Source organism: Hesperophylax consimilis, chromosome 27 (genome assembly GCF_061612785.1).
Source record: "Hesperophylax consimilis isolate HC1 chromosome 27, BYU_Hcon_1.0, whole genome shotgun sequence".
In the NCBI taxonomy this organism is placed as follows: Eukaryota; Metazoa; Arthropoda; class Insecta; order Trichoptera; family Limnephilidae; genus Hesperophylax; species Hesperophylax consimilis.
Genome location: NC_142862.1, coordinates 10,570,929 through 11,621,701, shown reverse-complemented (window position 1 = coordinate 11,621,701; position 1,050,773 = coordinate 10,570,929). Strand labels below are relative to the sequence as shown.

Sequence of the window (1,050,773 nt, the reverse complement as noted above, 5' to 3'; positions counted from 1 at the left end):
TTACATCATCATCACCTTTTATGTTTTTTTTTTTACTTTCGTTGGTTTATTTTAACCAGTGAACTGCCGATGGGTCCCCCCCAGAGAACATGCAAGCATTCCAATATTAGCTTTTTGGAATAATTTGTGTTGCGATTTTGCTTCGAAAAATGTATGAAAAACAAAATCAGCCTTGTTATGGCTAATAAAACTTTAGGTTCCAATTTTGATTTTTATGACTGGCTCCTCTCTGTAAGCTTAAAAATATTTTTCTGCTTTATAATATAATTTATAAATAATTTAGTAATAATTAATTTAATTATTTTACAAGCAATAATTATTCGCCTGAAACACTCATCCACATTGAAAAGTCTCCTGATAAAAGATACATGACGCCAACGGGACCCATAAAATATACATAAAAAATCTTGTCTTAAACATTAGTTTACCAAAAAATAATAATTAATTAATTTAATAATAAAGAAATCACTAGATCAATATCTTCGGGCTTTTTGTATGAAACAAATTGGTAAAAACCATAGATATGCCAATATAATAGAGAGTACAAATTCTCATTCAGAACCTACTTATTATACTATACACCAGTGAAAAACTATGAAAGTTTATTCCATAGACTTTTTCATTGGTGGATATAGTTAGGCAACAATATGACGTCATAATATTCACGGTTCCAATTTTCGATTGGAGTTATACCACCCTGGTATACAACACGGCGACCATCTTGAACCGGAACACATAAACAAATTTACAGCCAGATGAAATACCAAATGGTCGAGTAAAAACAAGACTTCACTAATAGTGTCAATAATATATCATACATATAAAAAGAATACAAATGTAAACCCACAAAAACTGATTTTGGGATTTAAGAAACCTATAAAAAGTCCTGATAAATCTGAGCTGCCACATATTTAAGCTAGTTGTATGGAGATTTAAATAAAATTTAATAATTAGCAGTTCCCGCGATAGCAGGAAACCCTAGAATTAGTCCACTCGGCTACTGATCTATGAAAAACCCTTTATTATTTTGATTAGTTACTGTAACTGCTTTACGAGTAGCAGCTTGCCACATAAAATTACATTTTGATAGGTGGCTCAAATCCCAGCACTGCAGAGAATGGTAGAGGGCACCTGGAATGAGACAATCCAAAGTATTCATAAAAGGACCAGACCCTAGACGAAATAAGAAACTACTCGATATGGACAGAAACTCGCAGGACTACTAACGGGACACTGCCATCTCAGGAGACACATGCAGATATTGGGAGTGGAAAACACCAATAGATGCAGGAAATGTGAAGAGGATGAAGAGACTCCAATTCACCTATGGTGCCAATGTCCTGCCCTGGTGGGAACTAGGCTCAGATACCTGGGATACCCAATAACAACCCTGGTGAACTTTATTAAAGGGACTGGGTTGTTGTTAAAGGATTGAGGTAAAATGGGAGATAGCACAATGGGCCTATGGCCTAAGTCAGTGGTCGGGGAACCAGGGTAAATTACCCCAAATGGGGTAAAAATTTTCTTTTTGGGGTAATAAGGAAATTTTTCAGGTTTGCTATTTCATATACGTGTTAGTATTTTTACAAACTAAATCAATTCAGGTGTGTGCGTGAGAAATAAGAGACGCGCGTTGTGTGTTTGCGTATAGTTGTTTCTTGCATCGGCCACTAGAGGTGTAATGTTAAAACGTAACACTCAACGGTCATTCACGCACGGATTGGTTTATTTATGCGCACGGGATTAAGACGCGTCATTTGACTGTGCGCAAATTACTGACGAGAACATCATTTCATCACCGATTTCATTTGATTTGATTTGAAGACAGAAAGCAGAACAGAACAAGATAGCTTCTTTTTCAAAGTTAGCTTTGTTTTTGGAAGACTGGGAATATTACTTTTGATGAAATCAAGGATACAGTTATAAAACATCTTATCAAACTCAGAGAGCGGTTCTCTGACTACTTTCCAGATCTTGATATACATACTTTTTATTTTTATTTATTTTTTATTTTTATTTATTTATTTAGTACAGGTGATGATACAATGGCACATGTATATATACATAAATAAAAAGACTGCCAAACTAGGAGGAATTCCCGTTTTAGGACAGTCAAAATTGAGTTAGTATTCATGCACGCATACATATTTTGTAAGAACAAAAACAAAAAAGGAAAGGAAAAAAAAGAAAAGTAATATAATATATACATAACTAAAAGAAAAAAAATATAAAATATATATACAGGGTGTCCGGAAACTCGTAGTACAAGCGGGAAACTGGTGAATCTACATCACATTTGGAGTCGATTTTGTAGTATATTTTTTTTTTATTTGAGCTTTCGTTATCGAGTAAATCGAGTTTGAAGTTGATTTTTTTTTTTGTTTTTTTTTTTTTTTTTTAATCAAATTCTTATAAATTATTACTGAAGATCAAAGTACCCAACTAATTAAAACTATTTGAAAGTAAAACAAATGAAGAAACTCGGATTTGAAGCATTATTTTGAAATCACCCTTCATTTAACCCGGTGTAATCATAAAATATTTCTGCTCTGCAGGGTTAAAACATCTGTTATTCAACCCTAAACACCAGAAAAAACTTTAACCCTAAAATAGCCGAAAAATATTTTTTTTTGGTTTTTTTTTTTTTTTTGAAAATGCTCAAATCAAAAAACTTTATGTTTTTTTGGGTTCCCCATGTGGTGTAGATTCTCCAGTTTCCCGCTTGTACTACGAGTTTCCGGACACCGTGTATAACTAAAAAATAATGATACATAAAAAAAAATATTATTATAAAAGATTAAAAGCAAAAAGTTATAAAGTTAACTGATGTTAACTTGTTGTTTGGTTTTTTTTAGTTTTGTTTATTTTCTTGTTTTCTTAATGTGTTTGATATTTTGTTTGTTTTATTTTTGGAAAAGTGTGAGTTCACACTCTTTTTTTCCTAATTGGTGAAGCCAGACAGTGATCGATTTACGAAGAGCACCTATGCTTTCCTTTTTCCAAGCATCAGGTATAAAGTTGTAAAGTTTTGGGCCTAGGAATGAAAAATGTCTTTGAGCGAGTGAAGTTTTGGTTGTGGGTGGTACGATTGGATTCCTCCGTGAGTGTCGGGTGTCGTGAGAGTGGTCGATAGATGGGTAGAGATGACGTTTTTTATGAGTGTTCAAAATTATTTTCCTCATGTATAATTGTCTGACATCTAGAACTCGTAACTCTTCAAATAGTGAATCGCTGTGGTACCTAAAAGGTTTTTTCATGATTACCCTTAGTAAGGATTTTCGGGCCTTTGCTAATTGGTCTAAAACCATTTTTGCGCATCCACCCCAGCCTAATGATGCATAGTCTAATAGTGACCCACACATAGCGTTGTAAATGAGTCTTAAATCATTTAGACATAGGATATTTCTAATTGGCATAAAGATATGCATCAGCTTTCTAACCTTAGTAGTCACAAGGTCTTTATGTCCATCCCATCTAAGATGTTTGTCGATAACAATACCGAGATATTTTATACTGTTCACGCATTCTAATTTATAGCAATTACAGATAGTTGATTCGTTGTATTTATGTATGAAAATATTGTATAATTCTTTGGGTTGGCCCACTTCTGTCGCACTAAATCATATAAATTTTGTTTTTTCTGAATTGAGAGTCAAAAAATTATAATCTAACCAATATTTAAGCTGGTTAATACCGTCTTCCGCTTTGTTGTGTACAGCATTCCAGTTTCTTCCTTCAAATATTAAGACAGTATCGTCCGCAAATGTTATGATGTGATTGGAGAGATTACTGTTACACAAATCATTTATATAAATACTGAACAGAAGTGGTCCTAGGGTACTCCCTTTGCCGTACACCAAATTCTATAAGGGCGGGATCGCTAACCGTATCATTAATTTTTGGTATCTGTTCGCTAAGTAACTATCCATCCATTTGAATAGCTGTCCCTGAATGCCGATGGCCTGTAGTTTTTTCAGAAGTATTTTATGCGAGATGGTATCAAAAGCTTTTGCCAGATCAAGGAAGAGAGCGATGGACTTAACTCCCTGATCAATATTATTGGAAATAATATCAGTCAGCTTAGCAATAGCATCTTCTGTTCCTAAACCGGGTCGAAAGCCGAATTGGTTCTTAGATAGGATCTTATGATTTTCTAGGTAGAGGCTAAGACGATTTTTGACAATTTTCTCAATAATTTTTGAGATTGAATTTAGTAGAGATATAGGCCGATAATTTTGTATATCCGATTTGTCTCCATTTTTGTGATTCAGTATGACAATTGATTCTTTTAAGTTTGTTCGGAAATATGCCTGATTTGAAACTAAGATTACAGATAAATGCAATAGTACTAGCTATAAGTGGTTTCAACACTTTTAGCAAATTTGTTGACACTTTATCTGACCCACAAGCATTCGATGTCTTGCAATTGGGTTGTAGATCCTTTTAAATGTGAAATTGCTAACATACCAGAAGAACCTCCGGGTTTGGCAGAAACAATACTTGAACTTCGATCTAATACTGAAACACATATTCAATTTGAGAGCAAAGCCAATCTGTCGTCTTTTTGGATGTCAAAAGCAACGAAGGCTTTCAAAATTGCACATGAGGATAAGAAAAAAGCTGCCATTTGCAACAACCTATCTTTGTGAACAAGGCTTTTCCACTCTAATGAACATAAAAACGAAGAACAGAAATCGATTAAACGCCGAAGACTGTACTCAAATTGCTCTTACATCAAAAAGTCCCAATTTAAATAATTGTATCAAACATGAAGCAAATTTAAATTAATTCAATAAATAATGTTTATTTAAATATACATTGATTGTCTTCTTTTCAAAATGGGGGGAAGGGGTAATATCGACTTATGCAAAAATATTTTGGGGTAATGGTAAAAAAAGTTCCCCGACCGCTGGCCAAAGTGCTCACGGGAACTATGTGTTAAACCGTCTCCGCCCTTAAAAAAAAAAAAAAAAAGGTAGCTGCTTTACAGGTCAGATAATGATGACACAATTTTGAATGCATAAAAATTTATTATCACCAAAAAAAGAGAACTAACATACAACATTAAGATATTTACAAATATTATGAATTATTATTGTCACTACATATGGAACGTATTGCTTCGCATTATCCCTGCATACCTTCTGGAATAAACGATTATTATTATTCTAGTCTATAATCAATTAATTGATCAAAATTTTTATCATATAATCTATTATTTTCATCATACATTCAATTATTTTTACCATTCAATCTATTATTTTTATCAAATAATCTATTATTTTTATCATATAATCAATTAATTGATCAAAACATGATTGACATAGGTCAGAAAGTTGAAAATGGTAGCAATAGACTAAATCATTATTTTAAACCTCACCGATCACTTGTATGTTAAATAAAAAAGACAATTTCATAACACCATAGAACCAAAAAGGGTAAATAAATTATAAAATTAAAGGTATAAAGTAGCTGGACAAGCTTAATCCATTTTTTTAATAACACTTTGATTCCACTCAATTACTATAAAAAGACAACTAATTACGTTGGAGAGATGGTCAAAGATGTATTAAAGTTTTAAAATTTAACGGGTTTTGACAGTTTCGGCTGTGTTTTTTTTCTTATTTGACAAATTTGTACTAAGCGTGCCCAGCGATTCAAATTTAAACCAAAAAAGTTAATGAATGCAACATTTTGTCACCAAAAGCGAAGGCACCGTAACGCAATAGGTGCGCTAGACTTGTTGAAATTCACTGTTAGGCATAAGTGTATTTCTTTGCTCTGCCGATATTGTGAGAATATGATGATTCTAAAGTATACTGTCATTTCACACACTAGAAAATATTTTCAGAAAGCCCGCGGTATACAATAATTCAAATGAACAACATCCAAAAGCGAAAAATAATCTAAACAAAACAACTAATAGCTATTTTCTAAGTAAGAAGTGTTTTGCACCAGCGCCTGACCAAAATTATTATTACTGGTTTCCGATTTAAAGGTTTCATTCTTCACAAAACCGAAGTCTGTTAAGTGATCCTCCATTTTGCTGAGCTGATCGCTGATTATATGCACGTCGTCTTCCGCATGATCGTATTCGCTTTGGCTGCTGGAGGTCATCAATGTGGCTTCTGCAACAAGAGTCGACATGGTATGGTTCATTTCCTCCAGCTCTGCAATTAGGTTTTTCATATACTCCACCGATGATCCAGAAACTTCCGCATTCAGTATGGAGAACAGCGATTTAGTCTTCATGTCCAGGCTTCTTTCCAACACCTGAAGTTCTGCTTCGATGGAATCAGCGTGACTTCTTAGACGAGCGAACATTTTAATCTTAGATTGAAGTAAGTTGCGGATGAATTTTATAAAGTTCACAATCCACTGTTACATATCAGATAACACGATTCAAATTAGTGTTTTCTCCACTTAAATTAATCAATCAAAATGTGTCGGTTTCGAATGATCTCGTTTATTTTTGACATTCAAATTTCAAAACGTCAGCTGTGAAATTCAAATATTCATAGATAAATAATGTCACCTTTATAGTGACTGCCAACATAAGGAATAATAAGGATTTCTCATTTGGACGTAGTTCTGCAAACTGGATCCAACCAACAATAAGTCCGAAAATAAGTTACCTATAACTGCGAAGAGTTTTTTCTCCATTATCTTCAAATTAGATCCAGGATATATAGCATCTCAGTACAAACTAATGCTTGTGTAAAATATTACCAAGGTCTGTTAGCGGGTTTTTATAATTTACAAAAAATATTCAAGATGTATGAATCTAGTTTGCAAAAATAATTAAAAAATTCAAATGGGATCCAAGGCACATGGATTCCTGTTGCGTTATTTCAAATTGAGGCACAAATAACTTATTTGATTTTTAAAAATAGATCCAGGTCACGTGGATCTTTTTAACACTGGGATGCATTGAATGATTATTATTGTATTCATTTTTCAATGAAATTCAATCTAATAATGGATTTTTATTGTAAATATCAAATCGTCTTATTTTTTCTCTACTTATTTTAACCTAAAAGATCCACGACCTTACGGTAAAATGCAATGGATCTTTTAAAGCTTTCAATAAAAAATAAAATTAACAGCTGTAGGTGCTTTTGTTGTTATATTTTTTATGAAATGGACCTTCATAATTTTCAATGACAATTATGTAAGGTAGGCCGTCAAATGTCAGAAAGAGGATATTTCAGTTTACCAGAAAAAAAATACAAAAATATGTGCTACACTAATTCGAATAATACTAAAGACATAAAAATTGTAATGCGAAATTTCTAACGCCCTAGGTGAAAAAAAAATAGATGAAGAGGAGGGATGTAAGACTGCATTTAAAAAATAAATCCGTATCAAAATATAAAAAAGTCTTAAATTCAATTTGCAAACCAAGCCTAACAAAATATACGTGCAACAAGTGTGATGCTTTTGCTGTTCAAGAAAAAATCCAATGCACCATCTGGTTGCAAAGCGAATTAAACATCACAACATTTTGTGGAAGTGTTTACAAAATAAAATGAAAAGTGACTTGATTATGGCCAGAAGTGAAGTATTCTTTTTTATAAGAGACAGCTGTAGGTGTATAACCTGATCATTCGTGTTGGTTCAGACGACAAAAGTTTAAACAAAGAATGGGTAGAAGGTCAAGCTAGGAGGGGGCTCAGGAGGTGGCGTTGTGCCTTATTAGATACGTGAACAAAACATAAGTGCTGAGAAACTTATTTTCTGGAGCGAGAGTTGCGGCTGTCAAAACCGACACATAAAGATAGTTTACTGCTGACAGTTTACAGACTTTGACCAAATAGATACGGCACTGAAGATACAAAATAGAATGTACACTCCAGAAGACCACATGCACGTAATGCAGACATGCAAACGTAAAAACACCTAAACGGTCAATAAAATGGACCTTTTTTGATCTGTCGCGTTGGGAAAGAATGTTGTGTATAAAAAAATTACAATGTGTGGAAATATTTCATGGTTGAAAACTAAAAAAATTCTCTTGCAGAATGATAAACCTTTCTCCATTTTGATGAGATCTTCGTTTGACGAAGCCTTTGTTGAAGAAAAATAAAAGGGGTCGCCGTCCTGCCACGCCACCGTTGGAAATGCTAATACCTCTTTGACCGAATGTCAAAAAAATACCGGAGCCAAAGTTGAAAGACTTGAAATCATTACTACCTCTCATTCCAAAAGACGCAGAAGATTTACATATACAATTTATTTAAAAAAAATCTATTAAAGATGATGCTGATGGATTTTCGGACAGTTCAGATTCTGATATCGAGGGTGAAGAGTAATGTTGATGGATAAAGATGTGCATTTGATACTTATTTGCCAACGTTTATTGTTTTTATAACATTTCAATCTTCCTTTCTGATATTTCTAATTAAAAATACATAAAATGTAATTGCCTTTAGTCATATATCTTTTATCATGTATATCTGTACCTATTTGTTGAAAGGATCCAACCCACAAAATAGGATTTTGTTGAAAAGATCCACGCCATTTTGAATGATTATCTCTCTATTCCTCCATCTTCTAAAATCCTACATTTCGAAATGACACATAAGTAACAGAAATAAGGACAATTATAATTACGCATGATTTTTAAATCCGACTTTTCCTTAAAACTGAATTATCTCAAAACTATGCTCGTGTGGGTTGGATCCAGTTTGCAGAACATTTGTCATGCCTCGTATTACAAAATGAATGTTATGAATTATAAAAGATCCTTCGCACGAATGATGCTTTTGGTATAACGAATAGAAATCGGAAAAATCGAGTAGCGTCAGAAAAATTAAATGGCATTTATAATTTTTTTAATCTTTCTTTTCGCAAACAAAAATTGCTCCAAGCCTTTTCCAAATTTGAAAAAAACGCCCCATCTCTCCGGAGCTAGTGGAACTATGGCTAACCACGATGAAATTCCCTCTAGTCGAGCACACAAAGTTTCTAAAATACCAGTCTGAGAGTACATAATCTACCTCTCTGAAAGTGTTGAAAAACACATTTTTTTTATTTAAATGTTGATATATTACGTTAAATAACACGCAGAATAACCGGTTTAGTTGGTTTACGTCGTCAAAAATTTGTGGCAACGGACATGATAAGTAAAAAAAACAATAACGTATGCCGGGCCTCGAACCCGCGACCTCTGGATTTACAGCCAAAAATCATAACCGCTAATGTATAGGGAAATTTCCTTAGATCTAAGGAGAAAAATATTTTTTAGGGAAAAGGGAAAAAGCACAAAATAAATTCTGATGTATATTGTAGGGAATTATTCTTCTCGAGATTCGAAAAAATGTTGTGAGGAATTATTCTTCTCGAGATTCGAAAAAATATTGTGGGGAATTCATTACTAAGCAATAGAGAATACCAGACCTATTCTCATTGTGTCTGAAATCTAGGGAACTAAAAATTTCGGGCGTACCATCACTGGGTAGCTACTAGAATAAACAACTACCGACAGGAATGACAGCTGCCATATTGTCACATTTTAAATTTAACGGCGGGCAACACGTGTTGGTGAAACGGAACCGTTGTGATTTGAATTGTAGCATCGAAGGTCGTCAAATTTAGTTCTTTGATCGTTCTTTATATCAATTTTTTACATAGTGTTCTCGTCGATTCCGTGTGTCTTTCGTTAATATAATTTACTATTGTTTCATACGGGTATCTTAAGTTTTCAAAATGTCTGAAAGTCAGCACAAGTCTAGGTTGGTCGCATTCAAATCCAAAGGACCACAGGTGATAATTTTTTTATTCAAATTTTTACTTACAATTTTCTTTTCAACATTAGGATGTAACCTAATTTTTGTGCATTATAATTGTTTCATTACTCGCTTTTCTAGTATATAGAAGTTGTATCTTTATTACGATTTGTTTTGGGGTACAATTTAAACACGCGGCTGGATAATATTCTTTGTTAAAACGAACCAAACAAAGATGAAATAAAATAGCTTGAAAAGTTATATTATTATAAAATGTTTAGTTAAATTTTAATATCTCAATGATTTTTTTATTTGGTTGGATCCTTTCTATCCATGGTGGTGGGTTCGAATCTAGTAAAGAGCAAGAGTAACATTATTTTCATTGGGTGGTCGGAAATTGGTCTTTAAATTCGGTCATCCATGTTTTCCCGACATTTAAACTTGGAGATTTCACCATTCTAACTTAGTTCTACGAAGATTGTTTACAAATAATAAGATATTTGCAGTGAACCTGCAATTCACATAATAATAGTCAATTGTGCAAGCAACAAGACATACAATACAGCTGACTTTTTTATATGAACAGTTGGGACACAAGACGGAGACAGCGGGTTTTTGGCATCCCCAATTGAATATGTTGCAAGGCTGAAGGAAGTGGGGAGGGGAAGAAAATGAGGAATAGGAAAATTTTTGCATTACCTGGCTATTCAGATTTGGTGTTAAAAATAACATTTCGATTTTATTTTCAACTCCACACTGAAGCGCCTGAGTGAGATGATTTCCCTGTCATCTTTGGGAATGCTGTGTGGAGGGTTTTCTGTAGGGTTGTAGTGTTGGCTATTTCTTATTGACCCCGAACCTTGGAACACCAGACCCTTTTCGAGGGACTAGATGGGTGAAATCAAAAATGAACTCTGGTGTTTCAAGCGCAAGCGATTCTGTTAAAAAATTTTGTGCACTTTCTCATGGCATATAGGTTTAAATCGCAAATCAAAAAATTCCAGCTAGGGCTAAATTTAATGGCACCAGCCCACAATCGGTTTGTCGGCAGGAAAAAATTCTTATCGCTGGGTACACTATGGTTTCTGGTTCTGTTACAGTAAATTAACTTACAAATCTAAATAGTGGTTATTTACCAATATGAGGGAAATACTAACAACATTATATGAGTATTTCTCAAAATAAATGTACGTAACGAAAATGTAGTTACGAAATAGTGTTACGAAATAGTCATAAGACGTAACTAAATAGTAAACATAAGGCTTGTTTACACAATGGCAAATTTTATTTTACTTTTTTTATTATTTATTCAATTTAATTAGTTGTCGTCTTTTTTAAATGTAAGTAATTATCCTTTACTTTTTTATTTATTGTACATACTACAAACGTACATAAACTCACGACCCAAATATTTGTATTTTGTTATACCAAAGGGGTTTAAAAAAAAACAAGGGAGTATAAATAAATGTTTTTAATCAAATTATCAGCTCCCAAATTGAAGTACCTAACACAATATTCAACAAATCTTAAGAAATTAAAGAACAGGAACTGTTTAAACTATTAAAAATTTAATAACATACAAGTATTTAGTTTGAATCACTATCCATTAGCGTTTTATAAATTTCTTCCTCATCTTTATAATAATTGAAATCTTTCCGAGACACATTTGGTCAGTTTTTCAGTCTTTGGTTTATCACTCCGCTTTGGCGCATGAATATAGTCATTTAGTGATAGAGATTTAGAGATAAGGCCCTTACAAACCACTTTCTTTTTTGTATATATATTTTCCAATTTTTCGTTTTTAAGATAGTCACTCCACATGGTTTATCTTTGATTTTGTTAGAATCTTCATTTTCACTATTCATATTTTCAATATCAGTGTTATTTTTTATGGCATTATTATTTCCTATTATAACATCTCCGATTTATTATATAATCCAGTTTCGATGGGAATAGCATCATTATTAGTCTTAGTTTGTTTATGCAATAATATTTTCAGAATATTCACTTGCCTTTTCATCCGATTACAGCACTGTCTTAAATTCTTATTTCGACTTTTTAATCGAGTATTTTCTTCAGTCAGCTTTTGTAGTCTTTCCTTTAGGATTTTTTTATTATTTTTTCTACGTTCAAATGTATTATTGTCTTGTGTCGTAGGATTAGCCTTTTTCTTTCTTTCAGCTCTTTTATCATTGGCTTGTCTCCACTTTGCCCGTAGCTCTTCGTTTTCTTCTTCTGTAAGAATTTCTTTTTTTTATTTTTGATATTATCTATAACTTTTGTAAAATGCTTAATTCGTATTTCCTCATATTCATTTGTATTTTCCTTTTTCAGTCTTTCTCTGTAAGCGTTTTGATTTTTGGCATTGGTTTTTGGGGGCATTCCTAAAAAAAAATTATGCTGTAGTTATGGTTTTATCAGAGTAAATAAAAATAAATTTATATTTAAATAAGCTTTTATAAAAACTTAAGGCACTTATAAATATTGTATAGAGCGCCTGTAGAACGGATAGTGTGTATGAGTGCCTCAAGCTTATTTAAAATAAAACCAGTATTGGACGGCTCAGCTTGATCTTCAAGTACTTGTCATTATGTATAATGCCATATAATCGCGATGATAAAACATACAAGTCCGACGACACCTGCTCTGCCATTGACCATCAGGAATTTCCAGCGCATCCTATGTATTACAACCTACCTACTTTTCAGCGCCATCAACAGATCTGCTCTATGGTATAATAATATTTATTTTTTTCCTATTATATCTAAATACATATGTATATTTGTGCATTGTGCATAATATATTACATTATTACTAAACTTACATAAGACTTTCATAAAAATGCTAGACACACTTACAATATACTTACTTTTCTTAATCACGTTGTAACTGTGTACACTCAGCTTTACATTGAACTTTTTCGTTACGTTACGAAATTCATAACAAACGTTACGAAATTGTAATAAGAATTTATGTTATAAAAAGTCAATGGTTTGATAAAATTTAAAAGTGTTAATATGTAAGATTAGCAATGTTCGTACCGCACATGTTACAAAAAGATGAGTAGAAAAAGACTTACCGTTTTGTGAAAAAAGGCTAAAATATTTTCTGTTACGAAATAGTGGTCCCACTAAAGAAACACGTTATTACTGATTTTAACAATTAATGTTATGGCGGAGAAGTCAGACCAACAATTAATCAGAAAGAGGCTAGTGTTGCCCATGTTAAATTTTACAAATGGGTTAAAAAATTACGGTGGAAGTACTAATAAAACGTAACTAAAGAGTAGTTACTAAAAAGTAAATGGTGATGTCTCATTTTGTTTTTTGTGCATAAATTATTAATTTATTATGAAACCCCATAGAAAATTACCTTTTCACAGAAACTACATTTAATTAAGACCCTAAAACTTACAAAAAATCACATATTATAACGTTATTATCGCATTTTATGAAGTATAAACAAATGAGGTGGGTAGGGTGGCAATTTCATTTTGTATGGAAGGTAAAAATCGATATTTTTAAAAAAATTAAAATATTTGCGAATTGATACGATTGTAATGTTTATTTTTCGATATTTTAAAGCCTAATATTTATTCTACAAAATGGTGCATATTTTTTTTGTATGATTAATTAAAAACATGTGAAATTTTTGAACTGTTTGTAGGCACACTTTATTTTTCCAAAATGTACACTTTTTTTGAGAAATACTCATATATACAGAAATAAATTCTTAAACAAGTATTTAAGTTGAAGAGTCATCATTGCAACTATTCGCACAAGTCAAACAAAGTGTCAATGACCTCTGAGACAATGTGTGAATGTGAGGAAATGAAAAATGCTAATATTCCATAGACATATGAATATTAGTAGACCTGCCCTAAGTGATTAAAAGCGTATTATTCCCCACTCCCCATACCGGTTCCATTGGAGCCGGCTGGGCTCGCGTATGGCTTCCCGTGAATCTTGAGAATGTGACGTCATCATTCTTGTTTGAACTAGCGTCGAGCTATGGTCGAGGCATTTTATGAAATAACACGGCAAAATAGTGGCTTATGCCATGAAAACTTGTAAAAATAGATGTGAAACAGAGAATAAACCCAATTGTCGTATTACATTCTATATGTAAGCATCATTTTAAGCTTATTCACATCGTATAATATGAATCAGTTGTAGAAACATTACTATCACATCGAGATACATCTGGTCGAATGTAGCGATTCTCAAGTGTGCGCATCGTTGTTACTGGGAAGTAAATTATGAACATTTATAAAAGTGTCTTAACTAAATACGTAATTTGGACTTCGCAAATTGTTCATAACGTGGCGAGTAATTTGCGCTCCCATGTAAAAATATCTATTCATTCAAAAGCAGATTTTACTTTAAGAACTAAATGGTGATATTATAATGCGAGATGCCTATATACTGTCAGATTGATTTATTGACGAATCACAGTCAGCTTTACCCCCTTCGTTCTTCAACAGTTGATTTTACCCCTCACCTTTAATTTCTAGTCTATATATTCATATGTCTGTGTAATATTCCAAAAAATAGCAATGTGCATAATACTAATACGTACTTACACAATTTCTCCTTTCTAATTATTTATGGTAATAATGAGATAATATATATTTTTTTGTTCTTATTAATTAGTTTAGGGATATGGCATCACATTTATGTGTACGTCATGCGTGAACCAATATATTTTTCTTAGTCAACTATAAATTCAGATCAGTCAGAACTTAAACATATATACATAAAAGATAAATTAACCTTCCAGCGGGCGCGTTGAGAAATTTCCCTTGAGCGGGCGCTTGTCGTAAATTTTACGTCATCAAGTTTTCTCCATGTAAGTGGTGTTTTCTCTATACAAATGTTAGGGAATTTTTTAAGGATATGAAAAATGATAATAGGCAATACGTAAAAAAAAAAATTGACTTTCTTAAAAAAAAAACGAAGCAACACTCTAAACATTTTAATATTTCAAAACAAAATTTGTTATCGACCTATTTAGTCATAATCAATATACCCATCCTTACAATTGTTACAAACCACCTCAACTGAAGAATGGTTCTTGCATGTAAAGGACTGGCAATTGCAACACTTCATTGATGCTGAGGATCTTTTCTTATCCAGTGCACATAACCGACAAACACCGCGTTTTGGAAAGCTTATGTTTTCTTCATCTGTCATCGGTTCAACTGCCCTATCGTAACTCACTTGAGAAAAACATTTATATCTTGCGGTAAATGTTTGACATTTGATTTGACTCCAGCATAGCTCGAAGCTCGATGCTTACAACTAAGTGGAAAGAGTGGGGGAAGCGATAAGGCGCGTCTGTCGTAAATTTTACGACAGCGCGCCCGCTGGAAGGTTAAATACATTATGTAGAAACCAGTGGCGGCTCGTGAATTTTGAGTGTACTAGAGTGCTAATATTACAAAAATGGCATCATTGCTATCACAGTAATTTTTTCCATACAAGTTAGATTTACGTCTAATTTTTAAACGAAATGTTATGTTTACAGACCGATAAATGTATATTTCTACCAGCGACTTTTAGGTGAACTACAGTGCTAATGTTACAAAAAATGGCAGTATTGATGTTGTTGTAGCTGAAAACGATTTTTTTTCTAAAATTCGATTTTTTGTATGAAGATTTTCAGGAAATTCGTGCGGCGCACGGCCATACTGAGTTTGCCAGAAAATCTTTCTACTACAAAAAAATAAAAAATAGTTTTCAGCTACAACAACATCAATACTGCCATTTTTTGTAACATTAGCACTGTAGTTCACCTAAAAGTCGCTGGTAGAAATATACATTTATCGGTCTGTAAACATAACATTTCGTTTAAAAATTAGACGTAAATCTAACTTGTATGGAAAAAATTACTGTGATAGAAAATATCTTTAACAAATTAGAAATGACAAAATATGTTCGCCACAATCATAAATGTGTTTGTAATATTATAATTCAATATACAAATAATTTTTTTTTTTTAAATAATGTGTTAAATTTCGATGTTTGTTATATGTTTATATTTGTACATTATTTATTAGAACACACAATGGTGTGACCTAACTCGAGATTAATAAATAAAAATCAACCCGGAAAAAGCATAGTTTTTTTTACTGTAATATGGGGGTATTTCACTATGTCGGGCTAAATATCTGACTAGCTAGCCGTTGGCTGGCCTTAAAGATCAGAATAACTTCGTTATTCAACGGCGACCGTTTCACCATTGTTGCCGAGCTTCCGGATAGGTAACACTCGAAATAGTCTGGCAACATCGCAAAATGTTTGCAGTTACCCCATCTACTGCCACGCCTGTCATGTTTTGCCGCAATGTCTATGGAATGCTAGCGTCTACGCCAATTGATCTGTGGTCAACGCCGTCATCCAGTTTCCCGCCATAGTCCGCACACCGCAAAGTGTGCATTTTTTTGGTTATGTTATGTTGACTATCAGGTCATTTTAGATAGATTCGTGTCGAATTAATACATTGTTTCTTATTTTGAACACAATCAAATAATTCAGGGTGGATCATACAGGGTGCGCCAGAGAAACTTACTTATTTGAAAAAATTCCCGACCGTTGAGTTGGGCAAGTAGAGGGGCGGGAGGGGGCGCATCTGGAGGAGGACGTCCCCAAGTTTGTTTCCCACTCTCGTCAGTTGCCATTATGCTGTGGTCTAGAGAGCAGCGGGCATGAATTTGCTGCGACAACATTTCCCCAACCGCCTCATCTCTCTCCGAGACGATCTCCCATGGCCGGCGCGCTCTCCGGATTTGACTCCATGTGATTTTTTTTATGGGGTTATTTGAAATCCCTTGTTTATGTCGATTGACCACGGACCATAGATCACCTGGAGAACAACATTCCTGATGCTATTGTCAATATTCCGATTGATATGCTGAGAAGAGTGGACGAAAACTTCAAAAAACGACTTAACCAGTGTATGCGCGATGAGGGTCGCCATTTAAAAGATGTAATTTTTAAGACAGTATGAAAAAAAACTTGGTACATTGCATTTTCAAATAAAAAAAGAATTACAACAATAACTACAGTGCTTTTGTTTTTATTAAACTTTCAAATAAGTAAGTTTCTCTGGTGCACCCTGTACAAGCATTCAAATTCATTCGAGCTCTTAAAACTCGCGGCCTTCGCATCGCCGCCCTTTCACCTGCTTCTGTAAATCAAAAACCTCGGTATCCATAATAATTCGCAACAAAATTTGACTCACTTCTCCGCTGTCAAACTCGGAATGTTTTGACGCCATCTTTGATTTGAGGAATAGCGCCTAACGTGAGGTTCGAGCACTGATTAGTCAAATCGAACTTTAACCCTAGCGTTAGCGTCATTCAGATATAGTGAAAATTCAGATATTCGAAAAAATGACTAATCCGCGGATTAGTGCTTAGTCAGAACATAATCAGAGATAGTGAAATACCCCCTATGTCTATTTTCAAAGATTTTTTTTTTGTTCGACTTGGTGGAACCTTCCTCCCCAGGGACTGTCTCTTAAACTGCTGTGAATTTTTAAAATGTCTTTTAAACCAGGGACTGGAGTGAACCGCGTTAAAACCTTGAATGCCGATTGGGCAAGACCGGCATTTATTTAGTATATTTAATTGTTATTCAATTTCAGAGATTGCATTGTCAATGATGGGATGCGGGAAGTGGGTTCATTTCTGCTTCCGTGTCCATACATTAGTCGCCCTTATGTGGAAATGACGTGATTAGTTCATTACATTCATTTTACTAACGGTGTTTTGTGGTAATATTTAGGATCTGCGCAGAAAGCGTGCCGAGCAGAGTGTGGCTCTGCGCAAGGCGGTGCGCGATGAGCAGCTGCAGAAGCGGCGCGCATACGGCTCCGGGGACGGCCCCCTAAGCCCTGAGGCGCCCCAGGACCCCACCAGCCCCAGCCCCGAGCGCTTGCCCCCCCTGGATGATATCGTCAAAGGTAATAACGTTATTACTGTAATGGTAGTAGGAGATTTTTAAGTAGGGGTAGTAGGGGCTCCAAATTGCAAATGGAATTTCAGGAAAGAATAATTCCCCACAAAATTTACAAAATAATATCGAATCGAATATGTCAAAATTTCCCTACATTTTTGTGCTTATTCCCCTTTCCCTGAAACGTATTTTTCACCCCTATATTGTATTGAAAAGCTCGATTTTCTGAAAAAACAAGCCAGATTTTTTAGAGCTCACTGCCTCAATTTAGAGCTAGATCTAGCTCTAAAGGAGCTGAGTTGGAAACACTGCTCGCCACCGCTATCACGGGTACTGACTGAGCTGACAGCTCATCGATCAAATGGTTGAATCATTTTTGAGAAAGTGACCCGATAGACCAAGGCTGCCCAACCCCAGGCCCGCGGGCTACATTGTGGCCCGTGAACGAATTATAAGTGGCCCGCGTGAACCATTTTCAAAAAACCCGCCAATTTGAAGTCGCGGGCCCGCGGTAAAACAAACAATGCAGCTTGCACGCGGTAACCAGTGTTGCCAACGAAGGCGATTTATCGCTATTTAGGCTACTCAAAACGAGAATCAGCGACGAAAAAATCTAACCTCTTGAACTTACTTTTTAAACAAAAAATACACCGGTTTTTTTGCGTCCGAAATGGAATCTTGTAGCCACCCCCCCCTTCCCATGGAATTCGAAAAATTGTTGTGGGGAATCACATATGATGATATGATATTATGATGTTTTTGGGTGTGCGGAATTTTTCTCAGCGAAGTTCTGTAACAACCCCCCCCCCCCATGGATTTCAAAATAAATATTTTGTGGGGAGCACTCATTTTGAATTTTTTTTGTGGGGAATTATGTTTTATAGTTCTCTAATAACACCCCCCCCCATGGAAATAGGAACCGTCAGCATTCAGTGGCCCGCCAGTGATTTTTAATCGTCAATTTCGCCCAACTGTTAAAAAGGTTGGGCAGCCTTGCGATAGACCATTGATGGTTTGTGATCGGGTTCGACCCAGGACTGGTCTATATATTAGCTGCTAACATTAAGATATGTGTTAACCCTTCCAGCGCTCAACAGCGAGCACCGCATCAAGCAGCTGGCCGGGGCGCGCGCCGCCAGGAAAACACTCTCCCGCGAGCAGAACCCCCCTATCGACCTACTGGTCAACGCCGGCTGTGTGCCACGCCTGGTGCAGCTTCTGCAGTTTGAGGACTGGTGAGCAAATTATTAACATTATTTGCTGTTGATATTTCATTTGATGTTTGGTGGCATTATAGACAATAGAAACTAGTAGTTCTGTGAACAGTAGACCTTTTGTCCAAAGAAGTGTCTAATTTTCTATTATTTAATAAATCAAAACCAACATTTCTTCTGAAATGGTAAGATTTGTAAGTAGATAATTACAAACCTACCTACTTAACCCTTCAGTATTTTCATCACTTTTGTACAGTTTTATATATACATTTTTTTTTAAATTTTCCGTAAAAACAAATGCTCTTTTTAGAAACTAGATTAAATTATCTTTTCGGTGTGTGCATTTAAAATAAACATTACTATTTCTAAAAAGTAAAATTTTAAATATCAAACGTGAATAATGTCAAAAACGCTAACCACATTTTTACTTCAATTTTTACTCCAATCATAGAAAAATTGAGAGAACTCGATGTTTGGAAAACACATTAATTTTGTTTAGGGAATTTGTGAGACAACTGTACCTTCACTTTTATCTCGTTCATATAATATAAGGAATAATTTTTAAGGTTAAACTGAATGTTACGATAGTGGCTCAAAATATGAAGTATTCATTTTGGCTATTTGTAGGATTTTATAATGGATTTCAGTATAAATATTTGAGGTAAACTGGAAAGAATTATTATTTCATTTTCTAACTTCACAAAAAATTAAGTATTTTCGCATGATAGAAAAAAAGATAAAATGCTTTTATAAAATTTGGACGCCCGGTCATATACGACCCTCAAACACTGGAGGGGTTAATTACGTAGTTACATTTTTATTTCAAAAAAGGAATTATACAATTTATCCAAAGAAACAACCATACCATAATATTAAAAATGTACGAAAAAGAAAGATTTGATAATAGAATTTTTACTGAAACATTAAAATGGCCACTATCGTGAAACGGAACTTACAAACAAATTTATAGACAGAAGAAATGCAAAATCGAGTTAAAACAGAAAAAAATCGAGTTAAACCAGGACTTCATTACGCAATGGAGTTATGGTCACCAAGCTACTTGAAAGTTGAGCGTTTGGTGTGTAGATTAAAAAGGTTATGAAAGATTATGTAGACTCGATTTCCAGAAGTATGGCTGACAATTTTATACCTGATTTATACTGGTTCATGGCCCATAACCCTTGTTTCTATTTTCTACGTGCAAATAGTAGACTATAAGATAGCTAGGATATTTAAAAAAAAAAAATTAGTCAAAATATTGTCACTTCTGATGTCACGTCTTATGAGCATGAACCCTTGTCAATCACCAGGGCTATGATGGGGGCTAAGGCAAGGAGGCGGAATATGTAAAAGCATTGAATAACCTTGATCATGTTGTCATGTCTGAAGGTGTTTGGAGAGTCCGCCAGCGGTTAGCAGGACGACAGGTCTCCGCGAAATTCGTATGAGTTAGCTCCGGGTAGAGATTCGTGGGAAGGAGTGCGCGAGGTGCCATCCTCAATTAATCAGCATCCATTGAACGTTTAACGGGACAATGATGCTCCATCTTTGCGTCACCCCGACAGCATGCTTGGTAATCCAGTGTAGTCTGCAAGGAATTACTCTTCAAAACACTCACAAATAAAAACCATTTTTAATCCAAATAACTGATAGTATATTTTAATCTCACCAAACAACAACACTCGAACAAAGAACAGGCCGATCTCACACAGGAGTCAAAACTTTTGTTTTATGTTTGGTTAGTCTACACGTAAAGGCTGTATCCTTCAACATTTCAATCTCACGGAACAACCACACTCGAACTAAGAACCGGCTGATCTCGCGCAGGAGTCAAAACGTCTCTTTTATGTTTTGTCAATTTACACGGAAAGACTCCGAAGGATCGGTTCATGGTATCCGCGTGATCTTTTTCATTATTTTCAATATCCATTTTTTCTCGCAAAATGCCACGCACACCGCGGAATCGTCCTCTCTTGTATTGTTCCCGATCTACCTACCCGCGTTATTTTTTTGCCCGCTCGTCCAACCGATCGCAGGGCAGACACCCGAAAAACTCTCAACAAAACAATAATCGGGCACTGCCCTGGCAATCCAAACTTGCATAATTCTTTAACGTTACAATATTTATGAAATAAAATGTCAATCAAAATATTGATGAAATGAAATGTAAATCAAAATATTGATGAAATGAAATGTCAATCAAAATATTGATGAAATGTTTCTTTTCCAGCACGGATCTGCAGTTTGAGTCAGCCTGGGCTCTCACCAACATTGCTTCAGGAACCTCCGAACAGACCACGGCTGTTGTAGAGGTAATACTAACTTTTATTAACTGTTTCCAAACTTTTTGTGTAAGAAAAACGAAAAACGTAAGATAAACCTTTAAAAAAAATTTTAACTTTTTCAAAAAAGTTGTTTATTTCTAATAATAAAAATGTTAGCGTTATTTCATCACCTTTCGAAAACAGTTTTTAGCTTTCGGATACATTCAGAAATATTCCATCTATTGCAAAGCGGAAATACTCCGACCTTCTGACAGAATATGCCTGAGGGGTTAATTGTCAGTTGTGTAAGACTTGGAATGCGTTTATTATAAAGGCCCTTGTTGTTTACCTTATGTATCTTTTAAAAACGAATTGGAATTTTATTTGCAATGTTCTTAAAATGAATAAGTGAGTGAATTAAATCGAATGTTAAACCTTTCAGGCTGAAGCGATTCCCCCGCTGGTCGCACTCATCTCCTCCACCAACCCGTCGGTGTGCGAGCAGTCCCTATGGGCGCTGGGCAACATAGCGGGCGAGGGCGCCTGGGCTCGCGACCGCGTGCTGGCGGCTGGGGCACTGCAGCCCCTCATGGTGGCGCTCCGGGCCCCCGGCGCTTCGCTGCAGCGCACGGCTGTCTGGGCCCTGTCCAACTTGTGCCGGAACAAGACCCCGCAGGTGGAGTTCAGCAAGGTTTCCCCCGCGCTGCCGGTGCTCACCTCGCTGCTGAGCAGCCAGGATAAGGATGTTCTAGGTTGGTATATCCTATAGTGCACTTCTGCAGACAGAGGCCGATCGGGTATTAATAATGTGGTTTCATGACAAAACCGAACAGTGAAAAAACAGCATTCAAAAATGTGAAGAAAATAACAAACAACTAACCCGACATCTTTCATAATTTTTATTTATTTTGTCACTGTTCTGTTTGATCGTTTTATCGAAAGGTGCGTATCAACACGCGAGCCAAACTGCTGAGTTTGACTTATGTAATGTAGATTGTGTCTTTTTCTATATTGAAATTATTGTTTATAACCTCTATTTTAAAAATTTTACGTCTTACTAATAAGATTCTTACATGCCCGTTCTACGTTGGTGTGGTAAAGCCTGCCTCGAGCCTGGTTTAAGACTGTTTTAACCAAATGACATGGTAATAAGTCAAGTTTTCACCGTTCTGACCTTATGCACCGTGTAATATTTACACAACATTTTTTTTAGTAAGGCTGCTATTGTTTAAAAAAGAAATCAAATAATTAAATCCTTAAAGAGATTTCTCAAACACTAGCTAGTTAGATATATTTTTATGTTGAATATATTGTTTGATGTTCCAAAGCCGTTTTTATCTGTTTTGTCTTTACCGTTCATTCTTGGAAGTACAGAATTTTGAGGACTTAAAGATAGTCAAGCTCCTAATACAGTTCTTTAGTTATACAACCTCGTTAGGGACTAATTACTAACCTCAGTACTCCCTCGTTATTTCTATAAATTGTTCTGGAATATAACATAATCTGTCTGTTTGGTCGTATAGCGGACACGTGCTGGGCGCTCTCGTATCTGACGGACGGGCCCAACGAGCGCATCGAGGCGGTGCAGCAGGCGGGGGTCCTGACAGCGCTAGTGCCTCTGCTGGGGCATCCCGCCCCTGCTGTGCAGACTCCTGCGCTGAGGGCACTGGGCAACATGGTCACTGGCAGCGATGTGCAGGTAGAGTCCCCATATCACTGCCAGTAATGTCATCTGTTTGTTTGTCTGGTGGTATAGCCGATACTGTGCCCATATTGTATATGTATCTGTTTGTTTGGTGGTATAACCGGCACTGCCAGCGATGTGCAAGTTCTATGTCTCCACCAGAGGAGAGACGTATTTATTGTACCCAGTAAAAGTACCAGTTAAATTCATGCCGTACTTTGTACTTGCGACAAATTTTTAAAACACCTCCTAGTACATAATTGTAAATATCACAGGCCTTGAAGTACTTACTTTAAAATACTACTGGCTTCTCACTCTGGTCTGTTAGAAAGTTGTGTGGGGAAAAGGAACAAAGAAGTATTTCTTTAGTGGAGTGTAATGGAAGTACTCTTGACACTCCGGATTAACTCCATGGAAGAGGGAAAGAGATATATTTTGTCGGTTGCCTTGATGCGATGCACTGTAAAATACTACCCTTTCACTCGGTCCTATTAGAAAGGTGTACGAGGAAAAAGGATAGTAACGCGTATTCAGCCTACGGTAGTACACGTAATTTACGTAGAAGTTTCAGTTCAATCGCATTATCTGTTGAATACGTTTTAGTTTAGCTCGCTACAGACTGTTTAAAATATTTACTCAAGTATTTTTACCAGGTATTTTTTTGTACCTGTACTCACTGTACTCAGTAACGAAAAGTACTCACAGGACCCACTTCTAGTCTCCACATTAATGATTGTGTATTTATATGTTATATTTTGTGTTTCCCAGACTGACCGAGTCCTGGAGAGTGGAGCCCTGCCGATGCTGCGCAAGCTCTTGCAGTCACCGCGCGGCGCTATTGTGAAGGAATCTGCGTGGGCGGCCTGCAACATTCTGGCGGGCACGGCACCGCAGATCCAGGCTTTTGTGGACGCAGACATGCTGCCCACCCTGGTCAAGGTCTTGTCACACTCCGAACCCAGGTGATTATACGATTAAGGGTTCTTTTTTATGAATTATTTATACATTTATTTTATTATTGTTGGTAAAAAAAATCTCACGCATTAGTAGTTTAATTTACATTCTGCTCTCCTGTAGCACACTTCTAGTTAAAAAGAGAATTCGAAAATTTTTGATTTTTTAGTAAAAATGCTTTACGAACTTTTGAAGCAATTATATCCACCGACCCAATGATGTTGGATGTAAAAATTGATAACTTTGCATTAGATCCCAAATTAATAAATTAGGTTTTAATTTTAAGAAATGCGCCATAATGTGCCATACTATTGTGATTTATTTCAACTATAGGATGTCCCAATGTTCTCTTAAACACATTTCTGAATGGAAAGATCTGGGAATAACCTTTGACCCACACTTAACATCTCACGTTCATATTGAAACGATATGCAGCAGGGCTTTGAGAATGCTTGGATTTATGCTATGTAACTCCAGGCATCTCTGCAGCTCTGCCGTGGTTCGCTTGCTATATTTTAGCTTAGTACGTAGTATTTTGGAAAGTGGCTCAATAATATGGGGACCAGGGGATGCTACGTACACTTCAATGGTGGAGGAAGTACAAAAGAAGTTTCTACGTTATCTTTATCTTAGAGACTTCAGGTACTATCCCTATTTATACCCATCAGCCTTCATTTCCGGAATGCTGGGTATTGATAGTCTTGTCAACAGGCGGAAAGCTGCGTTGCTGATGATGGCCTATAACTTGTTGAACGGTCACATCAACAATCCAGAAATTAAGAATAAAATTTTATAACTAACTTATTAGCAATGCCTCTCGGAAGAATGATAGTCCTTCTAAACTCACTAGCCTCTGACATCGACCACCTGACATTCCACCTGAGCATTAATAAATTTAAATCGCTAATTAGGCAATTACGATTTTGTATTTGTATAATGTATCTTTGTTATTGGAATTTTTTATTCTGTAAATATGCATTTAAAATATAAATACAAATAAATAAATAAATAATAAAGAACATGAGTGAAAAATATTATAGCTTAAAAACATGTATTCATATAGATCAACAAACGCTGATTCTGAATATATAAAAAAAATATGTCTGTTAAAAATATGTATCTTTCCAATAATCTAATTATGATCTAATCTAATAATGCCTAATTATGGAAAACCAATCAAAATTGTGGATCATGACAAAAACTCAATGTACAAACTTTGGCAAAAATGCCCCTTTCAGCCGTTTAAGAATACTCTCTCCACAACAATAATCTTCCATTTGTTGTCTTATACAGATGTCAGCGAGAGGCCGCGTGGGCCATCACCAACATGACCCTGGAGGCGAGTACCCCGCAGCTGGGCAGCCTGCTGAACGCGGGGGCCCTGAAGCCCTACCTGGCCCTGCTCGATGGCCCCGATACCAGGACCACGCTGGTGGTGCTTGATGGGCTTGCCAACTTGCTCAAGGTATGGTGTGCCACCTGCTTGGCAACTACATCATTATTTTTTTTAAATATTTGGAGAGACTTTGGGGCTTTTTGTGTCCTTTTGTACACAGAACACTGACAGCAGTAGAGTATTCTTGTGTACTTTACGGCACAAACTGATAGGGACTCATAAAAGTCATTCTACTTTCTTTTGTATCACTGTAGATTTATGATTTAAGTAACGTTAGAAAGTGGCAACACCTTGCTTATCTTGTATATAAATGTTCACCATAGACACTTTCTGTGTTCATTGTTTCATTTGCGAAAGATTTGTCAAATTTTGTTTTATGAAACGAAAACAAAGTGACGTGACAATAACCTTTACAATAATATGTGATTAAAATTTTTTTATTTTCGTATAAAGTTTTATATTTACAGTTTACGAGAACAAAAAAACTGTAAAAATATTCCTCCGAAGTAATTTTTTAATTGCATATGTCTGTTTGTAGTATTATAATCTAAAAGAGTCTCTCATCCTCTTTCAAAAACAGTATTTCATTTTGGTATATGTTCAAAAACAGCGAATCTACTGGCCAATTAATGTCGAACAGGAATATATTTCTAAATTATAAATCTGACAAATCTTTTGAGGTAACCCGTTGAAAAAATCTCAAAAGACCACAATCTCAACAGACACATATTACTGTTGAAGGTTAAAAAAAAACCAAAGCACATAATCGGTACCGAGTAGAATGCAGTAATAGAAAACTAAAGTTTATATTTGTATTGCAGAGGGCTGAGATGCTAGGAGAGTTAGAGACGCTGTGCATGACCATCGAGGAGGACGGAAACCTGGACAAGCTGGAGAGTCTACAGCATCATCAGAATGAAGAGGTAATAATAACCTAACCGTCTAATGCCAGTAAAAGTGCAACATGTTCTTTGTACTTAGTTCTTAATTTTACCACCATCGCTTGTCTCGAATTTCAACACTATTTTTTTCTTATTGAACAATTGAAAACATGCAATAATAAAAGTATAATATAAATAAGTACAGTGAAATTCTCTTAAGAAGTTTTCCAAGAGTCCGGATGAAAAAAACTTCTGCCGAACTTGTAAAACCTCTTAAATGGGATGCAGACAATAATAACAATGTCATAAATTTTAAGACTTGGGCAAAAAGGGACATTTTCAGGTATATTCTGCTTTTTCATGTGAGTACCGTACAAGAGTTCCAACTGCTCCCAATTTCACCAGAAGTAAGGAAAAGTCGGCTTCCTACACACTATTGATTTATCTCTTCAATGGTTCTGAAGATACAGAGAAACTGCTATAAGGTTTGCCAAGGAATCCGAATTTTCTATTAGAAAACCATATAAGCCACTTTTTAATTGCAGCCTTTAAGGAACTGAAAAATGAAAAATTTTAGCTTGAAATTTCTTATGAAGGTTTCACTGTATATGTCTCCCTCGTCTCCCACCCGGCATGCCGCTTGAACTCCCGAAAGCCCTTCTGGGCGGAAGGAGAGAGGCTCCTCCGATTACTTCTCACCCCAGAAGATAGGTGGAAACTTGAGTGGCAAACGGCCAATCTCATACAGGACCCCACTGAGAGACAGCCTGGGTTCTCATTGCCTTACAAAACCTGGTCCGCCATCAATAGGTTAAGGTGCTCCCATAGCCGCTGTGCCCACATGATGCACAGATGGGCCTTAAAGAGTCGGTGATGTGTGAATGTGGTGCAGTGCAGACCACCGAACATGTGGTCAACGAATGCCCGCTCCATTCATTCCCCGGCGGGATTGATGAGGTCCACATGGCGACGCCTGAGGCCCTAGACTGGCTCGCAGACCTAGATGTCCCCCTCTGACCCCTCCCCCACCATACGAAAGAAGAAGAAGACTGTATATGTGATTCCATTTCTTTTCATTTTATCCTAATACCTTATTTTGTTTCCAGATCTACGCCAAGACCCTTCGCATTTTGGACGTGTTCTTCTCAGAGGACGAGGGACGAGATGGGGCAGTGGCTCCCCAGGAGTCCAACGGGGAGTTCCAGTTCGGGACCGGCTCTGGCCACATCGGGGGCTTCTGAACTCTGGCCATTAATGGGCCCTAGACTGTTATACAATAGTAAATAAGATAGATAATGCCAAGTAATTCTTTCAAATAAGCCCAAGGTGTCGCAATGACAGTGAAACCCTATTATAAGGTTTTTTCGTGGGATCAGAAAACCTTATGATATGTGGTTAAATATGGATTTTTTTTGTGTTTATTTTAGTTTCAAGGGTGTTATACAAGACTGGAAACCTGAATGTGGGTTTCACTGTGATTCTTTCAGTCAAATTTGTAAGCCCAAGGTGTCACAATTACCGTGTACCTCTCTTATAAAGTTTTTCAAAAAATACATCTTATGTTGGTTAAATTAGGACATTTAAATCAATGTAAGTTTTCAAGGGAGCGAAAAAAAAAAACTTAGGTGGGAAATGTTAAAAGAGAGTTTTGGTGTAGTGGCCTTTATCTGTATTACTTTTAAAATTGGGTGTCACAATTGTGTCGTAAAGTTTGTAAGGCAGTGTCACATTGGGCTCATATTGAAAATGTCATATTTATAGGCTTCTAGGCGTTAATAAATCCAATAAATTAAATGGTGCTAGTGTAAAAAGTCGTTAAACTACAATGAGCCAGTTTTGAGATAATCCTAATTAGATTTGTCCGGACAGTACGTTGCTAGCGAATGAGCCAGTTTTGTGATAATCCTAATTAGATTTGTCCGGACAGTACGTTGCTAGCGAATGAGCCAGTTTTGTGATAATCCTAATTAGATTTGTCCGGACAGTACGTTGCTAGCGAATGAGCCAGTTTTGTGATAATCCTAATTAGATTTGTCCGGACAGTACGTTGCTAGCGAATGAGCCAGTTTTGTGATAATCCTAATTAGATTTGTCCGGACAGTACGTTGCTAGCGAATGAGCCAGTTTTGTGATAATCCTAATTAGATTTGTCCGGACAGTACGTTGCTAGCGAATGAGCCAGTTTTGTGATAATCCTAATTAGATTTGTCCGGACAGTACGTTGCTAGCGAATGAGCCAGTTTTGTGATAATCCTAATTAGATTTGTCCGGACAGTACGTTGCTAGCGAATGAGCCAGTTTTGTGATAATCCTAATTAGATTTGTCCGGACAGTACGTTGCTAGCGAATGAGCCAGTTTTGTGATAATCCTAATTAGATTTGTCCGGACAGTACGTTGCTAGCGAATGAGCCAGTTTTGTGATAATCCTAATTAGATTTGTCCGGACAGTACGTTGCTAGCGAATGAGCCAGTTTTGTGATAATCCTAATTAGATTTGTCCGGACAGTACGTTGCTAGCGAATGAGCCAGTTTTGTGATAATCCTAATTAGATTTGTCCGGACAGTACGTTGCTAGCGAATGAGCCATTTCTAAACTACCAAATAAATAATTTTGCAGTCAAAAGGGCTAAATAAAGTGTATGAAATCAATTGTGATAACATTTTGGGTATTTCTATTAATGTTCAACTTATTGCTTGTCCCCTTTTCGGGCACATCAACACGCCCACAACACGCTTCTATCAGTTTATCTGGGTGAAAATTAATAAAGCGGAATTCAGGTTTTTCCATAAAAAACCTTATAAGAGGGTTACACTGTTATACATAATTGTGTTTTACCAACTTTTTACAATACACCCCTCAATTATTAGTTCTATATCTACTATAAATAATCACTACTGTTAAATTACTTTTATTTTAGTTCGTAAGCTGGATAGGGCTTTCTCATTCCTCAAAAGGCCTCTTCTGAACTATCTCACACTGTTCAATACATTTGGTAGTTTATATCCTATCTATCCATTCCTAAAATGTTTCATTCCCAAAGTTTTGTAACACAAAAGTTGCAAAAAATAATAATGTTTAGTATACAATTTTATATTGTTCAACGTGGAACGCAAATGTTTAAATTTTTCCAATTCAGTGATTTAACGCCATGAGTATATTTATCCACAGATTGCTGAATTTTTATTAAAAAGTTTGTATTTTTTAATATAATGTAACTGCTTCAAATGACAATACCCTATGAGTTGTGATCTTTTCAATCCTGAACAATTTGTTTAGTTATATTTGCGGTATTGCATATTATGTTCTTCATTTCCCAACATTCACCCCTTTTAATACTCACCCCTTTTAATACTCACCCCTTTATACTCATGGAATATAAGTTTGTTCAATCAATGAATTAAATGGATGAAAATCTCAACATGTAAAACTTTATTATTTTTTATTGTTAGATATTTTTAAGTGCCTCAAAAAGCATAAGTAAACTTTATAAATCATATTTTGTCCTTGATGTTTTATAAAAAAATGTGATACAAGTCAAGTTGGAGTAATAAATAAGTTTTTCATAATTTATTGTTTTTTGTTGTAAATCTAACCGTTCTGATGCTGTCCAGAAAGTCTATTACTGAAAGAATCGAGGATACCTTGTAACGAAAGGGGTAATGTAACAGATGGAAAATAAGTACCCCATTATAGTTAATATTTTAATAGAGCAAGACCTGCCTTATGACTGGCAACACTTATTAGCAGCTGTTCCGATTGTTGGTCGGATAATGAGACTGCGGGAGCAAGCAGCATTCGAGGGACAGTCATTGCAATAACTCGGATGGGATTAGCTCGACGGGTTGGCGATCGGCACAAGTACGGGAGGTTTTCATCATGCACTGATCTTATATTAATTCTCTTAAATTGGTTTATGATAAATATAAATTTGTTTCCTACTATGTATGAGTATGAAACTGCGTCCATTTTTAGTTCATAGCATTATGTAATTTGCAGTATTAGTTATCATAATGTTCTACCTATGTTTTACATTAAATCACTATGACTTGCTTTTTACAATCAACCCGCTAATTCTTCTTCGAGAATAATGACGCTCTGAGATTCCTTTTTTGTTTTAATTTAGTCTCGTGCCGGAGTATTTATAATTTCTGAATCAAAACATTAGACTAGTTGAATAACCCCATTCATTACACTTTAATTCTTAACACAATATTATTTACATACAGCAACCTAAATGGTTACACTTGTCTCTCAACGTGGTTTTAAAAGATGCATAATATTTAATTCTTACATTAGCGTCCAACGTGTTATGCCATATTATTTTAAATCATTACATTTGGCGCACTACGTGGTTTTTGCCATAATCAATTGTTATCATTACAACCTCTGGTGGTCAAGTATTTACTATAATCGATTGTTCTTATTACAAACTCTGGTGGTCAAGTATTTACTATAATCAATTGTTATCATAACAACCTCTAGTGGTTAAGTATTTACTATAATCAATTATTATTATTACACTCTATGCCTTCCTAAAAACGATACCGCAATCTTCACTACTCTTAAGCAATGCAGCTGGTCTGAACTCGACTAGGCGCAATCGATTTGCCTTTAAACTCGAGTTCAGACCAGCTGCATATCTTAAAAGTAATGTAGATTGCGGTAACATATTTAGTAGGCGCAAGGGAATTGCGCCTTTAAACTCGAGTTCAGACCAGCTGCATTGCTTCAGAGTAGTGTAGATTGCTTGATAGTGTTTTACTAGGTGCAAGTCGATAGCGCCTTTAAACTCGAGTTCAGACCAGCTGCATTGCTTCAGAGTAGTGTAGATTGCTTGATAGTGTTTTACTAGGTGCAAGTCGATAGCGCCTTTAAACTCGAGTTCAGACCAGCTGCATTGCTTCAGAGTAGTGTAGATTGATAGTGTTTTACTAGGCGCAAGTCGATAGCGCCTTTAAACTCGAGTTCAGACCAGCTGCATTGCTTCAGAGTAGTGTAGATTGCTTGATAGTGTTTTACTAGGTGCAAGTCGATAGCGCCTTTAAACTCGAGTTCAGACCAGCTGCATTGCTTCAGAGTAGTGTAGATTGCGGGATAGTGTTTTACTAGGCGCAAGTTGATAGCGCCTTTACACTCGAGTTCAGACCAGCTGCATTGCTTCAGAGTAGTGTAGATTGCGGGATAGTGTTTTACTAGGCGCAAGTCGATAGCGCCTTTAAACTCGAGTTCAGACCAGCTGCATTGCTTCAGAGTAGTGTAGATTGATAGTGTTTTAGTAGGCGCAAGTCGATAGCGCCTTTAAACTCTAGTTCAGACCAGCTGCATTGCTTCAGAGTAGTGTAGATTGCGGGATAGTGTTTTACTAGGCGCAAGTTGATAGCGCCTTTAAACTCTAGTTCAGACCAGCTGCATTGCTTCAGAGTAGTGTAGATTGCGGGATAGTGTTTTACTAGGCGCAAGTCGATAGCGCCTTTAAACTCGAGTTCAGACCAGCTGCATTGCTTCACAGTAGTGTAGATTGATAGTGTTTTACTAGGCGCAAGTCGATAGCGCCTTTAAACTAGAGTTCAGACCAGCTGCATTGCTTCAGAGTAGTGTAGATTGATAGTGTTTTACTAGGCGCAAGTCGATAGCGCCTTTAAACTCGAGTTCAGACCAGCTGCATTGCTTCAGAGTAGTGTAGATTGCTTGATAGTGTTTTACTAGGCGCAAGTCGATAGCGCCTTTAAACTCTAGTTCAGACCAGCTGCATTGCTTCAGAGTAGTGTAGATTGCGGGATAGTGTTTTACTAGGCGCAAGTTGATAGCGCCTTTAAACTCGAGTTCAGACCAGCTGCATTGCTTCAGAGTAGTGTAGATTGCGGGATAGTGTTTTACTAGGCGCAAGTTGATAGCGCCTTTAAACTAGAGTTCAGACCAGCTGCATTGCTTCAGAGTAGTGTAGATTGATAGTGTTTTACTAGGCGCAAGTCGATAGCGCCTTTAAACTCGAGTTCAGACCAGCTGCATTGCTTCAGAGTAGTGTAGATTGCTTGATAGTGTTTTACTAGGCGCAAGTTGATAGCGCCTTTAAACTAGAGTTCAGACCAGCTGCATTGCTTCAGAGTAGTGTAGATTGATAGTGTTTTAGTAGGCGCAAGTCGATAGCGCCTTTAAACTCTAGTTCAGACCAGCTGCATTGCTTCAGAGTAGTGTAGATTGATAGTGTTTTACTAGGCGCAAGTCGATAGCGCCTTTAAACTCGAGTTCAGACCAGCTGCATTGCTTCAGAGTAGTGTAGATTGCGGGATAGTGTTTTACTAGGCGCAAGTTGATAGCGCCTTTAAACTAGAGTTCAGACCAGCTGCATTGCTTCAGAGTAGTGTAGATTGATAGTGTTTTAGTAGGCGCAAGTCGATAGCGCCTTTAAACTCTAGTTCAGACCAGCTGCATTGCTTCAGAGTAGTGTAGATTGCGGGATAGTGTTTTACTAGGCGCAAGTTGATAGCGCCTTTAAACTCTAGTTCAGACCAGCTGCATTGCTTCAGAGTAGTGTAGATTGCGGGATAGTGTTTTACTAGGCGCAAGTTGATAGTGCCTTTAAACTCTAGTTCAGACCAGCTGCATTGCTTCAGAGTAGTGTAGATTGCGGGATAGTGTTTTACTAGGCGCAAGTTGATAGCGCCTTTAAACTAGAGTTCAGACCAGCTGCATTGCTTCAGAGTAGTGTAGATTGATAGTGTTTTAGTAGGCGCAAGTCGATAGCGCATTTAAACTCTAGTTCAGACCAGCTGCATTGCTTCAGAGTAGTGTAGATTGCGGGATAGTGTTTTACTAGGCGCAAGTTGATAGCGCCTTTAAACTCTAGTTCAGACCAGCTTCATTGCTTCAGAGTAGTGTAGATTGCGGGATAGTGTTTTACTAGGCGCAAGTTGATAGCGCCTTTAAACTAGAGTTCAGACCAGCTGCATTGCTTCAGAGTAGTGTAGATTGCGGGATAGTGTTTTACTAGGCGCAAGTTGATAGCGCCTTTAAACTAGAGTTCAGACCAGCTGCATTGCTTCAGAGTAGTGTAGATTGCGGGATAGTGTTTTACTAGGCGCAAGTCGATAGCGCCTTTAAACTCGAGTTCAGACCAGCTGCATTGCTTCAGAGTAGTGTAGATTGCGGGATAGTGTTTTACTAGGCGCAAGTTGATAGCGCCTTTAAACTAGAGTTCAGACCAGCTGCATTGCTTCAGAGTAGTGTAGATTGCGGGATAGTGTTTTACTAGGCGCAAGTCGATAGCGCCTTTAAACTCGAGTTCAGACCAGCTGCATTGCTTCAGAGTAGTGTAGATTGCTTGATAGTGTTTTACTAGGCGCAAGTTGATAGCGCCTTTAAACTAGAGTTCAGACCAGCTGCATTGCTTCAGAGTAGTGTAGATTGCGGGATAGTGTTTTACTAGGCGCAAGTCGATAGCGCCTTTAAACTCGAGTTCAGACCAGCTGCATTGCTTCAGAGTAGTGTAGATTGCTTGATAGTGTTTTACTAGGCGCAAGTTGATAGCGCCTTTAAACTAGAGTTCAGACCAGCTGCATTGCTTCAGAGTAGTGTAGATTGCGGGATAGTGTTTTACTAGGCGCAAGTCGATTGCGAGTTTTCTCATGTCTAAATCTTGATTCAATATGTGACGGACGCATTCTTTGGACATTTTCATAACCTCTGCTATCTCTCTCACTGATTACCAGTTGGATACGCCGGCGCTCAACAGCTACACATTTTTTCATATCTGCTATACTTTTGGCATTTGAGAAGTTAATTCGGGAATGTTCGCCCATGCAAAACGCATTGTAGATACATTCTACCTACACACCTGAAGATTCTCGACACACCGGGTGCCTATAAAAGTGGGCCGCATCGAGAAGTACTTAGTCAGTCAGTCAGTAAATAATCGGCAGTTTTACAAGTGACCAATCTGCGACCACTCGTTGCCTAATGAGCATCCGGCCACCTGGCCACGCCCGGCCACTACTTGCCACGCCCGGCTTTGCATGGACGTCATAGGAGAGGCTACAGATTATCATGGACTTCGTGGGATTACATCAGCGCCCTGGCCTGTGCTCCTCACGCCCCTGGACCCCGCGACACCTTTGCTGGTCTGCGCCTCGGCCCCGTGACATCGTCGCCGGCCTGTATCTCCCAACCAGTTCAATTATACCTTCGGCTATATTCACACTGGAAGACTCCACGTCTTCGCCAGTTCTGAACACATCCTCAAGTCCGGTCTCCACCAACGCGGTGTCGAGCCACTGACTTTATCGCCTCGACCACTCCACCGCCGTCATCTATTGTCATGCCGCTTACAGCTGCTGCTCGTCATCGGTCCGGAGTCGTCTCACAACTGCGCGACTCACTTAAAATAAACACTGTGACATCACAACCTACCTATTTTTATTGTCTCCTTACCAAATCCCCAAATATATATTTTTTTATACTTGTGTATATGTAATAATAACTTGACCCCCCCCCCCCGGGAAGCAACCTATGGAATTTTTTTTTTCATATAGTGTTTGTGTGCTTTAAGTTTTTTGTTTCGTTTGTTTGTTTATTTGTTTTTTTAATACCTCAAACTAGGCAAATGCACACATCGAGGTGGTAACATAATACAAAAAAGGCACTATCCGCATCTGTCTGTTTGTGTGCTTAGTTCTCCTAAACTATGCAACGGAGTTAGAGAGAGTTTTCACTATCATTTAGAAAATTTCTTCCGGAAGGTTTATATACATAATACATGGATATTATATTTATTGAAAGTAGAGAAAATTCGAGCAATGCCAGGTTCACGTCAGATAGTAATAATATAAAAACAAAAATAACAGATTTGAGTGCCTCGGTGTTGGTAGGCGAATCGGGAGAAGTCATGTGTTGTCCAGCTTTCAAAGAAATAATCCACAGAAGAGAAAAGAAAACAATAATAAAAATTGTACAATAATAATATTGTTTATTCTCACTTTTATTACATAATATTATTTATATTCATCTAAATAAAATTAAAAAAATAAATTGAAGCTCTCAATATTATACAGAATAAAGTTTATATACAAAGACTAACCTTAGAATAATAATGGACAAAATTTTATTAATTAAATATAATAAACATAGAGAACTGTCAGTTATTATAATGCGACAGTAACTGACAAGGTGCATTGATATGGAGAGAAGTGAAGAAAATACATGTGAATACAATGACGTTACAATACAAATAGACATGTTACTTTGTCTGACAAAATTAACCTGAAAAGTAGCAAGTAACAAAACACTCCATTAAATTATGTTTCCAGTAAATTCGTAATCCAAACGTTGTTCATGTGTGACAAAGATAGACATTTAAAGAATATGTGTGCATGAATGAAATAGGTACAAGACTGGGCGGCGTTTGCGTACTTCAAAGTTGCGATGAATAATACATTCTGTAATAATGTAATGCAAACACTTTCTCATCACATACATTGGGGCATTTTTACACTTTCTATGCAATTTAGTAAGATATAACACACAACCTTACACTATGTGTCAGTTTAGTAATAAAAGCACTAAATCCAAAGTACGAAAATTAGCGTATCTTTCGCTTGCCATTTTTGAGATTTTTACATGTCATTTCGCTTGTTTTGAGTTTTAAATGTCATTGGTGAAGACAAAATAGTTAAGTTTTTTCTGTTATAACCTTACAATGAGAATTGAGAAAAGCCTTAAGAGGCTGACAGTGGATTTAATATGAATGGAAAACACTTGATATTTGAATGCAAAATACTAATATGTACATAGGTATTTAGAAATGTAATCATGTATATAGAAAATAGAACTTCCAGAATTAAAATGATCTATGAAACTAGTTATTTTATTGAATATGAAACTATTGTTAATTCTGTAGGTCTCAAAGACTTCAATGGCTGGCCACATGGAAAGAATGACACTGAAAATCATAACCAAATGGCTGTCCCAGTGGAATCGACCCAAAGGTAGACTGAGAAAGAGTTAGACTGACTTTGTGGAAGAATATTGGAGCAAGATGGGAAGGTTTGAGGATTGGAGAAGACAAAATTTGTATAGGTTAAACCCGACTCTGGGATTTAGAATTGTGATAATGATGTTAACCTATGAACTTAAAGTCGAAAATTTTAATTCATGATTTGTGAGAGGCATAGATAATAGAAACAAGGTATAATATATGGCATGGAAGTAGTATGTTGACTGTCGTCGAGCTGCATGTACTATCAAAGCGGCTATGCATTTACACCTATGGGTGCCACGAGCACTAGTGAAGCATGTTGGCGTTTAATACTAATAATGGTTCATGACATATCTTCCTTGTTTCTATTATCTATTGTAGAGAGGTAAATAATTTCAAGGTAAGGACGAATACGTACATGTATGAATCAGTTAATCAGGTGAGTGTAGATTAATATTTTATCAAACAATCACAACCTTTTTGTAAAAATGTTCCAAGGACCGTCATATGAATCCTATAATTTCTATACCCGCTATATCCGATTTTTTGACAAAATGATCTGAGTATGACATCTTGTTCACATTTTTGCGAGCAACAAGAGGAGCCTAAAATTGAGTTTCAAAACCCTCCTTATCACGACCAAAAACCGTGTTAAAACTGCGAGTGAGAAACCAAATCCGCTATATCATACAGAAAGTTACTATCAAAACGCGCTATATCGGATTCATAAGTAAAATAAATCACAAGCAGTTATTTTGCCAAAATACAATATGGCCGTAGCTCTGACGCCACGCTCGTTTGTCAAAATGATCTACGCGTGTGTTTCTAAACCCGCCATGTCGGCTCAGTTGACTTTCAAAAGCCTCTATATCACGAAGTGAGTATCAAAATCCGCTTTATCCATTTTATTTATCAAAATTACTTAATTATATTTTTTATTGCTAGACATATATAGAAAAATATATGCTTTTTGAAATTTTATTACTCCAATTCATTATATTAAAAAAAATTAATGCAATTACTTATGTACGCTAGAGATATGACAGTTTTTTGCAGTTTTCTCAAAATCAATGAAAGTTGATATAGCGGGTATAGAAATTACACGACTCATATGGTCCTTGGTGACACTGGAAAGTAATAGAAGAGAGTGTACTATATAATCTACATTCAACTAACAGATAATTTCCTGTTTAAAAACGTATCCGAAAACTAATAATTTGAACAAATCTTAACTAAAATCAACATTCATCATAGAATTAATAATTGCATAAAACTAAAGTTGGAATTTAATTCATTTCAGTACAACAAATATATACAATGTGCGTGGAAATGTCTTACAAATTTACAAAAAAATTATAATTTTTATAGTTTGTGCAATTAATTAGAGTTGACCCAAACAATGAACACTTAGGATTGTGTGCATTGGTTCATATGCGTACGCAATTCTGACAGTGTTTGTCCTTGCGAAACTTCACTGCGATATAGCCTTCTGTCTTAGGACAGGTTGTTTCACAGAATTTAATCAGTTCATCAAATTTTAAGTTAAGGTTAAACGCGACACACGTTATATTCTACGTGTTCATAGATGGCGTTAATATATTTTATTTTATTAAAATAAATTAATTAAGCCATCTACGAACACGCAGAATATAATGAGCGTCGCATTTAACCTTAATTTTCAATTTCTATTCGATTTCGGTTACTATTTCAGTTTTGGAAAGAAAAATGGCCTGTTATAATATAATAATAAATCTTTAAAAAAACCTTAAGGCGATGCACTACGTCGTGTAATATTTTGAATCGAGCCGCAATCAATAACACACCTTACGTAGATGGCGATAAGGTTTAAATTCCCGCTTAACACTATTCGCCTGTTTTGATTTATGCAAGAAAAAAACATGGCCAAAAAGTGCCTTTTATTTTATTTTGTGGATGTTCAGGCACAAATATTTAAATGTTTTTCGATCATTTTATAAATAACTTAATTCGCCACATTATACAATAAAATCATAACCGAAAATGGGTTCGTAAGTAGGAGATTTTGAACTTTAAAGTAGTTTTCATAGGCCTTATACATTATTTTTTTCTGGGCTTATAAAAAGACTTATCTAAAAAATACTCTATAAATTATTTCAAAGGCCAAGATGTATTCTACTCGCAGTATTTCATTAAAGCATCTGAAACATTTCTAGGCGACCAAATTTTCAAACCAAAAACACATGATTTTGCATTACTACGTATGGCATCGCCTTTACAGAACTTAAAAATTAATTTTGAAATTTTATGAAATGTTCAAATTCAATGAAACAACCAGTCCTTATTGTATTTTGTGAGAAAGGAACAACGAGCGATTAAACTTGCATATTTTAAAAGTTTTCCAGAGCATTCTTTTATAGTAAATCAAAATTAACTTTATTTCTTTATGAATAACGAATTAGAAGCATGCTGCATGCAAGCAATGCATCCGTGTGAGTACTGTGTTTGGGTCAACTCTGGTTGCGATACCTACACTACAAAATTGTGGCAGTTGTGAAAACCATAAAAACAATGTAAATAAACAATATTTCAATGCTAATGTTGTTTAAAGTTTTTTTGTTTTATTATACTTAAACACTTACTCATAAAGATTCCCTAATACATTGCTGCAGCGTTGGTATAGCTATACGGTGAAGAGGGTCGTATACTGCTCGGCATAAATAAACCACTCACTAGATCGATATATCTTCGGGCTTTTTGTATGAAACAAATTGGTCCTAAAAACTTCATGTTTCTTCAGATGACATTTGCGATGTCATTGACCCGGTATGCTTTGAAACTTGGCCAATTTGAATACGCATCGCGTATTTGCTTTGGTAAGTCGATATTTCAATTTAAAATATTTCCGTGATAGTGCTGCCAATGGGTATTACCGCTTTTTTACAATTTCATTGCGCGACCGATCGATATTTGTCAAATCAACCTGATTGTTAATAGATCATCTCCATCTCAATTCGATAGTTGGGTTCAGGCAATTTTAAAATCTGTCGCCCTCTAACCCTGCAGTATACGCAGTACGAAATGTTTATGTGTAATTTTTTCTAATAACCTGTTCTTATCCCTCTGTATTATCAATTATGAGTAAGACGATAATAGTCCATGTGTATTTTTAAACCTTCAAAGCGTTTATCAATCAGTTTAAGATTTTCATGCATACATCACTTCTTCGCAAACTGCCACAATTCATGAAATTAGAAAGTCGCATGCAAAAATTACGACAATCTAAGTGTAAGGACTATTTAAAAAAAATTACATACAAATAGTTTTTCATCGTTAGTTTTTACCCTGCTCCACTAGATGGCAGTGTTGTCACGACCTTAAAGTCTGTATATCTAAACACCTTGTGGGAGACCCGCTGGTCTTAATCAGAGATCTATTGTCTAAAGTTTGCTAATATTACACAGTAGAAAAACATAGATTTAAAATTATAATCTAATTAAGGCCACACAATTTTACAATAATACTAATTTAGTATACACTTAAAAGTAACTAAAAAATATAATTCAAGGTTTTTATTATTTCATATTGGGTTATTTACAGATTCCTTGTAAGTAGGAAAATTCATAAATATTAACAATATTTAATTAACTATTTATCTTTCTGACCCTTTCAACAGCTGTGTGAATCCAACATTTACACATTCAAATTTTAAAAAATTACATTTTAAACACGCAAATCAAAATGAAGGTATAGGAATTTAACCTGTAATGTTAGATGAATTGTTAATTATTTCATAAAGGAATAAATGCAAGTATTGTTATCAAAATAACTAGTAAATAAGCCAGAGGAGTGAATCCACGTCGCCTGGGTGGGAGACCAACGCATTTGTCCTGTCGGCTACTAACCGGTGTGAGTTGAACCAATGCCACCTATATAAAAGGCCATTTTTTATACAAACATTGTATGTTTCGTTCGAGCTCCTGTTTCCTGTTAACCCTTAGAAAACGGCTAATATTTCGTAAATATCTCAAAGCCAAATATAAATATTGAAAATTATATTTGAAATAATTGACAGGCATCTACAATGTCAACATTTTACTTTTCATAGACCATATTTAAATGCGTTCAAAACTTCTAAAACCTAGCTTTATATTTTCATAATAAAATACCACCCAGACCAAGAGATTTTAGAAAAAAAAAATTACATTACATTTTCTGATATTTGTTATCTATTTAAAAAAAATTCTATTGTATTTTCACCAATTTTGTACTTGCCATAAGATTAAATAAACATCCACCCACAAAATAAATTGTGTTTGAACATAATCGACGGCCATCTTGGATGATGGTGTCTGGGTCTTTTGTACAGGCTGGTTGAACAAAAATTTTAAAAATGTGAAACTTGTAATGTATGCATGCACCTTTATAAATTTTGATGTAGAAAATGTAAAAAAAATAAATATTACACTTTCCACAGTTGTCAACAGATGGCAGTTGGTTACACTCACATTATAAATTGTTAAATTCTTAAATTATATCTCACCGCAGGTACCACAAAATATACACATTTATAATTCTCCGACACTCTACAACTGACGTATTTGAAGTCCACAGCTAGTACCAACTGACTTTCTCTTCAAAATAATTATAAAAATAAATTTACTAATATTATCAAAATAATTCAATCTATGAGGCAGATTTTATTCTCTATATCTAAACCGAACGAAAAAAAATCCCGACAGCCGCGTTTAGTTTGTCTTTCTATCCAAAGTGGAAATGCATAATAGGGTAATACTTAAGACACAAGTGTTCAAACAGATTTCAAAAACAACAATAATTGTATGGAAATTAACACAGATCCAACGTCTTAAGAATAAATTAATAATTTAATTGATTGAGCATTTGAATCTAATATACCTTAAAATAAAGAAATTTAATTATAATTTAAAAATAATTTATTTTTACCAAATATATTCAAATTGATTTTAACAAAAAAAAGTCATAACAATCAAATTTTATAATAAATTCATAATATAAAGACTTGTAATAATAATAAAAAATTGTACATAAAAAACACTTCCATTTTGGAGGGAATGAATGACCTCTATTGGGACAGGTTTCAAGACAGCCACATGAGAAAGTATGTACCTATGTAGCATATCATATATGGACGTACAGAATTTAACCAAATAAAAAAATAGGGTAATTCCCATACTATTGGACTACAGTAATGTGGATAGTAATGTATATTTGAATCTACAACTAAAAATAAATAATTACATATTGATATGCTTATAAGTAAAATACATTTTTTTAAATTACGTATTAATCTTTTTACCTCGTTTCCAAATGTTCGTATAACAGACGTATTGGCCTTATGTAACATACAGGCCATATGTGGCACTCTTTTTAATGGTCATGATTATATTTTTAAATCTTTCAAAATGAAATACAAATATTCCCGGGTTACAAATAATCTGTCAATATTTTAATTCTTTTTACTTATTGTAGTGGGAGAATGTTGCTTGTGCAATGATTGAAGACTTAGCTGGCAGACCATTGTTCCCACCGACGCATCTGTCCAATAGCTACTAGCTGGCTTAAAACTAATGCACAAATATATGTCCGTAGCGATGAATTTGAGGGTTATTTACGCGTATTGTGCCACTATTGGCATAAAAAATGTCACATTACTTTTAGGTAAAGTAGTACATAATTCTCATAGACAGTTTAGTTGGTGATGATTTGGAAGGCGTAACAGCTATCACCTGTAGATTATTTGAATCGGTATTGATTGTTTGTTTAAACTAACAGCGAAAACAGTATATGATGATGGGTAGTGATGGATTTTTTTTCCAGTAGTTCCAAAATTTTGGAAGAATGCTGTGATTACGGCACGCTGAGTAGGCTGCGTTATTTTTCATAGGGCCTCGGGTTACGCAGAGCCGAGCAATTCACTGAAACGTAGATAAAATATCAATGTTATTGTTTGTGCAGTTTCTTCGTAGGGGTAGGCAGAGAGGACGGACCTCCAAACAACTCGAACTTGGCACACACTTCTTGCCTCATTCACATCATACATCGTCTCGTACATACTCTTCTATTATTCTGACTCTTGACATGGCCCGACTCAAGTATCTGAGTCCCCGACTTCTGCTACCATTCGCATTTACGTCGTATATTCTCCTTACACTCCTTTCTTCACTCATTCGCTCTACATGCCCAAACCATCTAAGCTTCCTCTTGCAGATCTCCACATTTTTCACACAATCATACATGGTTTTATCAGTTTCTGACATTTCCATGCCTCACTTCCATACATCAGGGTAGATAACAGTATTCCATTGTGGACTGCTAACTTCGCTTCTTTGGACAATTTTTTGTTAGCGCCAACTGCGTTCAGTCCTCTATTAATAGAGCTACCTGCATTTACCCTTCTTTCAATATCTCTGTCAGCCTTCCCAACTCTCGTAAACATACTTCCTAAATAATAGAATAATAGAAAGAAAAAGAGATATGCCTTAAAAGTGTGCTGACAAACTACAAACTACACGGACTATAAAAGTGGCAGAGCTCATACAAGTTATGCGTTTAGTGTTTAGGTAGAACCATCTACAAATGTTTAGTATGCATTTGGCATGTCTCCTACGGCACCCTTCATTGAAATTTCAGTAGAACAAAGAAAGGATTCCAACCTGAGGTGTATGTTCTAAAGATTTAAGTCGAGAGTTTATAAAATCATTTATCCAGAGGCTCCAGATTAGAGGTGGCTATTGAGATATAATAAAAATACTTACTTGGATAGCTCTCTCGTGGACAGCCCGCCCACCATTCCAGAGCGGGATCTGCTGCGACTCAACTGTGCTCTTCTCTCCGCTGCAAAACACAAACATACATTATTAATTTTGTTACAATTCAACAAAATCGCAGAGATTGGACAAAGCACCAGGGTTTATGTACAATAATTGGACGAGCGTAATGAATGTGTGTACAGTACTCTCTCAGTAAGCCGCCGCTCCATTATTCGACAACTACTTTAAACTGCCGTCATTTTTACTATTTGAAACCACAAAATCAAGCTCTTTAATTAGTCGGTATTCTTACGTCAAATTCAGTAGTGTGCTGCGTGCCTGCCTCGACGCAGGCGCCAAGCTTTTTATACTGACGGGTCGGGTCGCTGAAAAATTCCACACTGAACTGCACTGCAGACCTTACTATAGCAAACTCAATTTTCTGCACAGGGTGTTAAAGCACTCGGTTTATGTGGATTGCTTACCGACATGTGGGACCAGTCATTATTCGTTATTAATAAATTGTTGTTTTAGGACCTTCCAGTTAGTCTTGTATATTCTGGCAAATGTAGCATTTGTTTCTGTTAGTTTTGTTCTGCCAAGTTTATTATTTGAATTAATTTACAAAATGGAGTCTTCTCGCAAGCGTAACATGGCACCAAAAGAATGAAAGCGATTTTTGTGTGTTTTTACGAAACACCTGCTTTAATTTTGAGCACATTTAGTATGTATGCACTATAAACCGCCGCTTTCACTAATTGGACACTTGCCCTAAGAGGCGATGAAGCGAAAAGGCGGATTAACGAGAGAGTACTGTGTTGATATTTAGAACAGTGATGAAATGAAATGGCTCATACCGTGTGAAGGAAGCTCCAATATAATGTGTAAAACAGATCCCTCCATTTCCTCTAGTGAAAGCAAGGGACAAAAACAAAACACTACTTCATATGGATGCTATTTTTGATTAAATTAACATCTATTTTTGAAAATGATAATTTTTTGCCCAATAAAAAATTTTAAGCTTTCTGAACATTTGACATTATCATAAATCGGCATTCAGTGCTTTCTTTTCTATTTGACATTTGAACAGTCCCCGTTAACTGCAGATTCTTGGCCGGTCAGTATTTTGTCAAATTTTATGATGAGTTGCAAATTAATATAAATGCTAGTCTTATGAAAATAAGACGGCATGCATAATGGTCGTCAACATTAAACTAAACACTGATGGACATTGTTTAAATGTAAAAAAAATCAAAATGGTGTTAAATGCCCATGTTATTATGACTTCAAACAACTAGGTTTAAACAACTAGGTCATAATAACTTTTTCCACTTGTTGATTATAAGATGGTCATTTTTTTATCATTTGTTTGTAACAAGATGACTTCTAAATCATATCCGGAAATAGCGAACTTTTGATCAGAAACTACAACATGAAAAAAATCTAGCTGCTAAATGTTTTAGGATAAAGAATTAAATACAAAGAGATGAAAGGGGAAAAATCTAACACCATTTACATATGTAAATACATCATACATACAACACAATAAATACAGATATTGATGGAACCAAGAAACAATATTGCATGTGCAAATTGGTAACTTTGAATAAGAGCAGTTTATTTTATTTTTAAGCGAACGAAATATAATGTTATAAGGCTTTGCTCAAACCCATATTTATTTCATTGGAAAAATATATTACGGCAATTCTAACTTTTTACCCACGGCTGACGCACACATTTGTGATTCGGAAAGTCAAGTCCACAGCGCGGCTGACGCATGCATTTGTGATCAAGCGGCACCCCAGATTCAAATAAAAATTTCGCAGAATGTATAGGTCATTCCGGAATTAAAATATGGCTTATTCTTTATCCCATTGGCATCTGCATCTCGAATATTCAAGAAGAAATGTCTGTACTTCATTCAGATACATGGAAAACAAAGTCTGCAAATCTCGGCAGCTGGGAGGCAATCTCTCGCCATTTAGTCCATAAGAATATCTGTTTCGCTTCAGTTTTGATGATTTAATTGTATATTTTGTCTGTATCATAAATTATGACCATCATTTTAGTCACAACACTAGTACACAGTACAACACTTTCTTTAATTAGTAACATACTAATTTAAAAAAGTGACAGTTTTGGCAAATTCGGCATAACTTTGTATGATCAGGAAAGAATGCAGAATATGTTTTCAAAGCGTGCAGATATTTTAAAGCTTTTATAACTTCTTAGAAAAAAAATATAATGCTCTCGGAAAAAAAATGAAATGTTAACAATGAAAACTCAATTGGGATAGTTCCGTAGCTTACACATGAATGTTATTGTAATAAAAATATCAAGGTTTCAGAACAAGATAAGTGTTTCAAATGATAAATAAAAAAATGTCGAAATCTGGTGATAAGTGAGCTAATTTGTTGAGCGGTATATGGGTTAAACAATGCAATGCAATGTGACCAATTTTCACATTCAACATTGTTTGTTTGGACAGCTGATATGTATTATATTCTTACCATTTGCAACACCCAAATGGATCAAAATAATTCTCATAATATATTAAATACATACAAAATAATGACAGATACCAATAGAAAAGTCAATATCAGGTTGTATAAACAACAACATTAAAACAGTACAGTGATTTAAATCATTCCCTCATTCTTACATTTTTATTAAACACTTTTCACAAACATGCCCCATGCACGCACAAGTCAGTAATTTGATGAAAACGGCATGCCATGTGAAATAGCTCACCATTGGACGGTTTCACTAAATATCATTAGACAATCGAAGCAAGAAGCCCAAACCGTTTATCAAAACTGATTCATTAATCTGAATCCAAGTCTTCTGAAATCGAAAAAATTTAAAAGAGAGGGGATATTTTTCGACTCATTTAAGCCCTTCTTTCACAGGGATATGCAAGAATCCGATACTCAATGATTCAAGTATCCTGACGACTACCGCCATACATTAGTGGGGAGGTTTGTATACAGGCACATGTTGCCGACATTTTGGGAACTCTTCGGCAACACCAGTCTCCAACGGCCAGCCAGGCGAGGTCATCCCAACTCATGTCATCGAGACTTTAAACATGGTGTCCATTTAGTTTAGAACAATGCTAAAAATAAAAGTCAATAAAGAGTGAGTTTATGAAAGCATTCTAGTTTTGATGTTTCGAGAATTTCGTTTTGAAGTGGCGACGCGGGTCTCATGATTTGAGTAGCAACTTGTACGGACTGTGCGCGACAAGTTGTTTGTGAAGTGAGTATACAATAGGAGTATCGGATACTTGGGTATCCCTGTAGAAAAAGGGCCATACAGAGCACAATTTTTTTTGCCATTTCTGACTCAATCGGTAAAATTTAAGTAACCATCATGCCACTTCTCGATTGTAGACCCAAAGAATGGAAAGTCACACAACTCAATCTTAGTGCACTCCTTTGCTTCATCCACATTAACACTTCATCTCATTGAACTCTAAAATTTGACGGACTTTATTAGTGCCATATCTTACTAGAGCATCCCCAACTTCTTCTTCCATCCATACAAGCGATGCATATTTTTCAGACAAACCATCTAAACATTCCTTTATAGATCTTTTTCATTACGCTTACATCTGCCCTGTACTTTTTTTTGGTAACCGGATAAAACAGAATATTTTAATAAGTTTGGTTAGGTTTGTTTTTTATGTTGCATCCGAAACTACATAAGAATTACGCAGCTTCATATGAACATAAAAAACGGACTGTAAAACAAATAAAATAAAAAATTAGTGTTTGATGGAATTGGATGAAAGTAGACCTAAGGATATACATAAACAAGGAATGGGAGGAAAAAGGATAATCAACACTTACCGAGGCAGCATCTGCCAAAGGGTTCGGACACACAAACCCTTTCTTTATAAGTTTATTTTCAACAACAGCCTGACAATAATTCCGAGCCTGATATCTCGAGGTAATTAACAATAAATGACAAATACGAGAGGAAAACAATATTTTACTTAACAAAAATAACACAAAAAAAATGCTTCCATGATAATACTATTTCTTTTTTCTTGGTCCAAAAAACAAAAGCACTAGAATTTGTAGAAATTTTTAGCAATATGTTCCATATTTCAAACAGTTTGCAACTAGTAATGATGGTTAGAGAAAGGTTAGAACTGGATAAGTAACAGTTTGTCTTTTTTCCACTTTTCTTCAATGTTTTGTTTTATCATGGACCATCCTCAAAAATGTATAGATCTTATTAAAAGTAATATGAATTAAGTATATATAATAATATGTAAGATGAGACGTACCTCCTGCTACACGGGGACCCTTCTTTCTCTGCCTCTCTCTACTGAAGGCGGATCCGCTTGTCAAGGCCTCCATCAAACTGTAAGGAAAATCATCATGTTTATTAGAATGCTTACATAAACAGTTGTCACATCAAAAAATTCAACTCTGCCAAGTCTTTGACAATTGATGGATGTGGAGAGATTTACTAACCACACTTCTGATGTACCTACAGTGAAACTCTCTTATAAGGTTTTCTAAGGGAACGGAAAAAACTTTTTAACCTGTGGAGAGCCGGAGCAGAAAATCCAAAGAATAGACTCGATTGCGGTACATTAATGCAAGCGATTCTGATTTTGTCCTCTATACAGATTTCCAGAGCACGAAGAGCAAGTTCAGTTTTAAAAAAAAGGTCTACGGAGCACGAACGGCATGAAACTTCTTTTGTGGGAACCTTACAAGCGGGTTTCGCTGTAAATAGAGTAGTGCTAGAAATATTAGTATGAGCATAACATCTTATGTGGGAACCTTATAGGCGGGTTTCACTGTAAATAAAGTAGCGCTGGACATATTAGTATGCGCATAACTTCTTATGTGGGAACCTTATAGGCGGGTTTCACTGTAAATAAAGTAGCGCTGGACATATTAGTATGCGCATAACTTCTTATGTGGGAACCTTATAGGCGGGTTTCACTGTAAATAAAGTAGCGCTGGACATATTAGTATGCGCATAACTTCTTATGTGGGAACCTTATATGCGGGTTTCACTGTAAATAGAGTAGCGCTGGACATATTAGTATGCGCATAACTTCTTATGTGGGAACCTTATAGGCGGGTTTCACTGTAAATAGAGTAGCGCTGGACATATTAGTATGCGCATAACTTCTTATGTGGGAACCTTATAGGCGGGTTTCACTGTAAATAAAGTAGCGCTGGACATATTAGTATGCGCATAACTTCTTATGTGGGAACCTTATAGGCGGGTTTCACTGTAAATAAAGTAACGCTGGACATATTAGTATGCACATAACTTCTTATGTGGGAACCTTATAGGCGGGTTTCACTGTAAATAAAGTAGCGCTGGACATATTAGTATGCGCATAACTTCTTATGTGGGAACCTTATAGGCGGGTTTCACTGTAAATAGAGTAGCGCTGGACATATTAGTATGCGCATAACTTCTTATGTGGGAACCTTATAGGCGGGTTTCACTGTAAATAAAGTAGCGCTGGACATATTAGTATGCGCATAACTTCTTATGTGGGAACCTTATAGGCGGGTTTCACTGTAAATAAAGTAGCGTTGGACATATTAGTATGCGCATAACTTCTTATGTGGGAACCTTATAGGCGGGTTTCACTGTAAATAAAGTAGCGCTGGACATATTAGTATGCGCATAACTTCTTATGTGGGAACCTTATAGGCGGGTTTCACTGTAAATAAAGTAGCGCTGGACATATTAGTATGCGCATAACTTCTTATGTGGGAACCTTATAGGCGGGTTTCACTGTAAATAAAGTAGCGCTGGACATATTAGTATGCGCATAACTTCTTATGTGGGAACCTTATAGGCGGGTTTCACTGTAAATAAAGTAGCGCTGGACATATTAGTATGCGCATAACTTCTTATGTGGGAACCTTATAGGCGGGTTTCACTGTAAATAGAGTAGCGCTGGACATATTAGTATGCGCATAACTTCTTATGTGGGAACCTTATAGGCGGGTTTCACTGTAAATAAAGTAGCGCTGGACATATTAGTATGCGCATAACGGCATGTCAATAAAGGTAAACATATTTGTAGATATTTATCTGATACTGCATAAGAATCCCAACTGTCAGTTACTATTGCATATTGGGGATTATAGTAAGACTAAAGGAAGGTAGGAAAGCACTTGGCTTTTCAGATTTAGTCACTAAATGCAGCAAAAGCGATTTTAAGCAACGTTTTTGAGGAGGTTCAAAGGCATATTTAGTACAGGTACAAATTGAATTTCCAACCACATTATCATCTTTTCTTCGCATACTACTGGCGCAACAAACCTGGGAGGTTTTGGGGAAAAAAATAAGTGGAAAGAAGGTCTTTCTAATACATTTGTAAAAAGTTGAATTGAAAAACAAGTACCTGTCCATGACACCCTCCTGCTGCGTGTCCATGTTGACGAGCGCCTTGTGGCGGTGCGCCCGCTCGCCGCGTTCTCGCTCCGCAGTCTGGCGCGCCATCTTGGCACGTTGCGCCCGCTCTTCCGTCTCCCTCAAGACCATGTTCTCCGTGAGAGCGTTCTACATGTACAAAACACATATAAACATGTTAGAAAGAGTAGATTATTTAACCTTATCTATAAGACTATTGCATATGTGATACATTGGCGGCTGTTCCAGTATGCAGTTATCGCATATGTGATCCATCAATCCACTCATGGGTGGTTTAATAAACCTATTTGAAAAAGGACACTGGGAGTAGCTAGCAATAAGAAACTAGACACATGGAACGGCCTAATGAACCAATTAGATACAAACATGGAGTAACTAAATGAACCAATTAGAAGGACATTTGGAGTGACCTGATAAACCAATTAGATACAAACATGGAGTAACTAAATGAACCAATTAGAAGGACACTTGGAGTGACCTAATGAACCAATTAGATACAAACATGGAGTAACTAAATGAACCAATTAGAAGGACACTTGGAGTGACCTAATGAACCAATTAGATACAAACATGGAGTAACTAAATGAACCAATTAGAAGGACACTTGGAGTGACCTAATGAACCAATTAGATACAAACATGGAGTAACTAAATGAACCAATTAGAAGGACACTTGGAGTGACCTAATGAACCAATTAGATACAAACATGGAGTAACTAAATGAACCAATTAGAAGGACATTTGGAGTGACCTGATAAACCAATTAGATACAAACATGGAGTAACTAAATGAACCAATTAGAAGGACATTTGGAGTGACCTGATAAACCAATTAGATACAAACATGGAGTAACTAAATGAACCAATTAGAAGGACACTTGGAGTGACCTAATGAACCAATTAGATACAAACATGGAGTAACTAAATGAACCAATTAGAAGGACACTTGGAGTGACCTAATGAACCAATTAGATACAAACATGGAGTAACTAAATGAACCAATTAGAAGGACACTTGGAGTGACCTAATGAACCAATTAGATACAAACATGGAGTAACTAAATGAACCAATTAGAAGGACACTTGGAGTGACCTAATGAACCAATTAGATACAAACATGGAGTAACTAAATGAACCAATTAGAAGGACACTTGGAGTGACCTAATGAACCAATTAGAAACAAGGACACTGAGTGGCCAAAAGAAACAATTAGAAACGGAAAACTTGGAGTAGTCAAATGTACCAATTAGTAACAGGACGCTGAGTGACCTAATAAACCTATTTGAAAAAGTATACTTGGTATACTCCAATGGACCAATTGAACACGGGACACTTGGACCCAATAAACCTATTAAAAAACACACTTTTAGTAGTCAAATGAACCAATTAGATACAGGACACTTACTTGGAGTAGTGAAATGAAAAAATTAGAAATAAGACGATAAAAATACTTACGTGGAAAGAGTCCTTGAAGATCTTGATGTCTCCAAAGAAATCCTCCAGGGTGTACTTGGCCTGGTCAAACGCGTAGAACTCTGCCAGATCTGCGTACAGTTCCTCCATCTTCTTGAGCATGGAACGCAGCACGTCGCATTGTGCTCGGGATTCCTCCGCAAACGGCTGAATTATGTGCGGTTAAGGTTAAATATTTTGATAACTAACTATCACGCTGTTTTCCAGCAGAGGTAGGCAGAGACAATAGACTTGTCTCGGCACACACTCCTTACTCCATTCACATTCGTACATACTCTTCTGTTATTTTTACTACTTGATATAACCCAACTCGACAAGTATTTGATTCACTTGATCGTGCCATTTCTTCCTCGGGCATCCCTGATTTCTTCTACCATTGATTTCCACGTCATGTATTATCCTTACACTCCTTTCTTCGTTCTTCCACACAATCGCAAACCATCTAAGCGTTCATTTCTTAATCTTAACCACTATGCTTTCATCCTTCCTCTGCCAGATCCATGCCTCACTGCCATACATCAGGGTTGGAATTATTATATTATAATTTATATTATGTTCAGAATTAACGGATCATGCTAAAAAAAGAGACATGTTAAAATGGAACACACTGTAGAAAAATATCCCCTTCACCAGTCTCCCGGGAGGCACTCTGTACTGAACCAAGTGACTCCCAATGCCATCGACTGGCTGTACAACCTAAGAATCTCACTATGACCTCCACCATACAAAGAAGAAGAAAAATAAAACATTTTGTTTCTAAATTTGATTTTGTGTTATTTTTGTTTGTTATGGGGCTTATCTCTCTCATAACTTATACTCAAAATAAGAACCATTTAAAGCTCGTCAGAATCAGAAATGGCCCCTGGACATATTTTGGCACGTTCCTCGTCACTTTTTGACACTTCAGGAGGTAAAAAGCTGTGAAGTGTCCAGAGCAACAACACTCGACCCTATTGTTTAATGAAGTCACTGCTGACCACTGAAAAAAACACCTAACAACTTACAATAATACACTACCGTCCCGGAAACATCCATTCAAAACAATAGCACTCGCAATTCTTGACTTGGACGGGTCACATCTTTTCACCTCGTTTGCTAACTTAAATTAAGATTATTTTTGTTAACATAATTAGGGTATTTGCTCATTGAAAAGGATACAGCCATGACGGTGTGGAAGCAGTCCTCAGAATCCTGTGGCTGCTTGGAGTTCTGCAGGTCCGCCTCCAGACCCTTGATGTCGGAGTCCATCTTCTTCAGGGACTTCTGTAGGTTGTCCAGTGACACTCGTGATGCTCTGCAATGTAATACAATCAGAGATTTACATTTATTAAAAATTCTTTTATTTGACAATTTTAATAATGTTACTTAGGGGTAATTTCTCAAAAGAATTCTAGAAGATCGAATTCCATTGAAAATATTTGTGGGATAATAAAGTTGTCAGTTTGACTTCTGCAGTGTTAGAGTGAGACGGCAACAGACAAAGGTTTATATACAGTAGTGCATGCTCACTCATACTCTTTTGAACCCAGAACTCCACTAGCTCAGATGTTAGCTCTCGTATATCCATTGTTACTTGTATTAAATATAATACATCTTGTTGTGGACTATTTCTATAATCATACACTCTATCTTCTAAATAACAATACTGAATGCATTTCCAGAGGGAAGACATCCAGTGGTCGCTCTAGTCAAAGTTGGGATGAGCAACTCGAGAGGCTGTGCCCGCTATGGACGGAGGCCGCCGAAGTAGTGCAGGACAGGGATGCCTGGAAGCACCTTCTCGAGATGGGTCCGTGAACCAAATAGCAATTTCTAAGAAAACATCAGAAGTAAGGTTAGGTTAGGTGGGTACGCACTTGTCAACGTGGGTGATCTCATCCTGGAAATTGAGCACCTCGGGGAACTTCTGCTCGATAGTGTCCACCAGATAGTGTAGCAGCGTATGCTTGTTCTCCATGTCCTTTGTGGATGTGAGCTGGAATATACAAAATAAGTACAATTATAAACTAGCGCAGAACTGTGAAAAATCACAATGGTAGGATTTTTGAAGTATTTATAAAAAAATATATTTTCCTGGGATTTAAGGATTTTTTTTCAAATTTTCAATTTTTTTTACAAAGATTTTTCAGTTTGGGGAGGCACAACCTCCTCAAAATAATTTAAAAAAAAATCATTTTCATCTAGAACATCAACAATATCGTATTTTTCAATCTTAGCACTCTAGCTCTCTGAAAAGTCACGGACCGCCACTGGACTTGACCGACACTTGTGACAGTCAACTGTGAATGCAGGTCAAAGGACTTGTGATGTTTATAGAGAATGTTTCAAATCAATTCAATCGTTTTAAATACATTTAAAATTTCAATTTGTTTGTAAAATATACACAAGGAAAACAAATAAATATATAAAAGCAGTTTTTATACTCCTATATTATTAAAAGCTTGCGTTTAAACTCAGCTTCATTGATGTTAAATATATCAATTTCCGAAGTGATTCTATTTAACAAGTATTCCTGCAGGACGGGAGATAAAACAGTCTATGCTGTCGGTGACGGTGATGACCACCGAGAATACAGAAATGAATCCGTGATAGTTGAGTTTTCGAACCATCCACGAATCAGTCTGAAGAAATGTGAAGCAATGTGTACATCCCTTAAGAGAAAGTCAGAAGGGTAGAGCCACGAGTAGTAGCCATACTCCCATGTAGAGAAATCTCGGAAATTTATACTTCACCTGATTAATATGATTAAAAGAATTACCTTGGTGAGGAAGCTGATCTCGAAGCCAAAGGCTCCGGCATTGTTGGAGCCTGTGTTCATGTAGTTGCCCAGCAACAGTACCAGCTCCAGGATCTTGGCAAACTTCCCGCTGGCCTTCATCTCCTCGCACGCCGCCGTTCCTGACACTATGTCCTGGAATAGGAAAAATCTCCCGTCATTTATACAATACTTTATATTTTAATCTTTTTAGCATTACAGAACCCTTCTATCGGCACTCTGTACTTTCCTATTTTTTCACAATTATATCAAGATAGTGATAGTGAGCCTAGAAAGTGTGTAAATTCAATAAAATGGAACTAGAATTGTTAATTTCTGCGGCAAAACCAATTTTTGAAAATATTTTACTACATTCAATTGTGAGGTTATGGTTCGACTCCCGATTTGACAGTTCAACATAATTTATTATTTTTATTTTGATTAATAAATAGCTCTTTTGATACGTATATAAAAAAATCTCCTTTTAGGTAAGTATCACTAATTTGTGAACATCGTTTGATATTGTTATGAAAATTATTCACTTGGACCATAGTGCTAAAGTCACAATTTTTTCTTCGAAGCATCTTGGTGTTACCATTTAAACGATCACTGCTCCCTCAATTTTTTTACACCTTCCTGACAAGCATATTGTAACATGTCATAAATGTAAAAATCTTTAATCTGACAAAAGTGAACATATTTTACATAAGTTATAATTGATATATGTAAATACTAAACTTACAGGTTTGATCTCATTGATCAGCTCCCGATAGTGCTGCTTAAAGGACAAACTTTTCAGACGAGGAAGTAGCCGCTTCACGTCGGAGATGGTCACCCCAAACTGCTCGGCTTCCGTTAATTCATCGTAGGACTCTTTCAGCTCGGATAGTTTTTTGAGTTGATCTGGCGGGGGGAGGTACTGCAAAAAATAACAATAAAATGTAAACAAAAACAAAAAATCGTATTTTAAGCAGTAGGTACTTACAGAGTGAGAATTTACAGAAAATAATATGTAGCCGAGTGAGTGGTCCTGCAAGATTTCAAATTGAGAATATTTTTGGTTCCTACCGGCATGACATTTATCCACAGTACTTACCTTTCCTAACCATTATTACTTATTTTAAATTATTTGAAAAAACAGAACAGAATAAAGTGATAAAATTGAGTTCTTTTGTTTTGAACAAAAAAAGAAAACAATAATTGCTTTGAAGGCTGGTTGGTGTTGTTTGTTGTGAAGAAAATATCGTTTTTTATATATCTGTATTTGTCGTTCCGTGGTAATTACCTCGAGGCAGTTGTAGTAGTTAGTCGAGTAGCAGTTAATGATAAAAGTGTATTGTGATTGTTCTGTGTGTCCAAACTCCTCCAGCAGATGTTCTCGTGATAAGTTTTTGGTTCCACAGAGTTCTTTCAGTAGTAGACAAACATTGATAGGGGAGGACAATTGGGAGAAAAAGAAAAGGTTGAATAGTGTATTACATAAATAGATATTGTCATGAAATTTTTTTTAAATTAAAGCTACCAACAAATCGTTATGTACACTAACAAATTAAGAAAATTGGTAGAACCTGACAAAAGCAAAGCTGCCATGTGGCAGATTTGCATGACTACTTTCCCTACATTCACTTTCACCAAATTCCATCAAACGTCATTGTCAATACATATAATTTTCCAGTCCATTTACAAGTTCATCTGCAGCTGTATTATTCGTATGCAGTTTCAGATGTAACCTTTTGGTCTGCTCAAACCAAAAAATTTGTTGCTGTTTCCTTAGTTTCGATGGAGTTGGTTGATTGAACATAATTGTTTTCCAATTACATTGTTCCTCAAATACATGGCATTTTCAACCATGCATCAAATATAAAGTCATTTCTAAACTGATATTTAGCGCAAGCGATTCTGACCTTGTCTTACGGTTTCTTTATGAGGATTAAAATCGCTTTGAAAAAATCACGGAATTTTAGTAGGACACCAGTATCTCAAACACAGTGGACAGGTTAAATCCCTGGCATATAAGTCCGATCGAAAATTGGAACTGTGAATATTGTGACATCATATTGTTGCCTAGCTATATCCACCAATGAAAAACTCTGAAAGTCCTAGTGAGGTTAAAAATTCTAACGTAAAAAATGATACAATGTAAAGAAACAATAAACAATATCAGACAAGCGATAAATTTGTTTCACTGAACATGTCCTGTTCATGTTCTTTGAATTGTTATCCTTTTCATAAGCGGTGCTACTTACTTATTATGTTCGATTAGTATGAATCGATGTAAGATGTGTTGTATTTTTACGATGTCATTGGATAGATGTGGTAATTTTTGAATTTTAATTGTCATTGTTCTTGGGGTTTATTTTGTTAAAATATCGTAATATTCGTTTTCCGTTAGCTGAGTTCTATTTTCGTATATCAGTGTCTCATTTTGTATTGGGTTAGCATTGAAACTTGGTTTAGAATTTGAACAATGATCATATTAGGTACATACTGTATTTTGCATTGGGTACCTAGTAGACGAATCGCTTTTATGAAATGTGTTTATGGTTAAATAGAGGATCAATTTGTTTCATACAAAAAGTAGTAGATGCAGTTTTATGTAGGTTACCTGTATGAGCAGGTCTAGAACAGTGGCGGTGAGGACCTGCGTGTCGCAGCGCATGATGCAGCGCCGCACCGAGGAGTAGCTCATGTGTTTGAGGGCGCCACCGAGCAGGATGGAGATGTTCTGCGCCGCCTTGCCGTCCAGCACCCTCAGGTTCTTTACCTTCTTCATGGTGCCCCGGCTGAAATTTTAAATAAATATTTAGTTTTACATTTCAAATAACACTTTTCTCATTAAGAAACAAAAAGTCCATAATAAAATATATCAGACCATTACTAAGCAAGAGGGCACCCGGAGTGAAACAATAAACGGACTAGCATGATCAAATTGATAACTTAACAATATTGGATTGATAGACTAAACTTTCAACAATTTTATATCGATATCCCAAGCATGGTTGGGTTGTCGATAGCCAAACCAATATTGACCCAAAATAAATAAGAAATCATATTACGATGGATTGACATTCCTAAATGTCAAACGGCAATGTAAAAATACGAATAAATTGACAATGTCGAATTGAAACTTTAATATGCATTGGCAGCCCACATATGCCATATATACAATATATACAAGCCCAGAAGAATTCAATTGATCGCATATATGACTTCTTTCAATTCTAAGAACTTCGTTAGTTCAACTCCGTTCATTAATAAGTCTGTAATTAAGCGTGACATCATTATTTAAAAATGTGTATATTGACAGTTGATCAAAGCTTTTCTCTCTGGAGGCCGCGCTAAAATTTGTCTATCGGCCTTTGGAACATTTCTTACCAATTGTTGACAGTGCTTGCAAATATCGCTAACTGACCATAGATGACGGATTTAGTCGATATCGTGTTGATAGAAGGTTTTATCGACCGTGCTAGACACTCGACGCTAGATCCTAGATGAATCAGGCAAACAACACTACTAACAAGACACTGCCATGTAAGGAGACACATGTAGTTGTTGGGAGTGGAAAACACCAATAGATGCAGGAAATAGAATAGATAGATAGAATTAAGATAAAATTGAGATAGAATTTGATAAAAGTGATTTCGTACTAAACATGCGAAAACGGATATATGTAGATTTAATAGAAAGTACAGAGACGATTTAAAAAAATACCTAATTGAGCTTTGAAAGACCGGCAATACGAAGATAGACTCAAGGAACTAAGATTACCAACGTTAAAAGAAAGAGAAAGGGGTGACTTGATTGAGACATTCAAAATTTTATCTGGACATTATAGTTGCCCTGGCATACAACAAATTTTCATCACCAACAAAAATATAAATCTCCGTGGACACTCAAAAAAATTAACAAAACACCTTTTGCATTCAATCCTAGGAAACAACTTTCTTGCAAATAGAGTAGTGGATGCATGGAACAAACTTCCAGAACTGTTAAATTATTGTGAAATCAGATATGAGGGCATCAGCGGAATGCTGCCTGCTCATTAAATAATAATAATAATAAATGTGAAGAGGATGAATCTCCAAGGGTTGTAGAGCCAAGGATAAGTCATTAGTTTAATCCTACCTGACAGGCGCATCCTGGTCATCGGTGGGCTTGGCCTTGCCGGCCGGGCGTGAGCAGAAGCGCTGGGCCAGGCCGCTGAGGATGTCGGGCGCGGCGAGACCGATACGGTCCTCGCGCACCCCCACCCAGAAGGAGCGCTCCGACATTTTCTGTGGCACGATGCTCTTCCAGTTGGCGCGCTTCAGGGGCCCCCGCGAGTCCACCTCCCATTTCTTCTTGGGCTGCAGGCCGTGAGGGAGGATGTCGGGCTGGGGCATCTGGAAAGGTGAAAATATTGTTGATTACAAAAGCAAAATAAACTGACTAACCAACATGCTATTTCTCTTAAGCGCTGGACAAAGGAACTAGCATTCATTTGTAGCAGTTTACTTTTGCCCTGCTATCGTTTTAACAAACTATACAAAGGCCGCCTTCATGGCACTCATACCCTATGGGCTTTTCTAGAAGGAAGCGTAAGAGATAATTCCTGAAAGCCAGTACCAATCGGACAGCCTTGCAGTGAGGATGCGCCAACAGATGTGATACGGGCAACTGCTCCAGTCGACATATTTCACGGGAGACGCTGATAGCTAGTTATATGTAATCGCTGGTCATCATGTCAATCTCTCACTTTTTTACAATTCTTTCCTAAGAGTTGTATGGCGCCCATTTCGGTGAATCAGGTTAGATATTTATGTTATACACAATGTCACACTTTTAACTATTATTGCTACTTTGAAATACCTTCCGTGCGATCAATTCTTCGAATTGTCGCACACCCCTTGAGAGTATGCTAATCATGTTATTTGAGAGTCTCTAGCTCTATTTGTTATGAATAAATATAAAATTAATCATAGTACCTCTTTTAAGCAATAACAAAGCAATCCTCATTGTCTTTTACTAATCATGTTACAATGGCCCGAGAGTGGTTGAATTTGTATGTGAGTTTATTGCATTACACTGGCGACCGAACGAGTCTAAATTGTTATTAGCCAAATTGTACAGTTACACATTTATCAAGCGAAACATGGATAAAGCCATTTTTTATTTCTTTTTATTTTATGCAAGATTTCGATTCTGAATGGTGGTCTTTCACCAGAGCAATACTGAGAATATCTACCACTATAATACATATATATAATATACATCATTTATCTTTCTAATGTGAATATCGCACTAGAGTCCCAATTGCTCCCAACCCTCCGGAGCCAGTGATTCTGGAGGCTGAAGGTAGTGGGGAGGGAAAGGATATAGGGAAGAGGAAGGTGGGAAGTATCTGGCTATTCAGATCTGATCATCAAAACACGGCCAAAGCCTTTTTAAGCAACATTTCAATTCTGAATGGTGGTCTGTATCTTCCACTCTGGAACATGCTGCAAGTGAATTATATGTTACAAGCCGATGATAGTAAAAACCCTATCAAAATCCGTTGCGTAGTTTAGAAGAACTAAGCGCAGAAACAGACAGACGCGGATAGCAACTATGTTTTACGGAATATTTAACATGCAATATGAACAATATTTTTTTATGTTTACGGAATATTTAACATGCAATATGGACAATAGAAACCAAGTAGATGTAATCTACACTGATTATTCTAAGGCCTTCGTTAAGGTAAACCATTTCATTCTAATTCAAAAATTAAAACAATTAGGCATCCATGGTGACTTACTCCGGTGGCTCACTTCATACCTTTGGAGTAGACTTCAAAGTGTCTTAGTTGAGGGAACAAAGTCCAGCTTCTTCTCTGTGCCCTCCGGTGTACCTCAAGGTTCTCATTTAGGCCCATTATTATTTAATGTGTATTTATACGATATTCACAAATGTTTTTTACATGCTAATTACCTAGCATATGCGGAAGATAAAAAAATATACTTAGTTATTAAATCAATCAACGACTGCATTAAACTTCAAGAGGACCTCAATCGTCTCTTTGTCTATTGCGAATTAAACATGTTATTAACATAGCAAAATGAAATAAATTAACATTTACACGTAATAAAAATAAAATATCCATTGTATACACACTAAACGGCACACACATCAATGAAGTAAAATATATCAGGGACCTTGGGGTAACACTGCATGTTAAATTAAACTTTATCCAACACACTGATGACATCATTAACAAAGCCAATAAAATGCTGGGATTTATGATTCGCATAGCAAAACCCTTCCGCAACATAAAAACTCTATATTCCCTTTACACCTCATATATTCGCCCGCACCTGGAACACTGTACACCGATCTGGACTCCTTTATACCAAGCCCATATCGAAAGAATTCAAAAAAAATTTTTTAAACACATAAATTATAAACTAAACTTACACTTCTCAAATTATACCGAATCCATTAAATTTCATAATTTTAACTCCCTCTGAACACGACGTCTAATTTTTGATCAAATCCTATTATTTAAAATCCTAAATAATGGTCTGGACTCACCAGAACTTACAAATTTAATAAATTTTCATATTCCGTCTAGATCAACCCGACAACCTGATTTATTTTATCTACCCTCGTGTAGAACAAACCTTCGAAAAAATTCCCCAATTCCTCGTATATGTGCACAATATAATAAAAAATTTTACGGCATTGACATTTTTGGTAATAACCTAAAGAAATATCGATATGAAGTAATGCGTACGATCGATTATTAATATGATTTCTTCCTATTTTCCTCTTCCTATCCTCTTCCTATTTTCCTCTTCCTCTCCCCTTCCTTTAACACCAAATTAATTTTAAGAAACTAAAACTTCATTTCTAATGCACTTTAACATAAGAAACTTCTGTGGCTTGACTTCAATTAACTTGTATATTTATATCTATCACTGCATATTATATAAAAGCTGTTTGTTTCTTACAAAATAAATAAATGTTTTATGCTATTTAGTGATTTTGAATTAATAAATTGTGAAATAACCCAAATTTATAAAATAAAATATAGTTGCGCATGCTGGGATTCGAACCCGCGACCTCCAGATTACTAGTCTTGCTAACCCTCAACGAATGAGGCGGTCAATGAGTAAAATTTAAAAAAAGATTCAAAGAAATGGTGTTCACTGATGGGCAGTAAAATGACGTTTTTGGTACCTGATTAAGCCTCCATTAAGTGTTGCCAATAGTCCAAGACAAAGCAATAATACTATGTATTATTTAACATATTTACCATAGGCGCCATGGGCATGAATCCCCCTGGTGGCGGTGGCGGCGGAGGTCCCCCCATTCCCGGTGGAGGGGGTGGTGGGGGAGGTCCTCCTCCCATCCCCATCATCGGTGGCGGGGGAGGTGGTGGGGGTCCCCCCATTCCGGGCATCGGGGGCGGAGGGGGTCCCCCCATTCCGGGCATCGGGGGGGGAGGTGGGCCACCCATGCCGGGCATTCCTGGAAACAGGGTAAAATAAACTTATTATTTTACTCTACAAGCAGCGTGGCAAAGTGTGGCGAACCCAGCTCAGGGAAAACAACCTGCAATGGCCATTCCAAGCCAAGACGTGAGTTAAGATGTATTTACATTTACCAGTACCGTGCATGGCAGACACAGCACAGACGCATCTAAAATGGCGCTACATCAATAGCTGATTATGACACGGCGTGGGCAAAGTCAGGCGAACGCAATTTCAGTTCTTTTGAAATTCAATTTGAAAATCACGTTCAAAAAGAAATTGAAATCGCATTCACATGGACTTCGCACACTCAGTGTCATAATCAACTGTTGACATGGCGCCATTTTACTGGCATCACGCACTATGCCAGTAGATGTGAACAGGCCTTTACTGTTCTTAGTCTGAATGACACTGGGGAACAGCGTCACAAACGGTGCCTCCGAGATACAAGGTGGCATCTCGCAATATTTAAACCTTACCCCAGCACTCGGGGCTTTGTTGGGGTGACCTTCTATTTCCTTAGATATTTGTGGGCTCAAAAATGGTTCATTCAAACAAAAACAAAAAATAATATCGAGGGACCCTTTCTTCTAAATAATTACCTGGCATTGGGGGTGGGGGTGGTGGTGGGGGGCCTCCTCCTGGTTGTGTTGAGAGGCTCTGAAACAAATAATTTAGAATTAATATAATGTACCTATTACATACCAATAATAAATGGCAAATCAAAATGCATGAAATTAGATACCAAGTTAATAAAAGTAACACTCCATAAGCCTCCGAAATGAACTGCGTTTAACAAGTTTACTGCTCATAACACTTTGGGGAGTTATTTCGACAATTGTTCAGTTTGACTTTAATACAGTGTCAGCATAATTTATTTATTTAAAATTATAGTCTTTTATAGCTGCTTAGTCAATTTTTTTTTTAAGTGACACATCACAAGAGCTTCTCTGACTGTACAGTGGCAGAGGAGCTATGTCACTACCTGGTTGGGTAGCGTTGTGAGGCGGGTTAAAATAGGGGCTGTAGGGAGGGATTTATTAATGCGAGTCTTGAAGAGGACTGGATTATACAAAGGAGGAAAAACAGATGCCGGTAACACGTTCCGCATATGAGCTGTCTTACACAAAAACGAGTCAAAGAAGCGGCCCATTCTCATGAAGCATCAACTGTGAACGGGTGTCCCGTTCGTGTATGTCGAGTTTCACTTACGTGCATCAGGGATCAATGCTATTAGCTCCTTAGAGCAGGCTCCATTAAAATACCTGTAGAACAGTGTGGTGTATGTGTGTAAGGGGGACAGCATGAGAGCGAGACAGCGAGTACGAGACGTATATAAGAGATCGTATGAGCGGGAATGAGCCTCTCAGTCCAGAACCGTGATAGTCTTCTTTCAAATAAATATTATAATACAAGCATTGTTATTATTGAGTATGTAGAGTTAACATACGTTACAGTGGCGCAGCACGGTAGTTCGTAAATTATTAAAAGTTTACGGAGAATCAGATGATTCAAGAAGATTATTCGAATTTTTGGTGATCACAGTATAGTCTGGCGCTTTTGGGCGTTGGATCGCTAAATTTTGAAGGAAGAAGAAGAATAATAAAAGGCTATCAAATTGGAGAATTCACACGCAGCCGAGGCGAGCACGCAGATCGGGCCGGGCAAATTGCGCGGTAAAAACGCAATTTTATACGTGTGTGGGAGCCGACATTGCAACATTTTGTCGAGAGTACACCGTTACACGGGGTACGCAGAAGATCCAGGATCAAGATCGGCATCAAGGGTGAATTGGCCGGAATCCGGGACCGGGGTTCTGTCGCTACAGCGGGAAGGAAGACCTTGGAAGGTGATCGTGTCCGCAGCTGAAGGGAGACGGAGCCAGAAAAGGGTGCTGAGACGTTGGTGATTCACAGGCTCAGGGCAGGGGCTCGGAGCATAACCTCTGGAAGGGCTGAGATACGTATATTTTATTCAACTTGTTTCAGTTCTTCTCCCAATGGAGGCGATTTGTAAGAATTTGGGGACGTTCTGTTACAGAACGGGAGACTGGTCATTGTTCAGGGAACGATTGGATCAGGCCCTCATTTTAAATGATGATAAGTTGTTGTCACCAGAACGCAAAAGAGCATTTTTGCTGAGTTGCCTCACGGAAGAAACTTTCTCTCTATTATGTGATTTATGTTTTCCAAAAAAGGTTTCTGTTTGTTCTTTTGAAGATTTATGTAAATTATTTGATTCACATTGCAAACCAGTTAAAAATATTTTTGAGTCTCGTGAATTATTTTATAAATGTAAACAGTTTCCTAGCGAATCCGTTAAAGATTACGCGGCTAGATTGAGAGGGTTAAGTTTATCTTGTAATTTTGAGCTGAGATTGGAACCATGTTTAAAGGACATATTCGTTATTGGGATTTTTAATGAAAAATTGAAACACAAGCTATTCGTAGAGGCAATCAATACTTCTTTTACGGATTGCATTAATCTAGCGGCGACGTGGGAACATGTTGTGGCTTTTAAAAAAGTAAATCCGAATTTAAATGTTGTTCATAAGGAAAGCGAGTATTTCCATAAATCCAGGAAAGATAGTCCTTCCAGGAATAAAAATTCAATGCGGAGTAAATCACCGGTTAATGGTACGTTAAAAACTTGTTTTTTGTGTGGAAAAAAAAATCATTTGCAAAGAGATTGCTGGAAAAAAATTTTGTGTAATCATTGTAACAAATCGGGTCATCCTAGTAATTTGTGTAAATACAATAAAAATTATGTAGGTACTAAAAATAAACGGTTGAATTCGGTGTTCGTGGTTAATAATAATGTGGGGCCGGAACCCACATATATAGATTTGTTAATTGGTAACATAATATTGCCGGCGTTGATAGATACGGGAGCTGCGATAAACGCGATACCATATGAAGTGTATTTAAGATATTTTGTTTCTTACGATTTAGAAAAGTATAATGTTCATTTGTCAGGGTATGACGGAACGCAGTTAAATGTTTTAGGTAAAGTGAATTTAGAGGTGTCATTTTTAGGTAAAAGTGCGAAAATACAGTTCGTAATAATTAAAAATGGTAATTCTACAATAGTTGGTAGAGATTTTTTACAAGTTTTCGGTATCGGATTAAGTGGAATAAATTCTGTAAAATTCAGTGAGATTAATTGTGATAATCATCTTGTTTTTCGTGAAAGTTTAAAGAAGAAATATGCTCATGTTTTTTCAGAAAAATCGGGTAGGCTTAAAAATTATGAGGCAAACATTGAAGTTAATTCGGACTTTAGGCCAAAGTTTGTAAATCCGAGGCCATTACCTTTTAGTTTACGTGAGAAAGTAGAGATAGAGTTACAGAGAATGTTGCATGAAGACATTATTGAAAAGGTAGAAATAAGCGATATTGCAAGCCCGATTGTTGTTGTAAAAAAGAAAGACGCTTCAATTAGGATTTGTACTGATTTCAAAACAACATTGAATCCTATGTTAGCGAAGTTGAAATACCCACTACCTCGTATTGACGATTTAATTTCATCTCTGAATGGTGCAAAATATTTTGCTAAGATAGACTTACGAAATGCATTTGGACAAATTTCATTGAACGAAAAGTCTAGAAAATTATGTGTGATTAGTACGCATATAGGTTTATTTGCATATAAAGTATTGCCTTTTGGCTTAAGCACGAGTCCGGCCATCTTTATGCAAGTCATTACGGCGATAGTTGGTGGACTTAGGAACGTTCGTGTATTTTTAGATGATCTTCTTTTATTTGGGAATTCTAAAGAGGAATTATTTTCTATTTGTGAAGCAGTACTTAGCAAGTTAAGTGATTGCGGATTAACTATTAATGAAAATAAGTGTTCTTTTCTAGAAACAGAGATAGAATATTTAGGTTATAGAATTTCGCAGAAAGGAGTTATGCCTTTAGAAAATAAAATATATGCTATTACCCAAATGAGTGTACCGAAAAATGTTTCGGAACTTAGAAGTTTGCTGGGAGTTATTTCCTACTATAGGTCTTTTATACAGAATGTGTCAGGTATTTTGTCTCCTTTATACCAATTGTTGAAAAAAGGGATAAAATTTGTATGGTCTCAGGAATGCAATATTGCGTTTGAGCAAGTTAAGAAACTGCTGACGTCAGACAATATTTTGGTGCATTTTGACCCACAATTACCTATCAAGCTAATTACAGACGCGAGTGATATAGGTATATCTGCTATTATATGTCACGTATATGAGAATGGCATGGAAAGACCGATTGCATTCGCTAGCCGTTTATTGTCAAAAACGGAATTGAGGTATTCCATTCTAGATAAGGAAGCGTGTGCAATAATATTTGGTTTAAAAAAATTCTTTCAATATTTATATGGTAATAAATTCGTTCTAACTTGTGATAATAAAGCTTTGGTACATATTTTGAACACTGAAAAACAAGTGCCAATACTAGCGGCAAATAGGCTACAGCGCTATGCGTTGATTTTACAAACATTTGACTATAATATAGAATATGTCAAGTCGGGTGAGAACAAAGCGGATTTCTTATCTAGATTGCCGGTTAATAGTAATAATAATTTAAGTGATGGTATCGACGAGGTCGACGGTAGCGAATATTTCTTAAATTATATTGGTAGTCTGAACGTTGATAAGATTGAATCGGATTTTTTAAATATAATTGAGGCGGAAACGACAATTTCAAAAGAAACGATGAAGCAGTTTTCGATTAAAGATGTAAACATAGCAAGCATTACTGGGTTCGTAATCAATGGTTGGCCGGATAAAAAGTTTTTAAAGGATGACTTGTTAAAATTCTGGTATTTTAGAAATAAATTATCGACTTATGACTAGGATCCGGAATCGCGGTGGCTTTTTGAAGAATTCCAGGGCCGCTCATTATTAAAGGCAAAACAATTAAATTATCGTTATTCAACGGGTTAAATTCGTTTTAAACATACTGTCCTTTTGCAGCTGCATGTAGTATACATACTGGAGGCTTGGTCTGAACAAATTCTCAATTTTACATTATTTTTTAAAGAAATTAATTTTCATACGGGGAATATTATTATTTATTGGATAATTTGTATAGCGCCGCTTTTGTGAGAGGGGCGCTTTACAGTTGATGCAGGTATTACAGAAAATATAAATATTACAAAAATAGAGTGAAGTTAAGTTAAGTAAAATGAAGTATAGGAACAGGTGACACGAAAATAGACGATGCAGACTCTGCAGCAAGAATCCTAGGTGGTGAAGAAACTAAAACATTCCACTTGAAGTGAAATAACACAGAAGTGCGCTATATAAATGTCATGTTATTATTCTTATTCCCTTTCCCTTCCCTTCTCGCCCTGCTTGTTTCGACACTAATCGCGCGCAACACTAAAATTTAACAAAGTTTCATCACAATAGGATGAATGATATAGAAAAAAGAGAATTTTGATCAAAATTTCATAACGCAGAGCTCACCATTATTTACAGAAACCTTTCCTAGCATCCACACAACTGGCCAAAGTTTCATTGATATAGGAAGAATGGTATAGGAAAAAAAAATTATACACACTTAATAACGCCAGAGCTCACTTTTATGTATAGAAACCTTCCCAGGCGTGTGCACAACAACTTGCACAACAACTCGCCAAAGTTTTATCGCAATCAGATGAATAATATACGAAATAAGGGAATTTTATACAAATTTCAAAACACCAGAGCTCACCATTATATATAGAAACCTTCTCTTGCATCCACACAATAACTCACCAAAGTTTCTTTGCAATCGGATAGGAAACAATGGATTTTATGCACAAATTTTATGTTGCCAGAACTCACTTTTAGGTACATAGAAACCTTTCCAGGTGTGTGAACAACAAATTGCCAAAGATCAGACATCCAAACATACATTGATTTTTATATATATTGAAAATATGAAATCAAGGTTAAAATTAAATTTAAACAATATTAATAAAAGACAATACAGTTTCCTTGTTGGTATCACTATGTAAGCCAGTACTGTGATTCAACTAAGGTATACAAAATTTGAGTTTATGTGGAAAGGTTTATATCAATCACACTAAAATAATATTATGTGACGTACTGCTCTTTGTCCTTTTTGTGGTAAAAATGACTTTACTTGACTTGTTAACTGAAGCTCGGCCCAGGAAATATGAAATCCGATACTTTTGTTTATCGTACCACGTTGGCAATCGATAATAATAATTTCGTCTTTTTCTATTCAATGAACAAAATATGAGAAAGAAAAGAGACAATAGGTAATGGTAAATCGGTATGTCTTACTTTAAAACAAATATTTTTAAACGACAAGCCGATAGGAAATCTTTCATTTTTTAGAAGTTAGTTACGAATTAGTATTCATCAATCAGCACCATGGCCGCGTTTATAGTACCTTCAATTAATCTAATAAATAAGTGGATAAAACCCCATCCTGAGCTAAAATTTGATCGTGGGGTGATTTATTGTGACGTGTGTGATATTTCTTTAAAACAATTAAAAAAATATACAGTAACTAAGCACGTTTCAAGCAGAAATCATTTGATAATGAAGACAAATGATAAGTGTAAAACAGATTTCTATTTTGATTTAGCTATGTTTTTAATATGTTCTAATATTCCATGGACAAAACTAGACAATTTTAATTTCCGTCTTTTTTTTCGAAATATTTGTGTTGTAAATGTTCGACTATGGATCTTCCGAGTGAATCTACTCTCCGAAAAGTGTATTTAAATAAAGTGTTTTGTAGTGAAATTAACGATATCAGAAAAAAAATAGGACATTCATATATATGGGCGACAGTTGATGAAACGACCGATAAGTTTGGACGCAATATAGCTAATCTGGTCGTAAAACCACTAGGAGACATTGTAACTAAACCAATGCCGAAACCAAAAAGGATTTTGTAAAAAACAGTTTAATTTTTTTGTGGCAGGAATCTGCAGTTAATAATTTCGAAAAACTTTTAATTTTAACAACAGACTCTGCTCCTTATATGCTAAAAGCCGGACGCGAACTTAAAGATGTGTTTCCCAATATGATACACTTTACCTGTTTGGCTCATTCACTAAATCTAGTCGCTTCAACTGTGCGGGATAAATATAAGAAAGTGGATGATCTTATTTCCTGTGTTAAAAAAATATTTTTGAAAGCACCGACAAGAGTAGACATATTTAAAACCATGATTCCAGATATTGCACTACCACCAGAGCCGGTATTAACGCGTTGGGGAACTTGGCTCAAAGCTGCTGTTTACTATGGTCAACATTTTGAAAAAATAAAAAGTGTCGTTTCAATTTTAAATGAAAAGGACGCTGTGGCAATAGCGAAAGCTAAATTATTGTTTGAAGATGCGAGTATTAAGGGTGACCTAATTTTTATAATGGAATATTTCGGAACAATTCCAAATGCTATTAAAAAACTCGAGGATCCTAAGCTTACTATCATCAAATCGTTCGAAATTATAGATGAGATAAGGACTCTTTTATCGTGGAGCAATGAAGAGTGGGCAGAAAAAAGATTCGATGCCATATTAAATAGAAACCCTGGCTACGATAAATTACGGAGCATTAGTGAAAATTTAAATGTTACCATCGATTCAAGACAACTCTATAAATTTGCTCCGCTGACATCTGTCGATGTTGAACGATCATTTTCCATATATAAGTGGATTTTTGAAAATAGGTTTAATTTATCACCAGAAAATATGGAACGGATTCTTATACTGTATTATAAAAATAATGTTGACATCAAAATGAATTGATCCTGCATCATGTACAATGTACATTCTGTTTGAATTCACAACAGGTAAGCATTAAATAAAGATATTATTAATAAGAGGTGTGAAAGTTATTTCTAATAGGCTTCTCCGAGAAAACTTTTCAATGTTGACAACATACTTGACTCCTGGCATACTAAAACTGGAAAGCGGTCTATAAATAAGTGTTTCATAAGTAGGTAATTATTTTTCCCTTGAGTACAGCACTGGTAAAGCCACCGCGATTCCGGATCCTACTTATGACTCGTGTTTATTTTATAATAATAAATTTGTGGTTCCGAGGGAATTAAGGGAAATCATATTGAATTTCATACATCAATCGCATTTAGGTATTGTTAAATCTAAAAATCTTGCTCGAAATTATTTTTTTTGGTTAGGTATGAACTCAGAGGTAGAAGCAACTGTGAAGCAGTGCGTTCGATGCTTGGAGTGTTTACCCACTCCATGTAAAGTTGAGTTACAGCCGTGGCCAATCAGTGGATTAATATGGAATAGATTGCATATTGATTTCATGGGACCTTTTGGTGGTTACAATTTTTTGATAATCGTTGATGCAACTACAAAATGGATAGACTGTCACATCGTAAATAAAGTAGATTCGTTTTGTACAATAAAAGTTTTGAAAAGATTATTTTCTAATTTCGGAATTCCGGAGCAGATAGTAAGTGACAATGGTACAGCGTTCACTTCAACAGTTTTTAAGGAATTTTGTCATAATTTTAATATTAAATCGTTGACATCTCCTGTCAACCATCCAGCTTCTAACGGACTTGCCGAAAATGGGGTTAGAACGGTAAAGAATTTTTAAAAAAAAATTATGATAAATAATAAATTGCCTGCTGATTTTGAGGATAAACTTTTAACATTTTTGGTTGATATTAGGAATACGCCTTCTATGTCTACGGGGATTGAACCTAGTAAATTAATTTTGGGAAGGAAAATTAGATCAATTTTTAATACAATCATTCCAATATTAGATAATGTTGAAGGTCAAGGTTTTAAAGGGATTGATAACACGATTAAAGATAAGATGTTATTGAGTCACCAAAAACAAAAAAAGTATTATAGAGGAAAAAAAATTAAAAAGTACTTTGATGTTGCATCTAAAGTTTTAACCAGGGATTTGAGAAGTGATAAAAACAAATGGATTTTAGGAGAAATTTATAAAAGATTGGGGAATAGGGTTTATTTAGTAAAAATTATGTCTACAGGACAAGTGTGGAAACGCCACCATGATCAAATTTCAGAGAGGAAGGTTAGGTGGGGGGAGAGTGACAGGTCTGATGATTTGCTGGACCTGGGTCCACTCTCGGACGTGGACATGACCAAGTTTCCTAATTCCTCTGATTTTTGCAGGTCACCTACACCATGGGAGGGGAGGTTACGCCCTCGAGGACAACGCCCATGCTACACCGAATGAAGAGTCAAGAACATACATAATTACATATAAATTGGAAATTAAATACATAATGGAAATAATTAAATATATTTGGCTTATATAAATTTGTAAAAATAAAAAGATGTAATTATGATTTAAGTGTGGGGGTGTGGTGTATGTGTGTAAGGGGGACAGCATGAGAGCGAGACAGCGAGTACGAGACGTATATAAGAGATCGTATGAGCGGGAATGAGCCTCTCAGTCCAGAACCGTGATAGTCTTCTTTCAAATAAATATTATAATACAAGCATTGTTATTATTGAGTATGTAGAGTTAACATACGTTATAAACAGACTCAGCATGCCTACATTGCGTCCGTGCATTAGAGATGGCAATCGGTCTGTTAACAATGGATTGTCAATCAGACGGACTGCCCTCCTTTGCACAGAATCAAGTAGCTTTATCAAGTTGTGGGGCTCCAGCCCAGAGCTGGCTCCCAAATTCAATTGTTGGGTGTACTTGAGATTTGAATACGTGACGTGTGTATTTGTGTACCTATATTATATAGATGTCACCTGTTCACCTTTTTTTAAATAGCGCCATCTGACGTAAAAGCAAAACGCGCAATTGTTTCTCTATCAGCACAGATAGAATGAGCTACAGTAATGTGTGGCAGGGTATAGCTAGTTATTAATAAATAACGCTGTTAACGCAACAGCGCTCTTGAGGTGGTTTTTCACGAAAACGGCGCTATATAAATATAGCCAAATATTATTATTAATTAGTTAATGCAAAGTACCTTGGTGATGGCAGCGATGGATGAGCCAGTGGCGCCGCCTTCCTTGAGGCGTTCCTCGATATGAGCGAGACGAGCTTCAGCCTCCTGCCGCGCTGCTAGCGCCACCTCCAGCTTCTGGTTCAGCTCCTCGGACCGCTTCTCGTCTTCCAGCTTTGTTTTCTCTGAATGCCCATCAATATAAATTATTATTAACAGGGTATTTTATTTTTTATTTTTTATAGTGAATACCTCACAAGAGTCCCAACTGCTCCCGTCTGGAGCCAGTGAGACTATGGCATCCCCAATTGGGGGATGTTGTGAGGCTGAAGGTAAGTGGGGAAGGGAAAGAGGAAGGTGGGGAAGTACCTGGCTATTCAGGTCTAGTCACTAAACACGGCTAAAGCCATTTGGAGCAACGTTCCAATTCTGAATGGTGGTCTTACACCAGGGCGATACTGGTAGTATCTTCCACTCTGGAACGTGCCGCAAATATACTATATATTATTTTAATTAATTAATTGTGAAATAACACAAATTAATCAAATAAAATTTATTTGCGCATGCCGGGTTCGAACCCGCGACCTTCGGAATGGCAGTCCAATGCGTTACCACTGGACTATGCCGGCCGTCAAATATAAACAAACACTGCAGAATAGCTATAATACCTCCAACTTCTGACATTTAAAAAATAAATATTAGGTAACGTATGTATTACTTTACTGCTTTTTAGCACATATATAAAAAATATTAAAGCCGCTATTAAGTTTGTGTTAACAGTTATAACCGCCACTAAGTACTACAGTAATTGAATTATTTTCCGCTATTGTCTTGAAGGAATGCAACACTAGCGCCTGCATGCTAAAATAGTGGCCAGAGTTTCCTGCCAATACAATACTGCCAATATTTTATTGGAGTTGGGCGTATTATTAATATTCTAGGGGATTGGGCATGAATGTGTTCCCGACTACTTGTTACAGAAATTTGTATTTCTGTTCTGGAAACCAGAACAGAAAGTCAAATGTAAATATGTAGCTACAGACAGACTAAGGACAGAGATAAGAAATTGAATGATTGTGGCTATTATTTCTGTTATTACTGGTGTATTTTTCTGTATTAACACAGAAGTGCGGTGTATTGCCTGCTTTGACACACGATAATACGGAATGATAAGAACAGGTTAGTAGAAAACTTTACACATAATCGTACTGCATATACCGGATGTAATATCACAGTATTAGTACTAGTGGCTGACAGATTTTTAAACTGCCCGACCCCCAGTATTAGGGACGTATTACTTTGGTATTAAGACGGAGATCGTGAACTTTGTTAAAAATCTTGTTGATTTGACAAATATCGATCGGTCGCACAATGAAAATGTATAGAAATGTGAAAATCAGAGAAATATTTTAAATTGAAATTCGATTTACCAAATCAAATACGGAAAGCATAATCAAATTGGCCAAATTTCGAAGCAATTCAAAGTAGACCTGGTCAACGACATCACAAATGTCATCTGAAGAAAAGTGAAGTTAGCAAAATGACCGTGTTTTTGAAGATTGGAACAAAGCGGTGCCAGTTTAAAAAAATCTTGCATGAATATTATTGAGTAAATATTTTAACCCGAGCAGTATAAGGCCCTTCTAACCGTATAGCTATACCAGCGCTGCAGCGGCGTATTAGGGAATCTTTATAAGTAACACTGCAAGGAATTAAGGTAAAATAATGTTATGTACAAATAAATAATTCTAGGACTTAAGAGCGTTGTTTTCGCGGACGAAATTTCGACTCCCGCAAAAATAATTATTGTCCTGTGTCCCTCTCTAACGGAGCGTGCAGCGGGGAACGGAGAGGGAGTACCTGGCTTTTAGTACGGCTGACGTTGCAAGCGATCAAAAAAAGTTAGATAATATGAGATTAAATAAAAAAGAAATTAAGTTCAATGATTGAATATTTGCACGAAGTCGGTGAAATGTCCCTTTCGTTTAGTTCATTCCATTATCAGACACAGACATACAAGGGCTTCCGACCTATTCTTTAATAGTATTGGTATATGCGCATGTACACGTTAGGCACTGACAATATCACCACTGCCGTCTCTATTACATGGCAGTGATATCACGCATTGAAGGCCAGTAAAAGAGAAATGCTTTTTTTCTTTTGTGCGTGAATATATTTGCATCAAAACGGGGAATCACCCTTTTGTTTAGTTCATTTAAATTAGCAGATACGTGTATTATTGTATGAGATACGGAAATTGTACACGTGCATTGTACATGTGGCGACAGACGAAATTATAATAATAGTAATAATAGGTGTATAAGTTTATAAATTAGATAAGTACATTAACAAATTAACAGCCGTAAATAATATATGAACAGTAAGTAATATAATTGTAGAGAATAGAAATATACACTTACTTAAAATTTGTGTAAGTGCACCGGTAAAGGCCTTACCGTTACTGTTGACATAATATTTTATTTTTTAATTTTTACATTACCTTTGAAATTTTATTGTGAATCACATTTTTTTTATTTTATCTGGAAGAAAGTTATAAAGTCGTGTCGCTGTGTATATAATTCCGAACACGCACTGACTTTATCACTGGGATTTTGGTCGAGATTATTTTTAAGTGTTGTCTAAGAAGAATATTATGTGAACAACAAAATTAAGTAATACAACTATAAATAAAAATAACCATAAAAATAGCAGCACAATAACAGCAAGAATAATAGCAACAAGCATATTTTATTAAAAATGTTCAATGAATCGGTATAATTATTTCCGTCCATTCTAGGCAGTGAGGAATACATTTATGGTAGTTAGTCCCAGATTTTTTATACTGAAAAAAATCCTATTTTATAATCTACACAATACATGTGCACAAGGTGAAAAATAAAAAAAAAGTCGGACAGGTAGTAGTTGTATAGTAAGAACAGACTCCAATATAAACAAGCAAATAAATAATTACATAAATAAAATTTAATTAAAAATTTAATTTCATAAAATTTGTCAGTCAACCACAAAATTTTCCAAATTTTCTAACTAAAGGCATTACTTATATGGTTATATGTTATATAATGTCGGGTGATACGTCTGACATTTTCTGCGACGATATTTCGGGTTCAATCACATCGGTACTAAAAGAAAAAAAATCAGGCATCAAACCGTGAAAACAAAAGACCGCATATTATACTGTCAAGGTATGATCAATATGTGTAGTGATTTTACTTACAAATTCGACAAAATAGTACAAGCAATTATAGGCAAAAATGGAGGACGGTTTTTATTCTTAAATTTAATCACTTTTAATTAAAGATCGTCGGTGTAATATTGAATTGTACCAATGTGTAAAAACACTGTCATCAAAACTAAAAGCTGAACGGCAATAAAATGAAACTCTCACTACAACCAAAAGATGGTATCTTGATGTTATTGTGTATATTCTCGAGAGTTTGTTCTTGTGAAAATAAAATTATTTGCTTACCGTTTGCTCAAAATCCCACAATTCACATCGATGTTAGCATCGAAAAAATCCTTGTTGGCAAATTTAGCCTGACAATCTTTAACATCATTTACGGAACTGAAAACAACAAAAAAACATTACATTTTTACCGTAAAAAATAAATACTTATAATAAATATTGATTTAAATATTGCATTTAATTTTCACCTGTTCCGAGTTCTTTCTGTCTTTTTGACATTGCACTTCCTCTTTTTCCGGTGCATACTGGGTGGCTTACCACGTATCCACTTTCGACCTAAAACACAAATAACATTTTATAAAAATCAATAACGTAAGTACCCTAATTCATAACCTAATTATCATTGTTAAAAATGCTCAAATAATGATTACTTACCCATGTTGAATGAAATAAATTATTTGGGGATGCTTCGGTTAAAAACTGTGGAGTTTAAAAATAATATTATTCGTAAACAAAGTAACAAATTCGTCAATTATATGTCCGCGCGGGCCGACTGCGAATGTCACATATACATACACTAGCAATAATAATAAAAAATGACTCTAAGGACGATTGACGTAGGTATGTATGCATGTATTTGTTAGGCGGGCGATCTCACCCGAGCCCCTGCCCCCCGGCCCGTGCTTCACCTACTCTAGCCAGCCCGACTCAAGAAAGTGCGAATGAGACAATAACAAAAAAGCTAGTTAAATATACGTTGAATTTGTGGCCACCAAATTCGGCTTTTGAAGCAAATAAAACTTTTTTCAGTGAAGATTCAAATTTTATTGTATAGTTCATTATATGCCTGAGACGGGATATGTGAGATTTTTTCAAAAAATATCTTCCATTTGGTCACAAAAAATTGCCAAAGATGCCTCGTAAAATCATGTAAAATCGTCATCTTCTGGGGCCTATATTCTATAATTTAAGGCAAAAATCGAAAATCTGATCCATATGCGTACTTTATATATACCATGTCTTTTAACTAAAAAAAAAAAAAAACAGTTTACTCTAGTATTTTAGCCGTAAATCCAAATTAAAATTTTGTATGAAACAGGCACCGCAGCCGTTCCTCTTAAAGTCAATCAACGTTATCTACAAAAAAGACATATCAATAATTTTTTAATTTTTTTTATTTTTACACACTTTACAAATATAAGGCAAAAAAGTCCCGATAAACTACTTTTTGGGAGTTTGTCTAATGACTATCAGTATGTTTTTTTAATAATTAATATCAGTATGTTTTTTGTAGATAATGTTGATTTAAGACCAAGAATTATTTGTATGTTTTTGTAGATAATGTTTGTCTTTAAGCCCTCGACGTGTGCCATTCAATATCAATATTTTTAACACAAGAGGTTAATTTTACTATATTTAATTCATTAAGAATGTGAAGACATACAATAATCTGAAGACATTAGTGGATAGTGGGAGAAATATTTCCAAAGATATTGTCAAGTAAAGAAGGATACTAACCGACGAGCCCATCAATGAGTGGCTGCACATCAATATTGAAACGGGAAGTGGCGCGGAAGTCCGGATCGCAACCGTTTTTGTGTAGGACTATCTGCGTGACGCACTCCTCAATCAGCTTGTAGTAGGCGGGCCTGTACATCATTTACACAAATAAATTAAATAGCCTCGCCTAGACACTCCACATAACGCATAACACACATTCCCAAATAGCAAATGAATAACCTAGTAGTTCTGTGAACAGTAGACCTCAAAAAAGTATGTTTCTAATTTTTTCTACATCAAAAAAGTATGTTTCTAAATCTCTTACGGAAATCAAAAACAAAAATAAGATTTGTAAAAAGATACTTAAATATCTACCAATTTAATTATAAATCAAACACGCTTTAAATTACTGGAAAAAAAACATCCTGGTGATATGGAATTATTGACAGATTCAATAAATTAACCTGAGCTACTCGGTTCATTGGTAATAATCTCCGTATGGTTAATTTGTGATAATCTACAGACCTGATTTCGTGGTCATCCCTGATGAAGAGAAGGTGCTGCAGGATGGAGAGGAGGTACGGCTCCGAAGAGGTGTCCAGGGTCACGTTCTTCACCAGCTCAAAACACTCGTTGATGTCGTCAAACTCCAATCTGGATAATACAAGCATGATTTAAAAAAAAACGCTGATAATTGAGCTATTCTTTTTATAATCAGCAATACGTAATACAGTAGAACCTCGTTAATTCGAAATCCAGCAGAAATCAAAAAATAATTTCGAATTAACGAATCCCCACGTAATTTGAAATTTTATGAAAAAAAAAAAAAAAATTACGGCGAAAATCGAGTTCCTCGGCCACCCCTTCAAATTCGGGTGGTATCTTTGGAGTAAACTTGTATTAATACCAAGTATTCCCGTTTAAATCGAATTTTTGCTGCCGATTTCCGCCGCGATCGGCACTTCAAGTTCAGTTATTCTAAGCAAATTCATAAAAATACCACACATACCTCGTAAATCAAATTTTCGCGGCCGATTAACGTTGCGTCCGGTCCTTTAAACTCGGATATTCGAAAAATACGATATATTTATGCGTAAACCGAAATTTGGCGGCCGCTCCTTTAAACTTAGATATTTAAAGTAATTTTCGTAAAAATATGTCAAATTTCCGCGTGAATAGAAATTTTGCGGTCAATTTCGGTAGCGCCGGATCTTTTAACTCAGATATTCGAAGTAAATTTAGTAAAAAATACGATATTTTCCGCGTAAATTGAAATTTCGGAGCCGATTTCCTTCGCGCCGAATTTTTGAAATTCAGATATTCGAAATAAATTCGTAAAAACGCGATATAATTACACGTAAATCGAAATTTCGCGGCCGATTTCGGTCGCAGACGACCCTTTAAATTTAGATATTTTAAGTAAATATCGTAAAAATGTGATACATTTACGCGTAAATCGAAATTTCGCAGCCGATTTCCGTCGCGGGCGACCCTTTATATTCAGATATTTATAATAAATTCATAAAAATATGATATATTTCGCGTAAATCGAATTTTCTCGGCAGATTTTCGTCGCAGCCAGTCTTTTAAATTCAGATATTTGAAGTAAAAAAAGTATATTTGAAGTAAGTAAATCGATTTCGATTTACAAAATAATAATACTAATTAGGGCGATGTATAAACACGTAAAAATACACTTTTCGGCATTTTACCGTCATGGCTGTCTTTTAGATTCAGATTTACGAAATTTTAAGATTTATTTTCGCAAAAATCGAAGTTTTTCGAATTACACAAACAAATTTTCGTGTGCGGACAAAAATAAATTTCAAATTACGAATTAATGAATTTCGAATTAAAAAAAAAAAATTTCTGTGGATATATTTTTGGCGAAAATTTCGAATTACGCATTTTTTCGAATTATCGGGGTTCGAATTAACGGGGTTCTACTGTATTAATAAAAAAATAATTTCGGTTGTGCGTTTGTAACTCCGTTCAAAGAATTCTAGAACTGGGAATTGCTTTGAATTTATTTTCTCAAGGGCCAAAGGTACCCATTGGATATGAAAAATTTGTTTCCGTTGAGCACTGGCATAACTGTATTAATACATTTTGTTTGTGAGATTTTTACCCTCGGCAAAACACGGAGATATTAGGTCACAGGAGCTTGGTCAAAGGTTAAATGTCATTTTCAAAATTGGAAACAACCGTAATAAAGTGATAAATCAACCTACCCATAATACAATATTTTTTTACCAGATAAATATTTTCATATAAATTTATTTAACACTTAAACAATACTTTTTTACAAGTAAATTATTTAAATAATTTTTATTTGAGTTTCTTAGGGTTACGACGGGTTGTTTCAACATTAATTTTCAGGTTTTGTGAAAGTCCTATTCAACTTCTGTTATTGTATCATTACAGGTCAGTTGCTTCACAATTATAACAGAAGTTAAATAAAACTTTCATAAAACTTGAAAATTAACTTAGAAATCTGAAGAATTCTTCTAATTTCATGAAACTACCCTGTAAAAGTAAAGTCTTGTGCTTTTTAGCTAACATGCAATTATCGATCCTACAATTATACTATTATACAATTATACTATCCTATATTGCGATTTTTCACAAAAATATTTAAAAAATATGTAACTGTATAAAAAAAGTAACTCACTTGACATTATCAAACTTGGTCATGAATTCATAATGGTCTTCATCGGCGTGGTGGTCAAACACGTTCATCTGGATTAGCATGGAACCCTCAGCATCCTTCTTCAAGTGTTCTGAAAACACATATATTCACTATAATTACATACATAAATTAAGTTAACCTTTTCGGACAGTGCATGTACTGTACTGTACTCTCTCAGCAAACCACTGCTCGATTATCCGACAGCTATAATGTGTCCTAGTTTTTACTACTTGAAAGCACAAAATCAAGCTATTTAATTTGCTGGTATTCGTATGTTAACTCGTGAGCGCTGAGCTTTGTACATCGACATACTTAGTTACGATACCACCTAGTTTGGTATAACTGACCATTTCAGCAGTCACCAGGGTTTGTTATTGATGTTTTAGGATATTTCCGTTAGTCCTCCATGCATTCCAGCAACTGCCGCATGTGTTTCTGTTTGTTTCGTTCTGCCCTTAGAGTAATTGTTACTCTTAAGGTTCTGCAACGTTTTTTGTATGAATAGGTTTACAAAATGGAGTTTTCTTGAAAGCATATAACACCTTGATTTTAAACTAAAAAATGAATATTTTATGAAAGATCGATAGCGGTGTTTGTTTGTTTTTACAAAATACATGTTTGAATTTTGAGCAAATTTAATATGTATGCACTACAATCCGCCGATTTCACTTGGAGTGGCGAATATGTGAGCGAGTACTGTATTTGAAAATATATAGATTTTGATAATTTTTTTCTCCCTACCTAGAGTGAATAAAATTTGACAGTTTTCCAATTGCTGGCAATACTGGCTTAGTTTGCTATTTTTTCATTTGATTCTGGCTACTCATTCAGGCGGTAGCCATGTTTATATTTTGACAACGGATGATTAATGATATTAAGTAAAAAACACCCTTTGAGACCCAATTTTCAAATGAAGTAGCAATAATATGAAAAGTAAAGAAGAAAAAACTATACCAAAAATATTAAAATTCCACAAGCAGCACCGGTTTTTACCAGTGCCAGTGTCAATTCAGATGTGAAAGGGTTAAGGCTAGTGACAGTCCAAAATGAAAGGAATGAGAGGAGAAGGTATTGTTACCTATGATGTCGTAGAAGCCAGATCTCATGAACTCGTTCCTCAAGTGCATACGGAAATCTAAGTCATCGGGCTCCGTGATGATGGCGTTGAGGAGTTGCATGCACACCACCTGTCATGGAACAATAAACACTCCATTAAATATGACGAATGTTTTTATTCTTCTTCAAGAGCCCTCTGGAATCCAGCTTTTAAATTGCTTGAGAAATGACCATTAGTAATGGGCGTTGATGATATTAGAAAAAACACCAACATCACTGTTGTTGTTCAACACATGTTCTGTTAACTCAATTATTTTAGAACCTAGTGTCAAATTAGATATGAGCTCATCAGCAGAATGCTGCCTGCTCATTAAATAATAATAATAATGCCTAAATAGCACCAAAGTTTGTTACACATAGAATTTGTAACTAGGGTGTACCGGCGTGTGTATAATCTTTTGCAAAGGACTATTTAATTATCAATATGTTGGCACTTTTAACCATAAATTTAGGTTGGCTAAGTTGTCAGGAATAGTTGGCTCAACTGCCAGTTGTTTAGAGTGACAGCGGGGCGGCTGTACCGCCGGGGCCGGTCAGCACCCACCATCAAGACACCAATACAAGCCATGTGGTCCCCAAAGACGGTGAAGTTGGAGCCGCGGGGTCTACCAGGTCGTGCGACATGATTGCACACCTCCTGATTTTTTTAATTATTTTACAATTATTCTTAAAACTTCTCTGTTCTTCAGTATTGTTCTATTTTCTTAAATATATCTACAAATTATTATTGTGCACCTTGTTTCGTTATTTAAACAACTTTCTTCCATAGAGTATTGTTTGCCGCCTCTCACTAAGTGTATAATCTCCTCACTAATAGAAAATATAATCCTCTCACTAATAGAAAATTGCATGGCGCCTTTCATTCCCAACTTACCTACCTTAATATTCTTGCGCTCCTTACCATAATATTCTGACGCCCAATGTAGATTACTCACCTACCTTACTGTAATATTCTGACCCCCAATGTAGATTACTCACCCACCTGACCGTAATATTCTGACGCCCAATGTAGATTACTCATCCACCTTACGGTAATATTCTGACGCCCAATGTAGATTACTCATCCACCTTACCAATATTCTGATGCCCAATGTAGATTACTCGCCCACCTTACCGTAATATTCTGACACCCAATGTAGATTACTCGCCCACTTAACCGAAATATTCTGACACCCAATGTAGATTACTCACCCACCTTACCGTAATATTCTGACGCCCAATCCACCTTACCTTAATATTATGGAGCTACCAAAGTGGTCTGACTCTGATTAATTTATTTTTATTATTTATTATAGTTAAAAAATATTAATATTTCATTTTCTAACTAAATACAAAAAAAGTTTTGGCAAAACTCAACAAATGCTTTACCCAGTTGGACTTGTTTTGTGACTAAACCGACCATCTAGTGTTCTAGTATTTACTATACATATTCAACTTTTAACAATTTTTAACAATAATATTTTATTACCTTTACTCACTTAGCCACTCGAGCGATGAAGATTTCCGTGTGTTCGATTTTTGATTCCGCCATTCAAATTAATTTCATACCTCCAAATGTTAATGTGGAAACATATGAACTGCTTGCTGCGGTTTAATGCCAATGAGTCGACCTAGATTTCATCGTTTATCTTATATTTTTAGGTTTTACAAAAAAATCTTTAAATTTATTAAAATCACCTGCCTAAATTTGGGTAGCTATCGCTCGAGTGGTTAGATACAAAGCAATTGAAAAAAAAATGGTCTGGGAAAAATTTGAACTTTAACATATTATGTCGAATTTTGAAAAAAAAACCCTCCTCAATTTGGCAGTGTATTTTGTTTGAATAGGTTGTTAAATCGATTTTGACTATTATTATTTAAAATTTTAATTCAGCAGATTTTTGCAAAAATATTTTAAGAATATTATCTACCTCACGGTCGATTATTATTATTAAATCTACGGTAAAGGTTACGAATTCCGCCTCACGGTAAATACGCAATATTTTACTTTCAAATAAATGGATTTAGCTTTATTAATTCAAAACATGATTTATTATGTCGGGGGAGACGGAAAAATACGCACTTTTAATTTTAATTTCGTTTATTAAGTCACTTACGCGATATGTCACACAAGATTTCAAAGAAACAAAATAATGTGACATTTGCCGGAAATACCACAACTCGTTATTTACCTAGCCAGTGCGCGGGTTAGGTTCAGTACCTACCTACGAACTAATTCAGTTAAAGAAAATAAAATCTTGAAAATATTAAATTAATGTATAAAACCTAACCTAATCTAACTGTGATTTTCTATAGCAAAAAAATGCCCCTTTAATAACGCCTGCTCGCGTCCCCTTTAGAGTTACATCCCAGTTTTCAAACAGTATGTGGGCTACGCTAGGTTTGTATAGACTTGTTTGTGATTTAATTCTAATACCTATTTTCCATGTTCTAACCTAACCTAACCTAAACTACCTAAACGGAATACGTTTAATCACATTTTATTCTATTTGTTTGTTATTCGGGTTATTTTATTTAATTATATGTTGATTATTTGTTATAAATAATACATTGACTTACATATTAATATTGATTAATTATACACGATAATATTATTTATTTTATATGGCAATACTAATTTTTTTTTGGTTGGCAGCAGTGTCTATGAAATATTTTGTAGGTATGAATTACGATATTATGAATATAATCCAACTCTTGATATGAATATAGTCGCTTTCGGCGGCGCCGCACACTAATTGACATATCGCGTAAGTGACTTAATAAACGAAATTAAAATTAAAAGTGTGTATATTTCCGTCTCCCCCGACATAATAAATCATGTTTTGAATTAATAAAGCTAAATTCATTTATTTGAAAGTGAAATATTGCGTATTAAGAGTGAGGCGGAATAGGAGAAAATTAATAAATCTACCTACACCTTCTTCAGTATTCAAAACTTTAAAGTTTACCAATGCATAAATTCGTTAGTATTTTAAATGTTGGAAAATAATTTATTTTTTGAAATATTGTTGTAAATAATTTATTCGTGGGTAGTCAGTAAATTTATTGATCTTGAAACTTGTATCAAAACCTTTCAAATTATAACCTTTTCGGCTTTATTTAATTAACAGTTTTTCTTATTTATAATGGAAATTTTATTCACTTTGCTTTCTATCATAATATCATTGTTTTTACATAACTGATAAATCAGCTGTTAATTTAATAAACATTTATTTATAAAAAGATATTTCATTTGTTTACCATAGATAATAATTATGGGTTTCTATTCCATAGGTTCATTCTCTTTTCTTTTTGGTTTGTTCTTTTTTCTTTTTGGTTTGTTCTTTTTTCAATCCCAGTTTTTGGAATAATTTTTTTTACATGGAAATATTGTCTATGACCATATAAATGGTTAGTTTCTTTGGTTTCTGGCTGTCAGTTTTAGACAAACACACTCTCTCTGTGTCAGTTCAGTTAGTACATTCAGTGAAGAATGATCGCATAGTTATTGTCTTGACTCATGTGAATTCTTTTTTCTTGTTTCCGGCTGTGTATAAAAGGCGTAACCATACAGCTCAAAATGGAACTTAAAAAGTTAGAAACAAGAACTTCAAGGTTAAAAATATCATTATCGTAATTTTTTTCAATAATTAAAATTCCCTATATTTTAATAATTTAAGCAGATTTCCTAACAATCAAACTTAAATACTATTTAAATTTTTGAGCTTATTAAGCGTGAGGCGGAATTCGAAAACATTATTAATTTTTTTGGTTTAAATTAATTTTAATTATTTATCCGATAAGCTTTGTTTGCATCAATTACATGTATCTAATTGTTGATTTCATTAATAGCATTGGGTGTTAATGGCACCAGCTATTTTTGTATATTTAAAATCTGAATATTTTCTTCTCTGACAATATAAATAAACAGAATCTTACCTTTAAACTTTCAGAGGACTTGCGAAGCGCCATGGCGCGCACAATGGAGACAAAGCGATCTTGGTTCTTGAACTCCCCGGCCAATGTCACGGCTTCCAGGACACGGTCGTGGCCGCCGGGGATCAGACAGGTGGCCGCCAAAACCTGAAACAAAGCAAATACATGAGTTGGAAACAAGAGGATTGGAGGTGTTTCCTAGATGCAGCCAAAACTCTCCAATCATTGTTTGTGGCACCAAAAATATAACCAAGTGGAGAAATTTTGGCTTCTCTAAGTGCTTCCAATGACGAAGCTTCAGATGTTGCTTAGCGTGATTCCATTGAAAACACTTTTTAAACAATTGTGGTCATTTATTCACTTTACACTTTCACACTTCTTGAATCAAAAACTAAGGGCCAATTGTTTCACAGAAATTCAAGTGCACCATTGTCATTAAATGGCCACTCAGCACCATTTTGTTTTTTAACATTTGAAAGGTCTCCGTTAAATGCCGATTCTAGGTGCATTTCGACTATCAAATTATAATAAGCTGACAAGCTTAACAACATGATAGTTATCCTCTTCTGCTAATCACAATTTGTTCAAAAACTGAAATGGACGTAGAATCGGCATTTAACGGGAACCTTTCAACTGTCAAAAAAACAAAAAAAGGGTGAATGGCCATTTGATGACAATCTTACATTTGAATTTACGTGCAACAACCCGTTCTAAATTCAAAATAATTCCAGAGATGGGTGCAGACCAAAGGTATTCCTAATGGAACCAGTGGCACCTAGTGACTTTTGAGCGTGATAGAGTGGTGAGTTTGAAAAAATTTACATTATTCATGTCGTTTAGTCTGAAATGATATTTTTTTCTAAAAATTCTGTTTTATTGTACGATGATTTTTAGCAAATTTCAGTTTGGCAGCATGGATTTCTTGAAAATCTTCATACATAAAACAGAACAAAAAAAAAAAAAAAAGTTTTCGGCTACAACATCAATAATGCCATTTTTGTAATATTAGTACACCCAAAAGTCACGAGCCGCCACTGATTGGAACCTAAAGCTTCCTGCTTATTCAAATAATAATATATAAAAAACCTTCTTACAAAGGTGTTAATTCCTTGAAGATTGAATCAAGTGAGCATATAGCAGAATGATCTAGGTTAAATTTGAACCAAGTGAGCAATGACTATTGAATTTTGACAATGCGTTGTCTCACAGAACAATTCATCAAATTTCCAAAATCCAAGTTCTGTGGAAGTTTCATTCAAGTTCTGTAAATATATCATAGTGGGCAGGTTGTTCCACAGTAATAACAGAACTTGAATAAGACTTTCACAGAACTTTGAAATTCGATGAATCGTTCAAATTAAGTTTTTTTTTTCAAATTACAACTGTCTGTAAGGAAAAAAATTGAAGTTTTTTTTTACAAAAGCATTACAAAATAAATATGAAACATGGCGCACGTACTACAAGATACTTAAGTAAATAATTTTATTGATCAATAGCAACCAAATTTATTTTGGAATGTAGAAATAGACCCTTTGACCAAGAGATTACAGACAAAAAGCTGTGGTAATTTTATGGTGCCAAAGCTCACTAAGCTCATTTTTGCCCTTTATAAACTGTATTATATTTTTGGTTTTTCATTTTAGTAACCATACCGTAATTTGTGGCATCATTTAATAGAAAAATTAGTCAAGATCTGTCTCATTAGCGCTGATGAGGTTCACAAATGTTAGTTTTTCGGAGCACCATCAAATGAAATAGTGGTAAAAGAGACACAGTACCTTGGCCGCCTCCAGCATGCACTGCGGTTTCTCGTGGTCGAGACTACGCGCAAGCACGATGAGCGCGTCCTTGCGCGCAAAGACAGCGCGAATGCCGACCGTGTTGTTCATGATGGCGGCCAGGCAGCGGATGCACTCGTAATGCGGGCGGTCATACTTGGTGCGTTCTTGAGTCGCCTTTTCCTCGCTGCAAATGTTAAGCAATATTAGCACAGATTGGTATTTTGCTGTGCTGAAAAGTAAGAATAATAAATTTTCCAGATGTGTGATCAATTTCACATTAAGTAAGATAAAATTAACCTAAAATTAACACTTTTCTATCTGTTTATTTCTTCAGTATGTGACTTATGAGTCAATGTTTTGGACAGCCTGCCAAGGTCCTTCATGGGGTCCTACCCAGGCGTAGTGTGTTCAATTCCTCGGCTGGCTAAGTCCTCCATCACAACACAAGCAACATTTTTCAGCTTACTGTGGTGGTAGTAGGAGATTTTCAAATATTGTCAAGTTATTTGTAACCCGGGAATATTTGTCTTTCTTTATAAAAAAAAAAAAAAGGTTGGAAACTTCAAGGCTGTCTGAAAGGTTGGTTCAAGAAGTAGGAACGACATGGATATATTTCAGAGGGCGTTGCAAATTAATTTACAACAGACTGCTCTGCAGACTAGTGGTCGTGATAGATGTAAAGCCCACAAAAAGAAATATTTATTAGTAACTTACCTGTAGAATCTAAATCCTAAGCTTGACGCAGCATGGAAAAAAACAAGACATTTAATACAATTAAGGATGCATAGCAGTTTATAAATCAGAGTCAATTAGAAAATTTAATATTTGAATACTTTCCGTCAAATGCCAAGTCTCGTTTCAGCTTTTCGTCAACTTGTGATCAGCAGAACTCATAAGGGCGTCCACAAGCATAAGGGCGTGACCGTTATGCCTGATCAAACACTGAAACGGGCCGCAAATAATGCCAAATATTCTATGACACTGACTGTCGATTTCATGATAAAAATGATGGAGAGTGAAAAAATACTGTTTTTAATATTTTTCTTTTTCTTTCTTCGGAAATGCATAGCCCTGACTGTCATCTACTCATAAAAACATTCAGACCTTAACCTCTTGTTTGCCAGCGTATCTTAAAGGATACTATTTAAAAATCATTTCTTTGAACATAAATACCTATTCTGGGAAAACTACTTATGGTAGATTACACACAATCAGACAGTACAATTTACTTAAAGTTATCACGAAAATAGAATCAATTGGCGCATGATGAAAATTTTGTGCCGGTGATCAAGAAGTTAAATTTCGTAATTTTGAGTAACAGTGGAGTTTAGGTCACTTTTTGGGTTCAAACTTACTCACCTGTAGCACACTGCTAACTACAAATATTCAAATTTAAATTAGGTTAGTTAGTGTTTGCAATGCAGATGGCACTCACGTCCTGTGACACAGGTTGAGTGTGGCGAGCAGCTGCGCCAGTCCGTTGGCCTCGCTGCCCACGAACTCCTCGAGCCATGACAGCGGGTTGTTGGTGAGCGCCACGCGCAGACTCTCCAGGCACGACAGCAGCTTGCCAATGCTCAGTTCCGCCTGGGATAGGTAGTTTGTGTAATCTGACGGCTTGTCGAACTTGGAGCGCCCATCCTGACAACAGAATTACAATGTTACGTAAAAAAATTCTATACCAATCCTATATTTTCCTTCCTCTCCTCTTTACCTACTAATTTAAGACATAATAAAACTCCCATATCTAAGCAAGTTAAGCATAAGAAACTTTTTCGGCTTGACATTACATTAGATTACATTTGATATTTCAACTCGTTTTGATACATTCTCAAAAAGTGTTTGAAATACATTGAAAGTAAATATAATAGTTATATTTTAATTTTAAGTTAATAGTAAGTATCAAAAGAATATTTTGTTCAGATAATTAGCAAAAAATGTTAAGGCGATGCACTACGTCGTGTAATATTTTAAATTGAGTCGCTATCAATAACGACCCTTACGTAGATGGCGATAAGGTTTAAATTCCCGCTTGACACCATCCGCCTGTTTTGATTTATGCAAGAAAAAAACATGGCCAAAGAGTGCCTTTTATCTTATTTTGTGGATGTTCAGGCGTAAATATTTAATTTTTTTTCGATCATTTTATAAATAACTTAATTTGCCACATTATACAATAAAATTGTAACCGAAAATGGGTTCGTAAGTAGGACATTTTGAACTTTAAAGCAGTTTTCATAGGCCCTTACATTATTTTTTTCTGGGCTTATAAAAAGACTTATCTAAAAAATACTCGATTATTTAAAAGGTCAAGATGTATTCTACTCGCAGTATTTAATTAAAGCATCTGAAACATTTCTAGGCAACCAAATTTTCAAACCAAAAACACATGATTTTAAATTACTACGTATGGCATCGCCTTAAAAGTAAAACTTAAAATTTTTTACTAAACACTCTTTTTTTTAAATTTTCCCTCGATTATTCACAGGCCTGCGCTAGTATTACATAAAAGATTACGATGTTACAACCAAAGGTAGAACTACGAACAGGGTGGGGCCTATAAAATTTATTTTTTTAATAAAGGTGACAGATTTGTTATGCTAAGAAGAAGAAATGACAAGTCCTGTCAGTTTGACTATTTTGCATCTAAAGATCAATCAGTTGCAACAAAAGCCAATTGTCAAAAATATTTAGTTTTATCCGTACCTGTAGGCTGGCTCCCTTATAGGCGATCAGCATTTTTTCCTTTTGGTCCCTCGAGTATGCTTTCAGCGGAATCTTCTTTTCTTCAGAGAGGTTCATGTCCGTCTGAAAAGTAAATAAGTCGAGCATTATAAACATGCACTCTATTTCAACTACACGTCATAAGGTTTCTTAAAGGTTGGCAATCAAATTTTTAACCTTTCAGGGCCAAAATGTACAATCCGATACGATTTTATATGATTAAATTGTTGGTGCGGTGTCTTGGCTGTGACTGAGCTATCGTTAAATGTCAATATAAACAACTTTTTGAATACTGTCATTCATTATGTAAAATCAGCTTATTAATGAACGGAGGCAGACTAACAAAAGACATTGTACATTTTGTATATTTTGACATAGCCATTTGATGTTTAGGAATGTTGATACATAGACAATATCAGTATTGATAAACAGATTCAGAAATCGCCTTACTATGTCAACACTATCAGTAGTGTTGACATAGTAAGGCGATTTCTTATTTATTTCGTTGTCAACATCGGCTTGCCTATCGACACATATATACACCTAACAGTTGCAACCTTGCCCTGGAATTTGATATAAAATCGTAGTCAGTTAACTATCAATCCGAAATTGTTAAGTTACTGATTTGACCATGCTAGACCCCCCCTATGATCTCTGAGAGGCATAAACCTCGGTGGTTTGGAAACAATCACTGCATCCTAAGGTATAAGGAACTACAGAGAGACAGCAAGAGACTTGCAGAACAAATGCATTTCCTAGAGGTAGCCAGGACTATCTAAGGTCTAAATTCTAAAAAAATGTGGTAAATAAAAAGGACATATGAAAAAAATCTATTACGCTTTGTCATTCTCGTATTGAATATGGAATTATAGGAAGGGGATCTCCTGTATCTACATAAGTATATATATAACCTGAACACAATACAAAAAAGGAATCATAAAGACCATACTGAAAGTACCCATAAGAACTCCTTCGATTGAAATTTCCAATAGTTTTTATGTACCAAATGTACAACAAATATATGCTAAAAATATACTATTGAAACTATTCAAAAATACTGAATCCTTTACAATACCGCATATTCATCATACTAGGTCAAATCACAATGACATAAAAATATAAACGAATTCAAGTGCAAAAGAGTGCAATGAAATCATCACTGATAGTTAATACGCTATAGAAATACTTCATCTAAATATACGGAGCCTTCTCAAAAATATAGAAGAATTTATTCTCAATTTAAATAATCTACAAGTAAAGCCGGGCATAATAGTGTTAACGGAAACGTATACATATAGTGACTCTCCGTATTATAATTTATATGATTACACTTACATACAAACAAACATTAATACAAACAGTGGTATCGCAATATTCATTAATAACAAATATAAAAACATTGTATCAATATTAGAACGCATTGTAGATTCAACTAACTGCATAGAAATTCAACTCAACTACAATAAAATGAATTATTATTTAATAGCAATCTATAGAACTCATGAATAAAAACGCCAAATTATTTATCGAACAAATACGACAAATAATATCAAAATTCAAAAACAAAACTTGCAATCACTGGGGATTTAAATATCAACATTAACAAAAATATAGATAATACTCTTAAACATGATTATTTAAACTGTATGACAGAAAACAATTTTAAATCATGTATAAATGAAAATACGCAAGAAATTCAAGGTCAGAAACCATCTTGTTAGATCATTTTCGGACAAATATTAACATAAAAGATCTCCATAAAATAAAAACCGTTGTCTGGAAATATAACATAACCGACCATCACACGTGTATATTTTTGTATGAGAATGAAAAAAAAACACAGGCAAAAAACTTGTTAGTGAACAAATCGTAAACCAAACTAAATCTGCAGAAATTAATTGATAACTTGAAAACTGAAAATTGGCAGCCTGTAATCAATTGTGAAGAGGTTGAAATATGTTCAAAGAACTTTGAAAACATTTCATCCACGCATATAGAAAAATCTAAAACTGAAATTCCGAATCGAAATCGGCAAAAAATAAATTCTTGAAACCGTGGATCACATAGGGTCTATTAAATTCAATAAGAGAAAAAAGTAAGCTTTACAAACAAACAATTAATTTCCCAAACAATGTAGAATTAGATTGTAATTACAAAAAATATAAAAATAAATTGATGCGACTAATCAAAATCAGTAAAGATGACTACTACAGACAAAAAATATTAAGCTCAGAAAACAACCCTAAAATAATCAGGCAAACAATCAACTGTGCAATAGAAAACAATAGACAAAAACAGTCAATAAATGAAATTAAAGATGAAAATAACGTAATAATAAATGCCAAAGAAAACCCAAAAAAATGTGCTAATGTTTTCAACTCATTTTTCGCAAAAGTGGGATAAGAAATTAATGTTACAAAAGGATCGAATAAACAACGAATTATAGAAAATATACAAAATCTAAACTCACTATTCCAAGTTAAAATGATCAGCGAAGTAGATATTTTAAACATAATTGAAAATATTAAAGGAGAGTTGTCTCCAGGTTGACAATATAACAGTAGAAATTTTAAAATCTATTAATGTGATAAAACCATTAACTTACCTAATTAAGTCTTAAAAATGGAATATTTCCGTCTAATTATAAGAAAACAATTATTTCACCTATATTTAAAAGAAATACCCAAAATGTAACAAATTATCGACCAATTTCCCTCATTTCAAATATAGGCAAAAAATTTTAAAATCTCAATTAATGGAATTTGTTGAAAAAAAACAAAATACTTCACAACAACCAATACGGATTCTGAAAAGCGCTAGGCACACAAGATGCAATTGCAAATCTTACATCACGCATATTCGAAAGCCTAGACATGAGCAAAAAATGTGCTGGTATTTTCATAGACCTGAGAAAAGTTTTCAACAGTATATGCCAAACAAAACTTATGGAAAAATTAGATAATCTGAACATTAAAAAGAATGTAGCAAATTGGATAAAAAGCTAGATAAATAATCGCCCTCAATATGTCAAAATAAATAATGTATGTAGCGATGAAGAAACATCTAATTATGGAATCCCACAAGGTACGGTACTGGGTCCAATATTGTTTATATTATATGTAAACGGGATATTTTCTCAAACACTTCATGGTAATATAACCTCTTATGCTGACGATACAGTCATCATTGAAGACATAAACACTCTTAAATACTGGTTTGACATAATCTTACTATCTCTAAATAGTGAAAAAACTCACATTATACCATTTGCAATAAGATCAAATGACGTTCCACAAAATTTTGACATTATTATACATGAAAAAAAAAAAAAAATCTATATATTCCAGGTCATAAAACCACATTCTGACAGAGAAATTACATTTATTTTGCGACAAAACTCCATAACATCCTTCCCCCAGATAAAAAGCGAATTGAATGTTTACAAATCAAGAATAAAATTCTGGCTGAAAGATATTAATGAAAAACTATGAAAAAAACATTAAAAATGACATAAAATTAATATAACAGAAATGAATAACTTTATTCCGTCTCAGCACAGAACACCCTAGTGAGGACTAAAAAAATACAATTTACTATACATACATTCACTATCATATTTTGTATGTACAATTTTTAAATAAACGCTAACATTAAAAAAAAAAGGATGTTATAGAAAATATGGGGTCCGTTTGATGGATTCCCCATATTTGAATGGGCAAATTGCGTTCTTAGGATATACAAGTAATGGGGTTTTGTTGTGATTGCTCCACCGGTATTTTGAAGAAATACTTTCATTGATAACTTTACAGGTGTCAGGAAACAAATACAATGCTTGCCCAACATTTGTAACAGGATGACATCATCGACAAGAGAATGGGTTGTTTTTACGATGTACTCAACAGTTCGGCGGTTGCATACAACATGGTTTATGTCTTCCTCTCCTTGAAGAGACCATATAGCAATCCGAAAGATGAAATAAGCTCCAAGGAACTTCACGATGAAGCAAAAAAAAAAAAAAAAATAACCTTCTCTTTGTACAGTGACAAAAAAAAAACTTTGTATCCCCATGATGTAACAATGTTACCGTAGGAGTTTTGGATCTTATTACCCATCGCTATGTAACAATAGACCTTGCGTCCAAAAAAGTATGTTTCTAATTTTGTACCATCGTAATATAAACTTAACGATTTCACATTTGAAAAAAGAATATATACTGAATCATTAAAACGTCCGCCATCTTGAACTGGAAATGCAAAATGGTCAAGTTATAACAGGACTTCGCTACGGTCAAAAATATTGTTGTATTATAAGTTTTGGAAACAAAAACACGTGTTTAAAACATAGGATTAGCTAAAATATTACTTCGATATTAAATCTATTTAAAGTGATTTGGAAGATTTAAAGTGGTTGACTATTGTTACATCATGGATACGGGAAGGTATTAACACAGCATGAAAAAAACCTCACCAGCATCTCATCGAACTTGTCATTGACCTTCTTGTCGTCCATGCGTTTGAGCTGCGCCAGTATGTCGGGGGCGGCGGGGGCAAACTGCTGCACGAGCATCCCCCCCTCGGCGCTGCCGCCCCCCATGGGGAGGAACGGCGAGGGGGGGGGCGCCGGGGCGGGCGGGGAGTCTCGCTCATCGCCTCCGCCCTTTTTAGGGCGCCCAAAAAGGGTGTCCAGCTGGAACAAAGAAACGGCGGGTGAGCATATAAGAACATCGCAATATACAATGAAAATAGTAGGTTATTTTTTGTAATATCCTTGATATTAGTATATGAGCTGACCTATAGTGTCGCCCAAACCTCCAACGGTGTTGGACGCGAGTGAGCGCCGTAAGCGGTGAATAAATAAAATAACACCTTCAATCCAAGACAAATTATAAAAATACATAAATTTACGGAAAATATATATTTTTTAACCTGGAAAAATGGAGGAAGCGGTTGATCCGCATGCCTTCATAACAAAGGCGAAACAAAACATAAGTGACTTACATACAATCATAGAAGAAAATAAACTTACCAAAGAAACCAAATCAAAAATGATGAAAGAAATAAATAACATCATGGAAATGATATCACACATGGCAATAGAATTAGCTAAATTACAAGAAAAGTGTGATATTCAAGAAAAAAACCAAGCACAAAAATACCCATTATCATACTCTTCTGCAGTAAAAAACTTAATATCACAAACGCAAGAAAAACGATTTCCCATAATAATTAAAAGCTTAAAAGAAGAAGACACTGAAAAAATAAAAGAGAAAATACAAAAGATTAAAATATCGCAGTTGGGAATTCGAGTATGCGAAATTAAAAAAACAAAAAAAAACCTTATAATAACATGCCCAGAAAAAGAAGACGCAAAAAAATTAAAAGATAAGATAAATGAAGTCGACAAAACCATAATAGCGGAGGTACTTCTGAAAACGGATCCATGCGTAATATTCAAAGGTCTTGACAAAGACTATACCGAAAAAGAATTCTTAGAAGACATCATTGAACAAAACAACGACATCAAAATGATATGTGAAAAATACCAAGACAAAGAAATATTACAAGTTAAGGCCATCATTACAAACAAAAAAACTAACAGCAAAAACTTAATACTACAAACAAATCCTGAAATGAGACTACATCTTATTAATAAAAAAAAAATTCATCTAGGATTCATGAGAATCTATGTAGAAGACTGCAGTCCTCTTACCCAATGTTTCCACTGTCAAAGATTTGGACACACAGCACAAAAATGCTACAATAGAATGAATAAACCAACATGCAAGCACTGTTCAGAAGATCATCCCATCTCCGAGTGTAAATCCCTGGAACTGCCACCCAAATGCGCTAACTGCAACTCAGCTAACAAGAAGAAAGAAATAAACTCCTTGAACAGTAAAATGAATGAAGTAGACCACCGAACAAACAGCGAAACATGTAAGTTCCGATCTTACATGCTTAAATTAGCCAAAGAAAGAATTAACTACGACATTGAATAAAAATCTTATAAATAATTTTGTAAAATACAACCGAAAATGCATTAAATGGATGATTTCTTAAGTAACGAATTAGAGTTAAATATTAAAATTCAAGAATACGAATGTATATGTACCGATTCGTGTAACAAAATTATTTCTAAAAACATCAATGATATAATTATAATGCACATAAACATCCGTAGCGCTCAAAAAAATTTAGATGAATTAATTCTAAAAATAAATAATTTAATTAAAAAACCGGACTTTATAGTGTTATCCGAAACATTTACGAACGCTGAATCACCGTCTTATCACCTACCTGAGTACAACTATATTTCTACCAAAGTAGACATCAATAAAAATTCGGGAATAATAATATTTGCAAGCAATAAATTTAGTATTGTTAACATAATAGAACATCCAATACACTTAGTAAACTGCATCGAAGTACATTTCAAACTCGGCAAATCAATATACTATCTAATAGCTATCTATAGAACGCATGGCTCGAGTATTATTACGTTTATAAATGACCTCAAATACATATTATTAAAATTAAAAAATAAACTTTGCTTCGTCGTAGGAGATTTTAACGTTAATATTAATGAAAAAATAGAAAATAATAACAAAAATGAATACATCAATTGCATGACTGAACAAAATTTTATATCTTGCATAAATAAAAATACTAGGGAAATAAAAGAACATACTCCATCTTGTTTAGACCACATTTGGACAAATGTAAACATTAAAGATCTTCACAAAATAAAATCAATTGTTTGGAAAACTAACATAACTGATCATCACTCATGCTTACTTCTGTATAATAATAATATTAAACATAAAAAACATAATTTAATAACCAAAAAATCAACAATAGATATGACTATTCTCTCTGAAAAATTAAAAAAGGAGGATTGGAATAATGTTTTAAACAGTGACAATACTGAAATTTGTTCAACTAACTTCGAAAATATTATGTCACAACACATTAAAAATTCGACAACTGAGATAACAACACACATAAAATCAAAATTAAGATGTTTAAAGCCTTGGATTACCAAAGGACTTATTATATCTATCAGAAATAAAGAAAAACTTTACAAAATAACTTTAAAAAATCCCCAAGATGAAAAAGCATATATTTTCTATAAAAAATATAAAAATAAATTAATATCTTATATTAAAAAAAGTAAAGAAGAGTATTTTAAAAATAAAATATTATCTTCAGAAAATAACCATAAACAAATGTGGAAAACTGTTAATTTCGCCATTGAAAATACAAAAAAAACACAAAACATTAAGTACATTGAACATGATAAAAAAATTATAGATGCCAATATACAGCCTAAACAATGTGCAAACATATTTAATTCGTTCTTTGCAAATGTTGGGAAAAATCTTGCGAAAAATATTCAAAAGCCTTCAAACCAAGAAAACCATAAAAATAAAAATATACAGAAACGTAATATACTTTCAATGTTTGAAACAACAACAGAATGTGAAATTTCGAAAATAATAGAAAATATGAAAGGAGGTTCGTCTCCCGGTTTTGATTCTATTACAACACACATGTTAAAAACTATGAAACCTCACTTAATAAAACCTATCACTCATTTAATAAACTTAAGTTTAACTACTGGAATTTTTCCAATGAACTACAAAACCACAATAATCTCACCTATTTACAAATCTGGAGATCCACATCAAGCAACGAATTATCGCCCAATATGTCTAATTTCTAATATAGGAAAGATCTTTGAAAAAATAGTAAAAAAACAATTGGTAAATTTTCTAGATAATAATAAAATATTACACAAAAACCAGTTTGGCTTTATAAAATCTCTCAGCACACAAGATGCTATTGCTAACGTAACTTCATACATTTCTGAATCATTAGATAAAAGTAAAAAATGTGCGGGTATATTTATTGACCTTAGAAAGGCATTCGATAGCATATCCCATGAGATGCTATTAAAAAAATTGAATAATATCGGCATAAAAGGCAACGCGATTAAATGGATCACCGACTACTTAAAAAACCGTCCTCAAGTAGTAAAAATCAATGGTGTTAATAGTGATCAAGAGATTACAAGCTTTGGAATCCCCCAAGGTACAGTGCTTGGACCAATTCTATTTACTATATATGTAAACGATATTTTTTTTCAACCTTTACATGGTCAAATTACGTCATACGCTGATGATACAGTATTAATAATAAGTGATAAGACTTGGGAAAAAGTAGAGTTAAAGGCCACAGAAGACATCAACACGCTCAAGAATTTTTTCGACACTAATTTACTGTCACTTAATAATGAAAAGACATTTGTAATTCCATTTGCAATCCATACAAATGATACTCCTAAAAATTTTAACATTGTCATACATAATAATACTAAAATTCACAGCCAAAACTATTGCAAATCAAACTGTACAGTACTAAAAACAACAAATAAAATTAAATATCTAGGAGTAATTATTGATAAAAATCTGAAATGGAAGGAACAAATATGTCAAGTAGTAAACAAAATTAGAAAATTAATATATATATTTTTAAGAATTAGAAACTTTCTGTCGATAAAAAATCTATATATAATTTACTATGCCTTAGTTCAATCCACTTTACAATACGCTATTATTAGTTGGGGATCCGCGTATAAATGTAACCTTCTTCCAATTGAAATTATACAAAGAACAATTATTAAAATTATATTAAAAAAATCCTTTGACTACCCTACAGAACGCCTGTTTGAAGAATTTCAAGTACCTACATTTAAAGACCTATACATTAAAAACTCACTAATCCAAATTATAAAAGAAAAAGATAAATATCAATTTTTAAATGAAAACAGAACGCGACTTAGACATGTTTTTCTATGCCCAAAACTAAATACGTCTTTTGCACAACATCATTATACTTACCAGGGAAGAACCTTTTTCAATCGTCTACCAGAAGAAATCAGAAGCATTAATGATAAAACCCAAATACTGCTCTCTGTCAAGAGACACTTTAAAAATATTCTGAAAAAAAAACTACTGTCACTTAATTAATCTCACAAATATCCTTAGTTTTCCATAACTTTCTTTCTTTTTTAAAATTTATTATATTAATATATTATCCTTCACTACTATAAAAAAAAATATACTACAGCAAACATACATTTATGTACAATGAATTATTTAAGTACTAATTAACAACAACATTTATGTACACTCCCCTTCCATACACAAGCAAATGCTTTCAATGGAAGAGTAGTAAAAAGAACCAAGATGTAAAATGAATTATGTACCATGTAAACATATTATTAAAAATAAAAAATAATTACAAATTAAAAAAAAAAAAAAATTATTAGGTAACCCATAGACGGCGTTAGCTGTCCAGAATAATAGTACAATAAATAAGGAACCTCAAGGTCAGGGTCCAGATTATTCCAACCCCCTGCTAGTAAAGATATCAGAGCCAAGCGTTTTGTTGAAGCCGGTGTTTTATTGAATAAGATAGTTTATGAGAAAACCCCGGAGACAACAATTTTAAACTATTTAGCTGTTTTTAAACATCAGTATTTTTATCTGTATTAATAAAATGAAATAGGATTGAGCGATGAAACTGATTCGTTTTTTTCCATTTCATTTTGTTAAAAATAGACTGAAAAAAAATAATTCTTGGAAAATGCACAATGAGTAAATGATAGTAAAATTATTAGTAAATGACTTTGAGTTTGAATTTGTGTGATTCTGTCAATTAGCAAGATTTACAATTATCTGCATTAGTGTACAAATAGATAAATCAAATTAGAATACATTTATCGTCAGTGTAAGTTCAATATCGCTGAAGAACCATTTGTAAAAATGTTTATAAATGTAAATAACTTTCTTGGGATGTACGCGCTTTTGCTTGCTTTTGTACTGGGGGAAGGTACATTTGCGGTATTGATTATAACCGAGTCCAAGAAGTCTATTGGTCAATTTCAAAGTTAGAAAGCACCAATCAATGAGGCTTGTACTGTATGACTGAAAGCGCCAAAAAAACGTATTACATTGAAATTATTGGATTATACACTATATTAAACTTACATAGAAGTTATCCTATTGTGCGACATTTTCCTGAAGATATTTTCAAAAAAACTATTTCTCTGGATATATGTAACTAACTTCGGGGAGTTGATTCTACATGATTTTAGAAGCAGAAAATATGAATAACTTTTTTCGAAATTCCAACATTTTAATGTAGTTTTTAGATAAAAAAGTAGAATTGTTTGTATGGCAAAAATATTTCAAAATGGGAAAAAAAAGTTGAAATTTCGAAAAAATTATTTATGATTTTTACTTCTACCATCATATACAATCACCTAACGAAGTTAGTGCACTTTACCCCCGTACACCTGTATACTATTTTTATAAGTATATAAACATATTATCTGGTAAGATCACTTACAAAACATAATTTTGCAAAAAACAAGTAAGTTAATAGATGGGGCTCGGTGAAAATTTTGTGCCGCAATCAAGAAGTCAAATCAATATTTTCTAACAAAGTAATAGTAAAATATGAAATATTATTGTCAACTTTACAACAAATAACAGTGACTCTGCATATTTTTGAGCCATTTATACCTAATTTAAAGATTGAATTACGTTAATTTGTATGTTGAATTTTGTAGTTTTTTTAATACACCTTTGAATACCGTTCACACATCACCTTTTAAGCATTAATCATAGACATATGAATATTAGTAGACCTGCCCTAAGTGATTAAAAGCGTATTATCCCCACTCCCCATACCGGTTCCATTGAGCCGGCTGGGCTCGCATATGGCCTCAAGTGAAATTTGAAAACGTGACGTCATCATTCTTGTGCGAACTATGGTCGAGGCATCATCGGTTCATTTTACGAAATAACACGGCAAAATGTTGACTTGTACTATGAAAACTTGTAAAAATAGATGTGAAAAAGAGAATAAACCCAATTGTCGTATTAAATTCCATAAGTAAGCATTATTTTACTTTATTTTAAGCTTATTCACACCGTATTATATGGATCAGTTTTAGAAACATATACTATCACATCACAATGTAGCGATTCTCAAGTGTGCTCATCGTTGTTTACTGGGGTAAGTAAATTATGAGACATTTGTAAAAGTGTCTTAACTAAATACTCTGAAACTAACTACGACTCTGAAAATAGAAGCTGCCTTACTTTGCCGAATTTGGACTTCGCAAATTAGTTCATAACGTGGCGAGTAATTTGCGCTCCCATGTAGAAATGTCTATTCATTCAAAAGCAGATTTTACTTTTAAGAACTAAATGGTGATATTATAATGCGAGATGCCTATTTACTGTCAGATTGATTTATTGACGAATCACAGTCAGCCTTACTCCCTTCGTTCTTCAACAGTTGATTTTACCCCTCGCCATTATCTTCTCGTCTATTAATTCCTATGTCTGTGGCATTAATTTATTTTGTATAAACTTACTTCTCCCATAAACACGAGCTCCTGGAGCTCACCTTATGGAGTAGAAGAATAATTAGGAAAAAAAATATTATTTTGCATACTGCATAATTTGAAATCTTGTATTATTTTGTAACTAGCTGACTTGTACCCGGCGTTTCTGGGGGGTTATCCTTAGGAGATAGACATATACCATGGCAGACTTTTCTGTAGGCCTTTCCAATATATACAATTCCATAGAACATTATTTTGATGTATCTCATAAGGTTTAGCCAGCGTTAGCAATCTAAGCACCCGAAAATATTTTTTTACGACTCGACTTTTCTCTACTTTCTATGGGTATAATATGCATGTATCATATGTGTAAACCTTCGGAAAGGAATTCTCTAAATGATAGTAAAAATTCTATCAAAATCCGTTGCGTATTTTAGAAGAACTAAGCGTACAAACAAACAGAGGCAGAGATAGAGACTTTATTTTTGATGAAATTTCTAGGGATTTTTTTCTCATATTATTTACTCTTTTATACGCCCACTCTTTTACATTGTGCACATGAAAGTTAACAATTTTTACAAAAGGGTTAGTAATAGTTAAAATTCTGTTATGTATTATATTATTTACATCACTTGTCAGAGTGGTAGATACTTTGAGTATCGCTTTGGTGAAAGACCGCCATTCGCATCGAAACGTTGTTTGAAATGGCATATTATTTAGTGACCAGATCTGGCCAAACCTTTTCCTTCTACTTACACTACCTATTTCCTTCAGTCTTAGAACATGCCCAAAGTGGGGGAAGCCGTTGGGACTCTTGTTCGGTATTGAAATAAAGCAATTAAATCTACCTGAAATGGTGACTTTTCCCTGATGAAATTTTCCACTGCACGCAAACCAGACATTATTAAAAAAGAATCAAAAATAAATTAAACGATAAACAAATCACATTTTTCCCATAAAAAAGCACAATATTATTTCAACTTAAATTAATTTAAAACCACTTGTAAGATGAAAGATAAAATTTTATTGAAATATGAACAGTGCTGATAAAAAGCACTTGTTATAAGCAAAAACTTTTAGAAATTAGCAAGACGCATAGCAAAACACTCAATTTAAGTAAATCTCACCATGTGACAGTCCTAAAGCGTATGATCTCTTTTTAAAAATAGAGGGGAACGGCAAGGTAAAAAAGGGGTGATTGTTTTATATGCACCAATTCATTTGGCATATTATTTTAAAAAATACATATTTTGTGATTAACACCTTGAAAAATTAAAAAAAAATTATGTTATTCCGCTTGGTACTCGTAGGTAGGTAGGTATTTTTGTCAACTGTTGCGCCTTTTTAAGGCCATTCTAACTAAAGTATGAAAGTAAATGAGTCAGAAGAAACAGTCAAAATAAACATATTTCTAACATCCGTTTAAATCCAAGAGTGGAGAAAATATAAAAATTATTGGATATGCCATGTCTTTTCTACCAGTATTCCGAATAAAAGTGCTCTGAAGAACATTTTAATATCAGAAAATATTTAAGCATTTGCTTTACTAATTCATACTGATCAATATATAAGCTTGTGTGTTTCTTTCCTCTTACAACTCGGGCCTTTCTAAGACCCATGTTAACTCTTCCCTCAAAGGCCATCCTCTCAGCATATAATATATATACCACAAAAGAGTCCCAACCAAGCCAGAGAGACTATGACATCCACAATTGGGGTATGTTTTGAGGCTGAAGGTAAAGGGGCCCTCCCCTGAAGGAGAGGGAAAATACCTGGCTATTCAGATCTGGCCACCAAACAAGGCTAAAGCCATTTCAAGTTATGTGAATGGTATTAATGTAATTCTGAATGGTAGTTTTTCATCAGGACGATGGTGATAGTATCTACCACTATGGTACGTCACTTAAGTATACGAGTATTGCATGTTACAATAATAAATTCTTTATTCCAGGATGTGGGGAGGTTAGTGCATATTAAATGAATAAATTAATAAAAAAAAATTTTCTTGCGCACGCCGGGAGTCGAACCCGCAACCTCCGGATTTGGAATCAAGGATAGTAACCACTTAACCACGGAGGCCGTTTTATAGAGGTGAAGTAAATATTTTGTTATTTAATTAGGTTAGTTTTATATAAATAATGAATTATTTTAAACAACTTACAACATTATAAACTGCATACATGACTCTGCTGCAGGACCTGTGCACTAAATGGCATTAAACCATGGAAATAGCTGAATAAAACAAACTATATTATTATGTTCTGAGAAATGATGACCTCACTTGCTACAGTGGGCTGCAAAATATATGAACACAGCTAATGATTTCAGTATTTTTGTCAAAAAAATGTAAATTCGAATTAAAACATTTACAAAGCATCTAAAGGAGGCTACAATGCTGTAATAATTTTTTTCGAGAGGGATATACCTTTAGCAATAATAATATATGAAACTTTTATACAGGGTGCGGCAAAACAGACGGTGCAGTTTTGAAGAGCTATGAAAACGGCGCAACTTACAGAAATATGGTTTATTTTACTTTATTCGGTACATCGTGCCGTTTTCATGATGATGGCTCCCAGCAGCGATACATTGATGAAGGCGATTTCTTTTTTTTTTTTTTTTTTTTTTATATTATTTTATTTTATTTTATTTCTTTTTTATTTTATTTTATTTTATTTTATTTCTGAAGCTTTCGGCCGCATTTTGGCACACCTCGACGGGTATAGCGGCGATTTCCTCCCTAATTCGACCGTTGAGTTCTTCAAAGTGTGAGGCCGATTTTTAAAAACATTTTCCTTCAGGTAACCCCACAGGAAGAAGTCGAAAATTGCGGCCGAGAGGACCGCTGGGTGGTGGCGAACGGCTATTTTCAAGAAACGTGCGGTAGGCGAATCTCCGGTGTTGTCCGGACCAAACCATGGTAAGGATTGAAAACGGCACGACCCTCCCGACACAATGAGACCCCTCCCAGGTTTCAAACCCCACCACACGGGATGTACCGGCCCATCAAAACTGCACTGTCTATCTTGCTGCACCCTGTATAGTACTGTTTTTATGAAATATCACCTCAGGTATGCTTAACAACATAAGCGGAAAAACTGTGTAAAAACTGCGTGCGTCATTTCCACCATGAGCTGTATAGATTTTTAAATATACATTTAACCAACAAAAAATAAAACAAGATACCATTTATTGTCTGTTCCATATTTTTTTTATCAATAATTGTTCACCAAGAAAAAAAGAGTGTTGACTCCCAGGCGAAGCTGGGTTGCAACTTCTAGTTAAATATTTTATTTAGTGTTCGCAATATTTTGCAGGAGGCTGTAAGTAATAAAAGTTCAGTCATCACTTTATTTATTGTTATTATTTTTCTGCCGATAAATATTATTTTTGTTTGCATTTGCAATAATTTCAAGTATTATGTTAAAGTACCTACAAACACACACCTGAACAATTACAATAAACAAAAGGATTTATGTACGAATGAAAGAAACAGTGAAAACATTTGCGAATGCAATCATTAAAATTTTTATAGATCGACTAATGCAAATGTTTATTGACAGAATATGATTTGGTACATGATTGTTATACAGACGTAGAAAATAAAATTGAAAAATGCACATGCTGTATGACTGTGTCTGTAATGTGCATGCCATAACCCTCTTAACCTAACCCAACCCAACCCAACAGATAGAGCGATTGACAGTCAAATGGAGCGACAAAAATAGGATTTTTTACAAAATTTATACTATCACGAAAAACAAATTGTGTATTTGTAATAACTTTCAATATTTAATCACGAAACAGGGCATAGGGGCGTGGTTTCCTGGCACGCTATCAACTAGGTATCACGAAAAGGGGCATAGGCGCGTGGTTTCCTGGCACGCTATCAACTAGGTATCACGAAAAGGGGCATAGGGGCGTAGTTTCCTGGCACGCTATCAACTAGGTATCACGAAAAAAAAAATCCTAGTAATTCACAAATTACATCATATTTTAACTGCATTTAATTCATCACGAAAGTAGTGGCGTTATTCGGAAAACTTATAGGACTTATTATTATTCACGAATAAATCACAATTCTACCAAATTATCATATTAATAGGTAAATATATATACATAAAATAGGATAATACTCACTTGGGCCGACAGATTACGCTGTACGCATCATGGCTTGGTCTATTTCAGCATATCATATTTCAGATATGCTGAAATGGACCAAGCCACGAGAAAATAGCGCGCTTATAGCGTGGTCTGTCACAGGCTACTAAATAAAATAACTACGGTGTATCAATTAGATAACAATGATAAGTAATTATTTCAGTTTCCTAAAATGAAAATAATGCATTTTAGTAGCTATTTCGTAAAAAACGGACAGTTCGTGTTCTTTTCTACACGACATGATTTAACACAAAAATTATAAAAAAAATTTAGGCGTTTAAAAAAAAATGTTTTAATTAAACCCAAACTAACAACATAAGAACCTATTTTAGATATTTTCGTTAAAATAAGATAAGAAAAAGAAAAATCTTAAAACTTTGACATTGACGAAACAATAATCGGTTTTAATTTTAACGAAATAATTATTAAAATGTATTATTTTCCATTTCCGGAAACTGAAATAGGTATTTACTTCTCATTATTATCGAACTAATAAAAAAGTATTTGAAAAATGATATATGCGTGTCCCTATTTTCTGTATACATATTTACATTTTACATTCTTACTAAAAAAAATAGGAGAAAAAAATCGTTAGAAAGTGAAACGATAACTATATTCCGAAAAAATAGGATAAAGGTATTTGTAAACACCCTGTATCCGAGCGTAGTGTGTTTCCTAAATATTTTCAATAAACGCGTTATTTTAGACAAGTGCGAAAAAACAAAAATCGAAAAAAAAATCTGTATTACGAACAAATAAGACATAACTACATTTGAAACAGTCCGTGTACCTACGTATTCATGTACCTATGACTAAAAAAATATTTTTTGATAAGTTTTTTATGACGCGTTTTTAATGATACGTTTTTTTATGATGCGTTTTTTATGATACGTTTTTTTATTATACGCTTTTTCGGCAAATTTGCGAAGCAAAATGAAAAATATATTTAGAAAAAATAAGATGTTATTTTTTTGGAACAGTCTGTATCCGAGGGTAGTTGCGTTCATTGAAAAGTTTTTTTTTTTTTTTGTATTAGGCAATTCACCCTAAAGAGAGTGCTATGTGCCGTTATATATAGAAAAGTTTTCATAAACGCCTTATTTTCGGCAAGTTTGAAAGTGCTAGAGAGCGAAACGAAAACTGAATTCCGAAAAAAATAATAAATACTTTTTAAACACTCCGTATCGGAGTGTAGTGTGTTCCCAAAATAACTATGTTCTAGTGTAGGAAGTGGGTCGGTGCCAATACTGGCCAGAGGTGGCCGCGCATTGTGTCACCACTGCAAGTGGCCCCTCTCCTTCCCCTCCCCACACCACCCGGTGAGCCCTGAGGTCACCACCTGACATTCAATAACAACAACACTGCAATAATAATAATAACGATATTGCTCTTTAGAAGGATATTTCTAGAATAACTTATAATTGAGTCCACCCTATTGGACCTCGCATAGAATATACAGTCGAATCCGCTTAGTTGGTACACCGGTTTATTAGGATAGTCGGTTATTTGGGCCAAGACTCAAGGAACAGAAACCAAAAAGAGAAACTAATAATCATTTACTTCGGTTATATGGGATTCCTTTCTGTTTAATTGGGACAAATCCGACCAGAAGTCAATGCATAATTTATTTGAAGTAAACGATTTTTAGTTAAGAATGGCTGATGTGCGGTACGCGGCGCGGGTGAGGTGTAGGGAAGTACCTACCGAGTAATTCATTCGTACACAATTTTTTATAGACACATTCGAGGGAACTTGAATTGGCGATGCACTACGTCGTGTAATATTTTTAATTGAGCCGCTATCAATAACAACCCTTACGTAGATGGCGATAAGGTTTAAATTCCCGCTTAACACCATCCGCCTGTTTTAATTTATGAAAGAAAAAAACATGGCCAAAAAGTGCCTTTTATTTTATTTTGTGGATGTTCAGGCATAAATATTAATTTTTTTTTCCGATCATTTTATAAATAACTTAATTTGCCACATTATACAATAAAATCATAACCGAAAATGGGTTCGTAAGTAGGAGATTTTGAACTTTAAAGCAGTTTTCATAGGCCTATACATTATTTTTTCTGGGCTTATAAAAGGACTTATATAAAAAATACTCGATTATTTCAAAGGTCAAGATGTATTCTACTCGCAGTATTTAATTAAAGCATTTGAAACATTTCTAGGCGACCAAATTTTCAAACCAAAAACACATGATTTTGCCCTACTACGTATGGCATCACCTTAATGTATACAAATAAAAAAGCCCAATGGATGATTTATTTTTTACCTACCTTAATCTTAGCTTTGCGACAGCCGCTTATCTGGGTCAAATGTTTGGGCCCGATGTGTCCCAATTAAACGGAATCGACTGTATTATCATTGATTTTTACTGCTTTTACTGTGCTGTATCTGCCTTTTTCTCATAAACGACAAATAGAGAGAGACGTTACAACAAAATACTATACCTACTTACTATTCAAAAAGCACATTTTAGAGTGCTAAATAAACTAGAGTCCACCCTAAAAACTTAGCGTCGAAAATTGATTAAATTTGTTTATAATGTTTTCGATCTGAAAAGAATGCAAAAGTAAGCAAGCATTATGAATAAGATTAAGAAACGGATGCTCAGATGGTTCGGACACGTAGATCAGATGAAAGAAGAAAGCACAACACTTCGGGGACGCCCACGGAAGACATGGCACGAACAAGCGAATCAAATACTTGAGTCGGGTCATGTCAAGAAACATAAAAACAGAAGAGTTCGCATGACGATGGGGGCAAGACAGAGTTGTGTGGTGGTCCATCCTCTCTGCTTACCCCTGCAGAAAACGGAGTGACGTTTTCACACAAAAGAAACCCGAACATATCAACACGTTAAAACGATAATGGCAATGTTTTCTTCGTAACAAACACGACAACAACGTATCAAAAAAACATATCACCTTTCTTTCAAACATTGCACTGAGATTCTCGACGATTGTCCAGATCGGGGATTCCGTAGCCCCACTGGCTCCGGGCAATTCATAACTGCCACTGTTACAAAAAACACCCATTTAGTATCTAAATTACGTCCGACTACAAAAACGACCACTTTGAACATTTTTAATAAATATATCATGTTGGTAAGATTGTTTATATTATCATTTTGTTGTAATCAGATTTGAATGTGGATTATTTAAGTGCCGACTGATAAATAACATTCCCATTGAATGATTGGTTCTGATATAATGTATGGTTCCATGATAACTCCTCAAAATGACAATTCAACACACCTTTATAAGTTTACATATATTTCTTTTTTTTTTTTATCAATTTTTATATCATAATTTATATGATATAAAAATTTATATCATAATTTAAAACTTCTGGATGATAATTTAAACATACAACATTATTTAGATTTTAGAAAGTTTTGTTTCATCACTTTTTTCATGTTTTCTCACAATAAGGAAAGGAGTGAGAGGATTTTTTTTTTCTTATCACTTTTCAACAATTTCAGCAACAAAAAAACCTTAGAGATGTTTTTAACTATAAGGTGATATAGTCATTAAAAGAGATGAAACAAAAACTAGGTTAAATTGTTACATATGTAACCTATTTAATCTAGTTTTTGTTTCATTACTTTTCATAACTTTATAACACTATTTATAGGTGTGTTGAATTGTCATTTTGATGAGTTATCCGGTCACCGTTTAGAAGTGTACCGTGTTGCAAGCGTTAATCCGCATAGGGGCAGTATTTCAGTAGAATAATTATTAAATTTGATGTGATTTTCGGCGTTTAGTTTTGATGTAACCGTCAAGTACCGAATACTAAGACTTATTAAGTTCAGCAGCGTTGGGTCGTTCCTATTAATATCAATTGTGTTTTGGTGGATTTCAATTTGAATCCGTAATAAGGTTGGCTATAGGAGTTACAGCTTAATATGGCACAAAAACACAAAAATCGATTAAAAAAAACTGTAATCATAAGTAATTTATTACAGCATAAATAAGAGGTAGTGATAAGGCTGACATTCCCACTGACTGATTTTGACGATATGTAATGAACCCAAGGTGAGATAATTATTTCTCTTGAGCACGACGCACCGATGAAGTAATCATCTAAATATTGGTAATCACATCGGTGACGCATTGATGAAACTCTAGCCAAATTCTCTATTTTACAGGGAACCGATTGAAAAAACTGACCTCAATTATGGAATACAATCCTCATCCAAGTCACATTTGATGTCGTCATGAAATCAACAATTATTAGCAGACAATTTTAATTTTTGATATCTGAACTGTCCTCGATAACTGACGATTCTCGGCCCGTCAGCGTTTGCTTAGTGGCCCTCCAAGCTAGCGGCCAAATTAACATAAAAGTATTGCGTACTACACGGTGTCCAGAACTCGTAGTACAAGCGTGTGAATCTACATCTGAACCTTACCTAACCTAACCTAATCAACTATTTTTCCATCTTGCATTGTAGAGTATTTTGTTTTTCGATGTTATGCTCATTCACATAAAAAAGACAAGCCGGGCGTGAATATCTAAATAAATACACCATAAATAATTTCCGTCCTGAAACCAATTCGTGTTTATAAAACAAACATGGCGGAAACGAAGATGGTGACACCGCTTCAGCCATGGACCTAAAAATAACGGAGCAATTCTAGAACAATGTCAAGCCGAGGTCTGAAAGGAAAGATGTATGAAAAATGCCAAATCTACCTAATTTTTTTAATGACATATCCCATCCCTCTTCTCACCAAATACCCCAAAAAATCATAAGCAGTTATTACTGTTGTTAAAACACACAAATAAAATAATAATAGTTCATTATGCACCACTTTGAATACAAATCAGATCAAAAGTAGTCATACAAGATGGTTGCCAGTCAATCACGGCCATCTTGATACCTCATTATGTCTTAGCAATATTGAAATAAATGTATATTAAAAAATAATACCGCATATTTTAGCCCTCTTACCCAAATGTGTCGACTGTATAATAAGAAATAATAAGTGTGCTGAAGTAGATATTTTCGTCGATAATCTATCGAAATTTAAAAAAAAATGTTCTGCTGCTGCTAAATAATATGTTTAGATAATTATATTATGTGTTACTGTAACTCTCCTAATATTATTTGTCATTTTACTGAGCTTATGTATAATTTTATATTATTATTTGTTTGGTTTATTAATTGTACGTAACCTGTATTTAATTTCATTTCGACCTGTAACTTAACTGAGTTTTTGTAACTGGATAGTTCTCACGTAAGTGAGAACGTCTGTAAAAACCAGAGATGTGCTTTATTTCAAATAAATCCATTTCAAATGGAAATGCAAAATGCAAAATGGGTATTTTCCATTTTGCATTTTAAATGCTTTTTTAAAAACCATTTTGCATTTTAAATGCTTTTCTCAATGTATTTTCCATTTTAAATGCTTTTTTGCAACATTCTTCCTACTTTCTCCACTCATATTGTTTTCATAAGCCCCAAAATATCAGTCAGTCCTCAACCTCGCTATGAGAGATAATTTACATTTATCAAGTTGCTCCCTGGTAGGAGCCCTGGCAATTGAGTGATACCATTACAAAAAATACTGATTCAAATACTGAACATGGGGCCATGACGTTGTAATATTAAATGTTAGATAGCAGTTTCTATGTTTTTACGTTGGCAACATTAGTCCTGCGCAAATTTTTTGTGGTTTCATAATCTGTAGTCATGGTGTTTTTGGATTTACCATCAATATGTTTGTTCTACATTGATGTCCATTATTAAATGACAAAATTGTTTAAAAATTCTATAATTATTTTAATTGTTTGACCTGAGAAACCATTTTGCATTTTCAATGCATTTTGAAAATAGGTATTTTGCATTTTGCATTTGAAATGCTTTTCTAAAAACCATTTTGCATTTTGCATTTTCAAATGGAAAAGTTTTGACCCATTTCCATTTTGCATTTCAAATGGTTTTGGGTACCCATTTTGCACATCTCTGGTAAAAACCCAGTATAAATAAATAAATAAATTTCTCTTCGCCCTATATTTGCTTCAGTGCCATTCATACAAAATCGCACTATTGCTCTGTCCATGGCTTCAGCCGACAAAATAAATTCATCATTTTCACAGAGTCCATACACAATCGAAATATATTTATCAGGCGTAAACGTAATTTATTAGCTATTTCCGTAAAGATCGTCACAGTCCAGAGAATAGAAATGACCTCAATAGATTTTATTGTCTCTGGCTAAAACAAAATGCTGATCTATCATTATTTATTATCAATGACGTAATGCCCATTGATTTAATCATTACACGGAGAAAACTTCCTGATATAAAATATTGCTAATTTATTAAGAGGAAGCTACAAGCCAAAAATGAGTATATTCTTGGTATACCTTATATTTTAGGTAATAGGCAATTATATCGCTTGACAAACGGAGTCTAGAAACGTTCCATTTCAAGCGCAAAACTGGTTTTTATTTATTTTGTACATAATTTTATAAGAAAGCAAAAAGTTATCAAGTGAAACTGTCACAGATAATCTTAGCTATAATACTGTATTTTTTAAAAGTCGTTTCCTTTACGCTTTCATACATTTCTATTGAAAAAATATATTTTTTAGTAGTTTATATTTATATTTTTTATTGAGTAATTTATTTTTTATTTGTATTCTACTCAAGCGAAACGATAGGAAATCCTTCAATTTATCTAAAGCATATTTTTTTGTATTCATAATGTACACCAATTCGTTATAAAGATTAATCAAAATAGTGATTTGGCATTAAGCTTCGCCTTAAGAATCTCTTCAAATTATTCGTATTCCTGTTAAAAACGGGATTGTAGGCCATTAACGAATTGATAGGCATTCTGTTAAACTGTATAATACCAATGTTTTGTCACCAAGACATTTTTGCATTTCGTCATGATACATTATTTATTGAGACAAACGCAGGTGGATGATCACGTGTTCCGATATTATTATGAATTTACTAACACTTTATCAGGAAGCGGCTTGCACTCCCGTTTTTAACAGGATTACCAATAATTTGAAGAGATTTTTAATAAATCGACATTACTCATTTTTCTCCGTGTAATAACTATCATTGCACATTCTCCATTTTTTAGTATTGTTGATTTCTGATCCCTGTTCTATTTTAACCACAGCTTGACAATTCAGTCAACCTAATTTTTTCGATTTCGGGAACGAATAGCTGTTTATTATCTGCAGAGTCAATTTTTATTTATTTCTTTGAAATTTGTTAACTTTTAGGAACAGCTCATATGGTCTTATAGAAATCGTTGGTCTTATAGAAATCGTCTCCCTTACTGCCATAGTAAATACGAACTAAACGGTGCGATAGAAAGAGAAAACAACAGGCTTTATATTTATTACCTGTAGAGTCAATTTTTATTTATTTCTTTGAAATTTGTTAACTTTTGAGAACAGCTCATATGGTCTCATAGAAATCGTTGTCTCCCTTACTGCCGTAGTTAAATATGAACTAAACGGTGCGTTAGAAAGAGAAAACAACAGGCTTTATATTTATTACCTTTAGAGTCAATTTTTATTTATTTCTTTGAAATTTGTTCATTTTTTGGAACAGCTCATATGGTCTCATAGAAATCGTTGTCTCCCTTACTGCCGTAGTTAAATATGAACTAAACGGTGCGTTAGAAAGAGAAAACAACAGGCTTTATATTTATTACCTTTAGAGTCAATTTTTATTTATTTCTTTGAAATTTGTTCATTTTTTGGAACAGCTCATATGGGTCTCATCTAAATCGTTGTCTCCATTACTGTCTTAGTAATATGTGAACTAAACGGTGCGTTAGAAAGAGAAAACACCAGGCTTTATACTCAAATATAGAAGTTAACCACAGAAGAATTAAAATGTTCACCTCTATGAAACCAAAGGTGCACAACGATAAGAAAAAAAAACTTTATAAAAAAGATTTGTCTAAAAATAGGAATTTTATTATTTATTATTAATTTACTTTTGGTAAGTCATTTTTAAAACTTTTCGTGTTTGCCTTAAAAATTTTGTATTTCAAGAAAATTATATAATTATCTATCTATATAAATAAAAATTTAAATGTTCGTTTGTTCAAAATCTTATATCTCCGAAAGTTCTTCGCCGATTGATTTGAAATTTTGACACAACGTTGCATACGAATAAGCTTGTGTTTTTATATTATATGGATGTCACCTGTGACAGGTAAAAACATGCTTTAAAAAAAACAGTGTCATTTGTTGGAGGTAAAAGCAAAACGCGCTATTGTTTATCTATCTGCATAGACAGACAGCGCCACAGCGACGCGTGGCGGGGTACAGCTAGTCTCAAATAATAAAATCTGAAAGCGTATTTCATCGCCTTTCAAAAAACAGTTTTTATTCCATTTATTTGGATTTTATTGCAAAGTAAAAATAACACAAACTCTCCGACCTTTAGACAGCGTCTTTAAGAAATATAACGGTCAATATGCCAGAGGCCTGAGGGTTAAAGTAATTGCAGTAATTTTTTTTCAAGATTTAGGTATAGATAATAGAAACGAAGAAATATAAGGTATTGAAGTTTGCTGACTGTCGCCCCGCTACGACCTAACTATTCTTAATATCAAAGCGGCTTTGCAATGAAAGTTATGCGTTTGGTGTGTAGGTAGAAACAAAGGCGGGGCGCAAGAAAGCAATGGTATAACCTCTCATCGGAAAGTAGGGTTTTACCATAATCAGTAATCGTGTAAATTGACTTGATTGAGCATTCGAAAACTCGTTGAGCATTCGGCAAGGATTCGGGCGTCTTCGACAGCCGCCACACCACCTTTCCTACTTCCCGCACGGGAACAATATTTCACACTGATATTGCAAGAAATGTAGACTCTATTCATATATAACTCAACAAATATAACTGATGTTATAAACAGTATTAGTTAGTATATACATAGTAGAATGAACCGGAAAGTTTTGTGTACCGACATTTTGTGGTACGCAATACTGATAAATGTTTATTTGAATGCAATAGCGATAGCACAGATTTTGCAGAACCACTTATAACAAACCACTTAATTGAAATGGTGAATATCTGTACATTTAGCTAACGTATCGGTGTAGGTAAACATGTTATACATATTTAAATACCTAGGTGTAGGGGGAAACTTATTTTTATTTACTGATAGTTGCATTTTTGCATAAATATATATACTACACGGAGGAAAATGAATTGCTAATTTAGGCCATATTTACGAAAATTGGAATAATTTATGGATTGGATTAATTAAATTGGAAAAATGAATATTTCGGGGGTGAGAGGAATGAGGTAACTAACCACGGGAAGTGTAAAACATCAGGTGAGCCGAAAGAAATAATAAAAGTATAAATGAAAAGGCCCAAATAATTGTGTTTTCTATTTGTCCGGTATTTTTGCCGTAATGAGTATCGCTACAAAATCAACATTCTCATACAAATATATGACGGCCTCCTTGGTCGAGGGGTAAGGCTCTCGGCTAGCAAGCTGGAGGTCGCGGGTTCAAAACCCGGCATGCACAATAAATTTTTATTTTATAGTGGGGAGGGAAAGGAGATGGGGAAAAGGAAGGTGGGTAAGTACATGACAACTCAGATCTGGTTACCAAACACGGCCAAAGCAATATCGAGCAACGTTTCAATTCTGAATTATGGTCTTAGGGCGATACTGAGAGTATCTTCCACTCTGGAACGTACCGTAAATATACTAAATATAATTTTTAATGAGTACATTGTGAAATAACACAAATTAATCAAATAAAATTTACTTGCGCACGCCGGAATTTGAACCCGCGACCTGCGGCTTGCTATTTGAGAGCACGGCCCCTCGACCACGGAGGCCGTCATAAAAGACTTACTTTTATTTTTAGACGCTTTAAAAATCAGAAATCCATCAACATCCAACATTAAATGTATTTTATTTCCGTTTAATGATCAAATAATGTTTAACACACATTACGTAAATCGGATGAAAATAGATAAATCAACACCAGTTAAAAAATAATACTAAAACATTTGCGAAAAGCGAACGAATCCGGTGCCGCCATCGACCAATCTATGGGTGTGACGTATTATCAAATGCCTATTTCTGTCGGATATGCGAATGAAAACGGATGTAGCCGATAACCATTTTATAGTAGGTAATGAAATATATTATGATAATGACTCGTTATGAGTAACCATTATATTTTATTAAATTTATTAACTAAAAATTTAAACACTATCACGATTTTTCATCAATTCAAAGCAATTATTTGAAAACTTCCCTATTTTTCCAACAATGAATGAAAAAAATGAATATTTTTGAGTTGTTAAAAATCTCTTCAAATTATTCGTAATCCGGTTAAAAACGGGATTGCAGGCCTTTAAAGATTAAATTGACAGGTTTTCTAAAATGGTAATGTTATGGCGATGTCGTAACACGTGTTCATAAAAATTCGAATATTTTCACATTTTGTCATTGCGTATTATCAGGACAAATGCAGGTGCATGAACACGTGTTCTGATATACTATGAATGTACTAAAAGTTATTTAGGAAACGGCATTTAATCCCGTTTTAACAGGATTTGAATCAATCAGCACTAATCGTCTTTCTCAAATATAAATACAATGTATTTATGAAATATTTTTCAATCAACTGTTTTAACTAACTCTCTTTTAAATTTAAAATCTATGTATACCCTTCACTCAACTCCCTTTTAAATTCGTATTATTATGGAAAATAATTTATTTTTAATTGTACAATTGTATCCCGAAATAAGCTTTATTAAACTGGAACAATGAATTATAAATATTATTGTTAATATTTTGTAATATATTATCACTTAAATAAATTGAAAAAACACAAGCGCCAGCTTCTATAGAAGAGGAACATTATTAAATTAAATTATTTTTGGATTCATCCAGTATACCACTACACAAGTGAGGGTCGCTTTAAAACAAGGATATACCTGTATGTAGGTAATTTAAAGCGGCCGCTACACTACTCGCTTCGACGCTTCGACGAAGTCCTCGACGAAGTTAGCCGAAGTTCGAATGCGTGCGAGTGCGTGCCCACACACTCGTGCAACTTCGCGAGTAACTCAGTCCAACCAGTCAGTGATTGGTTTATTTATGCCGTGACGCTTCGAGTCCTTTGACTCGGGCGCATTTACCGACAACAATCGGAAGTCGGGCGAAGCGAAGCGAAGTTCGTGCCCACACTATCGTATTCGGTCAACTTCGATCAACTTCGCGAGTAGTGTAGCTGGGCTATAAAACATATTAAAATAAAGTTAAAAAAATAAAAATTTCTAAAAAATAACACGTACATATTTCTCAAACTGGTAAAATAATACCACCTTGAAAAAAAATGGGTCAACAATAAATTTACACATCTCATGCCGTATGCATACGCGATTACATTATTCACGGTCGTAACTATTATTTGTTTACGTGAAGACTGATTTTCATAAAATTATGTTCGCTATGGTAAGGTAACAGGTTCTGTGCGCAACTTTTCTGCGCAGGGTCTTACAGCATTCGGTTTATGTCGATTGCTTACCGACCCGTGGGGTTAAGTCGAACTACAATATTTTAATTGAATTTAATTAAAAAATCTACGTCTAAAATATACCTATTTACTTATATGTAATACGCCTATACGGATTTTTACAAACATTTGATATACATAATAGTATAGTGTAACAGTAATCATATTACATATTAAAGTAATACCTATGACAAATTAGACGTAAAAAACTGTCGCAAAGACCACAGCTCAATACTTTGTTTCATTTAAGATCGCTTAGCAATGCTTGGAAAGTACACCGAGAGCAGTTGTTTTGTGTCATGCTTTAAAAGAAAAAAAACTCTAAATAAATCTACATGTATGATATATTTAAAAATGGCTCGCATATAACCAAGCTTACGAAAATAAATATTTAAAAAAAAAACTATCAACCAAATTATATGATTTAAGATTTTCACGGCCAAAAGTATTTTTGTTATTTGTTTTTGGGGTGTTATGCCGTGTTTCGCTAACTCCTTCTTTAGCCACCGTTTCGGACAGCATTGCAGTGTCCATCATCAAAAAAAAATAACACATCTGCCCTGATGATGGACACTGCAATGCTGTCCGAAACGTTGGCTAAAGAAGGAGTTAGCGAAACACGGCATAACACCCCAAAAACAAATAACAAAAATCAACCAAATTAACTTATCCAGTATTCATATAATATGAAAATTTAACTCTTTAAACGCCTATGACATGCAGACACGCCAACGCTGCATAACCGTAAGAGGCCAAGGCGTGCAGGCACGCAAAATGCAACTGAACCGTTCACTTTTATTTACAATCAAGCAAACAAATTTCTTCAGAACTAGCACAATATTTTCTCAAATATACCTCATGAGAATAGGTATCCCAACCAAAGTTGAGACGAACACAGTAGGTACTCACACAGATGCTTTGATTACATACAGCACGCTTCAAACAAACTTGTTAATTAACTTCAGAAAAAGATATTTTAAAAAAATCTTGTAGTTATAAAAAACATACTATAAAAAAACTTTCCGAATATTCAAATTCGATGATTGTACGCACTTCTTTTCCCTATCTCGCTCATAAAAACAAGTAGGCGTAAGCAAGACAAAAGGCTGTTGCAAGTATTTAAGCAAATACACAAATAACCATAATAAAACAGAATAGTGACTAAATAGAACATGATAAAATAATAGGTTAGTTTAGTATTTTTTTCAATCTTCTTCAATGTTCTGTTTTGCTATGGAACCGCACAAATATAAACATCACACAATTTGTTAATTAATTGCCAGTAATAGTGGCACACAGAAAATTGCTTGGCGTTCAACATGTTAAAAGGCATTTTTCATTACATTATTATTATTTGTTAATTAACATTTATTATTATTTGAGCAAGTTGTAGTCTTGCAACATAACAGCCGGACCGACGGAATCCAACTGACATATAAGTCAACAGTCTAGCCTCCGCCAAGCTTTCAATGCCGCGGGATAAGTACCTACCAAACAGATGTTTCATAGTTTAATATGTAATAAATGTGGCATTTCGATAAATACGCAATATCGAAGCTAATCGACATCCCGTCACGGGACTATTTATAATTTGTATCGGAACAATCAAGGCGTGAGCAGATTTAATAAATTAGAGAAGGAATTATTGATAGGACATGCATAAAACATCATAGGCACCTTAAGACGGGACAATACTTTTAAATAAGTCGGAATCTTAACGACGTAAGTGAAGAAGCCGTGCGCAAAAATATGCGACGCGCGGCCCTGGTGTATTGGACAGACCTAAGGTTGAATTTGCCATGGCAAATCGCTAAAATAAATCGGAATCGGACGTTCTACGGTCGAAATTGCCGTAGCATGCTTAGAAAATTGTTCTTTCCGTGGGGTTTATTTTAATTATTTCTGATGAACGCATTACTAACATCTCACATGGTTCTAGAGGAATACCTCGGGAAGTTACTAATTCATCGTCTAGAAAAATAAAATCTGGTGCTTACCGATAATTTTACAGCTTTAAAAGCGTTTTATAAAGTTTCATGAATTATAATGGTAGGGTACTGTTTTTATTAATCTTAAATATTACTATACTATAACTATTTACATACGTAGGTCAGTCTAAAAAAAGATATCGTCGTTACGAATTCGTCGGAATAAATTAAAATGTGAGCCTCGCGCAAACCGCCGTTAATAGAGCCTTGTGTCGCCTTAAGGCTTCTGTAGTAAGCGTTTAAAAAAAGGAAGAAGATGGTTTGAAAGGGAGATATGTAAATAAGAATGCTAGAGAGAGCGCGCTAATATAAAAACAAACGATAATAATTAAGCGAAAATTGTGAAAATATTTAATAAAATACGACTCGTTTAAAATAGAGCAAAAATGTCAGGCAAAACACAAAAGTTACATTTAAAGATACACTGTGAATTTTTTCATACCTGTAATATCTATCTTCTATATATCATATAAATCTTAAAACACCGAAAGTTCTTCATCGATATCGCCGAAAATTTGTTCTTATTAGTGCTAGGAGTGTTTAGAGAGTGGTTGAATGGTATAAGAAGTCGGGGATACCCGAGGAATACTTAACGCAATATGTCCGCACCGGAATGAGACACGGAGTCGAATTAAAGAGTCAATGTAATGTAGTTTTTTAACAGCAACATTGTGGTATACAGTAGTGAATGGTGGAAGAAGAGAGCAGAGACGCCTGAGAAAGACATTAGCAATAGCGAAACCCCGCTAGTATTACATAGTAGAAAAAAATGTGTTTTTAATAATTTTCGGAGCATACTTTGCAAATTGTTTTAATCGATAATTAATTTTTTTTGATAATTTTTTTTTATCTGTATATTATCTTAAAAAACAACGTTTGTTTTTAGGGACTTAAAAACTTAGTGTTCAAGAGAAATCTCTAAATACAGGGTTTTCCAATAAGAGGTGTTATTTTGATATTCAATCGTAAAAGATCAATGGTTTCGTTGCTTGTGTGGCACGTAGCGCCGTCTTGTTAAAATTAAACGTTGTCCAGATCAATACCATCTAATTCCGGCAATAAAAAATCATTATTCATCTCTCGATAGCGCAATCCATTCACCGTAACTGTTGCTCCAGCCTCATTTTCGAAAAAGTAAGGTCCAATGACTCCGCCGGAACATAAACCGCACCAAACAGTCACACGTTGAGGATAGAGAAGCTTTTCAACAATAACTCTTGGGTTTTCCGAGCCCTAGATGCGACATTTTGCTTGTTGATGAAGCCACCGAGGTGGAAATGGGCCTCATCACTCAAGATGATTTGCATTTGATTCACTCAAGTGAATTTTAATAATTTCAATGCGTTGTTGAAGCGTGTATCGTTCCATTTTTATTAATGGCGTAGTTTCTACTTGTCAAATGTCAAAAAATGACAGCTTCAAAGTAACATCTACCGAAATAGCGGGCTATTCAAAATAACACCTCTTATTGGAAAACCCTGTAGTATAAAATAAAGTCGCTATACGCGTCTGTCTATTTGTGCGCTTAGTTCTTCTAAACTACGCAACGGATTTTGACAGGGTTTTCACTATCATTTAGAGATTTTTTTCCGGAAGGTTAATGTATACACGGTGTCCGGAAACTCGTAGTACAAGCGGGAAACTGGAGAATCTACACCACATGGGGAACACAAATAAACATAAAGTTTTTTGATTTGAGCATTTTCATAAAAAAAAAAAAAAAACAAAAAAAATATTTTTCGGCTATTTTAGGGTTAAAGTTTTTTCTGGTGTTTAGGGTTGAACAACAGATGTTTTAACCCTGCAGAGCAGAAATATTTTATGATTAGGGTTGGGCGGGGCTAGTTGAACCAAGTGGCTAGTTGGGCCACGCCAATATCTTCGGAGCCGAAAGACTTACGAAGAATGCTGAACATGTTCTAGCAAGCAGAAGTGTGGGGACCGCGCCACCAAGCGTTCAGTAGGCACATGGCATCCGTAGCGTGTGTACGGGGATTTTGTATGATTTTTGCTCCAAAAGTAAAAAAAGACGATCGACTGTTTTTTTGAAAATAGGTACCAAGTCAAGTTAAGTCAATTTAAAATTGGTGTTTACTTAACTTTATCTTGTAAATTGTAAAATTGTAATACATTTAGTGGTATATGAGTTATCTGATGAAATGTGTAATAAAACATGGGTGGGGCTAATTGAACCGCTTGGTTCAACTTGCCCCATTCAGATTCCTTACTGTAATTTTATACGTAGTGCATTTATTTCACTCGTCAAAACATCAATAATACCGATTTTTTTAAACTTCCTAGATGCGTACACGGTATACCGACAACAAGAAAAAATAATGTTTCTCCCGATATCAACAACAAAACTGTAGCATCTACATCTAGTTATGGCGTTTACTTTTCACCCGAGACCGTTAGACTATTTCCAAAGGCAGGGCATAGAAAACAGCGAGGACGAAAAGAAGAGCAGCTATTTTAACAGACACTCCTGAAAGGATTCTCTTGCACAAGGGCAATCTAAGAAGCAAAAGACAGGAACACATAAGGCAATAAATAAAGCAATTAAGAAAAAGTCTTCACATTGTCAGACTCATCATCCGACAATTGTGAAGAATATGCTTGCCTAATTTGTGATGAGATTTATTCAGAGAGCTTTCCTAACTATTCCAATGTTTATTTTCCGATTTTATCGATTAAATAATTCTAAGAAAACTAACCTGTTTTATTAAACTCGTTTTTTGTAGATAAAATAATCATTCCATTACCGTTCTAATTCTGTAATTTTTCATTATTTCAATAAATTTACTTAAATAACTTAATTTGTTTTATTAAACCATGAGTGTGAATGATAATACATATATGACACTATATTGTTCAACAAGCCCCGTGGGGTGGTTCAACTAACCCCACCTATGAGGCAAGTTGAACCATTTCTCCTTCTGCGTGAAAATTAAAATATCTTACATAAGGTCAACGTATTATATCATTTCATGAATAACATTATAAAGCCAGATAATGAAGCTATCTTAATAAATTGAAAAAACAAAAATATCTATAAGAGTTTCGAGTCTGGGGTCAAATTAGCAAAATCATGTTTAACTAGCCCCGCCCTACCCTACACCGGATTAAATGAAGGGTGATTTCAAAATAATGCTTCAAATCCGAGTTTCTTCATTTGTTTTACTTTCAAATAGTTTTAATTAGTTGGGTACTTTGATCTTCAGTAATAATTTATAAAAATTTGATTAAAAAAAAAAAATCAACTTCTAACTCGATTTACTCGATAACGAAAGCTCAAATCAAAAAAAAAAATACTACAAAATCGACTCCAAATGTGATGTAGATTCACCAGTTTCCCGCTTGTACTACGAGTTTCCGGACACCCTGTATAATACATTCATATTATATTTATAGAATATAGAAAAAATTCGATGTTTTGTAATCAAGTCGTAAATAAAATATTGTTGGGTGCTTACATTGCTAACGCTGGCTAAACCTTATGAGATACATCAAAATAATGAACTACGGAATATAATTAAAAAAGGGCTACAAAAAATCCGCGATGGTATATGTCTATTTCCTAAGAATAACAGCTAGTATGTTATAAATCGATTGAAATTCGGAATGCGGGGGGTTTTAAAATAGTTTTTTTCAATAGTATTATCGCACAATTGCTCCCAACCGTCTGGAGCCAGTGATACTATGGCATCCCTGATTGGGGTATGTTATGAGGCTGAAAATAGTGGGGAGCGAAAGGAGATGGAGAAATATCTGGCTATTCAGATCTGGTCAGCAAAATAGCTAAAGCCGTTTCAAGCCACGTTTCAATTCTGAATGTTGGTCTTTCACTAAGGTGATATTGAAAGTATCTTCCACTCTGGAACGTGCCGCAAATATATCATATACATTATTTTAATTGACTATATTGTGAAATAACACAAATTAATCAAATAAATTTACTTGCGCACGCCGGATTTGAACTCGCGACCTTCCGATTGCTAGTTGAGAGCCTTACCTCTCGACCATGGAGGCCGTCAGAATGCATTGCTTGCTTGCATACAGCATGTTTCAAACTAGGTTATTCGACTTTGGAAAAGTAAATTCTTTGAAAATTGAAAAAAAGATCTATTTCTATATAAGTAATTGACGCAGACACGTGAAATATCACGAGATATTATAATTCTAATTTCGAAAAAGATAATAAAAAAAATATTACGAAAACGTAAAAATATTATAATATAGGTAGGTACCTACTTTAACGCTGATCTGAATTATTCTTCACAATAAGCAGTTGCGATTTTGAAAATGATACTTACATTCAAAGCAAATTTGAGTTCATTGAACCAGATTTCATGCAGGAATAACTAACGCAATTAATTAATTAGTATGGTTGATAAAAACACACTGCGAAATTTGTCAAAACTTTCGAACTTGTCGACCCTTTGTCGCTAAAACAATAAATAGGCGTAATAAGCAAGACAAAAGGCTGTTCTTTAGTAATGATTCGCAAGGACATCACTATCGGAAGTGTATAAGTAATAGACACCAACACACACACATTCCCAAGAGTTGTTTGGGTCAACGCTAATTGCAAGACCTATATAACAACACGGATGTTTAAAGAAGTAACTTAGAACCTAACTCTTTTTTGATTTGAATTATTTTTCGTAAAAAATTTCGAACAAATTATTTTGTAATCTTTAATCGGGACGAAATTAGATGAAAATAATAATTCCCCTACATAAGGCACTCTGGAAAGTTCTTGTTTAATAAAATTCCACTCAAATTTACGGTTATCCGATACGTTACCATTCTGTTATAGCAACTTGACTTGACTTGACTTAACCTAACCTAAACTAACCTAACAAGCAGAAAATCAAAAAAAATATATATCTGGCATCATTAAATTTACATCCTTTCTAGAAATAGGACGATGCAACTATCCTTGGCTGGCAGCGTAATTTTCATCACGGAACTTTGAAATATCTATTAAACTATCAAAATATAAGATAAGACATCATTCATGTTTCATTAATTACATAAAACACAAGAATTATAACAATTCAATTTTTTCCTCACCGTTTTGTGTCTCCATGTCTCCTTCCTGTTTAACCTCGGCATTATGGATTACGGATATATCTTAATTATTAGCCGATTTTTAAATTTCGCTTCATAGGTGCGGATGCACCTTTAAGCGGTATCGCATATCACTAAAAATCATTTTTCTATCAATGCATGTCACAAAAAATCTCATTTCTATCAATGCATATAACTAATAAGTTTTTTTTTTACTAATGCATTTCACCAATAGGGTTTTGTCCATCAATGAATATCACCAAAAATCATGTTTCCATCAACGCATATCGCCAGTAAGGTTTTGCCTTTTACTTTTTAAGTACTTTTCTAGCATTTAATATCGCCAATAAGTACTTTTCTAACATCGGATATCACCTACAAGTACTTTCCTAGAATCGAATATCACCAATAAGTACTTGGCTAGCATCGTGTATAACATTGCACATCACTAAATCCGATACAAAATTAGGAAATCACCACTATAGCTCACACTGAAAGCGAATATTACCAATTCGGCTATTTTTTACAACGGTAACACTATGGGTGTGTTGTTTGACAGAGTTTGAACCATTCATCAAATTTCAAAGTTAAAATTCAAGTTATTATTGTATCATGGGCCGGTTGTTTCACAGTACCTGGATAGTAACAGAACTTGAATAGGACACAGAACTTGAAAATTAACTTTGAAATTGGATGAATTGTTCAAATTCTATGAAACAATCCGTTCTAATATCACTTATCACCTATTAGTAGTAACTAAGTAATTGTTAGTAGTTAGGATATCACCAAATCAGTTAATTACAACGTCAATTTAACTATTACTTTTTATCACTGATTTATCGCTAATTTAGTTTCAAAACCCATCATGAATACGACTTTATAATGTCACCAATCACCTACATCATCGTATTTGAATACCAAATGAAAATAATAATTATATAATCAAAACACTTTCCGTGAAAATTGCACTTGTAACACTAATTTGACGTTACTATATTTTGAATCACAAGTTTGACAAAATAAATCACTTCATTTTTCCCAGATAACATAATCACTTATCAATTATCACGAATTCAACCCGATCTATTATTATTGTCATTACTAGGATGTACACCGACTCAATTGGATAACTCTTAAATGAATACGCCTTGAAACTTACGAGGATATTACAAAGAGAGGTAGGAATTTATTCAGATACTATTATATGAATCAACTGTAAAAACTAGCAGGTATATTAATTATTCACCTTATCAGTAGGATAAGGAACACATCTGATAAGATGGAAGAGTGATCTAGAAATGTGATTTCATTGTTTGTTATTTGATTTAGATAACAAAAATATAGAATACGAAAAACAGTTCTGAAGACGATCTAGTCAGTAACATCTATAGTGTAAGCGGTATAGGCACGTAGCGAACATTCAAGGTGTGCGGTTGGAATATTTCACAAAAGGTGTTAATTGCACGATGTACAGCAAATGCCGCGTATTGTGTTCATAAGTGGTTAATAGAATCATCGGAATCTTACAACCATCTTAAAACGACTAGTGCTAAAAAAATGAATAATGTGTGGTGTTCGACGTTTATTAGAATCATTGTTCGGTTATAAGAGTGAAACATAAAGAATTGAGAACCTTTCGCTAGGGTTGTGTTTTCAGTGTTTGTCAGTACTATACGCGGTATAAATACCTGCATATTGCAAATTCAAATTTTTAGACCAGTGTGTTTTACAGAACCGAGGTAAGAAATGTGCAATTTTCATTTAAAAATTATGTTATGTTGAATCGTATATTGGAATCATTGTTCGGTTACTAGTGGTATGTACTGGAGTATTATAGAGAATTTTTCGTACTTGTTATTATTTGTTTCGAATCGATAATTGTAAGGCTACGAAGCAACCGTAAACGGCGCGAAACGCCGCTTTCGATTTTGTTCCTTTCCCATAATTCGCGGGTCGGCTTGCGGAAATTTTGTCCTGTTTATACGGACCATTATATCCATGATTTCGTGTTATTAGTTATATTTTAATGAAGCATGAGTCAACGTTTAAAAATGTGTCAACTTAACTAAAATTCGTGTAACCGAATTCTATCAATATAGAGGGAATTTATGGAATTCCACATTTTTTAATTGAACATGAATTACAAATTTAAAACTAATGCGAAATTATAAACTGGCATTACGGCGGCACTTCTTCAGCGTATGTGTTTGTGTAAATTTTGTGAAAATTTTTAAAACTTTTTAACATCCGCTCCACACAGGGGACCTGAGGAAAATAATCCCCCTCAGGGCCTATGTCATGTTTGGGGATGCTGTGTGGCGGCTTTTTTTATGAGAAAAGGAAGGAGAGGAAGTTCTGGAAAGGAAAAAGTATGTAGGGAGGATATGAATCTGGTGTATCCAGGAGTGAAAGAAGTTTAAATCCATTCCCCCCCACCGGGATGCAAGGCGATGGGTCAAGAGAGGCCAGCTGAAGATTGAGAGGTCAAAGGGTCTCCCTCAAGCGGTTGAGATCGGAAATGGAGCCTTTTGTTTATTGGAATCAAGACAGGTGTGATTCTTTTAACCGACGACTGCAGTCACGTGAGTAGAGGGTCGAAACACAATAATAATTATCTCGCCAAGTTGCAGTGATAAGAGTACGCATTAGTAAGAAACTTGGTACAGGTAATTATTGAATTTGGATGGACTAAGTAATGAGGCGCCTAGAAGGTGTGATAATTAGTTGGTATTTTGGATTCTCAGCATGGATATAATACTACTGGATTCCTTGAGCCTTGGACAAATGATAATTTTCAACCGAGGACTCGGCCGAATGCACCGTCTCGGCAGGTGTAATAATAATAATAATAATAATAATAATATTTTTTAAATATTTATGTTGAGGGATCAGTAGGATTTATAGGCCCTGTTAGAAGTTCTACCGAGCCGAACCCTCTGATATGAAAATATCTGGAGACGGTGAATTTTTTTTCCCATTTGATATCTGGTGATTTGACGTGTTGTTGTTCTTGTATTGTTTTGTATTTATTTTACTTATATAATGCACTTACATAGTGTTGATTGACTAGCTGATCATTTGTGGAAAAGTGAGTGGAAGGGTTAAGTTTTTCCTTTGGGGAAGACTTAACCCGGACAACTAAATCGGAAGTTTAAAAAAACAAAAACAAAAAATACTTGGGCAATACCTCTATTAACGTACTCATTTGGCATAATTAAATGGTCTAATACAGATTTAGATAACTTAGAAAGATTAATTAGAACTACGCTAACAAAGTTTAATTGCCATCATCCAAATTCAGCTATAGAACGAGTTAATTTACCTAGAAATTTAGGAGGTAGAGGTATAGTCAAAATAACTTCTTTGAAACATAATCAGGTAGAAATGCTAAGAACTTTTTTCCATAGGAAAGCTCATAGCTCAGAAATGCACAAAATAATTTGCAAGGCAGATAGAAATATTACACCTTTAAATTTATACGATGAGAATGCCAACATTTTTATAAATCCCAACCAGGAATTATTAGATTCCTGGTCAAATAAAATTTTACACGCAAAACACTTCAATTATCTCAACCAAACGTATGTTGACAAAATTAAGTCAAACAAATGGTTGAGTATTGGAGAGTTGAGCGCAGAAATAGAAGGATTTATGCTTGCAATTCAGGATAGAGTCATTAATACTAAAAATTATAGAAAGCATATAATCAAAGATACAAATCAAATTGATGATTTGTGTAGAAAATGTTTGGCTTTTCCGGAAACTATAGAACATATTATATCGGGATGTTCTATATTAGCACCGTCCGAGTATACATTTAGGCACAATCAAGTTTTAAAAATAATTCACCAAAATTTGGTAATTAAACATAACTTGATTGACTGCCGTAATGTAGTACCATATTATGAATACGAACCAAATTCATTTTTAGAAAACGAATTTTATAAAATATATTATGATAAAACTATACTAACAGACCGAGCGATTAGTCATAATAGACCCGATATAGTTTTACATGACAAAATTGAAAAAATAACTTATATCATTGATGTTGCTATTCCAAATTCCTGTAATATTCAAAAATCTGTTAGTGAAAAAATAAGAAAATACACAGATTTAGGAAATGAAATAAAAAGAATTTGGCATTCTCAGACTATAAAAATATTACCATTCGTTATTTCGGCTACTGGCATTATACCTAGCTCTCTAATTAAAAATTTAGGCGTATTAGATCTATCAAAAAATTTATATATAAAGATGCAAAAGTCGGTCATTTTGAATACATGTAGGATAACAAAAGATTTTTTAAATATTTATGTTGAGGGATCAGTAGGATTTATAGGCCCTGTTAGAAGTTCTACCGAGCCGAACCCTCTGATATGAAAATATCTGGAGACGGTGAATTTTTTTTCCCATTTGATATCTGGTGATTTGACGTGTTATTGTTCTTGTATTGTTTTGTATTTATTTTACTTATATAATGCACTTACATAGTGTTGATTGAATAGCTGATCATTTGTGGAAGAGTGAGTGGAAGGGTTAAGTTTTTCTTTTGGGGAAGACTTAACCCGGACAACTAAATCGGAAGTTTAAAAAATATAATTAAAAAAAAAATAATTGGATAATTTGTAGAGCGCCGTTTTTGTGAAAAATCACCTCAAGGGCGCTGTACAATTTATTTCCTAGGATCTACATTTGTTATTTAGAAAAGATACCAAAACATACTTACCTGGCAAGTCACTTCCGACAAACACACTTATATTAAAAAGTTTATGCTTATAAAAGATAGAACTGCCCGCAGAGGACACTATATCAAAAAACACTGGTCGTCGCATGATCTTAAGTCTGCTATAGTTTTTATTTTAATTTAAATGTATTTTAACTGTCTGAAAGCCTACAAATTGTTAGTTGTTATCATTTTTATTTATTTATTTTTAATTATTATTTTTATTTATTTTATTTTATTTTTAGTAACTTTTATATTTTGTTAATTTTGTTAAATGCCAGAATTACACTCACCGAGTGCTCGGCTGAGATGCAGGTGCATTCAGGCATAAAATAAAACACGGCTTATTTTTTTATTTAGATTTTTGTGTAATTCGAAACAGGCGGTTGACGCGATGAAGCAGATTCCACCTTACCTCCATTTTAAAATAACTCCGTTCTCGTGAGACAGGAGTGGGGAACCTTTTCACAATCGGGGGGCATTTGGAGGTTTGTAGAGGGAAGATGTCGGATATATTATTATAACCTCATTTCGCATACCTGACAAGATTTCTTCGAATATAAAATGGAAAATGCGTGACCTAATGTCATGTTCGCAGATGAGTCTACTACTAGAAATTTATAAATGCACTCAGAACGGAAAAACGGTTTCCCCTGAGATGCGTCATGAAGTTGCACCTATGGTGTGACTCGAATTTTAACATATCATTCGGAAGACAGCAATATTTTTAACATAATATTGAATCATTGTGGGAGTCCACAGCTTTGATTAAAACTACACTCATCACATGAAAATGGTTTCCTCAGATTTGAGCAGCACATAGTACCTACTAATCTTAATCCGCCGAGAGATACCACCCTTAAACACAATTATTTGCAACAAGTGTACGCCAATTGTGTGTGCACTAATTGATGTTTGTAAAGTGATTTGTGATTATTCATTATCGAACATCAATAGCGCGGGCCCCACTTGACTTTCAACATACCAGCATACAGAAGAATCATCAAACCTAGTAAGTGCAGAAATCTTAATATCTATGTGTTGATCGGGGCATCGCGATCCTAACGAAGAGATAGACCCTAGAGCGTCATCGTACATAGTCTGCAACTAGAACTTTGTTATAACTGCGCTTCAAACATGAGATTGGTTAAATGCGTCTGCAGATAGATCCACAACTGTAATTTTATTTTGAACACAAAAATGGCTTTAATTTAACGGTGAATCCTTGCGCAAGTCCCCAACTTTAATTAAAAATACAACCAGAACACGAAATCCTCCGATTTTTGAAGTACATAGTCTGCAACAAATTTTTTTAAACCGCACTTCAAAAACACGGGAATGGCTTCCTACTTGAGGCGATGCCATACGTAGTAATGCAAAATCATGTGTTTTTGGTTTGAAATTTTGGTCGCCTAGAAATGTTTCAGATGCCCTAATTAAATACTGCGAGTAGAATGAAATTAGAATAATAAATTACACTAAACATATCGAAAACAAAATTCACAACGTACAGCATAACCAACACAGGACAGCCAAAAAACAATACAAACACCATAAAAATACACGAATGCATAAACACCGACATCTCCGATTGCCCCCCTCTAGAAAAAACAGAACAAATAAAGTATCTAGGAATCGTAATTGACCATAATCTTAGATGGACACATCACATCAAACAAATCACAAATAGACTCCTCAGAACAATACACATTTTCCTAAATATAAGAAACATATATAAAATAAAACAATTGAAAACAATATATTATGCACTATGCCAATCAATAATAGAATATGGAATAATTGCTTGGGGAGGAGCAACAAACGCAGCTACCGCTCAAATAGAAATCGCACAGAAAACGATATTAAAGGTAATACTCAAAAAACATAAACTAACCGACACAGACCAAATATTTAAAAGCTGTGACATACTTGATATACGCCAATTATATGTAAAAACACTACTAAACTACATTTTCGACCAAACAAACAAACCCCAACAAACACAAAATATCACTAATAGACCGGTCAGAAAAGCGTATAAAAAAAACATAAAAACTCCGACGGTAAACACTACCTTTGGACAAAGACACCATAAATACCACGCTATTAAAGCATTCAGTCTTCCACTTGAAACAAAAATTGAGGAAAATAAAAATAAATTCAAACACAAAATAAAAAAATGGATTAAAGAACAAAAAAGACAATATTTCCAAAATTCTATAACATAAAAGAATAAAACATATACACGCAACACAAAAAAAAAAAAAAAAACACGCAACACACACAAACACATAAATCATTATAAATGCCGATTTCCATTCTCTTTTAATATTTTTCTTTTAGTGTGGTAATTAGATTTTAATTTCTAATCTTTATTTTTAGTTAAATTTATCTTTATTTTAATGTTGTTTTTTGTTTAAATGTATAAATTCTTATATTATAAAATGGGGGCATCAGCACGGGTAAACAACCCAGTGAGGCCAACATTACTGAATTAAAATATGAAATACTGTAAAATAATGTATCAATAATAATAAAATAAAAGAATACATCTTGGCCTTTGAAATAATCGAGTATTTTTTAGATGAGTCTTTTTATAAGCCCAGAAAAAAATAATGTAAAGGCCTATGACAACTGCTTTAAAGTTCAAAATCTCCTACTTACGAACCCATTTTCGGTTATGATTTTATTGTATAATGTGGCAAATTAAGTTATTTATAAAATGATCGAAAAAAAATTTAATATTTATGCCTGAACATCCACAAAATAAAATAAAAGGCACTTTTTGGCCATGTTTTTTTCTTGCATAAATCAAAACAGGCAGATGGTGTTAAGCGGGAATTTAAACCTTGTCGCCATCTACGTAAGGGTTGTTATTGATAGCGGCTCAATTTAAAATATTACACGACGTAGTGCATCGCCTTCAATGTGTCTGCAGATGAATCCACAACTGTAATTTTATCTTTAAGCGAGTCCCCAGTTTAACTAGCATTACATTCGTAATTTCTTATTACACATTTAATTTATAATTAGTAAAATAAATTTTAAAGAGATTTTGAATCGCCTATTTATATGTGTCTGGACAATGTTCTAGTAACGTGGATGCGTACGTAAGTACCTATCAGCTATGTTATCCCTTTCGCTGGGTTATTAATAATGTATCTGAAACACCGTGAAAGAAAACCGTTCACGCGTTCTGAAAGTATTTTTCAATCCTTTTTTGTGGTCTCCAAAGGCTTGCGGGCCGCAGGTTCCCTATCCCTGTCCAAAGACCTAAGGCAAGTGAGGTCTGCGGTTTGTATAACATGATCAATTTTTATTCAAATTGGCACATTTTCCGTTACCGGGCTAACCGAGTCGTATTCTAACAAAGACAAGATTTTTCTACAAGAAGTATTTATCAAGTGAACGGGCTTCCACACTAACTAGCAAATTCTTAAAATATGAAATCAAATATGCTACCAACACAAACAAAAGGCGAGAATACTGCTTCCCGAAAATAAATAATAATTATTATTATGTTCCTATATACTATCGTGATTATTAATTATTATATTTATACGAGCTGAAGTCCCCGGCGTTGCCCGAGGTTTTCGCAGAGTTGTCGAAATTTAATTTCCGTCTCGTTTTGAAAATAAAGTGTGGAAAATTTCACCAATCTCAAAATATACTGTAGATTTGTAAAAAAATCAAATCCACGCCGCCAGCCACTCTTCTTTATATGCATAGATTATTTTTATTATTTTATTATTTATTACTACACTTCATGTAGAGTAATATAAACATACATTTTAATCAAAAGTTGTTGCTTGTTTCTAATATTTATTACATAACCACTCGAGCCATTGGTTGTACCATTTAATTAAGGCGATGCCCCATACGTAGTAATGCAAAATCATGTATTTTTGGTTTGAAAATTTGGTCGCCTAGAAATGTTTCAGATGCTTTAATTAAATACTGCGAATAGAATACATCTTGACCTTTGAAATAATCGAGTATTTTTTAGATAAGTCTTTTTATAAGCCCAGAAAAAATAATGTAAAGGCCTATGAAAACTGCTTTAAAGTTCAAAATCTCCTACTTACGAACCCATTTTCGGTTATGATTTTATTGTATAATGTGACAAATGAAGTAATTTATAAAATAATCGAAATTTTTTTAATATTTATGCCTGAACATCCACAAAATAAAATAAAAGGCACTTTTTGGCCATGTTTTTTTCTTGCATAAATCAAAACAGGCGGATGGTGTTAAGCGGGAATTTAAACCTTATCGCCATCTACGTAAGGGTTGTTATTGATAGCGGCTCAATTTAAAATATTACACGACGTAGTGCATCGCCTTAATCCGTCAAAATATTAATATGGGAACCAAGCGCCCCTGAGGTGATAACTCACAAAACCGGCGCTATAAAAATTGTCCAATATTATTATTATTATTATATGAACTGCTTACTGCAGCCTAGAATTCGCCGTTTTTCTCATATTTTTAGGTTCTATAAATGTGACATGACAAGTGATCGCTCAAAACGTTTTTGCATACTTGCCATAATATTCCGTAATTCGCTTGAGTGGATATATATTTTTACATTTTTCTTGATATGCTTAATCTAGGTAGGTACATTTTTTTTATTTCACTAGAAAAAAGTTATACATTTGGATGCCTTTGTACAGAGAACAATTGTGTTTTCGAGTCTTTATTCTAATGTAGTTTGTCTCTAAAGTAAGTTGGTAGCAAATTGTTGAAAGCTTTGTAGATAAAAACTAAAATGTTATAGAAAAGTCTTTGTTTTACATTTATTATATTTATCGCTTTTACAAACATGATATACATAATAATTTAGTGGAACACTGTTCATGAAGAAACAATTGTTTTTTAAATTATATTGAACCCATGCAGAGGATTAGAATTAAGCCTGTGACAGACCATGCTATAAGCGCGCTATATTCTCGTAACTTGGCTTATTTCAGCATATCGATCGCCATACATTCCAATTGGTAGTGTATGGTGAGCGATATGCTGTAATAAGCCAAGCCATGATGAATATAGCGTAATGTGTCTCCACGCGTAACATTTTTTTTTTATCATTATTGAAGTATGTTATTATAACCTTCTTGTAACTATATTCCACGCAGTTGAACACATCTTATATTTGTGCAAAAGTATTGCCAACAGCATGCAATCTAGGCACAACCGAATATCTAAATGACTCAGTCCTGATATTGTTGTTGCAATTAAAAAGAATTTCCGATCGAATAATTCTTGTTTGGTATATACAAGGTTTTCAAATAAGAGGTGTTATTATGATATTCAATCGTAAAAGATCAATGGTTTCGTTGCTTGTGTGGCACGTAGCGCCGTCTCGTTGAAAGTAAACGTTGTCCAGATCAATACCATCCAATTCCGGCCATAAAAAATCATTAATCATCTCTCGATAGCGCAATCCATTCACCGTAACTGTTGCTCCAGCCTCATTTTCGTAAGGTCCAATGACTCCGCCGGACTATAAACCGCACCAAACAGTCAGACGTTGAGGATAGAGAGGCTTTTCAACAATAACTCTTGGGTTTTCCGAGCCCCAGATACGACAATTTCGCTTGTTGACGAAGCCACCGAGGTGGAAATGGGCCTCATCACTCAAGATGATTTGCATTTGATTCACTCAAGTGAATTTTAATAATTTCAATGCGTTGTTGAAGCGTTTATCGTTCCATTTGTATTAATGGCGTAGTTTCTACTTGTCAAATGTCAAAAAATGACAGCTTCAAAAGTAACATCTACCGAAATAGCGGGCTATTCAAAATAACACCTCTTATTGGAAAACCCTGTAGAAGGCAAACTGCACGCAATCTAGGTATTAGCGAATATCTACCATGCCCTGGTGAAAAACAACCATTAAGAATCTAAAGTTGCTCGAAATGGCATTAGTTGTGTTTAGTGACCAGATATGAATGGCCAGGTACTTCTCAATGCCTTTCAGCCTCACAACATACTCCAATTGAAGATACATGCTATAGACCCACTGGCCACAGTTGGGACCAGTTAACTCAGTAATGCAGTATTCTCATCATATATATTGTTTCTACTATCTTGGTACGAAAACACCCTATGCAAGACAGAAAAACACTTTCTTCGGATTTTTCTTCACATCACATTTATTTTTCTAAAATATACAAATATACAAATATTACTAACTTTCAGCCTCAGCTGAAGTTTACTGGTACCAGATTAAGGGTCTAATTTCTCTTAATCAGTAGTGGAATTCCACTAACTACCACTTCTGACAGACTACTGTCACAGCCTACTCTCAGATTAAGGGTCTAAGTTCCCTTAATCAGTAGGTATTCCACTACCTCCCACTTCTCACCGTCTACTCTCACAGACTGAGCCTAAATCTCGATGACTGACTTTCCATACCCGGGGTATCTGCCATTTTAATTAAAAATAAAAAAAACACACTAAAAAAGTTGACCTTACTAAGGCTATTTTCTTCCACGCTTCAGTTGGCGTGTGGAATACATTTTTTCTTAGTACCCCAGTACCTCATACCCCAGTGGGCCTTTAAACTAGGCCTTCTCTTTGGAGCTGAGAATCAAATTTGGGAGATTTTAAACTAAACAAACAATATTCAAGGGCTTCGGAAAACAGGTATGTACTTAAAAATATTAATCAATGCCCACAAACCGACCCTTAAACATACATTTCACAGAGAACTAATTTTTAATCCTAGAAAGACATTGTGATTATGAAATACCAGGTTATTAGATGTTTATTTGGGATTTTACATTGCAGATGTGGGAAAGAAATATTGTGTCATGATTATGTTAATATTAAAAATGGTGGCAAAATTAATCTTATGTCTAAATTAATTGCAGTAGGTATTGTCGCATTCATTCTGGATTGAACATATATTTTTTGTAACCAGTTAAAATAATATGTAAATGTTCTAGTACTTACAAGTGCCGATTTAACCTTCTCATGCCGGGACATTCTTGCAGAGGACATTGTTGATCATTTGTGACACCGGCTCTGTTAGAATTAATAATATTTAAACATTAAAACCTTTCCACTCAACAAAGGAACAATGACAGTGTTTAATAGGAAATAAAAATTATGCACCAACGTGTCATAAAAACATACAAAGAAAAACTAATAATTATTTACCAAAAAATAATACTTTAAAAGCATATATAAGTCTCACAATTATTAAAGTTGACCCAAACAACACACATTTATTATGTGTATTGGTGCATATTTATACAATTGGTTCTTGAGAAACGTCACTGAAAAACAGTCTTATGCCCACTTATTACTTTTTAAAAAAACAACACTTGGTTTTAATTTCTCTATCTAATATTTACAAGTATTTAAGTCGCACATGCACTAAATAGGTTTTTAGGGTTTGGTTTGGCTTATTTTAATAATTTATGTGTATTTCCTAACCTGAGAACTTTACTTTGATTGAGAAAACAATGGAACTTTAATGCATCTTTTACCATCTCCCACCACAAAAATAGTTATTTCTTGTAGTAATTATGTTGAAACCGAGTGGTATTTATGGATTTTTTTGCATAGTGTGCAGTAGAATTCGACAAGTTTATCATTACTTTTAGCAAAAAAGAGAATAAGAGTGAACTTTTTTCAATTTCACTGGAATTTTCTTTTATGAAATCGAATAACAAGTTTGTGTGCAAGCAATTCATTTGTGTGAGTAGGTACTACTTTCTGGTCAACTCTGTTGCGATACCTATAGATGCTATTTTATCTTTGTTTTTGTATACATTACAAAAATTTTACTTTTCCTTGGATGTAGTTTTTGTACCATCATTTTTGTTTTAGTCTGTAATTACTACATGTTCTTAGTAATTCACACATACATCCTAAAATGTAATTGCTAATTCATACATACATAGTAAATAAAAAAAATGATAATTAGGAGGACAATGTTTTTTTTTTTTGAATAAAATATTATTATTAATATTTACGGTAGGTATATCTTAAATTTATATATAAACATTGTTCATACATCAACAAAAAATTATTTGACGGTGGAATGTGGATTCACTTAGAACTGCCTGAATTGTTCTATCGTAATTCTGGAGAGTAAATAATTACAATACATATCTACCTACCAAACTGTCCAGGAATATTATATTCAAAGCTTCCTACATATCAACATGAATTGAAATCATGAATTACAATGTTTTATTTTGGATTCATTATTTCATTTCCAAACTAAAACGGCTACAATACAACAGAAACACTGAATGCAAAGTTCTCTGTGAAATAAAATAAATTATTCGGCTTCAATATGGGCATATGACACCAATCCTAATCATTTCGAAGATAAACAATATAACCGTAAGCCCGCATTTCATAAACGGCTTACAATAGATTAGCGGGTTTGCCTCATAATTAGCGCAAAACGATCGCTAACCAAAAAGGAATCAACATGTACAAATTCTTTCAGAAATAACTCATAAACATTCCTCCGTCAAAATGTCAAATGTTCAAACTGTCAAAAAGAATTTATAACCTAAAACATTCCATGTTTGCGCATATTTGTAGTATTGAGACACTTAAAAAGGCGAGTGGAATTATTAATAATGTAATTACAAATGTACTTGCCATTAATAAACATGAGATAATACACTGCACACACTTAATTAGCGAGAAATTTAAAAAACAAGGCACTCATTGAAAGTTAGAACGTCGTTATGTTTTTTGACTGTGATGATGTCATTGGGTTGCTGAAGTTGGTCACGGTAGGTCAGTGATATTACTAAAATGCTCCACAGATGCGAACATTCCTCGAGTTATAAAAAAAATTCCCTACGCCGGCCAATCGCGTCGATAAGGAACAATAGGTCACCCTTGTCCTAGTCCGGTTAGCACCCGAAGAACAAAATTACATTTTTAACACTTAAACTAAACCCTTACTAAAATAATACTGAAAAAATACGGCAAACTAGATAAAAAGATAGCATGTAAAGTACTAAAGAACTAAAGTCAGGAAAAAGCAATATAATGTCCTCGAGGTTTTGAGAACTTAAATAATACTAATTAAATCCCTAAACTAAATAGGAACATTAGGTATGCTTCCTGTTTCTACAGCTAAAGGCCCTGCAGGTGAGTGGTTTATTTATGCCCTGCAGTGTCCATCACATTGATATGTCCCTAGGTATATACATGACTTGAATTCACAGAAAGGCCAAAGCAAACACGTGCGCCTGCATCTGTGACTGTGATTTTACACGCAGACGGAGGCGGCAGTTCGAATTATTAGACCTTAAGTATTTACTGAATAGTTTCACCGGTCCCGCAATAAAAAAAAAATAGAAAGCCAACTTGGAAATACACCCATTAGTCGGCAGATTTAGCTCTAGACCCTCATCAAGTCGTAATCCGAAATGGGTGTATTGTTAAACCAGCGACCCGGCAAAAAAAACCTTCGCCCAAGGCTAGGCTAAATTGTAATTGTTTGAAGGTCTTTTGTACAAATGTCATTTTAGCATCTTTTAAAATAATAATAACGACTACGGTGAGAATGTCGATGCCAGCGCCACGGACTCAAACAACGTACCGAAGTGGTGTAAAGCGGAACCACTTTAGTTACAGCACCCCACGACAGGCGCGCTACGGTCGCTGGATTGCGCAGCTGAAGACAGTCCCGACCAAAAACAGTACACAGTACCCAGTCAGAGAGTGATCATCTCGCCTCCCCTTGGGGCGGCCGCCGAGGCGCCTCCGCCCAGGAGGCTGCCCTCTCGGCGGTCACGATCTCGCCTCAACAGCTGAAGACAGATTCCGCAAACCAACAGTCCCGAGTCAAGAGTACCCAGTCAGACAGTCATCATCTCGCCCCCCCCTTGGGGCGGTCGCCGAGGGGCCTCCGCCCAGGAGGCTGCCCTCTCGACAGTCACAATCTCGCCTTTCGAGAGTCATCATCTCGCCCCCCCCTTGGGGCGGTCGCCGAGGCGCCTCCGCCCAGGAGGCTGCCCTCTTGGCGGTCACGATCTCGCCTAGTTCTCGACACTTCACATTTCCGCACTCGACAGTCATCATCTTGGGAGTCATCAACCTGCTCTCCCTCTTGGAGCGGCGCCGAGGCACTTCCGACCAGGGAGCTGCCCTAGCAGAAGTTACCGTCTCGCCTCCGCCGAGAAACTTCCTGCTCTCCCCCTTGGAGCGGTGCCGAGGATTTTCCTACCCAGAAGCTGCCCACTCAGAATTCGCTGCCTGCCGACTCCGCCCTTCGGAGCCTTGGCCCAGGTGGAACAGCTTCCGCCCTTCGGATCCAACCCAAGTTGCCGCTTGTGTGCGTCGGTGATAAGTGCGAACGTGGAGATCCGTGATTCCAGAATCATCGTAAAGGGAAGTGTCTGCACAATTTTTGCATAATTATCTCGTAACGTGACCCAACTTTTAAGACAGTGAATGAAGATAATTTAGGATTAAGAAAAAGGACAATTAGTTTTAAGAATTAATTTTAAGAACTATCATTAAGCCTAGATTAAGACTAACCCTTCTTTATACATTTTATTAAATAAATTTTAAGAGTGTTTTGTAACTAAGTAATTTCTTTTTTTACTCGTTCCTCCTTTTCTTTTACATGAATAATATTAATTATTAACTTCCCATTTAGTATAGTTGTAACAATTGGCGGCCCTGAACGTGGGGCTTACCGGCTTTAGGCTGGTAGAAGTATAAGTGCATACTTCCGATTCCCGACCCTGAGATTAGAGTAATTAATTCAAAAGGAGGAACAATTTTCATAATTTGTAAAATCATTTATTCGCCCACAGCCTCGTTAGAATCTAGGATAGATTTTCAGGTTATTTAGAATTTTGTTTAATTTTAAGTGGCAAATTTTGATTTATGTTTTACAGTATTGTTTCGTCTCTATAATATGTACATCCGGGTTTAATACTTCCCATATCAAAAGAGTATTTGGCGCCCAAAAAATCTTAGTAATAGTTTATGTACAGATTTGTTGTTAATTTAGGTATTTTTTATTAATTGTGGTGTAGATTTAATTAATTTAGGTATTGATTTTTTTATTAAGTTAGGTTTAGATTATTTTTTATATTAAATTAGGTATAGTTTTTTTTTGTTAATTTCGGTATAGATTTTAATTTTAAACAATTTAGAATGTTGTGAACAATGGCGTCAGCTACGCGAGCGGCCACAGCAGAAGTCCGTCAGGCGACACCTAGTTCCATTCCCACACACAAACTATGCCAATATCAATATCATAATAATGTTAAATTTAGGTTGTTAGGTTAATATCGTAGCAATAGTAAATTTAATAATAGCTTATAAGTTAATTATAATTTCCCTGTGAATTCAAGTCAAACAAACCGGGGGCGATTGATATGTCCCTAGGTATATACATGACTTGAATTCACAGAAAGGCCAAAGCAAACACGTGCGCCTGCATCTGTGACTGTGATTTTACACGCAGACGGAGGCGGCAGTTCGAATTATTAGACCTTAAGTATTTACTGAATAGTTTCACCGGTCCCGCAATAAAAAAAAAAATAGAAAGCCAACTTGGAAATACACCCATTAGTCGGCAGATTTAGCTCTAGACCCTCATCAAGTCGTAATCCGAAATGGGTGTATTGTTAAACCAGCGACCCGGCAAAAAAAACCTTCGCCCAAGGCTAGGCTAAATTGTAATTGTTTGAAGGTCTTTTGTACAAATGTCATTTTAGCATCTTTTAAAATAATAATAACGACTACGGTGAGAATGTCGATGCCAGCGCCACGGACTCAAACAACGTACCGAAGTGGTGTAAAGCGGAACCACTTTAGTTACAGCACCCCACGACAGGCGCGCTACGGTCGCTGGATTGCGCAGCTGAAGACAGTCCCGACCAAAAACAGTACACAGTACCCAGTCAGAGAGTGATCATCTCGCCTCCCCTTGGGGCGGCCGCCGAGGCGCCTCCGCCCAGGAGGCTGCCCTCTCGGCGGTCACGATCTCGCCTCAACAGCTGAAGACAGATTCCGCAAACCAACAGTCCCGAGTCAAGAGTACCCAGTCAGACAGTCATCATCTCGCCCCCCCCTTGGGGCGGTCGCCGAGGGGCCTCCGCCCAGGAGGCTGCCCTCTCGACAGTCACAATCTCGCCTTTCGAGAGTCATCATCTCGCCCCCCCCTTGGGGCGGTCGCCGAGGCGCCTCCGCCCAGGAGGCTGCCCTCTTGGCGGTCACGATCTCGCCTAGTTCTCGACACTTCACATTTCCGCACTCGACAGTCATCATCTTGGGAGTCATCAACCTGCTCTCCCTCTTGGAGCGGCGCCGAGGCACTTCCGACCAGGGAGCTGCCCTAGCAGAAGTTACCGTCTCGCCTCCGCCGAGAAACTTCCTGCTCTCCCCCTTGGAGCGGTGCCGAGGATTTTCCTACCCAGAAGCTGCCCACTCAGAATTCGCTGCCTGCCGACTCCGCCCTTCGGAGCCTTGGCCCAGGTGGAACAGCTTCCGCCCTTCGGATCCAACCCAAGTTGCCGCTTGTGTGCGTCGGTGATAAGTGCGAACGTGGAGATCCGTGATTCCAGAATCATCGTAAAGGGAAGTGTCTGCACAATTTTTGCATAATTATCTCGTAACGTGACCCAACTTTTAAGACAGTGAATGAAGATAATTTAGGATTAAGAAAAAGGACAATTAGTTTTAAGAATTAATTTTAAGAACTATCATTAAGCCTAGATTAAGACTAACCCTTCTTTATACATTTTATTAAATAAATTTTAAGAGTGTTTTGTAACTAAGTAATTTCTTTTTTTACTCGTTCCTCCTTTTCTTTTACATGAATAATATTAATTATTAACTTCCCTTAAGTAGAGTTATAACAACATAAATAAACCACTCACGTCCATCATTTGTATTACATTAATAATATGCCCTGATAACTATACCGACTATACCTTTAGATGGTTCAAGAAGGAGGAAGCGCAACACCGCATGGTATCCTCAAACACACGAAAATATAAAACTTTGTAATAATAAGTAACAAAAATTAAAAAAAGGCGCTAGTCAGAAAGAAGTCATTTGGCTTGATTTGAAATTTTTAGTTTTTTTTGTGGCTAGCCTGTTTGGACATGTTTTTGTTTTCGAATCTACTTCCGCCATTTTGCGCAATTAAAATAAGTGACAGATGTTCTGATCTGTCAGAACTTTACCATATTTTAAGTTTTGTGGCTATTCGTTACCGTAATAGCTAAATTCAGTCAATAAATATATTTATTGAGAGCTTTTCTTGATTTGGTTTATACTTAAATAATTAGATCCCCAAGAATCGTGGTTATCTTTTATTCTATTACATTTTAGTTCGTGTTGTAATATAGAAGTTTTTATTCGTGTAATTTGCACGGTCAGGTTTGGGCTACACGCTTAGCGGATAATAAATGGACGGGTAAGAAAAATCACAAACATGATAATTAAATATAAATATTTTGATAATTGAATTATCCAATTACGAAACATTGTTAATCTAAAAAGAGTGGTAGGGTCGCCCCGGTAAAAGACAACCATTCAGAATCAAAACTTTGTTTGAAGTGGCGTTAGTCGTATTAGGTGACCTTCTTATTCCCATCTCTTTACCTTCCTCAATTGGGAATACCCTAGTCCCACTGGCTCTGAACAGTTGGGATCTCGTGCGGCATTCTCTGACAGTTAACCTGGGTTGTCATTGGGTATTCAGTTGTCTCCTCGATCCACGACGTATCTCCTCATATCAGGGTATCGATTCTCCAATCCAGGCTGCTCGCAATCGCCGTTGAAAGTACATACATTGGTCGACGTTCTTATTCTTGAGTCTCGTCAAAGGTACATACACCAAATGCCAAAAGTCATTCCACTCGAACAATGAGTGAGTCGAACCACTCGTTTGAGTGGAATGACTTCGTCGAGAATCGAGGCCCGGGGGAGACACGACTTCTTTTTATCAAGATAGGAAATTTGCACCATATAGATGGCCGATTTCTATTAGGAGACAATCACAGTTTCCTAAAAATGGCATTTGATTTTTTTTTAAACTAATTTCATCACGATGCAAATGGATCTAGTGAATAAACAAATTTACTTTTAACCCAGATTTTTCGAAATTTCATAATTAAAGCAATCGATATTTGTGATTTTAATTAAAATACAACATTAACGCTGTTTTAACCATAGACATCCAAATTGATATACTTGCTCTTACATGAAATCTGGGTATCATTTCGACAAACTGGAGGCAATCAAAGTGACCATATTTTTGGCACCGGGAGGGTTCGAGAATGCTTTAAGTAATACATTTCTCGCTGAAATAACCAGACCCTGCGCTAAAGTAAGGCAAAGGTTTGCAGCGCAGTATATTGTGAGACTTTTCTACGCACAATCTGAATGTTCATTTTTAAACGAACTACCTAGCGACGCAAAAAATGAGTGAGTCAGGTATATATTAACACATTTGTAAAAGTGACTAACTAATTAGTGTAACGAAATATTCAATTTTGGAAGCAAGCCTGAACCTTTGTTTACCTTATATGAGATTTGTAGTTAAGTTTTTTACGCAACCACCAATTTGCTTGCCGTTGTAAAAAGGACTTGTAATTCATGAGCAGATTTTATTTTTGACGACTAAATAGTGATAATACAATGCGAGTTGCCTGTATACACACTGTCAGAGCCTCCCGCGCAACTTAGTTTGTTCCCCTTTCCCTGATTGGCTGATCTATCAATTTGAATGTCTATGGCCTTAAATTAATATATATCCCTGCCAAACTAGACTTCTCCATTGAAACAGTGCACGTGTGTACGGCGATGTGTCTTAAAATCAAACGACTGAGGGTCTGATGTCTGTCGGCTTAAAAACGAAAAAGGGATACATTATTGACATCTGTGTTTAAAATTTTAAATGCCAATCGCTCTGTAGATAATTAAGCATTTATTTCGTAGTAATTGGCAGGACTCCGTTGATACAATTTTTTCCTGGTATTTACGATTGAAATTTTGTTATATTTCAGCTTCATTGATTTTTTTCAAAATGACGTGTGGTTTGGGAATTGACAAGCTTGTTCGTAAAACGCATGGTGGGCGGCTAACAAGAGCCCAAATGGCAAAAAATATATATTATGGTAATAAGTATGATTAATGTACAACTTTTCTTAATCCAATTATAAAAAATGAAGAAAAAAAATTGGTTTTTGAAAAAAAAAAATTTTCATATCCTCTTTTAATCATATTATTTTTTTTTTTCTAAACAATGCATACATTTTTTACATACCTTGATTCAATGCACAAGTAAATTAAAAAAGATTGTTTCGTTTGCATGTTTAGTTTAAAAGTTATGTAAGATTTAGTACACCACTGCACTTAAAACTTTTGGTACAAAATCAATTCGGATGTGAAGGCCAATTTTTTAGCCAAACAATTCGGATGCCAATGGGTTAATGGTCCTACTAGCTATCATCGCCTTCTTCCCACCAAGACAGAACATTAGGACCATAGAATCGGCGTTTCTTCATCCTCTTCAAGTTTCCAACAGCCATTGGCGCTTTCCACTCCCAACAGCTGCATATTGTATCTCCTGGGGTGGGATTGTCCTGTTACAACTACTACTAGCTCCCTCAGTCAGTTTCTATCCATGTTTTGAGCGCATTAACAATGTGGCTTATGATTTCTTTGCAGAAGCGCTGGTGCTCAGATAGCCAAGAAGAGGATCCCCCAGACTGGAGGGGATTGCAAGGACATGGTGGAGTGGACACCTTTCATTCCCAAACATATCAAAATAGAGGTGAATTTTTTAACTGTTAATGATTTCATAATGTCTATACTCATTTTGTAAAAATATTGTCACGGCCCATTCATTAGTGTTTAGGTATTACCACCAGAGTTGATGCTAACACTATACTCACACAGATGCATTGCTTGCATATAACATGTTTAAAACTTGTTATTCGACATCGGAAAAAAAATTTCCAAAATTTGTTATATTAAAAATGAACTAAAGTTAATTACATATAATAAAAATAACTTACTGCAATACTTTTTGAATAACTTCAATATGTATTCAAATTCGTTAATGTGAACACTTGTTCTTTCTAATAACAAGAAGTAGGCATAAAGCAAAACAAAAAGCTGTTTCTCATTGACGTTTGGCAAGGAGATCACTTGGGATAGGCCCTTCTTCCACAGGAATGTATCCAATGCTCGATGATTCAAGTACCATTCATTTGTATGGAGGTGCATTCACAGGCACACGTTTCCGACATTTTGTTAACTAGTCTGCGATTTTCGCGACGTCGCCACTCACGTCGTCTAAACTTTATAAATGTCATCACTTGTTTCAGACATTTTGTAACAATATGTATTAGATCAATGCTAGGAACAAAACAGTCGACAAAAAATGACAGGATATAAAAATGACAGCTACATGAACTGTTTGGTTGTAAGAAATGAAAGCATTTTAGTTTTAACGTTTAGAGAAAGCAAACGTGATTGGTGACGATGCGGGTCAGTAGCGACGTGGGCAGACTGTGCACAACAAGTTGTTTGTGATGTGAGTACACAACAAGAGTATCGGATACTTGCCTATCGCTGTGGAAGAAGAGCCTAAGTATGTGTTTTTTGGGTCAGCTATAATTGCCTGACCAACACTCATGATACTGATGATATTTTTCTACTGAAGTTTTAAGATATCAATGAAATTTCTAAAAATTGCCATAACTCGACTTGATTTGCCAGAAATTTTCAAAGATTATAATTTATAGGTTTTCCTAGTATGATTTACGTAGTTTATGATGTTTAAACTGTATGCATTGAGTGCTTATTGATCGATTGGATACTCACGAGAATTTACTTTAAGCTTATCAACTTCCCTTTACTGCTTCCATAATCTTTATGTAGTGTTATTGTTATCTTTTATTATTCCTTACTGTTATTTTTCCTTCTTGTTTGGTTTCATTCAATTTTATTTTACTTCACACCTTGTATTATATTTTCAAAGATAAAATTGTGACGGCTTGTATACAAGGTTGAGGGGGGGTAAAGTGCTCTAACTTCTGGTACATGATGTTAGAAGTAAAAAAGATAAATAACTTACGAAATTCCAATTTTTTTTTCCCATACAAACAAAATATTTTTTCATAGAAGAATATTTATTTAGCCATACAAACAATTCAACTTTTTTTTTACCTAAAAACTACCTTAAACTAACTAAATGTTGGAATTTTGAAAAAAGGTGTTTATATTTTCTTCTTCTAAAATCATGTAGAATCACCCCCCGAAGTTAGTGCACTTTACCCGTGGACACCCTGTATAGTTTTATTTTTTTTAAATTGTTGAATTGTTTTTAATCTTACCCCATTTCTGTTGCAGCTCGACAATGACACCTACACCCAGCAAAGTGACTTGCAGCTCGATAGCAGTACTTATGGTCAGCATAACAACATGCTCCTGGGCAGCGGTACTTATGCCCAACAAAAAAACTTGTTGGCCTTCTCCCAATCGGGCGACCTGCCTATCCTGAGATGCGACAAGTGCGCTTACACCTCCCCGGTAGCCAGGAACCTTAAGCAGCACCAGCGTATGCTCCACCCGGCTGTCAAACCACGCACATTATCTTGCGATGTATGTTCTTACACGTGCACGAGGAGTTCCGTGCTCCGTGAGCATAAACTTACGCATGCGGGGGTGATGGCGTACCGATGCGAGCAGTGTGTGTACACCTGCACACGGCCCAGCAACCTCCGCAAACACATGCTGACTCACACGGGAGTGCGCCCGTTTTCGTGCAATATTTGTCCATTCACATGCATCCAACAAGGAAGTTTAAAAGAACACCTTTTAGTACACAGCGGCGAACGCCCGTACAAATGCGATTTATGTGGCTACGCATGCGCACGTCCAGGCAACCTTAAACTACACAAATTAACGCACGAAGGAGCGAAGCCTTTTGGCTGCGATCGTTGCCCTTACCGCTCCAGACAGATGAGCCATCTTAAAAAACATAAGTTGACGCACCGAAATGTAGAACTTTACACTTGTAACAACTGTGCGTATAAATGCGAGCGGATAGACGAACTGAACCGGCATAAGATGGAACACGTGGGGCCGGACCCACCCACTTGCGAGGCGTGCGGGTATGCGTGCCGCGACGAGGAACACCTGTCAACGCATGTGCGTATCCACACGGGAGAGAAACCGTTTGTGTGTGACGACTGCGGTTATAGCTTCATGGTGTTGAGTTTGCTGAAGAAGCATCAGACCGTACATTCGCATGTCAGAGTTAGTTTGTTGTGAAGTGTTAAAGATGTTAGATTTTAATATGAATTGTTAACCTGTTCAATGCTGCTGTTGCATACGTGATCCATCGGCGACTAATCCCATATGCAGATGTTGCATATGAAATCCTTGGAACTTTCAGTCAAAACACAATATACATTATTATTAAATGAGCAGGCAGCATTTTGCTGTGCACTCATATTAGATTTCACAATAAGTTTAACAGTATTTGAGCTGTTTTTTTGTTTACATTGTGTCAAAATGTGCCGAGTGATCGACAAGATTGGGTAGAAAAGGCCAGCATTGTTAAGGTTAAGTCAAGAGATTTAATATGTATTTTGAGAGTACCGGATTCTCACTTACGGTTTGACAATGATATCTTTGTAGTCGGTCAACAGATTTCTCTTCTAAAGATACCATGTTTTTTTTTTGGTTGCATGTCTAAATATTTACTATATTTTAATTAGTTTTTATATTTATACTGAGTGTGAGCAAAATTTATGTATTGTAATGTTTTCATTATAATAATCATTTTTAAAATCCTAAATTAAATTAGAATATTCAGATAATAATAAATTGTTTCAAAGAAAGCCTAATAGATAATAGATGCAAGGGAGATAGGTCATGAACCATTATTAGCCATCATTTTTCATCCATAATACTGCAAATCGCACCTATGCCCAACGGCGCCTCACCTTTATTTCAACCTACACACCAAAGATACAACTTTCATCGCATAGCCGCTTTGATAGACCATGTAGTTTGAACGTAGCTCTGCGACAGTTGGCACATTACCATGCTTTATCTCTTTTTGTTTCTATTATCAATTGGTATCATCAATATCTATGTTGGTATTGCCACTGACTGCAAATTTATGATTGTTAGTCTCCTGGAAGTTCTGATTCAAAATGGCCAGCATTTGGCTGTTTTATTTAAACATTTAAAAAAAATGTTTTCCGCTGTCAGAGTAGTGGAAAGAGCACTGACAATGTATATGGAGGTTGAGGGTTTGATTCTGAAAATATTGTATTTATACGGGATTTTTTCTGTACATAAAATTATGTATGTTTTGTTATTTTTAACCTTTTTTGAAAATGGTTTCCATTATATTATTGTAAAGAATATTATTATGTGTATATTAAAATTATTTTTAAATGTTATAAGCTTAAAAAGGGTGAAGTACTTTACATCTTTAAGGCGAAGCACCAGCAAGTAATGCAAAATTATGTGTTTTTTATGCTTTCATTAAAAACTGCCTTTGAAATGATCGAGCATTTTTCAAAGGCAGTTTTAAGTCTATTTATTAGCCCAGAAAAAAATAAAGTATCAGGCCTAAAAAAAAGTGCAAAACTCCTACTTACGAACCTCTTTTCAGTTATAGTTTTATTATATAACTAGCTGTACCCCACCATACGTTGCTGTGGATCAGTCTGTCTGTGCAGATAGAAAAACAAAAATTTGTTCTTTTTCCAACAGATTACACTGTTTTTTTCAAAAATGCATGTTTTTTTTTACCTGTGACATCTATATAATATAGGTATACAAAAACACATGCGTATTCGAATGCAACGTTGTGTCAAAATTTCAAAGCAATCTGTGAAGAACTTTTGGAGATTTAAGATTTTGAAAAAACTAACATATACATACATTTTTATTTATACAGACGTTTTATTTATACAGGGTGTATCGGCACGTACCCGACAAACTTTAACCAGCTATTCCTTAGCATATTTGGAGTAAAAAATCTTATGTGCACTTTGCTGTCCGGTAACGTTTTTTTTTAATAAAAAATTTATTATTCATATTTTCACCACATGTCACCACTGTTTTATCCTTTGATAAAGTTTGAAAACCCATCTGGCAAATATTTTATTCGAATTCCGTTGAATAATGCACGTGTGTACCTATATTGGCGCACGTTTACAGTCACAACGAAATAGCACGGCACCATTCGTCTCATTTTTAACTATTATTATTTAGTGTGTGCGAAAGAGCGAAGACGCTTTTTGACACACTTGCTTATAACAGCTGTTTAACACGAAACGCAATGCCAATGACAGTGATGTAGTGTGGAAATTTTAAATTTTTTTGTTTTTAATTGAAAAAAAAATGCTACCGGACAGCAAAGTGCCCATAAAATTTTTTACTCCAAATGTGCTAAGGAATAGCTGGTTAAAGTTTGTCGGGTTAGTGCCGATACACCCTGTATAGAAAACATTTTAATATTTATGCCTGAACTTCACAAAATAAAATAAAACATGATTTTCGGTGATGTTTTTTTTTTGCATAAATCATCAATCAACGGGCTGTTGATTTTAAGCAGGAATGTCAACCTTATCGCCATCTACATAAGGACTGCCTAATTTCTCCCGATTCCAAATATACTACGCCGTGGTGCATCGCCTTAATAGAGTTCGATCTGTTTTATGATTTAAGTTTATGTAAATATTTTTACGTTAATTTTACCAAGAATCACTGAATTTGTTTTCGATTTTATTTTTTATATATAATAAAGTGAGTTAAAGAAACATTTTCTTTTTACATTGGCTATTATATTAATTTATTTTATTTGATCCTGACATCTGAATCTACAAAGCAGATGTGAATGAATAACCTGACAATATTTGAAAACTCCTACTTCCATCATATTAAGCAGAAATGTTGCTTGCGCAATGATGGAAGACTCGGCTTGCAGAGGAATTGAACCAACGACGCCTGGGTGGTAATCCGACGCATTTGTCAACACGGCCACTAACCAGTTAATTTGCCTAAAACCTTTCAACTCTTAGGCTCTTTTCATTCAAAAATCACAAACCAATAATATGGGGATCAGACAAAATCATGTTCTTATATCTTTTAACTTTTGGTGTGCCAATGCAATTTTCACCATTCACCTGCTGATTCTATTTTCGTAATAACTTGTTTTTGTAAATTGTACTGTCTTACCAGTTAATGTGTTTATATATTTATAAAAATAGTTAATAAACTATTGTAAGTAGTTCAGAATAGCTAAGAGGAATGTTTTTTAAATTTTTTAGATCGGCAACAATGGCATACAAAAGGTTAAAATGATGAACTCAACTGTAAAAGGTAGGTAGGCACTGAACATACTATTGTTATTGGCCAATATAATTATAACTGTTGCTTTAACTCCATATTGATTTGTCATTAAACCTTGATTTTGGAAAAAAAGTTATTATTATGCTACAAAATAAGACTTATTTTGTGCATTTTGTATGTAATTTGATTGAATACAGATCTCGGAATTATTATGAATGATAAATAAAATCAAGAGTAATAGCTATGATTTGAGTCTTGTTTTATTCTATTTGTAGGTATAAGGTGAAGGTAACAATAATAGTGAGTAGGAGGGTATGGTTGGTATGGTTTCATACCCGCAATATTCGTTTGTGGTACCAAAATGGTGAATTTATAAGTGTGATTTTAATTTTGTACGTTTTAAAGTTTTATTTTAAGCAATTTGACCAAAAGATAATTAAATAGAAAGTCCTTATTACAAGGTTTGTTGATTGGGGGTAGGTTACAAGGGATTTTATATATTGACAGTGAAAATGGGCTTATTTGAAAATGTAACCGAGCTTGTCGACAAATCAGAAGATGAAATTATCGAAGCAATTTCCCGATTAGAAATAAACGAAGCTGAGAATGTTTTTTCTGAAATTACTGCTGTGATTGAACGTGCAGTGTGCACCGGAGATTTAGATGGTGTTGAAAAATTTATCGCTTTACGCGATCAAGCCGCAAAATGCGACGTTTCGAAGCCATGTGATTTCTTAAATAATACGAGACTGATTGTTTTGGCTGGAACGCACAATCAAAGCGGAATTCTGAAGTTCTTAATTAATTGTAGTGGCATGTCAGAAAAAGGAAAGTGCGAGGCGTTCTATTATGCCGTTCGCTCCAATAATCCGCAACTACTTGAAGAATTGCTGAATAAAACTGCTCCTGATGACTTGCATTACTTGGCAGACGCTTTGGAGCAATTGAGAGTTAAGAATGTATTACTCTCTGAAGAGATGGAGATTGTGGCTACAAATAAACTGGGAGGACGCTTGTTTTGGGGCGTGGAAACTGCGGATAATTACTTTGAACGAATCGAGGTGATGATGGAACTGATGGGCACCCTGATCCAGGAGTACAGAGGTGCGGAGGAGGTGGATTGGCGCTTCATATACCTGTGCAGAGTCTTAGCCCAGCAGATCTATATCTTGAGGAAGAGCTTGAAATGGGGTCCTTCATGGCTTCATTTAGAACTGTTGTTGACCACTACAGTGTTGAGCTATACCAAAGTCTGCGATATGAATTTGTATTTCCGGTACATTGTGGATAAAGAGAAGATCCTGCAGTATTTGGCTGTGTTTTCTGCAATTCCAGCCGGACACAGGAGCGAGGGTTTGGGAGAGCCGGCGGCCATGAAGCAGCTGGAGGTGGACTACTGGAGAATCAGTGATGCCGTGTATTTGGAGAGACTGAAAACGTATTCGGAGATAGTTTCTTTAGCCGAGTACGAGGAAGATGAAGGCAAGGGAGCTATACAGAGGGCTGTTCAGCAAATTGCCAGGTGAGTAATAATAATTTTATGCTCAAAGAAATAACAAATAAGTGTGCTATAATGTATGTAAACTTTGTTTACAAAAAGTTAAAAATAAGTGTTCACTCTACTTACTTTCTTACTTACAAGGAAACAGATAAATTAAAACATTTACAACAAAACAAATATTTGAAAAGTCGCGTTGTTAACTGCTTTTAACTACATAAAACGGTGAGAAGGTAAAAATAAGGGGTTCACTGGGGTCCCCCGTATATCGTGACTCTTAATATTCTTTTTGCCCTCTCCGGTCAGAATTCCATCTCTGGGACAATATCTTCACATGGCATCATAATAAAAAAAATCTCAAAAAAATATTTCAATTAAAAATAGGTATTTTTTACTTAATCACCCAATATAAGTACTCTCAGTTTATAAATTTGAAGTCGCTCTTTATGCTTAGCATGATAGATTTAATATCTTTAAAAACAGTAACGGTAAATTTTTTTAGATGCAGATCAATTGAAAATAGTTTTTGTAGGATACCCTAAATTATTAAAAAAACAACTAAGATATAGCACAAAACTCTCACTGGTGGATGTGCATTATCACCCTCCAGTACGGGATGGTTAATCAAACTGCTTTTAAACCATTCATATCTGTAGCTTGCAATATATCACAAATGGATTGTTTGATTTCTAAAAAGAGTGGGTTGACCTGATGTGTCCCTGTGTACCCTTCACATATATAATGCTTGATCATAGTTTTGCTACTTTAACTAGAATCTGTTTATATAATCATTGACTGAATAATAATTTATTGTAAAATTAATTTTCTTCCAAATATCGATTCTGCACACCATTGGCACTGTATAACACTAACCTGGATTTATGCCATTGTTTCCAGAACCCTGAAAAGTAACAGACTATCTCCGAAGATCCACCGCCTGGTGTCCATGGTTGCCCCCTGCTGGGGCCCCTACAGAGCCCCCGGTTCCATCCGCTACTTCTTCCAGCAATTCACCTATGCCCTCAACCATATCATCTTCTGTAAAAAGATGCACGTCATCAAAGAATTCCTTACTAAAATGTCCTCCGGAGAATGCTGCTGGCAAAATGTACAAAGGATCTTCAACGGAGTGGATCACAACGAACTCCTGCGAGAAGCTCGCGAGCACAAGGGGGTACACTTGATTTACAAAGATTTCAAGTACAAGATCGTCGAAGGGGGTTTCGATACTGAAGAGGTGTTTAAAATTTGTGACCAGAATATTAATATTCCATATTACGATGTGGATGACTTGCCTACCAATTACCGCAGAGCTGTCGCTATGGTTCTCAATTATCGCCCCCCGGATAGACGGTCCGTCCACGCCGGTATCATCAGTGTCCAGGCTGCCAATGTCCTGGAGAACATCTGCCGGGGGCCGCCGCCCGTATACCAGATTGTCATCGCTCTCACTAAACGAGTGATGGAAGCCGCCATTCTAGCGGTGGGAGCTAAGAACAATCTTTTAGAGCCCGAGCCTGATCTGATGAAAAGTTTGATGGTAGTAAGAGATGTGTTTTTTCAGCTTTGCTTTGTCTCCGCTTTCGAATCGGGAAATGATAACTTTTTCCAAATCTATTTGAATCTATTCAATCGGGAACCGTTCGACCCAGACTCGGAAGCTACAATTTTAAAAGTGAAAAGCCTACACCTAGAATGCAAAGAACGCAATATGGAGGACAAAGTGTCGCAACTGAGAAACATTGTAGACCATAACAAAGACAGCTGTTCTTCTAAGGAAGTTCCAGCCGTAGAGTATTTAGTTGAAGATATCTTATCGACACTTCCACTGGCCGATGCGGACTTCCTGCTAGACCTGCCCTGTCCTCTGTTGAGGGGAGATATTCTAAGGAAATATTTGGATCAAGGGATGCCGCTGCTGGAACTTGTGACACCCTCGGTGCCCACAGCCCTCACGGCCATCACCCACTGCATCTGTTCTACTCCAACCATAGATGTCCAACCTCTCAACCTCCCACAGCACAACTACAGCATTCAGAAATTGAGCAACCTGAGCAATATAACTGTCATCAATCAGAAAAACATGTTTGCCGCTGCGGAGAAGGGAAATCTGGAAGAATTGAAGCGAATTATTAATGCAGGAGCAGATATGGAAGGGGTCGATATCAACTCTCGCACAGTTCTGCATTACGCTGCTAAGGGAGGAAGCCTTGCAGTAGTGCAATATCTACTCAGTCACCAAGTTCATCTTCTCACACCTGATGTCATTGGTCAGACCCCTCTACATGTAGCTGCTTCTAAGGGCCAGTTTTCTGTTTTAGAACATTTCCTATCAGAAAAGCCTCCTATTCACATAGTAGATAATGACAAGAGAACATTACTGCACTTGGCAGCCCAATGTGGTCACCTGGAGACTGTGAGACTACTGCAGACACACCACGCTGACAAAAGAGCCAGAGACAAAACAACTCTAACTCCTCTTCATTACGCTGTAAAGAGCAACAACCGCGCTGTAGTTGAAGCCTTGCTTGACCCACAGGAGCATGTGGACAGCGACAAGACCGTTGAAGGAAAGACTGTACTCATGACAGCTGCGGAGTGTGGTTATGTTAAGTTGACCAGATATCTACTCAGTAAGAAGGCAGATGTTAATCACATAAATGATATAGGAGCAACGGCACTTCTTATGGCTGCGGAGAATGGACACTGTGATGTAGTAAAAGCTCTCCTTTCAAATGGTGCTGATGTGAATGCAGCCGGCTTAGATGACTTTTCTCCTTTGCATGTAGCAGCTCGGGTGGGGCGGGAAGATGTAGTTGCCGTTTTGCTTGAACACAAGGCACGTGTTCATAAAACTCAATGCAGTACACGAATGACTGCCCTGCATTGTGCCGCGCAGGGGGGGTTCACACGAGTGGCCGCCTTGTTGATACAACACGGGGCTGCCGTGGGGTCGGAGACTCTGGATGGATTAGGTCCTATACACCTGGCGGCCTATAATGGGCACTTTGACATGGTTTCCCTCTTGTTTGATTCGAAGGCGAATATTCTCCGTGCAGACAGCTCAGGCAATACCGCCCTCCATTTTGCGGCATGCGGAGATCATATAGACATCATTCGTTACTTGCTAGAGAAAGGGAGTAGTCTCGAGGCAACAGACTGCAAGAAACGAACGCCTCTCCTATTAGCCGCAATGTGTGGCAAAAAGCGGGCTGTGGAATTTCTGATCAAAATGGGGGCAAACATCGGGGCTCAAGATATACATTCCCGTACCGCACTGCATCTCAGCATCAATTATCCCAATCCGGAAGTAGTCAGGGTTTTGCTGAAACACGGAGCCAGTGTTCACTTGAAAGCCAAAGGTGAGCAGTTACCGATACATTTAGCTTTAGTTGTCGCTAATCACGAAATTGTGGAGATGCTCCTGCAGGCTAATACCGATGTAAACTCCAAAGACGGTGATGGTAACACTCCTCTTCACCTAGCCGCCTCGGAAGCGAGTGCCAAGATAGTCCATGATCTAATACGTGCTGGGGCAGACTTGACCACTATAACCAAGGATGGCTTTACCGCCTTGCACATGGCGGCTGCCACTGGTAATGAAGAAACCTTTAAAGCCCTCATGAAAGAAGGAGCCGACGTACATGTTAAAACCAGGGATGAAAATACAGCTTTGAGCATCGCAGTTCTCAATAACAGCGTGGGTGTTGTAGATGCTTTATTAGACCAGACTTGGTTGTTCGAGGGCAACAGTCGAAGGATGTTGAAGAACAAAGTCAGAATTAACAACACCGTTGCTGAAGGAGCCACCCCTCTCCATCTGGCAGCCAAGAGTGGTAATCTTAGGTTTGTGCGGAGACTCTTAGATGGGGGCGCTGACATTAATGCTTTCACCCTGGGCAAATTGCAACCTCTGCACTTGGCTGTTCTAGGGGGCCACACGGAGGTGGTCGCCTATCTTTTAGATAAAGGGGCGGAGGTGGATAGGGTGGGCTGTGAGGATCTGACTCCTCTGCAGATGGTCGCCAGAAAAGGGACGCCCATCATGGCACGCGTACTAGTGGCCCGCGGGGCACGCAACCGCAAGACCACCCAGAGCACCCCGCTCGGTTTGGCGTGCGGTCATGGCCACTTGGAAGTAGTTAAAGCAATTATCGAGAATGACCCCGAACGAATTAACTGTGCCGAGAGCTGTAACGGGACGGCGCTCCACATCGCTACTAAGCATGGACACTTGCAATTGTGCAAGTACCTGGTGGGAGCCGGCTACAGTGTGCACTGTGCTAATAGTCTGGGCTCTCAGCCCATACACATAGCCGCCAGCGAAGGATACTCGGCTATTCTGGAATACTATTTGAATAACGGAGCTGCGGTTGAGGACCGAGGAACAGCGGAACAGACTTGCCTGCATTACGCAGCAATATATGATCGAGTACCCTTAGCTACTTATCTCATAAAGCACGGAGCCGACATCAACGCTAAAGATAGAAATGGACTAACCCCCCTTCATATGGCCGCTACCTTGAGGCACACAGACTTCATCACAGTTATGTTGTCCCTGGGAGCGCACTTTGATAGCACGGACATAGAAAACAAGAGACCATCAGAACTGACGGGAGAGGTAGAGACGATACTTTCCTTAACGGAGAAGATGTATGCGGCAGTGGAGAAGGGAGAAGCAGAAGAGGTGGAGTGTTGTCTACTGGCGGGGGCTTCTGTGGACGCGTGCAGCGTGACTCAACTGACTGCGCTGCACTTGGCCTGTCGGGCCTCTGACTTGCTCACACTCAGGATCCTTGTGAAGCATAAGGCAATGCTCTCTCCTAAGGGACCCGACAACAACACACCACTCCACTATGCCTGCATGGTGGCTAACTTTGAAATGGTTCAGTGCTTGTTGTTACACGGGGCGCAATACAACCCTCAAAATGTACTAAATAAAACCCCTCTAGATTGCACAGAGGATCCAGAAATCATTGAATTGCTCGAAACGGTGGACAGAATTTTTAATTATATTAAGCAAGATAATGAGAAAGCTATCGAAGACCTTAAAGATACAACGAAAAAGTATAACACCAGTGAAAAAGTTTTCCGAAAACTGATTATGAATGTACGCAATAGTGGAAGCAAAACTATATTGGCATTTGCTGTTCTGAATGAGTATACCTTAGAGACGAAGTTGAGAGAGGCTCTTCAAGGTGACTTGACGACAGATATGCTTTTGGTTGACAGTTTGTTGGCAGCCGACAAGTACCAAGAGGCCTATGAAATGACATATGAGATATTGCTACATTCTCGAGAAGCATTGGGCGCCGAGTGTCCGGCTACTTGGGTCTTGGAAAAAAAGGTGGCTTCGGTGTTGTACAAGGCCTGTGATTTCACTCAGGCCCTCAACATGTACAAAGCCGTTCTGGAGAAGCAGATAAAATCCATAGCAGATGACGACCAGGAGATCCTGGACACCTGGAGCATGGCAGCCCTCACTCTCCACAGACTGGGAAACCACCAAGACGCCCTTCCTATATTTCAGGAGAACTATACGAAGCAATGCTCAGTACTGGGCTCTGACCACACATCCACCATTGCCACTCTCATGCATGCCGGCCTCGTACTTGAAAAGCTCCAACTGTATAACGAAGCTCTGGAAGCTTTCAACGAAGTCTTAATAAAGAGAACTGCATTGTTTGGGTACAATCACAATGTCACTCTCAGCGTCCGTTGCAACATTGCCATAATTTACATGAACCAAGGGAAGTACGACGAGTCTCAGCGAATACTGGAATCAGTTTACAAAGCGCGTAAAGCCCAGCTCGGCCCCGAAAACAGTGAAACGCTCAAAACCCTATACAAGTTGGGCATCTTACTGGTTAAGCAAGGCCGTCTGGAGGAAGCCACGCTCACTCTACGGGACCTCCTCAACAGGCAGAAACTAGCTCTGGAGGAAGACCACATGGATACTCTCAAGACGCAGAACACCCTGGGACAGGTTTTCTTCGACAAAGGTAATTGGATCGCAGCCCTCAAACACTTCAAGGACAGCTACGAAAAAAGGAAGGCCATTCTAGGAGCAAAGAGTTCAGAAATAATAACAACTAAAAAGAACATGGATCTCATCACTGTAAGATTGCGGGCAGATGGTGTTATTAATCTAAACGATTGCGATCCGATTGAAGCTAATATTCATGCTGCAGCGAGCACTGGAAACATTTCGGTCGTTAAGGATTTATTGGAGTGCGGGGCCGGCGTCAACTTCAGGGATTACGTAGGAAGGACAGCCTTGCACTACGCCGTCAACAAGAGCCACTATGAGCTCGTTGACTTTCTTTTGGACCAGGGAGCCGATCCTACGGCACGCACACACATGGGCAACACTCCTTTGCACACTGCAACTTCCAAAGGCGACGAAAAACTCACTGAAACACTTTTAAAGTGCGTCAAAGAGGATTGGAATACGCACTTGTCTTCTTTCCTGGAGGCTAAAACTACCTCAAAGAAAATGACCGCGCTGCATACTGCTGCCAAATATGGATCTCTTGCCGTCGTCAAATGCCTCCTGAAGTACGGAGCGGTTTACAATGTTAAAAACCTTAGAAACGAAACTCCTCTCAAATTAGCGACAGACAGAGACGTGATTAGATTGCTCGGAGTTATCCAGCAGCTATTTGAAGACATAAAGGCCGGGAGCTCAGAAACGATGGAGAATTTGAAGAATTTAGATCCTGAAGAGATGGCCGCTGTTATCAATGCCAGGAACACCAAGGAGCAGACTCCCGTGCAAATAGCTTTCTCCGGCGGACACAAGGACCTTGCCAGGCAATTAATACAGAAATTGAAGGAAATCAAATAAATATTATAAATGTCCAATTTCTTTACAGTTTGCTGGATACTTTCAATTTATTCTTTACTCTATTTTCATGTGCGTTTTTTCAATAATAATTTATTAAGAATTTATAATATTTTTACCTATTTTCATAATTTTTGTCACTGATTTCTTCTTGTGTTACCTGTTTATGTATTACCATTTTTGTTTTTTAATCATCCATAATATTGTGTTGATCTTTGTGTTATCATTTTATTATATTTGATATTTTTAACATTAATTTCTCAATATATTATGTCCATTGTCTCATTTAAAAATTATATTTTACCTGGATTTGTTATGTATCATTTATTCGTTTTTAGAGCACTGGACGAGGTATTCACAAACTACCGTTATAATCTGCCGTAGAGGCCTTACTTATAAAGGTGTTTTGAATTTTACGCAACTGGTAAACAACCATTAATGTAGGATAAGTGGTTGTTCATCAGTTGTGTTAAATGGAAAAAAAATGAATTTAAAACAAATGTCTAAAGCTTTTATAAGAATTATTAACCATTTTTTTACTAGCAGTTTTGTATTTGAACTAGGTAAACCATTTTAAATTAAATAATAATATTTGGATCATTTGTATAGTGCCTTTTTTGTGGGCGCTGAACAAATACATAATATATTTCTACAATATTTTGATGTTATTTTAAATGATTTTTTGCAAATTTTGTTCTTATTCTTAAAATAAGTGTCCACTGTAAGAAATATTATTAAAAAACTTTTAAAATATTATTGACTCGCTATTTACCTATTGGGGATGGTCCGATGCTCTGTAGGGAACCCGCTTGCATATCGCGGGTGTAAAATGTGCACCCTAAAGTTTAAGTTTAAACTTACGGAATTCAATACTTAGTTTTTGTGAAAGCACTATGAAACAATACATGATGAAAACCAGAGATTTTTCATTTTGGTTATTTTTTACAAGATTTTTTTCATAATTTTAATGTAATGTTTTGACTTTGCAATGATTGGTTTATATTAGGTACACGCGATACTTTTTGGTAGTTATCATTCATATCTGGATCATTATCGTCAGATATATTTTCTGGTTTTGCGCACTGCAAATATTCAACTTCACAAAAGTCTAACATAAGAAAACACATTGTGCCTCACAATGGAAGAAAACCATTCTCATGTTCGGACTGCAGTTATTCATCTTTAGTCAAGTCACATGCTGACTCACATTGGAGAAAAACCTTTTGCTCATGCTCATGTAACAAAAGAAAATTTCTTACAGATGCATTGCTGCAGTGAAGATAGACTATTTGTGTGTCCCGATTAAGGGTTCTGACCGACCTAGGCTAGCATGCTGATAGCGCCCCGCCTTCATTGTCATCAGCTTTGCTGTGTAATTGGTGAAACAACGTATCTTGCTTCCACCACTTTTCACCTTGAAGTTCTTTGGACTTGAAGGAAAAGTTATTCTTTGGTGGTTTGGTTTTCACAGTTACACGTGTTGAACTTTGTTCGTTGAATGTTGGATAATTTGTCGTTGATTTCCATTCTAAAAGACATTAAAATTTCCAATGTTCTTGGAGTCTGAAGTCTTGTTTGTCTAAGTTTATTTTTTTTTAAGAATCTTAAAATCCATCCCCAAAACTTTAAGTTACATGTTTAAAATTCGTGAGTAAACAGGTTAGATTTTATATATGTATTTACATTCATGTCGTAAAAACAAAATGTTTGTCCACTATTAAGGTAGTCAGTTATTTCAGGAGAACTTTGTGTTTTTTCCCTACTACAACATGAGTCTCTTCAAGACCCAGGTTCACTCCTTCTTGTCCACAAAAATACCCCCACACAGCATCCCGAAAGATGACTTATACCCTGAGGAAAACTATTTTCCTCGGGGCGTTAATTTTAATGTAATGTTGGAGTTAACGTAATAAAAAAATTTCAATGTCTTTGATTTTAAGCTAACACTAGATTGGTCTTCGATGGAAATGTTCAATGCAGTTATTTTCATATCATTTTAAAATTCGCCGATTTTCTTTTTGAGATTTTGCTTTTATCTTTTGTTCATTGAACGTTATCGACTTAATCTCATTTTTGCAATTTGGACAGATACCGATATCAATTATTCATTTTTGGGGTTATGCTTCTATTTGGTTGGTGTATATATAATTTATTCGAAATTAACGAAATATATTCATTATACCTCTTAGTTTGTGATGTCATTGAGTACCTCATAATATTTTATGTGGTATAAGACTTCAATGGTTTATTCTAAGAGTTATATGAACATTATAATGAAACAATTTCTTCACTATGATAATATCTTCAATTATGTTTATGTTTCTAATAGGTACCCACAACCTAAATTTTATTTTGAGGTTTAGGCAGTAAGATGTTTTTTTGTACATTGGGAGTTTGTATCTACCGGCTAAGCTACTGCAAAAAAGAACAATAGCAGCACAACAGAGATGTGCAAAATGGGTACCCAAAACCATTTGAAATGGAAATGGGTCAAAACTTTTCCATTTGAAAATGCAAAATGCAAAATGGTTTTTAGAAAAGCATTTCAAATGCAAAATGCAAAATACCTATTTTCAAAATGCATTGAAAATGCAAAATGGTTTCTCAGTTCAAACAATTAAAATAATTATAGAATTTAAAAAAAAATTGTCATTTAATAATGGACATCAATGTAGAACATATTACATGATGGTAAACCAAAAAACACCGCGACTCCAGATTATGAAACCACAAAAAAATTGTGCGGGACTAATGCAGCCAACGTAAAAACATAGAAACTGCTATCTAACATAATATTACAGCGTCATGGCCCCATGTTCAGTATTTGAATCAGTATTTTTTGTAATGGTATCACTCAATTGCCAGGGCTCCTACCAGGGAGCAACTTGACAAATGTTAATTATCTCTCATAGCGAGGTTGAGGACCGACTGATATTTGGGGCTTATGAAAAAAAGATGAGTGGAGATAGTAGGAAGAATGTTGCGAAAAAGCATTTAAAATGGAAAATGCATTGAGAAAAGCATTTAAAATGCAAAATGGTTTTTAGAAAAGCATTTAAAATGCAAAATGGAAAATACCCATTTTGCATTTTGCATTTCCATTTGAAATGGATTTATTTGAAATAAAGCACATCTCTGCAGCACAATAATAATAAACCTGCTGGTTGTGATATATATATAGGTACATAGGTTGAAAAACATAAAACAATGTGGGACAGTTTTGTCATTTAAATAAAGAAAAAACACTACAATAAAACAAAAGCAATTTAATAATTATAAAAATATCAGCACTTATTACCAGGGCTGGCCTTATGCCTTGCCAAGGTGTGCTGATAATACCTAACACGACGCCCTTGAGGTTTTTACTAGTGCAGGCACCGCTTGGCTCAGGGTCGGCCATGCTTGGCCCTGCTTATCACACACCGAAAGTTACCAGATGAGAAATGGCAAGTACAATATTATGTAAGTACATAATGGCGACTCTCAAACGAAAAATTTAAACAGAAATAGATTCAGTCGCATCAGAGGCGGATCTCCAATTGTGGTAGGCAAGTAGGTGCACAGAGAAAAATTACTATTCAGTTTTTTAACTGGATTACCAATAATTTGAAGATGTTTTTTTTATTAATTAGCAATATTCATTATTTTCCATCTGTGTGGGATGGGTGAAGGGAGTGGAACATAATAAACCATTAGTGGAATATGAATTATTATACTCAAAAAAGCACAAAAAAAGTGCTGTAGATGAAAAATTTTCTTTCTCGAACCGCAAACCAATAAATTTTTCGAAGAAACAATATTCCAACAATTAATCTAATTCCAATATAAATAAAAATGTTAAGGCGATGAACTACGTCGTGTAATATTTTTAATTGAGCCGCTATCAATAACAACCCTTACGTAGATGGCGATAAGGTTTAAATTCCCGCTTAACACCATCCGCCTGTTTTGATTTATGCAAGAAAAAAACATGGCCAAAAAGTGCCTTTTATTTTATTTTGTGGATGTTCAGGTATAAATATTTATTTTTTTCCGATTATTTTATAAATAACTTAATTTCCCACATTATACAATAAAATCATAACCGAAAATGGGTTTGTAAGTAGGAGATTTTTAACTTTAAAGCAGTTTTCATAGGCCTATACATTATTTTTTTCTGGGCTTATAAAAAGACTTATCTAAAAAATACTCGATTATTTCAAAGGTAAATATGTATTCTACTCGCAGTATTTAATTAAAGCATCTGAAACATTTCTAGGCGACCAAATTTTCAAACCAAAAACATATGATTTTGCATTACTACGTATTGCATCGCCTTAATGTTTGTTTGTTCAAAATCTTTCTTCGAACGTTGTTCACCGATTTCTTTGAAATTTTGACACAACTTTGCATTTAAATATGCATGTGTTTTTATATAAAATTATTATATAGATGTCACCTGTGTAAAAACATGATTTTTTGAAAAACAGCGCCATCTAAGCAACACGCACTGTTGTTTTTCTCTCTGCACCGACAGACTAATACACAGCAACACGTGGCGGGGTACAGCTAGTATTTTATATTTTCTTAAACGCAAATATTTAAGTCTTGTTTAAAAAGGAAACCGTTAAAACGTATCAGTTTATCCGGCTAGTAGCCGAGTCGACAAATGCTTCGGATTCCCACCATTTCGGATAAGTTTAAGTGTGTGGGTTACAGCAAGGCAAAACACAATGAGGAGTAATAGTTTAGGAACTCGTTCTCGTTAATTTATTGACTGAGGTCGCTAGCGGTTATTGGTTAGTTGCTGTACAAACAATGTTTATTGCCCACATCAATGATCAAAATAAATATGTAATACAAATTGAGCATTTTAGGTTTTACTCATTAGGTTTAAAAAAAAATAAACAGTTATTGGAAATTAATAGTTCGAAACGTACATTGGTTTGAAATATAAAATTTAACTTAATATTATTTAAATATAAATGTACGTAACTTGTCAAACAGATAAAATTTTTAAATTCTTAGGCATTCGTGGGTAACAGGCATGTAACAGGATTATTCATAATAGAGGTGAGGCGTATTTATCGTACCCAGTAAAAGTACCAGGTATTTCCATGCGATACTTTGTACTTGTGACAGATCTCTAAAATACCTGGTTACAAAATACTCATAATAATAAGTATTTTATACCGGGACTAAATATTTTTAATAGGTACTTTTACCAGGTATTTTTGACAAGTATTTTTAATAGGTATTTTTGATGGGTATTTTCAGTGGGTATTTTTGATAGGTATTTTCAGTAGGTATTTTTGAAAGGTATTTTCGATGGGTATTTTTGATGAGTATTTTCAGTAAGTATTTTTGATAGGTATTTTGGATGGGAATTTTGGATGGGAATTTTTGGTGGGTATTTTTAGTAGGTATTTCTGATCGGTATTTTCGATGGGTAAAAATGTGGGGAATTTTTTCGAAATGGAATTCCGTAGCTAAATTATTGTGGGGAATCACATATGATGATTTTGCCTATGCGGAATTTTTTTCAGCGAAGTTCTGTAACAACCCCCCCTCCCATGGATTTCAAAATTTTGTGGGGAGTACTTATTTTGAAAAAAAAATGTGGGGAATTATGGTTTACAGAAATTCTCTAACAACCCCCCCCCCATGGATTTCAAATATTTTGTGGGGAGTTTTCACTTTGAAATTTTGTTGTGGGGAATAATGTTTTTCAGAAATTCTGTAACAACCCCCCCCCACGGATTTCTAATAATAAAACGGGGAATCAAGCTCCCGTAGAATATTTGTGGGGAATATGTGGGCAGAATTTATGCGAGTTCATTAGAATTACTTATTCTGAATCAATACTTTTGAGTATTTTGTCACCGGTATTTTTTTGTACCTGTACTCATTGTGCCCACTAACGAAAAGTACTCATAGGACCCACCTCTAATTCATAATAATATAATGTTGCTAGTAAAGAAATCAATGCCAGTATTGAAAAAGATTGGTTGATAATTTTTCGCAGTTACGTAACAAGATGTTGCCTAGCCATTGCGATGTGATTGGTTTATTTATGATTACGATTTACCGTATTTTGCCTCCCAAGACAAATGCAGCCTCTGAGCGAACCTATTGCTCTCGCTGAACTCCGAACGATACTTTTTATCATATTTGTTACGATTAAAATATTTCGATTATTATTTTGCCCATCACTTCAATCTAGTGAGTTGTGTATCTATTGTCTGCGCTCTGCACACCTGTCAACGCCATCGCGCCATCTTAAACTAAATGTCAACTTTGTTAATGTTTCAGTCGAGGGTCTGTTGTACAAAGTATAAAACATAATACAATGTGATATAATCGCAGTGATAACTTACTTATTAAGAGATGGAATTAATATTTAACAATATCGATGAATGAATAAATACATGTCAAGGTTCGATAAGTTTGTTGATCAACATGCAAAAACATACACAATACGATTTGTTGTAGTTTTAACTAGAATCGATCTTATTTAATCGTAAATTATACAGATCTTCTAATACCATGGATCTCTCTATAAAATCGCGCGTAAACTTCATCAAACAGGAATGTGCGAGTGAAATAAATGCAGAAAATGTTATGACAGAAGCAGAGATTTTCCCAAATGCTTCTTTATTAAAAAATATTCTAACAGTCAAAAATTCAAACAATGGCAGCCCCGATGAGAATCTTTTGAGCAATATTTTATATATCTCAGAAATTCACGACAAATTAAGTTCAGAAAACAATGAAACGCCCAGCGAAAGAAAAATACGTAAATCCAGAGAAAGAAGTCGAAGATATAGGGTAAGGCTAAAAGAGAGAGCTTTGCTAGGAGATTTTCCGACTGTCGGTAAGTCAGTATTACAGGAATCTGTCATGGTAAGCGAGCAAGGTATCGCAGAGACCCAGGAGGAAAGGAAGAGAAGGTTTGCCAGAGAAAGATCCAAAAGATACAGGCAAAGACTCAAAAATAAGGAATTGGATGTAGTACCTACCCAACACAATGTGGTGCTTGGTAATATAGGTAAGCACTATTATAAGTAAGCATAATTTATATTGGTAAATATTTACCTAACCGCCACACTTTTCATTGGCATAGATTATGGAAATTACACTTAGTTTGAACTTATTTATTACAAGAATAAAACTTTAAGCCGAGAGAGATGGTAAAAGATGCATTAAAGTTCCATTTTTATTCAATCATTGTTCAAAATTTCCCTTATAAAACTATCTTGTGCCTTCTTTGCGAAAGTTTAATTTCAATGACCCTGAGACTCTGTGAGCTTTCCCGGCAGGACTCTATTGACCCATCGCCTTGCAGTGGGAGAAATGTTACTCCTAGACACACTGACCCCCAGATTCCTACCCACCCCTTATACATGTTTCCTTCCCAGAACTTGCTCATCATTATTTCCTTCAAAACACCCTCCACACAGCATCCCCTAAGATCAAATGGGCCATGAAGGAAATTATTTTCCTTAGGGCCTCCTGTTTGGAGCTAATGAAAAATAAATAAAAAAATCTTTTTTGAACAGATCATCGATTTCATTGGCCTAGAAGTCGAAAGGCCAACATAAGTTGGCAACTCAGCTTTCGTGATTTTATTCCAAGTGGCTAAAGATGAAGATCACCGAGATCGGTAATTGGTTATTATTTCAGTGATAGGTCGCATAGAAGTACTGGAAACGATAGCGGAGAAGCGCAGGCGTCTCGCGCGAGAACGATACCGCCGTATCCAAGAGAGGCTCCTCGAGCGAGCCAGGGTCCCTGATGCAGCAGTCCCAGGCCTGTCTCCGAACAGTCGGGACACCAATGCATTGGAGCGGATAACCAAGGGCGTGGGCAGGAAGAAGAAGAGAAGACGAAGATGCAACGAAAAGGATGTCGGAAAAAGACGAAAAATTAAAAGTTTGTAATGTTTTATTTTATTCTTAGACTGGCTTATTTCAAACTCAATCACTTCAAATCAACAATAAACGTGCAGATTCTCGGTCTATTCTCATCCATATCAAATTGAGATGGATGAAGGATGTAGCGCAACACGGAGTAATTCCCCTAAAAATAAATCACTACATATAATACTTTTGGCCGTGAAAATTTGAAATCATACCAAATTGTGATTATTATTATTCTTCATAGGGTTTCGGTTTACGCAGAGCTGAGCAATTCACTGAAACGGAGATAAAATATCAATATTATTATTTGTTCAGACCATAGTTAGATAAAAGAACTAACTAACCATCACGCCGTTTCCCGCAGGGGTAGGCAGAGAGGACGGACCGCCAAACAACTCACGCTCCTTGCCTTATTCACATTCATACATACTCTTCTATTATTCTGACTCTTGACGTGGCCTGACTCAAGTATCTGATTCACTTGATCGTGCCATGTCTTCCTCGGGCGTCCCCGAGGAAGACTTTCTACCATTCACATTTGCGTCATATATTCTCCTTTCTTCGCTCATTCGCTCTACATGCCCAAAACATCTTGGCGTCCCTTTCTTAATCTTATTTATTACCCTTACATCAGCCTTGCACTCTTTGCGAATCTCCACATTTCTCACACAAACGTACATGGTTTTACCACACGGTTCCATGATAACTCTTCTAAATGACAATTCAACACACCTATAAAGAGTGCTATAAAGTTATGAAAAGTAATGAAATAAAAACCATGTTAAATAGGTTACATATGTAACTATTGGTTCCATGATATTTCATCAAAATGAAAATTCAACACCTTTAAAAAGTGATGTAGAGTCATTAAAAGTGATGAAACAAAAACTAGGTTTAATAGTTACCTATGTAACATATTTAACCTAATTTTTGTTTCATCACTTTATATCACTTTTTGTAGGTGTGTTGAATTGTCATTTTGACGAGATACCCGGTCACCGTAACTATTTAACCTAGTTTTTGCTTCATCACTTTTCATAACTTTATAGCACTCTTTATAGGTGTGTTGAATTGTCATTTTGATGAGTTATCCGGTCACCTTACCACACACACGGAGTTTTGAAATACCCCAACCTTAGTCTTTTTTAGCATTTTACTTTTTTCATTCATTTGAATTTACTAATTAGCAGGATTTTAGTTTCCAGTGTGCAGTATGATTTTCTGTTGATCAATATTTCCTCCTTATCCCCCTACTACCATAATTAAAAGCTTGTAAATTACTTGTGCAATGATGGGGGACTTAGGCTAGCAGAGGATTGTACTGATTGGACCCCATGATTTGACCACTTGGCTATCAACTTGTTTTTTGTTCACAACGTGAATACCGCACAAGTATCCTAACTGTCTGGAGCCAGTGGGACTATGGCATCTCCAATTGGGGTGTGTTGTTTGGCCAAAGGAAGGTACTTGGGGAAGTACCTGGCTATTCAGTTCTGATTAACTCTGTGCAGAGTGTAAATGTTAATAATCCACTTAAAAGAAAAGAAATTCACAGTTTACGATTCGTTTTTCACTATGAAGAGATGCTAACAATAATTAGAAATAACACAATATAAAAATATATATATAAAGATAGATAAGAAAAATAAAACATTTAAAGATTAACATATGATGTAAAAAGAGAATAATAAATAGGGTAAATAACAACCACTCACATTAAAATATAACTATTCTCTATGACATGACAAGACATGTCATGTCATAACATGTTAACATGACATATCATGTCATGTTAACCCTTCAGGTTTTTAAATATGTTTATCTACAAGTCCCAACGACAACGGTGAATTTTCTTTGAATTTCGAAATGCTCCCGAGGTATCTAAAATTCACTACATATTACTTAGTTTTGAAGTTGTCGTTAAAAGAAATACTATTTTAGAAACTAGATTAAATTATCTTTCAAATATTTGCATTTGAAAAAAACATTGATCTTCTAGAAAATATTTTTTTAGTACCTACCACTATTTAAAGATTGTTTCAATCAATCACAATCACAAAATGTAGTAATGTAATATCAATGTTTATTTTTCAGCTGAAGACTTCTACATGGACCAAGAAATAATGTACCCCGGTGAAGATCTATACATGGAGGACTCTTCAGATGCTAAAGTTCCCCTGCAAACTCTCGGAGACGCCCCCCAGATATCCATGCAAGACTATCTTCATCTCTACAGCGTGTCATATCCAACAATTGGAAGCATCTGATGCAATTAATATAATATTATAATGTGATTGATGTAAATTTAAGGTTTCCACAACGAAACAGAATGAAGAAGAAAAGTGAAGGAAAAGAAAAAAAAACCTAACCTATTATTTTATCATGTTCTGTTTTGTCACTGTTCGGTTTTATCCCGTTACCAAATTAAAGTTATGCCCGCAAACTTAGCGCCCGAATTCTCTTGAAATCAAAGATTCAATCAAAGATCGCTGCTATAAATTGCAAAAAAATACAGGATAAAATAAAAATACCTTATAAATCAACATTTACATTGGAGTTTGCATTTTTATTAAGCGTTCGTTATAAAGTATTTATCTAATATAAATTAGAAATTAAAACATGGAATAAAATGCAATCTTTATTCTAGCAGAGCTGCTAATTATTTGCGTATATCTTTGATTGAATCTTACATTTCATCGCTAATTTGGAGGGCGATTTATCAAAAAGTACTTCTACTCTAACTCTAGTTAAGTACTTTTTGATAAATCGAAGTCAAAATATGATTACATACAGTATTCTGTCACTAATCCGCCAAACCAAAAACCGGGCAAATATCCGATTATTAGTGAAAACGGCGGAATATAATAGTTTTACGTGAATACGGCACAAGACTCCCAACCATCTGGAGCCAGTGAGACTATGGCATCCCCAATTGGAGTATGTTGTGAGGCTGAAGGTTGTGTGAGGGGAAGTAGATGGGGGAGATGAAGGTGGGGAATTACCTGGCTATTCAGATCTGGTCATTAAACACAGCTAAAGCCATTGCAAGCAAAGTTTCGATTCTGAATGGTGGTCCTACACCATGGCGATACTGAGAGTATCTTCCACTCTGAATCGTGCCGTAAATATAATATATATTATTTTTAAATGCATAAATTGTGAAATAAGACAAGTTCATCAAATAAAATTTACTTGCGCATGCTGGGATTTGAAACCGCAACCTTCGGATTACTAGTTGAGAGCGTTACCCCTCGACCGCAGAGTCCGTTGAATATAGTGCATAAATCTCTAACTAGTATAAAACAAAGTCACTATCCGCGTCTGTCTGTTTGTGCTCTTAGTTCTTCTAAACTATGCAATGGAGTTTGATAGGATTCTCACTATCATTTAGAGAATTTCTTCCGGAAAGTTTATATATACAGGGTGTATCGGCACTAACCCGACAAACTTTAACCAGCTATTCCTTAGCACATTTGGAGTAAAAAATGTTATGGGCACTTTGCTGTCCGGTAGCATTTTTTTTTCAATTAAAAACAAAAAAATTTAAAATTTCCACACTACATCACTGTCATTGGCATTGCGTTTCGTGTTCAACAGCTGTTATAAGCAAGTATGTCAAAAAGCGTCTTCGCTCTTTCGCACACACTAAATAATAATAGTTAAAAATGAGACGAATGGTGCCGTGCCATTTCGTTGTGATTGTAAACGTGCGCCAATATAGGTACACACGTGCATTATTCAACGGAATTCGAATAAGATATTTGCCAGATGGGTTTTCAAACTTTGACAAAGGATAAAACAGTGGTGACATGTGATGAAAATATGAATAAATTTTTTATTAAAAAAAACGTTACCAGACAGCAAAGTGACCATAACATTTTTTACTCCAAATGTGCTAAGGAATAGCTGGTTAAAGTTTGTCGGGTACGTGCCGATACACCCTGTATAATACATGGATATTATATTTATTGAAAGTAGAGAAAAGTCGAGCAACGCCGGGTACTCGTCAGCTAGTACAAAATAAGCTGATAATAAGAACGGGTTTTTCGTAAAAACAAATAAACACCGCTATTGATCTTTCCTAAAATTTCCATTTCATTTTTTAACTTATTCAAACCAAAAACGTGACTAACTGAAATGTTTTTAAACAACAGTAATTAACCCTGGTGATTGGTAAAATGGTCATCTCTAGCAAGTGTGTAAGATAACCTAATCCTTTGGTGTCCAAAGCTCGGTGCTTGAGTCTAGGCATGCGGCGAACTACTGAATTTGAAATATTAATACTTGTTAATTAAAGAGCTTGATTTTGTGCTTTTTGTGATTCTAGAAGTTGTCGGATAATCGAACGGTGGATTATTGAGAGAAACCGTAATTTTTTGGCTGACTCGAGTTAGCGTAGTATAATTTTGAGAAGTCAAATGACTAAACTTTGATTAGAAGCTCTGAGGTATTTTATAACTGAAACACATGTTGTATACGGTTTTGGAATTGCTGCAATTTTGATTTGCACAAGTTTGCAACCAGAGTTGAGATTAATTTGGCAATAATTATGAAATAGCTTTATGTGATACAATGTAAAGAAACAATAAACAATGTATGTATGTGGACAGAGTGAAGTGATTATTATACATATGTATGTATATGGACAGAGTGAAGAGATTAATATGCATATGTATGTGTGTGCACAGAGTGAAGTGATTATTATACAAATGTATGAATGTATGTGGACAGAGTGAAGAGATTATTACATATACGTAATGTGGACAAAGTGAATAGATTAAAATACATATGTATGTATGAGGAGAGAAAAGTGAAGAGATTATTATACATATGTATGTATGTGGACAGAGTGAATAGATTATTAAACATATGTATGTATGAGGAGAGAAAAGTGAAGAGATTATTATACATGTGTATGTGTTGTATATTTGTGATAAAATTTAATTAGGATAAAGTGTAAAACTTGAGCAATATTTTTTCATTGAGCTCGAAATGTACAAAAGCTACAATCGTTGAAGTGATGTAGCCATAGATAATAGAAATAAAGGGAACAGAATAGGTGAACAATGTTGGCGACACTTTTGTGCATATGGTTTCATACTAATATGTAATGGTTCTTTGCCCATCTCCCTTGTTTCTATTATTTATGGTTATAGAGTAAGAATATAAAATGTACTCCTTTCAGTTTTAATAAATAATGACTATGGCTGTTACAGTGAGATTTAATATATTTTTAGAATAACCGCCAGCTGATAAAGCCCTATGTTTAAAAGAAATGCAATATTATGTACTTAAGAATTTGTAAAATATATATATATTTTTAAATGTTATGATTATTATTTACTGATTATATTATATGCTCTGCCTCCCATTACTAATATCACTGAAGAAAAAAAAAAATGATAGAAGTGTTGTTTCATTTGAGAGTTTCTAATATTGTCTTCAATGATTAAATATTACAATTTAAGGTTTAAATTTAAGTTAACTTAATATATGTATTAGCCCTTTGGGGACGATAAATATTCTACGTGTTTTGTGAGTTTGGTTGTTATATTTTTCCACAGCCTAAAACCTTAAATTAATAAATGTTTATTTTTTGGAATAACTTAGTGAGTAAAACCTCAAATTTTGATCATCAACTTAGTGCGTAAAACCTCAAATTGTGATCATCAACTTTGTGAGTAAAACCTCAATTGAATCTTGCGATCATACATAAAAAGATAGTTGCCAAAAAAAATGTGAGGTGAGAAAAAATGAAGGCAATGTCGGTAGTTCTTATTCGAAGTATGATACAGTTAAATATGACTGAAGGAGATAGGGTCCCATTAGCTCAGTGGTAGAGCGTGCCCCGGCAACGCAAGGGTCCTGGGTTCGTGTCCTAGATGTGACCGTATCTTTTTCTGTTTCAGATATTCGTTTCAGAATCGCTAATATTGTCTTCAATAATTAATAAATGTTTACTAACGCATTTGTTGTAATATCTTTTTGTTCAGCGTGTAGGCCACTAAGCTTTTGGGGTGGACGGCGCACGTACGACGGGCGCAGTACCTACGTACAAGGTGTCCGGGGGGTAAAGTGCCACTTTCTTCAGAAGGTGATTTTACATGATAGTACATTTTTCGAAAAAGTTATTTATCTTTTTTACTTCTACCGCCATGTAGAATCATCTCCTGAAAGTAATGCACTATACCCTCGGACACCTGTATATTAAAATAGAATGGTTTTTTCTGCTATCAGTATAGATGTGGTATCCTTCTGGTATTGTTTCCACCAACTTGTCATATAGTTGCAATGTAATCTGGGAGATAAATGGCAAATTCGGTAGTGACAAACCGTCCAAAGTTTATTTTCAGTAATTAGGAATTAATTAATATTTATATATCCACAATCAGAAGCAGCCAAAACTTGTACAATAATAATCAATACAGTAGAACCTCGTTAATTCAAAATCCACGGGACATCAAATGTCGAATTTGGCATGACGACAATGCCGCCGAATTCACAAATAAAAACCAACATCGTCATTTTGGCGGCAAATCGAAAATGACGCATTGTAAATCATTACAGAAAATTTATTTGTGAGTATAAAAATACCATCATTATCGGAATTTTTTCTGAGAATTAAAAAAAACCTTGAAAATACCTTGTCGGGGTATGTTGTGAAACTGAATGTAGAGGAGATAGGAAAGAGGATGGTGGGGATATACGTGGCTATTCATATCTGGTCACCAAACAGGGCTAAAGCCATTTCAAGCAACGTATCAATTCTGAATGGCGGTCTTACACCATGGCGATTCTGAGAGTATCTTCCACTCTGGAACATAACGCAAATATACCTTATATTATTTTAAATGAATAGATTGTGAAATAACACAAATCAATAAAATAAATTTTTTTTGCGCACATCAGGATTTGAACCTGAAACCTCTGGGTTGCTAATTGTGAACCTAACCTCTCGACAACGGAGGCCGTCAATTATCTTTTCGTATTTGTCTTTTATTTTTTGACGATCAACGCGTCCCAAAGTAATGTGACTCCTCAAGTTGTATTCTTTGTTTACAGATACGGATTGTTTGCACGAATTATTTGCATAGCAAACTTATAGAGTACACTCAAACCTTTGTTCATAATAAAAAATAATCATCCGTCCACTGTTTTGTCAAATTTTCAAAAGTAGAAACATTTATTTCCATCTTTTTTAGATTTATGCAAAGTGTTGCCAGTTTCATTAGGAAGAATTTGTATGTACTAATATTTAAAAAAAAAACTATTAAAAAAATTACAACCTTTATTATCATAAGTTATATATATCACAGCACCATAAATAAATTACACGCACCATATATAAGTGTTTCGCAGGGATCAAGGAATTTCTACACAATTATTAATGTACAGACAAACTTTAAGACATACCAAACCATCCCAACTAAAAAAAGTTTAGAATTTTACTATTCTAATAAATATCATTTAGTTTAAGGTTGGGGTGTTTCACAAAAATTTAAATGTAACATTGTCGTCAAATGAGATTCAGTGCCATTTTGTTTTTTTTTTACATTTGAAAGTGTCGATTCTAGGTCCTATTCAGATTTATTTCAAATTGTGATCAGCTGACAAGCATAACAACATGGCAGCAAAAGCTTAAACCGACCTAGTATCGACACTTTATGGTGACCTTTCAAATGTCAAAAAACAAAATGGCGCTGATTGGCCATCAATGTTAATGTTACATTTGAATTTATGCTAAAACCCAACACAAGGCCCAGTTGTTTCACAGAAATTCACGCGTGACATAATCATCAAATGGCCATTCAGCGCCATTTTGTTTTTTTGACATTTGAAAAGTCCATGTTAAGCGCTGATTCTAGATGTGTTTCAGCTTTCTATCAAATTGTAATAAGCTGACAAGCTTAACAACATGACAGTTGTTCTTTTTTGCTGATCACAATTTGTTCAAAAGCTGAAACGGAACTAGAATCAACTCTTAACGGAGACCTTTCAACTGTCAAAAAACAAAATGGCGCTGATTGGCCATTTACGCCAATGTTACATTTGAATTTCTGCAAAACACCCAACCAAAGATTTTAAAACAATAATTCAGAGTACCTACCTATCTTAGATCATTTGAAAACCAACTTTAACAGAACTTCCTGGAGTACAATCTTCAATAGCAGCAAAAAACATTTTACTTGTGCGTTTTATGTAATTGACTAATATTTTATCATGTAGCAATTATTACAATTATATCATCAGTCACTCATTTCCGATTATTATGTTATTCAATTTAATTAATATTTTAAATTAATCTAGTTAAATTTGTTGATCCATGCGAAACAAGCTTTACAAACCGAGATACGTAACCATAGAAAAAGGGTGGGAAAAATATCTATGGCATAATTCAAAATGGCAGCCGTGAAAGCTTCACCTAAATTATCTATGATTAACATAATTCATTTCATTATTGTTGTCTTTCTTGTTGGTTAACATAAATTAAATGGCTAGACAATAATCAATTTATTTAAATTTAGTTAAGAAGTAAGATTTGTAAATATAATTTTGATTAAGTAGTAAATACATGTAATTTAAATTTGTATCTATAGGTAAGTGTTTTAAGATTTCAGACATCATTTTTTTCAGTAATATTCTAAGTCATAGACAAAATACAATCAAACATTCAAAAATAGACTTTTCACAAATAATATAAAAAATAAAAACAAAATATTAAGTAAGTAAATAATAAAAGATAAATTGACGAGTTCTAAATAAGTCAACCAAAAATTCGGTCATAGAAAAATAAGTAATTTTTTTCGCTAACGGCGAAAATAAAATAAATAATATTCAATTAAAGAATACTTCTTTGCGACATTTTGATACTGGCAACATTATTATTATAAAAAGGTACTAAATATTGAATAACAAAATATGTTTTTTTAAAAAAGCGGCAAAAAATAATGCGGAATAAATGCAACAAAAAAAAATTAAACATTTTATAAAAAAGCATAAAAAATATTGAATATGATCTAAAATGTTTGAAAATCTATTTTAATAATATTATACCATGAGATATTTAAAAATTAATAATTATCTTTACAATTTTTGAACAATGCGTTGCACCATTTTCGGTGCATTGTTGCATATATATATTTTATTATTTAGGCAATTGTTATTCATATATTTTCTAAGAAAGCAAAATCACTGTGTGTGATTTGGTATTACATTATGTATAAATAAAATATAACACACTTTGTATGAACCACAAATACCTACATAAAAAAAAATTAATTAACAATAATAAAAATTCAAAAATATAGAAAAAGCAATAGGGAGTATTGTCTAATTTTACAGTTTAATGGATATTTAAAAACACCATAAGATAATAAAAAAATTAAAAATAATTATGTTAACCTAAAAATAACATACAGAAAATGCTGTGCAATTTTCATAATGCCAGAGCTCACAAAGCAGTAAAAATCTTTACTGTTATTAAGATTAGTTAAATGCAGATAAAACAGTTGGTAAATAATACTGGCTTAAAGAAATTTTGGAAGAAAAAAAGTCATTAGGTGTCAAACATATTATGGATAAATTTGTGGTTCATACAAAGAAAGTGTAATTGTAATTTTTTTTTTCGATTTCAGGAATGTACACGAATGACAATTATGTGGCAATTATCTATGCTATTCTGTCTCCTAAGTCTATATTCTATTGACAGAACAGCCTTTAAAAAAAGCAATGTATAAGCAGTATGTACATAAGACTATATGGGGTATAACACCGATCGAAAATTGGAACAGAAATATTGTGACATCATATTATGATTGCATGGAATAAACTTTCAGAATTTTTCCTTAGTGTATAGTACAATAAGTAGGCTCCGAATGAGAATTTTACTGTCTATATATTGGCATATCTATGGTTTTTTAGGACCAATTTGTTTCATACAAAAAGCCCGAAGATATCAATTTAGTGAGTGGTTTATTTATGCATGGAGCTATAAAAGAAAAGACAAAAATCATTGATAAATTTTTGGTAGCATTTTCAATCCTTTTGGTGGCATTGTTAAAATGATTTGTTTTAACAAGCTGAGAAACATTGTTGTCAAAAAAAATTAAAACCGATTTCAAACTAACAATATGCACTTACCCCTCTTGCTTATTTGTTCGCTTTTGGTAACAGCTCATATGGTCTGATACAAATCGTTGTGTCTCCCTTTTACTGTCATAGTGAGAAATATGATCTAAACGGTGTTAGAAAGAGAAAACACCACGCTTTATATTCAAATCTAAAAGATAACCGCAGAAGAATTAAAAAGTTATTTTAATTTTTTTCTGAATGGATCTTTAGACACATCTTTAATATTTTTCATACGTATTGCTGCCTTAGCTTTTATATCCCTCATATTAAAAAAGTAAAGATAAATAAAAAAAATAATAAAAGCACATATCGAGGAAGCTTTAATAAAAAAAATAAAAATAAAAAAAACAGTCGAGCATTTGAAAAATGTTTGAAGCAATCAAAAATACAACTGAAGTATTATTATATGTATATACAGTAATCTCTCACTACTCCGCTGACCGCAAAACCGGGTAAGCGTTGTCCTGTTAGCGAAAGCGGCGGATTACAGTGCATACTTGCTAAATATGCTCAAAATTAATACAGGTACTTCACACAAAACACCTCTTTTATCTCTAGTAAAATTTAATTTTTTTGCTTTTAAGTTATGGTGTCATATTTACGCATGCGAGAAGACTCCATTTTGTAAACTTATTTAAAGAAGAAAAAAAACCTGGCAGAATGAAACAAACTGAAACACATGCTACAGTTGCAACAATAAACAGAGGACTAACCGAAATGTTCTAAAACAACAATAATGATGCATAAACCCTGGGGACTGGTTAAATGGCCAGCAAGAGCAGGCTATAGTAACATAGGTGTAGTATCTGAAAGTAAGATCTTTGTACAATGCGTCGCTGTACAAAGCTTGGCGCTCGGGTATATAACATAGGTATCGGCGGGCTACTGAATTTGACATACAAATACTGTTGAATTATAGGGCTTGATTTCGTGCTTTCAACTTGTAAAAATCAACCTATAAAAACATTTTTTTTTTACTATAATACATCTATTTGTATGAATAGACGTTTGACTGAGGATTGAATCTTCTAATCTGACTAAAATGAGTGAACCACGCTATCACTTAAGCCAAATCCTAATTGGATGCTACCGAGATTTATTAATATACTAAACTGCTGTAAATTTTCATGTCATCCAATTTCAGAGAAATGCGCGGTGCATGAGTGCCACCAAAAGTTGATCGAATGCATTGTCATCGACAACAAGACTATCTGCCGGGTTTCATCTCAATCGGATGCCGGGAAGTGGGTTAATTTTCACTTCATTCATTCAATCGAGAAGACAAAATCGAAATTTAATAGATGTATTTAAAAAGAACGACGGACTATGGTCAGGTTAGGTTAGGTAGTAGAAAATCGAGAAGCAGATTACTGAGAAAGTACTGTATAATAAAAAAGTTATTTTCCTTTTCTTGTGTAGGAGCTATTTTCGTGGAATAATATGTTTATTTAAAGCTTTTAAATGATAGTTATGATAGTTATCAGTTGTAACTTTAAAAATGATGATAATTTGACTAAGCTTATTATAAAAATACTGTTCTTAAATATAATAAAATGCGACTTGAACTATTTACTACAATATAATATGTCACTAGCAATTTATTATTTATATTTATTTCTGTTATTGCCACCTCACATATTTTGTTATAAATATTTGCGTTGCCAATTGGTGTTTCCGTAATGCGGCCATATTTTGGTGTTGCGTTGTATATGCATTTTTAGCGAAGAGTTTCGCCACATCTGACGAATTTATAAAATATTTCAGTGTTGCAAGGAGTCAACTTTTTTGCAGTGTGGCAATATTTTGGTGTTGCGTTGTTAGCGAAGAGTATTGTCACATCCAAAATTATTTAGTAAAATATTTCAGTGTTGCAAGTAGTAAATATTAATATTAATTAAACTAGGAGTTAATTGCAATGCGGCAATACTTTGGTGTTGCGATCTGTATACGTTGTTAGCGAAGAGTATTGCCACATCTGACATAATTTGTAAATTATTTCAGTGCTGCAAGTAGGTTTTTTCTGCAATGCGGCAATACATTGGTGTTGCTTTGTATTGCCACAAATGACATATTTCAGTATTGCAACGAGTTGATGGTTTTGCAATGTGGAAATATTTTGGTGTTGCGTTGTATATGCGTTGTTAGCGATGAGTATTGCCACATTTAACAAAATTTATAAAATATTTAGGTTTTGCTAAGTGGCAATACTTTGATGTTGCATTCCATATGCGTTGTTAGCGAATAGAACTGCCACAATGGACTTCAGTGTTGCAAGAAATCAATGTTTTCGCATGGCGGCAATAGTTGTGGTGGTGTGGTTGGCAGACTTGAGACTTGCTTGGCGATGTTGGCGACACTGATGTTCAGTTGGCAACAATGTTAGGCGGTTGCCTTGCTGCGGCGTTTGTTCAGTAGGGCATTGTTGCTTTGCTCCAACGTTTTGATTTGTACCTGTGGAATTAATTATGACTTAATTTTAGAAGAAAGAATTTTATTTCTATTAAATTAAGAGAAAATGTGACAAGTAAGAAACACTCTCAAGTTTCCAGTAAATTCTTAATTCAAACTTTGTTCACGCATGAAAAAGATAGACATTTAAAGAATATGTGTGTATGAACAAAATAAACGATACACCCGGGCGATATTTTCATATTGAAAAGTTGGAGTCAGGGAACCAAGGGGGAGTGGACTCTTTTGTTGTGGGGCTCCGCTGTATAATATACTGTAAGTGTCTCCGCTCTATAAATGAATAAAAACATCATTGCTTATAATATAATAAAACAGACACAGCAGTCCAACCTGATGTCTGTGTTTTAAAGATCATTGTTGGGTAGGTACCTGATCGTAATCAACGCGCATAGTGGCCAGCGAGCGGGTCATCTCATCCTGCACCTCTCCCCACGCCTCGCCCCCCTCGCGCAGCAGCCGACCTGTGTGTAGCGGTGTCTGCGGCACGTTGCGGTGCATCTTCACCCAGCGCCCGTTCATCACCTGGTCATTATGGAAAGTCATCAAATCATATGTACATATAAGCATACTAGTTTCTATACAGTATATTAACATGCTTAAATGAAGTAATAATTACGAAATATCTGGTCAACTACAGATCTAAAGAGAGTATATTATGCTCTATGCCACTCTCTACTGGAATATGGAATAATAGGATGGGGCTTAGCATCATCAAACCATCTTAAACAACTAAAGAAAACTCAAAATTGGATCATAAAGACCATATAAAAGCTATGTAAGGACGCCAAGTACTGATATTTTTAATCTGTTTGATGTTCCAAGTTTACAAAAAATCTATGCTAAAAATATTCTAATTCATCACTTAAAAAATAAACCAGAGGCAAACCCCTCACACGATCATAAAACCAGAGCCAAGCAAACAGACATGCTAAATATTCCTAAATGTAATTCTACCTTTGGACAAAGAAACTCTGAATTTTTAGCAATAAAATTTTATAATAAACTCCCTCTCAACATCAAACAAAGGAAAACGAAAAATAACTACATTAAAGACATCAAATCTTGGCTTAAGGAAATATCGGAAGAAGAACTAGCTAATATATTAAAAACATCATCTTAGTCGCTGAAAACGTATACTAACATATATAGTCCCCCTCAGCACAGGATCTCCTAGTGAGGAGGACTTCAATGATCTGTTTTAATTTTATATTTTTTTTTTTTCATGTGCCATACAAAAATGTACCTAATAGGGAATTCTCATGCATTTTGTAAATAATTTATTTCAATAAAGATAATTATTTTATTATGTGCCTCTTTTTTTTCTTTTTTTTTAAATGCATTTTCAATTTTTTGTAGTTGTTTTAAAAATTGCGTGCTATTTCCTCTCTGAAAATGGTCATGCGCCATCTTGACCGCTACGTCACACCTTTGCCGCCGCTGCCGCCATCGGTTTGCAGGATCTACTCGGGCCGGTCAACAGTGACGTCATCGTTCGCCCTTGAACACTTGATCAATCACCGGGCGTTTTTAGCTGCATTGAAATATTTCGTTCGCGCCTGTTTTTAAAGTCATTATAATTTTAATAAATGATTTTTGAAAATTATAAAAACTATGTATTCTTGTGTCTGAAGTGTTTCTACATATGAATAATTTATAATAAGTGATTTTGTGGTGTGAAGAGAATTCCCTATTATTTAAAAAAGTAACTAAATAAAAAAATAAAAAAATTTAAAGTTTTGTTACCTGTTCGATGGTTAGCCGTGTGGAGGGGTCTACCGATAGCATTCCTTTGATCAGATTCTTTGCATCTTTCGAGACATTGGACCACTCCGGATCCGGGAAGTCATACTGACCCAGTCTTATTCTCTGGAAAAAAGAATAGGAACAATAATAAAATTATTGACTAACAATAATTACAACAACAGAGTTGCAAAACATACTGGAATGGTTTTAAAGCTATGTATTTATAAGTAGTGGTACATTTTCTCTTCTCTAAATAGTATAAAATAAAGTCGCTATCCGCGTCAGTCTTATTGTACGCTTAGTTCTTCTAAACTACGCAACAAATTTTGATAGGGGTTTACACTATCATTTAGAGAATTTCTTCCGGAAGGTTTATGTATATAATAAATGGTTATTATATTAAAATTTAGAGATTTTCTTCCTGAAGGTTTATATATGTAATACATGGATATTATTTTTATAGAAAGTAGAGAAAATTCAATTTTTTGTAATAAAGTCGTAAAAAAAATATTTTCGCGTGCTTAAATTGCTAACGCTGTTAAATTGTTAAACCTTATGAGATACATTAGAATAATGTACTACGGAATTGTATATCTTAAACAGGCATACAGAAAAGTCTAGGACGGTATATGTATATCTGTTAAGGATAGCCCAGCTAGTATTTAATAAATCAAAACCAAAATTTCCTCTGAAATCCTAAGCCTTGTAAGTAGGTACTTAAATACCCACCTACTTAATTATCAACCACATATTTGTTGTAACATGTTTTTTTTAATGTCAAATGATAAAATTTTACAGTTTGTCCAAAGAAATGGCACATTTCAATGACAATTCTTTTTTCAAACTGCTTTAGTCATTTAGTCAGATAGGTACCATAGTTATGAAAGAAACAAATATGTCCAAATAAACACGATTACTGAACCATTAAAATGGCCACCATCTAGAAACTTAACAGAATATACAAACAAATTTACAGAATGTACAAACAAAATGCAAAAATCCAGTTAGAACAGGACTTCGCTACTCTCAATCGAAAATAAATGAGTTTGTGAAACATTCAGAGAAAATAATTTTAGTAATGCACAATAAAAACTTATTTAAAAAACCCATTTCCACTAGCTTTGTCTGTGATGTCATTGAATTGTCGTTAGAATTCTGTACGGTAAGCATTAATCCGATTTCCAGACAAAGTGTAGCTAGCGACTGTGTGACTTAGAACCACCCACGCATCACTTGTAAACTTAGTCAAATACAAACGAATAACACAATTAATCATCAACCCCTAGAGTAATTTTTGGAGATATTTCTCCCAGACGTCAAACAATTTTTTTTAATAAATACTAGTATAAAATTTTTAATTGCTTTCAGAAACAGTATTTTATTTTGAAATACATTCAAAAACAGCGAATTTATTTGGAATCGAATGTAATGCAAAAATATTTCCTACGCAATTAGCAATTTGCTTCAGAGAAATACATTACAAAATATAGAGGCTTAGAATTAGATGCCTCTATTACTTATACAAACCTTCAGTATTATATTCTATAGAACTTCTTCTTTAGTGGTGGTCTCATTGTTGAGGATCGTCCAACTCCAATTTCTGTAGTGAACATGCACCATGGAGAGCCGATGACACCGACGTTCTGAACATTGTGATATTGGATCACTCTAACATATCAGTGATCTTCCCCCACTTCCTGCCAGTGACCATGGGTTTACCCAGGTTCGATTTCTGAGTTTGGCGAGCGACGTTTCCAAAATATGTAAAGACTAAAATACATAACTATATTTACAAAAAATCTAAATAGGTACCCTTTTCATTCCTGGTGATATAGCAAGACCGTTGTTGGAGTAGAAAGGAGGGAAGCCGCATAGGAGGATGTACATGACAACACCGAGGGACCAAATGTCACAAGATTTGTCGTACTTGTCCGGACCCAGTACCTGAAATTGAGATTAAGTGATTAACAAATGAATTCTTTGTAAATGAGCCAGTAAAGTAATCTACTCAATTTGGTTAGAAACTTACTGAGGGAGATAGTACGAACTGTAGGAAGTGTAAAGCGCTGATAGCTGTAGGAAAAGTTAATAGGATGAAGAAACATCTATTCATCCACAGTGCCAATGTCTTGCTTCGATGGAAAGAAGGCTTGGACAGCTGGGGGTCATGTCGTGGAACCGGGAGACTTGGCCAAGCACCCAATGACAACCAAGACTAGAATCTGTACATAGACTAGAGCTTCTGTCTAGACTTCAGTACTTTTAAAATTTAAAATACTAATTTTTCTCACGCCGCTGACTACCCTAATCCCTAAGAGACTAGAATCTCTGTACAGACTTCAGAGACTAGAGCCTCTGTTTAGACTTCACTAGTCTCTGTCTAGACTTCAGAGATTAAAATCTGTATAGGCTTCAAAGCCTAGAATTTCTGTCTAAACATCAGAGATTAGATCTACAGACCCTGCCTAGACTTTACAATAAGTTGTTCATTGGTAACTCAAAAACTTAAAACACCTTTATAGGGGGTTAGACAATTTTTTTTGTTTACATCTCCACACAAGAAGCCCTGAGGAAAATAATTTACCTCAGGGCCTATGTCATCCCTGGGGATGCTTTGTGGAGGGTATTTATGAGGAGAGGAAGGAGTGAACATGGGTCCTGAAGAGACCCAGAGACCCAGAGATCACAAGGAGGAAACACAGAGGCCGGCAAATCTTTCTACAGCAAGCTGTTGTACTCAAGAACGAGTCATAGAAGCGACCCAATCTCATGTGACAAATGTCAACTGTGTACATATGATGGGCGCATGTTTGGCGTGTTAGTTAATTAGGCACTATATACTATAAATCTCTTAAGTAGATACCTCCGGTGCGACATAGTATGGCGTGTAGCACGGCGTCTGCAGCGTGTCGGCCGCGCTGTGCGTCTCCTTGGCGAAGCCAAAGTCTGTCAGCTTCAGGAGTGCTCCGGGCTTGGAGTCTGAGTACAGCAGGTTCTCCGGCTTGATGTCTCGGTGGGCAATGTCTGAGTCGTGCAAGTGGCGAACTGCCACGCAGATAGAGTGCATTATCTACCAATCAAACAAATAAACATCATCAACAAATTAACTCTCATATTTCATCTTCAAGGTGACTCCAGATGTTCCTGCTCTACTTCCGCGGCTTCCGTCCATAGTACACCCAGCCTCTCTTTACAGTCTCTGGAGTTGCTCCACCCAACAATGTCTGGGGCTTTATCTTGGAATTCGGTCTCCAAGCATTCTTAGACCCTTCTTCCACAGCATGCGGACGTTCTCACATAGGCTCACGAAGCAGAAATTTGGAAATGCCTCAGTAAAGCCGGTCTCCCGCGACCAGCCAGTCAAAGTCATTACCACTCAGGTCGTAGAGACATGTAGGAGCGTTCAATAAAAATGAACTCATCGACCTTGTGTCAGACATTTTGTAAAAATCCATGTGCTTTAGAGCAATGCTAGGAACAAAACATTTGACGTTTCGAGAGGCAGTGGCGACGTGGGTCTCGTGATTTCAGTACCGTACTGAATGGAGAGTATGTATGGGCTGAGAGCGACAAGTTGTTTGCGACGTGATTACACAACATCAGTATCGGTTACTTACGTATATCGCTGTGGACGAGGGGAAGGAGATCAGTTACTAAATATGTGACCAAGCCATTTCAATAAGGAATTCCAGTCAATTTAAAAATATATATTATGATCACTTCTAACACTTTTTTCTGTTCAGTTTCTAACAAAAATATTGGTATTTTTATTTTTTTACAATCTCGATTTCGTAGTTAAAATAATTTTTACAAAAACAAAATTGTCCAAATTCCTATTGCACATGGCCGGCCGACCCGTGAGGAAGCGGTTTTAGTTCTGTCAGAACCTACTGAACAATAACGGGTGTTGAAGTCTCTTACGATTTTAATCATTTTTAAATGACGATTTATTAATTCAATGTATAATTATATTTAATAAAACTTTGTATTTGAGTCAGCATTTGTAGATCTGTACGAATATGTTTTTTAAGCCGTAACATTGTTCACTCAAGTTCCTAATTGCAACATTTCTATGAAGAGTAGCATCGTTACATTACAGTAAGATCCTTTATAAAATATGTAGATATTAACCTCAGCCGCCTGCCTCTCAGTGAAGGCTCCATCGGTGTGGTCTTGAATCCTCTGGAACAGTTCTCCACCCTCCATGCATTCCATCACCACCAGCAGGCAGCGGGCGCCTCCATAAGTATTGTCGTATACATCCACTATCTGCAACAACACAAACATGCACATTAAAACCAGTCAGTCCAAAGACATATTATTTTATTGTCTTACAACCTTTGCTGCGTCCAAACATTAACTATTATAAAAAATATATCAAATCTTGGCTAAAATATACCGAGATAGATAGATTTTTCTTATAAGTCAACAGTCATCTGTAGGAGTACAGGTGCGGCCAAATAGTTAGTGTAGTTTTTATAGTTAGTTTGGAGATTTCAGTTGAACAGTACAAGCCGCATTGATTAATTCTTTCAAACTTTGAAATTGACCAGTAGAGTGCTTGTACTGGGTTAAAGTCAATACTGCGAATGAACCACCCAGTACATAAGCATGCAGGAGCGCGTATATCCCTGGATAGTTTTTTGTCCTTCCTGAAAATTTTTACAAATGGTTCTTCGGCGGTATTAATTTACACCGGTGATATTTTTTGTTTTCATTTCATTTATCATTTTTTATCAACTTCATTTTATACCTTTTATTTTCAAAGAAAATGTGCATCTTAATATTATTTTTTATTCTAATTATGTAGATATAACTACCATAATACCCACACACAGGCTTTGCCTTTGTGGAATTTTTTACTACATTGCACAAGCCGCACAACTGAGCTAGCTCTTTTTGATGAGCCGTATTCGCACGACTCCTGGTAAACCGTACCACGGCTCAATTGAACAGTAACTCTTTTTTATCAAGCGATTTTAGAAAATGAATGCGATTAAAATTATCAAAGTAAATTGTTATTACATACTCAGAGACGTGAACAGTGTCTTACAGTTCGGCATCTGGACTTAGACATATGTACCTACACCTACTAATTATATAGCAACCTTTTTTTCGTGTGTTACGAGGCAACGTACCGGTACCAAGAGTCATACGATCATTCATACGCTTACGCTGGGAAGCTGGGAGCCGTATTGGTGGAGCCGTATCGGGGGGAGCCGTATCAGGGGAGCCATACCGGGGGAGGCGTATCGGGCGAGCACATTATTCTCATTGCTCATAGGCTCTGAGCTCACGGCTCCCGTTCAATTGAGTTGTATGAAAATATTGAGCTGGTACCGCGGCTCCCGTTCTTAATAAAATGTGTTATGACCCATCTCTAATACTAATGCTGTATTTTTATTTGTATAACTGTTTCAATTTATCAAAACTTTCAATCAAAAAAAATACAATGACACATCTCTTCTTTTTCCTCTTAAGAACCCATAGCGGCCAGGCCTCCCTGTCCAGCGATACTTCGGTGGCCTCCGTCCGTAGTAAGTCCAGCCTCTGGAATTGTTTCTCCCAGCTTTGTGTGGAGCGGCCAGCCCACTCGACGTGTTCCCTCTGGAATCGTCTCATTCTCATAATATAACATCAAGCAACCAGAGTAAGAGCAGAGAAACGACGAGCTTTGTTGCAGCTCGTATAAAACCTGCTTTATATGTAGATTTGTTTTATTTGCTTACACTGACCAATATTTTCTTGGTTTGCCGACTTAAAATTTCGCTGTGTGCCATCTGACTCTGTTTTCGTCATAACTTGTTTTTCGCAAAATTATGTTTTTGTAAATTGAACCTTCTTAACAGATAACGTGTTTATATATTTATCAAAATAATACATAATCTACCATATGTAGTTTCCCAGAATAGATAGTTACTTTTAGAGAAATGATATTTTAAATGTATCCTTAAGGAAACGCTGGCGTTCAAGAAGATTAAAAATAATTAAATTTGTTTTTGTAATGTTTTCAGTAATATTGATTGATGAATGTTTTTCTTCTTCTTTCGTATGGTGGGGGTCAATGGTTAACATCTAAATCTCTTAGCCAATCTAGGGCGTCAGATACAAATTTTTCGATTGCAGAATTTATGATGTAGTAAAATTTTATAAGATGTGCATTTATCAGCATCGCTATATGTAATAATAACCCAAAAATTACAACCATTATTCACCACTTAGAATAAATAAAAAAAGATTTAATTAACCATTTTAATGAATTCTTTTTTGGACAAAAATCCGTTTTTCTAATTGAATACATGTTATACCCTTACTCATAAACGCAGCGCGTAAGTTAGGAACGGTGCAAAAACTTGAATATACAACCACGGCATTTATGTGGTTAAAATGGCCTAAACCAGACTTTAGACCGACTTCAACATACCAACGTTGAACCAGCGCATAATAATCTAATTAGTAAGATGGTTTATGTTTAAGTCGACGGTTCGAACAATTTGACATTTGCAGCTGTTTCGTGTCTACATTTTTACTGTTTTTGTTAAAGATTCGTTTCTACATTTTTAATGTTTTTGAGATCAAGAAATATAGTGTTGTTTTATATTTTGGATTAACCCCTATTTATTTAATTGGAGAATATATTATCAAAAACAGTAAAAATGGAGAAACGAAACTTTAAACAGCTCTGCTAGTAAAACTACTAATTCGCACATCTGACATTGTTTTTCGGGACCGTCGGAGATTATGTACACAATAGATGTTATTCATTTTCAGACTTTGTGTTCATAAAGGTATTTAATCATCTTCATTTGAAAATTTTCCTCCAGAATTTATAGTTTCATGTAAAAAACTTGTTGCTTTGCGATCGCTCGGCTGATGTTATTGCACGATACCATGCATGTCACTGAGCTCACAAATGAGTTACGACGTCTAAATGAAAAAATATCCGTAATGCATTTGGTGGATAATTACTGATAAGATATCCATGATAATTGTCCAATTTCATTATGGGAGCACCCAAAAGGGCCGGCGGAAATATTAAAACATAGGAATCTATACCGTCACGGTCTCGAGTGCAATAATACCTTTAATAATCTACTATCAATTATTATCACTATCTAATCAGCATAATTAGGGTTGCCACAAAAACAAAAAAATTTCTAATGTATTTATTTTATTGTGTTTTATTTATTCGTAGAACTACATTAAATTTTGTGTTAAACACAAGATTTCTTCTGTGTAATCCAGAGTTACATAGAAAGTTTTTGTAACTATTGGAATGATGAATTTGAAATGAGGTGTTGTGGTGGGTCCAACTTCAAATGAGGTGAGGTGTCAAGGGTTGCGGTGTGAAGTGTGAGGTAATGCGAATGAATGACTGCGACAAATTAATACTGAACATTGAATGTTATCGTCTCTTGTTTTTTTTTTTTATTTCACGATAATATAATAGTTTATCCATTGAGTTATATATAAATAGAGTCTACATTCCCTGCAATATCAGTGTGAAATAATGTTCCCGTGCGGGAAGTAGAAAGGGGGTGAACTCAACGATCGAGCGGAAGGTTACCGGCGTCCGCGTGCCGCCTCACAAATGCTTCACGAGTTTTTAACATTAATAAGTCAATTTACACAACTACTGATTACGGTAAAACCCTATTTACCGATGAAAGGTTATACCAGTGCTTTCCCTATATTTTCCAGTACAACTTGTGCAATACCTCAGCGTGCATGTCTGCATTTTGAAGTTTTCGCCGGAGACCTGTACCCGGCGAGCGCTTGTAACCACCTGATGCCCGAGATATCTGACTTCGGACAATGATCCGATATGCGTGGCCCATACTTCGAACGCCAAAGCTGACTCTATGTATATATGTCATTGAGTTCCACACTTTTTGGATTTTTTTACCACCATAGGAGTAGTTGATTTGAGACAGGAATTGAATATATCTACTATTTATTCTGTATGTTTATGTTGGTTTAACCTTTCCTTATCTGTGGTGTGTATTTACTACACATTGCTTCTAATAACTTTGATAACTTTATAAATATAATAAATTCTGGGTTCAGATTTTAGGTATTCCTCCGTTATACATTTTTGCACTGAATCAAAAAATAAAATTTTACATAGTTTTCAAATTCAATTAAAAATCGGAAACAAATATACCAATACAATCAACCGTGTGACACTGCTACGCGAAGAGTGTGTGAAGAAATGACACGCTATTGATGTCCCGCTTTAGTTCGCTATGCGGGAACATGAGAAATCCACACGTCCGCAGTTGTGTTTTGATTTAGACCATCGATACCTACGACCGCAAAGCTGTGGACCCCTCGCACGTTTCTTTAGCATCTGCCGATGGTTTTTTCATGTTTTCAGCAATTAAATTACAATTATTATCACTTTTGATATAAAATATAATAAACATAAGCGATTAGCTATGAATATTCATATTTTTCCGATATTAAATTGCTTATTTTGGGATGTGTATTGACTACAAAGCACCGGAATGCGTGGATTTTTTTAGCACAGTAAGGGAAAGGTTAACAAAATCCAAATAAATGGAATGTTTCAGAACATATCCGAAAACTGTTTATGAAAGTTGATTAAAATACGCTTTAAAATTTTATTATTAGAAATAAATATATGTTAATTGAAATGTTAAAATTTTTAACGTAAACATCAAAAAAATATTTATTGGATTGCATTTAGTTCGGGTTGAATCTTGCGATCATACATAAAGATAGTTGCCAATAAAAATGTGCAGTGAAAAAATGAAGACAATGTTAGTAGTTCTTATTCGAAGTATGATACAGTTAAAAATGACCGAGGGGAATAGGGTCCCATTAGCTCAGTTGGTAGGAGCACTGTCACGGAAAGACAAGGGTCCTGGGTTCGAGTCCCAGATGTGACCGTTTCCTTTTCTGATTTTTCTGTTTCAGATTTTCGTTTAGAAATCACTAATATTGTCTTCAATATTTAAATATTACAATTTGAGGTTTTACTCAATAAAGTCATTCCGAAAAATAAAGATTCACTTTAAATTTGTTACTCATAATATATAAAAACGCACTTATGTTATTAGACAAATGTATTATGAACGTTAATATTACTTCACTCTTTTGTTGTTTAATAAAGAATTCGCAAGAGTTTTTTCCAAATTGCGGTCGTAACATTTGGTTTCATAAAGGTGCACTTTTAATTCTACTACAGTTAACTTTTCTAGATTTGAATATGAAGCGTGGTGTTTCCTCTTTCTAACACTGTTTAGATAATATTTCTCACCACAGCAGTAAGGGAGATACAATGATTTCTGTGAGATCACAAGAGTTGTTCCCAAAAGTTTACAAATAAGCCTGAAAGGTTAATGAAAATTTTTGTCTCTTATAATATTCTATATCTTATAAGTAGGCACATTCTTATTCTTTGTATAACTTTATTTATTTACTTGCTTGTGTATATCATAAGTTATTACTTATAATCTTTACTATTTTTTTTTATAAAGTGGAAGCCCAATAAGCGTCTAAATAAATAAATAAAATTGAGTTAGTTTTGATTTTTTTTTTTTAATAGAAAATCATGAAATTACTTTGACAATTCCTGATTTGTGGACATCTTGTTAGTAGTACAACATATTTTATTGCAATTTAACCCGCGATGAGAGCAAATAACTCCAACAATCTACTATCAATTTACTGCTATCTAATCATTTTAATCTAACAACGTGTTTTATTGTAAAGTAATAGCTGAGGGACTAGCAATTATTATTTCTATGTTAACTTTATCACACCAATTTGACCGCAAGATTACAAAAAGTGGAAAATTGGAGTTTGTGTACCTCTGAATACTTTTTCTGATTTTTCTGTTTCAAATTTTCATTTGCGAGTCGCTAATACTGTCTTCAATGATTAAATATTACAATTTGAGGTTTTGAATAGATATTATCTTAAAAAATTATATATATTTATGGTTATCATGCGCTCAACTGTCCATGGGACTATGGCTCATATGCATCCTCAACAATTGGGGTATGTTGGGAAGATGAAAGCAGTGCGGAGTAAAGGGAGACAGAGGAGAAAGGTCCAGATCAGAGTCACAAATAAGGCAAAAGCCATTACAAGCAACGTTCATATTCTGAATGGTGGTCTTTAATCAGGGCGATACCGAGAGTATATACAACTACTTTAATAATTGGGCAGTTTCTGACTTGTGTGACTAACATTGAATTAGATTTTTTTTATGCAACATCTCACAAGAGCGCCCCTGTCTGTGCAGTGTAAAGACAGGGGAACTATATTGCCACCGTGTTGGGTAACGTTGAGAGGCGTGTTGTGGAAGGGGCTGTAGCAAGGGATTTATTAATGCGGGTCTTGAAGAGGCCCGGATTATATGAAGAAGGAAAAACAGCTGCCGTTAGCTCGTTTAACATACGAGTCGACCCGTTCTCATGAAGCCAAGATCAACTGTGACCGGGTGTTCTACTCCCTAATGGTCCTTAAGGCTGATGTAAGCGTAATGTGCAAGATTAAGAAAAGGACGCTTTGAAGGTTGGATACGTCGAGCTGATGAAAGTACTCTCTATAGTCTATTTTGAAAAGTAATAACAATTAACATCAAATGGCTGAAAACTCTGTTTATATGTTTACAGGAAACTAACGCCTCCTGTTTCTAACTAATGTGTAATTTTATCTTTTGGAGTTCATGTAAAAATAAACATGACTAATAAAACTCTTTATTTCGGGATATCAGTATCTGCATGTTTACAGAATGCACAGTTTGTTGAATACAGTGAACACAATATTCGGTTGCAACGGGATTATTAAGCCCCCGCATTCCAATTTCTATGGATAAGTTTCTCTTTAACTCTTTAAGTTCTAAAAAAAATATATGTTATTTTTGAAGATAATATCTATACATTTGTTATACCGAAACGTTCATTATTTGAAATTACCTCGATAGAAAAAAAATGGCAAAGTAAGCTTAAAGTAAACGTAAATTATTAACCGTTTGAGTGCCAAAAAAATTCATACAGTTGCTTGTAAAATGCCACCAAAAAACATTATTTTTTATAAAACTATATATTTTTTTAAAACCCCATAAATTCTTTGAATTTTCAAGGATTTTGATGATTTTTTCGGTGTTTTATTAAAGAATATTGGTTTAGAATCACGCAGAGGAGGATCCCGAAGTCCAGGCGTTTCGAAAAAATGAGAATTTTACGTACAGATGTACGCGCGAATCAGAACACGACTGACGCAATCGACGGAAATCGACGATCAGCAATCTTCGTTAAAACACGAATCGACGAAAATCGACGATTGGCACCCAAACGGTTAAAAACACGTTTTGCTCCAATATGTTAGGCATGAAAAATTCAGTGTATCTTTAAATGCAACTAAAGCATTTGTCGAGAGATTTTTGCTCTATTACAAACGAGTTGTGTTTTATTAAATATTTTCACCATTTTCGCTTAATTGTTATCGTTTTTAAATATATGCGCGCTCCCTCTATGATTCGTATTTGTATATCTCCCTTTCAAACCATCTTTTGAACGCCTTAAATAAATGCACAATTTTAACGGTGAACATAATTACTTTGCAAGTATGACACGTATTTATAGCAGTACAAGAATAGTAAGACAGTGTAATAAACTTTAACGAGTAAGTTATGGATTCTCCCTAAGGAAACATAATATGTTCCCCTAACCCCTAGTTTTACCAAAAGGGTGTCAACGAGTATGTTCTCCCTTTGGGTCAGCTGAATTCCTAAGCAGACGGTTTACAAAGCATCTCTTGGGTCAGACCTACCAGAGGTGACGTTAGGTAACTTAATTTTCTAGGGCTGAAACATGAACTATTATAATAGGTCATCACAGCTGAGACATCCCTTCCAGAGATCACATCTGCAAGCTGTGAAAGTATTTGAGATCGAAGAACAGATGAATACACACTTGTAAATCTGAATATTATTAAGATGGTTTGTTATACACTAAATAAACTCACCGAAAGCACAATATAGTGAAGACAGTGGACATGTTCATAGAATAAACTCACCGAACACATAATATAATGAAAACAGTGGACATGTTCATAGAATAAACTCACCGAATGCACAATATAATGAAGACAGTGGACATGTTCATAGAATAAACTCACCGAACACATAATATAATGAAAACAGTGGACATGTTCATAGAATAAACTCACCGAATGCACAATATAATGAAGACAGTGGACATTTTCATAGAATAAACTCACCGAATGCACAATATAATAAAGACAGTGGACATGTTCATAGAATAAACTCACTGAATGCACAGTTTAACAGACTTAATTACACACCATTAATTCTTATTACAAGAACCACAGTTATCATAATAACCGAATAGGATTTTATGTGTATCAGATCACGGGATCTATAATTACTTAATAACAACATAATAGATGCTGAAATAATGTTGAAAATTGTATGTTTTCCTTTGAGTTGTGTATGTTTCATTTTTTCAATCTTCATTCCATTTGTAATCATTTTTAATTCTGTTTTTACAGTTATGCCCGAGCCACACAAAGCTAGTATTCCAAACCAGGTGAGCAAGTTATTGCTAGTAACCTTGTAACTCTAGCTACATTAGCTACACTAACAGAACTAGCTTTAGCTAGTAAGGAAACTAGTAAGCTAGCGTCTCAAGCCCGGATGGTTTAATAGGATGGGGCTATATTATTTGAGCTAAGGGACCCCCATCACCGAAGTTACTATCTTGGCTTTGGGTTTAGCTAGCTTAGCGTGGCCGTCGAAACTAAGTGCATGATAGACTTGTGTAGTGTGTTTTTCCCATAGATTTGCTGTTACTTTAATTACTGCAAGCCAGGAGAGTAAGTCAGGATCTTGCCAGGATAATATACTGGCGTAGTAGCTCGCTATCCTGGCTTGAAATACTAGCCTTGTGTGGCTCTATGTCCACTAATATGCTGACTTTAAATCACCAAGTTACCGAACAGCGGCTGTATGTTACCTGGACGTAGGTATTTCCCAGAGTGCTGACACTGCAGCAAGTTTAACAGGAGATGTTGGAGTTTTGACTAAATTTATGGAGTTCAATTGAGGCCAAACTCTTCAGCTGTCATGGTTGGATGACAGTTTTGTAGTATATAAATATACGTTTAGCATTTAGTTCAGTACAATATTCGTATTTGTGTGAAATAAAAACTGTGCCGAACACACGTCTTATTCATCCCTATTCAGCTTGGTAGTGAAGTCACAATCACAGGCTGACATAGTTTTTTTACACGGTTTTGAAATAACACGGTCGACAATGCGTAATGGTAATATGTATGCGTACTTAGAATTGAATCAAGATAGAATTGAGATAGAATTTGGTGAAAGTGATTTCGTACTAAACATGCGAAAATAGATAGATCTAACAGAAAGTATTTGCAAAAGTAAAATCCTAATACATTGTGGGACTACTTTATTTCCCCCCACATGTGGCAATACTAACGCTAATTAATCCGCTGCTATACGCAAGCGAGCATGAGAAGAGGAATCTTCATTCCTGTTTTAGCGTTCGATTCAACCGCCAGTACTACCACTCTTTCTGCCACCGTCACCGCGTTCTGTATAAATTATAATATTCGTCCTCACGAATAAACTAAATCAATTGTGCAGACACTCGTTTCAATCTCCCATCTTCTGAACACAATTTACGGTTTGGGAAGGCGCCGTAAATTACAGCTAATTACAGCCCCATACAAGCCACTGTCACACTGGTGACCCCCGACATTTCTATTTGGGTGATTTTTGTATTCAGTGGACACGGTAGGTCGAACGCTGAACCTGGAATTCTGGACAATTTTGTAAGTAAATTTCAATTTAATATACCTAATAGAGCTTTGAAAGACCGGCAACATGAAGATAGACTCAAGGAACTAAGATTAAAGAAAGAAGAGAAATGGGTGACGTGATTGAGACTTTCAAAGTTTTATTTGGACATTATAGTTTTCCGGCATCCAAGAAATCTTCACCACCAACAAAAATAAAAATTTCTGTGGTCACTAAAAAAAATTTACATAACACCTTTTGCATCCAATCCTAGGAACAACTTATTTGCAAAATAGATTAGTGGATGCTTGGAACACTCTTCCACAACATTCCATTCCACTAATATAAACCAATATAAAGTTTGATAGGATTCTTATTTGGAGAGAAAAAAGGATTAACTTATTTTTTTAATTTAAAACTTATTAATTACTATTCAACTTATTGTGAAATCAGATGTGAATTGATTGCGCACCAGCGACATGTACATTACAAAATGGAATCCGATTTCTAAGGACAACATCGCATGTGTCGAGATTTTTTCTCTCTACTGAACAATTTATTACATGTCGCTAATGCAATATTGCATACCGAATGACGATGTACACCATTAAAATACTGCTCTGATGAAGCTTAGGCTTGAGCAAATCCCGTAGGCGAAAAATATAGCAATTTAATTAGTGGCGTCATAAAAAGTGATTATTTCACAATATATATGTCAAACCACAATCTGATTGCGAGCTTTCTACGAAAATATTTATATTTCGTTTTATTTATGTGAAGCACTTTGAGGAAACACAGCGCTATACAAATTATCAAATTAATTAAAGACCTTTTCTCTTTCCTCGTTCTTTTCCTTACCAAATGAGTTTTCCATTATCAACAATTGCGTTAAACCTCGATAACAAAGCAGTTTAAATCAAATTTTCTTCCTTTATCATAAGAAAGAGCAATAAGTACCTTTAGGACTGGTTGTTTCGAAAAATTTGAACAATTCTTTAAATTTAATTTTCAATTTCTGTGAAAGTTCTTGTCAACTGGCCTATAATGATATAATAACAGAACTTAAATAGAACATTCACAGAACTCACAAATGAACGTTGAAATTTGATGAATTGTTCAAATTCTATGAAATAACACATCATTATTTTCAACATTTAAGTTGAACGGCTCTTCTTATACAAAACTTAAATTTGAATTTGAGGTCTAAATTCCTAACCTAACCAAAAACTTTTTTTTAATCCGATGGCACAGCAAATATCTAGTATGAATATGTGCTTATTTATTTATTTGTGTTTTAAATTATAAAAAATAGGCCATAAAGTATTCATTTTTCATGATTTTAGGAGGCAACTTTGGCAATTTGAGTTAATGATAACTAGCAGATAAAAACCCACTGCCGCAGGTTTTGTGCTGCTAGGCCCTGCAGGCGGGTTTGTGGTGGGATTCGCCCAATTTCAAGTTGAACTTCCCTGATAGCAGAATTTTGCCCCTTTTTTTATTTTAGTACAATATTTTTTTAAATTTCAGAGTTATCCAGTAATGTTGGCCTCACTGGGTGGCTTACCCATGCTGAGGCCTTCATTTTATAATGTAAAAATATAGATACATAATACATTTAAAGAGAAAATAATACATTTAAAATATAATCTTGTTTGTTTGTGAGTGATGTGTGTTTTATATGGGATTTGTGTGTTACCTGTAGGTTTTTTTTATTTTATGTTATGAAATTTTGGTAATATTGTCTTTTTTGTTCTTTAATCCATTTTGTAATTTTGTGTATGAATTTATTTGTTTTCTTCAATTTTATTTTCAAGTGTTAGGGGGTATTTCACTATGTCGGGCTAAATATCTGACTAGCTATCCGTTGGCTGGCTTTAAAGATCAGAATAACTTCGTTATTCAACGGCGACCGTTTCACCATTGTTTCGAGCTTCCGGATAGATAACACTCGAAATAGTCTGGCAACATCGCAAAATGTTTGCAGTTACTCCATCTACTGCCACGGCTGTCATGCGTCACAGTCCACACACCGCGAAGTGTGCATTTTTTTGGTTATGTTATGTTGATTATCAGGTCATTTTAGATAGATTTGTGTCGAATTAATACATTGTTTCTTATTTTGAACACAATCAAATAATTCAGGATGGATCATACAAGCATTCAAATTCATTCAACAAAATTCGACTCACTTCTCAGCTGTCAAACTCGGAATGTTTTGATGCCATCTTTGATTCGAGGAATAGCGCCTAACGTGAAGTTCGAGCACTGATTAGTCAAATCGAACTTTAACCCGAGCGTTAGCGTTATTCAGATATAGTGAAAAGGAAAAAATGACTAATCCGCGGATTAGTGCTTAGTCAGAACATAATCAGAGATAGTGAAATACCCCCTTAGACTGTTGAATGCTTTTATAGTACGGTATTGGTAGTGTCTTTGTCCAAAGCTTGTATTTACTGTCAGAGTTTTTATGTTTTCTTTGTATGTACAGCAGCAATTATTAGAATGTATGCAAAAATTTACTTGTCACATAGTTCGATGTGGAACTTTTCTGCACAGTGTCATACAGCATTAAGTTTATGTCGATTGCTTACCGACATTGTGCATTTTGACAGCAATTTTTAATCAGATCTTCAAGATCTTCTACCACTTACATATAAAACTTCATTTTAGATACATTTGTTTGAAGTTGGGTTCATAAGTTAAATCGCATGTTGACTCAAACAGTAACTGGGAACTGATGTTGACTTGAAATGACACCTAGCCTTTTCGGGTGTATAGCCGCTCGTTTGCTTGACAAACGAACAGCACCATCAGCGGAGATCGAGGGGGTCAGTGCTCAACGGAAAGCCCACTGAAGCGGTCTTATTCAAGGATTTAATGGGTGGATCTCGAGACCACATGGCGACAAGTTAGCTAGCTTGCAAGTTACTGGACATTGTGTTTCCAGTTTTTTATTATATTTTGTGAGGTTAATCTTTGACTCACATGGCGCCCAACATTTTGTAACAAGGTTAGTTCTTATGGTTTAATAATGTCACATGTACTAAATAATGCTTTGCAATTACTCCAACCTGCAAGCGTTTCCAAAAGGAACTTTGCATACGCTTTGAGATGTAATCAGTCCTAATTATCTCTTCTCTCGGAGTCTCGGATTTTATTATGTATTACATATTAGGCTAGGAATACAAGACAAAATATAACATTCTTCTGCAATACATACACGACCAACTATCAGACACACACACACTGACCAATAGGATGCATGATCTGGGCAACAAGTATGGGGGTGCTATTGATTTATTTATTGACTCCATTTATAGAATTAAGCATAATCTATACCAACACATTGTCAAATCCTACAAATTGGAGTAGAGTTGGTAAATTAGTTTTAATGATTTGTCTTATGTGTAGTGTTGTTGTAATTTCTTTTTTACTTTATGTTACTCTTATGTTTTACTAATATTGCTTCATATTTAGTTTTTTTATTATTTAGTTTTCTTTTTTTTTAAATCATTTCTTAATATTTTCTCATTATACTTGTAATCACAATTTTACAATTGGTATTTTATACCAACTTTACAATGGATTACATCTACTTACTGTCAGTATCTCCTTAGCCTTTTTAGACATATGTATAAATAAATAAATATTTAATTTATTATAACACGTAAATTGTAAACTTGCAAATAAAGTATGCTGATGACACTGTCATAATAATCGAAGGTACGGATTGGAATACTGTTAATAACTTGGCAAATGCTGATATTAATATACTGAAAATTTGGTTCGATAAAAATCTTCTCTCCCTAAACACAGAAAAAACAAAATTTATCCCATTTTCAATCAATAAATTTAAATCAGAACCAGATTTAAACATTATAATACACCAACACAAATGTGGCAGAACTAACTGCAATCAAACTTGTCCTATCCTTAGTCCAACATCCAGAATCAAATATCTTGGTGTATATATAGATCAATATTTTAAATGGAAAACACATATTTGTGAACTCGTCAAACGGATTAGAAAATGTATTTATATATTTATAAGACTTAGAAATATTCATAGACTGGAAAACGTAAAAAGAGTGTACTATGCGATTGTTTAATCTATATTACAATATGGTATTATTGGTTGGGGAGGAACATATAATAAAATTTTGAACCCACTTAAAGTAGTTCAAAGATTAGTAATCAAAGTAATTTTGAAAAAACCATCAAAATTTTCTACCGAAATTCTTTTTACAATTTTCAAAGTACCTACAGTAGACAAAATGTATCAAAAATATTCAATACTTCAAATTTACAAAGAAATGCAGTCAAATACTCATAACTTGCAATTCAATACATCAGCAAGATACCAGAAAACTATTAAAATCCCAAAATTTAACACTAAGCTCATTCAAAATACCTATCTTTATCTAGGCATAATTTATTTTAATAACCTTCCATTAAATTTAAAAAATATCGAAAATATTCAGGAATTTCACCTTAAATTAAAAAATTACCTTAAACTATTATAAGTCCAAAATACGTTTACTACTTCTAGAAGTAATATTGTTTAAATCTTGTGTTGTTTCTTTATAATTATTTAGCATAATACTAACATGTAGGTACATAATTGAACTAGAATTCCCTCACCAAACACAAGAGCATTGTCTCTTTATGGTGAGGAAAGGCTACTTTAATTTCTATTGTTTTATATCTTTTTTATCCTGTATACTTATCTATGTAAAAATATATTTTTTCAAATATTAAATAAAAAAAATGTTTTAATTTGACATCATCTATTTTATTTTGAATTCTACCCCACATATGAGTAATAAAATATAGATGTATTGGTGAAAATGTTACTAGGTGTCTCCCAACAGATTCTGCTAAGAGTCTGGTTAAAGCTCTTAACTAAGAGTTTGCAGATTGGACTAGTTAATACCTAGTTTGTATGCTGGTCTGCCTGATGCACATTTGAACAGACAGCAAGGGGTGTTCAACAAATACTGTCATTTCACTTCTCTTCTACGCGGCTTTGAATCAGTGTGTTATAGGCACTGACAGATGTCCACGAGAGGGACAATCTTACTTAGAGACAACACACGCTCAGCTCAAATAAAGTTGACTATTTATTATTGTGTATTATTGAAAAGGTTTAATCCCTCTGGCATATTAACCATTATATTTCTTAAGGACGCCGTCAGAAGGTTGAAGAATTTTTTAATGTATTCGAAAACTAAAAACTGTTTTTGAAAGGTGATGAAATACGCTTTCAAATTTTAATATTAAAAATAAACATGTAATTTTTGATACATTAAAATTTTGAATGTAAACATAGAAAGTATTAAAAATGGCTCACCTTACATATTTTCGTCTAAACATTGAACTAAAAACACGGATAATGAAAAAAACACATATTTTATTAGACAAATGTATTAAAAACATTACTGTCACCTCATTTTTTTGTCGTTTCGTGTAAAAAATAATTTATGAAAAAATTCACAAAGTTTGATAAATTTTTCTCAAACTGTCGGAACCTTTGGTTTCATAGAAGTGTACATTTCAATTATTTTGTGGTTAACTTTTAGATTTGAATATAAAGCGTGGTGTTTTCTCTTTCTAATTAATACGGTTCAGATCATATTTCTCACTATGACAAGAGAGACAACGATTTCTATGAGACCATATGAACTGTTCCGAAAAGCGAACAAATTAACTCTACAGGTAATAGCGGTTTGTTTGCAAAACCGAGCAAATTAGGGTTTAAAATGAAGGTTTGAATGTAAATAATATACTTACAGCTACAACGTGAACACAGCCACTGGCCCTCCAATGTAAATCCACTTCTCTCCTGGCTTTGACACTATCACGCAAAACCTTGAGCGCGCGTTTCGTTCCTGTGCTACGCTCGACGCACTGCACAACCTACGCATGTACAAAATTTATTAGAATGAAAGGGACATAAAGAAATTATGGTAGGTACTTTATTATCCAACCAAATCTCAAAATGGAACCTCAGCTTTAATTCAGCTACTAATTGTTTGTTTGTTGATAAGTTTTTCTTCTGACTGCGCAAATAATTTTGTGGAGTTTTGTGCATTTGTGATTTGCTGCAGCAAACGGTAAATTTTATTTAATACACAGATTATGGAAATTAGACTTTGTTTCAACTTAATTACTACAATAATCAAATATTTGTGTTGGGAGAGATTATAAAAGATGCATTAAAGTTTCATTTTTATTCAAAGAGTAAAATTTCCTTATAAAACGATCTTGTGGATTTTGGATTTTTTAATATGGAGTGACGTTTGAAAACATTTAATTTCAAAATATTTAAGTAACCTAAACTAAGAACCTATTTTGTGCATATAAAAAGTTGTTTCTGGTAGTAATTAAGTTTAAACAAAAGAGTATTTTCCATAATTAGAGCCTAAAGGTGTCACTCCATACAAAAAAGTGCAAAATGGCAGCAAAGGATTTGTTTTATAAGGTAAATTCTGAACTTTAATCGAATATAATTGAATTATAATGCATCATAGATGTAATTAAGATGAAACGAACTATAATTTCCATAAATTGTGCCTATAAGTACAGCGGTTAGGGAAATATAGTCATATAATGTAATTATTTTAAAAATAAAAACTGTAAGTTTGTGTGCACCACTTCATTGGTATAAAAATACCAACCGGTTTCGGCAAAATCGCGCCTTACCCACGGTTATCAACTAACTCAGTTGGCTAGTATATTTAATGTAAGTTACAAAGATGTCCAACTATCATATAAAATCTTGTTAGAATCTATCAAGAGTATTCATTTATTAAGTTTGTTATCAAATTAAGGTTGCACAAATGTTTAATTCTTTTCACGTGACGTTAAATTATAACTCATAATATTGTTTGAGTCAGTTTACGGATGTAATCAATCTTTTACGAGAATTTTACGATAGAAACAATTCGATGACTAAACTTCAAATGTAATAGAAAGTTATGTGTGATTGTTGAAACTCAATTGGTAAACATTCAGATTCAGGAGATTTATGACTAATATTAAAATGATGACTGATAGAGACCATGTCGGCGAGTGAAACAACGGAAAAACATTTTTTAAATACCAAAACATACCTTCCCGTTGATTCCGAGGCCCAAAACTGTGTCTGATATATCATAGTCGTTTGTAATAGGCGATTTTTTAGGCTGTTTCGGTGGTTGGTTCATGGTCAAACTTTTCACAAATAACTGCTAAAATTTCAACAACACGAAATGTCAACAAATTCGGTAATTTTAAATAATTACATAAGATTTGTTTTAATGCAGATGCGCATGCAGGAGATTTTACACTGATTGTATGAGTCACTAATTGAAGACAGGTATCCGTAGTCTTCAGCTGTTATTATTTGTTAAAGATTTCGTGAGGAATTACTTTTTTTCTAAAAATACTTCGCTCCTGACATGTAGTAGTGATGTGTTGCGATCACAGACATGAAGTTCGCCAACGGAAGACAGAAGAGCATCAGAGGAGTGCAGAAGAGGGTCCGAAGGAGGGCACTAGTGATGTGATACCTGTTAATATGATTGGCCTTTATCTCAAAGTTTTCTACAATAATAGATTTTAATATTTATAAGCGAGCGTTCACAAATACTGTATGGCAATCAATTCCTTAAATAAGTTTAAAAGAAAATACAATTTTTCTCTTAGGATTTAAAAAGTCAAGGTAAAAAATTTAATTTTTACTTCCTTGAACTTGATACTTTGCAATCATCAAAAATGCTAATACCAGTCTCCTTTGTGAGCTTCTTAGGTAGAAAATTTAACAGCGTTATATCGTTCCACCGAAGAATTCATTTTTAATGGTTGATATACTATTTTAATAGTTCTGCTACAGATATTGCCCGCGTTACCATTTTTGTCTGATACTTCGTCATTTATAAGAAAGAGAGATAGAGGTTTTAACGGTGACATCAGCGTCATTCCTTTAACGAACACCTCAAAATCTTAGTTTTTTACAAATATCACACATTAGATTTCTTCAAATATATTTACAATGAATATCTGAATGAACTTTGCAAATAACAGGGGTAAACCAAAACTTGAAAATAATGTAAATCAAAACCTTAGTTAAATAAACAACCTTTAGATATTTCAATTGTGTTGTCAATATAAAAACATTCTCTTAGAAATTCTTGGACGATTTCGATTTATTTAGAATTTAGCTACTCGATTACTCTGCCCATCACTAGCGACCACTTACCGAAGAAAAAGACTTGAAAAATTTTGACTACTCTTCAGTTCTTACCTGGCAAAATAAAATAATAGTCTCAGTAACAAAAAGTAAGATTTTGGTGAACGAAATGTAAAATGTTTTATTTTTGTAATTCTTTTAAATATTTTGTTTTCATTTAAATTGCAGAATTTGAAGAGTTTCTACTGCTTGGGTGTTTCTACTGTTTTGACTGTGGCACAAAGACAGCCACCAATTTATTGAGATATGTTGTGAAAGTTGGAAGGAGGTAGCGCAACACGGCATAATACCCCAAAAAAAATCACACTAAAAGTTTAATTGGTTTCAAAATTATATTTCTACACTATATTTCTATTAGGCGTTTTTATATGGCAGTGATATAGAGAGGAAGTTTTAGTAAGGTAAAATGTACGAGAGGAATAATACGGTAGGAATCCTGGGATCAGTGCGTCCAGGAGTAAATGACGAATGATGTATCTAGGATTGTTGAAATAGTCATAATATTATTACTATCAAAGTTAAGGTTCGTCAAAAATGACGACATATTATATTTTTTCCGAACATGGTCGAAGTTACATGACACCGGAATGTGCGAATGATAGTTTTTATAGCCTTAAAAAATTAAAAACAAATTTGACGTTGGGAGTGCACGAACTTCACGCTTGATATTATTATGAAAATTGTCAAACTTCTTCCCTGAAATTGGCTGAAATTTGTCCAACATGGCGGGTCTGCTCGGTACTATTCTAAGAAAATCTGCCAATGTTCCCCAGGGAACAGTTCTTTTGAAGAACCTCCCGGCGGTTAACAATGTCAAGTAAGCTTTTCATGTTTCTAAAAAGTTGTTTTGTAAGTAATATGTAAAATTTTCAAGACTTCTATAATCGGATTATGTAATTTATTTAAGGTTAGATTTTGACGTCTCTGGAATTCAGTTTTCAGACAATTTTGACATGCAATGTAATTTATTATGATCATGGCGAAGAAGTTTCGGCAGTATATTTCCCAAAAAACGTATGGCGAAATGATTCAAACACTGGTTTATATCCTTTTGAACTAAAATTTTGTAGTATTAATTTTGACAGCAAATTGAAGATGTCTGTGTTATAACTGTTATGTACTGATCTATCCACTTTTATGTATGCAATATGATGTCTTCAGGCCGTAATCATGATCTACTCACTCCACAGACTAGATGTCATTAATTTTAAACATGTAACATTGCACTATATTGTTGACAAAAGGAAATTGTGCTCACGATTTGGGTACTATGAATGTTATTTGTTTTATGTACCTTGCAAAATAGGTTGTTAAATATTCAGAGGCGCACCTTATCCAATTCGCACAAATTATTAAAAAAAACCTTTAATATAGATTCCAAAGCTGTTTTGCTTTTTTTTTCAAACTTAGCAGCTATTTTACAAAATAGGGTTTTATTAAAAATAAGAAAGAAACCCACTGTCATAATATTATGTCAAATCGTAAGGAAAATGGCCTCAAAGTGAACACGAAAAATTTGTCAAATATGGATGTGCATTTTTTTTCTTCTCCGTGGACTGAAAGCGTTGTTCCTCATTGCACTGATATGAAGTGTTTTTTTTTTTTTAAATATTTTGTTTTTATTAAGGATGAGGCATGTCTCTGGATATTTACCAATTGTATTTAGCTGCAGTATATGGCTATCAACTTTAGTTGACTTCTTTACAGTACTCTCACACAGATGTATAACATACACACACTGTGTTTCATAGTTGGAAGCCAAAGAATGTTGAAGCAGTTAATGATATAAAATGAATTTTGATGCCGAATATTGTTCTATTTCATTGTTATTAAAATAAATAGTTTATCTTCAGGACTGAATTCAAATGCGTAATAAACAATGACGTGCTCTTAGAATATTAACTCAGTGTTCATAAACCCTTGCTGTCCCTTTTCCGCTAGTGACAATAAGTAGGTGTAAACAAGGCAAAGGGCTGTTTCTCCCCGGTGGAAGCGTATACCGATGCACAAATATATCTCGATGCAAAGCTTTTTTATTGCAGCCAACTCTCGTTGCGTTACCCATAATATATATTTTTTTTCTCGCAGATTTTTTTTGGTTACATGAATGTTTAAATTTAATTGATTTCGGGGAAGATTTCTAAGTCGTTCGTCACGTTGTGGTGCCTCAGTATGTGTTTGGAGTTTGCGACTTGCAGGTTATCTGCTACCAGTCTACGATTTGTTATTAGCATTTTTCGGCCGCTATAAAAGTAAATGAAAATCAAATATTATTTGAAATGCAACTCAATTAACCTCGTATTATGTTTATTACGGTCCGCCTATCGGTATTTGCTCATACCTGTTTCTTTAAATACGCCCGACATCTCTCGCTCTCTTGCACGTAGAAGTTAAATGGGTGCGGAACGGAGAAAGAGATTCGAATCGGGTTTCACGGTCATAAAAACCCTTATTCCAGGAATTGAATTATTTCACTAACAAATAGTATACTATCTGTTTCTGCTATCGTGGTACGAGAACACGCCGTCAGATGGAATGCAGGAAAACACTTCTTCTTCTTGACATATAAATTTATTAATTCACAATATAATTGCAGAGGATCTTATTTTCCTCTGCTAAAACTTAAACTGAAAGAAATAAAGGTCTAGTTTCCTCTATTCTTCAGTTTTACCTAGGTTTACATAAACCTAGTGATTATCTCACGACTGACAGCGTAGGTACGTCTGTACCTACCAGTTATATGAATACTGCCCTTTTTCTGGGAGGTATCTGTATTTAAACTAAATTCTTGAAGGACATATTACAAAAATAAGATGTTCCTCCCGCTCGTTGGCAAACAACATTCTTAACATAAAATAAAATGCACTTAGCTATTCTTAATGATACAAACGTGACTTAAACAATAGAAATATTTTAAAGGAATTATTTTGAGGAAGATGAAACTTTATTTGGGGTTTTTATTACTATGGGACAGGGGTGGGAAAGGTATTGGCAAATATTTTTAGGCATAATGGTTTAACTAGGGTCATCATAAAATCGAAGGCGAACAGCTCTATTTGAAAACTGCCGCCGCTTGCAGTAAAATGTCACCAATTCTTAAATCATAAATGATACAAACAAGGCAATATGTTTATAAAAATACCAGGCCAATGAATTGTTTTATTGTAGGGTCGAATCTGCAAATGTGGGAAGCTACACTATCTTTAAAAATACGAATTGTGAGAACTGGCCAGAAGGTTAAATTTTACTGAGCAATATGTAATAGTCGCATTCTGGAAGATACATACCTCCTCCCGTGAAGATACTTCACAAAATAGGCAAAGAATGCGACTGTTATCTTTATTAGGTACCTACTGCTTGTCTACAAAAATTACCAGTTAAATTTATTAAAATTACTAAAATAAAAATATTTATGCTACTCTTAAAACTAAAAATTCCGTGGAATATGTAAATCTTATGACTAAAAATCGTGTAGTAGGTAATGTCTTAAAACTAGAAATCCCGTAAAATGTATATCTTATGACTAAATATCGTGTAGTAGGTAATGTCTTAAAACTAGAAATCCCGTAAAAATGTATATCTTATGACTAAATGGTTGTAGTAGGTAATTTCGCATTCACCTCCCCCCGTGAATTCATTTCACCTAGCGGATAAAAAGAATGCGATGGTTGTATCTTCAATACTGCTACTTTAGTAGCCGGTCTGCGAAACGTACCGTGATTTGTTTGAATATCTACAACGCGAACTTGTCCATCGGCTCCGGGGTATACTTTTACTACCATACCCTTTGGCCAGGTATTCCGGGGCAACGTGTTGTCACATAGGATAACTACGTCGCCTACCTTTATAGGTGGTATCACGTCATGCCATTTAGAACGTTTTACCAGTGTAGGTAAATATTCTTTTACCCATCGTGACCAAAATTGGTCGGCAAAAAATTGTGCAATACGCCATTGCTTTTTTAGGCATAAATCGCCGTGATCAAAGACCCCTACGATTGGGGTGTCATATTTATAACCTAACAGGAAATGATTTGGTGTTAGACTTTCGAAATCCTTGCTATCGAGAGAAACGTGTGTGAGTGGTCTACTATTAACTATATTTTCTGCTTCTAACAGCAATGTGTGCAAAGTGTCCGGGCGTGGTGCTTGCTCGCGTAATATGGCGTAAAACGTAGTTTTAATTGATTTTATTAGACTTTCCCAGGAGCCTCCGTGGTGAGGAGATCCTGGCGGATTAAATTTCCAATTTATTTTCCTTGCCGACATTTCGTTATTTAATTTGTCCTGGTTTAGAGATGATAATGATTCTGATAATACCTTATCAGCACCTCTAAGGTTTGTTCCATTATCACTCCAAATAGTTAGCGGGTAACCGCGCCTAGCAATAAAACGTCTGATTGCTAGTATGGCGGAATCCGTAGTCAGGGAATCCGCGATTTCAATATGCACGGCTCTTGTTGATAAACATGTAAACAAAACACCGTACCGTTTTTCATTTCTGCGCCCTATTGTTACTTTCATGGGACCAAAGTAATCCATGCCTGTGTGTGTAAAAGGACGTATATGATGTTGTAACCTTTCCATAGGTAAACATCCCATTAGAGGTGCCTGTGGTTGGGCTCTCTTATTTTTGCAAGTTTGACATATATATTTAATTTTTCTAATAGACTGACGCGCATTAAGTATCCAATACTTTTGTCTTATTGAATTTAAGACGTGTTCAACTCCACCGTGGCTAGACATCTCGTGAAACTGTGTAATTAATAATTGAGCTAACTTATCTTTATTGTCGAGAATTATCGGGAAGACTGTACTTAATTGTACGTCTTCAATCGCCGCAATCCTACCCTGTATGCGTATTATTCCATTTACATCTAAATACGCACTTAATTGTCTTAATCTACTATCTTTTGGCAATCTTTCGTTTTTGGATAAAATTATAATTTCTCTATGAAACGTTCTTTTCTGAGACTCTTTTATAAGAAAATGTTCTGCTGAAGTTAAGTCATCAGCAGTAAGAGAATTATTTTCTGCTTGTTTGCCTCTACATTTGTTGATGAATTTAAAAACGTACGCTGTAGCTCTTAATAATCTTGAATATTTGGAGAATTTATTTAAGTCTATGAAACATGCCGCCGATGTGGCGAGTAAGATAGCCGATGGTTTTAACTCTAATAGTTCTTTGTTTATGCTATCACACTGTTTAGCCAAATTCTCTTGCGGCCATACTTCTGGAGGTGATTTTAGGAATTCGGGACCAGAAAACCATCGCCCCTCTAATCCTAAATCTGTCATCCTAGTATCTCTGGTAGCCTCATCTGCTATATTATCTTTGCATATTTTCGGGCTCACTACTCCCATCTCGTCTATTTTAAAACTCTCTTTGATAATTTCATGCAATTCGCTATTTTCGTTTTCCTGAACATGAAAATTGAATTCTATACTATTTCCCGTTTTCTTTGAAATACGGCCGAGCGCGACCCAACCAAGCTTTGTATAAGATAATGATACCTTATGTTTATCTCCCTGAACTATTTTTCTGGAAATAATTAATTCCCAGTTGTTTTGCCCAATTAACATTTGGGGTTTTACATTCCTTTCAAAGCGAGGAGCATTCTTTAAGAGTTTATTACTCGAAATGTAAGAATTAGATAGCGCCATTTGAGCTGGTATCTTTAAATCCCGAACGGTTCGAGCACTAGCTATGTACGATTCTACTTCGTTTTTACCTTTTATTTTTACATTTATTGACATAGAATCCGCGTTGTTGGAGCTCATTTCATTGACTCCATGCAATGAGAGGTCACTAACTGGTCCAGACAAACCGATTTGTTTGGCTACTTCTTGGTCTAACAATGTGACGGTTGACCCATCGTCTAATAGCGCATGAATATCTCGGCTTCCGAGTGGCCCGTATACCGTAATCGGAATAATTTTTAAAAGTACTTGATTACTTTCCCACGTGTTTGTGACAACTTCATCGGTTTCCACCCGATTGTGATTAACCAATAAATCATGAAATTTTTTGTTTGGTGATTTTAAATTTACTTTACAATTAAAACGGGAATGTCCGTACCCTAAGCACTTATAACAAACATTATTATATTTAGCAATTTCCCATCTTTGCGTTATTGGGACATTTTTAAATTTCTCACATTGCCAAATCTGGTGTTCTCCTTTGCAAACACAGCACGGTGGTTTTCCATTATTAGTGGTGTGATAAAGGAATTTTTTTGACGTATCGTACGAACGTTCGAAATGATTATTTTTGGATGCATAAGGCCTATTAAAATTTTGTTTATTTTGATGTTGATTAGCTTGCCGTGGATGATAATTATTACTATACTGCTTGAAATGGTTATTGGAAGCGAATTTAGTTTCATTACTGATTTTAGAATTAAAACTTATTCCTGAGTCACGTGAATTAATTACGATTTCTTCCAGCCAAAGTGATAAATAGCAGAGTATTGGCTGTGTTGTGTTCCGCCTATCTTTGTCTGTAAGCCACAACGTTCGTAGTGTACTAGGTAGTTTACCGATTAATGTCGATAACAAATCTGGATTGTGCAAATGTCCGATATTTTTAAATGATTTTAACATAGAAATTAAATTTTTTACTTTACAAGAAAATCGAATTATGGCGTCTGAACTGGTATTCTCATCTAATTTACTTAAATTTCGGATCTCACCAATAGTTTTTTGTATGATGTGATCCGTGTTGCCAAAAATATTTTCTAACGTATTTATTATTTCCTTGACATTGCAAGGAGACAATAGAAGGGAAGAAACCGCGTCATGCGCCTCTCCTTTTAACGCTTTTTGTAATCTATATAAATTTTCGCTGTCAGATACTTTTAAGAAGTCTGTGGTATGATGGTATATTGATTTGAACGCAATCCATTCAATTGGATTGCCGTTAAACGTGGGAAGATCATTGACTTTGGGCCTGGTATTATATAAAGACATTGCCTTACCAATTGATTCCGCGAGACGGTCTTCAGTTATAGCAGGTGTTGGTCCCTGGAATCGGCCCTGCGACTCTGGCCACTGTTGCCCGTCGCGTTGCTCTGCTAAGTTGAATGGCTGCTCTGATGTAGGCAGCTCCCAGTAGCTACTGCTTGGCTGCTGATGCTGCGTCGACTGCAGCTGAAGAGATTGCCCTACTAAGGGCTGCTGATGCGATGTTCCTCTGGGTGGGAGTAGCTCGTACCGCCCGCCCTGCTGCTGCTGCTCCAACCGCTGTCCCAAGTGCAGCGGAAGAGCCTGCTCTACCCGAGGCTCCATTTGCGACGGGAGAGTCTGCCCTGCCAAGGGCTGTTGCTGTGCAGTTCTTGTGGGCGGTTGTAGTGATAACCGCCCATCATGGAGCAGTTCCTGTTGCTGCTCCATTTGATCTCGAAGAGGCTGTTCATCGTGATTTCCAAGTTCTGATGATGAACTGTGATGTGACTGGTCCACCCAGTCATTGACTCTATCTTCGAGAGTCCGTTGCGAAGTCCTTGATGCGGCTTCTAAAACGAGCGCCGCATGTTGCTCCTCTGCATCCAATATTGACATTGCTGCAGCCATCTTTGCTTCAGCCATCTCCGTAAGTAGGCGGGCCTTTTGTCTCGTGATGTGCACCTTAGTTTCTGAAGCTTTTATTTGAGCCTCCGTCCAGCTGCTGCTGGTTCCCGCCTTGCTGCCGCAGACAGATGACGTCTTTGAGTGTTGTCCCGCTTCCATGATGCTGCTGTTCCCGATCCGGCTCGAAGGACCATATGTTTCTGCTATCGTGGTACGAGAACACGCCGTCAGATGGAATGCAGGAAAACACTTCTTCTTCTTGACATATAAATTTATTAATTCACAATATAATTGCAGAGGATCTTATTTTCCTCTGCTAAAACTTAAACTGAAAGAAATAAAGGTCTAGTTTCCTCTATTCTTCAGTTTTACCTAGGTTTACATAAACCTAGTGATTATCTCACGACTGACAGCGTAGGTACGTCTGTACCTACCAGTTATATGAATACTGCCCTTTTTCTGGGAGGTATCTGTATTTAAACTAAATTCTTGAAGGACATATTACAAAAATAAGATGTTCCTCCCGCTCGTTGGCAAACAACATTCTTAACATAAAATAAAATGCACTTAGCTATTCTTAATGATACAAACGTGACTTAAACAATAGAAATATTTTAAAGGAATTATTTTGAGGAAGATGAAACTTTATTTGGGGTTTTTATTACTATGGGACAGGGGTGGGAAAGGTATTGGCAAATATTTTTAGGCATAATGGTTTAACTAGGGTCATCATAAAATCGAAGGCGAACAGCTCTATTTGAAAACTGCCGCCGCTTGCAGTAAAATGTCACCAATTCTTAAATCATAAATGATACAAACAAGGCAATATGTTTATAAAAATACCAGGCCAATGAATTGTTTTATTGTAGGGTCGAATCTGCAAATGTGGGAAGCTACACTATCTTTAAAAATACGAATTGTGAGAACTGGCCAGAAGGTTAAATTTTACTGAGCAATATGTAATAGTCGCATTCTGGAAGATACACTATCCTTTTTTTGAAATACCGATGTAAACGAAAGGCACGAAAATAAATTTTAAAAAAGACTCCACACAGCATCCCCAAAGATGACATAGGCCCCGAGGGAAATTATTTTCTTCAGGGCCTCCTGTGTGGAGTAAATATAAAAAAAAAAAAAAAAAAAAAAACTTGCATTACGATTCGATAATTATGTACATATAGTTGGGACCTTTACAAAGAGATTGGTATATAATATTCATGTAAAAACATTGAATAATTTCGTCTTTTCTGCCATTGAAATGAGGGCGGCGCAAAAGGTAGAACTACCCTTCCCGGCCTTAAGCATCAATCGACCGAACGGGTAGAACTACCTTTCCCGGCCGAAGTGTGTTAATAAAAGTTTATCATTTGAAATCAAAGAAGGCGCGATCGGATTAAGGTTAAATCTTAGATGAATTAAAAGAGAAGATAGGTTACTGAGACAACGCGCTTGGTTGCTTATTATTGGTTGCTTAAAATCTTATAGGATTCTTCTTTGGTTCGAAGTCAAGTAGAATGTAATTCTTTGATCTGGGCCTCGATTCTCAACAAAGTCATTCCCTCGAACAATGAGTTGTTGGACCCACTCGTTGTTCGAGTGAAATGACTATTGTCGTTTGACGTATGTAAGTATGTACCTTCGACGAGACTCAAGAATAAGAATAGTTGACCAATGTATGTACTTTCGACGGTGATTGCGAGCGGCCTTGATTGGAGAATTGATACCCCTTTTTCATTTTAAAATCCACTCTGATTCCATTGAAAATATTCAGCATACATTTCTAAGATATATTAACTACTAGCTGTACCCCGCCACGCGTTGCTGTGGCTCAGCCTGTCTGTGCAGATAGAGTAACAATAGCGCATGTTGCTTTTATGTCCAATAGATGGCGCTGTTTTTCAAAATTTCAATTGTTTATACACATGCATATTCGAATGCAACGTTGTGTCAAAGTTTCAAAGCAATCGGTGAATAACTTTCCTAGATTTATGATTTTGAATAAACGAACATTAACATTTTTATTTATATGGATAAACTCTGTCTACCTATAGGAACCGTAAATTATAACTAGTGATGCAACGGAAGTGTCTTAACGGAAGCAGAAACGGAAACAGATGTCAAAAGTAAATCTTAGCGGAAGCGGAAGCAGAAGCGGAAGTGTTAATACTATGAAGAAAAAGCACAATTTTATTTTTTAAGATTTGTTTAATTAAATTTGTATTTTGTACTTTTAGTACTCGAAATTAAACAGTGGTAAATTATATTTTATAAAAAGTAATTTGTCTTCTTTTTCAACTTTGAGTCTGTTTCATGATTGCACTAAACACAACATTAATAAGTAGAGTAGAATAACAGAAGATTTACGCGCTTACGCTAAACGTCATGACTGTCACGAGGTGCGGTGATGCGCAGAATGCAGAATCATAAATAAACCCAGTGTTTCCAAAATACATAAACTATAAACAAACGAACTCGTTGCGACACGTTTGTATCGTTTGTGTCCCGCCCCCTGTCCAGTCGTCCCCGCGCCCCCCGCCTCCGCGCTCCTCGCTGTATTCTCCGTTTAGAGTTCTGTTATAAAGTTTGCGGAACCAGAAACGGAAACGGAAGTGAAAAACTTGCGGAACTTCTGCAGAAGCGGAAGCGGAAGCAGAGCTCTGTTGCATCACTATATAACCACTTGAAAGAATCAAAACAGATATAAGACTTGTTTCCGACTTGACTTTTATTTTTAAAATTGTTGATGGAATTATAGACAGTCCTGATTTACTGAGTCTAATCACCTTCAACATACCAACTAGAACTACTCGATCGAAAATAATTTTTAATTGCAACAACAATATTAGGATGGAGTGATATGTGTTCAACTGCAAGGCTATAATAACATACCTCATAAGTAAATATTAATGTTAGCTTTTACTATACTTTTGCATGTGCTCTATTTTATAATTTCTTTAACAAATTGTAATTCTTTAATAATTTTCCACTAAATTATAATAAATATATAATATGTGTAATATAAATAAAAATAAGTATGGGAGTGTAACCTCACATTTAAATTTAGTAAAATCGGTGACCGGATAAGTCGTCAAAATGACAATTCAACACACCTATAAAACGTGTTATAAAGTTATGAAAAGTGATGAAACAAAAACTAGGTTCAATAGGTTACATATGTAACTGTTTAACCTACTTTTTGTTTCATCACTTTTAATGACTTTATATCACCTTTTAAAGGTGTGTTGAATTGTCATTTTGAGGAGTTATCATGGAACCAGTAAAATCCCATAGTAATGGAAAGTTTATTGTCAAGCTGCACTTAACAATAGTTCCACAGTGCCCTACATCATGTTTATTTGTGGTTCTAGCTCCAAGAGGAGCGCTTCCTGGTTTCCAGACCCTGAGTTCTTTGCAGCGTCCAAAGGCCCGCTGATGGTGAATACGGAGGCCACGAAAGCCATGATGGCTATGCCCTTCAATGGTAAGTTCTGCCTCAGCAAATCCCCTTTTGCAGCCCCTTCCTTGACCACCCTCACAGTGCTGCCCAGCTGGGTGGTGATATGGTTCCCCTGTGTTCACACCGAACAGGCAAGCACACTGTTCTGAGGTGTAACATTAAAAAAAATATGTATTATATTCTCTTGACTTTTTATGGACAGCATTTAAAAAATAATTTTAACTGTAGGTTTCAGATATTGTCTAGATTTGTTGATCGAACTTAAAAAAGAAAATAAAAACATTCCGAGGTTACGAATAGTCTGACTATATTTGAATTCCTCCTACCATAGTAAAAGGCGGAAAATGTTGCTTGTGCAATGATGAAAGACTTACCACATACCAAATGCCATTTGCATACAATTCCGGGAAACACTTTCTTGCAAATAGAGTAGTGGAAGCCTGGAACAAACTTCCATAACATGTCATCCATGCTACAAATAAACATCAATGCTCTTTTAAATATCCTAGATCTGGGATCGGCAGATTTGCAAGTGAGAAAAGCCAAGTTTGTCAAGAAAATGGGATAAAAATGTATCAGAGAACCATTTAATGGGGGGAGGTGGAAGGGAATTTCAGCGAAAAAAGAAACTGGTTTAATATTTTTGCATCCTGGGGATGGTGTGCGGGTGGGAGAATTTCTATGGTAAGAACAAAGATTTCAACAAATAACTTTTATATTAGCGTTTTACGTGAATAAGTTAGAAAAATAAAGAGCTAGAATGTCTGAAGAAATCTAGCTTTAAAAGAGTCGACTTGTCAACACTGATGCTGTTCGAGTCAAAGTTCGTTTGGCGGTTCCATTTCATAAAGCTGGTTGAGTGGAGGGGATGTTGGAGTTGATGTCCGGAGAGACGCAAACTTATGCAAAGGCCGCATTCTGCTGACTCCTGTCCTAGATAGTAGTTTTAGAGTAACGGTAGAGCTGTCGATAATGCAGGGATAGACATAGATTGATGCGAGTACTGGCCTGGCCTGCTTACTGCTGAGACACTGGGCTAATGGCTGTCCAAGCTCCTTTATAATCTAGGTTGACCCTGGAGTTTTTATTTAAAGAGTTGTGAGACAACTTCTTGTTACAACAGATTCTTATTTAGGGAGGATAGAATAATTTAAAATATTTAAATTAAATTATCGAAGGAAGCAAACACTTTGTGGCTTGACATTATTACACAAATTAAAGAATAACTTTGTTTTAAACCACTTTATTACATTTATAGACGTCGACCGGTTTCGGTTGAACTCAACCTTCATCAGGACAGTACAAATATAAACTAAAATATAATACAGAGGAAGATTATTAGGTAAACAATAAAGAAAGAGAAAGTATATAAATGTGAGGGAGAGAGCATCAGGGCAGCGGAGTAGGTAGTGGGGTCGGGGAGGGGTGGGGATTACCCAGGGAGAAAGGAAACATCTTTAAAATAGGGCTTTTAGTGAGTTCTATCTGTTTGTTTAAAATTGGGTAATTATTTTTATTTTTACTTGCTTTTGAGATTTCCAATGATTCTAGATTATTGAGACGTATTCCTATTTTATTTTTATGTAGTATTTGAACTCCTGTCGTTCTATTAAATGTATGATTAGTGTTAATTAGGTGTTCGGCGAATTCTGAAAAACCGGTATTTTTTAAACACCTGACATGTTCTTTTACTCGAATATTTACATTACGCGCGGTTTTACCAATATATATTGCCGGGCAATCGTTGCAATTAAGTTTGTAGATCCCAGAGTGGCTAAACGTATCTTCTTTATCTTTACAATTATTTAAAAATTTGGCTAAGTTATTATTAGTATAGAAGGCCGGCCTAATTTCTGATGGAAGTTTAGATGTGCAAAGGGAAGAGAATTTACTTATGAACAAAATTCTACGCCATTGGGTAGTTAAATTATTATTATTAATAGTTGGTAGAGCATTATATAGAAATTTATTTGTTGCGATTCGGCGAAGTTTTTTTGAAAGGATTTTATCAATAAGATCAGAGTGATAACCGTTGTTATTAGCTATTTGTTTTATTGTAAGGAGTTCGTTAGAAAAATTATTATTAGATAATGGGATGGTGACTAGCCGGTGGATCATGCTGTGAAAGGAGGAATGTTTATGTGAGATAGGGTGGTTGGAGGTGTTATGGATTACGGTGTCCGTAAATGTAGATTTTGACTTTAATTGCAACGTCACTTAATTGCAACGATTGCCCGGCAATATATATTGGTAAAACCGCGCGTAATGTAAATATTCGAGTAAAAGAACATGTCAGGTGTTTAAAAAATACCGGTTTTTCAGAATTCGCCGAACACCTAATTAACACTAATCATACATTTAATAGAACGACAGGAGTTCAAATACTACATAAAAATAAAATAGGAATACGTCTCAATAATCTAGAATCATTGGAAATCTCAAAAGCAAGTAAAAATAAAAATAATTACCCAATTTTAAACAAACAGATAGAACTCACTAAAAGCCCTATTTTAAAGATGTTTCCTTTCTCCCTGGGTAATCCCCACCCCTCCCCGACCCCACTACCTACTCCGCTGCCCTGATGCTCTCTCCCTCACATTTATATACTTTCTCTTTCTTTATTGTTTACCTAATAATCTTCCTCTGTATTATATTTTAGTTTATATTTGTACTGTCCTGATGAAGGTTGAGTTCAACCGAAACCGGTCGACGTCTATAAATGTAATAAAGTGGTTTAAAACAAAGTTATATTTAAATTAACTCGATTACTAACATATAGTGAAATTAGATATAAGTGCATCAGCAGAATGCTGCCTACCTAATAATAATAATTGTTGTTTCCAGGCAAGTTGGCCCCTGTGGAAAGGGAGATCAAGAACATGTTCCTGAACTTTGGACCGCAGCACCCCGCTGCTCACGGAGTGCTTCGGCTGGTCTTGGAGCTTGATGGGGAGGTTAGTCTCACTTTCTATTCAATCACCAGCAAGTCTCATCTGTGGGTGACCTCTGCTTCCGAGATGATGCAATTACAACGGTCATCAGAACACAAGATCGAGCCTTAGAAACTTGACGATTGTTGAAGGAGTAAGATAAAATATGGGAGAAAGCGCAAAGAGCCTACGGCCTGAGTTATGTTGTCCGTTATCTTTAGTCCTTTTCATGTCTCTAAGTGTCCCTGTCTTGGGCGACTTCAGCAGCCTCCGACCATATGGGGCCCAGCCTTTAGAGTTGCTATAGTAGCCGGCGTTCTACCGGTTGCAATGAATGTATCAAGGTTTTATGTGTGGTCAATGTTTTCCTTGTTTTCAGCACTAATACATACATAATATTTTACCTATGAATATGTCGATATATGTACTATGAATAAAATGATCTATTTAACCCTTCGGGCTTCTAAATATTTTTACCTACAAGTCCCAACGACGTTGAAATGGAATGAATTTCTCATGGAATTTCAGAATGCTTCCAAAGTATTTTAAATGTCCTATTTATTTCTTTGTATGTCATAAAAACAAATACTATTTTAGAAACTAAATAATATAAACTCTCTCTCTAAACTGTTTGCATTTGAAATAAACATCGATATTTCTAAATAATAAAATTTTAATACCAAACAAGAAAATGTTAACAAAAATACTTACCGAAACATTTTGACTCGAAAAGTCCATAATTTTGAAATTTAGAAAACCCATTCGTTTTATGCAGGGAATTAGTAAGAAAACTGTCACTTCATTTTTTCAATTAAAAAACATAAATAATATTTTACCTTTCAACTGTCAAAAAATCCCGCCAATTTGTAATACTGGAATACTTTGACAATTTTTAGGATTTTATCAATGGAATCGAGTATAAATATTTGAGACAAACTGAGAAGAATAATTATTTCCCTTTCCAATGACGAATGAACGAATATAGAAAAAAAAGGTTATGGATCATAAACATATCGATCAGATCTGTTTTTTAAGGCTTTAATAAAATAAGATGTTTGTGGCTTGTAATGTCTTTCCGAGGCTTGAAAGGTTAAGTAATAAATGTGATCTATACATTTTATGGCGTCTACATAAAATAAATAGCTTTGTATACACCACTATTTAATCAAAAGAATCGACATGCTTCAAAACCAATGGTTGAATAATAATTTCATATTTATTATTATATTTTTTTTTGGTAAACTAATGTTTTAAGACAAGGTTTTTTATGCATAGCACAAAGGGTAACAATTATTTTACAAGCAATAATTATTCGCCTGAAACACTCATCCACATTGAAAAATCTCCTGATAAAAGAAACATGACGCCAACGGGACTCGACCCCGAAAAAAAAAAAAAAATTAATATTTGACAAGTTCAAGTATTTCACCTAAAAATGTAGACAATTTGTCTCGACGCCATCTAGTGAGAGAGTTAGCACTTACAATGCCTTTCTCATATAAAATAAAGTTGGTTGTTTTCAGGTGAAAAAATGTAACAAGCAGTAATTGTTGAATGAAACACTAGTATATATTGAATAATTTCGCGGGTAAGAGATAAGCCGCCATAGCTCAGTGGTCAGAGCTGTCGACCGGAAATCGAAGGGACACGGGTTCGAGTCCCGTTGGCGTCATGTATCTTTTATCAGGAGATTTTTCAATGTGGATGAGTGTTTCAGGCGAATAATTATTGCTTGTAAAATAATTTTTAATAATTTCATATAAGTTTAGCCTGACGAAGAAACCATTGGTTTTGTGGTGTGTAGAAAGTTATTTATTTTATTTAAAGTAAACTGTTCATTTTTATCCAATTTAAAAATGACAATTCTAAATGTACAGCACCAGAGCTCGAGGAATTTTCTTGCACAGTTTTCTAAAATTTGTCTTTAATGCCAAGTTATTGTTATTATGTTCCAGACCGTTCGCAGTGCAGACCCGCATATTGGCCTACTGCACCGCGGCACGGAGAAACTTATCGAGTACAAGACGTACACACAGGCACTGCCGTACTTCGACCGCCTCGACTACGTGTCCATGATGTGCAACGAGCAGTGCTACAGCCTGGCTGTCGAGAAGCTGCTTAACATCGATGTGCCCATCAGGGCCAAGTATATCAGGAGTGAGTCCACATTATGAAACTGATAAGTTTTTGCTTCTGTAGCAACACCTAGTAGCATCGATTTTGGAATAAAAGTTATTATGTTCATATTGTGTGAGGTTATTCTCAAATGGCATATGTAATTCTTTTCTTTAAACATTTTTTTTTCTAAAATAAAAAAATATTTTATAGTTAACAAATGGCTTCTTTGTCATTTTAAAAGAAGTGTTAAAAAATAACACGTCCCATTTTAGAAAGTAACACTAATTTCTAAATACCCTTTGATGTTTATGTGAAAATATTCAATTGTACCATAGTGATTTTTTAAAGTAACTCTAGTTTTCCATTGAATTATCTGGGGCTGCCATTTAAATCGCATCTCTTGACGCCCAATGGTGATAAAGGAATGTATCGGTGTTTCGCCACATATAAAATTTCTGCTGATCGTGTCACTTTTTCAAGTGTTGAGAATGTCTTTTTACATTATGCAACTTTTTTTTTTCCACAACTCCACACAGGAGGCCTTTGAGAAAAATAATTTCACTAAGGGTTATGTCATCTTTGGGGTCGCTGTGTGGGAGTGTTTTTGAGGAGAGGAAGGAGTGAATATGGGTCTTAAATAAACTCATGCTGTAGGAGGGAGGGAACACGGCAAATAGCTCCACAGCCGAGATGTTGAACTCACGAATGTAGAAACAACCCGTTTTCATGTGACAAATGTCAATCGTGTACAAATGGTGGGCTCACGTTTGGTGTGTTTCCCAACTATGCACCAGTGCCGAAGGGATCAATGATGTTGGTTCCTCCGAGCATCTGTCATTGAAGTATCGGTAGAACAAGGACATTCCCACCTAACACCTATGCTCTCTGTTTCTGCACAGAGTCAAGGGTGTTTTTTCTGGTATTTTGGGGCTCCAGACCAGAGGTGGCCGCCAAATTCAACAGTGGGGCGCACTTGCGATTTGTACAGGGTTAACAGTTGTGTACTTTTAAAGTATCTGCGGGCCCTGCACAGTACGCCCAGCTTCTGAGAGGCGAACTTGACTCTGGCTTCTATGAAGCCTCCGTGCCTGAGCTGGTCACTTAGGGTTACACCAAACGGTTATATCAAAGGAAGTCTCGTTGGGAAGATTGTTTCCGTTGAAGGAGATTAGATTGTCATTTCGATCCCTTTTAGATGTAATATTAACGAAATACGCTTAATATTCATTAATCGACGACAATTGACAGTTACGATACGAATCTGTAATACGAGATTTGATTAGCGATAGCATGCATAATCTCGAGCATGACAATGTTTCTAGGGACTCATTTTAAATGATTGCAATGTAACCACAATAACAAATTAATATAGTTGTCTTCTTTCTTCTTGTTTGATGTCAGTAGACTCTACAAGGGAACAGAGTGAAAGAGGGAAGTAGATGGCAATCTTGCAGATTCAACATTAAACAGCAACAGAACGCATGCGATTCTTGTGTGTAGATAATCTACTCTGGACTTGTTCTAATGTTTGTTCCGTTACTTTTCAGCTCTGTTTGCGGAAATCACCCGTTTGCTGAACCACCTGATGGCCGTGGGTACGCACGCCCTCGACATCGGAGCCATGACCCCCTTCTTCTGGCTGTTTGAGGAGCGCGAGAAGATGATGGAGTTCTACGAGCGTGTGTCCGGCGCGCGCATGCACGCCGCGTACATTCGGCCGGGGGGAGTTTCACTCGTAAGTTGTCACGCATCTTAAAAATGTCTACGGCTTCCCCAATTGAATATTGTGAGGCTGAGGATAGTTGGGAAGGGAAGGAGATGAGGAAGAGGAAGACATAGACGGGGAAGCTGGCTATTCAGATCTCGTCATCAAACATGGCTAAAGGCATACCGGGAAGACAATACCGAGAGTATCTTTTTTTTTTTTTTTTTTTATAGTGAATACCTCACAAGAGTCCCAACTGCTCCCGTCTGGAGCCAGTGAGACTATGGCATCCCCAATTGGGGGATGTTGTGAGGCTGAAGGTAAGTGGGGAAGGGAAAGAGGAAGGCGGGGAAGTACCTGGCTATTCAGATCTAGTCACTAAACACGGCTAAAGCCATTTGGAGCAACGTTTCAATTCTGAATGGTGGTCTTACACCAGGGCGATACTGGTAGTATCTTCCACTCTGGAACGTGCCGCAAATATACTATATATTATTTTAATTAATTAATTGTGAAATAACACAAATTAATCAAATAAAATTTATTTGCGCACGCCGGGTTCGAACCCGCGACCTTCGGAATGGTAGTCCAATGCGTTACCACTGGACTATGCCGGCCGTCATCTTCTACTCTGATGGCATTTCCAGTTTGTTTGAGACGATGTATGAATGCGAATAAAGCATGGAGTGAGTGTCAAGACATCTACAATCTTCCCAACAAGTCTTCAATTGATATGCCTGGTGTAACTCTAAGTGGCCAGCTATACCACTGAGGCTCCATCGAAGCCAGTGATAAGTTAACCTCTCAGAAGCTAGGCATACTGTATAGGGCTCGCAGATACTTCAATAGTACACAACTGCTAACCCTGTGAAAATTGCAAGTGCACCCCACTGTTGAATTTGGCAGCCACCTCTGGTCTGGAGACCCAAAATACCTGAAAAAAAACTCTCGACTATGTGCAGAAACGGGCGGTCTGTTTGATAGATTTTCCTCTTAACAAACAGATTGCATTCATTAGAGCAAAGAAGTCAGGAGGGAATGTTGTCCTTGTTCTACCGGTATTTAAATGGAAGATGCTCCGAGGAACTAATCTTTTCTACAACTAATTCTTGAGTTCAATAGTTCTGCTGTGTAATGATTTGCCGGCTTCTGTGTTTCCTCCCTCCTACAACATCGATCTCTTCAAGACCCTAGTTCACTCCTTTCTTTCCTCAAAAATACCCTCCATGCAGCATCCCCAAAAGACGAAATTATTATGAAATTATTTCCTTCAGGGTCTCCTGTGTGGAGTTAATGTATAAAATAAGTCAGGGTTATGTGACGATCTACTCTCGCTGCCTAACCCCCGAAGAAACAGCGCGATGGTTAGTTAGTGCTTGATTAAAATATTTCCTACTCAACATGATGTTATCTCAATCTGGTTGTTGCAGGACATGCCGCTGGGTCTCATGGACGATATTTACGACTTTTCGTCCAGGTTCGCTGAGCGCCTCGACGAGGTCGAGGACGTGCTGACGGTGAACCGGCTGTGGGTGCAGAGGACCAAGGACGTAGGCGTCGTCTCGGCCGAGGACGCCCTCAACTACGGCTTCAGGTGAGTCTACCTACAAGTTCGCCGAGCGCATGGGTGAGATGGAGGAAGTGCTGATGATGAACCAGCTGTCAACCGTGTACAAATGTTGGGCGCACGTTTGGTGTGTTTCCCGACTATGTGCCAGTGCCGAAGGGATTATGGTTCTAGCATCGATATGCTGCTATAGGCCAAGCCATGATGTGCATAGTGTAATCTGTCAGCACCATTATGTAAATGTTAAAGAGTCCCAACAGCCCGAAGCCAGTGCGACTATTATTATCTTAAATTGAATTATAATTATATTATGAGGCTGAAGGTGGAGGGTAAGGAGATGGGAATGAGGAAGGTTGGGAAGTATCTGGATTTTCAGATCTGGTCACTAAACACGGCTAAAGCCATTTCAAGCAACATTTCATTCTGAATGGTGGTATTTCACCAGGGGCGATACTGAAAGTATCTACCAATCTGATCTCTTGGCTTAGTGTCCAGGTTTCCAAGCCAAGTGTTTTATGTTATGTAATATACTGTACAAATATATTTTTAAAAAAATACCATAATACATATTACAATATACATATATATATAGTAATATACATACACGAAAAGTACAGAAGAATGAAGAACATGTATGTATGTACTGTATATTTGAAGAATAATAATAACACTGATATATAATAATTGTTTTGCAGTGGTGTGATGTTGCGCGGATCCGGCATCAAGTGGGATCTGCGTAAGACCCAACCTTACGATGCGTACCATCTCATGGAGTTTGACGTCCCCATCGGCACGTATGGAGATTGCTACGACAGGTGAGCCGAAAATAAGATGGGTGTATGGTATTTTTTAATAACCGACAAGTCAGCCCTTACGGCAACTGTTTTGCTATTTCATATTATCATATTTATTTCTATCGGGTGTAGAAATATTAACACTTACAGCCAGCAAAGCGAAGCTAATGGACGCACTCGAAATGTGGTGCTGGATGCACTAATATATCCGTTCTGGAAGAGCTAGACATCCGCAATCTATTAAATGTCTGCTTTCGGCGTTTTCTACTTTGGACACGTTGCTTGCCAAACTGAGAACTGGAACCTGAAGAAACTCATTGTCACTGGGACAGTAGAAGGCAGGAAAAGCAGAAGAAGTTCACCGACGGGTTGGAGTGGAGGAGCCGTGTTTACCAGGGAAAATGGAGTGGGGGTTAAAAACTACACGCCAACAACCAAAGAAGTATCATAAAAATCACTTGACACTAATTGTTTTTGTTTGTTCACAGATATCTGTGCCGCGTGGAAGAGATGCGTCAGTCGCTGAGGATCATCGACCAGTGCCTCAATCAGATGCCCCCCGGTGAGATCAAGACAGACGATGCCAAGCTGTGCCCCCCTACCAGGGTTGAGATGAAGGTAGGGCTTACAAACCTGATGATTTGCTGATCATACTGCAATACTAGGAATCTTACCGCTTACAATTACCTCTTATACCAAAACACTTACCACTTACATTTATCACTTGCACTTACCGCTTGCAACTAAACTTACCCCTATTACTTACAATATTTCATCACCCTTGAGGTGATTTTAATCAAAAACGATGTTATGTAAGGTTGATCATATATATTATAGCATACACTTAATGCTTACAGTGAATGTTATCACATATATTTTATTGGATGTAGAAATATTGACACTTACAGCCAGCACATCTCAAAACCTGTTTATCAATGATACGAGGGTTGTTCAAAAAGGTTTAAATTAGAAATTTGTGTTCCTGTAAATTAAAAAACCGCATAGTAAAAATAACACATTTTATTACATGTTTCTTAAATCTATAGCTTTCAAAATAGTTGCCATTTAAATTCAAGCACTTGTCATAGCGTTTCACCAATTGTCAAATTATTTCTGCATAAAACTCGGCCGCCTGGGAATGTAGCCAGTCTGTCTCAGCATTTTGAAGATCTTCATCGTCATCAAGTGCTGGGCCCCAAGCCATTTCTTCGAGAGTAAAATATGGAAATCATCCGTACAGTCTGGACTTGGCTCCATCTGATTTCCTTCTGTAAGATGATGTAAAAACAGAATTAAGTGTTTTTTACTGTTAATGTTACTGGCCGGTGGGTTTTTATCCATATTATTTTCATGCTTTGACTTATTATTATCTCCCATTCTTACTTTTATATTATTATTGTCATTGTTATTGTCTTCGCTCCTCATTTATATATGCTCTCCTTTCACTGTCATCTCTGTTTATAAAACTTATTCGTGTAATTAATATGTTGTTAATGGACAATTTGTCCGTAAATAAATAAATAAATAAATAAATAAATAAATTAGTAATTTGCTTGATTCGTTTGGGGTTTGGACTGTCTACGGCTGTTGGATATTTTCTCACCATGTCAATACTATCACTTTTGTCTTGGAATCTTCCCAAAGCGTGTGCTAACGATTGTGTATGTTGGTTGATTCTTGCAGCAATCCATGGAGGCGCTGATCCACCACTTCAAGCTGTTCACTCAGGGCTATCAGGTGCCCCCGGGAGCCACTTACACTGCCATCGAGGCCCCCAAGGGAGAGTTCGGCGTTTACCTGGTGGCTGATGGATCCAGCAAGCCTTACCGGTTAGTTCAGTTCGCACATACATACCATCGTCAGTGGTATTTCAATTTCAGAATCGAAACTTTGCTTTTATTATGTGAGTTCCAACTGCTCCCAATCGTTTGAAGCTGGTGAAACCATGGCATTCCCAATCGGGGTATGTTGTGAGGCTGAAGGTAGTGAGGAGGAGAAGGAGATGCGAAAGAGGAAGTACCTGGCTGCGTACATATTAGTGCCATTTCACACAATGTTTCGATTCTGAATGATGGTCTTTCACCAAGGAGAAATTGATCTATCTCATTGGACTTATCTCGCTTATTATGTTATCTTGTTTCCTATGTTACTTTTTTTACCAGTGGATTGTTTTTCAAGCACATCTGTGTGTTAATTTATAAGACCGTGCTCGGCGCTTGCGCACATGGACGATAAAATCAGAATCGCTTGCGCTAATGTCACTGTAGATTCTACTGTTTATTTCATGAATGTTTGCGCAGTTCTGCAAATTTTCGCTCGACAGTATTTTAATGATTTTCCTACTCCGACGATTGAGAGGTTACGTATCCTTGTTTCGTAATTTATCTTGTTTCCTGTGTTACCTTGTTTCTTACATTAACTTGTTTCCTGTGTTATCTTGTTTCCGATGTTACCTTGTTTCTTATGTTATCTTGTTCCTTTGCAGCTGCAAGATCAAGGCGCCCGGCTTCGCCCACCTCGCAGCCCTGGAGAAGATTGGCAAGAATTCGATGTTGGCCGACATAGTAGCAATCATCGGTACCCTGGACGTCGTATTTGGAGAGATCGACCGATAAAGTAGCAATCTGCAATCTCCGCTTACCGGCCGGACCCTGCCCCGCACTGATCCACACACTTATCTATGCAGATATTTTGGATACAAAAAAATCTTTGTGTTTTTAACCTTTACAACTCAATCTATCCATCACACGGCATGTTTTGACACAATGTATGTTACGATGCTTTAGTGAAAGATCACAGATCAAATATGCAATATCCGCGCAAAGCGATAGTCGCCGATAGATCACATGTACGGCAGCCGTGCAGGTAAGGTTAAAAAATAGTTTAGTTTGTTTGTTAGTCCGTCTGCTGCAGAGATAAGCGTGTCAAGCTGTAACAGTTCTTTAACGATGTATATAAATATATTAGTGAGATTTAATATCACACTAACCCAACCTAATCATCAGACTTATGGAGATGTTTCAATATTATCAATGCTTTCATAAAATATGTGTTTTTTTTTATGTATACTGAAGAAAATCTCTATTATTTATTACATTATAAGTAGAATCTGTTATTTTCTTTATTGATGCAATTTTTGAAAATGAAAATCATTATTTATCATTGATAGGCAACAAACTTACCTTTGTACTGTCTGGCTGGACTTATAGATATTTTCTTTTGTAAATATTTTATAGCATAAGTAAAAAATAAATGATAATTTATGTAATTTGATTTATTTTAATTTCACTTATTAACTAACTAGTGTAGTAGTGGTAGCCAGAGTGGATGGCACGCAACTTGGTCTTAGCGTACACTCCTCGTTTCGTTCACACTGAATCGTCTCATACATACTCTTCTGTTATTTAAACTCTGGCGTGGTTCTTTTAATAAATTAAAATTGCAAGGGATTTAAACAGTACCTATCTATCCATCATGTTATTTATTCAAAAGGATAGCGGAGAGGACGAAGTGCCACAAAATTCAGTCTTGCTTTATTCACACTCCTAGTAGTCATTCACATTCCCAGTGATGTAGGAGGTATTGTCACAACAGAGTCCTAACTGCCGGGAGCCAGTAAGACTATGGCATCCCCACATTTTGGTTATTTTTTGAGGCTGAAGGAAGTGCGGAGGGAAATGGGATGATACAGGTATAGGCACCTGGCGCTAGTAGAATTTTGACATCCCTTGTCAAAACCAATTCACACCAAAATTGCTTACGACCATCCTGTGAATTATGAGAGAGGAAGTACTACAGAAATTTCCTACTGAGTACTCTAAACATGCTGGAGGAATACGTATGCGGGTTGTAAACAGAACTAATGCCATCTGTATTTAATATTTTCAGTTGACTGTTGTTTATACATGTTGTTCCTTGGCAAGTTAAAAACATTGGAAGAATGAGATAGCTGTATTAATTCATGTATCACGGTTTCTCTCTTTCATTAAAACATTCACTCACTTTGACGCCTGTAGATGTCTCGTTCCACCACATTATTTTCTGCTAGTAATACGTTTCATAGCCGAAACAAGTAAACAAAAAAATCGTGGCTGGAAGGTCGTGATCACCGTAATTAATAATATTTGGATGATTTGTATGGCGGTCACGGGCGCTGTCTTAGGTATTATCAGATATCGCCTTGGCTCCTTGGCAAGTCGGCACCTGGAGTGGACTGCTCCAATTGCATCTGCATAATGCCAGCCCTGACTGGCCATAGATAAAGAAGAACAGTTGAGGGGACTGACCGCTTTCTCGATAGTGGTCTTTCATCAAGGCGATACTGAGAGTATCTTCCACTCTGCTAACATCATTTGGGATTTTTGCGGATTATACCTACTACTTCTACGCTGACTGCCTCAAAATGTAAGTGACAACAATTTCCTACATAAATATCTATCACAAACGAATAAATAAAACACTATCTTATCACAAGACTTATCATTTTATGATTCGTTGTTGAGTGCACATTATTGTAATGTTTACTTACGATAAAACCCACTATTATGATTCACTGATAAATCCTTACAGACAAAAAAAAGTACACAGGAAATACGTAATTTTACCGCAAATTTCAACATAAAATCATTTATTGGTCTGTTTTTTCAATACGCGTTAAAAATTGAGCAAAATTTTTTTATGAAATGTGTATGCATCGGTCTTGTAACATCACAGACGTAGGAATTAATAGACGAGAAGATAATGGCGAGGGGTAAAATCAACTGTTGAAGAACGAAGGGGGTGAAGCTGACTGTGATTCGTCAATAAATCAATCTGACAGTAAATAGGCATCTCGCATTATAATATCACCATTTACTACTTCTTAAAAGTAAAATCTGCTTTTGAATGAATAGACATTTTTACATGGGAGCGCAAATAACTCGCCACGTTATGAACAAATTTGCGAAGTCCAAATTCGGCAAAAAAATTCGGTTCTATTTTCAGAGTCGAATATTTCGTTTAAGTATTTAGTTAAGACACTTTTATAAATGTTCATAATTTACTTCCCAGCAACCAACCAGCTTTGTGTTTCGCGTCCAGACGTTTCTCGATGTGATAGTATATTATGTTTCTACAACTGATCCATATTATACGATGTGAATATGCTTAAAATAAAGTAAAATAATGCTTATATATGGAATGTAATACGACAATTGGGTTTATTCTCTTTTTCACATCTATTTTTACAAGTTTTCATAGCACAAGTCAACATTTTGCCGTGTTATTTCGTAAAATGAACCGATGATGCCTCGACCATAGTTCGCACAAGAATGATGACGTCACGTTTTCAAATTTCACTTGAGGCCATACGCGAGCACAGCCGGCTCCAATGGAACCGGTATGGGGAGTGGGGATAATACGCTTTTAACCACTTAGGGCAGGTCTACTAATATTCATATGTCTATGTGTAACATAGATTTTTAAATTTGAAAAACTAAATAATTTTTAACATTCATTTTGTTGTTTCAAATTTAGCGAAAATGAGTTAAAGAAAAAAAAAAGTACCCAAAAGCATTTTAACCGTTTGTGTGCTGGGCTTTTTTTCATAATATGTACTAAAATCGCATGTTAAAAAACAGGGAAAAAATTATTACAATCCTACGTATTCACGTTGAATGTATTTTTACTGTGAAATTACGGCTCGCAATTCACTGTTTTTGTAATTGAAATAAGCGATTTTTAAAAAAATAACGCACACTTCCCCACTACCTCGCACGCCGAACTCTCAACGCGCCCTAAAGAAGCGAAAATCGTCGAAATATCTACGATATGCATTCAATCAGTTAAAACCATCAATGGATTTGAACCTCAAAACACCCAATTTATCAGTATTTTGTAAATTTCCACGAGACCTAGTACTTAGATTGAAACAGTCAATGACAACAAGCCGTATCAGTCGTTTGCTTCCAAATAATTTAATATGATGTGGCTTAACGCTATTGACAACTTCTTGCTTCGGTTCATATTTGTGGCCAGGCAAGTGCCCTTCAGTTCACATTTGTGGCCAGGCAAGTGCGCTTCCGTTCACATTTGTGGCCAGGCAATTGCGCTTTGGTTCACATTTGCGGCCAGGCAAGTGCGCTTCCATTCACATTTATGGCCAGGCAATTGTGCTTTGGTTCACATTTGTGGCCAGGCTATTGCGCTTCCGTTCACATTTGTGGCCAGGCAATTGCGCTTCCGTTCACATTTGTGGCCAGGCAATTGCGCTTCGGTTCACATTTGTGGCCAGGCAAGTGCGCTTCGGTCCACATTTGATGATGATTCAAAGTCTCGTCTTCCTCCAACTCAGCAAAAGAAACAGAGAAAAAACTAGCTTAACGTGTCGGGTTATTGTTGACACCAAGTAAGATTAAGAAAAGGACACTTAGATACATAGGGCACGTTGAGCGAATAAAGGAAGAAAGGAGTGTAAGGAGAATATTATATGAAGCGAATATAAATGGTGGAAGAAGTCGGGGACACTCGTGAAAGATATGGCACGATTCAAGTGAACCAAATACTGGTGTCGTGACATGTCAGAATAACAGAAGGGTTATATATGAATGTGAATATAATATTCAGCATGGTGCCAAGACCGAGTTGTTTGGCGGTCCATCCTCTTTTAGAGAATGTCCACAAATTCTCAGTTCTAGTGGTCAACAGGCATAAGAATCCTAACTCTCTTCCTTGCTATTTGTTTTTTTCAATATTCAGTGCCAAAGAGATATAGCACATAACTAAAATACTACTTTTTTATCAAGAAAAATCTTTGTGTATTCTTTTCTCAGCTTTATGATTTTGTGGCTCGGCTCCCTTGATATCTACGGCGATTTTTACATGGCTATTCCGATATGGTCACTAAACGGTAATCGGATAAAATAGAACAGTGATAAAAAATAACATAATAAAAGAACAGGTTAGGTTAGGTTCGTACGTTTTTATTACTATTTTGTTATTTTAACACATAATTATTTTTTCTTATAAAAACTAATTTCTTCTAAACTATTTTTTCTTATAATAGCATTAATTTGAAAATCTGTCCCTAGAGATAATGATGAATTTTCTCGGAATCGTTGTGCAGCAACCAACAAGCAAATTGATGAATAATTTGAAAGAGACTTACTTGGTTGGCACAATTTAAACTAATTATTTATAAATTTTCCTAAATATTAAACTTTTTTTTTAGTTAGTGATAATATTAATTTTGTTTGCGAATTTGAAAGCTATGTGGCGTGTAAAAGTACAATTTCGGCCCCAGCGTAAATAGTGATGATTGTCCTGATGGTAACCAACCTCAGATAAGAGAGGCTAACAGAAGAAGAACAGCAATATTGTGTGTTTAACTATAAAGTACTGAAAATGGATGAAGAAGACAAAGTTAGTGCGGAAATTAGGTGTGGCAATGTGGACGGCTTTGAAAAGCTTGTAACTGAATTGCAGCAGAAGTATTCTACAGAAGAAACATATTCTCTCATAGCTGCAGCTTATCATCAGCTCCAATTGAACAATGTCCTACTGGCGGATGGAATGGATTTCATTGTTCAATACAAATTAATAAATCTAAGCTTTTTCTCCAAAGATGATACATTTGTTCCACTATCCGCAAGCGATATTGAAGAACGTTTATGTTTAGTTCTGGAAAAAATTAACATTCTCAGAAGCCTGGATAACTTACTTCCAGGAGTTGATGCAAAATTCCTGTACATTGTGAAGTTTATAGCAAACAATCTGTATATTTTAAAGCAGAGTTTGAAATCTACTTACGTGACTATGCCATGGGAAGAAATAGTGTTTTGTTTAGTGATATTTGTATCGGCGCACACTATTCGAAGCGATATGAATGTAGTCTACCGCACCGTATTGAGTAAACAAAGCGTTTTGAAAAAGATTGGAGATTTTTGTAAATCTTTGGAACATTTAAAGTTGAATTTCAACACTCTAGATGCGAGCAAACTAAATGTTTCAACGAAAAGTGGTCGGCAGAAGGTGATTGCTGGTATTTTGGATGTTGATCCCGAATTCCAAGACTTATACGATGATTATAAAGATGTTAGAGACATACACTCTCTGGATAAGATGAAGGTGTGTGTGGATGTGGCCCTGGTGGCAGATTGTGGAACTAGGGAGGGGCAACTGACAGTCAAGAGGAGTTTGCAACTTCTAGGGGAGCATTTAAAAGATACTCTCGAGTCTCCAAACTTATCGGAATCTGTGAGCGACTTACTCCTAATGTCGGCCCCTCAAGAAACTAAGCAAGTCCTCACAGCTTTGAGGAACTCCTTGGCCCATGCACATATTCTTCAAGAAATGGCTGGAGATCAACTCATCAAGTTTTACACTAACATTCAGAACGACATCAAAAAGATCGGCATTGTGATCGCACAAATCCTTTACTCCAACAAAATAGAGAAAATCAAAATCACTTTGTCCAAAATCACAAAAACCGAAGTCTTGGATGAGATTGACGAGTGTCTTAATGTATTTGAAGATTTACATATCTTAGAAAAGCCTGATTTGCTTCTCATCGATCAACGAACTATAGAGCAACAAAAGGTCAAAGAACTGTTTGCAAAATTCTGTCATAATATTGCGGATAAAACAAAGTATGAAGAAAATATTATTAAAAAGATCAGTGACATAATCCACAGCACAGAAGATACTAAAGAGATGCTCAAAGAATACTCGGTGGGATTGGTAATGATGAAAACATTTTGTGACCTTTATTTACAAAACAGAGTTCACCGGGTGCAGAAGAACAATGTTATTCAGTTGAGATGTGCCGCCTTAGTGATCCTAAAGAAACTGTCACCCCAGAAGTCGGGTAACACATTCAGCTACCAAACGGTACACGAGTTGGGCAATCTCTTGGTTAAATTCTATGAGAGTGTTGAGTCACGACTATCTCACAACGACCGTCAGTCAATTTTAAATTTTACTGTTGAAATTTATTGTGTTTTGGCCTACGAAACGAACAGCATTCGATGGATAGACGAGTTCAAAGAAAAAGTGGGAAAGTGCACACCAAAAAAGAAAGGAAATGAACCAATTAAGACGAAGAATCTAAAAAAGAAACCTGTTATAGAGACAGTTGCGGCAGATGTAGATCTTACTCGAAAACAATCGGAATTGAAAAAGATTGTTCACGACATTAATGACAGCAAAATATTGCTAAATTGTGTAAGTGAATATAAAAGGTTTGTGATTGAATCGCTTGTTCTCGACATCTTGTCTGACTTGGACAGTTCCAAGTGCCTGGTTGGAAGTGTGCTCTTTATAGAGACCGATGCTCCCATTTTAACAGGCAAAATTCTAAGAAACTACTTGGCGCATGGTAATCCATTGGTCGATACTTTCTTCTCCGACTCCTTTCTGGCTGTATTCTCTACTGCTAAAATTCTAGTGGAAAACACAATTACTTACAAAAATAAAATTGGTAAAATTGACATGTACGATATCCACCGTTTAAAATCTAAGTATGATAAAGATTTGAATGTAATTGACAAACAAGGAGAGTTATGCAAAGCTTTGACTGAATTAACTCTACCTGATCTGAAGAGGTGTTTGGAAAAGGGGGCCGAGGCTAATTATAGAAGTCTTCACTTGTTGTCTACGCTGCATCTGGCTGCTCGTGGTTCAAGTCTGGAAGTTATACAGTTTCTACTAAAGGAGAAGTTCGTGGAAGTAAATGCTACAGATATTTATGGTCAAAGTGCACTACACTCTGCCGCTGCCTACGGGAGGACATCTATTATAACACTCCTTGTGGAAGAAGCCGGGCTATTTGTCAATCATGTTGATAAGATCGGTCGAACACCTTTACACATTGCAGCTCGAGAAGGACAAACGGAAAGTGTGAGAGAGTTGCTAAGACTCGGGGCTGACGGCACAATACGAGATATGAATTGTGGAGGAGCTTTGCACATTGCCGTAAGGAATAATCACATTGACTCTGTAAAGGCTTTATTGGAAGATGGAAATGTCAGCATTCAAGATTATGAATCTGATACCGGCTTGAATTCTCTTCATCTGGCTGCGGAGTATGGCCATGAAGAGCTGATTGAATATTTATTGGAAAATGGAGCCGACGTTGATGCAAAATGCTTCCACGGTGAGGCAGCTTTGCATTTGGCAGTGAACCACGGACATCTGGGAATCGTTAAAATGCTGATAAACAAAGGCGCGAACATTAACCTCAGGGTTTCTACCAATGGAAACACTCCTTTAAACAACCTCGTGGGCAGAGCTGACTGCTTCTTTGATATTGTAAAGCTTCTCTTGGAGAATGGAGCCTCTGTCAACGAAACAGATGACCAATGGAAGCAGACTCCACTGCACTCTGCCTCCATCAATGGGAAAAAAGAAGTGGTTGAATTGTTACTGAAACATAACGCTGAAATCGATGCTTTGAGATATGATCTCATGAGTCCACTAATGTGTGCTGCATCCAATGGGCATCATCACATTGTTAAACTTCTTTTAGAAAAAGGCGCCAAAACAAAATTTGTAGATGTGGGCAATTCAACTGCACTCCACCATGCTGCAATATCTGGTCAGAATGATGTGGTAAAATCACTAATTGCAGATGGAATGGAAATTGACTGCAGAAATAAAGATTCTCATACACCACTACACATTGCCGCATATTACGGCAACTTGGATGCGGTCTTAACTCTTTTGGAAGCGGGAGCCGATGTTAACTCAGCTACCGATACTGGAACCACGCCGCTTCATCTTAGCACTATTGGATGCCACCAGAAAGTTACAGAAGCTTTGATAAATTGGGGGGCAAATGTTAACGCCGAGGACATTGATAAATATACACCTCTCAACGGGGCAATCAATGGCACATGTTCAGGAGACCTCATTCAACTTTTAATAAGTAAAGGAGCCGATATTAATACAAAAACTGCAGAAAATCACACTCCTCTGCTTAGAGCTTGCTTTCAAGGGCTCATCAATATCGCTAAATGTTTAATTGAAAATCACGCTGATATCAATCTTCGAACAAGTCAAGGTTTTACCCCGTTACTCGTAGCCGCTGAAAGTAACAACCTGCTTATTGCGGAAATCTTGCTCGATCATGGGGCAGACATTGAAGCAGCCCAAGTAGACAATTTAACGTCTCTATGCTTAGCGGTCAAGTATGGCTACAAAGCCTTGGCTGAGTTTTTGCTTACAAGAGGCGCTGATATTAACGCCCAAGGTGGCGAACCTCTGAAACAAGCAGTCATAGCGGGGAACAGAACCATCACTGAACTTTTGCTTAAAAAGAAAGATATTATATATAAAGTGGCTGATGACGGGTCCACTCTCTTGCACCACTCCGCTCGCAACGGGAACTGGAATATAGGCAAAGAATTGGTAAAGAGAGGACTTGAAATTGATGCTTGCGATGAAAATAGCTGCACTCCATTAGGAATCGCTGTAAACTATCGTCATCAAGAATTCGTTGACATGTTATTGGCGAGCGGAGCTGACGTCGTTACTAAAAATCAAGACCAATTATATCTGGCAATAAAAGCGGGCTTATTGGAAATAGTTGAAAGTTTACTAAAAGCAGGAGCTAAAAATGTTAGACACGACGATGACAAAACAGCATTGGAGTTGGCTGTTATTAATGGGAACTTGCAAATGGTTCAAATGTTCTTTAAACATCAAAATATTGATCCAAATTTAGAAGATGAATCTGAAAGCACTTTGCTACACATTGCTGCATATGTTGGCTGCGTTAACGTTGCTGAATATTTGATGGAACAGGGAGCAGATATTGATCACAGAAATGTGGGAGCATTAAAGCCGATGCATGTAGCAATAAATCAAGGTCAAATCGAAGTTGTAAAACTCTTCCTAGAGCGTGGAATGAGTGTAAATGATGTAGATGTTAATGGTGTTACCTTGTTGCACTATGCGTCCCACATCGGTCATCCCGCCATTGTGGAGCTTTTGATAGAGAAAGGAGCCAACGTTGATTCTGTTAATTTAACCCTCTTGACATCTCTTCACTTGGCCACAATGAGAGGTAACGAAGATGTTGTTGTTGCTTTATTAGCCGGGGGAGCTATTTACAATAATGAGGATGCTTCTGGGAAGAAACCTGAGAGTTACACAGAAAACAAAGACATTTTAAAGTTGCTTCAGTCAATTGATAATATTTTCATAGCTGTGGAACTTAATGATGCCCCAGCAGTTGAGCAACTGATTAATGAAGGAACTCCTTTAGATGCGAAGAGTGCGACATGTTACTCACTTCTTCATATAGCTGCAAGGAAGGGGTACAACCTGATCTGCGATCTTTTGCTCAAGAACAAGGCTAATCCTAACACTGTTGGAAAATCAAATAAAACGCCATTACATTACGCAGCAAAATACTCTCACTATGAAATAACTAAATCACTTTTAGCAAATGGCGCAATCTACAATGCCACAAATACTAATGAAGAAACACCAATGCAGCTTGCCGAGTTGAGGAGTATTTTAGATTTACTTGGATTTGTAAATAGATCATTTGAGAAGGTACAGAACTGTGATATAACAGTTATTGACGATTTAAAACAAACACAAGATATCGGAACTGTTCAAGCGGTGATGAGGGCCATGACTAAAGATAAGCATACATTGGTAGTTGTAGCTATTCACAGTCACTTTCCTCACACAGATATTTTACAAGAGGTGTTGCAAAGTGATGTCTCCTGTAATCTGTATGCAGTGAATTTGTTGGTCGGCCTTGAGAAATACAAGCCAGCTCTGAGGTTGTTGGAAAGGATATTAAAAGAAAGAAGAGATGTGTTAGGAGAATTCAATCCAGGAACACTGAATATCCAAGAACAAATAGCCACCATCTTGTACAGCCACACTAAATATTCAGAAGCATTGAAGTTATATCAGGAGATACTTTGTAAGCGAACTCGAATATTGGGTGCAAAAGAGGAACCCACTCTCAGGATCAGAAGTAACATAGCTTTAATACTAGCAAAGCAAGCGAGGTACCAGGAAGCTTTGGAAATGTTCCAAGAAGTCTACGACTCTCAAAGAGAAACATTGGGTGAAGACCACATTGATGTTTTGTACACGCGGTCTTACCTAGCCACAACGCTCGATCAATTGGGAAAGTATGACGAAGCCATCACATTAAACCAAGAGACCTATAAGAAGTGCTTGACAGTTTTACAGCCTGATGATGCACTAACTTCCAGTGTGTTGGGTAATTCTGCCGCTATGTTGATCAGCCAAGGAGACTATGAAAAGGCTTACAAAGTGTTTGAAGAAGTTTACAAGGCCAAAAGTAAACTCTTGGGTCCGATGCACTCTGATTCGTTGAAGGCCATGCTAAATATGGGGAATGCTTTGGCCGGGCAAGAACAGTTTGATAAAACATTTAAAATATATCTAGATGTTTATAGGTGTCAGCACTTATCTCTAGGACCAGAGCATGCAGGCACTAGGGAAACTCAAAGCAAAATTGTCTCCATACTTAAATTGAGAAAAAAGTGTGTATTTCTCAGGAAAACATATTTAGAAATTCGAGATCAGTTGATGACTACCTTAGGCAAAGATCACCCTGATATTGCGATGTTTGATCAGATGCTTTTAAAAGATGATTAGATTTTGAAACCCCGGCGGACAGACACTCAAAACTTCTGCAATATAACAACAACAACCGCATACGTTTTCTCTCATTTCTTTCTTTTTATTTCATGAATTTCTTCTCATCTCCTATGATATTTATATTTAATTTAATTTCAGCCACCTCGAATAAGGCTCAGCCTAATGAGGTGCTTTATGCAAAGAATAATTGTATCTGCATTTTTTAAATTTTATTATTATTAAGACTGAAGTCCCCGGCGTTGCCCGGGCTTTACACAGAGTTTTTTCAAATCAGACGTAGACAGTAATTTTTCTCTTATTTTTAATTTCAAGTGTGCAAAATTTCATCATGAAGTATCAAAATTGTGCTTTAAGGGGAGGAAAAGGGGTTATGGTGGTTTTTTGAAATCTTATGTTAACAGTAACCTTCCTCTTGTTGTGAAGGTTAAGTGTGCAAAATTATTGTATATCCACGCCTTCTGCCACAGACACTCTTCTTTATATAAATAGATTACATTGTGAAATACCACAAGATCCCATTAATTACTAAGCAGTTTATGCATAGTTCATTACATACAAACAAAAGCAAAAGAAAAAACATAATCTCATTTTAAGAACAATAAAACAGAACGACATTATCTCCAATAATAATGAAAATGAAAACAGTTCTAGACGCACCACAACTAATTTAATACTTAATTAATTATTTAATAAATGCTATAAAATAAGTAATCACCATAGACATATGAATATTAGTAGACCTGCCCTAAGTGATTAAAAGCGTATTATCCCCACTCCCCATACCGGTTCCATTGCGCCGGCTGGGCTCGCATATGGCCTCAAGTGAAATTTGAAAACGTGACGTCATCATTCTTGTGCGAACTATGGTCGAGGCATCATCGGTTCATTTTACGAAATAACACGGCAAAATGTTGACTTGTACTATGAAAACTTGTAAAAATAGATTTGAAAAAGAGAATAAACCCAATTGTCGTATTACATTCCATATATAAGCATTATTTTACTTTATTTTAAGCATATTCACATTGTATAATATAGATCAGTTTTAGAAACATATTATACTATCACATCGAGAAACGTCTGGACGCGAAACACAAAGCTGGTTGGTTGCTGGGAAGTAAATTATGAACATTTATAAAAGTGTCTTAACTAAATACTTAAACGAAATATTCGACTCTGAAAATGCAACCGAATTTTTTTGTCGAATTTGGACTTCGCAAATTTGTTCATAACGTAGCGAGTAATTTGCGCTCCCATGTAAAAATGTCTATTCATTCTAAAGCAGATTTTACTTTTAAGAAGTAAATGGTGATATTATAATGCGAGATGCCTATTTACTGTCAGATTGATTTATTGACGAATCACAGTCAGCCTTACTCCCTTCGTTCTTCAACAGTTGATTTTACCCCTCGCCATTATCTTCTCGTCTATTAATTCCTATGTCTGTGGTAATCACATAAAACTGTAAGTATTTTTGGTTAGTAAATAATTTAAAAAATATATTGTGTCTCTTAAAACTCTTTTTGCCCTTTCCTTCTTCGTCCAGCATCCAATCATTGATTTAACCAGACATCGCCCGTCTTTGCCCAGCAGTCAATCATTGATTTAACCGGACATAGCCCATTTTCGCCCAGCAGTCAATCATTGATTTAACCGGACATCGCCCATCTTCTCCCAGCAGTCAATCATTGATTTAACCGGACATCGCCTATCTTCACCCAGCAGTCAATCATTGATTTATCTAGACATCGCCTGACTGTCAATCATTGATTTAACCCAAAGATATTAGAAGAACGAGATATGCTATGTTGGCCGCCGGACCGTAGGCGGAGTACTACCTAATTAGGGTACTTTGAACGGTATTGGGACGTGTACGCACAGAAATCTGTTCTATGTATTTTTTTTATTTTATTTTTTTATATTTACTCCACACAGGAGGCCCTGAAGAAAATAATTTCCTTCAGGGCCTATGTCATCTTTGGGGATGCTGTGTGGAGGGTCTTTTTGTGGAGAGGAAGGAGTGAACATGGGTCTTGAAGAGTCCCATGTTGTAGGAGGGAGGAAACACAGAGGCCGGCAGTTCGTTCCACAGCCGAGCTGTTGAACTTAAGAACGAATCGTAGAAGCGACCCGTTCTCATGTGACAAGTGTCAACTGTGTACAAATGTTGGGCGCGCGTTTGGCGTGTATCCCGACTACGCACCGGTGCCGAAGGGATCAATGACGCTAGTTCCTCAGAGCATCTTCCATTGTAATACCGATAGAACAAGGACAGCATACCTACCTGACGCCTGTGCTCTAAAGATTGCAGTCCGTTTGTTAAGATTGGGGAATCTATCAAACGGACCGCCCGTTTCTGCACAGAGTCAAGGGTTTTTTTCAGGTATTTTGGGGCTCCAGACCAGAGATGGCTGCCAAATTCGACAGTAGGGCGCACTTGCGATTTGTACAGGGTGAGCAGTTGTGTACTATTAAAGTATCTGCGGGCCCTGTACAGTACGCCCAGCTTCTGAGAGGCCAACTTTACTCTGGCTTCGATGGAGCCCCCGTACCTGAGCTGGTCACTTATAGTTACACCAAGCATATCAATGGAAGGCCTGTTCGGAAGATTGCTTCCGTTGAAGGAGACTAGATTATCATTTGGATCCCTTTTAGACGTAATCAGACAGGATTGGGTCTTTGAAACATTAAATTCGACGAGATTATTTTTACCCCAGGAGGAAATACTCTCGAGATAACCGTCCATTCTCTGCTTCAAAGCCCTCCGAGCCGTTGGAGTTTGTGTGCCCTTTGGGGGCTTGTCAAACAAAAAGCTATCATGAACTGTACTGTCATCCGCGTAACAATGAATCGGTGCACATGTCAAAAGGTCATTGATGTGCAACAAAAACAAAGTCGGAGACAGAACCGATCCCTGTGGGACGCCAGCATTTATGGAGTGCGAGGAAGAGGTGAAACCGTCAGCTACCGCCTGAATCGACCTATCCCTTAAAAAGTCAGCAATCCACGTACACATGGATGCGGGAAGTCCGTAAGAATGCAATTTGTTGACAAGTCCTCGGTGCCAGACCCGGTCAAAGGCCTTGGATATGTCTAGTGCGACCGTTTGGGTCTCACCGTGACGTTCCAAGCACCGCCCCCAAACATGCGTCACATACGCGAGAAGATCACCGCACGAGCGGTTCCGCCGGAATCCGTATTGACGGTCGTTGATAATTTTGTTCTTCTCGAGGTACGTGAGCAGTTTGTCGTTGATCACACGTTCCATCACTTTGGACAGAACTGATGTGATCGCTATGGGGCGGTAGTTGGCCGGGTTGGAGCGGTCACCTTTCTTGGGAATAGGGTGAATGACCGCTTTTTTCCAACCAGAGGGCACAGTGCCACACTTCAGGGACATTTTGAAGAGCTTTGTCAAAACTGGAACTATTTCCGCAGCACACCTCTGCAATACCAGGGCAGGTATTCCATCAGGTCCACTAGCTTTGTTAACATCGAGCCCCCGTATGACGTGGAGTACATCCCGATGCCGGATCCTCAGCTTTTTCATATAGAAGTCGCAGTGAGGAACCGACGGCGGAACAGCACCCCCGTCGTCGAGGGTCGAGTTTTCCGCAAACATTTTCCCTAAAAGGTTTGCCTTTTCGGTGGCGGTGTTTGCTAGTGAGCCGTCAGGTCTGGTAAGAGGTGGCAAACTGGGTTTGCAAAAATTTCGACCTATTGAGCCCGCAAGCCACCAGAATGCTCTGCTGCCATGCGGGCAGGCAGCCAGCTTTTTGCTGATCTGCAGGTCGTGTTCGAATTTTGACCTATTGATGATTCTCTTGCATTCCTTTGCCGATTTGTTGTATGCTGATCTGCTTTCGGGCGTTCGAGATGTGTTGTAGGCTCGGTAAGCCGTGTTTTTTCGTCGAACTGCTTCGGAGCATTGTCGACTGAACCACGGTTTTGAGCCCACACCAGTTTCTTTAGTAGTCGATTGTATGAAGCCATCCATCGCCGATTTGATGACTTCACCAATCTCCTGGGCACATCTTGAAGGGTCCGAAGTCCGAAAACAAACAGCTGACCACGGAAAAGCATTGAAATGGGCCCGCATACCGAACCAATCTGCTGACCTATAGTGCCACACTTTTCTCCTCAGCCTCTCATTGGTTGGTCTGAGGCTAACGGGGATTGATGTCGTCACTAGGCAGTGGTCAGATGATCCCAGAGGCGCTGTGACGTCAATCTTATAACCGTGTGGCACAGTAGTTAAGAATAGGTCTAACAGATTGGAGCGGTGAGTCTGGACATCAGGAACCCTTGTGGGCTCCTGAACCAATTGCTCTAATCCGTAGCAAATGGCAAAGGATTCCGCCTGTCGGCCAGCCGAGTCCGTTGGGCCTGAGAACTTCAACCATGGTTCGTTATGAACGTTGAAGTCCCCCAGAACAACAAACTCGGCCGAAGGGTAGCGGGGCAAGAGATCATCAATAGTATCGCTCAAATGTTTGAAGAGCTCGGAAGTGTCTGATTCGCTATGGTTCGGTGAGCGGTATAGACATGCGTAGAATCTTGCCGTACTGGCAAGATTGACGCGCACCCACATTACGTCGAATCTGGAGTTTTCCAGACTCAATAGTCGCACACAGTTGACGTCAGCTCGACTATAGAGGCAGACTCCTCCTTTCAGTCGGAATTTGCTTGCGAGGGTAAAGCCCGGGCAGTCCAGATAGGAGGAGTCTGGCGGCTCGGCTATCTGAGTTTCGGATAGGAAAAGAAGGTTGGGACGTTGGGACAAAAGATGGTGATGGACGGAATTTAAATTTGTGTGCAGGCCGCGAATGTTGGCAAAATTTACCAACAGTTTTGGCCCGCACCGGGGACGCCTGCTACTCGCCGCTGTAATGATGTTAAAATTGTTGTGTTGTATGTTCATTTGAATTTAATTTTTTTTTTTTTTTTTTGTAAGGGTAGGAGGTGAAAGGAAAGGTCTGGAAAGGAAAGGTATGAGGGGTGGGTAGGAATCTGGGGTTCAGGCTGTCCAGGAGTGATGAGCGTTTGGTTCCAGCCCACCCACTGCGGTGCTAGGCGATAGGCTGGGAGAGTCCGGCTGGAGAGGGCATCCAATGCGCCCCAAACGCTGCTGCTGGGTCCCCTCCGGTCACGAACCGGCACAACAGCAGTGGCGGGGTTTTTTCACTCGCTGATGGGGCAGCCCACCCTTAGTCGTGAGCCTGAGGGTCGGGCCCCTGTACTATCGAGCGGCCCGGACAGCGGTAACCGGTTGTAAAGGGTCTCCCTCAACCAGTATCTCCCAACCGGCCCGCCACGCAGAAGGTGGGCCGACGCACCCGCCACCAAGACCCGGGCAAACCTTAACCCATGAACCCGGGCACCCCTGCTAAGTCACCAAACGTAGCGAACCACTTGGGGTGACCTGTGGCAGAGGTGTTGGTCATCCAATAAATGGTTCCCAGGGCGGCGGTACCCATTCCCGCCTACCAAATTAAAAGTTAGTTGAAATTAGTGCAGATACCTTAGCGTAAGCGAAGGTGTGTAGTAGTATTGGTGAACAAAACCGGCGACACTGGGCAAAACAATTCCACACAGTATGAACTGCTCATAGCACATCTCGTTCTTCTAATATCTTTGATTTAACCGGACATCGCCCATCTTCGCGCAGCAGTCAATCATTGATTTAACCCAACATCGCCCATCAGTCAATCATTGATTTAACCCGACATCGCTCATCTTCGTCCAGCAGTCAATCATTGATTTAACCCGACATCGCCTATCTTCGCCATGCAGTCAATGATTGATTAATGCAAAGCGGTAAAAGATAGTATAAAATGAAGCTTAACTCAAATACATATTAGGGAAAAATATACATAATTTTTTTAATGGAAAATAAAATCATCGGACAACAAAATAACATCTATATTTTTAACTCCAAATGTGTTCAGTAATCGCTGGTTAAAATCCTTCGGGTAAATGCTTTAACACCCTGTATAAGTACGCTGTTTTTTGCTATACGACCGCATATCTTCTCTGCATACCCCTTTGGGGACAATTAGGTATATTAGATGTAAGCAGGTATTTTCCCTAAGCCGACTGCATACTATATATTATATACCGCTTATTTATGAGGATATCCTCATTGCATACTCCTTCAGAGACATGGAAAAATATTTGTTTAGCAGATTTCCACTCAAGATACCTACAGATTATCCATTTAAACATGGGATTTTATCAACAAATTTAAAACTGTAAATATGTATTATATTTTTAACCACAAATCAAAGATCTATTGAATTGAAAACTGACATATATCTTTATTTTATCATACTAGCAACTCATTCAGCTGCTTCAAGGTATAAATAACATAATGAATCTTTATTTATTTATTCATTTTTGGGAAATCGACAGTTTAAATTTAATCAGTTTGTACATGAGTAAAATAAATAAAAATATAGTAATATAAAACCAATTATGGATTTCCTCCTTGTGATTTTACCTCTACTGAGACAGCATAATATGGAATAAGTAAATTAAATTTAAATTCGTGAGAAAGGAATATGAATTAAAATATTTATATAAAACAAAAGATTATATAAAATGAAAAATTTACAAAACAACACATTTATAGCCATGGAGGTTGTAAATATAAATCAAATCATAATAGAGATATAAACAATAGAGACATAAACATTATTCACAAACCATCAGAGAAATATTCTTTTATGGACCTCTTGTATTTGGTAAGTTCGCAACTGAAAATATCAACCTTGGATAATACGCTATTGTAATTATTGCATAGTCTGTTCAGGTCTAATCTTATTTGTTTTAAGTTCAAGATCGTTGAAAAAATATAATTTTTATTTTATTTTTTTGTTTATTGCAGAAACAAACAGTACATAATTACATAGATGACAATAGTTACGAAGTTATAAAAGTTAGTACAATAATTGGTATCAATGACATGTCGCTGACATATATGCATATGAGGTATATTATACATTTTATGGTTAAGTTACATTTTGAAGTTAAGTTAAATTAGTGTTCTGGGGAAGGAGAGAGGTGTGTGTGAGTGTTTGTGTGTGTATACGTGTGCATGTGTGTCTGTGTGTGGTTGTATGTGTTATGTGGGCGAATTCAGTGTGCTAAAAAAGTTTTTCTTAAATAGGGGGAGAGAATCAAAAAATATATCGGTAATTGTGCTTGTTTGAATTGAGTTGAATGTTTGAAGGATGCGAGAAATAGGGGAATTGGCTGCAGCGTTTGTATTATTAATAGTTGTGTAAAAAAGGTTGGTGTGTCGAGTTCTTTTAGATGGGGTGTTAAAATTTATTTGGGATAGAAGTTCTGAGCAGTCTATTTCGTTGTGTATTATTTAATGGAGAAATGTCATGTCAGCTACCGTTCGCCTGGATTTCAGGGATTGGAAAGTGCAGATATAATTATTGTTGTATTTATAACCTAGGTACTTAATAAATTTATTTTGTATGCGCTCTATATTATTGACATAGTAAGTGTATTTGGGATTCCAGACAGGCGATGCATATTCCAGTGTACTTCTGACTAGTGAGGAATAAAGCATTACTAGCGTGCGTGGATTTTTAAATAATTTACTCAGACGCAGTATGAAACCTAACATTTTGTAAGATCTAGCAATGATTGAAGAAATGTGCGTATTAAATATAAGTTTACTGTCTACGTAGACTCCAAGGTCCTTACATTCGCTTTTTGAGATCACGGGTTCATCGCGGAGTGAATAGGGAAAGTTAATTATTTGCTTGTTTCTGGTGAAGGACATGGTGTGGCATTTTGAAACATTGAGGTCCAAATAATTAGCTATGCAATAGTTGCAGAGCCTGTCTAAGTCACTTTGTAGCTCTCTACAGTCCGATAGAGAGATGACCGTTTTATAAATTTTTATATCATCTGCAAACATTAAAAATTTTGAGTGTTGGAAACATGAGCCTATGTCGTTTAAGTATATGTTAAAGAAAAGCGGACCAAGGTGAGAACCCTGAGGAACGCCCGAGGTTGCGTTGATTATTTTGGATAAGACACCATTTATTGAGATAACTTGACTACGATTACTAATGTATGACTTAATCCATCTAAATAAGTCACCGTGTATTCCAAGACGAGTAAGTTTATTTAAAAGAATTGAGTGAATAACGCGGTCGAAGGCCTTTGAAAAATCGGTGTACATAGCATCGACCTGTACCCTTTCGTCCATATTGCTATGCAAATAGTTGACAAATAGGACCAGGTTAGATGTAGTAGACCGGTTTTTCATGAATCCGTGTTGGTTATGTGTAATTGATGTAGCGATAGTCGGGTAAAGTTGGTCGTAAACGATTTTTTCAAGAATTTTACTTAAGATAGGAAGTTGAGAGATAGGTCTATAATTTGTAACGTCATGTTTATCGCCTTTTTTATAAATGGGAGTTATTACGGCAGATTTCCACTTGTGAGGAAACGTTCCATCACTTAATGATTTTTTGAAAATTGCGCTGACCGGAATAGTGATATATTTACTACAGTTACGTATGAAGATACCAGGCAAACTATCTAAACCAGGTCCTTTGTTAATGTCAATGGATGAAAGATATTTGTAGGTGATGTCTTCATTGATTTTAATTGAGTTTATGGCTATATTATTTAGCGGATCAGGTTCATTAACATCAGGTGCTAAATTTGGGGTATGATCAGTAAAGACGGTAGATGATATACTTAATATTTATTTATTTAATTCCTTGAAGCACTTCGATACTCTAACTTTAATGATATGCAATGCATCTATTGATTTCTTACTTGGAGATGTAAATCTAAATGTGCTTAATGAACAAAATAATATCATAATATTATGCATATGAAAAGATACTTATCAACCATTATTTTATTAAGTACTTAGATGTAGTAACCATAAAGGTAGCAATAAACGAACAAATGAATCACACATATTGTATAGAATGCGAATTATGTGTAAAATATGGCACAACTAATTATGTAGAAGAAGACTCAGAAGTAGAATTTATAAGGACAAACAATCTTCAGCGGTGGATTCAAATAAAAAAAAGAGATTCAGGGGATTTAATTTGTATTCATGTAAATATTAGAACAATATGAAATGAAATGAGTAACGCGCAGAGTTGAGGAGTCTAAATCTTAAGTACTATATGGAAAAAAAAGTTTGTTGGTCATCCTCTAAATTTTTTACTTAAAGTATTGAAATTTTTGGCTACTCGGATTTGCAGTATCACCGACGATATGACACAATGTTTATTGATGTTGTTCTAGAGGATATTTTATAGGATTTGATATGACAAAACGTTTATTGACTTCGTTTTAGAGGAGATGGGATATGATATGCGCCCATGTCATGGGAATATTCTGTATTGTTTCTCTAAATGCAATCTTTTCTAGCAGATATGATGAATCAACAAGATTGTTCACGATTTTGTGTAAGAATAGGGCATTAGAAATTTTTATGCGTTTATATAAAGCGGTAGGGTCAAACCGATAATCACTAAAGCGATACGATAAGTGGTGTTTAGTAAATTTGTGTTGGATATTTTCAATACGATCAATGTATGTTTGATATTGAGGATTCCAAATGACTGAGGCAAACTCGCAAGCGTAGGGAGTGTGGCGAACCCATCGCTCAGGGAGTGGAAACACGACCTGCAATAGCCATCTCAAGCTAAGGTGTGGGATACCATGCCCAGGGCTGAATGACACTGGGGAACAGTGTCACGAACGGTTCCTCCGAGACACAAGGTCGCATCTCGGAGTATACAGACCTTACCCCGGCATTCGGGGCTCTGCTGGGGTGGACCTTTTATTTCCCTAGATACTCGTGGGACCAAATATGGACTGCAAAAACAAAGACAACACTGACGAGGGACCTTTAAGGAACCTAGGGGGAGTGGAAGGAGGAGTTGAGGCCGCCTCGGTGGACTCATCCCTTGAGGGGCCCTCTGGGAACCGTAAAGAAGGACCTCCGACGGACGCAACGCGGCGGGATCCCCCAGGGGATCCAGACGTAGAAATGCAGGGACCATCAGGGGACCTGGAAAATAGCGCATGTCGGGATAAGGAAGGCCACTTTCACGGTGCGCCCTCCTAACACCGAGGAGCGTAAACAGGAGGAATGACCTAAGGATTAGGCAGTAATGGCTAAAAACTTACAGTTCATTCAAATAAACTTGCACCGCAGTCCGGCAGCAACTGCAGTGCTTAGCAGTAGAGTCACCCGGGACAGTGTGGACGTCGCGCTGATCCAAGAACCCTGGACTTATAGGGGGAAGGTCAGAGGACTAAACATGAACCAAGGTCTACTCTATTATAACGAGTCGGGGGACAGACCCAGGGCCTGTATTCTCATCAGAGGGATACCTGGCACACTGCTACCCGAACACTGCAGTAGGGACTTAGTGGCTGTGAAGCTACAGGTCACGCTGGACCAAAGAAGCAGGGAAGTAGTTGTGGCATCAGCATACATGCCCTATGACTCTGTGGAACCACCACCCTCAAGGGAAATAACGAGACTCGTCCAGGACTGCAGGGAGAAGGGTAGGGAACTGATACTCGGAGCAGATGCTAACTCGCACCACACTGTGTGGGGGAGTACGGACATCAACAAACGAGGACAGGACCTCCTGGAATACCTGATGACAGTGAACCTTGAGATTCTTAATAGAGGTAGGGAACCCACCTTCGTTATAGGTAACAGACAGGAGGTGATAGACCTGACCCTAGGAACATTGAGAGTCTCAGGATGGAGAGTATCGGACGAACCATCCCTGTCGGACCACCGACACATAGAATTTAAACTAGAGGGAGAAACAAGCAAAACGGGGACCGATACATATAGGAACCCAAAAGCAACTGACTGGACTAGATACTCGGAGGAACTAAATATAGGAATGACAAGATTCCCAGCTAAATACGGCTGCCCCGAAGAAATTGAGGACGCAGTAGAAGTACTGAGGGACTCAATGATAAGGGCATACGAAAATAGCTGCCCTCTGAAGACAAGTACCAGGGACAAAACACCGTGGTGGAGCAGAAGACTGCAGGAGCTACGGAAAATAGTAAGGCAAGCTTTCAACAAGGCCAAAAAGTCAGGAAACTGGGATGCCCACAAGCAATACCAGAAAGAGTACAAGGTGGCAATCCAGAAAGCCAAAACATGCTCCTGGGAGAAATACTGTGGGGAGGTGGAAACCATCCCACAGACTGCAAGAATCCAAAAAATTCTTGCAAAAGACCCAGGGGCAGCAAAAGGCCCATTCAAAAAATCTGATGGAGGATTTACCAACAGTTGGGAGGAGGAGTTGGAGGTACTGCTGGGGAAACATTTTCCCGGCTACAAAAAGTTAGAAGCAGATGACACCGGTCCACCACCAGCCCGAGTTACACGGGAAGGTAAGGACTGGGACACTGCGGCTAAAATAGTTACTCCCTCCAGAGTTAAATGGGCAATCAGAGGGTTTGACCCTTTTAAAAGCGCAGGAGAGGATGGAATCTTTCCGGCACTTCTACAGAGGGGCCTAGATACAATCCTACTTCCGGTGACGAAGATCCTGAGGGCATGCTGTGCCCTCGGATACATCCCCATACCATGGCGGAAGACAAGGGTAGTGTTCATACCCAAACCGGGGAGAGCTGACTACGACCAACCAGGTGCATTCCGCCCAATTAGCCTCACCTCATTTCTTTTGAAGACAATGGAGAGGCTAATGGACAGGCACATAAGGGACGGGGCACTGAAAGAGAAGCCCCTCCACGAGTTACAATTTGCTTACCAAGCAGGTAAGTCAGTCGACGCGGCACTGCACAGGTTGGTGTACAAACTGGAGCAGGCACAAGCGACTGGGGAACTGGCGGTAGGGCTATTCCTGGATATAGAGGGAGCATTTAACTGCACCACTATTAAATCCATTGATGAAGCGGCAGAAAGACATGGACTCGACAAAACCACCAGAAGGTGGCTGAGGAACATGCTCTCAGGCCGGATACTTACGGTGACAAGGGGTGAGGTAAGCATCAAAGTGCTGGTGACACGAGGGTGTCCACAGGGAGGGGTCTTATCACCCTTGCTGTGGAGCCTGGTGGTGGACAACCTCATCCGGAAACTCAACAACAGGGGCCTATATACGCAAGGGTATGCGGATGACATTGCAACCATAATAAGGTGTTGGGATGCAGACACAACCCGAGGCCTTATACAGTCAACACTGGCAACAGTGGAAGAATGGTGTGAAGAAACAGGACTGTCAGTCAACCCAGACAAGACAGAACTAGTAATCTTTACGCGTAAAAGGAAACTAGAAGGATGGAGCAATCCAACCTTCTATGGAAAGGAATTAGAACCCTCTGACACGGTTAAGTACCTCGGAGTCATCATAGATGCCAAACTGAGCTGGAAAAACCAGGTGGAAACTGTAGGCAGAAAGGCCTGTGCTCTGATGTGGGCAACTAGGCGAATCTGCGGCAGAACGTGGGGTCTCAAACCTAAAATGATGCAATGGCTTTACACAGCCGTTGTAAAACCAAGGATCATGCACGCAGCCCTGGTCTGGTGGAGGAGAACAACACTGAAAACAGTGATGGTCACACTCAATCACATACAGGGACTTGCATGCAGAAGCATCACAGGAGCCATGAGAACCACTCCAATACTAGCCATGGGAGTGCTGCTGAACCTACCCCCACTAAACATAGAAATAGAGGGGGCGGCGATGGCGGCAGCCTACAGGTTACATTGCAATGGCCAATGGAGAGGAGAGTTGCCCAGAAACAGTCACACGGAAATAGGAATAAGACTGAGGGCAATTAGTCCGACGGCTGGGATGAAGCAGGACGGCAAGCAAGCCGAATACTTCTTCGGACAGCTGTTTAAAGTGACGTACCCCACAAGGGAGGAATGGGACTCGGTCCCAGGTCCAAACTCCAAACAGGAACTAATCTGGTTCACAGACGGGTCCAAGATGGAGGAAGGAACAGGGGCCGGGGTCTGTCTACAGGGATCTAAGAGGGAACTCAGTATACCTCTAGGAATGCACTGCACTGTGTTTCAAGCTGAGATGACAGCCATCTTAGCCTGCGCACAGGAGAATATGAGTATCGGGTATAGAAATAAGAACATAAACATATGTTCGGATAGCCAGGCGGCCTTAATGGCACTGGAAAGTAACCGATGCGACTCCAGACTGGTGATGGAATGCAGGACTATCCTAATAGAACTGGCGACCATCAATAAAGTAACCCTGCTCTGGGTACCAGGACATAAAGGTATTGAGGGCAACGAGCGGGCTGACGAACTAGCAAGGAAAGGGGCGAAAGCACCACTTGCGGGATCCGAGCCGGCCGTAGGAGTAGCAGCATGCCACACCAAACTACATATCAAGAGGTGGGTCAAATCCCAACACTGGAAGGAATGGAAGAAGGCACCCGGAATGAGGCAATCTAAAGTACTCATAAACGGACCGGACCCTAACCGAACCAGGCAACTACTCGATATGGACAGAAACTCACTGAGGGAACTGGTAGGACTATTAACGGGACACTGCCATCTCAGGAGACACATGCAACTCTTGGGAGTGGAAAACACCAACATCTGTAGGAAATGTGAAGAGGAGGAAGAGACACCAATTCACCTATGGTGCCAATGTCCCGCTCTGCTGGGAATAAGGCTCAGATACCTGGGAAGACACAGTGTGGAACCAGAAGACATCGCCACATATCCAATGACAGCCCTGGTGAACTTCATAAAAGGGACCGGGTTACTGGCAAGGGAATGAGGTAAAATGGGAGATAGTACAATGGGCCTATGGCCTAAGTGCTCGCGGGGAACGTAAGTAAACCGCCTCCGACTTTAAAAAAAAAAAAAAAAAAAAGAGGCAAACTCGAGTTGTGCCCTTACATATGACATATATAGCAGAATTAAGGAGGAAACACATTATTAAAACGCGACGCGACACCACGTCTCGACACCCGATATGCACCGTGCACATTACCAACACGCGACGCCACGACATACTAGCAATTTCTGAATACAGTAAGCTAACAGCAGTGGAAGTGAATGGTTTTGTACTATGGATTTAATAAATAACGAGTCAGATGAAGACTTTGAAGAAGATTTGATGCAAATTATGGGTACATATATGATACTTAAACGACTCAAGAAAAAGAGAATAACTAGGCATTACTGGGTTCATGAAATAAATCAAAAGAGAAGTATGTGTGGTGAATATCATACTCTGTATCCAGACTTACTTCAAGATAATAAAAGATTTCATATGTATTTTCGGGTTACTAAAACACAATTTGAAGAAATACACGAATTTATTTAAAGTGACATACACTACACAAGAAAGATAAGATAAGATAACATAAGATCCCTGTATATAGCTTAACTCATGTCATATAGAACAGGATATCGTTTTAAGAACTCAATTAATTGTTCGTCGGTCATTTCGCTAAATAAATGCAAAAATAGTATTAAATTGGCATAAATTCTGTATATGCTCTGTGACAGTTCTCGAACGCCTGACCCGTGGCGTCGGGTGTTGTCTAGAAACATACTGCGCAGGCCGCGTCGGGTGGCGTGTTTACCCCACCATGGGCAACACACCGACCTGGCACGTCTGGATCGGGTGGCGTGTGCGCGCATGGCGTCGCGTCAGATGTTCATAGTGTGATTCTGGTCATAAGAAAACAATACATTTGATTCGACTCAACACGCATCGCGTTTCATCGGGTCGCGTCGGGTTTTAATAATGTGTTTCCACCTTTAGTGTGTGTGCTACAGTGAAAGGCTTTGAAATGCTTATAAAATATTTTCAATATGTTCCTTAAATAACATTTTAGAATCTAGCAGCACTCCAAGATCTCTGACTGATTCAACTCGTTGTATGGTTTATATGGTTTAATTTGTTAGTATAATTAATCAGCTGTTTTTTACGTGTAAAGGATAAGATGTTTATTCCGGAATGTGGGGAGGTTTGTGCAATCCCACACATCCCATAAAATATATACAATAATATTACAATAATATACAATAAAAAGAACAACATAAAGAGAAGACGTTAAGCATTAGATTGCCAGGGCCAACAATATTCTCCAGTGTGCTGCGATGCTTGAGTCTGGACTCTGTCGGGACTCCAGGGAATATTTATAATTTGTGACATGTAACCTTTTAAGGCAACAGCTTGACTTCTATTTTTAACATAAGAAGAGAACCATCTCAGAAGATTTCCACATACACCGATTTTCAAGAGCTTGTTTAATAATATGTCGTGATTTACTTTGTCAAATGCTTTTGAAAAATCTGTGTAAATGGAATCAACCTGTTTCCCACTATCCATAGAGTTGAGAATAAAATCAGTAAACTGTCCTACGTTCGATTCAACAGATCTGCCTTGAAAAAAACCATGTATTATAGTATTTTTGCATAAGTTAAAAAGTTGGTCATACACGATTTTTTCCATGATTTTACTTAAGATACATAGTTGAGAGATAGGTCTAAAATTTTCAATATTGTGTTTATCCCCTTTTTCAAAAACAGGTGTTACAAACGATTTTTCCAAATTGTAGGAATTACACCTTCTTTAAAAGATTTTATAAAAAGCAGTGTTACAGGAGTAACTAGATTTTCAGCACAATAAACAATGAAGATTGGGTGTAATTTATCACAACCTGCACTCTTTTTCGTATCAACGTGTTTGAGGTATTTTAGCAGTAAAGGTGTGGTTATATCAATTGCATTGAAATTAATTGTATTCATGGTATCATCATTAATTTTTCGACATTATTAAAGAAAGTATTACCAGTAATTACTATCTGTCTTTATCAGGGATAAATACAGATTGGAAATAATCATTAAAAAGATTGCAAATTCGTTGACCATCACTTGAGGAAACATTTTTATGATACATATTATTAGGTACCTACTTCAGAAGATGATTGTTTTGATTTCACGAAAGTCCAAAAATATTTTACATCTTTCCCTATATTTGACTAAGAATTCTTTATATAGTTAAATAACATTCTATTTCAGTTCTCTTTTGTTGAGTTCTAAGTGAAGAGAAGGTATGGTAATCTGAGAGGTGTGAATACTTTTTGAACTTTCGGTGAAACTTTAGCTTTTCTTTGATGATTTTGATTAGGCTGGGAGTATACCACGGGGGATATTTGGGAAACAGATTTATGGTTCTTGATGGACCATAGTGATCAATTGCTTCATAAATAATTTTGTAGAATTTATTAGTAGTTTCTTCCATACCCACTGTATTAAAAATATTTGACCAGTCAAATTGCTCTAAAAACTCGTTAATCTTGATATAGTTAACTGAATTAAATAACAAACTTGTTGTGGTTGATGTTTTAAGTAAGGTTCTTTTTAAAGTCTTATTTTAATTTTTGAAGGATTTGTAGTGCAAGTCTTCAGTTAAAAGAGGAGAAAAGCGAGGTTGTAACGAGCAGTTCATGTTCCTTATTGTTCTTACGTGATTTACGTTTAAGATGTTATTATACTGAGAAAAGTTATAAAGAGATATAAGTCAATCACAGTAGAGCTAGCTTCGTCAGTAGGAGTTTGTGGAATCATCTGTTTTTCTGAATTTAAATTCCGAAGAAAGAGAATTCAAGAAGAAAGAAAAGAAGAAAGTCATTTATTTATTAACACCCTTTTTCGGGACTTTTACAGATATATACTTTTACATATCTTTTTCAACATCAGGATAGTTCAATCGGAGCTGACTAGCGGACTTAAAGTGATATTTAAGGTTTTTAATATGATTTGTGCCATGGAGATATTATTTTTTTACTATGGGTAGTTGAAGTAATAGTTACCCATATATCTTCAGCCTTGTGGACCAGCTAGGTTGATGAGTAACATTATGTTTGGATTGGACGACAATAAGAACACCCCCTCTCAATGTTTGTGAGATAATAGTTTCCATTACATCTAAAAACATTATATCTGTCGTCAAATATCTCCCAATCAAAAATATTGTTGAGAAGCCAAGTTGCTGAAATACAGATAACATCGAAGTCATTATTTACAGCCCTAAGAAAGTCAAGTATGAATGTGAATAAAGCAAGGAGTGTGTGCCAAGACAGTGTTGTTTGGCAGTACGTCCTATGCTTACCCCTGTGGAGAAACAGCGTGATGGTTAGTTTAAGAATATTTTATTTAAGAAGTTATTATTTTTAGTTAATTTATTTAGAAGTTAGTAAGTTATGTATTAATAAAAATAAAGACACATTTTGCAATTGAACCTACTTCGAATGAGTGCGATGGCCACCCAAAACTCACCTAACTTTCTTGAACTAAAACAAACCTGCCATTACTCATCAAAAGGGGCTTTAAGGGTTTGTCCAAGAGCTCTATAAAATTCACAAACAAATGCGGATTCGCGGAATGCCTAGGAAAAGCACCAAATGTACCCAAATGCTTAAAGGGATTCATGCCATTTATCACTCCAGTGCGCAGTTGCGAAACGACACTCAAGTGGGCTAGTAGTTCATCAACGGACGGTCGCTTGACGTCGCATAGCTTAGTATGCAGCGAGACACTGCTGCTTGCGGAGCCGTGCTTTAAACCTGCAATCTCTAGGTTGTTTCATAGTCAAGGATTTTAAAGTTCTACCACGAGAATGTTTCAGGTTTTTTTTGAGAGTGTTGATTGAATGTTTAGTGAAATTCTTTTATAAGATTTTTAAGGAAGTCCCATCACGAATATAAATTAACCACTTAATGCTAGGGTTTCTCAATAAAAAAGTATTTTTAAAAAATCAGGTTTTTTTAAATGTTTTATTCAAAGTTTATACATTTTTCAATTTAAATATAAATAAGTAGCTCAAAAACATGACCGATCTCAACTGCAACCAAATTCAAACTGAGTAAAATACATCGCTAACTTTCACAAGCGTTACTCGTGTTAGCTAAAAATAGAAGTCGAAACCGGCGAGCGTCAATCGGGATAGCAGAAATTGGAACGCACTTAGCGCGCAAGCGTGACTCGATTAAAAGCATTAAGCGGTTAATATCCATATCATAGACATCCTCAATCAAGATTTCAAAATTTAATCATCTTTTAAAAGCATCTGATCCAACATCGCAATATCAGGGTGATGTTTGCCCAAGGTACTGATTAACTGATCTCGAATGTCTAAATATGTTTTCCCGAGAAATGCACATTCACTTCTCAATTTAAGTATGGAGACAATTTTTTTTCGAGTTTCCCAAGTATCTGCATGCTCTGGTCCTAGACATGTGTGCTGACACCTATAAACATCTAGATATATTTTAAATGTTTTATCAAACTGATCTTGCCCGGCCAAAGCATTCCCCATATTTAGCATGGCCTTCAACGAATCAGAGTGCATCGGACCCAAGAGTTTACTTTTGGCCTTGTAAACTTCTTCAAACACTTTGTAAGCCTTTTCATAGTCTCCTTGGCTGATCAACATAGCGGCAGAATTACCCAACACACTGGAAGTTAGTGCATCATCAGGCTGTAAAACTGTCAAGCACTTCTTATAGGTCTCTTGGTTTAATGTGATGGCTTCTTCATACTTTCCCAATTGATCGAGCGTTGTGGCTAGGTAAGACCGCGTGTACAAAACATCAATGTGGTCTTCACCCAATGTTTCTCTTTGAGAGTCGTAGACTTCTTGGAACATTTCCAAAGCTTCCTGGTACCTCGCTTGCTTTGCTAGTATTAAAGCTATGTTACTTCTGATCCTGAGAGTGGGTTCCTCTTTTGCACCCAATATTCGAGTTCGCTTACAAAGTATCTCCTGATATAACTTCAATGCTTCTGAATATTTAGTTTGGCTGTAAAAGATGGTGGCTATTTGTTCTTGGATATTCAGTGTTCCTGGATTGTATTCTCCTAACACATCTCTTCTTTCTTTTAATATCCTTTCCAACAACCTCAGAGCCGGCTTGTATTTCTCAAGGCCGACCAACAAATTCACTGCATACAGATTATAGGAGACATCACTCTGCAACATCTCTTGTAAAATATCTGTGTGAGGAAAGTGACTGTGAATAGCTACAACTACCAATGTATGCTTATCTTTAGTCATGGCCCTCATCACCGCTTGAACAGTTCCAATATCTTGTGTTTGTTTTAAATCGTCAATAACTGTTATATCACAGTTCTGTACCTTCTCAAATGATCTATTTACAAATCCAAGTAAATCTAAAATACTCCTCAACTCGGCAAGCTGCGTTGGTGTTTCTTCATTAGTATTTGTGGCATTGTAGATTGCGCCATTTGCTAAAAGTGATTTAGTTATTTCATAGTGAGAGTATTTTGCTGCGTAATGTAATGGCGTTTTATTTGATTTTCCAACAGTGTTAGGATTAGCCTTGTTCTTGAGCAAAAGTTTGCAGATCTGGTTGTACCCCTTCCTTGCAGCTATATGAAGAAGTGAGTAACAAGTCGCACTCTTCGCATCTAAAGGAATCCCTTCATTAATCAGTCGCTCAACTGCTGGAGCATCATTAAGTTCCACAGCTATGAAAATATTATCAATTGACTGAAGCAACTTTAAAATGTCTTTGTTTTCTGTGTAACTCTCAGGTTTCTTCCCAGAAGCATCCTCATTATTGAAAATAGCTCCCCCGGCTAACAAAGCAACAACAACATCTTCGTTACCTCTCATTGTGGCCAAGTGAAGAGATGTCAAGAGGGTTAAATTAACAGAATCAACGTTGGCTCCTTTCTCTATCAAAAGCTCCACAATGGCGGGATGACCGATGTGGGACGCATAGTGCAACAAGGTAACACCATTAACATCTACATCATTCACACTCATTCCACGCTCTAGGAAGAGTTTTACAACTTCGATTTGACCTTGATTTATTGCTTCATGCATCGGTTTGAATGCTCCTACATTTCTGTAATCAACATCTGCTCCCTGTTCTATCAAATATTCAGTAATGTTAGAGCAGCCATAACCTGCCGCAATGTGTAGCAAAGTGCATTTATATCTGTATTCTAAATTTGGATCGATTGTTTGATGCTTAAAGAACATTTGAACCATTTGCAAGTTACCATTAATAACAGCCAACTCCAATGCCGATATGTCACCTTTATATCTAACATTCTGAGCTCCCGCTTTTAATAAACTTTCAACTATTTCTAATAAGCCTGCTTTTACTGCCAGATACAATAGATCTTGATTTTTAGTAACGACGTCAGCTCCGTTCGCTAATAACATGTCAACGAATTCGTTATGACGATAGTTTACAGCGATTCCTAATGGAGTCCAGTTATTCTCAGCACAAGCATTAACTTCAAGTCCTCTCTCTAACAATTCTTTGCCTATATTCCAGTTCCCGTTGCGAGCGGAGTGGTGCAATAGAGTGTACCCGTCATCAGCCACGTCCAAATTAATATCTTTCTTCCTAAGCAACAGTTCAGTGATAGTTCTGTTCCCTGCTATGATTGCTTGTTTCAGAGGTTCGCCACCTTGGGCATTGATATCAGCACCTCTTGCAACCAAAAGCTCAGCCAGCGCTTTGTAGCCGTACTTAGCTGCTAGGCATAGAGACGTTAAACCACATACTTGAGCCGCTTCAATGTCTGCCCCATGATCGAGCAAGATTTCCGCAATAAGCAGGTTGTTACTTTCAGCGGCTGCGAGCAACGGGGTAAAACCTTGACATGTTCGAAGATTGATATTGGCGTTATTTTCAATTAAATGTTTAGCGACATCGATGTGTCCTTCAAAGCTAGCGCTATGCAGAGGAGTGTGATTTTCTGCAGTTTTTGTATTAATATCAGCTCCTTTACTTATTAAAAGTTGGATGAGGTCTCTTGAACATGTGCCATTGATTGCCCCGTTCAGAGGTGTAGATTTATCAATGTCCTCAGCGTTAACATTTGCCCCCCAATTGATCAAAGCTTCTGTAACTTCCTGGTGGCATCCAACAGTGCTAAAATGAAGTGGCGTGGTTCCAGTATCGGTAGCTGAGTTAACGTCGGCTCCCGATTCCAAGAGTGTTAAGACTGCGTCCAAGTTGCCGTAATATGCGGCAATGTGTAGTGGTGTATGAGAATCTTTATTTCTGCAGTCAATTTCGACTCCCTCTGCAATTAGTGATTTTACCACATCATTCTGACCAGATATTGCAGCACGGTGGAGTGCAGTTGAATTGCCCACATCTACAAATTTCGTTTTGGCGCCTTTTTGTAAAAGAAGTTTAACAATTTGATGATGCCCATTGGATGCAGCACACATTAGTGGACTCATGAGATCATATCTCAAAGCATCAACATCAGCATTATGTTCCAGTAACAATTCAATGACTTCTTGTTTCCCATTGATCGAGGCAGAATGCAGTGGAGTCTGCTTCCATTGGTCATCTCTTTCATTGACAGAGGCTCCATTCTCCAAGAGAAGCTTTACAATATCAATGATGCAGTCAGCTCTGCCCACGAGGTTGTTTAAAGGAGTGTTACCATTGGTAGAAGCCCTGAGGTTAATGTTGGCGCCTTTATTTATCAGCGTCTTAACGATTCCCAGATGTCCGTGGTTCACTGCCATATGCAAAGCTGCCTCACCGTGGAAGCATTTTGCATCAACGTCGGCTCCATTTTCCAATAAATATTCAATCAGCTCTTCATGGCCATACTCCGCAGCCAGATGAAGAGAATTCGAGCCGGTATCAGATTCATAATCTTGAATGCTGATATTTCCATCTTCCAATAAAGCCTTTACAGAGTCAATGTGATTATTTCTTACGGCAATGTGCAAAGCTCCTACACAATTCATATCTCGTATTGTGCCGTCAGCCCCGAGTCTTAGCAACTCTCTCACACTTTCCGTTTGTCCTTCTCGAGCTGCAATGTGTAAAGGTGTTCGACCGATCTTATCAACATGATTGACAAATAGCCCGGCTTCTTCCACAAGGAGTGTTATAATAGATGTCCTCCCGTAGGCAGCGGCAGAGTGAAGTGCACTTTGACCATAAATATCTGCAGCATTTGCTTCTACGAACTTTTCCTTCAGTAGAAACTGTATAACTTCCAGACTTGAACCACGAGCAGCCAGATGCAGCGTAGTCAACAAGTGAAGACTTCTATAATTAGCATCGGCCCCCTTTTCCAAACACCTCTTCAGATCAGGTAGAGTTAATTCAGTCAAAGCTTTGCATAACTCTCCTTGTTTGTCAATTACATTCAAATCTTTATCATACTTATATTTTAAACGATGAATATTGTGCATGTCAATTTTACCAATTTTATTTTCGTGAGTAATTGTGTTTTCTACTAGAATTCTAGCAGTAGAGAATACAGCCAGAAAGGAGTCGGAGAAGAAAGTATCAACCAATGGACTTCCATGTGCCAAGTAGTTTCTTAGAATTTTGCCCGTTAGAATGGGAGCATCGGTCTCTATAAAGAGCACACTTCCAACCAGGCACTTGGAACTGTCCAAGTCAGACAAGATGTCGAGTACAAGCGATTCAATCATAAACCTTTTATATTTACTTACACAATTTAGCAATATTTTGCTTTCAGTAATGTCGCAAACAATCTTTTTCAATTCGGATATTTTTCGAGTAAGATCTACATCTACTGCAACTGTCTCTATAACGGGTTTCTTTTTTAGATTCTTCGTCTTGATTGGTTCATTTCCTTTCTTTTTTGGTGTGCAATTTCCCACTTGTTCTTTGAACTCGTCAATCCATCTAATGCTGTTAGTTTTGTAGGCCATAACACAATAAATTTCAATAATAAAATTTATAACTGACTGACTGTCATCGTGAGATAGTCGTGGTTCGACACTCTCATAGAATTCAATCAAGAGATTGCCCAACTCGTGTACCGTTTGGTAGCTGAATGTGTTACCCGACTTCTGAGGTGACAGTTTTTTTAGGATCACTAAGGCGGCACATCTCAACTGAATAACATTGTTCTTCTGCACCCGGTGAACTCTGTTTTGTAAATAAAAGTCACTAAATGTTTTCATCATTACCAATCCCACCGAGTATTCTTTGAGCATCTCTTTAGTATCTTCTGTGCTGTGGATTATGTCACTGATCTTTTTAATAATATTTTCTTCATACTTTGTTTTATCCACAATATTATGACCGAATTTTGCAAATAGTTCTGTCACCTTTTGTTGCTCTATGGTTTGTTGATTGATGCAAAGCAAATTAGGCTTTTCTAAGATATGTAAATCTTCAAATACATTAAGACACTCGTCAATCTCATCTAAGACTTCAGTTTTAGTGATTTTGGACAAAGTGATTTTGATTTTCTCTATTTTGTTGGAGTAAAGGATTTGTGCGATCACAATCCCGATCTTTTTGATGTCGTTCTGAATGTTGGTGTAAAACTTGATGAGTTGATCTCCAGCCATTTCTTGAAGAATATGTGCATGGGCCAAGGAGTTCCTCAAAGCTGTGAGGACTTGCTTAGTTTCTTGAGGGGCCGACATTAGGAGTAAGTCGCTCACAGATTCCGATAAGTTTGGAGACTCGAGAGTATCTTTTAAATGCTCCCCTAGAAGTTGCAAACTCCTCTTGACTGTCAGTTGCCCCTCCCTAGTTCCACAATCTGCCACCAGGGCCACATCCACACACACCTTCATCTTATCCAGAGAGTGTATGTCTCTAACATCTTTATAATCATCGTATAAGTCTTGGAATTCGGGATGAACATCCAAAATACCAGCAATCACCTTCTGCCGACCACTTCTCGTTGAAACATTTAGTTTGCTCGCATCTAGAGTGTTGAAATTCAACTTTAAATCTTCCAAAGATTTACAAAAATCTTCAATCTTTTTCAAAACGCTTTGTTTACTCAATACGGTGCGGTAGATTACATTCATATTGCTTCGAATAGTGTGCGCCGATACAAATATCACTAAACAAAACACTATTTCTTCCCATGGCATAGTCACGTAAGTAGATTTCAAACTCTGCTTTAAGATATACAGATTGTTTGCTATAAACTTCACAATGTACAGGAATTTTGCATCAACTCCTGGAAGTAAGTTATCCAGGCTTCTGAGAATGTTAATCTTTTCTAGAACTAAACATAAACGTTCTTCAATATCGCTTGCGGATAGTGGAACAAATGTATCATTTTTGGAGAAAAAGCTTAGATTTATTAATTTGTATTGAACAATGAAATCCATTCCATCCGCCAGTATGACATTGTTCAATTGGAGCTGATGATAAGCTGCAGCTATGAGAGAATATGTTTCTTCTGTAGAATACTTCTGCTGTAATTCAGTTACCAACTTATCAAAGCTATCCACATTGCCACACCTAATCACAGCATTAAATTCATTTCCTTCATCCATTTTCTGTACTCTCTAGTTCATGAATGCACTTAAGATCCCACTTCTTCTAATCGCCTTTTTATCGGAGGTCGGCCAACATCAGAGAAAATGTCATGCTGCAGGCTGCGGCTCGGAACTCACTTATTCTAATTGAACAAACGAAATCCTGATTAAAATTTCAGTACTGCACTTATTTCAATGCCACTTGTTATTTGAATGACACTTTAATTTATTCAATTGCTATAAGAAACAACTATTTACGTTGGGGGAGATGGAAAAACGCACCTGAAGATAATCCAGGACTTTTTAAAATTCATAATAATGCTTTACCAACTATTCGGAGTTAAGTTTAAAAAAAAAACTTTGTGATAGATTTTTTAGCCACATTAGCACAGAATTTCACTTGCTCACTGTGAGAGATATTTACGTTCATTGTTCTCAGATAATTCGACAGATTACCGAAATATCGTCTCCAGAATACACTGATTCGTTGTGCAAGATTTAAAAAAATTTCATTTTTCCTCATTCATGATGGAATCCATAAATAAACCATTCTCCAGTCTAGATCGATATATTCGGGGATTTTGTCGTCATCTTAACCACAGATAAAACCATAAATAAACCAATCAGTAAACCAGCCGTATGGTCCAGACAGGTAAATACATAAATCAACTATCAAGGTAAATATATCGTAGACTATAAATAAACCACTCTAATACCCCAAAAAATACATATTAAAGGTGTTGAAAGATATTCATTATGTCAATTAGTAAAAAGAATTGAACGCAGGGCCAACCCTATGCACGCGCAATTGGAGCGCTCCGGACGCAGAAATTCCAAGGCAGATAATACCTAAACTAACACACCACCCTTAAAATTATCTTTCACAAAAACCGCGCTACGCATGCATACAAATCATCCAAATATAATTGATTACAGTGATCGCCTATCTACTACCTAGGGCCTAGGCATCTACTGGTTTTGACAAAGAACGCTAAAAATTTACTTGCGCCATGCGCCATTTTGCTCAGGGCCGGCCCTGACTAGACGAACAACAATAGTAACGCCTTTTGATTTTATATGGTATAATTTAAATCATAATACATAAACCATAATATAAGAAATAAAAATCATGTAAAAGATATTATAAAATAGAAGTTGAGAACATGTAATCAATATTTCTATTTTGGATACCGACAATTCGTGGTGGAATTCCATTATCTCTAAATAGTATAAAATAAAGTGACATCCGCGTCTGCTGTTTGTGCGCTTAGTTCTTTTAAACTATGCAACTAATTTTAATAGGGTTTTCACAATCATTTAGAGAATTTCTTACGGAAGGTTTAGATTTTTTTCGAAAGTTTAGAACACATGCATATTATATTGATGAAAACCAGGGAAAAGTCGATAAAAAGATTATTTTTGGCCGCTTACATTGCTAACGCTGGCTAAACCATATGAGATACATCAAAGTAATGTGCTACGGAATTGTATATCTTAAAAAGGCCTGCGGAAAAGTCTGTTATGGTATATATATCTACATTTGTTTAAAGAATTATAATTGATTCCTTTGACATATCGCAGCTGCCGCTTCGTTCCCAAAATCTTCAAGTGCGTCCAGAGGCGGATTTGCCCTTAGGCCTATGTAGGCCCGGGCCTAGGGCGGCCAGATATTAGGGGCGGCCAATCGTGACAAAAAAAGTCACAGATGATAACAAGAAATTACTTCCTAAGTACCTAAATATTCTACGTACGAAATAGCGATATGCAAGAGCGTGTTCACACACAGCACACAGCGCGCCCCCACGCCCCGCAGCCGCCCTCGCCACACCTATCATGCTCCGTCGCTCGCCCGCTCGCGTATTTCCAATCCATTCAGTTGCGCTAGTGTGCTAGTGAACCGCGTTAGGTATTGTTATGCATAATAGCGTATTCACACACAGAACTATAATATGCGTGGGGTGGCGTATTTCAGCATATCGCTCGCCATACTTTCCAATTTGGAATGTACGGCGAGCGATATGCCGAAATACGCCATCCCACGCATATTATAGCTCTGTGTGAACACGCTCTTAATCACCTTACAAAAGCTATAATAAATAAATAAATCAGAGATTATAAAATAATGCAATAATAAGATGTTATTTATGCCAATTAAAAACGTATTTTTTTTACATTAATTCCACACAGGAGGCTTTGAGGAAAATATTTTCCCTCACGACCTATTTCATCTTAAGTGATGCTGTGTGGAGGGTCTTTTTAAGGAAGGGAAGGATAGGAAGTTCTGAAAAGGAAAATGTATGAGGGGTGGGTAGGAATCTGGGAATTAGTGTGTCCAGGAGTGACATACGTATGAATACATCCCTCCAACTGCGGTGCAAGGCGATGGGTCAAGATAGTCCGGCTGGAAAGGTCAAAAGGCCTCCCTCACCCAGTCTCTCTCGATCCGGCCCGCCACGCAGCAGTTGGGCAGACGTATCCGCCGCCAAGACCTGGACAAATCTCACCCCATGAACCATGAATGATAATGGCAGGAAAATTAAAACGGTTTTGACCCTAGGAACTTACTGCAAAGTTTGGATACTCCTGGTCAATATGATGGGTAATGAGAAAGGGGCGGCTACATGGTCTGGGGCCTAGGGCGGCCAAGACTGCAAATCCTCCTCTGAGTGCGTCTTCTGTTTCCTGGGAGAAAAGGCTACCGTCGGACCAATGTAGCTCAAAATGATTTTATTCAAAAACTATAAGTATGATTGATATGTTTTGGCTGTTTCTATAATTTTGTATATTACTAAAAAAAAAAAACACAATTTTATATTATATTTATATATTTTTTTTAATAAAATCTTTAATCTAAAAATGAAACTTAGGCAATTAAACAGTCTTCTCTTAAAAAAAAACTACTACTACTACTACTACACTACAAAAAATAGTCAATTACAAAGTAATTAACTAAAAAAAAGTAACAAAAAAATATTTTAGATGCATTCGGTACACCAATGAACTTGATGTTCGCCGCAGATAGATTTTTGACACTTGGCGCACGTCATTTTGGACATCCTCTTCTTTTTAGATGTACAATAAGAGCAATATCTTCTTTTTTTTTAGCGGTGGTGGACCCTCATTTACTACAGAAGAGTACGGAAGGTTTCAGGATGACTTCGATAATATCCCGGACATTGCGTTTCAACGTAGGTGCTTCTAGTCTTTTTTGCATCCAGTCAGTAGTCAACTGCGTGCTAAGTTCTTTCATATATTGTCTTCGACTCAGGGGTTTCTCATTTTTTGTTGATTTATTATGATAATATATAACATATGAATTCACTACAGATATTTTTCTAGAGCATGACATAGAGGAAGTCATTTGGTCCAATGTATCTACAGCACCTTTGGTCTGGTTGTAGAACATGATAATTTCCGGCATTCCAGTTTCATTATTTATGATCCCTTTGTCGTCGCACAAAGATAACAGGAACACAATTTTAGCTGGTTTTGGTTTGTAGGAAACGAAAGTCAAAGGGCCATCATAGGCGAACATGGATGTACCAACGGGTCGTTGCCGGGTGTTTTGCATTTCTCGAGGAATTTCCCGTTTGTTAGACCTTATCGTACCAACAAGCGTGAGTTTGTATGGTTCTGCAACTAGTGATTTGGCCAGCGATACAGACGTGAACCAATTATCACATGCCACGTTACGATTAGTACCATGTCGAGGACGGGTCAACTATTTTACGTAGTACTCTACCTGAAGTAATCCTCGGGTGTCGGTGGCTCTTCCAATGTATGGCAAAGCGTTAACCATATAATTCGTACAATTGTCACACATCATAGGTATTTTGATGCCGTACTTGTTAGGTTTATCCGGAATGTACATCCGGAAGGGGCACCTACCTCGAAATCCAACCAAATGTTCATCTACTGTAAGGTAGTTTCCCGGTGTGTAGTTAGACTTGCACTGTTGCATAAACATCTCCCATATCTTTCTGACTGGAATAAAGGGATCTTCTTGACGTAGGGCTGCTCATCAATGCTAAATACCTAGACCTTGAAAAGGTGCTATCAAATAGCTCAGTTGCAGAAAGATGGTTATCTTTCATTGCAGCAGTTAGTGTCAAAATACCAAAATAAACTCTTATTTCTATGAAGCATGTATCTCTGCAGGTAGCGTGGGTATTTCCAGTGGGTCTTTTTCTAGATATTTCCACATTTGTCCACTTCACTATCTCACAAAAAATGTCTTCCGTGATGAATAAATCAAAACACCAACTGGCTCAAAGATATTTCTACACATTCTAGTAGGGGCTCTAGCAGAGGCGGATTTGCAGTCTTGGCCGCCCTAGGCCCTAAGGCCCCAGACCATGTAGCCGCCCCTTTCTCAGTACCCATCATATTGACCAGGAGTATCCAAACTTTTCAGTAAGTTCCTAGGGTCAAAACCGTTTTAATTTTCCTGCCATTATCATTCATGGTTCATGGGGTGAGATTTGTCCAGGTCTTGGCGGCGGATACGTCTGCCCACCTGCTGCGTGGCGGGCCGGATCGAGAGAGACTGGGTGAGGGAGGCCTTTTGACCTTTCCAGCCGGACTATCTTGACCCATCGCCTTGCACCGCAGTTGGAGGGATGTATTCATATCTATGTCACTCCTGGACACACTAATCCCCAGATTCCTACCCACCCCTCATACATTTTCCTTTTCAGAACTTCCTATCCTTCCCTTCCTTAAAAAGACCCTCCACACAGCATCACCTAAGATGACATAGGTCGTGAGGGAAAATATTTTCCTCAAAGCCTCCTCTGTGGAATTAATGTAAAAAAATACGCTTGCTAAATTCGCTAGTTCAATTACTGTATAATTGTCGATTGTCGTGCGCTGTGTGCTGTGTGTAAACACGCTCTTGCATATCGCTATTTCGTACGTAGAATATTTAGGTACTTAGGAAGTAATTTCTTGTTATCATCTGTGATTTTTTTGTCACGATTGGCCGCCCCTAATATCTGGCCGCCCTAGGCCCGGGCCTACATAGGCCTAAGGGCAAATCCGCCTCTGGGCTCTAGAAGTGTGCACAATGTTGCTAGCAGCAGTTCTACCTCGACTTTCGCCTTTAGAAGTAGACCAACAGTGCTGGTTTTTGCCCTTCAATGTTCGATGTGCCGTAACAAGGATACGGCGATCAGAACTGGATGGCTCCAAAGTCTCACTATTTCCTGAGACAAAAGATGGCACAGATTCTTTAGTCCTTCTTTCACTGGAGTCCTCTATAGTTTCATCTTCTATGTATCCTTCTTCTTCATCGTCCTGAGCATCATCATCGCTTACGTTATCTTCGATTTTAGAGTCATCTCTCGAAAAGTTATTATCACTGTTATGGTCGCTTTCTTCTAGCCAATTAGCTATTATATCACCCGTAACTCTTCTATTACTAGTCATGATGTTGAAGTTTCAAATCGTACCCAAAAAAAAGATAAAACACACTTTTAGTAACTAATAATGCAAAAAAACACCCTCAAAAAATTTTGACTAATAGCGCAAAACTTACATACAAGCTACTCATTCTTCTTTGGAGCGCCAAGGGTAGTAATATCAAAAAACTAACCAACTTACCGTAACGCAACAAACGTTGCCAAGTAATATAAAAAATTGTAAATCCCCAAATAGATTCAGATATATGCTGAAGGCTCATAAGTAGAAATCTTTATAGTAATCATTACTATCAATCAATACATGTTATTTATTAGCATGTAGATTTAGTGTTATTTTAGACTGTGTGCCAATAATAATAATCTGAATATCTAATAAGTAGCAACAACATTATGTATACAATATGTATATCGTCCGGTCAGTGGCTGAGTCGACATCGCGTTTGGGTCCCACTCAGGCGTAGTATGTTCAATTCCTCGGCTGGGTAAGTCCTCCATCACAACACAAGTAATATTTTTCGTTTACTGTGGTGGTAGTAGGAGATTTTCAAATATTGACAAGTTATTCGTAACCCAGGAATATTTGTCTTTCTTTAAAAAAAAAAAATATATATATATATAAACAGTTTTCAACTAGCAATAATCGCACCTCGGATAATCCTCATTGGTTACGATATCGCCACTGCTCAAAGTTAATATATTATTATATTTATAATTAGTAATAATATTATGTATATATATTTACAGTGTAATTGAATGTACATTCTGTTGATAAAATGCTTGATTGTGGTTTAACGGGAAGAAACTTTAAGATCAATAACAAAAAAAAAAAATTATTATTGAAGACAAAATTAGCGATTCTTTAAACGAAAATCTGAAACAGAAAAATCAGAAAAAGATACGGTCACATCGAACTCGGGGTTCGAGTTCTAGATGTGACCGTATCTTTTTCTGTTTCAGATTTTCGTTTAAAGAATCGCTAATATTGTTCTCAATAATTAATAAATTACAAATTGATGTTTTACTCACTTAGTTATTCCTTATTTCAAAACCGCATAAGTACAGGGTGCGCCAGAGAAACTTACTTATTTGAAAAAATTCTCGACCGTTGAGTTGGGCAGGTAGAGGGGCGGGAGGGAGCGCATCTGGAGGAAGACGTCCTCAAGTTTGTTTCCCACTCTCGTCAGTTGCCATTATGCTGTGGTCTAGAGAGCAGCGGGCCTTCGCCGTCGAGAGCTTCTTTTGTAACGGTCGCTCAGTTGTTGCTGAGCAACGTGCCCATGGCCGGCGCGCTCTCCAGATTTGACTCCATGTGATTTTTTTTATGGGGTTATTTGAAATCCCTTGTTTATGTCGATCGACCACGGACCATAGATCACCTGAAGAACAACATTCGCGATGCTATTGCCAATATTCCGATTGATATGCTGAGAAGAGTGGACGAGAACTTCAAAAAACGACTTAACCAGTGTATGCGCGATGAGGGTCGCCATTTAAAAGATGTAATTTTTAAGAAAATATGAAAAAAAACTTGGTACATTGCATTTTCAAATAAAAAAAGAATTACAACAATAACTACAGTGCTTTTGTTTTTATTGAACTTTCAAATAAGTAAGTTTCTCTGGCGCACCCTGTATTATATCTTGCATAATAATGTAGTTAGAAGTTAAATAACTATATAGAGTAATACGCGGGACTGAAACTAGTAGAGACCGAAGCGTAGAATTAAGGAGTCAAGATCTTAAGTACTTTAATGAAAAAAGTTTTTTGTTCGTCCTTTAAAATATTTATCAAACACTTAAACAGTATTGAAATTTTTGGTTACGCGGATTTGCAGTATCACCAACGATATGACAAAACGTCTATTGACTTTATTTTACATGAGATGTGATATGATATGCGCCCATCTCATGGCAATATTCTGTATTGTATCTCCAACAAACTAGTAATGAGATAAATGAAATAAAATTTTTTATTGAAAATTTTTTTATTTTCCTCGCAAAATATTATAGAACAATTTAAAATTTGGTGAAAGGTTAGATTGACCCTTAATTTAAAATACTGCAAAAAGTACAAAAATACTGGTCAGTGGCATAGCGTCTGAATCCCAACCAGGTCGGCGATTCAATTCCTCAGCTGGCTAAGTCCTCTTTTTCTGCTAACTGTGGTGGTAGTAAGAGATTTTAAAATGTTGTCAAGTTATTTTTAACCCGGTCTTTCTTTAAAAACAAAAAAACCTACAACATGTATTTTGTTGAGTCACATGTTTGAAAGATAGAATACGGGAACAGTGTGCAATATAGTTGTGAATGATGAATACTTGGAGAAGGTGGATGAGCTGATGTATAGCACTGAGGCATGGAACTGGAGGGTGAAGGATGAAAGTAGACTGAATGTTGTAGAAATGACATCTCTGAACCATATGTATGAATGTGTGAGAAATGTGGAGATTTGCAAATGCAAAACTGATGTAAGCGTAATGAGTAAGATTAAGAAAAGGACGCCTAGATGGGCTTGTAGAGCGAACTAATGAAGAAAGGAGTGTAGTGAGAATATATGACATAAATGTGAATGGTAGAATAAGTCGGGGATGCCTGAGGGAGACATGGCATGATCAAATCAATGAAATAATTGAATACAAATATTATGAATGAGACAAGACCAGCTAGGTTGATGAGTAACATTATGTTTGGATTGGACGGCAATAAGAACACCCCCTCCCAATATTTGATCTGTGAGATAATAGTTTCCATCACATCTAAAAACATTATATCTGTCGTCAAATATCGCCTGATCAAAAATATTGTCGAGAAGCCAAGTTTCTGAAATACATACATATAACATCGAAGTCATTATTTACAGCCCTAAGAAAGTCAAGTATGAATGTGAATGAAGCAAGGAGTGTGTGCCAAGACAGTGTTGTTTGGCGGTACATCCTATGCATACCCCTGTGGAGAAACAGCATGATGGTTAGTTTAAGAATATTTTATTTAAGAAGTTATTATTTTTAGTTAATTTATTTAGAAGTTAGTAAGTTAGGTATTAATAAAAATAAAGACACATTTTGCAATTGAACCTACTTCGAATGAGTGCGATGGCCACCCAAAACTCACCTAACTTTCTTGAACTAAAACAAACCTGCCATTACTCATCAAAAGGGGCTTTAAGGGTTTGTCCAAGAGCTCTATAAAATTCACAAACAAATGCGGATTCGCGGAATGCCTAGGAAAAGCACCAAATGCTTAAAGGGATTCATGCCATTTATCACTCTAGTGCGCAGTTGCGAAACGGCACTCAAGTGGGCTAGTAGTTCATCAACGGACGGTCGCTTGACGTCGCATAGCTTAGTATGCAGCGAGACCATGCCGCGTGCAGAACCGTGCTTTGAACCTGCAATCTCTAGGTTGTTCCATAGTCAAGGAATTAAAGTTCTACCACGAGAAGGTTTCAGTTTTTTTTTTACCGTGAGATCTCAGATAAACTCATGAAAAAATATGCAACATTTTTTTATATTGATTTGAGAGTGTTGATTGAATGTTTAGTGAAATTCTATTGTAAGGTTTTCAAGGAAGTCCCATTACGAAAATAAATTAATGTCTGTATCATGGACATCTTCAATCAGGGTTTCAACATCTAATCATCTTTTAAAAGCATCTGATCAAACATCGCAATATCAGGGTGATCTTTGCCTAAGGTACTTATCAACTGATCTCGAACGCCTAAATATGTTTTCCTGAGAAATGCACACTTTTTTCTCAATTTAAGTATGTTGACTATTTTGCTTTGAGTTTCCCTAGTGTCTGCATGCTCTGGTCCTAGACATGTGTGCTGACACCTATAAACATCTAGATATATTTTAAATGTTTTATCAAACTGTTCTTGCCCGGCCAAAGCATTCCCCATATTTAGCATGGCCTTCAATGAATCAGAGTGCATCGGACCCAAGAGTTTACTTTTGGCCTTGTAAACTTCTTCAAACACTTTGTAAGCCTTTTCATAGTCTCCTTGGCTGATCAACATAGCGGCAGAATTACCCAACACACTGGAAGTTAGTGCATCATCAGGCTGTAAAACTGTCAAGCACTTCTTATAGGTCTCTTGGTTTAATGTGATGGCTTCTTCATACTTTCCCAATTGATCGAGCGTTGTGGCTAGGTAAGACCGCGTGTATAAGACATCTATGTGGTCTTCACCCAATGTTTCTCTTTGAGCGTCGAAGACTTCTCGGAACATTTCCAGAGCATCCTGGTATCTCGCTTGCTTTGCTAGTATTAAAGCTATGTTACTTCTGATCCTGAGAGTGGATTCTTCTTTTGCACCCAATATTCGAGTTCGCTTACAACTTATTTCCTGATATAACTTTAATGCTTCTGAATATTTGGTTTGGCTGTACAAGACGGTGGCTATTTGTTCTTGGATATTCAGTGTTCCTGGATTATATTCTCCTAACACATCTATTCTTTCTTTTAATATCCTTTTCAACAACCTCAGAGCCGGCTTGTATTTCTCAAGGCCGATCAACGAATTCACTGCATACAGATTACAGGAGACATCACTCTGCAACATCTCTTGTAAAATATCTGTGTGAGGAAAGTGACTGTGAATAGCTACAACTACCAATGTATGTTTATCTTTAGTCATGGCCCTCATCACCGCTTGAACAGTTCCAATATCTTGTGTTTGTTTTAAATCGTCAATAACTGTTATATCACAGTTCTGTACCTTCTCAAATGATCTATTTACAAATCCAAGTAAATCTAAAATACTCCTCAACTCGGCAAGCTGCATTGGTGTTTCTTCATTAGTATTTGTGGCATTGTAGATTGCGCCATTTGCTAAAAGTGATTTAGTTATTTCATAGTGAGAGAATTTTGCTGCGTAATGTAATGGCGTTTTATTTGATTTTCCAACAGTGTTAGGATTAGCCTTGTTCTTGAGCAAAAGATCGCAGATCTGGTTGTACCCCTTCTTTGCAGCTATATGAAGAAGTGAGTAACAAGTCGCACTCTTCGTATCTAAAGGAATCCCTTCATTAATCAGTTGCTCAACTGCTGGAGCATCATTAAGTTCCACAGCTATGAAAATATTATCAATTGACTGAAGCAACTTTAAAATGTCTTTGTTTTCTGTGTAACTCTCAGGTTTCTTCCCAGAAGCATCCTCATTATCGTAAATAGCTCCTCCGGCTAATAAAGCAACAACAACATCTTCGTTACCTCTCATTGTGGCCAAGTGAAGAGATGTAAAGAGGGTTAAATTAACAGAATCAACATTGGCTCCTTTCTCTATCAAAAGCTCCACAATGGCGGGATGACCGATATGGGACGCATAGTGCAACAAGGTAACACCATTAACATCTACATCATTCACACTCATTCCACGCTCTAGGAAGAGTTTTACAACTTCGATTTGACCTTGATTTATTGCTTCATGGATCGGTTTGAATGCTCCTACATTTCTGTAATCAACATCTGCTCCCTGTTCTATCAAATATTTAGTAATGTTAGAGCAGCCATAACCTGCCGCAATGTGTAGCAAAGTGCATTTATATTTGTATTCTAAATTTGGATCAATTGTTTGATGCTTAAAGAACATTTGAACCATTTGCAAGTTCCCATTAATAACAGCCAACTCCAATGCTGTTTTATCATCGTTGTGTCTAACATTTTTAGCTCCCGCTTTTAATAAACTTTCAACTATTTCCAATAAGCCTGCTTTTACTGCCAGATACAATAGGTCTTGATTTTTAGTAACGACGTCAGCTCCGTTCGCTAATAACATGTCAACGAATTCGTTATGACGATAGTTTACAGCGATTCCTAATGGAGTGCAGTTATTCTCAGCACAAGCATTAACTTCAAGTCCTCTCTCTAACAATTCTTTGCCTATATTCCAGTTCCCGTTACGAGCGGAGTGGTGCAATAGAGTGAACCCGTCATCAGCCACGTCCAATTTAATATCTTTCTTTCGAAGCAAAAGTTCAGTGATAGTTCTGTTCCCTGCTATGATTGCTTGTTTCAGAGGTTCGCCACCTTGGGCATTGATATCAGCACCTCTTGCAACCAAAAGCTCAGCCAGTGCTTTGTAGCCGTACGTAGCTGCTAAGCATAGAGACGTAAAACCACCTACTTGAGCCGCTTCAATATCTGCCCCGTGATCGAGCAAGATTTCGGCAATAAGCAGGTTGTTTCTTTTAGCGACTGCGAGCAACGGGGTCACACCTTGACTTGTTCGAAGATTGATATTGGCGTTATTTTCAATTAAACGTTTAGCGATATTGATGAGCCCTTGAAAGCAAGCTCTAAGTAGAGGAGTGTGATTTTCTGCAGTTTTTGTATTAATATCGGCTCCTTTACTTATTAAAAGTTGAATGAGGTCTCCTGAACACGTGATATTGATTGCCTCGTTGAGAGGTGTAGATTTATCAATGTCCTCAGCGTTAACATTTGCCCCCCAATTTATCAAAACTTCTGTAACTTTCTGGTGGCATCCAAAAGTGCTAAGATGAAGAGGCGTGGTTCCAGTATTGGTAGCTGAGTTAACGTCGGCTCCTGCTTCCAAGAGTGTTAAGACCGCGTCCAAGTTGCCGTAATATGCGGCAATGTGTAGTGGTGTAATAGAATCTTTATTTCTGCAGTCAATTTCCATTCCATCTGCAATTAGTGACTTTACCACATTATTCTGACCAGATATTGCAGCATGGTGGAGTGCAGTTAAATTGTCCACATCTACAAATTTTGTTTTGGCGCCTTTTTCTAAAAGAAGTTTGACAATGTGATGACGCCCTTTGGATGCAGCACACATTAGTGGACTCATCAGATCATATCTCAAAGCATCAACATCAGCATTATGTTCCAGTAACAATTCAATGACTTCTTGGTTCCCATGGATTGAGGCAGAATGCAGTGGTGTCTGGTTCCATTGGTCATCTCTTTCGTTGACAGAGGCTCCATTCTCCAAGAGAAGCTTTACAATATCAATGACGCAGTCAGCTCTGCCCACGAGGTTGTTTAAAGGAGTGTTACCATTGGTAGAAGCCCTGAGGTTAATGTTGGCGCCTTTGTTTATCAGCGTCTTAACTATTGCCAGATGTCCGTTGTTCACTGCTATATGCAAAGCCGTCTCAAAGTTGAAGCATTTTGCATCAACGTCGGCACCATTTTCCAATAAATATTCAATCAGCTCTTCGTGGCCACACTCCGCAGCATGATGAAGTGGATTCATGCGGGTACGATATTCGGAATCTTCAATGCTGATATTTCCATCTTCCAATAAAGCCTTCACAGAGTCAATGTGATTATTCCTTACGGCAATGTGCAAAGCTCCTCCACAATTCTCATCTCGTATTGTGCCGTCAGCCCCGAGTCTTAGCAACTCTCTCACACTTTCCGTTTGTCCTTCTCGAGCTGCAATGTGTAAAGGTGTTCTACCGATCTTATCAACATGATTGACAAATAGCCCGGCTTCTTCCACAAGGAGTGTTATAATAGATGTCCTCCCGGAGGCAGCAGCAGAGTGGAGTGCACTTTGACCATAAATATCTGTAGCATTTGCTTCCACGAACTTCTCCTTTAGTAGAAACTGGATAACTTCCAGACTTGAACCACGAGCAGCCAGATGCAGCGTAGTCAACAAGTGAAGACTTCTATAATAAGCATCGGCCCCCTGTTCCAAACACCTCTTCAGATCAGGTAGAGTTAATTCAGTCAAAGCTTTGCATAATTCTCCTTGTTTGTCAATTACATTCAAATCTTTATCATACATAGATTTTAAACGGTGAATATTGTGCATGTCAATTTTACCAATTTTATTTTCGTGAGTAATTGTGTTTTCCACTAGAATTCTAGCAGTAGAGAATACAGCCAGAAAGGAGTCGGAGAAGAAAGTATCGACCAATGGATTTCCATGCGCCAAGTAGTTTCTTAGAATTTTGCCCCTTAAAATGGGAGCATCGGTCTCTATAAAAAGCACACTTCCAACCAGGCACTTGGAACTGTCCAAGTCAGACAAGATATCGAGAACAAGTGATTCAATCATAAACCTTTTATATTTACTTACACAATTTAGCAATATTTTGCTTTCAGTAATGTCGTGAACAATCTTTTTCAATTCGGATTGTTTTCGAGTAAGATCTACATCTGCTGCAACAGTGTCTATACCAGGTTTCTTTTTTAGATTCTTCGTCTTGATTGGTTCATTTCCTTTCTTTTTTGGTGTGCACTTTCCAACTTGTTCTTTGAACTCGTCTATCCATCGAATGCTGTTAGTTTCGTAGGCCATAACACAATAAATTTTAATAACTAATTTTAGAAATGACTGACTGTCATCGTGAGATAGTCGTGGTTCGACACTCTCACATAATTTAACCAAGAGATTGCCCAACTCGGGTACCGTTTGGTAGCTGAATGTGTTACCCGACTTCTGAGGTGACAGTTTTTGTAGGATCAGTAAGGCGGCACATTTCAACTGTATAATATTGTTCTTCTGCACCCAGTGAACTCTGTTCACAAAATAAAAATCAAATTTTTTCATCATTACCAATCCGACCGCGTATTCTTTGAGCATCTCTTTAGTATCTTCTGTGCTGTGAATTATGTCACTGATCTTTTTAATAATATTTTCTTCATACTTTGTTTTATCCGCAATATTATGACAGAATTTTGCAAATAGTTTTTCGACCTTTTTTTGCTCTATAGTTCGTTGATCGATGAGAAGGAAATCAGGCTTTTCTAAGCTATGCAAATCTTCAAATACATTAAGACACTCGTCAATCTCATCTAAGACTTCGGTTTTTGTGATTTTGGACAAAGAGATTGAGATTTTCTCTATTTTGTTTGAGTAAAGGATTTTTGCGATCACAATGCCGATCTTTTTGATGTCGTTCTGAATGTTGGTGTAAAACTTGGCGACCTTATCTCCAGCCATTTCTTGAAGAATATGTGCATGCGCCAAGGAGTTCCTCAAAGCTGTGAGGACTTGCTTAGTTTCTTGAGGGGCCGACATTAGGAGTAAGTCGCTCACAGATTCCGATAAGTTTGGAGATTCGAGAGTATCTTTTAAATGCTCCCCTAGAAGTTGCAAACTCCTCTTGACTGTCAGTTGCCCCTCCCTAGTTCCACAATCTGCCACCAGGGCCACATCCACACACACCTTCATCTTATCCAGAGAGTGTATGTCTCTAACATCTTTATAATCATCGTATAAGTCTTGGAATTCGGGATGAACATCCAAAATACCAGAAATCACCTTCTGCCGACCACTTCTCGTTGAAAAATTAAGTTTGCTCGCATCTAGAGTGTTAAAATTCAACTTTAAATCTTCCAAACATTTACAAAAATCACCAATCTTTTTTAAAATGCTTTTTTTACTCAATACGGTGCGGTAGACTACATTCATATCGCTTCGGATAGTGTGCGCCGATACAAATATCACTAAACAAAACACTATTTCTTCCCATGGCATAGTCACATAAGTAGATTTCAAACTCTGCTTTAAAATATACAGATTGTTTGCTATAAACTTCACAATGTACAGGAATTTTGCATCAACTCCTGGAAGTAAGTTATCCAGGCTTCTGAGAATGTTAATTTTTTCCAGAACTAAACATAAACGTTCTTCAATATCGCTTGCGGATAGTGGAACAAATGTATCATTTTTGGAGAAAAAGCTTAGATTTATTAATTTGTATTGAACAATGAAATCCATTCCATCCGCCAGTAGGACATTGTTCAATTGGAGCTGATGATAAGCTGCAGCTATGAGAGAATATGTTTCTTCTGTAGAATACTTCTGCTGTAATTCAGTTACCAACTTATCAAAGCTATCCACATTGCCACACCTAATCACCGCATGAACTTTGTCTTCTTCATCCATTTTCTGTACTCTCTAGTTCATGTTCATGAACGCATTTAAGATCCCACTTCTTCTAATCGCCTTTTTATCGGAGGTCGGCCAACATCAGAGAAAACGTCATGCTGCAGGCTGCGGCTCGGAACTCACTTATTTGAATGCCACTTTAATTTATTCAATTGCTATAAGAAACAACTATTTACGTTGGGGGAGATGGAAAAACGCACCTGACGATAATCCAGGACTTTTTAAAATTCATAATAATGCTTTACCAACTATTCGGAGTTAAGTTTAAAAAAAAAACTTTGTGATAGATTTTTTAGCCACATTAGCACAGAATTTCACTTGCTCACTGTGAGAGATATTTACGTTCATTGTTCTCAGATAGAAACCGGACAAGATAATTCGACAGATTACCAAAATATCGTCTCCAGAATACACTGATTCGTTGTGCAAGATTTAAAAAAATTTCATTTTTCATCATTCATGATGGAATCCATAAATAAACCATTCTCCAGTCTAGATCGATATCTTCGGGGATTTTGTCGTTATCTTAACCACAGATAAAACCATAAATAAACCAATCAGTAAACCAGCCGTATGGTCCAGACAGGTAAATACATAAATCAACTATCAAGGTAAATATATCGTAGACTATAAATAAATAATATTAATAATATTTGGATGATTTGTATAGCGCCGTTTTTGTGCAAAATCACCTCAAGGGCGCTGTACAAATATATAATACTTTTTTATAATGATCTATGTTATTACTAACTATAATATGGAGATAATATACAATACAATACTTACCTGGTAGGTCACTTTAAATTAATATTAACTAATTGTTTATTAGCGAAATTTAGATACAGGATTTAGGACATGATTGGAAAATTAGATATAATTGCACTTTCTCTCAGGAATGGTGCATTTAATTTAACGGTATGACAGCTTAAAAAGGTAAGTTTTTAGTTAAGACCTGAATTCTGTTGGACTTGTTATGGATCTTAGTTCCGGAGAGAGTTTATTCCAAGCCTTCGGCCCAGATAGTCCGAAAGCGCGATCACCAAACTTAGTATTTGGCTTGCGCTTAGGTTCTATCAGTCTGCCTACAGCTGATGATGTTGTTGATCTAAGAGTTGACTGCCTCATTTCCAAGTATATTCCAAGCCTTCGGTCCAGATACTCCGAAAGCGATAGTATTTGGCTTGCGGTTAGGTTCCATTAGTCTGCCTACTCCATTGAAATGCTTGAGTGAGAAGCTCATGTACGGGGGATCCATCGAAGCCAGAGCCCTGTAGGTATAGATCGCAAGTGCGCCCCGCTCTTGGGTTTTGGCAGCCACCTCGTGGAGTCCTAAAATATAAAAAAAACCCTTGATACAGAAACGAGCGGTCCGTTTGATAAATTCCTCTATACTAATAAACGGACTGCAATCTTTACAGCACAGGTGGGAATGTTGACCTTGTCCTACCAGTATTTCAATGGAAGATACTCCGAGAAACTAACGTCATTCATCTTTTCGGCACCGGTGTATTGTTATAAAACTCGCCAAACCGGTTCGTTTCTACGACTCGACAGATTTGCTTGCCTTTGTGTTTCCTCCCTCCTACAACAAGGGTCTCTTTAAGACCTTGAGGAACCTATCTACCACCCGGTAACAGTCAATAACAGGCAATTTAATATGCCTTATTTTGTGTTCATTTTATGCCGGAAACAGTGTGTGCCAAGACCGAGTTGTTTGGCGGTCCGTCCTCTCTGCCTACCCCTGCGGCGAAACGGCGTGATGGTTAGTTACTTAGTTTTTACCAAATTATTATAATAATATAATAACTAGTCGTTTGAAATATCCATACAAATTGAAAATATCTCCTGAGTAGTAGATAATTGTAAGCAGTAATTGTTGATTGAAGTACTAGTACATATTGAATTATCTGGCGTGTTGGAAATAAGTCGACGTAGCTCAGTGGTCTCAGATCACCTGACCGGACATCAGAAGGTGCGGGTTCAATTCCCGTCGGCGCCATTTATTTCTACTCGGGAGATATTTTCAATTTGTGTGGATATTTCAAACGACTAATTATTCCTTATAATAATTTGTTATCCTTTGTGCTATGCATAAAAAACCTTGTCTTATAAACATTAGTTTATCATTAAAAAAAAAAAAGTAAGTTTTTAGTTAACTGAAAATGTATTTGCGCTCGCTGGGGTTTCAATCTGTCTATTTCGCTCAACCAATATTCGGTAATGAAATGGAGGTTACAGCAGAGCTCTCAACGGCAGGACCACACGAATGCACATCATGCTCATCGTGTAGCAGCATCACCTACCATAATAACATACATTCGTACATACAGACGCACCGAACCTGTTCGGGACAATGGTCAAACAGTCACAATCCGGAGTTTGCCTTCATGGCCTCGCAGCATGGGCGACCGCTTCCCACATATGGATGGGTGCCCAGTACTCACTGCTCGTTGCCCGGTTCGCGATCCTGCGAGGTGATTTTTGTATCACACGCATTGTACCAGAGTATCGTGAAGAATCCGCGAGAAGGTGGTATCGATAAAGTGACAAGGCGAATTAATGTCGTCCACCGCATCGAATTTATTTATACTGGGTTTTTACAGATGTTCTCACTTACGTTAGAACTATCCTATATAACAAAAACTCAGTTAATTTACAAACAAAAATCTACAATTGCATAAAAATCACATACTGTAAAACAGGTAAAAATGCAATTAATTACAGGTTACGTACAGTTAAAAAACCAAACAAATAATAATATAAAATTATATAAAAGATCAGTAAAATGACAAATAATACCTACTAGGAGAGACACGAGAGTTACTGTGATACACAATATAATTATCTAAACATATTATTTAGCAGCAGCAGAACCTTTTTTTGAATCTGTAGGTTCCATAAAAAAAATCTTGTCTTTTCAATTTATCCGAATTCCAAAATTACGTGCATGTAGGTTTATCACTTATTCCAAGGGTATTTGTTACCATCGATCAAATTGTACGTAATTATTTGACTATTTGTCGTTTTCAATTTCAGAATAAGATCTGTTCAAAAGTTGTCACCAATGGCAGGCATCTCATAGTTCAAGTTTCAAGTGTTTCAAGAAAAATAGAATGCACTATAGTCAGTATAGTGTCAACAGAATCGAATTCGAAAACTAGCATTTCAAATTTTTCATCCCACCGGGGAACCATTCTGTCATTTTGTTGTCCTTATTTCCTTACGTATTTGTTGTGGGCTCGTTAGTAATCCTTGGGGCATACGTTTGTTTGGACTATGCATTGAAAGGCCCCACCAGAATATCTCATTGTGTCTTTCAGACGTCGCCTCAACATAATACACCCCAATCAACTTTTTTTTTCAAAATTTAAGGTTAAACGCAACGCTCGTTGTATTCCACGTGTTCACAGATGGCGTCAATTAATCAATTTTGCTCAAATACGCCTTTGCAAGGTATTGCTTCACAGTATTAAGACAAATTATTTGTTTGCGCCCTCATATACGCAATATGAATATGAATAAATAGTTTTGTCCATATAAAAACTCAATTCTATCGAGAAAGGCACACAAATACAATATTGGATTGAATCATCGGTAAAATATTGTATTTGTGTGCCTTTCTCGAAAGAATTAAGTCTTTAAACGAACAAAACTATTGATTCATAATCATATTGCGCATATACGGGCGCAAACAAATGATTTGTCTTAATATTGCAAAGCAATACCTTGCAAAAGCGTATTTAAACAAAATCAATTAATTAACGCCATCTGTGAACACGTAGAATACAACGAGCGTTGCGTTTAACCTTAAAATAAAACACATCGCGTTCCTAAATTGACCCATTGTAAATGAAGCTTTACCGGCTTTCGGGTTGCCTCTCCCGCTCGCACCCGCTGCGCTATAGGGCATCCCCATCTTTGTCTTCCGCTCATTTCTTTGTGCGAACGTCGTACAAAGACGCGTCTACACGTGGTTATTTTTATTCCGACGGGATATTTTTCTTTTGTCGATCGGTTTGTTTATATAAAGTGCGCTGGAGATGTGATTGTCAGTAGATACGCTGCGCGGGTTGTTGCCCCTCATTGTTGAATGGAAATGCATATGTACATAATGTTGTTTCGTTTGAATGTGCATGTACGTGACGGTGTCTTCATATGCTGTCTGAAATATCTTGCATTTACTTTTATAAGGTTTCATTTGAAAACAATATGTTCTTTTTCCATGTTTGAAAACATATTGCCCAATAAAACACCATCGTGAAATCGGATATTTTTTAAAATTATCATTTTTTACGTGATACCGCGATTGCGCACAAATAAAACCCACTACATTTTAAATGTGATGAGTCTGAAGGAAGTGGGGAGGGGAAGAAGAATCGATGACTTAAAGTTCCTGATTTCAGATCTTACTAATAAATCTTAAAATATTTTAAGAAACGCCTTTGTTCCGAATATTGGTATATTTTATTTCCGTGAATGAAAAATCCTTTTTTCTGCCTTTAAATATTTAAATGTTTCCAAAGCATCTGGAAAATTCTTTTGATAGCGAGCTACGATTTTTTTTATTAACAACTTTGATATGTCAATTCTAATATTGAACCGAATTCGTTACTTTGAAAGATCTCTCTTACATGTTAACGCTTCAGTGGAGACAAATGTCAATCAAAATTACGAAAAAAATAACCTCTTTTCAGGACCAAGTTGGTACGTACTAGGTACTGTAACCTCCTATTTGTTTTTTAGAACTGTCTTTCACCCACGTTGTTTTGAATACTTTTAGTAAACATGTATTTTTTCAAGAAGATTTTAAAATGCCTTTTTAGTTGTTTTGTAATTAAAAATACTAATTTCTGTTGTGATTCTGTCTGTGGCTCCGGTTCAATGAACACTAGAACTTGAAATGATTTTGCTTTTAAGTGTCATTTCGGAAATTCGAACTGATTGTGGGAACAATTCAGGCAAGCAGGAACCAAAATTATTTAAGTATTCTAAAATGCGTATTTCTTTTGTTTAAATTTTTGACAAATATAGTAATTATTACTAACGGTTTTCATTCGAGAGGTAAATTTCTGATCGTCAAAATTGACAATGTGTATTTTTAAAACGTACCTAATAATCCTAAGGCAAATATTTTTTTTATAAATACTTTCAGTTTCACTCATTCTACAATTATAATATCTCGTGACTTTTCACATGTTAGCGCTAGTATTCATATAATATTTATTTACAAAAATATTTTATCTGAGCACATTTTATAATATTATTATCATTTGAAATTTCTGCATAGTGCTTGGTCAGCCTACGAGGAAATGGGCAGAACTATGCAGTAGTGAGGGACTTAATCGAAATATTTCGATTCCTAAAATAATCGATTGAGATTCTTTCAAAACATTGTTATTCTAAATTCTTCATATTGTATGTTTGGTATCCTTTGGTCAGTCTCCGGTCCTCTATCACTTGCTGCACTCATTCTGTTGTGATATTCGATGTCATGTCATCTTGTATTATTTCCACATGGTCAAACCATCGTAGACTTTTCATTTTGGATGGCGGGTGTTGGTACCGCCGCCCGGAATCTTTCATTAGATACAACACCTCTGCCATAGGTCACCACAAGTGCTTCATTACGTTTGGTAACTTAGCAGACTTGCGCGTAGTTATGTGGTGAGGGTTGTCTAGGTCTTGGCGGCAAATGCGTCCGCCCACCAGCTCCGTGGTAGGCCGAATCGGGAGATTTTGGCTGAGAGAGACGAGACCCTTTGACCTCTTCGTCTTGAACCGCGGTGGAATCGAAAGATTCATACGTCGCTATTGGACACACTAAACCCCAGATTCTTATCCACAAATCATACATTTTCTTTCCCAAAACTTCCTCTTCTTCCTTTCCTTAAATTCGCAGTCACAAAGATGACATTAGGCCCCAAGAGAAAGTACTTTTTTCGGGCCAACTTTGTGGAGCAATTTAAAAAAAAAACCAAAAAAAACGCCATGGAGATCTTCAGAATCTCAATACTATTCATGCCCAACACTCGAATCAGATTTTTTTGGAATAACTTACGAGTACAACCTCAAATTGTAATATTTAATAATTGAAGACAGTATTAGCGATTCCTAAACAAATTTTGAAACAGATACATCAGGAAAAGATACAGTCACATCTACAACTCGAACCCGGGACCCTCGCCTTGCGGAGCACCGCTCTACCAACTAAGATAATGGGACCCTATCTCCTTCGGTCATATTTAACTGTATCATTCTTCAAATAACAACTACCAATATTATTATTTTTTAATGATAAACTAATGTTTATAAGACAAGTCTTTATGCATAGCATAAAGGATAACAAATAATTTTAAGCATTTATTTTTACTCGGGAGATATTTTCAATTTGTATTGATATTTCAGGCGACCATAATTATTGCTTATTCTAATACCCCAAAAAATACATATTAAAGGTGTTGAAAGATATTCATTATGTCAATTAGTAAAAAGAATTAGAAAGAAGAAGAAAAACGCAGGGCCGACCCTATGCACGCGCAATTGGAGCAGTCCGCTCCGGACGCAGAAATTCCAAGGCAGATAATACCTAAACTAACACCTTAAAATTATCTTTCACAAAAACCGCGCTACGCTTGCATACAAATCATCCAAATATAATTGATAACAGTGATCGCCTATCTACTACCTAGGGCCTAGGCATCTACTGGTTTTGACAAAGAACGCTAAAAATTTACTTGCGCCATGCGCCATTTTGCTCAGGGCCGGCCCTGACTAGACGATCAACAATAGTAACGCCTTTTGATTTTATATGGTATAATTTAAATCATAATACATAAACCATAATATAAGAAATACAAATCATGTAAAAGATATTATAAAATAGAAGTTGAGAACATGTAATCAATATTTCTATTTTGGATACCGACAATTCGTGGTGGAATTCCATTATCTCTAAATAGTATAAAATAAAGTGACATCCGCGTCTGCTGTTTGTGCGCTTAGTTCTTTTAAACTATGCAACTAATTTTAATAGGGTTTTCACAATCATTTAGAGACTTTCTTACAGGAGGTTTAGATTTTTTTCGAAAGTTTAGAACACATGAATATTATATTGATAAAAACCAGAGAAAAGTCGATAAAAAGATTATTTTTGGCCGCTTACATTGCTAACGCTGGCTAAACCATATGAGATACATCAAAGTGTGCTACGGAATTGTATATCTTAAAAAGGCCTGCAGAAAAGTCTGTTATGGTATATATATCTACATTTGTTTAAAGAATTATAATTGATTCCTTTGACATATCGCAGCTACCGCTTCGTTCCCAAAATCTTCAAGTGCGTCTTCTGTTTCCTGGGAGAAAAGGCTACCGTCGGACCAATGTAGCTCAAAATGATTTTATTCAAAAACTATAAGTATGATTGATATGTTTTGGCTGTTTCTATAATTTTGTATATTACTAAAAAAAAAAAACACAATTTTATATTATATTTATATATTTTTTTTATAAAATCTTTAATCTAAAAATGAAACTTAGGCAATTAAACAGTCTTCTCTTAAAAAAAACTACTACAACTACACTACAAAAAATAGTCAATTACAAAGTAATTAACTAAAAAAAAGTAACAAAAAAATATTTTAGATGCATTCGGTACACCAATGAACTTGATGTTCGCCGCAGATAGATTTTTGACACTTGGCGCACGTCATTTTGGACATCCTCTTCTTTTTAGATGTACAATAAGAGCAATATCTTCTTTTTTTTTAGCGGTGGTGGACCCTCATTTACTACAGAAGAGTACGGAAGGTTTCAGGATGACTTCGATAATATCCCGGACATTGCGTTTCAACGTAGGTGCTTCTAGTCTTTTTTGCATCCAGTCAGTAGTCAACTGCGTGCTAAGTTCTTTCATATATTGTCTTCGACTCAGGGGTTTCTCATTTTTTGTTGATTTATTATGATAATATATAACATATGAATTCACGACAGATATTTTTCTAGAGCATGACATAGAGGAAGTCATTTGGTCCAATGTATCTACAGCACCTTTGGTCTGGTTGTAGAACATGATCATTTCCGGCATTCCAGTTTCATTATTCATGATCCCTTTTTCGTCGCACAAAGATAACAGGAACACAATTTTAGCTGGTTTTGGTTTGTAGGAAACGAAAGTCAAAGGGCCATCATAGGCGAACATGGATGTACCAACGGGTCGTTGCCGGGTGTTTTGCATTTCTCGAGGAATTTCCCGTTTGTTAGACCTTATCGTACCAACAAGCGTGAGTTTGTATGGTTCTGCAACTAGTGATTTGGCCAGCGATACAGACGTGAACCAATTATCACATGCCACGTTACGATTAGTACCATGTCGAGGACGGGTCAACTATTTTACGTAGTACTCTACCTGAAGTAATCCTCGGGTGTCGGTGGCTCTTCCAATGTATGGCAAAGCGTTAACCATATAATTCGTACAATTGTCACACATCATAGGTATTTTGATGCCGTACTTGTTAGGTTTATCCGGAATGTACATCCGGAAGGGGCACCTACCTCGAAATCCAACCAAATGTTCATCTACTGTAAGGTAGTTTCCCGGTGTGTAGTTAGACTTGCACTGTTGCATAAACATCTCCCATATCTTTCTGACTGGAATAAAGGGATCTTCTTGACGTAGGGCTGCTCATCAATGCTAAATACCTAGACCTTGAAAAGGTGCTATCAAATAGCTCAGTTGCAGAAAGATGGTTATCTTTCATTGCAGCAGTTAGTGTCAAAATACCAAAATAAACTCTTATTTCTATGAAGCATGTATCTCTGCAGGTAGCGTGGGTATTTCCAGTGGGTCTTTTTCTAGATATTTCCACATTTGTCCACTTCACTATCTCACAAAAAATGTCTTCCGTGATGAATAAATCAAAACACCAACTGGCTCAAAGATATTTCTACACATTCTAGTAGGGGCTCTAGCAGAGGCGGATTTGCAGTCTTGGCCGCCCTAGGCCCTAAGGCCCCAGACCATGTAGCCGCCCCTTTCTCAGTACCCATCATATTGACCAGGAGTATCCAAACTTTTCAGTAAGTTCCTAGGGTCAAAACCGTTTTAATTTTCCTGCCATTATCATTCATGGTTCATGGGGTGAGATTTGTCCAGGTCTTGGCGGCGGATACGTCTGCCCACCTGCTGCGTGGCGGGCCGGATCGAGAGAGACTGGGTGAGGGAGGCCTTTTGACCTTTCCAGCCGGACTATCTTGACCCATCGCCTTGCACCGCAGTTGGAGGGATGTATTCATATCTATGTCACTCCTGGACACACTAATCCCCAGATTCCTACCCACCCCTCATACATTTTCCTTTTCAGAACTTCCTATCCTTCCCTTCCTTAAAAAGACCCTCCACACAGCATCACCTAAGATGACATAGGTCGTGAGGGAAAATATTTTCCTCAAAGCCTCCTCTGTGGAATTAATGTAAAAAAATACGCTTGCTAAATTCGCTAGTTCAATTACTGTATAATTGTCGATTGTCGTGCGCTGTGTGCTGTGTGTAAACACGCTCTTGCATATCGCTATTTCGTACGTAGAATATTTAGGTACTTAGGAAGTAATTTCTTGTTATCATCTGTGATTTTTTTGTCACGATTGGCCGCCCCTAATATCTGGCCGCCCTAGGCCCGGGCCTACATAGGCCTAAGGGCAAATCCGCCTCTGGGCTCTAGAAGTGTGCACAATGTTGCTAGCAGCAGTTCTACCTCGACTTTCGCCTTTAGAAGTAGACCAACAGTGCTGGTTTTTGCCCTTCAATGTTCGATGTGCCGTAACAAGGATACGGCGATCAGAACTGGATGGCTCCAAAGTCTCACTATTTCCTGAGACAAAAGATGGCACAGATTCTTTAGTCCTTCTTTCACTGGAGTCCTCTATAGTTTCATCTTCTATGTATCCTTCTTCTTCATCGTCCTGAGCATCATCATCGCTTACGTTATCTTCGATTTTAGAGTCATCTCTCGAAAAGTTATTATCACTGTTATGGTCGCTTTCTTCTAGCCAATTAGCTATTATATCACCCGTAACTCTTCTATTACTAGTCATGATGTTGAAGTTTCAAATCGTACCCAAAAAAAAGATAAAACACACTTTTAGTAACTAATAATGCAAAAAAACACCCTCAAAAAATTTTGACTAATAGCGCAAAACTTACATACAAGCTACTCATTCTTCTTTGGAGCGCCAAGGGTAGTAATATCAAAAAACTAACCAACTTACCGTAACGCAACAAACGTTGCCAAGTAATATAAAAAATTGTAAATCCCCAAATAGATTCAGATATATGCTGAAGGCTCATAAGTAGAAATCTTTATAGTAATCATTACTATCAATCAATACATGTTATTTATTAGCATGTAGATTTAGTGTTATTTTAGACTGTGTGCCAATAATAATAATCTGAATATCTAATAAGTAGCAACAACATTATGTATACAATATGTATATCGTCCGGTCAGTGGCTGAGTCGACATCGCGTTTGGGTCCCACTCAGGCGTAGTATGTTCAATTCCTCGGCTGGGTAAGTCCTCCATCACAACACAAGTAATATTTTTCGTTTACTGTGGTGGTAGTAGGAGATTTTCAAATATTGACAAGTTATTCGTAACCCAGGAATATTTGTCTTTCTTTAAAAAAAATAAATATATATATATATAAACAGTTTTCAACTAGCAATAATCGCACGTCGGATAATCCTCATTGGTTACGATATCGCCACTGCTCAATGTTAATATATTATTATATTTATAATTAGTAATAATATTATGTATATATATTTACAGTGTAATTGAATGTACATTCTGTTGATAAAATGCTTGATTGTGGTTTAACGGGAAGAAACTAGAAAAGATCAATAACAAAAAAAATAAATTATTATTGAAGACAAAATTAGCGATTCTTTAAACGAAAATCTGAAACAGAAAAATCAGAAAAAGATATGGTCACATCGAACTCGAAAGAACTCGGGGTTCGAGTTCTAGATGTGACTCTTCTTCTGATTTTTCTGTTTCAGATTTTCGTTTAAAGAATCGCTAATATTGTTCTCAATAATTAATAAATTACAAATTGATGTTTTACTCACTAAGTTATTCCAAAAATATATTAAGTTAGTTCAAAACCGCATAAGTATTACATATATCTTGCATAATAATGTAGTTAGAAGTTAAATAACTAAATAGAGTAATACGCGGGACTGAAACTAGTAGAGACCGAAGCGTAGAATTGGAGTCAAGATCTTAAGTACTTTAAGGAAAAAAGTTTTTTGTTCGTCCTTTAAAATATTTATCAAACACTTAAACAGTATTGAAAGTTTTGGTTACGCGGATTTGCAGTATCACCAACGATATGACAAAACGTCTATTGACTTTATTTTACATGAGATGTGATATGATATGCGCCCATCTCATGGCAATATTCTGTATTGTATCTCCAACAAACTAGTAATGAGATAAATGAAATAAAATTTTTTATTGAAAATTTTTTTATTTATCGCAAAATATTATAGAACAATTTAAAATTTGGTGAAAGGTTAGATTGACCCTTAATTTAAAATACTGCAAAAAGTACAAAAATACTGGTCAGTGGCATAGCGTCTGAATCCCAACCAGGTCGGCGATTCAATTCCTCAGCTGGCTAAGTCCTCTTTTTCTGCTAACTGTGGTGGTAGTAAGAGATTTTAAAATGTTGTCAAGTTATTTTTAACCCGGTCTTTCTTTAAAAACAAAAAAACCTACAACATGTATTTTGTTGAGTCACATGTTTGAAAGATAGAATACGGGAACAGTGTGCAATATAGTTGTGAATGATGAATACTTGGAGAAGGTGGATGAGCTGATGTATAGCACTGAGGCATGGAACTGGAGGGTGAAGGATGAAAGTAGACTGAATGTTGTAGAAATGACATCTCTGAACCATATGTATGAATGTGTGAGAAATGTGGAGATTTGCAAATGCAAAACTGATGTAAGCGTAATGAGTAAGATTAAGAAAAGGACGCCTAGATGGGCTTGTAGAGCGAACTAATGAAGAAAGGAGTGTAGTGAGAATATATGACACAAATGTGAATGGTAGAATAAGTCGGGGATGCCTGAGGGAGACATGGCATGATCAAATGAATGAAATAATTGAATACAAATATTTTGAATGAGACAAGACCAGCTAGGTTGATGAGTAACATTATGTTTGGATTGGACGACAATAAGAACACCCCCTCCCAATGTTTGAACTGTGAGATAATAGTTTCCATCACATCTAAAAACATTATATCTGTCGTCAAATATCTCCTGATCAAAAATATTGTCGAGAAGCCAAGTTTCTGAAATACATATAACATCGAAGTCATTATTTACAGCCCTAAGAAAGTCAAGTATGAATGAGACAAGGTATGAATGTGAATGAAGCAAGGAGTGTGTGCCATGACAGTGTTGTTTGGTGGTACGTCCTATGCCTACCCCTGTGGAGAAACAGCGTGATGGTTAGTTTAAGAATATTTTATTTAAGAAGTCATTATTTTTAGTTAATTTATTTAGAAGTTAGTAAGTTAGGTATTTATAAAAATAAAGACACATTTTGCAATTGAACCTACTTCGAATGAGTGCGATGGCCACCCAAAACTAAGGGGCCGTTCAAGTATTACGTAAGCAGATTTATTAAAATTATTTACCCCCTCTTCCCCCTTGTCACTAAAAGTAAGCAAAGCTCTTACCCCCCTTCCCATGCTTACGTAAAAATTGGTACCTATATGCATTTTTCTGTTAATGTATTCTGTTTTTTAAGCGAGTACCTAAACATATTAATTATTTGTGGGAATTCCCGAATATGTATTCGGTTTTCAAACATAGGCAATGTGTGGGTTGCCAATGTGTAAAAAAAAAATAACTACCGCTGAGCAGTGCTGACGTAATCACTATCTCGACCCCCCCATGTCATCAAAAATAAGCAAAGCAAAGACCCCCCTGCCCCCCTATAGTGCTTACATAATACTTGAACGGCCCCTAACCTAACTTTCTTGAACTAAAACAAACCTGCCATTACTCATCAAAAGGGGTTTTAAGGGTTTGTCCAAGAGCTCTAAAAAATTCACAAACAAGTGCGGATTCACGGAATGCCTAGGAAAAGCACCAAATGTACCCAAATGCTTAAAGGGATTCATGCCATTTATCACTCCAGTGCGCAGTTGCGAAACGGCACTCAAGTGGGCTAGTAGTTCATTAACGGACGGTCGCTTGACGTCGCATGGCTTAGTATGCAGCGAGACCATGTCGCGTGCGGAACCGTGCATTGAACCTGCAATCTCTAGGTTGTTCTAGCTTAGTATGCAGCGAGACCATGTCGCGTGCGGAACCGTGCATTGAACCTGCAATCTCTAGGTTGTTCTAGCTTAGTATGCAGCGAGACCATGTCGCGTGCGGAACCGTGCATTGAACCTGCAATCTCTAGGTTGTTCTAGCTTAGTATGCAGCGAGACCATGTCGCGTGCGGAACCGTGCATTGAACCTGCAATCTCTAGGTTGTTCTAGCTTAGTATGCAGCGAGACCATGTCGCGTGCGGAACCGTGCATTGAACCTGCAATCTCTAGGTTGTTCTAGCTTAGTATGCAGCGAGACCATGTCGCGTGCGGAACCGTGCATTGAACCTGCAATCTCTAGGTTGTTCTAGCTTAGTATGCAGCGAGACCATGTCGCGTGCAGAACCGTGCATTGAACCTGCAATCTCTAGGTTGTTCCATAGTCAAGGAACTCAAGTCAGCTAGTAGTTCATCAACGGATGGTCGCTTGACGTCGCATAGCTTAGTATGCAGCGAGACCATGTCGCGTGCGGAACCGTGCATTGAACCTGCAATCTCTAGGTTGTTCCATAGTCAAGGAACTCAAGTCAGCTAGTAGTTCATCAACGGATGGTCGCTTGACGTCGCATAGCTTAGTATGCAGCGAGACCATGCCGCGTGCAGAACCGTGCTTTGAACCTGCAATCTCTAGGTTGTTCCATAGTCAAGGAACTCAAGTTAGCTAGTAGTTCATCAACGGATGGTCGCTTGACGTCGCATAGCTTAGTATGCAGCGAGACACTGCCGCGTGCAGAGCTGTGCTTTGAACCTGCAATCTCTAGGTTGTTCCATAGTCAAGGAATTAAAGTTCTACCACGAGAAGGTTTCAGTTTTTTTTACCGTGAGATCTCAGATAAACTCATGAAAAAATATGCAACATTTTTTATATTGATTTGAGAGTGTTGATTGAATGTTTAGTGAAATTCTATTGTAAGGTTTTCAAGGAAGTCCCATTACGAAAATAAATTAATGTCTGTATCATGGACATCTTCAATCAGGGTTTCAACATCTAATCATCTTTTAAAAGCATCTGATCAAACATCGCAATATCAGGGTGATCTTTGCCTAAGGTACTTATCAACTGATCTCGAACGCCTAAATATGTTTTCCTGAGAAATGCACACTTTTTTCTCAATTTAAGTATGTTGACTATTTTGCTTTGAGTTTCCCTAGTGTCTGCATGCTCTGGTCCTAGACATGTGTGCTGACACCTATAAACATCTAGATATATTTTAAATGTTTTATCAAACTGTTCTTGCCCGGCCAAAGCATTCCCCATATTTAGCATGGCCTTCAATGAATCAGAGTGCATCGGACCCAAGAGTTTACTTTTGGCCTTGTAAACTTCTTCAAACACTTTGTAAGCCTTTTCATAGTCTCCTTGGCTGATCAACATAGCGGCAGAATTACCCAACACACTGGAAGTTAGTGCATCATCAGGCTGTAAAACTGTCAAGCACTTCTTATAGGTCTCTTGGTTTAATGTGATGGCTTCTTCATACTTTCCCAATTGATCGAGCGTTGTGGCTAGGTAAGACCGCGTGTATAAGACATCTATGTGGTCTTCACCCAATGTTTCTCTTTGAGCGTCGAAGACTTCTCGGAACATTTCCAGAGCATCCTGGTATCTCGCTTGCTTTGCTAGTATTAAAGCTATGTTACTTCTGATCCTGAGAGTGGATTCTTCTTTTGCACCCAATATTCGAGTTCGCTTACAAATTATTTCCTGATATAACTTTAATGCTTCTGAATATTTGGTTTGGCTGTACAAGACGGTGGCTATTTGTTCTTGGATATTCAGTGTTCCTGGATTATATTCTCCTAACACATCTATTCTTTCTTTTAATATCCTTTTCAACAACCTCAGAGCCGGCTTGTATTTCTCAAGGCCGATCAACGAATTCACTGCATACAGATTACAGGAGACATCACTCTGCAACATCTCTTGTAAAATATCTGTGTGAGGAAAGTGACTGTGAATAGCTACAACTACCAATGTATGTTTATCTTTAGTCATGGCCCTCATCACCGCTTGAACAGTTCCAATATCTTGTGTTTGTTTTAAATCGTCAATAACTGTTATATCACAGTTCTGTACCTTCTCAAATGATCTATTTACAAATCCAAGTAAATCTAAAATACTCCTCAACTCGGCAAGCTGCATTGGTGTTTCTTCATTAGTATTTGTGGCATTGTAGATTGCGCCATTTGCTAAAAGTGATTTAGTTATTTCATAGTGAGAGAATTTCGCTGCGTAATGTAATGGCGTTTTATTTGATTTTCCAACAGTGTTAGGATTAGCCTTGTTCTTGAGCAAAAGATCGCAGATCTGGTTGTACCCCTTCTTTGCAGCTATATGAAGAAGTGAGTAACAAGTCGCACTCTTCGCATCTAAAGGAATCCCTTCATTAATCAGTTGCTCAACTGCTGGAGCATCATTAAGTTCCACAGCTATGAAAATATTATCAATTGACTGAAGCAACTTTAAAATGTCTTTGTTTTCTGTGTAACTCTCAGGTTTCTTCCCAGAAGCATCCTCATTATCGTAAATAGCTCCTCCGGCTAATAAAGCAACAACAACATCTTCGTTACCTCTCATTGTGGCCAAGTGAAGAGATGTAAAGATGGTTAAATTAACAGAATCAACATTGGCTCCTTTCTCTATCAAAAGCTCCACAATGGCGGGATGACCGATGTGGGACGCATAGTGCAACAAGGTAACACCATTAACATCTACATCATTCACACTCATTCCACGCTCGAGGAAGAGTTTTACAACTTCGATTTGACCTTGATTTATTGCTTCATGGATCGGTTTGAATGCTCCTACATTTCTGTAATCAACATCTGCTCCCTGTTCTATCAAATATTCAGCAATGTTAGAGCAGCCATAACCCGCCGCAATATGTAGCAAAGTGCATTTATATTTGTATTCTAAATTTGGATCAATTGTTTGATGCTTAAAGAACATTTGAACCATTTGCAAGTTCCCATTAATAACAGCCAACTCCAATGCTGTTTTATCATCGTTGTGTCTAACATTTTTAGCTCCTGCTTTTAATAAACTTTCAACTATTTCCAATAAGCCTGCTTTTACTGCCAGATACAATAGGTCTTGATTTTTAGTAACGACGTCAGCTCCGTTCGCTAATAACATGTCAACGAATTCGTTATGACGATAGTTTACAGCGATTCCTAATGGAGTCCAGTTATTCTCAGCACAAGCATTAACTTCAAGTCCTCTCTTTAACAATTCTTTGCCTATATTCCAATTCCCGTTGCGAGCGGAGTGGTGCAATAGAGTGTACCCGTCATTAGCCACGTCCAATTTAATATCTTTCTTCCTAAGCAACAGTTCAGTGATAGTTCTGTTCCCTGCTATGATTGCTTGTTTCAGAGGTTCGCCATCTTGGGCATTGATATCAGCACCTCTTGCAACCAAAAGCTCAGCCAGTGCTTTGTAGCCGTACTTAGCTGCTAGGCATAGAGACGTTAAACCACATACTTGAGCCGCTTCAATGTCTGCCCCGTGATCGAGCAAGATTTCGGCAATAAGCAGGTTGTTACTTTCAGCGGCTGCGAGCAACGGGGTAAAACCTTGACATGTTCGAAGATTGATATTGGCGTTATTTTCAATTAAATGTTTAGCGACATCGATGTGTCCTTCAAAGCTAGCGCTATGCAGAGGAGTGTGATTTTCTGCAGTTTTTGTATTAATATCAGCTCCTTTACTTATTAAAAGTTGGATGAGATCTCTTGAAAATGTTCCATTGATTGCCCCGCTCAGAGGTGTAGATTTATCAATGTCCTCAGCGTTAACATTTGCCCCCCAATTGATCAAAGCTTCTGTAACTTCCTGGTGGCATCCAACAGTGCTAAAATGAAGCGGCGTGGTTCCAGTATCGGTAGCTGAGTTAACGTCGGCTCCCGATTCCAAGAGTCTTAAGACCGCGTCCAAGTTGCCGTAATATGCGGCAATGTGTAGTGGTGTATGAGAATCTTTATTTCTGCAGTCAATTTCGACTCCCTCTGCAATTAGTGATTTTACCACATCATTCTGACCAGATATTGCAGCATGGTGGAGTGCAGTTGAATTGCCCACATCTACAAATTTTGTTTTGGCGCCTTTTTGTAAAAGAAGTTTAACAATGTGATGATGCCCATTGGATGCAGCACACATTAGTGGACTCATGAGATCATATCTCAAAGCATCAACATCAGCATTATGTTCCAGTAACAATTCAATGACTTCTTGGTTCCCATTGATGGAGGCAGAATGCAGTGGTGTCTGGTTCCATTGGTCATCTCTTTCGTTGACAGAGGCTCCATTCTCCAAGAGAAGCTTTACAATATCAATGACGCAGTCAGCTCTGCCCACGAGGTTGTTTAAAGGAGTGTTACCATTGGTAGGAGCCCTGAGGTTAATGTTGGCGCCTTTATTTATCAGCGTCTTAACGATTGCCAGATGTCCGTTGTTCACTGCCATATGCAAAGCCGCCCCAAAGTGGTAGCATTTTGCATCAACATCGGCACCATTTTCCAATAAATACTCAATCAGCTCTTCATGGCCACACTCCGCCGCATGATGAAGAGAATTCAAGCCGGTATCAGATTCATAATCTTCAATGCTGATATTTCCGTCTTCCAATAAAGCCTTCACAGAGTCAATGTGATTATTCCTTACGGCTATGTGCAAAGCTTCTCCACAATTTATATCTCGTATTGTGCCGTCAGCTCCGAGTCTTAGCAACTCTCTCACACTTTCCGTTTGTCCTTCTCGAGCTGCAATGTGTAAAGGTGTTCGACCGATCTTATCAACATGATTGACAAATAGCCCGGCTTCTTCCACAAGGAGTGTTATAATAGATGTCCTCCCGTAGGCAGCGGCAGAGTGGAGTGCACTTTGACCATAAATATCTGTAGCATTTGCTTCCACGAACTTCTCCTTTAGTAGAAACTGTATAACTTCCAGACTTGAACCACGAGCAGCCAGATGCAGCGTAGTCAACAAGTGAAGACTTCTATAATTAGCATCGGCCCCCTTTTCCAAACACCTCTTCAGATCAGGTAGAGTTAATTCAATCAAAGCTTTACATAATTCTCCTTGTTTATCAATTACATTCAAATCTTTATCATACTTAGATTTTAAACGGTAGATATCGTGCATGTCAATTTTACCAATTTTATTTTTGTAAGTAATTGTGTTTTCCACTAGAATTTTAGCAGTAGAGAATACAGCCAGAAAGGAGTCAGAGAAGAAAGTATCGACCAATGGATTTCCATGCGCCAAGTAGTTTCTTAGAATTTTGCCCGTTAGAATGGGAGCATCGGTCTCTATAAAGAGCACACTTCCAACCAGGCACTTGGAACTGTCCAAGTCAGACAAGATGTCGAGAACAAGCGATTCAATCACAAACCTTTTATATTCACTTACACAATTTAGCAATATTTTGCTGTCATTAATGTCGTGAACAATCTTTTTCAATTCCGATTGTTTTCGAGTAAGATCTACATCTGCCGCAACTGTCTCTACAACAGGTTTCTTTTTTAGATTCTTCGTCTTAATTGGTTCATTTCCTTTCTTTTTTGGTGTGAACTTTCCCACTTTTTCTTTGAATTCGTCTATCCATCGAATGCTGTTCGTTTCGTAGGCCAAAACACAATAAATTTCAACAGTAAAATTTAAAATTGACTGACGGTCATTGTGAGATAGTCGTGACTCAACACTCTCATAGAATTTAACCAAGAGATTGCCCAACTCGTGTACCGTTTGGTAGCTGAATGTGTTACCCGACTTCTGGGGTGACAGTTTTTTTAGGATCACTAAGGCGGCACATCTCAACTGAATAACATTGTTCTTCTGCACCCGGTTAACTCTGTTTTGTAAATAAAGGTCACTAAATGTTTTCATCATTACCAATCCCACCGAGTATTCTTTGAGCATCTCTTTAGTATCTTCTGTGCTGTGGATTATGTCACTGATCTTTTTAATAATATTTTCTTCATTCTTTGTTTTATCCGCAATATTATGACAGAATTTTGCAAACAGTTCTTTGACCTTTTGTTGCTCTATAGTTCGTTGATCGATGAGAAGCAAATCAGGCTTTTCTAAGATATGTAAATCTTCAAATACATTAAGACACTCGTCAATCTCATCCAAGACTTCGGTTTTTGTGATTTTGGACAAAGTGATTTTGATTTTCTCTATTTTGTTGGAGTAAAGGATTTGTGCGATCACAATGCCGATCTTTTTGATGTCGTTCTGAATGTTAGTGTAAAACTTGATGAGTTGATCTCCAGCCATTTCTTGAAGAATATGTGCATGGGCCAAGGAGTTCCTCAAAGCTGTGAGGACTTGCTTAGTTTCTTGAGGGGCCGACATTAGGAGTAAGTCGCTCACAGATTCCGATAAGTTTGGAGACTCGAGAGTATCTTTTAAATGCTCCCCTAGAAGTTGCAAACTCCTCTTGACTGTCAGTTGCCCCTCCCTAGTTCCACAATCTGCCACCAGGGCCACATCCACACACACCTTCATCTTATCCAGAGAGTGTATGTCTCTAGCATCTTTATAATCATCGTATAAGTCTTGGAATTCGGGATGAACATCCAAAATACCAGCAATCACCTTCTGCCGACCACTTCTCGTTGAAACATTTAGTTTGCTCGCATCTAGAGTGTTGAAATTCAACTTTAAATCTTCCAAAGATTTACAAAAATCACCAATCTTTTTCAAAATGCTTTGTTTACTCAATACGGTGCGGTAGACTACATTCATATCGCTTCGAATAGTGTGCGCTGATACAAATATCACTAAACAAAACACTACTTCTTCCCATGGCATAGTCACGTAAGTAGATTTCAAACTCTGCTTTAAAATATACAGATTGTTTGCTATAAATTTCACAATGTACAGAAATTTTGCATCAACTCCTGGAAGAAAGTTATCCACGCTTCTGAGAAAATTAATCTTTTCTAGAACTAAACATAAACGTTCTTCAATATCGTTTGCGGATAGTGGAACAAATGTATCATTTTTGGAGAAAAAGCTTAGATTTATTAATTTGTATTGAACAATGAAATCCATTCCATCCGCCAGTAGGACATTGTTCAATTGGAGCTGATGATAAGCTGCAGCTATGAGAGAATATGTTTCTTCTGTAGAATACTTCTGCTGTAATTGAGTTACCAACTTATCAAAGCTGTCCACATTGCCACACCTAATCACCGCATGAACTTTGTCTTCTTCATCCATTTTCTGTACTCTCTAGTTCATGTTCATGAACGCACTTAAGATCCCAGTTCTTCTAATCGCCTTTTTATCGGAGGTCGACAAACATCAGAGAAAACGTCATGCTGCAGGCTGCGGCTTGGAACTCACTTATTTTAATTGAAAAAACGAAATCCTGGTTAAAATTTCAGTACTGCACTTACTTCAATGCCACTTGTTATTTGAATGACACTTTAATTGATTCAATTGCTACAAGAACCAACTATTTACGTTGGGGAGATGGAAAAAACAAGCACTTCAATTCGTATATGAAAATCCTTGTCACTCTGGAAAATAATCCACGACTTTTTTAAAAATTTATAATAATGCTTTACAACTATTCGGAGAAAAGTTTTAAAAAAAACTTCAAGATAGATTTTTTAGTCACATTAGCACGGAATTTCATTTGCTCACTGCGAGAGATATTTACGTTCGTTTACCGAAATATTGTCTCCAGAATACAGCCATAAATAAACCACTCTCCATACAGCTGAGCGAGATTTTAAAAAATCACATTTTTGCCTTTTTTAGTATAGAATCTGGCAGTTCGACCCCATTGGAGTAAACGGTTCTATATGACAGAAGACTATTATGAGATAATAAGCTGTAAAATAACTAGCTTTAGATCATATATTCGCGTGACGCGTTGGCCGGCTGTTGTCTCAGCTGTAAGTTTAAGCCCGGCGGTTTTTTACCTGAGTAATTTATTCTAATTATTCGTTTCTGAAGTATGTAATAAGTTATTACAGACTGATCAGGCAACGTATTCAAATCTAATCTTGTAATGACTTGCATTATCCAATTAATTTTTGGTTATTATTGTTAATTATTTTATGGTTGATATTTTAACTCACATCGCATCGTGTCGAAAACCATTGGGAAAACAAAAGGTCTCGTGTCTCGTCATCGACCGGTCTCGTTCGTCGAACATCGATGATCGATGGCATAAATAAACACAAATAAACCACTCACATTGATGGTCCAGTGTCCCGTTAGAGAAAGTGATTTTGTACCGCTTGTCTTAAAAATAATGCATAGCTAGTAGGTAAAATATAATATTATTAAAATTAAATTTTTACTTAGTGACCCCAGCTATAAAAATACCTACTACCTAATGTCTGAAATTCAAATGGACCTACCTACGTACGACTCTATAAACTTATAAAGTTAGTCAGTGTTGACTTATTATGGTGATGTTAAAACTGTACATTCTATAGATATTGTAATATTGTAAAACTATTGTATTATTAAAAAATATTATATTATTATATATCCCACTAGAAGACTTACAATATCATTTCTTATTAAATACTCTAAAAATACAAACATTGGAAGACAGGCGTAAAATAAACGACTTAACTTTTTTATTCAAGATTCTAAACTCTAAATTCGACTGTTGCGAACTTCTGCAACTCATAAACTTACGAATACCTACAATAACAACACGACAAAATACACTATTCCACTGCAACACACATAAGCGCAATTACATTGCGAACTCCCCAATACAACGGTTTCACACTATGGGAAACCAATACTTAGGTGATGTCGATATATAATATTAACTTTGCGAATTTTGTGGATTACGTAAAAGACTTATTTCAACACTATTCCTAAATGGAAGTTATATTTTTAAACCAGTCAAATCGCTGTATTTTTTAATTTATGTTCTTGTTATTTTTAATTTTGTTCTTGCATATATTATTTTTTAATGTAAATTTATTTTTATTATTTCTTTATCATGTTTCAAAACTGTCTGTCATTAAAATTGTACTACCTACATGTAAAAGCCCTCTGGGCGTTAAATAATAAAGAAATTATTAATGATCAGGTATTGTTTCAACATCTCCAGTATCACTAGAGCTTCACCACTTCATCAGCTGAAGGGTGCAAATCTTCCAAGTAATGTTATTTGGAACCAGCGCAGATCCTTGAAAAATCATGGGATATTGTAATTTTAGGATTTTTGAAGTAATTAAATAATAGCCTCAGGAGCATTGCATTTCAAAAAAAGAAATTAATCTTTCGAATGTCAGTAAACTTGAAAAATTACGACATATATCCAATGATACGATAAAAATACATTACTTTTAATCAATAATATTCTTGAAATTAATGATTTTTAGGCGTTGTCTTTTTTAACTAAACACTAACCCCCTTACTTATAAACGCGAAATAAATATTACGTGGCGCGTAAGGCCAGAACAATGAACAAACTTGACTTATTATCATGGCGTTTGTTTGGTTAAATCGGTTTTAAACCAGGCTCAAGGCCGGCTTTACCACATCAACGTTGAACCGGCGTGTAAGAATCTAATTAGTAAGACGGTAAAAACCAAAGAATCTATTTTGTTAAACAGGTTTTTAGATTCATTTCTTAAAAAGAAACATTGTTTTTGGTATTATGCGTGGTAGTCGTTAGTAAAATTTTGCGTTTTTTAATGCGAATACCACACAAGTCACAACTGTTTGGAGCCAATGTTGTTGGTAAGGCCCCTTAAAAAGATTTCTTTGGCATCCTTATTGGGATATTATCTTGTGAAGTTGAAGGGATTGGAGGAAGTGTAGGGAAGGAGATAGGCATGAACATGGCTTGGAAGTAAGTGACAGCCTTCGTGGTCTAGGGGTAAGGCCCCCGATTAGCAAGCCGGAGGTCGCTGGTTCATCCCGGCGTGCGCAAGTTAATTTTATTTGATTAATTTGTGTTTTTTCACAAATTACTCATTTCAAATAATATATAGTATATTTGCGGCACGTTCCGGGGTGGAAGATACTCTCAGTATCGCCCTGGTATAAGACCACCGTTCAGAATTGAAGCGTTGCTTGAAATTGCTTTGGCCGTGTTTGGTGACCAGATCTGAATAGCAAAGTACTCCCCCACCTTCCTCTTACTTATCTCCTTCCCCTTCCTACTACCTTTAGCCTAACAACATACTCCAATTGGGTATGCCATTGTCTCACTGGCTTCAGACGGTTCGGAGTAATTGGGACTTTTGTGCGGTTTCACATAAAAAGTGACCTGGTCAACAAACACGGATAAAGCCATTTCAAGCAAGTTTGTTTTTATTTCACAACATTTTTAGTAGGTACATGGCTAATATGATGTGCAATATAAATTTTTTAGTGTTATTTTTTTACCCAAATATTAATAATTAATTACACATTATTTCATTTTCACTGCGTTTTTATTGTTATTTGATTTTATGGAATATACTAGCTGTACCCCGCCACGCGTTACTGTGGCTCAATCTGTCTGTGTAGATATAGAAACAATGGATGGCACTGTTTTAAAAAAAAGCACGCTTGTCCAACAGATGGCGCTGTTTTTAAATAAAGGCTGTTTTTACCGGTGAAATCTCAATAGGTATATAAAATACACAGGTGTATTCGAATGCGACGTTGTGTCAACATTTTAAAGCAATCGATGAAGAATTTTCGGAGATTTAAGATATTGAACAAACGAACATTTACATTTTTTTAAATACTCGTAGATAGATTGGAGCTGGCAGTTGAAATTATTACGTATAATTACTGTAATGTAGTGAAAACCTCACACCTCACATTTCTGGTATAAAAATGTCCCATGCACGAAATGTAATGATGTAGTGCCAACACCTCACAACTCACGGCTCAGGTATAAAAATGTCCCATGCACGAAATGTAGTGATGTAGTGCCAACACGTCACAACTCACGGCTCAGGTATAAAAATGTCCTATATACGAAATGTAGTGATGTAGTGCCAACACCTCACAACTCACGGCTCAGGTATAAAAATGTCCCATGCACGAAATGTAGTGATGTAGTGCCAACACGTCACAACTCACGGCTCAGGTATAAAAATGTCCTATATACGAAATGTAGTGATGTAGTGCCAACACCTCACAACTCACGGCTCAGGTATAAAAATGTCCTATATACGAAATGTAGTGATGTAGTGCCAACACCTCACAACTCACGGCTCAGGTATAAAAATGTCCCATGCACGAAATGTAGTGATGTAGTGCCAACACGTCACAACTCACGGCTCAGGTATAAAAATGTCCTATATACGAAATGTAGTGATGTAGTGCCAACACCTCACAACTCACGGCTCAGGTATAAAAATGTCCTATATACGAAATGTAGTGATGTAGTGCCAACACCTCACAACTCACGGCTCAGGTATAAAAATGTCCTATATACGAAATGTAGTGATGTAGTGCCAACACCTCACAACTCACGGCTCAGGTATAAAAATGTCCCATGCACGAAATGTAGTGATGTAGTGCCAACACCTCACAACTCACGGCTCAGGTATAAAAATGTCCCATGCACGAAATGTAGTGATGTAGTGCCAACACCTCACAACTCACGGCTCAGGTATAAAAATGTCCCATGCACGAAATGTAGTGATGTAGTGCCAACACGTCACAACTCACGGCTCAGGTATAAAAATGTCCTATATACGAAATGTAGTGATGTAGTGCCAACACCTCACAACTCACGGCTCAGGTATAAAAATGTACACGAAATGATTACATTTAGTGAGGTGGCGGGATATTTTGGGTGTTTGTATGGGACATTTGTAGTGCCTCTTGTATGATGTAGGTACTCAAAACTACGTGGAAGATATGTTTTTTTATGGAATGTTCTTCACTAATAGGCGATGTTTCAGTCTTTTTTAGTAATGGCATCAATCGACTTATCCTGTCAGGGCTCCTACCAGAAAGCAACTTGATGGACGTAAATATCTTTCTTAACGAGCTTAAAAGGCAACTGAAATTCCGGCCCCAAATCCTTATATTCTAAACATTGTTATTACGTAAATGTTTGCTATGCCACTGTTAATTCTGAGAGTGGCGAAGAGTAACATGATTTTTGGACTGGTGTGAATGATGTAATGAGACTAAAAAATATGAATGAAAGGATTACAATGGCAGGCGATTGAATGGGTGGGTAGGACGTGACGGTTTTTAATCGCCCTTAGGTATGTTTGGGGATAAAAGAACGAATGACAACTGGAACTACTTGAAGTAGGTATGTTTGGAGTGGAACCTGTTTGTGTCGAATACTTTCTTCGATCATAAAGGTATCCACCAATATACGTGGGAAAAAAGGAAATGAGAGGTCAATTATTGCTTTTGTAGTAATAAGGAAGTTGAGTCCATTTTTTTTATTTTTTTTATCAATGTTCGCATTCAAACTTAAATACTGGTATTTTTTTTTTTTAAAGTTTGTTTTCATAATTAAATTAATTCTCAAAGTTTAAATTTTATTAAGTCCGCCAAAACGAGCGGAATCCGAGCGGTAAGAGGCGGGGTGTGGGTGTGACGTCATTCGAACTGTGAAAACCACGTCGCTTAAGCATTTTGTATGGAAAAAACTTTAATTCTTCAACAAGGAATTCCAGTATTTTTTTTACCAATGTTAACCGTCTATTAGAATTGATGTTATTAAAAAAAAAAGAAAATTGATTAAGATTTCATAGTAAAATTAATATTTTAAGTTAGAATATATGCTTTTCCCGCCCGGTACGGTACTTGTACGGTATTGCCTCGCTATTTGTTGACTTGCCCAGCGCGAATTCAGGACCACCGCGCAGAAAAGTAAAGACCAAAAGTAAAATAACGGTTTACAGCCCAGTTCACTGTGAGACTTTTCTGGGCGGCCGGCGGCCCGAAGTGTATCACATGTTATGTGACATGTATAATAATAAAAACTTCTAAGTTATGCAATAAACAACATATTATTATAAAGCACTATACGAATATGTATCTTTAGAAATCCATTTCATATAATAATAACAACAAATACGTACATATATTTGACAAATCCAAATAAACGTTTGGCCTATACACCTCTCTCATCTAAACCGACCATCTCTCATGTAATAGAAAGAGATGCACCATAGGTGATCCGTTGTACGTACAAGTCACGACACATGTGACGTCAGAATTCTTTCGACCAATCGTGGAGCGTATACAGTCTATTGCTATTGAATGCTTTTTCAAGAACGTTTAACTAATTCTAAGAATAATAATATAGAAATATATTTATATATTTAGAATCGATATTTTTTGATCTAATTGAACATATTTTTTATAAGTCAAAATATTTTTCACTCAACTTCCTTGACTCTAGGTTGAGAGTTGAGAGCCGTTACTGAGGACACAAGAGTTTTCAGAGGGGCTGAGGTTGAAACTGACCACTTTATGGTAGTGTCGAGAGTAAACCTCTTTCGCGGTTGGCGCTCTAAAGTGAAAACGATATCAACTCCAACAAGAGTCAAAATAGAAAAACTGCAAAACGATAATGTGAGAAGTAAGTAAGTGAATTGTGCAGAGATGAGATTGAATGCGAAGGAAATGGACGGTGTCATAGACGAAACATGGAACCACATAAAAGTGAGTATTTGTGAATCTGCTAGAGAGATTTGTGGAATAAGTTCGTAAGGTAGGGAGAAAAGTGATGCATTGTGGGATGATGAGATTAAAGCACTGGTCTCAGAGAAGAAGAAAGCATGGTTATGTCTCCTAGCGGCTGGCATTGCTTTCAGTGGATCGAGCGAAAGATGTGGATAAGGGATGCAAGAAAATAATAAGAGTTTGACTGAAAGAACGAAAGAAACGCCTGAAGAGGGAATCAAAATGATAGACCACTTCCAATAAAACTGTTTTGAAAGGAAGTCAAAAGGTCCCGGAGTGGTCCAGAAAACGGAAGCACGAAAGTGATGAAATCGAAAGATGGAAAAATGTTGACGAATGAGGAAGAAATAAAAGATAGATGGATGAAGTCTTCGAAAGCGACATGAGTGACAGTGATTCCAGCGGCGAATCAGATATGAATGATGATGGGGTGAATGTTACCAAAATTAGCATGGATGAGATAAAAATATCGATTAAATGTATCGGCTGATGTATGGAAGTGAGGTATGGAACTGACAGAGGAAGGATGAAAGTAGACTGAATGCTGTAGAAATGAGATCCCAAACCATGTATGATCGTGGGAGAATGTGGAGATCCGCAAAGAGTGCAAGGCTGATGTAAGCGTAATGAGTAAGATCGAGAAAGGGACGCTTAGATGGTTTGGACATGTAGAGCGAATGAGCGAAGAAAGGAGTGTAAGGAGAATGTTTGATTCAAATGTGAATGGTAGCAGAAGTCGGGGACGCCCGAGGAAGACATGGCACGACCAAGTGAATAAGGTACTAGCTTTAGTCGTGCTATGTCAAAGAGTCAGAATACTAGAAGAGTATGTATGAATGTGAATGAGGCAAGGAGTGCTTGCCAAGACCGAGTTGTTTGGCGGTCCGTCCTCTCTAACTACCCCTGCGGAAACGGCGTGATGGTTAGTTAGTTACGTAAATCTCACCAATAAAATAATGTTGATAAGCGAATTCAATTATTTGGATTTTCAGAAACACTATTGAATTCTAAATTAATTTATTCTGTTGATTAAAATACGAACCTACGTTAGCCCATTCAAATGCGACACTAGAGAATGAAGTTTAAAATAGTTCAATTAAATTAACAATTCGGAGTTTCAGGATCACAGGGGCCTATCTCCAAAAGCATTGTTTTAAGATAAACGCAAATAAAGATTGGAATGCTCATATGCCCAACTGATATGTACAACCGCATATTTTATTAGGTGACGGATAAATCATGAAAATGATAATTCATCACATCTTTAAAAAGTTATATAAAGTCATGGAAAGTGATAAAACAAAAACTTTATTAGCTGGGTTAAGTAGGTTAGGTTAGGTTTAAATTATATTTTTTTCATCGTTTCTAATAACTTTATATCATATTTTAAAGGTGTGTTGAATTGTCGATGTGTGTTGATTTATCGTGGAACCATTTTATTAAACCTTACCCCAAGTTGAATACCAAAACATCGGAAAAATGATTTAAGTAATAATAATAAAAAATATTGTTAAAAAATGACAAAAAATTTTTTGAAACATAAATTGATATTCTTTGAATAAATTAAAATTTTATTACATTTTCGTTAAAATAATTAACCTTATATGAAATCGCCAATTTCATCTTCAGTTTAAAAATACAAATCGTAAAAAAGTAAAGTGTCTGAAAAATCGGCTGTAATATTTACTTTGTCATTTAGTTTGTCAAATTTATTTATTTTATTTATTTGAATCGCTCTTTAAATATGCTACATAAAAATGTCATTGAACACAGGCAAACTTATATTAAATATGTCGATATTTGAGGTGAATTTGTTTCCAAGTGTGTGAAAGCAAGAAATAGGCAGAGATGTGCAAAATGGGTACCCAAAACCATTTGAAATGCAAAATGGAAATGGGTCAAAACTTTTCCATTTGAAAATGCAAAATGCAAAATGGTTTTTAGAAAAGCATTTCAAATGCAAAATACCTATTTTCAAAATGCATTGAAAATGCAAAATGGTTTCTTTCTCAGGTTTAAAATAATTATTGAATTTTTAAACAACTTTGTCATTTAATAATGGACATAAATGTAGAACAACTTGTGGAATAACAAATCATACATACTGATATGTACTGTGTAAAAAACAATTGAATTTGAGTGGAATATAATAGAATCTATTATTAACTAAATATTGTAATTTTTAATGATTTTTTCTTAAGGCCATCATCATTTGTGTAGTAACCCTCTAGTACGGGGACATCCACCAGTGAACAGTGAAGAAATACAGGACAGTGAGACAATCAAACAATATAAAATGTTGTTTTCTAGTGCGCACCCATTATTTGATCATAGATTGTCACAGAAAACTCCAAGCAGGCGCACTAGAAAACCCACAGATAATATGATACAACTTTGAGAAAACCAATATATATTCTATATTATGTAGCCTTAGCCATTATTAGATTTTAGAAGAACGAGCTTCTCAAAAACATCATCACTCATTTTTCTTCTATGAGGTCTCATGATTATACCTCCATTTGAAAAGAGACATTCAACTGGTGCTGAACTCGGAAGACAAGTATTGCATTTGATGAACATGTGCCTAATGCCGGCGCCAGACATGTGTTCAAATAAGTGAACACTTATTTGAAGACTTTGCTCACACATTTGGTCACTTATGTGTGTCTCTGCCAGATATGTGTTCAAAGATTTGATCACTTCTTTGAGCTCACAGTTTTCAAATAGACCTCACATAACATGGACGACGATTTGGTCGACACAGTTTGCTTATATTATTTATGTGCTAGTAATTATTTATTACACTGCGTACATTACATTACATTACTACACTACATTACTCCAGGCGTCATTAATGTTATTAAATTTATGTTTTTATGCCCTTTTCGTTTTGGGTCCCATATGTCAGGCTCTCCTTGTAATAATTCAATGAATTCAAACACGCCCTCATTGTTCCACTCCATCGCTAGTTCGCTTGGTTATGGCTTGTTTGTGTACGCACGCAGCACGACAACTCTCCACGGCGACGCTAGCGCTACTGGGCTTCGCGCAGTGTGGCAGGCATGCAAACATTTTGACTTTGTTCCCTTTGATGTGCGCCAAAGAAACAAATGCTCGCAGTGACCCTGTTTCACTGCGAGCACCATAGCGAGCACTAAAGGCGGATCCGGGAGGTCGTAGCTGGATACGCGGTTACCGTGGACGAGCCGTACCCACTTGCAGATTGATACAGTATCAGATACGTTACATGTTACACGGTTAGGTGAGTACCCTGCTGTAGATATAATAATATTAATTACAGTACTTACATGATTGTAAATCCAAAAACACCATGACCACAGATAATGAAACCATTGAAAACATAAAAAATTTGCGCGGGACTAATGTTGGCAACGTAAAAAATAGAAACTGCTTATTACAGCGTCATGGCCCCATGTTTACTATTTGAATCTGTATTTTTTTTTAATGGTATCACTTAATTGCCAGGGCTCCTACCAGGTAGCAAATTGACAGACGTAAATTATCTCTCATAGTGAGGTTGAGGACCGACTGATATACGCCTAAGATAAAAAGATGAGTGGAGATAACAGGAAGAATGTTGCAAAAAAGCATTTAAAATGGAAAATGCATTGGGAAAAGCATTTAAAATGCAAAATGGTTTTTAGAAAAGCATTTAAAATGCAAAATGGAAAATACCCATTTTGCATTTTGCATTTCCATTTGAAATGGATTTATTTGAAATAAAGCACATCTCTGGAAATAGGTGCATGTATGTGGTAGTTGGTACTGAAGTTATTGTTGCAGAATAATATATTTTGCCTTTTTGCTCGAGTAGGTACTCTGAAATCTATTAGTTGCAGGAGTTCACAATAGTAAATAATTTTAGGATTTAATAAAAAAGTTAGGTAATTTATTTTTCTTCTATTTTCTAGGGAATGTATTTAGTAAGAATGTATAGTTTATGTGTTGAATAGGTATGCTGAAAAACCGTAGTGTTTAATTTATTAAAACTAAAATAAGGTCAAAGTTTTTCACTAGCATTTTTGTATTCTTTATGAAAATTCTATCACCATTGTCAAAAAACAAAACTTTACTGAAGGGGTCATTCACATAAATTTTTTATTTTTTTTTATTTCATAGATTCACTAGATGGGCCCTAAAAGGAAATTAGGTATTTTTTTCCATTTTTATACCAAAAAGCTTGTTTATGATAATATATTGTCTGGAAAACCTCCGTAGCAGAGCTGTTAGTTACTCCTAACAAAAGGATTTTGGTTCGAAGGCTGGCAGATAAAAAACTAAATAATTTCGGTTGGTTATTTTAATAAAAAAATTATTTTTTCTTTGTCTTGTTCTGTTTCACGGTTCGTTAGATTTATTAGTATTTTTTATATATTAACTCCACACAGGAGGCCCTGAAGAAAATAATTTCCCTCAGGGCCTATGTCATCTTTGGGGATGCTGCGTGGAGGGTCTTTTTGTGGAGAGGAAGGAGTGAACATGGGTCTTGAAGAGTCCCATGTTGTAGGAGGGAGGAAACACAGAGGCCGGCAGTTCATTCCACAGCCGAGCTGTTGAACTTAAGAACGAATCGTAGAAGCGACCCGTTCTCATGTGACAAATGTCAACCGTGTACAAATGTTGGGCTCGCGTTTGGCGTGTATCCCGACTACGCACCGGTGCCGAAGGGATCAATAACGCTAGTTCCTCAGAGCATCTTCCATTGTAATACCGATAGAACAAGGACAGCATACCTACCTGACGCCTGTGCTCTAAAGATTGCAGTCCGTTTGTTAAGATTGGGGAATCTATCAAACGGACCGCCCGTTTCTGCACAGAGTCAAGGGTTTTTTCAGGTATTTTGGGGCTCCGGACCAGAGATGGCTGACAAATTCGACAGTAGGGCGCACTTGCGATTTGTACAGGGTCAGCAGTTGTGTACTATTAAAGTATCTGCGGGCCCTGTACAGTACGCCCAGCTTCTGAGAGGCCAACTTTACTCTGGCTTCGATGGAGCCCCCGTACCTGAGCTGGTCGCTTATAGTTACACCAAGCATATCAATGGAAGGCCTGTTCGGAAGATTGCTTCCGTTGAAGGAGACTAGATTATCATTTGGATCCCTTTTAGACGTAATCAGACAGGATTGGGTCTTTGAAACATTAAATTCGACGAGATTATTTTTACCCCAGGAGGAAATACTCTCGAGATAACCGTCCATTCTCTGCTTCAAAGCCCTCCGAGCCGTTGGAGTTGTCAAACAAAAAGCTATCATGAACTGTACTGTCATCCGCGTAACAATGAATCGGTGCACATGTCAAAAGGTCATTGATGTGCAACAAAAACAAAGTCGGAGACATAACCGATCCCTGTGGGACGCCAGCATTTATAGAGTGCGAGGAAGAGGTGAAGCCGTCAGCAACCGCCTGAATCGACCTATCCCTTAAAAAGTCAGCAATCCACGTACACAGGGATGCGGGAAGTCCGTAAGAAGGCAATTTGTTGACAAGTCCTCGGTGCCAGACCCGGTCAAAGGCCATGGATATGTCTAGTGCGACCGTTTGGGTCTCACCGTGACGTTCCAGGCACCGCCCCCAAACATGCGTCACATACGCGAGAAGATCACCGCACGAGCGGTTCCGCCGGAATCCGTATTGACGGTCGTTGATAATTTTGTTCTTCTCGAGGTTAGTATAATCCTCTTTTTCAATGAAAAAATAAGTTTATAGCTTGGTGTCAAATCTACAAATCTGGTATATACTCGAATATATATTTTGAAAATCTGAAAAAAAAAACATTCCATCAGGGCCTACGAAATCTTAGGGGATGCTCTGTGGAGGGTCTTTTAGGGAAGGAGATAAAGTGTGTGCCGGTTAAACTGATATGTTTTAAAGGTTTCCATTTTAGACAATACAAACATATTTTTGTTTAAATATTTTTAGGATACTGACTTTCCGAAAAATGAAAATCGAAAGTATTTATTGGTTTGCGCTTCGACCTAGAAAATATTCAATTCACAAAAATTAATTGAATTCGATTGGGCGGTTTCTGAGATTAGCATACACGAACATAGTGGCACATGATTTTTGTATATTAAGTTAGGTGGGATCCTAGGTGGGATCCTTGGGGGACACCAGATATCACCTGGATTATGATTTAGAATTCTCCATGATGGAAGGGTAAAATTAATATATAGTATATTTTCAGAGTGGAAGATACTCTCATTACGTCCTGGTGTAAGACCATTCAAAATTGAAAAGTTGCTTGGAATGGCTTTAGCCGTGTTTGGTGACTAGATCTGCAACATTTCCGAATCCATTGCATTATAAACCACAATAATCTGTTACAGTAAACTCGCATGCTTTTGGCTATCTATATTCCCTTATGTCTATGGATGTGAGGATACATCATTAAATCATTACATCACAAAATAACAGACAATAGATAATAAAAATGAAAAACATTAACATTTCCATCCACTACATTATTACATTCCATTGTGAACAGTTACTTCCTGGTAAATTTCGGCTGCCTGTTATAGTTTCATCAATTAAGTCTATTGGTATGTATGTAATACTTTTATTTTATTTTTATTTTTCTTTATTCAGTGTGTTTGGTTATTACATTTTACGGGTATAAAACCACCAATCTAGGCACATGCCCGTGTTGTGGTGGTTGATTATATATACAGTACATTAAAATAATAAAGAAAAAAATAATTGTTGATATTTTATATGTGCGAGTTAGTGTATAATTATGTGAAATACATTAAAACAATTTGAAAGAATATATAATTTTTTTTTTGTATTAGGCAATTCACCCCAAAAAGAGTGCTATGTGATATAAAAATATTGAAATATAATAGAATTTAAAGAAAAAAAAGTAAGACAGCAAAAAGTAAAGAATTTATAGAAAAAAGTATAAGAAGTTATTAAAATTAAATACATATAGCATCAAAGTGAGTGTTTAATACTTGGTAAGCAAATGTAAAAATATGGTAAACTGTTGATAAGTATGTGCGAGTTACAGTGACATATGTGTATACATTATTCTTCAGCATTTTAAGTATAGATTCTTGACTGAACTCTGGTTAATAATACTAGAGCGAAAAATTATTGTCACAATATTGTTATTAACAAATACTGAAGGTACATATATCTTAGGTACATGAAAGTATCAGAGGTGTCTAGCCATTTTTAATAATTCAATTCAGAAAATAGTAAATCTTTCTGCTAATATTATTGTAATTTATACGAAAACTTTTTGTGGTTGGATAGATTCATATGTTCCAAAGTAATTTCGCCCCTTTTCAGATATCCATTTTTAGACATCGGTTTTAAATTGAGTAATTGATCTTGATCTTTTGATGTCATTATTTAGTGCATTGATTATTTTAGGTGCGAAATATGAGTATTGTCTCTGTGAAAAGGTGGTTTTGTTATAGGAATTTTGGATTTTATATGCGTTGAGTAGCGTGTATGTATATTTTTTGTGTAGAGTTTATCAAACCATTTTTCCAGATATGGATGAGAATTGTCTTGATGTATAGTTGGCGAATATTTAAGAAACAAAGGAGAGGCGCCGCTGTGCGTAGATGCTATTTGCAGATTATAGGCGAATGATATTGGTGAGTTTTGTTTCATCCGTTGCTCGATGAACTCTTCTTTTGTGGGGCCTTCAAGGAACTCAAAACAAAGAGGAACTTCTGATGAGAAAACCTTTATCGCCACAGGGGATCCATAAGTTGGTAAATAGGAACCTGGAAACAAACGCACAGAAATGATGTGAAATGGGAGATAGAGAGCACAATGGACCTCAACAAATGAACGTCATCAAAGTCAGAGTTAAGTTCGCCTCTCAGATGCTGGGCGTACTATACAGAGCTTGCAGATACTTTAATAGTACAATACTTCTAACCCTGTACAAATCGCAAGTGCGCCCCACGGTTGAATTTGGCAGCCACCTCTGACCAGGAGCTGGGGCTATGACATACCATAACAAAAAAACAGTACAGGTGCACAGTCGGGAAACACACCAAATACGTGCCCAACACGGTTAACATTTGTTACATGGAACGGGTGGTTTCATCGATTAATTTTTAAGTTCGATAGTTCTGCTGTGGAATGATTTTCCGGCCTCTGTGTTTCCTCCCTCCTATAACAAGAGTATTTTCAAGACCCACGTGCACTCCTTCCTTTCCACAAAAAGACCCTCCACATGGCAACCTCATATTCCTTCATGAATTATTTCCCTCAGGGCCTCCTGTGTGGAGATAAAGTAATAAAAAAAAGATTCATGGACCATCTCCTTTGATCCTTTATCTACATCACATATAAAATAAAACATCATTCCTTTTTTTCTAGAAAAAAATACGTAGACCGGGAACCTTTGACCGTGATTAACTGACTCTACCGGAAAGCAGAAACCACTCAACATGTCGCAGCGTCCTCTCCAAGAAGTGCCAATCAAAAAGCAGATTTTTCACTGGGCTGAAAATGTGTTCAACACACCCGGTATCACCAACCCCTTCAAGTCTTCCAAGATAGACATCGCAAGCATTCAGGCCATTCGCCAGCTGAGTTTAGAGTTCCAGGAACAAATCAGGGCTAACGAAGAAGTATCAACGGTAACAATTGAACCCGAAGACCTTAAATCTGGTTAAATTAGAATTGTTTTAGATTACAGTTTTTCATTACAAAAAACATCATTTTTAATTACTATCTTGTATTTATGTTATAAGGTAGAAAAAACATATTATATTATTTCGATAAAGTAAAAACTTGTTTTATTTATCATCTGAAAAAGCGTAGCGTATGGCGAATCCTTCGCTCATGGAGTGGAAAAAACTGTGACAAAAAACTGGGAGTGGAATGAACTGCAATAGCTATCTCATGCCAAGGTGTTTGCTACCATGCTCAGGCTGAATGACACTGGGGAACAGTGTCACAAACGGTTCTTCCGAGATACAGGATTGCATCTCGAAGTATTTAGACCTTATCGGTGCTGCAGGGTACCTTCTTTTTCACTAGATCCTCGTCAGACCATTCAATCAAAAAACTAGGGATCTTCGGGGAGTAAAAGGGGAGTGTAGAGGAGAGCTGAGACCATCTCGGTGAACTCTTCCTTTGTGGGGCCTTCAGGGAAGCCAAAACAAAGAGGAACTTCTGATTAGAAAACCCTTATCGCTACAGGGGATCCATAAGTGGGAAAACAGGAACCTGGAAACAAACGCAAAGGAATGATGTAAAATGGGAGATAGCACGATGGATGAACTAAGTGTCCACGGGAACTTTAAAAAAAAAAAAAAAAATTATGTGAAACCACACAAGAGTCCCAACTGCTCCCAACCGTCAACTGGAAACAGTGAGACTATGGGTTTTGTTGTGAGGCTGAAGGTAGTGGGAAGGGGAAGGACATGGGGAAGAGGAAGGTGGGGAGTACCGGGCTATTCAGATCTGGTCACCACATGGCCGAAGCCATTTCAAGCAACGTTTAACGTTCAAATCAAATAAAATTTACTTGCGCAAGCCGGGATTTGAACCCACGACCTTCGGTTTCCTAGCTGAGAGCCTTACCCCTCGACCACGAACGTATTATAGGAGACAACTATACGTATTCCGTCTCCACTTTAATAAATATCATCTGAAAGGTTCCAACTGACTTGTAACACGTAATGTAACGTTGGAGACAAGCGACATTACAACACTCTATTAGGTCACAGCGAGTGATTATTTCAAATGCTTGCGGTGGTCCAATTATCTTTGTTCTCTGTTTTTGCCGTACTTGCTGGCATCATGTGTACTGAATTCAAAGGGATTCACCAAACAATTTCACGAGTCGGTGGAGAAAGTGGCATTCGTCGTGTTTCAATTGAAGTTACAGTTGTTACTTTACAATACAATACTGTCTAGGTTATTTGTCAATATCATGTTAATAGGCAGTCGCCACATTTTGGCGGCCTCCATTGTTGAAGAATAATAGACTATGAATCAAATAAGATTCTGAGAGTAGAAGTGAAAGTAGAGTGAAAAGCTTACCAGCTTAACAATTTATCTCAATTAGGGATGCCATGGTCCTAGGTTCTGAGCTGCAAGCAACCAAGAATACATCCGGAGGGGAGGTAAAAGGTTTACACTCTTTAATTTATTGCTATGTGAAAATTATATTATTCATAACCTATTCATGAATTATGCGCTCCTGGCAGATATAATATTATAACAAATAACTCAAGATGTAGAAATATTCATAGATTCGTTCTTTCGGTCTCTTCGGTCCCTTTCACCAACGTTTAGGTCACCTAAAACTCGTTTCTCCAGGCTTTCTGTTTTATAGTTATGAGGAAATATTAATCAGAAAAAAAAGTAATTTAAATTTGTATTTAACAATAGTTTTATTTCGATATGTGTATTTTTTACAAACTATACAAACAATTTGAAAGAAAAATGCATCATTTGGAACAATAAGTTAAAAATGCTAGACTAGATTTCTTTCTTGATTTTGCAATTTACTTTAACTTCATAACAAACAATTTTTGACAAATCTGCATCCGCTCCCCTCATTGTTATTCGTACATATATATATTTGGGGTTATGTTTTTTTAATTGAACATGGCTTTCATGTTTCCTTCTTCATTCAACATGGGTCACCTCAGGATTAGTCCTCCATTCCTTCCCTTTAAAATACAATACACAAACCATCTCTAAAGTTGAGGAACATCTCAGAATCCCTTGCGATGATTTAACCTTTACAATGAGGGCCGTTTCTGGACAATGTTTAAACATTGTATTTTAGTGAGACTTGATGGATCACACATGAGACATCTGCCTAAGGGGATAGTTATTGATGGACCACATATTATGCGACAGCAGCGTGGATTAGGTTAACACACTTCCGGCGGGAAGTATAGTTCTACCTTTTACGCCGGACTTAAGTGAATGGCTGTAAAGGCATTGCTATCTGATAATTCTATATGAATATTGTACACCAAACTTTTTTTAAGGATTCCAACTACAAATAAATATGTAAACAATGTGATGATACAAGTCTCCTATTTTCTTATATTCTTGTCTCTCGTGTGGAAGAATATTTAATCATACTAAACAAACTATACTAAATCTGTTGAATGGGTAATAAATCCTTGTACTTATGGCACTGGAGATGGAAATCATATTTTTGATAATGATTTGTGCAAAAGTGTACATTTTTTACACTTAAAACATCACTAAATGGCCCAAAACTGACTTAAACTAATGATTTTTAGGAATTGTGTTACAAATTAGGCTTTAATTTCAGACATCACTTTTATAGTTGGGGTGTGGTGACTACTGTGTTGGGGTGTGGTGACTACTGTGTAAAAAAATAATCATCCATATTTTTGTATTATTTTCAAAGAGAAATCTATTTTTTTTGGACCTTATTTTCGCCCGCTCAAAATGTGTTAATATGAAAAAAAATTGTTGAAGCGCATCAACATAAAAATTGAATTTCTCCAAATTCCTAGTAATTTGAATTTGAAATGATTTTCTGATAATTTTGTCTTCCAGATTGTTCGTATGATTCTTAATATTGGGACCTCAACATTTCACTAGATTTCTACGACAATATTTTACAACATATTTGCATAGTATTATAAACGTATAAAAAAACTTAACACTACATTCTATACAGGATAATATAAATAATTTACGCAATAATATCATGGGATAGTACAGTGTTTAAAATCAAATTTAAAATACTTTTACAGTAGGTATTAAATTCATATTATCAATGACACTTAACCTTTTCAGACCCAATTAACCTTTACAAAGCTGGCCTTTTCAACACGATCCCATGGCACGTTTTGACACAATGTATGTGTTTTAGAGAAACTTCATGAATTACATAATATATGTGATAATATACATGATTACATTATAAATACATATCCGTTCACATCTGTTTATAATTTTGTCATGTAGGTAAGTATTCCAGGTATTTTTTTAAAGCAGAAACCCATTTGTATGCAGCAACAAAAAACTCTTGAACAATGGAACATTACTAATTCAAACTGTCAACATCACTTCCATCATTAGCGAAGGAGCTTTAAATGCTCATATATAGGTGTGCAAAAGAGAGTTGAAACTCTTTTGAATAATAACCTGACTGTAACTGAAACCTGGAACAAAAATTATTTTATTTATTATCAATCAAAAAGCATATAAGTATCAAACTCCATAGTTTTCATAGTGTAAATAACATTGCGAGTGGAAGATTTTTGAATTGACATAGAAATTGCCGATGCAAAAATGTGTGTTAAATTCCTGCAAACCACAACTGTTCAAGAGTTTTTGGTGCTTCAAACAAACACGTGAACCTAAAAAGCCTGCCAGGTTCATAAACAAATATGTATAATGTTCCACTTTATAGTTAAGAAAAATTATTGAAAAAATAACAAAATTGTTAATGTACTCCAGCTTTAAGTTATGGGAAACTAGGTATTCTGAACAGAAATGTTTTATTGGCAGGCAAAACTAATTTAAAAAGAAAATCTGTACCGTGGCATTGCCAGAAATAGGTTGAAATGAAGTCTGGGGGTTAAAAGATCATTGACAATAAAAGCCGAAACAAATTTAGTATTTTCATAAATTTTACAAAAGTGTATCAATTTCTTATATCGACTGTATAATTTTATGATTTGTCATTGTTTGAGGAGTGGCTACACAGCTAACATCAGTTGTACATATTATATTATTTAAATAGTTGAGATTACATTGTCTATATTATAAAAAATATAAACGAAACCTCTATTGAATTATTAAAATAAACAACAATACGGCATGTTACTTTTACACACACAAAAATACAAACAAAAATAAGCTGCGTTTTTTGCATGGCTATATTGACATTTATTTTATGTGAATAACGCACAAGAAACCTAACTGTCCAGAGCCAGTGGGCTATGACATCCCCAAATGGGTAAGTTACAAGGCTGAGGGGAGTGGGAAGAGGGAGGAGATGAAGAGGAAGACGAAGATTGGGCAGGACCTGGCTATTCAGATCTGGTCACTAAACATTGCAATGACCATTTCAATTAACATTTTTAATCTGAATGGTGATCTTTCAGCACAGCAAAACTGAGAGTATCTACCACATTGGCTTACGATCAATTATTATCTATTACCACACTCAACAGCGTTCCTTTTCTTTTTTCATAGCCCTGATTTAGCTAATTCCCACATAAGCTCTTTTTATTTGTTAGGTTAGGTTAGGGTAAGAGGGGAACGCACAATGCGATTGTTTTATTTCTGTCAGGATTTTGGGTCTGCAGCCATGTACCAACCAAATTTCAATACTAACAACAACGTCCAAGTTAACGAGACCACTTAGGTTAAATATTTGAAAACGTACAAAAAACAGACAGCTAGAGAATATTTTGGGTATTTTGGGTATTTCACCTTAACTAGCTTAAGTTTTTCAACACACCCACACCATTTCAACGATTGTTACGGCTGATGTTTTCTTGTTGTATCAATTTTTGGTACGATTGCGGACCAAGGGTTAAATGTGGTTAAAGATTTAGAAAAAAAAATACCAATGAGAAAACATAAAATAAGAATGAGAGTTGAAAATTCTACGAAATTGCTACTACATAAAATAAAATAAAATTATTATCACTGATATGGGGCAAGTATAGATAACTATGTACATAATAATACGCTTTACTATGAAGTCACTAGGAATAATAAATAATGAGTCATCATGAACGTATTTAGGTTCACTAACATAGTAATGAATATTCACTTTTGTAATTACCACAGTTTTTAGAGTCACTACTGTAATTTATTACAAATGTAGGTACTGTTATAATAATTTATTGGAGTCACTTACTATATATTCATATTTGCATTGAGTGTCAATTACAAAATAACTGTATTTACATTGATTCATTTATATTTTATGTCAGGGTCACTTTTGTGATTGAAATTAATTGAATTGTAGTCACTTTTGTAATTACCCCTGTTTTTAGAGTCACTACATCAATTATAATTTAGTATATATAAGGGTATATGCATTGACTCTTCACAACAAATAATATGATTATATTTACATGGTCAGTTATATTTCCGTCTTTAGGGTCACTTTTATAATTGGAATAGAAATTAGTGTCAATATTGTAATTAGTAAACAGTATAAATATAAAGTCACGAGAGCTATTATTATAATAGTCACTAGAAGAAACACTCTTGTAAATATTTATGTAATTCTTACAATGATAAATCTTATTTATTTATTGATTAATTTATACACATTTTATTAATGGCTACATAAGAAAATGGCACCACAAACACGTAATAACCCCTCAGGCCTCTGGCATATTGACTGAAATATATTTTTTTAAGATGCTGTCAGAAGGACTGAGAATTTTTGTAATTTTACGCTTCGCAATAAAATCCAAATAAATGGAATATATCTTGTACGTAGAAGAAAAATAAAAACTATATTTAAAAATTGATGAAATAAATTGTCAAATTTTATTATTAGATAAAAAAAAAAATTATATTCAAATTTTGAATGCAAAAGATTTTAAAATGGTTAAATTTACGTTTTTTCATCTAAACACTGAACTAAAATTACTGATAATTAAAAAAAAACATATTTTATTAGACAAATGTATTATAAACATTACAATTAACAATAATTAGTAAAAGGTTCACAAAGATTCATAATTTCTTCTCAAATTGCGGTCGGAACCTTTGGTTTCATAGATGTGTACAATTTAATTCTTCTAAGGTTATCTTCTACATTTGAATACAAAGCGTGGTTTTTTTCTCTTTCTAACACCATCTAGATAATATGTCTGCAAGGGAGACACAAAGATTTCTTTGAGACCATATTATGAGCTATTCCCTAAAGAGAACCAATTGTCTCTAATGAGAGAATAGCTTTTTGTTCGCAAAACCGAAAAATTAGCCTGAGAGGTTGAAGTTTTTACAAAGAAAAGATACATTGTCTAATAATTATTGAGAATTAGTGATACATTATGTATTACTGTAGAATTTTATATATACAAGGTTATTTAAAATAATTAATATAACAGATGACAGACGAATGGTTGATGTTTAAGTTGATTTTATCCAGTCAGCCAGGGTTCAATCTCCGAATATAATGAAAATACATGGCTTTTTCTAAAATGTAAACCAATGAGTCGTAAGTCTGTATGTGAATGGAAAAAGGGAGAGATGACATTTATGAATAGTCTCCTTTAATTACTTAACTTGCAATGTGAAATGTAAAGATGAGTTAACATTATGTTAAATTTCATTGAAGTAAACAAAAATGATTGATTAAAAAATGGATGTTGACTCATTTCCTTTTTCATTTGCACACAAAATTTGATTTGAAGATTGTAAATATATGTGTCTGTGAAAAAAGATACTAGGTTACTTATTGCTTGATAAAGTTTCCTCATAAATGTTGCTTTTGAGAAAAACATTGGGTGATTTTTGAGTACCAATGTATAGTTAAATGTAGAATTTATATCTGAATTTCTACACAAAAATCTCAAAAGTAATTGTTCTGATGTATAATTAGACTAAATTTGCTTTAATCTATCCTGCTACATACAATACTTAAACATAACTTAAAAATGCCTTTTATAATCACATTTATGACTTAACTTAACCTACAATACACAAGTATGATACAAATTCAAATAGTATATTAACCACACTTAATTTTCAACTCGTCATTTTATTGATGATTTCAAGTTGTTATTATAACACTTGAATATATAATAATATATACACTTCACTTTCAGTAGCGATTTTGAGTAGTTTTAAACTTATGTAATAATTATCGTAGTAAAGTTTTGTTTGTTTTTATTGTAAGAACAACACATTGAGTTTGTCATTTTGACTATTATTATTATCCTATAGTCAAATCTTCGTTAGCGGCGTTCCTGCTATGAATGCTGATCCAGAATTCAGTTGGCCATTGTTTGATTGAGAATTGGACATCTGTCTTGTCTTGTCTGAAAAATAATTATTGTTCAATCAGTCAGGACATCAAAAATTATGACTGTGTGAGTGCCCCAGTGAAAGCCACCCTATAATAAGGAAGATGTGGACATACTGCGTGGAAGAGGATTAGAGTGAGCGGAAAAAACTGAGGTCAGTTATGGACCTGTCTCTGGTAGGTAAGTACCTGGAACATTCTTATGCCCCTAGTACACGTTGGCCCAACATGTACAGAACCACTTGGTCATTGTACGCGTTGGCCACCAACGTTGGCCGGCCAACCCGATTAATGTCGGTTTTCGTGCATACATCGTGCAGGATTTTGGCGCCAACGTGAACTAGGGGCATTATGTACAGAATGATTCATGTAGTTAGAAAGAAGAATTTGACATTTTTTCCTCTCTGCCTACGCCTGTAAAGAAGCATTTTGATGATTAGTAAGTAAGTAATATTTAATAAAAATGAATTACAAACCTCCACATTTCTTCTTCTCACTGGAAGTCGTGTGGAAGTCTCTTTTCTCCGAACTCCTCGACCGGGAGCGGTGACTTTTACCACTGCCGTGACTCCCTCTCCCACTAGACCCTATCAGACTCTTTCCCCTTCCACTCCCGCTATTGCTATTGGCATTACTGACGGCACGAGAGTTGGCGTAATCGTTGTCGAAATAGCTTGAATCGGTCGAGTAATCGGGACTATACGGCCGTCTCTGCGCAGTGATCGCTTTGGCTTTATCCATCTTTCCGCTGTCACTATTATTGGAATGATGTGTGGTGGATCTGTCACTGTTATTGGTCCTGTCATTGTTGTAACGAGTTGTGGGGTCACCATTGTTTGAGTGATGAGAGTTATTGGTCCTGTCACTGTTGTTGGAGTGGTGGGTATTGGTTCTATCACCGTGGCTAGAGTATTGTTGAGGGTTGTTGGCTTTGTTGTTAAGATATTGGAGGTTATGTTGGGTGGGCGGAGATATGGCGCTGTGCGGGGGGAAGCCGTTCTGGGGAGTCAGGTCATTTGCAGGAAACTCTGGTTGGAATTGAGCGGTGGGCGTTTGCTGTGAACAGCTCATTGGTGAAGGGCAAGGGAACTGAAAACAAAGAAACAAAGTAATGTTACAATACATACAACTGTTGTGAGTGGAAAAAGCTAATAGCTGTAGGAGATGCAAATAAGATGAAGGTACTACAATTCACCTATCAGTGAGATATAATCTCCTGATATCAGCCTGGTAAGATACGCTATGGAACCAGGAATCATAACCGAACATCCCATGACAACCCTGGTGAACTTTATAAAATGGACTGGGTTACTTTCCAGGGAATAAACTGAAGCATGTGAGATAGCAAAATCAGGGCCGGCCCTGTGTAGGGGCAATTGGAGCTTTCCACTCTGGGCGCCGACTTGCCAAGGCGCCAAGGAGCCAAGGAACCAAGACACTGATGGTACCTAACTCCAAATACAGCGATCTTGAGGTTTTTAATAGCACCTCAGGGTCGGCCCTAAACACAATGGACATATAGTACGAGTGCTGACAGGAGCTATGCAGACCTAATAATAATAATGTTTGTTAAACTTGGAATACAAAAACAATGTCACTTATTCACATTGCATGAAAAAGATTACCGACAAAATAAATTGGACATAATTTGAAGTATCTTGCATGAAGAAGAGGTTTGCTGATGTAATAATTTGGATATTTGCAGTGTATTGCGTGAATAAATGAATTACTGATGCAATAACTTAGATATTTGAAGTGCTTGGCATGAAGGAGAAGTTAAATGTCGTTATAAGTTGGATATTTAAAGTAAATGGTATGAAGAAGAGGTGTACCTGGTCTCCGGCACAGCTGCTGCTGATGTCACTACCAGAACAGCTGCAGTCGCACTCGTTGATGCTGAAGCAGTTGTTCTCACTCTCCCCGCCCAGGTTTGAAGAGGTGCAGTCCTGGATCATACATATTATCACAATTAATACATTCAGAAAAACTAAACAGAGTTGTATAAACTTACAAGGGTAAGCAATGGCCACATTTTTTCCTAATACATATATTACTTTCGCCGTTTTCATGGGAAAATCACATCAAGGGCGTTTTGCAACATAATTTATCTAACCTATAACTTAGACTTATAACTAATAATCTTCAGCTAAGATTGATTCCTATTGAGATATAACTAAGATTTATACTAGTTATAACTACCAAAACTTGTAACTAGTGACTTACATCTAGATATAAAATATAGATATAAAACAATTAATCTGAAGGATATAATACCTAACCTAACAATTAGATAGAAAAAAATAAACCTGAATACCACTTATTTAGTTCTGCTGCTGTTTTAAGATATAATTTTTCAATGTGAATACTGCATTAGTGTTTCAACTTCCCGGGGCCAGTTTGACTACGGCATCCCCAATGGAATGGAAGAGGAAAGTAGGGAAAGTCGGGAAGTAGCAGGGAAGTAATTCAGATTTGGTCACTACATACGGCTAAGTCATTTCATTAAGAACATTTTGCTTTTGAATGATGGCATATCCCCAGTTCGATATTGAGAGTTTCTATCACTCACTTTTAGCAGCTCTTTCTGATCCCAAGCTACGGACATGTAAAACTCTTGCACAGTGAAATTTTGAAAAATAACTGACCTGTGACAAACAATCTGGAGGTTCCAAAATATCCTGATATTCTATTTCTTCTAGAGCAGCAGGTTCATTCTTATCCACATAGTTCACATTCCCATGTTGCGCATAGGGCCCGCTCTGATAGTGCTGCTGTTTGGAGTGGGACATCTGACCCTGAGATTGTGAGCCTCCAGTCTGGAAATTGTGAGGGAAGGAAGGAATCTGAAAGAGTGACAAAATTTATTAAAAAAAAATTGCAAATACTTGGCCATGGAGGTCGCCCTAAAAAATACACAAATGCTATATTACTGTTGTTTTATATTAGATTAGCACAGAACTGTGAAAAATCACGGGATTATCATAGAGGTGCTATTTCGTACTAATATCTCGTTTATAGTGTGCGGGTACCGGATTCGGTAGTTTCCAGCCTTCCGGCGTTAGAGCGTTTGTAGCGTTGGAGGTCAAATTGGAATAATGGAGGTAAAAAAATGGAACCATTTTTTACGCTTCGTTTCTCATGTAAATATCAACTGTGATTGCCTGAATTCACGACAGTTACCATTTAAAAAATGGCGAATAAAATAATTTTCTGTTAAATACATTTAATTATAGGCAGGTACTTATCGCTTGTCTGAATTCTCCAAATAAACACTAGCAATTTTAATGAAACTTAACCACTCAGAACATTAGAACGTCAAAAGACGTAAATATGATAATAGCGGTCAAGAAATTAGAACGTCTTTTCACGTAAACGCGCGAGATTTTACAAAAATCGATTTATTTCCATCACTAGTATACGGATTGCCATGATTTAAAAAACAGAGTATCGATAATGAATAACGCTACGCGTCTGTATTCAAGAATATCTATGGAAAGTAGAGGTGCATTATCTAAGCCGATTGGATCTGTCATCTTGTTCGTTCATAATTTATTGCGTTTCTAAATAATTTATTCAAAATATTTTAGTTTGGACGGTTAATATTTTGAGGTGACTAATAGTTTTTAATTATATTTCTTCAATATAATATAAAGTGCTATTTCTTTATGATACTCAGAAAAAAGTACATTTTTCACGGCTTTGAAATAATGCTAAGCGATTCTTACATATTTTTGACGTTTTCATAAAATGTATATTTAGAAACGCAAATATTTACGTATTACAACATAATGCGATAGTGGATTTCATAATCTTTCCAAAACAGTTTTTAGAATGAGGCTACGTTTCCCAAAACGTGAGTTATGAAGCTTTTAGCAAAACTCGAAAATAACACAAAAATTATTACGTTTTGACAGTTCTCAAAGGAACACATAGTAAAAAAATGTCTTTGTCTGAGAGGTTAAATTCAAAGAAAAAATTCCATAGTTCATTGAACTGGAGTTACATATAGAGGCACAACTGAAATTAGTATATTTAATGGCAGTTATGCTTGTCATCTGATCACAACTTGTTAAAAGCAGAAACGGGCCTAGAATTATTCAAATGTCAAAAAATGGAAATGACATTGATTGGCACTTTGATAATAATGTTACATTTGAATATCAATGAAACAACTTGCCTTTAGTATCCATACGAACGGCTTAGCAATTTAGTGGTAAAATTTCTGTAAGGATTTGCGTAAATTTAAGGTTAACACAAAATTACACATTGATAGGTGGGTCAAATCCCAGCACTGCAAAGAATGGGAGAGGGCATCTGGAATGAGACAATCCAAAGTACTCATAAAAGGGCCAGACCCTAGACGAACCAAGAAACTACTCGATATGGACAGAAACTCACTGAGGGAACTGTTAGGACTACTAACGGGACACTGCCATCTCAGGAGACACATGCAGATATTGGGAGTGGAAAACACCAATAGATACAGGAAATGTGAAGAGGATGAAGAGACTCCAATTCACCTATGGTGGCAATGTCCTGCCCTGGTGGGAACTAGGCGCAGATACCTGGGGAGACATACAGTAGAACCAGAAGACATAGCCACATACCCAATAACAACCCTGGTGAACTTTATTAAAGGGACTGGGTTGTTGTTAAAGGATTGAGGGATAATGGGAGATAGCACAATGGGCCTATGACCTAAGTGTTCACGGGAACCACGTGTAAACCGTCTCCGTTTTTAAAAAAAAAAGAAAAAAAGGTTAACATCTGAAATGTAATAATATGTATGTAGTATACTAACTGGAGGCGGTTGTCCGATGGGCGGGTTAAACCGGCAGTTGAACTGCTGGTTGTCTTGTAAGCTCTCGGCGATGTTCTCAGCCATCTGTTTCTTGGCCGCCGTTGGTGACAGCGGCAGCGGGTTAGACCGAATGTTGATGCTGTTAGGCTGCTGCCCCGGCATGTTGTTTCCCTTCCTATGTTAGAAATAATGATTTCATTAAACCTTGGAATGCCAGTTAAAAAGACGAGCGGCCCGCCCGTCAAATGACCTACGTAGTTTCTTCTGGATAGCTTATATTAAAAATATTATGTAATGAAGAAATATGACAACATTCTGTTTTATGATATTTTCCAGTTTAATAAGCGTTCTTTACAATGAAAATAAGTTAAATGAGGATTTCCTATAAATAAATATATTGCTATGACTTTTAAAAATCAGAATTATAACATTTGACAAGGAATTTGCAAAACGCATTTTCACAGATAAAATAAATATGTTTGCAAGTGACGAAGGCTTGAATTAAAATACATAATTTCCTTGCTAAAAGAATAACATAAGTATGCTAGGAACATTTTAATGTTTCAAAATGCCATAAAATCGATCGGCAAGTGCAAGGTACTAGCATATCCGCTATGGATACGCTGGAATTCAAGAGGGATTATACCGGAGATACTAATTATTTTTTTATTAAAATACCTGCTCGGTCGTAAATAGTAGGTACTACTCGGTCGTACGTCTAGAAAAAATCTATTTGTGTCATTAGCTGTTATGTCATTTGTAAGTCACTATTTGGTAAAGCTGTTAGTGCTTAGCTAGTTATAAATCTTAGTTGTCCCTAGTGTTAGAGTTGTATGTTAGATAAATTAAGTTGTAAATGCTCTTCATTCTTATATTTAAACTAACTCATAAGTTGTATGTGATTCTTATACGTAAAAAAGATAATTCTTGGACAATGTGTCAATTTACCTGTAATCCCCACAACTTCCGTACGGCTGTTCGGGAGGAGAGGGCAGAATATCCCTTAAATTGATTCCACAATTCCTCCCGTCCTTTCTATATCCATCCTCTCTACAATCCAACACCGAACTATCTGAATAATGATTCCCGTAGTTCCCCGAATTTCCCGCAAAGTTTCTGCCGTTGAAGTTCCTCATCTCCAGGCTCGGGTTGCTGAAGTTCCCCCGGCCGTGCGAGGGGTCGTGCGTGAAGTTCGTTCGGTTCACTTCCAAGTTGGGGTGGGACACAAAATTCCCGAGGTTTGGATTGAAGTTTCCAGCAGTTCGTTCGTAGCAATTGTTGTCTCTGAAGTCTTGGGAGTTTGTGTAGTCTGCTGGTGGTATGTCTGCATAGTTTCCAGAATTCGAGGAGTTGTATGTCCCAGTGTTTTGCTGGGAGAAGTTTCCTTCTTGGCAGCCGTATTGTGGCTGGCGACAGTTGACCTTGCCAGTTTCGTAAGGCAGAGAAGTCTGTTGGATAATATGTTCAGAGTAGGGGTTCAATGGAAGTCGCTCGTGGTATTGTTGAATTGTGTTGTGATTCTGATTGCGGTTTTGCTGTTAATAAAAAAAAAATATCATTAGTAAATAAATACAAGATTGCGTCGAGCAACCAATCAATCACTATTAGAATGAAGCCAAATGCACAAAAGTTTCACCAACATCGTTCACCTTACGTATTTCTGCTTTCACGTCAAATGCATAACTTTCATTGGCTCCGCCGCTTTGTACAGTTTAGTTGTCGCTTGGAGACAGTCTGCACGCTTCCATGTCACACCTCATTTGGTTTCTATTATCTATGTGAGAGACACTTTCCTCACTAAAGGAGTGGGAAAACTAAGAAACTAAGAGAGCTGCAAGAAGAATAAGTCACCGCACCAAAGAAGTTGCAGCCCGTTTATCAATCTGTCATCTCCATTCTTGGCCTGTCTCTTGCCCCATCAACGTAAAGTTATTTTGAATAGTTTTGTTGTCCTAAATAGTAGAATTTGAGTCTTGTAGTAAATGCATATAATAATTATGTACATATGTAATTACCATAGGAATCAGATGGTGGGTGGAATGCTGATGAGAGGAGATCAGTAGCTCATTGTCGGTGTATTCTGAAGAAGAAGGGCTGACGGTGGACTTCATACAAGAATCATCGGAGTTCATCTGGTCCTGCAATGAAAATTATGATAGTCGTTTTATTTCACTTTCCATAAATAAAGAATATAATTAGGGGTAATCCATTCATAATTTAAAAAAATCAATTTTTATGTGTTTTGTAAAAAGTTTTATCTCTTTAGAAAGGATGTATGATCGTTTTTTTTATTATTATTAAAAAAATAATTATTTATTACAAAATAATACAAGATTTCAAATTATAACAGTATGCAAGATATATATAATTTTTTTCCTAATCAACCTACTACACCATTAGGTGAGCTCCAGGAGCTCGTGTTTATGGGAGGAGTAAATATATACAAAAAGAAAATAATGCTTAAAATGTGATGTGTAAATAATGTTCAAAGTCTTATTAAATAACTACAAACGTAACTCAACATATAAATTAACATAATTCAAAATTTAGTTTGGTGTCCCAACTGGTTATGCCACCATGGTGTCCCGGTGAAAAAGGGCCAAAAATATCTTACTGCCAGAAAAGTGAAAACCCACATGGACATTTAAAAACATTTTTAATTTACGTGAGTTATTTCACCAATGGCGCCGAGTTTTAAAACTCTTGTGTGGACTCACCAGAGACTTGGGTCCCTGCGTCTGCATGCAGAGCGCTGTGGTGGCGTAGGGCTCCGGCGGCCCGCGGGCCCCCGTCTGCTGTTGGTAGAAGGTGCTCAGATTCACCTCAGCATACTCCGAGTTGTTGCCGTCGCCCAGCGGGTGTTGTAGCCCTGCAAAATAAACAGTACAATTACAGTTTTACCGAAAACAAAAGATCGTTTCGTAGCATTGCCCTGAATGAAACGCTATGCTGGAACGATTACTACATATAATCGAACTACTAATAAATCACATACTTCTTTGCTTGCAATCTAGCTATAGTAATATATATACATTTTTTTTTTATTTTTTTTTTTTATTTTAGCGACTATATAAAATAATTGTTACATACAAAATATAATGGTGAAATTAAGTATAAAATATTGTATTTCTTAGTCCTCCTCACTAGGGGGTCCTGTGCCGAGGCGGACTAAAGTTATTTAAATATGGTTTATTTGTCTTCTATGTCGTTTTTAGTGTCTTCTATGTCGTTTTTAGTGTCTTCTATATCGTTTTTAGTGTTTTCATTAGGGTTTTTTCATTGACCTCTTTCAGCCATATTTTTATTAATGATTTGTATTCATTAGGATTTTTTATTAGTTTTATGTCTTGGGGAAGGATGTTATGGAGTTTTGTTGCAAAGTATGTATAGTTTCTTTGTCCGAATGTGGTTTTATAACTTGGAATATTTTTTATATCATTTTTGTTCGATCTACTGTTATGCATACACAGTCTAGTAGAGGATTTGTTATTTTTGAAGAGCTTCAATAATATATTTTTGGCATATATTTGCTGTACATTTGGTACGTCAAAGGAATTGAATATTTCAATTGAAGGCGTTCTAATTGGTACTTTCAATATGGTCTTTATGATTCCTTTTTGAATCGTATTCAGGTTGTGTAGGTACGTATGTGTAGCAGATCCCCATCCTATGATTCCATATTCAATTCGAGAATGACATAATGCGTAGTAGACCTTTTTCATATCCTTTTTATTTAATACGTTTCTTAGATTTTTAAAGAAATATATAAGGCTTGTGAGTTTTTCCGTAATACCTTTGATGTGTAGGTCCCATCTAAGATTTTCGTCGATTATTACTCCGAGATATTTTATGTTTTGTGTTTTTTCGATGACGGGGCAGTAACATTGTATATTATTTCCATGGCATTCGTGTAGTTTTAGTTCTAGTGATTTTATTGGTTGGCTCCTTGTGTTTATTGAAAATGTTATATATTTTGTTTTGCTTATATTAAGGGTAAGCGAGTTGATTTTAAGCCAATTTTGAAGTGCACTAAGCCCCTTTTCAGCCTCATTAAATGTATCCGTCCAATTTTCTTCTTGAAATAATAAAACAGTATCATCAGCAAAACTGATTATGTTTCCTTTAATGGTAAGGTTAGTTAAATCGTTGATATAGATAATGAATAGGATCGGTCCCAGTACACTTCCTTGAGGGACGCCATAGTTTAAAGATAGTAGTTTGCTCTTTTGTTTGCCAATTTGTACTTGTTGTTCTCGCCCTGTTATATATGACTCTAATAAGTTCATTGTTGTTTCGGCCATTCCTATTTTTTTTAGCTTAGTTAGTAATATTTTATGGTCGATTGTGTCAAAAGCTTTTTGAAGATCTATGAATAAAGCCAAACCCTTTTTCCCTTCATCTATGTTTTTTATGGCTATGCTTGTTAGATTTTCTATGGCATCATTGGTGCTTAGATTTTCCCTAAAGCCATATTGGGATGGTGATAATTATTTGTTTTGTTCAAGAAAATGAACAATTTGCTTCTTCATTACAGTTTCCAAGATTTTTGAAAAGGAGCTTAAGAGACTTATGGGTCGGTAGTTATATATATCCTTTTTGTTACCACTTTTATGTATAGGTATAACTGTTGCTTTTTTAAGGCATGAGGGGAATACATTTGTAGATATAGACAGATTGACCAAGTATGTCAAAGGGAAGGTCAGTTCATTTTGGAGTTGTTTTATTGTTTTATTTGAGATTATATCATTTCCCGATGATTTATTAACATTGAGGGATACAATTGCGTTTCTGATTTCAGTATTGGTTACATTAGTTAACTTTAATTTATCTATCTGGTTCATACTTTCCTTTTCTTCTGGTAAAATGCTAGTTTTTGGATGTCTGATTTGCTTTGCCAATTTTGACCCTATATTTGTAAAAAATTCGTTTACGTATTCGAGAATTTTGTCCGGATGCTTTTCGAAAGGGATTTGGGTATTTTCAATTGTTAGTTCATCTATGCTTTTGTTATGGGATGATTTTGCACTTGTAATTTCATTAATGATCTTCCATAATTTGCGTGGGTCATTGTTACATTTGTCTATTTTTTTCTTATAATAACTTTCTTTGACATTGCGTACAACATTTTTGCAAATATTTCTGTATCTTTTATAATATCGTTGTATAAAAATATCACAAGGATTTAAACTAACTTTCCTGTGTAGTTCATCTCTTTTTCTAATGCAATTTATAACGCTTTGGGTTATCCATGGTTTAAGATGTTGATTTTTATGTGAAATCTTTTTTTCTATTGATTTGGTATTTGACATGATGGTATGAGTTATATATTCAATGAATTTACTCCAGGCACTATTTGTATCAAGGTTCTCCAGTAGGTTTATCCAGTTTGTATTTAGTAATTGTTGTTTTACTTCATTCCATATGGTTTCTGTCTTCTGCACGATAATTGGGTAGGGCTGCGATCTTTGTATTTTCTTTTTTGTAATAGATAAAATTGTTGTATAGTGGTCGGTTATAGTAGAGGTGAATATGATAGAGTTGGTTGGTTTAACAGTCTTACTGAATATGTGGTCGATGCAAGATTTGCTGTCATTTGTAACACGCGTAGGTTTATTTATCAAACTTTCAAGTCCGTGGGCGGCCAGTGTTTGCAGATAATCAGTTCTATTTGGATGACCGTTTTCTAGTATGTCAATATTTATATCTCCGATGAGGAAGACATTTTTTTTGTTTTTTAGAAGATTGAGTTCATTAGAAAGCGTTTCAAGAAACTGATTAATATTAGTTGTAGCTGGTGATCGATACAGAGCTAATATAGTGGTTTCATCACCCACTTTGATTTTCAAACAGTTTGCATTTTATTTCAATGACTTCAGTTTTAGTGTCATCTTTAATGTACACTATCACACCATCATTTTTTGTGTAATTCAAATTGGTTGCATATGAGGTGTACATACCTACAATATAAGAGCTAAAAGCCTGTGAGAGTCTTGGCCACTTATTATCACTTATAGAAACTCTCCATTTATGCCAGTATCCTGTTTCGTTACAGTTACTTTATAGTATGCTGTGATCGACGCTTACCTTATCAATCCAGCATACTATTGGGGATGTCATGTTGAATAAAATAAAGATGGTTGTATTTCACGCAATTTATGTTTATTGAATTAACGTAACATATTCACACAACAAATCAGAAGATACATAGGCGAATTACGCACGCGAGCAGGTAGCCCGAACCTGTACTCAGCAGAGAATGGCGGTCACAGGAACCTCCACTCAGTAGGTAAGTAGTGCGCTGTTATCCCTTCGCTGGGATACCATAGGAGAAAATATATTCTGTGGCTACTGAATGAGCACATGGTGATTGCCAATACTTATACCTGCAGTATTCACCTCCAAATCATGCAGCCATCTAAGCTAAGTTCTTCCAACAAACTGTTCAATGCTGGCTATTTCAACACAATCTTTCACACCACGTGGCACGTTTTGACACAATGTATGTGTTTAGTGAAACTTCACGGGTTATGTAATACGCAATATTCGTAGACAGGTATAGCCATCGAGGGATCAAATGCGACAGTCAAACAGATCAGATTAAATTGGAGGTTAATCAGGGTAACTCTTCCATGGTTGACTTTCTTGCATTTTTGCCACCAAATTTATTATTGATCTGATTTTCAAATAGTCAGCCCATATAATTAATTCTAAACTAGCTGACTAGTTATCCTTACGAGATAGATATATATCACCGGGAACTTTTGTGTAGGCCTTTTTATGATATACAATTCGGTAGTAAATTATTTTGGTGTATCTCATAAGGTTTAGCCAGCATTAGCAATGTAAGCGACGGAAAATATTTTTTACGACTCGATTATAAAAAATTGACTTTTCTCTACTATCTACAAATATAATATGAATGTATTTTACATATAAACCTGTCGCAAGAAATTTTCTAAATGATAGTGAAAACCATATCAAAATTCGTTGCGTAGTTTAGAAGAACTAAGAGCACAAACAGACAGACGCGGATAGTGAATTTGTTTTATACTATTTAAAGATTTATAAATTTGGGTTAAAGTTTTAGAGTTCTTACCCAGAGATCCTTGTAGCAGTTTGGTCTGACAGTCCTTGTCATCCAGTCTGCTGGGGGTATTGTCTCTGGTCCTCCATCCTCGCTCCAACCATAGAGAAGACTCCTTGTTCAGGGCACAGATCTCGGAGGCTGTCACCACAGGCACTAAAATTTAGTACAAAAACGAATTAGAGAAACAATACAACAATATAAAAAGGTTAGATTGATCCATAACCTTACTTTGATACATTCTTAACTTAAGATTCTGTTATTCTGACTATTGGCATGACCCTACTCAAATATTTGATTCGCTTGGTTGCACCATGTCTTCTTCGTTTGATAAAGATTTATATCTTGAAATATGCAAATATCTCACCGCTAAAGTGCCCCAGCTGTTTGTCGGAAGTCCGGCGTTTCCTGAAGTAGATGAAGGCCAGCACGGCAAGAATGGCGGCAAGCAACGCGCACAGGCACAACACCACGAACCAGGGCTCGCGTACCACCTGGCTCACTGACCCTGTTGGAGATGGTCCAGTCCTAAGGATCAAATTTGCAGGTTAGAATTATTTATTTTAGGTTTCTGGCTTTCACCGTTCAAACATTGAGCTATACAATTAGAGGCGCTAGTGCGTACTAATATCTCAACGAAACATATTCCACTATTAGAATGCGATAAACGGTGCACGTAGACGGGTTAGGGTAATTTTAGTTAGAGCGTTGGAGGTTAATTGGAGGTAAAAAAGTGAATTCATTTTTTTCGCTTCATGTCACATCAAAATATAATACATCAATGCCTTCAAGGGGATTCTTGGCCATTGTTTCAATGTATGGAGAGAGGGAAAGAGAATTTATACATTTATCTTATTGACTGAGCGCGGAAGTCCTGCTTCCACTCGACAAATTTGCATTTCGCCTGTCTGTAAATTTGTTTGTAGGTTCAGTGTCCGGTCAATCTAAGATGATAGTGGTGTTTGATAGTATCTTTTATTCCACCAGAGTGTATGAGTGTTGCGACTGTTGCGAGCTGTCAAGTTGGAGTAACAAACGTTATGCAAAATCTACCGTCCATGTAACTACTAGTTTAAAAGGGCAAATTTCATAATTAAGTGGTTAGAATGTTGTTTCTGAAGAAATTGAGTAAACTATTTATAACTATCGAAGTTGTAAAATACCATAGAGCTGCAATTAGAGGCGCTACTGTGTACTAAGATCTCATAGAAATTTGTTCCACTATCAGAAAGCGATAAGTGGTGCGCGTAGACTGGATTCGGTAGTTTTAGTTAGAGTAGTAGGAGAGTTGGAGGTCAGATGAAGGTAAAAGAACGGAACCTATTTTTTCACTTCATGTCTCATCTAAAATGTTTATAAACTTTTTATTTATATGGTGTCAAGACTGCTATTTGACATGCAGGTTAGGTTGGATTAGATAAAATCACAACTCACTTGACTTGCAGGTTGGGTGCAGTACTGTCCATGAGCAGCGGGGCGGGGGCACTGAAGGGGCCGGCCCCTCGAGCCGTGGCGGCCGCGACGCGCGCTCCGTAGCGCCCCCCGGCTGAGAGGCTGTTGATCACCACGGAGGTAGTACTTGCATTCAAAGACATCTGACCCAGGATCTTGCCAGTGGAGTTGGACTTGATTTGTATCTGGAATTCAGACAAAGGATTGTTTTTATTTATTAAAGATGAGACAGTATATGGATAGTTCACGTGAGCACTTAGGCAATGGGCCCATTGTACCATCGCCCATTTCACCTCATTCCTTTGAGTTTGTTTCCAAATCCTGCATAAGTCCTTGTTTTCCCTGTAATTCAAATTATTGCTACATAACAAGTGAAAGTTTCCTACCTTATATCCGAGGATGACTCCGTTCTGATGTTCCACTGGGGGTGGCTGCCAGCGAACAAAGGCTGAAGTGCTGTTGATCATTCCCACGTGCACCTTGTCTGGAGGGGCAGAGGGGACTGCGGAGGAAAATATCTTATCAGTATATATTCAGTCTGACAAATAATAGTGAAGGCGCTGCAATAGTGCCATCGTTTAAATATGTTATAATATTTTAGCTGGTTACACCAAGATGGTTGGAACATTACATGGTGTAAGTAATTTCTTATTCAATTTTGTTATTTTTTAAATGCTTTGTAGTAAGATTGCAGAGCATTGTAATGGAACAACAGAGATCAATATGTACCTAAATATAACAAAATTCTTACCGTCTTCCAAAGTCTTTCCCGTTCTAGCGTTAGAAGGCTTTCCCTGTAGCATCTTATAGTACGGTACAAGAAACAGTTCATATTTCACGTGCGGCTTTAATTGCTGCAGCAGATAGCTTCCGCTGCCCCCATTCCTGGCTGCCACAACGGCAAACTTATCCGTTGAGTTTTGGCTAGGATCGTTGGTGTTGTTGTTATTGTTGTTGCTGACGGTTGTCGGTGTTGTTGTGTCGTTGGTGTCAGAGTTGTACGGGAGTTGGCGGTAGCGGATGTAGACGCCTTCTAGATATTCGTCGTAGTCGGTTAGGAGCTGAAAGAATTATTAATTAATTAATTAAATTAATATTTTTAGGTTTGCATTTATATAAAATATACATGAAGGGTTCCAAAGATGAATTTATTGTTTTTTTTATTTTAATTTTTTTATTGTAGCTACTATCTATATATAGGTTGCTCATTTAGAGTTGACCAAAACAACGTAAACTTACAGTGTTGTTTGTATTGGTGCGTAAACACATCCAAAAGTGATTTCTCAGTGACAAACGTTACTTAGAAACGGCCATTACTTGTCTTACTTATATGCCTATTTATTGTTTTAGTGAAAAAAGAACAACAAATATACACATTTATCAAATTCGAAGAATGTAAAAAAAATTACTATAAGGCCAGGCGTGCACGGATGACTTTTGTCACGCAACAGTTTTGTCATTGTTTCCAAATCTGTTGTAGTAAAAAGCAGAGATGTGCAAAATGGGTACCCAAAACCATTTGAAATGCAAAATGGAAATGGGTCAAAACTTTTCCATTTGAAAATTCAAAATGCAAAATGGTTTTTAGAAAAGCATTTCAAATGCATAATGCAAAATGCATTGAAAATGCAAAATGGTTTCTCATTCAAACAATTAAAATAATTATAGAATTTTTAAACAATTTTGTCATTTAATAATGGACATCAATGTAGAACAAACATATTATGATGGTAAATCATTTACATGATGGTAAATCCAAAAACACCACGACTACAGATTATGAAACCACAAAAAAATTGCGCGGGACTAATGTTGCCAACGTAAAAACATAGAAACTGCTATCAAACATTTAATATTAGAGCGTCATGGCCCCATCTTCAGTATTTTTTGTAATGTTATCACTCAATTGCCAGGGCTCCTACCAGGGAGCAACTTGATAAATGTAAATTATCTCTCATAGCGAGGTTGACGACCGACTGATATTTGGGGCTTATGAAAAAAAGATGAGTGGAGATAGTAGGAAGAATGTTGCAAAAAAGCATTTAAAATGGAAAATGCATTGAGAAAAGCATTTAAAATGCAAAATGCAAAATGGTTTTTGGAAAAGCATTTAAAATGCAAAATGGAAAATACCCATTTTGCATTTTGCATTTCCATTTGAAATGGATTTATTTGAAATAAAGCACATCTCTGGTAAAAAGTTACCTTAAATTGTTAACCTCGATAATGGTTTAGTCGAGAGATTAACCTTTTAAATGCTGAGATTCTAAGCAATCCTGAGCAACCTAAAATGTCTGTAGTATGCTGAGGGTAAAAATCCCACAAACGAAGCATTGTTTTCAGATTACCAATCAGATACGACGGCGCTCAAAGTATCCAATTTTGTTGTTCCGATGGGTACATTTGGCTCTTGAGAAGTTAATAATTGGATTGTAAAAAAGTAAAATTTAAATGTGGAAGCAAAATAAATTTTAAAAATGTCATGTGACCATGTTCGCGCACCTGCATAGAACTGCAATAGATTTTGAAAAAGCGACGAAACTGTTGCCATGACTAGTAAAAAATCATTTTTGAAGTCGAATAAGAAATGCTTTAGCTTGTATCTGTGTGAGTACCTACTGTGTTCGACTCAACTCTGATTGTGGTTCCTACACTGAAAGAACATTCCTCTCTGACCTATTTGTACAAATGTCGTAACTCACATCCCAAATAACTTTCAACCCCGTCGAACTCAATGGGACGACTTGTTTGAGAGACAGCACGTCCGAGTCCAAGAACTTCCGTGCCTCCACCAGTTCGTACTGTGTGATGGGCTGGATGTCACGGGAGCGCGTCAGGATGGGGTCGGTCATTTCGCTGGGTGCCGAGGCTCCGTGTTGGTTCCAAGCGCGCAGGGCGAAACGGTACAGCTTTTCCGGCTGGAGGTTCGTTACCTGTGGAAAGAGTTCAATATTAGAAAATAATAAGAAAATGGATAATTATTTTTTAACACCTTTTATTTTCAGATTTGTTCGATTAGAATCTCTTCCTACATCAAATGCTTGGCTCAAATGTCCTGAAAGAATCCTACTTCAATTTAATTCAATTTGGTAAGACTTTAACTTACTTATCAGAACAATGCTTTGTATTCCTGAAAATACCATTTAACTATACAAAATGTAAGGAAACCAGAGAAAGCATATGATTTTTTAATATATTTTATTGAGTAGGCAGAATCCTACTTCAATTTAATTCAATTAACGGTATGACTTCAACTTAATTATCAGAATATGTGCTTTTTTTAATTCCTGAAAATACCATTTCATTATACAATAAATATGGACACCAGAGAAAGCACATGATTTTTTTTTTTTTGTTGAGTATGCAGTAACAACATTACAGTAAAAAATAACTTCAATAATGTTTTAAAACTCCGTGGTTCAAGATGGAAATATTTTTGAGAGCTAGAAATTTTAGCATTGACTTAAAAAAATCAGAAAGAAAAAGGTTTTAAAATATGTCACAAGAGTTTAAACTATTCAGGATTTTTTTGTGAAACATTTAGTACTAATAAGTAAGTAACTTTATAGTTAAGACATAATAGAATTTCATAAATAATTTGATTGGCACTGGCCTGTCTTTTTAAATTCTGTATTCTGTTAATTAATTTATTCTTATTCTCAACAAAGGCTTCACCGCTAATTATTGCAAGCATGTAAATTTGTTCATACAAAACATTCAATAGGCTCAAATGTGTTACTTCATTCTGTCGCCTCATTAATATAAAGTTACTAATACTTCAATTTTTGAGATAAAAGGTTAACCAATCAATATTACATTTTGAAACACCTACGAGGTCATAAATAATTGTATAAAATAATATTGTCTATGTAAGTTCAATACTGACTGGTGCGTTAAAGTCAATTCACCGTATGAACTATCCCCACTACAAGAAAGCAAGAGCGCATATTATACCCCTAGATAATTTTTTGTCCCGCCTTATTCATGGTATTTATTATTTATTTATATTATATGTCCATATGGGCTTTTCAAACTATGTAATATGTACATAATAATTTAGTGGAACAGTAATCATGAAGTAATATTTGCATTAACAATTACATAGAACCCATACAGAAGAATGGTGTTATGCTAACCTTAATTATTGAGGTATGTTATTATAGCCTTCTTGTAACTGTATTCTGTGCAGTTGAACACATCTACAATTTCTGCGAAAGTATTGCCGACTGCATGCAATCTAGGTACAAGGTATCGGACTTACACTGACAATATTATTGTACCTACTAATACTAGGTAGTATTGTAATTGCAGTAATCTATTGATCACTAGTAAATAATACAACTTACAATATAATTTTCATCTGTGATTCCAGAAGCAGCGACAACCCAACCAGTTTGTAAACTGGAGCTGAAGTACTCCACGGAATAACTGGAAAAATAAATAGTTATTATATTTAATATTTATTATGATTGCCTTTATTCCCGAATGTGGGGAGGTTAATGCAATCCCACACTTCCGTGTGCGTGAAATCAAATCGTAGGTAATTTCATGGATTGGTTGGAACAGGAATTTCATGCTAAATTATGATTAGTTTAGATATATGGCCTCTTAACCCACAGGCGCTCACAGGAAACTTCAATAAACACATTTTTTCTTAGAACAAACACATAGACCATAGACAATACAAAGCTAGATTAAGGGACATTTTTATTTTTGTCTTTATCTAACCCAGCAGAGGTAATATCCAAAGGCAAAATGAATGTTTAAAGTCGACACTGCAGTTGCAGTGTTTTGTATAGTATAGTAGGTTTTGTGTTGTATAGTAGGCACGGTTCTTCAACACTGCAAATGCAGAAGTCCGCCCCCTAGGGGTTAAATGAAGCATTCTAATTGACCAACGTATTTCACATTCTTGCCATTAGGGTTATAGAAAAATATTGCCCACATTGAGAATCACTGTGCTGAGATATAGGTTAAGTTCATTGATTGGATAAGGTTCATTATTGTTAGAATGGGTTTGTTGATTTTTAGGTTAGGTTTGGTTGATTCTTTTATTATTTATTAGATACATCTATATAAGTTTGAAGCAAAAATGTTAGACAGAATTAAAACAGGTTGGTATTAGTATTGGTAAGGTTGATTGTTAAGTTAGGTTCTTTGATCGTAAGGTTTCATTTAATGATTGTTGGTAAGGTTCGTTGTTCATTGGTTGTTAGGTTAGGTTCTTTAATTGTTAGGCCAGGTTCATTAATTCATCAGTTTCATTACCTGGAAACGCTGGGATGCCTCTGCCAAGAGAGTGTCACTGCACTGGCCGTGGTGTTGTGCACTATGGGGCGCGCGGGGCGCGGCGGAAGCAGGCCGGGGGGCGCTGCCCGGCGCGGGGCACCGCCACCCCCGCCCCCCGCCCCTGCTACCGAGAGGTAGGACGCCCAGCGGGAACTGCCAGACGAGGGGGAGCGCGCGCTACACGTGTACGCCCCCGAGTCTGATGGCCGGAGGTCTGTAAAGAAAGAGTTTAAAAAAATATATTTTTATTGTTCATTTCTTAACACAACCGAATCAAATAGTTGAGTTGGGCCTTGTCAAGAGTTACAAAACACATAAGGGTATGTGTCAGTATGAAGCAGAAGGTGAGTCCCATCTGTTCACAACCGCCTGCAGCCAGTGAGACTATTGGGGTATGTGGTGAGGCTAAAAGATGGTGGAGAGGTGAAGGAGATGGCAAATATGAAGGTGGGGGAGTACCTGGCTATTCAGATCTGCTCACCAAACACGGCTAAAGCCATTTAAAGCGACGTTTCAATTCTGAATGGTGGTCTTACACCAGGGCGATACTGAGAGTATCTTCCACTCTGGACAACGTGGGGTTAGTTACATAGTTAGAAGACATCAAAAATACTAATTTCATTTGTGTGTCTGTCTGTAACCATGGTTCAATGAACTCGATTTTTTTTTTAAATTTGATGTCATTTTGAACTATTTGTAATAAAACCATAAATTGAAAAAAAGTAAATACTTATAATATAATTTTTTTATCTGAAAACTATTTTTAAAATATATTCTATAGTTGAAATGTGTATTTCCTTTGTAATTTCTAAGGGTTAAAAATTTTGACAACTAATGTTGGATTTTGTAATTTTTGAAGAGTGCGGTTTTTAGCTACAGTTATAATATCCCGTGATTTTTCACGGGTCTGTGCTAGTGAATCTATAAAAGTGTCTGTAAGTAAGTAAGCTCAATTTGATCTTTCTTTGGGTGAACATTAAATTTCTTTCTTGAACGTAAAATTCATTTTAATGGTCTGCCTTTGACCTAGGCTTTCAAAGATCTGCAAAGGAATGGACTAAGGAAAGCATATAAGCTTGCATATTAGAGTTTTTTTCAATTCGGTATAATTCACACTTATGTATGTTAATTGATCAGATGTAACTCAGAAATAACTATCACTTTGTCTTACCATCAATGAAAAGCGTTCCATTCCCTACAATAGTGATCCGTTTGTCCACGGCTCCATCTCCAAGTTTGGCGCCCCCTTCTTGAGCCGGTACGATGTCCACCCCGTCCTTGTCCCAGTGGACAGAAGTGGCGCCAATGGTTGCGCACACCATCTGCGCATTGCTCTTCAGGGGTAGTGTTTGGTTCGAAGGCCCAAATTGAATTATTGGCGGAGGAGCGTCGTCTTTCGTCAAAACCTGGAAAATAATTAATTATAATAAAGTAAAGAAAATGAAAGTGAAACAATAAATTGAAAATTGCATGCACGAGGTTTGCATTGAGTTCTTCTGGAGGATACCACGACTGAAGCAGACGCTGGTTTGCAAGGGAATCATGAAGTGTAAAAGTTTCCAGGAGTGAACGCAAAAGTAATAGTACTATAGCTACCGTACCTGTAACATGATCCTATGTGTGGCACTGCCGGCTGCGCTGACCGCAGAGCAGGTGAAGTACCCTTCGTGGGATCTCCTGGCTGCAGAGAGACGTAGAGTGCCGTCACCCGCCACTGAAATGCCTCCCTCCGTGTCCTGCCGCCCGGGGAACAACAGATCCTGGGAAAAGACATAGATACAATTATTCATTTATAAAAACCTCATTCTTCGATTCATCACGTAGTCATTATAGCAAATTCATAATACACTATTGCATAATCTTATGAGACAATAAAGCGATCGATCGTCTATTTCGGATGTGCAGCGTCGTCGCCCTGATCCACGACTCCGGATGAAAACACCAGTTTCTCGAAACTGTTGGAAAACCCATTTAGTTGACGAGCAAGATCACACTGTCGCATCTCTGATTGCAGTAGTGCCACCACATGAGCGGCTTCGTCAGCAGTGGTGTCAATTTTAAGGGGTTGTCTTCTAACGCTAATAATTAAAATGTATCTTCTTCATCATTCGGATAGTGAATGCCCTACATTTGGCTTAAAGTGCTCATTTTATGGCCCAGAAAGATGACATGACACAAGTTATGGCACCTGTAAAGAGTATACAGGCAACATTTTTTTAACGTCCCGTACTCGGAAAATTTGTATGGTTTATGAAATGAAACTATTGTCTGATAAGAGGTCGTTAAATGAACTTTCAATTGATATCAATTTTGTTTGGGCTAGATGTATTGGCTCGGGGAAACTCACGCTTGAAACTATTTTTCGAAGATGTGCAATTTTTAGCCGAGTGTATTTTGGTCAATATAATAAGTATTTCGTCATTAATGCATCTTCCACCCACTTTATCAGAGTTTCTGCGGTACAATTTCAGATTTTCATTACAACGCCCGATATAATTGTTTTGTACGCGCATTGCAACCCCTTCCCCGAGTAAAAAAAATCACCGACATAATAATTGACAAAGTTGCCTTTGAAAAAATTAAAAATCGAATTCATTAATGGCCTATATTTTATTTTAAAACACAAATAAATAAAACAGCAAATATCCGTGCCAGATATTTGCTATTTATGTATTAGGATTAAAATAATACTTATTCAGTTTGTTAGGTATTTTCAATATATGTACATACTTAGGAATGAAGCATCGGATTGGATTTCTACACAATAGTAACTTAACGAACCTAAATATCTCCATAGGGTCCGGATTAGGTTGATTGACTGACAGTTAGCTGTATAATGAATTGTTCCAGAAAATGTGATATTTTCTTGTATTTCTCGTCGGTGATTACATACAATGGCAAGATTGTCAACTGGTGATTAATTTACTGGCAATTATAAAACACTTTTCATATTTTTAATACAAAGAATCGCTTACTTTCTCTAGACAATCTAGACACAAAATCCATTATGAAAGACGAGCTCTTAGCAGATGACATTAATTTAGTTTTAATGGCTTCGCGGATGAAATTTTCCATCAGTTTTCAATCAATTTTACTTGAGTTCGTTATCAAATTACTTCAAGATTCCAACGGCAAAGTGTTAATAAGTGGAGGAAGACTTTTGGCTTTTAATAGACACAAAAATTTTGTTCTTTCTTACGTATTTATTTTCGGTAAATATACGGAAATAGGGACACGCTTAATTCGTACTTAAAATAAACACTTTGTTATAGAAAATATAATGTGAAGTAAGTATTTCAGTTTCAGAAAATGGAAAATAATGTATTTTAATATTTAAATTAAAATCGATTATTCACTTGGCGGTCATTCTCATTGGTGTGAAATTTTTAAGATTAGTTTTTTCGTCTTCTCTCATTTAACCCAAAATATTAACATATGATCCTAAAATAGGTTCTAAGGTTAGGTTTTATTAAAAAAATTAAAACTTGTTTAAAATACATTAACAATATTACGTCAAAACTTGGCGCGAAGAAAATGCGTAAAATTATCCGATTTTTTACGAAAACGCTAGTAAAATGCGTCATTTTCCATTTCTGGAAATTGATATACCTACTTACTTCTCATTATTATCTAACTAATACAAAACGTTTTTTTACAAAAGGTGCGTATTCTGTATACCTTATTTTCTTGCAAGAGTTGGTCAGCGGACAACTCAACGCATATGCAATTCAACATACCTTTAAAAAGTGGTATAAAGTCATCAAAAGTCATGAAACAAAAACTAGGTTAAACAGGTTCCATAGGTTAGGTTTATAGGTTAGTTGTTTTTTTTTTTAATTTAATGAATTTATATAACTTTTGAAAGGTGTGTTGAATTTTCATTGTGTTGAGTTATCTTGGAACCGCAAGAAACATAGTAGGAAGACGAAATAAATGGAAAGTTGTGAAAGAGAAGGGTATGTAGTTGCCATTTCGATTTTTTCCGAGCTCATATTGCACCTCAGATTTGTAAAAAACTTTTAAGAGAATTTGTCACTATTGTGGAGGACTATTATCTCTGCTCTTTGATGACGATGTGTGTCCGCTAATTAGAGAGTTTGGACAATGTCTGTGGACAAAGGAGCATAAATACGCGAGTCACGTATTATTATTAAATCACGTAATCTTATCCAAGGTCTGTCTCGCGAAAAGGAGACGAATTTTCAGAGCCGTAAATTTTCAATTTCGCCAGATGATATTTAGTGCGGGCCGAATTTAATGGGGTGAATTTCACGAGAATTTTCTACATTTATAAACCTACTTTATTAGTTGGAATGTACCTATCGGGAGTTGTACAGTAACTGACTAACCATTTTAATTAATACTATCTTTTGGCGGGCTCATCTTGCGTCGCAAGCGTGGCAAGACGAAAAGACGCTATTGCGCGGAACGACGATTTATTCGGCCAGCCAGGGGTATATTTGCTTCTATTCTCACTAAAATTGGCAATGGATCTATTGAAAATGATTGAAGAAAAGGATAATACTAATACATCTAAACGAACAATGAAATAGAACAAGACACAGAAAAATAGAAAGATAACGGTCACAACTAGGAATCGAACCCAGGATCTGTTGTCTTACCGGGACAGGCGTCTTAACCAACCATTGGGACATATTTATTTATTTCGCGTAAGAGTCCTTACTATTCCCAACTGTCCGTAGCCAGTGGAATTATAGCATCCTCAATTGGGATACATTATGAGGCTCAAGGGAGTGGGGAAGGGAAGGTAATAGATAAGTGGAAGGATGGGAAGTACCTGGCTATTAAGATCTGTTGATCCTACACGCCTAAAGCCATTTCAAGCAACGTTACGATTCTGAATGGTAGTGTTTAAGCTGGGATACTGAAATATCGTAGGGCGATACTGAGAGATTCTCGAGTTCCACAACAATTCTGTATTGAAACACACTCCTATCTTCAGTGTTTGAAAATCAGGTAGCAATATATTGTGTGGGTGACGGTAGGCAGAGACGAATGAAAGATGTGGTCGGTATCACAGTGTCTTTATTGAGTAGTAAGAGTAGTTGTTGTTTGTCGCTGACAACGCTCGATGCTGTGGAGGAGATGATCGATGGCGAATACTCTAGGCCGATGCTTGACACCGTAGAAGCGAAGACAACCGGTGGCAGAATATGGTCACGGCGATTTAGTCAGTGGATCGACGCGCTTAGTCTGAACGCAGAGACTGTAGACGCTTTCATAGGAACACACGCGTCTAATAGATCTGGAAATGCTCCAGAAGTCGTAGGTAGACTGGTGCGCCTTCGTTATTATTTTTATTTTACTAGGTTCCATGTGTGATGAGCGCTACAGATACTGATGGTCTCGAACTTTCGATACATATAATTATATGATTCTCCTTTGTTATGTCGACTCTTGTCATGATCACTAATGACCAGATTAGGTACGTGTAGAGTTGTAATTGTTGATGATTTATGGCATAAATATTCTGTTAAATAAATTTCTGAATAATGGTCTGGATTAGCTAAAGCTTACAAATTTAATGAAAAATCATATACCGCCAAGATCAAAACGACAAACCAATATATTTAATTTTTCCACTAACAGAACAAAAATTACAAAAAAATCCTCAATGTACGCGCGCAACTACGCAAATTTTCAAAATGTAGACAATGTCCTTCAGAAATATCGAACAGAAGTAACGCTTACGATCGTAAATTAATACGTGAGTATAGAATCCGTCGGGAGCATCTCCTATCCTTATCCTATATTCCTCTTCTTTATTAGGTATTTTGTTTATTGCACATTAATTTTATACAAATTATTAACGATAAAAGCAAGGTTTCAAAGAAAAGGCATTTTGGAGTAAATTTGCTTTTAAAACGTAAAAATTACGCGAATGCGGAAATGCCGATTTTTCATGTGAAATCCGACTCTTAAAAAAGCGAACGACCTAATTAATGGGCGCTTCAGGGGAAGCTGTCACTCTGCATCACAAAGGGAGGTAGAATTTAAACAAACTACCTATAGCCCTTCATAAAGAGTTTGTCGAGATATTTGGCTGATTTTCTACAAAATAAAAAATAAAAGTGGCAAAATATTACATACTTAAAAATAACAAATTATTATAAGCAATAATTAGTCGCATGAAATATCCATACAAATTGAAAATATCTCCCGAGTAAAAATAAATGCCGCCGACGAGAATATTGTAGAAGTAGTCAATATTGTAGAAGGACTGCTTATTTGCCAATATTTTATACGACTGGTATCACTGCTAAACCAGTAGCGGATAACCGTGACTAGCAAATTCGTTCTGAATCTAGCGTCCTAACCCGGCGGTTGACTACTACCTCCGTCGTTACACCGCGAGTTCCGTACGAATACTCTGTAATAATTTTTTTTCGCAATAAATTCACCGTCAGTGAGAGAGTTTTAAACAGCATCTCCACAGAACCAACTGGACACCGATTTACGCATTAGGAAGTTCTGTAAATAGCGAGGTTATATTCCAACCTAAATTACCTATAATAAACCTCTCTAAAATTTTTACACAATGCTCAGACCATTCCTGAAAGAGAGAGGAATCGTTTCATTTTAAATAAAACATCAACTATTATTAAGTCGTCTAACGGTAAGCTCTGGCGTTATGAATTTTTGAGGTTTTCCTGGCGTTTTTGAGTTTTCTTTCAAATGCAATACATCCGAATTTTGGCTTACAGCAGTAGACTTTATTTATTTATTTATTAAACGCCATTAAAGGCTTTTATAATAATGTGATACATGAGATTATAAGTAATCAGTGGTACATAGGCGAATATTAGTATTACATTTAAGAACACAACAATATGTATACAAAACGACATTGAATATGATACAGTTGAAATTTTCTTAAGGCATAGAATGCTACAATAATAGAAAACACTTCATTTAAACAGGATAAAATATACAGAAAAGGTGACTTGCCAACAGATATGTATAATCTAGCAAAATATTTAAATAGCGCAAATAGTAGTGAGTTTATTGTTACAATCAAATTTATCTCTACTTGGCCACTACGGCCGGAGGGTGACTTGTGAGAGTGTTATGTATACAGAAACCAAAATCACGAGCGAAGCCGGGTAGTAAAACTAAAATAGGTATGAAGCAACTAGAAAACACTTCCGTAAGAAATAAACTTTCTCCCACAAATTTTCAGGCAGTATACGGGCCAATATACACTAGGCATGTAAAACTTTCTTCATCATAAACTCAATTCCAGATCCAACAGGCTTAAGAATTGTAATTATCTTCTTCTTTTCTTATCATTCTTACTTTCCTTCATCAAGAATCGCCTGGAAGAGTGTTTTTTGATCCTCGTCCCCTCAATAACCTTTATTAAAGCCTGGAACCGAACTCTAGAAGTGAAGAGCACTCTAACTTGAAACAGTACTCCACTGAGCAACAATACTTTTGAAGGGTTCAATACGTAAAGAACCAATGTTAGCTTTGTTGTAACCTCTCCCTCTTTCTCATTGATAACGCATGTAACAGAAAGAGAGATAATAACGGAGCTCTGAGGAACTTATACATAGGGCTGGATAATGAATACGTGCTTAGAGTAGTTAACAATTTTATTGAAAGGAGAGAAAAATAAGATTGATTAAGACATGGCACGATCAAGTAAATAAAATAGTTTTTCTTTTTGGGATTAATTTAATTTATTTTCACGTTTTTGTCTTTATGGTATAAAGAGCTACAAATATAATACCTGCCTATGAATAGCTATGAAGGTACGGTACATGGAGAAAAATTAGTATTGAAAATTTACTGAGAATCTTTTCAAATTATTGGTAATAGTTAAAAACGGGATTGCAGGTCATAACGAATGAATTAACTGGTTTCATGATAAACCTTCAGTGAGTTACGAATATTTTATCAAGATGTCGGAATACGTGCCCAAGAAAATCCGAATATTTTCGCATATCGTCATGATTGATATTATGAGGGCTAATTTATTTTATTATTTACTAGCTGACGTCTACCCGGCGTTGATGGGGGTTATCCTTAGAAGAACTAAGCGCACAAACAGATTATATTTTATGCTATTTAGAGATTTATTTGATATTAAATGTAGATGAGTTACAGTAATGAAACAATATACAGGAATTAGATATTTCATGTTGGGTAACAATTATATGTTTCCTTGTATTGTCTGGTAAGTGGTATGTATATTCCTTAACTACCAGGTGACGCATGTAGTATATGGGTGTGTGTGTATATGTGAGTGTGTGTGTATATGTATGCACACTGAACAGTTTATATTATTGACATGATGCCACGTTTGAATTTGGGCAATGAATCCGAAAAAATGTCAATGTTTGAGCATAAACAAATATTATTTAGAGTATGAAGAGTTCGGTTAATTGGTGTAGTATATAGTTTTGTGTGTGTATGTATGTGTGAGTGTGTGTATATGTGAGTGTGTGTATATGTATGTGTATTGGAACAGTTTATATTATTGACTTAATGCAACGTTTGAATTTGGTCAGTGAATCGAAAAAGTGTCAATGTTTGAGTTTAGACAAATATTATTTAGAGTGTGAAGAATGCATGTATTATCAACCCGTCATCGAAATCATATTATCTTGCAGCTAATTTTTCCCATATTTTTGACAGTTATCTTTTTGAATGATCACAAAGTTCTAATGAATTGGTTTATAACCCAGATAGAGTCTCGAATAAACATATCCGATTTTTATAATTTTTTTATCTTCATCGTATAACCTTCAAAAGTAAAAACAAAAATTTTGAAATAAAAATTGATTAATATAATTAATTGTTCCAATACAAAATTACCTCCGCAGGGATTTATTTTGCACTGGTATCCCTAATATCTATAACGATGATACCACCGACTGCAGAGTTATACTTGTAAAGCTGTAAGTAGGTACATGAAGAGTTCATCTATCAATTTATATAAAGGAGAGTGTCTGTGGCAGGCGGAAAACTACATTCCCAGATTGATGTAATTTTGCACACTTGACCTTCATAACAATAGGAAAGTCACTGTCTACATAAAAAAAACTCTCCGAAAAGCCCGGGCGACGCCGGGATTTTTTTATTGTTTTCAGAAAGTAAAGTTTACAGTAGGTACCTACATACGGAACATTCGAGAGTGGCAGATACTCTCAGTATCGCTCTGGTGAAAGACCACCATTCAGAATCTAAACGTTCCTTGAAATCGCTTTAGCTGTGTTTGGTGACCAGATCTGAATAGCTAGATACTTCCTAACCTGCCTCTTCAACATCTCCTTCCCCTCCTCACTCCTTTCAGTCTTACAGCATACCGAAATTGGGTAATCCATAGTCACACTGGCTCCGGATAGTCTGGAGCAATTGGTACGCTTGTGAGCTATTCACGAAAATAAGTTAAGAGTTAGGTAGGTAGAGATAAATTTCTAAAAGTCGATTTGAGCTAAGTCTGTATAAAGGTCTGTGTACTCAAAAGTTATCAGCTCGGAACTTCCCACGGGTCGCTTCTTGACTCGATCAGACCCGTGCAAAATGTGTTAGCATACTAATGCCTTCTTTATCCAAATTGAATCTGTCAAAATGACAGTTGAAGTGTCAGATTGACAGCTGATCGATTGGCCGTCTTCACGCCCCGCGAACACCGAAAGAGTTACTCAAACTTTTCAGAGAAACTTTGCGACAAGCGCCGTCGCTCCTGCTTGCCAAAGTTTGAGCACTTTCGGATCGCTTTGACAATCTATGTTTTAATGCAAATAAACGTGATATAATAAATTCTCAGGGTGTTCCTGAAATTTATTTTGTGCTCCGATATGATTTTTTACATGTCTCTCTTCCATATAATAAGTGCCAGGCATATAAAAACTGCTTTCAAGTTCAAAATCTCCTACTTATGAACCCGTTTTCGGTAATGGTTTTATTGTATAAAGTAGCAAATTAAGTTCTTAAGAAAATTATGGTAAAAAATTGGCACATTTGTGCCTGAACTGCGCAAAATAAACAACATCTTTTTTGGCGATGTTTTTTTCTTCTTGCATAAATCAAAACAGGCGGCTTGTGTTAAACGGAAATTTAAACCTTACCGCCATCTACATAAGGTGTGCTATTGTTAGCCGCTCGATTCCAAATCTAAAATCGCCTTAAAGAGCATATTATTAAAACAACCACCAGAATTAAATAATCTTCAATATCATGTGTTTTCTCTCAAATCCTCTGCGTGTACACAGTTACACGTGTTGCAGTTGTTTGTAATTATGTAAAATCACCATCTAGGTTCATGTATAAATATAATATGTATGATGTAAAATCACCATCTAGGCTCATATTAGTTTATATATGTATGATGTAAAATCACCATCTAGGTTCATATTAGTTTATATATGTATGATGTAAAATCATCATCTAGGTTCATATTAGTTTATGTATGTGTGATGTAAAATCACCATCTAGGTTCATATTAGTTTATGTATGTGTGATGTAAAATCACCATCTAGGCTCATATTAGTTTATGTATGTATGATATAAAATCACCATCTAGGTTCATATTAGTTTATACATGTATGATGTAAAAGGAATAAATAATTATAAAATATATATTTATTGAAATAACACGTTGAACACCGTGTGAGTTTTATGTTCATGGCATTTGACTTATAAGGTAGGTACGGTTTAAGCAGGGAAGAGTTTTGACATCAGTTTTGAACAACGCCAACGTCAAAAAGTTTTCACCCAAAACTTCAACGGGTTAAAACTTTCTGATCAAATCGTTAGGTAACGGAAAATTGTAGTCTAAGTATAATCGACAATATTTATTTAATTATTATGTCAGAGAGGTTGACTATTGTCGGGGATGTCTTAACCCTGACGACAGCAGCCCGAAAGAACTACACTAGTAACAGCCGAGCGGTTAAGGTCCTCGACTACAAGTGGGGTATTTTCATAAATAATGAATACCGTTAAAAACGTGTGGAAGATATAGAGTTATTTTTTGTGATTATAAATGAGGTACTAAAAATATGTTTTTCTTGTTTAATATTTTCATTCATAACTAGCTGTACCCCGCCACGCGTTGCTGTGGCGCTTCCAGAACTTTCAAGAGCATTCTCGAACTTTCCTAAACGTTCTAGACTCACAGACACACTCCGCCACTCAGTTTGGAACCTTATAGAACCTTCTTGAAATTTATCCTTCTATAACACTGGTCGACATTTATTTTTTTAAGTGCTGTCCCTTAAGCATAGCTAATTTTTTTTATATGTATTTAGTATCCATAAACACGAAATGAAACAAAAAAATTTTTTAATAGGTCAGTTTTTTTTATTATTTAACAAAGTTTTTTTACATAATTCTTCCATAGTATGACGGGTACTTACTTAATAAAATTTCAAAACTAATTCAATTTAATTTTTTTTGCTCCTGATTTGCGCTTGTGAGTATTTTGAGAGTCTCTCTGCAGGGTCCAGCAATAGTCTGCTATCATAGATGGACTCCACTTTCCTTGGTATCACTTTTCCATATCCGCAATGTCCTGGTAAAATCGTTCGCCGTGCTCGTCACTGACATCTCCCATATTTTCGGGGAAAAAATTCAAATGAGAGTGAAGGAAGTGTATTTTTAGTGACATGTTACATCCCATATTTTTATAGACTATGAGCATTTCAGACACAATGCTGATATAGTCTTCACTTCAATGATTTCCAATAAAGTTCTCGACAACATTCTTGAAGGCTGACCAAGCGGCTAGCTCGACTGGTCTCAACACTGTTATAAAATTCGGATCATTCAAGACCTCCCTTATTTGTGGTCCCTGAAATATTCCTTCTTTAATTTTTGCGTCGCTGACCTTAGGAAACTTTTGCTTTAAGTAAATCATGCAATTTCCATCCTTAGAGAAGCCTTTTGAAAAAAATTCATCAAACCCAATTTAACGTGTAAGGGTGTAAGTAAGATATCTTTAGATTTTACTAAGGGAGCATGTTGAAAATTCTTCGTGCCAGGTTTAAGGTGCTTTCTAGTAGGCCAGTCCTTGGTCTTTCCTGTCTCTGCTGTCCCACTCGCACAGAAAACAACAATACTTTGTGTATCCCGCTTATAGTCCTAGTAGGAGCTTCATTATTTTTAAATCACCACATATTTTCCATTCGTATTTTACAAATTTATTTTTTGTTAACAGCAGCTTCATGTTGTCATAGTTTTCTTTCATGTTTGCAGCATGACCAAATGGAATGGATGGTCAAAAATAAAAAAAATCAATGATAACTCACGAATAAAAATGAATTAATACACATTTTAGTAAAACTTAAAACCCATAAAAACCTGACGTAATATAAAAAAACTAATCACATATCTGAAATCAGCGTGAAATTTCCTGTCAGATTTGGCTACTTTCGTTAAAGGGACAAAAAATATGTTGACCAATGTAACCTTCCAGAGCATTCGAGAACCTTCAGGAACTTTCTGAAACCTTCTGAAATAATCTGAAGCATTGACGGCCTTCCCATAACAAAGCACAATTTCATCACTCACCCACGCTCAGCCACCTTCACCAAACTCTCTTACTTTCGATGTGACACCAAGGTCTATCTACCACCATAACCACCGATGGGTGGCAGTAGCTGGTTGTGAAGAAAATCAGGCGGGTAGGGAAACAAGGGTTTCTTTTATAATATATATTAGATTAGATTATCGATTACAAAAATGATCTAAAACAACAACGCACAATTTTAAACGGTTCCAACTGGCTACATCATTATTATCACATAGAAAGCACCAATGTCCGGTAAGACGGCTGTCACCAACGTAGCCGGGTGGCGTCAACGCCACCGAATTCCCGAATAAAAACGAACATGTCGTCTTGGCGGCAAATCGAAAATGGAACATTTTAATTCGTTGTAGAAAATTTATTCGTATATAAATACGTACATAAAAAAATTAAAATACCTTATTCAGAGGCCGCGTATTCAATTATCGGCTTTCGCAAATAAATTTTATTTATTTAATGTGATATCACACGTTTGTTATTTATTATTACGAGTCGTAGATACTCTCTCAGTATCGCCCTGGTGAGAGAGATGTCATAAATATGCATAATTTATGAGAAAGATGAAGAAATTACAACGGAGATCAACGGTACGCCTTTAATTACTGAAATTATACGAGTAGGTATGATTATAATTACCCGTGTCTAATTATAATATAACTTGACTGAAATTAATGGAGTTTGTAGATGTTAGATGGAGATACTTGAGCATAAATAATAATAGCTAGACTTTGGTACGTTTCGTAAAATAGGGTAATTTTATTAGGAGGGGAAACTTTTCCGATCAAAATTTAAATGAGCGCCGTAATTTAAGGGTTTGTTTTGAATGTAACGCGTGGGGATTGCAACACCTAACATCAAATTGCGGTTTTAAAATAACCGTTAAAAAAACGGTTCCATATCAAATTTTGGTTTAAATTTAATTATTTACGGTAAATGCGTTTTTGCTATTTTTGTCTGTAATTAAAACATCAATAAACGCCCCCATGTACATACATGAAAATTAACGGCACTTTCAATTGATTGCTTACAATTAGCAATAAAAAAAACTATTTTGAAAATCTGTACGCATCAAAAATCAAATATTTGGATGGCAAAATGAATATATGCAATACAAAAAAAACATACAGAGTACAGAAATATGGAAAAATGATATTGGGAATTAAATGTTACCAAAATTATTTTAAGAACTAAAAAAAATTACATGCAATGTCTGTTTTTATTTTAATTTTACTATCTTCTAGTTTTTCACTCTAGTTTCATTTTATAAAACTGTTTTTATGCTTCAAGAAAACGGTTTTTTAAATTAATAATAGAAAAGGAAGACTTTAAAATAGCCGACAAAAATTACCACGAAATAACTCATTAATTTAGGAATTTTTAAATGTTTTTATAGATGGTTGATACCAAATAATTAGTAAAAAACTGCTTTAATATTTTTACAATGTTTTTGCGAGCAGAGATTGCAAACATAACATAATTGTGATTTGAAATTAAGAGTTAACAAAAAAACCCAGTTCCAAATCCGACGTTTTATAACTGAACGATATGTCAAATAAAAACTGTTACAAAACGATGGTTCCTTTTAAGACGTCATTCTTATGAATTTATAAATATTTTTGTATTTATTTGTGTCAAGGAATGAGAAACTTATAGCTGTAATATATTATTTTGTATTTTATGAACCGATAAGTTTGCGAAACACATTTGAGACAGCGCCTTCATCTTTTTCTTCGCTTTCTTGCGTTAAAAGATGATGTGTAAGAATTTGGAAACAAGCCAAAACATTTAAACGGAACATTCCAGCAATTCAAATGAAGAAATTTATGTTTTATTCCATTACCTAGTTAACATAAATATGTTATTTCACATGAAGACAGTTTGAATATGGTAGTTTTGGAAGTGTCCAGTATTCAGTATTTCACAGCGATCTGAAAATAGCTAACGAAATCTATCTAAGCATCGTCTATCTCCCATCTATATATCCATCTATATATATATCTTCTTCATATATATATATATATAAAGAAGAGTGTCTGTGGCGGGTGGGTTAGCAGTTTTATTACGAGATTGAAAACTTGACTTTCGAAACAAGAGGGAGGTAACTTGTCTACATCTGATTTCGTAAAAACTCTGCGTAAAGAATGGACGATGTCGGATTAAGCTAGAAAAACCTGGGCGATGTCGGATTAAACTAGAAAAACCTGCGTAAAGCCTGGGCGATGTCGGATTAAACTAAAAAAACCCGCGTAAAGCCTGGGCGATGTCGGATTAAACTGGAAAAACATCCCCGCACATGTGCGCAATATAACACAAAATTTCACAATATGGAAATTCTTTGCAATAATCTTTGGAAATATCCAACAGAACTCGTACGATCGTACATTAACACGCGAGTATGGACTGTGGCGCGAATATTTCCTATCCTTATCCCATATTCCTCTTACCTAATTCTAAAATTAATAAGGTACAATAAAACTCCATCTGTAAGCATAACAAACTTTTTTGCTCATTTGTACGTTTATCATTGTATTCTATGTATAAACTGTTGTTTCTTTTAAAAAAAACGAAATCTGTTCACCTGAAACGGCGAAAATTCTCGAACCAGAATTTCACTATCGGCGTATTTTTAGGATATTGTTTTTTCATTTTTTCAGGATTTTAATTGGGTAACGAAATATAGTCAAAAAATAGGTTCGAATCCGGGATAAGCCAGGTGCTAGTAACTATTAGTTTAACCCAAGGCTGCCCAACCTTTTTAATAGTTGGGCGAAATTGACGATTTTGAATCACTGGCGGGCCACTGGGGGGGGGGGGGGGGGGGGGGGGGTTGTTAGATTGTAAGATTCCATTTCGGACGCAAAAAATGTTATATCAAAACCGGTGTATTTTTGTTTAAAAAGTAAGTTCAACAGGTTAGATTTTTTCGTCGCTGATTCTCGTTCTGAGTAGCCTAAATAGCGATAAATCGCCTTCGTTGAACACTGGTGACCGCGCGCAAGCTGCATTGTTTGTTTTACCGCGGGCCCGCGACACTTTTTCAAATTGGCGGGTTTTTTGAAAATGGTTCACGCGGGCCACTTATAATTCGTTCGCGGGCCACAATGTGGCCCGCGGGCCTGGGGTTGGGCAGCCTTGGTTTAACCAATGGAATGCCAGTGAATCCGCAGAAGATTTACTAGGTACTCACCACCTCGATTTTATGGTATTTTGAACCTTACAATGCTCCTAGCGTACTAAAATTAATTTTATTCGCCTGGCAATGAAATAACGTACATTAATATTACTCTAGCTTGCCGTTTCGTCACTTGCAAACATTGACTTTTTATTGACAATAGCCGTTGTTTTATCGTTTATATTACAAAACGATTCACTACGCTCGCGCTGTTTTGTTATTAATGTACCTGATTGCAGCAATGTTTCATTTCTCAAATTTCTTGGTGATTTGTGTTCTGAATACACAGAATTGATTCAGTTGAGATATTCGGCGTTATATCCTCATTACTCACCCGTAAATGGCACCCAAAAGTGAAAGCGGGAGTTTCAGAAAGGAATGGGTAATTTAAAATAATGTTGCTAGGGAAAGAAATAATTTCTGGCAGTAAGTGATCGCATCAGTCAGAAACAGTTCCATGGAACTGAAAATAATGGGACTGGAAAACAAATAAAAACGTATTTGCAACCTATTTAATTTATTATTTGACAACATATTTTCGTGTTGATTTTAGATGTGTTGAGAAACATTCTGAAGAAAAAGAAGTAACTACGTGCCCATCATATATTTTAGAAGATGTTTATTTTAATTCTGTATTTGAAATCTGTGTACATATTATGGCTTACTTTTGCAAGCCATTTTTAAAATTGAACAATTTTACTCAAACACTCTATACTCTAATAATACGAGTAGGTATATCTACGTTTCGTAGAGTTTTACATTAAGCCCGTATTGTAAAATTCAACAAATTTTTATTTTTTTATTTCTGGTTATGAATAACCTGACAATATTTGAAAATCACATATTACCGCCACATAAAGTGTAAAATGTTTGTTGTGTCGTGATGGTGGACTTAGCCAGCTGAAGAACTGAACTCACGTCACCAGGGTGGGAATCAGACGCAATGCCAACTCAGTCTCTTGAACACCAAGTTTTTCAGTTCCTAAAATAAAATATGTTTATTTTGAAGACAATATATATTTGTAGAGGCGAAACGGTAAATATATGAAATATTCTCGATAGAAAATAATCGCAAAGTATGCGACGAAAATTACTAAAAACAGATTTTGTTCTGTTATTTAACATGTTATAAGGTATGAAATTCACTGTATATCTTTAAATGCAACTTATTCATTCGTCAAGAGATTTTTGCTACATTTCAATCGGGCCATGTTTTTTTTTATATTAGCGCGTTTCCTCTAACATTCATAATTACATATCTCAGTTTCAAACCATCTTCTTCTTCTTTTTGAACGCTTGGTACACAGCTATATGTTGCAGTTTCCCCTGAAGTGTTTTTCATCCATTTTCGGAGAAAAAAAGAGTTCCAACATTTCTACCACTGAAGAGATTAATTGGTAGAAGTATATCGTGGGCGTATCTGTGTGGTCAAAGTAGGTTAAATTTTATCTTACTTCCAGTGAAAGTGATAAAACATTTCAAATATGGAAATCTTCCTTGAACAGATATTAATTTTGAAATCTTGAAAAAAATGTCTAATTTTTTTTCAATGCTTTCTGCTATCACCGTTCATTAATAATAAATAAGTTACCTGTGCTCCTTCCCTGGCCCAGTACAGCTGTGGGGTGGGTGTTCCAGTGGCGGCACACGGCAGGGCCGCGGGCTCTCCCTCCCAAACGGTCAAGTCGCTTGCTACGCGGGACCACACTGGCTTGGCTGAAATAAACATAAAAAATTATATTGATGTTATTTTAAAAAAATGATATCAGTAATTACGACATATACTCTCAATAATATGACTTTTTTAAACTTGAAAAAAAAAACGTAACAAAAAAATTAAAGATTATTTTTACTCTAATATATCTATTTTATGGTTCCATGCTAACTCAACACAGTGACTATTCAAAACACCTTTAAAAAGTGATATAAAGTCATTAAAAACGATGAAAAAAAATAATTAATCTAACCTAACCTAACCTAACTTACATTAACCCAGTTAATAAAAATTTTGTTTCATCACTTTCTATGACTTTATTTAACTTTTTAAAGATGTGATGAATTATCATTTTGATGATTTATCCGGTCACCCTATTTTATATTTAGGATAGGTTGGGTTATTATAGATTAGGTTAGGTTGGGATATTATAGGTTAGGTTTGGTTGGGTTATTATAGGTTAGGTTTGGTTGGGTGTCTTTTGGTTTGACTGAGGATTGAACCTTCCTACCCAGGAACTGGAGTTGACAATTCTATCAACCTCTCCATATGCCGATCTGGTAAGACCGGCATATGGAGAGGTTTATTTCGTATATTAAGGACTGTAATGTCATCGGATTTCAGAATAATGCGTATATTTATGTCCGCGTGTGCGTAAGTGATTGCCACCAAAGAATGTGTATTCATCTGAGTTTCAGCTCTATCGGTAAAAGTCAGAAGACAACCAAACAACATATAATATATAATACGTTAACAATGATGTATAAGCTTCAAAATAATATGCTCCCAAATTATCTGCAAAGAAATATTATGTACAATGAAAATGTTCACAATTATCCTACGAGAAGACGCAGAGATTTTAGGCTTCCCAAAACTAAACTTTCATGCACACAAAACAGCGCGTTTTATAAAGGGCAAAAACTTTATAATAACCTACCAAATGTCATAAAGGAAGCCCCAAGCCTTAGAAATTTTCGTAGGACATGTGCTTTATATGTAAAAAATAATTTTTGATTGTTGAACTCACCATTACCCACCAATATTATTTTAGTCGCATAGATATCTTGTATAATATAATATTGTGTATTTATCTTTTTCTTTTAAAATGTAATTGTTATTTTTTTTTATATTTTCCTACTAGATGTATGAAAAAAATTGCGTACATCTAAATAAAGATTCAAAAACAAACAAACAAAATAGATAAAGGTCCCAGTTAAACGCCAGTGAACAATTACGGTTGTTACGTGTGTCAGCTTTAAGGTTTTGTTGGAGTCCGTGTTGTCATTATATTTACAAAATATAAATAAAAGGATGTCAAACAACATTTAGATTTGCATAAAAATGGCGCCAGACCTTACCGATTGAGAGTTTTGATGCTTGAATCGGATTTCTACTTTATGAGTTAAAAATGACTAAAAAGGAAGTACATTGCGTAAATATCGCAACATGATAAAGACGCCAACATATATAGGGACGATGCAACGTTTTTATTACATTTTAATATCCATTTTGGCTGTAAATTCATAAATAATTCTGATATTAAATGTGAAATTTACGAGCCTTGTACTAGAAAGGGCATCAAAATTGCCATATTAAATGCAATCACGGATGTTAGAAAGATCGTGGATGCTTAGAGACAAAATATTATTTTATTATAAAATAATCTTTTAAATGCTTTAAACTCTTGCGACATCCGCGGGATCTTAACTCACGGTTGGCTGAACAAAAATGACGTTCAAATGGACGTATAAAAAATTATAATTTATTTAAATTGCTTAAAAAATTTTCACGTTTTATTAATTTTGAAATTTTTACGGTTATGAAGAAATATATACTGCTAAATATAATCTGGAGGTTGAAACGATGAATTTTACTAATATTTGTTAAGTTCGAATTACACAGGGGGTACTGGTCTGATGCTTGATTATGCTTTCATATGTATCATAAAATTATTATATTATTTGCTTATCTGAATATATGCAAATTGCCACACTTTTTCTAAATATTTTGCTAATATTTCACAAACTTCTCTAAAGGCAACACTTTTTGCGTTATTCAAGAATATCAAATAGATGTTTAGCAACAAATTTTTACAACATCGCAATAAGTTGGTAACACGTTGTATTTAAGTTATTTCGGTTAACAAATATGGTACTTTACAACATCGCAATAAGTTGGTAACACGTTGTATTTAAGTTATTTCGGTTAACAAATATGGTACTTTACAACATCGCAATAAGTTGGTAACACGTTATATTTAAACTATTTCAGTTAACAAATACAGGATGCGACAAAGGTTTTCTGGTGTTGGGCATTTTTTGTAAATAAGTATAGCATCACGAAATCGATGGAGTGGAGTGATTTTAGTTTCACGCCGTTCAGGTCTAAGAAAATTTGTTACATTGTTCGCAGGTCAATAAAAGTTATGTTTTTTCTCATATGGTATAGGATCCCTGATTAAAAATATAGTGATTTTGAAATTCTAAATATGAAAAATATTCACTCCGGTCTAATGTACAAGTCTTTTGTGCTAAAGTTGGTTATAGATAGGTGTTTAATTTTGCTTTAAAACTGGTAAGAAGGTAAAGGAGAGAGGAAGAGTAAATCACTTAAGCCAAATCCGGATGGTAGCGAGATTCACTTCGTATATTAACTGCTGTAAATTTTTAATGTCATCCAATTTTAGAGAAATGCGTATGTGTGTGAAAGCCATCAAAAGTAGTTAAATTCATTATCATCGACAACGAATCTATCTGCCGAGTTTAAGATCGAACGGATGTCTGGAAGTGGGTTAATTTCCACTTCATTCATTAATTAATTCATTGATTCAGTCAAGTAAACAAAATCTAGTAGATAAGATTAGCATTTGGCACTAAGAAATTTCGTATACCGAAGAATTTATTTGTAAATGCATAGTACGCTTGTCCAGCCTAATCTAGTTTTTTTTTAATATAAATTACACGCCATAATTCATTAGATCCTCGGCTTGTTGTTTAGAGATAAGATATGAAGAACTAAGTATTCCACATCCTTCCTGTTTATCATCTCCCTCTCTATCCCGATTTTATAAACCTCACAACATACCCGTTACTCCTTCGAGAAAACGGGGTAGTAGTTTATCACTAAACAATGCTGTGGTATGTAGCTCAGTCCAAATCTATCTTTTTAAGCGCAACTTCAGCATTGGCATTGACCGTTTAGCATTTAGTGTGTCTGTAAATTTGTTTGTGAGTTCCGTTCCGTGTCAAGATGGTGGACGTGTCGGATACGGCATTTTTATCTCATCAGAGTTCACATGAGCGTTGATCCTACTTCGTAAAAAGAATTGTCAATAATATAGCGTCATTTCTTTGGATAAATTGGATAATTAATTATTTGTAATTTTTTAAAAATATGCTTCAGGTATAATTAAGTAGGTAGGTATTTAGTCTTATGATTTCAAAAGAAATTTTGATTTTGATAAACTAAGAGAAAATTAAAAATATACTGTTTTGGACTTGAGGTCTACGAATTTTATCCCGTGAAGCAAAAACTACAGACCACTGTTGAACATGGCAACACACGGAATACCACTGGTTAAGAGGTACCAGGATGAGTATTGTGCGAGCTTCCGCCCTTATTATGCGAGGGATGATAGAGTAGCGAAAGAGGCACCAATTTGCGTTGGGAGGGCGGAAAATATAAAGTGAAATTATATGTAGCTGGATCCTACTCCTATTTATATATATATATATTTCCTCGAGGAAAAGAATTGATATATTTCGTGAGAATTGTGGAGGGCTTTTGAGTATATTGTTTACGAAAATAAACACAAAGAAGAATGTGGTTTTCCGTGTGGTTTCTTTTATTAAAAAAGTTCTGTTAGAAAAGGCTTGCTTTGTGTATAAAAACAAATATACACCTATTTTTTTGGCTATTGAAATTTTACTTTAAAACTATTTAAGGTTATTTTAATTTAACACTATTTAAGGTTATTTAAACTAAACACTATTTAAGGTTATTTTAAATGCAGATCGGATTTTGCCTATATCTAAGATTCAGCAAAGCAGGAAAATAATGTTTTTAATTTAAACATTAATAAAAAATCAGCTTTTCATTTCAATTAAATATTACTTTTCATAAGGGTAAGAAATATATCTTTAAAAATACATATATCTATTATGTCTGCCAGGCAAAACATGACAACTATATCGACTCAAATGACAAATACGAGTACGTCATAATTATGTTAAACGTTTATTTTATCTTCGTAAAATAACGTTGTCTTTCAGAAGTTTAAAAATCGATATATCTACAAATCTAGGTATACATTATTATGTTGTTCATATCTACCTTTTTTATAAGTCTATGTTTAGTTACAAGATCTGAACAGCTAGGTACTTAAAAACCTTTCTTCGGAATCAAAATTCATTCAAATCGTGTTGTTTTTTTTTCTTCTGAATAATGGTCTGGACTAAAAATTTAATAAGTATTGAAATAACGTCAATACGACAAACCAATTTATTAAATCAGATGTAGAAAAATCCTCAATTAATGAAATAAAATTTCACAATAGCAATAACTTTCAGAAATATCGAACAGAAGTAACGCGTACGATCGTAAATTAATAAGTGACTATGGATGGAATCGGTAGCATCTCCTATCCTTATCCTATATTCCTCTTCCTCTCTCCCTTACCTTAAATAATTTTTAAGACACAATAAAACTCCAGCGTAAGAAACTTTTTGGCTTATATTTATTTTAGTATTCTATGTATAAGCTGTTTGTTTCTTGTAAATATATAAAATATTCCTAAAATGTGGATGCCAAAATGGCTCTAGGCTGTTGGAAATCTAAGAAGTTATGGAATCACATATAAGAAATGGCAAAAACTTAATGCATTTCGTTCTATCCAGTATATAAGGTTGACGGTATAACTCATCAAATGAAAAATAACTAGAGTAAATAGGTTAGGTTTATATGTTAATATTAATGAATGGGTTATTTCACTTGAAGTGCGCTTTACTATAACAAACTTAAAAATAGTATATAATATTCTATTTGGCCTTAACAAAAAAAATACATAATTATTTTGGCGCCAGTTGCTGTTTGTCATGGTGGGAACAGCGCCACTACGTCACGGGATTCTTGGCGGGAAATGTGACATTAGAATAATAAAATAGGAACGCGGAAGCGGGGAATGTTAGCGCCGGAAATGGCCGCCCTTCCCCTCTCCATCTCCCTTTCCCTCACCGCAACTTTCTCCCGCGACAGAGTGTAGAAACACAATATAGAAAAAGATTTGTGACGAATTTTCTACGGTCACGTATTTTTTTGGTGAAGTTTTTCTCCAAGGGCGGGGATTACAATGATTTAGGTTAGCTGGTTAGGAAAAGGGAAAAAATAATATAATTAAGTGGGTAATTAATTATGGTTGCACAGTTTTCTTTGGCCTGTTGAGATGTCGGCGTGATAAACTCTTGTATAATTATATTTTTTCTAAAATATATTTCAGTAACATTTTTAAGTATTAAATATGTCTGCTTAGTTAGGAGCTTCATGTAACTTAAGAACCTTGCTAACAAATTTATGACAGTATCAAATAATGACTTTGCTGTAGAGAGTATATTTCATGTTATAAAATGATTTAATGATCTTTATGACTTTTCATGGGTGAGAGGAAGGTTGGAAAGTATCTGGCTTGTCAGATCTAGTCACTAAACAAGGGTAAAACCATTTAAAGTAACGTTTCTATTTTGAATAGTGGTCTTGCACCAGAAGGATAACATTGAGATTATCTGTGAATATAGAATGGTAAAACTTATTTGCCGATACAGAGTTCCAAAAAGCGACCTTTAGATTGGGAGTCAAGGATCTTAACTGTTGGGCCATAGGTTTCAAAGATCGTCCTTTGTTATACGATGGTATTCAAATATATTATTAAAATATATATATTAACATATCCACGGTGTCCGGAAACTCGTAGTGCAAGCGGGTTACTTTGTATTATAATGACATTATTAAGTTACAGGTCACACTGAGAGCAGAAAAACCAAATTTCCTCTTTTTTCGGCAACTAAACGGTTAAGAAACTTTTGGGTCTACGCTTCGAAGCATTTTAAAATACCGATATTATATTATAAAAAAAGGTACATAAATAAATTTACTCGAAAACGCTAGCTCAAAAAAAAAAAGAATGTATAAAATCGATGTTTTTTATATGAATACCGCACAAGAGTCCCAACTGCTCCCAACCGCCTGGAGCCAATGAGACTATGACATCCCCAATTGAGGTACGTCGTGAGGCGGAATGTAGTGGGGTGGGGATGGTGATGAGGAACAGGAAGATGGCGACGTAACTGGTTATTCATATCTGGTCACCAAACACGGCTAAAGCCATTTCAAGCAACGTTTCAATTCTGAATGGCAGTCTTACACCAGGGCGATACTGAGAGTATCTTCCACTCTGGACAACGTGGGGTTAGTTACATAGTTAGAAGACATCAAAAATACTAACTTTATTTGTGTGTCTGTCTGTAACCATGGTTTAATGAACTCGATATTTTTTTTAAATTTGAGTGTCATTCTGAACTATTTGTAATAAAACCATAAATCGATACAAAGTAAGTACTTAAAATATAATTTTTTAACAGAAATTTATTTAGTACTTTGTACTTATCTATAATAATATAATGTTTTTTATCTGAAAACTATTTTAAAAATAAATCTTCCACTCTGCAATGTATACTCGTGACGCAAGTATACGTAATAAAATCATTTTTTCCGCAGAAATTAAGCCCGCTACCTCCGGATTGCTAGTCGAGAGCCTTGACCCTCGACCACGGAGCCGTCAAATTTGTACGACGACTTTCCAGATACTTTCTCTATTTTATCTTTTTGTGAATCGCCCTTATTTCAAATAAGTTACAATAAGAAGAAGAGAAAATAATAATAAAACAGCAAGAATAGCTTTATCATGTCGCAGTTACTTTTAACGATCTTCTCTTGGTAGTATTTTTTTCGGGAACTACGTTACGCTATTTCTTGTGATTTCTTCCACTAGCCTATCCGATAAATTTGGCTCGTGATGGTAATTATTATTGTTGTCCTGTTTAGGGTTAAAGTTGGTCAATAAATTGTGGGTTTGTCGCTAAGTTGGGCAGGAAAATGAATGCAATTTTTATATAATCTTATGTCCTACTCTTTGACCCTTTCTTATTCAACTTTTGCAAGGTTTAAGGCAAAGCTTTCAGAATTTCTACCGACATAATAAAATGCTCCCCTTGGACACTTTAAGTTTTAAACTATTATAAAAAGTATTTAAGTTATTTTTGGAGATGATCTCTATTGAGATACCCAGTTCAACGAGTATTTACATGAATTTTGGTAGATGCAAAAAATCGCAAAGTATGCTCCAAAAATTATAATTTTTTTTTTTTGGTAAACTAATGTTTAAGACAAGATTTTTTATGCATAGCACAAAGGGTAACAATTATTTTATAAGCAATAATTATTAGCCTGAAACGCTCATCCACATCATCGTCCTTTCAATTTTCGGAAATCGAAAGGACACGGGTTCATGTCCCGTTGGCGTCATGTATCTTTTATCAGGAGATTTTTCAATGTGGATGAGTGTTTCAGGCTAATAATTATTGCTTATAAAATAATTGTTATAAAAAAATTGTTTGATTTCGATATTAGAACATGCTTATAGGTATGAAAAAATTCGCAGTATTTCTTTAAGGCCCCGTAGTAAGCGTTCAAATATGTTTGAAAGGTAGATGTGTAAATACTAATGCTGGAGGGAGCGCGCTAATAATAATTAAGGGAAAATAGTGATAATATTTAATAAAACACGACTCGTTTGAAATAGAGCAAAAATCTCTCCACGAATGCTTTAGTTGCAATTAAAGATATACTGTGTTTTTTTCATGTCTATAACATATTAAATAACAGAACAAAACGTGTTTTTAATAATTTTCAGATCTTACATTGCAATTTTTTTCTATTGAGGAAATTTTAAATAGTAAACGATTCGGCGTAATAAATGTACATCTTAAAAAATTACATATTTTTTTATGGAATTTATAAACTTCATTTATCGAGAAACTTTTTATAAATCGGTATAAATTGGGTATGCGGGGACTTCAAAATGATACTTAAGTCAAATGTCGAAAGTCTTGTTTTATTAAATATTTTATATTGAAGTGTTTAACCCTTGCAGAACGTGTGTGTGTGTGTATATTTGAAAATATATGGATTGAAGATCTAGAGCAAGGCTGCCCAACCCCAGGCCCGCGGGCCACAATGTGGCCCGCGAACGAATTATAAGTGGCCCGCGTGAACCATTTTCAAAAAACCCGCCAATCCGCCAATTTGAAAAAGTGTCGCGGGACCGCGGTAAAACAAACAATGCAGCTTGCGCGCGGTCACCAGTGTTGCCAACGAAGGCGATTTATCGCTATTTAGGCTACTCAGAACGAGAATCAGCGACGAAAAAATCTAACCTGTTGAACTTACTTTGTAAACAAAAATACACCGGTTTTTGATATAATATTTTTTGCGTCCGAAATGGAATCTTGTAGCCACCCCCCCCCCCCATGGAAAATTGTTGTGGGGAATCACATATGATGTTTTTGGGTGCGCGGAATTTTTTCTCAGCGAAGTTCCGTAACAACCCCCCCCCCATGGATTTCAAATATTTTGTGGGGAGCACTCATTTTGAATTTTTTTGTGGGGAATTATGTTTTGTTCCCCCTCCCATGGAAATAGGAACCGTCAGGTATTCAGTTGCCCGCCAGTGATTCAAAATCGTAAATTTCGCCCAACTGTTAAAAAGGTTGGGCAGCCTATGATCTAGAGCGAATGAAAATTGGCGGTTTTCGTGTAGCTGGCTTTGCACGGTATTTTTATATTATTTTAATAAGTAGTTTATTTAATTAGTTTTTTTTTAGTTATTCGAGTTATCAATTGAAAGTTCGGCATTATAAATATAATATGATATTTATCAAACAAATTGATGAAAGTACAAAATTCGACATAAAAAAATTAGGTTATTTCAGTATTAAACGATAGTCTAAACGTTTGTTGTCGTAACTTATTGTAACGTTGTTATTTGGGGCAATTACGATAGTTTTGAGAGTTAATCATAGATGGCAGTGCTTGCACTGTTGGGGACGAATGGTTCCGACTGCACCCGAGGATAGCCGAGTCATAGGTCAGGAGCTCTTTTGTATTTCTAGTCTCCGGTAGAGTAACTCATACACTCAATCAGAACCGACTTGTGTCCAGTAAGACTTTTATTGTAATTCTACGATAATAAACTTATTGTAATCTTATGATTTAAGATGTTCACGGCCAAAAGTATTTTTGTTATTTGTTTTTGGGGTGTTATGCCGTGTTGCGCTAACTCCTTCTTTAGCCTACGTTTCGGACAGCATTGCAGTGTCCATCATCAGAATGTCATCATTGCAATGTCCATCATCACAACACATCTGCCCTGATGATAGACACTGCAATGCTGTCTGAAACGTTGGCTAAAGAAGGAGTTAGCGCAACACGGCATAACACCCAAAAACAAACAACAAAAATTATTGTAATCTTGAATACATCAAGCACTTATCGAAGAGTCTTGTACTCATATTTAATACCAATTGATAAAACTCACACGGTTATCCCGGACATTACACTTATTAACCTACTGGCAAAAATCAACTTGGTACTATTAATATCATAATGAAACTACCACATTAATATCATAGTGAAATTTTGCTGAAGAAGTAGTGCGTTTGATTTCCATTGAATGTGAACTTATGATTTACATCGACCCCACCTTGTCCGCCGACTTGAAGAACAGTATCGTCCTGTAATTCTCGACGAGGGCCTTTGGGCCTATAAATCTGCGGCGGACAAAACCTCATTACTCGAACCCATTTAAATAACAAAACCTTCTCCGCTTTGGTCAGGACGACTTCTTGCGCGGCGAGGGGCTTTTTAATCCGACATTATCTGGACTTTCTTGGAAATGATCATTTGAAAGTATTTTTAAAAAATCTGTCAGTTAGAAACTGTTGTGTCTAAAATTGAAGATTTGTAAATCTGTGCAGGTGGCAAAAAAAACTTCCAATTGGACAACGTAAAAAGAGCTTGGATCAATCAATGAGGAACTATCGAAGAACAAAACAATTAAGTACTTTTACACTTGAAGTGCGAGTAGTTACCAAGTAGGTACCAATATGTAAAGTAGCTGCGCTTCCGCTGCACAAATATTTTTTGCATATGTATGAGGTAGATGGGTACAATAGAATATTACATATATTTTTAAACAGTTTGGTTGCACGCCCATTTACTTTTAGAGAGATTATTGCTTGTGTAGTGGTGTTCTGCATTGTAGGACTACTACGGAGTAAGAGGGGACTGCGGGCGAGTGTTTCAAACTATTTTGAACCACTATCGGTGTGCACAAATACATAGTAATAATGAGAGAAATAATTTACCCAGGAACCTCCATTGTGGACTGTGGAGTAATAAATATGAATAAAGAATAGTAAATATTTATTTACGTTTAATAAATATATATTTATTAAAAATTAACACTGATGAAAAATTAACATTAATGTTTTTTTTTTCAAAAATTTTGGCCTTTTTTTTGGAAAACAAATTAAATAAAAATTATTATACATTTCGATACTGATTACTCAGCTAAGTAACCACTAAACCCCTCACATCGACCCTAGCTGTCAAATTCCTACTGATTTTCTATCTTTTTCTTCACTTTCACTTTATCATAAATGTCAATTTTAATGATTTTATTCGTGATTCAAGCATTGAACCTCAAAATATCTGTTTGATTGCAATGACAGAACCTTGTCCAACTTCCGAGAACACGACAGGGGATCTATCAAAACGAGCCGATAGTTTTGATTTGAACCCCGTGCGGGAAAGCCAAGTTTCCACGGTCCAGTACTTTCTTCCCGCTAAAAGTGTTCGGTACCTACGCATCATTTTGCATACCTCGCGCACAGGCGACAGGCCCCGGTAATGGTAGCCTCTCAAGATGGCTGCCGAGGACGCCATATTTGGGCGGGAAATGCTTCATAAATCCTAACCGAACGACAAGCAGCGCATTCCGTGCAGCGCATTCAATGGATGAAAGGTGTCGCTGAGAATTCTTTGGAAATCTTTTGAGGATTGGGAAAATTAAGTTATGTTGACGGCCCTCCACACTAACGACCAAATTCGTGCGAAAAATCGAAATCACACCACGGGTGCCTAGTCTGTTGTTTGGAAAATTCAAAACACCAGATGTAATAAATAAACTATGGCGATGGCCTACGTGGTTGAGTGGTTATGATCCTAGGTACAAATCCGGAAGTCACCGCGCCGGTGAAAATCCCGGCGTGCGCAAGTATATTTTATTTTATTAATTTGTGTTATTTCTATATTCATTAAAAATATTAAATATATTTGTGGCATGTTTCAGGGTGATAGATGCTATCAGTATCGCCCTGGTAAAAGACCACCATTCAAGTATTCCCCCACCGTACTCTTCTCCATTTTCTTCCCGTCCCCACTAGACCCTTCATCCTCACAACATACCCCAATTGAGGACGCTTGACTCCAGACTTTAAGGGGACAGTTGGGAATCTGGTGCGCTACTGACATAAAATATGAGACCCTGAGGAAAAATTATTTCTCAAGGCCTATATTATAGTTGGGGATGCTGTGAGGAGGGTCCTTTAAAAGAAAGTATGAGGGGTGGGTAGGAATTTGGGGGTCAGTGTGTCCAGAAGTGACGGATGTACGAATGAATCCCTCCCAGTGTGGTGCAAGGCAACTTTGTAAATGGAATGGAATTCATGTATGTATGGAAAAGGTAGACGGAAACATTGGTGTATTATATTTTATATCGAAAGGATCGTGAAAGGGAGAATAAAAATTGAAAACACCAGCCTAAATATTCTACTAAACATTCCACCAATCTTTTTAGAAGGAAATGAACTGCTTGTGGCCTGTGGCAATTAAATACCTACTAGGACATATCATTACTGTAGATACGAAAGACACGAGATATGGAAACACAAATAAGATCAATGCTCTCAAGATGGTTCTACCACTGTAGCGACACTTTTAGAGAACTACTCTTTGAGACATATAGCACAGCCCTGTATACAGGTGAGGGCGTGCCGCAATAATTCACACAGGCATCATACAACTTCCGAGGTTGTAGGTTATGCCTCCACTCTGCACTCATTCACCGCCTTACTTCGTCACCGACTAGCCAGATCTCCTGGGCAGGACATGGAAGTCAACAAACATCATGAGGGAGATCCCATGCACTCTTACATGCTCCGAAAGCGAGGACTTCTGCCTATCAGAACGCGCCAATAAACAGAGCGACTCAACTGCTTAACGATTCTGCATTAGCCATCGACATTTTCAATGTCACCTACAGACAATTCAGTAACTATCTTTTAACACATGTCACAAAATAGTAAAACTGCCTCTGTAAACTTTTTAATTTGTAATCTTCTCCATGATATATTGGTGTATAACCGTTTTATGAAGAAAAAAAATAATAATAAATAAATTGTTATGGCTGCATCCGAGTGGGTTCGATGGATGCAGATGATGCGGTGATCTCCTGAAGGACGATTAGTTAATTTAATTTAATTTATTAATATTAAGTTTTTATATTAGATATCATGTTATTCATTATTTCCTTTTTTTATAATTTTTTTTCTCTTAAAATTGTTTAAATCTCATGAAATACTAAAATAATACCCTCCACACAGCATCCGTAAAGATGACATAGGCCCCGAGGGAAATTATTTTTCTCAGGGCCTCTTGTGTTAGGGTTAATGTTTAAAAAAATGGCATACTGGGATTGCACTATCCTCCCAATCATGCTGGATTAAAAAATTTCAACAAATAAAATTTACTGTTATTGAGTTTTAATTTTGATTGGCGGTCTCTTAATGTGGCGATACTGAGAGTATTCATTCTGATTCGATAGACTCATAATTTTAATCAAGTTTGCGGTTTTAACCAATCTGGCAACTTTGGAAACTTACAAACCACGATGGAATAATAACACAACAATAGGCAGCGGGGCTACAAATTACAAACGCCTCCGTTTCCAGTCGCTAGTTTATTAGGTTTTTGAACAACGCTCCATATTATTTCCTTTCGCCACCGCCGGCAGATGACGTAGTTCAAAATACGAGGGGAGTTCAAAAAGTTCATGGAAATGAAAATATAGACAATGGTTAGAGGATTAAATTCAATACATTTTTCAAACAATCTTTTATGAATCAATACATATCAGTTAATAATGTTCGAGTGTTATGTCGGTTTTTTTTATTATTTATTTATCTGTAATTTTTAACCAGCTGGAGAAATAAATAGGAATCCGACAAAAATTTAAGTAAATGATTTGTGATAAATTCAAGGCATTAAATGATTTATTAAAACTATCAATCAAAGTATAAATATTAATGAGGCATTAAAACTAATTGGATGTAAAAAATATGATTTTTTTTAGCGGCTTGTATCGTTAAATAAGTTAGGGGACAGATTTTTTTATCGTCAATAGTGGCTGTAACTTGCCCAAAAGGTTACAGCATTAAATTTTGTTGATTTTTCATTCTTAAAAAAACACACACACACACATAAAAATCAAAATTTATGAACATACCAACATACTAAAGACATTACTAACTTCTTCTGATGTGCCTGCCTTGATTTCTTTGGCGACAAAACCTCCTCAAACTTTCGTTAAAATTAATCATAAAAACGTTTACTGCGTGACACAGTAAAAACAAGAGTTTTTTAATGTTTACATCACAAAAAAATAAAAACTAAAAATTAACGTAATACACAGTAGGTATAAAGATGCAATTTATTACGGGTATGCAAATTTTTTATTTACTGAGAAGTTAAAAAAACTTTTAACCCTTTAGGCACAATATCATAATATGCGTCACTTCTGTGAACTTTTTGAACACCCTACAATAATTCGCCTTTTCGAACCACATCCCGACAGTCGACAGTTATCGTTCTCTTAAGATTTACTCGGAGCTTATTAAAATGTTAAAACGTTTCTGCTTCTCTGACCGGAGAAAACAATACGAAAGCATAAAAACAGGGTTGACTACTGAAGAGGAAACATTTCTGGAACTATACACAGTATTTTTTCAAAAGGATTCTGTATATAGAATTGAAAATACAAGCATACCGTAAGATTTTTCCTGCAGCGCAATTTTTTCAAGAATATGGAACTCTAGCCGTCTCTAACCAACTTTTAAAAATTATTTTCTATATTAATCGTCTAAGTTAAGAGCTTGATTTTAAAGTGTGTATTTATTTTATTTTTTAAAGCTCCTTTCCAAAATAGAACATATTTTTATAATTATTTATTTGTATAGCGACATTTATCTAAGTTGGCAAGTTTTAAGCATAACGCGTGGTTTACGTACTGAAATAAATAAAAATAAAACTTAAAATATAAAATACAATTTGTGTACATAGAAAATATATATTTTTGCCTTATGAAAATGGGCCCGATTTGAAGTATCAAGTGTAGATACGATTTTAAGCAGTGGAGGTCACATTATTCGTTAATCTAGCCAAAACGCTACTTGAAATTACTTTAGTCGTGTTTCATAATCAAATTTTATGAACTAGATACTTCGAAACTACACGGAGAAAAATAATCCAGTCAAAAAATTGATAGCATGCCAATTTCGTGATAAAATATTAGGCATTCAGAATATATGGAAAACAATTATTCTTGTCTTAATCCTATCATGACAGAATGTGATAATATCAGCATGTCAACATCAATATTTGTATGAACACGTGCTCCGCCGTCCTATATATAAAATGGTAACCGGATAAATCGTCACAATGATAATTCATCACATCTTTAAAAATTTATATAAAGTCATGAAAAGTGATGAAACAAAAACTTTATTAACTGGGTTATGTAGGTTAGGTTAGGTTAAAAAAAATTCATCGTTTCTAATGACTTTATATCACTTTTTAAAAGTGTGTTGAATTGTCACTGTGTTGAGTTATCATGGAACCATATAAAATATCCGCTTTTGACTGAACTCTATAAATTCATTCAGGCCTGCAGTACCGTTTCTCTGTGTATCTCTCTCATTTCCGTATCATATCCTTCCACTCTCCACTTTAATCAGCCTAACAAACTTAAAAAAGATACATATAGGTATTTAAAGATATGATTTTTGTGTACAGTAAAAAGTTTCGAGAATCAATTATTGGCAACCCTCGCTGTTGAATTATGCGAAACGAGCCGCCATCTTGAAAGCCATTGTTTATATGAGTGAGTTTTAACTCAAAACAGGGTTAGTCATGCAAATTTTACGGTTTTCAGGGGCGTTCATCTGTTTTCTGGGTTATTGGGTGGTTTTATCATATAAATTGACGATGGTATTTTAATAAGAACCCGCTTAAAATAACCTTATTATCGTGTTCTTCGTGTTCCGGGACATAATGGCCTAATGTATGAATGCCCGAAAAGGCTTGAAATAGGAAAATGTTATGTTTTCCGGAAAGGTTTGCAATTTAAAATATACCAACAATTATATTTTATCTTGTAATAAGTATTATATGTTGTGGTGGATTGAGTTTAGTTTAAGAAATACAATAATTATTTTGGGAATTCCGCAAAAGAGTCTCAAGTGCTCGGGGCATCCCTAATTTATTCGTATTATACGCCCATACGGGATTTCACAAATATGAGATTTTTTTTAACATTAACTACACACGGGATGAAAAAATTCCCTCAGGGCCTATGTCATCTTTGGGAATGCTGTGTGGAGGGTCTTTTTAGGGAGATAAATAGAGAAAGAAAATTATAATGTAATAACTAGGAAAATAATAATTTGTAGAAACAAAGATTCAAACATAAGAAAAAAACAAAATACATATATATGAACCATAATATAAATAAAAATATAGATTGAACTGAACGGTTACATTTTTCAAAGAAAATAGAAATGTAAATCAAAATTTAAAAAAAAAGTATGATTAAAATCTCATGGCCAGTTGTTTCACAGAATTAAAACAATTCAACACATTAAAATCTCAGGGCCAATTGTTTCACAGAATTAGAACAATTCAACACATTAAAATCTTAGGGTCAGTTGTTTCACAGAATTAGAACAATTCAACACATTAAAATCTCAGGGCCAATTGTTTCACAGAATTAGAACAATTCAACACATTAAAATCTTAGGGTCAGTTGTTTCACAGAATTAGAACAATTCAACACATTAAAATCTCAGGGCCAGTTATTTCACAGAATTAGAACAATTTAACACATTAATATCTCAGGGCCAGTTGTTTCACTGAATTAGAACAATTCAACACATTAAAATCTCAGGGCCAGTTGTTTCACAGAATTAGAACAATTCAACACATTAAAATCTCAGGGCCAGTTGTTTCAAAGAATTAGAACAATTCAACACATTAAAATCTCAGGGCCAGTTGTTTCACAGAATTAGAACAATTCAACACATTAAAATCTCAGGGTCAGTTGTTTCACAGAATTAGAACAAATCAACACATTAAAATCTCAGGGCCAGTTATTTCACAGATTTAGAACAATTCAACACATTAAAATCTCAGGGCCAGTTGTTTCACTGAATTAGAACAATTCAACACATTAAAATCTCAGGGCCAGTTGTTTCACAGAATTAGAACAATTCAACACATTAAAATCTCAGGACCAGTTGTTTCAAAGAATTACAACAATTCAACACATTTCAAGTTTTGTGAGAGTTTTATTCAAGTTCTCTTATTATTTAATTACGGGCCAGTTCCTTCGCATTACTGATATTTTAAGAGAATTTGAAAATTAACGACTCGACCAGTGTCTGAGTTGGAATCGCGTTTGAGTCCCACCCGTTACGTTCAATTTCTCAGCTGGCTAAGTCCTCCATCATAGCACAAGCACCATTTTATGCTTTCTGCGGTGGTAGCGGGAGATTTTCAAATATTATCAGGTTATTCTTAACCCGGCAATGTTCCGAGACCTTTGGATTTATAGTTGAGGATCTTAACCACTTGACGACAGAGGTCGTCGATGTCCTCCTAATTCCTCACAACATACCCAATTAGAGATGCCATAGTCTCACCGACTCAAGACAGTTGGGATTCACATTTAAAAAAATAAAAAAAGCTGAACCTAGGTCAGCCATTTAACCAATGCGCCACCGAGTCCGCGCACGCTTTTCCCACTAACTCCAAACTAAATGCCTTTTCGTTGATTTATGTGAACCTTTTTTTCAAATTTACCATAAATCACCGTTTTGTAAAGAGTCCGTAAACTAATTTGAATAAAGATCCCTGTTTCGGCTCCAGCTGTGGGCTGCTTTTGGAACTAGTGACTTTTGACAAACCCGGCTTGACTCATTTTATATGCGTAGGTACTGTACCAATTTCGGTATTGACTAATCACTACTTCATTTGTTTTTGTTGACTTGCTCACACTTTAGACGGAACGCTATTTTTGGGAACTATCAGTTCGACTACAGGAATTTTGTTCCTGTTCCTGTAGTCCAGAGAAAATTTAAATCCATATTAAGTACCTATTTGTTGTTTTGTCTGTCTCTAGTGAATTTCCAATTTGGGAGGCGGGTATGGGTTCCGCTGCCCCTGGAACCATTTATTGGATAACCAACACCACTGCCATAGGTCTCCCCAAGTGGTTCGTTACGTTTGGTGACTTAACAGGAGTGCCCGGGTTCATGGGGGAGAGGTTCATCCGGGTCTTGGCGGCGGATGCGTCTGCCCACCAACTGCGTGGCAGGCCGGATCTAGAGACACTGGTTGGGGGAGATCCTTTGATCTCTTCAACAGGACTCTCGGAACATCGTCTTGCACCGCAGTGGGAGGGATGGATTCATGCGTTCATCACTCCTGATACACTGACCCCCAGATTTCTACCCACCCAACATTTTTCTTTCCCAAACTTCCTATCCTTCTATTCCTAAAAATAACCTCCTCACAGCATCCCCAAAGATGACATAGGCCCTGAGGGGGATTATTTTCTTCATGGTCTCTTGTGTGGACCTAACGTAACAAAAGCAATTTAGATTCTCTGTTTCCAGGTGCTTTTTATTAAACCAATTTTGGGACGACAAATTTAGCTTTAAGAGGTCCTTCCACAATCAGGATCTCTTCAAGACTCAGTTTAGGTCCACATATTCTTAAAAAGGCCTTTCGCACAGCATCTCTAAGATAAATAAATCCAGGAGTTTCCCGTGTGGAGATAAGACGAGAAAACAAAAGACCCTGAAAAGGATATTCGTTTTTAACACACACAACACCTTTTATCAAATTGATACCCACATAAAGGGTTATTACGGTAATATAGATATTATTTGTAAGATTATATTATCCTTAATAAACGTAATACATATTCTGTTTTCATTACTAGCTTGCAGGTTGCCCGGTATTTGGTGCGAAATATTAAAAGACATAATAGAAAAGTTGTACATGCAAAAGTTAATACAGTGTTATTTCTTAACAACGTTAGTATAAAAAAGCAGTACCTACTGTGCAAACGTGATAGACTAGTAGTTCTGTGAAAAATAAACCTCGTGTACAAAAAAATATTTTTGTAATTTTCTATCTTTCAATAAATCAAAACAAAACTTTGAAATGGTAAGATTTGGAAGTATTTATTTAAATACCCACCTACTTATTATTATAAACCACATATTCTTTTCTGTAAAACATTTTTTTAAATTTCAAATAAGGAATTTTTCAATTTGTTTATCAGTCAATGACAATTCTTTTTTCAAATATTTTTCAGGCAGGCAGGTGAAAACAAATTGAAAAAAAATCGAATAATTCCACATAAACACGACTATTCCACATTTGAAAAAATAATCTTTACTGAAGCATTAAGATGGCCACCATTTTGAAACGGACACGTAACGTACAAACATTTTATTTAAATAGACGAAATGCAAAACGGTCGAGTTAAAACAGGACTTTGCTTCGCTCATTCCAGTCAATAAAGAAATAATTGTAAAATATATAATTATTAGTATATTATATAGTTTAACTTGACGAAGCAACCATTGGTTTTGAAACACGTCGATTCTTTTTATTAAATAGTGGTGTATACAAAGTTATTTATTTAAAAAAAAAAAGTTTTTGTTATCAATTAGAAAATGACAAAAATGTTCATTTTTTAAGAAAAATAATGAATAAATTAGAAGGAGATAGTATGGTAGCATTTCATTTAAATTACTGCTCTAGTGTCCTTTTTTCAGTGCAATCAGACACAGATAAAAAAGTTGCAAATAATTTAAAATACAGTCATGCGAGCAGTATTGAATTGTAGAAGTTTTCTAAGATAATTATTATGCAGAAAAAACTAGGAATATTAAGTGTGAGACAGCGAATAATTTACAATACCCTGATATTTATATTTAAGCTAAAAAATAAAATGCCCGATACTATACGGGTGGATTACACAGTAAAGTTAAGTAGCCGATTTCGGAAAATTATCACTAATATCAACACGAACCTCTCAAAATACATTTCCACGTAGAGTAAAAAGATTAACATAATAACATTTCGTTCGAAGTATCAGTCACGGTGTATACAAAATACCTTCAAGTTATTTTATCAATATAACCCGAAAATGACCTTCATATTGGCAATACGATGATAAAAGCCTCGAAATGTACAGTCAATTTAACGTAAATAACGATATGTATTACATTTAACCGTCGCGCCGTCGAAATGACTACGTTTAAGATTCCGACATTACGACGTGGTGTTAAAAGAGTTGACCCGTTATAAATACGATGGTATTAAAGCAATAATGTTGTAGTTATTTATGTAAATCTTTATTAAAAATGGTAATACATTGTAGCGAACACGCCGTGTAATCATTTTGCGGATAAGATTTTTTTTCACTTTTTTTTAGATGTTGGCATGCAGAGATAAGTTGCGCAAGATGATGCGAATAAGTGTGTATTGGTGAATATACACATTTCCTGCAAAAGTCATGAGAAAAATGTCCAAATGTCCTTGAGAAAAGTCAATGAGAACCAACCTTTTGTATTGCTGAAATTTAGTGTTATTAGCAAACAAGACATGTAGGTATGCATTATTTGTATTTTGAACATATTTATACATTTTTTACAATAACTCCACACGGTAGGTTATGTAATTCTATAATTTTCTAAATAAAAAAACTATCTTTGTTTAAAAATTTAATTAGAATTTTCCTTTCGCGGCCCCTATCACGAAACATCGAAAAATGTTTTAACGACAATACCGGTAATTTGTCAATCAATCTATGTCGGTAAGTTGTTCCCAAGCACGACTGCATATCGCAAACGAACAAACAGTTAACGTAGACAAAATATGATTTATTTAGTATGTTTTGAAAAGTTGCTTGAAATGGCTTTAGACGACTTTAGTGACCATATCTGAATAGCCAGGAATTTTACAAACTTACTCTTCCCCAACTCTCAATAATAGATACTTAGTAAAAAAATTATAATAATTACTGAACAAAAGTTTTGTTCAGTAATTTTTCAAGGCTACAAACCAGTTAACAGTCCTATCATAATACGCGAATATTAATTTTAGTAATTTGAGTTTGAAGCTATCAAAATCATAATCCGCCGGGCAAAAAATTAAAACATGTAAAAGGTTGATTCCCAATCTGAATGCCTCAATTTGTAACAACACTAATATACAATAATAAGGAAAGGGGGGGGGGGGGATAATAGCACGGAGAGCTTTATTATCATAATAAGTATTAATGTATGTTAAATTATGTTGGTCGATATGCTAATCCCTTGTTTGACTTGCTTCAACAGAATGGCGAAAGATTTATGGAGTAGATATTTTTACGTAATCAGACAAAGTCATAGATATTTTATTTTATATATTCAACGATAGTATTATTCAATTTATAAAATATGAAATAATATTTTAACAAATTATATTCAATTTAAAAATATAAAATAATATTTTTAACAAATTGTACGCAATAACTATTAGCCTGAAACACAAATATAAATTGAATAAATCTTCCGAGAAAAAATAAATGCCTCCGACGGGAATTGAACCCGCACCTTATGATTGCCGGGCAAGTGCTCAGAACCACTGTGCTACGTCGATTTTTTCAATCATTTTTTTTTAGGCTATTAATTATTGCTTATAATAAATTGTTATCCTTTGTGCTTTGCGTAAAAACCTTGTCTTGTAAACATTAGTTTAACTTTAATAAATAAAAATATATATTTTTTTAGAACAGCGCCATCGAGGTGATTTTGCACAAAAACGGTGCTATACAAATTATCCAATTATTGTTATTAAATATAGGTTCCTACAGAGCTAAAGTCATGTCGCGCAATGTAACGATTGAATTGAATGTGTGTGAATAGAGCGGATGGATAGAGAAACGGTCATCAGAAAGTCGGGGATATCCAAAGAAGACACGGAACGATCAAGTTAATTAATTAACAGTAAGAATGAGGCCGTGTTTTAAAATGAAAGATGCAAGGAATTTGCCAAGACCGAGTAATCTATTTGTTTCTTATACAATGTAATACATTTAAAGAGGTAAAATTACTTTTTCGATATCTTCAAAAACGACGAAGTTATGAGCTTTCAAAGTGAACATTGATAAAATGTGTGCAATGAAGTCCCACGCGGTAGTTGTCGAGTCCCGTTAAGTCCCACGCGGTAGTTGTCGAGTCCCGTGAAGTCCCACGCGGTAGTTGTCGAGTCCCGTGAAGTCCCACGCGGTAGTTGTCGAGTCCCGTGAAGTCCCACGCGGTAGTTGTCGAGTCCCGTGAAGTCCCACGCTGTAGTTGTCGAGAGTTTTGGTTTATTATGCCTTAATATCTAATGTGGTTACGCTACTGAGTTTTCCACAGTTACACCATCTCAGGTTTACAAGTTTCATTATTATTTTGTGGTATCGTTGACAATAAAAGTTGGTTCGAAGCTTATCAGTGAAATTTATGTAAATACAAAATACTCGGACACGCCATTTGAAACATGGCCCCGTGGGCTGACGTTAAAAATGTTAATACTTGATCCTTGTCATTAGAAACAGGTTGCCGGGGTTCCCCGTGAAAATCATTGATATATTTTTTAAATAATTTTAAATCAACAGTGAAAATGATGTCACATTCAATTCCCTAATCAAAAGTGACACTGTCGTTACTTTATAGTCGTATTAAGCCGCTTTCATCGTGTTGAAAGACAAATATTCAAGATAAAAATGGCGTTGCTTGAAATGGCTATGTTGGGATTCAATTACCAGATCTGAAGAGTCAGGTACCTCAGAACCTTGCTCTTTCTCACCTCCTTCCTCTCTCTATTCTAAACCGAAAATCACTACATTTCCCTGAAAGTCTTCAGGAGTTTCTCACCTCTTGGTCAATTCAAATTTCTTGATAAGAACTCTCAGTGAACTGGTTTTAGGGCGTAAACGTTTGATCTGTTCGCTACCAGGCAAATTATAACGAATATTCATAATGGGACAGCCCTGTGATAGTTAAATAAACTGCCATCTATCTTCTTATTATTTTTAAAATGTGCATATAAATTTAATTTTAAACTTTAAACTTTTTTTCTTAGATCCGGCAATAACGACGAGAACGTATTTAAAACACTAGTTAATACTATACTTTGGAGTTCAAATATAACAATATCTTGGTGCAAACTTACTCGTATCTAAAAAAAAACACAAGTGAAAACGATTTTTCATCGTTAAACCACGAACTTTCAAACATTACACAAATATTTCAACGCTTAACACCTATCAACGTTTGTAAACATATAATAACCAAATGAGTATAACAAATGAGCGTTTTAGATAAAACAATTTCACCGTTTAGAGCTTAGAGCTTTAATGGTTAATGTTTTTATCACAATGCTAAGTAACCGCCCTGTTCTAGTGTGATATGTTGTTGTAATAGTCCCCAATCTACCCTAAGCAAATTATTTGATAATTTTTCACGAAAAGCTTGAATAGTGTTTACAAACCAACACGCAAACGTGTTTGTTTTATAATTTATTTTGATATATTTTAATGGTTTTATTTCACGAATATAAGAAGTTTGACAGTGGAAGTTTTTCGACATGAATAGGTTAATGAGTAGGTTATTATGGAAAAAAATGTAAGCCTGAAAATATAAAAGTTTTCAAAACTAAATGTATTTCTGAATTAGTTTCTTATGAACTTACTTTGTGTTCATATGATAGTTCTGCAATAACTAGTAACTTTATTCCAAATTTAATCTTTGGTATAGGTATAATAAATAAGTAGCTCTGTGAACAGTAGACCTCGCGATCAAAAGAGAACATTTCTAATTTTCTTTTATTTGATGAATCAAAACCATTTTTTATGAAAGCATTAGATTTGTAAGTAGGTATATGCTTAAATACTAATACTTCCTTAATTGAAAGCCGTAAATAGTTTATGTAACATTTCTTTTTATTTAAAAAAAGAAATTTTTAATACAATTTGTCAAAATGAATGTCACATCACATCTCAATGAAAATTCTATTTTTAACATTCTTAAGAGCACACAGTTCGTAACAGGAACCACAATCATGCAAACTCTAAAGGGTAAATCTAAAAAGGTAGTAAAGAACACGGCCGCCATATTGAATTGGAACCGGAACATAACAAACAAATTTGTAGATCTTCATCTTCGGATCTACCGGATCTGCCCTGATGATGGACACTGCAACGCTGTCCGAAACGTCGGCTAAAGAAGGAGTTAGCGCAACACGGCATAACACCCCAAAAACAAACAACAAAAATGCTTTTGGCCGTTAGAATCTAAAAAACTTACCAAATTTGTAGATAGATGAAATGCCAACAGTTACCAAATGATTGTGGGTTAAGTTAAGCTGATTTTCCGCATATTTTTTTATACGGTGTGGAAACATGGATACTTCTTGGCACAATGGATAAATCAGCGAAAGACGCACTCGAAAACTGGCGCAGGATTCCCTGAACAGCCTGATGCACAAAGTGTTCACTCTGGAAGAGCTAGAAAATAGGCTTTCAAATGTCTGACAACAATGTATTTTATGATACTCGACAAACTGAGGACTCCAACTTGGAGAAACTCATAGTCACTGGCAAAGTGTTTACCAGGAGAAGCCGAGGAAGTCACCAATGCGTGGAGTGACCAAGTATCACTGACGTCCGGTGTCTTTGGCTCGGAGCGTAGAGGAGCCTCGTCTACCATGGAAATTGGAGTTGGGGTCAAGATTCTCAGTATAAAATATTAAAGATGTTCTTGTGGCCGATCGTTCCGAAATTTTTCCTTGAGTTGAAGTCTAGTTTTTAAGTTTTAAAAAATAAATATTTAAGAATCACTCACAATAGACCGACAGGGTAGCGTTCGCCGTCGCCGTTCCCGCAGCGTTCTTTGCCGTGCAAACATAAACCCCCGCATCAGCCGGTTCGGCCCTCTGTAGGACCAGTTGCGCCGAGGCCGCCACTGCAGCGCCCGACGCCAGACCGTTATTGTTGTTACCGTTGCCGTTGTTATTGTTGTTATTGAGGGTGGAGGTCTGGCCGGTGGAGGAGGCGGGGGCGACTCCTGCGTCAGCGCGCCCCGCCGGGAGACGTCCGCCGATTTTTGACCAGACTACTTCAGGTAGGGGGTCGCCGCCGACCTGTGGGAATTAAAACATTTCTTTATTAACTATTGTCTATTAACAACTGTTTAATTTTATTTTGAAAAATCAAAAGTTTTAGTAGTTACAATGTATAATTATTAAACCAATAAGAGGTTAAACATAACTTTTGTTTAACATAAAATTTATTGCAATTATATTTAAATTTTAATATTTATTTTCTCGCTGTATATCAATTGTATCACTTCAGCCACATGATTTTTTGTTTATCTATATCCTTATTTTATTCGTATTTTCTAAATTATTTTTATTTCCCATATCATACAGGGTGACCGGATAAATCATTAAAATGATAATTCATCACATCTTTAAAAAGTTATATAAAGTCATGGAAAGTGATGAAACAAAAACTTTATTAACTCTGTTAATTAGGTTAGGTTAGGTTAGGTTTAATTTTTTTTTCATCGTTTCTAATGACTTTATATCACTTTTTAAAAGTGTGTTGAATTGTCACTGTGTTGAGTTATCATGGAACCATTATACAGATATCCTTCTAAGTTCACTCTATACTTATGATTTCATGTGTCACTTTTATGTACAAGCCTTTTTTGGTATATAAAATATGACGAAATAATAAAAAAAAGTAAAAAAGTACGAGTGTTAGAAGGATGAAAATACATTCCTAAACAAAATGGTCCCATGACAAAACAGAACAGCGAAGAAAAATTTAAAAAAAGAACAAAACAAAACAAAAACCAACCTAATTCATTATTTTATCATTTTTTCTTTTTTGTCTTTGTTCTCTTTTATCCCGCTGCCAAAAATATATTTTTTTATAATGCTCTTTGTCATTATTCTGTTTTATCTGGTCACGTAGCCTAATGCAGGTTTTATTTTATCATGTCCTGTTTTATCCGGGAACCTAACCTAGGTATTATTTTAGCAGGTTCTAATTTGTCATTGTTCTGTGTTGTTATTTTACTGTTTTATCCGGTCACCTCGCCTAATGCAGGTTGTATTTTATCATGTTCTGTTTTATCCGGGAACCTAACCTTACGTAGATATTATTTACTGTTCTCCTTATAAATGGGAATAATTGGACAGAAACATTTAAGAAAGCAGAAGACACACTAAACAGGATTAAAAAATGGCTAGACTACTATTCACTTACACTAAATGCTAATAAAACCAAATTCATCACTTTCAAAATAAAAAATACAAAAAACTCTGAAGAAAACCATAACTTGAAAATTCATAGCCCGCATCACTTAAATGAGCATTGTAATTGTCCCTCATTAGAAAATGTTGACCATATAACGTATCTAGGTCTAAAAATAGATGGAAATTTAAAATGGACCAATCACATTAGCTATTTAGATAATAAAATTAAAAAACTTAGTTATTTTTTCAAAACTATCAGGAATGTGCTCATTAAAAAAGACTTAATCAAAATCTACATGGCTCTCTGCCAATCACTGTTAGAATACGGTATTATCGGATGGGGCAGTGCAAATAAAAACATACTAAATCCACTTATTAAATCTCAAAAAGCCATAATGAAAATTATACTGAAAGTTCCTGTAAGAACTAGCACTAACGAAATCTTCACCAATCTTAACATCATGTCTATTAAACAACTATATTCTAAAACTATACTCATTTACATTCATAAACACAAAACACGAGAAATAACAACAAACACGTACAATAGAAACACTAGATCTCATGATCAAAAACTTATCCAACAAATAATTACAAATACAACTTTTGGGCAAAAAAGCTTCTTATATCACAGTATTAAACTCTACAACAAAATACCACTCACACTCAAAAACCTCAACACTTTAACATTTAAATCTGAAATAAAAAGCTGGATACTTAACATAGGAAGATCTGAAATAGAAAATTTACTGAAATCAAACACAGACTAAAACAGAATCAACTGAACTATACCAAAAAACAGTACCTTACTTATTTTAAAATTACTTAAAAAATATATATATACTACATTATACTTTGTTGTAATATTAATTTCTTATAATTAAATTATAATATGTAAATGAAATCCTCAGCACGGGAGATCCCAGTGAGGATATCATTATATCTATGTGTTAATAAGAAAAGAAGACAATAAATCATTAAATCATCAAATCATCATTAATCATCATTTTATCATTTTTAATTTGTCAATGTTCTCTTTTATCAGGTTATCGAATAAAGCAAAAAGGACAAAAATAGACATTACAAATGTGGTATCAAGCCAAAGTTTTTATGGAATCTATGATTTCAGTCACTTAGGTAAAAAATATTACCAACAAGTTCATTTTCGTAAAGACTGACAAAAATAATATTGACCAAAAAAATTGTGTAGTTTGAGGAAAATTATCTATAAAATTTGATGTTTTTATAAACTTAACTTCTATTTATGCACTGATTCGCAAACATAATTAATACGAATATATTTATATTACAGTGAGCTGCCTAGAATCTCGAAATGTATTTCTGTAAACCATCCTCGTCTGAAAAAATCAAAGAAAATGATAAATCAAATCAAAAATAAAATAAAGATCTTGAACATTTCTCATTTGACAGATTTGTGAAGAATTTAAGAAATCATGTAACCGTCAAACCTTCTTGAATAACTAACACAAACCGATTTTCAGGAAAAAATGTCTTCAGAAAAAATATCTTTCGGTTTCCTGCCCAAAATAATCCGTACAAGGCGTCACAACTTACATATAAAGGAGCAGGATTTTCAATGTACAAGGGTTTCCCTAAGTTTTCCTAAGCTTCTGGGCTTACTTGGAAAATCTACCCTTTTCACGGAAGCTGCTTAAGTCCGTTGGTTGATTTTGGCTAAATTTAGTTTGTCTTTATGTTAACCCTTGACCAGATTTTGTTGATTTCCAAGGGCTATCTTGTTAAAATAAATATCATCATACAATAATGGGTTCTATTTCATTTCGTGGAATAGCTTAAAGCACCGACAATGCGACACCGAATAGCTTAGAGAAGACGGTAAAAAATGTTAATAAAGCTTCCATCAAAATTGTCATCATTCACAAGTCAATGAGAAGTCTCAAACGACACACGCTTCAATTGCCTCTGTAAGCGATCAATTGGTCGCAACAATGATCACCATTGAAGGTTTTACAGGTTATTCCAAGAAGAAGATATCCGCAATTATAATTAGGTGTTATATTTATTTTTTATTTATTATTATTACATTTATTACATACAAGATATACAAATATAAAAGGAAGCTTTGACTGTCCAACTAGGAAGTTTCCCGTTTTAGGACAGTCAATATGAAATAATAATTTTGCAAAATGGAATGCCGATTAACGATTAGCGTCATTTTAAATGTTTTAATATTTGAAAGGTCCCCGTTAATCGCCTGTCAGCGTTTGGTTTAATTTTGTTTCTGAGGGTCCTAGAATCAGCGGTTAACGTGCAACGTTGAAATGTAAAAAAATGGCATTAGTCGTTAATTTGTGACGTCAAATTAAACAATTCAAAAACTTCTAACAAAGCTTAGTGCTTTGAAGTCAATTTTAACTAAAATATAATGTTATTTACTTGAGCTTTGTACTTACGCCTTACGCATTTGACAGAAATTGGAAGAAAAAATGATTTACCCAAAAATATAATGTTTCGGAAACCCTAGATAGCTAACGTTCGTCAAAATGACGAGCTACGAATGCATATCTACCTGTCTCTTTTGAATATTTCTGCTTAGAGTATAATATCTGCTGACTACAAATCACTTTGTCAAATGTCTGTTTAAACGTTTTGGTAATTTTAATGGTTTTGTCCAACCTGTGCAAAGAAAAGTAATTCGATTATCATCATTGATTTGTATACCTATGTTAAAGAAAAACGGTAATTTTTCCCAACTGTTCTGTATTTAGTGTTGAAAGGTGAAATGTTGAAAATGTGTAATTCATCTCAAAAAAGTAGTGCCATTTAAGATACGTGATTTAGTACTTAATTAAAACTTGAATAAATAAAGGTTTAAGTTTGTTTAAATTATAACCTCATCATTACATATTTTACTAAATAAAACAAAAATAATAGAAACAAAAAAATGTTCGTCGAAAAGTCGAATGGTTAGCTTATTGGGTAACAATAACAACGTTAGCTATCTAGGGTTAAAACAAGATGGTATGATGTATGGAAGAGTCTGCAGACAAACTGTCACGTTGCAGATTTGCATAACTTATTTTTGAGTTTTTTTTCTTATAAAGTAATAAAAAATAAAGAACAACTAACACAGCGATTCGTCACGCGCAATGATTATTGCCGACCTGTATATAAACGTCCATTTGCTCTATCTATACAAAATACGTCACCTGGCATCTGAACTCTGCGTTGTGCCCAACCAGCGCCGCCTGCGCTTGCGGCCTCACGATGAAGTGCGGGCGCAACAGCACGCTCAGCTGAGCGGGGCGGCTTTCTCTAACGCCGACAACTGAGTGCGCGGCGCAGCGGTAGGCACCTGCGTCGCCCGCGCGCACTGAAGATATCATCAGGCTGCCTCCGTCGACCAGGGACATTCTGGAACAAAATTGAAAAGTTTTAATTTAATGTATTATACTCATATACCGCACAGGCCCTTCTTTCACAGGGATTTTCACCAAATGCATCTGTCATCTTTAGGGATGCAATGTGGATGCTACAGGAGATGAAGGAATCTTTTTCTTTAGCATGGTAGGGAAACATTCAGGTCTGTGAGCCAGTCAAACGGCGCCTGGCGCTAGTAAAAACTTCAAGAACATTGGGCTAGGTGTAGTTAGCCTAAGACCGGTCATGGAGTAAGTCTTGTGATCTTTATTAATTCCGCCGGGTAAGTAATGGAGTATGCATTCCTTGACCGATAAGGATGGTCTGAATCTGGAAGAGAACCCATATGTTAGGAAATAGGAGGAAACAAAAAAGCTAGCAGAGCTGTTATGTATCTTACTGCAAATTTCAACGGAAGGATCTTTGGGCATGTGTCTTTCATTGAGGGAAAAAAGATTTTCATTTGGATCCCCCTTGGATTGTAACTTCTCCAATCCGTTGGTGTTTCTGCACCCTTTGAAAGCTATTTAAGCAAAATAAACTATCGTTGATTGTATTATTATCATCTTTAAAACGTGGTGAATCACAAAAAATGTGCTGACGATTAAAGAGAACGGCAGTTTCAGATGGATGAGAGCAGCCAAGGAAAGGCAAAAAATTGATAAAATAATGAAGGAGGTTATGTCCAAAGCTGGACGCCAGTAGACTGGGGAAGAAGAAGTTGTCTGTGGTAGTAATCCCCTTAACATACCTGGTGTTGGCTTCCATGTCGATGTTCTGCCCGTTCTTGGTCCAGTACACCGCGGGTTCAGGGTTTCCTTTCGGTGGGCCGCATTCCAGCAGGGCCGTTTCGCCGGCTGCGACCCGCGTATCGTGGGGCTGGGAGCGGAAATCGTCCCGAAGAACTGTAGACAAGAAAACATTAATTAGTATGCGGAAAATGGACCACTCAGTAAATAGTATTTTAAAAAAATCAACGCATAGCAAAACAATTTAAAGTAAGGGTAAAATTATGTTCAGAATCTCAGAAACCAGCGATCGTGTTTAGTTGGTTTATAAAAAGTCCAACCTCACAACAAATCACGTGTGTTTTATTAATAATTAAGCTCATGCAGATGACGAATACATAGGATAAACAAGAGTCTAATATGCGTTCTCTCACGCTCTTAGAATTTTTCTGCTTCTCGAACCTCACGGTTCTCTGTATCTTATACCAAATTTCAACCGATGTATAACAATCTTTGGCTCTGGCGTTGGTCCTGGATTTAAAATTCGTAGATGTAATTTTTTTTTGCCCTTAAATTAAAAATACAACACGGTAAAATACAAAATTTTTATAAATTATATTAATATGGTAAACTAGAAAAATGACTGAAAGTTCTTGCAAACAATAAAGTAACAGATTTTTGAGAACAATAGCAAGCCGCGGGGTTATTATTTTGTTCAAGAGTGAAAGATACTTTCAGCACTGCCACTTTTTTCTTCCTCCAACTCATTTCCTATCACATTCCTCAGTAATATAAGTGCGATCTCTTGCGTTATCATCATAAGAAAATGTGAATTGGAATTTCAACGATTCTATTGCCAATTGATCGAAGAAAAAGCTAGTACACACAAAAAATTAAAACGAATGTACTAAAATAATAGTTACTTTAGGATAGTTTTTTTGCTGTTGTGTTAATTTTATTTAATATTCTGTTTGGTCGTGGAATCACTTTATTCATACGAACTGGCTGGGAGGGCATTAAATAATTTCAGAAAATATCCAGTACATAATGAGCGTTCTGTTGTTTGCCAATCATTTTCACTGGCCAGTTTGTTTGGGCCAAACTACACAACGAGTTGGCAGTGAACCCCTGTACCTATACTAGCGAGCCAGTGCTATATGAGCCGGCATTACAATACTAGCTATTTACCACGTCCGGACACCAAAATAGCCCGCGTCAGTCGGACTTTGGGATTTACGAGGCAATGGACAGGAACTGAACGGGGTCGGTTTTTTAATGAAAGTTCTATTCAACTTAATAATTTAATAGATATTTGGATGATTTTAAAATCATCTCAAGGGCGCTGTACAAATATATAATCCATTGATTTTTTTAATTAACCCCACACATCTTTTGGGATGCTGTTTGTTGGGCCTTTTTTAGGAGAGGAGGTTTTGGGAAGCTAAAAGATACGAGTGTTAGGTAGTGTGATGAATGTGTGTAAGTGCAAGCGAGATAGCATGCTTGCGAGATGCTTCCGGCTGCGCCAAATGTAATGTATGGAGTAGCGGGTGAAGGTCGTACATTAATACATATATATTTTTTATATTAACTCCACACAGGAGGCCCTGAAGAAAAAAATTTCCCTCAGGGCCTATGTCATCTTTGGGGATGCTGTGTGGAGGGTCTTTTTGTGGAGAGGAAGGAGTGAACATGGGTCTTGAAGAGTCCCATGTTGTAGGAGGGAGGAAACACAGAGGCCGGCAGTTCGTTCCACAGCCGAGCTGTTGAACTTAAGAACGAATCGTAGAAGCGACCCGTTCTCATGTGACAAATGTCAACCGTGTACAAATGTTGGGCGCGCGTTTGGCGTGTATTCCGACTACGCACCGGTGCCGAAGGGATCAATGACGCTAGTTCCTCAGAGCATCTTCCATTGTAATACCGATAGAACAAGGACAGCATACCTACCTGACGCCTTTGATCTTGTACTGATATTTATTGGGGAGCTGCTTGCAACAAAAGAGGGACAATCGTAGTATGCATCGCCTTTTATAACATCTCGCAAGCATGCTATCTCGCTTGCACTTACACACATTCATACACACATCACAGGTAGGAATCTAGGTATCAGTGTGTCCAGGAGTGACGAACATATGCATATGTCCCTCCCACTGCAGCGCAAGGCAACGGGTCGAGAGACTAATTGGAGAGGTCAAAGGGTCTCCCCAAAACAGCCTCTCCCGATTTGGCACGCCACGTAACTGGTGGGAAGACACATCCTGAACGCACCCCGGCTAACTCACAAAACGTAGCGGACCCCTTGGGCTGACCTATGGCAGAGGTGTTGGTTATCCAATAAATGTTTACCGGGGCGGTGGTACCCTAATCCAATGTACCAAATTGAAAAATTAATTTCTACAATCATCTATCTTATTACTAATTATATACTAGAAAAACTATTATCAATTTATGGCTATCCTATTAACAGATTGCATTCACCGATTCTTCGATCACTAATACAAAACTATATGTACAATACAATTGGAAAATGAACGTTAGAATTTACCTATTTTCATGGTTTTCTCAAAAAATTATCTCAATCATAACTGTATCTTTATGTTTGTGTTATGTTTATCTTTATGTTTTATAATCACATTTATTTACTCCTATTTGCTGTATTTGTTTAAAAGATTGCCAATTTCATAGATCTGTTTAAAAAAAACCGCTACTAAGTTTAGAAAAAATACTGGTTTAATAACGAAAAACGCCCACTAATATCGTACACAGGTGATGTACCTTCTGTTACCAGCTCTGTACCGTTTATGTTATGTTATATTAATGTTAGATTTATTTATGTTACGTTATGTTATGTTTATGGTGTATAATCAATTATATTCTGTAATTTGTTGTATGTATTTGTACTTGTTAATGAGAAAAAATGTTAATTGTGTATGGCCACGATCACCCCTAATGGGTAAAGGGCCAAAGGCCAAAGTAAAGCTGAAAAAAAAAAAAACACACAACTATGTAACACCTCAGCGTAGGTTCTTCTGGGGAGGTGCTCGCAGTGATGAATGAATGTAAATCTAGAAGTGTAAATTAACTCACTTCCCGACATCCCATCGAGCTAAAACTCGGCAAATAGACTCGTTATCGATGAAAATGCATTCTATCAACTTTTGGTGGCAATCACATACATAACGCGGGCGTTGGTGAGGTTAGGTTAGAGTTGTCGATTCCAATTCCTGGGTAGGAAGGTCGAAGTTATCTCATATCACCGAATTACATCAGTTTTGACCTACATTTTAATCTGCAAAAACAACCTGTATCCTAACACATATTTTAGGATAAATTTATAAATTTGAGAAAGTAAGTTATTTGGCTATTACATATATTTTACAGAAAGAAAATTGGTTGGACATTTGTACCATATTACCTCTAACCAAGTTACGTTAAAGCATTTTGTGAGTGAAAGACAAAACACGCTTTAAAAAACTCAACCGCACAAATACATCCGATCCCACAGACCTGTAGTCCGTATAGTAAATCTCCAGCGGTTTGGACGAGCTGCTCCCGCGCACCGGAGGGCTGTTGTGCTTTGCGCGGGTCCGCGGTAGATGTCGAACCCGGGACCGTAAATTACTCAACATAAACACCACCAGCGGGCCATTAGCCACTATCGGAAAACTTCTTGTTTTAGAATTTTTCTTGTATGTCTTTTAGGTTGCTGCACTATATGAAGAATTTATGTTAATTTTTTCGACAACCTCCGAGGAGGAGTAAGGCTCTCGACCTCGACACAAATCAATCGCGGGTTCAAATCCCAGCGTGCGAAAGTAAATTTTATTTGATTGTGTTATATATTACGTTCCAGAATGGAAGGTACTCTCAGTATCGCCCTGGTGAAAGACCACCATTCTGAATTGAAACGTTGCTTGAAATGCCTTTGGCCGTGTTTGGTGACCAGATCTTAATAGCCAGTTGCTTCCCCACCTTCCACTCTCCAATCTCCTTCCCCTCCCCACTACCTTCAGCCTCAAATCATGCCCCAATTGGGGATGCCATAGTCTCGCTGGCTCTAGATGGTAAGGAGCAGTTGGGAATCTTGCGCGGTTTCACTTAAAAAACCGTACAGGAGTCCCTACTTCTCGAGTTCTGTGGGACTCCTTCCATCATTACAAAAAATGACCGCTTGTATAGCTTATATTGTAGCATATATAGTAATAACATAGAACATTGTAGAAATGTATTATATATTTGTACAGCGCCCTTGAGGTGATTTTGCACAAAAAACGGCGCTATATAAATGATTCGAATATTATTATTTTCAGTTTAAATTAGGTCTTGCTAAAAGCTCTATGTTTAGGTACAGCTTAAAGCTCCAAAATGCAAAGCTGCAAGATAAATTCTACAAGCCAAAGGTTTCAAACTTAAAGCTCCGTGCAATCTCAAAGCTTAGAGCTTCAAGCTTAACAATTCAAGTTTAACGATAGAAACAAAGCTCCTAGTACAATGCTCCGAGCTTATGCAAAAGCTGTAAGCTCAAACCTTAAGACCAAGCTTGAAGCTCCGAGATTGAAACTCCAAGCTGCGAACTTAAAGCTTCAAGCATAAAGCTTAGGACTAAATGCTCAAAAACAATAATATCATGTTATTTTTACGCTGTGCCCACCATGAAAGATAAATGTAATTATTGACCGTGGTTGTCTTTCATCGGGGACATTAACTGATAGTTACTGTCATATAGATTTTTAGGATTTTATTAATGGCATCCAGTAAGAGGGAGTACTCCCCCGATCTTCGCGAAGTACTGAAGGGTTAATTCACATAAAAATTCCAAAGTTGCCTCTAAAATCATTAAAAATTGAATCCTTTAATGGCATACATATCATAATATATGTCCTACTAAATTATGATATGTATGCCATTAAAGAATTCATTTTTCAATGGCATACATATAATATAGTATAAATAAGTATGCCATTATAGTGAGGCATGAAACTGACAAAGAAAGGATGAAAGTAGATTAAATACTGTTGAAATGAGATCCCTGAGGCGTATGTGTGGTAAAACCATTTTTGATCGTGTGAGGAATGTGGAGATCCGCAAAGAGAGCAAGGCTGATGTAAGCGTAATGAGTAAGATTAAGAAAGGGACGCTTAGATGGTTTGGGCATGTAGAGCGAATGAGCGAAGATAGGAGTGTAAGGAGGATATATGATGCAAATGAGAATGGTAGCAGAAGTCGGGGACGCCCGAGGAAGACATGGCACGATCAAGTGAATTAGATACTCGAGTCGGGCCATGTCGAGAGTCAGAATAATAGAAGAGTATGTATGAGACGATGTATGAATGTGAATGAGGCAAGAAGTGTGTGCCAAGACCGAGTTGTTTGGCGGTCCTCCCTCTCTGCCTATCCCTTCGGGGAAACGGCGTGATGGTTAGTTAGTTAGTTAGTTAGTTATGCTAGTAAAGAATACATTTTTTAATGGCATACCTACATATCAATATATAATGGCATATATATTTATATTATGATATGTATGCCATTCAAAATTGAAATCTTTAATGGCATACATATCATAATTTAGTGGCACACATATTTATAACATTTTTGCTATAACTTAAAAAAAATATTATTCAGTTTTGTTGGGTATTTTCACCTCGAATCCCAATTTAAGTTTTGTATGAAAAAGGACGCGTAGCCGTTCATCTTGATATACCTAACCTAGATCAAAAGGTTTACTATGCTCGTTTCAACGTTTAACGTTATAACAAAAGATTAAATTTGAATTACCATAAAATTACAGAAATGAACGTATTATAAAAGATTAATTACATTGTTTTATGTAGATTGGTTCGTGTTTTAATGCGGGGCCTTGTAAACAAACGCTGATTCTAAGAATCCATTAAAATCATGTGTCGTCCCGTTTCGTTTGATCCGTAGTCCATTTCTGCCTACAAACCAAATATTTACTCTCCTTTGACGAGACGAGGTTCAATGGATGGCGCGTTCACGAATATTTACTACAAATACATAATATTACATTTGTTGCTCGTTCCTTTGAAGGAAGAGATTAATGTGCGGATAGGTTATTACGGGTTATTTATGGCTTTTATAACTGGAGCGATCGTGGACTCGGTTAGAATGTGGTCGAATACTAATAATAATAATAATTGGATGACTTGTATAGCGCTGTTTTTGTGCAAAATCACATCAAGGGCGCTGTACAAATTTGTAATACATTTCTACAGTGATCTATGTTATTACTAACTATTTATGGTATAAGAAATATAAATTCTTGAAATACCGCGCTGGTCTGTTAATAAAACAAAGATTCTTTGCTTTATATCACCATTATTAATTACTAAAATCACGTGACATTTTAATAATTACAAGATTTGTGTAATTGAAAGTTTTTATATATAAAACAAATATTTGCCTTGAAAAATTAAAAACATCTGTCAAATAATTTAACGAAAGAAATACACGTTTCAAAAAAAGATTTTTTTAAATAATTAAATATTTTTTACGTACTTTATCGCTTGTCTGATATGATTAATACTTGTCAATGACAATTTTGAAAAATAAAAATTCATTGAACTTGAATAATTTTACGCATTTGCAGCAATACAATGTTTCACGCCACTATATACCGACAACCGATATTAGTATAAAATTAAATAATTTACCTTGAGTTGGGATGTGATGTTAGTACATAACATTCTAAAATTCAAAAATAAATAATTCTTATAATGGTTTTTGGTTTCTCTACATGATATAGAATCACCAGTTTCCCGAATTTACTGCGAGTTTCCGGACACCGTGTATAGTTATTATAATTAGATTTCTTCTGTTTGTAATTGTTGAATTGCTGCAGTTCTTCATAACGGATAAGTTTTAAAACTGAAAACTTTTTCGAAGGAAAAAATATTAAATATCCCCATCAAAATTGGAACAAAAGCGTCAACTCTTTCGATTCAAAAAAGGACAATTAAAATTCTAAAATTAAAAACACAAAAGCATTAAGGGAGGAACTCAAAATAATTTAATCCGAAATTCTGGTAGAAGGAAAACCGTGCCTTGGGTCGTTTGTATCAAGACCGGACGTCCGGTTTGGGCGGGAAGAGAGACAAAGCCTTCAGTAGGGTCCCACTTCCGGTTGGCGCCGAAACCGGAACCGGAAGAGCCTCTTCCGAAGATGGAGCGGAAACGGCGGTGGCTGCAGCCAATGAAACACCTTGGCTTAAGATAATGAAGTTAGTTTTGGGGGCGATTGGTATTTCGAAAAGTCAAACCAATATATATCCTAGGTAACTTTGGGAACCAAGCCACAATGGTAAAGGGCAATTGATAAGACAAAGGGACCCTTTCATTAAGTGGTAAGCACACAATGTTGGCAACAAATGCCTCGGGTTCAATATCTAGCTAAATTTGGTGGAATAACAATTTTGTCCTGATTCCTTGAATGTGAATATAGTACAAGAGTCTAACTGTTCCCGACTAGAGCTGGGTCAATCAAGTGAACGGGTCGCAAGTAGCCGCTCTTTGATCGGATACTTCTACAGACGGAAAATGCCATTGAGTATATAAGTCGAAAGTGCCCGTTGTACCCGAGACTCGAGTACACTCGTTCGAAAATGGTAGCCTATTTTAGATTTAGGTATCTACCATTTCTATTGTCTATGTCACGAGAACAAGATTCCAGACGCCCGGTCTACAAAATTCGTACAACTATGGTGGACAAAGGTGTTGACGTTCGAATCTTTTTAAAAGTAACCTGATCGCTATTGGTGTTTTGTCACCGGGTTACAATAATCGGGTAGTTTGAGTTCGACCCAAGACTATTCCTAACTGTCCGGAGTCAGTGGAACTACGGTATCCCCAAACAGGGAATGTTGTGAAGTTGAAAGGAGGAGGAAGAGAATGAGATGGGGAAGTGGAAGATTGGGAAGTACCTGGTTTTTCGGATCTGTGAGTTATACAGGTAGAAGAATTGGCATATCTCTAAATAGTACAGGGTTTTCCAATAAGAGGTGTTATTTTGATATTAAATCGTAAAAGATCAATGGTTTCGTTGCTTGTGTGGCACGTAGCGCCGTCTTGTTGAAAGTAAACGTTGTCCAGATCCATATCATCCAATTCCGGCCATAAAAAATCATTAATCATCTATCGATAGCGATCCATTCACCGTAACTGTTGCTCCAGCCTCATTTTCGAAAAAAGTAAGGTCCAATGACGCCGCTGGACCATAAACCGCACCAAACAGTCACACGTTGAGAATAGAGAGACTTTTTTAACAATAACTCTTGGGTTTTCCGAGCCCCCGATGCGATAATTTTGCTTGTTGACGAAGCCACCGAGGTGGAAATGAGCCTCATCACTCAAGATGATTTGCATTCAATTCACTCAAGTGAATTTTAATAATTTCAATGCGTTGTTGAAGCGTGTATTGTTCCATTTTTATTAACGACGTAGGTTCTACTTGTCAAATGTCAAAAAATGATAGCTTCAAAAGTAACATCTACTGAATTAGCGGGCTATTCAAAATAACACCTCTTATTCGAAAACCCTGTGTAAAACAAAGTAGCTATCCGCGTCTGTATGTTTGCGCTTAATTCTTCTAAACGGCGCAACAGATTTTGAAATGGTTTTCACTATAATTTAGGAAATTTCTTCCGGAAGGTTTATATACATAAAAAATGCATATTACATTTACAGAAAGTAGAGAAAAGTCGAGAAACGCCGGTTACACGTCAGCTAGTTAAAAATATATATGACGTGAATTAATGAAGCCTTTAATCATCGTACGGAACGAAAAATAACAGTGATGATGATAATTGACAAAAAAAATATAGCAAGTTAATTTTTTAAAAGATGTACGTAGGTACTTCAGAATTCAGTTCACCGTTATTATTCATTAACTATCTACGAAACCATAAATTATTCTCACCAAATTATATCGTAGGAAAAAAAAATTCTAAATTCCAAACAGCATTGTATAATCAAATTGTATTCTTCCGTGACCGGGGCGATTCTGGCAGTACCTATCGAATGCAATATAAAGGGGCCGCATTGATGACCGAATACTCGGCTAATTAAGAAATTACCCCGAAGTAGAAATGCGGAGTAACTGAATTATGTTGGGGGTTGTTTCATGTATGTACACATGTGCACGTATCCAATATGTACACATTTACCTAAAGTGACTGAGTGCTGGGTATAAAATGTACACACGGGGTAGGTTGGAGTTTATTATCATAAGGGTGGGTTATTCAAGGTGTGGGAAGTTAATTTAACCAAGATAAAATTGTGGTACTTACCTATGATATAAAAATAGTCTTGTCTTCATTCCACTCGGTGTTAGAAAATACATCGCTGATAATCTGATTATATGTCTCTAACAACTAACAACTCTTAATCATTTGTAGTTCAAAGTGAAACATACATCGCTTTGGTGAAAAACCACCATTTAGGCTTTTGCCGTGTTTGGTGGCCAGATGTGAATAGCTAAGTACTTCCCCACCTTTTCCTTCCCCATCTCCCTCCCCTCCGCACTACCTTCATTCTCACAACATACACCAATTGGAGACGTTATATACTCACTGGCTCCAGACGGTTGGAAGCAGTTGGGACTCTGGAAGTTTTTACATAAAAAAAGTTCTGACGTTCAATATTGGTAGCGAAATTTTAAATCGAGTTTCTAAGCAAGGTAAATAAATTAAATTAAAAATATGTATTACACACACAGATAACGTTCAAAATTAAAGTATTTAAAAGTAATACATCCTTATACAGAGTGTTAAGGGTAGTACTTGATTTATTTTAACCATTGATTCCTGACATTATTTGGAGTAAAAAGGTAAGAGAAATTTTAGAATCCGGTGACTTTTTTGATGCCTTTTTTTTGTACATGTTTCTAATTTTATCTTATTTTAAATCAAAACCAAAATTCCTCCTGAAATCGTAACATTTGTAAGTAGGTACTTAAATATCTACCTACTTAATTATAAACATATGGATTTAATTTTTTAAATTTCAAGTAAGGCATCATACAATTTGTCCAAAGAAAGTCATATCTCAATTGACAACTCTTTCTTCAAACTTTGTTAGGACGGGTTGTTTCGGAGAATTTAAACAATTTATCGAATTTCAACGTTTATTTTCGGGTTCTGTGAAAGTCCTATTCAAGTTTTGTTATTATATCATTACATTTGAACTTGAAAAAATCTTTCACAGAACTTGAAAATTAACATCGAAATTTGAAGAATTGTTCAAATTCTCCGAAACAACCCGTCCTAAAAAAGAAAGTACTATAATAATGAAAAATGCGAATAAGAAATGAACATTCTAACAAATTTACAGACAGTCGAAATACAAAACGGTCAAGTTAAAATAGGTCTTCGTCAAAAATAATAATAATTGTATAATTTACATAGCGCCGTTTTTGTTAAAAATCACCTTAAGGGTGCTGTTTGTAAGCACCACTGTCCACAATATTATGTTATGTGCATCTTGCCACCCCTGATTAACATTAATAGCTGTTAATGACTAAATCGTCAATTTTCGCACGGCCTCCCATCAGGGTGGCTGGCTGGTGTATTAGGGTGGATTAGGGTGGGTCGGGAGAGTCGAGTGGGGTTGGCTGGCACCATCAATAACTATTCTATCGATCACTACAACAGTGCGTTAGTCTGCTGGACTCGGCTGTGCGAGGCGCTTGAGTCTAGCAGATCAGGGAAGGGATGTATTTTAGCTATGCATGTATTCAAATGTTTAGTATAGTGTAGATAATATAATATCGTAAATATTTAAAAGTAAACTGAATTTTAGACTCCAATTCACCTATGGTGCCAATGTCCTGCCCTGGTGGGAACTAGGCTCGGATACCTGCGGAGACATACAGTAGAACCAGAAGACATAGCCACATACCCAATGACAACCCTGGTGAACTTTATTAAAGGGACTGGGTTGTTGTTAAAGGATTGAGGTAAAATAGGAAATAGCACAATGGGCCTATGGCCTAAGTGCTCACGGGAACTACGTGTAAACCGTCTCAGCCCTTTAAAAAAAACCGCTGTAATGTCATCCGATTTCAGAGAAATGTGTAAATACTGCGTGATTTGATATTATTGTCACCAAAAAGTTGATAGAATGAACTGTTATTGACAACGAGTCTATCTACCAAGTTTTCCGCTCGATCGGATAAATTAAATTCAAATAGACGTATTTTAAAAAAACTGTTCGACCTTTGATGCATAAAGTTTTAATTTTTTTAATTTTATGCCCCCCAGTGTCGTTTTGTAGACAATATCAACGTCAATAGCTCCTCAAATAATTTTATCTGAATAGTGTTATTAATTTGCAATCTGACATCTGAATTATAACAAATAAGGCAACACTGTTGTATTATAATAGATTATAATTAAGTAAATACTAATAATCCACAAAACTTTCAACATTGCACAACCCTCACAATTCCTTACATATTTCACGTTTGCCAAAAAAATGATAATTTTTTTTTTCTTACACAAAAACCGAAATACGAAAACACGTATTGCAGGTACGAAGTACCCAGATATTTGGGCTGTAAAGTGAGTGACATAAAATTATTTCTAGTTAATACCGGCTCTCTTGACGTGATTTTCCACAAAAAAGGCGCTATACAAGTAATCCAATTATTAAGAATTATTGATGTGGGTTTTAACAAAAATTTTGCTACATAAATATCCAAGAATTTAAAAACATCTATTTTATATTCTGGGCATAATATTTTTCGCTGGAGTTTTAATTGAACTGAGATAATATTTCGAATTCAAATTTATTATTCATAAATCGATTATACTACAGACATAAATAATATCACACAGCATCCCTATCTCTTGGTTGTTCACAGATTAGTGACTAGGCCTGGTAGGGTGGATCGTTCCACCGGAAGGAGATATTGTGGCGGGGGGAGGGGGATATTCCGGGCAATTAACGGATGCGGCGTGCGAAATGGATTCGCAACCCCTCCTTGCCCTACCCCATCTCCTTTCCACCCCTCGGATATGAGGGGTGCATAGCCTGTGGACACGCGTGGTATAACAATACATAGGGGTAGGTTCCTACCCCTAATGAAGCAATCACCACAAAGGGATGAATTTCTAGGAATTTTCGCTGCCTTAATGAGTGTTTTTTAAAGGGACATATTATTACAACATTAACAATATTTTAAACATATTTTATTGAAGCAAAATGAACAAAGTTACTGATGTGTTGTGCTTACTGAACAGACAAAATCCTAGAAGTGTGATCTTTTTTTACATTAGATCCACACAGGAGGAAAAAAACCCTCAGAGCCTATGTCATCTTTGAAGATGCTGTGTGAAGGTTATTTTTAAGGAAAGGAAGGCGAGGAATTTCTGGGAAGGAATAGGGTATGAGAGGTAGGTAGGAATCTGGGGATCGATATGTCCAGGAGTGACGGACGTATGAATCCATCCCTCGCACCGCGGTGCAAGGCGATGGGTCAAGATAGTCTGGCTGGAGAAATCAAAAGGTCTCAACACACCGACACGGTCGACGGGCCTATTCTGAAATAATCTGAAGCATTCGCGGATAACAAAACACATTTTCGCCACCCACTCCTACCCACGCTTAGCCACCCCCACTAAACTCTCTTACTTTCGATGTGACACCAAGAGCTATACAGGGTGTATCGGCACGTACCCGACAAACTTTAACCAGCTATTCCTTAGCACATTTGGAGTAAAAAATGTTATGGGCACTTTGCTGTCCGGTAACATTTTTTTTTTATAAAAAAATTATCATTCATATTTTCACCACATTCACCACTGTTTTATCGTTTGTCACAGTTTGAAAACCCATCTGGCAATATTTTATTCGAGTTTCGTTGAATAATATACGTACGTACCTACATTGGCGCGCTTTTACAATCACAACGAAATGGCATAGCACCATTCGTCTCATTTTTAACTATTATTATTTAGTGTGTATTAAAGAGCGAAGACGCTTTTTGACACACTTGCTAATAACAGCGGTTAAACACGAGAAACAGTGCCAATGACAGTGACGGAGTGTGGATTTTTGAATAATTTTTTGTTTTTAATTGAAAAAAAATCTTACCGGACAGCAAAGTGCCCATAACATTTTTTACTCCAAATGTGCTAAGGAAAAGCTGGTTAAAGTTTGTCGGGTACGTGCCGATACACCCTGTGTACCAAAATAACCACCGGTGGTCGGCAGTTGCTGGTTGAGAAAAAATTATCCGGGTAGGGAAACATGGGTTTCATTTTATAATATATATTAGATTCGATTATTTACAAATTATTTCCAACGAAAACCAAGAAAAATTAAGTGATATTTAATTAAAATTTAAGACAATTAAAACATTTTTTGTTAAAATGCATTATTATTATAAGTACAGACTTGTATGGATTTTTCAGTGTTCCAATTTTGAAAATCACCCTTAAATTCAAATCAAATCCAAGTTATAGAGTTCATTGAACCCGAGGGACAAACAACTGAAATTTAGTATTTTTGATTGATTACATAAAATCACAACAGAGGTGTTCTTTATATAAAAAATACAGCATAAAAGCACAAATCAATTTGACTAAAAAGCTCCATTTCATTAGGCAGAATTCTTCCCTTTTGTCACATTACTTCTTATAGGTCAATAAAGCTCGCATGGCACAACCTAATAAATATTGTATGTAACTTCTTCCCTCTTGTCCTATAGTTCTAAAACTTGTAAATATAACATAAAAAAGATTCCAGTTCATACAAGGTAGTTGAAGCTACGTAGTTCTCATGTTTTTTCGGAGAACCTAATTATTCTAAGTGGATTTGAGCATTTTCAACACTGATTATGCAATCTCTAGAAGTGTTATCTATACAGATTTATAATTTAAAAATAATATCGTCAATCTATATAAACGCCTACGCCCCAGATAAGCCAGTGAAATTGATCAACTGATCAAGCAAAAAATGATATATACTCGTATGTATTTTTATTTCATTATTTATTAAAGTGATAATATATATAACAAAATAATAACAATGATTTTGATTATATATTATTCCCAATGAGTTCAATAAAACTCATTTCGAGAAAGACAACAAATTTAAATAAAAGGAAGTTCTACGAAGCGTGTACATAGATTTAAAAACAGACTTAACATAGTTAATAGATAAATACAACATTGAGAAAGACATAAGTTAGAGACATCGAAACAAATATTGTGACACTGTTTAATAAAGCTGCCGAGAAAATATTCTTTAAGAGCTTTTGTCAACGTTTTTGGAGGATTGTGATTATAGCCAATTTAAATGGAATGTTGGCTGAATGATTCTGTGGTTCTCCAATCTGCAGAATCCAAGGTTGCGTGATTACTCTCGGTGTGTAAAAATGAGAATTCGGATATTTTCAATTTAGTTTATTTTAACAAAACTCACGTTACACTAATTTTATGAACAAAACAGATCGCGTGCGTTAGAGGAGATTTAGGGCTAAACCAACGGCTAGACCACTGGAGAGAGAATGAATTATTTGCCGCACGAGGTATCGCGCGCAGGCTTACAGTGATACCAGTCTCACATGAATGTAGGTAAAAATAATGTTGTTAGTATTTTCGGGAGATGTAAACTCCCTATAATTTACCCTACACTGGAAGTTTTAGGTTACCAGGTAATGCGTTGTATTGCGTATATGCGATATTAGTAAGGACTTAATTCCAAGTTTAGTCGTGAGTCGTTCGTGAACGAGCCGCACAATTGAGCTAGGTCTTTTTGATGGGTCCTATTAGTACGACTCCAGGTAAACCGTACCACGGCTCAATTGAACGGTTACTCTTATTTATTATGAGATGTTTTAGAAAAATAGCGTCATTTAAAAAATCCTAGTAATAATTGTTATAACGTACCTACTCCTACGTAACTACCTATAGGGTAGTTCATCGGATACATCAGATTTAATTTTGAAATTAAATTTGTTTTTTGTTTAAATGTGTTTTAACAATAACAAGACGTTGTTTTTTTGTATAGCAACTCATTTTTAATAACCTCAATAACAGCAGATAACAACTGTCAAACAATAGAGTTGCTAACTTAAATACAAAAAATAGAGGGAAATTTAAGTCCGGCGTACCCGATGAACCACCATTTAGCATCTTATTTTGCTACTGGTACGAGCATCATATCGGTACAAAGAGTCGTACGATCATTCATACGCTTACGCTAGGAGCTGTATTGGGGAAGCCATATCGGAAGAGCCATGAAGCGGGGGAGCCGTACCGGGGGAGTCGAACCGGGAAAGCTATATTGGGCAAGTCGTATCGGGCGAGCGCAGTATTCTCATTGCTCATAAGCTCTAAGCTCACGGCTCCCGTTCAATTGAGCCGTCATAAGAAAATATTGAGAATATTGAAAATATATTTGATTTTGGGATCGTGTTTGTAGTGGTGTATGTAATTAAATGCTGGTTTGGTGTTGGTGTGTGAGGAGTGATCAATTATTTGTAGAAGTCAGTTGTGATGTTATATTTTGGCAGAAGCGGAACAGGGAGTATATTTGTCTGGGAGTACATATCTTTGACATGCGTATCCCAAGGTAGATGATATATATTCCGTATAAATATTTTCAATTTAATCAACCAATTAATTTTATTTCCTTGCGAAATATATATCATCTACCTTATTATCTCTATTTCGGATAACTCGTATATCGGATAATTGTTTCTTGGTAATGGTGAATTAAATTGAAAATATTTATCCAATTATTTCAGAAGTAAGGAAAACTTGAGATTACTTCTGTGATACAGTCACGTCAACAAAGCACTTCTAACGGTTTATATCTTCAGTGGTATCCATCCAGTAAAAGCGTCTACCAATATAAATCAGAGAAGAGAGGAATATCCGTAGAGAACAAATGATATCTGATCAGATGTAAGAATGAAAATACATTTTACGAATGGCAAGTGAAATACATTTACAGTTTGACATACTTATCTATGCAGGCGACTAAAAAATAGACTACACGGTCTAATTATTGAATTTTTCGTCCCTTTTTCTGTCTGGAGTTTTTAGGTTAGTTAACATCGTAGAGCTGTGTAACTTTGAAATATCCATTTACATCTCATCCACGTTTTATTTCGCCTTACAAAATTGGTATCTTGAGTATACCATAGTCCCCTTTTTTCATGTGAATACCAACCAAGAGACCCAACTTCTCCCAATGAATGTAGTGGGGAGGGGAAGGGGATGGGGTAGAGAAAGGTAAGGAAGTACATGGCCATTCAGATATGGTCACCAAACACGGCTAAAGCCATTTCAAGCAACGCTTCAATTCTGTATGTTGGTTTTACATTAGGTCGATAATGAACGTATCTTCCACTATGGAATGTGCATCAAATATACCTTATATTATTTAAAATCATTATATTGAGGAATAAATAATAAAAAAAAAAAATTGCGCCCACCGGGATTCCCGCTACCTCCGGATTGCTATTCGAGAACCTTACATAAAAAAAAAACCCCGATAAAAGATCAAGTAAAATTAAAACACATTTAATGAATTATTAACTGATACAATTTATTTTATCATTTCCAAGGGCGACTCTTTAAGGGATGAAAAAAACAATTCAATTTAGGAAGCTTCCTTCAATAGATAAAGCTTAATTCAGAAAAAGATGAGAACTGGACCATATAAATCATTATCTTCTAAAAATGAGATAGAAAAAAATCCACGTCTCAATTCGCAATTCGATGGCCTACCCCCCGAAAGACTCTCCCTAAATTCATTATTCTAAAAGTCACCCTGTCAATTTATTTTTCCAGCCGATTTGTCAGGATTCGATACGAAGGTACTGCATTGTGTTTAAAGGTTTAAGATCTGTCGAGAATTGACAATAACGATGACATTTTTTTTAAAACTGACTTCTAATTTTCTCTAAACCAACAGTAGGAAATGGCTCTCAATATTAACACAATTATTAATTCACTATATTTAAACGTTAAAATAACCAAAAAAATACCATTTTAAATTATTGTACAGTCAAGCCAAGTTCAAAACCTTCCAACCTAACAACTTAAGAATTATACAAAAATGTAGTTGCTCGATGTGACTAGATCACGGGACACGTCATCTGATACAAAAATGTAGTTGCTGGATGTGACTAGATCACGGGACACGTCATCTGATACAAAAATGTAGTTGCTCGATGTGACTTGATCACGGGACACGTCATCTGATACAAAAATGTAGTTGCTGGATGTGACTAGATCACGGGACACGTCATCTGATACAAAAATGTAGTTGCTGGATGTGACTAGATCACGAGCCACATCATCTGATACAAAAATGTAGTTGCTGGATGTGATCTGATCACGGGACACGTCATCTGATACAAAAATGTAGTTGCTGGATGTGACTAGATCACGAGCCACGTCATCTGATACAAAAATGTAGTTGCTGGATGTGATCTGATCACGGGACACGTCATCTGATTCAAAGATGTAGTTGCTCGAAGTGACTTGATCACGGGACACGACTTCTGATTCAAAGTTGTATGAAACTTTAATCACTCGAGTCGGTCTTTAACAGAGAAATATAATCATTTATTTGTTATTGTCATTGACATTAATAATCAACATCGTGCATGAACCAATAGACTTATACGCGACATATTTTCTATCTTTCTTTCATTATCGTTATGTTAGACGAATTTAGTGGCGTTTTCGCATGGTGCAAGTCAATATGGCTGAGTTTAGTGGATAAGACATGAATTTCTAGGGGAAAGTAATACGTTACATTGTTGCAATGCTTTCCAATTCATTGCGCATTTTTACGGATATTTGATTTCAATTTCAATTTAGATAAAGACGTGGATGTATTTTAAGCCGGCGATAGTTTCATACAGACATTGTTGGATTAAAATTTTACTCCAAAAATTTAAGCACATTTGTTTATACTTTTTCACGTACATAGTATGTATCTACTTCAAGGAAACAAAAAAAGATCATTTTATAATTATAGTAATTTATTTTTGGGGTATTATGCCGTGTTGCGAAACATCCTTATTTAGCCAACATTTCGGACAGCATTACAGTATCCTTCATTAGGGCAGATGTGCAAACTGTCCAAAACGTTAGCTAAAGAAGGAGGTAGCGCAACACGACATAATACCTCAAAAATAAATTACTACAATACTTTTGGTGGTGAAAATCTAAAATTTATATAATTTTAAAATGTTGGAATTTACTTAATATTGAAGGGGTACGACTTTTATTTGAATTTATTTAAAAAATTAATAATGTGTCCTGACAAATATTTGAATATTGAAGGAAGCAAATTACTCTATGGACTTCACTGCATAAAGTTATACTTCTTCAAAAAAAGTGCATTTTAAAAACTGGCTCTCCACGGAGAAAAATGATTCTGTTAAAAAGTGACGGCATGCCAACTTCCTGATAAAATATTAGCCTTTCAGAATATATTCAGACACGTGTTCTTTTCCTAATAAATATCATGAAGGAAAGCGACTATCAGTATGTCATTATCAATATCAGTATAATATATGTATGAACATGTGTTCCGCCGTCCTCATAAAACAATCGCTTTTGACTGATAATAAGTTAGGAACTATTTCAATTCATTCGATAAGGTCCCGTAGTAAGCGTTTAAAGATGGTTTGAAAGGAAGATATGTAAATACAAATGTTAGAAGGAGCGCGCAATATTAAAAAAACGATAATAATCAAGCGAAAATATTTAATAAAACATGACTCGTTTGAAATAGAGCAAAAAACTTTTGACAAATTTCTTAGTTGCATTTAAAGATATACTGCGAAATTTTTCACGCCTACGACATATTAAATAACAGTACGAAACGTGTTTTTAATAATTTTCGGAGCTTACTTTGCGATATTTTTTCTGTCGAGGGAATTTCAAATAATTAACGTTTCATCATAACAAATGTATGTATATTATCTTAAAAATAACATTTTTTTAACTTAAAAACTTAAGGAATTAAAGAGAAACTTGTTATAAATCGTTAGAAATTGAGAATGCGGGGGCTTAAAGGCCTTAAGTCCCATTTTTAAAAGAAAAACGAATAATTTGACCAGCTTTTAAATAAATTAACAGTACTTCATATCAGTAAGTTTTATCCGTGTACAAAATAGCTGCCAAATATTAGTAACTAACTATAAATAATTTAACTCAGCTTCTGACAGCTTCACCTTCAAACTCCTCGTTATAATATAACTCATAACCTCACAATAACTCATAAGTAATAGTTGCAACTCATGCGCGACTTCCGCATAGCAAATTCCCTAACGGTTTAGGCCGCAAAGATCGGATCGTGTAAACACTCACTTCAAACGCTCAGTCATAAAAATGTCAAAATTTGAAGAATGGCGACTGAAGTAACTAACAGAGACACACAGAGAATGCTGTCACAGGCCTTTGATTCTAGTCAGGCGTTGGGTACCTCAAACACTCAAACGCCGTTTAATAATATTATTTTGTTATTCTTGACGTACGTGTGATAAAATCTTCTATGACCGTGTTACAAATACATTTAAGATTCGGAAAGGTAGCAAGGTATAAATAAAATTAACGATTCATCAACATCATTAATTTGTGAAAGTCCTATTCAAGTTCTGTGATTATATCATATGGGCCAGTTGCTTCAGAAAATTTGAACAATTCATCAACATCATACACCTGTGAAAGTCTTATTCTGTGATTATGGGCCAGTTGCTTCACAGAACTGATATAATAACAAAACTTGAATAAAATTGTCATAGAATTTGATAATTAATAAATTGTGCAATTTTTGTGAAACAACCCGTCGTAAGAAAGGGACGCTTAGATGGTTTGGATGAATATGGAAAAGAGGGTAAGGAGAATACGTGACGCGAAAGTGAACGGTAGGTAAAGTTAGGGACACCCGAGGAAGACGTGGCACGATCAAGTGAATCAAATAGGTACAGAATTGAGCCATGTCAACAGTGAGAATATCAGAAGGGTGTGTATGAGAAAATGTATGAATGTGAATGAAACAAAGATAGGAATCAAATTGCAAGTTATTAGTAAGATACACAAACTGATAATATTCTGGATAATATTTACACCGTCCTTCTTACAAATAACTAACAAAACTTGTTAGTAATGTTAAAGCGAAAAAACTTTAATTGTGAATTTGTGTCTAGCTTCACACCGGTATCAATACAATACGTCAGTCCCTTTCCCGTCCGTTCGTCGGGCATAAAGCTGTCTCTTAAAAAAAACAAAAAAGGAAAGAAGAAGAAAAAAACATGGCGTCCGGGTGGGACATTTTTCTGTTGAAAAAGCCAGGCTCTCAGCTTAATTACATTTCGCTGTTTTTCTGCAATTTCAGACATTGTCTTCCGTATTTTAGTTTCGGGCAGTTTGGTCGGCACCACTGAAATGATAAAGTGCTAGAAGTGTATTTGTTTTCATTTAAAAGCAAATTAAATTTAATATTATAATTGTAAGTTTCATAATGGTAGAAATGTATCGCGGGGGTGTCTGAATTCCCAAAGTAAGATCAATTTGTCTTTCTTATTAACTTTTTCGTAACATTGACTCCATGTGCCTATGTCATATTTGAGAATGCTGTGTGGAGGATATTTTTGTGGAGAGGAAGGGGTGAACATGTTTTCTCACGTGACAGATTAATGTCAACCGTGTCATGCGTTGGGCGTCCGTTTGGCGTTTAAAGGTTTAATAACGCTAGTTCCTCGGAACATCTTCCATTGAAATACCGGTAGGACACAACAGCATTCCCACCTAATGCATGTTCTTTGAAGAATGCAATCCGTTGGTTAAGATAGCGGTTTCTGCACAGAGTTAAAGGGCTTTCTTCGTCTTCCTTTGGCGTCCAGCATTGACTTAGGCCTCCGTAAATTTTCTCCAGGTTGACCACTAATGGTCACCTGTTAGTCGTACCACGTGCTTATCATAGTTCCACTTGAGATTGGAGGAGATTGCTATGATAATGTCGACCAACTTGGGTTTAGCTTATTATCCACTAAATTTGTTCGTATTTTGGAGGGAGAATCCTAGTATGGCTATTTACAGATATTTCCCTATTTGTATGGTGGCCATTTTCCTTACAACGTTTTCGGTTAATTTAATTTTTTTTAGAGTACCGCACAAGAGTCTCAAGTGCTTCGTCTGGAGCCAGTTAGACTATGGCATCCCAAATTGTGGTGTGTTGTGAGGCAGAAGGTAGTGGTGAGGGACCTGGCTATTCATATTTGGTTACCAAAGACAGCAAAAGCGATTTCAAGCAACTTTTCTATATTAGTTATGAGTTCCTAATACTCTGAGACGTGCCACAAATAAATCTCTAAATATTAAAAAATAAAGTCTCTTTCCGCATCTGTCTGTTTGTGCGCCTAGTTCTTCTGAACTGCGCAGCGGATTTCGATAGGATTTACACTATCACTTAGAGAATTTCTTCCGGAACGTTTGTGTATTTAATATTTCTATTTTTGAGACCGATAATTCGTGGTGGAATTCCATTATAATATATTATAATAAAACAAATAAAAAACTTTATTCCACTTAATTTTATTTTGACCGTAACCGGTTTCAGCTCGTCAAAGCCATCTTCCATGTACCAGTCTGAAGATGGCTTTGACGAGCTGAAACCGGTTACGGTCAAAATAAAATTAAGTGGAATAAAGTTTTTTATTTGTTTTATTATAATATATTGTTTGTGTATTTAATACTTGCATATTTTATTTATGGAAAGCAGATAAAAGTCGATATTTTGTAATAAAGTCGTAAAAACAATATTTTCGGGCGCTTACATTGCTAATGCTGGCTAAACCTTATGAAATACATCAAAATAATGTACTACGGAATTGTATAGCCTAAAAAGACCTCACAACTTCCAAATTTCACCCCAAAGTCTCGAGCTACGCCGGGTAAACGTAAATGATTAAATTGTGAAAAAACACAAATAAATCACATTAAATTCACTTGCTCACGCCGGGATTTGAACCCGCACCATCCGGATTCGTAGCCAAGGATAGTAACCACTCATGTCCACGTTTACGCTTCAAACAAATTTCTCCTTATTTCAGCTGAAATCGATCAAAATTTTTCAAATATCGAAATTATCTCTTGAGCAGAGAGCTAAATTTATTGGCCTGTCTAGGAGTTTAAAAGTCCCATGCAAATTGGCAAAAACAGTTTTCTTTCCAATCGGTATAAATCACACTTCTAGGGATAATCAGGTCGGTGTTTGTCGCACTGGTTGAGATTATATTTATGTGTCGCTAGAGGGCGCACTTTCCCGCCAAATGGGAAAACATTCACTTCGTCTTTTCGGGGACATCTTTTGTACTTAGTTGTTGTTCTACAAAATTCTTGTTACTTACTGTCTTTTTACGTAATCTTAACCACAAAAGAAGAAAAACGTTTGTTTGTATCAAATATTATAAAAAAATGAAATTTGTTAAGTTTCTTGCTCGGCTTAATGGGACTGGATTTTCTAGGTCAATCTAGGAGATTTGAAAGGTTACATTACCTTGTTATTGTATTAGAATAATTATAGGCAATCTAACGAAAATCTAGAATACTTGTGTATTGAAGCAGTCAAAAATCACTACTGGTGAGCTCTGGGATCGTGAAATTTGGACAACTTTTTCTGACGGCAATTTCTAGGTCAACGCAATTACTTTCAGCTTTTCGTGTGGTATTTTTGGAGAATTTTGTTTTATTTCATTAGTTAATACACGGTGTCCGGAAACTCGTAATGTAAGAAGAAAACTAGTGTTTCATTTAAGCTTTCGTTTTGGAGAAAATCGAATCCGAAGTTGGAGTTTTTTTGTTTAAATTTTTGAAAAATTCGGCGACTAGTTAATGTTTATCATCAGTTTAATGTTTTTTAAAATGCTACAAAAATATTTATAAAGAAAAAATTAACAAAATTTCTATGTAATCGATTCACCTATTTCCCATTTGTACTAATATGTACAAATACAGGGACCTCAGGGTGTTAAGAGATGTACCTGATTTTCTTTGACCAGCAATTCCTGAACTTATTTGGCATTGAAATGGGGAAAACATTTGGGTCTCCAGTGACCTTTTTCTCTTAAAACAGTTAGGGTTAAGACTATGAGTGGCCAGTGACAAGGATTTAAAAAGAACTCCATTTAATTTTTCTCATACAAGTTAAAATTTTGAACAAACTACCCTTTAACTAAGATAAATCACAAAAACAGTTAAACTTAAATTTCAAGTATTTCAATGAATGATGAATGAACGGAGGAAGCCCGGCTAGTAAATGTAAATTGCTAGTAGCTAGCTATACGGTCGCCACATGAAAGGCGGAAGTAGGCTTTGATTGACGTGGTCGTGTTTGCGCCTGGTTACCATGACGACCGCCATTTAACTCCACCTACACCCTGGTGACATCTAGCGACGTGTAAACACAACTACACCGCAACAGAGGGACGGATCTTCCGTAGATGGGACAAGTAGTTAGCCTTGCATTGGTGGGAATGTTCCGGTAGACTCAAAGGTGGCTAAGGCTGTGCTGCTCAAAGGTAGGTACTAGAGCAATAATTTGTGCCTCCCGCCATGAATTCAATACGGAGATAAAATACTATATAAATTTGAATATAGTAGATCCAGTGAGAGGTTGTAAGTGAGAGCATTGTTCTAGTATTAATTTTTATTTGTTTTATTTCTTGCTATTGTTATAAAACTCCTTACACGGCGGAGGAACGTACAAAACACAAGTGAGAGGTAATAGGTACAATTTTATTTTGATATATTCATATCAAAATTATAAGTTTCACACATAGTACAGTTCAAAAAAAAAGAGATGTTAAGGTTAAACCCGATGTACGTTAAAATATACGCGTGTATAGGTGGCGTTAATTTTATAATTTTATTACGAGTTATGTTTTGAAATATTAATACGAATTATTGGTTGGCGCCCGTACGTCATACGCAATATGAATAAATAGTTTTGTTCGCATTTTTTTCAAGAGAGGCAAACAAATACAATTGTGTATCGGTGATTCATTCCAATTTCAAGTAGAGAAAACAAGAGAAAACTAAAAAATAAACAAACAAGGATATAAATATATGGATGATTACAAATACAGAGAATTATAAAGTAAAAAGTAAAAAGTAAAAAGTAAAAAGTAAAAAGTAAAAAGTAAAAAGTAAAAAGTAAAAAGTAAAGAGTAAAAAGTAAAAAGTAAAAAGTAAAAAGTAAAAAGTAAAAAGTAAAAAGTAAAAAGTAAAAAGTAAAAAGTAAAAAGTAAAAAGTAAAAAGTAAAAAGTAAAAAGTAAAAAGTAAAAAGTAAAAAGTAAAAAGTAAAAAGTAAAAAGTAAAAAGTATAATGTATAAAGTATAAAGTATAAAGTATAAAGTATAAAGTATAAAGTATAAAGTATAAAGTATAAAGTATAAAGTAAAAAGTAAAAAGTATAATGTATAAAGTATAAAGTATAAAGTATAAAGTATAAAGTATAAAGTATAAAGTATAAATTATAAAGTATAAATTATAAAGTATAAATAATAAAGTATAACGTGTAAAGTGTAACGTGTAAAGTGAAAAGTATAAAGTATATATTATAAAGCATAAATATAAAGTATACTATACTATAGTGTGTAGGCAATATAGTTCAGAGTTTTTATCCCATATTATTTAATGTGTGTTAGAGAACTCTGGATTTTATTGTTATTTAGAGTATAGTGAAGATACTCTTAGTATCGCCCTGGTATAAGACCACCATTCAGAATTGAAACGTTGCTTGAAATGGATTTAGCCATGTTTGATGAACAGATCTGGATAGCCAGTTTCCAATCTTTGTTTGCCCCATCACATTCCACTCCCCACTAACTTCAGCATCACAACATTCCCAAATTGGGGGTGTCAAAGTCTCACTGGCTTCAGACGATTGCACAGAGAAAAATGAATATTGCTGATTTATTAAAATCTTTTTAAAAACGGGACAGCAGGCGGTTTCCTAATAAACTTTTAGTACTTTCCGAAAATATTGGAACACGTATTCATGCACCTACGTTTGCCCTCATAATGAATAATGACGAAATGCGAAAATATAATGATCTTTATGAACACATGTTCCGACGTCGCGTTACTACATTCCTTTTTTACAAAAAGTTAAACATATAACCTAGCAATTCCTTCGTTGAGGTCTTCAGTCCCGTTTTTAACGGGATTTCAAATAATTTTAAGAGATTCTTAATAAATTTGCAATATTTTATATCAGTAAGTTTTCTCCGTGTGGGAGCAGTTGGAACTCTTGTGTGGTATTGACATAAACTCGCACATATCTCTTGTACGTAGGATATATTTTGATTTAAATTTTTTTGTACGAAACTAATTTTTAGTAGTAAAAACTGTGAACATTGTATTAAAAATCACGTCACTACGTCACAATGATTTACAAATATCAAAGAGTTTTTTTTTAATAAATCAAATAATAAAAAATGAAAATATGTTTAATTTGCGTCCATTATGAGGCCCTTCCATCATCGTTATTGTGAGTCCTCACTGCTGACTTAGATCCCAACGCGCTGCGTCATGACACAGGCGTATCGCATCAATCACTGCCGTGGTATTGACGGCTGAAAGCTTGTCAGTAGACAATGGCTGTGGATGTCAGCGCTTATTCGGGGGTTGAACCTGTGTTATATTGTGTGAATACTGTAATATCCACTTTAGGGGTGGCTTTCATACGTTTTAACGTATTAGGGGTAAAATCAATCACTTTATTCAACCTAATATTTAACAACAATGCGAATAAAACTGATATTTTAAACACAATTTTGATTTACAGTCGTGCTATTTTATTATTGGAGAAATATGTAGGTAATAAATGATGGCCTCCGTGGTTGAGTGGTAACGATCCTCGGCTACGAATTTGGATGTCGCGGGGTAAAATCATTAGCTTGCACAAAAAAAAAGATTATTTTGTATTTTTTCACAATTTAAGCATTGAAAATAATATATAGTATATCTACGGCTCATTCCAGAGTGAAATATACTCTCAGTATCGCCCTGGTTTAAGACGAAATTCAAGTTAATTCTGGCAGAATTAATATTACTATAAATATATGATTATTTTGCGAAATATGATTTGAGATTAACGACCAAAAGTATAAAAGTGATTTATTTTTGGGGTATTATGCCGTTTGCGCTACCTGCTTCTTTATCCAACGTTTCGGACAGCATTACAGTGTCCATCATCAGGGCAGATGTGTATGGACGTTATCTAAAGAAGAAGGTAACGCAACGCGGCATAATACTCCAAAAATAAATCACTTTAAAATTATTATTTTTTTCATTATCACACGAGTTTAGGAACACTTTTTGTCGAAATTTAAAAAGTATGATATTTTGCATTTTTTATGTCTATTCTGCACAAAGTGGGAGGATGGAAAACGCTTGGATATATCAAACATTTGATTTCTGAATGGTGGTTTTTCTCCTACCTGCTTCGTTCAGTTAAGAAAAATCAGTCCCATTGTCCTATGGTCCTACTGTCCCACTGTCCCATTGTTCTACTGTCCCATTGTTCCACTGTCCCATGGACTGTTTGCTAATATCTATAACTCTATTGATAGCCCATTCCTTTGGAAATGCAATGACTTATACATGGTTAAAATCATCAGCCGTACACGGAGAACGAGTATGGATACTGTTAATTTATTAAGAAACTGGTCAAATTATAGGTTTTACTGTTAAAAACGGGACTGGAGGCGTATAACGAATGATTTGACAAATTTCATAACAAAATATCAGGAATTTGAGGAATTCGGAAGACGAGTTCTTAAAAATACTAATACTCATCTCATCCAATATATTTATTCGGACAAAGCCACCTGCGTGAACACGTGTTCAGATATATTCTGAATGACTAATATTTTACTAAGAAATGGTAATGCAGTCAAATTTCTAACAGTATCTTGATAAAAAAAACCGTAATCATATTTCTCAAAGCAAGTTAATCAAAACATAAAAAATAAAGTTTTTCTTAGAAAAAAAGACGAGGGAAATTCCTTGTAAAATACTAAATCAAAAGTCAGCTTTTTCATCTGCTGCCAAAAAGACTGTCTTAATCTATCAACAACAACAAAAAAAGTTCCTAACTGAAATATTTATTTTATTATATTACGAGTTTTCCAGCGGTGTATTTCTCACTCCTATCGACTGTAAAAAAACCGGTAAAAAATTGTCTTTAAATCTCGATAATCCCACAATAACTTCAAATACCGAGTTGTAATGAAAAAGTAAATCTCCCCGGAGCAGGATGAGAGATGGGCAACGGGAAGAGGAGGTAGGAGGATGGGGTGTAAAGCAGGACGGTGTGTTTTTTAATAACAACTTGTAGTACGAAAGGCAGCTGAATGAGAATCTTTTGTATGGAGATCCCTTTTTAATATGGCACACTTCCCGGTCAGAGTACCGCCACACAGGAGCCAAAGGTTCTCAAATATTTTAAAAATAATTTTGAACTAACTAACTAGGTAGGCGGAGTGGATCGGAGCATAACCTTCTTGCTTCGTTCACATTCATACCAGTGATGCGCACCCGGGAATATTCCCCGACCTCTTATAAATTTAATTATTGAAGATATTAGCGATTCTTAAACGAAAATTTGAAACAGAAAAATCAAAAAAAAAGATACGGTAACACCAAGAAAATATTAAGTCATATATGACCGAAGGTGATGGGGTCCCATTAGCTCAGTTCATAGATCGGTGCTCCGGCAAGGCAAAGGTCCTGGGTTCGAGTCCTAGATGTGACCGTACCTTTTTAAAGATTTTTCTGTTTCAAATTTTCGTTAAGGAATCGCTAATATTGTGTTCAATAATTAAATATTAACTTCTCATTAAGTTGTTCCAAAAAATAAAATATTCATTCTAGACTTGGAGAAAAAGTCAATAGATGTCGCATATTACAATTAAAATATGATATATTTATTTTAATACACTGACTAGATTGCATTTGGTTCGGGTTGAATCTTGCGATCATACATAGAGATAGTTGACAATAAAAATGTGCGGTGAGAAAAATGAAGACAATGTTGGTAGTTCTAATTCGAAATATGATACAGTTAAATCTGACCGAAGGAGATAGTGTCCCATTAGCTCAGTTGGTAGAGCGGTGCCCCGGCAAGGCAAGGGCCTTGGGTTCGAGTCCTAGATGTGAAATTATCTTTTTCTGTTTCAATTTTTTTTAAATATTACAATTTAAGGATTAACTCTTTAAATTATTAAAAAAACTTATATAAATTCCCTAAATGTCTGCAATTTACTTTTGTCATGGTGAAAGTTAATCAAATTAGTTTATCGGTATCTCAAAAAATGACAAAGTGACGAATTTTCAGTGTGAATTATGGTAACACGTATACATTCGTGCCTCGTGACGTCACACGAGACAAAATTAAGTACAATAAATTCATAATTCAAATGTCTGGGCTGCAGTTTTACCACGCCAGTAAATAAATTAATATTTCATTCTAGAAGTTAACCTCAGGAGATTTCTCCATTTATCAATCCGGGAATATTCCTAAAAAAAATTCCCTAGAATTTACCGATCAATATTCTTCACTCGACTCAAGTATTTGAATCATATGGTCCTTGCATCGCGAGTCTCCGACTTAATCAACGATTTCCGCGTTTCCTTATTTATAAAATATCTCTCATTGTTCGGTGAATTAAGTTAAGGTTGTTTCAGTGTTCACTCCGTCCTTTCCTAAAAGAGACCTTCCAGCATCCCCAAAGATGACATAGGCCCCAAGGAGAATTATTTCCCTATGTGGAGTTAATGTAAAGAAAATAATCTCATTTTTATGCATGCTTGCACTAGCCTCGCATTCTTTTCGAATATATTGATTTTTAACACGGAAACGTGTATGACCAACAATTTTATATAATATATTTATTGGGTATGGTCATAATATGTATAAACTTTGTGGTTTCAAACACATACGCCTCAGGGATCTTATTTTTTATAGTGAACCATAAAAAACGTAATGCAATAAATTGCTGTAAATTTTCAACTCCTTAAAGAAAAGCGGCTGTATATTTTTTCATAAGGTTTGCAAAATAATGAATAACCTATAAAATTCCCAAACTTTGAGAATTAGCGTAAAATTCCAATCGCCAAAATCCTAGCCAGCCACGCTCGGAATGGGCCCGCGGTTCAGGGGAAGAATGCTCGGAGACTATATTAAAAACAGGCATTCCCAACCAACGTGCCTAAATACAAGGCCAAATTGGATATAAAGTACACTAGCAAGCCATTTACGTATTTCCGTTCTTCATTGTTATCAAGAGGTGCCCCTGGCGAAAAAGATGTTTTAAAATAAATACCAATCTACAAATAAGTGACTTTTAAAATATATGTAGATATCATAGAATAAACTATATCTTCAGTGGTAGGTACCTACAAATAAGTGATTTTTTTTAAATATAGGTAGTTACTATAGAATAAACTACATCTTCTATGGTAGGTACCGAACCCAAAATTGAGTGATTATTTAAATATGGGTAGATACCATGGAATAAACTATATCTTCAGTCATCAGTACCAACCTACAAATAAGTGTTTTTAAAAATATAAATAGGTACTGTAGAATAAACTACTTCTTCAGTGGTAGATACCAACCCAAATATAAGTGATTATTACTGATTGTTTAAATATGGGTAGATACCATGGAATAAACTATATCATCAGTCATCGGTACCAACCAAAGATATTAGAAGAACGAGATATGCTATGTTGGTATGCTAGGTTGCTATATCATTACTTCTAAGTGTCTGGCAACGTTTAGTCTATAATACCCTAGTATTTATGTATAAGTTAAAAAATAAAATTAAAAAAGTAGATAAGTATTAATAGTACAGTTTATAGCTATCCTACGAGAAGTATTAGTAGCACAGATCATGGCTATCCCAGGAGAAGTATTAATAGCACAGATCATGGCTATCCTACGAGAAGTCTTAATAGCACAGTTCATGGCTATCCCAGGAGAAGTATTAATAGCACAGATCATCGCTATCCTACGAGAAGTCTTAATAGCACGGTTCATGGTTATCCTACGAGAAGTATTAATAGCACAGTTCATGGCTATCCTACGAGAAGTATTAATAGCACAGTTCATGGCTATTCTACGAGAAGTATTAATAGCACAGTTCATGGCTATCCTACGAGAAGTATTAATAGCACAGTTCATGGCTATCCTACGAGAAGTATTAATAGCACAGTTCATGGCTATTCTACGAGAAGTATTAATAGTACAATTCGTGGCTACCCTACAAGGAGCTGCAACGATTTTTGGCTTCCTAAGACTAATTTATCGGTAAAACAAAAAATATTTATTATAAAGGTTTTAAAATATTCAACTCCTTTTATGTTAAGGAAACTAATAGTCCTGTAGTTTTTCGTGGGTTATTATGCCTCAATGTTGTGAAGTCCAAATTAGAACGTAAGTAATAGTACATTATTATAGTGGTTTTAGATTAGGTATACCCAAATATAAAATGTAAAAAATATACATCTAAATGAAATATACTTCTACAACTCCCTTTCTCTTACCTTCTCGTTTTAGAATCGTTAAAGAAAGAAAGAAAAAAATTGGTACTGAAGTGCTTTTATGCAGGCGATTAAAAATATTGTCTTAGATAAAGAAACATTAGACAGTTTTACTTCGTTTCCCTCCCAGCGGAGGAAAAGGCGATAAGTGAGTTAGAAGAAAGAACAAAAAAAATATATAAAAAGATGGACTACTTCCTTTGGCATTCCCTTCCACCCCATGGAAGTGTGCGAGCTCTTTGTGGCTCTCCTTTACTGTGACTGTATTAAATATAAAGTAAGCCATGTTTTAGTGATAAAGGAGCTAGGGAATGTTGTCTCGACGCACTCCTTTATCTAAATTCAAATTTAAAAATATTGAGATGTCTAAAAATGTGTTTTTCTATGTAAGACTAGCGTGAAAAATCACAACTTCTTATAATTTATATTTAAAGTATTTATAAAATATTTTTTATCAGATTCGATTTCACTTTTAAAACTTGAAAATTCCTTCAAACATTTACAAAAAAACGTTTCAAATATAGAATAATTATTTAATAAAAATAAATAATTTTCTCACTATAGGTAGGTACTTTCTTTTTCACTTTTTTGAACTCACATAATCAATTTGAGTTCATTGAACGTAAATAATTTCGCACACTAAAATTATACTTAGGACCTTAGTTTCGCAGAATTATAACAATCGTCAAATTTAAAAGTTAATATGCAAGCTCTGTTAAAGTCCTATTCAAGATCTGTTACTATCCAAGTACTATGAAACAACCGGCCCATGATGAAATTATAAAGGAGTAGAACATTCACAAAACTTGAATTTTAACTTTGAAATTTGATGAATTGTTTAATTTTGTGAAACAAACAACCCGTCCAGTATTTTTGATGTTTCGCAGTTTCTGAAAAATAATATAATTTGTAATTTCGTCAGAGATTAGATGTCCGGAAATTCGCTACCCTTTCTTGTTTCTTCGTTTGCCACCCATTCAAAAAAATGTATAATGACAACCAACAAAGATATTATTATTGTCAAGCTCTAAAAATATTTTATTTTCATCGTAGTCAAGTTATGTTCCATCCACGGCAGATTTTTTTAATCATAGATATCGCACATACGTAGACATTCAACTGTATTGTTTGCGCACAAAGAGGGTGGGCGGGACAGGTACCTACCTATTTCGACAGCCGAATAACCATAAAAACATACGTTTTCAGTTTCTGTAATACTGGTTGAATTCAAAGAAAACCCAGATTTTGCGATATGTTTAATTTTTTTTATCGTATTCCATTATTTTATCCGTCCGTTGCAGTTTTTTTAATAAACATAGATATCGCATATACGTAGACACTCAACTCTACTCGCATTGTTCGCGCACAATGAGGTGGGCTGGCAGGTTGGTAGGTAGGTAGGTAGGTACCCACCCGGTCGCAAATGAAAAGGGGCAGTTTTGAATGGGGGCATTATTCACTTTGATCTTGGCTTTCTCTAATTAAAAATCTCAATTGTATAGATAAAAGGGATGTTTTCATATCAAATTTGTAATATTACTTCGCTTTTTCGCGATTTTATGTTATTAATGTAAATTTTGTGTTCCAAAATCAAAATTAAGGGTGTTATAATGCCTAAGGGGTTTCATTGCGAGTAGATTGACATGTTTTGGAAAACATGGTTCCGCTAAAATTACGTTTTTTATGTAAGTTTATTATAGAGCTCTGAATAGATAACGCGATAGAAGTTTGTGTTGTGACTCAGTGCCCGAAGTGAGTTCAATTTTACCTTACATTAAAAAAATTATTTCTTGAATAGAAAATAAATTTCACTAGCCGTGTCTCCCATTGCACACTTGTGCCGAAAGGACAAATGTTAATCATTATTTAGAGGTGGCTGCCAGACTTAAGATTTTTATTTTATTTTAAATTAATATCGCACAAGAGTCCTAACTGCCCGGAGTCATTGAGACTAGGCGAATTGGGGTATGTTGTCAGGCAAAAAGAAGCGGGGAGGAAAAATAGATGATAGGGAAGTAACAGGAAGTTATGATCTGGGCACTAAACACGGTTAAAACCATTTCAAGCAAGGTATGGTTCGATTCTGAATGGTTGCCTTTCACCAGGGCAATACTGAGGATATTTATTTATTTTATCTAAATTATTGCTAAACAGATTCATTTTCCATTTACAGCACGAGATTTTTTAATTTTAACATTTGGCAAGACAGGTACACAAAATAGTTGTTAAGTAATTTACAGAATACCTAATTACATATAATATATACCGTATTACTTACTAGATTCTTATGCGCCGGTTCAAAGTTGGTATGATAAAGCCGACCTTATGCCTGATTTAAGGCCGTTTTACCAAATACACACGCTGTCATAATAAGAGAAGTTTTCACTGTTCTGACCTCACGCGCAGCGTTATATTTACACCTAATAAGTAAGGGGGCTATGGTTTTAGAAATTTAATTCAATGGCATTATTCTCCTCGGCTTGCTATGTTGTGCTAGAACATCCGTTCTGCCGTGTGGTACATTGAACAAGACGATTACGGCTATATCAAGCACGCCACGTTTAATAAATGTAATTTAATAAAACTGCCCAGAGACAGTGGGAATATTGCATACAAAATTAGAGTATTTTGACGAATAGAAAGTAAAGGGGAAGGAGATGAGAAAGTGGAAGGTGGGGAAGCGTAACTTAGTTGAAAGGGTCCTTTCGAAAATTCTCCGCCCATCTCGAACACCTTTATATATTGTATATTATTTCAGGAGGGCTGCGATGGTATTTATAAACTTACACAAACGTCAGAAGTGACGTTTATTCATCGGTAATTTCCGGCCTGGCCTCACACACATGTTGGCAACCAAAAAAACTCATATTATATTCAGAGGCGGCTCGTGACAGAATTTGCCAGCAGTGCATTTCACAAATAATGGTAACATGTAAAATAGGAAAATAAAGTTATTTAAAGGGAACTACATACCCAGTACAAATAATTCATTTGTAGAGAAAATCCATTCGTCGCTCTTTCATTTGAGAAAATTCTTCAATTACAAGATTATCAAAGTCTGGTATAGACGAGATCAAACTTTTTTCGATGCTAATCATTGATAAAGCATTGAGACGATCTTGGGACATAGTATTCCTCAGAAATGTTTTTACACGTTTCAACGTAGAAAAACACCTTTCGCACTCGGCAGTTGTCATCGGAATAGTACAAATTATTTTTAACAGTTTCACTATTTCACTAAAATACTCCACCAAGTTACACTTGCAAAATAATTGTAAAATTGATATTGCTCCGTCAGCATTCGCAAAATCATCTCTAGTTTGTTGGGATTAAATGAACTTCGGTTACTTTTGATAAAATCAATGTTAACCGCAATGTTTTCACTAGCACTCATTTTTAAAAAGCTTTTTGCAGAGCAAAACTCGTAAAAACCGTTAAAACGTCGCGTCAATCGCCAATAATGAATACTGTCTTACTGTCAAGTTTGCAGATATGTAGATCGCGCCGGTAACGCTAGAATATTATAACATTGTTAATTAGTTCGAAATCTGTCAATCCTAAGTAATGCATTCCAAACGTTTTACGCATGTTTAAGGTTTTTGATATATATCAGGATGTTTCGGCGCATGCGCCGATAATGCACCGACCAGCTTCTATCTCCACTGCTCTAACACATCAACAGCCGTTATGGGTCTCTACCTGTCTCGCTCATTTCACGGTTCCGACCTCTAGAGACAGTGCCTATAGAAGGTACATGGCATGTCTCGGGCAAAGCCGAAAATGCACGGGTTGATATATTACACTATTTTTCGCATGCGCGGGAGTCTAGTACAAACTTTGATTGGTAAGAATATTATAATGATCTGGCGTGAATTCTTCGTGAGTGGATATACGAATTTACATTTCTAACGTATATCGATGTTTGGCAGTGCAGTGCACAAATGCACGAAGGCAGGGACCGCCTCTGATTATATTCATAAAAAAATGCAGGATTCCTTCATACATGTACGTATAAGATGAAAAAATGTTAGAGAATAAGTTGGTTTAAAATTGATTGAATTTGCAATGTATGTGATTAGAAATTTTGGGATATGCTTACCCAGTTATTACACTATTCACATCAAGGTACCTACGCAATGTATTATTTCTGATACTTAACCATTAAAAATGAAATGCAAAAATCTATGAACTAAAAAAATTGTCTAAAAACAAATAATAGTTATTATATTAAGTGATCAGTTAGTAGCCGAGTTGACAATCATCTCATCCCCTCAAGAACCCCATCATTGCAGGAGCAAAGTTTTCTACAAAAATTGATGCTAGTAGGAGGAAGTTTTGTTAGGTTATTCCTAACCTGGAAATACCTGCATTAAGAAAGTGCATTTTTTGACAGCTGGACAATAAATATAGCTGAATCTGACTGTCGTAACATTTGCATATGTTTTTCTGCATAGGCTTTAAAATATCTATTTAACTGTAAACTAGTAACCTCTCGTCTAAACAAATATGTTTCTAATTTTCTCTATTTAATAGGTAAATCAAAAACAAAATTACCTTTGAAATCATAAGATTTAATAGTAGGTAGATATTTAAGTACCTACCTCTTAAATTTATAAAACATAATTATTTTACGTAAGTTTTATTTTATTTCAAATAAAGAATTGTACATTTTTTTCAAGAAAATTTCACACGAGTTTCTTACAAGTCGAGGAACCTTGAACGTCCTCATCTCAATAGCAATTCTTTTTTCAAACTTTCTTCAGGCAGGTAGGTACCATATCATTGATATTTTGTATTTAAATACCTACCTACTTAATTAAAAACCATACATATTTTACGTAGCATTTTTTCAATTTCAAAATGGAAATGTGTCATTTGTTTAAAGAAATACAACCATCTTAATGACCATAATATTTATTATTAAGATTTTACAGGTCTTAGTAGGAACCACGATCGTGCGAACGCTGGCGGGATAAAATGGTAGCATCCAAGCAATGCAGCTGAAATGCCAAATGGTTCAGTTAAAACAGAACTTCGATATGCTCAGTCAAAAATTAAGCAAGACTTTTTAATTTGAACTACAAAATATTATTTCATGTTTTAATAGATATAGAAAAAAAACTTGGTATGCCATCACCAAATAAAATCTTAATTAAATAAAATTACATACATTCATGCTTGTGCTTTCATCACCTTTCTGTACTCACACATTTATTATTAAAACTAAGTTCCTACGCAGTCAGCAGTTCATATTTCTCGGTAGCGCATTAGCCGTAAAACGCAACTATATCATTTCCACCATTTCAATGTCATCGCCCCATCTTTTTTCGTGATTTTTTTGTCTATGACAAACGCCGACCCACCGCCGAAAGCTGTTTTTAAATATGGAACGAGCTTCAGATGTTTTCGGTTTTGTTTTGTCGCCTCATCTTGACGTTTGAACATTCTTTTAAAAGCGTGTTAATTAGGAAATTGATAGCGACGAGGGGTTTTATTACCGTCTGAATTTATTGTATTATCTGTTGGAAATGTTTTTCACTCCATTTTTATTTTACGTGTTATTTTGACAGTTTTCCTCGAATAATTTCTAAGTCGAGTGAAGATTTAATTTAATAATAGAGAAACGTTTAAGGCAATGCTACTGAAAGCACATTGGTTAAGAGAGCTGATTCTAGATTTGATGGTTTCGGGGTTAAGTCATTAATTATCCAATAAATAATAGTTATCCAATAGATAATAGATATCCAATAAATAATAGATATCCAATAAATAATAGTTATCCAATAAAAAATATGAAAAGGGATGAGGTTTATAAGTATTTAGGATACCCACAATCAAATAGATTAGACCATACTAGTATTAAAAATGATATTAGGATTAAATTTCAAACTAGGATCAGGAAAATTTTAAAATGCAATCTATCTGCTAAAAATTTAGTAAAAGCAATAAATACTTGGGCAATACCTCTATTAACGTACTCATTTGGCATAATTAAATGTTCTAATACAGATTTAGATAACTTAGAAAGATTAATTAGAACTACGCTAACAAAGTTTAATTGCCATCATCCAAATTCAGTTATAGAACGAGTTAATTTACCTAGAAATTTGGGAGGTAGAGGTATAGTCAAAATAATTTCTTTGAAACATAATCAGGTAGAAATGCTTTTTGGTAGAAATGAAGAACTTTTTTCCATAGGAAAGCTCATAGCTCAGAAATGCACAAAATAATTTGCAAGGCAGATAGAAATGTTACACTTTTAAATTTATACGATGAGAATGCCAACATTTTTATAAATCCCAACCAGGAATTATTAGATTCCTGGTCAAATAAAATTTTCACGTAAAACACTACAATTATCTCAACCAAACGTATGTTGACAAATTTTCGTCAAAAAAATGGTTGAGTATTGGAGAGTTGGGCGCAGAAATAGAAGGATTTATGCTTGCCATTCAGGATAGAGTCATTAATACTAAAAATTATAGAAAGCATATAATCAAAGATACAAATCAAATTGATGATTTGTGTAGAAAATGTTTGGCTTTTCCGGAAACTATAGAACATATTATATTGGGATGTTCTATATTAGCACCGTCCGAGTATACATTTAGGCACAATCAAGTTTTAAAAATAATTCACCAAAATTTGGTAATTAAACATAACTTGATTGACTGCCGTAAAATAGTACCATATTATGAATACGAACCAAATTCATTTTTAGAAAACGAATTTTATAAAATATATTATGATAAAACTATACTAACAGACCGAGCGATTAGTCATAATAGACCCGATATAGTTTTACATGATAAAATTAAAAAAATAACTTATATCATTGATGTCGCTATACCAAATTCCTGTAATATTAAAAAATCTGTTAATGAAAAAATAAGAAAATACACAGATCTAGGAAATGAAATAAAAAGTATTTGGCATTCCCAGACTATAAAAATATTACCATTCGTTATTTCGGCTACTGGCATTATACCTAGCTCTCTCATTAAAAATTTAGGCGTATTAGATCTATCAAAAAATTTATATATAAAGATGCAAAAGTCGGTCATTTTGAATACATGTAGGATAACAAAAGATTTTTTGAATATTTATGTTGAGGGATCAGTAGGATTTATAGGCCCTGTTAGGAGTTCTACCGAGCCGAACCCTCTGATATGAAAATATCTGGAGTCGGTGAATTATTTTCCCATTTGATCTCTGGTGAGTTGACGTGTTGTTCTTGTATTGTTTTGTATTTATTTTGCTTATATAATGCACGTGCATAATGTTGATTGACTAGATGATCATTTGTGGAAAAGTGTGTGGAAGGGTTTAGTTTTTCCTATGGGGAAGATTTAACCCGGACATAAAATCGGAAAAAATAGTTCATCAAATAAATAATAGTTATCCAATAAATAACATGGATTATTTCAAATAAAATTTCTAACAGACTATTTCAGAGTTGTAGATACTCTCAGTATCGCCTTAGTGAAAACCCACTATTAAGAAAAAAAATTGCTTGAAATGACTTAAGCCGTGTGTAGTGACTAGATCTGAGTAACCAGGTACTAACCTAACCTTCTCTTAATCTTCTTCTTCCCTTGTCACTCCCTTCAGCCTCACAATATACCATAGTCCCACTGGTTTCGGGCAGTTTGGGACTCCTGTGCATTATTCACATTAAAAAAATATTTATGATAAAATGGAATTTATACGAAAAATGCGTTAGCGAAAGAACAATTATTCGGTATTAGTAAAAACGTAGAAAAAAACTTAATTGCATTAATATCATAATCATCAGACCCAATGATCAGCACAATTTTGAATTTTTAAAAATTAAATGGTCCCATTAAACGCCGATATTCGACCCGTTTTAAATTTTTATCAAATCTTGATCTGCTAATAATCATAACAGAACGACCGGACAGTTCAAATAAAGAAAAGTAAGTTGTTTTTATAAGTACAAAATAATATAGTTTAATAATATCACATTCCAGTCTTACTAAGTAAGTACCCACCGTGACGGGTGTGAATGGACAGAAGAAGGAACTAAGTGCGTCCTTTGGAAGGAGAAGCAACGGGAATAGAAATCTTCAAAGGAATAACATTTCTCAACTGAAGAACTGCGAGTCTCACGAGGGGAGGGTGGAGTATGAGTACTATGAAAAGAAAAACGTGAAACTGAAGATAGTATAAAAACATGTATAAAACAAACTTTTATATTATGTAGGTTACTTCTTGCTAAAGCGGGAATTGAAGGGGTTTTTCACGACAAAAAAGCTTTTCTGAATGAGTCCAAAGAAATCACGACCAACTACTATTACGTGCACGGTGTTAGGAAACTCGTAGTACAAGCAGGAAACTGGTGAATATCAACAAATTTTTAGTAACCTGTTAAAAATGTACGAACCATTAGCAAAGTTCACCACCAGTTACTTTACAGGCTCCTGCCTAGCACCTAGCGGTCAGAGGTAAAACTAGGGCTAACAGATGTTTTGCCTTATCAATTGGCTTTCTTTGACAGTGTTTGTTTACAATTAGCTTGTCAATGTGTTTTACTTGGTTAGATTATAAAAAGCTCGCCGACTGGATTCCTTCTTCTTCTCTCCTATAAAATAGTAACAAGCAGTCATTATGGCCTACAGACCATTAGTAAAAGTGTTTTGTCCGGGTCGGGAATAATTTAACTCTTTGTAACATTAAATAAAGTGAAATGCAGTTTTGTGCAGTAAAAACAAAAAAAAACATGCGTCTGTTATTGAAGACTTCATCAAGCCCAAACAAATCTTAACACAACCAAATGGTTAAAAAAAAACTTTAAAGCCGGGTTAACAGATAAATTAACCCCCAGCGACAGATTTTTAAAAAAATTAAAAAAGTTATACTAAAAGAGAAGATTCCAGAGTTTTCCGCTTAGATTACGAGTTTCCAGACACCGTGTATGTTAGGATTCTTATTTGTTATCTTTGGGGATGCTGAATAAATATATATTTAAGGATATTAAGTTGTGAACCTTGGTATTTATGAGAATCATGCCGTGAGAGGGAGAAAACGCGGTTTCCGTAGGTTCCCAAAAGAAAATTGAACAGGTAATTTTTTTGATATTATGCTTACTGATTTCCAGGTTTGTGTTCACTTACCAATTTGTTTCTTTAAAGAGATGCGATTATGGAAGGAGACAACTGTGATGATTCTTACCTGAAAACAAAAAGAAAATTCATAGTAAGAAAAACATCCAATTCAATTTTGGAATTTATTGAGAATAAGGAAATTATTTATTTATTTATTTCTTAATCTCTGGCTTTTACATTTTTTTAAATGTGAATCCGCACAGAATCCCAAACCAACTGCTCCCATGCGTCTTGAGCAAGTGCAACATCATATGGCATCCCCAATTGGGGAATGTTTGAGGCTGAAGGTAGTGGGTAGGGAAAGGAGATGAGAAAGAGGAAGGTGGGAAAGTACTTGGCTATTGAGATCTGGTCACCAAACACGTCCAAAGCCATTTCAAGCAACGATTCAATTTTGAATTATGGTCTTACACCGGGGCGATACTGAGAGTACATTCCAATCTGGAACTATTTTAAAATAGTAAATTGTGAAATAACACAAATAAATCAAGTAAAATGTATTTGCGCACGCCTGGATTTGAACTCGTGACCTCCAGCTCGCTATTCGAGAGCTTTGCCCCTCGAAAACGGAGGCCGTCAAATACATATTTAAGCACAAGGTTTAAAAACTATCAGACTGAATGTGCCCGAAGCAGGTTCAAAACCCCCAAATAAAGTTGGTAAATAAAATATTTTTGACAAGTTAATTTTTCAACGCCAAGCAACATGGGAAACTGATGAATCTACACTATGTGGTATAACTTTTTTTATCGTATCCGAGTAAATCACGTCCGATTTTTTAGTGAAATGAAAAAACGGTGCCTAGGGGGTTAATATCAGCGGTTTAATGTCGTTTAAAATGCGTTGAAGCTGAGACCTAGCTCCAAAAGTTTTATTTTAACCCGTTGGTTGCCAAAAGAAATGAGCAAAGTTAGAAAAAATAATAATCGAAAAAGTTCAGAAGAAAAAAAATCTTTTGGGTTTCCTGTATGATGTAGATTCACCTGTTTCCCCGCTCGTACTGCGACTTTCCGAACACTGTGTAAAGCTAACTAGTAGTTGGTACTCGACTTCGCCAGAGATATATAATAACACTGTTTTATCAAACAATTTATTGTAAAACATGTTCCATTGACCTACAAATTCCAAACTGAAAAATCTAAGCAGCTTTCATGTCGCCAGCGCTCATCATAAAAGAGTTATTCAGCTTTATAATAATATTAATTTGTCCGGTCATTAGCGTACCTTCGAAATTCGTCCTTAGATGTCGTTAGTGCCGCGCCTTCACCACTTAAACCTTAACACTTAGACTGAAGGAGGTAACCTACTGAAGTACAGGGGACAGCGACTGTGACGTCATCTTGTCCTGCCGAGTCGCCCATTAAGACCAAGACAACAAGTGTTTGTCTTGCGCTTGAGACGGGATCCGTATTTACACTTCTGGGAGCTACTTCCCAGTGGGTGTACCTGGTAGCTGGTAACTAGACACTCAATAGATAATCTCTATAAGTTTGAAAGAAAACTTAAAGTCGGGGTTAGAAGCGATAATCACGTTCGATCGATAAAACCCTACTTCAATACGTTATTGACTAAATCCGTCATCTGCTGGCGATATTTGCAAGCACGGTAGCATATATGATTTGGACAACCGGTAAGACAAAAGCCGCTGCTTTTGGCGCGTCCTCCAATGTGTCAGATAAGCTGTCAACACACACAACTTTTTGAATAGTGTCAGTCGTTGCAATGCAACATTGCTGACTTATTAGTGAACGGAGTCGAACTAACGAAACTCTTAGAATTGAAAGAAGTCGTTTTCGTAGTCAAATGAATCCGTTCGAGATTGGAGAAATGAAAGTTGTTCAAATATCGCTGTCAACAGTGAAACCGATTTTACAACGAAATACTTAAGAAATCGTTTTACGATGGCAACTCTGACATTTCTAAATGTTTTGACATTTAGAAATGTCAGTTTGCTAAACTGTCAATTGAAATTTTAACTTAGAGTTAATGAAGTCTTTGTGATACTTGTGATATTTGAACAACTTTCGTTTCCCCAATTTCGTACGGATTGAATTGACAGCGTACATGACTTTTTCTCAACGATTCTTTAAAATAAGAATCTACCTTGGATCTGAGACATAAGCAAGAAAAGGAAGAAGAAGAAAACACTGAGAGTTTTAAATACATCAATGTTCTATTTGATATATAAAATGATAATAAGATAACATACCTACGTTGTAAAATGTTAAAGATACTTTACTTTTTCCTCGTTCCCGCCAATAAAAACTTGACACTTTAGCGAAAAGTCAATTCTAATTCTTTTGCTAAACGTTCTTGATAGTTAAAAAACACATAACAGTAGGTGACTCTTTTTAACGTGAATATTGCACAAGAGTCCCAACAGTGGATCAAGACTATGGCATCTGTGGTCAATTGGTAAGGCTCTCGACTAGCAATCCGGAGACCGCATGTTCAAATCCTGGCGTGCGCAAGTAAATCTTATTTGTGTTAATTCACAAATTATTCATTAAAAATAATATACAGTGTATTTTGCGGCACGTTAATCTGAGTATCGCCCTGGTACGGCCACCATTCAGAATTCAGAAGTTGCTTGAAATGGCTTTAGCCGTGTTTGAATACCAGATCTGAATAGTCAGGTACTTCAGAGGCTTAAGAAAAAAGGTGGGGAAGTACCTGGATATCCGTATCTGGTCACCAAACGAAACTTAATTCTTAGCTTCCTATTAAAGATTCCGAATGGTTGTCTCGGCGATACTGAGAGTACTTATCTACCGCACTAAAAAGTTGCAGGTACTATTAAATTTATGTTTTCACTTTTATTAAGCTTTTAAAATAACGTTTGAACAAATTTAAAACGAACTATGAAGAAGCACAAAACGAACAACAACAAAAATATACACTGTAATTTTAATAATTGGATAATTCATTATTTATATAGCACCATTTTGTGTGAAATCACCACCATGCTTATTAAAAACGCAAACAAAATAAAAATGAATTTAAAATTTTGAATTTGGTTCTAATTACGAAAATGGTCACGTGTCGGGTAACGATTAGCACCGGCCATTGGTCCATTGTCAACCAATAACGGTCCGGCCGCCATATTCGGTTCCAAATTTGAATTTCCCGCGCTGTAATAATTTTGGTAGTAGCGTTTAGCACCAGTGTAGCCGCTTAATACGCTCATTTGGTGGGTGTTTTGCGCGTGTCTTCGCCGCCGGAATGGCGCATGGAGGCAGTTAATTCAGTCATAAATTCACTTTTAACTAGGTTTACTCACGCCTAGGAGGTGTCAATACTCAAATGGTAGAAGAGGATGTGTCAAATGTAATTTTTTTAATATTCATAGTTTTTTTTAGGCTTAATGCTTATATTGATTATATTAACTATCAAATTATTAGGATTTTTGGGACTACAAAATTTCCAGATTTTAATGGCAATCCTCTTCTCAGAAATTTAGAACTAAACAATGTCCGGATTGTCATGACAATACAACTAAACAATGTCCGGATTGTCATGACAATACTAACTAATCCCAGATTCTATTAGCAGATTTATAGAACCAAGCAATTTCCTGATTTTGATCAAACTGTTCTCAGATATAGAGGGCCGTGCAATTAACAGGTTTTCATGATCAAACTGTTCTCAGATTTTGAGAGCCATGCAATTAACAGGTTTTCATGATCAAACTGTTCTGAGATTTTGAGAGCCATGCAATTAACAGGTTTTCAAGATCAAACTGTTCTCAGATTTTGAGAGCCATGCAATTAACAGGTTTTCAAGATCAAACTGTTCTCAGATTTTGATAGCCATGCAATTAACAGGTTTTCATGATCAAACTGCTCTGAGATTTTGAGAGCCATGCAATTAACAGGTTTTCAAGATCAAACTGTTCTCAGATTTTGATAGCCATGCAATTAACAGGTTTTCATGATCAAACTGTTCTCAGATTTTGAGACAGAGGCGGTTCCTTGGTACGTGCATTTGTGCATTGCACTGCTTGTCTTCAATCTCCACATAACAAATTACAACGACATCTGTGCCCCAGTGATCGATGTAAGAAATTCGTAATTCCCGTCAGGTCATTATTTGAGCTATCTTCTAGTAAAAAAAATCCCGCGCAAGAGCAAGCGGTCGTGCATACCCAGATATGCACAAAACCAATTTTTACCATACTACTAAAACAGCGTCGGGAGTATCGAGTCAGCCCGAAGTAGCCGAAACGGTGACATGAGCGAGACAGATTACACTCTTAACGTCAAATTACGTGTTAGAGCAGTGCAGATACATAACCCATCCGTGCATTATCGAAGTGCTTTGACGGCGAGTGAATTTTGCATCACTTTGATCATGCGTAATCCAATGCGTTTGGAATGGATTCGCTTAGAAATACTAATGTTCAATGTTAACGCAACAACATTAACACATTGGAACTCGTTCGCGGTGAAATCAAACAGTTTCGCTATATTTTCAACGATGAATTGAGTGTCCTTTATTTTCAAGATAATTTTGTATTATTTAATCAGTTATTTTACAAATATAACTTAGAAGATAGAATGAATTGCAGTAGGTGTTCCCATTCTTAATTTGCTCCACCTAAATTACAGACTAGGTACATTTTAAAAGTGAAATGCACTGCTGGTAATTACAGTCACGGGCCGCGTCTGTTTTGAGAGCCATGTAATTTACAGGTTTTCATGATCAAACTGTTCTCAGATTTTGAGAGCCATGCAATTAACAGGTTTTCATGATCAAACTGCTCTGAGATTTTGAGAGCCATGCAATTAACAGGTTTTCAAGATCAAACTGTTCTCAGATTTTGATAGCCATGCAATTAACAGGTTTTCATGATCAAACTGTTCTCAGATTTTGAGAGCCATGTAATTTACAGGTTTTCATGATCAAACTGTTCTCAGATTTTGAGAGCCATGTAATTTACAGGTTTTCATGATCAAACTGTTCTCAGATTTTGAGAGCCATGTAATTTACAGGTTTTCATGATCAAACTGTTCTCAAATTTTGAGAGCCGTGCAATTAACAAGTTTTCATGATCAAAATGTTCTCAAATTTTGAGTGCGGTGCAATTAAAGGATTTTCTGATCAAAATCAAACAATTCTCCGATTTTGAGAATCATGAAATTTACAGATTTTCATGATAAAACTAGTCCCAGATTTTTAGGATAACGCAATTTCTAGATTTTTACTTCTCCCAGATTGCAAGGATCATACTACTCCCAAATCTTAAAAATGATTTTTTTATACAGAAATCCAATGTCTGCAAACATCCATAAAATAAACGCATGGATTAGCAATCTTAATGATAACGTAAGAGATTTTCTCCCTAAATAAATAAAACATTAAAGACACCGGTGAAAATCCTACGAAAATATTTTTTCGAATAAAAGAAAAAAAAATGTTTTGATTTGATCATAATATTTATTAATTGGATTGAACAAACGCTTATCCAAAAAACTAACTTAGCGTTCGGTAAGTTTTGCACTGTTGAGAGTGGCAGTGTTTTTGCGTGTGTTTAGATGCTAGAAAGATGTTGAAAAGTAAGATGCCGCCATTTTTTTCCATCCTGAAAGATAGATTCCGCAATGTTTGGTCAGAGTATTGGCACATTGATAGTCAATCCAAGGGATCATGCTATGCCTCAATACAAAGAACTATACCAACAAAACCGTGATTTCAACAATTCCTCCATTTCTCCTAAACAGAAATTTCCTCACCTTTTCGAATGAGGATTGGACATTGTTCCGTTCCTTCTCACCTTTTTACAATTCACGTGTTTAATTTCTCAGATTCCATATTATGTGGAAAGAAGTAGGAACTTTAGATGACATATTTTTTTGATGTCCGTCTCTAAACAAATATCGTCTCTTCTATCAAGCCTTATCAAAAATTACCTCCACTCATAGTAAGTAGCCAGAAAAATTTAAAAAACAAAAAGATGTCGCCATCTTGGAATGTTCATTTTAAGACGCTTTCATCATAACTATTGATCCCGTACAGTTACGTAATAAAGTACAGGGTATAAACACCCAAAATATATTTATTACAAGTAAATATTAGGCTAGTGGCATAAAGTTGCTACTGATTAGGGCTTTAGAAATTAGAACACGGTTTGTTCTCATGGGAAACATAAGTCGTACGTCGTACGGTTTATTTAAATTTGTTGGTATTAGGCCTACACTATACCAGGTTATCTAGCTTTACAAGGGTTTTATTACCAGTCATTTTTTCAATGTGTTGTGCAAAATAGTTCCAGTTGTCCAGAGCTAGATGGATTACTGTATTCTTGTTTTTTTGGGAATGTTGTGAGGATGAAGGTAAATAAGATGTGAAGGGGCGGAATCACACGGATCAAAAAACATATGTAAAGCCATTTCAAGCAAAATTCGATTCTTTCAAGAATCATTCTCATCTATCAATCAATCATCTTTCATTCTTTCGAAGCATTCCGATTCTGTTTTTTTTCGTGTTTCTATTATCCGAGCAGGGCGATACTGAGAGTATTTTACACTCTGGAACGAGTTACAAAAATATTTTTTGTTTCATATTTAGTTTAGTATCTACATACGTTACCTATGAAGTGAAATAAACAATATTTTACAGGATGACCGGGGGTAAAGTGCGCTAACTTCCGTAGGTGATTTTACATGACTTTAGAAGTAAAGAAGATCAATAACTTTTTTTGAAATTCCAAGGTTTTAAGGTAGTTTTTAGGTTAAGAACTTGAATTATTTGTAAGGAAAAATAAATATTCTTCTATGGAACAATAAACTTTGGAATTTGGAAAAAAAGTTTTTTTTACCATCGTATCAATCAACCCCCGAAGTTAGCGCACTTTACCCCCGGACACCCTGTATAAAGTGGGCATAGAGCTATATAATTAGAGGCGCTATTGCGCACTAATATCTGGTCGAAACGGATTCGGTAGTTTTAGTTAGAGCATTGGGAGCGTTAGAGCTCAATAGGAGGTAAATAAGTGGAACGTATTTTTTCTAGAGATGTTCCGACTAGTCGGCGACTAGTCGGTAAAGCCGACTATCCGGCCACTATTGTAGTCGTCGATTAGTCGGCGACTAATCGGCAAAGAGCGCCGACTATCCGGCTTCTTACGTTGTATGTATTTCTCAATAATATGAATGCGGGGGAACTACATGAAATAAAAACCTTGATTATATATATATATATATTTTTTATAATCAGTCTTATACATTAAAAAATGTAAAGCAATCTTTCCTTTGGTAATCAGTTTTTAAAATTACTTGCTTGTAAAGAAAACATAATTATGACATTTATTGAACAAAATTAGTATCTATCCTAATTAACATAAAAAACAACATAATATCTTCTATCTTCAATGAACATTCATAAGTATTTCTTATTATTAAAATAAAAAGTAGATTTTTTAAATTAACAAACTCAGTTATATGTATAGCAAGATTGTATGTACAAGATGCACAGTAATATATGTATATATTATATATATATATATATATATAAAAATTCTAAACATGAACTGTTTGATAAAAACAAAAAAAAATGAAAAAAACATATTTCTTATAACCATACCTACATAATCTAATCAAATTAAAGTCACAATTGTTACAACCAAAAATATCATAATCTCCTTATATTTTTTATAACTTACTTATATTTTTTTAATTAAGGGTAAATTATGATGTAAGAAGACTAAAGCTTCTGCCCTTTCTGGTGGCAATCGATTTCTTTTTGTTTCATATATGTTTCCGGCCTCTGAGAACAGCTTCTCACTGTAAACAGCAGGGACTGCGGGACAGCAGAGGTACACTTTGGCCATGCGCGACATTTCAGGGTACCTAGAACTATCCCCGAAACCGTAATCGGCTTAGCCGACTAGTCGGTCTTATTACAACCGACTAATCGGCTAGTCGGCTAGTCGGCGAAAGTCATAATCGGCACATCTCTAATTTTTTCGCTTCATTTATCATCTAAATAAGGTAGTTAATTTAACAACAAAAAAATTTAAAACAGGACGTTTATAATCCTAGGCCATACAGAGACAGGCCAATGTAATTAATTATCTGTTCATGCAAGAATTTTGATATTACGGTCTATTTCGTCGGTAATTCAACCCCTCGTAAGACAGCCTTCGAAAAAATCATACAACAAAAAAATGTCTCAAAGAATTCATATTCTTATTAATGACGAAGCCTTATCGAGTGTCTATGAAATATTGGCTTCGCCCATTGTTCGGAGTAGTCCCTCTCTTCTTATTGTTATTCGTTATCATTCAATGCCCGCCCATTCAATCAATGTCCACGAAGGTTAGTTATTTATTTATTTATCTCAATCTCAGAACGACGTGCGTGCAATTAATCATTTTAATTTGTTGTATTTTTTTAAATTACTTTTGTAAACTTGTGAATATGCTGTATTAATGGGTTGTTTTATTTATTAAATTCTTGACTTACAAACAAAGAATATGTTTATTGTTTTATTCCTTTAAACTTGAAGCACATAATCTGTTTGCAGATTAGTAAAAGTTGTCAGAAGGTGAATTTGGCCTTATGAAAATTGTACAGTGTTTTGTCTGGTGTGTGTAGATATACACAAACATTTTCAGCTAACAATATCATTTTCATCATGTGAAATGGAGCTTCGAAATATCAATTTTACTGTAAAAGAATTGGAACAAGACACCTGTTCTACGAGTATATTATTTTTTTATCAATAAAAATGTTCAGTGAAAAAAATTATATGGAAAAACGTGTGCAAGCATTTGGAAAATGTTTCGAGGCTGAAGGGAAGAGATAATTTGGGGAGAGGATGGTCGGGAAGTACCTGGCAATTTAGATCTGCTCAACATTGTTAAAGCCATTTCAAGCAACTTATGGATTAATAATATTATAAGGCGATACTGAAAATATCTACAATTCAAATGAGATGAGGTGCATTTATTGCGGTACTAAATATTTATGTATTATACACGGTGTCCGGAAACTCGTAGTACAAGCGGGAAACTAGTTAATCTACATCACACGGGGAACTCAATAGTTCTTAACTTAAATATATATATTTTTAAAAGGTTAAAAAAACTTTTGATGACATTAAACAGCTGACATTCTCCACGACGACCGACTTTTTTCTAATTGAATTCAAAAATTTCAACTTTGGACTCGCTTTAAGCCTGTGACAGACGCTTTAATTTATTTATTTTTTTATTGGACAATTTGTATAGCACCACTTTTGTGAAATATCACCTCAGGGGCGCAGGTATTACAAAAAAAATAACAAAAATAAAGTAAAATGAAGCTCAGGAAGAGGTGACACGTAGATAGAAGATGGAGACTCTGCAGCAAGAATCCTTGGTGGTGAAGAAACTGGACCAGCTGCTGCAGCGAAAGAGTCCACTGCGTCCACCAACAGTGCCAGCACGAGGTTCATCATCCGTCCAGGTATGCGTCTGCTGCTAATAAAGCGCTGACACAATATCTTCATATAGATAACAGACCTTGGTAGCACTGCTGTAACGTTCGACGAAGATAGAAGATGGTAACTCTGCTGCAAGAATCCAAGGCGTGAAGAAAATGGACTAGCTGCCCCAGCGAGAGAGTCCACCGCGTCCACCAACAGTGCCAGCACGAGGTTCGTCATCCATCCAGGTATGTGTCTACTGCTAATAAAGCGCTGACACAATATCCTCACATAGATAGGAGACCTTGGCAGCACCGCTGTGACGTTCGTTTTAAGTGCGCTATATTCTCGTGGCTTGGCCTATTTCAGAATATCGCTTGCCATACATTCCTAATGGGATTATAGCTGTCAGTCCCATTATTCGAAAACGAAAGATCAAATCAAAAAAAGTAATACCACAAAATCCAAATGTGATTCACTAATTTCCCGATTGTACAAGTAGTACGTAGTTTCTGGACACCATGTATATTATTCAGAGTTCAGAGTCATGGACCTGACCTTGGTTTAAAAAATGCTAAAATGGTTTTCTTCTCCTGCGTAGTTTTATCACTCATACGCCTCGGGCGTTCGACGGTGATAAATTTGTTTAACAAAACAAATCGATAATTAAATCCAATCAAATCAGCTATAATTAATCAAAAAATGTTAACATTTTTTTACTCGTAAGACAACAGTAAATGTTAATTTAGTTAAACACCTATAAAATGTTTTCTAGAATCTAAGGGATGGTTTGCAGGTTACATCATAGGTAATGGGAGTCTACAGGCTAGGCAAGGGTAGTCAGGCAAGTGGTAATTTAGTTGGATGAAGCCTTCAGACAATTAAAAGCCGTTAGGGAACGACCGTTGGATGGATTGTAATGTATTGTGGAGTGTTCGACGGAAAAAAACATTTATTTAATTTAACTCCTAGACAATGTATTCTATAATCTAAGGGATTTGTATATAGTTTACTATAGTTTGCAAGATATATTGTAGGTAATGGAAGTAATGCAGGTACAGGCTAGGCAAGGGTTATCAGGCAAGTGGTAATTTAGTTTGATGAAACCTTCAGACAATTAAGGCTTTTGGGGGCGACATTTAGATGGATTGTAATGTATTGTGGGGAGTTTGACGGAAAAACGTTTATTTAGTTTAACACCCAGACAATGTGTTCTAGAATCTAAGGGATGGTTTGCAGGATATATCGTAGGTAATGGGAGTCTACAGGCTAGGCAAGGGTAGTCAGGCAAGTAGTAATTTAGTTCGATGAAGTCTTCAGACAATTAAGACCTTTGGGGATGAAAAACGAACATTTATTTTATTTTAGTTTATTAGGGAAACAAACTGTTATACACATTTTCATGAAATAATTATATGTTACCACGTCATCTTTATATAAATAATGTAAAATTTAAAATATACGTACTGGCTTTCTCCAATCAAATGATGCGAGAATATAATAAGGAGATTACACAAACTAGACTACACCCATGGCGTTAATTCCCTGAGCGGAATAATCCACCCCCGGACTAATATGACGTGAGATATGAATCTGACTGCACCTCTGTTTTCCGATTCGCTCACACACCGTATACTACTAAATACCTGGTTATAATATCACGTAGAAATTGGTTATGCGTGTGGATGATGCAAATAAACTTTATGCGGCCATTACAAATTAAAAACGGTCATGTCGTTTAGGTGGCATATCGAAAATGGCACATTATAAATCGATATGGAAAATTTATTCGTTTTTATTTTTTGGGACAAAAGTATTATGGTGATTTATTTTTGGGGCATTATGCCGTGTTGCGCCACCTCCTTCTTTAGCCAACGTTTTGGACAGCATTACAGTGTCCATCATCAGGCGTCACTATAAGTATACCTTCATTTTCGTTTTTTTAGAAAATAAAAAAAAAAACAAAAAAATGATAATACCCTATTCTGCGTTAGCCATTTGGTCTTCTGTTTTAATATGTATACCACACAAGAGTAGCAACTGCTGCCAAGCACATTTTAACCGTAAGTGATTAAGTTGCTGGCATTGTTTTTTTGACCCTTTAGGTCTTGGAAGGACATTACTAGCCACAAACATCAGATTCCATTATAGCCTCCGAAGGACAGGTCTGACCGGGGTGTCAATACATTACAAAAGTATTTTTATCTTTTTTATATAATGCGTAGATATGTGATATGTTCTTCATTGGAAAGATAAATAATTATTCTTCACAGTGTGTATCAAATATTTACACATGGAAAATTTTTTTTTAAATTTTCAAAGTGCATGATTTCGAATTTCGGCATTTTCTCATTGAAAGTTGAAAGTTAAAAAGTGATTTATATTATTTTATTGTATGAACGGTATATAAAGTGAAGTAACAGTTTTATTACTTATTACTTACACAAAAGGAATATGTTTTATAAATTTCGAATTATTTAAAAATTATGGACGTTCCGAGTCAAAATGTCCTGGTAAGTTTTTTTTGTTACATTTTCATGTTTGATATTAAAAAAATATTTTTTAGAAAGATCAATGTTTTTTAAAAATGTTAATATTTCAAAGATAATTTAATATAGTTTACATATACATGGCACATTTTAGATACCTCGAGAGCATTCCGACATTCAAAGAAAATTCAGTATGTTGTTAGGACTTGTTGGTAAAAAATATTTAAGAACCTGAAGGGTTAAATGATTCGATAACCATTTCTTCTTGTTCTCGATTTTAAAATCTATCATTCGTTTGTTAGTTCCTCTTTTGGCCGCCTGCCAAGATTAGTATGTAAAATATGTATGCAGCTGGTAAAAAAGAACACGATTTTCATATATTTATTTTTATGTTTATACCTTTATTTTCTGTTCAGCTAACAAGACAGCTGGCTGTATTTAAATTATAGAAAACACCTATCTAGCCACCTAACCCAACCTTACACATTAAAACCATACAAATAAGTACGTGCTTTAATTATATTTTTGTCTAAGTGCATTCATACGCAATAGAGAAAGGCCATTGTGCAGGCGACGCCAATAGAGGATCGCAACGCAAACAGTTTATGTAAATGGCATTTCAAATCGAGTGCGGAATTAACTTCATTATCCACCCCTGCAGCCGGTACCTACTCCCATGCAACGGACGGAGTAATGCACACAGTTATGTTCACAATGACAGGGGTTGCCAACAGTGCTGGCTCGTGACTTTCAGGTGTACTAAAGTACTAATATTTAAAAAAAATGTCATTATTGATGTTGTAGCTGAAAATGATTTTTTCAGAAAATTCTGTTTTTTTCTATGAAGAATTTAAAGAAATCGGTAGAGCACTCTGAAATTTCAGTTTTTCCTTAAAAAATCTTCATACAGAAACCAAATTTTCGAAAAAAATATAAAATGTCGAATTTAAATACAAAAAACTTTGAATATCAAAGAGTGTTAAAATACGATGGACAGAAGGACAGACTAACGGTGAAATCGACGATCAACTCCAAATTAATTTTTTGACAACTGAACGGTCCCCGTTAAACGACGATTCTCATCCTGTTTCAGCTCTTGATCAAATTGTGATTACTTGAAAAGCTCCGTGGCCTAACTGACTGTCTCTGGAAAAATTTAATAGTGACCATTCAAATGCAAAAAATCTAAATTTATTTATTTAATTATTTATGAAAAAAGCAGTTTTTAACATAAAAAACATACTCTGCACATCTCACTAGGGCATCCTTGTATCAAGATGTGCAGCTTTACAATTACATCATTTAAAAAATACATATATGCAAACTTAATATTGTCTTAGTATGGTCTGATCATTGTTTTAATCGTCAGTAAATGTAACGTACTTTGAAACTCAAAGACACTAACCTAAGTTTTAATTTATATACATTTTAAAATCTGCCTTTTAAGGGGTTTACCATCTCTCTACTTTTATTACATTATAGAGTATAGGAAGTTCCATGCAGATTTTGTTGGTTATCCATTGGTCAAACACATCACGTATTACTTCCATTAGAATTTTCCATGGATTTGCACTTTACCTTCATTTAATGTAGTAGGACTAACTATATTTTAGCGATTCTATGATTATTTCTTTCCCGATTAAAATTAATCTATAATAATCGCATTTTGACAACAAAGATTAATGAATAATATCAATCGTATTGTGTGTATTCTGTTAGAGGTACCCATTTTAAAAGAAAATACGCTGACCTTAACTAAATTTCAAACAAAGAAAGTGTCGGAAACCAGAAACTACTCATTTAAACATGATAAATTTTGACTTTTACGTAGAAATCAACTTAAAACTGTATACCTGTATTACACGCAAAGTAGAGCTGGGTCAATCGATCGTTTTATACGACCCTGGTCGCTCACAACCCACTAGTGTAGTGAGCGGGACGCGAAAATCCGCTCTTAGAGTCATACACGACCCGAAACACGATTACCCGTTTTTTTTTTTTTTTTTTTTTTTTTTTTTTTTTATATAAATTTAATTTAGATTAAATTTGATAATATTATTATTAAGTTCTGCAAGTGTTTTAGTTTTTTATTATTGTGACAGCTGTTTCGGCTTACAGGGCCATTTTCAAACTGTGCTTGTAAAAATAAAATCAATTTAATATATCCGGTAAATAAAAAAAATATAGAAAAATTTGCATGTCTCGAATTCCTCGGCCCAATATCTGAAAAAATTGCAAAAGAAATTTAAAAATGTGGTTTAAATATAGCTTTTCGAACAAACAATAATTTAGGAACAAGCCTTAAAAACTCTAAAAGTAAAATCCCTATACTCAATAACAGTGGCATATATGAATTAGAATGTGACCACGCCGATTGTAACGCCACTTACATCGGACAAACGGGGAGGGCATTCTCAACTAGATTCAAAGAACATATACGATGTTATAATAATAAAAACACATCCTCAAAATTCGCAGAACATCTCTTGGTGAATAATCATACCCCACTTAACAACAAGGGTCCTAAACCATTGCATATAGAAAAAAGGGCATTAGATTAAATTTACTTGAACAGTTAGAAATCAATAAACGAACGAATGACCCAAATTTAACACTAATTAATAAAGTACGGAAAATAATTTACTCACCACTTCTCAGTATTTTCACAAAACCCAAGCAGTATAATGCACCCAAATAATTCATAGCAATAAAGTCATTAGTAAATAATTAAGAACTCATTACCATTTACTGAGGGGAAAACATAGATTGTTTTAACCAACAATAGATCATGTCATCGGTTTAACCAGTAATAAATCAATCTATGCACCTTCAAAATTTACATTTGAAATAGTATAAATACGTCGTCTCAATGTGGACTAACCACAGTTTGAAAATGGCCTTGTAAGCCGAAACAGCTGTCACAATAATAAAAAACTAAAACACTTGCAGAACTTAATAATAATATTGTTCGGGCATAACGCAAAGAAATTATAATTATTTTATTACCTACATCCTATTGTTCCCACCTTGCCATCGGGATATAGGGATTTGGTCTGACCGGCGCTCGCTAGTACAATTTCTACCACCTACCCATACGCGTCTCGGGTCATACATTTCAATGGACATTTCTTTCGTGGTCGATATCTAGTGACGGAAATAGATTAATACTGTGTGAGTTTGGTGCTATCACGGAAGCTGTAAGGAGATACCAGTACAAGGTAGGACTTTCCTTTAATTCTGGTGGCATCCTCAAATTTCCTATTCCCGTTCCCGTATATCGATCAATTTGCACCCGACAAGACGCTAAAGTTTTTCAAGAGCTATCGAAACAAATATTATCAAATTTAATCTAAATTAAATTTATAAAAAAAAATTAAATGGAGTTCTACGAATTAAACACAAAAACAATAAACAAAAAAAAACGATTACCCGTCACCCGAATTCTTTCACTTTCGTTTGAGGAAGGTAGGTAACATTTTCAAAGTATAAATTTTTATTTTTTTTTCAATATCTTACCGATCAATCCTCCCGTCATCAGGAAGAAGCGGTTATGTGTTCTATTTAGGCCTCCAGTAACTGGAAACTGGACCCACAATGAGAGCGTTTTTTAGATTTCAGGAATCTACCGTCTGTATTGAATAGACAAATTCATCTGTCGCGAGAGTAATATTGTAGATGCCCAGTCTGCAAAATTCATGTTCGCTCAGTCGGCACCTGGATCGCGAGAGTAGGTCGCGACACATGGGTGCTGACAATCTATGTGCGTTCGCCGCACCACCCGACGCCTGGATCGCGAGACCTGGGAGCTGATGAAAAATAACCCGCTCGCTCTTTGGAAGCTCGTGAGAGGGTTTTAATGAGCGGGTCATTCACAATCGACCCAGCACAACCGCAAATACAAAAAGGCATAAAAGACGGCAATTTGAACATAAGTGTTTAATTTTAAGTTTTACTTTTATATATTCAATAATATAATTATTATTGAATATACAAAAAAACGTTTATTCATGAAAATTTCTGCTATATAATTATTATATCCGTTTAATATTGTAGTACAGGGTTTTCCAATAAGAGGTGTTATTTTGAATAGCCCGCTATTTCAGTAGATGTTACTTTTGAAGCTGTCTTTGTTGACATTTGACAAGTAAAAACTACGTTATTAATAAAAATGGAACGATACACGCTTCAACAACGCATTGAAATTATTAAAATTTACTTGAGTGAATCAAACGCAAATCATCTTGAGTGATGAGGCCCATTTCCACCTCGGCGGCTTCGTCAACAAGCAAAATTGTCGCATCTGGGGCTCGAAAAACCCAAGAGTTATTGTTGAAAAGCTTTTTTATCTTCAAAATGTGACTGTTTGGTGCGGTTTATAGTCCGGCGGAGTCATTGGACATTACGTTTTCGAAAATGAGGCTGGAGCAACAGTTACGGTGAATGGATTGCGCTATCAAGAGATGATTAATGATTTTTTATGGCCGGAATTGGATGGTATTGATCTGGACAACGTTTACTTTCAACAAGACGGCGCTACGTGCCACACAAGCAACGAAACCATTGATCTTTTACGATTGAATATCAAAATAACACCTCTTATTGGAAAACCCTGTATTTGTAATTATTATGATAGTTTGATAATGCCTTCAGAAGTTAAAACGGCTGGTACCCGTAATACTAATTACACAGTAAAACTTGTTTTAAAATAAAAAAAATTATGAACAGTAATATTATTGAAAATATAAAAGAAAAATTATAAATATATGAACACATTATCTGATAAGACATTAAAATTTACAAAAATATAATTTTGCAAAAAACAAGTACATTTTTATAAAATATCGTCAGCCAGTTTACGGCGGGCGATTTGCATTTGACCCCTGGCATTGCAAGGGTTAATAGATTCTGCGATTATAATATGCGCAAAGATTAGCATCGCAGTCGTAATCGTAATCGTTGCGTCACTACTAACACATCCAGTAGGCAGTACAAGAGTACAATAGTACAGGAGTACAGAACAGTATAGTCCTGTGGTGGTATTAATAGATTCAGTGAATTATAATAATTAATACGTGTGTTCCCTATGGGATGTGGCGTGCAGCGGTGCAATAACTGACGACATGCACGATACAGGTACATATTGGATGGATTATCGGCTGAGTGTTGCAAGTACGTGCTGTGGCGTATATCCTCTACACATACCCTTACACTGGATGATACTATGAATGCTTTAAAAGAATCATTATGAAGGTTTTTCAAACCTTTAAACCTTTTCATCTTTAGAAAAACGTGGGAAAAGCTTTGATATTATTTAGGTAAGGTACATTGAAAAAAAATACTAACTAAGTAACCAACCATCACGCCGTTTCCCCGCAGGGGTAGGCAGAGAGGATGGACCGCCAAACAACTCGGTTTTGTAACACACTCCTAGCTTCATTCACATTCATACATACTCTTCTATTATTCTGACTTTTGACATGGCACGACTCAAGTATCTGATTAACTTGGTCGTGCCATGTCTCCTTTCTTCGCTCATTCGCTCTAAATGCCCAACAATAATTTTATCTACCTACAGACTTGACGTTTCATCCTTGCTCATACTAATTTAAAGAAATAAACGCAAATAAAGCTATATTTAAGCAGTAAAAAAGTGCAGAATACATTGATTTCACGATCGTGTGTTGTTTGTGTGTTTTCAAACTTAAAAAAAGTGAATCTGTGCTCTATTTCATTGTTTGTGAAAAAAGGACAATAAGACACAACAATTTAGTGAATTAAACAATTAACAAACAGTGAAACATAACGAAATTTAAAGTTTATCCTAAATATCTAGAACCTATTAAGGTTTTTATTAAAAAACGGTGTTTTTTACTTTAAAAAAATATGAATCCACATCAATTCATGGATTCTGCGAAGGAGGCAATTGATGATTTATTGAATTGTGTTCAAGATAAAGTGAATAAATTTAATAAAGAACAAATTAACTTAATTACAACAAAAACAAGTGCTATATTTAACTGGATGGGACATCTAACTCTTCAGTTATCTGAAGCAAAGGGAAAAATAGTCGAACCAACATTTGGATACGGCAAAGTAGCTGAAAACCAAAATAAAACATTGGAAAGTGATTACAAATTAATAGTTTCATCGAACAATGCTGACGAATCTTCAGAAAATATACAAAATAAAATCAGGAAGAAAATTAACTTAAGTAAGATTGGTGCAAAAGTGATTGGTGTTAATGCGATATCTAAAAATAGAATACTTATAAAATGTTCGACAAAGTACGATGCGGAAAAAATGAGTAAAGCTATTGGAGACGAGTTCAAAGACATCAGCGCTACAGAAATTAAAAAGAAAAGACCAACTATAATACTTAAGGGCATTGCTAATGACTATAATAAGGATGATATTATACAAGATATAATCGAACAGAATGAAGATATCAAGGATGTGATGATAGATAAACCAGAAATTGAGATGACGTTAAAAAAGATCTTGAAAAACAAATATAATAACACATCTAATTACATAATAGAAGTTAGTACTGAAATAAGAAGAAGGCTAGTATATACCGGTAAAATCTATGTGGGATACCAGAGAATACAAGTAGAGGATGCCCATCCTCTAGTGCAATGCTATCACTGCCTGGGCTTTGGACATACTTCTGTCAGGTGTCTTCATAAAGAAAAGGACAAACCATTGTGTACACACTGTGCTGGTGATCATTCATACAAAGATTGTGCTAACAAAGATAAAGAACCTAAATGTAAAAATTGTGATAAAAAAAATAAAAAAATGAACTGGAATATTGACATCAGGCATTCTGCAAACGATAAAACGAAATGTATTGTGTATAAAAAAATGAGCTTTTTAGCAACAGAAAAAATAGAATATTGACTAGAAATAAGATTAAACCTGTCTCAAAATAGATTTAGTGTTATTACATTTTATAACATAAATATCGTTATAAAAATTATAAAAAATCACAAATTAACTAACAAAAATAACATTATTATATTACATAATTTTTTTAATAGTAACATCATAACGTCACCTTCAAAAACATTTTTTTGTTTACTTAAACATGCATTTTTTCACTGTGTACTATATTTCACATTCATAATTATAAAAACAGCTTTTAAATTTTTTTTTAAATATGAAAAATATTCTGAAATAACACTAGATGTGAACATACAGTTTATTTTATATTTATTAAGCCTTTATCAAAAATTACTTGTACCAATTAGCTTCAAATACAATCACTTTTATTTTGTTAAATATTTAACATTAAATTGTTCAATTTATACTCAAAATATCTCTGTTAAACAAAACAAGAAAACAATTAATTACCATCACGAATTAAATGGCGCAGAATAATTTTTCTTATATAGATAATGATAATGAAATAGAAAGTAGTACAGTAAATAATTTAGAAGATTGGATAAAAAAACAAAACATAAATTCGTCTGATAATCTTGTTTGTATTCAATTAAATATTAGATCTATACAAAAATATTGGGATGTATTGCATATATATTTAATTAATTGTTTGAAGCATATTGACATTCTGATGCTATGTGAAACATCTATTCAAACTGAAAGTATGTGTATTTACAATATTCCTGGATATAATGCATATAACTACTGCAGGACTGATAAGTCAGGAGGAGGAATTATATTGTATATAAGAAACAAATTTGAATTTAGACTAAAAACATTAAAATCAATACATTTTGAAAATATATCAGGAAAGCTCATACTCCAGGACAAAACTCAAGTCAATATAATAGCTATCTATAGACCTCCTAATTTCAGTAAATCTTCATTTCTGACGGAATTATCATCATATCTTGAGACAATTAATAGTAAGGAAAATATTATCTTACTTGGAGATATAAATCTTAATTTGCTTGATGAACAAGATAATATTGTAACTTCGTATGAAAACTTACTTACTAACCATTATTTAACTAAATGCATCAATGTAGTAACCAGAGAAGCTGTATCAAATGGACAAATTACTCGCACGTGTATTGACCATATATTTGCCAAATTTAGAGGCAAGAAAATAACAGCTTGCGTCTGTGAAAATAATATTGCCGATCATTTTATCACTGCTATTAATATAAAATGTCATAAACGTCAGGTAGACTTTGCAAATAAGTATATTCAAATCATCTCACAAAAGGATATTGATAGACATATCAGAGATTATAACTGGAGTAAACTTATAGAGGATAAGGATTGTATTTCATTATATGAAAAAATAAAATCTTTATTTAATAAATTTTACAAGAGTAGTTCTAAAACGATAGTGCAAAACCCGAAAACACGACCTTATGCAATAAATGAATGGGTAAGCAGTGAATTATTATGTCAAATAAATAAAAGGGATAAACAATATAAAAAATGGAAAAGTACACCAACAAACAAAACATATGAAACAGAATACAAAAAATCACGAAACCTTGTCAGTAAAATTATAAATAAAGATAAAACTAACTACTATAATAATAAATTTAAAAACTGTTTTAATGATACAAAAAAAACCTGGGATGTGATAAATAATATTTTAGGACGTAAACCCAAAAACGATTGTGATGAAACAATAACACGATATATGTTAAAAGATAGAACTGAGGATTCTGTGTCAAATGATTTTGTGAATTACTTCTCGGATAGCATCAGCAACATGTTACATAAATGCAATCACAAAGCTACTAATGTTGTACTGGAAGAACTGCCTCACAGTTTATTTATACCAAGAGCTACTATAACTGATATTGAAAACATTGTTAAAAAAATGAAAAACTCTAAAAGCACAGGTATTGACAATATAAGAATGTTTGATTTAAAAAGAAATATAAAAACTCTTGGGCCAATAATTACTCATTTAATCAATACGATAATAAAGCAAGCAAAAATTCCACAAGAATTTAAATGTAGCATTACTAGACCAATATTTAAAGGTGGAAAACACATTGAACTGGGAAATTATAGGCCTATTAGTATACTACCTGCGTTAGAAAAAATTCTCGAAAATTTTTTATCAAATAAATTAAATAATTACATTGAAAAATTCGCTATCATAGATCCAAATCAATATGGCTTTCAAAGAAAAAAAAATACTGAAAAATTACTGCAAGATTTTTCCAATTACATAAATAATCAATTAAATAATAAATTACATGTTATTGTGTTATTTATCGATAACTCTAAAGCTTTTGACACAATTAACTCTAAAAAACTGCTAGAAACCTTAGAAAAAATTGGAATAAGAGGAAATGTGTTAAATTTATTTAAAGATTATCTTAGAAATAGAAAAATATGTACCAAAATAAATAATACTTTTAGTAAAACAAAGAATGTATCTGCAGGAGTTCCACAAGGTTCCATATTGGGACCTACACTATATATAATTTATGTAACTATAATGAAAAAACTTTTCTCTTTTGTTAAACATTTTGTATTTGCAGATGATACGGCATTGGTCATATCACATAAAGATCTAAAAATTGCAATTGAACTCATGCAAATTGACTTTAATCAACTTTGTAAATGGTCACATGATGCAGGACTATTAATAAATGCTAAAAAAACCAAAGTTATGCATATAAGATCACCTAATGCCAGATTTCAATTTAATCCTAATATTATTTCTCATAGTTTTAATTGCATCCATAAAAATATCCCGACTAATTGTAAATGTGAAAGCTTAGAATTAGTTACAGAATATGTCTATCTTGGTGTTACAGTAGATTGCTTTTTCAAATGGGACAAACATATTAAAAAAACCTGTAAAAGACTCAGATCAATTGCTGGTAGAATGTACACATTAAATTTTTTCCTATCAATTGAAACACTTAAAATAATTTATATGTCAATGGCAGAATCTATTATAAGATATGGATTAACCATATGGGGAAATACTAGTATAACCAATCTGAAACAAGTCCAAGTTGTACAAAACGCAATTGTAAAATTACTAGTCGTCCCTAATATTTTTAAACAGAGACATAATACACCGTTGCTGTTTCAGAGTGCCAAAATTTTACCTGTTAAGGCTATACTATGGCAAAAAATCATAATTCAGTATATATTTACCCCGCAGCATAAAGAAAAATTAGAACATAAATACAGTACTAGATTCACGCGCAATGACGGGTTAATAGTTCCGAAATTTAATAATAAATACGGACAGAGAACGTTTGAATACAACATACCGAAGATATTTAATTTATTACCTGACACTATAAAGCAATGTAAATCTATGAATAAGGTTAAATATATGGTGAAAAATTGGCTATCGGAAAAAAAATATTTATTTTAATATGTATGAAATATTGTATGAAAAAATTGTTAATTCTGTAGATATAAGATGTAAATTATAACTTTAAAAAATGTATTTGAAACTAACTTTAAGCACCTGTTGACAAGCCAATTCAATCGGCTTAGCAGGACTTGTTTTTTGATATTATGTATTAACTATTTATTCAATAAAAATTTAAAAAAAAAAAAAAAAAAAAAAAAAAAAACCATCTAAGCGTCCCTTTCTTGGTCTTACTCGTTACGCTTACCTCAGCCTTGCGGATCTCCACATTTCTCACACGATCATACATGGTTTTATCACACATACGCCTCGGGGATCTCATTTTTACAGCATTCAGTCTACTTTCATCCTTTCTCTGCCAGTTCCATGCCTCACTTGCGTACATCAGGGTAGGTACCAGCACTCCATTGTGGACTGCTAGCTTCACTTCTCTGGATCATTTTTTTGTTAGCGCCGACTGCGGTCAGTCCTCCATTAATGGAGTATACTATGATGGTATGGAAATAGTATCTACTATTTATTCACCTTCTCTGTTCAATATCCTTTCCGCCTTTGAATATTGATAATAATATACTGATATACAGGGCGTCCGAGGGCAAAGTGCACAAACTTTGGAAGGTAATTCTACATAGTGGTTGAAGCAAAAAAAGCAGAACAACTTTTTTCGAAATTCCGTTGTTTTTTTCCAATAAAAAAAATTCCATTGAAGAACATTATTTTCTCCATCCAAATAATTCAACTTTTGTATCTGAAAGCTTTGAAATTTCTAAAATATTTTTTGTGTTTTTTACTTGTAGTATCATGTAGAATCACCCCCTGAAGTTTGTGCACTTTACCCCTTGACACCCCATAGACAGCATACATAGCAGTTGTCAATTCATGTGGAGGCTTTTTTTTGAGAATTTTTCGTTAAATTTAATGATTTTTGTCATAACCACAATCAACCTACCAAACATAATCAACCTTTATCTACAGAAGCTTTTTTTCCATACTAAAATATTTTTTCATAAAAGAATATTTATTTTTCCATGCAAACAATTGAACTTTTTTACCTAAAACTACCTTAAAACGTTGGAATTTCATTTTCGTGGTGAAAAACGTTTTTTTTTGCAAAATCTCATTCAAGTTAGGAGGCTGCTTCGAATGAGTGGCCTTGTGATCTAAGAGGTATTGGTTGAGCACGTGTTCAAATATATTCTGAATGACTAATATTTTATTAGGATAGTGTTTTGCAGTCACATTTTTAAAAGTATCTTTGTGAAAAATCGTACTCATTTTTTTCCATGGGTGTACAAATGTTGGGTGCGCAGTGAAAATGAACAGCAATCCCACCTGACACCTAATAAATAGTCTAATCGGACCGATGTCAATAAGGGATGATACCTAATAATATATAATATCATTTATAATTCAACAGAATATCAATTGATCCAATAACGATAATAATAACGGATAATATGTGTAACATAATACAGTCGAATAAATGCAGATTGACCATAAATCAGTGCCAATAACAATTAATTAACTCCCACCAGTGGAAAGGTATTTGATTATACGTTAGTAATTGACAGAATACTGTTGTGTCTAAGCAGTTTAACACACACACTCACAGTGTTTATGGTTTACAACATACACCAGTCATTCCCAAAGTGGTTTATACCGACCCCCAGGGGTTTATACCGACCCCCAGGGGTCGACTTCAGCCTGGGGGTCCATGTCATTGAACAAAAAAAATGGAAGTGCGAGAGATGCAAATGGGAGTCCACGAGAGTGGATCCTATTAAGGCAGGCTGTTGATTGATACATGATTTTAGAAATAAATAAACAAATTGATTACTTAATAATAATTTAAAATCCAATCTTATAAGGTAGTTTTTAGGACAAAAAAATTTAATTGTTTGTATCGGAAAATAAATATTCTTCTATGCAAAAATATTATTGTTTTGGAAAATATCAATATCGATAAAGTTATTGCATTTCACCCCTGGACCCCCAATATGTATATTTCATAAAATTGGGAGAGCAGGCTATTTTTTTAATTTTAAAATATTACATTTTTGGTGATTTTCTCAACTTGGTAGTTGAGAAAATGGTTATTAGGGTAATGCCCGTATTAACGTAGTTGTACATGATTTATGTAAGAATAAAAAAATAATATTTTGTAGAATAAATAATAAAACATAAAGGAAAGGGACATATCCACGGTAAAACAAAAATTGAAAAAATATGTAGATATATATTTATAGAAACCACATAAGAAATAAAAAATATTTTAAACTGATTGATAAAGAAGTATTTGATAGAAAGATGAAATAAAAAAATATTAAGTAAGATTAAATACATGCAAAATTACACAATTATTTTATCATCATTATTTTTTTTTCATTAACACATGTTAATATGGTAAATACTTATCTAGAAATGTCACACATTGTCACATTTGAATGTAGCGATATAAATAAATAAATGATAGAGTGAAACTTTTTTGAACAGTGTTAGAAACTTATGTATTCTTTAAAGAAAGCTCGTATCCTTTTAAATACCCAATGTTGAACATGGATAGTTAAAAGGGACCTATAATAAAAATTTGCTTTTATATTGGTTTTCAATGCCAATAAGACGGAGACCACCAGACCACACAGTGAAGCAGGCAATGTCTATAGAGCTTCAAAGACAGTCATCCAGAGGTAGACCAAAGAACTCCTGGATGACCCAATGCTCCAAAATCCTACAAAGAAACGGCCTAGATGAAAGCGACACTCAGAACCGAAGAAGCTATAACCTGAGAACGAGAAGAGCCGACCCCAACAGCCTACCTAGGCAATGAGTTGGGATAGTGCTAGGAAGAAGATTGGTTTTCAATGCATTGTATATTTTAGGAGCGATGAACCAGAATTCTCGCTAAACGAATGTGGTTCTAGTTTTAGGAATCGCGCATCCCAGGTTTGATGCAAAGCGGGTGTGAGCTTGATTTTGTGGAGAAACCAGCGTTCATTTTCACTTTCATATTCACTTTCTGGCCTGGTAGGAGACAAATGTCTTGGCTGCGAAACATACGAGAGTGGACCGGCATTAGAAGTGTGGAGGAGCTATTCCGGGGAGCGCAAGACAAAGAGACATTTTCAAGAGTGATCGCCAACGTCGGGGGGACCTGATACGGCACATAAAGAAGAAAGAAGATTCACTTTCTAGTCGCAGTACATGAAACTTGTAAAAATATGCACATTTGATATTTGATACCAGTAATAACGTGTTCCACCAAAACCTCCTAGATCAAGGCCGGAACACTGAATCAAATCAGCCTCCTAACTTCTCTGGGAACCTCCAAAATATGTATTTTTATTCATTTATTTTTAATTAACTAAAACATTTTAAGATGTTTTAATAAATAAGAATACTAGAAATAAAACAATAACTTTGTTTGTAACCACTATTTTAATACCGTCGGGTTTCGCTTAACACAAGCATGTTCATGGTATAAAATTAAAAAGATTAATTTTATAACCTGAAGATGCTTGTGTTAAGCGAAACCGGTCGATATTAAAAAAATTAAAATAAATAAATCGTGGTAACGAACAAAGTTATTGTTTTATTTCAATTAATATTTTTGTCTACCGGTCTCGAAACGACCGTGTCATTAACTTTTCTTTTTTGGGTTAAAATTTAATGTTATTATTATATTAAGTTTACATATTTGTATTTTTTTAAATGATATAATTGTAAAGCTGCACATCTTGATACAGGAATGCCCTAGTGAAATGTGCACAGTATGTTTTTTATGTTAAAAACTGTTTTTTTAATATAAATAAATATGTCAAACCACAAAGTGACTGCGTTTTACCAAAAAAAAAGAATAAATTGAAAAGATTTAAATGGTGACTGCAGCCTATCAGCACCAAAAGCCACTCCTGAGTGAGCGCTGGGCCCAAACTCACTCAAGACCACGCCCTGTATAGTTGTTAATTACTTTGTTTTTTTTTTTAAATTTATTCTTCGTCATATATGTATTTCTTCATTTTTCACATACCTACTGTACAAAAAATATGTATATATATATATTTGACGTGTGGGATTGCACTAACCTCCCCACATCCTGAAATAAAAATAACTATTATTATTATGAGTGTTCCGGCCTTGTGATCTAGGAGGTTTTGGTTCCGCCCATACGCTCAATAGCAAAAGATGTCCAAACTTTTACTGCAGAGCTTGAACCAATTGTGCTTGCACCATGAATTGTCAGCTTCAAAAACACATTAAAGTTGATGAATTTGTAAAACAATAACATTAGGAAAGTAGGGGGTCGACCCGAAACAGAAAAAATCGGCTCATGGTCTACGGGACAAAAAAGTTTGAGGACCTCTGGTGTACACTGAGTACAGTGTATTGAGTATTCAAGCGTCGACGTTGTGGGTATTGTTGTCAATCACGATAAATTAAGTGTGATATTGATTGAATATGGCATTGTGAAGGTACATCCTGTATTATTAGACACGACAATTAATTAGAACATATCGTTGGATACTTGTGTGCACATTATATTCCCCTGAGCAATAATAATAATAGGCTTTCAAATATTTAAAGTATAAATAATAAATAATAAGTAAAATATTATAAAATATTATTTTTATAAATAATACTGCATAAGAATCCCAACTGCCCGTAACCAGTGGGACAAGTTTGTGAGACCGAATCCATTCAGTGGAAGTGACCTGGCGATTCAGATCTGATCACTAAAGATGGCTAACGTTATTAAAAGCAACTTTTCGAATCTCAGTTAATAAATGTAATGGATGACATGCGAAAATATTATTATTTTTTAGAACACGTGTTACGACTTCCTCTTAACTAATTCGTGCATTACTGATAGTTTGTAATGAAATTTGTCAAATTGTTCGTGCATTAGTGATAGTTTGTAATGAAATTTGTCAAATTGTTCGTGCATTAGTGATAGTTTGTAATGAAATTTGTCAAATTGTTCGTGCATTAGTGATAGTTTGTAATGAAATTTGTCAAATTGTTCGTGCATTAGTGATAGTTTGTAATGAAATTTGTCAAATTGTTCGTGCATTAGTGATAGTTTGTAATGAAATTTGTCAAATTGTTCGTGCATTAGTGATAGTTTGTAATGAAATTTGTAAAATTGTTCGTGCATTAGTGATAGTTTGTAATGAAATTTGTCAAATTGTTCGTGCATTAGTGATAGTTTGTAATGAAATTTGTCAAATTGTTCGTGCATTAGTGATAGTTTGTAATGAAATTTGTCAAATTGTTCGTGCATTAGTGATAGTTTGTAATGAAATTTGTCAAATTGTTCGTGCATTAGTGATAGTTTGTAATGAAATTTGTCAAATTGTTCGTGCATTAGTGATAGTTTGTAATGAAATTTGTCAAATTGTTCGTGCATTACTGATAGTTTGTAATGAAATTTGTCAAATTGTTCGTACATTACTGATAGTTTGTAATGAAATTTGTCAAATTGTTCGTGCATTACTGATAGTTTGTAATGAAATTTGTCAAATTGTTCGTGCATTACTGATAGTTTGAAATGAAATTTGTCAAATTGTTCGCCAAAGGTCTCCAATCCCGTTTTTAACAGGAAAACGAATAATTTGACAAGATTTAAATAAAATTACAAATCTCATATAAGTAAGTTTTCTCCGTGTACCTACTATAATTACACTGTTGATTGAGCGTAGCGAATTATTTTTTTAACTCGACCATTTGGCATATCATCTGTCTGTAAATTTATTTGTTACGTTCCGGTGCTTTTATCAAACTTATTATCCCACCAGAGTTCGCATGATCGTTGTTTCTTCTACGAGCTGTAAAATCAAAATAATCTATTATTACCGACCTGAAGAAAGGTTGAAAAAAGAATTTTATATCATAGGGTAGCACGGAAAAATGCGAGTATTGCTGATTTATTAAAATCCTGTTAAAAATGTAACAGCAGGCCATTTCCTAATAAACTATTAACACTTTCATAGTATATCGGAACACGTATTTATGCAGCTGCGTTTATCCTGTTATTATATAATGACGAAATGTGAAAATATTAGATATTTTGACTTCGCCATTACATATTCGTGTTTTACTGATAGTTTATGAGGAAATCTGTCAATTCATTCGTTAAAAACCCGCAATTATAATAATGATTGGATTATTTGTATATCGCCGTGTTTTTGAGAAAATCACCTCAAGGGCGATTAACAATTTAATTTTTACATTTACTCTATTCATATCACTTAGACTTATAACTTATTACTTTTGGTTTATAACTAAGTTTATTTATTAATTTTCGGGAAATCGTCAATTTACATTTAATCGGTTTGTACATAAGTATTATATGTCCAAAATAAAACCAATTATGGATTTCCTCCTTGTGACTTTACCTCTAATGAGACAGCATAATATGGAATAAGTAAATTAAATTTGTAAGAAAGGAATATGAATTAAAAAATTTATACAAAACAAAAGATTATATAAAACGATTAATTTCCAAAACAATACATTTATAGCCATGGAGAGAGGTTGTAGATATAAATCAAATCATAATAGAGATATAAACAATAGAGACATAAACATTATTCACAAAATCAGAGAAATATTATTTAATGGACCTCTTGTATTTGGTGGTTCGCAACTGAAAATATCAACCTTGGATAATACGCTATTGTAAGTATTGCATAGTCTGTTCAAGCAAGAATTCTGCTTAGAGTTCGTTTTGCATTGATCAACCCTGTGTTTAATAGCTAGTGACTTATAACTAAGATTAATGTCTAGTGATTTACAACTAAGACTTTTAACTAGTGACTTAAAACTATACATATTTAACGACCGAGTGTGTATTTACACAATACTGCTATAATATTACTTACAACTACGGATTAAACTAGAGATTTACGAGATTTTTATAGGTTACATATGTAACTATTTTTATTTCATCACTTTTCATAACTTTTAGCACTTTTTGCACTTTTTGCACTTACTGTACTTGCAAGTGTGTTGAATTGTTATTTTGATGAGTTATCCGGTCACCCAAATTGTTCACCACTGTTGCAAAGGACATTGATAGACAAATTCACCCTAATTAATTTCTCAGTCACACCGTCATAATGGCCACTCAAAGCAACCATCAAATGAAGTGTTTATAATTACAATGCAAGTGTGACCATCTGAAGTGCCTAGTGGACGATGTTGATTGAGTAATTCGGGGTAATTGAGGTCTCTTAGGCACCCGGCTCGCCATTAAAGTGTCATAAGCGACGGCACACTGAATTTATGATACCAGCATGTCCGTCAGATCACCGGACAAGATTCGCTACGCAGATTCAAGGGGATGTTGTAATTATAGTTCATTTAGATGCCCTGCTTTCTGGCAATTTACGACGTATAATTATGAATTAAAAGAATAATTGTATACTTTGAAGTTATTCGTCCACACTTTGTAATAATTATTACGAGTTGATTCATTGTCACGATTATTACACTATTTGGAATGTTGATTATTTGTGGGAAAAATAAGAAATTTGTTCATGCAGTAAGTCGGGCAACCACAAAATTAAGAGTATTTAATTTTTTTTAAATAAAGTTTAAATTTAATAATTATTTTCATACAACAACAAAAATTGGATCAATGCAATTTGTTATTTTGAAAAAACATTACAAAATTGTTCATTTTAATGCGTTTTTAAATAAATTTGTAAATAAAAATTACATACATGCGATAGTTTCCGAACCAATAAGTATTACCTTGGGAGTACCACAAAGATCAGTTCTCGGTCCTGTTCTTTTTATAATGTAAATTAATGATATGGATAATGTATTGAAATATTCTAAAATAAGATTATTTGCAGATGACTCGTTGATAAGGTGTGTGGTTCCTTCTAATTGATTTATATCTATGGTTTCGGTGTGTGGCACCTCTAGTACTTACTCACTTAAATATTGCACGTTGTTTATATTGCCAACCCTGCAATATTTTTGACACCCTTCGGTGGCCACACCTGCGTTGTGAAGACAACAACTGAGCAGTTCAAAGATAAAGGACTGGCAATTTTGATCGACAACCCCAGACAGACCAGGTGGTTCACTTATAGCCCAGAGCATTGGACACCTCTGGACTGACGACGGATCCCACAAATCGCTAAATAACGTCACCATTATCTGATATTGGAGACTTTATTCTTGGAGAATTTGCTAATCGGAAAACATCTTCCTATCCTGGCCTATGTTAGCGTCCAGTTTCCAAATGTTACACGACGTAGTGCAAAGTTTTAAGAGCGCTTTATTATTATTTATTAAACGATAATAATAATATTTGGACGATTTGTATAGCAGCGCCGGTTTTGTGCAAAATCACCTCAAGGGCGCTGTACACATATATGATACATTTCTACAATTATCTATCGTATTACTAACTATTTACTAGTCAAACTATTATCAATTTATGGAGATAATAGTTTGACTATTAACAGATTGCATCCACCGGTTCGTCGATACCCAATACAAAGCTATATGTACAATGTATTTGATTGATGAACGTGATGCTGGAATGTAGATATGTTATTATTATTATTTATTTAAAAGTTATTACCAAAGTTATCTGGTATATCACTAGAGAATAACACTGTTTATTATTTATTAGAGAAATCTAGATATGGTTCACACGCACAGGAAATAATTAGAAAATTGGACATAATTGGACTTTCCGGTATTTATTTTTATATTATGTATTTATGTTCGTTAATGAGCGTGTTTAGGGAAGGAAAAACTATGTCCCAATGGTCGAGTGGTTAAGATGCTGTCTCGGTAAGACAAGAGTTCCTGGGTTCGATTCTTAGCTGTGACCGTTATATTTTTATTTTCTATATCTTGTTCTGTTTCATGTTTCGCATTATCTTCTTAAATAAAATAAAAAGTGTCTGGCAGGAAACAGGTGCGTTTTGTTTCCCGATTCCTGAAAAATAAAATATAAAATTCATACACTCCAGACACGCGCATCCCTGATGTCGAGCCTGGAAGACTTTTAATAGCAATAAGTACCTGCTTATAACGATCGTTGTGTGATTGAACGATTATAAATGACATGAACATTAATTTGATATGCAGACGATAAAGTCGATAAATCAATAAGTCCCGGTACCAATCAGATGTATAATAATAGAATTGTCCGTACCGTGAACAATGCGATATTAATATGCAAATTGAATCGATTTATCGCCTGCTGAAATGGATGCAAATTAAGGGTCCATTTCAATTGTTATTCATCATGCCATTAGTTATCAAGTGAGATGAATACAACACCTAGAAGCTGTAGTAATTAAGAGGAAGCTACAAGCCAAAAATGTGTATATTCTTGTTATACCTCATATTGTAGGTAATAGGCATTAAAATCGCTTGACAAACGGAGTCTAGAAACGTCAGATTTCAAGCACAAAACTGGTTTTTAATTATTTTATAAATAATTTTATAAGAAAGCAAAAAATTTGATCAAGTGAAACTGTCACAGATAAGCCATAATAATATATATTTTTTAAGTTGTTTCCTTTATACGTTCTTACATGTCATTTAAAAAAAAGGAAGCGTACAATAGTCCCAACTGATCTGAGCCAGTGAACGATGCGTGAAGCGTGAAAAACAAGTGTGTTGTGAGACGAAAGAAATTTGGAAAATGATGGATAAGAGGTGGTTTTGGAACGCACACGGCTAAAGTCAGTTCAAGCACCAAAGTTCCGACCCTGAATCGAAGTATTTCATCAGGCCTATACTGAGAGTACCTACAACTCGGCATTTAAAAAAAACTGCTTAAACATTTTATTTCAATGTACCCTACGACAGCTGTGTAATTTCTACAGATTTCTGATTAACACCACGGGGTAAATGTCTCACAAACCGGCGCCCGAAGACACCGTTTCTTATTATTATTCATTATAATTTTTTGTAATTATTAAAATGCCACGCTTTCTCAGACAGCGTCGCACGCAATCTTGTTTCTTGTGCACGCATGCATATTTTAATATGGCTCCCGGCCTAACCCGGGTTCATTATGATCAGACGTGTTAATGTAGGCACCTGCCAGGAGTGAGGTTGTGTATTTGGAAAGAATGCGAAGTTATGGGAAGTTTCATGGCATTGGGAGAATTCGGAAAAATAGAAGTAAGGCTGGTAAAAACCTACTCTCGTTGACCTAAATATTGAAATTGACTAATACACGCACTCCTGGAAAAGTTCAATAAAGCAACCGGTTCCGACTTTTTAAAATCAATCTAAATAGTTTACATCGAGTGATAGAAGAGAATTTTCAGCAAAGTTTGTAAATATTTAATCCTATTTTTTATTTTCCGTTCCGTTACTTTAACGTTATATTTTTATGTTTCCGCCAATAAAAGATTACTAGAAGTCGGGATTTTATTATCAATGTAGAAATTCTGGGACTAACTACCATACTGTATACTTCTCATTGCCCAGAATTTTTGAGTGGACACTTTCAATTTATCACTTAATAAACATATAAGATTGTTGCTGGGACAGTTCTGTTATGAACAAAAAAATTATATAAAAAACTATATAATATTCCTATGTAAAACTCCTCAAAAAGGGCGTTAAAAATGATAAACGTGTTTTTTTTTAATGTTGGACGAAATGTACGTAAAAACTGTATTTTCCAAAAATATATTAGTAAATCTATTTATTTTACACACCTAAAATTAATTACGATATCAGGCTTTGTTTAATTGGATGTAGAAATGGGACTTGTTAAAAACACACTACCTTTTGATGTAAATAATTAAATTTAAATATTTACAGTTTGAGAGTTGTATTTAAGGAACTAAATAAAGTAAATTAATAAATTTACGTGTTAAAAATACACAATTGTCTTATTTGCCATAATACGAAACCTTGACTTTTGTAGGAAACTATGGAAAAGTGGGACTAAATAGTTGGACATGACAAAAAAGAAATGTTCACGGAGAAAAATTAGAAATCTTAATTTAAATAAATGAAACGAAAGTACGAAAACTTTATTGTCACTTAAAACTAAGTATTTTCGTTTTATTTATTTACATTGTCACAGTGTGTTTACTTCTTTTTAATAAATAATCTTAATTTATTAAGAATCTCTTTAAATTATTCTTCATCCGGTTAAAAAACGGGATTGCAGGCCCTTAACGAATGAATTGATAGGTTTCCTGAAAAACTTTTAGTAAAATACGAATGTATTATCACTAACTAACTAACTAACTAACCATCACGTCGTTTCCCCGCAGGAATAGGCAGAGAGGACGGACCGCCAAAAAATTCGGTCTTGGCACACACTTCTTGCCTCATTCACATTCATACATCGTATCATACATACTCTTCTATTATTCTGACTCTGGATATGGCCCGACTCAAGTATCTGATTCACTTGATGGTGCCATGTCTTCTTCGGGCGTCCCCAACTTCTGCGACCATTCGCATTTGCATCATATATCCTCCTTACACTCCTATCTTCGCTCATTCGCTCTACATGCCCAAACCATCTAAGCGTCCCTTTCTTAATCTTACTCATTACGCTTACATCAGCCTTGCACTCTTTGCGGATCTCCACATGTATTATCACGATATCGGAAAACGTGTTTAGTAATAAAAATCCAAATCTTTTCGAATTCGCTATTATATATTATCAAGTCAAGTGTATGAACACGTGTTACGATATATTAGGAATTTAATAAAAGTTTATCAGGAAACGGCCTGCAATACCGTTTGTAACCGGATTACTAATAATTTGAAAATATTCTTAATAAATTAGCACTTCTAGTTTTTCTCCGTGTAGCGGTGCACCAGCATTCAGAATTTCATTAAAACATTTCTTGAAATGGATTAAGTCGAATTCGGTGACCAGATCTGAATAGCCGGGTACTTCTCAACCTTCCTCTTTCCAACATTCTTCCTCTTCACAACATACCTTATCTGAGGATACTAGAGTTAAAAGTACCTTTAGCTTCAAGCTGTTGTATGCAGTTCAGACTCTTTTGCGGTATTTACAAAAAAGGGGACATTGATATGATGAACATTTTTACTAACATTGTCGGTGATTAGTGTATCTTCGTCAGCATACGTGCAATCGCAAATGGGTTTGACAGTTCTTATCGACTAAAATATAGTTGGTTTACCGAACCCTTTCGCTCCCTAAATAAAGATGCAACCATTTCGACAAACATCGCTAAATTGTTGTTTTTTTTAACGAATTAGATTTGAGCTTGGAAAAGAGTACCTACCTATAGTGATTCACTAAAGACTATTTATCGAAAAACAATCAGGCAATCAAAAATACTAGTTTCGGTTGTCCGTGTATTAGTTAGTACTGCGTGAAATCTTGTTGCTTTAAATCGAAGAAGTACGTACCTATAGTAAAATAAATAATTATTTAAAAACATTGGAACTGATTATAAAATAATTATTAAAATCTTTGGCATACTCCTCTATCACGTCTTTTATTATCAATGTGCCACTATCTTCTTCCTTTTCCCCTTCCATTGATTTTCTTTTATATATTTTTCCCATGTATTCTTTATATTTTCGGCCTTTTCTTTTACTCTCCCTTTCCTCTGTTCATTTTTCAACGAATCTCTGATTTTCTAGCCTGTTTTTTTTACTGTAGGCTCCTATTATTAAAAAAACGAATACCGAAATACTCTAGACCAAAGAAATAATAAATGGTAGAATGGATTTTTTAATCAGATCATATTTTACTATTATGGATTATTTAAAATGTTTTCCCTGTCTACTGTTATACTGCCTTCAAAGTGATCTTAATCTTACACAATAATATAGTATTACCCTAATGGAAACCCGTGAAAACTCACGGGATAATCTGAATTCTTCACAAATCAGTTCCAATGCCACAAATAATTATTTGTTAAAAACATTATAATATATAATACGTAGATAGTTTGCACATTATCGCTTGTCTGAATTATTCACACAATCAATTCCAAATTTCAAATGACACTTAGGACCGGTTGTTTCGGAGAATTTCAACAATTATTCAAATTTCAACGTTAATTTGCGAGTTCTGTGAAAGTCCTATTCAAGTTCTGATATTATATCTTTATAGGCTAGTTGCTTGACAGAACTGAAATAATAACAAAACTAGAAAATATCTTTCACAGAACTCGCAAATTAACGTTGAAATTTGAATAATTGTTCAAATTCTCCGAAACAACCCGTCCTTAGGACGGGTTGTTTAAAATAATTTGAACAATTCATCAAATTTCAAAGTTGATTTTAAAGTTTTGTGAAGGTTCTATTCATGTTCTGTTATAATATCATAATTGGCCAGTTGTTAAAAAAAATGAAATAGTAACTGAAATCGAATAGAACCTCCGTAGAACTTGAAAATCAACTTTGAAATTTGATGAATTGTTAAAATTTTTTGAAACACCCCGTCCTTAAATTGAAACCAAATTTGAGTTTATCGAACCAGTTTTCACAGGACTAACCCAAAGCAAAGAAAATAAAAATAAGTAGGTTTGAATATGAGGATTTATTTTTATTTAAAGTGAGTACGTAAATCAAATTTAGTAATGTTTAATTTATCATGTTTTAATTATCAAGTTCTTTGTTTTGATTATTGTAACAGCTGTAATTGTAATATTGTAACATAGGTGGGGGGCGTGTTTTGGTTATTGGATAACCAACACCTCTGATATAGGTCACCCCAAGTGGTTCGTTACATTTGGTGATTTAGCAGAGGTACCCGGGTTCATCGGGTGAGGTACGTTCAGGATGCGTCTGCCCACCACCTGCGTGGCGTGCCAGATCAGAAGAAGCTGGTTTGGGGAAACACTTTGACGTCTCCAACTGGTCTCTCCACTCATCCCCTTGCGCCGCAGAGGGAGGGACATATTTATACGTCACTCCTAGACACTCTGATCCTTAGATTCTTACCCACCCCTCATACCTTTTACCTTCCCAGAACTTCTTTTCCAGACTTTTCCTGATGACCCTCCATACAGAATCCACATAGGGAAATTATTTTGATAGGGGCCACCTGTGTGGGGTTAGTGTAAAAAAAGCTGTATCGGTGTTCAGGGCCACATTGAGACGACTTTTTTTTATAATTTTTTATTAGTGTCTATTTAATAAGGTTTGATGAGAGTTACATTATATAAAAATCTATAATATTTCATTCATATAGTTTCTTCTTAGTCCTCCTCACTAGGTAGTCCTGTGCTGAGGCGGACTGCTAGATTTCTTTGATTTTCTGTTATTTTGTTTCTATGATGTTTTTAATACATTTTCTAGTATGTCTGCATTAATTTCTTTCTCCCATGTTTTGAATTTTTCCTTAAGCTTATTTATCTTTTCTATCTTATTCAAACTTGGAGGAAGGATGTTGTAAAGTTTGGTTGCCAGATATATGTGGTTTCTTTGGCCAAAACTTGTCTTGAATTTTGGAACATCTCGTATATCCCTTTTTGAGGCTCTTGTATCATGTATCAGAGTTTCATTAGGAGATTTTCTGTTTTTAAAATGATGTATTAAAATATTCTTGGCATATATTTGTTTTAAATTTAGAATGTCAAAACACTTAAAAATATCTTTTGAGGGGGTTCTGATGGGTAATTTTAGTATGGTTTTTATAATGCTCTTCTGGGCAATATCTATGTGGTTAATATTATTTGCTGTAGCAGATCCCCATACTAGAATTCCGTACTCAAAACGGGAATGAACTAAAGCATAAAATACTTTTTTGATGTCTTTCCTAGGTAGTATGTTTCTTAGGTTTTTGAAGAAATATACAAGTCTCGTAAGCTTTTTAGTGATTCCATTTATGTGTATGTCCCATCTAAGGTTTTCGTCTATTTCCACTCCTAGATACTTAATAATAAATTACGTTATTATAAAGCAATTAAGACAACCCTGACATCTTTAAAAAAGAAGGGGAATCCAAAAATTTAACACAGAGTGTCTCACACAATAATTGATCTCAAAATATTAATAAATCACTACACGGTACAAATGTAAACGGGTAGGGTTAGCCGTAATGGTAACTAATATTCTACTTAAGAGAAAGCTACAAGTAAAAAATATGTATATTCTTGGTACCTATACCTTATATTGTAGGTAATAGGCATTAAAATCGATTGACAAACGGAGTCACGAAACATTCAATTTGAAGAACAAAACTGGTTTTTATTTATTTTGTAAATAATTTTATAAGAAAGCAAAAAAGTTAATCAAATGAAACTGTTACAGATAATCTTAGCTATAATACGGTATTTTTTAAAGTTGTTTCCTTTACGCGTTCATACATTTCTACTAAAAATATATTTTTTTAGTAGTTTACATTTATATTTTTTATTTAGTAATTAATTTTTTTATTTGTTTTCTACTCAAGCGAAACGATAGGAAAACTTCAATTTATCTAAAGCATAATTTTTAATATTCACAATGTAAACCAATTCGTTATAAAGATAAATCAAAATAGTGATTTAGCATTAAGCTTCGCATTAAACACTTGAACCATGTATTTTCATTACCTCAACGGTATTGAGTGAATTGAGAGATGGAACCGGATCTTATACATTCTCACCATCAACAACAGAAAAAAAACTATTTTTTCTACTAATTTTGTCAGGTGATTGATTCTCAGTCTCAATGTTGGAGCAATCTACGTGAGATCACAAGTCTCCGACACCTCGGCCATAAATCACATGTATTATTCCTTATTTCCATATCCCCCGTACTAGACTACACGCGATATCCGCCGATAGCGTCGCTCCGAGCACGTGAGTTGCATGCCGACCGAAACGTCGAAGGCCGGAAGCGACGGACAACAAACTTACCAACAGTCGTCTGGCGGCTGTGGTAGTTAAAAATAACCACGTAAAAAAGTACTATCTTTGACCACAGTTGACCAGACGTCTTGGTATTGTTCTATCGACTCAACAATGGACAATAATATTGCTCATACATCGATTGTCCGAATTCAAAAAAATGAACTTGGCCTTTAAATATTAAACTATGAAGTATTATTTATTTATTTATTTATTAACGGACATCGTCCAGATTACAAAATAATAACACGAATACAGTAAAATGAAAAATACAGGATTAGCAAGATTAGATTTAATGAAAGCAAAGACATAAGGCAGATATAATAAAAGAAAATAAAGTGACAAGTCGAATCAAGTCAAGACTACGCCGTGGGTCAGGACCACGGGACACTTATAATATTCCTTCACTTGTTTAGCGATTGGCAAAAATCATTGAGACTTATCCCAAAAAGTTAAGGTTTTGACTTGAGTTGACCAGTCTACACATTCTGGACAATGGTGAATAATATCCATAATTTGTCGAATGATGGTTGAGGAAGATGAGTTCATTATTTCTGAGTCTGTGCGAGGGGATATTGAAGGGAATTAGTTGCAGTAGAGTAGGTGAATCAATAATACCATTTATAATTTTGAAGAAGCAAATGAGGTCATTTCTTTCCCGAGGGACTTCCAAACGAGAGAGGTTTAGTTTTTTATTATCACAAGTTGAAGACTTAGAACGAGTTGTTTCATAGAATTTGAACAATTCATCAAATTTCAAAGTTAATTTCCTTGAATAAGACGTTTACAGAACTTGAAAATCAACTTTGAGATTTGACGAATTGTACAAATTATGTGAAATATCCCGTCCTTAGCCATCAATTCTCAATCAAATATTTCAATTAAACGACATAACGGAAACCTGTAACAAGGAATTACAAAGGTTGGGTTTATCGACCGGTCAGTGGTTGAGTGGGCATAGCGCTTGGGTCTCACCCGAGCGTCGCGTGTTCGATTCCTCGGCTGGCTAAGTCCTCCATCACAACACAAGCAACATTTTCGGCTTTCTGTGGTGGTAGTAGGAGATTTTCAAACATTGTTGGGTTATTCGTAACCCGGGAATGTTTGTCTTTCTTTTTAAAAATTAAAAAAAAAAAATAAAAAAAAATAACTAAGTTAACTAGAAATTTCAACAGTATAAGGTGTATTAAACTGATATATTTTGTCTTTGTTTGAAGTCAGCTTGAGTACAATTCTCCTGTCTAGAACCCACATTACAATATTCATGTACAAGCTACTGAAAGAACACAAAATAAATTATTACGTTAAGGCGATCCACTACGTCGCACACTGGGGCAAGATTGATGAAAAACGCCCTTTATTCACAGGGACGTTTTTAAGAGAAATTTTGAATGTGGAAAGGAACGTTATAAAAAAACAAAAATTTTAAATACATAATATATGTAAACATTATTATGTACATATTATATATACACGATTTAAATAAATAAATAACAAAAAAAAACAATTCTCTTTATCCGACTTGTTTGAGTCAAAATCACTATCATCATCACCATCACGATCATCATAATAATCGTAATCGTCACTATCATCATCATCATCCTGAGTACTTAAATAATTTTCACATGTCGGCTGTAATGATGGAGCCAATAGCAGTTTTACCGCTTCTATGGGGAGTGTGGTCAACTTTTTTTTGGCTGCTTCATTTTGCTCGTTATCAGAGGATCGGATGACAAAAACAACAAACTGAAAACATATTTTATAATTCCTTAGAGTTGAGTGTACGTATTACATCGCCCTGAGCGAAGACCAAACGCTTAATGGTAAGATTGAGCATTGTCTGCAAATCAACATGAACTGAAGTATCTAACATTGATTTTTGCAGTCACTGGGTAACATTCCTTTTTTGCGGCCTGTACAATTTTAAAAGACGGGTAAAGTTTTGGAGCATTTGATCTTATTACATTGTATTGGTGTCGAGATAATCCCGCTTCCACTACGAGTGCTACAGCATCCTCTCCTGACATAGTAACAGTTACAAGAGAATTTCTGTACGATTTTAAATATTTACTGCGACTTGATGAATCAGATAAAATATCAGTGATTGCTATAGACGCCTCTATTTGTCCTGTAGTTCTAAGATCCATTTGTGTGGCATAAAGTAATTCAGTTAGAGGAGTAGACTTTCTCAAATCCAGAGTCTTTTGTCGTTTATTTCGTTTTGTATTCTGATCAAAGGTAATTTTCGGGCGACCGAAACCACCGTGTTTTAGTGTAAGATTAGGAAAATAAATTGATGAATCCAGCAATGTTTTATTTTTCTCCAGAAATCTTACTTCAATCCGGTGCGCTGCTACCCATCGTGAATAGTGTTCCGATTTGAAGCGATTTATCTTTCTCGAAAAGTGTTTTCTGGGATCACCGATGAATCCTGTCCTCAACTCCATTTCCTTTTGCAGCGAATTTAGCTGATCTCAAATGTGTACGTGTCCAGAGTTCTTTATTATTGTGAATAATTGTCGTCTTGTCATGAATAAGGTATCAGAATTCACACCTGTGTGAAAAAAAGAAAATTAATAAATTTCTCCGCTCGGTTCACGTAGTGCTGTATTTGTCACAAGGCATAAAAAAAACCGCTGAATTGCGTTGTGCTATATCTGTCACCAACTGACACGACTTAATGTCTCAGAAAACGCGTTCTATCTTTGTTCTATTATGACCAGATATGTGGTATAAACAGTTTTAGGAAGGGAGACCATGAAGTTTTATCTTTGAGTTACACTTTACCACCTTACGTCCAAAAAATGGAAATTGAATGTCAGTAATGATTATTTTGAAATAAATCTCTATTCTGACAGGTTTTGTAACTAACATGATATTAAATTGTCTGATCCCGAGTTTTAAAAAAAACTGTTCATTTTAATTATAGCTACCGATCACATTAAAATAATTAATTACTTAAAAAAGTGTACATATGTGCAAGATTTTAAAAATGATTCGTAAATAACAATAGTTACTGGTCATAAAAGTGTTTGAATGATAGCCCGGAGGTGCCCGGAGCTCAACTAATCTCTAAAAGAATATCATTTTTCTAAAAATCACTACTATATTTTTGTATATATTTGATATACAATTTTATCTTTCAAAATAATTAATAATGTTCAAAATATAATGTAAAAAATAAGATAAATACCTGAACATGATGGTTCCATACTCACTTTTGGGATTCGTAATAGGTGTCTTCCGAAATAAATACTTGAACTTGAGGTTTATGTTGGCACTTGTAAACGGCGTATTATCTGCACGAGTGTTCGCTCTGTACTGAGTGGTGTCACAGGTTGAAGGGTATGGTCAAGAGTTTCTACTTGCTATATAATAATGCTACAACTATCGAGGTACCTCGAAACAAATGAAGCGACATCGTATTACTGAATTTTTTTTTTTTGTTTATTGTATCAACTTCTGGTATTTGGCCCCAGTGTGCGTCGTTTAATATTTTAAATTGAGCCTCTATCAATAACAACCCTTACATAGATGGTGATAAGATAAGGTTTAAATTCCCGCTTAACACCATCCGCCTGTTTTGATTTATGTAAGAAAAAAACATGGCCAAAAAGTGCCTTTTATTTAATTTTGTGGATGTTCAGGCATAAATACTTAATTTTTTTTCGATCATTTTATAAATAACTTAATTTGCCACATTATACAATAAAATCATCACCGAAAATGTGTTCGTAAGTAGGAGATTTTGAGCTTTAAAGCGGTTTTCATAGGCCTTTACATTATTTTTTTCTGGGCTTATAAAATGACTTATCTAAAAAATACTCGATTATTTCAAAGGCCAAGATGTATTCTACTCGCAGTATTTAATTAAAGCATCTGAAACATTTCTAGGCGACAAAATTTTTAAACCAAAAACACATGATTTTGCATTACTACGTATGGAATCGCCTTAAAGGTACTTAAAATTTAAAATAAGAATTCCAGCAATTTTGTACCTACAATATTTTTTTTAATGATTTTAATATGCATTAATTGTTGGACAGGAAGACTATCACTGATTTGGTATTTCTTAAAATTCTAAATGATTTATTTGATAGCTCAGCATTGCTTGTATTGATGAGCTTTCGGATTAAACTACGTAAAACCAGAAATAGGGATTTATTTCAGTGCAGAAATTCTGGATTTCCGGATAGAATTGGCAGAAGAAGGGTAAGTGTATTTTAACGACTATTAAGTATTGTAATAAACAACATAACAGATCTCAATAATTATTATTTAAAATTTAATCAATTACTTAAAACTAGCGCAGACCTGTAAAAAATCACGGAATATTGTAAATAAATGATTTGTGAAGCTGAAAGAATTTATGAAAAAAATATTTACCTCGGATCATTGCCTTTTAAAAAACGATCAGAAATTTACCTTTCGAATGTACACCTTAAGTAACTTGACTCTCTCAAAAATATAAACAAAAGAAATACGCATTTCAAATGTATTCTTAACACAGCTATACATCACTCAAATACTTTAAGTATGTTTGAATGTGGTATCACTTTATGTTTGTGATTACTCTATGTTTGCTTCACTTAAATGTAAATTGTTTACCTCGATACAGGCTTAGTCCCAGTGAAGTTTGTTTATGAGATTTTTATGAGAAAAAACACAATTTATATATAGTGAGATGCAATAAATAAATAATAATTAGTATTTAATAAATCATTTTAATACCTACTTTATCGCTTGTCTGAATAGTTCCAACATTCTGTTCCAATTTTGAAAATTACGTAAATCAGAGTTCTAGAGGTAATTGAGCCAGAGGTACACAGAGACACATCACCGAAATTATTTTTGAAAATAATAAAATTAATAGACTTACATGACGTTAGTCCGATTTAAGAATTGTGTACAAGATTAAGCAAACTGTGCTGAGTTGGTTTAGACATGTATGTAGAGTGGATAAAGAAGTTAGGGTTGGGAAAGATACCTCGAAGACATCCCAGGAAGATATGGTAATCGCACTAGTACTGCATTTATTAGTAAGTATTAAGGATGGAGGCTGCTATATATACATATACAGTCTCTATCCTCTGTAAATAATACAGCAAATGTAATCTGTAATCGAAACAACAACGGTCGAAGTTATCAATGATAACCTTCAAATAAAGAAGGCCAAAGGCTTTAACTTAATTAAGAGCCATCAAAAGCTTTCATCGATCAATTTGACTGCTATGCTAAACTCTGGGGTACCTCAGGGTCGCGCCATGGGACCGCATATATTATATTAACCACTGCGTTCGCTTTGCCACTGCACTTTATGTACATTCATCACAAATGGCAGACAGATAATTAGAAAATTATGCAGAAGATTATACATTATGTGCATATTTAGACGTAATTCCTAAACAACTAGTTTTATTAAGATGTCCTCAGCGGTGTAAAGGTACTCAAAGCGGCAATCGAGCAGTTTATATGTCATAACATTAACATACAAGTTCTTGTCCGACATTAATTGAACTGATTTTCATGAGAGTTTATCGAACTATGTGCGGAACTTTGCTGTACCAAGAGAAGTATAGGTAGACATGTAGACATTTAACATAGCCATTGCGATGATACTGAAGGCTGAGTGCATTAACTGCTACAACTCAACATTTTGTTTTCATTTTCTGATGGCAATTTGTTTAGCAACATGAATACATCAAAATTATTAAAAACGAAACAATACCTGAAAAAAATAGGGGGCGGCATTCTTTTTTTTGCTTTCGGACTTCGAAAGAAAAGTTAGTAATACTGCTAAACGTCCCAATACGTACATCGAAAATAAATACATACCGATGAGCAAGTACTCCATACCAAAAATGGTAGTGAAAAGTGAAAAGTGGATGACAGAAAGAGTGTGGGACGAATTCATGGCAGATGAACATTCGTCATTGGATAAGTGTTCAAGGCTCCATAGTAAGCGTTAAAAAGGAAGAAGAAGACGGTTTGAAAGGAAGATATATAAATATGAATGTCAGAGGGAAAGCACCAATAAAAAACTATAATAATCGATAGACGTACGCAAAAATATTTAATTAAGCATTACCTATTATTTATAACAAATATTTCTAGACAAAGTGTTAAAATAGTATTTAAATAAACAGTGTGATTTTTATATGAATGTTAAATAACAGAAAAAAAAATTATAATTTTCGGAGCAAACTTGTGATTTTTTCTAACAAGGGATTTTCATATAACTACTTCATTTCAATTCGGCAAATGAAGAGAGATTATCTTAAAAAATAACAAAGTAAATATGTTATAAGTTGTAGATATTCGTGGTCTTAAGGAATTGAGGATATTTTCCAGTTTACTAAGAAATGGGAGAAAATATTGCTTGCTTCATTCGTATTTAAAAATGATTTAACACCAAACCAATAAATACTGTCGATTTTTCATTAATTCAGTCGAGCCAAGAATACGAAAGAAAAAGTTTTTTGTACAACTTTGGACAAAACTTTGGAGAAAGACTCGACTACCATAATACGGGTATGTGCCTAGTTTGGCAGTCGAAAAACATTTAAAAACTATATCCAAAAACTTATATTATGAATAAATAAAATAAAACTTTTCCGTTAAACCCTTCCGGCAAAACAGAACAGAAACCGTTGAAATTATTTTACCGTGATTTTTAATATTTTATTTAGCCAAGTGGACGAAGTTTAGCCGTGGTTTGCTCATCACTAATCTATAGCATCCCCGATTGACAGCACTTATTATGTGTTTTCTTAAATCATCAGTTACAAAACAATCTAAACATCGATATAATGGCCGAGGCATCTAGATGCCCCTTTCTGGAACTTGTTCATTGATCTTGAAAATGGTCTTTAAAATGGTCGTACCAACAGAGCACATTTACCCATAGATATGTATCTGAATTATGTGCTTGTTTCTTCTTGTAAGTTGCTATATTGGCTAGCCAATGATTGAACAGTAGCAATAAACCATTTATTTATCTGTTTATGTTCACAATTTAACTATACAAGCAGAATTTATACGAATCCCTTACGGATCACTATCCGTAAATCCCGACACTAAATTAAATTTCAACGCATTCAGTCAATTGATTATGTCCATTGAATTGGCATACCAAACCACTGTGGGCTCTATCAGATTTGTACAGACGTTAATTTTAATTCTGAATATCTGGTTCTGCGAAACCGCACAGTGGTTTGAATTATGTACACTGTAGACAATAGGCACAAGACAAATGCGGAACATCTATTTGTAAATCAACTATGCAGATGCGTTGGAGTACAGGTTATTCGAACAGATTCAGATAAGCTATTTTTAGCACCCGTGACAGTATATTATTATAAACGCGATATTATTTTCAAACCGGAAAGTTGACTGCTAATAATCAGAGTACTAACAAACTACACGTTGAACACACTAAAACTGGTCTCGAGGTGTATATGTAAACGATTAATATAAGTCAGCGATGATTTTACTAACTAGCGCTGACCTGTGAAAAAGTAGGATAAGTAATAAGCTGAAAGTGTTTGATTCATGATCACATTGCCTTTTAAAACACGGAATATTGAAATTATAAAATTTTAAAGCTGAAAGTATGTATAAAATATTTGACTGAGGACCGTTGCTTTTCAAAAACAAATATATATTATTTTTAATTATTGATGACAATATTAACGATTATTAACGATAAAAAGGCAACGAGTCCTAGATGTGACCTATCTTTTTCTGATTTTTCTGTTTCAGATTTTCGTTTAGGAATCGTTAATATTGTTTTCAATAATTAAATATTACGATTTGAAGTTTTACTCATTAAGTTATTCCAAAAAAAATGACAAATCAAGAAGAGAGACTTAAGAAATTTACCTTTTGAATTAACACCGTTAGTAAACTTGTGAAAAATAACGAAATATGTCAAAAATTTAAACAAAAGAAATAAACATAAAAAAGTAGAATTATTATTGAAATAACATCATAGTTTTATCTACAGCATCGTTTGTCTGATATGATTTATACTTTAAAATAATGATTTTGGAAAATTAAAAGTTACTAAAATGTGAATTTTTTTATGCATTACGCGGGAATATTTCACATCACTTTACGCATGCACCGATGCACTGACAAATATTATGTTTGATTATACTTGATCAGACATTATAACATTCACGCATCCATAAGCTGGTATTTCGTTCCTAAAGCAAGCGTAATTTTTTTTTGATGGGCTACATGACCAGCACGTTAGTAGATTACTACTTTCAATATCGCCCTGGTGCAAAATTAACATTCAGAATCGAAACGTTGCTTGAAATGGGTTAAGCCATGTTTAGTGAAAATATCTGAAAAGAAAGGAACTTTTACAAATATCCTACTCAAATCTTACACCTTTCGGCTTCCCAAAATACCCCAATAATTCAACAGTTTGACAGCTTACAAAAGTTGTATGCTATACTGTAAAAGATTCCCTTCCACCCGGAACCAGCTGGATTACGATAAGCTAAAAGCTAATATGTTGTAAGGGGGTGACAGATTCCACTGTGGCGAGAATCAAACGTACTTACGTAGATGGCGATAAGGTTTAAATTCCCGCTTAACACCATCCACCTGTTTTGATTTATGCAAGAAAAAAACATGGCCAAAAAGTGCCTTTTATTTTATTTTGTGGATGTTCCGGCATAAATATTTAAATTTTTTTCGATTATTTTATAAATAACTTAATTTTCTACACTATGCAATAAAATCATAACCGAAAATGGGTTCGTAAGTAGAAGATTTTGAACTGTAAAGTAGTTTTCATAGGCCTTATACATTATTTTCTGGGCTTATAAAAAGACTTATCTAAAAAATACTCGATTATTTCAAAGGTCAAGATATATTCTATTCGCAGTATTTAATTAAAGCATCTGAAACATTTCTAGGCGACCAAATTTTCAAACCAAAAACACATGATTTTGCATTACTACGTATGGCATCGCCTTAAACGACAAAATAAACGCTGCAGCAAACTCACCGATTTCCCATGTTCCTCAAACATTTGACAATATTTACCCCAACTCCAACTGCCTGCCATCATTTAAGAAAAAAAAAACTACTGTTAACTTAACTAACGCGCACTCATAGGGCTCAACAAACACAATTCAGATAGGGTGGAAGATACTTTCAGTATCGCCCGGTGTAAGACCACCATTCAGAATTAAAACGTTGCTTGAAATGGCTTCGGCTGTATTCGATGACCAGATCTGAATATCCAGGTATTTCCTACCTTCCTCTTCCTTGTCTCCATCCCTTTCCCGCCACCTTCATTCTCACAACTTAGTCCAAATTGGAGATGCCACAGTCTCACTGTGCCTCACCCTGCCCAGTAAAATGTACATAATTAATACAGATATTTTACAGAACTTTATTGTTGTGTTATTCGTACCAATTCTTGTAATTATTTCTAAAACCTTGTAAACTATTTACAGCTCATTTTATGTATTATGTAATTTTTGGTTCTAAAATAAATAAAATATTACATTACATTACATGTTGACTTAATCTCTGTAGTCGAAATACTTGACCAAAGCATTATTTTTTACCATAAACTTTATTTTGTATCTCATGTTGAAAATGTTGGGTTTTATTGTAAGGATTTTCAACGATTTAAAAAATATTCAGACATTCAAAATTCTGCATCCATCTCTAGTTAGAAGCATTCTAGAATATAACAATTTAATTACCTGTCTTTAAGGCCCCGTCGATAATTTGAAAGGGAGATATGTAAACACGAATGTAAGAGGAAGCGCACTAATATAAAAAACAGATAATAATTAAGCGAAAATGGGAAAATTATTTACTAAAACACGACTCGTTTGAAATAGAGAAAAAATCTCTCAAAAAATGCTAAAGTTGCATTTAAAGATGCACTGTGAATTTTTTCATGCCTGTAATATATTAAATAACAGAAAAAACTTGTTTTTAATAATTTTTAGAGCTTGCTTTACGATTTTTTTTTATATCGCGGGAATTTCAAATAATTAACGTTTCGGCATAGCAAGTGTAGGGATATTATTTAAAAAAATAACATTTAAATATTTTTTTTAACTTAAAAAAACTTAACGAGTAAACGAGAAATAAATCGGTAGAAATTGGGAATGCGGGGGCTTAATAATCATATAAAAATAGTTGAAAAAGTCCAACGCAAATTTTTAAGATGTATTAATTTTAGACTTAGAATAACTTTAGAATCAATAGATTATGAGTTTTTTAAGTTAAGTAAAAAAAAAATTCTTGCCAACATATTTTTATACATACATAATTGTAAATTATCAGTTGGAGCCCAGATATATTATTGTTGGTTCACTTTCATGTTCCTACCATTCAATCATGGTTCCATAGTATGTATTATCGTAATAATCTATGTTTAAATATAAAGCTATGTTTTTAATTTGCCTCTACTAAACATATTAGCAGTGCATATTTTAATGATATCACTGCATAACAGGTTTTATATTTTTATTTCTTCGTTATTTATTTTAATAATTTTGTTTAATGTGTATGCTTTTTTCTTGTTAACTTATATAAGCTTATAATTTTTCACTTCTTCGATATAATTATTGTTATTCATATACTTATCTATCTTCTATATAAATATAAATGTAAAGGTTCGTTAATTCAAGATCTTAAACCTTTGAATGTTCTTCACCGATTTCGTTGACATTTTAACTAAAGTTGCATTCGAATACGCGTGTATATAGATGTGACAGGAAAAAATATGTTTAAAAAAATAGCACCATCTCTTGGACAAACATATAGCAAGACAAACGTAAATAGCATTTGTGCCGTCAATTCTAAAAAAATAAAAAAAGTGGGTGTGTCAAGCCTACGCAAGATAGAAGTGAAACTTCTAGTATTCCTCTCTCTCTATTTTCATTTCATCAAAAATTAAATGAATTAATTAAATGAACTACAACTATAAATGTAAATGTAAACGCAACACAAAACGCGAACACAACTTATCACAGCGGGAGCACGCTGCTAACTGATTCACTGGCCGTGGTGGGCGTGGCCGCGCAAGTGCGCTACCGGCCGACCTGCTAAACCGAACTCGTATCTCGCTCGTAACTCAAAGCAAAACGTTCGTGAGCGGCTCCCCCACCTCAACAAGCGCATATGGTGAGAGAGGGACAGTGAACGGTGAGCGGTGGTGGGGGTACCCGCATTTTCGTGTCGATCCTGACTCGGTTTTACTCCGTCCCCGAAAATCCATTACGCGCCTAAAGAAGTTTCACTTCAATATATTTTTTAAATATCTAAGTAGGTAAAAACCTATTTTATATCCGCAAGGTATGCCCACACAATTTACTTGCAACACCAATCAGTCATATTTGTAATAAGTATTGTGCAAGATACTCTAACACGAATTAAAGGCCTTTGATCTCAATTCTAGGCTTTAATCTTGATCTCAAAACGTAACGGTCTAAGTCTAAATAATATATAATTACGCGTTTACCTGGCGCCACCTATTCCATGACATCTAGCGTCGGTCGAAGCGAGCTTTCGCGACATTATCGCGGTGACAAGTTGACAAGAACTCAACCATTATTATACAAATCACCGACAGAATAAATTATGATGAAGTATTTGATATTAAATTTATCATTATTGCAACTAGAAAGTCCGTGACAAGCCAAGCTCTCCCTCTCTCCCACAAATTATGCATGTAACGTAAGGTGAGATTACAACGAAGCCCTCAACAGTTGGAACATAGGGTCAAATTAAATTAAACTACACTTCGATGATACCTTTTTTAAGGGGAAGCTCCAAGCCAAAAATGTGTATATTCTTGGTATACCTTATAGTGTAGGTAAGAGGAATTAAAATTGCTTGACAAACGGAGTCTATTATCGTTCTATTTCAAGCACAAAACTGGTTTTTATTTATTTTGTAAATAATTTTATAAGAAAGCAAAAAAGTTAATTAAGTGAAACTGTCACAGATAATCTTAGCTATGATACTGTATTTTGTAAAAGTTGTTTCCTTTATGCGTTCATACATATCTATTGAAAAAAAATATTTTTTAGTAGTTTACATTTATATTTTTTATTGAGTAATTTTTTTTTTGTATTCTACTCAAGCGAAACGATAGGAAAACCTTTAATTTATCTAAATCATATTTTTTGGTATTCACAATGTATACCAATTCGTTATAAAGATTAATCAAAATAGTGATTTGGCATTAAGCTTCGCCTTAATTTATTTGCATAAAGGAGAGTGTCTATGTATTAGTGGTGGGCGACTATGAACAGAACTTAAGATTTTCTGATAAAAGATCTGCTTTCATGATGAAAACAGCGGGACTGTCCGAAACGTTGATTCAAGAAGGACAAGGATGCGCGACACGTCTCAATACACCAAAAGTCATACAACATATTATATCTAATTGTCATAAGAATCTTAAAGCATACAAATGAGCAAGTGTCAATAACCTGCTCCCACTCTAACAAAACAAAATAATCGTTGTATACAAATATTTGTCATAAGCAAATTCGTACTAACCGAACTCCACTGTAAACTCTGTTTACTAATATCATTCCTCGAACTGCAATGCTCCATACCTGTCTTAGCATCGTGGGAGGGTAACGTGTTAATTATAGCCCTATAACCCAGCGGTTAGCGCAACCTGTTTGTTCAATATTATCTCCAACAACACTCACACACCGGCAGTAAAACCCCGATACAGCGAATTAATAATACATACACAATGTTATGACTTGGTGTTGGTGTGATTATTTTAATTTGTAGGCTGGGTGCCATAGGACTGAGTCATCTTGCATAGAGTTATAATCCTGATTCTGAGAGCTCCGTTGTAACATCTCTTTCTAATGCATATGCGATTTATGGGAAAAGAGGGAGAAAGTACATCTTACAACGTAGTTATGAGGAAGTTATTGCTGCGTTAGTAACAATAACTCGAAAACATGTTACAGAAAACCTTCCTTGAAATAACTCAAACTATAGCTCAATTTAGTGATAATATTACCATATTAAATCTTACAATACAATTTAATTTAATAACCTAACCTATAAACATTAAGCTCTGATAGTATTTAGAACCGCTATTCGTAGTAATTAGTTAAAATTACTCTAACAGCGGTGTTACCACCTAATATAAGCACTCTAGCTTATAGCTGCGTTATTAAAATGAATATTATCAATAAAACCGTTCAATTGCTTCAACACAGATATCGTAAATATTATGAGGCCAGATTTAAATTATACATATAGATGATTCTATAATATTCTATTATCTTCCATAATTTTTATGACGCCAGATTTAAATTATACATATAGATGATTCTATAATATTCTATTATCTTCGTTAATATTATGAGGCCAGATTTAAATTATACATATAGATGATTCTATAATATTCTATTATCTTCCATAATTTTTATGACGCCAGATTTAAATTATACATATAGATGATTCTATAATATTCTATTATCTTCGTTAATATTATGAGGCCAGATTTAAATTATACATATAGATGATTCTATAATATTCTATTATCTTCCATAATTTTTATGAGGCCAGATTTAAATTATACATATAGATGATTCTATAATATTCTATTATCTTCGTATATATTATGAGGCCAGATTTAAATTAAACATATTGATGATTCTATAATATTCCATTATCTTCCATAATTTTTAAATAAAACTATTTGGATTTCACTTTTCTTTCGTGAATAAATGAAAGAATGCAAATCTTGCGAGTGGAAATTAACCCACTTCTCGACAACAGATCTAGCTAATCTGTTGTTAATCTGTTGCTTAATGGAAGCGGAAAATTAAAAATAATTCCTAATTTGGATTTACGTAAAAAGTTTTGCTATTTTTTTTTATTGATTGTAAGCAAACCTCAAATCTCAAAACCTATTTATACCGTTGATATTAACAAAATAAAATACAGGGAAAAACAAATATATATATATATATATATATATATATATATATATATATATGAAAAATGGTAAAAACATTAATCCACTTCAATAATTATAACATCCTTTGAGAAGGCAGTAAGGACAATAGAGAAAAAAATGACAAAGGAGAAAATCTAACTAAACTAATGATGTCACAAATTATAAGGAAATAGAACTAGTTGATGAATTCTTAAAATAATAATGAAGTGAATCACGTTTGTGTTAGCAATTGAATTAATAATAATATAAGCGATGGCGCCTTGCTATCCTTCTCTGTACAAATCACCCACGTACGTTTTATTAGATCTATAATCAGCATTATAAGCACGCGATGCTCTTCGACCATGGCAACAGCAAGGGTGAGCATTGCAGGATGATTTGGTGGCACTACATCGAAAACTGAGACTTAGATTCAAGACCCTAACTTAGTGCGCTAGACAATTTAGTTCGGTGAATTTTTCATTTTTAGAATTTGAAAATCCATCAGTCTTACTTATAAAGATTCCCTAATACGCCACTGCAGCGTTGGTATAGCTATACGGTGAAGAGGCCCGTATACTACTCAGAGTAAAATATTTACTTATAATAGTAATATTCAAGCAAAAAAAATTTACACTGGCACCACTTTGTTCCAATCCTCAAAAACACTGTCATTTTCGCATGTCGCGTTTAGTTGTTAACTTCGCGTTTCTGCAGATGACATTTGCGATGTAATTGACCCGGTCTCCTTTGAATCTCTTCGAAATTCGGCTAATTTGATTATGCGTTCCATATTTGATATTTCGGTTTAAAATATTATTCTGATAGTGCTGCCAACGGGTATAACTGCTTTTTTACATTTTCATTACGAGACCGATCGATATTTTTTGTCAAACCAACTAGATTGTTAACAAAGTCCGCGATTTCTGTCTTAATACGATAGTAATACGTTAGTAATTCTGGGGGTCAGTTTGTTTGAATAAGTCATGTTTTTTTAAACACTAGTGGACCCCGCAATCTTTCTCGGGCAATTCCGACTTCTTCCACCATTAACTAATGTATACCGCAATGTTATTGTTAAAAAAGATACATTAAATCTATTTTAATTCTACTCCGAAACTAATTCAGTCGACTGCTTTTCAAGTTTTGCGAGCGCAAACATACGCAGTTAAATTTTTAAAGATTAAGAAATTTTGCCCAACAGTCTCGTACGCTTATTAATTACAATAGTTTATTGTATATTTTTTTAATGTAGCGCACTCTATCTATTATTCGTATTTACATAATATCTCCACTTTAAACCATCTTCAGTAACCTTCTTCTTGTTTTGAAAGCCTTAAAGAAGACAGGGTTGTCTTCTAAAATAAACTTAAATTAAAATATAAGAATTCATGCAGAAAAGCAATTTAAAAAAAAAGTTTTATCCCACTTTGCACTTTCGCGATGGACGCACTACGCACGTACAACTCTAGCCTCCACGATCCGTCATTTGTGCAGTTCTCCATGCTATTTTATAGTCAGTTCTACTCGCGTGGGCGAAACCGAGACGCCACCTCCGTCTGCGCTGAAACACTTGTCGAAAAGACTGAATATAATACGGCAAAAACGACCATACTCCATACTGGTTATTCTTATCAACTTGTTATTTTTCATATTCACAGTGTTGGATTTTTTCGCAGAGTGTGGGCAGCGAAATGTAACACTTGTAAATTCTTGTAGCGTGTATTTCTTGTAGGTGATAAGAAGGTGTCGGGAAAGGAGAAAATAACACAAGAAATTCATTATACATACACATAGTAGATTAGCATCAGAGGACAGACCGCTTATTAAGAAGATTCCTACATACTCAAAATAAGGCATCTACATAATATATTGCAAAAAAGATTTTTAAAAAAGAATGTACGAGACATACATAAACTGCTTTTACGTTTAAAATCATCTACTAACGAACCCATTTTCGGTTGTATAAAGTGGAAAATTGAGTTCTTCAAAAATTAATGGTAAAACATTTAAACGTCTGTGCCTGAAATTCGCTAAATAAAATACACTCTTTGGTGACGTATTTTTGCTCAAATCAAAAAAACAGGTGGCTGGTATTAAGTGGTAATTTAAACCTTATCGCCGTCTACATAAGTAGTGTTATTGTTAGCGGCCAGATTCCAAACTTTACAAGACGTGATGCATCGCCCCGGATCTTTTTACCACGCTAAGAATCTCATTTCCATTGCGTTGAGCACGGAGAAAAATTCCTGATAAAATCTTAAATAGTAAATATTCAGTAATACATCGAGAACAGGTGTTCTTTTCCTAATAAATATCAAGACGGAATGCGACAATATCAGTGTTTGTATGAACACTTGTTCCACCGTCCTCATAAAACATTCATTTCTAACTGATTTATTTTTTAAATTTATTATTATTCATTAACGCGCTAACGGACTTTTACGGAGGAAATTGACAACGTATGTATGTAAGTGTAACATAACACATGAATAATAGCACAACTAGATACAAAAATAAATAAAAATCAAATGCTAATACTAAGATTAACATCAAATCCAAATAATAACACCTGATATTGTAAATAAAGCAAAGTTTCAAATATAAAGTGACAATGTACTTTGTACATTCGTATATGAATACAATTATTCATGTGTGTTACAAACCAGTAAGAATGAAAACAAGAAAATAATTTACTCGTAAGGTATATAAACAATAAATATGTAATATATTGACATGTATTATAAAACAGAAGTTTAAAAAAAAGAAGAAATATAATGTCTGTTGTATCTGTACAAAAAAACTAGTAAGTAATGGCAAAATACCAACGCTGTAATTAATATCGAATTTAAATAATAGTACTCGAAATGGTCAATAAATCAAAATATAAATAATAATAATAATAAATAATAATAAATAATAATCAAGTATTTCCGTTCATGCATACTGTCAAGTGTAAGAGTGTAAAAAAAATCTAAAAAAAACAAAAAAAAACACAAAAAACAACAAAAATCAACACAAACAAAAAAAAATAAGGAACTCTGTCAATTCATCCGCTAAACGACAGGAAAACGAATAATTTGAAGAGATTTTAAATAAATTAACAGTATTTTATATTAGTATGTTTTCTTTGTGTGGCTAAATAAGATTCCATCTTATCTAAGCGTCCCTTTTTTATTCTAGGAGTACTTAAATGTTTCTTGCCTTTTAGTACTCATAAAGCAGTCATTACCGCACAATTTATTGACTTGATCGTGCCAAATTACATTTACACCGAGTGCAGTTTAATAAAGTTAGGTGAAATATAAATTCTAGCGTTTAGTATTCCGTACGGACGCATTTGTGACAGTATAGCTGTTAAAACATCGATTATTACCTTATTTAGTGGACAGTTAAATACGAGTTAACATTTCCACGGCAATTTCACTCTACAAATAATTATGATGTAAAATTATTACTAAAACTAATAACGTATTTATTGCAAAGATATATCGCTGACAGACGACCTCGGAGTGAAGGTTAAGTTTTTATGAATTTGGGTCCGAATATTGCGGGTTCGGTTCCCATTATTTATTTCCACTATTTGTGCTTTGTTGAGCTCTGGCATCAGCATAATAAAGCTGTCGATTTGGATCTTCTTTTTTTCTAAAATTAACTACATAGATCATTGAAATATCCATACACTACACAGCTTTCAAACGGTGAACTCATGTAACGCAGTTTTTTTTCCCATAATGAACTATGGAGCTTTGAAATATCAGTTTCATTGAAACCAAACCAACAAAAAATAACTCAGTTTTTTTAAATTTTAGATTTAATTATTTCACATTTATTCGTTAAAGCGAAAGTCCAAACAAATTCAGTTACGTAATAATATAACTAAATGCAACGTCAATATAACAAAAAGCATATTATACTGTTTGTTATTTCGCTGCCCTACACCAGCGAGAAACTGCAATATAGGTATAAGTCAGATATTTACGACTATTATGTCATATAATATCAACTAACTCAGGGCCGGCTCTGAGCCAAACGGCGCCCGGTTCAAGCAATGTTTTGGCGCCCATTGTCGAAACAAGTTAAAACTAAAAAAAACACATTTTACTAGAAAGGCAATTAGAGAATTTCTATTCAGTTTTATTTCTTGTGTGATCATTATAAATCATAAGCTATTTTCCACGTGGACCTACAAGGTACAGCTATTCCCAGTTGTGACATTTTGCAAACAGTATGACAATACTGTTTCTAATGTTTTAAATGCAATTGTTAAGGTATTTTTCTTATCTATTTTTATTTTGAATCCCACATGTTTTTATGGGGTACTCCATCTCAATAAAAACTCTCACACTAAAGATTGTTAAATTATTTTTATATATGTATTTAATATTTTATATCTAGATTATTTTATGTATTCTTTTGTATTTTTTATTAAGCCCTGATTTGTTTACAAAATATATGTAACGATACTGCTACCCGGCTCAGAACTGATATTTATTTATTAATTTATTTATTCATTTTTTGGGAAATCAACAGTTTACATTTTTACAGATTGTACATAAGTAAAATAGCCAAAATAAAACCAATTACGGATTTCCTCCATGTGACTTTACTTAAGACAGCATTAGAAGAAATAATTAAATTTATGAGAAATGTGAAGTTATAATTATATAAAATAAAAGAATTGTATAAAATAATAGAACAAAATAATACAACAAAAATAAAGGGGAAAAAAAAACTAAAATTTATATAAAATAAAAGATTATCGATACATTGGTAACCATAAGAATACAAACAATATTGTGCGTATAAATCATATCATAACCATAACCATAAGAAGACAATGTTGTGCATATAAATCATACCATAACAGGATTATAAATATATAAATACTAGAAACATAAACATCAGAAACATCAATTCAAGAAACATCAGTGAAATACTCTTTTAAGGTCATTTTATTTTAGTAAATTCGCAATTGAAGATGTCGATATTGAATAATATGTTATTGTAATTATTACATATTCTGTTCAGGCAAGAATTTTGTCTACAGTTCGTTTTGCTTTGATCGATTTTAAACAGGATAGAAGACCGTGTTAAACGTGCAGGCACATTAAATTTAATATTATTTAGCAACTCTGGGCATTGAATATTATTATTAATTAATTTATATAGGAATAGAGCATCTGCATGATGCCTTCGTACACTTAATGAATCGATTTTAAAGTACGAAGCTGCCTCTGCATAATTATTAAATCTTACAAATGACCTGTAACAGAGATATTTTAGGAATTTGTTTTGAATTGCTTCGATTTTGTTTATGTGGATTTTATAGAATGGAGACCAAACAATTGATGCAAACTCCAGATGACTTCGTACGTAGGCAAAGTAGAGTTGCTTAATGATATTGATGTTATTAAAAATTTTTGTGTTTCTAATGATGAAACCTAACATTTTAGCAGCCTTATTTGTGATTTGTTGTATATGAAGGTTATATTGAAGTTTATTATCAAGAGTTATTCCAAGATCACGAATATTTGAGACTGTTGCAATGTTGATGTTATTTAAAGAATAATTAAATAATGTTTTATTTTTATTTCTGGAAAAGACAATGTGATGACATTTTGAAACATTTAGAAATAATTGATTTTGTTGGCAATAGGTAGCTACATTGTTTAAATCATGTTGTAAATTAATACAATCGTTTAGACTTTTTATTGGCTTGTATAGCTTAGCATCATCAGCAAATAATTCTATTTCAGAGTTTTTTACAACATTGACCAAATCATTAATATATAAAATGAAAAATAATGGTCCGAGATGTGAACCCTGTTGGATCCCTGAGGAAATTTGATTGAAGTCTGATACAAAGCCCTTTATTGCTACTGCCTGTGATCTGTTAAGTATATAAGATGTAACCCAACGAAATAAATTACCACGTATACCTAATGCCCAAAGTTTTCTTAGTAGTAATTTTTGATTAATTTTATCAAATGCTTTGGCAAAGTCTGTATAAATGATATCTACTTGAGTGCGATTGTCCATGTGACCAACAATGAATTCGGTAAGAAGAACGAGATTACTTTCCACATTTCTGCCTTTTGTAAAACCATGTTGTTTTGTTGTTATGATGTGATTGAGTTGTGGACTTAGGTATTGGTAAACAATTTTTTCCATTAACTTACTGAATATTGTTAGTTTTAATATTAAAATATAAAGATATAAAAATAAATAAAAATACTTTTATTTGTGTTCCCTTCATGAGGTGTACGCCACAAACTATAAATATAAACTATAAAAATAAACTATAAACATAACTATAAATATAAACTATAAACAAAAACTATAAACATAAACTATAAACGTAATTTTTTTTATTTTTTATATATTCAATAATATTGTTATTGGGTTTATAAAAACAGTTTATTTTTAAACAAGTTCTGCTGTTTAATTATTATTACGCGTGACAGCTGTTTCGCCCTCTGAAGGCATTATCAAACTGTGGGTAGCCCACTTACAGACGATACAGTTTACGGGCTACCCACAGTTTGATAATGCCTTCAGAGGGCGAAACAGCTGTCACGCGTAATAATAATTACACAGCAGAACTTGTTTAAAAATAAACTCATTTTATAAACCCAATAACAATATTATTGAATATATAAAAAATTTAAAAAATAAAATGATGTTCTACAAATTAAACTTAATAACAATAAATATATAAACATAAACTTTAAACATAAACTATAAACATAAAGTAATATTATACTTATATAGTTATTATACTTATATAATTTGAACAAATATAGTTAACATATACATATCTTGAGGCGTCTCTCAATGCGCTACGAAATTACCATTATTATTAAACTCCCATATAAAATAAAGCGTGCGCCGGTTGAAAAAAGTTTGGTTTTTTGAGACTGGTGACTGGTTAATAAATTTAGTGCAATTTTAGGAGACCCGAAAAATTAAAACTTTGAAAGTTATTTTAAATATTAAAAACTGTCAATAAAACTATGATGTAAAAAATTTAAAAAAGTGCCGGCCCTGCATTAACTCGGTGTTCACAGTTCCCAGGAATACGTTTCTAGAATATTTAAAGCATGTAATAATTATTAATAATATTTGTCAGATCGAGACCTAGAGGAGATAGTGAGCAATAACTTCGCAGCAAGTAATGGACCATTACCTGGCATGAAGATATCACAGGTATTAAATAGTCTAGATACATGATTTCCACCTGTAACGAAGCAATTTGCTGTGGAATTAATAAAATATTATAAATGGTTGCAATCTTGAATACGAATGAATAAGTGGGATGAAGATAATACTAATAAATCCAAACAAGACATGAACAAAACAAGACACAAAAAAATAAAATAATATTACGGCCACAACTAGGAATTGAACCAAGGATCTCTTGTCTTACTAGGACAGGCGTTTTAAACCAATCGAACAATGGGAACTATTTATTAAGCATCATATTTGTCAATCTTATATTTCAAGTTCAGAATTAACAATATCATCTTGTAAATTATGTTTTCTCCAATTCAGTATCACCGAAAATATCGTTGTTGTAATGGGTTATAAAAAATTTAAAGAAGTGTTATAAATAATTCTATTGATAATAACTGTTATACAGGGTTTTCCAATAAGAGGTGTTATTTTGGTATTCAATCGTAAAAGATCAATGGTTTCGTTGCTTGTGTGGCACGTAGCGCCGTCTTGTTGAAAGTAAACGTTGTCCAGATTAATACCATGCAATTCCGGCCATAAAAAATCATTAATCATCTCTCGATAGCGCAATCCATTCACCGTAACTGTTGCTCCAGCCTCATTTTTGAAAAAGTAAGGTCCGATGACTCCGCCGGACCATAAACCGCACCAAACAGTCACACTTTGAGGATAAAGAGGCTTTTCAACAATAACTCTTGGGTTTTCCGAGCCCCAGATGCGACAATTTTGCTTTTTGACGAAGTCACCGAGGTGGAAATGGGCCTCATCACTCAAGATGATTTGCATTTGATTCACTCAAGTGAATTTTAATAATTTCAATGCTGAAAGATTTCAAGATTTTTGACAGCTATCTAGCAGCCCAGTCAATGAAGGGAAAAAAAGACCCAATGTCGGAACTAATTCCCCGGAAGCTGAATTTTTCACAGATGTTAGAAGACTTTTAGACATGTATTTTTACAAAAGTCCCCGACTTTCCCCCTTGTGCTTCCTTCCCCACCCCTCTTGAATATATTTTTCAAAGCCTTTCGGAATACGCTAATATCTCCTTAATGGTTTTATAAAATCAGATTATTTTTTTTTTTTTACTTTTTAATTAGTTATTCTAAAAAATTGTACTCTTTCATTTTTGCGAGAAAAGCTATACAATCTCTACAATTTATTAGTAAAGGAAAAATATCAGTTTTTAAAATAGTATTTCAGAATATATTTGCACATAAGTTTTTTCTGAGCCAGTTAACGAACAAAAATAAATCAACAAAACTTGTAGACAATATGTTTAGCTATAAAATAATGTATATAATGATGGGTTTCAATTTATAATAAGGCACGTAGGCTGTTAATAAGGAGCACGGCGCGCGGCGGCTCGAACGCGCAGCGGTTCGCGGCGCAGCGAGAAATTACAAAAACCTATGGAAAGTAATGATTAATTCATGTGATTGCTTTTTTTATAACAAATTCATTTAACTTTGAAGAGTTTTATTGTTATTTACCAGTTTTAGTTCGGAGGGGAGGGGGGTAATATAAATATTTTCCCCTGCCCAATGAAGCGCTTTCATTATCCACAAACCGCCGTGCCCCGGTCTGGCTAAACAGTCATATTATGTTGTATGATTGTTTGTAACTTATTATTTAAATAAAGGTATGTGAAATAAGCCAAAAATACCTACAACAGCGTGGGACTACCCTTTCACAACATTAAAATATTGCAAACCTTATGTTATGGCGAAGTTTTAAAAAATCTTTTGTTGAAATTCTCACTTGTTTTATTAAGTGCACCTATCAACTAAAAATACCGAAACAACGAATCACTTAAAATAGTGCATAGATCTAAAATGGTTTACTTTCAAACAAGCTTCTTAAAATATACCTCAAATAATATTATAATGACAAAATGGTTTGTAAATTATATTATATACTTATCAATATTATCTATGACAAAATTAGGCAAATATTCAAATAATTTTCTAGTCAAGGGTCTTCCATTTATTCGTCATACTGGGGTGTGTTCAGACATGATAATCCGTTACGGTTGTAGCACATGGCAGAGCAGGTGAATCCAGATTTTCTGCAGCCACAGTTATTTCCACCTCTAGACTTGCAGGAACAGGACACCAGAGAAAGAAGGTCATCATGAGCAAATGGTTTCAGAAATTTCTTCTTTCCACCATTTTCATTAACATTTTCATACCTCCATCCCCAGTTAATAGGGTTTAGTTTGTTTCCTAACCAAAACTGTACTTGCAAATAAACTCTCAACAAATGTTGATGACACGATTCTGAAGTCGGTGGTAGTTTTGCCAAGTCAAATTTAGATTTAAAAGCTGATTTTGTCGTTAGTCTGGTAAACTTATAGTATCGAGCTTCGTTTCAATTAGAGTAGCTACCAAGACCATACATGGCGAGAGCGAATTTTTCTCCATTTTGCAACAAGTTCTCTTCAGTTGCATCTTTTTCCAGAAATGCCTCAGCTGCGCGTTTTGCTTCGGGATTGTTTTTCATCATCTGAACAGCTTTTATCTTTCCTAACCCATATAAAGATGGGGTCGTATCACAGCCTGTAAATAGCATGTGTTTTCGAATATCTTTTAACATTGTAGGTTTCTCTATGATGTAGAAAGTTCTTGAAGGGACCTTTCCACCAACATCTTAACAGAAAAAAATAGATTTTCCTTCAGGAGCAAGACTTACAAGTAATACCAAAAGATCACGATCAATGTCAATATCGGCATCACCTGCGGCCGTGACTGTTTTCAAACCAGATTCACTAAATTCATGACACAGTTCTTCAATCATTATTTTTGTTGTTTTTCTAATTAGATAAGAAAGCTATTAAGCCGACTTCAGCTATTATTAGTCAAACAACGTGTAGTGAAAATTCAATATCGGACGATGAGCCGATTAGCCGATGTTAGCCGACTTTCGTCTTTGCTCTTCATATTTTACAGTTGGTTCTTCAAGGTATCCATCGAAACGACAATAGAATGTTTGCCGAATTTAGTATGGACGAAACGTGAGTATGATTTAATGATGCCTTCGTAAGTAGTTTAAGTTTGCCAAACAACAGAGTGTAGGAGGTATCTCCCATCGATGACTATTGCAGCATTTTCCAAATCAACTTCGTCATGAATACTTTCGCTAAATACTTTCGCCATACATGATTTTGTTCCTTTACGAAGGGAGACTTGATCAAAAATAGAAGGAGTCTTGAAGCCAATTCATATCCTGTAGGTCTAAAGCTTGCTAAGACTATCACTAATGCACAGTATTCTGTTAAATAGCTGCTGGGGGTTTACTGCAACTTGTCTCGTCCTAACAGTTGCGGATTTGAATCTTGCTGGGTAGTCACCATGTCTTTCCTTTTCAGTCGTATATCTCCAAAATTACATCCTTTCATTATTTGCATTGCTGCCAGGCCCATCTAATAAGCGTTATCACAATTGACACTATTATCTGAAATAAACCCTGAAGATAAAGACACCAGCTCCCCCGAGAGCTTGGTGAACGGGCTGTGCTGTCTTAGCCATGATGTATATTTTCCTGTATCTAGTTCAACCCTTTTCTTCCGTGATTCGCGCAGCTCAACATGCTGTTCAGTAAAATTAAATTCGATACCGATGAATTCTTCAATGCTCTTTTGCATTTTCACGCAGTAAGTGGTTCCAAGTTTCCACTTTGACAAAGCGCTGTCAGTGATTCCGCGCCCAAGTGTCAAACCTCATACTGACTTCATTGGTCTCATGAGACACTGCTAGATGATCATGTCCGTCTACGTACCGGACCAATATCTGTCGCTTCTTCTTATTGTAAAGTACCCATTTTCAGTGAATAGTTTATATTCTTCTTTAGTTATTCTTGATTCGAATTGCAACATACTTTGAACTTACATATGTGCTGATTTTGCGTATGGTAAATGTCCTGCCGGGTGGAAAAATGGAAGCATATCAACAATAGTATTTAGGTGCATTTTCCGATTCCCGGACTTTTCTGCAAATATAAATCTAAGCATGAGGTCAATGCAATGTAGAAGGTAAAGCCACAACTTGGCAGTCCTTCTCGATGATTCCTTAATCCTGTCTTCACTTGCTTCTGTATATGGAATCGTCTCTTTTAGATTGTCATCATTATTAACCTCCTTCATATTTTTTTCCACGTAACTAAATCTTGATACATATTTTCTATTTGTCTTAATTTCCCATCAATATCTCGGTATTCTTCTCTCATTACGTGGACAAGAGACGCTGCTGTTAAAGTGAAGGCTCTGTTTGCCCGAGATTATTCATGTCCCTGGAGCATGTGGGTTACTGTTGAGGACGCGTAAACTGATTCCCATAAATTTTCCACATACCTTTATTTAAATAATAAGTTACAAACAATCATACAACATAATATGACTGTTTAGCCAGACCGGGGCACGGCGGTTGGTGGATAATGAAAGCGCTTCATTGGGCAGGGGAAAATATTTATATTACCCCCCTCCCCTCCGAACTAAAACTGGTAAATAACAATAAAACTCTTCAAAGTTAAATGAATTTGTTATAAAAAAAGCAATCACATGAATTAATCATTACTTTCCTTAGGTTTTTGTAATTTCTCGCTGCGCCGCGAACCGCTGTGCGTTCGAGCCGCCGCGCGCCGTGCTCCTTATTAACAGCCTACGTGCCTTATTATAAATTGAAACCCATCATTATATACATTATTTTATAGCTAAACATATTGTCTACAAGTTTTGTTGATTTATTTTTGTTCGTTAACTGGCTCAGAAAAAACTTATGTGCAAATATATTCTGAAATACAATTTTAAAAACTGATATTTTTCCTTTACTAATAAATTGTAGAGATTGTATAGCTTTCCTCGCAAAAATGAAAGAGTACAATTTTTTAGAATAACTAATTAAAAAGTAAAAAAAAAATAAATAATCTGATTTTATAAAACCATTAAGGAGATATTAGCGTATTCCGAAAGGCTTTGAAAAATATATTCAAGAGGGGGTGGGGAAGGAAGCACAAGAGGGAAAGTCGGGGACTTTTGTAAAAATACATGTCTAAAAGTCTTCTAACATCTGTGAAAAAATCAGCTTCCGGGGAATTAGTTCCGACACAAAACCTTCATTGACTGGGCTATAGACAGTATAAGTAACTTCCCAACTAAAATGCAAGGTACTTAGAATCCCAGACTATTGCAGACAGAAGGCATTATTGTTTTATTTGTTTGAATGTCGAATTATGACATCGACTGACTGCGCTCGACACCATTTTACATGCAGACACTTCAGATACAATGTTTGGTATGTTGCTGTTTCAACTTAATGTCCTAATGTATATTTGTTTTGTAAATTCCTTTACCGTGTCTGAATAAATTTTTCTTTATACCCTTTCAGCGACAAAAGTCAAAATAATTTAATTCTGAACATGCAAATGATCTTTGGTTCAATGGCTGAAGGTGTCAAATTGTATTAATACTTTTATATTACTTATAGAGTACAGAACGATTTGAGTGCGTCAATGTCCAAAGTTGGAATAGCAAATATTATATGATGTGAAGAGTACAGAACGATTTTAGTGCGTCAATGTCCAAAGATGGAATAGCAAATATTATATGATGTGAAGAGTACAGAACGATTTGAGTGCGTCAATGTCCAAAGTTGGAATAGCAAATATTATATGATGTGAAGAGTACAGAACGATTTGAGCGCGTCAATTTCCAGTGTTGGAATAGTATATATTATATGATGTGAAGAGTACAGAACGATTTGAGTGCGTCAATGTCCAGAGTTGTAATAGTATATATATTATATGATGTGAAGAGTACAGAACGATTTGAGTGCGTCAATGTCCAGAGTTTGAATAGCCAATATTATATGATGTGAAGAGTACAGAACGATTTGAGTCCAGAGTTGGAATAGTAAATATTATATGATGTGAAGAATACATAATGATTGGGGATAAAGCAAGGATTGCTTGCATAACAATCATAGTAATAATAAATAGATCATTTGTACAGTTTTTTGTGAAAAATCACATCAAGGCCGCTATACAAATGTAGGTTCATATTTGTAATGCTCTATCCTATCTTAATGCGCTTTCGATGGCCTGAGGGTTAAGGCTCTCAACTATCAAGTCGAAGGTCGCGGGTTCAAATCCCAGCGTGCGCAAGTAAATGTTATTTCACAATTTACGAATTAAAAAATAATATGTAGTATACTTGCGGCACGTCCGAGTGGAAGATACTCTCACTATCGCCCTGGTGTAAGATCACCATTCTGAATATGCCAATTGGGGAAGCTATAGTCTTACTGCCTTCAGAAGGTTGGGAGCAGTTGTTCCACATTTAAGTCGATGCCATACGTAGTAATGCAAAATCATGTGTTTTTGATTTGAAAATTTGGTCGCCTGGAAATGTTTCAGATGCTTTAATTAAATACTGCGAGTAGAATACATCTTGGCCTTTGAAATAATCGAGTATTTTTTAGATAAGTCTTTTTATAAGCCCAGAAAAAAAATGTAAAGACCTATGAAAACTGCTTTAAAGTTCAAAATCTCCTACTTACGAACCCATTTTCGGTTATGATTTTATTGTGTGTAATGTAGAAAATTAAGTTATTTATAAAATGATCGAAAATTTTTTAAAAATATTTATACACAAAAAAAAATAAAAAGCACTTTTTGGCCATGTTTTTTTCTTGCATAAATCAAAACAGGTGGATGGTTTTAAGCGGGAATTAAAACCTTATCGCCATCTACGTAAGGGTTGTTATTGATAGCGGTTCAATTCAAAATATTACACGACGTAGTGCATCGCCTTAAAAAATATATGTGATTTGTAATATGTAAGTAGGTATTACAGATCATCTTTTGATTTTCTTTTGATATTTGATGGGAAGATAATTACATTTTTTTAGTTGTGATTATTGTAATATTTATTTTTATATTATGATGATTGTTATTTTGTGTCTAAGTACCTACTAGAACCACGTGAAAATACATTGTTTTATCTTCAAAGACCATTTCACCAAGAGAGGGTCAAAACACTGAACACATTTTAATATTATTCATTTATGTTTTTTAGTCCGGTATTTGCGTCTGTCCATTAGCACCCGAGAGCTGGCATCGTTTGCATGCCACAGCTCGAACGGCAAAAAAAATCATTAAAACTGAGATGTGACAGTCTTATAAATGAGCTGCTAAATATGTCAGTTATTCTACATATTGTATTTACACCAGACGTGACGGCGCGATGGTGATAAATTGACTTTTGTGTATGATTTGTTGCTTATTTTGTCATTTTAAGTGTTTTTATTAAATATGTGTTGCCTATGAAACGTTGCAGTAAATCACAAAGACATGTTTGTAAGTTATTTGCGAATGTTCACCTAAAAATGTAAATATCTAAGTTTTTTGTGTATAAATTTTAAACCGTTTACTTCGAATACTGAAATATGCATAACTTAGTTTTTTGTGTATTTAAAAAAAAGTTAGGTACAAATCTACAAAATATGGTTAGGGTCAGTTGTTTCACGGAATTTGAAAAATTCATCAAATTTAATTTTTCAAATTTTCTGAAAGTTCTATTCAAGTTTTGTTATTATTTCAGTTGTTAAGATTTTTTAAAGAAAGACAATCATTCCCTGGTTACGTATAACTTGAGTAGAATATTTAAAAATCTCATACTACCACCACAGTAAGCAGAAAATGTAGATTGTGTTTTGATGGGGAAGACGAGGAATTGAACACACTACGCCTGGGTGGGACCCAAACGGGATGCCAACTCTGCCACCGACCGGCAAACAGTATTTGAATTGATCTCTCAGAGACCTTTAAAATTTGATGAATTGTTCAAATTCTGTGAATCAATTGGCTCAAAGTAAAACAAAAGTTAGGTAGGTACCGACCTAATTAACAACATTTCAAACAATATAATATGCTTCCAGTTACAAAAACATTAGGTAGGTACCTAGACATTTATCTACTTTTCAAATAATATACGCTTACAGTTGTAAAACAAGGTAAATAGTTACCTACCTACCTATCAACCATTCAAATAATATTATGCTTACAGGTAAAAAAGTTAGGTAGGTACCTACCTACTTACCAACATTTCAAACAGTAAAATATGCTTCCAGTCACAAAAAAGTTAGGTAAGTACTACCAACTTTGCAAATAATATTATATGTTTCCAGAAAATAGTTAGGTAGGTACCTAGTAGGTAGGTAGATAAGTACCCACTTAAAAATCTTACGATTTCAGAGGAAACTTTGGTTTAAAATTTGAAACAATTTTCGAACGCGAGGTACATTGTTCACAGAACTACTAGTTATGTCGATAGACAACACCAAATAATTATTATTTTCCACTTAGCACCGCGTCTCAGCAACGCGTGATGTGAATGCGGACTTACCTACCATGTTCCGCTGCAATGTTGTAAATGTGAATTACTGCTTACCTGAAACAAAGAATTTTTTTTTTTTTTTTTAATTTATTCATTACGACTGTGGTTTGGTAAAGCCACAAAAACGAACATTTTGCAGGAAACGATAAAAAATGAATATTTATAAATTCGTAACGATAATTAAAAATCTAGAAATTTTTATGAAAGCGGTAATATATTTTTCAAAATATTGATGGAAAATGGTTCCAAGTTCGTAAAAAAATGAGTAATGCTGATTTACAAACAATCTCTTCAAATTGTTAGTCATCCTGTTAAAAACGGGACTGTTTAGCCACTTCCTGATAAAGTGTTGGAAATTCACAATAATATCAGAACACGTGTTCACCCACCTGCGTTGGTGTTAATAATATACAGGACGAAGTACGATTGAACTTGGATGAACAGGTGTTCGGACATCGTGACAAAATATTGGATTTGGAAGTCTTTTAGGATACCTATCAATTCATTCGTCAATATCATATAGTCCCATTTTTAACGAAAATGCGAATAATTTGAAGAGATTTAAAAAAAATCTCAATATTTTTTTTATCAGGAAGATTTAAAAAAGATAACTCAACATAGTGACAATCCGACACACATTTAAAAAGTTATTTAAAGTCATTAAAAGCGATGAAAAACTAACCTATAAACCTAACCTACATAACTAGGTTTTTTTTTCATCACTTTTCGTGATTTTATATAACATTTTAAAGGTGTGTTGAATTGTCTTTGCGTTGATATGTCCGGTCACCCTACAAATTAGTTATACTGGAATAAATCAACGACAAATTTCTCCAAAACAACAATTATTCAACATCAATAATGAATTATTAAAAATAAATGTTTTATTGACAGTTAAAAAAAGCTCATTTGATACTATGGAGGCTAAAATTTATTTATCGTGGGTCGGAATATTCCTTATCAATCTTTGACCGTGCTCGCAAATATCACTAACCAATAAAGCCCTGTGACAATATCTATTGACATAAGGATTTATCAACGTCCGTGCCAGACTTCTTTCTTCTTTCAAATAAAAAGTTTATCTGTTTTTTCTCATTGTTTTAAACCAAAAATAGCTTTATTCAAAACCTGAGTGAGAACTTTCACAGCTCTTGAGATTTGTTGTTCGGTTCGCGCTCAGCTAAGTGGCAAACGCGCCGTGTAATAATTAATAACGTCAACCTTCCCAGGGTTCAATTCCCAGCACCGGCTTTTATCTGCCGAGCAGGAAACTGCCTCGGTGTCGAGATAGCGGAGATTGAGATTAATGCGAGGAAAGAAAAGACGAAAACAAACGGGTGAAAATAGGACTTTTGTTTTATGTTTCATCTCAGGTTTGAAATCTCAAACAAAAGCTGGATTCCCAAGTTGAAATTTTTTTATTCTTTTAGGAGACAAATAAAATGAACGGATGTCTTAGAATGCCAAAACATTTTTTTCGTTTTACAATGCTTTCGTAGTAGTTCACGTAGATATTTTACATCTGCTTATTATTCAATGTCTATTGAATAGCTCTAAAGCATAGTTATCAAACGTAGCAATCGACATCACAACGCCAACATCAAAAATGCCGATGAAATCGCCAAATCACCTCTTGGTTCCAAAATAATACTGATCCCTATTATCCCTGAAAATTCTTCGCTTTACATTAATTAATAATAATAATAATTGGATAATTTGTAGAGCGCCGTTTTTGTGAAAAATCACCTCAAGGGCGCTGTACAATTTATTTCCTAGGATCTACATTTGTTATTTAGAAAAGATACCAAAACATACTTACCTGGCAAGTCACTTCCAACAAACACACTTATATTAAAAAGTTTATGCTTATAAAAGATAGAACTGCACGCAGAGGACACTATATCAAAAAACACTGGTCGTCACATGATCTTAAGTCTGCTATAGTTTTTATTTTTATTTAAATGTATTTTAACTGTCTTAAAAGCCTACAAATTGTTAGTTGTTATCATTTTTATTTATTTATTTCTTTTAAACTTCCGATTTAGTTGTCCGGGTTAAGTCTTCCCCAAAGGAAAAACTTAACCCTTCCACTCACTTTTCCACAAATGATCAGCTAGTCAATCAACACTATGTAAGTGCATTATATAAGTAAAATAAATACAAAACAATACAAGAACAACAACACGTCAAATCACCAGATATCAAATGGGAAAAAAAAAATTCACCGTCTCCAGATATTTTCATATCAGAGGGTTCGGCTCGGTAGAACTTCTAACAGGGCCTATAAATCCTACTGATCCCTCAACATAAATATTTAAAAAATCTTTTGTTATCCTACATGTATTCAAAATGACCGACTTTTGCATCTTTATATATAAATTTTTTGATAGATCTAATACGCCTAAATTTTTAATTAGAGAGCTAGGTATAATGCCAGTAGCCGAAATAACGAATGGTAATATTTTTATAGTCTGAGAATGCCAAATTCTTTTTATTTCATGTCCTAAATCTGTGTATTTTCTTATTTTTTCACTAACAGATTTTTGAATATTACAGGAATTTGGAATAGCAACATCAATGATATAAGTTATTTTTTTAATTTTGTCATGTAAAACTATATCGGGTCTATTATGACTAATCGCTCGGTCTGTTAGTATAGTTTTATCATAATATATTTTATAAAATTCGTTTTCTAAAAATGAATTTGGTTCGTATTCATAATATGGTACTACATTACGGCAGTCAATCAAGTTATGTTTAATTACCAAATTTATATTGAAATTTATATTAAATATTGATTGCTTAGCAACGCTAGTTTAGGCATATACTTTGCATTTGCTCTCTGATTATTTTTTGTAATATCAGATAGAAAAGAATTAGCTTTGATCCCAAAAAATATAAATATTTAAAGAAGAGTATATCAGATAACGCATTAAATAAACTGCCAGTAAGCCATAGGATATTTAGGTAAATAAATAGGATTTAAAAAAAAAAAAAATATTTGAGGACCCCAGTAACCAAGGTAAACAACAATATTTGACATTCATTTGAAAAAAATAAAAATATATTTTTATGTTGATAACGTTTTTCTGGAATATAATATATCATAGATTCGTAATGTTGAAAGGTAGTTGAATTAGAAATTATAGATTTGTTATGTCGAAAGGTAGTTTGATTAAAATATTTAATTTGGTCACATTGAAAATTATTTATTGATTTGGTTACTGGAATGTAGAAGTAAAGATACAATCATCTCCAAGTTGTTTTGCAAAATGACAACAATGTCATTTGCAACCAACGTAGATGAACAGGGGATTATTATGTCATCTGTACAGATGAACATGGATAGTCTAAGACCCCAAAAAACAAAAGCAGGTATTCCTAGACAGCGTATGAAATGGACGAACGATGTCAATATGTTCATTGTTCGTTCATATTTTTATGTAACCAAAGTAGAAACAGATATGTTGTTATATAGGAAAAAATTACATTTACTTTTCTCACAAAATTATCCGATTGCCCAAGTAAGCGAACAAAGATTAGCAGACCAAAAGCGAGCTATTTTCAAAAATAATTTAATTTCTGTAGTCACATTAGAACAGATTAAAAGAGAAGTAGCAGATAGATTGCAAAGGGGAAATAATTTAGAACAAATTAACACAAGTAACAATGTCATATCAGATGCATTGAATGTAGATAGTTTGGATAATATTCTAGTCGAAATGTCCAATGATATTACAGTAGATTCAAATAACTTAGCCGTTATTTATAATCTTAGGGAAATCAACATTGCAAATTTAAACTTTGTTGATGAAAATGTAGTAGAATTAGCTAACTTATTTCATAATAATATAAACAGATATATAGATGTAGAGCCAACAATTAGACCAAAATTACCGAAATTGCATACGTCAAAGAAATTATCTAAATTAATTTTTGAATTAAATAACATAATTTTACCAAAAATCATATTTGACGAAATTAGTTTTTTAGATCTTCATACAATAGTATACGCTAGTGCGATTACTGTTTGTAATAAGTTAGGAATTAAATTATCATCCTCTGACGATAGATCATATAGTTATAGTAAACCAGAATGGCAGATCAGATTAGAAAATGATGTAGTATTTTTAAGAAGTAACATAGCTAGAGTAATAGAATATAAAAATGGAAATAGAAGTAGGAAAATTTTGAGACATGTAGATGAAATTGGTAGAAAATTTGGTTATAACATTGATAGTCATAATAATGAAAATATAATCAATGATTTATTGGATTTATTAAAACAAAAATTAGGCGTAAAAGCTAGTAGATTAAAAAGATATAATTATACGTATAATAAAAAAAATAATAATAGATTATTTCAGAAAAATGAAAAAATATTTTATTCCAAACTTGACGATAAACAAAATATTATTTCGAATAATAATATTCCGTTACCATCTGAATCAGATATGCGCGATTTTTGGACTAAAATTTGGAGTAAAGATATAAAACATAACGAGTCAACTCCATGGATAGAAAATGAAGAACTCAATTTTTCAGGTATTGAACAAATGAGTTTTTCTAATATATCGGTTGAATTGTTAACCAAAATTATTAAAAATACTCATAATTGGAAAGCCACGGGTTGCGATTGGATACATAATTTTTGGTACAAACGTCTGACTACTTTACATCCTCTTTTGGCAAAAAATCTTTCAAAATTTGTCAGTCAACCTCAAAATTTTCCAAATTTTCTAACTAAGGGTATTACTTATATGTTACCCAAAGGCGAAAATATTAATAATCCTTCTCAGTACAGACCCATTACATGTTTACCGACAATATACAAAATTTTAACCTCTTGTTTAACAGATTTAATATATACTCATTTAGATGAAAAAAATATTTTATCTGAACAACAAAAAGGTTGTCGCAGAAAACATATGGGATGTAAAGAACAATTAGTTATCGATTCTGTAATTCTAAAACAGATTCAAACTCGAAAACGTAATTTACATACTTGCTATATAGACTACCAAAAGGCTTTCGATAGTGTCCCGCACTCGTGGCTGATCAAAGTATTAAAAATATATAAAATTAACCCCATTATTATTAGCTTTTTGGAAAATATTATGTCCTTTTGGAATACCAATTTACTTATCAATTTAAAAGGTAAGAAAATAGTAATACCGGGCATTTCAATTAAAAGAGGGATTTTTCAAGGAGACTCATTGAGTCCTCTTTGGTTTTGCTTAGCATTGAATCCTCTATCTAAAATGTTAATTAAAAGCAAGTTTGGAATAAAAGTTAAGGGTAATACAAGGGAGAGTAGTACAATTTCGCATTTATTATTTATGGATGATATAAAATTATTTTCGAATTCTGAACAAAATTTAGAGAAAATGATCGAGGTAGTTAAAAACTTTTCAGATGATATCAAAATGACATTTGGTTTAGATAAATGTAGAACGATCCATATAGAAAAAGGCAAAATTGTAGATGGGGACGAGAGTATATTTAGAAATTTCCAAATTACTAGTATGAAAAGGGATGAGGTTTATAAGTATTTAGGATACCCACAATCAAATAGATTAGACCATAGTAGTATTAAAAATGATATTAGGATTAAATTTCAAACTAGGATAAGGAAAATTTTAAAATGCAATCTATCTGCTAAAAATTTAGTAAAAGCAATAAATACTTGGGCAATACCTCTATTAACGTACTCATTTGGCATAATTAAATGGTCTAATACAGATTTAGATAACTTAGAAAGATTAATTAGAACTACGCTAACAAAGTTTAATTGCCATCATCCAAATTCAGCTATAGAACGAGTTAATTTACCTAGAAATTTAGGAGGTAGAGGTATAGTCAAAATAACTTCTTTGTTATTATTATTAATTATTATTCATTAATTATTATTTTTATTTATTTTATTTTTAGTATTTTTTACATTTTGTTAATTTAAATTGCCGTCGACTGTGAAAGTGGAGGTTTCTGAAATTGTGGATACGACTGTCTGAAAAGGTGCGTTTTAAGTTTAGACCTAAATTCTGTCGAGTCTACGATCATTCTCAAATCATGCGGCAGTCCATTCCAGGCTTTAGGTCCTGACACGGCGAAAGCACGCTCACCGAACTTAGTATCTGGTGTGCGCTTTGGTTCCTTCAACCTTCCGATAGCTGATGACGTTGCTGACCTAAGGGTTGACTGTCGGGAATTGGAATCTTCTGGAATACACAATTATGTTCATTCAGATAGTTGCCATTAGAGAAGAAATGATATTTTGCGACGGTATTAAATGTTCAAAAAATGGTAACACCTTGAACATAACCATAGATCACAATCATTAAAGCATCTGTCACTGTCATTTACGAATTGTGTCACGTGCTCGGTCGTTATTCAATCGATGTTTTCTTTTAACCGTTCGTCGTTTGAACCTGATTTGATACGATATTCGTATAATATATGAGGTGAAACTATAGAAAAATTGCAGCGTAGATTCTAAAGCAATAGTCATAACCTTGTCTTGCATTAATTAATAAAAGAATACAATATAAAGTTAACACAGATAGATATTCTTTATTCTATGAGTACACAGTACGTATGTAAACTTCTTGTTAATTATTTCCTCCAAACAAAATCAAATCATCACATTTTACGCGAAATTCACAATACCGAACAGTACTACACGTTAACAATCGGTAATAAATTCATGTTGTAGTCTTTTCACTAATATTTTAAATATAAACCCGAATAAAAATGCAACATTTTCACCGAATATAATTACGTAAAACAATGCGAGATTACAGATATCAAATAACGTCAGTCATCTTAGCTGTACTAAAATCGGTACCAAAATAGAACACGTATTTTTCATTTGGAATCCTTGGAAATAGACAAATTGGATGAAAAAAAGATATAATATAAAATAGGTATTACTAACCATCACGTATTTGAATATATAATATCCATAAAAGCTGGACATCCTTTGAATACGCAAAAAATATTTTGAAAGCATGTATCAATTCATTAATAATGAAGAGTATATATTTCGGTAGCCAGATAAGCAAAATAAAGCATTTTATTATTTAGCTATTTCGTAAAAATTAAATTGACGAATTGTCATGTTCACTTAGCGGCCATTACTATTAATTTATTGTGACATAACATGAAAATACATTTTTAGATTAGTTTTTTTCTTTCAGTCTTTTAAGATAAATTTGATAATTAATCTCTGGACTACTTATCTATATTTTTATTATCTAGTCTTCGTAATTTCCAATTGCCAATATAAATTAAAATATGCGCTATAAATCCAGGCCGACATCCTGTCAAGTGTTAGCGCACTGCCTCTTCACTGCCTGCCCGGGGCGGCTTCCCACGCCCGGTGTAGACCCTGGCTTTGCGGAATCGCACCTCTTCACTGACTACCCTGGCCGAGAGTGTGCGGCGGGTATGTAGGTGGTGGGTGGTAAGTGGTACAGGCCCTACGGAGGTGGTAGTAGAGAGTTTTGCAGCGGATAGTAGTTAGAGTTTGTCGGTCATCAACACTTTGGAACCGGGTTAAAACGAGCTAATCAGGAAGTTATTCGAAAAAAAAACAATTTTTTCTATAATATATTGCTAAATAAATTTCATACATTTCTTACAGTGGGGAAAGAATTTGAACTCAGAAGGAATTGAATTGAGAAGGGTGAAAGTGGGGTATCAAGCTTGTGGGAACGAAAATAACGCTTTGATTTTGGCTTGAAGATATAAAGGGTGTCCGGGGTTAAAATGCACAAACTTCGGGAGTTTGATCTACACGATAGTACAAGTAAAAAAGACAGTTAAATTTTTCAGACAGTCGAAATTTCAATGTTTTAAGGTAGTTACAACTACAATTCCAGTATGTGTGAGAAAATAATATTCTTCTATGGAAAAATAGTTTTGTATGGGAAAAAAAATTTATATTTTTACTTCTACAATCATGTAGAATTACCTTCTGAAGTTTTGTACTTTACTTCTGGACATCCTGTATATACAAAAAAATTATATTTGTTTTTTCTCTATAAAAGACTGTGTCCATTTAATAAGTTTAATACACCTGAACAGTAACAAAAGTTCAATAAAGGTTAATGGAAGTGGTAACTTCTTAAACCTAAAGGCGTGTCTCCTCTCACAAAAACACGTACACTTTTCTTTTGTTGCTTAGGTCGGGGCCACAACATTTTTTGTTTTTCTACGGTTACGGATATTTTCTAAAACATTTTGTCGCTGGAGACTAGAATTACAAAGTATGAAATGAATTATTAAGAGATATTGTTTACAGGTCTCTTTAAACCTTTAATGTTTATGTTGAAGACATCAAGATACATGGTGTTTAGCAGCACGATACCCCGTGCTATTCTGTGCTAAGCCAGTACGTCTGTTCTGCCATGTGGTATACACAGCAGATCGTGGTGTCGGAACTAGCAGTAGTGGTTTGGAACAAACTACTTACAGCATTCCAGGAGGTATATTCCATAATAATAATAATATTGTTACAGAAAAAACCATGTATGGGAGCAGTACGTTCTAAAGAAGTAATGGTTTATAGTGGTGGGTCTGGATTTCAAGTGTGCCCTCTTCGACTTCTAGCCATTCTACAGTCTGTATTTGGCTAGAGAAAGACTTTTAAGTTTATTTTTCATCGTTCAAATAAAATCATGCGTTTTTACATATCGAAATTATATGTCATGCTTGATAAAATTTAAATCATCTTTGATTAATTGCCGCAAATAAATTCTCCATTATTGTCACGTAAGCATTGCTAAAAGTAAAAAAAAACAAGAAACTCTGGTGAAAAAAATTTGCGAAGTTACAGTGAAATTTTCACAGTCACTTCAAAATCGCATTAAAAAAATAGTTCTCAAGGTGTTAATAACTTGAAACCCGAATGAAAGCCTTCGGCTCCCGTTCGCTGCAGAAGACCCGACTGACGGCCAAATTACCTCAAACTATAACTCATAACTCATCGGAATAACATTATAACTTATAACACTCAAGGGTTTTACTTTCAGTTATAAGAGTAGTCGTGTTATATCGCTACTAGATAACTGCCAACTGCTAACTGTTACCCGCTGCCGAGATGCGAATAAGATATGGTAAAGGTAGGCCGACTATAATCAAAAACAAATTATGTTGTATGCGGTTTATCATAAAGGATTATAGTCCTTTTATGAAAATTTGTGATTTACTAAAGGAAATTTGAATTAAAAATAAAAAGGTTTTGGAAAAGCTCCGCTTTGTCGATAAAGTGGTGTCTTAATACACTACTGGCTAACATGTACCCGGCGCGGCGTTCCTCGGAGACTGTTTTCAACTTTCTATAAATATTATATGCATGTATTATATATGTAACCTTCCGGAAGAAATTCTGTAAATGATAGTGAAAACCCTATCAAAATCAGTTGCGTAGTTTTGAAGAACTAAACGCAAAACAGACAGACGCGGATAGCGCCTTTTTTAATACTTTTACTAGCTGACGTTTACCGGGCGTTGCTGTGGGTTATCCTTAGGAGATAAACGCATACCATCACGGACTTTTCTACAGGCCTTTTTAAGATATACAATTCCGTAGTACACTATTTTGATGTATTTCGTAAGGTTTAGCCAGCGTTAGTAATGTAAGCGCCCGAAAATATTTTTTTACGACTTGATGTAGTATCGACTTTTCTATCCTTTCTATAAATATAATAAACATGTATTATACTCGTATATAAAATCTTTTCGGAAGAAATTTTCTAAATGAAGTGAAAATCCTATCAAAATCCGTTACATAGTTTAGAAGAACTAAGCGCACAAACAGACAAACGGTGATAGAGAATTTTACACTGTTAATAGATTAGAGATAAGAAATTGCCTTAATTTGGCTTTTCCTAAGATTTTATTGAGATTAATGCTATGTTGTGGTTGTTTTTTTTTATATTTCAATCATCCGGAAAATATTAAATGCAAATTTTACATATGTTTACAAAAACATTACAAGCAACTTACAAGCTATTCCCTAGCTTTGAAGGATTTTAGTAAAGATTAATTCTGGGACTGAATGCTAAAAAGGCCTATGTCAAATTTGTGAATCACACAGAAATGAAGATTGTTTTTCGATTTCTTGGCGTAAAATATACTGACACAACACTATAATTTCATTATTTTGAACATCTGAAAAAAGAATTAAATCTATTCAAATAAAGAACGTTTTAGAGTACTTTCTGATACTTTTTTTTATTTTATTGAATACACAAACACATTACAATAATTTACAAATGTAGATATTTCGAGACTGATTGCGAAAAAATTAAAAAAATTTTAACGAAAACTGCCCGACTCAATTGAGAAATTATTTCTCGTGTTTGAGTTGGGGAGTGTAGGGAGTCATTATGGTTTATAGGTTGTAATATTTCACTAATTGATGTAGCTAAAAATTAACAAATAGTTATAAAACTAGATGATAAATTTGATAACACAATATAATTAAGAAAATAAGAAATTCAATTACAAACTAAAAAATATAACTTAAATAATATAATAGTTATTAAACTTAGAAAAAATAAGATATAAAAATGTACTTATTAGGTACGAACTAATAGAAGGTAGGTACAGTACTAGTTGTAAATTGTTCAAAGACCGAGCTGGCAATCTTGTATGAAATGGGTACTTAATAAAATGCAACAACAATAAAAAATAATAAAAAAAACAACAATAAAATACCTAAATCAAATCTCCAGAATTAATGTTTCAAAGCTTCTTAGCTCCTGGAATGGAGTGATATTGTTTAAAACTGAGACGAGTTGCGCTGACCTCAAAATTCCGAACAAAAATCCTGTTCAATTTAAAATTTGTGAGGTGGGTATAGGTACCGCCGCCCCTTGAAACATTTATTGCATAATCCCTTACACAGTTTGTTCGCTACGTTAGATGGCTTAGTAGGGGTGCCCCTCATACCATCTTCCTCTCCTTCCTTTTCTTAAAAATACCTTCCACACAGCATCACCTGAGATGACATAGGCCCCCTGAGGTGGCGTCATTTTCCTCAGGGCCTTCTGTGTAAAGGAGTTTAGTGTTAGAGCAAAGCCCCGGCAAGGCTAAGATCCTGTGTTCAATTTCTAGATGTGACCGAAACTTTTTGTAATTTTTCCGTTTCAAATTTTTGATATTTTTGAGCAATTTGAGTTATCTTTATTTTTTATTTAATAAATGTTTAGATGATGCAGTACATTTTATTTTGACTATCACACTAGGCTAATGCCCGTGTTGTGGAAGTCATAGTAGTTATAATTATATTGAACATAAATACAGTATTTTATTGCTATCCGTAATATTTTTCCAATAGCAATTTGTTCTTCGTGTGTGTGGATCGTCCTTTAATAGTTGACAAGTAGTCTTTATAAAAGTAGTGTGTAGTCCCCTTTAGGCTACGGTCGGCGCGGCGCCCCAGTGTCGCCAGGCGCGAGGCATTGATCGGCTGCTGCAGAATATTATCTTCATGTTTATTTTAGACCTGGCAGCACTGAGCTATTTCTCTGCTCTATACTTGATATACTATCTCGTTTTTATCGTAAGTCTGAATCAAAATTTATCTTTTGACAAATAGAGCGGAAAGAAGTATGAAAAGTTGTTTTTATGATAGAGGATTGGAGAAAATAGATATAAAATTATGCTGCGTGACTATGATCACACAGAGTGTCCGGAAACTAACATTACAAGAGTGAAACTAGTGAATCTACATCACATTTGAGTTCGATTTCTCTAACTTTTAAGATTAAAGCTTTCGTTTTTGAGGAAATCGAGTTTTTTCCTTCAAATTTGAAAAACATCAACAGTTTAATGTCCTTTAAGGCAAAGCTTAATGGTAAATCACTATTTTGATTAATATAACGAATTGGTGTACATTATTAATAACAAAAAATATGTTTTAGATAAATTTAAGGTTTTCCTTTCGTCTTGCTTCAGTAGAATACATATTGCACAAAAATAAATTGCTCAGTAAAAAATATAAATGTAAACTAATAAAAATATTTTTTTTTCAATAGAAATGTATGAAAGCGTAAAGGAAAAAACTTTAAAAAAACACAGTATTATAGCTAAGATTATCTGTGACAGTTTCACTTGATTAACTTTTTTGCTTTCTTATAAAATTATTTACAAAATATATAAAATCCAGTTTTGTGCTTGAAATCGAACGTTTCCAGACTCCGTTTGTCAAGCGATTTGAATGCCTATTACTTACAATATAAGGTTTACTAAGAACGTACACATTTTTAGCTTGTAGCGTCCTCTTAAATTAATGAAGCCTAAAGCCTGCACTAGTAATTTTTGAACAAAAAATAAAAAATGTTTTTGTTTTTGGAAATTTTAATAACAATTTCACAGGGGATTAACGCACAGACAACGGAAATAAGTATTTTTCATGACAGATAGTTACTTAATTGCATGTCTGAATTCTTTACACAACCAGCTATAGTTTTGAAAATAAACTTAAATTTCAAGCAAATTTAAACAGAGTTAGGTAAGCAGGGTTGTACACGATATATTTTTATGCATAGCACAAAGGATAACGAATTATTATAAGAATGAATTACTCGCCTGAAATATCCATACAAATTGTAAATATCTCCCGAGTAAAAATAAATGCCGCCGACGGGAATTGAACCAAGTCAAAATATTTCACAAACAAATGTACATATAATATATCTCGACGCCACCTAGTGGGAAATTTAGCACTAACAAAGCATTTCCTACAAAAATATATTTGGTTGTTTACCGATGAAAAAACTATAATAAGCAGTAATTGTCGATTGAAGTACTTGAACATATTGCATTATTATAAGCCGACGTAACTCAGTAATCCAGAGCACCTGACCGGACATCAGAAGATGCGGGTTTAATTCCGTCGGCAGCATTTATTTTTACTTAGGAGATATTTTCAATTTGTATGGAAATTTCAGGCGAGTAATTAATGCTTATAATAATATTTATTAGGCCACCACTTCCTCTGTTAATTCATTCTTAACCTTTTATCCGTAAATTTAGAATAATTTTAAGAGAATAACGAATAAATTAACAATATATATTTCTCCGTGTTGCCTAAATAAATACCAAAAAAATTGCGTAGGTATTTCTCACGGCATTTAAAAAACAATCGCTCATCTTCCAAAACAATTATCATCATCCTCCTTCAAGCAATTGAATCATTGTTTGCTCAGCAATACAGCGTTACTCACTCCGGTAATCTCGGTGTGATCTGCCCCGCGGCCCAGTGGTGCACGTCATCGCCTTATCAGCAGAGCTGTCCTCCCACGGCGAGGGTTCGGGTTCGGTACCCGGGACGTGCAAGGCAAGCGCGTGATGCATGTGGCATGCGATATGGAGAAGCCAACTACCCGTTATACCTTTATGATGGGTTCACTTGCTTTTAGGAGTTAATTGGGGTAGATTAGAATTAGTTTGTAGCAGAAACTATTTATTGGTTGAAACTATTGAATTTGTTGAAACTATTTATTTGTTGAAACTATTTAATCTGTTGAAACTATTGATTTTGTTGAAACTATTGAATTTGTTGAAACTATTGAATTTGTTGAATCTATTGAATCTGTTGAAACTATTGATTTTGTTGAAACTATTGATTTTGTTGTAACTATTTAATTTGTTGAAATTATTGTATTTTTTGAAACTATTGAATTTGTTGAGAGTGGTCGGGCGGTGTGGATTTGATATTTATTCATTTAATAACGGACATCGTCCAAATTACAAAATAATAACACGAATACAGTAAAATGAAAAATACAGGAGTACACAAAGGTATATGAAAGCAAAGACATAAGGCAGATATAATATAAGAAAATAAAGTGACAATTCGAATCAAGTCAAGACTACGCCGTGGGTCAGGACCACAGGACACTTATAATATTCCGTCACTTGTTTAGCGACCGGCAAAAATCATTCAGACTTATCCTAAAAAAGTTAAGGTTTTGACATGAATTGACCAGTCAACACATTCTGGACAATGGTGAATAATATCCAAAATTTGTCGAATGATGGTTGAGGAAGAGCAGTTCATTATTTCTGAGTCTGTGCGAGGGGATATTGAAGGGAATGAGTTGCAGTAGAGTAGGTGAATCAATAATACCATTTATAATTTTGAAGAAGCAAATGAGGTCATTTCTTTCCCGACGGACTTCTAAAGGAGAGAGGTTTAGAGTAAGTTCAATTTCAAATTTATAGATGTATACAAATCTACAGTTCTTTACACGCATAATATTATACAAATCTAAAATCTAATATTCAGAGATTAATGAAATTTTGCACACATTCAAAATAAGAGTAAAATTACTGTTACATCTAATTTCGAAAAACTCTGCGAAAAGCCCGGTCCCGGGCTTCAGCTAATAAATAAATAATACACTCATTCGAAGTTCTTCATCGGATGATACTAAATTGCTATATTGTACGAGCTAGAAATAAACTATCAATATTATTACAACGTGGTAGAAGAAGATAATTCATCTTAAAATCTTCACATCTGTTGTTCGCACTAAGCCACAAACAATTTCAGACACATTTTGAAAGAAAATAGGGTTATACCATCGACCAAGTATTATCTAGAAATCTAAACTGAGCGCAAACCTTATAATTAACACCGAAACTGGAGGTATTGGTTCAAGAAAATATTGGTCAAACAGAAAGTGCATTATCTCGCAGTCAAAAGATTGGAAGAAGCATTGATTTTTACCTTTTGTTGGTCTGCACGGAGCAAATTTGTCTTTCAGCAAGTTCGTCCCCGTGATTGTTGTGAAGATCATTTTCCAAACACGAATTTGAGGCAGTAAGTAATATTTTCGGTAGGGGCTCTCGCGGACTTTAATATTAACGATTCAATCTGCTATAAGAAGATTACAAAAATATTTATACCTTGTAGATAACTCTGAGGCGCCGTATCGATTAAAGTAACGATTGATACAAAATCTTACATTTCTTTCTGGCATCTACGTCAAGCAAAAAATTACGACAACACTTTTTCCACAAAATGAACAATCTTCGCTACTTTCGCGTATATTTTTAGAAGCTTGAACAACAAGTTTACGACAAGTTGGGTTGTTAAGTTCATCTCTATATTTTGGGATCCTTTTATGGGAATGAGCGATAAGATTACATCTAATGCTACGTATACATACGCGAGCCGAACTGCCGAACTGCCGAACTGAACCTCAACTTTTGGAAAAGGAATGAAGCAACCGCAAATGGCGCGAAACGCCGTTTGTAGTTGCTTCGTTTCTTTCCCGTAATTCGTGGCTCGGTTGGCGTTTCGGTTCGCAAATGTATACCTACCATAAGAATTTTAAGCGAGCCACCGGAACTTGATGGGGGAGTTGTATTATAAAATTACTCTTAGGTGGTGTTAATCTTTTTTAAATATTTTTTTCATTTTTTATTAGTGTCTATTTAATGAGGTTTTATGAGAATTACATTATATAAAAATCTATAATATTTCATTCATATAGTTTCTTCTTAGTCCTCCTCACTAGGTAGTCCTGTGCTGAGGCGGACTGGTAGATTTCTTTGATTTTCTGTTATTTAGTTTCTATGATGTTTTTAATACATTTTCTAGTATGTCCGCATTAATTTCTTTCACCCATGTTTTTATTTTTTCCTTAAGCTTATTTATCTTTTCTATCTTTTTCAAACTTGGAGGAAGGATGTTGTAAAGTTTAGTTGCCAGATATATGTGGTTTCTTTGGCCAAAACTTGTCTCGAATTTTGGAACATCTAGTATATCCCTTTTTGAGGCTCTTGTATCATGTATCCGTTATATTGTTATTATATTCCGATCGGTTATACAAATTAGGTATAAGAGGGCTAATCTATTGTTATCATATACTGATGGTTTTACAAATGATCTAAGTTGTATTACTATTATTATGACTCGAGAAATTTCGAGCAAGTTTTGTTTTTGAAAGAATATAAATATCTTCCACTCTGTTCCGAAAAGTGCACTCGAAAAACCAGTGTTTATTGAGCTTTCGTCATTAATCTGGGTGATTCATCGTATATTGCTACTGCATCTCGTCACAGAGGTAGACATGGACCCGCATGCAGATGCATAAAATTATTACAAAAATATGGATGCAAAATTCACTAGGGGTGCCCTGCGCCAGCAAGAAATCAAATTGAACTGGGATCCAAATTAATTTGAAACAATTTACTATCATTCGCATTACACGGCATAATTATCATAATGTTATCTATATATTGACTTGAAATGAGAGAATGCATTAATTAATTTGAATACTAGCCTTCGAAAGTGCATAATGTAGGTTATGCACGCACATTTCGAATAAAATGCATTATTATTGTTTTTATTACCTAGGTATAATCAAAAACAATTCAAGTTTTGTGATGTTTATTGTTTTTGACGTGTTTTAGCTGTTCCTCTTCCCACAATTGCGAACTTTTCATATTAATACAGAAAATATCAAAATATTAATAATCACAAATATTGAACTGTTTTCTGTGATTTCAAATCCGCTATAGACATCTTAGTTTTTGATTTTCCGTAAAAATAAATACTGTTTCAGAAAATAGATAAAATTATTTTAGCAGTGTATATATTTAAAATAAACCTTCACTATTTCTAAATATTACAATTTTAATATCAAACGTGAAAAATGTTGTTAAAAAACGCTAACCAGATTTTTAATTAATTTTATTAATCCAATCATAGAAAAATTGAAAGAACTCGATATTTAGAAAACATGTTCGTTTTGTTTGGGAAATTTGTAAGTAAACTGTATATCCACATTTATCTTGTTGATATAATAAAAAATAATTTTTAAAATTAAACCGATTGTTACGATAGCGGTGTGAAATATGAATTATTAATTTTGGCTATTTTTAGAATTTTATTAATGAATTCTAGTATAAATATTTGAAGCCATTTGGAAAGAATTATTATTTCTTTTTCTAACGTCTAAAAAATCAAGTTTTTCCAATAATAGAAAAACAGATATAAATACTTTTATAAAATATGGACGCCCGGTCATATATGACCCTCAAACGCTGGAGGGGTTAAAATAAATTATTAAAAAAATAAAAAAAACAAAAACTAACAACACAACTGTCAGCAGCTATTTCTAATACTGACAATTTACAGGTTTTATAAATTTAGTAGTAGCCAAAACCTTGAGAAAAATGTTTCGTGCAAATCTTTTCACATATCAAAACGAGAAGTAAAAAGTTATGAGAAACCCATTTTCAATTTCTGATATATATATATATATATATATATATATATATATATATATATATATATATATATATATATATATTAGTTTTATGCTTTTTATACGTCGGGGATTGCAGAGAAACGGGTTCAATCTTCTGCAAGTCTAACATCTTTTTACAGTTGGCTCTCCGATGTACATAGCCTAATGTATTAAATACCTAAAATTTAACAAAAAATCGTAGAATTATATTCGCAAAATTTTGGAGAGCATAATTAGAAATCAAATTATATGGAAATCGATATAAAAAATTATTTTTATTAATATAACACACGGAAAAAATTTATCAAGGCCCCGTAGTAAGCGTTCAAAGATGGTTTGAAAGGGAGATCTGTAAATATGAATGTTAGAGGGAGCGCGCTAATATTAAAAAAAACAATTAAACGAAAATGGTGAAAATATTTCATAAAACACGACTCTTTTGAAATAGAGCAAAACTCTTCACAAGTGCTTTAGTTGCATTTAAAGATACACTGCTTAGATACACTACATACGATTGCATATCATCAGATTTCGTAAAACGTTCACAATAATTTGGTGTGCCCATCTAGATTATTTTATCTTAATGTTCTTAATACATGAGATGTCCACCTTCATAAAGTCATATATCAAACCTTGAAAAATTCGGCCTGAATGTCGGCAAAAAAATTGCGACGCAATGACGTCACACCTGTTGTTATAGTCACGTGGGCGTTCGAATGTAAACGTATATGCCTAATTTATTTCAGAGGGGAACTTCGAAAAACCAAAAAGCACAATGGAAGGTATTAAATTTGATGTCGGTATGACAAAGAACCGTACCAAAATAACTTTGCGTCATGTTGATTATATTATAAGGCGTACTTCAGTGTTTTACTCAAACTCTTTATGATAAGTAAAAACCTCCGGTTAATAAGTAAAGAGGTTAACATCCTTGGCTCCATATATATATAATTTTGGGGTATAAAACCCAGTAGAATAGAATATAATATCTGCACAAAAAATAAAATGTATGCTATTCCAAAAATATTTTTATGGCTTTGGACGGGTTGTTTCAGAAATTTAAATAATTCTTCAAATTCAAAGTCAATTTTCAAGTTCTGTGAAAGTTCTTTTCAAGTTCTGTTATTATTTCAGTTTTGCCAAGTAACTGGCCTATGATGATATAATAACAGAACTTCAATAAGACTTTCACAGAACCCTAAAAAGACCGTTGAAATTTGATGAATTGTTCAAATTTTAACGTTAATTTGTGAGTTCTGTGAATGACCTATTCAAGTTCTGTTATTAATACATTATTGAAGGCCAGTTACTTGACAGAACTGAAATAATAACAGAACCCGAAAAGAACTTTTAAAGAACTTGAAAATTAACTTTGAAATTTGAAGAGTTGTTCTAATTCTCTGAAACAGCCCGTCCTCGATGAAAGACCATCACTCAGAATCTAAACTCGATTGAAATGAATATTTGAATACTTCACTGCGAAACATAAACACTCAACCAGGACAGTTATCAAAAATATACTGGCTATTCCGAATTTCAATATATATTTTCAACAGAGAAATATTGAATTTCGTGGTGCGAAATTATATAAGGGTTGCGGTTGCGGCTGCGCGGCCCTTTTCACATAAAACTTAAATATGGATTTATGTCCAAAATACCCAAAAAAACTGAAAAATTACAATGAAAGCACGATCGATCTAGTTTGCTTATAAGGTCACAGGTAATACTAGATTTACTCTTTGTTGGTGAAAACAGAGTGAGAATCAACCTGCAAATATTATGAAGATAATCAATCCAAAAAGATTTTTAAAAAACTATTATAGGTTGCCTCAAAACAGGAAACCTTAACGATGTTAAAACTGTGGACATTATTCTTGAACGCGTTTTTTAATAGTATGTCAATAATAGCCAAGTTTAGTGACCAGCTACTCCCCAACCACCCCTCTCTCCATCTCTACACCCCCAGCAATCTCTTCAGCCTGACGATATAAGTTAATTGGGGATGCCATAATCCCACTGGCTCCTAAATCTAGGAGAGAGTATCAAGACGGAGTCATGTAATGATGTCCCATGGGTTAGGTACCTAGCGTAATCTATAGAAATTTAACTATTTAGCTTAAGTAGGTACCTAGATAATTTCGCACAATCTTGGTTAATAATAGGTTCTAATTAAATAAATTAGTGATTTTGAAAAATTTTATTTTCATTCGTTTTCTTTGTAATATTTGTATTGGTTCGAAGAAGTTTTTCATTGCAATCAATTGAAAAATTGTAATTTCTTTTGCTAAATGTCGAATTACGTGGGAGCAATAAACATGAAAACCTTCATTATTATTCAACCTTCTTATTCTTAATTCTTAAGATCTACAACGTAAAAAAAAAACACGATCGTGTTAACTGCAGAAAACAATAAAAAAAGGAAATAAAAATGTTAATTTCTATTATAATTTTGTCCTGATCTCTCGCGCAAGTCCCGTCAAATCTTGTGCGCAGTCATAAATATGTTTATCGTCGGCCCACAGCCGTTTTCGCATAAATTATTGCTGCGTGTAGGTTTGAAAAGCCGACCGGCCCGTTTTTCTCGGCGCACCCGTCACATTTTGTATGGGGCCCGCGCGCCCGCAGTACCGGGGACGGTGTGGGTGAAAAAAAAACTACCCACTCCACCGGTTATTATTGACAATGAATTTATTTTGTCGAAACGCCGCAGATAAGAGATATTTATTCGTGTAACGGAGAGGATAGTCGAATTGCATGTTGTTGTCTGGCATTTTTCTCGTCTTGATCTCAATAAAGTGCGCGGTGAGTTATTTTGATACACACAGGGTGGTTTATAATGTTATTATATATGAAAAATGGTCTTAACCTCATTTTTGATTTTTTAAACCTTTTTTTTGATAGCTTTAGTTCCAGTTCAGCAATAGCACAAAATTTTGCAATTGCAATCTACACACAATGCTCTATTCACATTCGTACATACAATTCTGTTATTCTAACTATTTTCAAGACCTAGCTCAACTACTTGATTTTCTTTCCATATTTCTACATATTTAATTCATTTATTTATTTAAAAAAAAAACAAAATATTTAAAATAAAGGAGAATTAAATCAATATTAAAAACGGGTATCAATTATATGTTTCTTCTTCGCCCTGTGGAACTCATTTAATCCAGCCGGGGAACGAATGACGCGTTGGAAAATTACAAATTATGATGCTACATAAGGGACTGAAGACCGACAGGTTTCCCGGCCAAAGAGAATCACTAAATATCGGGGAATATATGTAAAGAAATACACAAATATGTAAAGAAATCTCAGAAATTTCTTCTGAAATCTCTCCAACATGAAGGAATACTTTACCAAATATTTAAAATCTAAATCATGAATACCATTCTCAATCTTGTTTATTACTCTTAGCTCAGCCTTACCGATACGTTTGGATCTGAGATATAAGCATTTGTAATACGGTCATTTAAGGTTTTTCAACTTACAACACATATTACCTATTTTTCCGCTTTAAGTTCACTTTCGTTCTTCTTCAAGTTCCATGCTTCACGTCCAAATATCAGGGGTGGTATTAGAAGTTTATTGTGGACTGCTAACATCGCTGATAATCTTTTTAGCGACTAAGATCAGTGGAAAGGTTCCACTAAATCTGAGAGAGATCATCACGGCGATGGTGGAATTTGTCTCTCTCACAAATTGCTGCAGTTCCTTGTCTTTCGTCCATCCCGTCCTACTCCAATCCTTACAGATGGCTTTGTCTTCAAGAGCACTTTAGTCTATTTATATTCTTATTTGACTACACCTTTTAATGTAAACATCTTAATACTATTAATCATGTGTCTTTTGTATAATGTGGGCATCCTGCAGAATAACAACAATGCAGGGACATTGGGGGTCTAGATTTGTTAAATAATAAATGTACAGTCGTTTAACAACAAAAAAATTAGAGTCCTTGCGAGAGCCCTGAAGGAGTTACCATATGTTACTTATACCAGGGCGGGTATAAGTAACACACTGTCTATCTATGTACCTCTTCCCCAGTCTGCCTCTAGGTCGCTTCCAATGGGACACCCACACAATAATAATTTTAAGTATCCTTTCATCAGGAATTCTTTCAATATGTCCAGTGTTCATCACGGTCTTTGTGACCTACAGAATCTTACGATTGTCTTATGCCTGATTAGATCTACGTGGTAGTTCTGTGTGAACTATTACTTACACGTAATCTTGCGATATATATTTTGTAAAATTCTTATTTTGACGAAATTGAATGATATAGATATTTCTCCCATCGCTCTCCTGAACCGGTGGTCGAGTGGAGTGTAGTTAAAATGCAAGTCTTACGGCGTGGGTTCGGATCCAGTTTGGCTTTTTGCCAAGATAAGGCTCGAGAGCGGGGCTCTAGATGTAAAAGTGAGATTTGATATAATGGTACCTTCGCCAATAAAGATAAATACAATCTTAATAAATATGTCAAGTTGCAATTCCGAAATAATTGTTTCTTTATTTTTTGTGCCATTTTTAACAATAATTTTCAAAAGCAATGGACATGATCATAATGATGCTGACTTACTTCTTGAGTATCGAAATCACCTAAAATTATACATAACCCATTAATGACACCTTTCGTAAAAACTTAGTCAAATAAAATAAAAATTTGTACAACTTTTTTCATTAGCATTTTCACAAGCTTTTGGTTCTCTGCCTAGCTAGGAACTAATAACTGACAAGACATAATGTACAAATTTTAATAAAATAAAATGTATTCTCCACAATAATTTGAAATTGTTTCTTTGGATTACTACTACTTCTGTAAATAGGATCACATTCATAAGGCCTGGACTACACTGTTAACTATATAAAATTTATGATATTGCATGAATCAGGGAGGCGTTTTGGGTACAGTGGCGCGGGACCATTTATTGGATAACCACCACCTCTGCCATCGGTCACCCGAAGTGGTTCGCGACGTTTGGTGATTTAGCAGGAGTGCGCGGGTTCATCAGGTGAGGTGTATTCAGAATGCATCTGCCCGCCAGCTGCGTGGCATGACAGATTGGGGGAGGCTGGTTTGGGGAGACTTTTGACTCCTCCAACTGGTCTCTCTAGACCCATTGCCTTCCACCATAGCGGGAGGGATATGTGGTTATCGTGGTGTATAAATGAAAGAACTCTCCAACTCAGGTATAGCGTTTATTGATTAGTTGAAAGCTGATTTACAATCACAATATTTCACGTTCATTTATGCACAAATACTATGGAATGCTCGCGAAACTGGGTCGTAGTACAATAGGTAGGTGCAGCCGACGATAGTAAATACTGAACACTAATAATATGCTCGCTGCGTCGGGCTTATTTATATTGTTCGGTCGGTGGCAACAGCAGGTAGTTAAATGGCAACTAAATCGAGGCCACTCGCTCGGTCTGGCCCTTTCCCGAAGTTTCGACAGCGTGGCAATTATGCCTAGGCCGTAGACTCGAACCTTCTGGCGAGTTCTCGTAATGTGTAAGACCGACTTGCGATATTATTGTCGTCGTTAGACAAGTAGGTGCTTGTAGTAAGTAGATTACTTTGTTTACGATGCGATTTGGACTGCAGGTACATAATTCGGGAGTAGGTACTAAGTAGGTCGAGCGGTTTATTATTAATTAGTTAATCTAGATTTTTCTCGACGCTACAGATATGTTAGATCCCTATATTCCTACCCATCCTTATAACACATTCCTTTCCAAAACTTCATCTCCTTCCTTTCCTTAAAAATACCATCCACACAGCATCTCTAAAGATGACATAGGCCATGAGGAATACTAATTTCCCTAAAGCCTCATGTGTGGGGTTAGTGTAAAAAACAATCATGTATTTTATCAACATAATTTTTAGAAATCATAATATTACTGATGTAAATTTTAGTGCAATTTGTCAGTGCTTTATTTCAAAATTTTTCAGATCGTATTATATGCCTTGTACTGTGTTATTATTGGATAATAGTCAGTAAAATAATATTATAAAAAATAGAATGTAATGTAATAAATAATAAAAAAATACCATCAAGTGAAATGCTTGGAAAAAAATGACAGAGACCTATTATATGTTCGCTAACCAAACTGAAAAATTGGTTAGCCAAAAAGGCGTGGATAAAATATAGTATTTTTTGCTATGAACATAAAATCAAGAAATGCTATGTTTCGTGATCCGAATACTTGCCCAATCGGGCCTTAAATTTGCAATACAAAACTGTGTTTAAGAAATTCAAATGGGATGTACTAGATCTACGATGTCAGGCGTAAGTGAGACTGGGCGCTGGAACATTTGTTTCCATTTAAAGTTGTATGGAAGGCCTAGTTTTCTTCTTTATTCTATGTTTATGATGATGAACTGATAAATGATTCAGGCTTTACTTTGAATACGTTATTGTTGTATTATTCTGGAACTGTTGTTGTACTATTTTGAACGCCGAGCCAAGAAATATGGCGAAATACAGGATTTTCCAATAAGAGGTGTTATTTTGAATAGCCCGTTATTTCGATAGACGTTACTTTTGAAGCTGTCATTTTTTGACATTTGACAAATAGAAACTACGCCATTAATAAAAATGGAACGATACACGCTTCAACAATGCATTAAAATTCACTTGAGTGAATCAAATGCAAATCATTTTGAGTGATGAGGCCCATTTCCACCTCGGTGGCTTCGTCAACAAGCAAAATTGTCACATCTGGGGCTCGGAAAACCCAATAATTATTGTTGAAAAGCCTCTCTATCCTCAACGTGTGACTGTTTGGTGTGGTTTATGGTCCGGCGGAGTCATTGGACCTTACTTTTTCAAAAATGAGGCTGGAGCAACAGTTACAGTGAATGGATTATGATCGAGAGATGATTAATGTTTTTTTTATGGCCGGAATTAGATGGTATTGATCTGAACCACGTTGAATTTCAACAAGACGGCGCTACGTGCCACACAAGCAATGAAACCATTGATCTTTTACGATTGAATATCAAAATAACACCTCTTATTGGAAAACCCTGTAGTATTAACGGTATACTAAATGGGGTGATTTGACGGAAAACAGCTGTCAAAGACGTCTTAAACTACCTTTCGTATGCCATTCCCAGAATTGTAATTTTTATTACCAAAAAATGGACTATTGTTTTTTATTCTGCTGAGTTTTTTTCCGTAATTAATGTAGACATATGATAATAAATATAACACTGACACAAAACCCACATGTACAATTAAATCTATAGTTTAAAGCGTTAAATAATGATTTTCGACTATAATTAGCTTTTAATTACCTAAACAAGCTCATTAAAGAACATAAATATGTATTATTAAAAAAATACGGTAAAGTCCAATTATGTCCTGTGCGTGCGAACTGTATCTAAATTCCTCTAATAAACAATAAACAGTTTTAATCTCCTATGCACTTATTTTTAATATTATTTTATCCACAGTTCAAAAATTACTTGTTCCTAATAATAATATGACAAAAGGTTTTAAAACTTGTTCGTCAATTAATTTTCTATATCATGTACTTTGTTATGTATTATGCACTTGTAAATTATGTATTTAAAGCTCGAAAAGTAGTCGACCGATATCGCTGAAAATTTCAAAGATTGTTCTTATCAGTACCAGGAGTGTTTAGAGAGTGGTTTGAATGGTGGAAGAAGTCGAGGACGCCCAAGGAATACTTAACGCAATATCTCAGCACCGTCATGAGATACGGAGACCATTTAAAATTGATGTAATATGAGATGTATAGTTTTTCAACAGTAAAATTTTGATATACAGTTGTACTATAAATACTATAATCTACACTTGAATGCATCTTTTTATCTACTTCGTGTTATTTTAATTTTTTTAATCTAAACTTTAAAAATTTGTAATTCATTAATTTATTAATTAATTAATTCGTTTATTAATTCATTCGCTCTTTTATATATTAATTAATTCATTCATCCATTCATTCATTCACTCCTTTGTAGATTAATTCACTCCTTTATTCATTAATTCACTTATTTATTCATTCATTCATTCAATCAAGAGAACAACATCGAAATTCAAATAGATGTATTTAAAACATTTAAATACTTAAAATAAAACAGAGAAAGAAACATATTTTTTACGCCATTCGAGATGTATTAGTAATATCCCTAACATTTGGTTCCTTCAAAAGTTACGAGCATTTAAAGCATTTCTCTCCAGAAAGGTGTTTTATGTTTGTCATATTATTACCCTTCTCAAATAAATTTTAAGTTGTCAAGAGAAGATGTGCTCCTACTCGAACGATACACTAAAATGTACTAGATATTAAAACTTACAATAGATTTGTTATGGGTAACTTACGAAAGTAACGGACTCATTACAAAACCCATGCAAATTCGTTGATGGAGGTGTATTGGAGTCGTTCTTGTGATCAGTTTCTCAAGAAGTTCTTATTAAAATTGGCGACGAAGTTCTCTTCAAATGAATATTTATCAAACTTTTATGATTTTTCTCTAAAGTGGTTGAAATATTAAAGATTCTATGTATCCAACTGCTGCTATTCTCAGGATTTTCAATAGAGAAAATTGTAACGAAAACACAAAATTGCCTATAAAATCTTCAGAAACGATTAGGCGTGATTGTGACTCAGTGGTAACTGCTTTCCTTTGACGCCAGTACAATTGATTTGACTCCCACGCAAGATCAAAGTACCGATAAAATCTGCGTACTCGAATTCACAATAATATATTTTATTCCTATTATTAATAAAATTTTACGATCGAACACCATGTGTTCGAGTTTTTAACCCCCCCAGGCTAATTTGGTCGTTTTTGCGAACAGCTATTACTCTTAGATACAATTTGTTCGCTTTTGGAAAGAGCTTATATGATCTCAAAGAAATCGTTGTTTCTCCTTTACGGTCATTGTTAGAAATGTGATCTAAACGGTATTAAAACGAGAAAATACCACGCTTTATATTCAAATCTAGAAATTAACAACAGAATAATTAAAATTCACACCCCTAAAAAACCAAAGCTTCCGACCGCAATTCGAGAAAAAAATATGAATCTTTGAATTTATTTTATAAATTTTTTTTATATGAAACGACAAAAAGGTGAGGTGACTGTTATGTTAACGATGCATTTGTCTAATAAAATATGTTTATTTTCGTTATCAGTAATAAAATTTAATCAATATAAAATAAGCCATATTTGAATATAATCATAAAATTTGATTATTATTTCATCACATTTTAAAAACAGTTTTTAGTTTTCGAATACGTTCATAAAAAATAAATTTATTTGCATTTTATTGCTAAGCGTAAATACACACAAATTCTTCGTCTTTCTTACAGCATCTTTAAGAAATAATATAACGGTCAGAGACCTGAGGGGTTAACAGTTTATTATTATTATTTATATAGTTTTGTCGGTGTTTTATTAATTTTCTTAAATTATTACGCTTTGAATATTTGTGAATTGTTAAGCGAGGGAGAATGTAAACAGAAAACCTGTTTGGATTTTTTACGGTTTTATTAAAATGTTGCGTTTTATTTATGGTACAAATTGATTGTCTCGTTTTATTATATTTTATTTCATACAATCGACGATGAGAGTAAAATCATAACTTTACTTTGGTACAAAATATTAAAATACATTTGTAGCATATTTTATTCTGTGTTATTTGGCGACCACCGTGAAAGAGAGCCGAGATCCTTAATTATGTGATTACCACGCAAGAGTCCCAACAGCCCGTGAAACTTTGGCGTCCCCAATTTGGATATGTTGTGAGGGAAAGATATGAGGAAGGGGAAGAGGAAAGCGAAGTATCTAGCAATATGTTATTAAAATCTGATTAATAAACATTTCAAATTTCAAACAATCTTTTAATTCTGGGTCGTTCTCCAGGACCCTTTGTAACTTGATCAACAAAGAAATCGGTATTTCATATTTATGTTATTAACGTGAAATATATATCACAAAATTATTTGCAAAATAAAAAAACATGTTTATACACGGTGTCCTTAAACTAGTGAATCTATAAAATTGTCACATTTGAAGTCGATTTTGGGGTGTCGACTTTTTTATATACATAGGAATTGAATAACCTACCATCATAGTTTAAAAAAAAAAAATCATATTGCTTCATGAAAATTATATTTGCAGCTTTCGATAGTGCATTGTCGGTGCATGGATGCATGCGTAAAGTAATGTGAAATATTCCTGAGTATTATTGTGCAATGCTTAAAATTATTCAACGAACACGAACTATTAATTCAAAATTGGAACTGAAATGTATAAATCATACCAGACAAGCTAGGGACTAAGTGTCCACTAAAATAATTTTAATAAATAATAATTCTTTACTTGAAATGTGTATTTCTTTTGTTTAAATATTCGACAGATTTCGTAGTTTTTCAAGTTTACTAATACTCGAAAGGTGAATGTCTTCTTTTTAGGCAAATTTTTTATTATAAATTCTTTCAGATTCAAAAATAATTAAACAATATTATAATATCCCGTGATCTTTCACGGGTCTGCACAAATAATTTAAGAATTAACGAGTTTACGGCCCAAGATTATCCGTAGTAGGTACTTAACGCTAAAATTAATTTCAACCCTTCACAAATATCGCGATTCAATAAACACGTATTTATATTTCATACGGAACGTGGTTCATTATTTGTAATACGTTGTATTGGCTGGATTAGTACACTAAACCCACTCTAATGGGCAAACAAATTAATGGCTTCATTAAGGGAATCGTAATAGTGCTATTAATCGAGATACGACGAAGTACGTTTGTAGAAATTATTGAATACACGTGACCGAAAATTGATTTTTAATGCGAGGTTTTAATTAATTCCAGTGGCGGTCTCATTTGAGATTGAGATTAAAAGAAGAAGAAAAATTCCCTTAGATTTAAGAAAAAAATCTATTTTAGTCTTTTTGATATTGTACAGGGTGTTAAGAGACGTACTTGATTTACTTTAACCAGTGATTCCTGACATTATTTGGAGTTAAAATGTAAGTGAAATTTTGATCTCCGGTGACTTTCATCACGTGTTTTATCCCCATCTAAAAAATAAATAAATATCTTGTTGTCACAGTAGAATTACGAGTCCGACCCTAACTGTGCAATAAATACTGATTTTTAAATAAATCTTTTTGATAAATTATTGTAAGCAATAATTAGTCGCCTCAAATAACAATACAAATTGAAAATATCCCCCGAGTAAAAATAAATACCGCCGACGGGATTAGAACCCGCATCTTCTGATGTCCGGTCAGGTGCTCTGGACCACTGAGCTACGTCGGCTTATTTCCAACACGCCAAATAATTCAATATGTACTGGTACTTCAATAAACAATTACTGCTTATTGTATTTTTTTCACCTGTAAAAAACCAATTTTATTTTTGTATGAAAGGCTTCGTTAGTGCTAAATTTTCCACTAGATGGCGTCGAGACATATTATATCTACATTTGTTGGTGAAAACATGTGTTTGAATTTAGATTTTGTTTTCTTGATTGAATTAATGAATGAAATGGCAACCCACTTCCCGACATCCCATCTAGCTCAAATTTGGCAATCTCTTCGTCGATGACATTGCACTCTATTAACTTTTGTAAATATTTTAACGTCACGTGTAAACATTGAAATGGAATAAAATCAAACGTTTTTAAAATACATAACTTACCATCAAATCATTTCCCAGATGATGTATCAATATATCAATATTAATAAAGCTGTCTTCTACTAAACGAGATGCAAAAAGCATCATACTAAAATGCAGATGTCTCATTACAGTAAAACAAAACAATATAAACAGAATATGGCATTTTTATTACCCGAAGCTGCCTCATTATTAAAGCACGAAGTTAAAATACACAATATACGAGCATTTGTAATTCCATGTTTTAGTGTTTTAATAGTCGGGTGTTAAAGAAGCAATAGTTATTCATCATTCATTATTGTCTTTGAAAGACAATACGCCGTTAAATTTATAACAAAGACACTCACTGCCCGCTGTGGTTAAAGACAAGTGTTTATTGAATTTTCTACACCGGCAGTTTAAAGTTTTATGAAGCTATTCATTGTGAAGTTGTACACTGTACACTAGTTACTAGAGTACATGCAGTGGCGTCCAGTCCAAGAAAGGCTGTAAGGCTGTGCCTATCCCAATAAAAACTAACCAGAGAACACAGAGAGAATAATTTTTAGTCAAAATGCTTTTTGCATTTTTTTATTTTTTTTATTTTTTATTTTATTTTATTTTTTTATTTAACGGCAATATAAATCAAAGTAAAAAGATACAATATATAGTAAAATAAAGATATAAAGTGATGTAGTTTGTTCTCAGCCCTCCTCACTAGGTATTCCTATTCCGAGGCGGACTGTAGGTTGTTGTATGTGAGTTGATCATGATTTCCTTGTTGGATCCCACAAAATATACAATAAATTAAGCAAAAAGTATTTATGGTTGTTGTCTGTAGGTTGCGTTGAGGTTACTTCATAAATGATTTCCTCATCTTCATGTTTAGTTAGCCATAATTTGATGTCTTTTTTAAAGTTTTCTATATCCATGGTGTTTTTAATTTCAATAGGAAGGGCATTATATAATTTTATAGCATAGAAATAGTGGTTTTTCTGGCCGAAATATTTAAAATTTTAAATTAATTTACGATTTTTTTATGTCACAATCGTTTTACATTAAGAATTTTTTTAATGTGACAAATTTACACGTTTTAGTAAGATAGTAAAATGGCGATTATCAAATATGCAATGCACAATAATTTATACCTGAACTTGAAAAACTACACATAGACTATATTTGGTCGTAGAATATTATGCGCAGTATACAGGTTGTCCCGGTTTAACAGTAAAACAATAAAACGTCAAAACGTAAAGAGTTCAAATAAAAGAAATATTTTTTACACTAGCCCAACACGTGAAGCCATGAAAAAAATAATTCCACTCATTGTAAATGTCATCTTTTGAGATGTTGTGTGGAAAAGACCCATTTTAGGAAAAGGTATGAGGGTGGGTTGGAATCTGAGGGTCAGGGTACCCAGGAGTGACGGACTTATGAATCCATCCTTTCCATTGTGGTGCAAGGCGATGAGAGTTCTGTTGGAGACTTCAAAAGGTCTTCCTCAACCAGTCTCTCCTGACACCCCTGCTAAATGGCACTAATGGCAGAGTTGTTGGTTATACAATAAATGGTTCGCGGGGCGGCGTTACCCACAACACCTTGCCAAATTGAAACAATGAATATAAACGCTGTTGTTAAAATTTATCGCCCTGATTTATTACAAATTCTTAAAGCAGGTTCCTACTTCTTTGTACCGCCATTCAATTCTATTTGACACACACACCTTGCTTGATTCACACTTGTTTATAATATTACAGACACTTGACACGAACCGACTAAGTAGGTATTAGATTCTCTTGATAGTACCTTGTCTACCTAGGTCGCCTACAACGTCTTCCATTCTCCTGCGCATAATAGACCCTCCTTTCTTCCAAAAAGTCTAAAAAGGACTTGTTTTATTTGTACGATACATTACAACCACAACTTTGTTAGTTAGCACATAAATACTTGTCACATTGTAATAGAAAGTAATCTGAAAAACTCGAATCAGCCGTTGGCGCTGGCATAGTTGGCGATCATGCCAGCAGTAGTCAAGTCATAGATGTATAATACATCAATGAGTCAAGTCAATCCTTGTTTATTCAAGCTGTAACGAGAGCTTTCTACACGTCGAATTAAAATGCCTCAGTGTTGTATTGTGTCTATGGTTTGGACATTTGTTTACAAGTAGTCAACAGTTAAGAAACAAGTGGACCGCGCCTTAAAAATATACACATATAAACCGATATTTTTATAGAAATACTAATGGACAAAGCAAAATGTCTTTATTGGGCATCATCGACTTCTTTCACGTAAGTTTTTAGATTCTCACGGCCAAAAGCATTTTTGTTGTTTGTTTTTGGGGTGTTATGCCGTGTTGCGCTAACTCCTTCTTTAGCCGACGTTTCGGACAGCGTTGCAGTGTCCATCATCAGGGCAGATCCGGTAGATCCGAAGATGTGTCCTACCGGATCTGCCCTGATGATGGACACTGCAACGCTGTCCGAAACGTCGGCTAAAGAAGGAGTTAGCGCAACACGGCATAACACCCCAAAAACAAACAACAAAAAAGACTTCTTTCACCATTTACTACTGTGTACTACAATGTTACTGTTAAAAAATTACATTACATCGACTTTACTCCTCGGGCATCCCCGATTTCTTTTACCACTCTCTAAACACTTCTAGCACTAATACGAACAAACTCTGAAATTTTCAGCGATATGGGTCGACTACTTTTCAAGTTTTGCGGGCACAAACATAATCGGACTGATTTTTTTAAGATAAATGAACCTAGTACACATTTTCAAAACTTGAGTAAACATTGTTATTTCTGTGGTCCGTCGCCAATTTGAAACTAAAAATCAGAATTTATATCTCATCTAATTATGTTAAAAGTATTTGTAGATTCATACGTTTATAGGAAAACAATCTGAAATAAGTTGAGTTTAAAAAGTCTTCTTTTTTTTTCAATTACTTTTGAAATTACTCCCTGACAATCCAGCCATTGTTTTAAATGCTTTTAAACCCTTAAAACAATATATTTTAAGTCGTATCATATAGCTGTCACATCCTGCAAATGACCGCCGACTACACCAGCGCCATCTGTTTCGAGTTTTACAAATTACCTGCCATTGCTGTAAAACTGACATTTATTTTGAAGTCGTTTCGCCCTACGAACAACGTCTTCCGTTTTTTTCGAATGACATAAAACACACGGTTATACAATCAGCTGTGCTTTACAGCAACCACCGTACAAAGATCGCCGTCAAAGAGGAACCGACACTTAATTTAATATAAGAAAAATAATAACTTAACAATAATAATAATGATCGTAAAAGCGTGAAGCTTTGTCGTAACTCACCGGCCATGTAATGAACTCGGAAGGGCGTAAAGGCGAACCGTCGATAGCTCCACTGTGATCTCTTCCTCTCTCCCATGAGCGAAGGAACGAAAGAAAAGAGAGAGTAGGATGGAGCTCTCAGCGGCAAGGAATAATTCCGAATAATGGTATTCACAATGCTTCAGAGGGGGTCCGTCAATAAACACGTCGCGCTTGTGGCGGGCCGCCGCCGGAGCAGAGGTCACCGGTATAACATATATGACATACACCATTCACTACACCACCATAGTATGACAATAAAATGTAGAAAATACTAAGGTGTAAGTATTTTTCTTCATATTATAGCAACAGTGAAGTATATAATTTTAAAAATACGTAAACTTTTTTTTTGCTTAATGTGCACACCGTTTTTACATTATATTTTGATTTAACATCTAGGCGAGCGTTTGGCGAGTTTCATGTCTATGCACTAGAGGAGAGCCGTACTTATCGTACCCAGTAAAAGTACCGGGTATTTTCATGCGATACTTTGTACTTGTGACAAATCTCCAAAATACCTGGTTCAAAAATACTCGCAAGAATTGTATACTGGGACTAAATACTTTTAGCAGGTATTTTTAATAGGTACTTTTGATCGGTATTTTCAATAGGTACTTTGAATAGGTACTTTTGATGGGTATTTTTAATAGGTAATTTTACCAGGTATTTTGATTTTTTTATTTTTTTATTTTATTATAGTGAATACCTCACAAGAGTCCCAACTGCTCCCGTCTGGAGCCAGTGAGACTATGGCATCCCCAATTGGGGGATGTTGTGAGGCTGAAGGTAAGTGGGGAAGGGAAAGAGGAAGGTAGGGAAGTACCTGGCTATTCAGATCTAGTCACTAAACACGGCTAAAGCCATTTGGAGCAACGTTTCAATTCTGAATGGTGGTCTTACACCAGGGCGATACTGGTAGTATCTTCCACTCTGGAACGTGCCGCAAATATACTATATATTATTTTAATTAATTAATTGTGAAATAACACAAATCAATCAAATAAAATTTATTTGCGCACGCCGGGTTCGAACCCGCGACCTTCGGAATGGCAGTCCAATGCGTTACCACTGGACTATTCCGGCCGTCGAAGGTATTATAAGTATTTTCGTAGCCAATGGATTTCCAATAATTATTGGGGGGATAATTTTTTGTTAGAAAATTTGTGGGTAATCTGTGGGTAGAAATTATGTTAGTACAGTTATACCTCAGGTCGGTATAAAATACTTTTGAGTATTTTGTAACCGGTATTTTTTTATACCTGTACTCATTGTACCCAGTAAAGAAAAGTACTCACAGGACCCACCAATGACGATGCGTTCCTTGGAGCATCTTCCATTGAAATACTGGTAGAAAATGTGCAGCATTTCCACTTGACGCCTGTGCTCTAAAGATTAAAATCCTTTTGGTAAGATGGGACAGATATCAAACTTTTGCAATAGGCCTCGATTCCCTCGATTTGTCGTTCGTGTGGAATGAATTTTGGCGTATGTACCTTCGACAAAACTCAAGAATAAGAATGTCTACCAATGTATGTACTTTCGACGGCGATTGCGAGCGGCCTGGATTGGAGAATCGATACCCAGCAAAGAGTTTTTAAAGTATTTTGGGACTCCAAAGGTAGCTACGGGTAGGAGTACTCAATACTCGGTTCAAAGGGTTAATTAACTTATGTGTTAAGGGTCCTTAAAGTGCGTGACATTTGCAAATTACGTAAGACCATCGATATATTACTAATAGAATTTAAATTATTAATAGATATTGAATGTTAGAAAGGTGTATGCTATCGAATAAATTGCTCGCCAAGTCGAAAGCTCGAACAAAGAGAATTTTCTTGTCAAACAAAGTGGAACGTAGGAGAAATGGATGAAGATTTCTATAGTGCTAAGCTGATCCTCATGCAATCTCTTCAATGAGAGACATGTTGCACAATCATACTTTTGTAGCTGTTAAGATTTCAGGTACTGAAATATTAATATTGGTGCTTGTCACCCTAATGGGTGTGGCAACATTTATTTTGTGTTAGCGATTGCCGGGGCAATTTCGTATTGCCACGGATTTTTAATCCTTCTTCTCTTGTTACCATCCGTCTTGGGCGGGTCGTTTTTGACAAAACGGCAGAGCTGCCAGGTTTTCACTTACATGTGGTTTATAAAACCGCGGAGAGAGATAGCAATATTGGGCTCACCGTACATGAGCTGCCCTACGGGTCCTATTTATTGTTTAAATAAAGACCAATATTCAAGAGCTGGAGTTATTATTGAAGAGTTACTCCAGTCACACTTCCCTTTGGAATCTGGTAGTACCACGCCGGATTGCTCTGTCAGGAGAGTGAAGTTGAGATCCTGAACAGTAGCTTATTTTTACCAAAAAAGCTCTCCGGACTAAAATACGATGAAATAAATAATCTAAAGGAACGTTTCTTTTTAATTTTTTAATTTAGTGATTACTGTACGACGGATAAATTATCTATTTTTAATGATGCTTAGTTTACGAGACAAGGTTTTTATGCATGGCACACAGGATAACATATTATTTTTAAGGCAATAATTACTAGCCTGAAACACCTTTATAAATTGAAAAAATCTTCCGAGAAAAAATACATGCCGCCGACGGGAATTGAACCCGCAGCCTGATTGCCGGTCAGGTGCTCTACCAATTGCGCTACGTCAGCTTATTCAAAATCCGCCAAATTATTCAATTGGTATTTTTCATTCAATTGCTTATTTTTTCACTAGACTAGAAAATAACCAACTTTATTTTTGTAGGAAAGGCATTGATAATGCAAAATCTCCTATTAAATGGCGTCGACACATATGATATCTTCATTTATTGGTGAAATATTTTTACTTGTCAAATATTATTATTTTTAATGAAAAACTAATGTTTACGAGACAAGGTTTTTATGCATAAAACAAATGATAATGCTAAAAATAATATATGTTAAAAATATAATAAGCAGTAATTTTTGATTGAAGTACTAGTACATATTGAATTATTTGGCGGGTTGGAAATAAACCGACGTGGCTCATTGGTTCAGAGCGTCTGACTGGACATCAGAAGGCACGGGTTCAATTCCCGTCGGCGGCATTTATTTTTACTCGGGAGATATTTTCAATATGTAATGTTATTACAGGCGACTAATTCTTGCTTATAATAATTTATTATCCTTTGTGCTGAGCATAAAAAACCTTGTCTTATAAACATTAGTTTAAAATAAAAAAATAAAAATTATGTTCCCGATGGTTTTCTCCATCACCGACAGCATAGAATGTTCTATCTGCCAGCCTGCAGGACTAACTTGATAATGGTCATGCCGTTGAGTAAATCAGTCGTGCTGTTGAATAGAATCAATTTTAACTAACCAACTAACTAACCATCACAACAACTCGGTTTTGGCACACACTCCTTGCCTCATTCACATTCATACATACTCTTCTATTATTCTGACTCTTGACATGGCCCGACTCGAGTATCTGATTCACTTGATCGTGCCATGTCTTCCTCGGGCGTCCCCGACTTCTGCTACCATTCACATTTTATATCGAAATATTTAGCATCAAGATGCCTTTAAAAGACAAGCAAAATTTTTACTTATAAAGTTAAAATCCACTGTTTATATGTATTTAAATATTTAAAAATGTATTAACATGAACTATTTTGTATTGTTTTTGAAATAATAAACTGAACTGAATAATACCAAGCTTATTTCTAACGCAACGGAGATCTGCAATTAAGATGAACGAAGCAAGTGCATTGCAATTGCAAATGTACCTACGCAAAATGAATAATTTGTGTAAGTAGGTTCAAAGACATGAAGTTTCTGAGAGGTAACAAAATTCCTGTATCACATAATTGTGAATGTCGTATTTGAGAGCAAGAAGATGAGATTTTTCTGAAGAAGTATGATATTGAGAGATGGGAAGAACTTGAAAGTAATATAATATAATATAATAATATTTGGCTAATTATAGTATCCAATAAATAAATAAATATAAAATGGTCAAATGGATCCAGGTTAGCAGTCGACATTGTACCTACTACCAGTGACGTGCGATATGTTTTAAATCAGGGTGGGCTGAATGAAGAACAGCAATTAATTGATTTTTTTAAACTACCCCTGACAAGACCTTTGTTAAAGTTACCGCTAAGAATGTTGGTCAAATATGAAAATAACCGCTTGATTTATGCACATTTATAAGCGAAAACTGGATACATATAATTTTCCATGTTTTCCCCTTAATAGACAGATGAAAAAAAGCCAAAACATTATTATCATTATTTCATTAGAATCATACTAATTAATAGAGACAACAATAGATGCCCTTGAGGTGATTTTTCACAAAAACGGCGCTATAAAAATCATCCCAATATTATTATATGCTTTTTTTTTTTTTTTTTTTTTTTTTTTTTTTTTTTTTTTATTTTTTATATATACAATAATATTATTATTGGGTTTATAAAAACAGTTTATTTTTAAACAAGTTCTGCTGTGTAATTATTATTACGCGTGACAGCTGTTTCGCCCTCTGAAGGCATTATCAAACTGTCTTCAGAGGGCGAAACAGCTGTCACGCGTAATAATAATTACACAGCAGAACTTGTTTAAAAATAAACTGTTTTTATAAACCCAATAATAATATTATTGTATATATAAAAAATAAAAAAATAAAATGGAGTTCTACAAATTAAACTTAATAACAATAAATTATTATATGCTATTTTTTTTTTAAAGAAAGACAAATATTCCCAGGTTACGAATATTATAAAATATTTCAAAATCTCCTACTTCCACCACAGTAAGGGGAAAATGCTGCTTGTTTTGTGAAGGAGCCAATGAATTGAACACACCACGCCTGGGTGTGGCCCAAACGCGATGTCGCCTCAGCCACCGACCGGTCAAAATTATTGCTACATCATTTGGCAGGGTGTTATATTTGTACCCAAAGGTAGGGCTTTTTCAGCACTAACACAAACGAATCGTCTCGTGAATGCGCATACGCAAACGTGTACATTTTTTGTATAGAATAAAGTCAGCACTTAAAAATGACGTATACGTCATTATACATACATAGTTTCTGCCTTTGACGTTGTACTCCGCGCATACTTTTGAAAGTGTAGTTAATTGTTGGATCTAGGCAGGACTGATTCCGAAATGATACTAAAAAATGTAATTTGAAATCACGAACGCCTCTATGTATCTTTATGTATCTTTTTTATGTATCTTTTTTATGTATCTTTTTATGTATCTTCGTTTTAAAATACTTATTTTAGCCGGTCTTAAATCCTGTATTCGTCTAGGATAACTTGAAACTTGTAAATTTGACTGTCCTGAAACGGGAATCCTTCCTAGTTGGACAGTCAAAATCATAAAATGTAATCAATATTATATTATAAAAAATAAAAATTACTTGCATTAATTTTATAAATTATAATATTATTTATATTTTTGTGTGAATAAGGTAGGGTAGGCATGTGCCGAAATGGAATGCATAGCTCTACCTATTAGAGCTAGAATGGTATGCATCATACATTTTTCCAATATGTAAAAGACTTTTGTTTGATTGACATTTCGATTATTTTTGATACTTCGTAAGGTACTCGTATCACACACATTCAACTCTGGGATTTCTAATTAAGAAATTACCTGTTCTTGTCAGATATTTAAAAGAAAACAGCAATTAAATATTTTTTTAATGCACAAATCATTGATTGATGTAACGCTGTTAGTTTGACGTCTCTATTTAAGTTGTTTGTAGCTCACGTCAAATGATGTGGGAACACACTAATTCCGTTATAAATCACGACTTTAAAATTTTTCCCATGGTTTTGTTGGGAAGACAATGGGAAGAAAATAACAGAGTCGGAAAAACTGAAGAATATGTAGGTATACGGAGAAAAATGAGTACGGTTTTTTTTATAGATACTGTTAAAATGTGACTACATGACCTTTTCCAAAAAAACATTAGTCATTCAGAATATATCTGAACACGTGTTCACGCAGGTGCCCTTATCCGAATGAATATAATGGACGATATGCGAAAGTATAATTATTTTGAAGAACACGTGTTCCGACATCCCCATAACATATTCGTGCTTTACTGGCTAGTTGTAAGATTTAAAATGACAACAATAATATTTAGATGATTGGTATAGCGCCGTTTTTGTGCAAAATCCCTCTATCACCTAGTCTCGTTTTTAACAGGAAAACGAAAATTTTGACCAGATTTTTAATAAATTACCAATATTTCATATCAGTAAGTTTTCTCCAAACATATACAAATCGCCAAAAAAAAATTTAAATAATTTTAATCCTTGTGTACAAAGAAACTGTACGATGAATAAGTTCAGAACCGCTTAATAATGCTTCATAAAATACTTTTTGGTTTGATGTACGCAGCTTCTCTGGAGGCTTTAGAATAAATTATCTACGAATTTTCAGCGTGTCATTTTTTATCAAAGTTACGCTGTCACCACAGTCAACTGGTTAATGATATTATTAATTAGATATATACGTTTTAAACGAGAGAATTTATTTTATTTCTACCTACAAATTATAATATAATATCTAGACCGTGGGAGCAACACATCCCGTTGTGCGCACTATCCTCTTCAACAACCTGCATGCATTCCCACGGCTCCACGTCTAACATAAAAACTCTAACTCACAGAGTGTATAAAAGCACAGAGGTTAAAATATCTGCACAAAGGTATCTAATGGCCTCCCAGAGAAAGGGTCGCATGGTAGATAATATGATTATTGTTGGTATAATGCAAAGGTATACAGAATCTCGGCTTTCTGCGACCAAGAATACGATTCTCCTGCAGATATTGTCAAAACTTGTAATTTTAGACTTTAGATCTGTAGGCGGAGTTATCTCTACTCCTTTTACTTAATATATTTTACTAAGTAAAAGGAGTAGTAGAGATAGTTTGAAAAGGAAATATGTAAATATGAATGTTAGAGAGAACGCGATAATATTAAAAAAATCCATAATAATTAAACAAAAATGGTGAAAATATTTCATATAAAATGACTCGTTTGCATTAAGGCAAAAATCTTTCGACAAATCGCATTTAAAGATACACTGAATTTTTTCATGCCCATAACTTATTAAATAACAGAACCAACCGTGTTTTTAATAATTTTCAGAGCTTACTTTGCGAATTTTTTCTATATAGGAGTTTCATATAATTAACTTTTCGGCATTACAAATGTATAGAAATTATCTTCAAAAATTTATATATTTTTTTTTAAACTTAAAAACTTAAAGATTTAACGCGAAACTTGTTACAAATCGGTAGAAATTGGGTACGCGGGGATTTAAGTGAGAAACTCTTTTTCACCAGGCAGGAAACGTGTTTTTTTTAATATGATGAACGAAGAAAGGGGTGTAAGGAGAATGTATGAAGTGGAAATCATAGGTAGAATAAGTCGGGGACGCCCGAGGAAGATATGGTACGATCAAGTGAATCAAATACTTATGTATAGTAAAAAAGAGGCATGTGTGATGAACGAAGAAAATAGTGTAATTAGAATAATTTATGAAGTGGAAGTGAATGAAAGAAGAAGTAGAGGGCGCACGAGGAAGATATAGTAGCTACAAGTGACTCGAAAGCTTACAAATATAACTTCTCCAGTTCTTAATACTATTATTTCGACGTTAAAACTGCACCCAGCTTACTAGAATTCACGACCTTTATTTACTCTTTAAACCATTTATAACCCCAAACAACGCCGTATCTTTTTCTGTTTCAAATATTCGTTGAGGGATTGCTAATATTGTCCTCAATAATTAAATATTAAAATTTGAGGTTTTACTCATTAAGTTATTAAAAAAAAAATATATTCATCATATACTTGCATAAAAAGTCAATAGATGTCGCACATTAAAAGAAAAATAAGATATTTATCTAAGACACTGTCTAGATTGCATTTAGTTCTAGTTGAATCTTGAGATCATACATAAAGATAGCAGCCAATAAAAAATGTGCTGTGAGAAAAATGAAGGCAATGTCGGTAGTTCTTATTCGAAGTATGATACAGTTAAATATGACCGAAGGAGATAGGGTCCCATTAGCTCAGTTGTTAGAGCGGTGCCCCGGCAAGGCAAGGATTCTGGGTTCGTGTCCTAGATGTGACCGTATCTTTTTCTGATTTTTCTATTTAAAAGTTCGTTTAGGAATTGCTAATACTGTCTTTAATAATTAAATTTTTTGATCATTACCGAGTCATGATCCCGTGCAACTATAACGCATTGTGAGAGGATCATAGTCCTCCCAGCTCACCTAAACAGCATAATACCACCCAGCATAGATAGCTAGTATAAAATAAATTATTGTAAGCCATGTGTTGTTGCACTGTACCATCGTCTGCGAAAGCCATTCTCGTCAAGCTCAGTTTAGTTTAGTGGTAGCGGCGCGGGAAAAGCTCGCGGACTTATTTATACTTATTTCTAGGACAAATGCACCGCAAGAAGGAATTCATATCTCGGAATTGTACTTTACGCGTGACAGGCGAGACGCGAGACTGGCTCACTGGCTGGCTTTCACATACCATCTCGTACTGCTAAATAACTTAGACATACAATTATTTGTTTTTTTATTTGTAATTAATTTACAATCGTAGTCTGGTAACAAGAGAATGCGCTGGATGGCCAATGCATTCAAGAATTGGATTGTTAAAATAGGTCGTACCATTATTGAAAATTGTTGTACAACATATAGTGTGAATAGTTTACATAACCTAAGTCTGTAATAGCTATACACCTACAAATATGGTATCTTAAAACTTAACTTCAATAATTTATATCATCTTATCTGTTTTTTCAGACTTTATGTCCGGGTTAAATCTTCCCCACAGGAAAAACTAAACCTTTCCACACACTTTTCCACAAATGATCATCTAGTCAATCCACATTATGCAAGTGCATTATATAAGCATAATAAATACAAAACAATAATAGAACAACACGTCAACTCACCAGAGATCAAATGGGATAATAATTCACCGATTCCATTTATTTTCATATCAGAGGGTTCGGCTCGGTAGAACTCCTAACTGGACCGATAAATTCAATTGATCTCTCAATATAAATATTTTAAAAAATCTTTCATAATCCTACATGAATTTAAAATGATTGATTTTTGCATTTTTACATATTACACCTTCTTTGACAGATCTAATACGCCTAAATTTTGAATGAGAGAGCCAGGTATAATGCCAGTAATCTCATTTCCTAAATCTGTGTACTTTCATATTTTTTCAGAAACAGATTTTTGAATATTACAGGAAATTGGAAAAGCGACATCAATGAAATAAGTTACAAAAATGTTTTTTTTTTTTTTTTAAATTTAAAAGTAAAATTTAATTTTACAAAGTTATTGTTTAATTTAAAATTATAATGTCACATCACAAAGTAACCGCTTCATATGAAGAAATATAAAATTGTTATTATGTAAAACTATTTTGGGTCTATTATGACTAATCGTTCGGTCTGTTAGTATAGTTTTGCCATAATATATTTTATATAATTCATTTTCTAAAAAAAGAATTTGGTTCGTATTCATAATATGGTACTATATTACAGCTGTCAATCAAGTTATGTTTAATTACCAAACTTTGGTGAATTATTATTAAAACTTGATTGTGCCTAAATGTATACTCGGACGGTGCTAATTTAGAAAATCCCGTATGTTCTTTAGTTTCCGGAAAAGCCAAAAATTTTCTACATAAATCTATTTGTATTATTGTATGTACAGCAAAAATGAGGATAAACTGAGCTTACTTTTGGCAAACGAAAACGCCTACAACAAATTTCTATCGTTTTTTTTTCAGCGATCATTTATAACATCGTTGCGATATATCCTTTGCCCAAAACGCTAATGTGCGTATTATATTTCACTAATTGACCTGTCAGCTATTTAGTGATGTGTTAATTAAAGTATTAATTTTATATTTACATGTAACTCTACACACATCCGCTAGATGTCGCCAGGTATCACTCAAACAAACGTTTTAAAGATCCATTTGTGACGATATCTCGTTTCTGTTTATCATCCGTTTTAAAAAGCAAATGTTTCATAAAATATTGTTATAAATTATCTTCTGTCTATCATTTTTCACGCAATAAAAAAATTAAGCAAAATATTATCACGAACTTTGTGACACAGAGGAAAGTCCAATGGCAGAGAACACCATAAGAAAGAAAACAGTATTTGAAATGGTTTTAGCTGTGTCAGATTTGGATAACCAGGTACTTCCTAACTGTTCTCCACCCTCTATTTTCATCATACACCATTCTCCAATATTATGACTGTAATCCAAAATATGTGTTTGGGTCTGCCCATATTATTATCATGAACTAGATAAAAATGAATTGAAAATAATTATTAAAAATATATAAATATGAACCAGGTAGGTATAGTACCTGAAAGCTACTCACACTTCTCCAACTTCTGCCCCTGCGTGGCCACGGCGACAGAGCGGAAGCATACTCCTTATCGCACTTGACCTTGTTCGCCAGACACCGTTTTATGTTCTCGAGGAGGCGAATCTCATCGTCCTGTCGCGCTATCAACGCTTGGTGGGCCGCCCTGCCCTGCAGGGTGGGAGAGTACCCCATTATCCTGGATTCAGACTAGCCTGCTCATCAAAACACTTCCACTGGACAATAACTTATCAGATACACACTGGCTACACACGAAGCAATTACATTTACCGCCTCACAAGTTACATGATAACACTTTTGACAGCAACACAACCCAAAAAAAAACTATTCGCTCACTAAACTTGTACGTTTTTTTATAGTACTGGTAAGTACTGGTACTGGTGAAAAACTACTTTCAAACACGTCTCAGACTGTTTATGAAAAACTTCTAATCAATCTCTAAATGATTTGATTATTAAAAAAGTCTTCGTGCGACGTTAAAAACTGAACGTTGTTATATTTTTGAACAATACCTTTACAATAGTTAATTTGGCATTTTACCTGAGTTGTAGTTTTATCGGGTTCGACGTTTTGTTATTTTAAGAAATGATCTCACAACTTTTTTTTTATTTTTTATGTTTAGGCATGACCGAAGTTCGCGAGAGAAGGACCAAGCGCACACAACACGGCGATGTTTTAAGAAAACTGTGTTAGTTTACATTTAAAAAAATCTCAAAACAAGTGTAGGTACACATAGTTTCCTATAAATATTATTAAAAAATAAAAATTGAAATTAGATTCATCTCGGAAGATTCATTTCAAAAGGTTAATCTCAGAAGATTTATCTCAGGAGATTCATCTCAGAAGATTCTTCTCAGAAGATTCATCTTGGAAGATTCATCTCGGAAGATTCATCTCAGAAGATTTATCTAAGAAGATTCATCTTAGAAGATCATCCCGGAAGATTCATCTCAGATGATTTACATAACTTCTTCATTTCATTCATCTCGGAAGATTCATCTCAGATGATTTATCTAAGAAGATTCATCTCGGAAGATTCATCTCAGAAGATTCAACTCAGAAGATTCATCTTAGAAGATTAATCTCAGAAGATTCATCTTAGAAGATTCATCTCGGAAGATTCATCCCAAAAGATTAATCTCGGAAGATTCATCACAGAAGATTCATCTCAGAAGATTCATTTCAGAAGATACATCCTGGAAGATTCATCTCTGATGATTTACATAACTTCTTCATTTCATTCATCTCGGAAGATTCATCTCAGATGATTTATCTAAGAAGATTCAACTCGGAAGATTCTTCTCAGAAGATTCAACTCAGAAGATTTATCTAAGAAGATTCATCTCGGAAGATTCTTCTCAGAAGATTCAACTCAGAAGATTCATCTTAGAAGATTAATCTCAGAAGATTCATCTTAGAAGATTCATCTCGGAAGATTCATCTTAGAAGATTCATCTAGGAAGATTCATCTTAGAAGATTCATCTAGGAAGATTCATCTCAGATGAGTCATCTGTAGCAGATTTATCTCAGAAGATGTTAATAAAGTTTTTGTTTCATCACTTTCCATGAATTTATACAACTTTTTAAAAATGTGATGATTTATCCGGTCACGTAAGCAGCCATATATACTGGTCGATTGAACTCCAACCTCCTTCCCATCACCAAAGCACGGGTTCCAAGTCCTAACAAATCAGTCTTCCCTGGTCTACCGGTCTCACCGGGATAGAAGTGCTATTGGCTGAGGTCGTACAGTATCGAATCGTATCATATCATACAGATATCGATTTAAAAAATCGATCTAAAAACCACACGAAATAGTTCCAATTAGTTACAGCGTCATTATGACATAGAAACGCTAGTATCTGATAAGAAGGCTCTCACAAAAACGAACATGCCGTTTTGGCGGCAAATCGAAAATGGAACATTTCAAATTGTTGTGGCAAATTTATTGTTGAATTTCCGTCAAGCCTTTTTCGTGGTTATTTGGATCCAACAAATGGATGAACCTCGTGATAAATCTTAAAGTAAAGTTGATCCATATATTGGAGCAGGCGTCATTACGTACGTAGGAAGGTACCCAACTACTTACTGAGAGTCGTTCCTCCATCAGTGCTGGCTGGTTACCCCTCAGGGTAAATATAATTTACTTAAATGCTACAATTACCGGAGCGCGTATAAATTGCGCGGTAAAAAGAGTGGGCAGTCGCTACTTACGATTCGAAGGTGTAAAAGGTAGGTAGTTGACTGATGGACTCACCTGGAAAAACAGAGAAAAAAATATTCAGTACAAATACGTTAAAAACAAGCAAATATTTTGTGGAACCAACACTTAAACTGCCAGGGTTCTCTCTCCCTCGGAAGACGTGAAGACATTAAAATGATTTTTATTACATACCCTAGAAGGCATTGTATTTTTCATGTTGTTTATACTTTATACCACTGAACTATTGTAAATTCTTAAAAAATTAAAACATTTTAAGAAAATATTAAAATATATGAAAAAAAAGTAAACATAAAATAAAATTGGTAAAAATGTGAAGAGAAAAAAAGAATGAAAATAAAAGCTAAGAGATGATGTCGATGTATATTACCCTTCACATAAGCAACACCAAATTGATTAACTCTATAACTGACCGGTTCTGTAGTTCAATAAAACTAAAATGATAGAAGTATATACAAGGGTTAATTTGTGTTTTAAGCTGAAATGTATCTCCCAGATCAATTTAGTTGTTATATTAAAATGGTATTAAATGTCAGCAAAATCTTTAAGCAACATGAATATTCATCAATCGAAGCAAAACGGAAGAAATATATTTTTTTTAAATTTACAGTTGAAAATGTAATTTTTTTAATACATATTTGAAAATGTAATTTTTTTAATACATATTTGAAAATGTAATTTTTTTGTAATATATAATTGAAAATGTGTTTTTAATGTACAGTTGAAAATACCCCTTCTTCAATGTACAGTTAAAAATGCCCTTTTTTAATGTACAGTTGAAAATTCCCTTTTTTAATGTACAGTTGAAAATGTCCCTTTTACATTACCTCTACACAGGAGTCTCTGAGGAAAATCATTTCCCTCTCTTCAATCTTAGGGGATGCTGTCGAGAGAGTCTTCCTGGTGAGATCAAAAAGCCTCTCACAACCAGTCTCTCTCGATCCGGCCCGCAACGCAGCAGGTGGGCAGACACAACCACCGTCAAAACCTAGACAAACCTCATCCATTATGAACCCGGACACCACTGCTAAGTAACCAAACGTAGCAAACCACTTGAGGTGACCTATGACAGAGGTGTTGGTTATTCAATAAATAGTTTCCGGGGCGGCGGTACCCATACCCGCCTTACAAATTGAAAAAATGTCTACATATCGTAAGGTGTTGAACGTTTTGCAGACATATTTAAGGCATATCTGTGCTGAACCAAGTGTCCTGGGTGGGAACCCGACGCTTTGAACCACTCGACCAACTAACCAAGGTGTTTGTATTTAAAAAAAGTTGGTTTAAATAAACTTTTGAAGAATTTCTTTAGTATGTATTCACTGCCTATCCGATCCTTTCAAATAACGAGTTGATAATCTAAATTATTCCAAGAGCCGCCAACTTTTAGTGCGCTCATCAATTCGTTTATCTTAATCACCTTTGGCTTGGTCATGTCTCCCCTATCGGCCCCATTCTTCATCTTATCCGAACTACTGTCACGGGCGCTAGCAACGACTTCATTGGCCCGTTAGAACGCTGAATATTTGAATTTGAAAATAGAACGGCTGTCAGCTGTGCCGGGGCGGTAATTAAAGACGTCCATTCGTTAGAATCGTTAGTACAACGAATGAGCTATTAACGAAGTTGTTAACACTTTCGCGAACATGCCAGGCTTAAACATATTTTGTAACTGACTAAGCATCGCGCCGTTTACGCGCAGGACTAAGCAGAGATGATGAGATGATCTTGGGCACACACTCCTTACTTCATTCGCACTCATACATCGTCTCATAAATACTCTTCTATCTGTTTATGTATGATTGTTAATGAGGCAAGAAGTGTTTGCCAAGTCTGAGTTTTTGGGCGGTTCGTTCTCTCTGATTACCCCTTCGATGAAAAGACGCGATGGTTTGTTAGTTAGTTAGTTATGTCTCAAGTATTTGGTTCACTTTACCGTGCCATAATACATTGTATAAAATTATGTCATAAAATATATTAGGCAGGAATTTATTAGTATAAAAAAATGAGAACAGTAATTTCTCCAATGATATGAATTTATTGTTATGTATTTGTGTTACATTACCTACTTCATATGAACTAAACATAACAATTTGATTATCCTGAAACGAGAAACCTTCCGCGTTGGAGAGTCAAAGATTCATTGATTGTATTTTCAGTACCTGATAATAAATAAATAAATAATCTTTATTTTTCGGAATAACTTTATTAAGTAAACCCTCAAATTGTAATATTTAATTATTGAATACAATTTTAGCGATGTGCCTTGGACCGATAGGACCCTTGTCTTGCCGTGCCCGGCAAGACAAGGGTCCTGGGCTCGGGTCCTAGATGTGACCGTATCCTTTTCTGATTTTTCTGTTTCAGATTTTCGTTTGGAAATCGCTAATATTGTCTTCAATTGTTAAATAAAAAATCATTGTTTTAGTGTTTTTGTATATCGTTGCACAGTGAGATGGGCTTTGAACTATTATATGTATGAAACTGGGTAATTGAAAAGCTCCGAGTTGCTATAGAATCGTCGGCACGCTTCCATGACGCATCTCCCTTTGTTTGTGTTATATAGGTTATTTTTATTTATTAGTTTCTACCCCGTCTCGAAAGTGTAAAGCGGTTTAACGCCTCGTTAACGAATCGCTGTGTCAATCAACAGCGTCTTCTTCTTAGTACTGCATTATGATGTAGTTTGCCGCGAGCGGTAGCGGAGCGGGTAGCGGTGCGGGAGCGGAACGGGAGCGGGGTCGAACGGATGAGGATCATGGAACGAGGAAAACGGAAATGGAACGTTTCAATTCAGACTTCAAAGCGTGTGAATTGTAGATCTGTAAAATATCACCAAGGAATGCGACTGCCAAACCGTGGAAAATGGATTTATGAGTTTTTGAAAGTAGATGTTAAAATAAAGTCTCTGATTTTAAAAAGAAGAAAATTTAATATATATTTAAGTTACCGGCCTAAAAAAATCTTATCCCGAATTTGCAAATAATTTTATGCATGTCCATAGTTTCAAACAAATATAAAGGGTAGATTATCTTCATCGTAATACCTAATTTAACAGTAGTATCGCCCTGTTAAGAGGAAGCTACAAGCCAAAAATGTGTATATTCTCTGTATACCTTATATTGTAGGTAATAGGCATTAAAATCGCTCGACAAACGGAGTCTAGAAACGTTCCATTTTAAGCACAAAACTGGTTTTTATTTATTTTGTAAATAATTTTATACGAAAGCAAAAAAGTTAATCAAGTAAAACTGTCACAGATAATCTTAGCTATAATACTGTATTTTTTAAAGTTTCCTTTACGCGTTCATACATTTCTATGGAAAAAATGTTTTTTTTAGTAGTTTACATTTATATTTTTTATTGAGTAATTTATTTTTTTATTTATATTCTACTCAAGCGAAACGATAGTAAAACCTTCAATTAATCTGAAGCATATTTTTTGGTATTCACAATGTATCGTTATAAAGATTAATCAAAATAGTGATTTAGCATAAAGCTTCGCCAAGACCACCACTTGCATTTAATGTTTTTATCGGACACATTATTATTATTTAAGAGTAGAAGATTTCTTATTTTCGAAGATAGTAACACAAAAAAGATTTGAGGTTATTTAAAGAGAAATTGAGTATACCAATTGTTTTAGAAATTTTATTCAATAGTACCATTCCTCTTGTCCTGATATGCTGTAATAGAACATCTGTTTTGCCGTGTGGTATCTTGAACAATTCGTGATGACGACTAAGGCTTTTACATTTAGTCTATTTTCTAGGCTAAATATAGTTGTTATCACAAATAAGTCTATATGCTGCATGAACTTCGGATATGTTCCATGCGTCTGCATATAGAAATACCTCAGTATTTTTTTATACTTTAGCAATTAGATTTCAATAGCCCCATATGCCTTCCCTCTATTCTCTTCTCCGTCTGCTTTCTCTCCCCAATCTTTGCAGCTTCATAATATACAACGTTTATATTATAATAACGACAAAGAAAATAATAAATACTGAGAGTTGAAAACAAATTTAAGGCAGTGTAATGAACAGATTAAGAAAGGAGCATTAAGATGGTTTTTGATACGTAGAGCCAAAGGCAGAGAAAGGAATATTAGGACAACATAGACATATGAATATTAGTAGACCTGCCCTAAGTGATTAAAAGCGTATTATCCCCACTCCCCATACCGGTTCCATTGGAGCCGGCTGTGCTCGCGTATGGCCTCAAGTGAAATTTGAAAACGTGACGTCATCATTCTTGTGCGAACTATGGTCGAGGCATCATCGGTTCATTTTACGAAATAACACGGCAAAATGTTGACTTGTACTATGAAAACTTGTAAAAATAGATGTGAAAAAGAGAATAAACCCAATTGTCGTATTACATTCCATATATAAGCATTATTTTACTTTATTTTAAGCATATTCACATCGTATAATATGAATCAGTTGTTACTATCACATCGAGAAACGTCTGGACGCGAAACACAAAGCTGGTTGGTTGCTGGGAAGTAAATTATGAACATTTATAAAAGTGTCTTAACTAAATACTTAAACGAAATATTCGACTCTGAAAATAGAACCGAATTTTTTTGCCGAATTTTGACTTCGCAAATTTGTTCATAACGTGGCGAATAATTTGCGCTCCCATGTAAAAATGTCTATTCATTCAAAAGCAGATTTTACTTTTAAGAAGTAAATGGTGATATTATAATGCGAGATGCCTATTTACTGTCAGATTGATTTATTGACGAATCACAGTCAGCTTCACTCCCTTCGTTCTTCAACAGTTGATTTTACCCCTCGCCATTATCTTCTCGTCTATTAATTCCTATGTCTGTGTAGGACAATAACTAATATGATGCGAAGAAGTCGTGAATGCTTCAGTAAGACAAGGCTAAGTCGAGATTAGGTCAGAAGTGCTAATACATTTGCTAATAATATGCTAATAACATCTAAATAAATGTCAATGGTTAGTTCTTTAGTTATCTCCGTCTACATTACACTTTTCTTGCGACAAAAACAAAAACAAAAACTACATCAACTCCCAACAAAACATCTCTATTTATCTCTGTTCCAATTCGTCTGCCTAACTTTTCGCCTAATTGAAGGGGGGAAAGGAAGGGGCAAAAACCGCGCAACAAAAAGCAGAGAGATTAAGCCGAACATCTGCGACCTAAAGGCAAAAAGCACAGATCAGAGATGCTGGGAGAGAAACGAAGGAAGACATTTGAAATAGAAATAATTTCCTAGTAGGGAGGAAGTTAGTTCACGATGGGATTAGATGTAGTGTAGTGTTATTTTGTATTCATTATAATCTCTTTAATATGAGGTTTTGGTACTGTTGATTTTAGGTTAGCTTGTTACTTGAAAATCACGAGACGAAAATGCCTCAAATATGCTATGTTAGTGAGAAACAATGTGTGTTTTGCAGGATGTTCGGAGACTAATCGCTTCAATAACGCATCTCACACAATTATTTAAACAAATACTCGCAGTCGCTTTCAAAAACAACTGAAACTAAACCAACTATCAGAAACTGAAAAATTATCAATGGATAAACCGATAGAACTATGTTGTCGGCGTGTATGTGTCAAAAGTAAGGTCGGGGAAGCCCGAGAAGACATGGCACGATCAAGTGAATCAGAAACTCGAGCCGGTCCATGTCAAGAGTCAGAATAATAGAAGAGTATGTATGAGACGATGTATGAAAGTGAATGAGCCAAGACCGAGTTGTTTGGCGGTCCGTCCTCTCTGCCTACCCCTACGGGGAAATGGTGTGATGGTTAGTTAGTTAGTTTAGTAAGGTCAATTTTATCTTACTTCGTTTGAAATAAATCGAATAGGTATTTTGGCCTCCGTGGTCGAGGGGTAAGGCTCTCGACTAGCAAGCCGAAGGTCGCGGTTTCAAATCCTGGCGTGCGCAAGTAAATTTTATTTGATTAATCTGTGTTATTTTACAGTTTAATTTATTAAAAAATATGTAAAATATACTTGTGGCACGTTCTAGAGTGGAAGATACTCTCATTACGCCCTGGTGCAAGACCACAATTCTGAATTGAAACGTTTCTTGAAATGGCTTCAGCCGTGTTTGGTGACCAGATCTGAATAGCCAGGTACTCCAGCACCTTCCTCTTCCCCATTTCCTTCCCTTCCCCACCACCCTTTGGCCACACTCCAGTCTCACTGGCACCAGACGGTTGGGATCAGTTAGCAGGGAATCTAGTGCGATATGTATCTGTCACTATATGCAATCAGTTCGACGTAAAAGCAACATGCGCTATTGTTTCTTTATCTGCATAGAGAGACTGAGCTACAACAACGCGTAGCGGGATACCGCTAGTTCCCGGTTTATGAACTCCCTTACCACGCATGCATAGTTTAGGTAACAAATATTTTTAAATAGCACTGAAAGAGCTTGCAGAAAAGCATTTCACAAATTTTTTGAAAATTTTAGTTGTAAATTTAGTAATCACATTTGGATATTTTCGCTGTTTATTTGTTTGTAATCTTTTTTTGTAAAAAAATATTTACTACTGCAATATTGTACTAAATATAATATACACTAAATAATAATCATGTAATTTTAATCTTCTGTACAATAAAATTTAAAAAACAAACATATTGTCAGTTATATTGGGCTGTCTATGGCATAGGCGTCAAAAGACGTATATATGTATATAAAATGGAGACTTTTTTAATCGGTATGGATCGCACTCCTACGTATTTGTTTTTCAGTGTCCTAATCAGATAATCAAACCAACACACCATCAGAGTCAAGATTGTACTAATATTGGGACATGCGTATATAAAAAGCACAATCCGAGAAAGGATAAGGATGCCACCACTCTCCCATCTGCTGACGACTGATGCGTCGTTATAGCCCACCGCCGGCTGATGGGCTGATGGGCTGGGGGAGTGAAAGGAGATGGATAAAAACCTCCCCACTCGCTAATGACACAAACCAGCATGAAAGGCAGGGATGGAACTTGCGAGAATAAAATAAAATACTGAGAGGAAAGTGTGAGAATTTCTATAGAATAGTCGTTACCCTGTAATCAAAGTCTATGGAATAGATTCACGATAATAATTACTTTACTGCGTCTATTTGAATTTCACATTTGTTTTCGTGAATGAAAATCTTTGAATTGGAAATTGAGCAACTTCCCGACACCCGCTCAAGCTGAAACTCGAGAGAAATACTCTTTGTCGATGATAATAGATTCTATCAATTTTTGGTGGCAATCACGCATACATGCGCAGACATATACGTATTTCTCTGAAATCGGATGTCATTGCATCTGTTAGTAATGTTTGCTTTTCTTCAATCAACACTCCACAAATTATGAATACCATTCACCTATGTCCAGAATGGCCAGACTTCTCAACTCGTTGACATCTTGATCATCTTGAATTTTTTGGTGTAAGCCTAAATGATTTTTGTCAGTATTTTTATATTGATATGGCTGAAGTCGTGAACTCCATCAAAACCTTGTTTTTGTCTTGACTTGACATTATCTCTATTATTTTAGTGACCTATTTTTGTTATGGGATCTTTTATTGTAACATTTCTCATTGTATTAACTTCGTGTAGTATGTAATGTGTTAATTGTACTTGGTCCGTTAGTAAATAAATAATTATACGATATAAATGTTGGTCTATGTTTTCTTTGGAAATGTTTGCGGAGAGTCTTTATTAGGAAAGGAAGGAGTGAACATAGGTCTTAAAGAAACCAACGTTGAGGAGGGAGGAAACACACAGACAGCGAAATCATCCCAAATCCGAGTTGTTCAACACACTGAGTTATAGAAGCGAATGTCACCCAAGTTTTTTTTACAAATCTATTTGTATTAGATATTTTAAAAGACGTGATAAATAACTCTCCGCAGGGACTGGAGTCAACTGCGCTAACAACTGAGCCAAATCCCGATTGGGTAGAACCGACATTTATTTCATATCCAATTTCAGAGAAATGCGTACATGTCTGCATGTGTATGCCAGATTGCCACCAAAAGTTGATAGAATGCATTGTGATCGACAACGAGTCTATCTCTCGAGTTTCAGCTCGACCGGATGTCGGGAAATAGGTTAATTTCCACTTCCAAGATGCATTCATTCATTCACAAAAACAAAATAGAAATTCTTAGGAGTTTAAATCTCTCTATCTAAATAAACAAGCCACGACTTCATTTACTTCTCTGTAATTAACACTTGAAATGTACGTTTTACAAATAAACACAATATATATTCTTCTTCACCCTTTAAAAATTCATTCAGTATAATCTTTAACATTCCTCCGTCATTTCTTGATTGCTCCCACCCCCCCAAAGCAACCCCCTCCAATTCAACTCCCTAACGTAATAATAATCATTTCTGGACATTTCGTCATGGAGCCTACCGTGTCAGCATTTTACCGAGCCTCCCCCGGCAAGGAAATAAGTTTAATGAAGCAAGCACCCCTTTCTTTATGTTATTCGTCATTAATCGGTGGTTGAGCTTTAAACCTTTGAAACTCGGGGTTGAGATTAAAATGTTAAGTCAATTGCAAAAATGTTTGATTTTAATGGCACTCCAGATCGGCAAACTAATTCTTGTAAATGTATCAGGTACAACATCTAAGATTCAATCGAAGATATATTTAAGTTTATTTATTTGAATATAAACGGCACGACATGTGCCATTAACATAAATATAAAAATAGTAAAAAATTACAAGATATACAGCATAAAGTTTAAAGTATAATATACGGTATAAAGTGTGAAGTATAAAGTATAAATTACGGTGTAAAGTATGAGGTTAAATATAGAGTTAATTTAACTAAAAAGAATAAATTATAAACAACAAGTACAAAAGGTAAAAAAAATAATAGATATTGTTAATAATGACGAATTATTTGTCAACTATGCCAAACATAAATGATTACCAATTAACAAAGTAACGATAGTGTAAACAATAATGTATGCTTAATTATTTTTTATATTTCTTTTATATGATAACAGACTTCTTTCATCACTGATATCAAAGTATTCATTTCCTAATCTATGCAGGCAATATATTAAAGAATTTTGCTCTGCATTAGTGGTAATATTGTAACAATAATATGTCGATATGAGTCGAGTTGGTCTACTAAACTAACTAACCATCACGCCGTTTCCCCGCAGAGGTAGGCAGAGAGGACGGACTGCCAAACAACTCGGTCTTGGCACACTTCTTCCCTCGTTCACATTCATACATCGTCTCATACATACTTTTATACTATTCTGACTCTTGACATGGCCTGACTCGAGTATCTGATTCACTTGATCGTGCCATGTCTTCCATTTGGAACCTTATAATGAACAACATAGCATTGCTGGATAACCTCAGAGAGCCAGCGAAATTAGGTTATCTTCTATAAGCGAAAAAAAAAAGATATTATATTTTCATTTTATTTATGACTTATATCTAAGACTGCTAACTGAAAACACAATTTTCGCAATTAGCTGTGGAGATTGGAAATCTTATTTACAGTAAAAAAATAAAACGAAACTCCATATGGTTTTGTTCCATATTTAGAAAAGAGATTTAAAACACGAGCAACTACAATTATATGTAATAGAGTAAAATAAAATACTACCAAACGATTTTTTTTCTTCTTATTTGTGACAGATTGACTAAGACTATTAAATAAGTGGGTGTACGATTGCCCCACACCATTGCTCTACACTCACTCCGTCTGTGTTCAATCCCAGAGTTTGACTAAAAGCAGTCATAAGTCAACCTTTCACTTGAATTGAAATACTTGATTTATGAAAGCGAGTTTCTACATAAAATATTTCTTTTCAAAAATCTTCAGTTTTGTACTTAGAAGATAAGTACCACACTGTTTATCAAAGCCAGACTTCACAATAATGTATATATTTGATATAATAATAATAACTAGCAGTTAAAAACCCGCTCCGCGGGTTTTTGCTGCTAGGCCCTGCGGGCGGCACTTGATTGGGCTGCGCCCAGTTTAAGTGATATTAACAACAGTTACATTTAATAGATAGATATTAGGTCATTCACAGAGAGAGGGTGAGTATATATTGTTAAAACACGGAACAGGAAGGAGTTAATGAATAATAACATGCTCAATTTAGGCATAATAAGAATGACAGTTGTTTGAATAAATGAAATTTTACGTATTTGTGATGGATTATTTCAAATGAAACACTATTATTGACTACATGTCTACAACTGATATTAACTGTTATGGTACCTAATATAATTTGCTCATAGGAGACTTGCAGTGCTTAAATATGTGTTACAACCGTCAATGTCTATAAGTTGAATCAATATCGTATAGTTTGTCACAACAATTAAAGATAGTTACAACAAAGTTGACTGAAATAATACATTATTACATATTGATTAATTGTACCCGTGTTTATGGATAAAAGGAGGGTAATTGTGCAATGTGATTAGCAGTCGGTTTAATTAAAAGGTGTGAATTTTACTCCAACTGGTGGTAATTCTTTTCCTAAAACTGTTACTGTATCTAATAAAGTTTAAAGTTAGATTATATATACACCTTCATCAGGAGAGTAAAAATCTATATATAAAGGTAGATTATTACAATATAGCGCCCCTGAGGTGATATCTCACAAAAGCGGCGCCATGCAAATTGTCCAATTAATAAATAAATATAATGTTTACATTTTATTATGTACGTATGCATTGATATACAATGGAAATAGATAAAATAATGTTATCCGATTAAACTTTATTTTATTAAAAAACAAATAACTTTTTAAACTTCACTTTATTATATACAACCAATACATGTTTCATGAACGAAGTATACACCGAAGTCAAAAATTAAATATAGATTACAATTGGAAAAAAGAAGTGGAAGGAGGGGGGAGGGGTAAGAGTAGGCTGGGTTTATAAGAATTAGGAATTACAATATGAAAGACCAGTTAAGTGGGAAAATATTTAAAAGAGAGTTTATAAAAAAAAATTCTTGTTAATTACATCTACTTTTATAAACATGTTCTCTTATTTCTAAAATTTCGAAATTATTTATTTGTGATGCTTTATATCCTGTGTGAAGTATTTTAAGACCTGAAATTTTTTTTGCATATAACCATAAAACAATATATTCATAAGACAAATAACATTTAATAACGGTTATTCTAATAAATTGATAGTTGAAATACTAAATAAAATAATTAAACATATTATCTTCAAACGGTATTTTTACCCTAGTTCTTAAGATATAAATAAACAATGGCGTAGAATTCTGTTTGTGGATAACGACACTTCTAAAATTATATATATAAACATTCCTGGTACTATTCAACCGGCGTTTTACACTAATAACAGAATGAATAAATATATTCTTAATAATATAGATTGCGAAAATCAAACAAAAAAATCAGGAGTTTATAAACTCAATTGGGCTGGATTGTAATTTATTTTACAAAGGTAGAACCAATAGAAACTTTGAAGTCAGAACTAAAAAACATCTCAGGGTTCTAAATGGAAATAGTGAATATGAGTTTGCAAATCATCTTTTGAATCACACTTTCGATAAAAATTCAGGTCTTAAAATACTTCACTCAGGATTAAAGCATCGCAAATAAATAATTTAGAAATTTTAGAAATTAGAAAACATGTCAATATAAAATCAGATGTAATTAATAAGCAAAAAAAAAATTATAAATAATAATGAAAAATGCCATTGCAAAGTAGAACTAAACTTCCAGAAGAAATCTTATTATTAAACGCTTGATGTTCAAGTAATTTTGCATATTTAAATATACGCGCCAGTCATTTGATTCGTTTCTTCACCGCCAGAGGGGCGCTCTGTCGGCCACCTAGCCGCGATGTGTATCGGGTATCGGCCATATTGAATTAACGCGTGCTTTTTTCGTCAAACGTCAAACGTAATCACGTAATTGTGGATAATTTTCACTGTAATGTAATTAATCCAATGGATTATGAACTTTCTAAGACATATTTTCTTCGATATTATCCAAAAATTGTATGAGCAGAAACGATATTTTTTAAGAAATATCGTATTACATGTGGCGATTCTATTTCAGTATGAAATCGTGTCTTAATCTTTAAAATCTTATTTAAACACAATTTGAATTTGACCAATCACAGGGCCTACACCGTCCAGACGCTGGAGTAATAATATTATCAGATATTACGTCAAATGTATAAACTGTATTTATATTTTCTCTTTTCTTCTCGATAGAAACGTGGAAACTTAACCACGCATTGGCATGGCAGACAGAAGCTTTTGAAATGTGCTCAAATTTGATAGTTAGTTATTCTGTAGCTATTTCATATTAGGATCCTATTTCATACACTGAGAAAAATGAGTACGGCATTATTTTAACTAACTAACAATCACGCCGTTTCTCCGCAGGGGTAGGCAGAGAGGACGGACCGCCAAACAACTCGGTCTTGGAACACACTCCTTGCCTCATTCACGTTCATACATACTCTTCTATTATTCTGACTCTTGACATGGCCCGACTCAAGTATCTGAATCACTTGATCGTGTCGTGTCTTCCTCGGGCATCTCCGACTTCTGCTAGCATTCACATTTGCATCATGATAATGTTAAAAATGTGACTGCATGACCATTTCCTAGTGAAATATTAGTCATTCAGATATATCTGAGAACATGTTCATTAGGGTGGATCGATTTTTTGTTTTTATGTTTTTCTTAGTAGCGGGGTGTGGAATGGATGCTCTATGGGGATACTTTTAAAAATCATTATGACAGCATTAAGATATTTCGAGTGCAAGTACTGCCCCAAGTCAATTCAAATTTAAAAAAAAAACAGCGAGAAACTAGAAAAAGAAGGGTTTAATCTTTGCTCAATAAAAGTAGTTAAAATATAAAAAAATAACATTTCATTTACTAATAATATTATCTACTAATCAAGAAACAATTAAAATACCATTGCTACACAAAAAATCAAAAAAAAGTGTTAAAAATAAATTCAAAAATCATAAAAGTTATTGTGTTTTATAGTCCTTCTTCGAATTGAATTCTGGCATTATACGACAAGATTCTAGCTTGTTTTGTATCCACCCTTCACGTCTTTCAGGGCTGCAAACAGCAAAGCATGATGCCGTTACCACTTTGATGCATCTTTCCTTGGCTTGCGTGTGACTGGGCATAAACCGGAACTTACACAAAATGTTGGATTCGATAATTTTGTGGTCTGCAATGGCATCAATTATTTTCTCGCTAGATATCAGTTTTTTAAGAGGTGGTTCTGTTGGTTTTTCCCAGTAGATCAAGTCAATAAAGTCTGCTGCGTTGAAATTAAAAGTGGGTAGCTTAAATACTCCTATTGGAGAGAACCGTGACGTACGTTCTCAAATACTTAGAATACGTCTCAGAGCCCACTCTCTAATTAGTCTTCCTTCTTCGTTTAACATACTAATAAGTGTATTTGAATTACGGGATCTACCACCTTTTTCAAATGTTCTGGAAGGTAACAAGACACTGGTTTTGTGGAGGTTTCTCGCACCGTAAACACACGAAGTTTGTGTTTTTATTTTAAAAGCCATCGGAGCATACACTCTTATCACAAATTCAGTCAATATCACCCGATTTCTGTCGGATTCTTGGTTTAAATGTAAAGTCAAATATTAGAATTGGCTGTCGTTAATCAACGCGAATGACAGATTTTACTCGGGTTTCTTTTTGCTAAGTTTTCGTTACATTGAACTTCGGCGATTGCTCGGCACATTTCCAATAAATAAAGCTGGTCTGTACTAAGGTCGTCACGGAATTTTGTAATGTCCGGTAAGTTGCATTCTATTGCTTGAAATTCTATCACAGGAAGATGTTCACAGTTCTTGAGTAACTTCCCTAGTTGGCTGCTGAAGCTTCTAGGACCTGTTGATGTTCCATCAAGATATTCTAAAAGGTGTCTTAAACTTAACTCGTTAGCATGTAACTGACAGACCAACCACTGAAGTGGACGATGGAGCTTTCCTTCGAGAAAGTCGAATAATTCCAGACTTAGTTCCAGTATTAACTGCTGTTCCGTCATATCCGATAGCCACGATGCACGCTAAATCAATTGATTTTGCCACAAAATATACAAACAATTTGTGAGCTATTGTTTTAGCATCGTCGTGGCCAATGTATTGTGAGCCAGGTTCTTTCAAAAGACTGATATGTTCTTCTATCACAAATTTTCTGCGTCCATCCTCCATGATTAATGTTTTATCCTTTCGACTGTCGAACGATATGCAAATGGGGCTGATTGATTGCAGTCAGTGTGGTCCTAGTTTTAGCACGAGCACGTCGAATCTTATTATGATCGATCACGTTTGTTAGATTATCTGTTGTCACTAATCCGATATCTTGTAATGTGGCGCAGACGATGGCAGCACCTGCCCGATCAGAAGTACTGTATCGATCCAATGTTCTGGATACAACAGATAGTCCACTGTCTGTTGGATTTATTACATAAGAAGAAGAAGTAGATGAAGCAAAGTATGGAAGATCAACGTTAGTAAAACTTGAAACTGTAGGCAAGATGTGGAGGGTTGGTCTAAATATGTTTGTTGTGTTTCTTGGTAAAGTTTGCGCTTTAATTTTCTTAACATATTGCTCTCATTTTGCCCAGTAGTTTTTCTATATACAGAACCAATCAACATTTTTCTGTCACCTCTTTGATCTATCAAAAAATGTCTTTCTTTAATAGGTACTTTTTGATCCTGCGCACAAAAACAATTTTCGAACGAAGAACATTTGCAAGCAGCTATATCAAATAACGTCTGGGTGCGTCTTTTGAAATCATCCAGTTTTTTAAGGTAACTCTCACTATGCTTTCTACCTTTGCATGGTTTAAGAATCGCCCGATATTTTTCATGGTAGTCCTTTATTCGCGCCAAACTTGTGCGATGTTCCACGATCGGTAGAGACGGTCGTTTCCAAATATTTTCTATTTTAGAAGCAACAATTTCACTAGTATCTCTTACCAAATCCTGGAATTGTTTTTCTGTGCTTTGCGAGATGTGAATAAAATATATCATCATGTCTTCATAACTTGGTAACACACTAGCTGCTAATTACAATTGTTTACTGATGATTGCAATAACGCATGCAACACCCCCGCGGCCCCGCGTCACTGCGCGCGGGAATGCGCGGTGCGCGAGCGAGGCGCGAAATTGGACTCAGCAATTTGTCAAATTTTCGCGGGAAAATAAATATTATCACATTTTTTTTAATATTATTATTTAAGGCGCGGCAATTTTTATTCATTATGATATGTAAAAGTAAAAATTGAAGTATTAATATTGACACAAAACTGTTTTACAAGGGGACATTTTTTTATCAGATTTTAAATAATTCAACTGCTTTGGGGCAGTACTTCCTATCAAAATTTTAAATTGATATTTTGTATGATTAATTGTATGTACCTAGAGCATCTATTCCGCACCCCGCGAAAACTGATTTATAAAAAATAAAAAATTCCATACTATGGCGATCCACCCTAATGTTCATGCATGTGGCCTTGTCCGAATAATGGACGAGATGCGAAAATATTATTATTTTGAAGAATACGTGTTCGACTTCCTCATAACATATTCGTGCTTTACTGATAGTTTTTTATGAAATTTGTCAAATCATTCGTTGTAGGCCTCCAGTCCCGTTTTAACAGGAAAATGAAGAATTTGACCAGATCAGTAAGTTTTCTCTGTGTATTTGGTTACTTTCCTGCACATATTTTAGTTGAAACTTCCCGATTATGGCATCACCGATTGGGTTATATTGTAAATTTTGAGGCTGGAGGAATGGAAAGGAGATGGATAAGAGAAAAGAGATGGAGAAGAAGAAGGTTGGGGAGTATCTGGCTACTAAGATCTGGTCATCAAACATGAGTTTCGACTCTGAATGGTGGTATCTCACCATGGCGATGTAGAGAGTATTTACTGATCGAGGTCCAAAAATATTAAATATTGGAATCATTAACTAAACAATTTATTAAATCAAGGATCTTAAAGCATTAAAAAAATACCTCTAGGTATCAAATCCCACGTAATTAGATAAATAGCCGCCATTCCAACAATAATGATCAAAACAATGAACATTATTTTGTTGAATCTTCAGAAGCAATTAAATCGTGCCGTTGGGGGCTTTATTCGGCGGTTACAAATTTAATAATTATTTCCAACAATTTGTGAAATGTTTAAGACAAAGGGATGAAAATAGACATCGTCTGGGAAATTTTCACATTTCTGTCTGTATCACTGAATAAATAAATTGATAGAAGAGTGTAGTGGGCGTGTCGGTCTGTCAGAAGTACGATCAATTTTTCCTTACTTCTGTTAACACCAAAATTCTCTACTGAACATATTGTCACGTCTTGTGTAAATTAGTGATATAATTTTTCTTTCAAATCGGATTGACAACACTTCTTGGAATTATCTTGTCAGTGGTCTGCACATATTGTACACAATAATAGGATTGTCTCGTGAAGGAATGGTAAAGTGGCTTTAGTTTGAGACATCGTGAAGAATAATCAGTTCCCTGAGGCACTAATAGCAGTAAGATATCAAAGACAATAACGATTTTGCAAGAGAAACAGCAGAGTATGATTTGTTTGGGAAGATTTTGACACTGTAATCAGAGTGTGAAGTTTAATAATGGCTTGGATGCCACACGCAATGACATAAGCACACTAACAGAACATAATTTATACTATTTATATTTTAATAACACTTAGGTCCAATCCTGTTTTTAATATTTGTTAATGATGTGTTATATATTTTCAATGATGTTCAAGTATTAATGTTTGCAGACGACCTGAAATTATTCAAAGCAATCAGAAACATTGACGATTACCATATATTGTCAAATAACTCGTCAAGATTTATTATACGGTGTCGTGATAACCGCTTGCAACTTAACATAAGCAATTTTTTATTATTTTTTATTTTTATTTTAGCGACTATATTATAAAATAATTGTTACATACAAAATATAATGGTGAAATTAAGTATAAAATATTGTATTTCTTAGTCCTCCTCACTAGGGGGTCCTGTGCCGAGGCGGACTAAAGTTATTTAAATATGGTTTATTTGTCTTCTATGTCGTTTTTAGTGTCTTCTATGTCGTTTTTAGTGTCTTCTATATCGTTTTTAGTGTTTTCATTAGGGTTTTTTCATTGACCTCTTTCAGCCATATTTTTATTAATGATTTGTATTCATTAGGATTTTTTATTAGTTTTATGTCTTGGGGAAGGATGTTATGGAGAAATGTCAAATTATGAGGTTTTATCGAATAAAGAATAAAAAATTTTATCCAATATTTTTTGATTATTCAATTAACAACATGTCGTTAGTATCTGTCTCGGAAATTAATGACTTAGGTATTTGGTTTGACACAAAACTTAACTTTATCAATCGTATAGAAATAATAACCAATAAAGCTTTGAAAATGTTGGGATTTATTTTAAGGGTATCTAGTGATTTCAATAATGTCAATACTGTAAAAACATTATATATGTCACTAGTAAGGAGTCATGTAGAATACAATTCCACGGTTTGGTCCCCAAATTATGAGGTTCATTCACATGCGATTGAAAGAATCCAAAATAAATTCTTAAGAAATGTAAATTTTAAAATGGGCATTCCTAGAGAAAACCTAAATTACGATAACGTACTTTGTTCATTAAATTTAATAAAATTATCTGATCTTAGAATCATTTCCGATTTAACCTGTTTGTATAAAATCATTAATTCAATGTTTGATACCCCTGATTTATTATATGTAATCTCTTTTCGTACTCCAAGCAGGTCGGTTACAAGACAGTACCTACCAAAGGTTCTTCTAATATCTTTGTAGGAAACAAATGCTCCGATGTTCTTGATATATTTAGTACATCAATTTCATTATATACCTAAGCATACCTTATTGAAGTTTTTTGCATCAAGTAGAGGAATATTTTGATAAAGCTATTTAAATTAAAAGTAGTACAGTATTTTGCACGTTAACAGTATTTTGTCGGCTGAAAGAAAAAAAATATTTTGGATTTTTTATATTTATTTTTTGTACCTACATACTTTGTGGATCAAATTCAACAATATTTTTATATATGTGTTTTAAACAGTCATTTCTTGCACTATTTATGGGTATAATTTCTTAAATATTGTTATATAGGTATGTAAAAGCCTTAATAGGCGTAAATAAATAAATACATAATTATATAAAACAATTGAATTGAAACTTTGTACAGAGGCACTTTGTACATTTTTCAAAAACTCGACGATCAATACGGTTTTGGGAAAGTTATTCTAAGACGAGGACAGTAAACAGAAAACTCGAATGTAGTAGAACTGAAAATGCAGTACAAGTTGGAACGACAAGCAATAAGCTGCATTTTTTGTGCAAAATCACCTCAAGGGCGCAGTACAAATATATTATACTTTTTTACAATGATCTATGTTATTACTAACTATAGACAAGTCAAATTATTATCAATTGATGTCTAACAGATGCATCTACCGGTTCGTCGATCACTAATACAAAGCTATTTGTACAATGCATTTGATTGATGAACGTGATGTTAGAATGTTCATAATATTCTTATTCATTTACATTTTGTACAGGCAGATAATACACAGTATTATAGTACTGGTAGATCACTTGAGATTAACTTTGTTTATTTTGTTTTTAGAGAAATTTAGATACGGTTCACACGCATAGGACATAATTGGAAAATTGGACATAATTGGACTTTCGGTGTTTATTTTAATAATATATATTCATGTTCTTTAATAAGCGTGTTTAGGAAATAGCCAAGAACGATACTAACGATAACAGTACTTAGAATAACTTTCCGAGGGATCCCTCAAGAAACAGCTGAGATTTTAGTAATAATTTATAAATTTTAATAATCAGAAATAATTATAATAAACCCCAAGGAAATTCGACCGTATTTCACTTTGTCCAATACACCAGTGCCGCTCGTCGCATATTTTCGTGCATGGTTTCTTCACTTACATCGTTAAGATTCCGACTTTATTTCAGGCTATTGTGTGTCTCGTCTAGGTAAAAAGTCGAAATAATAGAAGGGTATGAATGACCACACATCTTCTTGTGAAAGATGCGTGATGCTTTTTACTTAAATACAACTTACTAAACTTGCAATAGCTAAAATACATCGTCAAGATGATCTTAGATCCAACCAGCAGTCTAAGTTGGTTGTTTCCTATTCATTCATTGTCTTCCGTCTCAACAGGAAACATAGGCAACTTCCGATAAGTTGGCAGACAAGACAAGAAGACCAGACACAAAGACACTAGACTCCAGACTCAGTCGTCTGAACGTCACCCCCGGGACTCTGAATTACTCTGATAAGAAATTGCTTCGATGCAAACTACCAATGTTACGAATTTGTCTGCGTACGAGTTTGGAAGTACACTGAGCAGAAATGATCCTTGAACGCCATTGAAAAGACTTGCAAAAACGAAAATCAATATACCTACCTAATAAAAAGATGGATTCTCTAAATATTCAGAAGGCCGATTCCGTTTCTACTTCAAGATAAGGAATTGTCCTTACCTTAAAATAAAGACATTTTCGCTGTTTTCCGAGAAAACTGGAATTTTAAGGTTAACGACTATTCCTTATCCTTAAATAGAATCGGAAGTAGCCCCTAGTTTACGAAAAGTAGTTAATTTTAGTCGACAATTATTAGAGTCGTTAATTTTAAGATTAATTTCCTCAGTAATTTTTTTCGCAACTTTTTTAGTGAGAAATTTTCAGGTCTTCGCAACTTTTTTTTAAAATCCATTACTTTATATCATAAGCAAACAGTAATATTTTTCTTTATCTCATGCCGTTTCCCCACATAATTAGGCATATAGGACGGATCGCCACACGACTTGCTTCATTCGCATAAATAGTCTCAGAATAAAAGTATGGTTTTCTTAACTATGTTTCTTGATATGACCCAACTAGAGTAACTAATTCACTTGATGTGCCATGTGTTCCTTGGTTATATCCGACTTCATCTACTATTCAATTTCGAGTTATTTTTTTCAATTATTGCAAATTGAAGATCATTAAAAAGGGTGTTAAAAATCGGCCATATTGCGATGCTTGTCAGCCGATGTTGAAAAATCAGAATGGTGCTGATAGTCGATCGTTGATGGTCATCAAATGTGAAGGACGCTTAAGCCAAACCTAAGTATTCAGTCATTAATGAAGCTGGCTGTAGTTTCTAGTTTCTACGTCGAATTTACGTATCACGACCGTCACAGATATTTAGAATATTTAATACAATAAACGGACACAACGATTTTGTAACGACAACACTGTTGAGATTTGAGAAAAGTACTCTTTTTATTTTGCTTGAAAATAGGCAACAGACGAAAAGACACAATTTTTTACTGGTTGTATATATTCAAATACGTTTTTACGATAATAACTAGTAATTCTAGTTGTCATAAGGTACTTAAATACCTACATACTTATTATAAACCATACATTTCATGTAACATTTATTTTTTTATTTCGAATAAGGAGTTATACAATTTGTCCAAAGAAACGTCATTATCTCAATAATGGCCACCTAGTCAATGTTAGTTATCCACTCAAAGTTAGTCACCTAGAGAAAGTTAGTCATCTACTCAAAGTTAGCCACGTAGTCAAAGTTAAACATCTAGTCAAAGTTAGCTATCTAGTCATAGTAAGGCTTGCTTGAATAATCTACTCAAAGTTAGCCACATGGTCACAGTAGTCATCTAGTCAAAGTTAGCCACCTAGTCAAAGTTAGCCACCTAGTCAAAGTTAGCTATGTATAATTGGCTTGCTTGAATAATGAAGTGAACTCAGCGGACTTTTGAAAAGAAGACATGACGTTAATCAAATACCTATTCATGTCAAGAATCAAAATAACAGTAGGATACAATGAATTAATTTAAAACAAAGAGTGTGTGCTGAGACAGAATTGTGTTGCTGCCTATCTTGCATGTATATCCCTGCAGAGAATCGGCGTGAAGGTTAGTTAGTAGGTGAGTGGTTTAATAGTTGTTGGTGTGATCAAAGTACTGTCTGTTATTTCCGAAATTTTTAATAGCAAAGATCAAACAGAAATAAGTTCAAAACACAATAACTAAACACTGAACATAACCCAATTCATATTACTAATACCGCTAGAGAAATGAGTTTGTCCCTCGTCAAAACTCAATGTCAAACAACTTCAAGCCCAGAAAACCGACACATTTCCTTAAACCAACAACCCACTGAAGAGATTAATCGATAGAAATGTGCTGTGGGAGTGTCATCAAAATTGACTCTTTTCTGATAGTATTGATAAAAAAAATTCTAATATCGAAAATCTTTTTATGGAGAAAATCAGTATAATAATAATAATATTTGGATGATTTTTATAGTGCCGTTTTTGTGCAAAATCACCTCAAGGGCGCTGTACAAGTATATAATACATTTCTACTATGTTATTACTAACTATATATTGAGATAATATACAGTGCAATACTTACCTGGTAGGTCACTTGGGATTAAGACTTAATTAACATTTACTAATTGTTTATTAGCGAAATTTAGATTAGGATACAGATTTAGGACATTATTGGATACTGGACTTTCTCTCAGGAATGGTATATTTAATTTAAGAGTATGACAGCTTAAAAAGGTAAGTTATTAGTTTAGACCTGAATTCTGTTGATCACCAAACTTAGTATTTGGCTTGCGCTTAGGTTTCATCAGTCTGCCTACAGCTGATGATGTTGCTGATCTGTTGACTGCCTCAGACCAGTAGTCAAAAGGTTCTATTATTTTATTGTTAATACTACACAAAAGACCCATCAGTAGCAAGTGGGACTAGTTGTTGTATGTGGAGAGGAGTGGGGAGGCGAAGAAGATGGAGATGAGGAAGGTTGGACGGTATCTGGCTTATTCAGATCTGATAACCAAATACAGCTAGAGCCATTTCGTTTCGAGTCTGAATGCTAGTCTTTCACTAGGGCAATACTCAAATGTTCTGTATATTATTTTATATTTATAAACTGCGAATTAACACAAATTAATTAAACAAATTTTGTATTTAATAGATAGTTCATACTTTATTTATTTGTAAACAACAATATAGTATAGTGTATACTACGAACTAAGAATGAAAACATACATTTTAAAAATAGTTGAATTAGTAGGAAAAGAGAAAGGATTAAAGCAGATGATGTAGAAATGAGATCACTGAGGCGAATGGGTGGTAAAACCATTTATGACAGTGTTAAAAATTTGGAGATCCGCAAAGAATGCAAAGCCTATGTAAGCGTAGTGAGTAAGATTTAAAAAGATTAGCATAGATGGTTTGGGTATGTAGAACGGTTGAACGAAGAAAGGTGTGTAAGAAAAATATGTGATGCTAATGTGTACGGCAGAAGAAGTCGGGGACGCCTGATGAAGACATGGCACGATAAAGTGAACCGAACACATGATTCAGAGTTAAAATAATAGAAGAGCATGTATTGCATGAGACGATGCGATGTATTGATGTGATTGAAAAAGTGTGTGCTAAGTTTGTGTTCTTTGGAAGCTCATCCTCTTTGCCTACCCCTGCCGGAAAACGGCGTGACGGTTAGTTAGTTAGATAATAAATAAAAATAACAGTCAAAAAGAGAAGAAATGTATGTAGAAAATTGGAAATCTAGTGGCTTACCACTTCTTCTATCTAAACTATTCCCCGAAATTGACAATTTTTAAATGTCGAAATTCTTTCTTGAGCAGAAGATAAATTTAATTTACCTGTCTGGCACCTGGGAGTCGTATGTAAATTAGTTAAATTTTATATCAGATTGGAATAGATAGCAATTCTAGTTATTTTTGATCAGTGCATTGTCCCATTTAGCCCACTCCCCGATACGTCTTGCGAGACTAATTTGCGGGCTGGTTTCTCGAAATGTCATGCGTCGCCTAACGACGTCGACGTCTCGGCCGCCGGAAAGGTCGACTTACTCCTTCCCTCCACCACCGGGGCCACCATAGGGTACCTACCCATATAACTACCCCCGAGAGGGTTGGTGTTACACGCCTCATTAACTCGCGGTGGAATGTATCCATTATAAGTACCCACTGAGAGTGGTAGAGATTTACTTGCTTGAAATGACTGATATAATAATGTACAAAGTTCATTTTTTTAAGCATTTGATCATTAAACTGTTTTATCATTATGTCAGAGGGCTACGTCAAGCTGTTCGTGAGTAATTTTTAGACAAATGTTGATTTTTTTTAATGTGAATATTTCATCATCTGGAGCTAGTGGGACTGTGGCATAGTGCTGAAGGTGGTGGAAAAGGGAAGGAGTAGTGAAGATGAAAATGGGGAAGTATCTAGCTATTCATAAATTGTCACAAAACACGGCGAAAGCCATTACAAGCAACGTTTCTATCCAGAATGGTGCACTTTCACCATGGTACTAAATAATTTTAAATTAATTCATTGCCAAGTAAAACAAATTAATTAAATAAAAATTGTTTGCGTACGCCAGGATTTTAACCCGAGACCTCCGGATTGATTGTCAAATTGTTATACGTATCCCGTCCTAGAAATTATCAGAAATTGTCTAGTAAGGCGGGTAAAATGTAATTTATAGTATAAGACATTTAATAATACATGTTTATTTCAAGTTGAAAAGATGTGTAAATAAGAATTGTTTAAGTAATAAATAACCCGTATGAGCAAGTAAATTAGCAAATACAGAAAATAGAAATTAAGAACATGTGTAAATAACAAAGCAAACAATGAGATCTTGTAATTAATACAATATTATACGAAAAAATATATTTATGTAATTTACTTGACATAATGTTCAGGTACATAATTGAAGATGTGTATATTCGTAAATTAAACCACCCATCCCACCAAAAGCTTTGACCGGGCGTATGATGCGGAAATACTTATTTTTTTGACGTTAGAAAGAAAAATAATAATTCCTTCCAGTTTGCCTCAAATATTTATACTGGAATCCATTAATAAAATCCTAAAAACAACCAACATTAATAATTCACATACCGCGCCGCTATTGTAACAATCGGCTTAACTTTAAAAATTATTTCTTATTTTTTATTATATATACCTACGAGATAAAAGTGAAGGTACAGTTTTCTTACAAATTTCCAAACAAAAATTTTAATTATAATTTAAAATTAATATTTATTTAATATTATAATTTTTAATTTTAATTTCGTATTAAGAAAAACTAAAAACTTTAATTCTTTACAAGCCATTAAACTATTATACGTATCTCTAGTAAGAAGTCTAATTGAATATAACTCATTAGTTTGGTCTCCATCTTACAAAATTCACATTAACAACATTGAGTGAATACAAAAAAAAAATCTACGTTTTATAAATTTTAAATTAAATATCCCTGTCGAAGACTTAAAATACAATTTCTTATTAAATACTCTAAAAATACATACATTAGAAGATAGACGTAAAATAAACGATTTAACGTTCTTATTCAAAATACTTAACTCTAAATTCGACTGTTGTGAACTCCTGCAACTTATAAACATACATACACCCACAGTAACAACACGACAAAATACAATATTCTACAGCAGCACACATAAGCGTAACTACATTGCCCGCTCTCCGATACAACGACTTCATACCATGGGAAATCATTACTTGGGTGATGTTGACATATTCAATACCAACTTAGCAAGTTTTGTGGATCATTTAAAACATTTATTTCAACAATACTCCTAAACACATCATGTAAACCTACAAATAGCTGTAATTTTCTGTTTTTGTTTCTTGTGTTTGTATGACTTGTTGCATAGCTTTTATCAAATGTAATTTTATTCTTATTTTTTATGTTTCAAAGTATTTGTCAAATTAAAATTATACTACCAATCATGTAAAAGCCCTCTGGGCGTTAAATAAATAAATAAATAAAAACAAACGTGTTTTTCTAAAAATAGAGTTCTCTCCATTTTTCTATGATTGGAGTAAAACTTTAAGTAAAAATGTGGTTAGCACTTTTGACAACTTTTTTTACTTTGATACTAAAATTTTATTATTTAGAAATAGTAATGTTTATTCTATGTGCTAAATATAAGATGTATATAGCGCATTTGAAATACACAGAACACATTGTAAACTGTACAAAAGTTATGAAAGTACTGAAGGGTTAAACAACATTCATAAAACGCCTTCCGATGTAAAAGCAGTAAGTATTCATTTCATCGTAAACAGGAACGTAGCACAGAACAGTGGCATCCAGAACTAAATGATCTCGTACGTCGCCTCAGTCACTACTAGCCACTGAACACATAGCCTCCAGAAGTGTATCGAACTCCACAATGCTCTCCACCGATTCGAGTCCCTTGCTACTCGCCTCCACACGGAGAAAAATGATTATTGTGCAATTATTAACTCCTCTGCCTGATTTGTTCGGTTTTGGGAACAAACCTTTCACGTAATCAATTTGTTCGCTTTTCGGAACAGCTAATATGGTCTCATAGATATCGTTGTCTCCCTTACCGCCATAGTTAGAAAAATGAACTAAAATTTGTTGTTAGTGTTAAATAGAGAAAACAATTTGTATTAAAATAGGATAGTTAAAATGTACACCTCTATGAAATCAAAAAATATGAAACTTTGTGATTTTTTTATTAATTATTTTTATATGAAACAACAATATAATTCAAATAAAACATGAATTTTTAATTTGTTATCAGTAATTTTAGTCCAGAGTTTAGACGAAAAAACGTAAGATATACACTTTTTAATATTTTTAAATGTTTTATTAAAAAAAAAAATATGTTCAAAAAATTATATGATTATTTTGAATAATAAAATTTGAAAGCGTATTTTATTAACTTTCTAAAACAGATTTTTGTTTTCGGATACGTTGAGAAATATTCCATTTATTCGGATTTTATTGTGAAGCGGAAATATACACAAATTCTCCGATTTTCATTAGCCTCAGAAATATAATGGGCAATATGTCAAATGCGTGATGGGCTAAGAATCTATTAAAAATTATTGGTATTCCGGGTAAAACGGGATTGCAGGCCCTTAACCTAATGTTTTAGTAAAATAGGAATATGTTATCACGGTGCCTATAAAAGTTTATCAGGAAACGGCCTGTAATCTTGTTTTTAACCGGTTTACCAATAATTTGAAGATATTCAATTCGAAATCAAATTAAGATTATTATTTTTTCTCCGTGCTGTCCTCATTGATTCCCGCCTTGCTCCAATCCTTTTCCATGCAGTACACCGCCTCCTTGGGGGTCGTTTGCACTGGGGCAAACAACTGGTAATGATTTTTTATATTTAAATGATTACTGGCATACGGACACGCCCACAGCACACTTCTATCTGTTGATCTCTTCGGTAGTTGCAAGCAGACTACAACAGAGGTATTTAGGTGGTACTAGTGGCACTGTTGGTAATGCTGGTATCTCGGTTCTAACCCTGCTTGGTACCCGGCACTCGTATTAAACTCACTAAATTCTACCTTTGCACAAATTTCGCTGTCAGACAGACTGGGAGAGATCGTCAACTATTGGTTGTGAGAAAATTATATTAATTAAAAATACAAATTTCGGCAGTGTGTAACTCCGGTTCAATGAACTTTAGACATAAATAAACCACTCACACTAAAGAACAACATCAATTTAAGTGTCATTTTCAAAACTGGAAGTGCTTGTTTAGACAAATTCAAAGAAGAAATACCTACCTATATATGTAGGTAGTTGTCGTTAATCTCGTAAAGTTCATTGTATTTACGTAATTTGTTGTTTTTTTAGATCTCTTACATGTCTTGAAAAAATGGAATAAAAATTATTATTATTATATTATTAATGATTTGATCACTTTTTAAAGGGGTGTTAAATGGTCGTTGTGTTGAATTGTCACTGTGTTGAATTGTCATTGTGTTGAATTGACATTTATTTATTGGATGATTTGTATAGCGCCGCTTTTGTTAGATATCACCTCAGGGACGCTTTACAGTTAATGCAGATATTACAAAAAAAAATATAAATATTACAAATTGAAATTGATTATCATGAAACCATTGTATTTGTATTCCTTTCTTGATATAATTGTGTTTTTATACGGACCAAATTATTTATTCACACTCATATCCAGTACGCACGAGCGCAAGTCATCTTAATATTTGCAAGAATACCCACTAAGCAAAAAAAATTTTTTTCTAAAAAATAATTAAGTGAGCGCATTTTTTAAAGAGCATTTTCTGAATAGTTTTAAGTTTTTCCTTAAAAAGTTTTTTTTTGAATAAACCGTTTGCCGTCCTTCGACAAGCAAAAGGCGGCGAAATTATTACACTTAAAATTACAGAAATGCTATGGCAACGTGCAGACATACCGTACTAACGTACCGATGTACTAACGTACAGCCCGCACACGGAATAAGGCAAATTTACGGGCGGGCTAACTTTACAGGGTCGTAAAACCGTCCTTAGGAGATGTTTCCGTAAGGTTAGGCAGAGGAAAAAATATGAGAATGCTACGGAAGAGAGAGGTGGCTGAAACCCCTTTAAAAAGGGTTGGAATTTATTAAAAAAATAATTTCATAATTATTTGACAGAGATAAGTTACATTGAGGTTTGCTAAATTAGATGAAATTATTGAAATAAATGCTTTGTTTTACTTTAATATATTTAAACAATTAAATTAATTCTTTAAAAGTTACGGGCATCAGAATTTAGTATTCGGCATACATTTGGTGGCTAAAATAAAGTATCAGTAATAGGTTTTAATATAGTAATTAGTATAGCATGTTTTAATAAAGTATCAGTATAAAACGTTTTAATGAAGTATCAGTATAATACTTTTAAATAAAGTATCAGTAAAATACGCTTAAATAAAGTATCATTATAATAAGTTTAAATAAATTATCAGTATAATACAGTTTAATAAAGTGTCGTTATAATATGTTTTAATGGTGACCGGATAAATGATCAAAATGATAATACATCAAATCTTTAAAAAGTTAAGAAGTCATGGAAAGTGATGAAACAAAAAAAATATTAACTGGGTTAAGTAGGTTAAGTTGGGTTAGGTTAAAATTTATTTTTTTCCATCGTTTTTAATGACACTGTGTTGAGTTATCATGGAACCGTTTTAATACAGTATCAGTATAATACGTTTTAATGCAGTATCAGTATAATTCGTTTTACTAAAGTATCAGTAAAATACGTTTAAATCACAGACATAGGAATTAATAGACGAGAAGATAATGGCGAGGGGTAAAATCAACTGTTGAAGAACGAAGGGCGTAAGGCTGACTGTGATTCGTCAATAAATCAATCTGACAGTAAATAGGCATCTCGCATTATAATATCACCATTTACTTCTTCAAAGTAAAATCTGCTTTTGAATGAATAGACATTTTTACATGGGAGCGCAAATTACTCGCCACGTTATGAACAAATTTGCGAAGTCCAAATTCGGCAAAAAAATTCGGTTCTATTTTCAGAGTCGAATATTTCGTTTAAGTATTTAGTTAAGACACTTTTATAAATGTTCATAATTTACTTCCCAGCAACCAACCAGCTTTGTGTTTCGCGTCCAGACGTTTCTCGATGTGATAGTATATGTTTCTAAAACTGATCTATATTATACGATGTAAATATGCTTAAAATAAAGTAAAATAATGCTTATATATGGAATGTAATACGACAATTGGGTTTATTCTCTTTTTCACATCTATTTTTACAAGTTTTCACAGTACAAGTCAACATTTTGCCGTGTTATTTCGTAAAATGAACCGATGATGCCTCGACCATAGTTCGCACAAGAATGATGACGTCACGTTTTCAAATTTCACTTGAGGCCATACGCGAGCACAGCCGGCTCCAATGGAACCGGTATGGGGAGTGGGGATAATACGCTTTTAATCACTTAGGGCAGGTCTACTAATATTCATATGTCTATGGTAAGTTTTTAGATTCTCACGGCCAAAAGCATTTTTGTTGTTTGTTTTTGGGGTGTTATGCCGTGTTGCGCTAACTCCTTCTTTAGCCGACGTTTCGGACAGCGTTGCAGTATCCATCATCAGGGCAGATCCGGTAGATCCGAAGATGTGTCTATGGTTTAAATAAAGTATTATTATAATACAATTAAATAAAGTGTCAGTATAATACTTTTTTTACCACTTTTAATGCCTATTACATTCAATAGTTTTAGGTTTTCTGTTTATTATATGCATAAAAACCCTTTAACTTAAATATATACTTGACACATTGTCACACCGATTGGATATTTTTAGGGCAATATCACTGTTTACAAAAAACAGAGTCGCATAGAGATATTATTAGATATGGACGTCAATAAACTAATTAATTATTTTGAAATCACGTACTTTTCGATCCATTTCACATTTTACACAACACATCCATCTAAATCCTTTTCTGTACACTCTGAATATGAATTAAAGCAAGGGCGCATCTGTGTTAAGCCCCCTTTCTTTATCTTATTCATGATGCACCGCCAGAACACAAAGAACAGCATATTGATTCTCTAAACCGCGAGTTTGTTTATTTTTTCAAAGATTGACAGATTTCAAGCTTAGGATGCAAAATGCAAATTGTACGATTGACAGGGGACTAGGGGATGTGATGCGACCATCACGAGGGGAGGAATGGGGATGATATTGTTGAGTGTAGTAGAATAGGGAGGGAGAAGGGGAAGCACGGTGAGACTTGGGGTGCGAAATTGAGGCAATTTCACTCCCGCAATTTGGCAAAGACGACAAATGAAATTTTGGCGAAATTTGAAATTTGAGGATTTTGGGAATTTGAAAATATGAGACACAGTTTGTCTCATTACGGAGAGGCTGAGGAAAACAAACATTTATTGAATGCTTTATAAAGTTAAAATATTATCTTACAATATTAATTTATGCATAATTTACGTAGTTTCGTGTTCAACATGATAAATTCGTGTACCGCCATTACCCTGAAAAATTGCCTAGATTGTCTCGAAATTATTTATAATAATAATTCTGTATGAAAAATTTCTATGTTTGTAGTGAAATTACTGGATATGAAGAGCAAGTCACGATCGCTGTTTTAGGTAGGAGACGTGATTTAGAACCGATTTAGTGAACTTAAAAACCTTTGATTGTGATATATTTTCTGAAATAACAATTGAATTTCCGCAGTGATCACAAATACCATTTCAATACAGTTCATATGCTTAAAATTCATCATTTGAAACCATTTTTAAATGCATGATATTTTGTCAAGGCTTATGATATATTTATTGTGTATGTCTTCCGTCAAAACATTTACAGCGACACAATCGCTTCTGAAAGTCGATATTTCACCTGGGAGACACTGAGAGCATTATTGTGATTGTAAAGTTCTCAAAAAGTCAATCGCCTTGAGAATTCGAATCGCGAACAACAACCTTCGAACTCGATTTCAGCACCTAACCGCTAAGACAGGCGTATTTCGAGTAACATCTTTAAGAGTTCGAAATTCAAAATGTTTTGCTCAAACGTAAACTGGCACGTTGAGGATTGCGGCGGTAACTCTAACTCCGCGGTACAATGTACGTGGCTCAGAAATTATTCAACTTTGTTCGTTCGGTGTACTGTTGCATCGGGCTTCGAGTCGATTCCCCGCGGACTTAAAGAGAACCGCAAATTTCGTTGTTCTCTTCATCATCTCTCCCCCAACCTCCCCTTTATTCCACTCCCTGCTGGTTCCACCCACCGGCCGGGGTCGGCAGGCTGTACGGGGCCCGAGGGATGAGACTTGGATACGGTTTTACAGGTGTTCCGATACAACTTTTAGTTCCGAAGTATTTTGAATTTTAGCTATGGGGTTTGTTGAAATATGTTAATATAACTAGCGAGTGTAACAGAATAATTCATGAAATGTAGATCCACAGTGATTAATGCTTCATTTGTACACGGAGAAAAATAACTATTGCTAATTTATTATGAATCTCTTCAAATACAGGAAATATTGTTTATTGCATATTTGTGTTTTTTACAATAAATATACATGTTTACAAGTCATACTGTTGTAATGTTTACAATTTATGCTACCCTATCATTAAAAGCATTTTCTTGTGGATGGAAGAGGAGTGTACATTTGCAAAAAAATAATATAACTTGGTTACAAAGAAAAAAATAATTACCAAATTAAAATCCTTACAAATAGTTGTATTTGGAAAAAAGAAAAAATATATTATGGAGGATAAATCGAGTAATATATAATGTAATGTATAACATTTGTGAGATTTTCAAGTGAAACTATGGGAATCAGTTTTTTTTTGTTAATGTTTTCCCTAAAATATTTTTTTTATATGGTTGAATATTTGTTTTTTATCATTAATGCTTCTGATTTCTTCTGGTAATTTATTAAATAAATGTTTTCCTTGGTGGGTATAATAATGCTGGGCAAAAGAAGTGTGTAGTTGTAGTTAGTAAAAAAACACAACAAAGTATTCATACGCGTTACTCGTCACACCTAAAATCTGTAATTCCAGCGACAATTTTCCTATATTGCTCCGAAGATATTCAATTCAATTAATATAGATACCAGAAAATCTGAAACCGAACATCTTTATATAAAAAAAATATTCTGAATTGGCTATTGGTAAAGGGAAATAACCATTGCAAAGAATGTCTCGTGTCATTAAATTAAATTAACTGCTCTTTTATTCCATTACATTCTTATGTTTTCTTCTCATTTTTATTTTTGTACTTTTTTCTCTCTCTTATTTCTGTATTTCCTAACATCTTAACATTGTAATCTAAAGAAATATGGCTACCATAATACGGGCATATGGTTGCTCTAGAAACAAAAACTGTAATCATTAAAAATTTTATAAATAAAGAAGCACAAAAAAAAAGTTTAGGGCGTGCAAATATATATTTAAGTCTAGTTCGATTTTCAGTTATGAATGAGTATAATAATAATAATATGTTTTTTTTATAATTTGAATCTTAATTGATTTTTTTCATAAATAAGTTTTTAAATGTAGGAACTTTGCATTATATTTTGAATTTGAATTATATATTTGTAATTCCGGTTAAAAACGTTATTGCAAGGCCTTGCGAATAATTTAACGGGTTTCCCGATTAACTAGTAAATTATGAATATATTATCATGATGTGTTCACGAAAATCCGTATATTTTTGCATTCTTTGTATCGTCATAACATATTTTCAATATAAAAGATTCTAAAGTTGATGTTTTATTGATAAGGCCTATTAATTTATCGTGAGGGCAAAAAACCAAGTTATGCAAAATATATGCAAATATTCTGGTGATTTTTTTGAATCCCAACTGTCTGAAGCCAGTGGGACGATTTCATCCCCAATTATGATATGTTGTGAAGGTGAGGATAGTGGAGATGTGAAGGAGGTGTTGAAGTACCTAACTATTCAGATGTGGTCACCAAGTATTGTAAAAGCTATTTCAAGCAACGTTTGACATAACGTGATTTGAAAATAATCCACTCGTGGAAATCATCTGCATATTAGATTTTTTTGCAATATATTTGGGATTTCGAAATGATTGTTCTAGATGTTATGTCATTAGTGTGGAGGGCTGTTAGAAGATGGTTACTTCTTCAAAGTACTTACTTTATAAATTAATATTTATTTTAATTTTCTTTGTGGTGAAGCTTTATAAATCACAGATTAAAATATTATTTGACCTTTGTTAATATTCAGTTGAACACCACTATCTGAAAACTTTCTCGAATTCCCGCAAACGCAACGAGACAGATATACTCGTATATAATGTTTACCCGGCGTGTCCAGGGCTAGTTACCCGTGTTTTGCGGTCGGGGGCCGTAGTTTCCTACCACTGGACTCCGGGGTGGGATTACAATTTGGTGCAGACATCATTTCATGTCCCCGAAGAAATAAGCAGAGAGAATTCTTGCGTTTTAAAAATTCACCTCATTTTTGCTGCAAAAAATTGTATTTATTTATTTAATTATTAACGCCGATTATAGCGGCTTTTACAAAAGAATAACAATTGTTTTACATATGAATACAGAATATAGATAGATAAAAAAAATATAAATATTAAATACATAAAAGAGAACAATAGAAATAGTAGTATCAACATAAAAAAGTACAATGAGTAGGTTATTATAAATACAACACAACATATTATAAATCCCGGATATTATGTAATGAGTGTTAACAAATTAATACTTTAAAACTGTATTTGATTATAGTCAATCTGAGAAGCGCTGACAGACAGTTTTAATTAAGAAGTGTTTGTATGAGATTAAACTAGCAATCTTTATAGGTTCATCCAAAACATATTTATTACCAAGTACATGTAGGCGATTCATTATGGAATTGAGTTCAACGTTAGATCCTATATTGTTGCAATGATAGGGTAATTTGAAACGAACTGATCGACTAGGTACATGGAAACATATTAACGAAAGAAGTTCAGGGGAGTTCAACAGGTTGGTAACGATTTTAAATAAATAAAATAGGTCAAAACAAATTCTTCTTTCTTTTAATGTATCGAGTCCCAATAATTGTAAAAGAGAGGGGTAATTAGTGTTTTCGATGAATATTCCCAATTTAAAATTAATATAACGTAAAAATTTATGTTGGACTCGCTCAAGGGAATTCTCATGTACACTGTAGTAAGGACTTTGAGATTGCATGTTTCTGGGTGCCATTGTTTCTTGTTTTGTTGGTTTTTCAATTTCAAATGTAAATATAACTTCCATGGTAAAGTTATTACTAACTAATTAACCAATACGTTGATTTGGCACACACAGACACACGCACGCACAGGCAGATAGAATGGAGTGCCATGTTAGTCTGTGGCATACACTAGCGATGGGACTTACACGTTTTAATAAGCGCGGAGCCACGGTACCAAAGTGTCGACTCAATTGAACGGGAGCTGTGAGTTCAGAGCGTATGAGCAATGAGAATACTGAGCTAGCCCGGTACTTATACTTATAACATCGATGCATTAATAGTAGATTTTAAGGAAATTAAGGATAAGAAGTTCTGGGAAGGAACAGGGTATGAGCGGCAGGTAGGAATCTGGGGTCAGTATGTCCAGGAGTGACACAAGAATCTATCCCTCCCAATGCGATGCAAGGCGATGGGTCGAGAGAGTCCAGCAGAAGACGTCAAAAAGTCTCCCTCAACCGACCCGGTGCGCAGATGCATCCACCGTCAAGACCGGGATAAACCTCGTCCCATGAACTTGGGCACCCCTGCTAAGTCACCAAAAGTAGCGAAACAATTCTGAACTTTAACAAGGTCTGAACTTTATGGCAATTCACCCTAAATCCTCACTTGGGTAAAGAAACTTCTATTTAATAGCCTTCCAGATCACATTAAATCGTCAAATTCCTTGTGTACATTTAAAAAGAATATTAAATTATTTCTGCCATCCGAGGATTTCCAACATATTCTTTCATCTTTGTCCTTTTAAATTGTGGCATAATATTTTTCATTTTATAATGTAAATTATTCGTTTCTCTCTTTCTTTCTTCTCTGTTTTTAAAAATAATAGTTTATTATCATTTTTCTTGCAATTAAATATCAATGTATTTCATGGTCACCCTACATGTTTACAACATTATACTGTAATGAATAGGCTGATAGGTACCATGTAGGTATCTGATTCGTAGAAACGTCAATGCAACAATATTTTTATCTTAATATATAATCTTTGTGCTATTTTTTAAAATTATTTTCTGAAATTATTAACCTCAACACAAGCTTGTCCTAGTGGGGTTAAAAATTCTAACCTAAAAAAAAGATACAATGTAAAGAAACGATAAATAAATTGGGGCAACCAATGGCAGAGGTGTTGGTTATCCACAAAATGGTTCCCGGGGCGGCGGTAAAAATGCTAGGATGCCATAGCTCCACTGCATTCGGACAGTTGGGACTCTTGTGCAGTATTCACATTTAATAAAAGGCCAGCGTTGAACAGTTATTATGTTCCTACCCGGCAGCGGAGAAACGTGTAAAGGGAGATAATCCAAGTTATTTGGCATATCACGTCCGTGTATCATCATCAGCGCGTAAGAATTGCCTGGAAAATGAGTTCCTGTCACTGTCAATCTCCACTAAAAACCTCGTTTCGGAATCATATCACATCAAAAATCACCCAAGAATGTATTTCCGCCGCCATTTTGGGCATTTTCCCTACTTTATTGCCATCTATGAATATTTTATGACAACTTTTACGAGTCTAGGTAGCCATAGATCAATAAAATCTTCATGAAATAAATTTCTCATAGTCATAGGCTTCTTATCTATGGAAATTCAGACAGGGTGGAAGCCAAACGACTTTCTTATATTCATATCAAAAATAGTTTCATAAAAACGACCCTAGTACGAAACGATTACATAGATCCGGATATTTTGTTTTTTAAAACAAATAAAACATTATTAAAGAAGAAGATAATAATAATAAATTTAAATTATATATGAAACAAAATACCCAGGATCTTTGTCTAATGTAAAACAATTAGGTACGAATGGCCGAGTCGTTAGAGGTGTTGTCCCAATAAGTCCCAGTAAGAGTTTTGTTCTGTTTCGTGTTTCGTTTAGATCTATTGTAGCTTCTTCTTCTTCAATGTCAATGATATATTACATTCATGGGTATGATATTCAAAAGTTATTTCAATACAATTAAATAAAACATTACGTAATTGTAAAAAGCATTCACTTTGTGGCTCATCATAATTTATAATAAAAACACATAAATTTGTTTTTGACCACGATAGTTTTATTTTCACTCTACCGGTTTCGGAAGATCCCTTCCTTCGTCAGGAGAATATTTAAAACTTAAATATTCTCCTGACGAAGGAAGGGATCTTCCGAAACCGGTAGAGTGAAAATAAAACTATCGTGGTCAAAAACAAATTTATGTGTTTTTATTATAAATAAAACATTGTTTGTTCACAGATCGCAAGCTTTTACGAAATCATTTTTAATAATATTTAATGCTGTGGTATAAATGATATGGCGTGTTACTTAATTTTCTGGGTTGTATTTGTAGGCCTTCAATAATAATCATATGCCGTATGTACAGGCGCAAACAAACAATTCATGGTACAATGACGCTAGTTCCTCGGAGCATTTTCCATTGTTATACCGTTAGATATCTGACGCTTTAAGAATTGCAATCCGTTTGTTAAGGCCCCGAAGTAAGCGTAGTGATGGTTTGAAAGAGAGATATGCAAATACAAATGTTAGAGGGAGCGCGCTAATTAAGCTAAAATGGTGAAAATATTGAATAAAATATGACTCGTTTGTATTAGAGCAAAAATATCTCTACAAATGCTTTAGTTGCATTTAAAGATACACTGTGATTTTTTTCATGCCTATAACATATTTCTTAACAGAACAAAACGTGTTTTTAATAATTTTGGGAGTTTATTTTGTGATTTTTTTTATGAGGGAATTTCATATAATTAACGTTTCGACATAACAAATGTATAGATATTATCTTAAAAAATAACGTACTTATATATTTTTTGGAACTTAAAAACTTAAATAGTTAACGAAAAAGATGATATAAATCGGTATAAATTGGGTATGCGGGGGGGTTAAGAGATAGGAAACTATCCGCACAGAGTCAAGGATTCTTTTCAGGTATTTTGGGGCTCCAGACTAGAGGTGGCTGCCGAATTCAATAGTGGGGCACACTTGCAATTTGTAAGTTACGGTTTGATTACTGAAAGTATCTGCAGGCCCTGTACAGTACGCCCAGCATCTGAAGGGCTAACTTGATTCTGGCATACATCTTACAAGTTATTTCTTTTATCATACAAATAATAATAATAGTAATAATTGGATGACTTGTATAGCGCCGTTTTTGTGCAAAATCACCTCAAGGGTGCTGTACAAACTTATAATACATCTCTACAGTGATCTATGTTATTACTTAACTATTTATGAAGATATTATACAGTACAATACTTACCTGGTAGGTCACTTGAGATTAACACTTAATTAACATTATATAATTGTTTATTAGCGAAATTTATATTCTTTTCCCAGTGTTACACCGCGTACAGCTAGTCAAAAACGAAGGATACACTGGCAGTTTTTGTGTTCACAATAAAAACAATATTTTTTATTACGCGTGTTTATATGGTTTAGTGCTTTCTCTAACACCCCTGTGCCAGTCGGCAGTAGTAATAATAATATTATTATTTCATATTCATCCCTTGCAAGGCGACGTCTCTACAAATAAGGTTCGACAAATAGGCGCGTTATCTCCTCATAGCATTCGAAGTCAGTAAGCCAGAATAAACTTACGTACTGCTGGAATCCACATTGAAGGCTTCAGGGACGTGCAGACAAGTTATTGTTGGTGGTTAAGCGAGTATTATACTAGACAAAATAATATACTATAACTTAATAGAATCCAAGGAATCAAATAGACAGATGAATGACAGACAAATGCAAATTAAATGTATTGTAAAAAGAACAAATCTTTAAAAAAAATGTTGTAAATTTACGATAATTTTTTGTTTGTTTAAGTGTTTTTAACATTCTCTATAAACTAAAAATAATACAAGAAAGTTTAAAAATATCTTAGGCAGCATAATAAAAAAAAATCAGAATACACAAATTACTCTGTTTTTAATAATCTTTAGATACATATTTTTCAATAATTTTTTTTAAAGGAAGAAAAACATTTCCAGATTATAAATAACCTGACAACATTAGCACGTTCTGGGTCTCAAATAACCTGACAATATTTGAAAATCTCCTGCTACCATATCATATAAGCGGAAATATTACTTGTGCAGTGATGGGGAACTTAGCCGTCTGAGGAATGAGCAGGAACGACGAACGATGCCTGAGTAGGAACCGAACCGAACGCCAAAACAGCCACCGGTCAACATATAAAACCGCACAAGAGTCAAAACTGTTTGGAGCCAGTGAGACTATGGCATCCCCAATTGGGGTATATTATAAGGCTGAGGGAGTGGGGAAGGGTAGGTGATGGGAAAGGAAAAGTGGGGAAGTACCTAGCTATTCAGATCTGGTCACCGAATACGCCCAAAGCCATTTCAAGCAACGTTTCACTTCTGAATGGTGGTCTTACACCAGGGCGATTCTGAGAGTATCTTCCGCTATGGAACGTGCCGCAAATATACTATATATATTTTTAAAATAGTAATTTTTTAAATAACACAAATTTATCAAATAAAATTTACTTGCTCACGCCGGGGTTTGAACCCACGACCTCCAGCTTGATAATCAAGAGCCTTATCCCTCGTCGACGGTGGTCATCAATATATTTATAATATTTTATTATATCATTCGGTTATTTTGTTAAAACGTCAAAAAACCAAGTGAAAAAATTCACAAATGAAATTTGAGCTCGATTTTCTTATGTTGCTCTCTCTGTAATTACACATACACGATCGATTCATTGCACAAAAACTTTTTTTGATTTTCATTAAATGGTAAGTTTTCTTTATTCAAAATCCAGTACCACTTGAATATACAGATAATATATATTTTTAAATGGTTTGCATAATACATTATTTTTCAGTAAATACTAGACTGCAACTATCCACCGCACGCCACTGAGAGACTTACAATATTGGAGATAGATATTTGATATACGCCGGAATTTGATACTGTGGATATGTGAATTTGTTGATTCGTACGGATCCTGAATTTAAATCACTGAGTTTCGAATAGAGCGTGGGCTAAGCTCGCAGCTTTACGAATAGCGTTGGGCATTATCGAGATCGCTGTTTCGAAGTTATGGATTATTTGAGAATTGAACGAGGTTTGGAATGTATATCGGATATCTAGCCACATCTTACTTGGCTGTTCTCTACGGGAGGGACAATCTTACCCAAAGTGTCACCTCAGTTAGACAAGGTTTTACTCGTAACTTTCCTTTACCTCGCCAGCCTGTATATCGGAACTATGTGTCCGACAAAACCTAAGCGATAGACAGCATACTCTAAGGTCAGCAAATCTAGATGTTAGTAATCGTCCAATCGAATTTTCTAGGTCAAATTGAGCCGTTTACTATGATCGCTCTTTTCATGTAACATGCCCGCTTATTTGGATTAAACTTTCCGCATCTCTTACTATCTCCAACATTTGGCTGAATTTAAATCCTACCATTCATAAATCTCAATTTCTTTGCAATGTTTTATAATAAGTCATATTCTCAAGCTTCCGGTAATTGTTTGGTTTTGGTTGTCTCATTTTATTTTATTTATTTGGGAAAATCAACAGATTATTTACATATATAAGAATAAACTAAATTATAAAGATAAAATCCAATAAAAGAATTTTACTTAAAATTATAATAATAATAAAGAATGTAAAAAAAAACTAAGGGTTCTGTACCCGTGGCCTGAGAGATTAACAAAAAATACAATATTGTAAATAATAAAATATGTAAGAACATAAATAAATAAAAATTTAAAGTACTGCTAAACTGATATACTAATAACCAGCTAAATTTTAAAAATATAAAGTTAACTGATATACTAATAACTAATAATTTCAAAAATTTAAAGTTAACTGATATACTAATAACTAATAATTTCAAAAATTTAAAGTTAACTGATATACTAATAACCAGCTAAAATTCAAAACATAATATATTGTAAAATTTCAACACAGCAGCAATCAATAAACGCACTACACAATAGCAATAATACCAATTTAATAAATGTATACCTACAACTAAATTGAACACATGAGTATAAATTGGAAGGTAAGTAACTGGAAAGGATTCAAAGCAACAACATGATAACTTCCAGTAGAATATTTAAAATTATTTAATGTTAGTTATTAAATATCTTTTAAAGGTTCTTAAATTACATGTGAATATGTCCATATCATTAGAATTCTCATTAAATATACTACAGGCTCTGAATATAAACGTATTTTGTCTGATATTAGTAGAACATTTATGGAGATGAAAAAGTGATTTTTCTCTAGTTCTAACGCTCGGGACTCTAAAATTAATTTCAGACAGAAGGGGGGGGAACAATCAATAAAGCCATTGATAATTTTATGGAGATATATTATATCTGCGGAGTCTCTTCTAGTTTTTAATGGCTTAAGTCCATAAAGGGCCATCGAGTTTTTTACGTCAAGGTTTGAATTTAATTTGAAATTTAAATGGTGGACAAATTTTCTTTGGATGGCTTCAATGCGATTTATGTAAATATTATATTGAGGATTCCATATGGGAGAAGCGAATTCAAGATGACTGCGAACATAAGAAAAATACAATATTTTAAATGTTATGATATTATTAAATTCTTTTCCAATACGGAATAAGAATCCTAGCATTCTAAGGGCTTTCTTAACAATCATATCAATATGAGCCTCAAATGTAAGTTTACTGTCAAGTATAACACCTAGATCACGAATTTGTGTAACTTTTTTGAGTAGTTGGCCAGCTATATGATAATTATGGTAAAATTTAATTTAATTTCTAGTGAAGGTAATTACATAACATTTAGAAGTGTTCACGTTGAGACGATTAAGGATACAATAATCATTGAGCCTATACAGATCTTCTTGTAGTTTAAAGCAGTCAATTATAGAATATCCTTATTGTACCCTTTTTAAATGTCTACTAAGAATATTCCCAATTCTGAGCACCAACTGTCTTCTGTTTTAGTTTTAATGTTCTTTTTTTTCCTGTGCTATAATATCACTGCTATTGTTATTCTTTGTTTTGTCATCGCTCTGTATAAACTGTAAATTTAGTGTTGCATTATTTGATCTGTATTGGTAAGGCGAACTGTACGAATAATTTTAAGAACATGACCACTAACATTAAATTTCTATTTTTACGTTCATTTTAGTAAAGCGCACTTGAAGTGAAATGACACTTAACTGCGCTATATAAATGCCATGTTATTATTACGAGGTGTCAAAGTGTGCAAATATGATTTCTCATAATCTATATACCGATTTCTGATTTTGGGGTTATTTTTGTGAATAGTATTTGAGCTTAACATATTTTAAAGGACCATATTTAAATAGGATGTATAATTACCATTTTAGAAAATACATGAACCATGTGCAACTATCTAGGAAATAATAATTAACTGCATAAGATTCTAAGTACTTTTCTCTAATGCCATTCCAAGTTCTAATTAAATATTTTCCTTCAAAATATGTTAAACTAAAATACTCTACATAAGATTGAACTTCGAAATCTCAATGATAATTCGTTTTTCAAAATTAATTCGGGTAGGTAGGTACCATAATATTGAAAAAATAGGAAAAAGAAAGTTCAAATAGACACGATGATTTCACAATTGAAATAATAATATCCGGTCATATATGACCCTCGAACGCTGGAGGGTTAACAAAATGTTGAAAATGGATGCGCTACGTTTGGCCGATGTCCAGTTATTCTGTACGGATGACCGTAGACAGTAAAATGGGATATCAAACTTTTCCGTGTCAAATCGGTGAATGGTGGATCGCTTACTGTAGGGCGAAAGTGTGACCAACGTCGTGGTTGTTTCTGAATGTTTCAAGGAATCGTAAAACAACGAAACGTACATACGTAATTTTATACTAAAGCTAGCGGTATAGTCACAAGCTACAGTATTTGGTTATAGAATGACTTTCAATAAAAAATAAGCAAACAAAAGAAAAAGATTAAAATGATTTTTTTTTTAAAGACACCAATTTTTATTGATAGTTGCATTTAAAAATATTTGTTTATTGGTTAGGGTGAGAATTGGACCATCCTCCAACTGAACCAAATCACAATTGATAGAACCGACTTTATTTTGTATATTAACTGCTGTAAGATACACTTTTAGAGAAATGCGTATATTTCTGCGTTTGTATGCGTGGTTGTCAGTTGATAGAACGCATTTTCATCGGCAACGAGTCTATCTGTCGAATTTCAGCACGATCACTTCATTCAAGAAAATAAAAGTAAAAATTAAAGAGATATAAAAATTAATAAAAAATATATGCCACAAGAGTTTAAACTGCTCCCTACCGTCCAGAAAAAAAACCCAGAGAGACTATGGCATCCGCAATTGGGGTATGTTGTCAGGCTGGAAGTAATGGGGATGGGAAGGAGATGGAGAAGAGGATGGTAGAGAAGTACCTGGCTATTCAGATCTTGTTATCAAACACGGCTTAAGCTATTTGAAAAGATTTTTCATTTCTGAATAGTGGCCTTAAACTGATTCTAAGGGTATCTTTCACTCTAGAATGTGCCGTAAATACATATACTTCACATTATTTTAAATTAATAATTTGTGAAATAACACAAATCAATCATAAAAAATATACTCGAGACCTCCAGTTTGCTAGTCGAGAGCCTTATCCCTCGACCTTATACGAATATATTACGATTTCAATATAAAATTACTGGAATCTACTTTACTAGAACTGATTCTCAATAAGGCAGTATTTGCTATCAGACTTGTCTAGTGCCGACCCTAGAAGGCTGCACTTTGACTCTATTGGCTGGAGTTCAAGAGAATCATCCCCCCTCGATAGACTCACTGAGAGGACACCTGTTCAATTCACCCTTCACGTGTGGGGGTTGTCATTAGATAACTTAAAAGTAGAACTTATTACCTGTTTTATAGTGAGCAGTCAGCGGCTTACGATTTTAAAGTGTAAAGGGTCATTCATGGACTCACCTGAAAAAAAATAAAAATGTAAGTTTAGCATAAAATGTTAGGTAGGTATGAAGTATGTAAAAAAAATTAAATAAAGGTGTGGCAATTTTATAATCGCGTCGTTTTGAAACAGAATTGGGAGAGCTTCAAGAGGCTAGAACAGTACTTAAGTCCCCTTACTAAGCGTTCAAAGATGTTTTGAAAGGGAGATATGAAAATACAAATTTTAGTTTAAGGACGCTAATATTGAAAAACGATAATAATTGAGCGAAACTGGTGAAAATATTTAATAAAACACTACTCGTTTGAAATAGAACAAAAATCTCTCGACAAATGCTTAAGTTGCATTTAAAGATACGATGTGTTAAAACTAGTGCAAAAGAGAAATATGAAATATTTATGTCGATAGAAATTTGGAATGCGGGAGTTTAAATTTATCGACTAAAACTATTGCCTTGAGTTTGCAGCTATTTTTAGTACATTTTACGGGTAATGGTTACCTTACATATACGAGCATCTGTACCTCAGAAGTCAAAGGTCGGTTGTCACATTTTTTAAATTGTTCAAGAGAGAGGAAATAGTAAAAATTTTCTTTTGAAAATTGTGGGGATACCACACTTTTAATGTTTACCTAACTTAGTCTCACATTGTCGTAGGATAACCGTCTTTATACCTCTGTGTAGATACTGAAAAAACTAAAAAAGGTCTCATACATAACTCATTTTCACAAAGAAACTGGACAACCGACCTTTGACTTCTGAGGTACAGATATGTTCTAATACAATCATATCAACAAATAACCATAAGCAATTGTTTGTAAAGATAAAAAATACAGTTCACAATATTATATATCCTAAAGTTGGTATTGGAAATTTAAAAATGTACGTTTGTATTTTTTTAATAGTACTTCTGGCAATTTATAGAAATGAAATGAGTTTAAATTTGTCAAATAAATAATACTGCGTAAAAACCGCAGTATTATTATTATGACGAACAACAATACTACAAATGATTTACGTGTACATTCTGTAAGAGTACACGGTGAAAACTATATGAAATAATGTTAATTTATTAAAAATCTGGTCAAATTATTCATTTTCCTGTTAAAAATGGGACTGCGGGCCATGGCACACATGAATTGAAAGAGTTCCTAACAAAGTATCAGGCCAGTTTTGTGCTTGAAATCGAACGTTTCTAGACTCCGTTTGTGAAGCGATTTTAATGCCTATTACCTAAAATATAAGGTTTTCCAAGAATATACCCATTTTTGTCTTGTTTTCCTCTTAAGTGACTTAGGTTAGTGTTGAGATGTTCATTATTACGTATTTAGTTAGTTAGTTTTCATATATCACCAGTGTTGAGGGCCGTTAATCAATCAGTGTATCACATATCGCTGGAAAACCAAACAATCTCTTTGATATCTTTTTCCCGTGAAAGCGAGATTGACCTACTTAACTCACATTCCATTTCATTCCGGAAAAGCCGGGATGAACAAACGGGTAGATTCTCAAAGATACCGAATCAATTGAAAAACCTGAGTCAGCGTAACATTTATAAGATTCCGAAGGACCAATTGCGAGATAAGGAGCCGAGCTGATATTATGTTTTTATCTTTCTAATCCGATGGATCCAATCTCGTGCGTCCCAAATATTTATCTCAAATACGGGTTGAAGGTAAACGAAAAAAGCAGGGGGAAAAACAGTGGTGTGCGTTACACACATTTTCATACATTTAGTGTGATGGTAAAAGGAGGTAGTCAAATATTTTTTTACTATTTTTAAAGATATTAAATAATATCTATCTAAGTCCGATGAAATAAATCCCTCTTGTTTCCACCCCGGATCACCAATATTTGTTTTTAAATACCTTGTCGCTAACGAGCTGCGAGTGCGTTCTTAAAAAGTAAATTTCACTGGAAAGGGCAACAATAATTATGTACTTGAGTTACGCTTGATAGAAATTCGATAAATTTTTGTATAACTATCCCGCATGTGGAATGGGCTACCGGCATCCGTTTTTCCTCCTTCGTATAATCCGAGCCTCTTCAAAACCCACATTAATAAATCCCATCCTACATATATCGCCACCCAGTAGGTTTTTTTTTATTATAACGACTATTTAAACATTGTACATACAAAATATGATGGTATATATATGTATAGTAAATTGTATTTCTTAGTCCTCCTCACTAGGGTGATCTGTGCTGAGACGGACTAAAGTTATTAATTCATGTTTTATTAGTTTTCTATGTCGTTTATAATCAGATCGAAAGGTAGTCATACAAGATGGTGGCCAGGCAATTTCCCCACACCCTAGATTTGGCTTCAATGCCCTTAATTCAAAATCGCACTAATGCTCTGTCCTCTGGTTTTTAATTTCCATGATCTTTACACTGGACATGGGCGCTCGTGTGAGGAGTAATTTTTTTTTAAATTTACACATTTTTTTTTAAATACGAAAATATTGAATAATAATTCTCGTAATATTGTAATGTTTAAAAAAACATGATCACTTTAACTAAATTACTATTTTCTTAGTTTGTTACAGTAAAATGACACTAAACTACGCAATATGTTATTATTTTTATTCTTATAAAAGGTTTAACACCCATGGTACAAGCTTTTCACTGTACAGGGCTGTAAAATCTACCAAGCGTTTTTATGCCCTTAGCTGAGGTAGGATATTTTTCTTAGTGCCCGCGATAATGTATAACGTGTAGGTACAAGCAAGGGATGAGAGAATGCAGCCCTTTGTCGTAGGCTGGCTTTATGTATGTTCCTGTCTTTAGGGTAGAACCTGTCACCTTATGTTTATAGACAGTAAATCAACACGCTTTTTATGCAGGGATAAAGGATTGTGGATGAAATTGGATGACATCTACAACTAACACGAGAAAATTAAATTTTCTCACTGAACCCCAGCAAAACTAATTATTCTAGAACGATAGACTTATCGTTAAATTGATAATAATATTGGACAATTTGAATAGCGCCACTTTTGTGAGATATCACCTCAGGGGCGCTTTACATTTGATGCAGGTATTACAAAAAATATAAATATTTCAAAAATAAAGTGAAGTTAAGTAAAGTAAAACGAATAACAGGAACAGGTGACACGAAGATAGAAGATGAAGACTTTACAGCAAGAATCCTAGGTGGTGAAGAAACTGGACCAGCTGCTGCAGAGAGAGAGAGTCCACCAACAGTGCCAGCACGAGGTTCGTCATCCGTCCAGGTATGTGTCTGCTGCTAATAGAGCGCTGACACAATATCCTCACATAGATATGCCAGCACCGCTGTGACGTTCGACAAAAATAGAAGATGGAGATTCTGCAGCAAGAATCCTAGGTGGTAAAGAAACTGGACTAGCTATTATAAAATACACAGTGTGACTGAGATTATACTTCTACGGTTAACAAATGAAACTTCACGCTGTGAACTGCGTTGGTCTTGATAATATATAATAACGAAATGCGAAAATGTTAGGATCTTTATGAACACGTTTTTCGATATCGTGACCAATACATTAGTAGTTTACTAAAACTTTATCAGAACACCTATCAATTCATTCGTTAAGGGCCTGCAATCCCGTTTTTAACCGAATCACGAATAATTTTAAAAGATTCTTAATAAATTTGCAATATTTTAAATCAGTAAGTTTTCTTGGTGTACTTTAAGAAATACAGACCTACGGCTATCCCACGAGAACTTGCAACGATTTTAGGTTTCCTAAGACAAATTTATCGGTAACACAAAACAATATTTACTATAAAGGTTTTAAAATTTTCAATGAACGTAAGTGTCAAGGAAGCTAAAAGTCTTGAAGCTTTTCGTCGGTTACGTCTCAATGTTGTGAAGTCAAATATTAGTACGTAGGTAATAGAAAATTATTCAATAATTAAAATATAATATTAAATAATTTAAAATGAAAAATATTTTAAAATTAAAAAGTACCTTAAAATACCTTTAAAAAGTACCTTAATATACCTAAAAATTATACCTTATACCTTATAATAACATTAAAAAATTTGCGTCAAAATAGCGATTTCCACAGTTTCGCAGCTCCAAGGGGTAAAAAGATTTATTGTTTGAGGTCTTTGTGTTACAAAAGATGCGTCGCTGATGGCTCTATGTTTGCTTTTGTCAGAAGTATAAAAGTATTGCTACGCTGTGATAAATGACATAAAAACAAATTGGGTCAACAATAAAGCTTTCTTACGTTGTTTATACCCAAGAAATGATATTCTCAGAGCAAAACCTCTACTCGAAATCTTTAAATTACATCTGAACCCAGTTACATCTACAAATATGGTAAACTGTTGATAAGTATTCGTATGTGCGAGTTACATTGACATATGTGGATATATTCTTCAGCATTTTAAGTATAGATTCTTGTTTGTACTTCGGCTAATAATACTAGAGTGAAAAAATTATTGTCGCAATATTGTTCTTAACAAATACTGAGAAACGTATCAGTGGTGAACTTATCTTATTTGTCTTTGTTCTAAATTTTATCTAACTTGTAATACAGTCATGTATACACACGCTCGGACGAAAAATTGAATAATCTGTAAAAGATATTTATTTATTTAATAACGGCCTTGGGCTTTTACATAACTATTATAAATTAAATAAAAAACAAAAGTATAAAATAAAATAAAATAAATATTTAAATAATACAATATTTGTTAAGTTATTATTATTACACCAACTATAAAAAACCCTTGAAATGTATATACGAGTAATAACAAATAAAAAAATTTAAAAAAGGTATTTTGAATGGTTCCATGATAACTCAACACAGTGACAATTCAACACACTTGAAGTGATATAAAGTCATTGAAACCATGAAATTTTTAACCTAACCTAATCTACATAACCCAGTTAATAAAGTTTTTGTTTCATCACTTTCCATGACTTTATATAACTTTTTAAAGATGTGATGAATTATCATTGTGATGATTTATCGGGTTGCCATTTTGAATACTTAATGTCTTGTGAATAATAACTTAACACACATATGCACAAATTATGATTACTTCTACTTTCATACTATTTTTATATTCTACTGTATTCTTCCATACTTCCTTATAGGTATTACTATATAGTCATTTACATTATTTTAGTTCTTAAATATTCTTTGATAATATGCTATTTTATATTCTCTCACATTCTTTATGTTAATGTATAGAAAATCGACCACCATAACACGGGCATGTGCCTAGCATGGTGGTCGAAAAATCCTCAATGCATGTAACAAACAATTCAATGAATAAAGAAACATAAAAAAAAATTAGTTATTTACATTAACTAAAAAGTGCTGAACTAATTAGGCTTTGAAGGAAGCGACTCCTATTAGTTCATTGCCTAGTCTATGTATTCTCTCCATGTGCCAAATTTTCTGTTAATTACGTTCTAAATTCAAATTCTTTCAAACATTTTACATAACACCACACCAAGAAATTTGTTCTCTAATTAAATAGTTAGTTAGGCGCCCAACACTCCTCTCAGTTCAAATTGAAATTATACCCCGAACTAAGCACGAAACTGAAACTTGCAATCACTTGAGCACACATTAGCCTAGCGAGATTACGGCAACTTCTTCCGGCAACTCGATACAGGTGTTCTTGCAAGTTTCTAGCGCATGGCAAGCGAAAACAGACCGTAAGAACAGCGGTAGTTTGAAACGCGGAAAACTTTGCCTGTGCGCATATTGATTCTGGTTATATTATGTTTGGTATTGTGAAATATTAGTTGGCAATATGAAGAAGATAATCTAGTTAATTAATTTAATGAAGACACAGGAATTTAATAATGAGAGTGGAATTGAAAATAGATTATAATTTGATTTCATTTGGATAAATATCATATTTATATGAGTCCATTTGGTAGTGTAACTATTTTAGATTTGAGGTTTGTTTTCGAGTAAATCGAGTCCAATTGTAAAGTTGTCATTTTTTGGAAAATATTGAGAAAAAAAACGGTCGATAGGTGGTTAATTGCAGCTGTAGTAGACTCGGCTAAAAAAGTTTTTTTTAACCCTTTAGTTGCCGAAAAAAAAGTGAAAACAAAAAAAAAATCGAAATGTTCAGATTAAAAAAAAAAGTTTTATTGAGTTTTTTATGTGATGTAGATTCACCATCGATTGTGCTACGAATTTTCGGACACGAAAAAAAGCGATGTGAGATATAAGAATGTATTTCTAACTTCTATGTACACGCATGCTTGCACCCTCAAACACATGAAGTTTTATCTACAATAAAATACGGTATCCAACAGCCCTAGTTGAAAGACATTGGTGACAGCGCACAGAGTACAAAGCGCGGCGCGTGCAAAGCGACAGAGATGCGGAGGGTGCGAATAGTCGGCGGCGCCCGGCGCACACATTACGAGCCTTTATCTCCCGAACAAGCATGCAATTCGTTTTACGACGGAGCTCTCGCCTCCCCAGCTTGTAATTTTAATGGCGGGTCGTAGAACTGTAGAGCGCGCTTGCTATTTGTACGCTATATATTAGGGGCCCTACTAATAAACGTGTTTTAAATTTTACACGGTTCTATTTGCAACTCGGGACAGTGACAAATCAACACACTTTTTAAACCTAACTCACTTATTTATTTATTTTATTAATACAAGACTTAGAGGGTACATATGGTTTTGTGATATTTCACCCTCCATTCTAGGGATGACCCTGTGTTATGGCGGGTGAATTTTAACCTATTCTATGTAAACAATGACCGGATAACTTATCAAAATTGAAATGCAACACACCTATAAAAAAGTGTTATAAAGTTATTAAACAAAAACTAGGTTGAATAGGTTACATATGTAACTATTTAACCCAGTTTTTGTTTCATCACTTTTAATGATTTTATATCACCTCTTAAAGGTGTCTTGACTGTCATTTTGAGGAGTTATCATGGAACCGTAATTCTTGTTGAAGTCCTGTTTTAACTCGAACGTTTGGCATTTAACCTGTCTGTAAATTGGTTTTTACGTGACGTTTCCAGTTTTTAAAATCTGCTGCATCCACTTAATTATTGAAGTAGGCCTTATTAGATGGCTAACATTGAAAAGGTGGCTAATTTTGACTGACGTATTATGGTACCTGCATAAAGAAAATTTGAAAAGGGAATTGTCATCGAGTTAGCGACGTGGTATTGGATAAATTGTACTCGTATAATTCCATATTTGAAATTTAAAAAAAGGTTATACAATATAGGTATATTTTACAATTAAGCAGGTAGGTATTTAAGTACCGACTGTAAATAGACGAGATTCGATTTTAATTACTAGTTCATTTAAAAAACGAATTAATTTAGTATGTTCAAACAGTGTTATTCTCTAACATTTCCTACGTCTGTGCATGTGACACATTCTTTATTGTTCCTTCTTCATTATTTGCGTGGAAAAATCGCCCAAAATACCTCATTTTTCACAACTTGTACGTTGTGTGTATTCTACCAACATTGATAAAGGTCCATAAGACATATTTTCTTAATTCATTTTTGAACTTATTAATATTTTCTATCACAGCAATTTCCTTCGGGATTTTGTTATAGAGTTGAACGGCCTGGTACATCAGAGATTTTTGGGTGCTTGTTTTTTATCTTGTACAATATATCATACCACATTGCAGAACAGATTTTCTAGCACAGTAAGATAGCAAGCAGCAAGACAGAGGGAATGTTGCTGTTGAATAAAATTTCTATATATATAACATTCCCTCTGTCTTGCTGCTTGCTGTCTTACTGTGCTAGAAAATTTGTTCTGCAATGTGGTATGATATATTATAGAAATTATATAAATCTACAGGGTTTTCCAATAAGATGTGTTATTTTGATATTCAATCGTAAAAGATCAACGGTTTCGTTGCTTGTGTGGCACTTAGCGCCGTCTTATTGAAAGTAAACGTTGTCCAGATCAATACCAGCGATAGAGAGGCTTTTAAACAATAACTCTTGGGTTTTCCGAGCCCCAGATGCGACAATTTTGCTTGTTGGCGAAGCCACCGAGGTGACAGGTGACAGCTTCAAAAGTAACATCAACCGAAATAGCGGGCTATTCAAAATAACACCTATTATTGGATAACCCTGTATATCTGATTATTAAAAGTCATTTAATTAAAATTCGCCCAACACTACCCATCGAGACGAATTCTGTGTTCAAAATGAACAATACTGATTATTACAGAAGGTATAATGATCGTCAACATAACCTGTGCCATTTCGGGCTAGCCGGGGGATGCAAGGGGGTTATGCCAGTGGAGTAATTGCACCCCTAATGCCGGCCCTAATGCCTGGACTAATGTCAGGGATGGGGGGGTGTTTTGGGCAGTTCCATGTGCCGAATATGTCCGGTTATCGGACAGTTTGGGGTGACTGCATCCGTACAGCGGAGACACTCATAAACAGCAATATAGGCGAATTAAATATAATTATATTACTAACTTCAATAACTTATTATTATTGATAAGATATTGTAAATATATTCGCTAAATTCTTCTTCCTAAGTCTTTGCCAAATTGATGAGGATCGTGACTCCCACTACAAATGCCCTGATGAGCTAGAGGGGCGACCTTAACCTTAGAGAAAACAACTTTTTCGTTAACTAGGAGCGATTCCGGTTCTAATGAAAAATAAGGAATTATCCTTCAATTTACAGATAAAAAATTGTCCTTAAGCTCATTAACTAGGTGCGATTCCAGTTCTACTTACGGATAAGAAATTGTCGGTTCCATGATAACTCAACACAGTGACAGTTCAACACACCTTTAAAAAGTAATATAAAGTCATTAGAAACGATGAAAAAAAATTTTAAAACTCACTTAACCTAACCTAACCTAAGTTAAAAAAAAATTGTTTCATCACTTTCCATGACTTTTTAAATATGTGATGAATTATCATTTTGATGATTTATCCGGTCACCGAAATTGTCCTTAACCTTATAGAAGGACTTTTTCGTTAACTAGGGACGATTTCGGTTCTACTTAAGGATGAGGAATTATCTTTAAGCATAAACCTTTTACGTTTACTGTGATTCCAGTTCTCTTGGATGATAGTGAAAAGGTCGTTAATTTTAATGTTAAAGACAATAACTCCTGATCCTTAAGTTCTTAGATAGAACTGGAATCATCTCTCTGAAGAACCGGCCTTATTCTATATTAACACTTAATTGGGAAACCTACTTATTTAAAATTGAGAAACTTCCTAAATTAAATTTTAAAAACAATCAAATATCGCCCCGGTTAACGTGCCTTTCCCGAGTTAATATTTCGCCAAAATGATGATATATTAATTAGCAAAGCGTTATTTTAATTACACAGATGATAAATTTACAATCTGCTCGCAAGGGTCATTTAAAAAATTCATGAAGCAATGTTTTTATAAGAGCATCCAATAAGCTTTTCGCGGTATCTTGTCTTATCTGGAAAAGTATTTTATAATAATAAATAATTCTGTGCAATCTGCTTTAACAACCACACCGTTAGGGTCGGTTGTTTGGTTCTATGGCAAGCGTTCGATTATCACATCACAATATTAAATGGCGTCGCAGAGCGCGATGATGAAGCCATCACACGAATACACAACCTGTCTCTAGTAGATAACTAGATGAGTGCATGCGATACACCATACCAAGCAGGGGTAGTCAAGCGGTGACGTAGTTATAATGATTTTTTAATGTGAACTACGCGCAATAGTCCCCAATGCCCGAAGCCAGCGGGACTATTCACGGAGAATATTCGATATTTAAAAATTATTAAGAATCTTTTAAAACTATTTATAATCCGGTCAAAAACTGGATTGCAGACCCTTAACGAATGAATTGATGGGTTTCCTAATAAAGTTTTAGTAAAATACGAATTTATTATTACGATGAAATAAAAATTCAAATATTTTCGCATTTCATCACTGTAAAAATATTATAAAGGCAAACGCAGGAAAGTGAACGCATTAGAAATTTACAAAAAGTTTATAAGGAAACGGCCTGCAATCCCATTTTAACCAGATTACCAATAATTTGAAGATTTTTTTAATAAATTAGTAATACTCATTTTTCCTCATGGGGTTCGCAAATCGAGTCCTTAAGCGGAAAAATAGCGTCATGTTACAAAGTGAGTTCTATAATATTGGCTGTTGTACATTGATTACTAGACAACACTTTTTATTTATTTTAATCAATTTATTCATAAGTTTTGAGTACATGCAATACACAAAAAAAAAATTATACCATTTTTCCGTAAATCAATATTTTTCGTTTTACTTTCAATACATTTAAACATTAAAAATTCCAGAAATGTTACAGTATATTAACGAATAACGTAATGCAGAAATAAAATTTTACCACTAATAATGGCAAATATGCCAAGCACCGATTGCACAAGCCATCAGTTCCAATAAAGCCATGCGCAAATATTGACAGCGCGCTACCGACTGTCACACCTAGGCCTTGTAGGAACTGTCCATTGTGGATATAACGCGTCATATATCCATATCCATGTTGGATATATGGCGCATAATTTGAATGCATCTGCACAAAAACAGCATAAATTCAATAACGCTGTTTTTCCGCATAAGGACTGAATTAGGGGTATGTTGTGAGAAAGATGGGAGAGAGAGGGAGAATGAGGAGGGTTTGAGGTGGAAAAGAGGAATGTAAAGTGGTTACTCAGATTTGATAACTTAACACACGTCTAAATCCATTTCAAGCAAAGCTTAAACTCTTTCGACACCACCGACTGCAAAGTTAAAGGTGTTACTCAGTCAATTACTTAGATAATAAATCTTGATAATATTGTTTTTTCTTGTTCTTAATTGCGAAGATAATCCTGAAATGAGAAGTCATGGTGTCTTTGTCTCTTGATTTTCAATGGACTGAGCACCCCTGTATTTAAGTACACACATCACAGACACATGGTGTAAAGTACAGAGCGCCTGCAAAGTTAGTTACCTATCAGCCAGGCTAGACTACTGCAAGCCAGTACTGGGGGTTCAGGGTGAGAGTACAATGCCGGGTACAGGGTTGCTATCAAACGCTTCGCATTTCTCTTTCGGCAAAGGGTGGATTAAATAGTGATGGTTTCGAAAGGCGGGGTATTTAGCGCTAATCAGGGGGTGTAGGCGACGGTTTTGAGCCGTTATTAGAAGAAACGTTATATGTTTTAATGGGTTGGTTAAGGTGACGAATATTTTTGAAGAAAATGGGGAAAAGGGTGGTTCAAATTGGACAGTTTTAGCGTTGATTTAAATGTAAACGAAATATCCGTTATAGTCTACACGTTCAAACATGGCGTTAATTTAATTATTTTAGGAAAATACAGTTTTTGCCAGTTATGCTTTAAAATATTAAGACGAATTATTTGTTTGCGCCCGTACATACGCAAAAAGGTTTCTCCGCATATAAACTATATACATTTATATATATAATCATATTCATATTGCGTGTTGTATATTCATATTGCTTTCGATATTGCGTGTTATGTATTCATATTGCCATATATATTGCGTGTTATATATTCACTGAATAACACTAAATAATACTGATTGGGACGTGAAATATCTCTCTGGGACTCTGGGAAAAATATACTATAAATTATTTTAATTTAGTAAATTGTTAAATAACACAAATTAATCTAATAAAATTTACTTGCGCACGCCGGGATTTGAACCTGCAACCACCGGCTTGCTAGTCGAGAACCTTGCCCCTTGAACACAGAGGAGAGTAAATAATGTAAAAAATTGAACTAATATGGGTTGTTAAACTAGTTACAGATAAAATTACTTAACTATTAGATAATTTGTAAAACTTTTATTTTCGCCATTGTCATTATGACGTTTTATCATAAAAGCAAGAACTGGGACCCCATTTTAAACCATCATGCGATTTACCACCCTCCAAAGTCTTCGTGTGGGTATGCAACGCATGCGGGGGTGCGTGTTGATTTTGTTATCTCACGTGAAGGGAGGTAGGAATCGAGGGTAGTAGAATCGAACCCAGATAGCGAGGGGTGCCTCTCAGGGGATTCAGTTATCAGATATCCACTGTGTATTCTGTACTCCGGGTATATTTTGATAGTAATATTATATTCCTATATTACGTTAACGTTATTTGTTATAATAATTATCACTGTGTTTGCGAACATAATTATGTAAATTTATTGAATTTCCGAATTTGATATGTTTAGGGGTTACTTGTTTTGTTTGTAGACAATTTTGTAATATTAATTTTAGCAAAACAATAGCATTATTGTTGAGAACGACTTTATAATAGTATTTTTGCTAAATATCTAGCCTAAAAGCAATGGGTTCACAACATCCACGATCAAATAACCCTTTGATGTGAAAGGATATTAGAAGAGAATACAAATGTTGGTATTATAAATATTATCAACAGGTTTTTTAATCATTACAATTATATTGCGTAACTATTCATGACCTAGATGTACCTGCATATTACGTCTTTAAAAGCCTGAAATCAAAGAATTTTGATTTTTAATGGTGGACTATTACCATGGCGATGCTGATATTTTAAATAACTCTGGAAAAAAGCACATATGTACACAAGGTGTCCGGAAACTCGTAGTAAAAGCGGGAAACTAGTGAATCTACATTGGCAGTCGATTTTGTAGTGTAACTTATTGATTTGAGCTGAAAATTCCAACTACGCTTTTGATTTGACCTAATCAAGTGCGAAGTTGGAATTTTTAATATAAAAATTTAAAAAAATTGATTTCTAGGCTTATCTGCTATTTAATGTTTTTTTTTTAAATACGTCGAAGCGTAGATCTTGCTGCATAAGGTTTTTGGCCCTTAAGTTTCCGAAAAAATGGTAAATCAAAATGCTCTAACTAAAATCAATTTTTTTGGAATCTCAGTGTTACGCTGAGATTCACCAGTTTTCGGCTTGTACTACGAGTTTCCGGACACCGTGTATATCTCGACTATTTTTTGTTTTTGTGTGTGTTTTTTTACTCTTCAAGAGTGTTCTTGACCATCGTTCCAACAGATGGAAAAGGGGGGAGAAATAATACTATTATTTAAATGGGCAAATTTTTTATATTGTATTGTAAAATTTGAATTTAGTTTAGACTTACAAGAGTAGTACTTACTTGAGATTTACAATGCTGAATGGAGGGGAGGCAATACTAGATAAGGCTCGATAGACAAGACAACATTTGTTTAGAGATGGGCATCCAAAAAACAGATGATTGATGAACCAATTTGTTTTCGAAAATACCCACATTCATTTAATAAAAAAAATATTAAACAACCTTGCCAGTATCTCAACAAGAGGTTACCAAAGCCTTTATGATAATGTAAAGAGTTGCTACGGGGGTAGGCAGAGAGGATGCCACAGTCTATCTACCATCTTAGAAAGAACTCGACTTGCATTTTTCCGATCAAATTATTATTTAATTAGAGTTCATGAATTAATTGGATTATATCTTGTCAATTAGTGACAGATTCTAATAGTTGATTAAATGTCGCAGACTCGAACGCGACTTTGATTCCTAAAATCTTAAAAAGAATGGTAATTGGAACATCATTTGACCAGTGAAATGATCTTCAAAGGCACATGTTTTGATGTCTTTTTATTTCTTCCTTTGTCACGACAATATAACTTATCTGTGTCCAATGCCTGGCCATTTAAACGACGCACCCTCAGCTCCGTAAACTTCCCCATTTGTGATAAATAAAATAACAAAATCATGAAGATTAATGTCTAAAACAGATCTTCTACACAAAACCAGACATTTTTCCACCCCTGCTACAATAGGGGTGTACAAATAATAAGTTTTGTGCAGAGGAAAGCAAACTTTTTCTATTGTACTAGACCAAAACTGCACAATGCAATCTCTTCGTTATTTTAAATTTATTATAAAAATAACCTAGACTATAATCCTACCGAACAAAGACTGTTATGATTTGAGATTTTCACGACCAAAAGTATTATAGTGATTTGTTTTTGGGGTATAATGCCGTGTTGCGCTACCTCTTTATTTTGCCAACGTTTCGGACAGGATTTCAGTGTCCATCATCAGGGCAGATGTGTAATCGATAAATGCAACAAGGCATAATACCCCAAAAACAAATCACTATGGGGTACAGTTGGATTAAATCATCATAAAAGTAGTGAAATATTTTTTTTTGGCGTATAAAAAACAAGAGTTCCACGGCTTGGTGCCAGTGATATCATGGCATTTCCAATGGGGAAATGGTACAAGGAGCAAGAGATGAGAGAGGGAAAAAGAAAAGTAGAAATATCCGAAGGCAAATGGCGCAAATATACAAAATATAAACATGTCTATCTATGTCACGTCATCTAGGTAAAAAAGTACATAATTTTTTTACATGGTCATCTTCCTTGTCAATGCACTTGGTCCAGCGGTCCATTAGCTTGCAAAGTCTGTGGGAAATCGACGACCTTGAAAACATCCTCGAGAATCCCAGTGTGTTCCAGTACCTCAAAATTAAACTTGTCGATGCCGTTTTATGGGCAGAACCATGAATGATTTTCAAAGAAGACGCTACCTCAAAGATGGTGACTTGCCTATTCGCTAGAACCATCTTGCTGAATCTTGTCGTCCGTCATCCTTCTTCGTGCGTCACACTCGACGGGCTACTTTTAAACTTAAGCCCCTATCACACCCCCCAACCAGAGAAAAGGGATCAATGCTTAGTGCAAACTGCTAGCTGGGCGGACAAGTTCACACTGTATTAGCAAGAAGGCAAAAGACGCCATCAGGATCAAATTTCGCATTTGTGACCACCGTCTAACCAACTCTAAGCACGCATGCATAGAAGAAATGATCACAAGCTCGAAGGTATGTTATGACGAAAGTGTAGATAATTTTTGACATATTTTAATTCTGCATGTAAAAAAGCTCACGCCGAATTTTGAACCCGCCATATACTCGTATATATGACCAGAGTCAAGGAGCTCCAACCTTCTTCTTGCTTATTTTGTTTCCTTTTCTCTCTTTTCAGTCTCATAATACACTCCAAATGGGGATGTTATAGTCTCACTAGCCACGAGAAAACGGGACTCTGCCGTAGAAGTCGTTTTGGAGTCTAACTCCAGTTTCCAACTTTTGAAGGCGTCTGAACTAACGAACACAACAAACGTAAAGCTGCACATCTTGACACAGAAATGCCCTAGTGAGACGTGCAGATTATGTTTTTTTATGTTAAAAACTATTTTTTCAATAAATAAATACAATAAACTAATAAAAACAATATTCAAGTAAAATCTGAGCATCACGTTTTGATCTCCACCAACTCCTCTCCTCCACTATATATACCAAAAAAACGAAGTTAGAAAGATAACACTATACCGTGGATATTGCGATATTTAGATGCTGGGATGCTAAGATACATGTTTTAAAAAAATATATAAATATTGGATGCAGGGATGTGGGTTTATTGTGAATCCTAGGATGCTGGTATACTAGGATATGTGTTCATTGTGGATGTTCGGATACTTCGATGCTGGGATAAGTGTTTATCGTGGATACTGGGATCCTGGAATGCTAGGATGTGCGTTTAATGCGTATACTGGGATGTTTGATATGTGTTTACTGTGGATACTGGAATACTGGGACGCTGAGATATGTGTTAACTGTTCATGATAGGATATAAGAACTTGTAATTATATTACCACCACACTAGCATTGCCTTTATGGGTCCCATTACTTACTTTTTGTTTTATATTTTATATATTTTATACACATTTAGACTGCTTAAAGTAATTCAAAACTATCAAATCAAATTCGCCACCCCTGTCTAATAGGGGTGTAAATAATAATAAGTTTAGCGAATCATTCCCCTCGATGCTATGCAGTATACAGCACTGGCACAGTGCTACAGCACTGTACTGTGTTTGCAAACACGGAGATAAAAGTATCAGAGAGGGTTGGGGGCTTTATCTATTAAGTTCTGGCACACTCCTCAGGTCTGGCACTAGTTCGAGGTGGGAGCTAATAGTGCCAGAGTGTGCTGACAATTTGCACTGGCGTGATTCATCCAAGCGAGAGATTTGCGTTTTGCAAATTTGCAAAAATCGAAGACGAGTTTTTTTAAATATACTTTGGATTTATCGAATATGCAATTCATAGCAATAAAGTTGATTTTATTAAGGGTAAACGAAACGAACAATATAATCTACGCGTTCATAGATGGCGATAATTTATTTATTTTATGGAACCACTTTTTGCAAAATGTGCTTCAAAATATTAAGACGAATATATGAATGTGAACAAATAGTTTGATCAGTATAAAAACTTACGTCTTCCTGAAGCGTCTATGTGCATCTTTAACCTTTTTACACGACATATTTTCTTGAGACACTTCTTTCCACATCTACCAGCTCAACATGCTATTAAAATGCCGACATCATCATTATCTGGACTACTATTCATGTTTATTTATGCGATATATCAGTATTATTTATTTATTATTTATTAACGCCCTATCGGGCTTTTACATAGTAAGTTGACAGTATATGTATATAAGTGTAACATGTACATGGATAAAATAGCTAAATATAATTTACTCATAAGGTAATTAGAAAATAATATGGTAAAGTAAATCAAAGTATGAAGGCTAGACCTTTTTTTTAAAGCTAATAAATATTACAAGTTAATACTTAGCAAAAAGGTCTAAAATTAGTTGCCTTTTGAAACTCTCAAAGTTATTAACACCAAATATGTCGATAAGTTTACAATATTTGTTTGCAAGGTGATGAATTCTTGGAATTGGTGAGTACAAAGAGTAGTTAGTATTGAGGTTATTGTTACATTTAAAAGTGTCTATGCTTCGAGTTTGTCTGGCAGGTACATTCATATAAATTAATTCCAATAATTCAGGGCTGTCAAAGAGAGATTTGATAATTTTGAATAAAAATAATATATCAGTTAGAACTCTTCTATCCGATAGTTTGAGAAGTCTGGTTTCGGTACGTAAGTTATTATAATTTATAAATTCGATGGGAATATTCATTTTAAAATTGATGTACCGAAGAAATTTATTTTGTACCTTTTCTAAGGCTTGAGAATGGACTTTGTAGAACGGTGACCATACTGTTGAATTATATTCTATTTTACTTCGTACTAATGAGCAATATAAATGTTTTAAAGTTAACACATTTTTAAACTTTGCCCCCATTCTCAAAATTATTATTATTATTATATTATATGAGGATATGGTGTCAGCGCTTTATTAGCAGCAGCAACCTCGTGCTGGCACTGTTGGTGGACTCTCTCTAGGATTCTTGCTGCAGAGTCTCCATCTTCTATCTTCATTTCCCCTGTTCCTGTTCTTCATTTTATTTAACTTAACTTCACTTTATTTTTTAATATTTATATATTTTGTAATACCTGCATCAACTGTAAAGCGCCCCTGAGGTGATATATCACAAAAGCGGCGCTATATAAATTGTCCAATATTATTAAGTTAGCACTCCCTACATGCTTCATTACTTCGCTCTGCATTGCATCCAATGAGGAGACAATCCCTAGAAATGAGAAATATATCAAAGTAAAGAAAACTCTTGACGCCAGTTTACATAAAACGGTAGGATTCAAAAAGTCAATAAAATTGAAATTCTGTTCTTAGATTGTTTGATAAATTTCAACAGAAGTAAGGAAAAATTGAGCTTACTTTAGGCACACCACATGATCACACACCTCTATCGGTTTATCTATTCAGTGATTGAAGCACATAGTTTACTGCGGCGTTATGAACCAAGTGAATGATGAGGTAATAATAGTGCACAGTGCGCGGGCATTATTCAAAATGTCTAGAGAAGCAAACAGATAAACGTGATGCCTCTATAGAATTAATCTAGCCTAGGCCCTGAAAGAGAAAGTATAAAACTACCACCAACATGTAAATTGATGAAAACATTTCATTAGAGCTAAATTCTATTCCTAAAATTTGAAATAATTTAAAAACAATTTGTTCTCTGGTGTAAATAAAGAGCATAACATAGACTGCCCTAACATAAAATCTGGGTAAAATTTCGACGAGTTGGAGGCAAACCACGTGACCATATTTTTGGCACCGGGAGGGTTCCAGAATGCTTTGCATAAACTATGATATTAGTCGTACATTGACCACCGAAGAGGGCACATTGAAATAACCAGACCACTTGCAGAAAAGTAAAGTGAGACAAAGGTTTGCAGCGCTGTCCATTGTGGAACTTTTCTGCGCAGGATCAAAATGTTCGTTCTAAACAAATCGCCGGGCATAGCGATGCAAAATTAAGTGAGGATGCTAAATTATAGACATTTGTTAAAGTGTCTATGTAAAAAGTGTAACAAAATATTACATTTTGGAAAGAAGCCCGAACTTTTGTTTACCCGATTTGGGATATGTAGTTAAGTTTTTTTACTAGTAATTCGTAAGAAGATTTTATTTTACAATACAAAGAGAGTTGCCTGTATTCTATTAGATTCATTTATTAACAAATTGCCGAAAGTGGGACGGTCACGCCGCCTCTCGCGCTCTTCGCAATTTGCTTTGTTTCCCTTTCCCTGATTGGCTCGTCTTTAAATTTGAATATCTATGGGGCACAATATTTTATTACATCATGTGTCGGTATTTCACTTGCCTTTAAAGCTCGCCATGGGCGACATTACGTCCGTTAAGTTGCTTTCTAGTAGGAGCCCTGACAAGATAAGCCGGTAAGTTCTACATTTCCCTTCACATTGTAAATAACTAAATGTGTAAAAAATGTAAACAACAAAGAAATTATAGGCTTTTTAAGGTCGGTTCGAAACAATTCTCTAGTCCTAAATTCTCCAGTCTTTGAAAATAAATATCAACTCTACTTGTCACTAATCTTATAATAAATAAAATATCATTCATTAATAATGGAGGATAAAATGGCAAATGTAGAATCAATGTTCAGTGTTTGTAGGCTGAAGGCCTCCGTGGTCGAGGGTTGAGGCTCTCGACTAGAAAGCCAGAGGTCGCGGGTTCAAATTCGGGCGTGCGTGATGAAAATTATATTCAATTAATTTGTGTTTTTTCACAATTTACTATTTACAAAATAATATAAAGTATATTTGCGGCACGCTCCAATGTGGAAGATACTCTCAGTATCGCCATGGTCTAACCACCATTCAGAATTGAAACGTCGCTTTAATTGGCTTTGACCGTGTTTGGTGACCAGATCTGAATAGACGGGTACTTCCTTACCTTGGTCTTCCCCATTACCTTCAGCCCCAAAAACCACCCCAGTTGGGGATGAAATAGTCTCACTGGCTCCAGACGGTTGGCAGCAGTTGGCAATCTTGTGTTATTTCTCTGCGTGCAAAGTCGTAACCTTTTTAATAAAAGTGTGTCTGAAGTGACCTGTTAAGTAAGTATGTTTTTCTATAAATGTTTTTAATAAAAGTGTGTTTATCTGAAGTGACCTGCTAAGTAAGTATGTTTTCTATAAATGTTTGTAAATAATAAAATTAGATGGAGCCTAGAAATTCTTAATAAATTATAGAGCGTTCTTGGGGTGATTTTTCTCAAAAAACGGCGCTAAACAAATTATTCAAATTTTATTATTATCACCATTGTTTGATAATATAATCTTATACCATTTTCAAAACAAACACCACTCGATATAAGTAACAATAATAAATAATTCAACCCACAATACTGGTCCTTTGACCAAACAATAATAAAATTATCGCATTTCATCCGAGTGGCCAAAATCATTAACTCCCTACAAAAATCACTTCGATCTTTCGTTTGATATAGCCATGAAATATTTATAAGTTTATGTGTGTTCACCACCAACCATTAGAATAATTCTTAGGGGTGGATCCAGCTTTCCATCCCTGAGACTGGCTTACAGGATTAGGGCGGAACTAATAATATAATACGGAACCATATTTGGGGTGTCGCGTTCATTCGTTTATCTCGGAAGGTTCTATTAGCGAGGCAGCCCCTATATCGCATCGAAAACTATTGGGAATTAACAAAGTAATAGTGGAAAGTTTAGCGTGCGAGGAAAAGGTTTTGTGTGATTCATAAGGCAATAGTGTTTTGTATTTTATTGAACACGTAGGTTTCTACGACTTGCTTTGTTTATATTGATAACAGGTTAGTGTGTACCTATTACTTGTTGTAAAAGAAAAAAAGAGTGTCAAACGCAGAGTAATAACGTCTATATTAATTTCAAAGCAGCTAATCTATATTCACAATAATATGGCATTTTTTTCTGGGCCGCGGATGGCATCGATAAATTAAGCAACGTCAAACGTCATTCCCGATGGCGGGCATAATTAAGAAAGTCGACATATGACGGATCGATAACGGATTTATTGGTAATGTCGATAACTTTTCAACGTTCCCGAGCACTACTGCAGATCGCTAACGTACAAACGACAGTTCACGTCGAATAAATGAAGATTTATTTTTATTTTTGGCGATATGCAGTTGTGAACGGGAACGCTGACAAGTTATCGGTATTATTAATACATTATTTATCGATCGACCGCGCTAGATGCCTTGGGCTTCTACCATAAAAACATCGATAAGGATTTTATCGACAATGTCGGTTCTTTGCCAACGTTCCCGAGCACGACTCCAGATGCTAACGTACAAAAAATAGTTCACTTTAACTAACTAACATGACTAATTTATGAGATATAGATGGCTAACTACCAACATTGTTGATAAAACTTTTATCGAAGTACTTGTCCAAGGACCCTAGCGGACGCATTTGGTCTCACTTAGAGTAAATATATTAGCAAATACAAACAAACAGTTGGTTGAAAAAAAAAATAAAAAAAAAACTACAATTAATATGTTTTGTTCATTGAAAATTAATCGGAAAAATGTACAACAAAATATGGACTACCATTAATTAGTATATAATATTTAAAATACAACTGATATGACGGACAAAAATGGAAGAGACGCAATAACACACAAACAGACCTTTTATACCTTTCGTTGACGGCGTAAAACATTCACTCTTATTCCATAATGTCCGACTTACGTTCATAATAATAACAATATACAATCGGTTTATACTTATACAATATTTTGGCAAATTATAGGTTCATATGACGTAGGTTGATATACTGTTTTAAATATTTTGGCAAATTACAGGTTCATGTGACGTAGGTTGATATACTGTATTAAAAGCTAATCTCAAAAACCGTAATATGTATTTATAATTATATCCATTATCTAGACACTCCATAACAAATGAAATTAAACTCCGCGACATAAATTTACCTCCTTGTAATCTCATCCCTCGTAGAGCCATATGACATGAAAGGTTTGTTAATGTTTAGTAAATCTTCAATTAAACGTTGGTTTAGCGAAAACGCAAAGCGTCACTTGCGAACTTCAAAAGACTTATTTATGACCAAAATTGGTGACATTATTTAATTGAAGATAATGTTAACAACTCTCAAACAAACAATTTGAAACAAAAAAATAGAAAAGGATTATTTCGGTATAATGATCTTTCCGATTTTATGTCCCGGTTAAATCTTCCCCATAGGAAAAACTAAACCCTTCCACACACTTTTCCACAAATGATCATCTAGTTCAATCAATATTATGCAAGTGCATTATAAGCAAAATAAATACAAAATAATACAAGAACAACACGTCAAATCACCAGAGATCAAATGGGAAAATAATTCACTGACTCCAGATATTTTCATATCAGAGGGTTCGGCTGGGTAGAACTCCTAACAGGGCCTATAAATCCTACTGATCCCTCAGTATAAATATTTGAAAAATCTTTCGTTATCCTACATGTATTTAAAATGATTGATTTTTGCATTTTTATATATAAATTTTTTGATAGATCTAATACGCCTAAATTTTTTATGAGAGAGCTAGGTATAATATATTATTATCATTATTTAATATTAAAATTTAAGGTTTTACTCAATACATAAAGTTGCACTATAAAAATATTGTTTATGCTTATTGTTCGTTTATATTACATTTTACGTACATGTAATATGTCCATGGATAAATTTCATTGTTTATAAAATTATACCTTTACAATACGCATGACGATTTTTTTTAAATACATTCATTTTCGTAAAAACGGCAGTATATAAATTGTCCAATTTCTATTATTTCTTCATTCTTCAGACTTTCAGGCATTTCATCATACATTTTTAATATTATATACATTAAGTAGTTCTGTGACTCTGTTTTTTCTCATATGCGGCAACCTAATTCTATTAAAATTTCTGATTTACTCTTAAATTAAATATGCCTGCCTACCTTAAATAAACCTGCCTGAGAGTAGCATTCTTGTATTGCCTATACGACATCCTAATCACACTTTTCTTATTGGATTTACATTCTTCGAAATCTGTCTTATACCGAGGGACGGATCACATTTAGGAAGGCAAATTCTGATCAAAAACTTGTACTGTAGTATATATTTCTCTAATAAACAATAAATAAGTTAATCTAAATTGCACAGGAAGATAATATACACCTATACTGCGAGTTTCCGGTAACCGTGTTTAACTTGTCTAAAAGGTGTAACAGAAAGAGTGTGAATTATTTAAATCCGGCAATAATATAAAGTGAAACCAGGGTATCGATTCTCTAATCCAAGCCGTTCGCAATCGCCGTCGAAAGTACATACATTGGTCGACATTCTTATTCTTGAGTCTCGTCGAAGGTACATACTTACATACGCCAAACGTCAAAAGTCATTTCATAGTTCGTGTGGAATAACTTCGTCGAGAATCGAGGACCTGGTAGAGTTCTAGTAGAAATAAAGAGAAGTGCCATCTGGTGATATTTTTAAGAAGTGTGACAATTTCCTAATTAATGCTTACAACATCATGTTGGTTTGGTAGTCCTTACTTGGTAGGATTATACCGCGGGCGCGGGCTGCAGGTCCTACGGTATAAATTCCGGTACGGTTTAACAAGTTAGAATTTACGGCGCAGAATTTCCGCAAAGTTTAGAAACTTGATTAGAAATTCATAAACGCGTTGGATTCGCCTGGCAGAACGGGGTGGTTCATTTAAGGGACAATGAAAGGGGAATTTCAGGGAATTTGCTCTAGATTCTCTATCTGTAGACGGTGCAGCTCGAATATAAAACATGACTGAAGACTTACTTCTCAAGGCAATGTAATTCGTAAAAGTCTTCACGACAACGAACTTATGCATGCCTTACGCTGGTGGCGATAAGGTTGAGATTGTCACATGACGCCGTTTATTTCGGTTATGAGAAAAAAACATTGCAAAATGCATGCATTATTTTATTTTGTGACATATTTTCGGGTCGTCTAAAAATTTAATTTTCCACATTAATATAATTAAATAAATCTGAACAAAGCTTCTGAAGATTTTACCTTTTAAGGCCCCGTAGTATGTGTTCAAAGATGGTTTGAAATGGAGATATGTAAATACAAATGTTAAAAAAAAACTATAATAATTAAGGGAAAACGATAAAACAATATTTAATAAAACACTACTCGTTTGAAATAGAGGAAAAATCTCTCGACAAATGCTTTAGTTGCATTTAAAGATACACTGTGATTTTTTTCATACCCATAATATATTAAATAAAAGAACAAAACATATTTTATAATAATTTTCGGAGCTCAGTTTGCAATTTTTTTCTATCGAGTGAATTACATACAATTAAAGTTTCGACATAAAAAATGTATAGATATTATCTTCAAAAATAACAAATATTTATTTTTAGTACTTAAATACTTAACGAGAAACTTGTTATAATTCGGCAGAAATTGGGTATGCGGGGCAAAGGTATTATAAAGTACGGAAAAAAAATCTGGTCTTAAAAAAAACGCTGAATAAAAAAAAACATATTTAAGGCAAACTGCAGTTTTTTTTATTAAAGCATTTATGCATACATGATTTATCATTATTTTATGTTGCATCGGCTTGAGAAGAAAAACTGTTAGTATTATTGCAGTATTACTTATTTGTAAACAGTGAAATTAGGCGTCGTGGAAAATGTACAGTTTTTTTCTGGTTGGAATTAAATAATTCAATGCTATTTCCATCGTGTGCTAACGATCTTTGGAATTTTTATCAAACTCAGAAAATTAGACTTCGAGAATCGTTATTTCTTTCAACAGACATTTCTCCCTTTGCAGTATCAAAACTAGCACTTCTAACTAACACTGGCAAGATACGAGCTATTATCTCATCAATACATTGTCATTATGACCTAACGTGAAACAGATCCCAAGTGCTAACAAAATCTCTTTAGTTCTTTATCCATGGAAAATTACAAAGAATTTTGGTTGAATTACGACCATAATGAGTTCAGTACATCTTTAATTCCTACTATTAACGACTAAGAAGTTTGAAAATAAATTAATATGGAATAGAATATAAGTTTTATAAAGAAAGTATAATAAATTAACTAAGACTTACTTATTAAGAATATAACTTTTAAAATAAAGTATAATAATACTAATATAGCATTTATAAGGCGCACTTTAGTGTCATTTCACTTCAAGTGCGCTCGGAATATGGAATAAAATATAAGATTTAGAAATAAATTAATATAGAATAGAATACAACCCATATATACATACATATAACTGAATATAACTTTTAGAAAGAAAGTTTAATAAATTAATTTGGAATAGAATAAAAGTTTAAGAAAGAAAGTATCATAAATTAATATGAAATAGAATATAAGTTTTAGAAAGAATGTATAATAAATTAAAATGGAATAGAATATAGATTTTAGAAAGAAAGCGTAATAAACTTTTTCTCGAATTCCTTTTCTAGAAGCAACTAAGAGCGAGGTAAAGCGTATATTATTTCACGTATTATTACATAACTTATTTTATAAAGTTCATCCCGCAGTGAAAATTTTCTTATAATGATATTAAGCTCTGACAGTTCCCAATCAGTAAAATAAATCTAATTATATATGATAATTATAATTAACAATCAAGGCATTCCTCAGCAGGGGTAGGCAGTACTAAACTTTTAAACGGAAGAGCTCTGGCGTCGTGAAATCATCACAGATGTTTCTCTCAGAAATGCAGTTTTTAGGACCATCCCTAAAAACTTCAATCTTAGAAATACGTGATTTATTTTTGGGGTTTTATGTCGTGTTCTTCCATATTTTGCCAATGTTTCGAAAAGCGTTACAGTGTCAACCAGGACAGATATAATCGTACTAATTGCATACGCTTCTTGATTATGGGCACTTTAACGCTGTTCAATACTGGCTAAAGAAGAAGAAAGGACAACGCGGCATAATACCCCAAAAATAAATTAAGTTTAATGTTGAAAAAAATATTTTTGAAATTTCGGGTGAAGCTTTTCTTAACAAACTTATAGAAATATAGTAGAAAACGTTAATTTTTTTTTTTTTTTTCAATTACTCAAAAAGAAATACTTAAGTTAATGTAACTATATATTTAACCGTTTTGCGTAAGTCTACCAACAAGTACATTATATTATTCAACCATTTCGTACGTGTTTCTGGTGATTGCCTGGAGCACATTCGAGCATCGCGACGCCGAGGACGCCGTGACGCAAATTCCGCCCCGTGAGCTGAATTACGCCGGCGCCGATCTGCAGCCCGGTCACGTCGACGGCTGGGCCGTGCTAGCCGGGTTTCCCCCGGGGCTGACGGGGTAGAAACTGGGCTCACACAGGGGGTAGTAAATGGTATCTCCATTGGTTGAGGCGTGTTTTTGCTGGAAACGCGTAACAGGACGATACTAAATATTTATGTTATCTTTTATCATATTAAGATTATCAAATGTAACAATCTTTACATTTGATACACAACATTACGTCACAACACCTTTATCTAATCAGCGATTAGTTGAGAGTCATCTTTTTGTTTTGACACGTGGAAATATAAATTACATAGAGACATCCTGTAAAATATTTTAAAAAATCTGCCGTAAATCATGTCATAGTCTTATCAAATAAAAAAATCAACACGGTCAATGTTGTCAGTTCTGACTTAATTGAATTTGGGAATGCTGGGTGGGTTTTTTTTAACGAAAGGAAGGAGAGAAAGTTCCGGAAAGGTAAAAGGTATAAAGCTTGTGTAGGAATCTAGGGATCAGTTTGTCCGGAAGTGACGGACGTATGCGACTCACTGCGGGGCAAGGCGTCGGCTCAAGAGACCTGTTGGAGAGGTCAAAGGGTCTTCCCAAACAAGCCTCTCCCGATCTGGCACGCCACGCAGGTGGTGGGCAGGCGCATCATGAACACACCTCACCTGATGAACCCGGGAACCTCTGCTCACCTCTAAAACCTCTGAATCACCAAACATAGCGAACCACTCCGGATGACTTATGGCAGAGTCAATCAATGCAATTTTCTGTGTCGCTCACAATCGAGTACAACTCAAGTAAACGAGTAAACATCTTGAACAATCATCTTCCCTGTAATTTTATCTCTCAACTTCACCGCTGGTTAAAAATAGGATCCTCTCTGAGTAGGTTATTAGTTAATCCTTCCCTGGTTTACGAATTAATAATCTACAATCTAGCAGAGTACGTACTAGATTAAAAAGGAAACTTTGGGAAAATGAAAAATATTGTCCATTTCAGGATTTCCCAAAGGACGATGTGAGGGTCTAGAAAATGGAGCAGAAATGTTCCTTCCATAAAAATGGTTTCTCCAGAGTTATTTACTGGTCCGTAGTCGAAAGGGTGTTCACAATTGTATAAAATATTAAAAAATTTAGAGAATATTATTAGATCGTTGTAAAGGAAAAAAAATATAGATAATGGGATTAAATATTACACGAACTTGGACTCAGAATTTCCTTTGTTCAACCTTCTTTAACTGATTGTATGATTCTATGGCACGGCACTGTACTGAAATCTTAGCAATATATTCTGCTAGAAATATTAATCAGGTCTAATTGTTAATTCTTCGTATAAATTATTCATTTTAATACCCGGTTCATCTCTGAAGTAAATTTTAGGGTAAGTTTGTTTAAATTTAAAAAAATTCAAATATTTATTGTTCGAATACATGGTAATGTTTTGTTTATAGACGGTTAAAAAGGCATTTCGAAGCTTCAAAGCTCAAGATGGAAATGAAGTTTTTTTATCGATTTTTTTAAGACAACTTAAGTTTAAATATCTTTCTTTGCAATTTTATTTTTTGTTTACATTTCATTCTGTGTACATTTATAATGAGAATTTTTTTTTACACACCTGATAAAAGAAGCCGTTTCTGTAAACAAATTATAAATACCAATACTCGTTTATTTTTAAGATTGTCAAGCTAGCTAAGAGCCAGTTGTTTAAAAGTTCTGTGAAAGTTCTATTCAAGTTCTTTTATTATTTCAGTTATTAGAAACAACTGGCCATTCAATAAATATAACGTAAATATAACTTGAACAATAACTTTGAGAACTTGAAAATTAACTTTGAAATTTTATGAATCGTTCAAATCCTGCAAAACAACTGGCCCGAAATGTTCTTGTGGTTGAATTTTTAAGAGCATCACAAAATCATTAGTGAGGGAAAACCAGGCAAGACGAAGCAAATAATGAAATAAAAGTGGTACAGTTATAAAACAACGACTGGCGAAAATAGATCTGTTGGGAACAATTGGACGAGGTCACGTAGTAAAGTGGATTCCAATTCTCTCCACTTTTGAATGAGGAGATAGTTGGCAATTGGAATGACATGCTTTTATGGTCATTTTCTATATCGCTCTTTTAGTGTAATTATTATTTTCATAGAAAGTTAACAATTTTGTGGTTGGACATTATAACACAAATCTAGCAATAAAATTCTTGTGAGTTTTATTACTGAAGTTTTCTATGATTCAATCTAAGATCCTATATATACCGCAAAATATTAAAAATGCATATATGTTAAGCTACCATAACTATATGTCTCTACGGATTTCCTCAATTAATTTGTATTTGTAATGAGTGGTCATTACAGAAAGTTATATGGTTTTGTGTACAATATATTATTAAAGTACATATAATAAAATATACGATTCTAATTTTAAAATTTCATAGTACGGTTGTGTTGATGTAAGCTCGTGTTATAGTACGGTTGTGTTGATGTAAGCTCCTGTTATAGGAGGGTTGTGTTGATGTTAGCTCCTGTTATAGTACGGTTGTGTTGATGTAAGCTACTGTTATAGTTCGGTTGTGTTGATGTAAGCTCCTGTTAACAACATTTATAAATATGTAAAACATTTATATATTATATATTTTACAGTAAAAATAAGTATTTTATGGGCAAACTCCCTACAGCTTTTTCCCTAGAATTAAAGATTGGATGCCATTGTCATTGACTCGGACCACGGTCCGTATAAAATATATTGTTAATTGTAAAAATGTAATGTTGATTCTTTTCAAATTATGTTCACATTTGGTCTACAAGTATAAAAGAACTTTTCCAACAAAATAATTCCAATCCCAACAAATGTATGTTAAAGAATGTAATGTTGATTCATCTGATATTATGTTCCATCAAATTTTGTCTACAAGTGTAAAAAAAACTTATCCTAACAAAAGAATTCCAATCCCAACAAACTTATCTCAAAGACGCCGAAAAAATCTAGTTAATGTGAAATGTTTAAATTTTATTCTTACTTTTATTTAGAATTTTCTGTATATTTGAACAAAGGGTTCAGTCATGTGATATATTCCATCACATAGTTTGCAAACAGCTATACAATAACTACGAGTACCAAAAAGAAAACTCCAATCACAACTATCTTATCTATAAGACGCTACAAAGATCTTAACAACGCAAAATGCTTTAATTTTATTCCTGCTCTATTTAACAGTTCCCCTACAATGAATATTTCAGGTAGACATTAGTCCAAACTAAAGATTCCATTATGCACCTTGAAGCCATTACCAAGTTCCAAAGACCAAATGCGACTTTCACTAAAGGATGCCACCCACTCCTTCCACCTTCCAACTCCCACCTTTCCTAAACGCCGAGTTCCCCATTACCTTTAGAAAACATCGTACCGTTACCCGAAGGGAGTTCGTAAAATACTGCCATCGAAATTTGGAAACAGGAGCTTTCAAATAGAAGCCATTGTCATGTAAATTATATTTTCCAATCGTAAAAAGAAAATAAAATGTAATCAAATGTTTTATTATAAAAAACATCTATTATTAAATAAAATAAATATGAAATTGATCGAGACGAAATAAGCAGGCGTATAAAATTAGTTTGCAATCAATGCGTATTAGTATTAGTTTGCAATCAGCGCCCTTGAGGTGAATTCTCACGAAAACGGTGCTATATAAATTAGCTAAATATTATTGTATTTATTGTACTTACCCTTGGAACCCAAACTCCACAATATGATTCCTGCACTGACATGCAGTTAGCAAATAATATAATGTTCTATTAAAAAAACATCAGGCCCTTAAACTAAATTTTGCCTCATACACAATTTTCAAGGCCATCATGAATCGATTCCTTTGTCAAAATTGAACACTCATTATTACTAGACAAACGTTTAGTTTTTTTAGTACGTGATTATGACATGTATAGATATTTAAAAAAACAAAATGTATGAATAATTATCCCGATTTAAAATGATTGATATCATAGTGACCTAGAGTTAATTATTTTTTAATTTAATTAAAATAAAGCTGGACCAAAACTGAAACCTTGCGTAACACCTGAGATCCAAAGCCACCACGAATTGATTCCTTTGTTGCATCTATTGAACAGAGTAGTGCGGCTTTGTGTTTGCTCCCAGGGGCTTTGCAGACGGGGGTTCGAACCGCGAACCCCTGGGGACGTATTAGTCGCAAATGGACTTGTGTCGCGCCACTAAGCCACGGTTTTTCCATGGCCATTAGACCTGACATATACGAGGTAATTGGGGGAATGATGCATGGCAGTTTCTGCCAACTTCTGATATTGATAGAGTGGAGATGTAAAAGTGTGACACACCCCTGAGATAAGAGATATACATATTGATGGCGTCATTGAATCGAAGTTACAGCACGTGGTGTTACTGTCGAATTCTTGGGTAATATAATTTTATTCCTGCTGTAGATCTGGGATAGATGGAAGAAGATATCACTTGGCAATAAACTACTTACAGTACTCCGTTAATAGTATATCTCTAGTCAGAGGCGGATTTGCAGTCTTGGCCGCCCTAGGCCCCAGACCATGTAGCCGCCCCTTTCTCAGTACCCATCATATTGACCAGGAGTATCCAAACTTTTCAGTAAGTTCCTAGGGTCAAAACCGTTTTAATTTTCCTGCCATTATCATTCATGGTTCATGGGGTGAGATTTGTCCAGGTCTTGGCGGCGGATACGTCTGCCCACCTGCTGCGTGGCGGGCCCGATCGAGAGAGACTGGGTGAGGGAGGCCTTTTGACCTTTTCAGCCGGACTATCTTGACCCATCGCCTTGCACCGCAGTTGAAGGGATGTATTCATACGTATGTCACTCCTGGACACACTAATCCCCAGATTCCTACCCACCCCTCATACATTTTCCTTTTCAGAACTTCCTATCCTTCCCTTCCTTAAAAAGACCCTCCACACAGCATCACCTAAGATGACATAGGTCGTGAGGGAAAATATTTTCCTCAAAGCCTCCTGTGTGAAATTAATGTAAAAAAATACGCTTGCTAAATTCGCTAGTTAATTACTGTATAATTTTCGATTGTCGCAGGCCGGATTGATGACATTGGCGGGCCGTTGTTTGGAGACCCCTGATATAGACTATAGACTACATAATAAATTTACTTGATTGTCAACTTTTATCGAAATATTTAGGTACTTAGGAAGTAATTTCTTGTTATCATCTGTGACTTTTTTGTCACGATTGGCCGCCCCTAATATCTGGCCGCCCTAGGCCCGGGCCTACATAGGCCTAAGGGCAAATCCGCCTCTGTCTCTAGTGCCGGAAGGTTAGTAACGACGCATGTTAAGTCAACTCTACGACTACAGAATATTACTTTTACAAACTGAACAGAAATATGATAAAAGTGTGATCAATTACAATGTAAGGAAAAATGGGTGTCGCTGATTGACATACAACATATCAACTTCTAGACCTCAGAGAGGCAAATCAAATTGAATTGCGGTATAAAAATGTTTAGTAAAATTAATTAATTTGTTTTATAAAATTATCTTTGTACGATTTACTTTTTCCTTGAGTTTCACTAGGTTTAGAATCTGCGACCTCCGAGTCCTCAGCAAGGGAGCTTAAAGCTCTGCTGCGTAAGTCGATAATGTTCGATTATACCAGCTACCTGAACAGAAATTTAAACAATTTCAATATCAATAATGGCACCGTGGCACTAACAAATTTACAAAATTTGCAAGCAAAGCTTTAAATGTCCTTTCCAAACCCACCCTCTAGGGTTTGAAACCCCAAAACTCAAGAATCACGAAGCCAGCATTGCTAAATTATGTAATCGATACATTAGTTTTATTTATGAACGCGTGCAGAATTTAATTAAACCTCTTCCGTCGGAGCCACCACGCGGCGGATGTTAGAACTAATGAAACGTCTGCTAAATTGCCCCCCTCTCCAGTACCACCCCCTCCTCCCCACCAGCTCTATTGACAAACAAAGGGATGCTTGTGTCGGGGACTTTACAATTTTAGAGTCACAGCCCATTTAGGAATAGAACCAACCCTCGGATTTAAAAATTCGAGCTAAAAGCTCATTAATCTAAAAGACGATCACTTGAAGTGCTGGGGTTTTTCGGAAAAGCCAAAACATTGAAAAATTAAGCCTTATGAATGAAAAGTTTTTTCATGGTTCAGGAAGGATTTCTGATAAAATATTTATGGCATTTTCCAAGGACGGGTTGTTTTGGAAAATTTGAACAATTCTTCAAATTTCAAAGTTAATTTTCAAGTTCTGTGAAAGATTTTTCTAGTTCTGTTATTATTGATATAATATATAATGATATAATAACAAACTTGAATAGGACTTTCACAGAACCCGAAAACGAACGCAGAAGTATGGTGAATTGTTCAAATTCTCCGAAACAACCCGTCCTAAACCTTTTATGAAATTTCATTTAAAGTTTTAATTTTTCAAATTTGTCGCCTCTAATTATTTTTTAATTTTGACCTAACGAAACGCCTTTTTACCGCTGTTTATTTTATACGACTATTTCAAAACAACATCCACTTAACCGCATCTTTCGTGGCTTACATTTTAAAGTTAATATGGTGTTGCCTTTGGCGGCTTTGATTACTGCGAGATTTTTTTTCTTTTGCGGTTTTTCTGATGCGATTTCTTTTTCCCAGGGTTTCTTTTAACTTAACAATATCTAATTATTTCGTATAATTTAAGTTAAAAACGCTGGTTAGTGACACGGGCGTATCAAATAAAACACTTCAAACGCAAAATGTCTAAAATTGTTACAACAATTACAAAAATTAGCAAAATAACCTGTCTGTAGGTTTGATATATTTCGTATTTTTGCCAAATTCTAAATTTGTATGAAATAGGCACTGATTGCTTTCTTCGTTGATTTTAAATACCTATATGATATTTCTGTGATGTACAATAGGTACATGTTTTGAATAATGCATTTTTTATTTATATTTATTGAAGACATTGATTGCATAACTCGATTATGATTATTGTATAATACGAATGATTAAATTTCTTTCTTCAATCCTTCTTCTCTCTTCCTAAATTGAGATGCCAATTTAAACCCATTTACGAAGAACGCCTGGATTTTCCGTTTCAGGTGTATCAGGTATTTACAGTGTTCTACAATTTTTGGCCTAAGAATGCAAACTGTCTTTGGAAAGTTCGGTTGTACATGATAGCATTATATTACTCAGTGAATTTCGGGTACCATAAGAGTAGTCGAATGATGAGTATAAATATAGTTCATTGTGAGTATTTATGCTAAACACAATCGAATGAAGCTGTTTAAACATCGCCGATTGTTGAACCATCCACATGCCTCATGACTAATGTGTGAAAGGAGAAATAACTTGTAATTTGGTTGGTCTGTTAACTGGTAACTGTGTTTATCCCTTATTTGGAACTTGTCCCAAGGGGTCTTAGGACCGCACTTTGTTTTCACTGGGGTACATAATTTACAAGGGAATAATATTAGAATGGAGAGACAAAATGCAATGGAGTTTTAAATACTTTCCAGTGAATTTGTGGAAATTTAGAAACAAGTTTATTATCGAAATAACTAATTAACCATCACATAATTTCTCCTCTGGTCAGAGAGAATGAGCGCCCAGACAACTTCATTCACATGCATACATCGTCTCAAAAGTGCTAGTGCGGTATTCTGGCTTTTGATCGGGTGTCTCCAACTTCTTCTCACCATTCACTTTTCTGGCACTCCTTTATTCGTCCAAACCATCTAAGCGTAAATTTATGATCTTCTTCATTAAGTTTATGTCATTGCGCAGCAATTAAATTAAATAGTTCAATATTCTGCAGGCAAGAGCCACAACAACGTATCCCTAAATCTCTGAATAGTTTAAATTAAATTTGCTATCCGCGTCTGTCTGTTTGTGCGCTTAGTTTATTAACTACGCAACAGATTTTGATAGGGTTTTCACTATTATTTAGAAAATTTCTTTAGAAAGGTTTATATGTATTATTTTGTATATATGATTTTTATAGGAAATAGAGAAAATTCTCCGAGCAACGACAGGTACACCAGGTACAAATCAGTTAGTGTATATACGAGTATATTAAAATTCAGCCTTGTACTAGCTAAACTCAAAAAGTAGTAGACCGATTTCGACGAAAATTTCAATATCTAATTAGTGCCAAGAGTGTTTAGATAATTTGGTTGAATGGTAGATGAATTCGGGGACGCTCGGGGAATACCTAACGAAATATTTTTGCACAGGAATGAGATACGGAGTCAATGTAATGTAGTTTTTTGATAATACTATTGTGGTATACAGTAGTGAATGGTGAAAGAAGTTGGAGATACCCAAGAAAGACATTACCGACGGCGAAGAATGCAGATAATAAATAGCTATGATGCAACGCAGATAAAATAAACGAAGATCAAAAAGTACACCAAATTACGCAGAACAAGTTACACAAAAATGTATGCCATCGGGGATATTTAGCTCCGGGCAGGTGCTATTTTTATACCAGATTTAATTTCACAGTAAATTTGGATTGTTTGAAAGGAAGTACCGCAAGGCAATTAAGTGCACCTTTATGCAAACACTAAAATACTACTTATTAAAGTGGTATTAAGGGTTATTTCTCCAGGACTCATTAGCAAGTTTGAAACTGCCCCCCAGTTAATCACGACTTAATTTAAATAGCTTTTCTTCACCTTTCATTTGCACTATTCGCACGTAGGTTAATGACCATTATTTGGAGACGATTAAACTAATCGACAGATAAAACTGTCACTACCCGGTGATTAGGGAATCATAGTCATTATTAGTTTTTTTAACTCATTGGTACAACTGTAAGGAAGGTTTTATTTGCAAAGCTCACCGACGAGAGCGAAAAAGAATTGAATACAATATATGTTAGGACATATTATTTCTTTGGTAATTGGAAAAAAAACAGAACGGTGACAAAACAGAATATGATAAAAAAGGTTTGGTTAAGTGAGTTTAAGATAAATTATACGGGAGACCCTGATGAAAAAAAAATATTCTCAGAGCCTCTGGCATCTTTAGGGATGTTGTGTTGTGGGTTTTTTAAGGCGAAGCTTTATGCCAAATCACTATTTTGATTAATCTTTATAATGAATTGGTGTACATTATGAATACCAAAAAATATGCTTTAAATAAATTGAAGGTTTTCTTATCGTTTCGCTTGAGCAGAATACAAATAAAAATAAACTACTCAATAAAAAATATAAATGTAAACTAATAAAAAAAAGTTTTCAATAGAAATGTATGAACGCATAAAGGAAACAACTTTAAAAATACAGTATTGTAGCTAAGATTATCTGTGACAGTTTCACTTGACTAACTTTTTTGCTTTCTTATTAAATTATTTACAAAATAAATAAAAACCAGTTTTGTGCTTGAAATCGACCGTTTCTAGACTCCGTTTGTCAAGCGATTTTAATGCATATTACCTACATTATAAGGTATACCAATAATATACACATTTTTGGCTTGTAGCTTCCTCTTAAGGAAAGAATAGACAAGAAGTTATGGGAAGGAGAAGGGAATGAGCGTTTAGGATTCTGACGTCAGTATGTCCAGGAGCGACGGGCGTATGGATCCAACCCTCCCACTGCGATGCAAGGCGATGTGTCGAGGAATTCTGGCGGAAGAGGTTAAAGGATCTCCCTCAACCAACCTCACCCGATCCGTGCCTGGAGGATCTGGACAAACGTCACTCCATGAATCAGAGCTCCCGTGCTAACTAAACCAAACGTATCGAACCCCTTTTTCAATATTATGTTTTGTACTGTTCTTTTTTTGTCATGATGTCTAGTACGGTCCATCAATTTGAAAAAAAAAGCGCCATGGGGCGAGTGGCAGATGTGAAAGATTTAATTGATTTTTATCCAAGAAAATGAAAATGAAAGTCTTTTCATTTTTGATAATAAAATGATTATTTTATTTATTTTTCGGAATGACTTTATTGAGTAAAACCTCAAATTGTAATATTTAAATATTGAAGACAATATTAGTGATTTCTAAACGAAAATCTGAAACAGACAAATCAGAAAAGGAAACGGTCACATCTGGGACTCGAACCCAGGACCCTTGTCTTTCTGTGACAGTGCTCTACCATAAAGATAGTTGCCAATAAAAATGTGCGGTGAAAAAATGAAGACAATGTTAGTAGTTCTTATTCGAAGTATGATACAGTTAAAAATGACCGAGGGGTATAGGGTCCCATTAGCTCAGTTGGTAGAGCACTGTCACGGAAAGACAAGGGTCCTGGGTTCGAGTCCCAGATGTGACCGTTTCCTTTTCTGATTTTTCTGTTTCAGATTTTCGTTTAGAAATCACTAATATTGTCTTCAATATTTAAAGATTATTTTATTAATATTAAAATATACACAAAGGGATATATTAAAAATTAATATTGCATCGTAATTTTAAAAAGACCCATTGTCAATTTTAGAGAAAATAGAAGCAAATATACGTATAGTCAAGTTTTAGCGGCCGGGCAGAAAGAGCTGACGAGTCATGAGGTTCACCGAATTAAGGCGATGCACTACGTCGTTTAATATTTTAAATTGAGCCGCTATCAATAACAACTCTTACGTAGATGGCGATAAGGTTTAAATTCCCGCTTAACACCATCCACCTGTTTTGATTTATGCAAGAAAAAAACATGGCCAAAAAGTGCCTTTTATTTTATTTTGTGGATGTCCAGGCATAAATATTAAATTTTTTGTCGATAATTTTATAAATAACTTAATTTGCCACATTATACAATAAAAACGTAACCGAAAATGGGTTCGTAAGTAGGAGATTTTGAACTTTAAAGCAGTTTTCATAGGCTAATACATTATTTTTTTCTGAGCTTATAAAAAGACTTATCTAAAAAATACTCGATTATTTCAAAGGCCAAGATGTATTCTACTCGCAGTATTTAATTAAAGCATCTGAAACATTTCTAGGCGACCAAATTTTAAAACCAAAAACACATGATTTTCCATTACTACGTATGGCATCACCTTAAGTGTTGCTCCATGCAAGAGCGTCGTCCCGTCTTGCCACGCTTGCTATGCAATAGTCGATTTTATAGGCCAATATTGATTATCCATCCGCCAAGAGTATCCTAGCTCGGTCGATCGATTAAGGTTTTATCGATTATGTCGGTAATTTGTCATCGACCAGATCGTTAATGGACAAAAAACAGTTACAAGTTACCGACACTATTGATATAACCGTTATCGATTGACCATGCTAGATGCTCTGAAAGGACTTTGGAAAGTTGGATATGTTATACAGTAGCGGTCTTCAATCGCAAGATAATAATGTAGGTTTGGAGATGTTTTGTACATCTGCAACATACATATTTGTATGTTACATATTGCTTGTTTGGTAACATCGTTATTTGCTTTTCTCACACTGATGCAAACGCCCCTAGAACCCTGTTCTTAGAATCCCAATCTGAGATATAATATAATAATAATAATAGCAGATCTGTGCATTGGGCCCAAACCACAGAACCGTGGAGAGTTTAGAGAGGAGATATTGTTTGTTTTGGGTACAACAATTTGTCGGGCCGCTAATGCTAACACGCACCAAATGCTGTCGCTAGCAGGATAAATATTTACTCTAAGCACAGAGATGAACTATGAAATATTAGCTAAAAATATATCTAATGAATAGTTTTTTGTGGTTTCTTTCGTTCAAGAGTTCCAACCAGTGGAAATACGGCATCCCCAATCGGGGTATATTGTAAGGCTGAAAAAAATAGATTGGTTGGGAAGTGCTAAGTTATGGGTCTGTCTGTCTGTGGAACTATGGTTCAATGAACTATGATTAACTGTGAAGTAGAACTGATTATACGAATAATTCGGAAAATTTAAAATAAAAATTAAGATCCCCTTTTTAACTACTGTTCAACAATTCTGTTCTCATGTAACGACAGAGAACAAATTAAGTTGCGAAATCTCCAAAATCAAGCAATGAGAATAATACTTGGGGGAAATAGATTTTCAAAAGTAACCAAATTGTTAAAGGAACTAAATTAACTAATAGTGAAACTGACGAACTGAATGCGCTGTGATCTGCTAGCTAGACTATATTAGACAATATAAATATAAAATTATGCGACCCCCTCTCCTACCTACGGCAGGAGAAGGGATCAAAACAATTTACGGAGCACCGTAATTACACGGCTTTCATCTGTCAAAGTGACAGTTCCCATACAAAAAAATGATACTCCGCGGCAGTCCCCCAATAGATCTGACCTCCTCTCCTGAGGAAGATTATAGCGTAGTGTGCCAGCCCAACAAATAATACGTACATGCCACGCTCAATTTATGCATGCATAATATAGAGTAATCTTGGGCCAAAATAATAATAATGCAGGTATGTAAGTTATATTAAATTAGACATTTGTAAACTTGGATGTACATATAAAATACGATTAATTAATAAATAAGAATTGTATTTTTTCATAACTTTTTTTAAAGAGTTTTTTTTAGCTAGTTCAGTCCTGGTGCCTATAACTGCATAGCATCTTGAACAATTTTCAGACCTTTGTGGAGTTTATTTGTTTAGACTTTCCATATAGGCATTAAAACAAACAAAGGTTTGTGTAAATACGCAACAAGATGTGGCATCTTTGTTTATAATATCGGTTTTTTATCTTCTTCTTCCCTCGACGCTGGGGACTTACAAACACGTGTTTAATAGCTTTTCATTAGTGGGGATATGCGATAAAACATAAACGCGATAAACTACCAGTCAGATCAAGGAGGGGTAGGCAAATAGAGGAATTCACAATTCATAAAATATAAAACTATTATGCTAGGTTTTAGGGAAAAAATGTTCCAATATATTTTCTATGGGAATTAAAGATTTTTCAATCAGTCCTCCAACTATCCCTATGCAAAAAAATCGTCGATCAGTCACCCCCGGTCACCACTGACGTGAAAGAAGGACAAACAAAGAAACAAACTTTCGCATTAATAATATTATTTATGAAATACCTATAAGTATTGCATCTAATAACACTGTCTGACAGGAGAATTACGTCAGACCTGGTTGTGTTATACAGAGTCATTAACAACTTAATTGACAGTCCTGCCATCGTTGCCACTATTAAATGCAATCTGACGTCTAGGAATATAAGACAAAATATAACATTATTCTGCAATACATACACACTGACAAACCAATAGGATACATAATCTGGGCAACAAGTTTGGGGTACAATTGATATATTTATTGACTCCATTCGTAAAACTAAGCGTAATCTATACCAGCACTTTGATGAATCCTACAAATTAGAGTAGCGTTGGTAATGTAGTTTCAGTGATTTGTCTAATATGTAGTGATACTGTTCTAGTTTCTATATTATTTTATGTTACTGTTACATGTTTTACTAATATTGTTTCATATTCAGTTTATCTGTTTACTTTTATCAAGCTTAAATTTTTTTTTGTATTATTTTCGATAGTTAACTACATGTATTCTGTTTTTTGCTGGGCGTGAAATCATATAAAAATAAAATAAAACCAATTGCGTAGGATGATGTCCAAGTCTACATGAATAAATAATAAAAATAAAGCAATGGCCAGTTATGTGTGAAGTATAAAGCAAGTGTTTTTGTTCAAAGAATAAAGAATGTGTTTGATTTAGGTAATTGTAATTGATGTGCATGCCTTGTTGAATTTAACACCTTGTTAAGGTGTTAATTCTCTAAAGAGTATAAAATAAATACGCTATCCGCGTCTGTCTGTTTGTGCGCTTAGTTCTTCTAAGCTACGCGACGGATATGTATAGGATGTGCACTGTCGTTTAGAGAATTTATTCCGGAAGGTTTGCATATATAATACGGGCATATTACATTTATAGAAAGTAGAGAAAAGTCTATGTTTTATAATCAAGTCGTAAAAATATTTTATCGAACACTGCATTGCTAATGCTGGCTAAACCTTATGAGATACATCAAAACAATGTACTACGGAATTGTATATCTTAAAAAGGCCTACAAAAAAGTACTCTGTGGTTTATGTCTATCTCCTAAGGATAATCCCCAGCAACCCCGGGTACACGTCAGCTAGTTTATTCATATTATTGTAGTAATAATAATAATTGGATGACTTGTATAGCGCCGTTTCAAAATCACCTCAAGGGCGCTGTACAAATTTATAATACATTTCTACAGTGATCTGTGTTATTAATAACTATTTATGGAGATAATATACTGTACAATACTTACCTGGTAGGTCACTTCAAAGTAAGTTTTGAATATAATTATTGTATTGTCAGCACTGGAATTATTTTTAAATTTATGAAGTAGGCGTTTGTGTTAGTATTAATTTTATTAACTTTCTCTGAGCTAAAACATTGTGTCAATATAACTAATTAAACATCACGCCCTTTCCCCGCAGGGTAGACCGCCAAAAAATCGGTCTTGGCGAACAATCCTTGCCTTATTCACATTCATGCATCGTCTCATGCATACTCTTCTATTATTTCGACTCTTGACAAGGCCCGACTCAAGTATCTGATTCACATGATCGTGCCATGTCTTCCTCGGGCGTCCCCGACTTCTGCTACCGTGTCAATATATGCAATAGTATAATGAATGCTTTACTGGCATATTTGGAGGCAACACAAGTGAAGTAGCATTCCAGTTTTGGAAAATGCTGTGAGGCTGAAAGAAGAGAAATAATGAGAAGAAGATGGTCATGAAGTACCTGGCGGTGTTGACCTAGTTATCAAGTACAGCAGAAGAACTTTTTTCTAATTTTTTAGTGGTCTTGAATGATTCTTCATAATAAATTCTTCTCATAACCGTGTTATTTTATATTTTCCACACATTATCGAAAAGCGTTAAAAAAACAAACACGATTAACCCATCCAGCGTTTGAGGGTCATATATGACAGGCCGTCCATATTAAAAAAATATATATTTATATTTTTTTCTATAACGCGGAAAAACTTAATTTTTGACGTTAGAACGAAAAATAATAATTCTTTACAGTTTGCCTCAAAGTTTTATACTGGAATCCATCAATAAAATCCTAAAAATAGTAAAAATGAATCGAAATTATTCATCTATCCGCTATCGTAACATTCGGTTTAACTTTAAAAAATATTTTTTATTATATGAACGAGATAAAAGTGAAGGTACAGTTTTCTTACGAATTCCCCAAACAAGACGAACGTATTTTCGAAATATCGAGTTCTCTCAATTTTTCCAAAATTTAAGTAAAAATGTGGTTAGCGTTTTTGACAACATTTTTCACGTTTGATATTAAAATTTAGAACAATTTTTTTTTTTTAAATGCATACACTAGAAAGATAATTTTATATAGTTTCTAAAACAGTATTTGTTTTTACGGAAAATTTAAAAATAAGATTATATAGCGCATTTGAAATACACAGAAAACAGTGCAAACTGAACTGTAACGTATGTTAACTCTACATACTCAATAATAACAATGCTTGTATTATAATATTTATTCGTAAGAAGACTATCACGGTTCTGGACTGAGAGGCTCATTCCCGCTCATACGATCTCTTATATACGTCTCGTACTCGCTGTCTCGCTCTCATGCTGTCCCCCTTACACACATACACCACACCCCCACACTTAAATCATAATTACATCTTTTTATTTTTACAAATTTATATAAGCCAAATATATTTAATTATTTCCATTATGTATTTAATTTCCAATTTATATGTAATTATGTATGTTCTTGACTCTTCATTCGGTGTAGCATGGGCGTTGTCCTCGAGGGCGTAACCTCCCCTCCCATGGTGTAGGTGACCTGCAAAAATCAGAGGAATTAGGAAACTTGGTCATGTCCACGTCCGAGAGTGGACCCAGGTCCAGCAAATCATCAGACCCGTCACTCTCCCCCCACCTAACCTTCCTCTCTGAAATTTGATCATGGTGGCGTTTCCACACTTGTCCTGTAGACATAATTTTTACTAAATAAACCCTATTCCCCAATCTTTTATAAATTTCTCCTAATATCCATTTGTTTTTATCACTTCTCAAATCCCTGGTTAAAACTTTAGATCCAACATCAAAGTGCTTTTTAATTTTTTTTCCTCTATAATACTTTTTTTGTTTTTGCTGACTCAATAACATCTTATCTTTAATCGTGTTATCAATCCCTTTAAAACCTTGACCTTCAACATTATCTAATATTGGAATGATTGTATTAAAAATTGATCTAATTTTCCTTCCCAAAATTAATTTACTAGGTTCAATCCCCGTAGACATAGAAGGCGTATTCCTAATATCAACCAAAAATGTTAAAAGTTTATCCTCAAAATCAGCAGGCAATTTATTATTTATCATAATTTTTTTTTAAAAATTCTTTACCGTTTTAACCCCATTTTCGGCAAGTCCGTTAGAAGCTGGATGGTTGACAGGAGATGTCAACGATTTAATATTAAAATTATGACAAAATTCCTTAAAAACTGTTGAAGTGAACGCTGTACCATTGTCACTTACTATCTGCTCCGGAATTCCGAAATTAGAAAATAATCTTTTCAAAACTTTTATTGTACAAAACGAATCTACTTTATTTACGATGTGACAGTCTATCCATTTTGTAGTTGCATCAACGATTATCAAAAAATTGTAACCACCAAAAGGTCCCATGAAATCAATATGCAATCTATTCCATATTAATCCACTGATTGGCCACGGCTGTAACTCAACTTTACATGGAGTGGGTAAACACTCCAAGCATCGAACGCACTGCTTCACAGTTGCTTCTACCTCTGAGTTCATCCCTAACCAAAAAAAATAATTTCGAGCAAGATTTTTAGATTTAACAATACCTAAATGCGATTGATGTATGAAATTCAATATGATTTCCCTTAATTCCCTCGGAACCACAAATTTATTATTATAAAATAAACACGAGTCATAAGTCGATAATTTATTTCTAAAATACCAGAATTTTAACAAGTCATCCTTTAAAAACTTTTTATCCGGCCAACCATTGATTACGAACCCAATAATGGTTGCTATGTTTACATCTTTAATCGAAAACTGCTTCATCGTTTCTTTTGAAATTGTCGTTTCCGCCTCAATTATATTTAAAAAATCCGATTCAATCTTATCAACGTTCAGACTACCAATATAATTTAAGAAATATTCGCTACCGTCGACCTCGTCGATACAATCACTTAAATTATTATTACTATTGACCGGCAACCTAGATAAGAAATCCGCTTTGTTCTCACCCGACTTGACATATTCTATATTATAGTCAAATGTTTGTAAAATCAGCGCATAGCGCTGTAGCCTATTTGCCGCTAGTATTGGCACTTGTTTTTCAGTGTTCAAAATATGTACCAAAGCTTTATTATCACAAGTTAGAACGAATTTATTACCATATAAATATTGAAAGAATTTTTTTAATCCAAATATTATTGCACACGCTTCCTTATCTAGAATGGAATACCTCAATTCCGTTTTTGACAATAAACGGCTAGCGAATGCAATCGGTCTTTCCATGCCATTCTCATATACGTGACATATAATAGCAGATATACCTATATCACTCGCGTCTGTAATTAGCTTGATAGGTAATTGTGGGTCAAAATGCACCAAAATATTGTCTGACGTCAGCAGTTTCTTAACTTGCTCAAACGCAATATTGCATTCCTGAGACCATACAAATTGTATCCCTTTTTTCAACAATTGGTATAAAGGAGACAAAATACCTGACACATTCTGTATAAAAGACCTATAGTAGGAAATAACTCCCAGCAAACTTCTAAGTTCCGAAACATTTTTCGGTACACTCATTTGGGTAATAGCATATATTTTATTTTCTAAAGGCATAACTCCTTTCTGCGAAATTCTATAACCTAAATATTCTATCTCTGTTTCTAGAAAAGAACACTTATTTTCATTAATAGTTAATCCGCAATCACTTAGCTTGCTAAGTACTGCTTCACAAATAGAAAATAATTCCTCTTTAGAATTCCCAAATAAAAGTAGATCATCTAAAAATACACGAACGTTCCTAAGTCCACCAACTATCGCCGTAATGACTTGCATGAAGATGGCCGGACTCGTGCTTAAGCCAAAAGGCAATACTTTATAAGCAAATAAACCTATATGCGTACTAATCACACATAATTTTCTAGACTTTTCGTTCAATGAAATTTGTCCAAATGCATTTCGTAAGTCTATCTTAGCAAAATATTTTGCACCATTCAGAGATGAAATTAAATCGTCAATACGAGGTAGTGGGTATTTCAACTTCGCTAACATAGGATTCAATGTTGTTTTGAAATCAGTACAAATCCTAATTGAAGCGTCTTTCTTTTTTACAACAACAATCGGGCTTGCAATATCGCTTATTTCTACCTTTTCAATAATGTCTTCATGCAACATTCTCTGTAACTCTATCTCTACTTTCTCACGTAAACTAAAAGGTAATGGCCTCGGATTTACAAACTTTGGCCTAAAGTCCGAATTAACTTCAATGTTTGCCTCATAATTTTTAAGCCTACCCGATTTTTCTGAAAAAACATGAGCATATTTCTTCTTTAAACTTTCACGAAAAACAAGATGATTATCACAATTAATCTCACTGAATTTTACAGAATTTATTCCACTTAATCCGATACCGAAAACTTGTAAAAAATCTCTACCAACTATTGTAGAATTACCATTTTTAATTATTACGAACTGTATTTTCGCACTTTTACCTAAAAATGACACCTCTAAATTCACTTTACCTAAAACATTTAACTGCGTTCCGTCATACCCTGACAAATGAACATTATACTTTTCTAAATCGTAAGAAACAAAATATCTTAAATACACTTCATATGGTATCGCGTTAATCGCAGCCCCCGTATCTACCAACGCCGGCAATATTATGTTACCAATTAACAAATCTATATATGTGGGTTCCGGCCCCACATTATTATTAACCACGAACACCGAATTCAACCGTTTATTTTTAGTACCTACATAATTTTTATTGTATTTACACAAATTACTAGGATGACCCGATTTGTTACAATGATTACACAAAATTTTTTTCCAGCAATCTCTTTGCAAATGATTTTTTTTTCCACACAAAAAACAAGTTTTTAACGTACCATTAACCGGTGATTTACTCCGCATTGAATTTTTATTCCTGGAAGGACTATCTTTCCTGGATTTATGGAAATACTCGCTTTCCTTATGAACAACATTTAAATTCGGATTTACTTTTTTAAAAGCCACAACATGTTCCCACGTCGCCGCTAGATTAATGCAATCCGTAAAAGAAGTATCGATTGCCTCTACGAATAGCTTGTGTTTCAATTTTTCATTAAAAATCCCAATAACGAATATGTCCTTTAAACATGGTTCCAATCTCAGCTCAAAATTACAAGATAAACTTAACCCTCTCAATCTAGCCGCGTAATCTTTAACGGATTCGTTAGGAAACTGTTTACATTTATAAAATAATTCACGAGACTCAAAAATATTTTTAACTGGTTTGCAATGTGAATCAAATAATTTACATAAATCTTCAAAAGAACAAACAGAAACCTTTTTTGGAAAACATAAATCACATAATAGAGAGAAAGTTTCTTCCGTGAGGCAACTCAGCAAAAATGCTCTTTTGCGTTCTGGTGACAACAACTTATCATCATTTAAAATGAGGGCCTGATCCAATCGTTCCCTGAACAATGACCAGTCTCCCGTTCTGTAACAGAACGTCCCCAAATTCTTACAAATCGCCTCCATTGGGAGAAGAACTGAAACAAGTTGAATAAAATATACGTATCTCAGCCCTTCCAGAGGTTATGCTCCGAGCCCCTGCCCTGAGCCTGTGAATCACCAACGTCTCAGCACCCTTTTCTGGCTCCGTCTCCCTTCAGCTGCGGACACGATCACCTTCCAAGGTCTTCCTTCCCGCTGTAGCGACAGAACCCCGGTCCCGGATTCCGGCCAATTCACCCTTGATGCCGATCTTGATCCTGGATCTTCTGCGTACCCCGTGTAACGGTGTACTCTCGACAAAATGTTGCAATGTCGGCTCCCACACACGTGTAAAATTGCGTTTTTACCGCGCAATTTGCCCGGCCCGATCTGCGTGCTCGCCTCGGCTGCGTGTGAATTCTCCAATTTGATAGCCTTTTATTATTCTTCTTCTTCCTTCAAAATTTAGCGATCCAACGCCCAAAAGCGCCAGACTATACTGTGATCACAAAAAATTCGAATAATCTTCTTGAATCATCTGATTCTCCGTAAACTTTTAATAATTTACGAACTACCGTGCTGCGCCACTGTAACGTATGTTAACTCTACATACTCAATAATAACAATGCTTGTATTATAATATTTATTCGTAAGAAGACTATCACGGTTCTGGACTGAGAGGCTCATTCCCGCTCATACGATCTCTTATATACGTCTCGTACTCGCTGTCTCGCTCTCATGCTGTCCCCCTTACACACATACACCACATGAACAAATGTGATGAAAGTACTGAAGGATTTTAATTGTTTTTTTTTATTTTTTTATAGTGAATACCTCACAAGAGTCCCAACTGCTCCCGTCTGGAGCCAGTGAGACTAAATAATTTAATATAACCTAATATTAAATAAAACCTAATTCTCCAATAAAATATGTGTTTTAAAGTAATTTCTTGGTGGTTGATAATGAGGCGATTTCTCACGAAAACGGAGCTATATAAATTAGCCAAATATTATAGGTAAGAAAGTAAGGTACTTTCCCGAGAAATAAACAATTATTTTTAAAAATACTGATTTCGGTTATGACTCTGTTTGTCTGTAACTCCGGCTCAATGAACTATAGAACTTTGCTGTGTCAAGTGTCATTTTCAAAATTGGAAGTATACGTTTGGAGAATTCAGAAGAGCGGATTATTTGTATATATAATAAAGTAAGACGTAATAGTTTGTGTTGCAAATTTTTTTACCAAAGTTCAATTGATGTACGTTCATTAATTATTTTTTAATTAAATATATAGTATTAATATACTTTAATAATTTGTTAAAATGACATAATATTTAACTCCATCAACATTTTCTTTATTTTTGTACATTTATTTTAAAACTATTTTAATGTAAGACGTAATAGTTTGTGTTGCAAATTTTTTTACCAAAGTTCAATTGATGTACGTTCATTAATTATTTTTTAATTAAATATATTGTATTAATATACTTTAATAATTTGTTAAAATGACATAATATTTAACTCCATCAACATTTTCTTTATTTTTGTACATTTATTTTAAAACTATTTTAATGTAAGACGTAATAGTTTGTGTTGCAAATTTTTTTACCAAAGTTCAATTGATGTACGTTCATTAATTATTTTTTAATTAAATATATAGTATTAATATACTTTAATAATTTGTTAAAATGACATAATATTTAACTCCATCAACATTTTCTTTATTTTTGTACATTTATTTTAAAACTATTTTAATGTAAGACGTAATAGTTTGTGTTGCAAATTTTTTTACCAAAGTTCAATTGATGTACGTTCATTAATTATTTTTTAATTAAATATATAGTATTAATATACTTTAATAATTTGTTAAAATGACATAATATTTAACTCCATCAACATTTTCTTTATTTTTGTACATTTATTTTGCTTCAGTATAATTCTTAAGGCGAAGCTTAATGCTAAATAGTTATTTTCGATTAATCTTTATAACGAATTGGTTTACATTATGAATACCAAAAATATGATTTAAAAAACAACTTTAAAAAAATTATAGCTAAAATTATCTGTGACAGTTTCCCTTGATTAACTATTTGCGTTCTTATAAAATTGTTTATAAAATAAATGAAAACCACTCTTGCGCTTGAAATCGAGCGTTACTTGACTCCGTTTGCCAAGCGATTTGAATGCCTATTACCTATATTCGTGACGATATAAGGCAAACCAAGAATATACACATCTTTGGCTTGTAGCTTCATCTTAACAAATTCACCAAATATCTGAAAATAATTAGTAGAAGAAAATAATTGGACTCACCTGCTACGGTTAATGTTGCATTTCTGCTGACAGCCTTGCCGGCAAGATTCTGGGCCACGCACCAATACACTCCGCCATCTTGCTCTTTTTTGCCGTGAACCACTCTGCAATCAAACAAACAATTAGAAGATAAAATCCACGGTTAAAAATCAAGTCCCGAAACGAAGCTATTTTAAGTAACCACTTTGAATGATTATTTATCATCAGGACGATACTGAGAAGATTTCGATGGACCAAGATGCAAAAAATTCAAAAACCACAATGAATTTTCATCCCACAATCCCTGGATTTAGAGCCGATCAGCTTACTTACTACTGCTTTACCACGGCTATCTTCCTGGTAAATATCCAGATACATTGAAACATTGGATCAGTTAGATAACAGTGAGAAACGACTAGAAGTCAGTAACCTTAAATGGAAAATAATGCATTTATATAGCTATTTCGTTCAAAATACTGATAATTTGACGTCATGTTTTGACAAAATAATATTAATATTGGTCTTTTTGGGTAAGTTTATCTATTATTTTTTAGGTATCTAAGTATTTTAGATTCTTCGGTTAAAATTTTTCTTTCACATCAATAACAATGGCCACCATGGGAACAACGTAAAAATATATAATTCTTGTCGTGTTCTGCTTTGTTTTGTATCTTTCTCTCTTCTTTTCTATTCCCTGTATTTGTAATCGATCATAATCTATTTGTACCAATGTATTAGTGGGTAAGTACCTACTTTTTAATTCCTACCTTTGCTCTGTGTATATATCCCTGTCCGTTTCCTTTTATGTGTCTTCTTGTTTATTCTACTTAACCACCATTTTTCTATTTGTGTAATATTTTGAATGTGAAACTTTTAATTTTGATAATAAAATACCAATGTAAAATTGTACCTATTAACTCCCATCTATATGTATTGTAAGTTCCTCTAGTCCTACAAAGAGTTTTGTAACTCATCGGGATTGCTCTGGCAAAAAAAAAAAACATTTTCAATTTCAACGAAATAACTGTTGAAATGCATTATTTTCCGTTTCTGGAGATTGAAATAATTATTTTTCGTTGTTATCAAACTATTCAAAGTTTTTTTTCTTTAATAAGATGCGTATTAACAGTGTCCAGTGTATCTGGATATTTCACGCAATTATCGAACTGTTCTATCACATGATTCATCTGGGAAAGAGAATCAGATTTCCATCAATCTTTTCAAGTGGACTCTTGCATATTGCATCATAAAACGCATTGAAGAAGGCTTGCGGTTAGTAAATCGTTGATAAAAACGGTTCTGATTGTTTCAGTCTACGATACCAATTTCCATACGTCTTTTCCAAGAAGCACCATAACATTAAGCTCTGTTTTATGGTTGATTCCACGAAAAACAAAATGAAATTTTTACTTCGAAACCTCAATACACGGTATGGACACATTTACGACTCTTTTACCGTATTTTTGTCGCCGTTCCTTGGCGAGATTTCGTATGGCACTCGCGGCGTTCGAACGTGACATTCTGGCGGCGCGATTCGGTGCGCAATGCCGTTAACCACTCGGCCGGGAGACGCTGCTCGTAAAGTCCAGCCAAAGTGAGCCGGTTCCGGGAACCGAACCCGGGACCGAGAAACAGAAGCTACGCGTCGGACCACCCAGCTAAACGATACAGTATTTCTAATGTTCTTGGATTTGTTTTCAAGGACCTCTTACCAGGCAGTCTTTCCATACAAATAGGGTATATTTTCGAATATCTGCATTACTGATGACAATCGAAGACAGCAAGATCAAAAATTATCTTAACCTGAATCTTATTAAAACCGGCTGATTGTAGGTACAACATGTTATCGGGATCGATCCTGTCTGTGGTGAGGGGTATTTTATGTTTGCTGAACAGAATCTCCTTCGATATGGACATTATTTTGAGGCAGTGAGAATCAAAAGATAAATCCAATTTATTCTTGAAAGAATCTCTCATCATTAACGCAATCTTGCTTAAATAAGGCTAGATGGGTAATAATGGGGATTTATGGGGAAGGGAGAGAATTATTTCTTCGGAACTTGACAGATATTTAATACCTTAAAAGTTAAGTGAGATTTTTTTTAAATGCTGATAACCAAATAGGATTTTCAAGGATCCACAAAATTGTATACGCGTGAGGTAAAAAACAACATAGACATTGTACAAAATTATCGTTTGGGAGAAATGTGTAGGCCCCAGAGCGGGAGTGTTGATAAAAGAGGTGTGATTCTTTACACCCTGTCTGCCAATTTGTACTTTATGAGTTTTATAATAAGTACCCTAGTTTTTTTAACAAGTAAAGGGTGTTTGTAGGATAACACGTCCCTTGTGAGAGTAATTTTAGATTCGCCCGCCGCAGCTCTGACTAACACTCTCCGTGTAAAGTTTAAATACAAGCATTTGGTCGAAAAAGCCAAATACAGGCTTATTTAGGACGGGATTAACCCACTTGGCGGATCTGAAACTCTTCAGACAAGGGGTTCTCAACAGAGGCGTGTAGTAACATAGCCACCGGGCAATAAAATATAGAATAAAACCCCGATCCGTAAGCAAAGAAACTTTTAAAACCAAAATTGATAAAGAGTAACAAAAAACGACTATTAATAATATAAATAACGAATAAGATTTTTTTTTCAAATGCTTATCGTTTACATTTCGTTTCAAAGTGAAAGAAAGGTACTCTTAGTATCGTCCTTATAAAAAAACTTTAATTGAAAGATTAAACATTTAGTAACAAAGAACTGCATGTTTGCACCTCGTTCCGTAGTGGAAAATACAGTCAACTTCAAATACCTGGCTTAGCGACAAGATCTGAATAAATTGGATCAATCATCCATATTTTCACCCATTTCTTCACAATATCCCTCAATATTATCATTCTCTAAAAAATATCTTATCTATTTGTGTGTAAGTACACTGACGACTGTTGGTATTTTTATGAAAAGCTATTTTTGTGTAAAATATCCTCCGGACAATATTTTATAAGGGAGTGGAAAACATTCTCGGTATTCAGAAGCTACTTCCAGTATCACCCTAATAAGAGAGAACTATTAAATATACTTTTGCTTTAAATGACTGACATTTATATTTTGAAATAATTTGAATAGCAAGGAACTTCCTAACTTTCCCCTATTACTTTCACTTAAATTGACTAAAGAAGGAAATAGATTGACCTAAAATATGTTTATGGCTCTGGGCAGTTGAAATACTAGGGCCAAAAATTATACATTTTTTAAGACATATATTCCACTTATTTTTCTTCCCCCGCATTGAGAGTTTCTACCGATTCATAATATATTTCTCTTTAACTCTTTAAGTAAAAAAAATGTTATTTTTTAAGAGAATATTTATACATATCTATATATATACTATTTGTTATGCCAAAATGGTAATTATACGATATTCCCTCGATAGAAAAAAATCGCAAATAAGCTCCGAAAATTATTAAAAAAATATGTTTTTTTCTGTTATTTAATATATTATAGGTATGAACAAAATTCACAGTGTATCTTTAAATTGAACTAAAGTACTGTCGAGAGATTTTTGCTCTATTTCAAAAGAGGCCTGTTATATTAAATATTTTCACCATTTTCATTATTGTTTTTTTTTTTTTAATATCAGCGCCCTCCCTCTAACATTTGTTATTACATATTATCTCCCTTTCAAACCATCTTTGAACGCTTGCTACAGAGCCTTAAACAGAACCTGCCGAATATGTCGACAAAATAGAACCAATAAACAGAACCATGCAGAATATGTCGACATTACCCCTTAAGATAACATACCCTGAAAAAAAACCCAAAGACCTCCTAAATGTTTTTTTTTATGTGCAACCTCTTTGAAGTCTAGGCCTTGCAGCGCCCCATCCGCTGCGCCCCTGACACACATCGCTTGTACCCAGTTCACTTGTGTTTACAGGAGTTTGAGTTGACAAACAGGCAATAGAGAAAACACTGCGCCTACCCTACACACTACACACGACCCGTGGCTTTATTCGGTTCACTTGGCACGGGAGCTTTTCGGTGTCGACTGTTTGCTCTATGTCGGAGGGATGACCTCAATGTGTAATCAAAGGATTGTAGTTGGACTGACTGTGTTTTCATGTTTATAAGTTTATCTTAGCTATAAGGTAGATTTAGGATTATTATATGAAGTAATAAAAGCTCTCGATTTGTAAGCTTTGAAGTAATGAATTTTGCAGAGAATATTCAATCTGATATTTCTAAGTCAACGAAACTCCATGTGTTAACAACGGATTAAGGTTGAATCGACTGTTTGTGTTTTGATGTGTATCTGATTGTATGACACGGGAAAAGCTCACGATTTCAAAACTTAGGGGAATTCAATTTTGCAGAGAATTTTCTCTCTGAAATTTCTAGGTCAACGAAATTCTATGTGATATGAAAGGATTATGCCTGTGACAGACCACGATATATACTCCTATTTCAGCATATCGCTCGCCATGCATTCCCATTGGTAGTCATGATGCGTATAGTGTAATGTATCGCCTACCTTAAGGCGATGCACTACGCCGTGTAATAACAACCCTTACGTAGATGGCGATAAGGTTTAAATTCCCGCTTAACACATCCGCCTGTTTTGATTTATGCAAGAAAAAAAATGGCCAAAAAGTGCCTTTTATTTTATTTTGTGCACGTTCAGGCATAAATATTTAATTTTTTTCGATCATTTTATAAATAACTTAATTTTCCACATTATACAATAAAATCATAACCGAAAATGGGTTCGTAAATAGGAGATTTTTAACTTTAAAGCAGTTTTCATAGGCCTTATACATTATTTTTTCTGGGCTTGTAAAAAGACTTATCTAAAAAATACTCGATTGTTTCAAAGGCCAAGATGTATTCTACTCGCAGTATTTAATTAAAGCATCTGAAACATTTCTAGGCGACCAAATTTTCAAACCAAAAACACATGATTTTGCATTACTACGTATGGCATTGCCTTAATTATACAATCTACATTGTATACACCACTATTTAACGAATGATCGACATGATTCGAAACTTATGATTTCTTCGTCAGGACAAATACAATATAATGAAAATTATATTGTGTTTATGTTCTATAGACAAGTGTAGACACAAGCACCTATAGACAAAAAATATTATAATGAGAGGTGATAACTTAGTTATTATTAAGTTAAGTTGTATAAAAAATATGCATCAAAAACATTTACATATTAGTAAACATAACAAAATCAAGACGTAATTAAGATGTCTAAATAACAATACAATCAAATTAAAATTATTTTCAACGCGAAAATAAAATTAGGAGAAAGGTTATTTTAAAAAAAAAGGTTTGGTTATTAATAAAAGTTAATGAACTATTAACGAAGAAACAACAGGTTTCGAAACATGTCGAACATAGTATTTTATTTAAAAAAAATTATTTGCATTATTTACAGATGGGGTGCCGGTAACGTTACGTTATTACCAGGCGTGCGCAAATTAATTTTATTTGATTAATTTGTGTTATTTCACAAATTCCTCATTTGAAAATAATATATAGTATATTTGCGGTTCCTTCTGAGTGGAAGATACTCTCAGTATTGCCCTAGTGTAAGACTACCATTCAGAATTGAAACGTTGCTTGAAATGACTTTTGCCGTGTTTGGTGTCCAGATCTGAAAGCCAAGTACTCCCCACATATCTCTTCCCCATCTCCTTTCTTCATTTTCACAACATACAATAATTGAGGATGCCATAGTCTCACTGGCTCAGTTGGGGAAAGTTGAGACTCTTGTGCGGTTTAGACGCTTAAGGTAACAATATAATATAGAAAGACATTGGTTTAGTTTAACTAGTACATAATAAATACAAAAAATTACGTAATCAATCGTCTAATATTTTATTTAGTTCTGTTTTGTTCTAGGAATTTGCAAGTCCATAGCTTTACTTGACAGACGCATTTCCAAGTAAGAACATAACAAGTTAAAACTTTGAACCGTTTGAAGATTCGAGTGAAAAAGGTAAAAAGTCTATAAAACATCGATTTTACGATTTTCTGAACACGTCAAAAGTTGGCACAAAGTTTTCCGTTTTATTCTTCGACAATGAAGTTGAAAATTCGATTACCGGGGGGTGGGGGGGGGGCACGTAAAAAAAGATTACAAGGAAGGAATTGATAGAGGAAAATTGAGAAATTTCTCGTTTTTCCGGGGAAACTTAGCACCCTCAGTTTGAAACTTTTCCTGGGGTGAGGCGGAAGATGGAAAACTCGTGTAAATATGATTATTTATTATTTCCTTTATCGGAACACAGTATAATATTATCTGTTTGTTTTTTTGCAGCAATTTATTTAATTTTTTTTTCTTCCTGAACTACTTAAAACGCTTATGTAACTTATTTTTATTTTATAATCGATTTATTTTATTTCATTTTTTTAAATTTTATTTTATATTATAGAAACAAACAGAACATGATTTACAAAGATGAAATAATATACAGGAATAAGATACTTCATGTTGTGTACCTATGATATGTTTCCTTGTAATGTCTGCTAGGTGGTATGTTTATTCCTTAATTACCAGGTGACGTGTGCAGTATATAGGTTTGTGGGTGTGTATTGTGTAAGTGAGTGTTTGTGTGTGTGTGTGTGTCTGTATGTATGCGCATTGAACAGTTTAAATTATTAACATGATGCTACGTTTGAATTTGGGCAGTGAATCTGAAAAAATGGCAATGTTAGAGTTTAGACAAATATTATTTAGAGTATTTAAAATTTAATTAACATTTTTTACTCCGAATAATGTCAGAAATTGTTGGTTAAAGTAAGTCAAGTACGTCCCATAACACCCTGTATATACGTCTTATATAAACAGCTTTTCCTGTTTGGATTTTCTAGATCTAAGCAACTTTTTTCCATCATATCCATTTAACTTTTAAAAAATCAATATCATGTCATTTTGTTTTGTACATATTTTAACAATTCAATAACATAGAGAATTTTTTTTATTTTAAAGTGTGTTAAAACGCGGAAACTGGGTTGTTACAACTACCTAGTTTTTGTATTTGTGTAAACATCAGTTTATTGTTACGTTTTACGATTACTATTCTTTTCCCACATCCCCACAAAACAAAACTTGCAACTTTTAACTCACAAATAATGTTCCCCAACCGCACCACTCAATATTACACGAGCGTTCACCAAATTTTACGCTCTATGATTTTCGATGGACGTAAAAATATATGGGAAAAGTTTGTCAATAAAAACACAAAACTGCAATGTGTTCGGCGTGCGGTCATTTTGTATTAGACGTGTGGATGAAGCAACAAGATGTGAAAATTTTACGAAAAGTTAATGACACCCTTTCAAATACCGAAATTCTTTCTTGATAAAATGAACAATTTTATTTGCCTGCCTGGGGCCGAAGGTTTTCCCTTCTCCTGCGCTAATCCTCACTAGTTATATACTAATTCTTTCTGTATTATTTGTAGTTAGCACAACTTTGTCCTGAAGGAAGAGTTCTTGCGAAACCTGTTGACAGCGGAAACAAATAAAGCGCCTGAAAACATTTTGTTAAAATACTAATTGAATTTCGATGTTGTTTTCTTCAATGAGTTAATTAGTGAATGAAAGAAATTAATGAATAAATGAAAAATGAATGGATAAAATGAAATCTTGGAAGTGGAAATTAAGCCACTTCCCGACATCCAATCGAGCTGAAACTCGCCAGATAGACCCGTTATCGATGACAACGTATTCTCGATAGCAGATACTCCATTTGTTGGCACTCGATTGAAATTCTATGACATTATATTTAATGTTAATTAAGTGTTAATCTCAAGTGACCTAACAGGTAAGTATGGTGCTGTAGGTATATTATCTCCATATATAGTTAGTAGATCATTGTAGAAGTATATTATATATTTATACAGCGCCCTTAAAGTGATTTTGCGAAAAAACATCGCTATAAAAATCATCGAAATATTATTATTATCAAAGCTTTATAGTAGTTAATGCACGAAAAGTCGGTACTATCCAATTTGGATTTGTCTTAGCTAAAACTTGTTTTATTGTTAGCGACTTTGACTCCAGTTCCTGGGGAAGAAGGTTCAATCCTCAGTCAGTTTATACATTTTTAAATACATCTATTAATAAACAGGATTTTTACAGGATTTATAGTGTTTGAACTTCTTGAATTTTTAACACTATTCAGTAGTTTTTTCCTCCACGGAAACAATTTCCTCTATTGCCTCTGACCAAGGAAACACATCATATTTAGTTCTTTCCTCTCTGAAAATTGCACAGGTCTAATGTAGAATATCAACTGGCAATTCGCAGTAGTAAAATACTCGAGGCACGGTTGAATTCAGCATATTTTCAGCTCCATTAACAAGCAAATATAGCGCACTATGAAACAGTGAATTTTTCATCGAGACTACAGATTAAGAAGTGCTCGTTCCTTCTTGGGAATGTGGGAGGTGAACCCACCGAGTTTTGATGGAATTATATTTTATATTAAGACCAATAAAATATGGAAATGGGAATGCTAAGCATATACTGGTATTTAGATATCTTAAATATTTTGCAAGATAACTGCCACTTCACATTTTTATGTCATTCGTACAAATAAATTCGGTTTTTTGTGTGCTACATACCTGAGAAAGAAAAGCGACCCTTCCAGCAGTACGCGGTGGCTCTTGGGATCCGAGTCAGATGTCAGCACGGGCTCACCATCCTTGAACCACTCGATGGCCGGTTTGGGCTTGCCCTCCGCCTTGCAGTTCAGCGTAACAGGCTCATTCTTGGCCACCACTATGTCCGAGGGATGCTCTGTGATGCGCGGTGAACGGTATTGAGCTGCAAAGACAAGAAACACACACGTTTAGACATTATGAACAAGATAGACTGTGCAATAAATAGAATACAAATAATAGTGACAGATTTAATGTACAGCAAAATATTTTTGAAGGTGTTCCACAGGGTTCCATGTTGGTACCCACGCTGTTTTTTTAATGATGCATCATTCACGAATTTTACGCTCCGAATTTGAGACCTTCTGAAAATGGTGGATCATTTAATTAATAGAAAAAGAAATTTCGCTGACAGAATTGATATAAAGTAAACACATATTGGAGGCGTACCACAGGGATCTGTGCTAGTATCCATGCTGTTTTCTTTGCCTATCAACGAGTTCCTACGTGAATGCCGCATAAGAGTTTTTCAAGGAACTGAAGAGGGAAACGAGATGAGGAAGTGAAAATCTGGTCAGTAATCATGAATTTGAGGCAATTTTGAGTAATCAAACTTTATAATTCTGAATGATACCTGCTAGTATGTCAGCAAGGTGATACTGAGAGAATCTACGACTATACCAAATATGAATTATAATACATGAAATAACATGCATTACCTATAGTCCGCCGTGTGGGTACGACTTATTACACCTCAGAAGTATTGTACAGGGTGTTAAGCGACGTAATTCAGATTCCTGATATTATTAGGAGTAAACATTGTAAGTGAAATTTTGATCTCCGGTGACATTTGTGATGTTTTTTTTTTCAACAATAAACATGAGTAGGAATTGGACAGCTAGAGCGGATGTGAGGGATTGGGCGGTTACTCGGCTGAGTGACCAGTGACACTGTAAAACTATTGTTGATAAACAAAAAAAAATTACTTTAGATAATGTCAGGAATCACTGGTTAAAGTAAGTCACGTACGTCCCTTAACACCCTGTGTAAAAAAAATATTTTTTCTTATTAATTATTCAATCGTATTCCTTTAAAGATATTTAGGGGGTGCTATGGTCCCCGGATTCAGATAGATAGACGCTCAAGTAATATTTACATTAAAAAATACGTTAAAATAGATTTCAATTACTTGATAAAATAACACTGGCGGAATTGAGAAAACAGAATAATGAATGTATCTAAAATCATCTTTGTATCTGGGTGTCAAAATTTGATATCTCAAGTTTGGATCTAGGAGCTCCTTATCTTTTAATACGAAAACAGAATTCATGAAGGTTCCTCTGACGTAAACGTTGTACGTTTTAGATCATAACTTAAGCTGCCTTTAAATCTACCTGATAACTGTGCGGTTTTCAAAGTTTATTTTCCCAACGAAAGAATAAAGATAATAACAATGAAAGTATGTGAGATTTTCAAGTTTTTATTATTTTTTTTAAATTTAAAACTGCAACTACTCCCAACCGTCTGGAGCCAGTGAGACTATGGCATTCCAAATCGGGGTATTTTGTGGGGTTGAAGGTAGTGGGTAGGAGAAGGAGGTCGGAAAGAGGAAAGTAGGGAAGTACCTGGCTATTCAAATCTGATCACTAAACATCCCAAAAGCTATTTCAAGCAACGTTTCAATTGTGAATGGTAGTCTCACACCAGGGCGATACTGAGAGTATCTTCCACTCTGGAACGTGCCGCAAATATACTGTATATTATATTAAAATTTACTTGCGCACGCCGGGATTTGAACCCGCCACCTCCAGCTGGATAGTCGTGAGCCTTACTCTGTCTTAGTTGACTGAATTGGGTAAATGTTCTATTTCTTCTGCGACAAAGGGGTCACAAATCTTTTTGCTAAGTGCACTGAGGTGAAATAACATAATACTTAGATACTATATAAAGCCACGTTTTTATTATTATTAAGTAAAGATAAGAAGAAGATTCTTACAACAGTTGTTTTTCAAATATTTGTCGATTTTTTTCATAGATTGTTTTTTGTTTTTGTTTAGCAACACTTTACCGTGAATTTTCTCGGCAGTGCGAAGGACGATTAATGAAGTTAGCCAAAAGTGGTCCATATAGAGTCATATTTTTATTTCAATAACGAAAGAAATGAGAGAAAAATTTAAAACTACTTTGCAAACAAAGTTGTACTCAGCTGTTTAAATTCAATTTGTAAGATTTGGAGAATCTCTGATGTGGAAGTTCGTTAAGTCCTCCGATATTCCGTGCCGCTTTAGATTAATTTCATGAGAGGCATAACGACCCAGCCAGGGGAACAAACAAGTCCGAGTTTGCGAACAAATTTACTTAAATTACCTTCTTTTTGTATGAAAAAACTCACCCGGTCAAATTTCTCTTTGCATCATTTGTTTGAATCATATTCATTTTTTCCAAAGAAAGTGTTTTTTAAAAAGTGTTCTAATTTTTAAATTAGTTAACATTGCAAAAGAAATTAAAAATAATTTCGGTGTCTCTGGGCCAAACATAGACACAACTATTTGAATATTTTTTTACACACTTAAAATAATATCCAACCTTCTACAAATAATCCCAAAAAACTCTACTTCAGTCAAAAATGTTGGTTCAAAAACAAAAACTTTGCAAACAAAAATTTGTGGAGTAATATTTATCTTGAAACAACAAACGGCAATTTTTCAGAAAATTTTTACCATATTTACGTAAGCTTATTTTGCTGTCCATTTTTTTTTACTTCCAATAGAAAATTTATATTTCTTGCACGTTTTCCTGCATTTCCCAAGGCAGTCGGATACTCCGCCATGAAAATTCCCAAGAGTTGGTAAAAATATGACAAGTTTTCCCCATATCTCGGGAAAAATACGATAAACGTAAACACTATCCGAAACGTACGAGAACATGCTTTCTTGCGAGAATATTAATGTAAGAGTTTCAAACTTATAAAATTCACGATAGAGGTCGTATAAATAAATCTTTATAGCCATACTTAAAAGAATTTATAATCTACTCCTTCATAAATGGCGCTATTTTAAGAATGAACACTTTTTGCAAGTTATGCTTCAAAATATAATAATAATTATTTGTTTGCGCTCGTACATGCGCTATATGAATACTTATAAACAGTTTTGTCCGTAAAAAACTCAATTCTTTCAAGAAAGGCACACAAATAATACAATACTTTATCGGTGATTCAATCCAATATTGTATCGGTGATTCAATCCAATGTCGCATCGGTGATTCAATCTAATACTGTATCGGTGATTCAATCCAATATTGTATTTGTATGCCTTTCGTGAAACAATTTATTTTATACACAGACAAAACTATTTATTCCTATTCACATTGCGTATGTACTGGCGCAAACAAATAATTCACATTAATATTTTAAAACGAAGCTTGCAAAAAGTGCTTTTACCTAAAATAATTAATCCATCTATGAAAGAGCAGATAAAGAATTATTTTAAATATACCCTTAATACAGAAAGATGTAGTAATAAAATATTAACTTCTATGAATATAATTTAAAACTACATTCTTATTAAAAATGAAAAAGTGAATCTAGTTTAAATTATGCAGACCGATAAATAATAGCCAACAACATGCGGTCAAGAGATATCTGATGAAATCATTTCCTGTGACAATGACAAACCAATCACATGACAAATCCATTATCCAAACCTTGTTGCTCATAAAATAATTCATGTTTAATGTCAGCACGAATTTAAATTAAATCAAATAATAGTATATATGTATGTGTGCGTTTCTATAGAAAGGCATCCCTACCACATTACCACGGGATTGTTGTTATGAAATAACTAGTCCCCGGCGTTGCCAGGGTTTTACGCAGGTTTGTCAAAATCATATGTGAACAGTAATTTTTCTTTTTTGGAATAAATTTATTGAGTAAAACGTCAAATTATTGAAGATTAATTAAGGCTATATGGTCGAGCATTCTACCGCCAAATTGGGGGCGAAGCGCGGGTGTTTTTTTAAATTTTAGCGCCAAAATTAGACTTTCCGCAAAATATTCATATCTTATGATCTATTTGATTTTTTTCGATGAAACTTTCAGTGTTTTCCTTTAAAAGATGTCTCTATTTATTTACGGTTCCATGATAACTCAACACAGTGACAATTCAACACACTTTTAAAAAGTGATATAAAGTCTTTAGAAACGATGAAGAAAAATAATTTAAACTTAACTTAACCTAACCTAACCTAACCTACTTAACCTAGTTAAGAAAGTTTTTGTTTCATCACTTTCCATGACTTTATATAAATTTTTAAAGATGTGAGGAATTATAATTGTGATGATTTATCCGGTCACCGAATCTATTATCTATTGGTGTCGGAAAATTCCGAATATTTACACATTTCGTCATTACATATTATTAAGGTAAATGCAGCTGCATGAACACGTGATTCGATATATTGGGAATTTACTAAAAGTTTATCAGGAAACGGACTACAATCCCTTTTTTGACGGGATTTCCAATAATTTGAAGAGATTCTTAATATTTATTTTTCGGAATAACTTTATTGAGTAAAACCTCAAATTGTAATATTTAATTATTGAAGACAATATTAGCGATTTCTAAACAAAAATCTGAAACAGAAAAATCAGAAAAGGATACGGTCACATCTAGGACTCGAACCCAGGATCCTTGTCTTTCCGGAACACCGCTCTACCAACTGAGAATCATACATAAAGATAGTTGCCAATAAAAATGTGCGGTGAAAAAATGAAGACAATGTTGGTAGTTCTTATTCGAAGTATGATACAGTTAAAAGTGACCGAGGGGGATAGGGTCCCATTAGCTCAGTTGGTAGAGCAGTGTCCCGGAAAGACAAGGGTCCTGGGTTCGAGACCTAGATGTGATCGTATCCTTTTCTGATTTTTCTGTTTCAGATTTTCGTTTAGATTCTTAATAAATAAGCGATACTAATTTTTTTCTGTGAAAAACATGCGAATTTGTATTTAGGTCTAATAATGTGCCCACATTCGTAAACACATAATTTTCTTTTATATAAATCTCCAACATTAGAAACGAGCCACCATTGAATACAATGTAAAAATACGAATGAACGAAATAAATTTTCACTTAAATAATAATGATAAATGTCTCTACCGCGAAAAGGAGAAAAAAACCCTAAGTAGGACAGGGGGGTGGGTGTTGGGATAGGGGGGGTGGATGGGTGGATAAAAACCCCAACTTACTTAAATTTACCTTCGCTTTTTATAATGCATTCGCTATATTCACCAGGTCCGCCGTATAAATCCAGGATTAAGCGTGTTTGGGATTTTACGGGAGAGAATAAGTGAGAAGAACTGGAAGGCAGACACGAGCAGAGAATTGAGGAAAAGCTGGAATGATTAAGTGTTATTTCCGGAACACACAGGTATGAAAAGGGGAGGCGATTCTGGAAGTAACGGAGGTTCTTTTTATCACAAAAAAATCTCGCTCATTAAAATAATGGCCTAAATCAACTTATTTATTAAATTGAACACAGCGATTTTTTTTTTTTTAAATATTGATTGTTTATCATTGCTAACAATGATACCTGTAATTGAGGTGATATCTTCTAAAAAAGGCGCTATAAAAATCATCCAAATATTATTATTAATATGTATAGTTTTTAAAACATAGTATATGCAAAAACTTAAATTTTCATATGCCAAATAAAATCAAATACAGGTAGTCTATTTGCGGCACGTTATTGTACTTTCAGTATAATCCTGGTGAAATGACACCATTCTGAATCAAAAGTTGATTGAAATGGCTCAATCTATGTTTAGTGACTAGATCTGAATAGCTGGGTACTTAATGACCATCTTCCAAACTCTTTTCAGTCTCACAACATGCTCCTGGCAATGCGAATTTTTGCGGTATTTACATTTATTTTATTTATTTATTAATTTTCGTAAAATCGACAGTTTAAATTTAATCATTTATTTTTCGGGATAACTTTATTGAGTAAAACCTCAAATTGTAATATTTAAATATTGAAGACAATATTAGTGATTTCTAAACGAAAATCTGAAACAGAAAAATCAGAAAAGGAAACGGTCACATCTGGGACTCGAACCCAGGACCCTTGTCTTTCCGGGACAGTGCTCTACCAACTGAGCTAATGGGACCCTATTCCCCTCGGTCACTTTTAACTGTATCATACTTCGAATAAGAACCACTAACATTGTCTTCATTTTTTCACCGCACATTTTTATTGGCAACTATCTTTATGTATGATCGCAAGATTCAACCCGATCCTTTCTGTTTCCTTTTCTGATTTTTCTGTTTCAGATTTTCGTTTAGAAATCACTAATATTGTCTTCAATATTTAAATATTACAATTTGAGGTTTTACTCAATAAAGTTATCCCGAAAAATAAATATTTATTCTAGACTTGCAGAAAAAGTCAACAGATGTCGCACATTAAAAATAAAAAAAATAAGATAGGTTTATCTAAAAAGACGCTGTCTGGATTGCATTTAGTTCGGGTTGAATCTTGCGATCATACATAAAGATAGTTGCCAATAAAAATGTGCGGTGAAAAAATGAAGACAATGTTAGTGGTTCTTATTCGAAGTATGATACAGTTAAAAGTGACCGAGGGGAATAGGGTCCCATTAGCTCAGTCGGTAGAGCACTGTCCCGGAAAGACAAGGGTCCTGGGTTCGAGTCCCATATGTGACCGTTTCCTTTTCTGATTTTTCTGTTTCAGATTTTCGTTTAGAAATCACTAATATTGTCTTCAATATTTAAATTTAATCAGTTTGAAAATAAGTATTGTATACCTAAAATAAAACCAATTATGGATTTCTTCCTTGTGACTTTACCTCTACTGAGACAGCAAAATATGGAACAAGTAAATTAAATTTATGAGAAAGGAATATGAATTAAAAAATTATACAAAACAAAAGATTATATAAAACGAAAAATTTAGAAAACAATACATTTATGGCCATGGAAAGAGGTTGTAGATATAAATCAAATTTATGATTTATTATTGTTTTTTTCATCTTATTTAGAAAATATTAAGAGTTTATTTTTTCTGCTTACCCATACAGAGACACGACAAACAAATACCAAAGTATACATTTCAATTAAAACCTTTAATCCTCGGAGAAAAAAACTTACGCCATTAAAACTTCTCACTTCTTTCTAATACATAATGCATTTATATTAAAATATTTAAGTTAGCGAGAGTTCGTTTGGCAGACGGTAGAATGGGTGAACTCCCCCGCTTGGGGTGACTTTACACTTTACATCAGCTTTAATATACAGGTGTATAATTTAGGGTTTCGGTCTGTTTTTACGTAAATCCGCGCGAGCACGTAGGGAGAGATACTTTATGGAAAGCGTAATTTACAAAGGTAAGAATTGTCTGCGCAAAACGGAGCTGGTAAAATATCTAATATCATAAGGGCGGTAAAATATAATATGACGTAATTCTTTTTTTGAACAAGGTTAACGAGGGTTTAGATGTGATATATATAATGAAGAAGTTGAAATAGTTCTTGTTAGATTAGAATTGAATCTTCGCTACAAGAGAAAACGTTGTTATGTTGGAAGCCAGAGTCAGCTATCTTATTCGTTATAGAACTATAAAAAGCGAAGCAGCCTACAACGGAGTGCTGGTACCAAAGATATTAGAAGAACGAGATATGCTATGTTGGCCGCCGGACCGTAGCCGGAGTACTACCTAATTAGGGTACTTTGAACGGTATCGGGACGTGTACGCACAGAAATCTGTTCTATGTATTAGTGCGGATACCTTAGCGCAAGCGAAGGTGTGCAGTAGTATTGGTGAACAAAACCGGCGACACTCGGCAAAACAATTCCACTCAGTACGAACTGCGCATAGCACATCTCGTTTTTCTAATATCTTTGGCTGGTACCTACCCTGATGTATTACAGTAAAGCTTGGAACTGGAAGAGGAAGGATGAAAGTAGACTAAATGCTGTATAAATAAGATCCCTGAGGCGTATGAATGTAAAACCATGTATGATCGTGTGAGAAATGTAGAGATCTGCAATGAATGTCAGCGTAGTGGGTAAGAATAAGAAATGGACGCTCAGATTGTTTGGGAATGAACGAAGAAAGGAGTGTCAGGAGAATATATGACGCAATGTGATCAGTAGAAGAAGTCGGGGACGCCCGAGGAAGAGATAGCACGATCAAGTGAATCAGATTACCGATTACAGATTAACTAGATTCAGGTCATGTCAAGAGTCAGAATAATAGAAGAGTATGTATGAGACAGTGTATGAATGTGAATGAGGTAAGGAGTGTGTGCCAAGACCGAGTTGTTTGGCGGTCTTTCCTCTTTGCCTACCCTTACGGGAAAACGGCGTGATGGTTATTAAGTTATAGAAGAATTAAACAGTGACCTTTCAAAAAAAAGCATCAAACTCGGAATCAAATGTCGATTTGTATATACACGTCGCATGACCAACACAAACAGCCTCTCTCTTTTATATTAGAAGAAGAAGATTGTGGCCTCTCACCATGTTTTTCACTGTCTAGTTTACTTTCACGTTATATGTGAACTAACAAACAAACCTAAATCTATGAAACCAATATTATTTCCTAACACCAAATGTTATACCCGCCACTCTCCTGCCACGAGGTTGTAAATAGATCGAACATAATTACTTCTCAGCTGTATCTTAAAGAACAATACAAAAAAAATATAAAAAAGGTTGGCGGTAATTTTTTTACATATTGATTTGTTTAAAAGAAAATAACATTTAAGACACAGATTACACTGTCAATCTGCTGATATATGTTTAAAAATTGGAACAAATTTTGAGAATTTTATATTTTTTCGTGGTAACATTACCAGTCTTAGAACGGGTTGTTTCAGAGAATTTGAACAATTCTTCAAATTTAAAAGTTAATTTCAAGTATTGTGAAAGTTTTTTCAAGTTCTGTTATTATTTCAGTTCTTTCAAGCAAGTTTCTGGCCTATAATGATATAATAACAGAACTTGAATAGGAAATTCACAGAACTCGCAAATGAACGTTGAAATTTGATGAATTGATCAAAATCTATGAAACAATCCATCCTTAAACTTTTACCCGGAAAACACGAACACAGAGAAAAACCGCGATGCGCCCTTGATTCCTCATACATATAGCATTCTCCCGATTTACCTGGAGAATATTAAAAATACGATGACTTCGCGTATTTTTCGCGAGTCGCAGTCAAATCCCCGAAGCATTCCCCGAGTTGTGCGGCGATTCCCGAGCAATTTCCCTCTTTTTCTGGGAGGTATTAAAGTAAGACGCGAACAGATGCGCCCGGACTTTATCGAAAGACCGAGTTTATGATTTTCATTTGGGGTGTTAGCGCCCACGTTGGCACAATGGGAAATTTATTGCCGCGGGGGTTTTTCATTATTATATCGTTGCCGGCCGTTTTGAAAAATGACCGGTTGAGTCGGAGATAAGTTGAGTGCGGGATATTAAAGGTTATGAGAAATATTACGTATGTGAAGGAATTTGATTTAGTGCGGTTTAAATCTATCAAACTTTTAGAAAAGATATGATATATGGAAGATTAAGGGAAGAAGTTTTATCAGGAATTGAAGTGGTTTGAGATAGGAATCCCATTTCCTGGGTAGAAACTACGAACTAAGTGGATATAACATATAAATTGCTACCCTGAAATACGAAGTTACATAGTTTGATATATGATCGAGATATTTTCAACTGATTTATTTTCTGAAATATACCTTTCTCAATATCACATCAATACATTATGACAAATACATCAAGTAACTGAGTTACAATTTAAAATAAAGCCCCAACTATCTCTGTGAAATTCAATGTTAATTTTAAATGTTATGCCTAAGAAATTATAAATCAAATCATAGTACTTTATGTCGTCGTAAAATTCTAAAAACGGGGTTTTGCTCGACGCTCACATAATAATTATTTGTGATGAACGTGTTACTAACATCTCAAAAGTTTTAGAGGGATCTCTATGGATGAACGTTATTTATATTAAAGATTAATAAAAAACAAAACCTTACTATAAAAACATTTAATGTAAAACAGTTTGAAAAATTCATAAAACGTTTATAAACTATATAATTAGCTGTAAGCACCAGAGTTTATTTTTCTAGACGTTGAATTGGTAACTTCCCGAGGGATCCTTCTAGAAATATTTGAGGTTTTAGTAATACGTTCATAAGAAATAATTAAAATAAACCCCACGAAAAGATCGATTTTTCTAAGCATGCTAGGGCAAAGTCGGCCGTAGGCCCGTCCATTACGCCGGGTCGAGCGCCGAATATTGTTTTACACAACTTCATCACATATGTCGTTAAGATTGCCACTTTATTTTTGAGATTCGATAGAGCAAATTCAACCGCATGTCTGTCCGATACACCGGGGCCGTGCGTCGCATATTTTTGTGCACGGCTGCTTCACTTACGTCGTTAAGATTCTGACTTTATTTTAGGGTCTCGTCTTTCTTTATTGGTCATGAAATTTATTTTAAAGTCAATTATTTCGAGTCTAGTCTCAAAAAGTACTTTACGGCCACATGGAGATAATTGCCTCTGCTAGAAAGGCGAATAACTTTTTGAAAATGATTTTCGAAACATTCGACTACATCGACTACGCCGAATTATTTTATTTTTCTGTAAAATAAATAACAAATATTAACAGCTACGAATAACCCAACAATTTTTATATATATATATATATATATATATATATATATATATATATATATATATATATATATATATATATATCCATATATCCTACTAGCATCATTTCCCGTGTGTTGCGATGGAGGAATTAGCCAGCCGAGAAATTGAACTCACAGCGCGCCTGGTTATTTTTATTTTTAATCTTTATTTAGATGTAAGCAAGATTTTTAGTACATCTAATAGAAAAAATATATTTGTATACAAATCAATTTTTTTCACGTTTATTGCACATATCCTACTAAAAGTGGCAAAACTCCTGGCTTCCTTTAAGGCTTTTGGTAGGTAATTATAAAGTTTTGTCCTTTATAAAACACGCTGTTATGTGTGCACTTAAATTTTGTTTTGGGAAGCCTAAAATGTCGGCAACTTCTTGTAGGATAATTATAAACATTTTCACGGTACATAATATTAGTTTGCAGATTGAACCAGATGCAATGCCGACTCAGCCACTGACCGGACTATATTTATTACTACGGCTCAGTCTGTCTGTGCAGGTAGAGAAACAAAAGCACGTGTTGATTTTACGTCCAACAGATGGCGCTGTTCTTCAAAAAAAGGATGTTTGTCCAACATGTGGTGCTGTTTATCAGAAAGGCATTTCTTTACCTATCACAGGTAACATCTATATAATGAAGGTATATAAAAACACAAGCATATTCGAATGCAAAGTTGTGTCAAAATTTCAAAGCAACTGGTGAAGAACTTTCGGAGAGTTAAGATTTAAAACAATAGAACATTTACATTTTTATTTATGTAGATGTACGGTTATACGTAATAAATTGGTTTATTTATTTCTTCACATTCTGCGTAAAACGATTATAAACCAATAAATATTCTAGTTTTCTAATACCGAAGCAATGATGGCTATGTACAATTGGATTATAATATATAAAATTAAATATGCATAAGTTTTATGGACCACATACCAGCAAAATACATTGAGAAATTAGAATAGATTAAAAAAAGTTTCTTTTATATCTGTACCTATATGTATTGTGAGAGAATCTGTGATCATCTGAATCATGAAGATTTGATCGTTACCAAAGTCTACAGTTGAAGAGGAGTGAGGCCCTTGCAGTGACGACTTATAAAATTATTAATAATTTAATAGATACTCCAAATCTCTTCGAAAAAAATCACCTCAAGGGCGTTTTTTGATTGATTGATTTAATGATTTATTGTCTTCTTTTCTTATTAACACATAGATATAATGATATCCTCACTGGGATCTCCCGTGCTGAGGATGTCATTTACATATTATAATTTAATTATAAGAAATTAATATTACAACAAAGTATAATGTAGTATATATATATTTTTTAAGTAATTTTAAAATAAGTAAGGTACTGTTTTTTGGTATAGTTCAGTTGATTCTGTTTTAGTCTGTGTTTGATTTCAGTAAATTTTCTATTTCAGATCTTCCTATGTTAAGTATCCAGCTTTTTATTTCAGATTTAAATGTTAAAGTGTTGAGGTTTTTGAGTGTGAGTGGTATTTTGTTGTAGAGTTTAATACTGTGATATAAGAAGCTTTTTTGCCCAAAAGTTGTATTTGTAATTATTTGTTGGATAAGTTTTTGATCATGAGATCTAGTGTTTCTATTGTACGTGTTTGTTGTTATTTCTCGTGTTTTGTGTTTATGAATGTAAATGAGTATAGTTTTAGAATATAGTTGTTTAATAGACATGATGTTAAGATTGGTGAAGATTTCGTTAGTGCTAGTTCTTACAGGAACTTTCAGTATAATTTTCATTATGGCTTTTTGAGATTTAATAAGTGGATTTAGTATGTTTTTATTTGCACTGCCCCATCCGATAATACCGTATTCTAACAGTGATTGGCAGAGAGCCATGTAGATTTTGATTAAGTCTTTTTTAATGAGCACATTCCTGATAGTTTTGAAAAAATAACTAAGTTTTTTAATTTTATTATCTAAATAGCTAATGTGATTGGTCCATTTTAAATTTCCATCTATTTTTAGACCTAGATACGTTATATGGTCAACATTTTCTAATGAGGGACAATTACAATGCTCATTTAAGTGATGCGGGCTATGAATTTTCAAGTTATGGTTTTCTTCAGAGTTTTTTGTATTTTTTATTTTGAAAGTGATGAATTTGGTTTTATTAGCATTTAGTGTAAGTGAATAGTAGTCTAGCCATTTTTTAATCCTGTTTAGTGTGTCTTCTGCTTTCTTAAATGTTTCTGTCCAATTATTCCCATTTATAAGGAGAACAGTATCATCCGCAAAACTTATGATTTCTCCGTCACATTCTATGTGGCATAGATCATTAATGTAAATTAGGAACAGAATCGGACCCAGAATACTTCCTTGAGGCACCCCGCATTTGACATCAATACACTCACTGGTTATGTTGTTAAGTTTCACAGTTTGCTTTCTATTTCCCATGTAGCTTTTAAAGAATATCAGTTCATTATCAGTGATCCCTATGTTAACTAGTTTTTCAAAAAGATGTTGGTGATTTATTGTGTCGAAGGCTTTAGAAAGGTCGAGAAATACTCCAATGCATTTTTTATGTGAATCTAGAGAATTTTTAATATATTCAATTACTAAAGCTATGGCGTTGGATGTTCCTAGATTTTTTCTGAAACCAAATTGTTTTGGTGATAATAGTTTATTTGATTCTAGGTAATCGATGAGTTGAGTTTTAACTGTTATTTCTAAGATTTTAGATAATGTGTTCAGAATTGTGATTGGTCTGTAGTTATTGATATCTGTACGATTTCCTGATTTAAAGATTGGTGTAATAGTCCCTATTTTGAGTTGTGATGGAAATCTGCTTTCCGTAATAGATTTGTTTATTAGAAAGAGTATCGGTTCGGTAATTTCATCTTGTATAAATTTTAATGTTTTCATTGTGATTTCATCACTACCAGATGAAGATGTTGGTTTGAATTTAGAAAATATTAGTATTAGTTCTTGTTTAGTGATTTGTTTTAGAGCAAATTTAAACCTTTGTGGATTTGGGTGTTTGTTTATTTTTGGGTTATAGTGTTGGGGTTTGGTTATTTTATTCGCTAAGTTCGAGCCTATGTTTGCAAAAAAGTTGTTTGTGTAGTTAATTAGTTGATGTACGTTTTTGTTGAGCGAGAGTGTGCCGTTCTCTGTGTTGATTTCTTCCAATGGGTTTGCTTTGTTTTGATTTGTGTAGGTGATTTCTTTAATTATTTGCCAGAGAAGTTTTGGATTATTATTGGATTGATGAATTTTAGATCTGTAGTAATTTTGTTTGGCCGATTTAGTAAGATTGGAGCAGATGTTTCTATAATTTTTGTAAAATAGTTTTAAGGAAAGGTCGTATGGATAGTTTTTTACTTGCTGATGGAGCTTGTCTCTTTTTCTTATACATTTTAGTAGGCCAGGTGTGATCCATGCTTTTTTGATAATTTTATTGTGTGAATATGTGTAAGTTTTTATTGAGGTGTGGTTATGTATTTTTAATTGCAATAGTTTAATAAATAATTTCCAAGCATCTTCAAGGTCTTCAGCTTTATATATTAATTCCCAGGTTTCAGTTTTTAGTGAATTTTTTAGTTCGTTGTAGTCTATAACATGTCTATTCCCCGTTAAATTTTGAGTCGATGGTCGATTTTCCTTTGCATGGATGTTAAAAATTAAAGTGTAGTGATCAGTGATAGTGGATTGATGTATGATTGTGGAATATTTTTTATTTGTTTTTGTCATTATGTGGTCAATGCAGGTTTGCGAGGGGATTGATTTATTAATTTTGTGATCCACTCTTGTTGGTTCCCTTACAGCGGCAGTCATCCCGTGGGAGAGGAGTAGTAATTGGTATTCCTGTGTTTGTGGATGTTGCCTTCCGGTATCCAATATGTTAATGTTGATGTCCCCTATGATGAACAAGTTCCTGATGTTTCGTTCTTGAAGTAGAATGGAGTCTAGTGATTCAAGAAATGGTGACAAATTTGTAGATGAAGGGGATCTGTAGATAGCGAAGATGCATGTGTCTTGATCAAGTTTTACTTTCAAACAGTTTGCGTCTTGTAGTTCGATTTCTTCTATTTTGCATTCCATCTTATTTTTACAATATACAATTACTCCATCGTTTTGATGTTTGTGAAGTTTAGTATTGAAGACTTTGTAGTTGTTGATGTTTTTATGCACATATGTTGAGGAATTTATCCAACATTCTGTAAGGATTAATAGGTCAGGTTCTAAATATAATTCATTTATCAGCACAGTGAAATCTTCGAAGTTTTTGTTAATACTTCGAATGTTTTGATGAATTATGTTCAGGATCGGTAACTCGTCCTGGATTATACGGTTTAACATGCAGGTATTTGTGGTGATTATTGGGTTAGGTATCAGTTTTTCAAGTGTTTCCGTTGTGAAAGAGGCCATTATAAAGATATAGAGTAGATGAAGTGTCTATAGGTTTTTTTTTTGATTTGTTTAAATCATCTTAGTAGGTATATCGTTAAGATGTTTTATTTCGACAACCTTTGAATCTTTAGTTTTTCTTATAAGTATTTTTCCCGATTTCACCCAAACATATTTATATTCTTTTATTAGGGCTCTTTGTTTGGTGTTCCAAAGTAAATTTTTGTAATACTGGGTTAATGCCGGATTTAGATAGACGTATTGGTCTTCTTTCCCGTTGAATTTTTTTATCGGGTCAGTATGTTTCGCTGCTAACATGATGTGAACTTTTTTGCTGTCTGCAAAATTAATTGTAATTTTTTTTTGGTTATTTGGTTTGGTAGTTGTAATTTTAAATGAATCCTCAGGTGATATGGTGACTCCTGCGAGCTCAGCAATCTGGGTTACAGTATGGGCTGGGGGTATGTTTTCTTGTAATTTAAGGCCGCTTATTTCGATACTGTTTAATAGGCCTGATTGTTCAATATCTGCCAGGTGAATCTCCATCGCAGCCAATCTTTTCTCCTTTTCTGCCATTTCTTCCTTAAGTTTGTTTATTTGTTTTGGTGAGTCCATGATTTGTGACAGTTTGAGAATGATGTCATCATATTTATCGTTAATAAAGTTGTTAAACGTTTTTATTTCTTGAAGCTCAGTTTCTATTTTTTTAAACATAATTGTTTTCATTTCTTCGAATTTTGAGTTGATGAATTCGAATATTGGGTCATCTTTGGTATTTTTGTTAGACCTTGTTTCCATGTTTTTAGTTGGTTTGGACATAAGGTTAGTAAATGATCCAATGTGCAATAAAAACTTTGATTTCTATTTTTTATAAAAATAAAATAAAATTTTATTTTGATGTTTATAAACACTATCACCATCTATTGGGCAATAGTTGAATTAAAAATATTTTCCTTCACAAGTGTGCAAACATTGCCATCTATTGATTCGTAGGCGTAACTCAGTTTATTTTATAATTTTAATGCATGTAGGCGTTGTGACTGTTTTGTAAAATTATCTTCCCAGATGGTAAGAATGTCAGAATGAGAAGCTTGTATTGTAATTGGATGAATAATCTGAAATAAAATAAATAATCATCAAATAAAAAAGTAAAGTGAAACATTGTCAAAAACGGTTAGTTATTAACCAAAAATAATTAAAAATATTTTTGCAATATTGAAATCTGTTATTCTGTACACATGTTCATAATTTCGAAATTGTAAAACACTGAAGACGTTACCCCCTCCCTAGACACGAGTAATTCTTAATTAGGGAGGTATTAATTAAGAGCTTGGAACATATATTATATACTTACCAGTATGCAAATAACATACTATTGTGCACCGTCACGTATGGTTGGTATATATACTTTGTTATTACTTTGTAATTTCCTTTGTCTGCTCCACACTTGTGACGGGTTGTTTCGGAGAATTTGAACAATTCATCAAATTTAAACGTTAATTTTCGGGTTCTGCGAAAGTACTATTAAAGTTCTGTTATTATATGATGATAGGCTAGTTGCTTGGCAGAACTAAAATAATAACAGAACGAATCTTTCACAGAACTTGAAAATTAATTTTAAGAATTGTTCAAATTCTCCGAAACAACCCATCCTTATTGATGTTCTTACTTACTTCAACAAAATAAAATAAAATAAATAACCCATGGTGTTTAATATAATATAACTTTCAACAAAGAACCTTCCCAAACTGTAATTTTTCAGAGAATAGTAGACCATCGACAGCAAACTAACGCACTCAAGGCTCACCCATACATTATTCCGAACTACATCCAAGACATACGAAATTGGGTATTCAGCCAGAGGCATTTGTCTCAACGCATAAATAAATCAAATGGCCCGAACAATTGAGTCGTACAACGGCTCGGTTTACTTAAACAAATTAATTTTGTGGCCCGGGGCCGAGTCTCTCTATGGGGCCGGGTTCACCCCGCTCTACTGCACATATTAATCATTCAATAATATAGTTAGAGCAAGATCAGGAGAGCGGTTAAAGGGATAATTTAATATGAACTATGGAGCGAAGTGGAGTATTGCCACGGGAAGACTACAAATTCAAAATTCGTTAAATTTTCAATGTTTACCTACGTATTTATTTGGAGACTACGTTTTTTTGTGTAATACCGCAAGAGTCACAACTGTCCAAAGGCAGTAAGTAATATAGGACTTTCTTTCGGTTTATTTATCGGGTTACTTTCGGGGGTAGGGAGGCCATAAGCCATTTCGAGCAACGCAATATATCAATTCTGCATGGTGATCCTTCACCAGAGCGATACTGAATGTGTATATTTAGAAGCATTACTTTAAGAAAACTAAACAATACATACTCCATCGTCAGCAGGGGTAGACAGAGAGACAAATAGGATAAGCCGCCTCACACTGTATTGTCACAAACAAACACGTACACACACTCACACCCACACCCACACCCACACCCACACCCACACCCACACCCACACCCACACCCACACCCACACCCACACCCACACCCACACCCACACCCACACCCACACCCACACCCACACCCACACCCACACCCACACCCACACCCACACCCACACCCACACCCACACCCACACCCACACCCACACCCACACCCACACCCACACCCACACCCACACCCACACCCAAACCCACACCCACACCGACACCGACACCGACACCGACACCGACACCGACACCGACACCGACACCGACACCGACACCGACACCCACACCCACACCCACACCCACACCCACACCCACACCCACACCCACACCCACACCCACACCCACACCCACACCCACACCCACACCCACACCCACACCCACACCCACACCCACACCCACACCCACACCCACACCCACACCCACACCCACACCCACACCCACACCCACACCCACACCCACACCCACACCCGCACCCGCACCCGCACCCGCACCCACGCCTGCACACACATACTAACATCTATACACATACTAACATCTATACACATACTAACATCTATACATACAAACACACACTAACATACATACATACTACATCTACACACATAAAAACAGTCACACACACACATACAGATACACACACTAACATCTACACACAGATCCCCCCATTCACAAACACACACACAAAAATACATACAGATACACACTTACATCTACTCACAGATACCCACACACAATCAGAAACCACACACTCACATACACACACTAACATCTACACACAAACACATACATACACACAAACAGACACATAAACACACACACACACATACACCCACACAAACAGTCACAACAAACAGACAAACACTAACATACATACACACACACACTAACATATATACACACACACTTCATCTACACACAATCACACGTACACAGAGATACACACTAACATCTACACACATAGAAATACACACACATACAAACAAACTAACAGACACACACACACAGAGACACACACTCACTGCTTTACCCCCGATCATACATTATATTATCACACGAACTCAGCAGTTATACTTTTTTAAATTTATTTATCTCTTTACTGCGAGAATTCACCTTCTTCTTATGGTAAGTATACATTTGTGAACCGAGACTCGAGCCGAGTCACGAATTACGGGAAAGGAACGAAGCAACTACAAGCCGCGCGGCGTTTCACGCCGTTTGAGGTTGCTCCGTTAATTTCACATAAGTGGAGTTTCAGGTCGGCAGTTCGGCTCGCGTTTGTATACGTAGCATTAGAGGAACTAGGTTTTTGATAGACGGTTTTTCGCGACTTTCATGGATCATGGTTTGGGTAACTTCTGTACGATGTTTTTAAAGTACTAGTCAGATATTTGCCCGATAATTCTTTAAGGTAAGATTTGATGACTTAATCAATAGTGGAAGTTTATTAAATAACTTTACAGATAAAAATTCAGAGCTTCTTTGTCCAAATTTTACTAAAACATTAGGCATGTTTAGCTTGTCTGTTTGCTTTGCTCTGGTTTTTATGATTGTGTGAGATGTTTGCCCTTATGTCTGTTTTGAGAAGATGAACAAGAATATTTTTGGCATAGATTTTTTGCTCGTTACATAACCTTAGTCAAGTATGTGTTTTACTCAATCGTGCCATGTATCAACGACATCTTCCATTTAACGGTCAACCTGTTAAATTTAACAAGAGCCGTTGTAATAGTCGTAACTAATTAAAGTCTGTAAATAAATAAATAATTTTTAAGAAAAAATATTACATTGCTTAAATCACTATTTTTTTAATTAACAAACGTTCATTCCTAAAATTTAAATGTTCGTTTGATCAAAATCTTAAATCTATGAAATTACTTCACCGATTGCTTTGAAATTTTGACATAACGTAGCATTCGAATACGCGTGTGTTCTTTTATACCCATATTATATAGATACAGGAAAAACATTTTTTTTAAACAGCGCCATCTGTTGGACGTAAAAGCAAGACGCGCTATTGATTATCTATCTGCACAGACAGACTAAACTACAGCAACGCGGGCGGGGTACAGCTAGTACTAAAATAAAGTCGCTATCCGTTTGTGCGATTAGTTCTTCTAAACTACGCAACGGATTTTCATAGAATTTCACTATCATTTAGATAAAACATATATTTATAGAATGTAGAGAAAAGTCAAGGTACACGTCAGCTAGTATACACTAACTTAATATTTTTAAAAAAACATTATTGGTGAAAATATATATGGTGTTGAAGTGGGGGTGGAGGCGTGGCTAGGGATTAGTGAAGAGTGGGGGGAGGAGATGGAACGTACAGCGAATGGAAACATATCTAATATGGGGCTGTGAGACAGTTTTTATTGTTAATAATAATAATAAACTCATTGAGAAAAACATTATTTAGAAACTGGTATTGGTAAATTAGTACATATTTTCACTTAAGAAAGGAACAGTTGTTCCGAAACCGGTTGGCGTTAATGTAGAAAAAACAACAAATTAATTTCGATGCTTTTAACATTTATAGTGGATAACTACCCAATTATAGCTACATTAATTAAATAAGATGACATCCGTGACATTGAGAAAAAATGACACACCGAAATATTCTAGACCTCTAAATCCATCAATGAAATGGCCCCACCCTACATCTCTGAACTATGCTTCCCGGATAACACTGGTCTGAGGCAGTCAACGCTTAGATCAGCAACATCAGCAGCTGTAGGCAGACTGATAGAACCTATGCGCAAGCCAAATACTAAGTTTGGTGATCGCGCTTTCGGAGTATCTGGGCCGAAGGCTTGGAATACACTCCATCCGGAACTAAGATCCATAACAAGTCCAACAGAATTCAGGTCTAAACTAAAAATTTACCTTTTTAAGCTGTCATACCCTTAAATTAAATATACCATTCCTGAGAGAAAGTCCAGTTATATACAATTATGTCCTAAATCCTGTATCTAAATTTCGCTAATAAACAGTTAGATCATTTTAATTAAGTGTTAATCTCAAGTGATCTACCAGGTAAGTATTGTACTGTATATTATCTCCATAAATAGTTAGTAATAACATAGATCACTGTAGAAATGCATTATAAATTTGTACAGCGCCCTTGAGGTGATTTTGCACAAAAACCGCGCTATACAAGTCATCCAATTATTATTATTATTATTTATTCCAAAGACGTGACAGACGGTGCATCCATCAAATACAAATAAAATTATTTTCAAAAGCAATATTTAACCTGAGCGATTTTGAACATATTATTCAGTATACAGTTCCTTTGTACATAATGCTTAAAAAATCGCTTTAAAAAAATCTTCGTTTTTAGTACGAAGGACACCGGTGTCCCATCCAAAGTCGACAGGTTTTATTCTGGCTAAAGCGGGGCAGCGAACGTTGGCATAAAAATAAAATTGAAATACCCACAGAATAAATATTCTCACATTGTTAAAATAATATTTGTTCAAATAAGCGATAAAAATAGTTCAGTCTCGAAGTCAGTTCGCGTATTCAGATCTTGTGTTCGGATTTGAATATAAAGTTATTTTCCGGCATCCAGTTATAAAGAACGGTAAAAATAGTGGAAGCGAATATTATTATAAAATGGTATGCAAATTCGCCCGAACGCGAACGCCTAGGGGTTTTTTTAAACTTCTTTAACTTGCCGAGACAACATTCTTTATTTTTTCTTTTATCTTTTTGCAGGTTCAATTATTTTTTAACATTTTTTTCGTTTTGCGTCACGGCCTCACGAGAAAATCTCAACTTTATGAAACAATTATGTCTGATATAGAATTCTATTTTCAAAATAAATTTATACATTTTACGGAAACTTTGTTGTCCTTTTGAATTGCCTGAATTCTTGGTGATGATGAAATGATCGTATCCAGAAATAGGATTTGAACTCAAACAAAGTGATGTAGGTATAGTAGTTATAGACATAGGTCGTACGTACATCATCGACGATCTTCCTATTCTTTCTCACATTTCTTCTATGAAAACGAAAAAGACAGAAGATACTAGAACGATAGCGTCACTTACGAACCCTCTCTGGGAGTACTAGAAATAAATAAATTCGTTTTTTACTGTCTTGTTTAATCACAAAGCCTAAAGGAAACAAATCTGCCTTCTGAATTAGGTAACCGAAACTGTGATCTCCGGAGTAATGAAATTTGCACTGATCTGTCTATAATTTGTAGACTAACGCAAAACGCAACTATTTTCACTCTAACACTCTTTTATGGAACTTTGAACACGGAAAAAAATGAGTATGGCCGATTTATTTAAATCATGTTAAAAACGTGATGGCAATCCATTTCGTCATAAATTATGAGTCTATTCAGAATATAACGGAACACGTTTCCTAATAAATATAATGACAAAATGTGACAATATTAGTATTTTTATGAACACGTGTTCCGCTGTCCTAATGACACATTTGCGTTTTAATTTACTTAGTGAGGAAATCTATCAATTCATTCGGGCCTGCAGTCCATTTTTAACAGAAAAATTTCACTAGATTTGTTATAAATTAGCAATATTTTATATCAGTAAGTTTTCTCGTGAAATTATACTATGAAAATAAGAGGTAACGGTTGCAACTGGGAATTGAACCCAGGATCTTTATCTTACTGTGATGGTGCGCGAACCACGTATCTTGACAATATAGAGCTGAGTATTATGCCATTACTATGGGTGTTGGTGCAAGCATAACGCCTCTAAACAATTATGATATTAATATGGGTGATGGTGCAAGCATCACCTCTCTTAACAATATAGAGCTGAGTATTATGCCATTGATGGTGCGGGCACCACGTCTCTTGACAATATAGAGCTAAATATTATGCCATTAATATGGGTGATGGTGCAAGCATCACGTCTCTAAATAGTATAGAGCTGAGTATTATGACATTAGTATGGGTGATGGTGTGCGCATTTCGTCTCTAAACAATATAGAGTTTAATATTATGCCATTAATATGGGTGATGGTGCAAGCATCACGTCTCTAAATAGTATAGAGCTGAGTATTATGACATTAGTATGGGTGATGGTGTGCGCATTTCGTCTCTAAACAATATAGAGTTTAATATTATGCCATTAATATGGGTGATGGTGCAAGCATCACGTCTCTAAATAGTGCAGAGCTGAGTATTATGACATTAGTATGGGTGATGGTGTGCGCATTTCGTCTCTAAACAATATAGAGTTTAATATTATGCCATTAATATGGGTGATGGTGCAAGCATCACGTCTCTAAATAGTGCAGAGCTGAGTATTATGACATTAGTATGGGTGATGGTGCGCGCATTTCGTCTCTAAACAATATAGAGTTTAATATTATGCCATTAATATGGGTGATGGTGCAAGCATCACGTCTCTAAACAATATAGAGCCGAGTCCAGGTACAGAGTACCAGGAGCACAGAAGAGCTAAACGGTATTAAAATCGATTTGAATGTGTCGGCTTTGAAGTAGAAGCGGGGGGTTGGTTCAATGGAGGGAGGGGGGAGGGGATTACGTAAAAGGCTTTTGGTGGGATTAAAATGGGCCAGAACACAAGGATAGCTTTGTTATATGAAGAATTTACGCTTCGAGGGATTTTTTTATGATTAATACATACCCTACATTTTACACGCTATTATGTTATTATAATGCCAGTTGTGATAAATATTTTACAGATTCAACAGGATTTTAGATAATAATAAAAAATACTGTCATATTGGGGAAATTAAAAGGTATCTCGATTTTTCACAAATACAGTTTATCTTACTCATCTAACTAAACCTTTTCAAAGCAAAAGAGTCGAAAACATTTTTTAATCAGAGTTAGTTTAATATTTTACCATTATTTTAATGTGTATTACAGATTTACATAATCCTCTTACAATACACGTGACTTCCTATTACAATTTACATAACTTCAAATATTTTATCTGTATTACGTGAAAAGTAAAGTTTGTTAATAATTACAATGACCTAAAAGAAATTAAAGAATACAATCATATAAAATCAAAACGTATTTTTTCGTACCTACCAAATATAAAGAATCTATCTGAACTCCCGGCATTGCCCGGGCTTTGCACAGAGTTATTCAAAATCAGATGGAGACAGTAATTTTCTTCTTATTTTGCTTTAAGGAGTGGGAAAGGGAGATAGGGATAGTTTTTCAAAATCTTTTTCTTTGAAGGTCATGCGTGAAAAATTTTATCTCCGAATAAAACTGTACATTTTTATAACAATAGATAGATAGAAAGTTGTAACTAATGACCTTAAATATTTACGGTTTATTACAATATTGATTAAATTGGACAACTCACAGTTTCAATAACATGAATAAAAGAAGATTAAAAAATAAAAATAAAATAAAGAAAAAAGAATAGACCATTGTAGAAATGTATATATATATATTTGCACGGCGCCCTTGATGTGATTTTGCACAAAAAAGTCGCTATACAAATCATCAAAAATATTATTATTATTTATTATTAGTGACAATGATAATTGTTGTTTAATAGTACAGCAATGCGTTCTTCGTCAGAATTCAGAATCAATTACTCAAATTCTAATATTAATTTTTATTGACGGCCGGCATAGTCCAGTGGTAACGCATTGGACTGCCATTCCGAAGGTCGCGGGTTCGAACCCGGCGTGCGCAAATAAATTTTATTTGATTAATTTGTGTTATTTCACAATTAATTAATTAAAATTAATTAATTAAAATAATATATAGTATATTTGCGGCACGTTCCAGAGTGGAAGATACTACCAGTATCGCCCTGGTGTAAGACCACCATTCAGAATTGAAACGTTGCTCCAAATGGCTTTAGCCGTGTTTAGTGACTAGATCTGAATAGCCAGGTACTTCCCCACCTTCCTCTTTCCCTTCCCCACTTGCCTTCAGCCTCACAACATCCCCCAATTGGGGATGCCATAGTCTCGCTGGCTCCAGACGGGAGCAGTTGGGACTCTTGTGAGGTATTCACTATAAAAAAAAAATAAAAAAAATAAAAAAAAAAAGTTTGTTTATCTCTTGTAGAAAAAAATCTACTTACTTGTACGCGTAAGAAATTCATTCCACAATATTTGTGAGCTTTTTAGCAATTAGCGAAATTCTTGACCATATTAATCAACTCATTTCCATTAATCAATAGGTGACACTGATTGATCTCCCGTACCTGTCCATATTACCTTATCATTGTCACTTATCTCACTGTTCGTCTTGCACAAGAACACAAGAAAGCTGCCGTCCAGAAAAAAAAACAAAGTAATAAAACGGAATGACCAAGTGACGTAAAATTCAAATCCACTAATAACTAAAATCAATTTAACGAAATACTTCACTTTTTAATAAACAATTTCAAAAATCAACAGGTGATATTGATTGATCTCCAGAAGCTCTCGATAAAACCGTCTCCTGTATACGGTCAGCGGTATAGCGGTCTAGATAAAGTGATAAAGTAACAAAACGGAACGGCAGAGAGACGTAAAAAAACAATTTAATTACTAAATTTTCCCTAAAAACAATTTGACAACATCCTTTTACACACTTTTTTAATCAAATTAATACAATTAATCAACAGGTGGTGGTATTGATTGATCTCCCAAACCTCTCCATGTAAGCGTTTCCTGTACGTTCGTCTTACATTACACAAGAAAGCAGCGGTCCAGATATAGAGATAAAGTAACAAAACGGAATGGCCGAGTGACACATCTCAGGTTTATCTCTCATCTCTCTTCGATGCAGATTATCTCCAGAGATCTGTTACAAACAGGTTTTATTTTATTAAATGTTACAGATATCACATACATATTAAATTATTGAGGCATTGATATGCAATCAAAAAGATTGGTATTTCTAGATCATATGAACGACATCTCAGCAACATTTCAGCATTGCCCTTTTATGTGAAACCGGACAAAAGTCATCACCAAATTGAGTTATGAGGCTGAACCTACCTTATGGAAGGGGAAGGAGATGGGGAGGAGGGAGGTGAGGAAGAGGAAGGTGGGGAAGAGGAAGGTTGAGAAGTATCTGGCTATTCAGATCTCGTCACCAAACACGGCCAAAGCCATTTCAAGCAACGTTTCACTTCTGAATGGTGGACTCACACACGCCACAAACATAATATAAATTTTTCAAATTCTCTAATTTAGTTGGTACACAATTAGTGAAATAACACAAATTAATCAAATAAAATTTACTTGCGCATGCCGGGATTTGAACCCGTAACTTACAGCTATTCGCGAGCCTTACCTATCGAACACGGAGGCCTGGTAAAATACCACCATTTAGAATCGAAACTTTGACTGAAATGACTTTAGCCGTGCTTAAAGTAGTTATAATTATTTGACAAAACAGTCATTTTATTTTCTACCAGTATGTCAATGGACGGTACTACGAAGTACTATTTTTCATCATTTGGAATTGGTGCAAGCTGCCCATAGCTGGAAGACACGACAACAACGTGCGAGTTATTTGCAAACGATTTATTTTTACGTGTGTTTCCACCCTAGCCCTAATGATAGCCAACCTCCGATAAGAAATGGTGCTAGAAGAAGAAGTGTCTCTTTCCCCCAAAAAAGGTCTTTTCATTACACGTACACAATCACATCTTCAGATAAGAGGGTCCAATTTAAATCCGATTACACCAAGTTCAATTTGAGGACCCATCTTGATATTTTTCTATCATTGCAAGCTGATATTTTATTATGCAATGAAGTCTAGACATAACTCATTGGACCGGATTTTAAAATAATTCCAATCTTATCGAAATTATTACAGAGTATTAATTCATTTTGATAAAATAATTCAACAGATTAGTTAAACCTTTCATTATTTACATTAATGAGAGACTAGCATACGATTTTATTTTGGGTGACCGTAGAAAACAAGAAAATAAAGCAAATGCAATTTAATTTAGAAAACTATAAACTGCCCAAAGCAATATGCTTTAACCATTTTGTTACGCAGGTCATCCAGTCATAACATCAAAACGGTTTAAGTTTGGCAGCAATTATTGTCTGTAAACAATTGGAACAGTCACGTAAGACTTACAGTAGTAGACATGAAGGTAATAAGATCCGTTGTTCTCTTCTAATCGAAGCATATTATTTGTTTTGGTATCCACTGAGAGTGGTAATCCTTGGTGAACGACGCCATTAAGAATCGAACTGTTGCTTGAAATGGCTTTAGTCATTTTTACTGACCAGATCAAAATACCAGACAGTCCGGGCACAATCTTAACTTCCTCTTTTCCATCTTCTACCCTCTTGCTTCCATCAACCTCAAATAATTAGATATGCCGTAGTCTCACTGGCTTCGGACCGTTTGAACTCTTCTACGAGAATCGTTTAAAAAACTCAATTTACGGGAAAAAGGGGTTATAAAAAATATTAAAGGTAGGTACAAAATTTGAAAAGCCCTTTTCATAATTGGAGTAAAAAAGCTTACAGCGTCTTTTAATAGCAAATTGCAGTCCCAAAAAATTGTCGATAATGACCCCGCCATTCTTACTTTCTTGTTAGAAAAATATATTTTCATGCCCAATAACTTACAAAGCATTACAAAATAAGTTACGAAATAACTTATATATCTTAAATAACAATTCATCTTCTCGGCATCATGTTCCTATTTCTAAATACCCGTTTATTTATAATAATACGTCCGTTTTGTAAGTGCTTTAAATATGTGCAAACCCATGAATCACATCGTAATGTGGGCATCTAGTACCTAACCTTCCAGGGATTCCCAAAGAACACTACATAAATACATAATATATATATATATATACATATATATATCAAGGTCTGAAACTAGGCAAAGAAAAACAGATCAGCGAAATTGAGAGAAAAAGATCTGGATGTAGCAACATTCGAAGTTCAAACAGGGACTCTGAGCAACAATATTGTGACGAAAATGGCTACTGTACTGTAATAAGAACCAAGTAAGAACATATCTTCTTGCGAGGTACGAAGTCAGACAAGTGAATAAGGAGCACTTCTTACAAATGACTGTTGGAACAACAGTAGCAGTAACAGTATGACGTCCATGGTTGGGAGAGAGAAACCGAGGTGACCCACGAAATTATCCGGCGATCTGAAGAGAACTGCAGGCTTCAGATGAATAGGAGCCTCAGAGGATCGGAAAATTGATCGAGGTACGATGTTATCACCGCAACCATGAACTACTAACCAGGAACTGATTGGTTGGGACTTGTTACACATGCTCTGAAGATGGAGAGGAGGTTGGAATTTAATTAGCCTGTATACAGGCTGATTGGAAACAGAAAGCGATAAAGGAGCGGATTAAGCATTATTTTTTCGTGAGGTCTTTCCTCATTTTGCATTATTTTGATATAGGTTCTTTTTGATGTTTTGTGTTCTTCTTTTGTTCTTTGTTTTTTTAGCGTTGTTTAGTTCTTCTTGGTACTATTTATTTGGCTTTTCCTTGGCTTTTATTAGTTTTTCTTGGCACTTTTTGGTTGTTCTTGGCTTTTTAAAGTTTTTCTTTGTACTTTTTGGCTTATCTTGGCACCGTGGCTGTTTTTGACTGTTTTAGCCGTCAAGGATCGACAAATCTGAAAAAAACTGAAGGAAACGCCAAAAAGACTGATGAAGTAGACGAAAAAAACAGTAAGTTTGGGAAAGCCCGCTCTATGGATATGGGTACACGCAGCAGAATTATTACACTTTGTCGTTGTAACAAAACAGAAGACGCCCACGCGGGAGTTAGTCGCCCAGTCTGTTCCCGGCCCCGTCTCGTCAGCTTTTAAAGCCGGAATTATGCATTTTGAACGCTCGTCAAGCGTCTCCCACGCGGCTAAAGGTGCATGCGGGTCGAAGAAGTCAAATAAAAACACAACAAAATAAGGCTAAAAGTCATAATAAAGTTAATGAGGTGTAATAAAGTGTTATTTTAAGAGTTTTGGCCATGTTGTGTTTATTATCGGCATACTTTTTATGCAAATTGTTACACGATGAAACTGAAAAGAAAATCGATAATAATAATATTTGGCTAATTTATATAGCGCCGTTTTCGTAAAAATTCACCTCAAGGGCGCTGTAAAAATATATTTATTAAATAATAAATACTAAAACTACTGACTTAAAGCTAGTGATTTACATATAAGACTTATATCTATTGACTTACGACTAATGCCTATAACTACTGTCTTATTGACATATATATTTACATATGTAGAAACTTACAAATAAAACGACAAATATTCTTTTAATTTTACTAGCGCCAGAAGAAGAATGAAGTTCTATAATATTAGGGTGTTTCGTAATTAATTTTAGAACACGGGTGTAAAATGCGCAATTATTAATTTCATATTTTAAAATATAAAATTAATCGTCGATCTTAACCAGATTTAGATGATTCATCTGCCAACAATTAGAATAAAGAATAACACACGATGTGCCTAGTGAGTGCGTTTCGTGATCTTAATATAAGTTATAAGCTTAATATAAGCGAGGGACACTTGTAGCCTATATTCCATAAAAAATGTGTTTCACCGAAGTTACGAAATTCACGAGTTCGCAATATACAATTTCAGGCAAGTGTAAGAGACACAGACCGCGTGATAAATGGTCTAAAATAAAAAGAAACGTTCTAAGTCAGAGGCGCATTTGTATCCGTTCAAATTTATATGGAAGGTACATCTAGTTTTCTTCTTTATTCTATGGGAAAATCCATAAATGTCTGATTTATACCGAATTGAAAGACAACTGATTCTGCTAATTCAATATAGGTAAGGGAAAATTGACCTTACTTCAAAAACACCACGCAAGAGCCAAACAGCTCGGAACCCACCAGGTAAGTATGGTACTGTATATTATCTCCGTATATAGTTAGTAATTACATAGATCATTGTAGAAATCTATTATATATTTGTACAGCGCCCTTGAGGTGATTTTGCACAAAAACGGCGCCATACAAATCATCCAAATATTATTATTAACCAGAGGGACTTCGGAAAGCCCAATTCGGTTTTTTTATTACTGAACCAAGTATGGATGGTAAAGTGGAAGGTTGGGAAAAACCTGGCTATCCAAATCTGGTCGCTGAACATTGCAGATGCTATTACAGACAAAGCACAACGCTTTAATTCTGAACGGTGGTCTTTCAGCACCTACCTACCTACCTACCACGCTGATCTGAAAGAATGTGAAACAAATTAACGTCAATCTACTCCGCAAACAACCGATTCGCCAGGACATGGTCTCAAAAACAGCGAAATAAAATATTTTAACAACAGACAGCGAGCACAATTCAAGGTCTTTATCATTTGAGGATCCAAGATCCGAAGTACTTCAAGTGGATGTCAAGTGTCAGAGGTTTCGCGAGGAACACTTGTAGCGCACTCAACAAGAATGCTAAATCAATGGAGGCTTTGATGGCAACATCTTGTTGAATAAAATTAATAGCATAATACCCTGTCAGGACTCTTAATAAACGTGTTATTCGGGTCAGGAATGGAATTCTAGTACGAACGGCTTCATTCGTGGCTGAGCGAAAGATAAATTGAATATTAATTATCTCAAAGATTGATAATAACATTGAACAAGAAGATAATACTAACAAATATAAACGAAACATGAAACAGAACAGGACATTAAAATTTTAAAAAGATAGCCGTTACAACTGGACAATGTCTTTATCCACTCGACCATAGTCAAGTTAGTCTCACAGAAACTGAGTGTAATGTAATCATAGTAAGATGTTTAGTCAATACTGCAGCTGGCTGTGTTAACACAATGATGGGAAGGACCTTGATGGAGATGACCACATTATTATGCACAATACTTAAGCGTTTATTTTTAAGCGAGATGATGGTAAAAAAATATACGCAAATCAAAATCCATTGTACAAATCGATAATTTGTAAGGCGTTACGGCGCCGGTATGTGATTAGAAGGTTACGGGCTCGATTCTTGACGAAGCGCAAACATGTTTTAATGATTCTGTCTACGAAAGGTAACAAAACTTTCGGTCCAAAAAAGATATATTTATTCCAGAGTGGTAGAGTGGTAGGTAGTGGTGCTTTCAGTATCACTCTGGATCTAGACGGTTGTGAGTAGTTGAGACTCTTGTACAACATTCCCCATATAAAAGGGAAGAAATAAAGAACGAAAGAACCATTTCTCAAAACCATTGATTTTTTTTAAATTTACAAAATCAACTCTAGCGACGACACCGATCGCAAAGTTAATCATTTCAACCTGTACTTATAACCATTCCGCACCGGAAGGGGGTAATATACATCCCCAAACGTAAATTTTGTACGATACCCAAGCTCTATTTTAAATCACATGCACTTTGATTTAGGTGATCCTAGAAAAATTTTGGTAAACGATCCGCATTTAATAATCTTTGCTGCAAACAAGCCGCGAGATCTGAAGAAAAAGTTAATTTTATTGGAAAGGACTACAATCATAATGTGTATTTGAGTTACGCTCGATTTTGTACTCTCTTTTACCGTTTTGAATAACTTCATGATTGGTGGACAAAAAAGTAGGTATAAAAAATATCTAACTAATATCTGAGTGTTATTGGAAAGAGCGAAACAGTATTAAAAGACACAATCTCTCCGCGGTATATGAGGGACCCCAGTAACCCCCCTTCGTGTGATATGTAACGTACGTAAAGGTTAAATATATCGCACGTATCGTTTTGATACACGAGTTAATATTCCAACAGGCTCCAAGGTTTATATTGGCGTATGGCCTAATCAGTAATCACCATCATCCGAGGCTTTCACAGAAAAACAAAACTACCTTTACAAACTTAATTATCCCTCCGAACATTTAATTAGGTTCAATCCATCCCGGCTTAGATAATTATTCATCCAATCAACGTTTCTGAATTAATTTAATATTAAACCTTAGAGCTTATACATATAGCGTCCCATGCGAATTGAGTCCCTCGACCCACGAATACTTTTGATGAATCACAAGTTTTGTGAAAAGGTCAATATATTGCTGAAGCTACAGAGGTTGTAAATCACATTTAAGCAATAATTAATAGAGAAGGAAAAAAAAAGTTACGGGATAAACCTTGCCATTTGATATTGTTCTTTATACAATTTTTTCAATGTTAAAATGTTAAAATTCAAGTTCTGTGAAAGTTTTATCCAAGTTTTGTTATTATTTCATCATGGGCCGGTTGCTTCACAGCACTTGGATAGTAACAGAACTTTCACAGAACTTAAATATTAACTTTGAAATTTGATGAATTGTTCAAATTCTGTTGAACAACGCTTAGTAGTTAAAACTTCAGCTATAGTATTTAACTTACCTACCTATTTTGTACCTAATTTTATCATTTACGTCTAGCGTTATTATTATTATTTTTTTTTACAAAAAGGATACTATTTTCCTATGCGTTACGAGTATGTTTACCTACTTATGGACTCGACCACTTTGCGATTCGTCTGTCTGTAACTTTGTTTGTATGTACCGTTTTCAGACAGTCCTGTCGAGATGGTAGCCATGTGCGATAGTACCTTTTTATTCCGCCAGAGAGCAACAACTTTTCGCGAAGTCCGCTGTTCGCGGAACTACTAGTTTTATGTACCTACCTTGTATATGTACAAGCCTTTGTAGGCGTGTAAATAAATAATGAATGCATGAATTAATAACATTAAGATGTCCCGGTTTTGTGGAGGTTTGGTATATCGAATCGGTGTCTTGCTTTTCAAGCCGTGCTAAAAGGTTAAACTTCAACTAGCAACTGTGCCTAAATGTTTTTAGATTTTTGGAAATTTTATGCCAATTATTTTACCATTGAGTAATTTCAGTGATAAAGGTGATGGTGATCTTGTAAAATATATTGTATATTTAAATACTTTCAGATTCACAAATCCTACAATTATTATAAAATTCCGTGATTTTTTTACGGGTCTGCGCTAGTAATTCATAAAACCTCTACAAAAACTTCCGAATACTTTATGAATATAAAAAAAAATAATGGAAATTAGAACAGAAATATACGGAACCATATGCCTTGTTATGTGAAGTTTATGTGGGTCAGATACCCTTCTGAATCACTGTGCTATCATCTATCAAAAGGGTAGGCATCACACTTTATGATCTCATTTATTTTCCCTTATCCGAACAGTTTTTTTTTAATAAATTTGTTCGTTGCCGGGTGGTTCAAGCGTCGCGTCGGGGTAGGTTCACCCTCAAAGCAAAACTTATTATTGTTGTTCTGGTGCCCTATCCTATCTTCAAAGCAATCTTTACCTTGTAGAATACAGCTCAGAACACTTTAGTTGAGCTGTACTAGTTGGTATCTGTCACGAAGTCAGAAATGTCTTCCATTAAGATTGACGTGGAAGACGTGTGTTGACAGAAATGTTTTCATTTCAAGATTATTGAAGCTACATAATAATTATGATCATTTTGTTCATATTTTACAGACATTCAATAGAGCTAAAGGGAATATGAAAACCGGAGTTCTTAGCAGTCAAATTATAGTAATCTATGTATACTTCTATTTATGTACATAAGAATGTCTGTGGCGGACGGACACCGGGCGAACGGCGTTGATTTGATTTGTGCACAAATCTACAGTTTTATTCCAAGACTGATGACATTTGGCGCACTTGACCTTCAAAATAAGAATAAGGTCACTGTCTATATTTTATTCCGAAAAATTCTGTGTTAAGCTCGGGCAACGGCGAAGGATTTCAGCAAGTACTTTATAAAGAAGAGTGGCTGCGGCGGGTCGGCAGTCTGGGTTTTGTTTTTTATACAAATCTACAGTTTTATTCCGAGTTTGATGAAATTTTGCACACTCGACCTTCAAAACAAAAGAAAATTCACAATTTAGATGAGATTTATTAAAACCACCCTCCATCCTATTTTACCACCCCTTAAACAGCTTTAACAGTGCTTGGTGACCAGATTTGAACAGCCAAGTACTTCCCCACCGTCCACTTTTCCATATCCTGCCCCTCCTTCAACTTCACAACGTACCCCATCTGTGGATGCAATACACCGGCTACAGACGGTCGGGACTCATATGCGTTATTCACATAAAAAAGCATCGGTATGTAAAAACTTTCCAAGTTTCTCTGCCAGCCCGAACGGAGACATCTCGACACACGTTTACAACCTCTGGAATCCGTGTTAATGAAGACGGATGAGTGTGTCTGAATGAGGATTGAAATTCGATACCCCGCTTTTGAGTGAGTGTACGGCCGCGGGGGTGGACTGTAAACTGCACAGTGTACCCTGGACCGTCGGGCCTGTCCCCGCCAGGGCAAGCGGTGATGATGGAGTGGCCCGTCAGCGGAACCTGTGGAGTACGCCTCATGTTTGTTGCAACTTTAATGTAGATTTCTACGACAATTTGTCGTGCACAATGCTATGTTTATCTGATAGAAAGGTAGAGAAATTCATGGAATTGTGTATGTGATAGTAGATTAGATCTGGTTAACCAAGTTAAAAGGGATGACCAAGTCAACGAAGAAATTTCAACACGGGATCTTTTTTACATACTATTAAAATATTTCACCCACAACTGTTGTAGACTATTGCATCAAAATAGAAAAATTAAGTATTGAAGTGTTAAATATATTATGCATATTGATACATGACGTAGTGTTTGAAAGTATGAATAATAATTTCGTTATCTAGTTTTCAAAACTCTAAATTACTGCGCACAAGACGGCTTAGTAGAATGACAACAACAGCAAAAAGTTCGTTTAAAATACTTCGAAGCTCGTTTTGATTTGGGTATACGAAAAAAAAGCACAGCCTAAAAGCAAGTTTTATTTTATTTTGTGAAGTTCAGGCACAAATATTTATAAGAGTTCTCCGGACTTATCTAATATAAAATGAATATAAGTCACTAGTTATAAGTCTTTGAAATGAATTGTCACTAGCTGTCGGTATGTCTTCGATGTAAGCAACTTGTTTTAGCTGAGTTGACATCGCGTTTGGGTCCCACACAAGCGTAGTGTGTTCAATTCCTCGGCTGGCTAAGTCCTCCATGTCTGGCTAAGTCCTCCATCACAACACAAGCAACAATTACCGCTTATTGTGGTGGTAGTACGAGATTTTCAAATATTGTCAGGTTATTCGTAACCAGAGAATATTTGTCTTTCTATTGAAATGAGTAATGAATATAATTATTAAATTGGTAATTTAGTAGTTATAATTTTTTGCTGTTATTAGTTACAATTCTAAGTGATAAGTTAAAGGTTAAATAAATTACGTTTTAAAGTGTAATTTGGGTGAATTTATCACAAAATTGGTGTTATCGAAATAATCCAATAATTTCAATAATATATTTTAACGTAGGTACAGCACTTCGGTTCCTTAAACTTTCCGAATCCATTCACAACTTCTGAACCTTATCAAGGATCTGTTTAAAAGCTTTTTTCCTTTATGTCGTCAATAATAATTTAAAGGAGCCAAATGCATTCCCAATCTCCATCACAATACTTACATCTATCCTTTAATCCTTTATAATGTCATTATGAAGGATCATCCTCGAGAGAGTAAAAATATTAAAATGATAATGAGCCATTATTATTATTTTCCGCCCGATGGTAATCTAATGGCTGAAGGTCCTGGATTATTCTGGTGGTGAATTAACCCATTCAGAGCCAAACAAAAGCTTTATTTTTTTATCTGGGCAAACACAAAAAAAACTGTTCACTATAATACATGTATATCATTTCTTAATCAGGACATAAATGTGTTAAAAACACAATGATTAGTAACAATCTTAATTGTAAGCCAAAACAAGTATTATGAAATATATATTTGTTTAAATATATGTTTGTACAGCGCCCTTGAGATGATATTACGAAAACGATGCTAAATAAATAAGCAACATATTATTATTAACAAGTGTTTTTTTTAATAGCACGCCATGGTCGAAATTAAGTTTAAAAAGATGTGTAGTAAAAACGAGAACAGTGATTTCAATGTCTAATTAAAAAAATAGAGTGATTTTGGATAACTATTGAATATAACAAAAGTGATTTTGAATGTTGTATAAACACGACGATAGTGCTTTGGGATGCCTAATAAAATCGATAAAAGTGATTTTGGATTACTACCAAATTGCGATAGTGATTTCGGGGTGACCGGGTATCTCATCAAAATGACAATTCAACACACCTAAAAAAAGTGATATAAAGTCATGAAAAGTGATTAAACAAAAACTAGGTTAAATAGGTTACAAAGGGTTAATAGGTAATAGGTTAATAGGTAACTATAGTTGTAAGTTGCTAAATATGTAAATACTCGCATATATGTCATTAAGATAGTAGTTATAGGCCTTAGTCATAAGTCACTAGATATAAGTCTTAGAGATAAGTCAGTAGTTCTAGTATTAACTATTTAAGAAATATATTTGTACAGCGCCTTTGAGGTGATTTCTCACAAAACGGCGCTATACAAATTAGCCAACTATTATTATTATTAAACCTGGTTTTTGTTTCATCACTTTTAATGACTCTATATCAATTTTTAAAGGTGTGTTGAATTTTCATTTTGATGAAACGATAAAAGTGTGTGTTATGGGCGTGTCAGTGTGCTTGAATAACCTCAATTTTTCCTTACTTCTGGTGAAATTCATCAAACATTATCAAATACCGAAATTCTGGCCCAGCGTCTACAAAAGAGTCTAAAGATGTAATCCAAACTAGCGACATCAGTATTCTTTCTAATATGTATAAGCAGTTCACAGTCAGTTGGCCAAAAAAGCGTAAGAAAAAGAGTAAGAACGAAGAACTAATGCAAATAATTGGCATAACGACCTTCCAACTTAACTTAGAAAAATTTAATTCGTAAAACAAAAAAAAAAACCAGTTGGTGATTTTTGGGTTAAGGGTTGACCCCATTGGAGGCTTTTGTTATAATCTTATTCCATTGTACCAGGAGGTCGTTAGAGCCCTAAAAGCAGAGAGCCGTATAAATTGGATAACTCCCTTTGTGTGTGGTCCCTCTTTTGTGATTTTCCGAGTCCTCGTTCTTTTTTTTCAGGACCTCTTTTTTATGTTTTTCCCTTTTTTTTAATTTAAGTTTTTGCCCTTTGCCAGCAGAGTTCAATTGTATTAAATTGACGAGCCGTGAGGATTGATTGCTGCGAAGGCAGTATCGGCTTTATAATTGCCTTTTGATTACAGTTTTCATTCATTACAACTTTTCATTAAGCCTTAATTAGCGCGGAGACTCGAACTAAGCCTGGGAAATAATGTTAGTTCAGGAAGTACCAGGATTTATAAAAATAACTACGAAGTAGAAATCTAACTGAAGAAGCAAAAACTCTAGAATGGTGAGCAATGGGGTCGTGAAGTGTGCACAGTTTTTAGGTTAGTGACCAACGGCCCTCACGACATTTACATCAGGAGATATTTTTTTTTTATCTTTTTTTTTTTTTTATTAATAAAAAAAAGATACACGAATTACACTACACAATAAAATAAAGTTTTTAATTATATAATATAATATATTATAATATAAGTATTTGATGTACCTCCATAATTAAGCAGGGCTTGTGTGTATGGGGGTTGGGGGGTGTTGTTATTTAGTTTAAATGTGATATGATTCAGTTCAAGTGTTCGGAATACTTTTTAAGGTGGTTTTTGAATTCGTTTATATTTGCATTCATGTTTCTATTTTTTTATAATAATGAATAAATATGATATAAGCTTTAAAATATTTATTTAACTCATAAAATAAGAAAAAAAATAGGACACTTTTTTCAGCATTGTTAATTTCTTAGGTTTTTTTTAAATATTTCAAATAATTTCATTCAGGACCTGTGTCATCTTTTGGGGTTCTTGTTGGAGGGTCTTTTTTATGGAAATGAAGTTCAGGGAAGGTCAAAGGTATGAGGGTTGGGTAGAAATTTGGGGATAGGCGGTGGGTTGAGAGACCAGTTGGAGAGGTAAAAGGGTCATCCCAAACAAACCTCTCTCGATCTGGCACACCACGCAGCTGGTGGGCAGGCGCACGCTGAACACACCTCAACCGATGAACCTGGCCACCCCTGCTAAATCACTAAGCGAACCACTTGGGGTGACCTATGGCAGAGGTGTTGGTTATCCAATAAAATGGTTTCCGGGGGCAGCCGTACCCAAACCCGCCTCCCAAATTGAAATGTTGTTACATATGAAATAAATTTGACAACTCGATCTCATGCAAAACCAAAACTCAAAACCTGAAAACAAAACATTATTTTGAACTTTCTACTAACTACTTAAATTATTTGGCACTTAATCAAAATTTGACCAAAGACCTCAGATGTACTAAATAAGTATATATATATATATATATATATATATATATATATATATATATATATATATATATATATATGTATAACAAATGTCGCCATCACAAAACCTAGCCTGTAAGACTTGCAACATTCAAGTATATTAATACTTCCTTTTGTGTATTCCCGTGCAATGCCGGACCCCCGTGACAAAATAACCACATCGATGCAATCAATTCCGCGTGACATTATCACAGTTACAAACCCCAACATCTTCTTGATTTAATAAATAAACTCAAACAACTCGTTGAATTAATATATTAACTCCACTGAACAGAAAATCACTAGAAGTGGGCTATAAACATTCGAGAGAAAACTGATGCCACCTATGAAGGTATTTCTCCTGCAGCAGCGCAGGACGCGAGGAGTGCAGGAGCCTTGTTTATTAGGACAATTGATAAGAGTGGGGTCACGATTCTCATTATTGAGGATATCACAATAATAATTTGAACATTTGTGTAAGCCCCGTTTTTTGTGAAAAATAACCTCAAAGCCCCTGTACAATTTATTACGAGTCCCTAGGCTATATCTAATTTTAATATATTATAAAACAAATGCAGCATCTAATTCGCCAATTAACCGAGCTTTTCGGATTCACTGCCTAAATTCAAACGTGGCATCATGTCAATAATGTAAACTATTCAATACGCATACATACAGACACACACAAACACTCACACATACATTACACAAGTCACACACATAAAGTACACACGTCACCTGGTAATTAAGGAATAAACATACCACTTAGCAGACATTACAAGGAAACGGTTCCATGATAATTCAACACAGTGACAATTCAACACACTTTTAAAAAGTGATATAAAGTCATTAGAAACAATGAAATTTTTTTTTTTTTAATCTAACCTAACCTACATAACCCAGTTTATAAAGTTTTTGTTTCATCACTTTCCATGACTTTATATAACTTTTTAAAGATGTGATGATTTATCCGGTTACCCAAGGAAACATATCATAGGTACCCAACATGAAGTATCTTATTCCTCTGTATTGTTTCATCTCTGTAAATCATATACTGTTTGTTTCTATAATATAAAATAAAAAATAAAAATAACAAACAGGTTTTTTTAAATGTGAATACTGAACAAGAGGCCCAACTACTTCCAACCGTCCGGAGCCAGTGAGAATATGGCATCAACAATTGGGGTATGTTGTGAGGCTGAAGGTATCGGGGAGGGAGTTGGGGAAGAGGAAGGTGGAGAAGTACCTGGCTATTCAGATCTCGTCACCAAACACGCCTAAAGCCATTTTAAGCAACTTTTAAATTCTGAATGGTGGTCTTACACTAGGGCGATAATGAGAGTATATTCCACTTTATAATGTGCCGCAAATATATTATTTTTAATTAATAAATTGTGAAATAACACAAATTAATCAATTAAAATTTACTTAGGCACGCCACGGATTTGAACGCGTGATCTTCGGCTTACTAGTCGAGAGCTGGAGAGATTTGAAAATGTTCGATCAAGTCACAAAAAATACGGTGAAATTGAACTTACTTCGGGCACACGGACACGCCCGCAACACACTTCCGTTTATAAAATCTTGTTGGATTAATAAATAAACGCCACGGGATAATGCCATCACAAGGAGAGGGCATCTAGCGGGTAAAAATAAAGGCACATTTTAAATTAATGACTTTTTCGAGCGTTCCGAGAAATGGCTGCTGCGTCCGACGGCTTTTAACAATGAAAAGTGACTGATTTAATAAATTACGCGTGATATTTCTTCGAAGCCGTGAAATCCTGTCTGGCCCGCCCGCCACTTTGATGGGCATTTTTATAATTTATTTCAGTAATGAAAACTGACAGCTTTATTTGTGTAAAGTTTAAAATTCGCGCGATGATGAGTTTAAACTCGGTAAATTGCAAATTGGGCATCTCATTACGATGATTTTAAACGATTTGTTGTAAAAAATTTAAAGAGGAACGGAGTAGCGTAAAATAAGATCGCCAAGAACGGAGAGTGGTGTAATTAATATACAAAAGTATTCTTATTATTTATGAAATACCACACAAGATGCTCCCAATTGTCTGGAGCCATTGGGACTATTTCGACAATAACTCAACACAGTGACAATGCGTTCAAAAAGTTATATCTAAGCCCTTAAATCATAAAAAAAAAAATTACGCTTCCCTAACATAAATACACTCTTCCCTAGATTTCCAAAATTACGTACTTGCTACCTTAACATAAATACACTTCTCCATAGATTTACAAAATTACATACTTGCTACCCTAACATTAAAAAAAAATTCCATAGATTTACAAAATTAAATATTTGCTACCATATACGTAAATACACTTTTCCATAGATTTCCAAAATTACATACTTGCTACTCTAAAGTGAATACACTATTCGATAGATTTCCAAAATTACACACTTGGTACCCAAACGCAAACACACTATTTGATAGATTTACAAAATTATTTGCTTGCCACCCTAACGTAAATACACTTTTCCATAGATTTCCAAAATTACATACTTGCTACCCAAACCTGAAAACACTATTCAACTTGCCACCCTAATGTAAATACACTTTTACATAGATTTCCAAAATTACATAATTGCTACCCTAACGTAAATACACTTTTCCATAGCTTTCCACATAGATTTCCAAAAACTAATTTGTAATTTATATTTGCTAAATACCTTAATAATGAACATCTGAATATTTGCCTGATGAAGGTTAAAAAACATTCAAACGTATTTAGCGAAAATGTATTAAAAATCAGAAGATTGATGAAAATCAAAGTCTTTGATCAAATCATGTGACTACAAATATTGCATTACGCTTGGACATTTATTGATTTTAATTATTCTAGCAGCGAAGACATTATTTGAAGTTTTGTGAAACTGTAAGTATTTAGCACTTGCCCCAGGATCATTGGCTTTCAAAAACAAATATTTTCAATATTCTTTATAATATAATATATTTTTTACTTACAGATCAGAGAAACGTCAAAAATATATCTTCCAAAAGAAAACCGTTTTTTTTTTTTTTTTTTTATAGTGAATACCTCACAAGAGTCCCAACTGCTCCCGTCTGGAGCCAGTGAGACTATGGCATCCCCAATTGGGGGATGTTGTGAGGCTGAAGGTAAGTGGGGAAGGGAAAGAGGAAGGTGGGGAAGTACCTGGCTATTCAGATCTAGTCACTAAACACGGCTAAAGCCATTTGGAGCAACGTTTCAATTCTGAATGGTGGTCTTACACCAGGGCGATACTGGTAGTATCTTCCACTCTGTGTTACACCACCGTTAGTAAACTTGAATAAAAACTGAAAGAAATACACATTCAAATATAAAATTATTAATTAATTTTCTGTCTGGGTAGGTACCTACATTATAAGTCTGAATTCACACAAACAGTTCCAATTTTGGAAAATGTGAAAAATTTAAAGCGAATTTGACTTCATTGAACGTGAATTCACATAGGAATATTTCTACCGTTATATACTCATTTTTGATATATATTTCGTGTTTACTATGATGCATAAAACAGAGTTTCCGTATAAAACATATTACAAAAATAAGGCCAGTCTTACCCATGAAAAGCTTTCTGAAAATATAATTCAAATTTGTCAAAATGCCGGATCTGATAATTTAAATAAATAAAGTGTATAAAGTTACAACGCATAAAAAGTAATTACACGTGCAACAATGGCCGATAAATAAATGGTGTTGATTTGAAATCAATATGGGAAAGAAGATACATTGATACGGTTTATTGTATAGAGGGTGTTCAAAATATATTAAATTTAATTCTTGTATGACTTCTGGGTAAAATATCAAGTTTTTAAATAGTATTATCTATAATGCTTAACCATATGCATGTTTTTTTAAAAAATGATTGTTTTAATTTTATTTGACGAGCTGTACAAATGGTCCTTGTATGCAGCGCTTAGCGAATAACGTGGCACTACAACTCTTCATTCATTCGCCTACACATTACCGTGAGCGACCAAAGTTCAACGTACGTGATCGACATACGCGTGTCACTATTTCCAGCTATAAAATGTGTGATTCATTTGTATTGTTTCCTTTACAAAATTGAAACTTTCAAGAGCAAAGTTTTCAAAATTGTGTGATGTCTGTCATCCGGCAAATTACGGAAAAGGTTATTAAATCATTAAAAAATATATGGTGTCTGGAGACTCTTACAAGCGGAAAAGTAATGAATCTATATCACACAGAGTAAGATTCTATATATGTAATTAGATAGTAGTTATAGGCTTTAGTAGTAAGTCACTGGATATAAGTCTTAGAGGTAAGTCACTAGTTTTAAGTCAGTAGTTCTAGTATTAACTGTTTAAGAATTATGTTTGCACAGCGCCCTTGAGGTGATTTTTCACGAAAACGGCGCTATATAAATTAGGCAAATATTATTATTATTATAGAAAAAATTAAAAAATATATATATTTTTTCATTTTTTCGGCAAACTAAAGGGTCAAAAACTTTTATAATTCTATGATTCGACTCATATTAAAAGACATTAAACAGCTACATACCCCCTATTGATCGATTTTCTCGAAATCGAAAGCTCAAATCAAATGACGTCATACCACAAAATCGACTTCAAGTGCGTGTAGATTAACCAGTTTCCCACTTTTTTGCTGTTTCCTTGATGTCAAATTATCAGAAGATGAAAAAAATTATATTTATCTTTTTAATAACGGCATAAGAAGTGAAATGACAATTTTCTTACCAATTTCGTAAACAAAGTGAAACTGTTTTCTAAATATGGAATTATTTCCATGTTACTGGCGTTTCGAGTAAAAATGTTACGGTAAGTTTTTTTACCATTTTTCAGGTTCGATATTAACATTTTTTTGTTTAGAAATATCATTATTTCTTTCAAATACAAATATCTGAAAGATAATTTTATCCAGTTTCTAAATGGTGTTGTTCTTTACGACAACTTCAAAAATAAGAAACATATAGTGAATTTAAAATACCTCGAAAACATTCCGAAAATTCATGGAAAATTCAATGGCAGTTAAGACTTAAAGGTTTAAAGGAACAGTTTTATGAAAATTAACCATATTAAATACATAGATTATTTGACGGTTCCCGACGCCTCGGACAACTTGATCACTAACCGGTCTAATCACGTTTTAGTTTTTTTTAATATTAATTAGATTTTGGTAATGTTTTCTTTACACACATCTAAAATGTATGACACAAAAACAATTCAAAAAAGAATTCTAAAACTCTCCGCCTTCAAGAAGTTAATTTATAGAAAGAAACAAAATATTTCTTAATCTGAACACCCCCGTATAAATTACATTCTGTCATTGATCCACCAAATTTGAACATCTCAATTGGGCACATCCCGATCGACCTGCCGAGGCTTTCTGTACCCGGAGCGACGTTGGAATGTGCCGCGTGGGCGTATTCAGAGACGTTTTAATTACGAGATATAATTCAAGTGTTTTTATTTGTTGATTTTCTTTACGGCTGTGGGCGATTCAATTAAAAGGTGTCATTTTATAGGTCGTTATTCGCGGAGTGCTTTTAAATTTAAAGGATATAAAAATAGAGGGTATTTTGTTTTTTAGGTGGTTAATTTTACTGACTCAATTAATTTTGAGAATATATTTATTTCGGTCATTATAAGAGAGCAAGAATTCACAATAATACGATTCCTTATAATTCTGAAAAAGACGGAAAAAGTATTAAAAATAATGATGAAGAAGCAATGTTCAGATCAAAACAGAAAGTTTTTTGGGTTGTCTATGAGATATAGGTTCACGAGATTTTCGCTTATAGGGTGCTTAATCGCTTGTATGGATTTGAAAATATTTTTTTTTTTATAAAACCTCTAATATTCAAGATATAAAAAAAATAAACACGCATATATAATTTACATTTTACTTTTTTATTTGATTGGTATACATATACCAAGAACCATTTAAAACCACTGGCGTTTATGGAAAAAATGATGAACATAATAATATACGTTACATGGTGGAATAACTATGTATACGTTACATTTACATGCATATGATTTAAGAGCAAACCTTTCACTCACTTATTATACATCGCAGATAAGATGCTGAAAATAAACCCGGCGTTGCTCGGGGTTGTGAATGTTTTGAGGTTGTGAATTATTTAGAAAACCTTCCGGAATAAATTTTCTAAAGTATAGTGAAAACTCTATCAAAATTCGTTGCGTAGTTTAGAAGATCTAAGCGCACAAACAGACAGACGCGGACATCGAATTTATTTTTACTATTTAGAGATAATTACTGATATTAAAACAAGTCATATAAAATGTACATACATAGTATGTATAACATTATATCATTATTCCACTAACCAATTTATGAACGATTCTTCCCAATGGTTCGTCTTAACCTTAAGTACATTATCTTTCTAATTGTTTTTAATATTGGATATCCGTTTTCACTTTATTTAGGGCTTTAATAGACAGAGATTAACAGTTCAACCTTGTGATGGTCCGCCATCTTGCGTAGCAAAAAGATTCGATCACAAATAAAAAGTACAGTACCACAACGTTATATTGATCAATATTCCAACAAAAAACCGCGTTTCGACCTAAACGAGTAGATCTTTTTTTCGGATAGATATTTAACTATAAATTTTACAACATACAATATACCTGTATCAATTCCAATTTAGAAAATGTGGGCGACGGCGTAAGGAAATTAAATTATTTAATACTATTTTAATTAAATTAGTAGGAATGTTTTTGTTAAGTTACATATATAACACCCCCCTGTTTTAATAATACTCGTATTACTCCAAGTACAACTGCTTCAGATGTCCAGATAACTCGGATATGTATATTAATGTAGGATGGCATTAACTCTACGTAATCGACCATTAAAAGTGGATTTTTTAGACGTTAATTTAATGGGTTCGAGACGTTAATTTAATGGCTTATTTATAAGGTGTTGGGTAATTAATGAACAATTAATGGGCAATGAATGAAATAATTGGAACCAATGAGATGTAATTAAAGGTTTACGACACATTCATTTTATTGATTCATTGGAAAGTTTGGAATAACAGATGCTAGACACAATTCAGTAGCCAGTCATGAAAGTAATAAACTTAATTCTCTGACCATCACCACGGTTCTGCAGAGGTAGGCAGAGAGGATGGACCTCCACAACTCTGTATTTGCACACATTCTTTGCTACATTCACAATCATACATCGTCTCATACTTCATTTTGAACGACTCTTGGTGTGACCCAAGTTATATATTTGATTTACTTTTGCAATCAGACAAGAAGCTGATAATTATAATTAAACTAGCTGGCATGTATCCAGCGTTGCTGGGGGTTATCCTTAGGATATAGACATATACCATGGTTGACTTTTCTGTAGATCTTTTTAAGATATACATTTCCGTAGTACATTATTTTGATGTATCTCATAAGGTTTAGCCAGCGTTAGCAGTGTAAGCGTCATCACAAAATGTAGACTTTTCTCCACTTTCTATAAATATAATATGCATGTATTGTATACATAAACCTTCCGGAAGAAATTCTCTAATGATAATGAAAACCCCATCAAAATCCGTTACGAGTTTATAAGAACTAAGCGCACAAACAGACAGACGCTGGTAGCGATTTTGTTTTATACTATTTAGAGATTATTAATTTTTAAACCAAAATTATTTTATTCTCAGATTGCAGTATAGTCCCTATACATATATCTTTTCAAAATCAGATGATTACAGTTACTCTTGTTTTCCACCTTGAGTGTGCCAAAATTCATCAAGAAAAATATTAAAATGCTGTTTTAATGGGTGGGAAAATGTGATGAGGGAGGTTTTTCGTAATTTCACGTAAACAGTGACCTTCCTCTTGGTTTGAAGATCAAGTGCTCAAAATATCAAAAATTTCGGAATAAAACTGTGGATTTTTATTTAAAACAAAACAAAGCCATGCTGGCCGCCACAGACACTCTTCTTCATACAAAATATATTATTTTATTTTATTTCATTTTAGTTGTACAAAATATGCATGATGCCAAAACTTACATAATAATAAAATAAAAATTGGTGTATTAAACTACAATAAATAGCAAAGTAATGGTTATATATTGTTTACTTTCGAGGGGATTAGTCAAAAGTCCATTGAATATCAAGCGAAGCTTCCCAACACAGTTTTGGCTCGGCGCGGGGCCATCGTTCCTCGGCTCTGCCGTGCGTGTCCAGCTTAACAGAAAGAGAGGCTAAAACGGAACTCTCAGCGGCAGGGTCACACCTTTGAGTAAGCCATACAAATAATATTATCGATTTATTGAACTGTTCCAATATTCAAAGAATGCAACAACAAAATATTTAAAAAAAAATGAATGCTGGTACTTTGAGTAGTCCCCTGCTGCGAAGGTCCGCCTAATAGAGACCTCTGGCGGAGTGAGCGTGGATTTACCGGCGTCTTCGAAGTCCAATAAAAGCGTGTGTTTGGCTTTTTCATTCCACTTTTATTCATTGTAAAACTGTTATTTATGGGGACGATCAAGTTCGGAGCCGATGTTGCATTTTATGGGCAGGAGTTAAAAACTTTTTTTATTAATCGTTTTAAATTTTTTATGGCCTTTACTGTCCGGCCTTGCGATTGTGGAGGTTGGATGCCCCAGGAAAAATACATAATTAATTATAGGATATTACCGTTTTAGACAGTTGATAGATACATTTTATTTTGCTGTGGCTTAGTCTGTCTGTGCAGATAGAAAAAAATAGCGCGTGTTGCTTTTACGTCCAACAGATTATTTTTTCAAAAACAGCATGTTTTTACAATATAGGTATATAAAAACGTACGCGTATTCCAATGCAACTTTGTGTCAAAATTTCAAAGCAATCTGTGAAGAACTTTCGGAGATTTAAGATTTTGAACAAACGAACATTTAAATGTTTTATTTAAATAGATTGAACAAACGAACATTTAAATGTTTTATTTAAATAGATTGAACAAACGAACATTTAAATGTTTTATTTAAATAGATTGAACAAACGAACATTTAAATGTTTTATTTAAATAGATTGAACAAACGAACATTTAAATGTTTTATTTAAATAGATTGAACAAACGAACATTTAAATGTTTTATTTAAATAGATTGAACAAACGAAAATTTAAATGTTTTATTTAAATAGATAGATAGATGTCGTGTTTGCAAAATTTCTTTAATAAGTATCAAATTCTGCTTTAAAGGGGTGGGAAAGTGGGATGGGGGTGTTTTTTTCGAAATACAGTAGACAATGACCTTCCTCTTGTTTTGAACGTCAAGTGTGCAAAATTTCACGAATCTCGGAATAAAACTGTAGATTTGTATAGAAGTTAAATCCACGCCGTCCGCCAGCAAACGACACTTTATAGAAAAGTAAAAGATTGATTTAATTCAATTTGTTTTCAAATGATATCTGATCTGAAACATAAAATTAAATTTCCACTCTTGCGATCAAATTCCTGTGAATATGAATTACAAATTAGCATTTTATGGACATTGATGGAAAAATGGACTTATGCTAACTTGAACTGAGTTTTACAGGAATTTTGGCTAGTGTGTTGAGCCGTTAGGTACCTTATCTTTGGAAATGAGTATTATAATCTAAGTTGAATTTTTTCGGTTTTTTAAATGCCAGTTTACCGCTATTCAACTGGCTGCCAAATTTCCTCAGTTTTACCACGAAATTCCAGGTTTTAATCTCGTTGCCACTGCGAAACTAATGGCCATTGTTCCCAACATTTCGAACTATCAATCTCAGGCTCTGATCAGCCAAGTAATTTATTCAGTAACGTTCAATTCGCCTGTTTCCAAACAAATTTAGTGTTGATTAACTTAAACGGGCCCTCCCACTTTCACAGACAGTAAAATGACATCAAAGTAAAAACTTTCAATGTAAAATTAATATTGACGAATTAATTATTGTATTTATTATTAATGCAAATAATTTTCTTTAAATAATGTAATACATAAACTGATAATTTATACATTTGTAATATGTTAAAAATAAAGCGATTGCTTGATTTTAATGCCACCGTGTCTTGGCGTCGCGAATATTTTTCACTCTGTCGACACTTTTTATAACTAGCCATTTACTCAGGCAGGCTTAATCTAGTAGTTTGGCTTCCTTAAATTGGTTGATCGCTCAGTCGTCACCTTTGGAAATAGCGTAGTTGTGCGTTTGAGCAGTGGTGAGCCAAAATTTCGGCTCAACTGTTGATCAGTAGGATTGTAGGATGTAAGAACCTTGTTCTGCTTACACTGCGAATCCTATGTGTTCGTCAAATATCCGACAATCAACGGATCACAGCGCGCCACCTACGAATGCTCGTTCCGTGCGCAGTTCATGCTGCGCGCGTACACACCATGGTAATTTGTTGCAACCTTTGTTGCATTGCATGTTCTATTGTTAATATCTGTACGCAGCTTCAGGTGTAGCAGTATTAGTTCAAAGAGATTTGCCTACGAAATATTAAAACGGTATGAGAGAACATTCGTACATAATTATTATCAACTTTCCCCAAGTCAAGTATTCCGTATTATTATTTTGTCATGTTAGAAGTCATCTAACCGTCACACTCCCGCGCAAAGAGGCCCCCGGCTGTCCAGACCTCTTCATTAACAATAATTTTCCCATCGAGTATAAATAATTTAACAACCTGCAGTAAACTATTCGTCCATAAACACGTCAGCCTGAATCAGATCCCATTAAACTGGTGTAGCATAACATAAATTGGTCATAGCTTCTATATAATGCGCGATGTGGCAATGGATAGTTTGGAAAGCAGTTTTTAATGTAATAAAAGTTAGGCTGTCAAATCACAGCTATGGGAAATGAATATTTATGGCCGTTAGACGTAATTTAAATAACAAATATAATACAGTCAGGTAGGTGTTGAAGTAAAATATTAAAAATCTGTGGGTGGTCTCAAATCAAAATTATATGGATGATGATATTAGCGAATTTCGTCAGGACATTTTATGTTAGCGAAAAAATATTAAATAACACTTGACGGTGATAATTTAACGAACAAAAGGGTAATTTGAATCATAAAAACGCCCACAAACTAATTTAAAAAGCTATTATATATTTTATAACTTCAACGGCGCTTTATAAATATATTATATTAAATTTTGTAATTATATATGTCTTTAATATTTAAACTTAAAAATGCGTTGTAAATATGACGCGGCGCTTAAGGTCAGAACAGCGAAAAACTTGACTTATTACAATGGCGTTTATTTGGTTAAAACGGTCTCAAACCAGGCTCAAGGCCAGCTTTACCGCACCAACGTTAAAAGGGCATCTAAGAATCTAATTAGTAAAAGGTTAATGTATAGTGAGAAAATCTATAATTAGTTTCTCAGTTGAGTAAATTGAATAAATATAAACTGTTGATTTCCATGAAATAAAATGAAAAATATAGGTTACTTATGACTTTTCATTCAAAATATTGAAAAAGTGGATACATGCATATTTAAGAGGAAGCTACAGGCCAACTACAGTCTAGAAACGTTAGATTTCAAGCACAAAACTGGTTTTTATATATTTTGTAAATAATTTTATAACCAAGCAAAAATGTTGATCAAGTGAAACTGTCACAGATAATCTTAGCTATAATACTGTATTTTTTTAAAGTTGTTTCCTTTACGCGTTCATCCATTTTTTTTAGTAGTTATTTATTAATATATTTTTGATTGAGTAATTTATTATTTTATTTGTATTCTACTCAAGCGAAACGATAGGAAAACCTTTTTTTGGTATTCATAATGTACACTGATTCGTTATAAAGATTAATCGAAATAGTGATTTAGCATTAAGCTTCGCCTTAAGTAAAATAAGGATTTTCTATAGACTTAGTTCTTAGTGTTTCCAGTAATGTTTCTGAATCCATCTACTTTCGTTTCTACTATATCTCCACCCTGCATTGTACAATATTTTGTTTTTATGTTGTTATTCATTGGATGTTGTTGTCTTTTAAAAAACATGTAAACTTCCAGCTGGGCGTGAAAACATCAAATAAATATTTTTCCTAAAAATCAACAATTTGAGACGATATTATAATATAATTTATAATATTTTGTATGAACTTGTATATCTTTCTAGAGCTTGTATTAATTTTATACTTTCTGTCGTCATTTTATGATCAAATGCCACAATTAATTGTTATTTTTGTTTAAATTATTACTAGTGTTTGATTATGCTTTTATATTGTGACTAGTAATTATTGTGTATGTTATATTTATACCGTGGATATTAAATAAATAAATAATTAATGTAGGTGTGTACCTGCCACAATACTTACAGCATAATATAATCTTCTAATTCTCATCTTTCAGAAACAAAGAAAAACAAAATAATTAATATTAGAAATCTTCTTTGAAACTGAAACTTATCAACAATAATAGGGACCCTTAACGGAAGTCAAACAATCCCGTGCTTGTTTTACAGGCATTTCAAAGGAAGATGCTCCAAATAACTAGCGTCATGATCATTTGGTACCGGTGGTTAGCCTTTGGATACGCCAAATGCATGCCCAACATTTGTGGACGGTTTGCATTGGTCACTTGAGAGCGGGTTATTTTAACGACTAGTTTTGTGCTCAACAGAGTATTCTAAGCTCATTGTAAGCTCGTTCTCGTTAAAAGCTCAGTTGTGAATTTGATGGTATGTCTTCTGTGTTTTCCCTCATACAACCTACATGTAATACGTTTCATTTTATTCATTTTCTCGAACATACATTTTACAGGTGATTATAGTTTACATAGATAATAAGTTCCTGTAATACAAAACGTGTTAATGTTCAGTAACTGAATCTATGCATGTAAATAGGGTTAGTAGTAGTGTTTTGTGAACACCTCACTAGGAGAACTTGCGTTGAGATGTTCGCATTTTTTGATAATGTCTTATTTTGCCATCATAAGTAAAAACACAGCATCCTCCTTGAGACTCTCAAAGAGGACGCTGTGGTTTCACCTATGACGGCAGTATTTTATATTATGTCAGTAGCAGATAAGTTGAGCTAAACATCGTATAGTTATAACCCCATCCTTTTATAAAAAAAAGATTTTTCTACAGAACACTCTTAACTCTTGACACGCCAAGAAGCCAAACAATACGTCTGTAACCAAATGGGGTCTTCTGACGACCCCATGCATTTTTCTGTCTTATGGGCATTTAAACTATAGAAATCCCAATAATTCACTCAATTTATTAATGGTAACTTATGTATTTGCGCAGAAATACGTAGAATACTAAAATGGTATATCAAGTATTTGAGCTAATATAAGGAGGATAGTAATTGTGGGTACTACCTATTCCCCCACAAGGCTGCGGTATAGTTAAATATGAAATAGACCCTCTGGAAACTGAGTAAGATTAAAATGAAAGACAGTTAACAAATTATTGGTATAACTGGTTTTAAGGTTCTCATCGAGTAACTGTAGCACTTTACTAGAAGTAAACAAAGACATATCACAAAACCAAGATACCTTCATTCATTATACTCAATCACCACAAAATAAAGAAGTTCCAATCGCAGCATCAATTTATTACTTTTTCCTTCGTCTCGTTACCGGACCAAATAAGATGTCTTCTCGCCGCATTATCTCGTCTAGTTGTTCGTTAAAAATAGTTGTCTTAATTGTTCCGAGCATTCTGGCGCTGATGTTAATTTATCTGGAAGACGGATGGTCCCGTGGCACCGAAACGTCGGCTTTATTTACATATATAAATCTACAAGGTTTGTACTGGAAACACTTGGAACTTGGAACACTTGCAACACCGGGTAGAATTAATTAATTTCGTTAAATTAAATTAATTGTTAATAATAAGCCGACGTAGCTCAGTGGTCCAGAGCAGCAGACCGGACATCAGAAGGTGTGGGTTCAATTGCCTTCGGCGGCATTTATTTTTACTCGGGAGACTAATTATTGCTTATAATAATTTGCGAAAATAGAGTTGATTTTTATTTTAAAAGACTGGAGAATTTAAGAATCCAGGACTAGAGAATTTTTATGAAATTCTTAGTTTATTGTTTATTGTTTATTGTTGTTTATTGTTGTTGTTATACGCCCATAGGGGCTTTTACATAGATTATAAATAAGTTTTACATAAGTTATCGAGTTAGAATTTATACTAAGAGTTATAAAAGTGAAGAATTTTAAAAAAATATACAAGTAGTTTTTGAAGAATATGGCGTAAAGAAACATTTTAAACAACATAATATTTAACAATAACAAAGAACAAAATATAATATAAAACATTACAATAACATATCTAATCGTTAAATCTATTACAATAATTTGTATGATTCCACAAAGTGTTGGTTTAATTTGAATTTAAGATTATAAAGGGAATCATGGAATATATCTATAATACCACCAAACTTGTTGCCCAAATCATGCATCCTATTGGTAAGTGAGTTTGACTGATAGTTGGTTTTATATGTGTCGCAAAAGAATGTTGTATTTTGTCTAGTATTTCTTGTCGGTACATAGAGTTTAATAGCAGCAACGATGGCAGGGCTGTCAATAAGGTTGTTCATGACTCTGTATAATAAAATTAGGTCTGAAATGGTTCTTCTGTCAGACAGCGTAATTAAATTAAGTCCATTCATCAAATTTACATAATTAATGTTTTCTATTGGAATTTTAAGCTTGAAATTTAAGTACCTAAGAAATTTGTGTTGAACCCGTTCTAATTTGTTAGAGTGTACTTTATAGAAAGGAGACCAAATAGGTGAATTATATTCCACTTGGCTTCTAACTAGTGAAATGTAGAGTGTTTTCATGCAATCCAATGACTTAAAATCAGTTAGGGTTCTACAAAGGAAGCCAAGAATCTTTAAAGCCTTATTAGTTATATCATCTATATGCGCTGTGAATGTTAAGTTTGATTCGAATATAACTCCCAAGTCACGAATTTGTGATACTGGTGTTAATTTAACATTATTTAAATTATATTCATGTAAGATATGAGAATGAGTTCTGGAAAATCGTATTACTTGACATTTCTCAATGTTCAAAAATAACATATTTTGTTCGCACCATTTAAAAAATTTATCTAAATTAGCTTGTAAAATTAGGCAATCATATATATTTCGTATTCTTTTAAACAATTTTAGATCATCTGCAAAAAGTAGGACTTGTACATCTTTAAATATGTTTACAATGTCATTAATGAATATTAAGAATAATATTGGGCCAAGGTGGGACCCTTGCGGGACACCACTTGTGGCCTCGAATACATAGGATTCTATAAAATTAATCCTGACACAAAGAACTCTATTACTGAGGTAACTAATAATCCATGTCAATAAACTACCTTTGATGCCTAACAGTCGGAGTTTGGATATAAGAATATGATGTCGAACCTTATCAAATGCTTTACTGAAATCGGTGTATATAGAATCCACTTGTTGTTTCAGACTGAGCGATTCAGATATGTAATTATTGTAGATAGTTAAATTACTTAAGGTAGATCGACCTCTGATAAAGCCATGTTGGTTAGGAACAATAATATTGTTGATAGGTTTTACAATGGTATCTAATACTAATGACTCGAAAAGTTTGGGTAAAGCAGACATAATACAAATAGGTCTGTAGTTAGATATATCGCTTTTGTCGCCTTTTTTATGAATGGGCGTTAAATAACTCTTTTTCCACAGAGCCGGAAAACAGCCAGACGCTAAGGATTTGTTAAAAAGTTTATGTAAGGGATATATCAAACTATCAATGCAAGTTATTAAAAATATGGGAGGAATACCATCCGGTCCAGCAGATTTATTACTATCTAGTGCTTTTATGCTTCTTTCTATGGAATCTAATTTTATGAAACATTGACTTAGGTTTAATGACTCTTCCACTGACGTACTGGAGACTGCTTTGATGGGAATATCTTTGTCGTAGACACTTTTAAATGAGTCAGCAAAAAGATTAACTATACCCTCAATACTGTCGGCACATTTTTCTTTAAAGAACATGCTATTAGGATATCCACAGTTGTCTTTTCGTTGAGATTTAGTAAAATTCCAGAATTTTTTCACATTGTGATGATGTACCTCATTTTCAATTACGTTAACATAGTCACTATAGCACTTTATTGATAATTCTTTACATTGTTTTCGTAGTTTAGTAAATGCTATATAATCGTTAGAATTTCTGGTATGTTTATATTTTCTGTGGATACATTTTTTTTTATTAATTAAATTAGTTAGTTCCCTTGTAAACCATTTCGGATAATTAGATGATGTAAAGCTAACCTTGGGAACAAATTGTTCTATAGAGGTATTTAAAATCGAGTAAAAGTATTCTAATTGATCATTTATATTATTTTCCTCATCTAAAAAGGACCAATCTGTTTGGGCAAGGTACTCCGTAATATGATGGTATTCAGCTTTGGAAAAGTTATACGATGGGACACTTGTTTTTTTTGAAGATGTTAAAGGCCTATTTGTTATGATAATGTCCAACGGTGGGTGGTGTTGATCTAATGGTAATAATAATTCGTCGGATAGCTCAACCACTATTTTCGAATCACTTGAAAACACTAAATCCAACATTCGATTGTTAAAGTTGAAAATCTTGTTTGATTGAGTTAGTCCCAAAAATAAAGACATATCACGAATTTCACTACATTTAGCACACTGTAAATCGGCTTGGTTTGTAGCAGGTCCGTTGTCATCTTGGCTGGTCCAGTTAGGAAGGTTATAATCACCAGCAATAATGAATTTTGCTTTAGGATATTTGAATTTGAGTACTTCTATGTCCTCATTGTGATTTTTATACGTTTGCAAATCCGATGCAGGTGGGATATAGACACAGCCAATAATAATTTTTCCATTAGGTATATTGAGCAATACAAAAATTTGTTCAACACTTTTGTGTTTTACCGGTAATTTAGTAGATGATATATTCTTGGATACGCACAGCATCACACCTCCTCCGTTAGACTTTTTGCTCGTAATAGAATTTCGATCAGAACGATATGTGGTATATTGATGTAGGCCTAATTCTGACGAGCTGATATCAGCATTTAACCATGTTTCAGTTAAAAACAGAATATCGTGTGAGAAGATTGGGGAGTTAGTTTTAAGTTGGTGCAATTTTGTACGCATTCCCCGTACATTTTGATAATATCCTGTAAGTCTAGAAAATCTGTTCTGTTTGTTTTTTAGTTTTTTGCTTGGGTTTTGATGATTTTGGGAATTCCGTTGAAATGTTTGATTCGTAAATCGACTTCGCCCTTTTCTTTCCTCTCTTCTAATTCCTTCCAGAGGTCAGTTAAGTGATTTCTTTGTTGTAGTGTCCTGTCAGGTTTGATTATAATTCCATTGGACAGAGTAGTTTTGTTAAAGAGTATTAGTTTCGCCTGTTTGACTTCATCAAATTCTAATTTAATTGGCCTGGTTTTGTTTGGAATTTTACTTCCGAGCCTGTAAATTTTCACATCTTCTAGATTGAACTCGCTATTAATTTCACTAATAGCTGCTAATACCTTTTTTCCATCCTCCAAGACGCTCACTGTAGTTGAGTTCGAATTACACTCGGGGACGTTGAGTAAAATTATGTTCTTCGAGCGGGTCTTGCGTTCCTCTATCTCAGCGAGCACCTCACAAATTGGCGTTGTTTCCTGTGGTAATACTTTCTTTTCAATGATTTTTTCGAATGTCATAACTTTTCCTTCAAGAACTCCAACAGTTACTCCTAGGTCTTGCATAGTTCCAGATAGATTAGAAAGTTTGTTTAGTATAAAGATAATGTTTTTTTTTTTTCATGTGCATTGTTCTTAAAGGTTTCATTGATGTGAAAGGCGTATTGATTAAACGTTATTAATAATGTTTAAATATAAAAGCAGTAAGATTACAACCCCTTACAGGGCGGAAAATCATAGCTCTCAGTATCGCCTTGGTGAGAGACAACCATTAAATGTTGCCATACAAAGCTTTGGCTGTGTTTAGTTATCAAGTCTGAATAGCCAGATACTTCCCAACCTTCCTCTACTTCTCTCCTTTACCACTCATTTTCACAACAGTCCTCTAACGTTGCGAACGCCATAGATTATATTTACATATTACAATATTATCAGAGTTATAGATACACGGAGAAAACTTACGGATCTAAAATATTGTTAATTTATTAAAAATCTTGTCAAATTATTCGTTTACCTGTTAAGAACAGGACTGCAGGCCTATTGCGAATGAAATAACAAATTTTATTAAAAAAAACAATCAGTAAAGCACGTATGAGGAAGTCGGAACACGTGTTCTTAAAAATTATAATATTATCGGATCTCGTCCAATATATTTATGTGGACAAGGCCACCTGCGTGAACACATGATCAGATATATTCTGTATGAATAATATTTTATTAGGAAATGACCATGCAGTCACATTTTTTACATTTTTTTTCTCAGTATCGCTCTAGTAAAAGACCACAATTCTCGAATCAAAACGTTCCTTGAAATGGCTTTGGTGTCCATATTTGAATAGTCAAGTACTTCCAAACTGTCTTCTTTCTCGTCTCCTTCCCTTCCCTTCAGCCTCAAAACATATTTTGATTTGGGGTTGCCGTAGTCCCACTGGCTTTGGGCAGTTAGGGCCCTTTTACGGTGATCACATAAATATAGCACGATATTTTACACATGTTTACATAATTAGTTATGTTGGTAAAACTAAAGTTGAACTCATTCCTCACTCGCCCGGCAAATGTGACCAACAAACCACCTATTAATTTAATGGCCCGTTCCCAAAGTGTTAGCTGCAACTTTACTCAACATTAACAACACCCATCTATGCATTGTTTGGTCTGTGGTTGTTCTTCATTACTCTCTGTTCTCGTTTATACTTCCACTCTATGATTTATTCATCTCTGTGCCCACCGTTCATTAACATACAGCGCTCCAACTAACTTTTATAACAAATAATACTCGTGCATATAACTGTTGTAACTGCGTTGTAATTTACTGTTGTAAGTTATAACAGACATCGGTCCACGTTACTTCTGTCAAAAATATGAATATTTAAACAGAATTTGAGAAGATGTGACTTATTCTGATTGCGTTTCGAGGGATACATTATGAATGGATCACGTCAAAGAAAAGTAAATGAGATGCACTGAGAATATACTACGGGCAAACGCTGTAAATAATTAAAATGATAAGTATAATGAAACCCCTTATAGACTTTATTTATTTTTCTCATCAAACGAGTTTCAGACAATCAAAAACACCTTCAGATATATCAGCATTCATAAACCTTTAACATTATACATAATGAAGAGGAAGCTAAAAGCCAAAAATGTGTATATTCTTGATATACTTTATATCGTAGGTAATAGGCATAAAAATCACTTGAAAAACGGAGTCTAGTAACGTTCGATTTCAAGCAAAAAATTGTTATTTATTTATTTTGTAAATAATTTTATAAGAAAACAAAAAATGTAATCAAGTGAAACTGTCACAGATAATCTTAGCTATAATAATGTTTTTTTTAAGTTGTTCCCTTTATGCGTTCATACATTTCTATTGAAAAGATATTTTTTTAGTAGTTTACATTTATATTTTTTATTGAGTAATTTATTTTTTTATTTGTATTCTACTCAAGCGAAGCGATAGGATAACCTTCAATTTATCTAAAGCATATTTTGTGGTATTCATAATGTACACCAATTCGTTATAAAGATTAATCAAAATATGCACTAAGCTTCGCCTTAAGAGACGCATTTGACATATTTTATCTAGAGATTCCCATGGTTATTTGTAGTAAAAAATGTAGACGACATTTTGTTCTTTTTTGTCAACTAAAAACATTTAAAAAGTCATTCGGTCAATATTAAAATAATAAGTGACCCTACCTACGTACAATAATCACACTAATACTGTCGTTAGAATGAACCGGAAAACCCTAGCTGGTAAATACAAATTGAAAACTTGAGGACATTACAATGAGGATACACGGCGTCACGTTTTCTTCTTGATCTACGTTTCTTTCTTTTACTGAGGACATGCGAAGAAAGTTCAATGATGGCAATAATTATATTTAAAGATCATTAAATTACACTCAAACGTTTATTTTGTAGTGGTTGTAACTATATCATACTTCGACTGAGAGCTAGCAACATTATCTTCATTTTCTTAACGCATAATTTTTGGCTGCTATCTTTATGTACAGGGTTTTCCAATAAGAGGTGTTATTTCGAATTGCCCGCTATTTCAGTAGATGTTACTTTTGAAGCTGTCATTTTTTGACATTTGACAAGTAGAAACTACGTCATTAATTAAAATGGAACGATACACGCTTCAACAACGCGTTGAAATTATTCAAATTCACTTGAGTGAATCAAATGCAAATCATCTTGAGTGATGAGGCCCATTTCAACCTCGGTGGCTTCGTCAACAAGCAAAATTGTCGCATCTGGGGGTCGGAAAACCCAAGAGTTATTGTTGAAAAGCCTTTCTATCCTCAAGGTGTGACTGTTTGGTGCGGTTTATGGTCCGGCGGAGTCATTGGACCTTACTTTTTCGAAAATGAGGCTGGAGCAACAGTTGCGGTGAATGGATTGCGCTATCGAGAGATGATTTATTATTTTTTATGGCCGGAATTGGATGGTATTGATCTGGACAACGTTTACTATAAATAACACCTCTTATTGGAAAACCCTGTATGATTTTAAGATTCTACCCAAACTAAATGCAAACTAGATAGTGTCTTTTTTGAAATATTTATCCATTTTTATTTTAATGTAAATATATTAATAGTGGAATAACTTAATGAGTAAAATATCAAATTTATTCATGAAGAAAATGAAGATAATGTTGGCAGTTCTCAGTCGAAGTATGATACAGTTAAAAATAACGTCATTTAAGTTGATATAGTCGAATTAGTGGTCTGAGCACTTCTCCGGCAAGAAAGAGGTCCAGGGTTCAATTCCTAGATGCGACTGAATATTTTTTCTATCTCATGTTTTTCCGTTGAGAATCTTAATACTAAATATTTCAATTTGAAGATATACTCATTAAGTTATTCCACAATTAAAATACTATCATTTTGATTACGCAGTCTATTACGGTACCAGAAGACGACATAATACATTGAAATAAATTGGAATCTTAACGACGTAAGTGAAGTAGGCGTGTACATAAATATTCATGTACAAAACTATTAGACAAAAATAAAATAAAGTGGGAATCTTAACAACACAAGTGATGAAGTCGTGTAAAGGAATATTCGGCACTCGACCCAGCGTAATGGACGGACTTACGGTCGATTTTGCCCCAGCACGCATAGAAAATTGATCTTTCCGCGGTGTTTATTTTAATTAAAACTAATAAATGTATTACGGCCAACGTGCGAAATGCCCACTTTATACAGGACCCCTCCGAGAGACAGGCTGGGTTCTCATTGCCACGCAAAACCTGGTCCGCCATCAATAGGTTAAGGTGCTCCCATAGCCGCTGTGCCCACATGATGCACAGATGAGACCTCAAAGAGTCGGCGATGTGTGAATGTGGTGCGGTGAAGACCACCGAACATGTAGTCAACGAATGCCCGCTCCATTCATTCCCCGGCGGGATTAATGAGGTCCACATGACGACGCCTGAGGCCCTAGACTGGCTCGCAGACCTAGATGTCCCCCTCTGACCCCCCCCCACCATACGAAAGTAGAAGAAGAAGTATGTATTACTTAAATCTCAGATGTATTTAAATTAATAATTCCTCGAGAAACTACAAATTCATCGTCTATAAAAATACAATCTGGTATTTACCGATAATTTTATAATTGAAAAACTTTTTATACATTTTTCAAACCGTGTTACGTTAAATATTTTAACTGCAACGTACTGTTTTTATTCCTCATATAAATAACTTACATCCGTGGGTACCGGTTTGAAAAAAAAATAATACAGTTACGAATTCGTTGGAATTAAAATGTGAACTTTGAGCAAACCCCTGTTATTAGAGTCTTGTGTCGCCTATAGCGTCCTATTCTAAAACTAATACATTATTATTATTATCTGACTCTAGCATTGATTGTAAATCTGTCGCCTCCTTAGATTCGAGTATATTATGTCGAAAGTACAGATTTAGGCCAGAAAACCAATTCCACACACAATCTTTAATGTTTTCACATAGTTATAAATAAAATCGTCCATGTCCCTCAATGATGGTATTGTCTCTAGTGACTATGGGTGTAAAAACATGTTTGAATGAAATACTTTCTTTGAATTACAGCAGAATCATGATTTTCCGAGTTTGAATTAACCGGGAAGCGGCTTATCGGTGACGATTTAGAGACCAAAAGATTTTTTTTTTAGTAAACCAATAATAATGATAAGTTACGAAACAGAATAGTTAATAAGTAACGAAACCGTAGAGTGTATATATTTTTTGATTTCAGTAAGACGATTAAGAGAGAATGGTTGATAGGGATATTGAAAAAAAGGGTAAATGGAATCTCCATTAATGGATGACTGAACGCGGTTGGTGCCAGCAAAAAAATGTCCACAGAAACTAAGTTAGCAGTACGTAATGGAGTGTTGGTATCTACTCTGATGTATGGCAATGAGGCATGGAAACGACAGAAGAAGGATGAAAGTATACAGAATGCTGTAATTGAATGTGTGGCGAAACCATTTATGTCTTGTAGGAAATAAAATAAGTGTAAAGAGTAAGATTAAGAAAGAAACGGTTAGATAGTTTGGGCATGTAGATCGAATGATTGAGGAAAGGAGTGTAAGGTGTATGTGAATGGCAGAAGATGTCGGGGACACCCGAAGAAGACATGGCACCATCAATTGAACCAAATACTTGACTCAGGCCATGTTGAGAGTCAGAATAACAGAAGGATCTGTATAGACAATGTATGTATTTGAATGATGCAAAGAACCCTCTCTGCCTACCCCTGCGAGGAAACGGCGAGTTAGTTAGTTAAAATCCGGCCCACTTGGGTTCATAGAAAAATATTTTTAAAAAGTGGTACCTAGATAATTATAGTGAACAACACGGGACGGAATAAAATTTTTACACTGAATATTTAAAAAAAAAAATTATTTTTTATTTTTTTATTTTTATTTGTTAAATATCAAAATAATATACAAAAATCAAAAAGGCCCAATAAACTACTTTAAAGTAGTTTGTCATTGGGTGCTTTTAACTTAAACAGATTATATCAAATGTATACATTCATATCATGAGAGGTGTAATACAATAAAAATAAAAACAAAAAACAATTAAAGCGTATGCAGTTAGAAATAGTTTGTATTAGAGTCTAGTACAAACTATTTCTTTCAGCTAGCCAATTTTTCAACAAAAATTTTCTTTTTATATTTGTACATTTTTTGATTTCTGCAGGTAACATATTTAAACAATTTGGTATCATGTAGTCTAGCGTTTGAAATTGAAATTAAAACATGGAATTCGTATCGTAGTACCTATTAATATAATAATCTGAATTGTCAACATCAAACAAAACACGGAGAATTACTCAAAAAGTATAAGAGGAAATCTTTGCTAGAAAAAATATTTATATTAATTCGTTCGTTCTCAACTCAGCAAAATAGCCTTAAAGGTAAAGATTGCGCTGATGATACCCAATATTTGATAAGAAAGAGCAACAGAATACAAAGAAGAAGTGAGAGGATATTTTTAACAAGTCTCCCGGTAAATCGAACTCTACTGTAAATCTAAATATCTCTCTCAGTAAAAGCGTAGAGTAATGACTGACTTATTTAAGATATTTCAGATAGCGGATAGTTAATACGATTCCGTGTGGGTTTCTTGAATGAGAGCTCTTACTTAAGGTTTCGCCTGTCAGAAGAGAATAGACCCGAATCTATTTTATAAGACCCACCGAGACGAGATTGACCCCGGAGACTGGGAACTAGATTAGGTGGTCCATAAGAGAACACCAAAGAAGCTGCTGTGAGACTTATTGTAATGCATCTACGTATTCTACTTAGATATATTCAAATGGGATAGTATAATTCGTGTTGAATTGAAGTTTTTTTGAAGGCTTCGAATATTTTATCAGTGTGTTTCTGTCTGCGATCAAGAGATGTGTTTAATTGCATGATATATTTGGGGAAAGTAATGAAAGTCGTGAAAATATTCAATTGAGTAGGTATTATGTTGGATTTTTTTTTTCGAAAAACCCCAATTTACGCGCCTGACTGCACAAACCTTCATTAGAACACAAATTCAAAAAAAAACTGACAAGAGAAAACAATCTACCGAATTTACTTTTTAATGTTTCCATTTACCAAATATTGGCAAAGTTAAATGGTAAAATTATTCATTCATTTATATCTGAAGAAAAAAAACGATATATATATAGGTATATAATTATTTGCGTTTCATAAATTTGATCTTTTACTGAATTTTAAAATAATTCTTAATACATTAAGGACGGGCACTTTCAGAGAATTTGAACAATTCATCAAATTTCACAGTTAATTTTCAAGGATTGTGAAAGTTCTATTATTATTTCAGCTCTGTGAAGCAACTGGTTCGTGTTGATATAATAACAGAACTCCAATAGGACTTTCACAGAACTTTAAAATTAACTTCGAAATTTGATGAACTGTTCAAATAAATTGAAATAAATAATTGTTTAAACAAATAAAAAAATGTTGTTAATGAAGCAATTCAATTATGTATATTTCTTAATATTCATATGTAAAAGCCCCTAAAAGAGCGTTAATTAATAAATTTTCTGAAACAACCCATCCTTAATAAAAGCAGTTAAGTATTATTGTAATTCATATTTTTTTATCATATTTTATATTTGTTGCATACATTTATTATTTACGAAAAGTAATTCCAAAGATATAAGTATAATAAAATTCTAAAATTCAAACCACGTAGTGTATGGTCCGCTTTGTTGAAAATATTACTTAAAACTAGTCCATAATGCTCGCGTCCGATATTTCGACGGCCGGCATAGTCCAGTGGTAACGAATTGGACTGCCATTCCGAAGGTCGCGGGTTCGAACCCGGCGTGCGCAAATAAATTTTATTTGATTAATTTGTGTTATTTCACAATTAATTAATTAAAATAATTAAAATAATATATAGTATATTTGCGGCACGTCCCAGAGTGGAAGATACTACCAGTATCGCCCTGGTGTAAGACCACCATTCAGAATTGAAACGTTGCTCCAAATGGCTTTAGCCGTGTTTAGTGACTAGATCTGAATAGCCAGGTAGTTCCCCACCTTCCTCTTTCCCTTCCCCACTTACCTTCAGCCTCACAACATCCCCCAATTGGGGATGCCATAGTCTCACTGGCTCCAGACGGGAGCAGTTGGGACTCTTGTGAGGTATTCACTATAAAAAAATAAATAAAAATAAAAATAAAAATTGCTATAATATTCCGAAATATATTGTACCTATATATCTCGCTTAATCTTTGTCGGAATTGGATATTAAAAGGTCAAAGAGAAGCATTTGGCATATATCGAATATTCCAAATTTAAAGTTTGATGAATTCGAAGGTTCCTGACTATCTGTATGACAGACGATGGTCCGGTGACTCATACCCACAGTACACGTCAAAGAGATAATTTCTCCCCAGACGTTAATAACTGCTGTATTTGAGGGTAGATAAAGTTATAATTATTTCTCAACAAAACATTGGAATGAAATACCACAGTATATATTTTAATATCGACATCGTTCAAGAAGATCTGCAGTAAATGGTAACTAACTGCAGTCAACCGAACAGCATTATAATTGATAAAATTTATTTATAAATGAGTATTTTATTTATTTATTTATTGACGCTCTATTGGGCTTTTAAGTACATAACAATTACAAATTTCATTTTTAACAACATTATAAAACAAACAATAGGAAATCGAAATAAAATATAATGATTTCTCATACGTTATTTACATTTAAAAAGTGGTGGACTAATTTGGCTTTAAATGTATTGAAGTTTAAATTAAATATGTCAGCGACATCACTTAGTTCATTGCCCAACCTATGTATTCTTTCTAACACAGAATTCGTAGCGAAGTTATTGTTGTAGAATAAAATATTCCGTCTAGTATATTTTGGAGGTATATATAAAGATAGCAAGTTTATAGTGTCAGGGCAATCTAACCTTGAATGAAAATTTTTATATAATAAAAGGAGATAAGTTAAGTTTACTGCGTAAATTGACATAATTGATTTCAATAATAGGAATACCAATTTTGAAATTAATAAAACGTAAAAAGTTATTTTGAATTTTTTCAATTTGTAAACAATGAGAGTTGAAATGAGGACACCAAATGGTTGAATTGTATTCAACCTGATTTCTAACCAGAGACGTGTATAGTAATTTTATAGTTTTTATGTTATTAAAGTCTTTATTGAAAGGGATACAGACCTAGTTGTGTTAGTGATTGTGTAATTATAACTCTCAGTTTCGCCCTGGTGTAAGACCACGATTCAGAATTTAAACCTTGCTTGAAATGTCTTTCGCCGTGTTTGGTTACCAGATCCGAATAGCCAAATACTTCCCCACCTTTCTCCTCTCCATCTCCTTTCCCTCCCCACAACTTGCAGCCTCAAAACATACCCCAATTGAGGATGCCATTGTCTCTCTGGCTCCATATGGATGAGAGCAGTTGGAACTCTTGTGCGGTATTCAGATTTAAAAAAATATTTTTAATTAGAATTTTATTAGATTTTAATTATTCGGCTGGCAGTGCTTCCAGCGAAGAGAAGGATCGAGCGAAAGAAGTATATAAGGAATTTAAGAAAAAAGTAAGAGTTGGAGTGAAAGAACGAAAGAAACGCCTGGAAGAGGAAGAAGGAATGAAAATGACAAATCATTTCCAAGAAAACATTAAGTTGTTTTGGAAGGAAGTCAAAAGGTCCCGGTGTGGCCCTGAAACCGGAAGCATGAAAGTAATAAAATCGAAAGATGGAAAAATGTTGACGAATGAGGAAAAAATAAAAGAGAGATGGATGAAGTATTTCGAGGAAGTCTTTGAAAGCGAAGTGAGTGACAGTGATTCTAGCGGCGAATCAGATATGAACGATGATGGACTGAATGTTACCGAAATTAGCATGGATGAGATAGAAAGATCAATTAAGTGTATGAAGAATGGTAAGGCTGTCGGTTTCGACAATATTGCTGCTGAATATTTTAAAGGAGGTAGCCGTATAATTCTCACATGGTTGTGCAATCTTTTTAACCAATGTTTAAATGAAGGTTACACGCCTTTAGATTGGAGAAGGGCAGTGATCATGCCATTATACAAAGGTAAAGGGTCACGTATGGAATGTGGGAATCATAGGGCTATTAGCCTGCTAAGTTCAGTTGGCAAGCTGTATGGTAGAATTTTGATTGAAAGGGTAAGAAAGGAAACAAAGGATAAAATATGGGATGTGCAAGGTGCTTTTATGAGTGGAAGGGGGTGCATGGACCAGATCTTCTCATTGCGTATGCTCACCGAGAAGTTTCTGGCAAAAAACCAGAAACTTTTCTGTGCCTTTGTAGATCTACAAAAAGCATACGACCGAGTCGACAGGAAAAAGCTATGGAAGGTGTTGTCCAAGTATGGAGTGAATGCGAATCTGACTCAGGCAATTGCGTCTCTATATGAGGGAAGCGTTGCATGTGTTAGGGTGAACGGTGGTTTTACGGGGTGGTTTGATATCACAAAAGGTGTTAAACAAGGCTGCGTAATGTCATCGTGGTTATTCAATCTATACATGGATAATTGTATGCAAGAATTGAAAGATGTGGGATTGGGCGCGAATTTGAGTAATCTGAAAGTATGTTGCCTGTTGTATGCTGATGATGCGGTGCTGATTGCTAATAGTATGGATGATCTGCAGTCTCTCGTGTCTAGGATGAACGAAGTATGCGTGAAGAATGAGTTAATGATGAATGTAAGTAAGTCTAAAGTAATGGTGTTTGAAAGAGAAAGTACGAAAACAGTGTGCAATATAGTTGTGAATGAGGAATACTTGGAGCAGGTGGATGAATTTGTGTATTTAGGAAGCATGTTTACGAGAGATGGGAAGGCTGACAGAGATATTGAAAGAAGAGTAAATGCAGGTAACTCCATTAATGGAGGACTGAACGCAGTTGGCGCTAACAAAAAATTGTCCAAAGAAGCGAAGTTAGCAGTCCACAATGGAGTGCTGGTACCTACCTTGATGTATGGAAGTGAGGCATGGAACTGGCAAAGAAAGGATGAAAGTAGATTGAATGCTGTTGAAATGAGATCCCTGAGGCGTATGTGTGGTAAAACCATGTATGATCGTATGAGGAATGTGGATATCCGCAAAGAGTGCAAGGCTGATGTAAGCGTAATGAGTAAGATCAAGAAAGGGACGCTTAGATGGTTTGGGCATGTAGAGCGAATGAGCGAAGAAAGGAGTGTAAGGAGAATATACGATGCAAATGTGAATGGTAGCAGAAGTCGGGGACGCCCGAGGAAGACATGGCACGACCAAGTGAATCAGATACTTGAGTCGGGCCATGTCAAGAGTCAGAACAATAGAGGAGTATGTATGAGACGATGTATGAATGTGAATGAGGCAAGGAGTGTGTGCCAAGACCGAGTTGTTTGGCGGTCCGTCCTCTCTGCCTACCCCTGCGGAGAAACGGCGTGATGGTTAGTTAGTTAGTTAGTTGATTTTATCTAATTTTTATTAATATTAATTATTAGATAGATACATACGATAGTCATCAATAGACCCGTTTAAAAATACATATAAGGTTATATTTGTTACATTTTCTAAATGAACAACAGATATACGAGTATGCAAAATAAAATTTTGTTCAATATATATGAAAGGTACTGCTGCAATCGAGCAGTGACCTTTGTGTTAATAATGTCAAGTAAAATACGATGATATGTCACAAGCTAATGATCTGTCTACAAAATAATGTTTTAATTATTAGTAGTAAAAAAATAAACAGTTTTTTATCCCTCGTAATTAATTATTTTAAAATGCAAATATAAAACAATGATTTGTCCACAGTATTAGCCAAGTCATTCTCCGCAAGTTGAAGGTCTAAAAATCAACCGCTTACTTTACGAGCTAGGTATATAACAGTAAAAAAATTCATCTAATTAAGTTGATTAATAATAGGTATTTGTTATATTATTTCAGTCTTACTTATAAAAATTAACCTAATACGCCGCTGCAGCATTGGTAAAAATTAAGCTAAACGGTGAGGAGGGTCTTATACTGTTCGGGTGAAAATATTTACTCATAATAATTTTCATGGAAGATTATTTTAGACTGGCACCACTTTGTTCTTATCCTCAAAAAACGGTCATTTTCACATTTTGCGTTTAGTTGCTAACTTCACTTTTCTTCGGATGACTTTTGCAATGTAATTGACCCGGTATGCTTTAAATAGCTTCAAAATTTGGCCAATTTGATATTGCGTTCCGTATTTGCTTTGGTAATTCGATTTAAAATATTCCTCTAATAGTGCTGCCGATGGGTATTACTGCTTTTTTACACGTTCATTTCACGACCTATCGATATTTGTCAAATCAACCAGATTTATAATAAATTCGGCGATCTCCGTCTTAATACGATATACGTCCCTAATCCTGGGGGTCGAGCGGTTTAAAAATATGTCCGCGACTAACACTGCGGTATTACGGACAGTTTATGTAGTACGCATGAGGGTGATTATTAGTAACATTTTCTAGTAACCTGTTCTTATCACTCCGTATTATCTAAACTTAAGTTTTGTTCACATTTTAACATTTCAACTCAAAAATTTAACCCGCAACCGCAAGTCACAATGATCAACAATGTGAAGTTCATCGATCCATCTTAATACATGTATCAATTCTCTTATCTGTGGTCGTTTCAATTGCTAGAAGGCTCGGTAGGTTGAAACGTTCTTAATGACATTGCAATAAAGATCGAATAAAATTTTATGACTCTATTAAAAGCAAATGTATCAATTCTGACCGTGCTAGTCGAGCTGATGTATAAAAATACCGTTGATCATACTTAGGCAGTGACTGGCCATCTTGTTCTGATAAAGCATTAATAAAATTAATTATGTGTCTATGGCAGAGGTTCCTAAACTTTAACAATTTTACGTTTGGAATCACAAATGGAGCCTAAAGACCCCGTGTTTCGAATTTCTACAGAAATATAACACAATTCCTATTATAAATAAAAGTTTTTTTTTCTTAAAAAATATGTTTTAATTTTTAAGATAATTTCTAAAAAAAATCCTCTGTAGAAAACATCGCAAAGCATGCTTCGATTTATTTTTAAATTAACCCGCCTAGTAATTGTTACAATTATCTACTACTTCCCTTTGTAGGTGTAAGTCTTGAGGTTTTAAACTTGACTAAATCAGGTCATTTTTCAGTTGGTGATAAGGTAGAGTTCTACTCAAACCTCACATGTTAAAATCAGTTTTTATTAATTTTAAATATATAAGTCATCATAAATATTGTAATTCCTCCAACCAATATGTTTCTGAGCACAGATATTGTATATCCTTAACAAATTTTTTATCCTAAACGAAAGTCCATTCCAAAACATATTTTGTATTGTATTTATATAAGATACAGATGCAGACGCAACGAAACTAAGCTAATACTAACTTAGTCGAATCGTTTTCATACTTACTTTTCCACGTACGTTTCCTTACGATGAAAGTGTGAAACAGCCCCGGTATATCAGTCAGTCTGTATCCTCGGTATGTGCGACATATAAAAATTTAAGCGGGTTAAATCAGCCGCTTAACCCTTGGTAAGCCACACAATAGTTCCTTATTTAAACACCGAGGCGCTAGCAGTAACAAATGTCAAATATGACGTAATTACGAACTCCAATCTCACCGAAATATACGTAAATTGCATAATGTTATCAGTATGGACTGAAACGTTCATCGAGCAATGGGGGATGTTATTACTTGATAATCAATCTAAAATAGAAAATCAAGCACTTTCGTCTAATAAAACCATATACAATTCGTGTAATATTGCTAATATCCTATATATGGATTATGTTCAAGCCGCGCTAAGCTTCACATTCCAACCAAGCCGAGCTTTAAATCAACCGATATACCGTGCCAAATACTCGTTACGATGCGAGCTAAGCTAAACAAAGTTAGTACTAGCTTAGGATACTGCACTTAACAAATATTGACTCCATGTTATGTTATACTGCTTTGTAATTTTCTTCTCGTAATATTCTAGCACACTCACAAAAACTTGCTTACAAAAAAACAGAATTCTCTGTGTGCCGATACAAAGAATTTGAAGACACCTTTAAAAAATATTTGCTTATTTTAAACGAAATGTAAAAGATTAAACTTGGTGAAAAGGAGATAGCTTACGTAGATAAAACCATCTTTTCTACTTTTAAGAAAAAAAGTTCAAAATTGGGTAGCAAAATATGGTTAGCTATTTGACGACTGAAAAAAATTTCAGTGATCGTTTAAATAAATCAATGTCTTCAATGTGGAGAAACTGTTACATACTAGTTTCTAGTTCTAGTATGTGTCAGAACTCTCCATTGGTCAGATTAAATGTATAATATGTTCTTCAATGAACTAATATATTATTTATTATTACAGAGTTAATTAATATATTATTATTGTCAGACCAAAAACCACGTCAGATACGGTAGGTCTTCTACATAAGATAAAGAGGTCAGCAAGATAAATCATTGTGGGATGAATCATGAACTAATTAATTAGTTTTTTCGTCTCGGGACAATAACAGACAATAATATAATGGGTGCGAATGTTGTTATTATTTATTAATTATCCTATCGTACTAGTGAACTCTGATTCTATCTAATTAATTATAATAGTGCTTAGGCTTAACGAAATATATGAACACATAAGCGTCAAGGGATTTATTAGAACCTGCGAGATGATGAATTGTATAATAAATTAATGTATGAACTTTGAATATGAGTTTTGTGTTGTTTATTTGTTTGTCAGGGTTTTGTCAAGACTTAAAACGTAGAAGTAACATAAAATACCTGACCCAAAGCTTGAAGTTGAACTACAGAAGTAAATGAAAACCATTTATCCACTTGGGCGATTGGTGTCATTATTTTTTTTTTTTAAGAAAGACAAACATTCCCGGGTTACCAATAACCTGACAATATTTGAAAATCTCCTACTACTACCACAGTAAGCTGAAAATTTTGCTTGTGTTGTGATGGAGGACTTAGCCAGCCGAGGAATTCAACACACTACGCCTGAGTGGGAACCAAACGCGATGTCAACTCGGCCACCGACCGGTCAAAATGGTAAATGTATACATATACATTTACCATATTATTTAATTCATACCATTCCTAAAAATGGTGAACTGGTATATCATCAAAATGAAAATTCAACACACCTACAAAAAGTGATGTAAGGTCATGAAGAGTGATAAAACAAAAACTAAGTTAAATAGGTTACATATGTAACTATTAAACCTAGTTTTTGTTTCATCACTTTTAATGACTATATTACTTTTTAAAGGTGTGTTGAATTTTCATTTTGATGAAATATCATGGAACCCCTCAAATTATTAATATGTAAACATATTTATTACAAAATAATGAAAGATTTCAAATTATAACAGCATGCAAAATAAATACAGATAATTTTACTACTCCATAAAGTGAGCTCCAGGAGCTTGTATTTATAGGAGGAGTAAGTATATATAAAAAAAAGAAAACAATGCTTAAAAGGCGACGTGTAAACAATATTCAAAGTTTTTTTAAATAACACAAACGTAATTCAACATAAAAATTAACATAATTCAAAATTAAAATTAACTACAAACATAATTCAATATAGGTAGAGATGGCAAAATTTTGCATTAATTTTCAGATTTTTTAGCATTAAAAATTGGAAATTTAGCGTTTTATAGCATTTTGAGGCATAATTTAGCGTTTTGTAGCAAAATAGAAAAAATGTATTTCCTGAATGTTTTTAGCGCGTATTTTAAGTATTTTTGGTAAAATATATGTTTAACCTTCATTTGCAAGTATTTCCATGTGAAAGATTATAAATAATTAATTCTAATATTAAATTAATAAGGAAGGAAACTCTAAGCACGGGTCGAACACAAACACAACAAATGCAGATTGCGATTAACATCAATAGGCGTAATTTATTTCGCACAAATTGTGTAATGTCAAAAAGCAACAATACAGTACAAAAATATGAAATATTTACACATAAAATAGTAACAAAATTATAAAAAATCGTAATGTAAATATCGATTTTTTTAAATTCTCACATCACCCGGTATTTTCGGGAAATTCTCGCCTATTTCGCTAAATAGAATAATTTAGCTGAAATACGGCCAAAATCACGTTTTTCGCGTTAATTCGCGAAATAGAAATCACTGGAAACACTTTCAAATGCCTTGAAACGCAAAGAAAACTTATAAATGCCCTATTTTCGAAACATAAATATTTTTTCGCGTTTTTAGTTAAAACGAAATTTTGCCATCTCTAAATATAGGTAATACAATAAGTTATTTTGTTGTTGAGTATGATAGATTGCTATCGAATCATTTTTAGATAACCTTCACGTCTCGATTGGCTGCATTGGTAATCTTGTTCCGTGTAATTTTTCGATAATTGTTGCAGAAGAAGATATGAGTTTACCATGAAGTGATAGTTTAAAAGTCTGATTAACATAAATTATAAATAAAATTGGTCCAATGACAGTCCCCTGCGGAATTCCAAATTCCTAAATTTCATCTTCGCTTAGTGTGTTGTATAATTTAACCTTTTGACCTCTTTGAGATAGACAGATTTGTAACCAATACCTTACCTTCCCAATAATTGCGATATCATTTAATTTATTAATTAGTTTTGTATGTGAGATACAATATGCCTTACGTAAATTTATGAAAATGTTAAGGCTTTATCCGATGCATGGCATACAGTTGATGTTAGTTCTGCGATGGCTTAATGAGTACCTAGTTTTTCTCTAAATGCAAATCGGCTAGGACTAAGTATTATATTATTTTCTATATTATACATGAGTTTTTTTATAATAACCTTTAAAAAAAATGCAATGTTTGAGACAAAAGATATAGGTCGATAATTTAATATTCTTTCGGGGCTGTCTAGTTTAAAAACAGGTGTCACGATAGATTTTTTACCAACTGATACTATACTATTCAAACTTATATTTATAATGTGTGTAATTGGAGTACTTAATACATTTTTGTACCGTTTCAACATTTCTTTACCTTTTGAATTTTTCCGCGCAGGGCCAGGATTTAACCCAAGAGAGCTTAACGCTTTTTTAGACCTAACGACAATGATTTAAATGAAAATACATAACAACTAAACATAACATCGTATATTATTTGTATCTCTGTAAGTAGGTCCATCGTTTTACCGTGAATAACTCGGTGGAACGTGTGTTGGGCCCTTTATAACCTTAGGGCGCGTTCACATCGGATGAGGAGACGCGATAAATAACGTTAAATTAACTTATCTCCGTTGCATATGGATCGGGCCCTGAGGCAAAGGGGCGTTCACACGACGCGACTGCACAATGCACATGGTCCTTCCGCTGAGAGCTACGTTGAAACCTCTCTCTCTGGCACACAGGTCGTTCATGAGAGAGAGGGAGAGGTTACTAATGGTACACGACGTAACTATGACAAAAGCTGCATGTAAGCTAACAACATCAAAATAAGGACATGTTTTAGATTAATTAAAAGTACAGTAAAGCTCGGTTATGTTTTCCCTGTCATGAATCACGAATCATGACAGACAGCTGGCTTTCAGACCAAGATAAAGTTCACAAACATTAATAATAATCATTCGTGGTTAAGTTTTATAGCACTATTTTTATTAAAAGGAATCCCAAAGGCGCTTAACAAAGCCATAAAATACAAAAAACTATAGCTAAAATTTAAAAAGACAAACAATAATATCGACAACTCTACTAAGAATAAAATTAGCTTTGCGAATGTGTCTTAAAAATGCGAAGTAGGTAAGGCAAAATCATGTGTTTTTGGTTAGAAAAGTCGATGGCTTAGAGATAAATTAGAGATGTATTTTTATTAAATACTGCAAGTAGAACACATCTTGTCCTTTGTTATAATTGATTAGTTTTTTGTAAGCATGTTCAACAATCAAGCATTAGGCCCCTAAAAATACGTACGAAATCTTATACTTACAAACCCCTTTTGGGTATGGTTTTATTGTACAATGTGGCAAATTAAGTTCTTTAGATCGCGGTCAGAAAACATTTTAATATTTGTGCCAAAACATCACAAAATAAAATAAAACTCGCATTTTGGTGGTGTTTTTTGCATAAATCAAAACAGAATAAAACAGGCCTGTAAGGTGGGAATGTAAGCCTTATCGCCATCTTCGTAAGGAATGCGTGATTTCGCCAATGTGGTTCATAGTGATTTTTGCACAAAAGCTCCAACTGCCTGGAACCTTGCTGATTTTGATCGACGCTTGATTTTGATGCTTAGGGAAATGGGTAATTGAGAAATACCCTGCTATTCCGATCTGGTCTAAGCTTGATTTATACGTCCAAAAAATTCAAAATTTTGAAAATACAAATAAATCATTCTTACAATTAGACCGGTTTAATAGTGGAGCCACTATAGCGGTCTAATCATCTGAAAATGCTGTTATTTAAAAAAAATATATCTCTTCCGCGTCACAATATTCACCAAATGCAGATGCCATACTCCCACTGGCTCCGGGCTTTTAAAACTCTTGTGTGGTATTCACATTTAAAAAAAAACACAATCAAGCCTGAACTCTGCTAATTTTTGCGATAAATATAAAACTATTTAGTATGCGCGCGCATCCTACTTCTGAATTATTACTTTAAATTGCAAAACGCCAAAGGGCGCACTGGCGCAGCGGCTGCCATTGGCCAGCCGAATTATCGTCAGCCAATCAGCGATCAGAACGGCAGCTGGGTACGGCAGATAGACCACCAGATAAAACCGTTTGAACCACTGAACAGAGAACAGTTTATTCCCAAGAAGTGTGATCTCTTCCGACTTATGACTTCTTGGCAACAGACAAGTTAATGAAATTGATCATCAATTCAAAAAAGGTAATGACTGAAAAATTATTGTTTAAATACCAATAAAAACATAGGAAAATTACTGAAACACACTAAACATACAGATCATAAATTTAGTCACTCAGGCATTTACTAACTATGTAACGATCGTTCACCGGTCTACATGTGTAAGACAACTATAAATATAAATATTAGAATCACGGAACATTGAAGATGTTTCAATCATCTCATTTCCATCGATTATTCTTTTAGTAAGGACAGAAAAAGCTATAAATTCTTTACCGTGACAATAAAGGCAATAAAATAGATAACCACACACTGGCCCTGGCGACTACTGGCCATTGGCTCCATCTTGCGTACTTCCACGCAAGCTCTATGCACTGCCATCTGTGCGTGCATCTATGAAGCTCTTACTTCCCAACAATAATGTATATATGAAATAATTTTCAATTAACTAAAGTCTGTAATTGTCCACGTACACACCTCATTAAACTCCCTTTTAAGTTCGTATTATTATTTAAAAATAGTTTACTTTTAACTATATAATGTTGTCTTTCTCGAAAGGAGTTTTATTAAACTCATTGAGAATAATGCTTGTTAAAATTATTGTTATTATTTTTTTCAAATATTATCACTTAAATAAATAAAATAAAAATGTTTTAGTTTCTATGTTGTTACCGTTACTTTTTGAATTATATATTTTCATATTTAGTTTATGAGTTTTATATTAATGCGTGGTTTAAAAACTTTTTGTATAATTTTAGTTAGCTAATTAGGAACAAGGAAATTAAACATATCAATATAAAATACTGCTTATTTATTAAGAATCTCATGAAATTAATCGTAATCCTGTTTAAAATGGGATTGCAGGCCTTAAACGAATGAATTGATAGGTTTTCCCAATAAACTTTCAGTAAAACATTAATGTTTTATCGCGATGTCAGAACACTTGTTCATAAAAATTCAAATATTTTCGCATTTCGTCATTATATATTATCAGGACAAACGGCAAGTGCATAAAGACGCGATTCTGAATATAATAAAAGTTTAACATGAAACGGTCTGGAATCCCGTGTTTAACCTTCTTTTAATAAATTAGCAACACTCGTTTTTCTCAGCCCAAGCTTTGACTCGTAGCAAAAAAAAAATAATTCATATCTCATAAATCTTTAAGAAGTTTTATCAATTTCAGCAGAACTAGGGTAAAACTGAGCCCACGGACACGTCCATGTAACACCTCTATCGGTTTATTTGTTCAGTGCGTTGAGCGGATTGGGATTCGATCTCGGAGTCGGGATCAGGCCGCGGGCGAGCGTGCGCGTTACCACTCTGCCGCCAGACCAACCGATGGTTCGACCACCGTATGGGGAAGTAGCAGATTAGAGTCGGTGATAAATGCTTCGAGGGGTTCGATGCCCGACAATATTACGTTAAAAAATACTTAAACTTATCTTAACAAAGAAGTGGAGAATCTGTTTGTTAGTTGTCACGCTAAAAACTCTAGAGCACGGAGATCTGGTGCCAAAAGCATTACACAGATTTGGACGCATCGATCAGTATACATACAGTATATATTGTGACCGTACCGGAACCGCCAGATTTTTCTGGACCTCGTCTCGTTATCCGAAAGAAAGCGTCGCACCGTGGAATTTTCCCGTTTTCAGAAAACTGGACACAGACTGTGGAAAGGGATTTATTAATGAGAGTCTTGAAGATGGATTATATGAAGGAGGAAAGACAGATGCCGGTAGCTCGTTCCACATATGAGTCGAAGAAGCGGCCTGTTCTCATGAAGCCACCGGGGATCAATGCTACCGCAGTAGGCAAAAACACAGTAATTTCTACAAGAGTCATTTTCCAGTATTTTTCCAGATTTTTTAAAACCTTTTTAGCATATTTAAAATTGACCTCAGCACTTATTTTATGTCAAAATACTTGTAAACATGATAATTGTAATAAAGTTTGCAAAAAAATAATAAAATCTGATGAAAATATTCGTTTTTGGTTTTTACTTACCAATTGGGAATGTTTTTTTATTTGGTAAATAAAATAAAAACAATAAAATATTTTACTGTTTTTCTACTTACCAACGTTGATTATTTATCAAGTGATTGCGGTAAGTATAAAAACAGTTTGTAATAATATTCATACGAAAGCATTGTAGATAACTTGTAAAACCGGGTTTATATTAATTAATTGCTTCTGCCGATAAAAAAACATAAGAAATTCGATGCTTGATTACTTCCCATAGTCAATTCATTTTTGCATATTTTGGTCATTACAGTATTTTTACTTGCAGTGGCAGTATTGTTTTGATACCATTGTAAGGATGTGTGTCCAGAATGCCAGATGACAGGACGCCGAAAATTATGTCTGTAGAAGCGACCCAGTAGATATATATATGGAAGAGGATTAAAGCAGGACGGAAGGAGTGAGGACTGCCTGGAGGCGAATGACGAAGGAGCCTAGCCAGTGGAGACATTTGTGGAGAAGACCAAACCATAATGATTAACAATGACGACTGAAAAAAAATAAGTTTTTCTACTTCATACTGTTTCGGAGACACTTCGTACAGGAGAGTACAGTTAGTAATAACATAGATCATTGTAGAAATGTATTACATATTTGTACAGCGCGCTTGAGGTGATTTTGCACAAAAAAGGCGCTATACAAATCATCAAAATATAATAATAATTATTATTATATTATTGTTCCAATACAGAATCCAGCCGTATCGTTCCTTATAATATTGTTATTATTTATTCCGATAGAGCCCGCCCAGCGCCGCGGGCCGTGAGATATAAAGCAAGCAGCATCCGAATATGGTCCAGATGACGAGTAAGGAAGCGGAGATCACAACCATTAATATTCAGAAACGAACCAGTAATTATTATGCTTTCTGATACGATCGCTAGATGCCGGCAGAGTACGAGAACGTGGAACAAGAGTTATTGAGAAAAGAATTGAAATATTTGGATGCAGAGGAAGAAGTAGGAGGTTTTAGAAAACTATGTGGTTGAAGAAGAATATAAATTGAGTAAAAAAAAACTTTCTACAACCTTGTAATGATCTGCCCTTTCTACTTCAAACTTTTCCTTCTCTTCTTTCTACGATAAATTTTCTGTAAGTCCCATAGGAAACTTTTCCATAAGGCTTTGGTTATGTATATCCGGGGTAGGAATATCCTCCCTGTGGTCTTTATAAGCCTTTCCTCCTCTCTTTATTACACACCCCTTCAAGTGTGTACATCCTAGTTTGTCCACGTGACGTACGACCTTGAACGTACTCATTTCACGTGACGGTTCAGTATAAAAAGGCTTCACCGAACGTTGTGTTGGTTTTTTGTTTCTCGGTTTAGAATCCTAGTTATGTATGTATGTGTGGTATCCCTCGGTTCTTTTGAGATAGAGTGAGTTGAATCCATTACCGCTGTGTTTTAAAACCATTTCATAAACCTTATCTTCTAAGTCGCCTGCTCCCCCAACTAGCTACGCGATTCTATCTATCGTAGGGTTATGTGAGTATAATAAAGTGTTAGATTTTATATATGTGATATACATACGATAAATTTATGGTGTTAGTTGTCGGCGCCATCCATGTATATATTTTGGGAGGGGAAGGAGAGGAAAGGAAATGAATTTTTTTCAAGTTAAGACTGGCTCCTCCGCTTACCAAACAAAACTGATGGATGATAATTCGAACAAGGCAATCGATATCTGCGTGTCTGGATATCACAACCGGCCGGGTCTCCCCTTGTTCCAAATCGGCAACCTTCACGCCAGAATAAAGAAAACCAGGTCTCTTCACCAATTTCAGAATTGCCCCAATCTCAAACACCTCCAGGATAAACTACTTTACTGAGTGTAGAAGGGGAAAACCATAACATCCCTTTATCACGAATCTAGTCGCGAAAATGTGACACGTAAGGTCCTAAGTTACGTGCCACCTCTAGAAAACGTTGTAACTCCCACGTCGTCGGGGATTTACATCCCTTTCTAGGTCAATACATAGATAACACACGACGATCTTGTCGACATTTTGCCCGCTTATTAACGATAGGTTGTGTGCCTACCCATTCAGCCAATTATCATGTGAGATATATGTAAGGTCTACTCGATATGCCAAATTTGGGATGAGGACTGTCTGTATTTTAATATTTGGTTCCAGTATTTATTTTATGAGGTTACTAGCATCCTCGTGTATTAGGTATGGGTAACTCCTACTGAATACCTATCCTCTCAGGTAGGTATAAACGGATAATTGGTTTGATTTTTGCATTTAATTTAAAGAGGCTGCCTACCTCTCGAAAGGTACCTGTTGAGAAAAGTTGTTCGGTTGGTAGTTTTATTTCGGAGATTACCATCTCCCTCTTTCGACTTTAGATTTGTTTTTGTGCATCCCAATTCGTAACTTAGAAAGTCAAACAATAGATGAAAAGTATTCATTTTGTTCCGTCTGGTTGCATCCGATCGCTTTCAATTCGGGACGGCATACGCTAGCAAAACTTCCCCCTTTGACTGACTGTACCTGCGTCTTGTCCTATATATGAAAAGGTCGTTGACTCGTCTCTCGCTCACAGCTGATTGACGGTTCGCCTAGCACATCCCTGTTAATGATAACATTATTTGGGCGGCAGGTGTCGTAAACTTAGTTCCTGTACCTCGGTTGTATCCGTCTTTTAAAAAGGTCCTCTGAAATTTAATAAATAATATAAAATCTCACCCAGTTAATCACCTCTCATTCTCAGCGTGAAGCTTACCTGGTTACACTATATAGCTAAATCACTTTAATTTTCGACCTCCTCCCTACGCTTATAAAAGGGTAATTAAATATTCCTGTAAATAAAATTGTACCTCCCTAATCTGTTAGGATTCGAACCCACAGTTAATAATCTATTTGATTCTCTGGGTTTCGGTCTCCGTGGATAGAATGCCATCTCGCCAAATCAATAACTTAGCCCGATTAAACACTTCCTGCCTTTATATGTTCACTTTGTTTTAAAAACGCGATCATTATTTTTATTATTTTCATGTTTTTAAGACAAGCAATCTAGTTCGAACTGTATACGAAATCACGTTTAAATCAACACAACTTTATAACACAATCGCGATTGCACAACACCTGGCGCCCCTGAGGTGGGTTTTTACAAAACGGCGCTCTACAAATTATCCAATTATTATTATTGTCATTATTATTAATTGTTTTCTCACTGAGTCGAACCACTTTCACTTCACACAAACACCGGATCAATAATATTTCACTTTAGTTCAAAATTCCACAATACTATTAACACCATCTGAATCCACTAATTCACTGCAATTTCACACAACACTTCTCATTTGTATCGATTTCATGGAGCTGTCAACGCACTCAAGTTCCAAACCTGACTGCCCGTCCCTGCGCCCTGTCCCGTGTGAATCTGTTTACTCAAGGCCTGTCTGTCAATAAATCTTCCGTCGTTGTCTAAACAAAAAAAATTTTTTGAGCACGTTCGTTTATTATTTATCGTTTATTTTTGTGGATATTCAAAACATCACAACCTTTTCAAATGAAAATTTAATAAAAAAAAAAAACAAAAATACCAAAATGTCGGATGTTTTCAATCAAATATCCACAGCAATTGAATCATATTCTCGTGTGTTTAATAAAATAGTATGATCTAAGAATATTCACTTGTTAACACTTGTTGTAAGTTCTACAATAACTATTAAACTATTTATAAAATAATTATCAAGAATCCTATTTGATCTTACCTGATTGCGAAATGTCTTCCTAAGGCATACTCGACTACTTAGTCTATTCAATTGTGCGTCAGCAGATAATAGTCGTATAATTTCAAAGTCGGCAATGTGATGTTACGTCATTTTCAGCAAACCAAAAAAACTCATAATACTTTGATAAAATTACAAAAATGTATTGAATCTTGTGTAGCATATTATTTATTTCTGGTTCAAATAAAGAATTTTGAATTTGAGTAAAAAAAATTTAAATAATTTTTGTCATTTACTCATTACAGCCTTTGATTCCGAAACAATTACAGATTGCTGGCTATAATTTTAACATTTTTACAGATTGCCACTTTTGTTTTATTTCACAATTTGTTATTTAATTTATTTGTTTCTATAATAATAATAATAATAATAATTGGATAATTTGTAGAGCGCCGTTTTTGTGAAAAATCACCTCAAGGGCGCTGTACAATTTATTTCCTAGGATAAACATTTGTTATTTAGACCAACTGTGCCAGCACGAGGTTATAATGAGATTCTTTCCGTTATTGTGTTACGTTGTGGTTAGTAAATTGCCACATTTGTTTCTCACTCTCCAGCAAGATTTCCGTGTTCGAAACTAAATTTTAAATTGAAATTGTGGGCCAAATTACAGTTTTTGGTTCGGAATTCTGGTACAGATATTTAGAGTTTGAAATCCTCAATGTTGTTACATTCATAACTTTTTTATCTCATAAATGTATTTATGAATTTAATATCCACTGTATAAACATACCATACACAGTAAATACATGTCACAGTATACATGTATAATCACAAACTAGAAGTAAATAGTTATAAATAACAATCAACAGTGGCATTTGATCGTAAAAGGACGACAGAAAGTAGGAAATGCAAGTACATACACGATATAATATATTTGTATAAGTGGTCTAAGTTTAAATTAATACTGTTTAAAAATATATGACAGTATAGCCTTCTTGTCCCTACCTTAGTTAAATAGATCCGCCACATCTGCGTATCCATTACTAACTTCATGTAATCTAAGTGCAAGCTAGTGTTTGAAAAGCTCAGTCCTGGTGTTGTTACATTTAAAACAGGATTTCGGAAATAGTAGCTCTCGTAGGTATGTAAAATTCAATGTCAGATTGACGCCTACGCAATTAAACGACTGTGAAGAAATGCTTGCAAATTCAAACTAAGGTATTTCAAGCAACATAATCAATTAGTTTCAATCGGTTTCATGCACAGCCTTGAAGTACGAAGACAAATCACTAACGCCGAAGAGAATTTCGCGATCTGAAATATAGTTTGATAATAATTGACAATAATATTAAAACTGAGTCACTGAAATACTTGATTGTAGCTATATTCCATGTCATTGGTAATGGATACGCGAAGGTGGCGGATGTATTTAATTGTTCAGAAAGCGGGTCAAAGAAGGCTTTAATAGCTTATCAAAGTAATCATCACTAACTAAACGTAAAATAATTTAACTGCTGCTGAAAGTTAATTATGAACGTTTCACTGCTATTAATTTCATTACTGTTTACATATTGCGTTTATGTTATTTACTGTTAGATAGATTTTCCTATCTTAATTTCCGTTCAAACTACCGATTAAATTTCCAACAGACAACTTTGTTACATCTGTTCTACGGTGCGTCGGTTACCGGTTCTCCGTATTAGCGACCAAATTCTCGTAGAAGTATTAAGGATTAAATCGATAATATAAGCAATTAAGAGCTAATCCCACTTCAAATGGCTGAAAAATTATGTGTTTGTGGGAAATTTTGTGTATGGTTTCTATAAAAGATATTGATTTTTAGGTTTCATAAAATATCTCTTGAAACGTATGATTTTTTTATTTGACTTCATTTGCGGCGACTTTCCGTACTAGAATTATGAATTTTGATGTAAAAATAACAAAATGGCGACTGTTTATTATGTAATGTTTATTTTACACAAATTCTTTATTGTATATTAATGCTTTTTTTGGTCTTCGTAAGTACATTCTAATTTTTATTTAATTAAATTAGTAATGCGTAATATTATCATAAATACACCGTTACCTTGTTTTTCGTTCTATTGAACTTTAAATACATGTTCGCAAAATTTCCTGTAATAAATACCACTCTAAACCATTTTTGTTAACAATCGGACAAATTTCACGCACTTGTGAATTTAATATTTTTTTTATTAAACATACAAACTTAAGATAAATAAAAAAATGTAGATAAATTCATTGGCTTTAAACGACAGTTGACAGTTTATATATTTTCATATTAATATTCGGAGGTATGATTTTTTTAACGAGCGCGGGCGAATTCCAAACCTAATGTACGAAAATCTCAAGCAATCAACACGTTTTATCGTAAAGATCTCTTGGCGCTCCAGTGGGTAGCACTAATTCTTTATCCTTCTCACATTTCCTACAGCTATTGGTATAACTCTCCCATTTTTCATATTAGTCCCTTGTGAGTATTACTTACATTCAAATTGAAGCTTTAGAAACGCTATGAATATTAGCTATAGTACAATTAAGTACAAATATAACATAGTATAGATCAGCAACATCATTTGCTGTAGGCAGACTGATAGAACCTAAGCGCAAGCCAAATACTAAGTTTGGTGATCGCGCTTTCGGAGTATCAGGGCCGAAGGCTTGGAATAAACTCCCTCCGGGACTAAGATCCATAACAAGTCCAATAGAATTCAGGTCTAAACTAAAAACTTACCTTTTTAAGTGTCATACCCTTAAATTAAATATACCATTCCTGAGAGAAAATCCAATTATATCCAATTTTGCCAATGATGCCAAATAAACAATTAGTTAATGTTAATTAAGTGTTAATCTCAAGTGACCTACCAGGTAAGTATTGTACTGTATATTAACTAACTAACTAACTAACCATCACGCCGTTTCCCCGCAGGGGTAGGCAGAGAGGAGGGACCGCCAAACAACTCGGTCTTGGCACACACTCCTTGCCTCATTCACATTCATACATCGTCCCATACATACTCTTCTATTGTTCTGACTCTTGACATGGCCCGACTCAAGTATTTGATTCACTTGGTCGTGCCATGTCTTCCTCGGGCGTCCCCGACTTCTGCTACCATTCACATTTGCATCGTATATTCTTCATATTATCGTATATCATCTGTATATTATCTCCATAAATAGTTAGTAATAACATAGATCACTGTAGAAATGTATTATAAATTTGTACAGCGCCCTTGAGGTGATTTTGCACTATATAAATCATCCAAATATTATTATTATTAGTAAAATAAATAACAGTACGTACAGATTTAGAATGTGCGTACTTTGTAATATTTCAAGCGAACCAACAATCAAAATAATTATTATTGCAATCTTAATAATGTACAACGTGCAATTTAATGACAGTGTGCGTGTGCAGTGTTGTGCAACAATACGCTGCAATATGTAATATGCACTTAGAAGAGTAGTGGAAACACTGGGTAATGATAGGAATGAGTTCGACTACAGGCATAGTCGATTATTCCTAGAAGATGGCGTTGGGATTATTTTATTTAGTACCTATTCGTATTTACACATGCGGACATTTATAATAATTGAAGAGTTCAGATTGCACTGTACGAAAAATTGAGGATTATAGTGTTGGTACTAGTTATAACTTTTCAAGGTGTACAGTGGGGTAAAGTGCGCTAACTTCGGAAGGTGATTCTACATGATGGTAGAAGTAAATATGATAAACAACTTTTTTCGAAATTCAGTTGTTTTTTCTCATACAAAAATGTTATTTTCTCCATACAAACAATTCAACTTTTGTAGCTGAAAACTACCTTAAAACGTTGAAATTTCTAAAAAATGTATTGATTTTTTTTAATTGTTTCGAATCACCTCCCGAACTATAATAATAATAATTGGATAATTTGTAGAGCGCCGTTTTTGTGAAAAATCACCTCAAGGGCGCTGTACAATTTATTTCCTAGGATCTACATTTGTTATTTAGAAAAGATACCAAAACATACTTACCTGGCAAGTCACTTCCGACAAACACACTTATATTAAAAAGTTTATGCTTATAAAAGATAAAACTGCACGCAGAGGACACTATATCAAAAAACACTGGTCATCGCATGACCTTAAGTCTGCTATAGTTTTTATTTTAATTTAACTGTCTTAAAAAGCCTACAAATTGTTAGTTGTTATCATTTTTATTTATTTATTTTTAATTATTATTTTTATTTATTTATTTTATTTTTAGTATTTTTTTACATTTTGTTAATTTAAATTGCCGTCGACTGTGAAAGTGGAGGTTTCTGGAATTGTGGATTCGACTGTCTGAAAAGGTGCGTTTTAAGTTTAGACCTAAATTCTGTCGAGTCTGCGATCATTCTCAAATCATGCGGCAGTCCATTCCAGGCTTTAGGTCCTGACACGGCGAAAGCACGCTCACCAAACTTAGTATCTGGTATGCGCTTTGGTTCCTTCAACCTTCCTATAGCTGATGACGTTGCTGACCTAAGGGTTGACTGTCGGGAATTGGAATCTTCTGGAATACACAATTCTGATAAGTAAGCCGGAGCCATTACGTTAAGTGACTTAAATACCATCCAGCATACCTTGAACTGGATTCTTTCAGGACATTTGAGCCAGTGCAGATTTTTGAGATGCTCTGAAATGTGGGAGTATTTAGATACTCCGGTGATAAGCCTTGCCGCGGCGTTGAAAACGGATTGTAATTTGTTGATTTGACATTTGGGGAGACTTGCATATATTCCGTTGCAATAATCGTGTACTTTGTATTTTCCCATACAAACAATTCAGTTATTTTACCGTAAAATTACTCTAAAACTTTAGAATTGTAGAATCAGCCCCCAAATTTAGGGCACTTAACGCCCGAAAACCCTGTATTATTTTAATCCTGAAACACAGCAAGCTAAACCTGAAAATTAATAGTCCGTGTTTCTACGCGGAGATAAACTTTCACAGTTTTAAGATATTTTTCTCGCAAAGTATTTTTGTAATAATATTTTTTTCTCCAGGAGAGAATTCTTCTTACAATTCTTCATTAGATAAAAATTATTGACTTAAGCTCTTATACTGGCGAGCTTTAGATCTCTTATTGAAGAAGTATGTTTTACATAAAGTGAGTCACAACTTCGTGAATAATAATTATTAGTTCGTTAGAAATCTGCACGAGAAGGAAAATGTCAAAACTTTTACTGTTGTAGTGAATCATGAGAACGATAGAATACTCATGCCAATTGGTGCATATGTAATATACAGGGTGTATCGGCACTAACCCGACAAACTTTAACCAGCTATTCCTTAGCACATTTGGAGTAAAAAATGTTATGGGCACTTTGCTGTCCGGTAGCATTTTTTTTTCAATTAAAAACAAAAAAAATTAAAATTTCCACACTACATCACTGTCATTGGCATTGCGTTTCGTGTTCAACAGCTGTTATAAGCAAGTATGTCAAAAAGCGTCTTCGCTCTTTCGCACACACTAAATAATAATAGTTAAAAATGAGACGAATGGTGCCGTGCCATTTCGTTGTGATTGTAGAAGTGCGCCAATATAGGTACACACGTGCATTATTCAACGGAATTCGAATAAAATATTTGCCAGATGGGTTTTCAAACTTTGACAAAGGATAAAACAGTGGTGACATGTGGTGAAAATATGAATAATAAATTTTTTATTAAAAAAAAACGTTACCGGACAGCAAAGTGCACATAAGATTTTTTACTCCAAATATGCTAAGGAATAGCTGGTTAAAGTTTGTCGGGTACGTGCCGATACACCCTGTATATAATATTGTGAGTAATATATAAATAATATAATATTGCGAGTAAAATATAAATAAAATAATATTGTGAGTAATATATAAATAATAATAAATATTATTTGTAATATTTAAATTATATAATATTGTGAGTAATATATAAATAATATAATATTGTGAGTAATATATAAATAAAATAATATTGTGAGTAGTATATAAATAATAATAAATATTCTGAGTAATATATAAATAATATAATATTGTGAGTAATATATAAATAAATAATATTGTGAGTAATATATAAATAATATAATATTGTGAGAAATACCTTGTAAAAAAATAGTTCACGCAACAACTCCAAGAATTGGTTTAGGTTAGTTTTTCTCCTTGGCAGTATTTTTGTCTGTACTTTCATTATTGCCGACTCTAATACATATATTATTATATCTTTTCAAGAAGAGCAACCTTTTTTTTTGGGGCACCATTTTAATTCGCTCATCCTTCCCCCACGAAATTAACATGTTTAATTCAGTTTTAAGTAAAACCCGAAAACGTGAGCATTGCTTACGAAGCATGTCGGTTATTTTTAAACAATAAAAGTGTGTAAAAACTAAGTGTTGATTATTTTTAAGGCATGTAATTACAGTCAAAGGCCGAATTTTGTTTACTGTTGTTTGCATTGTTTGTTCTTCTGTTCTAATAAAAAATACATATAGTTAAGGTATTATACTAGCGAAGACCCGTGAAAAAACATTGGATATTAAGTTTGTAAATCTGGTTAGTTAGTACATAATACTTTCTTGAAAATGGAAAAAAGTGGTGTTTACTAAAATAAGTAAATTAGTGCCATCTATGAAATAGCAGATTTTGATTTTTTTTTACTTAATAGACCGGTATGCAAATAACCTTACTTACAAATTACAAAAAATACAATAACTGTAGCTTTAAATTGGGTACGTATTTCTAACCTACCTACTTATAATCTAAAACCAAGAAACCAAACACTGGGGTTCTTATAAAATATTTAAAAGCATCTTCACCAAACATCATCTTGTCAACTGTTCGCCAAATATTGACTCTCAGTGGCGGCTCACAGGCCCCGACTCGGGACCCTCGAGTCGCAGAGACCTGCCACTTCAGATGCGGAGGCCTGTCTGACCTCAAGTGGTCGCTGGAGCCGTAGTACCCACCAAAGTGCATGCTGCTTACTCGGGTTCCGAGAATCCAGACGGAATTGCTTACACTTAACTTGAATCTGGAGACTTGTACGTGTATCTTGTTTCTTGGATTGGATATTTCAGCTAAAAGGATACGTGCATATAATATATTATGAACATGATGTGGTGTGTTATTTATAATGGTTAGGTAACGGCTGTGATTTCTTTAGATCGTAAAATGAGGTTGATATTATTTTTTAAGATATTCGCAATTCGCAGATTGTCAGATAATAAGTTGTGAAATGAGTTTTTGTGACAAGTTATATAAAATAAACCATTTCTGAGAGAAATTCCAATTATATCCAAGTTTCCAATTATGTCCTAAATCCTGTATCTAAATTTCGCTAATAAACAATTAGTTAATGTTAAATAAGTGTTAATTTTATGTGACCTATGGTATTGTGTATTATCTCCATATATAGTTAGTAATAACATAGATCATTGTAGATATGTATAATATATATGTACAGCGCCCTTGAGGTGATTTTGCACAAAAACTGCGCTATACAAATCATCCAAATATTATTATCATTATATTGTCCTCTGCAGCAAAGTCGTAAATTTTTTAATAATAGTGTGTTTACCTAAAATGCCAGGTAAGTATGTTTTCTGTATGTGTTTGTAGGTAAATAATAAAAAAATAGCTCTTAGCAACTCATAATAAATTGTATAGCGTCGTTGAAATGATTTTTCACAAAAACAGCGCTATTCAAATTATCCAATTATTATTTTTATCTATCTGATAATTCATTTGTTTGGAATGAATTTATGAGGGTAAAAGTTTATTCAGGTAATTTTTTGTTGAACAAAATCATTACATACATTATTATTTGTCAATTTTTAGCTATTAGTTTTTGATTCTATTCAAATAAATAAAAATAGATTCAAAATTTATAAAGCTTAACTCATTAGGTAATTATTCAATTATATAAAAAAAGAGGGTGCTGAAGTAGACATTTTTATCGATAATTTAAACCGACTAAAAATATACAATTAATTAAGCTTATTATTTTATGTACTTGTCAATTGTGTCTCTTGTGCATATTTGATCGTCTTTCCATTATTTGTCGATTAAATTAGTTTAAAATAATAATAATAAATTAATCAAGTAACAAAAACAATATAAATAAAACAACTAAAGGTATCCGTAGTAAGCGTTCAAATATGGTTTGAAAGGGAGATATGTAATAACAATTGTTAGAGAGAGAACGCTAATATTAAAAAAACGATAATAATTAAGGCGATGCACTACGTCGTGTAGTATTTCAAATTGAACCGCTATCAGTAACAACCCTTACGTAGATGGCGATAAGGTTTAAATTCCCGCTTAACACCATCGGCCTGTTTTGATTTATGCAAGAAAAAAACATGGCCAAAAAGTGCCTTTTATTTTATTTTGTGGATGTTCAGGCATAAATATTTAATTTTTTTTCGATCATTTTATAAATAACTTAATTTGCCACATTAAACAATAAAATAATAACCGAAAATGGGTTTGCAAGTAGGAGATTTTGAACTTTAAAGCAGTTTTCATAGGCCTTTACATTATTTTATTCTGGGCTTATAAAGACTTATTTAAAAAAATCTCGATTATTTAAAAGGCCAAGATGTATTCTACTCGCAATATTTAATTAAAGCATTTGTGAAAAATTTCTAGACGACCAAATTTTCAAACCAAAAACACATGATTTTGCATTACTACGTATGGCATCGCCTTAAGCGAAAATGGTGAAAATATTTAATAAAACACGACTCATTTCAAATAGAGCAAAAATCTCTAGAAAAATGCTTTAATTGCATTTAAAGATACACTGTGATTTTTTTCATCCCTAACATATTGAATAATTTAACGAGTGTTTTTTAATAATTTTGGAGCTTACTTTGCGATTTTTTTTTCTATCGAGGGAATTTCATACAATTAACGTTTCAGCATTACAAATGTATAGATATTTTCTTCAGAAATAAGATATTTTTCGAACATAAAAACTTAAAGAAACTTGTTATAAATCGGTTATGTAGGGGCTTGAACTTGGATTAAATGAACGACTAAAACTCAAATAGCAAAACGCAACGTGGTTTCAAAACTGATAGAAACGTGTGTTTGTGTGACCCATGTTATACAGTTTATAAAAAAAGCATATAACTTCTAAAAAAAACTACCCAATTATGACTTACCTTTAAAATATTTGCCATTGTTCGGAATTTAAACGATTGTCTGCTCATACAAAGCGACAGTAAGGTTCGAAACGTTTTGCAATGAAAACAAAATTTACCTAAGTTACAATAAATGTAAACAAATAAGTTTTACTAAAAACGCTATCAAACACAATTATTGTATTGGTAATTATTTACTCGAGCGCGTTTACTGTATAAGAGATCTAGGCGTACTTTTTGATTCCAAACTCCACTTCGATGCGCACATTGATAATATTGTGAATAAAGCTTACACCATGCTAGGATTTGTCATCAGAAACAGCCGTGAATTTCGAAAACCTGAAACATATGTTCTTCTTTACCACACTCTGGTCCGTTCTCAACTTGAATACTGCACCTCCATATGGAATCCACTTTACGATATCTATAAAGAAAATATTGAAAGTATTCAAAAGAAATTTCTGCGATGCCTCAATTACAGAATGAGCGCACCTAAACGCGGGTACATAAATATGCTCTCGAGTTATAACGTCTCCACTCTATCTAAACGGCGAACATACCTTGATCTCATGACTCTGTATAAAATCTGTAACAACGTTATTGACTGTCCCGACTTACTGAAATTAATAAACTTCAAAGTACCACCCAGAGTAACAAGGCTTAAAGACTTATTCCACATTAGCAGGACGCGTACAAATGCTGGTGTCAGGGATCCAATCAGAAGAATGTGCGAATCACTTAATCAGAATCAAAACCTCAAGGACTCTTACTTATTTTTTGATACACGCACTACTTTTAGTAGAAAAATGAAGACTGTTTTCCTACAAAGTTCAAAGTAAACAACTTAGACATACTTCGTTTGAATATATATATTTTTTTAATTTATGTTTATCTATTTATATATATATTTTTTTTGTTTTAACCTCTAAATTTTTTCAAAAATAATTTGTAAATTCTTATAAGAATATTGCGCATTTCTTTCATATCTCTATTTGTAAAATAATATTCTAATGTATATATTTTTCCACTATTTAAAAGTCAAAATATTTGTTAACCCTAGAAGCCTAATCTATTTTATAGGTACATAAAGCCTTAACATACGTCTTAGAGGCGTACACATGTAAATGACAGAAAGTAGGCCAAAATAAACCTATTTTTGGCCTATTTTTCGATGGAAAGTTAAGGTTGGTATGTAAACTAATAATAATTAAACACAGTTTTATTAATGAAAACTACTATAACAGGTATTTATTACAACGAATCAACACATTATGCTTATATTCAAACAAAAAAATCATCTTCTTAAAAATCAATTTGAATATATGTTTTTTTTAAATAATCAAATATTTTTTCAATATTAATTTCTTATTCTTAGGGCAAACATTAAAAGTAATCATGTTTTTAATTCCTAGCTATAATTTTAGAGCAATCTACAGACATCAACTTTGTGCTCAGAAAATACTGACTTTATGCACTTACAGCACACTAATTTTGACATTCTCTTTTTTTTAGCAGCAAAAAGTATTTACGTTTTTTGGGCTCTGGTTCTCTTGTCGAAAGTTTATTACCTGAATCAGTAGGTTTTGCGAAAATTTGGCTGATATTTTTAAGTCGGAGCTTCAAGTCTGAATCGAAGGCTTGACCGTATCTGTGCTGAGTTGGTAAGTGAATTCTTTTTTGTTTGAGAGTTTATTTGATCATGTTGTGGCCATATATTACAGCAGAATTAACAAAATCCATGTTTAAGATGCCATAGAAAACAGCCATTGACCATTTATTAGTTTTGCGGCTGCACGACATTGAGGCGCACATTTGATCAAATGAATCTACTCCTCCTTTTGTTTGGTTGTAGAAATGAATTATGTCTGGTTTGACACTTGAATTATTAATTATTGCATTTTCATCACAGCAAGATAAAATATAAACCATATTTGCATGTTTTGGCTTGTACGAAAGAAGTGTCAGAGGGCCATCTAAACAAAACGTAGAACTGCCAACAGGTCGAGATCTCGAGTTTTACAATTTTTCGTGCATTTCCCGCTTATTTGATCGAATAATGCCCACTAGATTTAATTTGTAATTTAAGCTGGTCCTCGAGAGGTGCGGACTTTATTCATAGCTGAAGTTCTGTGAGATGATTGACCCTTATTTGTTGACCAAACATCCCGCGTCTATTCTTACCTCGAAGAGTATTTCCAAGAACACGATAAATTTGCCATGAGTTGGCAGATTGCGAAGCATGAGCAGAATCAGATGCTAGGTCAGCTTTCGAAATTTTGAGTCGGCTTCTTCAGTGGGAGCAGATTCTTGTAAAGGGGAAAGCCTCTTCAGTTACATAGTCATTCTCATCGTTGCTTTGAATGTCGTCCAAACTGTTTTTTCTCGTCTTCAGGAGCTGATTCTCCCAGAGAAAGACTATCTTCTTGGTCTAAGATTTTCAAAATATCGTTACTGTTTAATATTTTAGACCATGACATGTTGGTATCTGAAACAATGCCAAAATAAACATAAAATGGACGAAAAATTAACAAAAATAAAAACGCATAATCTTAGTTAAAAGTTACACAAAGCCTAAACATACGTCTCGCAGGCGTACTATACCTTAAAAACTCAAAAATGGCTGGATTTACCTTAGTGATACAGGTACTATCGGCGAGCTCCCGTCGGCCACTACGTTGGTTAAAGAGCACGAGGCGCTAACTTCAACCGTTAGAAAGAGAACTAGAATTTACGATTGTGTGTACGCCTCGCAGGCGTAGATAAGGCTTCTAGGGTTAATGTTATTAACTGCTGTTTAAGTCAATTCGTGAGAAATAGTTTGGATGCAGGTGAATTCTCTAGTTGATGTTTTGTATATTCTTGTCAATTGATATCTGTATCTGTTTTTTCTCCTAAAAAAAAAAACACCATAAAACATAATACTATAACTATCAACTTCCATTACATTTGACAATGAAAGGAAAATTGTGTCTAGTCAACTAGATTTTAAACGTGTGATGAATATCGTCTTGAAACAACATCCGGGCGTACATTACGGTCAAGGACCTTACTGATTTTCCACGGAGGGAAGTGTAAATAATCAACTTTTCAAAAGATTCCTAAGATATGACCAAACAAAAAACTTATTTACAAATCAAACGAAAATCTCAGCAAAAATCCCACTGGAATTCTTTGAAAATTTCAAATTACAAGAATAATAATTTGATCAGAAATTCAAATATCAGATCTCTTGGGTTTGATAAAAACATTCAACTCCGATAATGATTCTCGACCCTGAGCCAATTATTTCATATAGATTTTATATCTATCCAGCTATTTTCACTTCAAAGTTGAAAGCCTTATTTGGAGAAGAGATGCCTTCACTTCGCTTCGGGGTGAATTTTATTTCAAATTCAATATCATTTCGTTTCCAATTTACTGGTTTTCTGAATGTCAAGGTGTTAAATCGATATTCTTGATTAAATGAAGATTCGAATGAATTATGCATATTTTTAAATCGGTCCATTCTTTTAGGAAGAGAATATTTCACAGAAAAAGATTTTTAATTTCAGTATCCGTTGGGAATAAATTCTTTCTGAGTTCACGATAAAATTGGTTCAGACAAAAGGGTAGGTAAGAAAAATGTTTGAGTGTAAGACCAATAAATCATCATGCATCAATAGCTTCCCACTCACCGTTTCCCCATAGGAATGCCACAAAATTCTGTATTGGTTCATATTTATTGCTTCGTTCGCATTCATACATCATTTCAAATGTCCTGAAAGAATCCAATTCAAGCTCTGCTGTATTTAAGTAACCCGACGAAATGGTTCCGGCTTACTTATCGGAACTATCTATTCCTGAAAACGTCTCTCCAAGTCAGCAGCTATCAGAAGGTTGAAGCAATAAGGAACCAAAGCGCACACCAGACACTATGTTCAGTGTGTGTGCTTTTAGAGGGTGTCAGGACCTAAATAAAGGATGATTTTCATAGCGATGTTTTGGTAAAAACTCACCTCACTCTGTTCAAATATATAACATATTTCTAAAACGTTCTACCTTATTACTAACTATAGACTAGAAAAAACTATTATCAACTTATGGCTGACAGATTGCATCCACCGGTTCGTCGATCACTAATACAAAACTATATGTACAATGCATTTCTAATTTGCCAATTAACCGAGCTCTTCATACTCTAAATAATATTTGTCTTAACTCTAACATTGACATTTTTTCGGATTCACTGCCTAAATTCAAACGTGGCATCATGTCAATAATTTAAACTATTTAATGCGCATACATACAGACACAGACACACACACACAAACACTCACACATACATTACACACGTCACACACACCCACAAACTACACACATCACCTGGTAGTTAAGGAATAAACATACCACTTAGCAGACATTACAAGGAAACATATCATTGGTACCCAACATGAAATATCTTATTCTTGTATATTGTTTCATCTCTGTAAATCATGTACTGTTTGTTTCTATAATATAAAATAAAATAATGAAAAAAATTGACACTATCAGTACTTCCTTCAATCTACAATTAGGGTTGGTATTATAACTCCACCGTGGGTTCCTCGTTTCGCTTACTTTGACAACTTGAAGCTGCAGACTTCTTTGTAGCAAATACTCATATTCACCGTCTATGTGAAGATTGATGAATTTGGCTTACCTGAAACAAAGGAAATAAAACGGTAAAACTGACTGATTAAGAGACAGAAATCTATCTTTACACATAGAGAAAGATCAAATGAATGCATTTATAGTGTAACATTGTTCCTACGCCAGCTGTGACATTCGATTACGGTCCAAGTTTAACAAAGAACAGTTAACACTGAATCAAAACATAATTGGTTGGTCACACAGTACGCTTTCATTGTGGTTACAAAATTATCCTTGGTTTGGACAATATGTAACGAATCAGTTACCTAGTTGTTAATGGATGGAAGAAATAGAATAGGCTGTGATGCAGATGCGGAAGAGGATAGATTTTGGGGACGTTTGACAAAGGCTTTATAAGATACTAGCTGAATTGTAGCGGCTAGCGGCTTTGCTCGGGTACTTATGAATGGTTTTTTGTAATGTTTTGAGGTTGTGATAATCTCATAAGGGGTAGCCAACGTTAACAATGCAAGCGGCCGAAAATATTTGAAATGATTTCTAAACATTGATTTTTATCTACTTTCTAAAAAAAAACATAACCTTTTGGAAGAAATTATCTAAATGATGGTGAAAACACTATCAAAATCAGTTATGTAGTTTATAAGAACTAAGCACACAAACAGACAACAGAAAACAGCGAATAGCGACTTTGTTTAATACTATTTAGAGAAGAGAGATCGTTGTCTCGAAATATTCAACAATGTAAATGTATTTTCTTTTGTGAATACCACGCAAGAGTCCCAATAGCACGGAGCCATTACACTGCCGTGGAAACTAATAACTTGAGAGTCTCGAGGAAGATACTGTATTTTTAGTTACCACAGCAGTATAGCATCGGTAATTGAGGTGGTTGTCAGACTCAACGGAGTGTGGAGGGGATTATTATAGAAAAGAGAAGGCTGACGGAGATATTGAAACAATGGAAAATGCAGGTAACTCCATTAATTGAGGAGTGAACGCAGTTGACGCTAACAAAAAATTGTTCAAAGAAGCGAAGTTAGTAGTCCACAATGGAGTGCTGGTACCTACCCTGATGTATGGAAGTGAGGCATGCAACTAGCAGAGAAAGGATGAAAGTAGACTGAATGCTGTAGAATTTTTTATTTTTTATATTAACTCCACACAGGAGGCCCTGAAGAAAATAATTTCCCTCAGGGCCTATGTCATCTTTGGGGATGCTGTGTGGAGGGTCTTTTTGTGGAGAGGAAGGAGTGAACATGGGTCTTGAAGAGTCCCATGTTGTAGTAGGGAGGAAACACAGAGGCCGGCAGTTCATTCCACAGCCGAGCCGTTGAACTTAAGAACGAATCGTAGAAGCGACCCGTTCTCATGTGACAAATGTCAACCGTGTACAAATGTTGGGCGCGCGTTTGGCGTGTATCCCGACTACGCACCGGTGCCGAAGGGATCAATGACGCTAGTTCCTCAGAGCATCTTCCATTGTAATACCGATAGAACAAGGACAGCATACCTACCTGACGCTTGTGCTCTAAAGATTGCAGTCCGTTTGTTAAGATTGGGGAATCTATCAAACGGACCGCCCGATATAAGATAAGATCCCTAAGGCGTATGTCTATTAAAACCATGTATGATTGTGTGTGAAATGTGGAGATCCGCAAATAATGCACGGCTGATTTAAGCGTAATAAGTTAGATGTAAAAAGCACGACTAAAGCCATTTCAAGCAAAAAAATGTGTAGAAACTTGGCTGGGTAATAAATTTGTTGGTGTGACTTATAACCAGCTCCATTGAAGCGCTGTACCTAACGACGTATTAATAACTTCATAGCTTGCCATGCGGACAGGCCTGCCCCTACATATCACGCCTTATACCAGGAGGCTAGCAGGCGGCAGGAGGTGCTACATATTACCACCCCCTGTTATTAATTATCTGCATGCCGGGGTCGGGAGAGCAGGAGGTGGTAGGAAGCTGTAAGAGGGGTGGGTTTCAAGCTGCCTCTTGCATCTGTCACGCGGCCTCCTGACGGGAAAAAGCAAGATTTTTTTTTACCCTTATTGGGAGCAAAGAGTGTGAGTAATTGACACTTGGAAGTTTCGAGCAATTAGGGAGACGTTTTAAGGTGGCAAGGGAGGATAGAGAGCGCAAGTCACAGATGTCACGGAGGAAATTTAGCTTGTGGCACCAGATGACAGCTGGCAAGGTTAAAATCTCTGTAAAACGTTTTGATTCAACTCTCATTATACTTCAACACTTTCCACACTTTAATACATAATTGTGATTCTCGAATGAAATACGGAATTATGGGATAGGAATCTGCTAATAGATTTTTATCGAGGCCGATTGTCACAATTTTCACGCCATTATCACAGTGTATGTATGGTTGCACAAATTGGGTTTTAAAGATTCTGAATTGTGAACAAATCGTAGAATGATGTCCACTCCAATAGTATCCCGGAAAAACCGCAGAATTCCACTTCGAACTCCACAAACTCTCCTCCAACGTATGAAAAAGAAAGATATATAATAAGTCTCAGTAGTTAAATGCTATAAGATTTAGTTGTAAATAACACAGTTCACAGTCGACGGCAATTTAAATTAACAAAATGTAAAAAAATACTTAAAATAATAATTAAAAATAAATAAATAAAAATGAAAACAACTAACAATTTGTAGGCTTTTTAAGACAGTTAAAATACAGTTAAATTAAAATAAAAAACTATAGCAGACTTAAGGTCATGCGATGACCAGTGTTTTTTGATATAGTGTCCTCTGCGTGCAGTTTTATCTTTTATAAGCATAAACTTTTTAATATAAGTGTGTTTGTCGGAAGTGACTTGCCAGGTAAGTATGTTTTGGTATCTTTTCTAAATAAAAAATGTAGATCCTAGGAAATAAATTGTACAGCGCCCTTGAGGTGATTTTTCACAAAAACGGCGCTCTACAAATTATCCAATTATTATTATTATTATTATAAATTTAAGTTGTAAGTCATTAGTTATAACTTTTATTTTTTTCTTAATAAGTCTAATGCCGTTGAAAGTCACTAGTAATAAATCTTAGCTGTACCTTCTAGTTATAAGTCTCAGTGATAATTAATAGTGTACCTACATAAATTAAGATGCAAAGCGCCTTTGAGGTAATTTTCCCACGAAAACGGCGATAGAGAAATAACAATTTTGGAAGCGAGTATGGCTCAACAAGTAGTTCGCTACGTTTGGTGACTTAGCAGAGGTGCCCTGGTTGTTTGGGTGGGGTTTTTCTATGTCTTTGGAATTGTGGTGGATACGTCTACCCACCAGCTGAGTTGAGGATCATGAGAGGCCGGATGAGGGAGACCCTCTGACCTCTTCAGCTGGACTCACTCAACCCCAACGCCTTGCATCGCAATGGAAGGGATAGATTTTGTATGTCTCTCCTGGACACACTGATTCCCAGATTCCTTCCCAACCCTCATACCCTTTCCCTTACCAGAACTTCCTTTCTTTCCTTGCCTTAAAAAGGCTCCCCTCCGCATCCTCAAAGATGACATAAGCGCAGAGGGAAATTATTTTCTCCGTGGCCTCCTGTGTGTAAAAACACTAAGTAATATTATTATTATAATACATGTACTTAAAAGAAAATACTTTAAAAAACCAAGTGCACTATTCCATGTTTATGATTTCAATACCTTTAAAACCCCATGCACTTGGAATTTTAGATTAATTCATACGGTGTCTATTGTGATTTCCCCCATGGCTTAATATTGGATAATGGGCTGGCTTGGTGGGGGGCGGGGGTGTGAATTATTGTGAACTGTGAACTTGAGGGAGTGCCATTCACTATTATTTTCGATTTATAATATCGTTATGGGGTTGAAAGCTTTAAAAAGCGTCAAAGAAGTTGAGTTATGAAACCTAAAAGAAATATAGTATTTTGTTTGACGTATTGTGTATATATATTTTTATGGGCGAATAAAATGGATTGATGGACTTAAATAGTGTTTGATGTTATAAGTCATTTTTATGCATTGTCACGCCATGAATAAAAATAAAAAATCAAAAGCAAGATTTTTTAAATTAGAATTGCACTCAATCAAATCAAACACATTTATTTAATTTAATTTATTTTTTTTATTTATTATAGTTAAAGAAATATACATATTTCGTTTTCTAACCTAACCTAACCTAAACACATAATTCAATGATATTACCATAAATATATATGGTATTGTTTTTATCCACTTGGTCGATTTTTGGCCTATTATGGCAAGTTTGCAAAAAAGTTAGTGCGATCCCTTCAAATTTGGTAATAATTCCCTACAAATAATATGGTAAATGTATATTTATATCTACGTAGTCTCACGTCTTGATTACTGCAACGGAATTTATGCCAGCCTTCCAAAATATCGAATTGACAAACTTCATTCGGTGTTTAATGCAGCAGCACGGCTCATAACCGGGGTTTCAAAATATTCGCATATTTCAGAACACCTTCGTAACCTTCACTGGCTCAAGTGCCCTGAAAAAGTCCAGTACCAATTGTGCTGGATGGTGTTTAAACCAATCAATGAAATGGCCCCACCCTACATATCTGAACTATGCGTCCCGGAAAACACTGGTCTGAGGCCGTCAACTCTTAGATCAGCAACATCAGCAGTAGGGTGGAGTGACATTGCAAAAAATCAAATCTCGGTATTGTAATAGCTGCCAAAAGATGCTTCATGTCATTCATATTCTCGTAAAAATAATTTAAAAAATCTAAACTTATGTCTTCATTCAACAACCTAGCGATTTCGTAACCTAAAAAACTTAAATTTAGCCATTTTTTCCCAAAATCTGAGTACAGTCTCAAAAATATAAAATAATATCCATTACTTTCAATTGCATTTACCTTATTGAACATTACATGTTTTATAAAAAAAAAAAAACACTGCATAAATTGCTCTTAAACTAGTGAGTTTGTGAGCGCTGTGGAGGTGGGGGGGATAATTTCGCTCCTATTGTTTCGTCGCAGAAACTAGATGCGACTTGCATCTAGTTTCGTTTCGGCTACCGCTGACCGTAGACGTGTTAGAATCCTTGTCCGATTAAATTTTAACACATATAATTGTTGTGAAAATGAATGCAAATTACACGAGAAGCAAAATTTTATGTCCAATATTCGGGGCACCAACTGAAATGAACTCTCAAGTGTTACCTACTGTCTCAGAAGTGATTAAACATTATTTGTTCTTACGATATGAGCGTAATCTTAACTCTACAAAAAAACCGTCAGTATTCGAAATAAAAAGTGTTATATCTGCAATTGTTGAAGGAATTTGGAAGCGCGCTTCTATTCCCATTGTTTCACACAATCGAGTGATGAAACTGATCCAAGATCATTATAACGAATACTTAAAACTTAAAAATTGGCCAAAAAAAGTGTGCATTATTATGTTAAGTTAAATTCTTATAAAATCAAAATGAATAAACTTTTCGATATTGCTTCATGCAAATGTAACAATCTGAATATGTGTTCCTGCGAAAAGACGCGCAAGGTACCCACCAAAGAACAAACATTCCTTGAAGACCAAAGATCCTCGAGAAAAATGATGCTGGGAGCAATAGACACTGACACAACAAAAAAATTACATCGGAAAATGAGGATGCAAGCTCGTTTATCTGAACTTGCTTCGAAGGTCAGCTCATCTACAGCATCAGCGACAAAACCACGTCAACCCTTTTTTGATGAAAACCAATAATTTTCTTCACATTCTTCGCAACCTCCAGAAAATTCCCGTATGATGTTAAAACTCCCCACTTTGGCCAGAATCTGCGATCAGTATGGTTTGTCAGACAGGTCGGCATCAGCTGTTGCAAGTGCTACATTACAAGATTTTGGCATAGTAACCGAAGACGACTCTAAAATGGTGATTGATAGGAGCAAACTCAGACGAGCTAGACAAACGTGTCGCACTTCTTTAATAAAAACATGGCAGATGTCGTCGGAGTCAACAAAAATTTGAGGTCTATATTTCGATGGAAGGAAGGATAAAACACTGTCTCAGGAAAAAATAGGGGATAGATATCATCGGAGAACGATTTCAGAAGAACATTATTCCATTTTATCTGAGCCGGGGTCTCAATATGTTGGACATGTTACACCATCATCAGGAACTGGCAAAAACATCGCAAAGAGCATGTTACACCATTTAAAAGTGAACGGTTTTAATTTGAATGATTTATCAGCGATTGGATGTGATGGGACTGCTGTCAATACAGGCAAAAGAAATGGAACTATTAGATTCATGGAATTGGAATTAGGTCATCCGTTACAATGGTTTATCTGTCAGCTGCATGCAAACGAACTTCCCCTTCGCCACTTGTTTCAACACTTAGATGGTGCTACAACAGGACCTAAAGGGTTTTCAGGACCTATTGGAAAACTTCTTTCAAGCAGCTCTGAAAACACCGTTATAAATTATTCACCAATACACTTTGAGATGCACAAACTCAACGCAGAGGAATTGAAAAATTTGAGCACGGACCAAAAATACTTGTACGAAATATGTTTTGCAGTTACAACAGGTCACTGCCCACCAAATTTAGCAAACCGTCATCCAGGTAGTATTTGTCACTCATGCTGGTTGACGACAGCAAACTCAATACTTCGATTATATATAGGAACAACTAACCCTTCAGTGAACCTAAAAATTCTTGCTGAATATGTTGTTAAAGCATATGCTCCAACATGGTTTGAGATAAAGAGGCACCCGTCGTGTAAAGATGGGGCATTACATGACTATAATAAAACTCACCCGATATTTGAGCACCGATCTACGAGATATAATTAATCCAGTAATTCAAAGAAACGCCTATTTTTGCCACCCGGAAAATCTGCTACTATCCATGATAATGGATGACAACCTTATTGTAAGAGAATTGGGTTTGAGACGAATATTAAAGGCGCGAGATAGATGTCCGAGTCCATCTGTTGTTAGAGACTTTATTATTCCAACAATAAACTTTTCAGCAAGTAAATATTACGATATTATCAACTGGCAGGAATGCGAAGTTACACCGCCACCGATACTATCCGAAATCAGTAATGATGGCCTAGTCAAAATGATAAATAATTTCGGTGAAGAAAAGGACAGTATTGAATTTGCCAGATTTCCCTGCCACACTCAAGCAGTCGAGAGGTGCATCAAATTAGTTACCCAGGCATCGTTGTCTACAGTTGTTCATTCATGTTCATTCATTCGGGCGACAGTAAAATCTAGGCATATAATGCCCGAATTTCACACCAAATCTCATTTCAAAACACGATAAATATTATAAAACTTCGTTAATGTTTAAAAAAAATCTCTTTGTTAAAGTATTTTATTTAATAAAAAAACATGTTTCTCAAAAACACGAAAAAAACAATAAAAATCAATAATCCTCTTCAAAAAACCAAAAATAGACCCCGCCTTGAAACTATGGTAATTTTATTTTTATTTTCAGATGTGTTATGCACCTTATTAGCTATAAAACCCCTAATAAAATTGTATTTTTGCTATGAATATCGCTTGTTTATAATGCTTGGCAGAGTTTTCAGCGACTTTTTTCATACAATTTTTTTCTAAATATAAATGTGCTGGTTGTTGAATAAAGGAATGTTTCGATCGAGTTGATTTTTTTAGACGAAAGAGGTGTTATATAAAGGCAACTTTTTTTTGCTATTACAGTACTGTAACAAGTAACAAGTCCAACAAAATTCAAGTCTAAACTAAAAACTTACCTTTTTAAGCTGTAAAACCCTTACAAACACCTATATAGGTTTTTATTTGTTGCATCTAATTTAGGAATGACGTTTTGGACAGCAACTTATAACCTTGAGGCAATTAATTATATAAAAATGTTTAGTTAATCCTATAATATAATATAATATAATCCTTGTGTTTTCCTGATATAGACTTGAATAAAATGATATAGTCGCGTTTTTTGCACATATAACACGTAAGGACCCTTTACCTCCTAGTACCCAGACACACCAATGAAATACAAGAAAAAAGTAAGACAAAATTGACCTTACTTATAGCGCATAAACATGGAAACACAGTTTCATCGATTTTTTTTTTCGGTGCTAATCACAAACCTACGAAGGCTGTGCAATTTTAGTTAAATTAAACGGTATGCAGTTTCCATTAAAGCCTATCCACAGACTAACTGCTCAGTCACAGAGGCTTTTAAAATCAATAATAACATAAATAATTCACCCCGAAAGTAGATTTTCGAAAGCCACCATAAGCTTTCAGAAAAATAATTGACATTTCAAATCCCAGGGGTGGAGCCGAAGCGAATGATTTCAATCCACCGCACTTTATATGGAATTAATTGAAACACTATATTGATAAAACTATCCCCGTGCATGGGACACCACTTTGCAATTCGCAGGGGACGGGGGGCATAGACACCCTCAAATTGAATGCTGAATTATTCATAGAAAAAGTGCACAGTGGTTTAGGTGAAAGGAAGTTTAGATAAAATACAGTTTAAGCGAAGTTGCAAAGGAATCTAGCGGTAGGTTGTGAGGTGGAAAATAGTTTTGGCTTACCAAAGGTAAAATGTTCCGGTCAGACTTATTAATAATAAAGACTTTTTGAATATATTCTGTTTATCTCACCGTTAAAAAAAAATAACAAAGCACGTTAATATTGGCCACAAAATTCTACAAGCTCAAATTATTTAATTATTAGCCAAAAATTTAGTGGTGAGGAATTTACAGATGGAATAAATTGCACTCATTGCGATCAATGAAATCACAAACATGTTTTAAAATTAATTTTTTTAAATAGTTTTTTTTTTTAAATATATTATTATCTTAGTCACTTCGGTGCATTGTCGGGAAACACGCGAAACGCGCCCCAACATTTGTGCGCGGTTGACATTTGTCGAATGAGAACGGGTCGTTTCTTAGATTTGTTCTTGAATTCAACAGCTAGGCTGTGTAACGATTTTCCGGCTTCCGTGTTTTCTCCCTCCTGTAACATGGGTCTCTGCAAGACTTATGATCACTCTTTCCTCTCTCTGTAAAAACCCTCCATACAGCATTCATAAAAATGACAAAGTCACTGATAAAAATTATTTTCCTTCGGGCCTCTTGTCTTGAGGTAACGTAAAAAAATTTAAGGACTTAATTTTTTGTGTTCTTTTTCTAACGATTTATGAGTAGGTTTTTTCAATTCAAATTTGTAATTTGTTACAAAATTGAAGATACTATTTGCATTGCCATGTTGAGAGACAGATCACAGCTGAATCAATACTTGCTTGACGTGTTTTAGCTATTCCTCAATAAAAGGAGCGACCCCGACTCTATCAACCCTCAAATCGAAAAGGTAAACTGATAACCATTAACACCACACACAAATAAGGGTTTTATAATGCAATTGGATTTCACTGTACCTCCTATAACAAGGAACTGGAATCAAAAGGCAGGGGCTGCAGATAGTTATCGAGTTATCGCCAGGTTTAGTGTACAAAGCTTTAGGTACTATGCAGACCCTACGTTCAAAGAACCCCTTTAATTTACATTCTTAATTTTTCTTCCACCCTTTCTCAACAAAATCTATATTGATATTTTTTTATGTCAATACGAAAATATTTTTTGAAAATTTATTTGAAAATTTGTATAGCGCCGCTTTTGTGAGATATCACCTCAGAGGCGCTTTACAGTTGATGCAGGTATTACAAAAAATATAAATATTACAAAAATAAAGTGGAAGTTAAGTTAAGTAATATGAAGTACAGGAACAGGTGAACTCTGCAGCAAGAATCCTAGGTGGTGAAGAGAGAGAGAGTCCACCGCGTCCACCAACAGTGCCAGCGCGAGGTTCGTCGTCCGTCCAGGTATGTGTCTGCTGCTAATAAAGCGCAGACACAATATCCTCTCACAGATACCAGACCTTGGAAGCACCGCTGTGACGTTCAACGACGGTAGAAGATGGAGACTCTCTAGCAATAATCCTAGATGGTGAAGAAACTGGACCAGCTGCTGCAGCGAGATAGTCCACCGCGTCCACCAACAGTGCCAGCACGAGGTTCGTCATCCGTCCAGGTATGTGTCTGCTGCTAATAGAACAGCCATTTTTCACTATTTCAATTAGGACGGGTTGTTTCAGAGAATTTGAACAATTCATCAAATTGCAAAGTTGATTTTCAAGTTCTTTGAAGGTTCCATTCAAGTTAATGATATAATAACAGAACTTGAATAGAACCTTCATAGAACTTCAATATTTAAATCTGATGAATTGTTCAAATTCTCTGAAACGACCCGTCCTTAGTATTTTCCCTCATCAAATTCAGTCAAACTTCATAAGTTGCATTCAAGGTGCAAAGTCCTACCTGTTAAACCCACTCCGCGCCCAGTTACCAATGCGAGGTAATAAAAATAAATTCCAAACGCTATAAATGTGTCCGCCAGATGAGTTTATAACCAAAATATATTGCCCGGCGCTTGGAATGGTCGCTCGCTAGAGTAATTACCGGCTTTAGAGGCGTTTCACATCATATAAGTGTTAATGAATATTGATTTGCACGTTATTTGAAATTTGGTAATAATTATGCAGCTGTGGAACCACAAGTATATTAATTTGGAACACAGAAGAGATAACCCGTAGAAATGTGTGTTGGCGGTGTATCTAAGGCCCGGTATATCAGTTGATTTTAAGCTTGGCTTATTTGGAATGTCGAGCTTAGCGCGGCTTGGAACATAATCCGTGTATAGGTAGTAAGCCTACCTAGCCTAGGTATCAGCAATATTAAACGTATTTTCTATAATTTTGATTGACAAATGTGCTTATTTTTTGTATGTAAAACCAAATTACTGTCTACGTGAGTGGTATATCGAGGTTTTCTACCGTCATCGGGATCGAGAACTTTCAAAATATCTAATGTTTTGTGGTGTTATATGCGAGGATACGTATTTTAAATATTTTTATATAATATTAATTGTTTGGCAAGAGTAGTGCACTCTTCATGACATTATGACGAATAAACCGCTGAAGACTCAGTTATGACGTTGAAAAATTCCTCTTATAATAACTTACTAGACTATTTGTGTATTTTAGATCGATTATCAATTAATAACATGAACATTCCTCATTAGCTAGATGAATATAATAGTCCATGCTGATAAAATTAGGCAATTTACGAAAATGACGGTGAGATAGAAGTACATAATTATTCACGTAAACGTCATATTTGACCTTTGTTACTGTTAGCGCCTCTATTGTGTCTAATGTCTTATCTCTAATGTGAACTATTTTGCGGCTTACCACGGCTCGAACGGCCGTTTAGCCCGCTTAAATTTGAGTGAGGAATATTGCACATTGCGAGGATACGGACCGACTGATATACCGGGCATATTGTTTCTTACAATTGAGCTTACTATATACTTGTAATTGATACAAAAAAATTATTTTAAAAAGTCATGTTTGGTGATCAGATCTGAACAGCCAGCTACTGTCCTACTTTCTTCTTATCCAACTTTACCTCACCACCCAATTCTACCTCACAACGTTCATTTCAACAAATTTATCTCGCTGTGCCACTGGCGCCAGGTTATATAATAATAAAAAAAATATTGTGAGCGCCGTTTTCGTTAAAAATAACTAAACACTGTATTATGTCAGCAAATATTAATAATATCGGAGAGTTGTCTAATTCTATTCAGAACCAATGAAAACGTAAAAAATGATACCTCACTCAACCCAGTTTGTAAGTTTTTTTTAAATCCCACCTCCTCCCACCCCTAGACTGGTCATCCCCCTCTTTATTTTGGGCGGACTTAATTTATAGTGCCAAAATGAATATTTATTTATGACTATTCTTGAATACACATTTTACAAATGATTACAGTGGTTTATATTGTAGTACAGAGAAAAAAGTACAGAAAAAAAGGTATAAAAAATAAAGGTTGATATAGGTAAAACTGTGTGTGGGTGATTTTGTATGTTACGTGAACACCTCACTAGGAGAACCTGTGTTGAGGTGTTTGTGATTAAGTGTGACAGGTATTTATGTGTTGTAGTAGAAAGTTTTTTTTTTTTTCACAGACATATATTAAAACATGAAAACACACATTTATATGTGCGTGTATGTATTTTTGGATAATTCTTAAAGAACGTATATAATATTTAATTTTACTTATCATATTTTGGTTATGTTTGGTTTGGAATTATAATCTTTTGAATAAAGTGAATATCTTGATTTTTTATCCAGGCTACGATATGTTTTTTGAGAAAGTTTGTAGATGTATTTGTAGTCATTAGTTGTTTCAAAGTAATGGGCATACTGTTAAAAAGTTTGGTTGCGTAGTATTGAAAGTGTCTTTGTCCGTGTGTGGTGTGTGTTATCGGAATGTTCAGTGTTTTATTTGTTGATGACCTGGTTATATGATACATATGACCTATATATATGACCAATATATGACCCAAGTTTAATGAATACACGAATTTTGTAATTTTTTTCATACCGTTTTTTACCTGTAGAATGGCGATACACAAGCAATCATAATAGAAACTAAATGCAGTCAAATTATATCATCTGAACCCCACACTAACGAACGTACATTTTGTGCCTTGAAGGAGTCCACAAGAAATTTATAATTTGTATTTTTGCGTCTCTACGAACATTACCTCTTGGCTATGCACATATATCTTGGGCGTGACCAATTACCACTCCTTAGAGACACGTAGAGGTCTGTACTTAAATATTTTTTTAAACTTTTAATAAACGAACTAGAAATTCAGGCTCAAATAAATTTCTTTACACCATAGTGTCACTCTCGGGGACGTTACCATAACCTCCTTCGCTACAGATCGAGCCACACCAATATATTTATAAACTCAACTGGGATGAGAGCCAGGTACTTCCTAAATGCAGAGGATCAAAAGATTGGTATGTTTTTGATGTCCTATAACGCATTTACAGGGTACACTGCAAATACATTGTTTAAACAATTATAACGACTTCGATCAGGATGTGCAGCGGATGTCAACCATAGGATAGGAGTGGGATGGATGAAATTTAGATCCGTAACAGGAATTTTTGTGCGACACGAAAATGCCAATAAAACTTAAAGGAAATACATACCAGACTATTGTTAGACCCGCGATAATGTATGGCTCCGAATGCTGGACTATGTACAACTCCTACTCTAGGCAACTCGAATCAGCAGAAATGCGAATGCTTAGATGGACGGCAGGAGTATCATTAAAAGATAAAATTAAAAGCTCACGCATTCGTGGTAGCCTGGGTGTCACTGACATAAACAGTAAGCTAGAGGAACGACAGTTAAGATGGTATGGGCACATAAGACGGAGACCACCAGACCACACAGTGAAGCAGGCAATGTCTATAGAGCTTCAAATACAGTCATCCAGAGGTAGACCAAAGAACTCCTGGATGACCCAATGCTCCAAAATCCTACAAAGAAACGGCCTAGATGAAAGCGACACTCAGAACCGAAGAAGCTATAACCTGAGAACGAGAAGAGCCGACCCCAACAGCCTACCTAGGCAATGAGTTGGGATAGTGCTAGGAAGAAGAAGAAAGATAACGACTTCGATCCTAAATCTGTAATTTTATGACAAAATTGTACAAATTTAATAAATCAATTTATTAACTTTGCTTGAAATGCCGTTAGCCATGTTTAGTGACTTGAAAAGTCAGGTGTTTTTACATCCAAGCCATAATTTATCTAATCTTATTCCCCTTCAGCCTCAGAACATTCGTTCCCCAAATTGATACCTCTCTGTCTCTCACGGGCAGCTGTGCGGTAATCACGTAGCAAAGAAAATCCATTAACCTTTAAACTACATAATAATAAAAAGAACACCGCAATCCAACAGCATAATAAATGTTTGAATCCGCTGATTACGCCATTAGAGCGATACAACCTCAGGCTAAATTTCCTCTAAGTGTTGCCGGTTTTTCAACAAAGGCTTCATTCTGTACCTTCGCAACCTTCGCCCCAACTAAAGCCACCCTCTCCATCCCCTACTCATATTCACCCTTAATTGGACTGCAGTCAAGGTTCGTTTAGGAGTATCCCTCATTCGGCGGTGGGCTGAGGGTGGTTGGTTGTTTTCGAGGTTTTTTCGGGATGTGCGAAGCAAAAATAAAAAAAAACTTTTGTTTTAGAACTTTAGTGTAATATCGCACAACAGTCCAAATTATTGGCTGAACTCAAATGTGGGATTAAAAACTTCTGAACAACAAGAAAGTATGCAGGGAAGCATTTTTTTCACAACAATAAACATTTTTCAATGAAGAAGAAAAACTGCTCACAAAAATTCAATCTACTTTCCTTTTTTAAATTGCTTTAATGTTTAACTCTTAATAATTTAGACAACGAACCGCTACTGATTATAGGTTAAATAGATTGCTCGAGTGGCCAGTAAACTGTGTGTGTGTTGCACAGAGCACACACACAGCAAATACGCATAAAATGAAACAAGCACCTACTCAGTTGTGTCGCCCCGTGTAACTCTCCGCGCAAACATTTCAGTCTACGTTTATATTTGCACAAGAAGTATTCTCATACAAAACCTTGATTAAAAGAGAGTTTTCTTCTCGGCGTTTTTCCATTTCCGTAGACACTAGACAGTACAGAGATGGCCTCCGGTCGGGGGGCGCTGCAACAACTAGCCCCCTGACAGACGGGTGGGAGGGGGTGGAAGATTGGACCCGTTGCCATGGAAACACCCTCCTGAGCCCGGCGGGGGGTAGTTAAGGTGGGCACTTCAAAACGGACAAGTGCATTTGTCTACGGCGAGTGTTTTGGCAAATTCCTCCGGCAGGATAACACCGTGTTTTAAAGTTATCACAGAATTAAAGATCTCTAGATCAAGGATCAGGACAAACAATAATTTAATATACTAAATAATAATATTGTTCAAGAGAACACTTTCATTTTTTTTTGTTAACTATCTAATTTTGAAAATCAACAAATAAAAAATAATTTAACTATTTAGAAAAATTAATTTCAATTTGGACACCACTTTCTTGAGTATATAAAAAAATATAAAAACCTACCGGTTTCGTTTCAGCCTGAACCTTTCTGAGGGTTTCATAAAAACATACAAAAATTATTAATGAATTTTAAAATTAAAATACATGTAAAAATTTTGATTGTACTCGGAGAAATCTTACTGATTTGAAATACTGCTTTTAAATTTATTAAAAATCTAATAAAATTATTCGTTTTCCTGTTAAAAATGGGACTACGGGCCTATAGCGAATGAATTGAAAGAGTTCCCAACAAAGTATCAGTCAGAAACACTAATATTGATACTTACATTGTAAAATTGTGATATTGTAGCATTCCGTCAGGATATCTATTAGGGAAAGAACACGTGTTCTCGATATATTCAGAACGACTAAGGAGGTTCCACGCTGTCACATTTTAACATGATCAATTTTCTCCGTGTACGAATAATATGTGGTAATTATAAGTACATAACGATTTATTTTTTCAATAATAATCAAAAATAAAAAAATAAGAAAATACACAGATTTGGGAAATGAGATAAAAAGAATTTGGCATTCTCAGACTATAAAAATATTGCCATTCGTTATTTCGGCTACTGGCATTATACCTAGCTCTCTCATTAAAAATTTAGGCGTATTAGATCTATCAAAAAATTTATATATAAAGATGCAAAAGTCGGTCATTTTGAATACATGTAGGATAACGAAAGATTTTTTAAATATTTATGTTGAGGGATCAGTAGGATTTATAGGCCCTGTTAGGAGTTCTACCGAGCCGAACCCTCTGATATGAAAATATCTGGAGTCGGTGAATTATTTTCCCATTTGATCTCTGGTAAGTTGACGTGTTGTTCTTGTATTGTTTTGTATTTAATTTGCTTATATAATGCACTTGCATAATGTTGATTGACTAGATGATCATTTGTGGAAAAGTGTGTGGAGGGTTTAGTTTTTCCTATGGGTAAGATTTAACCCGTACATAAAATCGGAAGTTTATAAATGTAAGTAGTGTTTTGTAGTGCATTTTTGGTGTTTACGTTGTTGGAAAGAATAGAAAGAAAGAAAGAATGGTAAGCAATTAAAAGAACTAACAAGATTTATTGAGAAATTGTCAGGTACACATATAACAAATAATCTAAAAAAATAAAATAAAAACGTAGGTGTTCTGGAACCAATGTCTTGAGTATATTTACTTCACCACGGAGGTACCAAGCGGAATACTGTTACTCATGTAGCCCTAGGGCATGTCTATCAGTGTATTTTAAAAATTAATAAAGTACCCACATATCTTCCTACGCATAGAATTCAATTAAAAAATCTATTACGGTGCCCCATAATTTTTAAATAATAAAAATAGAGGACCTCCACGCACCACAAAGAAATCGAAAAATGTGACAGCTGTCAAATTCAAAAAGCGAACGCGGGCACGTGATCAAAGATGGCGGCGCCCGGGGCGCTCTCTATTGGTCGGCAACACAAGGGGCCTTTCTATTGGATTGTTTTTGAATTAGGAACGTAAATATAAATATTGTACTCCCAATTTAATCTCGTTTCGGCTTCGAAGACAGCAGTGGATGTTTTTGAGAATTTCTGTTGGTTTTTCTAGGGGAGAACAAGTCTGTATGGAATGGATATATTATAAAAATGAAGATAAAAAGTCTTCTATGGAAAAGTAGACTGATGTAAATAAAATTATTTTGCTAGGCCCATTTCTATCTTTTGGGATGCTATGTGGAGGGTCTATTTGAGGGGAGGAAGGAGTGCACATGGGTCTTAAAGAGACTGTAATGTATTTAAATGAAGAGCGTGTAGGTAGATTTGTAAATGTGTTTATTCGGAAACAGATTAAGGACCAGAGATGAGAGAGACACGCATTCACACCTTTATATAACATATGCAAGCATTCTATCTCGCTCGAACACATTTCCTTTCATGCACACATTACATGTTGTAGGAGGGGGGAAACACAGAGGCCGGCAAATCGTTCCACAGCCGAGCTCTTGATCTCAAGAACGAGTCGTATAAACTACCCGTTCCCATGTAACATACGACAACCGTGTGCAAATGTTAGGCGCACGTTTAGCGTGTTTCCCTATGGTGCCGAAGGAATCAATGACGCTAATATTTCGGAGCATCTTCCATAGAAATAAAAGTAGAATAAGGACAACATTAATTAAATATTAGAATTTTTATGAACATGTGTTCCGACATCGCCACAAATTCGTGATTTAATAATATTTCACTAGGAAATATGTAAATTCATTCGTTAAAGGCCCGCAGTCCCGTTTTTAACAGGAATACTAATAATTTTTACTAAAGATTTTTTAATAAATTAACAATATTTCACAGTAAGTTTTCTCGGTGCGAAATTTCAGGCCTTTAACGGATGAATTAACAGGTTTCCTGATAAAATTTTAGTAAATTACGAAGTTATTATCACGATGTCCGGTTTTTGGCCAGATTACCAGTAATTTGAAGAGATTTTTAATAAATTAGCAATGCTCATTTTTCTCCGTGTACATTCACACAAATCTTTAAGGCCCTGTTTGTGCATCCCAATGACTAAATAAAATCAACGGTGCAATCTATACACTGTGCTAACAGAGAGTGAACATTGTAGCAATCGGTCTGACTGAAATTCGAAGCAATTCGGCAGTAAGTTTGCTGAAGCAGTTTATTGAGTGTTTAGTACGAATACTAACTAACTAACCATCACGCCGTTTCCTCGCAGGGGTAGGCAGAGAGGACGGACCGCCAAACAACTCGGTCTTGACACACACTCCTTGCCTCATTCACATTCATACATCGTCTCATAAATACTCTTCTATTGTTCTGACTCTTGACATGGCCCGACTCAAGTATGTGATTCACTTGGTCGTGCCATGTCGTCCTCGGGCGTCCCCGACTTCTGCTACCATTCACATTTGCATCGTATATTCTCCTTACACTCCTTTCTTCGCTCATTCGCTCTACATGCCTCAACCATCTAAACGTCCCTTTCTTGATCTTACTCATTACGCTTAACATCAGCCTTGCACTCTTTGCGGATCTACACATTACTCACACGATCATACGTGGTTTTACCACTCATACGCCTCAGGGATCTCATTTCAACAGCATTCAATCTACTTTAATCCTATCTTTGTCAGTTCCATGCATCACTTCCAAACATCAGGGTAGGTACCAGCACTCCATTGTGGACTGCTAACTTCGCTTCTTTGGACAATTTTTTGCCAAGCGTCAACTGCGATCAGTACGAATACGACGGGAATAAGAATAACTGGAAGAGGTTTTGAATAAATTGGCAATATTTTATTTCGGCAAGTTTTCTCCGTCTATTAATAATGCTTCGTGGCTAATCTCAATGAAATTAAAAAGCAATTCATTCATCAAGATCCTTCAATCGGTAGCCCAATTCCATCTGGACCAAAAGAGGGCAAATAAAATCCTCGCAGCTAGACTAATTGGTAAGGTAAAACTGATTGATGACCCCTCCCCGCAGCTGGATTAGCTTCTCCCGCAGCCATCAGTCTCCGGATAAGATGGATCGAAGTCATCTTGGAGCTATGCCGGCAGCCGGTAGCGGGATATTAATTAATATCGTAGTTCGGATTGGGCCATCTTTTAAATGGCAGTGGCCTAGGTAAGGCCTGGATATTTTCTGTACCTAATCTAAAGCAGAATGTATTCGTTTATCTCCCTTAAACGTCTAAAGCGAAAAAGTATATTCAGTGAGATAAACCAAAAGCTGCAGGAACCATTTATTGGATAATTAACACCTTTGCTATAGATCATAATTGGTTCAAATTCAAATTCAAAAAAATATGTATTTCACAAAAATACAGAGTACAAACGGGTATAGCTTATAGGTTACATCCTATTTCTTCCAGCTAACCCAACAAATACACATTATATTACATAACCCAACAATTACATGTTAACAAATGTATGTACAGAAAAAAAACAGAGGTATTTAATTTATGTAAGGAATTCATTTAAGATGTAGTGACATTTGTTTAAAAGAAATGTTTTTAGTGATGATTTAAATTTAAGTATGTCGGTTATTTGTTTGATGCTACGTGCTATGTTCGCTACGTTTGGTGATTTAACAAGGGTGGCCGGGTTCATCGGGTTCATTGTTCATACCTTTTCCTTCTCAGAACATCCTCTCCTTCCTTTCCTTAAAAATACCCTTCACACAGCATCCCCAAAGATAAGAATTAAAATTATTTTGTTAGGCCCAATTCTATCTTTGGTGTTGCTGTGTGGAGGGTTTCTTTGAGGAGAAGAAGGAGTGAACATGGGTCTTGAAAAGACTATTAAAGAAATTATTTTCCCCAGGGCCTACTGTGTAGGGTTAAAGTAAACAAAAAAAACACAAAAAAGAAGTATAGATCGATTTCATGAAGAAAAGTGTCCTTGGAGGGCATTTTTGCCATAATTTATCCATGTTTTATATTTTTTTATTCTCCATTCCGCTACTTTAACGTATTATTTAGTTTCCACCAATACCTGATTACTAGAAGTCTCGATTTGTTATCAGCGCAGATATTCTGGGACTATCTACCAAAGTATTATGTACTCCTCATTGTCCAGAATACTAATGAAGGGTCAAAATGTGGATTCTTCACTGGACATCTTCAATTTATCACTCAATAAATACAAAAGATTGTTGTTGAGGCACTTCACAGTTACATAAAAAAATATTTAAAAAAAGGTTTGATAGTAAAATAATATTACCTATAAAATTTTATAAACTAAAAGCCCCTAAGAAGGACGGTAAAAATAAATAAATGTGGTCATGTAATGAAACTAACTAGTCTTTACAAGAAATGTTAAACTTGATTATGTTCACCGTCGGTCCAAATTAATGTCAAATATGTAAATTTTCAAAAAAATATAATACGTAAGCTATTTAAGACACCACAAAATTAATCTTACATACTAGGCCAGATCTGTCCTTCAGAGGCTATAATTGGACATGATGTTTGTGGCTAGTAATGTCTTTCCGAGTCTTGAAGGGTTAAGAACCAATCTAAAAAATCACTTACGTAATGTGGTAGGTATGTGATCTAAGTATGAGGTCACTTCCTCGTGTCCTAGTTCACAATTCTCATACTTCTTCCACCCACGCCTCCTTAAGTGATCGTATTTCCAATGGCTGGTCTATTCCAGCGTTTCCCAAAAGGTGTTCCGCGGAACCCTGGGGTTCCGTAGGAGCATCACAAGGGTTCCGCGTTCCGTCCGGATTTAACGTATGTATTTAACAAAAAAAAATAATACGCACCTGTGAAATGTTTGCAATGCAACTCGACGAAAGTACAGATGTCGCTGGACTATCAATACTGCTTGTTTTCGTAAGATACCCCTTCAGGGGATCTATTGAAGAGGATCTGTTTATTTGTGCTCCTTTGGAGACCAACACCACTCGAGAAGAAATTTTCAAAGTCATTGATAATTACATGAATGTACATAACATTCATTGGAACAAATGTGTCGATGATGTAGCGATGGAGCTGCCGCTTTGACTGGCAAAATAAAAAGTACTGTAACAAGAATTAAGAATGTTGCACCTAAATGCAGCAGCAGTCACTGCGTTTTACATCGATATGCCCTTGTCGTAAAACAAAATACCACACGAGGTAAAGAAAGTTCTCGATCAAGCCGTACAAATTGTGAATTACGTTAAATCACGTCCGCTCCAATTGAGACTTTTTAAAAAAGTGTGTGAAGATATAGGAAGTCAGCATCAATCACTTCTTCTTCACACGGAAGTAAGATGGCTTTCCAAAGGAAAAGTATTATCAAGATTGTTTGAATTGCGCAACAAACTAGAGGTATTTTTTTCCAAAGAATCGCTTTCTTCATCTTTGAGTGGTCTTGTTCAACTATTGCACGACGAGCGATGGCTAATGAAACTGGCGTATTTGGCAGACATATTTGATAAACTGAATGTAATTTGCAAATCATTGCAAGGAAGAAACACAAATACTTTTACAGTAAACGACAAAATCTCTTCTCTTAGAAAGAAACTTGTCTTCTGGATAGAATGTGTTGAACAGAAACAGTACCAATGTTTTACTCTTTTAAACGAGTTTCTGGAAAAAAATGAGTTGCAAGTAACCTCAGATGTTGAAAAATGCATTAACGAACATTTGATGGCCCTCAACAAATCTCTGGAAGAGTATTTTCCTGAAAAAACCTGCAGGACATTGACTGGGTACAGAATCCATTCCAAGTTCACAGGACACCGTCGACCTTACAGCAACAGAGAACGAGGCTTTGATTGATATCATGTGTTCTTCTTCCTTACAACAAAAGTTTATTCAGAAAAAACTAATCAGGATGAGTTTTGGATTGGACTTAAAAACGAATATCCAGAAGTCGTCGAGAAGGCTATCACAGTTTTGTTACCGTTTGTGACCACTTACCGATGTGAAACTGGTTTTTCGGCTTACGTTTACACAAAAAAACAAATACAGAAATAGACTGGATGCAGCTCCAGATCTTCGTATTCAGCTGTCTGACATAAAGCCTCATGTCAGAGCTATTTTAACAAAAAATGTAAAAAGATATCACTCTTCATATTAAATTAAGTTGTACACAAAACTTTTGATCTTTCTTTTCATGGTAAACATGAAAGTATTCAAACTACAAGTTCATCTTTTTCTTATAAAAATAGGGTTCCGCCTAGAAAAGTATGATCGATAAGGGTTCCGGGGCGAAAAAAAATTGGGAAACGCTGGTCTATTCAACACTCGCCATTTTAAATTATAATATATTATGCAATCTAATTCCAATGTTTCGTATTGACCTTTTAAAGTTAATGTTGACCATGCGACAAATCGGACAATGATCTCATTCTGACACAAATGTAAAAAAATATCAAATAACTAATGACTACCTACCAATGTTATAGGACTATTACGAGTATTTACGAGGCAACTACTCAATATAGACAGAAACTCACTGAGGGAACTGGCAGGACTACTAACGGGACACTGCCATCTCAGGAGGCACATGCAGTTGTTGGGAATGCAAAACACCAATAAATGCAGAAAATGTGAAGAGAATGAAGATAATCCAATTCACCTCTGTTGCCAATGTCCAGTTCTATTGGGAACAAGGATCAGATACCTGGGAAGACACATTGTAGAAACAGAAGACATAGCCACAAATCCAATGACAAACGTGATGAACTTTATAAAAGGGACCTGGTTACTGTTACTTAAAGGAATTAGGTAAAATGGGAAATAGCATAATGTATGTGCCTGTGGTCTAATTGCTCACGGGAACACTGCGGTAACCGTCTTCTCTTCAGTAAAAACATTATTATTTACCAGTATGTTCAGTTGACTGGGCTATCCTACGAGTATATGGCGCTTTTTTGTCGATATATCGATCTGTCATCATTTAAAACTCGCATTTGTGAACATATATTATGAACTCGCGTGTGCACTTAAATACAAATATAGTGATTTGTGAAAAACTACACATGTTAACGCATAGGTCCAGTTGATGTCGACGCGTAGGGCCAGTTGTTTCACAAAATTTAAACAAGTCGTAAAATTTCTCGGTTTATAAATTATTTCAAAAGAATTCGTGTTTTTTAGAAATCTTGCTGAATATGTCAATTGTTTTTTATTCATACCAACCCAAGTGAAATTGACCTTACTGTTAACCGACAAAACGGAGGTACGTATGACGTCACGCGTACTCCGTCAGATTTCGAACGTTTTAGCGGACTTAATGAAATCGAAATTTTTGAAAAAAAATAATGGTATATTTAAGTTAGAAGGTGAAAATGCATAAAAAAAATTACTGAAATTTCTCACTGGGGTATGTTGTTGGGGTAGATTGAAGTGGGAAAAAGGAAGAGGAAGGTTGGGAATATCTGGCTATTCAAGTCTGGTCAGCAAACACGGTTTAAGCCATCCTAAGCAACGTTTCGATTTTGAATGGTTGTCTTTCACCAGGGAGATATGACAATACCTGTATGCAACTCGGCAGTAAGTTGTGGGGAATGTTATTTATATCATTACATTTATTATGATACATATTATATGTGTTTTTACTGTTTATCGGAATTCAGAAGACAATAAAAAAACGCACAAGTAAAAGTAATTTTACGGTACAAGAAACCCAAGATAAAATGCAATCGAATATATTATTAAATCTCGACAATAAAATGTCCAACACCGCATCATCATATCGAATTAGCTGCGTTAAAATTGGCGTTATCATGTATCGAATGGGTGTTCCTCGGCTCGTAAGATCGCTCAGCCACCCACACATCCGATGGACCACACGGATGTGTGAGGGTTCTAAGATGAAACACGTATCATCAAGGAATCATTATACCCTCCCCGGAGCTTCTTGCAGAAATGAATTGATCGGTAATTTGAGATTGTGGAATGATATCTACTGTGAAAAACAATACATGTTTGTTTTGCAGTATATATTATTGTTTATGAACGTACATTTCAATAAATTGAATGATATTACATAAAACGTCTTAAGGCTCCATAGTAAGCGTTCAAAAAGAAGAAGAAGGTGGTTTGAAAGGGAGATATATAAATACGAATGTTAGAGAGAGCTCGCTAATATAAAAAAAAAAAATTATTAAAAAAAAACAGATCATAATAATGTGAAAATGGTGAAAAAATTTGATAAAACACCACTTGTACACTTAAAATAAAGCAAAAATCTCTATACAAATGTCTAAAGTAGCACCTTATTGAATAACAAAATAAAATGTCCTTTCTTCGTTCATTTGCTATAGTTGCCCAAACCATCCGAGCGTCCCTATTTTAATCTTGTTCATTACACTTTTAGATCAGCCTTGCATTCTGTGCGAATCTCCACATTTCTCACACGATTATAAACACAGACACGCCTCAGGGATCTCATTTTCATAGCATTCAGCCTACTTTCACTTTATCACTGATAGTTCTGCCATACATCAGAGTAGGTACCAACACTCTATTGTGGACTGCTAACTTCGCTTCTTTGAACAATAAATTGTGAAAGCCTCTAGAACTCCTGCCCTGTATGGTCTCCCAAAAATACATAAAAAGGAAATCCCAATGAGACCGATTGTCAGCGCTATTGGCGCTCCTACATACAAACTTTCCCAATACCTCTCAAGATTACTGCAGATGCAAACTGGTAAAACTGAATCGTGGATTAAGGATTCAACAGATCTGATAAGTAAGCTCAAGAAAGTTAAGACTGAGGAAGGAGATATTCTGGTCAGCTTTGACGTCGTGTCACTTTGTCGTGTCAGACTCCATGACAATGCTCAGGGAGATATATGAGGAAGACATTTGCAAACTTTTTGAACACTGCCTCAAAACGGGATACTTTGCATTTCAGGGTGAACTATTTGAGCAATTGGAGGGAGTTGCGATGGGCAGTCCGTTATCGCCAGTACTAGCCAACTTTTTTATGGAGAAGTTTGAAGAAGTGGCACTCGACACAGCTTCGGCTGTCCCTAAAGTATGGTGGCGCTACGTCGACGATGTCTTCGCCATTTGGCCTCATGGAACGGAGAAACTAAACGAATTCCTGGACCATCTTAATTCTCTCCACAGCAAAATAAAATTCACAATGGAACTGGAAAACGAAGATAAAATCCTGCCCTTTCTAGATGTGGAGGTGATGCGGAAACACGATGGTAGCCTAGGGCATACTGTATATAGGAAACCAACCCATACGAATCGGTACTTACACGCTGATTCGCACCACCACCCAGCGCAGAAGAGAGGACTTATCCATACATTGGTGACCCGAGCGACCAGAATATGCGAAGAACGTAAAATCGGAGCGGAACTTACGAAGCTGACCGATGCACTGGAGCGTAACGGCTACCCAGCAAGTCAGACAAGGCAAATCATAAGAGCCAAATCTGCACCAAACGAAGACAGAGTTGAACAAGAGTCGAAAGGCTGTGCCTTCCTGCCTTATGTGCACAATGTGACAGACAAAATTGCCAAGCTTTTGAGAAAGGAAAATATCAAGACTGTCTTCGGAACAACAACAAAGATACAGGACTTACTGAGGTCTGCAAAGACTAAGTTTCCTCTGGAAACAGATGGAGTGTATAAACTCAGCTGTTCCGGATGTGACAAGGTCTATGTAGGCCAGACAGAGCGGACTATCTCCAAAAGAATTTCGGAACACTTCAGAGCTTGTAAACTCGGCCACCCTGACAAATCGGCAATTGCCGAGCATTTGATTGACACCGGGCATTACTTTGGATTTGTTCCTGAAATCCTGGGGAGACCGAAAACTTATAGAGCACGGCTGATTACGGAGGCCATTGAAATTCATAAAAATCCCGTAAACATCAATAGAGACGATGGAGCTAAGCTTAATAGTTCTTGGTATCCGGTAATTGACGGATACACCAGAGCTAAACGAAGAAAAACACTTTAAATAAAAAAAATGATACGTTAATGTTAGCTCAGAGGGTTGGAGCTGGCAACACGGTATCACAACCTCATACTTAAGCTCACATTTTAACACAACCTCAAATAAGACATCTGCCCTGATGATGGACACTGCAATGCTGTCCGAAACGTTGGCTAAAGAAGGAGTTAGCGCAACACGGCATAATACCCCAAAAACAAATAACAAAAATACTTTTGGCCGTGAAAATCTTAAATCATATTTAATAAATTGTGTATTGACTAAATGTATTAATCTCAAGTGACCTACCAGGTAAGTATGGTATTGTATATTATCTGCCTGTACAAAATATAAATAAATAATACTAATAACATATGTACATTCTAGCATCACGTTCATAAAACAAATGCATTGTACATATAGCTTTGTATTAGTGATGGACGAACCGGTGGATGCAATCTGTGTTAGTAATAACATAGATCAATGTATTATATATTGTTTCAGCGCCCTTGAGGGGATTTTGCACAAAAACGGCGCTATAAAAATCATCAAAATATTATTGTTTTGCTATATACATATACTAAGTATCGCTAAGAAATAAACATTTATGTTCGCATTTATACTCGCTCCGCATCGAAGGAGTACAGTCGCGAAATTTTGTAACAAGTAAATCAATAAATATAGTTTACATTAATAACTCGCCCACCTGGGCGATCCATTCCATCCAATATGGAAACTCAAGAAATTATTAAAAACATTAAAGAATTAATAAACAAGATCACTTCAGTGAAAGACTCAAAAATAAAATTAACACTGGAACAGAACATTATATCACTGGAAGAAAAAATTCAACATGAACTAATAAACCTACAAAAAAAGATTATAGAATTACAAGAAACTAATATTAAAAACAATCATCACTACGCACAGAAACTAGAAGAAATTCATAATAATAACAAAAGGTCATATGCAAATGTATTAGGTGACAATAAAAACTTCGTGAATACAAGTGCACACATCCCAGAACAGAAGCACGCCATCATAATTACATCTAAAAACACCTTGAAGGCCGAAGATATAAAAATAAAAATTCAAAAAAACATTAATTTAACTAAAATAAAAGTTGGAGTAAATGGAGTAAAAAAAATCGGAGAGCAAAAATTACTGATTTCATGTCAAAAAAAAGAAGATGCAGAAAAGTTAACCGAAGAAATTAATAAGGTAATTGGAAAAGAAATATTGGCCGAAGAAATTTAAAAAAAGAAACCGTGTTTAATGTTGAAAAGACTGCAATGCCAATTGACTGAAGAGGAAATAATAGATGGGATTGTACAACAAAATGAAGGATTAACCCTGGAAGACAAAAACAACATCAAGCTTATCAAAGAATTAAAAAACAAATACAATGAAGGAAAAGAAAACGACACCACTAACTACATTATTGAAACAACCGGTAAATTAAGAAAAACGCTACTAGAAAAAAACAAAATAAACATCAAATTCCAAAGAGTATACATAGAAGACTGTAACCCGCTTACTCAATGCTACCACTGCCTTAAGTTCGGCCACACAGCGCAAAGATGTCTCGCCAGGACGCAGCCCCCCATTTGCCCTCACTGCACAAAGGAGCACATTCTGTCTAAATGTGAAAATAAAGAACAACCTCCAACATGCAACAATTGCTGTGTTCAAAACAAAAGATTTAATATGAATTATTCTACAGAACACAGAGTTGATAGCATGAAATGTCTCTATCGGCAAAAAATGCTTCAACTAGCTAGAGAGCGCATCGACTATGAATAATACGGTAAATTTCATTTCTTTAAACTCTAATCTAAAACTTTAAAAATGAATGATTTTTTATGTAACGCATTAGATAAAAAAATGTATATTGAAGAAAATTTATGTCAATCTATGAAAGATTTTAACTTAATTTGCACTGAAAAAGGATTTACCCTATTTCATATAAATATTAGAAGTTTAGAACGAAACATGGATGAATTAGTTATAACATTAAAAGAATTAAATTTTTTCCCGGGCCTGATTGTCTTAACAGAGACACACTCTGCAGGCGAAATCAATTACACTATTCCAGGCTACACATACCATGCGACAATAAACAAAATAAACAAAAACTCAGGTATCGGATTATTTATTTCTAACCAGTATAATGTTCTCAATATTAAAGAAATAATTAATGTTAGTAATGTTAACATATTAAATATAGAATTTAAAGACGAAAATAAATATTACAACATTATTGCTATTTATCGCACGCATAAATCGATAGTACCTCAATTTATAGATGAATTAAAAAATATTTTGTTAAATTTTAGAAATAAAAATACCATTATTGTTGGAGATATGAATTTAAATATCGCAAACGACTATTCTAGTAAAGATAAAGACACATATTTAAATATGTTAGCAGAACTCAATTATTTATCGTGCATAAATTCTTATACTAGAAATGTTGAAGGTCAACGCCCCTCATGCTTAGATCACATTTTTACAAATATTCCTGATATCAAAAATATAAAATCAGCTGTCATTCATACATCTATCACTGATCATTATTCATGTATTTTTAACTATAAATCAAGCAATCCAACTTTGCCATTATTTAAACAAAATAATTACTCAAAAAAAGTACTTAATATGGATACATTAAAACACCAATTAGAATCAGAAAATTGGAATAAATTATTACAATGTAATGATGTCAATATATGTTGTAAAATGTTTGAAGAAAAAATATCTAAATGCATAAATGACTCGACAAATAATAATATAATAACCAAATCCAAAGTGTCGAACTTGAAACCTATAAAACCATGGATTACTCATGGTTTAGTAGTATCTGTACGACATAAGCAAGCTCTTTACAAATTAACTACTCAACAACCAAATAATAAAAATTTACTAAATCATTTTAAGGCATATAAAAACAAACTTTCATATATTATAAAAAACACAAAACAAAAGTATTATAAACAAAAGTTGAATCAGGCTGAAAATGATAGTAAAAGAGTGTGGACAGTTATAAATGAAATAATTGACAAGAAAAAAAACAAGAATAACGACATCGCTACTATATTTCATGACAACATGAAAACATGTTGTAAAGAAAATCCCTCAAAAGCTGCAAACATATTTAACACCTTCTTTGCGAACGTAGGGGAAAATCTTGCCAATCTCATTCATACTGACCCAAATATAACATTTCCAGACTGTAGTATTGATACTGACAATAATATAGCAACATTCCAAGTCACCACAGAGAACGAAATAATATCAATTATAAACGGTATGCAAGGAGGTTCTGCCCCGGGTTTTGATGGAATAACAGTTAATATTTTAAAAAATATTAAAAATCAAATTTCTAAACCGTTAAAACACATAATAAATGTAAGTTTCCAAAGCGGAGTGTTTCCATCAATCTACAAACAAACTACCATTACTCCAATATTTAAATCTGGTAACCCAGAAGAAGTTAGCAATTACCGACCCATATCAGTAATCTCGAACATAGCGAAAATTTTTGAAAAGATAGTTAAAAAAAGGATAAACCAATTTGTAAAATGTAATAAATTAATTAATGAAAATCAGTTCGGTTTTATGGAAGGTAGAAGCACTCAGGATGCAATTGCAAAATTAACTAGTCTTGTTCATAATTCATTAGATAAATCATTAAAATGCATTGGAATCTTCATAGATCTTAAAAAAGCTTTTGATAGCATATCACACGACAAACTTATAAGTAAATTAAGAAACATTGGATTAAGTGGTACAGCTATAGAATGGATAAAAAGCTACCTTTTCAAACGCCCTCAAGTCGTAAAAATCAACGATGTACTTAGTCAACAAAAAACAAGTCACTTCGGCATACCTCAAGGTACAGTCCTGGGACCGTTACTGTTTATTATTTATGTAAATGACATATTCAATCAAAGATTAAATGGAAAAATAATATCTTATGCTGATGACACTGTCATAATAATTGAAGGTACTGATTGGAATAATGTTAATAACTTAGCAAATACTGATATTAATATACTGAAAAATTGGTTCGATAAAAACCTCCTCTCATTAAATACTGAAAAAACAAAATGTATCCCATTCTCTATCAACAAATTTAAATCAATACCAGAATTAAAAATTATAATACATCAACTTAAATGTAACAGAACTAATTGCAATCAAGAATGTTCTATACTTAGTCTAACTTCTGAAATTAAATATCTTGGTATATATATAGATCAACATTTTAAATGTAAAAAACAAATTTGTGAACTTGTAAAAAGAATTAGAAAATGTATTTATATATTTATAAGACTTAGAAATATTCTTAGACTAGAAAACCTAAAAAGAGTGTACTATGCAATTGTACAATCTATATTACAATATGGTATTATTGGCTGGGGAGGAACTTATAACAATATATTAAATCCACTTAAAATAGTTCAAAGATTGATAATTAAAGTAATATTGAAAAAACCATCCAAATTTTCTACTGAGATTCTCTTTTCAATATTCAATGTTCCCACAATAGACAATATATATAAAAAATATTCAATTCTACAAATTTATAAAGAAATACAGTTAAATAACTTACAATTCAATTCATCAGCAAGATATCAAAAAACTATCAAAATCCCAAAACTTAATACAAAGCACACACAAAATACCTATCTCTATCTAGGTATAACATATTTTAACATCCTTCCATTATATCTAAAAAATATTGAAGATATTCAGGAATTTAAAATAAAATTAAAAAATTACCTAAAACTACTATAAAAGTCCATATCTTACTCTTATTATTATTTCCTTCAAATCTTGAAACTGTATTATTGATAAATCTTGCCTATTTCTTACTTATCCCTTTGGTTTTGCAAATATATTATTTACTTACTTACATGATTCCATATAATTGAGCTAGGATTCACTCACCAAACACAAGAGCCTCGTCTCTTTATGGTGAGGAAAAGCTATTATTATTTACCTTGATAACACTGTATAATATGTATAATTGTATATTTATTGTAAAAAACATACAAATATTAAATAAAAAATAAAAAATAAAATAAAAAAAAAATGTTTTTAAGGAAATGTTTCAGTTTTATTTTTAAACATGAATAACTCACGAGAATCTTAAATGCCCACAGACAGAAGAACTATAGTATCCCCAATTGGGGGTATGATACTAGGTTTTCTGGAGGGGAAGGAGATGGGGAATATGAATGTTGCGTGGCTATTAATGTCATTTCAAGGCATTATAATTATGATGCCGAAAGCTGAAGATACCACAGGTCAGAACAGATGTTCTAGCACAGCAAAACATGACAAGATGAATATTGATGATGAATAAAAATTCTGAGATAGTGGATATATTTAATTACTCTAAGGATTTGTTTCAGAGAATTTGAACAATTCATCAAATTTCAACGTTCATTTTCGGGTTCTGCGAAAGTCCTATTCAAGTTCTGTTATTATAGCATTATAGGCTAGTTGCTCGACAGAACTGAAATAAAAACAGAACTTGAAAAAACTTTTCGCAGAACTTGAAAATGAATGTTGAAATTTGATGAATTGTTCAAATTCTCCGAAACAACCCGTCTTAACGCTGGGATTCGAACCCACGACCTCTAAATTCGGATTCGAGGATCTTAACGGTTCACCCACATTGATTCAGTTATCAGAATGTTTCAATTTGCAATAAGTTTCTTTCGTCATGATGTTTCTACTATAACAAATACATACTTAATCTTTTCTCCTCTTATGGTTTGTTCCTTTCCACAAAACCACAATCCTTCATAACAAATAATATCAGCAAACAAAACAAAATAAACAGAAGAAAATGCAACTATTAATCCGCACGTTCCAAGCTCAATTCCTCAATTTTATTCCAATACGTAATCCCCAGTTGCTCCAACAACAATAATAATGCTTTATCCCTCTGCGCCCCTTGCTCCAGGGTTGCGCCAAGCCACTCTCGTTGCGCCAAGCCCGCGCCAAGTCGTTCCAAGCTCAAAGCGGTTTACCTCAGAGCAGATAAAACAACATCGGGAAGAAGTGCTTATATTCGGCCTGTTCTGCCTTCCCTATCCATCTATTTGTTCGCTGCTTTAATCCATAACAAATCCTACTTTCCGATTTTATTTTATAGAGAAAGTAATGGGTATTAAATGCATTTAGTGATGTGTGCTGAAGAGATGCAATAAAATTGAAGAAGACTAAACCACCATTTTGACATTTTCAACAATATTCGATACAATCTAATATTTTAAATATTAAAAGCCACAATAAAATCTATGTTTCTCCCTTTCAGAGCAGCAATAGCTTTTTAAAACTTGTTTTTGATAAATTAGCATACTAAGCACATGGCCAATTAAGCTCCCAGCTCTTCCAAAATGGTGCATTTTTAATAATAATAATGGGATCATTTGAAAGGCGCTGTACAAACAAATACAGAAAAAAATATTTATTTGGCAGGTCACGTCAAATAAACACACTTTTAATAGAATATTTAAGCATGGAGAAGATACGACTTAGCACGCAGAGGACACTATATTAAAAACGCATAAAAAACTGTACAGGACAGCAAACACATTTTTCATGTTAGAAAGTCGGGTAAGACAACCCCAAATAAATTTTTATTTCGCAACCTTACCACGAGCATCCCGTTTCAATTCGATTTAAATTTTCCGCCAGGACGAACAGACTTCAATCTGCTTCGCCGAAAAACTAAAACTCTGTGCGTTTTGCAATCCGATTGGCAGAAAATAAATTCGATTATCTGTGGGGTGGCCACTGGCCTGAGATAATACACCTTCCGGACAAGGTACTTCGGTTCAATTTCCGATGCAGAAGAATTAGGGAGATGTGTTTTTTGTTGTTGTTTGTACAATACTAAACCGCTAGCAGACTGTTCACTTATTTTATATTATTTATTTTGTATGGAAATGCTTTGTTGTGCGGAAGGAAGTAACCAACGCATGTTTCTGATTCTTGCCAGGTGCAGAACTATCTTACCAATTGGTGCCTCTGGGAAGACTCACTAGATTAATTAACATACGATTAATTAATTAGATATGTTCTTAATGTCGAAAAAACTTTAAGCACAAAGTAACCTTTTCAACAATTCCCTCATTTCGTGAGGTCTTTCTCCCAACGTCTTCACTTATTCGAATGATGATTGAACATTGTTCGGTTGCTTCCCATCTTTTCAAAAGTCACCTGCTTGAATCCTCACATTGTACATTCTGTGGTCTAGAAGTGAGAACTTTAGATTATATATTTATTGGTTGTCCCTCTCTAAACAAATATCCTCTCTTCTATCAAGCCTTATCTTATATTGCCTCCCTTCCATTTAACATCTCATCTCTTTTAATTCTGACTCCAATTTTTCATATAATTTTGAAATTTGCTCATTTAAACAAAACTGACATATAAACTGACTTTCCTCTCTCCATAATTTGAAATGATGGTCTAGAACACCCTTGAAGGGTGAAAGCCAGAAACATTTGGAAAAAAACTTTTAACTTTACCATGGACCTAAATACCCTGGACAGAGCATAGTGTGATTCTGTGTAAATGGCATTGAAGCTAATTCTAGGGTGAGGAAAATAGCATGGCAGCCATCTTGTATGACATGATTTGTATGCATAGTGGTATATAATGAACTATTATTTTTTTTTTCTTGTTCACTCAGTCATAGCGGCGTATGATTTTTTGGGTATTTGATGATTTTGTTTTTATTGTGTTAAGTATATTTTTTGTAATTTTTAACGCTTTTGTAATAAATTAATAAGTTCCTGGTTATTCGGAACTATTTGCATTAGTAAGCATAGATCGATATAATTAAAGGCTCTATTGCCCATTCATATTTCGTCCAAACGTGTTCTACTATTAGGTGCGGGTAAACCGTATTTTGTAGCATCCGGTCGTTCGGCGTTAGAGTGTTGGGAGGCCAAATCAGATTAATTGGACGTACAAAGGTGGAACCTATTTTTTCGCTTCAATCTCATTACAATGGAAGATGCTCTGAGGAACTAGCGTCATTGATCCCTTCGGCACCGGTGCGTAGTCGGGATACACGCCAAACGCGCGCCCAACATTTGTACACGGTTGACATTTGTCACATGAGAACGGGTCGCTTCTACGATTCGTTCTTAAGTTCAACAGCTCGGTTGTGGAACGAACTGCCGGCCTCTGTGTTTCCTCCCTCCTACAACATGGGACTCTTCAAGACCCATGTTCACTCCTTCCTCTCCACAAAAAGACCCTCCACACAGCATCCCCAAAGATGACATAGGCCCTGAAGGAAATTATTTTCTTCAGGGCCTTCTGTGTGAAGTTAATATAAAAAAAATCTAACATTAATATATTTTTATACTAAACAGATTCATATTTTACTTTGAAGAAGTGCAAATATGGTTAAAATATTTTTTTAAATCCAAATCTATTTTCCTTATACACTACAATCTTAGTAGTGTATGTAAGGAAAATCCAATTACCATAATTAGGTCATGCTTTAAACAAGAAACCCAGTATTGCGTAGGAAAAAAATAAAATAGTATTTTTTTACATTAGCTCCACACGGGAGGCCCCGAGGAAAAAAAATCTCTTGGAGCCTTTGTCATCATTGGGAAAGCCGTGTGGAGGATCTCTTTAGAGAAAGGAAGAAGAGAAAGTTCTGGGAAGGAAAAATTTATGAGGGGTGGGTAAGAAGCTGGGGTCAATGTGTCCAGGAGTGACGGACGTATGAATCCATCCCTCCTACTGTCCTGCTGAAGAGCTCAAAGGGTCTCCTTCAACCAGTCTCTCCCGATCCGACCCGCCTTGTAGTAGGTGGGCAAACGCGTCCTCCACTAAGACCTAGAAAAACCTCACTCCATTAACACGGGCATTCCTGGTAAGTCACCAAACTTGCGAACCACTTGGGGTGATCTATGGCGAGGGGGGGTGTTGGTTATCCAATAAATGGTTCCCGGGTGGAGAATTCATAGATTACATTCCTGGAAAGTATAATAATACTATTTCCACCATCTCTTTTATCAATGTGATGTAAATAACAAATTGTAGTAAGTAAATGCTATAGTTACGCCACTAGGCCACGGGATATTATTTGTGTTTTAATTCTAACCACGGCGAAATCTGCTAGACGTCGCCTCCTTTCCTCATCATTACTTTTCCTTGTTCAATAAGTAGCCCAACTTCCAGCTTTATTTTCCCCTACTTTCAGGTTCCAGGGAGCCGATGCTCTTAACTCTGGAATACATTAGTCGGGCCATTTCCCGCGCTACAAAACCAAAGAGGAAAACAAACCAACAAATGGAAATAAATGCCAAACGTGCCTCGTCGATTGTAGGTAAATGATTGCGGGCATAGGAAAAAAAATACAGAAAAGAGGAATAAACCACGCAAACGTGCAGGTACCTACCTAACAATATGATGATCGACGTACCTAACCGTTCGCCAGGTTAAATATACATCATTTCAACGCTTTTTTAAGTCACTCCAAACAAAGCCTCCGTGACATCTCTGTTGTTGATATTTAATAAGTACTTTTGACTAAATCGTACGTCGTATAAAATGCTTGGGTTTTTCCTACGTGGAAGTAAAGTAATGTTATACAGGGTTTTCCAATAAGAGGTGTTATTTTGATATTCAATCGTAAAAGATCAATGGTTTCGTTGCTTGTGTGGCACGTAGCGCCGTCTTGTTGAAATTAAACGTTGTCCAGATCAATACCATCCAATTCCGGCCATAAAAAATCATTAATCATCTCTCGATAGCGCAATCCATTCGCCGTAACTGTTGCTCCAGCCTCAAAAGTAAGGTCCAATGACTCTGCCGGACCATAAACCGTACCAAACAGTCACACGTTGAGGATAGAGAGGCTTTTCAACAAAAACTCTTGGGTTTTCCGAGCCCCAGATGCGAAAATTTGGCTTTCTGACGAAGCCACCGAGGTGGAAATAGGCCTCATCACTCAAGATGATTTGCATTTGATTCACCCAAGTGAATTTTAATAATTTCAATGCATTGTTGAAGCGTTTATCGTTTCATTTTTATTAATGGCATAGTTTCCACTTGTCAAATGTTAAAAAATGACAGCTTCAAAAGTAACATCTACCGAAATAGCGGGCTATTCAAAATAACACCTCTTATTGGAAAACCCTGTATTTCGCATTAGTCACTGGACTAAGTACACTGGATGGACACTATGCCTCGTCTATGACCTTTGGAATCCACAATATATACTGTGCATCAATAGCATAGAACTTATTCAAAACAAATTTATAAAATATCTTAATCCAAATTCAACAATAACTACGAATGTACATTTCAATATTTGCAGCAATGGCAAATAGTAGCTGATTTAACATTTATGCATAGAATTTTAAACAATAACATCGACTGTACCGAACGCCTGTCCCTAAATAATTTTACTATACCTTTGAGACATACTGCGCTATTCCACACGTTTAATTACAAAACAAATGCAGCATCTAATTCCCTAATTAACGATGTTCTTCACACATTCAATTATATTAGCCTAAACTCTAACGTCGACATTTTTTCGGACTCACTGCCCAAATTGAAAAGTGGCATCATGTCAATAATATAATCTGTTCACTGCGCATACATATTGCACACACGCTCACACATACACGCATACCTATAAAATACACACGTCGCCTGGTAATTACTGAATAAACATACCATAGGTACCACATAAAAACATAATATCATAGATAACAACATGAAATATTTAATATCTGTAAATTGTTCACACATAGACAACTTTCTGCTATGAAATATTGGTAATCTTTTAAAAATCTGGCCATATTTTTCGTTTTCCTGTTAAAAACTGGACTAGAGGCCTGTAACGAATGATGTGACTAATTTCATAACATACACGATCAGTAAAGCATGAATGTGTTATGAGGAAGTCGGAACACGTGTTCTTCGAAGTAATAATACTTATCTGTGGGCTTGTCCGAATAAATATCTCGTCCATTATGTTTATTCGGACAAGGCAACCTGCGTTGAACACGTGTTCGGATATATTCTAAACTAATATTTTATTAGGAAATTTATACACATTAACAACAAAAACCGTACTCATTTTTCTCCGTGCATCACTGTAACTAATGTATTGTTTGTATAATAACGAATAAATAAATTAAATAAATGATATTCGGATGGTATTTTTGAAGACGAGGAAGTGAACCTGGATCCTGAAGACTTCATGATTTAATAGGATCCCGTTCTCATTGAACTACTATACAAAATGTTTGACATACGTTTGGCGGTCTTCCACTGAGCACTGTTGTTAAAAATGGATTAGAATATATTGTATTTTCTTTTAAATATTAGGAAAACTTTCAATAACAAACAAGTTTCCTAATTATTTAATGTATGCAGCTACTAACTAAGGCAGATGGGTAGGTTACCTCGCGTTTAGACATTTTACCACAGACAAAAATTGAAGAATTTTCTCAATCGTGAGTAGTCATCTAAATGCGCGCGGCATCTATGGAATTCAGTTCTTAATTTAAATTCGCGGGAAGAAATAATGTTCCTAACAAATACACTCTCGATTCGAATGCGGTTTACGGCGTACATTTTATATTAGCGTATCAAAAGCGGATTGGACACTAACTATAGAGAGTGTGTTAGGGTCGTTGGATCGAAAACGCTGAATTATTTCATTGTGCTGTTTTGCCGGTGAGAGCTGTGTTGTAATCTCTATTCCTCGTGTGTATTCCCTAGACCATTTAGCACGCGGTCTGTCTCTCTTACACTTGCCTGAAATTATATATCGCCATCCCATTTGAATTTCGTAATCATGGGCAAACACAGTTTTTAATGGAAATCGGGGATATATTTTCATCACGAAACACGCCCGCAAGGCACTTCTTGTGTTTTTCTTAAATAAAACGACGAACTAATTAATGAAAAAGTGGCCGCCATCTTTAAAAAATAATTCTTAAAATGATACCTCCATCGAAATGCTGCATCCAACATTTCAACAATCAGACAATGTAAGCGTCGCGATGTTTTTTATAGGTAATCTCGAATTGAACAGCGAACAGGGTTTTGGGGAATTCAGAGTCAGATAAGAAGTTAAAAGGTTTTGCCAGGACCTTGTGGGAATATTCTGGATTCGTTCGGCGGATTCAATTATGGTGAAAATTGCCTATTGAATACATGCTCCATTTGGCAAAATGTAATATATATGTTGTTTATTTAATATTAGGCTATTTGTATTCTGAACGAATGCTATGTGGAGTGGTTTCTTTAGTCATTTTTGTGATATTATTTAGATTATCTTAAATGTAGTGATTGTAAAGAATAATATATGATTTAATCAATGGAAATGATAATATTGAACTAGATGAAATGTGAACTAGAAAAAGATAATTTAATCTATAAGCTTAAAGTTTTTCTTAATAAATGGCTAAATAGTATAAAATATAATCGCTATCCACGTGTGTCTGTTTGTGCGCATAGTTCTTTTAAACTACGTAAAGTATTTTGATATGGTTTTCACTATCACTTAGAGAAATTTTTCCGAAAGGTTAATATATATAATGCATATTATATTTATAGAAAATAGAGAAAATTCGATGTTTTGTAATCGAGTCGTAAAAAAATATTTTCGGTGGCTTACATTGCTAACGCTGGCTAAACCTTATGAGATACATCAAAATAATGTACTACGGAAATGTATATATTAAAAAGGCCTATAGAAAAGTCAGCCATGGTATATGTCTATCTCCTAAAGAAACCCCCAGTAACGCCGGGTACACGACAGCTACTTGTATAATATTTGGTATTTCTAATAATCGCCTTCACTGGCTTCGATGCCCTGAAAGAATAGAGTTTTAAGATATGCTTAATAACCTTCATTGCAAGGAATGGCACCACCCTATATATCGGAACTATGAGTCCGACAAAACTTAAGCAATAGACAGCTTACTCTAAGGTCAGCGTATCTAGATGTTCGTAATCGTCTAATCGAATTATCTATGTCAAATAGAGCCTTTTACTATGATCGTTCTTTTCGTGTAACTGGCCCGCTCATTTAATAATAATAATAATAATTGGATAATTTGTAGAGCGCCGTTTTTGTGAAAAATCACCTCAAGGGCGCTGTACAATTTATTTCCTAGGATCTACATTTGTTATTTAGACCAACTGTGCCAGCACGAGGTTCGTCATCCGTTCAGGCATGTGTCTGCCGCCAATATAGCGCTGACATGTGTCTGCTGCCAATAAAGAGCGCCGACACAACATCCTCACATAGACAACAAACCTTGGCAGCACCGCTGTGACGCTCGACAAAGACAGAAGATGGAGACTCTGCTGCAAGAGTCCTAGGTAGCGAAGGAACTGTACCAGCTGCTGCAGGGAGAGAGACTACCCTGTCCACCAACTGTGCCAGCACGAGGCTCGTCATCCGCTCAGGCATGTGTCCGCCGCTAATATAGCGCTGACATGTGTCTGCTGCCAATAAAGAGCGCCGACACAACATCCTCACATAGATAAAAGACCTTGGCAGCACCGCTGTGCAAAATCACCTCATCCTAGTCTACCCTAGTCTCTCCAGTCACCTCCCAGCCTTTCATGCCACCTAGTGCATCCTCTCGACCCTTTCAGACTCCTTCCTGGCTCCAATACCTAAATAAAATCCAGCAAAAAAAATAAAATTCTTTCTATTGTCGTGATCCTACGATTTCACACCTCTGTCTCAGACCCTTAGGGCTCGCTTATCGCAGGCTATCATAAGCAAAATCTTGAACCAAAGTCAAAGTGAAGTTTATGTGTGTCATCTGTAACAAAATACATAAACAAAAACAGAAAATAAAAACAAAAACATTAAACAAAATATGGCTTATCTGTCCTCCAGGCAGACATCCTCGGTTGAAAAGGTCCCGTAAATCCCGACACCACTTGACACTTGAGTCAGGTATAAAATCTTCGACTGCACTGAGAATCTTTGTTCTAGGTTCACTTTCAAAATTTAATCGGTTTAAAATGCTATAATAATTGCAAATTCTGGCTAAACGGTAGAAGTTACGCGCATTTCGTGAAATAAGAAGGTAAGCACTATATAAAACACGAATGCTGAACATTTTTCAGCGATCTCTTAACAAGGGAAACCTTCTGAAAGGATTAAACAAACTGGAGCGGTTAAAACACGTCCGCTCTCCTAGACAGTTAATTTGGAATAAACTTCCCCCATCTCTTACAAATCTCCAAAATTTGGCTGAATTTAAACGGGCTTTAAAAAGATAATTATAAAAAAAAACTTACCATTCATAAACCTTACTTCTTTTCAATGTTTTATAATAAGTCATATTCTTAAACTTGAAGTAATTGTTTGGTTTCGGTTGCCTCCTTATTGTACCTTTTTTAAATGTCTTCTCACAATATTCTCACTTCTGAGCACAAACTGCCTTCTGTTTTAGTTTTAATGTTCTTGTTTTGTCTTGTGCTATAATAGCACTGTTATTGTTATTCTTTGTTTGGTCATCGCTTTGTATACACTGTAAATTTGGTGTTATATTATTAGATCTGTATTGGGTAAGGCGCACTGTTGGAATAATTTTAAGAACATGACTACTCATACTAAATTACCGTTTTTGAAGTTTGTTATAGTAAAGCGCACTTAATGTGAAATGACACTAAACTGCGCTATGTTATTATTATTATTAAAAATATGGATATCGTGTGAGGAATGTAAATATCCGCAAAGAGTGCAAGGCTGATGTAAGCGTAATGAGTAAGATCACGGAAGGGACGCTTAGATGGTTTGGGCATGTAGAGCGAATGAGCGAAGAAAGGAGTGTAAGGAGAATATACGATGCAAATGTGAATGGTAGCAGAAGTCGGGGACGCCCGAGGAAGACATGGCACGACCAAGTGAATCAGATACTTGAGTCGGGCCATGTCAAGAGTCAGAACAATAGAAGAGTATGTATGAGACGATGTATGAATGTGAATGAGGCAAGGAGTGTGTGCCAAGACCGAGCTGTTTGGCGGTCCGTTCTCCCTACCTACCCCTGCGGGGAAACGGCGTGATGGTTAGTTAGTTAGTTAGTTAAAAATATGGATCATTTTTGTGAAATATCTACCTACTTTAACTAATAACATTCTAAAAATTCTTTAAGAGTTGAGATAAAATAATCGGTATATAATATTGGACTTTACGTTTGTCTCGGGTTGTGAAAAGTTTTTCTGTATCAGTAGATCAAGAATATGAGAATTAGTTAAAAAATAATAATCTATCATAAGGTCAAATTAGAAACAAACTTAATAAATCATTACGAAGGCACATTCTTAAGAACCATATTATTTAAAAATCGTAGCCTACTCGATTGTACCTACGCGGCTAGCGCAATTAAAAAAAAAAAAACAAAATCTCCAATATCAATCAACATTATCCACAAAGTACTAAACTATCACAATAAATCTTCGAGAAACATATTATATTCGTGCACCACTTTATTAACACCTCAAGACATATTATTTAACACCTTGCAACACATTATCTTCGCACTTATCCATAAATCCTACTAGACTATCAGTGAGATATCGCGACAGCCGGGATTTAAACCACTTTAAAAATACTTTGATCCCAATAAATCTGTCGCTAGATGTCGTTTACTTCTCAAATGAGTGAGAAAATGGTGAATTCCACACTTTGTTTTGTTTGGCCGAGAGTTTGGAGTTGTATTTTTAGGAGGACTATTTCTGATTTGATATTAAATGCAGCGGGAAGATAGTTTTTGTACGATTAATTTGAGACGTAACGGTGTGTTCTTTAGGACGTCAGCACTTCTCAGCAGCGGGAGAACTCTGTTTATTTTTCCCTAAGAGTATTAAAATGGTTTTTCCACAGCAGTCGCCAAGAACTAGCACAACTATGGATATTCGACGGACGTATATCCAAACTAAACTCTAGAAGACTCGAGGACGGTGATATTATAAAGGTTTAAATTTAGACACGAAATAAATGCTGGTGGCTGGAGCCAGTGGATCTATTTCGCCTCTAAATTTAATGTATCAAGAGCATATCCTATACCCATCCCATCTTCCACTGTACCTATTTATTTATTTATTACACGCCCTACTGGGATTTTCTTTAAAAAAAAATACAAGCATTTTATATCAGAGTAAACACTTAAAAATTAATACAATAAAGAAGAATGTAAACATAATGGCAAAAATGAATCCTCACGCATATAATTGAATTTAAAAGATTCAACAAAACAAAATAGTAGAAGGGGAGAAGTTATATGGGTACATAGGTCTATTTGTGTTTAGAAGAATAAAAGTGATAGAATATACAACATTCATACTGATTAGTTTTCAAATGAAATATATCACCCATATCAGAATATTTGTTCGGAGAATTTTGGTAAGCTATTGAAGTAAAAAGCTAAGAAATGTCGGCATGATTTTTTTGGAACAAGGATATTGATACATTGAAGTAATTCGGGACAGACAATTTTAAAATGTAGTATTCTTTGTAACAGTATTAAATCTGTGCTTATTCTTCTTTCTGAAAGTTTCAATAGAGACATTTTATCCAAGAGGTAATTGTAATTTATGTTTTGTATAGGAATATGCAATTTATAATTTATAAACCTTAGAAACTTCCGTTGAATCTTTTCAATGTTATCTGAATGAATATTGAAAAATGGAGACCATAACGTAGAATTATACTCATGTTGGCATCTGACAAGGGTTTTATATAACATAATAAATTCTCCATGTTATTCTATATTCTACTAAGAGCCGCTTTTAGAATAATGAAAATCTGGCATATTTCACGGCCTGTACTTCAAAATTAAATAAATTATCAAAACTCTTTCAAAAGGACATACATGATATTAGATATTATATCCACTATTCAAAATGATTTCAGATTTTTTAAACATGTTATGTATTTCAGTCATATCCAAAAAAAACTCCGATTCCTCTTTAAAAAAATGGAATGACATGCCCAAACAGAAACAATAATACAAACCAGTTTAGTAATAAAAACGGAACCACCCCAATATCTTACAGTATATACTTTTTAAAACCCAAACTTTACTGTACAATAGTTACAAGTACCATCCCTGTCATCTGATTGGCTGCTCTATTTAAAGCAGACAATGCTTCTGTTATTTCGTAAAATCAACAACTTGTGGAACTCTTCGGCCACCGTCTGAACCCACTGCTGTAGTAGTGTGTAGAGATTGCAATCCGGATAATTCGGATGTCGAAAAATACGGATTTTTGGATTATTCGGACACTGCAATAAGATTCTGGATTGTAAAATATCAAAATTTAAATTTAAAAAAAAAGCATTTTGCAAAATTGAATAAAAACAAACACGTTCAACAGACGTGAAATCCTTGATGTGTAGACATTAAGGGACTTACTAATAAATTACGTGTTTTAATTTTTATAAAACTGATAAAAAACCACGTGTATGGTAAACGGTTGTCTATTAGTTGAGTACAATTTAATACACGATTGTTAGTAAGGGGGATGCTATGACATAACCAAATGTTCACATCACTTAGAAATACAAGACTAGGTATAAAGAAGTGTGATTATTATTTAGACAGAAAATAACATAAGAGAGAAACAAAATTATATCACATTCCTCATTATCAAAAGGAAGAACTTCAGTGGGGCACCCTCTATATTATGTTTTAACAAATTCGAAAAAACGTTCCGTTTAAATTTATTTTTTCATTAAATTTTAATAAGTTTTGTGTGAAAAATCCGGTTTTTTAGTTTCAAGAAATCTGTAAATCCGGATTTTCCAAAACGTTCCAAATTTGCAATCCCTAGTGTGTAGTGGTAGTATTAGTTCTTTGGATGCGTGGTACTCGTAACCATTGGCATTTACCAGAAATAGACGAAGAGTACAGTCGGGGACAGAATCCTCGCGACACTTATCACGTTGCCGGTCCAGATACACCAGGGGCAAGAAACAGTTGACTTATCTGACTTTGTTATTCAAAAACACTTAATTATTCTCGCTTTGACAAAAAACAAACCAAAGAAACACTAATATGATTTAAGATTTTCACGGCCAAAAGTATTTTTGTTATTTGTTTTTGGGGTGTTATGCCGTGTTGCGTGTTATCCCGTAAATATTAATAGAGACGATGGAGCTAAGCTCAATAGTTCTCGGTATCCGGTAATTGACGGATACACCAGAGCTAAACGAAGAAAACCACTTTAAATATAAAAAAAATATACGTTAATGTTAGCTCAGAGGGTTGGAGCCCATATTTCACATTTCACCACAACCTCAAATAACACATCTGCCCTGATGATGGACACTGCAATGCTGTCCGAAACGTTGGCTAAAGAAGGAGTTAGCGCAACACGGCATAATACCCCAAAAACAAAAAAGAAACACTAGTTCATTTGGTGTCTTTCGCATGTAAAAACGATAGTTGCTAATAATGTACTTACTTAAACTTACATAAACTTTAGAAAAAATGACGTTGACTTGAACAAATTAAAAAACTAATATAAAGAAAGGGAAACATAGGTGGTGTGGGCATGTAGAGCGAATGAGCGAAGAAAGGAGTGTTATGAGAATATAGGATGCGAATGTGAATGTTAGCAGAAGTCGGGGACGCCCTAGGAAGACATGTCAGGACCAAGTTGACCAAACAGTTGGACCAAAAAAACAATTGCTACTTATATTTTTATTATATATAAAAAAATAATTCTTCATGCATCCAAATTGTAACAACTGATAAGTATGTATAGTACTGTCAATTTGATAGTGCTCCCTCCCTAAACACGAGAATTTCTCAATTAGGGAGGTATTGTTACCACTAATATTATATATTATATATATTGTTTAATTATGTATTATATGTATATTGGTTAATAAATAAAAAAAATAAAAAATAAAAAAAAGTGAATCAGATAATTAAGTCGGGCCATTTCAAGAGTCAGAATAATAGAAGAGTTTGCATGAGACGATGTCTAAATGTGAATGAGGCAAGGAGTATGTGCTAAGACCGAGTTGTTTTGCGGTCCGTCTTCTCTGCCTTCCCCTGGTTTTGATGGTTAGTTAGTAAGCTAATGAATAATTCAAACATCCGTGGCTATCTATTGGAAGACGTATCAAACAGAAAATACTTGTGTTGAAGAGGGAATTTCTGTTTTTTTTTTTAAAAGAAAGACAAACATTCCCGGGTTACGAATAACCTGACAATATTTGATTATCTCCTACTACCATCACAGTAAGACGAAAATTTTGCTTGTCTTGTGATGGAGGACTTAGCCAGCCGAGGAATTGAACACACTACGCCTGGGTCACCCAAACGCGATGTCAACTCGGCCACCGACCGGTCGAATTGCAGATAGCTTTACAAATTTCACGGTATTATCATTGCCATTCGAGATTTTTTTGTTGAGACAAACAGATGGATTTATAGATATTTTTTCGTTTTTGGTTAAAGTGATGGGGATATTATTTTTGAACTAGAAAAGTGATTGGTTCTAAAAACGTATTCAAAAATAATTTTCGAGAAAAAAATTATGTGGATTTATGGTTGTTGGGTAGAAGTAAAGTTCTCGTGAAAACAATTTCAGATATTCCTAGCATAAGCTCGAGAGCAATTGTTGCCGATCTCTGGCAGACTGAAGAGATCCCGTCGGTCTGAGTGCCCGCATTTTATGGGCGCGTCTGTCTAGCGACAGGGGTAGCCAAAATAGGTATTTACATAAATAGGTGCATGTAAATCAGGTACGAATATATTGAAAAGTTCTGGAGACCGTGAAGATTTGAAGTTTTTGGCTTTGAGATTTTATATGATTTAGAATCTCTTGTAAAATAAAAATGAAATACACAATTTCAATAAATGAGATCGAACATCTTTTGTGTACACTATTATATATTTTTATTTTTAAATAGTAACTAATTTGTGTTGTAGTGCAGGATGGTAAAAGGGCAAATAATATGCTAAAATAATTCGAATTACCGAGAGAAGTAATTTTTTCGTTTATTTCTTAAGGCTTCGTAATAAACGTTAAAAAATAAGAAGAATATTGTTTGAAAGAGAGATATGTCGATACAAATGTTAAAGGGAGCGCGCTAATATTAAAAACAAGAAAATAATTGAGGTAAATTAAATGATAAAAACAGAAAAAAAAAGTGAAAATATTTAATAAAACACGAATCGTTTAAAATGGAGCTAAAATCTGTCGACAGATGCCTAAATTGCATTTAAAGATAAACTGTGAATATTTTCATACCTATGACGTGTTAAATAACATAACAAAATGTGTTTTTAATAATTTTCGGAGCATACTTAGCAATTTTTTTCTAACGAAGGAATTTCATATAATTACCGTTTCGGCTCTACAAATGTACAGATATTATCTTTAACAACATATATACTTTTGTAGGTACTTAGGTGTTCAAGGGAATGATCATATGTTATAAATAGGTAGAAATTCGAAATGCGGGGGCTGGAAATAACCTGTTATAAGATCAACACATTTCAACCAATTGTGACGGGTTAAGTGCGTTTTCCCAAACTCTTAGACGTGCCCATCATCAACAATATTAAGATCGGTTGTCTGGGCCTCGATTCTTGACAGAGTCATTCCACTCGAACAACGAGTGGTAAGACCCACTCGTTGTTCGAATGGAATGACTTTGGACGTTTGTCGTATGGAAGTATGTACCTTCCACGAGACTCAAGAATAAGAACATCGACCAATTCAAATTTGTTTGGTATTTAAGGGTAATTTTCAAAATTCGATCTGCTTTTGTAAAGAATTCAGACAAGCGATAAAGTAAGTACTTATCTATAATATTTTAACACATTTTCAAAAATTGAAACTGTTTTGCCAAGATTACAGAGTACCTATCCCCCGATTTCTCACGCTAGATAGCTTCGCTAGTTACAGAATATTAAGATGAATAGCTAGGCGGCCTTTTTCATATGAAACTTCAATTTGGATTTTAGGCCAAAATACCCAACCAAACTGAATGTATGTAGGTACGGATGTGTGCTACTATATTAAGTAGAGGACATTAAAGGATACGATTTTAATGTTTTTAGAGGCAAATTTAGCAATCATTTGTGAATAAATGGTAATTATTTAAAAAAAATCTTTTTGTTCTATTTACTACAAAAATAAATATTTAAAAAATGATTTTGATGGGCGTAAACTTAAATTATTTAAGCTCTAATGAAACTTTTGGCCCAAATAATACACGGTCGGCATCGTTAAACTAATAAATAATCTTGTGAAGGAAGAGTTATTAGTATGTTGGTTAAATTAAGATATATTTGTGGCAACCCTGGTTAGACTGAGCAGTCTCCATGGCATTATCTGTCACCATGTCTGCGGCAGATTAATGTCGTCGCCGACAATTTTTATCTCCTGCAACCCCACCCTTGCCCCTCTCCTATCCGGGGCGATACAACAATACTAGGAACAGATGCCCTGACACTAGCGGAGACAGGGCTAGATGGATGGCGCCGTAAGATCCAAATCGGAGATTTGTGTATTTTTATACCTACTTAAGTTTGAGACAAATTAAAACGACTGAGGAATTTGACGATCACTGGTGAAAGAGCGGAAAGTTTCTTGACTCAGGAACCAGAGGTCTTGGGTTCAATCCCTGCGATTGTCAATGCAATTTGTTTTATTCTAAAATAAAACAAACTGCCAAAGCAGTTTATCAGCAGGTCATGTTCACAATATTAATTATATAACGAGAAGACACAATCAAATAGATACAGAAGAATGATATTTTAAGGGACTAAAATACAAAGATATACAATACATAGACAGATAGATATAATACAGTCAACATACTCATAAACATACACACACTCAAAGGCACACGGTATACTTAAATCACTCTCATAGGCATATTTATACAACTACATGCATATAATCAATGGATGCTAGTGTATTTGTAAAAAATATCAATATAGAAAATCTTAATCCATTAAAAAGTAAAATTTCAATTTGATAAACTCACATGTCAATAATTTTTTACTATATTGCTATTTTTGAATTATCATATTTGAATATTCTTTTAGTCTATTCTCTACGTTTATATTATTTAAAATATATAGTTAGCAACTTCTTATATCAAACAAAAAAACAAAGAAAACTTTTCAAATTATTTATAAAGTGCAATAATTAAATAAAAGTCAATACACTAGACGAAACAAGAATCGCATTTAATAAATCTGCCTATTTCTGACTGTCCTAAAACAGGTAATCTCCTAGTTGGACAGCCAATACACTGTAATATGTAATGTGACATGTTTTTAAAAAAAATTAATAAATAAATAAATAAAAATTAACCATAAAAAAAGATTAAAGAGGATAGTTATTTTACAGTTAAATGGCAATTTAACAAACGTTTGAAAAGTGATGGAAATTGATTATATGATTCGTCCGAGGCGTCGAGCGTTCTATTCCTCGGCTGAAATTCCTCCACCACGATACAAGAAACATTTTCCGCTTACTGTGGTGGTAGTAGCAGATTTAAAAATATTTTTCAGGTTTTTCGTAACCATGGAATGTTTGTCTTTCTTTAAAAAAAAGTCTTTAAAGTGATGAAAAAACTGTCATATAAACCTAACCTAACCTAATGTAACGTAACGTAACCTAACCTAACCTAACCTAATCTAACCTAATGAAACCTGACCTAACATAATGTAACGTAGACTAACCTAACCTAACCTAACCTTACATAACCTAACCTAACCCAACCTAACCTTACCTAACCCAACCTAAAGCTACCTTTTTTTCATTACTTTTTCACGATTTTATATAACTTTTCAAAAGTTTGTTGAATTGCCACTGTTGCACATTCTCCGATGGAGTATGTTCACAACCAATTGATACCATTAAAAGTGATTGGAAGATTTAAAGTTTATTTTTCTGGTTCTGATCATCGAACTACAAATGTGTAATTTTAATATAATAATTCATAATTATTGATTTAAACGATTTAAAACCGAACATTCTAATTATCCTAACCTAACCACGATGACGGATGCCATATTCCCACTGTCTAGAGACACTCATAGTAGTTGAGACTTTTGTGTTGTGTTTACATTAAAAAAAGGAAAGGTTAAATACTTCCTAAACATTTTTTATTCATAAGCCTTTACCAATTGAGGATTCAAAGTTCAGCTTGATCAGGGCAGTTGGGACTCTTGTGCAGAACCTACTCACATAAAAAAAATTACGGTCTCCATGGTCAAGGGGAAAGGCTCTCAACTAGCAAGCCGAAGTCGCGGGTTCAAATCCAGGCTTGAGCAAGTAAATTTTATGTGATTAATTTGTGTTATTTCACAATGTATTAATTTAAAACTGTCTGAGGCAGTCAACTCTTAGATCAGCAACATCATCAGCTGTAGGCAGACTGATAGAACCTAAGCGCAAGCCAAATACTAAGTTTGGTGATCGCGCCTTCGATGTATCTGGGCCGAAGGCTTGGAATAAACTCCCTCCGGAACTAAGATCCATAACAAGTCAAACAGAATTCAGGTCTAAACTAAAAACTTACCTTTTTAAGCTGTCGTACGCTTAGATTAAATATACCATTCCTTAGAGAAAGTCTAGTTATATTCAATTTTTCAATTAAGTCCTAAATCCTGTATCTAAATTTCGCCAATAAACAATTAGATAATGTTAATTAAGTGTTAATCTCAAGTGACCTAACAGGTAAGTATTGGACTGTATATTTTCTCCATAAATAGTTAAGTAATAACATAGATCACTGTAGAAATGTATTATAAGTTTGTACAGCGCCCTTGAGGTGATTTTGCACAAAAACGGCGCTATACAAGTCATCCAATTATTTTTATTATTATTAAAACAATATATAGTGTGTTTGCGGCACGTTCCAGAGTGGAAAATACGATCAGTAACGCCCTGGTGTAAGAGCACCATTCAGAATTGAAACATTGGTTTAATTGGCTTTATCCGTATTTCGTGACCAGATCTGATACTCCCCCACCTTCCTCTCCTCATTTCCTTCCCCTTCCTAATATCTTGAGCCTCGCAACATACCCCAATTGGGGATGCCATAGTCTCATTGGCTCCATACATAAAACAAAAAACAACAAATAAACACAACCTCAAATAACACATCTGCCCTGATGATGGACACTGCAATGCTGTCCGAAACGTTGGCTAAAGAAGGAGTTAGCGCAACACGGCATAATACCCCAAAAACAAATAACAAAAATACTTTTGGCCGTGAAAATCTTTAATCATATTTAACAAATAAACAGTTAAAACGAGGACAAAGAAACACAAAGAAGTAGTGATAAAATATTGCGTGTTTCGGTAGAGTTTTATATATATAAATTTCATGTAAGTTTTCATTGCCTATTCCAACGGTGACACAGCATACTAAACGTACGAATGTGACAGTTAACGCTATTGGCAAAATAAACCGAAGCCTTCCTTACAAATGCCTTTAAAAAAACAACCCGCCGATACATAAATCTATCACTTAATCTCTCGAACAATCCCATCCAACCTTATCTTGTTCAAATAATGGACCATTGAATTTCAGACGCTGCGGGCCAAGCAATCTCTCTAAAAGTGCCGGGCATGCACTATGCAGTACTAGAGTAATACTAGAAACCGTGAAAGTACACGGTGCGGATAGGATGTATTACTGGAGAAAAACAACTAAGCTGTATTGAGAAAACAATAGAATGGCGTAGGCGATTGGTGCGGTGACCAGGGAATAGTGTTTAGCGGGACCCCAAAATAAAAATGATTAACCCCTCGGTTATTGCGTTCCTTTGAGTACACAGTACATCGATAGCACCCATCGCTATTGATAATTTCGCATTTAAACTTAAGTAGAATTTCTGAGCTTTTTGGTTGACCTAAAAATGACCAACAAAAATATATTCAAAATAAATATGAACTCTCCTTTTGCTACAAATCTTCTAATAAATTTAATATAAACAGTATTAGCTGGTAAAATAGTATCTTCTAAAAGCTTAAACCTTCTAATTAAAGTGTGTTTATCGGAAGTGACCTTCCAGGTAATTTTATAAACCATGATTGTACAGCGCTCTTTGGGTGTTTCTTCACAAAAAATCGCGCTATACAAACTATCCAATTGTTAGTATGTGCCCTTTAGGGAACAAACTCGGAAACATAAAAGTAGTAAATAAGTCACACCGAGCTTTGCATTTTCATTTAAAAGTTTACAATAGACCCTTCAAAACCATTTTTATATATTCCAAAAAGCCATCCACAGGAAAACACTGAAAACTTAAACAGATAGATCGGTTGTGTTCGCGAAGATCATAAAAATAGTGATTATTATCTCATTTTGTATAACATTGCGATATATGATTAAAGCAGTTTTCGAAAAAGGTCATACCACGCTTTGCATTTGCATTTAAAAGTTTACAATAGACCCTTCAAAATACTTTAAATATGTTCGAAAAGGCCATCGCCAGTAAAACACTGAAAACTTAAACGCATAGACCGTCTGTGTACGCAAAGATACGTCAATTCTTTCTTACTTCGGGTAAAAATTTCCAAAATTTTAAATTCTTTCTTGATAATCAATATCGTTCGTTTGACTGGCGCCTGGGATAAGAGTGTGGCTATCTTGTTGCTAAGATGAAAAATGATCCATATATCGAGAAAAGGTACATTTCCACCGTAGCTCAAAAAGAAAACAGTTGCTAAGGCGATGCACTACGTCGTGTAATATTTTGAATCGAGCCGTCATCAATAACACTCCTTTCTAGATAGCGATAAAGCTTAAATTCCCGCTCAACACCATCCAGCTGTTTTGATTTAGGCAAGAAAAAAACATGGCCAAAAAGTGCCTTTTATTTTATTTTGTGGATGTTCAGGCATAAATATTTAAATGTTTATAAATAAATAACTTAATTTGCCACATTATACAATAAAACTATAACCGAAAATGGGTTTATAAGTAGGAAATTTTGAACATTAAAGCAGTTTTCATAGGCCTTATAAATTATTTTTTTCTGGGCTTATAAAAAAATACTCCATTATTTCAAAGGCCAAGATATATTATACTCGCGGTATTTATTCAAAGCATCTGAAACATTTACAGGCCACCAAATTTTCAAACCAAAAACACATGATTTTGCATTACTATTTTTGACACATGATTTTTGCCAAAATTATTACACGTTTCATGGTCACCGCAAGCTATCCGGTGTGCTCTAAAAGCGGCCAGTGGATAGTTCCACCTCCATTGAAATGGGACCTTACTACATAATGCTACTAGCTACTTGCTACATACCCATTACCACATTCTACACCGGGGACCGCCGGCTGTTTACTTAGCAACCGGTAGCGAATGGCATAAGAACTACACTGAGACGTTTGATTGGTTTCGAAAAGCAAAAAAAAAAAGTAAGCGTAGTGAATAAGATCAAGAATGGGACGCTTAGATGGTTTGGGCATGTAGAGCGAATGAGCGAAGAAAGCAGTGTAAGGAGAGTATACGATGCAAATGTGAATGGTAGCAGAGATCGAGGACGCCCGAGGAAGACATGGCACGAAAAAGTGAATCGGATACTTGATTCGGGCCGTGTCATGAGTCAGAAAAAAGTGGGTGTGTCAAGCCTACGCAAGACAGAAGTGAAACTTCTAGTTTCAGCTGATGCTTGGCGTGGCGCAGTTCGCTGGTGTCTGAGAGAGAGGAAAGAAGAGAAGAGAGAGAACGTTCGTGAGCGGCTCCCCCACCTCAACAAGGTTTCACTTCAAAAATGCCACAGCCGAGAATCGAACCTCGCTTAACTGATTGAAAGCCAACCACGCTGAGCACCAACTGTAAGCAAAGCCGCATAAATTGATTATATTATGTAGGTTCTGAAAATATGAGAGCTTGTTATGTTTTATAATGTTACCTACATCACACACAAAATATAATATATTTTTAAAAATAATGTACAATGTACAGAAATAGAATCCCACACAAGATCGCGTAGTGCGCTCTAGCGAACGGATATTTTATCAGAGGGAGATAGTTTTAATTTTTTTTTCTGTAAATTATTACATATTATCAAAATAAATAAATTAATTAAATAAATGTAATACAATTATCATAATATACGGATTAGATAATAATTTTAATCCAACACAATAACGCAAAGCGCGCTCTAGCGGAGTAATGTTTTATCACAGTGAGATAAGTGTTTTTATTATTTTGCAATATTATTTTCTTTTAAAAAATGTTCTGACCTACTAAAAAATAAGATATTGAATGAAAAAGGCGTTAAAAACAAAAAAATAATGTGCGATGGCCGAGAATCGAACTCGGATCAACTGCTTGGAAGGCAACTATGCTGACCATTACACCACCAACGCCAGTTGTCGGGATGAGCTAAGAAGCATTTATATGTTACTTCAAAACTTTGACTAGATCAAATGAACTTTAATCGGTGGTGGGGGTACCCGCATTTTCGTTTCGGTCATGAGTCGGTTTTACTCCGGTCCTCGAAATTGCATGACGCGCGTAAAGAAGTTTCACTTCAATAAAAGAAAATTATTTATGAGACGATGTATGAATGTGAATGAGGCAAGGAGTGTGTGTGAATACCGAGTTGTTTGGCGATGCGTCCTCTCTGCCTACTCCTGCGGGGAAACGGCGTGATGGTTAGTTATTTAGTTAGTAAGAAAAAATATTGCTGCATTTTTGTTAAAATAACTAATAATCGATGATGGGTTGTATCACCCTGGTGTAAGAACACCATTCAGAATTGAAACGTTGCTTGAAATGGCACTGACTGTTTGGTGACCACATCTGAATATCCAGGTACTTCCCCACCTTTCCTTCCCCACTACCTTCAGCCTAACAACATACCGCAATTGGGGATGCCATAGTCTCACTGGCTCCAGACGGTTGGGAGCAGTTGGGACTCTTGTGCGGTTTCACATAAAAAAATGAACTAAATCCACAAAGGAGGCTTTGAGGAAAATAATTTCCTGCAGGGTTGGTTTACGTCATCTTTGGGGATGCTGTGTGAAAAGGCTTTTTGAGAAGAGGAAGGAATGAACAGGAGGGAGGGAGGAAACACAGAGGCCGGCAAATCGTTCCACAGCCAAGCTGTTAAACTCACGAAAGAGTCATAGAAACGACTCGTAAATAAAGAATGCAATGGATTATATTATAATTTAAGTACCTATTTTGGTTTTGATTTATAAAATAAGATAAAATTGAAAAATATTTTTTAAGATTCGAGGTCTACTAAAAGTTCATAGAACTACTAGTATGTTCATATTGTACACTGTTTAGTATACACCTCAATACAATACATAATAATCTTCACATGTTTAATTCGTCAGACCACTCAGTACCCGGTGCACATTACAAACAGTAAGGCGGGTTGCGGGCTGCGGGCTGATAGCAGCCGGCAACCCAAAGACCAGAGACCAGAGACAATGGACCGTAGGAGTAGGCAGTTAGGCAGGTAGTAGGTAGGTTGCTGATCGGCACTGGTATCGCTGGTAGGGTGTACCCAGCGTGTCCTGCCCACGCGACTCCCGAATAAGTAGCGCCCTTTTCTTCATGTTACGCGCAGGGCAGATCAAACGTTTCATTTTATGATTAATTTATCTATATTTCTTACAAAATCTATGCGAAGGGGATTTAAGCCTTTTACACCGTGTTTATACATTAAAAATACAATTTTTTGAAGTGAAACTTCTTTACGCGCGTCATGCAATTTCGAGGACCGGAGTAAAACCGACTCATGACCGAAACGAAAATGCGGGTACCCCCACCACCGATTAAAGTTCATTTGATCTAGTCAAAGTTTTGAAGTAACATATAAATGCTTCTTAGCTCATCCCGACAACTGGCGTTGGTGGTGTAATGGTCAGCATAGTTGCCTTCCAAGCAGTTGATCCGAGTTCGATTCTCGGCCATCGCACATTATTTTTTTGTTTTTAACGCCTTTTTCATTCAATATCTTATTTTTTAGTAGGTCAGAACATTTTTTAAAAGAAAATAATATTGCAAAATAATAAAAACACTTATCTCACTGTGATAAAACATTACTCCGCTAGAGCGCGCTTTGCGTTATTGTGTTGGATTAAAATTATTATCTAATCCGTATATTATGATAATTGTATTACATTTATTTAATTAATTTATTTATTTTGATAATATGTAATAATTTACAGAAAAAAAAATTAAAACTATCTCCCTCTGATAAAATATCCGTTCGCTAGAGCGCACTACGCGATCTTGTGTGGGATTCTATTTCTGTACATTGTACATTATTTTTAAAAATATATTATATTTTGGGTGTGATGTAGGTAACATTATAAAACATAACAAGCTCTCATATTTTCAGAACCTACATAATATAATCAATTTATGCGGCTTTGCTTACAGTTGGTGCTCAGCGTGGTTGGCTTTCAATCAGTTAAGCGAGGTTCGATTCTCGGCTGTGGCATTTTTGAAGTGAAACCTTGTTGAGGTGGGGGAGCCGCTCACGAACGTTCTCTCTCTTCTCTTCTTTCCTCTCTCTCAGACACCAGCGAACTGCGCCACGCCAAGCATCAGCTGAAACTAGAAGTTTCACTTCTGTCTTGCGTAGGCTTGACACACCCACTTTTTTTCTTCATCATTTAGTGCTAATAAAAAATGATGGTTTCCGTTTTCTAACTAACTAACCATCACGCCATTTACACGCAGAGGTACGCAGAGAGGACAGACCGCCAACAACTCGGTCTTAGCACACACTTCTTGCCTCATTCACATTCCTACATCGTCTCATAGTTGATAGTATAATAGTTACTGGCTTTGCGCGCAATTTTTTCAATGGATTTAAGCTACTAGTTAAGACGGTAACCATTTTTAGATTTTGAAAGGTGATTTTTTGTGTTTAATCTCGAGCGATTTTTTTTCCATTTATTTTTTCCAGTCAGTGGATTTAAAGAATCTGGCAACCCCAATAAAATAGGGAAATGGTGTGAGGCTGTGAAGATGGCGAACTGGTCACTAAAAATGGCTAGTCGTTTCAATCAAAAGTCCCACTGACCATTGCCAGTGGGTATACGGTATTCCCAATTGGAGTATAATGTAATGCTGACGTATCGGTGGGAAGTACCTAACAATTAAGATTTGGTCGTAGAGCATTTTTCAGAAGCGTTTCGATTCATAATGGTGGTCTTTCACCAGAGCGAAACTGGGAGAATCTTCCACGCAACACTCTTATAATAAACTGGAATTGCAATGAACACATAGGCGAGAATACAATGTAAAAATGTGTCGAAAAGTAGAAAATAATGTACTCGTAATTTGAGAGTTTAACACTATGCTACTAAACTACATATTGCATCAGCACAAAGACAATTTACCTAAACTACCTATTCCATCAGCACAAAGACAATGTACCTAAACTACACATTGCATTAGCACAAAGATAATGTATGTAAACTACATAGTGCATCAGCACAAAAACAATGTATATGAACTACATATTTCATCAGCACAAAGACATTATACCTAAATTACATATTTCATCAGCACAAAGACATTATACCTAAATTGCATATTGAATCAGCACAAAGACAACGTATCTAAACTGAATATAGCATCAGCCCAAAGACAATGTACCTAAACTACATATTACATCAGCACAAAGACAATTCATCTACTTAGCTTCTAAAATCTTCAACCTTCTCCCCGACAACTTAAAACAGAAACCCAATTCCATACTTTCAAAACACAAATCCTTCCACTTGCATTAAATTTCAATCATAACGCACATACATTCTACAATCTAACCACCTCGTCTCCCTTTATACATCTCTCACATTCCTTATCCAATTTTGTTAATTAAATTATCACATAAAATATTCATAACTTAAACTGAATTGTATAATTTAATAAAAATTATTAAATGCATATTATGAAAAACTTTTATTTGGGTATTATACAGGGACAAAAAAATGATCTAGTTCACAATATTTTTTGCATGAAATAAATAAAAGTTTTCGAAGCGTTCGACTTGCCCAACTGAGAAAGCACTACAAAACGTCGCAATTTTACATACTATAATTGTTTGTTGATATTAAATGACTGCAAGACTTGATATCCCCTGCGTTCAGTGTTCCGCCACAGCGCAGCGGCCGGACCCGTTTTCAAGCCTTGTAGAGATCAAAGCGCTATTGTTTAGCTATCAGCTGTTTACCCATTAGTGAATGCGTATTTGTTAGTCTCTCGGCGCTAACAAAAGGTAGTTAAGATCGTTTCTTTCGGATGCTGTGGGCTTCTTACCGTACTTTTAACTACTTGGGTACTTCGTATCCTGTTTTTATTTGTAATGCATTCATTTTTATGTAAATATTATTGAATCATAACTTGTGTTTGTTTCCTGGTTGGGGTGTGTATATAGTGTGTGGTGTTTTTGAATTTTCGTAATTAAAAAAATTCTTTTAAACAACAAACAGCACATAATTGATATGTTTAGTATGGTTCCATGATAACTCAACACAGTGACAATTCAACACACATTTAAAAAGTGATATAAAGTCATTAGAAACGATGAAAAAAAAATTTAAACCTAACCTAACTTAACCTACATAAACCAGTTAATAAATTTTTTGTTTCATCACTTTCCACGACTTTATATAACTTTTTAAAGATGTGATGAATTATCATTTTGATGATTTATCCGATCACCGTTTAGTATACAGTTTGTTATACCTAATGTCCGCTATCCCTTCTAAAAACTTCATCCACATCATCAACTTCATTAACTTACGTCTGAGGAATACAATTTGGAAGGCGGGAACCATTTATTGGATAACCAACACCTCTGCCATAGGTCACCCGCAGTGGTTAGCTACGTTGGTGACTTAGCAGGGGTGCCCGGATTCATGAGGGTGAGGTTTACCTACTGGGTGGCTGGCCGGATCAAGAGAGACCTTTTCACGGTGAGGATGGCCTATTCACCTCTCCAGCAGGATCTTGCGACCCTCCTGGTACCCGCGTTCGTCACTCCTGGACACACAGACCCCCAGATTCCTACACATCCTTGATACTTTTTTTCCGTCGCAGAACCACTTTCCTTCATTTCCTTAAAACATACTCTCCACACAGCATCCCCTTAGACGACATAGGAGACATTCCCAAGGCTTCCTGTGTGAAGCAAATGTACAAAAAAAACAGAAGCAAAAAATGTGTATATCCTGAATCTTATATCGACACATGAATATTTGTAATGGGCATAAAAATCGCTTGGCAAACGGTGTCTAGAAACGTTCGATTTTAGCACAAAATTTGTTCTTATTTATTTTGTAATAATTTTATAATAAAGAAAAGTAAACTTTCATTAAAAATTTTAAACATAAAATTGTATTTTTAAAAGTTGTGTATTATATCACGCGTTCATACATTTCCAATGATTTTTTTGTAGTTTACGCTTATATTTTTCTGTGCAGTAATTAATAATTTTATTTTAATTCTACTCAAGCGAATCGATAGGTAAAGCTTCAATTTATCCAAAGCATTTTTCATGTATTCATGATATAAACCGTAATGTAATAAAAATTAATCGAAATATAGTCATTACACATTAAGTTTCGTCTCAATGTTACCTTTTCTTATATTGAGCCCAAGAACGTAATAATGACAATATTAAATCTTACAATACGAGCTTAAGTTGAATGTCCGTTGGTGACATTTTTTCATAGAAACTAGTACACCTAAAGGGGAACAAGTACTATCTACATAGCTACTAGTCCTTCCCGTATAGGCTGCTAGTAAACGCAGTCCGACCAAACGAGTCCCTACCGATATAGGACGAAATACCCTACAAGGATAGAACGCTGTGCCTATGTTTAGACTGGGAAACTGAAGCCAACGTACTTTGCGCCTTATCGGGGTAAAAACGACGTTGCTGTAGATCAAATAGTACTTTTTTTACAATGTTGCTATTGTGAAAACGTTGGTAGACTAGATAGAAAACATTGAGATAAGTTGAAATGATGCATTGGTGAAAACAAACAAATTATTTACTTGTCATTTATATATCATTGAAGAAGAAGATAATACTGAAAATCTAAACTAAATATGAAACAGAACGAGACACAGAAAATAAATAGGTAACGGTCTCAACTGGGAATCGAACCCAGGATCTCTGTATTAATGAGGCAACGCATCAACCAACTCCAGGCCATTGGGACCTAATTATTTTATATATTTTTTGTCGATCTCGTATTTCAAATTCAGAATGAACAATATTAGCTTCAACTAATTTTTCTCATATTTTTGGCTACTGTTTTTTTTAATTATTACAAAGTTCCAACGAATTTTATTATAACCTAGATACTGTCTGGGATTATTTTCTGTGCCTTCTTTCGTTTAGATATAGCAGTATTATGTACATTGATTATATGCATTGATAGGTTTACACAACAAAGGATATAAAAAAGTTATTCCGATAAAATTAAATTATAATTTTAGTTTATTTGACAGAGTTCAAACATTGTAATGAAACGATATTTTTAATAAAATGTGCACGGATTTACCTGCTTCCTTATAGCAGCTTTTAATTTTAGTTGTCATATTAAGCTTTGACGTTAAACATACCTGAAACAAAGAAAAATATAGAAATTAGCTAAAAAACTTAACTAATTAATTAACAAATAAAAAAATGTAATAAGGAGCAAATAAAAATTTGTCACATAAAAATTAAAAATAGTATACATGGTGTCCAGAAACTCGCAGTACAAGAGGGAAACTGGTGAATCTACATCACATAGAATTCAAAAAACATATTTTTTCGATCTGAGAATTCTCTTCTTTTTCGACAACTAAAGGGACAAAAAAAACTTTCGTAGTCGGTTCTACGCTGCGACGCAATAGATAGTATATTAAATAGCTGGTATTCGATCGAAATAATTTCAACTTCGGACTCGATTTACTCGAAAACGAAACTCGAAACAAAAAAGTTGTACGACAAAATTTACTCCAAATGTGATGTAGAATCTTCAGTTTCCAGCTTGTGTTGCGAGTGCCAGGACATTCACAATTATTATTCTATCACTAATGGTGGTGACATAAATAGGTCAAACTGGCAGTAATAAGTGTTAAAATATGCGATGTTAACCTAACGCAACCTGACCTTACCTAACCTAACCCAACTCAACCTTAACGTGACTGAACCTGAGAATCGAGACATTGATTGCATTGGCTTTAGCCGTGTTTGCTGACGTGAATACTAACAGCTCATATACCCTTGTCTCTTTAACATCTCCTTCCCCTCCCAACTACCTTTTCTTCTCCTGCGGTATTTTATTCACTTAAATAACTACAAACATAATTTGGAATCAAAATAAAATAATCAAGCTAAAATCCAAGATCTAGGTATAGTAATAATAATAAATGTTTTACTATCTTCATTTTTTGTAACAAATAGAGATAATGATACCCTGGGATCTTCCGTGCTGAGGTTTTTATTTACACATTATTAAAATTTAGTAGTGTCGATAATATGAAGGAATTATAATATTTAAGGCGATGCACTACGTCGTGGAATATTTTAAATTGAGCCGCTATCAATAAAAACCCTTACGTAGATGGCGATAAGGTTTAAATTCCTGCTTAACACCATCCGCCTGTTTTGATTTATGCAAGAAAAAAACAGGGCCAAAAAGTGCCTTTTATTTTATTTTGTGGATGTTCAGGCATAAATATTAATTTTTTTTTGATCATTTTATAAATAACTTAATTTGCCACATTATGCAATAAAATCATAACCGAAAATGGGTTCGTAAGTAGGAGATTTTGAACTTTAAAGTAGTTTTCATAGGCCTTATACATTATTTTTTTCTGGGCTTATAAAAAGACTTATCTAAAAAATACTCGTATTTAATTTAAGCATCTGAAACATTTCTAGGTGACCAAATTTTGAAACCAAAAACACATGATTTTGCATTACTACGAATGGCATCAGCTTAAATAGTGTTTTTTCTTAAATAATCATAAATATATTGCATGGTGTTTTTAGTGCTGAGTTGTTTCAGTCTGTATTTGTTGTCAGTATTTTATCTTTATATTTCTAATCTCCCTGTGTTTTGTATCTAGCTTTTTATTTGAGATTACACATTCTGATATACGAAACCTTTCATTTTTATCAACTTATTATTATTACAACTGGTACATCAAGATGTGACTTTTGCAAATACCTAGCTGCCTTTTTCTCTGAAAATCGGAGAGGCCAATCTTTTACCACTCTCCCACATAGCTCGTTTGATCTGGGTATGTGTGGATGTAATTTTGATAAATATCGCAAAGTTTCGATTCTTTTACACTAACGCATCGTCCAACACAAACCTGATTTCATCGAAGTTTTTATTAAATAATGGCGTCTCAAACATTCTCCGAATTGCTTCCCATTACCTAAATCGAACGATTCAGAAACGACCGCGATTTTTAACATCATCCACACCCGTGCATTTTTTACTATTACGCCGCTGCATTGTTAGTCCAACCCGTTCCATACTGTTTTACCAAAGCCGAGTGGTAGCGATCTGGCTGGGCAAAAACTAGGCCTTGGTTCGAACCATGTTAAGGTATGCGCTCGTGGTGCGAATCTATAACTATACATTTTTCTCTGGGCGGTATTTAGTTCGAACATAATGCGCTGTGACTGAAAACGAGCATTGAGCATTATAATGTTGTAAAAATTATTTTATCTAGGGATAAGCAGAAAGGAAGTGGCGTCACACATATAACCTTGTAGGTTCTGCTTACACCATGCTCAATCAAACATCTTCTGTTTCGAATGTTTTACACGATGTGTTGTTGTTTTTTTTTTCATTTTCCAGTGCTGGGGCCCCCATTTTATATAAATATATATTTTTTTTTTCATTGTACAACAGAACATTCATTCCAGTTACAGTACAATTTTACATATAGTACAATTTTACATCATATCAGCATTTGGGTAAGTGACTCTTCAATAATTGTTTTAGGTCATTTAGACTTTTAGAGAACAGTGACTTACATCCAAATTCTAAGCTAGTTCGTTCAACAGCACCACTCCCCTCGTCATGCTATGCTTTGCCAGGACGTCGGTTTTGCCTTTTGGTACTCTGAATAAGTCATGGTATCGACTTCGGCTGTAGTGGTCTGGTACGTATAAATCATAGCATCCCAAGAGGTATGGGATGTTTAATAAAAAAATAATATGAAATAAAATAAAATAAAATAAGAGAATTAAAATAAAATACAATAATAAAGGCGGTAATGAAAAAAAAACACAACAAAAAATAGGCAATTATAGTATCTTCTATGAGGTACGGATGAATATAATCATGTGTGTATTGTAATGGTGTTGTGTATTATTAGAAATATTATTATATATTTGTACAGCGCCCTTGAGGTGATTTTGCACAAAAACGGCGCCACAAAAATCATCCAAATATTATTATTAATGTTAAAGTTTTATTCTTTTACGCTATAATTGTTTTGTAATTTTGCCTTTTTTGTTCTTTAATCCATATTTTAATTTTGTCTCTGAAATGTTTTTTGTGTCACTCGCTTTTGATATCGAGTCATATTGTTTAATGCTTTTATTGCCCGGTATTAATTTGTCCAAAGCTTGTGTTTACCGTCGGAGTTCTTATGTTTTTTTTAATCAACGATTCAGTTCTTATTGGACCGATGTAGGTCAACTAGCGTGTTTTAATATGCAATTCTGTAGGGATTTTGATACTTTGCCGTGTTGCTCATCAAGACCAAGAGGTCCTTTCTGGTGTAACTTCTTGTAATATATTTTTAACGTCAACTTTATTAAGACATCTAGGTTTTTATGTACGTGGATGATAACCATTTTATGTAATTTTGATGAACATAAAGGACATTATTTTTTTTAAGAGTTCACCGCTAGAGATTCTATAAGTTAACGCACAATAACTCTAATTATGGATTTCTGTGCCTTCACAAACGAATCGAAAATTGTTCTACCTAATGCTCCCCAGCCAATACAACCTTATTATGTTAACAGTAGTCACCTTATTATTGCAACAATACTGGAACTAACGCAGAACAAAATTCAATAATACATCGCTTGCACAGATTAGGCAATGAATATTCCAACATCGATCACGCTGATTGTCTATTATCATATAAAAGATGCATAAAACAAAAATTGTCGAATAATACCATACCATCATAATGTTTATGTACCTACTTCAGATTAAAAACTACTAGTACTCGATAGGTAGAAGCTGATATCAGTGCATTATACAGGGTGTCCGGAAACTCGTAGTACAAGCGGGAAACTGGTGAATCTACATCACATTTGGAGTCGATTTTGTAGTATATTTTTTTTTATTTGAGCTTTCGTTATCGAGTAAATCGACTTTGAAGTTGATTTTTTTTTTTTTTTTTTTTAATCAAATTCTTATAAATTATTACTGAAGATCAAAGTACCCAACTAATTAAAACTATTTGAAAGTAAAACAAATGAAGAAACTCGGATTTGAAGCATTATTTTGAAATCACCCTTCATTTAACCCGGTGTAATCATAAAATATTTCTGCTCTGCAGGGTTAAAACATCTGTTATTCAACCCTAAACACCAGAAAAAACTTTAACCCTAAAATAGCCGAAAAATATTTTTTTTTGGTTTTTTTTTTTTTTTTTTGAAAATGTTCAAAAAAAAAAAACTTTATGTTTTTTTGGGTTCCCCATGTGGTGTAGATTCTCCAGTTTCCCGCTTGTACTACGAGTTTCCGGACACCGTGTATATTATCATAGTCATCATAGGTACTATGTAAAACTTTATCGGACTGTCAAGCAGTGTCGCACATTATTATTATACACGCGATTCTCCCATTTATTACTTTTGTTTCCTTTTCATATTATAATAGTATATATTTTATTCTTTTCATTTTCTAATAGTTTATACCTCTCTAAAATTTTTTATTTTTATTTTTTACAAACTCTTATTGCCTTTCAGACATTTTATAAGCACTTCATTCTTGCTTATACTACTTTATTGTAGATTATTACATATAATGTCTTACTTTGACTTAATACTATACTACAGATTGCTACTTATATTTTATTTATGTCTCTTTTTTTCATACTTTTAACCTTACTACTATTTACTGATTATACCGTTATACTTACATTTATATTGTTGCATTCCTTATGTTGCTGTACTATTCTCTGTAATTTAGTATGTGAATGGCACATGTTGTGCCGTATATGTGAAAATAAATAAATAAACAGGGAGTTGCCCAATCTGAAATATACTTTTAAGATCTTATTGTCTAGTTGTGTAATTACACGAAGAAAAATAAGTATCGCTAATTAAATGAAAACCTCTTGAATGAAAATAATGATCATGTAAATCAATTTTTTGTTCATAATTCAACACACTTTTAAAAATTGATATAAAGTCATTAGAAACGATGAATTTTTTTTTTAACCTAACCTAACATAACCCAGTTAATAAAGTTTTTGTTTCATCACTTTCCATGACTTTATATAACTTTTTAAATATGTGATGACGTATCATTGCTATTATTTATCCGGTCAACAAATTTGATGAATTCCACAACCTCCAAATGAGCTTATCGAGTTTAAAACCAATTTTACATAGCAGACCAAAGTTTAAAAAAAAACGAACGAATACATTCTTATCATTAGCAAAACGTATTTTTATCCTTTAAAATCAATACGGGCCTTATTCTAAACTAGCCAATACACACTGACCGACTGGAGTTAATAATTATTCAAAAATTTCTCCCTTTTTCCTACATTTACTAATATATTCCTAAACTAAATTCAATCACGTCCCAAGCGACACAGAATGGTGCAGACATCAGACTAAGCCTCCAGACGGCTTCTTACATATTCAGATCACCGCCGGACCATAAAGACAGAGGACCAAGTGACCGCTGACCGACTAAAAAACCCGGTTCGATCTCCCAAGCGATAAAAGCTAACCAATTTATATGACGGCAATCGGATGTCTCAGGTAAGTGTCAGTAGGGTGGCAAAACAGTATGGAATACAAAGGAGAGTTCGGAAAAATCGTTGGGGTGTAATTAAAGCATAAAATAATAATTGCATGACTTGTATAGCGCCGTTTTTGTGAAAAATCACCTCTAGGGCGCTGTACAAACTTATAATACATTTCTACAGTGATCTATGTTATTACTAACTATATATGGAGATAATATACAGTACAATACTGACCTGGTAGGTAACTTGAGATTAACACTTAATTAACATTATCTAATTGTTTATTAGCGAAATTTAGATACAGGATTTAGGACATAATTGGAAAATTGGATATAACTGGACTTTCTCTCGGGAATGGTATATTTAATTTAAGGGTATGACAGCTTAAAAAGGTAAGTTTTTAGTTGAGACCTGAATAGATATATTTGAATTTTACTTTGGTTTTCTTGAACGAATGAATAAATAAATAAATTAATGAAGTGGAATCTTGGAAGTGGAAATTAATTTACTTTCCGATATCCGATCGAGCTCAAACTCGACACATAGACTCGTTGTCGGTGACAATGCAGTCTATCAACATTATAATATTCTATTTTGAAGACATCCACACAAACATAAACATGCATTTCTATGATATTGGATGATATTATTAAAATTTACAGCAGTTAATATACGAAATAAATCTCGTTACCATCCAATTAGGATTTGGCTTATGTGATAGCGCGGTTGACTCCAGCCTCTGGGGATAGATGTTATAATAATTATAAAATAATTTAACAAAATAGATGCATTAAAGAAAAAAATGGAAATACAATTAATAAAAATTATGTATTATTGTGCATTGTGATTCAAGTGCATAAACTACGGGAGGTGATTTTAAATGACAGTAGATGTACAAAATGAAAAAAAAAATTTCGTTGTTTTTTTCCCGTACAAAAATATTTTTGCACAAAAGAATATTATTTTCTCTAAACAAACAATTAAACATTTATTACTAAAAATTACCTTAAAACGTTGAAATTTGTAAAAAAAATTTACAAAACCTACCGAAATTTGTGCACTGTACCCTTGGACACCTGTATAAATAAGTAAAATAAAATAAAAACGCGCAACAATATTACTTAAAAACGGTCTTGCCACCATAATTTATTTAGGAAATGTGTGTCAAACGTGAGTATTTTCCATACCAACGCTCTCAACTTTTCCATCAGAGTAGAGGATAGAGTTTCCTCCGAGATCCAACTATCTTCTAGAAGAGTAAAGTAGTTCTGAGAGCCAGCATTAACCCCCCTCTGCGAATCACTTTAGCCCCGTATCCGGTTTCGCAGCCCAGGCATCTTCAGACATATACGAGTATTATCGATATAAAGTATTAGATAGGTTCCTCCAGTTCGAATTTCTGGACGTGACGCCAGTGGGTTATGTTTTAAGTGCGTATATTTGATAAAAATTGGAAAAATACTTAGACATTATTAAGAAGATAAAACTTGGCGATCATGGATACGTGCGTATTTTAGATATTTATCACATTTGCTCTGATGGATACTGAAAGGCTCTCTGAAACCTTTGTTCGAACACATACAGATAATTTTATCACGACAATTCATAGTATAATATATTATGTTATTTTTGGAATTAACTCCTTACAGTACATCGCATTTACGCATTACCTAGTAAACTAAAACTTCCAGTAACAAACAAAAAAAGCTTTGGCAAAAGCTCTTAAAGGCTATTGTCTCATCAGCTTTAAACAGCAACACAATCTTTCTTTGGAACTCTCTAACTTATGTATATCTTTCTTAAGGCGACATAAGACTCCAACGGGTGTTTGTTCGACGCTCACATTTTAATTATTTCTGATAAACGTATTACTAAAATTTCAAATGTTTCTAGAGGGATCCCTACGTATGTAAGTTATTTATATTTAATATAAATAAAAATAAAACCTTACCATTAAAATATTTGATGTAATATGGTTTGAAAATTTTATAAAACGTTTTTCAACTATAAAATTGGCTATAGGCACCAAATTTTTTAATTCTAGACGATGAATTTGTAACTTCTTGAGGGATCCCTCTAGAAACATTTTAGATTTTATTAACACGTTCATAAGAAATAATTAAAATAAACCCGACGGAAAAATCGATTTTCTAGGCCTGCTCGAGGAAAGTCGACCGTAGGTTAATCTTTTACGCCGGGTCGCGCGCCGAATATTGTTTTTACACGAGTTCATCACTTATGTCGTTAAGATTTTCACGTTATTTTAGAGATTTGATGAGGCAAATTCAACCGCAGGTCTGTCCAATAAACAGGGCCACGCATCGCATATTTTTGTGCGTGGCTGCTTCACTTACATCGTTAAGATTCTGGGTTTATTTTAGGGTATTGCAAAATCAGGTGTTTTTAATTTGATTGCTTAAAAATATTTTAGATCCTTTAACTAAATACTGCGAGTAGATTACATCTTGGCCTTTGAAATAATCTACTGTTTTTATAAGCCCAGAAAATAAATAAAGTATCATAAAAACTCCTTTAAAGTTAATAATCTCATACTTACGAATCCCTTTTCGTTTATGCTTTTATTAAATAATGTGGCAAATTAAGTTCCTTAGAAAATGATCGCGAAACATTTAAATATTTGTTCCTGAAAACCAAACTTCAAAGAGTCAATGTTACTAAACGTTTCCTCTATTTAAAGTAGTGGGGAAGATGGGGATTATGACGGTTGGGAAGTTTGGTGTCATCTGTTAACTGAAAGCTTTCTTTATACCTGGCTTATTAGGTCTGACCACCAAACACGGCTAAAGCTTTTTCAAAAAACGTTTCAATTCTGAACGCTGGTCTTAAACCATGATGATACTATGGACGGGTTGTTTCCGAGAATCTGAACAATTCTTCAAATTTCAAAGATAATTTACAAGTTCAAAAACAGAACTTGAAAAAATCTTTCACAGAACTTGAAAATAAACATTAAAATTTGAAGAATTGTTCAAATTCCCAGAAACAACCCGTCCTAAGAGTATCTACCCAAAGAATAATTTTTAAGTAGATACATAATTAACTGTGTCCTCACATAATTCGTATCCATATCATATTTAAAAAAAAAAAAAAAAAAATTAATTACATATTTTCTCAATTTAAATTTTAATTTATTCATATTTTCTTCCAATTTTATTTTCTCTGGTAATTCGCCAAATATCTTCAACACACATTGCTCCGTACATTAACGACTTTTGATTCAGGTTTTTTTAAAGTGTAATCTTTTTTATTTCTTTTCTGTCTCATGTGTGTGTTTGTGCTGCAGGTTTTCATTTTTTTAGAAATTCAATTAATTTATGGCCAATCATATATTATAAGTAGATTAACTCCTCCAAAATTTACTTGTCTTTTGTTTTTGTTTTCTTCAGTATAATTCAAATATCTACCTTTGGAACACCAGGCCTTTTCCGAGGGGCTAGATGCGTGATATCAAAAATTTACTTTAAAGTATTTCAAAGGCAAAAATTCTGTAAAAAAATTTTTCGCTTTCTCAAAGCATACAGGTTTAAATTATATATCAAAAATTCCAGCTAGGTCGAAATTACAATACCAGCAACGAATGATAGATTTTATAGTCACTGGTGAACGAAAGGTTTTCCAGAGGTTGAAAAACAATAATATCAATTCGAAATAAACAACAAAAGAGACAGTGAGAATTGCTTTTAATGTTATTTCTTTTCTATCTTCATCCTATTGTTTCAACAATAATTGCTCCATTCTCGTATACGTACAATGCCACATAAGCTATCATCCCCAATTCTCCAAATATGTTATAAGCCATTATTCCACGTTATTATTCCACATTGGTTAGGAAGATCATCTCTATGTGGAAATGATGATTTTATCCCGAGAAAATGGTCCATTCATTACGGAAGCTGGGCGGGGGGCAATAAAAAGTATTAGGGAGATAATACGTTTATCGAATAGGACATCGGAGTTTCGTGAGAGAAAGAATTGGAATTAATAGATAGTTTGATACAAACTGACGAGAAGATGGGATCATCAATGTTTCTTATTATATTTTTCTGTGAAGATGGTGTTATTATGGTGGTACAGTACGTTTTTTGTTATGTTACTGATTTATAATTTTTTGTAGTCAATCATTGTGTACTTCATTGATGGAGGGTTAAGGCTCTCCACTAACAAGCCGAAGGTCGCGGATTCAAATCCAGGCGTGCGCAAGTAAATTTCATTTGATTAATTTGTGTTATTTCACAACTTATTAATTAAAAATAATATAAAGTATACTTGCAGCACGCTCAATTGTGGAAGGTTCTGTCCGTATCGCCCTGGTGTAAAACCACCATTCAGAATTGAAACATTACTTTAGTCGTGTTTGGTGACTAGATGTGAATAGCCAGGTACGTCTCCACCTTCCTCCTCTCCATCTCTTTCCGCTCCCTACTGCATTCAGCCTCACAACATACCCCAATTGGGGATGCCACGGTCTCACTGGTTCACGGTTGGGAGCAGTTGGAACTCTAGTGCGGTATTCACAAATAAAAAATTAAATGAAAATTGTATGATGCTGACAAGTTGTGAGAAATGGTGTGGATGCAGACAAAATAGTTCTGTTGATATTATATTTTAATGTTTTTCACTGATTGTATCTACGATTTCTCCTCAATCGATCTATATTCCGTGTTCCACGCTCATACGGGTTGGGGTTACCCCCCCCGATAACTTCATGAGAGCTAGGCTGCACAGACAACCAACCTACCAATTATCATGATAAATATTTTTTAGTCAAACCTCAGTAAATTCAAAATTACAATAAGTATTTTCTTAAAATGAGGCTGCATTACAACTGATATAATAAATTTATGTAATTGACTAACGTACTATTGTTTATATATTATTAACTGTACACGTTAATAATAATAAACAAAAGATAAATAAATAAAAAATAAATTGTAATAAAAATTGTCCAGTGTAATCGTAGCTTTACTTTTGCGAGTAATTCACTTGTTCGGATAACAAAATGGCCAACCACACATTTCAAATCTTAAATAGAACAGCTTACCGAGTGCGAAGAAATAATAATTATAAAGGTGGGTTCATACGAACGCTTTGTAAACCAGACAATAATCAGAAATTTACTATAACTTTTTTATTTGGGTACTACCAAAGATTTGCAGTTTGAGAATGGAATACGGCGTATAATATATTTACATAACGAAGAGTGTCTGTACCGTGGATTTGATGTTTATACAAATCGACAGTTTTATTCCGAGATTGAAGAAATTGCGCACTTGACCTTCAAAACAAGAGAAAGGTATCTGTGTACTTTTGATTTATAATAACTACCCACATCCCCTTTCCCCACCTCTTAAAGCAGAATTTCAATACTTCTTAAAGGAATTTTGCACATATGAAGTTCAAAATAAGAGGAAAATGACTGTCTGTATGTAATGACTGTCTTCGAAAAACCGTGCGTAAAGCCCGGGCAACGAAGGGGAATTTAGCTAGATTAAAAAAGGAAGAACTAATCGAAAAGAACTGCTCTTACGTGGAATAATAATAAGTCAACAATGTACAGATGTCGGGCACGCGTTCGGCTTTGCACCGATGGGGAATCAATCAAGCTAGATTTATTGCTTTCCTGATTACGATAATTATGAATAAGCGATGTAAAAAAAATGTGTTAAATTTTAATCGTTCTAAAAAGAGTGGTGAACTGATCAAGTTCAACTAAAAACATGTCGTCTTTACATAAAACAGAACAATCCCATTAAAAAGATCGATCATTAAATGGTAACGTCGAGTTAATGGCTTTTTGCTCATTAAATGCTCCCGGCATCAAATAGCGCGACGCGCGACGGTGGTGTCATTAAAACATAAAACACGGAAAGAAAAATAAAACAAACATTAAAACAACATTAAAGAAACAAAAGTTTGTTTTTGGGATTGTTTTTTTTATTGAGTTTGGCCGACTTCACATTCCACTGCGGTTGTAATTATTATTATTTATTAGTTTTCTGTAAAGGAATTAAGTTTGTTATTTTTTGTTTTGTAGCGTACTTTATCAGTTGGTACTTTGAAGATTGTATTATTCATCTTTGTTGTAATGCTAAATTAATAAAAAAATAGGTTTCTTAAATAATACAGAGTTTTCCAATAAGAGGTGTTATTTTGATATTCAATCGTAAAATATCAATGGTTTCGTTGCTTGTGTGGCACGTAGCGCCGTCTTGTTGAAAATAAACGTTGTCCAGATCAATACCCTCCAATTCCGGCCATAAAAAATCATTAATCATCTCTCGATAGCGATCCATTCACCTTAACTGTTGCTCCAACCTCATTTTCGAAAAAGTAAGGTCCAATGACTCCGCCAGACCATAAACCGCTCCAAACAGTCACACGTTGAAGATAGAGAGGCTTTTCAACAATAATTCTTGGGTTTTCCGAGCCCCAGATGCGACAATTTTGCTTGTTGATGAAGCCACCGAGGTGGAAATGGGCCTCATCACTCAAAATTATTTGCATTTGATTCACTCAAGTGAATTTTAATAATTTCAATACGTTGTTGAAGCGTGTATCGTTCCATTTGTATTAATTGCGTAGTTTCTACTTGTCAAATGTCAAAAAATGACAGCTTTAAAAGTAGCATCTACCGAAATAGAGGGCTATTCAAAATAACACCTCTTATTGGAAAACCCTGTATATTTGCGGCACGTTTCAGAGCCGTAAAGCTCTGGGCTAGCAAGCCAGAGGTCGTGTGTTATAATTAATTTATGTTATTTCACAATTTATTCATTAAGAATAATGTATATCATATTTGCAACACGTTCCAGAGTGGAAGATATTCTCAGTATCGCCCTGGTGTAAGACTACCATTCAGAATTGAAACGTTGCTTGAAATGACTTTTGCCGTGTTTGGTGGATCTGAATATCCAGATACTTCCCCACCTTCCTCTTTCACATCTCCTTCCACACCCCATTACCTTTAGCCTCACAACATACCCCAATTGGGGTTGCAATAGTTTCCCTGGCTCCAGACAGGTTGGGAGCAGTTGGGACTTGTGCGGTTTCGCATTAAAAAAAGAGTGGTAAGCACTGTCAGTACGCCCAGGTGAAAGACCATCTTTCAGAATCGTCGCTTGAAATGGCATTAGCCGTGTTTGGTGATCAGATCTGAATATCCAAGTGTTTCCTTACCTTGCTGCTGACCTAATTACTTCACCTTTAAACACCATACAGCCTCATAAACTCCCAATATCAATAAACACACCGGAATCATTGGGGAATGCCATAGTCCCACTGGCTATGGACGGGTGAGAGCATTTGGGTTTCTTTTACGCTATAAACACAAAAAACAGCAAAAATATATTATACATTTTATATGAAATTGTACAAGTCTCTCAACTGCTCCCAACCGTACTGAGCCAGTGAGACTAAAGCATCCCCAATTGGTGTATGTTGTGAAGCTGAAGGAAGAGATGTGGTAGAGAAAGGTGGGGAGGTATGGAATGGTACAGAACCCACAATTAATAAGTAATAGTTGTTTTGAAAGCAATTTAGAAATGTTTGATAAATCTAAAAAGAATCTTCAGTACCAAAAATAAAAATTAAACTTCATAATAAACCTTGTCAGCAAGTCCACGAACCTCTATAATTAAAGGGTCAATTTACTTACATTAAACTAGAAAGAAAATGACCCATAAATTAATTTGTAAAAAAGACATTAATTCTGACCCGAATCGCCTGGGGCTATTAACTTTTCAAGCAATTATTTTTTTGGTTATTTAACGAGGCGTTCCAATTACAAAACCTAACTACCCTTAACCTAGCCCGTAATATTTCTCAACCGTTAAAACTACCCGTGAATCATTTGTTTTTTCCGCGCCGTCGTTGCGGTACCTACCTGCTTCTTACACGCTGGTACAGTTTGACAATAAAGTGTACAAATTAAAGACACTTTATTTTTTTATAACTATGACAACACCTTGGAGTAATAATACATATTTGTATATATAATCTTCCAAGGGCAACATCGTGTACCGTCGATAAGGGAAAATTTAGCTCATCGTCTCATGGGTCGGTAAGACATTGCGCAGAAGTTGGCGTAAGGTTCAGTGTGGAACGCGTGCGTAGCCGTTTGGCGCTTAGGAATGTCAATCAATACACAGATCCGCCAGTGTTAACATTGTATCACGATTTTTTATTTATTTCGTGACAATATCGGTTCGGCTATCGACAGCGCAACGGTGCTAGGGATATCCATATAAAGATGAGCCTATCGATTCAATATTATTAAGTTATCAATTTGATGGTGCTAGACCCCCAGATTGGGGACATTAGTTTGCTTTCAAATCAGGTTAGATCACAATTCTAGGAATTTCTTGATCAGTGTAAATACGTGTATTCATAACACATCTCTCAAGGTAACTAAAAAAAACAATTCTTTGATTAATTTTTCTACGTAAGGTCTTTAGGGGACACATTATAGGAAAAAATCCTGCTGTATCATAATGCTATTTTAAAGATACAATCTTTTACATCCTATTATTGCCATGTAGAGAACTTTCCTTTTTTTCCTCATTCATTTTCCAGACTGTACTTGCTTCCACCGGTACTTGTTTACGTATAACGAATAACGGATAACGGGCGTATGTAAGAAAGTACGTATTGTTTGAGAGGGTTGAGGTTCGGCACGCCATGGTAACGGATTCCCCGTTATGGGTAACGGATCATAAGGATCGCGTGCAATTGGAACCCCAACGAATACAGAGGGATGGCGTGGAAAAAAAAGCTATCGAGACGTTTGTATTTATAGAATAAGAGCTCAACAAAATATTAATGCACGATATTAACAAAAGTATAATCCTGTACCACTGCAAGATTCGATCTCGACGCAGAACAAAACTTTAAGGTAGTGAGAATATTACAAAATTAATGAAAAAATAATGAAAAAAATTAATGAAACTATAAAACAGACAATCTGTGTTTTTTGTCGCATGAAAAACGATCGAGTGGTGAGTTATGGGGTCACGAAATTTATGTAGCTCTATCTGTCTGGAATGTCTGGGTTCGGGATCAACGCAACTATGAGTTCTTAAAATACACATTTTTAACTATGAAAAAGTAAGACCAAATTTGATCTGTAACACTGTTGTTTCATATTTTTTAATTAAAAATCGTGAGCGAAGCCGGGAAGCAAACTAATAAATTTAATTTTCAGTCAACATAAAACCTCATCGAGGTAAAGTTACAAAATTACAATATCAATTAATCTTTTTTACCACAAACAGATTACCTAGAGAAAACTGATGTAGCCGGTTTACATAACACCTTACGATTGCCCATTGATATACATTAAACAACAAACAACAACAAAATATTTTAGCGACTCTCAAACGAAAATTTGAAACAGAAAAATCAGAAAAAGATTTGGTCGCATCTAGGATATGAACCCAGCACCTCAGCCTTGCCGGGGCTTTGTTCTACCGCTGAGCTAATCTGACCCTATCTCCTTCGGACGTATTTAACAGAATCATACATCGACTACAAACTACCAACATCTTGACTTGACTGCTATCTTTATGTATGATTGCAAGACTCCCGAATTAAATTCTTCCCGAATTAAATTCAATCTAGATAGTGTCTTAGATAAATAAATACGTTTTTGTTTTGATGTGCGACATCTATTGAAAATAGATGTCAAGAAATTATTTCCATTTTTTAAATTTTTATCAGAAGTACGAAAATTTTAGGTTATTTTAGGCACACTGACACCGCGGTAACGGTATTATCTGATAATACGAAAAATTCGTGCGCTGAGTAAAAAAAATAAAAAAATAAACATGTCGAAAGTCTGCTACATCCCTATTCGTTAGTGTTGCCGAAGGGTAGAGAAAGGAATAAGGAATAATAATTCCTAGGAAAATCCTCCGCTTCGTTTAATGACTGGATTTTATTTATTTATAAGTCCGTGGCTTTGTGTTTCTCCTTTTAGCTGGGCCACTGGGAATTTAAATGATTGGATACTTTTAAAATAAGGTTTTTTCAAACTCAAACGTGCTTTAAAACAGGTCGATGGCAGTAGGGTTATTTTTAAACAAGTGTTTATTCTATACAAAGTAAGTAATGATCGGAAAACAACCCGTAATTTTTTTTTTAATTACTTTAATACATCGATTTTCCAATTTTCGACCTACTTGGGCAATCTCTTGAGCCGGATTGATCGGTTTGACCGAGGATTGAACCTTTATCCTCTGGGAATAAAGAGAACATCGCTAACTCCGAAGCCAAATACTAATTGGGTAGTACCGACATTTATATCTTATTTTTTATATATATTTCAGAAAAACACGCGTGTGCGGACGTTTGTTTACATGAGTTCCACCAAAAGTATAACAGTAATATTAAATACTGTAATGTCATCCGATTTCAGAGAAATGCGTATGTGTCCTCGTGTGTTTGTAATTGACACCAACAACGTCATCGTCATCGATAACGAGTCTATTCCCGAGTTTTCGCTCGATCGGATGTCAGGAAGTGGGTTAATTTCGATTTTCAAGATTCCATTGCATTCATTCATTCATTTAATCAATAAAAAGGGGCCTCAGCACGGGTAAAGCAGCCAGTGAGGCCCAAATTATCAAATGATGTTTAACATATGTAAAGTTACTGAATCAAACAAAAAATAATATAAGAAAATAAATCGAAAGTTTTTCAGATTTAGGTTAAAAATTGTACTGAGATTCTGAAAAAAATCATCATTTCAATTAGTTTTGTTAAAATTGCTAAGGTATGTAGTATTACAAGTTCTTGTGGTCCAGAATTCTATCTAAGTTGTGTAGTATTGCAAGTTCTTTTAGTCCAGATTCTATCTAAGGTATGCAGTATTGCAAGTTCTCGTAGTTACGAATTATATCTAACTAAGGTATGCAATATTGCAAGTTTTTGTAGTACAGATTCTATCTAAGGTATGTAATATTGCAAGTTCATGTAATCCAGATTCTATCCAAGGTATGTATTTATTTATTGGACAATTTGTATAGCGCCGCTTTTGTGAGATATCACCTCAGGGGCGCTTTACAATTGATGCAGGTATTACCAAAAATATAAATATTACAAAAATAAAGTGAAGTTAAGTTAAGTAAAATGATGTACAGGAACAGGTGACACGAAGATAGAAGATGGAGACTCTGCAGCAAGAATCCTAGGTGGTGAAGAACTGGACTAGCAGATGCAGCGAGAGAGTCCACCGCGTTCACCAACAGTTCCAGTACGAGGTTCGTCATCCATCCAGGTATGTGTCTGCTGCTAATAAAGCGCTGACACCTTACATAGACGTCTCACGTGTAGTATTGCAAGTTCTTGTAGTCCAAATTATATCTAAGGTGTGTAGTATTGTAAGTTCTTGTAATCCAGATTCTATCTAGGGTATGTAGGATTGCAAGTTGTTGTAGTCCAGAATTCTATCTAGAATATGTTATATATTAGAAGTACCAAATGCTAAAGTCACTAACATGATATTGACAAAGGAAGTGAGGCCCACAATAGTCTTGATACGAACCCTGATGTATGGCAGTGAGAAAAATGATAAACGAAGGTGTCAAGTAGACTTATTGGCTGTTAAAAGGTAGGAAGAGAAAATCTTGGTGTAGACAGAAAGAAATGCGAAATATGATTTTATTGTAAGACCACCAATCAGAATTGAAAATTTCCTTGTAAAGGGATTCCAATTGGGGAAGCCACAGTTTCACTAGCTCAATGCGGTTGCGACTCTTCTGCAGTATTCACATAAAATAAGGTAATTTACCTTCCAATCTATCCAATCTTCTACTTGTCTATGCCTCTGTCTTTTAACGTCCTCTCTGGTCGAGGGGTAAGGCTAGCGATCCGGAGGTCGCGGGTTCAAATCCAATAATTCATTAAAAAAATACATAGCATATTTGCGGCACGTCCCAGAGTGGAAAATACTCTCAGTATCGCTCTGGTAAAAGACCAGCATCAGAATTGTAACGTTGCTTTAAATGGTTTTAGCCGTGTCCATATGTCCAGATCTGAATAGCCATATACTTACCGACCTTCCACTTATCGTCTTTTTCTTTTCCTCTTTAAGAATAGCAAATACTTCGACTAGCTCACTCTAACTCGCCAACTAGGAATGGATTCTGTTTTAGGCCAGTCAAATTGACAAATTTAGTTCATATCATAATTTCATATTACATTGGTTAATTAAAGAACATATTATTTTATAGGAGGAAAAAAGTGTTAAGATTGAATTTCTGTTAGAAGTTTTAGTTAAATATACAATTTTGTTCTTAAAAGAAAAAGCGAAAGGACAAAATAATTTCTTAAAATACAAAATTAGTATCGAATGTTTATGTTTAACAATAGATATATGTTTAGCTATTTAAATCGCTTGCAAAAATCGAGAATCAAAACATTCTTTAAGCGTGATTACAAAATATAATAATTAAAGTGAATGACTAATATATTTGGATAAATTTTCCGAGACGTGTTATTAATAACAAGGGTCACAGTTGTCCGGAGTTACTGAGACTTTGGCATCTCAAATTGAAGTATGTTTTGACGCTAAAGGGAGTGGGGATGGGAATAAGGTGGGGAAAACGAAGATGAGAAAATATCTAGCTTATCAGATCTTGTCACAAAACACGGCTAAAAGCATTTCAAGCAACGCTCAAAGTATGGATTCTGAATATTGATCTTACACAAGGACGATACTGAGAGTGTCTACAGCTCTGATAAAATATCACTTTCCATAAGCGATTTATCACGTTACTTGTTTAAAAACGCATAGAGCCCCTAAAAACTTTCACCCCGTGTCAAAGATAAAATATTAGCAGAAGATTTTAAAAATGACTCGGCTGAACAAGTTTTTCATTAGTTTTACCCCCTCCCGTAATTATTTCCAGCCCTCCTTCCGCTTCCGAAAAAAGAATAGCTATTACGTTTAAGGTATTTTACTAAATCATCCCTTAGATATATTACCTACAGTGTGCTCACCATGAAACGGAAAGAAAAGAAAAAGTATAGTCATTGAAATTGGGAAGAAATTAAGCGAAAAATCTTACCAATGAACCTGTGCTAGTTTTTCATTTTAAGGGTATATTTAAATGAATTCATAATCTGCTATTTCATAGATGACACTAATTGAATTATTTTAAGAAGAAAACAATACTTCCTACAAGCTATGTTTCAAAGATTAAGATGAATTGTTTGTTTTCGCCCGTACATACAACATAATATTAATAATAAATAGTTTTGTCCGCATACGAACTCAATTCTTTCAAGAAAGGCATACAATCACCGATGCGATCAATACTCCACATATTATGGATACCATTCACAATTGTACAGAATTCTCAGACCTGCCAACTCAAGTAAAGACATTCAATTTGTTGGTGTAAGTCTTAATGATTTTTGTCAATCATTACGCAAGTAATATTTTGTCGTGAATTCCATTAAAACTTTGTTGCTGTCTTCACTCGACATTATCAATACTGTATTTGTGCCTTTTTTGAAAGAATCAAGTTATTACACGGATTAAAGTATTTATTCATTATCATGTACTGTGTGTAAACGCGCAAAAAAATAATTCGTCTTAATATTTTATTTATCTATTAAAGAGCTATATCTATTTATCTATTATAGATTTAGGAAATAAAGAATTTGGCATTTTCAGACAAACCATTTGTTATTTTGACTACTGGCATTATACTTTATTAACTGGACAATTTGTATAGCGCCGCTTTTGTGAGATATCACCTCAGGGGCGCTTAACTAGCTCTCTCATTCAAAATTTAGGCGTATTAGATCTGTCAAAGAATGTATATATAAAAATGCAAATATCAATCATTTTAAATACATGTAGGATTTCGAAAGATTTTTTAAATATTTATACTGAGGGATCAGTAGGATTTATAGTTCCAATTAGAAGTTCTACCGAGCTGAACCCTCTGATATAAAAATATCTGGAGTCGGTGAATTATTTTCCCATTTGATCTCTGGTGATTTGACGTGTTGTTCTTGTATTATTTTGTATTTATTATGCTTATATAATGCACTTGCATAATGTGGATTGACTAGATGATCATTTGTGGAATAGTGTGTGGAAGGGTTTAGTTTTTCCCGTGGGGAAGATTTAACCCGGACATAAAGTCGAAAAGTGTAAAAATAATTCACACCTTATATACTCAAAGTGAAGGCCGTTACCAAAAAGGTTACCACTGCGATTGATTAACCGTAAAATTAGAATTGTCGCATTTAACAGCGATGCGTATGTAAAATCCACCCTATTTTTTTTCTTTTTTTTCCATCGCCGCAAGCGCCAATTAGGAAAATAATTTATGCGTGGAAATTTGGAAAACTTATAATTGTATGCAGGTTTCGGGAAATGCTTTAAGGCCGACCCCTCACTCGGTTGAGGTCCACCACGGTATATTTAAAATTCACGTTCCCTGCAATCTGCAATCACGCCGGGGTTCACCGCAGGGGTAGGCAGTTAATCGAGTTAGCAATTATACGTCCCTTTCCCTTTTTTGTGGCGCGAGTACAGTGGAAATCCGGGCTTAATTGGACGGAATAATTGGTTTATTTTAGTGGAATGAATGTAGTTTTATAATGCGTTTAAGTACGAACTTGATTTATGGATTTTCAATTTAACAAATTAAAAATTGGACATGTACATTGTACAGGTTGTCATGTTTCCAATGCCCATTGGTTTAATGGTTATTAATTGTACCTTTGTTTATAATTTAGACCGTCATTTTTTCAAATAAAAAAGGACATAAATAGGTAGTATCCGAAAATTATTGGGTGAACTAGCTAACAATGAAAAACAAAATAATGAAATCCGCGCTCACTCGATCATAACATTGACTGCAGGGATATTCAGGATTCTTTCTAAAATACCAGGATGGAACGCCATATATCAAACATACTAATTTCGATTGTCTGTGCCACGTGAAGTGATGTGAAATATTAATGTGTAATAATAATAATAATAATTGGATGACTTTATAGCGCCGTTTTTGTGCAAAATCACCTCAAGGGCGCTGTCCAAATTTATAATACATTTCTACAGTGATCTATGTTATTACTAACTATTTATTGAAATAATATACAGTACAATAACTTGATATTAACACTTAATTAAAATTATCTAATTGTTTATTAGCGGAATTTAGATACAGGATTTAGGACATAATTAGAAAATTGGATATAACTGGATTTTCTCTCAGGAATGGTATATTTATTTTATGACAGCTTAAAAAGGTAAGTTTTTAGTTTAGACCTGAATTCTGTCGGACTTGTTATGGATCTTACTTCCGGAGGGAGTTTATTCCGAGCCTTCGGCATAGATACTCCGAAAGCGCGATCAGCAAACGTAGTATTTGGTTTGTGCTTAGGTTCTATCAGTCTGCCTACAGCTGTGTAATGCGTAAAATTATTCACTTTCAACGATAATATATGTGATGTAAATCACATCAGACAAGCGATATAGTATGTACCAATATTATAATATTTTAATAAAAAATCAACATTTAAAAAAGTATTTCTTTTATAAAAATTTTTGACAGATATCGTAATTTTTAACAAGTTTACGACTGTCTTATTTGTCAACAAGGACAAAAAATTGTTTTTGAGACAAGTATATTATAAATACCTACCTTACTGCATCACAAATCCTACAGTTATAATATCCCGTGATTCTCTCTAATTCTTAAGAAACCCATTGATTTTCATCAGTATAAAAGGTCACAAATAAAAATTTAAATTAAACCTACAGCCTGCACCAAGACATAGCGTGTCACCATCTACGAATCTAATAAATATGCGTCAACCGTGAAAAACGCGATCAAGACGAATGCGGCTCACTTCACCGGGACTTGCTCCCCCGATACACCTATCGGTCTATACTACTTCAGAGCGTAATTATTGCGATACAGTATCAAAGAACTAGGCAGTATTATTAGATTTGGTTGTGGCGTGTTACTACGTTCGTTAGTTCGTTCCGCCGACTTTGTCAGAAACCAGAGATCAAATCTTTAATTTTATTTTTCATTTTGTACTAGTAATATTGTAATAAGCTGGGAAATTAATGACTTGGTAATTGAACGTAAATTAGATTGTATATATTTTACGAAAGGTGGAAATGAGTCCACCACGCAAAGAATCACTGAAAGAGCAAAGTTTAACATTTGGTTGCTTCCAGTTATATAGATATAAGTTTCTTATAAGCAGTGGCCATTGGTGGCCTTTATCATTGAGAGTTCAATCGGAGAGCAAAAAGTTTGCTCAGATGTATGAAAAAATCTGTAGCTAGAATAATACGAGTCAAGACTTTTAGTATGGGCAGCGCGCATTACACATGGAATCTCGCAGCGCGCATTACATTTGGAAGTGACCCATGCTACGTGTAACTTCTAGAACTTTCCCGGCTCTACAAGGCACCGCGCGCCTATATAAAGCGCGTCGCGTCACGTCACAGTTTTAGTTTACAGTCACCCTCAAATTCATATGTTGATCTTTTCAATGTTATATTTATTTTCACCCTAGATCCAAAGGAATCTCATCACATTAATGAACTAGAGATTAACGACCCAGCAGCAAGAATCATTAAATTACCCATATGTTGTCTAAATAATATAATTTTCAATGTAACAAAAACTTTAATTATTATTGAAGACAATATTAGCGATTTCTAAACGAAAATCTGAAACAGAAAAATCAGAAAAGGATACGGTCACATCTAGGACTCGAACCCAGGACCCTTGTCTTGCCGGGACACCGCTCTACCAACTGAGCTAATGGGACCCTATCCCCCTCGGTCACTTTTAACTATATCTATCATACTTCGAATAAGAACTAACGATATTGCCTTAATTTTTCTCGAAGTATGATACAGTTAAATATGAGCGAGGTAGATATTTTATTGGCAAATATCTTTTTTATGTATGATCGCAAGATTCAACCCGAACTAAATGCAATCTAGACAGCGTCTTTTTTAGATAAACCTATCTTATTTTTTTTATTTTTAATGTGCGACATCTATTGACATTTCTGCAAGTCTAGAATGAATATTAATTTTTCGGAATAACTTTATTGAGTAAAACCTCAAATTGTAATATTTAATTATTGTTTTAATATGTAATATGGGTTCGAGTCCTAGATGTGACCGTATCCTTTTCTGATTTTTTTCAGATTTTCGTTTAGAAATCGCTAATATTGTCTTCAATAATTAAATATTACAATTTGAGGTTTTACTCAATAAAGTTATTCCGAAAAATAAATAAAAAAAGTAACAAAAACTAGTTTTAAATAAGAGAATCAAAATTTACACAAGAAGCTGTTAATTTTTATATGAAAAGGCTACAAATAATTATTGTATTTTAATAACTATATAAAGCAGTTGATTCTTGAAATCTGTTGATTCTTGCAAAACCTAGAATCGCTGCGCATATAGTGTACCTAGTCAAAACCCAAGGTTTGCACGTCTACCGCTCTGGCGCCACTAGTATGATTTGTACGAACTATTTCGCTGACATTCATCGCACAAATGAGATTTATTCCGAACTCACTCGTAGGCAGTATAATTCGGACGGGTGGACTTTTCATTCAGTTTAGAGTGTGGTAAAATCATAATACAGGTTTATTTTCTTATCTATTTTACGGGAGATCATCCTAGACAATACCGCCACTGCTAGCAAGTATACTCGTGGGAGATCTTTTGCATGTTCTATGCTCCGAAAGCAAGAACTTTTGTATATCAGAACAAGCCAATCAACAGAACAATGCTGTATTCGCATTGACCGATCACATTTTGAACGTCAGTTTACAGACAGTTTTGCAAAACCTATCAACATAACGTAACACAATAATGTGACCTATTGCATCATTGCATGTATATTTGATATTGTTGTCTTAGCATCAATGTCAATGTTGTCTATAGTATTATTTTAAATCTTTAATATGCATACCATTTTTTATACTGTACCTACTTTTATGTGTTCTACAAATGTAATTATGTAAAATATGATGTACAACTGTTATGGAGACAATGAAAAATAAACAAATAATAAGTGGCCCATATTATCACAAGTGGAACTACGCGCACTCTCATATGGCACGGCTTACAAACGACCGTTGGAATCACAGTATCATCGGATGACGTCCTGGGATTGGAAAGAGAAGCAGAAGTCAGAATAAACAAAAGACGAGATGCACTGCCGACACAGAATGGGCGAGAACCGCCAATAATTGTCAAATCTGGCGAAATTTAAGGGACACCTACTTAAAACTGGACGCCTGAAATTTCGTGAAGAAGAAGAAATATAGGCGGGTGTCCTATATTTCTTCATTGGATAACCAACAGTTCCGCCATAGGTTACCCCAAGTGGCCCGGGTTCATCGGGTGAGGTGTGTTCAGGATACTCCTACCCACAAGCTGCGTGGCGTGTCAGATAGGGGGAGGCTGATTTCATAAGACCCTTGGAAGGGATATATTCATATGTCCGTCACTCCTGGACAAACTGATCCCTAGATTCCTGGTCAATTCTCATAATTTTTACATTCCTAGAAATTCCTCTCATCCCTTTCCTTAAAAAAGACCCTCCACACAGCATCCCAAAAGATGAAATAAGCCCTAGGGGAAATTATTTGCCTCAGGGCCTCCTGTGAAGGGTAAAAAAACTACCATGAAACACATTTTTTAATACCCACAGATATAGAGGTATAACGAAATAAATTAAAACTATTTATATTTTTTAAATATGACACTGACGTAGGTACATAAGTTCGAATTTGTGACAAGTATCTAAGAAGAGAAAGAACATGCTAAATCGCATATCTCTGTAATTTTTTTATTAACAGATTGTACCGCTAAGGCAAAGAATTTAAAATAAGGATTTTAACTTTCCTGATATTATTTTGTTATCCGTGTTATATCTCTAAGGCTCTGTAAATTTCTATATTCAATTTTCTCCTTTACTGATTTTTTGTTATAAAATTCTTAGGTAGGTAGTAGGCCGACTTGGAATGGTATAATTATTATAAGCCGTGCCTTGTTTCCTTGTTTTCAGTTGCTTTAATAATTTTATAATAAAATCTTGGTGTGTAAAGCAATCCCGATGAGTTGTTAGAACTCATTTTGCGAAACGATTCTTGTTATTTTTTACTTTGTTCGACTTTCAATGCTTTGTACGTTTAATGAAGGAAGAATTTCTTCAAATACTTTACAATGTTTGCAATACTGTTTAAAGTACCAATATTTAAATTTCATGCATACTTCTGTATTACATTTCTTAGGTTTGTAATTTTTGGATCGTTAAGTTAGATGAATATTACAAAGTATAAACATATAAATTTGTTAATAATTATTTATATAAATATGTTAATCTGGTTAATATTTGTATAAATTTGTTAGTAAGGTTAATATTTATATAAATATGTTAGTAAGGTTCATTGTTTTGTTTCGTTACATTGTATTTTTTACGTTAGAATTTTTATCCTCACTAGGACAAGCCTGTGTTGGGGTTAATAATTATACAAAATAATAAAAATAAAAATAAATTGCACAAAGATTATATTTTAAGAGAACAAAATATAAATTAATATTTGTATAAATATGTTAAAAGATGTTAATATTTGTATAAATATGATAGTAAAGTTAATTTTTTTTAGGTTAATATTTATATAAATATGTTAATAAGGTTCATTGTTTTGTTTCGTTACATTGTATTTTTTACGTTAGAATTTTTATCCTCACTAGGACAAGCCTGTGTTGGGGTTAATAATTATTGAAAATAATAAAAATAAAAAAAATTGCACAAAGATTATATTTTAATAGAACAAAATATAAATTAATATTTGTATAAATATGATAGTAAAGTTAATATATTTTTAGGTTAATATTTATATAAATATGTTAATAATAGATTTGTATAAATACGTTAATAAGGTTAATATTCATATAAATATGTTGATAATAGATTGATATAAATATGTTAATAATAGATTTATATAAATATGTAAATAAGGTTTATATTTATTTCAATATATTTAAATGAAAATTTTAGCAGGACTTTATTGTACCTATGCATTAATCCTACACGGAAAGCTCTGAAGAAAATAATTTCCCTCAGGTTCCATGTCATCTTTGGGGATGCTGTGTGGAGGGTCTTTTTAAGAAAATGAAGGAGAGGAAATTCTAAGAAGGAAAAGGGTATTTAAGGCTGCAAATAGGCGGTCGACCGACGACGTAGCGCTGACGAGCTTGACATCTGGCGCTGGAATCGTGCGGCACTACAGATTTTCATTGATTGATCTCATAATATTTATAGTTCAGTAAAGATGCGTTTTTTTCATTTTAAGTATGAAATCTTCGCATTTATTTGTACATTTTTAAATATTACGGTAGATGCCTGCTGAAAGTTTGAAATAATAATTTACATTGAAATTTGAAAAAAATGTTACATAAAATATATTATGTTTTTTAATGTTTATAGGTACCTACTTACAATTTTTAAGATTTCAGAGGAAATGTTGGTTTTTGATTTATAAAATAGGAGAAAATTATGAACTTACTTATTAGGAAGCTGGGTCTACAGTTCACAAAACTATTAGTCAACAGGTACTTAATATTCGTAATAACACCTTAAATAGTATTACACATACACGCCTCAGGAATTCTAAATTTTTACTATTCATAATTTTGCAGAAAAATAGTTTTCAAAAATAGCTCTAATCACGGAGAAAACTTACTGATATAAAATATTGTTAATTTATTAAAAATCTTTTCAAATTATTCGTAATCTGGTTAAAAACCGGACTGCAGGCCCTTAACAAATGAATTGATAGGTTTCCTAAGGATGCGAATGTATAATCACGATATCGGAACACGTGTTCATAAAAATCGTAATATGGTCCATTTTGTCGTAGTTTATTTAGGCAAATGCAGATGCATAAACAAGTGTTACGATAGCCTGCAATCCCGTTTTTAACAGGATTTTAATAAATCAGCAATACTCCTTTTTCTACGTTCTGGTAGGGAGAGCCTTACCGGATAGTAGAGGAATCCGGTTTACATTTCTGGATCTGCAATGTTTTTCCGTGTAAACGAATAATTAATATCATTCAACAATGATTTTCAAAAAAATATTCCATAATGACCGTTTGTAACATCGTGTCGTTTTGAAAGGTTGTTTCCCTATAATGAATGTATATTTATGTATAATGCTGTGAGTAGCCCCCTGGTGGCCGTGGCGTGTTTACGAGAAAGCGCGATCCACAATCACACAATATACGTAAAGAGTAATGTTCAAACATTTACAGACAGCTTCATTAGTTCCAAACCGCAACAAAACAGCTGCCAAATACTCGAAGCAACTATCCATCAGGTCATTTGTCCTCGAGGAAGAGACAGACACACAGTCATTGTGTAGATACTCGTATAACAGACTACGTCCATTTACTATACCTACACACGAACAGTTTCAAAAATACATTACATACAAAAATACGGTGTAATAAGATATGTATAGTATTTGCATGATATCTCTTGAAACATTCAAGGTTTCTGTTGAACTTATCAAGAGCGATGTTATTGAGCAGAACCATACCATATTATGCTGCGCTGAGCCATGTGGTACGCGTAGAAGATCGTGGTGCCGCACCCGGCATTAGTTGTTTGGTGCAAACTACTTACAACATCAAACTTATAGCACAAGGTCCTCCGTGGTCGTGGTCAAAGGGTGGGGCTCTCGAATAGCAATCGAGAGGTCGCGGGTTTAAATCTCTGCGTGCGCAAGATGATTTATTTTGATTCGTGTTATTTCACAATTTATCGTTTTAAAATAATGTTAAATTTATTTGCGACACGGTCCAGAGATGTAGATACTTTCAGTGTCGCCCTGGTTTAAGACCACCATTCAGAATTGAAGCGTTGCTTAAATTGGCTCGAGTTGTGTTTGGTGACTAGATATGAAGAGCCAGATACTACTTCCCCACCTTCCTCTTCCTCGTTAAGTTCCCCTATCCACTACCTTCAGCTTCACAACATACCCCAAATGGGGATGCCATAGACTCACTGGCTCCAGATGGTTGGGAGCAGTTGTGCAATTCACATAAAAATAGAAGAGTATTCATGAGTAGTTGGTGAACTAAGCAAAGAGTGAACAAAGAAACATAACGCACTAGTGTCCCAACTGCCCGGAGCCAGTGAGGAAGAGATTGGAAAGTATCTGGCTATTCTGATCTGGTCACTATCTACGGTTGAAACTATAGAAAGCAACGTTTTGTTTCTGAATGGTGGTTTTCACCACGGCGGGTCGGTGCAATAGTAAGTTACTTAGTTTAATTCTTGTGTAGTTTATGGCGTTCATAAATTTATGCAGCAACCTGTTCAGGTACATTGTACTGGATCACGTGTTCGTTGATATGCAATTAGTCACCATTAGAATCTCAGAATCTACAGAATAATGTTTGTTGGAAAATCATTTACTTCACGCAGTCCTTGTCCCGTATGGCTATGCAGATAACTTTGTACACTATAACATGCGAGGGTTATCTTAAAGACGTGGTTCTTTTGTGCTTTGATAAACACTAATATTTGCATGTAATCAGTGATTTTTGTTTATAAAAAAAAATTAAACGTGCGGTTCGCACTCAGGCATTGCAAGTTCGATCATTCTATCAATGCACAAGCAAAAATATCAGTTTTTTCTTCGCCTTCACTCTTGTTTATCCTTCTTTATTCTTCTTGTTTCTGCTTGTTTCTTCTTTTTTCCTTCTTTCGCCTTCATCATTCTTCTTTATCCTTCTTTCTTCTTCTCGCTTATTTTTGGTTCTACTTGCTTCTTCTTTATCTTTCTTTCTCTTTTGCTTATTTTTATTTCTCTTTGCTTCTGCTTGCTCTACTCGCTTCTTCTTCATGCTTCTTTTTCCTTCTTGAATCTTTTTGCTTCTGATTGCTTTTTATTTATTTCACTTGCCTAATTTTACTTCTACTTACTTCTTCTTTGTCCTTATTTATTCTTCATGCTTATTTTTCCTTCGTGAATCTTTTTGCTTCTGCTTGCTTTTTATTTATTTCTCTTGCTTAATTTTACTTTTGCTTACTTCTTCTTTGTCCTTATTTATTCTTCATGCTTATTTTTAATTTTATTTATTCGTATTGCATCTACTTTACAGTATTTCTTCTTCTTTATGCTTCTTGCTAATTTTTGGTTCTGCTTGATTCTTATTTTTCATTTTTTCTTATGCATCTTCTGATTTACTTAAACCTTTTGAGCTTATTCTACTTGTTTAACATATTTAATAAAGAATAAATAGATTGATCAGTCCGCCAAAACGCCAAGTCTTGGCGAAGCATGAATCGGGTAAAGGCATTCGCCGCCATGATTTTTCGTTCCATTATTCCCATGTTAAAACTAAAATTACCTTTTAAATACTGCGTGTAAAAAACAAGGGAAAACTAGAAAAAACCAACACGCGAGATTTTTATAGCGAGCCTTACTGCTATTATTATTTCCAGGATGTTAGAAGGAGGTGTACTGCACCAGTGAAAAAGCAAATCACCGATAAAGTAGCTTGAAATTGTAGCAATTACTTTGAAATAGTAATTCTACTTCAATTCAGTTGTTATCTAAAGCTCGATTTTTTGTATATGTCACATTGACTCCGTTATTTATTTTTAATACATATCACTTCAGAGTCTCTTTTCTGATATTACAATGGAGCTTTCTCAAACGAACTATTAATATCACCAAGGTTGTGTTGGATAAGAGGAAAATAACTTTACGCAATTGATATTGTCATCATCGTAACGAGTTATCTGTTATCCTTTATAAACCTCTTCCTTAACCCACGTCGAAACATGACCCAATCTGGAAATTGGATTGATTCATTCAGAGATTACATATAAAACAAAATAAATATTTTGGAAATAATTCACCGGAATAATTTAAGATTAAGTTTATTACCTTATTGATTAAATGCAGAGATGTGCTTTGTTTCAAATAAATCCATTTAAAATGGAAATGCAAAATGCAAAATGGGTATTTTCCATTTTGCATTTTAAATGCTTTTCTCAATGCATTTTTCATTTTAAATGCTTTTTTGCAACATTCTTCCTACTATCTCCACTCATCTTTTTTTCATAATCCCCAAATATCAGTCGGTCCTCAACCTCGCTATGAGAGATAATTTACATTTGTCAAGTTGCTCCCTGGTAGGAGCCCTGACAATTGAGTGATACCATTACAAAAAATACTGATTCATATAATGAACATGGGGCCATGAAGCTGTAATATTAAATGTTAGATAGCAGTTTCTATGTTTTTACGTCGGCAACATTTGTCCCGCGCAAATTTTTTGTGGTTTCATAATCTATAGTCGTGGTGTTTTTGGATTTACCATCATGTAATATGTTTGTTCTACATTGATATCCATTATTAAATGACAAAATTGTTTAAAATTTCAATAATTATTTTAATTGTTTGACCTGAGAAACCATTTTGCATTTTCAATGCATTTTGAAAATAGGTATTTTGCATTTCGCATTTGAAATGCTTTTCTAAAACCCATTTTGCATTTTGCATTTTCAAATGGAAAAGTTTTGACCCATTTCCATTTTCCATTTCAAATGGTTTTAGGTACCCATTTTGCACATCTCTGATTAAATGTGGAGATCCGTAAAGAGTGCCAGGCTTATGTAAGCGTAATGAGTAATATTAAGAAAGGGACACATAGATGATTTGGGCATGTAGAGCGAATGGGCGAAGAAAGGAGTGTAAGAAGAATATATGATGCGAATGCGAATGGTAGCAGAAGTCGAGGACGCCCGAGGAAGACATGGTACGACCAAGTGAATCAGATACTCGAGTCAGAATAATAGAATAGTATGTATGAGGCGATGTACGAATGTGAATGAGGCAAGAAGTGTGTGTCAAGACCGAGTTGTTTGGCGGTCCGTCCTCTCTGCCTACCCGTGTGGAGAAACGGCGTGGTGGTTACTAGTAGTAGTAGTAAGTTTATTAACGTAAAAGTTTAGATCTGCTCCGTCGAAGACACGAGTTTAACGAAACTGGTTGGCAAGTGCCTAATTTAATACAGTTATTTTAAAGAAGGCAATGAGTGTTTCATAAACTTGAGTGGCAAACGGCCAACGTAAAAAATGCCCATCTCATACAGGACCCCACCGAGAGACAGCCTGGGTTCTCATTGCCTCGCAAAACCTGGTCCGCCATCAACAGGTTAAGGTGCTCCCATAGCCGCTGTGTCCACATGATGCACAGATGGGGCCTTAAAGAGTCAGCGATGTGTGAATGTGGTGCGGTGCAGACCACTGAACATGTGGTCAACGAATGCCCGCTACATTCATTCCCTGGCGGGATTGATGAGGTCCACGTGGCAACGCCTGAGGCCCTAGACTGGCTCGCAGACCTAGAAGTGCCCCCTCTGACCCCCCCACGAGACATACGAAAGAAGAAGAAGTGTTTCGTAGAAAAAAAAATAGTAAAAAAAGTTTCATGGCACTTAATCCTGACGTCCTCCATAAAATCAATAGTATTTATAAGCACCAAGAACGGAGCAAGTAAATGCCGTACCTACGTAGAAAGCGGTATATTATACCCATAGTTAATTTAAAGCAAGGAATAATGTTGACGGAGGCTAATCACAGCATGAGATCAACTCTATGACTCCAAGTCATATTTTATAAGTGGATTAAGGGATTTAAATTGTTAAAATTTCAACACTCGAAGTTATGAGTATGAAAAATTCAAAGTTTTCGTAATATTTTCACTTTTGGTAAGTAAGAAGGAAAACGAGGGTATCTTAACGTAAAATTATTCATAAACTGCTCATTCATAGATGGCGTTAATTTAATTATTTTAAGAAAGAAACTATTTTGCAAGTAATGCTTTAAAACATTAAAGGAGTATTTCACCAACCTCTAGGTATCTGATCCATAGGATAACGAATATTTTCTATTAATTTACGATTTATTTATTTATGAAATCCGAGTTTACTATTAGGGTTTTGAAATTATAAGAGGAAAAATGACCCTGTTAAAACAGTGACATTCAGAATATATCGAGAGCACGTGTCCATTTCCGATTAGATATCATGACAGGATGCTACAATATGAGTATGTCAGTACCATCAATACTAGCATTCGTCCGCATAAAACATTTGCTTTTGACTGATAATTTGTCACGAACTCTTTCAATTCATTCTTTATATACCCACAGTCCTATTTTTGAAAGGAAAACGAATAATTTGACCAGATTTTTAATAAATGAACAATATTTATTATCAGTAAGTTTTCTCCATGTATGAATAGCGGCTATATAACGGATAGATAAGTTAGCCGGGTTTACCTCATATTGCGAATGTTTATTCGTTTATTTATTAATTTACCTTGTCCTATGGATAAGCTATCAAGAGGACAGTGAAATACCCTTTAAGATGAATTATTTGATTGCGCCCGTTGTACGATATTCGCATAGACTTTCGACAGTATCGACATATGAGTTAGATTATAATGGTTATAATCTAGGCAAGTATGTGCCAATGTAAAGTAACTCTCTGTTCACTGATCTAAAAATATAGGTTTTCGCTAATGTGACTTACGGAAGAGTTGGTTGTGATGTTCGATGATATGGTTCTTTTGGTAGCGCTCGTATGGTGGAGGAATTCACAGGCACACGTCTAAGATTGAGCTAATTATAACTCCGGATAAAATTCTAATTGACACATCGGTTGTTTTATCGTTACGGTGTTTTTGTTAACTGTCATGTTTTCGCTACGGCGCCGGCGCGGGCGGTTAGATTCAACTCAAAGCAACGCTGCGTAGATTCAAACCAGTAAAATTTGAATCCTAGCCTCCTTATTGGTTCGAGCGGAAAAAGCGTTAAAACAATTCAGCGTCACGAAACACCCGTACTATTTTTCAAGTAATATATTGTATTGATGTGGCAGAAGTCTCGAACTCCCATCAAAACCTTGTTCGTGTCTTGACTCGATATTATCATTATTGTTTGTGTCCTCCATTTTTGTAATAGCTGAGTTTTTTTTTGATTACCATGTTTGTAAAGTTTTTCCTCTTATTAACTTTGTGAAGTATGTAATGTGTTATAATTGGACATGATTTTTTTAATGTTTATAAGGCAAAGTTTTTTATGCATGGCAAAACGGATAACAAATTGTTATAAGCATTAATTGTTCGCCTGAAATATCCATAAAATTGAAAATATGATAAAAAAAATTGTCTTATAAAACTAAAAAAACATTTTAAAAAAAATACATGTCAAAACATTTCACCAACAAATGTGGATATAATATGTCTCGACACCATCTAGTGGGAAATTCAGCACTAACAAAACTTTTCCTAAAATAATAAAGTTAGTTGTTTACAGATGAAACAATATAATAAAAGCAATAATTTTTGAACGTAGCTTAGTGGTTCAGAGCACTTGACCGGACATCAGAAGGTGCGGGTTCAATTCCCGTCGGCGGCATTTATTTTTACTTGTGAGATATTTTCAATTTGTATGGATATTTCAGGCGAATAATTATTGCTTATAATAATTTGTTAAATAATAATCGGTAAAAAGCAAATAAGTGTCATTCACTTACCACGTTTTTTTTTTGTAAAGATGAGAGTTGTGGAAAAACAGGATAAAAACTGAAGAATTATTCTTACCTGGAAAGAAAAAGAAAATTAACTATAAGATAAAGATGTTATTTGTATTTTTTTAAGTAGTGGCGGATGTTGTCAATGCCTTCTGTAAACCGTTTGTACTTCAAATGATTTTTTATATGTTATTCCAGCTACTCCATAGAGTGTAATGTAAAAATATGAGGAAAAAATGCGATATTCTAGAAAAATAAAAAATAATATTTTTTTGTAAAGCAGTAAATATAGGTTATATTGTGCGGTAGTCACATAAAAAAGTAGGTTACCTTTACTATACTGATTTCTTTTTGGATTACGTAGGTACCTAAATACGAGATAGATACAAGTTTAGTATGTAATACAGCAGTCAAATAGATCCATAGAACAAGTCTCATTTTTCCATGATGCATTTCTAGTATAATAATTAATCTAAATATAAGTAGGTATAATAACTTTATGACATGCGCACTGCATATGGATAATGTATGTAGCCCATGCACTCAACCACTTGTGCGCAGTCGGCAGTTTATGATGTAGGATTAATGTTTATTGGTGGTCATTGTTTCACAGAGGGCAGGACGCAGAGGTCGCAAACTGACGGTTATATTTTCAAGAATAAAATTATATTTAAGTTTAAATAAGACAGTTCAACATTAACATTGTGTAGCTTTATCTTTTATTTGAAAACGAAACAAAAATCATTAATATCACCGGTTAAAATTCATGATTATATTCAGTTAATATTCTTCGTTCTAGGTATCTACATCGTCTTAGATAATAATATTTTTTTTAAATGAAAAGATGTCAAACCAATAATAGATTCATAAAAGTACAAATTTTTACTATAGGTGCGCTAAAATAACTTCATCACTAGTTTAAATATTTATCAATATCGTTTTCAGAAATAAATAAAATTTTCAGAAGAAATCAACCTTTCGGTTATCAAAATAAAATGAACAACGTTTCCCTCACCTCAGTCAAATAAATTAACGAATAATAATAAGAAATATTTGGATGATTTGTATACCGCCGTTTTGGTATCACATCAAGGGCACTGTAAAAATTTATAATACATTTCTACAATGATCTATGTTATTACTAACAATAGATGAAGATAATAAATAAACAGTACAATACTTACCTGGTAGGTCACTTGAGATTAACACTTAATTAACATTAACTAATTGTTTATTAGCGAAATTTAGATACAGGATTTAGGACATAATTGGAAAATTGGATAAAACTGGACTTCCTCTCAGTATATTTAATTTAAGGGTATGACAGCTTAAAAGAGTAAGTTTTTAGTTTAGACCTGTATTCTGTGAATCAAAGATATCATTATCTTTTGTTCAAAATTTAATTTTGTTTCTCACATTAACACAACACAGTAACAAATAAAGGAGAAACTAAAAAAAACATATCAACTTTAAAAAATTTGTATTCTTATTTAGTTCGAAGTCAAGTCGAATATAGTCTTCTGTCTGGTCTTCCTACTATAAAATCCACTACCATTTCATTGAAAAAAATTCAGCATAAATTTCTAAGATATATTAACTATAAACTCGGTCTACCAATAGAAACTATAAATTACAACCAGTTGATAAATATCTCATTCATTTGGATTTTATTGAGAAACGAAAATACGCACAAATTTTCTATTTGCTGGCAGCATCTTAAGAGGTGTAACGGTCAGTATGCCTGAAGGGACACATTTTTTTAAACTTTTAATTTCACAAAAAATATTCAGTCTAAATTCTCCAGTCGTTTAAAATAAATAAAAGCTCTAGTCACTAATCTTCTAATGATTGTTTTCTCAATAGTACCTCAAATAGCAAACGTAAAAACATGTAAGTAACGTTAAGTCATGTATGTAACTGCTCCCTACCTCAAACACGAGAGTGGCATTCTCAAGTTAGATGGGTATCACTATCAAAAACTATGTATATATACATGATTTACATTTGCTATTTTACCCGTCATTACATAATATGTTTTCTGCATCAGTTTGTAAATAATAAAATTAGATAGAGCCAGAGAACGCATAATAAATCGTACAGGGCCCTTGAGGTGATTTTTCACAAAAATATTGCTTTACAAATTATCCTAGTATTATTATTATTATTACGCTCGTTAAGTTGCTATCGGGTAGGAATCCAGAAAACCCAATCCGATTCATAAAAATTCAGGAGTATTCTGAATTTAGTTGTAAAATAGATTGTCTGATTTACACAACAAATAAAAGGTTGACCACGCCACCAAACGGTCGGTCAGCAGAGAGTAGGTGATGTCTTGCCATGTGGGTGATTTATTCGTTGGTAGCTATTAAATTACAAGCGATCACTGTCAATTGACGCTTCCTGACTGATGCTTATCTCATAGTCATCCCACAGCTTGATGCTTCATGCCATGCTTGATTATTGGTGTTCAGTGTACACTGTACACTTCTAGTGGACGGTACCAACTAATCGGTGCCCAGTGCCAAGAGAACCACTCACCTAGGAAACTAAACTAAGAATACAGTTTTATTCATGAATATGCAAATAAAGTAATGTTTGTTGCACAAGTTGGTAAACTGAGAATAAGGCTGATTTATTGAAATCCTGTTAAAAACGTGATAGCAATCTATTTCCTGATAAAATCCATTTAGAATATATCGGAACACGTGTTCATGCAAGAGTGCTTTTCCTGGTAAATATAATGACGAAATGCGACAATATTAGTATTCTTATGAACACGAGTTCCGCCGTCCTCACATTCGCGTTTTACTCATACTTTGTTAGGAAAACTTTCAATTCATTCGTTAAAGGCCTGCAATCCTCTTTTTAACAGGAGTACGAATAATTTGATTTAACTACTCAATAAATTTGCAACATTTTTTATCAGCAAGTTTTCTCGGTGTAAAGTTTTGATTTTCAAATTTGCAAGGTTAGAATTTCGGAAAAATTGATCTTTAACCGCCTTTAAAGATGATGGCATATGGTGTTCTTGTTTAAAGTGATATTTTATTGCTGTAGTCCTGTTTTAATTGAAACATCAAAAGCTATTTTTAAGTATTAACTGTTTCTAAAATCACAAAAATTCGCGAGTTGCTCTTTTTATAGCCTGCACAGATAAATGTGTTGATTTTTAAATTATTTAGTTCAACATTTCACACAACAGCTGTAAAAACAACCATCACAACTCCCAGGCTGATATTGAAAAAGTAAACAATCGTGACATAGCCAACAAACTCCCAAATCAAAGTTAAATAAGTCCACCAATACGTTATTAAAAATACTAAATTGTGTCTCCGTCTGTCTGTAACTCCGGTACAATGCACATATAAGTGTCATTTTAAAAATTGTAAGAGTTTGTTTGGAGAATTCTGAAAACCGATATGTTTATCTACAATATATGTATGTACCTCTAATAGATATTACTTTGTTATTGCCATTTTAAAAATTGATTTTGTGAAAATTCAGAATACCCACGATTTATCACAGTGCTATAGTCTGTCTCTAGGTATAAATAAAAAAACGTCAAAAAGGGAACCTGTCGACTAGAAAAAAAACCAAGAGCACAGAAATATCACAGGGTAATTTGGGCTAATTTCCGCAGTGTTGCCAGGGTCACATAAAATAATAATAAACTTCAAAACATACCTGCCGACAAGAATAAAATATCAGGAGTGCAGAAGCAACAGTTTAACAACTGTTGTTATAAATCACATAAAGAGGAAACAATTTACCTAAATAACTACTGTCTCTACAACTGTTGTTAAAAATCTCATAAAGAAGAAACAATTTATATATAACTACAGAAACTGTAATTAAAAATCACATAAAGAAGAAACAATTTATATATCTCTACAGAAACTGTTGTTAAAATCACATAAGGAGGAAACGATTTATATATAACTACTCTCTCTACAACAACTGTTGTTTAAAATCATATAAAGAAGAAACAATTTATATATAACTACTGTCTCTACAGAAACTGTTGTTAAAATCATATAAGGAGGAAACGATTTATGTATAGCTACTCTCTCTACTACAACTGTTGTTTAAAATCATATAAAGAAGAAACAATTTATATATAACTACTGTCTCTACAGAAACTGTTGTTAAAATCATATAAGGAGGAAACGATTTATGTATAGCTACTCTCTCTACAACAACTGTTGTTTAAAATCATATAAAGAAGAAACAATTTATATATAACTACTGTCTCTACAGAAACTGTTGTTAAAATCATATAAGGAGGAAACGATTTATGTATAGCTACTCTCTCTACAACAACTGTTGTTTAAAATCATATAAAGAAGAAACAATTTATATATAACTACTGTCTCTACAGAAACTGTTGTTAAAATCATATAAGGAGGAAACGATTTATGTATAGCTACTCTCTCTACAACAACTGTTGTTTAAAATCATATAAAGAAGAAACAATTTATATATAACTACTGTCTCTACAGAAACTGTTGTTAAAATCACATAAGAAGGAAACTATTTATATATAACTACAGTCTCTACAGAAACTGTTGTTAAAACATATATAGAGCAACTAACTGTCTCTGCAACATCTGTTGTTAAAAATCACATAAAGGGGAAACCATTCATACATTTTTGTCATGATTTTTCACGGTTTGTCTGCTCTAATAAAATTATAAAATAGGTACCTACTCGTACATGTGTGGGTGTATGTAAATCTTAAAAAAAATATTCCAATTGCTTTAACCTTTGCAACAAAAAATCCAAAACTAAATAAAACTGTGATTCATTCAAACAAATATACATTGTTACGTACAGTCTGTGTGTTATTCAGATATATCTACTGCAGTCAATATCGTCTGATATATTACTTTATTCAGTTGATTAATTGACACATTTCACTAGTGTAATGGACACGCCAGACTTCCAATGATGCTACCCATCTGTGTGATATATTGGAGGGCAATACAAATTAATAGGAGATCGACAATTTCATTTTTTATTATATATTGGTCGGGTGTCATTGATATAGACCGAGTCAATATTGATATAAATTTTTTTTTTGAAAGGGAGAAAAATAATTAATAACCAACATTAAAAAATACATCTATACATTTTACATTCAAAAGATTTAATAGAAGTAACACAAATAAAAGTGTGCTACAGTGTGCAGTAAGAATAATCGGTTACCTTATTGCTAATTTATTAAGAATATCTTCAAATTATTTGTAATCAGGTTAAAAACAGGATTTCACGCCATTTCCTGATACATTCGTAATAATATCGAAACTGACGTTATGATAATATATATCGGCAAAATGCGAAAATTTTAGGATTTATTTGTTAGGAATACGTGTCCAACGTCGTAACAATACATTGGTATTTTACTAAAAGTTTATCAGAATTCTATCAATTCATTCATTGGGTGTACAATACAGTTTGTAACCGGATTACGTAGAGATTATTAATAAATTTGCAATACTTTTTATCAGTCATTTTGCACGCTCAACACCGATTTTATGCTTGTAAGATGGGTGATGTTAGGTAGGTGATATTAAAAAAAAAATAACAATAAGTGCAAAAATAAGAAGTTACAAGAAAAACAAAATTATTGTGTAAATGAATATAAAACAGAGAAAACAGTTAGGGTAACAAGGGTAACAGAAAGTAGTGTACATGGTGTCTAAAATGCGTCGAAATAGTTTTTGAAGATCGAGTTTTTTAGGGTTCTCTGTGTGACGTAGATTCTACAGATTCCCGCTTATACCACTAGTTGCCGGACACCGTATATAAAGAAGATAAAATAAGTGTTTGTTTTAGTAACAGTAACAACCTGATGCAAGATATGTATGTCAATATTCGAAGCGATTCAATTCAACAACGGGATTGTTCTGTGGGAAATCTGCCTTGCAGACCGGTAGATAAAAAAGTGTATATATTGTAGATAAAAATGTATCTTTATCGCTTACGCACACATTTTTTGTCATTAATTCCACATAGAAAACCCTCAGTGCCTATGTCATCTTTGGATATGCTATGTGGCGGGTCTTTTGGGAAGAGGAAGGAGCGAACATGTGTCTTGTTGTAGGAGGAAGGAAACGCGGAGGCCGGCAAATCGTTCCACAGCCGAGCTGTTGAACTCAAGAAAAAATCGTAGAAGCGTCCCGTTCTCATGTGACAAATGTCAACCGCGTACATAACTTGGGTGCACGTTTGGAGTTTTTCGTGACTATGCACTGATGCCGAAGAGATCAATGACGCTATTTCCTTCGAGCATCTTCCAGTGTAATATCGATAGAACAGGGACGGCATACCTAATAATAAATAATAATAATTGGATGACTTGTATAGCGCCGTTTTTGTGCAAAATCACCTCAAGAGCGCTGTACAAACTTAAAATAAATTTCTACAGTGATCTCTGTTATTTATTTATTTATTTATTTTATTTATTGAAACATATAAACAAGGTTACAATTTTTTTAACAATATAAACACCAATATATCAATCACTCTCCTAATAAAGCAGCTGCTTTATTACTAACTATTTATGGAGATAATATACAGTACAATACTTACCTGGTAGGTTACTTGAGATTAACACTTAATTAACATTATTTAATTGTTTATTAGTGAAATTTAGATACAGGATTGAGGACATACTTGGAAAATTGCATATAACTGGACTTTCTCTTAGAAATGGTATATTTAATTTAAGAGTATGACAGCTTAAAAAGGTAAGTTTCCTGATGCATGTGCTCTAAAGATTGCGATCCGTCTGTTAAAATATGGGAAACTATCAAACGGACCGCCCGTTTCTGCACAGGGAGTTTATACAAAAAAAATTGGGGCTCCAGACCAGAGGTGGCTTCCAAATTCAACGATGGGACGCACTTGCTATTTGTACAGGGTCAGAAGTTGTGTATTATTAATATTTCATTCACATTTTTATTTCGTTCACGTTAACATATTTCGTCAAGAGCGAAGAAAAAATCCGAAAAAATGGTTTCGAGTCTGTCTAGGAAAAAATAGGTAATCAAATACCATCTAACTTCACTCCATGCCTCTTTGGGGATATAGATTTGAGTACCCAATATATTTACATAACCCCACTTTAAATAATACAAATCCTTGACAAATATCTCAATAAAAAAAATATGCATTAACCTTAACTGTCGCATCAAACTGAAAACCTTAAAAATAAATTTGGATTTCATCTTATATACCAATTTCGATTTAGATTTTCTCCAATAAAGGTATATCGCTGATAGCTCCGTTGAAACATCTCCATCTTTCTCATAAAGGACGCGTGTAACAGAAAGAGAAGTAAAGACGGAGCTCTCGGCGGCAAGGCTACACCGTTGAGAACCATCCGCCGTGATGGGAGGAGGATGTGATTTATAATGGGGGTACCCACCCTTCCGGGACTTATTGGGACTCTATAGAAATTCAATAGGGTGCCCGCACAGAGCAGGCCGAGACGGGACTATTAAAGTAGAAGGAAATGCAATTTAAACTGATTCACGATGTAAAAAGAGGTTCTCAAAAGTGGAATTGAGATCCCTAAAAGGTTTAATTAAACTCATCTACCATGAGTATATATAGGGATGTAGTAGAAGTGCAGATATAATTATCTAGTTATATCACTTAGATATTTGGAAGCTCTGTACCAAAATATCGGATCGATAGGCTCGACTTACGACGATTTTATATCAATATTCCGAGCACAGTTGCGCTGTCAATAGCCAAACCAATATCGCCTTTATTAAATAAATAATAAATCGTTTCATGATGGCAACACCAGTGATTCTGTGGATTGACATTCCTAAACGTCAAAAAACTACGTAAAAATAATAAATCACAATGTCGAATTGAAATACTAACTATAATATGCATTGACACTCTGCATTTACTTTTTGATATTAAAAGAACAGTTAATTAGTTAATGAGGTATTTAGCCACAACTTGTTGTACTTGAACAACTTTCTCTTGTCCAAGCCCGAAAAAATTCAATTGATCGCGTATATGCCTTTTTTTAATTCTAAGAGCTTCGTTACTTCACCTCCGTTCATAAATAGGTCAGTAATGTTGCATAAAAAACGACAATATTCAAAAAGATGATACTTGTTGCGGGCTCCAAAATTTATCTATCTGCCGTCAGAACATTTCTTATCAACTGTTGGCTACTTTAGTCAATATCGTATTGATATAAGGTTTTATCGATCGACCGTGCTAGAAGTGGCAACCAAACTCTAAATTTAGGCCAGCAGTTGCGTATTGTTATGAGAATCTGCTGGCTTTGCACAATACGCCCAGCTTCTGAAGCTTGCTTAACTCTGGCTTCGATGGAGTCCTCGTGCCTGAGCTGGTCACTTAAGTTACACCGAGAATTTGGGAAGTTTGCCTCCATTGAAGGAGATAAGATTACAATTTCAAGCCTTTATATTACGGGGGATAAAGAAGTGATCCCAGCTTAGATTCTAGATCAACCAAGAGGTCTAACACGAACGCCTTAAGACGAGACAATTCCGTAAAATAAATCCAGAATCTTAACGACGTAAGTGAAGCAGCCGTGCTCAAAAATAAACGACGCGCGGCCCTTGTGTTTGGACAGACCTATGGTCGACTTTGCCCTAGCAGGTCTAGAAAATTGATCTTTCCGTGGGATTTGTTTTATTATTTCTGATAAAAATCTGAAATGTTTCTAGAGGAATCTACTAATACACAGTCTAAAAATTATGAAATCTGGTGCTTACTGCTAATGTTATAGTTTTACATAAAATATTTGAATGTTAAGATCCTGTTTTTATCAATCTTAAATATAAATAACTTACATCCGTAAGAATCCCTCTAGAAAAAAATGAGATTTTAGTATTACGTTAATAAGAAATAATTAAAAAGTGAGCGTTGGGCAAGCCCCCGTTATTAGAGTCTAATGTCGCCTTAAAATTGTCGATGATTAGTCGATCTTCGCTAGCATGCCCGTAAATCGCCAATGGCGTTTAGTCGTCGACTGAAAGCTAGTTTATCGATCCCGTCCGCTCCCAACTTAAAATGGTTTATAATATGTCAATAAAAATAGTTTTTAAAAAAAGAGCATAAACCAAAAATATTGACACGTTTTAAATTGACGGAGACAGATTAGAACATGAAAATCCTGTAGCTTAGTCTAGAAGCAACACCATTAATTCTAGAAAAACGAGGAAATGTGTTTCACTCCAGTTCATTTTCACAATAAAACATTCTACGGTAAGTCCAAAAATAAATAAACAGGAAAAGGGAAATCTCTTCCGCCAGCCATAGAGTAGTGTAGAGGAAAGTGCACATTTTAAAACTCGCCATATATTATTAAGTCGCCGCGGAACAGTTCCGCATTCTACTTCCCCTTTCGGCTCTCAGGGTTAACTCAGAATCCTGCATTCAGTACCTCCCTCTAACTTCCTGAGATTGTATAACTGTTGAGGGTGGAATTGGATGCAATTTAACCGACAGCGGCTATCTAATCCGCGGTAAAACAGTCAAAAATGGTCTTTCAGTTGTTCGTCATCGAGAATTATGACCGCCAGCAACTTAAATATTGTAAATTTGTTTATAATATTAAAGCGGTAAAAATAGGAGGTTTTAAATGTTTTTAGCATGGATTAATTAACCGATATTACTAAAGATACACAGCAAAATAGTGTTTCAATACGGCTTCTAATTAATTTCAGTGTAGCTACGGTGAAGGAGCTATCCTATTTGATTTATTCTAGTGTAGCTACGGTGAAGTGGCTATTCTATTTGATTTATTTTAGTTTAGCTACGGTGAAGGGGCTATCCTGTTTGATTTCTTCTAGTGTAGCTACGGTGAAGTGGCTATTCTATTTGATTTATTTTAGTTCAGCTACTGTGAAGGGGCTATTCCATTTGATTTATTTTAGTTTAGCTACGGTGAAGGGGCTATTCTATTTGACTTATTTTAGGGTAGCTACGGTGAAGGGGCTATTCTATTTGAATTATTTTAGTGTAGCTACGGTGAAGGAGCTATTCTATTTGAATTATTTTAGTATAGCTACGGTGAAGGGGCTATTCTATTTGATTTATTTTAGTTTAGCTACGGTGAAGAGGCTATTCTATTTGATTTATTTTAGTTTAGCTACGGTGAAGGGGCTATTCTAATTTTATTTATTTAAGTGTAGCTACGGTGAAGGGGCTATTCTATTTGAATTATTTTAGTGTAGCTACGGTGAAGGGGCTATTCTATTTATTTTTTTTTTATTTAAAGAAAAAACGTAAGTACTCAAAAAATTAACTACATTAGGTTTCTAAATATTATGAGATTTGAATACTACTCTTCCATGGAAGCGTTAGCTTGTTCTTGTAGTTGGAAGAGGAGTGTAAAGTACATTATTATAGAAATTTATCAGTTATTAATAAAAATATCTATCAGGCTAGGTATAAAGAGTACAACTACAAGAAAAAAAAAACTGGGACAATGTCTTCACGTGGTATCAAAATAAAGTAATTTCAATTAATATGGGTTAAAATAAGCATTTGTTACTCAATCTCCAATAGCTCAGCTTGGGAAAAGAACACGTATTCTCCACATATTCTGAATGACTAATATTTTAACAAGATATTGCCACACTCTCACTTTTTTAACATTATCATTTTTCTCCGTGAGCAATGTCAAGAGACAATCCAAACTCGTGCCTAAAATAAGGTACACAGTTGAAATTTGGCAGCCACGAAAATGGGTCGTTTTTAAAACTCTTTTCAAAGCTCAAACAGAATTGCCGACTTCCGTGTCTCCTCCATACAACATCTGTACTTTCCAAGCATTCACCTTAAGCGCAATTCATAACCAGAAATCATCACTTTAGTAAAATACCTACCTATAATGAAAAATAGCTACGCTATTAAAAAAACAAATAAATATTGAACACAACACGTTCTTGATGCATCTCTTGCATCCTTGTATTCTGTGTGCTAGAAGCTTGGTACAGCGGGCCCTACAGCGGGTCTGGCAGTAAATCCTAGTAAGCCACCTATCGGAAAACGGTTCGGGATAAAAATCCCGAATGGAATCCGCTTTTTATCGGCAATTCTATCAGCATTTCCCAAAGTTTTCATTATTTACTCGCGTAGAGGGGATTTGCTTTATTTGTTCGTGTCTATTATTTCAGATACGATCAAACAGTGTCACTGAAGTTTTGACCAGGAGATAAAATTATCTGGAATGCTTTATAATGAATTGACACTGCTTATTTTGGGTGGTACCTAACTCCTGATACTGTTACAATTTTCGGAATTCAGAAGTTTGGCTTATCATTTTAGGACACGTGTTGTAAAGCTGAAGAAAGCGGACTGAGAAAATATACGGAGAAGAGGAAGTTTGATTAGTATTTACCTAATTATTGCGATCTTGTAACTGAACTTACCTGTAATGCCAATTCAAGTAACTTCGAGTCTCAATTATGGTAAATTTGCGTAAATAATTTCTGTAAATATTTCTATCGTGATAAAGTCAAAACTTTTTGATGTTGAACAAGACGGCTTGTTTCGGAGAATTTAAACAATTCTTAAAATTTCAAAGTTAATTTTCAAGTTTTTTGAAAGATTTTTTCAACTTATGTTATTATTTCAGTTCTGTCAAGTAGCTGGCATATAATATAATATAATAACAGAACTTGAAAATGAACGTTGAAATTTAAGGAATTGTTCAAATTCTCCGAAACAACCCGTCCTAAGACTTCTTCAATAATACCAAAATCACTGTGTGGCGTCATTGTAATTGAAATAAAATAAATAATTTTGTTTGCACCACTATTTCATAAAAATATATCAATAAGATTCGAAACCAATGATGCCTTCAACAGGATACAAAGAATACTAAGAACGGATATATATAACATTTACAATATAAATATGGTAACATATGAAACTGCTAAATGTGGTTTAAAGCCAATGAATTCACATAGATTTCACCGTTTATTCCACATTTTTAGGTTCTATATATTTGGCACATTACGGTCAAAACGTTTTTGCAAACTTGGCATAATATGCCATAAATCGCTCGAGTGGATAAACAGTACATCTTCATTTGCACACATGTAAAACCAACATTAGACATTCTGAACAATAACCTTCAGAAATATCGAACAGAAGTAACGCGTACGATTGTAAATTAATACGTGAGAAATTTACTGAATCGATAGCATCTCCTATCCTTTTCCTATACTCCTTTTCCTCTCTCCCTTATCTAAAATAAGTTTAAAAAAAACACAATAAAATTGCATATTTAAGCAACTTTAACATTAAAAACTTTTTGGCTTAACGTCAACTAACATGTACATTTGTATCATTTAAGAAAGGGATAATACTAACAAATCTAAACGAAACATGAAACAGAACAAGACACACAAAATAAAATAAAAGATAACGCTCACAACTAAATATATATATACTCATACATGTATTAAAAATTAAAAATGTTTATATATATTATTTGTAGAACCTACAGACAAGCCGTCATGTGTGACAGCTTTGTGGGACTGCATAAAACTTGTATCTTTAAAAATTTATAATAAATAAATAAAAATAAAATAAAAAACTAGGAATCGAACCCAAGATCTCTTGTCTTACCGGGAGAGTGTATTAACCACTCGCCCATTGGGACGCAGTTATTAAACGACATATTTGTCGATCTCATATTTCAAATTTAGAATCAACAATAACATCTTGCAACTAATTTTTCCCATATTTTTGCAGCTACGTTTTTAATGTATATTAATCTTTCTAAAATATGTAAACTGATTGTTTCTTACAAATAAATAACGTTTAAAATAATGCTACCACCTAATAGTAGTCGACTATCATCTCTCTTGATATCTTCACCGCTGCCTAAATTTTTTGAAATTTTATATTCGAAAATATATATTTTTTTTAAATATTTTACTATTTTTCTATGTATAGAATTAAAATTCGGAATGACTTAGAAATTTTATCAAAAATATATTATTATTAACTATTTCTGTTCGCAAAATCTCAGCCTGGTTCTTGAACAAAAAAATTTGGTGTCTACGAGTATATCGATCTCGTTCGGTATAATATAGTTATAGAAATTAAGCTCTTAAATCAAGAAACGTTACAACGCAATGTTCTAGGAAGTTCCTGCCGAAGTCCTGTGAACCTAAAAATAAATACACCATAATACTACGCTTTGGCTACCCACTGTTAGTGTACAGTCTACACAGTCTACAGTGTCCCAGAACTTAGAACCCGCAGGTGGTAAGCCAGCAGGATTATGTAACTAAATGTAAACAACCCAGTATCTTCTATAAACACAAACTGTTAACGTCTTCAGCAAACGGATTGAAATTTGGAATTTCTTGAACGAGGTTACGAAAATGGATCGATTTGACAGTATGCCAAGACAAATAATTGAAATATTCTATATCACGATGCCAAATCCAACAAATGGGTGATTTAAAAACATTACAATATGTTTCAATCTTAGTTTAACTGGATCGTATTGAAACTACAAATTTAGATTAAAAACTGGATTGAATCTTGTATCAAATTACTTTATTTACGACTGCCCGTTAAAAGACAATTTGGGAAGAAAAAAGAAAAAAAAAACGATGCCCAATTTAGCATTTAACCTAGTTAAAAAACTTTATTTGGATTGCAAGGTGACACGCCAGCATATCGTCTTAGTACTATTTAAATATTTCTCTGTGTAAAAGTTTTGATGAGTTTAATTATTTTAATATACATTCAATGTAAAACATAAATAAAACCAGAACGATATGCATTTACATCTGAAAAGGGATTAAAAATGTTTTAACACCCTAAAATGAATTCAATGTAAAACATAAATACAACCAAAATGATGTGCATTTATCCGAAAAGGGGTTAAAAATGTTTTAACACCTTAAAATGAATTCAATGTAAAACATAAATACAACCAGAATGAAATGCATTAAAATCCGAAAAGGGATTAAAAATTTTTTAACCCCTTAAAATGAATTCAATGTAAAACATAAATATAACCAGAATGATATGCATTTAAATTCGAAAAGGGATTAAAAAATTTTTTACACCTTAAAATGAATTAAATGTAAAACATAAATACAACCAGAATGATATGCATTTAAATCCGAAAAGGGATTAAAAATGTTAAAATGAATTCAATGTAAAACATAAATACAACCAGAATGATATGCATTTAAATCCGAAAAGAGATTAAAAATGTTTTAACACCTTAAAATAAATTCAATATAAAACATAAATACAAGCAGAATTATGTGCATTTAAACTGGAAAGGTGATAAAAAATTTAAAATTTTAAAATACATTCATTGTAAAACATAAATACAACCAGAATCATATAAATTAAACATGTAAAGGGATGAAAAATTGTTAAACCGATGTAACCTGTTTTTGTCAAGAGAGAAAATAACAATTTCAAATATTTCTTGGTATTTTATCAAAAAATGAGATGTTGCAAAACTATTTTATTCGGTAATACGTAAAAATTGAAGTTGTTAATTTAAAAGTGTTACGGATATTACAGGTGTAAGAAGGTAACCCAAATGTGGTTTGGTTAATATTCGTCAAGAGCAATGAAGAACAAAATAATACGGGAAGAGTACCTATTAAAAAATCCCAAGTAAAGTGAAATGACAGAAATCACACTCAAATCACAATCAAGGGCTGGATTTGGCAGAATTTAATAAGCCCCCAGCACTGGCTTTAAAACTAGTCTTGGATTCATTAAAAAAAAACTGTAATGTGAAAAGTTGTCCACTTTATCGCGGCCTCTCAGGCGGATAAAATATCTCCAGTTAGTTCCGGAGAAGTAAATTAAAAGTTATCCGCCCACAAATTATTTTTAATGTTCTGCTCTGTGTGAACAAAGGATATTAGACATTATACTTCTTAACACAAAGGGACTAGAGGGTATTCATAAAGTGAATAATAGTTTAATAATGATCAAAATGTTAATGTTTGGCCATTCTGTCCTAATAAGATCTTTAATAGAATTTAGCTCAATAACAGACAATTTCTCTTCATTTATAACAAGTTTCTCGTTAACTCTTTAAGTTAAAAAATTAAGTTATTTTTTTAAAGATAATATCTGTACATTTGTTATGCTGCAACGTTAACTATATGAAATTCCCTCGAAAGTAAGCTCCGAAAATTATTAAAAACATGTTTTTTTTCTGCTATTTAATATGTTATAGGCATGAAAAGATTCACAGTGAATTTTTAAATGCAACTAATGCATTTGTCGAGAGATTTTTGCTCTATTTGAAACGAGTCGTGTTTTATTAAATATTTTCAACATTTTCGCTTAATTATTATCGTTTTTTTTAATATTAGCGCGCTCCCTCTCACATCTCACTTTCAAAACATCTTTAAACGCTTACTACATGGCCTTTACACGATAAAATTTATTGAAGTTACGAAACAACGTCTGCACATTTATATGATATGGATATTATAGTTCTATGCTAAACACAATTCAAAATTTGCACAATAAGACATATTACAAGATTTTAGGAGACCCAATTACTCCCAATCTTCTGGAGCCAGTGAGACTATGACATCCCCGATTGGGGTATATTGAAAAAATATAGGTAGGGAAGTACCATATTCAGATATAGTATTTAGATCTGTTCAGAAATACGGCTAAAGGAATTCAAGAATCGTTTTCACCAGGGCGGTAATAAGATACATTGTATAGTATTTTAAATGAATTTACTTGTGCACGTCGGTATTAAAGATACAAATCTTAAATCGGGCGTTAGGTTTTTTTTTTTAAAACATACAACAAACGATGTTGCACTCCCATGAGTTATCAAACTCATTAAGGGATCGCCAATTGGTAGTTTTGAAATAGAAGAGTAAAAAAATAAAAAAAGAGTTTTGTACAGAAAAATTAGACCCAACCCAACCCAATGTGCAGACACAATGTATGAAGAAAACATTTACAAAACATTTCACAGAAGCAACATACAGACACAACATATGAAGAATCATTTTACAGATATGTCACAAAAAAAATTGTCTTATAAGACTTTATGAATTATTATAATCACTCATTTGATTTATGTACTGTTGGTGTCAAAAAGTTAAAAAAAGTATCCTCAATGATGGACTATAGAAGTGCATAAAAACAAAATCAGGAAAATACATTAAAAAGTACGGGCTCAAAAATAAACAGACCTAATACAAGATGTTTTCCATTCAAAATACATAAAAAGATTTAAAAAGGCCATCATCTCTGGATGTACAAAGTTTGGTATTTGGAGATAATTAGGACGGCTATCAGAACAGAGTTTGTACGTACTTATGACTCGTTTTCCAAATAACATTTGAAAAAATAGGATTTCAATATATCGTTTCGAGATTTGTTAGAGGCATATATACCTGTCTTAATTCTTCAGGTTAGTCGACTGTAATAGATTTAGCTATGTTTACTGAAACATATTCAATCGCCATGAACTTCCTGTCCTTTATTATTCATTATTCAGAGGGAAAAAATTAATTCAGAAAAATATATCATTCATAAATCAAGAAATATTCCTCTTCTTTTCTTGGACGTTACACAGATTTAGGTAAAGCCTTACTTGTCTGAACTTGTCTGAATTTTAATCCTACATTTATCACTACAACTTCATTGATGAGGAATATCCAGATCGCAGCACCACCATAAATAACTACAAATAGAAAACGAGAGGATAAAATGGTTGAGATTACAAACAATTTCAAGTTTTAAAAAAAATCCGTCACAGACTTCTGAAACATTCTACATTTTCTCATTTCCATGCACAATGAAGCGGCTCGCTCCGCAGATAGTTAATCCGAGTTTATGTGGGAACTAGCTGCCGGCAGTTACACTTAAGGCACTGAGGTAACTGCCCACTAAATCTAAGGTTAATCCGCAACGGAGGATTAACCGTCGGATTTATAGTTGTTTAACTCGGAATTTCTGCAATATTATTTGGAGAAATTAGCTTTTGAAGAAGGTTTATGGAAGAACAACAGATTTTTTTGGGAAGAAAGGAAGAAAACTTTATTGAAGGTGTTAAATAGCAACAACTAACTAACCACCACGCTATTTCACTCATTGCTTCATCCAGGGGCGTAGCTATAACACTCACATGGAGGGGTAGAAACCTTTTTTAGACAGGTTTTTCGGACCTCTACTCACCATAAGTTATTTTTTTTCAATTTTGGAGGCGGGTATGGGTACCGCCGCCCCGGTGACCATTTATTGGATAACCAACGCCTCCGCCATAAGTCGCCCCAAGTGGTTCGCTAGTTTGGTAACTTAGCAGGGGTGCCCGGGTATATGGGGTGAGATTTGTTCAAGACTTGACGATTTATGCATTTGGTTGAGGGAGACCCTTTGAACTTTGTCCTCGCCAGCTGGACCCACTCGACCCATCCACCGCCATGTGTCTCCCACTCCGATAGATTCATACTTACTCCTAGACACCCTGATCCCTAGATTCCTACCCACCCTTTATACCATTTTTTCATTCCCAGAACGTACTCTCCTTCATTTCATTATAAAGACCCTCCATAAAACATGCCCAATGACGACATAGGCCCTGAGGAAAACGATTTTTCTCAAGATGTCCTGTGTTGATTTGATGTAAATAATAATCACATGACTAAAAGAGACAGGTGTTAGATTAGATATATTATATTAGATATGTCAAAGAATTTATAGTCATTTTAAATACATGTACGATAACGAAAGATTTTTTAAATATTTATATACAGGGATTAGTAGGATTTATAGGTCCAATTAGAAGTTCTACCGAGCTGAACCCTCTGATATGAAAATATCTGGAGTCGGTGAATTATTTTCCCATTTGATCTTTGGTGATTTGACGTGTTGTTTTTGTATTATTTTGTATTTATTGTGCTTATATAATGAACTTGCATAATGTGGATTGACTAAATGATAATTTGTGGAAAAGTGTGTGGAAGGGTTTAGTTTTTCCTGTGGTGAAGATTTAACCCGGACATAAGTCGGAAGTAATTTAAAAAAAAATAATAAAAAGAGACAGGTGTAAATAATATTTTTGTATTTTCCAGGAATGTAATCTATGAATTGTATTTTTTCAAACAAAATACTGAGGCTTATGGCGGGGGGGATGGTTTCGTTCAACTACTCTACGTTTACCCCAAAAATACGCAAATTTGCGTTGATTGTAAGTTTGAATCATTTTTAACTCGAGTTAGATTGGCGAAAGCGGCCGCAAGTCTTCCAAAATGAGGTTTTTTCAAAAATGTATTCAACCCCAACAGACAGAATGCGAGGCAATGACAAAATCCATCCAACAACCGAAATGAGGCCATTAAATTTAAATAACATTTCACCTGTAGACCGAACCAAAACAAAAGGGGACAATATTCCAAATAGGAGGTAAATTTCAAATTTCTACCCTCTACTGTTGAAATTCGCGCAATCACTCCGCGCCCCGGGGGTGGGTTGCATTTCACCCCCAGTGCTTTATTATTATTATTTGTGCCTAGAATAAAGGAAATAAATAAAATCAGGGAGCTTAAAATATCAAACGCTCTTAAACAATATTTATGGGGTTTTATTGGGCTTTCGCCTATTAATTTTTAACCCTGCCCGGCTTCTGCGTGAATTATTGGATACTTTGTCGTTCTTTACAACGCGCCCCCAGGAGAAGGGTTGCTTTTACCCCAGACTTATATTTTAGCGTTTTTTATTGCGACGATTGTACCGGTGTTTATGAAGGAATTGGCTGTAAAAGTGTATTAACATTTTGGTGCAGATTTTACCTGAGTGAACTGTGGTGATACCCGATTGTTCCTATGGTAAGTATACGATTGTACCGGTGTTTATGAAGGAATTGGCTGTAAAAGTGTATTAACATTTTGGTGCAGATTTTACCTGAGTGAACTGTGGTGATACCCGATTGTTCCTGATTATTGTAGTGGAAAAAATCCATAGTCACGTGGAAAAAAATCATTTTTTTTCCGTCCGAACATTATTCATAACCTTTAATCATTAATTATTTTATATATTTATTTTAAATGTGAAACCGCACAAGAGTCCCAACTGCTCCCAACTGACGGTGGCCAGTGATACTATTGCATTCCTAATTGGGGTATGTTATGAGGGTGAAGATAGTGGGGTGGAGATGAGGAAGGTTGAGAAGTACCTGGCTATTTAGATCTGGTCACCAAACACAAGCCATTTCAAACAACGTTTTTATTTTGAAAAGTCTTACAACAGGGCGATACTGAGAGAATCTTCCACTCTGGAACCTGTCGCAAATTTACTATATATTATTTTTAATGAGTAAATTGTGAAAATAACACAAATTAATCAAATAAAAATTACTCTCGCACGCCGGGATTTGAACCCGCATCCTCCATCTTGCTAGTCGAGAGCGTTACCCTCTATCACGGAGGCCTTTAAATTTAAATTGTGAATTTCTCCAATTAAGAAATCCCATAAAAAATAAAATGCTAATTTCATGACGCCAGACCTCACCCTTCTAGAGCTTTTAATACGTTGGCGTTCGATCCTCCCTACCTACCCCTGCTGAGAAATTGAATGGCACTGTTGTTAGTTGTTAAGTGAAGAATTAAGAAAAAAATAATGAATTTTTAATTTCATAAATTTCTTTATAATTACAAAAAACCAATTTGAACGAACTAAAAATAAATAAAAAAAAATAATGTTCAAGTTTACGGGAAAAATCTAACTTCTAATTTAATGAAAGAAAAACTTTAAGTAAGGATACCAATTTATATCACCGCAAAAGTTTTTAGAGTAATTTCGGTTCCACAAACCCCATATAATTTTATTACAGGTGTAATAAAGAAGAAGAGAAAGAACTAACCCATTTGAACACAGGTAAAATCAAATGAGTCCGCTTAATGCGTTTCTAACTCAAAATCAATAATTATTGTAGTAAGTTTATCGGGGCTAAATGTGTATTTTGACAATGCTTCGTTATTTTTACGTTAATTATTCAAAAATCAACAGTTTAAATAGGAAACTTATTGACTAGAAAGTATTTTTTTGTTTATTACATAACTGATAAAATTAATTTCATATTTACCTCTTTAATTGATGTACTATTGTAGAGTAGAACAAACATTTTAATATACATCTAACCTAACCTTTGACTAAATAATAAAATATAATAACATCTTAAATCTAAATGGAAAGGACACATAAAATAGTACCAGCATCTATTAGGGTTGCAAGATATTATATATTAAGATCAAGAAATATACGGTTAAAGGAAAGGAATTGTTACGTATGGACGATTGGTACTGGACGAACGGACTGTATTTTTAAAGCGAAAGAAATAATCAAACGATAATGTTCATTTATCACAAGGAAAATTAAGAGTGAGGAAAAGGAGGCTTCTACCTTGTAAATGATATATGTTTACTTTGGAAGTTCTGGTGCATAAATAAACCACTCACTAGATCGACTTCTTCGGGGTTTTTGAATGCAACAAATTGCACCTAGAAAACTATAGATATGATAATATATAGACAGTAAAATTCTCATTCGGAGCCTACTTATTATACTATACACCAATGAAAAACTGTGGAGTTTATTACACACACTTTCAGAGTTTTTCATTGGTGGATTTAGTTAGGCAATCATATGGCGAATATATTTCGGTTCTAATTTTCTATCGGAGTTATTCCCCCTGTTCTGGTGGTTTCGGAAAGATTTCATGGGCACTATTAATAGTTCGTAGACGTACATCTAATGTTACGTATACATTTGCGAACCGAGCCACGAACTACGGGAAATGAACAAAGCAACTGCAAGCGGCGTTTCGCGCCATTTGCTGTTGCTTCATTTCTTGCTCATAAGTTGAGGTTCAGTTCGGCAGTTCGGCTCCCGTATTTATACGTAGCATTATAAGCTCCGTTGTTTCCACAACACGAACTGTTTTGCAATCACCAAACCACACTGTTTAATTTAATTCTGGCATTCAATATTTTCACATACAAATATTGTACGTGATATTCACGCCTGCGTAATTTTGTCAAGTAATCATTTGGACCATATTTTGTCTATTTTGATCATGGACCTAAAAAGCCCTTTAGAGGATTTTAAGTCCATGATATTTAGATATATTATATCAGTAAGAGATTCAATGTATTATGTAACGCGTGGCAATTTTCCACCTTTTACACAACATATAAAAATACAATTAGAACCCTTCATGTAAAACAATACTGCAGACAATTAGGGGCAGTACGATCGCTTTACTTGAAGCGTGTGTGTGCTAAGGACTCGATTCGGGAACTCTATACTATACCTTCATTATTGACGCGCGTGGGGGAGTCATAACTGTGCACATTCCCAGTAGAGTCGTTGGCAGGGCCGCCTGAAGGGATAACTTCCAAATGCCCAATTATTTCAATCACTTTCCCCTAGTGGCAGCTAAGTAATGCATAATATGTCATCCGATGTCAAAGATCTTAATCTGAAAAAGACTCAGCCCGATATGTTTTCGCTGTGGATATAATAAAATGGCGTCAAAGCTTAACTTTTCAATGTATAATCAGATAAACGAACTATTGGAATTATTATAATTATGTCACTATTTTAAAACAAAATTTATTGGAATGTAATTATCGTATTTAATGTATGGATTATTATATCGTGTTGCGTTTCGTTTTGTTTTAGCCAATCTTTCGGACAGCGTTACAATGTTCATCATCAGGCTAGACGTGAAAATCTGGGCAGTGAACATCCCAAAACATACCCATCGGAATGCTCTGTTTCGAAGTCATGTTATTTTTTTTAAAGAAAAGTTTCTGGGTTAAGTTAGGTTAGGTAAACGGAAAATATTGCGTGTGTCTAAATGGCGGACAAAATTGGCCAGACAAAGAATTGAACTCGCGACACGAGACGCGATGTTAATTCAGCCACTGATCTTTATTGTTAGAACAATTCTGAGGCAGGCTCTTTCTAAATGTTTACCGATATTATTGATTATTTGAAAGGCCCATTTTTATATCAAGTATTTTTTTATAATTCCTACATCCATATTTAATTATCCGTGATAATTTTAACTACTTCTTACAAAATACGAATAAAACGTCACGTGAGTTTGGCAGTTAAAACTTCCATAGATGAGTTGAGTTTAATAAATAAATGATTTGTCTACCTTAAGTGTACCGATCATCGTAAATTTGGACACTTCGTAATGTCAGGGCACCAGGAGAAGAAGAATGATGGGAAAGATTAAGCTAATTTAAAAAGCCGCCCTTGTGCACAGCATATAATATAAATAACGAAATGCCGCCCCTGGTCTAAGTATTACAGTATCGCAAGCGTTGGTATCGGCAACCCGATACCTGCTATCCGATACCTAAAGCCCGCTATCTACACCGGTAGGCAGAGCACCCCGCGCTCGTGGAGATCGCACTGGATATACACAAGATAAGAGAGGGGTGATTTACACCGGGTGGAGTTATGCGGGACTCGTGTCTCCGATAGTGCGGTATCTAGGAGTATTGTATTGTTGAGAATTTGTAGTTATATAATTAAAGTCACAAATGAATGTGGAAGCTTTTCTGTACAGGTGCTAACTTTGTGTTGTATTTGCATCACATGTTTTTATTACGTTCATTTGAATTTTCAGAAATTGTTTCTCTTTGTTCCTGAATTCCTAAAAAACGAAATATTTTCCGGATTATGAAGAATATGCTGCGTATAAATTTGCGAGTGGAAACGCGAGCCGAGCCTCGAATTATGGGGAAGGAACTAAGAAATTTCCATAATTCGAAATTTGTACATGATTAAATAAGTGATGTACATAACTGTGCCTGTCTCGCTGGGAAATCCTGTGTTGATACAGCTAAATTTCTTATTACTTTCATCACTTTTGTTCAGTCTGCAATGTTTTCTATGTATTTCAAATAAAAAAGAATGTACATATTTTTAAATAATATTTAAATTTGAGGTAAAAACAAATACTGCAAGCATTTAAAATAAACATCACTATTTCTAAATGATACAATTTTAATATCAAACGTGGAAAATGTTGTGAAAAACGCTTACAACATTTTTACTTCATTTTACCCCAAACTTAGAAAAATTGAGACTACTCGACATTTCGAAAAGACATTTGTTTTGTTTAGGGAATTTGTAAAAAAACTGTCATTTCACTTTTATCTCATTCATATAGTAAAAAAAATTGAAAATTTAAACCGATTGTTACGATAGCGAAATATGAACTATTCATTTTGTATATTTTCAGGAATATATTAAAGGCGTCCAATATAAATATTAGAGGCAAACTGGAAATAATAATTATTTCTCTTTCTAACGTCAAAAAAATTAAGCATTTACGCATGATACAAAAAAATATAAAAATACTTTTGTAAAATATGGACGCATGGTCATATATGACCCTCTAACGCTGGAGGGGTTAATAAATATGGTCCAATGAAAGACCACTCCTTTTGCTGCAGGCATCGTTTATTTCAAAGAGGTAGATGAATCTCTCAGTGGAAGGACCATACCAAGCTTTTTAGTACGTATAAATGAATACCTGAGAAAAATTCTATACACATAAAGTCCATCAACGCGTCCCTGGTATCTTGGGCCTTCCAACAGGGGGAGTAGGGGGTAGTTTCCCGTGAGAGGGGGTGGAAATACTTCCGAATTATCATCCACAGTTGCCTTATCGATTCTAAGGGTGGAATTTCAGGCAGTTTGTGCGTGTACTCAGTTTTTACGGTTCCTTTGCGATGATACGCTCCCGGAAAAAAATACCAGTTAAAGATACATAACTTTCCAAAATCTACTTTAATATGCACCCAACGGTAGGGCAATGAAACCAACAAATTCAGTTAAGATCAGAATAGAGTTTCAGAGATATGCGGTAGGTCGGTCACATATTGATAAACAGACGAAAATATATATTTATTTTAAAAAAATATTTTATTGAATTGGTTACGTTTTATATGACAATCTCTGCGTCAGAGAAGTAAGACCATTTCCTCAAAAGATCGTGAGTTCATTACCAGATATGATTGCAATTCATACCACACTATCCATACAACAACCATAAAAGAGATCACCACATGGAAACATCATCTGACTGGAAATCTTTAATTGTGAATAGGGTGGTGTCTCATTGAATATATATTTTAATAAAAAAAATTTGTGTATTGGGGAAACAAACAGTTTGACAATTTTATGTAAATAATTACATTTAACATGTTGCATTAACCAGTGAAGTTTCCACATAAAATCCAATTAATCATTGCTTTTCCATTTATTCCTATTACAACTATGTTTAAAGACCAGATTTGAATAACATTTCACAACGAGTCCTACATCAATGCTTCCTCTCATCCCCTATTTTCTCAATTATCTCAAAATTTCCAAATCGGGGGTGCCACTAGCTTTGAACAACGGGACTTGATCCTATTGTCAAAATTAAAAGAAATAATCAATAAAACTATTTATTAAAATCAACTTTTGAAGACATCAACCACAGAGATGATGAAAAATTGAAAAACACGGTTACAGACGGTATTTCCCTCCCTTGCCTCAATCAGAAAATTTGATATAATGTGATATCCTGGATAGTAGTTTAAAAGGTTATCCATAGATGGCACATATTCGTCGATAATGCAAGGATTGAGACTTGGATAAATACGATTGCAAACCCAACGCCGAGGCTCAGAATCTTTCCTACCGCCTGCTAATAAATCCACCCGAGCTCATAGTAATTTATTATTAAATAAATGTGTTTTGTTGACCTCGGAGTTTTTATTAAAAGAGTTGCGAGATAAACTTGGAGGTACAACATATAATATATAAAGACAATATGGTACAGATTATACAGCGTGTTGGTCCCAAAATGGTGACATAAACATGATTTAGACAAAACTCCGCCTACAAAGTTACCTTTCGGTAATTAATCTATTTTATTTCGTACGTTGGCAATGTACGAAAATCTCAAAATAATTACATTCTACCTCGCACTGTGCCCGCACAAGCGTGGCGTACGTATCAAATTATAATAAATATGATAATTTCCAGGTTACAACAACACACCCCCAGCTAACGAATTCTGGCATACCTGGAAACTGTCTCCCTGGCATCCAGATAAGGGTTGGAATATTATTTATACTGCTAAGGGTGGGACCTGAAATAATACCGTAGAAATACAAATTACCAGAGGCGTGCGATCAAATCGATTATTTACAATTTTATTAGATATGTTATATTTTATTTATTTTCAAGTAATACACTAAAATAATATCAAAAACAAAAAAAAAGATCCTTGAAATGATTTTTCACAAAAACTACGCTCTAAAAACCAACCGAATATGATTATTATTGTCAGACTTTATCCAGCACTATTTCACCGCGTCATTTTATTAACTTGTGACTGAATGCTTCCTCATAATAGATAACCAAATGTTTATTGATATAATCTAAATATTCGTAAATAAAGTCGTATTCTTTACACTTAATAAACTTTAAAAAATATTATTATTTTTTTAATGATCGGGCGACTAATTATTTGTTATCCTTTATGCTATGCATAAAAGCTTGTCTTATAAACATTAGTTTATCATTAAAAAATAATAATATTTGAAAGTCAAAAATTTTTCTCCAATAAATGAAGATATTTGTCTCGACGCCATCTAGTGAGAAATTTAGCACTAACAAAGCCTTTTCTACAAAAATAAACTTGGTTGTTTGCAGGTGGAAAAAATATAATAAGCAGTAATTGTTGATTGAGGTACTAGTACATATTGAATCATTTGGCGGGTTGGAAATAAACCGACATAGCTCAGTAGTTTCAGAGCACCTGACCGGACATCAGAAGGTTTGGGTTCAATTCCCGTTGGCGGCATTTATTTTTACTCGGGAGATATTTTCAATTTGGATTGATTCAGGCGACTTATTGATTTGAATTATAAAATTGTTAAACAAATTTAACATAATTTCGCCAATTTCTCAAACTCAATTAAAATATTCAAATTTCTCCATGGAGGCTCGTTAGTCTTACAGTTAGATTACATTTAAACGGTAGTTATATGTGTAATTTGAAACAATTGTCCAACTGATACTAATTTCTGTAGAAAAGGCTTTGTTAGTGCTAAATTTCTCACTAGATGGCGTCGAGACAAATATCTTCATTTATTGGAGAAATATTTTTGATACTAATTACTATCGATGAAAACACAGACGATAAGATAAATTCTGATATATAAAGGAGACAATAATAGATGTAACACGTGGTTAGGTTAGTAATAAAATCTACCAGCATATTAGGATCTGAAAAAAAAAAATTTTTTTTCCACCCGTTACTATGGGCGGCACGTCACTGACTATAAGGTAGATTCCAAGCCCGTATACAAGTTGGGTGGTGTATTTTGTCACCAGTCTTATCGAAGAATTAATTGCACGATATTTACTTTTAATGTGTTATTTAAATGGATAGATAGAGGGAATTTAAGGTGTTCGGTTTTGAGAATAATCTCTCCCGATTCACGAGGAAATGGAAGGTATTGTTATGAGATTACAGAACAAACTTATCGTTCAGTAGTTGGATTGTGTTTTATTGAGCAAGGGTGTAAAATTAATGTATTTTTAGATAATAATTATGTAGTTTTGTATGTTGAAAATACAATATAATGATTGTACCACCCTAGTCAGGAGCACTCCTGTTCCGGTGCGACTGTAAAACTGGCGAGAACTGTATTTTAAGAACTTAAAACACTCTCTTAGGGTGGATAGAAGGTTGCAGTTTAATCATTATACAATATGCGTATGAATGTATTATGGACAGAAGTCAAGGAATCGATTAGGTATTGAGTGAAACTTATTAATCTTTTTCGTGAAGTTTTGTATGTAGACAATGCATATTTCTGTACAAACCAGATTAATAGTTACAATGTGTTGTCAATGAAAAACATGGAAAAAAAAGGTTAAGTAATTTAATGGATCTTCCAGCTGCAAGGAAAACCGCGATGATAGCAAAACTTCGATAGAAGAGGGCATTAGAAGCAGAAGAAGAATATTCTTACAATACAACTAAGTACCTACATATATGAGTATTACCCAATGACATTATAAAAATACTAGATACGTTATTTTCAAATAATGTAGCACAGATCATGAAAAGGATAGCCATTCAAATAATATGTAACTGTTTAGAGCCAGTGAGACTATGGCATCCACAATGGGGGTATGTTGTGCGGCTGGAAGAAATATGATGTAACCTATAAGCTAAACCCTTTGTACTCTGTATTTTTGTGCAATAAATGTTTTTTCTGAATTTGAAGAAAGTTGGGAGGAGGAAGGTGGGGTTATTCCAAAGCCTTTTCAAGCAACGTTTCAATTTTGAAATGGTGGCCTTACTGAGCGATACTGAGAGTATCTTCCATTCTGGAACGTGCCTCATGTATATTATATATTATTTTAATTGATTAAATTGTGAAACAAACAAAGTTTACTTGCGCACCACGGAATTTGAACCCGCGACCTCCAGCTTGCTAGTCGAGAGCCTTACCCCTCGAACACGGAGGCCGTCAAAACTCATCTTAAATTAATACTATACGTATTTTCACACTTTTAATTTTTCATTTAATTGAAGTGGAAGTCACGAATGAGCAATGAGGAACTAGTTAACAAGAATTAGTACTTTAATAGTTGTTTTTTTTTTCAAAATTAGAAAAAATCGTGATTCTCCTAAATTTAATTTTTTCTAGTCGTTTTGTTTAAAAAAATTAAATAAAAATAAAACAGGCATTTATAAGTGACACAGTAATTACTCTTAAAATAAATTACTTGCACAGCCGAAAGCAACCAATTATGTACATTGTTTCACACCTGAATAGATTTAATTGCCTTTTTTTATTTTTTCCAGCAACTTTTGTTATCTGTTTCCCCGGCCTCTGGGGTCGAATAAATTTTAATTATTTCACAGGCACCCATAAATAATTGCAGATAAAAAAATAAATAAAAAACTGGGGGTGTTTTCGCGCCCTTTTTCGCGCTCGGACCGGATGCGGTGGAATTTCCCGTAAATTCAAATCTTCGCCGGAAGGGTTGCCCACGGGAGGAAGTGGCGATTTACCGGAAGGGGGCCGGTTGGCGCCAAAAAGTATTTCCGGACGATTTTGACAGGAAACTACGCAGGTAGATTCATAGGTTTTTTAATGACTAACACTCGTGTTGTTTTTTTAGTAAATAAGGGTGGGTACCAACTTCAAGTATGAATGAATAATTCGTAGACGAGCTTGAAACTTTAATATTACTAACCCCGACCCACGAAAAATCACGGGAAATTATAATTATCTGATTCGTGAAGCTGGAAGTATTTATAAAATACTAGCTGACGTGTACCCGGTGTTGCTCGACTTTCCTCTACTTTCTGTAAATATAATATACATGTATTATATATAAATCTTCCGGAAAAAAATTTCCAAACTATTGTGAAAACCCAATCAAAATCCGTTGGGTAGGTTAAAAGAACTAAGCGCACAAACAGACAGATGAGAAAAGCGACTATTTGGAGATTTATCTTAAAAATTATTATGCAGATATCTGCCAAAAATTTCAACAAAAGAAACACAAATAATTAATATTAAAAATTAAAATAAAATCATTTTGGTACCTACTTTTTCGCTTGTCTGATATGATTTAAAACTTAAAAGATCCAATTTTGAAAATAAAAAGCTCATTGAACTTGAATAATTTTCCGCACTACGCAGGAATATTTCAAATCAACACGCATGCATGAACCGACAAACCAAAATTTTGATAAATAATACAATAATAACAAAAAAAAATAGTTTAATTAAGTATGCAATAAAAGCAGATCTTGATATCGATAGATGATAGTGGGTTTCTTTGACATATCCAATATCCGATGAATTATTTTGTTGGTTAAATAAAATGTTGTTTTAAACGTTGAGTTTTAACGCAATTTACAGCATATTTAAGATTTAAAATCCTAAATAAGCTGTAAATTTAAAGCTTATTTAGGATTTACATAGGATTTTAAATCCTAAATAAGCTGTAAATTACGTCCTAAATAAGCTGTAAATTTTAATAAAATTAATAAAATAAAGTATTTTATTACCTTTATAATCAATCAAAGGCAGAGTTAATAACCGGTTTAATATTTATTTAATGTATGATCAAAAAGCCGTAAGGTCGTATGTGGGATATCTATTTATTTTTGTAATTTTCGACTTCTATAACTTATTAACATAAAATAAATAAAAAAGTTTCACTTAAAGTCCATTCAAATGTATAAAAGAAAACAATTAACATTAAAATATATGCGCACAACTCATGCCGCTAGGAGGCGCTAGTGTAGCAGGTTTCCGAGAAAACGTATGGGAAACGTCATAAGCTGGAAGTAAGATATTGGGTACACGGTATAACAAAGGTATCTCAAATTCCAGATAGAAAAAACTGTGCGAGTTTCTTCAGAACGTCAGTTTTTCCTTAGGTGGGACATACCCACATTGTTTTATAGTTAAGATTATAACCGTAGTTAACTTACCTAGATGAAAGCTTATTTTATATAACTTATAATGAGACAATCAACCCTAAAACACCTTTATTAGGCGAAATCCAGTGAAGAAAATCGCGCGCGGGTTGTCATACGTTTTCATTGCCTTTGTTTGGTCCTATAAATTACCCTCGCCACGGGGGTAGTTTTAACCCAGCCGATGTAATAATTCCATGGGACGCGATGGGGTAGGAACTCACCCCCACCTCAAATAGAGTTTGGTCTAGGGCAAGCACTACCGGAAGATATGGTTAAATTCCATTACCGACAAACGGTAAAAATATATAAAATATTTCTAATAACTGGCATTTGATATGGCATAACATATGTAATCTAAATAGTATAAAATAAAGTCGCTATCCGCGTCTGTCTGTTTGTGCGCTTAGTTTTTCTAAACTACGTAACGGATTTTGATAGGATTTTCATTGTAATTAAGAGAATTTCTTCCGGAAGGCATACATATATAATACAAGAATATCATATTTATAGAAAGTTGAGAAAAGTCGATGTTTTATAATCAAAGTCGTAAAAATATGTTTGCGGGCACTACGGCATTGTCTATCTTAAAAAGGAAATCCTAGGTATAACCCCAACACCGCCGGGAACAATTAAGCTAGTTTAGAATAATTTGTGTTCTATCTAATAGCAAATGTAAGTGTATTGTATAGCTTTGAGGCAATTTATCTAAAATTTCTTTTGCTAATATTTGTTTTAGTGAAAGCGATTAGTAAGAGAATATGGTTCCATGATAACTCAACACAGTGACAATTCAACACACTTTTAAAAAGTGATATAAAGTCATTGGAAACAATGAAAAAATTATTTTTTTAACCTAACCTAACCTAACCTTACCTACTTAACCCAGTTTTTGTTTCATCACTTTCCATGATTTTATATACTTTTTAAAGATGTGATGAATTATAATTGTGATGATTTATCCGGTTACCCCATAACATGCCGTTTTAGTTCTCAAAATCTCCTAGTTCAAATCCATAAAAGACCGATCACACAGCATCTCCAAATATGATATAGGCCCTAAGGGAAATTATTTTTTCCTACGGCCTCCCTATATGGAGCTAATAAGTGATTCATGAAAAAAATGTTTTGGTTTTAAGACTAAAAAATCGAAAAAGTCTTTTAATAGCTTGGAGGCAGTTTTGACATTAGACAATTGGGTATTTCCACAGCTTTTTTGTTATTCTCGAAAAAAATTACGGTATTTTTATGCTGACAAATATATCTTCTAAAACGATTTAAAATGTGTAATTTACGATTTGCCGCAAAAACAACATGTTCGTTTTTATTCGTAAATTCGGCGGCGTTGACGTCACGCCGGGAAACGTTGGCGACAGCTGTTTTACCACCCATCGACGGTTTCTATGTCATAATGAAGTTGTAGCCAGTTGGAACCGTTTTGGAATGTGCGATTTTTCAAATCAATAATTAAGAACGAAAATAGTCAAATCATACTTTTTTTGTACAATGCTCAGAATCAGAAAAATAAACTTTAAATCACACACATTTTTAACGGTATTCCTAGTTTGTGAAAACACCCCATTATCGCATTAAGAATTAGGTAATGTTATATACATGTTATTTTGCACGCCCTGTATAGTTCCTGCAGAGAGTTATCAGCTCCGGGGTACAGTCTGGAGATTATGTAGAAAATTTATTGTAACCCTTGGGTAACTGTTTTTTTGGGATCTACCTCCTTAGGCTGGAGAGAAATGACGAAAACAAATTTAAAAGAGAATTCTAAACAAAACACATTTTGTTTCTTTCGGGCTGATCGTCCATGGGGAACTTGTCGATACGTAAAGGATAAAAGAAAGATATTATTACAAAGGGTATTCGGAGAGAAACCTTTTACGTGTGTTGAATATAATCTACGTAGGTATAACGTGATTACAATATTGTATCAGACTCTATGACAAACTGTTGTAATGTAACTGTAACTGATGTAATATTATAAAACATAACTTTTATTTGTGAATACACCCCGGAGTCAATGGTACTATGGCTCTATGGCATCACTTCTTGTACAATACATACACAACCAACTATCAGACACACTCACTAACCAATAGGATGCATGATCTAGGCAACAAGTTTGGGGGTACTATTGATATATTTACTGACACCATTTACAGAATTAAGCGTAATCTACACCAGAACTTTGTTGAATCCTACGAAAGGGTTGGTATGGTAGTTTTAGTGATTTGTCTTTATTTATTTATTTATTAGATACTAAAAAATACAATTACAGAAAAATTAATCTTTGACTATCAAACTGGGAAGGTTTCCTGTTTCAGGAAAATCAAATTAATATGTTTAGTTCATATGAAGTAGGTAATGTAAAACAAATACATAACAATAAATTCTTATCATTGTGGAAATTACTTTCATGTTAACAATATAAGAGATAAGTTCGGTAAGCGTCTTAATTTTTTTCATTGTTTCTATGATGTGTAATAGTATAACTGTAAGAAGTATATTAGTTTAACTGATTTAAGACGTTTTTATAGTATATATTGTTTGAGTCTGTGAAATGTGGTGAGAATTTTAAGTCTAGAGGCCAAAAATATTAAGCTAGGGAGTCCCCACCGTTTATTTTTAAATATGCCTTCAATGCGCCAGTTTTACGTGAATACCGCACAAGAGTCCCAACTGACCAAACTTCACCTAACCTTACCTAACTTGACATAACCTAACCTCACCTAACCTAACTTAACCTAACCTAACCTAACTTAACCTAACTTAACCTAACCTAACTTGAACTGACCTGACCTAACCTAACCTAACCTAACCTAACCTAACCTAATTTGACCTAACCTAACCTAACCTAACCTAACCTAACCTAACCTAACCTAACCTAACCTAACCTAACCTAACCTAACCTAACCTAACCTAACCTCACCTAACCTAATCTAACCTATTCCGACCGTCTGGAGAGACTATGATATTCCCACCTGGGGTATGTTGTGAGATTGAAGGTAAAGGAAAGAAGATGGGTAGAGGAAGGTGGGAATGCACCTGGACATTAACATTTGGTCACCAAACACGACTAAAGCCATTTCAAGCAATGTTTCAATTATGAATGGTTGTTCACACCAGGGCGATATTGAGAGTATCTTCAACTTTATTTTAATGCGAAATATATAACACCAATAACCAGCAACCTTGTATACCTAAAATCACTGTTGTATCATGAATATAATAATAACATTGAATTTGAGCAAAATAATTAATACAGCTTCCCATAAATTTGAAATTTCAAAATGTATTTGTTATTCGAGTTGGCTGTCTTATTGCTAAGGCTGATTATGACCGCGAGGGGAGGGGGGTACTAATGAAAACCTTATCTCCTTCGAAGCCTCCTACAGTATCTACCTACTCGCGGAAGGGGTGGGAAGAAGCCCTCAGATTTATCGTCTGAAAATTAAGTCACCCCTTGCTGGAATCAATAGTGGAAACTCGAGTAACGCGAAGGAAATTACTACATTTCTTGGAAAATAAACAGACCTATAAAGGTATCTGATTTTTCTTTGAATTCTCTAACGCTGCGATAATAATGCTTTTGATGTAACTGTGAAAAATAACTCTTGTGTTTAAAAACAATTTAACTGCGAACAAAGTAAATCTTTTAAAAATATTGTTTTTAAACATACATATGAGGCCTCTAGATTCAAAACCAGTCAAACATAAGTTGAATATGCAGTTCTTTAAAGAAAATTTCATTCTTTTTCGATAACATTATCGAGATTATTATAACTTAGTAACAAAAACGGAAGTGTCAACCTCCTTCCGAAACAAAAGCGGTAGTTTTTCAAGTAACCAATACATCTATTCATCATGGACGCCATACTTTAATTCATACAATCTAGTGCGAAAGTTTCAAGTGAATCATGCCCTAAGGCTGGCCGCATACATACGTTTTCCGTATTCGATTTCCGAATTCGTTTTCCGTATTCGGACATCCGAATGCACGGAATCAGTAGAAAATACATTAACTGCCGCACACGTTCGTTTTAGTTCCGAACGGAACAAATTCCTTACGCACGTTCCGAATGCGAGCCGGCGCGTTCGGAGAAACCGAATGGAAAAAACCTAATGACGTCATGTGGAACGCAGCTATTGCATACAGTTTGTTTGTGCCGACGCAAACGAACGGAAATTTCCGTTCAGGGGCTCTATTCCTGAATCGAGGGCGCTCGTAATCGCCGTCGAAAGTACGTACGTTGGTCGTCGTTGCTATTCCCGAAATTGGTCGAAGGTACATACTTTGACGCCAAACGTCAAAAGTCATTCCACACAACATCTACTGGGTGCAACCAGTAGAAACAGGGCAGCGAGTGGTAGGTTGTTGGCGTTTCTATGGAATTGGCTGTCAAAATCTAGTCTAGCTGTCAATTTTTGTTTTACCGCGCGGATTCCGCAAATGTAAAAGTGGGTGAAAATTTCCCACTTACTAAGTCTTTATCGGAGCTTACAAGCTTAATTAAGAGTTGCTTTTGGAAATTTGTAATATGTCCCGCAGCCATTTCTGTTTTGAATAACGAATAACTGTTGTCTGTTTGACAGTCACACCATAGAAATCCCAAAAACATCAGGAACATAGACAATATTCACAGGGGTGCCAATATAATCATCTCTTCTACCAACTTCGACCGTTCGACGCTCAAGAATACGTAAAATTGAAACATTCGAAAAAGTTAGTCGCGGCGACTAGTAGTTTTTCACTCGAAAACGGCGCATACGAAAACGATTGATCGTTTAACTCCAGAATCGCAGGCCTGTAATTCAGTGTTGCCAACGGATCTTGACCTAATATCGCCGTTTCTCATACATAAGGTAGCATAAAGTAGCCGAATTTGCTGTTAGGTGGGACATTGGGACATGTTTAAAATTGATGTTTTTACGTGAAAATACAAATTTCGTGGGGGGGTGGCTAGAGAATTTCAAAAAAATAAAATTTGTCCCCAGAAAATAAAAAAAATTCATGGGGCTAGAGAATTTCAAGAAAATATAAAATTTGTCCCCAGAAAAATAAATCTCATGGGGGGGGAGGTGGCTAGAGAATTTCGGGACATGTTTAAAATTGATGTTTTCTTTTAGATTTTTTCGGCGCCGATTCTCGCTCTGAGTAGCCTAAATGGCGATATATCGCCCTTGTTGGCAACACTGGTACTGACGTTTATACATTCCGAATGAAGAAAAACGAACGTTTGCGCTAGTCTCACGGAATTCCGAATACGGAAAACGAATTCGGAAATCGAATACGGAAAACGTATGTATGCGGCCAGCCTAAAGAGTGGAAACTTTTCCCGACATATATATTATATAACGTTTTTTGTAGTCTTTACAATTGTGGGTCTCTATGTAGCAGTGAAAAGTCAGAGTAAGACGTTTCTAATCACTAAATAGTAAAAATAAAGTCGCTATTAGCGTTTGTCTGTTTGTGCGTTTAGTTCTTCTTAACTATGGAACAGATTTTGATAAGGTTTTCACTATCATTTAGAATATTTTTTCCGGAAGGTTTGCATATATAATGCATACATATTATATTTATAAAAAGTTGAAGAAATTCGATGCTTTGTAATCAAGTCGCAAAAAATATTTTCTGGTACTTACATTGCTAACGCTGGCTAAACCTTGTGAGGGTGAACGTATAAATCATCACAATGATAATTCATTACATCTTTAAAAAGTTATATAAAGTCGTGGAAAGTGATGAAACAAAAACTTTATTAACTGGGTTAAGTAGGTTAGGTAAGGTCTAAATTATTTTTTTTCATCGTTTGTAATAACTTTATATCACTTTTTAAAAGTGTGTTGAATCGTCACTGTGTTGAGTTATCATGGAACCCCTTGTGAGATACATCAAAATTATGTACCACGGATTTATATATCTTAAAAAGGCCTACAAAAAAGTCCACGACAGTATAAGTCTATCTCCTAAGCGGGTCCATGATAACTCAACACAGTGACAATTCCACACACTTTTAAAAAGTGATATAAAGTCATTAGAAACATGAAATTTTTTTTTAAATCCTAACCTAACCTAATTAACCCAGTTAATAAAGTTTTTGTTTCATCGCTTTCCATGACTGTATATAACTTTTTAAAGATGTGATGAATTATCATTTTGATGATTTATCCGGTCACCCTCATAAGCATAACCCCCAGCAACGACAGGTACACGTCAGAAAGTTCTCCATAAATGATTATTTATGTTGAGGTCAAAGTGGTCTATAAACAACAACATGTTTGCAAGTTTGAGCGTTCCTTTATCGATCAGTTGTGACCACTAATCAGGTTTGTTCGGATTAATGTTGTTAAGCCGATTAAGCGGCTACGCTGATATCCGTAAACTCAAAACTGGCGTAGAAAACAGTAAGCCATGTTTTCTATAATGCCATTACCTTTTATCACTCGGCCAGACCAAGTTTATAAAATATTTACATAAGTTCTGATTCATTCGGTTCATTATGATTCGTTAAAAGATAAAACTTTGGAGTAAATCTTGATGCTGAAATTTTCTTTGAAATATTGTTTTAATTACGTTAACACACAATTGAATTTAGAAGGAACAGAAACGGCGCTTAGTGGGTTCAACAATAAATGCGACCACATTAACCGTTGAACACTGTACAAACGATTAAATTTGTATTCTTGTCCAAAATTCACAAACGGAGAAAAAACTTTAAAAAATGCAGTTGTAGCTAAGATTATCTGTGACAGTTTCACTTGATTAATTTTTTTGCTTTCTTATAAAATTATTTACAAAATAAATAAAAACAAGTTTTGTGCTTGAAATCGAACGTTTCTAGACTCCGTTAGTCAAGGGATTTTAATGCGTATTACCTACAATATAAGGTATACAAAGAATATACACATTTTTGGCTTGTAGCTTCCTCTTAATCGGTTCAACAATAAACACGATCACATTAACCGACGCACATCGTACGAAGCGCTCCAAGTTATGATAGTGATATAATCAAAAAGTTTGCAGTAGGTAAAACTGGATACTTGTGCGTTCCCTCCGCCCCTGCATCTCCCTACGGAGACACAACTTTCCGACAACTGGGTTGCCGGGGCCTGCGAACATCCCGCTGCACCACAATTATGAATGCATCAACAGTATACGACCTTTTACCGAGGATTATAACAACTATTTCAAAGTTGAAATTAGTTCCAACCCTTTGTGGGGGTGGATATATTAGTTCAGTTTAATTTAGGTTATAAGTTTTAGGTAGGTGATTACATAAGTAAATTTAGATAATATGATATGAAATATGTAGGTAGGTACTGCGTTAAAGTTGAATGTTTAAACATTAAGTTGGGGATTCAATCATTCTTAGATAAGTACTTTTAAAATAAGAAGGAGAAAAATTAGTATGGCTGTTTTTTTAACATCCTGTTAATCCAATCCATTTCGTAATAAAATATAACTTCATTAAGAATATATCGGAACACGTGTTCACGAAGCTACACTATAATTATTATTTCCTGGTAAATATAATGACGAAATGCGACAGTATTAGATTTTTTTATGAACACGTGTTCCGATAAGCTAGTAACATATTCGTGTTTTACCGACAGTTTGTTAGGAGAACTGTCAATGCATTCTTTAAAGGCCTTGTTTTTAACAGGAATACGAAAAATATGAACAGATTTTTAATAAATTGACAAAATTTTATATCATATATTATACGAATCAGAATATATGAATCAGAGGCATTGTTAAACAAACAAAAAAATCTTTGAAATTGACTAATGGCCGGCCGAAGAAATATCGCAACTAGTTCTAAAATTGAAAATATAAATATTATATTTGTAGTGGTAGTTAAGTTAGTTATTGCATTTTACGACAGATAGCGCTGGGGTGCGCGAGCGATAAGCGCGCACATCAGAATCCGAATGGTTCCGATCTATTTCCGAAACTAGCCGACCGTAGCCAGGAGGCTTCACTCGCCAGCCGCAGCTTTCAGAATAACTTGGACTCTCACTAGAACAGGATTTCAGTCCTACAACAGTACCTACTTTTGTATTTGCTATCGTAAACAAAATAACTTGTAATCTTAACTGTTATGTCATTAAGGACTCCCACGATTCACTACACAGTACACAAAGGAATCTGATTATTTAGTAGTAATTAAAGGACATTATAATAGTAAAAAATGGTTTTTACGGGTTGATTTTTATTTTATCCAATTTTACTGCTCATACTATCACCGAAAAATTCCCGCCTGTCTACTAACTAGTAACTCGCTAGTGCGGGTAATTTCCCGGATTAGTCTCGGCAATGACAATCCGGGACTCTATGCCGCTATCCCGCCATCCCCGCATCTGTTGTTGCTAATCCCTGATTTTGCTGAAGAGGGCATTAGCCGGGATCCGGGACGCGATACGGGAGAGCCCCAACCGCGATAATCCGGGACGATGCGGGATCCTAAAGCTAAAACGGTTCGGTTAGGGATTAAATCAACGTACTTGATAGGAAATGGTAGATGAAAATACATCGTAAACGACGTTAAACTTTTCTATTATCTTATTATTTAGTATTGGTACTATTGAGAGGTTCCACGATAACTCAACACAATGACAATTCAACACACCTTTAAAAATTATATAAAACATTAAAAGCGATGAAAAACACTAACCCATAAACCTTACCTACGTAGTATATCTATCACTTTTTAAATATCATAATTGACATTTTTTATTGCTAGCGCCTCGGCGTCTAAAAAGAAAATTATTCTGCGGCTTACCAAGGCTTGAGCGGCCGATTTAGCCCGCTTAAATTTGGAATGTCGCACATAGCCATTCATGTATTATATTTAGATAAGACATAAAGTCAAAAAATAGGTTCCACTTTTTTACCTATAAATGACCTCCAACGTTCCCAACGTTCTAACTAAAACTACCGAATACGGTCTACGCGCACCGCTTATCGCGTTCTAATAGTGGATTAAGTTTCGACGAGATATTAGTACGCAGTGGCGCCTCTAATAGTATAGCTATAGCGAGAATACGAACGAAGTGATATACCGGGCCACATTAGTTAGTTACTTTAAGGTATTTTCTAATTATGTACAGTGCATTCGAACCGTATCTAGATATCTGTACTCAGATAGAGGTGTATATATTGTTTATATGCGTGAGGATGCGTCATATGGGTGTATGTATACATGTGTTGTTATATGTATATAGGTATGTCTGCTGCTATATACACATGTGTGCTTGCATGCACACATATTAAAAATTATATATAGAATTATGTACATTTTTACAATCTAATGCTAATTTACTTCTTTCTCCTTTCTAATTTCTATCTTCTACTTTTTATTACAATTTTTCCAAAATTTTAGCTTCATCTATAGTTACTAATTTCATATGTTTACACTAGATTTCATATTTCATACAAAGTAATTACACTTAATCGGTCACCATGAAACAGGCAGCCGCCTAGTATGGTGATTCATTATATCTACTTTAAGTAAATTTCAAAATGATGTAACATGTATTAAATAAATAAATAAAAAATAAAAATCTCTAATAAACAATAAACAGTGTTAATCTCAACTGACCTACCAGGTAAGTATGGAACTGTATATTATTTGCCTGTACTAAATATAAATAAATAAAAATAATAACGTATGTACATTCTAGCATCACTTTCATCAATCAAATGCATTTTACATATAGCTTTGTACTAGTGATTGACGAACCGGTGGATGCAATCTGTTAAATTAGCCATAAATTGATGATAGTTTGACCAGTACGAGTATATAATATATAAACACGAGCTCCTGGAGCTCAACTTATGGAGTAGTAGAATAAAAAAAAACGAAAAAATTATAAATGCATATTGTTATCATTTATAATGTTAAATAATTTACAAGTTATTACTTGTAAATAAATAAAAAAAAAAAAAATATATATATAGTTGGTAATAAGATAGATAATTGTAGAAATGTATCATATATTTTTACAACGCCCTTGAGGAGATTTTGCACAAAAACGACGCTATACAAATCATGCAAATATTATTATTAAGGTTTTTGTATTTTTTAGACTTTAACCATGTTTCAATTTCCAGACATTTTGTTTGTTAAGCGTTTTATTTTACAATGCATAAAACTCTTCGAAAATAAAAAGGATTCAATAATTTTAAAAGCTATTTTCGGGTAATTACTTCATTTATCCGATCACTTAATAGCTTGCCATGGCTCATAACAATTTTTCTATGAAATGGTTCAATCTACAACATTATTATTTTTACGACATAAGGTTTCGAATCGAAACGATTTAATCAGGCTTTTCGTGCAACATTCTGCAGTTTATTGGACGCAATTGCCAGATATTTACGTCATTCAATAACCGATTTAATTGCCGGCTACTTGGCACAATAGCCCATAAAAATACAATCAGCTTCTGAACGGCAATCAAAACAAAAAAAAACCTTTAGTAGCGGATATGCAGGTTGCAAAAATAAACCCTGGTTTCTACACATACGAAAATAAAATTGAGTTATTGACAATGACATTACAATAAATATAGACTCGTTGTAGAGCTCTCAAAGTGGCAAGTAAAACAAACGCTAATTGTCGGACGTTTGATTTCGTAGTTTTAGCACTAATCGGCCAATGATTCTAAAAATTAGTTTTAATCCTTGATGTACCATACACAGTCAATTTCATAGAAGCTCACTGGATTTGCGTCAATTTTATGGTATTTATAGAACATACAAAAATGCTTCTAGAATAGTATTTTTTTATTCGCCTGGCAAGGAAAAAATGTATCTTAACATTATATTAGATTGTCGTTTGGTCACTTGCAAACATGTTTATTTTATCTGGCAAATAGTGAGTCGCAAAATTTCACGTTACATATCATAATTATTCATTTTTAATGTCATAGTACTTATTTACAGAAAAGCCTCATATGATTTAGCTTATCGTAAATAACGCATATTTAGATGGAAAATATACTAATTCGTACGCAATTTTAGTAAGTATTTTTCTGAAATAAGTAAAAGCTATCCTGGAGAGACTACAAAGCATAGATATATAATTTGTTTATAAATATATAAAAATATTATCTGGTCAGACGTTACAATTTACAAAAACTTCATTTTGCTAAAACCAAGTAAGTTATCGCGAAAATTGTGTCAGTGTGGCATTTTACCTTCAGCATACTAAGGGAGTCAAAGTTACAGAAGGATCAGTTGGTGACAAGGGCGTTACGAAAGGTACGAAGTCTGCAACCACGCCTCGAGTTCATCCCTCTACCTTTTTTGTGAAGTGTAAATGAAATAACAATATGTATATAATCAATTTTGCCTATTGTATAATTGTTTACTGTCATCCAATTGCTAACGTTGCCCAAAAAACCAATAGAATAATTAAAATTTGAACATTCCTTCGCAGAATCCGCAAAATGGCCAACGCCAGATTAAATTTTAAAAACCTCCCCTCACGCCCTTAATTAAAGTCCTCATCTGAGAGCAGAAGACGAAGGGAGGCGAAAGCAACGACGCTGGAGAGAAGTGAACTAGAAGAAGCAGGAAGGGAATAAGAAGGGACGGAAGTACAGGGAAGTATACAAGTATCTAGGGAGAGGAAACTCTCAGAAGAAAGTCGCACTTCATTAATTCAGTGGGGGTGGAGGGGGAATATGCAGATCTGAATTGCAAGTGTTTTTAGGGGTGAGGAAAGATATCACTGATTAGTCAAAGTAATTTAATATTTAGTTAGTTTGTTTCCTAACAATTCAGATTTCTATGGTAACTGAGAAATTAATCGGATAAGTTCCCAGTGCAATTTTCTAACTTTTTTTAACAAGCAATGGTGTTTTTTTTAGTTGAATTTATTGTTCCATAAGGTTTTGAAGAGACATTCATTTATCAGACATTTGAATATATATTCGAATATGGATATGGAATTGGTTTGTGTATGGATTTATTGTGTAAATACAACAATTACTAATTGGATCTAATCTATCTGGTGGCCCACATTTAACATAATGATTTAGTTTGAACTTTGAACATATACACGCTCACGGTTCTGAAAAACTCTCTGTGATTGGTCAAGCAACATAGTTCTCTCTGGCTGACCTAGATTATAATCCTATCCTGTCCTCATTTCAAGAACTAACTCAGAAACTGCAAAAAGTGAGTTAGTACACTTTGAATTAAGATGATCAAATTTTTGGCCAGAGTTGGATATATGAAGATTATGAAGTTTTGTTTGTATTTTTACAGCTAATAGATTTTTTAAAACGGTTCTAAATTTTTGTTTGAAAAAATCTCAGTTGAAAAGTACCTAATGAATAAAAATAATATTCGCACCAACTGAATGTTAAAATTTAACAAACTTATGAAGAATGATTAAATAGGTGTCTGTGTAATAAAATGAGAGATTTCTGACAATCAAACTAAAAACTCAGATGTTGTAAGTTTTCTGTGAAAACTAAGGATGTATCTGGCTATTCAGATCTGGCCATCAAACACAGCTGAAGCCATTTCAAGCAACAAATGATGGTCATTCTGTGGAAAGTGCCACAAATACACAATATATTATTTTTAATTAAAAAATTGTGAAACAACACAAATTCATCAAATAAAATTTACTTGGGCACCCCGGGATTTGAACCCTCCGGATTGCTATTCGAGAGCCTTACCCTCGACCACAGAGGTCATACAAAGGAACAAAATATTATTTTGATGCAACAATATCATTCGTTCTGGGCAAATGGGATTCTTGTGCGGAAAAAAAACAAAATAGAAAGAAAGTCTGAATTAAAAAAAAAAAACTGGTATATTAGCGGCAACCCTGGGATAGGCTAGCCGTTACTGCGACACGCTCTGCTGGGAGGAAAGTCAAAAAGGCAACTTAAAAATAAAATTAGATTGGCAAGTTAAGAGGGAAACATGAAAGGCTTCCAGTCCATTCTCACGCTGACACACATCGCCACCGCCATCGCCAACGCCTGCTTCTATAATACCAATTTATCTGTAGGAGGGTGAATTGCTTCACTTTAATGCAGTTATTCTATGAAATTAGACGCATATTGACTGCTAAGAAAGCACCAAATACTCGCAAGTAATTTTATTGAATGAAATCAAAATAATATATATTTTATATACGTAGTGGAATAAGTTATTGAGTTAAACTCTAATTGTAATATGTAATCTTCGAAGACAATATGAACATCACTAAAAATGTGAAACAGAAAAATCTGAAAAAGATTCGGTCGCATCTAATTATTGAAATCAGGAACTCAGCCTTGCCGGGGCTTTACTCTATCACTAAGCTAATCTGACCACTTCGGTCAAGTCTAACTAACGAATTTAATTGCGATCTGGATAGTGTCTTGGATAAATACACAGAGTCAGTTTGCAAAAAGTGAGTTAGTACACTATGGTTTGGGACAATCCAATTTTTGTCATGAGTTGGACAGATGAAGAAGTTTTTTACATAGATATGTCACAAAATATAACATAGCGTGGTGTGTCACATGCTTCAATCATTCGTTCTGGTGTGGACAACGAAGGGTAACTAAATGCAATCCTTTCTAGTAGTTAAAGTGAATCTATGACAGTTTACAATTGTGTATAAGAATAACGCAATCAACGTATCTGTGTTTTTTCCACGTTTATGTGCATAGAGCTATGTGATTAAATTTATGATTACTAAAGCGATATAACAGATGTTTGTTTAATTTTTATATTTCAATACGATCAATAAAAGTTTGATATTGGGGATAATATAAGACTAAAATATATATAAAAAAAACAAATATACATATATATTAACATTAACTCCACACAGAAGGCCCCGAGGAAAATAATTTCCCTCATGACCTATGTCATCTTTGGGGATGATATGTGTAGGGTCTTTTTAAGGAGAGGAAGGAGTGAACTTAGGTTTGGAAGAGACCCATGTTGTAGGAGGGAGGAAACACAGAGGCCCGCAAAGCATTCCACAGCCGAGCTGTTGAACTCGTAGAAGCGATCCGTTCTCATGTGACAAATGTCAACCGTGTACAAATTGGTTGCACGTTTGGCGTGTTTCACGACTATGCACCGGTGCCGAAGGGATCAATGACGATAATTCCTCAAAGCATCTTCCATTTTAATACTGGTAGAACAGGTATATCATACTTACCTGACGCGTGTGCTCCAAGGATTTCAATCCGTTTGTTAAAAGATGGCAAACCGTTTCTGCAAAGAGTCAAGGTTTTTTATGTATTTTGGGGCTCCAGGACAGAGGTGGCTGCCGAATTCAACAGTGGGACGCACTTGCGATTTGTACAGGGTCAGCAGTTGTGTACTATTAAAGTATCTACGGGCCCTGAACAACTGTACAGTATGCCCAGATTTTCAGAGGCTAAATTGATTCTGGCTTCGATGCCGTAAAATAAAACATATATAAATAAACATACACAAGGAATACTGCATCAAAATATACGATCGTTTGAGATTCCTTTGTCATCAATGTTTAAATATTACAATTTGAGTTTTTACTCAATAAGTTATTCCACTATAAAAATGATGACTATTATTGTAGCTCCATATACTCGTAGCATAGGATACTCCTTTCAATGAGATGATTGGTCAGTTACAAATATTCTCCACAATTTTTTTTGGTGTTTCTTTCTTATTCAAATACATATTCATAACATAATAAAAGATGAATGGCTTAAAAATCTGTTGCAAGCGATTCAGTTCATAACAAATATTCTTAAACACAACGAAGTATTAAAACTTAACAGAAATATGATAAATTTGAGTCAGAAATCTGATAGACACGAGGCAAAGTCGTGTACCGAAATTGTGATTACCCCCCGAGGGGATGTTCTCGGTTCGGATCTACCCTCCCCCCCTGGTTCCTAGTTACCCACCTCTATCCCTTCACAACCTTCTTATTAACCGTAAAATTTAACAGCCTTAATTTTCTCGGATGAGCTTGTAAACAGACACCAGGCACCACCTTGCGGCGCTCCGGAGAAGCTTGCGAACTTTCAACCAATGTCTATATCCTTCGGTTTTAGTTTTGATTGCACACAGATCATAGAAATATCAAGACACAAAATAACATTATTAAGTATACTATTGAAGACTCAAAAACAATGTACTACTTTAACGGGCTGGTTTGGGTACCGTTGCACCGGGAACCATTTAGTGGATAACCAACACATCTATCAGGGGATTTAACAGGGGTGTCAGGGTTCATCGATTGAAGTGTGTTCAGAATGCACCTGCTCACCAGCTGCACGGCGTACCAGATCGGGAGAGGCTAGTTTTGGGAGACCCTTTGACCTCTCCAACTGGTCTTTCGAACTATCGCCTTGCGCCGCAGTGGGAGGGATATATTCAGATGTCCGTCACTCCTGAACACACTGTTTCCTAGATTCCTATCCAACCGTCATACATTTTACCTTCCTAGAACTTCCTCTCATTCATTTCCTTCAAAAGACCCCCACACAGCATCCCCAAAGATTGCCCTGAGAGAAATTATTTTCCTCAAGACCTCAAGACCAGTGTTGTAAAAAAAATAATAATAATTTTGAAGAAATAAATGAGGTGAAATTTGTTCATACGAAAGGTTGTAAATGAGAAAGGTTTTCACAGAAAAGCTTACGGATCGGTACTTCTAAGTATTTCTGTGATCTACGCTAAGGCTAATGATGAATTCTAAGCTTTAGTTTTCAAAATGGTATGGTAACAAAAGTAATAACTGATTCTTAGCCATGTAAAGCAAACATTTGCGCGTCTCGAGGGGACTAATGGGTAATTCAAATAAGTAGCTACTTGAGCGCATGTACACATGGGTCTTCGTAAGATTATGGTTGATGGGAGAATGTTATGAAAGGAGAGATGGATTTGCCTGATCTTGATGGACCTTCTTAGGTATTCTAGAGATCCCAACATAATAGCATAAAAACTAATGTAGATCCTTTGAGGGATACACTATACATTACTTCGATAAGAAACGAACTGTAATTTATAATAATAATCGCAATAGAGAATATAATACTGTCACTTTCAGGAATTAAACAATATGTATATAATTGATTGTTATATTGTGGTGAAATAAGAACATGATTATAATTGTGTTGAGTTTAATAAATAAACCATTCTTATTGACAATCGTTTAACAAGTGCTTGACAGTAAGAGGTTCCGAAGCAAAGACAATCTTAGGCATAGGTAATAGACAAAGATAATATGTGGGCATAGTGTTACTATATCCAAGAGTGCAATAAACTTGAACGTTGGAAGATACAATGAAATACATATGAAAATACAATGATTAAGATGGTATTTAGACGCGTTTTAGTAAAACTGCTTACTGCTGTAGTAAGATTGCTTTAACACCAAAAATATAATCGTTTTTAAAAACCACCCTTAAAATAGATACAAAATTGTTGATTTACTTATTTTTATGTTAATACCGCGCAAGAGTCCCAACTGCTCCCAACCGTCTGGAGCATCCCCACTTAGGGTATGTTATGAAGCTGAGATAAGTAGGAAAGGGAAAACGGGGAAATCCCTGGCTATTCATATCTAATCCTTTCCTGAATTTGAAAGATTGTTTTAGAATTCTGATGATAAAATATATATATAAAAATTCATACTATCCCATTTAGAAGAAGCCACAGAATTAAAGGTTTCAATATTTGAATTTTATTTATTTGTTCATATGAAGCAGATACTTTGATATTGGATACGAAACCAGCTTGCAAGCTGTCGTAATGATTTTTTTTAACTAACCAAACTATCTACAAGTGTGAAAATTTTTGTAAAATATTCGTAATCAGATGGCTAAAACATGACAAAATGTAAAGGACATTTAAAATACTATGATGATTTTGTTTTGAATTCTTGTTGAATGCTACTTACTAAAACGACTTTTCAGATGTCGAAATGATTTTTTTCCTAATTTTGAGGAAAGGTAAACGAAACTTTCTACAAGTGTGACAAATTCCCAGAAAGCAGATGGCTAAAACACTAAGAAAATGTAATAATTTTCAAAAAGCACCCTAAGCGACAAAGTTGCACCGTTACATAAACCCACCCCTTCTATCTGCCGGGGTAGTTAAGCCTTCCAGGCGCCTGGTACAACCCCGGGATAGGGGTGTCTGTTTCATCCCTTACCACGATCATCCTTTTACACGTTTCCGGGATGGCTAACTGAGTTTCAATTTAGTTTAAATTCAGCTAAAACTAACTAACTACCATCACAGGAAGGAACATCATTAACCTTTGTTCTGGCATTAACAAAATGTATTATATAATGTATGTAACATAGGGAGATCAGAAATAGATAATATACTCACACAAAATACAGAATGAAACCGAAATCACTCAACTGAACAAAAAAAAACACTTTGTAATTTATTTATAGTTACAATATTTAATCCATACCACGGAATTTTAATCATATGTAAATTAAATCCTCAGCACGGGAGATTCCAGTGAAAATATTTTTATATATATTTGTTAGGAAAAAAAAGAGGTAATAAAACACTTGTTATTATTTGTTTCATTCAATTATAAATACACATTTATCGCGATTTAATTCATCAAACTTTAAATTTCTATACGTCATAACCAATGACGTTAAAATATATGTAGACGCGCTGTATAAATCGCAAAGTAGCAAGCGAAAAGTACGTCAATCAGAGTACTTTCGATTTTCATAGTTTTAGTAATAAACTGTCGCGCCTCGCGTAAGGTCATGGGAATTGCAAGTAAATTGCCTTAAAATGTGACAAAATGCCCTCGTGTGTAATTAGAAAATGTTTTCATTACCCTGCAAACACTAGTAAAAGTAAAAAATAAGATTTCTTTCATAAATACTCGACACACAAATTATTTTATTGTTATAAAAAATACAATTATTTCTACTGTTTTCCGAAGATTTTCAGCGCTATTAGAGAAAGTGAGATAGCGAACGTAGCAATAAATAAGTATAAGGACATCCTACTAGCAGTGGGTCGTCTCATACAGTATTCCGTCTTCGTCTTAAACTGGCTCTACACTCGCGCGCGAAGTCGCGCCGTGAATTCACGCCGTGAATATACGCCGCGATCCGCGCATGAACTGTGTCCATCCACACTCGCAAAGCTTCAGTCTTGTTCGCCGCAAACCCTTTGTCGCGGGCCAAAAAACCGACAAAAAGCGGGGAATGGCGCGAAGCGCAAATGCAAAGATTGCGAAGGCGTGAACAAGATCCACACTCGTGTTTCGCGGCCTTCGCGGCCGTTCGCGCCGCGAGTGTAGAGCGCGCTTTATGTTGCGTTTAAGCAGGAGATATTTACCGCGAGCCGAGCAGATAGTGCAAGCGAGTAAGTGTATCTTGTTATCTCAGACACACCCGTGATTTAAAATGTAGTATTCGACGCAAATACGAAAACGCCACCTCTTATAGCTTATTTTTTCATACGCACGTATTTTGAACACGTATACTTTGTCATATATGGACAACGTTTGAAGTAAGAATTTACTGGAAACATACAAGTGTTTCTTACTTGCCACATTTTATCTTGAGTTTGTGAGACAATAACAAGGCTAGATATTATATTGTAACGTCATTTTTCTTTGCCGATTTGAAATAAAACTGATATATGATAATCTGCTAGACAAAAAAAAATATGACCTGAAAATAATGACGTCACAATGCTGAAAATGTTTTGATAAATTTCACCAGAAGCAATGAAAGTTCGAACCTACTTTGGGCATATCAGACCCATTTATATCCGTATAAATCTTCGGAGGTCTACACGAAAATAACTCACAATTCATTTTGTTTTTATCCAAATCATTAATCAAATGTATTAACATTATCATAAGTTAACCGAAACAATGAATAAAATTTCTTTTGTTCTTGTTTTGAAAATAATGACAAGCCAAAGTATTCGGAATTAGCGCTGCTTTTACGAGGGAGTACAAAATATGCCATAAAAAAACATCGCGTAAACAGGGGCAGTAAAAAAAACAATCAAATACAGATGATAATAATATTTATAATATAGAAATGATATTGAAAATATTTATTACGGATGACGTAATAAAAACTAGACCCTGGTTTTATTTCGATGGTCGGTTGCAAACGTTAAACATTTTAAACGTTAAACACGTTAGTTTTCGGTTTATAGGCCAGTTACTTGACAGAGCTGAAATAATAACAGAACCTGAAAAGGACTTTCATAGAAATTGTAAATTAACTTTGTAATTTGAAGATGAAGATTTGAAGAACTGTCATTTGTTGTATTTTTTAATAAGTATGGCCAAGATCACCCGTGTATCACCCATGGATCAGCCATTTAATGGGTGAAAGCAAAAATAAAGAATAATAATTTATTTATGTTTTAACTTTTAAATTTGAAGAATTGTTCAAATTCTCTGAAACAACCCGTCCTAAAGGTTCTGTTTTAATTTTATCATTGCGATACAATCCATCCATTTTATAAATTGCACATTAACAAAATCGAATCATTTAAAAACATTTTTTTAATGTTAAACCCGACGCTTTTATATTCTACGTGTTCATAGATGGCGTTATTTAATTTATTTTATTAAAATACGCTTTTGCAAGGTATTTCTTTACAATATTAGGAAGAATTATTTGTTTGCGCCCGTACATACGAAGTATGAATACGAATAAATGGTTTTGTCCGTAAAAAAACTGAATTCTTTCAAGAAAGATAAAATAAATTATTAGATTGAATCATCGGTACAGCAATAACTAGCAAAAAACGAATTTTATTAAAATAAATTAATTAACGCCATCTTTGAAAACGTAGAATATAACGAACGTCGCGTTTAACATTTAAAAAAATTGTTCCCATTTAACACCAGCCGCCAGATTTGATTTATGCAAGAAAAAAAATCGCCAAAAATTTATTTTTTCAAAAAGACTTAAAAAATGTTCGACTTTTTCAGAGGCCAGATGTGTTTTGGTATTTCAAATTAAAAATAGATCAATTTTTCAAACCAATAACACATGATTTTGCATTACTTCGTAATTGTGGAACTGAAACTTCCAATTTTAAAAATTAATAGTTTATCGAAATGAAACGATGAATAATTTTACGCACTATCCAGGAATACAATCATGCGCCCATGCACCGATAACTGAATCAATATGAACGCATGAGAAATAGTCACGTTAACCGTAGAACGTAAAAAATGAAGTAAAAAGATTAGGCTTTGAAATAAAGGTAAGATGAAGCTTAATAAAAGTTATGCGCGCCAAGTTTAATAAAAGCCATGTTGAAAAATGTTTAATAAAATCTGCCAGTAAAAAGTTTCATCAAGTTTCCCGGATGCAAAACTTTATTTCCGCGTATTAAAGCCCAAATTACCTTTGGAATATGCTAAGTTCCATCTCTCCCCATATCTCGTTCCATAATTGACAGCACCAAACCGTCTAGATATTACTACTTCTGTGGAATTTCACGCACCTCGGCTACTTGGATATTTTATTGTTGGAATTAAGCGGCAGAGAACCAGGCAGCAAAATCACAGATAAATTTCTGACACGGGACTTATTGAAATTATTCAAAATGAGAATTGATTAGACGCTTTCAGGTCTTCAGGATTCCGAATTTCGTGAATGAGGATTCATACAAACTACAGAACATATCCTAATAGAACGTGACGACTTGTTATTGTCTTCCTCGGGCATCTTCGACTTCTTCTACGATTCAAATCACTCTTCTCACACTTATGGCACTAATAAGAACAAAGTTTGAAATTTTCAGCAAAATCGGTCCAATAGTTTTTGAGTCTAACAGAAATGAACAATGCTTTTTATTTATTTTCACTCGAGCGATTTTTGGCATATTATGGCAAATTTGCAAAAACATTTTGTGATTGTGATTTTCAAACATTGTTAGGGTATTCGTAACCCGAGAATGTTTGACTGAATTAGGAAAAAAGTGTGCACTATACTTAGCGAATATAGTATTATCTATATGTATACAGAAATTAGAACGTTGGAAATATTTGGCAGAAAAATGCAACTAAATCATATATATATATATATATATATATATATATATATATATATATATTGCAGTCATTTTACGTGAATTTGAAGATCCTAAAAAACATTCAAAAATGTTCAAGTACCCACAGTGTTTGATCAAATCTCAAAATTCCAATAAAAAACGATATACATACTGCATACAGGTTCCCCACGCGCATCCCTTGCGGGGCCTACCCCTAAACAAAGCCCCTTCATATCTTCCCTTCGTGTCTCACATCTTATATAACTAGCAAAGCAATCCGTCCAGTCTCCCACGACCAGGAGTCTTTCACCAGTGGTCCATGGAGGGTCCAAAAATTGTAATAAAATTTTAATTGAATTTGTATCTAAGCTGCTGACCTAACCGAGACGTTTTTTTACTTTCGATACCGCACCCGCAAACATACTGCACAAACTAGATCAGGAATGTGATTATAATGCGTATAATGTTGATCTATTGTTGCTAAATTTGATTTTTGAAAATATACTGTGACGAGTGACAAAGAAGAGGCTCCGAGGAACACCACGTTATGAGTACCTAGAGGAACAACATTCTGACATGTATGGGTTCCCTGAGGAACAACATTCTGACCCATATGGGTTCCTCGAGGAACAGCATTCATTGACATGTGTGGGTATCTCGGGAAGCAACATTCTAACATGTTATGAGTACCATGAGGAACATATTCTGACATGGTCTTGGTATCTAACGTTTTCTTCGAAATAAGTTTTTCGAAGCTATAGAATCTTCCATTAAGTTTTACAAAGATCTCAATTCTTCGAATTTTGTTCATTGGTGCAAAAATGGCGATTAGTCGTAGTAGCATGTGAATTCGAAGAATTGCTATTCTGTGAATTGAGACTTCTAAAAATGTGTATTTCAAAGAACTGCCATTCGAAATATATATCCTTCAAACAATTGATTTCGAAGATTTGTTTTTTTGAATAATGTACCTATATTCGTCATGAGTACCAACAACAACATTCTGACATGTCATGAGCACATTTCTGTTGTTGTTTATATAATTCTGTAATGAATTTAATTTATTTTATGTACATCCTGGATTCTTATTATATTATAATATCATGGTTTTGTTTTCGTTGTATTTGTTTTTTTTGTTTTGTTACAAAGCTTTTATTATTTTACTGCACTACAACGAACGAAAGCTAAAAGAGTGCAACCAGTAATTAAGTAATTAATTAATTTGAGTTTAAAAAAACATACAAACATTAAAAAATTATTTTTTCCAACAAGTTCTACCACGCAGGTATTCGTAGAACATATAAAATAAAGGTTAAACTTCCCTTCCCTAGAGTTATCGAAATTTCCTCGAATTTCCCAACCCCCTCAAGTATACCTTATCTGCCGGATAAGATATTACTGGATTTATCGCTAGCAACACTTCTTGTCTCGTGCGATATTATATTGTATGAGGGATTTCCTACCGATATTATACAATATATTTTTGTTTTGAGAGTTCAGATTGCTTTTCGTGCAGACGCGTGGTAAAATATTGCTCAGGAAAAACTTATAAGCATTTAAAAAGTTTAAAACAAAGTGTTAGATAGATAGAACTGCAAATAGCATTGAAGAAGTTATATTGCTACTGTAGCTTATGTTATTGATAGCCAAATTTTGAAAGTTATTGGATTTTATCAAATACTAGTTGACGTGTACCCGGCGTTGTTCGGGGTTATTAATGGTTTGGAGTAAAGTTTTAAAGTTGTGAATTCTAGTGTTCCTGAAAACTGGGTGTAGTTTTAAGGACATTTTTTTATTAAATATACAAACACATTACAATAATTTACAAATGTAAATATTTCGAGGCTGATTGCGAAAAAATGATATTTTTTTATCGAAACTGCCCAATTCAATTGAGAAATTATTTCTCTTGTTTGAGTTGGGGAGTGGCGTCATTATGGTTTATAAAGTGTAAAATTTCATTTGTTTAGTATTGAAACAGTTTTTGGATAATATCTACCATTTTTCCCATCATATACTTACTGTCATACCTACTATCCATTTCCTTCCTTAAAAACAGCCTTACCCACACTTGAAAAAAAGAAGATTTTATGTTGCATTGTAAATCGTCGCAAGTCAACAGTCGAATTCGTGTCGTATAGCAAGAAGGTGCAATCGTAGTATCCTCGTTGCATTTTTGATATTTAGCACATGCTTTGTGCTAAATATCAAAATGACATCTCGTTTATCTCGTTGTGGAGGAAATTTCACCCGAACAGTGCAAGTGCATCGAGAGCCCTATTGCTCGGATTCATGGGAATTCAAGGTAGGCTGTTTCCTTCATTCCACTTTTATCGTGATTTATTCAAAACCAATTGAATTAGCTCATTACTGTCGTATTTTATTGTGGATGTGATTTACGGTTCATTTTACGTGTAATAGAACACGTTACATCATTAATTGTCATAAAAACATTATTCTAAAGAATTGAAAAGTATACTTTTTATAAGTTTTTGTTTTATTTGATCGTGACATGTCTTCCTCGGGCATCCCGACTTCCACCATTCACTACTGTATACCACATTCTTACTTTATCGACTTGCATTGGACTTCGTATTTCATTCCAGTGCAGAAAGAATGCGTTAAATCTTCCTCGGGCGTTCCCGACCTCTTTTACCATCCAAACCAATCTCTAAACAACCCTGACACTAATAAGAACAAACTATTAAATTTTCAGCGTAATCGGTCCAGTAGTTTTTTAGTCTATAAAGGACAAACAAATAAACATAATTTTTTACTAATATCAGGAGCCAGTGTGAATATTGCATCCCAAATTGTGTTACTATATTGTGCTTAAGTTGAAGGTCGTAAAGTAACTGGCTCAGAGCACTTAACACGGTTAAATCAGATAAATGACTCTAACTTATAAATGCGGTATAAGTTTGGAACATGACTTTATTTAAACCAGGCTTAAGGCTTAAAGCCAGCTTTATCATACCAAAGTCGAACAGGCGCATAAGAATCTAATTTATAAGACGTTCAATAAATACAGAGAAAGTCAGTTTATTTGTTCGCTTGACAGCATGTATCTCCCATCCCGCCTTGCATCAGATACATAATTCTAACATTTGAACCTCGACTCTCATAAATACGTAAATACGCCCAAACAAACATACAATATTTTCCACTTCGTGTAGTGCACGAGTATTTCTCTAGGCTTTCGTGGAAATCCCCGCCCGCGCTGGCAACCCTTATAAATATATTTCGGTGGAGCTGCCTCGTGAGGGGGGGAGCAGGGGGGGCTGCAATCTGCCCTGATGGATGGAGAGTCCCAGAGGCGTGTCGCGTGACGGGGATGCACTCTACGGCGCAGTATTACTGGAGTTGGGAGAGTGTTTATGTGTGTTACTCATCGTCCAATATATGAATGGTGTTACTCGACGCAACAGAATAAAGTTGGTCTGCAAAAGTAAACCATGGTGCCTAGGTTGAGAAAGTTCGAATGCTTTGCTGTTTTTTTTTACGAATAGTTTGAAAACCATTTTATAGTTTGTCAGTGGAGGGTTTTACGTAGATGCAACCTTTTATGCTGCTTACGCTTACTTACGTTTTACCTATACGTTGTTCGAATTTCAATATTGAAACATTCTTGCGTGCTTTCTTTGTACTAGGTATACAAACATTCTATTTCTCTCGAAATTTTCTTGCGTGCTTTCTTTGTACTAGGTATACAAACATTCTATTTCTCTCGAAATTCTTGCATGCTTTCTTTGTACTAGGTATACAAACATTCTATTTCTCTCAAAATTTTCTTGCATGCTTTCTTTGTACTAGGTGTACAAACATTCTATTTCTCTCGAAATTCTTGCATGCTTTCTTTGTACTAGGTATATGAACATTCTATTTCTCTCGAAATGTTCTGTTCTAAAGGCGAATATCAAATTAATTGATTTATTTTTCACAGTATCACCTCACCTGAATACATTAAAAAATAATATCGCCTATTTTAGCCCTATGACCTAAATGTGGACTAAATAATAAGATACTGTGCTAAAGTAGACATTTTTGTTGATAATTATGTGGAGCTAATTTAAATTATGCATTTTCTCTCTCTCGCTCTTTGTGTTTCATGTTTGTCTTGTGTCTCTTGCTTCGTTTTGTATCAATTGTCATTTGAGTGAACTCTTACATAATGTTGTACTTTTATGTAGATATTATGAGTCTTTTGACTGAGTGGGTTTTTGTAATTTTATGTAAGTCATAAAATTACGAACATTATCAAAACCTAGAATAAATAAATAAAATAAATAATCAACATAAAAAGTATTATATTATATTACACAGATACGGATTTATAACTAAGAGAGGTAGGTACTTACAAGAAATGATAGCATAAACTTTTTAATATAAGTGCGTTTGTCGGAAGTGACTTGCCAGGTAAGTATGTTTTGGTATCTTTTCTAAATAACAAATGTAGATCCTAGGAAATAAATTGTATAGCGCCCTTGAGGTGATTTTTCACAAAAACGGCGCTCTACAAATTATCCAATTATTTTTATTATTATTATTATTGATATTGGTGAAAACAAACAGTAGCAATAACAAATGACAGAAGTAATAACATATTATTCACGAATTTAAAAATAAAACTAAATATACTTATATGTATCAAACATGCAAGAAAAATGACATAATTGTGTTACATAACTAGAGAAGGTTAAGTTTGATGATTGCGCTTTTGGAGTATCTGGGCCGAAGGCTTGGAATAAACTCCCTCTGGAACTAAGATCCATAACAAGTTCAATAGAATTCAGGTGTAAACTAAAAACTTACCTTTTTAAGCTGTCATACCCTTAAATTAAATATACCATTCCTGAGAGAAAGTCCAGCTATATCCAATTTTCCAATTAAGTCCTAAATCCTGTATCTAAATTTCGCTAATCAACAATTAGATAATGTTAATTAAGTGTTAATCTAAAGTGACCTACCAGGTAAGTATTGTACTGTATATTATCTCCATAAATAGTTAAGTAATAACATAGATCACTGTAGAAATGTATTGTAAGTTTGTAAGGTGATTTTGCACAAAAACGGCGATATACAAGTCATAGAATTATTATTATTATTAACTGTTGTAGGTCTTCCTAGCTGTACACTGTACAGGGACTTCTGGGGATGCGCCTATCGCTTCACATTTTCCTTTAGTTCGTATTTTATAAAATATCAATATCTAATCTTAAAACGCAAATTTATATCAAATCGATATGCACCCTCTTTCATCTCTTATGTTTTATTCGTTATACCGGGGCACGTATTTCGCTCCCCTGTTTAAAACACTACAGACGTGGGATGGTACCTTTACATTCTATACAGGATGTTACAAGACGTATCTGTCTTACTTGCAGTGATTCTTCACATTATTTGAAGTAAAAAATATTAATTAAATTTTAGTCTCCTGTGAAATTTCTGATTTTTTTTCCAAAAAATTATTTTACAAAGGCAAGGAAAAAAAAATTTTACATTGCGCCATTGGTCACACTTACCTAATGTCCAATGATATTTTTAAAAAACATTTTGAAAAAAATCACCGGAGACTAAAATGCCATCTACATTGTTACTCCAAATAACTTAACTTAACTAATTAAATACGATTGATAGAGGTAGCGCGCTAATATAAAAAAATTTATAATCAACAGGCGTAAGCGAAAATTATTTAATAAAACATGAGTTATTGAAAAGCACTTGAAGTGAAATGACACTAAACTGCGCTATATAAATGCCATGTTATTATTATTATTATTAGAGAAAAAATCTTTGGACATCCGAGTTAAGTAGCATTTAAAGAAACACTGTGAATTTTTTCATACCTATAACATGTTAAATAATAGAATCAGATGCGTTTTTTTATAATTCGAGGGAATTTTAAATAATAACAGATATATTATAAAGAGATTATTTTGAAAAAAAAAGATTTGTGTTTAAGTATGTTAGTAGAAAAATTTGAATTAATAGTGTAAGTAATTCAGGTACGTCTCTTCACACCCTGTATATAGCCAGGTATATAGAGGAGGATAGAACGGTACCTCAGTCTGTTATAAGGCTTACAGGAATATCCATATTCAATATTGACTGCACAAGTCGCTGCGCCCTGCGAATATGTTTACATGAATAATAAACTGAAAGAAAGTTTAGACTTCTTGGGTGAACCTGAAAAGAGATTTAAATCTCTCTGTGTACATTTTTGACACACCACCCTGCTTGTGGGTTTCATACAAAGATAATAGTGGTTTCGTGTGCAGCATTCACAAAGACTTGACAAAAATACTGACAATTTTATGGAAATCCCGCTTAAGACAACCTCCGTGGTCGAGGGGTAAGGCTCTCGACTAATCAGGAGGTCACTGATTCGAATCCCGGCGTGTGTAAGTAAATTTTATCTGATTAATTTGTGTTATTTCACAATTGAATAAGACATTGTATATTTCTGGCCATTCAGAATTTAAACGTTGCTTGAAATCGATTTAGTCGTGTTCGGTGACCAGATATGAACCGCCAGATACTTCCCGACCTTCCTCTCCCCATCTCCCTCCCCTCCCCACTATCTTAAACCTCATAATGAACCCCAATTGGGAATTTCATAGTCTCACTGGCTCCAGACGATTGGGAGCAATTGGGACTATTGTGCGGTATTTATTCAAATAAAAAAGGGGGGAATGTAAAGTTTAAAAATGTTAGCGTACTTATCATTGAGTTATTTGTTGCTGTCGATTAATATTTATTTTATAAAAAATCCTTACTTAAGGTCACTTAAAAGAATTCATAATCTGCTCTTTCATACATGGTGTCATTTTAATTATGTTTAAAACAAAACATCTTTGCTAGTTATGCTTCAAAATATTAAGATTAAATATTTGTTTGCGCCCGTACACACGCAATATGAATATGAATAATAATTTTATCCGTATAAAAACTCTATTCTTTCAAGAGAGGCATACAAATACAATATGAAATAAATCACAGATATAATGTTGTATTTGCATGGCTGTCTTGAAAGAATTCAGTTTGTATATGGACAAAACTATTTATTCATATTCATATTAATAAATAAATAAATATGTTATAAATTTTCTACTCTAATCCTGCCTATTTTCAAAACGTTTATATATCTAGTTAATATGTTCACACTAGACCTCACATAACTATATTCCATTGGTCACCATGAAACAGGCAGTCGCCTAGTATGGTGATTTAATGTGTCATGTATAAATAAATGTTTTAATGTATTAACATGTATTTTATAAATAAATATTACGGAGGGCACGAAAATATAATTGAAGGATGTTGGGAAGTAAGAGCTTCACAGATGCACTCATAGAGGGCAGTGCATAGAGCTTGTTTGGAATTCCGCAAGATGGCAGCTAGTAGCCAGTAGTCGCCAGGACCAGTTAGAATGCTCCCAGACAAACTTGGTGTTTTCAGATCTCATTTAGCCAGCTTCTAGTTAGGAAGGCTATCGAGACACCATTGTAATAGCGAAGTATTAATAAATCCCTGATTTAACACAAATAACCTATTATTTAAAATCTCCTTCCACGAAGAGTTGGAGAACTATTTGTGGGAATACAACAAAGCATGACAAGTAATATGCAAAAAGTGTTTGTTTCCAAAAATAATCACATTGACGCTATCTATGAAGCAGCAGAATAAAATGCTTTTAAGAATACCCTTAAAGCAAAAGTTTATTTATCAGCACTGTTTACATTTCTTTATTTCATTCAAACATGCATCGCCAGAAGGGGTGTGCATATTCGCATAACATTACGAGTCATACTTTGCGAAATATGTGTTTGAAAACTTTTCTAGATATAGCATATTTACGCGGTCATAAAAAAGCGTACTGCGAAGAAACCGTTGAAATGGATTGGCATAAGTTTATTTTCGACGGTTTTTATTTTAACGATTTGGAGGAAGAGGGAATGTTTATATTTTATTGGCAAGAAGATTGAAAATGTTTCTCGAGTTTATTTTATTATCGAACGGATTGCAATATGTATGCAATGCATGCGTAATGAGATGGAATCTTTTTTATGATTTTTTTTATGTAACACAGCACAATATTCAGAATTCCACGAAGCCACTAGGACTAAGGCATTTCTAGTTGTGGTATGTTGTTTGCTGAACAGAATTAGGAGATGGGGAGGATGTTGGGAGGGGTTCTTAAAACGATCCTAATGTCGTGTTGAATGGAAGACAAATATCCATCCGTCAAGTAAGTGTAAATTTTTAATTAAGAATACTTACATTTAGACCAAGATTGTTCAGTTGTTGTGCGATTGAATCGAATGTTAGAAGGTCTTACCTGAAACAAAAAAAAACAACATTAGGGAAAATTAATGGTATAAACATGTGGATACAAATATACAGGGTTTTCCAATAAGAGGTGTTATTTTGAATAGCCCGCTATTTCGGTAGATGTTACTTTTGAAGCTGTCATTTTTTGACATTTGACAAGTAGAAACTACGCCATTGATAAAAATGGAACGATACATGCTTCAAAAACGCATTGAAATTATTAAAATGCACTTGAGTGAATCAAATGCAAATCATCTTGAGTGATGAGGCCCATTTCCACCTCGGTGGCTTCGTTAACAAGCAAAATTGTCGCATCTGGGGCTCGGAAAACCCAAGAGTTATTGTTGAAAAGCCTCTCTATCTTCAACGTGTGACTGTTTGGTGCGGTTTATGGTCCGGCGGAGTCATTGGACCTTACTTTTTCGAAAATGAGGCTGGAGCAACAGTTACGGTGAATGGATTGCGCTATCGAGAGATGATCAATGATTTTTTATGGCCGGAATTGGATGATATTGATCTGGACAACGTTTACTTTCAACAAAACGGCGCTACGTGCCACACAAGCAACGAAACCATTGATCTTTTACGATTGAATATCAAAATAACACCTCTTATTGGAAAATCCTGTAAATATTTTTTAAGATAAACTTATGTTTACAAGACAAGATTTTTATGCAAAGCACAAAGGACAACAATAATAAACAATTGAATTGAACCCGCAGTCTTCCAATAGCCGGTTACTAGCCACCATATAGCCGACGTAGCATAGTGGCTAGTGCACACAACCAGCAATCGGAAGGCTGGGGGTTCGATTCCCGTCGGCGGCATCTAATTTGTTTCTAGGAAGATTTTTTCAATTTATATGAGTGTTTCAGGCTGATAATTAATGATTATAATAATTTGTTAAATATTTATTTGTTTCAGCCAGCGCAAGAAAAGAGAGTTAAAGAGAAAAGATGATATAAAGATACATCCCGTTGGTAAAGATATTTGTAAATGTGAAAGGAGAAATATTTTTTGTTAAATAAAATTAGTATGTTTTTACTAAATAGCGTAAAATATGTAATTGGGTACTCGAAAGTAAGCTGCTTATTATTTTAAATCGCAGTATCCACCGCGAACGAAGCTAAGCTAATACTTAGTTATTTTAGCTTAGCTCGCATCGAAACGATTCTTTTTCATACTTTCATACACGCTCGTGGCGGAAACAAAAGTATGAAAAAGACTCGATAAAGTTAGTACTAGCTAAGCTTCGTTCGCGGTGGAAATAACGCTTTACGCTTAAGCCCCGCATACACAATTCCTACAGATTTATAACAAGTTTCTTGTTAACTCTATAAGTTTTTAATTTTTAAAAAATATGTAATTTTTGAAGATAGTATCATTTGTTATGCCGAAACGTTAAATATATGATAGAAAAAAAAATCGAAAATTAAACTCGGAAAATTATTAAAAACACGTTTTGTTCTGTTATTCAATAAGTTATAGGCATGAAAACATTCACTTTGTATCTTTAAATGCTACTAAAGAATTTGTCGAGAAATTTTTACGCTATCTGTCGTGTTTTATTAAATATTTTCAAACATTCGTATTTACATATCTTGTGGTGCTTTACGAAATCATTATTTTCTTAATAAATATGTCAGTATTTAGAAAAAATCTGATTTAATATCTTTTATAGATCCTGAGAGACTGACTTGATTATCTCTATAATATCCACACACAGTAATCAAACGTTTCTCAATCTTCACGATCGTTTCGCAAGTATTGTTGCAATGTCGCTATTACTGCGATACATAACCCGAGTAACCTGTAAGAGCAGAACATCCCTCAGCGACGGAATGGGGATGGATGTGCCGGGAAACAAAACCGCTGAAACACATTACATCCTCCGTCCTATATTTTATCATAATGTCTATCTAACATCCACGCTACAGCGGGACAGAATGAATAGCGCACACAGTGTTTTAGGCCACTACGAGGTGGTATCAAATACATTTATATTTTACGGTACCTACTCTAAATCAAAAAACTTTTTTTATCCCATTAATTATTCCCAACCGTCTGGAACCATAAAGACTATGTCCCCGATTGGGGTGTTTTGCGAGGCTGAAGGTAGTGGGGACGGTAAAGACATGAGAAAGAGGAAGGTAGAGAAGTACCTGGCTATTCCGATATGGTCACCAAACACGGCCAAAGCCATTTCAAGCAACGTTGCAATTCTAAAATATTGGTGTTACACCAGGGCGATACTGAGAGTATCTTCCACTCTGGAACGTGCCGCAAATATGCAATATATTATTTTATATGAGTACATTGTTAAATAACACAAATTATTCAAATAAAATTGACTTGCGCATGCCGGGATTTGAACCAGCGACATCCGATTTGCGAGTCTAGAGCATTACCACTCGACCACGGAGTGCGTCAAATTTTTGAGATGAATAGTATTATTATCTACTGACAGGACTTCATGAGCTTTTTCTGCCTTAATGCAGATTCGCCTGGTGAGGCAGGTTATGTCCAACTTAAACAAACTTGCTATTATTGTCTTTTATTACTGTGCCATTGTATATGTTTCTATTACCGTTCCTATATATATATGATATTACCTTGAGAAGCATGTATGTATAGTATTATGTTTTTGATGATAAATAAACAAATAAATACTTCACGACTCATTTTAGTTTTTTTTGTATGTAAAGTCCTAACAGTTGCCTGGAACCAGTGAGTTGTAGGGTAACACAATAACAATTCAACACACATTTTAAAATTATTATAAAGTCATTAAAAGCGATGAAAAAACAACATATAAACCTAACCTACGTAACATAAATAATACAGTTTTTGTTTCAGCACTTTTGATGACTTTATATAACTTATTAAAGGTATTAAAGTGTCATTTTGATGAGTTATCCGGTCACCGAATTGAAGATACTTGACTCTTCTGGTCGCTAAAAATAATTAATTCTGCGTAAATCGGTTAACAATTGGCTTCTGGACTTGAGGGAGACTTGAGAGCGAACATATGCTAACTTACAGATAAACAACAAATGTTTAGTACGTTCATATGACCATTTAATATTTTTTACCTTTAGATCTAAAATTCCAACCACTTTCACAAACTCAAATAATATGTAATATAAACACGTCTTAAATCAGTTAAATTAAAACTTACTGTACAAACATTATTACACATCATAGAAACAATGAAACAAATAAGATGCTTACCTAACTTATCTTTTATATTGGAAACATGAAAGTAATTTCAACAATGTTGTTAATTTAACGTTATGTAAAAAGTAATTTCTCCAATGATATGAATTTATTGTTACTTCATATGAACTAAACCTATCAATTTGATTGTACTGAAACGGGAAACCTTCCCAGTTGGACAGTCAAAGTCATGCTGTAATTATTGTATTTTTTAGTATCTAATAAATAAAACCATCAATTTCCAGTACTGTTTCTATTCTGAATGGTAGTTTTCCACCAAGGCGATTCGAAGAATATATACAACTCAGCATATGTAATTTTTGGAGATGCTGTGCAGAAGATCTATTGAATGAGAGGAAGCGGCGAACTTTTGATTTTAATAGATTTACTTGTGGTGGGTGACGAGGTGGGAAATGCAAGAATCGTTAAGCACGAAAATAAATCGTGAAAGCGACCCATTAACAAACGGAAAATGTCAACCGCGCACGAATGTTGGCAACGTGTTTATTGAGTGCACCAAATGAATTAATGGTGACGGTTATTTAGAGCACCTTCCATTGAATAACAGTAAAACAAACAGCATTTCCAGCTGTCATTTACATCACAAAACTTGCAAGCCGTTACACAAGAATTAGAAATTTATTGGACAAAATTACAGTTTTTGGCTGTTTTAGTCTGTTTACTCCAACAACTGCTAACTTGTCATACTTCAGACCTTTACTTCACGTTATTTCTAGTATTGTTCATATTATATATTCTAGTATGTTTATATTCAATTTGGGTTTCGGGTTTGGGTACCGCCGCTCCGGGAACCATTTATTGGATAACCAAAACCTCTGCCATAGTGGTGCCCCAAGTGGTTCGCTACGTTTTATGATTTAGCAGGGATGCCCGGGTTCACCGGATGAGGTGTGTTCAGGATGCGCCTGCCCAATATATGTATGTGCCAGATAAGGAGAGGCTGGTTTGGGAAAACCCTTTGACCTCTCCCACTGGTGCCTCGACCCATCGCCTTGCGCCGCAGTAGGAGGGATATATTTATATGTCCGTCACCCCTGGACATACTGATCCCTAGATTATCTCGTGCTTTTTACCTTTCCAAAACTTCCTCTTCTTCTTTTCTTTAAAAAAGACCTTCCACACAGCATTTTTCTTTACATATCCTGTGTGGGGTAAATATAAAGAAAAAAAATGATCTAGGTTTAAAGTAATAGCTCAGTGTTGTGAGCTGTGAGCAGAAGCCCTTGCAGATACCTTCAAGGATTCACCACCTAGGATTCTTGCTGCAGAGTCTCCATATACTATCTTCGTGTCACCTGTTCCTGTACTTCATTTTACTTAAATTAACTTCATCTATGCAATTTTTGGAGTAGAATACAGTCAATATTTGAATACGACGTGTGCAACATTTCGCACACTTAGTTCGTGCTTTTGACACTTTATAGTAGAGCGTTCGGTAGGGCGCGCCCGGTGCTGCAATTCGAATTAATGCATAGTTTCGAAAGTGTAGGTTAATTTCTTGCAATCATTTTATAAATTTTTATATCGTTTATGTTTTTTAATTTATTTTTTAGTACAGTAGGTTAGTCAGTGCTTATATGTGAAAAGCACCCCTCAGAGGTACGAAGGAATCAAGGAATTCACTAGGGGATTGGTGGTGGAATTAAAACAAAGCTCCTTTGCATGTTTTAAAAGCTTTAATGTCTGAAAATGCACAGCGAATAAAATGCTAAAAGCGGGATTTCCATAAACCTCTGTACAAAATATACGCCATCCACTCCGCACAGAGTTTTCCATGTTCATGCAGAGGGCCTTTCAGGGAGTGCGAAACTAAAACAGTCCGAAATAACCTGAAATGAACTGAAACATCCTGAAACTAGCTACACTAGTTCCCATATAATTTCCTTGCAGGAGGGACTTGCTAGTGGTCGAGGCCCTTACACGCTATACACATTCCGGCCCTCTGTCCGCATAAATCCTAACGCGCCGGAAGTGTGAGAAGGAAGCGGCGGTCGGGGAGGTTGTGTGTTTGCAGGGACACCGGAAGTGGACGGAAAAGAACCTGCTACTTTGCCTTGAGCCGGGTAATGACGTTGCAAGAGTGACCGAAACTGAATGTTAACCATAAATAACCTTAACCTCTCTAGCAAGATTTGCTTTTCAACCTCGTATGGTTAAATAAAAAAATTTAACTTATAAAAAAAAATAACCAGATATCTGTACGTTCAGAAATTGTTTTCACCGGTAAAATAATTCAATCACCACAAATAATTTTTTCTTTGTTGATTTTATGACATCGGCGGCTATTTGTGTGTATCATAAGTTAGGTCAAACGAAATGACAAATTATATAATAACGCATAGGAAAAATAAATATTCTTGCAAGTATAGGCAACAAAAATTATGAATATTTGGATGCAGTTATAACTAGTTACAAAAAAGGAAGATAAAGCAACATTTATTATTATTATATTAAATGGATATCCATTTTATCAAAACATCGAATCCTTAATAACAATGATCAGTTTGCTATAGTAAAATCAGGCTAAATAATTTGTTTGTTATATAGATAGAGTCAGCTTTGGCGTTCGAAGTATGGGCCACGCATATCGGATCATTGTCCGATGTGAGATATCTTGGGCATCAGGCGGTTACAAGCGCTCGCTAGGCACAGGTCTCCGGCGCGGCGATAACTTCAAAATGCAGACATGCAAACTGAGATATTATACAAGTCGTACTGAAAAATATAGGGAAAGCAATGCCTTTCATCTGTAAGTAGGGTTTTACTATAATCAGAAGTCGTGTAAATTGACTTTTTAATGTTAAAAACTCTGAGGAAAATTTGTGTGGCGTTGCGCGGCCGCCGGTCACCTTCCACAAGTACGTTGAGTTCATTCGTGATTGGAAGGATTCGGTCGACATCGACAGCCGCCACACCCCTCTTCTTACTTCCAGCACGCGAACAATATTTTACATTTCATAGTTATCCAGTATTGTTGGCCTCACTGGGTGGCTTACCCGTGCTGAGGCCTCCATTTTATAATATAAAACAATATAAATATAATATATTTAGATAAAATATAGATTTAAAATTAAAGTAAAATAAAATGGTATAAAGTAAAAATCATTTTATGTTATGAAATTTTGTTATTATTGTCTTTTTTGTTCTTTAATCCATTTTGTGTCAATTTTTTTTTTTTTTCCTCAATTTTATTTTCAAGTGTTACGACTGTTGAATGCTTTTATAGCATGGTATTGATAGTGTATTTGTCCAAAGCTCGTATTTACCGTCGGATTTTTTATGTTTTCTTTGTACGGTTGTCTAATTGGTCTGTTATTGATATTTTGTGTATGTTGAAATGGTTTTTTGGTGAAAAATGTAGTTTAGTGGTGTTTTGTTTTTAACGTATAATTGGAGTATATCTAGTACGTCACAACTGTTGAATATTTGGTCCGTATCAGTCAGTCTATGTTTTTTTAATATTACCTGTAAGATCGTTTTCTATGCGATTTGCGATACTGCAACGAATGTAGACTCTATTTATATATAATTCAATGGTAAGTACACTCTTTCAAACTCAAAGTGATTCCACGGGGAAAACTAAAACAAATAATAATAATTCTTATTAAATTATTTCAAAATTCATAAATAAATTGAAATTAATTCGGATGGTATAAATATTCAAAAGCACCGCTTTAAATGGACCCACTGTAAAATTTTCAGGCCGCAAAAAAAGCCGTAAACAGCTCCAAATTAGATTTATGATTAGCTTCATACAACCTTCGTGCATTGCGTGAATTATGACAACATAATTTACATTATTTTGGCGGGAAAATGTAAAGCGACAAAGGAGAGGCATTTATATTTCGTTCGCACGTGTTGAAGGGAGAGGGACTGAATAGGGGCTGAAATATCCTGAAATACCCAGAAATACCCTAGAATATCCTGATACGTTGCTGAAAGTTGAAAGCACCGAATTTCAGGAGGTTTGTAGAGTTTGCTTTTATTGGGTGAAGATCAATGATATAGAAAACATATTTGGCATTATTTTGTATGCTGTAAATGGGGAAAAATATTGAATGTTTTCAGAAAAAGCAAACACTTTTATCGTGTGATTTTAAAAATGAAAAACAGTTACTTCGTCTTTATAAAAAGGCTTCTTATAACAAGAGAAAATCAAACAATTTTTTCAGTATAAGCAAAGTGGTGGAAAATTCATTAAAAATATTAATATCGGTAGCGCCTGTAACTCCGGTTCAATGAACTCTCAGGACGGGTTGTTAAAAAAAATGTGAACAATTCATCAAATTTCAAAGTTGATTTTCAAGTTCTGTGAAGTTTCTATTCAAGTTCTGTCATTATAGCAGCTTTGTGAAATAACTGGCCTATAATGACATAAAATAGAACTTGAAGGACTTGAACTCAGAATTTTTGTTATGAATTTATATTTAATTTTCAAAATTTAGTGGTTCTTTGGAGAATTCAGACGAACGATAAAGTATCTACCTATTTGTAATATAATTTTTTTAACAGAAAATAATTTTTATTGCCTTTTTAAAATTGGAACTGATTTGTCGAGAACTCCGACTATCCTCATTGATGTATGGAGCACTAAATATAGTTGGCAAATTATCAGAGGAAATTAAATAAGAAGAAAATATAAACAAATTTAAATTAAAATAACGAAAAGATGTAATCGATTTTTGCGAAAAAAATAAATACGTATTTTAAAATATATAATGTACAATGACTGTATACGACATAGGTAACTGTGTATCTATTGTAAACTATACATAAATATCTTTATGAGACACGAAGCAAAAAAATTGGCCAAACTTTTTTTACCTCCGATTAGTCCAATGTAACGCTCTATCCTAATACTCCCAATGCACTAACGACGGACGACTGGAAACTACGGAATACGGTTCCCGCCCACTGCTACTCGCGTGATAATAGTGGAACACATTTCGATGGGATATAAGTACGCAATAGCGCCTTTTTGAACGACTCGCGATTTTTCGCGGGTCTGACGCTAACAAAATAGATATTTCTAAAAATGAATTGAATTCCTGTTAAATTTAGAAAGAGAGCGCTACATTTATAATATATCGGAACACGTGTTCATAAAGCTGCGTTTATCCTAATAAATATAATGACGAAATGCGAAAATATTAGAATTTTTATGAAACGTGTTCCGACTTCTCCATAGCAAATTAGTGTTTTACCGACAGTTTGTTAGGTCAATTCATTAATCAAATGCCTGCAATTCCGTTTTTAACAGGACTACTAATAATTTTACCAATTTTTTTAATAAATTTGTATTATTTATATCAGTACTTTTTATGAATTTTAATAACCTTAAATATTGTAGTAGGAAGGTAACATTTATAAAACTCAAATATTTTGGAAAAAAAACGAATAGGAGTAACCTTTAGTAAAATGGCTCCTCTTCCTGCGGAGACATCAGGAGGATTTGTCAAGTTTCAAAACCATCGCAATTATTTCCACCTCACATTAACTGATACAATTGCAGTTTTCTCGTTGCTTTATTCTATTTACGGAGCCAACAAATAGCTGACGACAGACAGAATATTTCTTTACCACGAGCTTCTGTTGATCCGAAGTTTGGATAAGGGACAATGAAAGATACTAAGAAGCTTTTGTATATACAGGGTGATTCATAGATGATGTATGTATCAATTCTTAACCATTGCAGATACGGTAAATCGATAGGATGATCGAATTGGTGACCGATAACTCATCAAAATGACAATTCAACACTCCTATAAAAAGTGCTATGAGAAGTGATGAAATTAAAACTAGGTTAAATAGGTTACATATATGTAACTATTCAAACTAGTTTTTGTTTCATCACTTTTCATAACTTTATAGCAATAAAGACAATTCAACACACCTATAAAAAGTGCTATGAAAAGTGATGTAACAAAAACTATGTTAAATAGGTTACATATGTAAATATTTAAAGCAGTTTTTGTTTCATCTCTTTTCAAAACTTTAAAGCACTTTTTCACTTATGTTAAATATGATACATATATAACTATTTAAAGTAGTTTTTATTTCATCTCTTTTCATAACTTTATAGCACTTTTTTATAGGTGTGTTGAATTGTCATTTTGAGGAATTATCATGGAACCATTAATTCAGTGGAACGGTGCAGTTATTGTTGAGGTTATTTATTACCGATGAGGTATGTTATAATAGCTTTCTGGTAACTAAATTCCATGCAGTTAAACACATCTACAATGTCTGCGAAAGTATTGCCAAATGCATGCAATCAAGTACAAGCGAATATCTAAATGACTCAGTCCTGATATTGTTGTTGCAATTAAAAATAGTTATCGATCGAGTAGTTCTATTAGCATGTTGGGGGTGATTCAGTAAATCAGGGCTGTCTATAATAATAATATTATTATATTCATAATAAGTAGGTTTTCAAATAATTTGAAAAATAAAATAAAATTAAGTGTTCCCGATTATTATTACGCCACCGAATCTAGGTGTTGGTCTCTAATTCATTTTGTTTGAATATTGTTTAAATAAAAATAAACATAAAATCTAATTTAAAAGTGACAAGAAAGCACCCAACTAGCTCTACAAGTAGGTGACGTCGCGAGTCACGAGGCGCCACAGAGGGCCGTAGCGAAGTGGCGTAGCATATTTCTGTTTCAGATATCTCGATAAAAACAAACGTACCGCGTAGCGACAACAAAGCGCCGTAAAAACGCCGTAAACGTAACGTAAACTGGCCGTAACCGTGACGTAATGTGCCGTTACCGTAGCGGAGGACCAGCTTCATACCCGGGAAGTTTAAGACATTTACATTGTTCATTTGAGGCCCAAAACAAGGCTTTAAGTCAGACTTTAGAGGTAAATATGGCCGACATTAGAGTCAATTATGAGCAGATGTTCTTCGGTGAGGATATGCCTTGTAAAAATATCAATTTTGATGTTGGCGTCTGGATTTTTAAACGAAACCCCAGAGAAGGGATTCGGTTTGAAATCTGTTATTGTGTTCCTCTATAAAACTGTCAAACAATTAGTTTTACCGTCATGAAATTTGCAAAAAAAAATTTTTTCTAAAAAGAATGTCAAATATTCCCGGGTTACGAATAACCTGACAATATTTAAAAAATCTCTTACTACCACCACAGTAAGCGGAAAATCTTGCTTGTGTTATGATGGAGGACTAAACTAAAGGTCAACTACCCCACCGACCGGTCAGTTTCAATCATTAATTTTTAGATCTGCCAACAATTTTCTGCTCGTAACCTAACTTCTGTTATGCACGATGAAGCTTTCAAATATCCATTTAATACGATAAAATAAATAAAGGACAAAACGACATATTGTAATTCTGTTTCTTGTTCAAAGTCAGGTGGTGAAGCTAGGATTTAACCAATTTCTTTACATTTTTAACCTATGTAACGACGTATTTTTAAAATTTGATTCATAAAAGGGGTCAAATCTTCTATTTAATAAACAACAATCATAAATAAGTAGGTATGCAAATGCTATGAATTTATATATTAAACAACATCAATAAGCAATGTAACCTACCGTACAACGCACCTAAATGTACCATAAACTCGGCTTCGCATTTAGTGATCTTTATATATAACACGCACAATTATTTAAATAATAATAAAGTAGTTAAAACAAGTATGAATACCCTATACCCACATGGGTAAAACGCATTCCAAGTTGTATGAATAATAGACATTCACCGGGTGTTCCCGACACATCTATCCCTCCTTGTTCGCGAACAACTTATGACATTAGACGTCGCGCGCCGTGAGTTATTGCTCAACTTTTAGTTGATTCTTCCGATGCCATTTGCAAGCAACTACTCCTGCTATGTAGATATATGTTAGTCGCTGGAATTGTCGCTATTCTGCCTTCTGCCTGTGGAGAAGATGTAACGCTGATGAAGGGAAGCATTAATGAACCATTAATTAAATTTATAATTTAGGTGTCAGAGATACACTTACTTATAACACATTATATTACCGAAAGAAAATTATTATAGGGTGGAAGCATTAGGTCTTGCAGGGAATATCATAAGACGATTGCGGTATAGAGACCTACAATAAAATATTATGGTGTTTGGCGAATTTGAAATAATTATTAGAAAACGGTAAAACGTAAGATTTAATTTTTTCTTCAATAATTTAAAATAGTTGAGTGTATGTTTTTCATTTTATTTAAGGCCCCGTAGTAAGTGTTCAAAGGTGGTTTGAAAGGGAAATACGTAAATATTAATGTTAGAGGGAGCGCTATAATATAAAAAAAAACGATAACAATTAAGAGAAAATGGTAAAAATATTTTATAAAACACGACTCGTCTGAAATACAGCATAAATCTCACAACAAATAATTTAGTTTCATTTAAAGAGACACTGTGCATTTTTTCATGCCTATAACATATTAAATAACTGAACAAAACGTGTTTTTGCTTTGCTTCTTGCTTTGCAATTTGTTTCTATCGAGAAAATTACAAATAATTAACGTTTCGGCATAATAAATGTAAGGATATAACTAACTAACTAACGGACCGTTAAACAGCTCGGTCTTGACACACACTCCTTGCCTCCTTCACACTCATACATCGTATCATGGCCCGACCCCAGTATCTGACTCATTTGATCGTGCCATGTCTTACTAGGACGTCCCCGACTCCTGCTACCATTCGCAATCTCGTAATATATTTTCCTTTCTTCGCTCATTCGCTCTACATGCCCAAACCATTTAAGCGTCCCTTTCTTACTCATTACGCTTACATCAGCCTTGCACTCTTCACTCTTTATAAAAAAAGCCTGAAGAGCCGATGAGAGATCTAAAGGACGCTTAATCAGGCTAAAAGATAACTAAAAACCATTGTTACCAAAAAAATACTTAAAAATCCAATGGTCCATGTACGTAGCGCGTAGCACTACAGCTCTTCATTCAATCACTTACATATTAGCGCAAGCGACTGACGCTTGGTACTATTCCCAGCCTAAGACTTAAACAAGAAATTATTAAAATAACTATAAACTTGAGCTATAAAACGCTAGGCTAAAGCTATTTAAAAAAAATTATATCAAAGAGAGAGAGGTTAAAATAAAGATACGATTGAAAAATGTATTTATTTTCTAAACCATACCAAATACCTAAGTAATTTGGAACAAATGTTCTTACAGTAAAGTTATTACGATCAACCTACGCATTTGAAAAAGTTCCCCTGTTATTTACGACGCCTCTGTCCATATAAAAAGCTCAGAGCGCCGGCTATAAAAGACGCTCACGGAGATAATAGAACGGGCCGTGTTTACCTGTTAATGACGTCCCATTAAAGTTTAATTGTGCCGGTAAATCAGCTTTATTAATGCACTTGTTGAGACAATGCCGTACGATGCTGCTATCGTAAGTTTACGTATTACTTACTTACACTTGAAACTGTTAAATAAAATGAATGATTTAATTTATGTTGGGTCAAACTTACATTACTTGACTATTTGGATCAATTTTCATAAGCTTGCTGACTTTCAACTTTGGACAGGTAATGGGCATCCGCATCCCTTAAATATCTCCAGATCTTAGACCATGTTGTAAAGATTGTAACGGTAACTTGTTCATAAATAATTTTGACAGGTTTTTTATTTGGGTGGCAAAGCATAATGGCATTTGACGCTATTTGCAATAATTATCACTATCTTTGCTAGTGTGAGGTGTGTGTTATCGGTATATGCACGGTTTTATTTGATTAAGGCGATGCACTACGTCGTGTAATATTTTGAATCGAGCCGCTATAGATAACACACCTTACGTAGATGGCGATAAGGCTTAAATTCCCGCTTCACACCATCCGCCTGTTTTGATTTATGCAAGAAAAAAGCATGGCCAAAAGTGCCTTTTATTTTATTTTGTGGATATTCAGGCATAAATATTTAAATCTTTTTCGATCATTTTATAAATAACTTAATTTGCCACATTATACAATAAAACCATAACCGAAAATGGGTTCGTAAGTAGGAGATTTTGAACTTTAAAGCAGTTTTCATAAGCCTATACATTATTTTTTTCTGGGCTTATAAAAAGATTTATCTAAAAAATACTCGATTATTTCAAAGGCCAGGATGAATTCTACTCGCAATATTTAATTAAAGCATTTGAAACATTTCTAGGCGACCAAATTTTCAAACCAAAAACAAATGATTTTAAATTACTACGTAGTGCATCGTCTTAAGTTTCGGTTTTTATTACGGCTTGAGGTTGTGTCGGAATGTGGAGTTTGTCTTGGAAGAGTTGTAGCAGTACAAATTTGGCATATAGTTGTCTTATTATAACGACATAATCACCTAATATATTATAATACATTGTGATGATACCAAGCCATGTTTTGCATATGCTATAAAATTGTCAATTTTCTAGCCCAACGCCACAGCAGAAAGTTGAAGCATTTGAATTTTAGACTGCTCGTTACTCAACAATGTGGCGCCTACAAAAATATAATTGAGAGTCTTAAAATACCGCCGGTGCTTTCATCAATTACCGTAATAATAGCATTATGATCATGAATTATTAACTATTTACGTGTCATAACGTAAAAAATTCTAGAAAGGAGCGACAAATCGTTATTTTAGTACGTGTAAAGAGAGAAATACATGCTCGTTTATAGAAAGAATAATTGGCCTCCAGTGTGGAGGTAATTTCAATAAGATTTACGAGCTTTGTGGACGTTTAAATGTGTTTTGCATAAATTATTCAAATTGGTTAATTGGGTTAACTTAAATAACTGTAAGAACTATGCTTCTAGATTTTTGTAATTTTTTATGACAACTCACAAGAGCGCGCCCTGCCTATACAGTGTAAAGTGAGAGGAGCTATGTCGCCACCCGATTATGCAGCATTGTGAGGCGGGTTAAGGTAGGGGCTTGTAAGGGGCTGCTAGAGGCTGTAAGAAGGAGAAACTTGAAAGGGACGGATTATATAAAGGAAGAAAAACAAATGTCGGTAGTTCGTTCCAAACACATTCTCATGAAGCCAACATCAACTGTATACGGGATCAATGCTGCTAGCTCCTTGGAGCAGGCTCCATTAAAATACCTGTAGAACAGACTCAGCATGCTTACACCACGTCTGTGCATTAGAGATGGATGGAACAATGGATTATCAAAACATACGGACCGACCTCCTTTGCACAGAATCAAGTAAGCTTATCAAGGTTTGTGGGGCTCCAGCCCAGAGGTGGAAACTGGATTCTTTCAGGGCACTTGAGTGTTTAGTCTACATCCTTTACCGGCCCGTTCATATACATATTCTTTGAATTGCTATCCTTTTTATGAGCTGTGCTACACTTTTTGTTCGATTATTATGAATATAACGTGTCTTGTATTGTAGATGTAGAATTTTCCAAGTTTCCTGAGGATGGGTTGTTTTATAGAATTTGAACAATTCATCAAATTTCAACGTTCATTTGCGAGTTCTGTGAGTGTCCTATTCAAGTTCCGATATTGTAACATTATAGGCCAGTTACTTGACAAATCTGAAATAATAACAGAACCTTAAAATAACTTTGAAATTTGAAGAATTGTTCAAATTCTCGGAAACCCGTCCTAACATTAATAAAATTTCCTCTTTTGAAAAGCAATGATCCTGAGGTAATTTTTTTTATAATTACATACTTTCAGCTTCACAAATAATTAATATTGTCATGATTCATGATACGTTTTTGTAGCGTTCTTTTCCATTCTCTCTGCCTACCCAGGCTGTGAAAAGGTGTGTTATTTAATTAGTTTTACAGAGATACGAATATTCGAATACACAGGTCCAAAGTTTTTTTTTCCTCTTTAATTAAATATTTAAAACTATAAAATGTTAACATCCGTACCTACCGTTAATATTATTTAATGAATTTAAGCTGTATCAGATTAAAAACCCATTTCAACGAAATTGTGCTTAAAATTCAGTCGTTTCAGAATGTTGCCAGGATGCGAAAAGAAAATGGCTTATTTAAAGCGTTAATTAAGAAAACAGGGCATTAAATAGGGCAAGTTCATTACCAGTCAAATTTTTTATGTGATAATTAAGATGTAATTAATTTTGAACTGAATACAAACAGATCTTAAAGCGGGGTGTTTCTCAAACTTTTATCTCACCCTCCTCTTCAAAAACTGTGCGCTTTTCTAAATAGTAAAAAAGAAATAATAATAATAAATAAATAAATCATGGTTTTTATTCCATTAAGGCGATGCACTACGTAGTAATTCAAAATCATGTGTTTTTGGTTTGAAAATTTGGTCGCCTGGAAATTTTTCAGATGCTTTAATTAAATACTGCGAGTAGAATACATCTTGAACTTTGAAATAATCGAGTATTTTTTAGATAGTCTTTTAATAAGCCAAGAAAAAAATGTATAAGGCCTATGAAAACCGCTTTAAAGATCAAAATCTCTTACTTACGAACTCATTTTCGGTTATAATTTTATTGTCTAATGTGGCAAATTAAGTTATTTATAAAATGATCAGAAAAAAATTAAATATTTATGCCTGAACATCCACAAAATAAAATAAAAGGCACTTTTTGGCCATGTTTTTTTCTTGCTTAAATCAAAACAGGCGGATTTAAGCGGGAATTTAATCCTTATCGCCATCTACGTAAGGTTTGTTATTGATAGCGGCTCGATTTAAAATATTACACTACGTAGTGCATCGCCTTAAGTAACTCAATGTGAATAGTTGAGTTCTTTTCAAACATGCTCTTGCCCATCTCCTTCCCTTTCTCGTTTCAACCAGCCACACAGAATTCCCCTAATTGGTGATGCTATAGTCCCACTAGCAGTGGCAGTTAGAAATCTTAAAACCACTCGGGGCTAAGTGATTCTACGTTTGATTGATTATGACAACTATTTATTAACTTTTTTATGTATGATGGTACAAAATAAGGTAATACATGGATGCATATTTAATTCCTATGTCTGTGATGCATATGCACAGGCGCCAGGAAGGTATGCTGTCTTTGTTCTACCGGCGTTAAAATGAAAGATGCTCAGAGAACCTAGCGTCAATGATCCCTTCGACATCTGCACCATAATCGGGAAACACTCCAAACGCACGCCCATGGACACAGTTGACATTTGTCATATGAGAACGGATCGTTTCTACGACTCGTTATTGAGTTCAACAGCTTGGCTGTTGAGCGATTCACGATATTCAAGACCCATTTTCTCTCCTTAATAATAATAATAATTGGAAGTCATTTTAAATACATGTAGGATTACGAAAGATTTTTTAAAATATTTCTGCTGAGGGATCAGTAGGATTTATAGGTCCAATTAGAAGTTCTACCAAGCCGAACCCTCTGATATGAAAATATCTGGAGTCAATAAATTATTTTCCCATTTGATCTCTGGTGATTTGACGTGTTGTTTTTGTATTATTTTGTATTTACTATGCTTATATAATGCATTTGCATAATGTGGATTGACTAGATGATCATTTGTGGAAAAGTGTGTGGAAGGGTTTAGTTTATCCTGTGGGGAAGATATAACCCGGACATAAAGTCGGAAACATGTTAAAATAAAAGTGTTGCACCATTTTTGTGAAAAATTACCATAATGTGATGTCTTTCCTATCCTTAAAAATACCCTCCAAACGGCATACCCAAAGATGACATATCCTGTGTGGAAGTAATGTGAAAATATATATAATGGATGAAATAAATGGGTAAATTTGAAACAGAAACCAAAATTTAAAATAAATAATAATGACATAAAAAACTGTTTACTAAACATCGAATTTGTTCTGTTAAAAATATCGATATCATTTGTATTTTCATTTGCTATGTAGGCGAGGTATTGGCGAGTTTACTTCATAATTTGTCGACAATAAAATAAATCCTTATGCCTAGTGTGTTGAGTACGTACTCTTATATTGACTAGACTCAGGTTAAAGACAATCTGTGCAAATTTACGCCAAAGCGCACTGCTCGCTAGTTATTGCTTTGTCAGACTTCAAACAGATTTTCAAATATACAGCTTGGCCATACAAAAACACCAAACTATTAGTTCAATCATGTAAGGTTATGTCAGTGCGTTATCTGCCTACTCCTGTCTTTGTAAGTAGAACACGTTTTATGAGTATGAATCATTTTAATCATCTTCGAGTATAAAAAGCCTAAAAACCTGTCAAAAATCAAGCGATTATGCGTGGAATGTAGCCTAGCTTTAAGCCTACACAATAACAACTCAAATCATATCTAATAACTCATCTCCGAAATTCGCCTACGGCGCAATAATTCTGGTCTTTAATCCTTTCAATGATAGATGTGACACTAAATACCAAGAAAAATTGAGACCCGTCCGAAATTTGAAATTATATCTCGAACGCCGTAAAAGGAAGTAAGAAGTATGGTAATAATTTTGCCCGGGGAAAAATTGAATAATTTTGTTGAATTATCTGTTTACGAAGTAATTCTCGGCAGGTTATTTGAAAAATCTTAATTAGGCATCACGCCTTATTCCCGCAGGGTTAGATATATAGGATAGACCGCCACACGACTGTGTAGAATGGTAACTTTGTGGCTCGCCACATATTTAACAGATTTAATATTCCCCTGACGAAAGGAAGGGTGCTTCCGAAACCGATAGTGCAATTAAAATTAAAGTGGTCTAAAACAAATTTATATATTTTAATTGTCTTCCGATATAGTTGGTCATTCTTCTATTGATCGAAATTCGACTACACTTTTTAAAAATGTTTTTAAGTGAATACCGCACTAGATTCCCAACTGTCCAGAGTAAGTCAGACTATGTTGTGAGGTTTAAACTAGTTGGAAAGGTAAGGAGATGGGAAGAGGAAGAACATTAGCCGAAAAATTAGGTGAGGAGAAGCAGAAAAGTCAACGTCACCAAAACGATTGTAATTTCTACGTGCAACCCGTGTGCCGCACTCTCAACTAACATCACCATTGTTCAAGACAATGTAGAAACAATTAACAATACGAGACTCATTCGCTTAACCCGACCGGCGGTCGGTGACTGGAGACGGATAGCCCGGTCCGCCGCTCTAATGGCTGCCCATTTGTATCAGGAGAACAGAAAACTGCTAGGAGAGATCGGCAACCTGTTGGCATCACACGTTACAAGACGATGGGGCTCTTAGGAAATTATACAAATTGCGCTACCCTTTTTTAAAGTGTCACGTACTTAGGGTTCAGTGTTTAGTACGAGTGAGCCAATGTTTAACAACAACCTGTAGATCAGATAATGTTTCAACGTGAAATCTGTTTTTAAAAGGCTCCCATACTAACGTCCCGCCAGAGTCAACGATAAAACGCTTTTGTTGTCGCCAAATATTTAAATATATCTGGTGGCCCAAGGGTTGTGACGCCAAAAGGCGTGTATATTCTGAAAATTGACTACTGTCCGTAGTGCGCTTTCGTCCTCTTTTCGTGCGTTTATTTAATTTATCGTACGTCGTTGCGTAGTTCTCGAGGTGTTCCAAAAAGAAAGCTGAGCAGAAAAGGTTTTCAGTGTATAGATACAAACCACTTCATTTTTTTATGAATATTGGGAATAGACAACATGTGATGGATTAAGGTCGGGATTTTTAAAGTTTAGATTAGGTTAGGTAGGCTAATTTTTTTTTAAATATCACATCGAGGGCGCTACACTAATATGTATACATATTTTTTATTTGTTTTGGTTTTAAGCACAGCCGGGCTTTTCCATGGATTTTATGAACTATATACACCTTGTGAGCTATGGAAAATTAAAACAACATTGTAAAAGTTATAAAATGAGTTTAAATGTGGTTCAATAGTTGCTTACTACTCGGCACTTTTTGAAAATTTTTGTCATTATAGAACAATTTATTTAAAATAAGTAAAATTAAGCGCCGCGTCTAATTTTTGATGGATTATAGGAAAATTTGGATATTGTAAATCTTCTCATTACCTCTTTATGGACGTAAAATAGTTGTATTGACCTTCAAATTCCAAATGGAAAATGTTAATTTCATGACGCCAGGTCTCGTGTTTCAAGAGTTTTTGCTTCATACACCCCAGATCTAATAGTTTCGTAATAGTTGTTCGGATATATTTTTAAACAAAATCTAACTTTTTCCCATAGCTTTTAAAAAAGAAAAGTTATTTTTACATATACATAATTATATAAACTGGGACACGTTTTTCAACTTATCGGCCTGAAGAAAAGGTGAGCCCCATTGAAATGGCTTAAGCTATGTTCAAAGAACCGAACTAATCCCGAATTACAGGGTTATTACAGAATATGCATAGCGTCAAGTGCAAAATTTGCTCGATGAGAAAAAGATTTTTTTATTTCGATGCAACTATATTTTTAAAGGCATTTCCCTTCTGGTCTGATAATGTAATGAGCGAATTTCTCTGCATTTAAAAAGGTTGTGTATCCACCGTGTAAAGAGGCTCGCGATTAATAGACTGGCTTTGTTAACGAGACGCGAGTATTAATCGAAACGCCGGCATAAACAATGGAAGCTGTGCTTTGCCGGATCGTTCAGTTCGATGCTTTGTGGAACATGTCGTGAATCATCATTAATAAAGGAAATTAATTATTAATATTACAGGTTTTGCTGCGGACTAATTAGTACAATGCTGAGAGGAAGCCTACAATGGGCGAAATCTATATAATTAAAAATTTAAATGTTCGTTTGTTCAAAATCGTAAATCTATTAATAAAAGTTCTTCACCGATTGTTTAAAATCTCAAATCTATTAATAAAAGTTCTTCACCGATTGTTTAAAATCTCAAATCTATTAATAAAAGTTCTTCACCGATTGTTTAAAATCTTAAATCATCGAAAGTTCTTCACCGATTGTTCAAAATCTTAAATCTTCGAAAGTTCCCCGCCGATTGTTCAAAATCTTAAATCTTAGAAAGTTCTCCGCCGATTGTTCAAAATCTTAAATCTTCGAAAGTTCTCCGCCGATTGTTAAAAATCTTAAATCTTAGAAAGTTCTCCGCCGATTGTTCAAAATCTTAAATCTTCGAAAGTTCCCCGCCGATTGTTCAAAATCTTAAATCTTAGAAAGTTCTCCGCCGATTGTTCAAAATCTTAAATCTTAGAAAGTTCTCCGTCGATTGTTCAAAATCTTAAATCTTCGAAAGTTCTCCGCCGATTGTTAAAAATCTTAAATCTTAGAAAGTTCTCCGCCGATTGTTCAAAATCTTAAATCTTCGAAAGTTCTCCGCCGATTGTTAAAAATCTTAAATCTTAGAAAGTTCTCCGCCGATTGTTAAAAATCTTAAATCTTAGAAAGTTCTCCGCCGATTGTTCAAAATCTTAAATCTTCGAAAGATCTTCAGATTGTTCAAAATCTTAAATCTTCGAAAGTACTTCACCGATTACACAACGTTGCATTCGAATACGCGAGTGTTTACATGTAACTATATTATATAGATTTCACCTGCGACAGGTAAAATCATGTTTTTTTAACAGTGCCATCTGTTGGATGTAAAAGCAAAACGCGCTATTGTTTCTCTATCTGCACAGACAGACTGAGCCACAGCAATATAGCTAGTGGGAAATAAACGAAGAAGCCAATGATGAACGAATACCTGAAATAAAACAAATTTTAGTAATATAACACCTATTTTTGTTGTATTAATTTTTCATGTGAATATAATTAAATTTTCGAACCCTCTGAAGCCAGTGGGTAAATGGCATGCCTACTTGGTGTATGTTATAAGACCAAAGGGTCTATCACCGGAGTGATGCTGAGAGTACCTACCACTATTTATTGTAATTCTGTGATATACATATATATATATATACTCCCGGATGAATATTTCCGGATGAAAAGTAGATCACGTCTAACTAGTCCTAAAACTAATACTAAAAACTAAATCCAACTAGTACTAAAACTAACCCTATCCAAAAAATCAAGTCGTTGCTATGTGAAAGAAGGACGAACAAACAAACACGCTTTTGCATTTATGATATTAGTTAGGGTTAGCACTACCAGCTTTTACGCGCGGCTTCGCACCCGTACTACTAGAGAGAAATTAGTGTACAAAGAATTCTTATTATTCTAATTGAATGAAATGTTTTTCCGGGATGAAAAGTAGCCTATGTAAATTTCCAGTCCTTCAACTATCACTATGCAAAATCACGTAGATCGGTGGCTCCGTTGCGACGTGAAAGAAGGACATTCACATAAATGCAATCATTCTTCCTTCATTAGTCAAAAGATCTGAGCACACTTTTATAATTATCTTTGAACAAGAAAATTCAGCCACGTAACACAACTCAAATACAAATATTAGGTACTGTGTACCTCGTACCTGTGCAGCAAACAAGCGTGCGTTTAACGAAGCGAAACCCTTGCGATGAAACAAATTAATATTACTTCGCGTGTTTATTTACATGAATAATACAAGTTTTAGTAAACACTAAATACATAAATGGATTAGCATTACTCGAATATGCAGGAGGGTCGCAGGAAAAATACCCTTAAATATTTTCCCACCCCCGTACCTTGCAAGATGCAATTAACGGAAGAATCGATACAGAACGGATATACGAAGGGACAAGAGGGTGTAAGAAGTTAGAATGAAGGAAGAAGGAAGTATCAAGGGGTGACGAAAGAGCGTGTGAGGAGTTGGGAGAAGAAGTGAGTGTTTGGGAGGTAGGAGGAAAAGTTTCCCCTAAAAGAAAGTGAGGGAAACGTGATGTGAGGCGTGTAATCTTTTCTCCGATAGTTTTCTGAGGGATTAGGGCCCCTACCACAATATCTTTGAATCGTGGATTTCACATTTTTACAAAATTAAATCATGTTCAATTGCAATGTTGTTTTTTGAGGCGTATTTTGCTTTGTTTTTTTGAGATACCCCACTACAGTTCCTAGAGCCCTGATCCAGTAGACTATGGCGCCCCAAATTAAGGGAATGTTGTTAGGATGAAAGATGTATGAGAGAGGAAGATACATAAAACTCCTTGGTATTCAAACTTGATACATCTGGACCTGTTCTTGGCACACGAAATTGAAAATAAAATATGGAAAGTAACAACATAAGTTTTATTTGTTTTTTTGCTGCTCCCAATCGTCTGGAGCCAGTGAGACTACGGCATCCCCAATTGGGGTATGTTGTTAGGCTTAAGGAAGTGGATAGGGGAAGGAGATGGGGAAAAATAAGGCAGGGAAGTACCTGGCTATTCAGATCTGGTCACCAAACACGGCCAAAGCCATATCAAACAACGTTTCAATTCTGAATGGTGGTCTTACACCAGGGCGATGCTGAGAGTACCTTCCACTCTGAAACGTAACGCAAGTGGACTGCAAGTCACTGCTTATTGGTCGGACATTAACAGAAACGCAACACATTCAGACCAAATGTGACACTTTCCGTTAAAAGCTACGTTTGTTACCGTGCACAGTGCTGCACAGACTCCTGGCTAAGTGAGACGTTCCATACGTATGTTTCAATTTAAATAAATTTTCAGTTTGTGACTTCAGCGCAGAGCAATTCCATTCGGGAGGTGAATTTTATGTGAGATTTTCAGCCAAGAGTAGAGGACTATTGCATCTGCAGTAAAATACTTAACTTAGAATGCAAGGGGTGTTTTGGAATATTACAATAAAATCTAAAAAAGAAAGGGGTTAAATCATCAGACACATACTCGTTGTTTCATTCACATGCATACATCGTCTCACATTTACCATTCTGTCTACCATGTTCTGTTTACCATTATTTGAATCTCACATTTATTTTCGATATTGGAAGAATGTAAATTTTTGAAACAGAAATTAACCCACTTCTCGGCATCCTATTTAGCTGAAACTCGTTGTCGATGACAATGCATTCTATCAATTTTGGTGGCAATTGTGTACACACACGCGGACATTTACGTATTTCTCTAAAATCATTACAGCAGTTAATATTCGGAGAATAATAGAAAAGTGAGTATGAAACGATGTATGAATGTAAATGAGGCAGGGAGTGTGTGCCAAGACCGAGTTGTTCGGCGGTCCGTCCTATCTGCCTACCCCTGCGGTGAAACGGCGTAATGGATGCTGTGAATCTGAAGTTAGTGGGGAGGGGAAGGAAATGGGGAAGAAGAAGATGAGGGAGTACCTGGCTTCAGATCTGGTCACCAAACACGGCTAAACCCATTTCAAGCAACGTTTCGATTCTGAATAGTAGTCTTACATCTGATATGCCGCAAGTATACTATATATTATTTTTAATGAATTAATACAAATTAAACAAATAAAATTTACTTGTGTTCGCCAAGATTTGAACCCACGACCTTCGGCTTGCTAGACCCTTAGACCCTATAGAGACCCTAGAGCCTTACCCCTCGACTACACACAACATTCATTTTTCAGAAGGACTTGCACAAAATACAATAATATATTTTCAGACACCGATATTTTCCATTTGTCCTTAGTTCAGTTTACTAAATTCATTGTGGAGAAAATTAAGTTATTTTCACAAAGTTATTTTTAGTTATCTGTATGTAACATGAATTTTGTGCGGAATCTTCACTAGTTAATGCAACATGTAATTATATATTTAAATTGTAAAACTGTTTGTTTCCCCAATAAAGTAAAATAATAATAACTAGCTATTCGATGTACCAGTTGCATCTTCTGGAAAAATCTAACGTAAGTTATCTAGAAGCTTATATAACAATATTCTTTAAAATAACGCTTTTTCACACCCCAAAACGTGAAACTCCAGATTTGTCATGTTCTTCAAGTAATTCTTCTTAGAACACTCCGTATACTAAAGACAAGCTTACGTTTGACTACATGCATATCCCTGAGAAAGGTGGGAGGCAAAAGTTAACAATAGTATAGGTAGCCACTACGAGATAGCGGGTTCTGCTTTGGACTCGGTGTGCGAGGCCTATTTGGTAGTAGAAATGGGAGAAGTAGTATGAGTGTAGTTCAGTCTGGGGGTGTAGGGTCGGTAGACTGCCCAATACTGCAGACAGTTTTAGGGTAGGTTGTACCTACTTGATATTTCTTACGAGTGCAGGGGTGCATTCCATAGATAGCAAAGCAGGTAAATAATATTCTGTGGGATTATTTCATGTTCGCATAAGGAAAAACGGAATAACATTTAAACTCGAGAGCTTTATTTTAAGTACTTAAAAGGTAGTCCCGTGGGTAGGACACTTGATTAGCAGTAACAGCGGGTGCCGATGTATTCCCTTTTCAGAAAAACGGAAGTAGATTGCCTCAATGTCGCAGGAATGAGATCACAGAAGAATACTATTAAATTAATCAAATACTAATCGAAAGTCAGTAAAACAGGAAATAGTTTCCCATAAACTAGTAGTTTTGAAAAGAGTAGAACTCACGTCCAAAAAAGTGTGATTCAAAACCGAAATTTCCTCTGAAATCATAAGATTTGTAAGTAGGTACTTAAATACCTATCTTCTTAACAATAATTGTAAGCCATCATTTTAAGTAACATTTTTTCTCATACAATTTGTGAACAGAAATTTAACAGACAATTCTATAACATAAGTCCTAATAAACACAACGATTTTGCATTTGAAAACAGAATCTATACTGAACCATTAGCCGTCGACTGTGGATGGAAAACATAAAAATTTTGAATTATTTTTAAGCGATTTTAACACGTATGTATAAAGGAGCTGTACGAAGAATAGGTTCAAAATATTTAGTACTGAAAACGTGAATAAAGATTTTGTTATATTTTTGTTTAATTTATTACGTCATCTTTCTATATTTTACTGGATAAAATAAAAAAATAATCAAAACCTAATTTTTGAATAAAGCTTTAAAATTGTTCGTCACAAAGTCGAATGGTTAGCGTATCGGGGTACAAAAACAATGTTACCTGTCCATGGTGAAAATAAAAATAAGAGTTATATGGTAAAGTCACGATTTCAAAGACAAAAATTCAACCCTGTTAAACGTCCCTAAATATCCGACGCCTTAGGATAGCGAGGGGGGTAGGTTATACGCAATTTTCTTCGTCCGCAGCGCCCCCAGTACCGAGCAAGTGTGCGTCATCATACGTTCATTACCAGTGTTCACACACACTGCTCCGCCTGTCCCTGCGGGTAGCGTGGGTGGAGGTGTAATATGTGTGTGTATCGCAGCGGGTAGCCCCAACATATGCCAAGAAATACGTCTTCTCCTGAATATAGTGCACCATTTATTACGGAGAAAAAATGAAATGAAATTGTGAATTATGTTACGCCCGACTATCTGGAAAGGGTGGGTAAATGCAATTTTAGTTCAGGTTTGTTGCACGTTTTATAGTTCATTGCAGCTTTAAAAGTTAAGATAATATGTCAGAATGGTATAAGTGATTTTAAAAGGTTTATTTTGAAAGTAAATCGTAAAAAAATGGGTAAAAACAGTATGGATTTTTAAGACTGAAAGTGAATCATAAAAAAATGGGTAAAAACAGTATGGATTTTTAAGACTGAAAGTGAATAAAAAAAATGGGTAAAAACAGTATGATTTTTTTAAGACTGAAAGTTAATAAAAAAATGGGTAAAAACAGTATGGATTTTTTAAGACTGAATGTGAATCATAAAAAATGGGTAAAAACAGTATGGATTTTTTGGATAATTTATTGAAAATAATTTGCTTTTTTAATCAAATACGGAGAAATATATGTTTATACATATTTATTGATACGTTAAAAGTGGTTTTTTTTTAAATATTCGTCGGTAATGTCAGTCTCACTGCGTGCTTTACTCGTGCTGAGGACCCCATTTTAAAATTATATGTAATCAATTATGTATTTAAATAAAATGGACTCTGTTGAAATAATGTTATTAAACGAATTTAACAAAATTTTTAAGAAATAAAGTAAAGTAATAAAAACAAAAAATATTTAAGGCAGTTTTAAAAAGAAGCAATAGTTTTTTCTAGAGTAGGGCAATCGCAGATGTTACCTTCTCTCCCACTTTGACTCTAATTGGGCGAATAATAATAATAATAATACTTGGATGACTTGTATAGCGCCGTTTTTGTGGGTTAGGTTAGGTTGAGAACCTAAATAGAAGTTACAGGAAGTTATGAGGCTAGCAAATTTGTGTTACAAAACGTTTTATTTAAACAAATTATTATTAATTATATTTAGAGTTTTGCGTTTCTAGCTTCCGATTGTGTTTCATGTTTCATTGTTCGGTTGGCAATGTCTACACTGCCAACAAACAAACGCGAATCATGCGCGAACTTCATATCGGTGTTCTCTCAAAATATTGCGTCGGTTGGCGAATTCTCGCGTAAATTATTATTTACGCAAACAATATAAAATTTCAATATTTTTCAAAATCATAAATGCAAGAAGTTGATGTTTATTGTAATTTAGTCGAATCATATGATTTTTTTAAATGCGTTTAAAAAACGGTAGTTGTAGGTAAGGTGTTACCGATTATTTTTTTCAAATGTGAAATCGTCGTGTTAATTTTGACTTTTATATTCGCCTTTTTTCAATATTATGATATATAATATAACTACCTAAAGAAACCTTGAAAAAATATTTGTCATAATTGCGATAAATTTGGACAAATTGCATAATTCTCTATTTGAAATTTAAAAATGTTACATAAAATGTACGATTATGATTAAGTACCTATTTTAAAAAATCTCAGGATTTGATAGGAAATTTTGGTTTTGATTTATTGAATAAGTGAAAATTATAAACAATCTTTGTTGGACGCAATTTTTACTGTTCACAGGCGTTCAAACATGGTTTGAAAGGGAGATATGTATAAACGAATATGTTAGAGGGAGCGCGCTAATATTAAATGATAATAATTAAACGAAAATGGTGAAAATATTTAATAAAACATGAATCGTTTGAAATAGAGAAAAAACCTCTCGACAAATGCTTTAGTTGCATTTAAAGATACACTGTGAATTTTCCATGCCTATAACATATTACATAACTGAACAAAACGTGTTTTAAATAATTTTCGAATTTTTTTTCTATCGAGAGAATTTCATATACTTAAAGTTGTTCTTCATGCCATTTGCAGGGGTAGGCAGGGAGAACGGATCGCAAAACTACTCAGTCTTGGTACACACTCCTTGCCTCATTCACATTCATCCACCGTCTCATACATACTATACTGTTATTCCGACTCAAGTATCTGGTATACTTTATCGTGCCATGTTTTGCTCGGGCGTCCCTGATTTATTCTACCATTCTCTTTCGCGTCTTATATTCTCTCTCTCTAAAAAACTCTCTTCCTAAATATGAAATATGTAGGTATAGAAATAATTATAAGCAATAATTAGTCGCCTGAAATATCAATACAAAATGAAAATATCTCCCGAGTAAAAATAAATGCCGCCAACGGGAATTGAACCCGTACCTTCTGATGTCTGGTCAGGTGCTCTGAAACCACTGAGGTATGTCGGTTTATTTCCAACCCGCCAAATGATTCAATATGTACTAGTACCTCAATCAAGAATTACTGCTTATTATATTTTTTCCACCTGTAAACAACCAACTTTATTTTTGTAGGAAAGGCTTTGTTAGTGCTAAATTTCTCACTAGATGGCGTCGAGACATATTATATCTTCATTTATTGGTGAAATATTTTTGACTTGTCAAATATTATTATTTGTTAATCCTTCATGCCATGCATAAAACTTTGTCTTATAAACATTATTTTATCATTAAAAAATAATGTAGGTATACGATTAACTTGATTGGAGTTTTTTTTTATATTCATGGTTTTGTGCTGGCGTGTTCATCGGTCATATAAGCTTATCCAGCGACCCTACCATATATATTAGACGATAAGACATAGCTTTTAAAGCCCTCCGCGTCACACAGAACTTAGACCACATTGCGGGATGCAATTTCTTAATATTCCCAGCGCACGTTTATCGGTGCTTTCCCCGTGGATTTATGCGGGGGCCGGGAAAGTGCAATATATATTACTTGCATTTTATTGCAATCGGGTACTGCAGCGTCCAGAGGTTAGCCTCTTTCACGTATAACTGCTCCCAGTCTTTACGACTCGTAAATATCGCCGTCACAAACATTAACGGTCATACCTTTCCTTAAAAAAAGGGGAGGGGATTGGGTTATAGTCATGGAAATGGGAATTCAAAGTAATGGAAATAATTTAGCTCGCAGTTTAAGTGTAGAATATTTATGTCTCTGAAATGATTGGAAAGCGGGATGTAATTTTGTGACATTGCGTGTGCACAGACCATGATTAAAGGTGTGTTTTCGGCGTCGATGGTCGAGGTATAAGGCTCTTGACTAGCAATCTGGATGTCGCTGGTTCAAATCCTGGCGTGCGCAAGTAAATTTTATTTTCTTTGAGGTACGTTCCAGAGTGGAAGATACTCTCAGTATCGTCCTGGTGTAAGACTAACATTCAGAATCGAAAGGGTTAAGTGCACTGATTCTATACGATGATAGTAGAAGTAAAAAAAAAATTTTTTTCTGAAAATCTATAAAGAATATTTTTTTTTTTAGTTTTTTTTTTTCATAAAAACAATTTTTTAACATTTCCACGGAGGAATCTTTCTACCATGGTGCGTACGAATGAAATAGCTACAAGAGCGGCCTATTAATACATGTCCACTAGGCCTAGTTTATAGAAACCACGTGCGTTGTCTCAGTAACGTATCTCCGCTACAATAATTCATATAAGCGAATGTCAAACATTTAAACAAAACAAATAAATTTTTCGAATAAAGAATATTCAATAATATAAAACACTTTATATTATAACTCATCATGACACCACGGGAACCTACAATACAGCGCGCACGCAAAACAATCGCTCCTGGCTAAAATTGTTTTGCGTGCGTCATGATGAGTTATAAACATTTTATATTATAACTCATCATGACATCACGGGAACCTACAATACAGTGCGCACGCAAAACAATCGCTCCTGGCTAAAATTGTTTTGCGTGCGTCATGATGAGTTATAAACATTTTATATTATAACTCATCATGACATCACGGGAACCTACAATACAGTGCGCACGCAAAACAATCGCTCCTGGCTAAAATTGTTTTGCGTGCGTCATGATGAGTTATAAACATTTTATATTATAACTCATCATGACATCACGGGAACCTACAATACAGTGCGCACGCAAAACAATCGCTCCTGGCTAAAATTGTTTTGCGTGCGTCATGATGAGTTATAAACATTTTATATTATAACTCATCATGACATCACGGGAACCTACAATACAGTGCGCACGCAAAACAATCGCTCCTGGCTAAAATTGTTTTGCGTGCGTCATGATGAGTTATAAACATTTTATATTATAACTCATCATGACATCACGGGAACCTACAATACAGTGCGCACGCAAAACAATCGCTCCTGGCTAAAATTGTTTTACGTGCGTTATGATGAGTTATAAACATTTTATATCATAACTCATCATGACATCACGGGAACCTACAATACAGTGCGCACGCAAAACAATCGCTTCTGACTAAAATCAACTGATTTCCTACTAAAATTCGGGTGGAGTGCACTCCATTTTGATAGATCAACAATTAAATGTGCTGTCATTTGATTTTTAACGAATTTTTATTTTTTTTTACTAGATGTACCCCTCGACGCATTGCTATGGCTCATAATGTCTGTGCAGATATAGAAACAATCGTGCGTGTTGCTTTTACGTCCAACAGATGGCGCTGTTTATAAAAACATGTTTGTCCAGCAGATAGCGCTTTTTTAAAAAAATAAAGCATATTTTTACCTGTCACAGGTGCAATACCAGATTGAATACCTTATCTTACATAAAACAATTCAAATCAAAATACGCCCAAAACTCTTTTCTCAGACGTACTGCAAAGGTTACAAGTCCCTAAGAGATATCGATATTTTCTACTAAACCCTTAAAAATTTTAAAATCAAATTAACCTTATAATTTACTTAAACCAAAACAATTATTTTTTTTACTGTTCGTCTAACCTTTTCATATTTTTTTCTTTCACTTACAACTTTAAATATCTACTTTCTTCCTAAACTGTAACCATAAAAATATTTTAAATGGAACTTAACTGGTTTATTTTATACTCAACATCTTAAATATAAAATAAATTCACATGTTTAACTTGTATGTTTTTCTAAATATATTTAAAAAAAAATAATAAAAAATACACCCACACGGGCTTTTACAAACATGTACATACATAATAAGTCAGTGGAACAGTAATCAAAAGATTTTTTTTCTTTCAAACTTATATACATATATAAGCCCCACAGAATAAAAGTATTATGCTAACCTTAATTATAATTATTACTGAGATATGTTATTTTAGCCTTCTTGTAACTATATTCCGTGCAGTTGAACACATCTACAATTTCTGCGAAAGGGTTGCCAACTGCAATCTTTGTAAAATCGAGTATTTAAATGACTGTGATTTTATTGTTGTAATTAAAAAGATTTTTCGATCGAGTAGTTTTAGTTCGTATGTTGAAGGTGATTAGACACAATAAATTAGGGCTGTCTATAATTCCATTAATAATTAAAAAAATAAAAGTCATGTCGAGAGTTTTAATAATTTAAGTGTTTTAGAGTTTTATAAAGTGACTATGATTGTGACCGACGCTGCAATGCATGCCAATATAGCAACTCATACCTCTACCTACCACGGCCAAATTATAAGCGATTAGGTAAACAGGGGTGTCGTTGTATGCGCATACTAAAAAAATTATAATTACTTGTTTTCAAAACATCAATAATTCAAATGGATTCACTGGCTTACGCAGAAAAGGCGAAGGTTGCGGTAGATTTACTCACAAAAATGGTATCCGATCAGTGAGCGCTCGTCACTTTTGGGTGTTCTAGAGTTCTAATATTTCAAAAATGGCATTATTGATGTTGTTGCAGCTGAAAACGTTTTTTTTTTTTTTTTTTTCGAAAATTCGTTTTTTTGTATTAAGACTTTCAGGAAATCCATGCGGCGCACGGCTAAACATAAATTTTCTGAAAATCTTCATACAAAAAATTATTTAAAAAAAAATCGTTTTCAGCTACAGCAACAATAGGAGTTCCAATTTTGAAAATTATAAGTTCATTAAACTTGAATAATGTTACGCGTTACGCAGGAATATTACACTTTACCCATGCACCAACAACCGAAATAAGAAAGACTTTAAAAATATCGAACCTGAAAGTCAAAGCTACAATAAATACATGACCGGTTTTAGAGTATCAAGATAAGTTTATTATACTCCCTACCACGAGAGGGCAGCACCATCACTCTACGGGTTCGGGCCTCGGGTTCTGATCCCAGGACAGGTTGTAATTCAACCCCTGGGAGCACTGCGCCGGAAGCTGGGAACTGGCACCTCAGCGCGGGGGTAGTTGGGACAGACGCTAAACAAGATTTGCCTACCCTCACATAGGGTTGCAAAAAATGATATATTTATGTTTTTTAAAAATTCAACTTGAGTCGGAAATATTTTCTATTTTATATATGGGATTTAAATTAAACTAAATTAAAAACTTTAGTTTTTACGTGAATACACATCTCCTGTTGGGTGTGTTGTGGAAGCAAATAGAGATGAGAAAGAGGAACGCAAAGCAAAGGTGGCCTTTAACTAGGGCGAAACTGATATCTACCACTCTGGGATCCTGTTGAAGACATTACAAATATATGAAGATAAAACGACTCGTATCGATATAAGATAAACTAACTAACTAACCATCACGCCGTTTCCCCGCAGGGGTAGGCAGAGAGGACGGACCGCCAAACAACTCGGTCTTGACACACTCTCCTTGCCTCATTCACATTCATACATCGTCTCATACATACTCTTCTATTATTTTGACGCTTGACATGGCCCGACTCATGTATCTGATTCACTTGGTCGTGCCATGTCTTCTTCGGGCGTCCCCGACTTCTGCTACCATTCACATTTGCATCGTATATTCTCCATACACTCCTTTATTCGCTCTACATACCCAAACCATCTAAGCGTCCCTTTCTTGATCTTACTCACTAAACTTACATCAGCCTTGCACTCTTTGCGGATCTCCACATTTCTCAAACGATCATACATTGGTTTTACCACATATACGCCTCAGAGATCTCATTTGCACAGCATTCAGTCTACTTTCATCCTTTATCTGCCAGTTCCACGCCTCACTTTGGTACATCAGGGTAGGTACCAGCACTCCATTGTGGACTGCTAGCTTTATATAAGCTTATCTCTCTCATTCCCTTCCTCACAACTCCAAAATCACGATGCCATAGCACCACTGGCTTCGAGCAGTAGATTATAGAAGCTTGTGCGATATTTTTAGTCATTTCTACGTCTCGTTCTTGAGTTCACCAGCTCGTCTGTGGAATTATTTCCCAGCCGGAGTTTCCTTCAAGACCGATTTTCACTCCCTTTTCTCCACAAAAATACCATCCACACCGCATCCCGAAAGATGAGAGGGAACTTTTTTTCTTCAGGGCCTCTTGTGTAGAATTAATATAAAAAAAATTTATAAAAAACGTAACTTTTACAATGGAAACCTTCACACATGGAAATTGCTGCACCCCTAAAAAGAAAATCCCCCAGGGGCAATCTTGGCCACCCCTGCAGCAGCCTAAGACACCCTGCTAGTTACGGCGAACGACTACATATATTTTTACGACCCCTGGCAAGACAGAACGACAATGGACAAATCTCACGCGGAATACAAAGGGATAATCATCTCCTGCTGACAGAACCGGGAATCTCCTAATATTATACTTGTTTTGTATACGGAAGATTCTGGGAATGAATAGGTACATTGATAATGGAAATTATTCTATCTCTTCTTTAGTAAATGACTTTTTCGTCGCATTTATAAGCAAAGCGGGATGAACATAACAATCTATGACACTTGATACTTGATTAAATAAATGGGTTTTTTCTTATTTTTTAAAAGATTTCAAAATAATTTGTTTTGCTTTTCAGGTCTACGGAAATGTAAAGCCTTATAATACAGATTTTTATGTTGTATTTTCGAGAAGAATCAGTTTGTGAAAGACTTGAATATACTCGTATATAAAAAGGTTGTCTTTAAAATACTCAGGTTTTCACTGAGATAAAACCAAAGCTAACTGGTATTTAGAGATGATGCTGGCCGTAAAAGGATTCAGAAACGAAGGATAGTGTGCCAAAAATGAAGAAACGAAATAATTATCAAAACCAGATAACTCATCAAAATGACAATTCTACCACAACCTTTAAAATGAGATATAAAGTCATGAAAAGTGATGAAACAAAAACTAGGTTAAATAGGTTACGTATGTTTGGTTAGTTTTTTTCATTACTCTCTATGACTTTATATCACTCTTTAAAGGTGTGCTGAATTGGTGTTGTGTTGAGTTATGATGGAACCATTCTCAGTTATTTCCTTTAAATCAATATATGGCGTCCTTTTAAGAAATTTCCAATTCCTTTCTATGGATACTTAACAGTCTTCTTGAGCTCGGAAAGCCTTAGAAAGACATGCAAGAGGGTCGGCACTTCCTCCCTTGCAGAAGAGGGGTGTTGCCACTTTTTTATTGTTTTTTCCCCACCATTCAATGGGGAAAACCTCAAGGGCTGGATTTCCCGCGGACAAAACGATCTTTTTTCTAATTTGGTTTTCGGAACGGCAAACGGCTACTAGAAACCGAAATATCATCGGTTTGCCATTAATTATTGTCGGGAAATGGAACTATAATGATTGTTTTTGGTTTTCGGTGTTCCGAAAGGTTCTGTTATCCCTGAGAATACAGTGAAAATTGTAAGGTAACTCAGACATATATTATGGTAAATAAATTTGTTTTAATTTCAAGAAATCGAGTGAATTTATCAGTTGATTGATTTTTATGCGCGAATTTCATTCCGTTTAGTTTAAATTATAGCTATAAAGTTTAAGTTTAAAAAATACTCCAAGAGTTTAGTCTGAAAAATCAAATGTTAAACTATAAAGAATTTTAATCATTCTGACGCATTAGCTACAGTTTGTAACACTTCACCAAACTGATAAAGTTATATTATTCAAAGGTAAAACGATTTAAAGAACTACAAATTTACTTTATGTCAACTACAGAATAACTTGCAAAAACTCCCAACACTGATTTAAAAACAAAACACATTACATTTAACTAGATATTTGAAAAGTTTCCAAATAAAATACACCGTTTTCTCAATCGACCTAGCATTCCAACCCCGAGGGTGAAAAATATAAAATATACCTTTCTCCCTCTCCTCAGCTGACCTCCCAAAGTTCTACATCCTTCGGTATACCTAGGAAACTAGTACGTCTACCCCAGAAGGCCTACCTACGTAAGTACCGCAGGCTCCATCGCCTATTCAGGTACCTGGAGTGGATAGAAGGTACACAGAACAGGAGGGCAGCACCCGTCAGGGGGTGAGTATAGGGTGACGTAATGTCATTCCGGGAGATGAAATAGGGAGGAATTTCTAGGGGTGTAATCAAGATTTTTATAATGTAATAAAAAACAGGAAGAAGTAACGTGAATCAATGGTATTGCATGAATTTTTATTTGGGTTAGAGAAGATGTTATATCATGGTGGGGTGGCCCTCTTTTATCGGGGGTTGGCTATCATCGGTGTAACTGCCAACATGCAGGCTGCCCTGAATTGAAGTTATAAATTATTTATTTATTGTTTTTGTGTTTAATTCGGCCTACAGTTTGAAAATGGCCTTGTAAGCCGAAACAGCTGTCACAATAATAAAAAACTAAAACACTTGCAGAACTTAATAATAATATTATCAAATTTAATCTAAATTAAATTTATAAAAAAAAAAAAAAAAAAAAAAAAAAAAAAAAAAAAAAAAAAAAAAAAAAAAAAAAAAATGAAGTTATAAAGTTCGGCGTCTTCATGTTCTGCGGATCCGTCAATTTTCCCCTGGATTATTAGTTTAGATGGATAAACTTTCAATATCGAAGGCACTATAAGATATTATAATTATTATAGCCTTGGGTATATATACATCAGTTGTTGTCACATAAAATTTTTGCATAAAACAGTATAAAAATTAACCAGTAAAAAAGTTTTTTAATACAACTCATTTATTTCAAAATCAATAAATTAATAAAAAGGGAATGGAGTCAACCGCGCTATTGGGTGGGACCGACATTTATTTCGAATATTTACAAACTAACTAACCAAACGCCGTTTCATAGAAGGGGTAGGCATAGAAGACGGACCGCCAAACACCTCGGTTTGGGCACACACTCCTTGCCTCATTCACATTCATACATCGTCTCATACCCGTATATTGACTGCTGTAATTTCATCCGATTTCAGATAAATGCGTATATCTCCGAGAGTGTGTACGTGATTGCCACCGAGTTGATAGAATGCATTGTCATCGACAACAAGCCTATCTGCCGAATTTCATCACGATCGAATGTCGGGAAGAGAATTAATTTCCGCTTCCGAGATTTGCATTCATTCATTAATCGTTCCCGCAAACAAATAAGTGAAATTAGAAGAGATATTTTAAATAACAGTGTAATAAACCAGCCCCTGGCGAAGTTAGGTTTTTTCCTACAGATAGACAGGAGGCTTGTTGAACTATAATTGAAGAAAATAACGTCTTCACAGAAAGCGCAAGTCATGAAAGAACTATTAATCGGGCCTTCTACTCGTAGCTCGTACTTACAGCTCACTTTACAAATTGGCAAAAGTGGCGGTCAAGCGCAATTTCTACAGAGCGCTCGGAAAATTGATCCACTTGGCAAAGAGTATCTGAATTGAAGTCTGAACTTCCCTAGTTATGGCATAAAATGATATATTTTAAAAAGACAAACACAATCGAAATGTTTATAATCAGTTGTAACGCGTGAAACTCGACGGACACGAGCGGAACACCCGTTCACAGTTGATATTGGCTTTGTGAGAACGGGTTGTTTCTTCGACTTGTTTTTGTGTAAGTCGGCTCGTATGTGGAACAAGCTACCAGCATCTGTTTTTCCTCCTTCGTATAATTCGAGCCTCTTCAAGACCTGCATTAATAAATCCTTCCTACAGCCGCTACCTAAAACTACAATAAAAGTAAAATTTGTCAAAAAAATTATAAAATAGAAAACTTGCAAAAGAATAATAATAGCTAACATTAATATTTATCTATAAGGTACGTTATTATAGCCTTCTTGTTACTAGATTCATATATTTTATAATAATAAGAAGGTTTGGTTTTTTGATCATATATGGTATGTTATTATTGCCTTCTTGTTACTAGATTCATATATTTTATAATAATAAGAAGGTTTTGCGTTTGAATCATGCAAGGTACGTTATTATAGAATTTTTGTAACTAGATTCATGTATTTTATAATGATAATAAGGTGTGGTGTTTTGATCATACAAGGTACGTTATTATAGCCTTCTTGTTACTACATTCATGTATTTTATAATAATAAGAAGGTTTAGTGTTTAAATCATATAAGGTACGTTATTATAGCGTTATTATTATTAGATTCATGTATTTTATAATAGTAAGAAGGTTTGGCGTTTGAATCATATAAGGTACGTTATTATAGCTTTCTTGTAACTAGATTAATGTATTTTATAATAATAAGAAGGTTTTGTGTTATCATATAAGTATACATTTGTTTTTCATCTATTTTACAGATTTCGTGTTTTCGTAGTGAGGCATGATTTTGATTTGTATAAAAATCTACAGTTCTATTCAAAGATAGATGAAAATTTTCACATTTGATCTTCAAAACAAGAAAAAGGTTACTGTACATATGAGATTTCTAAAAAAAACCACCCCATCTCGTTTTCCCACTACTTTAGGCAGAACTTTTACACTTTTTGATGAAATTTTGGACACTTGACGTTCAAAATAAGAGGACAATTATTACTGTCTTGGTCTGATTTCGAAAAACTTTGCATGAAGAATCAAGCACTTCAGCTGGTAAATAAATAAATATTGGATCCTGTCAAGAATGCTGAAATGCCGTATAAATGTGAATGAAGCAGAGTGCGTGCTAAAACGCTATCCTTAACATTTTTTTTTAGGTTAAAGCTATTAGCCATTAATTATATAAAATTAATAATTTTCAGGACACCCTGTGCCTGTGTAGTCCGAACAACATTACCTATATTATAATATTGGTTCGAATAATGTCTTAACCTCGACAGGTCTTTGAAAATAAATCAAACGCCACGATTTATCAACGTCCAATTTATGTGTTTATGGGAATGGACTTTTCAAACAGGGGGACCCTTTGCTGCCCCGGGCCAGGCCCCTGCGTCCATTTTCCGGGGTGTCCATCGCGGAGTAAATATTGATCTACAGTATACCAGATAAAGCAGGAGTCACGTTACTGGAAGCGATTTTTTTTTAAATTGAAGGCCCCGTAGTAAGCGTTCATAGATGCTTTGAAAGGGAGATATGTAAATACGAACGTTAGAGGCAGCGCGCTAACATTTAAAAATAGATAAAAGACCAGGTGATTTTGCACAAAAACGACGCTATACAAATCATCAAAATATTATTATTATCACCAAACACGGCAGAAGCTAATAAACGATGTTGAGACCAGCACTCCAAGGTGCAAACGTATACAAATATACATATTATTTAATTGTTACTAGCTGCCGTGTATTTTTAGGAGGGTTTCATGATAACTCAACACAGTGACAATTCAACACACTTTTAAAAAGTGATATAAAGTCATTAGAAACGATGAAAAAAAAATAATTTTAACCTAACCTAACCTTATCCCAGTTAATAAAGTTTTTGATTCATCACTTTCCATGACTTTATATAACTTTTTAGAGATGTGATAAATTATCATTGTGATGATTTATCCGGTCACTCTTTAGGAGATAGACATATACCGTCGCGGACTTTTCTGTGGGTCCCAGTTAATAAAGTTTTTGATTCATCACTTTCCATGACTTTATATAACTTTTTAAAGATGTGATAAATTATCATTGTGATGATTTATCCGGTCACTCTTTAGGAGATAGACATATACCGTCGCGGACTTTTCTGTAGGCCTTTTTAAGGGTTCCATGATAACTCTTCAAAATGACAAATCAACACACCTTAAATATAACCTCTACATGTTTCATGAACAAAGTTCACCTCATCAGGAGCAAGTATGTACTAAAGTCAAAAATTAAATATAGATTATATAGATTACAATTGAACAGTGGAAGGAGTGGGGAGGGGTAAGAGTGGGTGGACTTTTTCAGAATTAGGAATTAAACATGTAGAGGTGATTTAAACAAAGTTATTTGTGTTTTAATATAATAAATAATGACATCACAACGTGATAAGCTTTCAGAAGAAATTTTCTTCGAAAAATTAACACTTTTGTTTCATTACTTTTGATAACTTCATAACACTTTTTATAGGTTTGTTGAATTGTCATTTTGATGAGTTATCCGGTCACCCTTTTTAAGATATACAATTCCGTAGTACATTATGTTGATGTATCTCATAAGGTTTAGCCAGCGTTAGTAATGTAAGCGCCCGAAATATTTTTTTACGACTTGATTAAAAAACATCGACTACTCTCTACTTTCTAAAATATCATATGCATGTATATATATATAAACGTTTTGGAAGAAATTCTCTAAATGATAGGTGAACTAAGCGCACAAACAGGCAGATACGGATAGCAACTTCATTATATATTATTTAAATTCATTGTTATAAGACGTAAAAAACATTTCAAAATTCTTAAATTTTATTTATATTGCTTCGTCGGGTTTCTGTGTGAAATAAAAGAGACCGGAAAAGGATTTCTAGGAAAAGAGAGTCGCGAAACACTGAAAGCTTCTCGGAAAAAATGCAAAAACAAGAACATAAAATATCTATTGTAATCTTTAGAATTTTAAAAGTGGCTATCTCAAGCCTATTTCAAATACACAAGTTGGCTGAGCACGTACAGATCTTATAATTTAATAACGTCAAAACAAGAATGATGATCAAATATGGAAAATAACTCCGTTCGTGCGAAATAATAAAACGTCCGAATGTTCCGTTCTTTGCACAGGGGATCGCGCTAGGAATAATATTAGGTGGGGTGAAAGCGGGGGTTAAGGGGGGAGGGTTAAAGTGGGTGGTGTCATCACTCCCACCCCCCAATCCTGGTGATTGACCAGTCGAGACGGCGTCACGTGGCATACGAACTACGAGTATGTGCCGGATATAAATAATAACAATAATTTACCTTTTATAGGTTTTTTTTTTCGGTTTTTTTGTTTGTTTGTGAAATATCAGAAATTTTAAAGATGAGTTCGAAAACAGAGTGCAATATAGTTTGAATGATGAAAACTTGGAGCAGATGGATGAGTTTATGTATTTAGGAAGTATGTTTACAAGAGATGGGAAGGTTGCTAGAGATATGGAAAGATGAATAAATGCCAGTAACTCCATTAATTAAGGACTGAACGCGGTTGACGCTAGCAAAAAAACTGTCCAAAGAAGCGAAGCTAGCAGTCCATAATGGAGTGCTGGTACCTATCCTGATGCATGGCAGTGAGGCATGGAACTGGCAAAATAAGGATGAAAGTAGACTGATTGACATGTAGAAATGAGATCCCTGAGGCGTATGTGTGGTAAAACCTTCTATGATCTTGTGAGAAATGTGGAGATTCGCATAGAATGCAAAGCTGATGTAAGCGTAATGAGTAAGATTAAGAAAGGAACGCTCGGATGATTTGCGCATGTAGATCGAATGAATTAAGAAATGAGTGTAATGATAATATATAACGCGAATGAGAATGACAGAAGAAGTGGGGACGCCCGAGGAAGTCATGGCACGATCAACTGAACCAAATACTTAAGTGCGGCCATCTCAAGAGTCAGATTAACAGAAGGATATGTACGAGACGATGTATGGATGTGATGAAGCAGGGAGTATGTGTTTCAAAACCGAGTTGTTTTGCGGACCATCATTTCTGCCTACCCCTGCGGGGCTATGGGGTAACGGCTAGTTAGTTAAGAACTTGTTAGGACAGTTCCTTGAGAAAGTGTTTTCCCAACAATAAAACACTTGATCATAAAGCTCATAGAAGCCACACATTAATAATGAAATCAATTTGAAACCGACATAACCTGCAATTATTAAAAATTAAACCATCATTCCCGCCGGTCAGGCGCCATAACTGTTCCGTGATTATTATGATGTTCGAGTCGACGACGGCCGGATGTACGTGATAACAGGAAGTGCAACTAGGCACAATTAATAATAATTAGTGTATCATAGAGGGTAATGTTGGTAAACAGTTAATTCGTAATGGCTTCCGCGTGCTTATGGGTTTTAGTGCATATCGCATTCATAACCATTTGAATTAATGTGCCCAACTACGTGAATGATCGGAACGAAAATGGCTTAGCAAGAAAGGCTCTACATGATAAAAAAAATCACAAATTGAATGTAATAACATTATTGTAAAACAACCCTCTACACTGACGACCAAATTAAGGCGACACAAGACTAATAACAAGGGTTTGCTCGAGGCTCACATTTTAACTAATTTCGTCGAATTCGTAACTATAATACCATGTTTCCAGACCAGGATGTTAAGATTATTTATATTAAGGCGAAGCTTAGTGCCAAATCACTATTTTGATTAATCTTTATAACGAATTAACGAATTGGTGTACATTATGAAAACCAAAAAATATGCTTTAGTTAAATTCAAGGTTTTCCTATAGCTTCGCTTGAGTTGAATACAAATAAAAAAATAAATTACTCAATAAAAAATATAAATGGACACCACTACAAAAAATATTTTTTCAATAGAAATGTATGAACGCGTGAAAAAAACAACTTTTAAAAAATACAGTTTTATGGCTAAGATTATCTGTGACAGTTTCACTTGATTAACTTTTTTTGCTTTCTTATAAAATTATTTACAAATTAAGTAAAAACCAGTTTTTTGCTTGAAATCGAACGTTTCTAGACTCTCTTTTTCAAGCGATTTTAATGCCTATTACATACGATATAAGGAATACCAAGAATATACACATTTTTGGCTTGTAGCTTCCTCTTAAAGATTAATTAAAGCAGTACCTTACCTTTAAAATAAATTAAAGTGTGTGAAACGTTTTTGAACTATAAAATGAGCGGTAAGATTTTTTTTCTAGCCGATGAATTATTAACTTCTCAAGGTATCATTTAGAAATATCTGAGATTTTAGTAATTGATAAGTTTGTCAGAATTGATTAAAATAAACCCCGCGAATTGATAAAATTTAAAGGCCTGCTAGGGCGAATTCGACCGTAGGTCCTTCCATTTCGCCGGGCCGCGCGCCGAATTTCTTTTGACACGACTTCGTCACTTATTTCGTTAACATTCCCACTTTGTTTTAGAGATTTGCTAGAGCAAATTCAACCGCAGGTCTGTCCTATACACTAGGGTCGCGCGTCGTATATTTTTGTTCATGGCTTCTTCACTTTCGTCGTTAAGCCCCCGCATACCCAATTCCTACCGATTTATAACAAGTTTCTCGTCAAATCTTTCAACGGGGCCTTAAGATTCCGTCTTATTTTAGGGTATTGTCTCATCTTAATATCTCCGTATGCTTTTACAATGACAACTTCAAATTTTAGATATTCCTAACAACATATTTTGGCAACCGTTCATAATATTTTTTTATAACATATCAAGATATAATTGAAATAATTATATTCACACGCAACTCAAAAATTTCAAAAAAATATATTTAAACAGGTGTTGAATGTGTAAAATGTTAAATTAAATTCCTTTCAAAATATTTTTAAAACATAACTTTCTAAATAATAAAAATATGCAACATTTTTATTTATTTTTTCTTAAACTTAGCAAACAATTAGCCTGCGGAGCATTAAAAAATTATTTGGGGATATCGTAGGTTATGCTAACAGAAAAAATAAATTAACGAATCTCTTGCGTTATTACAACTGTCTTTCTTCCACATTGACATGTGTTCAAATTAGCTAATAAAGTGTTTGTGATGGAACTGGAGTTCCACTGATATCCAAGCAGTTTTTAAGGTCCGACAAAGTTTGAGAAACCGTGGATTTAGAATATGAGCATTTTATATTGGAAGCAGTTAAATAATTAATTAAATTATAAATGGTCGTGGCACAAATAAGGTTAAGAGACACTGATCTAAGATATGAATTTATTTTTATTTATTCATAAAATTAAATGCAAATAATATTATTATTAGTTTTGGAATACCTTGATGAGTGAAACCTCAAATTGTAATATATAATCATTGAAGACAATTTTAGCAAATCTCAAACGAAAATTAGAAACTGAAAAAATCAAGAAAAGGTTGCATCTAGGAGATGAACACAGGACCTCAGCATTACCAGGGCTTTACTCAAGATGCGACCTAGATTCGAAACCTATTCTGTTTAAAAAAAATCGTTTGAGAATCGCTAATATTGTCTTCAATGAAAAAAAATAATTTCATCGATTTTGGCAACCCTGGGAACTGACACAAGCCACGCCCAGTCCCAAGGAAGATTTAAGAAAGCCTTCAAGTTTTGCAATACGACTCGTAATAACTCGAAATTCAATAATAAAAAAGTCAATACAGAATAAAAGACGCCATTATTATTATTTATTTCCAATCATATCCATTGACAGACAAACCCTTGTTCTTCGTGCGTATTTCAATGATTTATTAAGAAAAGCGAGGGTTGAAAATCGGTCAAAATACGACATTATTATCTATGTAGTCAGGGGCGTTGTCAGTTGCCAGTTGTATATAAATAAAAATAATAACTAATATTTGTATGATTTGTTTAGCGCATCACCTCAAGGACGATGTACAAATATATAATATAATTCTACAATACTCTATCTTGACTAGACAAAATATTATCAGCAGATTGCTTCCACCGCGCACCGGTTCGTCGATCAATAATGCAAAACTATATGTATAATGCATTTGATTAATAAACGAGATGCTACATTCGAGAATCTACATATATTATTATTTATTTATATTCTGTATAGGCAGATAATATAAAGGACCATACTTACCCGAGAGGACACTTGAGATTAACACTGTTTATTTTTAATTAGAGAATAATAATAATTGTATGAATTGTATAGATCATTTCTACAATGATCTATGTTATTACTAACTATATATGGAGATAATATTCAGTACAATACTTACCTGGTAGGTCACTTGAGATTAACACTTAATTAACATTATCTAATTGTTTATTAGCGAAATTTAGATACAGGATTGAGGACATAATTGGATATAGCTGGACTTTCTCTCAGAAAGTGATGATTTTTATAGCGCCGTTTTTGTGCAAAATCACCTTAAGGGCGCTGTACAAAGATATAATACATTTCTACTATGATCTATGTTATTACGAGTATTTATCCATTTAATTAATTATTAAGCCCATTATTTATCTTAAAAGTAAAATCTTATTTATTTTATTTTATTTTTGTTTATTGCAGAAACAAACAGTACATAATTACATAGATGACAATAGTTACAAAGTTATAAAAGTTAGTATAATAATTGGTACCAATGACATGTCGCTGACATATATACATAGGAGGTATATTATACATTTACGGTTAAGTTACATTTTTAAGTTAAGTTAATTAGTGTGCTGGGGAAGGAGAGAGGTGTGTGTGAGTGTTTGTGTGTTTACGTGTGCGTGTGTGTCTGTGTGTGGTTGTATGTGTTATGTTGGCGAATTTAGTGTGCTAAAAAAGTTTTTCTTAAATAGAGGGAGAGAATCAAAAAAGTGGGTGTGTCAAGCCTACGCAAGACAGAAGTGAAACTTCTAGTTTCAGCTGATGCTTGGCGTGGCGCAGTTCGCTGGTGTCTGAGAGAGAGGAAAGAAGAGAAGAGAGAGAACGTTCGTGAGCGGCTCCCCCACCTCAACAAGGTTTCACTTCAAAAATGCCACAGCCGAGAATCGAACCTCGCTTAACTGATTGAAAGCCAACCACGCTGAGCACCAACTGTAAGCAAAGCCGCATAAATTGATTATATTATGTAGGTTCTGAAAATATGAGAGCTTGTTATGTTTTATAATGTTACCTACATCACACCCAAAATATAATATATTTTTAAAAATAATGTACAATGTACAGAAATAGAATCCCACACAAGATCGCGTAGTGCGCTCTAGCGAACGGATATTTTATCAGAGGGAGATAGTTTTAATTTTTTTTTCTGTAAATTATTACATATTATCAAAATAAATAAATTAATTAAATAAATGTAATACAATTATCATAATATACGGATTAGATAATAATTTTAATCCAACACAATAACGCAAAGCGCGCTCTAGCGGAGTAATGTTTTATCACAGTGAGATAAGTGTTTTTATTATTTTGCAATATTATTTTCTTTTAAAAAATGTTCTGACCTACTAAAAAATAAGATATTGAATGAAAAAGGCGTTAAAAACAAAAAAATAATGTGCGATGGCCGAGAATCGAACTCGGATCAACTGCTTGGAAGGCAACTATGCTGACCATTACACCACCAACGCCAGTTGTCGGGATGAGCTAAGAAGCATTTATATGTTACTTCAAAACTTTGACTAGATCAAATGAACTTTAATCGGTGGTGGGGGTACCCGCATTTTCGTTTCGGTCATGAGTCGGTTTTACTCCGGTCCTCGAAATTGCATGACGCGCGTAAAGAAGTTTCACTTCAAAAATATATCGGTACTTGTGCTTGTTTGAATTGAGTTGAATGTTTGAAGGATACGAGAAATAGGGGAATTGGCTGCAGCGTTTGTATTATTACTAGTTGTGTAAAAAAGGTTGGTGTGTCGAGTTCTTTTAGATGGGGTGTTAAAATTTATTTGAGATAGAAGTTCTGAGCAGTCTATTTCGTTGTGTATTATTTTATGGAGAAATGTCATGTCAGCTACCGTTCGCCTGGATTTCAGGGATTGGAGAGTGCAGATATAATTATTGTTGTATTTATAACCTAGGTACTTAATAAATTTATTTTGTATGCGCTCTATATTATTGACATAGTAAGTGTATTTGGGTTATCTTATCTTAGTTTAAATGTGATTTGTTCTCGGTACGATACAGATTGAGGTTTAAGGCTTCGGATAAGGCTGCTAACATTAAAAAATAAACTGAATTAAGGAAACAATCGGTTGTTCGTTAGCTGGTCTTTTGGTCGCCTATAGAGATTTTTATTTTGTATTTATTTAACGCCCAGGGGGCTTTTACATGTAGGTGGTACAATTTTATTGACAGACAGTTTTGGAACATGAAAAAGAAATAATAAAAATAAAATTATATTAAAAAATAATATATGCAAGAAACAAAATTAAAAACCACAAGAACATAAATTAAAAAATACAGCGATTTGACTGGTTTACAAAAATATAACTTTCATTTAGGAATAGTGTTGAAATAAGTCTTTTGCGTGATCCACAAAATTCGCAAAGTTAATATTAAATATATCGACATCACCTAAGTATTGGTTTCCCATAGTGTGAAACCGTTGCATTGGGGAGTTTGTGCTTATGTGTGCTGCAGTGGAATAGTGTATTTTGTCGTGTTGTTATTGTACGTATTCGTAAGTTTATGAGTTGCAGAAGTTCGCAACAGTATAAGTACATAATAATATTTCTCTTGTATTGTTTATTGCGAGTAGAATTTTACGATGAGGTCATTTATACAAAGCGCTCTACGTAGGTTGGTACCCATTCGAAAGGGGTGGACAACGATGATTGACGGAGGACAATGTTTCATCTCAGGTCATCCCGTGTTATCGTGTGACCTAGATCGTCATTTTATGTGATGGCCTCGCAATTGTGCCAACCGCCAGGAGCTCGTGAGATTAATGCAACGTCAATAATGTTATTTTGTCAAAATAATTGGAAGACAGAAATAAAAGATGGTTGAACACATGTCTGGAGTTTAAGATTTAATCACTAAATATAGGTAAATACCAACTACTGATAATTGGAAAATATTGTAAAAATAGGGTATTATATTAAGGCGATGCACTACGTCGTGTAATATTTTAAATTGACCCTCTATCAATAACAACCCTTACGTAGATGGCGATAAGGTTAAAATTCCCGCATAACACCATCCGACTGTTTTGATTTATGCAAGAAAAAAACATGGCCAAAAAGTGCCTCTTATTTTATTTTGTGGATGTTCAGGCATAAATATTTAAAAAATTTCCGCTCATTTTATAAATAACTTAATTTGCCACATTATACAATAAAATCATAACCGGAAATGGGTTCGTAAGTAGGAGATTTTTAACTATAAAGCAGTTTTCATATGTCTTATACATTATTTTTTTCTGGGCTTATAAAAAGACTTATCTAAAAAATACTCGATTATTTCAAAGGCCAAGATGTATTCTACTCGCATTATTTAATTAAAGCATCTAAAACATTTCTAGGCGACCAAATTTTCAAACCACAAACACATGATTTTGCATTACTACGTATGGCATCGCCTTAAATTTCGATAATCATTAAATAATCATGTATTTTCTCAATCGAGATGGCGCTGTGAACTGAATACAGTTACATGAAATAAAATATTATTTAAAATCTGTGCAAATTCATGACGCCAGAGCTCAGTTTAGATTGTTTTTCAGACCAACTTTTGACATGAACGGATTATCTTGTTTTATAGTACACATTTGATTTGCTCAAGATGAAAAGTACGTTTAAACGTTGAAGAACTGAAAATAGGTAACCGGATAACTCATCAAAATGACAATTCAACACACCTATAAAAAGTACTATAAAGTTATGAAAAGTGATGAAACGAAAACTAGGTTAAATCGGTTACATGTGTAATTATTTAACCTAATTTTTGTTTCATCACTTTTCATAACTTTACCGCACTTTTTATAGGTGTGTTGAATTGTCATTTTGAGGAGTTATCATGGAACCTAAAAATTTATATAAAGTCATTAATAGTGATGAAAAAAAACTAGGTTAAAAAGGGTAACGTAGGTTAGGTTCATAAGATAGTTTTTTTTCGTAGCTTTTTATGATTTTATATCACTTTTTAAAGGTGTGTTGAGTTATCATGGAACCTTGAAAATAGTTACGCCTATCTAGAAATTCAAAACAAATAAATCTTTACCAAATTTCGCGATACGAGAACTCAATATCCGAAAGACTTTCCGCTTAATGGTGATCAACAAAATTAGATCGATTAAAAATAATTACACCATTAGAAGAGAATTTTCATTAATCATATTTTTACTGTCCGGGGGCAGGTAATATTATATCTTGAAATTATCAAGTGGAAAGGGTACAATCATCCCTTAACGATATTAATAATTAGGGTCGTGGCATAATAACGGACATAAGGGTTGGTACCGTAATGCTGACCTATAGCGATAACCTTTATTCATGAAAATGGGGCAAAAATAATAAAGATTTTCTGGTGAAGTATTTTCCAAGAAAATACTTCATGCTCAAAAGTTCAAGTAATTGCTTTTTACATGAATGTTCATAATGATAGCTGGAGAGAAAAAAGAACATCAGTTATACAAAGACATACGATTACCATAGCTCAAAACCATGGTTTAATTTCAGGTATAAAGCTTTTTCGTAAATTGGAGATGAAGTTGACGAGTACTTCGCTATTCAGACCCGGTTACGAAAAACGGCAAAGCCATTTCAAGCAACTTTTGGATTTTGAATGGAGGTCTTACACAAGATCGATACTGAGAATATATATCACTCTGGAAAGTGCTGCAAACATACTAGGTACATATTATTTTATGTTTAATTAAGTGAGCGAGAAAAACCACATTTATTTATTTATTGCATCTCACTATACATAAAACACTTTTTTTTCACATAAAAACAACCTCACTAGGACTGAGCCTGTATCGAGGTTAACAATATACATTTGAGTGAAGCAAACATAAGAGTAATCACAAACATAAAGTAATTCTACATACAAACACAAAATATTTCAAAATTAAAGAAAAAATAAGTATTAGATGTGTTACCAGATGGGTAATTTGACAGTATATTGTAACAATATTTGAACCATAACTAATCATTAATCATTATTCAAAAGAAGAAGCAAAGTAGATAACAAAGACAGATAGGGTGACATTCAGTTTTTAGCAAATGGGACTTATAAAACCTTATTATTTAAGAAAGGACAAGGATGAAAAAATATTAAGACAATCGTCTGTCAATACAAAAACCTTAATTAACTTTTTAAATTTGGTAACATTTCGATCGCGCTGGCCTCGCTTATTATGAATATTTTTTAGATAAAACCTTTAGATTCACCTTAATTACTGTACGACACAACTTTTAACCTTCGGGGCGGTGGAAAATATTGCAATAAAAATTTCAATTACGTAAAATTAAAATTAGCTTTCGTTTTGTGAAACGAGACCGTCCATTTTCAAACTTTATTTGTTTATTGTCAAATGTCATTTTGTTTTGTTGGTGTTTCTGTTACTATAGGACGAAACGAACGGCTAGAAGTAGCTAGAGACAATCGCGCGGGCGTTTTTTTTTTAATGTTAAAAAATTCCGTCAAATTAGTATTTACCTAATATGCATGCATTGTGATTGAAATTTATTAGCTGGATTTTATTTTTTTACGTTCAAATTTTATTTAAGTAAACTATTTCTGCGATGTTGAGCGGCTACGCTAAATTTGTAATACAAAAGAAAGTGCCCCCTTTATAGCGCCTGCTCGCGTCAAGGCAAGAAAAACATCTCAGTTTTCAAGTAGTTTAGCGGCTACGCTAGGTTTGTGTAACATGGTTTGTGATTCAAAAGAAAGTGTCCCCTTAATACCGCCTGCTCGCGTCAGGGCAAGAAAAATATCCCAGTTTTCAATTAGTTTAGCGGCCTACTAGGTTTGTGTAACATGGTATATATATATATATCTCAAAAACCATGTTACACAAACCTAGCGTAGCCGCTAAACTATTTGAAAACTGGGATGTTTTTCTTGCCTTGACGCGAGCAGGCGCTATAAAGGGGGCACTTTCTTTTTTATTACAAATTTAGCGTAGCCGCTCAACATCGCAGAAATAGTTTACTTAAATAAAATTTGAACGTAAAAAAATAAAATCTAGCTAATAAAATTCAATCACAACGCACACAATGCATGCATATTAGGTAAATACTAATTTCACGGAATTTTTTAACATTAAAAAAAACGCCCGTGCAATTATGTTTCTAGCCACTTCTAGCCGTTCGTTTCGTCCTATAGTAACAGAAATACCAACAAAACAAAATTACATTTGACAATAAAGTTTGAAAATGGACGGCCTCGTTTCACAAAATGAAAGCTAATTTTAATTTTACGGAATTGAAATTTTTATTGCAATATTTTCCACCGCCCCGAAGGTTAAAAGTTGTGTCGTACAGTAATTAAGGTGAATCTAAAGGTTTTATCTAAAAAATATTCATAATAAGTGAGGCCAGCGCGATCGAAATTTTACCTAAATAATATATTTGACCAAAAGAAGTTTTAGTATGTACCGCCACAAAGTTCAATGTAGAGCTAATTCTAGTTGTCCGCATTTGTTGTGTTCTTTCAGCAAATTTAATATTGATAAAAAAATCGACAAAGTATTTTAGTGATATATAGCTGTTTTATGCACATAACAGTAAATTCCTTATAAAGTAGGTTGGGTGGATAACAGAACTGATATTTTAATTAAATATAATTTTATCCTCTATTCAAGAGATCGTAATATTACTGCTTACTAATTAACAGAAAAACAAACCAAAAATACACATCTTGTTTGTGTCCGTCATACGTAACACTGGGGCAACGAACTCAATTTCGTTTTTTAATACAAGTTTCATTTTCAAAATCGGAATTTCATTGTGTGAAGGATTCAGATAGGCGATAAAATTGGTACCTACCTAAATTATAATATTATGGTAAAACCATAAATGATCGTGTGAGAAATGTGGAAATCCGCAAAGAATGCAAGGCTGATGTAAACGTAATGAGTAAGATTAAGAAAGGGACGCTCAGATGCTTTGGGCATGTAGAACGAATGAATGAAGACAGTAGTGTAGGGAGAATATATGAGCCAAATGTGAATGGTAGAAGAAATCAGGGACGCCCGAGGAAGACATGGCACGATCAAGTGAATCAGATACTGAAGTCCGACCACGCCAAGAATCAGAATAATATAAGAGTGTGTTTGAGACGATGTATGAATGTAAATGAGCCAAGGAGTGTGTGCCAATACAAGGGTTGCTTGGCGGTCCGTCCTCTCTGCCTACCCCTGCGGGAAACGGCGTGATGGTTAGTTACTTAGTCAATTGTTATTTGTCAAGAAAGACCCTAATACTTATACAGAGGTATTCACGGAGAAAACCTACTGATGTGAAATATTGTTAATTAATTAAAAATCTGGTCAAATTATACGTTTTCCTGTTAAAAACGGGACTAGAGGCCTTTAACGAATGATTTGAGAAATTTCATAACAAACCATCAGTATTTTATTAATTTTTCTCCGTTTACATTTTGTGTATGATATTATGGTGGCGATTTAATAGATTTCGTGTATGATCTTTTGGTGGGTATTTAATACATTTTGTGTATGATCTTATGGTGTCTATTTAATACATTTTGTGTATGATCTTATGGTGGCTATTTAATACATTTTGTGTATGATCTTATGGTGTCTATTTAATACATTTTGTGTATGATCTTATGGTGTCTATTTAATACTTTTTGTGTATGATCTTATGGTGGCTATTTAATACATTTTGTGTATGATCTTACGGTGGCTATTTAATACTCGATGACTAAGATAATTCAAAAAGCAAAACAACAAAAGTCAGGGAATTGTTAACACATTGTATGCTGTCCTTTGGAGATATATATCATTTTTGCGAAAGGCAAATACTTGCACATCATGTGACTGATAACATGCTTCTCGGTTAAATGCAAACCATAATATTATTTAAAATAATCGAATTCTTATCAATATAGACGCTAATAATAAATAGATGATTCATATAATTATTCGCTCCCTGAATAAGAGAATAAACACATTGACATAATTGATAAGAATACGATACACATTTACATTATGATTGTGATGTCTACTTGTTAACTTAAAATGAAGAATATTTAACAAATTGTCTACTGATTGTGCACAAAACGCAAATGTGCACTAATATTGAGTTTAGCAGCCACCTCTAGTGTGTATCCATAATTTTTTTTATTAACTCCGCACAGGAGGTACTGAAGAAAATAATTTCAATGTCGTTGGGGATGCTGTGAGGGGGGTCGTTTTAATGGAAGGCAGGAGAGGAAGTTCTGGGAAAGAAAAGGCATGAGGGGATGGTAGGAATCTGGATGGGTACAAATCTGGAATGAGGGTCAATGTGTCCAGAAGTGATACTTGAAAGGTAAAATTTACCGAGCTCAGGCATACCAAACTAAATATATATATGCTGAAACAAATCGAGAAAAAAATCCACAGGTTTGCCTGTATGCGGACGCATGGAACTTATCCGAGATTCACGCAGCATATGGACATACTAGAGGCACAGAAAAGAAATAACCTAGAAATCAGATGTCCTGCAAATCTTTCATTACTTCTTTTTTGTGACATCCTAATGTTAGTTATAACGGTTAACCATAGATGGCGCATAGCTGTCGGTAATGCAGAATTTAATAAATACGATTGCAACCTCAAGGTCCAGAACCAATCGAATCCGAGCTAATTTTTATTTTATCACAAACAAATTCCAAATTGTAGTGGTGACCCTGGAGTTTTTGTGTTACAACAGTTATAATATAACTCATAACTCTATTGATAATATACATATTTTTTAAATTGCCAGCAACCCGGTCGTTTTTGAAATAACATTATCAAATACAAACAAGTAAGTAACCCGCTTCACTAGAAGATTTCTATTCTGAGGCGGGTACATATATATGCTTATACATACACATGCATACATACGTACGGATATATTTATACATCCGTATATATACCTATTAATCAATATATACACATACGTACACACATACCATCACATACGTATACTCATGCATGCATATAATCATAAAAACATAAGTACACAATACGACTTGTCCTTGCCTGTAAACTTCAGCGTTGTCGTCACCACGACTTGTTCAAGATACCACACGGCAGAACAGATTTTCTAGCACATCATAGCATAGAAAGAGGAATAGTAGGTACTGTTTAGTGAAATTTCTAAAACAGTGACGTTTTTAGGTTATTTAATTACTATTTAAATAACCTAAAAAGATTTTTTATATAACTATCTTCCCAAATGTCAAGAAAAATGTCAATATAAGAAATCTTGTCATGAAACTGGTTCGATCTGTCGTACAATAAAAAAAAATAGTGCACTTCTATCGGTGTATCTTTAATGATAATTTTTACTTTCTCATTGTAATGCACTTGAACGTAATACCTATCATATTATTAATTACTTATAAATAACTATAATAATGTACTGTGCACTCCTCTTAACAAACACAAGCTAACGCTTATATGGAAGAGTAGTATTCAAATCTCTTGATATGTAAAAACCAATGTTAATACGATTTTGTATGTAATTACTTTAAGTCTTCAATAAAAAATATTTAATAAAAAAAAAATTATAATTTACCGTTCATATTTTTTCCCCGTGCAAAGCCGGGTCGCCCCAGATAGCCCTGATTGCACGAATAAACAACTTATTATTCTGCTTTCTTCCATATTACAAATAATTAATTATATCTCGTCCGAATTACACAATGTTTATTATTTGTATCATAACGCTATGGGCAGAATATAAATTCTCTCTCGGCTTTATGAAGAAGGGAATTAAGAAGGAACGCTGCTAGAACGCAAGGTATGATTAGTGGAACACATGGAAGAATTCAAGGAAGAAACATCGAAGATGCGTTACAATGACCGTGGAAGAATTTTCTAACATTTTAATACGTCACAAGTGTCCCAACTGCAAGGAACCAGTGGGACAATGGTATCACTAATAATTGGTAACAACAGTTCCATGGCAACTCAAAACAGCAGCAACTAAGCATACTTTTGAAAAGTGATGTAAAAATGAACATAATGTGACCAATTTAACATTTTTTTTATTACTTTTCAAGAGTTTGTTAAATTGACACTATTCTGAATTGCAGTGTTACCGGTAACAACATACCTCAAAATTGAGATATATTGTTCAGACACACCTATAAAAAGTGCGATAAAGTTATGAAAAGTGATGAAACAAAGACTAGGTTAAATAGTAACCTATTTTTTTATCTAGTTTTTGTTTTATCACTTTTCATAATTTTATAGCACCTCTTATAGGTGTGTTGAACTGGCATTTTGATGAGTTATCCGGTCACCAACTTTTTATAGGTGTGTTGAATTGTCATTTTGTTGAGTTATCCGGTCACCAACTTTTTATAGGTGTGTTGAATTGTCGTTTTGTTGAGTTATCCGGTCACCAACTTTTTATAGGTGTGTTGACTTGTCATTTTGTTGAGTTATCCGGTCACCAACTTTTTAAAGATGTGTTGAATTGTCATTTTGATGAGTTATCCGTGAAATAACACAAACCTTTCTACAAACCCAGCTAAATAATTTTGTGGCAACATTTTCATATGAAAAAAAAATTACCCACTTTTATTGTATAGGTACAACCTATATGTTTCCTAAACAATGCTAACATCTTCGGAATTAACAAAAAAAAAAAATTTAAACTGTAACTAACTAACCATCACGCCGTTTCTCCGCAGGGGTAGGAAGTGAGAATGGACCGCCAAACAACTCGATCTTGGCACACACTCTTGCCTCATTCACACTCAAACTGTTATTCCGAATTTTGACATGACCCGACTCGAGTATCTGGTACACTTGATGAGTGTACGCTGACTTTTCCCCATCTCCTTCCTTTCCCTACTACCTTCAACCTCTCAACAAACCTCTAATTGGGGATGCTACAATCTAACTGGACCCGGGCAGTTAAAAAACTTTTAAAAATCGTTATAATGGCAAATATATTAATAAATTTGTGGTTTATACATGGAAGTTATTTCGTACATAATACTATAAAGGGATCGCTTTTTTATCAAAATATAATTTTATCATTAGACTGTTAAATAAAAAAATAATATGTTTATCTCGTCAGTTTTGTTATCTTGTTGCTGTATCGGGTGTGGTAGGAAGAGGGATAAATCCAGAAAAATATTATTTCCGGACGTGCCTTGACTTTTGATGCCCCCTGTAGAGGGTGGCCACTGGTTGGATGCGAACAGAAAGCAAAGACACGTTTTCTTTCAATTTATGAACGTAGCAACAATTTGTATCGCTGTCGAAGTATTTCACTTATTTTTAAGATTTATTTGTGAACACACAAATTTAAGCGCTACTTTCTTTTTGGTATTCGTTACTGTGAGGGAGAAATGTGAATTAGGTGCAATATAACACATACCTAGAAAGGTTTAAAAAACCTAATTTTAGAAGATATAAAGGTTTGCAAGGAAACCCTTTGTTGAGAGAATATCATAATTAAAATTAACATTGCCCCATTGGTAATAGAACTAATAACACATTATACTTAGTATTACTACTTATTAAGACGAGAAAATACCCTAAAAAATATATATGCGAGGCTCGGCCCTGGTGTATTGGACAGACTTGCAGTTGAATTGAGTGCTGAAGTCGTGTAAAAACAATATTCGGTGGACTGCCCTGCGTAATGGAACGACCCACAGTCGACTTTGCCCTAGCAGGTCTAGAAAATCGATCTTTCCACGGAGTTTATTTTAATTATTTCTGATAAATGTATTACTAAAATCTTAAATGTTTCCAGGAGTATCCCTCGGGAAGTTACTAATTCGTCACCTAGAAAAATAAAATCTGGTGCTTACCTCTAATTTTATAGTTAAAAAACGTTTTACATAAAATGTTCTAATAATTTGTTCCTGTTTTTATAAATCTTAAATATACACAATTTAAATCCGTGGGGATCCGTCTCTAAACATTTGAGATTTTAATAAAAAGTTCATCAGTAAGTAATTAGTTCATCATAATTAAAATGTGAGCGTCGAGCAAACCCTCGTTATTAAAGTCTTATGTCGCCTTATGAGTTTTATTATTCATCTTTCGTAGGGTGGAGGGGGTCATAGGGGACATCTAGGTCTGTTAGCCAGTCTAGAACGCCGCCCTGTGGACCTCATCAATCCCGCCGGGGAATTAATGAAGCGGGCATTCGTTGACCACATATTTTAAACTATTATATAATGGAAGGTTTATAACTGCAACATATAAATAATTTCAATTTAATGGTCACAACCAAAAGGTCGCATATCAATTTAAAGTGAATTTCATAAAAAAAACTGATGACGATTCAACCAAGACATCGTCAAGTAAATTTTGAAGAGAAGCTTTCGGTATAAAATTAGGTATCTCGGATATTGTTGAATAGAGACTGGAGAAGAAAAACCTTGAATAACCCCTTTTGTAGTGTTCTCCCCATAAGCTATACAAATGATTCTAGCGACCTTCGACTTTTTAAGTTCTCGGTTTGATTCTTTACAAAATGATTTGTCGAAAGTGTGTTTTTTTAGCAACACAACATACTTGAGTCAACGACCAAAACTAATATTCTAAAAATAGAAAAAATGTTTCATTCAAATGGCGTGACAAAATATTATAATAGGTGTGAATGCATTGCAAATAAAAAAGTTAAGATATTTTAAGATTTTCAATTAATTCATAACCTTACATATGGTTGCCAAATTTCGATGAGAATCGAACGAATATTGATAAGAGTTTAGAATACTGGTCCGGCTATTATTCCGCCCATATCTCTCTGTGGAGCAAATCTCAAAATCTACAGCGAAATTAAATATTTACGGCATGTCATCACTGATGACCTGAATGATAAAAATTACATAGTACTTCAAAGAAGAGTACTGAGCGTGCGAGCCAACAGGCTCGCCAGGAGATTCAACAGTATCAACAGGTACTCCGGCGAAGAAGTAACTATTCCAGACATACTGAACGAACTTTTACAATAGAGGACAAGGTACATACAAGGCGTCGGGAACACACTCAGAGTACAGTATAACCACGCATACAGGGCGCTGTTCGGCCTCCCTTGGCGATGCAGCGCCTCACAGATGCTCGCAGAGGGAAGAGTGCATGGGTTTGCTGCCTTGATGCATCACATAATAGCCGGGACGAGTCAGCGCTACCGGACATCGGAAACCACTCTTGTCCAGGCCATCGCCCATTTCCCAGGGGCACTAGACTATAGATGGAGAATTTCCCTCTAGCCAAGTGAAAAAAGTAAAATAAAATCGATACGCTCAGTTCGAAAACAAAAAAGGTTTTTTTTTAAATCCCCATACGATGCAGGTTGGCCGGTTTCCCACTTGTACAATTTGTTTCCGGACACCGTGTAAATCTGTCTTGTTTTTTTTTTTTTTCACAAAAAAATAAATAAAAGTCGCAGATGGGATGGTTTGCACACGTAGGTACTAAGTTGTAGATTGACTCCCTTATAAAATTCTGGCGGCTATTCAAGAGGGAATATGTCCAAACTAAAATGGGGAAAGCAACTGTGAAAGAACCTCGAACCCATTGGTGTCGAAGCAATGGGTTCGCGACCACCGTAGAACAGGGTGAGAAGCTAATGTTGGTGAAATTCATAACGTAATCAATCCATCAATACGGACAGACATGTAAGTTTTACTTATAAGATACAGGTATGCACGTGACCAAACAATTTTATAAGTATATATAAGCGTGCCAATAAAACAGACACGTTCCATCCCACTAAAATACTGTGCTAACCCTTTTATCGGCTACCTTTTGTCATGCCTACTAGCTGACCCTTTTCCCTTATAAATATTTCATGTTCCCCTTTATTCTACCAGGGCGGCATAGAACCGAGGAGGTGAGGTCCGCCCGAAAATGCAAAGAAAATTGGAAAATTACCCAAAGCGGTCTTTTTATGCGTGCGTTTGTATAAAATGAGCGTTTGGTGTTTTAATATAAATACGGTTTAACTTGAAGCAGGCATTTCGGTCTGGGCGTTAAATGATTATTTATGGCAAGTGTTAATCATATAAGAATGTATTGTTTTTGTAAAAGACCCATTTTGTATCGTGTTGCCTTTATACAGAAACATACATGCCATCTATATGAAATAATTTAAAAAATCACAATTTGGCGGCGGGCTTCGAAAGCACGATATCTAGGTTCAGAGACAGATCAGAATTAATCGAAATATACCCCGCGGGAAGAGCCTTTCTAGGCCTGTTAAGGCAAATTCGACTGTAGTTCCGTGGTACACACGCCAATATTTGTGTACACGTCTTCTTCACTTACGTCGTTGACTCCGACTTTATTTTAGAGTATTGTGTCCTCACCGTATTGTTAAAAGTGGTTAAATGCAAATAAGTTTTTTGAAAAGCTTACCAAAACACGTTTCTAGATGATGTTCAGTTATGTGTCGAAAAATGTTGCATTTTACCTAGAACAAGAGAAAATAAATATTTATGGATTTATTTATTCAATTCTATTAATTTACATATAGTATACACAATTAGTGAGAGTTAAAAGGGGATATTTGAAGTCAGTTTCTGTACGGGTTAGTAGGAGTACTTTGTGAACACCTCACTAGGAGAACCTGTGCTGAGGTGTTCGCATGTTTTACGAAAATATTATGATGCCGTCATAAGTAAAAACATATCATCCTCCTTGAGGTACTCGAGGAGGATATTGTGGTTCCACCCGCGGTGTCAGTATTTTATACATAATAGGTTAATAGTTAATAAATTATTATAAGCAATAATTAGTCGCCTGTAAAATCAATAAATAAATGCCGCCGCCGGGAATTGAACCCGCGCCTTCTGATATCCGGTCAGGTGCTCTGGACCACTGAGCCACGTCGGCTTATTTCCAACCCGTCAAATAATTCAATGTGTACTAGTACTTCAATCAACAATTACTGCTTATTATATTTGTTCCACCTGTAAACAACCAACTTTATTTTAAATAGGTTAATAGTTGTAACATCATAATATTACATATTATAGACATAATTTAATGAAAAGAAAAGGATACTACATGGAGTGTACTTAAAAATATAGGTAAGCTAAGTTACAGGATTGTAACGATTTATTTTATTTGTTACGTTACCTTTAATAAAATTCAAAGAGATACGTTATTTAGCAGCACCATACTCAATATCATGCTGTGCTGAGCAAACACGTCTGTTCTGCATAACAGATAGTAGTGCGGACCCTGGCATTAATTGTTATAAATTATTTCCATCAGGGCCTATGTAATCTTTGGGAATGAGGAAGTTCTGGGAAGGAATAAGGTATGAGGGGTGGGTAGGAATCTGTTGGTCAATGCGTCCAGGTACGACGGACGTTTGGATCCATCCCTCCCACTGTGGTGCAAAAAGATCAAAAGGAGAGGTCAAAAGGTCTCCGTCAAGCAGTCTCTACCGATCCGGCCCGCCACACAGTTGATGTGCAAATGCATCCGCCACTAAGACCTAGACAAACCTCAACCGTATCGTAAACGTATCGAAACATTTGGGGTGATGTATGGCAGGGGTGGTGGTTATCCAATAAATTGTTCCCGGGGCAGTGCTACCCATACCCGCCTTCAAAATTGCACTCCGAAAGTGTAACCACGATACCCTCGTTGCTTTGAACGTCTAAACTCTCCTGTGAAAGTAAAATAAGGCAGGTGTAAACATGTATTTACATCTTTCCCTGGCTACAAAGTCCCAGTGGAAACAGTGGCCTGCAGTCTACTATCTGTTCCGTGTGTTCTCTATCCTCGCATGGGACCTCAGGGAAATCTTCGGCCCCGTATTATCTGGCATATTGCCGCTAGCCCGGAGCCTAAATCAACCCCGTTTTTACAGATTGCAATAATAATTGCAGAACAGAACGGAACAAAAACAAATAAAAATCAGTGAGATTTTGTTTACTTGACGTTTTAAAGTGGATAATATAGAAATTTTATAGAGACACATCTTCTTTTAAATGTGACTACCGCATAAGAGTTTGAACAGCCCAGAGGTAATGGATCTATGACATCCTTATTCCTTCATTTGTGGTATTTTATGAGGCTGAAAGAAGTGGAATGGAAAGGAGATTGGGAAGATCAAGGTATAAATCAGTACGAAGCCACCTTGAAATAATTTCACATAAAAATATAATAAAGTGTGCTAAATATTATTCTAGTTATATGTATTTACGGAAACATAATTTGTTTGTAATGTATACTGTATATATTAAAATATACCGTGGAAATAATTTCAGACCAAATGGTCTAAATAAACCTTTTTCGGATTTCGTGGAATTTAAGAAAAAATCTTAGCTTTGAAAATATGCCACAATTATATAAAAGGAAGCAATTAGTTTTTCCCTTCTTTTAAGGCTAAGATGTAATGTCGCTTTTGAAGAGGTAGATTTCGTGGTACACGGAGAAAAAATACTATTATTGAATGTTGCTAATTAATCTCTTAAAATTATTCGTAATCCGGTGAAAAATAGGATTGCAAGCCCTTAACGAATGAATTTATAGGTTTCCTATTAAACTTTTAGTAAAATACGAATGCATTATCACGACGGCGATATATACGTGTTTATAAAAATTATCATATATTCTCATTTCGTCTGTGAAGACAAATGAATTTCATGAACACGTTTTCCGATATATTATAAATTAACTAAAAAATTATCAGGAAACGGTCTACAATACCTTTTATAACCAGATACCAATAATTTGAAGAGATTTTATAATAAATTAGGAACACTCATTTTTCTCCATATCATATATAAATATATAGTATCATAAAATTTCCCGACCTAAACCCGACAATTTCCAAACCGATCATATATGCATATACTCGTATATATGTATAATATGATAAAATTTCCCGACCTAAACCTGACAATTTCCCAACCGATCATATCATAAAATTCCCCACGGCCAAAGACTTTACAAGAAACGTGTCTATTCTGAATGTTGATCTGAGAATATGTACAACTCCACACAAAAGATACACCTGTATCCACGATTACAACACGTGGATTCTCCGTACCTACTTGTAAACAATTCCCAAAATTTATAATATATCCGTTTAAAATTAAACTGTGTAGGTACTGCCATTGTGGAGGGCCATTGTTCCGTAACAATCGGCCATTGACGTTTTGACTGACTATTTCCGGTAAATTTGAATGGTTCCGTCATCCCATTAAATTTTCAAATCTATAATAGTGGTTGGGTAAATCGTCCTGGTCCCATCGCAACGGAGATAATCGAATAATACCTGATTAAATCAGTTTAATTGTTACACTCCATTTTAAGTGTTTTTAAATGTACCTTTGTCATTAGTTACGGCTTTTAAAAATACGAGTAAAAATAGTTTTGTCTCATATTCACCGGCACTGAAACTTACAAAAATTACTCTACTGCTGTCGTGGGAACATTTACAAAGAAATAAATAAAATAAATAATTGTTAATTTAACTTACAAGTACAAGTAATTATTACTTATTGTACTCACAGTCGTTAAATCTCTTTGCACTTGTACTTAAGAACATGATGACTGATGACTTTTAAGAACAAGTAATTATTATTTATTGTACTCACAGCTATTAATCTCTATGCACTTGTACTCATAACCCTTAAGTCCATTAATCTTTTAAATTCGTAATCTGAAGATCAGAATTTCTCATTTTAAATGTCATAATCTGAACTCCACCCATTACAGAAATACTATTTGCGATTGACAAAACTTTACAATAATTTGACAAGATTGCAAGTCTTTTACAATTTTTGAGGCGGGTATGGTTACCGCCGCCCCGAGAACCATTTATCGGATAACCATCACCAATGCCATAGGTTACTCCAAGTGGTTCGCTACGTTTGGTGACTTAGAAGTGGTTCCCAAGATCATGGGGTGAGGTTTGTCTCGGTCTTGTCAGCGGATGTGTCTACGCACCTACTGCATCTGACCACCTATTGAGTGGCGGGTCGGATCGGAAGAGACTGATTGAGGAGCCTTTTTGACCTCTCGAGCCGGACTCTCGACCCATCGGCTCGCACCGCTGTGCGTGAAATGGACACTCCTGGACACATTGAGCCCAGATTCCTACCCACCCCTGATACAGAACTTACTCTTCTTCCTTTTCTTAAAAACACCATCCACACACCATCACAAAAGATGATAGAGGCCCTCAGGGATATTATTTTCCTCAAGGTCTCCTGTCTGGAGCTAGTGTAAAAAAATATCATTAATCTACAAATCACTCACATTGGACTACTAATAAATCCACCAACAATAGAATTTCCCAATGAAGTTTCCATAAATTCACCAATCAAAAAAATTCTCTTTGAACTTGAATTTATCAGTTCGTCAATTATAAAATAACTGTTTTAACAGTTGACCTCAAAGTTCACCAATCTTAAAATAAATGTTTAACGGTTGACCTCAAAGATCTCCAATCATAAAATAAATGTTTAAAGGTTGACCTCAAAGTTCACCTATCATAAAATAACTGTTTTAGCAGTTGACCTCAAAGTTCACCAATCTTAAAATAAATGTTTAACGGTTGACCTCAAACATCACCAATCATAAGATAAATAAATAAAGGTTTGCCTCAAAGTTCACCAATCATAAAATAACTGTTTTAACATTTGACCTCAATGTTGACCAATAATAAAATAACTGTTTTGACACTTGACCTCAAAGTTCACCAATCTTAAAATAAATGTTTAACGGTTGACCTCAAAGATCACCAATCATAAGATAAATGTTTAAAGGTTTACCTCAAAGTTCACCAATCATAAAATAACTGTTTTAACACTTGACCTCAAAGTTCACCAATCATACAATAACTGTTTTAACACTTGACCTCAAAGTTCGTCAATCATACAATAACTGTTTTAACACTTGACCTCAAAGTTCACCAATCATACAATAACTGTTTTAACACTTGACCTCAAAGTTCACCAATCATACAATAACTGTTATAACACTTGACCTCAAAGTTCGTCCATCATAAAATAACTGTTTTAACACTTGACCTCAAAGTTCACCAATCATAAACTTTATCTGTTTAATTATATCTCAACATTTAATTATTTTTTAATCCACACATCTTTGTACACGTATTGGTACATAAAGTCCTCCATGTAATTATTACAGTAAAGGCAAAAAATATACTGACAAGATTTTTTTCTATTTATACCTCTTAGTGTTGTGATATCGATTGCAAAGTTTGGTAACCCTGCTAAAAAAAACCTCATAGCTAAAACAAAACATTTCTAATTACCTCTCATAACAGTTACTACGGAGTTCAAAAGGCGAACAGGTTTTAATTCACCTGTTTAACACAGCTACGCCACTCACTAACATCAAATTGGGTAACAAAAAATGGCCATTAACTCGACAGTATCTAGTTTAATTGTCCGCAAAATAATGGCTGCTCAATCAACGTGAAAATACGATTAATTTGACGACCTTTACAGTGGAAAATTGTATAATAGGTAGCAAGTAGGTAGGGTCGCTTTGTTCGTGGAATACTATTAGACACGAGGGACGCTTGTAAAGTTTTGGAGATTTTTAAAATGACAATCGAATAACTAGGTTTTGGAAGCATTGGAGTAATATTCATAATAATGATTGGACTATTTGTACAACGCCGTTTTCGTGAGAAAATTACCTCAAGGGCGCTTATAATTAATTTATGCATTTAATCTATTCCTATCACTTAGACTTAAAACTTATTACTTATGGCTTATTAAATAAGTAACTAACTAACCATCATGCCGTTTCCCCGAAGGGATAGGCAGAGAGAACGGACCGCCAAACAACTCGGTCTTGACACACACTCCTTGCTTCATTCACATTCATACATCGTCTCATACATACTCTTCTATTATTCTGACTCTTGACGTGGCCCGACTCAAGTATCTTATCCACTTGATTGTGTCATGTCTTCCTCGGGCGTCCCCGACTTCTGTTACCATTCAAATTATGGGTTTACCACATATACGCCTCAGGGATCTCATTTCTACAGCATTCAGTCTACTTTCATCCGGTTTGTCATTGTGCCTTATAACATAACTAAGTTTTATAGCTAGTGACGACGTGTAAATTCCTGCCTTGGCTTTGTGCGTATGTGTATATCCTGTCTGTTTCCTTTTTTGTTTGTTCAACTTAACCTTCCATTGTTTTTTTTTGTTCTGTTTTGTATGTGAAACTTATAATTTTGATATGAAAATACCAATGTAAAATTGTACCGATTAACTCCCATCCTATGTACATTAAGTTCCTCCCGTCCTACAATGAGTTTTCTAGCTCATCGGGATTGCTCTAGCAAGAAATAAAAATAAAATAAGTGTTCTACACCGACGTAAGATTGTCGAACGTCACATAATTGTCACTCGGTTGATCACGCAATGAGTTTGACATATAAGCTTACAGCTTTCTCTCAATGAAAGAATAGATTAAAAATATATATTTTTTACTTATAAAATCTATCGCCTACACTACACAGCTGTCAAACGTAAAATTAAATGTAACTTGCAGAACAAGTACACAAGTCTTTTTCCTTGAATAGTATGATATAAATCCTTACAATATGTAAATATTTTTGAAAAATTGTGTGTTCACATGAATTTTTTTTATTCACAAAGCCACAGATTTGCCAACAATGGCCTATCAACTTTAAACGCATCAATAATAATGTTGCCCGCACTCCATTAAAACACACAATGTGTCGTTCGGCACGAGGGACGTTATTATTATTGTGTTTTGTTTTCCTGGCAACACTGTGTGAATTTAAAAAAAGCATGATGGAATCGACACTTCGATTATTCGATTTTACTGCGAGAAAATCGTAAAATATCGATAAAATAGCGATAAATCTGGGAATTGGAATGTCCAAAAGCCATTGGTACACGCGCTTCTAGATTGGTATTTTGGACAAAAAAATAACAATATGCCCAAAAATTGTAGCTTAAATACTCATTACAAATAAACTCTATTCGTTTTTATTTACACAGGTAGATATATATTTCAATGATTCTTTCACACATATGTATATATTTCAATCACACCTTTTCAGACAGTCATATACAGTCAGAAACCATTCATCTTCACAGTCAGCGACATTCTAAAAAATAAATACGATTACACCACCCCAGCCAGGAGCACTCCTGTCTCGGTAAGACCGGTACATTAGGGGGCAATGATTTGTTAGGACTTGGAACACGTGCTCTGACGATGGGAAGAAGGTTGGAGTTCGATCAACCGGTATACATGGCAACCTAATAAGCCAATATTGGAATTTAGGATGGGCAGGAAAAAAGGATCCGACTGAGCTTCGTTTTTTGAATCATATCTTTCTTCTTGTCTCTTCCTGGTTCTTCCCGGTCCTTGTCTGCTCTTGGTTCGTCTTTACTCTTCTTGGCTCTTCTGGTATCTTCGTAGCTCTCCTTCTAGGCTGTACGTGTCTCTTCTTAGCCCTTCTTGTCTGCTCTTGGTTCTTATCTACTCTTCTGGTCTCTTCTAGGCTCTTCACTAGGCTCTTCTGGTCTCTTCTTGACTCTGCTTGGCTCGTCTCATTATTAAATCTTCTCTACTTTTGTCACTAGCAAAAATAATAAATTTAATATCAATAGTGGGTAAAATAGCAACCCTAAAACCATGTCGTGTTTTTAATATATTGTCCTCTGCAAACAAAGTCGTACCTTATCCAAGCGTAAACTTTTCAATAAAAGTTAGGTTATCTGAAGTGACAGGAGAGGTAAGTATGTTTTCTGTAAAAATATGATAGGTCCTAGAAACTCGTAATAAATTGTACACCGTCCTTGAGGCGATTTTTAAAGAAAACGGGGCTAGATAAATTATCCAATTATTATTATTATTTTGGTAAGTTTATAAAGGAATCCGGTTAGGAATAACGTGGGTTTTATCTGATTTTCTGACAAATGACATATAAAATCATGAAAGAATATGACATGATTAGAAACCAAAATAATTTCACTAACCTAGAAAATTTCTGACACTACAACTACATAACTAACTAACTGACCTCCAAACAACTCGGTCTTGGTATACACTTCTTTCCTCATTCACATTCATACATACTCTTCTATTATTCAGACTTAAGTTTTGATTCACTTGATCGTGCCATGCCATCCTGGGGTGACCCGAATTCTGCTACCATTCCTATTTAATATTTGGCTAATTTATATAGCGCAGTTTTCGTGAGAAATCACCTCAAGGGCGCTGTATATATTTGCGTCATATATTCTCCTTACACTCCTTTCTTCGCTGATTCGCTCTACATGCCCAAACCATATAAGCGTCCCTTTCTTAATCTTACTCATTAAGCTTACATCATCATTCGCACTCACTGATGGATTTATATCTTTTAGTCGGGCAAGATAACGTTACTGAGCGTAGGGCCTATCTATTGAAATCTGTGTCGTTGCCACACTGGCGACACTTTTAAGAAATTATATGAGTACTCAAATCTAACACATACAACATTGTGAATCTGTTTTTTCCACTTACAAAAACATCGACGAAGAGACCGGTGCCACCCGGGAAGAAAATTTTGGACCCAAAGAATAAAGTAGAATACAAAAATGCGATGTGGGCGTTTTTGGTGATCGTCTGGCCATTTGGGCCTTAAGTACATAATTCAGAATTCGCTCTCAGTACAAATTCAAAATCAAATGGGATGGAATATAAGATGTCAGGCAGTGCAAGAGAGACATAGGGCTATATATTCATAGTCTCTCTCGGGGCCAGAACCAAAAGGTACCAATTAATGTGCTATATCGGTTTCCATTCAAATCTGTATTGAAGGCACTTCTATTTGAAGATGAATTTATTATCTGTTACTGTGGCTCAATCTGTCTGTGCATATAGACAAACAATAGAGCGTTTTTGCTTTTACATCCAAAAGAAGGCGCTGTTTTTTTTTAATTGTGTTTTATCTGTGGCAGGTAACATCTATATAATACAGGTATATATAAAAACACACTCGTATTTGAATGCGTTGTGTCAAAATTTCAAAGCAATCGGTGAAGAACTATCGTAAATTTAAGATTATGAACAAACGAACATTTACATTTTTATTTATACAGAGGGATAGATTTAGTGGATTGACCGTTTGAACCAAAATCGTCTGTTTAACACCCAGAATTTGATAGCTAAAATGGCCGCTAAATCAATAAGAAGACTTTGGCAAATAAATCTACAACGAAATTTCATAAAGTAAAGATGTTTAACTTTGTCTCTTACAGTGTAACTTTGTCCCATCTGAAAAAAGTATTTGTTTAAATATAATTATGTCAAAGATAGATTCTGCGAGTACGTGGGTATTGATCGAAAAAAAAAGATTCAATAGATTGGAATTGTCACGTAAAATTTTTATATCCTCTTTACAAATAAAATACAGGTGTCCGGGGGGTAAAGTTCCAGACTAAATGCCGGTAGATGATTCTGCATAATGGTAGACGTAGAAAAGATAAAAAAGAAATAAGGAGTATTCAAAACAGCTGACGACGCGCGACGTTGGTTCGAATAATAATAATAATATTTTGATGATTTGTATATCGCCGTTTTTTTTTAAATCACTTCAAGGGCACTGTACAAATATATGATACATTTCTACAAAGATCTATGTTTTAATAACTATAGACTAGTCAAACTATTATCAATTTATGGCTAACAGATTGCATCCACCGGTTCGTCGATCACCAATGCAAAGCCATATGTACAATGCATTTAATTGATGAACGTGATGCTAGAATGTACATATGTTATTAGTATTATTTATTTTCATTTTATACAGTACCATACATACTTACCTGGTAGGTCGCTTGAGATAAACACTTTTTTATTGTTTATTGGAGAAATCTATAGAATTACAATATTACGTTGAATGTTCTTAAATCCACACTATTGACAAATTTCGTAACTAAAAACATATATACTGCACTCTCGTGAAAGCCAAGTTTAATTACAATGAGAAAAATCAACAGCACAACGTTTATGTATAATACAAGGAGAAAAATGAGTATTTGCTAATTTATTATGAATCTCATCAAATTATTGGTAATCCGGTTAAAAACATCGGAACATTGTTCATGCGAAAATAGTAGGATGATTGTGAACACGTGTTCCGACATAATGCTAATATATTCGTAATTGACTAAAAGTTTATAAGAAACCTATCAATTCATTCGTTACTGAATTACAAATAATTTGAAGAGATTATTAATAAATTAGCAATCCGCATTATTCTCCCTGCATCTATTATTTTCTAATTTGACAACTTTTTTTTTCAATTATAGTAATATTACCCCAGGGAAAGTAAGAAACTTGTATGGTTTTGCACTCGGATGTATCATCAGAAGCCATCTTGAAATGAGATAAAAAATTAAGTCAACAATACAATGGAGATATACATTTTTTCTATAAAAGTTCAATGTAACCCCCTAAACAAAAGTAACACTCTTTTACATCAACACTTAATAACTTAAGGCCGTTTTGATCTCTATTTCGACCTTTCCTTTCGTCCTACGCAAACATTAACTAATAATTTAAAACGCGGACTGAAAATGATTATTATTCTATTTCTTAAACCAACAGAAGATTTTGAATAAAGAAATTTCAATTGTAATTTTATAAAATCCCAAGTTATCGTCTATAACTGTCACAATATTCGAATGGGTGATTTGAATACAGACGTTCACTTGATATCATAATGGATAAAAGCGGGAAAGTGTCGGATTATTGATAAATCTTTATAAATACTCGATTGTATGCTAATCATAAGGCATTATAATAAAACGTTGATTCAATTATTTTATCCGGTGGGCAGTAGAATATAGGATTTTGGGAGATCTTGGCTATTTATATTTATATTTCAATGATGCTCATACGATCTTCACCAAAAAGGAATCACATAAAAAGTAAAATGTTAAATTTAATAAAAAGAATCTAACAACGTATGTAGCTGGGCATTTTTGCCAAAGTTGGTTTCGCATCGCGTTTTTTTCATGTCGCAAGATTTTGATTGGTTCAGTTACGTATTACAGAATATAGGAAATTTGTATATTCTGTAATACGTAAAGGGAATTTGTATATTCTGTAATACGAATATAGGAAATTTGTATATTCTGTAATACGTACAATTTATTAAGAATTCCTAGTCTCCATCTAATGTTATTATTTACAAACATATACAGAAAAACATACTTACCTGGCTGGACACTTCAGATAAACACACTTTTTTATTTATTACGACTTTGCACGCAGAGGACACTATAGGAAAAATACTGGACGTTTATTTATTTATTGCATCTTGCTATACTTAAATCACATTTTCTTTTAAAAATCAACCTCACTAGGACTACTAGGTTAACAATTTACATTTGAGTGAAGCAAACATAAGAGTAATCACAAACATAAAGTAATGAACGTACAAACACACAATATTTCAAAAAGAAAGAAAAATGTATGATTTTTTTATATTAACTCCACACAGGAGGCCCTGAAGAAAATATTTTCCCTCAGGGCCTATGTCATCTTTGGGGATGCTGTGTGGAGGGTCTTTTTGTGGAGAGGAAGGAGTGAACATGGGTCTTGAAGAGTCCCGCGTTGTAGGAGGGAGGAAACACAGAGGCCGGCATTTCGTTCCACAGCCGAGCTGTTGAACTTAAGAACGAATCGTAGAAGCGACCCGTTTTCATGTGACAAATGTCAACCGTGTACAAATGTTGGGCGCGCGTTTGGCTTGTATCCCGACTACGCACCGGTGCCGAAGGGATCAATGACGCTAGTTGATGAGTTACCAGATGAGTAATTTGACAGTATATTGTAACAATATTTGAACCATACATTTCTTCTACATTCTACATTTGCTATTGCTAACGAATGCAATAACAAGTTTAAGTTGGCCGATGTTACCATCAAAATCTACAATCTCTACAATACACATCAAACTTTGATGGGCATGTGGCACGACTTACAGATAGATGAGTGTTGGTATCTTGGTTAGGATATGGAAGCAGAGGTTGTCCTATAGGTTGTTGTTATAGATGAGAAGGGCTGACGATTATAAGAGAACTACTGTCTTAGGCGGTTAAGAGGGAACCGGCAAATCTAAAAAATGAATGAAATCCAAAGCTGGACGCCAGGGTACATAACACGGTCGATCGATGGAGTTTATCGATAATGTCGAAAACTTTTCACCGTTCCCGTGCTCGACTGCAAACGGCTGACGTACAAACAACAGTTCACGTCGAATAAATTAACAACACTTAGTCATTATTGTGAACCATTAGCTTAGTTACCGACATTATCGATTAAACTTTTATCTTTCGACCCTACCCAGATCGAGATACCCAGAAGGCTCACGAAGAAGAAGAGGTCGGACAAACGCAGAAAAAGTAGCAAACATGACAAGTTACAAAGTGTTTTTTTAGTCCCACTAATCGACACGACTAAGTCACGATTGTTGAATATCGATATCACGGCCGCTATCTCCAACATCTAGCTAAGTCCGCCGACAGTTGCGAGGTAGTGCTTCCAGCTGTCGGCAGGGCACAATGGCCGTTCTCCGCTTAACCAGGCGGAGATCAGCCTGCCGATAGCCGTGATGCGGATTGGTACATCCGACTGTAATGGAGATAGAGGCTGGGAACGGAGCAGAGATGGATTAGCAATGAGTTATAAAGGCACCCGAATCTTCGAATTGCATTCCACATTTAGAATGATTCAGTCACACTCTTACACTTATTGTAATATTGCAGTAACATATGGGTCTATCTCAGATTAGGCTAAAAACGTGCTTATTTTTAAGAAGTGCAAATTTGGCCTCAATTGCAATAAATTTAACTGGATAAATGGTCGTAGGTGAGAAGGTTGCAAGTTGTGCAAATATTATTATTAGGTTATCCGATAAAGTATCTTTCACGTTTTTTTAAAACATGATAAAATAAGTTTTAAAGGATTATGAAAAGTGTAGTATTGATAATTAGTTGTAGTTTCAATACCGCCCAACAAATTTCGGTAGAGTGTATAGATCTAAGTTATTATTATTCATTTTGCGTAGTTCTAAAATATTTCCATAGGCGGCGGTAGTAACGCCACATGACAGAGACAACATGTCGGCTGTGTCCGAAAATTAAAAGAATGACTGTTTTCCGCAAATACTGGATCGGACTTGGACGGGATAATTTGTTTACAAAGGTTTAAAAAAACAGTTGATTCAAATTTACATTATTCCCTCGTGCAAACTGAAAATATCATATTATAGATTTAAAGGTACTATGGCATAGTTATTAAAAAATATATATTTTCATCTGTACCATTTATACATGAATAAGACTTTATAAAATGAATATTCAAAACTGCATAATCATAATAACAATGGTCTAGCACTCACATGTTTAAGTGCAGTTTTAAATAAAAACAATTACATGTTTTATGAGAAATTTACATTACTTATTTCATCTAGCATAGATAAAAAGCGAATATTCACATTAATTTTGTTGCTTCACATCTTATAATTAACCTGGAGTATTCTTATAAATCGAATTTTTAAATCGCACTAAATATAGTATTTCAAATAAATAAAAATTTACAGTACTTTAATTTATTTTATAAAACAAATAATATTAAATTATTTTTGTTGTTTGTTTTTGGGGTGTTATGCCGTGATGCGCTAACTCCTTCTTTAGCCGACGTTTCAAAACCGAACAACAAACAACAAAAACAAACAACAAAAATGCTTTTGGCCGTGAGAATCTAAAAACATACCTCAATATTAAATTATGTTTAAACTTGGTTTGACATAAAAAATTTAAATAATATATTTATTGTAAATCACGTTATCGACATATTTAATGGACTATGTTTGGGAAAGACGGTGAAATACCACTCGAAGGATTTGAATGATTTTTTTACAGTTTATTGAAAGCATAAACAACTAGTGCCTGATAGAAGAATTTAAAAAAAGTCTTTTATTTATAATCAATAAACTAGCGCTTTTTTCCTTGAAAATCCACGAGTATATTATTAGAGGCCGCCATTTTGTTTATTTAAAAAAAAAAAACAAGCTTCGATCAGGTCAATTTTTGATATTTTTTATTTTTATTTGATTGATTTTAGATGAACCAGTAAAATGTTACGATGGTCACCGCTAAGCTAAATTGTGTGACGGAGTCCAACAAATTTGCGCGATAACTTGTTAAAAAAATATAATTAACGTTTAAAAATTCATCAGGCATAAGTTCAACTCTGTTTAATCGTTTAGCTAATGACGAGTGAGATCTTAGATTAATAACTCTATAGAAAACTAATCGCGCTGAGAAATAGATCCGCGCGCCGATTGCTTCAACGATCAGAGCAGAGATATACTTACGCAATGATCATGAAATGTATTATGTGTCTAGGTGCATTATAATATTCTTTCTGTGAAAAATAGTTAAGGATTGCGGAAAAGGAGTGGATTTAGAAATATAATTACGTCAAAAGTATCTATTATTATTGAGCTAATATTCTTATACTTCCGCGTAACAGTGGTGAGATGCTTGATTTTGGGTCCAGAGATCTCAACTTCCATAAAGTTTTTGAGTGGAAGATTTTCGTTTTTATTAGTAATTAGAATAAAATGTTACCTGCTTTAAATTACTTTCGCCAGTTAGGTAAAGGGTTTTCCAATAAGAGGTGTTATTTTGAATAGATGTTACTAGTAGATGTAGATGTTACTTTTGAATCTGTCATTTTTGACATTTGACAAGTAGAAACTACGCTATTAATAAAAATGGAACGATACACGCTTCAACAACGCATTGAAATTATTAAAATTCACTTGAGTGAATCAAATGCAAATCATCTTGAGTGATGAGGCCCACTTCCACCTCGGTGGCTTCGTCAACAAGCAAAATTGTCGCATCTGGGGCTCGGAAAACCCAAGAGTTATTGTTGAAAAGCCTCTCTATCCTCAACGTGTGACTGTTTGGTGCGGTTTATGGTCCGGCGGAGTCATTGGAACTTACTTTTTCGAAAATGAGGCTGAAGCAACAGTTACGGTGAATGGATTGCGCTATCGAGAGATGATTAATGATTTTTTTATGGCCGTAATTGGATGGTATTGATCTGGACAACGTTTACTTTCAACAAGACGGCGCTACGTGCCGCACAAGCAACAAACCATTGATCTTTTACGATTGAATATCAAAATAACACCTCTTATTGGAAACCCTGTAGATACTTCTCAACATTCCTCTTCCATTTTTTTCACCTTCTTCCCTTCCTTGGGGTATTTTCACAGAGAGGAAAATATAAGCATAAAATTATGATAATTATAAATTTTTTATTGTTTTTTGAAGTCATGTCGGCGAACGTCGATGATAGCTGTCTACCAGCCAGTAGAGTTTTCTACGTCATAATGACGTTGTAGGCAGTTGGAACCATTTAGAAATGTGCAATTTAAAAAAATCTCCTATTCCATTACTACTTTGTCCTCTGTTAAACAATATTGTGTCATTTAGTCTTAAATTCCATCTCCCTCTGTTGAACTCGATTTGAGAAAATTTCTCCTTCTAGGGATAGGCAGCCGCCGGTCCTCACCCAGTGTATTCTATAAACAGCATATGTAGCTACACGAAGGCTACAGAACGAAACAGCAGTCTCGCTAGTTTTGAAGCCATTAACTTAGACGCCTTAGATGAAGCCTTTCATCAAATTTCACAAGAGTAACCACCATCGACTTATTGACTAGAACCCTCCACGATAATATAGCCCAACAAAAATAGCAGCATTGAAAGATGATTAGGAGGAAGTGAGGCAGTCGATCTGAATCTCATCCGCCATCTGTTTACGTCATTAGGATCCACAATTCAGGATGGATGCGAGGAAAAGTTTTTGCGATATCGCCTAATGCATTTGAAGAAAAATAGGTGTAGAAAAGTTCAGAAATGTCCCATATAACTGAAAATGGATATGTCTATCCAAGACACCATCTAGTACATTTAGATTGCATACATTCGGTTAGAACTTTGTAAAGAAATCAAAAAGATGAAATCTATAAAAGTATGAGAATTGATATGGAAGACGTCACCCGAATGAGATGTATTTAGCAACATGTAATTTGCAAGCCAGTTTGAATACCGTTATGTTCAATATGACAAAAAATTGATATTCACTTAAAGGCTATCGTAAGAGTTGAACTAAATACAAAAAAAAGGTAAATTTCTTCGGAAGGTTTATCTCTCAATAATATAAAATAAAAGTTCGTTTGTTTGTGCCCTTAGTTCGGATTTTGATAGGATTTTCACTAGCATTTAGAGAATTTCTTCCGGAAAATATATATTTTATAATAAATGCATATTATATTTATAGAAAGTAAAGAAAAGTCGAGCAACGCCGAGTAAACGGAAGCTAGTTATAAATAAAAATATAATTTTCTATATATCTATAAAAAAAATTTAATGCCAAAATAAAAATTTTAAAAAAATCTCATCTTACGTTTTTCGTAACTAAAATTACAAAAACCCATCTTGAATATGCTTGTGATATTTGGTCTCCTTTTTATGCTGTCCACATTCGACGCATTGAATCTGTTCAACATCGGTTCGAGGGATTGCTAGGAGGCTAAGTTTAGAAAAAGGCAAATACTCATATGATGAAATTGAACTAACTCTAAACCTCTCTCCTTTGGAAGTCCGTCGGGAAAGAAATGACCTCATTTGCTTCTTCAAAATTATAAATGGTTTTATTGATTCACCTACTCTACTGCAACTCATTCCCTTCACAGACTCAGAAATAAAGAACTGCTCTTCCTCAACCATCATTCGACAAATTATGGATATTATTCACCATTGTCCAGAATGTGTAGACTGGTCAACTCAAGTCCAAACCTTAACTTTTTTGGGATAAGTCTGAATGATTTTTGCCGGTCGCTAAACAAGTGACAGAATATTATAAGTGTCCTGTGGTCCTGACCCAAGGCGTATTCTTGACTTGATTCGACTTCGTCATTTTATTTTCTTATATTATATCTACCATATGTCTTTGCTTTCACATACCTTTGTCTACTACTGTATTTTTCATTTTACTTTATTCGTGTTATTATTTTGTAATTTGGACGATGTCCGTTAATAAATAAATAAAATACATAAAACAACACACGCATTTTGTTCCCTCACTTTTTTTATCGTTTCATACAAAAAAAATTAATAAAATATTTATGAAGTTTTTTTTTTTTTTTTCAAATTGCGTTCGGAACCTTTGGTTTCATAAAAGTGTACATTTAAATTATTCTGTAGTTAGTTGAAAATAAAACATAGTGTTTTCTCTATCTGACACCATTTAGATCATATTGCTCACCGTGACAGTAAGTGAGATACAACTATTTCTATGCGACCAGTTGTTACCAAAAGCGAACAAATTAGCTTGAAGGGTTAATATGAGAAGAATTACAGTGGAAGCTTATAGCCAAAAAGTAATTTTATTTAAAATAATATTACTAATTAACTATGGTGATATTACAATACATTTTAATATTGCAGCCCATTTCGACATATCCCGACAGTTTGGTCATAAATTATTTTTTTTAAAAGAGTGAAATTCATAAATGAATGAAGCCATATATCATCCCGGGGTTCGGCCCGCAATCTGCGCTGTACCAGTGTAGTGTACCTAGCCGCCTACCCCGGGGCGAAAGTACCGCGGGCGCGCCCCTGCAGCCAGCTCCCGGTAGAGCCACTGCGCGGAGCATAAAGAATCCAATTACAGAGAGGTAGGTTGCGATTTTTTCTATAAAAATAACGGGAAATGGAGTATAGGGTGGCGGGAAAATTAGAAAAACAAATTAATTTTAAAAGAAAAGTAAATGTATAATATGTGTAATTGGGATGGCATTAATGTTAAAATAATTTTAACATGAATCTTGAAGAGAGACGTATTGCAGTAGGGAGGAAACACAGAAGCCGACAAAAAAATTATGTTTTTTTATATATTATCTCCACACACGAGGCCCAGAGGAAAAAAAACTCTCAGGCCCAAAACCATCATCTTTGGGGATGCTGTGTGGAGGGTCCATTTTGGGAAAGGAAGTTCTGGAAAGGAACGATGAGGGTTGGGTAGGAATCTGGAAGTCAGTGTGTCTAGGGGTGACTGACGTATACATCTATCCCTCCCACTGCGTTGGGTCGAGAGAGTCCGGCTGGAGAGGTCAAAGGTTTCCTTCAACCAGTCTCTCCCGATCCGGCCCGCAACGTAGTAGGTCACTAGATAGTAAAAACTGGTCAAACCTCACGTCATGAACCCGAGCACCACTTCTAAATCACCAAAAATAGCAAACCACTCGGAGTGACTTGTGACAAGGGAGTAGGGTATCCAATAAATGGTTCCCCGGGCAGCGGTACCGATACCCGCCTCCCAAACTGTAAAAATAATGTATTTTCATATGGGTTTTGATATGGTTTCCATATTGAAATCGGGATTTAAAAAAGCATTGTGTAAAACGCCCGTTAGTCTTAAATTGTAATTGTCTCTAAATTGTGGCAACCATAATCGAATAATTTTACACAACAACAATTTTCTTTTCGTATACTCTTGTTGTCCCGAATACCGGTACCGAACCGTGTGCATTGTGTGTATAGCTACTATAAGTCTGTGTGTGAGGTAGGCAGCTCGGGTAGGTACCGTATTAAATTCCTCAGCCGCCATTTTAATTTCCGCTTCCGTCCTGATCCGCGGATCTGCAGAACGGAAGCCCCAAACGAGCGGCGGTGAAAATGTTAGCAGATTCCAAATTTAAAAAGCGAGGTGAGGAAATTAATAGTCGTGAAAAGCAACACGTTTTTTTTATTAAATTGTTAACGCAGGGCGAAGCCACACTCTGGGATTTTACTTTTAAACAGCCTTCGAAATCTAAAGTCAGGTTGGTTCTAACTCTCGTCACATTTGATGATCATCAAATCGATCGTCCCCGTTAAATGTCGATTCTCGGCCCAAATCACCTTTTAGTTAAATTGCGAAAACTAACTGATATAAAATATTGCTGATTTATTCAAAATCTGGTAAAAATTTTCATATTCCTGTTGAAAACGGGACTGCAGACCTTTAACGAAAGAATTGATAGATTTCGTAACAAATTATCAGTAAAACGCGAATGTGTTAGGAGGAATAATATCATATAATAAGATCTAATAATGTGACATTTCGTCATTATATGTATCAGGAAAAGCACATCTGCAACAGACCTTTATGTTTGTCAGCTGATTACAATTTGATCAAATGTTGAAACGAGCCGAGAATCGGCTTTTAACAGGGACCGTTGAAATGATAAAAAAAGTCGATAAAGGTCATCATCCAATGTGACGAGAGTTGGAAATAACCCAAAATAATTATCGACAAAAGATTTAAGTTTTAAATCATAAAAAAAATCGACTACCAAGACAAAGTAAAAATAATAATTTTTGGATGATTGATATAGCGCCATTAATGTAAAAAAATAATAAAAAGCGCTGTACCGTACACTATATACTCAAACTCGGAGAAAAGTGAGTACTGCTAATTTATTAACAATCTCTTCATGGTATTGGTAATACTATTAAAAACGGGATTACAGCCCTTTAACAGACCTTTCGAATACATTATCACGATGTCGGAACACGTGTTCGAACATTTTTTATTCAATTTGAATAGATTCCTAGTAAATTATCACTGCTAATTTTTTTCCGAATATGTAATTTTACAGTCCTATACAGATTATCCGATTTGAATCATCGTAAAATATAAAACATTAACACCCTAAAAATTTTCAGTAATTACATGCACTCACTAAACTTACAATCCACAACAATATTTTCAGATTATGAATATTAATGTTGCCATTTTTATGGAAATAAATACTACCATAGATAATGGTTTACATTATTAACATAAAAAACATCAAAAACCAAAATGTGAATGTAGGTACATAATTGGAATTGGTTTTGCGATCGTTTCGTTTCGGTGTTAAGTTAATTGGAAAAGTTCGGCGAGGCGTGGAAATGGATTTTTGCCAATCCCACGAATAATAATAATTAATGATGTAACCCGAGGGAACCCAGTTCTTACCTACACATAGTATCATAACACGATGTCTCCGTGGGGATAGACAGAGACGATCTTTGTGGTCTGCTAGTTAAATGCCTAATTGGTGTCTAGAAGTTTCAGGAAACAAAGTTTAAAGATTAAGACAGTACACGGAGAAAAATTAGTATGGCTGATTTATTAAAATCGTTTTAAAAACGTGATGGCACACCATTTCTTATCAAACTATCAGTATATTAAAAATATATCTGAACACTTGTTCACGTAGCTGCGCTTACCCTAATAAATATAAAATCGAAGTGCGAAAATATAAGAATATTCATGAGAACGTGTTCCGACATCTCCATAACATATTAGTGTTATACCGATAGTTTTTTTTAGAAACCTATCGATTCGTTCGTTGAAGACCTGCAGTCCCATTTTTAAAGGAGAAAAAGATAATTTAACCAGGTTTTTACTAAATTAGCAACACATATATATTTTTTTTAAAAGAAGGACCTAAATCCCCGGGTTACGAATAACCTTACAAAATTTGAAAATCTCCTACTACCACCACAGTAAGCGGAAAATATTTCTTGTGTTGTGGTGGAGGACTTAGCCAGCCGAAGAATGGAACACACTACGCCTGGGTGGGACCCAAACGCGATGTCAACTCAGCCACCGACCGGTCGTCTTACGATTTTATATCATAAGTTTTCTCCGTGTAGAAGTCAAGAATACGTATTTCACCAAATGCAGTATTTCTTTTGTGTATAATATAACAAATACTAGTATTACCATTCGTTTTAGAGCTTCAAGCCTCTGAATTCAAAAGTCAGGTTTGATGACATAAACTATAAAAAAAGATTAATTGATTATAATGTTTGTTGAATTCAGCTGAACAGAGCGGTGAGTGCAATACTCTATCTGCCTTATGAAAGCATACATTAAATTAATAACATGATTTAAAAGTGAATACAGGAAAAATAAAATAAAATAATACACATATTTAGCACTTGTACTACGGTGGCTGGAGGAAATTTTTTGGCTGCATGATGTAGGAGGGCGCCCTGCCACTTATTATTTTCCGATTCCCGGTAGAACTTACCTATTACCTTATCAAAGCGATGAACACCCTCGACATTACAACGCGGACTAAATAAACGTACAATAAATACATAGATAGCATAGACAATAAAAGAAAACTGACACGACCAATTTAAACGTGACATGACCAATTTAAATAATACCAGAAATAATAATTAATATATCTGTTCAAGAAAGAGTTTAGATATATATATATAAGTTCCAAGCTCATACCGCAAAACTAGGCTTCATGAAAAACTTAAAATGTTAATATCTTTTTTTCATTAGTGGTCAAATCAAAATTTTAAGAAAAATTTCTTTTTATAATGTGGTTTGCAAAGCGTTTGTGTAAACCCACCATTATAATTATAATCGGATAGTCCTGACATATTAATGTAGATTCACTTTCATGTTACGGACATTAAATCAAGGTTCCCTAGTATGTATTATAGTGACAAGTATACTACAGTTTCAGGCTACAATTCTGTTACAAATAGATTCATTACACACTATTGGTAACTCATATGCTATGTTAGCTGATGTTTTTAATATGACTCTATTAAGTTACACTAATTAAACATTTTAGAAATGCATATTTTATCGGGGTCACTGTGTAACATGTTTTTTGTTTTTGTTTTCTTCATTTCTTTAATTTACTTTATACTAATGTATATTCTTTTGTCTTATTTACTTCTATAATGGTATATATTTTTTAATCTCACTTCTTTTTATATTGTACTATGACTGATTCCATTTTGCGCTACCTCCTTCTTTAACCAACGTTTCGAATCATTACACATCTGTCCTGATGATGGACACTGTAATGCTGTCCGAAACGTTAGCAATAGAAGGAGATGGCGCAACACGGCATAATACCCCAAAAATAAATAAATTATTATTATTTCATCCCACTCGCTCAGCTGTTATATTTAAGAATTTAAATCTGAGTGTGGCCACTTTGGTATCCGAACACGTACATTATTCGCAAAAGTAAAACTAAGATTACACACACTGTAATTCTTTTTTTTGTAAATAGAATTGCTTTGTTAAAAAAACTTAATTAGTATTTTTTTCTTAGATTATCATGAATAACCACCACCCTTAATGTTTCGCGATATTATATGAACTTGGTGTATATTTAGATCCACTTCACCGAAGTAAGGAAAATTTGAGCTCACTTCGGGCATAAAGAAATGCCCTCAACACACTCACTTCTATCGGTTTATCTCCCCAGTGTCATAGACATTAAAATTCCGGTCTCGGTCATAAAAAAAAGAGTACGAGTTGTTTCATTTTTAAATTAGGGGTAAATGCGAAATGACGTAGCAAAAAACGTAACAATTTTCTGTTTATTCTGGGAAATAAAGCAGCTCGAAACACAGCATAAAGACAGGAGGGGAAATCAAAACAAGAAGATGAAATTTTTAATGTTCCGAAACCTTTGTGTTGAGAGAATGAATGGGTAATCTCTGTTAGAGCCATTAGCGAAATGCGGACACGAAGCTATGCATATTCATTGTTCCGTGGACCGAACGGACCCAATTGCTTTATTATTTTATATTAAACAAATACAACAAGTGCAATCCTGACGGTTACCACCTGGTTTACTGCCCGATTTAGCCCGAGATTTCAATACTCTTTGGTCTAATTGAATAAATGAAAATGTGTAACAAACTTTTCTCCGTCTTGTCAAAAACAATATATGACTGGATTCCAAAACTTGACTATTCGGATGGTTCGTTTGATAGAATCTCCGACCTTAATGAACGGATTACAGTCTTTGGGGGAACAGATACCAGGTTTCACATTTCAGAACACCTTCGTATCCTTCACTGGCTCAAGTGCCCTGAAAGAATCCAGTACAAATTGTGCTGGATGGTGTTTAAATCCAACAATAAAATGGCCCCACCCTACATCTCTGAACTATGCGTCCCGAAAACACTGGTCTTAGGTAGTCAACTCTTAGCTATCAGCAACATCAGCAGCTGTAGGCAGACTGATGGAACCTAAACGCAAGCCAAATACTAAGTTTAGTGATCGCGGTTTCGGAGTATCGGGGTCGAAGGCTTGGAATAAACTCCCTCCGGAACTAAGATCCATAACAAGTCCAACAGAATTCAGGTCTCAACTAAAAACTTACCTTTTAAGCTGTCATACCCTTAAATTAAATATACCATTCATGAGAGCATGTCCAATTATATCCAATTTTTTAATCATTTCCTAAATCCTGTATCTAAATTTCAATAATAAACAATTAGTTAATGTTTATTAAGTGTTAATCTCAAGTGAGTTACCAGGTAAGTATTGTACTGTATATTATCTCCATATATAGTTAGAAATAAAATAGATCACTGTAAAAATGTATTATAAATTTGTACAAAGCCCTTGAGGAGATTTTGCACAAAAACGGCGCTATACAAATCATCAAATTAGTATTTTTATTATTATTCAGTTCAATCGGTATTTCAATGGAAGATAGCGTCATTGATCCCTTCGGCATCGGGCGGCAAATGCAACCAGCATTTGTACAAGGTTGACAAATGTCACGTGAGAACTGGTAGTTTTAACTTTAACTCTGTGTTTCCGCCCTCCTACAACATGGGTTCATATCTTCATTCATTTCTTTGATTAAAAAAGACACTTCACGCAGCATCCCTAAAGATGAGAGGGTCCAGAAAATCATTCCCCTCAAGGCTTCCTGTGTGGATTTAAAAAGAATAATCATTTTAAAATCTGTTAAACGCTTTTTGCTCTTAAAATTCACAACATTGTTAATCGAGTTGATTTGGCTATAAACCGTCGTAAACAAATAAATATTATGATCCATTATACTCTAACAGTTTCCAATGGTCACATAAAGTAAAAAAGTTATTCCGCTATAAAAGTCGAACTACACAGTACTTCTAGCACGTCCACTATTAATCCATAGAAAAAATAATCGAATTATTGCGTCAATAAATCACCATAGACAAATTATTGATGGTGCCGTCGAGGCGATAAATGGCGGGAAGCGACGCTTTTCCGCGCTTTTGTCAGCTTCCGGAACCGGCCGCTAGAGGCTATTTGTGAGGGGGGGGGTCGATGGAGCGATAAATTGCACTTAACTTTGTATGGAAAATAGCATCATTTCTAACTACTCAATTTATGCATGTTTAAGTTGTAAAAGTTTCACTAGTACCCACCTATTCAGTCCGTGTAACTAATTAATTAACACTATTTCCCCAATAGGCTGGCAAATATGATTTTATTATTTTATTAGGAACATTTATAGGTTAACACCATTAGTTATCTACATTATTTTTTTTGAAATATAACAGAACAGTACGGTATTTTTACTAATTTTTTTTAATCTAAAAAAAATAAGATAGGGAATGTATTTTTATTTTATTTTTATGTTGACGAATAAACTTTCTACATAGATTTTAAATGTGCCATTTTAGATTTGCCGACAAACTGACTTCTTCGTTTTTATTCGAGAATTCGGCGATGTTGACGTCACGCCGAGCAACGTTGGTGACAGCCGTCTTACCAGACATTGGTGTTTATTTGTCATAATGACGTTGTAGGTAGAATAAGCGGTTTTTTCAAATAAATAATTATGAATGAATATATTAAAATTACACATTTTTAGTACAATGATCAGAATAAGAAGAAAAAATTGAAATCTTCCACACATTTTTAATTGTATTTATTATTCATTTAGTACGTGAAGTCTTTTGAAATTTTTAATCAAAGGCGTTCTTATGGGTAATTTAGATATGTTAAAAATGATTATTTTTTTATTGTATTCATTTCGTACATAGATGTCGCATTTATATGTAGGTATAATTCCATATTTGAATCGTGGCTCTCTTATCAGGCATATTATCTCATCTTTTCTGATGATGTACACATGACTAGAACTAGAACAACCCGACGTAGCGTAATGGTAGAACAGCTGACAGGCAGTCAGAAGGCTGGGGGTTCAATTCCCATCGGCGGCATTAATTTTTTCCCGGAAATTTTTTTCGATTTTTATGTGTTTCAGACTAAAAATTATTGCTTGTAATAATTTGTTATCCTTTGTGCTACACCTAAAAACCTTTTCTATAAAATTAGTTTATAAATAAAATAAAAATAATAGACATCAGTATGAAGATACTAGAAAAACAAAAACAAACATACAAACGCTGCTATACAACTATGTATAGGTAAAATCTATGTAAAAGACGTTCAAAATCTTTAACCTAATCCCTTAAAACCTAAAAACCGTGAGTCAACCCCATTCCTTTAAAAAACAAATTACGAAACGGATCCTTACACACGGAATACATTACAACTACAATACCCATTCATTCTACACTCTATCAATTTAATCACCTTTCAGACAAAACATAAAATATCTTTATTCCCTAACTTAGCGGTATAGTATGTAAATAATTAGTTCTAAATTTTTCATCTTCTGATAATTCTCTAACCTCTCCATCCTCTTCTTGCAACCCAAACTAGATATACATCATTTTTCTTTTTTATATTATAGTAATGTATAGATTCTATGTCCGCAAACTGTAAAATTCACCCGCCATAACACAGGGTCATCCCTAGCATGGAGGGTGAAATATCACAAAAAAACCACAGGTACTCTCTAAATCATGTATCAATAAAATAAAATAAAATAAGAGGCAATTATGGACTACATCTTATTTCGAAAAACACTGTGTCAAGCCCGGGCGACGCCGGGGACTTCAGCTAGTGTAATATAATATATGTGGTTAGCTCAGATTCCACTGAAAAATCAAGAAAAATAATATGTTTAACCCTATATATATTACCTTATCAACCCTAAATTTGACTGGATTAGAAGACGGATATTTTGTTCACTAGTTCGTTAAAACACAAAAACAGCGTATCTCAACCAAACCTAACTAAATCAAACATAGCTAAACCCAACCTACAATATGGGAGGACACCGTAAGAAGAAGACGATGAATTTGACAATCGTGTTTGCATAAGCTTTAAATCCAAATACAACATTAAAAAATACCACCATACTTGGTAAACCTACATAGCAAATTTAAATCTTACGCGCATTAAAACATTCCAAAGTTTTCAAGACACCAATTTGGAAAATTCCACAGATAATCAACCTGTGAAAACTTAAGTCAGCACGAGGATTCAAACTTGCTTATAATTTTCAAAACTTGAGTAATTAGCTTGCAGAATGCGGCTCTAGTAAACTTTTCGTCAAGTTTAATGGATTATTCGAAGTACACCAGATCTAATGATGCAGTAATGTAGATAACATGCCGCGTACTTAGTTCAACAGCTTTAAGCTTGCTTGAATTATAACGTGCCGATATCGCTTTCTGCCTCATAGAACCATTCGAAAGAATACATTTTCTAGCGGGAGTTAAGGCCCGGTAGTAAGCGTTCAAAGATGGTTTGATAGGGAGATATGTAAATACAAATGTTATAAAATACGAAAAAGATGAAATTAATTAATAAATCATGACTCATTTGAAAAAGAGCAAAAATCTCTCGTCAAATGCTTTAGTTGAATTTAAAGATAAACTGTGAACTTTTTTGTGAAATAACAGAAAAAACATGTTTTTATTAATTTTCGGAGATAATTTGTGATTTTTTTCTATAGAAGGAAATTCATTTAATTAAAGTTTCGGCATAACAAATGTTTCGATATTATCTTCAAAAATAACATATATTTTTTTGGAACTTAAGATTTTAAAGAGTTAACAAGAAACTTGTTATAAATCGGCAGAAGTTGGGTACTCGGGGGTTCATATTTTTTGAAGCTCGTGAGAGTCTATAGAGAATTATTCCAAGATATATATTATATATATTTTTCATGCGATTCCGTTTTAGAAAAGGGAGTTTATAATCATTTCGATAAAATATCAAAGAAATGAGGACCGAAAAAATAGAATGACATTCAGAATACACAATATTTTTTATATTTATTATTATATATCTACAAAAAATTAACCCGTCAATCAAAACATCTATTTCAAATATCTTTTAAAAATTTAAAAAAATCATGGTTTGACTGCGGATTGAACTTTCCTACCGAGGAACTGAATTCGACTCCTCTAACAACCTCGCCAAATGCCGATCAATAATTATTAGCCTGAAATACAAATATAAATTGAAAAAATCTACTTTATTGAAGATTGTTCAGGCTAATAATTATTTCTTATAATAATTTTTTATCCTCTATGCTTTGCAAAAAACCAAATCTTGTAAACACTTGTTTAGCTTTAATAAATATTAACGTTGATTAAATGCTGTAATGTCATCCAATTTTAGAGAGATGCCTCGATATCCACGTGTGCGTGCGTGATTGCCACCAAAATAGAATACATTGTCATCGATAATCCATTAAACAAGTTTATCTGCCGAATTTCAACTCGATCAGATGTCGGGAAGTGGTTAATTTTCGCTTCCAAGATTCGTTCCCAAAAACGAAAGTAAAATTCAAATAGATGTATTTACAAATGGCCAAAATACATGACGATATCTTCTAGTTTGTTAAAAATGGCCGATCTAAAGCTGTCTTACTTGGTCGATGCTTCCAATAAGTTGTCGATACCAATTTATGTTTTTACTCCGTGGTAGAAACCAGACGTCTGTAAATAGCGATATGGAATACCCGGCAGTTAGCTGGCGGCAACTTCTATCGGTTCATTATAATATCTGCCCTAATGTAGATAACTTGCCGGTTACTTAGTTTAGTACGCTTTAAGCTCGCTTCAGCAACTAAATCGCAGCTACGAGCTAAGCCTAAGCCATCGCAACTTCTAACTTCGGCAGAGGGAACATAGCTTGCCGTACCTAATTACTGAGGCTTAAGTTATGCAAAAGTTGCCTTAGCATAAGTTATACAGGTGGTACGGATGCATTTAAGTGAGGTTTTATGCAATACCTAGGTATTATAGGAGTCATTAGTATTAATTTAAGTACCTACTGTCCTAAGTTATAGGTGATATAGAAAAATTAAACAGAAAGTATTAGAATTGAAGAATCTCAAAAGGATAAGTTTCCTGGTAATCTTAATATACAAAAATTCAGCCCGCGTGTGTTTGTATTCGCAAAACTTGGAAAGTAGTAGACGATATCACTGAAAATTTCAAAGCTTGTTCTTATTAGTGCCAGGAGCGTTTATAAAGTTGTTTGAATGGTATAGAAAGTCGGGGATGCCAGAGGAATACGTAATGCAATATCTCTGCACCGTAATGAGATAATGTGGTTTTTTGAACAGTAACATTGTGGTATACAGAAATGAATATTGGAAGAAGTCGGTAACGCTTGAGAAAGACAGTAGCAATAGCGAATTATTTCGGGGTCCACAAGTTATAAATAAAATGTTAGAAATTATTGGAAATTTTATTAATCGGAAATTATATTGATCGGAAATTATATTAATAGGAAATTATATTCATCGGAAATTATATTAATCGGAAATTATATTAATCGGAAATTATATTAATCGGAAATAATATTGATCGGAAATTATATTAATCGGAAATTATATTAATCGGAAATTATATTGATCGGAAATTATATTAATCGGAAATTATGGAATATTGAAGAAAGGAAGGATTAATATTGATAACGTACCAAATTGTTTATGCTGTGAATGAAAGATATTGATTTCAGCTTACCTGTAACAAAAAGAAAAAAATATTATTTTTAATGATATTTAGTTTATATAATACATCTGTTTAAATAAATCCGGTAGTTTTCAAGAATATATCAAAGAAATCAGTAATTTTTTAGCTTGATTAAACGATTTTTAAAAAATAGGTATAAACCGGTGTCCGAAAACTCGCAGTACCTATAAGCTGGAAACTGGGGAATAAACATCACATTTGGAGTCCATTTTGTGGAATCCATAACTTTTTTGGATTTGAGCTTTCATTTTCGAGTAAATGGAGTCCGCGTTGAAATTTTTTAAGTCAATTTAAAAAGAAACGAACCGTGGGGTTTGATATCAGCTGTTGAATGTTTTTTATGCGTCGATTCAAAGACTCGAATCCAAAAGTTTTAACCCTTTGTTTCGAGAATGTTAAAAAAAATCGAAATGCTGAGTTATTTAGGTTCTCTATGCAAAGTAGATTCACCAGTGTCCCAATTGTATTGCTAGTTTTCGATAACCGTGTATAAGCTCGATTTTACAACTAAACATAACCTCTCCTCTCCAACACATAGTTTTGTTCAGCATAAATCTGCGTACTTTGTTTTTGTACATTGAATTATCGCCAGGTAACATAGGATGGATGTAGGTACAACAGAACTCTCGCGAGGTAACCTAACCTAACCTAGACCCTCGATTACCTCAATCAATCACCAGGTTCGGCCGCAACTTAACCCCGGGTTCAAACCCCGTCCGTCAAAACCCATTGTTATAATTATACGTAAAAGGTTCGGCTAATCTCTGTTGTGTTGTGGCAGGTATGATATCCTATCATATATTATATTCTTGTGCGTATGTACATTATATTGTATAGTACAATGATTAGTGTTCAGGTGTAATGCTGTGATGATATACGGAAATAAATCCATTAAACATAATTTTAAATAGTTAATTTTAAACTTTTAAAAAAATATTTTTCCTTAGTTATTAAAGATTGTTAAATTTGAATTTAACATTTTTCATAAAGCACATACGAGAGATACTAGCTGTACCCCATTTTGAGATTTAAGATTTTGAACAGACGAACATTTTAATTTTCTATAGATTGTTATACATGAAACATTGAACCATCCATTTTCTCAAAAAATATCAGCTTTTCATACTATGCTGATTAGTTAATGTTCCCTTATCTTTTAATAATTTTAACATAGAATTAAATATCACTAAACAAAATGCAATTAATAACGGTTACAAAGTCCTAAATAGAAAATATATGAAACAAAAAATATAAGAAAAAGTTTATTAGATCTTCTGTTTTTCCACACATAGTTGACAATGTTAAAAATTGAAGAAAAATTGTATTTTTAAATAATCTTACTGCAAATTTAATAATACAAAATATCTCCACTCTAGACTATCCAACCAGCTTTTTATTCTAATAACAAATTAAATATATATTTCAAATAACAAGAATAAGGATGATATTTTAAACAAATCAGGAGTGTATATTTAATTTGTAACTTATGTATAAATCATTCTTTTGATATAAATAAAGGGTTAAAAATTTTACATACGAATACAATGGGTTTACAATTAGATAACTTTAATATTTTAGAAAGTATAAAAAAGTGTTAATAGTTAATTAAAAACCATATATTTTTTTTAAATAGCCATCTTCAAATTTATTTTGGCTTTGATACCTATATTAATAACAATTTAAAGTTTGTGTTTGTAATTTTAATTTTTGTTATTTATACATCTTAATTACTCCTTGATTATTTTTATGTTGAATTAAAAAATTTTCGATATATAATTGCGTTAGTTTATAAAAAAACTGTTAGATACATAATTCTAATAATTAACTAATTAAAAAATTAATAACTAATTAATTACCTCACTTTATAATTGTTTTTCTATACGTACTTATTTGCCTATTTTAAAATTCTTTAATTTTTATTTTCCTGATTATTATTAATTAAAAGTAGTACATACAAAGTGTTTCATTGTCTTGTAATTAAAATGATGCCACAAAGTAATTTTGCAAGTATTGATAAAAGATAAAAAAAAATTAAATGCTTGTTAACTTTTACTTGAGCACCTTGTGTAATGTGATGTAAGATAGGTATACAAAACAGTCAGAACTTCCGTATGCTTGACAGGAGACAGGACTAATAAATTGTCAGTCTGAACCTCGCCCGGCCTAACCCGGGTTAGTTGGGCAGGCATTAGGCATTCATACGAGGATCGTCTCAGGTGCAATAAAGGGCCGTGCGGTCGTGCGGTGGGGGTGAAAGGAGATGGGGTGTGAGGGGAGCGCTCATTGCGCATATAGATACCGGGTGAACAGATTGTTCTATTTTAACAGTTTTGCAATTAGATGGTAGTACTATGGCATCTCCTTGAAGGGAGCGGAGAAGAGAATTAGGATGGGATTAAAAATGGGATTCGAAAGTTTGAGTAATTATTCTGAATGTTGGTCTATCGCCAGGGCGATACTACGAGTAACCGTTTTTTTTTTCTTTAAAATTCATACAGGAATTCTAGATCTATGAGTCATATTTTACGATTCCTGAGCCTATTTGGAGTAAAAAATGTTTACGAATTTTTGCTGTCCGAAGAAATTTTTTTCATTAAAAAACTTTTTTTCATCACACGCCGTCACTGGATACAACTTAGGATATCACGTGATACGAACTCCATCTCGTTCCAGCAGCACTGTACATAAGAGACGGATCGCATATCACGTGATCCATTGCGACGTGTGGCAGTGTGATCAGTGGCGACGTGTAATAGAAAAATACATTTTTTGTTTTTTTATATGAAATTTACTAAGTACATAAATATGTCCCCGGATATTCAAAATTATCTTAGGTTAACGTTTATGGTGTACGTGCTTATACACCCTGTATATACATAGATATATATTTGTATGTACGATAAATTGTTTTTTTTTTATGTGAACACCGCACAAGAATTTCAATCGTCTGAAACTATTGAAACTACGACATACCTAATTTGGGGTATGTTGTGAGGCTGAAGTTAATGGGTGGGAAAGGAGATGGGAAGAGGAAAGTGGCGAAATGTATATTTATACTATACGTCCTAAGAATTTAAGCCTTCCTCAATCTTACTGACCAATCGGAACCAGGGGACTATAGCAAACCCAAAATGAGTATTTTGTGAGGCTGAAGTGAGTGGGGAGGAAAAAGAGATGTGGGTAAAGTAGGTGAAGAACTACATGTCTAATCAGATCCAGTCATTAAAAACGATCAAAGTTATTTCAAGCAACAAAGTTTCGATTCTGAACGTTGGTCGTTCACCAGAGCGATATTGAACATATCTACAACTCCATGCAAAGTAAAAAAGATTTCCTCAATGTAATGAACGTATGTCTAAATGTATGAAAGAAATATCATGGTTATGCCAACTCGTATAAAAGTCAGATTTTGATCCAGATGTTTCTACCAGTAACTTTCCATGAAGTAATATTTACCTACCAGTAGTGCAACAATAAAGTGTAAATAGTACAATCAATGATTTTTTTAAATATTATTTATTTCGGTTCGTGACTTTACAAGCGCCCTGTGACTGGCTTGGCGATTTGGCATCCCCTGCTTTTAATACGGACATAATGAGGACTCAAAGCCGAAGGTTGACGGAAGCTGTGGAGAGCCATTGTATCCTACCCTCGTTCCGGAAGACCCTTAAACCATATACAGAGATTGACACAAATATAATATTCATACTCCCTACACTGAGATTAGGTATATAATTATTTTTTTAAACCAACGAATAAATTATAGGTACTACAATTATTATGGATGCTTTCGTCAATCATAACTAGTTTAAACCTTGTGAGGTAGATAATGTACAGCATACAATTAAATTAAATAGAGGATTAATGGTTGTACCTATTAATATTGTTGTTGCTTTTATATATGAAAATGTAAAATTTATATTACAATAAATACAGATTTATTGGCGCTGAACTGAACAATAAACTACATAAAATATAAACTTACGTAAAGTAATACATAATCAAATAAACTTAATATTCATAATCAGTATAAATATTGTTTATTTAAATTCTTTTATATATCTAGACACAAATAGACATCTATAATTTCCGCAATATATATATTTTTATTTTTATTTTGAATATCTATCTATGTGAGACTTCTTATCATTTTTACTAATGTATCTTATTTTATTATATGCTTTTGTTGTAACATTTATTTTTTTTTCTTTTTTCGTTGCATTATGTTTCCTTTATTGTTTTAATTTTGTAGAATTTATAATAACTGTGATACTCAACTATTAAACCTTGTAGTGTGTAAAAGCCCATTAGGGCATGTAATAATAAATAAATAAATATTCCAAAGTGAAATCGGTACATCTTTTGGCAAGAAAAACCATGAATGCCATGCTACAAAATTATATGAAGATGAGGAAATCAAAAAACACAGTAAAAAACATGAAGATGAGGAAATCAATAAACATAAAGATGAGAAAATCAACAAACATGAAGATGAGGAAATCAACAAACATGAAGATGAGGTCAACAATCATGAAGACGGGGAAATAATAAAAATTATGAATCACAAATAACACACCACCACAGCAACCTACAGTCCGCCTAAGAACAGCAATTCAGAGTGAAGAGGAGTGCTAAAATACTATTACACTGTGTATCCTTATTAGTTATTGATGAAAAAGATAAAAAAGCCATTCAATGATAAAAAATCATCAGGCATAGCTGAAAGTAAAAAAATTACCTCACTAGACCAATTGTTATTGGAACTATGACATTCTCATAAAACAATAAAAATGAAATAAAACCTCCGGGGGTAAATTTTTATACCGCGTAGGAGTCTTAAATGCTGGAGCCAGTGGGACTAGAGCATCCCCATTTGAGGTATGTTGTAAGGCTGAAGGTAGCAGGGCCATTTCATGTAAGTACACGGAGAAAAATTACTAGTAAAAAATATTGCTACTTTACTAAAAGTTTATCAGTAAACGGTCTGCAATCTCGTTTTAGCCGGATTACCAATAATTTTGGTGAGATTTAAAAAAAAAAGTAGCAATACTCATTTTTCTCTGTGTAGGCACCGAACCCGCAATCACTTAGTCCGGAGCCAAGGAGCCTACGTACTGCTCTGGCACGGATGTCAGAAAGTGAGAGAACAAAGCCAGGTGATACAACACCCCTATTCATTCGATTAATTAGAGCATCCCCAAACTTTATATGAAATAAGCACCCTTCCCGACGTATTACCTGCATCCCTCGAATATAAAACACGCCATAATAAAACCGCTGATAGCTCCGTTATAGTCTCTCACTCTATCTCATTAACACCGCGTGCAACAGAAAGAGATGTTTACAAAAGCAGTGATCTACATTATAATATCTCCCTCTTTCTCAAAAATGATCCATGCAACAGAAAGAGAAGCTACAACTGAGCTCTCAGTGACAAGACCATATAGGCGTACCTCTGATAGCTCAGCTATAACCTCTCCCCCTTTCTCATAAGCGATGCATATGATAGAAAGAGAGGTTACAACGGACCTTGTATAAACGCATTAAAGGGCTCCTGAATTATAATACAGAAGCTGGCAGCCCTACGAGGTGCTTAGGTACCTACCCTTCGGAAGAGGGTGCTGTCAAAACCTAAATTAGTACGTCAAGCTACCTGCCTGACCCGGCGGAGAGTGATTTGGAGTGAAAGTGAATGAGTTTTTTTATGTGATACCGCATATTCCACAGCCTCACAATTATTCCGAAATAAGGAACTCCTGTGCAAATTATATATAAAATTTGTGAGGCGGGTTTGGTTACCGCCACCCGGGAACCATTTATTGGAAAACTAACACCTCTAACATAGGTCACCCAAGTGGTTCGCTACGTTTGGTGACTTAGCAGGAGTACCCGAGTTCATGGGATGCAGATTGTCCAGGTCTGGTCGGTAAAGGCCGGTTGATAGAGACCCTTTCTTCAGCCGGACTCTCTCGACCCATCGCCTTGCGCTACAATGGGAGGGATGGATTCATACGTCCTGGAAACACCGATCCGAGATTTATACCTAAATTAATTTTTTTTAATAAAATCTAAAAATTATATTTGCTTTATCTTCCAAAATTTCTACCTAATTGAACCAAAACACAAATTAATATTTTTTAATGTAACTGGAGCCCTACTCAGACACATCGAAATAAGGTAGGACTTCTTAACTTGACTTCTTGTCTTCGATGACTACATTATATACCTACCTACTTATTTCACGTTAACATAGATGTAGGTCTGTAGATGTTTCAATTTGTGAAAATTTATAATTTTCTATTACACATAGCTGGTAAATATACTGATTTTCAAAAAACTGAATTAGCAATTTCGTGGAAACCTACATATAGAATAAGAATCAAAAAAGAAAAAAGCCTATCGTGTATATATTTCTTGTGAAAACTCTCTTCGAGTTATATATGTCAGAATAGCAGAGTTGGATTTCGAGCATTTAGCATTTTTCTTCGATCGAATAATGGAATTTGGTATACTTTATAAACGTTCAGCTCAGTGGTAAAAACACCAAACACAGCATTACAACAAGTGTCGTTATAAAACGTCCACTGGCAAATTTTCCGAATATTATTTAATAAAATGAAAAGGAAAAAAGGGGTTCGTGGAACCTTCGTCTCCGAGGGAGGCAAAGTAAAACATACTCATAAAATACACATGGCGTATGGAGTGCCTGGTAGTGCCTACCCCTACTGCAAATATACCTACCCCTACTTGAGAGCCGTTTCCGAAATGTGTCGGCACTTTACATAATGGTTTGAAACTGAAAAACATGAAACCATAATATATTCAATTTTTTCTCACTCACGTGCTTAGTAGAGTTGAGTGCCTGTAATTTTTTTTAAACTTTTTTGGCAGTATGTAGAAATTATATTATTTTTCAGTTTGCGCACATTCTGTTCCTCCTTTCTGTATTACTGTACTGTATTTCTGGCCAAATTACCTTACAGTGGAAGATACTTATATTGTAAGGATAAACGTTGTTTGAAATGGAAACGTTCGTATTTGCCGACCAGATCTCAATAGCCCAACCTTCCATTTCCCACTTTGTTCAGTCTCACAGCACACCCAACTGGTGAGTCAACAATAATCACATCCCATTGGCTCCGGGAAAACGCGTGCCCAACATTCTTAAAGGCACTTATCACTTATGAGTCGTTTTTTTAAAGTTCAGTTGAATGTCTTAACCTATGTTTCCTTTCCTTTATTTTCTAGTTCCTTCAAGTCAAAGGTTCACTCCTGCCTTTCCTCAAAAAGATCCTCCAAGCAGAATCCTCTTGAAGGACCTAGCCCTGAAGGAAATGATTTCTCTCAGAGACTTCTGTGTGCATTACCAAATCGGCCAACATTATTTTTCAATTTTCACATTTGCAATGCAGCCAGCCGTGCATGGATTTGCCACACGTCCGCTTGAGGGGTCTCATATTTACCTTTATTCGTAAATTTTTACTCACTGCCACAATCAGAACAGCGAGGACAGCTAATATTTAATTACATGAAGAATAGCAGTGACAAACAAATTCTAGAGCAAGCGCCCAGTTCGCAGGCTGAGAACTTTAAAGATAATTGCTTATTGCGTGTTGGGGTGAGGTTTATCTAGGTCTTGGTGGCGGATTCGTTGAGGGAGACCCTTTGATCCCTCCAACAGGACTCATCGCCTTGCACCGCAGTGGGAGAAATAGATTCCGTTACACTGACCTCCACATTCATAAAAGGAAAGACCCATCACACAGCATCCTTAAAGATGACATTGCAATGAGGGAAAATATTTTCCTCGGGGCCTGTGTGGAGCTAAAAAAAAACACATCAAATTCCTTAACATTTCTGGACTCCTAGGCCAGAATGTCAAACATTGCCGACATTAATGACAATGTTGGACGATAGCCAACATATTATTGCAAACCCACCGTTCAAACACAATAGAATGTTTCACGCCTTTGGACAGAACAAAATCATCTTGAATATATTTGTGTTGTACAAACAACAATACAAAACTTTATGGAGAGTTTCGTATGGTTATTTTCATGATAAACGATGTATATTTAGCATTCGGTGTGTTTAGCGCAGTACTGCATGCAGCCAAGGGCTGTTCCAACCCTTTGCCACCCAAAAACGCCCTTCTTTGTTAGCGTGCGCGTTTTCCGTGATTTATAACACAATTTGTCAGGGTTTTTCTGACAATAAACAAGAAGGAGGAAGGTTGGAAAGGGTTGGACAGGGGATGACTTAAAGCGTTTGCGGTTAGGTTTTTATTGCACATAGCCCTGATGTTGTTTGTAAAAACAGCATTTATTTGGAGAAACAAGAGATGGAACTTGGATGCAATTGAAAGATATTTATTCCTAGACAGAATTCAGAGCTAAATTTAAAACTCAACTTTTTAGACAGTAACATCCACAAAGCCAGAAACCTTTCACCTTCACAGTGCTTAGCGTTAATGAAAGAGTGTTTATCTGAAGTGACTTGCCAGGTGAGTATGTTGTTCTGTATCTGTTTGTATATAATAAAATTCGATGTTTATCGGAAAGTGTGTTTATCTGAAGTGACTAGAGGGTGAGTATGTTTTTCTGTATCTGTTTGTAAATAATAAAATTATATGTTTATCCGAAAGTGTGTTTATCTGAAGTGACTTGCCATGTGAGTATGTTTTTCTGTATCTGTTTGTAAATAATAAAATTATATGTTTATCCGAAAGTGTGTTTATCTGAAGTGACTTGCCAGGTGAGTATGTTTTTCTGTATCTGTTTGTAAATAATAAAATTAGATAGAACCTAGAAACTCGCAATAATTTGTACAGCGCCATTGAGGTGATTTTTTACAAAGACGGCGCTATTAAAATTATCAAATTACTATTATTATACGCAGTAACAGGTCCTAAAGCTTGGAATACACTGCAAAAAGGACGTAAGTTCTAAAAGATAAGAGACAAAATATAAATTAAATGCATACAATACGTATAATAGAGGCCTAAACTCTTCATAGAAAACCCTTTTGTGGAGAAGAATTGTACATACATTTTTATAGAGTCATGGAGAAGATTTATACGTATATTTTTATAGAGTCATGGAGAAGATTTATACATATATTTTTATAGAGTCATGGAGAAGATTTATACATATATTTTTATAGAGTCAAGGAGGAGATTTATACATATATTTTTATAGAGTCATGGAGAAGATTTATACGTATATTTTTATAGTCATGGAGAAGATTTATACATATATTTTTATAGAGTCATGGAGAAGATTTATACATATATTTTTATAGAGTCATGGAGAAGATTTATACATATATTTTTAAAGAGTCGTGGAGAAGATTTGTACATATATTTTACATTGTCGACAACTGTTTGCATTTCTACATAAAATTAATAATGTAGTTTTCTTTTACCTATATTTTTAAACTTCGTTTAAAAATCCACCCTCACATTAAATTTAAATATATTAATAGGCATTTTGTTCGGTCATATTATATTCCATAAAGCTACCCCTAGCGGGACAAACCAATAACCAAATCATCCCTTATTCTAATAATGCCGGAAGTGGTAGAGTGGTTATTATTATTACTATTAATATTTCAAATATGGAACATGGCAGGATTTCGAAAAGAGAAGCGTGGCGGAGTGCAACTTCCGGTCGGTGAGAGTTTAAGTAGATTGCCGCCAATTTGTACATCTGTCATGTTAGTTCAGATGGGATTTTATATGGGCGGGTACTATCGTTTTTTTTTATATATGACTCAAATCTGTGGTTTCCCTTTTACTTGTAATATTAATATACGGTTCATAATTGAAGCTAGAAAATAACTAAAAACAACACTTAAAATTACTAAAACACTCTTCTTATATTATGTACTATCGCAGACCCATGAAAAATCACGGGACAGTATGAAATCCTATTCACAGTCATTTTTAATTTATTTTCTCACTTTCATGCGATCGGTAAGTAGAACCTTGCTATCCCAAGCGTATTAGCAAATACCACACCGCAAATGGAACACGTCACTCAAAAACTATTTAGTCTATGGCAGATAGAATCAAGTTGCCGGAAAAATACGCAAATTAAAACTTTTTTTAAATAGAACGAAGTTGCTTTAAATTGCAAATAATGAAACCTTGTTGTTGAAAAAAAATATTTATATAAACTTTTTTGAGTAGATGTTGAAACTTGTATAGAAGTTGGACATGTTTTAAATAGAGTTAAAAAAAGTCTAAAAAAATTGATGCAAAGAGCATTTTGCAAACCTTGTTTTTTTATGTGAATACTGCACCAGAGTCCCAACTGCTCCCGACCGTCTGGAGCCAGTCAGACTATGGCATCCCCAATTGGGGTATGTTGTGAGGCTAAAGGTAATGGGGAAGGGAGGAGATGGAGAAGAGAATGCTGGAGAGTACCTGGCTATTCAGATCTGGTCACCAAACAAGAATAAAACCATTTATCTGGTCTTATACCAAGGCGATACTGCGAGTATCTTCCACTCTGGAAGTATACTTTATATTATTTTTAATGAAAGAACAAAAATTTATAAAATAAAATTTACTTGCGCACGCCGGGATTTGAACCTGCGACCTTCGTATTGCTAGTCGAGAGCCTTACCCCTCACGCACGATATTGTTATTTGGGAAATTAATTTGTACAGATCAAGATTTTTTCACAATTTGGTTGTATAAATCGAATTTGCAACTTTGAGAATCATGGGCTTAAACAAGTTCTTACTCCAGTTTCCAAGAATTCTCAAATTAAAATAATTGTCAGCCCCCTACACCAAACTAGGTTGTTCCTTGTTAGTTGTCACAAAGCAGGAAGCATTGTTTTGATGGTCGCGACAAGCAACATAAGAAAAGGGCTGCTTAGAACACAAATTGGATAATTGGGGGCAATTGTTTGATTCAATTACACCACTGTAACTCTTGTTGCTGTTGAGGAATGTTGTTATTTGGCGTCTGTTATGTTATACTGTGTTTTGTTTTGTTGTGTTATAATACACATTGTTGTTATGGTGTTCTCTGAGCCGGCTGTATGGTTTATGATACCAGCACAGTTTGGTTAAAGTCAGGTCGATTTGATAGGGGATAAATACATTATGTTATGGTGTGATAAACTCCTTAAAATGCCATACAGTTGATTAATTTATGTTCGATGTTTAAATCACCCAGACCAAATGGAACTGTACACTGTGGCAACCCCATTTTGTCGATAATTTTTCTTCCAAAATCCACCATTTTTTCTAATTTAAAAATTTCACTGAATAGTTTTTTGATATGTGAAATATTATTTTAGAAAAAATTCAAATATCTGAGTAAATATTAATTTCGCAGAAATTGGACAATTCATCAAATTTCTAGGTTGATTTTCAAGTTCTGTGAAGGTTCTATTAAAGTTCGGATATAATTCCAGTTTTGTGAATCAACTGGCCAATAATTATACAATAACAGAGCATGAATATAATCTCCACAGAGCTTGAAAATTGACTTGAACAACAACATTTGATGAATTATTAAAATTCTGTAGAACAACCCGTCCTAAATATGGAAGTTCTGTGAAAGTCTTATTCAAGTTTTGTTATTATCCAAGTACTTTGAAACAATAAGTCCACGAGGTAATAATAACAGAACTTGAATAGAACTTTCATAGAACTAAAATTATGAATTTCAAATATGATCCGTCCAAACCAAACCAAACCAAAGTGTTCAAAAGCCGCTAGAACCGTTTTAGACAAAACATGCTTAGAAAAACAATAAAAGCGAGGTGAGTTCTGGGATTTCGAAATTTTTCATGGAAACAAACATAAACATAATAAATTGTTAAGACTAGAAAAACACGCGGAGAAGAAATATTGAAATAAATTTTTCTTTTAAATAATTACATAATACATTTACAAAATACAATCTGAATAAAATCCCGAGCTTGGCCAGGTAACTTTTTTTTTTTTTAAAGCATGATCCGCACAGTTACCTAACCTTAAACTTTTTACTGTCGTTCAAGCAATTTGCTGCTGAATGAGAGAGATTGTAAACCAATCACCCCCATTGAAAGAAATAAAATAATAACAGTATAAAAATACAGCCGTGCTATAAGCTTTTGCATTGTTCAAAGAGGTGTACATTGTTATTTTTTACCGTAAGGGATTTTTTAGCCCTTCGTGCATTTATTCAAGGCACGTGGCCATTGTTAAAGCGTCCCGCTTGAATTAACACCCTTATAATCTATTTTCTATATTGTACAGTATTCTGATGAAATGAATTAATTCATTTATTATTGGAAGCTAAATGTAAAAATGTTGTTTGATATATCGAGCGTAAGTATAGTGTGAACATTATAATATCTGCAGTTGGGGTCCTGGCAATTGTGGACATTGAGGTTACTGGTGCAAAATTAAGAGGAAGCTACAAGCCAAAAATGTGTATATTTTTGGTATACCTTATATTGTAGGCAATAGGCAATTAAATCGATTGACAAACGGAGTCTAGAAACGTTCGATTTCAAGCACAAAATTGGTTTTTATTTATTTTGTAAATATTTTTTTAAGAAAGCGAAAAATTTTATCAAGTGAAACTGTCCCAGACAATCTTAGCTATAACACTGTATTTTTTAAAATTGTTTCCTTTATGCGTTCATACATTTCTATTGTAAAAAAGTTTTTTTTAGTTGTTTACATTTATATTTTTGATTGATTAATTTATTTTTTTATTTGTATTTTTCTCAAGGAAACGATAGGAAAGCCTTCAATTTATCTAAAGCATATTTTTTGTATTCATAATGTACACCAATTCGTTATAAAGATTAAACAAAATAGTGATTTGGCATTAAGCTTCGCCTTAATAACATATCGTTTCACAACAATAACTCTGTGTTGGATTCTGTCATGGAGAGAATTCATAGACTTGGCAATGAATTCATAAATTTCGCTGATATTTTCATTTAAAATTTTAATACATTTATAACCAAATTATTTCATACTAATATTTAATATTTGGCTAATTTATATAGTTATAAGCGCCGTTTTCGTGAGAAATCACCTCAAGGGCTCACTAGTATAATACGTTATCACAATCTATGCAATATGCTTAAGTATTCATAATATCATAATCTATACATGTGCCTAAGTATTGATAATATCATAATCTATGCATATGCTTAAGTATTCATAATATCATAATCTATACATGTGCCTAAGTATTGATAATATCATAATCTATGCATATGCTTAGGTATTGATAATATCACAATCTTTGCATATGCTTAAGTATTCATTATACCACCATCTATACATACGCTTAAGAATTCATAATATCCTTTTTATTTTTTATTTCAAGGGTTCTTCAGTTAGCGTGTATATTGTATTTCAGGCTTTATATATTTTTTTATTTATGTTATACTGTTGTTATTTTTAATTTACTGTCGTTAAGTTTAAGTTTAAGTAACTGTTGTTTATAAATTAATTTACAATCTTATTGTAAAAACCCAATAGGGTGTAAATAAATAAATAAAAACTATTTACTAATTTGTAAATACCGTTTTTGTGAAAAATTACCTCAAGGGCGCTGTACAAATATATTTATTGCAAAATAAATATAACTGGCTCACAATAACTAGCGACTTATGACTAAGGCTTAAAACCCTGTTTTGGGGTTTTTCAGTGTTGCCAGTGATAAGTCAATAATAATACTCGTAATTCAAAAAAACATGGGTAATAATTTCCTGATTTGGCAGCCGGGTTCTTTAACAAAGTAAGGGTTCTTTAACAGAATTCATTAAAGTTCATTTTGAAGTTCTGTGAAAGTTCTCTTCAAGTCCCGTTATTACTTCAGTTCTGTGAAGCAACTGGCCCATAATGATATAATGACAGAAATTGAATAGGACTTTCACAGAATTTAAAAATATTGTTAAATTTCTTTTTTTGTTATTTGTTTTTGGGGTGTTATGCCGTGTTGCGCTAACTCCTTCTTCAGCCAACGTTTCGGACAGCATTGCAGTGTCCATCATCAGGGCAGATGTGTTATTTAACAATAACAATAACAAATAACACATCTGCCCTGATGATGGACACTGCAATGCTGTCCGAAACGTTGGCTAAAGAAGGAGTTCGCGCAACACGACATAACACCCCAAAAACAAATAACAAAAATACTTTTGGCCGTGAAAATCTTAAATCATATTTGTTAAATTTCATTCATTTATCATTTGATGAATGGTTCAAATTTTGTGAAACAGTCTGTCCTGAATAAGATCCTTGGCTCCTCTAATTTAAATATATTACTTCAAAAACTGCATACTTTTAACATATCTATGTAATGTATGTAATGTAATGTAATGTATATTTGCGGCAGGTTCTAGAGTAGAAAATATTGTCCTGATAAAAGAGAAACATTCAAAATCAATTTTTTCTTGAAATGGCTTTAGCTGTGCTTGGAGTCTAGATCTAAATAGCCAGTTACCTTCCAAACCTTTTCTTGCCTATCTTCATCCCTTCCTCAATCTCAAAACACCCAAATTTGGGATGCCATCAAATAATAAAGAAGAAACTAGAAGTTTATTCCATACAAATTGGAATGAAAACAAATTTTCCATTTAGCACAATAGCCCAGCGCTCTGACATCGTAGATTTCCATTTTCCAATTACAACACTCGCCTGACATCGTAGATTTCCATCCCATTTGAATTTTGTGAACATAGTGTTGCATTGGAAATTTAAGCCCCGATTGGGCAAGTATTTGAATCACGAAACACGTCCACAAGACAATTTTTGTGTTCATCTTTAGTCTACGGATGCCATAACCCCACTTACTCCATGCAGTTGGGAGTCTTATGTGGTATTCAGTATATACAGGGTTTTCCAATAAGAGGTGTTATTTTGAATAGCCCGCTATTTCGGTAGATGTTACTTTTGAAGCTCATTTTTTGACATTTGACAAGTAGAAACTATGCAATTAATAAAAATGGAACGATACACGCTTTAACAACGCATTGAAATTATTAAAATTCACTTGAGTGAATCAAATGCAACTCATATTGAGTGATGAGGCCCATTTCCACCTCGGTGGCTTCGTCAACAAGTAAAATTGTCACATCTGTGGCACGGAAAACCCAAGAGTTATTGTTGAAAAGCCTCTCTTTCCTCAACGTGTGACTGTTTGGTGCAGTTTATGGCCCGGCGGAGTCATTGGACCTTACTTTTTCGAAAATGAGGCTGGAGCAACAGTTACGGTGAATGGATTGCGCTATCGAGAGAACATTAATGATTTTTTTATGGCCGGAATTGGATGGTATTGATCTGGACAACGTTTACTTTCAACTAGACGGTGCGACGTGCCACACAAGCAACGAAACCATTGATCTTTTACGATTGAATATCAAAATAACACCTCTTATTGGAAAACTCTGTATTTAAAGTTACGACCACCCAGAAGTTCATTCTTTGACAACTCGAGACCAATAATTTTAATTAATTTGAGTGTCAAAAACCGAAATCCTCTAAAAACGTCCATCCTTCAAATAAATTATATTTTAAAGACCGCATCAAATCTCGCGTCGCGGCCATTTAAATTTTACTGTCACTGGACGTTTCGAGTTTCTCTTTTTTCGCCATCTTTTATTTTCGGGAAGGAATCTTTTTTTCTTATTCTTAATGTTTATGTTTCGCCGTAACTTCAAAGAGTTTAAATTTTAACGTGGCGATTTGCAGTCGGTTATTTGTAACACTTTGTAGATGCCGCTTTGCAAATGTATTTATATTTATACTACAGAGTTCGAAGCGTAAGAACCTCCGCATTAACGACCAAATTTTTGTGAAGTATAACGAGATTTTTTTAATGTGAATAACGCTCAAGAGTCCCAATCCAGAGCGAGTGGGACTATGGCATACGGAGGGGAAGATCAAATCAAACAAGTCTGTGATGTTTGTTATTCCGTGAAATTATTCAAGTTCAATGAACTCAAAGTCTTTTAAAAATTAGAACTGCTTTTCAGTGAAGAAGAATTTAGACCAGCAATCAAGTAGGTACCTACTTATAATTTAATATTATTTTAACAGAAAATTACTTTAATTTGTTGTTTTCGAAATTGGAATTATAATATCTCGTGATTTTTCACCGGTCTGCAGTTTCTGTAGATACATAATAATAATCGGAACATTTGTAGAGCACCGTTTTTTGAAAAATCATCTCAAGGGCGCCATAAATATATTTTGTTTTATCGAATTCTATTTACCTTATTAATTACTAACTTGTCTCCGGTTACTACGGAGGAAAATGTTAATTAAAAATTTTAATATATTTAGCTATTTATGCATGAGAAAATGTATTGAAAATGTAGAGCAAGTATCATAATAAAAGGTGAGATCAGTCTAATGTGGCACCATTTTAATAATAAAATGTGGCACCAGTCTAATAATAAAATTAATTATAATAACATTTCCAAAAATTGATGAAATTCCGTACCATGGAGTACAGGGTTAATGGTTGGTGGTATGCACGCAGTTAATTACGTGTTATGACGTCATTACCACCCCAAATGCCACCATTACCATTAATGCAGGCATGTGACCAAGTAAGGCAAAAATCGTTCAAGCCACAAGCCAATAATTATTTAAAAGTTGATTTATAATTTTTTTTACATCGCAAAGAATGATTAAAAAGAAGAAAATCCGTGTTTCAAATACAAAACTATGTTCCACCATGAATACAAAATTTAAATGGGATGGCGATAAAATATGTCAGACAAGTGTAAGAGAGACAAAGCGCGTGCTAAATAGTGTAGAACCAAAAGGTATTCGCAGAAATTCAAATGTAACATTGTCAAATATTGTTTTTTTTTTCATTTGAAAGGTACCCATTAAACGCTGATTTTAGGTTCGTTTCAACTTTCTATCAAATTTGTGATAAGCTGACAAACTTAACAAAATAATAGTTGTCCTCTTCTGCCGATCACAATTTGTTCAAAAGCTGAAACGGTCTTAGAATCGGCATTTAGAGAGAACATTTCAACTTCAAATAAAAAATTGCGCTGGATGGCCATTTGAATTTCTGTGAAACATTTGGGCCTTGGTCAGTGGCGACATTTGTTTCTGTGAAACAACTGGGCCTTCGTCAATGGCGACATTTGTTTCTGTGAAACATCTGGGCCTTGGTCAGTGGCGACACTTGTTTCCGTGGAACAACTAGACGTTGGTCAGTGGCGACATTTGTTTCCGTGAAACAACTAGGCCTTGGTCAGTGGCGATATTTATTTCCGCGAAACAACTGGGCATTGGTCAGTGGCGACATTTGTTTCCGTGAAACAACTGGGCCTTGGTCAGTGGCGACATTTGTTTCTGTGAAACAACTGGACGTTGGTCAGTGGCGATATTTGTTTTCATAAATTATTATTCAAAAATGTCACAGGCTGTGAAATTGTTCTGATTCCCGTTTCTTCCCGTTAAGCCACAATTAAGCAGTTTTTCAACAGGATGTACAATTTACATGTTCCATTACAATTTTAATATGTATACATAATATTATTACTAATTATAAATATACGTAATGTTTTTGCTACTTATAAGATATTCAGATTATTATTATTGGCACGCATAATCTAAAATAACCCTAAATCTAGATTCTAACAAATAACAACTATTGATTGATAGTGATGATAGTATAAAGTATGTCTACTTAAAAGCCATGTTTTAAGCATATATTTGAATCTATTTGGCAATTTACAATTGTTTATGTTACTTGGCAACATGTCAAACATTTTGGATAGTATTTTGAAACAAGCATGCCTTCATTCGTTTTGAACCTAGTGTTGTGTTCGTGTTCCAATTTATTTTTATGTTGAAAGTCAGATTTAATATTTTATAATGATTGATTCCTACTGAATTTATCTCAAAGCCAGCCAGATCTGAATAGCCAGGTACCGCCAAACCTTCATCTTCCTCTTCCTCGATTAATTACCTTTCCCACTTACTTAAGCCTTATGCCACACTTACCCATATTAGGGAAGCCATCGCATTGGTTTCGAAAAATTCTATAGGGAGCAGCAGTTAGGAATTAGACTCTTGTACGGTTTTCACATAAAAATAAACTCGAAACAAACAAAAAAATAACATAATTATTTTCAAAAAATTATTTAAAAAAATCATAACTTCCTAAACTGAGTTCAACTAAATTACTTGGTAACTAAATGTGGTTTAGATGTCCTCAGCATGAATATATTATTATTGGGGTTAAGATAATTGGGAGTAGGTACCTAAAATCGTTACATATCCCTCCCCTATATTTTGACATGCAAACAACGCGTTATGGCCCATAGCTGCATATGTCATTAACCGAAACACATGCATTGATCGATCCATAAAAACCGCTGATAGATCCCTTGCAACCTCTCACTCTTTCTAATGAACGAGGCGGGTAGAGAAACAGAGGTTGTAACGGTGTTCTTGGTAGCAGGATCATACATCATATTGTGTGTGGAAAAGTACACTAGTATTTCGATTTATTGAGTCGGGTTATTGCGTCCCGGAAAACACTGGTCTAAGGCAGTCAACTCTTAGATCAGCAACATCAGCAGCTGTAGGCAGACTGATAGAACCTATGCGCAAGCCAAATACTAAGTTTGGTGAACGCGCTTTCGGAGTATCTGGGCCGAAGGCTTGGAATAAACTCCCTCCGGAACTAAGATCCATAAAAAGACCAACAGAATTCAGGTCTAAACTAAAAACTTATCTTTTTAAGTTGTCATACCCTTAAATTAAATATACCATTCCTGATAGAAAGTCCAGTTATATCCAATTTTCCAATTATTATTATTATTAATTATTGGATGATTTGTATAGCGCCGCTTTTGTGAGATACCACCTCAGGGGCGCTTTACAGTTAATGCAGATATTACAAAAAATATATAAATATTACAAATTGAAATTAAAATTAAGTTAAATAAAATGAAGGACTTACAGAAACAGGTGACACGAATTATGTCCTAAATCCTGTATCTAAATTTCGCTTATAAACAATTAGTTAATGTTAATTAAGTGTTAATCTTAAGTGACCTACCAGGTAAGTATTGTACTGTATATTATCTTCATAAATAGTTAGTAATAACATAGATCACAGTAGAAATGTATTATTAATTTGTACAGCGCCCTTGAGGTGATTTTGCACAAAAACGGCGCTACACAAGTCATCAAAATATTATTATTATACGAGCTCTATCTGGGACTACTAGATTTATACGAACGGATTAACCAGAAAAACGTTTTGTCGAGGGCCTACTGTAGGATTGATTGAGGGTTGTGTAGGTACTGCAAGTCATTAGTTGTAAATCGTGAACGCAACTGAGAAACATGCGCTTTACCTCTGGTAATTATTGTTTCTGCTCAATCATTGTGGATTGAGGATATCATACAACGAAATAATCAATATTCATCCGTGTCTGCTGTCTACCGTGTACACAATTATTATATTGTTTTGTACAGCAATTCCGCAATAGTCTAGGTATCTCCGCACGAAATGGTTAGGTTAGGTTAGTTTAGACTAGGTTAGGTTAGGTTATAGGTTGGTGTATTTCAAATCCTAACACATTTGATGACAACCAAATCTACGATCAATGATATTTTGGAAATTTGACGTTTGGTCCACGCCGATTAAACTTTGATTCTCGGTGCGTTTAAGCTTCGATCATTGTGATCAGTTGGGGAACGTTGTGAGGCTAAAGGTAGTGGGGAGGGGAAGGAGATGGATCAGAATAAGGTGGCTAGTACCTGGCTATTCATATCTGGTCACCAAAAACGACTTAAGTCATTTCAAGCAACGTTTCAGTTCTGAATAGTGGTCTTACAGCAGGGCGATACTGAAAGTGACAAAAAATGTCGAAAGTGAAAATATTATTAGAAATGATTTTATTTATTTTTTTTTTTTTTTTTCTTTATTCATGAAATATTAATGTGTACAGTTTTTACATGCTTTTCGACTACCACACTAGACACACGCCCGTATTATGGTAGTCGAAAGTGTGAAATAACACAAATGAATCAAATAAAATTTACTTAGGTTATAACTTGTGACTCACAGACCAACACACCTTGCAATCTTCTTGTAAATCTATTAATTCAATTAAAAAAACCCCTAAAAAACAAAAAAGGTGTCATAATTTTACGCGCGCCTCATAAAAATTAACATCCCGTCGTTAAAAGCTGTACAATATTACACAAATCAACAAATTTTGACACCATGTGCGATGCGGGGAGCCGTAGATTGCTATCTATTGGCATTTTAATGTGCCGTCCGAAAAGTTCTAATTTCTGACTGTCTAAAACAGTGTTTCACAAACTTATGTTGCTCACCATCCCCATTCTCTTCAGCGCACCCCTCGATAAATTTATTACGCTTTTAGCAGGTATTTCACCATCCTCTTGAAAGCTTATCTGGGCTACAAAAGTGATAGCATGTCAATTTCCTGATAAAATATTAGTCATTCAGAATATATAAAATAAATTTCCTAAAAAATATCATGATAAACATTTGACATATCAGTATTTGTATGAACACGATTTCAACCGTACTCATAAAACATTCGTTTTTAACTGATACTATGTTAGGAACTCTGTCAATTCATTAGTTATAAACTTGCAGTCCCGATTTTAACAGAAAAAGTTAAGTTTTCTCGGTGCATAAGATAATTTATATTTTCATGTATCCAAACTATGAATAAAAGCTATATATCGGATGACTTAGCTGAGTTTTCTACATATTGCGAATATTTATATTATGTATTATGTATCAAGGGGATGGTGAAATTCCCTCTTATACTAATACATCAACTACTTATCCCGCATAGGTGGAAAGTTCCTAGAAGTGTGCCAAATAATTAACTAAGACCCTTTGAATCAGAGAAACCAAATAAATTGATAATCTGTTCAAGAAAGAATCTAATAATAGATGAAAAAGTTTTAACAATATTGCCCGAAGTAAGGGCAAATTGGCCTTAGTTCGGGCACACCAGACACGACCAAATAAAACAACATATTTTATACTATTATGCGCATTGTGAAGATGCAACTACGAAGATTATAGGTAAGTTCTTCGAATATCAATGCTTCGAAATCAATTGTTCAAACGGCATATTTTTCGAATGGCAATTTAGCATGCCAAGGCTCTTTAAAAAATCAACACTTGATTTAAACTAATCTAATGGAGACAACCATTTAAGTCTGTGTTTTAAGTAAACATGCAAAAATAGGTATTTAGGGTCTTACTTTAGGTTATTTAAAATTCGAAGAAATGCGATTTTCAACGGATTGCATGGTCGAAGAAAACGTAATCGAAGAATCAGAAGTTTCGAAGAATTAATTTTCGAATAACTTATTTCGAAGAAAACATGACTATTCTGCACTATTTCGCACTTTCTTATTTTCCTCACCGCTTCCTTATAGTCCCTCGCAGTCCTTCTAGCCTTCAGATCCCTAGGCGAAATCGCACACTTTGAGAATCACTGGTCTAAAAGAACCATTATTGACATATTGTGGCATATTACGGTCCTGCCGCTGAGAGCTCCGTTGTAACATTTCTTTCCATCACATGCATTGTTTATGAGAGAAAGGGAAACGTAGCAACGGAGCTATCAACGGTACGCCTATTTATTATTATACCTTGCGTGTTTAATATTGAAGGGTGTATTATTTTTTGGTAACTTTTTTTACTCTGAAAGATGAAAGTATTGATAGATATATCTAGTATTTTATAGGCAGTAGGGAAGACAAATAATATACAGTGTGCTTTAAGAAGGCAATATCCAACTGTTGGTTTCATAATGCCTTCAGAAACAGATGTCACATAATAATAGTAACTAAACAGCAGAACTTGTTTATAATTATTTTATTTATTTTATATAAATTGAATAATAACGTTAACTCTAAATAGTATAAAACAAAGTCACTATCCGCGTCTGTCTGTTTGTGCGCTTAGATCTTCTAAACTACGCAATAGATTTTGATAGGGTTTTCACTATCATTTAGAGAATTTCTTCCGAAAAGTTATATAATAAAAGTTTATATATATATATATTTTTTTTATAGCGAATACCTCACAAGAGTCCCAACTGCTCCCGTCTGGAGCCAGTGAGACTATGGAATCCCCGATTGGGGGATGTTGTGAGGCTGAAGGTAAATGGGGAAGGGAAAGAGGAAGGTGGGGAAGTACCTGGCTATTCAGATCTAGTCACTAAACACGGCTAAAACCATTTGGAGCAACGTTTCAATTCTGAATGGTGGTCTTACACCAGGGCGATACTGGTAGTATCTTCCACTCTGGAACGTGCCGCAAATATACTATATATTATTTTAATTAATTAATTGTGAAATAACACAAATTAATCAAATAAAATTTATTTGCGCACGCCGGGTTCGAACCCGCGACCTTCGGAATGGCAGTCCAATGCGTTACCACTGGACTATGCCGGCCGTCAAATATAACAATAACAGCAATATTGTATTTATAGAAAGTAGAGAAAAGTCGAATGTTTCAAAACTACATAACTTATGAAAGGTATGATTTTGCAACCTGAAAAAAGTTACCTACTTATTTAGAAATTCCATACAAAAAGGCTGGACAAAGTTGTAGAATTTTTTGAGATACATAAATACCAGCAGATATTCTACTTTATAGTAATAAAAAAGTGGTTGATAGATACTTCCAGTATCGCCTTAGTGAAAGATCACCATTCAGAATGGAAATATAGCTTGAAATTACTTTGAATAAATACCAGATTTGAATAGCCAGGTATTTCACAATTTTCTCCTACCCCCTCTCCCTTCTCTTTAAGCCACATAACGTACCCCGTGCGGTGGATATACTCGTATAACATACTAATTTCGATGGACGGTGCGTGAGTCCTATGTGAAATCTGTTTTAATGAACTCAAATTTGCTATGAATTTAAGTTTCATTTTCAAATTTGAAACTTGATTATTTGAAGAATTCAGACAAGCAAAAATGTAGGTACATATGAATATAACATTTTAACAGAAAATTATTTTAATTGTCATTCTCAAAATTTGAATTATAATATCCCGTGATTTTTGACCAGTCTGCGCTAGTATATTCACATAAAAATTCTTCTTAATTACAACAATAATATCAGGAATGAGTCATTACTGAGTCTTAATTACAACAATAATATCAGGAGTTAGACCCTTGCTTGTACCTGGATTCCATGTAATTTTGCAGAAATAGTAGATGTGTTCAACTGTACAATAAAAATATAGTTACTAGAAGGCTACAATAACATAACTCAATAAAATAATAATTAAGGTCAGCATAATACAAAAATATATATGATTACTGTTACTGATAAACAATAATGTTATCAAATGTTTGTAAAAAAACGTATTCATTGATTCAAAATCGTATTCAGATTATGTCAAAAACAATACGAAATTCTATAACACTTCAAATACAGAGAAAACTGTTCGACTACTGAATTTTGACTTGGTTCTGACGCATAAAGCTTTTAAAAAACTTTCAGAACAGCTTTTTATAATGCATGCTCATGGATATAAAAATGTGTATGCGTATTTCTTGCTTTTCGACGTGGGACGGGCAAACTGGACGAGTTTTTGCCATGGGGCGGCATGTATTAAAATTAGGAGGTACATAATTTAATTACATTATAAATATTTAATTTCGCAGTATTAATATCAGTTTGTAAGTTTGTTCCCAAAGTTCCAGAAGGTGGCTACCAAGATAATATATCACCAACTTTACGAGACGATTATAAGTTTAGTTATAAAGGGTCGTTTAAGAACTTTTGTGATATATAATTTTGTAAGTTTTGGTGCCAATTAATAAACCCATTCTTATTTTAGACAAAACTTTTTCCTGGCACGCACTCCTTGTTTCATCCATGTATTATTTCGGTTTTAATTTTTTTAAATAAATATGATATTAAATTTACGTATAGTAAATTGTACTTCTTAGTCCTCTTCACTAGGGCTACCTGTGCTGATGCGAACTAAAGTCATTCATTTCAGTTTTATTAGTTTTCTCGTTAATCTCTTTCAGCCAGATTTTTATTATTTCTTTGTAATCATTCAAATTTTCTATTCACTTTATATCAGGGGGAAGGATATTGTGGAGTTTCGTCGTAAAATAAATGTAATTTCTTTGTCAAGTAACTTTAACCATTCGAATGGTTCATCGATTCTGCGGCAGTGAAACAGATAATTATAATTTACTCGTTGAGTAGAGCTAATCATCATTTTACTCAGAAGTGGTGAAATACCCCCAAAACACGGTTCCGTTATAAAACAGAACATGATAATATAGAACACGATAAAACAGAACAATGATAAAACAGAACATGTTTAAACCAAACAATGATAAAACAGAACATGATAAAAAAAGATGACACTTTCGAAAAAGATCCTAACCTAACATTTTATTATTATATATGGTCGAGATATCTGTTATATAAATATTTACAAATTATATAATTAGTATCTACCTACATGACGGCTTCCGTGGTCAATGGGTAAAACTGGTGGTCGCGGGTTCAAATCCCGGCGTGCGCAAGTAAATTGTATTTGATTTGTGTTATTTCACAAATTGCTAATTTAAAATAATGTATAGTAAATTCAGAGTGGAAGATAATCTTAGTATTGCCCTGGTGTAAGAACACCATTCAAAATTAGAAAGTTGCTTGAACTGTCTTTGGCCGTGTTTGGCGACCAGATGTGAATAGCCAGGTACTTCCCCACCTTCCCCGTCCTCATCTCCTTCCCATCCCCACTACCTTAAACCTCACAACATACCCCAATCGAGGATGCCATAGTCTCACTGGCTCCAGACTGTTGGGACGAAAAAACGACAAATAAGAAAAAATTACAATTATATTTATTTACAACTAGCTGTACCCCGCCACGCGTTGCTGTCCCTAAGACTGTCTGTGCAGATAGAGAAACAATAGCGCGTGTTTTTACGTCCAACGGATGACGCTGTTTTAAAAAAAAAACACTTTGTCCAACAGATGGCGCTGTTTTTTTATAAAAAAACATGTTTTTACCAGTCACAGGTGACATTTATATATTATTCGAATGGAACGGATCGAGTCATTTGATCTCTTGTCTCACTGCTACGCTGACGATCAGCAAGTTTATTTTTACTGCGCTCCAAATGAAATCAATAGTCTCAAGATCCGTATAACTGAATGTCTAGAAGCAATAACTCGTTGGATGTCTTCAAACAAGCTGAAGCTCAATCCATCTAAGACTGAGTTTCTCTGGGTAGCCACAAACAAAAGTCAACATTTCATAGACAATTCACCTATTACTATTTCCGGCAGCGATATCATCCCAAAAACAACAGTCAAACTTCTCGGTGTCAATTTAGATTCAGACTTTTCGTTTAAAAGTCAAATAAATAGGACTGTAAGACAACTCAAGTCTGTCCGAAGAAACCTTCCTTCAGAAGCAACAAAACTACTTATCAACTCTTACGTAGTCTCACGTCTCGATTACTCCAACGGCATTTATGCCAGCCTTCCAAAGTATCAAATTGACAAACTTCAATCAGTGTTTAATGCAGCAGCACGGCTCATAACCGGGGTTTCAAAATATTCGCACATTTCAGAACACCTTCGTAACCTTCACTGGCTCAAGTGCCCTGAAAGAATCCAGTACAAACTGTGCTGGATGGTGTTTAAATCCATCAATGAAATGGCCCCACCCTACATCTCTGAACTATGCTTCCCGGAAAACACTGGTCTGTGGCAGTCAACGCTTAGATCAGCAACATCAGCAGCTGTAGGCAGACTGATAGAACCTATGCGCAAGCCAAATACTAAGTTTGGTGATCGCGCTTTCGGAGTATCTGGGCCGAAGGCTTGGAATAAACTCCCTCCGGAACTAAGATCCATAACAAGTCCAACAGAATTCAGGTCTAAACTAAAAACTTACCTTTTTAAGCTGTCGTACCCTTAAATTAAATATACCAATCCTAAGAGAAAGTCCAGTTATATTCAATTTTTCAATTAAGTCCTAAATCCTGTATCTAAATTTCGCCAATAAACAATTAGATAATGTTAATTAAGTGTTAATCTCAAGTGACCTACCAGGTAAGTATTGTACTGTATATTTTCAATAGATTCTGTTTTACTAACGTAATATTTTCTTTTTACCGTCGTATTCTGCTTGTCCCGGTTACATAACAGGTCATTGAAAAAAGCTTTATTGCTTAGCTCACTTAAATTTATCAATGTTTAATGACTCGGTATTAAATTACTAGTAAAAATAATTGTATTTATTAATTTAAAGCGCAGCTATTAAAGTATCAAAGGATTCGACAGCTAGCCATAGGTGGTCTATTAAAGAATTAGGACCGATAAATCAACTTTGATTGCGAGTGAGCCCGCTCTATTGAAGGGTCGAGTACTGGGCATACCTCAGCCGAAAATCTCCGACGGGGCAGGCAGATAATAAATATAAATAATTGTATGGATGGTTAACAAAAAAAGTTTTGTAGAATGTAGATAGGTGTTATGATAGATTATTGATAATCACTGATTTCAAATCAGATTGATAATATACACAAATTGAAAAATGTAAATAAAATATTTATATGAATACTGAACCAGAGTCCCAACTGCTCTCCCGGCTCAATACCAAAGAAGGAAAAAAATTACGAAGAAGGAAATTTTATTTTATTTTTGTGTTATTTGAGGAATACATTTGCTAAAACAATTTAAAATGTGCCATTTTCGATTTTACTTACCATTTTCTTATTAGCAAGTGACGGTTCCTATATCATATTGACGTTATAACCAGTTTGAACCGTTTCAGAATGTGCCGTTTTTAAAATCAATAATTATGAATAAAAATATTACACCTTTTTGTATTACAAGATTTTTTTATAGATTATTTTTCTGATCAGAATCAGAAAAATATATACTTTAATGAGAGGTTGTTTCACAGAATTTGAACAATTCATTAAATTTCAAAGCTGATTTTCAAGTTCTGTGAAGGTTCTATTCAAGATCTGTTATTATTTCAGTTTTGTGAAATAACTGGCCAATAATGATATAATAACAGAAATTGAATAGAATCTTCACAGAACTTAAAAATCATCTTGAAATTTGTTGAATTGTTCAAATTCTGTGAAACAACCCATTCTAGATCTAATTCTTGTGTAGGTAATTATGTTTTATTTATTTATTAATTTTCGGGAAATCGACAGTTTACATTTAATCAGTTTGTACATAAGTATTATATAGCCAAAATAAAACCAATTATGGATTTCCTCCTTGTGACTTTACCTCTACTGAGACAACATAATAAGGAATAAGTAAATTAAATTAAATTGAAATTTGTAAGAAAGGAATATGAATCCATTTATGTGTTCTACGGTTAACGAAAAATAGCTATATAATACTTTTTTTAATTTTTTTATTAGTGTCTATTTAATAAGGTGTGATGAGATTTACATTATATAAAAATCTATAATATTTCATTCATATAGTTTCTTCTTAGTCCTCCTCACTAGGTAGTCCTGTGCTGAGGCGGACTGGTAGATTTTTTTGATTTTCTGTTATTTAGTTTCTATGATGTTGTTAGTATATTTTCTAGTATGTCTGCATCAATTTCTTTCACCCATGTTGTGATTTTTTCCTTAAGTTTATTTATCTTTTCTATCTTTTTCAAACTTGGAGGAAGGATGTTGTAAAGTTTGGTTGCCAGATATATGTGGTTTCTTTGGCCAAAACTTGTCTTGAATTTTGGAACATCTCGTATATCCCTTTTTGAGGCTCTTGTATCATGTATCCGAGTTTCATTAGGAGATTTTCTGTTTTTAAAATGATGTATTAAAATATTCTTGGCATATATTTGTTTTAAATTTAGAATATCAAAACACTTGAAAATATCTTTTGAGGGGGTTTTGATGGGTAATTTTAGTATGGTTTTTATAATGCTCTTTTGAGCAATATCTAAGTGGTTCATATTATTAGCTGTAGCAGATCCCCATACTAGAATTCCGTACTCAAGACGGGAATGAACTAAAGCATAAAATACTTTTTTGATGTCTTTCCTAGGTAGTATGTTTCTTAGGTTTTTGAAGAAATATACAAGTCTCGTAAGCTTTTTAGTGAGTTCATTTATGTGTATGTCCCATCTAAGGTTTTCGTCTATTTCCACTCCTAGATACTTAATACTTTTTGCCTTTGTTATAATAGGGCAAGAGCAATGTGACTTATTGTTTTGACACTCGTGCAATTTTAGAGTGTATTCTTTACCCGGTTGACCTCTTGAGTTTATTGAAAAGGCTAGATAATTAGTTTTAATTATATTGAGCGTAAGAGAGTTCATCCGAAGCCAATTTTGAATTTTGAAATTTTGAATTTAATACTAACTATCTTAAGTCCCAAATACAAAGCACGTTAGCATTTTCAATGTTTAAGTTAAATCTAGAAAAACATGAAATTTACCACAGTACATAAGATATTATGACTACAAGAGATTGTGCATTGAACCCGCAACTCCAACACAGATGCCGAACACACTCCCACTCGGCCATTATCCATATCAAACCTGCAGTCTGCACCACGCAGCATCCAGCCTCCAGCATCCCGGCGCGATGTGATTCTTCAGATTTAAATATGTAATTTAAACGTGTTAATATGCGAATGTATTTGAAAGCCAAATGAACCTTTTGCGCGTCAAGCGTTCTGAGAAATGTGTCTCGCCATCTTTCTTACAGTGTTGACATGTGAAATAAAAGCAAAATCAAAAAGCAGTAAAAAATCTCGAAAACAAAGGTATCGTTGTCCCAAAGCTCAGATTTACGGACCATTACAGACCGTGTGCAGATTTGTCCATGAATCACAACATGGAAAGCAATTCTGATGAAAATATACTGGGAATAATTAAATAAATATACATTTTAACGTCACTTCACACTCCAAGTGTGTTTCTATGTCATTTTTCATGACTAAGTTACTATTCCGCTGACATACGTCGTTGTCTTTGGTGATCAGATCTGAATAGATAGGTATTTACCGAACCTGAATCTACCTCTCCCAAACCATTGAACCTCACACCATACCCAAATTGAGGACACAATTGGAAGAACAACCTAAGTCATAAAAGCGAGTTTTTAGATAATCGCTTTTAAGGGTAAATTTAAAATTATTCATAAACCGCTGATTCAGTAGTAATTTCATTATTTTAGGAAAAAACACCTTTTGCAAATTATGCTTTAAAATTTTAAGATGAAGTATTTATTTGCGCCCGTACATACGCAATATTATAATGAATAAATTGTTTTATCCGCATTAAATGTCAACACTTTCAAGAAAGGCATACAAATACAGTATTGATTTGAATCATCAATACAATATTGTACATGTATGTCTTTTTTGAAAGAATTGAGTGTGTGTACGGACAAAACTATTTATACATATTCATGTAGCATATATTTGTCCGGGCGCAAAAAACAATCCATGGTAATATTTTGAAGTACAACATGCAAAAAGTATTATTTCCTAAATAATAGAATTAGCGCCATCTATGGACTAGCACGTGCTTGGATTTTTTACTAAATATTTTGTTTTCTATGAAAGTATGAGTTTATGAGAAGGTATAAGAGTTTCTATACCAAAACCTAGGCGTTATAAAAGTGTATTCACTATACATCTTCTTTTCACTATACAACTGCATCAAATTAATAATGGGTAAAATCTTATGAGCTGTTACTGAAATGCAAAATTTTAACGAATGGAAATCTGACAGATGAAATTGAGGTAATAATAGCGATAATGGCAGAAAGGATTGTTTATAGATGAAACTTGAGAGACGTGTTGATATTCTTGCATGTACGGACATAAAAATATGTATTTGTATGGTAATAGCTAAGACATGGAGTATACTAAATATGCATTGGCCGAATAAACGATGTAAATGAGGTTAAAGGTAACGACAAACTGGGCCCACGCACGCAACGTATGCATTATTACGTTCCCAGACCGACGTGGACACTTGTCCTAGGGGCGCAGCGCGAATTTGAATCGTAGTATCGCCATTTTTTAATTATCTATATGGACTATGGCATCCGCAATTGGGATATGATATGACGCTGAAGGTAGTGGAGAGGGGAAGGAGATGGGTGGTGAGGATTATGGTGAAAGGATGGTGGGGAGTACCTGGGTATTCAGCTATTTTCATTACAAATCACTTCGGAACATCCTACTAAATCTTTATTAGTTGTTTATCTCCCATTTTAACAACAAAACGAGCAATAAATGTCAGTAATCGCCAAACGCTAAAACAAAGATTAAACATCAAAACAGCACCTTTGAGGTGATTTTGCACCAAAACGGCGCCATAAAAATCATCCAAATATTACTATTATTAAGGCCTTCGACCACCGCCATCTTTCTTTCAAACCTCCCAAGCGGATATGGACAGCGTAGGATTGCGTTGCGTGTGACTAGTGTATTTCGCATGCATCTATTTGCATACAAAATGTCTTAACACGTTGCGTACATTGCGTACGTGGGCCCAGTATATCCTCAGCTTAAGTCGTTCCTGCACCGATGTCCTCAATTAGAGATCCGCTATCTACAGATAGTTGTAAACAGTTGGGACATTTTTGAAAAAGGTTAGTTGCCATGTAGTTTGGGTCTAATCCTTTTGTGTGTTACAGTTCGCTCGCTTTGTGTATTATTGTTATTGGTGAGGTTTTTTTAATTCGCCCCGATCCCGCCTTTAGATTTGGAGTCGGGCTTAGAGAGCTTGACGATGAAAAACAATAAAAAAATCAAATAAATTAAATGAGTCGTTTTACAAACACGAAAAACCTTTTACGCCTTTTTAGCCATTATAATGACTGACCTTTTTCTTTTTAATTTTATTTTTGTTTTAATCTCCTGTTATCTGGATTTTTTCCGACCGTATTATCAGAATAGAATATGAACTATGAGAAACTAGCTGTTAAAGGATTTATGTGATAGATTAATGGTTTGGGTATGAAGATCGGACGAACGAAGAAAGAAGTGTAATAAGTGAACGTTAGACGAAGTCGTGGACGACAGAAAAAGATGTAGCATGATCAGGTGAATCAAATATGTACTTCAGTTGGGTCATGTTAAGAGTCATCCCATTCTCACTGGTGCACAAGCAGAACACGCTAAACGCGTGTCCGACATTAATTTGTGCAAGAACGGGTCGCTTCTACGGCTCGATCTCATGTTCAACTGCTCGTCTATGAAATTATTTGCAAGCCTCGTATTTCCTCCTTCCTACAACATTCCCTATTGCGTACAATGATAGAAACCAAAATTGCTAATTTATTAAGAATCTTTTCAAATTATCGGTAATCCGGTTAAAAACGGGATTGAAGGAATTACGAATTAATTAACGGGTTTCCTGTTTATTGAAAACAATATTAGAGATTCTTAAACGAAAATTTGAAACAGAAAAATCATAAAAAGATACGGTCGCATCTAGAACTTGAACCCAGGACCCTCGTCTTACCGGGGCGACGCTCTACCAACTGAGCTAATGGGGCACTATCTCCTTCAGTCATAAATGTATCTATGCATCTGAATTGCTAACATTGTCGTCAATTATTAAATATTACAATTTGGGGTTTTACTTATTAAGTTATTCCAAAAATAAAGATTCAAACAGAAAGAGGAATACATGAGACGATGAATGAATGAGGAATACAGCTCGAAATGTGTGCCAATACCGTGTTGTGTGGCGATCCACCCTCTGCCTACCACTTTTTTATATAGTTAGTTAGGTTAGGTTAGGTTAGTTAGGTACTACTTCTAAACACTGATACCCTATTCCCCCCAGTGTTTTCACCAGCAACGCCTCTGAATCATAATAATTGTATGTCTTGAGGGATTGATTTGATTCAGGATAGATTCAAGATTGATTTACGACTTGATTTGATGGAATATATTAACAACTTGAAGCGCGTTCAACACATTGCTTTCAAACTTCCTAGAAATCCTTGCGCCTTATAATTATTATATAATAAAATAGCGTATTAATGTTTGCTCCGTCTTAATAGTTTCAAAGAATTCAGTTAATTAAAAATAACCTTAAAAATGTTTAATCCCTAGTGCGCAATTAAATCCTCGGTGGATTTCCTAGTAGATCACAGCGTTTGCGTCAATTTTACGGTATTTTTAACCTTAAAAAATGCTCCTATTATACTAAATGTATTTTGTACGCTTATAAGGAAATGACATTTCTTAATATTATATTAGCTTCTCGTTTCGTCACTTGCAAACATGTTTATTTTATCGGAGAAAAAGCGCGAGCGTTTTCGGAGAATATATGACGCAAATATGAATGGTAGCAGATGTCGGGGACGCCCGAGGAAGACATGGCACGATCAAGTGAATCAGATACTCGAGTCGGACCATGTCAAAAGTCAGAATAATAGAAGAGTATGTATGAGACGATGTATGAATGTGAATGAGGCAAGAAGTGTGTGTCAATAACGAGGTGTTTAGCGATTAAAAAGATAGTACTGTATTTATTTACGGGAACTTCTGCTTATTTAGATATGATTTGAGATTGTCACGGCCAAAAGTATTGTAGTGATTTATTTTTGGGGTACTATGCTGTGTTACGTTCGCTGAAAAATAATCTCTACGTATACATTTGCGGAGTTGATACAGTAATTATATGAAATTACTTCGATAGAAAAAACCGCATAATATGCTCGCAAATTACAAAAAATACATCTGGTTTTGCTATTTAACAAGTTACAGATTCAAAAAACACATCTGGTTTTGCTATTTAACAAGTTACAGATTCAAAAAACACATCTGGTTTTGCTATTTAACAAGTTACAGATTCAAAAAACACATCTGGTTTTGCTATTTAACAAGTTACAGATTCAAAAAACACATCTGGTTTTGCTATTTAACAAGTTACAGATTCAAAAAACACTTCTAGTTTTGCTATTTAACAAGTTACAGATTCAAAAAACACATCTGGTTTTGCTATTTAACAAGTTACAGATTCAAAAATTTCACTGTTTCTATAATCACAATTTAAATTTACATTTTTGTCCAGATGTTTTTGCACTGTATTAAATATTTCATGCTTCATTAAATATTTTCGCCTGATAATTAATTATAATCGAATTTTTTACATCTAATATTCGTATTTATATAAATATCTTACGTTTAAACCACATTATTATTCTTTTTGAACGCTTACTGTGGAGCCTTAAACTCCTTAGGCCTCAGGCTTATTCTGTCAGAAGGTCGGAGTAATTCCACTTTGCAATAAAATCCAAATAAATAGAATATATCTGAACGTATCAGAAAACTGTTTTAGTGCAAAACATATATTTTTTCAGTTGTTAAAATTTTCAAGCAAAATTTTTACGTTTTTAAATGTTAACGTCACTTCATTTTTTGACCTTTCATATAAAAATAATTAATCAAAAACTCACGAAGTCCCAAAAGTTTTTTTCCAATTGAGGTCGGAACCTTTGGATCTATAGGGGTGCACATTTTAATTCTACTGTGGTGAGCTTCTAGATTTGAATATAAAGCGTGGTGTTTTTTTTCTTTTTAATACTGTTTAGATCATATTTCTGACCACAACAGTAAGGGAGATACAACGATTTATGTGAGATCATACGAGTTGTTCCCAAAAGCGAACAAAATTCGCCTGAAGGGTCAATACTTAACTATAACAGACTCCTACCGTTATCACAAATTTAAAAAATAATTCATATTTATTACGTTTGAAGGGTATAAAACGCTTAGCCAAAAAACACATCGTAAGTGTGGGTTACTTGGGCGAAGGTATTATAAACATCTTCGACCGCGTATTTATATGAAAAATCCACTTTTTTCTGTGTTTTATTTTTCTCTTCAATTACGGATCCCGAGCGGCTTGGGGCGTTGTAATTTCGTGCTATTAATCTGTCAGGAGTAACGTTTCGGCACCATTAGCAACCCCTCTGCAGGGATGAGGGTTTTAATACGCATACCCTGGTATTTTATTAGAAACGGCAATTAACTACAATATATTATATATGTATATGCTTTTATATTAAAAAGGTGATCGCTCTTGATGTGGGTTAATATCGTATACAATGAATTGGTTTAAATTTAAAGTATAAAGCAATTGCGAAATGGTGATTATTATTAAAAATTCTTGCATCGTCTTGCCTGCGCTCCGTTTCGTGTCGGTTTTATGTTCCCGAATCAAAGGATGCGAGGCGAGAAATCATCATTAAAAGGGTGTTGGAATGGAGGGGTGTGATGTTTTTGTAGGTTTTTTTTTACTTAGTTTTTTGTGATTATCGTACAAGAGTCCCAACAACCCGGAGCCAGTGAAACTACCGCATCTCAGATTTGAGTATGATGTGAGACTGAAAGGAGTGGGGAGGAAAAAGAGATGGGTAAATTTAGCAACAACATGTTTTTTTTTAATGTGAATACCGCACAAGAGTCCCAACCGCTTGGAGCCATTGAGATTATGGCATCCCCATTTGGGTATGCTGTGGGGCTCAAGGTAATGGGGAAGGGAGAGAGAAGGGGAAGTACCTGCCTATTCAGGTCTAGTCACCAAACACGACTAACGCCATTTCAAGCAACGTTTCAATTCTGAATGGTATTCTTACACCAGGGCTATACTGAGAGTATCTTACACTGTGGAACGTGCCGCATATGTGCATTATATATAACACAAATTAATTTAATAAAATTTACTTGCGCACGCCGGGATTTGGATACGCGACCTCCGGATTGCTAGTCGAGAGTCTTGCCCCTTCATCCTGGAGACCGTTGGTTATGGATATGATTTGATATTTTCACGGCCAAAAGTATAATCGTACAATCCATCAGCGTTACGTCCATCACATCTGCCCCGAAGATGGACAATGTAACGCTGTCCGAAATGATGGCTAAAGAAGGAAGAAGCGTGACGTGACATAATAATCCAAAAATTAAAGACGACACTCGAAAGCATATCGACAAGTGTGAACCTTCATTTAACAAAGTTGCTCAAGTTTTTTGTTAGTATCCTGTCGTTCAATAAAAGTTGATCAACTAAAATTGAAACGTCTGAACCCGGCTGAATTAAGGTGGTAATTGGTTATAAGGAATTTAACGAAAACCACCGAAAATTCTACATTAGTGTAAAATAGCTGCGTTCCTGGTTTAGTTTGAATCTCAATTTTCTTAATATATACTTATACTAAATAGATCAATTTTTAAATATTTCTTCATCCTTTCGCTATGTATTTCACATATTGTATAGTGGACAAAGGTAATAACTGATTGATAAAGGTAATTCATTAATCAAATGTATGTTACATAAAATAATTCACTGTCATCTTACATTTTATATTACATTATGATACATTCCAAACTACATAGGTACATAGGCCATACTACACTGTGTCTTAGTAATATTGAAATAAATATTCCCAATTCCTATTGTCCTGAATACATTTAAAAATAATATCGCCTTTTTATCGCCAAACCAACTATAACTATATAATGAGTGTGCTGAAGTAGACATTTTCTTCGAAGATTTATATGGATTTAGAAAAAAATGTTCTGCTTTTACTCAAAAATATGTTAAACTAATTATATTTTGTATCACTTGTATCTCTTTTGTGTCACTTGCCTCTCTGTATCATTTTATAATTATGTATTTTTATGTATCCTTTGACTGAGCAGGTTTTTGGAATTTTATGTATTGATTTGTATATTAACTGAGTTTTTATAACTGGATTGTTCTCACGTAAGTGAACACATGTTTAAAAATCCAATATAAATGAAATAAATCAAAAATTAACATTACGAAAAGTTGCCGTGAATATAAAAACGTAAAACGTTAGGAGATGTAAAAGAAGTGATGAATGATGGAATGGGAAAGAGATTTATTAAGAAAAAAGTTGAGGAGAACCAATGATAATGTGTGATTTAACAGAAATATGTTTTTGGGATATCGTACCTAAAAATTGACACCTGCAATCTGCATTATAATTTTGTATGTGTTACCACTTTATTCTGACGTCAGTGGGTACAGTATAGAATACCAGCTACCCGGAGTCAGCGGAACTTTGTAGGTAGGTAGGTACATTGATAGGAATTTTGTGAGGCCACAGGAGGTGTAGGATGGGAAGGAGCGGAAGGTTGGGAAGTACCTGGCAATTCAGATGTGATCACTCAGCACATCCAAAGCTATTTTGAATAGCGGTCTCTCGTCGGTACGATATAAAGTACGACGTTAGGTATTTTCTAATTTAAAATGTTAAAAAATAAAGAATCAAAAAATGTTATCTATACGTTTAAAATATCAATGAATAAAATATGTTTTTTTTTGTTTGAATAAGGATTTACTAACTACCGTAGGGTCAGAGACGGTAACTACCTAACTAATCATCATGCCTCTTTCTCGCAGGGGTAGGCAGAGAGAATGGACCGCCAAACAATTTGGTTTTGGCATACACTCATTGCCTCATTCACATTCATACAACGTCTCTTACATACTCGTATATTACGGTAAAAATAACTAAAGATATTATATAATTTCTTTGTCCAAAAAATACTTCTGCTATAATAAAAAGATTAGCCGCTATACCGAGATGTTAAGATGACAGAAATGCAAAACGTCAAAGTCGATGGAATGCTCAGTATTGATATATTTAAAAAAAAAATCAGTGTGGAATTTAATAAAAATTAAATTTCAAATAACGTAGACCGGACATTTTTTTTATATAGTGACGTCATGAGTTAAGGAAAAGATATTGATAAAATAAAATACTTTTTGTTTTAAAACCGAGTTTTTAATATTTTTTAGAACCGACCGGTTTCGCTTTACTCGAGCATCTTCAGGGTACAAATTACTACTTAAATTATTATTACAGTAATAATTTGTACCCTGAAGATGCTTGAGTAACGCGAAACCGGTCGGTTCTAAAAATGATTAAAAACTCGTGGTTTTAAAACAAAAGAATTTTATTTTATTAAATATGTCAAACCACAGAGTGATTGCTTTCTACAATAATGAAAACATATTACTTAATAAGATTTTTAACGGGGCTGGGGTTAGAAGATGTTAAAGCGTACCAATACACACGTGTTTTGAGAAAAAATCTAGTTCCCACGGACGACAAAGTAAACAAAGCTTGCACTAAAGTATTTCTTATTTATCTGTTATACTTACCTAGACACAATAATATTATTTTAGAAGCACATTTACACGTCGCCGTCTCAATTGTAAATGACGTGCCCAAAATAACCCCTACCTAAGAGTCGAGTATGTAAGAACGCGGTACCTACGCGGGACCGCGAGCGCAACATCAATCGCCTTAAAAGTAAAAAAAAACACAGAGGGAGCGGATGAATAGACAATGACTTGGTTTGTTTTAGAATTTAAATTTGGAATAGCCCGTTGTCCCGTTTCAGAAAGCAACGGAGACAACATGTAGTGTTCTCATCTTTTTTTGTAATCTCTGAGCCTGGGTGTTAAACAGAGTGTTAAATCGTGGATATTTGTTAAGACGTTAAGCGATACGCGTTAATTCCGTAATGAAGAGCACAATGACGCCATTTTGCGTGGTTCTTTGTGGGCGGGAAAAAGAGCGACGAGTCTTTTATCTGTGGTCTCATATTCGAATATTTTATACATTTGAAATGTGATATTTCATGGGTAAAATTTAAAAAACGAACTGTCACAGTGGGTTGCATTTTCTCAAAACTATTGCACAACGCGTTTTTATTATTATTTAAACGTGCACAAGATGCCCGACTGCCCGTTGTCAGCGGGACTATCTCCAAATGGGTTTTGTTGAGAAGCTGAAGAGAGGGAGAGGGAATGAAGACGGGGAAGAGGAAAGACGACTAATAATATGATAACATTTATCTAGGCAGTGCAGTGGGATTTCCAATTCATAATAATAATACGTAAGAATAAACATTGAATTCAAAACTATATTTTGACGTTAAAAATAATGGGGTGTACAACGTACATTCACTCTCATTTTCAGTGTGAAAAGGTGCAGAAATACGTTGATGTATTTAAACAAGTAATGAGTAAGTAGTTTTATTGTATGGTTACATAATAACGACTTAATAGTAAAATAAACTAATTGTAATACTAGTTGTAACTGTTTAAGTAAAAAGTAATCATCTAGAACAGAGAAATGATACAAATTTTGAAATAATTAACAGTTTACTACTAAGTTTCTACAAACACTACTAACTACACTAACTACATTGCAAAAATACGAGACAGAGAGAAAACAGTAGACTAAGGACGGGTTATTTCACAGAATTTGAACGATTCATCAAATTTCAATTTTTATTTTCATGTTCTGTGAACGTTATATTCAATTTCTATTATTATTTCAGTTTCGTCAAACAACTGTCCACTAATGATATAATGACAGAACTTGAATAGAACCATCACAGAACTCGAAAATCAACATATAAATTTGATGAATTGTTCAACTTCTGTGAAACCATTCGTCCTAAAAAAATGGAACAAATCAAAAACACAGAATTGTTAAGGTTCCCAGAGAAGATAAAAATGTACCCAGATTAAGTTTATTTAATGAATAATTATGTATTTAATAAGTATTAGAAATAAGCAAAGTGTAAATTAAAATATTAAAATGTATGTTTATATTAGCCCAGGTAAAGAGAAACTGTTTTAACTTTAATAAATAAATAGACATAAATTAAATCGATTTGAAAATGTAATTTGTGTAAAGGTATTCAAGCTGTATATTATATTACTTGCAATTTACAGCTTAGATCTGTTATCGTATCTTAGATTTTACTAAACTATTAAAATAATATGGTCGCTAGCTTGGAGGGCCGTTAAAAAACTAAGTACAAATTATTATTAGGTGAAATTATAAATCAGAATACGGAGAAAACTTACTGATATCAAATATTGCTATTTAATTAAGAATCTCTTCCAATTTTTATTATATAAAAAGAAATATACTATCACAAAATCTGAAGAAGTGAAACAAATCTTTATTTTCTCATTTCGTCATGACATATTATTAGGGCAAATGTACAAAAAGTTTAACAGGAAATGGTCTGCAATGACTGCAATTCCGTTTTTAACCGGATTTTAATAAATCAGCAATAATCTTTTTTCTCCATGTTCCTTACTAAATGGGTGACCTATTTGAGTCTGCAGATTACGATATCGTATTCTATAGAAATTTAGTTTACCAATTAAATGTAAAAGCCCACCAGGGCGTTGGAATTAATAAATAAAATTAATAAATAAAATTAAATAATTTTACATATTAAAAAAAAAAAAAAATGTGACTAACTAACTAACCATCACAAAGTTTTCCCGCAGGGGTAGGCAGAGACGATATACCGCAACACACTCTTGTCTCGGCACACATTTCTTGTTTCATTCACATTCATACGCAATTTCGTACAAACTCTTGTGTTATTCTGACTCTTGACAAGAGCCGGAAGGCTATTGGAATCATTTGATCGTGCCATGTTTTTCTTGGCTATCAGTCATTAAATCTCCCACGTATTTCTGCATGCCCGCACGGGCCCTGCATTATAACATACAGCGGGGAACTCAGGGGATGAAATTTAATGTTGGGAAGCGAAAGGTGAAGGGGTGAGGGTAGCTCGGAACTAGCGCATTAGTTCCTAGCAATATTATCCAGGTAAATCATAATATCAACAGAGGGTAGACAATGCGTGCGCGTATTGAGAAATATCCACCAGTAGTTAGTTAGTAGTTACTGCCCGGTTTCATCGAAAAAAAAGTTATTACTTAATAAGCAATATTATTATGGCAGTTATTATTTTTGTTATATATCTCCTCCATAGCTCATGAAGGAAATGAAATACCTAGCTGAAAATATATGTAGTCATCAAGAAATAGAACAGATCTAAATTGACTGTACATATTTTAAACGCCTTTTGCTCCCTCTTTAAACCAACTCCTCTTAAATCATTTTCAAAAATAAGGGGTGTCATAGATCTGTTGACTCAACGTTTTTTTTATGTGTACCCTTAAAAAAAACAATTCGAAAAACTTTAGTAACACAATGCTTTCTCCGATTGTAATTCAGACGAATCAAGTTAGTGACGTGCACTGAAGTGCCAAACCCTAGAAGTGTGATTTATACACACCGATTTGAAAAAAAACTAACATCGGCAAATGTATACAACTGGTAGTTCAGTAAATAGTTGACTTCGCGTCCAAAAAAGTTTGTGTCTAAATTTCGGTTATTTAAATCAAATACAAAATTTCCTATGAAATCATGAGATTTGTAGGTATATTGTTGACGCAACTATATGCATCTCCCTTTACGAGAAGGTTATATTCAAATTCTGTTATTATATCATTATTGGCCAGTTGCTTCACAAAACTAAAATAATAACAGAACTTGAATAAAACCTTCACAGAACTTGAAAATCACCTTTGAAAATTGATGAGTTGCTCAGATTCTGTGAAACAACCCGCCCTTATTTTTTCAACCTTTCTTCAAGTAGGTAGGTACCATAATATTAAAAAAAAAATTAAGTGAAATGACACTAAACTGCGCTATATAAATACTATGTTATTATTATTAATAAATGCTAGTAAGAAAGGAAGACCTAATAAACAACAATTTCACATTTGAAAAAAGAATCTTTACCGGCCATCCTCTTGAAATGCAAACAGAAGGTTCAAACAAATTTACAGACAGACGAAATGCAAAACGGTCGAGTTAAAACCGGGAATCGTTTAGAGAAAGAATTTCAATATTTTTGAAAATTTTGATTTTCATAACAATTTCACAAAACATTGATGCCGGTTTGTCTCGATATTTGATTATTTTCGATAAATTTCGGCAGTAGTACTAGGGGAAATTTGACCTTACTTCTGATATAGCCAGTCCACATCATGTATGTATCGGTTCATCTGTCCAGTGGTGGGCACGTCACCGGGCCTCGAGCCCAGGCCCGGCAGATGAATGCGGCGTCCCGCGGGCGGGTGACGGATAAGGGCATGCGACATTTTTTAAGGCCGCTTTTTTGTGCCCTTGGTCACAAAACAAAGGCACAAAAAGGGTACCAGCTCCTTAATGGTGGCTAAAAACTTGGAAAATTTTCTGCGAGTGGAAGCGCCGATACTTTTCAATAAATATAATAAAATTAAAATTATGTAATTTTATTAGAAACCGAGCTTTTTAAATTCATCTATATGAATCACACTTTTGTTTTCTTGAAGGAAGTGGAATTTTGGAAATGGAAAAAAACCAACTTCCTGACATCCGATCGAGCTGAAATTCGGCATAAAGACTCGTTGTGGATTACAGTGCATTTTATCAAATTTTGGTGGCAATCACGCATACACTCGCAGCCATATACGCATTTCTCTGAAATTTACATCACAGCAGTTAATATACGAAATAATTGTCGGTCCTACCCGAACGGCATTTGACGAGGTTGTTACCCGGTTGATTCCAGGCCCTATTTTAATTTTAAGACAAGAAGGTTGATTATTTTCACTAAATATACAGGAACACTATAATATCAAAAGCCAAAAAATGTAATAAAATGATATTTACACGTATATTAATTAAACATGCTAATTTCTGTTGAAATATTTCTGTGTATTCCTAAATTTTGAATATTAATATTTTGTGAAAAATCACCTCAAGCGCCTTGTACAATTATGAGTTCCTAAACTCTATCTAATTTTATTATTCTTAAACAGATACAGAAAACATACTTAGTTACGTCTGGTAAGATGAAGATGGCTGAGATAGAATTCCTGTTGTGTCCATCTTCGCTTACTGTGGTGGTAGTAGGAGATTTTCAAATATTGCCAGGTTATTCATAACCCGGGAATGTTTGTCTTTCTTTTTAGAAAAAAAAGAAGGTGGGGAAAATATCTGGTTATTCAAATCTGGTCACCAAACGCGTCTAAAGCCATTTCAATTAATATTTCTATTCTGAATGGTAGTTATTCACCAGAATTGCTAAAGATTATCTCTTTATTAGGGGATTTATATGGAAAGGTATTAGAATTAGAAATCGCGATCTACAAAAACTCTTTTTGACTTTTTTGTTTGGGAAAGTCGAAAAAAGTTGCGCTTTTTGTGCGCTTGTTTTTGTCGGAATATTTGGAGTTCCCTATAAGGCATCCCCGGGGTGGAACAAAGGCCCTGAAGATGGAGACAGGAGAACAAACGAAACTCTGCTGTCCGCTCCGAAGACAGAGAGAATTTATGTTCGATCTATTATATTTACACGGAAATCATTTCTAATGGAACAATAAAATTATAAAATTATTAGGAAGGTAGCCATGTATTTAAAAGAAATAATATTCTAGGTAAAAAAGTGTGTTTTTAAATCATGTTTAAAATATGTCTTATAATATTTAATATTCGGCTAATTTATATAGCGCCGTTTTCGTGAGAAATCACCTCAAGGGCGCTGTCAAAAAAAGTTATAACTTCAGTAATTAACTTATTTTAACCCTTCAAGCTAATTTGTTCGGATAGCACCCGTAGAGTTTATTTGTTCGCTTTTTAAAACAGCTCATATGATCTCATGGAAATAGTTATATCTACCTTACTATCATGGTGAAATATATGATCTAAAGGAAAGAAGAAACACGAAGCTACATATTTAAATATAGAAGTTAACCACAGAATAATTTAAATGTACACCTATATTAATCCAAAAGTTCCGATTACAATTTGAGATAAATTTAACTGTGTGGATTTAAAAAATTTTAATATTTAAAAAACCTGAAGGGTTGATAATTATGTATGACATATAAACCACAGAAAAATATCTGTTGGTTCTTGCAAAATACTATTTTGTAAAAATTTGCTGTTAAAAATTCTCAGTCACCTAGTAAAAACCCAAGGTTTGCACTCTATCGCTCTGGTGCCATTGGTGTGTTAGAACAGAAAGTCCCACAGTCGCTGACATTCATAACGCACAAATGGAAATCATTTCAAACTCGCTCTTGGACAATATAATTCGCACGGATTAATTTTTAACGTGGCGTTTAAGTGGCGCACTGTTGAAAGTGCGGTAAAATTATAATACAGGTTTTTTTCTTATTTTATTATCTTTTCACGGAGTTTACTGCATAAATGTTACGCAGTTAAAAGTCCACTGGTCAAATCTGAACACAAAACAAGGATAGACCATTTCATTTAAATGTTTAACACAATACCTGAAGACATTAAAAAGGAGATTATTTCTAAAAGCAAAACAAAAGTCAGGTCAATCTACCTCAATCGGAACATAAAAAAACCTAGGCCTGTAATCCATACCTACGTACCGTAATAAAATTGTTCAAAATAAAACTTTTAATATCGCATTACAATATCTATATATTTTAATGTTAATTATTGTAATATTAAGTTAAGTATTATAATATTAAGACTTAATATTCAAACAAATAAATATGAATAATTAGAGATTTGTTTACATTCAAACTGATTGTTCAGTTTTGTAAGATTTTTGGAAAGTATAATATTGTACATAAAAAAAATGAATTAACGATTCTCAATAATTAATTGTGATGTTTTACCGGAGTAATAAATATCTGATTCATGGTTCCATACCAAAATAGAACAGTTACAAAACAGATCATCGAAGAAATGTGATAAAAATAACTATAACCCAACCTAGCCTGGTTTAGTTTTGATACCCTTATTCATATTTGTTGCTTCAATAATCAATATACTAATTTCAATTGTGTGTTTGTGTTCATTTTCACGTTCTTTTTTGTCGTTACCCTTATTTATATTTGTTGCTTCAATAATGAAAATACTAATTTCAATTGTGTGTTTGTGTTCATTTTCACGTTCTGTTTTGTCGTTACCTTTATTTATATTTGTTGCTTCAATAATCAATATACTAATTTCAATTGTGTGTTTGTGTTCATTTTCACGTTCTGTTTTGTTGTTACACTTATTCATATTTGTTGCTTCAATAATCAAAATACTAATTTCAATTGTGTGTTTGTGTTCATTTTCACGTTCTGTTTTGTCGTTACCTTTATTTATATTTGTTGCTTCAATAATGAAAATACTAATTTCAATTGTGTGTTTATGCATTTTCAAAATTGGAACTAACTGTGTGATCATTTTAGAAGGGCGATAAATTACACCTACTATATATAATAATGTGAGCGTTATATGTACTTTGAGCAGATAATTGTAATTTATAATAATTTTAAAAATATATTATTAAAATGTCACTTTTCGGGGTTTTGTTAAATAAAAGTCTATTCAAAATGTCTACCCATTTTTAATTTACACCCCGCCCCAGAATCCCGTATATAGGTAGGTATATATCATAAACTATAAAAAATATATTATATCGGTAGGTACTTTATAGGTACTGCCGTGTGCAAAAGAGAGGGGTTAGGAAAAACCTGTATATTTAATTATTTTCGCTAAGCACGGTTAAAGCCATTTCATAATACGCATTCACAGCAACTGGATTAGCGACGCCCCCGAATGCACGGATAATTTTTGTAGATCTAACTAACTAAGTGATGAATTAACCAATACGCAATTTCACCGCAGGGGTAGACAGAGAACTTTGAATTTACATGTATTTGAATTTCACTTTTGTTTTCGAGAATGAATGCAAATCTGACGTGTAAATTAATCCACTTCACGACATCCGATCGAGCTGAAACTCGGCAGATATACTCGTTGTCGACGAAAATGCATTCTATCATATGGCAATCACGCATATGATAGAATGACATATTATACGAAGATTAGATAACTTTACAGCAGTACATTTGGTCTTATCCAAAAGGGATTTGGCTCGGTTGCTAGAGTTCAAGAAGTTTGATAATAGATGAGGTAAAAAAACTTTGTTCTTTATGAGTTGATTTTTTTTTAATTTTCATTATTTATTATACTGGGTACACGTTATATACGTGATTGAGAAGAATCCATCCAATAGAAAACTCATCCACATTCATACATCGTTATATGCATATTTCTACTCTTGATATAATTTGACTCAACTTGGTGGGAACCTACCCAGGGCCAGCCCTGTGCGAGCGCAATTGGAGCAGTCTGCTCCGGGCGTCGAATTGCCAAGGCGCTGATAATACCTAAAAGTCCTAACACATCGCCCTTAAGATTATTTTTGATAAAAACGGTGCATCATAAAAATACAAATAATCCGAATATTATTGATTACAGTGATCACCTACCTAGGCGTCTACTGGTTTTGACTAGGGGCGCCAAAATATTACACGCGCCAGGCGCCGTTTGGCTCAGTGCCGGCCCTGATCCTTTTTATATTTGATTAATTTGATCGTGTCATGTCTTATTCCACCATAGACTTATCTATTAAAAAAATTAAGAGTACACACCTTGGACATTCAGGAAACATGACGATAAAACCAACAGCGTCAAAGGTGTAAGGAATTTTGCATTCAAAATTCTCCTCTGGTCTGAAGGCGCCATAGTAAATTCGCTTTCGCCTTTTGCTTGAAGCGAATCACACCACACTCAAAACAATAAACACTATGTTTAAACACATTTACTATATATATTTCAAAACATCACAAATAAAAATCACGAAAATCTACAAAATTTTCAAAATACACTAATCTTTCACACTTTTTTCCATTCAAAAAGTATTGTTTTTGAACACAATATAACTTGTAAAGTTTGTTATTCCACACAAAATATTTTCAATCGAACTTTGGTGTTAATTTTGACATTGGTTTGTTTATCAATAAGAAAACAAAATTCACAAATTTCTTTTAATGTCACTATTTGCTGACATTTTCATCACAAATACAAGATATTTTTCTGTTCACTTCATTTTAAATGTATCATTACAAATTGTAAATAACTTTTCAAAAGCCAACGAAATTTTCGAACAAATTTAAATACATCGCGAATTCAAATTTCAGAAGCAGACCGACACAACCACCCCGTGCAAATGCCAACTCGGTACTAAATTTAACCGGAGTGAAGCTAGCCGCGAAAAAATACTAGATGCATCTGCTCTATGGAATTGAACAATATGTTTTCGTCTCTCTCAGATTACAGTTCTTCGCATCGGGAGAGATGAAACGGAAGAGGTTTTTTTTAAATGCGTAAAGCAGCAATCCTTTTTATTATTATAACGTGTGTGAATGACATGCCGATAAATTATTGATGTTGCAATGTTTATTTAAAAATGGATTTTATTTTATAATACATGATAATTTTTCAATGTTTATTTATTTAATACCTTTTTCTTCTTCCTCATATCGATGGTTGGTTATCATCTATTCAACTTTTACGTTCTAATAGCTATGATCCGAAGTTCGCAGGTTCAATTCCCGACGAGAGCGAATAAATGTGATTGACTTAATCTGTATTATTTCACATACAATAACTTTTGACCGGTCAGTGACTGTGTTGGCATCGCGTTTGGTTACCACCCAGGCGTCGTCAGTGAATTCCTTGGCTGTCAAGTCCTTCATCACGAAACAAGCAACATTTAATTACACAGCGCAGACCACGGGATATTGCATTTCGATTTTAGGAAGGCTTAATTAATTTTCAATTCAAAATATTATTTCCAAATATCCAAATAGTATTAGATAAAGTCGCTATCCGCGTCTGTCTGTTTGTGCGCTTAGTTCTTCTAAACTACGCTACGGATTTTGATAAGGTTTTCACTTTCATTTAGAGAATTTCTTCATATATATATTATTATATTTATAGAAAGTAGAGAAAAATCGCTGTTTTGAAATTAAGTCGTAAAAAAAATTTATTGCTACATCAAAATAATGTACCACGGAATTTTATATCTTAAGAAGGCCTACAGAAAAGTCCACGATGGTATTTTGAAAATGACACAAATTCGAAGCAAATTTGAGTTCATTGAACGTGAATAATTTCACGCAGAAATATTTCACGTTTCACGTACGTTCCAGAGTGGCTTATACTTTCAGTATCACCTTGGTGAAAAACCACCGTTCAGTCTAGAAACGTTGTTTGAAATGGCTTTAGCCGTGTTTGGTGACGGGTTTCGAATAGCTAGGTGCATACTTTGCAGATTCCTCTCTCATATTTTCTTCCCTTCAACATACCGCATTCGTAGCGTTTGGGGACTCTTGTGCGGTATTCAATAACAACAATAAATGACTTTATGATGACATTTTGACAGCCGATTAAGAGGAAGCTACAAGCCAAAAATGTGTATATTCTTGGTATACCTTATATTGTACGTAATAGGCATTAAAATCACTTGACAAACGGAGTCTAGAAATGTTCGATTTGAAGCACAAAACTGTTTTTTATTTATTCTGTAAATAATTTTATAAGAAAGCAAAAAAGTTAATCAAGTGAAACTGTCACAGATAATCTTAGCTATAATACTGTATTTTTTAAAAGTTGTTGTCTTTACGCGTACATACATTTGTATTGAACAAATGTTTTTTTTAGTAGTTTACATTTATATTTTTATTGAATAATTAATTTTTTATTTGTTTTCTACTCAAGCGAAACGATAGGAAAACCTTCAAATTATCTAATGCATATTTTTTTGGTATTCATAATTTACACCAATTCGTTGTAAAGATTAATCAAAATAGTGATTTAGCATTTAGCTTCGCCTTAACAAAAAGCATGTCGTCAGTTTACTGCCCATGACAAAATGTGGATTCTGAGATAATCGACTTTAAAGTTTCAGCTTCCATGAACCTAAGAAGCCGTAATCAGTAATATCCATGGCGATCCAAATCATTAGACTTGACCTAACATGAAATCAACTAATCATTTAGATCATAGGTTCCCAAAGTGGTCTGTATGGACCCCCAAATAACACAGTTTACGTAATACTAATAATAGATTGAGAAATTATTTATTTGATGTTTGGAATTTTATGTTTCGTAAAATTGTTTATTGAGCTATATAAATAGAGCTACGTTCTTGTCTTAATTAAAATATTGAATCAAAACATTGCACATTGGAAGCCGCAAATATTCCTAGTTCCCCAACTTGTTTTTGAAAAACGTCCAGTAATGACGTTTTGGTCTACGTCAACATTTAAATATACTTTACACAGACTTCAAAACTAAGTTAGAGGACATTTTGAATATGGTAATGGAACGTTGAAGAATTGGATATCATATGACAAGAAGAACAGATCTGAATAAGCACTAACAAACAACAGTTCTAGCTACAGAAAGAAATTCCCGTTGCTTATCCTGCTTCATTTTCATTTGGTGTAATACCCCACAAGGGCGCCCCTGTCTGCACAATGTAAAGACAGAGAAACTATACCGCCACCCGGTTGTTGAGCAGGCAATCTTCTTACGAAAAAAATATATGACTATCACATGGAAGGTTAATAGGTTTAGGAAAATTCAATATTCGGCAGGCTGGGGGATGAAAATAAATATTTGGCAAGTGGTCTACGGGGCAATTTGTGATTTGTAATGAAGTTTTTTACGCAGCCAGCAATTTGCTTTCAGATTCATTTATTTTCAAATCTCAGAAAGGAAGACGATCACGCCGCCTCCCGCGCCCCTTGCAACTTCGTTTGTTCCCCTTCCCCTGATTGGCTGGTCTATCAATTTGAAAGTATATTAATTTTCAAGCTAACATTATAAGTCAATTTTTAATAATGCCTTTTCATTCATGTTACAACTGATTTTATGTTGGATTTTTTTGTTGTTGTTTTAATCATATAAATAGGAAAAACAATAAAAACTGCACTTAGTGACTTTTTGCAAACATATAGGTCATATTTTTTGTCTCGCAAGAAATTTTATGTCTATTTCCGCACATAATCCCATTTTCAAAAGCCATTAAAATATTTTGGGAGTTTGTGTTAATTTCTATAACAAGGTTATTTCGATTTTTTTGAAATCATCAGAGAGCAATCGGATGATTTATTTGCAAAACTATTTTGATAAAATATGCACTATTAGGGTGCTTAATTTAACCATAAACAGCGTGTTATTGGACATAATGACTTGTATTAGTGTATGGCCAAATAGGTAGATTGTGACTTCTAACTAATACTCAGTTTAGACAACAAATGTCATTTAAGGCGAAGCTTAATGCCAAATCACTATTTTGATTAATCTTTATAACGAATTTGTGTACATTATGAATACCAAAAAATATGCTTTAGATAAATTGAAGGTTTTCCTATCGCTTCGCTTAACTGGAATACAAATAAAAAAATAAATTACTCAGTAAAAAATATAAATGTAAACTACTAAAAAAAACATTTGTTCAATACAAATGTATGTACGCGTAAAGACAACAACTTAAAAAATACAGTATTATAGCTAAGATTATCTGTGACAGTTTCACTTGATTAACTTTTTTGCTTTCTTATGAAATTATTTACAAAATAAATAAATACCAGTTTTGTGCTTGAAATCGAACGTTTCTAAACTCCTTTTGTCAAGTGATTTTAATGCCTATTACCTACAATATAAGGCATACCAATAATATACACATTTTTGGCTTGTAGCTTCCTCTTAATGACTTCTGGCACTAAACCGACAATATAATACGTTGGGGAGGATCATCAAAAAAATAATTTGTTAATCAAAAAATACTACGTTCTCAACAAAATCAGCTTTTAAACTGTTTCCAGTACTAAATGTCCATGATAAGCTACCCAAATTGGTAAAGAAAAAATATATCTAAGAATATCAAGAATTTTGCAAACTAATGAGAAAGTGAAATCAATTTTTTACATCTCATTTCAAAACAACACAAATGCAAAACCATTATATTTACTAAACAACACAAATTCCAAACCATTATATTTACTAAAACGACACAAAGGCAAAACCTTTATATTTACAAAACAACACAAATGCAAAACCATTATATTTACTAAGCCATTAAAATACAGTATTCTCTCTTTTGAATTACGCTGTAGTATCAACATATCAAAAAAAAAATTGAACAGTTTAAAAAAAAAACATATTAATTATGTTTAGACGAAACATACAGGAGGCCCCAAGAAAAATGATCTCCCCAGGGCCTTTGTCATCTTTGGGGATGATGTGTGCAGGGTCTTTCTAAGGAAAGGAAAGAAAAGGAAGTTCTTGGAAGGAAAAAGGTATGAGGTTGGATAAGAATCTAGGGTTTAGTGTATCCAGGAGTGACGGACGTTTGAATCCATCCCTTCCGCTGCAGTGCAAGGCGATTAGTCGAGAGAGAACAGCTGGAGAAGTCAAAGGGTCTTTCTAAACCGGAACACATCTCACCCGATAAATCCTGACACCCCCGCTAAGTCAAAAAACTTTGCGAACCACTTACGGTGACCTATGGCAGATGTGTTGGTTATCCAATAAATGGTTTCCGGGGCGGCGGTAACCAGCTTTAATATGAACCAAAGTAAGAATGGTAGCTCCTTTATCACGCACTAGAGTGCCTTCTTTCTGATATGTACAATTTACAAGGCACATATTCTTTATGTAATAATTCTAAATATATATTTTAACTTCCTTTGTTCCTTTTTTGGCCGTTTGCAAAGTTATCGGTGTCAAGCTGTATAGAAATGAATTATTATATCTACTATATTAAAACACACTCAAAATGTTTGTAGGTTCTTTATCAGATGATACGAATTTAATTTTAAGTTCATTGCTGAAATGGGGGCCATTAATTTACTTACTTAGTTTACAGATCGGAGCGGGAGATATTGGATTATTAAATAATGTATTATAATTATGACAGTAGCAATTATTAACAACACTTCTGTTTATTAATTTATGGCTGTATTTAGGGGCATCATGTGGTTATTGAGCATGAACAAATAAAAATTAATCATTCCAACCAATTCGAATTTAAATGTTAAGCCATAGATAAATAATCTCGAAGATAGTAAATTAAAATTTTGTATTAATTTTTGACATAATGGGGTGGTACCTACACGAATTAACACACTCTTTTGAAAGTGTAACTCTAATTATTTATTTATAAAACTCCTCTGTAAAATAATTAAAATTGTTGGATTTTGAAATGATAATATATATTTATTAAATAGATTTTAATTAATGTTGGGTTCCTACCGCCATATTACCTATATTGTGTTATTTATCCACAGTACCTACCTTCCTAACCATCACTTGGAATTATTTGAATACTCGAATAAAAATCTGGTTCTACTGTTTTCGCGCAGAAGAAAAATTATAGTTTTGGACGCTCATTAGTTTTTTTGCTGTGGTGGAAATAGATATTGGTTTTCACAACGTATTCGTCGTTTCGTGTTGATTTCCTCGAGGAACCATAATCTGGTCTATTAAACATAAACTGTCAGGTAGGTACCATAGATAAATAATCTTGAAGATAGTAAATTAAAATTTTGAATTAAATTTTGACATAATGGGTTGGTACCTACACGAATTTACATACTCTTTTGAAAGTGTAACACTTGTTATTTATAAAACTCCTTTGTAAAATAATTAAAATTGTTGGATTTAGAAATAATAATATATATTTATTAAAAATAGATTTTACACATATTGTGTTATTTATCCACAGTACCTACCTTCCTAACCATCACTTGGAATTTTTTGAATACTCGAATGAAAATCGGGTTCTATTGTTTTCGAGCAGAAGAAAACTGGTAGTTTGGGATGCTCATTAGGTTTTTTGCTGTGGTGGAAATTAATATTGTTTTTTGCAACGTATTCGTAGTTTCGTGTTGATTTCCTCGAGGAACCATCATCTGGATTACTGTCGGATATCATTAAACATAATCAGTCAGGTAGGTATGATGTCCCTGTTCTACCGGTATAACAATGGAAGTTGCTCCAAGGAACTAGCGTCAATGATCCTTGGAGCACCGGTGCATACTCGGGAAACACGCCTAATATATGTACACGGTTGACATTTGTCACACGACAACGGGTTGCTTTTACGAATCGTTCTTGAGTTCAACAGCTTGGCTGCGGAACGATTGTCCGGCCTCTGTGTTTCCTCCCTCCTACAACATGGGTCTCTTCAAGACCCATGTTCACTCCTGCCTCTCCTCAAAAAGACCCTCCATACAGCATTCCCAAAGTTGACATAGGCTCTGAGGGAAATTATTTTCTCAGCGCCTTCTGTGTGGAGTTAATGTAAAACTAAAAAAAAGGTTATGATCCAATCATATTATGATTGTGTTTGGTGTGCCCGAATTCCTCCAGCAGATGTCCCGTAGTAACTGTTTGGGTTACCTTTTCCTTTCATTCCTTTTTTGTATCCTAGATTCACTTTCACCCAATTCCATCAAACCCTATTGTTGTAAAATTGACGTAACAGTTCACTTTCAAATTCATCGAAAGCCGTATTGCAGTTCTGACAAGACTAAAAATATAAATTCCTTTCATTTTCAAAATTGAAACTTAGGTAGGTAGGGGAGAGAGGGGCTAGTTGTAACATTTTTACCTTTTTTCGATGGAGTGACTAAACTATTGAGTATTTTAATTGAAAAAAGCTTTTAAATGAGTAATCATATATTTGAAAATATATTCCCCCCATATTTTTTCCTGAATCTATAGTAAATTTATATTTATAACACTTTTTGTGGAAAGAGTCGCTTGTTACAACTTACCCCGTTTTTGGGGCAAGTTGTAACTAGTGTGGGGCAGGTAGTAACGTCATATTAAAACAACAGGTTTCATTATTTAAGGCTTGTATTATAAAACCAACGAACACACAATAAGACAATTGTATTTCTTACGAACTAATGAGGTGAATACTTATCGTTTTCTTTAACAACAATAGTCATATTTGGACTCGTATAGCATAAACTTCGGTTAATTAAACTTATTAATAAACTCAATCATCAGTGAAAACATTTTTTATAATTTGCACTTATAATCGACATTAAACAATTTTTTTATAAGAATTCTTTAATTTTTGTATTTACTCAACTATCACAATCAATGTGGCATGCTACGTGGGCTTAAAAAAATGAAAACAAACAAATCTTACATTATTTTTGGTCAAAAGTTTAAAGAAATTAGTTCAAACAACTAATTTCCTCAACCTTCGCTACAAATGTACGAAACAGGATCACCTCTTACACATTTAACGCGTGACCACAGTTTACAGATCATACACTCGACCCAATCTTCTTTTTTTGATTTGCTATATTCTTCTCCGCAAATCAAACATAACCACTCTTCTTCTTCAGAATCTGAGTCTTCATTGAAAACTTTTTTCTTCACTTTATTAATCTTGGTCTTTTCAGGTCTATTCGCCTTTGTTTTACCTTTGCCCTTTCCTGTTCCTTTATTATTTGCTTTAGCTTCTTGTTTCTGTTTTTTTATCATTTTTTCTTCAAATTCTTTCTCCAGAGCTTCCTTCTCTGGAGTGAAAAAAACATTAATGTGCAGGCTTGGGGCAAGTTGTAACAGGTTACTACTTGCCCCTTAAATTTTGCTACAACTAGCCCCAAACCGAAATTACTGAAATTTTTATTTATAAAAAAAAATGAATGGCTTAGGTTATGTGAAAGTACCATTATACGATGGCTTAATAAATGCTCAACAAAATTTAATGGAAATTTTTTTCAATTTGACATAGTGTGATCTTGAAATCAAAATTTACGAAATAATATTTTTTACGTTACCTGGCAAAAAAACGCACTCCTGCAGAAACCGGTCACGGCGCTCTCCCGCACTGTCCTGACTGTGCTTACGTCGTAAGCCGTATCTTAAAGGGCACGTTGAGTTCAAAATCGAAACAAAATATTTGAAACCGGCTGAGTTATTAAGCACTTACTACTTACCCCCGTTACAACAAGCCCCTGGCTCCCCTACAGCAAATAATTTAGAAAATCGTTTTTGTTAGGAAGCTGAAAAAAAACATAAAAATAACGTAAGGTATCGAATTGAATTGCCAGTCTAAATTGAAACTAAATAAACGTCATAAATGTCATAGATAAATTCTTTTAAAAGATCCTTTTTCACGCAAAACTTAAATATACTTGAAGCCAAAAGACCCAACCAAACTGATTTTAACACCCTAGCGTCCGATTTTTTCCAAATTTGACCTCGAAAATTCCAACTTCGGACTCGATTTACTCAGAAATTAAAGCACAAATGAAATAAGTTATCCCACAAAAGCCACTCCAAATTTAATGTACTACAAGTTTGTGGACACCGTGCATAAAAAATAGTGTTTGTGGTGGGCGGGTGGAATGGATTTGATTTTTATACAAATCCACAGTATTTATATTCCGATAATCATGAAATTTTTCATACTTGACCTTCAAAATAAGAGGAAGGTCTCTGTCTAAATGACATTTAAAAACTCTGCATAAAGCCGGAGATTTCAGAAAGAATAATATTTTATTTTAGATACATTCAGGCCAAAAGCGGAACAATGCCGAACATTTCCAAAATGTCGCGTGCCTCTGGTCACGATTGCTTATTATACTGTCACGACCAGAAACCCGATCCTCGTCCAATTTAATTTTAATGATAAACATTATTATTCAAATCATTAAACTGCTTTTAAAAGTTTTGTTATATAATATAGTTATCATCACAAGTGACAAATGTTCCGCCTTCCAAACCGCGTGAAACTGTGGTAAAATCAATGACAAATTAATTGCGTCGGTTTATTTAGATTCTAGATAACTACAGTATTTAAAAAATCCTAAAAATAGTTAAAGCTCGAGCACTTTGCAATTTATCCCTCTGAAAATTTGTTGGTGGGTCAATCCTGTCAAGGTGGTAGTCATAGTGGATAGTACCTTTTTACTCCGCCAGAGTTCGCACGAGCGATACGATCTGTCAAATTGGAGTAATCAATATTACGCGCGGTCTAGGTACTGTTCACAGAAATACTAGTATTCAGGGGGGTATAACTCCGATCGAAAATTGGAACCGTGAATATTGTGATGTCATATTATTGCCTATATATCCACCAATGAAAAACTTTGAAAGTCTATGGAATTAACTTTTACCCTAAACCTAGGATTATACGCATTTGCGACTTTTTGGATAAAACCCAAATGAACAGTGCATCTTTGAGTATTTTTGGTCGTTAATGCATGTTTTAGTGGTTCCTGATACAAATATCTAGCAAAATGTCCGCCGAATTTGGGAAAATAGTTTTTTTACTAAAAGTTTTACTAAAAAACTAATTAGAAACATTTTTTAAAATGGCCTGCAAAATTAAACCATATGAACGCACAAAATAAATCTAAAACAATTAGGTACTTTGTTATATTACAATTTGTAATATAGGTAGGTTTTTTATTTTCAATCGTGGTCTAAAATAAAATGAAAATGGAAGTATTGAAGTCGCCCCTCGATTTTATTGACACCCCATTTTACGGTAACTAACTATTTATAATGTTTCGTCACCCAACACGGATGATACTACTTCAAGGAACGTATCGATTCTGAATGGTGGTCTTCTACCAGGGTGATACTGAGAGTATTTAGCCCTTCAGAAAAGTGATAGGTACTCTTTTCATGAGTAGATATTAATTACTCACCGCGAAGTCGACAATACAACGGTAACTGGTGGTAAATTATTGCCAGTTCTGTTATCGCGTCCACAGTCCACACGTCTTAAAATCTACCGGGGTATCGATTCTCCAATCCGGGCCGCTCGCAATCGCCGTCGAAAGTGCATACATTGGTCGATATTCTTATTTATTTATTGCATCTCACTATACATAAAACACATTTTTTTTCACATAAAAATCAACCTCCCTAGGACTAAGCCTGTATCGAGGTTAACAATTTACATTAGAGTGAAGCAAACATAAGAGTAATCACAAACATAAAGTAATTCTACATACAAACACAAAATATTTCAAAATTAAAGAAAAACTAAGTATTAGATGTGTTACCAGATGGGTAATTTGACAGTATATTGTAACAATATTTGAACCATAACTAATCATTATTCAAAAGAAGAAGCAAAGTAGATAATAAAGACAGATAGGATGACATTCAGTTTTTAGCAAATGGGACTCATATAAAATCTTATTATTTAAGAAAGGACAAGGATGAAAAAAATATTAAGACAATCGTCTGTCAATACAAAAATCTTAATTAACTTTTTAAATTTAACTCAGGAATTGGTAGACTTAATATGATTTGGAAGAGTATTAAACATAAGTGGTGCCTGATATAAATAATATCTTTGACCAAAAGAAGTTTTAGTATGTACCGCCACAAAGTTCAATGTAGAGCTAATTCTAGTTGTCTGCGTTTGTTGTGTTCTTTCAGCAAATTTAATATTGATAAATAAACGAAAAAGTATTTAAGTGATATATATAGCTGTTTTATACACATAACATTACATTCCTTATAAAGTAGGTTGGATGGATAACAGATTTTTTTGTGTACATCACTTTAAGGATCAATTTTTGAGCAATATTTAGTGGTTCAACATTGAACTTTAGACATGATCCCCAGCATACTATGTTATAAGAAAGTCGAGATTGGACTATGGCAAAATAGACAGTTTTTAATTTCTCTTTGTCCAATATATGTCGAAGTTCTTTAAAAATAAATGTAAGTATCCTGATATTCTTTGTTAACATATCGATATGGTCATTCCATCTTAAAAATTTATCAATCTTTACACTTACACTTTCCAAGGGGTTGCAATTACAATTTAGCAGACGATTATGTATAATTAGATTATGAGTGTCAGAATGCTGACTTTTCGATGATATACTAAATGTCACATATTTAGTTTTTATTGTATTCAAAGTTAAGATGTTATTATTCAGCCAATATTATTATTTAAGTCTCGTCGACCACTCGTTATTCAAGCGGAATGACTTCGTCAAGAATCGAGGCCCACGTTTTTGTCTGTGAATGCCAAAACCTTGAGCATAATTCACAGATTTTCCCATTAATTTTGTATTTCATCTTATTAAAATATTTGAAGAAACCGTATTGAAAATATTTTGACAGCCAAACAAGATTAAAAAACATGGCATCTTTTGGATGACTGCAAAGCTAACCATGTCGGCCTATATGCTGTTGTGTGCTCAGAAATTTGAATAATAATTGTGACACAAAACATCCTCTTAGAAGAACTTTGGAGATTATGATATCCTGAATCCTGATGTGATTGGCGATGGTTAAAAACCTTATTTTAGATAAATCTGTTGTGTTGTTGACTGAGCATAGCGTATTCCTGTTTTAACTCGACCGTTTTGTATTTCGTTAATTTGTTTGTATTAATTTTAAATGATAAAATATATTTATATTTATATTTTTTAAATGGCTTTTCACCCCAAAGGTGTATTCTAGCCAGTGTCAAGTTGGGGTGATTGAGGAATTTTTTTAAGTGTAGGTATATATTAGTAATTACAAGTACCTTTATTACATGATATCATATCTAAAATACGCAAAACACACAAAACACAAGTTGACAATTTTTTTTTAAATTCAGAGGTAAAATTTCTTTCGTTTTAAAAGAAAGACAAACATGTTACGAATAACTGATTTATTAAATTTTATATTTAAACTTAAAACAGAAGAATGGAGTTCTACGAATTATTTAACACAATTACTATAAATAATGACTGAGAACATTGAAATGAGGGCAACATTAATTCCTTATAAAAGAAACTAAAATAAAATATCAAAAATCGAATACCAATTATTGGGTAAATAATGTAACCTATGCATGTACGTACATGCCACAATATCATTCATAAATTAATATGATATTGTATTGTTGTGTTGGAATCACCGGATTAATGGTTTTAAATTGAAGGCATGTTGATTTTTGTACATTACGAACGGTATGCGAACAAAAAATGTGTGAAATTTGATATTGCTAATGCAGGCAAAACTCCCGCAGTGGCGTACGATAACAAATACTAAAAAGAACTTGTTTTTAAGATCAATTTCTACCAATTTATAACAAGTTTCTCGTTTTAAAGTTCCAAAAAAATAAAAGTTTTTTTTTCAAGATAATTTCTATACATTTGTAATGCAGAAACGTTAATAATATGAAATTCACTCAATATAATTTTTTTTTAAAGTAAGTTCCGAAAATTATTAAAAACACGTATTGATCTGTTATTCAATATGTTATAGGCATGAAAAAATTCACAGTGTATTTTTAAATGCAACTAAAGGAATTTGTCGAGAGATTTTTGCTCTATTTCAAACGAGTCGTGTTTTATTAAATATTTTCACCTTTTTCGCTTAATTATCGTTTTATAATAAAAGCGCGCTCCCTCTAACATCCATATTTACATATCTCTCTTTCAAACCATCTTTGAACGCTTACTGCGGGGCCTTAATTCATTCGATTGAGGCCAACAATGTCAGATTACCAATAATTTGAAGAGATTTTTAATAAATTAGCAATATTCATTTTTTCCGTGTACATATGAAAGTCGAGTAATAATAATAATAATAATATTTGGCTAATTTATATAGCGCCGTTTTCGTGAGAAATCACCTCAAGGGCGCTGTACAAATATATTTCTTAAATAGTTAATACTAGAACTACTGACGTATCTCTAAGACTTATATCTAGTGACTTACGACTAAGGCCTATAACTACTATCTTAACGACATATATACGAGTATTTACATATTTAGCAACTTGTTTGTATTATTCTTTATTTTAAATAAAATCTTATACTGAACTACTGAACACTGAACCAAGACTAGACACTGAACTGGAATCTGAATTAAATACTGAACTGGACTGGGCACTGAAATAGAAACTGGTACATCACTGTCCAAGAAACTGTACCTATTGGATGCTGGACTGGGCCCTCACCTGAAAACTAGACGCTTGACTTGAAACTGGACGATGAACTTAAAATTGGAAACTGTAGTTAACACTAAACTAGTTTGGTAAACTGGGCACTGGAATAAGCAGTGAACTATAAAGTAAAAGATGCACAGAATGGTGAAATGGTCACTGCACACTTCAATGTGCTGTAGGCTGGGGATACTGCACTGGAAACTTGACCAAAAAAGTGATCGAACTGGTCACATTTTAATGGTGTGTCGTAAATCTGCCATCTGGAGTTCACAACATATCGTTTTTTATATGTTCATAAAAACCAGGGATTGCTAGATACTTTTGGATACTAGAATTAGTTCACAGTGAACTTCACACTTCGCGGGACTGTCAAGTGAATATTTTGAGTTGAAGATTCTCGATCCGAAACGCTGCATCTACACAATCTCATCCGTGGCCGAAGATCGTAAAAATCTCCTGCTTCTCATATGGTGTGATGATATTTAACAATAATGCTCACGAGCAGCGGACATCGACGCTCCGGTCGCCAGTGGCACTTGTACTTGCACTCTCTTCTGGCAAACACTTTGCCAGTGACCATGAATTTCGTGGTATCCTAGATAATAGTTTAAGAGGTTACCCATATACAGCACAAAGCTGCCAATAATACGGGAATTGAGAAACTTAGATAAGTATGATTGCAATCCAGGATCAAGGCCCAGAATCATTCCTACCGCCCGCTAATTAAATAAAATATCACTATCACTAAATAAAAGTCCAAACTGTTTTGTTGACCCGGTGTTTTAATTTAAAGAATTATGAGACAATCCGAAACCCCAACAGAGGAGCAACGCTGGGTACACGTCAGCTGGTATATTTATATTATCCATATTTATAATTTTTAATAATATTTAAATGAAATCCTCAGCAGGGAAGATCCCAGTGAGGATATCATCCAGTTTCTTGGAAACCTGGAATTTTTGCTCCAGAGTCTCCATCTTCCATCTCCGTCGATCGTCACAGCGGTGCTGCCAAGGTCTAGTATCTATAAGAAGATATTGTGTCAGCGCTTTATTAGCAGCAGACACATACCTGGACGAATGACGAATCTCGTGCTGTCACTGTTGGTGGACGCGGTGAACTCTTTCGCTGCAGCAGCTGGTCCAGTTTCTTCACCACCTAGAATTCTTGCTGCAGAGTCTTCATCTTTTATTTTATTTTATTTTTTTTTTTATTATTATTGTACGACAGACAGGTAAGTCCAATTATGGTACAATTTTATTAAAACTAACAATACATGTACATATATTTTTTAAAACATGGTATAGTGATATTAAACACATCTATATCCGCTGGTAGGGCATTTAGTAAGGTCATACCTCTTGTCATGCTATGTCGGGCAATGACATCTGTCCGACCCTGCGGTATACAGATATCTTCCATCTTCGTGTCACCTGTTCCTGTGCTTCATTTTACTTAACTTAACTTCACTTTATTTTTGAAATATTTATATTTTTGTAATACCTGCATCAACTGCAAAGCGCCCCTGAGGTGATATCTCACAAAACCGGCGCTATACAAATTGTCCAATAAATAAATAAATAAATCTGTTTATTATAAAAAAGGAAGATAATTAAACACTGATTATTATTATATTTTGTATGTACTTGTATCTCCTAGTTGTATATCCTTCTAGAGCTTTTATTAATTTTATATTTTCTGTTTCATTTACGATCAAATGCCACAGTTGCTATTTAAAAAATATAAATATATGTTATAATACCATGGATATTAATTAAATAAATAAATAAAAATCACGTACGCCACTGCGTTGAAATGAACACCGCGTCGCGAGTGACTAACTTTGCACAGCTAATTCATATCCTGACCTCTGGTTGGCTCGGAAACCAAAAGACGCATGAAATTTTCAGAAGTGAATTAGTCGTGTCGATGATCCCAGCAACTGCCAGCTAATGACTGTCCCGTTGGCTGAAGGGATCAAGAACATCCGGTCTAGCGCGATTCCAGGATTTTAAATACTTATGTATTTTGAGGTTGTGAGCTTTTTATTTATTTCATTTGACTTATTAATTTATATCGGTTCATTTTTTCAAAAATTCAGATTTCAATGCCACCCTTTTTTAAAGCTTGGTGAAGACATCGTTTGTGATAGAGAAATTAAGGCGAAGTTTAATGTTAAATCACTATTTTCATTAATCTTTATAACGAATTGGTGTACATTATGAATACCAAAAAATATGCTTTAGATAAATTGAAGGTTTTCCTATCGTTTCGCTTGAGTAGAATACAAATAAAAAATAAATTACTCAATAAAAAACATAAATGTAAACTACTAAAAAAAAATTTTTGGTCAGTAGAAATGTATGAACGCGTAAAGGAAACAACTTTAAAAAAAAAAACAATATTATAGCTAAGATTATTTATCTGTGCCAGTTTCACTTGATTAACTTTTTTGCTTTATTATAAATTTTTTTACAAAATCAATAAAAACCAAGTTTGTGTTTGAAATCGAACGTTTCAAGACTCCGTTTTTCAAGCGATTTTTCAAGACAATATAAGGTATACCAAGAATATACACATTTTTGGCTTGTAGCTTCCTCTTAAGAGGTCTTGTCTTTAAAGAAGTATTCAGAGTAAGAGGTGGGATTCTCAAGGCTGCGCCAATGTAATCTTAATTTGGGAGGCGGGTTTGGGTTTCGCGGCTTCGGGAAGTATTAATTGGATAACCAATACCTCTGCCGTAGTGGGTCAGAGGATCAGCGGCAGGCCCGATCTGGAGAGGCTTGATAAGGGACACAACTTTGACCTCCCAGCCTCTCGACCCCAACGCTTTGCATCGCAGTGTGAAGGATGAATACATACGTCACTCCTGTACACCTACATACCCCTAATACCTTATTCCTTCCCAGAACTTCCTCTCCTTCCTTCCCTTAAAAAGACCCTCCGCACAGAATCCTCAAAGATGACAAAGGCCGTGAAAATTATTTTCTTCGGGGACTTCCGTGTGGATTAAACGAAATAAAAAGTATTTTAAAATCATCAAATATTTATTTATTTATTTAGAATTTACGGCACAAGTGCCATTTACATACAAAGTTTTTATTTTATTTTTTACATATACATAGTGCAGTATTAAATTTTCATGACAAAAATTAAAGAATTAAATTAAGTTAAAACATAACAAATAAAATAACAGTAAAGAAAGAAGTAATGACAATAGCCTGTTATGTATTGACCTCTTATTAGTGCAGCTTTATACTTTACAAGGGGAATATTAAAAGTATCTGCGATTTTAGCATAAAAGTTCCCAAGTGTGTGCAATCTATTCTTCTTCCTAGCACTATCCCAACTCATTGCCTAGGTAGGCTGTTGGGGTCGGCTCTTCTCGTTCTCAGGTTATAGCTTCTTCGGTTCTGAGTGTCGCTTTCATCTAGGCCGTTTCTTTGTAGGATTTTGGAGCATTGGGTCATCCAGGAGTTCTTTGGTCTACCTCTGGATGACTGTCTTTGAAGCTCTATAGACATTGCCTGCTTCACTGTGTGGTCTGGTGGTCTCCGTCTTATGTGCCCATACCATCTTAACTGTCGTTCCTCTAGCTTACTGTTTATGTCAGTGACACCCAGGCTACCACGAATGCGTGAGCTTTTAATTTTATCTTTTAATGATACTCCTGCCGTCCATCTAAACATTCGCATTTCTGCTGATTCGAGTTGCCTAGAGTAGGAGTTGTACATAGTCCAGCATTCGGAGCCATACATTATCGCGGGTCTAACAATAGTCTGGTATGTCTTTCCTTTAAGTTTTATTGGCATTTTCGTGTCGCACAAAATTCCTGTTACGGATCTAAATTTCATCCATCCCACTCCTATCCTATGGTTGACATCCGCTGCACATCCTCCGTCTCTGTGGATGAGTGAGCCCAGATACTTAAATGAGTCACAGTTGGCTAATGTTACTCCATCCAATTGCATCGAAGGAGTTACAGCATTTGGGTCTTCAAATGGTAAATACAAATATTCCGTCTTTTTCCTGCTAATTTTTAGTCCATTATCCTCCAGGATCTTTCTCCACCTTTCCAGGCTATTTTGTAGATCACAATGATTTTCTTCTATCAGTACTACATCATCTGCAAAAAGCATAGTCTTGAGAATACTGTTCATTTCTTGACTCGTCAGGTAATTCATGACCATTATGAATAGCAATGGGCTGAGGACAGATCCTTGGTGTACCCCCACTTTAATTGGAAATGTTGGTGACATCCCTGATGTGCATCTTACTTGTGTTTCTACGTCTGTATACATATCTTGTATGGAGAGCACATATCCTTCTGGTACGTTATGAGATCTCAATGCCGCCCATATCAGGCTTCGGGGTACCCTGTCAAATGCTTTTTCCAAGTCTATAAATACCATGTGTAAATCTTTTTTTGCATCTCGATATTTTTCAACTATGATTCTGACTTTTTTTGTTGTTTGTTTTTGGGGTGTTATGCCGTGTTGCGCTAACTCCTTCTTTAGCCGACGTTTCGGACAGCGTTGCAGTGTCCATCATCAGGGCAGATCCGGTAGATCCGAAGATGTGTAAATTTTGGTTGTCGAGTTTGTGCTTATTTATTTGTGGCCTGGGCCCGTCCAAGTGCGAAATGCCAACGGAAGTGGCGACATCTTGTGGCGAATTCTGAAAGCACAGTATTTATGTTAGCCTGGGGCCCATCCAAGTGCGAAATGCCAACGGAAGTGGCGCCATCTTGTGGCGAATTCTAGAATTAGAAAACCGATTGACAGCGGTTAGAGTAGATGTACCCAGTATCAAGGTATAAATGCAATGGTTTATATTGTATTATTATATGGTATTGGAGTATACTTAGACATGTTATTTGCGTTTAGCTTTGGTGTAGCCGTCAATTACCGGATACCAAGAGCTGTTGAGCTTAGCTCCGTCGTCTCTATTGATATTAAATGGATTTTTGTAGATTTCAATTGCCTCCATAATCAGGCGTGATCTATAAGTTTTGGGTCTTCTTGCAAACTTTTTGAACACTGCCTCAAAACGGGATACTTTTGGTTTCAGGGTGAACTTTTTGAGCAAGTGGAGGGAGTTGCAATGGGCAGTCCGTTATCGCCAGTAATAGCCAACTTCTTTATGGAGAAGTTTGAGGAAGCGGCACTTGATACAGCTTCAGCTGTCCCTAAAGTATGGTGGCGCTACGTCGACGATGTCTTCGCCATTTAGCCTCATGGAACGGAGAAACTTAACGAATTCCTGGACCATCTTAATTCTCTCCACAGCAAAATTAAGTTCACAATGGAGCTGGAAAACCAAGATAAAATCCTGCCTTTTCTAGATGTGGAGGTGATGCGAAAACACGATGGTAGCCTAGGACATACCGTATATAGGAAACCAACTCATACGAATCGATACTTACACGCTGATTTGCACCACCACCCAGCGCAGAAGAGAGGACTTATCCATACGTTGGTGACCCGAGCAACCAGAATATGTGAAGAAACAAAACTTGGAGCAGAACTTATAAAACTGACCGATGCACTGGAGCGCAACGGTTACCCGGCAAGTCAGACAAGGCAAATTTTAAGAGCCAAATCTACAACAAACGAAGACAGAGTTGAACAAGACTCAAAAGGCTGTGCTTTCCTGCCTTTCGTTCACAATGTGACAGACAGAATTGCCAGGCTGTTGAGAAAAGAAAACATCAAAACTGTCTTCGGAACCACCACCAAAATCCAAGACCTACTGAGGTCTGCAAAGACTAAGTTTCCTCTGGAAGCAGATGGAGTGTACAAACTCAGCTGCTCTGGTTGTGACAAGGTTTATATAGGCCAGACAGAGCGGACGATTTCCAAAAGGATAGCAGAACATTTTCGTGCTTGTAAACTTGGCCACCCTGATAAATCGGCAATCGCCGAACATTTAATTGAAACCGGCCATTACTTTGGATTTGCTCCCGAGGTCCTGGGAAGACCCAAAACTTATAGATCACGCCTGATTATGGAGGCAATTGAAATCTACAAAAATCCATTTAATATCAATAGAGACGACGGAGCTAAGCTCAACAGCTCTTGGTATCCGGTAATTGACGGCTACACCAAAGCTAAACGCAAATAACATGTCTAAGTATACTCCAATACCATATAATAATACAATATAAAACCATTGCATTTATACCTTGATACTGGGTACATCTACTCTAACCGCTGTCAATCGGTTTTCTAATTCTAGAATTCGCCACAAGATGGCGCCACTTCCGTTGGCATTTCGCACTTGGATGGGCCCCAGGCTAACATAAATACTGTGCTTTCAGAATTCGCCACAAGATGTCGCCACTTCCGTTGGCATTTCGCACTTGGACGGGCCCAGGCCACAAATAAATAAGCACAAACTCGACAACCAAAATTTACACATCTTCGGATCTACCGGATCTGCCCTGATGATGGACACTGCAACGCTGTCCGAAACGTCGGCTAAAGAAGGAGTTAGCGCAACACGGCATAACACCCCAAAAACAAACAACAAAAATGCTTTTGGCCGTGAGAATCTAAAAACTTACATGATTCTGACTGTTTGAATAGCATCTATTGTTGATTTCCCCGATACAAAGCCGCATTGATCGTCGTGTATTTTTACAATATTCCTAATTCGTGTGTTTAAAATCCTCTCATATATTTTCATGGTGTGAGACATAAGCTTTATCCCTCTATAATTGTCGCACTTCCTAGAGTCTCCCTTATTTTTGTAAAATGGAAGAAGATAGCTTTTCCTAAAGCTTTCTGGCATTGGTTCTCCGGTCAGTACTTTATTATACAGGTTGCAAAGCCATTTATGTCCCACTTCCCCACACTCTTTCCATAATTCGGCTGGAATATTGTCTGGCCCCACTACTTTCCGCTTTTTCATTTGTGATATGGCTACTTTAACTTCTGTCGGAGTGATTTCTTCAACTGGCCCCAGCACTGGTTTCTCTGACACATGAATTGTTCTTGGAAATTCTTCGTTCAGTAATGTAGAATAATAATCTTTCCATCTTTCACATATTTTGATTTCGTCTGTGATCAACTCACCGTCAGTGTTTTCTATGTATTTGGGTGTTCTAATAGATTTGGCCCTTTCTCTCCTGTGTGCTGCGATTTTGTATATTCTTTGCACTCCGTTAGGTGTTTCTAGGTCATCATACAGCTCTCTCAATGCCTCATGTTGTGCAGAGGCAACTATTTTCTTTACTGTCTTTTTGATTTGCTTATACACTATCCGGAGTTGCTCTTTCTCGTTATCGCACTTACATTGTGACCAGTTTCTGAAAGCAGTTTTCTTCTCTTTTACACATTTTTGCACCTCGTTTGTCCACCACCATGATTCCTTCTTTATTTTCAGTTTACCTTTGGAGACTCCCAGATGTTGTTTGGCTTCCTGTAAACATACCTGTTCAAATGCTTTCCACATTTCAGTTGGGTTTTGTGTCTCTTCATTTTGGAGATTTTCAAGCATCCAGTTTTGGAGTTTTGACGTTAATTGTTTTCCGTTTTCTTTTGAGATATTGAACCACTTAATTTTGGTTGTTGGTTTTATCTTGTCCTTATACAATTTATGTCTAGTTAAATGTAATTCCAGCAATAGTAGGCGATGTTGTGTTGCAAGGGGTTCACCAGGGATAACTTTACAGTCTCTGAGCATTTTTCTCATTTGGTTTCTACATAACCAATAATCTATTTGTGTTGCAGCATTTCCACTTTTGTAGGTTATGAGATGTTCTGGTTTCTTTTGGTAGAATGTGTTCACGATAGTGAAACCGTATGCATCTGAGAAATTTAGTAGCTCATCTCCTAGTTCGTTTCGTGCTCCATATCCAAAGCCGCCATGGCTAGTATCATGGCCACTATTTGACATCCCCACATGCCCATTCATATCTGCCCCCATCATGATAGCTTCATTTTCTGGAATGTTTTGGATTAATTCTTCCAGCTTGTCCCAAAAACTGTCTCTTTCTTCTCTATCACATCCCATCCCATCCCAAGTGTGTGCAATCTATCTATAACTGAATTATACCCTGAGACTGTGGTATAATTGTCACAATAATACTTACTAGAGGACCTTGATCTAATGGTAGGTACATGAAATTGAATCAACATTAATATGTCAGGGCTATCCAACTGATAATTTATAATTTTGTATTATAATATAAGATCAAGAATTTTTCTTCTATCACTTAACTTAATCAATTTCAATGAATGTAATAAGAAATCATAATCTATTGTTTCTAAAGGAATTCCAAGCCTAAAATTAATACACCTATACCAAATATATATTTTTCTTCTTCTTGGAAAGCATGTGTTTTTTTAAATCGCTAATTACCTCATCGGTACGACTTACCTCATCGCCGATTGAGAGATACTCTCAGTATCACCCTGCCTCTAGATAATATGTGGATTCACGGACAGCAATCTATCAATTATTCTAGGCAATCTTATTCATCTCCACCCTCCCCTCACCCGGTTCGGTTTCAAAACATTCCCCAAATTGTGAAGTCGCTGATGACTCTTAACTCCTGGCAGGACATATAGATATTTAAAAAAAAACATTTGAAAATAATTTCATAATATAATTGCACATTTGCATCATACTAAATGCCTTTATTCTTCACCCATTCGTTCCGCACGCCGAAAGCGATCCTTTCTTAATCTAATTAATTATTCACGACGTATCCAAGTAAACTTCGATTATTCACTAAATATAAATAACAATAATGGCGGGCCCGCCCCTTTGGTTAAAAGGTGGTATAATGTATTTTAATAATAACACGGCGGTACTTCTCGGGTGGTCCCGAAACCTATTATTAACCAAATTGTTTTTGGGCTAACACTGAATTATGTTAATTTCTTCTGTTGCGTGGACGCCATGAGTGTACCTTCACTGAACAGAAAAATATATGTACACCGTAAAGATGACCAATGGCGGGTCAGCATGCTGCGATTTAAGTTGGTACAGATCGACATATTTAACTATGCAGGCGGAGCGTCGCGGCGTCGCACAGTGGGCTGAAAATCGCCTTTCATAGACATAGACACTTGAATTTTCAATGGTATTTTTTTTGGCTAGAAATGGATTCTGCCGATCTATGCTATAAAATTTCGTACGAAGCAATTGCGTGTACAAATGAAGGAGTTATAATTTTTTTAAGAAAAAATTGTATGGCACTGACATTAAAAATGAGGCTATCTCTGGAATCATATGTCTATGAAAGGCGATTTTCAGCCCACTGTGCGTCGTCGCCATTGTAAATATCATAAAATTGCCCCGGGATTGCTATAGATCGTTTGCAGCTAACAACTTCTTACTGCCAGTAGAGATCGCAACACCGTAATTTGCTGTGTATTCCGCATTAGGTAAGCAACACATTACGCTACACGGATCATGGCTTGGCCTATTTCAGCATATGGCTCGCTATACCTACACTACAAATGGAGATGAATGGTTGTTTAGTATTGAAACAGTTTTGGATAATACCTACTATCATTTGACATCATATTCTATCATACCTACTATCCATTTCCTTCCTTAAAAACAGCCTTACCCACATTGGAAAGAAGAAGATGATTTTGTTTGACTGTAAATTGTCGCAAGTCAACACATTCTTATTCGTGTCGTGTGGCAAGCAGGTGTAATCGTCGTGTCCTCGTGAATTGGAGTCGTATATTCACATTGCTGTTTCCATCATTCCACATTTCCCATGATTTTCAAACCCAATTGAATATGCTTTATACTGTCGTATCCTTGTTGATTTGATTTACAGTCCATTTCCGTGTAATAGAACACGGTACAGTGGTGATATGCTGAAATAGGCCAAGTCACGAAAATAAAGCGCCCTTATAGCGTGGTCTTTTACAGTCTTTAATGTAAAACCTCTATGAAAACACCTGTACCCCAAAATAGTTATAAAATATTTCAATGATATCAGAAAATAAATGGATTACAACAATATATACAATTTTTAGGTGAGGAAAATAATTAACCTCAGGGCCTATATCATTTTAAAGGATGCTGGGTTGAGGGTTTTTTTAAGGAAAGGAAGGAGAGGAAGTTCTGGGAAGGAAAAAGGTATGCGGGGTGGGTAGGAAACTGTAGTGTGTTCAGAAGTGACGGACGTATGCATCCATCCTTCAAAAGTGGTGGGTCGAGAGAGACTGGCCGGTGAGGTCAAAAGGCCTCCCTCAACCACTCTCTCTCGATCCGGCCCGCTACGCAGCGGGTGGGAAGACGCATCCTCCGCCCAGACCTCAAACCTCACCCTCGTGAACCCGGGCAACCCTCCCTAGTTTCCAAACGTAGCGAACCTCTTGATATGACCTATGGCAGAGGTGTTGGTTATGCAATAAATGGTTCCCGGGGCGTATCCATACCCGCCTCCCAAATTGGAAGTACTAGAATTCATAATCAAAGAACAGAAGAGTAAATTAAAAATAACATTCTAGTTAAAACAACAATCTGGTTTTAGAAACAAATAATATTATTCATGGGAAACATCAATAAATTATGTGATCAAAGATTAATGAGTGATTATACAGGGTGTTAAGGGACTTCCTTGAATTACTTTAACCAATGATTCTTGATATAAGAAAAAAATGTAAATGAAATTTTAACCTACTTGAAGTTTTTTTTTTTTCAAAAAAAATCGCAAGGATTTGGACAACTAGGGTTAATGTGATAGGCTGAGCAGCTATTCGGATAAGTGACCAGTGATGACATGTGAAAGTTTTTTAAAAAATTGTTTTTGAATTAAAAAAAAAAACATCAAAAAAGTCACCGGAGACCAAAATTTCACTTACATTTTTTCTCCAAATGATGTCAGGTATCACTGGTTAAAGTATGTCAAGTACTTGCCTTAACACCATGTATATTATATAATCGATAACAAGATAAGCTGTTTCTGTATCCATTGTACATGATAAGATAAATCCTAGTTGAAGTCCTGTTATTCATTGCCATATCCTAGTAAGTATTTCAGTACATACCTACCTTTTTTATTTGACTCCTCACAAGAGCGCCCCTGACTGTCCAGTGTAAAGACAGGATAAATATGTCGCCACCCGGTTGGACAGAGTTGTGAGACGGGTTAAGGTAGGGGCTGTAGGAAGGGATTTATTAATGCGCGTCTTGAAGAGGTCCGGAAGGAGGAAAAACAGAATATATATTTTTTGCAACAAATTAATACTTTTTTATATTATGTAATTTTTTCTGCGAAAGGTATGGTTAGGTTGGTAGGCAGTGCTTATGTTCACATGGTGAACGGATAACTCGTCAAAATGACAACACCTATAAAAAGTGTTATAAAGTTATGAAAAGTGATGAAACAAAAACTAGGTTAAATAGGTTGCATATGTAACTATTTAACATAATTTTTGTTTCCTCACTTTTAATGACTTTTTATCACCTTTAAAGGTGTGTTGAATTTACATTATCGTGGAACCTGTCCACATATGGACTGGCCTTGATATGAAACAGGCAAATCTCACACATCCTCGGGAATGCGATGCTTCTTGCTTCATTGTCTTGTTATTAATTCCGCGATCACCGCTCTGCGAGGAGAGGATTAGTGATTTTAAGAATACCCATCCAATTAAATGTATAGTTCATCGCCAGTAGCCACGATGTCCGACATTACTGATGGCAATACTTCACTCTGTATTGGCTCGCTGTGGAAACACGCTAAAAGGTTCCGTATATCACGGACTTTATATTAGCGCATGACTGTGCTAAGTGTAATAGACTGAGACGTTCTTCTAATAAAATCGCACAAGAGATTAAAAAAAATCGATGCAAACCGGCATATATTATAATAATGGCTTCTATTTGTAGCTCCTTAAATGTCGAGTCACTTGGCACGGCTTCAGCAGTGTTCAGTTAGACATTTAACTAAATAGATGTTCATTGCTCCATAACTTCAGGCGTGTCATTTCTACTGGCGTTTTGACTTGGACACCTCAATTATATATGAACGTCGCGTCGCGTCGCGTCGAATCACTTTCAAAATCTGAATCATTTTGGCGTAGAACTGCTTTTATACGATGAGCTTTTAATAGAAACATAAACCCGAAATGTGTCACAGTTTGTGAGAATAAATTCACTACCTTACTTCCCCACCTTCCTTATTTATTTATTTATTTAAGTTAAGTAAAATGAAGTACAGGAACAGGTGACATGAAGATAGAAGATGGAGACTCTGCAGCAAGAATCCTAGGTGGTGAGGAAACTGGTCCAGCTGCTGCAGGGAAAGAGTCCACCGCGTCCACCAACAGTGCCAGCAAGAGATTCGTCATCCGTCCAGTTATGTGTCTGATGCTAACAAAGCGCTGACACAATATCCTCTCACAGATACCAGACCTTGGCAGCACCGCTGTGACGTTCAACGAAGATAGAAAATGGAGACCCTGCAGCAAGAATCATTGGTGGTGAAGAAACTGGACCAGCTGCTACAGCGAGAGAGTCCATTGCATCCACCAACAGTGCCAGCACGAGGTTCGTCATCCGTCCAGGTATGTGTCGGCTGCTAATTAAGAGCTGACACAATATCCTCTCACAGATACCAGACCTTGGCAGCACCGCTGTGACGTTCGACAACCGCTGTGACGTACCGCTGTCCGCCGACCGCTGTGACGTTCCTCTCCCCTATCTCCTTCCCCTCCCCATTACCTTCAGCCTAACATACCCCAATTAGGGTTGCCATAGTCTAACCGATATGTTAGAGTTCTTGGCTAAAATGACTTTTGAAATCTTCAAGGCCAATGTTGAAAATGTCTAGAGACCTATACGTATCATTTAGCAGCACCATACCTCTTGTCATGCTATGCTGGGCCATAACGTCCGTTCTTCCGTATGGAATACAGAGCAAGTCGTGGCGTCGACCCTGACGGTAGTTGTTCGGTACAAATAATTTATAGCATTCCAAGAGGTATTCCATTCAGACGGTTTGGAGCAGTTGGGTCTCTTACGCGTTGTTCACATAAAAAATACCACTATACAAAATCATGTCTTTGGAGATATTCTTCACAGACAACAAACAACAGTAGAGTCTTTTTGGGAGATATATCTCCTAGCCTGACACTGTCTCATAAAAGTTATGCTATCTCATTTTGTATATTAAACCAGACATTCCCAAAGTAGTCTATTTCAACCTGGGGGCCTACTCTGTATCTTTCTGGTTAACAAACCAGTAAGTTCGTAGTTTCCTTGCCGGTGCTGTCAACTGAGTGAACATCGTCTCTTATTAACCCTTGGGACCTTCTAAGACCCAAACAGTCCCAAATGCCGTGCGCGCATTATACTCTCCTAAGACCATATTTGTCCCAGAACGACCGCACATTATTAAAATGCATATATCTCTCTTCCTCTCATCTAAAAATTAATTATTTCTTTTATGTCAGAAAGAGAACGAAATAGTGCTTGTTATTGTCTTTGAAAAAATGGAAGCTTGTAAAAGGTTCGATCCGTGCAAATCAACAACGTCTCAAGGGTTAATAAAACATCTCTGTAAATATACTGAACACAGAGTTCAAATTTTAGGTATTCTTTCGCAATACATTTATGTATTGCATTAAGTAATTACAATATATAAATATTTACCGAGTGTATAGCACCGGAGGATGAGGAATTTTCGAACACCGTAAGGGAAGGGTTAATACGGCGGCAGGAAAGTTTCGAAAGATACAGAGTAGGCCCCCTGTTCATGTCAGTGAAAAAAAAATTGGTAGTGCATGAGATGTAAATGAGGGTCCACAATAGCCCTCTAAGCAACATTTTTTGGGAATGTCACTTTTTGTGGTTTCATTTGGAATAGTTTTCAAAGTACAAATATAATCTCTATGGGTACATATCTGCCGAAAATTTTGTGGGGAATTAATCATCTATTACGTAATTCCCTAGCAACACCCTACCCCCCATGGATTTAAAAATATTGTGGGGAATTAATCATCTATTACGTAATTCCCTAGCAACACCCTACCCCCCCATGGATTTAAAAATATTGTGGGGAATTAGTATCTTCTTGAAATTCTCTAGCCACCTCACCCCCCACGGAATCAGTGAATTCAAAAATTGTGTGTAGGGAATCAGAGGATTCAAAAATATTGTGGGGAATCCCAGTACTGAGCAAATGAGAAAGAGGGGGTCTACCCAAAACAGAAAAAATCGGTACGTTGTCTACGGGACTAAAAAGTTTGGGAACCTCTTATTTAAACAATATAAGAAAGAGATAACACCTAGGTTTCTATTTAACAACATTTAGCATTTGATAAATATTTGTCTAGGTTTGGAAATCTATATAAATAAATATGTAAGTGTTCGTTTGTTCACAATCTTAAATCTCCCAAAGTTCTTCACCTATTGCTTTGAAATTTTGATACAACGTTGCATTCGCGTATGTTTTATATGTCTATATTAAAGAGATAGGTGACAGGTTAAAACATACTTTAAAAAAAACAGCGCCATCTGTTGGACGTAAAAGCAACAAGTTTACGCTGTTTTTTTTCTATCTGCACAGACAGATTGAGCCACAGCAACGCGTATCGGAGTACATCTAGTTTTTAAATAAATATTAAATGTAAAATGTTCAAGCTACTATTACTTTTATAATACCTTTATCTATATTATATATTTATATAATACCCATCTTGACCTGTCAGTAGCTGAGTTGGAATCGCGTTTGGGTCCCACCCAGGCGCCGCGCGTTCATTTCCTCGGCTGACTAAGTCCTCCATCACAACACAAACAATGTTTTCAGCTTACTGTGATGGTAGTGGGAGATTTTAAATGTTGTCAGGTTATTCGTAACCCGGTCTTTCTTTAAAAAAATATAAAATATTATAAATAATTGATTTATTTTCTTAGATTCGCGTCAAGTAGTAATTACAGTTTACACGGTTAAAACCATCGGTATGCCACCCTTATTTACTTCTTATCTTTGTTTGCGTTCAAATTTTTCATATTTTAAAATTTTATTTATAAGTCTTTCATATTGCCTTCAAGAAAAGTATTTTTATTTTGAAATACGTTCAAAAACAGCGAATTTATCTGGAATCAAACGTAATGCGAAAATATTTTCCGGGTAATCTGTGTTCTGACATATCTCCTTAGAGAAGTAAGTACATTGCAAAATGTTAGACGCTTTAGGGGTTAAATAATAGTCATATCAGTATTTTTTAGTTATGGCATCACTCGGATTATCTTGTCAGGGCATCAATATTCCAGGTCATAAAACCATATTCAGACAAAGAAATTTAATTTATTTTGCGACAAAACTCCACAACATAAAGCGAATAGAAATTTATACTAATATTTATACTAATTTATATACACAAATAGAATTTGAATGATAACAAATCAAGAATAAAAATCTGGTTGAAAGAGATTAATGAAAAACTCATAAACGACATAGAAAACTAATAAAAAAGAAATAAATAACGTTAATTTACTATACATATATTCACTATCATTTTGTGGATGTTTAATGTTTAAAAAGTCGCTATAATAAATAAATTGTTTTTTTTTTAAATCTAGCATAATAAAATGTAAATATCTCTCTTAGCAAAGATAAAGAGTAACTGGTATACGAAACCTACAAGAATGTTCCAAGTTCGTTCATCAAAAATAATTTTAAAGGGATATATCCGTTCATCTCATTGTTTCATACTTTTGTTTGGAAAAGAGTTAACACGGTAAGAGGGAGATTGTCTCAATTTTTTATCGTTTTTTTTTCACGAAAGAACCACGGAGGATATGTTAACCATTGATTAAAAATCTAATCAAATTAATCGTATTCCAATTAAAAACGGGACCGGTGGCATTTAAAGAAATAATTGATAGGTTTCCTAATAAACTTTCAGTAAAACACGAATGTGTTATGGCAATGTCTGAATACGTGTTCATAAAAATTCAAATATATTCGCATTTCGTCATTATGGACAAACGCAGGTGCATGAACACGTGTTCCGATATATTATGAATATTCTAAAGGTTTGTTAGGAAACGGCATGCTATCCCGTTTTAACAGGATGTTAATAAATCATCAATACTCTTTTTTCCGTGCATTTGTAAACAAATGAGGTTGTTACTTATAATATTCTTACACGCCCGTTCTTCGTCGGTGTGATAAAGTCGGCCTCGAGCCTGGTTTAAGACCGTTTTAACCAAACAAACGCCATGGTAACAAGTCAAGTTTTTCACTGCTCTACTAAACCTTATGCGCCGCGTAATATTTACACCAAGTTTTTTTAGTAAGGCTGTAAGAGTTTTTTTCCATAGGTAAGCTAAAAGTAAATCACGCCCTTTCCATAGCAATAATAAAGCAGTGCTGAATTACAATCGAAAATAAAAGTCCGAGTTTATGCGTGATCGCATTATGGGTAACCCTTTAACTGAACTCAACCACCAACACGTAGGCCGCGTACGCCCTACGTGTTGGTGGTTGAGTTCAGTTAGTGTAAAAGAGAGCTATAAAAAAAGAGAATCCATGTTGGATTAGGTTAGGTTAGGTTAGGAAGAGGGGCATGCACAATCGATCACAAATTTTATTAGTTCTGAAACCTGAATTTCAAAACAAAAAAATAATTGGTTTCAGTAATAGTAAAAATGCTGATTTCAACTGTTAAAAATGTTACTGCATGATCATTTCCCAATAAAATATTAGAATTTCAGAATATATCTAAACACGTGTTCACGCAAGTACTCTGGTTCGAATAAATATAATGGATGAGATGCGATACTATTATTATTTAGATGAATACGTGTTCCGACTTCCTCATAACCTATTCGTGCATTACTCATAGTTTGTTATGAAATTTGTCGAATCATTCATTATAGGCCTCCAGTCCCATTTTTAACAGGAAAACGAATAATTTGACAAGATTTAAAAAAAGTTAACAGTACTTCATATCAGCAAGTTTTCTCCGTGTAAAAATAGCTGCCGCCCGAACGAGTAACTCAAATCCAATGAATAAATTTTAATGTTTTTTCCAATATAAAACTGAATGCTTTGGAATTGCAGAAAGCGTACTGATTAAAGCGGTAAACTTCAGTTTCAAGAGTGTCGGTGATAAAAACCGTACATACGATATGGGTATCAAACTACGCGTTCGACCTACACAACCCGAATGGCTCGGTGAAAAAATCAATAAGCTCCTTGGCACCTTTTTTTCTCCAAATATTCATTTTTTTTAATTTTTTAGTCCCACACCCTCGTTTCATCTTCATTCAAACATTACACGACGCACTACATTTTTACCCATTAGTTGCCAGCAATGGGCAAAAAGCTAGTAAATTATTATTATTAGTTTTTGCTTTTGATTTAGATTGTGCGTGTGTTGCATGAAATGCTGCTTATTGTTTATGATGCTGTGTCCGTATCCACGACAGTTGTTAGTTTTGGGTGATATTGCTCCATGTGGCAGGCGTCAGAGTCCGTCGTTAGAACTAATGTAAATCTTCTTTTAAACCCGAAGACAATGACGGATGTCTCGCCTAATGCTGAAAAATTGCTGAGATTTTGCGAGGACCACACATTTAGCAGACGTTTTACACTGCGTGCTTCTGCATACGTTTAGAAAATGGTGTTGCTAACATCATTATTAATTTGCTATTGTTGTCTGTAGACCGATCGTTTTTTTGGTTCCGAGACAAAACAGAACATAGAAGAAAATTAAGGAAAATTTTTTACTTATTATCATATCATTTTCTGCTTGGTGTGGTCCGAAACTACAGAAAAACTACATGGAAAATATCAAATATGATACCAGGGGTCACTTTTTTATCATTTTCATGAATTTAATTTCCGTTACTTTTACGTTTCAACCAATAGAAGTCCCGTTTTACAGTACAGAAATTGTACTATTCTAATTCTACTCCTCATTGCCCAAAATACTAATGGAGGGAATTCAAATAATAATTTTCCCTCAATTAGTATTTTAGGCAATGAGGAGTAGAATTAGAAAAGTACAGTTTCTGTACTGAATTTCTATAATGGAGGGAATTAATAATAATTTTCAGTGGACAACTTCAATTTTTCACTCAATAAATACAAAATATTTTTGCTGGAGATGTTCTATTATGTATTCTAATTTTATAAACTACTCATGGACCCCGCCACGCGTCTCAGACTGTTTGTGCAGATAAAGAAACAATAGCGCGTGTTGCTTTTACATCCCACAGATGGCGCTGTTTTTAAAAATGCATGTTTTTACCTGCCACATGTTAAAAAATCAACATCTATATAATATAGGCATATAAAATCACACGCTTATTCGAATGCAACGTTGGGTCAAAATTTCAAAGCAATCCGTGAAAAACTTTCGGAGATTTACGATTTTGAACAAACGAAAATTTACATTTTTATTTATATACTATCTGTAGCATAAGTCAAATAAAATATGGCTTATCTGTTTTCTAGGTAGATATCCTCGATTGAAGAGGTCCCGTAAATCCCGAACTAAAGACACCACTAGACATTTGAGGGGTCAGGTATAAAATCTCCGACTGCATTGTGAGTCTTTGTTCTGGCTTCACTTCCCAAATTTTATCGGTTTAAAATGTTATAATAATTGCTAATTCCGGCGAGCGCCAGCAGTCGAGTGCTGGGCAAACTGCAATAAGTGCAAACTGCAGTCCGCACTCGATGAGTTTTCCACCCGTCAACCGGCAGTCACGGCAGTCCCATCGAGAATGTGCATGGCGATCGGTTTGTCTGTGCACGAAGATCGACTACCGCAACACCCAGATCGACTACCTGATCGAAGCCCTGAAGATAAATTAAGTGGAAAGTTTGGGGGATTGGAGCAGTCCGCTCCGGGCGCCGAGTTGCCAAGGAGCCAAGGCGCTGATAATACCTACCACAGCGCCCTTGAGGTTTTTACTTCAAGTCAGGGTCCTGAATTACTCGGTGTAAGCTTAATGACTTTTGTCGGTTATTATTTTGTATTGATGTGGCAGAAGTCGTGAACTCTATCAAAACCTTGTTCCTGTCTTGACTTGACATCAGTGGCGGTTCGTGGTCTTTTTAACAGGGGGTTCAGAAATTCAAGAGAAGATAAACATATCTAATTAAAATTTACTTACTGTTGTCCTTCGTCAAATAGTCGAATACGGCAGCAGTCACACAACTTAAATAAAGTTAGTGGGAGGGGTACCTACATATTATTGTTTTTAAATCACTTCACTAGACACAAATATTAGATAATGAGAAAAGTTTTATAGGAATTAAATTGTTTAATGTTTTTATAGCACTCAATGTATGTTGCTAATTATTATTGTTTTTCGAGAAGAATAATTTCGTAGAATATACATATAATAGATATTTAAAACATAAAAAAAAAAAACAAATAAAGGTGGCACGAAATAAATTTACTAAGTCTACTTCAATAGGTAGTAGATTTGCAAATGCCATAAGCAAACGGTTGGAGAAATGCAGAAACAAGAAAACAAAAATATGTACAAAAATGACTACAAAGTTAAATACCATAATATAACATAAAAAATAACACTTGCTTCCCTAAAGGTCAAACGTCGACCGCGAAGTTCTCGGGTTTCTTCGGTTACATTCGTCAATGTTCGGAGGTCACGTGATAACATAACGCGTGTTCGGCGCACACAATTTGTCTTACTTTTGCAAAGAAAGACCAAATTTTGTATATGTCACCGTCATAGGGATCTGTACCGGCTAAAATTCTTTTGTATGAAGAGTTTGGCGCGGATTTCAACTCGCACAAAATTTGGAATATGTATCGTATTTTTCGGTGGCGCGGGTTTTGAAGGCGAAATTTTAATAGCGTGCTATCTATAATGTGCTTATATTATTATAAAACAAGTTTGTTTTATTTTCTCATCTTTTTAATGGGGGTTCGCCGCACAAACGCACTTTAGAGAAAACCGCCACTGCTTGACATTATCTTTATTGTTTTTGTGCCCTATTTTTGTCGTAGAAGTAATTTAAAAAATAACTATATTGTATAATTTCTCCTTGTATCAACTTTGTGAAAATTTATTTATTGTAATTTTCTGTAAATAAATAAATAAGCTATCATTTTGAAAGTAAAAAAATTCTCAAAATCGTTACAGGAATATTGCGAAAATCTTGTTATTTTTCGTGAAAATTGCGAAATCCAGTTCTGTCGTGCGAAAATTACGAAATTCACTTAAAAATTACGAAATTCGTGTCATTGAATTATAACGAAAAGTTGACGCCTCTATATAGGTATCTATGAAAGATCACTTTTTCTTTTTTCTGTCATCAGATCTAACGAAGCGTACACAATAATAATAAATTACTTGTCTGGCTCGGCGCGCTTGACAGCCGCTGACATCTGTGTTCCCTTTGAGAAAGCTTTATTAATCGCTTAGCGGGGACATGCACCTTTGTTTTTCTTTTTCTGTCACAGCTACAATAGTCCAGTCAGTGGGGAGTTTTACCTTGCAAAAGGTTAGGTAGTAGCGATTTTGATATATGTTGTTAAGATTGGGACTCTAAGGAAAAAAAAAAGTTTTCGACCTTGGGAGGGTCGAGCTCGACCCGCCATCTTGGATTGAAGGTGCCAAAATTTGTTTTTTTCAAAATAATTGTGAAGTGGTCGTTTTTACAACCAAATTGTTAAGAGCAAACTTAAAGACAACTAAATTACCTACATTTTTTGTGAAAAGTTTTTTTTTGTAAGTCTAATAGGTAACGAGTTACAGTGGCGGAAATGTGAATAATTTTCTAAAAAATGATGAAATTCCCAACTTTGTAATTTTTTCGGGTTATTCATTACATAATTATAATAATTTTGTAAACTCATTTCCACACCACCATGAGGTATAGAACGTGGCGCATTTTTTTATTGTGGTATCTCCAGTAGGTCTACTCCACAGATATACCAGCTATGGTAGATTTCGAAATTATGTTACATTACTATGAATTATGTTACTATAAATTATGTTACTTAATAACAGTCTTCGTCACCAATGTCATCATCTAACTCATTGCCTGTGATACTGAGATTCTGGGCTTTCATTGACAACATCTCTTCTTCTTCGTCCTCGACATCGATGTGAACCTCTAGCGAATTTCAGCATGTTTGACCATTACAGCACCCACATACAATAGAACACTTCAATCCAGCTTTCGTGCAGCTATATGCAACGCCGCTTCCTTTTTTACAATTGCATGAAATAAATTTTAATAAAGTCTCGGGTGCTGGTTTCTTTGTCATTCTTACTGGAACAAGCCCGTTGGTGTCACGTTTCCAGCCCCAGTTTCTGGATTTTTTTGGATTGCATACCATTTTTGGACTTGGTGGTACGTTCTAAATGCATGGTACCGTGCAGCGTCGTTCGTTGGTGGCAAAGAGGCAAGATTGATTTTGCTTTTTGTTGTCGACTTTGCGAAACGTTTGTAGCGGACTTCTTCCAAGGTTTCCTTATCCATGTCACCCCCGTACAAAGCAACAAGAAAGCGTGTTCTTGCAACTGCTATGTCTTCTGGTGTTGCATCATGTTGTTTGAAGATTCATATCATGGCATTGAGTCTTGTGTCGTTTTGCACAAGCGAACAAAATTTTGTTTTTCCTTGGTTGAAGAAGGACGATGTTGTATCGCAGCCGCTAAATGCCATGAAGAAACAGAATATTCTCAGCCGCCTCTTTGTATTTCACACTATTCGCGGAACAAAGTCTTTCAAAAGTTTTGCCTCTCCCGGGTTTGTGAAGATATATACTACTTTTGGGTGGTGCTAATGCTGTCAGCAGAACTAGGAGATCAACGTCTTCGCCAATAATGAAAACAGCGTCATATGATGAACACAAGGAAATCGCAGTATTGACAATCAACTCATCAGCATCTTCTTCAGCCTGCTTAACTGTAAAATCATCCTGTATAAATTGCTTTGTAAGCATCAAAATCAGACGGACTTTGTTATTTTCAGTGGCTAAAAATCGTTCTTGTGAAACTTGAACTGGCATTGTTTCATCGAAAAGAACATCTGCAGACATGAGCATCCAGGCAACGTCCTGTAACCAGGACTCAATCAGTGTTGCCAAGTCAGCTGTAGACTAGGATCCCACTATAACAAATCAACGTCATCGAGTACACGAATGATGCTATATAAGTATATTGTAACGTAGAAATACGTTAAAATGATATTGTGTAATATGTTCGTACAAAATTTATCAAGAAAACTGGACTTTTACAATTTTTTGTCAAAATTTTGTTCTTTCAACCGCTGTAACTCGTTATCTATTAGACTTACAAAAAAAAACTTTTCACAAAAAATGTAGGTAATTTAGTTGTCTTTAAGTTTTCTTTAAACAATTTGGTTGTAAAAACGACCACTTCACAATTATTTTGAAAAAACCAAATTTTGGCACCTTCAATCCAAGATGGCGGATCGAGCTCGACCCCCCCAAGGTCGAAAACTTTTTTTTTTCTTTAGAGTCCCAATCTTAACAACATATGTGAAAATCGCTACTACCTAACCTTTTGCAAGGTGGAGCCCTTTTTTATCCCCCACTGACTGGACTACAATGCCAAAGACTCGAATTCAACCGGAATAAACCAGCGAGAATCACCGGTTCGTTCATGGACCTAAAAAGCCGACGGAGCAATTCGAGAACAATTTGAAACCACGGGGTGAGGGTGGGGGGAAGATGTATGAAAAATGCCAATAAATACTTAATTTTTTAATGACGTATCCCATTCCTTTGGGGTTCGTTAAATACATTGAATAGAGAATAATGGTATTTTTTAAGTCATTGGTTAAATACCATGGACCTAAGAAGCCCTGGACAGAGAATTAGTGCGATTTTTCATAAATGGCATTAATAATAATAATAAATAATAAATAATTGTTTATTCCAGACTGTGGGGAGGTTAGTGCAATTCCACACAATCCATAAAATATAACTACAATGTTATATACAGAGATACAATTAAGTACAAATAATTTAAAATGTAAGTTTGATAGAGCAAATAAAATATAAGAAAAAGTAAAAGGAACTATATAGAATGGAGAGTGTTAACATAAAACATTTAAATATCTTGTAAGCTTATCATCGGAGCGATAATTATGGGGGCCAATATTTTTCTCCAATGTTTTTCGATGCTCGATCCTGAGGTCTGGCGGGATTCGATGATGAGGATGTTTCTGGAGTTATTGATCCTTCCCCTCGTTCCGGCTACCCTGGATCTCATTAGGGCAGCAAAGCCGGGAACTCTTCCCTCCATGAACATCGAGGAGGCACTGCAGTGCCTTGGAAGTCCGAACATTATGCGGTAGGCATTATTGTATTGAATCCGAAGCCTTTCCATGGTTCGCTTTTTGAAATTGGCCCACAGCTCGCAAGTATACAAGGTAGTGCAGAAAGCTGAGAATAGCGTCCTTTTCACCTGCGGGCTGCAGAGTCGAAATCTTCGACTGAGCATGTTACTTTTTATGCTCAGTGCTCGCCTCTGCCTGTCGATGTCGTCGTCATCCGTTAAGTTGTTGGTGATGATATGCCCTAAATATTTCGTTGTTTCTACTATTATGAGAGGTTCTCCATTTAAAAACGCTGGGGGAATCTTTTTTGGTCCTTCTCAGTATTTGACGACCAGCAGTGCTGTTTTTTTCGCGTTATATAACATGTTTGTTTCGAGTGCGTATTCTTCGCAGATCTTCAAGAGAATTCTTAGTCCCCTTATTGACGGTGCCATCAGCACCATATCGTCTGCGTAGCTCACGTTGTTGATGCATTCTCCTCCAATATGGCAGCCTACCCCAGCGTTATTTAACCTGTGAGTTAATTCATCCATATATATGTTGAACAGTATTGGGGACAAACAACCTCCTTGTCTGACCCCACTCTTTAAGAAAAAGGGTTCTGAGAAACCATCTTTCCATTTAACGAAGTTTTCTTGTTGACGGTGCCATGTGTCGAGAATTCGTACTACTTTCCATGGTAGACCTCTTTCTTTTAGTTTGGTCCACAATAATGGATGGTAGACTCTGTCGAAGGCCTTGCTAAGGTCCAGAAAGCATGCGTAAGTTGTTGTTTTTCTCTTCCTGTAGTATTCCAATGTCCGTTTTACGCAGAATATGGCTGAGTCCGTGGAGCATCCTGTTTTAAAACCCATCTGATTGTCTTTCGTTTTCAATTGGAGTCCGACTTGATCTAAGAGAACTCGTTCAAATATTCTGGCGGTGGCGGTGGCGATGGATATCGGTCTGTAATTTTCCTGTAAAGTTATGTCTGTCAGTTTAGATTTTACTATCGGTATTATGATTGTCTTTGTCATGTCTTTGGGTAGATAACCACTCTTTATGATATCGGTGAACAATGTTGCCAGTAGTTTCAGAATCGCTACCCCTGCATGTTTGACGTGTTCGGTACTTAAGCCGTCATGTCCTGCTGATGTTCCGGATTTCATGTTTTTAATGGCGGTTTTCACCATGTTTGCAGTGACTATAGGGTCAATGTCATCATAGGCATTCAAATGCGTTTCGTTTGAGGAGATGGTCGGCGTGGTAGTCGCGAAATGTTTTTTGAAAATATTGGCGATTACTTCAGGATTCGTTTCTCCGTTTATGTTGCAAGAGACTTTGGAACGCATGTTCAACATTTTATTAGATTTATTCCAAAATGATTTGAAGTCCCGATTGTCTAAGTCCGCTGCTATTTTATCCATCTGGAGTTGTGTCGAATTCCTTTGGCATTGTTTTAGAGCTGTTTTGAAAGCGGCACGCTTTGTCCTTCTATCCTCCGCTATGGGACCATTGTGCGGTCTCCCATTATCAATCCAGGTGAGCATTGCTTGTCTTGATTTTTCGTATTTGTCTGCAACAAATTCATTCCACCCACAGACTTGCTTATATTTTGGTGTAGTAGTATTTCTAAATATACAAGCGGCACTATATCGTAATGCTTGTACTATACATCCGTAGAGGTGTTTTATTTTGGCACGTTCAGGGTTGCCACCGTCCTCATGAAATGTATTTTTTGGTTTGATTTTAGCTAGATAAGTTTGCGAACATGAGTTATAAATTCCGATATCACGTCTATTTTTCGGATTCCATAATGCTGGATCCCTTAATGTAGATGAAAATACTTCCGATGTTACTATTCCATTCGTATTTAACGTTAGTTCGAGGGGTCGGTGGTCAGTCCAATCAACATGGTAATGTATTTTCATCTCGATAATTTGTTTGTAAATATTTTTCGTAACTAGACAGTGGTCTAACCACCTGGTAGTACTATGCGCGTCACTGACGTATGTGTAAGAATTCTCAGGTAAAATTTCGGTGTCGGCAAAAATGTATTCGAATTCTTGACAAAAAGATTTTAGCTCTATTCCAAAGAGTGAGTCGGGATTAGCGTTGAAGTCTCCGATAATAATTGAATTGATATAATCTTTGTCGTCAATGATCGTTTGTAAGGAGGCCAGGCAGTTGGTAAACTCCTCAAAGTTGTCAGTTAAGCAAGTCGGCATATAGATTGTGAAGATGGTTAAATTTTCAGTATTCAGACTCACCTCGATTCCGGCCATACGACAATTGTCCATCGGGATTGTGGTAACCCTTAAATTTTGCTTGTAAATTATTCCAACTCCGCCGTACGGTCTACCTAGCAGGGGACCGTTAGCTATATTGACGGCAGAGGTGCCCAAGCTATTGAAGTGCGGGTGAATATTTGACAAAAATTCAATCTCGGTTGGGAGTAGCCATGTTTCTTGGAGTAGTATAATGTCATATGATTCGCAGAGATCGTGAATAAATTTTTCGGAGCTACGGACCGATCTGCAATTAATCGAAATAATTCTTAATTTATCGGTTGTCATTTTGATCTTTGGTTGATGCACGCGATTCTATATATTTACGGAATACAATTCCTTCCGGCCATAGTTCTTCCACCAGGTATTTCGGTCCCTCAGTTGCTTTTACAGAAAGTTTAAAGGTGTTAAATGGCGTGGGACGGTAAGGCTTAATTTTTTCGATCTTAGTATTTTCGAAACCATTATCTACAAGGTAGGTCTTTACGTCGTCCTCGGTAGTTTCCAAGGTAAACCTTGAAATATAAATAGACGTAATTAAATCTGCCGATTTCAGTGTAGTTGAGGTTGCTTTTCCTCTCAAGTTGCGTTTGGGTTTTCTAGTTACTAATGTAAATCCTCTCTCATCTCCCGCAGGAGGCCGAGGCCGCGGGCCGTGGTCGCGCGATGCCTGTTTATTATTTTGTTTTAAAGCATGTGCAAAGTTCATTCCCGGCTGCACTGGACTATTTGGAGTGTGTTCGTTCATTGTCTTTGTGTGTGTGGTTGACAATGCATTGCTAGAACCAGTCGATAAGCAGGATGCGCCGCCCGTCGGTATTTGTTTACTATTTGGAAATCGTGGCTTACCCTCAGTTAAGTGGTTAATAATTACTTCCGAATTCCCAGTTAAGTCACTTTGTTTGTTTGGGACCTGAATATTTGCAATTTGCTCTCTTATTAGTGCCAGTTCTTGTTTTATGTCTTCATTTTTTGTGGTTGATGAATCTTTTAGTTCGGTTTTTATATGAGTTATTTCCGTTTTCAGTGCATTGAGTTCCTTAAGGAGTTTGGACACATCTATGCTGTCGAAGTTGATGGGAGGTAATTTATGCAATTGTTTAGCAGCGAATACTGGTAGCTTATCAGGATCGGTCTCCTTCAATGCTCTCAGGATGTCCTGGAGGTCTCGGCTGATTCTGCCATCTCCTTTCCGCAAAGTACGTTTATCCGGAAGCTTTTCAAACAGGATAGTTTTCGCCTCCTTTATTTCCTCTTCGGAGTAAGTAGAGATGCATAATTGTGTAATTGCAATCTCATCCAGAGTGTCTGCCTTGTTTTGAATAAACGTAAGACACTCGTTTATAATTATATTACATGAGTTACACGACATAGCGATGCGATACGGTCTTCTGTCGCGACAATACTTAAAATAATAATTAAAGCCAAATCTATAGCGAGGG

The 1,050,773-nt window shown here is 34.8% G+C and overlaps 8 protein-coding genes and 2 pseudogenes across 10 annotated transcripts; 4 read left to right on the top strand and 6 right to left on the bottom strand.

Moving 5' to 3' along the window:
* Positions 1–5,040: 5,040 nt before the first annotated feature.
* Positions 5,041–6,486, bottom strand: LOC149410581 (uncharacterized). The gene has a single exon (XM_089648000.1). It carries the CDS (start codon positions 6,322–6,324, stop codon positions 5,920–5,922), a length of 405 nt encoding a protein of 134 aa, XP_089504126.1. The 5' UTR covers positions 6,325–6,486; the 3' UTR covers positions 5,041–5,919.
* Positions 6,487–9,557: 3,071 nt separating this feature from the next.
* Positions 9,558–29,647, top strand: LOC149410580 (uncharacterized). Its single transcript, XM_089647829.1, has 10 exons — positions 9,558–9,765; positions 17,516–17,693; positions 18,774–18,921; positions 21,131–21,212; positions 21,607–21,916; positions 22,688–22,863; positions 23,617–23,810; positions 25,096–25,267; positions 26,020–26,121; positions 27,186–29,647. Exons 1-10 carry the CDS (start codon positions 9,709–9,711, stop codon positions 27,318–27,320), a joined length of 1,554 nt encoding a protein of 517 aa, XP_089503955.1. The 5' UTR covers positions 9,558–9,708; the 3' UTR covers positions 27,321–29,647.
* Positions 29,648–35,037: 5,390 nt separating this feature from the next.
* On the bottom strand, positions 35,038–135,670 carry dia (diaphanous related formin 1). Of its 3 annotated transcripts, XM_089648040.1 has the most exons (25): positions 135,569–135,670; positions 133,898–133,969; positions 92,498–92,716; positions 88,013–88,114; positions 86,742–86,947; positions 85,304–85,490; positions 83,529–83,672; positions 79,573–79,681; positions 78,477–78,585; positions 76,331–76,459; positions 75,824–75,954; positions 70,906–71,066; positions 61,559–61,616; positions 60,740–60,954; positions 57,592–57,848; positions 56,072–56,249; positions 54,209–54,385; positions 53,470–53,622; positions 52,568–52,686; positions 51,870–52,005; positions 50,694–50,858; positions 49,213–49,370; positions 47,113–47,189; positions 42,825–42,903; positions 35,038–41,984 (listed from the first exon to the last, which is right to left on the bottom strand). In XM_089648040.1, the coding sequence occupies exons 2-25, from the start codon at positions 133,943–133,945 to the stop codon at positions 41,963–41,965; spliced, it is 3,339 nt and encodes a 1,112-aa protein (XP_089504166.1). In that variant the 5' UTR covers positions 133,946–133,969; positions 135,569–135,670; the 3' UTR covers positions 35,038–41,962. The 3 variants fall into 3 exon arrangements, with proteins under 3 accessions (XP_089504166.1, XP_089504167.1, XP_089504165.1); XM_089648041.1 differs by lacking the exons at positions 133,898–133,969; positions 135,569–135,670 and adding an exon at positions 101,610–101,736; XM_089648039.1 differs by lacking the exons at positions 133,898–133,969; positions 135,569–135,670 and adding an exon at positions 100,297–100,510.
* A 4,408-nt stretch (positions 135,671–140,078) lies between these two features.
* Positions 140,079–146,896, top strand: LOC149410578 (uncharacterized). The gene is made up of 3 exons (XM_089647804.1): positions 140,079–140,363; positions 142,622–142,727; positions 144,311–146,896. Exons 1-3 carry the CDS (start codon positions 140,356–140,358, stop codon positions 145,232–145,234), a joined length of 1,038 nt encoding a protein of 345 aa, XP_089503930.1. The 5' UTR covers positions 140,079–140,355; the 3' UTR covers positions 145,235–146,896.
* A 15,971-nt stretch (positions 146,897–162,867) lies between these two features.
* LOC149410577 (uncharacterized) lies at positions 162,868–169,838 on the top strand. The gene is made up of 3 exons (XM_089647803.1): positions 162,868–163,645; positions 164,281–164,529; positions 166,611–169,838. Exons 1-3 carry the CDS (start codon positions 163,144–163,146, stop codon positions 166,781–166,783), a joined length of 924 nt encoding a protein of 307 aa, XP_089503929.1. The 5' UTR covers positions 162,868–163,143; the 3' UTR covers positions 166,784–169,838.
* A 4,076-nt stretch (positions 169,839–173,914) lies between these two features.
* Positions 173,915–200,128, bottom strand: MAPk-Ak2 (MAP kinase-activated protein kinase 2). The gene is made up of 8 exons (XM_089648229.1): positions 199,788–200,128; positions 198,466–198,591; positions 182,991–183,128; positions 181,723–181,929; positions 180,672–180,803; positions 178,860–178,982; positions 177,486–177,638; positions 173,915–177,098 (listed from the first exon to the last, which is right to left on the bottom strand). Exons 1-8 carry the CDS (start codon positions 199,878–199,880, stop codon positions 177,027–177,029), a joined length of 1,044 nt encoding a protein of 347 aa, XP_089504355.1. The 5' UTR covers positions 199,881–200,128; the 3' UTR covers positions 173,915–177,026.
* Positions 200,129–201,563: 1,435 nt separating this feature from the next.
* Positions 201,564–224,301, top strand: ND-49 (NADH dehydrogenase (ubiquinone) 49 kDa subunit). The gene is made up of 10 exons (XM_089647981.1): positions 201,564–201,722; positions 211,842–211,954; positions 214,775–214,884; positions 216,816–217,017; positions 218,526–218,713; positions 220,114–220,277; positions 220,946–221,065; positions 221,533–221,662; positions 222,728–222,873; positions 223,530–224,301. The coding sequence occupies exons 1-10, from the start codon at positions 201,628–201,630 to the stop codon at positions 223,657–223,659; spliced, it is 1,398 nt and encodes a 465-aa protein (XP_089504107.1). The 5' UTR covers positions 201,564–201,627; the 3' UTR covers positions 223,660–224,301.
* Positions 224,302–264,962: 40,661 nt separating this feature from the next.
* On the bottom strand, positions 264,963–265,095 carry LOC149410574 (U4 spliceosomal RNA; annotated as a pseudogene).
* A 19,822-nt stretch (positions 265,096–284,917) lies between these two features.
* Positions 284,918–285,050, bottom strand: LOC149410573 (U4 spliceosomal RNA; annotated as a pseudogene).
* Positions 285,051–317,103: 32,053 nt separating this feature from the next.
* LOC149410572 (roundabout homolog 2-like) lies at positions 317,104–1,011,053 on the bottom strand. The gene is made up of 27 exons (XM_089648290.1): positions 1,010,811–1,011,053; positions 1,010,424–1,010,638; positions 634,491–634,692; positions 625,867–625,970; positions 383,344–383,497; positions 382,382–382,586; positions 377,998–378,068; positions 377,771–377,892; positions 353,256–353,380; positions 337,538–337,696; positions 337,108–337,342; positions 335,916–336,150; positions 334,994–335,075; positions 333,350–333,580; positions 331,399–331,708; positions 331,034–331,149; positions 330,630–330,832; positions 329,563–329,723; positions 329,208–329,351; positions 324,829–324,980; positions 324,127–324,249; positions 323,060–323,646; positions 322,112–322,286; positions 319,956–320,153; positions 319,143–319,256; positions 317,787–318,399; positions 317,104–317,326 (listed from the first exon to the last, which is right to left on the bottom strand). Exons 2-27 carry the CDS (start codon positions 1,010,515–1,010,517, stop codon positions 317,232–317,234), a joined length of 5,010 nt encoding a protein of 1,669 aa, XP_089504416.1. The 5' UTR covers positions 1,010,518–1,010,638; positions 1,010,811–1,011,053; the 3' UTR covers positions 317,104–317,231.
* Positions 1,011,054–1,050,773: the final 39,720 nt, after the last annotated feature.

What these genes read in the sequence shown, in the direction of transcription:
- LOC149410578 (XM_089647804.1), top strand. An exon ending in CCAAACATATCAAAATAGAG is followed by an intron (nt 142,728 to 144,310) that starts GTGAATTTTTTA and finishes TTTCTGTTGCAG; the next exon opens with CTCGACAATGACACCTACAC.
- MAPk-Ak2 (XM_089648229.1), bottom strand. Translation starts at nt 199,880, where the DNA reads ATGAACCAACCACCGAAACAGCCTAAAAAATCGCCTATTACAAACGAC. An exon ending in GCTGTGTTCACGTTGTAGCT is followed by an intron (nt 183,129 to 198,465) that starts GTAAGTATATTA and finishes GTGTTGTTGCAG; the next exon opens with ATAGTGGATGTATACGACAA. An exon ending in TATCACCAGGAATGAAAAGG is followed by an intron (nt 178,983 to 180,671) that starts GTACCTATTTAG and finishes TCTTTTTTCCAG; the next exon opens with AGAATAAGACTGGGTCAGTA.
- ND-49 (XM_089647981.1), top strand. Translation starts at nt 201,628, where the DNA reads ATGGCGGGTCTGCTCGGTACTATTCTAAGAAAATCTGCCAATGTTCCC. An exon ending in CAGGGCCAAGTATATCAGGA is followed by an intron (nt 217,018 to 218,525) that starts GTGAGTCCACAT and finishes GTTACTTTTCAG; the next exon opens with CTCTGTTTGCGGAAATCACC. An exon ending in GGCCGGGGGGAGTTTCACTC is followed by an intron (nt 218,714 to 220,113) that starts GTAAGTTGTCAC and finishes TGGTTGTTGCAG; the next exon opens with GACATGCCGCTGGGTCTCAT.
- dia (XM_089648039.1), bottom strand. Translation starts at nt 100,350, where the DNA reads ATGTCTGGTTTGCGTGCAGTGGAAAATTTCATCAGGGAAAAGTCACCA. An exon ending in ATAAGGGAGCCAGCCTACAG is followed by an intron (nt 86,948 to 88,012) that starts GTACGGATAAAA and finishes TTCTGTTGTCAG; the next exon opens with GATGGGCGCTCCAAGTTCGA. An exon ending in TCATGCCCATGGCGCCTATG is followed by an intron (nt 57,849 to 60,739) that starts GTAAATATGTTA and finishes TCACCTTTCCAG; the next exon opens with ATGCCCCAGCCCGACATCCT.
- LOC149410577 (XM_089647803.1), top strand. Translation starts at nt 163,144, where the DNA reads ATGGATCTCTCTATAAAATCGCGCGTAAACTTCATCAAACAGGAATGT. An exon ending in TGTGGTGCTTGGTAATATAG is followed by an intron (nt 163,646 to 164,280) that starts GTAAGCACTATT and finishes TTATTATTTCAG; the next exon opens with TGATAGGTCGCATAGAAGTA. An exon ending in AAAAAGACGAAAAATTAAAA is followed by an intron (nt 164,530 to 166,610) that starts GTTTGTAATGTT and finishes TTTATTTTTCAG; the next exon opens with CTGAAGACTTCTACATGGAC.
- LOC149410581 (XM_089648000.1), bottom strand. Translation starts at nt 6,324, where the DNA reads ATGTTCGCTCGTCTAAGAAGTCACGCTGATTCCATCGAAGCAGAACTT.
- LOC149410580 (XM_089647829.1), top strand. Translation starts at nt 9,709, where the DNA reads ATGTCTGAAAGTCAGCACAAGTCTAGGTTGGTCGCATTCAAATCCAAA. An exon ending in CCAGGATAAGGATGTTCTAG is followed by an intron (nt 21,917 to 22,687) that starts GTTGGTATATCC and finishes TTGGTCGTATAG; the next exon opens with CGGACACGTGCTGGGCGCTC. An exon ending in AGCATCATCAGAATGAAGAG is followed by an intron (nt 26,122 to 27,185) that starts GTAATAATAACC and finishes TTTTGTTTCCAG; the next exon opens with ATCTACGCCAAGACCCTTCG.
- LOC149410572 (XM_089648290.1), bottom strand. Translation starts at nt 1,010,517, where the DNA reads ATGGCGCCTTCAGACCAGAGGAGAATTTTGAATGCAAAATTCCTTACA. An exon ending in CGCTACCCTGTCGGTCTATT is followed by an intron (nt 353,381 to 377,770) that starts GTGAGTGATTCT and finishes TGTTTATTTCAG; the next exon opens with CCAAGCCAGTGTGGTCCCGC. An exon ending in ACTGCTACAAGGATCTCTGG is followed by an intron (nt 324,981 to 329,207) that starts GTAAGAACTCTA and finishes TTTATTTTGCAG; the next exon opens with GGCTACAACACCCGCTGGGC.